General features: G+C 48.7%; 14 protein-coding genes, 4 long non-coding RNA genes, 9 other non-coding genes and 2 pseudogenes across 57 annotated transcripts; 11 read left to right on the forward strand and 18 right to left on the reverse strand.

Moving 5' to 3' along the window:
• Positions 1-4,332: 4,332 nt before the first annotated feature.
• LOC127039348 (zinc finger protein 883-like) lies at positions 4,333-27,356 on the reverse strand. The gene is made up of 6 exons (XM_050932900.1): positions 27,228-27,356; positions 22,294-22,376; positions 19,063-19,151; positions 18,263-18,389; positions 6,401-6,514; positions 4,333-6,039 (listed from the first exon to the last, which is right to left on the reverse strand). The coding sequence occupies exons 1-6, from the start codon at positions 27,353-27,355 to the stop codon at positions 4,427-4,429; spliced, it is 2,154 nt and encodes a 717-aa protein (XP_050788857.1). The 5' UTR covers position 27,356; the 3' UTR covers positions 4,333-4,426.
• Positions 27,357-37,589: 10,233 nt separating this feature from the next.
• On the forward strand, positions 37,590-683,196 carry LOC127039327 (zinc finger protein 420-like). 3 transcript variants are annotated; one of them, XM_050932726.1, is made up of 15 exons: positions 37,590-37,689; positions 48,953-49,062; positions 54,964-55,090; positions 61,208-61,321; positions 61,683-62,531; positions 69,629-69,717; positions 70,391-70,517; positions 238,570-238,683; positions 239,090-239,389; positions 239,474-239,641; positions 244,091-244,179; positions 378,194-378,320; positions 534,091-534,204; positions 534,565-536,524; positions 682,031-683,196. In XM_050932726.1, exons 1-14 carry the CDS (start codon positions 37,656-37,658, stop codon positions 536,139-536,141), a joined length of 3,939 nt encoding a protein of 1,312 aa, XP_050788683.1. In that variant the 5' UTR covers positions 37,590-37,655; the 3' UTR covers positions 536,142-536,524; positions 682,031-683,196. The 3 variants fall into 3 exon arrangements, with proteins under 3 accessions (XP_050788683.1, XP_050788684.1, XP_050788685.1); XM_050932728.1 differs by lacking the exons at positions 378,194-378,320; positions 534,091-534,204; positions 534,565-536,524; positions 682,031-683,196 and adding exons at positions 245,859-245,985; positions 262,163-262,276; positions 262,629-263,482; positions 265,653-265,804 and having other exon boundaries at positions 37,624-37,689; positions 239,045-239,389; XM_050932727.1 differs by lacking the exons at positions 238,570-238,683; positions 239,090-239,389; positions 239,474-239,641; ... (3 more) ...; positions 534,565-536,524; positions 682,031-683,196 and adding exons at positions 81,566-81,679; positions 82,041-83,998 and having other exon boundaries at positions 37,598-37,689.
• TRNAS-GCU (transfer RNA serine (anticodon GCU)) lies at positions 42,773-42,854 on the forward strand. Its single transcript has one exon. It is a non-coding gene; the product is annotated as a tRNA-Ser (tRNA).
• TRNAC-GCA (transfer RNA cysteine (anticodon GCA)) lies at positions 135,664-135,735 on the forward strand. Its single transcript has one exon. It is a non-coding gene; the product is annotated as a tRNA-Cys (tRNA).
• On the reverse strand, positions 150,440-520,930 carry LOC127039329 (zinc finger protein 665-like). Of its 3 annotated transcripts, none has more exons than XM_050932739.1 (16): positions 414,413-414,489; positions 412,768-412,854; positions 410,962-411,183; positions 410,325-410,347; positions 408,917-409,029; positions 408,584-408,616; positions 404,442-404,524; positions 306,567-306,674; positions 301,828-301,920; positions 301,008-301,134; positions 299,109-299,191; positions 296,715-296,841; positions 294,125-294,268; positions 159,899-160,189; positions 156,452-156,565; positions 150,440-156,093 (listed from the first exon to the last, which is right to left on the reverse strand). In XM_050932739.1, the coding sequence occupies exons 1-16, from the start codon at positions 414,473-414,475 to the stop codon at positions 154,967-154,969; spliced, it is 2,838 nt and encodes a 945-aa protein (XP_050788696.1). In that variant the 5' UTR covers positions 414,476-414,489; the 3' UTR covers positions 150,440-154,966. The 3 variants fall into 3 exon arrangements, with proteins under 3 accessions (XP_050788696.1, XP_050788695.1, XP_050788694.1); XM_050932738.1 differs by having other exon boundaries at positions 408,917-409,032; XM_050932737.1 differs by lacking the exons at positions 156,452-156,565; positions 159,899-160,189; positions 408,584-408,616; ... (3 more) ...; positions 412,768-412,854; positions 414,413-414,489 and adding exons at positions 292,519-293,791; positions 494,651-495,577; positions 495,926-496,042; ... (1 more) ...; positions 502,152-502,234; positions 520,837-520,930 and having other exon boundaries at positions 155,476-155,580.
• On the reverse strand, positions 166,416-167,278 carry LOC127039512 (uncharacterized). The gene is made up of 2 exons (XR_007771086.1): positions 167,181-167,278; positions 166,416-166,544 (listed from the first exon to the last, which is right to left on the reverse strand). It is a non-coding gene; the product is annotated as an uncharacterized LOC127039512 (long non-coding RNA).
• LOC127039503 (uncharacterized) lies at positions 191,162-196,226 on the forward strand. 2 transcript variants are annotated; one of them, XR_007771070.1, is made up of 3 exons: positions 191,162-191,334; positions 192,329-192,428; positions 195,699-196,226. It is a non-coding gene; the product is annotated as an uncharacterized LOC127039503 (long non-coding RNA). The 2 variants fall into 2 exon arrangements; XR_007771069.1 differs by having other exon boundaries at positions 192,329-192,401.
• LOC127039463 (zinc finger protein 558-like) lies at positions 213,714-234,190 on the forward strand. Its single transcript, XM_050933232.1, has 4 exons — positions 213,714-214,184; positions 226,375-226,484; positions 231,643-231,769; positions 234,086-234,190. The coding sequence occupies exons 1-4, from the start codon at positions 214,151-214,153 to the stop codon at positions 234,124-234,126; spliced, it is 312 nt and encodes a 103-aa protein (XP_050789189.1). The 5' UTR covers positions 213,714-214,150; the 3' UTR covers positions 234,127-234,190.
• Positions 285,752-285,823, reverse strand: TRNAG-UCC (transfer RNA glycine (anticodon UCC)). The gene has a single exon. It is a non-coding gene; the product is annotated as a tRNA-Gly (tRNA).
• On the reverse strand, positions 310,805-310,886 carry TRNAS-GCU (transfer RNA serine (anticodon GCU)). The gene has a single exon. It is a non-coding gene; the product is annotated as a tRNA-Ser (tRNA).
• On the reverse strand, positions 319,670-373,940 carry LOC127039491 (uncharacterized). 3 transcript variants are annotated; one of them, XR_007771053.1, is made up of 3 exons: positions 373,886-373,939; positions 373,254-373,370; positions 319,670-319,816 (listed from the first exon to the last, which is right to left on the reverse strand). It is a non-coding gene; the product is annotated as an uncharacterized LOC127039491 (long non-coding RNA). The 3 variants fall into 3 exon arrangements; XR_007771052.1 differs by lacking the exon at positions 319,670-319,816 and adding an exon at positions 319,900-319,947; XR_007771051.1 differs by lacking the exon at positions 319,670-319,816 and adding an exon at positions 322,717-323,065 and having other exon boundaries at positions 373,226-373,370; positions 373,886-373,940.
• On the forward strand, positions 326,235-587,414 carry LOC127039362 (gastrula zinc finger protein XlCGF57.1-like). 5 transcript variants are annotated; one of them, XM_050932934.1, is made up of 5 exons: positions 442,537-442,614; positions 457,832-457,958; positions 460,514-460,630; positions 460,997-461,335; positions 586,881-587,414. In XM_050932934.1, exons 1-5 carry the CDS (start codon positions 442,591-442,593, stop codon positions 587,411-587,413), a joined length of 1,140 nt encoding a protein of 379 aa, XP_050788891.1. In that variant the 5' UTR covers positions 442,537-442,590; the 3' UTR covers position 587,414. The 5 variants fall into 5 exon arrangements, with proteins under 5 accessions (XP_050788889.1, XP_050788890.1, XP_050788888.1 ...); XM_050932931.1 differs by lacking the exons at positions 442,537-442,614; positions 586,881-587,414 and adding an exon at positions 433,911-433,994 and having other exon boundaries at positions 460,997-463,127; XM_050932930.1 differs by lacking the exon at positions 586,881-587,414 and having other exon boundaries at positions 460,517-460,630; positions 460,997-463,127.
• Positions 327,083-332,104, forward strand: LOC127039395 (zinc finger protein 436-like; annotated as a pseudogene).
• TRNAS-GCU (transfer RNA serine (anticodon GCU)) lies at positions 336,219-336,300 on the reverse strand. Its single transcript has one exon. It is a non-coding gene; the product is annotated as a tRNA-Ser (tRNA).
• On the reverse strand, positions 350,819-350,890 carry TRNAK-CUU (transfer RNA lysine (anticodon CUU)). Its single transcript has one exon. It is a non-coding gene; the product is annotated as a tRNA-Lys (tRNA).
• TRNAF-GAA (transfer RNA phenylalanine (anticodon GAA)) lies at positions 351,923-351,995 on the reverse strand. The gene has a single exon. It is a non-coding gene; the product is annotated as a tRNA-Phe (tRNA).
• LOC127039371 (zinc finger protein 883-like) lies at positions 567,353-908,377 on the reverse strand. Of its 10 annotated transcripts, XM_050932960.1 has the most exons (7): positions 908,300-908,377; positions 848,699-848,921; positions 841,869-841,943; positions 716,352-716,372; positions 571,448-571,553; positions 570,285-570,398; positions 567,353-568,880 (listed from the first exon to the last, which is right to left on the reverse strand). In XM_050932960.1, the coding sequence occupies exons 3-7, from the start codon at positions 841,890-841,892 to the stop codon at positions 567,748-567,750; spliced, it is 1,398 nt and encodes a 465-aa protein (XP_050788917.1). In that variant the 5' UTR covers positions 841,893-841,943; positions 848,699-848,921; positions 908,300-908,377; the 3' UTR covers positions 567,353-567,747. The 10 variants fall into 10 exon arrangements, with proteins under 10 accessions (XP_050788917.1, XP_050788913.1, XP_050788916.1 ...); XM_050932956.1 differs by lacking the exons at positions 841,869-841,943; positions 848,699-848,921; positions 908,300-908,377 and adding exons at positions 784,273-784,365; positions 785,041-785,756; XM_050932959.1 differs by lacking the exons at positions 841,869-841,943; positions 848,699-848,921; positions 908,300-908,377 and adding exons at positions 717,038-717,126; positions 721,885-721,967 and having other exon boundaries at positions 567,353-568,877.
• On the reverse strand, positions 598,556-598,628 carry TRNAT-UGU (transfer RNA threonine (anticodon UGU)). Its single transcript has one exon. It is a non-coding gene; the product is annotated as a tRNA-Thr (tRNA).
• LOC127039355 (zinc finger protein 883-like) lies at positions 620,011-653,307 on the reverse strand (annotated as a pseudogene).
• Positions 663,544-861,184, forward strand: LOC127039349 (zinc finger protein 154-like). Of its 4 annotated transcripts, none has more exons than XM_050932903.1 (12): positions 663,544-663,626; positions 664,280-664,366; positions 666,271-666,492; positions 667,137-667,159; positions 668,226-668,341; positions 668,642-668,674; positions 669,516-669,620; positions 671,823-671,911; positions 672,629-672,755; positions 810,932-811,045; positions 812,256-815,027; positions 859,911-861,184. In XM_050932903.1, the coding sequence occupies exons 1-11, from the start codon at positions 663,576-663,578 to the stop codon at positions 813,377-813,379; spliced, it is 2,091 nt and encodes a 696-aa protein (XP_050788860.1). In that variant the 5' UTR covers positions 663,544-663,575; the 3' UTR covers positions 813,380-815,027; positions 859,911-861,184. The 4 variants fall into 4 exon arrangements, with proteins under 4 accessions (XP_050788860.1, XP_050788859.1, XP_050788861.1 ...); XM_050932902.1 differs by having other exon boundaries at positions 668,229-668,341; positions 810,929-811,045; XM_050932904.1 differs by lacking the exons at positions 810,932-811,045; positions 812,256-815,027; positions 859,911-861,184 and adding an exon at positions 680,741-683,196.
• On the reverse strand, positions 683,979-684,051 carry TRNAK-UUU (transfer RNA lysine (anticodon UUU)). The gene has a single exon. It is a non-coding gene; the product is annotated as a tRNA-Lys (tRNA).
• LOC127039346 (zinc finger protein 883-like) lies at positions 703,250-908,377 on the reverse strand. 4 transcript variants are annotated; one of them, XM_050932877.1, is made up of 7 exons: positions 908,300-908,377; positions 848,699-848,921; positions 841,869-841,943; positions 716,246-716,372; positions 711,490-711,690; positions 708,052-708,165; positions 703,250-707,691 (listed from the first exon to the last, which is right to left on the reverse strand). In XM_050932877.1, exons 5-7 carry the CDS (start codon positions 711,545-711,547, stop codon positions 705,890-705,892), a joined length of 1,974 nt encoding a protein of 657 aa, XP_050788834.1. In that variant the 5' UTR covers positions 711,548-711,690; positions 716,246-716,372; positions 841,869-841,943; positions 848,699-848,921; positions 908,300-908,377; the 3' UTR covers positions 703,250-705,889. The 4 variants fall into 4 exon arrangements, with proteins under 4 accessions (XP_050788834.1, XP_050788833.1, XP_050788835.1 ...); XM_050932876.1 differs by lacking the exons at positions 711,490-711,690; positions 716,246-716,372; positions 841,869-841,943; positions 848,699-848,921; positions 908,300-908,377 and adding exons at positions 839,221-839,347; positions 839,573-839,645; positions 883,285-883,359; positions 898,473-898,562; XM_050932878.1 differs by lacking the exons at positions 711,490-711,690; positions 716,246-716,372; positions 841,869-841,943; positions 848,699-848,921; positions 908,300-908,377 and adding an exon at positions 715,729-716,143.
• On the forward strand, positions 722,167-742,858 carry LOC127039387 (zinc finger protein 501-like). 3 transcript variants are annotated; one of them, XM_050933053.1, is made up of 5 exons: positions 722,167-722,245; positions 726,855-726,994; positions 732,744-732,868; positions 739,274-739,387; positions 740,738-742,858. In XM_050933053.1, the coding sequence occupies exons 3-5, from the start codon at positions 732,835-732,837 to the stop codon at positions 742,033-742,035; spliced, it is 1,446 nt and encodes a 481-aa protein (XP_050789010.1). In that variant the 5' UTR covers positions 722,167-722,245; positions 726,855-726,994; positions 732,744-732,834; the 3' UTR covers positions 742,036-742,858. The 3 variants fall into 3 exon arrangements, with proteins under 3 accessions (XP_050789010.1, XP_050789011.1, XP_050789009.1); XM_050933054.1 differs by lacking the exons at positions 722,167-722,245; positions 732,744-732,868 and having other exon boundaries at positions 726,879-726,994; XM_050933052.1 differs by lacking the exons at positions 722,167-722,245; positions 726,855-726,994; positions 732,744-732,868 and adding an exon at positions 734,608-734,722 and having other exon boundaries at positions 740,741-742,858.
• LOC127039505 (uncharacterized) lies at positions 787,448-795,126 on the forward strand. Its single transcript, XR_007771074.1, has 3 exons — positions 787,448-787,545; positions 790,627-790,766; positions 793,887-795,126. It is a non-coding gene; the product is annotated as an uncharacterized LOC127039505 (long non-coding RNA).
• LOC127039429 (zinc finger protein 34-like) lies at positions 874,271-883,359 on the reverse strand. Its single transcript, XM_050933183.1, has 5 exons — positions 883,285-883,359; positions 880,688-880,764; positions 880,338-880,464; positions 876,015-876,128; positions 874,271-875,346 (listed from the first exon to the last, which is right to left on the reverse strand). Exons 3-5 carry the CDS (start codon positions 880,369-880,371, stop codon positions 874,559-874,561), a joined length of 936 nt encoding a protein of 311 aa, XP_050789140.1. The 5' UTR covers positions 880,372-880,464; positions 880,688-880,764; positions 883,285-883,359; the 3' UTR covers positions 874,271-874,558.
• A 4,418-nt stretch (positions 908,378-912,795) lies between the features above and the next one.
• LOC127039402 (zinc finger protein 501-like) lies at positions 912,796-932,826 on the forward strand. 3 transcript variants are annotated; one of them, XM_050933120.1, is made up of 8 exons: positions 912,796-913,974; positions 914,217-914,357; positions 917,263-917,344; positions 925,250-925,362; positions 925,794-925,876; positions 928,529-928,655; positions 930,513-930,626; positions 930,984-932,826. In XM_050933120.1, the coding sequence occupies exons 4-8, from the start codon at positions 925,275-925,277 to the stop codon at positions 931,928-931,930; spliced, it is 1,359 nt and encodes a 452-aa protein (XP_050789077.1). In that variant the 5' UTR covers positions 912,796-913,974; positions 914,217-914,357; positions 917,263-917,344; positions 925,250-925,274; the 3' UTR covers positions 931,931-932,826. The 3 variants fall into 3 exon arrangements, with proteins under 3 accessions (XP_050789077.1, XP_050789078.1, XP_050789079.1); XM_050933121.1 differs by lacking the exons at positions 925,250-925,362; positions 925,794-925,876 and adding an exon at positions 916,076-916,286 and having other exon boundaries at positions 912,797-914,357; XM_050933122.1 differs by lacking the exons at positions 912,796-913,974; positions 914,217-914,357; positions 925,250-925,362; positions 925,794-925,876 and adding exons at positions 914,410-914,440; positions 916,100-916,286.
• Positions 932,827-960,034: 27,208 nt separating this feature from the next.
• On the reverse strand, positions 960,035-968,728 carry LOC127039415 (zinc finger protein 436-like). Its single transcript, XM_050933155.1, has 3 exons — positions 968,630-968,728; positions 963,564-963,677; positions 960,035-963,214 (listed from the first exon to the last, which is right to left on the reverse strand). Exons 1-3 carry the CDS (start codon positions 968,661-968,663, stop codon positions 962,202-962,204), a joined length of 1,161 nt encoding a protein of 386 aa, XP_050789112.1. The 5' UTR covers positions 968,664-968,728; the 3' UTR covers positions 960,035-962,201.
• Positions 968,729-1,039,387: 70,659 nt separating this feature from the next.
• LOC127039424 (zinc finger protein 419-like) lies at positions 1,039,388-1,053,338 on the reverse strand. The gene is made up of 4 exons (XM_050933169.1): positions 1,051,643-1,053,338; positions 1,050,807-1,050,933; positions 1,044,619-1,044,732; positions 1,039,388-1,043,010 (listed from the first exon to the last, which is right to left on the reverse strand). Exons 1-4 carry the CDS (start codon positions 1,051,664-1,051,666, stop codon positions 1,042,259-1,042,261), a joined length of 1,017 nt encoding a protein of 338 aa, XP_050789126.1. The 5' UTR covers positions 1,051,667-1,053,338; the 3' UTR covers positions 1,039,388-1,042,258.
• Positions 1,042,259-1,042,984, reverse strand: LOC127039740 (zinc finger protein 3-like). Its single transcript, XM_050933599.1, has 2 exons — positions 1,042,536-1,042,984; positions 1,042,259-1,042,451 (listed from the first exon to the last, which is right to left on the reverse strand). The coding sequence occupies exons 1-2, from the start codon at positions 1,042,982-1,042,984 to the stop codon at positions 1,042,259-1,042,261; spliced, it is 642 nt and encodes a 213-aa protein (XP_050789556.1).
• Positions 1,053,339-1,053,602: the final 264 nt, after the last annotated feature.

The following is a 1,053,602-nucleotide window of genomic DNA, read 5'->3' on the forward strand; positions in this document are numbered from 1 at the left end:
CAGCTTAATTATACTGATTCCAGGGTTTTTCACACCCTGAAAGACGTACTTCTTAGAGGGTTTATCCCATCACCCTTCCATTCCCTGGTCCTTCTCGCATAACCTGAGAGCAGCAATACCCGAAGTTCAAGAGGTGCAAACAATTCAATGTTTATTGGGGTAAACTTCCAGCAAGCAATGATTCTAATTTCCTTCCTCAGTATCCCCCTTCCCAGCTCTGACACCACAGAGGTGTGTCTGTGTCCCTGTTCCCATTCCCTCTTCCTACTCCCCCCCCTTAGCAAAACATAACTCCAATTCCCCTACCCCCATCCCCATTCCCCCCCTTACTTCCCGATTGACTGCAGACTATATAGTAAAACTGGAGTTCTGCTTAGCTATACCTTAACCAATCATTTAACTGAAATGTAACTAACCAATCCTAACATATTGTAACATGATCATCTAACCAGTTATACCCCACCACCTTAATTGCTTTACACTCAACAAATTAATTATACAGCAGACAGAAACAATCACAGAACCAGACAGAGATTATACAGACAAGCAATAGGAAAGTGGGGACTACAGTGACAGAACAACAAAGAAATGAGGATTTCAGACCCCAGCTATTGATAAGTGGCTTGTTGCCAGACAGGATGCTATCATGGTAGAGGTTGTGGATGCTGGTTGCTTAATTGTCTGGCCCCCAGGGCAGGATTTTGAGGGTCTCAGAAGGCCAGCACCCATCTTTTGTTCGCTTAAAACGTGAGCAGGAAGTTTCCAATACCGCAGAATTCATGGAACTCCAAGAAAGATGTAACTTTAGGTCCGGGTGAGTGTGCCTAAAAATCAGCTGTGCTGGAGAAGGTCTCTAGGAGTTGAAAGAGATGTGCCATCTTAGCCTCCCTAAAGAGTGTCATCAAATATTAATGAAAACTAGGGTTGATAAGTCACATTCTTTGTAGCGTTAGGATTGTGGACTGGTCCAAAGTGCCAGGTTTAAGACTCTTTTTTCCTTTCTCTTGGGTATTCTGGTTTCTGCATAGAGATGTGGTTTCAAATCCTACACCTGACATGACCATTTTCTTTTATCTGGAGAAAATGGCCTCACTTCAATCTCCTTTGCAACAATAGAACATCATTTGCTTAGCTTTTCTATTCCAGTAGTTGTGAGAGAAGTTTCAAACTATGGGGAAACAGGGCCTTTTCTCTCAACCGATCAATTTTTGTCTTCCTTCATTCCAAGCCATTTTCTCAGATACATCCGTATTTGCCCCACTTTTTTGTTCAGCGTTCTTTGCTTTTATGAAAATTTAGGGTCATCATTTAATTGCCACACAACTGTACTTATAAAGTGAAGTGAAACACAATATTTTTTGGATATTCTTGCAGAAGAGTTTTGCTTTCCGACCTGGAATTGAACAGGGGCTACCCAAGGGGGACAATGCTACTCCCTTTTCTTGCCTCATCTGAAAAAACATACATTCCTGATGCCCTTTGTTTCCTTGCCCTTTTTAGGGTAAATTTACACTTCTGAGAAGTAGAATCCTTTACAAAACCACTCAAAATCTCAGCAGTGTCGTAAGCAATGGCTTCCAGAAACGTGCCCAGCTTTTCTTTAATTTGGTGACACAGTTCCAGGCAAGGGACTGGATACAGGCCCGGATCAGAATCTTCGTTACCAGAGCTAGAATTTCTATTTAAAAAGAGCTATTTTTCTGCAGCTATTAGATTTCCAACATTGATTTCATTTTATACACATTTTGAGCATCTATTAAGGATAATTTGAACAAAAATACCACTTCTCTTTCCTCAACATCTGTGTCTATGACACGTAAGGTTTGAGTGACTATTTAAGGGGAGAGGAATAGCGGGACACAACAGAGTTGGTTTAAAGCCAAATGGCTGTATTTATTTTAACAACGGGAATAGAGTACACTTTGGCTAGGAAGAGCAACATGTTAACTCTTATCTACACTGCTTCACATAAAAGGAAGAAGCAAGGCCAAAAGATAAGCTATAAAAAAGAAAAAGGAAAGAAAAAAAACCAATTGCTTTTCTTATACACAGAATGAAGTAAACCAAAGAAACAGAAGAGGGGGTAGAGACGGGGGAAGAGTCAGGCGACAGCAGAAATATTTGCAGAAATTACAAAATACATACCACACTCCAGATACAGCCGACCAGCAGCATAAACACCAATTGCATAGCGAATTAGGGGAGGTGGTCTTGTTTAATACGACACGACATGAGCCGGCTAAATCTGGAGGAGATTCCCTGGCCGAAAGGGTGATCAGACCTTCCAGCTGACCCGCGGGAACTCCTCTCAATTCTGGCGTGAGACACAGTTTTGTCTGGGGGCTTTTACTCGTGTCAGTTTCAGATTGGTTCCCTTTTACATGTATTGATACCGGATTGGCCCCCTAGCTCCTTCGCCTTCCAGGTTCCGAGCAGGAGCCGCCTACGTAGCAGAAGCTGTACTTGGCAAGCACGCTACTTCTTTGTTTGAGACATGCTTACATGTCTGTATACGGCTCACAGGGTGCACCTGACACGCTAGGGTTATGCACACGACACCTTGGGGCTTTCCTGTCCTTTAAGGAACAAGAATCTGACCCAAAATGGAGACCACCTTGTCCTTTTACTAAAACAAAATGGCTATGGGCCGACAATTGGCCAAAAAGAGACCGTGTTTAAGCGTGCACTTTAGGGTTGCGACAATCTGCACCATGAAGGGGAGCACTCCGAATAGGAAAGATCTTCTGTGGGGCACGGGTTACAAAAATGCTTCGGAAACAAAATACATGGGCATTTTGCCAAGTTAAAAATCACTTAATGTGGAATTCTCTCCCCAAATCATCTGAGAAAATACTTACTTAAATAATTGAACTACACTGTGATTATATGCACTTCCTTCAGTTAGTTGGGGTTCTGGTGCTGTTCACCATTTCCGAATGGAGATTTTAAATCACTGCTGTTTCTTTGTTAGCATGTGCAGTACATTAGAGAGTTCTCCACTGTTGACAGAACTGCACTTGACCTTTCTCCGTGTCATCATGGAGGGGTGGGGAAAAAGCAAAGCTGAAGTGAGAAATGAGGACTTTAGGAAATGGTCATTTGTCTTAAATTCTCCAAAAAATCTGAGCTACGTCCTATCAAACTGAACTAATATCCAATTGGGTGAGCAAACAGCCTTCAGGAAAGAGAGATACCCACATCACAGAGAGACAGAATACATGACAATGAAAGCATCAAGAGAAATTCCAGAGCAGGTTACATCTGATTATTCAGAATCAGGACAAGAGATTCTCCCATCACATTCTCCTCTGATCCATTCAAAGCTGTTTCACTCAGCACTCTCTCAATAGTCAATTACATTATTTACAAAATTGAAAGTATCCTAGCATCCCCATAATGGGGGACAAAATAGCCCCCTTGCCAGAAGTGGCTTTACCAATAGATGAAACCTGGAATTTAAATGCCAAATTATCACACTATGTTTGGGATCCATTTAAATTCCCCTTCCATGTCTTTGACACTTTCATTTCCAGTCATAGCGACTCTGGTATAGGATTAAAAAAATCAAAGCATCATCTCCAAGCACAGACAGCTGAGAACTCTTCCTCACATGACACTTTGAGAAGTGGAGGGGTAGAATGTGATGAAAATAAACTCTGCACAGAGAAGCCAAAATGTAACAGTTCTGGAGTGATGGGGAAGGAGGGAATCTCTGAGTCACCCCATCTCCTTCCGGTGTCACAGAGGCTGAAATGACACTTTTCCCCCCTGCTCCTCTTTATTTAACTATAATATGAAAAATTCCCAATATAATTGCTCTTCAGCACAACCCTGAGCAACGTGAGAACAACTGGCAATGATACAATCTGTATCACTGGTGACTCTAACAATAACTTTGCAATAGGAGGAATGGTATAAATGTGATGCTCCCTGGTTCCTCATAGGAAGGGCACACTCCAACTACTCATGGGATAATTGAGTTGATAGAAAGGACAAATAGGCCCGCCTCAAAAGAAGGCAAACTAGAAAACGCATAAATGGGCCACTCATCTGGACAAGCTGAGGGATAACAGTACTGCAAACAGTTCAAACAGATTTAAAAAGTTATTATGTGGGAATTAGGAAAAGTATTAAAGAAAAAAAATTGATAGCCCTAGAGGTTTTTATGGTGTTCTCCGCCCTTGCAGATTCTCTGATGGCTAATATGGGCTGAGTGCCAAGAGAAGGTTTTCCCACATTCTCTGCTTTCATAGGGCCTGTCCCCTGTGTGGATTCTCTGATGTTTAGAAAGGGCTGAGCTCTGAGTGACCTTTTTCCCACAGTCATTGCATTCGTAGGGCCTGTCCCCTGTGTGGATTCTCTGATGAACAGAAAGGGCTTAACTTTCAATGAAGCTTTTCCCACACTCACTGCATTCATAGGGCCTTTACCCTGTGTGGATTCTCTGATGTTTAGAAAGGTATGATCTGTGAGTGAAGGTTTTCCCACACTCACGGCATTGATAGGGCCTTTCCCCCGTGTGGATTCTCTGATGTTTAGAAAGGGCTGATCTGTGAGTGAAGGTTTTCCCACACTCACGGCATTCATAGGGCCTTTCCCCCGTGTGGATTCTCTGATGTTGAGAAAGGTCTGAGCTGCTAGTGAAGGTTTTCCCACACTCACTGCATTTGTAGGGCCTCTCCCCTGTGTGGATTGTCTGATGTCTAGAAAGGCTTGATCTGTAAGTGAAAATTTTCCCACATTCACGGCATTCATAGGGCCTGTCCCCTGTGTGGATTCTCTGATGTTTAGAAAGGGCTGAGCTGCTAGTGAAGGTTTTCCCACACTCATGGCATTCATAGGGCCTGTCCCCTGTGTGGATTCTCTGATGTTGAGAAAGGGCTGATATTTGAGTGAAGCTTTTCCCACACTCACGGCATTCATAGGGTCTGTCCCCTGTGTGGATTCTCTGATGTTGAGAAAGGGCTGAGCTGTTAGTGAAGTTTTTCCCACACTCATTGCATTCATAAGGCCTTTCCCCCGTGTGGATCCTCTGATGTTTTGAAAGGTCTGAGCTGCTAGTGAAGTTTTTTGCACACTCACAGCATTCGTAGGGCCTGTCCCCTGTGTGGATTCTCTGATGAACAAAAAGGGCTGATCTGTGAGTAAAGGTTTTCCCACACTCATGGCATTCATAGGGCCTTTCCCCTGTGTGGATTCTCTGATGTTTAGAAAGGGCTGAGCTGCTATTGAAGGTTTTCCCACACTCACGGCATTCATAGGGCCTGTCCCCTGTGTGGATTCTCTGATGTTGAGAAAGGGCTGAGCTGTGAGTGAAGTTTTTCCCACACTCATTGCATTCGTAGGGCCTGTCCCCTGTGTGGATTCTCTGATGAACAGAAAAGGCTGATCTGTGAGTGAAGGTTTTCCCACACTCAAGGCATTCATAGGGCCTGTCCCCTGTGTGGATTCTCTGATGCTGAGAAAGGGCTGAACTTTCAATGAAGCTTTTCCCACACGCACTGCATTTGTAGGGTCTCTCTCCTGTGTGGATTCTCTGATGTCTAGAAAGGCCTGATCTGTAAGTGAAAATTTTCCCACACTCACGGCATTCATAGGGCCTGTCCCCTGTGTGGATTCTCCGATGAACAGAAAGGGATGATCTGTGAGTGAAGTTTTTCCCACACTCACAGCATTCATAGGGCCAGTCGCCTGTCTGGATTCTCTGATGATTAAGAAGGGCTGAGTAGTCACATATGTTTTTTCCACACTCTGTGCATGTATTTTTTCTCTTTCCAATGATGATTTCCTGCTTTGTTGTGGTTTCCTTGAGGTCCTTCTGAGTTCCCTGAGAGGAAATATGTTTACCCAATTTCTCCCCTGGTTGGTTTCCTTGCTCTCTTTCTGGTCTGTGCTGAATCTCACAGGATTTTTCCTCCTCATGACTCCTGGACACATTGCTTTTTGATCTTTGCAATAATGCTCTGTGTTTATCCAGTTGCTGAACATTTTTCTGCTGAGAATTCTGCTCCTCTTTCTCACATGCCATTACATCACCTGCTGTGAAAAAGACAGAAACCTCAAACAGGGATGAAAAGTGAAAAGCCAAAACAAACTAAGTGCTGGAGGGACGTCAAATAAAAATCACAAACTGAACTCCCCCATACTCTTCCCCAAAACAGGAGAGAGGAGGGGATCAATTTGGCTTTCAAATCCCATCCAAATTCTCAGGGGGAAGGGAGAAAGCTACTGCCTGGTGTCTGCTAGAATCTACGGGAAGCCATGAGCTATAGTTACCCTGAGCATACGACCCCTGCTGGCAACAATAATGAACTGAGAGACCTCTCAAGGGCTTTGTAGGGCAACCCAGATGTTTTCTTCAGGCACTTTCACACTCAGAGTTGGTTTAATGTTTCCTCACCTTTGCAGGGAGATCTCAGGGTCTGTTTTCCCTCTGAACCCTGCAGGTCTGAGACCCATGGCTCTTCTCCTTGTTCCAGCTGGGAGACCACATCAGGTTTGGAAACTGGAAACCCTGCTCAGATGAAAGAAGACAAAGGAGTTCCATTGATTTCATAAAACTTTGTCATAAAAAACATTCTATTAATTTAACTTTAATACTTAGTGAGACCTGGTGTGCCTGGGCTAGTCCTCACTGAAAATACCAAGACCAGGGCAGGCTGAAAAAGGGAGAGTAGAGGCTCCCCAAACTGGTGGTTAACACGGAAGCTAAACTCACCAGCCAGTCACCAACTGTGCTTCTGATCCCCCACACTGGTTATCGAGAAACCGAAAAAAGAAATCACACGGCCCCCTTTATTGCATTCCAGTTCTCTGACTCCCAATCAGCGCCTAGGTCCAGCACAGTGAGAGATTATTTAAAAACTCTGCTCACATAAACAAAGTGTTCTTCTGACCCCAGAGTCAGCCACATTACCGGGTCTTTATGGGTTTGGATCTTACCCAAAATACTACGATGCCAGCCAATCCTTAGCACCTAAACTAAAGGTTTATAAGCAAGAAAGCATCTAAACTAAAGGTTTATTATAGAAGAAAGAAAGAAAAAGGGAGTTGTTAAATGGGAAAGCAATCAGATATATCTATTTCTGAATGTATCTGGTTCTTAGCAGTATTGGTGAGTTTCTGGCTTGAAAGGCTCTCTGGTACACATCCACATTATTCAGTCCTTTGTTCAAGCCTTCAGTTTGTAGAGAAGTTGCTCCAGAGGTAGGAAGGGGGATTGAAGACAAAATGGAGATGATGCAGCTGCCATTTTTATTCCTTTTGCCAAGTGGCTTCTACTTCCTGTGTCCCAAACACAAGCTTCACAGCACATGGCATGGAAAAGCCTTGGAGTTCTCAGTACACAGTGTAATACAGCGTGGCCAGAGGGCAGCAGGACAGGGATAGAAGGGAGCCTTATTCCCTGTAGAGAGAAGAAAGTTTGCTATAGATTAACTAGAACACCTGAAGCCAATTGGAGCACCAGCAGTCAGCCACCTGATAAAGACCCCTGCTCCAATCAGACAGGGAAGGAGTTGGAGCAGAAAGGATTGGTACTGGAGCAGAGAACAGTTTGAAGGGAAGCAGAGGAAAGTTTGGAGAAGTGCTGCAGTGGGCTAAGAAGTCCAAGACCCTAGGTAAGGGGCACTTAGCTTGTACAGAGGGAGGGCAGGAAGCTTCACAAGCTGAAGGGTAGGAGCGGGAAGTAGCTCAGGGGAAGGAACCATCAGTTCAAGTGGTTTACCACTAATCTCAGGGCCCCTGGGCTGGGACCTGGAATAGAGGGTGGGCCCAGGTCCGTCGCTCTCCACTCCCCTCCTCTAGGACGCTAGTGGGGCAGTTAATATTCCAATTCAGGGGCAAGAAATGGTGCCCTGAAACTTCCCCCCCCCCAGAGCAGAGAGCACGAGACCCATCATAATAGTGCCAGCAGTTTGCCATAACAGGCATACCCCTGCATGTCTTGCTGACTCAATAGGTGTATCCCCTTAATCCTTTCAATGGGTTCATTGTATGGCTGATGACCCTGGATGGGCCATCGAACAGGCTGGGCAGTGCTGATGCCAATATGTCTGGGGGTGTCACTCAGAAACACTACACATGTCTGGAATACAGATATATCCTACATACCTGTAACTCACAATACAAAGATAGAAACAAGATTATCACACTTGGACACTCATAACATTTTCACTGACTCCTTACATGGCACATATAGCATGATTCATTGCAATTTCATCATATTGGTATTGTGATATAGCATGGCCAGAGGGAAGCAGGAGAGTGTTAGCAGGGAGCCTTATTCCCTGCAAGGGGAGGAAGGTTTGCTATAGATTTACTAAAGCACCTGAAGCCAATTAGAGCACCAGCAATCAGTCAGGTGATAAAAACCCCCTGCTTCAGCCAGATAGTGTGGGAGTTGGGGCAGGAAGGTTTGGTTGGAGCAGAGAACAGATTTGAAGAGAGACAAAAGGAAAGTTTGGAGCAGTGCTGTGGTGGGCTGAGAAATCCAAAAACCCTAGGTAAGGGGCACCTGGCTTGTGTAGAAGGAGGGCAAGAAGCCCCTCCACAAGCTGAAGGGCAGGAGCGGGAAGTAGCCCAGGGGAAGGAACCGCCAGTTCAAGTGGTTCACCACTAACCTCAGGGCCCTGGATTGGGACCTGGAGAAGAGGGTGGGCCCAGGTCCCTCCCTCTCCACTCCCCTCCTCAAGGACACTAGTGGGGTAATTAAAATACCGATTCAGAGGCAAGCAATGGCACTCTGAACCTTCCCCAAAGAAGAGAAAGCGTGAGACCCAGCATAACAGTACTGGCAATTTGCAACAGTATTTATAATAATAATAATATAAAGTGTCTCTCAATTCTATACAGTGTCACTTAATAAACCAGTGAATTCCCAGGACCGGTTCCCCGGGTGTTCGAAGATGCCGAACACCTTGCTTGTGAGGAACTATAATACCCACATATATGTTGGGAACACATAGACACACACTGTGCAAGTCTGTTCCCCTATGTTCACCCTTTTAGAAAATTATGTTCATAGTATGTTTCAGGGCTGAATCCCCACTCTGTCACTCCGAGTGCAGAAAGAGGGAGCCCGACAGGATTCTACAAATTAATTTGTGCCACTCTAGGCTTGTATTAAACCCCCAAAGTTACAGCTTTTCTCTGACCTTGGCTTGGTAAATGCTGCCACCACCAAAATGCAAAAAACCCCCAAACCCTTGGACCCAGGAAGGAGCACTTGAGAATTCTTCCCTCTGGGGCACCCTCAAGCCCTTTCATCTCCCCTCCGGGAAAGCACTGAGAAAGGAAATTAGCTGTGGCTAGCAGCTAATCAAACAATACACACAAACTTATTAGGACACCCAAAATCCAATCCTGTTCTTAAGAAGTAAATTTATTTATTAAAATTGAAAAGGAAAACAATACATCTGGAACTTAAGCTTTTTGCTCATAGCTTTCTTGGGGGTTCAGCTTAAAGCTTACCAGCAAACAAAAGCATCTGGGATAGCACAGAGGAGATCCGAAAGCCAAAATAAAAAATAAACCTGATTGTGTCTGTCCAAACATTCCCTAGCCAAATCATTTCTTCTAGGTATGAAAAATGAATTCTCATACCTACTGCAAGACCTTACACAGCATTGCTACTCCATGTCGCCTTCTCTGGAGAACAGACAAAGGGAAAGTTACTTTCCCATGTAACAAAGTTGTAGCCTTTCCATTGGCTCTTTTGGTCAGGTGCCCAATAAATTTAAAAAAAAAAAAAAAAAAAGTAAAAACCCTGTTGGCTTGTTAATCCTTTAGAGGTAAAGCAAGCAGAGAACTCACACCAACAGGGATTTTACAGCCAACTGGCTGGCTGGATGTTTATAAAAGGGAGATCCCTCCCCTCCCCTTCATTTATTACTGTATGGTTTGTGAGGTACCATCTGAAAAGACATAATCTACTGAATATTCTGTTAAAATGTGTAGCAACATTGTATGTAAAGTTATGAGATTTAACAGTATGATGTTACTGAAAAAGCTGAAAACCTAACCCTAAGTTCCTCAGAGACAGCAAGGCAAACAGCTGGTCAAATAGCCATTCTTCACCAGGGGGAAGGTGTGAAGAAGACATTTACGTTCCATCACAGGGACACTTGAAGCTCGTATCTATGACAGCCTGTCACCATGACTCAGCTGAGAACTGAAGTGGTTTCTAGTAGAAAGGACTGAATTATAAAAAGAGGTGAGGAAAATGCATGTCTCTCTCTCTCTCTCTCTCTCTCTCCCCTTTCCCTCTGCTCATGACAACTCCTGAAGAACTGAATGTGGGCGGCAGGGGCAGGTTAAGGGGAGTCCTGGCTGAAAGGAAAACCAGCCTGTCTCAGCAGATAGTGAGAGAAACATTTGTTTTAAATCCCTTTTAGTTTAAGTGAAACATTATTTTGTGTTTTATCTTGCATTTCTTTCATAAACAATTCTGACTTTTATGCCTCATTACTTGTAGTCACTTCAAATCTTTTTGTCAGTAGTTAATAATTTTATTTCCTTTTTTTAATCAAACCAGTGTGTTTGGATTAAAGTGTGTTGGAAACTCCATTTGGAATAACAAGGCTGGTGCATGTCACTTTCCACTGATGAAACAACAGATTTCATATGAGCTCCCATTGTTCAGGAGTGTGCTGGACAGTGCAAGATGCACATTTCTGGGTGCAGTCTAGGAGCAGAGAATTTTCTGGGGTTCTCCTGTGGGGTACTGTAATTTGAGAGTCACTGACTAGCAGCACTTAAAACTGTGTAGCTGGGAGTGAGTTACATGCTGGAGACTGCATGTGAACTGCCCAGGAGTGGCTGCTCTCACAGTAGAGCAGTGGAAAAGGCACCCCAGCTTGGGGAACTGAGGGGACAGAGCTGTTCAACAGTCCAGATTGCACTGTGCTTAATGTCACAGATACTCAATTTCAAAGAGTCTCCTAAAACACACAGAAAGTAAATCCACGTCCCAGAAATCAGTCTCCCTGGCACTGCTTCTTGCTGACAGAGAGATCCAGAGAAAAAGAGTGTCCTGGGGAAGCTGGAAACGTAAGCGTGGGGCTCAGTGGAGAAAAGGAACAGGAAGGTCAGGGATATTACTGAATGCAGGATCTCAGCAGCACTAGATGTCAGGATAACACATAGTGCAGCCCATTGGAAAACATAATCTGAACTATACATACAGAATGATGGGGTCTAAATTAGTTATTTCCATTGATTTATATAAGGGCAATAAGATACTCTCTGTATTACTGTCTATCCCTTTTTAAATAATTCCTAACATCCTGTTTGCTTTTTTGACTTCCGCTGCACACTGCTGAATGTCTTCAGAGAACTATCCACAATGACAAAAAGATCTTTTTCCTGATTAGCCTAATTTTGCCCCCATCATATTGTATGTATAGTTGGGGTTATTTTTTCCAATGTGCATTACTTTACATTTATACACATTTGCCATTTTGTTGCCCAGTCACTTAGTTTTGTGAGATCTTTTTGAAGTTCTTCACAGTTTGCTTTGGTCTTAACTATCTTGAGCAGTTTAGTATTGTGACGTTATTGATATAATCTGGGACCATATAGAACATGGTTGCAACCAAGGTCCTGTAGTGGCACCAAATCTTATGTAAAGGGGGTCATATAAGGTGTCCAAGACCAGGTTATGGGTTGCTGGTTATAATTATGGTGTCTATATGTATGTATCATTTTGTAGTTGAAGTTATGAGTATTGGCTCTATACTGTCTGTATTTCGAACTTCTGTGCTTCTGGGAGACATCCCAGACAAGTTGGTGTTTGCTCTGCCTAGCATGCTTGATGGCCCATTAAGGACCATCAGCTATTCAACTGACCCATTGAGAGAAGGCAGATATGCCTTGTAACTCAGCAAAGTATGCAGGGACTTGCCCATGTGTCATAAGCAGATAGCTAAGGGTTAATGTGTCTTTCACCTGAAAAAAGGTAACCTGAAGCACCTGACCAGAGGACCAATCAGGAAACCAGACTTCTTCAGGTCTGGGTGGAGGGAAGTTTGTGTCTGACTTCTTTGTCTTGAATCTGTCCCTCTCGGCTATGGGAAGGATTTTTCTATTTCCTGCTTTCTAATCTTCTGTTTCCAAGTTGTGAGTAGAAAGATAGGTTTGTTTTTTTGTAGTTGCTGGAGTGTTTTGAATTGTATTCTTTTTGAATAAGGCTGTTTATTCATATTCCTTTTAAGCAATTGACCCTGTATTTGTCACCTTAATACAGAGAGACCATTTTTATGTATTTTTTTCTTTTTACATAAAGCTTTCTTTTTAAGACCTGTTGGAGTTTTTCTTTAGTGGGGAACTCCAGGGAATTGAGTCTGTGCTCATCAGGGAATTGGTGGGAGGAAGAAGTCAGGGGGAAATCGGTGTGTGTTAGATTTACTAGCCTGACTTTGCATTCCCTCTGGGTGAAGGGGGAAGAGAGATTAGCTCTCGGTACTTTTGTTTTCCAAGGCTGGAAACAGGGAGGGTGGAATCCCTCTGTTTAGATTCACGGAGCTTGCTTCTGTGTCTCTCTCCAGGAACACCTGGAGGGGGGAAGGGAAAAGGTTTATTTCCCTTTGTTGTGAGACTTAAGGGATTTGGGTCTTGGGGTCCCCAGGGAAGGTTTTTGGGGGGGACCAGAGTGCCCCAAAACACTCTAATTTTTTGGGTGGTGGCAGCTTTACCAGATCCAAGCTGGTAACTAAGCTTGGAGGTTTTCATGCTAACCCCCATATTTTGGACGCTAAGGTCCAAATCTGGGACTAGGTTGTGACACCATGTGACTCCAGACTCCATTTTGCTGTAATTTTCCACAGTAAGAACAAAGAAGTGTTCTTACACCTGGAACAGCCTATAAAAGTCTGATGCCTCATCTCCATCTTGTTTTCAATCTGGCTTCTCACCTCTGGAGGAACTTTGCTACAAACTGAAGCTCTGAACAAAGGACTGACTGACCCATCCCAGAAGGGGATGTACTCCAGAGACTTGATTTGAACCTGCAGTTTACTCCATCACTGCTACAAGCCTGAACTAAGAACTTTGCCATTACTACTATAATTGATTCCATTTAACCAATTCTAGCTCTCAGCTCTATCTTTTTCCTTTTATGAATTCTAAAGGATTGGCAACAGCGTGATTTGTGGGTAAGATCTGATGTGTATATTGACCTAGGTCTGGGGCTTGATTCTTTGGGATCGACAGAACCTTTTTCTTTTATTGGGGTGTTGGTTTTCATAACCATTCATCCCCAGGACGAGTGCACTGGTGGTGATACTGGAAGACTGGAGTGTCTAAGGGAATTGCTTGTGTGACTTGTGGTTAACCAGTGGGGTGAAACCAATATCCTCTTTGTCTGGCTGGTTTGGTTTGCCTTAGAGGTGGAAAAATCCCAGCCTTGGGCTGTAACTGCCTTGTTTTAAGCGATTTGTCCTGAATTGGCACTCTTAGTTGGGTCCCACCAGAACTGCATCGTCACAAGTATCATCTGCAAACTTTGTCACCTCACCTCACTGTTTACTCCTTTCTCCAGATCATTTATGAATAAGTTGAATAGGATTGGTCCAAGGAGTGACCCTTCGGGAACACCACTAGTTACTCCTCTCCATTCTGAAAGTTCACCATTTATTCCTACCCTTTGTTCCCTGTCTTTTAACCAGTTCTCAATCCATGAAAAGATCTTCCCTCTTATCCCATGATAACATAATTTATGTAAGAGCCTTTGGTGAGGGACCTTGTCAACGGCTTTCTGGAAATCTAAGTACACTATGTCCACTGGATCCCCTTGTCCACATGTTTGTTGACACTTTCAAAGAACTCTAATAGATTAGTAAGACATGATTTCCCTTTGCAGAAACCATGTTGACTTTTGCTGAACAATTTTTGTTCTTCTATGTTCCTGACAATTTTATTCTTTACTATTGTTTTAACTAATTTACCTGGTACAGATATTAGACTTACTGGTCTGTAACTGCCAGGATCGCCTCTAAAGCCCTTTTTAAATATTGGCGTTACATTAGCAATCTTCCAGTCACTGGGTATAGAAGCCGGTTTAAAGGACAGGTTACAAACCATAACTAATAGTTCCCCAATTTCACATTTGAGTTCCTTCAGAACTCTTGGGTAAATACCATCTGGTTCTGGTGACTTGTTTCAGTTAAGTTTATCAATTAGTTCCAAAACCTCTTCTACTGACACTTCAGTCTGTGGCAATTCCTCAGATTTGTCACCCACAAAAGGTTTGGGAATCTCACCAACATCCTCAGCCATGAAGACTGAAGCAAAGAATGCATTTAGTTTCTCTGCAATGACTTTTTCGTCTTTAAGGGCTCCTTTTGTATTTCAATCGTCCAGCGGCCCCACTGGTTGGTTAGCAGGCTTCCTGCTTTTGATGTACTTAAAAACATTTTATTACCTTCTGAGATTTCGGCTAGCCCCTTCTTCAAACTCCTCTTTGGCTTTTCTTATTACATTTTTACACTTAATTTGGCAGTGCTTATGCTCTCTCCTATATACCTCACTAGGATTTGACTTCCACTTTTAAAGATGCCTTTTTATCTCTCACTGCTTCTTTTACATGGTTGTTAAGCCACAGTGACTCTTTTTTTTGGTTCTTTTGCTATGTTTCTTAATTTAGGGTATACATTTAAGTTAAGCCTCTAATATTGTGTCTTTGAAAAGTGTGCATGCAGCTTGCAGAGATTTCACTCTAGTCATTGTACCTTTTAATTTCTGTTTAACTAACCCCCTTGTTTTTGCATAGTTCCCCTTTCTGAAATTAAATGCCACAGTGTGAGCTGTTCTTCCCACCACAGGAATGTTTAAATGTTGTTTTATTATGGTCACTATTTCCAAGCGGTCATGTTACAGTTACCTCTTGGACTTGATCCTGCGCTCCACTCAGGACTAAATCAAGAGTTGTTTCTCCCCTTGCAGGTTCTTGTACCAGCTGCTCCATGAAGCAGTAATTTAAAGTATCCAGAAATTCTGTCTCTGCATTTTGTCCTGACGTTACATGTACGCAGTCAATATGGGGATAATTGAAATCCCACACTATTATGGAGTTCTCTATTTTGATAGCCTCTCTAATCTCCCTTCGCATTTCATCCTCACTATCACTGTCTTTGACAGGTGGTCGATAACAGATCTCTATTGTTATATTATAGCAGCATGGAATTACTATCCATAGAGATTTTATGGAACATGCGGTTTCATTTAAGATTTTTACTTCATTTGAGTTTACGTTTTCTTTAACATACAGTGCCACTCTCCTCCCCACCCCCCGAGGATGACCTGCTCTGTCCTTCCGATATATTTTGTACCCTGGAAAGATTGTGTCCCATTGACTGTCCTCAGTCCACCAGGTTTCTGTGATGCCTATTATGTCAATATCCTCCTTTAACACGAGGCACTCTAATTCACCCATCTTATTATTTAGATTTCTAGCATTTGTGTACAAGCACTTTAAAAACTTGCACTCTTTATTTGTCTGCCCTTTTCTGATGTGTCTGATTCTTGTGTGTGTGAATGCTTCTCGTCTGATCTGGCCCTGACTTTATCCTCTTCCAGCCTCTCTTCCTGACTAAAACTAGAAAAATCTCTATCACTAGATTGTTCTCTTAGACAAGTCTCTGTCCCATCCATGAACTCCTCTGCAGCCATTGGCTTTCGCCCATCTCTTGGTGTAAAAACTGCTCTGCAACCTTTTTAATGTTAAGTGCCAGCAGTCTGGTTCCACTTTGGTTTAGGTGGAGCCCATCCTTCCTGTACAGGCTCCCCCATCCCCAAAGTTTCCGCAGTTCCTAATAAATCTAAACTCCTCCTCTCTACACCATCATCTCATCCATGCATTGAGACTCTGAAGCTCTGCCTGCATACCTGGCCCTGTGTGTGGAACTGGAAGCATTTCTGAGAATGCCACCATAGAGGTCCTGGATTTCAGTCTCTTTCCTAGCAGACTAAATTTGGCCTCCAGGACATCTCACCTACTGTTCTTTATGTCATTGATATCTACAAGTACCATGACCACTGGCTCCTCCCCAGCACTACACATAAATCTATCTAGATGCCTTGAGAAATCTGCAGCCTTCGCACCAGGCAGGCAAGTCCCATACAGTTCTCCCGGTCATCACAAACCCAGCTATCCCTGTTTCTAATGATCAAATCTCCCATTACTAACAGCTGCCTTTTCTTAATGACTGGAGTTCCCTCCCTGGAGAAGTAACCTCAGTGCAAGAGGTGACCTCAACACCATCTGGAAGGAGGGTCCCAATTATGGGAAGATTTCCCTCTGCTCCCATTGACTGCTCTCCTTCCCTGGGCCTTTCATCCTCCTCAACAGCGCAGTGGCTGTCGGACCAGAGGTGGGAGAAATCTACAAGTGTTTCAGAAAGCCTCATCAACATACTTCTCTGCCTCCCTTAGCATCTCCAGTTCCACCACCCTGGCTTCCAAAGCTACCACGCCGTCTCTGAGGGCCAGGAGCTCCTTGCACCAAATGCACATGTAAGCCAGCCACCCACAGGGCAGGTAATCACACATGCTACATTGAGAGCAATAAACAGGATAGCCCCCACTCTGCTGCTGGGCTTCTGCCTGCATTCTCTCTTACAGCTACCTAGGTTAACAGGGTTTTTATTTCAATCAAGAAGTTTGTATTATAGCTTAAATGTTTTAGAGACTGGCAAGAGTACCTCACCCCCTTCCCACTCCCCTTCCAAACTCCCTCACAAAACTCTCTGTTAGCAGCCCTTTTTGAAAAGCTCCCTGGTCACTTGCTCACTGCTTTACAAACACTCCCCTATCACATACCTCCCTACCCCCAGCCCCTGCTTGAGCCACTCAGGGTAGGGGGCTGGGAGCACCCCTAGTACCCCAGCCCACCCTCCCAGCCCCCAGCCCTGACTCCTGCACCCCCTCCCACATACCGAGCCCTCACACCCCATGCTCTGACTCTTGCACCCCCTGTACCCCTCACACCAAATGGGAGCTGCCCCAGGTAAGCACTCCACACCTCAACCTCCTGCCCCAAACCTGAGCCCCCTCCTGCATCCTAAAATCTGGCCAGACCCTGCATCCCAATCTCCAGCCTGCTCCTGCACCCTAACTCCCTCCCAGACCCTGCACCCCCAGCCCTGACTCCTGCACCCTGAACACCCTGCCCTCCCTGACTCCTGCACCCCCCTCACACCCCAGCCCTTACTTCTTCACCCCTCACAAACACACCGCAGTTCCCTAACCTCTCTGATTCTTGCAGCCACCCATAACCGCTTCCCTCCCCCACCCCCATGCCCCTCTCAAACCCCCAGCCCTGACTCCTGCACCCCTCCTAGAAGCCTCCTGCCCACCCTGACTCCTGCCCCCCACATCCCCACTTGCTTTGCTCGCATGAAACAGGAGCTGCTCCAGGTAAGTGCTCCACACCCCAACCCCCTGCCCCAGCCCTGAGCCCCCTCCCACACCTTAACTCCTGGCCAGACCCTGCACTCCAATGTTTTTAATTTTTAATAAAGGGCTCTTATCCAAAGCGCTTTAAAAGAGTTAGCTAACGGTACAAACAATATATGGAAAGATCATTAAGTGGTGCACCAAGACTCTCAGCGATTTTCAAGGGGTCTGTGGAAAAATCGGTTAGACGACAAAAACAATCCATACACCTCACTTTATCTTCACTTACTTCCTATTGCTTATAGGAGGAGGAGGAAGGAAAAAAAGAATGAAAAATGGAGGTGGGAGGGAAATAAGAGAGAATTGTTTTTTTTCTTGCCTGTGTCCCAAGGAGGGACCCCTAAAATGGAGCTGAGCACAGGGCCCCACTAACGCTAAATCCACCACTGAGCTTCCTTCTCTGGATGCCCCCAGCCAGCATTCAAGGACGCACGGACTGTCTGTGTGATAAGTAACATGGACCAGCAGCTCTGACTCCAGCAGCCTGCTCGTTACACCCCAAGCACATTCAGGTCTGGGTGGAGAAGGCTCAGGGTTTGAGAGGTCAGGGGTAGGAAGCTTCTGCTGAGTATGCTGCACCTAACCCTGAGTTATACTTGAGCAAACAGGAGGTATTTGACGCTGTGCAATACGGCTCCTGTCCTCTGTTCCCAAAGTGTTCTGCAACAGGGGACGGTCTCTGACTGCGTGTATGTCACTGGCATATTGGCGTGATGCTGAAACAGGAAAGAGTAGAGGTGGCATTGGGGGCTGGCATGAACCATATCCCTTCTTTTCCCCTTCCAAGAATTGAGGGGACAGTAACCCTTACCCAGCGAGGTCACATTCTCATAGTTCTCCTGCATGACATCCCTGTAGAGGGCTCTCTGAGTGGGGTCCAGCAGAGCCCCCTCTTCCCTGGTGAAATACACAGCCACCTCCTCAAAGGTCACCGTCCCCTGAAAGAGCAAGAGTCCAACACTCAGTACCTGCTGACCCACTCACAGCCCCCCTATACATGCAGGACAGGAGCCAAACAGACACTCTGGGTGGATTGCAGTCAGAGTCCCACCCCCACCCTGCTCAGAGCATCCAGGAAACACCAGGGGGAGGGGACGAAGAGAGAGCCCCTCCTCTCTCCCAGCAGAGCCATCAAACACCTACTAGCCACAGACAGATTCAGGAGATGGAGCCTCTAGCAGGGTCCAGGGACAGCTCCCTGGTAGGAAGCCCAACACCCTCCCCATTCTGAAGAGCTGGATGTGAAGGGAGGGGAATCTCCCCTAAGCCTCACTGGTGGGTGCCCCCTTCATATCTCACAGCAGCTGCTGGTTACTCAGGTCGGGCTCCAGCACTGGGAGTCTGGTCAGTTTTCCCAGCTCCATGGAGCTGGGTTATTTTCTGCTCCACAAACTAGAGCATTTCCACCGCCGAACCTCATGGGTCTGTTCCAAGAATCTAGGCCACTTATTAAATAACTCCCAGCAGGTTTAGTACACCCCTGTTCTCTTCCCTTTCTCCACCCTGTGCATTTCCTGTAAACCAGACTGTGCAAATCTTCCCATCTCCGGTGTATTTGCTGTCCCGTTCCCTGCTGGAGGAACTCACCAGCAAGCCCCTGATAATACCTACCTGAACTGGCTCCTCTGCAGCCATTTCTCTCCCCTGTCCAACGAGAGGATGGGATGAAGTGGAGCGAAACATGGACATTATTCTGCAGCCTGGCAGGGTGAGAAGGGCAGTTGTGAAGGTTTCAGAATACACTAACTCATTTCACAGCATGATTCCCCCAGGCCCTTTCCCCGCAGACAGACACCCTAGAGTCTGCCATGCTGAGAAAGGCTTGATCTCTGTGTACAGTGTAGACCTGGCTCCTCCTGCCAGGCTAAGCCCACAGAGTCATGTTTAACCTCCCTTCTCCTTCCCCCTATTCCATAACAAAGTCTCTGAACACAAGGCTTAAAAAAAGCAGAACCAAAGGAGTCACTGTGGGGGATTCCCTCAGACACTGACCCCACGGCAGCAACACCCCAGCAGGGGGAATATGGAGTTAGGAACTGGATTTTCCTCTGTCTGATTCTCATCTTTTCTACAGGAAAGTGACTCTATCTAGGGTGCAGCAATACATCTTTCTGGGCAGATCAGGGACATGGAAATCTCGCTCCAAACTCTTCTCTCCCATTGAGTCTTTCGATCTCTCTTTCCCCTTTTCCCATCCCCTCTCCCTGCCCGTCTGGTAGGAAAGTCCAATTGCTGGGTAGTTTGCTCCCCCATGGCTGGATTTGCTCCTGAAATTGATAATGGGACGAGAAATGAGGGGGGGGGTCTGTTTGTGCAGAGTCATTTTAAGGCGAGACCCCAGCATTTTTCCTTCGTTCCTTTCAGTTATTTGGAATGTCTGGCTCAGAATTTAGTATTAACAAGGCCCAGGGCTGCCCTAGGGGGCTAGGACCAGTTGGAGAAAGTCATCCCCTGGGCCGAGCAGAGAAGCAGCTTTAATTAAGGTCACTTCCCAGCACAGAACCCCACTGGGGGAGCAGCAGCTGCCAAGCCTGGCCTCCTAGATCACAATGGAGGCTGCAGCATCTGACCCAGGAAGCTGAACCCCAATATCCTGAGCAGAGAGGGACAGAGCATTTGAGCAGCTTCCCTCCTTTAGCTCTCCGGGGAGAGCAGCTAATGAGAGCCCCTCCTCACAGGGAGAATTGCTGATCTTATTTGCCCCACTGTCCATCCAGAGTCACTCCTTGTCTTTCCACACAGTGACTCTGGATTAGCATTGGTCTCAATGAAACCAGATTTCACAAATGAGTCCAGAATGCTGTGGAAGAGACCATTATGTGGCAGTGCTGACCCCTTTCCCACCTCCCTCACCGCCCACATCGAGAACAAGGACTGGTGGCACAAATTTTCCAAATGGAACCAAAAGTTCCTGTAGTTTTCAAAAGAGGAGAAAAGCAAAATCTGTGATTTCACACTCACAGTGTTTGATAAGTGGACAGAAAGTTATCACAGTGACAGGGCATGTGACTGGGGAATGCCGGGCAGTGCTTGGAGCCAGGACTCTGGCACAAGTTGATCAGAGAGAAGGATCATGGTTAGTAGAAGTTCCCACAGCCAGGGGCCCACCAGATATTCCCTGGGACGCAGCTCCCAGAGTCCCTGGCCAGGGACCCCAGAGCCCCCTCAAAGCCCCACCAGCCAGGGAATCCCCACCAGACCATGACTGTCAGGTTGGGAATCCCAAAGGGTTCCCCCCACCAAAAGCCCCCAGCAGCCAGGGACCTCCCCAAGGGAACCTCCCACTGGGAACTCAGTCCCTCTCTGCCTGCCTAGGACTCCCCCTCAAGCAGGATCTGCCCTGCCATTTGTCTGGGACCCCCTTCTCCATCTATCAGGACCCCCCGATGCTTTTCAGTGGGACCGCTCACTCTGCTTCCCTGGCATCCCCTGACCTAGTGCCAGGGATCCTCTCCCCCAGCTCTGTGCACTGGGCATGGCAAGAAAACCAGAAGCCAGCCGGGGAAGCCCAGTCAGAGCCCCTGGCACAGCACCAGTCTCCCTCTAACCCCCTGTCCCGTCCCCCCAAGAGACGCCCACCCCTACTGTTCAGCAGCCACCAGGCCCCCAGCGATACCCACCTCCAGGACCCATAGCCTCAGGGACGGGCACATCACAACCACCCCCCCCCCTCAAAATCCCAAACCTCCACAACCCACCAACCTGACTAGGGTACCCCCTGTCCAGCCATCCAAACACCTCCCCCTACCACAACGCCCCTTCAGCTGCAATCTCCCCACACAGACACCTTCCCCGCCCCCACAACACTGTTACCTCACAGTGCCTGATAAGTGGATAGAAAGTTATCACCACCCCCTGCTGGCCAGTCACACAGGCAGAGGGAGCCCTGGGGGATGTCTCTTGAACAGGAGAATGGAAGGCCTGGAGGGTAAGAAGTGTCCATGCCCTGTCACTAGCAAATAATGGCCACCGTGGATCCACCCCAGAGGTGGCTGCATCTTAGCACTGTGGGAATCAACCCCTCACAGAGACCATTTGCCATGAGGTTTGGGATACTTCTGGACCTATGCTGCACTCAGAGCAACCTCCTTATCCCAGGCCAACTGAAGAAAAGGGTCCAGCCAACTCTCCCGTTACCAGGTGGGAACCACTGATCCCCAAACGGGGAGGCCTCTGGCTTTGATGGGTATTAAATATGTGGCTGGTCTCTTTCATCAGCAAACATTTTAACAGAGATAAGGGGGGGAAGAAATGATTTTCAAAGGAGAGGGGAAAGACCATCACTGGGAAATTTAACCTCCTGCAACCTCCAGGATGGAGACGGACTCAGGGCAACAGGCTCCCTCCAAAGAAGGAGAAGTTGCTGGGACTGAGAAACATGGGGAACAGCCTCAAACATGAAAGGATTTTTAATTGACATTTGACAATAACATAGAAATGAAAGAGAAAGGCTGGAAATCTGAGAGATTTTATATCAGTTGTTGATAGGAGGTAAAATCTGAGTGTTTCACATCAATATGCGATAAATGAATAAAGAGGAAATGGGCACCATTTGCAAACATTTTATATGCATGTTCAAGAATCGGAGAAAAGGTGTAAATCTGAGATTTTCTTTTTATGTTATAATTAGAGAGACGGGAAAATCTCAGGGCATATTCAATTAGAAATAGACAACTAGAGAGAAGTGGGGCAAACGTTTAGGTTATTTTATATGAATCTTTGAGATTTGCAAAGAAAACGTGTCACAAACTGATTATTGTACATTTACTATACTATACTATACATTTACTGCTCCTCTCCCTCCAAGCAGAACCCACCACCAAGTCCCTGAGAATCCCTTACCTGAGCCAGCTCCATTGCACCCATTGCCTTCCCCCTGGGAGGATGGGATGATCTGGAGCAAAACGTGGACGTTATTCTGTAGCCTGCCAGGGTGAGAAGGGCAATGTGAGAGAATTCAGACAGGGTTTCTCTCTTTTCCACATGTCGATTCCCTCCAGCATTGTTCCCTGGTCATGGACATTCTAGGTTCCGCCACACTGGGAAGCACAGAGTGACTTTATCCCAGTACAGGCCTATCCCCCTCCTACCAGGGTGTAACCTTCTGACACGTGGTCAAACCCTCCCAGGAGCAGAGTCTCTCTGTTACACTTATCAAGTTTGCGGGCGATACCAAGCTGGGAGGGGTTGCAAGGACTTTGGAGAATAGACCTGAAATTCAAAATCATCTGGACAAACTGGAGAAACGGTCTGAAGTAAATAGAATGAAATTCAATAAAGACAAATCCAAAGTACTCCCTTTAGGAAGGAACAATCAGTTGCACACATACAAGACAGGAAATGACTGCCCAGGAAGGAGCACTGCGGAGACGGATCTGGGAGTCACAGTGGATCACAAGCTAAATATGAGTCAACAATGTTACACTATTGCAAAAAAAGCAAGTATAATTCTGGGATGTATTAGCAGCAGTATTGTAAGCAAGACACAAGAAGTAATTCTTCCACTCTACTCCAGACTGGTTAGGCCTCAATTGGACTAGCGTGTCCAGTTCTGGGGGCTACATTTCAGGAAAGATGTGGAAAAATTGGAGAAAGTCCAGAGATGAGCAACAAAAATGATTAGAGGTCTAGAGAACACGGCCTACGAGGGAAGACTGAAAAAATTGCGTTTGTTTAGTCTGGAGAACAGAAGACTGAGAGGGGACATGATCAGTTTTCAAGTACATAAATGGTCATTTCAAGGAGGAGGGAGAAAAATTGATCTTAACCTCTGCAGACAGGACAAAAAGCAATGGGCTTAAATTGCAGCAAGGGAGGTTCAGGTTGGACATTAGGAAAAACTCCCTGTCAGGGTGGTTAAGCACTGGAATAAATTGCTTAGGGAGGTTGTGGAATCTCCAACATTGGGGATTCAGAAAGAAAAAGGTTGAGAACCCCTGGAGTAAGGGACCATCTGTCATGAAGGTGAGCTCACCTGCGTGGCGAGATATATGGGATCACCCAAGAGGACTGTCTGTGATTCCATGTTAATGCTGTTACAGAGCCTGAAGCGTTTATGCTGAATACTTGGTTGGTGAAATCTCCATACGGACCTCACACCCAATTTGGGGTTTGTGCTCTGCTTCTTATAAGTCTGCCTGAGGCTGGTGCTCATGCTCTCGAGTCACTGGAGACAGCGTTACAGAGAAAGGGGCTGTGACTTCCCCATGGTCACTAAACAGGACAGTGACAGAGCCAGGAATAGACCCTGTTAACTCCAGAGCCCTGTCACCTGCAGCTTGGAAAGGTCCCCAAAGCACACTGTATTAGGCTGCAGGAAGGTGTGCAGGTACTGCAGCTGAGCTGCCCTGCCAAGACAGCCTGTGCATCCATGGACAAACCACCTCGCTGGGGGGGGGGGGGTGTCCCCTGGGTCAGGAGAAGTCAGTGTCCAGCCCTGTGCGGCTGTGCTCCTGGCTTATACCTCCAGCACTCACTGCTGTCCCTCCCTTACCAGCTGCACTGGTCAGCCAGACCCCGGCCTCTGTGAGGTCACTCCCCCCTGCTCCCACCACCTCAAACCTTCAAACTGGGACATGGTGCACCAGTACCAATCACAGTGCACTAGTGTAAATTCTGTCTGTACTAAGGGTTTGCACAAGTGTCTAAAACATCAGTGTGGCAGAGACCTTCAGAAACAGCAGTACGGTGGCACTAGAACCTATTTCTAGCTCGATCACAGACAGCCTGGGTGACCTTGGACATGTCAATGTTTCTCCTCCCAACTTTAGTCTCTTTATCCAGTTGCCCACTCACTGGGGTCTCCTCTCTCTCCACAGCTGCTCACCACTAAAATCTGTGTGGGTGTCACCAGAGCTGAGATAGTTCAGCTCTGGAATAGTCTTACGAGGGGGGCTGTGGAGTCTCTTTCCCTGGAAGTTTTTAAGAACAAGGAGGACAAACCTCTGTCAGATATAATCTACATATACTTGGTTCTGCCTCAGCAGAGAGAGCTGGACTTGATGATATCTTGAGGTCCTGTCCAGCACTATATTTCTAGGATGCTATGCAATATATACATATAAAAACACAACATACAGAATAAAACCCACCACAACATAATGTCAGGCAATTCGGGGGGGGGGGGGGGGGGGAACAGCCTACACTCCACAGCATAAATAACAATACAAAGGAAAAGAAAGCAACACGATGCAAACGACGACATCCTAGGACAAAAGAACACAATGGAAAATAGCTCAAATCAAACCAACATAGCACAGGCACCAAACAAGCTGAGGCAAAACAATGCACCATAAAACTGCAACACAACATGGTGGGATCACAGTTCCAAATGGCACCATGCAAAACAGCTCAGCGTAGAACAGGACACAGAACAAAAGAGAATTATTTCAATGTAGACCTGGAAGGGATCTTGAGAGGGCGTCTACTCCAGCCTCCTGTGCTGAGGCAGAACCAAATATCCCTAGACATTCCCAGACTGGTGAATCTCTAACCTGGTCTTAAAAACCTCCAATGAAGGAAATTCCACAGCCTTCCTTGGAAGCCAACGCAAGGCAAACACAGACCAAAACAATGCTGTACACACCCATGCTGGACTTTTGGTTAAGGGGAGTGGTAAGAATTGAAACAATTTGGATTCAGTTCCCAGTTTTGCCCCAAATTCTCCATGCAAACTTGTTAGACACCGGCAGCTGGCCTGTGCCAGCTAACTTGGGCTCACATGGCTCAGGCTGTGGGGCTGTTTAATTGTGGTGTTGATGTTCCGGCTGGGGCTGAGCCCAAGGTCTGGCACCCTCCCACCTCGCAGGGTCCTACAGCCTGGCTCCAGCCCGAGCCCAGACATCTACACTGCAATTAAACAGCCCCTTTGCCTGAGCCATGTGGGCCTGAGTCACCTGGCATGGGCCAGCTGGGGGGTTTTAACAGCAGGGCAGAGATACCCTTGCTGTCTTTTCAGCACCAGTCACAATGGGAACCCTGATCTTGGTGTCTGTGTAGCAGCCCTGCACAACAGGGGGCCTGACCTCAGTCGGGGACTCTGCAACTCCCAGCATCACAGGATCCCTGATTTTGTTTAGGGTCCCTGCAGCATCTGGCAAAATGTGGAGGCAGGATCTGTCAGGGTCTGCGCAGTGCCCAGTACAATGGTGGGGCGTGATCTGGGTCAGGGTCAGTGCAGTGCCAGGCCCAACGGGGACACAGATCTCAGTCGAGGTCTCTGAAGTGCCCAGCACAATGGAGGCAGAAATCTGGGCCAGTTGTGCGCTGCTCAGCACAAGGGGGAGGGGGCAGTGATCTCCGTCCAGGTCTCAGTTTTACCTGGCACAATGGGGGGCCTGATGTCAGATGGGGTCTCTGCAGTGCCCAGCACAACAGAGGTGCAGATCTCACTTGGGGTCTCCACAGCACCTGTCACAAAAGTGGGGTCTGACCTCTGTTGGGGTCTCTGCAGCACCTGCCAGAACAGGGCCCAGATCTCACTTGGTGTCTCTGCAGCTCCAGAAACAAGGTCCCTGATTTTGTTTGCTGTCTCTGCAGCGCCTGGCACAATGGGAGCCTGATTTCACATGGTGTTGATGCAGGGCCTGGCACAACAGGGGCCCGGAGCTCAGTCAGTCACTGTAGCACCCAGCACAACAAGGTCCCCGTTCTCTGTAGGGCTCTGTGCAGTTCCTGGCACCACCAGGGCCCCAAACTTGGTCAGGGTTTGTGCAGGGCCCGGCCCCGGGGGACCTGATCTCAGGCCAGGGCTGAGCCACGCTCAGCACAATAAGAGCCCTGATCTCAGTCACACACCTGGAGAGAAAAGCGGGAAGATTTTCAAGAATTCAATATCAGTAATTCAGAACTGAGGAGAAAATGGGGCACAAACTAAATATTTGCCAATATAAGGGACAAGCACCAACATGTGGGGAGATTTTATGTCAGTATTCAACAGTTCAAGAGAAAAGAGGAGAAATTGGAGGGGTTTATACAGGGTTATTTAATCAACAGAATAGGATGGATTCTTCTTGTCAAACATTCACATGGCCAGCAGAGCCCTGGGTGGTGTGGCTTTCACAGGGGAAAGGAGCGGGGCTGGAGTCAGAAGGTCACTGGCAGTGGGGAGGGGCTGGCAATGGGGTCTGGGAATGTGACTAGCAAGTGATGGGGAGGGGAAAGTAGCTGGATTAGGAAACCTGGGGCTGGGCCGTCTCCATGGGGGACACTTGCTCCTCCCTCCCCTTCCTGGCCCTTCCCACGCCCTGTTGTCAGCAGAGAGGGGCCCTCCCAGCCCAGCCCAGAGGTGTCCCTGTCTCAGGGCCCCCCCAGCCTCTGCCCAGTTCAGAAATCACTCGGGGGAACCATTTCCCACCCGCACAAGGACAAATCCCTGCAGGTGAAAATGGGGGAAACACCCCAAACCTGAGATCTGAACTGGCCATTGGCGAAGGGCAGAGAAAATGGGGCACAATGGGGGGAGGGGAACAGGGAACTTCTCAGCGTTTGGGGGAGGGGGGGGTCACCCTGGGTGCTGCTCGTTGCTCTCTAGGGAGAAAGGGGGCAGGGCGGGAGAGGAGGGGGGTCCCCACGGGGGGGGGCAGCGGTAAATCCGAGGGGATCTCAGCCCCCCCCTTTCTCTCCCCGCTCCTCGGGGGTCACCTGCTCTCCGCCCCCCCGCCATGTCCGGGCTGCACAGACATTTCCCCCCGCCCCTTTCCCAGCCCCCAGCCCGGTCTCACCCCCCAGCCCCGCCCGGCCCCACGCAGGGACCCCAGTGGGACCCGGCCCGGTACCTGGAGGCTGCGGCTCCGCAGCGGGCCGGGCACGAAGGGGTTAACGGGTCCCCCCGGCACAGACCCGCCTGCTCCGCCCGGGCCCGCAGCGCCAGGGAGCAGCAGCGGGTGACGCGGCCTCTGCGCATGCGGGACCCCCCCTCCCGGCCGATCTGCGCATGCCCAGAGCCCCCACAGCACAAACCCTTCTCCGGCCCCGGGAGAGGCTCCAACGGTCCCGCGCGAGCCAGGCAGAGCCGCAGCGGCCCACGCGCGTTTGCAACTCGGCTTGTTCTATCCCACCCAACGTCACTTCCGCTCCAGGGAGAGTCAGGAACTACATCTCCCAGCCTGCCCCGGGGGCGCTTCCGCTCTTCCCATCCCAGAGAAGGGAGGTCCCCGGGGCCAGTCTGACCCTCCCCCCCACCGGTCATCCTTTCCCCTGGCCCCGCCCCCTCTCCCAGCCTTTCTGTCGTTACAGCGGCAGCGGGGCCATGGCCGGGGCCGGGGGCAGTGCGGGGCGGGCAGGGCCCGGGGGGGCAGGGACACGCGTGGGGCGGACACGCTCCTGCCGTGGGGGGTCAGGGCTGGGCGTTGGGGTGTGGGGGGGTGATTATTACGTGGGGGGGTCACAAGACCCCCCAGCTCTGCCGCTCCCCGGGAAAAGGCGGGGGGGCTCTGAGAGGCACCGGCTGGGAGAGGGGGCGGGGCCGGGGGAAAGGATGAGCGGTGGGGGGAGGGTCAGGCTGGCCCTGGGGACCTTCTTTACCCGCGCCGGAGAGAGCGGAAGCGGCCTTGGGGCAGCCTGGGAGATGTAGTTCCTGACTCTCCCGTGAGCGGAAATGACGTCGGAGGCGGAGCCGGGCTGCGAAGGAGCTGCAAGCGCGCGTTGGACGCTCCGGCTCTGCCTGGCTCGCGCGGGGCCGTTGGAGCCTCTCCCGGGGCCGGAGAAGGGTTTGTGCCGTGGGGGCTCTGGGCATGCGCAGATCGCGGCGGGAGAGCCCTTCAGTAACCCCCCCGGGCCCGGCCCGGGCCCTGCCCGCCCCGCTGCGGAGCTGCAGTTCCAGGTCCGAGAGGGAGCCCCGGGGGGGGCTGGGCCGGGCCGGGCCGGGCCGGGCCGGGCCGGGCGGGGCGGTGACTCTGCCCCAGTGTCTGGGGGGGTGGACCCGGCATCTGGCAGCGCCGGGATCTGCTCCCGGGGGGGGGCAGTGTCCGCGGGGGGCTCGGAGCTGCTGTCCCTGCTGGAGCCCAGCGCCCCCCGGGCCCGGCCAGGCTCTGCCCTGGGGCCCCGCGGGGGGAGGGGCCCGGCCCCACTGGGGTCCCTGCGTGGGGCCGGGCGGGGCTGGGGGGTGAGACCGGGCTGGGGGCTGGGAAAGGGGCGGGGGGAAATGTCTGTGCAGCCCGGACATGGCGGGGGGGGAGGAGAGCAGGTGACCCCCGAGGAGCGGGGAGAGAAAGGGGGGGCGCTGAGATCCCCTCGGATTTACCGCTGCCCCCCCCGTGGGGACCCCCCTCCTCTCCCGTCCTGCCCCCTTTCTCCCTAGAGAGCAACGAGCAGCACCCAGGGTGACCCCCCCTCCCCCAAACCCCTGAGAAGTTCCCTGTTCCCCTCCCCCCATTGTGCCCCATTTTCTCTGCCCTTCGCCAATGGCCAGTTCAGATCTCAGGTTTGGGGTGTTTCCCCCATTTTCACCTGCAGGGATTTGTCCTTGTGTGGGTGGGAAATGGTTCCCCCGAGTGATTTCTGGACTGGGCAGAGGCTGGGGGGGCCCTGAGACAGGGACACCTCTGGGCTGGGCTGGTGGGGCCCTGAGACAGGGACACCTCTGGGCTGGGCTGGGGGGCCCCTCTCTGCTGGCAACAGGGCGTGGGAAGGCCCAGGAAGGGGAGGGAGGAGCAAATGTCCCCCATGGAGACGGCCCAGCCCCAGGTTTCCTAGTCCAGCTACTCCTCCCTCCCCAGCACCTGCTGGTCACATTCCCAGACCCCATTGCCAGCCCCTCCCCACAGCCAGCGACCTTCTGACTCCAGCCCCGCTCCTTTCCCCTGTGAAAAGACATCACCCAGGGCTCTCTCCTGGCCCTGTGAGTGTGAGGCAAGAAGAATCCGTCCCATTCTGTTGTTGATTCAATATCCCTGTATAATCCCCTCCAGTTTCCCCTCTTTTCTCTTAAACTGTTGAATCGACACATAAAATCTCCCCACATGTTGATGCTTGTCCCTTATATTGGCAAATATTTAGTTTGTGCCCCATTTTCTCCTCAGTTCTGAAATACTGATATCAAATTCTCAAAAATCTTCCCACTTTTCTCTCCAGGTGTGTGACTGAGATCAGGGCTCTTATCGTACTGAGCGTGGCTCTGGTCTGACAGCTGCTGCAGCAACCCCAACTGAGATCTGGACTGTGCTTTGCCAGGCACTGAAGAGACCCCAGGTGAGATCAGACCCCACTGTTGTGCCAGGTAAAACTGAGACCTGCACTGAGATCACAGCCCCCCTTGTGCCAGACAGCGCACGACTGCGACCCAAACCACTGTCTTCATTGTTCTGGGCACTTCAGAGACCACCACTGAGATCTGTGTCACCATTGGGCCTGGCATTGCACTGACCCTAACGAAGATCACACCCCACCACTGTACTGTGCACTGCACAGACCCTGACAGAGATCCTGCCCCCACATTTTGCCAGTTGTTGCAGGGGCCCTAAACAAAATCAGGGATCCTGTAATGCTGGGAGCTGCAGAGTCCCCAACTGAGATCAGGCTTCCTGTTGTGCAGGGCTCTGCACAGACACTGACCAAGATCAGGGTCCCCATTGTGACAGGTGCAGAAAAGACACCAAGGGTATCTCTGCACTGCCATTAAAACCCCCAGCTGGCCCATGCCAGCTGACTCAGGCTCATGGCGCGCAGGCGAAGGGGCTGTTTAATTGCAGTGTAGATGTCTGGGCTCAGGCTGGAGCCAGGCTGTAGGACCCTGCGAGGTGGGAGGGTGCCAGACCTTGGGCTGCAGCCCCAGCTGGAACATGGACACCACAATTAAAGAGCCCTGCAGCCTGAGCCGTGTGAGCCCAAGTCAGCCGGCACGGGCCAGCCACCGGTGTCTGACTGCAGTGTCGACATGCCCACAGTGACAGAGAGACCTTGTCACAAAAGGGTCAAAGGCGAAATAGGCCAACGGTAGGAGGCGACTCTCCATTTTACAGATGGGGAAACTGAAGCTCAGAGAGCTGAAGTAATTTGCTCAAGTTTGCATGGAGAATTTAGGGCAAAACTGGGAATTGAACCCAGATTGTTTGAATTCTTGCCTCTTCCCTTATCCACAAGCCCAGCCTGTGTGTGTCCAGCGTTGTTTTGGTCTGTGTTTGCTTTGCGTTGGCTTCCAAGGGAGGCTGTGGAATTTCCTTCACTGAAATTTTTAAGACCAGATTAGAGAGACACCAGTCTGGGAATGTCTAGGGATACTTGGTTCTGCCTCAGCACAGGAGGCTGGAGTAGACGACCTCAAGATCCCTTCTAGGCCTACAATGAAATAATTCTCTTTTGTACTGTGCCCTTGTCATAAACAGATAGTTAAGGGTTAATAGAACAGAAGTACTTCGTTTCTCTTTTGCCTGCAAAGGATTAACAAGTTCAGGGAGCCTGGCTGTCATCTGACCAGAGGACCAATCAGGGGACAGGATACTTTAAAAACTTGAGGGAGGGAAGTTTTTGTGTGTGCTGTTAGTGTTTGGTTGTTGTTCTGTCTGGGTTCTGAGAGTGACCAGACGTGGAATCAGGCACTGGAATTCCTGGTTGGTGGCGGCGCTACAAGTTCTAAGCTGGTAATTGAGCTTAGAGGAATTCATGCTGGTACCCCATCTTTTGGATGCTAAGGTTCAGAGTGGGGGTTTAAGCCATGACAGCCCTGTTCTACGCTGAGCTGTTTTGCATGGTGCCTTTTGGAACTATGATGCACCATGTTGTGTTGCATAGTTTTATGTTGCACTGTTTTGCCTCAGCTTGTTTGGTGTCTGTGTTATGCTGGTTTGCGTTTAGCTATTTTGCATTGTGTACTTTTGTCCTAAGGTGTGTTAGTTTGCATTGTGTTGCTTTCTTCTCCTTAGTATTGTGTCATTTTATGCTGTGCAATGTAGTTTTTTGTTTCGTTGTTGTTGTTTTTTGAATGGCCTGACATCATGTTGTTGTGTGGTTTTTCTCTGTATGTTGTTTTATACGTATATATCGCATAGCATCCTTGAAATGTAGGGCTAGATAGGACCACAAGATGTCATCAAGTCCAGCTCTCTCTGCCAAGGCAGGACCAAGTATATGTTCATTATCTCTGACAGAGGTTTGTCCTACCTGTTCTTAAAAACTTCCAGGGAAAGAGACTCCACAGCCCCCCTTGTAAGACTATTCCAGAACTGAAGTACCTCAACTCTGGTGACATGCACACAGACTTTAGTGGTGAGCAGCTGTGGAGAGAGAGGAGACCCCAGTGAGTGGGCAGCTGGGTAAAGAAACTAAAGTTGGGAGGAGAAACATTAATGTGTGCAAGGTCTGTGACAGAGCTAGAAGTAGATCCCAGTTCTAGTGCCACCGTGCTGTTGTTTTGGGCACTGAAGTCTCTGCCACATTGGTGTTTTAGGCACTGGTGCAAACCCTTAGTACAGACAGAATTTACACTAGTGCACTCTGTCACTGGTGCACCAAGTTCCTGTTTGAAGGTTTGAAATGGTGGAGTGGGAGGGGCAGTGACCTCACTGAGGCCTGGGGCTGGCTGACCAGTGCAGCTGGTAAGGGAGGGGCAGCAGTGAGTGCTGGAGGTATGAGCCAGGAGCACAGCCCACAGGACTGGACACTGACTCATCCTGACCCATGACGCACACACCCAGCTGTGTGCAGGGACTGCACTGAGCTGCCCTGCCAAGACAGCCTGTGCATCCATGGACAAACCACCTCTTCCTGCAGCCTAATACAATGGGGTCTGGGGACTTTTCCAAGCTGCGGGTGATGTGGCTCTGGCGTTAACGAGATATGTTCCTAGCTATGTCCCTGACCTGCTTGGTGACCTTGGGGAAGTCACAGCCCCTCTCTGTTTTTCTCCTACCCATTGTCTACTTGGCTTGTGATCTCTTTGGGGCAAGGACTGTCCCTCTCTGTCTGTGCAGTGCTGATCTCAGTCAGGTTCTCTGCCATGTACTGCAGGATGGGGCCCTGATCTCCATCAGTGTCTATGCAACACAAAACACAGTTTATAGACTCAGAGACTTTAAGGGCAGAAGGTAGAGGTGTATTTCAGATGAGGTCTCATCAGTGCCTTGTATAACAGTACTAACTCTTTCATGTGTCTGCTGGAAATACCTCGCCTGATGCATTTTAGGACTGCATTAACCTATTTCACGGCTGCATCACATTAGCAGCTCATAATTATCCTTTGATCAACCAGTCTCCTCTGTCACTTCCAATTGACAAATCCCCAGCTTATTGCAAGATTATGCACTTGGGGACTAACAGCTAGAATTTGTGCACTATTCATTTTCATCCCATTTCTATTACTCCTGCTTTCAAGGACATGCAGATTTTCTTGTATGATTTTCCTATCCTCCTCCATATTGGCAATCCCTCCTGGCTTTCTGTCCCACACTCACTTCTTGTGCCAAGATCACTAATAAGTGTTGACTAAGATTGGTCCCAAAACTGATCTGAGGAACTCCACTAGTAACTCCCTCCAGCCTGACAACTCACCGTTCAATATGACCCCCTTGTAGACTCCTCTTTAACCAATTCGTTACTGACCTTTCGGTTCTCATATTAATCCCCATCTTCTCCAATTTAACGAATAGTTTCCCATGTGGAACTGTATCAAAAACCTTACTGACATCCGGATCAGGTTTCTCTGGCACAATCTACCTTTTGTAACACCATGTTTTATTTATTTATAGTGCTGAAGGCTGGGAGGAAGTGTTAGCAATAGGCTGAGAATGGGCATGTGGAGGTAGGGGAGGGGATGGCAGACAGTGGGGCGGTGGGGAGGGGATGCGGCATTGGAGGTGTATCTGAGAATGTGTTTTGTAGGAGTCCATGTCTCTGCTCCCTGTGGCCGTGGTGCATTCCGTACCAAAGCAGCATGTCAGCAGAGCAGACGCACACACCGTAGCTGTGCCTGGAACACGCAGCATTCACTGCCAGACGGGCTGGGCGATTTTTCAGGGACCCAGCTTGTTATGCCTGGCTGGGGTGGGTTCAGTTGGACGGGGGTCTGGGGCTCTGATAGTTTGCGATGTTCCTTTTTGCATAGTCAGTTCTTTCCATTTATTGTTTTACCCCCACCTATGCCTGATGCCGCTCTCTTCTTAACTTGCTTCAGTTATTTAACTTCCAATTTTTAAATGAGATCTAAGAATTGCAAAGCTGAATGAAAGATAAACAAACAGAAGCATTTGAATGTTGGTCCATAGCTGGTAGAACTGTATCTAGTGACGGTCGCTGTAATGACCAGGTTCCCTACAGCATTTTCTGGTGGGGCAGATAAAGCAATGTCAAAGAGTCAAATGCGCATTTTAGGGCGAAAGGCTCGTCAGGTGTAGGCTGTCTAAGGAACATGTCACCGGCCAGGGTTTGCAATCTCTCAGGAGAGGTGCACTGGATTGTATTTAGGAATCTCAAAATAAAAGATGAAGATGGCTGGTTCACAATATCCAATGAAATCTTGCAAACAGTTGTACAAATGGACTCTACCGCTGGTAAAACAACATGGTATTAATAGTGATTCAAAACTGACATTAAAATTAGGAGAGAAATTTGTGAGAAATGAGAAATGAACTGACACCTACTTACCATTTCTTAATGCCTAAAATTTTGACACTCCCTCACACCATCTTTTTTTAAAAGCGATGCGCAGCACACAGTCAAGTTAATGAATGAAAGCAACCCATTGTTGACTGCTTTGTGTTGCATAAGCTTTTGATTAAGCACTTAATTACAGCTGTACCACTTTAAGTGGAAATGCATCAACCCAGCTTAGCTCCAAGGTGTTAGATGGGAATGAAAAGTTTCTCAATTAAATACATGGCAGAATGGTTAATGAAGAAAATACACTGAAATGCCTCTACCCAGTCCTGTTGACTTCTTCTCCCAAACCCCCCATGAGTTCTGGCCTCTTGGTCAACTCAGCTCCCAGTCCCACATCAGCTGTTCCCTCTCCCAGCCTAACCCATTTCTACTGCAATTGTTCACCTCCTCATCCAGGCAGGGGGTTGGCGCTGCAGCCCCTAAGGTATCTGCGTTAATCACTGTCTGTCATACTCGGACTATTTAGATTTCAGGGAACGATTTCTCAGAATTACTGACTCTGGGAGGTGGGAGAGAGGAGAGGCTGAGAGGACGTTTGCTCTTTGGACCACGTATAACCCTGGTAGCCTCCATGTTACTTCATCCTCCACCCTCCCTCATGTGTCTCTGCTCCTGTCACTGTATCACCTGATCATAATGCCACTGGCTTCAGCAGAGCTCCCTGCCCACAGCCCCCAAGCTGTGCTAGAGTTGCCCTGACTTTCCAATCTGCAGATCGGTCCAGGTGTACCCAGCCCATGCACCCACCACATGCAAACTTTGTCACATCAAAGATCCCAGAATTGGGAAAGACCATCTGGGGCTGGCTGCAGTCTCTCTTTGCTCCTGTGAGGGGAATGGGGTGGTCCCTCATATAGGATCCAAACATACCCAGGGGCAGAAGGGAAATGTAGTTTCTTCCAGGGGTTTGAAATGTTTGGTTTAGAGTCCTGAGCTCTGTCTTCCTGTTTGTCTCCTTCTGCCACTTTCAGATCTCTTGGAGAGACAAGGTGGGTGAGGTAATTTTTTTAGAACCGATTAAAAATACCTGTTTGCTATCCTGGGATCAACATGGGTACAACAACTTTCCCCTTTGTACCCCCTCCCCATCTCACCTCCCCCTCACCTGAGACTGCCCCATGTGATAGGAAAATAAGGGTTCAGTCCTGTAACTGGATTGGGTCTTGCCAGCACTAACGGGAGTGAAAGCCTGTGTGCATTAATGACAGCAGCAGCTCTGGGACTCGACCCATAGGGAGAAGATATGGGAGTGAGCAGGTTATGTTTGTGCCAGATGTGAGTTACTCATGTGGGAATTCTGCACCGCTGCGTATGCACAGAATTCACGTCCAGCACAGTCTTTTTTTTTTTGGTGTGAAGATTCATTCTGCCTGAGAAGTGCTACAGTTCTGCCTTTCACCCACCAGAGGCCCCTGTGGCACCAGAACAGGCAGCAGCCAGCTGGGTTCATCTTGGTGGTAATTTGTTGCCCTAAGCTATACCCCAAATGGGAAGAGAGTTAGTGGATGCAACTTGGGAGAGGCCTGAGATACGGCTGCCTCCGGGGGTGGGGCAGGGTGGTCATTCTCTACTCGCAAGATGGTGTGGAAAGGGCACAGGAGGAGCAAGTATCCCCTATGGAGACTGCCCAGCCCCAGGTTATCCAGTCCCAGACACTTCTTCCACCACCATATCCCGAACCTCTTCACCCTTCCATCCATCAGTTGCCAGTCTTCCCTCGCTGCTAGCCCTTCCTGACTGGCAGAGACCCTCTAAGCCAGTAGTGTGTCAGGGCTCAACCTTCTGGCTGAGTCCTCCAGGCACTTTCTTCCGCTCTCGGGGTACCATGCCACAGGGGCCCCACAAATCTACATTGCTTAGGCTTTGGCTTCAGGCCCGGATGGTGGGGCTCAGGGCCCTGGACTTCAGCCCCATGCACTGGGACTTAAGCTTTCTTCCCTGGACCTCAATGAGTCTAATGCTGGCCTTGCTTGGCGCCCGCCCTGAAACCTGCTAGTGGCCCCCAGGGGGCCCAGGACCCCTAGTTGAGAACCACTGCCTTACCCTATGAATCACAGAAATGTTCAGGTTATTGCCAGTCAGAATGATAGAATATCAGGGTTGGAAGGAACCTCAGGAGGTGTCTAGTCCAACCCCCTGCTCAAAGCAGGACCAATCCTCAACTAAATCATCCCAGCCAGGCCTTTGTCGAGCCTGACCGTGTCCCAAAGGGCCAGTCACTTACTGAGGTCAATTGAATCTTAGATCTCACAACAAAGACAATACTTATAGCCAGTCCTGTAATAACCTGTATGAAGACTTATTTAAAAGGAAACGAGTTGTTTACGAAGTTAAAGCAGGTAATCCTATAGATGCGGACAAGTTACAGTCTTAAAATTGAAAAGGTAATCGAAGCTTCTATAATAAGCAAGCCCTATATCTTCCTTAGGACTAACCCAGGCTAATCAGCTGGGGATCTCTTTGACCCCCTCCCCCCCAATGTCCAAGCAGCATACAGATAATCAGTTCCTTCTGTATGGGGTTTTTCATCCCTTTCCTGCCATGTGCTCTGAGCTGCAAACTCAGCTAATGGGAAGTCAAGAGCACAACAACAGTCTTTTGTCATCTTTAACATCACATAATAGTCTATCTGGTGTTGATGGACCTTTCCTGCCAGGCAGGGTGTAATGCATTCGATTGCCAATCAGCACTTCACCTAGGTAAAGTCTCTCTCCTGCCTGGTGATTTACAGAGCCACAGAGGCTCACAATGCAACTCGTCAGATATTAACCCAGGCAGCAACTCACAAGCATTCAATAAAGTGTAAACATTCTTATAATCCTAATACCTGTTTTAACAATACTGACACAAGTGAGTCAGACTGATTCCAGCTATGCGTTTGTCCCTGTTTATTGAAGACATGGGGGCTTTTGCAAGAGCTAACACCTCATCTGCAAGTGTCACAGGCAGGATGGGCAGGGATGGTGTCTCTAGCCTCTGTTTTCCAGAAGCTGGGAATGGGTGACGGAGTGGATCATTTGATGGTTACATGTTCTGTTCATTCCCTCTGTTGGAGAAAAACGCAGTTCTCGCTTTTTCTTTGGGTGCAGCAAAATCAAATACTTTATTATTTCTCAAGCAATTGCAATAGAGGGAGGGAGTGTCCTAGGACACAGGGTTGCCCCAGTCCTGGACAGGTCTCTCAACAGGTAAATAATTAACAGCAAGCACTTCTACCTTTGTTACAGACAATAACAAGCAATAATACAAACAATAATGAGCAACAGCTGCATTTTGTTTATACATAGGCTATTCTGCTATCTTATTTTTCTCACTTTCTGAGCGTCAATCTGCGTATTTGATTATCAGTGCAAGGTTGTGATAACTTCTCACACAGTTCTTTCCTACTCGCCTCACACTATCCTCACTTCTACAAGTCTCACATCATTAGGGTTATAGCTGGCCTAACTCTTGCTAACAGACTGACATGCATGAAGATCCCCTACAAATCCTTGTCAATTCTTTCCCTTCTTCCACAGGGCTCTGCCCCTCCCTTCATAAGAACATAAAAATGGCCATACTGAGTCATACCAAAGGTCCATCCAACCCCACATCCTTTCTGCCAACAGTGGCCAATGCCAGGTGCCCCAGAGGGAGTGAACCTAACAGGTAATGATCAAGTGATCTCTCTCCTGCCCTCCATCTCCACCCTCTTGACAAACAGAAGCTAGGGATACCATTCCTTACCCATCCTGGCTAATAGCCATTCATGGACTTAACCTCCATTAATTTATCTTCAAAAGGAACAAGGAGTGTTTGTGATACCTTAGAGATTAACAAATTTATTTGAGCATAAGCTTTCATGGGCTAAAACCCACTTCACTGGATGCATACAGTGGAAAATAGAGTAGGAAGATATATATACACACAGAAAACATGAAAAAATGAGTGTTGCCATACACACTATAACGAGAGTGATCAGTTAAGGTGAGCTATTAGCAGGAGAAAAAAACGTTTTGTAGTGATAATCAGGATGGCCCGTTTCCAACAGTTGACAGGAAGGTGTGAGTAGCAGCAGGGGGACAAATAAACATGAAATAATAGTTTTATTTTGTGTTATGACCCGTCCACTCCTAGTCTTTATTCAAGCCTAATTGCAAACTGGACACCATGAAAATTAATTCCAATTCAGCAGTCTCTCATGGGAGCCTGTTTTTGAAGGTTTTTTGTTGTAGTAATGTGACTTTGAAGTCTGTAAATGAGTGACCAGGGAGATTGAAGTGTTCTCCAACTCATTTTTGAATGTTACAATTCTTGATGTCTCATTTGTGTCCATTTATTCTTCTACATAGAGACTGTCCAGTTTGGCCAATGTACATGGCAGAGGAGCATTGCTGGCACACGATGGCATGTATCACATTGGGAGATGTGCAGGTGAACAAACCTCTCATAGCATGGCTGATGTGATTAGGTCCTATGATGGTGTCCCTTGAATAGATATGTGGACAGTGTTGGCAATGGGCTTTGTTGCAAGGATAGGTTCCTGGCTTAGTGTTTTTGTTGTGTGGTTGCTGGTAAGTATTTGCTTCAAGTTGTGGGGCTGTCTGTAAGCAAGGACTGGCCTGTCTCCCAAGATCTGTGATAGTGAGAGATCGTCCTTCAGGATAGGTTGTAGATCCTTGATGATGCGCTGGAGAGGATTTAGTTGGGGGCTGAAAGTGATGGTTAGTGGCATTCTGTAACTTTCTTTGTTGGGCCTGTCCTGTAGTAGATGACTTCTGGGTACTCTTCTGTCTCTGTTAATCTGTTTCTTCACTTCAGCGGGTGGATATTGTTGATGTAAGAATGCTTGATAGAAATCCTGTAGGTGTTTCTCTCTGTCTGAGGGGTTGGAGCAAATGCTGTGTCTTAGAGCTTGGCTGTTGACAATGGATTGTGTGGTGTGGTCTGGGTGAAAACTGGAGGCATGTAGGTAAGTGTAGTGGTCAGTAGGTTTCCGGTATAGGATGGTGTTTATGTGACCATCACTTATTAACATTGTAGTTTCCACGTAGTAGATCTCTGGTGTGGACTGGTCCAGGCTGAGGTTGATGGTGGGATGGAAATTGTTGAAATCATAGTGCAATTCCTCAAGGGCTTCTTCTTCATGGGACCAGATGATGAAGATGTCATCAGTGTAGCGCAAGTTGAGTAGGGACGTTAGGGGACGAGAGCTGAGGAAGCGTTCTAAGTCAGACATAAAAATATTGGCATACTGTGAGGCAATGAGGGTACCCATAGCAGTGCCGCTGACTTGAAGGTATACATTGTCCCCAAATGTGAAATAGTTATGGGTGAGGACAGAGTCACAAAGTTCAGCCTCCAGGTATGCCATGACATTATCGGGGATACTGTTCCTTATGGCTTGTAGTCCATCTTTCTGTGGAAAGCTGGTGTGGAGGGCTTCTACCTCCATAGTGGCCAGGATGGTGTTTACTGCAGGATCACCAATGGATTGTAATTTCCTCAGAAAGTCAGTGGCATCTCAAAGATAGCTAGGAGTGCTGGTAGCATAGGGCCTTATTGCCAAGGGATGGAGAAACTCGGTCAGCAGCAGGGGGTGCAGAACACCACCCTAGCGTGGGGGTAACAGCGCCTCCGGGATCCTGACATTCCAGCACTTTACACACCTTCCAGGAGCCTCCCACCCCCCCGGGCTGTTGGGACTGCAACCCCAACCCTACTGACGAGAAACAGGCCTGGATGTGAGGAAGCTACTGGCTCAGGGTCACACCAAGTATCAGAAGTATGGATGGGACCCAGCAGTCCTTCTTTCCAGGCCCCTTCGCTAACCACTGCTGCAAACCCCCTCCCACAGCTGGCAATTACAAGCAGGCCCTCATGGCTGTTCCCCCTGCCTTTGAGAGGGAGTGTGGCAGTGGCATCACAAAGGCCTTTTGTAGGACCTCAGACTATTGGTCAGAGGTGGTGGGGAGGTGATGACCTCACAGAGAGATGCTGACATCAGCCAGGCAGGCCAGGGGTGAGGGACCAGAAAAACCTCAGAGACCACTGTGGCTTTGCTTCAGCAAATCTCCTTCTCCAAGTCTCTCTTTGAGGACTGAGAGAGTATTCGGGTTCACGGCCGTGAGCGCCAGGAGGAACCTCTTTCGAGTTTTCTCCTTCCCTTTTAGTGATTTTACTAGAAAACAGTCCTCCCTGTTTAGAAGGTAAGAGTCTCCTGGAGGTTTGAAACCTGTTCAATCTGATCCATCTGGTGACAGCTGAATTTTAGGCATGGAAAACACGAGCTTAAGGAGGCCGAATATTATTCCACACCTGGGATTTTATCCCTTAGAATCACTGGGGACATTAGGATTTGTCCTTTTTGTTTCACCTTTTCCTCCATCCATCCCTCCCTCCTTTCTCTTCGTCTCTTGCTTTTGTCCTTTCTCCTGTTGCTCTCCCAACACCAGGAGAGGGAGGGGGGTGTGTGTGTGTGTGTGTGTGTGTTGCAGGGGAGTGCTCTGCAGCTCCCACTGTGGGAGGTCCACCAAAAATGTGAGGCTGAACTACTGCTTGGGTAGTGATCCCCACCAGTGACCTGGACCATCCTTCGGGCTCCCTGGTGAGAACCCTCAGCCTCCCGTCCTCAGTCTCTACCCTGATTGGCTGAGCAGGGGGTTATTGACAGGGAGGAGACTCAGGTCCTTGTTCTCTTTATAAGTCAGAACAAGTTCTATGTTTGATGAATTTTGCTGCTTCTCTGCATTAGTTGTCTCTGAGCAGTTCATGATTCTCTCTAACATTGCAGTTCTCCTCAAATACTTGCTGAATAATTACTGACACTGTTGTTGATCTGGAGTTAATCTGAGAGCACTTTATTCAGGTCATTCAATGTCTGAAATTCAAGATCCGCTGGTTAGTTTGAAAATCAGGGCTCTTGGGTCCAATTCCCAACTCTGCCTCTGACTGACTATGTGACCTAAGACAAGTCTATTCTCCTTTCTCAGCCTTAGCTTCTCCCTCTTTCAAGTAGGGATAATAATGATCTGCTCCTACCTACCTCAACACACTCACTCTTCCCCAACACACACACTGTCTCTCCCCACACACAAACAGTCTCCACACTGCAGTTGAGAAGCAACTGGGAATCTAGTAGGATGCCCCTGGAACAATGGGATAGAGAAACCTGCATCGCTGAAAGTACAGCCATAAAGACAGCACACAGCAACCTTCCCTAGCAGGGGCCGGGGGGTGGGGGGTGAGAAGGAACATCATCTGAGCTCCCTGCATCCAAGTCACTTTCCTCAGCTGGGCTGCATAGCGGGAGGGCAGAGAGCAGCAGCTTCTGATGCTCCCCTCACCGCACAGCCCAGGTGGGGAAAGTGACCAGGACGCATGGAGCACATAGTGTTGCTCCCCGCTCCCCCTAGCCCTCTATGGCTCGATGGAGGAGCATTGGGGCAGGGGAGAGCAGTGAGCACTTTTGCACTGCCACACGGTGGCCTTTGACCCCCTGGAGCCCTGGGTGACTACCAGTGGGCCCCACCCCTAGTGCCGGCCAGGCTCCCTAGCACAAGCAGCAGAAAACACAGAGGGATGGGCCACCCACTGAGCAGTGGTAGCCTGGGCAGCTCGTAATGGAGGCTCGAGGGGCTCAGTTCCCCAAACTTGCGTTGCCAAGGAGACAGTGGGGCCCATGACTAGGGGCCCTGGCCAAATGTCCCCCTGGGAAAGTCTCCCCCACGGTGGCCCCAGGGCTGGAGGAGCTCCCACTCCTTGCTACAGCCCAGGGGCTGCAGCAGGGGCACAGAGCTTCTCTGGTCTCAGGGCTGCAGCGGGGCAGGGGTAAAGGAGTGATAAGGTGGGGCCAGTGGGGGAAGGGGTGGAATAGAGATGACAGTGGATGGGGCCCTGAGTGGAAGGTGTGGAAGGGGGCGGAGCCACAGACAGAAGTGGGGGCCATGGTTCTGGTGCTGGGGCCCCCACACTAGTTCTCCCTTTCCCTGGGCTTTGGCATCACTAGCCCCTGCTTAGCGAGTAGGGTTCATTGGTCCCCATAAGGTGGGGTGTGACTTCTAGGGGGACACAGAGGAAGATTCATGGGGGCACCTCAGGGCCTGAGCCAGCCCCCATGGAGGGCAGGGAGGAAGCACCACTCAGCCCCACTCTGTCCCAGCTCTTCCCCAACCCCACTCTCAACCTGAGACTCTGGCTCCCAGCCCAGCGTCGACCCCTTTACCCCTGTCCGAACCCCTCTCCCCAGCAAGCAACACCCCCACTCCTCCCAGACCTGGTTCTTGACCGTGGCTTCCGAGGGGCCACAGCCATGGCTAAGAGGGCACAATGTGCAATGTTTGGGGACCACTGTTTTAGGGTGACATCCTCAATCACTTTTCTGCAGTCCAATAAAAGCTATTCCTCACCCACCTACCCCTCCATCAGCACCGACTAGGTATGTTCTGCTGCCCTTCACTCATACAAGAAGGAGAATAACATTTCATTCCACTCAATCCTAAAGTGATTTGTAACCCACCACCATCCGAAACTCGTCATTTTGGGGAAGCGGACCCATCATGCTGCATAGCTAAGCAGAGTAGGTGTGTCTATGCAAACATGGTCTGTTCCTCAAGTTTTTCCCCCGGCTCCTGACTAGGTGTAAGAGGGGAGCTCATTCAGACCCTGCTTACGCTTAGTATTGGGAAACTCCTTAGTGTCCCTATCTCTGCCAGCCTTAGATTTCTCTTCCTGTCCTTTTCCTCACAGCTCAGATGAGGTGGCCGAGTGGTTAAGGTGATGGACTGCTAATCCATTGTGCTCTGTATGCATGGGTTCGAATCCCATCCTCATCAGAGGCATTTTGTCTTCACCATCTTTTATAGACAACCATCTCCCCCTTTGGTACAATAACAGCTCTGGCAATGTTGCTTCCTGCAAACAAAAACCTTCTGAGAAACTCAGACCCCCCCATTGCTTCAAATAAAATGTCTAAATCCCACATTTCTAACATTTTTTTTCTCTAGTTCTGTATTTCTTAACTATTCTCTCAAAAGGGAACATCCTTTTAATCTCCCCCAAACACCCTGGGATCTGCCCAAATAATTAAAATAACCCCATCCTGAGCAAGGCCACAACAGTGAACCAGAGTTAGTGTCTAGGCCAAACTGTTCTGAAGGAGGCAACTCAAACATTTTCTCCCTGCTTCCCTTTGCAAAGTTTGACTGGGAAAAGAAAATTCCCCAAACTGAAAATTTTCTGCTGAAAAACCGATACTAGTCTGTTTGGGGACTTTGGTTTGAATGTATTAGTATTCTTGTCTTCTGATTTCTGAATTATTTCAGTTCAGTGTTTATTCTCCAGATGTGTTTCCAGCTGTTGAGTTGTGGAGGAGAGAAGCCAAGTCATGATGTCTCTGCCCCTCTTTCATAGTTTCTTCCAACTTTCTGGAAAGCTCCTTTGCTAGGATGTGAGTCAAGCAGTGTCCATTGTTGCTGTGCTATCTCGGAGAAGTCTGCATTGTACATGATTCCTAGCATAGTCCTTGGGAGTGTGGATCCCTTTAATGGGCCAGCAGCGAGTCTGGCTCCTCCATTGTCACACCTGAAAGGCTGGTGGTGGGCATTTCCCAACCTCATAACATATCTCAGTAACACACACAGAGCAAACTTCATAACTTCCCAACCAATGCTACACACACAGTCCTACACAATATTAATGTTCAACAAATCAAGACTTTTGAAATGATACCTCACCAGGCAGACTTTGTACAAACCGTATCATCATTATATGAGAGTGGTGAATATGGGGCTTCCAGATGCTGCTTTGAGCACAATGTGGCACACCTGAACTGACATTGCAATGGAGACGTACCCGTAGAGTCCATCTCTCGTAGGATAAAGATGGCAGCATGGCCGTCCTGGATCATCTGACTTGGGCCCATGGAGCTAAAGCTGAGGGGCTAAAAACGGTGGTGCAGATATTTGTGTTCACACTGAAGCCTGGGTTCAGAAACCCTCACCCCTCCTGGGGTTTCAGAGGTTGGGCTCAAGCCCATCTGTCTGCACTGTAATGTTATAGTCTTGCAGCCCAAGCCCCATAACCCTGAGTCACCTGACCCGGGTTTTGACACAAGTGCCTTGGGTGTTTTAATCACAGTGTAGACATAACATTAGGATATTTCTCCAGTGCAGTGAAACACCACGGCTGGCCCTTGTTGGATTAATCCAGGATAGCGGCTTGGGCTGTAAAGTTGCATTGTACGTGTCTCGGCTCAGGCTCTGTACCCTGCTCTAGGAGCCCAGAAGGTTGGGAGGGAGTTTAGCGAGTGGAAATGGTAAAACTGCAGTGAAGTGTTACCCTGAACTCATGGTATTTCTCCATTGGTCTGTCTCCTTTGGGGAAGGGACAAAAACACGTCCTGCTGCATTCGTTATTTCTAAGGGGGGTTTAGGATTTTCATTCTCAAACACGGTGCACAAAGTAGGACTCAATCCTCAGTGTAAATAAACAAGCTACCAACAGATCAGGGATTCCAATAACAGGGGCAGGTTTTCTCTGGGCACTGAGATTTTCCAAGGAGTTGGTGGCTCCTTTCTTTCCTCACCCTGGAGTAAACTCAGCTTTTTATTCCATCCTTGATGATTCATGGAATAACAGCAGCAGCCTGAAGAAAGAGGAGAGCCAATATCTCACTGCCAGGGGTGAAGGTGGCCACGTCCCCTCTGTTTGACCATTGCCATTGCAGGAGAGAAGGTTTCAGTGGAATCGAATGCCCTGGCTCAGACAAGTGACATAGGAAGATTTTACTGTTCATGAATCCATGCAAAGGAAATTGTGTCTCTGTGTGAAAATGGGGAGGGAAATGAAACACCCACATGGTGGCATCTAAGCCAGAAGGGAACCTTATAAGATTAGAATAGGATAAATTCTCAAGCAGCATGTTTCTTACTTTGCCCATCTGTCAATTTTGATTATTATCAATGGAAATATTTTGCCATTGGGTTGTGTGTTTACACAGAAATTGACATTTGCCAACAAATATGTAATTCTTCCAAACCTGCCTAGTCTACCGGTGGGGAGTTCAGAAGGACAGAGTCACTCTTCCCCGTCCCCATGCCAGTCCTGGGCTCTCCATGCTGCCCACTTCCTACAATGCATGGATCCATCCCTGATCTCCCCTCAGACCTCTGCCCCCCACCCCCACTTCTGGGATCCCCCTCCCTACTCTGTCCAAATGCCCTGTTGCTAGGATCCCTCCCCCTTACCCTTCCGAGCAAAAGCTCTGCACTATTCCCACACTGGGAATTGAACCCCAGGCCACCTGGGTGAAAACCAGGAATCCAGATCGCTAGACCACATGGGCCTGGGATTGTGCTGTTGGTATACTAAGCCAGCCCCTCATGAGAGCAGCAGCACCACCCAGCAGGGATTGCACACAGGGCTTCATTAACCCTTCAGGTGCCGAGGTTTTCCTTCTGTCTTTTCCCAGCGCCTGTGATCAGGAAAGAGACATCAGGGCTCCCAGGTGCTGCACAGACCATGACTGAGATAGGGACCCCATATTGCGCTAGGTGCTGTACAATCCCTGGCCAACACTGGAACACCCAGGGGATTCCCCTCAATTTCCCTGAGCCTCTGCTACCCAACTTCTTCTGACTCCCTCTGGATCACCCCCCCCGCCCCGCAAAAAACCCACCTTTCCAAACAGTCCTTCTTTCCCTGCCCCCTAATTTTGCTTGCATACCCTGGGACCATCTCCTCTCTTCCTCCCGCCGCTCCCCTCGAGGTGAGCAGAGATGGAGGCAACTTCAGCCACTGTAGACCACCCCAGCGAGCACTGCAGCCCACCCCGAGGGGTGTGTGCAAACACAGGAAGGGACCAGCTGGGAGTAGGGGGTGCTGGAAAGAAGGAGGCAGGAGGGAGGAGAACAAAGCCTGGAGCCCGGGGGTGGGGCAGCTTCTGGGGGCGGGGCTCTGGCACAGCCCGGGAGCGAGGCAGCTCCTGGGGGCGGGGCTCTGGCTCAGCTCAGGGGCGGGGCAGCTCCTGGGGGTGGGGCTCTGACACATTGTGACGCGGAGCCCGGGCTGAGCAACTGCTCCCTGGTTCTCCACGTGCTGCCAGCAGCACTGGAGCCGCCCGAGCCAGAGCGGAGCCGCTGTTCTCAGCTGCAGCCAGGATCTGCCCCTGGCCCCGCTGGGATCCAGGTGGGGACAGAGACTGGGCCCCGGGGGTTCCCCTTGGTGTGGCTGGCGGGGCGAGAGGGGAGGGGAGAAGCCGGAGCTGCAGGCGGGGGGCCAGGCGGTGGGTTGGATCGTCTCTGTGCAGCCAGGAAAGTCCAGGGAGAGAGTGTGTGTGTGAGTGTCCCGGGCACAGGCGTGCGCATGGGATGAGCCCTGGCACCCCAATGCCCTGAGCTCCGGCTGGGGAGGCTGCTCCTCCCCCTCCCGTGGAAGCTCCGGGGGAAGGGGAGGAGGCTGTGGCGGCTGCAGGCGGGTGCTCAGCCCCCCCGGGAATGACCCGCTGTCGGCAACTTGTGGTGCCTCCTCCGCTGAGCTTTTCCCTGGGGACAGCCTGGGCGCAGCTGCGATCAGCTGTTTGCTGGGCAGGCTCCGCTCAGCTGCTCCCCCCTCCCTGCTCCTGCAGGGGCTGAGTGAGTCCCCCTCCCCAACAGCCTCAGGGGTCAGGGTGGGTGGGGCTGGGGGTCCAGCAGCAGCACAGCCCACGTCGCTTCCCTGGGGCTGCCCCGCACCTCTCGGGCTGATGGCTCTGCCATGGCATCCTCGTGAATCGCTGCTCCCCACCTGCCAGGCTTGGCCACAGCAGCATCGAGTGCCCCAGGGAGCCCAGCTAGGCTGGGGCTGGGGGCAGTGGTAGGTTGAGGGGAGGAAAAGCTCCAGATACCGGCGGGGAGGAGGGGAGAGGAGCCGAGCTGAAGTGAGGGAGGAGAAGCCCCGGACTGGGCTGGAGCCACGGAGGGGTGTGGGGGAGGAGAAGCCCCGGGCCCCTGCAGGAGCTGCAATGGGAGGGAGGGAGGGAGGGGGAAGAGCGCCAAGCTGGGGAAGGGGAGGAGAAGGAGGTCTGGCTTGGGAGGTGGGGGAAGAAGCCCAGACCCCAGCAGGAGCTGCAGTGGGGAGGGGGAGAAACCACGCAGGGTTAGGAGGTGGGGAGAGAAGCCCAGAAACCAGCAGGAGCTGCACTGGGGGGGATGGAGAGTGGGGGATGGAGAGGGAGAGGAGCCACCCTGGGCAGGGAGGAAAAGCCCTGGACCCTGGCAGAAGATGTGGGGCTGAAGTCCTTGGCTCTGGAGCCCCAGCCACCTTAGTGGCAAAAGTTGCAGGGCTGAAGCCCTGACCCCACTCTGTGTGCAGCTGCCCTGAGCCCCTCTCGCTCCCGACCCCCCTGTGGAGCTGGCTCTCACTCTCCGGCTGTGGAGAAATTCAGCCCGAATCTCCCCATGTTGGGATCTCCATTTCCACCCCATCACCCAGCCATGAATGGATTTAGTTCAGGAGGCAGGATTAGCATTGGTCCCATTTGGCACGTGGGCTCTAGGGCACAAAGAGGTGCAGTGACTTTCCCAAGGCTAAGCAGGGAGTCTGTGGCAGAGCAGAGACGCAAACCCAGAACACCTGAGCCTGAGTCCTGTGCCTTAACCACAAGGCAACCTTCCCACCGAAGGAGAGGGAACCTCCTCTGCCACTTTGAGTGTGTGGGTGGGAGCAACCACTGGACAGAGCTGCCAGGAGGTCGGGAGGGGGTTTGGATAGTTGGGGGGGGTGATTAGTGGGTTGGCGGTGTCTCTGGGGGGGGCGGTCATGGGACAAGGAGCAGGGGGGTTGGATGGGTTGAGGGTGCCTGTTCGGGGGTGGAGCGGGGTCGGGGCCGGCAGGGAGCAGAGGGAGTGGGATGGGTCGGGAGTCCTCGAGGTCCTGTCAGGGAGCGGTTGGATAGCGGTGCTCTGTCTGGGGGCGGGGGTGTGGATAAGGGTCAGGGGGACAGGTAGTGGGCAGGGTCCTAGGAAGCCAGTTACAGTGGGGGGGGGGCTCTCAGGAAGGGGAAGTCAGGGGACAAGAAGCTGGGAGGCTTAGATAGGGGGATGGGTCCTGGAGGGCAGTTAGGGGCAGGGTCCCAGGAGGGGGCAGTCATGGGACAAGGAGCAGGGGCAGTTCCAAGGGGGGCAGCCAGGCGGCAGGAAGTGGGAGGCAGTGGATGGGGTGGGGCTCCCTGGGTGCACACACTAATGAAATGTGCTGCGCATGCCTATAGTCATGGGGGTGAGCTACTTGCATCCTTTTCCTGTTTGTGGCATTTCTTTCCGTCTCAAAACCTGATAACAATTCTCTCTAGTTCTTCCCCTTCTCTCCCCTCCCCACATGTAGCTAGAAAATCCAAGGTGATTCCCTCATTTCCCCTACAATTATTGACTCTCTAGTCTCTTATTTTGCCCTATTTTCTCTGTAATTGTCCAATTGCCATTTCAGTTCTGCTCAGCTTTGGGATGTGAACCCAGCCCATTTTATCTGCAGCAATTTGTCCTTGGTTAGGTGGGAATTTGCTGTCCTGTGTCATACCCCCAATGTGTGTTAGTAGGTGCTGGTTGGGGGAGCCCGTAGACATGGCTGCCTCTGGGGGGGAAATGGGATGGCCGATCTCTGCCAGAAACAGGACATGGCCAAACAGGAGGGAAAGGGAGGAGCCAGTGTCCCTATGGAGCCTGCCCAGCCCCTTTGCTTCTGCTCCTTTCTAGCATTTTGTTCAGAGACTTTATTACTGGGGAGGCTGAAAAATCTCCCTGTGGGCTTAGCCTGGCAGGAGGGGCAGGTCTCCCCTGCAATAAAGAGATGGAACATGCTCCCAGCATGGCAGAATCTAGGCTGTGTCTGTGCAGGGAAAGATCCTGGGGGAATCGTGATGTGACATGAACTAAAGTCTGTTCTGAAACCTCCACAGTTGCCCTTCTGGCCCTGCCAGGCTGCAGGATGTCGTCCATGTTTCGCTCCAGCTCATCCCATCCTCTCATGGGACCGGGAAGGAAAATGTCTGCAGTGGAGCCAGTTCAGGTAGGGATTATCAGTGGAGGGGGCTGGTGGGTTCCTGCTGGAGGGGTGGGACAGCAAATACACAGGAGGTGGGAGGTTTGGGCAGTCTGGTTGAGAGGTTGGAATAAGCCAAAAAATTCCCAGAGTGGAGAATGGGGGGAGGCCAGGGTGTGGCAAACCTCTTGGGACTGGTTTAATGTGCGGCTTCCATTCTAGGAACAGACCCATGAGGTTAGAGGGTGGAAATGCTCTAATTTGTGGGACAGGAAACATCCCCCGTAGGTGGGGCTAGGAAAACGGACCAGACTCATAGTGCTGGAGCCTGACCTGATTAACCAGCGGCTGCTGTGAGATGTGAGGGGGCACCCACCAGTGTGGCTTGAGGGAGGGGGGTTCTTAACCTTTTTCTTTCTAAGGCCTCCAACGTGCTATAAAAACTCCACGGCCCTGCGTGTGCCTGGTTCTCTACATATAAAAGCTAGTGCCGGCGTTAGGGGTGGCAACCAGGGCAATTACTTGGGGCCCCATGTGACAGACCCCCCGCAAAGCTAATTGTTCAAGCTTTGGCTTCAACCCCTGGTGGCAGGGCTGATGGCCCGAGGCTTCGGCCCCAGGCTGTGAGGTTTGGGCTTTCTGCCCTGGGCCCAAGCGAGTCTAACACGGGCCTTGCTTGCATTACCCCCTGAAACCTCCTCGCAGCTCCACAGAGGTCCAGGGACCCCTAGTTGAGAACCACGGCCTTAGGGGATGTGCCCCTGCCCCATACCCAGCTCCAGGGCTGGCCTTAGAGAAAATGGCGCCCTGGGTGAACTTGTATTTTGGTTCCTCCCATCCCCGCTGGCCCTCACAGGCTCCCCACCATCACGTCCAGACCCCGATGCCTCGCTCTAGTGCTTAATCTGTCTTGAAAGAGGCTCCAGAGCTCAGCCCTGGCACAAATTCAGCCCTGGCAGGGCGGCCTCCCAATGGTGGCTGCTGGCCGAGCACCCAGCTTTGAAGGCAATGCCACCTCCAGCAGCAGCGCAGAAATGAGAGTGGCCTGGTGTGTGGTGTATTGTGCAGCCTTTTATTGTATGTAAAGTGCAGTTTGTAATGCGGCATTGCACCACCGCGGGGTCGGCTCTGGTGGCGACAGTGTCAAGCTTAACAGAGTGAAAGTCGCCTCTGCTACTTGTTTCAAATGTACAGTCTCTAGGAGCACACAAAGACCAAGGGTAGTGACCACACAGACATTCACAAGTACAAGGTCTGGTCGGTGTTACAAGTTTTATTAAAGTTACAGTTAAGGCTAGGAATACCCAAGCATATAGACCAGGGGTCGGCAACCTTTCAGAAGCAGTGTGCCGAGTCTTCATTTATTCACTCTCATTTAAGGTTTGGCGTGCCGGTCATACATTTTAATGTTTTTTAGAAGGTTTCTCTCTATAAGTCTATATATTATATAACTAAACTAGTGTTGTATTGTAAAATAAACAGGGTTTTCAAAATGTTTAAGAAGCTTCTTTTAAAATGAAATTAAAATGTTGATCTTTCGCTGCCGGCCCACTCAGCCCGCTGCTGGTCTGGGGTTCTGTTCACCTCGGCCGGCAGAGGGCTGAGCGGGGCCTGCGGCCGGGACCCCGGCTGGCAAGGGTCCGTCAGCCAGAACCCCAGACTGGCAGCGGGTTGTGCGGGGCTGGCGACGAGGACCCAGAGGGCTGGGGGCAGAGGGCTGGAGTCAGGGCTGGGGGTTGGGTATGTGAGGAGGTGTAGGTGTCAGGACAGAGGGGGCACTGGGTATGGGTGGGCGTGCCAGAGTCAGGGCTAGGGTTGCGGGTGGGGGGAGGGGGATAAGGAGTCAAAGAGAGGGCTAGGTATGTATGAGGAAGGTACAGGGCTCGGGGCAGGGGCCTGGGGAGGGTGCGGGGCTCAAGGCAGAGGGCGTGGTGTGTATGTGGGGGGTCAGGGCTCAGGGGAGAGTGGTGGGTGACTGCCCCCCTAACAGCTCTCAACCCCGCTGCTCCTTGTCCCCTGAGTATCCCCTCCTGGGACCCCACCCCTTATCTAAGCCTCCCTGTTCCTTGTCCCCAGACTGGACTCTACCTCCTACCTGTCCCCTGACTGCCCCAACTCTTATCCACAGCCCTGTCCCCAGCCAGACCCCCGGGACTCCTATGCCTATCCAACCACTCCCTCCCCCCTGACAGGACCCCCAGAACTCCCAATCCATCCAGCTCCCCCTACCCCCTGCCTCCGCAACCCCTTTCCACACCCCTGCCTCCTGACACGACCCCCAGAACTCCCAACTCATGCAACTGCCCCACTCCTTGTCCCCTGACCACCCTCTTCAGAGACCCCCCCACCCTAACTTCCCCCCCAGGATCCTCCTTGCTCCCAGTCCCCCGACCTCTATCCGCCCCCTGCCCCCTCACAAACCCTGGGACTCCCATGCCCCATCCAACCCCTCCCACCTCTAACCCCCCTCATCCAACCCACCCTGCCCCCTGTCCCCTAACTGCCCCCACCCCTTATCCAACCCCCCCAGGTCCGGGCCCCTTACCATGAGGCTCCACACAGAGCTAGATACGCTTCTCCGTGGAAGCACACAGCCCCGCCCCTCCGGTTGAGCGGGGAGCATGTCTGCCCCCCTGCGGAGCCAAACGCTGCCCTCGGGAGCGTGCAACCCCAACCCCCAGAGCGCTGCGCGTGGCGGCAGGGCTCCAGGGGAGGGGAGAAGGTGGGGGAGGGGCAGGCAGCTTGCTACGCTCGGCCCCGGAGCACGGACCCCGCGGCTTGCCATGCCGGGAGAGTGGAGCCATTTGCCCACCCCGTGCGCACGGCTATGCTTCTGCTCCCTGCCTCCACGGGGGAAGTGGAGGCAGAGGAGAGCGCGCCGGGCTGGGCAGGATTTTTAGAGGCATGCTGGAGTCCTGGCAGGCTCCAGCGTGCTATTAAAAATTGGCTCGGGTGCCGTCTTTGGCACGCATGCCATAGGTTGCCGACGCCTGATATAGACATTCTATAAAGACCTGTGCAAAAGTTACAACTCTACTTCTACTCACATCCTGAACAATAGTATTAGGGGCTGATGTGTCTCTCCTGGAATGATCATCAGTGGAGGGATGGTTCCGTAGGGAGCTCAATTTTCCTGCTCTGGGCACCCTTTTTTGTAATGTGATTCTGATTATACCTCATTAGCATTGACGCACCAGCTGTATCCTGTGGTTAAAGGCACCTCTGTTTCCAAATGAGCCTTACAGAATTTTTTTATTTAAAATTAATCTTCTGGCTAATTGTTCACCCTGTTACCACTTGGTACCTCTTCTCTCATCATCTTAGGGGCATCAGGTTATTCCTCTGCCATTTACTTCTGTCAGCGTTTCTTAGCTCCAAGGCCTAAAATAACGAAGCTAAAATCTTGCAGGTCTAAGCCTACAGGTCTTGTGTTTCAACCCTATTTACTTAGATACCAAATACATGATTATTCTCGCTACATACCGATCGATCAATTCCCTATTTAGCATACAGTGATTCTGTATGACATAACGTGTTAGTTATTTATAACACCACACAGTAAATGAACAGTAAACTAAAATCAGTGGCTGCCGTTCCCACCCTTACTCCTACACTGCTGCTGTGGCTTGTGGTGCCCGGCGCTGTGCCTGCAGCTCACGGCGGGCTTTGTGCTCTCACATGGGGGCTGCATCTTGCTAGAGCCCCAGATACCCTGCAGCTCTGTGGCTGCTCCTGGCTCACCAGGGGCCATTTCAGATTTTGGGGAGAGGGGCAACTTTAATTGTGATCTCAGGGGCTACTGAGGCACCTGAAAACTGTAGGGTTTTTTACAGAAAATAACTTAGAAATTCACTGATGAGCACTGTATCTCATTGTTATGTAAAGAAAGATAAATATATACTGACTCCAATTACAGCCACATATTAAATTTAAGAGTAAATTTAGAACAATCAGGAGATAATACAGCAAGATATTCCCATCCCAAGCCTTGAGGTATCAGTTCTGGAGCTTTAATGCAGGTATCAGAAACACATGTTTGATACTTTGCACCCTCTCTTTAGCAGAGATAAATAAATATAGAGAAAGGAAGCAGATTTTACTTAACAGACACGCTCTGTGTTACTGCTGCCATCTTCTCTATTTTAGTCAATTGTTTTTCACTCCACTGAAAACATTTTTACTTAATTTACATACGTGGTTAAGGTTTTTTCTCTTTTATTAAGAACGGAAATTTATTTTCTAGTTATTTGGACATTTATGTTTACTGATAACAATCGTGTACGTGGCTCACTAACATTTGACTTCATCTTTGCTGTTAGTATCATACTTGGAACTGCATTTATTTTCATAGGAATTTTAAGTTACTTTCTAGATATAACTGTACCATGAAGTTTGGGGGAGACAGTTCCCTGCATCTCCCCCACTTCCTGCCATTCACTCTGACTCTCAGCCAGCCAGTAAAACAGAAGGTTTATTAGATGACAGGAACACAGTCCAAACCAGAGCTTGTAGGTACAGACAACAGGACCCCTGGGTCAGGTCCATCCTGGGGCAGGGGGTAGGGAGCCAGACCCAGTTCCTCAGCCAGCTCTAAACTGAAAAACCCCCTCCAGCCGTCTCCTCCAGCCACACCCCCCGGCTCCTCCTCCAGCCTTTGTCCGGTTTCCAGGGCAGAAGGTGTCACCAGGCCTCATCCCCCCCTTGGGCTCAGGTTACATGCTCAGCTGTTGTCCCTCAAGTGAAGTCACACCCTGATATCCCATCACCAATGCAGACAGTCCCAGTAAAACTCCCCTGCAACATCCCCAGGTCAATCCTCCCCACTCCCTGCTTCATCACAGACTAAAAATACAATCTGAAGATAAGTGGTCTTCATCTGCACAGTTTTGAGTTTAGCTAATTTTTTTCAATCAAGCCCTGCTAAGGTAAGTACAAGCAAAATGTACAGTCTGTTGTTTGCTAGTAGCATTTTAAATAATGAATGACAAAGCACAATACGGTAATAACAGTAATAATGATAATTACGCCAGCCAGGAGAGGTGAGGCATTTTAGAACTCGTTACTCAAAGAACTGAATTTAAGCATAAGACAGAAATAAAATGATGAAATGCACAGACCAGTTAAAAAGCTAAACTAACAGCACTGTCATCCTGACCGAATGTGAAAGAATAAAATTACAGAGACTATACGTACTTTGCACATTTTGACAGGAAGTGAAAAGAAGTAATAACAGTAACTGAAGTGTCTGTTGTGGGGGTGTGTGTGTGTTGGGGGAGTGTGAGACACAGCCTGCTGTCATTTTCAGCACAGCAGAGACTGGCCACTCCTGACCCAGAGGCAGCAGCACAGAATCTTGTCCCTGCAGCTCAGCTCAGCAGAGACTGGGCACAGAGGTAGGAGGGTGGGGCCACCCCAACATCAGCAACCCCCTCATGCGCAGCACACAGGAGGCTCCTGGGAGCAGCTTGGCAGGGGCAGCTCCAAGTGTGGGAAGGGGGCAGGGCTGCAGGAACAGTTGTAGGGCAGACAGCTGAAGAGAAGTGGGGAGAGGAGAGACAGGACACCTCTGCTGGAGAAACCCCCTCATCAAGGCCCCCCTGGACCGTCATGTAGTCTGCCCCCCACTAAGTCTGGTCCTGTCCACCTCCTCACAATGAGAACAGCATTGGGCTCCCTGCCAGCGAGCTCTCCCTGTACCCTGCTAGGGCCTCCATCTCCTGTATCCATCTGTGGCTAGTGGGGTGATGGATCTGCTGGGAGAGACAAGGGGCTCTCGCTTTGTCCCCTCACCCTGGCATTTCTTTGCTGCTCTGAGCGGGGTGGGGTGGGACTCTGACTGTGAGCCACCCAGTGCTTCCATTTGATTGGCTCCTCTCCCCCATGAGTGTGGGGCAGCAGGTACTGAGTGTTGGACTCTTGCTCTTTCAGGGGCCGGTGACCTTCGAGGAGGTGGCTGTGTATTTCACCAGGGAAGAGGGGGCTCTGCTGAACCCGACTCAGAGAGCCCTCTACAGGGATGTCATGCAGGAGAAGTATGCGAATGTGACCTCGCTGGGTAAGGATTCCTGTCCCCTGGGTTATTAGAAGCTGTGGGGTCTCTGAAAAACCTGAGTAGTAATAACTTTATACCTTTACTCATCGTCCAAGTTTTGACAAGTTTCCTTGCCCGCCTTTTTTTGCCTTATCTCCCACCCACTAGAATAGTTTTTAGACATTTGTCATCAGTCATTTTGAAATTGCATGTCATGTATGCTTATTGGCTACATTAATAACTACGTTAATAACTGTTTTTTAAAATTAATTAATACAATTATAAATAAATTATAAATAAATAAAAATGTTTTAAAAATTATTAAAAATTAAATCTTTTAAAGAGGAAAATATGCTGCCTGTAGAATTCTGAACTGTGTAAATAGGTGTGTGACTGACGCATGGCTTGTGTGACAGTCAGATGAGCTCCTCTTTCGATAGAAGTGAGTATAATGTTGCAATTCAAGAGCCCAACGGTGAAAGGAGACCAGAGCCGTGTGAGAGGAGGAGAGGAAGGGGAGAGTAGCTAATTCTGGGGTGCCAGGACATGGGGAGAGTGTGTGCAGGGTTAGAGCTAAGAAGGAGGTAGTAAGAGATGAGGAGGGAACACAAGAAGCTCCCAAGGTGGTGGGAGGTGGTGCCGGCTGAGAGTAATGAGATGAAGAGTTGGGGAGTGTGGAGGAGGGGCACCCAGGAAATGGGCTGTGTGGGTCAGTGGGAGGGAGGAGAGGTTTGAGGATCTAGAGCTGTGGGGGATCCCAGACCTTTAACCCCGAATCCCTACTCAAACTTTGTTGCTTGAGAGCCTGCACTCCAGTTTTCTTTCTGTTCAGTTTCACTTCATTATACGTTTCCTCCCCTAAATACTATTTTAACTCTTCACCACCCTGTCCCACTCATTACCTCCCTCCCCATATAACCTCCCCATCTCTATGCACAGCCAGCCCGGCCACCGATCCTGAGTCCTTGCTGCATTCCTCCCTCCCATAGCACTGCCACTACCCAGGCGCAAATGTTGATGATATCCCAGGGTGGTAGTGTAGCCTGTACAATTTTTACACCTGTAAGATTACATGTTGGGGTACAACTTGCCCTTGTACATGGCTCCTCAAAGTTAACTAAGAAGATGGAATTTGGTGAAACGCACAGAAACTTGATTTCATACAGACAGTTATAATTGAAATCATAGGCAAGGATCAATACACGTAACAATTAGACTAAGATCAGTATAGTAAAGAGGGTCTTGCACTGTGCATACTTTCAAGTTATGGACGCCATTGGAAACAAAGATCGAGGGGCAAGGGAGGCCATCAGAAGGGAGGCCCTGCTTTAGTTTACACTGTCTCAGGGACCCGAGAAAATGAAAAAAATGGTCACTAGGAGAGGTAATTTATCCACTTCCTTATGGTAATAGGTTGGCTATATACCATATCTGCTCCTTTACTCTGATTACAGGAATGTCAATAGCTGGCCCAACCCATATGTGGCCTTTGGGAATTCCATCATTTAGCATCAAGCCTTAATACTCATGATTTACATCACTTAGTTATTAATAATTCCAATATATAAATGCATCCAACTGCTGAGATAGCTCATAGGAACCTAATTGCTAAAGCCTGTCCCAAACTTCCTTCTTTCAGAATCCTGTGGCGTATTGCACCTGTTTGTAATTACTTCTCAGTCTGTCAAAATGAAGGTGCAAAATATCTAACCTGGGATTCTCTCCTTAGGCCTGTTCAGGTAAATCCCAGACTTCAGCATAACTTCTCCCACAAAGCCTCCACCTAATATAAGGCCCTTCACTGTAGCAAGCTTAATAACTCATTTATCTATGTTCACCTCCTTGCCTCTCCACGCATGTTCCAAGCTAATAAGCAATACTCAGATAATGTTTACCTCTAGCGAGCATAAAATTACCCAGATGACATGAGAGTAGGTCATAGATGATAAAATCAGGTCAGGGTCTACGGGAGTGAGAGTTTGGAGAGAGTCCTGTGTCCTCTCCCCATCTGCAGCAGCCACAAACTGTCTTCCCTCCAGGCTCTTTGGATCTCTGAGCCTGTCCCTCTTGAGGTTACATGGCACAGTTCTTGTTTCTTACAGTCACCTTTTCCGGAAGAATTAGAGGCTGTTGCTCCTGAGTTTTAGTGTTTAATTCCCCAGCCTTCTCCACACACTGGGGGAGTTTAATTCTCCCTCCCATTACACCTGAGTCACTAGATTTCCTAATTCCCCAAACTGTGGTTTTTCAATATCACAATTCAGGAGTAGCTAAGCCTTTGACCTGCCTCCATGGTCTGCTCAAGGAATGGCCCCTCAGGTATCAGGCCTCTAGCCAGCCCCTCTCTATGGGCAGGGACCCACATGCCTCTACTTTTTGACCAGTGTGTGAGGATTGCAGCTTGTCGTACACTGTGTTTGCAGGACTAACTTCCAGTTCCTATGCTTTGCTTTCTCTCCAGGGGCTGTGAGCAGTATGTGTGAGGTAGAGGTGGGACTTTTGGTGATACTTGTGTGATGCCAATACACACCTCAGTTTCCTGCTGTGGTTGGTATTGCTTTGATTGTAAAGTGCAGGAGACGTGAGGTGTGTTGTCACATAGCTGTCATGGTGTAATATGACTGGGTCATTAAGGACAGTCTGGGACCAACTTACATCAGTGGAATACCCAACAGAGACAAGGAAATAATTGTCACCTGTCCATGGGAGGATCTCCACTTAGCTGAGTGAAGCATCCATGGACTTGTTATGTTCTTGGGAAGAGGAAGAACTGGGTTTGCAGATGCAGGGAGCTCTACCGGAGTGAAAGACAAATGGACAGGCAAAGTGAGAGGAAACAAAACAGTTTTCTACAGCAGCTTAGCTCAAGGGCATTGGTCAGTATGGACTATATTGTCTTCTTTGCTTCTCTGTGCTAATGAAAAGACTTTCCAGTGCTGTGTGTCGGTTGACTAATAAACCCTGCTATGTTTTAAAAGTCTGCCCAGTGTCACAGCAAGAACTTTCTGAGGTGCATTGAAGCATCACTGAGGAACTGTCTCTGAACAGGAGTGTAGTTCAGCTGGACCTGCTGGCAGAGCTCACAGGTTGAAATGGGAGTGTTGAAGCCAGAGGCTCAGTCTCAGGTGTTGAAGCTACATGGCCTGTCCTTGTGGAAGAGTGGAACCCCTTGGGAGTCTGGCGCACACAAGGGGCACCTCCCAAGGACTGTTAAAAGCCAGGGCATTGCAGAGATCCTATGGATCCATGACAGTGCCAGAGGTTAAGCCTTATGGGGATAAGATATAAAACAGGAAAAGGACCTAAATGTGTATTTACCATGGCCCCCTCATCAGTCCTCGTGGGAATCCCTGATCTGTTCCAAAGTGTATTAAAACCTTCCTCTAAGGCTTACCTCTTGGTTATCAGGTCATGTCAGTTTTGTTAGTGTTTTCCCTTCACCCTCCCGCTTCCCTGGTTCTTGTCACGCAGACAGCAAGCAGCAAATGACCAGAAGTCTGAAACACAGAGAATGCGATGTTTATTGGGGTTAGTTTCCAAGCAAGCATATTCCGAAGCCCTTCACACCAGTTAGGCTTATCTCTATTTGTCAATAGAGATGGTTCCATAGTGTTCCATTCCCTGCTGTGATGCCGCAGAGTGTTTACCCCGTGTCCCCTGTGACGTTGCGCTCCATATGATTTTATGAAAATATGCTAATAAGTGTGAATATAATATAACTGGAATGTGTATCATGCAAAAGGTCTCTTGTAAGGTATCATTACAAAGCTTATAATCTACTGAGTGTTTTCGTCCTAGCTGTATGAATGTATCATTCATATAGCTAAAAGTAGGACTATAAAATGTAACTCTGACCTCCTATTGTAGTTATGCAAAGTGTGGGCCATTAATGTAACTTCAGATTCTTGATGGCTTCCGTTAACTAGGACAATTGCTCCGTTTACTTGCAAGCCTTCCTGTGAGTCAGGCCGGGAAGAAGGGGCCTCACAGGACATGTGACCATGTCGCCTGGTACTGGAATCCATCTTAAACCTGGTGCTTTTCCATTTAGAAGGAGGCAGGGACCAAAGAGAAAAAAGATTCCCTCCTTGTGCCAATGGTGTATAAAGGGGTGGAAGAGAACAAAGGGGGCTGTAGTCATGAGAAATCCCCTAGGTACCAGCTGAGCTAGAACAAGGACTGTACCAGTGGAAAGGATTGGGCCCAGACTAGAAAGGAGTCTAGTCTGTGAAAGAAGCTTATTGGAACATCTCTGAGGGTGAGATTATCATCTGTATTCAGTTGCTACTGTATTAGGTTTAGATTTGCGTGTTTTTGTTTTATTTCCCTTGGTAATTTACTTTGTTCTGTCTGTTATTACTTGAACCCCTTGAATTCTACTTTTTATATTTAATAAAATGGCTTTTGCTTTTTAATTAACCCAGAGCAAGTAATTGGTAGCTGGGAGAGCAAACAGCTGTGCATATCTCTCTGTCAGTGTTATAGAAGGTGGATACTTTATGAATTTACCCTGTATAAGCTTTATAGAGAGTAAAAGGGATTTGTTTGGGGTTTGGATCCCATTGGGAACTGGGTACCTGCTGGAGAGAGGAGCACTTCTTAAACTGTTTTGAGTTAAGTCTGCAGCTTTTGGGGGACATGGTTCAGACCTGGGTCTGTGTTGCAGCAGGCTGGCGTGTCTGGCTCAACAAGACCGTACTGAAGTCCCAAGCTGGCAGGGAAAATGGGCTCAGAGGTAGTCTCAGCACATCAAGTGGCAGTCCCGAGGGGTTTCTGTGACCCAACCTGTCACATTCCCCTTCGCAGCTCTGATGCCACAGACCATTTACCCTGTGTCTTCCTGCCCATCTGTGACGCCAAAGAGCATTTACCCTGTGTGCCCCTTCCCAGCTCTGACACCGCAGAACCTTGCCTGTGTCCCTGTTCCCGTTCCCCTCACTTAACAAACGTGATTCCTATTTCCCTTCCCGCTCCTGTTTGACCCCAGTTTATATAGTAATATTCTCATCTACACCTAGCACAATTAATTGTACTGAAGAGAGAAACAATTAGAGAACCAGACACATAAACAACAGAAAAGTGGGGGCCATAAAGATAGAACAATACAGAAATGAAGGTTTCAGAGCCGGAGCCATTGATAAGTGATTTCTTGCCAGACTGGATGCTGTCAAACTAAGTTTCCTTTATCCATCTTAAGATCTCTTTCTTTATCTAATGGTGATGGGCACTATCTGGACAGGATCGTATTCCGAAGAGCCCAGTACCACCCTATTCCAATGTGACTGGTTTGGGATGTGAGGATGTGACCCTTCGCTTCCCATCTTGTGGCTGCCCCTGCTGCTTAACCAAAGGCCTTAGCCCAGGGGTCTCTAACGTGGTGTCTGTGGGTGCCATGGCGCCCGCCAGGGCATCTATGTGCATCCATGTAGTGGCCAGCGGACAAGCATCCGCCGAAATGCCACTGAGAAGCAGCGTCATCGAGAGGTGTCGCCGCCGAAATGAAGCCGAAAATCAGTAGCATTTCGGCGGCGATGCCTCTTGATGTTGCCGCTTCTCGGCGGCATTTCAGCGGATGCTTGTCCGCCGGCTACGATCCTTCGTGGTTTATCGTCTGGTGTCCGCCAGATGAAAAAGCTTGGGGTCCACTGCCGTAGCCTAAGATCAAATCCTCAGACTAATCTAGTGAGAGAAGGCCCACACACAGGCGGACTGAGATTTTGATTCTTTCTTTTCATACTCCTGTAACTAGCTAAGTGATAATAATACTTGTAAGTTCTTAAAGTCTAGGCTCTACAGGCAGGCCTGAATATCTCCATTCTAACAGTGGGTTCTAGCCCTTCCTCCATTCTGTGTTTGTCTTGTCTATTTAGATTGTAAATTCTTCAGGGCGTGGGCCATCTACTATTCTCTGTTTGTATTTTGCCTAGCACAGTGGGCACCCGCTGTTAGTTGGTCCCTAGGCACTAACATAATGAAGATGATTTTAGAATAATAATAACTCTCCTGGCACTTTGAGCCAAAGAAACTAGCCTTGGGATGTTACTGTTTACAAATGAGCTGGACTTAAAAGGATGGAATATTTTTTGTAACAAGTATCCCACCAATTCCACTGACCTCCCTTCTTTTCTTTGCCCTGAATAGAGTTTCCAGTTTCCAAACCTAATGTCATTTTGCAGCTGGAACGAGGGGAAGAGCCGTGGGTCCCAGATCTCCAAGTCTCTGAGAAAGAAGTGCTCCCGAGAGCTGCCTACACAGGTGAGGAAGTGGTTAAACCAACTCAAGAACTGTCTGTGAATACAGGAAATATTTGGGATGCCCTACAAAGACTTTATGAGCTTTCCCAAGTTCAGGTTTGTTCCCTGCAGATGTGGAATCATTAGGTAGATGTCACTCATGGCTTCCCACATATCCTGACTAACAACTGGCAGCAGGTCCCTCCCCAATCTCGCTTTCCCCTTAGAGTTCTGGTGAGATGCAGACCAAAACCGATCCCTTCCTCTCTCCTCTGAGGAGGGGCTTGGAGAAAATCAGCTACAGATAGGTTTGATCTCTCCCACACATTTTGGATTGTTCATCCCTTTTTCCATTCCTCTCTCTGAGATTTTCTTTCTCTCAGGTGCAGGGAGCGATCTGTGTCTGGATTCTCTCTGTCTCCCATCAGGTGATGGGATGGTGAGTGATAACAAGGAGGAGAAACCCCAGCAGGAAGATGCTGAGCAAGTAGAAGCACATGGGATGTTATCAGGAAGATCCAAAGGGAATGTTTCTGGGATTTGTGCACGCCCAGAAAAAGCAAAAGCCTGTGAGACTGAGCAGAGGCCAGAGGAAAACTTCAGTAGCTTCTCAGACCTTATTTCAAGTGATAGAATCAACTCGGAAGACACACGTTACACATGCCACGATTGCGGGAAACGCTTCAATTGGCGTTCATACCTTATCAGACATCAGAGAATCCACACTGGAGAGAAGCCCTACACGTGCTCTGAGTGCGGGAAACGCTTCAATCTGCGCTCAAACCTTATGAGACATCATAGAATCCACACTGGTGAGAGACCTTATGGATACTCTGAGTGTGGGAAATGCTTCACTAATAGTTCAACCCTCATTTCACATCAGCAAATCCACACAGGAGAAGCACCCTACACATGCTCAGAGTGCGGGAAAAGCTTCAATCAGAGCTCAACCCTTATCAAACATCGCAGAATCCACGCCAGGGAGAAGCCCTACACGTGCACTGAGTGTTGGAAAAGCTTCAAACAGCGCTCAGACCTTATCACACATCAGAGAATCCACACAAGAGAGACGCCCTACACGTGCTCTGAGTGCGGGAAAAGCTTCAAACAGAGCTCTACCCTTATCAAACATCGGAGAATCCACACAGGGGAGAAGCCCTATACATGCTCTGAGTGTGGGAAAAGCTTCAAGCAGAGCTCACACCTTATCAAACATAGGAAAATCCATATGGGTGAGAAACCTTTTGGATGCTCTGAGTGCGGGAAATATTTCTTTAATCGTTCAGGCCTCATCTTACATCAGCGAATCCACACAGGGGAGACACCGTACACCAGGCCTGCACAACTCATAAAGCGGCGAGGGCCACATTACTCCAAAGAAAACAGCTGAGGGCCGAAACCCCCCAGCCCTGTAGAAACACCCCGTCCCAGGGCTGCCCAGCCCTGCGGAAACAAACCCTCCTTCCCCAGCGCCGCCCCACCAAAACAGCTGTGGGCCAAAAAGGAAGGTTGGGGATGGGGAGGTGATACTTTATTTCAGGGGTCAGCAACCTGTGGCACACGAGCCAATTTTTAATGGCACGCGGCTGCCTGCTGGGACTCCGCATGCCATTAAAAATGCTGCTGACGTGGCAAGCTGCGGGGTCTGCAATCCCAGACCGGAGTGATGGCCCGAGCTCAGCAAGCCACTGCCACTTCCCCCGCCTTCCCCTAGATTGTTGTTGACCCACGCGCAGCGCTCTGGGGGCTGGGCTAGGTGCTCCCACGGGGCAGCGTTTGGCTCCATGGGGAGGAAAAGACGCTCCCAGCTCATCCGGAGCCCTGCTGCCACGCGTGCAGTGCTCTGAGGGGCAGGGCTGGGCTACATGCACAGGGGCAGCGGTGGCAGGGCTCCGGATGAGCGGGGAGCCTCATGTTAAGGGGGCCAGGTCCGGGGCCAGCGGGGGAGGGGGGTTGGGTAACTGGTGGGGGCAGTCAAGGGACAGGGAGAAGTGTGGGTCCTGGGGGAGCAGTTAGGGTGTGGGAGAGTCTCTGGAGGGGGTGGTCAGGAGATAAGGAGCTGTGGGGTGTTGGATGAGTCGGGAGTTCTGGGGGGTCCTGTCAGGAGGCAGGGGTATGGAAAGGGGTTGGGGCAGGCAGGGAGCAGGGGGGTGTTGTATGGGTCAAGAGTTTTGGGGGTCCTGTCAGGGGGCGGGGAGCAGTTAGATAGGCATGGGAGTCCAGGGCGTCTATCTGGGTGTGGATAAGGGTTGGGACAGTGAGGGGACAGGTAGGGGGTAGGGTCCTAGGGGGGCAGTCAGGGGATAAGGGGCAGGGGTCCCAGGACAGGGTAGTCAGGACAAGGAGTGGGGGAGTTGGGGATTCTGGGGGCAGTCACTCAGCCCTCTGCTCTGAGCCCTGACCCCCTCCCCACACACTCAGCCCTCTGCCCTGAGCCCTGCACCTCCACACACCCACAGGTGCTTGCCCTGAGCCCTGTACCACCCAGCCCTCTGACTCTTTCATCCCCCCATGACCCCAGCCCTGACTGGCACCCTCACACGTACCCAGCCCCCCTACCCTGACACCTGCACCCTCTCATGCCCCAAGCCCTCTACCCTGACTCTTGCACCCCCCACATCCCCAGCCCCCCCATCCCATTCACCCCACACCATCCTGAGCACCAAATGGGACCCCTGCACCACCACTCACATTCCCACCTGCACCCCTCACACCACATGGGAGCTGCCCAGGTGAGTGCCCCCACACCCAAACCTCCTGCCCCAACCCTGAGCCCCCCTCCCTCATTCTAGCTCCTGACCAGAGCCTTCACCCCCAGCCCTGTGCTCGGTCCACTCCCACCCTCAGCTCAGTGCAGAGAGAGGAAGAAAATGGGCCAGAACCAGGGAGAAGGTATGTCCCCACTGTATGTGGGCAGAGCTGGGACCCCAGACGGGCACCGGCAGCTGGGATCCCGGCTGGCAGGAGCCAGAGGATGGAACCCCTGAGCAGCTGTGGGCTGAGCCGCTCAGCCTGATGCCGGTCTGGGTTCCTGGCTGCTGGCCCCACACTGCCCGCTGCTGGTCTGAGGTCCCGGTTGCCGGCCCCGCACAGCCCGCTGCCGGTCTGGGGTTCTGGCTGCCGGCCCCGCACAGCCTGCTGCCGGTCTAGGGTTCTGGCTGCCAGACCCTTCCCAGCTGGGGTCCCAGCCGCAGGCCCCACACAGCCCACTGCCGGCCGAGGTGAACAGAACCCCAGACCAGCAGTGGACTGAGCGGGCCAGTGGCGTAAGATCATTTTAATTTAATTTGAAATGAAGCTTCTTAAACATTTTGAAAACCTTGTTTATTTTACGATACAACACTAGTTTAGTTATATAATATATAGACTTGTAGAGAGAGACCTTCTAAAACACATTACAAAGTATGACCAGCACGCGAACCCCTAAATGAGAGTGAATAAATGAAAACTCAGCACAGCACAGGTGCAGGTGGGAATGCGACTCCCATTTGGTGCTCATGGTGGGGATGGGGATGGTGTAGGGTGCATGGGATGTGGGGGTGGGGCTGGGAATGTGGGGGGTGCAAGAGTCAGGGCAGAGGGCTGGGGGCATGTGAGCGGGGTGCAGGTGTCAGAGTAGGGGGGCTGGGTATGTGTGGGGGTGCCAGTCAGGGCTGGGGTCATGGGGGGGTCAAGGAGTCAACAGAGGTCTGGGGGGTACAGGGCTCAGGGCAGAGGGCTGGGGGTGTTAGTGGGGGAGGGATCAGGGCTCAGGGTAGAGGGCTGAGTGACTGCCCCCCCAAAAATCCCAACCCCCCCACTCCTTGTCCCGACTACCCCCTCCTGGGACCCCACCCCCTATTTAAGCGTCCCTGCTCCATATCTCCTGACTGCCCCTCCGGGGCCCTACCTGTCCCCTAACTGCCCCTACCCTTATCCACACCTCCACACCCAGACAGATCCCCCTGGACTCCCACGCCTATCTAATTGCTCCCTGCCCCCTGATAGGACCTCGAGAACTCTAGACCCATACAACTCTCCCCCTGGTCCCTGCCTGCCCCAACCCCTCTCCACACCCCTGCCTCCTGACAGTCCCCCCAGAACTCCCGACTCATCCAACCCCCCCAGCTCCTTGTCCCCTGACCATCACCCCGGGAGACCCCCCCCAACTGCTCCCTCAGGACCCTCCTTGCTCCCTGTCCCCTGACCCCTATCCACCCCCCAAACAGACCCCAGGAGTCCCATACCCCATCCAACCCCCCTGCTCCCTGACTGCCCCCTCCAGAGACCCTCACCCCTAACCACCCCGTGGGATCCCACCCACCCTGCTCCCTGTGCCTTGACTGCCCCCACCCGTTAGCTAACCCCCCGCCCAGCCCCAGAGCCAGCCCCCTTACCATGAGGCTTCTCGCTCAGCCGGCGCCCTGCCGCCGCCGCCACCCCCCCCCGCACGCAGCCCTGCTCCGCCCTGCCCCTCAGAGCGCTGTGCGCGCGGCAGCAGGGCTCCGTGTGAGCGGGGAGCGTCTTTCCCTCTCCACAGAGCCAAACGCTGTCCTGCGGCAGCGCACAGCCCCTGCGGGCGGCGGCAGGGTTCTGGGGGAAGGTGGGAGAGGGGCCGGCGGCTTGCTGCGCTCGGCCAGTGCTCTGGCGTGAGACCGTGGATCCCGGGGCTTGCCGCATCAGCAGGATTTTTAATGACACACGGAGTCCCAGCAGGCAGCCGTGTGCCATCAAAAATTGGCTCGCGTGCCGTAGGTTGCCGACCCCTGTAATAAGCATTTCTTGCTCAATTTTATCCTACTTTTTCTACAGCAGGTTAGAGTGGATCAGTATATTTGATTTGGGAGAAATGAAGTAACAGCTGCCCAAACTGAGCTTGAGCGCTCCTGAATTTTGAGGTGTTCAAATCTGGAAGGCAGGTGCTGGGGGGGGGGGGAGGGGGCGCGGCTGTGTGCTCCGTGTGGGAGCATGGCAGCAATGTGTTTGGAGCTGCATGGAGCCAGACACGCTGGTCTGAGTGGCCCGGTAAGGGGGCTGGGGGTTGGAGAAGGGGTAGGGGGTTCTGGGGGGCAGTCAAGGGACAGGGAGAAGGGGGGGTTGGATGGGGTGGAGGTTCAGGAGGGCAGTCAGGAGACAGGCAGCAGTTGGATAGGCACAGAAGTCCCCGGGGTTTATCGGGACAGGTAGCGGTTGGGGTCCTGGGGGAAAGTTGGGGGGGTCTCAAGAGGAGGCAGTTGGGGACAAGGAGAAGGGAGGCTTAGCTAGGGGCTGGGAATCCAAGGGGCAGTTAGGGGCAGGGGTCCCGGGAGAGGGGTATTAGGGGACAAGGACCAGCGGTGTTAGGGGGTGCGGGTCCTGGGGGACAGTTGGGGCAGGGGTCCGGGTAGGGGGCAATCAGCGGCCATGGGCCGGGATTCAAAGGGCTTCGGGCTGCCCGCAGAGCGCCGTGTGCTGGGGAGAAGCCGGAGTTGCAGGGGGCGGAAGATCAGTGGGAAGAGGCGGGGGGTTGAACTGTCTCTGTGCAGCCAGGAAATTCCTGGGGGGGGGAAGTGGTGGATGGGAGAAGGGGGGGAGTTAATTGAATCCTGTCCCTGTTTGTACCACTTGCCTCTCACCCCCAATACAAATTCGTGTTTGGGGCTGTTTCCCATGTTCCTCAATCCCAGCAACTTCTCCTTTCTTGGAGGAAACCTGTTGCCCTGAATCATTCTCCTTCCTGGAGGCTGCAGGGGGTTAAATTTCCCAGTGTTGATCTTTCCCCTCTCCTTTGAGAACCATTTCTTGCCCCCTTTTTCTGTATTAAAATGTTTGCCGCTGAAAGAGACCAGCCACATCTTTAATACACATCAGAGCCAGAGGCTTCCCCCTGTTTGGGGATCAGTGGTTCCCAGCTGGTAACAGGAGAGTTGGCTGGACCCTTTTCTTTTCTCCAGCTGGCACGGGATGAGGTCATCACTCTGAGTGCAGCATGGGTCCAGAAGTATCCCCAACCCCATGACAAAAGGTCTGTGTGAGGGGTTGATTCCCCCAGTGCTAAGATGTAACCACTTCTGGGGTGGATCCATGGTGACCATTATTTGCTAGTGATAGGGCATGGACATTTCATACCTTTCTTGCCTTCCAGGCCTTCCATTGTCCTGTTAAAGAGGCATCCCCCAGGGCTCCCTCTGCCTGTGTGACTGGCCAGCAGGGGGTTGGGGTTAACTTTCTAGCCACTTATGACACTCTGTGAGGTAACACTGTTGCAGGGGCGGGGATGGTGTCTGTGTGGGGAGATTGCAGCTGAAGGGGCATTGTGGTAGGGGGAGGCCTCTGGGTGGCTGGGCAGGGGGTACCCTAGTCAGGTTGGTGGGTTGTGGAGTTTTGGGGTTTTGGGGGGTGGTGGTTGTGATGTGCCCTTCCCTGAAGCTATGGGTCCTGTAGGTGGGTATCGCTGGGGGCCTGGTGGCTGCAGAACAGTGGGGGTGGGTATCTCTTGGGGGGGGCGGGACAGGAGGTTAGAGGGAGCCTGGTGCTGTGCCAGGGGCTCCGTCTGAGCTTCCCTCGCTGGCTCCTGGGATCTTTGCAATGCCCAGTGCACAGAGCTCGGGGAAGGGATACCTGGCACTAGGTCAGGGAATGCCAGGGAAGCAGAGTGAGGGGTCCCACTGTAAAGCGTCAGGGGGTCCTGTTGGGTGGAGGAGCGGGTCCCAGACAAATGGCAGGGAAGATCCTGCTGGTGGTGGTGTGGGGAGGGGTCCTAGGCAGGCAGTGAGTAACCAAGTTCCCAGTATGTGGGTCCCTGGCTGCTGGGGGCTCTTGGAGGGGGGAACCCTTTGGGATTCCCAACTTGACAGTCATGGTCTGGTGGGGATTCCCTGGCTAGTGGGGCTTTGAGAGGTATCTGGGGTCCCTGGCTGGGGACTCTGGGGCTGCGTCCCAGGGAATATCTGGTGGGCCCCTGGCTGTGGGAACTTCTACTAACCATGATCCTTCTCTCTGATCAACTTGTGCCAGAGTCCTGGCTCCAAGCACTGCCCGGCATTCCCCAGTCACGTGCCCTGTCACTGTGATAACTTTCTATCCACTTATCAAACGCTGTCAGTGTGAAATCACAGATTTTGCTTTTCTTCTCTTTTGATAACTACAGGAGCTTTTGGTTCCGTTTAGAAAATTTGTGCCCTCAGTCCTTGTTCTTGATCTGAGGGATGAGGGAGGTGGGAATGAAGTCAGCACTGCCACACGATGGTCTTTTCCACAGCATTCTGGACTCATTCTTTCTGAAATCCAGTGTCATTGAGACCATTGTTAATCCAGAGTCACTGTATGGAAAGAAAAGGAATGACTCCAGATGGAGAGTGGGGCAAATAAGATCAGCAATTCTCTCTGTGAGGAGGGGCTCTCATTAGCTGCTCTCCCCAGAGAGCTAAAGGAGGGAAGCTGCTCAGATGCTCTGTCTTTCTCTGCTCAGGATATTGGGGTTCAGCTTTCTAGGTCAGACACTGCAGCCTCCATTGTGATCTGGGAGACCAGGCTTGGCCGCTGCTGCTGCCCCAGCGGGGCTCTGTACTGGGAAGTGACCTTAATTAAAGCTGCTTCTCTGCCCGGCCCAGGGGATGACTTTCTCCAGCTGGTCCTAGCCCCGTAGGGCAGCCCTGGGCCCTGTTAATACTAATTTCTGAGCCAGACAGTCCAAGTAACTGAAAGGAACAAAGGGAAAATGCTGAGGTCTGGCCTTAAAATGACTCCATACAAACAGACCCCCCTCATTTCTCGTCCTATTAGCAATTGCAGGATAAAATCCAGCCATGGGGAAGCAAACTACCCAGGAATCGGACTTTCCTATCAGACAGGCAGGGAGAGGGGACAGGGAAAAGGAGATAGAAGGAGAAAGAGACTGAAAGGGGCCATGGGAGAGAAGAGTTTGGAGAGAGATTTCCACATCTCTAATCTTCCCAGAAAGATGTATTGCTGCACCCTGGGTAGAGTCACTTTCCTGTAGAAAAGATGAGAATCAGATAGAGGAAAATCCAGTTCCTGACTCCATATTCCCCCTGCTGGGGTGTGGCTGCCATGGGGTCCATGTCTGAGGGGATCCCCCAGAGTGACTCCTTTGGTTCTGCTTTTTTCTAGGCTTGTGTTCAGAGACTTTGTTATGGGATGTGGGGAGGGAGAAGGGAGGTTAAAATGTCTCTGTGGGCTTAGCCTGGGAGGAGGGGCCAGGTCTACACTGTACAAATAGATCAAGCCTTTGTCAGCATGGCAGACTCTAGGGTGTCTGTCTGCGGGGAAAGGGCCTGGGGGAATCATGCTGTGAAATGAATTAAAGCCTATTCTGAAATCTTCACAACTGCCCTTCTCACCCTGCCAGGCTGCGGAATAATGTCCATGTTTTGCTCCAGTTCATCTCACCCTCTCGTTGGACAGGGGAGAGAAATGGCTGCAGAGGAGCCAGGCCAGGTAGGTATTATCAGGGGGTTGCTGGTGGGTTCCTCCAGGAGGGAGCGGGACAGCAGATACACCGGAGATGGGAAGGTTTGCACAGTCTGGTTTGCATGAAGTGCACAGGGTGGAGAATGGGAGGAGGACAGGGGTGTGCTAAACCTGCTGGGAGTTAATTAATAAGTGGCGTAGATTCTAGGAACAGACCCAGGAGGTTCGGCAGTGGAAATGCTCTAGTTTGTGGAGCAGAAAATAACCCAGCTCCGTGGAGCTGGGAAAACTGACCAGACTCCTAGTGCTGGAGCCCAACCTGACTAACCAGCGGTTGCTGTGAGATATGAAGGAGGCACCCACCAGTGAGTCTTAGGGGAGATTCCCCTCCCTTCACATCCAACTCTTCAGAATGGGGAGGGTGTTGGGCTTCCTACCAGGGAGCTGTCCCTGGACCCTGCTAGGAGCTCCATCTCCTGAATCAGTCAGTGGCTAGTAGGTGTGTGATGGCTCTGCTGGGAGAGAGGAGGGGCTCTCTCTTCGTCCCCTCCCCCTGGTGTTTCCTGGATGCTCTGAGCAGGGTGGGGGTGGGAGTCTGACTGCAATCCACCCAGAGTTTCTGTTTGGCTCCTGTCCCCCATGTATAGGGGGGCTGTGAGTGGGGCAGCAGGTCCTGAGTGTTGGACTCTTGCTCTTTCAGAGGCCGGTGACCTTCGAGGAGGTGGCTGTGTATTTCACCAGGGAAGAGGGGGCTCTGCTGGACCCCACTCAGAGAGCCCTCTACAGGGATGTCATGCAGGAGAACTATGAGAATGTGACCTCGCTGGGTAAGGGTTCCTGTCCCCTCTGTTCTTGGAAGGGGAAAAGAAGAGATATGGTTCATGCCAGCCCCCAATGCTACCTCTATTCTGTCCTGTTTCAGCATCACCCCAATATGCCAGTGACACACACGCTACCGGAGACCCTCCCCTGCTGCAGAACACTTTGGGAACAGAGCACAGGAGCCATATTGCACAGTGTCAAATATCTCCTGTTTGCTCAAGTAAAACTGAGGATTAGGTGCAGCATAATCAGCAGAAGCTTCCTACCCCTGACCTCTCAAACCCTGAGCCTTCTCCACCCAGACAACAATTATGCTTGAGGTGTAACGAGCAGGTTGCTGGAGTCTGAGCTGCTCATCGAGGTTACTTATCACACAGACAGTCCGTGTGTCCTTGAATGCTGGCTGGGGGTATCCAGAGAAGGAAGCTCAGTGGCAGATTTAGCGTTAGTGGGGCCCTGTGCTCAGCTCCATTTTAGGGATCCCTCCTTGGGACACAGGCAAGAAAAAGAACATTCTCTCATTTCCTTCCCACCCCCATTTTTCATTTTTTTTGTTCATCCTCCTCCTATAAGTAATAGGAAGTAAATCAGGATAAAGTGAGGTACCTTGATTGTTTTTGTAGTCTGAGTTTTCCACAGACCACTTGAAAATCACTTAGCATCTCATTGCACCACTTAATGATCTTTCCAAATATTGTTTGTACTGTTAGCTAACTATTGTAAAACGCTTTTGTCATGGTATAATCCCCCACTCTGAACCTCAGCGTCCAAAAGATGGGGTACCAGCATGAATTCCTCTAAGCTCAATTACCAGCTTAGTACTTGTAGCGCTGCCACCGACCAGGATTTCCAGTGCCTGGTACACTCTGGTTCCCCCAAAACCTTGCCCGGGGACCCCCAAGACCCAGTCCCTCTGGATCTTAACACAAGGAAAGTAAACCCTTTCCCTCACCGTTGCTTCTCCCAGACTTCCCCTCCCTGGGTTACCCTGGAAGACCACTGTGATTCAAACTCCTTGAATCTTAAAACAGAGAGGAAAATCCACCTTTCCCCCTCCCAGACTGTCGCTGAGAGAGAAAGTAATCCTAACACAGAAAGAAATTTACCTCTCTCTCCCCCTCCCCTCCTTTCTCCCCACCAATTCCCTGGTGGATCCAGACCCAGTCCCCTGGGGTCTCACCAGAATAAAAAAAAATCAGGTTCTTAAACAAGAAAAGCTTTTAATTAAAGAGAAAAAAAACAGTAAAAATTATCTTTGTAAATTTAAAATGAAATATGTTACAAGGTCTTTCAGCTATATACACTGGGAATACCCTCCCAGCCTAAGTATACAAGTACAAATTAAAATCCTTTCAGCAAAATACAAATTTGAACTCCTTCCAGCCAAATACACATTTGCAAATAAAGAAAACAAACATAAACCTAAATCGCCTTATCTACCTAGTACTTACTATTCTGAGCACATAAGAGCCTGTATCGGAGAGATTGGAGAGAAACTTGGTTGCACGTCTGGTCGCTCTCAGAAGCCAGAGAGAACAACCACCAAACACTAACAGCACACACACAAACTTCCCTCCCTCAAGATTTGAAAGTATCCTGTCCCCTGATTGGTCCTCTGGTCAGGTGACAGCCAGGCTCACTGATCTTGTTAACCCTTTACAGGCAAAAGAGAGATGAAGTACTTCTGTTCTATTAACCCCTACTATCTGTTTATGACAGCTTTGGATAAGAACCCTTTATAAAAAAAAAAAAATTAAAAAAGTTGGAGTGCAGGGTCTGGCCAGGAGTTAAGGTGTGGGAGGGGGCTCAGGGCTGGGGCAGGTGGTTGGGGTGTGGAGCACTTACCTGGGACAGCTCCTATTTCATGCAAGCAATGCAGGTGGGGATGTGGGGGGGCAGGAGTCAGGGTTAGCCAGAGGCTTCTGGGAGGGGTGGAGAAGTCAGGGTTCAGGGTGTGTGAGGGACATGGGGCTGGAGAGGGAAGGGGTTATGGGTGGTTTCAGGAATCAGGGAGGGCAGGGAACTGGAGTGTTTTTGAGAGGAGTGAAAGAGAGGGCTGGAAGTGTGAGGAGGTGCAGGAGTCAGGGCTGGGGGTGCAGGGTCTGGGAGGGAGTTAGGTTGCAGGAGCAGGCTGGAGATTGGGGTACAGGGACTGGCCAGGTTTTAGGATGCAGGAGGGAGCTCAGGGTTGGGGCAGGACATTTGAGTGTGGAGTGCTTACTTGGGGCAGCCCCCATTTGGTGCGAGGGGTGCAGATGGCAATGTGGGGGTGTGTGTGCAGGAGCTCCCATATTTGGTGCTTAGAGTGGGGGGTGAGGATGTGTAGGGGGGTGCAGGAGTCAGAGCATGGAGTGTAAGAGCTGGGTATGTGGGAGGGGGTGCAGGAGTCAGGGCTAGGGTCCTGGGGATGCTCCCAGCTCCTCCCATGGGTGGCTCACAGCAGGGGGTGGAGTGGTATGTGATAGGGGAGTGCTTTGTAAAGCAGTGAGCAACCAACCAGGAATCTTTTCAAACATGGCTGCTAACAGGGAATTTCGTGAGGGAGTTTGGAAGGGGAGTGGGAATGGGGCGAGGTACTCTTGCCAGTCTTTAAAACAGTTAAGCTATAATACAAACTTCTTGATTGAAACACAAACTCTGTTGTTAACCTAGGTAGCTGTAAGAGAGAATGCAGGCAGAAGCCCAGAAGCAGAGTAGGGGCCATCCTGTTTATTGCACTCAATGTAGCATGTATGATTACCTGCCCTGTGAGCAGGTGGCTTGTGTGCACATTCGGTGCAAGGAGCTCCTGGCCCTCAGAGACCGCGTGGAGGCTTTGGAGGCCAGAGTGCTGGAACTGGAGACGCTAAAGGAGGCAGGGAAGTATGTTGATAAGGCTTTCTGGGACACTTGTAGATTTCTCCCACCTCCGGTCAGACAACCACTGTGCTATTGAGGAGGATGACAGGCCCAGGGAAGGAGATCAGTCTGTGGGAGCAGAGGGAAACCTTTCCATAATTGGGACCCTCTGTCCAGATGGTGTTGGGGTCACCTCTTGCACTGAGGTTACCTTGTCAGGGGAGGGAACTGCAGTCATTAAGCAAAGGCAACTGTTAGTAATGGGAGATTTGATCATTAGAAACAAGGATAGCTGGATTTGTGATGACTGGGAGAACCGTATGGTGACCTGTCTGCCTGGTGCAAAGGTTGTTGATTTCTCGAGGATTCTCGATAGATTTATGTGTAGTGCTGGGGAGGACCTGGTGGTCATGGTACACGTAGGCACCAATTACGTAAGGAACGGTAGGTGAGACGTCCTGGAGGTCAAATTTAGTCTGCTAGGAAAGAGACTGAAATCCGGGACCTCTATGGTGGCATTCTCAGAAATGCTTCCAGTTCCACGCACAGGGCCAGGTACGCAGGCAGAGCTTCAGAGTCTCAATGCGTGGATGAGATGATGGTGTAGAGAGGAGGAGTTTAGATTTATTAGAAACTGCGGAAACTTTGGGGATGGAGGAGCCTATACAGGAAGGATGGGCTCCACCTAAACCAAAGTGGAACCACACTGCTGGCACTTAACATTAAAAAGATTGCAGAGCAGTTTTTAAACTAAGAGAAGGGGGAAAGCCAATGGCTGCAGAGGAGCTCGTGGATGGGACAGAGACTTGTCTTAGAGAAGAATCTAGTGGTAGAGATTTTTCTAGTTTAGTCAGGAAGAGAGGCTGGAAGAGGATAAAGTAGGGGCCAGATCAGACGAGAAGCATTCACGCACACAAGAATCTGACACATCAGAAAAGGGCAGACAAAAAAACAGTGACAAGTTTTTAAAGTGCTTGTACACATATGCTAGAAGTCTAAATAATAAGATGGCTGAATTTGAGTGCCTCATGTTAAAGGAGGATATTGACATAGTAGGCATCACAAAAACCTGGTGGAGCGAGGACAGTCAGTGGGACACAATCATTCCAGGGTACAAAAGATATCGGAAGGACAGAGCAGGTCCTACTTGGTGGGTAGGGAGGGGAGTGGCACTGTATGTTAAAGAAAATGTAAACTCAAATGAAGTAAAAACCTTAAATGAAACCACATGTTCCATAGAATCTCTATGGATAGTAATTCCATGCTCTAATAAGAATATAACAATAGGGATCTGTTATCAACCATCTGTCAAAGACTGTGATAATGAGGATGAAATGCGAAGGGAGATTAGAGAGGCTATCAAAATAACATAATCCGTAATAGTGGGAGATTTCAATTATCCCCATATTTACTGGGTACATGTCACCTCAGGACAAAATGCAGAGACAAAATGTCTGGATACTTTAAATGACTGCTTCTTGGAGCAGCTGGTACAAGAACCCGCAAGGGGAGACGCAACTCTCGATTTAGTCCTGAGTGGAGCGAAGGATCTAGTCCACGAGGTAACTGTAACAGGACCGCTTGGAAATAGTGATCATAATATAACAACATTTACCATTCCTGTGGTGAGAAGAACAGTTCAACACTGTGGCATTTAATTTCAGAAAGGAGAACTTTGAAAAAATGAGAGGGTTAATTAAACAGAAATTAAAAAGGTGCAATGACTAGAGTGAAATCCCTGCAAGCTGCATGGACACTTTTCAAAAACACAATATTATACGCCTAACTTAAATGTATACCCCAAATTAAAAAACACAGCAAAAGAACTAAAACAGAGCCACTGTGGCTTAACAAGCATGTAAAAGAAGCAGTGAGATAAGGCATCTTTTAAAAAGTGGAAGTCAAATCCTGGTGAGGTATATAGACGGGAGCATAAGCACTGCCAAATTAAGTGTAAAAATGTAATAAGAAAACCCAAAGACGAGTGTGAAGAAGGGCTAGCCAAAAACTCAGATGGTAATAACAAAATGTTTAAGTACATCAAAAGCAGGAAGCCTGCTAAACAACCAGTGGGGCCCCTGGGTGATTGAGATGCAAAAGGAGCCCTTAAACACAATAAAGTCATTGTGGAGAAACTAAATGCATTCTTTGCTTCAGTCTTCACAGCTGAGGATGTTGGCAAGATTCCGAAACCTTTTGTGTGTGACAAGTCTGAGGAATTGCCACAGATTGACGTGTCACTGGAAGAGGTTTTTGGAACTAATTAATAAACTTAATTGTAACAAGTCACTGGGACCAGATGGTATTTACCCAAGAGTTCTGAAGGATCTCAAATGTGAAATTGGGGAACTATTAGCTATGGTTTGTAACCTGTCCTTTAAACCGGCTTCTGTACCCAATGACTGGAAGTTTGCTAATGTAACACCAATATTTAAAAAGGGCTCTAGAGGCGATCCTGGCAATTACAGACCAGTAAGTCTAACGTCTGTACCAGGCAAATTAGTTGAAACTATAGTAAAGAATAAAATTGTAAGGCGCATAGAAGAATAAAAATTGTTGGGCAAAGAAAAGAAAATAAGAGATATACCAATCTCCTAGAACTGGAAAGGACCTTGAAAGGTCATTGAGTCCAGGCCACTGCCTTCACTAGCAGGACCAATTTTTGCCCCAGATCCCTAAGTGGGCCCCTCAAGGATTGAACTCACAACCCTGGATTTAGCAGGCCAATGCTCAAACCACAGAGCTGTCCCTCTCCTGAAAGTCAACATGGTTTCTGTAAAGGGAAATCATGTCTTACTAATCTATTAGAGTTCTTTGTAGAGATCAACAAACATGTGGACAAGGGGGATCCAGTGGACATTAGATTTCCGGAAAGCCTTTGACAAGATCCCTCACCAAAGGCTCTTACATAAATTAAGTTATCATGGGATAAGAGGGAAGATCTTTTCATGGATTGAGAACTGGTTAAAAGACAGGGAACAAAAGGTAGGAATAAATGGTAAACTTTCAGAATGGAGAGGAGTAACTAGTGGTGTTCCCCAAGCGTCAGCCCTTGGACCAGTCCTATTCAATGTATTCATAAATGATCTGGAGAATGGGGTAAATAGTGAGGTGGCAAAGTTTGCGAGTGATACTAAACTGCTCAAGATAGTTAAGACCAAAGCAGACTGTGATGAACTTCAAAAAGATCTCACAAAACTAAGTGAATGGGCAACAAAATGGCAAATGAAATTTCATGTATATAAATGTAAAGTAATGCACATTGGAAAAAATAACCCCAACTATGCATACAATGTGATGGGGGCAAAATTAGACTAATCAGGAAAAAGATCTTTTTGTCATTGTGGATAGTTTTCTGAAGACATCCAGCAGTGTGCAGCAGAAGTCAAAAAAGCAAACAGGATGTTAGGCATTATTTAAAATGGGATAGACAATAATACAGAGAATATCTTATTGCCCTTATATAAATCAATGGAAATAACTAATTTAGACCCCATCATTTTATATGTATACTTGGGATTATGTTTTCCAATGGGCTGCAATATGTGTTATCCTGACATCTAGCACTGCTGAGATCCTGCATTCAGTAATATACCTGCTCTTCCTGTTCCCTTTCTCCACTGAATCCCACCAGCCCTTGGTTACTGTTCCCAGCTTCCCCAGGACTCTCCTGTTGTCTCTGGACCCATTTGTCAGCAAGAAGCAGTGCCAGGGAGACTTGCCCTGTCGCTGGAGACTTCCATTTCTGGGACGTGGATTTACTTTCTGTGTGTTTTAGGAGACTCTTTGAAATTGAGTGTCTGTGACATTAAGCACAGTGCAATCTGGACTGTTGAACAGCTCTGTCCCCTCAGTTCCCCAAGCTGGGGTGACTTTTACACTGCTGTACTGTGAGAGCAGCCACTCCTGGGCAGTTCACACACAGTCTCCAGCATTAACTCGCTCCCAGCTACACAGTTTTGAGTGCTGCTAGTCAGCAACTCCCGAATTACGGTACCTCACAGGAGAACCTCAGAAAATTCTCTGCTCTCAGACTTCCCCCAGAAATGTGCACCTTATCCTGTCCAGCGCTCTCCTGAACAATGGGAGCTCATATGAAATCTGTTATTTCATCAGTGGAAAATGACATGCACCAGCCTCGTTATTCCAAATGGAGTTTCCAACACACTTTAATCCAAACACACTGGTTAGATAAAAAAGGGAAACAAAATTATTAGCTACTGAAAAAAAAGATTTTCAGTGACTACAAGTAATGAGGCATTAAAGTCAGAATTGTTTACAAAAGAAATGTAAGATAAAACACAAATTAATGTTTAACTTAACAAACTAAAAGGGATTTAAAACAAATGTTTCTCTTACCATCTACTGAGACAGGCTAGTTTTCCTTTCAGCCAGGACTCCCCCTAACCTGCCCCTGCCGCCCACATTCAGTTCTTCAGGAGTTGTCATGAGCAGAGGGAAAGGAGAGAGAGAGAGAGAGTGAGTCTCATGCATTTTTCTCACCTCTTTTTTGTAATTCAGTCTTTTGTACTAGAAACAACTTCAGTTCTCAGCTGAGTCATGGTGACAGGCTGTCACAGATACGAGCTTGAAGTGTCCCTGTGATGGAATGTAAATGTCATCTTCACACCTTCCCCTTGGTGGAGAATAACTGTTTGACCAGCTGTTTGCCTTGCTGTCTCTGAGGAACTTAGGGTTAGGGTTGCAACTTTTTCAGTAATTTCATACCGTAAAATCTCATAACTTTACATACAGTGTTGCTACACATTTTAACAGGAGGATATTCAGTAGATTATGTCTTTTCAAATGATACCTCACAAGCCATACAGTGATAAATGAAGGGGAGGGAAGAGATCTCCCTTTTATAAACACTCAGCCAGCCAGTTGGCTGTAAAATCCCTGTTGGTGTGAGTTCTCTGCTTGCTTTACCTCTAAAGGATTAACAAGCCAACAGGGTTTAAAAAAAAAAAAAGAAAAAAAAAAAGAAAAAAAGAAAGAAAAGTATTGGGCACCTGACCAAAAGAGCCAATGGAAAGGCTAGAACTTTGTTAAATGGGAAAGTAACTTTCCCTTTGTCTGTTGTTCTCCGGAGAAGGTGTCACAGAGTAGCAATGCTGTGTAAGGCTTGAAGCTGGTATGAAAATTCATTTTTCATACCTAGAAGAAATGATTTGGATAGGGAATGTTTAGACAGACACAATCAGGTTTATTTTTTATTTTGGCTTTCGGATCTCCTCTGTGCTGTCTCAGATGCTTTTGTTTGCTGGTAAGCTTTAAGCTGAACCCCCAAGAAAGCTATAAGCAAAAAGCCTAAGTTCCAGATGTACTGTTTTCCTTTTCAATTTTAATAAAATTTACCTCTTTTAAGAACAGGATTGGATTTTTGGTGTCCTAAGAAATTTGTGTGTGTTGTTTGATTAGCTGGTAGCCACAGCTAATTTCCTTTGCTTTCTTTCTCAGCTCTTTCCCGGAGGGGAGGTGAAAGGGCTTGAGGGTGCCCCAGAGGGAAGAATTCTCAAGTGCTCCTTCCTGGGTCCAAGGGTTTGGGGTTTTTTTGCATTTGGGTGGTGGCAGCATTTACCACGCCAAGGTCAGAGAAAAGCTGTAACTTTGGGGGTTTAATCAAGTCTAGAGTGGCACAAATTAATTTGTAGAATCCTGTTGGGCCCACACTTTCTGCACTCCGAGTGACAGAGTGGAGATTCAGCCCTGACACATACTATGAACAAAATTGATCATAATTTTCTAGAAGAGTGACATAGGGGAACATACTTGCACAGTGTGTGTCTGTGTGTTCCCAACATATATGTGGGTATTATAGTCCCTCACAAGCAAGGTGGTCGGCATCTTCAAACACCTGAGGAACCGGTCCTGAGAATTCACTGGTTTATTAAGTGACACTGTATGGAATTGAGAGACACTTTATATTATTATTATTATTATTTTATTATAAATACTGTGGCAAATTGCCAGTACTGTTATGCTGGGTCTCACGCTTTCTCTTCTTTGGGGAAGGTTCAGGGTGCGATTGCTTGCCTCTGAATCGGTATTTTAATTACCCCACTAGTGTCCTTGAGGAGAGGGAGGGACATCAGCCCACCCTCTTCTCCAGGTCCCAATCCAGGGCCCTGAGGTTAGTGGTGAACCACTTGAACTGGCGGTTCCTTCCCCTAGGCTACTTCCCGCTCCTGCCCTTCAGCTTGTGGAGGGGCTTCTTGCCCTCCTTCTACACAAGCCAGGTGCCCCTTACCTAGGGATTTTGGATTTCTCAGCCCACCGCAGCACTCCTCCAAACTTTCCTTTTGTCTCTCTTCAAAACTGTTCTCTGCCCCAACTCCCACACTGTCTTGCTGAAGCAGGGGTTTTTATCACCTGACTGATTGCTGGTGCTCTAATTGGCTTTAGGTGCTCTACTTAATCTACAGCAAACCTTCCTCCCCTTGCAGGGAATAAGGCTCCCTGCTAACACTCTCCTGCTGCCCTCTGGCCATGCTGTATCACAATACCAATATGATGAAATTGCAATGGATTGTGCTATATATGCCATGTAAGGAGTCAGTGAAAATGTTATGAGTGTCCAAGTATGATAATCTTGTTTCTATCTTTGTATTGTGAGTTACAGATATGTAGGGTATATCTGTATTCCAGACTTGTGTAGTGTTTCTGAGTGACCCCCTAGACATATTGGTGTCAGCACTGCCCAGCCTGTTCGATGGCTCATCCAGGGTCATCAGCCATACAATGAACCCATTGAAAGGATTAAGGGGATACACCTATTGAGTCAGCAAGACATGCAGGGGTATGCCTGTTGTGGCAAATTGCTGGCACTATTATGATGTGTCTCATGCTCACTGCTTGGGGGGGTGGGGTTCAGGGCACCATTTCTTGCCCCTGAATTGGAATATTAACTGCCCCACTAGTGTCCTAGAGGAGGGGAGTGGAGAGGGAGGGACCTGGGCCCGCCCTCTATTCCAGGTCCCAGCCCAGAGGCCTTGAGGATAGTGGTAAACCACTTGAACTGATGATTCCTTCCCCTGGGCTACTTTCCGCTCCTACCCTTCAGCTTGTGAGGCTTCCTGCCCTCCCTCTGTACAAGCCAAGTGCCCCTTACCTAGGGTCTTGGACTTCTTAGCCCACTGCAGCGCTTCTCCAAACTTTCCTCTGCTTCCCTTCAAACTGTTCTCTGCTCCAGTACCAATCCTTTCTGCTCCAACTCCTTCCCTGTCTGATTGGAGCAGGGGTCTTTATCAAGTGGCTCACTGCAGGTGCTCTAATTGGCTTCAGGTGCTCTAGTTAATCTATAGCAAACTTTCTTCCCTCTACAGGGAATAAGGCTCCCTTCTAACCCTCTCCTGCTGCCCTCTGGCCATGCTGTATCACACTGTGTACTGAGAACTCCAAGGCTTTTCCATGCCATGTGCTGTGAAGCTTGTGTTTGGGACACAGGAAGTAGAAGCCACTTGGCAAAAGGAATATAAAGGGCAGCTGCATCATCTCCATTTTGTCTTCAAGCCCTCTTCCTACCTCTGGAGCAACTTCTCTACAAACCGAAGGCTTGAACAAAGAACTGAATAATGTGGATGTGTACCAGAGAGCCTTTCAAGCCAGAAACTCACCAATACTGCAAGAACCAGATGTATAGATTTCTGAATGTGTCTGACTGCTTTCCCATTTAACAACTCCCTTTTTCTTTCTTTCTTTTATAATAAACCTTTAGTTTAGATGCTTTCTTGCTTATAAACCTTTAGTTTAGGTGCTAAGGATTGGCTGGCATCACAGTATTTTGGGTAAGATCCAAACCCATAATGACCCAGTAATGTGGCTGACTCTGGGGTCAGAAGAACACTTTGTTTATGTGAGCAGAGTTTTTAAATAATCTCTCACTGTGCTGGACCTAGGCGCTGATTGGGAGTCAGAGAACTGGAATGCAATAAAGGGGGCCGTGTGATTTCTTTTTTCGGTTTCTCGATAACCAGTGTGGGGGATCAGAAGCACAGTTGGTGACTGGCTGGTGAGTTTAACTTCCATGTTAACCACCAGTTTGGGGAGCCTCTGCTCTCCCTTTTTCAGCCTGCCCTGGTCTTGGTATTTTCAGTGAGGACTAGCCCAGGCACACCAGGTCTCACTAAGTATTAAAGTTAAATTAATAGAATGTTTTTTATGACAAAGTTTTATGAAATCAACGGAACTCCTTTTTTTTCTTTCATCTGAGCAGGGTTTCCAGTTTCCAGACCTGATGTGATCTCCCAGCTGGAACAAGGGGAAGAGCCATGGGTTTCAGACCTGCAGGGTTCAGAGGGAAAACAGACCGTGAGATCTCCCTGCAGAGGTGAGGAAACATTAAACCAACTCTGAGTGTGAAAGTGCCTGAAGAAAACATCTGGGATGCCCTACAAAGCCCTTGAGAGGTCTCTCAGTTCATTATTGTTGCCCGCAGGGGTCGTATCCTCAGGGTAACTAAAGCTCATGGCTTCCCGTAGATTCTAGCAGACACCAGGCAGTAGCTTCCTCCCTTCCCCCTGAGAATTTGGATGGGATTTGAAAGCCAAATTGATCTCCTCCTCTCTCCTGTTTTGGGGAAGAGTATGGTTGAGTTCAGTTTGTGATTTATATTTGACGTCCCTCCAGCACTTAGTTTGTTTTGGCTTTTCACTTTTCATCCCTGTTTGAGGTTTCTGTCTTTTTCACAGCAGGTGATGTAATGGCATGTGAGAAAGAGGAGCAGAATTCTCAGCAGAAAAATGTTCAGCAACTGGATAAACACAGAGCATTATTGCAAAGATCAAAAAGCAATGTGTCCAAGAGTCATGAGGAAGAAAAATCCTGTGAGATTCAGCACAGACCAGAAAGAGAGCAAGGAAACCAGCTGAGGGTGAAAATGGGTAAACGTATTTCCTCTCAGGGAACTCAGAAGGACCTCAAGGAAACTACAACAAGGCAGGAAATCATCACTGGAAAGAGAAAAAATACATGCACAGAGTGTGGAAAAAACGTATGTGATTACTCAGCCCTTCTTAATCATCAGAGAATCCACACAGGCAACTGGTCCTATGAATGCTGTGAGCGTGGGAAAAACTTCACTCACAGATCAACTCTTTCTGTTCATAAGAGAATCCACACAGGGGACAGGCCCTATAAATGCCGTGAGTGTGGGAAAAATTTCATTTACAGATCAGGCCTTTCTAGACATCAGAGAATCCATACAGGGGACAGGCCCTACGAATGCAATGAGTGTGGGAAAAAGTTCACTCACAGCTCATCCCTTTCTGAACATCAGAGGATCCACACAGGGGAAAGGCCCTTTGAATGCTGTGAGTGTGGGAAAACCTTCACTCAGAGATCAGGCCTTTCTAGACATCAGAGAATCCACACAGGGGAGAGGCCCTATGAATGCAGTGAGTGTGGGAAAACCTTCACTAGCGGCTCAGACCTTTCTAAACATCAGAGAATCCACACAGGGGACAGGCCCTATGAATGCCATGAGTGTGGGAAAACCTTCACTCACAGATCAGCCCTTTCTGTTCATCAGAGTATCCACACAGGGGACAGGCCCTACGAATGCAGTGAGTGTGGGAAAAAGTTCACTCACAGCTCAGCCCTTTCTAAACATCAGAGAATCCACACAAGGGAAAGGCCCTATGAATGCCGTGAGTGTGGGAAAAACTTCATGCACAGATCAGCCCTTTCTGTTCATCAGAGAATCCACACAGGGGACAGGCCCTACAAATGCAATGAGTGTGGGAAAAATTTCACTAGCAGCTCAGACCTTTCTAAACATCAGAGAATCCACACGGGGGAAAGGCCCTATGAATGCCGTGAGTGTGGGAAAAACTTCACTAGCAGCTCAGACCTTTCTAAACATCAGAGAATCCACACGGGGGAAAGGCCCTATGAATGCCGTGAGTGTGGGAAAAACTTCACTAGCAGCTCAGCCCTCTCTAAACATCAGAGAATCCACACAGGGGAAAGGCCCTATGAATGCCATGAGTGTGGGAAAACCTTCATTTACAGCTCAGCCCTTTCTGTTCATCAGAGAATCCACACAGGAGACAGGCCCTACGAATGCAATGAGTGTGGGAAAACCTTCACTAGCAGCTCAGACCTTTCTAAACATCAGAGAATCCACACGGGGGAAAGGCCCTATGAATGCCGTGAGTGTGGGAAAAACTTCACTAGCAGATCAGACCTTTCTAAACATCAGAGAATCCACACAGGGGAAAGGCCCTATGTATGCCATGAGTGTGGGAAAAACTTCACTAGCAGCTCAGACTTTTCTAAACATCAGAGAATCCACACAGGGGAAAGACCCTATGAATGCCATGAATGTGGGAAAACCTTCACTCACAGATCAACCCTTTCTGTTCATCAGAGAATCCACACAGGGGACAGGCCCTATGAATGCAATGAGTGTGGGAAAAAGTTCACTCACAGTTCAGCCCTTTCTAAACATCAGAGAATCCACACGGGGGAAAGGCCCTATGAATGCCGTGAGTGTGGGAAAAGCTTCACTCAAATATCAGCCCTTTCTCAACATCAGAGAATCCACACAGGGGAGAGGCCCTATGAATGCCGTGAGTGTGGGAAAACCTTCACTAGCAGCTCAGCCCTTTCTAAACATCAGAGAATGCACACAGGGGACAGGCCCTAGGAAAGCAGAGAATGTGGGAAAACCTTCTCTTGGCACTCAGCCCAGATTAGCCATCAGAGAATCTGCAAAGGCGATGAACGCCGTAGAAACCTCTATCAACTCAATTATCCCATGAGTAGTTTGAGTGTGCCCTTCCTATGAGGAACCAGGGAGCATCACATTTATACCATTCCTCCTATTGCAAAGTTATTGTTAGAGTCACCAGTGATACAGATTATATCACTGCCAGTTGTTTTCACATTGCTCTGGGTTGTGCTGAAGAGCATTTATATTGGGAATTTTTCATATTCAGCAGTTGCTCAGCAGTTTCTCTTTGAAGTCTGGTCCTAAAGTTTTTTTGCTGCAGGATGGCCACCTTAAGGTCTGCAATAGTGTGGCCAGGGAGGTTATTATAGTTAAATAAAGAGGAGCAGAGGGGGAAAGTGTCATTTCAGCCTCTGTGACACTGGAAGGAGATGGGGTGACTCAGAGATTCCCTCCTTCCCCATCACTCCAGAATTGTTACATTTTGGCTTCTCTGTGCAGAGTTTATTTTCATCACATTCTATCCCTCCTTCTCAAAGTGTCATATGAGGAAGAGTTCTCAGCTGTCTGTGCTTGGAGATGATACTTTGATTTCTTTAATCCTATATCAGAGTCGCTATGACTGGAGATGAAAGTGTCAAAGACCTGGGAGGGGAATTTAAATGGATCCCAAACATAGTGTAGTTATTTGGCATTTAAATTCCAGGTTTCATCTATTGGTAAAGCCACTTCTGGCAAGGGGACTATTTAGTCCCCCTTTATGGGCATGCTAGGATACTTACAATTTTGTAAATAACATAACTGACTATTGAGAGAGTGCTGAGTGAAGCTGCTTTGAATGGATCAAAGGAGAATGTGATGGGAGAATCTCTTATCCTAATTCTGAATAATCAGATGTAACCTGCTCTGGAATTTCTCTTGACACTTTCATTGTCATGTTGTCTGTCTCTCTGTGATCTGGGTTTCTATCTTTCCTGAAGGCTGTTTGCTCACCCAATTGGATATTAGTTCAGTTTGATAGGACATAGCTCAGATTGATTGGAGAATTTAAGAGAAATTAGGACTTTAGGAAATGGTCATTTGTCACTTCAGCTTTGCTTTTTCCCCACCCCTCCATGATGACACGGAGAAAGTTCAAGTGCAGTTCTGTCAATAGTGGAGAACTCTCCAATTCACTGCACATGCTAACAAAGAAACAGCAGTGATTGAAAATCTCCATTTGGAAATGGGGAACAACAGCAGAACCCCAACGAACTGAAGGAAGTGCATATGATCACACTGTAGTTCAATTCTTTAAGTCAGTATTTTCTCAGATGATTTGGGGAGAGAATTCCACATTAAGTGATTTCTAACTTGGCAAAATGCCCATGTATTTGGTTCCTGAAGCATTTTTGTAACCCATGCCCCACAGAAGATATTTCCTAGCTAATCGTATGGTATTCGGAATGCTCCCCTTCACGATGCAGATGTGGAGGAAAGAAAAGTGGTATTTTTGTTGAATTTATCCTTAATAGATGCTCAAAATGTGTATAAAATGAAATCAATGTTGGAAATCTAATAGCTGCAGAAAAATAGCTCTTGTAAAATAGAAATTCTAGTTCTGGTAACAAAGATTCTGATCCAGGCCTGTATCCAGTCCCTTCTGCAAGAATATCCAAAAAATATTGTTTCACTTCATAAATACAGTTGTGTGGCAGTAAATGATGATCTTAAAGTTTCATAAAAGCAAAGAATGCTGAACAAAAAAGTATGGGAAATATGGATGTATCTGAGCAAATGGAATGAAGGAAGACAAAAATTGATCGGTCAAGAGAAAAGGCACTGTTTCCCCCTGGTTTGGAGCTTCTCTCACAGCTACTGGAATAGAAAAGCTAAGCAAATGGTGTTCTATTGCTGCAAGGAGATTGAAGTGAGGCCGTTTTCTCCAGATAAAAGAAAATGGTCATGTCAGGAGTGGGATTTGAAACCACATCTCTATTCAGAGACCAGAACACCTAAGAGATAGGGAAAGAAAGTCTTAAAATTGGCACTTCAGACCAGTCCACAATCCTAATGCTACAAAGAATGTGACTTATCAACCCTAGTTTTCATTAATATTTGATGACACTCTTTAGGGAGGTCGAGATGGCACATCTCTTTCAACTCCTAGAGACCTTCTACAGCACAGCTGATTTTTAGACACACTCATCCGGACCTAAAGTTACACATTTCCTGGAGCTCCATGAGTTCTGCGGTGTTGGAATCTCCCTGCTCACGTTTTAAGTGAACAAAAGATGGTTGCTGGCATGCTGAGAAAGTAATGGTGACCCTCAAAATCCTGCCCTGGGGGCCAGACAGTTAAGCAACCAGCATCCCACAACCTCTACCATGATAGCATCCTGTCCGGTAGCAGTTCACTTATCAATAGCTGGGGTGTGAAATCCTCATTTCTTTGTTGTTCTATCCCTGTAGTCTGCACTTTCCTATTGCTTGTCTGTATAATCTCTGTCTGGTTCTGTGATTGTTTCTGTCTGCTATATAATTAATTTGTTGGATGTAAACTAATTAAGGTGGTGGGGTATAATTGGTTAGATAATCATGTTACAATATGTTAGGATTGGTTAGTTAAATGTCAGTTAAATGATTGGTTAAGGTATAATTAAGCAGAACTCATGTTTTACTATATATTCTGCAATCAGTCAGGAAGTAAGGTGGGGAACGGGAATAGGAGAGGGGAATTGCAATTATGTTTTGCTAAGGTGGGGAATAGGAACAGGGAATGGGAACAGGGACACAGGCAATATCCCCCTTCCCAGCTCTGTGGTGTCAGAGCTGGGAAGGGGGATACTGAGGAAGGAAATTGGAATCATTGCTTGCTGGAAGTTTACCCCAATAAAAATCAAATTGTTTGCACCTTTGAACTCCATGTATTGCTGCCCTCTGGTCACGCGAGAAGGACCAGGGAATGGGAGGGTGATGGGATAACCTTCTAACAAGTATGTCTTTCAGAGTGTGAAACCAGTACCAGTATCATTAATCTTATCTAAGCCATGGTTACATAGTGATAAATGAAAGGAAAGATTGTTCTGTCAAGGTAGCTATTACAGGGATGGAAAACCGCTCCACTCACTGTCTATTCCACAGTGCTGGAGCAGAGTGAGACTAGATCTGGCTGCAGATGTTCAGGCACCAAGACAACAGCAATGACCACACACTAATGCTACCATAGTTGGCAGGATTTGAACCTGCATGTAGAGATCCCAATGGATTTCTCGTCCATTGCCTTAACCACTCAGCCACAACTACTTGATGTACAGGGCTTCACTACACAATGATTCTTTTCTCACAGAATTGTCACTTCAAATTGCTCAGACCGGCTCCCCCAGCACACTCCTGGCTGTACATTAGTGAGAGACTATGTCTACATCTAAAGTTTTGCAGCGCTGGTTGTTACAGCTGTATTAGTACAGCTGTATAGGGCCAGCGCTGCAGAGTGGCCACACTTACAGCAACCAGCGCTGCAAGTGGTGTTAGATGTGGCCACACTGCAGCGCTGTTGGGCGGCTTCAAGGGGGGTTCCGGGAACGCGAGAGCAAACCGGGAAAGGAGACCCGCTTCGCCGCGGTTTGCTCTCGCGTTCCCGGAGCCACCCAGCAAACCGCAGGGAAGGAGACCTGCTTGCTCTGGGCTCTGGGAACGAGAGAGCAAACCGGGAAAGGAGACCCGCTTCGCCGCGGTTTGCTCTCGCGTTCCCGGAGCCACCCAGCAAACCGCAGGGAAGGAGACCTGCTTGCTCTGGGCTCTGGGAACGAGAGAGCAAACCGGGAAAGGAGACCCGCTTCGCCGCGGTTTGCTCTCTCGTTCCCGGAGCCACCCAGCAAACCGCAGGGAAGGAGACCTGCTTGCTCTGGGCTCCGGGAACGCGAGAGCAAACCGGGAAAGGAGACCCGCTTCGCCGCGGTTTGCTCTCGCGTTCCCGGAGCCACCCAGCAAACCGCAGGGAAGGAGACCTGCTTGCTCGGGGCTCCGGGAACGAGAGAGCAAACCGGGAAAGGAGACCCGCTTCGCCGCGGTTTGCTCTCGCGTTCCCGGAGCCACCCAGCAAACCGCAGGGAAGGAGACCTGCTTGCTCTGGGCTCCGGGAACGAGAGAGCAAACCGGGAAAGGAGACCCGCTTCGCCGCGGTTTGCTCTCTCGTTCCCGGAGCCACCCAGCAAACCGCAGGGAAGGAGACCTGCTTGCTCTGGGCTCCGGGAACGAGAGAGCAAACCGGGAAAGGAGACCAGCTTGATTACCAGAGGCTTCCTCCTTCCACGGAGGTCAAGAAAAGCGCTGGTAAGTGTCTACATTGGATTACCAGCGCTGGATCACCAGCGCTGGATCCTCTACACCCGAGACAAAACGGGAGTACGGCCAGCGCTGCAAACAGGGAGTTGCAGCGCTGGTGGTGCCCTGCAGATGTGTACACCTTCAAAGTTGCAGCGCTGTAACTCCCTCACCAGCGCTGCAACTTTCTGATGTAGACAAGCCCTAAGTGTGTCCGTGACTGAACAGCCAGAGTTCCTGCCCATTTCCCTTCCGGCTGGAGCATGATTAGAGTGTGTTTGTGGTTAACAGCATTGCTATTGATTGTTGTTCATTCCCCACACTGACAATTCAGACCGTCCCTTTCCTATTCGAATCTCCACCAGATCATGCCAATAGCCGGGGGCAGGATTTCTCTGGGGCACTGAAATGTTTCAGGGGGTTGGTGTGTGAGCTCAGCCTTGCATCCATCCCTGATGTTTCGTGGACTGACAACAGCAGCGTAAAGAAAGAGCTGAGCCAATATCTCACTGTCGGAGATGAAGGTGGTCACGTCCCCTCTGTCATCTCCAGGGGAATAAGGAAGCGCTTCAAAGGAAAAACGTTAGAAATGGTAGGGGAGAAATAGGAAAGGAAAAAGCCCCTTTTCTCAGGAGATACAAACTCAACTCCCTCCTGTCTCTATCACCAGTGGATTTTGCCTCCCTCCTTGTGAGGTGTAAATAAAATAAAGAGGAGACAAGGTGGTTTGGCACAAACAAAGTAAGTGTAGTCAGGGTAAAGGTACAGAAAACTGGAGGAACAGAGGAAAATGCAAACAATTAATACAATGAAACAGTGACTGGCTTTGGGAGCTTAACGCTCAGGACCATAAACCCTCCCTTGGAAACTGGAAAACACTAAATGATGCTCCAGCACAGAAACCTTTCCCCACTGTTCAGGTGCAGTGGATCCCACATGCTGGTGCGATGCCCAGGACCTTCCACTCTCCAGCTGATTTAGAGCCGTTGAGGAGGAGCACTGGGGAGTCCAGACGACGGTTGGGTTTTGTTGCTGGCAGGGAGGCCCTCTGGGATGCTGGACACCAGGAATCCAGGATGGCAGGAATAGTGGTGACAGGCCTCCTATTCCTCAGTCTCACGGCGGCACCGAGGGGGTTCGTCACTCTCCAGCTCAGGAGCACTGTGAAGATCCGACCGTGGACAGGTGACTCAGAGATTCCCTCCTTCCTCATCACTGCACAACTGTTATCTTTTGTCTGAGCCAGGCAGAGTTTATCTTCATCACATTCTATCCATCCACTTCTCAACGTGTCATGTGATGAAGCATTCTCCATTGTCTGTGCTTGGAGATGATGCTTTGACTTCTTTAATCCTATATCAGAGTCGCTATGACTGGAGCTGAGTGTCAAAGACCTGGGAGAGGAATTCAAATGGATCCCAAACACAGTGTGATCATTGGGAGTTTAAATCCCAGGTTCCATTTATTGGTAAAGCTACTTCTAACAAGGTAGCTGTTTTGTCCCCCATTATGGCACAAATTTGAAACATCGGCAGCATAGAGCCAATATTCATTACATCAACTACAAAAATGAAACATCTAGAAATGAGAGGGAAGGATAGCTCAGTGGTTTGAGCATTGGCCTGCTGAACTCAAAGTTGTGAGTTCAATGCTTGAGGGGGCCACTTAGGGAGCTGGGGCAAAAATTGGTCCTGCTAGTGAAGGCAGGGGGCTGGACTTGATGACCTTTCAAGGTCCCTTTCAGTTCTAGGATATTGGTATATCTCCAATTATTACCTTTAACATAATTATAATCAGCCAATCAGAACCTCTCCATAAACACCTTACACAACAACCTTTCTACAATATTGGCTACAAATTTAGAACAGTGGTCGCAACAGTGATCTATACAATTACAGATCATGTCAATAACATCACAGGAGGTGACACAGCATCATTGAGACTGATACTGGAATACTGCCTCCAGTTTTGGTGTCCTCATTTGAAAAAGATGTGAAATTGGAGCTGGGTCAGCAAAGAGCCACCAAATGTTCTGAGGGCTGGAGAAAAATGCCTTCTAGTGAGCTCTAATGGTCTCTTCTGGCCATAAAGTCGACTCATTTCTGAAAAGCTGAGTGTAGCATTGGGAGCAGCATCTGATGTTTTCCTGTCTAGCCAGCTTGCTGCCTAGAACGAATGCTCCTTGAGTGGGGTGATCCACAGGGAGTAGCTCAAACCACCAAAGTGCCTGGCCAGGGGCAGGACATTAGCACAGCCAGGGAGGGGTGTGGCAGTGACATCACAAAGGCCTTTTGCAGGACCTGAGACTATTGGTCAAAGGTAGTGGGAAGGTGGTGACCTCACAGAGAGATGCTGACATCAGTCAGGCAGGACAGGGGCAAGGGGCCAGGGAAACCTCAGAGACCCCTGTGTCTTTGCTTCAGCAAGTCTCCTTCTCCAGGTCTCTCTTTGAGGACTGAGAGAGTATTTGGGTTTACATACATGAGCGCCAGGAGGAACCTCTTCCAAGTTTTCTCCTTCCCTTTTAGTGATTTTACTAGAAAACAGCCACCCCTGTTTAGAAGGTAAGAGCCTCCTGGAGGTTTGAAACCTGTTCAGTCTGATCCATCTGGTGACAGTTGAATTCTAGGTGTGGAAAACACGAGCTTAAGGAGGCAGAATTTTATTGCACACCTGGGATTTCACCCCTTACAATCACTGGGGAAATTAGGGTTTGTCCTTTTTGTTTCACCTCTTCCTCCATCCCTCCCTTACTCCTTTCTCTTCTTCTCTTGCTTCCTTTGTCCTTTTACCTGTTCCTCTCTGAACACCAGGAGGGGGTGTGTGTGTATGTTACAGGGAAGTGCTCTGCAGCTCCCACTGTGGGAGGTCCACCCAAAAATGTGGGGCTGAAATAGTGCTCAGGCAGTGAGCCCCACCAGTGACCTGGGCCATCCTTTGGGCCCTCTGGTGAGAACCCTCAGCCTCCCGTCCTCAGTCTATACCCTGAGTGGCTGAGCAGGGGGTTATTAACAGGGAGGAGACTCAGGTCCTTGTTGTTCTCTTTTAAGACCAAGGAAATAAGTCAGAACCAGTTCTATGTTTGATGAGTTTTGCTGCTTCTCTGCATTAATGGTCTCTGAGCAGTTCATGATTCTCTCAAACATTGCAGTTCTCCTCAAATACTTGCTGAATAATTACTGTCAGTGTTAAGTATCAGAGGGGTAGCCGTGTTAGTCTGGATCTGTAAAAGCAACAAAGAATCCTGTGGCACCTTATAGACTAACAGACGTTTTGGAGCATGAGCTTTCGTGGGTGAATACCCACTTCTTCAGATGCATGTGGTGGAAATTTCCAGGGGCAGGTATATATATGCTAGCAAGCAAGCTAGAGATAACAAGGTCAGTTCAATCAGGGAGGATGAGGCCCTGTTCTAGCAGTTGAGGTGTGAAAACCAAGAGAGGAGAAACTGGTTCTGTAGTTGGCAAGCCATTCACAGTCTTTGTTCAATCCTGAGCTGATGGTGTCAAATTTGCAGTTGAACTGAAACTCAGCAGTTTCTCTTTGAAGTCTGGTCCTAAAGTTTTTTTGCTGCAGGATGGCAACCTTAAGGTCTGCAATAGTGTGGCCAGGGAGGTTGAAGTGCTCTCCTACAGGTTTTTGTATATTGCCATTCCTAATGTCTGATTTGTGTCCATTTATCCTTTTCCATAGAGACTGTCCAGTTTGGCTGATGTACATAGCAGAGGAGCATTGCTGGCATATATTACATTGGTGGATGTGCAGGTGAATGAACCGGTGATGGTGTGGCTGATCTGGTTAGGTCCTGTGATGGTGTCGCTGGTGTAGATATGTGGGCAGAGTTGGCATCGAGGTTTGTTGCATGGATTGGTTCCTGAGCTAGAGTTATTATGGTGCAGTGTGCAGTTACTGGTGAGAATATGTTTCAGGTTGGCAGGTTGTCTGTGGGCAAGGACTGGCCTGCCACCCAAGGCCTGTGAAAGTGTGGGATCATTGTCCAGGATGGGTTGTAGATCCTTGATGATGCGTTGGAGGGGTTTTAGCTGGAGGCTGTATGTGATGGCCAGTGGAGTCCTGTTGGTTTCTTTCTTGAGTTTGTCTTGCAGTAGGAGGCTTCTGGGTACACGTCTGGCTCTGTTGATCTGTTTCCTTATTTCCTCGTGTGGGTATTGTAATTTTGAGAATGCTTGGTGGAGATTTTGTAGGTGTTGGTCTCTGTCTGAGGGGTTAGAGCAGATGCGGTTGTACCTCAGTGCTTGGCTGTAGACAATGGACCGTGTGATGTGTCCGGGATGGAAGCTGAAGGCATGAAGGTAGGCATAGTGGTCGGTAGGTTTTCGATATAGGGTGGTGTTAATGTGACCATCACTTATTTGCACCGTGGTGTCAAGAAAGTGGACCTCCCATGTAGATTGGTCCAGGCTGAGGTTGATGGTGGGGTGGAAGCTGTTGAAATCGTGGTGGAATTTTTCCAGAGTCTCCTTCCCATGGGTCCAGATGATGAAGATGTCATCAATGTAGCGTAGGTAGAGAAGGGGCGTGAGTGGACGAGAGCTGAGGAAGCGTTGTTCCAGGACGGCCATAAAGATATTGGCATATTATGGGGCCATGTGGGTGCCCATAGCAGTGCCACTGATCTGGAGATATATATTGTCATCAAATTTGAAATAGTTGTGTGTAAGTATAAAGGCACAGAGCTCAGCAGCCAGTTGTGCTGTGGCATCGTCAGGGATAGTGTTCCTGACAGCTTGTATTCCATCTGTGTGTGGGATGTTTGTGTAGAGAGCCTCTACATCCATGGTGGCTAGGATGGTGTTTTCTGGGAGGTGACCAATGCATTGTAGTTTCCTCAGGAAATCAGTGGTGTCACGGAGATAGCTGGGAGTGCTGGTGGCATAGGGTCTGAGTAGAGAGTCCACATATCCAGACAGTCCTTCAGTGAGAGTGCCAATGCCTGAGATGATGGGGCGTCCAGGATTTCCAGGTTTGTGGATCTTGGGTAGTAGATAGAATAACCCTGGTCGTGGCTCTAGGGGTATGTTGATTTCTTCTGGTGTTAGTGTAGGGAGTGTCCTGAGTAGATGCTGTAGTTTCTTAGTGTATTCCTCAGTGGGATCTGAGGGAAGTGGCCTGTAGAATTTGGTATTGGAGAGTTGTCTGGCGGCCTCCTTTTGGTAGTCAGACCTGTTCATGATGACAACGGCACCTCCTTTATCAGCCTCTTTGATGATAATGTCAGGGTGGTTTCTGAGGCTGTGGATGGCATTGCGTTCTGCACGACTTAGGTTGTGAGGCAAGCGATGTTGTTGTTCCACGATTTCTGCCTATGCACGCCGGCGGAAGCATTCAATGTATAGGTCCAGACTGTCATTTCGACCCTCAGGAGGAGTCCATGTGGAGTTCTTCTTCTTGTGCTGTTGGTGGGAGGGCACCTGTGTATCAGTGCACTGTTCAGTGTTGTCCTGGAAGTATTCTTTGAGTCGGAGACGGCGAAAGTAGGCTTCCAGATCGCCACAGAACTGTATCATGTTGGTGGGGGTGGCAGGGTAGAAAGAGAGTCCCCGAGATAGGACAGACTTTTCTTCTGGGCTGAGTGTGTAGTTGTATATATTGACGATATTGCTGGGTGGGTTAGGGGTACCACGGTTGTGGCTCCATATGGCAGGTAGGAGTTTAGACAGTTTACAGTCCTTTTTCCTTTGTAGAGAGGTGAAGTGAGTAATGTAGATCTCCTGTCTTATTCTAGTGAAGTCCATTTGTATAGAAGTTTGGTTATTAATGAGAGTCTCCAGGTTGGAGAGCTCTTTTTTGATGTTTTCCTGTTTGCTATATAGGATGCTGAGCAGGTGGTTCCTCAGTTTTTTTGATAGAGTATGGCATAATCTCTCACTGTGGTCTGTGTAGTATGTAGATAGCAGTGGATTTTTTACCTTTAGTCCATTTGGTATGATGTCCATCCATTTGCATTTGGAAAGGAAGATGATAATCTGTCTGTATTTGTGCAAGTTTCTTCATGAGGTTGATGGATTTCCACTCCATACGGCTAAATGCAGTGCCTTGCATGGTGTCAAGTATCAGAGGGATAGCCGTGTTAGTCTGGATCTGTAAAAGCAGCAAGGAATCCTGTGGCACCTTATAGACTAACAGACGTTTTGGAGCATGAGCTTTCGTGGGTGAATACCCACTTCTTCAGATGCATGTGGTGGAAATTTCCAGGGGCAGGTATATATATGCTAGCAAGCAAGCTAGAGATAACGAGGTCAGTTCAATCAGGGAGGATGAGGCCCTGTTCTAGCAGTTGAGGTGTGAAAACCAAGAGAGGAGAAACTGGTTCTGTAGTTGGCAACCCATTCACAGTCTTTGTTCAATCCTGAGCTGATGGTGTCAAATTTGTGGATGAACTGAAGCTCAGCAGTTTCTCTTTGAAGTCTGGTCCTAAAGTTTTTTTGCTGCAGGATGGCCACCTTAAGGTCTGCAATAGTGTGGCCAGGGAGGTTGAAGTGCTCTCCTACAGGTTTTTGTATGTTGCCATTCCTAATGTCTGATTTGTGTCCATTTATCTTTTTCCGTAGAGACTGTCCAGTTTGGCCGATGTACATAGCAGAGGGGCGTTGCTGGCATATGATGGCATATATTACATTGGTGGATGTGCAGGTGAATGAACCAGTGATGGTGTGGCTGATCTGGTTAGGTCCTGTGATGGTGTCGCTGGTGTAGATATGTGGGCAGAGTTGGCATCGAGGTTTGTTGCATTGATTGGTTCCTGAGCTAGAGTTATTATTGTGCAGTGTGCAGTTACTGGTGAGAATATGTTTCAGGTTGGTTACTGTCACTGTTGTTGGCCTGGAGCTCATCTGAGAGCACTTTACTCAGGTCATTCAATGTATGAAATTCAAGATCCAATGGTTAGTTTGAAAATCAGGGCTTTTAGGTCCTATTCCCAAGCCTGCCACTGGCTGGGTGTGTGACCTAAGACAAGTCAATTCTCCTTCCTCAGCCTTAGCTTCTCCCTCTTTCAAGTAGAGATAATAATGATCCTCTCCTACCTACCTCACAGTGCGTGGAGGCAGGGCCAGCTCTAGGATTTTTGCCACCCCAAGCAAAACAAATTTTGGCTGCCCTCTCCCCAGCCCTGGGCTCCCCGCCATGTGCTCCTGCTGACCGAGCCCTGGGCTTCCCCCCACCGGCAGCCCCCTGCCACCCGAGCCCTGGGCTCTCCCCCTACACACCCCGTGCCAACAACATAGGTTTGTTCTCCCCAGTCCGCCCAGGCTGAGCTGCTCCCGTTTATACTCCGTCTCAAGTTGGAGCATGCCCAGAGAGGGTGAGGGGGTGTGGCCTCTTCAGCCCACAGGGTGCAGTTAACCCTAGCAGTGCCAGTGCAGGGTTGATACACCTCATCACAGACAGCATTTCCCAAATTTTGGGATTAGTTAGGAGATCTCTTCAGGAGTAACCTCCTGTAGGGACTGGGTCACAAATACCTTGGGAACCAAATACCTGGCCATTTTGCCTAGTTCCAAGTCACTTGCTGTTTAATTCTATCCCTGGATCATCTGAGACAATATTGACTTAAACAATTGAACTACCCTGTGACCATGTGCACTTATTTCCGTCAGTTGCACCATTTGGGGTCTGCTGCTGTTCACCTTTTCAGAGTGGAGATTTAAAAACAGACTGTTTCTCTGATATGTCCAGCAGCTTGGTGTATTCTCTCCTGTTGACTGAACTGCATTTGAATTTTCTCCATGTCATCATGCAGGGATAGGGGAAAAAACAAACCTAAAGTGAAAAAATGATGGTCATTTATCTGAAATTGCCCAATAAATCTGAGATACAATCTGTCAAACAACACTAACATGCAGGTATATGACCAAGGAGCCTTCATGAAAGATAGAAAACCCATATCACAGAGAGGTAGAAGACACTTTCCATTTTCATTTAAAGTGAAATTCCAGACTAGATTATATCTGATGTCTCAGAATCAGGATAAAAAATTCTCCCCTGATCCACTGAAACCTGGTTCACCCAGCGCTGTCTCATTAGTGTTATTTACAGAAGTTTTAGCACCTTCATAACAGGCGGAAAAAACAGCCGACCTTCCCAGAAGTGGCTTTGCCAATAGAGGGAAAAGGAGATTTGAACAGTGCTTGGGATCCATTTGAAATCCCCTTCCAAGTCTGTGACACTTTCAGCTCCTGCCAGAGTGACTCTGATTTAGGATCAAAGACGTCCAAGCACCATTCCCAAGCATGGACAGCCAAGAACATGACCTCACCGGACACGTTGGGAAGTGAAGGAATATGAAGGTGTCATAAAGAGTTAATAGAACAAAAGTGCTTCATATCTCTTTTGCCTGGAAAGGGTTAACAAGAACAGTGAGCCTGGCTGTCACCTGACCAGAGGACCAATCAGGGGACAGGATACTTTCAAATCTTGAGGGAGGGAAGTTTTTGTGTGTGCTGTTAGTGTTTGGTTGTTGTTCACTCTGGGGGCTCAGAGGGACCAGACGTGCAACCAGGTTTCTCTCCAATTTCTCCAATACAGGCTCTTATAAGTTCAGAATAGTGAGTACTAGGTAGATAAAGCGAGTTAGGCTTATGTTTGTTTTCTTTATTTGCAAATGTGTATTTGGTTGGAAGGAGGTCAAATTGGTATTTTGCTGAAAGGATTTTAATTTGTACTTGTATACTTAGGTTAGGAGGGTATTCCCAGTGTCTATAGCTGAAAGACCCTGTACCTATTCCATTTTTTTAAATTTACAAAGATAATTTTTACTGTTTTTTTCTTTCTTTAATTAAAAGCTTTTCTTGTTTAAGAACCTGATTTTTTTTTATTCTGGTGAGACCCCAGGGGACTGGGTCTGGATCCACCAGGGAATTGGTGGGGAGAAATGAGGGAAGGGGGAGAGAAAGGTTAATTTCCTCTCTGTGTTAGGATTGCTTTCTCTCTCAGGGAGAGTCTGGGAGGGAAAAAGAGAAGGAGGGGGGACGGTGGATTTTCCTCTCTGTTTTAAGATTCAAAAGCATTTGAATCACAGTGATCTTCCAGGGTAACCCAGGGAGCGGAAGCCTGGGAGAGGCAACGGTGAGGGAAAGAGTTTACTTTCCTTGTGTTAAGATCCAGAGGGACTGGGTCTTGGGGGTCCCCGGGCAAGGTTTTGGGGGAACCAGAGTGTACCAGGCACTGGAATTCCTGGTTGGTGGCAGCGCTACAAGTACTAAGCTGGTAATTGAGCTTAGAGGAATTCATGCTGGTACCCCATCTTTTGGACGCTAAAGTTCAGAGTGGGGAATTATACCATGACATGGTGTGCAGCGTGTGGGATAGATAGAAAAGATAGAATCCAAAAGCCAGTGAGGTTTTTATTTCTCTCCCTGCTAGCTATCTGCAGGCAGACTGAGGGCTTGTCTACATCAGAAAGTTGCAGCGCTGGTGAGGGAGTTACAGCGCTGCAACTTAGGAGGTGTACACATCTGCAGGGCACCACCAGCGCTGCAACTCCCTGTTTGCAGCGCTGGCCGTACTCCCGTTTTGTCTCGGGTGTAGAGGATCCAGCGCTGGTGATCCAGCGCTGGTAATCAAGTATAGACACTTACCAGCGCTTTTCTTGACCTCCGTGGAATAAGCAGGTATCCCAGCATACCTGAGGAAGCCTCTGGTAATCAAGCTGGTCTCCTTCCCCGGCTTGCTCTCGCGTTCCCCGAACCCCGAGCAAGCAGGTCTCCTTCCCTGCGGTTTGCAGGGTGGTTCGGGGAACGCGAGAGCAAACCGCGGCGAAGCTGGTCTCCTTTCCCGGTTTGCTCTCGCGTTCCCCGAACCCCCCTTGAAGCCGCCCAACAGCGCTGCAGTGTGGCCACATCTAACACCACTTGCAGCGCTGGTTGCTGTAAGTGTGGCCACTCTGCAGCGCTGGCCCTATACAGCTGTACTAATACAGCTGTAACAACCAGCGCTGCAAAATTTTAGATGTAGACATGGCCTGAGGTTTGGGTTTAGAGGCAAAAGCCAGTAGGAATTTTTCTTTCTCTTTCCCTGCTAGCTGTGTGTAAACCAGGCTAGAGGAGATTGTTTTAAAAGCAAAGGTCTGCAAGGTTTTTTTGGTCTCTCCCTTCTGAGTACTCTGAATGCAAAGGCATTATGGTTTAACAAGGATCTTTGTTAAACAAAGGGACTCCAGTTGTGAGTCACCATACACCAGCAAAACACATTTGCAAATGAATGGTTTTTTTCTTTCTAACCCTGTCGGGAATAGCTAGGTAGAATGAGTTAAAAAAGACTCTGTTGCTAAGCAACCCTAAGGAGGCAACAGAGAAGCAGCATTTCAGGCAGTAAACAGCAGAGGGTGCCCCAACACAAGAAAGCAGAAACCATGACTACCAAGGACACCCTGAAACAGGAACGGGCAAAACTGGTGGCAGAGGAACAAATCAAAGACGCAGACCACAAGCAAGACATGGAAAAGAAACTACAAGAACTAGAACTAAAACAAAAAGAGATGGAGCTGAGAGAAAGAGAAAGAGAGGCTGCCCACAGGAGAAAGCTGGAGATAAAGGAAAGAGAGAGGGAAGAGAGAGAAAGAGAAAGAGAGGCTGCCCACAGGAGAGAGCTGGAGATAAAAGAGAAAGAATTGGACCTCCAGAGGGAGGCCCACCGGCAGGCCCTGGAATTAGAACAGGCTAAGCCGAAGGACACAGCCAATCCTACCAACTCTTCGTCAGTTATCGTTCCACATCCCAATAAATTTCCCACCTACAAGGCAGGTGATAACACTGAGGCCTTCCTAGAAAATTTTGAAAGGACCTGCCATGGGTACAGCATCTCTGAAGACCAGTACATGATAGAGCTGAGGCCACTGCTCAGTGGACCCTTAGCAGAGGTGGCGGCTGAAATGCCTAAGGAGAACATGAACGATTATAAACTTTTTCAAACCAAGGCCAGAATCAGAATGGGGCTAACACCTGAGCATGCCCATCGGAGGTTCAGAGCCCTAAGGTGGAAACCGGATTTGTCATTCACCCGACACGCCTACCACATTGGAAAGAATTATAATGCCTGGATATCAGGAGCCAATGTTCAATCTCTGGACGACATGCACCTCCTAATACAATTGGAGCAGTTCTTAGAGGGTGTTCCGGAGGAAATAGAAAGGTACATCCTAGATGGGAAGCCCAAAACGGTAACTGAGGCAGGGGAGATTGGAGCCAGATGGGTGGAAGTGACAGAAAAGAAAAGAGCTACTATCAAGGGGAGCGAATATCACCGGGGTCACACCGACAATAAACCCTATACCCGAGGGCAACCCAAAACCCCACCTACAACCCAAGGAAAGCCGCTGACTCACTGTTCTCTCACCTCACCAATCTACAGTAACCCACCTCTGCCCAGTGACCAGTCAGCTGGAAGATGCTTCAAGTGTAATGAACTGGGACATATAAAGGCCAACTGCCCCAAGAACCCCAACCGAGTGCAGTTCATTATATCTCCATCACTCCAAAGATCCCCAGGCCCAGATGCCTCTCAAATACCCTCGGAGTGAAGGGAAATTTTGAGAGTGGGCGGAAAGAAGGTTATCGCGTGGAGAGACACGGGGGCACAAGTGTCAGCTATCCACCAATCCTTGGTGGACCTCAAATTCATCAACCTAAAGGCCCAAGTGACAATTTACCCCTTCATGTCACAAGCAGCAAACATGCCTACAGCTAAACTGCCTGTCCAGTACAAAGGCTGGTCAGGAATGTGGACTTTTGCAGTCTATAACAATTATCACATCCCCATGCTACTGGGGGAAGACTTGGCCAACCAGGTAAAGTGGGCCAAGAGGGTGGGAATGGTTACACACAGCCAAGCCAGGCAAGCTTCCAGACCCATTCCTGTTCCTGAGCCGTCCACAGGGGCCCCGTCTGTGTTAGCAGAGACCCAGGCAGAAGTAGTGGACCCGGATCCCCTGCCAACGACTGCTACAGCCACAGTACCTCCAATCCCAGACCCGGACCTGGAAACGCAACCAACACCAGAACCATTGCCAGCACTGATGCCAGCGCTTGCAAACGCATCCTCAACCCCAATGCCAGAGGGCACCAGCGAGCCTGAACTGGCAGAAGCAGCAGACAACCCTACCCAAGAGGCTCAGCCCGAGCCTGGAATACCACCTGGTGCACCAGCGGAGAGCGGTTCACCGGCCACGAAAACAACCTCATCACCTACATCACTTCCAGAGGGACCAAGCCCAAGTCCACAGTCTAAGGAAGAACTGGTGTCTCCAGCCTCCAGGAAACAGTTCCAGGCTGAGCAGGAAGCAGAAGACAGCCTTCAGAAAGCTTGGGCGGCGGCACGGAGCACCCCACCGCCTCTCAGCTCTTCTAACCAATCCCGGTTTGTTATAGAACAAGGGCTTTTATATAAGGAGACTCTTTCTGGTGGACACTGGGAAGACTGGCATCCACAAAAACAGTTGGTGGTTCCAACTAAGTACTGGGGAAGCTCTTCAGCTTGGCCCATGATCATCCCAGTGGCCATGCTGGGGTGAAAAGAACCAAAGACAGGTTAGGGAAGTCCTTCCACTGGGAGGGGATGGGCAAGGATGTTGCCAAGTATGTCCGGTCTTGTGAAGTGTGCCAAAAAGTGGGAAAGCCCCAAGACCAAGTCAAGGCCCCTCTCCAGCCACTCCCCATAATTGAGGTCCCATTTCAGTGAGTAGCTGTGAATATTCTGGGTCCTTTCCCAAAAAAGACCCCCAGAGGAAAGCAGTACATACTGACTTTCGAGGACTTTGCTACCCGATGGCTGGAAGCAGTATCTCTAGGCAACACCAGGGCTAAAACTGTGTGCCAAGCCCTAACAGACATTTTTGCCAGGGTAGGTTGGCCCTCCGATATCCTTACGGATTCAGGGACAAATTTCCTGGCAGGGACCATGAAAAAACTGTGGGAAACTCATGGGGTGAATCACCTGGTTGCCACCCCGTACCACCATCAAACCAATGGCCTGGTGGAGAGGTTTAATGGAACTTTGGGGGCCATAATACATAAATTTGTGAATGAACACTCCAATGACTGGGACCTAGTCTTGCAGCAGTTGCTCTTTGCCTACAGGGCTGCACCACATCCCAGTTTAGGGTTCTCACTGTGCTGAGGGTTGAGCTTGTGTATGGCCACGAGGTTAAAGGGCCATTACAGTTGGTGAAGCAGCAATGGGAGGAGTTTACACCCACTCCAGGAACTAACATTCTGGACTTTGTAAGCAACCTACAGGACACCCTCCAACACACTTTAGCCCTTGCTAAAGAAAACCTAAAGGATGCTCAAAAAGAGCAAAAGGCCTGGTATGATAGACATACCAGAGAGCGTTCCTTCAAGGTAGGAGAACAGGTTATGGTCTTGAAGGCGCAACAGGCCCATAAAATGGAAGCATCGTGGGAATGGCCATTCACAGTCCAAGAGCTGTTAACTACCTCATAGCATTTCCCAATTCCTCCCGAAAGCCCCGAGTGTACCACGTTAATTCTCTCAAGCCCTTTTATTCCAGAGACTTGCAGGTTTGTCAGTTTACAGCCCAGGGAGGAGATGATGCTGAGTGGCCTGACGGTGTCTACTACAAAGGAAAAAGTAACAGTGGCGTGAAAGAGGTGAACCTCTCCACAACCCAGGAACATCTGCAGCGGCAACAAATCAAGGAGTTGATGCACTCTCCCATGAAAATTTCCCAAAATCAACTGGTTAAAAATTGTCCTTACAATGTGAAGAATCTTGTAGTTGTACATAATTAGTAGCATATGTAAGGGTGCATGTGTTTATTTATCTGTTTATTCTAGAGTTCTAGAGAGAAATCACTGCCAGTGTGGGCAGCGATTTGGGGGGCGTGTCATAAACAGATAAGTAAGGGTTAATAGAACAGAAGTACTTCATGACACCTTTGCCTGTAAAGGGTTAACAAGTCCAGTGAGCCTGGCTGTCCCCTGACCAGAGGACCAATCAGGGACAGGATACTTTCAAATCTTGAGGGAGGGAAGTTTTTGTGTGTGCTGTTAGTTTTTGGTTGTTGTTCACTCTGGGGGCTCAGAGGAACCAGACGTGCAACCAGGTTTGCAACCAGGCTTCTCTCCAATGTCTCCGATACAGGCTCTTATAAGTACAGAATAGTGAGTACTAGGTAGATAAAGCGAGTTAAGCTTATGGTTGTTTTCTTTATTTGCAAATGTGTATTTGGCTGGGAGGAGTTCAAATGTGTATTTGGCTGGAAGGAGTTCAAATTTGTATTTTGCTGAAAGGATTTTAATTTGTACTTGTATACTTAGGCTGGGAGGGTATTCCCAGTGTCTATAGCTGAAAGACCCTGTACCTATTCCATTTTAAATTTACAAAGATAATTTTTACTGTTTTTTCTCTCTTTAATTAAAAGTTTCTTGTTTAAGAACCTGATTTTTTTTTATTCTGGTGTGAGACCCCAGGGGACTGGGTCTAGATTCACCAGGGAATTGGTGGGGAGAAAGGAGGGAAGGGGGAGAGAGAGGCTAATTTCTCTGTGTGTTAGGATTACTGTCTCTCTCAGGGAGAGTCTGGGAGGGAGAGAGAGAAGGAGCGGGAAGATGGATTTTCCTCTCTGTTTTAAGATTCAAGGAGTTTGAATCACATTGATCTTCCAGGGTAATCCAGGGAGGGGAAGCCTGGGAGAGGCAATGGTGAGGGAAAGGGTTTACTTTCTTTGTGTTAAGATCCAGAGGGACTGGGTCTTGGGGGTCGCTTGGCAAGGTTTTGGGGGGACCAGAGTGTACCAGGCACTGGAATTCCTGGTTGGTGGCAGCGCTACAAGTACTAAGCTGGTAATTGAGCTTAGAGGAATTCTTGCTGGTGCCCCAACTTTTGGACGCTAAGGTTCTGAGTGGGGAATTGTGCCATGACACACCTATTTACTCAATTTAGAATTCTACAGGTGGCATAGTTTCCTCTTAAAATGAGAAAACAGCATGAAAGCTGCAGTTATTAATGTAGCCAATAAGGATACAATAAATGCAATTTCAAAATGACTGATGACAAATGTCTAAAAATGATTCTACTGGGTGGGAGATAAGGCAAAAAAGTGGGGCAAGGAAACCTGGATGATGAATAAAGGTATAAAGTTATTACTGCTCAGGTTCTTCAGAGACCTCACAGCTTTTAATAACCGAGGGGACAGGACTCCTTACCCAGCGAGGTCACCGTCTCATAGTTCTCCTGCATGACATCCCTGTAGAGGGCTCTCTGAGTGGGGTCCAGCAGAGCCCCCTCTTCCCTGGTGAAATACACAGCCATATCCTCGTAGGTCACCAGCCCCTGAAAGAGCAAGAGTCCAACACTCACTACCTGCTTCCCCACACTCATGGGGGAGAGGAGCCAATCAAATGGAAGCTCTGGGTGGCTCACAGTCAGGAGTCCCACCCCCACCCTGCTCAGAGCAGCCAGGAAATGCCAGGGTGAGGGGACGAAGCGAGAGCCCCTTGTCTCTCCCAGCAGATCCATCACCTCCCTACTAGCCACAGACGGATACAGGAGATGGAGGCCCTAGCAGGGTGCAGGGTGAGCTCGCTGGCAGGGAGCCCAATGCTGTTCTCATTGTGAAGAGCTGGACAGGACCAGACTTAGTGGGGGGCAGACTACATGACAGTGCAGGGGGGCCTTGCTGAGGGGGTTTCTCCAGCTGGGGTGTCCTGTCTCTCCTCTCCCTACTTTTCTTCAGCTCTCTGCCCTACAACTGTTCCTGCAGCCTTGTCCCCTCCCGCCACTTAGAGCTGCCCCTGCCAAGCTGCTCCCAGGAGCCTCCTGTGTGCTGCGCAGGGGGGTTGCTGATGTCGGGGTGGCCCCACCCTCCTGCCTCTGTGCCCAGTCTCTGCTGAGCTGAGCTGGGGGGACAAGATTCTGTGCTGCTGCCTCTGGGTCAGGAGTGGGAGCTGCTGGCCCCTGCTGCTGTGTGAACGAGCCTTCGGACTAGTGAGTGCCGCTGTGCTGGAAATGACAGCGGGCTGTGTCTCACCCTCCCCCAACACACACATACACACCCCACAACAGACACTTCAATTACTGTTATTACTTCTTTTTACTTCCTGTCAAAATGTGCAAAGTACGTATAGTCTCTGCAATTTTATTCTTTCCCATTCGGTCAGGATGAAATTGCTGTTAGTTTAGCTTTTTAACTAGTCTGTGCATTTCAACATTTTATTTCTGTCTTATGCTTAAATTCAGTTCTTTGAGTAATGAGTTCTAAAATGCCTCACCTGCCCTGGCTGGAGTAATTATCATTATTACTGTTATTACCGTATTGTGCTTTTGTCATTCATTATTTCAAATGGTACTAGCAAATAATAGAATGTACATTTTGCTTGTACTTACCTTAGCAGGGCTTGTTTGAAAAAAATAGCTAAACTCAAAACTTCCGACACTGTGCAGATGAAGATCACTTATCTTCAGATTGTATTTTTAGTCTGTGATGAAGCAAGGAGTGGGGAGGATTGACCTGGGGATGTTGCAGGGGAGTTTTACTGGGACTGTCTGCACTGGTGATGGGATATCAGGGTGTGACTTCACTTGAGGGACAATAGCTGAGCATGTAACCTGAGCCCAGGAGGGTGATGGGGCCACGTGACACCTTCTGCCTGAGGAAACTGGACAAAGGCTGGAGGAGGAGCCAGGGGGAGTGGCTGGAGGAGACGGCTGGAGGGAGGGTTCAGTTTGGAGCTGGTTGGGGAACCGGGTCTGGCTCCCTACCCCCTCAAGATGGACCTGACCAAGGGATCCTGTTGTCTGTACCTACAAGCTCTGTTTGGGACTGCATTCCTGTCATCTAATAAACCTTCTGTTTTACTGGCTGGCTGAGAGTCATGGTGAATGGCAAGAAGTGGGGGAGGTGCAGGGCCCTGACTCCCCCAAACTTCATGGTACAGTTATATCTGGAAAGTAACTTAAAATTTCTATGAAAATAAATGCAGTTCCAAGTACGATAGCAATGATGGAGTCAAATGTTAGTGAGCCCCATACACGATTGTGATCAGTAAACGTAAATGCCAAAATAACTAGAAAATAAATTCCCGTTCTTAATAAAAGAGAAAAAACCTTAATCACGTATGTAAATTAAGTAAATACATTGTCAGTGAAGTGAAAAACAGTTGACTAAAATTGAGGAGATAATGGCACTAACACAGAGTGTGTCTGTTAAGTAAAATTTGCTTCCTTTCTCTATATTTATTTATCTCTGCTAAAGACAGGGTGCAAAGTATCAAACTTGCCTTTCTGATACTTGCATCAAAGCTCCAGAATTGATACCTCAAGGCTTGGGAAAGGGAATATCTTGCTGTATTATCTCCTGATTGTTCTAAATTTACTTTTAAATTTAATATGTGGCTGTAATTGGAGTCAGTATATATTTGTCTCTCTTTATATAACAATTAGATACACTGCTCGTCAGTGAATTTCTAAGTTATTTTCTGCAAAAAGCCCTACAGTTTTCAGGGGGTCAGTAGCCCCTAGAATCACAGTTAAAGTTGTCCCCCGCCCCAGAATCTGAAATAGCCCCTGGTGAGCCAGGAGCAGCCACAGGGCTGCAGGGTATCTGGGGCTTCAGCAAGATGCAGCCCCTGTGTGAGCGCGCAAAGCCCGTCTTGAGCTGCAGGCAGAGTGCCGGACACCACAAGCCACAGCAGCAGTGTAGGAGTAAGGGTGGGAACGGCAGACAGTGATTTTAGTTTACTGTTCATTTACTGTGTGGTGTTATAAATAACTAAGACGTTATGTCATTTAGAATCACTGTATGCTAAATAGGGAATAGATTTATCAGTATGTATGGAGAATAATCATGTATTAGGTATCTAAGTAAATAGGGTTGAAATGCAAGGCCTATATGCTGAGACCTGCACGATTTAAGCTTCGCTATTTTAGGCCTTGGAGCTGAGAAATGCTGACAGAAGCAAATGGCCAAGGAGTAACTCAGTGCCCTAAGATTATGGGAGAAGAGGTACCAAGTGGTAACAGGGTGAACAATCAGCAAGAAGATTAATTTAAATAAAAAATATTCTGGAAAGGCACCTCTGTTTCCAAATGTGCCTTAACCACAGGATACAGGTTGCGCGTCAATGCTAATGAGGTATAATCAGAATCACATTATAAAAAGGGGGTACCCAAAGCAGGAAAATTGAGCTCCCTGTGGGAAATTCCAGCAGGAACCATCCCTCTACTGATGATCAATCCACAAGAGACTCATCAGACCCTAATACTATTGTTCAGGATGTGAGTAGAACTAGAGTTGTAACTTTTGCACAGGTCTTTATAGAACGTCCATGTTGGGTCGTCATAACCTTAACTGCAGCAAAGAATCCTGTGGCACCTTATAGACTAACAGACGTTTTGGAGCATGAATTTACGTGGGTGAATATCCATTTCATCAGATGCATGTATTCACCCACGAAAGCTCATGCTCTAAAATGTCTGTTAGTCTATAAGGTGCCACAGGATTCTTTGCTGCTTTTACAGATCCAGACTAACACGGCTACCCCTCTGATACATAACCTTAACTGTAACTTTAATAAAACTTGTAAAACCAACCAGACCTTGTGCTTGTGAATGTCTGTGTGGTCACTACCCTTGGTCTGTGTGTGCTCCTAGAGACTGTACATTTGAAGCTAGTAGCAGAGGTGACTTTCACTCTGTTAAGCTTGACACTGTCACCACCAGAGCCGACCCCGCGGCGGTGCAATGCCGCATTACAAACTGCACTTTACATAAAATAAAAGGCTGCACAATACACCACACACCAGGCCACCCTCACTTCTGCGCTGCTGCTGGCAGTGGCATTACCTTCAGAGCTGGGCGCTTGGCCAGTAGCTGCCGCTGGGAGGCCGCCCTGCCAGTGCTGAATTTGTGCCAGGGCTGAGCTCTGGCGCCTCTTTCAATACAGATTAAGCACTAGAGGGAGGCATCGGGGTCTGCACGTGATGGTGGGGAGCCTGTGAGGGCCAGGGGGGATGGGAGCACCAAAATACAAGTTCACCCAGGGCGCCATTTTCTCTAAGGCCAGCCCTGGAGCTGGGTATGGGGCAGGAGCACATCCTCTAGGGCCGTGGTTCTCAACTAGGGGTCCCTGGACCACTGCAGGGCTGCGAGCAGGTTTCAGGGGGTCCTCCAAGCAGGGCCTGTGTTAGACTCGCTTGGGCCCAGGGCAGAAAGCCCAAACCTCACTGCCTGGGGCTGAAGCCTGGGGCCATCAGCCCTGCCACCAGAGCTGAAACCAAAGCTTGAACAATTAGCTTTGCGGGGGGCCTGTCACATGGGTCCCCAGGCAATTGCCCTGGTTGACACCCCTAACGCCAGCCCTGGCTTTTATATGCAGAGAACCAGGCACATGCAGGGCAGTGGAGTTTTTATAGCACGTTAGGGGCCTTAGAAAGAAAAAGCCTCACTGGTGGGTGCCCCCTCACAAATCACAGCAGTCGCTGGTTAATCAGGTCAGGCTCCAGCCCTGGGAGTCTGGTCTGTTTTCCTAGCCCCACCTAGCAGGGGGTGTTTCCTATCCCACAAATTAGAGCATTTCCACCCTCTAACCTCATGGGTCTGTTCCTAGAATGGAGGCGCATATTAAACCAGTCCCAAGAGGTTTGCCACACCCTGGCCTCCCCCCATTCTCCACCCTGGGAATTTTTTGACAAACTCCAACCTCCAAACCAGAGTGCCCAAACCTCCCACCTCCTGTGTATTTGCTGTCCCGCCCCTCCAGCAGGAACCCACCAGCCCCCTCCACCAATAATTCCTACCTGAACTGGCTCCTCCGCAGCCGTTTCCCTTCCCTGTCCCATGGGAGGATGGGATGAGCTGGAGCGAAACATGGACAACATCCTGCAGCCTGGCAGGGCAAGAAGGGCAACTGTGGAGGCTTCAGAACAGGCTTTAGTTCATGTCACATCACGATTCCCCCAGGATCTTTCCCTGCACAGACACAGCCTAGATTCTGCCATGCTGGGAACATGCTCCATCTCTTTATTGCAGGGGAGACCTGCCCCTCCTGCCAGGCTAAGCCCACAGGGAGATTTTTCAGCCTCCCCAGTAATAAAGTCTCTGAACAAAATGCTAGAAAGGAGCAGAACCAAAGGGGCTGGGCAGGCTCCATAGGGACACTGGCTCCTCCCTTCCTCTCCTGTTCGGCCATGTCCTGTTTTTGGCAGAGATTGGCCACCTCATCTCCCCCCCAGAGGCAGCCATGTCTGTGGGCTCCCCCAACCAGTACCTACTAACCACCACCCATATTGGGGGAATGACACAGGACAGCAAATTCCCACCTAACCAAGGACAAATTACTGCAGATAAAACGGGCTGGGTTCACATCCCAAAGCTGAGGAGAATTTAAGAATTATGGAGAAAATAGGGAAAATAAGAGACTAGAGTGTCAATAATTTTAGGGAAAACGAGGGAATCTCCTTGGATTTTCTAGCCACATGTGGGGAGGGGAGAGAAGGGGAAGAACTAGAGAGAATTGTTATCTGGTTTTGAGACGGAAAGAAATGGCACAAACAGGAAAAGGATGCAAGTAGCTCACCCCTGTGACCATAGGCGTGTGCAGCATATTTCATTAGGGTGTGCACCCAGGGAGCCCCACCTCATCCACTGCCTCCCACTTCCTGCCCCCCTCAGAACTGCCCCTGCTCCTTGTCCCATGACTGCCCCCTCCTGGGACTCTGCCCCTAACTGCCCTCCAGGACTCATCCCCCTATCTAAGCCTCCCTGCTCCTTGTCCCCTTACTTCCCCCTTCTAAGACCCCCCCACTGTAACTACCTCCCTAGGACCCTGCCCCTACCTGTCCCCCTGACCCTTATCCACACTCCTACCCCCAGACAGACCCCCCAGGACTCCCACTCCTATCCAACTGCTCCTCGCCCCCTGACAGGACCCCCAGGACTCCCGACCCATCCAACTCCCTCTGCTCCCTGCCTGCCTGACACCACTCCACCCCCACCCCCCGACAGGCACCCCCAGGACCCTCAACCTATCCAACCCCCCTGCTCCTTGTCCCATGACCGCCCCCTCCAGAGACCTCCCAACCCACTAATCTCTCCCCCAACAAGCCAACCCTCCCACCTCTTGGCAGCTCTGTCTAGTGGCTGCTCCCACCCACACACTCAAAGTGGCAAAGGAGGTTCCCTCTCCTTTGGTGGGAAGGTTGCCTAGTGGTTAAGACACAGGACTCAGGCTCAGGTGTTCTGGGTTTGAGTCTCTGCTCTGCCACAGACTCCCTGCTTAGCCTTGGGAAAGTCACTGCACCTCTTTGTGCCCTAGAGTTCACCTGCTAAATGGGGCCAATGCTGATCCTGCCTCCTGGGCTAAATCCATTCATGGCTGGGTGATGGGGTGGGGGACTGGAGATCCCAACATGGGGAGATTGGGGCTGAATTTCTCCACAGCTGGAGAGTGACAGCCAGCTCCACGGGGGGGATGAGAGCTAGAGGGACTCAGGGCAGCTGCACACAGAGTGGGGTCAGGGCTTCAGCCTTGCAACTTTTGCCACTAAGGTGGCTGGAGCACCTGAACTGGGGACTTCAGCCCCACATCGTCTGCCACGGTCCAGGGCTTCTCCTCCCTGCCCCAGGGTGGCTCCTTTCCCCCTTCACCCCCTCCCCCTCCAGTGCAGCTCCTGCTGGGGTCTGGGCTTCTCCTCCCACCTCCCAACCCAGCCTGGCTTCTCCTCCCCTTCCCCAGCTTGGTGCTTCTCCCCCTCCCTCCCTCCCTCCCACTGCAGCTCCTGCAGGGGCCGGGGCTTCTCCTCCTCCCCGCCCACCCCCAGTGTGGCTCCAGCCCAGTCTGGGACTTCTCCTCCCCCACTTCAGCTCGGCTCCTCTCCCCCCACCCCCTGCCGGTATCTGGAGCTTCTCCTCCCCCAAACCTCCCACTGCCCCCAGCCCCAGCCTAGCTGGGCTCCCCGGGGCACCCGATGCTGCTATGGCCGGAGCCGAGCCTGGCGGGCGGGGAGCAGCAATTCACGTGGAGGCCATGGCAGAGCCATCAGCCCGAGAGGTGCGGGGCAGGTATCTGTGCTCCCACAACCTCCCTAGGCCCCCCAGCCATCCCTCTAGCCCAGAAGTAGGTATCTGTGCCACCCACAAACCCTATAAGCCCCCCAGGGACCTCTCGAGCCTGGATGTAGGTATTTGGGCCACCCACAAACCATCTAAGACTCCCCAGCGACCCCTAAAGATGGGAGATAGTTATCTTTGCCCCCCCACGAACCTTTAAGGCCCACAGGGACCCCTACAGCCTGGAGATAGGTATTTGTGCACCCCAGAAACTCCCTAATCCTTCCCGGGACATCTCCAACCTGGACGTAGGTATCTGAGCTCCCCACGAACCCACTAATCCCCCCCAGGACCCCGACAGCCTGGATGTAGGGTTATGTGCAACCACAGCCCCTCTATGTGCCCCAGGAACATCTACAGCCAGGACGCTGGTATCTGTGCCCCTCATAAACCCCCTAATGCCACGGGAACCCTTACAGCCTGGACATAGGTATCTGTGCCCTCCACGAACCCGCAAAGCCCCCCAGGGACCTTCACAGCCAGGATGTTGGTATCTGTGCCCCCCATAAATCTCCTAAGACCTCTGGGACCCCTCCAGACTGCACGTAGGTATCTGTGACCCCCAGAAACCTCCAATCCCCTCGAGTCTTCTAGACCCTGGATGTAGGTATCCATGTCCACCCTGATCCCCTAGGTATTTTTGACTCCAACGAACCTCCTAAACCACCCAGGACTCCTCCAGCTAGGACGTAGGTATCTGTCCTCCCCTCAATCCCCAATCCCCTCGGGACCCCTAGACCCTGGACGTAGGCATCTGTGTCCTCCCCGATCCCCTAAGCACCCCCGTTACCCCTTTGGCCTGGACATAGGTATCTGAGCTCCCACAACCCCCCCAAACGCCCCAGCGACCCCTTCAGCCTGGATGTACCTATCTGTGACCCCCAAGAACCCCCTAAGCCCCCAGGGATCCCTACAGCCTGGACACAGGTGTCAGAGCACCCCATGAACCCCCTAAGCTCCTCGGGACACATCCACCCTGGATTTATCTGAGCCCCCAGTGAACTGACTAATCTCCCTGGGACACCGACAGCCTGGACCTAGGTATCTGTGCCCCCCACAACCCCCCTATACCCCCCAGGGCTCCTCCAGCCTAGATGTAAGTATCTGTACCCCACAGCCCCCCTGGGACTCCTACAGCCTGGAGGTTCGTATCTGTGCCCCTCACGAAACCCCAAACCCCCCCGGGACCCCTGCAACCTGGAAGTAGGTATCTGTGCACCCCACGAACCCATAAGCACCTATAGGGATGCCTACAGCATGGAAGTAGGTATCTAGGGCCCCCCAAAAACCCCCTAAGCCCACCAGGGACCCCTACAGCCCAGAGATAAGTATCTGTGCTCTCCCAAACCCCATAAGCCCCCCCTGGACCCCTCCAGCCTGGACTTAGGTATCTGTGCCCCCCACGAACCCACTAAGCCCCCCAGGGACCCTCCAGCCTGGACGGAGGTATCTGTGCCCCCCCCCCCAACCCCTAAGTGCCGAGGAAACCCTCCAGCCTGGAGGTAGGTATCTGTACCCACTAGAAATCCCCTAAGCCCCCCAGGAACCTGTCCAGCCTGGATGCAGGTATCTGTGCCCCTCACAAACTGCCTAAGTCCCCACCTGGGAACCCTCCAGCCTGGACCTAGGTATCTGTGCCCCCCCAACACACTAATTCCCCCTGGAAGCCTTATTGCCTGGACATAGGTATCTCTGCCCCCTACAACCCCCCTAAGCCTCCCAGGGACCCCTACAGCCTAGACGTATGTATCTGTGTCCCCCAGAAAACCCCTAATCCACCAGGGGACCCCTCCAGCATGGAGCTAGGTATCTGTGCCCCCCAGGAACCCCCTAGACGCGCCCAGAACCACTCCAACCTGGACATAGATATCTGTGCCTCCCAAAAAACTCTAAGCTCCCCAGGGACCCCTAGAGCCTGGAGATAGGTATATCTGCTGTCTGCATAACCCCCTAATCCTCCCCGGAACCTCTCCAGTCTGGACGTACATATCTGTGCCCCCCACAACCCCCCTAAGCCCCCCGGGACCCCTGCAGCCTGTATGTAGATATCTGTGCCCCCCGATGCCCTAAGCCCCCCAGAATCCCTATAGCCTGGACGTAGGTGTCTGTGTCCCCTACAATACCATTAAGCCCCCCCAGGGACCCCTCCAGGACATACAGAGGTATCTGTGCCCCTCACCAAGTCCCTAAACCCCCAGGGATCACTGTGCTCACCACAACCCCCTAAGCCGTCCAGGGACCCCTCCAGCCCGGACGTAGGTATTGGTGTCCTCCAAGAAGCCCCTAATCCCCACCAGTACCTCTACAGCCTGGACGCAAGTACCTATGCACCCCATAACCCCCCCTAACTCTCCCAGGGTCCCGACCATCCTGGACTTAGGTATCTGGGACCCTACGAACCCCCTTAAGCCCCCCGGAATACCTCCAGCCTGGACGTAGCTATCTGTACCTCCCATGACCCCTAAGCCCCCCAGGGATCTCTACAGCCTCTACGTAGGTGTGATGCTCTGTGCATTACCCTGAGTGGCCACACGGTGTCACTGTTGCTCCATGCGGGAAATGCTCTGGGCATTATTGTGATGGAGTAGGGACTGTCTGTGTGGGGGATGGGAAAGCAGGGGGTGAGTTTAGGTGAGGGACAGGACCTAAGCCTGTAACTCGAGCTAGGCAGGGGGGACGGGGTCAGCACCTTTGCCTGAGAAGTTGGACGAAGGAAGGGGCCAGCTGGAGGGAGTTAATTCAGTTTTGGTTTGGAGCTGGGTTGTTGGAATTCAGGGAATCCCAAACTGGGAGCTAAGCTTCCTGAACCCCCAGAAAGACTCGATTGAGGGGTCCTGATTGTGCCCAAAAGCTCTGCTGTATCCTTCATTCCTGTTGGCCAAAAAGAACCTTCTGTTTTACTGGCTGGCTGAGTCACTGTGTGTCCCAGGAAGAGGGGTGCAGGGCAGGATTCCATCACACTCTGTGACACCCCTAAGCCCCTCTGGGACCCCTTCAGCCTGGACGTAGGTATCTGTGCCCCTCACCAAACCCCTGAGCCCTCCACGGAACTCTACAGCCTGGACCTAGATATCTGTGCCCCCCACGAACCCCCTAAGGCCCCCAGGGACCCCTGAAGCCTGGACGTAGGTGGAACCCTTCTGCCAGGCTGAATTCATAGCAGCAAGGACTGGGTTCAATACATAGGGGTCCCTTCCCTACAACATAATGCAAACCAGCTGGAGCCCCCACCCAGTGACATGGAAAAATTTTACATACGCACCCCTAGGTGCCTCAAAGAGGCAATACTTCCCCTCTCGCAAACACAGAGTCTGGGTGTAGCAGGAAATGTTTAATAATATGAGATAAACAACATAGCATTAAATTGGGAAAACACCTCAACTAGGCCGTGTCCTTTTCCCTGGGCTCTTGAGTCCAGCAATCCCCAAATCACCCCAAGACTCCAAAGTCCGATACCTCAAATGTTTCAAGAGTCCAGCAACCCCAAAATCACCCACAGTCCTGCAGCCCCAGAGTTCAAGGGTCTATCTGCAGGGTTTTTCCCCTGCCAGCCTGGGTAGAAAGGGGCACCTTACATGGTCCACTGCTGACTACCCTGCCTCTCCGTGGGATTCTGCTTCCACCTTCCCCATGAACTGCTCACTCGGTCCACCAGCTGCTCTGCTTTGCCAACCGGCCTGTGATCTGCTCCAGCTGTCTCCTAAAACTACTTCACTCACCTCACTCCGTGGGCCACTCCAACCATCCCACAAACTGCTCTTCTCAGTCAGCTACTCTGTTCCACAATATAGCTTCAGACTAGTTAGCACAGCTCTTTAGAGACTTTAGCTTGAGAACCTAGAACTTCAGTTCTTAAGAGGTCAAAAATGAGCTCTTCTATTCAACTGTTAAAAGAGAAGAAAGTGCAATTGGTGTTTCTGGCTCACCCAAGGAGCCCACTCCCTTGTCTAGCGAGTGCCACTCAATTGATGGTGAAAATCCCTGTCTCAAAGCAGTTTCACAGTTCCTCATCCACACAATCAGGGTGAAAACACTCCACATTTCACACCCCAACAACAAATAAACTGGGGATCCCACAGCTGCCAAAGCAACCATCCCTGGCTGCCGTGACCATGTCAGGCAAGGTGGGTGTGCCTATGCAAACACGATCAGCCCCTGAAATTCTTTTCCACACTCGCCATAATTCACCACCAGATGTCAGAGTAGAGTTCATCCTGCTTCTGCTTACATAGGTATCTGTGACCCCCACAACCGCCTAATCCCACTGGGACCCATCTAGCCTGGATAAAGGTATCTGTGCTCCCCGCAAACCTCTAAGCCCCCCAGGGAACCCACAAGCCCAGATGTAGGCATCTGTACACCCCACAAACCCCCTAAGACCCACAGGACCCCTCCAGCCTGTAGGTAGGTATCTGTGACCCTCAGAACCCTACAAAGACCCTAGGGACCCCTACAATATGGATGTTTGTATCTGTGATCCCCACAAACCGCCTAAGCTACCCAGGGCCCCCTACAATCGGGACATAGGTGTCTGTTCCCCCCCCAACACACCTAATCCCCCAAGGGACCCCTCCAGCCTAGACGTAGGTATCTCTGGTCCCACGAATCCCCTAAGCCATGACGGGACCCCTCCAGCATGGACTTAGGTATCTGTGCCCCCACAACCCTCCTAAGACCCCCGAAACCCCTCCAGCCTAGACGCAGCTATCTGTGCCCCCCACAAACCCCCTAGGCCACGATGGGACCCCTCCAGCCTCGACATAGTTATCTGAGCTCCCCAGAACCTCCCTAAGGCCCCCGGAACCCCTCCAGCCTAGACTCAGGTATCTGTGCCCAACACGAACCCCCTAAGGCCCCCAGGACCCCTCTTGCCTGGATGAAGATATCTGTGTCCCCCACAAACCCCTAAGCTCCCCCAGGATCCCTATAACCTTGATGTAGGTATCTGTGCACCCTCACAAAACCGTTGATCATCCCAGCGACCCCTATGGCATGGATGTAGGTATCTGTGCCCCCCCCCACAACTCCCTAATACCCCCAGAACCCCTCCACCCTGGATGTAGATATTTGTGACCTCCAGGAACCCCCTAAGCCCTCCCCAGGACTTCTCCAGCCTGGACATAGGTATCTCTGCCCCCCACAAACCCCCTAAGACCCATAGGGCCCCCACCAGCCTGGTTGTAGCTATGTGTATGCCACACAAACCCCCTAAGCTCCCCAGGGCCCCCTCTAACCGGGAAGTAGGTATCTGCACAACCACAACCCCTTAAGTCCCCCAGGGACCCCTCCAGACCATACATAGGTTTCTGTGCCCCTCACCAACTCCCTAAACCCCCAGGGACCACTACAGCCTGGACGTATGTATCTGTGCTCACCACAACCCCCTAAGCCATCCAGGGACCTCTCCAGCCCAGACGTAGATATTTGTGTCCCCCATGAAGCCCCTAATCCCCACCGGAATGCCTCCAGCCTGGACGTATCTATCTGTGCCCCCCACGACCCGTAAGCCCCCCAGGGATAGCTACAGCCTCTACATAGGTGTGATGCTCTGTGCATTACCCTGCGTGGCCACACGGTGTCACTGTTGCTCCATGCGGGAAATGCTCTGGGCATTACTGTGATGGAGTAGGGACTGTCTGTGTGGGGGATGGGAGAGCAGGGGGTGACTTTAGGCCCGGACATGTGCTCAGCTTGTAACCTGAGCTAGGCAGGGGGGAGGGGGTCAGCACCTTTCCCCAGGAAGCTAGACACAGGAAGGGACCAGCTGGAGGGAGTTGGGTTTGTCCAGTTTCGGTTTTGGTCTGGGTGGTTGGAATTCAGGGAATCCCAAACTGGGAACTAAGTTTCCTGAAAGCCCAGAGGGTCTCGATTGAGGGGTCCTGCTTGTGCCTCCAAGCTCTGCTGTATCTTTCAGTCCTGTTGTCCAATAAACCTTCTGTTTTACTGGCTGACTGAGAGTCACTATGTGTCCCAGGAAGAGGGGTGCAGGGCCGGACTCCCCTACACTCCGTGACAGACCCTAAGCCCCTCTGGGACCCCTGAAGCCTAGACGTAGGTATCTGTGCCCCCCACCAAACACCTAAGCCCCCCAGGGTCCTCTACAGCCTGGACCTAGATATCTGTGCCCCGACAAACCCCCTAAGCCCCCCAGGGACCTATACAGCCAGGACATTGGTATCTGTGCCCCATAGAGACCCCCTGTGACACTCCAGTGTGCACGTAGGTATATGTGCCCCTCAGAAACCCCCTAACCCCTCAGGAACCCCTACAGCCTGGATGTAGGTATTTGTACTCCCACAACCCCGCTAACCACCCCCGGGACATCTACAATCTGGACTTAGATATCTGTGCCCCTCATGAAACCTCTAATCCCCCCTGGGACCGATACAGCCTGGGCATACATATCTGTGCCCACTCGAACCCCTAAGACCCCCTGGTACCCCTACAGCCTGAACATAGGTATCTTAGGCCCCCAAAAATCCCGTAAGACTCCCAGGATGCCTCCAGCCTGGACGTACGTATCTATGCCCCTCACTAACCTCCTAAGCCCCCCGGTACCACTACAGCCTGGATGTAGGAATATGTGCCCCCCATGAACACCCTAAGCCCCCCTGGGACCACTAGAGCCTGGAGATTGGTATCTGTGTCCCCCCCAAAACTCTCTAAGCCCCCCAGGGACTCCTACAGCCTGGAAGTAGGTATCTGTGCATCCCAAGGCTCCTAAGATCCCCCGGACCCCTACAGCCTGGATGTAGGTGTGACGGTGCTGCCTGTGGGAGCCAGCTGAGGTCACTCAATCAGGGTGAACTGCAAACAAAACAGGGCAGACAAATCCCAAACTCTGGTGGTTATTTCAATACTTAGATTTACCAAACCAGCACAAAACAGCTTCTGTAGTACCTCACTGGTTACTTAGAAGTTTAAACCACGCAGTTCCCTTGAAGTGCCCAGCCTCAGGCCTCCATCCAGACACACCTGTCAGATATGATGATGATTCCTGAAAATCTTACTTCATCATATAAAAGAAAAGATTCTTCCAATCCCAAAGGATCAGCCATATACCCAGGTTCAATTATAACTTAGATCTTACCTAAAATACATGCTATAGCCAATTGTTAACTAAGCTAAAATGTATTAGAAAAGAAAAGAGAGTGTTGGTTGAAAGACCAATATACATACAGACTTGAATTCTATTCTTGAGGTTCAGATACATAGTAGAGGTGAGCTTGTAGTAGCCAAAAGTCCTTTTAGAAATAGTTGATAGGTTATAGTCCAATTTCCATATTCAGGGTGGCTCCATTCAATGACTGGGGATCTCAATCCTTGTGGCTTAAGGTTTCCCCCTCTTGAAACCCAAAGCAGATCTGAGATGAAGAAGGATCGTGTCCCAGGCTTCTTATACATTTCCAGCAGCCTTTCGGCCTGAGAAAACAATAGGCTTAACTCTCCTTCCAAACATCCTGGCAATTAGCATAGAGTAAATTATCCATTAAACAGTTCAAGTACAGGTTACCACAACCTTCAAAGAGACATAGAGTCAATAATATTATTTCACTCAAGTATCATCTTAAATGTTAATATTCCTTTTTTGCTCTTTGAATTAAAACTATAGCAATAGACAAGACTTGTTTGCTGACATCACAAGACCTGAGCAAACATCTCCCCTTCTACCTCTAACACTGCAGACTTGCATTTCAAAGCTCTGTTCATTTACATATCTTCCCAACCAGTCCTTAAGGTTCACCCACGGGTCAGGTCAGTCGGTGAGGTGAGTTAATTAACTCTTTCTGGCCCTGTTACCTTTCAATGAGATATTATATTATACTCATAACGTCACACACCCCCTTACCAGCACACAGAGCCTGCAGGAAAGCTCCTCCTGCCAGATGTGTTGTGTTGTGCATAGCTGCCTTCCAAGCAGTTGATCTGGGTTTGATTCCCAGCCAATACAATAATTGCTTCTTGCTTCTGTTATTTCCTTGTCTAGAAGTGGTTTAATTTCACTCATATTACGTTACAATCACATTATCAATAGAATGAGACAATAAATGTGTCAAAATCCAGCAGGTCCTACAGGATGGAGGCATACAAGGGCTGGAATGTGTCATCTGAGAAAGACAGAACACTTGGAAACCTGCATCTCCCATCCCCTGGCCTTCCATGTTATGATTCCAGGTGCGTGAGCTGTTCGTATGATGTTTCTGCATGATGGGGAAATAAAGTTTTGAGTCAGTTTTTGCTCCTGCAGATTCCTTTGCTGTTACAAACAAAAGGGAGACAAAATAAACATAAACCTCAAATTGCAATACAGGTGGGGAAAGAGAAGATCATGGTTAAGCCAAACACATCAAAATAAAAATTAATACTAAAAAGGGAAGGGGGGAAGATATCAGGTATGCGGAGATCCCCTTGATATTTGAACTCAAATTGTTAGAATCAAAGTTCAGACTTGATACTGGAAAACCTGCAACTACCTGTGTCTCTGAACACCTGTGATCAGCAAGATCAAGTTGGGATACTTGTTCTGCTTCAATCATTTATTGTCTCTCTGTGTTCTCCATCTCTTCTCCCCCCAATTCCTCTTCTCTAATGTCTCGTGCTCCCTCTCCCGTCCTTGCCCAGGAACTCACACTCTACAGTATTTAGGAAAAGCCAGAGCTTTGATGTTCTGCATATGATCCTGTGTCAGAGGATGTGATATCCAGGTCAGAACCAGTCACCAGAACAATATGACCCTTTATGGGTGACTTCTCTGCCTACTCTGCAATTTACACACACACCCACTGCAGAGGGTGGGGTACAGTTCTGACTGAGAGGCCTCACAGCAGAAATTTCAGCCCAAAGACAAATTTGTGTGAAATGTTGAGAAGTGAAGAGCCCCCTTCACCTCCCACAAATCCCCAGAACTCTAGTGTCACCCCCTTGGCACCAGCAAGGGAACCCAATGAGATGGGGTTACAGAATACAAGGGGGGAGGCAGCAGGGACAGAGGTGACAGGGAGTCTCTCTTTTTCCTTCTCTCGTCACTTTCTGTTCTTCTCTTTCCTTCCAGGAACTGCAGTCACAGCAGGGAGGGCTTTGTCTCATTGTAAGGGATCCACGTCTGTCATGAAGGTGGTGGAAGTGACAGATTCTCTGACTTCCTGCAACCTCCATGACTTCTGCAGTTGTCACAGTGGTTGACTCCAGGGACACCCAATTAACTGGCTCCGGCGACTGCCCAAGCAGCAGCCAATGCGGCTGGCCTTGGGGACCGCTTGACCAGTGGTTCCAAGGGCAGCAGGAGCAGCCACAGCTTGATGGCCCCCAGCAGCACTCCTGGGGTGGCCGGAGCAGCAGCTGGTCCCCTGGGGATCCCCCCTGCCCCAGCAGCAGCTGGAGTGGCACCGACTCTCAGAGCTTCTCCCCTAGTAGCTGGTGCTCATTAGCCATCAAATAAATCAAAACACTTCCACCTGCAAGTGGATTTAGCCTGGGACCCTCAGAATCAGCAGCTGTTACACCCCCCACTGAGCTCTCTGGTCAGGTGTCCTAGCACTGGAAGCCTCCTGTTTAGATCCTGAAATAGCGTTTTTGCACCATGGGGCTGAAATTTTGGACTGGACATTGTAGCTCCACTGTTATTTTATTGAATTGCTTCAAAGCAGCAACTCAAGAAAGTCTCCTAAGTGCCAGGCTCTCTGCCATGGAAACAGCTGCCCCTGCTCTCCAGGAATCTGTGTGTTCCACACAGCAACATACAAACCTGCTCTGAACTGAAGCGGGGTCAGACAGTGACGGTAACACAAATCTTCAGACTATTAACCCAAGTCCCTTCCTTTCTTTAACCCAGGACGTGCCCGTCACCTGTTAGCCATGGCGTTATCTTCATCTTCAAATACCTCTCAGGACATTGAACAGAGGAAGTGAAACCCCCTCTCACAAATGGCTCCCTGTTGAGGCGTTGTACCGTACATGCCCCTGGACACTGTCTGGTTTTATATTCTTAGAGCTTTTTCTCTTCAAACCCCTTATTCCAATCTGTGGGCCACCATCGCATTTCAGAGTTTAGAATTTACTCTCATCACCCTCGTATGGAACTTTCCATGTGAATTGGGCAAAGCAAGTGGGGGAACCAACACGGCTAATGAAAACCAACACTCTGGATGAGGCTTGAACATGCATCCACAGCTGCATTTCCCCCTGCATGAGCCACTATATGTCCTTAAGAGAGAAACTTGGGCTGTAGATGGTTATGTGTGTCTGTGGTTCACCACTTTGGCTGCTATGTAAAACCCAGCAGAAGGTGGTTGGGGTTTTGTTTTGTTTTAAGCAATTAGAATCTAGTCCATTTTAACAGGCAGAAAATCTCCTCTATTCTGGTCTAGCCCCATTTGACTCTTTCTGCCCATTTTCTTCCTTCCCCCTCAGTGTCTTGTCTTTCCTTCCCCACTGGGGACATGCAGAGATGAACCCCAGTCAGTCTGTGTCACAGAGAGGCTGTATCTCCTAAGGAATGTGGATGAAGGATTCCAGCTGAATTAACTCCGCTCACCTAGGTTAGAAACATTTGCAGGTAGTGGGAAATGGGATGTTAATTCAGACCCAGGAGGCCAGGCAAAGGCTTCATGACCTTGATCTCCAGGAAGGAACAGAGCTTCCTTTAGAGTCGAGCTGGGGTCTCTTGAAAGTTGGAAAAGACCCTTGGTCATTGAGGTTCTCATGGGATCGTACTGCTCCAGAGTCCTGGATGCAGGGAGGATGTCAGTGCACAATCTGAAATGGAAGGGAGGATCCTGGAAGGAAAGGAGGAACAGAAAATGGAGAGGAATGAAACAGAGAGCAAACCCCTCTTCTCTCTCCCCTCCCTGACCCAGCAAGAAATGTTATCAATGGGGAAACTCCCCACCATGAATGGCAGAGAACACAGAGACATTTGCTGTACGCTGTGAAGTAGGGTGACCAGACATCAAGTGTGAAAAATCAGGAGCTTTTTATCAGATTCATTGCTGGTATAGCGGTGAGCATAGCTGCCTTCCAAACAGTTGACCTGGTTCTCTTCCCAGCCAATGCAGTGATGTGATGTCACCTCCCCTGGGAACTGGTTTTAGTTTCAGTCACTCAGTACCAGTTTATCAATGGAATGAGAGAATTAGTGTCCCAAATCCCACCAGGTCATTAAACACACAGGAGACAAAGAAAGGGGCAAGACTATAAAATGAGCAGTTGGAGTCATCCAGGTATTATGATGTTTGGTTTATATTAAAAAAAAAATCCTTTATGTCCCTCTCCCTTTTAGACTCAGAGCGTTTAAGGTCAGAAGGGACCAGCGTGATCATCTAGTCTGACCTGCTGCACCTTGCAGGCCAAAAGACCCCACCCACCCACTCCTGGAATAGACCCGGGAGGGGAGGCAGCTCTGTGCACTGCCCCTACCCCAGGCAGTGCATGGAGGCCCTCTGCTCCCCTCCCCCCATGGGTGTGCAGAGATGTGCCAGCAACACTAAGGTGGCTCCCTGCCCACTCTGCCTCTGTCCCTCCGTGCCACTCCCAGAAGTGGCTGGCGTGTCCCAGCATCCCCTGGGGTGGAGGGAGTGTCTCCATTCACTGCCCCTGCCCCAAGTACCAACTCTGCAGCTCCCATTCATCAGGAACTGCAGCCAATGGGAGCTCTGGCGGGAGCTCTGGCGGCAGCGGCTCACTGAGACCCCCTGGCACGGCTCACCTAGGAGCTGCTGCCACAGGGCTGGGTGTACCGGTCACTTTGGGAGCTGCATTGCCCGAGGTAAGAGCCACTCCTCCTGCAACCCAACACCATTCCCCAGCGCAGAGCCAGCACCCAAATTTCCTCCCAGAGCTTTGCTTGTCTTCCTTTCACCAAGAACCATCCTTCTCTCTTGGGCTGTAAGTAGCCATCCCTAGGAAGCCAAGAGGCAGGCACAGGATTCTGCCTCCCAGCAGCCAACCACACCTCCCCAGGCTTTACAGAATGAATGGTGGCGCTCTACTAACCCCACTTAGCCGCACTGAGGTGCTTAGCTTCTACCCTGCCTTCCTCAGCTCAACTTTCCTCTTTTGCCCCATTTCCTCCTCATTTCCTCCTTTGACAAGTCACACAGAGGAGGCCAGCAGGAAGATCTGGCCTCCGTATGCCAACCTCCAAGGGCAGAGGAGGCCAAGCCACAAAGATTCAAAAGATGAGTGGCCCAGATCCTCAAGCTTTCCCCTGCTGATGCCAAGGCTTTTTCTTAGCTCATTTCACCACTCTTAGCCAAGCAGGGGTTGGAGTTATTTCAGGTGTTACCCAAAATTGGTCCAGCTAGTAAGAGTAGGGAGGACTAATGACCCACCAGAGTTTGGCAGAAAGCAGCACGTTTATTATATTGATAGCTAAGCTCAAAAGAAGTGTGTGTGTGTGTGGGGGGTCACACTCACACTCGCATACTCATGCTCCCAGGACCAGCACGGCACTGGAGATGTCAGGATTCTGCAAGGTAAGTGTCCCACAGTGCAGTGATGGACGGTGCGATGAAGGTAAGTCTTCCTGAGGCACAATGAAATGCAGCGCAGAAAACCACTGGCCAGGCAGTCCGGGCAAAGGACATTCACTGGAGGTACAAGCTTGTGAATGACTCCTGAGCACAGGGCCCCTTCCCCCTTTTGAGGACCTGCACCTCCTGGCCTGCAACTAGAGATGAATTGGCTGCATCTGGTGGGTCACACTCCACCTTGGGCAGTGTCCATGCTCTAGGTGTGTGAGTGCTGCCTAATTAGAGTCCCAGACACCTTGTCTACCTGGGAGCTCTTCTGCTCTTCAACCAGCCCCTTCATCCCACAAGCATTCCTGGAGGGAGCTGGAGGGGGAAAGCCACTTCACAGGCATTCAGAGAGGAAGAGGAGACAAAAGCAGGAGTGGGGGAAGTATAACAGACCTTTTGAGCATAGAAATCACTGCTTCTCCTACAACAGCAGGGACAGGCCAGTAGGAGCTGGGAAAATTAAGCCATCATGTTTCTGCCTAGTTTCGAACCAGGGACCTTTTGCGGGTTAGGCAAATGTGATAACAACTACACTACAGAAACCCTGTCATAGGGCTTTGCTCCTCCCTTCATAAGAACATAAGAATGGCCATACTGAGTCAGCCCAAAAGTCCATCCATCCCAGTATCCTGTCTGCCAACAGTGACCAATGCCAGGTGCCCCAGAGAGAGTGAATCTAACAAGTAATGATCGAGTGATCTCTGTCCTGCCATCCATCTCCACCCTCTGAAAAACAGAGGCTAGGGATGCCTTTCCTTAAAATCCTAGCTAATAGCCTTTCATGGACTTAATCTCCAATAATTTATCTGCAAAAGGAACAGGAGTACTTGTGGAACCTTAGAGATCAACAAATTTATTTGAACGTAAGCTTTCCTGGGGTAAAACCCACTTCATCAGATGCATGCAGTGGAAAATACAGTAGGAATATATATATATATATATATATATATATATATAAATATATATATATATATATATATATATATATATATGTACACACACAGAGAGAACATGAAAAAATGGGTGTTGCCGTACACACTATAACAAGAGTGATCAGTTAAGGTGAGCTATTATCAGCAGGAGAAAAAAACCTTGTGTAGTGATAATCAGGATGGCCCATTTCCAACAGTTTTCAGGAAGGTGTGAGTAACAGTAGGGGGACAAATAAACATGGGGAAATAGTTTTACTTTGTGTAATGACCCATCAACTCCCAGTCTTTATTCAAGCCTAATTTCATGGTGTCCAGTTTGCAAATTAATTCCAATTCAGCAGTCTGTCATGGGAGCCTGTTTTTGAAGGTTTTTTGTTGTAATATTGTGACTTTTAGGTCTGTAAATGAGTGACCAGGGAAATTGAAGTGTTCTCCGACAGGTGTTTGAATGTTACAATTCTTCATGTCTGATTGTGTCCATTTATTCTTTTATGTAGAGATTGTCTGGTCTGGCCAATGTACATGGCAGAGGGGCATTGCTGGCACATGATGGCATATATCATATTGGGGGGCTGTCTGTAAGAAAGGACTGTCCTGTCTCCCAAGATCTGTGAGAGTGAGAGATCGTCCTTCAGGATTGGTTGCAGATCCTTGATGATGCGCTGGAGAGGTCTTAGTTGGGGGCTGAAGGTGATGGCTAGTGGAGTTATGTTCCTTTCTATGTTGGGCCTGTCCTGTAATAGGTGACTTCTGGGTACTCTTCTGGCTCTGTCAATCTATTTCTTCAATTCAGCAGGTGGATATTGTAGTTGTAAGAACGCTTGATAGAGATCTTGTAAGTGTTTGTCTCTGTCTGAGGGGTTGGAGCAAATGCTGTTGTATTTTAGAGCTTGGCTGTAGACAACGGATCCTGTGCTGTGGTCTGGGTTAAAGCTGGAGGCATGTAGGTAAGTATAGCAATCAGTAGATTTCCAATATAGGGTGGTGTTTATGTGACCATCGCTTACTAGCACTGTAGTGTCCAGGAAGTGGATCTGTTGTGTGGACTGGTCCAGGCTGAGGCTGATGGTGGGATGGAAATTGTTGAAATCAAGGTGGAATTCCTCAAGGGTTTTCTTTTCCATGGGACCAGATGATGAAGATGTCATAAGTTAGCACAAGTAGAGTAGGGGCATTAGGGGATGAGAGCTCAGGAAGCGTTGTTCTAAGTCAGCCATACAAATGTTGTCATCCTGTGGGGCCATGAGAGTACCCATAGCAGTGCCGCTGACTTGAAGGTTTACATTGTCCCCAAATGTGAAATAGTTGTGGGTGAGGACAAAGTCACAACGTTCAGCCACCCGGTTTGCTGTGACATTATCGGGGATTCTGTTCCTGATGGCTTGTAGTCCATCTTTGTGTGGAACGTTGGTGTAGACGGCTTCTACCTCCATAGTGGCCAGGATGGTGTTTTCTGCTGGGTCACCAATGGATTGTAGTCTCTTCAGGAAGTCACTGGCTTTCGAAGATAGCTGGGAGTGTTGGTAGCGTAGGGCCTGAGGAGGAAGTCTACATAGCCAGGCAATCCTGCTGTCAGGTTGCCATTGCCTGAGATGATGGGGCGTCCAGGATTTCCAGGTTTATGGATCTTGGGTGGTATATAGAATAACCCTGGCTGGGGTTCTAGACTATCTTATTGCCAAGGGACGGAGAAACTTGGCCAACAGCAGGGAGTGCAGAACACCTCCCTAGTGTGGGAGTGACAGCGCCTCCAGGATCCTGACATCCTAGCACTTTACACACCTTCCTGGAGCCTCCCAAAGCCCCGGACTGTGACCCCCACCGTACTGATGAGAAATAGGCCTGGAGAGGGGAAGCTACTGGCTCAGAGTCACACCAAGTGTCAGAAGTATGGATGGGACTCCATAGTCCTTCTTTCCAGGCCCCTTCGCTAACCACTGCTGCACACTCCCTCCCACAGCTGGCAATTACAAGCAGGCCCTCATGGCCACTCCCCCTGCCTCTGAGAGGGAGTGTGCTCCGCTGGAGTGACTGGACCAGGGGATTGGGAGTCAGGACTCCTGAGTTCCATTGCTGCGTTTCCTATTGGTTCCACTGCTGGTTCTTTTCCTTTTCCTGGGGGACTTTGGGCAAGTTGTTCTTCCCTCTAGGGCTCTATCCCCAGCAGTCAAATGGGGATTTCATACTTTCCCACTATTGGAAAGTGCTGGGAGAATCCCCCAGCAAAAGCTGCTCTGACAGTGCTAAGCAGCATCTCACCATTCAAGGTAGGAGCACACTGCCCAGGAGGAATGTTTGGCTCTGGGGTTCCACTTCAGCCCAATCTAGAGAGAGGGGCCCAGCTACGGAGTTTGGCTCAAGAAGACCAAGTCTCCAATTTGTTAAGGGCATTTTGAATTCCAATCCTGCGCTCCAAAGTGCTTGATGTCAGTCGTAAATTTTAGAAGCATGCTCTCCACTGCATTTTCCAAATCATTCATGAAAATATTGAATAGTACCGGACCCCGGACTGATCCCTGCCGGATCCACTAGGTACACCTTCTCCATTGGACAGCCAAACCTGGAGAAGGGCTCCTGGAGTCTGGGCTTTCAACCAGCTCTGCATCCACATTACGCTGATTGCAGCTGGACCACATTTCCCTCGTTTGCTTGTGAGAATGTCCTACAGGACTGTGTCAAAAGCCTTAGTAACACCAAGCTAGATCCCATCTACTGTTTACCCACCTCCACCAGGCCTGGAACCCTGCCAAAGAAGGAAAGAAGATTGGTTTGCAATGATTTGTTCTTGACAAATCCATGCTCACTAGTCCTAAGAACCAAATTATCCTGTAGGTGCTACTGACAAACGGATTGTTTAAGAATGTATTGCAGGATCTCTCCAGCTACGGAAGTGAGGTTAGCTAGTCTGTGAGTCCCAGAGGTCTCTTTGTTCCCCTTTTAGAGACAGGTCCTGTCTTGTTCATGGATGGGAAGATGTTCTTTTTCAGGGATCTCAGACGAGAACTGGGGCACAACACCTGGTTTGTTCAGGCCACAAAAACGGAGGCAGGAACCTCTTCTCTCCTGCTGGCAAAGAACACCGGGTACCTAAAAGACAGGGACTCACATCCTTGAGCGGGCTTCAAAAAAGGCAGTGGTTAAAAAGTTTGGCCCCGACCATTTCTTGTTTCCTCAGACTAGACATTTTAGCAAACTTTAGAATTACTTGGTGCTAAAACACTGTGAAACTCCCTTTTCTCCTTCACAGAGGGCTTTAACGCCCCTTATCTCACCGAGCCTCACGACCTCCCAGAGCTCGAGAACTGTCCCTGTTCCCTTTGGACAGATGGGGAGGAGCCTGAGGTACAGAGAAGGGAAGTCACCTGTCACCAGATAGATCAGACTGAATAGGTTTCAAACCTCCAGGAGCCTCTTACCTTCTAAACAGGGATGGCTGTTTTCTAGTAAAATCAATCCAAGGGAAGGAGAAAACTCGAAAGAGGTTCCTCCTGGCGCTCACGTCCGTGAACCTGAATACTCTCTCAGTCCTCAAAGAGAGACCTGGAGAAGGAGACTTGCTGAAGCAAAGCCACAGGGGTCTCTGAGGTTTTCCTGGCCCCTCGCCTCTCCCCCTGCCCGGCTGATGTCAGCATCTCTCTGTGAGGTCACCACCCCCCATCACCTTTGACCAACAGTCTGAGGTCCTGCAAAAGGCCTTTGTGATGTCACTGCCACACCCCTCCCTTGCTGTGCTAATGTCCTGCCCCTGGCCAGGCCCTTTGGAGGTTTGAGCTACTCCCTGTGGTCACCCCACTCAAGGAGTGTTCGTTCTAGGCAGCAAGCTGGCTAGACAGTAAAACTTGAGACGCTGCTCCCGATGCTACACTCAGTGTTTCAGAAATGAGTCGACTTTATGGCCAGAAGAGACCATTAGAGCATCTAATCTGACCCCCTTCAGTTCACACGCCTCCTGTATGACACAATAGCTACTTTGGGGGAAAGGCATCTAGTCTTCATTGAATGACATCAGGAGACGGAGAATCCACCACTTTCCTTGGTAGCTTGTTCCTGTGGTGAATCATCCTCGCTGTTGACCATTTGGGGCTTAGTTGTAACATGAATTTGTCTCTTTTCACCTTCCAGCCATTGGCTCTTGTTATGCCTTTCTCTGCTCGATTCAAGAGCCCTTTAATACCCAACCTTTTCTCTCTATTAAGGCACTTCAACACTTCAGTGAAGTCACCTTTCAATCTTCTTTTGAGAAGCTAAACAGGTTGAGCTCTTTCAGTAGCTCACTGGAAGGCATTTTTCTCCAGCCCTCAGAACATTTGGTGGCTTTTTGCTGCTCCAGCTCCAATTTCACAACATCTTTTTCAAATGAGACACCCCAAAACTGGAGGCTATTCCAATATCAGTCTCACTGATGCCATGTCAGCTCCTGTGATGTTATTGACATAATCTGCAACTGTATAGATCACTGTTGCGACCACTGTTCTATATTTGCAGCCAATATGATAGAAAGGTTGTCTTGTAAGGGGTCTATGGAGAGGTTCTGATTGGCTGATTATAATGATGCTATCTCTAGATGTGTATCATTTTTGTAGTTGATGTTATGAATATTGGCTCTATGCTGTCTGTATTCAAACTTGTGCTATGCTTCCGAGGAACACCTCAGCCAGACAAGTTGGCGTCAGTTCTGCCTAGCCTGCTTGATGGCCCATTAAGGACCATCAGCTATACAATCAACCCATTGAGAGAAGGCAGATATGCCTTGTGGCTCAGCAAGGTATGCAGGGACCTGCCTATGGACAGAACTCTAAGGTTTTTCTATGCCACGTGCTGGATAGAGTGTCCTTGGGACAAAGAAAGCAAAGACCACATGGCAAGAGACTATAAAAGGCTGATGCCCTGTCTCCATCTTGTCTTCAATCCTGCTTCGTACCTCTGGAGGGACTTTGCTACAAACTGAAGCTCTGTACAAAGGACTGAATGACCCATCCCAGCTGTGGATGGACTACAGAGACTTGATTTGAACCTGCAGTTTATTCCATCACTGCTACAAGCCTGAACCAAGAACTTTGCCATTACTGTATGTGAAGGGTTCAAATCCACATGCATTTTATATAACAACCTGGTCTATGGATTGTGCCAGCTCTTTTCCAGATCCAAAGTCCAGAGTATAATCAAGGGACCAGAAGCCTAGCAAATAATGATCAGTTAAGAGAAAGCAGGGTAAACAGAAAGCCTTGCTTGCTAAGATAGGCTTGGTCAGCAAATTGCCAGGTGTTGAATCTAAGAACTAAATTCTATCTTATTCAGAGTTGCAGATTGAACAAAGAATCCCTGTTCCTATTGTGTATGTCTCTTCTGTAGGGAGACGATCTTCCCAGAGATCCAACCTTGAGTTTATGAAGAGTTGGCACATGTCAGTATAAGATACGGCATCCTTCCACCTCCCTTCCCAGGGACCAATGCCTTGCCTTGAGACACACAGAAAACAATCTTTATTGCCATATACTTTCACTGTTTCTTTGCTTTAACCCCTAGGAATGTACCTGGTGGACAATCAAAGGAGTTGCTCCTTTCCTATGGACCTCAAATCAGAATTCAACATAGATATTTTATACTAATAACATTTTATCAAAGTATTCATGAAATGTTAACTTGCTAACTTGAGACTGGGGACTGTATGTGATGGCTAGTGGAGTCCTGCTGGTTTCTTTTTTGAGTTTGTCTTGCAGTAGGAGGCTTCTGGGTACACGTCTGGCTCTGTTGATCTGTTTCCTTATTTCCTCGTGCCGGTATTGTAGTTTTGAGAATGCTTGGTGGAGATTTTGTAGGTGTTGGTCTCTGTCTGAAGGGTTAGAGCAGATGGTGGTGCTCTACTATCCACATTAGCTGCACAGCTTCCTCCCTGCCTTCCTCAGCTTGACTTTCCTCTATTGCCCCATTCCTGTCTTACTTCCTCCTTTGACAAGTCACACAAAGGAGGCCAGCAGAAAATGATGGCCTCTATAGGCCAACCTCCAAGGGCAGAGGAGGCCAAGCCACAAGCCTAACTCCTCTAGGTTCTCCAGACTGATGCCAAGGTGCTTTCTCCACTGACATCAGCACCCTCTGTCATGCAGGGGTTGGAGTTATCCCAGGGATAGGCCAAGAGCAGAAGGAGGAGTGCCTTGCTGGACAGCAAAGGCAACCTGGGAAAGGGAAGCCACCATGTTTCTGCATGGCTTTGAACCAGGGACCTTTTGCATGTTAGACAAATGTGATAACCACTACACTACAGAAATTCCATCTGCTTGGCTGTTGCTCACTCTGACACACACTGATGGGCAAACCTAGAGAAAGTGGTGGCAGCCCTTCAGTGGGTCAGCTGACAGAGCAGAGGACTGGAGCCGGCACTCAGGAAGTGATCCTTACGTCGCCCTTGTGACTCCAGCCTGAGGGACAGCTGCTTTTTCTTCCCCTTGGTGACAAAGGGCAAGAGAAGAATGAAAGGTCAGACGGGCCAACTCGGTGCAGAAGCCCATGCTGTCTTTTCCTGCCGCATAGCCTGAAATGAGGGACTCGTGGCAATTAAAGGAACTGCTGCACTTTCAGAAAACATCCCACCCGTGCACAAAGGGGGATAGAAGAGCCTGTTAGTCTAGCACGCTCCCAACTGAACTATTTCAGCAGTTGCTAGGTTTCTTTTTGGCCTATTACTTTTCTGTGTGGGATGTTGTTGTCAGCTGTGGCACAGAAAAAGGACGTCATTGCGAGCAGCCCATGAAAACAAGATTCACTTTTGCCTTCCTTGTTCGGCTTTACTTGCTTCCTCACCCTATTCCTACCTTAGTTCCTGTGTTACCTGAAGGTGACAGGGAGCCAGCGGTACGAGGAGGAAGTTGGGCAGTTAGAACCTGATGGCAAAAGTCCTGCCACCACTTGCCATCCCACTCTCTTCTCCCAGCTTCACGTATTGGCCACCAGGGACTTGGTGCCCAGCAGTGCAACGGAAGGCAGTGAACAGACCCACCCTCACCTTGAAGCTGCAGCTCATTAAACCACATCTTCAATTGCTGATGGCCAATGAGAGACCAACATCGCTTGCTGTTTTAGCACTTGGAAATGCCATTGGCCAATCTTTGGATCTCTTTAATGCTGCGCTTCAGTTCATGGGGGAAAGGCAAGAGAAGCGACCTTCAAACTAAAAGCCTGGGTTTAACATCGTAACGCTGTCTCCTACTGTAACACTATTTAATATTGGCCCACCCTGTGCTGGTGACAGTTCCATTTCTAGGTGTTAGTATATTTCAGTTACTGTTAACATTAAAAAGTTTCTATATGCTCAAAGAAAATGCATTTGTTTTATCTGCTTATATATGGCATGAATAAATACAGGTTTGCAGATCCTAGTCTGTAAATTTATCATCTTGTATGACAGAGAAAATCATGCATCGAAATTGTGCATCGAAATCATGAACTGAGCTACAAATGCAATGAAAAATAAGATATTCAAAATTTTAATATATGTAGGGGGGCACCAAAGACACGTCTTGCTTGGGGTGCCACTTGGTCTAGGGGAGGCCCTGTCAGGGAGAACAGGAGTGTGTGTCACATGCCTATTTTCAGGCTGTAATCTGTGGGCACCCTGCTCTGCGGGAGGGATTGCGGTAGCCCAGACGCAGCGCTGGAACAGGCCCCTAATTGAGGGGGTGGCTGCATGGTTTACAGCGCTCTAATGTCTCAGACAATGTGTCTCTCCCAAAGCCTCAGATCTGCGTCCCCAGAAGGCTCCTGTGCTACCTCCGCTCCTTTCACATTCTACAGCAAGGAGCAGCAGCAAGGGTCAGGGATGAGCCATAGGGCACTAGGTGGGGGGCAGAGGCTTCAGGAGCCCAGAGTATTTGCCTGTCAGGGCATTTTGGCTGAGACCTCAGGGACACATTGTGAGGCAGAATCCCAGACATCTGTATGAAAGGAGCATAAGGACGTAAGAGCAGCCATACTGGGTCAGACTGGGTCCATCTTGCCCAGTGTCCTGTCTTCCCATAGCGGCCAAAGCCAGGTGCCCCAGAGGGAATGAACAGAACAGGTATTAATCATCAAGTGATCTATCCCCTGTCACCCGCTCCTAGCAAACAGAGACTAGGGACACCTTCCCTGCCCATCCTGGCTCAGAGCATGTCCTCCATGAATCGATTTAGCTCTTTTTTTGAACCCTGTTATAGTCCTGGCCTTCACAACATCCTCTGGCAAGGAGTTCCGCAGGTTGACTGTGCATTGTGTGAAAAAATACTTCCTTTTGTTTGTTTCAAACATGCTGCCTATTAATTTCATTTGGTGACCCCTAGTTCTTGTGTTATGAGAAGGAATAGGTAACACTTCCTTATTTATTTTCCCCACATCAGTCATGATTTTCTAGACCTCTATCATATTTCCCCTTAGTCATCTTTTCTCCAGGCCAAAAAGTCCCAGTCTTATTATTCTCTCCTCATATGGCAGACACTCCATACCCCTTTCTGAATTTTTTCCAATTCCAATACATCTTTTTTAAGATGGGGTGACCATATCTACATGCAGTATTCAAGATGTGGGTGTACCATGGATTTATACCGTGGCAATAAGATTTTCTCTCTTATTATCTATCCCTTTCCTAATGACTCCCAACATTCTGTTCGCTTTTTGCCGGCCGCTGCACACTGAGTGGATGTTTGCAGAGAACTATCCACAGTGACTTCAAGATCTCTCACCTGAGTTGCAACAGCTATTTTACATCCCATCGTTTTATATGTAGAGTAGGATTATGTTTGCCAATGTGCATCACTTTGCATTTATCAACATTGAATTTCATCTGCCATTTTATTGCCCCTTCACCTAGTTTTGTGAAATCTCTTTTTAGCTCGTCACAGTCTGCTTTAGACTTAACTATTCTCTGTAGTTTTGGATCATCTGCAAATTTTGTCACTTCGCTGTTTAGCAGATCATTTATCAATATGTTGACTAGTCCTGGTCCCACTACAGACACCACTAGTTACCTGTTTGCATCCTGAAAACTGACCATTTATTCCTACCCTTTGTTTCCTAGCTTTTAGCCAGTTATTGATCCACGTGAGGACCTTCCAGAGGTGAAAGTAAGCTGGTGTGTTCTGGTATGGGGTACCGGCAAGAGTGGGTACGCTGTGCCAGCCCGGCCCGGCTTCCCCAGGCTGGTGATTTAAGGGGCCCAGGGCTCCCTGCAGTGGCCGGAGGCCCTGGCCCTTTAAATCACCTCCCGAGCCCGCCTGCCGGAGCCCCAGGGAGCAAATCACTGCCATGGATGCTGCTTTCTCCTGCGCTACGAACACAGAGCAGGGGTGGCGGGAGCTTCCTTACAGTGAGGGGCACAGCTGAGTGAACTGTGGCACTCCCATGACACCCTCTCCCCAGGGACCCACACTCACACCACCCCTCCCCCAGAGGCCACACCCACAGAACGTCTCTTCCCCCCACCAAGACTCCACCCTTTCCCCCACTCCATCACTGGTCCTAACAGCTGGTAAAGAGTGGTGGGGCCACAGCCCTCTACACCCCTGTTCCAGCACCCCTGACACAGAGCTAAGCAGGCAGCAGTGTGTGTGTGTCACAGAGGCTGCTGTGCTGAGCTGAGCCAGTGAGGGAAGCAGGGGCTGATGTTGGGGCTGTCCCCCTCCCACTGCCTCAGGACTGGTTGCTTGCAGCAGCTGTCTGACCTTAGAGACAGTGTGCCCACACACTCACTCTTCCCCAGCACACACACGCTCTCTACCCCACCAGGCACATTGCAGTTGAAGGGCAGCTGGCAATCTAGTAGGATTCCCATGGAACAATGGGATAGAGAAACCTGCATCATGTGATGCTGTACCAGCCCAGGAGGCATTGCAAATCCTTCCCAAAGCACCTGCAGCCAGTTGCGCAGCTACCCACAATGCACTGCTCTCTGTGGCCATCCTGGATTCTAGCCTGGATGTGCTCTGGTGATACAAGGGGCATAGTGTGGACATGCAACAGCTGTTTAATTCAAACACTTTAAAGCCACATTACCCAATAGTGCAGACAGAGCTTGGGAGCAAGACAAGACCCAGCTCTGTTGAAACTGAAGGAACACAACTTCCTCCATAGTGGGCAGGATTTGAACCTGTGCAGGGAAACCCCAATGGATTGCTAGTCCATCATCTTAACCACTCAGCCACAACTACTTGTTTGAGATGTGCCTTTCACTACACTCCAGTTCTGTTCTCTCTGAATGATCAATTCCAGATGTTCCCTCAGACCAGCTTCCACAACACACACACTGCTGTGCCGTTGTGTAAGTCTGTCCCTGGCTGAAGTGCAAGAATTCCTGCTCATTTCCCTTCTGGCTGGAGCATGAGGAGAGTGTGTTTGTGGTCAATGACGTTCCTGTAGATTGTTGTCCATTTCCTGCCTTGATCATTCAGACAGTTCCTTTACCATCATATCCCCAGCACATCAGGGATTGCAATAGCAGGGGGCAGGTTTTCTCCGGGACACTGAGCTTTGCTAGGGGGTTGGTGGCTCCTTTCTTTCCTCACCCTGGAGTAAACTCAGCTTTTTATTCCATCCTTGATGTTTCAAGGAATAACAAGAGATGACTGAGGAAAGAGGTGGACAGGGCGGGTCTCAGGGGAGGGGCAGAGAGGTGCAAGTTGTGGGCTGGGCTGGTCTCATGAGCGGGGCAGAGAGGTGTGGGTGGTGGACAGGGCTGGTCAGGGGAGGGGGCAGAGAGGTGTGAGCGCTGGGCAGGGTGGGTCTCAGGGGAGAGGCAGAGAGGTGCAAGTGGTGGGCAGGGCTGGTCTCAGGGGAGAGGCAGAGAGGTGCAAGTGGTGGGCAGGGCTGGTCTTAGGGAAGGGGGCAGAGAGGTTTGGGCAGGGTGAGTCTCAGGAGAAGGGCAGAGAGATGGGGGCAGCAGGCAGACCTTGGGGTAGGGGGTGGAGAGGCACAAGGAGGCCTTCGGGCAGGAGAGGAGCGAGCAAAAGGTGGACCAGCAGGCCTCAGCCAAAGAGGAAGAGCAGGGGTGGGAAGTGGCCAAATGAGAGTGAGGGCAGAGCACAGGTGCGGCCTCAGAGGGAGGAGAATGAGTCAAGGGGGTGGAGTGGGCAGGGCTACCCATAGGATTCAGGGGGCCTGGGGCAAAACAATTTTGGGGGCCCTTTCCATAAAAAAAGTTGCAATACTATAGAATACTATATTCTCATGGGGGCCCTGCAGGGCCTGGGGTAAATTGCCCCACTTGCCCCCCCTCTGGGTGGCCCTGTCCTCAGCCTCTCCTCCTAAGTCCTCTGCCCCCTAATCATTTTTGTTGCCCTCCCCTAGACTCTCTCCAATTTGTTTCTGTAGTGAGAGGGCGAAAACTGGACGCAATGCTCCAGATGTGGCCTCACCAGTGCAGAATAGAGGGGAATAATCACTTCCCTCGATCTGCTGGCAATGCTTCTACTAATCCAGCCCAGTACGACCAGTTACCCATATTGAATGCAGACCCACCAATATTCGATCAATTGGTTACTGTCCATTCAGGAGGTTCTTTCCTACCTATTCATAAAGAATGAAGATGCTCTAAGCAGAGGGGACAGAGCTGTCCTGTCCGTGTAGTTAATCCATCTCCCCGAGAGGTGGTAGCTATGTCACTGGGGGAAGCTATGTGGGTGGGTGTGCAAGCTGTGGTGTCTACATGCATCTATAAGTTTAATCAAACCCTATTTTTAAAAGCACTGTGGTCTGGGAACAGAACAGGAGACCTCTGAGGCAGGGCCTGTCCTTCAAAATCTTTAAGACCACTGACTTACCTCCACTGCAGTCATGGGAGTATAGCTCAGTGGTAGAGTGTTTGACTGCAGATCAAAGGGTCCTTAGTTCAAATCCAAGTGCCCCCTTACAAATCCTTTCCTTCAACAAAAATAATGGCATTTCTTTTATGTTCAAGAGTTCCACTGAATAGGGATCCCTGAAATGAATGGAAACATTCAATATTTTCCTGTGCAAATGCATAAAAACCTAGCAAACATGTGCCTCCACTGAAATCAGTTCCAATCCTCTAAAGGATTAGAGAATCTTTATTGAGGTTGCAGCAAAAAAACATCCCGATGTGCAGAAAGAATAGTAAATATGGCAGGCGACCAGCTTGGCTTAACAGTGAAATCCTTGCCGATCTTAAACACAAAAAAGAAGCTTCCAAGAAGTGGAAGATTGGACAAATGACCAGGGAGGAGTATAAAAATATTGCTCAGGCATCCAGGAGTGAAATCAGGAAGGCCAAATCACACTTGGAGTTGCAGCTAGCAAGAGATGTTAAGAGTAACAAGAAGGGTTTCTTCAGGTATGTTAGTAACATGAAGAAAGTCAAGGAATGTGTGGGCCCCTTACTGAATGAGGGAGGTAACTTAGTGGACAGAGGATGTGGAAAAAGCTAATGGACTCAATGCTTTTTTTGCCCCTGTCTTCACAAACAAGATCAGCTCCCAGACTGCTGCACTGAGCAGCAAAGCATGGGCAGAAGGTGACCAGCCCTCTGTGGAGAAAGAAGTGGTTCGAGACTGTTTAGAAAAACTGGAGACGAGCACATGTCCATGGGGCCGGATGTGCTGCATCCGAGGGTGCTAAAGGAGTTGGCGGATGTGATTGCAGAGCCATTGGCCATTATCTTTGAAAACTCATGGCAATTGTGGGAGGTGCCGGATGACTGGAAAAAGGCTACTGTAGTGCCCATCTTTAAAAAAAGGAAGAAGGAGGATTTGGGGAACTACAGACCAGTCAGCCTCACCTCAGTCCCTGGAAAAATCATGGAGCAGGTCCTCAAGGAATCAATTCTGAAGCACTTAGAGGAGAGGAAAGTGATCAGGAACAGTCAGCATGGATTCACAAAGGACAAGTCATGCCTGACTAACTTAATTACCTTCTATGAGGAGATAACTGGCTCTGTGGATGAGGGGAAAGCAGTGGATGTGTTATTCCTTGACTTTAGCAAAGCTTTTGATACAGTCTCCCACAGTATTCTTCCCAGCAAGTTAAAGAAGTATGGGCTGGACGATTGGACTATAAGGTACATAGAAAGCTGGCTAGATCGTCGGGCTCAACGGGTAGTGATCGATGGATCCATGTCTCGTTGGCAGCCAGTTTCAAGCGGAGGTTCCCAAGGGTCGGTCCTGGGGCCGGTTTTGTTCAATATCTTCATTAATGATCTGGAGGATGGCATAGACTGCACCCTCAGCAAGTTTGCAGATGACACTAAACTGGGAGGAGTGGTAGATACGCTGGAGGGTAGGGATAGGATACAGAGGGACCTAGACAAATTAGAGGACTGGGCCAAAAGAAACCTGATGAGGTTCAACGAGGACAAGGGCGGAATCCTGCACTTAGGACTTAAGAATCTCATTCACTGTTACAGACTAGCGACCGAATGGTTAGGAAGCAGTTCTGCAGAAAAGGACCTAGGGATTACAGTAGACGAGAAGCTGGCTATGAGTCAACAGTGTGCCCTTGTTGCCAAGAAGGCTAACGGCATTTTGGGCTGTATAAGTAGGGGCATTGCCAGCAGATCGAGGGATGTGATCATTCCCCTCTATTCGACATTGGTGAGGCCTCATCTGGAGTACTGTGTCCAGTTTTGGGCTCCACACTAAATGAAGGATGTGGAAACATTGGAAAGAGTCCAGCAGAGGGAAACAAAAATGATTAGGGGTCTGGAGCACATGACTTATGAGGAAAGGCTGAGGGAACTGAGCTTGTTTAGTCTGCAGAAGAGAAGACTGAGGGGGGATTTGATAGCTGCTTTCAAGTACCTGACAGGAGGCTCCAAAGAGGATGAATCTAGACTCTTCTCTATGGTACCGGATGACAGAACAAGCAGTAATGGTCTCAAGTTGCAATGGGGGAGGTTTAGGTTGGATATTAGGAAAAATCTTTTTCACTAGGAGGGTGGTGAAGCACTGGAATGGGTTAGCTAGGGAGGTGGTGGAATCTCTTTCCTTAGAGGTTTTTAAGGTCAGGCTTGACAAAGCCCTGGCTGGAATGATTTAGTTGGGGATTGGTCCTGCTTTGAGCAGTGGATTGGGCTAGATGACCTCCTGAGGTTCCTTCCAACCCTGATATTCTATGATTATATGATTAGATGCTCTCATGGTCTCTTCTGGCCATAAAGTCGACCAATTTCTGAAAAAAACTGAGTGTAACATTGGGAGCAGCATCTGATGTTTTACTGTCTAGCCGGCTTGCTGCTTAGAACAAACGCTCCTTGAGTGGGGTGAACACAGGGAGTAGCTCAAACATCCAAAGTGCCTGGCCAGGGGCAGGACATTGGCACAGCAAGGGAGGGTTGTGGCAGCGACATTACAAGGGCCTTTTGCAGGACCTCAGACTATTGGTCAAAGGTGGTGGGGAGGTGGTGACCTCACAGAGAGATGCTGACATCAGCCGGATAGGACAGGGGTGAGGGGCCAGGGAAACCTCAGAGACCCCTGTGGCTTTGCTTCAGCAAGTCTCCTTCTCCAGGTCTCTTTGATGACTGAGAGAGTATTTGGGTTCATGGATGTGAGTGCCAGGAGGAACCTCTTTCGGGTTTTCTCCTTCTCTTGTAGTTATGGGTGATTTTACTAGAAAACAGCCATCCCTGTTTAGAAGGTAAGAGTCTCATGGAGGTTTGAAACCTGTTCAGTCTGATCCATCTGGTGAGAGTTGAATTCTAGGCACGGAAAACATGAGCTTAAGGAGGCAGAATTTTATTGCGCACCTGGGATTTTGTCCCTTAGAATCACTGGGGACATTGGGGTTTGTCCTTTTTGTTTCACCTTTTCCTCCATCCCTCCCTCCTTTCTCTTCTTCTCTTGCTTCTTCTGTGCTTTCTCCTGTTCCCCTCCCAACAACAGGAAGGGTGCGTGTGTGTGCGTGTGTGTGTGTGTTGCAGGGGAGTGCTCTGCAGCTCCCACTGTGGGAGGTCCACCCAAAAATGTAGGGCTGAAATAGTGCTTGGGCAATGATCCCTACCAGTGACCTGGGCCATCCTTTGGGCTCCCTGGTGAGAACCCTCAGCCTCCCATCCTCAGTCTCTACCCTGATTGGCTGAGGGGGTTATTAACAGGGAGGAGACGCAGGTCCTTGTTGTTCTCTTTCAAGACCAAGTAAATAAGTCAGAACCAGTTCTATGTTTGATGAATTTTGCTGGTTCTCTGTCTATGAGCAGTTCATGATTCTCTCTAACATTGCAGTTCTCTTCAAATACTTGCTGAATAATTACTGTCACTGTTGTTGGTCTGAAGCTCATCTGAGAGCACTTTATTCAGGTCATTCAATGTATGAAATTCAAGATCCGATGGTTAGTTTGAAAATCAGGGCTCTGTGGTCCTATTCCCAACTCTGCCACTGACTGGCTGTGTGACCTAAGACAAGTCAATTCTCCTTTATCAGCCTTCTCTTCTCCCTCTTTCAAGTAAGGATAAAAATGATCCGCTCCTACCTCCCTCACGGTGCGTGGAGGCAGGGCTGGCTCTAGTTTTTTGCTGCCCCAAGCAAAAAAAATTTTGGCTGCCTCCACTCCAGCCCTGGGCTCCCCCCGCAACTCCCTGCTGCCTAGGCTCTCACCCCCCAAACCCACACCACCTGCTGCCCCAGCTCTGCGCCTCCCCCCACCCACACCCCTCTGCCGATCCAGCCCTGGACTCTTCCCCCCTGACCTGCACCCCCCTGCCATCCCAGCCCTGGGCTGTCCCGCCACCCGCACCCCTGCTGACCCAGCCCTGGGCTCCCCCACCACCACCTGCACCCAGGCTTTAGCATGCTCTTTGGTCACTTTGTGTGCAGGAGTGGGCTGCTTTCTTGGGCTCCCCAGCAGAAAAAGACAGTGTAGGCTTGTGCAAGGAGTAGGCCCACCTGAGCTTGCTTTCTTCTCTTGCTCTTTCTCAGCAAGGGGAGGAAAAAGAAGCTCTCCCTCAAGCTGGAGTCCCAAGGGCAACACAAGGATGACTTCCTGAGTGCCAGCTCCAGTCCTCTGCTCTGCCAGCTGACCTATTGAAGGGCTGCCACCACTTTCTCCAGGTTAGCCCATCGGTGTGTTCAGAATGGAAAGGGGTAACTAGTGGTGTTCCCCAAGAGTCAGTCCTAGGACCAATCCTATTCAACTTATCCATAAATGATCTGGAGAAAGGGGTAAATAGTGAGGTGGCAAAGTTTGCATAAGATACTAAACAGCTCAAAAGCAGCAAAGAATCCTGTGGCACCTTACAGACTAACATGCATCTGACGAAGTGAGTATTGACCCATGAAAGCTCATGCTCCAAAACGTCTGTTAGTCTGTAAGGTGCCACAGGATTCTTTGCTGCTTTTACAGATCCAAACTAACATGGCTACCCTTCTGATACTAAACAGCTCAAGATAGTTAAGACCAAAGTGAACTGTGAAGAACTTCAAAGAGATCTCACAAGACTAAGTGATTGGACAACAAAATGTCAAGTGAAATTTAATGTGGATAAATGTCAAGTAATGCACATTGGAAAAAATAACCCCAACTATACATACAATATGATGGGGGCTAATTTAGCTACAACTAATCAGGAAAGAGATCTTGGAGTCATCATGGATAGTTCTCTGCAGACAACCACGCAGTTTGCAGCGGCAGTCAAAAAAGCAAACAGGATGTTAGAAATCATTTAAAATAGGATAGAGAATAAGATTGAGAATATTTTATTGCCCTTATATAAATCCATGGTACACCCACATCTTGAATACTGTGTACTGATGTGGTCTCTACGTCTCAAAAAAGATATACTGGCATTAGAAAAGGTTCAGAGAAGGGCAACTAAAATGATTAGGGTTTGGAATGAGTCCCATATGAGAAGAGATTAAAGAGACTGGGACTTTTCTGCTTGGAAAAGAGGAGATTAAGGGGGGATATGATAAAGGTATATAAAATCATGAGTGGTATGGAGAAAATGAATCAGGAAAAGTTGTTTACTTGTTCCCATAATATAAGAACTAGAGGCCACCAAATGAAAATTAATGGACAGGAGATTTAAAACAAATAAAAGGAAGTTCTTATTCACACAGCGCACAGTCAACATGTCAAACTCCTTGCCTGAGGATGCTGTGAAGGCCAGGACTATAACAGGGTTTAAAAGAGAACTAGATAAATTAATAGGTTTCAGAGTGGTAGCCGTGTTAGTCTGTATCAGCAAAAAGGAGGAGAACCTGTGACACCTTAGAGACTAACAAATTTATTTGAGAAACAACTCTGACATCATAATCCAAAAGGCTGTCAAAGGAGGTGCTGTCGTCATCATGAATAGGTTGGAATATGAATGAAAGGCTGCCAGGCAGCTCACTAACACCACATTCTACAAGCCATTGCCCTCTGATTACCAAAAGAAACGACACCCTGGCATTGGCACCCTGACAGCAGGATTGTCTGGCTATGTAGACGCCCTTCTCAGGCCCTATGCTACCAGCACTCCTAGCTATCTTCAAGAACCACTGACTTCCTGAGGAAACTATAATCCATTGGTGATCCTGCAGAAAACATCATCCTGGCCACTATGGAGGTAGAAGCCGTCTACACCAACATTCCACACAAAAATGGACTACAAGCATTCAGGAACAGTATCCCCGATAATGTCACGGCAAACCTGGTGGCTGAACTTTGTGACTTTGTCCTCACCCATAACTATTTCACATTTAGGGACAACGTGTACCTTCAAGTCAGCGGCACTGCTATGGGTACTCATATGGCCCCACAATATGCCAACATTTGTATGGCTGACCTAGAACAACGCTTCCTGAGCTCTCGTCCCTTAATGCCCCTTCTCTACTTGTGCTACACTGATGACATCTTCATTATCTGGTCCCATGGAAAAGAAAACCCTTGAAGAATTCCATCATGATTTCAACATTTTCCATCCCACCATCCAGCTCTGCCTGGACCAGTCCACACAACAGATCCACTTCCTGGACACTACAGTGCTAATAAGCGATGGTCACATAAACACCATCCTGTGCTGGAAACCTACTGACCACTATACTTACTTACATGCCTCCAGCTTTCACCCGGACCACACCACACGATCCACTATCTACAGCAAAGCTCTAAGATACAACTATATTTGCTCCAACCCCTCAGACAGAGACAAACACCTACAAGATCTCTATCAAGCGTTCTTACAACTACAGTACCCACCTGCTGAAGTGAAGAAAAAATAGATTGACAGAGCCAGAAGAGTACCCAGAAGTCACCTACTACAGGACAGGCCCAACAAAGAAAGTAAGAGAACGCAACTAGCCATTACCTTCAGCCCCCAACTAAAACCTCTCCAGCGCATCATCAAGGATCTACAACCTATCCTGAAGGACGATCTCTCACTCTCACAGATCTTGGGAGACAGGCCTGTCCTTGCTTACAGACAGCCCCCCAACCTGAAGCAAATACTTACCAGCAACCACACAACAAACACACTAACCCAGGAACCTATCATTGCAACAAAGCCCATTGCCAACTCTGTCCATATATCTATTCAGAGGACACCATCATAGAACCTAATCACAACAGCCACGCTATCAGAGGCTTCTTCACCTGCACATCTCCCAATGTGATATATGCTGTTATGTGCCAGTAATGCCCCTCTGCCATGTACATTGGCCAAACCAGACAGTCTATACATAAAATAATAAATAGACACAAATCAGACATCAAGAATTATAACATTCCAAAACCAGTCGGAGAACACTTCAATTTCCCTGGTCAGTCGATTACAGGCCTAAAAGTCACAATATTACAACAAAAAACCTTCAACAACAGACTCCCACAAGAGACTGCTGAATTGGAATTAATTTGCAAACTGGACAGCATGAAATTAGGCTTGAATAAGGACTGGGAGTGGATGGGTCATTTCACAAAGTAAAACTATTTCCCCATGTTTATTTGTCCCCCTACTGTTACTCATACCTTCTTGTCAACAGTTGGAAATGGACCATCCTGATTATCACTACAAAAGGTTTTTTTCTTCTGCTGATAATAGCTCACCTTAACTGATCGCTCTTGTTATAACGTGTATGGCAACACCCATTTTTTCATGTTCTCTGTGTGTATATATATCTTCCTACTGTATTTTCCACTGCATGTATCCGATGAAGTGGGTTTTAGCCCACGAAAGTTTATACTCAAATAAATGTGTTAGTCTCTAAGATGCCACAAGTGCTCCTTGTTCTTTTTGCAGATAAATTAATGGAGGTTAAGTTCATGAATGACTATTAGCTAGGATGGGTAAGGCATGGTATCCCTAGCCTCTGTTTGTCAGAGAGTGGAGATGGATGGCAGGAGAGAGATCACTTGATCATTGCCTGTTAGGTTCACTCCCTCTGGGGCACCTGGCATTGGCCACTGTTGGCAGTAGGATATGGGGTTGGATGGACCTTTGGTCTGACTCAGTATGGCCATTCTTTTGTTCTTATGAAGGGAGGGGCAGAGCCATGTGACAAATGGAGCTTCTGTAGTGTAGTGGTTATCACATTTGCCTAACATGTAGAAGGTCCCTGGTTTGAAACCAAGCAGAAACATGATGGCTTAATTTTCCAAGCTCCTAGTGTCCTGTCCCTGCTTTTGTAGGAGCAGTAGTGATTTCTGTGCTCAAAAGGTCTGTTATACTTCCTCTGCTCCCACTTTTGTCTCCTCTCTCTCTGAATGCCTGTGAAGTGGCTTTCCCCCTCCTCCTCTCCTGGAATGCTTGTGGGATGAAGGGGCTGAAGAGCAGAAGAGCTCCCAGGTAGACAAGATGTCTGGGACTCTAATCAGGCAGCACTCACACCCATGGGAGGCAAGTTTGTAGAAATTTTGGTGGTGCCCAGAACCCACCTCCCCAACTCCCCCCCCCCTCAAACTCTGCCTCCACCTGCCTAAGGCTCTGGGCGGGGTTTCATGGGGGAGGTCTGGGGTGTAGGTCCTGGGCTGGGGATTAGGGTGAAGAGAGGTGCAGGCTTTGGGAAGGAGTTTGGGTGCTGGGTGTAGGCTCCGGGCTGGGGCAGGGGGTGGGTGTGCAGGAGTGGATGAGGGCTGCAGGCTTTGGGATGGAGTTTGGGTGCAGGCTCTGGGCTGGTGGTGGAGGTGTAGGAAGGGGTGAGGGGTGCAGGCTCTGGGCTGGGGCAGGGGATGGGTGTGCAGGAGGGGATGAGGGGTGCAGGCTTTGGGATGGAGTTTGGGTGCAGGCTCTGGGCTGGTGGTGGGCGTGTAGGAAAGGGTAAGGGGTGCAGGCTCTGGTAGGGAGTTTGGGTGCTGGGTGCAGGCTTTGGGCTGGGGCAGGGGGTGGGTGTGCAGGAGGGGGTGAGAGGTGCAGGCTTTGGGACAGAGTTTGGGTGCAGGCTCGGCTGGGGGTGTAGGAAAGGGGAGGTGGTGCACACTGGGGCAGAGGATCAGGCTGCAGGGGAATGAGGGTTGGGGCTAAGGATGAAGGGTTCATGATGCGGGGGGGCTCAGAGCTGGGGCAGAGGCTCAAGGTGCAGAGGGATGAGGGCTCTGGCTGGGGATGAGGATTAGGGTGCGGGGGGATGAGGGCTCTGGCTGGGGATGAGGATTAGGGTGCAGGGGGATGAGGGCTCTGTCTGGGGATGAGGATTAGGGTGCCGGGGGATGAGGGCTCTGGCTGGGGATGAGGATTAGGGTGCCGGGGGATGAGGATGAGGGTTTGGGGCATTGGAGAGGCTCAGGGCTAGGGCAGAAGCACAGGGTAAGGGCAGCCTGCCTTGCCATTAGCGGATGGCAGGCGCTAGGACCCTAGGGCAGCAGACAGCATTTCTGCCAGGAGCTGCTCTACTCGGGCAGCAGGTGCAGGCAGGGATGCTGCTCGGGGGAGAGGGGACGCAGGGGGAGGGGTGGAAGGCGGAGGCGGGGACACGCTCCAGGCAGGGACGTGGCGGGGCGGGGCGGTGGGGGGTAGGGTGACCAGATCACCCAGGTCAAATATCAGGATGCAAGGGGGGGCGGGGGCAAGGGGAATAAAATGGCGGCAGAGCAAAAAAAAAAAAAATCACGCACCCCCAATTCCTCCTCCCTCCATAAGTGCTGGAGGGAGGCCCAGGAGACTCAAGGGAGCGCAGGGCCGGGGTGAGTGAGAGTCCAGCCTGGCTCCGAGCAGGCAGGACTCAGGTGCGGTACCGGGAGGGAGAGTAGGGGGCGGCCCACCCGCCAGGCCTGGCAGCGGCTGTTCTCCCCACCTGGGCAGTGGGACTCAGGAGCAGCACCCACAGCCGCGGGGGGACGAAGCGGCCGCTGACCAAGCTCGGCAGCTGTGACTCTGGCACCCACGGACCCCCCCCGAGCCCGGGCCTGCTGCAGGGACCCAGCGCACACGCTGTGCACACCCAGCCCCTGGCCAGTCGCATCTGGGCTGGCTGCCCAGCTGGTGCAATCCCGCCGGCGGCCCCGGAGTGGAGGCAGCAGGCCCGAGCCTCCTCATCCCACTCGGGTCCCGCAGGGGAACGAACGGGGCTGGGCTGTCGATGCCTCTGCCGTGGGATTGCACCAGCTGGGCAGCCAGTCCAGATGCAACTGGCCAGGGGCGGGGCGTGCGCAGTGTGTGCACTCTTGGGTCCCCGCAGCAGGCCCGGACTCGGGGGGTTCGGGCCAGGGCACCAAAGCCGCAGCTGCTGAGCGCCACGTGCTTGGCCACTTCCTCCCCCCGCGGCAGTGGGACTTGGCCCCATGGGTGGGCCGCCCCCTACTCTCCCTCCAGCTACCACTCCTGAGTCCTGCCTCCTCGGGGCCAGGCTGGACTCACACTCAGGCCGGCCCCACGCTCCCCTGAGTCTCCTGGGCCCAGCATGCTCGGCCACAGGTGGGGATTTGGGGAGGAAGCCAATGGGGCAGTGAGGGGGCGGGGATAGGGGTGGGGATTTGGGGAAGGATCCAAATGGGGGAAGGAGGGGGCGGAGTCGGGGTGGGGGAGGGCGCGAGCCTTTCCGGGCTCCGGACCCTTTGCTTGTTTGTCCAGTGTCCCGACTTAGCATTGTTCGGGAGGCGGGACAAACAAGCAAATATCAGGAGAGTCCCGATAAAATTGGGACATCTGGTCACCTTAGTGGGGGTAGACCCACAGGGGTTGGGGTCGAGGCCAATCCAGGCAGGGCCGGGGGAGAGACCCAGCTCCAAATATTGCTGGAGCAGGGCACCCAGCCCTGAATATTCCTGGAGCCGGGGCACCTCGAGCCCATATAACCGGCCACCTATGCTCACACCCCCAGAGCATGGACACTGCCCGAGGTGGAGTGTGACCCACCAGATGCAGCCAAGTCATCTCTAGTCACAGGCCATGAGGTGCAGGTCCTCAAAAGGGGAAGGGGCCCTGCGCTCAGGAGTCACTCACAAGCTTGTACTTCCAGTGAATGGCCTTCGCCTGGACCGCCTGGCCAGTGGTTCTCTGCGTTGTATTTCATTGTGCCTCAGGAAGACTTACCTTCATCCCACCATCCATCGCGGCGCAGAATCCTGCAGAATCCTGCAGAAACCTTGCAGAATCCTGACATCTCCAGGGCTGTGCTGGTCCAGGGAGTGTGAGTATGCGAGTGTGACACCCCCGCCTTCTTTTGAGCTTAGCTATCAATATAATAAACATGCTGATTTCTGCCAAACTCTGGTGGGTCATTAGTCCTCCCTATGCTTACTAGCTGGCCCAATTTCAGGTAACACCTGCGATAACCCCAACCCCTGCAGGACAGAAGGTGGTGAAATGAGCTGAGAAATATCCTTGGCATCAGCAGGGGAAAGGTAGAGGATCTGGGCCAGTCACATTTTGAAGCCTTGTGGCTTGGCCTCCTCTGCCCTGGGAGGTGGGCCTACGGAGGCCGGCTCTTCCTGCTGGCCTCCTCTATGTGACTTGCCAGAGGAGGAAATGAGGCTGGAATGGGGCAAAAGAGGAAAGTTGAGCTGAGGAAGGCAGGGCAGAAGCTAAGCCCCTCAGTGCGGCTAAGTGGGGTTAGTAGAGCACCACCAGTCGTTCTGCAAAGCCTGGGGAGGTGCGGTTGGCTGCTGGGAGGCAGAATCCTGTGCCTGCCTCTTGGCTTCCCAGGGGTGGCTACTTGCAGCCCAGGAGAAGAAGGATGGTTCTGGATGAAAGCAAGACAAGCAAAGCTCTGGGAGGAGATTTGGGTGCGGGTGCAGGCTCTGCACTGGGGGAGGGGGTTGGGGTGCAGGAGGGGTGGCGCTTACCCCAGGCACTGCAGCTCCCAAAATAACCGGTACACACAACCCTGTGACAGCAGCTCCCTAGATGAGCAGGGCCAGGGGGTCTCAGTGAGCCACTGCCTGCAGGCGCTGCCCCCAGAGCAGTTCCTGGCCAATGGGAGCTGTGGAGTTGGTACTCGGGGCAGAGGCAGCACATGGAGACACTTCCCCCTCCCGCCCCAGGGGATGCTGGGACATGCCAGCCACTTCTGGGAGCGGCACGGAGGGATGGAGGCAGAGTGGGCAGGGAGCAACCTTAGTGGCGCTGGCACATCTCTGCACACCCATCGGGGGAGGGGAGCAGAGGGCCTCCATGCACTACCTGGGGTAGGGCAGTGCACAGAGCTGCCTCCCCTCCTGGGTCTCTTACAGGAGTGGGTGGATGGGGCCTTTTGGCCTGCAAGGTGCAGCAGGTCGGACAAGATGATCACACTGCTCCCTTCTGACCTTAAATGTTCTGAGTCTAAAAGGGAGAGGGAAGTCAAGGAAAATTTTTTAAAAAATAAACCAAATATTGTAATACCAGGATGACTCCAACAGCTCATTGTATAGTCCCACCCCTTTCTTCCTCCCCTGGATGTTTAATGACCCGCTAAGATTTGGGACACTTATTCTCTCATTCCATCGCTAAATTGATACAGTGTGACTGAAATTAAACCAATTCCCAGTGGGGGAATCATCACATTGGCTGGGAATCAAACGCAGGTCAACTGCTTGGAAGGCAGCTATGCTCACCACTATAACCAATACATGTGATAAAAGAATCTCTCCTATGTGCCACATATGCTTGCCAAATGAAGCACCTCCCCCCCAGCTAAGAAGCTGGCTGGAGGCAGCCTGTCCCCTGTGAGGAGAGAGAGGTTCCCAGAGTGACTGACAGATGGGGACATGGGCTCCACATCCCAGTCCGAGGTAGTTCAAACCCCATTTCTGCCGTCAGAGAAGGGAAATGGAAATCAATGACCATAATGGCTAATTTTACCCAGAAGGAAGGAAACACTTCCTTTTAAAGCACATTTTGGGTTGGTTCCTGCTACGTACACATGGTTTTGTTGCTGATAATGACAATCCTTGGGCTCTGCCCAGATAAGGAACAATTCAGGTTGTCACTCAAGTGAAGAAGGGAGATTTTTTTTTTGACAGGGACGGCTGCCTCATCTTAAGGGTGTTTGTTGTCATCTTCTAATCTAGTGGGTGATACATGCAGGCAGTCCCTGCTTCTGGGTCTCTCCCGAGGAAATAAAGTTTCTACAAAAAATCCCAAAGCTTTTCACTGAAAGGAGGGAAAGGAAATGGCCACAAGATGGAGCGAGGACATAAGGAATGTAACACAACCCCATACTTAGGGGTAAGCCATTATTTTTTGTCAAGAGCCAAAATTATTGGTCAAGGTCTAGTCAAGGTCCAGACTCCAGCATAAATAATAAAAAATAACAATAATGATGATGATAATAATAAGTAAATAAAAAGATTTTGAGGTCCATTCAAAAGCAATGTGGCCACTGTCTGCCTATTGATTACCCCGCATTGACTCTGAGAGGTGCTTTATCTCCACTCTCTTGGATCTGAAGAGCTGGTTAGTTTTACCCTTGGTATCCCACCAGGCTAAACAAGCCATGTTATCGATGGTGACACTAGGATTGAAGGATTCTATCGTATTATAAAAATACTGTAAATAAAGACGTGGTCTGAAGGTGAGCATTCAGTAATGAGAGGCTATTCCCCCAGTTGAGTTCCGAATGCTTTGCTAGAAATGTCCCCTGGGACCCTGGCACTCCCCAGCAGGAGTGAAAGGAGAAACCCCCAGCTCTGCACGTAGCTCCAGGCTGATTCATCAGGGGTGGGGGAATTGAATTCTTTGCTGCTGAGCAGGGAGCCAGGGCAGTTCTCTGGGAAACAGTGTGCCCAGCCTGATCCAGCTGCTTCTTTGCCCCTGGGGCCCTGCAGGTTTAGACTGTCCCTGAGGCCAGGCAGCTGCTCAGGGAGCTTTCTTGGTGTCGCTGGCAGGGCAGGAATATCCCACTTTAAGGGCTTGAGTTCAGCCATCAGGAAAGGCAACAGCTTTGCTCCTTACTTCTAAACAGAGCTCCAAGACTGTGGTTCTCAGCCGAGTGTCTGGAGCTCTCTGCAGGGCAGCAAGCTGGTTTTTGGCGGGGAGGTTGCCAAAATAACACTCAAAGCAGGGCTGGCATTAGACTCACTGGGGTTCAGGGCAGAAATCTAAAATCTGAGCCCTTCCATCTAGGACTGAAGCTAGAGCAACTTAACTTCATGGGGGCCTCTCTGTTGTGGGGCCCTGCACAATTGTTCTGCTGGCTACCCCCTAACAACAGCCCTGACTTTTAATCTACTGGACGTGCAGAAGAACAGTTGTTGTGGCACAGGTGGGCTATGGAGGTTTTATATCATGTTGGGCAGGGGGCACAGAAAGAAGAAGGTTGGGAACCCCTGCTCCAGGGAATCCCGGAGAATAAAGACTCAATCCGACTCAGTGCTGCCAACTCTCATGATTTTGTTGCGACTTGTTCTGTCAACTGAGACCACTGAGAACAGCTGAGCCCCACCCTCTTTGGAACCCCCCTTCAGGTAGTTGAAAGCTGCTATCAAATCCCCCCTCCCTCTTCTCTTGTGCAGACTAAATAACCCCAGTTCCCTCAGCCTCACCTCCAAAGCCATGTGCCCCAGTCCCCTAATCATTTTCATTACCCTCCACTGGACTCTCTCTAATTTGTCCACATCCTTTCTGTATGGGAGGGCCCAAAACTCGATTCAGTACTCCAGATGTGACCTCACCAGTGCCGAACAGAGGGGAATAATCACTTCCCTCAATCTGCTGGCAATGCTTCTACTAGTGCCATTAGCCTTCTTGGCAACAAGCGCACACTGGCGACTCACATCCAGCTTCTCATCCACTGTAGTCCCCAGATCCTTTTATGAAGAACTATCGCTTAGCCAGTCAATCTGCAACCTGTAGCAGTGCACAGGATTCTTCCATCCTAACTGCAGGACTCTTTTTCATACGGGAGAGTTTTAGGGCTATTGTGATTCAGGGAGCCATACTATAGGATGCCTTCTCGGTGTGAATTTGACAAGTGGCTCAAATTAGATGCACATTGTGACCCTTCTCAGGGAGCTGAGGGCTGTGAGTTTCCTTGCTGTCACCTGCCACTAGGCACTCAAGCACCTGCCTCTGAGCTACAGCAGCCCTGCCAGTTGAAATTAGAGGCACCTGAATCCCTGGTTCCTTCAATGTGTCCCACTCTGGCGCCCAGCCCCTATCACCAGATACTCAGAGAAATTCCAGAGCCTCCCTTCCTGAAGCAATGATATTTCCCAGGTTACCAGTTTTACTGTAGACCACTGCTCCTGTATCACGCACAGCACTTCAGTACAGTTATCAAACAAATGGAAATTTATTTAACAAGAGATAGAGATTTAAACAGAAACAAACACCGACAGAATAAAATTGCAAAATGCAATCTACACTTTTTAATAGTTACCTCTCCCTATCGAAGTAGATTCTCACCTCACACTTCAGTCTAATGCAGTGATTGCCTTTGATGAAGCACCACTGGTTGTTAGGGATCTCCTTGGTGAATGGACCCAGAGTGTTTTTCTCCACCCTGTTATAGACTGAACCAGTCTTTTGTCTTTATTCATAGAAAAGAAGATCTCCTCGTTGTCATTGTCCTTTTCATTTCCACAGGGTTTTGAGGTTTATAGTTTGTCTTTGATAGTTTTCCATTGGCTTTTCTGGGTTGGTGCAAAGGTTGACAATGGAGCAACACATCACATAACTGGCTAGCAAGCGACGGGTGACAATTCCCTCCCACTGGAATGGGACGTCCCCACCAAGACCAATGATTTGGGTGACTCACTTCCATGAACATGCATCTGACGAAGTGGGTATTCACCCACGAAAGCTCATGTTCCAAAACGTCTGTTAGTTTATAAGGTGCCACAGGATTCTTTGCTGCTTTTACAGATCCAGACTAACACGGCTACTCCTCTGATACTTCACTTCCATGATAATACCATATGGGCATAATTTTCCATGTATTTACATTACTTCTTCAGTCTGACTCATACACACCTGTCACAGTGATTAGGAGTATCAATAATTTACAAGCTTTCAGTAGAGATCTCACTGCTATGCTTCCTGGATAAATATCATAAAATCAATGTATTAGGTGTGGCGAGTTTGTCAGGTGAGACAGGAGTCGCTTGTGAATAACAGTGACCCTTTTGCCAATTGGCACCAATCAGCGTTTGTCACACATGCACTGAGCTATACAGTCGCACCCTGATAGAACAAAAAGGTCAGCACATAAAAGAGAGAGAGGAACAATAAGATACTAAAATGACAATGGTTCGAACTCTCCATTTCTCTCAGTCTTTGGACTGATGGGCACTAAGAGCTTTTCCCTCAGTTGAACCAGGTGATCGGATACCTGGCTCGCCCTCCATACTAGCAGTTTTCTCACATACAGGGAGATGGGTCAAAATTGGAATTGATGTCATAACTCGATTCTCAAAGGGGATTGATCTAAGGCTCTGTCTACCCTTCAAACACTGGAAATATTCTTCTGACAACCTAACACTGTCTACACTGGGGCTTAGGTCACATTAACTACTTCTCTCAGGGGAGTGGATTTTTCACACCCCTGAGAGATGTGGCCATGTCAACATAGCTTTTCAGCACAGACCAGCCTTTAGATGGCTTTTTGATATGAAGGGCAATGGACTTCAGCCTTTTCCTTGGTACTGATGGTTAACAACTACAGCTTTCCTACCTGCTGGACACATCCTATGACAGATGTCAGGCCTTTCCTTTGCAAATCAGAGAAGTGGGGAAGTCAGTGATGCTTACAGTCTAAGTGGGAAAAAACGTATATAGTTTATCTTCTCAAGTAGCTCTTCTTTTAATAGAAATTGACTTTGAAACTAAGTAAAATAAGTTCTATTTGAAAACACAAAATATTAAAATATATACTGGGCCAATATTCTCTTATACACTATTTCTCACACACATTCTCTCACCCCAACCTTCAGAGGGAAGTTTCCTATCAGAACTCCTTATACTACAGGGAGTAAATTAAATCAAATTAACTTTTCAAGATTAGCCATCATTTCCTGTATGACTAACAAAACAAAAAACAAGACAACTTTCAGTTTTCCAAAATAATCACACAGATAGTCTGTTACTTTTTAACCTACACTTCACCTATAATTTCATTTCCATTAGTAACAACAACATATGCGAAGATCACAAATTCTGGCCACATATGTTAGTTTTCTTTTAGTCCCCATTGCCAACATCTGAACCTTGGCTGAAGCTGTGGTTTGTCCAACGTAGGTCCCAACCACTTCTGAGAGTTCATATATCCCTGGTTCTTCTGCCATGTGTGTTGGTGAAAGAAGTCTCCTATGTCAGAATGTGTGCATCACACATTTTAATCTTTCAAAGTAGGCAGAGGTAGAGGAGAAGTAATGAAAATGCATAAAACAGAAGAGAAAACTGTCTGGTCTACACTAAGTACAATTATATTTCTTGGGGGTGTGAAAAATCCACACTGCTGAGCTATGTAGTTAAACAGCCCTAACCCCCCATATAGACAGCACTACATCAGCAGGAGAGCAACGCAGCCATCCCCAGGTTGAGGGGGCTGGACTAATCAAGTCTGATGGGAGAAATCTCTCCCACTGGGTGACAGCATCTGTAATAGCAGTGCTACAGCAGCGCAGCTACATTGGTGCAACTGTGCCAACATCGGCTTAATTGTGTAGCCACAGCATCAGAGAAAAAAAACATGGAATCAGGACTCAACATGCGCATATCCGGAAGTCTGAAATTGGAGCTTGACACATTTGCTGCCTCATGAGTTACCATCATTTCTACAGCCTGAAAGGCCTTGTTATCCAATCAGGCTGCCAGTTTGGGATCCACAGGGAAGCAATGTCCTATGAAGCACTCCCTCTTTGCATCCAAACAGAGAAGGATGATTGTTCTCAATCTAACCCTGGCATACTTTGGAAGTGTAACCAGTGACACAGAGCTGGTAAGTGGAATGGTACAAACAATCTTCCTTGGGTCCTTAGCCACCAAGGCTTCCTTTCCTGGAGAGGAAGCCAAGAACTGAGTGTGGACTCTTTCAACCTCAGCTCTTTCCAAATCTTTGGTCTTGGTTAGGATAAATTTACACTTCTCTGAAGTAGAATCCTTTACAAAACCACTTAAAATCTCAGCAGTGTTAATGAGGAATGCCTTCCCAAAACATGCCCAGTTTCTCTTTAATTTGGTGGCACAGGTCCAGGCAAGAGACTGGATACAAGCCTGGATCAGAATCTCCATTAGTTACCAGAGCTGGAGTTTCTGTTCAAGAATAGCTATTTTTCTGAAGCTATTACATTTTCAACACTGGTTTCATTTTATACACATCTTTAGCACCTACAAAGATTAAATTCAACCAAAATCCCACTTCTATTTTCTCAATATCTGTGTCATGAAGGGCTGCATTTCCCATAGCATAAGATTAGGTAGGACAGACCTTCTGTAAGACTGGGTTACAAATGCTTTGGGAACCAAACACATGGGCAGTCTGCCTAGTTCAAAACCACTTACCATGGAATTCTCTTCCCAGATCATCGGAGACAATATTGCCTTGAACAACTGAAATACACTGTGATCATATGCACTTCCTTCAGTTGTGCTGTTGTTCACCATTTCTGAGTGGAGATTTTAAATCACTGCTGTGTCTTTGTTAGCCTGTCCAGTAAATTAGAGAGTTCTCTCCTGTTGATAGAACGGCACTTCAACTTCCTCCATGTCATCATGGAGGGATGGGGAAAAAGCAAAGCTGAAGTGAGAAATGACGACTTTAACAAATGCTCATTGGTCTTAAATTCTCCAATAAATCTGAGCTACATCCCATCAAACTGAACTAATATCTAATGAGGTGACCAAACAGCCTTCAGGAAAGATAGAAACCCACATCATAGAGAGACAGAATACATGATAATGAAAGTGTGAAGTGAAAATCCAGAGCAAGTTACATATGGGTTTGCAGAATCAGGACAAGAGATTCTCCAATCACATTCTCCTCTGATCCATTCAAACTTGCTTCACACAGCACTGTCCTATAGTCAGTTATGTTATTTACAAATTTTTTAGTATCCAAGCATCCCAGAATGAGGGGGAAACCATCCCCTTGCCAGAAGTGGCTTTACCAATAGATGGAACCTGGGATTTAAACTCCAAATGATCACACTCTGTTTGGGAGCCATTTGAATTCCCCTCCCAGGTCTTTGACACTTTCATCTCCAGTCATAACAACTCTAGTACAGCATTAAAGAAGTCAAAGCATCATCTCCAAGCACAGACAATGGAGAATGCTACATCAAATGACACTTTGAGAAGTGGATGGATAGAATGTGATGAATATAAACTCTACATGGCTCAGACAAAAGGTAACAGTTCTGCAATGATGAGGAAGGAGGGAATCTCTGCATCACCCTGTTTCCTTCCAGTGTCAGAGAGGTTGAAATGATACTTTTTTTCTGCCCCTTCTCCTCTTCATTTATATACAACTTGAAAAGTTCCCAATATAGCTGTTCTTTAGCAAATGTGAGAACAACTGGCAGTGATAAAATCTGTATCATTGGTGACCCTAACAACTTTGCAATAGGAGGAATGGTATAAATGTGATGCTGCCTGGTTCCTGATAGGAAGAGTACTTGTGGGACAATAGAAAGGACAAATGGGCCCACTTCAAGAGAGGGAGAATTGCAAAAGGCAAAAATGGGCCACTCATCTGGACAAGCTGAGGGTTAACACTACTGAAAACAGTTCAAACAGCTTTAAAAGTTACTATGTGGGAATCAGGAAAAGTATAAGAGAAAAGAAAGTATGCATAACCCTAGAGGTTTTTATGGTGTTGACCTCCCTTGCAGATTCTCTGATGCTTAGAATGGGCTGAGTGCCAAGAGAAGGTTTTCCCACACACACTGCATTCATAGGGCCTCTCCCCTGTGTGGATTCTCTGATGTTTAGAAAGGGCTGAGCTGTGAGTGAAGTTTTTCCCACACTCATTGCATTCATAGGGCTTCTCCCCTGTGTGGATTCTCTGATGAATAGAAAGAGCTGATCTGTGAATGAAGTTTTTCCCACACTCACTGCATTCATAGGGCCTCTCTCCTGTGTGGATTTTCTGATGAGTAATAAGGTGCGAGCGGCGATAGAAGGTTTTCCCACAGTCACTGCATTCATAGGGCCTCTCCCCTGTGTGAATTTTCTGATGGTGAGAAAGGCTTGATCTCCGAGTGAAGCTCTCCCCACACTCACAGCATTCATAGGACCTTGCCCCTGCGTGGATTTTCTGATGAACAGGAAGGGCTGATCTGTGACTGAAGTTTTTCCCACACTCGCTGTATCCATGGGGTCTCTCTCCTGTGTGGATTTTCTGATGATTAATAAGGTGCGAGCTTCGATTGAAGGTTTTCCCACACTCACGGCATTCATAGGGCCTCTCCCCTGTGTGGATTCGCTGATGTTGAAAAAGGGCTGAGCTGCGAGTGAATCTTTTTCCACACTCACTGCATTCATAGGGCCTCTCCCCTGTGTGAATTCTCTGATGACCAGAAAGGTCTGAGCTTCTAGTGAAGCATTTTCCGCACTCATGGCATTTGTAGGGCCTCTCCCCTGTGTGGATTCTCAGATGAACAGAAAGGCTTGATCTGCGAATGAAGCTTTTCCCACATTCAGTGCATGTATTTTTTCTCTTTCTCATGAGAATTTCCTGCTGTTCTGTGGTTTCCTTGAGGTCCTTCTGTGTTCCCCAATAGGAAATAAATTTACCTGCTTTCTCCCCTGGATGGTTTCCCTGCTCTCTTTCTGGTCTGTGCTGAATCTCACAGGAGTTTCCCTGCTCATGACTCCTGCACACACTCCTTTTCAATCTTTGTGATAATGCTCTGTGTTTATCCACTTGCTCAACATTTTCAGGCTGAGAATTCTGCTCTTTCTTACATGCCATTGCATCACCTGCTGCGATAGAGACAGAAACCTCAAACAGGGATGGAAAGGGGAAGGCCAAACCAATACAAGTGCCGAAGACAAGTCATATAAAAATCAGGCACTGAACTCCCCCAAACTCTTCCCCCAAATAGGAGAGAGGAGGGGGATGAATTCAGCCTTCACTTCCCCTCCAAATTCACATGGGAAAGGGAGGAAGTTACTGCCTGGTGTCTGCTAGCATCTACAGGAAGCCATGAACTATATTTACCAGGAGTTTATGACCCCTGGGACAATAATGAACTGAGAGACATCCCAAGAGCTTTGTTGGGCATATCAGATGTTTCCTTCAGGCACTTACAGATTCTGAGTTGCTTTAATGTTTCCTCACCTGTGCAGGAAACTTTTAGGATCTCTCTTTCCTCTGAACCCTGGAGGTCTGGGACCCATGGCTCTTCCCCCTGTTCCAGCTGGGACATCATATTAGGCTTGGAAACTAGAAACCCTGCTCAGATGAAAGAAAACAAAGAAGTTCAGTAGATTTCATAAGACTTGGTCATAAACAACATTCTATTAATTTAACTTCAGTGCTTAGTGTGACCTGGTGTGCCTGGGGCAGTCCTCACTGAAAAAGCCAAGGTCAGGGCAGGCTGAAAAAGGGAGAGCAGATGCTCCTAAAACTGGTGGTCAACACTGAAGTTAAACTCACTGACCAGTCACAAATTGTGTTTCTGATTCCCGACACGGGTTATCGAGAAGCTGAAAAAAGAAATCACACGGCCCCCATTATTGCATCCCAGTTCTCTGACTCCTAATCAGCACCTAGGTCCAAGTACAGTGAGAGGTTATTCAAAAACTCTGCATGCATAGACAAAGTGGTCTTCTGACCCAAAAGGGTCAGTCTCAGTACCAGGTCACTACCGGTTTGCATCTTACCCAAAATACCACACTGCCAGCCAATCCTTTAGCATCTAAACTAAAGGTTTAAATGAAAGAAAGAAAAAGAGAGAAAGAAGTTGAATGGGAGGCTTCAGTTTGCAAAGAAGTTGCTCCAGAGGTAGGAAGGGAGATTGAAGACAAAATGGAGATGATGCAGCTGCCCTTTACATTCCTTTTGCCACGTGGCTTGTACTTCCTGTGTCCCAAACACAAGCTTCACAGCACGTGGCATGGAAAAGCCTTGAAGTTCTCAGTACACAGGCAAACCCCAGCATGTCTTGCTGACTCAATAGGTGTATCCCCTTGGGCCTTTTCATGGGCTCATTGTACAGCTGATGACCCTGAATGGGACATCAAACAGGCTACTCAGTGCTGACACCAATATGTCTGGGGATGTCATCTAGAAATGCTGCACAAGTCTAGAAATACAGATATACTCTACAAATCTATAACTCACAATACAAAGGTGATACAAACATAGAAACAAGATTATCATACTTGGAAAATCATAATATTTTCACTGACACCTGGCATGGCATATCTAGCATGATTCACTGCAATCTTATCATATTGGTATTCATAATAAAATAATATTAAGTGTCTCACAATTCCACAAAGTGTCACACTTAGTAAACTAGTGAATTCCTAGGACCAAATTTACAGGACCTCGAAGATGCCAAACACTCTGCTTATGAGGGATTGAAATACCCACATATCTGCTAGGAACATGCAGACAGACAGACACTGCAAGTCCGTACCCCTATGTTCATTCTTCTAGAAAATTATGATCAATTATGTACACAGTATGGCTTGTGAGGTATCATTTGAAAACTCAATCTACTGAATATTATCCTCCCGTTAAAATGTTTAGCAACATTGTATGTAAAGTTATCAAATTTTACAGTATGATATTACTGAAGGTTACAATTCTGGGGAAAACCCACAGACCACCAGTTCCTCGGAGACATCAAGGCAAACAGCTGGTCAAATAGCCATTCTCTGGCAGGGGGAAGGTGTGAAGAAGACATTTACATTCCATCACAGGGACCACTTGAGGCTCATATCTACAACAGACAGACAGCCTGTCATCATGACATAGCTGAGAACTGAAGTTGTTTCTAGTACAAAGGACTGAATTATAAAGAGGTGAGGAAAATGCTTGAGACTCTCTCTCCTCTTTCCCTCTGCTCATGACACCTGAACTTGGGCGGCATGTGGGTTAGGGGAAATCCTGGCTGAAAGGAAAGCCAGCCTGTCTCAGCATATGGTGAGAGAAACATTTGCTTTGAATCCATTTTAGCTTGTTAAGTTAGACGTTACTCTGCGTTTTACCTTGCATTTCTTTTGTAAACAATTCTGACTTTTGTGCCTCATTACGTGTGGTCACGTCAAATCTTTATTTCCCCCAGCCCCGGTAGTTAACAATTTTGTTTCATTGTTTTATGTAACCAGTGTCTTTGGATTAAAGTCTGCTGGAAACTCTATTTAGTATAACAAGGGTGGTGCATGTCATTCTCCACTGATGAAACAACAGATTTCATATGAGCTTGCGATATTCAGGAGTGTGCTGGACAGTGCAAGATGCACATTTCTGGGGAAGCCTGGGACAGAGAATTTTCTGGAGTTCTCCTGTGTTGTACTGTCATTCGTGAGCCGCTGACTAGCAGCACTCAATACTGTGTAGCTGGGAGTGAGTTACACGCTGGACACTGTGTGTTAACTGCCCTGGAGTGGCTTTTCTCACAGTAGAGCAGTGTAAAAGTCATCCCATCTTGGGGAACTGAGGTGACACAGTTGTTGAACAATCCAGATTGCACTGTGGTTAATGTCACATTATGGGGGACAAAACAGCCACCTTCCCAGAACTGGCTTTAGCAATAGATGGAACCTGGGATTTAAACTCCAAATGATCACACTGCATTTGGGATCCATTTGAATTCTCCTTCCAGGTCTTTGACACTTACATCTCCATTCATAGCGACTCTGATACAGGATTAAAGAAGTCAAACCATCATCTCCGGGCACAGACAATGGAGAATGCTTCATCAAAGGACACTTTGAGAAGTGGATGGATAGAATGTGATGAAGATAAAAGGTATCAGTTCTGTAGTGAAGGGGAAGGAGGGAATCTCTGAGTCGCCCCATATCCTTCCGGTGTCACAGAGGCTGAAATGACACTTTTTTTCCTGCCCTTGCTCCTCTTCATTTACAGATAATTTGAAAAGTTCCCATGACAACTGCTCTTCAGCACAACCCAGAGCAACATGAGAACACCTGGCAATGATACAATCTGCATCATTGGTGACTCTAACAATAACTTTGCAATAGGAGGGATGGTATAAATGTGATGCTTCCTGGTTCCTGACTGGAAGGGCACACTTGAATTACTCATAAGACAATGGAACTGATAGAAAGGACAAATGGATCCACCTCAAAACAGAGCAAACTGCAAAAAGGCAAAAATGGGCCACTCATCTGGACAAAGAGGGATAACAGTACTGCAAACAGTTCAAACAGCTTCAAAAAGTTACTATGTGGGAATAAGGAAAAGTAAAGTATTGATAGCCCTAGAGGTTTTTATGGCGTTGATCTCCTTGGCAGATTCTCTGATGGCTAACATGAGTTGAGAGCCAAGAGGTTTTCCCACATGCACTGCATTCATAGAGCCTCTCCCCCCTGTGGATTTTGTGATGTTCAGAAAGGGCTGAGCTCTGAGTTAAGCTTTTCCCACAATCACTGCATTTATAGGGCCTTTCTCTTGTGTGGATTATCTGATGCCTAATAAGGTGCGAGCTGCAATTGAAACTTTTCCCACACTCTCGGCATTCAAAGGGCCTCTCTCCTATGTCGATTCTCTGATGTTTTATAAGGACTGAGTAGTCACATAAATTTTTCCCACCTTCAGTGCATGTATTTTTTCTCTTTCCCATGAGGATTTCCTGCTGTGTTGTGGTTTCGTTGAGGTCCGTCTGAGTTCCCCGATAGGAAATACATTTACCTATTCTCTCCCCTGGCTGGTTTCCCTGCTCTCTTTCTGGTCTGTGCTGAATCTCACAGGAGTTTCCCTGCTCATGACTCCTGCACACGTTCCTTTTCGATCTTTGTGATAATGCTCTGTGTTTATCCACTTGCTCAACATTTTCAGGCTGAGAATTCTGCTCCTCTTTCTCACATGTCATTGCATCACCTGCTGTGATAGAGACAGAAACCTCAAAACAGGGATGGAAAGGGGAAGAACAAACCAAAAAGAGTGCTGAAGACAGGTCAAATAAAAATCAGGAACTGAACTCCCCCAAACTCTTCCCCCAAATGTAGTGGTAGGATTTTATGTTGGTATTTTATATAATTTAGAATGAAGGATACAGAATAAGAATGTAGCATGTATTAAATGTATTGGTGTATGATCTGATCATATCCTGCCAGCCACCATTTTTGAATAACAGAAAGGAATGGCCTAATGGGCCAATGGGTAGAGATACATCAGCCAGAATCTGTGTCTGGACTGATTTCAAGGCAGTAACAGGCCTTTGAGGGTCACCAATTTGTTGTAGGTTTAGCATTGTAAAATAAGTAAAAGAAAGACATGATTGTTTTCTTTTCCATTGCAATTTGATGTTCTTGTTCAAAATGTTGTGTGTAAATTAATTCTGTTTTGTGTGTGAACAAGGAATGTGTGTGTTAAGAGATAAGTGTGAAGGCCATCGCTGAACCATATGTACGAGGGAGGAACCGGAAGCAGACGTAAGGGCGCCAGAAGGCTGCAACACGCCCCTATTGAAATGTCAGAGGAGGGCAGACTGATGACTCTAAAGATGAGACAGGCACCTATCAATAGGGACAAGATAGCTGGGATCTAAACCAGCCTGGGAGAACTCCCTGAGGCACTAGATGAAAGAACAAGATAAAGGATGAGAAGGACAATTTAAGAAAACAAGCACTCATCAAACAACAATTGATTACAGCATGACGGTGCAAAACTCATTGGTCCCAATGAAGGAAAATCAGTATATAGCCAGGGTCCCTTGCCATGAAACTTCAGGTTCATCCTGCCAAGACTTCCCCAGAGCATCGTGTCATGACCAATGGAACATGACTCCTCCTACCCATGATCAACCTAGCTGGCCACTAGATTAAACTGCACTCCGGACTGCTAAGCGTAACATCGACTGGCGGGACAGTGTATGTGTGTGTGATTGCATGCATACGCAAATTGTTGTATCTTCAGTAAATGTGGTGTATTGCCTTTTCCCCTGAAAAAGATCCCGTGTGCTTCTTATACGCATAACAGGGTAAAACCCACAAGGCAGCTAGCTAGCACATCTTGGAGGGACTGTTCAAATTAAGTGGTTCATCAAGACACACTTAGTTGACAATGGACCATGGGAGAAACCCATCTAGACTGAGTGGACTGTCATGTAAATGTGCTGTCTGGAATCTAGGTAATGGCTTCTTTCAATGACTGAGGGAAATTGGGCATAACATGTGACTTGCCCATGTAACTCCAAACTCCATCCGGTTACTGTAATTTTCCACAGTAAGAACCATGGGATGCCCTTCACACTGCAAAAGCTTTAAAAGGCCCTGGAAACAGCTCCACTTTGTCTTCAATCCTGCTTCTTACCTCTGGAGGAACTTTGCTACAAACTGAAGCTCTGAACAAAGGACTGACTGACCCATCCCAGAAGGGGATGTACTCCAGAGACTTGACTTAAGCCAACAGTTTATTCCATCACTGCTACAAGCCTGAACCAAGAACTTTCCCATTACTAGATGTAACTGATTCCCTCAGCCAATTTTAACTCTCCCCTTTCTTTCTTTTTATTAATAAACCTTTAGATTTTAGATACTGAAGGATTGGCACCAGCGTGATTTTTGGGTAAGATCTAAGTTGTATAGTGACCTGGGAGTGGCTGGCCCTTTGGGAGCAGAAGAAACTGTTATTTAATGACACTGGTTGTAAAGAACCACACATCTCTGAATCCAGCGTGTTTGGTGGTGTTATAAGAACCAGAATGCCTGAGAAAACTGCCTTTATCTTTTATTGTTAGCCAGTGTGGTGAAACAGGAGTTTATTTTCGTGGCTGGTTTGGTCTATCTTATAAAAGAACAGGAGTACTTGTGGCACCTTAGAGACTAACAAATTTATCTGAGCATAAGCTTTTGTGGGTTACAGCCTACTTTATTGGATGCAAGCTTATACTCAAATAAATTTGTTAGTCTCTTAGGTGCCACAAATTCTCCTGTTCTTTTTGCAGACTAACACGGCTGCTACTCTGAAACTTATAAAAGAATATTCACCAGTGTGGGGATGTGTTTGCCCTATTTCTCAGCAGTTCGTCCTGAATTTGGCATCCTCAGTTGTGACCCACTAAGGCACAGTGACAGGATGCCAAGGGACGAGGCTGGGTCATGGATTGACAGGGAGTTAGGTGACCCAACCTTCATACAGTCTCCCTTGGGACCATCCTCTTTAGGGCACGTCTAAGGTGCATCAGGGAGTCGGCCGCTTTCCAGGCTGGTCTCACACTGGTGCATTAAAAATGGCTGTGGAGACATTGTTCTGACGTTAGGGCTCTGCTTGGAGCTCAGACCATCTAGCCCATCCCCCCCCCCCCAACCCCTGGCTTTAGAACTCAAGATACAGCCCGACCGACAGCGCCTGCACCGTTATCTGTAGTGAGTCAGCATGGACTCTGCCTGGGAGGCAGCTTCCAGACGCAGTGCAGACATACCCTTAATGGGCGACACGCTCGCTTTAACTTTTTCCAAGGGCGAACCCCGGTTCCCCTTCGAACCACAGAGTTAAAAGGGACCACAAAGGTCATCTAGTCTAACCCCCTGCCAAGGTGCAGGATTTGCTGCGACTAAACCAGCCTCCTTTTGAAAACCTCCAGTGGATAGCCTTCCACCACCTCCCGAGGCATCTGTTCCATTCTCCTACTGTTCTTCCAGTTAGCAAGTTTTTTCCTGAGATTTAATCTAAATCTGCTGTGCTGTAGTTTGAACCCACTGCCTCTTGTCCTGCCCTCTGTGACAAGACAGAAGAACTGTTCTCCATCCTTTGTATGGCAGTCTGTAGCAGGGAAGACCAGCAGGGACCACAACTGGCCCCTTGGGCGATAGAGCCAGGAAAGCCACCTCCACCCCTCCGGAAGCTGAGGGACAGGACAGGAAGCAGAAGTACAAAAGGAGGGGGCCCTGCAGCTCAGTTGGGCTGGAGCTGCTGCGAGAGACAGACACATCACCCGCTCCTGGAGAGGGACACCAAGGACCTGCTGGGGCAGATGCCAAAGGACTGGCCAAAGCTCCCAGGGTCACCAGCCAGTCGAGGTACCAAAGAGCTGATGTGGCTGCCACAGACCACCGATCCTGGGAAATGGAGGCCAGAGGTACCAAACCGTGGGGATTGTAGGAAGTCGCTCAGGGAAATTAGACCATCATCTGGCTGAGTGTTGGCCTGACACTAAGTCAGTGTGTTGTGAGTGGATCCCCGCTGATCCAGTGGCAGATTACACTGCCACTGTTAGGGCCTGGGGCTGGGACCCGGTGGAGTCAGGTAGGCCAGGGTTCCCCTACCTCCTGCCACCCCACCTTCGGCCAGGAGGCCTGTGTTGATTGACCGGCCGCCAAGCTAGGACGCTAGACTGTTTGGTGCTTCCTTTGCCTGAGCCCTAGACTGTTTGGTGCTTGCCCTGGGCAAAGCCGCTCATTGGTTGCTGCCCCACCCTGCCTGAGGGCCTGGACTTGGAGACTTTGCAGCTCTGCCCTGATTGCAGGCCAAAGCGCTGACTGTCAGTGCCCAGTCATGCCTGAGGGTCAGGCGTCCTAGACTTGCTATTTCTCAGCCTCGATCAAGTGGCCTGAGCTTTGAAGATGGCTAACTCCCCCTTAACTGATAGCAGTGCTAGGAGCACGACAGCTAGGAGGCCTGGTCTCCCTCAGAGACAGATGAGGAGGGATGGCTACACACGCTCACACAGCCTTTCGAGTACTTGAAGATCGCTGTCATATCCCCCCCATTAACTCTTTTTTCCAAAGTGTAAACACCCAGTTCCATGAGCCTTTGCTCACTGGTTTGCATTCCACCCCTTTGATCATCTTTGTCACTTGCCTCTGGATTCATTCCAGTTTCTCTACATCCTGTCTAGTCACTGGTGACCCAAACTGGACGCAGGAGTCCCCCTGAGGCCTAACCAGCGCTGAGTAGAGCAGTACTATCACCACCTGTGATTTGCACGCTATGCTTCTCTTAATGTATTTGCTTCTTTTGGCAGCATCATCACACTGTTGACTTCATGTTGAGGTTGTGATCCACAACTCCCAGATCCTTCTCAGCGGTGCTGCTGCCATACCAGTTATCCTCCATTCCATATTTGTGCATTGGGCTTTTCTTCCCCAAGTGTAGCACCTTACACTTGTCTTTGTTCAGTTTCATTGTTGTCTATAGCCCAGTTCGTCAATTTATCACGATCCGTTTGAAGTTTTGCTCTATCCTTCGAGGTGTTGACAACCCCCCTCTCCCTCCCGCTTTGCGTCCTCTGCAAATTTGATCGGTATGCTCTCTATACCTACATCCAGGTTGTTGATGAAGAGGATAAATAACACCAGACCCAAAATAGATCCCTGTGAAACCCCATTTGATAAATCCCTCCAATCTGACATCATTCCAATAATAGTTATTCTTTGCTTGCAGTTGTGTAACCAATTATATCTCCACTTAATGGGAGTTCCTTTGAGCCCGCATTTCTCCAGCTTACTCATGGGACTGGGTCAAAAGTCTTTTTGAAGTCCAGGCCTATTTTAGCCACCAAACCAGTTACCCTATCAAAGGATATCAAGCTGGTTTGTCATGCTATGTTCTTAGTAAATCCATGCTGGCTGCTATCAATTACCCCTTCATCCTCTGGGTATTCGCAAACTGAATGTTTAATACATTGCTCTAGTAGCTTTCCTGGTATCGAGGTCAGGCTGACTAGTCTATAGTTCCCCAGCTCCTCCTTTTTCCCCTTTGTAAAGATGGGCACTACGTTAACCCTTCTCCAATCTTCTGGGACCTCTCCTGTCATCTGAGTTTGCAAATATTGCCAGAGGCTCTGAGATTCCATCAGCTTATTCTTGGCTGAACAGCAAGAAAGGAGGCGGGGGGCTGGTTTGGGGGATTAAGAGCTCTGTTATCAACATTTGAGCTGTTGAGCTTGAGTTGATGGCTAGCCATCCACAAGGAGGCATCAGAGGGAGATGGAGATTTCAGTTTGGACAGAAGGAGACAGGTCTGGAGTAGGGCGGTAGATCTGGGATTCATCAGCATATGGACAGTAGCTGAATTTGTGTCTGGGGGGGAGATTTCCCAGAGATAAAGTACAGAGGAAGTGACCAAGGACTGAGCCCTATAGAACCCGCACAGAAAACTGGAGTGGGGTTGAGGAGGATCTTTCTAAGGACACACTGAAGAAGTGGTTACAGAGGTAGAAGGAGAGCCAGAAAGAAGACAAGATGTCAAGACGATGACCATGGTCAGTGGTATTAAAGGCGGCTGACAGGTCAAGAAGAATAAGGGTGGAGCACTGGTTCTGAGCTTTGCTTAGGGAGAGGTCATTCGAGACTATGGCAAAAGCATTCTCAGTGGAGGGCCTCAAATAACTGCCTCCCTGAAACCTTCCCTTCCCACTGCCACCAGATCCTTCCTGCTCCTTGGAGCAAACACTCCCCATCCCCTTTCCACTATCCTTAGTCTTTTCCACTTCCAAGTATCCCAGATCTCCTACCCAATCCTCCCCCTCCAACAGCACCACTGCTGGCACCTCCACCCCTTTCTCCATTCCCAGGCTCCCACTCCCCCAACCCACCACACTACCTGTTCTCAGGAGATTCTGTCTCTGATTCTTCACCTCCTCTTCCTTCCATGGTACCCATCCCTCCCTGATTCCCTCTAGTCTAATCTTCCACATACCTATTCCTTTCCTCCCACTACACTCAGCGTGCCCTACCTTGTGGCAACCCACAAGCACTAACTTTCCCATCATTTTCTCTCACCCCACTCCTCCCTGCTCTCCTTCCCTCCTACCCCCCAAGAACTCCTGAATAGGAATCTCACACTGCTCTCACAGTCATTGGTTGGTTGGGTCAAGAGGACAAGCTGTGGCCACTGCCTCTGAGTCAGAGCCCTACCACTGCTAACTTTCAGGCTATGTGTATTGTGCATTTTGCTTGCATTCTGAAGGAGTTCCTCTTAGATGTTTCCCCCTGATTCCAAAATTTCAGGGCTGAGAGCAATGTTTTAAAGTGTTTTAAAATCCACTTGCAGAATCTGGCCTCTTCTGAGCTGCAAAGTTTTGTCAGCATAGCTCTGTTTGTTAGGGGTGCCAAAAAACACTCCTTAATTGACATAATTATGCTGGTAAAATCTCTCATGCAGACAGAGTACCGAAAAAGTCTATTAAAAATAAGGATATCAAATGTCCATAACCTACATAAATACAGAGTAGAGGTTGGCCAGTTCTACTTCATGCCTTTCCACTAGGTGGGTGGTGGCTACACTTAAACCTCTGAAAACCAGAAAAGGAAGAGTTAATATACACACCACCCCTAAAATGCAACCTTAACTCTGCCCCTGGCCCTGCAATTGGCTCTAGCTGCTGGGAATGGTTCAGTAAGGCTGGTGCAAAGGTTAAAGTAATAAAGGAAGTGGAGGTTTCTCCATTTCTTGAAGTCATCAAGTCAGAGTGGATGCCTTTCTGGGGGAGGACTGAGTCCAACACAAGACATTCAGCTCAGTACAGCAGTAACTGGATGAAATTCTATGACCTGAGTTATATAGGAAGTCAGACTAGATGACCTAATAGCCCTTTCTGGCCATAAAAATCTATGATTCTACAATAGCTATGAAGGACTAAGAACGTGCCACCATCTGTGTTGTGTTCAGAGATGGGAATCTCAGCATCTATCCGCACGCATCCAGCCGTGTGCGCTGGGTCAGCTGTAGCTGTAACTGGATGGTGGAGGGAGTAGTTGGAGCAGTTTGGCAGAGCTATGACTGTGATACGAAGGGAGGTGCATATGAACCCTGAGCTCTCAATGGGCTGTTGCTGAGACAGGGAAGAGTAGAGGTGGCATTGTGGTGGTGGCGTGAACCTTAACTTTTCATTTCCCCTTCTAAGAACAGAGGGGACAGGAATCCTTACCCAGCGAGGTCACATTCTCATAGTTCTCCTGCATGACGTCTCTGCAGAGGGCTCTTTGACGGTGGTCTAGCAGAGCCCACTCTTCCCTGGTGAAATACACAGCCACCTCCTCGAAGGTCACCGGCCCCTGAAAGAGGAAGTGTCCAACACTCGGTACCTGCTGCCCCAGTCACAGCCCCACCACTCATGGAGGGAGAGGAGCCAATCAAATGGAAGCTCTGGCAGGGTCAGTCAGCAGATTCCCACCCTCAGAGCAGCTAGGAGACAAAACAGGAGGGGAGATAGAGATCCCCTCATGCCCCCGCAGCAGACAGAGGGGGAAGGGTCTTCTCATTCGTCACACACCTACAAGCCAGAGGCTGTTGCGGGGGATGGGACCCCCAGCAGGCTCCAGGGTCAGCTCCCCAGTAGGAGTCCCAAGAGGCTTCCCATTGCTAGCAGCTGGAAGGAAGGGGAGGGGTTATCTACTCTAGGCCCCACTGGTGGGTAACCTCCCACCCCTCCTTCCAATCTTGTAGACCTACTGGCCAGAGGCTGCTATGTTCTTGCACTGGGAATCGGATACATTTCCCCAGCGCTGTCCAGGGTTCCCCCACCAGCCCCGTTCTACAAATAGGGTAATTTCCTCCCCCAAACCCCATGAGTCTGTTCCCGGAATCCAGGACTTGTGTTAAACAATTCCCAGCAAGTTTGCCACATGCCTTGTCCCCCTCCTTTCTCCAACCTGGGTATTTCCTGCCCCCCTCCCACCTCCAGACTGAGCTCCCCCAAAAATCCCAGGTCTTCAGTATTTCCTGCCTCTCTCCCCCAAGCAGGAACCCACTAGCAACCCCGCAATAATCCCTACCTGGACTGGCTCCACTACAGCCAGTTCCCTTCCCTGTCCCGTGGGAGGCTGGGACAATCTGGAGCCAAAGATGGGTGTTACTCTGTCTCCTGTCAGGGTGACCGGCAAGATTTCAGAAGTTAGTTCCTGTCACATCATGATCTTCTCCAGCCCTCTCCCTGCACAAAATGTGTCTGACTCGCATGCTGGGAAAATATTCCATCACTTTACCACAGCCCAGACCCAGCCCTTCCTGCCAGCACTAAACCCACTCTGCTAGTTTTAAAGCCCTGAGGGCAACTCCCCCAACGGTGGGGACCAGGCGGAGGTAGGGACAGGACAAAGACTGCCCAGTGCTGGTGCAGTAAATGAAATGAAGTTTGCTGGTGATATTAAGATGGAAGCCGTTGTCAATAGAGACAAATATAATAAAATAATAATTATAATAAATGAAGATATACCTATCTCCTAGAACTGGAAAAGACATTAAGTCCAGCCCCTGCCTTCACTAGCAGGACCAAGTACTGATTTTGCCCCAGGTTGCTAAGTGGCTCCTCAGTGATTGAACTTACAATCCTGGGTTTAGCAGGTCAGTGCTCAAACCACTGAGCTATCTCCCCTATAACACCTGCATTTTGAACTCTCTTCCTTACTTCACTGTAAAAATCAAACAAAAAGTTCATAAGATCTTACAATAACCTCTAGCAGCAAGTTGATGAAAAGTAGGTTAAATTTTTTTCAGCCATGAAGGCCATGCACAGGTGCGAGACAACCAACGACAGAAAGTTTAATTAGTCCAAACAAAGGGGGGCTAATGATGTCGTTCAGGGTCAGCACTAAGCTCTATGCTTGGTGAACAAGAAAACGTGGCAACGAAGTTACCTAGGCCAAATTTGGCCTTAGGGACATGGATTTAATTAGTAAACAAAGTAATAAAAAAATAAATTATGCCACCCACTTGTATTCCTTTTGGGACTTTTAAAAAGAGATGGGGGTAGGGGGAAAGAAAATCATCTCCCACCTCATGCTTGACATGGCAACATTGCTACATTTCCTTTCTGAGAGGCTTTGTTTTCATTATATTTTAACTTTTATTCCCTCCTCTTTCTCCTCATGATGCATGATCATTAATTTGCACTTAATGTTGACCATAGTTCTGTCCTGTTTCTCAGAAAGGCTCTAAGGGCTTGTCAGTTAACATATGTTCCAAAGAGACCCATTGCTCCCGTGATTAGTGACTTTCTTAAAGTCTCTCAGTGCTTGTAAGTTAAACTATTTTTCTAAAAAGACCCCTCTTTTTAAGAGCAGGATTAGAAATGAAACTTACCTTGTTTCCCACAAGCCACTGCCTCTGTGCCTTTACTCTCTGGTGCAACACCTTCAAATAATTCTGCTGAGGATGTTTCCCAGAAATTAAATATCATTGAGATGGCTAGGAATGTATTGGGGGGAAAGTTAAGATTCTATCTTAAATGAATAAAATCATTCTAAGAAATATAAATTAATTTAAGGCATAATGTAAGCATAAAAAAAAATTTACCTCAAAAAGTTAATTAAAAGAATCAAACAAACGTTGCATTCTTAAAGTAGTGCAGGTTATGCAAAAAAGAAATATTGAATTGCTGTTTTAACCAAATTAGATGCTAATAGCTGATTTCTTTAAAGTGTAAAAATCAGCTACAACCTGTGTCACAAGAGGTAAATAGTGCACTAAAATAATTATGTTAAAAATGTGAATACATTACCAATTTAAAGAGTCACAACAAAAAAGTCTGTATTTTTTTTAAAAAGTCAAAAAACTCTAACTGCACTAACAAACTTTCAAATAAATATGTTTAAAAAAAGCTCAGACTTTATATATTTTTTTTTAAATATCAAGCAGTCACTCAAATACAGGAAAAGTTATCAAAGACCTTAGTAGTCTTTTAAAAAAATGCTTTAAAATCAGACTACGCAAATTTAATTAAAAACACTATTAATATTACTGCAATTAAAACTGCAAAATAAAATTCTTAAAATTAACGTAGTCAGTAAAAAATGCAATAATCAAAGAAAGTAAAGGCAAAAAAATTAATGAATACTAAAAAACTGCAAAACACTTTAAATGCTTATGTGACATTGTTGAGCGAAAATATTTAAGAGACAAGTCAGTTGAAAAAATAGTGGTGCAAGAACAAAGTACCATCCCTTCACATTGTTACACAGCTTCCAGGTGCTGGAGGCTACAATCCCGTTGTTAACATGGTTATTGGACTGAAATCTTACCCTGGCCAGTCAGAGACAGACACATACCTGTGTCGCTCCCCAGCTCCCGTTGCAGCGTCTCTAGGGGAAGGAGAAGATGGCAGAGGTGAGAATTCAGGCCCTCGGCATTCATGGAGAAATCCCCATTGCTTATTAATGGAACTGCTGTTAACTACGAGATGGTGACAGATCAGAGGCCAATAACGCAGCCGCTGCAGACAGAGCCAGCCCCACAGGGCTGCTCCACGGGGAAGGGCGACTCGCTGAGCTGGGCTGTGAGATGGAGCCCAGGATCAGTGACATCACTAGAGTCCCTGACTCTTCCCCAAAGCCAGGGTCACTCTAACTAGAGGAGACGCCACCCCCTGACTCTAATCCACCTTTGAATCCCAGCAGCACCTCCTGCAACATGGCACTTTTCAGAGAGAAATCACCGAGTCTCTTCTCCAGCTCCGCAAACGACGGCTTTGGCTTCTGAAACGTCCCGTCCTCCCTGTTGGGGAAAGGAGGGGTGAGAAATAGGCCTGATCCCCAGACCCTGAGCCCAGCAACCTCCAAACTTCACAAAACCTGGATCTGAGTTTTGTAGCCTAAGACAATCAATGTCAGGGTGAGTCATCTCATCCCTGTGCTCCCCAGAGAGACGGGAAGTGGGGAGACACTAGAGCAAGGAACGGAGACATTGTTCAGGAGCTTTCTCAGGGACGCTCTGGTTCTGTGGGGGGCAAAGTCACCCCCCACGCTGGTTTACTGCAGTAACAAGGGGCACCAGCACAGGGATTACGTGGAAAGGGAGGAGAGACAGACCAAAGAGTGGGCAGGTCCGACATGCTGACAGTGGCCGCAGACAGAGCCCAGGGCTCCAGCAGGGAACGAACGTGGGCCCTTTAATGCCAAAACCCCCGAACTCTTCAGCTGAAGCAGTAACCTTGGGGCATCCAGCTCACTGGGCAGAGAGGGCCACACTGCCCTGTCCGTTACGGCCAGTGGCCAGGGCATCAGGTTAGGACTCTGTGCCCTGCTCCATTCACACCAGAACACCCACTGCTCTCCATGGGACACCCACGTACAAAGAACAAGGGGGGAATCTGCCCTTCAGATGGGAAATAAAATTTTAGTTCTTAATATTTTGCCAAGTCTTTGTCTGTCACACTCAGTGTCACTCAGGAGGAAAACAGCCTCCTCCTGAACACTCTGTAGGGCCCTGCTGGTTCTTCCCTGTGTTTCCCTTCCTTTCCCACCCTCCTTTCTCCATTTCTCTCTCGCTTCCTTGTCCTTGTGTCTCTCTCTGTTCTTCCCTCCCTACAGCAACCCCCTAGTCCCACCGCACAAAGGCTTCACTCCTGCCCTCTCCCCATTCCATCTGCTCGAGTGATCAGCCAGGAAACACTCCTGACATTTCAGTTGATGCCCCCATGACATTAACAGGGGTCAGGAGAGTTCACGCTCTCAGAGCTACGGCTTCAGGCTGCTGGCAGCCCCAGCAAGGCAACACTGTCTCCGTTTACACTGGGGAGGTGCTGAGGGCCAGCAACTCACTTTAACAAATGTGAAAGCTGAGATTCTTCACCCTCGGAATATGTGATGTGGCCACATCAGTCCAGGAGACAGGCCTGGTCTGTCCCATCGGCCCTGGCTCTAGCAGCCCTGCTGTGACCCTCATTAGCGATCGGACAGTAACCGGCTCTTCTCCTACCCGAGTCAGCCACTAGGGGAGACAGAATCACACGCTCCAGGGGCAGGGGGCAGCTTCCTATTCAGTGCAGTTATCAATCCTAACGGCCCATAAGAGGGAGCGAAATGGAGCCCAGAACTTACCTGCCCCCAGTGCTCCCAGCACCCTAAAGAGAGAGAGAAAGAGGAGGCCGTCAGGGGGAGTGTCCCTGGGTGGGGAGGCCTCCTGCTCTGCAGGGGTCACCATTGAAGCCTCGGGTAGTAGGGGAATTTCAGGTTTACATTCCCAGGGCAGCTGCCCCCAACTAGGGACTTTCCCCTAAGCAGCCCCAGAAATCCCTGCGGGCAGGTCACCACTGCGGAAATCTTCTCCCCGGGCACTTTATAGGCAGAAGATATTTCTCTGCATTGAGAATCAAATTCCCCCCAGCGCTAAGACCCAGAAGGCCCCTAGCCCCACTAAACCATTAACCTGCCGTGAGAGGGGCCTTAGGCGTGGCTCGGGACCTCAGCATGGTGCGGGAGGGGATTTCACCCTCCAAGTGCAAATGCAGACAGACATTTCCAGGAGAGAAGGTCTTGGGATTGCAGCATCCAGGACTCCCAGGACCCATCCCTGGCGCCGCTGCCAGACTCACTGCCCCTCCCTCTGCCTCACTTTCCCCATTTGTCCCAGAGAGATAATGCCCCTGACCCCACTCTGTAAAGTGCTTTGGAGTCTAGGGCTCAGAAGTGCCTACAGAAACACTGCGTACGATCACTGCAATGACAGTCTGACCTGCAGGGGTTGGCTCAGTGGCTGCTGCCCCTTCTCTCCTCCCCTTTTGCTGAGCAGGGAAATCTCCCAGGACAGGCTGCAGACCCCCTCATCCCTTCTCTGGACAATGGCTCTCTCTAGCTCCTCCAGCCGGGACAGCAGACGCTGCTCCTGCTCCTCCAGAAATCCTCGCAGCTCCTTCCACTCCCAGACAATCTTCTGCCTCTCGGCTTCCGTCTGTTTCTGGAACAGGGAGAGGGTGGCTCAGTAACAGGGGAACACAGAACACAAGAACAGCCAGACTGGGTCAGAACAAAGGCCCATCTAGCCCGGATCCTGTCTTCTGACAGTGGCCAATGCCAGATGCCCCAGAGGAAAGGAACAGAACAGGGAATCAACAAGTGATCCATCTCCTGTCGCCCATTCCCAGCTTCTGGCAAACAGAGGCTAGAGACACCATCCCTGCCCATCCTGGCTAATAGCCACTGATGGACCTGTCCTCCATGCACTTCTCTAGTTCTTTTTAGAACTCTGTTAATGTCTTGGCCTTCACAATATCCTCTGGCAAGGGGTTCCACAGGTTGACTGTGTGTTGTGTGAAGAAATACTTCCTTATGTTTGTTTTAAACCTGCTGCCTATTCATTTCACTGGATGACCCCCCGTTCTTGTATTATGAAGACGAAATAACACTTCCTTATTTACTTTCGCTACACAAGTCATGATTTTATAGACCTCCCTTAGTCGTCTCTTCTCCAAGCTGAACAATCTCAGGCTTTGTCTACACTGGCACTTCTCTCCTGCCAACAAACAGCAGCTACACTGCGCGCCTGTCAGCAGCACGGCTGTAGCGGCACAGTTGTGTCGCTAAAAGCTGCGGAGTGTAGCCAGAGTGTCAGTCTTATTAATCTCGCCTCAGACGGAAGCTGTTCCATATCCTTCATCATTTTTGCTGGCCTTCTCTGAACCTTTTCCAATTCCAATCTCTCTTTTTTGAGATGGGGCGACCAGATCTGCACGCAGTATTCAAGATGTGGACATACCATGGATTTATATAGAGGCAATAGGATATTTTCCGTTTTATTATCTCTCTCTTTCCTAATGATTCCCAATAGTCTGTTTGCTTTTTTGACTGTTGGTGCAGATTCAGTGGATGTTTCTAGAGAACTATCCACAGTGACTCCAAAATCTCTTTCTTGAGTGGTAACAGCTAATTTATACCCCATCATTTTATGTCTATTTGATATTATCTTTGCCAATGTGCATTACTTTGCATTTATCAACATTGAAATTCATCTGCTCGGTAACTGGGGAAAATCATAAATGCACCTCGGGGCGGGTGGCAGAGTTATTTACCAGAACATGAGATCTCTTGTGGTGAGTGATGGGAAGTTCATTGATCCCGGGAAGGGAGGAGGGATCAGGGCCAGGGTGAGCCGTACATCACCAACAGGAGGGACACTTCTTCCCAAAACCTCATCAACTTGCACTGGGCCAAATCCTCCATTTCTGCAGCCCACATTTCATCTCCTTCCCCTCCTCCATCCTCCCCAGGAGCTAGAAAGGATCCCTGGTCACTGTGACATCCAGACAGCCTGTGGGTAGGAACTCTGGGCTAACACAGACTGACCCTCTCCTGCCCAGCAGCCTCCTGCATCCTAAGGGCATCATGTTACCCCCGTTTCTCACCCTGCAGGCTCCCTGGGCTCCAGTGGGGATGGGTCCCTGGCTGAGACTGGCAGGGGAGGCCCTGCACTCACCAGGTCATTCTTATGCCAGGCAAACCTCAGTGTGTAGGGGGGAGGGAGGGCGCTCTGAGCACCTACCAGCAGCTCCTCGCTTTGCTGCTCCTCCTTGGCTTTGGCTGCTTCTCTCTCTTTTCCCAAGGGGGCCAGATGCTTTCGTGGCTCCTCCTGGAAGAAGAAGGGGAGGGAGGGTTAGAAACTGCTGCAAAGGACCTCCCAGCTGCCAGATTTCAGGGCCCGTCCTGCCCTGCGGACGCCTGTGCAGGGTCCCTGGGACTCAGACTGAGAGGAGATGGTGAAACAGGGAGCAGCTTTTCCAGAGGTAACGCAGGGCCTCAGGCTGCAGTGACAGGGGTGCAGCCCAACCCCCAGCTCCCCAGGGCCTCACCCACATCCCAAGCAGCCAACTTCAGACAGTCCCCCACTTTCCCCAGCGCCAGCTCCCAAAGCTCCCGCAGGGCCAGATCTGAACATGGAGCCCCCCATACATCCCCAACCCCCAGCCCTGACCCCCCAGCACACCCCAAACTCCCAGCTCCCCCCCAACACACCCCAAACTCCCAACTCCCCCCCAGCCCTGACCCTCCCCAGCGCACCCAAACTCCCAGCTCCCCCACAGGTCCCATACCCAGCCGCTCCCCCCTCCCGCCCGGCTCTGATACCCCAGATCCCCCCCCCGGCTCCCCCTCCCGGGCCCAGCCTGGGCTCCGAGCTCTGCAGCCGAGCCGCGCTCCGGCCCCTCCTGCAGCTCCCGGTCCCGCCCGCGACACTCGCCCCCCGTAGCTCCGCTCCGGCCGCGGGGAGCTCGTGGACCCTCCCCGGGCAGGGGGCGAACCAGGCAGCCGGGCCCGGCCCCTCCCGGCAGGAGCGTGTCCGCCCCACGCGTGTCCCCGCCCTCGGCCTCACCACGCTGCCCCGCGGGCTGCAGGACTGGAGCAGCCCCCGCGCTGCGCTCCCGGCCCCGGCCATGGCCCCGCTGCCGGTGCAAAGGGGCGGGGGTCGGGGGGGGCAGGAAGGGGCGGCTCCTCCCCGGGCCTGGCCCTGCCCCCGGACCCCACGCAGGGGGGATGGGACACGCGGGGACCCGCCTCAGCCCGGAGGGGGGGTGGAGGCTCCCCAGGGGAAAAGCAGGGGCAGGGGCTGGTGCTGCTGAACCATCAGACTCAGCAGCCCCCGGGGCAGCGTATTAACGCGCCCTCCCGCAGCAATGTGCTACTCTCGGGCACTGCGCATGCCCAGTAACAGCCGCTGAAGCCGCTGCCCTTCCCCCTGCCCGTACCTGCCGTGACGTTCCGCTCGCTGCTAGTTCCAGGGGCTGGGAAGGGCGATGGAGTAACGGGGGGCGGGGGGCTGGCCGGGGGCTGAGTACGGGGCGGGAATGGCCTGGTCGGGGTCAGGCAGCTGGAGGCGGGTTAGGAGAGGGGCTAAAGGACAAAAGCAGGGCTGGGGGGAGGAGCAGGAGCTAAGGTCTGGGGGAGGCTCGGGCAGAGGGTGACTAAGGGCAAAACCCAGCACAGGTGAGGCAGAGGGGCAACAGTTACCCCAGTGGCATTGAGATCAGTGTTTGCAAAAATGGTGGGGGGCAAAGCAGCTTTTTTTTTTTTTTTAAAGTTTCCCCTGTCACAGACAGCATCTCTCGGCATGGGCTTCCCAGGGCTGGGTTCTCAAAGGCACAGGCACCCCAATGACTAGTCAGTGCAGCTCCTCTGTGTCTGATCTGACCTACTGAGGCTATGGGCTGGTCTGCACTACGAGGGAAAATCGATCTTAGATACGCAACTTCAGCTACGTGAATAACGTAGCTGAAGTCGAAGTATCTAAGATCGAATTACTTACCGTCCTCACGGCGCGGGATCGATGTCCGCGGCTCCCCCTGTCGATTCCGCAACTCCATTCAGGTTGGAGGAGTTCCGGAATTGATATAAGCGTGTTTGGGGATCGATATATTGCGTCTAGATGAGATGCGATATATCGATCCCCAAGCAATCGATTGCTACCCTACGATACGGCAGGTAGTGAAGACGTAGCCTGAGTCTACATTACAAAGTTCAAAGCGCTGCGGGGGGTGTCAGTGCACCTGATAATCCACCTCCACAAGGGGATTAGCTCTGAACACTGGGAGTCGAGCCTGTCCACACTAGCGCTTTTGTGTGTGTGTGTGTGTGTGTGTGTGTGTGTGTGTGTGTGTGTGTGTGTGTGTGTGATTTTTCACACCCCTGAGCCAGCAAGTTAGAGTGCTTTAACTTGCCAGTACAGATAAGCCCTGAGACGTAATTCTGTGAAACATTTTACACAGATCCCCTCAGAAACAAAGAATCCCTTCTCACTGTATCTGAATACATGGAGTCTCCAATCAGTTTCCTAAGTTGTTTTATCTGCTGCCGGGATTCCCTGAATTCTCTGAATTTTTCAATTTAATTTTTTCTTCTCATTTTAGAGCTGACTGAATTTCTGGCCTAGTGTCAAAATTTTGTTTTGAGTCAATCCATCACTGGGGATTGCATTTTTGCAACTGTTATTTTGCCTCAGTCTAGCCCTTAGTGTTTTTCTGCATGCCATTGTGTACAGCTCAATTCTCAAATATTCAGTAAAGGCAGGACACTATCTCCTATAACGTCTTTCTCCCTGGAAAAAAATCTATTGTAATATTTGCAGAAAATTAGAACTGCCATCATGGGTCAGACCAATAGTCCACCTAATCTAGTATCCTGTCTTGTGGCAGTGGCCAATGCCAGGTGCTTCTAAGGGAATGATCAGACTGGGCAATGACTCAGTGAACCATCCCATTGTCCACTCCCAGCATCTGGCAATCAAAGGATGGTTTAGGGACATGCAGAGCATGGGCCTGCATCCCTGATTATCTTGGCTAATAGCCAATGTACTTATCCTGAGGGACTGATCTAATTCTTTGTTCAACCCATTCATAGTTTTGCCTTTTAAAATATAATGAACACGCATCTACAATCCCAAGATACCTTGACAAGCACAAGAATTCTAAAATCACAAGTTATACACCCTCACGTCAAGACATTGTAATAAATAAATGAGATCTTTTTTGTGCCTCTTTGTTCCTGAGCCTGTAGGGTGCAGTAAGGCCAGTTCCAAGCCCTTGAGCCGAAACACCTGAATGAATCATTGTCTACCCTCATTCTCCCAAAGATTTCATATACCTATGGCCATATCTACACTTTAAGTGTGGGTTAACTCAAGTTATGTCAGCACAGAGTCACTACGGTTACTATGCCAAGTATCAGGAGGTAGCCATGTTAGTCTTTATCCACAAAAACAACAAGGAGTCCGGTGGCACCTTATCTGTCAGTCTTTAAGGTGCCACCGAACTCTTTGTTGTTTTTACGGTTACTATGTCACTGGTGCGCATATCTCCTGGCCTACTTGCCTCAGCAGTCAGGGTACTCACCAGAAGCACTTGTATAGATTCAGAGCGAGGTGCACCATGAATAGATATCCCACTGTCCACCCACTCTATTTTGGGACACTTTGGTTTGGCAGTGCATGCCGGGTACCAAACAGGTAAGTCAGGGGTGGTTGCGGCCATAGGAGCCAACTTCTTGGAATGCACTGTTAACTATCCACTAATGTTATATGTGTCCCATACATAAACGTATACATAATGTTTACACCGTTTTTTTCTAAACCCACAAACCTGCCTGGCCCTCCTCACTGTCTGCCGTCTCACACAGAATCATGGAGCTCGCATGGCTCCGCACTATTGCCATGAGCGTTTGCACCCAAAGGTGCATGCTCCTTTACTATTTGCAGAGCAGCAAACATACATTATACTCTACAGTCTTTATGAAAACATGCTTATGATCTGGGTATGACATAGCTAATATGTACTTTATGCAAGATGGCTGATGTGAGGTATCATTGCAAAACTTAAGACCTATTGACTGTGTTTACCCAACCTGTATGCATGTAACATGTGTACCTGAGGTTGGAAATATTAACCATGTCTCTGTATTTCAAATGTGCTCTGTTGGATGAGGCCAGACAATGTTAGTGGCTTATTGAAGGAATGCACAAAGACACAAAGATTACCCCAGGAACGGTGTGCAATAGGCACCTCTGAATGATAGTGTTATACAATGGGGACTACTTGACCAGGATCAAATACCTGTACGCAGTGGGTGCTGTTTTGTTGTACAGACAAAACTACACAGGATCTTTTCCGGGGGCAAGACAAAGATGCCACATTTATTATGATAACAATTTGATTTATGACCAGTAACTAATATTTTAATCCTCATACACACACATTATACCTAATACCTATACATACACACATTCACACACACACACACACACATCCATCAGATGTTCTGCAGCTGCTGCATAGTTACAAGTCCTGAAGACAGCTTGAGTTCGTGGCTTGATTTTGCAGCTTGGGTTCGTAGCTTGTGGTGCCTAACTGGCCAGGACAGCCAGGCACAGGGATGATCTGGGTCTCTGTTGGGCCTGCGCCGATCTTCTCCCATGTTGGCAGCAGAATGTTACCCTTCAAAGTCTTCCATCTCACCCATCCTTTTTGTAGGCTTTAGTTTGAATCCAGAGTCTATAGGTCTTGCTGTGTCATGCTGTCTCTGAATTTGGTGATTGATCACCCGTCAATTTAACAAAGGCTCGGGCAGCTTTCCACCCAGCCCCCGGCCCCAGCTCACCTCCCCGTCTCCTCTGAACGCTCCACCCTCCTTCTCCTCCCCCTCCTATGTTTCCCGCGAATCAAACGTTCGCAGGAAGACTGAAACAAGCAGCAGGCAGGTAAGCCGGGCTGGGGGGGGGGGGATGGCGTACATGGCCCAGTCCGGCTCCACCTAAGTGGCTCCCCCTGGCCCTGTCCGAGCGCCCCAGCCAGGTCCCGGCCAAGCACCCCGGCTCGGGCTGGTCCCGGCCGAGCGGCTCCGACCTGGCCCAGCTCGGGCCCCGCAGCACCGATCCTGGCTGAGCGGCTCCAGCCCAGCTCGGGGGGTCGGATCCTGCAGCACCAGTCATGGTCCCAGCAGAGCGGACCCAGTCCTGGCCCCAGCCAGTATGGTAAGGGGGCAGGGAGCGGGGGGGGGTGTTTGATGGGTTGTGGGGGGTGGATAGGGGTCGGGGTGGTCAGAGAGCATGGAACAAGAGGATTGAATGGGAGCAAGGGTGCCAGGGGGGCAGTCAGGAAGGAGCAGGGGTTGGATGAGGTGGTGGGGGGCAGTCAGGGACAGAGAGAAGGGGTGGTTGGATGAGGCAGGGGTTCCAGGGGGGCATCAAGAATGAGAGGAGGGGTTTGATGGGGCAGCAGGGGGAAGTCAGGGAAGAGGGGGGATGGGTCAAGGGTCCCCGAGGGGGTGTCAAGGAGCATGGGGGGTTGGATGGAGGATGACCCCTGCAGGGGGCATGACCCCCTCGTGAGGTGAGGAGGAGGGAACCTGTTGTTAATATCTTGGCAGCTTTTCACTGGCTCCCACCCTCCTATACATTTACTGCTTCTCTTCCTCCAAGCAGAACCCACCACCAGCTCCTTGAGAATCCCTTACCTGGGGCAGCTCCATTGCAGCCATTGCCTTCCCCCTGGGAGGAGGGGATAATCTGGAGCAAAACGTGGACGTTATTCTGTAGCCTGCCAGGGTGAGAAGGGCAATGTGAGAGAATTCAGACAGGGTTTCTCTCCTTTCCACATGTTGATTCTCTCCAGGATTTTCCCTGCTAATGGACATTCTAGGTTCTGCCACACTGTGAAGCACAGAATGACCTTATTCCAGTACAGATCTAGCCCCTTCCTACCAGGGTGTAACCCTTTGAGACATGCTGAAACCCTCCCAGCAGCAGAGTCTCTCTGTTACACTTATCAAGTTTGCGGTTGATACCAAGCTGGAAGGGGTTGCACGTACTTTGGAAGATAGAACTGAAATTCAAAATCATCTGGACAAACTGGAGAAATGGTCTGAAGTAAACAGGATGAAATTCAATAAGGACAAATGCAAAGTACACCGCTTAGGAAGGAACAATCAGTTGCACACATACAAAATGGAAATAACTGCCTAGGAAGGAGTGCTGTGGAAAGGGATCTGGGGGTCAGAGTGGATCACAAGCTAAATAGGAGTCAAAAGTGTTGCAAAAAAAGCAAGTATCATTTGGGGATGGATTAGCAGGAGTATTGTAAGCAAGATATGAGAAGAAATTCTTCCGCTCTACTCCGCGCTGATTAGGTCTCAACTGGAGCAGTGTGTCCAGTTCTGGGGGCCACATTTCAAGAAAGATGTGGACAAATTAGAGAAAGTCCAGAGAAGAGGAACAAAAATGGTTAAAGATCTAGAAAACAAGACCTATGAGGGAAGATTGAAAAACACTGGGGAAGACTCAGAGGGGACATGATCACAATTTTTAAGTACATAAAAGGTTGTTACAAAGATGCTGGAGAAAAATTGTTCTTCTTAACCTCTGAGGATAGGACAAGAAGCAATGGATTTAAATTGCAGCAAGGGCGGTTTAGGATGGAGATTAGGAAAAAAAACTCCCTGTCAGAGTGATTAAGCACTGGAATACATTCCCTAGGGAGGTTGTGGAATCTCCGGAGGTTGTGGAATCTCCATCACTGGGGATATTTAAGAGCAGCTGGACAAACACCTGTCAGGGATTGTCTAGATAATACTGAGTCCTGCCTTGAGTGCAGGGGACTGGCCTATATGACCTCTCGAGGTCCCTTCCAGTTCTATAATTCTATGAATCAAAGGCCAGAGAAGAGCAGAATCAAAGGAGTCATTCTGGGGGATTCTCCCTGTCATTGTCCCCAAGGCAGCTGTCTCAGGTTTACAAAGCTGTTTGATGCTCCAGCCTTTATACATTCTCTCCTAGCAGTGCCCCTTTCATGGCCTGGGCCTAGTTTTAGCTTTTGGGAAGTGTGACCCCGGGGGCTCTGAGACTGGGCCTTCTTACCTCAGCACATCTTGTTTCTTTCTGTGGCTCCCTAGTGAATCCAAATGAGTAGATACTCCTGACAGAGACTGTGAATATAAGAACATCAGAGCTGCCCACTGCATCAGACCAATGGTCCATCTAGCTCAGTGGCCAATGCCAGGTGCTTCAGATGGAATGAACAGAACAAGTAATCATCAGATGATCCACCCCGTCACCCATTCCCAGCTTCTGGCAAACAGAGGCTAGAGACGCCATCCCTGCCCATCCTGCCTGTGACACTGACAGATGAGGTGTTGGCTCTTGCAAATGCCCCCATGTCTTCACTGAACAGGGACAAACACACAGTGGAATCAGTCTGACTCACCTGAGTTAGTATTAGGGATTAGGATTATAAGAATGCACTTAACACTTTATTGAATGTTTGAGAGTTGCTGCCTGGGTTAATACCTGATTAGTTGCATTGTGAGCCTCTGTGGCTCTGTAAATCACCAGACAGGAGAGAGACTTTACCTATATGAAGTGCTGACTGGCAACTGAATGATTACACCCTGCCTAGCAGGAAAGGTTCATCAACAGCAGAGAGACTATTATGGGATGTTAAAGACGACAAAAGACTGTTGTTGTGTTCTTGACTTCCCATTAACTGACTTTGCAGCTCACAGCACATAGCAGGAAGGGGATAAAAAAACCCATACAGAAGGAACTGATTATCTGTATGCTGCTTGGACTCGGGGGGAGGGGGGCAAAGTTTCTAGGCATAAGCAAGAGATCCCCAGCTGATTAGCCTGGGTTAGTCCTAGGGAAGATATAGGGCTTGCTTATTATAGAAGCTTCTATTATCTTTTGAAATTTAAGACTGTAACTTGTCTGCATCTATAGGACTACCAGCTTTAACTTTGTAAACAACTCTTGTTTCCTTTTCAATAAGTCTTCATACAGGTTATTACAGGACTGGCTACAAGTATTGTCTTTGTTGAGATCTAAGACCACTAAGCTTGGGATCTCTGTGGCATGGTACCCCAAGAGAGGAAGAAAGTGCTCGGAGGCTTCAGCCAGAGGGTTGAGCCCTGACACACTACTGGCTTAGAGGGTCTCTGTCAGTCAGGAAGGGCTAGCAGCGAGGGAAGACTGGCAACTGATGGATGGAGGGGTGAAGAGGTTTGGGGAAGAAGCATCTGGGACTGGATAACCTGGGGCTGGGCAGTCTCCATAGGGGACACTTGCTCCTCCTGTGCCCTTTCCACACCCCCTGGCGAGTAGAGAATGACCACCCTGTCCCCCCCACCCCCGCCAGAGGCAGACGTGTCTCAGGAGTCTCCCAAGTTGCATCCACTAACTCTCTTCCCATTTCGGGTAGAGCTCGGGGCAACAAATCACCACCAACATGATCACAGCTGAATGGTGCCTGTTCTGGTGCCACAGGGGCCTCTGGAGGGTGAAAGGCAGAACTGTAGCACTTCTCAGGCAGAATGTATCTTCTTCAAGCCAAAAAAAAAGAAATTCTGTGCTGGATGTGAATTCTGTGCATACGCAGCGGTGCAGAATTCCCACCAGTAACTCACACCTGGCAGAAACACAACCTGCTCACTCCCATCTCTTCTCCCTATGGGTCGAGTCCCAGAGCTGCTGCTGTCATTAATGCCCACAGGCTTTCACTCCCTTTAGTGCTGGCAAGACCCAATCCAGTCACAGGACTGAACCCTTATTTTCCTATCACATGGGGCAGTCTCAGCTGAGGGGGAGTTGAGATGGGAAGGGGGTACAAAGGGGAAAGTTGTTGTACCCATGTTGGTCCCAGGATAGCAAAGAGGTATTTTTAATTGGTTCTAAAAAAATTACCTCACCCACCTTGTCTCTCCAAGAGATCTGAAAGTGGCAGAAGGAGACAAACAGGAAGACAGAACTCAGGACTCTAAACCAAACATTTCAAACCCCTGGAAGCAACTACATTTCCCTTCTGCCCCTGGAAATGTTTGGATCCTATATGAGGGACCACCCCATTCCCCTCACAGCAGCAAAGGGAGACTGCAGCCAGCCCCAGATGGTCTTTCCCAATCCTGGGATGTTTGTTGTGACAAATGTGTGTGTGGTGGGTATATGGGCTGGGTACAGCCGGACCGATCTGCAGATTGAAAAGTCAGGGAAACTCTAGCACAGTTTGGGGGCTGTGGGCAGGGGGAGCAGTTCTGGAGCTGGACCTCTGTCCTCTCTAGCTCCCATGCCAGATGGCTCTGGCAGTATCAAGTGGGTCCATCACTGCAGGGGAAGGTTGGGGTAGTGTCTGAGATCAGGGTGAGAACTGGAGGGGGGTCCATGCTCAAGAATGGGGGATGGAATTCACCTCCCCACCCCTCTGCAGAGCTCAGCAACTAGGGATTTATCCAGTGAAGTGAATTTCACTCTGGGTGACTTTGAGTCAGCCACGGAAAGATCTTTGTGCCTTAGGTTCCACACTGGCCACAGGAGTTTACTAGTTCTCCCTCCCCAGACGGCCGGGGGCAGCCAGGGATAATTAGTGGGTTATGGGAATTAGAAGATGAAAATTCACTAAGAACAATGATATTTCTGTGTTTATTATTAAATCCACAGACACCCACCAATCCCCATCCTCCTTCCGATGAGCTATAAATATCTAAGGGACTCAGCTACTGATCCTGCAGTCAGTTCCTGCTCTTCCCCACTTTCTAAAGCAGCACTTTTAACACCAGGGCAGGGAAACATGTAAATACTTTGAAGCAAATTCCAGAAGCTGCTGAGCATGGAGAAGTTAAAATGAAACCAAGGTTCCGTCTCTCCAAGGACCTGGCCCCTAGTGCAAAGTAACAGACACTCTCCAGAAATCTGAAATGGCCACTTCATAACTGATAAAATGTAATTAATCTGTTCACTTCTGGGAATTACCAATACGAGAAACAACCCAGTGACGGTGACATCCTGAGGAAAAGATCTCATGTGTCTTTAGATCATACTCATTTGTAATCTGAAACTATATACACTAAAATGCCTAATTCATAGCCCTACAGTGATTGCCTGGTGTCACTACAGGGCAGAATTAAGGTTGGTGCCTTAGTTGTGAATTTCCATCCCCTAACATACTGCAATTGCTGTTATGTGGGTTTGTCAAAATTCATTTTGTCTATTTCTTTCTTTTAATTTCAATAGATAGTGATATTTATTTTTAAACTCTTTTTTCAATGTTTACAATTTCAATGTTCAGAGCTGTGGGAAGTTATGGGGGTTGTCAAACAATTATTTAAACAGTAACTGTTGAGATTCCAAAAGCCAAATCATATAACTGTTCAAAGAGAAATTGTCAATGTCACACCCAAAATATACAGTGTAAATATCCTTAAATCAAACTTCACTTCCTCCAGAAGCATTTCTGTCTATTACCTATATAAATATTTTTTCATCTGTGTCTGTGTACAGTGAAATCAACATTTACTGCAATTTATTCATAAAAATCCAATCCTTTCAAGCATAATTTTAAGTAATGAAGTACTTGAATTCTTTCACTTCCTAGACTGGAATGTTTCATTTCAGGATAATTACACCCTCCTTGTGATGTAGTTTACTCTCAGTACTGTAACCCCCTCTTGACGTAGCTCCTGTCTAGGAGCTCTGCTGAAGCCAGTGGCATTATGATCAGGTGATACAGTGATATGAGCAGAGACACATGGGGGAGGGTGGAGGACGAGTTAACATGGAGGCTACCAGAGTTGAACGTGGCCGTGAGAGCAAACGCCCTCTCAGCCTCTCCTCTCTCCCACCTCCCAGAGTCAGTAATTCTGAGGAACCGTTCCCTGAAATCTAAATAGCCCCAGTATGAGAGACAGTGATTAACACAGGTACCTTAGGGGCTGCAGTGCCAACCCCCTGCCTGGATGAGAAGGGTGATCAATTGCAGTAGAAATGGGTTAGGCTGGGAGAGGGCACAGCTATGTGGGACTGGGAGCTGAGTTGACCAAGAGGCCAGAACTCACGGGGGGGTTGGGAGAAGAAGTCAACAGGACTGAGTAGAGGCATTTCAGTGTATTTTCTTCATTATCCATTCTGCTATGTATTTAATTTAGAAACTTTTCATTCCCATCTAAACACCTTGGAGCTAAGCTGGGTTGATGCATTTCCACTTACAGTGGTACAGTTGTAATTAGGTGCTTAATCAGAAGCTTATGCAATACAAAGCAGTCAATAATGGGTTGCTTTCATTCATTAACTTGACTGTGCGCTGTGCATGGCTTTTAAAAAAAGATGGTGTGAGGGAGTGTCAAAATTTTAGGCATTAAGAAATGGTAAGTAGGTGTCAGTTCATTTCTCACGCGTTTCTCTCCTAATTTTAATGTCAGTTTTGAATCAGTATTAATACCATGTTGTTTTAACAGCAGTAGGGTCCACTTGTATAATTGTTTGCAAGATTTCATTGGATATTGTGAACCAGCCGTCTTCACCTTTTATTTTGAGATTCCTAAATACAATCCAGCGCACCCCTCCTGAAAGAAAGCAAGCCCTGGCTGGTGACATGTTCCTTAGAGAGCTAACACCTGACGAGCTCTTTTGCCCCTAAAACGCGCATTTGGCTCTTTGACATTGCTTTATCCACCCGACCAGAAAATGCTAGAGGTAACCAGGAAATTACACCCGACCTTCACTAGGTATAGTTCTACCAGCTATGGGCCAACATTCAAATGGTTCTGTTTGTTTATCTTTCATTCAGCTTTGCAATTCTTAGATCCCATTTAAAAACTGGAAGTGAAATAACCAAAGCAGGTTAAGAAGAGAGCGGCATCGGGCATAGGTGTGAGTAAAACAATAAATGGAAAGAACTGACTATGCAAAAAGGAATATCGCAAACTATCAGAGCCCCAGACCCCCGTCCAACTGAACCCACCCCAGCCAGGCATATCAAGCTGGGTCCTTGAAAACTCGCCCAGCCCGTCTGGCTGTGAACGCTGCACGTTCCAGGAAGAGCTACGGTGTGTGGAGATGATGGGGATTAATATGAGAACCGAAAGGTCAATAAAGAATTGGTTAAAGGTGAGTCTACAAGGGGGTCATATTGAACGGTGAGTTGTCAGGCTGGAGGGAGTTACTAGTGGAGTTCCTCAGATCAGCCTTGGGACCAATCTTACTCAACACTTTTATTAGTGATCTTGGCACAAGAAGTGGGAGTGGGACACAAAGCCGGGAGGGATTGCCAATATGGAGGAGGACAGGAAAATCATACAAGAAAATCTGCATGGCCTTGAAAGCTGGAGTAACAGAAATGGGATGAAAATGAACAGTGCACAAATTCTAGTTGTTAGTCCCCAAGTGTATAATTTTGCAATAAGCTGGGGATTTATCAATTGAAGTGACAGAGGAGGAGAAAGACCTGGGTGTATTGGTTGATCACAGGATCATTATGAGCTGCCAATGTGATGCAGCCGTGAAATAGGTTAACGCAGTCCTAGGATACATCAGGTGAGATATTTCCAGCAGACACATGAAAGGGTTAGTACTGTTATAAAAGGCACCGATGAGACCTCATCTGAAATACACCTCTACCTTCTGCCCTTAAAGTCTGTGAGTCTATAACCTGTGCTTTGTGTTGCACAGACACTGAAGGAGATCACGGTCGCACAGTGCAGCTCATGGCAGACACTCTGAGATTAGCCCCCCGATTGTGATGGACACTGCACAGACAGAGTGGGACCATCCTTGCCCCAAAGAGATCACAATTCTAAAGTACACAATCCGTAAGAGGAAAACAAAGAGGGGCTGTGCCTTCCCCAAGGCCACCAAGCAGGTCAGGGACAGATCAAGGAACAGACCCCAGTAATTCCAGTGCCCCATCTCCTGTAGCTTGGTAAGGTCCCCAAACCCCATTGTATTAGGAAAAAGTGGTTTGTCCATGGATGCACAGGCTGTCTTGGCAGGGCAGCTCAGCTGCAATCCCTGCACACAGCTGGGGTGTGTGGCATGGGTCAGGAGAAGTCAGTGTCTAGCCCTGTGAGGATGTGTTCCTGGCTCATACCTCCGGCACCCACTGCTGCCCCTCCCTTACAAGCTGTACTGGTCAGCCAGACCCAGTCCTCAGTAAGGTTACTGTCCCCCTCAACCTCAAAGCTTCAAACAGGGACATGGTGCACCAGTGCCAGAGTGCACTAGTGTAAATTCTGTCTGTACTAAGGGTTTGCACCAGTGCCTAAAACACCAGGGTGGCAGAGACCTTCAGTGCCCAAAACAGGAGTACAGTGGCACTAGAACTGGGATCTAGTTCTAGTTCTGTCACAGACCTTGCACACATCAATGTTTCTCCTCCCAACTTTAGTCTCTTTACCCAGCTGCCCACTCACTGGGGTCTCCTCTCTCTCCACAGCTGCTCACCAGTAAGATCTGTGTGGGTGTCACCAGAGCTAAGGTAGTTCAGCTCTGGAATAATCTTACAAGGGGAGCTGTGGAGTCTCTTTCCCTAGAAGTTTTTAAGAACAGGTAGGACAAACCTCTGTCAGAGATAATCTACATATACTTGGCTCTGCCTCGGCAGAGAGAGCTGGAGTTGATGACAGCTTGAGGTCTTGTCCAGCTCTACATTTCTAGGATGCCATGAAATATATACGTATAAAAACAAACCACACAGAAAAAAAAACAATACCACCACAACATAATGTCAGGCAATTCAGAAAAACAACAACAAAAAAATACACTCCACAGCATAAAATGACAATAAAAAGGTGAAGAAAGAAACACAATGAAAACTAACACAGCCTAGGGCAAAGTACACGATGGAAAAGAGCTCAACTCAAACCAACACAACACAGGCACTAAACAAGCTCAAGCAAAACAATGCACCATAAAACTATGCAACATAACATGGTGCAATCCCAGTTCCAAATGGCACCATGCAAAACAGCTCAGCGTAGAACAGGGCACAGCACAAAAAGACAATTATTTCAGTGCAGGCCTGGAAGGGATCTTGAGAGGGCGTCTACTCCAGCCTCCTGTACTGAGGCAGAACCAAGTATCTCTAGACATTCCCAGACTGGTGTATCTCTAACCTGGTCTTAAAAACCTCCAGTGAAGGAAATTTCACAGTCTCCCTTGGAAGCCAATGCAAGGCAAACACAGACCAAAACAACACTGCACACACACACGCTGGGCTTGGGGTTATGGGGAGAGGCGAGAATTTAAACAATCTGGATTCGGATCCCAGTTTTGCCCCAAAATCTCCACGAAAACTTGAGCAAATTACTTCAGCTCTCTGAGCTTCAGTTTCCCTATCTGTAAAATGGAGAGTCGCCTCCCACCATTGGCCTATTTAGCCTTTGAGATTTGTGTGGCAAGGCCTCTCTGTCCCTGTGGGCATGTCTACACTGCAGTCAGACACCGGCGGCTGGCCCGTGCCCTCTGATGTGGGCTCACATGGCTCAGGCTGGGGGGCTGTTTAATTGTGGTGTCCATGTTCCGGTTGGGGCTGCAGCCCAAGGTCTGGCACCCTCCCACCTTGCAAGGTCCTACAGCCTGGCTCCAGCCTGAGCCCAGACACCTGCACTGCAATTGAACAGCCTGACCTCAGTCAGGGATTCTGCAACTCCTGGCATTACAGGATCCTTGATTTTGTTTGGGGTCCCTGCAGCATCTGGAAAATGTGGGGGGAGGATCTCTGTCAGGGTCTGTGCTATGTCCAGTACAGTGGTGGAGTGTGATCTCAGTCGGGGTCCCCAACAGGGACACAGACCTCAGTCAAGGTCTCTTTGCCCAGCACAATGGACACATCAGTTTGGGTCACAGTCCTGCGCTGCCTGGCACAAGGGGGGCTGTGATCTCGGTCCAGGTCTCAGTTTTACCTGGCACAATGTGGGGTCTGATCAGGACCAGTGATAGGGGTTTGAGAGCCCTAGGCACACGGCAATTTCATTGGTCCCGCGGTTCCGGTGGAGCTGCCGCAGTCCTGCCTGCGGACGGTCGGCTGCTCCCGCGGCTTCGGTGGAGCTGCCGCAGTAGTGCCTGCGGGCGGTCCACTGGAGCTGTGCGAGCAGCTGACCATCCGCAGGCGAGACTGTAGCAGCTCCACCGGAGCCACGGACGAGTGGACCCTCCGCAGGCACCACTGCGGCAGGTCCACTGGAGCCGCCTGCCGCCCACCAATAATTCTGGCGCCCTAGGCGATTGCCTCGTCTGCCTAAATGCAAGAGCAGGCCCTGGGTCTGATCTCACCTCGGGTCTCTGCAGCACCTGGCAGAACAGGGCCACGCTCAGTACGATAAGAGCCTTGATCTCAGTCACACACCTGGAGAGAAAAGTGGGAGGATTTTTGAGAATTCAATATCAGTATTTCAGAACTGAGGAGAAAATGGGGCACAAACTAAATATTTGCCAATATAAGGGACAAGCATCATGTGGGGAGATTTTATGTCACCATTCAACCACTCAAGAGAAAAGAGGGGAAATTGGAGGGGATTATACAGGGATATTGAATCAACAACAGAATGGGATGGATTCTTCTTGCCTCACATTCACATGGACAGCAAGGAGCCCTGGGCGATGTGGCCTTCACAAGGGAGAGGAGTGGGGCTGGAGTGAGGTCACTGGCTATGGGGAGGGGCTGGCAGTGGGGGTCTGGGAATGTGACTAGTACAGGGGTCAGCAACCTTTCAGAAGTGCTGTGCCGAGTCTTCATTTAGGTCACTCTAATTTAAGGTTCTGCGTGCCAGTAATACACTTCAATGTTTTTAGACAGTCTCTTTCTATAAGTCTATAAAATAGAACTAAATTACTGTTGCATGTAAAGTAAATAAGGTTTTTAAAATGTTTAAGAAACTTCATTAAAAACTAAATTAAAATGCAGAGCCCCCCGGAAATGTGGCCATGGGGGACACTTTCTTTTCCCTCCCCTTCCTGGCCCTTCCCATGCCCTGTTGCCAGCAGAGAGGGCCCCCCCCAGCCCAGCCCAGAGGTGTCTCTGTCTCAGGGCCCCCCCAGCCTCTGCCCATTAACCCTCTGCCCAGTTCAGAAATCACTCGGGGGAACCATTTCCCACCCACACAAGGACAAATCCCTGCAGGTGAAAATGGGGGGAAACACCCCAAACCTGAGATCTGAACTGGCCATTGGCGAAGGGCAGAGAAAATGGGGCACAATGGAGGGAGGGGAACAGGGAACTTCTCAGGGGTTTGGAGGAGGGTGGGTCACCCTGGGTGCTGCTCGTTGCTCTCTAGGGAGAAAGGGGGCAGGACGGGAGAGGAGGGGGGTCCCCACGGGGGGGGGCAGCGGTAAATCCGAGGGGATCTCAGCCCCCCCTTTCTCTCCCCGCTCCTCGGGGGTCACTTGCTCTTCTCCCCCCCCCCCCCCGCCATGTCCGGGCTGCACAGACATTTCATCCCCGCCCCTTTCCCAGCCCCCCAGCCCGGTCTCAGCCCCCAGCCCCCGCCCGGCCCCACGCAGGGACTCCAGGGTCTGGGAATGTGACCAGCAGGTGATGGACTAGGACACCTGGGGCTGGGCCCGTTACACCGGCAGCGGGGCCATGGCCGGGGCCGGGGGCGCAGCGTGGGGGCTGCTCCAGCCCTGCAGCCCGCGGGGCGGCGCGGGACGGGCGGGCGGGGACACGCGTGGGGCGGACACGCTCCTGCGGGGGGGGGGGTCAGGGCTGGGGGTTGCGGTGTGGTGGGGTTGTTATTACGTGGAGGGTCTTAAGCCCCCCCTCCAGCTCTGTCGCTCCCCGGGAAAAGGCGGGGGGGGGGGTCTGAGAGACACCAGCTGGGAGAGGGGCCGGGGCCGGGTGAAATGATGAGTGTGGGGGGAGGGTCAGGATGGCCCCGGGGACCGCCCTTCCCCGGGCTGGAGAGAGCGGAAGCGGCCCTGGGGCATGCTGGGAGATGTAGTTCCTGACTCTCCCTGGACCGGAAGTGACGTTGGGCGGGAGAGAAAAAGACGAGTTGCAAACGCGCGCGAGCGGCTGCGGCTCTGCCTGTCTCGCGCGGGGCCGTTGGAGCCTCTCCCGGGGCCGGAGAAGGGTTTGTGCCGTGGGGGCTCTGGGCATGCGCAGATCGGGGAGGGGGGAGTCCCGCATTAACCCCCTGTGGGGCCGGGCGGGGGCTGGGAAAGGGGCGGGGGGGAAATGTCTGTGCAGCCCGGACATGGCCGGGGGGGGGGGGGGGGGAGCAGGTGACCCCTGAGGAGCGGGGAGAGAAAGGGGGGGGCTGAGATCCCCTCGGATTTACCGCTGCCCCCCCCGTGGGGACCCCCCTCCTCTCCCGTCCTGCCCCCTTTCTCCCTAGAGAGCAACGAGCAGCACCCAGGGTGACCCCCCCTCCCCCCAACCCTGAGAAGTTCCCTGTTCCCCTCCCCCCATTGTGCCCCATTTTCTCTGCCCTTCGCCAATGGCCAGTTCAGATCTCAGGTTTGGGGTGTTTCCCCCATTTTCACCTGCAGGGATTTGTCCTTGTGCGGGTGGGAAATGGTTCCCCCGAGTGATTTCTGAACTGGGCAGAGGCTGGGGGGGCCCTGAGACAGGGACACGGCTGGGCTGGGGGGGCCCCTCTCTGCTGGCAACAGGGCGTGGGAAGGGCCAGGAAGCGGAGGGAGGAGCAAGTGTCCCCCATGGGGACGGGCCCAGCACCAGGTTTCCCAGTCCAGCTATTCCCCCCTCCCATCACCTGCTAGTCACATTCCCAGACCCCACTGCCAGCCCCTCCCCACAGCCAGTGACCTTCTGCCTCCAGCCCCGCTCCTTTCCCCTGTGAAAAGACATCACCCAGGGCTCCCTCCTGGCCCTGTGAGTGTGAGGCAAGAAGAATCCATCCCATTCTGTTGTTAGTTCAATATCCCTGTATAATCCCCTCCAATTTCCCCTCCTTTCTCTTGAACTGTTGAATGGTGACATAAAATCTCCCCACATGTTGATGCTTGTCCCTTATATTGGCAAATATTTAGTTTGTGCCCCATTTTCTCTTCAGTTCTGAAATACTGATATCAAATTCTCGAAAATCTTCCCACTTTTCTCTCCAGGTGTGTGACTGAGATCAGGGCTCCTATCGTACTGAGCGTGGCCGTGTTCTGCCAGGCACTGAAGAGGCCCCAGGTGAGATCAGACCGCACTGTTATCCAGGTAAAACTGAGACCTGCACTGAGATCACGGTCCCCCTTGTGCCAGGCAGCGCACAACTGTGACCCAAACCGCTGCCTCCATTGTTCTGGGCACTTCAGAGACCTCAGCTGAGATCTGTGTCACCATTGGGCCTGGCATTGCACTGACCCTAATAAAGATCACACCCCACCACTGTACTGTGCACTGCACAGACCCTGACAGAGATCCTGCCCCCACATTTTGCCAGTTGCTGCAGGGGCCCTAAACAAAATCAAGGATCCTGTAATGCTGGGAGCTGCAGAGTCCTCAACTGAGATCAGGCTTCCTGTTGTGCAGGGCTCTGCACAGACACTGAGCAAGATCAGAGTCCCCATTGTGACAGGTGCGGAAAAGACACCAAGGGTATCTCTACCCTGCTGTTAAACCCCCCGCGCCGGCCCATACCAGCTGACTCAGGCTCACCAGGCTCAGGCGAAGGGGCTGTTAATTGCAGTGTCGATGTCCTGGCTCGGGCTAGAGCCAGGCTGTAGGACCCTGCGAGGTGGGAGGGTGCCAGACCTTGGGCTGCAGCCCTAGCCGGAACATGGACACCACAATTAAACAGCCCTGCAGCCTGAGCCATGTGAGCCCAAGTCAGCGGGCACGGGCCAGCCGCCCGTGTCTGACTGCACTGTAGACATGCCCACAGGGACAGGCCTTGCCCCAAAAAACTCAAAGGCTAAATAGGCCAATGGTGGGAGGCGACTTTCCATTTTACTGATGGGGAAACTGAAGCTCAGAGAGCTGAAGTAATTTGCTCAAATTTGCATGGAGAATTTGGGGCAAAACTGGGAACTGAACCCAGATTGTTTAAATTTTTGCCTCTCCCCTTATCCACAAGCCTAGCGTGTGTGTACACAGTGTTGGTTTGGCCTGTGTTTGCCTTGCATTGGCTTCCAAGGGAGACTGTGGAATTTCCTTCACTGGAGGTTTTTAAGACCAAGTTAGAGATACACCAGTCTGGGAATGTCTAGGGATACTTGGTTCTGCTTTAGCACAGGTGGCTGGAGTAGATGACCTCTCAAGATCCCTTCCAGGCCTGCATTGAAATAATTCTCTTTTGTGCTGTGTCCTGTTCTATGCTGAGCTGTTTTGCATGGTGCCTTTTGGAACTATGATGCACCATGTTGTGTTGCATAGTTTTATTATGCGTTGTTTTGCCTTAGCTTGTTTGGTGCCTGTGTTATGTTGGTTTGAGTTGAGCTATTTTGCATTGTGTATTTTTATCCTAAGATGTGTTAGTTTGCATTGTGTTACTTTCTTCTCCTTAGTATTGTGTCATTTTATGCTGTGCAATGTAGTTTTTTGTTTTGTTGTTTTTTGAATGGCCTGACATCATGTTGTTGTGGAGTTTTTCTCTGTATGTTGTTTTATATGTATATCGCATAGCATCCTTGAAATGTAGGGCTACATAGGCCCTCAAGATGTCATCAAGTCCAGCTCTCTCTGCCGAGGCAGGACCAAGTATATGTTGATTGTCTCTGACAGAGGTTTGTCCTACCTGTTCTTAAAAACTTCCAGGGAAAGAGACTCCACAGCCCCCCTTGTAAGACTATTCCAGAGCTGAACTAGCTCAGCTCTGGTGACACACACACAGATTTTAGTGGTGAGCAGCTGTGGAAAGAGCGGAGACCCCAGTGAGTGGGCAGCTGGGTAAAGAGACTAAAGTTGGGAGGAAAAACATTAGTGTGTGCAAGGTCTGTGACAGAACTAGAACTAGATCCCAGTTGTAGTGCCACCGTACTGCTGTTTTGGGCACTGAAGGTCTCTGCCACCCTGGTGTTTTAGGCACTGGTGCAGACCCTTAGTACAGACAGAATTTACACTAGTGCACTCTGTCACTGGTGCACCAAGTCCCTGTTTGAAGGTTTGAAGTGGTGGAGTGGGAGGGGCAGTGACCTCACAGAGACCTGGGGCTGGCTGACCAGTGCAGCTTGTAAGGGAGGGGCAGCAGTGAGTGCTGGAGGTATGAGCCAGGAGCACAGCCCACAGGACTGGACACTGACTTCTCCTGACCCATGACGCACACACCCAGCTCTGTGCAGGGACCGCAGCTGAGCTGCCCTGCCAAGACAGCCTGTGCATCCATGGACAAACCACCTCTTCCTGCAGCCTAATACAGTGGGATCTGTGGACCTTTCCAAGCTGCGGGTGATGTGGCTCTGGCGTTAACGGGGTGTGTTCCTGGCTCTGTCCCTGACCTGCTTGGTGACCTTGGGGATGTCACAGCCCCCCTCTGTTTTCCTCCTACCCGTCTACTTGGATTGTGATGTCTTTGGGGCAAGGACTGTCCCTCTCTGTCTGTGCAGTGCCCAGCAGAATGGGGGTGCTGATCTCAGTCAGGTTCTCTGCCATGTGCTGCAGGATGGGGCCCTAATCTCCATCGGTGTCTGTGCAACACAAAGCACAGTTTATAGACTCAGAGACTTTAAAGGCAGAAGGTAGAGGTGTATTTCAGATGAGGTCTCGTCGGTGCCTTTTATAACAGTACTAACCCTTTCATGTGTCTGCTGGAAATACCTCACCTGATGTATCCTAGGACTGCATTAACCTATTTCACGGCTGCCTTTTATTGGCAGCTCATAATTGTCCTGTGATCAACCAATACACCCAGCTCTTTCTCCTCCTCTGTCACTTCCAATTGATAAATCCCCAGCTTATTGCAAAATTATGCACTTGGAGACTAACAGCTAGAATTTGTGCACTGTTCATTTTCATCCCATTTCTATTACTCCAGCTTTCAAGGACATGCAGATTTTCTTGTATGATTTTCCTGTCCTCCTCCATATTGACAATCCCTCCCGGCTTTGTGTCCCACTCCCACTTCTTGTGCCAAGATCACTAATAAAAGTGTTGAGTAAGATTGGTCCCAAGACTGATCTGAGGAACTCCACTAGTAACTCCCTCCAGCCTGACAACTCACTGTTCAATATGATCCCCTTGTAGACTCCCCTTTAACCAATTCTTTATTGACCTTTCGGTTCTCATATTAATCCCCATCTTCTCCAATTTAACGAATAGTTTCCCATGTGGAACTGTATCAAAAACCTTACTGACATCCAGATGAGGTTTCTCTGGCACGATCTACCTTTCGTAACACCATGTTTTATTTATTTATAGTGCTGAAGACTGGGAGGAAGTGTTAGCAATTGGCTGAGAATGGCCATGTGGAGGTAGGGGAGGGGATGGCAGACAGTGGGAAGATGGGGGGGGATGCGGTATTGGAGGTGTATCTGGGAATGTGTGTTGTAGGAGTCCATGTCTCTGCTCCCTGTGGCTGTGGTGCCTTCCGTACCAAAGCAGCACGTCAGCAGAGCAGACGCACACCATAGCTGTGCCTGGAACACGCCGCATTCACTGCCAGACGGGCTGAGTGATTTTTAAGGGACTGATATGCCTGGCTGGGATGGATTCACTTGGATGACGGTCTGAGGCTCTCATAGTTTGAGATATTCCTTTGTGCATAGTCAGTTCTTTCCATTTATTGTTTTCCCCCTACCTATGCCCGATGCCACTCCCTTCTTTACTTGCTTTGGTTATTTCAGTTCCAGCTTTTAAATGGGATCTAAGATTTGCAAAGCTGAATGAAAGATAAAACAAACAGAACCATTTGAATGTTGGCCCATAGGTGGTAGAACTGTGCCTAGTGAAGGTCGGCTGTAATGACCGGGTTCCCTATAGCATTTTCTGGTGGGGCAGATAAAGCAACGTCAAAGAGTCAAATGTGCGTTTTAGGGCAAAAGGGCTAAATGCATGAGAAATGAACTGACACTTAATTTCAATTTCTTAATGCCTAAAATTTTGACACTCGTTCGCACCAATTTTTTTTTAAAGCTATGCACAGCACACAGTCAAGTTAATGAATGAAAGCACACCCATTATTGACTGCTTTGTGTTGCATGAGCATCTGATTAAGCATCTAATTAAAACTGTACCAATGTAAGTGAAAATGCATCAACCCAGCTTAGCTCCAGGGTGTTCAGATGTTTCTAAATTAAATACATGGCAGAATGGTTAATGGAGAAAATGCACTGAAATGCCTCTACCCAGTCCTGTTGACTTCTTCTCCCAATCCTCCTATGAGTTCTGGCCTCTTGGTCAACTGAGCTCCCAGTCCCACTTCAGCTGTGCCCTCTCCCAGCCTAACCCATTTCTACAGCAATTGTTAATCCCCCTCGTCAAGGCAGGGGTTTGGCGCTGCAACCCCTAAGGTACTTGTGTTAATCACTGTCTCTCATGCTAGGGCTATTTAGATTTCAGGGAATGATTTCTCAGAATTACTCACTCTGGGAGGTGGGAGAGAGGAGAGGCTCAGGGGGTTTGCTCTTAGGGCCACGTTCAACTCTGGTAGCCTCCATGTTACCTCATCCTCCACTCTCCCCCATGTGTCTCTGCTCGTGTCAGAGTGTCACCTTCTGATCATAATGCCACTCACCTTAGCAGAGCTCCCAGACAGGAGCTATATCAAGAGGGGCTTACTGTACTGAGAGTGAAATACATCACAGAGAGAGTGTAATTATCCTGAAATGAAACATTCCAGTCTAGGAAGTGAAAGAATTCAAGTACTTCATTACTTAAAATTATGCTTGAAAGGATTGGATTTTTATGAATAAATTGTAGTAAATGTTGATTTCACTGTACACAGACACAGATGAAAAAATATTTATATAGGTAATAGACAGAAATGCTTCTGGAGAAAGTCGAGTTTGATTTAAGGATATTTACACTATATATTTTGGGTGTGACATTGACAATTTCTCTTTGAACAGCTATATGATTTGGCTTTTGGAATCTCAGCAGTTACTGTAATTAAATTATTGTTGTCTGATGACCCACATAACTTCCCACAGCTCTGAACATTGAAATTGTAAACATTGAAAAAAGGGCTTAAAAATAAATATCGCTATCTATTGAAATTAAAAGAAAGAAATAGACAAAATGAATTTTGGCAAACCCACTTAACAGCAATTGCAATATGTTAGGGGATGGAAATTCACAACTAAGGCACCAACCTTAATTCTGCCCTGTAGTGACACCAGGCAATAGCCGTAGGGCTACGAATTAGGCATTTTAGTGTATATAGTTCCGGATTACACATCGGTATGATCTAAAGACACATGAGATCTTTTCCTCAGGATGTCACCGTCACTGGATTGTTTCTCTTATTGATAATTCCCAGAAGTGAAGAGATTATTAACATGTTATCAGTTATGAAGTGGCCATTTCAGATTTCTGGCGAGTGTCTGTTATTTTGCACTGGGGGCCAGGTCCTTGGCGAGACGGAACCTTGGTTTCATTTGAACTTCTCCATGCTTCTGGAATTTGGTTCAAAGTATTTACATGTTTCCCTGCCCTGTTGTTAAAAGTGCTGCTTTAGAAAGTGGGGAAGGGCAGGAACTGACTGCAGGATCAGTAGCTGAGTCCCTTTGATATTTATAGCTCATCGGAAGGAGGATGGGGATTTAATAATAAACACACAAATATCATTGTTCTTAGTGAATTTTCATCTTCTAATTCCCATAACCCACTAATTATCCCTGGTTGCCCCCGGGAGTCTGGGGAGGGAGAACTAGTAAACTCCTGTGGCCAGTGTGGAACCTAAGGCCCAAGGATCTTTCAGTGGCTGACTTAAATGGGACAAAATCGGAGGGCCCAGACAATATTCATCCGAGAATATTAAAGGCACTGGCGCATGAAATTGCAAGCCCGTTAGCGAGAATTTTTAATGAATCAGTAAACTCAGGGGTTGTACCGTACGACTGGAGAATTGCTAATGTAGTTCCTATCTTTAAGAAAGGGAGAAAGAGTGATCCGAGTAACTGTAGGTCTGTTAGTTTGACATCTGTAGTATGTAAGGTCTTGCAAAAAAATTTGAAGGAGAAAGTAGTTAAGGACATTGAGGCCAATGGTAATTGGGACAAAGTACAACATGGTTTTACTAAAGGAAGATCGTGCCAAACCAACCTGATCTCCTTCTTTGAGAAGATGACAGACTATTTAGACAAAGGAAATGCTGTAGACCTAATTTACCTAGATTTCAGTAAGGCATTTGACACGGTTCCACATGTGGAATTATTAGTCAAATTGGAAAAGATGGGGATCAATATGAGAATTGAAAGGTGGATAAGGAACTGGTTAAAGGGGAGACTACAACGGGTCGTACTGAAGGGTGAACTGTCAGGCTGAAAGGAGGTTACTAGTGGAGTTCCTCAAGGATCGGTTCTGGGGCCAATCTTATTTAACCTTTTTATTACCGACCTTGGCACAAAAAGTGGGAATGTGCTAATAAAGTTCACAGATGACACAAAGCTGGGAGGTATTGCTAACACGGAGAAGGACCGGGATATCATACCGGAAGATCTGGACGACCTTATAAACTGGAGTAATAACAATAGGATGAAATTTAATAGTGAAAAGTGCAAGGTCATGCACTTAGGGATTAGTAATAAGAACTTTAGATATAGAATCGGGACGCATCAGTTGGAAGCAACTGAGGAGGAGAAAGACCTTGGGGTATTGGTAGATCACAGGATGACTATGAGCTGTCAATGTGATATGGCTGTTAAAAAAGCTGATGCGGTTTTAGGATGCATCAGGCGAGGTATTTCCAGCAAAGATAAGGAGGTGTTAGTACCGTTATATAAGGCGCTGGTGAGACCCCACCTGGAATACTGTGTGCAGTTCTGGTCTCCCATGTTTAAGAAGGATAAATTCAAACTGGAACAGGTTCAGAGACGGGCTACTAGGATGATCTGAGGAATGGAAAACCTGTCATATGAAAGGAGACTCAAAGAGCTTGGCTTGTTTACTCTTGCCAAAAGAAGGCTGAGGGGGGATATGCTTGCTCTTTATAAATATATCAGAGGGATTAATATTAGGGAGGGAGAGGAATTATTTAAGCTTAGTACCAATGTAGACACAAGAACGAATGGGTATAAACTGGACACTAGAAAGTTTAGACTTGAAATTAGACGAAGGTTTCTAACCATTAGAGGAGTGAAGTTCTGGAACCGCCTTCCAAAGGGAGTAGTGGGGGAAAAGACATATCTGGCTTTAAGATTAAGCTTGATAAGTTTATGGAAGGGAGAGCCTAATTTTGGCAATTGATCTTTGATTATCGCCAGATAAGTATGCCCATTGGTCGGTGATGGGATGTTGGATGGGATGGGATCTGAGTTACTGCAGAGAATTCTTTCCTGAGTGCTGGCTGGTGAGTCTTGCCCACATGCTCAGGGTTTAGCTGATCGCCATATTTGGGGTCAGGAAGGAATTTTCCTCCAGGACTGATTGGCAGAGGCCCTGGAGGTTTTTCTCTTTCCCCTGCAGCGTGGGGCATGGGTCACTTGCTGGTGGATTCTCTGCAGCTTGAGGTCTTCAAACCACAATTTGAAGACTTCAATAACTCAGGCATAGGTTAGGGGTTTGTTATCGAAGTGGATGGGTAGGATTCTGTGGCCTGCTTTGTGCAGGGGGTCGGACTAGATGATCACATTGGTCCCTTCTGACCTTAGAATCTATGAATCAATGTCACCCAGAGTGAAATTCACTTCACTGGATAAGGCTCTAGTTGCTGAGCTCTGCAGAGGGGTGGGAAGGTGAATTCCATCCCCCATTCTTGATCATGGACCCCCCTCCAATTCTCACCCTGATCTCAGACACTACCCCAACCTTCCCCTGCAGTGATGGACCCACTAAAGGGAGTGAAAGCCTGTGTGCATTAATGACAGCAGCAGCTCTGGGACTCGACACATAGGGAGAAGAGACGGGAGTGAGCAGGTTATGTTTGTGTCAGGTGTGAGTTACTCATGTGGGAATTCTGCACCACTGCGTATGCACAGAATTCACGTCCAGCACAGAATTTCTTTTTTTGGCTTGAAGAAGATACATTCTGCCTGAGAAGTGCTACAGTTCTGCCTTGCACCCACCAGAGGACCCTGTGACACTAGAACAGGCAGCAGCCAGCTGGGTTCATCTTGGTGGTAATTTGTTTCCCCGAGCTCTACCCCGTATGGGAAGAGAGTTAGTGGGTGGAACTGGTGAGAGTCCTGAGACACGGCTGCCTCTGGGGGTGGGGACAGGATGGTCATTCTCTACTCACAAGAGGGTGTGGAAAGGGCACAGGAGGAGCAAATGTCCCTTATGGAGACTGCCGAGCCCCAGGTTATCCAGTCCCAGACGCTTCTTCCCCCACCATACCCCAAACTTCTTCACCCCTCCAACCATCAATTGCCAGTCTTCCCTCACTGCTAGCCCTTCCTGACTGGCAGAGACCCTCTAAGCCAGTAATGTGTCAGCAGAGGCGTAGCGAGCACCCTCCGACCGGAGGGGGCCCCGCAAGGAAGGGGGCCCCTAAAAGTGCCAAAAAAAAATGTAAGGTATAACTAGGTAAGTGACATTTCTTGACGCTATTGCACAATCCATGTCGGTTTTACTGACAAAACCGTGAAGTCATTATGATATATCATAATGCTATCGGCTACATCGGTTGTCTGTTGGTCAGTTTCGAATTTTAGTTGGATCCATTCAAAGAATGTGTATTTGCGTTCATAATGGCGGTCGGCGGAGAAATGTTATTAATTTAGTTGTTTAGTTTTTTATCGTTTCTGCATTGTAAGGGGCCCCGGACATATGCTTGGAGGGGGCCACGTTCTTTGTTGCTACAGCCCTGTGTGTCAGGGCTCAACCTTCTGCCTGAGTCCTCCGGGCACTTTCTTCCACTTAAGCTTTCTGCCCTGGACCTCAGTGAGTCGAATGCTGGCCTTGCTTGGCGCCCGCCCTGAAACCTGCTAGTGGCCCCCAGCCGGCCCAGGTCACTGGATCAGAACCACTGCCTTAGCCCACGAATCACAGCAATGTTCAGGTTACTGCCAGTCATAGAATCATAGAATATCAGGGTTGGAAGGAACCTCAAGAGGTATCTAGTCCAACTCCCTGCTCAAAGCAGGACCAATCCTGAACTAAAGCATCCCAGTCAGGGCTTTGTCAAGCCTGACCTTGTCCCAAAGGACTAGTCACTTACTGAGGTCAATTGAATCTTAGATCTCACAACAAAGGCAATACTTGTAGCCAGTCCTGTAATAACCTGTATTAAGACTTATTTAAAAGGAAAGGAGAGTTGTTTACGAAGTTAAAGCAGGTAATCCTATAGATGCAGACAAGTTACAGTCTTAACATTCAAAAAGTAATAGAAGCCTCTATAATAAGCAAGCCCTATATCTTCCTTAGGACTAGCCTAGAGTAATCAGCTGGGGGTCTCTTACCTATATCTAGAAACTTTGCCCCCCCCCCCCCCCAGAGTCCAAGCAGCATACAGATAATCAGTTCCTTCTGTATGGGGTTTTTCATCCCTTTCCTGCCATGTGCTCTGAGCTGCAAACTCAGCTAATGGGAAGTCAAGAGCACAACAGTCTTTTGTCATCTCTAACATCGCATAATAGTCTCTCTGGTGTTGATGGACCTTTCCTGCCAGGCAGGGTGTAATGCATTCGGTTGCCAATCAGCACTTCACCTAGGTAAAGTCTCTCTCCTGTCTGGTATTTTACAGAGGCTCATAATGCAACTAGTCAGATATTAACCCAGGCAGCAACTCACAAGCATTCAATAAAGTGTAAACACATTCTTATTGTCCTAATACCTGTTTTAACAATACTAACACAGGTGAGTCAGACTGATTCCACTGTGTGTTTGTCCCTGTTCAGTGTAGATATGGGGGCTTTTGCAAGAGCTAACACCTCATCTGCCAGTTTCACAGGCAGGATGGGCAGGAATGGTGTCTGTAGCCTCTGTTTGCCAGAAGCTGGGAATGGTTGACGGAGTGGATCATTTGATGGTTACCTGTTCTGTTCATTCCCTCTGTCGGAGAAAAACGCAGTTCTCGCTTTTTCTTTGGGTGCAGCAAAATCAAATACTTTATTATTTCTCAAGCAATTGCAATAGAGGGAGGGAGTGCCCTGGGACACAGGGTTGCCCCAGTCCTGCATAGGTCTCTCAACAGGTAAACAATTTCAGCAAGCACTTATACCTTTGTTACAGACAATAACAAACAAACAATAATACAGACAATAATGAGCAACAGCTGCATTTTGTTTTTACATAGGCTATCCTGCTATCTTATTTTTCTCACTTCTAGGCGCCAGTCTACGTATTTGATTATCAGTGCAAGGTCGTGATAACTTCTCACACAGTTCTTTCCTACTCGCCTCACACTATCCTTGCTTCTACAAGTCTCGCGTCATTAGGGTTATAGCTGGCCTAACTCTTGCTAACAGACTGACATGCATTAAGATCCACTACAAATCCTTGTCAATTCTTTCCCTTCTTCCACACTCCCCCCTTTTGTACTTCTAGTACAACAGATATTCTCAAATCTCTATTTGCATTAAGCCATGGATTTCTGATTCTGCATCAGATGTTTCAACCTCTAGGAGTTTTCATTGGATATAATGAGAATTCATGATTAGCATGGACATGAAAGGTATTACTGTTATTATGTCTTTTACAACAACAATAACATAATCCTAAACTAACTAATAGCAATGTAAGCAATAACGTTCCCATAGCAATACTTTGATGAGGTGGTTGTACAGTTTTGATTACAAAGCACAATGCATCATTCTTAGTACACAAAGTAGACACTCTATAAGCTGTATGAAAGGCATTCTTTTCAGCTTGATATATATTTTGAAGCATGTGAATTTGCCCTTATATATTCAGAGATTCTTTGAACCTCTGGTAACAATGAAAGCAAATTTTGAAATCGATCAGGTACTAAGCTTGTCCGATTAAAGGGTATCTGAAAACTAAGGGCTACTTGCAAAATTCTGTCTGCAGGCCAATAAACAATATGATTGCCTGCAGTGGTAATGAGATTAACATGTATATCTTGCAGTGTGGTGGTTTTAATATACACACAGCTATCATTAGCTTGAAAAAGTAGGTGTTCTGTCAGGATAGTTCTGTCTTCTACCCTCCCAGTAAACGTTATCATGAGCAGTGACAGCTTCCCCTGGCTTCAGTTTATGGATACACTGAAGCTGTAGGGGTTCTAACAGCCAAAATGTCCATTGACTCCCTATTCCTATCCAAAATATCAGGTGTTATTCTAGGGGCACTGACTATAAATCAGTAAGATATACCAGGTGGTCTAATTTCCCAGATGTCTCGGTGAATAATCCAGTCCCACATGCATCCTCCCCATGGAGCCATCAGGATTCGGTATGTAGGAGCCCACACCCCCCTAACCGGTCCAAATGCTTGGAAGGAGCACTGTGAATGTCCATGACCACAGATCAGATGGTACTTCTGATGTTTCTGTAAGGGCAGTGGGCCAAGTCTGGTGCTCAAGATCACTCCGAATGGTCATTAGCTGGTTATTCAGGAAATCCTGAATTTCTGAACATGTTAGATCCCACTGCAATGCCTTCCCAGCCTCATTGATATTCAGTACCATCTCTCTCAATAACTTCTGGGTCATAGAACTAAGGGTGGAAATGACATGTAACTCAGCAACTCCAGCCTGTACTTGGGTTAGCTGAGCCTCAGAGATAAGGCTAGTGGCCTTTTCTAGTTGATCCAATTTCTCATCATGTTCTTGGCTTTTAAGAATATTCCGAATGGCTGCTGCACTATTGGCCCCATCCCATAGGGATCTGGTCAAGTCCCTCTTTTTCCAGAGGAAATAACCCAGGTCCTCTGTTGCGCTAATCTAATGGCAGCCCCTTGTGAGCGATTTGGGTATGTAGAGGTGATCTGGAAAGTGGATAAGGGCAATTTAAATTTGACAGTCCCTAAGTGTTGTATTAATCACAGTCCATTGATATCCTAATACATCTCTCTTTGGTGTAGAGCTATACCACATCTGTTGGTTATATACCTTTATATATTTCTGGGAGGCATTAATGTTAATAGCATAAGAGGGTGTGTATTGCAATAAAGTACAGGTTACATTATCAGTCACTGGACTGATTTCAATACAGGTAAAATTTCCAGTGGCAGAACAAACTCTTTTGGTATTCGTTTGATTATTGACTAATTGGGTAACCAAATAACAATAAGGGCTTCTTTCATGTAACACAGTACAAATTCCAGGAATAGCCATCATATCTACTTCACTATGGAACCCATCAATTTCAATAACAGATTCTTGGGGTTCATTTGTAATGATATCCTAGATTTCTATTTCCACTGATCCATTTATTCTCCACTCAATTATTCACTTATATGGGATATCCTGAACTTGAAAAATATTTTTCTTTTTTTTCCAAACAATCTTCAAATAAATCACTAAAGTGTGAAGGCCTTGGCTATTGGTTTTATCAAATATATAGCATTGTCTGTATTTGGATGTTTTGCAGGGGTAATATTGTAATGGAGGAGATGGCAGAGGCAGTGGCAACAAAGTGCCTTTGGTACTTGTCATTTAAAATCCAATTAGAGAGAGCAATACATGCTGAAGTATTTCTCCAAAACACAGGACACAGCCTGTAGAATAAACCCCCAAATCCAATCAATACCACATTCCCAAGCAGGGTCCCCAAAATTTCTTCCTGCCAGTGTATAATTCTTTGTTTCTTCAGCAGGATCAGTTCTTAATGTCCTTTCTAGTCAGGAATTCCTGGACTTTGGCAATTTCAGTGGAGTGAATGTTCCTCCTTCTTTCCCGAACAGTCGTGGTTCAGCATCCTACAGGGGAGAGGTTACCAGCACATCAGCCTGTAATGGTTTTGATTCTTCCAGAAAAATCCAAAGGCACAGTAGGTCTGTCAGTGGACAAGGGAGAGGTTACTAGCACTTCACTTTGTCCTTTTCCCCTGCTGTTCAGAAGACACGGAAGGAGAAATAGGCTAATCATCAGTAGGAGAATTCTCCTGAGGTGGGAGGGGTCTTTTTGCAGTGAGTATCATAGGTCCAAGCAGTCAGTCTTTGGCACTTCACAGCGGTGTTGGTAGTCAGCAGGACTTAATAAGGGCCTTTCCAGCATGGAGCCGAAGCAGTCTTTCGTTGGTGGACCTTTCCATAGATCCAGTCTCCTGGTTCAAAGGAGTGGCAGGGCTGCCAGGGTCTTTGGGTAGCACTTCTTTACCTGTGAGAAAAGAAACCTAACACATTTCATTAGCGCCTGGCAGTGTTTTGCAGATCTCATAGCTGCTTGGGCACATTCAAGCCCCCCCTTTTCTTGGTTGTCAGCCAAGTCTTAACTGTGAGCAGTGTCCTTGAATGGGGCCAGTGTCTTATCTTTAGCCTGAGCTTGCTAGCTATTTTTCCCTGTTAATTCATTCTCTTCTTTTTCCTTCTCCCCTTCTTGTCTTTTTTTAACCTATAAAGGAAACTTCCACTCTTCACTCATACACCTTTTTCCCAACAATGAACACACAAACATTGCCATTATACAGTACATTAGTCTTTTTATTCAGTGTATGCCACATATACCCTTCCACTAAAATAACCTTATTACAGAGCTTTGGAGCAACAGGCCAGGACAAGCACACCCACTCTGAGGAGTTCACTCAATACAACCTCTAGTCCAATAGCTTCCCACCTTCCCCAACCCTCTGGCTAGAAATCTGAGGTAGCCAGCAGGATCCCATGTACAATATGGGGAGTGGGTTAACTTTTCATGTCCTTGCTTCCAAAGACTGTTGGTATGCAAATTTTAATAACAATTTTCAATTAAAAGATTTGGCCAATAAAGTTTCTTTTCTTACTTAAGGAAATGTATTAGACTTTAGTAGAGCACATTTTCCTGATTTATCCAAACACTTTGTGTTCCAAGTTGAATAAAACAAGTATCTGCATTCCAATCCAACCCCTCTGCCTGAGTCCAAACCAGACCATCCCATGAAAACACTATACACAACAATTCTGGCCACGATACAAACACCCCAAACAGAACATAGAACACAAAACATAATTCCTATTGTGCCAGTAAATGCATGATACATTGAATGCTGTTTAGCTGGTATCAGTTTTCTCTGATTATCTGAAAGACAAAAAAAAAGAGGTCTACCCTCCTGGGCAGTCAATCATCGCTGAAATATACAAATACCCTTGTTGACTTCAGGCAAAAAAGACGGTTACTCACCTTTGTAACTGTTTGTTCTTCGAGATGTGTTGCTCATATCCATTCCAGTTAGTTGGGTGTGCGCGCACCGCGTGCACGTTCGTCGGAAGATTTTTACCCTAGCAACACTCGGTGGGTCGGCTGGGCGCCCCCTGGAGTGGCGCCGCAATGGCGCCGGATATATACCCCTGCCGACCCAGCCACCCTTCAGTTCCTTCTTGCCGGCTACTCCGACAGAGGGGAAGGAGGGTGGGTTTGGAATGGATATGAACAACACATCTCGAAGAACAACAGTTACAAAAGTGAGTAACCGTCTTTTCTTCTTCAAGTGCTTGCTCATATCCATTCCAGTTAGGTGATTTCCAAGCCTTATGTAGGCGGTGGGGTCGGAGTGAAATGTGGCAGAATGTAAACTGCTGAGCCAGAGGCTGCAGCATCTCTTGACTGTTGAACCAGAGCATAATGCGAAGCAAGAGTATGGACCAAGGACCATGGAGCTGCGCGATAGATCTCGTGGGTAGGTACCCGAGCCAGCAAGGCGGCAGATGAAGCCTGAGCCCTGGTAGAATGCACAGTGATGTGGCTTGGGGAAATGTGAGCCAAATCATAAGTGCGGGTGCACGTCATCACCCAAGATGAGATCCTCTGAGAGGAAACAGGTAGGCCTTTCCTTCAGTCTACTGCTGCGACCGAGAGTTGGGGCGTTTTACGAAATGGTTTTGTCCGCTCAATATAAATGCGAGCGCTCTACAGACGTCCAGGGAGTGCAATTGTTGCCCCCATTGCGTTGAGTGTGGTTAACATGAAAGACCAAAACCACCTTAGGGAGGAAAGCCGGGTGTGGTCGTAATTGCACCTTGTCTTTGTGAACATAGTGTATGGCGGAACCATCGTAAGAGCCCTGAGCTCGGAGACTCGTCCGGCCAATGTAATGGCTATGAGGAAGCTGTCTTCCAAGACAGGTATAGCAGTGAGCAGGTCGCTAACGGCTCGAATGGGAGAGACATAAGTCTGGTTAAAACCAGGTTGAGGTCCCAGGTTGGGGCTGGGTGGCGTACTTGAGGGTGTAAGTGCTCCAAGCCCTTGAGGAACCTCGAAACCATAGAGTGTGAGAACACGGAACGACCACCTTAGCCTGGGTGGAAGGTAGAGATGGCTGCCAAGTGTACCCTCAGCAATGACATCGCTAGGCCCTGCTGTTGTAGGCCAGAGGGCAGCCCAAAATAGAGGGGATGGAGACCTCAGTAGAAGTAAGATCAAGCGTTTCGCACCTGTAGGAGAAATGCTACCACTAGGCCAGGTACGTGGACCAGGTGGAAGGCTTCCTGCTACCCCGGTTTAGTCACGCAGCAGCCACACCGTGAGGTGAAGAGACTGCAGGTCTGGGTGGCGAAGCCTGCCGTGGTCCTGAGTTATGAGGTCTGGGTGGAGTGGCAGGGTAATTGGGTTGGCTATTAACAGGTCAAGCAACGTGGTGTATCAGTGCTGCCTGGACCACGCTGGAGTGATCATGATGCGCGCCCTGCCCCTGCAAAGTTTGAGTAGGACCCAATGAGCCAGGGTGAACGGTGGGAAGGCATAAAGGAGTTGGCCCTTCCACGGCATGAGGAAAGCATCCGAGATCGATCCCGGGGAGAGACCTTGGAAGGAGCAGAACCTCGGACATTTCCTGTTCTCGCGGTAAGCGAACAGGTCTATGTGAGGAAAAATCCCCACTTCTGGCAACAGAATGCATCACATCGGGGCAGAGCGACCACTCGCGAGACAGGAAAGACCTGCTGAGTCGAAGCACCAAGGCGTTCCGAACGCCTGGGAGAAAGGACGCTACCAGATTTATCAAGTGGGCTATGCAAAAGTCCCAGAGATGGATGCCCTCCTGACAAAAGGAGGAGGACTATGTCCCTCCCTGGTTGTTTATGTAGCACATGGCCGTTGTGTTGGCTGTAAACACTGAGACACCACAGCCTCACAGCTGCTGCTGGAACCCCTGGCACGCCAGGCGGACTGCTCTCATTTTTGGACATTGATGTGGAACGCCAGCTCCTGAGAAGACCAAAGGCCTTAAGCTCGAAGGTGACCAAGGTGAGCACCGAGCCGAGAGATGATGCGTCTGTTGTCAGGGACAGTGAGGGCTGGGGCGGATGGAACGGCATCCCTGCCCACACCAGGGAGGGAGTTAGCCACCATTCTAGGGAGTCTAGGGTGCTCGAGGGAATGGTGACTATCGTGACCTTTGGGTCCCTGCCCGGGCGGTACGCCGATTTGAGCTAAACTTGGAGAGGACAGAGGCGGAGCTTGGAGTGTTTGGTTACAAACTTGCAGGCAGCCATGGGACCCAGGAGACCAAGATAAGTGCTAGCCGAGGTCGTTGGGAAAGTCTGCAGACCTCAGTTGATTGTTGCCATCGCCTGAAACCGTGGTTGTGGTAAGCAGGCTCCGGCTAGGTCGGAGTCCAGGATAGCTCCTAGGAAGTCTAACCTCTGCGTGGGAACCAGAGTGGATGTTTCTATAGTGATCATCAGGCCTAGACATGTGACTAGGTCCTTGACGATGCCCACATGCTGAGTGACTTGTGTCTCGGAGTCTCCTCGGATAAGCTAATCGTCCAGATATGGAAAACGCATATCCGACGTCGGCGGAGGTGGGTGGCGACTACAGCCATACACTTGATTAACACCCATGGGGCTGTAGAAAGGCCAAACAGCAGGACTGTAAACTGGAAGTACTGACGATTGGCTAGAAGCGGAGGTATCTCCTGTATGGAGGGAAGATGGTGATGTGAAAGTATGTGTCCTTCATATCGAGGGCAGCATACCAGTCTCCAGGATCCAAGGATGGGATAATGGTTCCCAGGGATATCATGCAGAACTTCGACCTTATCATAAACTGGTTGAGTCCTTGCAGGTCTAGGATAGGTCTGAGACCTCTATATGAGCTGGGGATTATGGAATAACAGGAGTAAAACCCCTTGCCCCTTTTGTCCATCGGCGTCTGCACCTCTTGTAAGAGGAATTGCTCTTGAGAGGGGTCCCTGAAGAGGGACAGGACTGGAACAAATTGAAGGTGGTACCCATACTCCACCATGTGTAGGAGCCAGCGATCTGAAGTTAACTGGGACCACGCCAAGAGGAAGTGGGAGTGGGATCCCGCCTGTAACTGGTACGCCGCTCTCGGGCTCCCCTTCGCAAGTTTGTCTTTGGTCCCGGTGGTGATTGCGAGGGACCTCGATCTTGGCCCTCTAGGGGTCCTGATGGTTGTCTGCGACCACCTCGGCCGCACCGTCTGCCAAAGTCCTGTCTGTGGCTAGGCACAGAGTACGGCGGCGTGGCTGGGGACGGAAAGGCCTGCATTAGGTCATCGGCATATGCACGCTGAGAGAGCGCATTAGGACCCTGTTGTCCTTCAGGCTTTGCAGCCTGGGGTTGTCTTCACCGCGAAGAGGCCTTTACCATCAAATGTTAAGTCGTGAATGGTATACTGCCACCCCGACCGGAGGTTTGAAACCTGAAGCCATGAGATGCTCCTCATGGTAACACCTGATGTCAGAGTCCTGGCTGCTGAGTCTGCTGCATCCAACGAGGCCTGGAGGGAAGCTCTGGCCACCTTTTTTCCTTCCTCCAAAAGGGCAATGAACCCTTGGCGGAAGACTTGAGGGAGAAGCTCCATAAACTTATCCACCCTCACCCAGGTGTTATAAGGATATGGGCTAAGCAAGGCTTGTTGATTTGCCATGCAGAGCTATAAAGCCCCTGCAGAGTACATCTTGCGGCTGAGTAGGGTCATTTGCCTAGCCTCCTTCGATTTCGTGGCTGGTGCCTGCTGGCCATGCCATTCCCTTTTCTTAACGGACTGAATGACTAGTGAACAAGGAGGAGGATGGACATACAAGTAGTCGTACCCCCCACAGAGTATCGGCATTCGCCTGGATGGTCCGAATAACCAGGTAGGGCCCCTCTAGTGGGGCAACCGCTGATAGAATTTCCACTACCAGGTCCCCTACCTCCAGGGCCTCCTCCACCTGGAGGTCCCTATATAGTGCTACCCTCCTTAGGATGTCCTGATGGGCTCTCAGGTTGTTGGTGGGCACATCAGAATCGCGGTCCTGAGCATAAGAGCTGTCCGCGTGGGATGACACTGATGCGGGTCCGGATGGCCACGGAGGTGCTGAAAATTCATGGCCAGAGTCTCTGACTCTACTGGACCTTGCCCAATTTGGCACTGGGGAGCGGTACCGGGAGGTGTACCGGTACCTGGAACAAGATCTGGACCAGCGACCAGAGCGGTGCCAGGAGGTCGACCAAGATCTCGAGGCTCGATGTCAGGAGCGGCTACAGGAGTCACGGTGCCTGTAGCGGTGCCGGGAGCTGGAACAGTGCCGAAAGTAGCGGGTTGGTGAACGAGACACCGACCGATGTGGCGAGTGCAGCCGGTACCGAGGAGGAGAACAGCACCGGTACTGCAAGTGGCGTCGGGAGCAGGAGTGCCGACGGGACCTGAAGCATCTGCGGGACCGTGATCATGAACGGTGCTGCTCTGCTGTGCCGACAGAGGATGGTCATATCAAGGGAGGCTTGCCAAGAGACTGTATTACCTGCACCTCCGGTTTCAGTGGCTTCTACCTGATCATTTAGATAATTTACATTAATACAGATGCTTTCTGGCTTGCTTTTGGATCCAAAGCTTTCCACAGCTTAAAGATTCTTATCTTAAAGGGACATAATTAACTTTACCAGAATTTATTTACAAACATTTTAAAGACACCAAGAACTTTCCTCTTTAGCATTCCTTTCTGAACACCGGGTAAAGACCATTTATTTAACATATAATTCAAAGGACTATCCTTAGAAGGTTTCTGCTGAGACCCACCCATCCCCTTTTCTGGCACTCAAACAGAGAATTAAACACAAAGAAGGAGGGAATAATGGTCTAATCCAAAAAAACCCAAGCCAGCAATCTCTGCTTACACTAACTGCTACAGGAGACGGAACAGAAGAATCTTAATACGACCTCAGGGCTTCTTCGCAGGCTATGGTTTCCACCCTGAGGAAATACGAACAAAAAGCTCAGTTCCGCTCACACACCTAACACCCAAAGGTATAAGACAGAAATACAGTAACCAGACTATAACCAGAACCCTATTATTTCCTTATCCTATTAGGGCTCGCCTTTAATCATACAGCTCTTAACATATAAGACCAACAGTACCAAGCAAAGCAAACATAAAATAACAAGGGTAAAACAAATAGATGGTGTAAATTCTGCAGGGCTCCCCTCTTCTCAGTTGCTCACCAAACTGTGACAAATTTCTGTTACCAATCTATCCCTCGTGTCAGGTGATCAGGCTAACACTGCAGGACGTTGGGGAAGATAAAGAAAACACACCATATGGCTGAATTTTAAAGCTTCATTAATAAAATAATAAAACAACAATGGAGAGTGTTGGGAACGCTCCCACATCATTCAGGAAAAACATTAATGCCCCGGGCCCTAGGCCATTTTCATACTCACATGTCCAGACTGGCCACGTCTGCGTATAACGTTCAGAGAAGGGGGAGAGATGGACGGGAGATTATCCTGTATACAGCTTGCCCAGAATTTCCAACATGCTTCCGCTCTTGGGAGGGCTGTTCTTTTCCACCCTGGAATCTCCTGCTGCGTCTCTTTCAGAGATTCCAGTCCAGGTCGGCTGCCTGTGGCTTCTTCGGTGTCACCAAGCCACAACGGCTCCGGGGTCACAAAGGCACACTGTTGGATCTCACTGGACAGTTAACCTTTGCAGATGTAATCTCAGTTCTGTAATTTGTATTGCCTTTGGTTTGCCTCTGTCTATATTTTTTTTTTTCACAGCCAGCTGGGCCGAAAGCAGTTTTTCTTTGTACTTAGCATAGTCTGCATTGATTCTTGACCTTGAGCGCAGAGGAACTTTCTCTTTATCTCTAGGCCAAGCTGAATGTCAAATTAACCTGTTCCTTTCCTCAACAGACAAATTTCTCACACAGTCAGAGGCTTTTTGGTTATTAAAAGCTCCTCTTAGATGTCTGATCTTATCTAGATTGAAGGTACCTTCTAGTGGGCATTGTTTAGATGGATTTTCACGCGTGTAAAGATTCCAATTCTCCAAATACCTGCAGGTTGTTGGACCATAATGTACGTACATGAAATAAGATTGGGTGCCCTTAGGGGGTGAGGTGGAATGTTTAGACCGTCCCCCACTCATTCTCCACACACACAGGGAGGATGCCCTGTCCGCGCTAGTGGCACATAAACTAAGGATCTCTCCCTATAGGGTACTCACACAGGAGAGGCTAACGAGGATGGCCACGACCCTCCTACACCTCCCTTCAGCAAAGAGCGTCGGCTAGTCTCTGGGAGACGGCGCTGCTTACTCTGATTGCATCCAGTGAGATGATGAGACTGTTAGTAGCCCACATGGAAAGGAAAGGGGGAGGGAAGATGGGTACCCACGCTCCTAGACCCAGATAACTTCCTCACTGGACGATGCCAGGCTGAGTCAGCCCACCATGGGTCGGATCTCCTAAAGATCCACTAGTTACCGGGCTTGCGTTAGAGTAGTCTTGGTCACGAGCTTGGCTTCACAGGATACTCTGGGCATCTTCTGGTAACAGTCACTCACAGTGGTGTATACACGCACACACCAAGGCCTTTATTCCAAATACCACGATGCATCTGTACCTTACGTCCAGACCCAATACCATGAGGCGGTATAACAACCCCTCTTGAGGTGGTAAAAACCCCTCAGCACTGGTGCATACCTAATGCATTTCCCTCTGCATTACCTTGTTGGCCAACCCAGCAGTTTCCCAGTACTGCTATTAACTAACCTTATTCGGACTTTCCCCCAAATACCATTCTGCATCTGATCTTGCTGCACAGTCAATAAGTTCAGATGACGTGAGCCCAACAGAGACAGACGTCCCCACAGACAGTCATCCTCCGACACCCCAATAGAGATTTCAAAAGGTCTCATACCTCTCTTGTGGCGCTATGGGGTTCAAAGGGGAACGATCCCTAGCAGCCATCTGTGGGTCCGTGGGCGTTGCCATCCCGGACGAGCCCCCAAATTGTCAGAGAAAAACTCAGTTCTCACTTTTTCTTAGGGTGCAGCAGATTCAGATACTTTATTATTTCTCAAGCAACTGCAATGGAGGGAGTGCCCTAGGACACAGGGTCACCCCAGTCCCGGACAGGTCTCTCAACAGGTAAACAATTACAGCAAGCATTTATACCTTTGTTACAGACAATAACAAGCAATAACACAGACAATAATGAGCAACAGCTGCATTTTGTTTATACATAGGCTATTCTGCTATCTTATTTTTCTCACTTTCTGGGCGTCAATGTGCGTATTTGATAATCAGTGCAAGGTCATGATAACTTCTCACACAGTTCTTTCCTCCTCGCCTCACACTGTCCTCGCTTTTACAAGTCTCACGTCATTAGGGTTACAGCTGGTCTAACTCTTGCTAACAGACTGACATGCATTAAGATCCCCTACAAATCCTTGTCAATTCTTCCCCTTCTTCCACAGGGCTCTGCCCCTCCCTTCATAAGAATATAAAAGTGGCCATACTGAGTCAGACCAAAGGTCCATCCAACCCCACATCCTATATGCCAACAGTGGCCAATGCCAGGTGCCCCAGAGGGAGTGAACCTAACAGGTAATGATCAAGTGATCTCTCTCCTGCCCTCCATCTCCACCCTCTTGACAATCAGAAGCTAGGGATACTGTTCGTTACCCATCCTGGCTAATAGCCATTCATGGACTTAACCTCCATTAATTTATCTTCAAAAGGAACGAGGAGTGGTTGTGGCACCTTAGAGATTAACAATTTTATTTGAGCATAAACTTTCGTGGGCTAAAACCCACTTTATTGGATGCATACAGTGGAAAATAGAGTAGGAAGATATATATACCCACAGAAAACATGAAAAAATGAGTGTTGCCATACACACTATAACGAGAGTGATCAGTTAAAGTGAGCTATTAGCAGGAGAAAAAAACCTTTTGTAGTGATAATCGGGATAGCCTGTTTCCAACAGTTGACAGGAAGGTGAGAGTAGCAGCAGGGGGACAAATAAACATGAAGAAATAGTTTTACTTTGTGTAATGACCCATCCACTCCTAGTCTTTATGCAAGCCTAATTTCATGGTGTCCAGTTTGCAAATTAATTCCAATTCAGCAGTCTCTCGTGGGAACCTGTTTTTGAAGGTTTTTTGTTGTAATAATGTGACTTTGAAGTCTGTAAATGAGTGACCAGGGAGATTGAAGTGTTCTCCAACTCATTTTTGAATATTACAATTCTTGATGTCTGATTTGTGTCCATTTATTCTTTTACATAGAGACTGTCCAGTTTGGCCAGTGTACATGGCAGAGGGGCATTGCTGGCACATGATGGCATATATCACATTGGTAGATGTGCAGGTGAACAAACCTCTGATAGCGTGGCTGATGTGATTAGGTCCTATAATGGTGTCCCTTGAATAGATATGTGGACAGAGTTGGCAATGGGCTTTGTTGCAAGGATAGGTTCCTGGCTTAGTGTTTTTGTTGTGTGGTTGCTGGTAAGTATCTGCTTCAGGTTGTGGGGCTGTCTGTAAGCAAGGACTGGCCTCTCTCCCAAGATCTGTGAGAGTGAGAGATCGTCCTTCAGGATAGGTTGTAGATCCTTGATGATGCGCTGGAGAGGATTTAGTTGGGGGCTGAAAGTAATGGTTAGTGGCATTCTGTAACTTTCTTTGTTCGGCCTGCCCTGTAGTAGGTGACTTGTGGGTACTCTTCTGGCTCTGTTAATCTGTTTCTTCACTTCAGCAGGTGGATATTATAGTTGTAAGAATGCTTGATAGAAATCTTGTAGGTGTTTGTCTCTGTCTGAGGGGTTGGAGCAAATGCTGTATCTTACAGCTTGGCTGTCGACAATGGATTGTGTGGTGTGGTCTGGGTGAAAACTGGAGGCATGTAGGTAAGTGTAATGGTCAGTAGATTTCCAGTATAGGATGGTGTTTATGTGACCATCACTTATTAGCAGTGTAGTGTCCAGGAAGTGGATCTCTTGTGTGGACTGGTCCAGGCTGAGGTTGATGGTGGGATGGAAATTGTTGAAATCATAGTGCAATTCCTCAGGGGCTTCTTTTCCATGGGACCAGATGATGAAGATGTCATCAGTGTAGCGCAAGTTGAGTAGGGACGTTAGAGGACAAGAGCTGAGGAAGCGTTATTCTAAGTCAGCCATAAAAATATTGGCATCCTGCGGGGCCATGCGAGTACCCATAGAAGTGCCGCTGACTTGAAGGTATACATTGTCCCCAAATGTGAAATAGTTGCGGGTGAGGACAGAGTCACAAAGTTCAGTCTCCAGATTTGCCATGACATTATCGGGGATACTGTTCCTTATGGCTTGTAGTCCATCTTTGTGTGGAATGTTGGTGTAGACGGCTTCTACCTCCATAGTGGCCAGGATGGTGTTTTCTGCGGGATCACCAATGGATTGTAGTTTCCTCAAAAAGTCAGTGGCATCTGAAAGATAGCTGGGAGTGCTGGTAGCATAGGGCCTTATTGCCAAGGGACGGAGTAACTCGGCCAGCAGCAGGGGTTGCAGAACACCACCCTAGTGTGGGGGTAACAGCGCCTCCGGGATCCTGACATCCCAGCACTTTACACATCTTCCTGGAGCCTCCCAACCCTCCGGGCTGTTGGGACTGCAACCCCAACCCTACTGATGAGAAACCGGCTTGGTGAGGGGAAGCTACTGGCTCAGGGTCACACCAAGTATCAGAAGTATGGATGGGACCTAGCAGTCCTTCTTTCCAGCCCCTTTGCTAACCACTACTGCACACCCCCTCCGACGCTGGCAATTACAAGCAGGCCCTCATGGCTGTTCCCCCTGCCTTTGAGAGGGAGTGTGGCAGTGGCATCACAAAGGCCTTTTGCAGGACCTCAGACTATTGGTCAGAGGTGTTGGGGAGGTGATGACCTCACAGAGAGATGCTGACATCAGCCAGGCAGGACAGGGGTGAGGGACCAGGGAAACCTCAGAGACCCCTGTGGCTTTGCTTCAGCAAATCTCCTTCTCCAAGTCTCTCTTTCGAGGACTGAGAGAGTATTTGAGTTCACGGCCGTGAGCGCCAGGAGGAACCTCTTTCAAGTTTTCTCCTTCCCTTTTAGTGATTTTCCTAGAAAAAAGTCGTCCCTGTTTAGAAGGTAAGAGCCTCCTGGAGGTTTGAAACCTGTTCAGTCTGATCCATCTGGTGAGAGTTGAATTCTTGGCATGGAAAACATGAGCTTAAGGAGGCAGAATATTATTCCACACCTGGGATTTTGTCCCTTAGAATCACTGGGAACATTAGGATTTGTCCTTTTTGTTTCACCTTTTCCTCCATCCACCCTCCCTCCTTTCTCTTTGTCTCTTGCTTTTGTCCTTTCTCCTGTTCCTCTCCCAACACCAGGGTGTATGTGTGTGTGTGTTGCGGGGGAGTGCTCTGCAGCTCCTACTCTGGGAGGTCCACTCAAAAATGTTGGGCTGAAATAGTGCTCGGGCAGTGATCCCCACCAGTGACCTGGGCCATCTTTCGGGCTCCCTGGTGAGAGCCCTCAGCCTCCCATCCTCAGTCTCTAACCTGATTGGCTGAGCAGGGGGTTATTGACAGGGAGGAGACTCAGGTCCTTGTTCTCTTTATAAGTCATAACCAGTTCTATGTTTGATGAATTTTGCTGCTTCTCTGCATTAGTTGTCTCTGAGCAGTTCATGATTCTCTCTAACATTGCAGTTCTCCTCAAATACTTGCTGAATAATTACTGTCACTGTTGTTGGTCTGGAGCTCATCTGAGAGCACTTTATTCAGGTCATTCAGTGTCTGAAATTCAAGATCCAATGGTTAGTTTGAAAATCAGGGCTCTTGCGTCCTATTCCCAACTCTGCCTCTGACTGGCTGTGTGACCTAAGACAAGTCAATTCTCCTTTCTCAGCCTTAGCTTCTCCCTCTTTCAAGTAGGGATAATAATGATCTGCTCCTACCTACCTCAACACACTCACTCTTCCCCAACACACACACTGTCTCTCCCCACACACAAACAGTCTCCACACTGCAGTTGAAAAGCAGCTGGCAATCTAGTAGGAGGCCCCTGGAACAATGGGATAGAGAAACCTGCATCACTGAAAGTACAGCCATAAAGATAGCACACAGCAGCCTTCCCTAGCAGAGGCGGGGGGGGGAAGAAGCGAGATCATCCGAGCTCCCTGCATCCAGGTCACCTTCCTCAGCCAGGCTGCAAAAGGGGATGGCAGAGAGCAGCAGCTTCTGATGCTCCCCTTACTGCACAGCCCAGGTGGGGAAAGTGACCAGGACACATGGAGCACATTGTGTTGCTCCTCGCTCCCCCCAACCCTCTGTAGGCCCATGGAGGAGCGCTGGGGCAGGGGAGAGCAGTGAGCACCTTTGCACTGCTACACAGTAGCCTTTGACCCCCCTGGAGCCCTGGGTGACTACCGGGGGGTCCCACCCCTTGTGCCAGCCAGGCTCCCCAGCACAAGCAGCAGAAAACACAGAGAGACGGGTCACCCACTGAGCAGTGGTATCCTGGGTGGCTCATAATGGAGGCTTGGGGGGCTCAGCCTCCCCAAACTTGCGTTGCCAAGGGGCAGTGGGGCCCATGACTAGGGGCCCTGGCCAAATTGGGTCCCCCTGGAAAAGTCTTCCCCATGGTGGCCCCAGGGCTGGAGGAGCTACCACTCCTTGCTACGGCCCAGGGGCTGCAGCAGGGGCACAGAGCTTCTCTGGTCTCAGGGCCGCAGTGGGGCAGGGGTAAAGGAGTGATAGGGTGGGGCCAGTGGGGGAAGGAGTGGAACAGAGGTGACAGTGGATGGGGGCCATGGGTGGAAGGTGTGGAAGGGGGCAGAGCCACAGACAGAACGGCTGGGGCCCCCGCACTTATTCTCCCTTTCCCTGGGCTTTGGCATCACTAGCCCCTGCTTAGCGAGTAGGGTTCATTGGTCCCCATAATGTGGGGTGTGACTCCTAGGGAGACACAGAGGAAGATTCATGGGGGCATCTCAGGGCCTGAGCCAGCCCCCATGGAGGGCAGGGAGGAAGCACCACTCAGCCCTACTCTGTCCCAGCTCTTCCCCAACCCCATTCTCAGCCTGAGACCCTGGCTCCCAGCCCAGTATCGACCCCTTTACCTCTGTCCGCACCCATCTCCCCAGCAAGCAACAGCCCCACTCCTCCCAGCCCCGGTTCTCGATCGTGGCTTCCGAGGGGCACAGCCATGGCTAAGAGGGCACAATGTGAAATGTTTGGGGACCACTGTTTTCGGGTGACCTCCTCAATCGCTTCTCTGCTGTCCAATAAAAGCTATTCCTCACCCACCTACCCCTCCATCAGGACGGACTAGGTATGTTCTGCTGCCCTTCACTCATACAGGAAGGAGAATAACATTTTATTCCACTCAATCCTAAAGTGATTTGTAACCCACCACCATCCCAAACTGGTCATTTTGAGGAAGCGGCCCCATCATGCTGCATAGCTAGGCAGAGTAGGTGTGTCTGTGCAAACACGGTCTGTTCCTGAAGTCTTTTCCCCCAGCTCCTCACTAAATGTGAGGGGGGAGCTCATTCAGACCCTGCTTCCGCTTAGTATTTAAAAACTCCTTAGTGTCCCTATCCCTGCTGGCCTTAGATTTCTCTTCCTGTCCCTTTCCTGACCGCTCCGATGAGGTGACCAAGTGGTTAAGGTGATGGATTGCTAATCCATTGTGCTCTGTATGCACGGGTTTGAATCCCATCCTCATCAGAGGCCTTTAGTCTTCGCCCTCTTTTATAGACAACCATCTCCCCTTTTGGTACAATAACAGCTCTAGAAATGTTGCTTCCTGCAAACAAAAACCTTCTGAGAAACTCAGATCCCCCCACCCATTGCTTTAAATAAAATGTCTAAATCCCACATTTCTAAAATGTTTTTCTCTAGTCCTGTATTTCTTAGCTTTAATCTCAAAAGGTAACATCCTCATAATCTCCGCCAAACACCCTGGGTCCTGCCCAAATAATTAAAATACCCCCATCCTGAGCAAGGCCACAACAGTGAACCAGAGCTAGTGTCTAGGCCAAGCTGTTCTGAAGGAGGCAACTCAAACATTTTCTCTCTGCTTCCCTTGGCAAAGTCTGACTGGGAAAAGAAAATCCCCAAACTGAAAATTTTCTGCTGAAAAACCGATACTAGTCTGTTTGGGGACTTTGATTTGAATGTATTAGTATTCTTCTCTTCTGATTTCTGAATTATTTCAGTTCAGTGTTTGTTCTCCAGATGTGTTTCCAGCTGTTGAGTTGTGAGGGAGAGAGGCCAAGTCATGATGTCTCTACCCTTCTTTCATAGTTTCTTCCAACTTTCTAGAAAGCTCCTTGTCGTGGTACAATTCCCCACTCTGAACCTTAGCGTCCAAAAGATGGGGTACCAGCATCAATTCCTCTAAGCTCAATACCAGTTTAGAACCTGTAGCTCTGCCACCAACCAGGAATTCTAGTGCCTGGTACACTCTGGTCTCCCCCAAAACCTGGCCCGGGGACCCCCAAGACCCAGACCCTCTGGATCTTAACACAAGGAAAGTAAACCTTTTCCCCCACCGTTGCCTCTCCCAGGCTTCCCCTCCCTGGGTTACCCTGGAAGATCACTGTGATTCAAACTCCTTGAATCACAAAACGGAGAGGACAATTCACCTTCCTCCCTCCTTTTCTTTCCCCCTCCCAGACTCTTCCTGAGAGAAAGTAATCCTGGCACAGAGAGAAATCAGCCTCTCTCTCCCCCTTCCCTCCTTTCTCCCCACCAATTCCCTGGTGAATCCAGACCCCGTCCCCTGGGGTCTCACCAGAATAAAAAAACAATCAGGTTCTTAAACAAGAAAAACTTTTAATTAAAGAAAGAAAAACAGTAAAAATTATCTTTGTAAATTTAAAATGGAATAGGTACAGGGTCTTTCAGCGATAGACACTGGGAATACTCTTCCAGCCTAAGTATACAAGTAGAAATTAAAATCTTTTCAGCAAAATACCAATTTGAACTCCTTTCAGTCAAATACACGTTTGAACTCCTTCCAGCCAAATACACATTTGCAAATAAAGAAAACAACCATAAGCCTAACTCGCTTTATCTACCTAGTACTCACTAGTCTGAACTTATAAGAGCCTGGATTGGAGAGATTGGAGAGAAACCTGGTTGCACATCTGCTCCCTCTGAGCCCCCAGAGGGAACAACACCAAAACTAACAGCACACACAAAAACTTCCCTCCCTCAAGATTTGAAAGTATCCTGTCCTCTGATTGGTCCTCTGGTCAGGTGACAGCCAGGGTCACTATTCTTGTTAACCCTTTATAGTCAAAGACATATAAAGTACTTCTGTGCTATTAACTTTTCTTATCTGTTTATGACTCTCCTTTGCTAGGATGTGAGTCAAACAGTGCCCAGTGTTGCTGTGTTATTTTGGAGAAGTCTGCATTGTACACGGTTCCTGGCATAGTCCTTGGGAGTGTGGATCCTTTTAATGGGCCAGCAGCGAGTCTGGCTCCTCCATTGTCGCACCTGAAAGGCTGGTGGTGGGCATTTCCCAACCTCATAACATATCTCAGTAACACACATAGAGCAAACTTCATAACTTCCCAACCAATGCTACACACACAGTCCTACACAATATTAATGTTCAACAGACTTTTGAAATGATACCTCACCAGGCAGACTTTGTACAAACCGTATCATCATTATACGAGAGTGGTGAATATGGGGCTTGCAGAGTGCTGCTTTGAGCACAATGTGGCACACCCGAGCTGACATTGCAATGGAGACGTACCCTTAGAGTCCATCTCTCGTGGGATAAAGATGGCAGCATGGCTGGCCTGGGTCATCTGACATGGAGCTAAAGCTGAGGGGCTAAAAACTGTAGTGCAGACATTTGTATTCACACTGAAGCCTGGGTTCAGAAACCCTCACCCCTCCTGGGGTTTCAGAGGTTGGGCTCAAGCCCATCTGTCTGCACTGTAATTTTATAGTCTTGCAGCTCAAGCCCCATGACCGTGTCACCTGACCCGGGCTTTGAGATAGGTGCCCTGTGTATTTTAATCACAATGTAGACATAATATTAGGATATATCTCCAGTGCAATGAAACACCATGACTGGCCCGTGTCGGATTAATCCAGGATAGCGGCTTGGGCTGTAAAGTTGCAGTGTCTGTGTCTCGGGTCAGGCTCAGTCCCCTGCTCTAGGAGCCCAGAAGGTTGGGAGGGAGTTTAGCGAGTGGAAATGGTAAAACCGCAGTGAAGTATTACCCTGAACTCATGGTATTTCTCCATCGGTCTGTCTGCTTTGGCACAGGGACAAAAACACGTCCTGCTGCATTCGTTATTTCAAAGGGTGGTTTAGGATTTTCATTCTCTAACACGGTGCACAAAGTAGGACTCAATCCCCAGTGTAAATAAACAAGCTACCACCACATCAGGGATTCCAATAACGGGCAGGTTTTCTCTGAGCACTGAGATTTTCCAAGGAGTTGGTGGCTCCTTTCTTTCCTCACCCTGGAGTAAACTCAGCTTTTTATTCCATCCTTGATGATTCATGGAATAGCAGCAGCATCCTGAAGAAAGAGGAGAGGGAATATCTCACTGCCAGGGGTGAAGGTGGCCACGTCCCCTCTGTTTGACCATTGCCATTGCAGGAGAGAAGGTTTCAATGGAATTGAATGCCCTGGCTCAGACAAGTGACACAGGAAGATTTTGCGGTTCATGGATCCGTGCAAAGGAAATTGTGTCTCTGTGCGAAAATGGAAAGGGAAATGAAACACCCACATGGTGGCACCTAAGGCAGAATGGAACCTTATAGGATTAGAATAGGATAAATTCTCAAGCAGCATGTTTCTTACTTTGCCCATCTGTCAATTTTGCTTATTATCAATGGAAATATTTTGCCATTGGGTTGTGCGTTTACACAGAAATTGACATTTGCCAACAAATACGTAATTCTTCCTAGTCTGCTGGTGGGGAGTTTAGAAGGACAGAGTCACTCTTCCCCATCCCCATACCAGGCCTGGGCTCTCCATGCTGCCCACTTCCCACAATGCTGGGACCCATCCCTGATCTCCCCTCAGAGCTCTGCCCCCCACCCCCACTTCTGGGATCCCCTCTCCATACTGTCCAAATGCCCTGCTTCTAGGATCCTTTCCCCTTGCCCTTCCTCCCTTCTGAGCAAAAGCTCTGCACTATTCCCACACTGGGAGTTGAACCCCAGGCCACCTGGGTGAAAACCAGGAATCCAGATCACTAGACCACACGGGACTGGGATTGTGCTGTTGGTCTACTAAGCCAGTCCCTCAGGAGAGCAGCAGCGCCACCCAGCAGGGACTGCACACAGGGCTGCATTAACCCTTCAGGTGCCGAGGTTTTCCCTCTGTCCATTCCCAGCACCTGTGATCAGGAAAGAGACATCAGGGCTCCCAGGTGCTGCACAGACCATGACTGAGGTAGGGACCCCATATTGCGCTAGGTGCTGTACAATCCCTGGCCAACACTGGGACACCCAGGGGGTTCCTCTTAATTTCCCTGAGCCTCTGCTGCCCAACTTCTTCTGACTGCCTCTGGATCACCCCCCCACAAATAACCTACCTTTCCAAATAGTCCTCCTTTCCCTGCCCCCTAATTTTGCTTGCACACCCTGGGACCATCTCCTCTCTTCCTCCCTCCCCTCCCCCCGAGGTGAGCAGAGATGGAGGCAACTTCAGCCACTGGAGACAACCCCAGCGAGCGTGGCAGCCCACCCCGGGGTGTGTGCAAACACAGGAAGGGACCAGCTGGGAGTAGGGGGTGCTGGGAAGAAGGAAGCAGGAGAACAAAGCCCACAGCCTGGGTGCGGGGCAGCTCCTGGGGGCGGGGCTCTGGCTCAGCTCAGGGGCAGGGCAGCTCCTGGGGGCGGGGCTCTGGCTCAGCTCAGAGGCGGAGCAGCTCCTGGGGGCGGGGCTCTGGCACATTGTGATGCGGAGCCCGGGCTCAGCAGCTGCTCCCTGGTTCTCCACGTGCTACCAGCAGCGCTGGGGCTGCCTGAGCCGGAGCGGAGCCGCTGTTCTCAGTGGCAGCCAGGATCTGCCCTCGGCCCCGCTGGGTTCCAGGTGGGGACAGAGACTGGGCCCCTGGGGTTCTCCTTGGTGTGGCTGGCAGGGACGAGAGGGGAGGGGAGAAGCTGGAGCTGCAGGCGGGGGAAGGGCGATGGGCCAAGCGGTGGGTTGGATGGTCTCTGTGCAGCCAGGAAAGTCCAGGGGGAGAGTGTGTGTGTGAGTGTCCCGGGCACAGGCGTGCACAAGGGATGAGCCCTGGCACCACAATGCCCTGAGCTCCGGCTGGGGAGGCTGCTCCTCCCCCTCCCGTGGAGGCTCCGGGGGAAGGGGAGGAGGCTGCGGTGGCTGCAGGTGGGTGCTCAGGCCCCCCCCCCGGGAATGACCCGCTGTCGGCAGCTTGTGGTGCTTCCTCCGCTGAGCTTTTCCCTGGGGGCAGCCTGCGTGCAGTTGCGATCAGCTGTTTGCTGGGCAGGCTCCGCTCAGCTGCTCCCCCCTCCCTGTTCCTGCGAGGACTGAGTGAGTCCCCCCCGTGAACAGCCTCAGGGGTCAGGGTGGGCTGGGGTGTGGGGCCAGCAGCAGCACAGCCCACCCCGCTTCCCTGGCTGCCCCGCACCTCTCGGGCTGATGGCTCTGCCACGGCCTCCGCGTGAATCGCTGCTCCCTGCCCACCAGGCTCGGTTCCGGCCACAGCAGCATCGAGTGCCCCAGGGAGCCCAGCTAGGCTGGGGCTGGGGGCAGTGGTAGGTTTGGGGGGAGGAGAAGCTCCAGATTCCAGTGGGGGGGGAGGGGAGAGGAGCCGAGCTGAAGTGGGGGAGGAGAAGCCCTGGACTGTGCTGGAGCCACGATGGGGGGCGGGGGAAGAGAAGCCCTGGGCCCCTGCAGGAGCTGCAATGGGAGTGAGGGAGGGGGAGAAGCGCCAAACTGGGGCAGGGGAGGAGAAGCCACGCAGGGTTGGGAGGTGGGGGGCAGAAGCCCAGACTCCAGCAGGAACTGCCCTGGGGGGGATGGAAGGGGAGAGGAGCCGCCCTGGGGCAGGGAGGAAAAGCCCTGGACCCTGGCAGAAGATATGGGGCTGAAGTCCCCGGCTCAGGAGCCCCAGCCACCTTATTGGCAGAAGTTGCAGGGCTGAATCCCTGACCCCACGCTGTGTGCAGCTGCCCTGAGCCCCTCTCGCTCCCATCCCCCCTGTGGAGCTGGCTCTAACTCTCCGGCTGTGGAGAAATTCAGCCCAAATCTCCCCATGTTGGGATCTCCATTTCCCCCACCGTCACCCCGCCATGAATGGATTTAGCCCAGGAGGCAGGATCAGCATTGGCCCCATTTGGCAGGTGGGCTCTAGGGCACAAAGAGGTGCAGTGACTTTCCCAAGGCTAAGCAGGGAGTCTGTGGCAGAGCAGAGACTCAAACCCAGAACACCTGAGCCTGAGTCCTGTGCCTTAACCACAAGGCAACCTTCCCACCGAAGGAGAGGGAACCTCCTCTGCCACTTTGAGTGGGTGGGTGGGAGCAGCCACTAGACAGAGCTGCCAGGAGGTGGGGAGGGGGGTTTGGATAGTTGGGGGGGGGGTGATTATTGAGTAGAGGGGGTCTCTGGAGGGGGTGGTCATGGGACAAGGAGCAGGGGGATTGGATGGGTTGAGGGCTCGGGGGGTGCCTGTCGGGGGGTGGAGCAGGGTCGGGGCAGGCAGGGACCAGAGGGAGTTGGATGGGTCTGGAGTTCTGGGGGTCCTGTCGGGTCAGGGAGCGGTTGGATACGAGTGGGAGTCCTGGTGCTCTGTCTGGGGGTGGGGGTGTGGATAAGGGTCAGGGGGACAAGTAGGGGGTAGGGTCCTAGGAAGGCAGTTATAGTGGGGGGCTTTCATGAAGGGGAAGTCAGGGGACAAGGAGCCGGGAGGCTTAGATAGGGGGATGGATCCTGGAGGGCAGTTAGGGGCAGGGTCCCAAGATGGGGCAGTCAGGGGACAAGGAGCAGGGGCAGTTCCGAGGGGGCAGCCAGGGGGCAGGAAGTGGGAGGCAGTGGATGGGGTGGGGCTCCCTGGGTGCACATGCTAATGAAATGTGCTGCGCACGCCTATGGTCACAGGGGTGAGCTACTTGCATCCTTTTCCTGTTTGTGCCATTTCTTTCCGTCTCAAAACCTGATAACAATTCTCTCTAGTTCTTCCCCTTCTCTCCCCTCCCCACATGTGGCTAGAAAATCCAAGGAGATTCCCTCGTTTTCCCTACAATTATTGACTCTCTAGTCTCTTATTTTGCCCTATTTTCTCTGTAATTGTCCAATTGCCATTTCAGTTATGCTCAGCTTTGGGATGTGAACCCAGCCTGTTTTTTCTGCAGCAAGTTGTCCTTGGTTAGGTGGGAATTTGCTGTCCTATGTCAGTCCCCCAATGTGGGTGGTGGTTAGTAGGTGCTGGTTGGGGGAGCCCACAGACATGGCTGCCTCTGGCGGGGAGATGGGGTGGCCGATCTCTGCCAGAAACCAGACATGGGTGAACAGAGAGAAAGGGAGGAGCCAGTGTCCCTATGGAGCCTGCCCAGCCCCTTTGCTTCTGCTCCTTTCTAGCATTTTGTTCAGAGACTTTATTACTGGGGAGGCTGAAAAATCTCCCTGTGGGCTTACCCTGGCAGGAGGGGCAGGTCTCCCCTGCAATAAAGAGATGGAGTATGTTCCCAGCATGGCAGAATCTAGGCTGTGTCTATGCAGGGAAAGATCCTGGGGGAATCGTGATGTGACACGAACTAAAGTCTGTTCTGAAACCTCCACAGTTGCCCTTCTGGCCCTGCCAGGCTGCAGGATGTCGTCCATGTTTCGCTCCAGCTCATCCCCTCCTCCCATGGGACAGGGAAGGGAAATGGTTTCCGAGGAGCCAGTTCAGGTAGGGATTATTGAGAGAAGTGGGAGGGTTCTGGTGGGTTCCTGCTGGAGGGAGTTGGAATCCAAATACACCAGAGGTGGGAGGTTTGGGCAGTCTGGATTGGTGGTTGGAATAAGCCAAAAAATTCCCAGGGTGGAGAATGGGAGGAGGCCAGGGTGTAGTAAACCCGTTGAGACTGGTTTAATATGCGGCCTCTATTCTAGGAACAGACCCATGAGGTTAGAGGGTGGAAATGCTCTAATTTGTGGGACAGGAAACAACCTCCCTAGGTGGGGCTAGGAAAATGGACCAGACTTCCAGGGCTGGAGCCCGACCTGATTAACCAGCGGCTGCTGTGAGATGTGAGGGGGCACCCACCAGTGAGGCTTGGGGGAGGGGTGTTCTTAACCTTTTTCTTTCTAAGGCCCCCAACGTGCTATAAAAACTCCACGGCCCTGCATGTGCTTGGTTCTCTGCATATAAAAGCCAGGGCTGGCTTTAGGGGGTGGCAACCAGGGCAATTGCCTGGGGCCCCATGTGGCAGGCCCCCCGCAAAGCTAATTGTTCAAGCTTTGGCTTCAGCCCTTGGTGGCAGGGCTGATCGCCCCAGGCTTCGGCCCCAGGCAGTGAGGTTTGGGCTTTCTGCCCTGGGCCCAAGCGAGTCTAACACAGGCCCTGCTTGGAGGACCCCTGAAACCTGCTCGCAGCCCTGCAGTGGTCCAGGGACCCCTAGTTGAGAACCACGGCCTTAGGGGATGTGCCCCTGCCCCATACCCAGCTCCAGGGCTGACCTTAGAAAAAATGGTGCCCTGGGTGAACTTGTATTTTGGTGCCCCCATCCCCCCTGGCCCTCACAGGCTCCCCACCATCATGTCCAGACCCCGATGCCTCCCTCTAGTGCTTAATCTGTATTGAAAGAGGCACCAGAGCTCAGCCCTGGCACAAATTCAGCACTGGCAGGGCCGCCTCCCAGCGGCGGCTGCTGGCCGAGCGCCCAGCTCTGAAGGCAATGCCACCGCCAGCAGCAGCGCAGAAGTGAGGGTGGCCTGGTGTGTGGTGTATTGTACAGCCTTTTATTGTATGTAAAGTGCAGTTTGTAATGCGGCATTGCACCGCCGCGGGGTCGGCTCTGGTGGCGACAGTGTCAAGCTTAACAGAGTGAAAGTCGCCTCTGCTACTTCCTTCAAATGTACAGTCTCTAGGAGCACACAAAGACCAAGGGTAATGACCACACAGACATTCACAAGCACAAGGTCTGGTCGGTGTTACAAGTTTTATTAAAGTTACAGTTAAGGCTAGGAATACCAAAGCATATAGACCAGGGGTCAGCAACCTTTCAGAAGCAGTGTGCCGAGTCTTCATTTATTCACTCTCATTTAAGGTTTCACGTGCCGGTAATACATTTTAATGTTTTTTAGAAGGTTTCTCTCTATAAGTCTATATATTATATAACTAAACTAGTGTTGTATTGTAAAATAAACAGGGTTTTCAAAATATTTAAGAAACTTCATTTAAAATGAAATTAAAATGTTGATCTTACGCTGCCGGCCCGCTCAGCCCGCTGCTGGTCTGAGGTTCTGTTCACCTCGGCCGGCAGAGGGCTGAGCGGGGCCTGCGGCCGGGACCCCGGCTGGCAAGGGTCCGTCAGCCAGAACCTCAGACCAGCAGCGGGCTGTACAGGGCTGGCGGCCAGGACCCAGAGGGTTGGGGGCAGAGGGCTGGAGTCAGGGCTGGGAGTTGGGTATGTGAGGGAGCATAGTTGTCAGGACAGAGGGGGCGCTGGGTATGGGTGAGGGTGCCAGAGTCAGGGCTAGGGTTGCGGGTTGAGGGGGTGAGGGGATGAAGGAGTCAAGCAGAGGGCTGGGTATGTATGAGGAAGGTTCAGGACTCAGGGCATGGGCCTGGGGGCGGTGCGCGGCTCAAGGCAGAGGGCATGGTGTTGGGGGGGGGGTCAGGGCTCAGGGGCGAGTGCTGGGTGACTGCCCCCCTAACAACTCTCAACCCCACTGCTCCTTGTCCCCTGAGTACCCCCTCCTGGGACCCCACCCCCTATCTAAGCCTCCCTGTTCCTTGTCCCCAGACTGGACTCTACCTCCTATCTGTCCCCGACTGCCCCAACTCTTATCCACAGCCCTGTCCCCAGCCAGACCCCCGGGACTCCCATGCCTATCCAACCACTCCCTGCCCCCTGACAGGACCCCCAGAACTCCCAATCCATCCGGCCCCCCCCGCTCCCTGCCTGCCCCAACCCCTTTCCACACCCCTGCCCCCTGACAGGACCCCCAGAACTCCCAATCCATCCAGCCTCCCCAACTCCCTGCCTGCCCCAACCCCTTTCCACACCCCTGCCCCCTGACAGGACCCCCAGAACTCCCAATCCATCCAGCCCCCCCAACTCCCTGCCTGCCCCAACCCCTTTCCACACCCCTGCCCCCTGACAGGACCCCCGAAACTCCCAATCCATCTAGCCCCCCCAACTCCCTGCCTGCCCCAACCTCTTTCCACACCCCTGCCTCCTGACAGGACCCCCAGAACTCCCAACTCATACAACTCCCCCACTCCTTGTCCCTTGACCACCCCCTTCAGAGACCCCCCCACCCCCAGGACCCTCCTTGTTTCCTGTCCCCTGTCTGCCCGGATCCCTATCCACCCCCTGCCCCCTCACAAACCCCGGGACTCCCATGCCCCATCCAACCCCCCCAACCTCTAACCCGCCCATACAACCCACCCTGCTCCCTGTCCCCTAACTGCCCCCACCCCTTATCCAACCCCCCCAGCTCCAGGCCCCTTACCATGAGGCTCCACACAGAGCTAGATATGCTGCTCCGCGGGAGCACACAGCCCCGCCCCTCCGGTTGAGTGGGGAGCATGTCTGCCCCCCTGCGGAGCCAAACGCTGCCCTCAGGAGCGCGCAGCCCCAACCCCCAGAGCGCTGTGTGCAGTGGCAGGGCTCCAGGGGAGGGGAGAAGGCAGGAGAGGGGCAGGCAACTTGCTGCGCTCGGTCCCGGAGCGCGGACCCCGCGGCTTGCCGTGCCGGGAGAGTGGGGCAATTGCCCACCCCGTGCGCACGGCTATGCTTCTGCTCCCTGCCTCTGCAGGGGAAGTGGAGGCAGAGGAGAGTGCGCCAGGCTGGGCAGGATTTTTAGTGGCATGCTGGAGTCCTGGCAGGCTCCAGCGTGCCATTAAAAATTGGCTCACGTGCCGTCGTTGGCACACGTGCCATAGGTTGCCGACCCCTGATATAGACATTCTATAAAGACCTGTGCAAAAGTTACAACTCTACTTCTACTCACATCCTGAACAATAGTATTAGGGGCTGATGTGTCTCTCCTGGAATGATCATCAGTGGAGGGATGGTTCCGTAGGGAGCTCAATTTTCCTGCTCTGGGCACCCCCTTTTTATAATGTGATTCTGATTATACCTCCTTAGCATTGATGCACCACCTGTATCCTGTGGTTAAAGGCACCTCTGTTTCCAAATGAGCCTTACAGAATTTTTTTATTTAAAATTAATCTTCTGGCTAATTGTTCACCCTGTTACCACTTGGTAGCTCTTCTCCCATCATCTTAGGGCATCAAGTTATTCCTTGGCCATTTACTTCTGTTAACGTTTCTTAGCTCCAAGGCCTAAAATAGCGAAGCTAAAATCTTGCAGGTCTCAGCCTACAGGCCTTGTGTTTCAACCCTATTTGCTTAGATACCGAGTACATGATTATTCATGCTACCTACCAATCGTTCGATTCCCTATTTAGCATACAGTGATTCAAGAGGAAGACCAAGGACAGGGTAGGCCCACTGCTTAGTGAGGAGGGGGAAACAGTAACGGGAGACTTGGAAATGGCAGAGATGCTTAATGACTTCTTTGTTTCAGTCTTCACTGAGAAGTCTGAAGGAATGTCTAATATAGTGAATGCCTACGGGAAGAGGGTAGGTTTAGAAGATAAAATAAAAAAAGAGCAAGTAAAAAATCACTTAGAAAAGTTAGATGCCTGCAAGTCACCAGGGCCTGATAAAATGCATTCTAGAATACTCAAGGAGTTAATAGAAGAGGTATCTGAGCCTCTAGCTATTATCTTTGGGAAATCATGGGAGACGGGGGATATTCCAGAAAACTGGCAGGGGGCAAATATAGTGCCCATCTATAAAAAGGGAAATAAAAACAACCCAGGAAACTACAGACCAGTCAGTTTAACTTCTGTGCCAGGGAAGATAATGGAGCAGGTAATTAAAGAAATCATCTGCAAACACTTGGAAGGTGGTAAGGTGATAGGGAATAGCCAGCATGGATTTGTAAAGAACAAATCGTGTCAAACTAATCTGATAGCGTTCTTTGATAGGATAACGAGCCTTGTGGATAAGGGAGAAGCAGTGGATGTGATATACCTAGACTTTAGTAAGGCATTTGATACGGTCTCGCATGATATTCTTATAGATAAACTAGGAAAGTACAATTTAGATGGGGCTACTGTAAGGTGGGTGCATAACTGGCTGGATAACCGTACTCAGAGAATCCTGTGGCACCTTACAGACTAACAGACGTTTTGGAGCATGAGCTTTCGTGGGTGAATACTCACTTCTTCAGATACATGTGGTGGAAATTTCCAGGGGCAGTATATATATGCTAGCAAGCAAGCTAGAGATAACGAGGTCAGTTCAATCAGGGAGGATGAGGCCCTGTTCTAGCAGTTGAGGTGTGAAAACCAAGAGAGGAGAAACTGGTTCTGTAGTTGGCAAGCCATTCACAGTCTTTGTTCAATCCTGAGCTGATGGTGTCAAAATTGAACAAAGGATTGAACAAAGACTGTGACACTCCTGCTGGAGGAACCCCCTCAGCAAGGCCCTCCTGGACCGTCATGTAGTCTGCCCTTCACTAAGTCTGGCCCTGTCCAGCTCTTCACAATGAGAACAGCATTGGGCTCCCTGCCAGCGAGCTCACCCTGCACCCTGCTAGGGCCTCCATCTCCTGTATCCGTCTGTGGCTAGTAGGGGGGTGATGGATCTGCTGGGAGAGACAAGGGGCTCTCGCTTCGTCCCCTCACCCTGGCATTTCCTGGCTGCTCTGAGCAGGGTGCAGGTGGGACTCCTGACTGTGAGCCACCCAGAGCTTCCATTTGATTGGATCCTCTCCCCCATGAGTGTGGGGCAGCAGGTACTGAGTGTTGGACTCTTGCTCTTTCAGGGTCCGGTGACCTTCGAGGAGGTGGCTGTGTATTCCCCCAGAGAAGAGGGGGCTCTGCTGGACCCCACTCAGAGAGCCCTCTACAGGGATGTCATGCAGGAGAAGTATGAGAATGTAACTTCGCTGGGTAAGGAGTCCTGTCCCCTGGGTTATAAGAAGCTGTGAGGTCTCTGAAGAACCTGAGTAGTAATAACTTTATACCTTTATTCATCATCCAAGTTTTGACAAGTTTCCTTGCCCCCCTTTTTTTGCCTTCTCTCCCACCCACTAGAATAATTTTTAGACATTTGTCATCAGTCATTTTGAAATTGCACTTAGTGTATCCTTATTGGCTACTTAAATAACTACATTAATAACTGTTTTTTAAATTAATTAATAAAATTATAAATAATTAAAAAAATAAATACAAATGTTTTAAAAATTATTAAAAATTAAATCTTTTTAAGAGGAAAATATGCTGCCTGTAGAATTCTGAACTGAGTAAATAGGTGTGTGACTGACACATGGCTTGTGTGACAGTCAGATGAGCTCCTCTTTCGATAGAAGTGAATATAGTGTTGCCATTCAAGAGCCCAACGGTGAAAGGAGACCAGAGCCATGTGAGAGGAGGGGAGGAAGGGGAGAGTAGCTAATTCTGGGGTGCCAGGACATGGGGAGGGTGTGTGCAGGGTTAGAGCTAAGAAGGAGGTAGAAAGAGACGAGGAGGGAACACAAGAAGCTCCCAAGGTGGCGGGAGGTGGTGCCGGCTGAGAGTAATGAGACGAAGAGGAGGGGAGTGTGGATGAGGGGCACCCAGGAAGTGGGCTGGGTGGGTCAGTGGGAGAGAGGAGAAGTTTGGGGATCTAGAGCTGTGGGGGATCCCAGACCTTTAACCCCGAATCTCTACTCAAACCTTGTTGCTTGAGAGCCTGCACTCCAGTTTTCTTTCTGTTCAGTTTCACTTCTTTATACGTTTCCTCCCCCAAATACTATTTTAACTCTTCACCACCCTGTCCCACTCATTACCTCCCTCCCCATATAACCTCCCCATCTCTATGCACAGCGACCCCGGCCACCGATCCTGAGTCCTTGCTGCATTCCTCCCTCCCATAGCACTGCCACTACCGAGGCACAAATGATGATATCACAGGGTGCTAGTGTAGCCTGTACAATTTTTACACCTATAAGATTACATGTTGGGGTACAACTTGCCCTTGTACATGGCTCCTCAAAGTTAACTGAGAAGATGGAATTTGGTGAAACAGACAGAAACTTGATTTCATACAGACAGTTATAATTGAAATCATAGGCAAGGATCAATACACGTAACAATTAGACTAAGATCAGTATAGTAAAGAGGGTCTTGCACTGTGCATACTTTCAAGGTATGGACACCATTGGAAACAAAGATCGAGGGGCAAGGGAGGCCATCAGAAGGGAGACCCTGCTTCAGTTTACACTGTCTCAGGGACCTGACAAAATGAAATAAATAGTCACTAGGAGAGGTAATTTATCCACTTCCTTATGGTAATAGGTTGGCTATATACCATATCTGCTCCTTTACTCTGATTACAGGAATGTCAATAGCTGCCCCAACCCATATGTGGCCCTTGGGAAGTCCATCATTTAGCATCAAGCCTTAATACTCATGATTTACATCACTTAGTTATTAATAATTCCAATATATAAATGCGTCCAACTGCTGAGATAGCGCATAGCAACCTAATTATAGACTCATAGACTCATAGGTCAGAAGGGACCAATCTGATCATCTAGTCTGACCTCCTGCACAAGGCAGGCCACAGAACCCCACCCATCCAATTTTATACCAACCCCTATCCCAGGACCGAGTTATTGAAATCCTCAAAAATGGTTTGAAGACCTCAAGCTGCAGAGACACCACCAGCAAGCGACTCGTGCCCCACGCTGCAGGGGAAGGCGAAAAACCTCCAGGGCACCTGCCAATCCGCCCTGGAGGAAAATTCCTTCCCGACCCCAAATATGGCGATCAGCTAAACCCTGAGCATGTGGGCAAGAGTCACCAGCTAGCACCCAAGAAGGAATTCTCCACAGCAACTCAGTACCCATCGCATGCAACATCTCCCCGCAGACCATTGAGCAGACCTGTCTGGTGGTAATTCAAGATCAATTGCCCAAATTAACGATCCTATCATAACATCCCCTCCATATACTTATCAAGCTTTGTCTTAAAGCCAGGAAAGTCTTTTGCCCCTACTACTTCCCTCGGAAGGCTATTCCAGAACTTCACTCCCCTAATTATCAGAAACCTTCGTCTAATTTCAAGTCTAAACTTCCTAATATCCAGTTTATACCCATTCGTCCTCGTGGCTACATTAGTACTAAACTTAAATAATTCCTCTCCCTCCCTAACGTTAACCCCCTTGATATATTTATATAGGGCGAGCTAAATTGCTAAAACCTGTCCCAAACTTCCTTCTTTCAGAATCCTGTGGCGTATTGCACCTGTTTGTAGTTACTCCTTAGTCTGTCAAAATGAAGGTGCAAAATATCTGATGGGGGATTCTCTCCTTAGGCCTGTTCAGTAAATCCCAGACTTCAGCATAACTTCTCCCACAAAGCCTCCACCTAATATAAGGCCCTTAACTGTAGCAAGCTTAATAACCCATTTATCCATGTTCACCTCCTTGCCTCTCCACACATGTTCCAAGCTAATAAGCAGTACTCAAATAATATTCACCTCTAATGAGCATAAAATTACCCAGATGACATGGAAGTAGGTCATAGATGATAAAATCAGCTCAGGGTCAACGGGAGTGAGAGTTTGGGAGAGTCTTGTGTCCTCCTCTCCCCATCTGCAGCAGCCACAAGCTGTCTTCCCTCCAGGCTCTTTGGATCTCTGAGCCTGTCCCTCCTGAGGTTGCGTGGCCCAGTTCTTGTTTCTTACAGTCACCTTTTCTGGAAGAATTAGAGGCTGTTGCTCCTGAGTTTTAGTATTTAATTCTCCAGCCTTCTCCACACACTGAGGGAGTTTAATTCTCCCTCCCATTACACCTGTGACTAGATTTCCTAATTCCCCAAAATGTGCTTTTGCAATGTCACAATTCAGGGGTAGCTAAGCCTTTGACCTGCCTCCATGGTCTGCTCAAGGAATGGCCCCTCAGGTATCAGGCCTCTAGCCTGCCCCTCTCTATGGGCAGGGACCCACATACCTCTCCTTTTTGACCAGTGTGTGAGGATTGCAGCTTGTCCTCCACTGTGTTTGCTGGACTAACGTCCAGTTCCTGTGCTTTGCTTTCTCTCCAGGGGCTGTGAGCAGTGTGTGTGTGACAGAGGTGGGACTTTTGGTGATACTTGTGTGATGCCAATACACACCTCAGTTTCCTGCTGTGGTTGGTATTGCTATGATTGTAAAGAGCAGGAGACGTGAGGTGTGTTGTCACATAACTGTCATGGGGTGATATGACTGGGTCATTAAGGACTGGCTGGGAGCAACCTACATCAGTGGAATACCCAACAGAGACAAGGAAATAATTGTCACCTGTCCATGGGAGGATCTCCACTTAGCTGAGTGAAGCATCCATGGACTTGTTATGTTCTTGGGAAGAGGAAGAACTGGGCTTGCAGATGCAGGGAGCTCTACCGGAGTGAAGACAAATGGACAGGCAAATTGAGAGGAAACAAAACAGTTTTCTATGGCAGCTTAGCTCAAGGGCTTTGGTCAGTATGGACTATATTGTCGTCTTTGCTTCGCTGTGCTAATGAAAAGACTTTCCAGTGCTGTGTGTCGGTTGACTAATAAACCCTGCTATGTTTTAAAAGTCTGCCCAGTGTCACAGCAAGAACTTTCTGAGGTGCATTGAAGCATGACAGAGGAACAGTCTCTGAACAGAAGTGTAGTTCAGCTGGACCTGCTGGCAGAGCTCGCAGGTTGAAATGGGAGTGTTGAAGCCAGAGGCTCAGTCTCAGGTGTTGAAGCTACATGGCCTGTCCTTGTGGAAGAGTGGAACCCCTTGGGAGTCTGGCACACACAAGGGGCACCTCCCAAGGACTGTTTAAAAGCCAGGGTATTGCAGAGATCCTATGGATCCATGACAGTGCCAGAGGGTAAGCCTTATGGGGATAAGATATAAAACAAGAAAAGGATCTAAATGTGTATTTACCATGGCCCCCTCATCAGTCCTCGTGGGAATCCCTGATCTGTTCCAAAGTGTATTAAAACCTTCCTCTAAGGCTTACCTCTTGGTTATCAGGTCATGTCAGTTTTGTTAGTGTTTTCCCTTCACCCTCCCGCTTCCCTGGTTCTTGTCACGCAGACAGCAAGCAGCAAATGACCAGAAGTCTGAAACGCAGAGAATGCGATGTTTATTGGGGTTAGTTTCCAAGCAAGCATATTCCAAAGCCCTTCACACCAGGTGGGCTTATCTCTATTTGTCAGTAGAGACAGTTCCATAATGTTCCATTCCCTGCTGTGACGCCGCAGAGTGTTTACCCCGTGTCCCCTGTGACGTTGCGCTCCATATGATTTTATGAAAATATGCTAATAAGTGTGAATATAATATAACTGGAATGTGTATCATGCAAAAGGTCTCTTGTAAGGTACCATTACAAAGCTTATAATCTACTGAGTGTGTTCATCCTAGCTGTATGAATGTATCATTCGTATAGCTGAAAGTAGGACTATAAAATGTAACTCTGACCTCCTATAGTAGTATGCAAAGTGTGGGCCACTAATGTAAGTTTAGAATCTTGATGGCTCCCATCAACTAGGACAATTGCTCTGTTTACTTGCAAGCCTGCCTGTGAGTCAGACCGGGAAGAAGGGGCCTCACAGGACATGTGACCATGTCGCCTGGTACTGGAATCCATCTTAAACCTGGTGCTTTTCCATTTAGAAGGAGGCAGGGACCAAAGAGAAAAAAGATTCCCTCCTTGTGCCAAAGGTGTATAAAGGGGTGGAAGAGAACAAAGGGGGCTGCAGTCATGAGAAATCCCCGAGCTACCAGCTGAGCTAGAACAAGGACTGTACCAGGGGAAAGGATTGGGCCCAGACTAGAAAGGAGTCTAGTCTGTGAAAGAAGCTTATTGGAACATCTCTGAGGGTGAGATTATCATCTGTATTCAGTTGCTACTATATTAGGTATAGATTTGCGTGTTTTTGTTTTATTTCCCTTGGTAATTTACTTTGTTCTGTCTGTTATTACTTGAACCACTTGAATTCTACTTTTTATATTTAATAAAATGGTTTTTGCTTATTAATTAACCCAGAGCAAGTAATTGGTAGCTGGGGGAGCAGACAGCTGTGCATATCTCTCTGTCAGTGTTATAGAAGGTGAATACTTTATGAATTTACCCTGTTTAAGCTTTATAGAGAGTAAAAGGGATTTGTTTGGGGTTTGGATCCCATTGGGAACTGGGTACCTGCTGGAGAGAGGAGCATTTCTTAAACTGTTTTCAGTTAAGTCTGCAGCTTTTGGGGGACATGGTTCAGACCTGGGTCTGTGTTGCAGCAGGCTGGCGTGTCTGGCTCAACAAGACCGTACTGAAGTCCCAAGCTGGCAGGGAAAATGGGCTCAGAGGTAGTCTCAGCACATCAAGTGGCAGTCCCGAGGGGTTTCAGTGACCCAGCCCGTCACATTCCCCTTCCCAGCTCTGATGCCACAGACCATTTACCCTGTGTCTCCCTGCCCATATGTGACGCCAAAGAGCATTTACCCCATGTGCCCCTTCCCAGCTCTGACCCCGCAGAACCTTGCCTGTGTCCCTGTTCCCATTCCCCCCACTTAACAAACAGGATTCCAATTTCCCTTCCCCCTCCTTTTTGACCCCAGTTTATATAGTAATATTCTCAGCTGCACTTAGCACAATTAATTGTACAGAAGAGAGAAACAATTAGAGAACCAGACACATAAACAACAGAAAAGTGGGGGCCATAAAGATAGAACAATACAGAAAGGAGGGTTTCACAGTCGGAGCCATTGATAAGTGATTTCTTGCCAGACCGGATGCTGTTAAACTAAGTTTCCTTTATCCATCTTAAGATCTGTTTCTTTATCTGCTGGTGATGGGCACTATCTGGACAGGATCGTATTCCTAAGAGCCCAATAGCACCTTATTCCAATGTGACTGGTTTGGGATGTGAGGATGTGACCCTTCGCTTCCCAGCTTATGGCTGCCCCTGCTGCTTAGCCAAAGGCCTTAGCCCAGGGGTCTCTAACGTGGTGTCTGTGGGTGTCATGGCACCCACCAGGGTGTCTATGTGCACCCACGTAGTGGCCGGCTGACAAGCTTCCGCCGAAATGCCACTGAGAAGCAGCTTCATCAAGAGGCGTCGCCGCCAAAATGAAGCCGAAAATCAGTCGCATTTCGGCGGCGATGCCTCTTGATGTTGCCGCTTCTCGGTGGCATTTCGGCGGATGCTTGTCCGCCGGCCATGATCCTTGATGGTACATCGTCCGGTGCCCACCAGATGAAAAAGCTTGGGGACCACTGTCTTAGCCTAAGTTCAAGTCCTCCGACTAGTCTAGTGAAAGACGGCCCACACGCAGGCAGACTGAGATTTTGATTCTTTCTTTTCATACTCCTGTAACTAGCTAAGTGATAAAAATACTTGTAAGTTCTTAAAGTCTAGGCTTTACAGGCAGGCCTGAATATCTCCATTCTAACAGTGGGTTCTACCCCTTCCTCCATTCTGTGTCTGTCTTGTCTATTTAGATTGTGGGCCATCTACTATTCTCTGTTTGTATTTTGCCTAGCACAGAGGGGACCCACTGTTAGTTTGTCCCTAGGCACTAAGATAATGAAGATGATTTTAGAATAATAACAACTCTCCTGGCACTTTGAGGCAAGGAAGCTGGCCTTGGGATGTTACTGCTTAAAAATGAGCTGGGCTTAAAAGGATGGAATATTTTTTTTAACAAGTATCCCACCAATTCCACTGACCTCCCTTCTTTTCTTTGCCCTGAATAGAGTTTCCAGTTTCCAAACCTAATGTCATTTTGCAGCTGGAACGAGGGGAAGAGTCGTGGGTCCCAGATCTCCAAGTCTCTGAGAAAGAAGTGCTTCCGAGAGCTGCCTACACAGGTGAGGAAGTGGTTAAACCAACTCAAGAACTGTCTGTGAATACAGGAAATATTTGGGATGTCCTACAAAGACTCTGTGAGCTTTCCCAAGTTCAGGATTGTTCCCTGCAGATGTGGAATCATTAGGTAGATGTCACTCATGGCTTTCCACATATCCTGACTAACAACTGGCAGCATGTCCCTCCCCAATCTTGCTTTCCCCTTAGAGTTCTGGTGAGATGCAGACCAAAACCGATCCCTTCCTCTCTCCTCTGGGGAGGGGCTTGGGGAAAATCAGCTCCTGATAGGTTTGATCTCTCCCACACATTTTGGATTGTTCATCCCTTTTTCCATTCCTCTCTCTGAGATTTTCTTTCTCTCAGGCGCAGGGAGTGATCTATGTCTGGATTCTCTCTGTCTCCCGTCAGGTGATGGGATGGTGAGTGATAACGAGGAGGAGAAACCCCAGCAGGAAGATGCTGAGCAAGTAGAAGCACATGGGACATTATCAGGAAGATCCAAAGGGAGTGTTTCTGGGATTTGTGCACGCCCAGGAAAAGCAAAAACCTGTGAGACTGAGCAGAGGCCAGAGAAAAACTTCAGTAGCTTCTCAGACCTTATTTCAAGTGAGAGAATCAATTTGGAAGACACACGTTACACATGCCATGAGTGCGGGAAACGCTTCAATTGGCGCTCACACCTTATCATACATCGTAGAATCCACACTGGTGAGAGACCTTATGGATGCTCTGAGTGTGGGAAATGCTTCGCTAACAGTTCAACCCTCATCTCACATCAGCGAATCCACACAGGAGAGAAGCCCTACACATGCTCAGAGTGCGGGAAAAGCTTCAGTCAGAGCTCTGCCCTTATCAAACATCGGAGAATCCACACCAGGGAGACGCCCTACATGTGCACTGAGTGTGGGAAAAGCTTCAGTCAGCGCTCACACCTTATCAAACATCAGAGAATCAACATAGGTGAGAAACCTTATGCCGGCCTGCACAACTCGTAAAGCGGCGAGGGCGACATTACTCCAAAGAAAACAGCTGAGGGCCGAAACCCCGCAGCCCTGTAGAAACATCCCGCCCCAGGGCCACCCAGCCCTGCGTAAACAAACCCTCCTTCCCCAGCGCCGCCCCACCAAAACAGCTGTGGGCCAAAAAGGAAGGTTGGGGGTGGGGAGGTGATACTTTATTTCAGGGGTCAGCAACCTATGGCACACGAGCCAATTTTTAATGGCACGTGGCTGCCTGCTGGGACTCCGCATGCCATTAAAAATCCTGCCGACGCGGCATGCTGCGGGGTCTGCAGTCCCAGGCTGGAGTGCTGACCCGAGCGCAGCAAGCCGCTGCCACCTCCCCTGCCTTCCCCTAGAGCCTTGTCGCTGCACACGCAGCACTCTGAGGGCTGGGACTAGGCGCTCCCGCGGGGCAGCGTTTGGCTCCGTGGGGAGGGAAAGACGCTCCCAGCTCATCCGGAGCCCTGCTGCCACGTGTGCAGCACTCTGAGGGGCAGGGCAGGGCTGGTCTACGCACACAGGGGTGGCGGTGGCAGGGCTTCGGATGAGCGGGGAGCCTCCTGGTAAGGGGGCTAGGTCCGGGGCCAGCGCGGGGGGTGTTGGGTAAGGGGTGGGGACAGTTAAGGGACAGGGAGAAGGTTGGGTGGGATCCCGCTGGGTGGTTAGGGGTGGGGGTCTCTAGAGGGGGCAGTCAGGGAGCAGGGGGGTTGGATGGGGCATGGGAAACCTAGGGTCTGTTTGGGGGGTGGATAGGGGTCAGGGTGCAAGGAGGGTCCTGGGGGAGCAGTTAAGGTGTGGGGGGGTTCTCTGGAGGGGGTGGTCAGGAGATAAGGAGCTGTGGGGTGTTGGATGAGTCGGGAGTTCTGGGGGGTTCTGTCAGGAGGCAGGGGTGTGGAGAGGGGTTGGGGCAGGCAGGGAGCGGGGTGGGGGTTGTATGGGTCCAGAGTTCTGGGGGTCCTGTCGGGGCGGGGAGCAGTTAGGTAGGCATGGGAATCCAGGGGGTCTGTCTTTGTGTGGGGGTGTGGATAAGGGTTGGGACAGTCAGGGGACAGGTAGATGGTAGGGTTCTAGGGGGGCAGTCAGGGGATAAGGGGCAGGGTCCCAGGACGGGGTAGTCAGGACAAGGAGTGTGGGAGTTGGGGAATCTGGGGGGGCCAGTCACTCAGCCCTCTGCCCTGAGCCCTGACCCCCTCCCCACACACTGAGCCCTCTGCCCTGAGCCCTGCACCTCCACACACCCACAGGTGCTTGCTCTGAGCCCTGTACCACCCAGCCCTCTGACTCTTTCATCCCCCCCATGACCCCAGCCCTGACTGGCACCCCCACACGTACCCAGCCCCCCTACCCTGACACCTGCACCCCCTCATGTCCCCAGCCCTCTACCGTGACTCTTGCACCCCCTACATCCCCAGCCCTCCCCCACATCCCATGCACCCCACGCCAACCCCATCCCCACCCTGAGCACCAAACGGGAGCCCCTGCACCACCACTCACATTCCCACCTGCACCCCTCACACCACATGGGAGCTGCCCAGGTGAGTGCCCCCACACCCAAATCTCCTGTCCCAACCCTGAGCCCCCCTCCTTCATTCTAGCTCCTGGCCAGACCCTTCACCCCCAGCCCTGTGCTTGGTCCACTCCCACTCTCAGCTCAGTGCAGAGAGAGGAAGAGAATGGGCCAGAACCAGGGAGAAGGTAGGTCCCCACTGTATGTGGGCAGAGCTGGGACCCCAGATGGGCACCAGGCTGAGCGGGTCCGGCAGCTGGGATCCCAGCTGGCAGGAGCCAGAGGGTGGAACCCCTGAGCATCTGTGGGCTGAGCCGCTCAGCCCGCTGCCGGTCTGGGGTCCCGGCTGCTGGCCCCGCACAGCCCGCTGCCGGTCTGGGGTCCCGGCTGCTGGCCCCGCACAGCCCGCTGCCGGTCTGGGGTCCCGGCTGCTGGCCCCGCACAGCCCGCTGCCGGTCTGGGGTCCCGGCTGATGGCCCCGCACAGCCCGCTGCCGGTCTGGGGTCCCGGCTGATGGCCCCGCACAGCCCGCTGCCGGTCTGGGGTCCCGGCTGATGGCCCCGCACAGCCCGCTGCCGGTCTGGGGTCCCGGCTGATGGCCCCGCACAGCCCGCTGCCGGTCTGGGGTCCCAGCCGCCGGACCCTTCCCAGCTGGGGTCCCGGCCACAGGCCCCACTCAGCCCACTGCCAGCCGAGGTGAACAGAACCCCAGACCAGCAGTGGGCTGAGCGGGCCGGTGGCATAAGATCAACATTTTAATTTAATTTTCAATGTTGCTTCTTAAACATTTTGAAAACCTTGTTTATTTTACAATACAACAGTAGTTCAGTTATATAATATATAGACTTGCAGAGAGAGACCTTCTAAAAAACATTAAAGTGTATGACCGGCACGCGAAATCTTAAATTAGAGTGAATAAATGAAGACTCGGCACAGCACTTCTGAAAGTTTGCCAGCCCCTGGCTTATTAGGACTGGAACTGCTGTTTTCAACAGCCATTGCCTTTTTGTTTGTTTAAAAGGAAGACAGTGATATTGCATTGGCAAATTCCCCATAGAAACAAAGAATAATAAAGGCACCTCAACTTTTCCTCATTTATGGCGGACAGTCTTACAATATGCATCCAGAGAGCCTCCAATCATACAAGCTGGAAATTGTTCCCCTTTACTGCAGCTCTGTAACCATATGGGAACCGATCCTGTCTGTGTTTTGTGCACATCCAAAATTCCTGCTGAATGACCCGCCCTGGGAGCGTTACCAGTGACCCAGGGCTGGAGCGGCAGGAGGTGGAGGGAGGGCACTGGTGGGGGGGAAGTCCAGGGCTGGGGCAGCAGCGGGGTGGGAGGAGGGCACTGGTGGGGAGAAAAGGGGGAAGGCCAGCGCTGGGGCGGCAGGGAGTGTGGGTTGGTGGGGGGAGAGCCCAGGATTGGGACGGGGGGCAGCCAAATATTTTTTTGTTTGGGACAGCAAAAAACCTAGAGCTGGCCCTGCTGGGTTCCCCCAACCACCGGCGGCCCGGGCCCTTTAATTTGACCCTTAGGGCTCCCAGCCACCTCTTCATCTGGGAGCCCCCGACTGATTTAAAATAAAGCAGGGGCCGGCAACCTTTCAGAAGTGCGGTGCCGAGTCTTCATTTATTCACTCTAATTTAAGGTTTCGTGTGCCGGTCATACACTTTAATGTTTTTTAGAAGGTCTCTCTCTACAAGTCTATATATTTTATAACTAAACTAGTGTTGTATTGTAAAATAAACAAGGGAAGGGGGTTAGCACTGCCACACGATGGTCTTTTCCACAGCATTCTGGACTCATTCTTTCTGAAATCTAGTGTCATTGAGACCATTGTTAATCCAGAGTCACTGTATGGAAAGACAGGGAGTGACTCCAGATGGACAGTGGGGCAAATGAGGTCAGCAACTCTCCCTGTGAGGAGGGGCTCTCATTAGCTGCTCTCCCCAGAGAGCTAAAGGAGGGAAACTGCTCAAACGCTCTGTCCTTCTCTACTCAGGATATTGGGGTTCAGCTTTTTGGGTCAGACACTGCAGCCTCCATTGTGATCTGGGAGGCCAGGCTTGGCAGCTGCTGCTCTCCCAGTGGGGCTCTGTGCTGGGAAGTGACCTTAATTAAAGCTTCTTCTCTGTCTGGCCCAGGGGTTGACTCTCTCCAGCTGGTCCTAGCCCCCTAGGGCAGCCCTGTACCTTATTAATACTAATTTCTGAGCCAGACATTCCAAGTGACTCAAAGGAATGAAGGGAAAATGCTGGGGTCTGGCCTTAAAATGACTCCACACAAACAGACCCCCCTCATTTCTCATCCCATTAGCAATTGCAGGATAAAATCCAGCCATAGGGGAGCAAACTACCCAAGAATGGGACTTTCCTACCAGACAGGCCGGGAGAGGGGACGGGGAAAAGGAGATAGAAGGAGAAAGAGACTGAAAGGAGCCATGGGAGAGAAGAGTTTGGAGAGAGATTTCCAGATCTCTAATCTGCCCAGAAAGATGTATTGCTGCACCCTGGATGGAGTCACTTTCCTGTGGAAAAGATGAGAATCAGACAGAGGAAAATCCAGTTCCTGATTCCCTATTCCCCCACTGGGGTGTGACTGCCATGGGGTCAATGTCTGAGGGAATCCCCCACAGTCAATCCTTTGGTTCTGCTTTTTTCTAGCCTTGTGTTCAGAGACTGTTATGGGATGTGAAGAGGGAGAAGCGAGGTTAAAAATGTCTCGGCTTAGCCTGGCACGAGAGGCCAGGTCTACGCTGTACATAGAGATCAAGCCTTTCTCAGCATGGCAGACTCTAGGATATCTGTCTGCGGGGAAAGGGCCTGGGGGAATCATGCTTTGAAAAGAATTAAAGCCTGTTCTGAAACCTTCAAAACTGCCCTTCTCACCCTGCCAGGCTGCGGAATAATGTCCATGTTTCGCTCCAGTTCATCTCGCCCTCTCGTTGGACAGGGTAGAGAGATGGCTGCAGAGGAGCCAGTTCAGGTAGGTATTATCAGGGGGTTGCTGGTGGGTTCTTCCAGAAGGGAGAGGGACAGCAAATACACCGGAGATGGGAAAGTTTGCACAGTCTGGTTTGCAGGAAATGCACAGGGTGGAGAAAGGGAGGAAGACGGGTGTGCTAAACCTGCTGGGAGTTATTTAATAAGTGGCCTAGATTCTAGGAACAGACCCAGGAGGTTCGGTGGTGGAAATGCTCTAGTTTGTGGAGCAGAAAATAACCCAGCTCCATGGAGCTGGGAAAATTGACCAGACTCGTAGTGCTGAAGCCCGACCTGCCTAACCAGCAGCTGCTGTGAGATATGAAGGGGACACCCACCAGTGAGGCTTAGGGGAGATTCCCCTCCCTTCACATCCAGCTCTTCAGAATGGGGAGGGTGTTGGGCTTCCTACAAGGGAGCTGTCCCTGGACCCTGCTAGGGGCTCCATCTCCTGAATCAGTCAGTGGCTAGTAGGTGTGTGATGGCTCTGCTGGGAGAGAGGAGGGGCTCTCTCTTTGTTCCCTCCTCCTGATGTTTCCTGGATGCTCTGAGCAGGGTGAGGGTGGGACTCTGACTGCAATCCACCCAGAGCTTCTGTTTGCCTCTGTCATGGTATAATTCCCCACTCTGAACCTTAGTGTCCAAAAGATGGAGTACCAGCGTGAATTCCTCTAAGCTCAATTACCAGCTTAGTACTTGTAGTGCTACCACCAAACAGGAATTCCAGGGCCTGGTACACTCTGGTCCCCACAAAACCTTGCCCAGGGACACCCAAGACCCAGACCCTCTGGATCTTAACACAAGGGAAGTAAACCCTTTCCCTCACCGTTGCCTCTCCCAGGCTTCCCCTCCCTGGGTTACCCTGGAAGATCACTGTGATTCAAACTCCTTGAATCTTAAAACAGAGAGGAAAATTCACCTTCCCCCTTCCTTCTCTCTCTCCCTCTCAGACTCTCCCTGAGAGAGAAAGTAATTCTAACACAGAGAGAAAATAACCTCTCTCTCCCCCTTCCCTCCTTTCTCCCCACCAATTCCCTGATGAATCCAGACCCCGTCCCCTGGGATCTCACACCAGAATAAAAAAAAACAATCAGGTTCTTCAACAAGAAAAGCTTTTAATTAAAGAAAGAAAAACAGTAAAAATTATCTTTGTAAATTTAAAATGGAATAGATACAGGGTCTTTCAGCTATAGACACTGGGAATACCCTCCCAGCCTAAGTATACAAGTACAAATTAAAATCTTTTCAGCAAAATACCAATTTGAACTCCTTCCAGCCAAATACACATTTGCAAATAAAGAAAACAAACATAAGCCTAACTCACCTTATCTACCTAGTACTTACTATTCTGGACATATAAGAGCCTGTATCGGAGAGATTGGAGAGAAACTTGGTTGCACGTCTGGTCACTCTCAGAACCCAGAGAGAACAACCACCAAACACAGCACACACACAAACTTCTCTCCCTCAAGCTTTGAAAGTATCCTGTCCCCTGATTGGTCCTCTGGTCAGGTGACAGCCCGGCTCACTGATCTTGTTAACCCTTTCCAGACAAAAGAGATGTGAAGGACTTCTGTTCTATTAACTCTTACTTATCTGTTTATGACAGCCTCCTGTCCCCCATGTATAGAGGGGCTATGAGTGGGACAGCAGTTACTGAGTTTTGGACTCTCGCTCTTTCAGGGGCCGGTGACCTTCGAGGAGGTGGCTGTGTATTTCACCAGGGAAGAGGGGGCTCTGCTGGACCCCACTCAGAGAGCCCTCTACAGGGATGTCATGCAGGAGAACTATGAGAATATGATCTTGATGGGTAAGGGTTCCTGTCCCCTCTGTTCTTGGAAGGGGAAAAGAAGAGATATGGTTCATGCCAGCCCCCAATGCCACCTCTACTCTGCCTTGTTTCAGCATCACCCCAATATGCCAGTGACACACACACACTACCAGAGACCCTCCCCTGCTGCAGAACACTTTGGGAACAGAGCACAGGAGTCGTATCGCACAGTGTCAAATATCTCCTGTTTGCTCAAGTAAAACTCAGGGTTAGGTGCAGCATAATCAGCAGAAGCTTCTTACCCCTGACCTCTCAAACCCCGAGACTTGTCCACCCAGACCACAATTATGCTTCGGGTGTAACGAGCAGGCTGCTGGAGTCAGAGCTGCTGGTCCAGGGTTACTTATCACACAGACACTCCGTGTGTCCTTGAATGCTGGCTGGGGGTATCCAGAGAAGGAAGCTCAGTGGCGGATTTAGCGTTAGTGGGGCCCTGTGCTCAGCTCCATTTTAGGGTTCCCTCCTTGGGACACAGGCAAGAAAAAGAACATTCTCTCATTTCCCTCTCACCCCCATTTTTCATTTTTTTTCTTCATCCTCCTCCTATAAGTAATAGGAAGTAAATGTGGGTAAAGTGAGGTACCTTGATTGTTTTTGTAGTCTGAATTTTCCACAGACCACTTGAAAATCGCTGAGCGTCTCATTGCACCACTTAATGATCTTTCCAAATATTGTTTGTACTGTTAGCTAACTATTGTGAAGCACTTTGGATAAGAGCCCTTTATTAAAAAAAAAAATTAATAACGTTGGAGTACAGGGTCTGGCCAGGAGTTAAGGTGTGGGAGGGGGCTCAGGGCTGGGGCAGGTGGTTGGGGTGTGGAGCGCTTACTTGGGATAGCTCCTGTTTCATGCAAGCAATGCAGGTGGGGATGTGGGGGGGGCAGGAGTCAGGGTTAGCTGGAGGCTTCTGGGAGGGGTGCAGGAGTCAGGGTTTGGGGGTGTGTGAGGGGCATGGGGCTGGAAAGGGAAAGGGTTATGAGGGGTTTCAGGAATCGAGGGCAGGGAACTGGAGTGTTTCTGAGAGGAGTGAAAGAGAACGGGCTGGAGTGTGAGAGGGGGTGCAGGAGTCAGGGCTGGAGGTGCAGGGTCTGGGAGGGAGTTAGGGTGCAGGAGTAGGCTGGAGATTGGAGTACAGGGTCTGGCCAGGTTTTAGAATGCAGGAGGGGGCTCAGGGTTGGGGCAGGACATTTGAGTGTGGAGTGCTTACTTGGGGCAGCTCCCATTTGGTGCAAGGGATGCAGATGGCAATGTGGGGGGTTGTGTACAGGAGCTCCCATATATGGTGCTCAGAGTAGGGGTGAGGATGTGGGGGGGGTGCAGGAGTCAGGGCTGGGGTTCTGGGGGCGCTCCCAGCCCCCTACCCTGGATGGCTCACAGCAGGGGGTGGGAGGTATGTGATAGTGGAGTGCTTTGTAAAGCAGTGAGCAAGCGACCAGGAAGGTTTGCAAACAGGGCTGCTAACAGGGAGTTTCGTGAGGGAGTTTGGAAGGGGAGTGGGAAGGGGGTGAGGTAATCTTGCCAGTCTTTAAAACGTTTAAGCTATAATACAAACTTGTTGATTGAAACAAAACCCCTGTTGTTAACCTAGGTAGCTATAAGAGAGACTGCAGGCAGAAGCCCAGCAGCAGAGTGGGGGCTATCCTGTTTATTGCTCTCAATGTAGCATGTATGATTACCTGCCCTGTGGGCGGGTGGCATATGTGTGCATTCGGTGCAAGGAGCTCCTGGCCCTCAGAGACCGCGTGGAGGCTTTGGAGGCCAGGGTGCTGGAACTGGATAAGCTAAGGGAGGCAGGGAGATATGTTGATGAGGCTTTCCGGGACACTTGTAGATTTCTCCCCCCTCCGGTCAGACAGCCACTGCGCTGCTGAGGAGGATGAAAGGCCCAGGGAAGGAGAGCAGTCAATGGGAGCAGAGGGAAATCTTCCCATAATTGGGACCCTCCCTCCAGATGGTGTTGGGGTAACCTCTTGCACTGAGGTTACCTTGTCAGGGGAGGGAACTGCAGGCATTAAGAAAAGGCAGCTGTTAGTAATGGGAGATTTGATCATTAGAAGCAAGGATAGCTGGGTTTGTGATGACTGGAAGAACCGTACGGTGACTTGTCTGCCTGGTGCAAAGGTTGTTGATTTCTCGAGGCATCTTGATAGTTTTATGTGTAGTACTGGGGAGGACCTGGTGGTCATGTTACATGTAGGCACCAATGACTTAAGGAACGATAGGTGAGACGTCCTGGAGGCCAAATTTAGTCTGCTAGGAAAGAGACTGAAATCCAGGACCTCTATGGTGGCATTCTCAGAAATGCTTCTAGTTCCATACACAGGGCCAGGTGTGCCGGCAGAGCTTCAGAGTCTCAATGCGTGGATGAGATGATGGTGTGGAGAGGAGGAGTTTAGATTTATTAGTAACTGGGGAAACTTTGGGGATGGGGGAGCCTATACAGGAAGGATGGGCTCCACCTAAACCAAAGTGGAACGAGACTGCTGGCACTTAACATTAAAAAGGTTGCAGAGCAATTTTTAAACTAAGAGGTGGGGGAAAGCCAATGGCTGCAGAGGAGCTCGCGGATCGGACAGAGACTTGTCTTAGAGAAGAATCTAGTAATAGAGATTTTTCTAGTTTTAGTCAGGAAGAGAGGCCGGAAGAGGATAAAGTAGGGGCCAGATCAGACGAGAAGCATTCACACACAAAAGAATCTGACACATCAGAAAAGGGCAGACAAATAAACAGTGACAAGTTTTTAAAGTGCTTGTACACAAATGCTAGAGGTCTAAATAATAAGATGGGTGAATTAGAGTGCCTTGTGTTAAAGGAGGATATTGACATAATAGACATCACAGAAACCTGATGGAGCGAGGACAGTCAATGGGACACAATCATTCTGGGGTACAAAATATATTGGAAGGACAGAACGGGTCGTACTCTGGGGGAGGGGAGGGGAGTGGCACTGTATGTTAAAGAAAATGTAAACTCAAATGAAGTAAAAATCTTAAATGAAACCGCATGTTCCATAGAATCTCTAGAGATAGTAATTTCATGCTCTAATAAGAATATAACAATAGGGATCTATTATCAACCACCTGTCAAAGACAGTGATAGTGAGGATGAAATGCGAAGGCAGATTAGAGAGGCTATCAAAATAAAGAACTCCATAATAGTATGGGATTTCAATTATCCCCAGATTGACTGAGTACATGTCACATCAGGACAAAATGCAGAGACAAAATTTCTAGATACTTTAAATGGCTGCTTCATGGAGCAGCTGGTAGAAGAACCCGCAAGGGGAGAAGCAGCTCTCGATTTAGTCCTGAGTGGAGCACAGGATCTAGTCCCAAGAGCTAACTATTACAGGACCGCTTGGAAATAGTGATCATAATATAACAATATATAATATTCCTGTGGTGAGAAGAACAGCTCAACACTGTGGCATTTAATTTCAGAAAGGGGAACTATGCAAAAACAAGGGAGTTAGTTAAACAGAAATTAAAAGGTACAATGAAATCCCTGCAAGCTGCGTGGACACTTTTCAAAGACACAATATTAGAGGCCCAACTTAAATGTATCCCCCAAATTAAAAAACACAGCAAAAGAACTAAAAAAGAGTCACTGTGGCTTAACGACCATGTAAAAGAAGCAGTGAGAGATAAGGCATCTTTTAAAAAGTGGAAGTCAAATCCTAGTGAGGTATATAGAAGGGAGCATAAAACACTGCCAAATTAAGTGTAAAAATGTAATAAGAAAAACCAAAGAGGAGTTTGAAGAAGGGACTAGCCAAAAACTCAAAAGGTAATAACAAAATGTTTTTTAAGTACCTCAAAAGCAAAAAGCCTGCTAACAATCAGTGGGGCCCCTGGATGATCGAGATGCAAAAGGAGCCTTAAAGACGATAAGTCATTACGGATAAACTAAATGCATTCTTTGCTTCAGTCTTCATGGCTGAAGATGTTTGCGAGAGTCTCAAACCTTTTGAGGGTGCCAAATCTGAGTAACTGCCACAGGTTGAAGTGTCAGTAGAGGAGGTTCTGGAACTAATTGATAAACTTAATTGTAACAAGTCACCGGAACCACATGATATTTGCCCAAGAGTTCTGAAGGAACTCAAATGTGAAATTGGGGAACTATTAGCTATGGTTTGTAACCTGTCCTTTAAATCGGCTTCTGTACCCAATGACTGGAAGATTGCTAATGTAACGCCAATATTTAAAAAGGGCTCTAGAGGTGATCCTGGCAGTTACAGACCAGTAAGTCTAACAGCCGTACCAAGCAAATTAGTTGAAACAATAGTAAAGAATAAAATTGTCAGGCATATGGAAGAACAAAAATTGTTGGGCAAAAGTCAACATGGTTTCTGTAAAGGGAAATCATGTCCTACTAATCTATTAGAGTTCTTTGAAGGGGTCAACAAATGTGTGGACGAGGAGATCGAGTGGACATAGTGTACTTAGATTTCCAGAAAGCCTTTGACACGGTCCCTCACCAAATGCTCTTACATAAATTATGTTATCATGGGATAAAAGGGAAGATATTTTCATGGATTGAGAACTGGAATAAATGGTAAATTTTCGGAATGGAGAGGAGGAACTAGTGGTGTTCCCCAAGGGTCAGTCCTAGGATCGATCCTATTCAACTTATTCATAAATGAGCTGGAGAAAGGAGTGAAAAGTGAGGTGGCAAAGTTTGCAGATGATACTTGTGATGATGCGGTTCTTGCGGGACCCAACTAAGAGTGCCAGTTCAGGACAAATCACTTAAAACTGGGCAGTTACAGCCGAAGGCTGGGGTTTTTCCACCTCTAAGGCAAACCAAACCAGCCAGACAAAGAGGACTTTGGTTTCACCCCACTGGTTAACCACAAGTCACACAAGCAATTCCCTTAGACACTCCAGTCTTCCAGTATCACCACCAGTGCCACTCGTCCTGGGGATGAATGGTAATGAAAACCAACACCCCAATAAAAGAAAAAGTTTCTCTCGATCCCAAGGAATCAAGCTCCAGACCCAGGTCAATATACACATCAGATCTTACCCACAAATCACGCTGTTGCCAATCCTTTAGCATCTAGAACCTAAAGGTTTATTCATAAAAGGAAAAAGATAGAGAGGAGAGCTAGAATTGGTTAAATGGAATCAATTACATGCAGTAATGGCAAAGTTCTTAGTTCAGGCTTGTAGCAGTGATGGAATAACCTGCAGGTTCAAATCAAGTCTCTGGAGTATATCCCCCTCTGGGATGGGTCAGTTAGTCCTTTGTTCAGAGCTTCAGTTTGTAGCAAAGGTCCTCCAGAGGTAAGAAGCAGGATTGAAGACAAGATGGAGGTGAGGCATCAGCCTTTTATAGGCTTTTCCAGGTGTAAGAACACTTTTGTTCTTACTGTGGAAAGTTACAGCAAAATAGAGTCTGGAGTCACATAGACAAGTCCCTGCATACTTTGCGCAGTTACAAGGCATATCTGCTTTCTCTCAATGGGCCATCAAGCATGCTAGGCAGAGCAAACACCAACTTGTCTGGGATGTCTCCCAGAAGCACAGAAGTTCGAAATACAGACAGTATAGAGCCAGTACTCATAACTTCAACTACAAAATGATACATACATATAGACACCATAATTATAACCAGCAACCCATAACCTGGTCTTGGACAGCTTATATGACCCCCTTTACATAAGATTTGATGCCACTACAGGACCTTGGTTGCAACCATGTTCTATATGGTCCCAGATTATATCAATAACGTCACAATATTAAACTGCTCAAGATAGTTAAGACCAAAGCAAACTGTGAAGAACTTCAAAAAGATCTCACAAAACTAAGTGACTGGGCAACAAAATGGCAAATGTGTGTAAATGTAAAGTAATGCACATTGGAAAAAATAACCCCAACTATACATACAATATGATGGGGGCAAAATTAGGCTAATCAGGAAAAAATCTTTTTGTCATTGTGGATAGTTGTCTGAAGGCATCCAGCAGTGTGCAGCGGAAGTCAAAAAAGCAAACAGGATGTTAGGAATTATTTAAAAAGAGATAGACAGTAATACAGAGAATATCTTATTGCCCTTATATAAATCAATGGAAATAACTAATTTAGACCCCATCATTTTATATGTACATTTGGGATTATGTTTTCCAATGGACTGCACTATGTGTTATCCTGTCATTTAGTACTGCTGAGATCCTGCATTCAGTAATATCCCTGCCCCTCCTGTTCCCTTTCTCCACTGAACCCCACGCTTACGTTTCTCCCTTCACCGAGACTCTCTCTTTGTCTCTGGACCCGTCTGTCAGCAAGAAGCAGTGGCAGGGAGACTTGCCCTCTCTCTAGAGACTTTGATTTCTGGGACGTGGATTTACTTTGTGTGTGTTTTAGGAGACTCTTTGAAATTGAGTGTCTGTGACATTAACCATAGTACAATCTGGACTGTTGAACAGCTCTGTCCTCTCAGTTCCCCAAGCTGAGGTGCCTTTTTCACTGCTCTACTGTGAGAGCAGCCACTCCTGGGCAGTTCACACACAGTCTCCAGCATGTAACTCACTCCCAGCTACACAGTTTTAAGTGCTGCTAGTCAGCAACTCGCGAATTACAGTACCTCACAGGAGAACCCACAGAAAATTCTCTGCTCCCAGACTTCCCCCAGAAATGTGCATCTTGCCCTGTCCAGCACACTCCTGAACAATGGGAGCTCATATGAAATCTGTTATTTCATCAGTGGAAAATGCCATGCACCAGCCTTTTTATTCCAAATGGAGTTTCCAACACACTTTAATCCAAACACACTGGTTAGATAAAAAAAGGAAACAAAATTATTGACTACTGGAAAAAAAAGATTTTCAGTGACTACAAGTAATGAGGCATAAAAGTCAGAATTGTTTACAAAAGAAATGCAAGATAAAACACAAACTAATGTTTCAGTTAACAAGCTAAAACGGGTTTAAATCAAATGTTTCTCTCACCATCTGCTGAGACAGGCTGGTTTTCCTTTCAGCCAGGACTCCCCCTAACCTGCCCCTGCCGCCCACATTCAGTTCTTCAGGAGTTGTCATGAGCAGAGGGAAAGGGGAGAGAGAGAGAGTCTCATGCATTTTCCTCACCTCTTTTTCTAATTCAGTCCTTTGTTCTAGAAATCACTTCAGTTCTCAGCTGAGTCATGGTGACAGGCTGTCATAGATACGAACTTCAAGTGATCCCTTTGATGAAATGTAAATGTCTTCTTCACACCGTCCCCCTGGTGGAGAATGGCTATTTGACCAGCTGTTTGCCTTGCTGTCTCTGAGGAACTTAGGGTTAGGGTTGTTGCCAGCACAGATAGTGCCCGAGGGCAAGCAACAGCGGTTTGTGGGCTGGAGTGCGTAGCGCCAATGAACACACCAGGGTGCAGAAGCAACCAAAGTTTATTTGAGATTTTAAAGTGGTGCTGGGAGACTTGGCACACCTCAGATCCAGCACACCTACACAAGCGGCTTTTCCCTTTTTATAAGTTTTTTTTCCTTCTTCCCCCTCCTTTCCCTGTAGCAGTTACATTACGCAATCTTGGCTGCAGAACCTCGTTAGTAATATTCCCTTCTGCAAGTTATCTTGTAGGCCGTATCACTACTGCTTTAGACTGGTTTGAGCTGCGCTGCAACTGATAACTTACTGTCACACATTTAATTGCACAGCTGCTAGCTTTCTAAATTAAGTAAAGTTCAACATGGAGGAGCTTTGGTTCACTGAGGCCTAGAATAGGGAGGCTTCATCGACACTCGTGGCCTTCCACCCACCCAAGTTACCTAGGGTTATGCCTAGTGACACCAACAGGGTTGCAACTTTTTCAGTAATTTCATACCGTAAAATCTCATAACTTTACATACAGTGTTGCTACACAGTTTAACAGGAGTCTATTCAGTAGATTATGTCTTTTCAAATGATACCTCACAGTGATAAATGAAGGGGAGGGGCGGGATCTCCCTTTTATAAACACCCAGCCTGCCAGTTGGCTGTAAAATCCCTGTTCGTGTCTGTTCTCTGCTTGCTTTACCTCTAAAGGGTTAACAAACCAACAGGGTTTAAAAAAAAAAAGTATTGGGCACCTGACCAAAAGAGCCATTGGAAAGGCTAGAACTTTGTTAAATGGGAAAGTAACTTTCCGTTTGTCTGTTGTTTTCCGGAGAAGATGACGCGGAGTAGCAATGCTGTGTAAGGCTTAAAGCAGGTATGAAAATTCATCTTCCATACCTAGAAGAAATGATTTGGCTGGGGAATGTTTAGACAAACACAATCAGGTTTATTTTTTATTTTGGCTTTTGAATCTCCTCTGTTCTATCCCAGATGCTTTTGTTTGCTTGTAAGCTTCAAGCTGAACCGCAAAGAAAGCTATTTTGGATGCTTACAAAAATTTTCTTTGAAGATCTAGCAAAAGCCTATGTTCCAGATGTATTGTTTTCCTTTTCAATTTTAATAAAATTTAACTCTTTTAAGAACAGGATTGGATTTTTGGTGTCCGAAGAGGTTTGTGCATGTTATTTGATTATCTGGTAGCCGCAGCTAATTTCCTTTGTTTTCTTTCTCAGCTCTTTCCCAGAGGGGAGGTGAAAGGGCTTGAGGGTGCCCTAGAGGGAAGAGTTCTCAAGTGCTCCTTCCTGGGTCTAAGGGTTTGGGAGTTTTTTGCATTTGGGTGGTGGCAGTATTTACCAAGCCAAGGTCAGAGAAAAGCTGTAACTTTGGGGTTTTAATACAAGCCTAGAGTGGGACAAATTAATTTGTAGAATCCTGGCAGGCCCCCCCTTTCTGCACTCAGAGTAACAGAGTGGAGATTCAGCCCTGACACATACTATGAACAAAATTGATCATAATTTTCTAGAAGAGTGAACATAGGGGAACAGACTTGCACAGTGTCTGTGTGTTCCCAACATATGTGTGGGTATTTCAGTCCCTCACAAGCAAAGTGTTCGGCATCTTCAAGCACCCGGGGAACCAGTCCTGGGAATTGACTGATTTATTAAGTAACACTATGAAATTGAGAGACACTTTATATTATTATTTTATTATAAATACCAATATGATGAAATTGCAATAAATCGTGCTAGATATGCCATGTAAGGTGTCAATGAAAATATTATGATTTTCCAAGTATAATGATGTTGTTTCTAGCTTTGTATTGTAAGTTACAGATCTGTAAGGTATATCTATATTCCAGACTTGTGTAGTGTTTCTGAGTGACACCCTCAGACATATTGGCATCAGCGCTGCCCAGCCTGTTCGATGGCCCATCCAGGGTCATCAGCCATAGAATAAACCCATTGAAAGGATTAAGGGGATACACCTATTGAGTCAGCAAGACATGCTGGGTTTTGCCTGTGTACTGAGACCTCCAAGGCTTTTCCATGCCATGTGCTGTGAAGCTTGTCTTTGGGACACAGGAAGTAGAAGCCACTTGGCAAAAGGAATGTAAAGGGCAGCTGCATCATCTCCATTTTGTCTTAAATATCTCTTCCTACCTCTGGAGCAACTTCTCTACAAACAGAAGGCTTGAACAAAGAACTGAATAATGTGGATATGTACCAGGAAGCCTTTCAAGCCAAAAACTCACCAATACTGCTAAGAACCAGATACATTCAGAAATAGATATATCTGATTGCTTTCCCATTTAACAACTCCCTTTTTCTTTCTTTCTTTTATAATAAACCTTTAGTTTAGATGCTTTCTTGCTTATAAACCTTTAGTTTAGGTGCTAAGGATTGGGTGGCATTGTAGTATTTTGGGTGAGATCCAAACCCATACTGACCTAGTAATGTGGCTGACTCTGGGGTCAGAAGAACACTGTTTATGTGAGCAGAGTTTTTAAATAACTTCTCACTGTCCTGGACCTACATGCTGATTGGGAGTCAGAGAACTAGAATGCAATAAAGGGGGCTGTGTGATTTCTTCTTTCAGTTTCTCAATAACCATCATGGGGGATCAGAAGCAAATTTGGTGACTGGTCAGTGAGTTTAACTTCCTTGTTAACTACCAGTTCTTCTTCGAGTGATTGCTCATATCCATTCCAGTTAGGTGTGTGCGCTGCGCGTGCACATTCGTCGGAAAACTTTTACCCTAGCAACTCAGTGGGCCGGCAGGTCGCCCCCTAGAGTGGCGCCATCATGGCACTTGATATATACCCCTGCCGGCCCACCCGCTCCTCAGTTCCTTCTTACCGCCCGTGTCGGTCGTTGGAACAGTGGAGCGCGGCTTAGCTGACCTCCACTTCCCTAGCTACTCGTAGTTCTCGTATATAGTTATGCAGTTATAATCCTTTTATATATATATTTGTATAGTTATACGTTTTTTCTTTGCTAACATAGTTAGTTTAGTAATTGTTAGCGGGGTTCAGGAAGTAGCCCCTTCCATGAACCCGGTGCCGGAGCCCATGCACGGCTCACCGGGTTTTAAAATGGGCTCGGCCTGCCAGAAGCCGATGCCGAAGGGAGATCCACATGACTCCTGTTTGAAGTGCCTCAGGGAATCACACTTGACAGCTAAGTGCCCCATTTGCAAGGCTTTAAGCCGAGAACAAAAAGGAGCGGGACTTTCACTTACCCCTCCACCTTTGGCGCCGAGCGATGATCAAGCGGCTGGCAGAAGCGCCTCCTCGGCACCGGACCCCGCCGGTACTGCCAAGGCCTTTCGGCACCGGCCGTTGCCGGCACCGAAGTCGACTCGGCACCGCTCCCTTCCTCCGAGGTCGAGAGAGCCTACGATTCCTGCTGGTGCTTGATGGCTCCCCGGCACGTGCCGTGGTTGAGCCCCCTGCTCCTGCTGCTTCCGTGCCACCTGCATCGCAGCCAGAGAGCTCGTCTAAGTCGGATTGCCGGGCACCGACACCTGCAGAGGCACCGATGACATCGGCACCGTCGATTCCAGTCCCCCAGGGCCATTGAATCCGGTACCTGACAGCTCCCCGGCACGCGCTGTGGTAGAGCTTACTGCTCCTGCTGCTTCCGTGCCAACTGCACCGCAGCCAGAGAGCTCATCTAAGTCGGATCGCCCGGCACCGACACCTGCTGAGGCACCGACGACGTCGGCACCGTCGATCCCGGTCCCACAAGGGCCGTAGAATCCGGTGCCTGACGGCTCCCCGGCACGCGCCGTGGTTGAGCTACTGCTCCTGCTGCTTCTGTGCCAACGGCACCGCAGCCAGAGAGCTCGTCTAAGTCGGATCGCCCGGCACTGACACCTGCTGTGGCACCGACGACGTCGGCACCGTCGATCCCGGTCCCACAAGGGCTGTAGAATCCGGTGCCTGACGGCTCCCCGGCACGCGCCGTGGTTGAGCTACTGCTCCTGCTGCTTCTGTGCCAACGGCACCGCAGCCAGAGAGCTCGTCTAAGTCGGATTGCCCGGCACCGACACCTCTGAGGCACCGACAACGTCGGCACCGTTGATTCCAGTCCCACAAGGGCGTAGAATCCTGTGCCTGACGGCTCCCCGGCGCGCGCCGTGGTTGGGCTTATTGCTCCTGCTGCTTCCGTGCCCACGGCACCGCAGCCAGACAGCTCATCTAACTCGGATCGCCCGGCACCGACGCCTACCGAAGCTCTGACGACCTCGGTACCGTCGATCCCGGTCCCACGAGGGCCGTCGAATCCGGTGCCTGACAGCTCCCCAGTATGCACTGTGGTTGAGCCTGCTGTTCCCTCCACGCCGGAGACATTACCAACGGCGAGGGATCCCATTGCCATGACAGAGTCAATGCTGCCTGACCCCGGCACCGCCGGTGCGGGTAATACAGTCTCTTCATGTGACCATCCTCTGTCAGCACAGCAGAGCGGCACCGTTCATGATCACGGTCCCGCAGACACTCCAGATCCTGTCGGCACACCCGACACCACTTGCAGTCCCGGTGCTGTTTTTCCTCATCGGTACTGGTCGCACTCGCTGCACCGGTCGGTATCCCGTTCGCCGACCCGCTATCGGCACCGTTCCGACCCCCGGCACCTCGACAGGTATTTTGACTCCTGTAGCCTCTCCCCGAGCCTCGAGATCTCGGTCGACCTCCCGGCACCGTTCTGGTTGCGGGTCTGGATCTCGTTCCAGGTACCGGTACGCCTCCCGGTGCCGGTTCCCGGGGCCGAGTTGGGCAAGGTCCGATAGAGTCAGAGACTCTGCCTGTGCCTTCTTTTAGTACCTCCATGGCCATTCGGACACGCATCCGTGTCATCCCACATGCGCAGATCTTATGCTCAGGACCACGATTCTGATACGATGGCCAGCGGGCGCCAGCCCCGAAACTGAAAGAGGCTTGGCGAATGAACCTGTTTGGCCGCCAGGCGTACTCTGCAGAGGCCCTGCAGCTCTGGGTATCAAAGCAACAAGCCTTGCTTAGCTGCGATAATTATAACACCTGGGTGAAGGTAGTTTAGTTTATGGAGTTTCTCCCTCAAAACTCCCGCCAAGAGTTCGCTGCCGTCTTGGAGGACGGGGGAAAAAAGGTACCCAGAGTGTCCCTCCAGGCCTCGTTGGACGCAGCAGACTCTGCAGCCAGGACTCTGGCCTTTGGTGTCGCCATGAGGTGCATCTCATGGCTTCAGGTTTCAAACCTCCGGCCGGAGCTGCAGTATGCCATTCAGGATTTACCCTTTGTTGGTAAAGGCCTTTCGCGGCAAAGACAGCCCCAGGCTGCCAAGCCTGATGGACAATAGGGTCCTAATGCGCTCTCTCAGCATGCATATGCCAGCGACCAAACGCAGGCCTTTCTGTCCCCAGCCGCCATACTCTGTGCCTAGCCAGAGACAGGACTTTGGCAAACGGCGAGGCCAAGGTGGTCGCAGACGAACGTCAGGACCCCTAAAGAGCCAAGGTCAAGGTCCCTCGCAATTACCACTGGGACCAAAGACAAACCTTCCAAGGTGCGCCTGAGGGCGGTGTACCAGTCACAGGCCGGGATCCCAATCCCGCTTTCTCCTGGCGTGGCCCCAGTTAATTTCAGATCGCTGGATCCTGCGCACGGTGGAGCATAGGTACCACCTCTAAATTGTTCCAGCCCTGTCCCCCTTCAGGGACCCCTCTCACGAGCAATTCCTCGTACAAGAGGTGCAGACGGCGATGGACAAAAGGGGCAAGGGGTTTTACTCCTGTTATGCCCTAGTCCCCCACTCGAACGCAGGTCTCAGACCTTCCTAGTCCTGCACGGACTCAACCGGTTTAGGATAAGGTTGAAGTTCCGCACGGTATCCCTGGGAACCATTATTCCATCCTTGCCTCCTGGGGGCTACTATGCCGCTCTGGACATGAAGGACGCGTACTTTCACAACGCCATCTTCCCTCTGCACAGGAGATACCTCCGCTTTCTAGCCAACTGTCAGTACTTCTGGTTTACGGCCATAGTCGCCGCCTACCTTCGCTGATGTCGGATATGCGTTTTTCCGTATCTGGACGATTCGCTTATCCGAGGAGACTCTGAGACACAAACCACTCAGCGCGTGGGCATCGTCACGGTCTTATTCACAGGTCAAGGCCTGATGATTACTATAGAGCAATCCACTCTGGTTCCCACGCAGAGGTTGGACTTCCTAAGGGCTATCCTGGTCTCCTACCTAGCCGGAGCCTGCTTATCACAACTGCGGTTTTAGGCGATGGCAACAATCATCTGAGGTCTGCAGGCTTTCCCAACGACCTCGGCTCATACTTGTCTCAGTCTTCCGGGTCCATGGTTGCCCGCAAGTTTGTAACCAAACATGCCAAGCTCCGCCTCCGTCCTCTCCAAGTCTGGCTCACCTCGGCGTACCACCCGGACAGGGAGCCGATGGTCATGGTAGTCACCGTTCCCTCGAGCACCTTAGGCTCCCTAGAGTGGTGGCTAACTCCCTCCCTGGTGTGGGCAGGGATGCGGTTTCATCCGCCCCAGCCCTCACTGCCCCTGACGACGGACGCGTCATCTCTCTGCTCAAGTGCTCATGGTCACCTCCGAGCTTAAGGCCTTTGGTCTTCTCGGGAGCTGGCATTCCACATCAATGCCCCAAAAATGAGAGTAGTCCGCCTGGCGTGCCAGGGGTTCCAGCGGCAGCTGCGAGGCCGTTGTATCTCGGTGTTTACAGCCAACACAGCGGCCATGTGCTTCATAAATATCCAAGGAGGGACATGGTCCTCCCCCCCTTTTTGTCAGGAGGCCATCCATTTCCGGGACTTTTGCATGGCCCACTCGATGGAGCTGGTGACGTCCTTTCTCCCAGGCGTTCGGAACGTCTTGGCGCTTTGACTCAGCAGGTCTTCCTGTCTTACGAGTGATCACTCTGCCCCATGTGAGGCGTTCTGCTTTCCAGAAGCGGAGATGTGTCCTCACATAGACCTGTTCGCTCACCGCGAGAGCAGAAAATGCCAGATGTTCTGCTCCTTCCAAGGTCTCTCCTCGGGATCGATCTTGGATGCATTCCTGATGCCGTGGAAAGGCCAACTCCATTATGCCTTCCCACTGTTCCCACTGGTTCATTAGGTCCTGCTCAAACTCCGCAGGGGCAGAGCGCGCATCATCATGATCACTCCAGAGTGGTCCAGGCAGCACTGATATACCACGTTGCTCGGCCTGTCAATAACAGACCCAATTACCCTGCCACCCCACCCAGACCTCATCACTCAGGGCAACGACAGGCTTCGTCACTCGGACCTGCAGCCTCTTCGCCTCACGGTGTGGCTGCTGCGTAACTGAGCCGGGATGACAGGAAGCCTTCCACCTGGTCAACGTACCGGGCCAGGTGGAAGCGTTTCTTCTACAGCTGCAATACGCTCGATCTTGCTCCTGCTGAGGTCTCGATCCCCTCTATTTGGCCTGCCTCTGGCCTTCAGCGGCAGGACCTGGCGGTATCATCGCTGAGGATACACTCAGCAGCCATCTCTACCTTCCAGCCAGGCTAAGGTGGACGTTCCGTGTTCTCACGCTCTATGGGTTCGAGATCCCTTAAGGGCTTGGAGAGCTTGCACCCTCGGTTGCGCCGCCCAGCCCCAACCTGGGACCTCAACCTAGTTTTAACCAGACTTATGTCTCCCCCAGTCGAGCCGTTCACGACTGGCCCTCTGCTATACCTGTCTTGGACGACAACTTTCCTCGTAGCTGTTACATCGGCCAGACGGGTCTCCGAGCTCAGAGCTCTTACGGTGGTTCCGCCGTACACTAGGTTTCACAAAGACAAGGTGCAGTTATGACCGCACCCGGCTTTCCTCCCTAAGGTGGTTTCGGCCTTTCATGTTACCCACAGCTCAACGCAATGGGCACAACCATTGCACTCCTTGGACATCTGTGGAGTGCTCGCATTTATATTGCACTGCCAGAACCATTTCGTAAGGTGCCCCAGCTCTGTCACGGTAGCGGGCCAAAGGGAGGGCTTGCTTGTTTTCCTCTCAGAGGATCTCATCTTGGGTGATGGCGGACTTCCGCACTTCTTATGATTTGGCTCATATTTCCCCAAGCCACATCATCGTACAGTCTACCAGGGCTCAGGCTTCATCTGCCGCCTTGCTGGCTCGTGTTCCTACCCACGAGATCTGTCGCGCAGCTCCATTGGTCCTCGGTCCATACCTTTGCTTCGCAGTATGCCCTGGTTCAACAGTCAAGAGATGCTGTAGCCTCTGGCTCAGCAGTTTTCATTCTGCCACATTTCACTCCGACCCCACCGCCTACGTAAGGCTTGGGATTCACCTAACTGGAATGGATATGAGCAATCACTCGAAGAAGAAAAGATGGTTACTCACCTTTGTAACTGTTGTTCTTCGAGATGTGTTGCTCATATCCATTCCACACCCGCCCTCCTTCCCCACTGTCGGAGTAGCCGGCAAGAAGGAACTGAGGAGCGGGTGGGCCGTCAGGGGTATATATCAAGCGCCATGATGGCGCCACTCTAGGGGGCGACCTGCCGGCCCACTGAGTTGCTAGGGTAAAAGTTTTCCGACGAATGTGCACGCGCGGCGCACACACCTAACTGGAATGGATATGAGCAACACATCTCGAAGAACAACAGTTACAAAGGTGAGTAACCATCTTTTTTGGGAGCATCTGCTCACCCTTTTTCAGCCTGCCCTGATTTTGGCCTTTTAAGTGAGGACTGCCCCAGGCACACTGGGTCACACTAAGCACTGAAGTTAAATTAATAGTGTTTTTATGACACAGTCATATGAAATCAACTGAACTCCTTTGTTTTCTTTCATCTGAGCAGGGTTTCCAGTTTCCAAACCTCATATAATCTCCCAGCTGGAACAAGGAGAAGAGCCATGGGTCCCAGACCTCCATGGTTCAGAGGAAAGACGGATCCTGAGAGCTCCCCGCACAGGTGAGGAAACAATAAACGAACTCAGAATCTGTAAGTGCCTGAAGGAAACATCTGGGATGCCCTGCAGAGCCCTTGGGAGGTCTCTCAGTTCATTATTGTCCCTAGGAGGGGTCGTATCCTTAGGGTAAACATAACTCATTGCTTCCTGTAGATCCTAGCAGACACCAGGCCATGGCTGCCTTCCTTCCCCCTGCAAATTTGGGTGGGATATGAAGGCCCAATTGATCCTCTCCTCTCTCCTATTTAGGGAAAGAGTGGAGGAGTTCAGTTCTTGTTTTTATTTGACCTCTCTCTTGTATTGGTTTGGCGTTCCCCTTTCTATCCCTGTTTGAGGTTTCTGTCTCTATCACAGCAGGTGATGCAATGGTAGGTGAGAAAGAGGAGCAGAATTTTCAGCAGGAAAATGTTGAGCAAGTGGATAAACACAGAGCATTTTCGCAAAGATCCAAAAGGAATGTGTCCAGGAGTCATGAGCAGGGAAACTCCTGGGAGAGTCAGCACAGACCAGAAAGAGAGCAGGGAAACCAGCCAGGAGAGAGAATGGGTAAATTTATTTTCTGTTGGGGAACTCAGAAGAGCCTCAAGGAAATCACAGCACAGCAGGAAATCCTCGTGGGAAAGAGGAAAAATACATGCTGTGAGTGTGGGAAAAGCTTCTCTAGCATCTCAGCCCTTTCTCAACATCAGAGAATCCACACAGGGGAGAGGCCCTATGAATGCCGTGAGTGTGGGAAAACCTTCACTCAGAGATCAGGCCTTTCTGAACATCAGAGAATCCACACAGGGGAGAGGCCCTATGAATGCCGTGAGTGTGGGAAAACCTTCACTCACAGATCAGGCCTTTCTCAACATCAGAGAATCCACACAGGGGAGAGGCCTTTTGAATGCAGTGAGTGTGGCAAAACCTTCAATCACAGCTCAGTCCTTTCTAAACATCAGAGAATCCACACAGGGGAGAGGCCCTATGAATGCCGTGAGTGTGGGAAACGCTTCACTGAAAGATCAACCCTTTCTAAACATCAGAGAATCCACACAGGCGAGAGGCCCTATGAATGCCGTGAGTGTGGGAAACGCTTCACTTGCAGCTCTGACCTTTCTAGACATCAGAGAATCCACCACACGGGAGAGGCCCTATGAATGCAGTGAGTGTGGGGAAAAACTTCATTCACCGCCCGCAGCTTGTTAGCCATCAGAGAATCCACACAGGTATGCGACCCAATGGAAGCAGTGAATGTGGGAAAACCTTGTTCTGCCACTGAGCCCATGTGAGCCATCAGAGAATCTGCGAACGCTATAAAAACCTCTAGGGCTATCAATACTTTAATACTTTTCCTGATTCCCACAGAGTAACTTTTAAAAGCTGTTCGAACTGCTTGGAGCACTGATATCCCTCAGTTTGTCCAGATGAGTGGCCCAGTTTTGCATTTTGCAGTTTGACTCTTTGAGGTGGACCCATTTGTCCTTTCTATCAACTCCATTCTCCCATGAGTAATTTGAGTGTGCCCTTCTCACAAGAAACAAGGGAGCATCACATTTATACCATTCCTCCTATTGCAGAGTTATTGTTAGAGTCACCAGTGATGCAGATTGTATCATTGCCAGTTATTCTCACGTTGCTTTGGGGTTGTGCTGAAGAGCAGTTATCATGGGATCTTTCCAAATTATATTTAAATGAAGAGGAGCAAGGGCAGGAAAAAAAGTGTCCTTTCAGCCTCTGTGATACTGGAAGGAAATGTAAAAAGCGGCAGAGTCCTGTGGCACCTTATAGACTAAAAAACGTTTTGGAGCATAAGCAATATACAAAAACCTGTAGGAGAACACTTCAGTCTCCCTGGACACACAATCACAGATTTAAAAATAGCCATCCTGCAACAAAAAAACTTCAGACCCACACTTCAAAGAGAAACGGCTGAGCTTCAGTTTATTTTCAAATTTGACACCATCAGCTCAGGATTAAACAAAGACTGTGAATGGCTTGCCAACTACAAAGGCAGTTTCACCTCCCTTGGTGTTCACACCTCCACTGCTGTAAGAGAGCCTCATCCTCCCTGATTGAACTAACTTTGTTATCTCTAGCCTGATTCGTGCTTGCATATTTATACCTGCCTCTGGAAATTTCCACTACATGCATCTGATGAAGTGGGGATTCACCCACAAAAGCTTATGCGCCAATATGTCTGTTAGTCTGCAAGGTGCCACAGGACTCTTTGTCACGTTGTACAGAGCTGGACTAAGACAGCTACCCCTCTGATACCTGGAAGGAGATGGGGTGACTCAGAGATTCCCTCCTTCCCTATCACGGCAGAACTGTTACCTTTTGTCTGAGCCAGGCAGAGTTTATCGTCATCACATTCTACCCCTCCAATTCTCAGAGTGTCATGTGATGAAGTGTTCTCAGTTGTCCGTGCTTGGAGATGATGCTTTGACTTATTTAATCCTATGCCAGAGTTGCTATGACTGGAGATGAAAGTATCAAAGGGCTGGAAGGGGAATTCAAATGGATCCTAAATACAATGTGATCATTTGGAGTTTAAATCCCAGGTTCCATCTATTGGTAAAGCCAATTCTGCAAGGTGGCTGCTTTTTCCCCCATTATGGGAATGCTAGGATACTAAACATGTTGTAAATAACATAACTGACTATTGAGACAGTGCTCATTGAAATATGTTTGAATGGATTAGAGGACAATGTGATGGGAGAATCTCTTGTCCTGATTCTAAATAATTAGATGTAGCCTCCTCTGGAATTTCAATTTACACTTCATTGTCATGTATTCTATCTCTCTGTGATCTGGGTTTCTATCTTTCTTGATGGCTCTGTGGTCACACAATTAGATATTAGTTCAGCTCAGATTTATTGGAGAATTGAAGACCAATGAGCATTTGCTAAAGTCATCATTTCTCACTTCAGCTTTGCTTTTCCCCATCCTTCCATGATGACATGGAGAAAGTTCAAGTGCAGTTCTGTCAACAGGAGAGAACTCTCCAGTTTACTGGCCATGCTAACAGAGACACAGCAGTGATTTAAAATCTCCACTTGGAAATGGGGAACAACAGCAGACCCCTCAGTAACTGAGGGAAGTGCATATGAGCACAGCATAGTTCAATTGTTTAAATCAATATTGTCTCAGATGGCTGTGTTGGCAGGAGAAGCTCTCCTGCTGACATAGCGCTATCTACACAGGGATTAGAGCTGTGTAACTACGTTGCTCAGCTGTCTCAATTTTTCACATCCCTGAGCAATAATTATACCAATAAATGTCTGTAGTGAAGACTAGAGAGTTTTCTCTTGTGTTTTATGCATTTACATCACTTCTCCCCTACCTCCTACTACTTCGAAAGATTTAAAGTGTGACAAGAGAGGTATTTTTCCTCAGGATGCAAACATTCCCACATAGGAGACGCCTTCCACCAACACGCATGGCAGAAGAACCAGAGATATATGAACTCTCAGAAGTGTTGGGACAAACCACAACTTGAGCCAAGGTTCAGGTGTTGGCAACGGGGATTAAAAGAAAACTAACATATATGACATGAATTTGTGATTTTTTAATATGTTAATGTTACCAGTGAAAATGAAATTATAGATGGTTATTGGTTCAAGAGTAAGAGACTAATTGTTTGATGATCTGAATTATTTTGGAAAACTGGAAGTTGTCTTGTTTTTTTCTTTTTTTAGTTGTACAGGAAATGATGGCTAATCTTCAAAAGTTACTTGGATTTAATTTACCCCCTGTAGTGCAGAGAGTTCTGGTAGAAAACCTCACTCCAAAGGTTGGGATGGGAGAATAGGTGTTAGAGTGTATGTCATGGTATAAATCCCCACTCTGAACCTTAGCGTTCAAAAGTTGGGGTACCAGCATGAATTCCTCTAAGCTTGATTACTAGCTTAGAACCTGTAGCACTGCCGCCAACCAGGAATTCCAGTGCCTGGTACACTCTGGTCCCCCCAAAACCTTGCCCAGGGACTCCCAAGACCCAGACCCTCTGGATCTTAACACAAGGAAAGTAAACTCTTTCCCCCTCCGTGGCCTCTCCCAGGCGTCCCCTCCCTGGGTTACCCTGGAAGATCACTGTGATTCAAACTCCTTGAATCTTAAACAGAGAGGAAAATGCACCTTCCCCCTTCCTTCTCTCTCCCCTTCCCAGACTCTTCCTGAGAGAGAGAGTAATCCTAACACAGAGAGAATATAGCCTCTCTCTCCCCCTTCCCTCCTTTCTCCCCACCAATTCCCTGGTGAATCCAGACCCCATCCCCTGGGGTCTCACACCAGAATAAAAAAAACCAATCAGGTTCTTAAACAAGAAACTTTTAATTAAAGAGCGAAAAAAAATTATCTTTGTAAATTTAAAATGGAATAGGTACAGGGTCTTTCAGCTATAGACACTGGGAATATCCTCCCAGCCTAAGTATTCAAGTACAAATTAAAATCCTTTCAGCAAAATACAAATTTGAACTCCTTCCAGCCAAATGCACATTTGCAAATAAAGAAAACAAACGTAAACCTAACTCGCCATCTACCTAGTACTTACTATTTGGAATCTATATGAACCTGTATCAGGGAGATTGGAGAGAAACCTGATTGCACATCTGGTCCCTCTGAGCCCCCAGAGTGAACAACAACCAAAAACTAACAGCACACACAAGATTTGAAAGTATCCTGTCCCCTGATTGGTCCTCTGGTCAGGTGACAGCCAGGCTCCCTGAACTTGTTAACCCTTTATAGCCAAAAGAGATATAAAGTACTTTTGTTCTATTAACTCCTACTCTCTGTTTATGACAGTGTATAAGAGAATATTGGGCCTGTATAGATTTTATTTTTTTGTATTTCAATTAGAACATATTTTGCTTAGCTTCGAAGTCAATTTCTATTAAAAGGAAAACTACTCGAGGAGACAAGTTGTCTTAAGTTTTTACCCACTTACACTGTAAGGGTCACTGGCTTCCCCACTTCTCTAATTTGCAAAGGAGAGGTCTGACATCTGTCATAGGATGTGTCCAGCAGGTAGGAAAGCTGCAGCTGTCAGCCATCAATACCAAGGAAAAGGCTGAAATCCATTGCCTTTCATATCAAAAAGCCATCCAAACGCTGGTCTACACTGACAAGCTATGTTGACATTGCCACATCTCTCTGGGGTGTGAAAAATCCACTCCCCTGAGAGAAGTAGTTAATGTGACCTAAGCCCCAGCGTAAACAGTGTTAGGTTGTCAGAAGAATATTTCCAGTGTTTGAAGGCTAGACAGAGCTTTAGACAGATTGATCCCCTTTGAGAATCAAGTCATGACATCAATTCCAATTTTGACCCATCTCCCTATATGTGAGAAAGCTGCTAGTATGGAGGGATGAGCCAGGTATCCGATCACCTGGTTCAACTGAGGGAAAAGCTCTTAGTACCCATCAGTCCAAAGACTGAGAGAAATGGAGAGTTCCAACCATTGTCATTTTAGTATCTTATTGTTCCTCTCTCTGTTTTTTGTGCTGGCCTGTTCGTTCTATCAGGGTGTGACTGTATAGCTCAGTGCATGTGTGATAAAAGCTCTTTGGTGGCAGTTGGCAAAGAGGTCAAATAATTCACAAGAAACTCCTGCCTCAGACCTGACAAACTCATCACACCTAATGCACTAATTTTTATGATATTTATCCAGGAAGCTTAGCAGTGGGATCTCTAGTGAAAGCTTGTAAATTATTGTTACTCCTGGTCACTGCAAGATGTGTATATGAGTTCTGTTGAAGGAGTTTTGTAAGTATATGGAAAATTAGGCCCATATGGTATTGTCATGAAAGTGAGTCACCCCAATCACAGGTCTTGTTGGGGACAGCCCATTCAAATGGGAGGGAATTGTCACCCGTCCCTTGCTAGCCAGCTATGTGATGTATTGCTGTATTGTCAACCTGTGCTCCAGCCCAGAAAAGCCAATGGAGAACTATCAATGACAAATTATAGATATGGAAACCCTGTGGAAGTGAAAAGGACAATATGACAATGAGGAAATGGTCCATTCTGTGAATATACGCAAAAGACTGATTCAGTTTATGACAGGGTGGAGAGAAACACTCTGGGTCCATTCACCAAGGAGATCACTAATGAGCAGTGGTGCTTCAAGAAAGGCAGGGGTGTGGCTCCTAGGGACTAGCAATCACTGCAATAGACTGTCACCTCACACTTCAGTCTACTTAGCTAGGGAAGGGAGCTATTAAAAAGTGTCGGTTGCATTTTGTGATTTTGTTTTGTTGGTAACGGTTGGTTTCTATCACTCACATTTGTTTCTGTTTAAATCTCTGTCCCTTGTTAAATAAATTTCCGTTTGGTCGATAACTGTGCTCAAGTGCTGTGTGTGATACCAGTAAAACTGGTAACCTGGGATGTACCATTGCTTTGGGCAGAGAGGAGCTGGGATTTTTCTGAGCCCTGGTCTACCCTGGGGGGGGGGGGGGGAAGGGGGAATCGATCTAAGTTACACAACTTCAGCTACATGAATTATGTAGCTGAAGTCAGTGTACTTAGATTGACTTACCGTGGTGTCTTTGTCGTGTTGAGTCGACTGCTGCAGCTCCCCGTAGACTCTGCCTGCGCCTCTCACCAAGCTGGAGTACAGCAGTCGGCAGGAGAGCACTCGATGTATTGCATCTACACTAGACGCGATATATCGACCCCCGCTGGATCGATCGCTGCCCACCGATTCGGCAGGTGGTATAGACATAACCCGAGTATCTGGTGATCGGAGCTGGACCCTGGAGGGGAACACATTGAAGGAACTCGGGGGTTAAGGTGCATCTATTGTCAAGCTGCTGTGGCTCAGAGGAGGGTGCTTGACTGCCGGACAGGCTGGTGAGCTTGGTCGCTAACATCCAGCTGCCAAAAGTCCTTCTTAGTAGTGGCAGGTGGCAACAAGAAGGAGACTCACAGCCCTTGGCACCCTTAGAATGGTCACAGTGTGCATCTATGTTGATCAACCTGTCAGATCCACACAGGGAAAGCTCCCTATAGCATAGCTCCCTGACTCAAAATAGCCCTAAAACTCTGCCCTATGAAATCAGGGAACATGTGCTCTTCGCTCTGTGAAAGCATGTAAAGAATCCAAGCACTGGAGAGTAGGGATTGGGTCCAGAGTGACCTAGTCAAATTGGAGGATTGGGCCAAAAGAAATCTGAGGAGGTTGAACAAGGAGAAGTGCAGAGTCCTGCACTTAGGAAGGAGGAATCCCCTGCACTGCTACAGCCTGGGGACAGACTGGCTAAGCGGCAGTTCTGCAGAAAAGGACCTGCAGTTGGACTAGATACCTCCTGAGGTTTCTTCCAACCCTAATCTATGATTCTGAGTAGCTGCAAGTGGCCCCCAAATGTTTCTTTGTGTTCACAACTGTAAAGACGCTGGGAATGGGCAACAGGATGGATCACCTCATGATTATGTGTTCTGTTGATTCTCTCTAAAGCATCTAGCATTGACCACTGTTGGAAGACAGGACACTGGGCTAGATGAACCATTGCTCTGACCCGGTACGGCTGTTCTTATGTTTTCTGTACAGGAATGAGGCTCTTACAAAGCAGAAATGGGAGGTGTGGCTCTAAATTGAATTCAGTTTTAGAGAGAAATGTGTTCAAACACAGTGAGACTTGATGTATGGAAGAAAAAGGAAGTGATCCCCAGCTCCTTCCCCAAAGCCTTAGGTGGGGATTAGCTGCCAACAGCTGTGGCTGCTGCTCTGAGGGGAGCAGTATAAGCTGTCTGCCTGGGGATGCAGCCCACCAGCTGGTTCTCCTGGGGCAGATGGTGAGTTGCTGGGCAGGGATGGTGCATCAGCTGGGGTCTGAACTATGAACAGGGATCTAAGGACCCTACACTGGTCTCCAGTGGGGGTTGAGGATGCTGAGGCAGTGGAAACTCAGCATCAGAGTCATCAAGATTCAAAGCTGCTTGGGGGTGGAGAGGAGGGGGATGACTGCTGGATTTTTAATGCATCCCCTTAACTACTCACCCATGACAACCTGGCTACCCCCAGCTTTGTCATTGCTCTGTGGTTCTCCTGTTGCCCATTCCCAACTTCTGGCAAACAATGGCTAGAGACACCATCCTGCCCATCCTGGCTAATCGCCATTGTTGACCCTGTCCTCCATGCACTTCTCTAGTTCTTTTTTAGCTCTGTTCTAGTCTTGGCCTTCACAACATCCTCTGGCAAAGAGTTCCCCAGGTTAACTGTGCGTTGTATGAAGAAATACTTCGTTTCAAACCTGCAGCCTATTCATTTCATTTGGTGACCCCTCCTAGTTCCTGTTTTATGAGGAGGAGGAAATAACACTCCCTTCCTTGGTCCTTTGAAAGATGATATGTGAACCCCCACCTCCCTGCCCCATATCTCACGTCCAGGGACCAACACGAATATAACAACACTGCAAACAACAAGGTTCAAAGTCAATGCATGTGGGAAAAGCATCGTGTGTTTCATTCCTTACATTCCTGTCCCATTGCATGGCCATTTCCTTTCTCTCCTTTCTGTTAAAAGCTTTTCTGTTTTGCACAGAAACATTATTTCCCCAAGAGAGACCCAGGAGTGAGGGCTGCATTCCTGTACCAAACAGTCACTAGAAGGGGGCAGAGAAAGGCCTTTAGGACGAGGCATCTATCACTGACAGAAAATCATCTCCCACCTGCAGGTCACTGGCAGCCTGAATTTCTTCCTTATCCTTCCGGAGTCTTGTCTGGAATCAGCACTATCCAGCCCTTCTGTATGTAGTGGGGAAAAATCACAAACCTTGTCTTTAAAACAAGCTGTTCCCTTCCTTCTCAGGGAAGATTTTTCTATGATTGAGGTTGAGTTTCACTTCCCCTCTCCTAGGGGCGGGTTGGGTGTGGGGCCAGCTCCCAATGAGATCTGTTTTCAGCTTTGCCCCCTAACTCTGCTCCCAGCTGTCTGGAGGCTTCCAGCCCATCCACCCTGCTCAATAGCTCCATGGTCATGTGTCACCCCCTTTACCAACACACGTAGCCTGCAGAAAAGCTACTCCTGCCAAATGTATTGGTGGTACAGTGGTGAGCATAGCTGCCTTCACAAGCAGTTGACCTGGCTTCAATTCCCAGCCAACGCAATAATGGCTTTTCTCTTTTGTTGGTTCCTTGTCTGGAAGTGGTTTAATTTCAGTCACATTGTGTTACAATCACATCATCAATAGACTCAGACAAAAAATGTGGCAAAGCCCAGCAGTTCACACAGGATGGAGGCACACAAGGGGCTGAGAAGACAAAGCACTTGGAAACCTGCATCTCCCATCCCCTGGCCTTCCATGTTGTGATCCCAGCTGTGTGCAGATATTTATCTGATGTTCCTGCATGATGGGGAAATAAAGTTTTGAGTCAGTTTTTGCTCCGACAGATTCCTTTGCTGTTACAATTATAATGATATGAACAAAGGGAACCAAAAAAAAAAAAAAAAGGCAAAACAAAATCCACCCAAATTGCAATACAGGTGGGGAAAGAGAAGATCACAGTTAAGCCAAATATGTCAAAATAAAAATTAATACTAAAACAGGAGCCGGGGGAGAGAGATCAGGTCTGTGGAGATCCCCTTGATATTTGAACTCACTTTGCTAGAATCAAAGTTCAGACTTGACACTGGAAAACCTACAACTACCCAGCTCTGTGAACACCAAGATGGAGCTGGGACACTTGTTCTGCTTCAATCATTTACTGTCTCTGTGTTCTCTGTCTCTTCTCCCCCATTACTCTTCTCCAATGTCTCTGCCTTTCTCCTCTTGTTCCCTCTCCTCTGCCCTTGCCCAGAACTCACACTCTACAGCAGTTAGGAAAAGCCAGAGTTTCCATGTTCCACACATGATCCTGTATCAGAGGATATGTGACCCCGGCCAAAATGAGTCACCAGAACAATATGACCCTTTATGGGAGACCTCTGCCTATTCCACAATTTACACCTCCCTCCCCCCCAAAGGAGGTGAAGTACAGCTCTGACTAAGAGGCCCCCATAGGAGATACTTCAGCCCAAAGACAAATTTGTGTGAAATGCTGAGAAGTGAAGAGCCCCCTTGGCTCCCCTAAATCCCCAGAACTCTAGTGTCACCCCCATGGCACCAGCACAGCGAACCCAGTGGAATGGGATTATAGACTACAAGGGGGAGGCAGCAGGGAGCGAGGTGACAGGGAGTCTCTATCTTTCCTTCTCTCTTCACTTTCTGTTCTTCTCTTTCCTTCCAGGAACTGCAGTCACAGCAGGGAGGGGTTTGTCTCTTTATTGGGGATCCGTGTCTGTCACGGAGGTTGCAAAAGTCATAGATTCTGTGACTTCTGCAGTGGCCAGTGTGGCTGACTCCGTGGCTGCCCAAGCAGCTGGCCTGGGGACAGCTTGAGCAGTGGTTCCAAGGATGGCAGGAGCAGCCACAGCTCGGTGGCTCCTGGCACCTGTCCTGAGGTGGCCAGAGCAGGGCTGGCCTCGGGGGCTCCCCTGGGGCTTCTCCCCCCCGTACATGGTGCCACGGGCCCCCTGGACTCCCTGCCCCCACAGCTGGTGCCACGGACCCCTCTGGGTTTCCCTCTCCAAGATTCAATGAGGGATATTTATGGTATAGGTCATGGATGGGTCATGGGCAGTGATTTTTTGTTTTTTGCCCGCGATCTGTCCATGACATTTACTAAAAAAAAACCTGTGATTAAATCTTATCCTTCCTCATTATCGAGCAAATAAATCAACACGCTTCCACCTGCAAGCGGATTTAGCCCAGGACCCTCAGAGTCAGCAGCTGTTATGCCCCCATTGAGCTCTCTGGTCAGGTGTCCTAGCGCTGGAAGCCTCCTGTTTAGATCCTAAAATAGCGTTTTTGCACCAAGGGGGGGCTAAAATTTTGGACCAGACATTGTAGCTCGACTGTTATTTTATTGAATTGCTTCAAAAGAGCAAGTGTAGAAAGCGTCCTAAGTGCCAGGCTCTCTGCCATGGAAACAGCTGCCCCTGCTCTGCAAGAGTCTGTGCGTTCCACACAGCAACGTACAAACCTGCTCCGAGCTGAAGGGGGGTCAGACAGTGACAGGGTTGGTAACAAATACTTCAGACTATTAACTCCAGGTCCCTTCCTTTCTTTAATGCAGGATGTGCCAGTCACCTGGTAACCATGGTGTTATCTTCACCTTAAAATACCTCTCAGTACATTTTCAGTGAGCCCTCCACCTCCTGCTCTTCCTGCAGCTAGCCCCGCATCTCATGCCCTGCCTGCAGCCAGCCCCTGCCTGCAGCCAGGGCTGCCTGCAGCCAGCCCTGCTCCCCCTGCCCTGCCTGCAGCCAGCCCCATACCCCCTGCCCTGCCTACAGCCAGCCCCGTACCCCCTGCCCTCCCTGCGGCCAGCCCCGTACCCCCTGCCCTCCCTGCGGCCAGCCCCGCACCCCCTGCCCTCCCTGCGGCCAGCCCCGCACCCCCTGCCCTGCCTGCGGCCAGCCCCGCACCCCCTGCCCTGCCTGCGGCCAGCCCCGCACCCCATGTCCTGCCTGCGGCCAGCCCGTCTGCAGCCAGCCCTGCTCCCCCTGCCCTGTCTGCAGCCAGCTCCACACACCATGCCCTGCCCACATCCAACCCCTGCCACACCCCCTGCCCTGTCTCCAGCCACACCCCCGTGGTCCTGCCCAAAGCCAGCCAGCCCCCACACACACCCCAACCCACACCAGCCCTGCACCCCCTGCCCTGTCTCCAGCCAACCCCTGATGCACCCCCCTGCCTGAAGCCAGCCAGTCCCACACTCTGTCTCCAGCCCTGCCAACCCCTGCTGCACCCCCCTGTGGCCTGCCCTGAAGCCAGCCAGCCTGCCCCAAACACTCCTCTCTCTAGCCAGCCCCGCACCCCTTACCCTGCCTGCAGCCAGACCCCACCTCCAGTCAGACCCTGCCCTGCCTCCAGCCAGCCCCATGTCCACTGGTGCCCTGAAGTTCCCAGGGCAGTAACCCTGCACATCTGCTTCAATGAGTGGGGCAGGGAGCAACTGGGACCCACACATGTGCACACCCTAGGGTGACTATACAGCAAGTGTGAAAAATCAGGACAGGGCATGGGGGGTAATAGGATCCTAGATAAGAAAAAGACCCCAAAATTGAGACTGTCCCTATAAAATCAGGACATCTGGTCACCCTACCACACCCCCAGGATTCCTGAGTTCCATTGCTGGGTTTCCTATTGGTTCCACTACTGGTTGTTTTCCTTTTTCTGTGGGACTTTGGGCAAGTTGCTCCTCACTCGAGGGCTCTGTCCCCAGCCTACAAATGGGGATTTCATACTTTCCCGCTATTGGAAAGTGCTGGGAGAATCCCGCAGCAAAAGCTGCTCTGACAGTGCTAAGCAGCATCTGACCATTCAAAGTCAGAGCGCACTGCCCAGGAGGAGTGTTTGGCTCTGGGGTTTCACTTCAGCCCAGTCTAGAGAGAGGGGCCCAACCATGGAGTTTGGCTCAAGAAGACCAAGTCTCCAATTTGTTAAGGGTGTTTTGAATTTCAGTCCTGTGCTCCAAAATGCTTGGCGTCAGTTGCAAATTTTAGAAGCATGCTCTCCACTCCGTTTTCCAAATCATTCATGAAAATATTGAATAGTACCGGACCCCGGACTGATCCCTGCCGGACTCACTAGGTACACACTCTCCGTTGGACAGCCAAACCTGGAGAAGGGCTCCTGGAGTCTGGGGTTTCAACCAGCTCTGCACCCACATTCAGGGGCCGGCTTTAGCAAGCGCGGGGCCCAATTCGAATAGTTTTGATGGGGCCCCGGCAGGGATGACTAAAAAAGACACCTTTCATTTCTTCCATGTATTATTTACTTTCCATGACTGTATACATAATAACAAAATTATATATTACATACATTACATCATATTGTATATGGCTCTTTTCTTACTCCCACTTGGGTGCTTTCTACCAATATCTCTTCATCTCTTGCCCATATTGATAGAAGTCACCACAGTCTAAAAGAATATTAATTATAGATTTTCACTTTCATATTAGGAAAATAATTTATGTTTCGATAGTTGTTCAACTGATTTTCTTCAATAATGTTTATTTTATGCCCCCTCTTTCCCCCCAGCACCACCCGTCTCGCAGAAACAAACCCTCCTTCCTCAGCGCCACCCTGTCGAAACAGCTGTGGGCCAAAGAGGAAGGTTTTGGGGGGAGAGAGAAATGGCACACATAGGCAAAAAGAAGTATTCCATTCTATTCATCCGAACAAGTGGGCTGTAGCCCATGAAAGCTTATGTTGAAATAAATTTGTTAGTCTCTAAGGTGCCACAATTACTCCTGTTCTTTTTGCAGATACAGACTAACACGGCTGCTATTCTGAAACCTGACACACATAGGGTGACCAGATCACAGCAGTAAAATAGGACCCACCCCCTCTCCGCTCGGCCGCACCATCACACCCTTCTTCACCCCCTAGTCCCCCGCTGACTTGCTGCTTCCCTCCTAGTCAGTCCCCCACCCACCACTTGTCTCCTTTCACTTTCTCCCTCCCCTGCCAGAAACTCTCATGCCTGCCCCTAGAACTCCTTCTGGCTCACTGCTCACCTCTTTGTCCACCTGCTGCTTGCCCACCCGCTTACCCCCAACTCGCTGCTGCACCGCCTCCCCCCCAGTATGTAGCCTCATTCAGAGACCCAGGGGTCATTATATTACTGCACACAGCAGTCAATGCAGTTGTAGATAAATCTCTGCATTATGCATTTTTGTATAACTTTTACATGACTTTGTATTGAACCTTGGCAATGTTATAGCGGGCCCCTAAGATAGTATATAAGGTAAAAGAAAAATGTCTTTTTGCTAGAAGTAGAATAAGAGCTTTCCTCCACTTTGTAATCAATTGCCCTATTGAATGAATGAGGGGTGAATGAGGAAGGTGTGGAAGGCAGGCACCTCCAGACAGCTGCAACCCTTGGAGAGGGGCTGGGAGCCAGACCAAGGAGCTTTGCCCAGGGTTGAGTGGGACGGAATTTAGGTGCTGGGTGCAGGCTGGGGCATGGGGTGGGGTGCAGGAAGGATGGAGGGGTGCAGGCTCTGGGAGGGAGTGCGGAGGGGTGGGTGCCGTGCAGGCTTTGGGACAGAGTTTGGGGGCTGGAGGAGGCTGCTGGGAGGAAGGGACTGCCATGTGGCTTCCTTCCTCCCCTGATGCCCCTCACCATAGCCTCAGTGGAGGATGGAGCTGCCCCTTCCCCAGTGTTTGCAGGAGCGGTGGCTGGGGCTAAACCCAGTCAAACTCTGGTTTTACTCTTTCACTGATGGGTCACTTAAACTCCTTACAAACTCCTTCCCGCCTCTCTCACTCTCCTTTTCTACTGGGCTTGTTCGATCTTTTTGGTGGAGCCAGATGAAAACCACAAACTCCAGTGAGAGCAACAGGCTGGAAGACTAGACTGAACCCACCACCCAGCCTAGTCCATCCCAGAGCCCAGGACTGAGGGCAATGTCCCCTCACCCCCAGGCCACCTGCTTCCACTCCTGGCCTCTCCCAGCGCTGCCAGTGATTCTGTGTGGCTGCATCGGGTGGGATTTCAAGTGGAGCCCTCAACCCCCAGCTAAATTCACCCCTGTTTTGCGACTCTGCACCAAGAGCACCTTTCTTCCCTGCCCTAGAGCTGCTGGATGGCTAGAAAGCTGAGCTGGGCATTTGATTAATCTAGAATATTATCATGCCCCTCCTCAAAAAAACCTTAATATCCACACAGCTTTGGGGGGGGCTATTCGCCCCCCCTCAAAAAGCCGGTCTATTTTATTGTTGCAGGGCAAATGAAGGAGCCATAGTTTAATGGAAATATTCAGCCCCTACAGCGGTCTTGCAGCAGGGAAAGCAGAGCTGATGGGAAGGGAACTGGTTTGGATAGGAGCCCCAGTCCCCTTCCTTTGCAAAATAATTTGGAGAGGGAATCAGATCATGCTGTGCCTCAGTTTCTCCTTCTGCAGAGAGATAAAAGTCTCAGCCTGCCGTGCCATGCTGCAGACCTTTCGCATTGTCCCCTCTTGATGTATTTGATTTCCTCCTCCAAACCTCCCTCTCTCTCTCACCTGGAGTTCACAGCACTAAGTACCGGCTGGGGGCTTTTCTCCTGGGTTCCATGACGTGATCTCGACTTTAGTTGTGAAACAGACACAGGCAGGCACAAACTCACCCTCAAACAGCAAGACCCCGAAAACCACAACACCAACCCAATCTTACAAACCTGTGGGGAATCACAGGGTCAGACACTCACCGCTGGGAGCCCCAGCAGCTGTTCAGGTAGGTGAGGTCCACTGCAGAGATTCCTGTCCCCCTCGGCGTCTCTTCCAGGTGAGTGCTGAGGGGAGGGGAGGGGAGGGGAAGGAAGGCTGTAAAGCACGTGTGCCTTCTCCCCCTTCCCCCTCCTGACCTGCAACACCCACGCGGCTGCCTCTGCTCAGCCCTGTGCCGGTCCGCGTCTCTCGTTGCCTAGCAGCAACAGCTGCAGCTTCCAGGAGACGCAGAACTTTGCTTCCAGGAGACAGCGAGCGCGGGGCCACTTCAGGTGCAGGGCCCGATTCGGGGGAATCGGGCAAATCGGGCTAAAGCCGGCCCTGCTCCCAACCCTGCATGGCTTCTCCTCCCCTGCCCCAGCTTGGCGCTTCTCCCCCCCACTGCAGCTCCTGCAGGGGCCCGGGGCTTCTCCTTGCCCCCTGGCCCCACCGTGGCTCCAGCCCAGTCCAGGGCTTCTCCTCCCCCACTCCAACTCGGCTTCTCTCCTCCCTCCCTCCTGCCAGTATCTGGAGCTTCCCCTCCCCCCAACCTACCACTGCCCCCAGCCCCAGCCTAGCCAGGCTCTCTGGGGCACCCGATGCTGCTGTGGCCGGAGCCCAGTCTGGCGGGCGGGGAGCAGTGATTCCCGCGGAGGCCGTGGCAGAGCCATCAACCTGAGAGGTGCGGGGCAGCCCCAGGGAGCAGGACGGGCTGTGCTGCTGCTGGCCCCGCACCCCTGCCCACCCCTGAGGCTGTTGGGGGTGGGGGGACTCACTCAGCCCCTGCAGGAGCAGGAAGGGGGGAGCAGTTGAGCAGAGCCTGCCCAGCAAACAGCTGATCGCAGCTGCGCACTGGCTGCCCCCAGGGAAAAGCTCAGCTGGACGTAGGTATCTGTGCCCCCATGAACTGCTAAGCCCTCCAGGGACCCCTCCAGCCTTGACATAGGTATCTGTGCCCCCCACAACCCCCTAAGCCCCCTAGGGACCTGTACAGCCTGGAAGTTTTCATCTGTGCACCCCATAAACTTCCTAATCCCCCCGGGACCTGTCTAGTCTGCATGGAGGTATCTGTGACCTCCAGAAACCCCCTAAGCCCCCCCAAAACCCCTACAGCCTGGACGTAGGTATCTCTGAGCCACACGAACCCCCTGAGGACTCCTTCAGCCAGGATGTAGGTATCTTTACCCCTACAACCCCCTAAGCCCCCCAAGGGACTCCTACTGGCTGGACATAGGTATCTGCACCACCCCACCTCCTAAGCACCCCTGGGACCCCTATAGGCTGCAATTAGGCTTCTGTGTCCCCCACGATCCCCTAAGGCCCCCCGGGACCCCTACAGCCTGGACGTAGGTATCTGTGACCCCCACCAATGCACTAAACCCCCAGGGAGCCCTCCAGTTTGGATGTAGGTATATCTGCCCCCCACAACCCCCAATCCCCTGGAGACCCCTACAGCCTGGATGTAAGTATCTGTGCCCGCCCCGACCCTTAAGCACCCCCGGGATCCCTATAGCCTGAAGTTAGGTATCTGTGCTCCCACAACCCTCTTAAGCCCCCCAGCCACCCCTCTAGCCTGGACATAGGTATCTGTGACCCCCATAAATGCACTAAACCCCCAGGGAGCCCTCCAATGTGGACGCAGGTATCTCTGCCCCCCACACCCCCCAATCCCCTCGGGACTCCTACAGCCTGGACGTAGGTATCTGTGCCTGCCCCGACCTCTAAGCACCCCCAGGACCCCTATAGCCTGAAGTTAGGTATCTGTGCTCCCACAACCCCCCTAAGCCCCCCAGCCACCCCTCTAGCCTGGACGTAGGTATCTGTGCCACTCACGAACCTTATAAGCCCCACAGGGACCTCTCGAGCCTGGACATAGGTATTTGGGCCACCCACAAACCATATAAGCCTCCCCAGAGACCCCTAAAGATGGGAGATAGTTATCTCTGCCCCCTACAAACCCGTAAGGCCCACAGGGACCCCTATAGCTTGGAGATAGGTATTTGTGCACCCCAGAAACTCCCTAATCCTTCCTGGGACATCTCCAATCTAGAGATAGATATCTGAGCTCCCCATGAACCCCCTAATCCCCCCCGGGACCCAGACAGCCTGGATGTCGGGTTATGTGCGACCACAGCCCCTCTATGCACCCCAGGAACATCTACAGCCAGGACGTTGGTATCTGTGCCCCCCATAAATCTCCTAAGCCCTCTGGGACCCCTCCAGTGTGAACACAGGTATCTGTGACCCCCCCAGAAACCCCCTAAAGCCCCAGGAACCCCTACAGCCTGGACGTAGGTATCTGTGACTCCAACGAACCTCCTAAACCACCCAGGACTCCTCCAGCTAGGATGTAGGTATCTGTTCCCCTCTCAACCCCCAATCCCCTCGGGACCCCTAGACCCTGGACGTAGGTATCTGTGTCCACCCCGATCCCCTAAGCACCTCCATTACCCCTTTAGCCTGGACGTAGGTATCTGTGCTCCCACAACCCCCCTAAATGCCCCAGCGACCCCTTTAGCCTGGATGTACCTACCTGTGACCCCCACGACCCCCCTAAGCCCCCAGGGATCCCTACAGCCTGGACACAGGTGTCTGAGCACCCCATGAACTCCCTAAGCTCCTCGGGACACATCCAGCCTGGATGTATCTCAGCCCCCAGTGAACCTCCTAATCTCCCTGGGACATCGACAGCCTGGACCTAGGTATCTGTGCCCCCCACAAACCCCCTATACCCCCAGGACTCTTCCAGCTTAGATGCAGGTATCTGTACCCTCACAGCCCCCCTGGGACTCCTACAGCCTGGAGGTTCGTATCTGTGCCCCCCACAAAACTCCAACCCCCCCCAGGACCACTCCAGCCTGGACATAAGTATCTGTGCACCCCACGAACCCATAAGCACCTGTAGGGATGCCTACAGCATGGACTTAGGTATCTGGGGCTCCCAAAAAACCCCTAAGCCCACCAGGGACCCCTACAGCCTAGAGATAAGTATCTGTGCCCCCCCGAAGCCCATAAGCCCCCCCTGCAACCCTCCAGCCTGGACTTAGGTATCTGTGCCCCCCACGAACCCGCTAAGCCCCCCAGGGACCCCTCCAGCCTGGATGCAGGTATATGTGACCCTCACAAACTGCCTAAGCCCACACCCCCTTCGGGAACCCTCCAGCCTGGACCTAGGTATCTGTGCCCCCCCCAACATACTAATTTCCCCTGGAAGCCCTATTGCCTGGACGTAGGTATCTCTGCCCCTCACAAACCCCCTAAGCCTCCCAGGGACTCCTACAGCCTAGATGTATGTATCTGTGCCCCACAGAAAACCCCTAATCCACCTGGAGACCCCTACAGCATGGACCTAGGTATCTTTGCCCCCCAGGAACTCCCTAAACCCCCCAGGAACCACTCCAACCTGGACATAGATATCTATGCCTCCCAAAAAAACCCTTAGCCCCCAAGGGACTCCTAGAGCCTTGAGATAGGTATCTCTGCCGTCCACAAAACCCCCTAATCCCCCCTGGAACCTATCCAGCCTGGACGTACATATCTGTGCCCCCACAACCCCCCTAAGCCCTCTGGGACCCCTCCACCTGGGTGTAGGTATCTGTGCCCCCCCAACGCCCTAAGCACTCCCAGAATCCCTATAGCCTGGACGTAGGTATCTGTGTCCCCTACAATACCAGTAAGCCCCCCCAGGGACCCCTCCAGGACATACATAGGTATCTGTGCCCCTCACCAAGTCCCTAAACACCCAGGGACCTCTGTGCTCACCATAACCCCCTAAGCCATCCAGGGACCTCTCCAACCCGGACGTAGGTATTGGTGTCCTCCACGAAGCCCCTAATCCCCACCAGGACCTCTACAGCCTGGACGCCAGTACCTATGCCCCCACAACCCCCCTAACTCCCCCAGAGTCCTGACCATCCTGGATGTAGGTATCTGTGACCCTACAAACCCCCTTAAGCCCCCCAGAATGCCTTCATCCTGGAAGTAGCTATCTGTACCTCCCATGACCCCTAAGCCCCCCAGGGATCTCTACAGCCTCTACGTAGGTGTGATGCTCTGTGCATTACCCTGCGTGGCCACACGGTGTCACTGTTGCTCCATGCGGGAAATGCTCTGGGCATTACTGTGATGGAGTAGGGACTGTCTGTGGGGGGGAGGGGTGTCATAACATTTTTTCCCAGATTTGGACCTTAGCTTCCGAAATATGGGTGTTAGTATGAAAACCTCCAAGCTTAGTTACCAGCTTGGACCTTGTAAAGCTGCCACCAGCCAGGAATTATACAATGCCTGGCTCACTGTGGTCTCCCCAAAACCTTCCCTGGGGGACCCCCAGACTCAGATTCCTTGAGTCTCACAACAAAGGGAAATAACCCCCTCTCCTTGTTTCCTTGTTACTTCCTCCCAGGCTTCCCTCTCTGGACGACCCTAGGAGATTCCCTGTTCCAGTCCTGGAAACACAAGTACCGAGAGAGCTAATCTGTCTCCCCCCCTCACCCAGAGGGTATGCAAAGTCAGACTTAGTAAATCTAACACAAAGAGATTTTCCCCTTGACTTCTTCCTTCCACCAATTCCCTGGTGAGCTGCACTCAATTCCCTGGAGTCCCCACTAAAGTAAAACTCCAACAGGTCTTAAAAAGAAAGCTCTATATAAAAATAAAGAAAAGGACATAAAAATGGTCTCTCTGTATTAAGGTTACAAATACAGGGTCAATTGCTTAAAAGAAAAATGAATAAACACCCTTATTCAAAAAGAATACAATTCAAAACACTCCAGCAACTACACATATGTAAATATATAAAAAAAACAATATAAACTTACTGTCTTATTATCTTTGTACTTACAACTTGGAAACAGAAGATTAGAAAGCCAGGAGACAGAAAGATCACTCTCAGAGCCGAGAGGATCAGACCCAAGACAAAGACAAAGAACTCACACCCAAAACTTCCCTCCACCCAGATCTGAAAAAGTCTTGTTTCCTGATTGGTCCTCTGGTCAGGTGTTTCAGGTTCCCTGTGTTAACCCTTTTACAGGTAAAAGAACATTAACCCTTAGCTATCTGTTTATGACAGGGGGATGGGAGAGCAGTGGGTGACTTTAGGTGAGGGACAGGACCTAAGCCTGTAACTCGAGCTAGGCAGGAGGGAGGGGTCAGCACCTTTGCCCGGAAAGCTGGACAAAGGAAGGGGCCGGCTGGAGGGAGTTAGTTCAGTTTTGGTTTGGAGCTGGGTTGTTGGAATTCAGGGAATCCCAAACTGAAAACTAAGTTTCCTGAACCCCCAGAAGGACTCGATTGAGGGGTCCTGGTTGTGCCCAAAAGCTCTGCTGTATCCTTCATTCCTGTTGGCCAAAAAAACCTTGTTTTACTGGCTGGCTGAGTCACTGTGTGTCCCAGGAAGAAGGGTGCAGGGCCGGATCTCACCATACTCTGTGACACTCCCTAAGCCCCTCCAGGACCCCTGCAGCCTGGACGTAGGTATCTGTGCCCCTCACCAAACCCCTAAGCCCCCCAGGGACCCCTACAGCCTGGACCTAAATATCTGTGCCCCCCATGAACCCCTTAAGCCCGCTAGGGACCTCTCCAGCCTGGACGTAGGTGGAACTCTTCTGCCAGGCTGAATTCATAGCAGCAAGGACTGGGTTCAATACATAGGGGTCCCTTCCCTACAACGTAATGCAAACCAGATAGAGACCCCACCCAGTGACATGGGAAAATTTTACATATGCATCCCTAGATGCCTCAAAGAGACAATACTTCCTCTCTCGCAAGCACAGAGTCTGGGTGTAGCAGAAAATGTTTAATAACGTGAGATAAACAACATAGCATTAAATTGGGAAAACACCTCAACTAGGCCATGTCCTTTCCCCATGGCTCTTGAGTCTAGCAACCCCCAAATCACCCCAAGACTCCAAAGTCCAATACCTCAAATATTTCAAGAGTCCAGCAACCCCAAAATCATCCACAGTCCCGCAGCCCCAGAGTTCAAGAGTCTATCTGCAGGGTTTTTCCCCCTGCCAGCCTGGGTAGAAAGGGGCACCTTACGTGGTCCACTGCTGACTGCTCTGCCTCTCCGTGGGATTCTGCTTCCGCCTTCCCCACGAACTGCTCAGCTCAGTCCACCAGCTGCTCTGCTCCACCAGCCGGCCTGTGATCTGCTCCAGCTGTCTCCAAAAACTGCTCAGCTCACCTCACTCCATGGGCCACTTCAACCATCCCACAAACTGCTCCTCTCCATCAGCTGCTCTGCTCCACAATATAGCTTCAGACTCCCCCACTAGCTAGCACAGCTTTTTAGTGATTTCAGCTCAAGAACCTGGAACTTCAATTCTCAAGAGAATCAAAAATCAGCTCTGCTATTCAACTATTAAAAGAGAAGAAGGTGCAATTGGTGTTTCTGGCTCACCCAAGGAGCCCACTCCCTTGTCTAGCGAGTGCCACTCAATTGATGGTGAGAATCCCTGTCTCAAAGCAGTTTCACAGTTCCTCATCCATACAATCAGGGTGAAAACACTCCACATCTCACACCCCAACAACAAATAAACTGGGGATAGCACAGCTACCAAAGCAACCATCCCAGGCTGCCATGGCAGTGTCAGGTGGGGTGGGTGTGCCTATGCAAACACAATCAGCCCCTGAAATTCTTTTCCACACTCGCCATAATTCACCACCAGATATCAGGGTAGAGTTCATCCTGCTTCTGCTTACATAGGTATCTGTGCCCCCCACAATCCCCTAATCCCACTGGGACCTATCTAGCCTGGATAAAGGTATCTGTGCTCCCCCACAAACCTCTAAGCCCTCCAGGGAACCCATATGTAGGCATCTGTATGCCCCACAAACCCTCTAAGACCCCCAGGACACCTCCAGCCTGTAGGTAGGTATCTGTGACCCCCAGAGCCCCACAAAGACCCTCGGGACCCCTACAGCATGGATGTTTGTATCTGTGACCCCCACAAACCGCCTAAGCTACCCAGGGCCCCCTACAATCGGGAGGTAGGTATTTGTTCCCCCCCAACACACCTAATCCCCCCCAGGACCCCTCCAGCCTAGATGTAGGTATCTCTGACCCCACAAATCCCCTAAGCCATGACAGGACCCCTCCAGCATGGACATAGGTATCTGTGCCCCCACAACCCTCTTAAGACCCCCGAAACCCGTCCAGCCTAGACGCAGGTATCTGTGCCCCCCACAAACCCCCTAGGCCATGATGGGACTCCTCCAGCCTCGACATAGTTATCTGAGCTCCCCACAATCCCCTTAAGGCCCCCGGAACCCATCCAGCCTAGACGCAGGTATCTCTAAGGTCCCCAGGACCCCTCTTGCCTGGATGAAGGTATCTGTGCCCCCCCAAAACCCCTAAGCCCCCAAGGATCCCTATAGCCTGGATGTAGGTATCTGTGCACCCTCACGAACACACTGATCCTCCCAGCGACCCCTACAGAATGGACGTAGGTATCTGTACCCCAAAATGCCCCAAAGCAACCCCGGGACCCCTGCAGCCTCGAAATAAGTATCTGTGCCCCCCCAACTCCCTAATACCCCCAGAACCCCTCCAGCCTGGATGTAGATATTTGTGACCTTCAGAAACCCCCTAAGCCCTCCCCAGGACTTCTCCAGCCTGGACATATGTATCTCTGCCCCCCACAAGCTCCCTAAGACCCATAGGGCCCCAACCAGCCTGGTTGTAGGTGTGTGTACGCCACACAAACCCCCTAAGCTCCCCAGGGCCCCCTCCAACTGGGACGTAGGTATCTGCACAACCACAACCCCTTAAATCCCCCAGGGACCCCTCCAGATCATACATAGGTTTCTGTGCCCCTCACAAACTCCCTAAATCCCCAGGGACCTCTCCAGCCGGGACATAGATATTTGTGTCCCCCATGAAGCCCCTAATTCCCACCAGAATGCCTCCAGGCTGGACGTAGCTATCTGTGCCCACCACGACCCCTAAGCCCCCCAGGGATCTCTATAGCCTCTACATAGGTGTGATGCTCTGTGCATTACCCTGCGTAGTCACATGGTGTCACTGTTACTCCATGGGGGAAATGCTCTGTGCAGGACTCCATGCGGGAAATGTGTACTCCATGCGGGAAATGCTCTGTGTTCTGTCTTTCTCCAATGACACATTTCAGCCCCTTGTATGCCTCCATCCTGTATGACTTGCTGGACTTTGACACATTTATTGTCTCATTCTATTGATAACGTGATTTTAATACAATGTGACTGAAACGAAACCACTTCCAGAAGAGGAAAAGCCATTATTGCATTGGCTTGGAATCAAACCCAGATCAACTGCTTGGAAGGCAGCTATGCTCACCACTATACCACCAATGCATCTGGCAGGAGTAGCTTTCCTGCAGGCTCTGTGTGCTGGAAAAGGGGGTGACACCTGACCACAGAGTTAGTGAGCAGGGTGGATGGGCTGGAAGCTGCCTGACAGCTGGGAGCAGAGTTAGGATCCCAGAGTGACTGAAAGGGGTAAAGGTGAAAACAGAGCTCATTGGGAGCTGGTGCCACCCCAGGAGACGGGAACTGAAGCTCAGCTTCACTCACAGAAAAATCTTCCCTAAGAAGGAAGGTGTCATGGTACAATTCCCCACTCTGAACCTTAGCATCCAAAAGATGGGGTACCAGCATGAATTCCTCTAAGCTCAATTACCAGCTTAGGACTTGTAGCGCTGCCACCAACCAGGAATTCCAGTGCCTGGTACACTCTGGTCCCCACAAAACCTTGCCCGGGGACCCCCAAGACCCAGACCCTCTGGATCTTAACACAAGGAAAGTAAACCCTTTCCCTCACCGTTGCCTCTCCCAGGCTTCCCCTCCCTGGGTTACCCTGGAAGATCACTGTGATTCAAACTCCTTGAATCCTGAAACAGAGAGGAAAATGCACCTTCCCCCCTCCTCTCTTCCCCTCCCAGAGAGAGACAGTAATCCTAACGCAGAGAGAGAATTTAGACTCTCTCTCCCCCTTCCCTCCTTTCTCCCCACCAATTCCCTGGTGAATCCAGACCCAGTCCCCTGGGCTCTCACCAGAATAAAAAACACAATTAGGTTCTTAAACAAGAAAAGCTTTTAATTAAAGAAAGAAAAAACAGTAAAAATTATCTTTGTAAATTTAAAATGGAACAGATACAGGGTCTTTCAGCTATAGACACTGGGAATACTCCCAGTCTAAGTATACAAGTACAAAGTAGAATCTTTTCACCAAAATACACATTTGAACTCCTCCCAGCCAAATACACATTTGCAAATAAAGAAAACAAACATAAGCCTAACTCGCTTTATCTATCTAGTACTCACCATTTGGAATCTATAAGAACCTGTATCAAGGAGATTGGAGAGAAACCTGGTTGCATGTCTGGTCCCTCTGAGCCCCCAGAGTGAACAACAACCAAAACTAACAGCATACACAAAAACTTCCCTCCCTCAAGATTTGAAAGTATCCTGTCCTCTGATTGGTTCTCTGGTTAGGTGACTGCCAGGCTTACTGAACTTGTTAACCCTTTACAGTCAAAGAGATATAAAGGACTTCTGTGCTATTAACTATTCTTATCTGCTTATGACAGAAGGGGACAACTTGTTTTAAAGACCAGGTTTGTGTTTGTTCCCTGCTACATACGGAGGGGCTGGGTAGTGCTGATTCCAGCCCCCAGACTCTGGGAGGATAAGGAACAAATTCAGGCTGCCAGTGACCTGCAGGAGGGAGATGATCTTTTGACAGTGACAGACGCCTCGTCCTAAAGGCCTTTGTCTGCCCCCTTCTCGTAACTGTTTGGTACAGGAATGCAGCCCTCACTCCTGGGTCTCTCCTGGGGAAATAATGTTTCTGTGCAAAACACCAAAGCTTTTAACAGAAAGGAAGAAAAGGAGATGGCAACTCGATGGGACTAGCACATAAGGAATGAAACAAAAGATGCTTCTCCCATGTGCATTGACTTAACCTTGGTTGCGGTGGTGTTGTATCTATGTTGGTCCCATGGGTCCTCTGGGGTGCCTGACATTGGTCATTTTCAGAAGACTGGACAGTGGGCTAGATGAACTGGTCTGACTCAGTATGGCTGTTCTTATGTTCTAACTGCTGTTTAGGAAAGACACGACCTTTCAGGCTACACAGAACTGAAGCAGGGTGCTGGGTTAGCTCCAAAGCTTGTCTCTTTCACCAACAGAGGTTGGTCCTCGACAAGCGCTTACCCTTAATCGCCTTGTCTCTCTTGGACTCTGAAAAGTGTTTTCTCTCCACTCCCTTTGGAGAGAAGTTAAGTTTCCCTTTGGGCAAGTATCAGGCTGAAGCAATTGTATTGACTGTGACACTAGAATTGAAGATTTAATATTATAAATAAAAGAGTCTAAACCTGAGGTTCTGGTTTTCACATTGGTTTTTCTAACTCAGTTCCCAATTCTCTTCTAGAAAGACCTCCGGGATGCCTGCCCAGCCCAGCAAAAGTGGCCAGGAGAAAGCCCACAATCCTGCTCTTTCAGGTAGTTGAAGGCTCCTATCAAATCCCCCCTCACTCAGTCAGTCCCCAGTCTGTGGCAGTGCATAGGATTCTTCCGTCCTAAGTGCAGGACTCTGCACTTCTCCTTGTTGAACCTCCTCAGATTTCTTTTGGCCCAATCCTCCAATTTGTCTAGGTCACTCTGGACCCAAACCCTGTCCTCCAGAGCGAACAGCATATGTTCCATGATTTCATAGGGCAGAGTTTTGTGCTGTCGGGAGCTTTCCCTGTGTGAATTTGACAGGTGAAACAACATACAGACACATTGTGACCTTTCTCAGGGTACTGAGGACTGAGTCTCCTTGTTGCCACTTGCCACAAGGGAGTTTTGCATTTGGCAGCTGGATGTTAGTGACCAAACTCACCAGCCTGCTGGAACTCAAGGACCCTCCTCTGAGCTACAGCAGCCACCCTAACCCCTGAGTTCCTTCAATGTGTCCCCCTCTGGGGTCCAGCCTAGATCACCAGATCCTTGGTGAAATCCCAGATCCTCTCTTTCCAAAGTATCCCAGGTCACTAATTTTACTGTGGACCATTGCTACGGTATCACACAGCACTTGAGTACAGTTATTGAACAAGCAAAAACAATTATTTCACAACGGATAGAGATTTAAACAAACAAATGTGAGCGACGGAAACCAACTGTTACTAATTAAACAAAGGCAGAAAATGATAGAAGAGAAAGGCCAGCACAAAAAACAGAGAGAGGAACAATAAGATACTAAAAGGACAATGGTTGGAACTCTCCATTTCTCTCAGTCTTTGGATTGATGGGTACTAGAGCTGTAGCAACAGTTGAGGAACCAGTGTAAATTAAATCAAATTAACTTTTCAAGATTAGCCATCGTTTCCTGTATGACTAACAAAACACAAAAACAAGACAACTTTCAGTTTTCCAAAATAATTCAGATTATCACAGTCTCTTACTCTTTAACCAATAACTTCACCTATAATTTCATTTTAATTGGTAACAAGAACATATTGTGGCAGAGCTCTGACCTTGCTCTCATGGGTCCTGCGCTTCTAGGCAGTTTATGCTAGCCTCAGTAGTTCAGTGACCCTCCAAGTAGCCCTTCTCTCTCTAGGGCCAGGGTTACAGTCTACCAAGCCCTTTTTATCATAGGCCTGCAAGGAGGTTGGTGAGAGAACTCCCAGTCTCTGTTCAGCCACCTGTCCTGACAGGGGCCTGACTTCCCCTCCCAGGAGATGTTCCTGTAATGGTGGGTTGGGGGGGAACCCGGGCCAGCCCTCTACTCCGGATTCTGGCCCAGGGACCCTAATGGTAGCAGTTGTTGGCAACCAACCTTTCACTGCCAGAGTTGCTACATTTCCCTGGGACACTTCCCCACAGCTCTCCTGCTTCTCCCTTCTTCACCCTTACCTTAGGACTTCTTCTTTTATGATGGCCTGAGGGTGTCTTCAGTAACCAGCCCTTCAGCTGCACTTCCTAACCTCTGTCTCCCTAGCTCTTCCCTATCTGATTGTAGTGAGCCCTTTTTATAGTATCAGCAGGGCCTTAATTAGAGTCAGGTGGTCACATTAACTGAATGGCCTCACTTGACTCTTTGCAGGTTAATTAGTCAGGTGTTCTCATTAGCCTGGAGCAGCCCCTTCTCTGCTCAGTCAGGGAACAGAAAACTGTTAATCCAGTGGCCAGTTTATCTGCCTTCTGCTACTCTGGTGTACCAGCTTGCCTGGGTCTATCACAATATTTAAAGATCACAAATTGTTGTATGTGTTAGTTTTCTTTTAATCCCCATTGCCAACAACTGAACCTTGGTTCTTATTGTGGTTTGTCCCAACGTAGGACCCAACCACTTCTGTGAGTTCATATATCTCAGGATCTTCTGCCATATGTGTTGGTAGAAGGGGTCTTCTATGTCAGAATGTTTGCATCATGGAGAAAAATACCTCTCTTTTCACACTTCTTAATCTTTCAAAGTAGGAGGAGGTAGAGAAGTAATGTAAATGCATAAAGCACAAGAGAAACCTCTCTGGTCTACACTAAAGACATTTATCAGGATAACTATATTGCTTAGGGGTGTGAAAAATCCACACAGCTGAGCAATGTAGTTACACAGCCCTAACCACCTGTGTAGATAGTGCTACATGAGCGGGAGAGCTTCTCCTGCCAACAAAGCCACCGCTGCTTGCGGGGGCTGCACTAATCAAGTCCGATGGAAGAAATCTCTCCCATTGGCTTAGAGCATCTGTAATAGCAGTGCTACAGCAGCGCAGCTACACTGGTGCAGCTGTGCCAACATCAGCTTCATTGTGTAGCCACAGCGTCAGACACAAAACCATAGTATCAGGACTCAACATGTGTGTATCCAGAAGTCTGAAATTGGAGGCTGACAAATTCATTGCCTCATTGGTTACCATCATTTCTACAGCCTGAAAGTCCTTGTTACCCAGCTAGGCAGCCAGTTTGGGATCCACAGGGAAGGAATGTCCTATGAAGCACTCCCCCTTTGCATCCAAACAGTGAAGGATGACTGTTCCCAATCTAACCCTGGCATACTTTGGAAGTGTAATCAGGGACACTGAACTAGGAAGTGGAGTTGTACAAACAATTTTCCTTGGGTCACTATAGCTTCCTTTACTGGGGTGGAAACCAAGAACTGGCTGTGGACTCTTTCAACCTCAGCTCTTTCCAAATCCTTGGTCTTGGATAGGGGAAATTTACACTTCTCTGAAGTAGAATACTTTACAAAACCACTTAAAATCTCAGCAGTGTTAATGGGGAATGGCTTCCCGAAACATGCTCAGCTTTTCTTTAACTCAGTGGCACAGGTCCAGGGAAGGGACTGGATACAGGCATGGATCAGATTCTTCGTTAGTTACCACAGCTGGAGATTCTATTAAAAAATGGCCATTTTTCTGAAGATATTACATTTTCAACACTGGTTTTATTTTATACACATCTTTAGAACCTACAAAAGGATAAATTTGACAAAAACTCCACTTCTATTTCCTCAACATCTGTGTCATGAAGGGCTGCATTTCCCATAGCATAGGATTAGCTTGGAGAGATCTTCTGTAGGGCCTGGGTTACAAATGCTTTGGGAACCAAACACATGAGCATTTTGCCTAGTTCAAAACCACTTACCATGGAATTCTCTTCCCAGATCTCGGAGACAATATTGCCTTAAACAACTGAAATACACTGTAATCATATGCACTTCCTTCAGTTAGTTGGGGTTCTGCTGCTGTTCACCATTTCCGAGGGGGGATTTTAAATCACTGCTATTTCTTTGTTAGCCTGTTCAATAAATTAGAGAGTTCTCGCCTGTTGATAGAACTGCACTTCAACTTTCTCCATATCATCATGGAGGGATGGGGAAAAAGCAAAGCTGAAATCATAAATGAGGACTTTAGCAAAGGGTCATTGCCTTAAATTCTTCAATAAATCGGAGCTACATCCTATCAAACTGAACTAATATCCAATTGGGTGACCAAACACAGCCTTCAGGAAAGATAGAAACCCACATCACAGAGAGAGAATACATTACAAAGAAAGTGTCAAGTGAAATTCCAGAGCAGGTTACCTCTGATTATTCAGAACCAGGACAAGAGAGTCTCCCACCACATTGTCCTCTGATCCATTCAAACCTGCTTCCCTCATCCCTCTCTCCATAGTCAGTTATGTCATCTACAATTATTTTAGTATCCTAGCATCCCCATAATAAGGGAAAAACACCCCTCTTGCGAGAAATGGCTCTACAATAGGTGGAACCTGGGATTTAAACTCTAACTGATCATATTTGGGATCCATTTGAATTCCCCTCCCAGGACTTTGACACTTTCATCTCCAGTCATAGCAACTCTGATATAGGATTAAAGTAGTCAAAACATCATCTGCAAGCACAGACAACAGAGAATGCTTCATCACATGATATTTTGAGAAGTGGATGGACAGAATGTGATGAATATAAACTCTGCATGGCTCAGGCAAAAGGGAACAGTTCTGCAGTTAAGGGGAAGGAGGGAATCTTTGAGTCACCCCATCTCCTTCCAGTGTCACGGAGGGTGAAATTATACTTTTTTCCTGCCCCTGCTCCTCTTCATTTACATCTAATTTGAAAATTTCCCAATGTAACTGCTTTTCAGCAAAACCCAGGGCAACTGGCAATGATACAATCTGTATCACTGGTGACTCTAACAATAACTTTGCAATAGGAGGAATGGTATAAATGTGATGGTCTCTGGTTTCTCATAGGAAGGGCACACTCAAATTACTTGTGGGACAATAGAAAGGACAAATAGGTCCATTTCAAAAGAGGGTGAACTGCAAAAGGCAAAAGTAGGCCACTCATCTGGACAAGCTGAGGGCTAATGGTGCTGCACGCAGTTCAAAGAGCTTTAAAAGTTACTATGTGAGAATCAGGAAAAGTATTAAAGAAAAGAAAGTCTTGATAGCCCTAGAGATTTTTACAATGTTGATCTCCTTTGCAGATTCTCTGATGGCTAACATGGGCTGAGCGCCAAGAGAAGGTTTTCCCACACACACAGCATTCATAGGACCTCTACTCTGTGTGGATTCTCTGATGTTTAGAAAGGTGTGAGCTGCTAGTGAAGCATTTCCCACACCCACGGCATTCATAGGGCCTCTCCCCTGTGTGGATTCTCCGATGAACAGAAAGGGATGATCTTTCAGTGAAGCTTTTCCCACACTCACTGCATGCATAGGGCCTCTCCCCTGTGTGGATTTTTTGATGCCTAATAAGGTGTGAACTGCGATTGAAGGTTTTCCCGCATTCACTGCATTCATAGGGCCTCTCATCTGTGTGGATTCTCTGATGTTTAGAAAAGTATGAGATGCTAATGAAGCTTTTCCCACACTCACGGCATTCATAGGGCCTGTCTCCTGTGTGGATTCTCTGATGAACAGAAAGGGCTGAGCTGTGAGTGAAGTTTTTCCCACACTCACTGCATTCATAGGGCCTCTCCTCCATGTGGATTCTTTGATGTTTAGAAAGGTTTGAGCTGGTAGTGAAGCATTTCCCACACTTACGGCATTCATAGGGCCTCTCCCCTGTGTGGATTCTCTGATGAACAGAAAGGGTTGCTCTTTCAGTGAAGCTTTTCCCACACTTACTGCATTCATAGGGCCTCTCTCCTCTGTGGATTTTTTGATGCCTAATAAGGTGCGAACTGCAATTGAAGGTTTTCCCGCACTCACTGCATTCATAGGGCCGCTCATCTGTGTGGATTCTCTGATGTTTAGAAAAGTGTGAGATGCTAATGAAGCTTTTCCCACATTCATGGCATTCATAGGGCCTCTCCCCTGTGTGGATTCTCCGATGTACAGAAAGGGCTGATCTGTGAGTGAAGCTTTTCCCACACTCACTGCATTCATAGGGCCTCTCTCCTGTGTGGATTGTTTGATGACTAATAAGGTGGGAGCTGCGATTGAAGGTTTTCCCACACTCACTGCATTTGTAGGGTCTCTCCCGTGTGTGGATTCTCTGATGTACAGAAAGGGCTGAGCTGCGAGAAAAGGTTTTTCCACACCCACTCCATGTATTTTCTCTCTTTTGGCTAAGGATATCCTGCTGGGTTGTGGTTTCCATGAGGACCTTCTGAGTTCCCCAAGAGGAAATAAATTTATCCACTTTCTCCCCTGGCTGGTTTCCTTGATCTGTTTCTGGTCTATGATGAATCTCCCAGGATTTTCCCTCCTCATGAGTCCTGGACACATTCCTTTTCGATCTTTGTGATAATGCTCTGTTTTTACCCGCTGGCTCAACATTTTCAGGCTGAGAATTCTGCTCCTCTTTCCCACATGCCATTGCATCGCCTGCTGTGACAGAGACAGAAACTTCAGACAGGGATGGAAAGGGGAAGACCAAACAGAAACAAGTGCTGAAGACAGGTCTAATAAAAATCAGGCACTGAACTCCCACAAACTCTTCCCCCAAATAGGAGAGAGGAGGGGGATGAATTTAGCCTTCACTTCCCCTCCAAATACCCAGGTGGAAGGGAGGAAGCTACTGCGTGGTGTCTGCTAGGATCTACACAAAGTCATGAACTATATTTACCCAGAGGATATGACCCCTGCTAGGGACAATAATGAACTGAGAGACCTCCCCAAGGGCTTTGTTGGGCACATCAGATGTTTCCTTCAGGCACTTACAGATTCTGAGCTGGTTTAATGTTTTCTCACCTGTGCAGGGAGATCTCAGGATCTCTCTTTCCTCTGAACTCTGGAGGTCTGGGACCCATGGCTCTTCCCCTTGTTCCAGCTGGGAGATCATATCATGTTGGAAAACTAGAAACCCTGCTCAGATGAAAGAAAACAAAAGGAGTTCAGTTGATTTCATAAGACTTGGTCATAAAAAAAATTCTATTAATTTAACTTCAGGGTTTAGTGTGACCTGGTGGGCCAGGGGCAGTTCTCACTGAAAATGCCAAAGTTAGGGCAGGCTGAAAAAGGGAGAGCAGATGCTCCCAAAATTGATGGTTAACACTGAAGTTAAATTCACCGACCACTCACAAACTGTGCTTCTGATCCCTCACATGGGCTATCGAGAAGCTGAAAAAAGAAATCACACAGCCCCCTTTATTGCATCCCAGATCTCTGGCTCCTAATCAGCAACTAGATCCAGTACAGTGAGAGGTCATTTAAAAACTCTGCTCGCACAAACAAAGTGTTCTTCTGACCCCAAAGGGTCAGCTACATCACCATGTCACTATAAGTTTGGATATTACCCCAAATTCCATCCTTCCAGACATTCCTTTAGCATCTAAACTAAAGGTTTAAACAAAAGATACAAAGAAGTTAAATGGGAAAGCAGTCAGATACATTCCAAAATGGATATATCAGGTTCTTAGCAGTATTGGTGAGTTGCTGGTTCGAAAGTCTGTCTGGAACACATCCACAGCTTGGATGGGTCATTCAGTCCTTTGTTCCAGGGTTCAGTTTGTAAAGAAGTTGCTCCAGAGGTAGGAAGGGGGATTGAAGGCAAAATGGAGATGATGCAGGTGCCCTTTACATTCCTTTTGCCATGTGGCTTGTACTTCCTGTGTCCCAAACACAAGCTTCACAGCACGTGGCATGGAAAAGCCTTCAAGTTCTCATTACACAGGCATACCCCGGCATATCTTGCTGACTCAACAGGTGTTTCCCATGGTCCTTTCCATGGGCTCATTGTACAGCTGATGACCCTGAATAGGCCATCAAACAGGCTAGGCAGTGTTGATGCCAATATGTCTGGGCGTGTCACCCAGAAACACTGCACAAGTCTGGAAATACAGATATACCTTACATATCTGTAGCTCACAATACAAAGGTGATACAAATATAGAAACAAAATTATCATACTTGGCAAATCATAACATTTTCACTGACACCTTACATGGCATATCTAGCACGATTCACTGCAATTTTATCAGATTTTATTATTTTATTATTAATACCAAAGTGTCTCAATTCCATACAGTGTCACACTTGGTAAACCAGTAAATTCCCAGGACCAGTTCCCCAGGTCCTTGAAGATGCCGAACATTGTGCTTATGAGGGATTGAAATACCCACATATCTGCTGGGAACATACACACAGACACTGTGTCAGTCTATACCCCTGTGTTCACTCTTCTAAAAAATTATGCTCAATTTTGTACGCAGTATAGCTTGTGAGGTATAATTTGAAAACGCATAATCTACTGAATATTATCCTCCTGTTAAAATGTGTAATAACACTGTATGTAAAGTTATGAGATTTTACAGTATGATATTACTGAAAAAGTTACAATTTTGGGGAACACCCACACACCAGTTCCTAAGAGACAGCAAGGCAAACAGCTGGTCAAACAGCCATTCTCCTGCAGGGGGAAGGTGTGAAGAAGACAGTTACATTCCATCACAGGGACCTCTTGAAGCTGTTGTGGAAAACAACCACATGACTGATTTTCAATCAGCTCAGCCTGAGGCTCTTTTCTTGGTTAAAAGTGTGCAGGGGGCAACAACTATTGGAATACTGTCCCACTGAGCTAAAAATCACACAAACTTTTTACAGCTTAAAACCACAAACAATGACACATAGGTTGCACATTAATTACCTTATTTGGAATATATTGCAAAATATGATGAAGGTCAAAAACAAGCTGAACAATCAGTTTTCCATATTCGGCCTTTCCTGTTATTGTTATTACACCTGGTGATATGGGAGCAAGACTCTCCATGTCTCAAGAAATGTCACTACCAACCTAGGCCATTTTCACATGCTGGGGTGCAATCCAGATCGGCGAGGAGTTGTGTCATCTGTAATCCTGGGTGAGATTCAGTGTTCTGCTGCTGAAGCTACCCTGTCTGGATACTCCCAGCCAGCGTTCACGGACGCACTGAGTGTCTGTATGATAAGTAACCCTGGACCGGCAGCTCTGACTCCAGCCGCCTGCTTGTTACACCCTAAGCACATTCTGGTTTGGGTAGAGAAGGCTCAGGGTTTGAGAGAAGGCCGGGGGTAGGAAGCTTCTGTTCGTTATGCTGGACCTAACCCCCAGTTTTACTTGAGTAAAGAGGAGATATTTGACATTGTGTGATACTGCTCCTGTGCTCTGTTCCCAAAGTGTTCTGCAGCAGAGGAAGGTCTCTGGTAGTATGTGTGTCACTGGCCTATTGGGGTGACGCTGAAACAGGACAGGGTACAGATGGCATTGTAGGGGTGGCATGAACCTTCACTCTTCATTTCCCCTTCCAAGAACAGAGGGGACAAGAATGCTTACCTAGCGAGGTCACATTCTCATAGTTCTGCTGCATGACATCCCTGTAGAGGGCTCTCTGAGTGGGGTCGAGCAGAGTTCCCTCTTCTCTGGTGAAGTACACAGCCACCTCCTCGAAGGTCACCGGCCCCTGAAAGAGCAAGAGTCCAACACTCAGTACCTGCTGTCCCACTCACAACCCCACTATTCACGGAACAGCAGCACCAGGGAAATGGAAGCTCCGGGAGGCACATGTTAACAGTCACACCCCACCTTGCTTAGAGCAGCCAGGAGGCATCAGAGGGTAGAAAGAGAGAACCTTTGTGTCTCCCAACTGAGAGACAGAGGCAGGGTCTTCACATTTATCACATAGCTACTAGCTAGAGCTTTATATAGGAGATGGGGCTGTCTCTGGATCCTGCTGGTGGCTCCCTGGTAGGAATCCCAGCACTCTCTAAAATAAAATATATGCAAGAAAGGGGAAGTCAATAGTAAAGAATAGAAGTTAGAAGGTCAGAATTGTAGTGCCCATTAACAAAGGTTTAGAGAAAATAGAGCCTATCAAACTAACGGGATATCCTTATTGGATGAGATCAAAAGTTTGGTTGCAACTAATAGTACTGATGTAATATACCTAAACTTCCGTAAGGGACATGACTTGATCAGCCCAATATTTTTACTAAAAAAACTAGAATGATACAAAATAAACACAGCATATATTAAATAGATTAAAAACTGTGATAGTAAAAGGGGAACCATGGTCGAGTGGATTTCTTTCTAGCAGGTTCCCGCAGGGATTGGTTCTTGGCCCTGTGCTATTTAAGATTCTTATCCATGACCTAGAAGAGAGTATAAAATCATCACTGATAAAGTTTGCCACAAAGATTGGGGTTGGTGGTAACTAATGAAGTGCCAGTAGATTCAGGCTCCATCACTGGGAGTCTGGGAAGTTGTCCCAGCTCTGGCTGGAGGGTTATTTCCTGTTCCACAAAGAGAGGAAGTTCCATTCCCAACTCCTGTGCCTTGAAATTAGGCCCTATCTGACACTACACCCCTATATTCATCATAGTGATATGGTTATAATATGATTAGGACATAATTATGATGCATTTTGTACAAGATGCATCATGTGTGGTGTCACTGGAAAAGTTCTGATTTGCTGAATATGATTATCCTATTTGTGTGCACGTATCATGTTCGTATCTGAAGTTATGGATATTGACTCTGTATCTGTATTTCAAATGTGCTTACTCTGGGTAACACCCACAATGAGCCTTTCAGGTACAACAATGAAGAACCAAGACAGTGCTGATGGCTCATCAACAAAGACAATGGACTGTGGAAGAGCTTAGCCTTCCTCTGAATGTTTCAGCCAGCCTATTAGTCATGGATACTATGATGCAGCAGGGCCTGTGACCAGACCACGTGACACTAAACTCCATTTTAGTACCTGCATTTTTCCACAAACTGGACTGGGATCTGAGTTTGGAACAAAAGGTTCCCGCCATATGGAAAAGCTACATAAGGTGGGGTGTGACATCATTTCTTGGCCTCATTCCCCACACAAGAGAACTCCTGGAAACAACTGAGAAACAAAAACTGAAGTGGGAGAAGTGCTGCTCCCAGGATCAAGGGATTTCTAGCTTGTGTATGGAAACTTAGGGGACTGCTTGTAGCATCAGTCAGAGTGAGAAATTGCTAATTCAAATTCTATCCATCCACTTATGTTAGGCTTAGTCTGAGTTTTGGTTATTTGCTAAATAATCTGCTTTGATCTGTTTGTTATCACTTATAATCACTTAATCTATCTTTCTGCAGTTAATAAACTTGTTTTATGCTTTATCTTAACCAGCGTATTTTGAGTGAAGTGTCTCGGGAAAATCTGAGCTTGTTGTGCACATCTGTCCCATATCGAGGGGAAGGGGAACTATATTAATGAGCTTACATTATAGAGATCCCTGTGCACTACAAGATGGTATAATTCTGGATTTATACTACAGCAAGTATGCAAGGTTGGGGAGTGGGAAATTGGCTCTTGTCTTCTCTCTCTCCTTGAGTGGCTTAGGTAACGCACTCAGGTGGCTTAGTTGGCTGCATGGCGCCACCTGCTGTCGTGTTGGGTGATAACAGGCCCTGGTGAAATCTCCAGCAAAGCAGTGTGAGAAGGGCCAGCCCAGCTTGAGGGTTAGAGGACACAGCAGTTCCCAGAAGCTCCACAAACTGCCCCCCGGGGGTGACAACCCATCAAGCCCTACATTACCCAAGTCTCAGCAGGTTTGTCACATCCTGTCCCCTCCATTTCTCCACCCGAGATATTTCATGTTTCCCACCACCTCTAGCAATTCCCACCCTCCTATGCATTTACTGCTCCTTGACCTCCAAGCAGAACCCACCACCACCTCCCTGATAATCTCTTACCTGAGCCAGCTCCATTGCAGCCATTTCCTTCCCCCTGGGAGGACGAGATGATCTGCAGTGAAACATGGACGTTATTCTGTAGCCTGCCGGGGTGAAAAGGGCAAGGTGTGAGAATTCAGACTAAGCTTTTGTCCATTACACAAGCCGATTTCCCCCCAGGTTTTCCCCTGCTAATGCAAATTCTAGGTTCTGGCACACTGTGAAGCACAGAGTGACCTTATTCCAGTACAGGCCTAGTCCCCTCCTACCAGTGTGTAACCCTCTGACACATGGTGAAACCCTCCCAGTAACAGTCTCTCTGTCACATGTATCAAGTTTGCGGACAATACCAAGCTGGGAGGGGTTGTAAGTGCTTTGGAGGATTGGATTAAAATTCAAAATCATCTGGACAAACTGGATAAATGACCTGAAGTTAATAGGATGAAATTCAGTAGGGACAAGTGCAAAGTACTCCACTTTGGAAGGAACAATCGGAGGCCAGAGAAGAGCAGAAACAAAGGAGTCACTTCGGGGGATTCCCCCTGTCATTGTCCCCAAGGCAGCTGTCTCAGGTTTACAAAGGTGTTTCATGTTCCAACCTTTATACAGTCTCTCCTGGGAGTGCCCCTTTCATGGGCTGGGCCTAGTTTTAGTTTTGGGTAGTTAACAATCTTGGTTTATTGTTCATCTAACCAGTGTGTTTGGTTTAAAGTGTGTTGGAAACTCCGTTTGGGATAACAAGCTGGTGCATGTCATTTTCCACTGATGAAATCAAAGATTTGATATGAGCTTGTGTTGTTCAGTAGCGTGCTGGACAGTGTAAGATGCACAGGTCTGGGGGAAAGCTGGGCACTTGAGAATTTGCTAGTTTTCTTCTGAGGTGTAATTCACGAGTGGCTGTCTAGCAGCACTCAACACTGTGTAGCTAGGAGTGAGTTACATGCTGGAGACTGTGTGTTAATTGGCCAAGAGGGGCTGTTCTCGCGGGAAAACAGTGGAAAAGGCACCCCAGGTTGGAGAACTGAGGGGATACAGCTATTTAACAGTCCAGATTATACTCTGGATAATGTCACAGATATTCATTATGACAGAGCCTCTTACAACACAGAGAAAGTAAATCCACGTCCCATAAATCGAAGACTCCAGACAGAGGGCAAGTGTCCCTGGCACTGCTTCTTGCTGACAAGAGAGGTTCAGAGACAGTGCGAGAATCCTGGGGAAGCTGGGAACAGGAAGCATGGGCTGGCGGGGTTTGGTGGAGAAAGGGAACAGGAAGGGCAGGGATATTACTGAATGCAGGATCTCAGCAGTGCTAGATGACAGGATAGCACATAGCGCAGCCCATTGGAAAACACAATCCCAACTATACATACAAAATGATGGGGTCTAAATTAGTTGCTTCCACTCAAGAGATGGATCTTGGAATCTCTGTGGATAGTTCTCTGAAAACATCCACTCAATGTGCAGCAGCAGTGAAAAAAAATGAACAATGTAGGAAATAATTAAGAAAGGGATAGCTATGACAGAATATATCACAGATCATATTTGTAAAAACAGCAAATAAATCCATGATACACCCACATCTTGAATACTGCATGCACATGTCACCCCATCTCAAAAATAGATATATTGGAATTGGAAAAGGTTCAGAAAAGGGCAACAAAAATGATTAGGGGTATGGGACAGTTATGCCAGACCTAACCCCCAGTTTCACTTGAGCAAACAGGAGATATTTGACACTGTGCGATATGGCTCCTGTGCTCTGTTCCAAAAGTGTTCTGAAGCAGGGGATGGTCTCTGGTAGTGTGTGTGTGTCACTGACATATTGGGGTGATGCTGAAACAGGACAGAGTAGAGGGCTGGTGTGAACCATATCTCTTCATTTCCCCTTCCAAGAACAGAGGGGACAGGAACCCTTACCCAGCGAGGTCACAGTCTCATAGTTCTCCTGCATGACATCCCTGTAGAGGGCTCTCTGAGCAGGGTCCAGCAGAGCCCACTCTTCCCTGGTGAAATACACAGCCACCTCCTCGAAGGTCACCGGCCCCTGAAATAGCAAGAGTCCAACACTAAGGACTTGCTGCCCCACTCACAACCCCACTATTTGTGGCAGAGAGGAGTGAATCAAATGGAAGCTCTGGGTGGATCGTAGTCAAGAGAGTCCCACCCCGACCTCGCTCAGGGTATCCTGCAAATATCAGGGTGAGGGGACGAAGAGAGAGCCCCTTGTCTCTCCCAGCAGATCCATCACATACCTACTAGCCACCAACTGATACAGGAGATGGAGCCCCTAGCAGGGTCCACGGAGAGCTCCCTGGTAGGACGCCCAACACCCTCCTCATTGCGAGGAACGGGATATGAAGGGAGAGGCAGCTCCAATAAGCCTGACTCATGGGTGCCCCCTTCATATCTCACAGCAGCCGCTGGTCAGTCAGGTCAGGCTCCAGCACTAGGAGTCTGGTCAGTTTGACTAGCTCCATGTAGGTGGGCTATTTTCTTTCTTCACAAATTAGGGCATTTCCACCTCCGAACCTCCTGGGTCTGTTCCTAGAAGCTAGGCCACTTATTAAACAACTCCCAGCAGGTTTGCCACACCCTGGCCTCCTCCTTTCCCCACACTGTGAATTTTCTCCCTTGCTCCAACCTCCAAACCAGACTGTGCAAATCTTCCCATCTCCGGTGTATTTGCTCTCCCTCTCCTCCAGCAGGAATCCACCAGCAACCCCCCGATAATCTCTACCTGGACTGACTCCACTGCAGCCATTTCTCTTCCCTGTCCCACGCCAGGCTGGGATGAGCTGGAGCAAAACATGGACGTCATTCTGCAGCCTGTCTGGGGGAGAAGGGCAGTTGTGGGCATTTCAGAACCAGTTTTAGTTCATTTCACATCAGAATTCCCCCAGGTCCTTTCCCTGCAGACAGACACCCTAGATTCTGCCATGCTGGGAAATGCTCAATCTGTTTATTACAATGTAGACCTGGCCCCTCCTGCCAGGCTAAGCCCACAGAGACATTTTAACCTCCCATCTCCCTCCCCTCACCCCTTCTCTGAACACAAGGCTAGAAAAGAGCAGAACCAAAGGAGTCACTGTGGGGGATTCCCTCGGACACTGACCCCACAGCAGCCACACCCCAGCTGGGGAATATGGAGTCAGGAACTGGCTTTTCCTCTGTCTGATTCTTGTTTTGTTCACTGGAAAGTGGTTCTGCCCAGGGATGCAGCAATACGTGTGCCTGGGTGGATTAGAGAGCTCGAAATCTCTCCCCCACATTCATTTCTCCCACTGCCCCTTTCAGTATCTCCTTCCCCTGTCCTCTCTCCCTGCCCCTCTGGCTGGGAATGTCCCATTCCTGGGGGTTTTGCTCTCCCATGGCTGGATTTTCTCCTGGCAATTGCTACTGGGAGGAGAAATGAGGTGGGGCTATTTGTGCAGTCACTTTCTCGACAGACCCTAGGACATTCCCTGAAGTCTTTCAGTTACCTGGAGTGTGTGGCTCAGAATTTAGTAGTAACAGGACGGACCCAGGGCTGCCCTAGGGGGCTAGGACCAGCTGCAGAAAGTCATCGCCTGGGCCGGGCAGAGAAGCAGCTTTAATTAAGGTCACTTCCCAGCACAGAGCCCCACTGGGGGAGCACCAGCCGCTAAGCCTGGTTTCCCAGATCACAATGGAGGCTGCAGTCTCCGACCCAGGAAGCTTAACCCCAATATCCTGAGCAGAGAGGGAGGGAGCATTTGAGCAGCTTCCCTCCTTTAGCTCTCTGGGGAGAGCAGCTAATGGGAGCCCCTCCTCACAGGGAGAATTGCTGATCTCATTTGCCTCACTGTCCATCTGAAGTCACTCCTTGTCTTTCCATACAGTGACTCTGGATTAACAATGGTCTCAATGAAACCAGAGTTCAGAAAGAATGAGTCCAAAACGCTGTGGAAGAGATCATCATGTGGCAGTGCTGACTCCCTTCCCACCTCCCTTACCCCCACAGATCTAGGACAAGGACTGGGGGCACAAATTTTTGAAACGGAACTGAAAGTTCCTGCAGTTTTCAAAAGAGGAGAAAAGCAAAATCTGTGATTTCACACTCACAGCGTTTGATAAGTGGACAGAAAGTTATCACAGTGACAGGGCACATGACTGGGGAATGTCGGGCAGTGCTTGGAGCCAGGACTCTGGCACAAATTGACCAGAGAGAAGGATCATGGTTAGCGGCAGCCCCCAGACAGCCCCCAGTACCCAGAGCCCAGACCCCCCAGCCAGGGGCCCCAGAAACCCCCCAGCCAGGATTCCACCAGATATTCCCTGGGATGCAGCCTCCAGAGTCCCTGGCCAGGGACCCCAGATACCCCTCAAAGCCCCACTGGCCAGAGAAACCCCACCAGACCATGATTGCCAGGTTGGGAATCCCAAAGGGTTCCCCCCACCAAAAGCCCCCAGCAGCCAGGGACCCCCACAAAGAACCCCTCCACTGGGAACTCAATCCCTCACTGCCTGCCTAGGAACCCCCCCAACTCTCCAGCAGGATCTCCCCTGACATTTGCCTGGAACACCATCCTCTGCCCAGTGGGACCCCCTGATGCTTTACAGTGGGACCCCTCACTCTGTTTCCCTGGCATCTCCTGACTTCTCAAGGGCTGACTTTAAAGAATTAAGGAAATTAGTTAGGGAAGTGGATTGGACTGAAGAACTTATGGATCTAAATGTAGAGGAGGCCTGGAATTACTTTAAGTCGCAGCTGCAGAAACCTGCATCCCAAGAAAGGGGAAAAAAACCATAGGCAGGAGTTGTAGACCAAGCTGGATGAGCAAGCATCTCAGAGGTGATTAAGAAAAAGCAAAAAGCCTACAAGGACTGGATGAAGGGTGAGATTAGGAAGGAAAGCTACCTTAGTGAGGTCAGAACATGTAGGGATAAGGTGAGAAAGGCTAAAAGCCATGTAGAATTGGACCTTGCAAAGGAAATTAAAACCAATAGTAAAAGGTTCTATAGCCATATAAATCAGAAAAAAACAAAGAAAGAAGAAGTGGGACCACTAAACACTGAGGATGGAGTGGAGGTTAAGGATAACCTAGGCATGGCACAATATCTAAATATGTATTTTGCCTCAGTCTTTAATAAGGCTAATGAGGAGCTTAGGGATAATGGAAGGATGACAAATGGGAATGAGGATATGGAGGTGGATATTACCACATCTGAGGTAGAAGCCAAACTTGAACAGCTTAATGGGACAAAATCAGAGGGCCTGGACAATCTTCATCCAAGAATATTAAAGGAACTGGCGCATTAAATTGCAAGCCCGTTAGCAAGAATATTTAATGAATCAGTAAACTCAGGGGTTGTACAGTACAACTGGAAAATTGTTAACTTAGTTCCTATCTTTAAGAAAGGGAAAAAAAGTGATCCGAGAAACTATAGGCCTGTTAGTTTGACATCTGTAGTACGTAAGGTCTTGGAAAAAATTTTGAAGGAGAAAGTAGTTAAGGACATTGAGGTCAATGGTAATTGGGACAAATTACAACATGGTTTTACTAAAGGTAGATCGTGCCAAACCAACCTGATCTCCTTCTTTGAGAACGTGACAGATTATTTAGACAAAGGAAATGCAGTAGATCTAATTCACTTCGATTTCAGTAAGGCATTTGACATGGTCCCACATGGGGAATTATTAGTTAAATTGGAAAGGATGGGGGTCAATATGAAAACTGAAAGGTGGATAAGGAACTGGTTAAAAGGGAGACTCCAACAGGTTGTACTGAAGGCTGAACTGTCAGGCTGGAAGGAGGTTACTAGTGGAGTTCCTCAGGGATCAGTTTTGGGACCAATCTTATTTAACCTTTTTATTACTGACCTTGGCACAAAGAGTAGGAATGTGCTAATAAAGTTTGCAGATGACACAAAGCTGGGGAGTATTGCTAACACAGAGAAGGACCGGGATATCTCACAGGAAGATCTGGATGACCTTGTAAACTGGAGTAATAGTAATAGGACGAAATTTAATAGCGAAAAGTGCAAGGTCATGCATTTAGGGATTAATAATAAGTAGCTTAGCTATAGGTTGGGAACACATCAGTTGGAAGCAACAGAGGAGGAGAAGGACCTTGGAGTATTGGTTGATCACAGGATGACTATGAGCCCCCAACGTGATATGGCTGTTAAAAAAGCTAATGCGGCTCTAGGATGCATCAAGCGAGGTATTTCCAGCAAAGATAAGGAGGTGTTAGTACCATTATATCAGGCACTGGTGAGACCTCACCTGGAATACTGTGTGCAGTTCTCGTCTCCCATGTTTAAGAAGGATGAATTCAAACTGGAACAGGTTCAGAGACGGGCTACTAGGATGATCCGAGGAATGGAAAACCTGCCTTATGAAAGGAGACTCAAAGAGCTTGGCTTGTTTAGCCTAGCCAAAAGAAGGCTGAGGGGAGATATGCTTGCTCTTTATAAATATATCAGAGGGATTAATATTAGGGAGGGAGATGAATTATTTAAGCTTAGTACCAATGTGGACACAAGAATAAATGGGTATAAACTGGACATTAGGAAGTTTAGACTTAAAATTAGATGAAGGTTTCTAACCATTAGAGGAGTGAAGTTCTGGAACAGCCTTCCAAGGGGAGTAGTGGGGGCAAAAGACATATCTGGCTTTAAGACTAAGCTTGATGAGTTTATGGAGGGGATGGTATGATGGGATAGCTTAATTTTGGCAACTGATCTTTGATTATCAGCAGGTAAGTATGCCCAGTGGTCTGTGATGGGATGGGATCTGAGTTACAGCAGAGAATTCCCTCCTGGTACTGGCTGGTGAGTCTTGCCCATTTGCTCAGGGTTTAGCTGATCGCCATATTTGGGGTCGGGAAGGAATTTTCCTCCAGGGCAGATTGGCTGAGGCCCTGGAGGTTTTTTGCCTTCCCCTGCAGCGTGGGGCATGGGTCATTTCCTGGTGGATTCTCTGCAGCTTGAGGTCTTCGAATCACAATTTGAAGACTTCAATAACTCAGATAGGTTAGGGGTTTGTTATAGAACTAGATGGGTAGGGTTCTGTGGCCTGCTTTGTGCAGGAGGTCAGACTAGATGATTATATTGGTCCCTTCTGACCTATGAGTCTAGTGTCAGGGATCCACTCCCCCAGCTCTGTGCACTGGGCATGGCAATGATCCCAGGAGTCTGCGGGGGAAGCCCAGAGCCCCTGGCACAGCACCAGGCTCCCTCTAACCTCCTGTCCCGCCTCCCCAAGAGACACTCACCCCTGCTGTTCTGCAGCCACCAGGCCCCCAGCGATACCCACCTCCAGGATCCATAGCCTCCAGGGATGGGAACATCAGAACCACCCCCCTAGACCCCCAAACCTCCACAACCCACCAACCTGACTAGGATACTCCCTGCTCAGCCACCCAGAGGCCTCCCCCTACCACAATGCCCCTTCAGCTGTTATCTTCCCACACAGCCCCACCCCGACCCCCACCCCGCACCCAGCAACACTGTTACCTCACAGTGCCTGATAAGTGGATAGAAAGTTATCACCGCCCCCTGCTGGCCAGTCACACAGGCAGAGGGAGCCCTGGGTGATGCCTCTTGAACAGGAGAATCGAAGGCCTGGAAGGCAAGAAAGGTAAGAAATGTCCACGCCCTGTCACCAGCAAATAATGGCCACCATGAATCCACCCCAGAGATGGCTACATCTTAGCACATTGGGAAACAACCCATCATATTCAATTAGAAATAAACAACTAGAGAGAAGTGGGGCAAATGTTTGGGGTATTTTATATCAATCTTTGAGATACGCAGAGAGAATGTGTCACAAACTACATTTGATAACATGAGAGAAAAACACCAAGATCGGAGAGGATTTGATGTTGCTATTAAATAACTAGTGGAAAAGGGGGACTGTTTGACTGGATTTTATATGATTGTCCAATACATAAACAGAATGTAATGGTCCCCCCGCTCCCCAAGCCACCATTCACATGAGCAGCTCAGAGCCCTTTGAGGAGCTGATTTAAGAGGGTGGGGGAGGGGGAGCTGGAAGGCTCCCCAGACAAAGGAAGGGGGCAGCAGGTGGCATTGGGAAATGGGGTCTGGGCAGTCCCCATGGGGGACACGTGCTGCTTCCTTCACCCCATGGCAGAGAATGGGCATCTCATCCCATCCCCCCTCCACGGGCACTCACGTTTTGGGGATGACCCAGGGCAACACCGCCCCCCCGCTGGGCCCCAGGCTCCACCCCCCCACACCCCTGGGCCCCGGGCTCCGCCCCAGGCTCTGCCCCTCCCCCCTGGGCTCCAGGCTCCCTCCCGCCCCCTGGCTCTGCCCCCCCTCGCCGGCCGGGCCCCAGCCGCTGCCCCCCTGCCGGGCCCCGGGCTCCGCCTCCCCATCCCAGCAGGCCGGGGCAGATCCTGCTGCAGCTCCACAGGGGCCGAGGTGGCTCCGAGGCTTCTTCCAGGTTCCTTGGGGCAGAGTCACTTTCCCGCCCTCCCCCCCCCCCGGCCTCTCACTCCCTGGGGCTCTGGGTCACAATGTCCCACCGCCCTTCCCCCGCCTGCAGCTCCAGCTTCTCCACTCCCATCCCGCCCCCGCCAGCCACACCAAGGGGAACGCCAGGGCCCCAGTCTCTGTCCCCACCTGGATCCCAGCGGGGCCGGGGGCAGATCCTGGCTGCAGCTGAGAGCAGCAGCTCCAGCGCTGCTGGCAGCACGTGGAGAATGAGGGGGCAGCTGATGAGCCCGGGCTCTGCGTCACAATGTGCCAGAGCCCCGCCCCCAGGAGCTGCCCTGCCTCCGGGCTGTGCCAGAGCCCCGCCCCCAGGAGCTGCCCCACCCCCAGGCTGTGCTAGGACTCCACCCCCAAGAGCTGCCCACACCTGGGCTGTACCAGAGCCCCGCCCCCTGGAATTGCCCCATGTTGGGTCTCTGGGCTTTGTTCTCCTGCCGCCTCCTTCCCCGCACCCCCCGGCTCCAAGCTGCTCCCTTCCTGTGTCTGCAAACACACACACCCCCATCCCTGGGCTGGCTGCAGCGCTCGCTGGGGCTGACTCCAGTGGCTGAAGTTGCCTCCATCTCTGCTTCACCTGGGGGGAGGGGGAGAGATGAAGAGAGGAGATGGTCCCAGGGTGTGAAAGCAGAATCGGGGGGCAAGGAAAGGAGGACTGTTTGGGAAGGTGGGTTTTTTGCAAGGGGGGGTTGATCCAGATGGAGTCAGAAGAAATTGGGCAGCAGAGTCTCAGGGAAATTGAGGGGAACCCCTTGGGTGTCCTAGTGTTGGCCAGGGTTTGTACAGCACCTTGCATAATATGAGGTCTGATTTCAGTCATGGGCTCTGCAGCACCTGGGAGCCCTGATGTCTGTTTCCTGATCACAGGCGCTGGGAATAGAGAGAGGGAAACCTCAGCACCTGAAGGTTAATGCAGCCCTGTGTGCAACCCCTGCTAGGGTGATCCAACAGCAAATGTGAAAAATTGGGACTGGGGGGCTAATAGGCACCTACACAAGACCCAAAAATCGGGACATCCAGTCACACTAGTCCCTGCTGCTCTCATAAGGGGTCGGCTTAGAGAAGGTTTGGCTACACTTGCAGCTGTACAGCGCTAGGAGTTAAAGCTGTCTTCTTACAGCTGTGTAGGGAAAGCGCTAGAGTGTGGACACACTGACAGCTACCAGCGCTGCAGTGTGGCCATATTTGCAGCATTTGCAGTGGTGTTGGGAGCAGTGCATTATGGGCAGCTATCCCAGCGTTCAAGTGGCTGCAACGTGCTTTTCAAAAGAGGAGGGTGGGGCAGAGTGTGACAGGGAGCGTGGGGGAGACAGAGCGAGTGGATTTTTGGAGCTGACACTGTCAGCTCCGTCCCTTGCAAGCTCCGACCCCCTCCTCCACCCGTCATTCACTAAATGCAAATAGCCTCTTTGTTTTTTTCCTCACAGACCAGATAAGCAGCTGCTCCAAAACAGATCCCCCTCCCCATGCCCACCGGGCTGCTTCTCTCCTCAAGCAAACACCAGCTGTGGGCGTTCCAAAGGGATCCCCCTGCCTCTGCTCATTCACTGCAAACAGTAACTGTGTTTGATTTATAGATAAGCAGCTCCGGGAGCCCCAAGCTCACAACAAAACAAACAGAGGCATCACACCAAAACAAAGAGTGTTATCTCAACTTAAAAGCATTATGGGAAGGTTCCGGAGGTCAGTTACAGCATAGTAAGGTTAATCACTGTTTACACTGGCACCCCAGCGCTGCAGCACCAGCTCTGTTCTCTTTATTCCTCTCGTCGAGGTGGAGTACATGCAGCGCTGTAGCCAGAGAGATACAGAGCTGTATGTGCCTTGCCACTGTGGACAGGGAGTAAGTTACAGCGCTGTAAAGCCACCACCAGCACCGTACCTCTCCAGTGTAGCCAAGGCATTGTAGTAATAATAGCAGCAAAGAGTCCTGTGGCACCTTATAGACTAACATACGTATTGGAGCATGAGCTGTCGTCGGTGAATACCCACTTCGTTAGATGCAACAATAGTCCCATATGGGCTAGTGGTCAGGATTCCTGGTTTTTCACTCAGGTGGCCTGGGTTCAACTTCTGGTATGGAAAGAGTGCAGAGCTTTTGCCCAGAGTGGAGGCAGGAAATGAAAGGAACGGGAAGGGATCCTGCCAGCAGTGGAATTAGACAGTGTGGGGAGGGGACCCCAGAAGTGGGGGTGGGGCAATGGTCTGGGGGGAGATGAGGGAAGGATCCCAGCAGTGTGGGAAGTTGACAGTCTGGAGAGCACAGGCCTGGCATGGGGACCTGGAAGAGTGAAGGTGTCCCTCTAAACCCATCAACTGCAGACTAGGCAGGCTTGGAAGAATTACATATTTGTTGGTAAATGTCAATTTCTGTGTAAACACACAACCCAATGGCAAAATATTTCCATCGATAATCATCAAAATTGACAGATGGGCAAAGTAAGAAACATGCTGTTTGAGAACTTACCCTGTTGTAGGAGCAGCAGTGATCTGTATGCTCTGTATAACCTGTATGCTCAAAAGGTCTGTCACACTCCTCCCCTCCTCTGCTTGTCTCCTCTCCCTCTCTGAATGCCTGTGAAGTGGCATTCCCTCTCCCCTCCCCCTCACTCTTGGAATGCTTGTGGGATGAAGGGGCTGGTTGAAGATCAGAAGAGCTCCTAGACAGACAAGGTCTCTGGGACTCTAATTAGGCAGCACTCACACACTCAGTGCATGGACACTGCCCAAGGTGGAGTGTGACCAGCCAGATGCAGCCGAGTCATCTCTAGTCACAGGCCATGAGGTGCAGGTCCTTAAAAGGGGAAGGGGCCCTGTGCTCAGGAGTCACTCACAAGCTTGTATCTCCAGTGAATGCCCTTCGCCCAATCCACCTGGCCAGTGGTTCGCTGCGTTGCATTTCATTGTGCCTCAGGAAGACCTACCTTCATCGCACCGTCCATCATTGTGCTGAAAGACACTTACCTGGCAGAATCCTGACATCTCCAGTGCTGTGCCAGTCCTGGGAGCGTGAGTATGGGAGTGTGTGTGAGACACCCTCCCCCCTCCCTTCTTTTGAGCTTAGCTATCAACATAATAAATGTGCTGCTTTCTGCCAAACTCTGGGGGTGTCATTAGTCCTCCCTAAGCTTACTAGTTGACCCAATTTTGGGTAACACAAGCAATATTGTTTGATCTGTTATGGTACCAAAGGGGGAGATGGTTGTTTATAAAGGAGGATGAAGACTAAATGCATCCAATAAGGATGGGATTTGAACCCATGCGTGCAGAGCACAATGGATTAGCAGTCCATCTCCTTAACCACTCGGTCACCTCATCTGAGCTGTCAAGAAATGGACAGAAGCAGAAATCTAAGGCTGGCAGAGACAGAGATTGTCATAAACAGATAGTAGGAGTTAATAGAACAGAAATACTTTATATCTCTTTTGACTGTAAAGGGTTAACAAGTTCAGTAAGCCTGGCTGTCACCTGACCAGAGGACCAATCAGGGGACAGGATACTTTCAAATCTTGAGGGAGGGAAGTTTTTGTGTGTGCTGTTAGTTTTTGGTTGTTGTTCACTCTGGGGGCTCAGAGGGACCAGACGTACAACCAGGTTTCTCTCCAGTCTCTCTGATACAGGCTCTTATAAGTTCGGAATAGTGAGTACTAGCTAGATAAAGCGAGTTAGGCTTAGTTTGTTTTCTTTATTTGCAAATGTGTATTTGGCTGGGAGGAGTTCAAATGTGTATTTGGCTGAAAGGAGTTCAAATTGCTATTTTGCTGAAAAGATTTTAATTTGTACTTGTATACTTAGGCTGGGAGGGTATTCCCAGTGTCTATAGCTGAAACACCCTGTATTTATTCCATTTTAAATTTACAAAGATAATTTTTACTGTTTTTCTCTCTTTAAAAGTTTTTCTTGTTTAAGAACCTGATTGTTTTTTTATTCTGGTGTGAGACCCCAGGGGGACGGGGTCTGAATCCACCAGGGAATTGGTGGGGAGAAAGGAAGGAAGGGGGAGAGAGAGGCTAATTTCTCTCTGTGTCAGGGTTACTTTCTCTCTCAGGGAGAGTCTGGGAGGGAGAGGGAGAAGGGGAGGGAAGGTGCATTTTCCTCTCTGTTTTGAGATTAAAGGAGTTTGAATCACAGTGATCTTCCAGGGTAACCCAGGGAGGGGAAGCCGGGGAGAGGCAATGGTGGGGAAAAGAGTTTTCTATCCTTGTGTTAAGATCCAGAGGGTCTGGGTCTTGGGGTTCCCCGGGCAAGATTTTGTGGGGACCAGAGCGTACCACGCACTGGAATTCCTGGTTGGTGGCAGAGCTACAGGTCCTAAGCCGGTAATCAAGCTTAGAGGAATTCATGCTGGTACCCCATCTTTTGCACGCTAAGGTTCAGACTGGGAATTTATACCATGACACCCCCCAAACAGCCACAGGGGTCAGGGTGGGCGGGGGTGTGGGGCCAGCAGCAGCACAGCCCACCCCGCTTCCCTGGGGCTGCCCCGCACCTCTCGGGCTGATGGCTCTGCCATGGCATCCGTGTGAATCGCTGCTCCCTGCCCACCAGGCTCGGCTCCGGCCACAGCAGCATCGGGTGCTCCAGGGAGCCCAGCTAGGCTGGGGCTGGGGGCAGTGGGAGGTTGGGGGGAGGAGAAGCTCAAGATACTGGCATGGGGGGGAGAGAGGAGCCGAGCTGGAGTGGGTGAGGAGAAGCCCCAGACTGGGCTGGAGCCATGCTGGTGCTAGGGGAGGGGGAGGAGAAGCCCCGGGTCCCTGCAGGAGCTGCACTGGGGGGGAGAAGCGCCAAGCTGGTGCAGGCAGGGAGAAGCCACAGTGGGTTGGGAGGCAGGGAGCGGAAGCCCAGACCCCAGCAGGAGCTGCACTGGGGGGGATGGAGGGGGAGAGAAGCCACCCTGGGGCATGGAGGAGAAGCCCTGGACCCTGGCAGAAGATGTGGGGCTGAAGTCCCTGGCTCGGGAGCCCCAGCTACCTTAGTGGCAAAAGTTGCAAGGCTGAAGCCCTGACCCCACTCTGTGTGCAGCTGCCCTGAGCCCCTCTTGCTCCCATCCTCCCTGTGGAGCTGGCTCTCACTCTCTGGCTGTGGAGAAATTCAGCCCAGATCTCCCCATATTGGGATCTCCATTTCCCCCACCGTCAACCAGCCATGAATGGATTTAGCCCAGGAGGCAGGATCAGCATTGGCCCCATTTGCCAGGTGGGCTCTAGGGCACAAAGAGGTGCAGTGACTTTCCCAAGGCTAAGCAGGGAGTCTGTGGCAGAGCAGAGACTCAAACCCAGAACACCTGAGCCTGAGTCTGTGCCTTAACCACAAGGCAACCTTCCCACCGAAGGAGAGGGAACCTCCTCTGCCACTTTGAGGGTGTGGGTGGGAGCAACCACTGGACAGTGCTGCTAGGAGGTGGGGAGGGGGTTTGGACATTTGGGGAGGTGATTAGGAGGTGGTGGGGTCTCTGGAGCGGCCATGGGACAAGGAGCAGGGGGGCTGGATGGGTTGAGGGTCTGGGGGGTGCCTGTCGGGGGGTGGGAGGTGGAGTGGTGTCGGGCAGGAAGGGAGCAGAGTTGGATGGGTTGGGAGTCCTGCAAATCCTGTCAGGGGCAAGGAGCAGTTGGATAGGAGTGGGAGTCCAGGGGGTCTGTCTGGGGTCGGGGGTGTGGATAAGGGTCAGGGGGACAGGTAGGGTAGAGTCCTAGGCAGGCGGTTACAGTGGGGGGGCTCTCAGGAGGGGGAAGTCAGGGGAAAAGGAGCAGGGAGGCTTAGACAGGGGGATGGGTCCTGGAGGGCAGTTAGAGGCAGGGTCCCAGGAGGGGGCAGTCAGGGGACAACGAGCAGGGGGGGTTTGGGGTTTTGAGAGGGGCAGGAAGTGGGAGGCACTGGATGGGGTGGGGCTCCCTGGGCGCACACCCTGATGAAATGTGCTGCACACACCTATGGTAACGGGGGTTAGCTACTTGCATCCTTTTCCTGTTTGTGCCTTTTCTTTCCGTCTCAAAACCTGATAACAATTCTCTCTAGTTCTTCCCCTTCTCTCTCCCCTCCCCACATGTGGCTAGAAAATCCAAGATTTCCTCGTTTTCCCTAAAATTATTGACTCTCTAGTCTCTTATTTTCTCCATAATTCTTAAATTCTCCTCAGCTTTGGGATGTGAACCCAGCCCGTTTTATCTGCAGCAATTTGTCCTTAGTTGGCGCAATGACACAGGACAGCAAATTCCACCTAACGTGGGTGGTGGTTAGTAGGTGCTGGTTGGGGGAACCGATGGACATGGCTGCCTCTGGGGGGGGAGTTGGGCTGGCCGTTCTCTGCCAGCAACAAGACATGGCCAAACAGGAGGGAGAGGGAGGAGCCAGTGTCCCTACCACCAGTGGTGAGCTCCAGCCGGATCGCACGAACCGGTTGTTAAATTTAGAAGACTTTTTAGAACCAGTTGTTCCAGGACAACCGGTTTTAAAAAAGCTTTTAAATTTAACAAAGGCTCGGGCAGCTGTCCACCTGGCCCCCGCCCCAGCTCACCTCCCCCTCTCCTCTGAACGCTCCGCCCTCCTTCTCCTCCCCTGCTTCCCGCAAATCAAATGTTCGTGGGAAGCCTGAAACAAGCAGCAGGCAGGTAAGCCAGGCTGGGCGGAGGGGACGGCACGGGCGGCCCAGTTCAGATCCACCTAAGCGGCTCACCCTGGCCCTGGCCAAGCGCCCCAGCCAGGTCCCGGCCAAGCACCCCTGGCTTGGGCTGGTCCCGGCTGAGCAGCTCCGACCTGGCCCAGCTCGGGCCCCCGCAGCACCGGTCCCGGTTAAGCAGCTCCAGCCCAGCTCGAGGAATCGGGTCCTGCAGCACCAGTCACGGTCCCAGCAGAGCGGACCCAGTCCTGGCCCCAGGCAGTGTGGTAAGGGGGCAGGGAGGGGGTGTTCGGTGGGTTGTGGGGGGCTGGATAAGGGGCGGGGCGGTCAGAGAGCAGGGAACAAGGGGATTGAATGGGGGCAAGGGTCCCGGGGGGCAGTCAGGAACGAGCAGGGGTTGGATGAGGTGGGGGGGGCAGTCAGGGACAGAGAGAAGGGGTGGTTGGACGGGGCAGGGTTTCCGGGGGGGCATCAAGAATGAGAGGAGGGGTTTGATGGGGCGGCAGGGGGCAGTCAGGGGACAGGGAAGGGGGGGAAATGGGTCAGGGGTCCCCGGGGAGGTGTCAAAGAGCATGGGGGGCTGGATGGGGCATGACCCCCTCATGAGGTGAGGAGGAGGGAACCTATTGTTAATATTTTGGCAGCTCATCACTGGCTCCAACCCTCCTACACATTTACTGCTTCTCTCCCTCCAAGCAGAACCCACCACCAGCTCCCTGAGAATCTCTTACCTGAGCCAGCTCCATTGCAGCCATTGCCTTCCCCCTGGGAGGATGGGATGATCTGGAGCAAAACGTGGATGTTATTCTGTAGCCTGCCAGGGCAAGAAGGGCAATGTGAGAGCATTCACACAGGGTTTCTCTCCTTTCCGCATGTTGATTCCCCCAGCATTCTTCCCTGGTTATGGACATTCTAGGTTCCGCCACACTGTGAAGCACAGAGTGACCTTATCCCAGTACAGGCCAAGCCCTCTCCTACCAGGGTGTAACCCTCTGACACATGGTGAAACCCTCCCATCAGCAGAATCTCTCTGTTACACCTATCAAGTTTGCAGGCGATACCTCCTGAGGTTCCGTCCAACCCTGATATTCTATGATTCTATGACTGGCAGTAACCTGAACATTGCTGTGATTCGTAGGCTAAGGCAGTGGTTATCAACCATTGGGCCTGCTAGGGGTCACTAGCAACTTTCAGGGCGGGTGCCAAGCAAGACCAGCATTAGACTCACTGAGGCCCAAGGCAGAAAGCTTAAGTCCCAGCGCATGAGGCTGAAGTATAGGGCCCTGAGCCCCACCACCCGGGGCTAAAGCCAAAGCCTAAGCAATGTAGATTTGTGGGGCCCCTGTGGCATGGCACACCAAGAGAGGAAGCAAGTGCCCTGAAGACTCAGTCAGAAGATTGAGCCCTGACATACTACTGGCTTAGAGGATCTCTGCCAGTCAGGAAGGGCTAGCAGCGAGGGAAGACTGGCAACTGATGGATGGAGGGGTGAAGGGGTTTGGGGTATGGTGAGGGAAAAAGCATCTGGGACTGGATAACCCGGGGCTGGGCAGTCTCCATAAGAGATACTTCCTCCTCCTGTGCCCTGTCGGAGAAAAACTTAGTTCTCGCTTTTTGTTTGGGTGCAGCAAAATCAAATACTTTATATTAACTCCAGCAATTGAAATAGAGGGAGGGAGTGCCCTAGGACACTGGGTCACCCCAGTCCCGGACAGGTCTCTCAACAGGTAAACAATTACAGCAAGCATTTATACCTTTGTTACAGACAATAACAAGCAATAATACAGACAATAATGAGCAACAGCTGCATTTTGTTTATACATAGGCTATTCTGCTATCTTATTTGCCCCATGTTGGGCGCCAGTCTACGTATTTAATTATCAGTGCAAGGTCATGATAACTTCTCACACAGTTCTTTCCTACTCGACTTACACAATCCTCGCTTCTACAAATCTCACGTCATTAGGGTTACAGTTAGCCTAACTCTTGCTAACAGACTGACATGCATTAAGATCCCCTACAAATCCTTGTCAATTCTTTCCCTTCTTCCACAGCCCTTTCCACACCTCTTGTGAGTAGAGAATGACCACCCTGTCCCCACCCCCAGAGGCAGCCGTGTCTCAGGACTCTCCCAAGTTGCACCCACTAACTCTCTTCCCATTTGGGGTGTAGCTTGGGGCAACAAATCACCACCAAGATGAACCCAGCTGGCTGCTGCCTGTTCTGGTGCAACAGGGGCCTCTGGTGGGTGCAAGGCAGAACTGTAGCACTTCTCAGGCAGAATGTATCTTCTTCAAGCCAAAAAATGAAATTCTGTGCTGAACGTGAATTCTGTGCATATGCAGCGGTGCAGAATTCCCACATGAGTAACTCACACCTGGCACAAACATAACCTGCTCACTCCCATCTCTTCTCCCTATGTGTTGAGTCCCAGAGCTGCTGCCGTCATTAATGCACACAGGCTTTCACTCCCGTTAGTGCTGGCAAGACCCAATCCAGTTACAGGACTGAACCCTTATTTTCCTATCACATGGGGCAGTCTCAGCTGAGGGGAAGGTGAGATGGGGAGGGGGTACAAAGGGGAAAGTTGTTGTACCCATATTGGTCCCAGGAGAGCAAAGAGGTATTTTTAATTGGTTCTAAAAAAATTACCTCACCCACCTTGTCTCTCCAAGAGATCTGAAAGTGGCAGAAGGAGACAAACAGGAAGACAGAACTCAGGACTCTAAACCAAACATTTCAAACCCCTGGAAGAAACTACTTTTCCCTTCTGCCCCGGGTATGTCTGTATCCTACATGAGGGACCACCCCATTCCCCTCACAGCAGCAAAGGGAGACTGCAGCCAGTCCCAGATGGTCTTTCCCAATCCTGGCATGTTTGTTGTGACAGTTTGTGTGTGGTGGGTGCACGGGCTGGGTACAGCTGGACCCATCTGCAGACTGGAAAGTCAGGGCGACTCTAGCACAGCTTGAGGGCTGTGGGCAGGAGGAGCAGTTCTGGAGCTGGGCCTCTGTCCTCTCTAGCTCCCATGGCACATGGCTCTGGCAGCGTCAAGTGGGTCCATCACTGCAGGGGAAGGTTGGGGTAGTATCTGAGATCAGGGTGAGAATTGGAGGGGGGTCCATGCTCAAGAATGGGGGATGGAATTCACCTCCCCACCCCTCTGCAGAGCTCAGCAACTAGGGATTTATCCAGTGAAGTGAATTTCACTTTGGGTGACTTTGAGTCAGCCACGGAAAGATGCTTGGGCCTTAGGTTCCACACTGGGCACAGGAGTTTACTAGTTCTCCCTCCCCAGACGGCCGGGGGCAGCCAGGGATAATTAGTGGGTAATGGGAATTAGAAGATGAAAATTCACTAAGAACAATGATATTTCTGTGTTTATTATTAAATCCCCAGACACCCACCAATCCCCGTCCTCCTTCCGATGAGCTATAAATACCTAAGGAACTCAGCTACTGATCCTGCAGTCAGTTCCTGCCCTTCCCCACTTTCTACAGCAGCACTTTTAACAACAGGGCAGGGAAACATGTAAATACTTTGAATGAAATTCCAGAAGCTGCTGAGCATGGAGAAGTTGAAATGAAACCAAGGTTCCGTCTCTCCAAGGACCTGGCCCCTAGTGCAAAACAACAGACACTCCCCAGAAATCTGAAATGGCCACTTCATAACTGATAAAATGTTATTAATCTGTTCGCTTTGGGAATTACCAATAAGAGAAACAACACAGTGGCAGTGATATCCTGAGGAAAAGATCTCATGGGTCTTTAGATCATACCCATTTGTAAACTAGAACTTTACACACTAAAATGCCTAATTCGTAGTCCTACAGTGATTGCCTGGTGTCACTACAGGGCAGAATTAAGGTTGGTGCCTTAGTTGTGAATTTCCATCCCCTAACATATTGCAATTGCTGTTAAGTGGGTTTGACAAAATTCATTTTGTCTATTTCTTTCTTTTAATTTCAATAGATAGCGATATTTATTTTTAAGTCCTTTTTTCAATGTTTACAATTTCAATATTCAGAGCTGTGGGAAGTTATGGGAGTCGTCAGATAACAATTGTTTAATAACAGTAACTGTTGAGATTCCAAAAGCCAAATCATATAACTGTTCAAAGAGAAATTGTCAATGTCACACCCAAAATATACAGTGTAAATATCCTTAAATCAAACTCGACTTTCTCCAGAAGCATTGCTGTATATTACCTATACAAATATTTTCTCATCTGTGTCTCTGTACAGTGAAATCAGCATTTGCTGCAATTTATTCATAAAAATCCAATCCTTTCAACCGTAATTTTAAGTAATGAAGTACTTGAAATCTTTCACTTCCTAGACTGGAATGTTTCATTTCAGGATAATTACACTCTCCCTGTGATGTATTTCACTCTCAGTACCGTAACCCCCTCGTGATATAGCTCCTGTCTGGGAGCTCTGCTGAGGCCAGTGGCATTATGATCAGAAGGTGACACACTGACACATGATCAGAGACACATGGGGGAGGGTGGAGGTTGAGGTAACATGGAGGCTACCAGAGTTGAACGCGGACCTAAGAGCAAACCCCCTCTGAGCCTCTCCTCTCTCCCACCTCCCAGAGTCAGTAATTCTGAGAAATCATTCCCTGAAATCTAAATAGCCCCAGTATGAGAGATAGTGATTAACGCAGCTACCTTAGGGGCTGCAGTGCCAAGCCCCTGCCTTGACGAGGGGGATGAAGAATTGCTGTAGAAATGGTTTAGGCTGGGAGACGGCACAGCTGACGTAGGACTGGGAGCCAAGTTGACCAAAAGGCCAGAACTCATAGGATGGTTGGGAGAAGAAGTCAACAGGACTGGGTAGAGGCACTTCAGTGTATTTTCTCCATTAACCATTCTGCCATGTATTTAATTTAGAAACATCTGAACACCCTGGAGCTAAGCTGGGTTGATGCATTTTCACTTACATTGGTACAGTTTTAATTAGGTGCTTAATCGGATGCTCATGCAACACAAAGCAGTCAATAATGGGTGTGCTTTCATTCATTAATTTGACTGTGTGCTGTGCATCGCTTTAAAAAAAATTGGTGTGAGGGAGTGTCAAAATTTTGGGCATTAAGAAATGGAAATTAAGTGTCAGTTCATTTCTCATCCATTTAGCCCTTTTGCCCTAAAACGTGCATTTGACTAATTGACATTGCCTTATCCGCCCCACCAGAAAATGCTATAGGGAACCCGGTCACTACAGCCGACCTTCACTAGGTACAGTTCTACCAGCTATGGGCCAACATTCAAATGGTTCTGTTTGTTTTATCTTTCATTCAGCTTTGCAAATCTAAGATCCCATTTAAAAGCTGGAACTGAAATAACCAAAGCAAGTAAAGAAGGGAGCGGCATCAGGCATAGGTAGAGGGAAAACAATAAATGGAAAGAACTGACTATGCACAAAGGAACATCGCAAACTATCAGAGCCTCAGATCCTCATCCAAGTGAATCCATCTCAGCCAGGCATATCAGCCCCTTAAAAATTATCCAGCCCATCTGGCAGTGAACGCTGCGTGTTCCAGGCACAGCTACAGTGTGCACGTCTGCTCTGCTGACGTGCTGCTTTGGTACGGAATGCACCACGGCCACAGGGAGCAGAGACATGGACTCCTACAAAACACATTCCCAGATACACCTCCAATGTCGCACTCCCCTCACCTTCTCACTGTCTGCCATCCCCTCCCCTACCTCCACATGGCCATTCTCAGCCAATTGCTAACACTTCCTCCCAGCCTTCAGCACTATAAATAAATAAAACATGGTGTTACAAAAAGTAGAGCGTGCCAGAGAAACCTGATCTGGATGTCAGTAAGGTTTTTGATACAGTTCCACATGGGAAACTATTCGTTAAATTGGAGAAGATGGGGATTAATATGAGAACTGAAAGGTCAATGAAGAATTGGTTAAAGGGGAGTCTACAAGGGGGTCATATTGAACGGTGAGTTGTCAGGCTGGAGGGAGTTCCTAGTGGAGTTCCTCAGATCAGTCTTGGGACCAATCTTATTCAACACTTTTATTAGTGATCTTGGCACAAGAAGTGGGACTGGGACACAAAGCCGGGAGGGATTGCCAATATGGAGGAGGACAGGAAAATCATACAAGAAAATCTGCATGTCCTTGAAAGCTGGAGTAATAGAAATGGGATGAAAATGAACAGTGCACAAATTCTAGTTGTTAGTCTCCAAGTGCATAATTTTGCAATAAGCTGGGGATTTATCAATTGAAGTGACAGAGGAGAAGAAAGACCTGGGTGTTTTGGTTGCTCACAGAATAATTATGAGCTGCCAACGTGATGCAGCCGTGAAATAGGTTAATGCAGTCCTAGGATACATCAGGTGAGGTATTTCCAGCAGACACATGAAAGGGTTAGTACTGTTATACAAGACACCGATGAGACCTCATCTGAAATACACCTCTACCTTCTGCCCTTAAAGTCTGTGAGTTTATAAACTGTGCCTTGCATTGCACAGACACTGATGGAGATCAGGGCCCCACCGTGCAGCACATGGCAGAGAACCTGACTGAGATCAACACCCCCATTCTGCTGGGCACTGCACAGACAGAAAGGGACAGTCCTTGCCCCAAAGACATCACAATCCAAGTAGACAATGGGTAGGAGGAAAACAGAGAGGGGCTGTGACTTCCCCAAGGTCACCAAGCAGGTCAGGGACAGAGCCAGGAACATACCCCATTAACGCCAGAGCCACATCACCTGCAGCTTGGAAAGGTCCCCCACCCCATTGCATTAGGCTGCAGGAAGAGGTGGTTTGTCCATGGATGCACAGGCTGTCTTGGCAGGACAGCTCAGCTGCAGCCCCTGCACACAGCTGGGTGTGTGTGTCACGGGTCAGGAGAAGTCAGTGTGCAGTCCTGTGGGGCTGTGCTCCTGGCTCATACCTCCAGCACTCACTGCTGCCCCTCCCTTACCAGCTGCACTGGTCAGCCAGCCCCAGGCCTCTGTGAGGTCACTGCCCCTCCCACTCCACCACTTCAAACCTTCAAACAGGGACATGGTGCACCAGTGACAGAGTGCACTAGTGTAAATTCTGTCTGTACTAAGGGTTTGCTTGCACCAGTGCCTAAAGCACCAGGGTGGCAGAGACCTTCAGTGCCCAAAACAGCAGTATGGTGGCACTAGAACTGGGATCTAGTTCTAGCTCTGTCACAGACCTTGCACACATCAATGTTTCTCCTCCCAACTTTAGTCTCTTTACCCAGCTGCCCACTCACCGCGGTCTCCTCTCTCTCCACAGCTGCTCACCACTAAAATCTGTGTGCGTGTCACCAGAGTTGACTTAGTTCAGCTCTGGAATAGTCTTACAAGGGGGGCTGTGGAGTCTCTTTTCCTAGAAGTTTTTAAGAACAGGTAGGACAAACGTCTGTCAGAGATAACCAACATATACTTGGTCCTGCCTCGGCAGAGAGAGCTGGACTTGATGACAGCTTGAGGTCCTATCTAGCCCTACATTTCAAGGATGCTATGCGATATATACGTATAAAACAACATACAGAGAAAAACCACAGAACAACTTGATGTCAGGCCATTCAAAAAACAACAACAACAAAACAAAAAACTACATTGCACAGCATAAAATGACAATACTAAGGAGAAGAAAGCAACACAGTGCAAACTAATACACTTTAAGACAAAAGTACAGAATGCAAAATAACAACTCAAACCAACATAACACAAGACACCAAACAACCTAAGGCAAAACAACGCATCATAAAACTATGCAACACAACATGGTGCATCATAGTTCCAAAAGGCACCATGCAAAACAGCTCAGCGTAGAACAGGGCACAGCACAAAAGAGAATTATTTCAATGTAGGCCTGGAAGGGATCTTGAGAGGGCGTCTACTCCAGCCTCCTGTGCTGAGGCAGAACCAAGTATCCCTAGACATTCCCAGACTGGTGTATCTCTAACCTGGTCTTAAAAACCTCCAGTGAAGGAAATTCCACAGTCTCCCTTAGAAACCAATGCAAGGCAAACACAAGCCAAACCAACACTGTACACACACACGCTGGGCTTGTGGATAAGGGGAAAGGCAAGAACTGAAACAATCTGGGTTCAGTTCCCAGTTTTGCCCCAGATTCTCCATGCAAACTTGAGCAAATTACTTCAGCTCTCTGAGCTTCAGTTTCCCCATCTGTAAAACTGAGAGTTGCCTTCCACAATTGGCCTATTTAGCCTTTGAGCTTTGTGTGGCAAGGCCTGTCCGTGTGGGCAGTCAGACACCGGCGGCTGGCCTGTGCCCGCTGACTTGGGCTCACACGGATCAGGTTGCAGGGCCGTTTGATGTTCTGGCTTGGGCTGCAGCCCACGGTCTGACACCCTCCCACCTCACAGGGTCCTACAGCCTGGCTCCAGCCTGAGCCCAGACATCTACACTGCAATTAAACAGCCCCTTCGCCTGAGCCTGGTGAGCCTGAGTCAGCTGGCACGGGCCAGCGGGGGGGGGGCGGGGGGGGAGTTTAACAGCAGGGTAGAGATACCCTTGGTGTCACAATGGGGATCCTGATCTTGGTCAGTGTCCGTGCAGAGCCCTGCACAACAGGAAGCCTGATCTCAGCTGGGGACTCTGCAATTCCCAGCATTACAGGAGCCCTGATTTTGTTTAGGACCCCTGCAGCAACTGGCAAAATGTGAGGGCAGGATCTCTGTCAGGGTCTGTGCAGTGTACAGTGGTGGGGTGTGATCTTTGTTAGGGTCACTGCAATGCCAGGCCCAACGGGGACACACATCTCAGTTGAGGTCTCTGAAGTGCCCAGAACAATGGAGGCAGTGGTTCGGGTCGCAGTCGTGCGCTGCCTGGCACAAGGGGGGCCGTGATCTCGGTGCAGGTCTCAGTTTTACCTGGCACAACAGTGGGGCCTGATCTTATCTTGGGTCTCTTCAACACCTGGCAGAACAGAGCCACACTCAGTACGGTAAGAGCCCTGATCTCAGTCACACACCTGGAGAGAAAGGTGGGAAGATTTTTGAGAATTTGATATCTGTATTTCAGAACTGAGGAGAAAATGGGGCACAAACTAAATATTTGCCAATATAAGGGACAAGCATCAACATGTGGGGAGATTTTATGTCACCATTCAACAGTTCAAGAGAAAAGAGGGGAAATTGGAGGGGATTATACAGGGATATTGAACTAACAACAGAATGGGACGGATTCTTCCTGATTAAACACTCAACAAGGCCAGGAGGGAGCCCTGGGTGATGTCTTTTCACAGGGGAAAGGAGCGGGGCTGGAGTCAGAAGGTTACTGGATGTGGGGAGGGGCTGGCAATGGGGTCTGGGAATGTGACCAGCAGGTGCTGGGGAGGGGGGAGTAGCTGGACTAGGAAACCTGGGGCTGGGCCATCTCCATGGGGGACACTTGCTCCTCCCTCCCCTTCCTGGCCCTTCCCAAGCCCTGTTGCCAGCAGAGAGGGGCCCCCCAGCCCAGCCCAGAGGTGTCCCTGTCTCAGGGCCCCCCCAGCCTCTGCCCAGTTCAGAAATCACTCGGGGGAACCATTTCCCACCCGCACAAGGACAAATCCCTGCGGGTGAAAATGGGGGGAACACCCCAAACCTGAGATCTGAACTGGCCATTGGCGAAGGGCAGAGAAAATGGGGCACAATGGGGGGAGGGGAACAGGGAACTTCTCAGGGTTTGGGGGAGGGGGGGTCACCCTGGGTGCTGCTCGTTGCTCTCTAGGGAGAAAGGGGGCAGGACGGGAGAGGAGGGGGGTCCCCACGGGGGGGGGCAGCGGTAAATCCGAGGGGATCTCAGCCCCCCCCTTTCTCTCCCCGCTCCTCGGGGGTCACCTGCTCCCCCCCCCCCCCGGCCATGTCCGGGCTGCACAGACATTTCCCCCCCGCCCCTTTCCCAGCCCCCAGCCCGGTCTCACCCCCCAGCCCCGCCCGGCCCCTCCCCCCGCGGGTCCCCAAGGCGGTTCCAGCGGGGCAGGGCCCGGGCCGGGCCCGGGGGGGTTACCGGGTCTCACCGGCACAAACTCTCCTGCTCCGCCCGGCCCCGGCCCCAGACACCAGCAGCGGGTGACGCGGCCTCTACGCATGCGGGACTCTCCTCCAGCCCGATCTGCGCATGCCCAGAACCCCAACGGCACAAACCCTTCTCCGGCCCCGGGAGAGGCTCCAACGGCCCCGCGCGAGACAGGCAGAGCCGGAGCGGCCCGCGCGCGTTTGCAATTCGGCTTTTTCTCTCCCGCCCAACGTCACTTCCGGTCCAGGGAGCGTCAGGAACTACATCTCCCAGCCTGCCCCGGGGCGCTTCCGCCCTCTCCAGTCCTGGGAAGGGAGGTCCCGGGGGCCAGCCTGACCCTTTCCCCACCGCTCATCCTTTCCTCTGGCCCCGCCCCCTCTCCCAGCCGGTGACTCTCAGACTCCCCCCGCCTGTTCCTGGGGGGGGCTTGTGACCCCCCCCCGTAATAACTGCATCCCCACACCCAACCCCCAGCCCTTGACCCCGCCCTGAAGGAGCCCCCACGCGTGTTCCCCCCGCCCCGGGCCCCACCGCGTGCAGGGCTGGAGCAGCTGAGAGCGGAGGGCGGGTGTTTGCAGGCCACAGGAAGGGGCTGGAGCAGCTGGGGGGAGGGGGTGTTTGCAGGGCACAGGAAGGGACTGGAGCAGCTGGGGGGAGGGGTGTTTGCAGGGCACAGGAAGGGACTGGAGCAGCTGGGGGGAGAGGGTGTTTGCAGGGCACAGGAAGGGGCTGGAGCAGCTGGGAGCGGGGGAGAGGGGGTGTTTGCAGGGCACAGGAAGGGGCTGGAGCAGCTGGGGGGGAGGGGGTGTTTGCAGGGCACAGGAAGGGGCTGGAGCAGCTGGGGGGAGGGGGTGTTTGCAGGGCACAGGAAGGGGCTGGAGCAGCTGGGGGGAGGGGGTGTTTGCAGGGCACAGGAAGGGACTGGAGCAGCTGGGGGGAGGGGGTGTTTGCAGGGCACAGGAAGGGGCTGGAGCAGCTGGGAGCGGGGGAGAGGGGGTGTTTGCAGGGCACAGGAAGGGGCTGGAGCAGCTGGGGGGGAGGGGGTGTTTGCAGGGCACAGGAAGGGGCTGGAGCAGCTGGGGGGAGGGGGTGTTTGCAGGGCACAGGAAGGGACTGGAGCAGCTGGGGGGAGGGGTGTTTGCAGGGCACAGGAAGGGACTGGAGCAGCTGGGGGGAGGGGTGTTTGCAGGGCACAGGAAGGGGCTGGAGCAGCTGGGAGCGGGGGAGGGGGTGTTTGCAGGGCACAGGAAGGGGCTGGAGCAGCTGGGGGGGAGGGGGTGTTTGCAGGGCACAGGAAGGGGCTGGAGCAGCTGGGGGGAGGGGGTGTTTGCAGGGCACAGGAAGGGACTGGAGCAGCTGGGGGGAGGGGTGTTTGCAGGGCACAGGAAGGGGCTGGAGCAGCTGGGAGCGGGGGAGGGGGTGTTTGCAGGGCACAGGAAGGGGCTGGAGCAGCTGGGAGCGGGGGAGAGGGGGTGTTTGCAGGGCACAGGAAGGGGCTGGAGCAGCTGGGGGGGGTTTCAGGCACAGGAAGGGTCTGGAGCTGCTGGGAGTGGGGGGGGTTGCAGGGCACGGGAAGAGGCTGGAGCAGTGGGGAGTGGGGGGGGTTGCAGGGCACGGGAAGGGGCTGGAGCAGCTGGGAGAGGGGGTGTTTGCAGGGCACAGGAAGGGGCTGGAGCAGCTGGGAGCGGGGGAGAGGGGGTGTTTGCAGGGCACAGGAAGGGGCTGGAGCAGCTGGGGGGGGTTGCAGGCACAGGAAGGGTCTGGAGCTGCTGGGAGTGGGGGGGTTGCAGGGCACGGGAAGAGGCTGGAGCAGTGGGGAGTGGGGGGGGTTGCAGGGCACAGGAAGGGGCTGGAGCAGCTGGGAGTGGGGGGGGTTGCAGGGCACGGGAAGAGGCTGGAGCAGTGGGGAGTGGGGGGGTTGCAGGGCACGGGAAGGGGCTGGAGCAGCTGGGAGCGGGGGAGGGGAGTTGCAGGGCACAGGAAGGGGCTGGAGCAGCTGGGAGGGGGGAGGTTGCGGGGCACAGGAACGGGCTGGAGCAGCTGGGAGCGGTAGGGGGTTGAAGGGCACAGGAAGCCATTAACCCCTCCGTGCCCAGCCGGGGGGGCTCTCTGACTGCAGTGGAGCCAGCTCAGGTCGGGGTTATTGAGGAGTTGCTGGTGGGTTCCTGCTGGAGGGAAAGGGGCAGGATATACTGAAGAGGTAGCAACTTCTGGGGAGGTAGGGCTGGAGGGGGCAGGGAATACCCTGGGTGAGAAAAGGGAGGGGGACAGAGTGTGGAAAACCTGCTGGGACTTGTTTAACGTGGGCCTAGATTCTAGGAACAAACACTTGGGTGTTGGGGGAGAAAATTCCCTAATTTCTGAAACAGGAAACAGACAAACCAACCCCCTGGGCAGGGCTGGGAAAACTGACCAGACTTCCAGTGCTGAACCCTCAGCCTGCTAGCCAGGGGCTGGTGTGACATGGAAAGAGGGCACCCACCAGGGAGGTGCAGGGAAGATGTCCCGGCCCCTCACATCCAGCTGCTGGCAGTGGGGAGAGTGTTGGGTTCCCTACCATGGGGTTGTATCAGCCTCTGGCTAGTAGTTGTGTGATGGATCTGCAGGCAGAGACAAGGGGTCTCTCTTTGTTCTCTCACCGTGGTGCCCCTGGATGCTCTCGGCAGTGTGAGGATAGGACTCTGCCGACTGTTTCTCTCTCAGCGCTTCCATTTGATTGGCTGCTTTCCCCCATGAATAGTGGGGCTGTGAGTGGGGCAGCAGGTACTGAGTGCAGGGCTCTCGCTCTTTCATGGGACAGTGACCTTTGAGGAGGTGACTGTGTACTTCACCAGGGAAGAGGGGGCTCTGCTGGACCTCACTCGGAGAGCCCTTTACAGAGACGTCATGCAGGAGAACTACGAGAATGTGACCTCGCTGGGTAAGGATTCCCGTCCCCTCGGTTCTTAGAAGGGGAAATGAAAAGTTAAGGTTTATGCCACTCCCACAATGCCAACTCTGCTCTGCCCGGTTTCAGCAGCACCCTGACATGCCAGTGACACACACACTAGCCCTCTGCCCTCCCCTGTTACAGAGCACTCTGGGAACAGAGCAGTCCAGCAGAAAGTCTCACCACTTCTCTTTGCTAAGATAATCGAGTTCATCTCCATCATAGCAAACAGAAGCTTCCTCCCCCGGCCTGCTCTCCAGTACTGAACCTCCTCCCCACAGACCATCTCAGACTTGCAAAGTGTTACCACCCCTTTGCCCTCAACCTGGGTTTTCCTTGTGAGTCACTGCCTTCACTTATCCCTCACTAAGCCCCACAGATCACTCGAACATACGCCACCAGGGTGCTGACAATCCCCATGGCAAGAACACACCCTTGGGCACCTTTGCTGACACAGCCTACAACACTCAGCACAGAAATGAGGCAGAATTGGCCCCCCAAGTTTCACATGCACCTCTCTGCGTAGCACAGGCACAGCTCTGCCCAGCTGCTCCAACCCATCCCTCCATCACCCAGTCACAGCTACAGCTGGCCCCGTGCACACAGCTGGAGGCATGTGGGTAGATGCTGGGATTCCCATCTGTGAACACAGCACAGACAATGGCACGTTCTCTTAATCTTTCCTCGGATCGATTATAGGTTCGCAGCTTTGAAGGCCAGATGCGACGATTAGGTCATCTACTCTGACGTCCTTTATACCACAGACCATAGAATTCATCCCGTTACTGCTGCATTGAGCTGAATACCTGAGTCCCTGTGGCAGTTTGTTAACCTTTGCACGGCCCACACAGAACCATCCTCAGTGGTTCTTGCCAGCTGCAGGGTTGAGGGTTGGGGGCAAAGTTAAGGTTGCATTGAAGGGCGGGGGTGTTTACATTAACCTCTCATTTCCTGGTTCACAGAGGTTTAAGTTCAGTCACCATCTATATCAGAGGTGGGTGAAGTACCCTCCTGCCTCCCTTGTTTTCTTTCCCTTGAGCAGGGTTTCCAGTTTCCAAACCCTCTGTGATCTCCCAGCTGGAAGGAGGAGAAGAGCCGTGGGTTCTGGATCTCCAGGGTTCAGAGGAAAACAAGATCCTGAGAAGTCCCTGGACTGGTGAGGAAACATTAAACCAACCCAGAAACTGTAAGTGCCTGAGAGAACCAGCTGGGATTCCCCACACAGACTCTGTGAGCTCAGGACAGTCCCCAGCAGATCTCACTCCTAGCATCCTACAGATGATGACTGACACCTTGGCTGGAGCTGCCTCCCTTCCTACTGAGTGTTTGGATGGAGTGTGGGCAGGACCGGCCTTGGGGAAATGGCACCTGGGGCAAACTTGCATTTTGGTGCCCCTGGCTCCCATGGGCAATGGCACCTCCCCATTCCCTCTGTCCCCCATGGGCTCCCCGGGCTCCCCAGGCTCCCTTCCCCCCAGCCCCTACACTGTGCCCCCTTCGCTCCAAATACCTGCTCCCCCTTCACTCCTAACTTCTGCCCCCTCCAGCCCTCCCAACACCTGCCCCCTCCTGTGCCCCTAAGCCCTGCATTGTGCCCTTTCAGTCCAACCCCTTCCCCTCCCTCATGTGCCCCTAATCCCAGGACTGTGCTCCCTTCACTCATGCCCCCTGCACCTTCCTCCTGCACACTGAACCCCTGCGTGGTGCATACCCCCTTCACCCCAAACCCTGCCCCCTGCACCTCAACACCTGCCCCTTCCTGAGCCCCCTACCCCTGCACTTAGCCCCCTTTGCCCCTAACCCTTGCATCCTCCTGCACTCAGGTGGGGAACCTGACCTAGATGCACAAAACAGCTGGCATTGTTGCTTGCTCCCCCACTGGACTGCTGCTTCCCCACCCCACGCAGCCCTGGGGGACTGGGAGAGGGGAGAAAGGAGCGACGTCAGGGCTTCCTGCACCCAGTCACTTTCCCTGCAGGCTGTGTAAGGGGAGGGCAGGAGAGCAGCTGCTCCTGATGTCTCTGCATAGCCCAGGTGGGGAAGTGACCTGCATGCAGGGAGCCCTGGTGTGTGTTTGTGTGTGTGTGTGGAGGAGAGGATATGAGGAGTGTGTGTATGTTGATGGGAGTGTGTGAAGGACTGTGTGTGTGGAGAGGCCCCTCTGCTCTGGAGCAGTCACCTGGCTCTGACGGCTGGTCGTCCAACTGTCCCCTGCAGCTCAGGTCTCTTCCACTCCCCCATGCAGCTGCTTATCTGCCTCCCTGTGCCGTTTTCAGCAGCCCAGCGAGCCTCTCGGCAGCAGGTCAGACGGGAATCCTGCGCCCGGCATCCCCTTGGGTTGGGCACCTGTACGGCCCACCCTAAAGGCTGGTCCTGGTTGTGGAGCAAAATTGATCCCCTCCACTTTCCCCTATGGGGAATTGAGTCCCTGATTTTTATTGTCTGTCTCTTCAGCACTTACTTGGGTTTGCTCTCTGTCTTTCCATCCCCAATTCTGAGATTTCTCCTCTCTTCTAGCAGGTGATGGGATGGTGAGGGAGAGCAAGGAGCAGAATCCTCACCAGGAAGATGCTGAGCTCGCCAAAGTGCATGGGGAATTACTGCGAAGATCCGAAGGGAGCGTGACCAGCCCCCGTGATCAGGGAAAAGCTGATGAAAGTTACCATAGACAAGAGAGAGAGCAGGGAAACCACTCAGAGGAGAGAGTGGATGAACCCATTAATTGTCAGGGAACTCACAGGGACCTCAAGGAAACTACGTCCCAGGAGAAAATCCTCACGGAGAAACGAGAGAATACGTGTAGTGAGTGTGGGAAAAACTTCAATTACCGTTCAGCCCTTATTTGACATGAGATAATCCACACAAAAGAGAGACCCTACGAATGCTGTGAGTGTGGGAAAAGCTTCAATCATACCTCTGCCCTTAGTAGGCATCAGCAAATACACAGAGGAGAGAGACCCTATGAATGCTGTGAGTGTGGGAAAAGTTTCACTCAGAGATATACCCTTATCTTTCATCAGATAATCCACACGGGAGAGCGACCCTACAAATGCTGCAAGTACGGGCTAAGCTTCACTCAGAGATCAGCCCTTATCTCTCATCAGACAATACACATGGGTGAGCGACCCTACGAATGCTGTGAGTGTGGGAAAAGCTTCTCTCGGAGCTCAAACCTTACCATGCATCAGCGGATCCACACAGGAGAGAGACCCTATGAATGCCATGAGTGTGGGAAACGTTTCACTCACTTCTCCTCCCTTACCTCTCATCAGACAACACAGGCAGGAGAGCGACCCTATGAATGTTGTGAGTGTGGGAAAAGCTTCTCTCGGAGCTCAAACCTTACTATGCATCAAAGGATCCACACAGGAGAGAGACCCTATGAATGCAGTGAGTGCGGGAAACGTTTCACTCACCTCTCCTCCCTTATCTCTCACCAGAGAGTCCACACGGGAGAGAGACCCTATGAATGCCATGAGTGCGGGAAACGTTTCACTCACTTCTCCTCCCTTACCTCTCATCAGACAACGCACGCAGGAGAGTGACCCTATGAATGTTGTGAGTGTTGGAAAAGCTTCTCTCGGAGCTCAAACCTTACTATGCATCAGAGGATCCACACAGGAGAGAGACGCTATGAATGCAGTGAGTGCGGGAAAAGCTTCTCTCGGAGCTTAACCCTTATTACACATTACAGAATCCACACCTGGCAGAGACCCGATGAATGCTGCGAGTGTGGGAAAAGCTTCAGTCATAGTTCAGGCCTTTCTAAACATCAGAGAATCCGTAAAGGAGATAAACTTCATAAAAACCTTCTCTAGAGCTGTCAGAAGATTTTTTTCTTTAATTCTTTTGACAGTTCCCAGGTAGTGAGTGTTAAGGCTGTTTGCATCTTTTGCACATTGAGGTCCCTCAGCTCCCACACGAGTTGCCCACTTTTGAAACTTGCCCGTCTTTGGGGTGGATCCTGTGGTCCTTCCTATCAACTCCATTGTCCTGCGAGTCAAGGGAGTGGGTGTCCTTTCTATCAGGAACGTCATCACCCCAGGTGGGGGAGATGGGGAGTGTCTTCAACCAGCTATGTTGAGATAAAATCTACCTGGGTCTCATCACTGTGGTTGCCATGGAGTTAGCTAGCTTGAGTTCACTTTCCTGATGTAAAAAGACAGCTATTCTCGCAGTAAAGACATGGGCCATGGATAGTGGGTGGGGTTATCTAGCACATTTCCTCCTGATCTGACCTAACCACCGTCACATTTCCTGGTCTAAACAAACCTGGAGATTCACATTTATATTCCTTCTCCCAGTGCAAAGTTATTGTTAGAGACACCAAGTTCCTCTCTGAGGACAGATCATCTCATTCCCAGTTGTTCTCACATTACCCTGGATTGTGCAGAAGAGCAGTTATTTTGTTGACTTTTTTTTTTTCATTTAAATATATTTAAATATGATGAAGAGCTGGAGCAGTGTCAGGGAAATAAGGGTCATTTCAGGCTCTGTGACACTGGAAGGAGGTGGGGCGACTCAGAGATTCCATCCTTCCCCATCACCCCAGAAGTGTTACCTTGTGCCTGAGCCATGCAGAGTTCACCCCTTCATATTCCTTCACTTCCCAACATGTCCGGTGAGGTCATGTTCTTGGCTGTCCATGCTTGGGAATGGTGCTTGGACGTCTTTGATCCTAAATCAGAGTCACTCTGGCAGGCAATGAAAGTGTCACAGACCTGGAAGGGGATTTCAAATGGATCCCAAGCACTGTTCAAATCTCCTTTTCCCTCTATTGGCAAAGCCACATCTGGGAAGGTCGGCTGTTTTTTCTGCCTGTTATGAAGGTGCTAAAGCTTCTGTAAATAACACTAATGAGACAGCGCTGGGTGAAGCAGGTTTCAGTGGATCAGGGGAGAATTTCTCTTCCTGATTCTGAGACATCAGATGTAACCTAGTCTGGAATTTCACTTTAAATTAAAATGAAAGTGTCTTCTAACTTTTGTGATATGGGTTTTCTATCTTTCATGAAGGCTCCTTGGTCATATACCTTCATGTTAGTGTTTGTTTGAGAGATTGTAGGTCAGATTTATTGGGAAATTTCAGGCAAATGACCATCATTTTTTACTTTAGGTTTGTTTTTTCCCCTATCCCTGCATGATGACATGGAGAACATTCCAATACAGTTCAGTCAACAGGAGAGAATACTCCAAGCTGCTGGACATATTATCAGAGAAACAGTCTGTTTTTAAATCTCCACTCTGAAAAGGTGAACAGTAGTAGACCCCAAATGGTGCAAGTGACGGAAATAAGTGCACATGTTCACAGGGTAGTTCGATTGTTTAAGTCAATATTGTCTCAGATGATCCAGGGATAGAATTCCACAGCAAGTGACTTGGAACTAGGCAAAATGCCCAGGTATTTGGTTCCCAAGGTATTTGTGACCCAGTCCCTACAGGAGGTTACTCCTGAAGAGATCTGCTAGCTAATCCCAAAATTTGGGAAATGCTGTCTGTGATGAGGTGTATCAACCCTATACTGGCACTGCTAGGGTTAACTGCATCCTGTGGGCTGAAGAGGACACACCCCCTCACCCTCTCTGGGCATGCTCCAACTGGAGATGGAGTATAAAAGGGAGCGGCTCAGCCTGGGCGGACTGGGGAGAACAAACCTATGTTGTTGGCATGGGGTGTGTGGAGGGAGAGCCCAGGGCTGGGGTGGCAGGGGGCTGGTGGGGGGAAGCCCAGGGCTCGGTCAGCAGGAGCGTGTGGTGGGGAGCCCAAGGCTGCGGTGGGAGCAGCCAAAATGTGTTTTGTTGGGGCGGCAAAAAACCTAGAGCCGACCCTGCCTCCACGCACTGTGAGGTAGATAGGAGTGGATCATTATTATCTCTACTTGAAAAAAGGAGAAGCTAAGGCTGAGAAAGGAGAATTGACTTGTCTTAGATCACACACCCAGCCAGTGGCACAGTTGGGAATAAGACCCAAGAGCCCTGATTTTCAAACTGACCATTGGAACTTTAATTTTATACATTGAATGACCTGAGTAACGTACTCTGATGAGCTTGAGACCAACAACAGTGCACAGTAATTATTCAGCAAGTATTTGAGGAGAACTGCAATGTTAGAGAGAATCATGAACTGCTCAGAGACAATTAATGCAGTGAAACAGCAAAATTCATCAAGCAGAGAACTGGTTCTTAATTATTTCCTTGGTCTTAAAAGAGAACAACAAAGACCTGAGTCTCTTCCCTGTCAATAACCCCCTGCTCAGCCAAGCAGGGTAGAGACTGAGGACGGGAGGCTAAAGGTTCGCACCAGAGAGCCCAAAGGATGGCCCAGGTCACCGGTGGGGATCACTGCCCGAGCTCTAGTTCAACCCCACATTTTTGGGTAGACCTCCCACAGTGGTAGCTGCAGAGCACTGCTCTGCAAAACAAAAAACAAAAAAAACCACACCCACACTCACTCTTTCTTTCCCTCCCTCCTGGTGTTGGGAGGGGACCAGGTAAAAGGACAAAGGAAGCAAGAGAAGGGAGGGAGGGAGGGATGGAAGAAGAGGTGAAACAAAAAGGACAAACCCTAATGTCCCCAGTGATTCTAAGGGACAAAATCCCATGTGCAGAATAAAATTCTGCCTCCTTAAGCTCGTGTTTTCCATGCCTAGAATTCAACTCTCACCAGATGGATCAGACTGAACAGGTTTCAAACCTCCAGGAGGCTCTTACCTTCTAAACAAGGAAGGCTGTTTTCTAGTAAAATCACTAAAAGGGAAGGAGAAAACTCGAAAGACGTTCCTCCTGGCACTCATGTCCGTGAACCTGAATACTCTCTCAGTCCTCCAAGAGAGACCTGAAGAAGGAGACTTGCTGAAGGAAAGCCACAGGGGTCTCTGAGGTTTCCCTGGCCCCTCGCCCCTCTCCTGCCTGGCTGATATCAGCATCTCTCTGTGAGGTCACCACTTCCCCATCACCTTGGACCAATAGTCGGAAGTCCTGAAAAAGGTCTTTGTGATGTCACTGCCACCCCCTCTCCCTTGCTGTGCCAATGTCCTGCCCCTGGCCAGGCACTTTGGAGGTTTGAGCTACTCCCTGTGGATCACCCCACTCAAGGAGCATTCGTTCTAGGCAGCAAGCCAGCTAGACAGGAAAACATCAGACGCTGCTCCTAATGCTACTCTCAGTTTTTCAGAAATTAGTCGACTTTATGGCCAGAAGAGAAGATTAGAGTCTCTAATCTGACCCCCTCCATATCACAGGCCTCCTGTATGACACAATAGCTACTTTTTGGGCAAACACATTCCAGAAAGGCATCTAGTCTTCATTAAATGACATCAGGAGATGGAGAATCCACCACTTTCTGTGGTAGCTTGTTCCTGTGGTGAATCATCCTCCCTGTTGACCATTTGTGCCTTAGTTGTAATATGAATTTGTCTCTTTTCTCCTTCCAGCCACTGGGTTTTGTTATTCCTTTCTCTGCTCGATTCAAGAGCCCATAAATACCCAATCTTTGCTCTCCATTAAGGCACTTCAACGAAGTCACCTTTCAATCCTCTTTTCATAAGCTAATCAGGTTGAGCTCTTTCAATAGCTCACTAGAAGGTATTTTTCTCCAGCCTTCAAAACATTTGGTGGCTCTTTGCTGCCCCAGCTCCAATTTCACAACATCTGTTTCAAATGAGGACACCAAAACTGGAGGCAGTATTCCAATATCAGTCTCACCGATGCTGTGTCACCTCCTGTGATGTTATTTACATAATCTGTAACTATAGATCACGGTTGCGACCACTGTTCTGTATTTGCAGCTAATACTGTAGAAAGGTTGTCGTGTAAGGGGTCTATGGAGAGGTTCTGATTGGCTGATTATAATTATTCTATCTCTAGATGTGTATAATTTTTGTAGTTGATGTTATGAATATTGGCTCTATGCTGCCTATATTTCAAACTTGTGCCATGATGGGGGACAAAACAGCTACCTTGTTAGAAGTGGCTTTGCCAATAGATGGAACCTGGGATTTAAACTCCCAATGATCACACCGTGTTTCGGATCCATTTGAATTCCCCTTCCAGGTCTTTGACACTTTCATCTCCACTCATAGTGACTCTGATATAGGATTAAAGAAGTCAAAGCATCAGCTGCAAGCACAGACAACAGAGAATGCTTCATCACATGACACTTTGAGAAGTGGATGGATAGAACGTGATGAAGATAAACTCTGCCTGGCTCAGACAAAAGGTAACAGTTCTGCAGTGATGAGGAAGGAGGGAATCTCTGAGTCACCCGTACACGGTCGAGTCTTCACTCTCCAGCTCGGGAGCACTGTGAAGAATCCTCTCTGTCCCACCATGAGACTGAGGAACAGGAGGCCTGTCACCCCCATTCCTGCCATCCTGCATTCCTGGTGTCAAACTCCCTGCCAGCGACGAAACCCAACCGTTGTCTGGAGTCCCCAGTGCTCCTCCTCAACGGCTCTAAATCAGCCGGAGAGTGGAAGGTCCTGGGCATCGCGCTGGTACGTGGGATCCACTGTACCTGAACAGTGGGAAAAGGTTTCTGTGCTGGGGCATCGTTTAGTGTTTTCCAGTTTCCAAGGGAAAGTTTATGGCCTGAGCGTTAAGCTCCCAAAATGAGTCACTGTTTCATTGTATTCATTGTTTGCATTTTCCCCTGTTCCCCCAGTTTTCTGTACCTTTACCCTGACTACACTTACTTGGTTTGTGCCAAACCACCTTGTCTCCTCTTTATTTTATTTACAGCACACAAGGAGGGAGGCTAAATCCACTGGTGATAGAGACAGGAGGGAGTCGAGTTTGTATCTCCTGAGAAAAGGGGCTTTTTCCTTTCCTATTTCTCCCCTACCATTTCTAACGTTTTCCTTTGAAGCGTTGCCTTATTCAGCTTGAGGTAACATTACCTTTTAAAATAAAAACTATGAAATACAGGACTAGAGACATTTTTCAGAAATCTGGGATTTAGACATTTTATTTAAAGCAAGGGGGGGTGTCGGAGTTTCTGAGAAAGTTTTTGTTTGCAAGAAGCAACATTGTTGGGTCTGTTATTGTACCAAGGGGGGACATGGTTGTCTATAAAAGAGGAGTCAAGACTAAATGCATCCAATGAGGATGGGATTTGAACCCACATGTGCAGAGCACAATGGATTAGCAGTCCATCACCTTAACCACTCGGCCACCTCATCTGAGCTGTAAAAAAATGGGACAGGAGGAGAAATCTAAGGCCGGCAGAGATAGGGACACTAAGGAGTTTCCCAATACTAAGTGTAAGCAGGGTCTGAATGAGCTCCCCCCTCACATCTAGTGAGGAGCTGGAGGAAAGACTTCAGGAACAGACCGTGTTTGCATAGACACACCTACTCTGCCTAGGTATGCAGCATGTTGGGGCCACTTTCCCAAAATGACCAGTTTGGATGGTGGTGGGTTACAAATCACTTTAGGATTGAGTGCAATGAAATGTTATTCTCCTTCCTGTATGAGTGAAGGGCAACAGAACATACCTAGTCCGTCCTGATGGAGGGGAAGGTGGGTGAGGAATAGCTTTTATTGGACTGCAGAGAAGTGATTGAGGATGTCACCCTAAAACAGTGGTCCCCAAACATTTCACATTGTGCCCTCTTAGCCATGGCTGTGGCCCCTCGGAAGCCGCGATCGAGAACCGGGGCTGGGAGGAGTGGGGCTCAGACAGGGGTAAGGGGTCGAAATGGGGCTCGGAGCCAGGGGCCCAGGCTGAGGGTTGGGGAAGAGTTTAGACAGAATGGGGCTGAGTGTTGCTCCCTCCCTGCCCTCCATAGGGGCTGGCTCAGGCCCTGAGGTGCCCCCATGAATATTCCTCTGTGTCCCCCTAGGAGTCACACCCCACATTATGGGGACCAATGAACCCTACTCGCTAAGCAGGGGCTAGTGATGCCAAAGCCCAGGGAAAGGGAGAACAAGTGCGGGGGTCCCAGCACCAAAACCATGCCCCCCCGTCTGTGGCTCTGCCCCCTTCCACCCATGGCCCCATCCACTGTCACCTCTGTTCCACCCCTTCCCCCACTGGCCCCACCCTATCACTCCTTTACCCCTGCCCCGCTGTGGCCCTGAGACCAGAGAAGCTCTGTGCCCCTGCTGCAGCCCCGGGGCCGTAGCAAGGAGTGGGAGCTCCTCCAGCCCTGGGGCCACCGTGGGCGAGACTTTTCCAGGGGGACCCAATTTGGCCAGGGCCCCTAGTCATGGGCCCCACTGTCCCCTTGACAACGCAAGTTTTGGGGAGGCGGAACCCCCCCGAGCCTTCATTTTGAGCCTCCCAGGCTATCTCTTCTCAGTGTGTGGCCAGTCTCCCTGTGTTCTCTGCTGCTTGTGCTGGGGCGCCTGACTGGCCTTAGGGGTGGGGGCCCCCCAGCAGCCACCCAGGGCTCCAGGGGTCAAAGGGCACCGTGTGGCTGTGCAAAGGTGCTCACTGCTCTCCCCTGCCCCAGTGCTCCTCCGTGGCCCCATATAGGGTTGGGAGGAGTGAGGAGCAACACTATGTGCTCCATGCGTCCTGGTCACTAGGGTGCAGGAGTCAGGGCTGGGGGTGCAGGGTCTGGGAGGGAGTTACGGTGCAGGAGCAGGCTGGAGATTGGGGTGCAAGGTCTGGCCAGGTTTTAGGATACCGGAGGGGGCTCAGGGTTGGGGTAGGAGGTTGGGGTGTGGAGTGCTTACCTGGGGCAGCTCCCATTTGGTGAGAGGGATGCAGACGGCAATGTGAGGGCGTGTGCAGGAGCTCCCATATTTGGTGCTCAGGGTGGGGGTGAGGATGTGGGGGGGGTGCAGGAGTCAGAGCATGGGGTGTGAGGGCTGGGTATGTGGGAGGGGGTTCAGGAGTCCGGGATGGGGGCTGGGAGGGTGGGCTGGGTCATGGGGGTGCTCCCAGCCCCCTACCCTGAGTGGCTCTCAGCAGGGGATGGGGGGTGGTATGTGATAGGGGAGTGCTTTGTAAAGCAGTGAGCAAGTGACCAGGGAGCTTTTCAAACTGGGCTGCTAACGGGGAGTTTCGTGAGGGAGTTTGGAAGGAGAATGGGAAGGGGGCAAGGTACTCTTGCCATTCTTAAAATATTTAAGCTATAATACAAACTTCTTGGTTGAAACAAAACCCCTGTTGTTAACCTAGGTAGCTGTAGGAGAGACTGCAGGCAGAAGTCCAGCAGCAGAGTGGGGGCTATCCTATTTATTGCACTCAATGTAGCATGTATGATTACCCACCCTGTGGGCGGGTGGCTTACGTGTGCATTCGGTGCAAGGAGCTCCTGGCCCTTAGAGACCACGTGGAGGCTTTGGAGGCCAGGGGTGGTAGAACTGGAGACGCTAAGGGAGGCAGGGAGGTATGTTGATGAGGCTTTCTGGGACACTGTAGATTTCTCCCACCTCCGGTCAGACAGCCACTGCGCTGTTGAGGAGGATGAAAGGCCCGGGCAGGAGAGCAGTCAATGGGAGCAGAGGGAAAGCTTCCCATAATTGGGACCCTCCTTCCAGATGGTGTTGGGGTCACCTCTTGCACTGAGGTTACCTCTCCGGGGAGGGAACTCCAGTCATTAAGAAAAGGCAGCTGTTAGTAATAGGAGATTTGATCATTAGAAACAAGGATAGTTGGGTTTGTGATGACCGGGAGAACCGTATGGTGACTTGTCTGCCTGGTGCAAAGGTTGCTGATTTCTCGAGACAGCTAGATAGATTTATGTGTAGTGCTGAGAGGAGCCAGTGGTCATGGTACATGTAGATATCAATGACATAAGGAACGGTAGGTGAGATGTCCTGGAGGTCAAATTTAGTCTGCTAGGAAAGAGACTGAAATCCAGGACCTCTATGGTGGCATTCTCAGAAATGCTTCCAGTTCCACGCACAGGGCCAGGTACACAGGCAGAGCTTCAGAGTCTCAATGCGTGGATGAGATGATGGTGTAGAGAGAAGGCGTTTAGATTTATTAGGAACTGGGGAAACTTTGGGGATGGGGGAGCCTATACAGGAAGGATGGGCTCCACCTAAACCAAAGTGGAACCAGACTGCTGGCACTTAACATTAAAAAGGTTGCAGAGCAGTTTTAAAACTAAGAGATGGGGGAAAGCCAATGGCTGCAGAGGAGCTTGTGGATGGGACAGAGACTTGTCTTAGAGAAGAATCTAATGATAGAGATTTTTCTAGTTTTAGTCAAGAAGAGAGCCTGCAAGAGGATAAAGTCGGGGACAGATCAGACGAGAAGCATTCACACACAAAAGAATCAGACACATCAGAAAAGGGCAGACAAATAAACAGTGACAAGTTTTTAAAGTGCTTGTACACAAATGCTAGAAGTCTAAATAATAAGATGGGTGAATTAGAGTGCCTCATGTTAAAGGAGGATATTGACATAATAGACATCACAGAAACCTGGTGGAGCGAGGACAGTCAATGGGACACAATCATTCCAGGGTACAAAATATATCAGAAGGACAGAGCAGGTCATACCTGGGGGGGTGTGGGGGTGGCACTGTATGTTAAAGAAAATGTAAACTCAAATGAAGTAAAAATCTTAAATGAAACCGCATGTTCCATAGAATCTCTATGAATAGTAACTCCATGCTCTAATAAGAATATAACAATAGGGATCTATTATCGACCACCTGTCAAAGACAGTGATAGTGAGGATGAAATGCGAAGGGAGATTAGAGAGGCTATCAAAATAAAGAACTCCATAATAGTGGGAGATTTCAATTATCCCCAGATTGACTGGGTACATGTCACCTCAGGACAAAATGCAGAGACAAAATTTCTGAATACTTTAAATGACTGTTTCTTGGAGCAGCTGGTACAAGAACCCACAAGGGGAGAAGCGACTCTCAATTTAGTCCTGAGTGGAGCGAAGGATCTAGTTCAAGAAGTAACTATTACAGGACCGCTTGGAAACAGTGATCATAATATAACAACATATAATATTCCTGTGGTGAGAAGTACAGCTCAACACTGTGGCATTTAATTTCAGAAAGGGGAACTATGCAAAAACGAGGGGGTTAGTTAAACAGAAATTAGAAGGTACAATGACTAGAGTGAAATCCCTGCAAGCTGCATGGACACTTTTCAAAGACACAATGTTAGAGGCTCAGCTTAAATGTATCCCCCAAATTAAAAAAAACAGCAAAAGAACCAAAAAAGAGCCACTGTGACTTAACAACCATGTAAAAGAAGCAGTGAGAGATAAGGCATCTTTTAAAAAGTGGACGTCAAATCCTAGTGAGGTATATAGAAGGGAGTATAAGCACTGCCAAATTAAGTGTAAAAATGTAATAAGAAAAGCCAAAGAGGAGTTTGAAGAACAGCTAGCCAAAAATTCAGACAGTAATAACAAAATGTTTAAGTACATCAAAAGCAGGAAGTCTGCTAAACAACCAGTGGGGCCCCTGGACGATTGAGATACAAAAGGAGCCCTTAAAGACGATAAAGTCATTGCAGAGATACTAAATGGATTCTTTGCTTCAGTCGTCACGGCTGAGGATGTTATGGACATTCCCAAACCTTTTGTGGGTGACAAATCTGAGGAATTGCCACAGATTGGAGTGTCAGTAGAGGAGGTTTTGGAACTAATTGATAAACTTAACTGTAACAAGTCACTGGGACCAGATGGTATTTACCCAAGAGTTCTGAAGGAACTCAAATGTGAAATTGGGGAACTATTAGCTATGGTTTGTAACCTGTCCTTTCAATCAGCTTCTGTACCCAATGACTGGAAGATTGCTAATGTAACACCAATATTTAAAAAGGGCTCTAGAGGCAATCCTGGCAATTACAAACCATTAAGTCTAATTAGTTGAAACAATTAGTACCAGGCAAATTAGTTGAAACAATAGCAAAGAATAAAACTGTCAGGCACATAGAAGAACAAAAAGTGTTGGGCAAAGAAAAGAAAAAGGAAAAAAAAAGGAGATATACCAATCTCCTAGAAATGGAAGGGACCTTGAAAGGTCATCGAGTCCAGCCCCCTGCCTTCACTAGCAGGACTAATTTTTGCCCCAGATCCCTAAGTAGTGCCCTTGAGGATTGAATTCACAACCCTAGGTTTAGCAGGCCAATGCTCAAACCACTGAGCTATCCCTCCTCCAAAAGTCAGTATGCTTTCTGTAAAGGGAAATCATGTCTTATTAATCTATTAGAGTTCTTTGAAGGGGTCAACAAACATGTGGACAAGAGGATCCAGTGGACATAGTGTACTTAGATTTCCTGAAAGCCTTTGACAAGGTCCCTCACCAAAGGCTCTTATATAAATTAAGTTATCATGGGATAAGAGGGAAGATCTTTTCATGGATTGAGAACTGGTTAAAAGATAGGGAACAAAGGGTAAGAATAAATGGGAAACTTTCAGAATGGAGAAGAGTAGCTAGTGGTGTTCCTCAAGGGTCAGTCCTTGGACCAATCCTATTCAACGTATTCATAAATGATCTGGAGAAAGGGGTAAACAGTGAGGTGGCAAAGTTTGCAGATGATACTAAACTGCTCAAGATAGTTAAGACCAAAGCAGACTGTGAAGAACTTCAAAAAGATCTCACAAAACTAAGTGAATGGGCAACAAATTGGCAAATAAAATGTAATGTGGATAAATGTAAAGTAATGCACATTGAAAAAAAAATAACCCCAACTATACATACAATGTGATGGGGGCAAATTTAGCTACAGCTAATCAGGAAAAAGATCTTTTTGTCATTGTAGATAGTTCTCTGAAGACATCCAGCAGTGTGCAGTGGAAGTCAAAAAAGCAAACAGGCTGTTAGGAATTATTTTAAAAGGAATAGACAGTAATACAGAGAATATCTTATTGCCCTTATATAAGTCAGTGGAAATAACTAATTTAGACCCCATCATTTTATATTTATACTTGGGATTGTTTTCCAATGGGCTGCAATATGCGCTATCCTGACATTTAGTGCTGCTGAGATCCTGCATTCAATAATATCCCAGCCCTTCCTGTTCCCTTTCTCCACTGAGCCCCACGCTTATGTTTCCAGCTTCCCCGGGACTCTCTTTTTCTCTGGACCTGTCTGTCAGCAAGAAGCAGTGCCAGGGAGAGACTTGCCCTCTCTCTGGAGTCTTCTATTTCTGAGACGTGGATTTACTTTCTCTGGGTTGTAGGAGACTTTTTGAAATTGAGTGTCTGTGACATTAAGCACAATACAGTCTGGACTGTTAAACAGCTCTGTCCCTTCAGTTCCCCAAGCTGGGATGACTTTTACACTGCTCTACTGTGAGAGCAGCCACTCCTGGGCAGTTAACTCGTAGTCTATAGCATGTAACTTGCTGCCAGCTACACAGTTTTAAGTGCTGCTAGTCAGGGACTCATGAATTACAGTACCCCACAGGGGAACCCCAGAAAATTCTCTGCTCCCAGACTTCCCCCAGAAATGTGCATCTTGCCCTGTCCAGCACACTACTGAACAACGCAAGCTCATATGAAATCTGTTATTTCATCAGTGGAAAATGACATGCACCAGCCTTTTTATTCCAAATGGAATTTCCAACACACTTTAATCCAAACACACGGGTTAGATAAAACAATAGACCAAGATTGTTAACTACTAAAAAAAAGAAAAGATTTTAAGTGGCTACAAGTAATGAGGCATAAAAATCAGAATTGTTTACAAAAGAAATGCAAGATAAAACACAAACTAATGTTTAACTTAACGAGCTAAAACGGGTTTAAAACAAATGTTTCTCTCACCATCTGCTGAGACAGGCTGGCTTTCCTTTCAGCCAGGACTCCCACTAACCTGCCCCTGCCGCCCACATTCAGTTCTTCAGGAGTTGTCATGAACAGAGGGAAAGGGGAGAGAGAGAGAGTCTCATGCATTTTCCTCACCTCTTTTTATAATTCAGTCCTTTGTACTAGAAACCACTTCAGTTCCCAGCTGAGTCATGGTGACAGGCTGTCTGTGTAGATATGAGCTTCAAGTGGTCCCTGTGGTGGAATGTAAATGTCTTCTTCACATCTTCCCCCTCCTGGAGAATGGCTATTTGACCAGCTGTTTGCCTTGCTGTCTCTGAGGAACTTAGGGTTAGAGTTGCAAGTTTTCAGTAACATCATACCGTAAAATCTCATAGCTTTACATACAATGTTGCTACACATTTTAACAGGAGGATATTCAGTAGATTATGTCTTTTCAAATGATACCTCAAAAACCATACAGTGATAAATGAAGGGGAGGGGAGGGATCTCTCTTTCATAAACACCCAGCCAGCCAGTTGGCTGTAAAATCCCTGTTGGACCAGTAGTGCTTCAAGAAAAGCAGGGGCATGGCTCCTAGGGACTAGCAATCACTGCAATAGACTGTTACCTCACACTTCAGTCTACTTAGCTAGGGAAGGGAGCTGTTAAAAAGTGTCGGTTGCATTTTGTGATTTTGTTTTGTTGGTAATGGTTGGTATCCATCACTCACATTTATTTCTCTTTAAATCTCTGTCCCTTGTTAAATAAATTTCCGTTTGTTCGATAACTGTGCTCAAGTGCTGTGTGTGATACCAGTAAAACTGGTAACCTGGACTGTACCACTGCTTTGGGCAGAGAGGAGCTGGGATATTTCTGAGCCCTGGTCTGCCCTAGGGGAGGGGATCAATCTAAGTTACGCAACTTCACCTACATGAATAACGTAGCTGAAGTTGATGTACTTAGGTCTACTTACTGTGGTGTCTTCGTCACGGTGAGTCGACTGCTGCAGCTCCCCGTAGACTCTGCCTGCGTCTCTCACCGAGCTGGAGTACAGCAGTCGACGGGAGAGCACTCGATGTATTGCATCTACACTAGATGCGATATATCGACCCCCGCTGGATCGATCGCTGCCCACCGATTTGGCAGGTGGTATAGACATACCCCGAGTATCTGGTGATTGGAGCTGGATCCCGGAGGGGGACACATTGAAGGAACTCAGGGGTTAAGGTGCCTCTATTGTCAACTGTCAGGGCTGCTGTAGCTCAGAGGAGGGTGTTTGACTGCCTGGCAGGTTTAGGTGCTGCAAGCCTGGGAGGTGGGAGAAATGAAGTGGCCTCGGGGTGCTCGTGCTCGGAGCAGGGGTGAACTGGGGCGAAGGGGGTGCCTCAGGGCAGAGGGGGGGAGCTGCAATGGACGGGGTGACTCAGGGCAGGGGCGCAGGGGGGGAGGGCACAAGATGGAAGTTTCGCCTAGGGCGTGAAACATCCTTGCACCGGCCCGCCCCATGCCCTGCCTGCAGCCAGCCCTGCACCCTCTGCCCTGCCCACAACAGCCGCGTCCTCCCTGCCCTGCCTGCAGCCAGCCCCACACCCGTTGCCCACCCCAGCCCCTGACACACTCCCTGCCCTGTCTCCAGCCAATTCCTGCTGCACCCCCCTATGGCCCTGCCCAAAGCCAGCCAGCCCCACCCCTCACAGCCTGCACCAGCCCTGCACCCCCAGCTCTGCCCAAAGCCAGCTCTGCACCCTCTGCCCTGCCTCCAGCCAACCCCTGCCGCACTCCCCTCCCTGAAGCCAGACAGTCCTGCACTCCTCTGTCTCCAGCCCTGCCAAGCCCTGCCGCACCCCCCTGCGTCCCTGCCTGAAGCCAGCTAGCCTACCCCAGACACCCCTGTCTTCAACCAGCCCTGCACCACTTGCCCTGCCTGCAGCCAGACCCTACTTCCAGCCAGCCCCATGTCCACTGGTGCCCTGCAGTTCCCAGGGCAGTAACCCTGCACATCTGCTTCAATGAGGGGGGCGGGGAGCAGCTGGGACCCACACATGTGCACACCCTAGGGTGAACAGACAGCAAGTGTGAAAAATCAGGACAGGAGGTGGGGGATAATTGGATCCTAGATAAGAAAAAGACCCCAAAATTGGGACTGTCCCTATAAAATCAGGACGTCTGGTCACCCTAACTCACTCCCAGGACTCCTGAGTTCCATTGCTGGGTTTCCTATTGGTTCCATTACTGATTGTTCTCCTTTTTCTGTGGGACTCTGGGCAAGTTGCTCCCCCATCTAGGGCTCTGTCCCCAGCAGTCAAATGGGGATTTCATACTTTCCCACTATTGGAAAGTGGTGGGAGAATCCCCCAGCAAAAGCTGCTCTGACAGTGCTAAGCAGCATCTGACCATTCAAGGTAGGAGCACACTGCCAGGCGGAGTGTTTGGCTCTGGGGTTTCACTTCAGCCCAGTTTACAGAGAGGGGCCCAGCCGTGGAGTTTGGCTCAAGAAGACCAAGTCTCCAATTTGTTAAGGGTGTTTTGAATTTCAATCCTGTGCTCCTAAGTGCTTGGTGTCAGTTGTAAATTTTAGAACCATACTCTCCACTCCATTTTCCGAATCATTCATGAAAATATTGAATAGTACCGGACCCCAGACTGGTCCCTGCCAGACCCACTAGGTACACCCTCTCCATTGGACAGCCAAACATGGAGAAGGGCTCCTGGAGTCTGGGCTTTCAACCAGCTCTGCACCCACATTACACTGATTGCAGTTGGACCGCATTTCCCTCATTTGCTTGTGAGAATGTCCTACGGAACTACGTCAAAAGCCTTAGTAACCCCAAGCTAGATCCCATCTACTGTTTACCCACCTCCACCAGGCCCGGAACCCTGCCAAAGAAGAAAAATGGATTGGTTTGGAATGATTTGTTCTTGACAAATCCATGCTCACTGGTCGTAAGAACCAAATTATCCTGTAGGTGCTGCTGACAAACTGATTGTTTAAGAATGTATTCCAGGAGCTCTCCAGCGATGGAAGTGAGGCTAGCTAGTCTGCAAGTCCCAGGGGTCTCTTTGTTCCCCTTTGAAAGATAGGTACCGTCTTGTTCATGGATGGGAAGATGTTCTTTTTCAGGGATCTCAGACGAGAACTGGGGCACATCGTCTGGTTTGTTAAGGCCACAAAAATGGAGGCAGGAACCTCTTCTCTCCTCCTGGCAAAGAACCCCAGGTACCTAAAAGACAGGACTCTCATCCCTGAATGGGCTTTAAAAAAGGCAGTGGTTAAAAAGTTTGGCCCCGACTATTTCTTGTTTCCACAGACTAGACATTTTAGCAAACTTTAGAATTCCTTGGTGCAAACACCGTGAAACTCCCCTTTCTCCTTCACAGAGGGCTTTAACGCCCCTTATCTCACTCAGGCTCACAACTGCCCAGAGCTTGAGAACTGTCCCTGTTCCCATTGGATAGATGGGGAGGAGCCTGAGGTCCAGAGAAGGGAAGTGACCTCCCCAAGGGCCTACACAGCAAGGTGATGGCAGAGTCAGAAAAAGAAGCCACCAGTTCCAACTCCTGTTCTAACAGACAAAAATACCCCAGAGGGGGGGATAGAGCCCAGGAATCGAAACAGTGGGGAAATTTCATTTAAACCATTTCTGTCAGAAAATCCCATTCAGACTAAACCAGTTTGTTTCTCGAAATCATAACAAGTGGGATGAAAGTTCTATGCAAAAAGATTTTGTTGCAAAACAAAAGCCTCTCCTGTTTGTCACAGTGTGTTAAATTGTCTCATCACACACAAAGAGGAGACACTTAGATCTCAAAAATTAGATAAGATGCTTCAATCTGAGCTAAGTCGATGCTGTTCTTAACAATTTCGAAATAAAAAAATACAAAAAAAAATAGACTGTTTCAACTATTCTACTTTGTCATAATCTGCTCTGAGTAAAAGTGATAGGACACCTCATACTATGCACTACTCCTAGGACACTCTCCAATGGATCCCCATCCTCCACCCATCATGAGGTATTAGGAGCGGATCATTATTATCCCTGCTTGAAAGAGGGAGAAGCTAAGGCTGAGAAAGGAGAATTGACTGGTCTTAGGTCACCTAGCCAGCCAGTGGCAGTGTTGGGAATAGGATCCAAGAGCTTTGATTTTCAAACTAACCAGCGGATCGTGAATTTCATACATTGAATGACCTGAATCAAGTGCTCTCAGATGAGCTCCAGACCAACAACTGTGCACAGTAATTATTCAGCAAGTATTTGAGGAGAACTGGAATGTTAGAGAGAATCATGAACTGCTCAGAGACAATTAATGCAGAGAAGCAGCAAAATTTGTCAAACATAGAACTGGTTCTGACTTATTTCCTTGGTCTTAAAAGAGAACAACAAGGACCTGAGTCTCCTCCCTGTCAATAACCCCCTGCTCAGCCAATCAGGGTAGAGACTGAGGATGGGAGGCTGAGGGTTCTCACCAGAGAGCCCAAAGGATGGTCCAGGTCACTGGTGAGGATGACTTCCCAAGCACTATTTCAGCCTCACATTTTTGCGTGGACCTCCCATAGTAGGAGCTGCAGAGCGCTCCCCTGCAACACACACACACACACACACACACACTCTGGTGTTGGGAGGGGAACAGGAAAAAGGAGAAAAGAAGCAAGAGAAGAAGAGAAGGGAGGGAGGGATGGATGGAGGAAAAGGTGAAACAAAAAGAACAAACCCTAATGTCCCCAGTGAGTCTAAGGTACAAAATTCCAGGTGTGCAATAAAATTCTGCCTCCTTAAGCTCGTGTTTTCCATGCCTAGAATTCACCTGTCACCAGATGGATCAGACTGAACAGGTTTCAAACCTCCAGGAGGCTCTTACCTTCTAAACAGGGATGGCTGTTTTCTAGTAAAATCACTACAAGGGAAGGAGAAAACTCGAAAGAGGTTCCTCCTGGCGCTCATGTCTGTGAACCCGAATACTCTCTCAGTCCTCAAAGAGAGACCTGGAGAAGGAGACTTGCTGAAGCAAAGTCACAGGGGTCTCTGAGGTTTCCCTGGCCCCTCGCCCCTGTCCTGCCTGGCTGATGTCAGCATCTCTCTGTGAGGTCACCACCTCCCCACCACCTTTGACCAATAGTCTGAGGTCCTGCAAAAGGCCTTTGTGATGTCACTGCCACACCCCTCCCTTGCTGTGCCAATGTCCTGCCCCTGGCCAGGCACTGTGGAGGTTTGAGCTACTCCCTGTGGATCACCCCACTCAAGGAGCGTTCGTTCTAGGAAGCAAGCTGGCTAGACGGGAAAACATCAGACGCTGCTCCCAATGCTACACTCAGTTTTTCAGAAATTAGTCGACTTTATGGCCAGAAGAGACCATTAGAGCATCTAATCTGACCCCCTGCATATCACAGGCCTCCTGTATGACACAAGAGCTACTTTTGGGGCAAACACATTCTAGAAAGGCGTCTAGTCTCCGTTAAATGACATCAGGAGATGGAGAATCCATCACTTTCGTTGGTAGCTTGTTCCTGTGGTGAATCATCCTCCCTGTTGACTATTTGGGCCCTAGTTGTAATATGAATTTGTCTCTTTTCACTTTCCAGCCATTGGTTCTTGTTATGCCTTTCTCTGCTCGATTAAAGAGCCCTTTAATACCCAATCTTTCCTCTCCATTAAGGCACTTCATCACTTTAGTGACGTCACCTTTCAATCTTCTTTTGATGAGCTAAACAGGTGGAGCTCTTTCAACAGCTCACTAGAAGGCATTTTTGTCCAGCCCTCAGAACATTTGGTGGCTCTTTGCTGCCCCAGCTCCAATTTCACAACATCTTTTTCAAATGAGGACGCCTAAACTGGAGGCAGTATTCCAATATCAGTCTCACTGATGCCGTGTCACCTCCTGTGACGTTATTGATATAATCTGTAATTGTATAGATCACCATTGTGACCGCTGTTCTATAGTTGCAGCCAATATTGTAGAAAGATTGTCATGTAAGGGGTCTGTGGAGAGGTTATGACTGGCTAATTATAACGATGCTATCTCTAGATGTGTATCATTTTTGTAGTTGACATTATGAATATTGGCTTTATGCTGCCCATATTTCAAACCTGTGCTCTGCTTCCGTGGAACACTCCAGCCAGACAAGTTGGTGTCAGTTCTGCCTAGTCTGCTTGATGTCCCATTAAGGACCATCAGCTATACATTCGACCCATTGAGAGAAGGCAGATATGCCTTGTAACTTAGCAAGGTATGCAGGGACGTGCCTATGGCAGAACTCAAAGGTTTTTCTATGCCACGTGCTGGATAGAGTGTCCTTGGGACAAAGAAAGCAAAGACCACATGGCAAGAGACTATAAAAGGCTGATGCCTCATCTCCATCTTGTCTTCAGTCCTGCTTCATACCTCTGGAGGGACTTTGCTACAAACTGAAGCTCTATACAAAGGACTGAATGACTCATCCCAGCTGTGGATGGACTCCAGAGACTTGATTTGAACCTGCAGTTTACTCCATCACTGCTACAAGCCTGAACCAAGAACTTTGCTATTACTGTATGTGAAGGGTTAAAATCCATGTACATTTTGTATAACAACCTGGTCTATGGATTGTGCCAGCTCTTTTCCAGACCCAAAGTCCAGAATATGGTCAAGGGACCAGAGGCCTAGGAAATAGTGATCAGCTAAGAGAAAGCTGGGTAAACAGAAAGCCTTGCTTGCTAAGATAGGCCTTGTCACCAAATTGCTAGGTGTTGAAGCTAAGAACTAAATAATTGTGTCTTATTCAGAGTTGCAGATTGAACAAAGAATCCCTGTTCCTATTGTGTTAATCTCTTCTTTAGGGAGACATTCTTCCCACAGATCCAACCTTGAGTTTATGAAGAGTTGGCACATGTCAGTATAAGATATGGCATCCTTCCACCTCCCTTCCAAGGGACCAATACTTGCCTTAAGACACACAGAAAACAATCTTTATTGCCATATACTTTCACTGTTTCTTTGCTTTAACCCCTAGGAATGTACCTGTTGGACAATCGAAGGAGCTGCTCCATTCCTATAGATCCCAAATCAGAATTTAACCTATGTATTTTATAACATTTTATCAAAGTATTAATGAAATGTTAACTTGCTAACTTGAGACCTTGGGCAGAGATATTATGTAATCTGTTAACCATTGGCTAATGTGCTTATCTTGTCTTGCTGCAAAACATAGCCTGGGGTATGGAACTGCCTATGCCGTCACTTTCCCCCACCCATGGACAATCTGTATATTCTATTGTAATCAATTAACTGACAGAGTCTCTGAGCCTAATACAGTAAGGTGACATTCCACCAGCACTGTGTGTCAAGCTCCTATGCTTGACCTCTACATGGTGTGGATGTATGTCCTTCACCATGCAGCCGAGATCAGCTCCAGAAGTCCTCGTCCACAGCTCATCCCTAGATGTCAAGGGAGAGCTCAATCAAATCTTGCTTACATATTTGATATAGGAGTTTCCAACTTACTTTAAAGACCACATGCTGACTCATACACCAAACCTTTGGAGAAAAACTTCCTGAGGGGGTCTGAAGCACCTGCTGCTGGAGGGAGGGAGGGAGCCCTGGGTTGGGATTGAGGGGCACTGGGAATAGGAGGGGGCTGTGGGTTGGGGCAGAGGAGAAGGGTGAAGAGCAGGCTCTGCTTGGGAGTGAGGAGCAGTCAGCATAGGAGGGACTGTGGGTTGGGACTGAGAATAGAGGGAACATGGGTTTGGGCTGAAGAGCGTCATCATTTGGGGATCCAGCAGGACAGGGGAAGAAAGCAGGTGATTCTAATTCCTTAAAGAAATTTTGTGTGTGTGGTTGTGCAGGGGAGGAACACGCTATATACCCAGAGGCCTTTATTTCCTCCAGCCTGCGAGCACAGAGGGGATGTCAGGAAGTTTCCCCTTCAATCTCACACACACAAAGGCCCTTCTGAGGATAGGGAAAATTCTGAAGAGAAAAAGTAACATCCAAGAGGATTCCAAAAGGACAGGTTTTTAGGATCCTGGTGAGTAGTTTATCACCTGACCAGGGACTTGAACGTTGGACCTCAGATTAAGAGTCTGATGCTCTACCAACTGAGCTAGCCAGGCTCAGAAAGGCAAAGAACAAGTTGATGCAAAGGAGAAACTAGTTAAGAAAAAGAGAGTGGGAAACTTTAGGGGAAACCTGCTGCTCTCTCTTTCTTCCCAGCTCTAGCCTGGCCTGGTATTAGTACCAGTTAACAAGAGTAAGAAGAGAGAAAGTATCTGTATCTACTAACCTTTTTATAGCAGCGGTTCTCACTGGAACAACTCCATCCACAGCTCGCAGGCTCCTCCCAAGCCTAAAACAGAAAATCATCTTGCCAGAAAGCAGCCCACTAGGGCTCACCCTTGCTGCTTCTCCTTCCACCCAGAACCCCACTTCTTCTCCTGAGCTGCAAGTAGCCACCCCTGGGATGCCAAGAGGCAGAGACAGGATTCTACCTCCCAGCAGCCAATGGCACCTCCTCAGGCTTCTACTAACCCCACTTAGCCACACGTAGGCCAACCTCCAAGGGCAGAGGAGGCCAAGCCACAAGCATTCAAAAGGTGACTGGCCTAATTACTCGAGCTTCCCCAGGCTGACGCCAAGGTACTTTGTTCACTGATGTCACCACCCTCTATCGTGCGGGGGTTAGGGTTATCCTAGGGACAGGCCAGTGGCAGAAGGAGGAGGCCTTGCTGGACAGCAAGGGGAGCTGGGAAAAGGAAGCCAGCATGTTTCTGCCCAGTTTTGGGCTGAGGCCCTTTTGCAGGTTAGGCAAACGTGAGAACCACCACACTACAGAAACTCCATCACAGTGCGCTGCCCTGTCCCGCCCTCAAATTCCCTGCACTTTGGTGGTGCTCAACCTGGCACACACCGAGGGGAGAACCTGGAGAAAATGGCAGCAGCTCTTTGATGGGTCAGCTGGCAGAGCAGAGGACTGGAGCCGGCACTCAGGAAGTTGTCCTTACATCACCCTTGTGAGTCCAGCTTGAGGGAGAGCCAATGCTGCCTTTTCCTACAGTGAAGCCCAAAATGACGGACTCACATGGGGTAAGGAACTGCTGTGTTGCCAGGAAAGAGGATACTACTGCAGGAAGATGGATGAAAGAGCCTGCTGAAACCAGGGATTGAACCAGAGACCTTTAGATTTTCAGTCTAACACTCTCCCAACTGAGCTACATCAGCACCTGTAGGGGCCCTTTTTGGGCTGCTGCTTCTCACCTTGAAGTTTATTCTCAATAAACCACCTCTCTAGTCAACTCCGGCCAATGCAAGAAGGACATCACTTGCTATTTTCGCACTTGGAAATGTCATCAACTAGTCTCTGGATCTCTCGAATGCTGCGCTTCACTTCATCGGGGAAAGGCGAGAGACGCGACCTTTGAACAAAAGGCCTGGGGTAACATCCTAATGTTGTCTTCTACTGTAACACTGTTTAACACCGGCCCACCCTGTGCTGGTGACAGTTCCATTTCTAGGTATTAGCACGTTTCAGTTACTGTTAAAATTAAAAGTTTCTATACGCTTAAAGGAAATGATTTTTTTTATTTGCTTGTATATGGCATCAATAAATACAGATTTACACATCCTAGCATGAACATGTACTGTCTTATATGGTAGAGAAAATCATGCTTCCAAATTGTGCATCGAAATCATGAAATAAGCTACAAATGCAATAAAAAATAAATATCAGAGGGGTAACCGTGTTAGTCTGGATCTGTAAAAGCAGCAAAGAATCCTGTGGCACCTTATAGACTAACAGATGTTTTGGAGCATGAGCTTTCGTGGGTGAATATTCACCCACGAAAGCTCATGCTCCAAAACGTCTGTTAGTCTATTAGGTGCCACAGGACTCTTTGCTGCTCATAAAAAAAAAATGGTATTTAATGGTTTAACATATGGAGTTGGGCTCGGGGGCACCGAGGGCACTTCCTGCCTGGTATGCCACTTGGTCTAGGGGAGGCCCTGTCAGGGAGAACAGGTAGACAGGAAAAGCCCCATGAACTTTTGAATTTCATTTCCTGTTTGGCCAGCATGGAGAGCTCATCATCACAGGTGACCAAGCAGAGCTCATCAGCACAGGTATCAATGCAGTCTCCTGAGAACTGAAAAAGAGCTCCAGCATGGACCGCACGAGAGGTACTGGATCTGATCGCTATATGGGGAGAGGATTCTGTGCTAACAGAACTCCGTTCCAAAAAACAAAATGAAAAAACATTTGAAAAAGTTTCCAAGGCTATGATGGAGAAAGGCCACACCAGGGACTCAGTGCAGTGCAGAGTGAAAGTTAAGGAGCTCAGACAAGCCTACCAGAAAACCAAAGCAGCAAATGGAAGGTCCAGGGCAGGGCCGAAAACATGCCACTTGTACGCTGAGCTACGTGCAATTCTAGAGGGGTCCACCACCACTACCCCACGCCTGTCTCATAGACTCATAGACTCTAGGACTGGAAGGGACCTTGAGAGGTCATCGAGTCCAGTCCCCTGCCCTCATGGCAGGAACAAATACTGTCTAGACCATCCCTAATAGACATTTATCTAACCTACTCTTAAATATCTCCAGAGATGGAGATTCCACAACTTCCCTAGGCAATCTATTCCAGTGTTTAACTACCCTGACAGTTAGGAACTTTTTCCTAATGTCCAACCTAAATCTCCCTTGCTGCAGTTTAAGCCCATTGCTTCTTGTTCTATCATTGGAAGCTAAGGTGAACAAGTTTTTTCCCTCCTCCTGATGACACCCTTTTAGATACCTGAAAACTGCTATCATGTCCCCTCTAAGTCTTTTCTTTTCCAAACTAAACAAACCGAATTCCTTCAGCCTTCCTTCATAGGTCATGTTCTCAAGACCTTTAATCATTCTTGTTGCTCTTCTCTGGACCCTCTCCAATTTCTCCACATCTTTCTTGAAATGCGGTGCCCAGAACTGGACACAATACTCCAGTTGAGGCCTAACTAGCGCAGAGTAAAGCGGAAGAATGACTTCTCGTGTCTGTGGATTCCGAGGTGAGGCTGGTAATCTCAGCCATGCCTGAGGAGTCTGCAGCCGGGGAAGATGAGGAGGAGGAAGAGGAGGACACAGCACTCCATTCTCCCCAACAGCCAGGAGCTTTTTCTCACTCAGACGGAATTATCCTCCCAGCCCTCCCAAGCCAGTAGCCCAGACAATGAAGCCATGGAAGCGACCTCTGGTGAGTGTACCTTTGTAAATATAAAACATGGTTTAAAAGCAAGTGTTTTTTAATGATTGATTTGCCCTGAGGACTTGGGATGCATTCGCGGCCAGTACAGTTACTGGAAAAGTCTGTTAACATGTCTGGAGATGGAGTGGAAATCCTCAAGGGACATCTCCATGAAGCTCTCCTGGAGGTACTCCAAAAGCCTTTGCAGAAGGTTTCTGGGCAAGGCAGCCTTATTCCATCCACCATGGTAGGACACTTGACCACGCCATGCATGTAGCAAGTAATCTGGTATCATTGCATGACAAAGCATAGCTGCGTATGGTCCCGGTGATTGCTGGCATTCAAGAAACATCCGTTCTTTATCTCGTTGTGTTATCCTCAGGAGAGTGATATCGTTCATGGTAACCTGGTTGAAATTCAGGAATTTAATTAAGGGGACAGAGATGGCCATTCCTACTGGACTGTTTGCCTGTTGCTTAAAAGAAATCCTTCCTTGCAGGTAGCCAAGCGGAAAGGGGGGGGGGGGTAATGGCGCTGAGCTTTTTCGCATTTGGCTGGCAGGGATCTTCCCTGCTACCAGCCATGCGGTGGGGGGCAAAGGGGGTGATTAGCGGTGATCTTCCATGATACCAGCCACGCGGTGAGGGGGAGGGGTAAAGCGATCATCCCAGAGAATTGGATGAGGGGGTGGTTTCTGATGCTGCATGTTAACAGGAAAGAAGCAGCACTGAAAGGGCTTTGCTTGGTATTTGGGAAAGGAGGGCACTGTGTACATGAAGGCTGCAGAAGCCAAAAGACAGTGGCTTACCATGGCTGCATGCAAGCTGAATTCTGATGCCTGAATCTGTGTCTGTGAGATCTCTAACACCAGAGCCACAGGCACTCAATATTAAGATGCAAAATGTGACTTTGTAGTGAAATCACATGTGCTATGTAAGGTGAATAGTGTTGTTCACTGTGAAAGAGTATAATCATTGTTCTGTAAAATGTATCTTTTTAAATGCTTCTCTCCCTTTTTTACCTCCCTCATGCAGCTGCAAATTTTTCAAGCCTTCCTACTCCATCCCAAAGGCTATCTCAGATAAGGCAGAGGAAAAAAAGGTGCAAGACGAAATGTTCTCAGAAATCATGGAAATGACCCGCAATGAAAGAGCTCATCTGAATGAGTGGAAGGACGTGGTATCAAATTACAGGAAAGATGCTAGTGAACGTGAGGACAGGAGGGACCAACGTGAGGATAGGAGGGACCAACGTGAGGAGAGGAGGGACGTTCGAGATGACAGGTGGCGCCAGGAAGATCAGAGGTGTAGGCAGGAAGATCAGCGGTGGCAGGATGCAACGCTGGGGCTGCTGCGTGATCAAACTGACATCCTCCGACATCGGGTGGAGCTTCAGGAACAGCAGCAGGGTCACAGAGTGCCGCTGCAGCCCCTGTGTAACCACCCTCACCACTCACCATGTTCCATATCTTCCTCACTCAAGAGGTGTAAGAACGCGTGGGGGAAGGCTTCGTGCACCCGCCCAGTCCACCCCCGTGGACAGCCCAACCAAAAGGCTGTCATTACTTTGAAATATTTTTAGTGGCCTTTTCCTTCCCTCCTATCCTCCTCCCAAACCACACCCGGGATACCTTGTCAGTTCTCTCCCTCTTTTTATAATGACTTTTTAATAAAGAATACATGATTTTTAAATGATAGTGACTTTATTTCCTTAAGCAAGCTGTAATCGAAGGGGGAGGGTGGGTTGCGTACAGGGAATGAGTCAATTAAGGGGGGGCGGGTTCATCAAGGGGAAAAAACACAAGTCACACCGTACCCTGGCCCGTGATGAAACTCGTTTTCAAAGCTTCTCTGGATGCGCACCACTTCGTGGTGTTCTCTTCTAATCGCCCTGGTGTCTGGCTGTGCATAATCAGCGGCCAGGTGATTTGCCTCAGCCTCCCACCCCGCCATAAAGGTCTCCCCCTTACTCTCACAGAGATTGTGGAGCACACAGCAAGCAGCAATAACAATGGGGACATTGGTTTGGCTGAGGTCTGAGCGAGTCAGTAATGTGCGCCAGCGCGCCTTTAAACAGCCAAATGCACATTCTACCAACATTCTGCACTTACTCAGCCTGTAGTTGAACAGCTCCTGACTACTGTCCAGGCTGCCTGTGTACGGCTTCATGAGCCATGGCATCAAGAGGTAGGCTGGGTCACCCAGGATAACTACAGGCATTTCAACATCCCCAACTGTTATTTTCTGGTCTGGGAAGTAATTCCCTTGCTGCAGCCGTTTAAACAGAGTAGTGTTCCTGAAGACGCAAGCGTCATGAACCCTTCCCGGCCATCCCACGTGGATATTGGTGAAACGTCCCTTGTGATCCACCAGTGCTTGCAGCACCATGGAAAAGTACCCCTTGCAGTTTGAGTACTGGGTGCCCTGGTGCCAAGATAGGGATACGGGTTCCATCTATCGCCCCCCCCACACAGTTAGGGAATCCCATTGCAGCAAAGCCATCCACTATGACCTACACGTTTCCCAGAGTCACAACCTTTCATAGCAGCAGCTTAGTGATTGCTTTGGCTACTTGCATCACAGCAGCCCCCACAGTAGATTTTCCCACTCCAAATTGATTCCTGACTGACCAGTAGCTGTCTGGCATTGCAAGCTTCCAGAGGGCTATTGCCATTCGCTTCTCAACTGTGAGGGCTGCTCTCATCTTGGTATTATGGCGTTTCAGGGCAGGAGAAAGCAAGTCACAAAGTTCCACGTAAGTCCCTTACGCATGCAAAAGTTTCGCAGCCACTGAATCGTCCCAAACCTGCAAAACTATGTGGTCCCACCAGTCTGTACTTGTTTCCCGGGCCCAAAATCGGCGTTCAATGGCTAGAACCTGCCCCATTACCAGCAGGATCTCCAAAGCGCAGGGGCCCGCGGTTTGAGATAATTCTGCGTCCATGTCCTCATCACTCTCGTCGCCGCTCTGCCGTAGCCACCTCCTCCTTGCCTGGCTTTGCAGGTTCTGGTTCAGCGTAGACTGCACGAGAATGCGCAAGGTGTTTACAACGTCCATGATTGCGGTCTTGATCTGAGCAGGGTCCATGCTTGCTGTGCTATGGCATTTGCACAGTTCAGCTAGGAAAAAAGGCACAAAACAGTTGTCTGCTGCTTTCACGGAGGGAGGGGTGAGGCTGTACCCAGAATCACCCGTGACAATGTTTTTTGCCCCATCAGGCACTGGGATCTCAACCCAGAATTCCAAGGGGCGGGGGAGACTGCAGGAACAGTTACGGAATAGCTACGGGATAGCTACGGGATAGCTACCCACAGTGCAACGCTCTGGAAATCGACACTAGCCTCGGTACATGGATGCACACCGCCGAATTAATGTGCTTAGTGTGGCTGCATGCACTCGACTTTATACAATGTGTTTTACAAAACCGGTTTATGTAAAATCAGAATAATCCCGTAGTGCAGACATATCCTTACTGGCCTGCAAGATGAGGGTCTTCTACTCTTACCTTTAACTTCATTGTTGTCATTCCTACTTATCCTATCTACCTCATCTCCCCCGAGGTCTCTGGGCAAATCAGGTGTGAACCACTCCTTTGATACAGACTGTCCCAATCCAGCTGAATTGAGGCAGACTTTGGGCCAATGTCAGTTTGGAAAAGGCCCACTTACCCTGGAGGTTTCTCAAAGTATCTGTTACTGTGAACCACGTGTAGTGTGGATGTGTGAACCCCAAAGATATCAAACATGAAAGAAACACAAGGCCAGTTCTGAGGAGGTTTCCAGACCTAGGCCTGAGGGTTAAACAGCTGTGCTCAAAAGGAAAAGGGGCCTCAGGCCCTATAAAAACAACTGGTTGCAAAAATAAAATAAAAATTAAATACATAATAAAAAAAATGTAAAAAAAACAACCTAGAAAAGCTCCCATCACACATCCATCACCATTTCGGATTTTGACATCTCCTGCCTGGTGTGACATCTTTGCTTTGCAAAGAGACCTGGAGAACTCTGTGTAACTGGGTAAAAGGTTACACATCTTCTCTCCAGTAATTTTCCTCCTAATAGAAGACTACCTTTAAAATGTATCAAAGTAAATTCTATTTGAACTAGAAATAACTACAGTCTATCCTGGGTCTCTAGTCTCATACATGCTATTTCTCTCACATATTCCCCCCACTCTAATTCCTTTGGAGTGAGGTTTCAATTTCAGGATTAGTCACCATTTCCTAGATAGTAGGAGGGGGCAAGGAGAGAACTAGAAGAAAACCTGAATTATATTGTAACACTGAAAGTTATCACAGAATCAGCCTCTTACGTTACACTAGTTAACTTCATGTTTAATTTCATTGTCGCTGGTAACAACTTATCAAAGATTTCAAAATATAAACCCATAGGGCAGTTCTCTCTTAATTCCCATTTCCACCCAGTCAGCTTTGTGTGAAGTCACATTCTACAATAACCAAGGAGCCTTCCATTTCTGTGAGTTCATTTCTCCCTGGGTCTTCTCCTGTAAGTGTGGGTGGAAGGGGTCTCACATGACGTGGGAAGGCTGCATCATGAGAAAAACCACCTGTGCTCTATTTTCACACTATCTGATCTTTCAGAGTAGCAGGAGGTGGAGAAGTGATACAAATGCATAAGACTTACTAGCAAAACTAAGAGACCAAACCACAGACTCTGGACTCAGCATTCACGTATCCTGCAGTCTGAACTTGAAATCTGATGCATTCCCCCACTGGCTGCCATCATTTGCCCAGCATGGAAGTGCTTCTTGTCCAGCAAGATTGGGACCCATAGGCATGGAATGGCTCTGAAGGAATCAGCCGTTTCTCTCTGTGCTTCATGAAACTTTGGATCCAAATGGTAACAGACAGTTGTGCCCAATTTAATCATGGCACCTTTTAGGAGTGTGACCAGTGCCACATAACTAGGGAGCAGGGTTCTAAAAATAGTTTACCAGGGCCACAGGTAACCATACCTTTCATCTCAGGGGTGAAAATCAACCACTAGTACCTGCAATTTCTACCTGAGTTCTTGTCAAATCTTTGACCTTCCCTGGAGTCATTTTACACTTCTCTAGTGTAGAATTCTTCACCAACCACACAACAGATCAGTAGCATAGTGAGGTACAACTCCCCCAAATATGCCCTTTTATTTTTTAATCTGGTGGCACAGATTTAATTTAGGGACTAAATTGAGGTGTGTCTTAGAATCCCTGTAAAACATCAAATATCATGTATCAGAGGGGTAGCAATGTTAGTCTGGATCTGCAAAAGCAGCAAAGAGTCCTGTGGCACCTTATAGACCAACAGACATACTGGAGCATGAGTTTTCGTGGGTGAATACCCACTTCATTGGATGACATGCATCTGACGAAGTGGGTATTCACCCACGAAAGCTCATGCTTCAATACGTCCGTTGGCCTACAAGGTGCCACAGGACTCTTTGCTGCTTTTACCAAATATCATGGATGTATTAAAAGTAGGTATCTTTCTGCAACTATCACATTCAACGCAGATTTCATTTTCTACACATTTGCAGCATCTCCCAGGGCTGAGCTGAATAGAAACGTCACTTCCATTTTTCCCATCCCTACCTCAATAGGGACTGCATTTCCCAAATAATAGACAACATGCACCTGATTAGGAAGGAGATATCTTCAGGAGTGACCTCTTGCAGAGCCTGGGCCAGAACTGCTTTGGGAGCCCAATGCATGGGTATTTTACTTGGTTCCAAGTCATTTACTAGGGAATCCTGTTCCCAGACCTTTAGAAAAAATACTGACCTAACCAATTGAACAACAGGGGGACTGGGATGGTGATGGGAAATAAAGGAATCCCTCTGACTTACCCTATCTCCTTCTGTTGTTACAGAGGGTGAAATGAAATTTTTCCCTACCCCTGCCCTGTTCCTGCTCTTTGTTATAGGTCAATATATTTTAAGTGAGGAAAATTGTAGTAAAAATATCTGCTCCCTAGCACAACCTGAAGCAACATCAGAGCAACTGGGAATGAAACAATTGGTTCCTAAAAAGGGGAACTTGATGACTAACAATTGGTTTGAAATGGGGGAACAGGATAACTATGATGCTCAGGGTTTGTTTAGACTAGGAGAAGTGATGGAGTTTAGGTCAGGTCAAGGGGAAGCTAATGCCAACCACTGCACCTGGGCTGCATTTGCACAACTTTTTACACCAAGATCACTAACTTGAGCAGCCAACGCCATGTACAGTCCTAGTGGATGGAAGGCACAGGTAGTTTTTGCTTCAGTGTAGCTTGTTGGGATCAAACCTCTCCCCCACCTGGAGCTGATGAACATTCCTCGCAGGAGGGACACACACTCCTATGACTCAAAAGGAAAGTTGATAGAAAAGATCACAGGATTGACCCCAAAGAAGGATGAGATCCAAAAGGGAGAAGCAGGCAACTGATCTGATGGAGCTGAGAGACCACGGTGAAGATAGTGATTTTTGCACCATGTGGAAATTAGCAAATGTGATTTTAAACAAAAAACAAAACAAAACCAACAACTTTGGCCAGCCCTAGGGCATGGATTTATAACAGTTCACTCTCATGTGGATTTTGTGATGTCTAATAAAGTTTGAGCTGTGATTGAAGCTTTCCCCACACTCAGGGCATGTGTAGGGCATCTCCCCTGTGTGGATTCTCCTGTGTGCGCTCAGGACAGAGCTCTGATTGAAGCTTTTCCCGCACTCAGAGCACGTATAGGGCGTCTCCCCAGTGTGGATTCTCTCATGTCTGATAAGGTGAGAGCTCCGATTGAAGCTTTTCCCACACTCACCGCATGCAAAGGGAAGCGCCCTTGTGTGGATTCTCTGATGTCTGATAAGGTCTGAGCGCTGAATGAAGCTTTTCCCACACGCAGTGCACGTGAAGGGCAGCTCCCCTGTGTGGATTCTCTGATGACTGATAAGATGTGAGCGCCGATTGAAGCTTTTCCCGCACTCATGGCACATGGAGCGTGTCTCTTCCAAGTTGATTCCGTTGCGTGGAATAAGGTCTGAGTGGCTACTGTAGTTTTCCTCTGCCCTCTGCTGAGTCTCACAGGCTTGTGTGTTTTCTGGGAGTGCACAACTCCTGGAAACATTCCCTTTGGATCTTCCTGATAACATCCAAGGTGGTTCTACTTGCACAGTGTCTTCCTGCTGGGGTTTCTCCTCCTCATTCTCACTCACCACCCCATCGCTGGATGGGAGACAGAGAGAATCCAGACAGAGGTCACTCCCTGTGCCTGAGAAAAAGGAAATGTCACAGAGAGGAATGGAAAAAGGGATGAACAAACCAAAACAGATGTGGGAGAGAACCAACCTATCAGGTGCTGATTTTCCCCAAACCCTTCCACAGAGAAGAGAGGAAGGGATCAGTTCTGGGTCCTCATTGCACCATAACTCTCAGGGGAAAGTGAGATTGGGGAGGTACCTGCTGCCAGTTGCCAGTCAGAATAGGAGGGAAGCCATAAGTGACATCTGCCATAATGATTCCACATCTGCAGGGAACAATCCTGAACTTGAAGAGCTCATGGGCTCTTTGTAGGGCATCCAAATATTTCCTGCATTCCTAAGCAGTTGTTGAATTGTTTAACCAATTCCTCACCTGCGAAGGCAGCTCTCGGGAGCACTTCTTTCTCAGAGCTCTGGAGGTCTCGGATCCATGGTTCTTCCCCTCGTTCCAGCTGCAAGATCACATCAGGTTTGGAAATAGGAAACCCTAATGCAGGCAAAGAAAACAAGGGAGGTCAGTGGAACTTGTGGGATACATGTCACAAAGAATATTCCATGGTTTAACCCCATCTCATTTTTAGGCAGTAACAAATGTATCCCTCAGGAATAATCTGCTTGCCTGCATAAATATATCTTTTCTTATTATATTGTGATAAGTTTATTAATTCATATTAAAAATAAGCTTGGCTGTAATGCAAGAAACCTACAGGCCACAAACCTGCATTTTAAGCTAAAGCAAAGTTCGCATAGCTCTAGCCTGTGCCCTTTTATCCTGAAAAGCAAATGTTTTTCCTATACCCAAATCAAGTGCCTATGCTTAGCTCTAAGACCCTTTACCTAGACCAACAGACAAAGAAGAATGGCAAAGAGGATTTTTCAGAGCTGTACTCACAGACTTAACAAGTATCCCACAAGTGCGCAGATACCTGCCATCCATACGCACATACATACTAGCCTATGGAGTAAGCGTACCATAACATTTCTATGGGGGAAGAGTGAAATTTGGGCATAAGAGGAAGGATTTCCGGCATTTATTTCTATAAAAAGAGGTAACCTACCTCAGTATGGTACCCCCACCCCCACCTCGACCTCCTCCTCCTTCACTACACTTCACCATCTTCAACTCCATATTTATGCTGTCCATCTATGACAGCTATTAGCCAGCAATAGGCCGCATTTATTTTCTTTTCAAACTTTTGGGTTCAAAAGGGACTCGGCTAAGCTTGGTCTCTCTAAACTTTATTTTAATTTGTGTATTAGATTATTTAGTTGAGCTAAAAAGTAAATTCCAAAGTAGCTTTGACAGCTCTTTGCATTAGTTTCCTCTGCAAGAGGTGTGAAACCGGAACCGCCAGAGGCGAGGCCAACGCCAGTTTATCAAAACAGGATGTGAATAGTAACCAAAGTTTGCAGCACATAATATTGTATTATCACATGTATCTCTTGACTAACAGTAATACAATTGTAACTCTGTAACTCTAACTGTTTTACAATTTACTTACTAATTCATTGATGATAATAAAAAGTCATTATGACTAGATCTGTCTCAGTGTGAGCTTCCTCTCATACCCCCAAAGGTCCCTTTATCAATTCTGTGGAACCTGATTTGAAACATGAACTTTTATCTTCTGATCAAACAAACTGGCGAGCTTAAACTCATATTAATTAATATAAATGATTAAGTAGTATTATTAATTAAAATTAATTACAAAACAAATTAAATTAAGTTGATAAATCAAATCAACGTTACTAACACATCCCAAATAAGGCTCCGCATCCCAAGGCCACCTTCCTTGGCTCAAAGTGGCAGGAGAGTTATTATTATAATAAATCATATTCATTACCTTAGTGCCTAAGAGCCAACTAACAGCGGGTCCCCGTTGTGTTAGGCAAAGTGCAAACAGAGAACAGTAGATGGCCCATGCCCTGAAGAATTTACAATCTAAACCAGGAGCAGGCAACCTGCCGCACGCGAGCTGATTTTCAGTGGCACTCACACTGCCCGGGTCCTGGCCGCTGGTCCGGGGGGGGGGGGCTCTGCATTTTAATTTAATTTTAAATTAAGCTTCTTGAACATTTTAAAAACCTTATTTACTTTACATACAACAATAGTTTAGTTCTATATTATAGACCTATAGAAAGAGACTAAAAACGTTAAATGTGTTACTGGCACGCGGAACCTTAAATTAGAGTGAATAAACGAAGACTCGGCACAGCACTTCTGAAAGGTTGCCGACCCCTGATCTAAATAGAGAAGACAATCAAAGAATGGGGGAAGGGGAAGAACTCATTGTTAGAATAGAGATATTCAGGTCTGCCTGTAAAGCCTATACTTTAAGAACTTAGGTGTATTTTTATCACTTTGTCTTTATACCCCTGTAACTAGCTAAGAATCAAAATCACAGTCTGCCTGTGTATGGGCCTTCTCTCACCAGGATAGGCTGAGGCCTTGTCCTTAGGCTAAGGCCTTTGACTAAGCAGCAGGGGCAGCCATAAGCTGGGATGCGAAGGGTCACATCCTCACATCCCAAACCAGTCACACTGAAATAAGGTGCTATTGGGCTGTTAGGAAGTCAGTCCTGTCCTGATAGTGCCCATCACCACCAGATGAAGAAACAGATCTTAAGATGGTTAAAGAAAACTTAGTTTGATAGCAGCCTATCTGGCAAGAAATCACTTATCAATGGTTGTGGCTGTGAAACCCTCACTTCTGTATTGTTTTATCTTTATGGCCACCACTTTTACTTTGTTAATCAGTCTGGTTCTCTAATTCTTTCTGTCTGCTGCATAATTAATTTTCCTAGGTGTAAGTTAATGAGGGTAGTGGAATATGCTTGCTTGGAAATAACCCCAATAAACATTGCATTATCTGTGCTTCAGACTTCTGGCCTTCTGCTGCTTGCTGTCTGCATGACAAAAACCAGAGAAGAGAGAGGTGAAGGGAAAACCCTCTAACAAATGGACATGACCTGATAACCAAGAGGTAAGCCTTTAAGGAAGGTTTTAATACACTTTGGAACGGATAAGAGATTCCCATGAGGACTGACAGGGAGCGATGGTAAACACACATTTAGATCCTTTTCTTATTTTATATATTTTCCCCATAAGGCTTAACCTCTGGCACACTGTCATGGATTCATAGGATCTCTGCAATACCCTAGCTTTTAAACAGTCCTTGGGAGATACCCCTTGAGTGCACTAGACCTCCAAGGGGTCCCACTCTTCCACAACGACAGGACACTTAGCTTCAACACCTGAGACTGAGCCACTTCCTCGGTGCCCTTCCTCCACACTCCTCTCCACTTCTTCCCATTACTCTCAGCCAGCACCACCTCCCAGCACCTTGAGAGATTCTTGTGTTCCCTCTTCACCTCTCACTACCTCGTTCTTCCCTGCTGCTTCTTAGCTCTGACCCTGCACACATCCTCCCCATGTCCTGGCACCCCAGAATTATCTACTCCCCCCCTTCTCCTCCCCTCCCACAGCTTTGTTCTCCCTTCACCGGTGCAGTCCTGAATGGAAACATTATACGCTCTCCTATCGAAAGAGGAGCTCATCTGACTGTCACACAAGCCATGCATGAGTCATACACCTATTTACTCAATTTAGAATTCTATACGTGGCATATTTTCCTCTTAAAATGAGGAAAAGGCATGACAGCTACAGTTATTAATGTAGTTATTAATGTATCCAATAAGGACACATTAAATGCAATTTTAAAATGACTGACGGCACCAAAAAGGCACATGTCCAAAAATGATACCAGTGGGTGTGAGATAAGGCAAAAAAGGGGGGACAAGGAAACTTGTCAAAACTTGTATGACAAATAAAAGTATCAAATTATTAATACTCAGGTTCTTTAGAGACCCCACAGCTTCTAATAACCCAGGGAACAGGACTCCTTACCCAGCGAGGTCACCGTCTCATAGTTCTCCTGCATGACATCCCTGTACAGGGCCCTCTGAGTGGGGTCCAGCAGAGCCCCCTCTTCCTTGGTGAAATACACAGCCACCTCCTCAAAGGTCATCAGCCCCTGAAAGAGCGAGAGTCCAACACTCAGTACCTGCTGCCCCACTCACAAACCCACTATTCATGTAACAGCAGCACCAGGGAAATGGATGCTCCGGGAGACACGTTAACAGAGTCACACCCCACCTTGCCTAGAGCAGCCAGGAGGCATCAGAGGGTGGAAAGAGAGAACCTTTGTGTCTCCCAGCTAACAGACGGAGGCAGAGTCATCACATTTATCACATAGCTACTAGACAGGCCTTGATATAGGAGATGGGGCTGTCTCTGGACCCTGCTGGTGGCTCCCTGGTAGGAATCCCAACACTCTCCAAATAAAATATATGGAAGAAAGGGGAAGTCAATAGTAAAGAATAGACATTAGAAAGTCAGAATTGTAGAAAATTGGCAAGGAAAGCTATCAGAAATCAATGATCAATTAATGAAAATAAGAAGGAAGTTTTAAAAAAGTATATTAAGTACAAAATAATCCCTAACAATGGTAATGGTAAATTACTAGATGGAAATGGCAGAATTATCAAAATAATACAGAAGAGGTAAAAAAGTGTTCAATAAATATTTCACTCCTGGATTTGGAGAAAAACAGATGATGTAAGTCATATAAGACGTTGACGACGACACTCTTTCCATCCCAACAATTACTCACGAGGATGCTGAACAGCAGCTATTACAGTTAGACATGTTTAAATAAGCAGGTCCAGATAACTTGTATCGAAGAGTTTTGAAAGACCTAGTGGAGGAGTGTGGAGGACTGTTAATGTTGATTTTAACTAGGACTTGGAACACTTGGGAAATTCCTGAAGACTGGAATAAAGCTAATGCTGTGCCAATATTTTAAAAGTGTAAAAGAGATGACCAAGCTAATTACAAGAGTGTTAGTCTGATACTGGGCAAGATAATGGAGCAGCGAATATGGATTTAATTAATAAAGAATTAAAGGAGGTTAATATAATTAGTACCTATTAACAAAGGTTCAGAGACAATAGATCCAATCAAAGTAACTGGATATCCTTATTGGATGAGATCAAAAGTTTGGTTGCAACTAATAGTATTGATGAAATATACCTAAACTTCTGTAAGGCATATGACTTGGTTCAGCACAACATTTTGACTAGAAAACTAGAAAGATACAAAATAAACACAGCATACATTCAATAGATTAAAAACTATGATTGTAAATGGAGAATCATGGTCAAGTAGATTCCTTTCTAGGGGGTTCCCACAAGGATTGGTTCTTAGCTCATCACTGATAAAGTTTGCAGTTGCCACAAAGATTGGAGGTGGTGGTAACTAATGAAGTGTCAATAGCTTCAGGTTTCAGCACTGGGAGTCTGGGAAGTTTTCCCAGCCCTGGCTAGAGGGTTATTTCCTGTTCCACGAAGAGGGGAAGTTCCACTCCCAACTCCTGTGCCTTGAAATTAGGCCCTGACACTACATCAGTATAGTGGTATGATTATAAAATGATTAGGACATAATTACGTGCAAGGACATTTTGTGCAAGATGCGTCATGTTCAGTGTCATTGGAAAAGTTATGATTTGCTGAATATGATTGTCCTATGTGTGTGCATGTATCATGTTCGTCCCTGAAGTTATGGATATTGACTATGTATCTGTATTTCAAATGTGCTTACTCTGGGTAACATCCACAAAAAGCCTTTCAGGTACAACAAAGAAGCCAGACAGTGATGATGGCTCATCAACAAAGACAATGGACCGTGGAAGAGCTTAGCCTTCCTGTGAACGTTTCAGCCAGCCTATGAGTCATGGCTACTATGACTCAGCAGGCCATGCTCGGGGCATGTGACCAGACCATATGACACTAAACTCCATTTTAGTACCTGTATTTTTCCATAAACTGGACTGGGAACTGAGTTTGGAACCAAGGGTTCCTGCCATATGGAAAAGGCACATAAGGTGGGGTGTGACATCAGCTCTTGGCCTCATTCCCCACACAAGAGAACTCCTGGAAACACCTGAGGAACAAAGACTGAACTGGGGGAAATGTTGGTCCCAGGTAAAGGGATTTCTAGCTTGTGTATGGAAACTTGGTGGACTGCATGTAGCATCAGTCAGGGTGAGAAATTGCTAATTCAAATTCTAGCCAGATAGTATGTTAGGCTTGGTTTGAGTTTTTGGTTACTTGTTAAGTAATCTGCTTTGATCTGTTTGCTAACACTTATCGCTGGAAAATTGGCTGTTGTCTTCTAGCTGTCCTTGAGTGGCTTACGTAAAGCACTCAGGAAGCTTAGTTGGCTGCATGGTGCCACTTGCTGTCGTGTTGGGTGATAAAAGGCCCTGGAGAGGCTGGCTGAATCTCCAGCAAAGCAGCGTGAGAAGGGCCAGCCCAGCTTGAGGGTTAGAGGGCACAGTAGTTTCCAGAAGCCCCCAAGACTGCACCCCGGGGTGACAACCCATCACACCCTAGAGTACACAAGCCTCAGCAGGTTTGTCACATCCTTTCCCCTCCCATTCCATACCCTAGATAGTTCCTGGCTCCCACCACCTCTAGCAGCTCCCACCCTCCTATACATTTACTGCTCCTCTCCCTCCAAGCAGAACTCACCACTAGCTCTCTGATAATCCCTTACCTGAGCCAGCTCCATTGCAGCCATTTCCTTCCCGCTAGGAGGAGGGGATGATTTGGGGCGAAACGTGGACATTATTCTGTAGCCTACCAGGGTGAGAAGGGCAATGTGAGAGAATTCACACAGGGTTTCTCTCCTTTCCACACGTCAGTTCCCCACAGGATTTTTCCCTGGTAATGGACATTCTAGGTTCTGCCACACTGGGAAGCACAGAGTGACCTTATTCCAGTACAGGCCTATCCCCCTCCCACCAGGGTGTAACCCCCTTAGACATAGTGAAACCCTCCCAGTAACAGAGTATCTGTGTTACACTTATCAAGTTTGCGAACGATACCAAGCTGGGAGGGGTTGCAAGTGCTTTGGAGGATAGAATTAAAATTCAAAACGATCTGGAAAAACTGGAGAAATGGTCTGAAGTAAATAGGATGAAATTCAATAAGGACAAATCCAAAGGACTCCACTTAGGAAGGAACAATCAGTTGCACACATACAAGACAGGAAATGACTGCCCAGGAAGGAGCACTGCGGAGACGGATCTGGGAGTCACAGTGGATCACAAGCTAAATATGAGTCAACAACGTTACACTGTTGCAAAAAAAGCAAGTATAATTCTGAGATGTATTAGCAGCAGTATTGTAAGCAAGACATGAGGAGAAATTCTTTCACTCTACTCTGCACCGATTAGGTCTCAATTGGAGTAGTGTGTCCAGTTCTGGGCCCCACATTTCAGGAAAGATGTGGAAAAATTGGAGAAAGGCAACAAAAATGATTGAAGTTCTAGAGAACATGACCTATGAGGGAAGACTGAAAAAATTGGGTTTAGTCTGGAGAAGATATGATCAACTTTCAAGTACATAAAAGTTCGTTTCAAGGAGGAAGGAGAAACATTGTTCTTCTTAACTTCTGAGGACAGGACAAGAAGCAATGGGCTTAAATTGCAGCAAGGAAGGTTTAGGTTGGACATTAGGAAAAACTCCCTGTCAGGGTGCTGAAGAACTGGAATAAATTGCCTAGCGAGGCTGTGGAATCTCCATCATTGGGGATTTTTAAGAGCAGGCTGGACAAACACCTCTCAGGGATGGTCTAGATCAGGGGTGGTCAACATGTGGCTCTTTAGAATTTAATATGCGGCTCCTTGTATAGGCACCAACTCCGGGGTTGGAGCTACAGGCACCAACTTTCCAGTGTGCTGGGTGTGCTCACTACTCAGCTACAGGCCCTGCCCCCAGTCCACCCCTTCCCTGAGCCTGCAGTGCCCTCGCTCCATTCCCCCCCTACCCCAAGTGTCTTGCATCGCATGAACGGCTGATCAGGAGGAGTGAGAAGGGGTGTTGATTAGTGAGGCTTCCCATGGGTGGGAGGTGCTGGGTGCAGGGGGTGGGAGCTGATGGGGGGCTGCTGACATATTACCGTATCTTTGACAATGAACATTGGTAAATTCTGGCTCCTTCTCAGGCTCAGGTTGGCCACTCTTGGTCTAGATAATACTTCGTCCTGCCTTAAGTGCATGGGGACTGGACTAACTACCTCTCGAAGTACCTTCCAGTTCTGTGATTCTAAGAACCAAAGGCCAGAGATGAGCAGAATCAAAGGAGTCACTCTGGGGATTCTCCCTGTCATTGTCCCCAAGGCAGCTCTCTCAGATTAACTAAGTTGTTTGATGCTCCAGCCTTTACACAGTCTTTCCTGGGAGTGCCCCATTCATGGGTTGGGCCTAGTTTTAGCTTTTGGGAAGCGTGACCCCGGGAGCTCCGAGACTGGGCCTTCTTGCTGCAGCACATCTTGTTTCTTTCCGTGGTTCCCCAGTGAGTCCAAATGAGTAGATGCTCCTCGTACAGACTGTGAACATAAGAATGTGTTCAGTGTTTACACTTTATTGAATGCTTGTGAGTTGCTGCCTAGGTTAATATCTGACTAGTTGCATTGTGAGCCTCTGTGGCTCTGTAAATCACCAGACAGGAGAGAGACTTTACCTAGGTGAAGTGCTGATTGGCAACCAAATGCATTACACCCTGCCTGGCAGGGAAGGTCCATCAACACCAGATAAACTATTATGGGATGTTAAAGAAGACACAAGACTGTTGTTGTGCTCTTGACTTCCCATTAGCTGAGTTTCCAGTTCAGAGCACACGGCAGGAAGGGGATGAAAAACCACATACAGAAGAAACTGATTACCTGTATGCAGCCTGGACTCTGGGGGGCAAAGCTCCTAGGCATAAGCAAGAGATCCCCAGCTGCTTAGCTGGGGTTAGTCCTAAAGAATATGTAGAGCTTGCTTATTATAGAAGCTTCTATTACCTTTGAAATTTAAGACTAACTCTTCTCCATCTGCTTTAACCTGCTTTAACTTTGTAAACAACTCATTTCCTTTTAAATAAATCTCAGCACAGGTTATTACAGGACTGGCTACAAGTGTTGTCTTTGTTGTGAGATCTAAGATTCAATTGACCTAAGGAAGTGACTGGCAGTAATCTGAACATTGCTGTGATTTGTGGTGTAAGGCAGTGGTTCTCAACCAGAGGTCTGGGGCCCCCTGGGAGGCCATGAGCAGCTTTCAGGGGGGCCGCTAAGCAAGGCCAGCATTAGATGCTCTGAGGCCCAGGGCAGAAAGCTGAAATCCCACTGCATGGGGCTGAAGCCCAGGGCCCTGAGCCCCACCACCAGGGCTGAAGCCAAAGCCTAAGCAATGTAGCTTTGTGGGGGCCCCTGTGGCATGGGCCGCAAGCAGTTGCCCTGCTTGCTGCCCCCTAATGCCAGCCCTGGCTTTTATATGCAGAAAACCAGTTACTGTGGCCCACGTGGGCAGTGGAGTTTTTATAGCATGTGGGGAGGAGGGCTCAGAAAGAAAAAGGTTGAGTACCCCTGGTGCAAGGGACCATCTGTCACAAAGGTGAGCTCACCTGCGTGGTGAGATATACGGGGTCACCCAAGGGGACTGTCTGTGATTCCATATTAATGCTGTTACAGAGCCTGAAGCATTTACACTGGATTCTTGGTTGGTGAAATCTCCATACAGACCTCACAACCAATTTGGGGTTTGTGCCCTGCTTCTTAACAGTGTGCCTGAGGCTGGTGCTCGTGCTCTCGAGTCACTGAAGACAGCGTTACAGAGAGAGGGGCTGTGATGTCCCCATGGTCACTAAACAGGTCCGTGACAGAGCCAGAAACAGACCCTGTTAACTCCAGAGCCCCGGCACTCGCAGCTTGGGAAGGTCCCCAGAGCACACTGTATTAGGCTGCAGGAAGAGCTGTGCAGGGACTGCAGCTGAGCTGCCCTGCCAAGACAGCCTGTGCATCCATGGACAAACCACCTTGCTGGGGGTGTGTCCCCTGGAGAAGTCAGGAGAAGTCAGTGTCTAGCCCTGTGGGGCTGTGCTCCTGGCTCATACCTCCAGCACTCACTCCTGCCCCTCCCTTACCAGCTGCACTGGTCAGCCAGCCCTAAGCCTCTGTGAGGTCACTTCCCCCCCCCATCACCCCCTCAAACCTTCAAACAGGGACATGGTGCACCAGTACCAATCAGAGTGCACTAGTGTGAATACTGTCTACACTAAGGGTTTGTACAAGTGCCTAAAACACCAGTGTGGCAGAGATCTTCAGTGCCCAAAACAGCAGTACAGTGACACTCGAACTGGGATCTATTTCTAGCTCCATCACAGATAGCCTGGGTGACCTTGAACACGTCAATATTTCTCCTCCCAAGTTTAGTCTCTTTACCCAGCTGCCCACTCACTGGGGTCTCCTCTCTCTCCAGAGCTGCTCACCACTAAAATCTGTGTGCGTGTCACCAGACCTAAGGTAGTTCAGCTCTGGAACAGTCTTAGAAGAGGGTCTGTGGAGTCTCTTTCCCTGGAAGTTTTTAAGAACAGGTAGGACAAAGCTCTGTCAGAGATAATCTACATATACTTGGTCCTGCCTCAGAAGAGAAAGCTGGACTTGATGACATCTTGAGGTCCTATCTAGCCCTACACTTCTAGGATGCTATGCAATATATACATATAAAAACACAACATACAGAATAAAACCCACCACAACATAATGTCAGGCAATTCAGGGGGGAAAAAACACAACCTACACTCCACAGCATAAAATGACAAAGGAAAAGAAAGCAACACAATGCAAACTAACACACCCTAGGACAAAAGTACACAATGGAAAATAGCTCAACTCAAACTAACACAGCTCAGGGACCAAACAAGCTGAGGCAAAACAATACACCATAAAACTTCAACACAACATGGTGCAATCACAGTTCCAAATGGCACCATGCAAAACAGTTCAGCGTAGAACAGGGCACAGCACAAAAGAGAATTATTTCAATGCAGGCCTGGAAGGGATCTTGAGAGGTCGTCTACTTCAGCCTCCTGTGCTAAGGTAGAACCAAGAATCCCTAGACATTCCCAGACTGGTGGATCTCTAACGTGGCCTTAAAAACTTTCAGTGAAGGAAATTCTACAGTCTCCCTTGCAAGCCAATGCAAGGCAAAGACAGACCAAAACAACGCTGTACACACACACGCGCTGGGCTTGGGGTTAAGGGGAGAGGCAAGAATTCAAATAATCTGGGTTCAGTTCCCAGTTTTGCCCCAAATTCTCCACGGAAACTTGAGCAAATTATTTTAGCTCTCTGAGCTTCAGTTTCCCCATCTGTAAAATGGAGAGTCGCCTCCCATCATTGGCCTATTTAGCCTTTGAGCCTTTTGTGGCAAGGCCTGTCCCTGTGGGCATGTCGACACTGCAGTCAGACACCGGCGGCTGGCCTGTGCCCGCCGACTTGGGCTCACACAGCTCAGGCTACAGGGCTGTTTAATTGTGGTGTCCATGTTCCACCTGGGGCTGCAGCCCAAGGTCTGGCACCGTCCCATCTTGCAGGGTCCTACAGTCTGGCTCCAGCCCGAGCCCAGACACCTGCACTGCAATTAAACAGCCCCTTCGCCTGAGCACCGTGAGCCTGAGTCAGCTGGCATGGGCCAGCTGGAGGGTTTTTAACAGCAGGGTAGAGATACCCTTGGTGTCTGTTCAGCATCTGTCACAATGGGGACCCTGATCTTGGTCAGTGTCGGTGCAGAGCCCTGCACAACAGGGGGCCGGACCTCAGTTGGGGACTCTGCAACTCCCAGCATTACAGGATCCCGGATTTTGTTTGGGGTCCCTGGAGCATCTGGGAAAATGTGGGGGCAGGATCTCTGTCAGGGTCTGTGCAGTGCCCAGTACAATGGTGAGGCATGATCTGGGTCTGGGTCAGTGCAATGCCAGACGCAACGGGGACACAGATTTCAGTCGAGGTCTCTGAAGTGCCCAGCAGAATGGATGCAGCAGTTTGGGTCGCAGTTGTGCGCTGCCTGGCACAAGAGGGGCCATGATCTCAGTCCAGGTTTCAATTTTACCTGGCACAACAGTGGGGTCTGATCTCACCTGGGGTCTCTTCAGTGCCTGGCAGAACAGGGCCCAGATCTCAGCTGGGGTCTCCGCAGCAGCTGTCAGAACAGAGCCACGCTCAGTATGATAGGAGCCCTGATCTCAGTCACACACCTGAAGAGAAAAGTGGGAAGATTTTTGAGAATTTGATATCAGTATTTCAGAACTGAGGAGAAAATGGGGCACAAACTGAATATTTGCCAATATAAGGGACAAGCATCAACATGTGGGGAGATTTTATGTCACCATTCAACAGTTCAAGAGAAAAGAGGGGAAATTGGAGGGGATTATACAGGGATATTGAACTAACAACAGGATGGGACGGATTCTTCTTGCCTCACACTCACAGGGCCAGGAGGGAGCCCTGGGTGATGTCTTTTCACAGGGGAAAGGAGCGGGGCTGGAGTCAGAAGGTCGCTGGCTGTGGGGAGGGGCTGGCTGTGGGGTCTGGGAATGTGACCAGCAGGTGATGGGGAGGGGGGAGTAGCTGGACTAGGAAACCTGGTGCTGGGCCCGTCCCCATGGGGGACACTTGCTCCTCCCTCCCCTTCCTAGGCCGGGCGCGGGGGGGTTACTGAAGGGCTCTCCCGCCGCGATCTGCGCATGCCCAGAGCCCCCACGGCACAAACCCTTCTCCGGCCCCGGGAGAGGCTCCAACGGCCCCTCCCGAGTCAGGCAGAGCAGCAGCCTCCAACGCTCCTTCGCAGCCCGGCTCCGCCTCCTCGCCGACGTCACTTCCGCTCCGGGGAGAGTCAGGAACTACATCTCCCAGCCTGCCCCGGGTGTACTTCCGCCCTCTCCAGCCCAGGGAAGGGAGGGGTCAGCAGCTGAAATCGCGCATGCTCCGTGCGAGCCCCCTTGGGGGCGGGAGAACAAAGTTGCTGTAGCTGCCCCCTCCGTTTGAGCCGGGACTGGGCTGAGCAGCTGCTGCTCCCAGGGGGGGGCCCTGTGGGAGGAGGGGGGTGTGGGGCAGGGAGGGGAGAAGCCAGAGTTGGGGGGGGAAGGTCAGTGGGACACGGGGGGGGGGTTGAACTGTCTCTGGGCAGCCAGGAAATTCCCGGGGGGGAAGTGGTGAATGAGGGGGGGGAGTTAATTGGACTCTGTCCCTGTTTGTGCCTCTCGCCCCGATACAAATTCTCTCTAGTTCTGCCCCTTTTCTCTCTCAGTGTCTCACATGGGCTATAAAATCCAGGGAGATTCCCCCCTTCCCCCCCCAATGATCAGCTCTCCCATGTCCCCCGATTCCCCCCCCTTTCCCCCCCCCAATGATCAGCTCTCCCATCTCCCCCGATCCCCCCCCCGTCTCCCCCTGATTCCAATTTTCCACCTTCAGTTGCAGTTTGTGACACGTTTCCTCTGCAAATCTCAAGGGTTGATATAAAATACCCTAAACATTTGCCCCACTTCTCTCTAGTTGTCTATTTCTAATTGAATAGGCCTGAGATTTTTCCCTATCTCTAATTATAAAATACCAAGAAAATCTCAGATTTACACCTTTTCTCAGATTCTTGAACATGAACCCTGGTCTCTCCATAATTCTCAAATATCCATTTAAAATCTCCAATGAAGGGCGTTTTCCCACCCATTTTATCTGCAGCTGAATCATTTTTCCCCTCTCCTTTGAGAATCATTTCTCCCCCCCCCATCTCTGTTAAAATTTTTGCCGAAGAAAGAGACCAGACACACGTTTAATACCCATCAAATCCAGAGGCCACCCCATATTTAGGGATCAGTGGTTCCCAGCTGGTAATGGGAGAGTTGGCTGTACCCTTTTCTTTTCTCCAGCTGGCACGGGATGAGGAGGTCACTCAGTGCAGTGTGGGTCCAGAAGTTTTCCAAACCCCATGACAAATGCTCTCCAGGAGGGGTTACTTCCCACAGTGCTAGGATGTAGCCACCTCTGTGGTGGAGCCATGGTGGCCATTATTTGCTAGTGACAGGCCATGGAAGTTTCTTACCTTTCTTGCCCTCCAGGCCTTCCATTCGCCTGTTAAAGAAGCAGCCCCCAGGGCTCCCTCTGCCTGTGTGACTGGCCAGCAGGGATGGTGATAATTTTCTATCCACTTATCACACACTGTGAGGTAACAGTGTTGCTGGATGGGGCTGTGTGGGGAGATAGCAGCTGAAGGGGGATTGTGGCAGGGGGAGCTATTTGGGTGGCTGGACAGGGGGTACCCTAGGTAAGTTGGTGGGTTCTGGAAGTTTGGGGTTTTGAGGGGTTGTTCTGATGTGCCCAGCCCTGAGCCTATGGGTCCTGAAGGTGGGTATTGCTGGGATCCTGTTGGCTGCAGAACAGCAGGGGTGGGTGTCTGCTGGGGAGGTGGGACAAGGGGTTAGAGGGAGCCTGATGCTGTGCCAGGGGCTCTATCTGGGCTTCCCCAGCTGGCTCCTGCAATCACTGTCATGCCCAATGAACAGAACTGGGGGTGGGGGTGTCCCTGGTGCTAGGTTAGGGGATGCCAGGCAAGCAGAGTGAGGGGTCCCACTGTAAAGCATCAGGGGGTCCCGCTAGGTGGAGGAGGGGGTCCCAGGCAAACGGCATGGCAGATCCTGCTGGTGGTGGGGGTCCTAGGCAGGCAGTGAGGGACTGAGTTCCCAGTGGGTGAGTCCCTGGCTACTGGGGGCTCTTGGTGAGGGGAACCCTTTGGGATTCCCAACCTGACAGTCACGGTCTGGCCGGCGGGGCTTTGAGGAGTATCTGGAGTCCCTGGCCAGGGACTCTGGGGGCTGCGTCCCAGGGAATATCTGATGGGCCTTTGGCTGTGGGCTCTGGGAACTTCTAACCACGATCCTTCTCTCTGATTAACTCATGCCAGAGTCCTGGCTCCAAGCACTGCCCGGCATTCCCCAGTCACATGCCCTGTCACTGTGATAACTTTCTATCCATTTATCAAACATTGTTCATGTGAAATCACAGATTTTGCTTTTCTCCTCTTTTGAAAACTGGGGGAACTTTTGGTTCTGTTTGGAAAATTTGTGCCCCCAGTCCTTGTTCTCTATCTGTGGGGGTGCAGGAGGTGGGAAGGGAGTCAGCACTGCCACACGATGGTCTCTTCCACAGCATTCTGGACTCATTCTTTCTGAACTCTGGTTTCATTGAGACCATTGTTAATCCAGAGTCACTGTATGGAAAGACAAGGAGTGACTCCAGATGGACAGTGGGGTGAATGAGATCAGCAATTCTCCCTGTGAGGAGGGGCTCTTATTAGCTACTCTCCCCAGAGAGCTAAAGGAGGAAAGATGCTCAGGCGCTCTGTCCCTCTGTGCTCAAGATGTTGGGGTTCAGCTTCCTGGGTCAGACACTGCAGCCTCCATTGTGATCTGGGAGACCAGGCTTGGCCGCTGCTGCTCCCCCAGTGGGGTTCTGTGCTGGGAAGTGACTTTAATTAAAGTTGCTTCTCTGCCAAGCTCAGGGGATACTTTCTCCAGTTGGTCTTAGCCCCCTAGGGCAGCCCTGGGCCCTGTTAATACTAAATTCTGAGCCAAGTAACTGAAAGAAACGAAAGGAAAATGCTGGGGTCTGGTCTTAAAATGACTCTTCACAAACAGACCCCCCCTCATTTCTCGTCCCATTAGCAATTGCAGGAGCAAATCCAGCCATGGAGGAACAAACTGTCCAGGAATGGTACTTTCCTACCAGATGGACAGGGAGAGGGGATGGAAAAAGGAAATAGGCAGAGAAAGAGAGACTGAAAGGGGCCGTTGAAGAGAAGAGTTTGGAGAGTGATTTCCAGATCTCTAATCTGCCCAGAAAGATGTATTGCTGCACCCTGGATAGAGTCACTTTCCTGTGGAAAAGATGAGAATAAGACAGAGGAAAATCCAGTTCCTGACTCCATATTCCCCCTGCTGAGGTGTGGCTGCCATGGGGTCAGTGTCTGAGGGAATCCCCCACAGTGACTCCTTTGGTTCTGCTTTTTCTAGCCTTCTGTTCAGAGACTTTGTTATGAAATGGGAGAAGGGAGACAGGAGGTTAAAATGTCTCTGTGGGCTTAGCCTGGCAGGAGGGGCCTGGTCTACACTGTATAAAGAGATCAAGGCTTTCTCAGCATGGCAGACTCTAGGGTGTCTGTCTGCAGGGAAAGGGCCTGGGGGAATCGTGCTGTGAAATGAATTAAAGCCTGTTGTGCAACCTTCATAACTGCCCTTCTCACCCTGCCAGGCTACGGAATAATGTCCATGTTTCGCTCCAGTTCATCGTGTCCTCTCGTTGGACAGGGTAGAGAAATGGCTGAAGAGGAGCCAGTTCAGGTGGGTATTATCAGGGGGTTGCTGGTGGGTTCCTGCAGGAGGAAGAGTGGCAGCAAATACATGGGAAATGGGAAAGTTTGCACAGTCTGGTTTGGAGGTTGGAGCAAGGCAGGAAATGCACAGGGTAGAGAAAGGGAGGAGGACTGGGGTGTGCTAAACCTGCTGAGAGTTATTTAATAAGAGGCCTAGATTTTAGGAACAGACCCATGAAGTTCGGAGGGGAAATGCTCTAGTTTGTAGAGCAGAAAATAACCCAGCTCCATGGAGCTGGGAAAACTGACCAGACTCCCAGTGCTGGAGCCCGACCTGCCTAACCAGCGGCTGCTGTGAGAGATGAAAAGGGCACTCACCAGTGAATCTTAGGGGAGATTCCCCTCCCTTCACATCCAGCTCTTCAGAATGGGGAGGGTGTTGGGCTTCCTACCAGGGAGCTGTCCCTGGACCCTGCTAGGGGCTCCATCTCCTGTATCAGTCAGTGGCTAGTAGGTGTGTGATGGCTCTGCTGGGAGAGACAAGGGGCTCTTTCTTCATCCCCTCACCCTGGTGTTTCCTGTAGCTCTGAGCAGGGTGGGGGTGGGACTCTGACTGCAATCCACCCAGAGTTTCTGTTTGGCTCCTGTCTCCCATGTATAGGGGGGCTGTGAGTGGAGCAGCAGATATTGAGTGTAGGACTCTCGCTCTTTCAGGGGCCAGTGACCTTCGAGGAGGTGGCTGTGTATTTCACCAGGGAAGAGTGGGCTCTGCTGGACCCTGCTCAGAGAGCTCTCTACGGAGATGTCATGCAGGAGAACTATGCGAATGTGACCTTGCTGGGTAAGGGTTATTGTCCCCTCTGTTCTTGGAAGGGGAAAAGAAGAGAGAAGGTTTATACCAGCCCCACAATGCCACCTCTACTCTGCCCTGTTTCAGCATCACCTCATTATGCCAGTAATGAACATGCTACCAGAGACCCTCTCCTGCTGCAGAACACTTTGGGAAAGAGCACAGGAGCCGTATCACACAGTGTCAAATATCTCCTGTTTGCTCAAGTAAAACTGAGGGTTAGGTGTGGCATAATCAGCAGAAGCTTCCTACCCCTGACCTCTCAAACCCTGAGCCTTCTCCACCCAGACCACAATTATGCTTGGGGTGTAACGAGCAGGCTGCTGGAGTCAGAGCTGCTGGTCCAGGGTTACTTATCACATAGACACTCTGTGCATCCTTGAATGCTGGCTGGGGGCATCCAGAGAAGGAAGCTCAGTGGCGGATTTAGCGTTAGTAGGGCCCTGTGCTCAGCTTCATTTTGGGGGTCCCTCCTTGGGACCTAGGCAAGAAAAAAAAATTCATCTCCCCCACCCCCATTTTTCATTCATTTTTTCCTTCATCGTCCCCTTATAAGTAATTGGAAGTAAATGAAAAAAAAGTGAGGTACCTTGATTGTTTTTGTAGTCTGAGTTTTCCACAGACCACTTGAAAATCGCTGAGGGTCTCGATGCACCACTTAATGATCTTTCCAAATATTAGTTGTACCATTAGCTAACTATTGTAAAGCATTTTGGATAAGAGCCCTTTATTTAAAAATGTAAAAAAAACTTGGGGTGCGGGGTCTGGCCACGATTTAGGTGTGGGAGGGGGATCGGTATTGGGGTGTGGAGCACTTACCTCGAGCAGCTCCCTTTTGATGTGAGACGTGCAGGTGGGGATGGAGGAGGGTGCAGGAACTCCTGTTTGGTGCTTGGGATGGGGGGTACAGGAGTCAGGGCATGGGGTATGGGAAGGCATGGGGTGTAGGAGGGCTGGGTATGTGGAGGGGTGCAGGAGTCAGGGAGGACAGGGCTGGGGGTATGTGTGGGGGGTGCAGAAGTCAGGCAGGGGGCTGGGAGTGTGGGCTGGGGTCATGGGGGTGTTCCCAGCCCCCTACCCTGAGTGGCTGACAGAAGGGGGTTGGGGTTGGGAGTATCTGATAAGGGAGTGCAGGAACTCTACCCTGATTCCACTCCCTTCCACAAGGCCCCACCCCTGCCTCTTCTTCACCTCCTCCCGTGAGCATGCTGCAGTCCTGCTCCTTCCCCTCCCTCTCAGAGTGACCTGAATGCCAGCAAACAGCTGTTTGGCGGAGGTGGAAGCTCTGGGAGGGAGGGGGACGGACAGGAATATGTCACACTCGAGGGAGGAGGCTGGGGGGAGCTTGGCTGCCAGTGGATGCAGAGCCCCAGGAGTAGGCAGGACCAAGCTTCTGACCCTGCAGCTGCCTGGCCCTGGGGCCTCCTGTCATTGGGGGGACCCCATGCCAGGGCACCCTGTGTTTTACTGTAAATCTGCCTCTGAGGGAGCGCCAGCAGCGGAACATTGAATCTCACCCAGGATTACACATGACACAACTCCTCACTGCTCTGAATTGCACCCCAGCATGTGAAAATGGCCTTGGCTGGTAGTGACACTTCTTGAGACATGGAGAGTCTTGCTCCCCCATCCCCACATAGCCACAATCTCTCTTTCTGCAGGCTTCTCGGATCTTGGAGTGCGTCTTCCTGATATCACATGACCTAATCCTTATTTTTCACATTCTGTTTTTCCAGACTAATTAGAGCCTGTTGCTCCTGAATTATAGCTTCTAATTGCCCAGTGTTCTCCACACCCAGGGATTTTCCTACTCCTATCCCTCACACTGAACTCATTAGGTTCCCTAGTACATAAGAACGGCCGCACTGGGTCAGACCAAAGGTCCATCTAGCCTAGTAGCCTATCTTCTGACAGTGGCCAATGCCAGGTGCCCCAGAGGGAATGAACAGACCAGGTGATCATCAAGTGATCCATCTCCTGTTGCCCATTCCACAGGTTGCCTGTGTGCTGTGTGAAGAAATACTTTTTTGTTTGTTTTAAACCTGCTGCCTGTTAATTTCATTGGGTGATTCCCAGTCCATGTGTTATGAGAAGGAGTAAATAACATTCCCTTATTTACTTTCTCCACACCAGTCATGATTTTATAGAGCTCTCTCATATCCCTCTTTGTTTCTTTTCCAAGTTGAAAAGTCCCCGTCTTTTTAATCTCTCCTTATAAAGAAACTGTTCCATACCCCTAATAATTTTTTTGTTCTTTTCTGAACCTTTTCCAATTCCAATATATCTTCTTTGAGATGGGGCGACCACATCTGCACGCAATATTCAAGATGTGGATATACCGTGGATTTATATAGAGGCAATATGATATTTTCTGTCTTATTATCTATCCCTTTCCTAATGATTCCTAACATTCTGTTTGCTTTTTGACTTCCGCTGCACGAGTGGATGTTCTCAGAGAACTATCCACAGCAACTCCAAAATCCGTCTCTTGAGTGGAAACAACTAATTTAGACCCCATCATTTTATATGTATACTTGGGATTATATTTTCCAAAGGGCTGCAATATGTGTTATCCTGACATTTAGTACTGCTGAGATCCTGCATCCTGCAGTATTATCCCTGCCCTTCCTTTCCTCCCACCCCCCAGCCCATGCTTATTGTTCCCAGCTTCTCCATGACAATCTCATTGTCTCTGGACCTCTTTGTGAGCGAGAAGCAGTGCCAGGGAGACTTGCCCTTGCAGACTTTAAGGTCAGAAGGGACCATTATGATCATCTACACCTCCTGCACAATGCAGGCCACAGAATCTCACCCACCCACTCCTGTAACAAACCTCTAACCTATGTCTGAGTTATTGAAGTCCTTGAACCGTGGTTTAAAGACCTCAAGGTGCAGAGAATCCTCCAGCAAGTGACCTGTGCCCCACGCTGCAGAGGAAGGCGAAAAACCTCCAGGACCTCTGCCAATCTGCCCTGGAGGAAAATTCCTTCCTGACCCCAAATACGATGATCAGCTAAACCCTGGGCATGTGGGCAAGACTCACCAACCAGCACCCAGGAAAGAATTCTCTGTAGTAACTCAGATCCCCACCCATCTAACATCACATCACAGAAGCCAGGACCCCAGTACTACCAGTACAGCTACAACCTGTGGGCGGGGGGGTCCTTCCTGCCTGGCCACCAGGATTGCTGGAGGAGGAGCTGCTGCTGCTGCTGGAGCTGAGTTTGTCCTGGGGAGGTGCTGGAGCCTGGAGGAGGAAGGGGCTTAAGGCCACCGGCTGCTGGGGGAGTGCACAGGACTCTGGATACCACTGTGGAGGGGGCCATCAAAGACTGTGTAACTCTTTAACTGTGCTCTAGATGTGTGGGTTTAGACTGTTTGTGGTGACACAGGGGGTGTGGTGTGGAGCCTGCCCCCTGATCCATCTGTATCCCCCCCAACCCCCACCACCACCAGTGCCCCCTCCACCACCCCCACAGGCCACTTATCATCTGCCTTGGCTCCTGCCTCTGGGACTCAGCTGCTCGCCTGGCCTGCCACACCCTATTGCCACCATTTGGGCCTCCAGCAGCAGCCACCAAACATTTGACTTTGCACAAGTGCCCGTGGGTGCACGCACCCCTGCCTCTCCCAGACTGACCCCTTCCTCTCTGCAACAGGCCCCCTAGCTTTGCCCCTTGTTGCCTGCCCCGTTTGCCCCTCATAGCCTTTTGCCCTCCCCCCAGCTTCATTTTGTTTGCCTGCCCCACCCGTCTCCCTTTGCAGCTTGGTTTGTCCTGTCCCAGCCCTGAAGGTAGCCCCTTGGTCCCTCTGCCCCGCTCCCAGCCTGGTTGCTCCTCTCCTCTGTGGCCCCCTCACCTTGATTAGCCCCACCTCTCACGCACCCATGCCGCTTTAATGCACTTGTGCTTCTCTCGTTTGAGTTTGCCTCTATTGCACTGCACACCCCATTGCTGTTGTTCCCCTCCCCTCCCCTAGTCCAGCTAGAGGAGCCGGATTTCAATCCCATGTCTGTGACAGACCCTCCCCACCCCAAGTTCGTGGTAGTCTCCTTATCTGCCCCCCATCCCGGCATCCTCCTCCCTGCCCACAGCCTAGCAGGGAGGAGTGGTTGACCTGCTTTCCCCCCTCCCTCCCTACTCACCATGGCGGGAGATGCAGCGGGTGGGATCCCTGAGGCAAACGCCGCCCCCCTGTTCCACCTGCTCCCCCAACAACCCTTCTAGTCTCCACCTGAACCGCCGCTGCCGGACCACATGCCACCGCTCCCGCGAAGGTGCCAGCAGCAGCGGGAGCCAGGGTGCCCTCTGCTGCTGCCACGTCCCTCGCCCCCTCCGATTCTGGGGGAGCCCCTCCAGCTGGCGGGAAGGGCCAGGGCAAGAAGAAGGGAAAGGGCCCCCATAGGAAAACTAAGCCCTCCATGGCGGATCCTGTCACCACTGCCACGGCCCCGTCACCAGCCGCGGTGCCTCTCCCCGCTGTTCCCTCCACCAGCTCTGCGGGTGCCCCTCCTCTGGCCCCCAGGGCATATGCCCAGGTGGCGGCGGCCCCCCTGCCCGCTGCTACGTCATCTCCCCCGACCGCCGCCTCCGCTGCCACCTACGGCGGCCGGGGCCCCTTCCCCATCTTGACCAGGAAGCACAGCCTCCGTTGCCTCCTGGTGCCCGCCTCGCCCCACGTGGAGACCTATGTGCGGGCATTGGCAAGGGTGGTGGGGCCCACAGCCATTGTGGCAGCCTCCAGGATGTATGGCAAGGTGGTCTTCTTCCTTGCCTCGGAGGCCGCTGCCCAGGAGGCGATGGAGAAGGTCGTGGCAGTGGGGGGTGTGTTTGTCCCCCTGGAGTCGCTGGAGGACCTGGGTGTCTGTGTTGTCTTGACTTCCGTCCCTCCCTTCCTTCCCAATGCCGCCCTGCTACCTGTCCTCTCGACTCTGGGGAAGCTCATCTCTGTTGTGAGCCCTCTCCCCTTGGGCTGCAAGGACCCCACCCTCCGTCACGTCTTCTCATTCCGCCGGCAGGTGCAGCTTCAACTGCCACCAGTGGCGCGTGACGGAGAGGCACTCGAGGGATCCTTCCTGGTCCCCTATCAGGGGGCCTTTTACCGGGTGCACTATTCTACGGGGGAGGCCCGGTGTTACCTTGGCCGGGCGACGGGGCACGTCTGGAGGGACTGCCCCTTGGCCCGGCTTGGAGAAGCGCCTGGGACTCCCAAGCCCTGACAGGGTGCCGGCCCCGTCATCGCCACCATCGCTGGCCGCCCGGTGCCCAGGGCCACCCCTCCTCCTCCTCAATCCATCACTGCTCCCACTCAGGCCACTGGCGGACCTCCTCCAGTGTGCCCGGCTGAGCGGGCGGGCCTCGCCTCCACTGCCTGCGATCTGGCGGGGCCTGTGGGGGACAGTGCGGCAGGAGTACCGCAGGGCGTGGGAGAGGGCCCTCCCCAGGGGGTATCTTCCCTTCCTCCGGTTGTCCCACCAGTGCTCCTCCAAGTCCACGAAACACTATCCCTGTCCTTCGACCCAACCCGTCAACCAGCCCGCAGGTGATGCCATGGAGGGCTGGACCCTAGTACAGGGTAGGCGGGGCAAGTGGAAGGCTCGGGCTCTGCTTGCGCCATCTGATGTGGAAGCCCCCCGCAAGACCAGGAAGGGGGCCGCAGACACCGAGCCTTCCCCCATGCCCATGGGATCGGTCCCTATGCCAGTTCCAGTTGGGGAAGACGTGGCACCACTGGAGAGTACCACCATCCCTCCTCCGCAGTCCCTCCCGGCGGAGGCCCCATATGAGGCCCCTCCTATCCCCGTGGCACCTGTGCCCCCTACAACACCCACGGTGAGCATCACCTCGGGTGCGAGTGGGGACGACCCTGGGGTGGTGGGAGGTGAGCTCCCCTCCATCTTTGAGGAGATTTAGGTCCTGGGTCTGATCCGTTACCCAGGGGGAGGAAAACCTCGTCAGCGGGCCTCGACCTAGCCGACCTCACCCCAGATTCCCACTCCCCGTGTTCCATTGCCCCGACTGCTGCGTCCACTCCCACCTCCTGGGGCCCGCTGGACTCTTCCACCTGCCCGGCCGCAGATGGCACCTCGCTGACAGCTGCCGAGCCTGTTGAGGCAACGGCTGGTGCCTCGCGGCCGGGAGACGAGCCACCAGGGGTGTCCCTCGGTGGCATGGGGCAACTGGTTTCCTTCCCGGGCAGGGGCCCCACTGAGGGTTCTGCGTCCCTCACCGCTGAGGTTGCCCTACCTGTGGTTGAGCCTAAGCCCAGTGTCACTGGGGACCCCCTCCCTCCCTACCCCTCAAACCCCTGCGGCTGGCCGCGAGGAGCCGCCTCCTGGTGGTTCAGCTCCTACGGCCCAGGGTCCCATCTCTGTCCCTCCTCCCAACCCTGCTCTTACTCCTGACCCCGTCCATGTCCCCTCTACCTCCCACGATGTTATTGCGCCGTTGGGGCTCTCTACTTCCCTTTCCTGGAGGGTGACCCTCAGGGAGCAGCCTTTACATTTCACAGTCCCGACTCCCTAGGGGCTGCACTCTTCCCTCCGCCGCCCCCCGTCGAGCTGGGGTCTGAGATGGACCATGTGGCGCTGGCCCATCGGGTACCACGTCGCTGGTCCGCTCCTTGCCTGCCCATCCCAGTGGGCCACGGGGCTGTGCCAGAGGCCCCACCGGTGGGTCACCAGGGGCCAGTGACCCCACCCCCCCATATGCTGCGAGAGGATCTGTGGGAGTTCCGGGAAGATGACAGGGGCTCCCACAACAAGGTAGTGCTTGTTCTCCAGCGATAGGGGGATTTCCACCAGATCCTCTGGGCAGCGAGGGCCCTCATGGGGCAGGGCAAGAGGACCAGGAAGCAGGGTGCTGTGGCTTACCACCGGGTCTGCAGCTTCCGTGACTCCTTGCTCACCTTCGGGGTGGGTCACGGTTTGCTGCGCAGCCCAACGGGGGCAGTGAGTGCCCCTGCTGGCAAGGATCCACCCCAGCCCTCCTCATGGCACTCGTCACCTTTGCCACATTGAACACCCAGAGCTGTAGGGTGGGTTTCTGCAGAAGCCAGGCGCTCTACTTCCTTCGGGAGGGGGGTATTCTGTGGTTTTCCTGCAGGAGACCCACACGGATCTGGCCGCCGAAGCCAGCTGGCGGGGTATACTTCAGCCATCTCACAACCCGTAGGGCTGGAGTGGCTACCCTGTTCTCCCCCGACCTACGGCTCGAGGTGCTGGGGGTCGCCGAGGCTGTGCCGGGCCGCCTGCTGCACCTCCAGGTCTGCATGGAGGGGCGCGTGGTCAACCTCGTGAACGTCTATGCCCCGACATCGGCCCCAGAGCGGCTGCCGTTCTATCAGCAGGCATCTGCCCTCCTCGGCTCCTTGGATCCTCATGAGTGCCTTGTCCTGGGCAGGGACTTCAACATCATCCTAGAGGAGCGGGACTGCTCGGGGACAGAGCAGAGCCCGGCCGCCGCGGACGTCTTCCGGGAGATCGTCAACCATCACTCCCTGGTGGACGTCTAGCGCAACCACCATCCGGACAATGTTTCCACGTTCACCTATGTTCCGGTGGGAGCTCGTCGGTCATGCCACTCCCAGTTGGACCGCATCTACATGTCACGCTTCCACCTTTCATGGGCCCAGTCCTCCAGCATCCGACCGGTCCCTTTTTCAGATCACCACCTCGTTACTGTGACGGCCTCTCTCAGTGCGGAGAGGCCGGGGCTGGCCTATTGGCACTTCAACAACAGCTTGCTGGAGGATGCGGGCTTCGTGGCATCCTTCCGGGAGTTCTGGCTGGCCTGGCAAGGGCAGCAGCGTGTCCTTCCCTAGGCGCGGCACTGGTGGGATGTGGGGAAGGTGCACGCCTGGCTCTTCTGCCGTGACTACACTCGGGGTGCCAGCCGACGGAGGGATGCGGTGATAGGGCAGTTGGAACGGGAAGTCTTAGAGCTGGAGAGGCATCTGGCTGCCAGCCCTGAGAATCCATCCCTTTGCAGAGTGTGCTGGGAGGAGCGGGAGGCGCTCCGGGTCCTTGAGGACCATCAGGCTCGGGGTGCCTTTGTTCGCTCCCGCATCCGCCTCCTTCGGGAGATAGATCACAGCTCCCGCTTCTTGTATGCCCTGGAGAAATGGAGGGGGGCCAAGACGCACATCACCTGCCTTCTGGCAGAGGACAGCACCCCCCTCACAGATCTGGCGGAGATGTGCAAGAGGGCCCGGATCTTCTACGCGCACCTTTTCTCCCCGGATCTGACCGATCCTGCCACTCGCAAAGTGCTCTGGAGCGGGCTCCCGACGCTCAGCGTGGGTGATCGGGACTGGCTAGAGCTGCCTCTCTCTCTGGCCGAGTTCTCGGAAGCCCTCCGTCGCATGCCCACCAACAAGTCTCCGGGCATGGACGGGCTGACCGTGGAGTTCTACCACGTGTTCTGGGACATCCTCGGCCTGGACCTGGTCACTGTCTGGGCTGAGTTTTTGCAGAGTGGGATCCTCCCTCTCTCGTGCAGGCGAGCCGTGCTCGCCTTATTGCCGAAGAAGGGGGACCTCCGCGATTTATGGAATTGGCGTCCCATCTCGCTCCTCAGCATGGACTACAAAATCGTAGCCAAGGCCATCTTGCTGTGGCTCGGGGCCGTCCTGGAGGACGTGATCCACCCAGACCAGACCTACACTGTCCCGGGCCATAGCATCTTTGTGGTCCGGGATCTCTTGGAGCTTAGGTGCAGGGATGGTCTGTCGTTCGCCCTCCTGTCCCTGGATCAGGAGAAAGCATTCGACAGGATGGACCACGGGTATCTCCTGGGCACTCTGGGAGGGTTAGGTTTCAGGACCCAGTTTGTGGGTTTTCTCCAGGTGCTGTACGCTTCTGCGGAGTGTCTGGTCAGGCTCAACTGGACCCTGACCGAGCCGGTCAGCTTTGGGCAGGGAATGTGGCAGGGATTCCCCCTCTCGGGCCAGCTGTACGCTCTGGCCATTGAGCCCTTCCTCTGTCTCCTCCGCAGGAGGTTGACGGGGTTGGTGCATCGGGAGCCAAAGCTGTGGCTGGTCCTGTTGGCGATGTGCTCCTTGTGGTCCAGGACCCAGGTGACCTGGAGCGGGAGGAGACTTGCCAGGTTGTGTACTCGGCGGCCTCCTCTGCCCAGGTCAACTGGGTCAAGAGCTCTGGCCTGCTGGTTGGTGACGGGTGGCAGGCAGGCTCCCTCCCATCCGCGCTTCATACCATCTGGTGGAGCGCGGGTCCGCTGCTCTATCTCGGCATTTACCTTTGCTCCACGCATCCGTCTCCGCCAGAGAACTGGCATGGTTTGCAGGGCAGGGTGGCAGAGCAGCTCCGGAAATGGACAGGACTCCTCCAGTGCCTTTCCCTTCGAGGGACGGCACTGGTGCTCAATCAACTAGTCCTGTCCATGCTCTGGTACCGGCTCAACACCCTGGTCCCGGCCCCGGGCTTCCTGGCCGACCTCTGGAGGGTGGTTCTGGAGTTCTTTTGGCCAGGACTGCACTGGGTCCCTGCAGGGGTACTCCACCTGCCCCTGGAGGAGGGAGGGCAGGGTCTGAAGTGCCTGCATGCTCAGATCCACGTCTTCCGCCTCCAGGCACTGCGGAGGCTTCTTTATGGTGCGGGTAGTCCAGCATGGAGAGTACTGGCACATGCCTTCCTGCGCTGCTTCCGAGGTCTCCGATACGACAGGCAGCTCCTTTATCTAGATCCAAGGGGTCTTCTGCGAGACCTCTCCGGGCTGCTGGCCTTCTACCGGACCTCCTCCGGACCTGGAAGCTGTTCTCCATGACCAGGTCTGTGGCGGCCACGGAGGGGGCAGATCTCCTCGCGGAGCCCCTGCTACACAATCCCCAGCTCCGTATGCAGGTGGCGGAGTCCCCCGCGGTGCGTCAGAGGTTGGTCCTGGCGGAAGCTACCAGGGTCAGAGACCTCCTGGACTACGATCGGGGAGACTAGCTGGATCCCCTGACGCTCATTCGGCATATGGGGCTCTCCAGACCTTGTACTCCCCGATGCGTACTACAGGAGGTAGAGGCCGCTTTGCTGCCCGCTGCTCGGGCCTACCTCGACTGGGTCCTGCGAGAGGGCACGCCTCACCCACCCACCACCCCGAGCCCTCCGGACCTTTTCATCGGGCCCCTGCCCCATGGACCCGAGCAGCCTCCCCGCCCCTTCTCTGCAAGTGGGCTGCACGATCTGCAGCCAATCCGCTTCCAAACCGCGTCAAGGAAGCATCTCTACATGCTCATGCTCCATACCCTTCACTGCCTTACCCTCGTGTCCCACCCCGACACCAAGTGGTGGGACCTCCTGCCACCTCTGGAGGGTGAGGAGCCCCAGTGGGCCAGCCTATACTCTACCCTAGCCCTGAGGCCCGCCGAGGATATCAGCTGGCAGCTCCTCCATGGGGCCATGAGCACGGGAGTGCACTTGGCACGGTTTACTGGTCCCAGACACCTGTCCCTTCTGTGGCATGGGGGAGACCCTGGCACACGTTCATTTAGAGAGCACCAGGTTGCAGCCCCTATAACAGCTTCTCACCAATAGCCTGTTCTATTTGTGGCTGCACTTTCCCCCTCACCTCCTTCTGTGTGCACTCCCTATCCATGGCCCCACAAAGTCCCGGGACCTCCTGGTCAACCTCCTCCTTGCCCTGGCTAAAATGGCCATCTACGCAACCAGGGAGAGGAGGTTGGCCGATGGAGACTCTGGTGACTGTGGGGCTTGTTTCCAGTCCTTAGTCCATTCACGTATCCGGGCGGAGTTCCTCTGGGCGGCATCCACTGGCTCCCTTGAAGCCTTCAAGGAGCAGTGGGCGCTGTCCGACGTTCTCTGCTTGGTGTCCCCATCAGGCTCCCTTCTTATGACACTTTGACCGCACTCCTCTCCCTGCTCTTTTATTAGTTGTTCCCTGGAATCAGTTGGGTTCTGAGGTCCTTTGGGTCCTCCCCTTAGGCTAGGGGGGGATCCTTTAGCAGTGGGCAAGCTTCTGCTCACCCAGTTCCCAGAAACCCAATAGGTACACCCAACAAATTGGGCTTATCTATGTGTCTAATAATTGGGCTCTGCAATTTCACCCAATTTGCCTGGTAGTGAAGTTAGCCTTAGTGGCACGTAATTGCCAGCTGCCTCTCTGGAGCCTTTTTTATACACTGCTCCAGCCAGGGACTAAAAGCAGCCCCAGACTTTCCCTCTCTCCCTTCAGAGAAATCAAGTTCAAGTTCTACAAGAAGCTAAAGAAGCCTCAACCCTGCATCTGAATTAATGTCACGTCTCACTACCTGACACAAACAAATGTCATTTCAATCCCACGTGAGTCCACTTCTGTAATTCCTCAGCCCTATTTCTTCACCCTCCTCCCTTAGCTTAGGGCATTGTGCCACTCTGTGGGCATTTCATGTCTCTCCTCAGTTTCACATACAGACACAATTTCCTTTGCTGTTCAACGAATAGCAAAAACCTTTCTGTGTCTCTAGTCTGAGCCAGGGCATTCAATTCCATTGAAACCTTCTCTCCTGCAATAGCAACGCTCAGACAGAGGGGACGTGGCCACCTTCAGCAGCCCTGAGAGTGAGATATTCACTCTCCTCTTTCTTCAAGCTGCTGTTAGTCCATAAAAGAAGGACCATGGAATAAAAAGCTGAGTTTACTCCAGGGTGAGGAAAGAAAGGAGCCACCAACTCCCCGAAAAATCTCTGTGCCCCAGAGAGAACCTGCCCCTGCTATTGGAATCACTGATCTGCTTCAGCTACAATGGGGAAAGTATCTGCTCTCATGGGAGTACAGCTCACTGATGGAGAGTTTGACTGCCGATCAAGTGGTCCTTGCTTCAAATCCAAGTGCCCTCTAATAAGCCTCTTATTTTTTTATTTTTAGTTTTCAAAAAAAGGGAAAATATTTTCATTTCCATTCTCCATTATGTTCAGGGGCTCCACTATACAAGGATGCTTGAAATGAATGTAAACACTCAACATTTCACTGTTCAAATGCATAAAAACCTCGCAAATCTGTCCATCAGCTGAAATCAGTTCCAATCCTCTGTCTAGTTTATGTTTTCATCAATTAAACAAAGGGATCATAGGAATGTACATTTGCAGATCCCTCCTGTCCAGGGCTGTGCTGTGCAGAAGAACAAGAGCCACGTCCAGTTGGAGTTCAGGAGTCTGACAAGCAAAGGCAAATTGGTGCAGACTAAAGTCACCAGCACTTTGGCTCCTTCCCATTCAACCAGCAGCTGGGCCTCCAGAACAAGGCATGAGAAGATGACAGTGGCTGTGAGCAGGAAAATAGCCCCCAAGAAGCTGGATAAAGCTGTCAAGATCCTCAGGAAGGTCACCATGCCCATGACTAGCATGTACTGACTGCAGCGGGGACCAAAAAGGCAGAGAAAATCCCTCAAAAGTTGTAAGCTGCCAAGCCCCAGAAGGTGATCAAAATCCTACCTAAAATCGAGACAGGATAAGGCTAATGTCATCTCCAAAGCCAGGGCTAAGAAGGTAACACTGAGAAAGAAGTGAAGAGATTTCCATTGGGATGACTCCTGCTCCCCTAATGGCTCTATTATGAATCACCATGGACCACCCAAAGAGATCAAAGTCCTGCAGGACAAACAGCCCCATGGACAGGATAATGAAGTGGTGGCAGTGGGGGGAAGTGTTTCTCTTCCAGAGGGGAAGTGCTGTGTTTTGTGTAACACCTGCCAGGTGAGTGACGCACTGACAGGGCAGCTGCCCATAGCTCCCACATGAGCGCATTCTCTTCGATCTGCTTCTGCTGTTATTTCAGAGCCAACACTAGTGGGAGTGTGTCCCTGTCACTTCACCAGCTGTAGAACAGGCTCTGTCTGCATCCCACTTTTTAATGTATTCCTGCTGTGCTACTTTCCCAGTTCTCTGCCTCATTCTAACATTCCGGTCAGAGACTGACTATGGAGAGGAATGGACTCATTTGTGTGACATTCCGTAAGTTGCCACAGCATGTGATTGAAACCTCTGCTGGAGGTGGGCAGGAGCCTGTTACCCACATAAAATAGCTAAGCTTTACCAAACTACCTGCTACATATTCAAACCTTCCTGTACACACACACACACACACACACACACACACACACACACACAATAGAAATCGGGGCTCTGAGAAATGACAACTTTCCTTTAACACAGATCATTGTTTTCTGTACTTCCAGAGGCATTGAAATAGAAGCATATTACCTTTAAACAGCTGCTATTTCATGATCAGCAGCAGAGCCTCTGTCAATTTACCACCCATAGAGCTGATTGTTTCGAACTGCAGGGTTAGCCAGACCATTCAGTAACATTATCGCTCTGTTTAAAAAGCCTTTGGTTAGTGACGAATCATGAGACTTATCCCTTCCTGCTGTAATTCCACTGACTCCAGTGTTCTCTTTCCGCAGTTCAGGTTCCAAGAAAAGAAACAAATTAAAACAACCTTCAGAACTAACATGCTGTGGGAAAGTGGAAATGTTGAGAGCTCAAATAATTCAGTTTATTCTGTTTCTTGTGTGTGTGACCAGTGGGGCTTTTTGTTTTCTCCCGGCAGGTTCAACCATGTCAGATTTGTCTGAGGGGAAGGGACAGAGAAAACAGACACCTTGGCCTTCCAGGTTGGGGTTAGGCAAAGGAATAACAATCCTGTCCCATAAAAAAAAAAATGTTACAGAAACAGTGGTAGGAACAGTGCTAGAGAAACTGGTAAATAATCACAATGCCCAGGCTTGAAGTAATCAGAAATAAAGGATACAAAAAGCAAAGCTCAGGGGATATTTGGGGTTTATTCTCTGAGCTTAGCCATGTGCTATAGCACAGGGAGCACTTTTGGAAGTCTCCCATCCCACAACTGGGGAAAGGAAAAGGATTCTTAGGTTCTAGCACAGATTGAAGGAGGAGAGTGATGGGGAATAAGGGACTCCCTCTGACTTACCCTAACTACGTCTGTTGTTACAATGGATGAAATGACATTTTTCCCTATCCCTATCCCTGCCCTGTTCCTGCTCTTTGTTATAGTTCAATATATTTTAAGTGCAGAAAATGATAATAAAAATATCTGCTCTCCAGCACAACCTGAAGCTACATCAGAGCAACTGGGATGGAAACAATTTGTTCCTCAAGGGAGAACTGGATGACTAACAATGGCTTTGAAATGGGGGAACAGTATAACCGTGATGCTCAGGGTTTGTTTAGACTAGGAAAAGTGATGGAGTTTAGGTCAGGTCAAGGGGAAAGCTAATGCCAACCACTGCACCTGCGCTGCATCTGCACTACAACTTTTTACATTAATATCACTAACTTGAGCAGACAATGACATATATAGTCCTAGCGGATGGAAGGCACAGGTAGTTTTTGCCTCAGTGTACCTTGCTGGGATCAAACCTCTCTCCCCCCACACCTGGAGGTGATGAACATTCCTGGCTGAAGGGACACACACTCCTATGACTCAAAAGGAAAGGAGTTGATAGAAAAGATCATAGGACTGACCCCAAAGAAGGATGAGCTGCAAAAGGCAGAAGCAGGCAACTTATCTGGTGGAGCTGAGACACCACGGTGAAGATGATGCAAAAATCACTATGTGATTTAAAAAAAAAAAATTTAAACCCTAGTCAAGGGTTTTATTATAATTCTCTCTCATGTGGATTTTCTGATGTCTAATGAGGCTTGAGTGCTGATTGAAGCTTTTCCCGAACTCAGAGCTTTTCCCACACTCTCTCCCATGTGGATTCTCCTATGTGAAACAACACTTGAGCTGTGCCTGAAGCTTTTCCCGCACTCAGAGCATGTGTAGGGCTTTTCCCCTGTGTGGATTCTCTGATGTAAGATGAGGTCTGAACGATTAAAGAAACATTTCCCACACTCCGAGCATCCATAAGGTTTCTCACCTATGTGGATTTTCCTATGTTTGATAAGGTGTGAGCTCTGATTGAAGCTTTTCCCACACTCAGAGCACATGTAGGGTCTTTCTCCTGTGTGGATTCTACGATGTGTGATAAGGGAAGAGCGGTGATTGAAGCTTTTCCCACACTCAGTGCACGTATAAGGTGTCTCTCCTGTGTGGATTCTCCTATGTATTATAAGGTTTGAGCTCCGATTGAAGCTTTTCCCACACTCCGAGCATGTGAAGGGCTTCTCTCCTGTGTGGATTCTACGATGTGTGTTCAGGGTAGAGCTGTGACTAAAGATTTTCCCGCACTCTGAGCATGTGTGGGGTGCTTCTCCTGTATGGATTCTCTGATGTGTGATAAGGTGTGAGCTCCAATTGAAGCTTTCCCCACACTCATGGCATGTGTAGCGTCTCTCTTCCAAGTTGATTCTGTAGCTTGTTACAAGGTCTGAGAGGCTACTAAAGTTTCCCTCTGGCCTCCCCTGAGTCTCACGGGCTTCTGTTTTTTCTGGGAGTGCACAACTCCCGGAAACATTCCCTTTGGATCTTCCTGATAAAGTTCCATGTGGTTCTCCTTGCTCAGCATCTTCCTGATGGGGTTTCTCCTCCTCATTCTGACTCATCATCCCATCACCTGATGGGAGACAGAGAGAATCCAGACACAGATCACTACCTGTACCGGAAAGAAAGAAAGGAATGGAAAAAGGGATGAACAATCCAAAATGTGTGTGGGAGAGATCAAACCTATCAGGAGCTGATTTTCCCCAAAACCTTCCCCAGAGAAGAGAGGAAGAGATCAGTTTTGGTCTGCATCTCACGAGAACACTCAGGAGAAAGTGAGATCGGGGAGCGACCTGCTGCCAGTTGTCAGTCAGAATGGAGGGAAGCCATGAGTGAAATCTGCCATAATGATTCCACATCTACAGAGAACAATCCTGAACTTGGAGAGCTCACAGGGTCTTTGTAGGGCATCCCAAATGTTTCCTGCATTCCCACACAGTTGTTGAGTTGGTTTAACCAAGTCCTCACCTGGGAAGGCAGCTCTTGGAAGCACTTCTTTCTCAGAGCCCTGGAGGTCTGGGACCCACGGCTCTTCCCCTTGTTCCAGCTGGGAGATCACATCAGGTTTGGAAACTGGAAACCCTCCTGCAGGCAAAGAAAACAAGGGAAGTCAGAGGAATTTGTGGGATACTTGTCACAAAGAATAATCCATGGTTTTAACCCACAGCTCATTTTTAAGCAGTAACATCCCAAGGCCAGTTTCCTTGGCTCAAAGTGGCAGGAGAGTTATTATGATTATAAATCATATTCATTACCTTAGTGCCTAAGGAGCAACTAACAGCGGGTCCCCACTGTGATAGGGCAAGTACAAACACAGAATAGTAGAGGGCCCATGCCCTGAAGAATTTACAATCTAAATGCACAAGACAGACACAGAATGGGGGAAGGGACAGAACCCACTGTTAGAACAGACATATTCAGGCCTGCCTGTAAAGCCTATAGTTTAAGAACTTAGGTGTGTTTTTATCACTTAGCTACTTACAGGAGTATGAAAACAAAGAATCAAAATCACTGTCTTTATTTGTAAGGGCCTTCTCTCACCGTGACAGTCTCAGGCCTTGTTCTTAGGCTAAGGTCTTTGGCTAAGCAGCAGGGGCAGCCATAAGCTGGGAAGCGAAGGGTCACATCCTCACATCCCAAACCAGTCACACTGAAATAAGGTGCTATTGGGCTGTTAGGAAGATGATCCTGTCCTGAGAGTGCCCATCACCACCAGATAAAGAAACAGATCTTAAGATGGTAAAAGAAAACTTAGTTTGATAGCAGCCTGTTTGGCAAGAAATCACTTCTCAATGCTTGTGATTGTGAAACCCTCATTTTTGTATTGTTTTATCTTTATGGCCACCACTTTTACAATGTTAATCAGTCTGGTTTTCTAATTGTTTTTGTCTGCTGTATAATTAATTTTGCTAGGTGTAAGTTAATTAGGGTAGTGGGATACAATTGGTTAGAGAATTATGTTTCAATGTGTTAGGATTGGTTAATTACATTTCAGTACAATGATTCGTTAAGCAAAGGTATAGCTGAGAATATTACTATATAAACTGAGTCAAACAGGAGGGGAAACAGGAACAGGGACGCAGGCAAGCCTCTGCGGCATCAGAGCTGGTAAGGGGGACACAGGGTAAATGCTCTGCAGTGTCACAGCGGGTAAGGGGGAAACGTCACCGAAGACCCCAGGCCCCCTGAATCCTCTGGGCAACCCTGGGTGACAGTCATTCCCTTGTTTCTGTCGGGTATTCCATTGATGTAGCTTACTCCCAGCCAGTCCTTAATGACCCATTCATATCACCCCATGACAGCTACGTGACAAAACACCTCATATCTCCTGCTCTTTATAATCATAGCAATACCAATCACAGCAGGAAACTGAGGTGTTTATTGTCATCATACAAGTATCACGAAAAGTCCCACCTCTGTCACACACACACTGCTCACAGCCCCTGGGGAGAAAGCAAAGCACAGGAACTGAACGTTGGTCCAGCAAACACAGTGGAGGACAAGCTGCAATCCTCACACACTGGTCAAAAATGAGAGGCATGTGGGTCTCTACCCATAGAGAGGGGCTAGCTAGAGGCCTGATACCTGAGGGGCCATTCCTTGAGCAGACCATGGAGGCAGGTCAAAGGCTTAGTTACTCCTGAACTGTGACATTGCAAAAGCACATTTTGGGGAATTAGGAAATCTAGTGACTCAGGTGTAATGGGAGGGAGAATTAAACTCCCCCAGTGGGAGGAGAAAGCTGGGGAGTTAAACACTAACATTCAGGAGCAACAGCCTCTAATTCTTCTGGAAAAGGAGAACAGAGGTGTAGCGAGCGCCCTCTGTACCCTCCGACCGGAGGGAGCCCCGCAAAGAAGGGGGCCCCTAAAAGTGGCAAAAAAATGTAAGGTATAACTAGGTAAGTGACATTTATTGACGCTATTGCACAATCCATGTCGGTTTTAGTGACAAAACCGTGAAGTCATTATGATACATCATAATGCTATTGGCTACATCAGTTGTCTGTCGGTCAGTTTCAAATTTTAGTTGGACCCATTCAAAGAATGTGTATTTGCGTTCATAATGGCAGTCGGTGGAGAAATGTTATTAATTTAGTTTAGTTTTTTATTGTTTCCAATGCAGAAGCATGCTTTGTGATGTCTAAGAGAATGTATAAGAGCAGAGCTAGTAAACGAAAGGCAGAAAAAGATGCCGAGAAGGAACTTGAGAAAATTCCAAAGTTGTCAACATATTTTGCGCTGCAATCCAACGTACAGGTACAGGCACATGAAACGGACAGCGCTAGCAGTGACGAATCGTATCCAGAAGTATCCAGAAGTGCTTCAAGTGAGGTCGAAGGTGAAGCCAGTTGTTCTACCAAACAAACTGTGACAGATATTCCAGGTGCTGCCGGCAAAGAAGTATCTGAATCTAAACCACTGACTGATGATCCAGGAGATTGGCCGTCTATACTATCGGACAGGCAAGTATGTGACATTGTTGCATGTGGCCCACCGCAGCAGAATGAAAGTTACGAATTTCCATTTAACGAGGAAAGACGCAGGTTCACAAGTACTCATTTCTATCGAACCATGGCAAAAGGCGAGAAAATAAGACGTTCATGGTTAATGTACTCAGTTCAGAAAGATGCCATTTTTTGTTTTTGTTGTAAATTATTTGGCACTGGCGACACACCGCTACATCGTGGAACATCTGCTTGGAAAGCACTGTCAAAAAGACTTCAGCAGCATGAAACAGGCAAAGGTAATCAAGACTGTACGGTGAAATGATTTGACCTTCGGTCAGGCATAGTAAATCGTACATCTATTGACCAACTCAAATTGCAGGCTTTTCTGAAAGAGAGAGATTTCTGGAGAAATGTTGTCAAACGCATGGTTGATGTCATTATTTTCTTGTCCGAAAGAAACTTGGCATTTCGAGGAAGTAATGAAAAGCTCGGTGATCCTTCGAATGGCAACTTTTTGGGACTGTTTGAATTGCTTGCAAAGTATGATATTGTCCTCAGCGAACTTTTACAGAGGATTAAGAAGGCAGAGACACATGTTCAGTACCTCAGTCCACAGATCCAAAACGAGCTGATTCAACTTGTTGCCAGTAACATTCAAGAGGCTAACATAGCGCAGCTTAAAAAAGCAAAATATTATTCAGTTATTTTGGACTGTACTCCCGACGTCTCACATGAAGAACAGATGTCTGTGGTGTTACGCTTTGTTGAATGCAACGGTGAAGATGGTGTCAATATTCGTGAAGTGTTTGTTGGTTTTCTTAATGTTCATGATACAACTGGCGAGGGCTTATTGGAAGCGTTTCTTCAAAAGGCAAACAACTTAGGAATAGACATTGCTGACATGAGAGGCCAAGCTTATGATAACGGCGCAAATATGAGAGGAAAGAATAAAGGAGTTCAAGCCCGCATGCTAGAAATAAATGACCATGCCTTGTATGTACCATGTGGAGCTCACACTTGGAATCTTGTGATCTCAGACGCGGCAAAGTCATTGAAATATGCCGTTGACTTTTTCGGTCTGATTAACAAAATATACGTTATCTTTTCTTCTTCACCTTCACGTTGGGATATACTTCAAGAACATATGCCAATAACTGTTAAATAGTCATCGGACACTCGTTGGGAGTCGAGAATTGATGCTGTGAAGCCATTGCGTTATCACCTTGAAGAATTGTGCAATGCTTTGTCATCTTTGCGAGAATATGCGCTCGAAAAGAAAGATGGCAATCCAGCAACAGAAGCCAGTGCGCTTTTAGACCATGTTACTACGTGGTCTTTTGTTCTGACTGTGTACATGTGGTACGATATACTATTTCACGTCAATAAAACCAGCAAATTAATTCAGTCACCAGATATGTCAGTTGACGTACTGCAGGCAGAAGTCGGTGCTACAATGAAGTTTTTGGAAGACTATCGAAATACAGGATATAACTCTGTGGTCACAAATGCACGTGAAATAGCAGAGCATATGGGTATTTAGCAGGTGTTTCCAGAAACCAGTGTACGATGTAAGAAGAGAATGTTTGATTACGAATGTTATGTGCTGATGATTCGAGTAGTCTTTCTGCCGAAGAAAAATTCAAATCGCAGTTCTTTCTTGTTCTCACTGATCAGGCCATATTTCCTGTTTCGTCGTGATTTGACCAACTCGTGGAGTGGTATAAGTTGTTTGGATTTCTGTACAACACTAACAGCCTGAAGCAGTGTCACAGAGAAAATGAACTGGAGAATCACAGCAAAAATTTTGAAAGAAAAATGGGAGACATTGATGCCAACGAACTCATAATGGAATTGAATCGTTCTATTTATGTCATCGAGAAAGAGAGAGGACTTGTCACGGCAAACAATTTTTTAACGTACATATACAAGAACAGCCTTCAGGAGATATATCCGAATCTTTGCATTTGCATCAGAATTCTTCTGACCACAGCAGTTACTGTAGCTGGTGCTGAAAGGAGCTTCAGCAGAATTAAACTGATCAAGAATATCCTATGCTCAACCATTACAGATGACAGGCTTTCTGAGCTTTCAATTATCTCAGTCGAAAACAAGATTGCCAGATCTCTGGACTATGACGCATTGATTAACCAATTTGCGGAGAACAAGGCTCGAAAGAAGCGCTTTGCGTAAATACATAATACATGTACACTGTAAGCCTATGTATACATAATATGAACCCTGTATATCGTATAAAATAAATACCGCCTTCCAGTTTCTGCATTGTAAGGGGCCTCGGACACATGTTTGGAGGGGGCCACGTTCTTTGTTGCTACAGCCCTGAAGGAGAATGTAAGAAACAAGAACTGGGCCACGCAACCTCAGGAGGGACAGGCTCAAAGATCCAAGGAGCCGGGAGGGAAGACAGCTTGTGGCTGCTGCAGATGGGGAGAAGGGGGACAAGACTTTCTCCAAACGCTCACTCTTCTTGACCCCAACCTGATTTTATGATCTATGAGCTAGTCTCACGTCTTGTGGGCAATTTTATACTCGCTAGAGGTAAGATGTCATGATCAGAGTATTGCTTATTAGCTTGGAACATGCGTGGAGGGGCAAGGAGGTGAACATAAAGAAATGGGTTATTAAGGGCAGGTCGACACTACAGCCGGGATTGATGCTCTGAGATCGATCTAGCCGTGGTCGATTTAGTGATACGATTTAGTAAACGTAGCCTAAGCTTGCTACAGTTCAGGGCCTTATATTAAGTTGAGACTTTGTGAGAGTGGTTATGCTGAAGTAAGGGATTTATCTGAGGTTTGGGTAGGGATTCAGGGTTAAAGGTCTGGTATCCCCCACAGCTCTAGATCCCCAAACCTCTCCTTTCTCCCACTGACCCACCTAACCCACTTCCTGGGTGCCCTTCCTCCACACTCCCCTCTCCTTCTTCTCATTACTTGCAGCTGGCACCACCTCCCGGCGCCTTGGGAGCTTCTTGTATTTTCTCCTCGTCTCTCATTACCTCCCTGCTGCCTGCTAGTCTATGGGAGATAAGGAAAAAAAAGGGGGGCATAGAAACTTGTCAAAACTTGGATGATGAATAAAGGTATAAAGTTATTACTGCTCAGGTTCTTTAGAGATCCCACAGCTTCTAATAACCTAGGGGACAGGACTCCTTACCCAGCGAGGTCACCGTCTCATAGTTCTCCTGCATGACATCCCTGTGGAGGGCTCTCTGAGTGGGGTCCAGCAGAGTCCATTCCTCCTTGGTGAAATACACAGCCACCTCCTCGAAGGTCATCAGCCCCTGAAAGAGAAAAACAGTCCAACACTCAGGACCTGTTGCCCCACTCACAACCCCACTATTCATGGAACAGCAGCACCATGTAAATGGAAGCTCCGGAGGCACATGTTAACAGAGTCCCACCTCACCTTGCCTATAGCAGCCAGGAGGCATCAGAGGGTAGAAAAAGAGAAACTTTGTGTCTCCCAGCTAACAGATGGAAGCAGGGTCATCACATTTATCACATACCTACTAGCCAGAGCTTAATATAGGAGATGGGGCTCTCTCTGGACCATGCTGGTGGCTCCCTGGTAGGAATCCCAACACTCTCCAAATAAAATATATGGAATAAAGGGGAAGTCAATAGTAAAGAATAGAAGTTCGAAGGTCAGAATTGTAGAAAGTTGGCAAGGGAAGCTATCAGAAACCAATGATCAACCAATGAAAATAAGAAGGAAGTTTTTAAAAGGACAAAATTAATCCTAACAATGGTAGTGGCAAATTACTAGATGGAAATGGCAGAATTGTCAACAATCATGCAGAAGAGGTAAAAGTGTTCAATAAATATTTCTCTCCTGGATTTGGAGAAAAACAGATGATGTAACTCATATCATAAGATGTTGACGCTGACAGTCTTTCCATTCCAAAAGTAACTCACGAGGATGTTAAAGAGCAGCTATTAAAGTTAGATATGTTTAAATCAGTGGGTCCAGATAACTAGAGTTCTGAAAGACCTGCTGGAGGAGTGTGGTGGACTGTTATTGTTGATTTTAATTAGGACTTGGAACACTTGGGAAATTCCAGAAGACTGGAATAAAGCTAATGCTGTGCCAATATTTAAAAAGTATAAAAGAGATGAAGGAGCTAATTACAAGTGTGTCAGTCTGAAATCAATACTGGGCAAGAGAATGGAGCAGCCAATACCGGATTTCATTAAACAAGAAAGGAGGGTAATGTAATTAGTACCCATTAAAAAGGTGTAGACACAATAAATCCCATCCAACTAAGTGGATATCCTTATTGGATGAGATCAAAAGTTTAGTTGCAGCTAATAGTACTGATGTAATATATGTAGGCATATGAGTTGCTTCAGCACAATATTTTGACTAGAAAGATACAAAATACACACTGCATATATTAAATAGATTAAAAACTTGGATTTTAAATAGGGAACCATGGTTGAGTGAATTTCTTTCTAGCGGGTTCCTGCAAGGATTGGATCTTGGTCCTGTGCTATTTAACATTCTTACCAATGACCTGGAAGAGAATATAAAATCATCACCGATAAAGTTTGCAGCTGCCACAAAAATTGGGGGTGAGGGTAACTAATGAAATGCCAGTAGATTCAGGCTCCAGCATTGGGAGTCTGGGAAGTTTTCCTAGCCTTGGCTAGAGAGTTATTTCCTGTTCCACAAAGACAGGAATTTCCATTCCCAACACCTGTGCCTTGAAATTAGGACCTATCTGACACTATAGCCCATATTCAGCATAGTGGCAGGATTATAATATGATTAGGACATGAGGCATTTTGTACAAAATGAGTCATGTGTGGTGTCACTGGAAAAGTTATGATTTGCTGAATATGATTATACTACCTGTGTGCATGGATCATGTTTGTATCTGAAGTTATGGATATTGACTCTGTATCTGTCTTTCAAATGTGCTTACTCTGGGTAACACCCACAACGAGCCTTTCAGGTACAACCATGAAGAAGCCAGACAGTGTTCATGTCTCATCAATAAAGACAACGGACTGTGGAAGAGCTTAGCCCTCCTATGAACGTTTCAGCCAACCTAGGAGTCATGGCTACTATGACTCAGCAGGGCACTCTAGGGCATGTGACCAGACCACATGACAATGAATTTCATTTTGGTACCTGTATTTTTCCACAAACTGGACTGGGAACTGAGTTTAGAACAAAGGGTTCCCGCTATATGGAAAAACTACATAAGGTGGGGTATGTCATCATCTCTTAGCCTCATTCCCCACACAAGAGAACTCCTGGAAACACCTGAGGAACAAAGACAGAACTGGAGGAAGTGTTGGTCCAGGGTAAAGGGATTTCTAGCTTATGTATGGAAACTTGGTGGAAGGCTTGTATCATCAGTCAGGGTAAGAAATTGCTAATTCAAATTCTATCCATCTAGTATGTTAGGCTTGGTTTGAGTTTTTGGTTATTTGCTAAGTAATCTGCTTTGATCTGTTTGCTAACACTTATCGCTGGGAAATTGGCTGTTGTCTTCTCTCTCTCCTTGAGTGGCTTAGGTAACGCACTCAGGTAGCTTAGTTGGATGCATGGTGTCACCTGCTGTCGTGTTGGGTGATAACAGGCCCTGGAGAGGCTGGCTGAATCTCCAGCAAAGCAGTGTGAGAAGGGCCAGCCCAGCTTGAGGGTTAGAGGGAACAGTGGTTCCCAGAAGCCCCCCAAACTGCACCCCGGGGTGACAACCCATCACAGCCTAGAGCACACAAGTCTCAGCAACTTTGTCACATCCTGTCCCCTCCCTTTCTCCACCCAAGTTATTTCCTGCCTCTCACCACCGGTAAGCTCCAGCCGGGTTGCATGAACCGGCTGTTAAATTTAGAAGCCTTTTTAGAACCGGTTGTTCCAGGACAACCAATTCTAAAAAAGCTTTTAAATTTAACAAAGGCTCGGGCAGCTGTCCACCCGGTCCCCGTCCCCAGCTCACCTCTCCCTCTCCTCTGAATCAAATGTTCGCGGGAAGCCTGAAACAAGCAGCAGGCAGGTAAGCTGGGATGGTGCGCACGGCCCAGTCCGGCTCCACCTGAGCGGCTCCCCCTGGCCCCGGCCGAGAGCCCCAGCCGGGTCCCGGCCAAGAACCCCTGGCTCAGGCTGGTCCCGGCCGAGTGGCTCCGACCCGGCCCAGCTCAGGCCCTGCAGCATCGGTCTTGGCCAAGCGGCTCCAGCCCAGCTCGGGGAGTCGGGTCCTTCGGCGCCCGTCACAGTCCCGGCAGAGCGGATCCGATCCTGGCCCCAGGCAGTGTGGTAAGGGGGTACGGAGCAGGGAGGGGGTGTTCAGTGGGTTGTGGGGGGGTGGATAGGGGTCAAGGTGGTCAGAGGGCTGGGAACAAGGGGATTGAATGGGGGCAAGGGTCCCAGGGGGGCAATCAGGAAGGAGCAGGGGTTGGGTGAGGTGGTGGGGGGCAGTCAGGGACAGAGAGACGAGGTGGTTGGATGGGGCAGGGGGTCCGGGAGGGCATCAAGAATGAGAGGAGGGGTTTGATGGGGCGGCAGGGGCAGTCAGGGGACAGGGAAGGGGGGGTGGGTCTGGGGGGGTGTCAACCAGGGCCGGCTTCCTGGGAATCGGGCCCCGCGCCTAAGAGGGCCCCACGCTTTAGGCGCCTTTTAAATTTTTGTACTTACCCTGGCTGCGGTCTGCTCCGGGGTCTTCCATGGCCCCACGGCCCCGGTTGGAGCTCCGGCCGGAGCGCGGCAAGCCCCGTGCCCCCGGCTGGAGCTCCAGGCCCTTTAAATATCCCCCAGAGCCCTGGGGTAGCAGAGGGCTCTGGGAGCTATTTAAAGGGCCAGGACTCCAGCTGCCTCTGCTGCACCCCCTGCCCTGCCCGCACCAGCCCTGTCCCCCGCTGCCTGCAGCCAGCTCTGCAACCCCTGCCCACAGCCAGCCCCTACCAAACCCCCTGCCCTGTCTCCAGCCAACCCCTGCCACACATCCCTGCCCACACCAGCCCTGCACTGCCCGCCCTGTCTCCAGCCAACCCCTGCTGAACCCCCCTGCCTGAAGCCAGCCAGTCCCATACTCCTGTCTCCAGCCCTGACAACCCCTGTTGCTCCCCCCTGTGGCCCTGCCTGAAGCCAGCCCGCCCCACACTCCCGTCTCCAGCCAGCCCCGCACCCCTTGCCCTGCCTGCAGCCAGACCCTACCTCCAGTCAGCCCCTGCCCTGCCTCGAACCAGCCCCATGTCCACTGCTGCCCTGCAGTTCCCAGGCCAGTAACCTGCACACCTGCTTCAATGACGGGGGCAGGAAGCAGCGGGGACCCACACATGTGCACACCCCCAGGGAGTGGCGGGGACCCACACATGTGAAACGGCAGTCTTTAATAACCAATCAACAGCATATATGATGCAATGTACATAATATATAATTGTATTATTTATATAGTTACAGAAAGTAAATAATACATGGAAGAAATGGAAGGCTTTTTTTTTTTTTTAAACACTTTTTTCTTTTTAAGTCATCCCTGCCAGGGCCCCACCGAAAGTGTTCGAATTGGGCCTCACACTTCCTAAAGCCGGCCCTGGTGTCAACGTGTATGGGGGGTCGGATGGGATGATGAGGAGGAAGGAACCTGTTAATATTTTGGCAGCTCATCACTGGCTCCCACCCTCCTACACATTTACTGCTTCTCTCTCTCCAAGCAGAACCCACCACCAGCTCCCTAAGAATCCCTTACCTGAGCCAGCTCCATTGCAGCCATTGCCTTCCCCCTGGGAGGATGGGATGATCTGGAGCAAAACGTGGACGTTAATCTGTAGCCTGCCAGGGTGAGAAGGGCAATGTGAGAGCATTCACACAGGGTTTCTGTCCTTTCCACATGTTGATTCCCCTCAGCATTGTTCCCTGGTCATGGACATTCCAGGTTCTGCCACACTGTGAAGCACAGAGTGACCTTATTCCAGTACAGATCTAGCCCCCTCCTACCAGGGTGTAACCCTCTGAGACATGGTGAAACCCTCCCAGCAGCAGAGTGTCTCTGTTACACTTATCAAGTTTGCGGGCGATACCAAGCTGGGAGGGGTTACAAAGACTTTGGAGGATAGAATTAAAATTCAAAATCATCTGGACAAACTGGAGAAATGGTCTGAAGTAAACAGGATGAAATTCAATAAGGACAAATGCAAAGCACACCGCTTAGGAAGGAACAATCAGTGGCACACATACAAAATGGGAAATGACTGCCTAGGAAGGAGCACTGTGGAAAGGGATCTGGGGGTCATAGAGGATCACAAGCTAAATAGGAGTTAACAGTGTTGCAAAAAAGCAAGTATCATTTGAGGATGTATTAGCAGGAGTATTGTAAGCAAGACACGAGAATTAATTCTTCCGCTCTACTCCGCGCTGATTAGGTCTCAACTGGAGCAGTGTGTCCAGCTCTGGGGGCCACATTTCAAGCAAGATGTGGACAAATTAGAGAAAGTCCAGAGAAGAGCAACAAAAATGATTAAAGATCTAGAAAACATGACCTATGAGGGAAGATTGAAAAAAACTGGGGAAGACTCAGAGAGGACACGATCACAGTTTTCAAGTACGTAAAAGGTTGTTACAAAGATGTCAGAGAAAAATTGTTGTTCTTAACCTCTGAGGAAAGGACAAGAAGCAATGGATTTAAATTGCAGCAAAGGCAGTTTAGGATGGAGATTAGGAAAAAAAACTCCCTGTCAGAGTGGTTAAGCACTGGAATAAATTGTCTAGGGAGGTTGTGGAATCTCCATCATTGGGGATTTTAAAGAGCAGGTTGGACAAACACCTGTCAGGGATTGTCTAGATAATACTGAGTCCTGCCTTGAGTGCAGGGGACTGGCCTAGATGACCTCTCGAGGTCCCTTCCAGTTCTAAGAACCAAAGGTCAGAGAAGAACAGAATCAAAGGAGTCACTCTGGGGGGGTTCTCCCTGTCTCTGTCCCCAAGGAAGTTCTCTCAGGTTTACAAAGCTGTTTGATGCTCCAGCCTTTATACAGTCTCTCCTGGCAGTGGCTCTTTCAGCTTTTGGGAAGCGTGACCCCAGGGGCCCTGAGACTGGGCCTTCTTGCCTCAGCACATCTTCTTTCTGTGGCTCTCCAGTGAGTCCAAATGAGTAGATACTCCTAACAGAGACTGTGAACATAAGAACGGCCCACTGTGTCAGAGCAATGGTCCATCTAGCTCAGTGGCCAATGCCAGGTGCATCAGAGGGAATGAACAGAACATGTAACCATTAAGTGATCCATCCCCTGTCACCCATTCTCAGCTTCTAGCAAACAGAGGCTAGAGACACCATCCCAGCCCATCCTGCCTGTGATGCTGGAAGATGAGGTGTTAGCTCTTATACAAGCTCCCATGTCTTAATTGAACAGGGACAAACGCATAGCTGGAATCAGTCTGACTCACTTGTGTTAGTATTGTTAAAACAGGTATTAGGATTATAAGAATGCATTTACACTTTATTGAATGCTTGTAAGTTGCTGCCTGGGTTAACATCTGATTAGTTGCATTGTGAGCCTCTGTGGCTCTGTAAATCACCAGACAGGAGAGAGACTTTACCTAGGTGACGTGCTGATTGGTAACTGAATGCATTACACCCTGCCTGGCAGGAAAGGTCCATCAACACCAGAGAGACTATTATGGGATGTTAAAGAAGACATAAGGCTGTTGTTGTGCTCTTGACTTCCCATTAGTTGAGTTTGCAGTTCAGAGCACATCGGAGGAAGGGGATGAAAAACCCCATACAGAAGGAACTGATTTTCTGTATGCTGCTTGGACTCTGGGGGGCAAAGTTTCTAGGCATAAGCACGAGATCCCCAGCTGATTAGCCGGGGTTAGTCCTAAAGAATATGCAGAGTTTGCTTATTATAGAAGCTTCTACTACTTTTTGAAATTTAAGACTGTAACTTGTTTGCATCTGAATGATTAGCTGCTGTGACAGGGCAAGGCCAGATGGCTATAGGAAAGTAGTGAGAAACAGGTATGTTAGCCCCAGGCTAAACAAATCCCTATTATCATGGTAAACAAATGACAGTTGCTCCAGGTTAATCAAGACACCAGGGGCCAATTAATATCCTTCCAGAAAGCCGTGGAGACAGCTAGGTTGATGGGGCACCTGAAGCCAATCAGGGGCTGGCTGAAACTAGTTAAAGAACTCCCAGTTAGGCAGGTGGGGGTGCATAACAGGAGCTGTGGGAGGGACTGAGCAGTACACACCAGATCAGGCACAAGGAAGGAAGCCCTGAGGTAAGGGTGAAGTGGAGCCTGAGGAAGTGGGGGCTGCTGTGGGGAAGCTGAACGGGGAATTGTATGTGTTCTGTTTCTAAAAGGTCAGATACCACAGCTGATGCTATTAGGGTCCCTGGGCTGGAGCCTAGAGTAGAGGGGGGTCCTGGGCTCCTCCCTTTGCTCCCCTGATTAATCATTGAGACTGGGAGACAACAGAAACTGTGCAAGGGAGGGGAGCTTTGCCTCTCCTCCCTCCCTGGCTTACGATGAAAATGGCTCAGCGGCCTGTGACACTTGTCCCTAGAGAGAAGGGCGATGTGGAGGGTCACAGCGAGCCTCTGAGGCTAGCGAAATCCACCAGGAAATGCAGGGCCCATGGAGACAAGGACAGAGCTTTGTCACGCTACTTTAACTTTGTAAACAACTCTCATTTCCTTTCAAATAAATCTTAATACAGGTTATGACAGGACTGGCTACAAGTGTTGTCTGTCTTGGGAGATCTAAGAGTCATTTGACCTAAGGAAGTGACTGGTCCTTAGGGAATGGCAGTAACCTGAACATTGCTGTGATTCGTGGGATAAGGCAGGGGTTCTCAACCATGAGTCTGGGGCCCCCGGGGGGGCCATTAGCAGCTTTCAGAGGGCTGCCAAGCAAGGCCAGCATTAGACTCGCTGAGGCCCAGGGCACAAAGCTGAAGTCCCAGAGCATGGGGCTGAAGGCTGGGCCCCTGAGCCCCACCACCCAGGTCTGAAGATCAAGCCTAAGCAATGGAGCTTTGTGGGGGTATGGGGCCCCAGGAAGTTGCCCTATTTGCTACCCCCTAACACCAGCCCTGGCTGTGATATTATTAATATAACCTGTGACTGTACAGTTCATTGGTGCAACCACTGTTCTATATTTGCAGCAAATATTGTACAAAGGTTGTCATGTAAGGGGTCTATGAAAAGGTTATAATTTGCTGCTGATGATGATTATACTACCTGTATGGGTGTATCATTTTTGCAGTCAAAGTTCTGAATATTGGTTACGTTCTTGTACATCAATGTGTTTTGATTCTGAAGTAGCCTTAGTAAAGCATTAGGTCAGCTTCTTAGAAAGGAATCTGCAAATCAAGTGCCCAATCAAGAAACAATTAAAGGACCTTGGGGAAACTTCAATCCACATACCCTGGTGGTCCGGGCCAGTTTCTTAACCTGCCACGTCCAGGGGTCGGCCAATTGCAGCTCCCACTAGCCACAGTCGGCCATCGCAGGCCAATAGGGGATGCAGGAAGCGGTGCAGGCTGAAGGATGTGCTGCCTGCCACTTCCCACTGCCTCCATTGGCCTGGAGTGACAAACTGTGGCTAGCGGGAGCCGCGAGAGGCCAAACCTGCCAACATCGCAGGTAAACAAACTGGCCTGGTCTGCCAGGGTGCTTACCCTGGTGAGCCGCGTGCCAAAGGTTGCCGATCCCTGAGCTAAAATATTTAAGAGACAAGTCAGTTGAAAATATAGTGGTGCAAGAACAAAGTAACATCGCTTCCCATTGTTACACAGCTTCCAGGTGCTGGAGGCTGCAATCCCCCGTAGTTAACATGGTTATTGGGCTGAAATCTCCCCTAGGCCAGTCAGAGACAGACACGTACCTGTGTCGCTCCCCAGCTCCCGTTGCAGTGTCTCTAGGGGAAGGAGAAGATGGGAGAGGTGAGAATTCAGGCCCTCGCATTCATGGAGAAATCCCCATTGCTTATTAATGGAATTGCTGTTAACTATGCGATGGTGACAGAGATCAGAGGCCGATAACACAGCCGCTGCAGACAGAGCCAGCCTCACAAGGCTGCTCCATGGGGAAGGGCGACTCGCTGAGCTGGGCTGTGAGATGGAGCCCAGGATCAGTGAGATCACTAGAGTCCCCGACTCCTTCTCAGGGTCAGGGTCGCTGTAACCGGAGGAGACGCCACCCCCAGACTCCAACTCACCTTTGAATCCCAGCAGCACCTCCTGCAGCATGGCACTTTTCAGGGAGAAATTGCTGAGTATCTTCTCAAGCTCCGCAAACGATGGCTCTGGCTTCCAAAACGTCCCATCCTTCCTGCTGGGGAAAGGAGGGGTGAGAAATAGGCCTGATCCCCAGACCCTGAGCCCAGCAACCCCCAAACTTCACCAAACCTGGATCTGAGCTTTGTAGCCTGAGATAGTCAATGTCAGGGTGAGTCACCTCAGCCCTGTGCTCCCCAGAGAGACGGGAAGTGGGGAGACACTAGACCAAGGAACGGAGACATTGTTCAGGAGCTCTCTCAGGGACGCTCTGGTTCGGGGGGGGGGGGCGGCAGAGTCACCCCCTATGCTGGTTTACTGCAGGAACAAGGGGCACCAGCACAGGGACTACGTGGAAAGGGAGGAGACACAGCCCAAAGCGTGGGCAGGTCCTACATGCTGACAGTGGCCACAGACAGAGCCCAGGGCTCCAGCAGGGAACGAACGTGGGCCCTTTAATGCCAAAACCCCCAAACCCTTCAGCTGAAGCAGTAACCCTGGGGTGTCCAGCTCATTTGGCAGAGAGGGCCACATTGCTCTGTCCGTTACGGCCAGTGGCCAGGGCATCAGGTTAGGACTCTGTGCCCTGCTCCATTCACACCAGAACATCCACTGCTCTCCATGGGACGCTCACGTACAAAGAACAAGGGGGGGGACTTTGCCCCATGGATGGGAAATAAAATTTTAGGTCTTAGTATTTTGCCAAGTCTTTGTCTGTCACACTCAGACATCCCCTCCTGGACACTCCTGTAGGGCCCTGCTGGTTCTTCCCTGTGTTTCCGTTCATTTCTCTCTCACTTCCTTGTCCTTTTGTCTCTCCTCTGTTCTTCCCTCCCTACAGCAACCCCTTATTCCCACCCCACAAAGGCTTCACTCCCGCCCTCTCCCCATTCCATCTGCTCCAGTGATCAGCCAGGAAACACTCCTGCCATTTCAGTTGATGCCCCCATGACATTAACAGGGGACAGGAGAGTTCATGCTCGCCGAGCTACGGCTTAAGCCTGCTGGCAGCCCCAGCAAGGCAACACTGTCTCCGTTTACACTGGGGAGGTGCTGAGGGCCAGCAACTCACTTTAACAAATGCAAAAGCTGAGATTCTGCACCCTCGGAATATGTGACGTGGCCACATCAGTCCAGGAGACAGGCCTGGTCTGTCCCATCGGCCCTGGCTCTGGCAGCCCTGCTGTGACCCTCATGAGCGATCAGACAGTAACCGGCTCTTCTCCTACCCGAGTCAGCACTAGGGGAGACAGAATCACACGCTCCAGGGGCAGGGGGCAGCTTACTATTCAGTGCAGATATCAAACCTAAAGGCCCATGAGGGGGAGCGAAATGGAGCCCAGAACTTACCTGCCCCCAGTGCTCCCAGCACCCTAAAGAGGGAGAGAAAGAGGAGGCCGTCAGAGGGAGTGTCCCTGGGTGGGGAGGCCTCCTGCTCTGCAGAGGTCACCATTGAAGCCTCGGGTAGTAGGGGAATTTCAGGATTACATTCCCAGAGCAGCTGCCCCCTACCAGAGACTTTCCCCTATGCAGCCCCAGAAATCCCTGTGGGCAGGTCACCACTGCGGAAATCTTCTTCCTGGGCACTTTATAGGCAGAAGATATTTCTCTGCATTGAGAATCAAACTCCCCCAAGTGCTGAGAGACCCAGAAAGCCCGTGGCCCCACTAAATTCATTGACCTGCCGTGAGAGGGGCCTTAAGCCTGGCTCGTGACCTCAGCTTGGTGGGGGAGGAGATTTCACCCTTCAAGTGCAAATGCAGACAGACATTTCCAGGAGAGAAGGTCTTGGGGCTGCAGCATCCAGGACTCCCAGGACCCATCCCTGGTGCCACTGCCAGACTCACTGCCCCTCCCTCTGCCTCACTTTCCCCATTTGTCCGAGAGGGATAATGCCCCTGACCCCACTCTGTAAAGTGCTTTGGGGTCTAGGGCTCAGAATCACCTATAGAAACACTGCGTAAGATCACTGCAATGACAGCCTGACCTGCAGGGGTTGGCTCAGCAGCTGTTGCCCCTTCTCTCCTCCCCTCTCCCTGAGCAGGGAAATCTCCCACGACAGGCTGCAGACGCCCTCATCCCTTCTCTGGACAATGGCTCTCTCTAGCTCCTCCAGCCGGGACAGCAGACACTGCTCCTGCTCCTCCAGAAATCCTCGCAGCTCCTGCCACTCCCAGACAATCTTCTGCCTCTCGGCTTCCGTCTGTTTCTGCAACAGGGAGAGGGCGGCTCAGTAACAGGGGAACATAGAACATAAAAACAGCCAGACTGGGTCAGACCAAAGGCCCATCTAGCCCAGTATCCTGTCTTCCGACAGTGGCTAATGCCAGGTGGCCCAGTGGGAATGAACAGAACAGGGAATCAAGTGATTCATCCCTGTTGCCCATTCCCAGCTTCTGGCAAACAGAGGCTAGAGACACCATCCCTGCCCATCCTGGCAAATAGCCACTGATGGACCTGTCCTCCATGCACTTCTCTAGTTCTTTTTTAAACCCTGTTAATGTCTTGGCCTTCACAACATCCTCTGGCAAGGGGTTCCACAGGTTGACTGTGTGTTTTGTGAAGAAATACTTCCTTTTGTTTGTTTTAAACCTGCTGCCTATTCATTTCACTGGGTGACCCCTAGTTCTTGTGTTATGAGAAGAAAATAACACTTCCTTATTTACTTTCGCCACACAACTCATGATTTTATAGACCTCTACCATATCCCCCCCTTAGTCGTCTCTTCTCCAAGCTGAACAGTCTCAGGCTTTGTCTACACTGGCACTTCTCTCCTGCCAACAAACAGCAGCTACACTGTGTGCCTCTCAGCAGCACGGCTGCAGTGGCACAATCGTGTCGCTAAGAGCTGCGGAGTGTAGCCAGAGCTTCAGTCTTATTAATCTCGCCTCAGACGGAAGCTGTTCCATATTCTTCATCATTTCTGCTGGCCTTCTCTGAACCTTTTCCAATTCCAATGTATCTTTTTTGAGATGGGGCGACCAGATCTGCACGCAGTATTCAAGATGTGGACATTCCATGGATTTATATAGAGGCAACAGGATATTTTCTCGTTTATTGTCTCTCTCTTTCCTAATGATTCCCAATACTCTGTTTGCTTTTTTGACTGCTGGTGCAGATTCAGTGGCTGTTTCCACAGAACTATCCACAGTGACTCCAAAATCTCTTTCTTGAGTGGGAACAGCTAATTTATACCCCATCATTTTATGTCTATTTGATATTATCTTTGCCAATGTGCATTACTTTGCATTTATCAACATTGAAATTCATCTGCTTGGTAACTGGGGAAAATCATAAATGCACCTCGGGTCGGGTGGCAGAGTTATTTACCAGAACATGAGATCTCTTGTGGGGAGTGACGGGAAGTTCATTGATCCCGGGAAGGGAGGAGGGATCAGGGCCAGGGTGAGCTGTACATCACCTACAGGAGGGACACTTCTTCCCAAAACCTCATCAGCTTGCACTGAGTCAAATCCTCCATCTCTGCAGCCCACATTTCATCTCCTTCCTCCCCAACCCCCCAGGAGCTAGAAAGGATGCCTGGTCACTGTGACATCCATACAATCTGTGGGTAGGAGCTCTGGGCTAACACAGACTGACCCTCTCCTGCCCAGCAGCCTCCTGCATCCTAAGGGCATCATGTTACCCCCGTGTCTCACCCTGCAGGCTCCCTGGGCTCCAGTGGGGATGGGTCCCTGGCTGAGGCTGGCAGGGGGGGGCCCTGCATTCACCAGGCCATTCTTATGCCAGGAAAACCTAAGTGTGTGTGTGAGGGGGCGCTCTGGGCACCTACCAGCAGCTCCTCGCTTTGCTGCTCCTCCTTGGCTTTGGCTGCTTCTCTCTCTTTTCCCAGAGGTGCCAGATGCTTTCGTGGCTCCTCCTGGAAGAAGAAGGGGAGGGAGGTTAGAAACTGCTGCAAACGGCCTCCCAGCTGCCAGATTTCAGGGCCCGTCCTGCCCTGCAGACGCCTGTGCAGGGTTCCTGGGACTCAGACTGAGAGGAGATGGTGAAACAGGGAGCAGCTTTTCCAGATGAAATGCAGGGCCTCAGGCTGCAGTGACAGGGGTGCAGCCCAACTCCCAGCTCCCTGGGGCCTCACCCACACCCCAAGCAGCCAACTTCAGACAGTCCCCCACTTTCCCCAGTGCCAGCCCCTGAAGCTCCCGCAGGGTCAGATCTGAACATGGAGCCCCCTAAACACCCCCAACCCCCAGCCCTGACCCCCCCAGGACACCCCAAACTCCCAGCTCCCCCCTAGCCCTGACCCCGCCACCGTACCTCATACTCCCAGCTCCCAGCAGCCCCACAGGCCCCATCCCCATCCCCTCCCCCCAGCCGACCCCCCCCAGCACACCCCAAACTCCCAGCAGCCCCACAGGCCCCATCCCCAGCCGCTCCCCTCAGCCAACCCCCCCGCACACCCCAAACTCCCAGCTCCCCCCAGCCGCTCCCCCCAGCGAACCCCAAACTCCCAGCAGCCCCACAGTCCCCATCCCCAGCCGCTCCCCCAGCACACCCCAAACTCCCAGTTCCCCCCCAGCCCCCAGCCACTCCCCCCCAGCCCTGACCCCCCCGCACACCCCAAACTCCCAGCTCCCCCCCAGCCACTCCCCCCAGCACACCCCAAACTCCCAGCTCCCCCCCAGCCGCTCCCCCCAGCGCACCCCAAACTCCCCATCCCCAGCCGCTCCCCCAGCACACCTCAAACTCCCAGTTCCCCCCCAGCCCCCAGCCACTCCCCCCAGCCCTGACCCTCCCGCACACCCCAAACTCCCAGCTCCCCCCCAGCCGCTCCCCCCCAGCACACCCCATACTCCCAGCTCCCCCCCAGCCGCTCCCCGCCCAGCCCTGACCCCTCCGCACACCCCAAACTCCCAGCTCCCCCCCAGCCGCCCCCCCAGCGCACCCCAAACTCCCAGCAGCCCCACAGTCCCCATCCCCAGCCACTCCCCCAGCACACCCCAAACTCCCAGTCCCCCCCCAGCCCCAGCCGCTCCCCCCAGCGCACCCCAAACTCCCAGTTCCCCCCCAGCCCCAGCCGCTCCCCCCAGCGCACCCCAAACTCCCAGCGCCCCCCCCCAGCGCACCCCCTACTCCCAGCTCCCCCCCAGCCGATCCCCCCCAGCACACCCCAAACTCCCAGCAGCCCCACAGGCCCCACCCCAGCCGCTCCTCCTCCCCTCGCTCCCGGGCCCAGCCTGGGCTCCGAGCTCCGCAGCCGAGCCGCGCTCCGGCCCCTCCTGCAGCTCCCGGCCCAGCCGCTCCCGGGCTCCGCCCCACCTGGGACACTCGCCTCCCGCAGCTCCGCTCCGGCCGCGGGGAGCTCGGGGATCCCCCCCCCCGGGCAGGGGGCGAACCAGGCAGCCGGGCCCGGCCCCTCCCGGCAGGAGCATGTCCGCCCCACGCGTGTCCCCGCCCCGCGCTGCCTCCGGCCTCACCGCTCTGCCCCGCGGGCTGCAGGGCTGGAGCAGCCCCCGCGCTGCGCTCCCGGCCCCGGCCATGGCCCAGCTGCCGGCACAAAGGGGCGGGGCTGGGGCGGGGAGGGGGGGGCAGGAAGGGGCGGCTCCTCCCCGGGCCTGGCCCTGCCCCTGCCCCCCGGGGCCCCACGCAGGGGGGTTGGACACGCGGGGACCCGCCTCAGCCCGGAGGGGGCAGGAGAGGGGCGGGGGCTCCCCAGGGGAAAAGCAGGGGCGGGGGCTGGTGCTGCTGAACTATCAGACTAAGGAGCCCCCGGCTGAGAGTGCAGCGAGCACGTGTCAGTTCAGCGCTGGAGATGGGACCCAGCACGTGTCAATCACCTGCCTCTAAAGCTTCTAAATCCCCTGGGCACCGCTCGCCAGGGCACAGCTTGGGAGCTGCCCTGGGAATAGATCCTGCAGGAAATCCCTCCCCCCCCCCCCGCATGCTTGTGTTTGTTACAGCCCTGGAAATAACCCCGCTGCCTGTGTGCCCCGCAGAGAACAGAGGAGCAAATTCTCTCCCTGTTCAGCCTTCCACAGCCATGAAAGGAAGGAATGAACCCCCAGCAGTGCCCTGCCCCACAGAGTACCCCCCTGTAAGGAGAGAGATGTGCAGTGGCTAGGGGTCCAGCTCAGCGTTACCAGGTTTATATAACTTTTGGTGATGCCCAGAACAGGTCCAAGTCCTGCCCTTCCTTCCTTGCCACCCCCCACCGCCCCAAAGCTCTGGGAGGGAGTTTGGGTACATGAGGTGCAGGCTCTGGGATGGGCAGGGGGGTGGTGGCATCCTGTGGGAGTGAGTTTGGGTGCAGGAGGGGGTGTGGGCTCTGGGAGGGAGTTTGGGTGTGGGCTGGGTGTGGGACATGCGCTGGGGCAGGGGGTTGGGGTGCAGGGGGCAGTGGCGGGCACTGGGAGGGAGTTTGGGTGTGGGCGGGGTGGGGGATCTGTGCTGGGGCAGGGGGTTGGGGTGTGGCATCTATCTTGGGCAGCTTCCAAAAGTGACCCACACTCCCACCTGGCAGCAACTCCTACATGGAGGAGGCCCGGGGGGGCGTGGGTCTCCTGGCACCACTGCAGCTCCCATTGCCGCAGTTCCAATGGCAGAGTTGGCACTTGGGATGGGGGCAGCATGCGAGAGACACACCCCACAGGGGCCGCAAGGATGTGCCAGATGCTTCTGGGAGTGGTGCGCCGTGCAGAGCGAGAGTGGGCAGGAATCCACTTAAATCCCGCAGTGCTGCTGGTAGTGGTGGCAGGAGCCCCCCGGGCCCTTTCAAATCGCCCAGGGCCAGCTGCTCAGGCTTTCTGACTTTCTGATGGGGAAGCAAAGGGAAGGCACATGTGCCCCCATGAGCAGTTCTGGGGAGACTTTTTGGGACTCCTGGAGTAGGCAGCAGAGAGGTGCAGCCTCACCACCGAGTCTGTTTCACTGGAGGAGAGAGGGGCTGCAGGGTGATCTCCCGCCTCTGTGCATCCAGCAGCCTGTGCTCCCCTCTGCCATGCCGGAGCCTCCACATTTATTTATTGACAAATAAAATTTGCAGAATATTAAAATATTGTGCACAGAATTTTTTTGGTGCAGAATCTCCTCAGGAGTGAGACTGACTCAGTGAACCTCCTTGGAATGTCACGGCCTGGTTAACCACTCAGCCACCACACCAATACAGAGAGTGCCAAGCCCCACTGCGGGTCTGGGGGCTGAGTTTGGGTCATACACATTCAGACTGTCCACTCCCCCGGCTACAAACTGCTGCTGATTTCCCATTTAGGACATTAGCCGTTACTGACAAGGTTTGTCTGTGTTCTTTTTTTTTATCTCATTGTTAGGTGTAAGAAGTATAAATTGTTTAATATGTTCAATTAGTTGGTTACTAAGATGTTTATGAAGTAAATCACTGGCTTTAAAATAAGATCCAATCCGAAGCATATGAACTATTGACCCCTGCACTCCATCTCTGAGAGGGGACGTGTTTACCATCAGGACACAGGCTCAGACCAGTCCAAAACGCTTTTTCCCACCAAAACCAGCCCTCAGCGTTCCATCTCCTCAGAACTTTTCCCGCCACAAAGGTGATATAAGGACGTGTTCAGCGCCTGTGCGGGGCTGTGCACCCCAGCGACGGCCCGTCCACGCTCGGGTCTTCACAGTGCTCCCGAGCTGGAGCGTGAAGACCCCCCTTGGTCCCGCCGTGAGACTGAGGAACAGGAGGCCTGTCACCCCCATTCCTGCCGTCCTGCATTCCTGGTGTCCAGCAGCCCAGAGGGCCTCCCTGCCAGCGACGAAACCCAACTGCCGTCTGGACTCCCCAGTGCTGCTCCTCAACAGCTCTAAATCAGCCGGAGAGTGGGAGGTCCTGGGCGTCGAGCCGGCACGTGGGATCCACTGCACCTGAACAGTGGGGAAAGGTGTTTCCCCCCATTTTCACCTGCAGTGATTTGTCCTTGTGTGGGTGGGAAATGGTTCCCCCGAGTGATTTCTGAACTGGGCAGAGGCTGGGGGGGCCCTGAGACAGGGACACCTCTGGGCTGGGCTGGGGGGGCCCCTCTCTGCTGGCAACAGGGCGTGGGAATGGCCAGGAAGGGGAGGGAGGAGCAAGTGTCCCCCATAGAGAGGGTCCAGCCCCAGGCTGCTACCAGCAGCACATTCCTACCACAGCCCGGGGGGGGGGGCTTTCTCCAGCTGGGACCGGCCCCCTGGGCAGCCCCGGGATCTGCCCGCACCAGCCCCCTGGGCCAGAGCCCCCCAGTGAGTGAGAGACCCTGGGGAGGGGCACTGGGGCTGGGCAGGAAAGTGACTCTGCCCCAGGGAACCTAGGAGAAGCCTCAGAGCTGCCTCAGCCCCAGTGGAGCTGCAGCAGGATCTGTCCCCGGCACCGCTGGGATTTGGGGGGCAGAGACTGGGGCCTGGTGGGGGGGATTCTCTGTGGTGTGGGGGGAGATGGGAGATGTCAGGTAGGGAGGGGAGAAGCTGGAGTTGTAGGGGGGGGAAGGTCAGTGGGATGCGGGGGGCAGTGTTGAACTGTCTCTGTGCAGCCAGGAAATTCCCGGGGTGGGAGGGAAGTGGCAGGCGGGCGAAGGGGGGAGTTGAATTAATTGGATCCTTCCCCTGTTTGTGCCATTTGCCTCTCACCCCCGATACAAATTCTCTCTATTTCTGCCCCTTTTCTCTCTCGGTATCTCACACGGGGCTATAAAATCTGGGGCCATTTCCCTCCTTTCCCCTCAAATCATCAGCTCTCTCATCTCCCCCGATTTCCCCCGTTCTCCCCATGAGTCTCAAACGTCAATTTAAAATCTTCTCTAGTGAGGGGCATTTTCCCACCCATTTTATCTGCAGCGATTTGTCCTTGTTTAGGTGGGAAATTGTTGCCCTCAGTCATTCCGCAAAATATGGCTGCTCCTGGAATGGGGATGGGATAGCTCTGTGGTTTGAGCACTGGCCTGCTAAACCCAGGGTTGGGAGCTGACTCCCTGAGGGAGCCATTTGGGGATTTAGTTGGGGATTGGTCCTGCTTTGAGCAGGGGGTTGGACTACATACCTCCTGAGGTCCCTTCCAAACCTGATATTCTATGAGATGCCTGTTCTCTGCCAGGGCAGGGAAGGGAGGAGCACGTGTCCCCCATGGGGACTGCCAAGACCCCCGTTTTTGCCCCCTAACTACCAACACTGTTGTCTGTAACCATCAGTTGCCAGTAACCTGTCCATCCCCCACAGCTGCCCCCTTCCTTTATGCAGGGACCTTTCAGCTCCCCCTCCCAGGCCCTTTTAATCAGCTCCTCAAAGGGCTCCCTGCTGCCCATGGGAATGGTGGGGGTGGGGGGAACCATTACTTTGTGTTTATGTATTGGACAGTCATATAAAATCCAGTCCAACAGTCCCCCTTTTCCACTAGTTCGGTAACAGCAATATAAAATCCCCTCCGCTCTTGGTGTTTTTCTCTCATGTTATCAAATATACAGTTTGTGACACATTTTCTTTGCAAATCTCCAAGATTCATATAAAATAACCTAAACATTTGCCCCACTTCTCTCTAGTTATCTATTTCTAATTGAATATGCCCTGAGATTTTCCACTGTCTCTCTAATTACAAAATACCAAGAAAATCTCAGATTTACACCTTTTCTCAGATTCTTGAACATGGATATAAAATGTTTGCAAATGGTGCCCATTTCCTCTTTATTCATTTATCAAATATTAATGTGAAACACTCAGATTTTACCCCCTATCAACAACTGATATAAAATCTCTCTGATTTTCCACTTTCCTCTCTATAATTTGCAAAATGGATCCAAAATCTCTCACATTTCCACCCTTTCTTTTTCATTTCTGAACGTTGCTCTCAAAGCTCAGGTTTTGCCTCTTTCTATGTCATTATCAAATGTCAATTAAAAACCCTCTCGGGTTTGGGGCTGTTCCCCGAACCTGTTGCCCTGAGTTCTTCTCCAACCTGGAGGTTGCAGGGAGTTAAATTGCCCAGAGATCATCTCTCCTGTCTCCTTTGCGAATCATTTGTTCCCTCCTTTATCTCTGTTAAAATGTTTGCCAAAGAAAGAGACCAGCCACATATTTAATACGCATCAAAGCCGGAGGCCTCCCCCGTTTGGTGATCAGTGATTCCCAGCTGGTAACGAGAGAGTTGGCTGGATCCTTTTCTTTTCTCCAGCAGGCACGGGATGAGGAGGTCACTCTGAGTGCAGTGTGAGTTGAGAAGTATCCCAAACCCCATGGCAAATGGCCTCTGTGAGGGGTTGCTTCCCATGATGCTAAGATGCAGCCACCTCTGGGGTGGATCCATGGTGACCATTATTTGCTAGTGACAGGCCATAGAAATTTCTTACCTATTTTGTCCCTCCAGGCCTTCCATTCTCCTGTTAAAGAGGCATCCCCCAGGGCTCCCTCTGCCTGTGTGACGGGCTAGCAGGGGGCGGTGATAACTTTCTATCCACTTATCAGGAACTGTGAGGTAACAGTGTTGCTGGGTGGAGCTGTGTGGGGAAATAGCAGCTGAAGGGGGATTGTGGTGGGGGAGGCCTCTGGGTGGCTAGGTAGGGGGTACCCTAGTTAAGTTGGTGGGTTCTGAAGATTTGGGGTTTCAGGGGGTGGTTCTGATGTGCCCATCCCTGAGGCTATGGGTCCTGGAGGTGGGTATCACTGGGGGCCTGTTGGCTGCAGAACAGCAGGGATGGGGGAGGCAGGACAGGGGGGTTAGAGGGAGCCTGGTGCTGTGCCAGGGGCTCTGTCTGGGCTTCCCCCGCAGACTGCTGGGATTGCTGCCATGCCCAGAGCAAAGTGTGTGTGGGGGAGAATCCCCGGTGCAAGGCCAGGGGGTGCCACTGTAAAGCACCAGGGGCTCCCGCAGGGGGGAGGAGGGGGTGCCAGGCAAAAGGGCAGGGCAGATCCTTCTGGAGGGCTGGGAGGGGGGTCCTAGGCAGGCAGTGAGGGACTGAGTTCCCAGTGGGCGTCCCTGTTGGAGGTTCTCTGGCTGTTGGGGTCTCTTGGTAGGGGAAACCCTTTGGGATTCCCAACCTGGCAATGAAGATCTGGTGGGGGATCTCTGGCCGGTGGGGGCTCTGAGGGGTATCTGAAGTCCCTGGCCAGGGACTCTGGGGACTGGGTCCCAGGGAATATCGGGCGGGGGGGCTGGCTAGGGCTCTGGGGGCTGCTCCTGACCTTGCTGCTTCTCCCTAATTAGCTTATGCCACAATCCTGGCTCCAAACACTGCCCGACATTCCCCAGCCAGGCCCAGTCATTGTGATAACTTTCTAGCCACTAATCAAACACCGTGAGGTGAAATCACAGATTTTTGCTTTTCTCCCCTCTTGAAGATTGCAGGAACTTCCAGTTCCCTTGGGAAAATGCCACCCCACCCCCCAAGTCCTTGTCCTAGATCTGGGGGGTTAAGGGAGGTGGGAGGCGGGGTCAGCACTGCCACATGATGGTCTCTTCCACAGCATTCTGGACTCATTCTTTCTGAAATCTGGTTTCATTGAGACCATTGTTAATCCAGAGTCACTGCATGGAAAGACAAGGAGTGACTCCAGATGAACAGTGGGGCAAATGAGATCAGCAATTCTCCCTGTGAGAAGGGGCTCTCATTAGCTGCTTTCCCCAAAGAGCTAAAGGAGGGAAGCTGCTCAAATGCTTTGTCTCTCTCTGCTCAGGATATTGTGATTCAGCTTCCTGGGTCAGACGCTGCAGCCTCCATTGTGATCTGGGAGACCAGGCTTAGCAGCTGCTGCTCCCCCAGTGGGATTCTGTGCTGGAAAGTGACCTTAATTGAAGCTGCTTCTCTGCCTGGCCCAGGGGGTGACTTTCTGCAGCTGATCCTACCCCCTAGGGCAGCCCTGGGCCCTGTTAAGACTAAATTCTGAGCCAGAGTCTCCAGGTAACTGAAAGACCTCAGGGAATGTCCTAGGGTCTGGCAAGAAAGTGACTCTTCACAAACAGCCCCTCCTCATTTCTCCTCCCCGTAGCAACTGCCAGGAGAAAATCCAGCCACAGGAGAGCAAAGCCCTCAGGAATGGGACTTTCCCAGCCAGAGGGGCAGGGAGAGAGGACAGGGGAAGGAGAGACTGAAAGGGGCAGTGGGAGAAATGAATGTGGGAAAGAGATTTCCAGCTCTTTAATCCACCCAGACACATGTATTGCTGCATCTCTGGACAGAACCACTTTTCCAGTGAACAAAACAAGGACCAGAGAGAGGAAAAGCCAGTTCCTGACTCCATATTCCCCCCGCTGGATTGTGGCTGCTGTGGGGTCAATCTCTGAGGGGATCCCCCACAGTGACTCCTTTGGTTCTGCTCTTTTCTAGCCTTGTGTTCAGAGACGGGGTGAGAGGAGGGAGAAAGGAGGTTAAAAATGTGTCTGGACTTAGCCTGGGAGGAGGGGCCAGGTCTACATTGTAATATACAGATTGAGCATTTCCCAGCATGACAGAATCTAGGATATCTGTGTGCAGGGAAAGGGCCTGGGGGAATTGTGATGTGAAATTAACTAAAATTATTTAAATTACTTAAAATTATTAAGTTACCCCAACACCATCTGGAAGGAGGGTCCCAATTATGGGAAGCTTTCCCTCTGCTCCCATTGACTGCTCTCCTTCCCTGGGCCTTTCCTCCTCCTCAACAGCGCAGTGGCTGTCTGACTGGAGGTGAGAGAAATCTACAAGTGTCCCAGAAAGCCTCATCAACATACTTTTCTGCCTCCCTTAGGCATCTCCAGTTCTACCACCCTGGCCTCCAAAACTTCCATGTGCTGTCTGGGGGCCAGGAGCTCCTTGCACCGAATGCACACATAAGCTACCCGCTCACAGGGCAGGTAATCATACATGCTACATTGAGAGCAATAAACAGGATAGCCCCCACTCTGCTGCTGGGCTTCTGCCTACAGTGTCTCTTACAGCTACCTAGGTTAACAACAGGGGTTTTGTTTCAATCAAGAAGTTTGTATTATAGCTTAAATGTTTTAAAGACTGGCAAGAGAACCTCGCCCCCTTCCCACTCCCCTTCCAAACTTCCTCACGAAACTCCCTGTTAGCAGCCTCGTTTGCAAAGCTCCCTGGTCGCTTGCTCACTGCTTTACAAAGCACTCCACTATCACATACCTCCCCACCCCCTGCTGTGAGCCACCCTGGGTAGGGGGCTGGGAGCACCCCCAGGACCCCAGCCCTGACTCCTGCACCCCCTCCCACATACCCAGCCCTCACACCGCATGCTTTGACTCCTGCACCTCCCCACACATCCTCACCCCCACCCTGAGCACCAAATATGGGAGCTCCTGCACACACGCCCCCACATTGCCATCTGCCATCCCTTGCACCAAATGGGAGCTGCCCCAGCTAAGCACGCCACACCCCAACCTCCTACCCCAACCTGCATCCTAAAACCTGGTCAGACTCTGCACCCCAATCTCCAGCCTGCTTCTGCACTCTAACTCCCTCCCAGACCCTGCACCCCCAGCCCTGACTCCTGCACCCTGAACACCTTGCCCTCCCTGACTCCTGCACCCCCTCTCACACCCCCAACCGTTACTCCTTCACCCCTCTCAAACACACCCCAGTTCCCTGCCTTCCCTGATTCCTGCAACCACCCATAACCCCTGCCCCCCACCCCCTCAAACACCCCCACCCCTGACTCCTGCACCCCTCCCACACAGCCTCCTGCCCACCCTGAATCCTGCCTCCCACATCCCCACCTGCATTGCTCACACGACACAGGGATATTATAGGGATTACCGAAACCTGGTGGAATAGTACTCATGACTGGAGCACGGGTATTGAAGGCTATGTGCTGTTCAGAAAAGACAGGAAGAAAGGCAAAGGTGGTGGAGTAGCCTTGTACATCAATGATGAAATTAGCTGTAGCGAAATAAGAAGCGATGGAATGGATAAGACAGAGTCTGTCTGGGCAAAAATCACACTGGGTAAAAAAGCAACTAGAGCTTCCCCTGAGATAGTGCTTGGGGTGTGCTACAGACCGCTGGGATCAGATTGGGATATGGATAGAGACCTCTTTAATGTCTTTAATGAAGTAAACACAAAGGGGAAATGTGTGATTATGGGGGACTTCAACTTCCCGGATATAGACTGGAGGATGAGTTCTTGCAAGAATAATAGGGGTCAGATTTTTCTGGATGTGATAGCGGATGGATTTCTTCATCAAGTAGTTGAAGCACCTACGAGAGGGGATGCCATTTTAGATTTGGTGTTGGTGAGCTGTGAGGACCTCGTAGAAGAAATGGTGGTAGGGGACAACCTTGGTTCGAGTGATCATGAGCTGATTCAGTTCAAACTAGATGGAAGGATAAACAAATGTAGATCTGGGATTACGGTTTTTGACTTCTCGAGGGCTAATTTTAAAGAGTTAAGGAAATTAGTTAGGGAAGTGGATTGGACAGAGGAATTAGTGGATTTAAATGCGGAGGAGGCCTGGAATTACTTTAAGTCACAGCTGCGGAGACTGTCGGAAGCCTGCATCCCGAGAAAGGGGAAAAAAACCATGGGCAGGAGTTGTAGGCCAAACTGGATGAGCAAGCAACTCAGAGACGGGATTAGACAAAAGCAGAAAGCTTACAGGGAGTGGAAGAAAGGCAGGATCAGTAAGGAAAGCTACCTTGGTGAGGTCAGAACATGTAGGGATAAAGTGAGGAAGGCTAAAAGCCGCATTGAACTGGAACTTGCAAAGGGAATCAAAACCAATAGTAAAAGGTTCTACAGCCACATAAATAAGAAGAAAACAAAGAAAGAAGAAGTGGGGCCGCTATACACTGAGGATGGAATGGAGGTTAAGGATAACCTAGGCATGGCCCAACATCTAAACAAGTACTTTGCCTCAGTTTTTAATAAGACTGGTGAGGAACCTTGCGATGATGGAGGGATGATAAACGGGAATGTGGATATGGAAGTGGATATTACCGCAACTGAGGTAGAGGCCGTACTTGAACAGCTCGATAGGACAAAGTCGGAGGGCCCGGACAATCGCCATCCGAGGATATTAAAGGAACTGGCACGTGAAATTGCGAGCCCGTTAGCGAGAATTTTTAAGCAATCGATGAACTCGGGGGTTGTGCCATATGACTGGAGGATTGCTAATGTAGTTCCTATTTTTAAGAAAGGGAATAAGAGTGATCCGGGTAATTATAGGCCTGTTAGCTTGACGTCTGTAGTATGTAAGGTCTTGGAAAAAATTTTAAGGGAGAAAGTAGTTAAGGACATAGAGGTCAATGGTAATTGGGACAAATTGCAACACAGATTTACTAAAGGTAGATCGTGTCAAACCAATCTGATCTCCTTCTTTGAGAAGGTGACGGATTACTTAGATAAAGGAAATGCGGTAGATATAATTTACCTAGATTTCAGTAAGGCGTTCGACACGGTTCCGCACGGGGAGCTGTTAGTTAAATTGGAAAAGATGGGAATGAATATGAATGTTGTAAGGTGGATAAGGAACTGGTTAAAGGGGAGACTCCAGAGAGTCGTATTGAAAGGTGAACTGTCAGGCTGGAAGGAGGTCACTAGTGGAGTCCCTCAAGGATCGGTTTTGGGACCGATCTTATTTAACCTTTTTATTACTGACCTTGGCACAAAGAGCGGGAATGTGCTAATAAAGTTTGCGGATGACACGAAGCTGGGGGGTATTGCTAACACGGAGAAGGACAGGGATATTATTCAGGAAGATCTGAACCACCTTGTAAACTGGAGTAATAGAAATAGGATGAAATACAATAGTGAAAAGTGCAAGGTCATGCATTTAGGAATTAATAATAAGAATTTTGGATATACGTTGGGGGAGCATCAGTTGGAAGCGACGGAGGAGGAGAAGGACCTTGGGGTACTGGTTGATAGCAGGATGACTATGAGTCGCCAATGTGATACAGCTGTTAAAAAAGCAAATGCGATTTTGGGATGCATCAGGCGGGGTATTTCCTGCAAGGATAAGGATGTGTTAGTACCATTATATAAGGCGTTGGTGAGACCCCATCTGGAATACTGTGTGCAGTTCTGGTGTCCCATGTTCAAGAAGGATGAATTCAAACTGGAACAGGTTCAGAGACGGGCTACAAGGATGATCCGAGGAATGGAAAAACTGCCTTATGAAAGGAGACTCAAAGAGCTTGGCTTGTTTAGCCTGGCCAAAAGAAGGCCGAGGGGGGATATGCTCGCTCTATATAAATATATCAAGGGGGTTAACGTTAGGGAGGGAGAGGAATTATTTAAGTTTAGTACTAATGTAGACACGAGGATGAATGGGTATAAACTGGATATTAGGAAGTTTAGACTTGAAATTAGACGAAGGTTTCTGACCATTAGGGGAGTGAAGTTCTGGAACAGCCTTCCGAGGGAAGTAGTGGGGGTAAAAGACTTTCCTGGCTTTAAGACAAAGCTTGATAAGTATATGGAGGGAATGTTATGATAGGATCGTTAATTTGGGCAATTGATCTTGAATTACCACCAGACAGGTTTGCTCAATGGTCTGCGGGGAGATGTTGGATGGGATGGGTACTGAGTTGCTGCAGAGAATTCCTTCTTGGGTGCTGGCTGGTGACTCTTGCCCACATGCTCAGGGTTTAGCTGATCGCCACATTTGGGGTCGGGAAGGAATTTTCCTCCAGGGCGGATTGGCAGGTGCCCTGGAGGTTTTTCACCTTCCCCTGCAGCGTGGGGCACGGGTTGCTTGCTGGTGGTTTCTCTGCAGCTTGAGGTCTTCAAACCATTTTTGAGGATTTCAATAACTCGGTCCTGGGATAGGGGTTGTATAAAATTGGATGGGTGGGGTTCTGTGGCCTGCCTTGTGCAGGAGGTCAGACTAGATGATTAGATTGGTCCCTTCTGACCTATGAGTCCATGAGCTGTCCCAGGTAAGTGCGCAACACCCCAACCACCTGCCCCAGCCCTGAGCCCCCTCCCATACCTTAACTCCTGGCCAGACCCTGCACTCCAACATTTTTAATATATATATATTTTTAATAAAGGGCTCTTACTCAAAGCGCTTCACAATAGTTAGCTAACAGTACAAACAATATTTGGAAAGATCATTAAGTGGTGCAACGAGATGCTCAGCGATTTTCAAATACTCTGTGGAAAACTCAGACTACAAAAATAATCAACATACCTCACTTTATTTTCATTTACTTCCTATTACTTATAGGAGGAGGAGGAAGGAAAAAAATGAAAAATGGGGGTGGGAGGGAAATAAGAGAGAATGTTTTTTTTCTTGCCTGGGTCCCAAGGAGGGACCCCTAAAATGAAGATGAGCACAGGGCCCCACTAATGCTAAATCCGCCAGTGAGCTTCCTTCTCTGGATACCCCCAGCCAGCATTCAAGGACACACGGACTGTCTGTGTGATAAGTAACTTGGACCAGCAGCTCTGACTCCAGCAGCCTGCTTGTTACACCCCAAGCATAATTGTGGTCTGGGTGGAGAAGGCTCAGGATTTGAGAGGTCAGGGGTAGGAAGCTTCTGCTGATTATGCCGCACCTAACCCTCAGTTTTACTTGAGCAAACAGGAGATATTTGACACTGTGCGATACGGCTCCTGTGCTCTGTTCCCAAAGTGTTCTGCAGCAGGGGAGGGTCTCTGGCAGCGTGTGTGTCACTGGCATATTGGGGTGATGCTGAAACAGGGCAGAGTAGAGGTGGCATTGTGTGGCTGACGTGAACCATCTCTCTTCTTTTCCCCTTCCAAGAACTGAAGGGACAGGAACCCTTACCCAGCGAGGTCACATTCTCATAGTTCTCCTGCATGACATCCCTGTAGAGGGCTCTCTGAGTGGGGTCCAGCAGAGCACACTCTTCCCATGTGAAATACACAGCCACCTCCCAGGGGGAGGGAACGAAGAGAGAGCCCCTCCTCTCTCCCCGCAGAGCCATCACACACCTACTAGCCACCAACTGATTCAGGAGATGGAGCCCCTAGCAGGGTCCAGGGACAGCTCCCTGGTAGGAAGCCCAACACCCTCCCCATTCTGAAGAGCTGGATGTGAAGGGAGGGGAATCTCCCTTAAGCCTCACTGGTGGGTGCCCCCTTCATATCTCACAGCAGCCGCTGGTTAGTCAGGTTGGGCTCCAGCACTAGGAGTCTGGTCAGTTTTCCCAGCCCCATGGAGCTGGGTTATTTTCTGCTCCACAAACTAGAGCATTTCCACCCCCGAACCTCATGGGTCTGTTCCTAGAATCTAGGCCACTTATTAACTAACTCCCAGCAGGTTTAGTACACCCCTGTTCTCTTCCCTTTCTCCATCCTGTGCATTTCCTGCAAACCGGACTCTGCAAACCTTCCCATCTCCGGTGTATTTGCTGTCCCTCTCCCTCCTGGAGGAATCCACCAGCAACCCCCTGATAATACCTACCAGAAATGGCTCCTCTGCAGCCATTTCTTTCCCCTGTCCAACGAGAGGACGGGATGAACTGGAGTAAAACATGGACATTATTCTGCAGGCTGGCAGTGTGAGAAGGGCAGCTGTGAAGGTTTCAGAACAGGATTTAGTTCATTTCACAGCATGATTCCCCCAGGCCCTTTCCCTGCAGACAGACACCCTAGAGTCTGCCATGCTGAGAAAGGCTTGATCTCTTTGTGCAGTGTAGACCTGGCCTCTCCTGCCAGGCTAAGCCCACAGATACATTTTAAGCCTCCCTTCTCCCTCCCCCCATCCTATAACAAAGTCTCTGAACACAAGGCTAGAAAAGAACAGAACCAAAGGAGTCACCGTGGGGGATCCCCTCAGACACGGACCCCATGGCAGCCACACCCCAGCAGGGGGAATATGGAGTCAGGAACTGGATTTTCCTCTGTCTGATTCTCATCTTTTCTACAGGAAAGTGACTCTATCCAGGATGCAGTAATACATCTTTCTGGGCAGATTAGAGATCTGGAAATCTTGCTCCAAACTCTTCTCTCTCATTGCCCCTTTCAATCTCTCTTTCTCCTTTTCCCATCCCCTCTCCCTGCCCGTCTGGTAGGAAAGTCCCATTCCTGGGTAGTTTGCTCCCCCATGGCTGGATTTTATCCTGCAATTGCTAATGGGACGAGAAATGGCTGGGGGGGGAGGGTCTGTTTGTGTGGCCAGACCCCAACATTTTCCCTTCGTTCCTTTCAGTTACTTGGAATGTCTGGCTCAGAATTTAATCTTAACAGGGCCCAGGGCTGCCCTAGGGGGCTAGGACCAGCTGGAGAAAGTCACCCCCTGGGCCGGGCAGAGAAGCGGCTTTAATTAAGGTCACTTCCGTGGGAGGCAAGTTTGTAGAAAATTTGGTGATGCCCAGAAACCGCCCCCCCAACTCCACCCCCTCAAACTCCGCCTCCACCTGCTTAAGGCTCTGGGCGGGATTTCAGGGGGGAGGTCCAGGGTGCAGGTCCTGGGCGGGGGATTAGTGTGCAGGAGGGGTGCAGGCCTTGGGAAGGAGTTTGGGTGCAGGCTCCGGGCTGGGGCAGCTGTGCAGGAGGGAGTGAGGGCTGCAGGCTTTGGGACGGAGTTTGGGTGCAGGCTCTGGGCTGGTGGTGGGGGTGTAGGAAGGGGTGAGGGGTGCAGGCTCTGGGCTGGTGGTGGGGGTGTAGGAAGGGGTGAGGGGTGCAGGCTCTGGGCTGGGGTAGGGGGTGGATGTGCAGAAGGGGGTGAGGGGTGCAGGCTTTCAGACGGAGATTGGGTGCAGGCTCGGCTGGGGGTGTAGGAAGGGGGAGGTGGTGCATGCTGGGGCAGAGGATCAGGCTGCAGGGGAATGAGGTTGGGGCTGAGGATGAGGGGTTCATGATGTGGGGGGGCTCAGGGCTGGGGTAGAGGATGAGGGTGCAGGGGGATGAGGGCTCTGGCTGGGCATGAGGGGTTCATGATGCAGAGGGATGAGGGCTCTGGCTGGGGATGAGGATCAGGGTGCAGAGGGATGAGGGCTCTGGCTGGGGATGAGGATTACGGTGCAGAGGGATGAGGGCTTTGGCTGAGGATGAGGATTAGGGTGCAGAGGGATGAGGGCTCTGGCTGGGGATGAGGATCAGGGTGCAGGGGGATGAGGGCTCTGGCTGGGGATGAGGATCAGGGTGCAGAGGGATGAAGGCTCTGGCTGGAGATGAGGATTAGGGTGCAGAGAGATGAGGGCTCTGGCTGGGGAGGAGGATTTGGGGGCAGAGAGATGAGGGCTCTGGCTGGGGAGGAGGATTTGGGTGCAGAGAGATGAGAGCTTTGGCTGGGGCTGAGGATTAGGGTGCGGGGGGATGAGGGCTCTGGCTGGTGATGAGGATCAGGGTGCAGAGGGACGAGGGCTCTGGCTGGGGATGAGGATTAGGGTGCAGAGGGATGAGGGCTCTGGCTGGGGATGAGGATTAGGGTGCAGAGGGATGAGGGGTTTGGGGCATAGGAGAGGCTCAGGACTAGGGCAGAAGAGCAGGGTAAGGGCAGCCTGCCTTGCCATTAGCGGCTGGCAGGCACTAGGACCCTGGGGCAGCAGGAGCCGTTCTCTGACAGCACAAGCAGGCAGGGACACGGCAGAGGGGGAACGCAGGGGGAGGGGTGGAAGGCAATGGCCGGGACCCGCTCCAGGCAGGAATGCGGCGGGGCGGTGGGGGGAAACCCACAGGGGCCGGGGCCGGGACCCGATCCAGGCAGGGCCAGGGGAGTGACCCAGCTCCAAATATTACTAGAGCAGGGCCCCCAGCCCTGAATATTCCTGGAGCCCGGGCACCTCGAGCCCATATAACCTGCCGCCTATAGTCACTTCCCAGCACAGAACCCCTCTGGGGGAGCAGCAGCTGCCAAGCCTGGTCTCCCAGATCACAATGGAGGTTGCAGTGTCTGACCCAGAAAGCTGAACCCCAATATCCTGAGCAGAGAGGGACAAAGCATTTGAGCAGCTTCCCTCCTTTAGCTCTCTGGGAAGAGCAGCTTATGAGAGCCCTTCCTCACAGGGAGAATTGCTGATCTCATTTGCCCCACTGTCCATCTGGAGTCACTCCTTGTCTTTCCATACAGTGACTCTGGATTAACAATGGTCTCAATGAAACCAGACTTCAGAAAGAATGAGTCCAGAATGCTGTGGAAGTGCTGACCCCCACCCCACCCCACCTCCCTCACCCCCTAGTTAGAGAATAAGGACTAGGGGCACAAATTTTCTAAACGGAACCAAAAGTTCCTGCAGCTGTCAAAAGGGGAGAAAAGCAAAATCTGTGATTTCATATTCAGTGTTTGATAAGTGGACAGAAAGTTATCACAGTGACAAGGCACGTGACTGGGGAATGCCGGGCAGTGCTTGGAGCCAGGGCTCTGGCACGAGTTGATCAGACAGAAGGATCATGGTTAGTAGAAGTTCCCACAGCCAGGGGCCCAACAGATATTCCCTGGGACGCAGCCCCCAGAGTCCTTGGCCAGGGACCCCAGATCCCCCTCAAAGCCCCACCAGCCAGGGAATCCCCACCAGACCATGACTGTCAGGTTGGGAATCCCAAAGGGTTCCCCCCACCAAAAGCCCCCAGCAGCCAGAGACCCACCTACTGGGAACTCAGTTCCTCACTGCCTGCCTAGGACTCCCCTGCCACCCACACCACCACCACCAGGATCTACCATGCCATTTGTCTGGGATCCCCTCCTCCACCCAGCAGGACCCCTTGATGCTTTACAGTGGGACCCCTCACTCTGCTTCCCCGGCATTCCCTGACCTAGTGCCAGAGATCCCCTCCCCCAGCTCTGCGCACTGGGCATTGGCTCCTGGGATTGTTGCAGCTGGGTAAGCCCATATGGAGCCCCTGGCACAGAACCAGGCTCCCTCTAACCCCCTGTCCTGCCCCACCAGGAGACACCCACCTCTACTGTTCTGTAGCCACCAGGCCCCCAGCAATACCCACCTCCAAGACCCATAGCCTCAGGGATAGGCACATCAGAACTACCCCCCCCCCAAACCCCAAACCTCCACAACCCACGGACCTGACTAGGGTACCCCCTGCCCAGCGACCCAAACACCTCCCCCTATCACAAGCCACCATTCAGCTGCCATCTCCCCACACAGACACCCTCTCCCCCACAACAGTGTTACCTCACAGAGTGTGATAAGTGGATAGAAAGTTATCACCGCCTCCTGCTGGCCAGTCACACAGGCAGAGGGAGCCCTGGGGGATGCCTCTTGAACAGGACAATGGAAGGCCTGGAGGGCAAGAAAGGTAAGAAATGTCCATGGCCTATCACTAGCAAATAATGGTCTCCATGGATCCACCCCAGAGGTGGCTACATCTTAGCACTGGGGGAATCAACCCCTCACACAGACCCTTTGTCATGGGGTTGGGGATACTTCTGGACCCCGCTGCACTCAGAGTGACCTCCTCATCCCATGCCAGCTGGAGAAAAGAAAAGAGTCCAGCCAACTCTCCCATTACCAGCTGGGAACCACTGATCCCCAAACAGGGGGAGGCCTCTGGCTCTGATGAGTATTAAAGATGTGGCTGGTCTCTTTCAGCGGCAAACATTTTAATACAGATCAAGGGGGAAAGAAATGGTTCTCAAAGGAGAGGGGAAAGATCAACACCGGGAAATTTAACCCACTGCAGCCTGCAGGATGAAGAATGATTCAGGGCAAGAAGTTTCCTCCAAGAAAGGAGAAGTTGCTGGGATTGAGGAACATGGGGAACAGCCCCAAACAAGAAAGGATTTTTAACTGACATTTGAAAATAACATAGAAATGAAAGAGAAAGGCTGGAAATCTGAGAGATTTTGGCTCTATTTTTGCAAATAATAGAGAGGAAAGTGGAAAATCAAAAGGATTTTATATCAGTTTATATCAGATACGCAGTAAAATATCAGTGCTTAAATATTTGTTAAATGAATAGAGAGGAAATGGGCACCATTTGCAAACATTTTATATCCATGTTGAAGAAGCTGAGAAAGGGTGTAAATGTGAGATTTTCTTGGTATTTTATAATTAGAAAGAGGGGAAAATCTCAGGCCTATTCAATTAGAAAGACAACTAGAGAGAAGTGGGGCAAATGTTCAGGGTATTTTATATCAACCCTTGAGATTTGCAGAGGAAACGTGTCACAAACTGCCACTGAAGGTGGAAAATCGGAATCAGGGGGAGACCGGGGGGAATCGAGGGAGATGGGAGAGCTGATCATTGGGAGGGGAAGGGGGGGAATCGGGGGAGACAGGAGAGCTGATCATTGGGGTGGAAGGGGGGAATCGGGGGAGATGGGAGAGCTGATCATTGGGAGGGGAAGGGGGGGAATTGGGGGAGACGGGAGAGCTGATCATTGGGGTGGAAGGGGGGAATCGGGGGAGATGGGAGAGCTGATCATCGGGGGGGGAAAGGGGGGAATCTCCCCAGATTTTATAGCCCGTGTGAGACAGTGACAGAGAAAAGGGGCAGAACTAGAGAGACTTTGTATCAGGGGCGAGAGGCAAGTGCCAAAAAAAGGGCAATTAACTCCCCCCCCATTCACCACTCCCCCCCCCCCCGGGAATTTCCTGGCTGCCCAGAGATAGTTCAAGCCCCCTGTGTCCCTCTGACCTTCCCCCCCAACTCCGGCTTCTCCCCTCCCTGCCCGACACCGACACCGCTCCCCCCCCCACAGTGCCCCCCCCGGCCGGGCCCGGGGTTCCCCCATCCCAGCGGGCCGGGCGGATCCTGCTGCGGCTCCACTGGGGCCGAGGCGGCTCCCAGGCTCCCCAGGGCAGAGCCACTTTCCCACGGTCGCCAGCGGGGCACGCACAGAGCATGCGCGATTTCAACAGCTGACCCCTCCCTTCCCTGGGCTGGAGAGGGCGGAAGCGCCCCCGGGGCAGGCTGGGAGATGTAGTTCCTGACTCTCCCTGGACCGGAAGTGACGTTGAGTGGGAGAGAAGCAGCCGAGTTGCAAACGCGCGAGGGCCGCTCCGGCTCTGCCTGTCTCGCGCGGGGCCGTTGGAGCCTCTCCCGGGGCCGGAGAAGGGTTTGTGCCGTGGGGGCTCTGGGCATGCGCAGATCGCGGCGGGAGAGCCCTTCAGTAACCCCCCCCGGGCCCGGCCAGGCTCTGCCCTGGTGTCCCTGCGTGGGGCCGGGCGGGGCTGGGGGGTGAGACCGGGCTGGGGGCTGGGAAAGGGGCGGGGGGGAAATGTCTGTGCAGCCCGGACATGGCCGGGGGGGGGGAGAGCAGGTGACCCCCGAGGAGCGGGGAGAGAAAGGGGGGGGCTGAGATCCCCTCGGATTTACCGCTGCCCCCCCCGTGGGGACCCCCCTCCTCTCCCGCCCTGCCCCCTTTCTCCCTAGAGAGCAACGAGCAGCACCCAGGGTGACCCCCCCCCCCCAAACCCCTGAGAAGTTCCCTGTTCCCCTCCCCCCATTGTGCCCCATTTTCTCTGCCCTTCGCCAACGGCCAGTTCAGATCTCAGGTTTGGGGTGTTTCCCCCATTTTCACCTGCAGGGATTTGTCCTTGTGCGGGTGGGAAATGGTTCCCCCGAGTGATTTCTGAACTGGGCAGAGGCTGGGGGGGCCCTGAGACAGGGACACGGCTGGGCTGGGGGGGCCACTCTGCTGGCAATAGGGCGTGGGAAGGGCCAGGAAGGGGAGGGAGGAACAAATGTCCCCCATGGGGATGGGCCCAGCCCCAGGTTTCCTAGTCCAGCTACTCCCCACTCCCCAGCACCTGCTGGTCACATTCCCAGACCCCATTGCCAGCCCCTCCCCACATCCAGGGACCTTCTGACTCCAGCCCCGCTCCTTTCCCCTGTGAAAAGACATCACCCAGGGCTCCCTCCTGGCCCTCTGAGTGTGAGGCAAGAAGAATCCGTCCCACACTGTTGTTAGTTCAATATCCCTGTATAATCCCCTCCAATTTCCCCTCTTTTCTCTTGAACTGTTGAATGGTGACATAAAATCTCCCCATATGTTGGTGCTTGTCCCTTATATTGGCAAATATTCAGTTTGTGCCCCATTTCCTCCTCAGTTCTGAAATACTGATATCAAATTCTCGAAAATCTTCCCACTTTTCTCTTCAGGCGTGTGACTGAGATCAGGGCTCTTATCTTACTGAGCGTGGCCCTGTTCTGCCAGGTGCTGAAGAGACTCCGAGATCTGGGCCTTGTTCTGCCAGGCGCTGAAGAGACCCGAGGTGAGATCAGACCCCATTGTTGTGCCACATAAAACTGAGACCTGCACCGAAATCACGGTCCCCCTTGTGCCAGGCAGCGCACGACTGTGACCCAAACTGCTGCCTCCATTGTTCTGAGCACTTCAGAGACCTCGACTGAGATCTATATCCCCGTTGGGCCTGGCATTACACTGACCCTAACAAAGATCACACCCCACCACTGTACTGTGCACTGCACAGACCCTGACAGAGATCCTGCCCCCACATTTTGCCAGTTGTTGCAGGGGCCCTAAACAAAATCAGGGATCTTGTAATGCTGGGAGTTGCAGAGTCCCCAACTGAGATCAGGCTTCCTGTTGTGCAGGGCTCTGCACAGACACTGACCAAGATCAGGGTCCCCATTGTGACAGGTGCAGAAAAGACACCAAGGGTATCTCTACACTGCCATTAAAACCCCCAGCTGGCCCATGCCAGCTGACTCAGCTCACGGTGCTCAGGCGAAGAGGCTGTTTAATTGCAGTATAGCTGTCCTGCCTCAGGCTAGAGCCAGGCTGTAGGATCCCGCAAGGTGGGAGGGTGCCAGACCTTGGGCTGCAGCCCAAGCCAGAACATCAACACCACAATTAAACAGCCCTGCAGCCTGAGCCATGTGAGCCCAAGTCAGTGGGCAGGGGCCAGCTGCCGGTGTCAGACTGCAGTGTAGACATGCGCACAGGGACAGGCCTTGCCACAAAAAGCTGAAAGGCTAAATAGGCCAATGGTGGGAGGCGACTCTCCATTTTACAGATGGGGAAACTGAAGCTCAGAGAGCTGAATTAATTTGCCCAAGTTTGCATGGAGAATTTGGGGCAAAACTGGGAAATGAACCCAGATTGTTTCACTTCTTGCCTCTCCCCTTAACCCCAAACCCAGCGTGTGTGTGTGCAGTGTTGTTTTGGCCTGTGTTTGCCTTGCATTGGCTTCCAAGGGAGACTGTGGAATTTTCTTCACTGGAGATTTTTAAGACCAGGTTAGAGATCCACCACTCTGGGAATGTCTAGGGATATTTGGTTCTGCCTCATCACAGGAGGCTGGAGTAGATGCCCTCTCGAGATCCCTTCCTGGTCTGCACTGAAATAATTCTCTCTTGTGCTGTCCTGTTCTATGCTGAAATATTCTGCATGGTGCCTTTTGGAACTATGATGCACCACGTTATGTTGCATAGTTTTATGATGCATTGTTTTGCCTTAGCTTGTTTGGTGTCTTGTGTTATGTTGGTTTGAGTTGTTATTTTGCATTCTGTACTTTTGTCCTAAGGTGTGTTAGTTTGCATTGTGTTGCTTTCTTCTCCTTAGTATTGTGTCATTTTATGCTATGCACTGTAGTTTTTTGTTTTGTTGTTGTTGTTTTTTTGAATGGCCTGACATCATATTGTTGTGCGGTTTTTCTCTGTATGTTTTATACGTATATATCGCATAGCATCCTTTAAATGTAGTGCTAGATAGGACCTCAAGGTGTCATCAAGTCCAGCTCTCTCTGCTGAGGCAGGACCAAGTATATGTTGATTATCTCTGGCAGAGGTTTGTCCTACCAGTTCTTAAAAACTTCCAGGGAAAGAGACTCCTCAGCCCCCCTTGTAAGACTATTCCAGAGCTGAACTACCTCAGCTCTGGTGACACCCATGCATATTTTAGTGGTGAGGAGCTCTGGAGAGAGGGGAGACCCTAGTGAGCGGGCAGCTGGGTAAAGAGACTAAAGTTGGGAGGAGAAACATTGATGTGTGCAAGGTCTGTGACAGAGCTAGAACTAGATCCCAGTTCTAGTGCCACCGTACTGCTGTTTTGGGCACTGAAGGTCTCTGCCACCCTGGTGTTTTAAGCACTGGTGCAGACCCTTAGTACAGACAGACTTTACACTAGTGCACTCTGACACTGGTGCACCATGTCCCTGTTCTGAAGGTTTGAAGTGGTGGGGTGGGAGGGGCAGTGACCTCACAGAGGTCTGGGGTTGGCTGACCAGTGCAGCTGGTAAGGGAGGGGCAGCAGTGAGTGCTGGAGGTATGAGCCAGGAGCACAGCCTACAGGGCTGGACACTGACTTCTCCTGACCCATGACACACACACCCAGCTGTGTGCAGGGACCGCAGCTGAGCGACCCTGCCAAGACAGCCTGTGCGTCCCTGGACAAACCACCTCTTCCTGCAGCCTAATACAATGGGGTGTGGGGACCTTTCCAAGCTGTGGGTGATGTGGCTGTGGCGTTAACGGGGTATGTTCCTGGCTCTGTCCCTGACCTGCTTGGTGATCTTGGGGAAGTCACAGCCCCTCTCTGTTTTCCTCCTACCCATTGTCTACTTGGCTTGTGATCTCTTTGGGGCAAGGACTGTCCCTCTCTGTCTGTGCAGTGCCCAGCAGAATGGGGGTGCTGATCTCAGTCAGGTTCTCTGCCATGTGCTGCACGATGGGGCCCTAATCTCAATCTGTGTCTATGCAACACAAAGCACAGGTTATAGACTCACAGACTTGAGGGCAGAAGGTAGAGGTGTATTTCAGATGAGGTCTCATCGGTGCCTTTTATAACAGTACTAACCCTCTCATGTGTCTGCTGGAAATACCTCACCTGATGTATCCTAGGACTGCGTTAACCTATTCCACAGCTGCATCACATTGGCAACTCATAATTATCCTGTAATCAACCAATACACCCACATCTTTCTCCTCCTCTGTCACTTCCAATTGATAAATCCCCAGCTTAAGACAAAATTATGCACTTGGGGACTAACAACTAGAATTTGTGCGCTGTTCATTTTCATCCCATTTCTATTACTCCAGCTTTCAAGGACATGCAGATTTTCTTGTATGATTTTCCTGTCCTCCTCCATATTGGCAATCCCTCCCAGCTTTGAGTCATCCTCCCACTTCTTGCGCCAAGATCACTAATAAAAATGTTGAGTAAGATTGGTCCCAAGACTGATCTGAGGAACTCCACTAGTAACTCCCTCCAGCCTGACAACTCACCGTTCAATATGACCCCCTTGTAGACTCCCCTTTAACCAATTCTTTATTGACCTTTCGGTTCTCATATTAATCCCCATCTTCTCCAATTTAACGAATAGTTTCCCATGTGGAACTGTATCAAAAACCTTACTGACATCCAGATCAGGTTTCTGTGGCACGATCTACTTTTTGTAACACCATGTTTTATTTATTTATAGTGCTGAAGGCTGGGAGGAAGTGTTAGCAATAGGCTGAGAATGGCCATGTGGAGGTAGGGGAGGGGACGGCAGACAGTGGGGAGGTGAGGGGGGTGCGACATTGGAGGTGTATCTGGGATTGTGTTATGTAGGAGTCCATGTCTCTACTCCCTGTGGCCGTGGTGCCTTCCTTACCAAAGCAGCATGTCAGCAGAGCAGATGCACACACCGTAGCTCTTCCTGGAACGTGCAGCGTTCACAGCCAGACGGGCTGGGCGATTTTTCAGGAACCCAGCTTGATATGCCTGGCTGGGGTGGGTTCTGTTGGACGGGGGTCTGGGGCTCTGATAGTTTGCGATGTTCCTTTTTGCATAGTCGGTTCTTTCCATTTATTTTTTCCCCCCACCTATGCCCAATGCCGCTCTCTTCTTATCTTGCTTCAGTTATTTCACTTCCAGTTTTTAAATGGGATCTATGAATTGCAAAGCTGAATGAAAGATAAAACAAACAGAACTATTTGAATGTTGGCCCATAGCTGGTAGAACTGTACCTAGCAAAGGTCGGCTGTAATGACCGGGTTCCCTCTAGCATTTTCTGGTGGGGCGGATAAAGCAATGTCAAAGAGCCAAATGCGCATTTTAGGGCGAAAGGGCTCGTCAGGTGTTTGCTCTCTAAGGAACATGTCACCGGTCAGGGCTTGCAGTCTTTCAGGAGAGGTGCGCTGGGTTGTATTTAGGAATCTCAGAATAAAAGGTGAAGACGACTGGTTTACAGTATCCAATGAAATCTTGCAAACAATTATACAAATGGACCCTACTGCTGTTAAAACAACATAGTATTAATACTGATTCAAAACTGACATTAAAATTAGGAAAGAAATGAACTGATAGCTACTTACTATTTCTTAAGGCCTAAAATTTTGACACTCCCTCACACCATCTTTTTTTAAAAGCGATGCACAGCACACAGTCAAGTTAATGAATGAAAGCACACCCATTATTGACTGCTTTGTGTTGTATGAGCATCTGATTAAACACTTAATTAAATGCATCAACCCAGCTTAGCTCCAAGGTGTTTAGATGGGAATGAAAAGGTTCTAAATTAAATACATGGCAGAATGCTTAATGGAGAAAATACACTGAAATGCCTCTACCCAATCCTGTTGACGTCTTCTCCCAAACCCTCCATGAGTTCTGGCCTCTTGGTCAACTTGGCTCCCAGTCCCACATCAGCTCTGCCCTCTCCCAACCTAACCCATTTCTACTGAAATCCTTCCTCCTCCTCATCCAGGCAGGGGGTTGGCGCTGCAGCCTCTAAGGTAACTGCGTTAATCACTGTCTCTTGTACTGGGGCTATTTAGATTTCAGGGAACAATTTATCAGAGTTACTGACTCTGGGAGGTGGGAGAGAGGAGAGGCTGAGAGGGTGTTTGCTCTTAGGGCCATGTTCAACCCTGGTAGGCTCCATGTTACCTCGTCCTCCACCCTCCCACATGTGTCTCTGCTCATGTGTCAGTGTGTCACCTTCTGATCATAATGCCACTGGCCTCAGCAGAGCTCCCAGACAGGAGCTACATCTCAAGAGGGTTACGGTACTGAGAGTAAAATACATCACAGGGAGGGAGTAATTATCCTGAAATGAAACATTCCAGTCTGGGAATATTTAAGCTTAGTACCAATGTGGACACACGAACAAATGGGCATAAACTGGACACTAGGAAGTTTAGACTTGAAATTAGATGAAGGTTTCTAACCATTAGAGGAGTGAAGTTCTGGAACAGCCTTCCAAGGGGAGTAGTGGAGGCAAAAGACATATCTGGCTTTAAGACTAAGCTTGATAAGTTTATGGAAGGGGTAGTATGATGGGATAGCATAATTTTGGCAATTAATTTTGGCAATTGATCTTTGATTATCAGCAGGTAAGTATGCCCAGTGGTCTGTGATGGGATGTTAGATGGGATGGGATCTGAGTTACTGCAGAGAATTCTTTCCTGAGTGCTGGCTGGTGAGTCTTGCCCACATGCTCAGGGTTTAGCTGATAGCCATATATGGGGTCGGGAAGGAATTTTCCTCCGGGGCAGATTGGCAGAGGCCCTGGAGGTTTTTCGCTTTCCTCTGCAACGTGGGGCATGGGTCACTTCCACTGCACTTCTCTGCAGCTTGAGGTCTTCAAACTACCATTTGAAGACTTCAGTAACTCAGACATAGGTTAGGGGTTTGTTATAGAAGTGGATGGGTAGGATTCTGTGGCCTGCTTTGTGCAGGAGGTCAGACTAGATGATCATAATGGTCCCTTCTGACCTTAAAGTCTATGAGGAAGTGAAAGAATTCAAGTATTTCATTACTTAAAATTATGCTTGAAATGATTAGATTTGTATGAATAAATTGCAGTAATGTTAGTTTTTACTGTACACATACACAAAAAAATATTTACATAGATAATGTACAGAAATGCTTCTGGAGAAAGTCGAGTTTGATTTAAGGATATTTACACTGTATATTTTGCATGTGACATTGACAATTTCTCTTTGAACAGTTATATGATTTGGCTTTTGGAATCTCAGCAGTTACTGTAATTAAATATTTGTTGTCTGATGACTCCCATAACTTCCCACAGCTCTGAACATTGAAATTGTAAACATTGAAAAAAGGGCTTAAAAATAATTATCGCTATCTATTGAAATTAAAAGAAAGAAATAGACAAAAATAAATGTTGTCAAACCCACTTAACAGTAATTGCAATGTGTTAGGGGATGAAAATTCACAACTAAGGCACCAACCTTAATTCTGTCCTGTAGTGACACCAGGCAATCACTGTAGGGCTATGAATTAGGCATTTTAGTGTATAAAGTTCCAGGTTACAAATGAGTATGATCTGAAGACACATGAGATCTTTTCCTCAGGATATAACTGCCACTGGGTTGTTTCTCTTATTGGTAATTCCCAAAGTGAACAGATTAATAACATTTTACCAGTTATGAAGTAGCCAGTTCAGATTTCTGGAGAGTGTCTGTTACTTTGCACTATGGGCCAGCTCCTTGGAGAGGTGGAACCTTGGTTTCATTTTAACTTCTCCATGCTCAGCAGCTTCTGGAATTTCATTCAAAGTATTTACATGTTTCCCTGCCCTGTTGTTAAAAGTGCTGCTTTAGAAAGTGGGGAAGGGCAGGAACTGACTGCAGGATCAATAGCTGAGTCCCTTAGATATTTATAGCTGATCGGAAGGAGGATGGGGATTGGTGGGTATCTGGGGATTTAATAATAAATACACAAATATCATTGTTTTTAGTGAATTTTCATCTTCTAATTCCCATAACCCACTAATTATCCCTGGCTGCCCCCGGCCGTCTGGGGAGGGAGAACTAGTAAAGTCCTGTGGCCAGTGTGGAACCTAAGGCACAGGGATCTTTCCGTGGCTGACTCAAAGTCACCCAGAGTGAAATTCACTTCACTGGATAAATCGCTAGTTGCTGAGCTCTGCAGAGGGGTGGGGAGGTGAATTCCATCCTCCATTCTTGAGCATGGACCCCCCTCCATTTCTCACCCTGATCTCAGACACTACCCCAATCTTCCCCTGCAGGGATGGACCCACTTGATACTGCCAGAGCCATGTGCCATGGGAGCTAAAGAGGAGAGGCCCAGCTCCAGAACTGCTCCCCCTGCCCACAGCCCCCAAGCTGTGCTAGAATTGCCCTGACTTTCCAATCTGCAGATGGGTCCAGCTGTACCCAGCCCGTGCACCCACCACACACAAACTGGCACAACCAACATCCCAGGATTGGGAAAGACCATCTGGGGCTGGCTGCAGTCTCCGTTTGCTCCTGTGAGGGGAATGGGGTGTCCGTCATATAGGATCCAAACATACCCAGGGGCAGAAGGGAAATGTTGTTTCTTCCAGGGGTTTGAAATGTTTGGCTTAGAGTCCTGAGCTCTGTCTTCCTGTTTGTCTCCTTCTGCCACTTTCAGATCTCTTGGAGAGACAAGGTGGGTGCGGTGATTTTTTTTAGAACCAATTAAAAATACCTTTTTGCTTTCCTGGGATCAACATGGGTACAACAACTTTCCCCTTTGTACCCCGTCCCCATCTCTCCTCCCCCTCAGCTGAGACTCTCCCATGTGATAGGAAAATAAGGGTTCAGTCCTGTCACTGGATTGGGTCTTGCCAGCACTAACGGGAGTGAAAGCCTCTGTGCATTAATGACAGCAGCAGCTCTGGGACTCGACACATAGGGAGAAGAGATGGGAGTGAGCAGGTTATGTTTGTGCCAGGTGTGCACAGGTTACTCATGTGGGAATTCTGCACCGCTGCGTATACACAGAATTCGCGTCCAGCGCAGAATTCCTTTTTTTTTGGCTTGAAGAAGATACATCCTTCCTGAGAAGTGCTGCAGTTCTGCCTTTCACCCACCAGAGGCCCCTGTGGCACCAGAACAACCAGCATTCAGCTGAGTTCATCTTGGTGGTAATTTATTGCCCCGAACTCTACCCCAAATGGGAAGAGAGTTAGTGGGTGCAACTTGGGAGAGTCCTGAGACACGGCTGCCTCTGGCGGGGGGGACAGGGTGGTCATTCTCTACTCGCAAGAGGGTGTGCAAAGGGCACAGGTGGAGCAAATGTCCTCTATGGAGACTGCCCAGCCCCAGGCTATCCTGTCCCAGATGCTTCTTCCCCCACCATACCCCAAACCTCTTCACCCCTCCAACCATCAGTTGCCAGTCTTCCCTCGCTGCTAGCCCTTCCTGACTGGCAGAGACCCTCTAAGCCAGTAGTGTGTCAGGGCTCAACCTTCTGGCTGAGTCCTCAGGGCACTTTCTTCTCTCGGGGTACCATGCCACAGGGGCCCTACAAATCTACATTACTTAGGCTTTGGCTTCAGGCCTAGGTAGGGACTCAAGGCCCTGGATTTCAGCCCCATGTGCTGGAAGTTAAGCTTTCTGCCTTGGACCTCAGTGAGTGTAGTGCTGGCCTTGCTTGGCCCCTTCCCTGAAACCTGCTAGTGGCCCCCACCAGGCCCAGGACCCCTAGTAGAGAACCACTGCCTTACCCTACAAATCACAGCAATGTTCAGGTTACTGCCAGTCATAGAATCATAGAATATCAGGGCTGGAAGGAACCTCAGGAGGTCATGTATCCCAACCCTCTGCTCAAAGCAGGACCAATCCTCAACTAAATCATCCCAGCCAGGGCTGTGTCAAGTCTGACCTTTTCCGAAAGGACCAGTCACTTACTGAGGTCAGTTGAATCTTAGATCTCACAACAAAGACAATACTTGTAGCCAGTTCTGTAATAACCTGTATTAAGACTTATTTAAATGAAATGAGAGTTGTTTTATGGAAAGGAGAGAAACCCTGTCTGAATTCTCTCACATTGCCCTTCTCCCCCTGGCAGGCTACAGATTAACGTCCACGTTTTGCTCCAGATCATCCCATACTCCCAAGAGGAAGGCAATGGCTACAATGGAGCTGGCTCAGGTAAGGGATTCTCAGGGAGCTGGTGGTGGGTTCTGCTTGGAGGGAGAGAAGCAGTAAATGTGTAGGAGGGTGGGAGCCAGTGATGAGCTGCCAAGATATTAACAACAGGTTCCTTCCTCCTCACCTCACGAGGGGATCGTGCCCCATCCAACCCCCCATGATCCTTGACACCCCCCCCGGGGACCCCTGACCCATTCCCCCCTTTCCTTATCCCCTGACTGCCCCCTGCTGCCCCATCAAACCCCTCCTCTCATTCTTGATGCCCCCCCTGGAACCCCTGCCCCATCCAACCACCCCTTCTCTCTGTCCCTAATTGCCCCCCACCACCTTATCCAACCCCTGCTCCTTCCTGACTGCCCCCCCCCGGGACCCTTGCCCCCATTCAATCCCCTTGTTCCCTGCCCTCTGACCGCCCCGACCCCTATCAATCCCCCCACAACCCACCGAACACCCCCTCCCTTCTCTCAGCCCCCTTACCACACTGCCTGGGGCCAGGACCGGGTCCACTCTGCTGGGACCGCGACTGGCACTGCAGGACCTGACTCTCCGAGCCGGGCTGGAGCCGCTCGACTGGAACTGGTGGTGCAGGGGCCAGAACTGGGCCAAGTCGGAGCCGCTCGGCCGGGACCAGCCCGAGCCAGGGATGCTTGGCTGGGACCTGGCTGTGGCGCTCGGCCAGGGCCAGGGGGAGCCGCTCAGGTGGAGCTGGACTGGGCCGCGCGCGCCCTCCCCTGCCCCTCCATCCCCGGTCCAGCTTACCTGCCTGCTTCTTATTTCAGGCTTCCTGTGAATATTAGATTCACGGGAAGCGGGGGTGGAGAAGGAGGGCGGAGTGTTCACATGAGAGAGGGAGGTGAGCTGGAGCCGGGGGCCGGGTGGACAGCTGCTCGAGCCTTTGTTAAATTTAAAAGCTTTTTTAGAACTGGTTGTTCTGGAACAACCGGTTCTAAGAAGGCTTCTAAATTTAAGAACCGGTTTATGCGAACCAGCTGGAGCTCACCACTGGTGGGAGCTGCTAGTGGTGGAGAAAGGGAGGGGACAGGATGTGACAAACCTACTGAGACTTGTGTACTCTAGGGTGTGATGGGTTCTTCTTCGAGTGATTGCTCATATCCATTCCAGTTAGGTGTGCGCGCCGGGCGTGCACGTTCGTCGGAAACTTTTTACCCTAGCAACTCCAGTGGGCCGGCAGGTTGCCCCCTAGAGTGGTGCCGCCATGGCGCTTGATATATACCCCTGCCGGCCCACCCGCTCCTCAGTTCCTTCTTACCGCCGTGTCGGTCGTTGGAACTGTGGAGCGCGGCATAGCTGTCCTCCACGTCCCTAGCTCTCCTTCGTTTTTCAGTTCATAGTTGTAGTTAGTAGTAAATAGTTGTTAAGTATAGTTAGTTAATTGGTGTGTTGTAAATAGTTGTAAATATTTGTTAGCTGGTTGGGGCCGTAGCCCTTCCTGGCACCCGGCACCGGGCCCATGCCTGCTTCGCCAGGCTTCAAACAATGCGCGGCCTGTAAGAAGCCGATGCCGACCAGCGATCCCCACGACGCGTGCCTAAAGTGCCTGGGGGAAGCGCACATCTCAGACAAGTGCCGCATTTGCAAGGCTTTTACGCCTAGGACAAAAAAGGAGAGGGACCAGAGATTGAGGACTCTCCTTATGGAAGCGGCACTCAACCCGGCAGCTTCGCAGACCGTCGCCTCTACACCGGCACCGGACCGCGCCGGCACCGGAAAGACCCCCTGGCACCGTCCTTCCCCGGCACCGGGACCCGAAGCAAGGCCCTCGAAGTCTGCGACTCCATCCAGGCAGACTCGAGTGGAGCGCCCGACACCTACTTCGGCTGCGGCACCACCAGTAGGGATCCCGTCGACTCCAGGCCCGGAGGGTCCGTCGAGTCCGGTCCGTCCTAGCTCCCCCGTAAGATCTGGGATTGAGCTATTGGTCCCATCGATGCCGGAGACTTTCGCTTCGGCACAAGACCTGATCGATCTCACAGAGCCAACTCAGCCTCCACCCCCGATACCCCTGGTGCGGGTGGTGTCCAGAGGCAAGCCGACGATGAGAGCGCCGTCTCGGGACTCATGTTCGCTGTCGAGGCCCTGTCATCGTGGACGCTCCCGATCCCGGTGCCACTCGCAGTCCCGGCACCGCTCTCCTTGGCGGTACCGGTCGCACTCGCGGCGCCGGTCATCCTCCAAACAGTCCCGGTCTGGTTCAAGTCACCAATACCGGCACTGGGACTCTAGGAGCCGTTCCCGCCAGCGATCAACTCCCCGGTCGACCTCCTGGCACCGAGCTGGTGGCAGGTCCCAGTCCCGGTCGACCTCTCAGCACCGAGTCGGCGGCAGGCACCGGTCCCGCTCCCGGCACCGAGTCCAAGGCAGACCCTGGTCCCAATCTCGGCACCGGTATGATTCCCGGTACGGGTCCCCGGCACCAAGAACATCTTTGGCGTCAGGACGAAGGGATCCCTACCAGCCGCGTTCGGCCCCTCCATGACCTTCCAGACAGCCGTCTGTGTCATCACAGGCAGACAGTGTTTATGCACTGGACACAGACAGGCACACGGCCCTTTTTCAAGACCCTCCTCCACAGGACTAGGGACCGCAGCAGTGGGGGTTCTGGACATCCTGGGCTTACCACCAAGACCAGGGCCCCCAGCAGCTTCCTCCTAGGCCTGCGACTGCTGAGCACACAGCGCCGGAGGCATCGCTGTCTCGCCCCTCTCCCTCTCCGGACGGCGAGGACAGGTCCAAACAGCAGGACATGGAGCTCCCTCCGGAGTCAGAGGCGCGGGCTCAGACAGACCCCCTATGGACACTCTCTTGCCAGGGGTCTCCTCATCGTCCTCTTCCCAATGAGGCAGTGGCAGGCACTTTTTCCAACAGCCCTCCCACACTCGACCTCAGGGCACACCAGGACCTCCTCAGGCGTGTAGCGCAGAACTTAAACCTGCAAGCTGAGGAGGTGTCCGAGATCGAAGATCCCGTGGTGAGCATCCTCTCCTCAGATGCTCCCACAAGGGTCGCCCTGCCCTTTATTCGGATCATCCAGGCCAACGCCAATACGATCTGACAATCGCCGGCCTCCGTCCCCCCTGCTGCGCGAGGCGTGGAGCGGAAGTACATGGCTCCCTACAGGGGCTATGAGTACCTCCATGTTCACCTGACACCGTGCTCCCTCGTAGTGCAGTCGGTGAACGAGAGGGAGCGTCATGGACAAGAGGCCCCAGCTCCCAAGTCCAAGCAGGCCAGGCGTATGGACCTCCTCGGCCGCAAGGTCTATTCGGCGGGGGCCCTTCAGCTCAGGGTTTCCAACCAGCAAGCCCTCCTTAGCCGCTACACCTTTAACTCTTGGGTGGCAGCGGATAAGTTTAAGGAGCTGTTGCCACAGAGGCACGTCAAGAATTTGCGGCAATTCTTGACGAGGGCAAGAAGGTCGCAAGAACCTCGTTGCAGGCCTCCTTGGACGCAGCAGACTCGGCCACTCGTACCCTCGCCTCAGGGGTTACAATGCGCCGCATCTCTTGGCTTCAGGTTTCTGGCCTTCCACCGGAACTCCAATATACTATCCAGGACCTCCCGTTCGAAGGCCAGGGCCTGTTCTCGGAGAAGACAGACCCCAGACTAAAGAGTCTGAAAGACAGTCGGTTCATCATGCGCTCCCTTGGGATGCACACACCTGGGACTCAACGCAGACCATTCCGGCGCAAAAACAACAGCAGCAGCGCCGGCCGTACCCCCAGTTCCGCCAGCGGTAGGACCTCAATAGGCGCCGTGGCAGAAATGGCAGGTGCAGACAGTCGGGGAACCAAGGGGGGGGCAGAACCAGAGCTCCTCCAAAGCCCCACCTGGACCCAAACCTTCGTTTTGCAGGTGCGCCCGAGGGCGCGGTACCAGTTTCCCCCAGGGATCCTTCCCCTCCCGTTTTCCAACCGCCTTTCGTTTTTCCTCCAGGTGTGGACCCAAATAACATTCAACCGTTGGGTCTTACGCACTGTGCAGACGGGATACCGTCTGCAGTTTACGTCTTTCCCTCTCTCCCGCCCCCCACCCTCGTCCCTCTTCAGGGTCCCCTCTCACAAGCAATTCCTCCGCCAGGAGGTGCAAACGCTCCTCGACAAAGGAGCCGTAGAGGCGGTTCCGGAGAACGAGAAGGGCAAGGGGTTTTTTCCCGCTACTTCCTCATCCCCAAGGCCAAGGGAGGCCTCAGACCTATCCTTGACCTGCGGAAACTCAAGAAACATCTGGTGAAGTTGAAGTTCCGCATGGTATCCCTGGGGACCATTATCCCACCGCTGGATCCTGGAGACTGGTACGCCGCCCTCGACATGCAGGAAGCTTACTTTCATATCACCATATTGCCACAACACAGATGTTTCCTTTGGTGCGTTGTTGACCACCATCATTACCAATTTGCGGTCCTCCCGTTTGGCCTCTCTATGGTCCCGAGGGTATTCACCACATGCATGGCTGTCGTTGTCACACATCTTCGGCGCAGTCGCATTCACGTGTTCCCTTACCTCGACGATTGGCTGATTCGGGGCACATCAGAGCTGCAGGTCTGCAGCCACGTCCGCAGGATCACCGGCCTCTTTACTACCTTGGGCCTCATTATCAACGTGGACAAGTCCATTCTGCTCCCCATGCAGAGGATAGAGTTCATCGGGGCCATTTTGGACTCCACCTTGGCCAGGGCCCTTCTGCCGTTGCCCAGGTTCCAGTCGCTGTCGGCCATCATTCAGCGCTTGCAGGCGGCCCCCCTGACCTCTACAAGGACATGCCTAACCCTCTTAGGCCACATGGTGGCCTGCACATTTGTGACAGGTTATGCGTGGCTCCGCATGAGGCCCCTCCAATCTTGGCTCATCGCGCAGTACCGGCCAACAGACATTTGCTGGACATGGTTGTCACCATCCCCCAGGGGGTATTGGATTCCCTCCTCTGGTGGCTAGACCAGTCCGTCGTGTGTGCAGGGCTCCCGTTTCATCCGCCCCAACCGTCGGTGTCCCTAACAACGGATGCCTCAGATCTCGGCTGGGGGGCCCAACTGGGAACCCTGAGGACACAGGGCCTGTGGTCCCCTCAGGAGGTGGATCTACTCATTAACATACGGGAGTTGAGAGCGGTCCATCTTTTTTGTCAAGCGTTCTCCCATCAGCTTCGAGGTCGTTGTGTCGCGGTGTTCACTGACAACACGACGACCATGTACTATATCAACAAGCAGGGCGGCACCAGATCCTCTCCCCTATGTCAGGAGGCGATGCGGCTCTGAGACTTCTGTATAGCCCACTCCATTCACCTCACGGCTTCCTTCCTCCCTGGAGTACGGAACACTCTGGCGGACCGCCTGAGCAGATCCTTCCTCTCGCACGAGTGGTCCCTTCGCCCGGACGTCGCCCTCTCACTCTTCCAGAGGTGGGGTTGTCCCCGCGTGGACCTCTTCGCGTCCAGGGGGAACAGGAAATGCCAGGCGTTCTGCTCCTTTCAGGGCCAGGAACCCGGGTCGGTAGCGGACGCCTTCCTTATCCCGTGGACGACCCACTTGTTGTACGCATTCCCTCCATTCCCACTGGTCCACAAGGTCCTTCTGAATGTGTGCAGGGACAGGGCCCGCGTGATTAAGATAGCTCCAGCGTGGCCCAGGCAACATTGGTACCCCATGTTGCTGGACCTGGCCATAACCAATCCTGTCCCCTTGCCCCTTCACCTGGACCTGATCACCCAGGACCACGGCAGACTCTGTCACCCGGACCTCCAGTCGCTGCACCTCACGGAGTGGCTCCTGCATGGCTGACCAGATCCGAATTACGCTGCTCTACCCCGGTACGTGAAGTACTCCTGGGCAGCAGGAAGCCTTCCACCAGAGCGACGTACTCGGCCAAGTGGAAGCGTTTCTCCTGTTGGTGTACAGAGAGGGGTTTCCTCCCTATGGAGGTTTCTGCTGCCAATATTTTGGACTACATTTGGTCCCTCAAGCAACTGGGCCTGGCGATATCATCCCTTTGGGTTCACCTGGCGGCTATCTCCACCTTTCATCCGGGTGGGGATGGTTGCTCGGTTTTCTCTCACCCGACGGTGACTAGATTCCTGAAGGGACTAGAACGTCTCTACTCCCAGGTCCGACCCCCTGCCCCTACCTGGTTCTGGCTCGGCTCATGGGGCCTCCCTTTGAGCCGTTAGCTACATGTTCCCTGCTCTATCTTTCCTGGAAGACTACCTTTCTAGTGGCCATCACCTCAGCTAGACGGGTGTCGGAACTCCGGGCCCTCTCGGTAGATCCCCCCGTATACGGTCTTCCATAAAGATAAGGTACAGATGAGACCGCATCCTGCCTTTCTCCCCAAGGTGGTCTCAGCCTTTGACATCAACCAGGAGATCTTCCTCCCCATCTTTTTCCCGAAGCCTCATTCGTCACGCAGGGAGTAACAACTCCACTCGCTTGATGTCCGTCGGGCTCTTGCGTTTTATGTGGACAGAACCAGACCGTTCCGCAAATCCCCCCAGCTTTTCGTGGCAGTAGCGGACCGCATTAAGGGGCTTCCCATTTCCTCGCAGAGGTTATCCTCGTGGGTAACGTCCTGTATCAGGACCTGCTGTGACTTGGCTCACATCCCTACGGGCCGTGTGACTGCGCACTCTACCAGGGCGCAGACGTCGTCGCTGGCTTTCCTCGCCCGCATGCCCATCCAAGAGATCTGTCGGGTGGTCATTGGTCCAGACTTTTGCTTCCCATTACGTCCTGGTCCAGCAGTCCAGAGATGACGCGGCCTTCGGCGCTGCAGTGCTCCATGCCGCGACTTCTCACTCCGACCCCACCGCCTAGGTAAGGCTTGGGATTCACCTAACTGGAATGGATATGAGCAATCACTCGAAGAAGTAAAGACGGTTACTCACCGTTGTAACTGTTGTTCTTCGAGATGTGTTGCTCATCTCCATTCCACACCCGCCCTCCTTCCCCACTGTCGGAGTAGCCGGCAAGAAGGAACTGAGGAGCGGGTGGGCCGGCAGGGGTATTTATCAAGCGCCATGGCTGCGCCACTCTAGGGACCGACCTGCCGGCCCACTGGAGTTGCTAGGGTCAAAAGTTTCCGATGAACGTGCACGCGCGGCGCGCACACCTAACTGGAATGGTCGTGAGCAACACATCTCGAAGAACAACAGTTACAAAGGTGAGTAACCGTCTTTTGTCACCCTGGGGTGCAGTCTGGGGGGCTTCTGGGAACCGCTGTTCCCTCTAACCCTGAAGCTGAGCTGGCCCTTCTCACGCTGCTTTGCTGGAGATTCAGCCAGCCTCTCCAGGGCCTGTTATCACCCAACAGGACAGCAGGTGGCGCCATGCATCCAACTAAACTACCTGAGTGCTTTTACCTCCAGCAGGTCTTTCAAAACTCTAGTTATCTGGACCCACTGATTTAAACACTTCTAACTTTAATAGCTGCTGTTTAACATCCTCGTGAGTTACTTTGGGAATGGAAAGACTGTCAGTGTCAACATCTTATGATATGAGTTACATCATCTGTTTGTCTCCAAATCCAGGAGAGAAATATTTATTGAACACTTTTACCTCTTCTGCATGATTATTGATAATTCTACCATTTCCATCTAGTAATTTACCACTACCATTGTTAGGATTAATTTTGTACTTTTAAAAACTTCCTTCTTATTTTCCTTGGCACCTCATAGACTAACACACGTTTTGGAGCATGAGCTTTCCTGGGTGAATACCCACTTCTTCAGATGCATGTGACGAAGTAGGTATTCACATGCATCTGATTAATTGGATATTCACCCACGAAAGCTCATGCTCCAAAATGTCTGTTAGTCTATAAGGTGCCACAGGACTCTTTGCTGCTTTTACAGATCCAGTTTAACACGGCTACCGCTCTGATACTATTTTCATTGGTTGATCATTGGTTTCTGATAGCTTCCCTTGCCAACTTTTTACAATTCTGACCTTCTGTCATAAACAGATAGCTAAGGGTTAATGTCTCTTTCACCTGAAGCACCTGACCAGAGGACCAATCAGGAAACTGGATTTTTTCAACTTTGGGTGGAGGGAATTTTGTGTCTGAGGTCTTTGTTGTCTGTCTTCCTGCTTTCTCTGAGCTTTGGAGAAGCAGTTTCTACTTTCTAGTCTTCTGTTTCTAAGTGTAAGGACAAAGAGATCAGATAGTAAGTTATATGGTTTCTTTTCTTTGGTATTTGCATGAATATAAGTGCTGGAGTGCTTTGATTTGTATTCTTTTTGAATAAGGCTGGTTATTCAATAATCTTTTAAGCAATCGACCCTGTATTGTATCATCTTAATACAGAGAGACAATTTGTATGTATTTTTCTTTCTTTTTATATAAAGCTTTCTTTTAAGACCTGTTGGAGTTTTTCTTTACTTCAGGGAAATTGAGTCTGTACTCACCAGGGAATTGGTGGGAGGAAGAAATCAGGGGAGATCTGTGTGTTGGATTTGCTAGCCTGATTTTGCATTCCCTCTGGGTGAAGAGGAAAGTACTTTTTGTTTCCAGGACTGGGAACAGAGAGGGGGGGTCACTCTGTGTAGTTTCACAGAGCTTGTGTCTGTGTATCTCTCCAGGAGCACCTGGAGGGGGGAAGGGAAAAAGGATTATTTCCCTTTGTTGTGAGATTCAAGGGATTTGGGTCTTGGGGTCCCCAGGGAAGGTTTTTCTGGGGGACCAGAGTGCCCCAAAACACTCTAATTTTTTGGGTGGTGGCAGCAAGTACCAGGTCCAAGCTGGTAACTAAGCTTGGAGGTTTTCATGCTAACCCCCATATTTTGGACGCTAAGGTCCAAATCTGGGACTAAGGTTATGATATGGTGTAGCAGCAGGTGGGATATAGACAGAATCCAGAAGCCAGTAGGAGTATTATATTTTTCTCTTCTCTGCTAAGGGCTTTTTAGCAGAGAGAAACAGTTGATTTTAAAAGGGAACCAGAGAGAATTTTATTTTCTGCTCTCTCTGGCAGTTTGTGGCTTGCATAATAAGCAAGAAGCCATTAAGAGACTGTTGAGGGTCTTTTGTCACACAATAGCACTCCCATTGAGAGTCATTACCAGCACTATATGAATGCAAATAAAGTGGTTTTTCAGGTTTACTTAACATTGAAAATTAGCTGAAGGCACTGTTGCTAGGCAGACTTCAGGAGGCAACAGAGAACCTGCAGTTCAGAAGATAAACACCGGAGGGCACCCCAACACAAGAAAACAGGAACCATGACTTCTAAGGCAAAAATTGATGCCGAAGAACAAATCAAAGAAGCTGAACACAGGCAACAGATGGAGATGAAAGAAAAGGAAGAAAGCATGAAACTGGCAGCCTTCCAAAGAGAACAGGCAGCCCAAGAGGCAGCACACAAAAGAAAACTAGAAGAAGAAGAGGTGGCCCACCGCCGAGAAATGGAAAAACAACAAAAAGAAATGGAAAAACAACAAAAAGAGAATGAAGAGAAGGAAAAACAGAGAAAACATGAACTGGAGTTGGCAAAAGCTGGGCTGCATGTGCCAGCCAACCCTACCAACCCGGCGCCCATTATTGCTCCACAGCACAGGAAATTTCCCACCTACAAGGCAGGTGATGACACTGAGGCCTTCTTGGAAAATTTTGAAAGAGCCTGTCTTGGGTACAGCATTCCCGAAGACCAGTACATGGTAGAATTGAGGTCACAGCTCAGTGGACCTTTAGCAGAGGTGGCAGCTGAAATGCCTAAGCAGCAAATGAATGACTATAAACTTTTTCAAACCAAGGCCAGATACAGGATGGGGATAACCCCAGATCATGCCCGTCGGCGCTTCAGAACCCAAAAGTGGAAACCAGAGGTGTCATTTCCCAAACACGCCTACTACATTGCAAAAAACTATGAGGCCTGGATAACAGGAAACAACATTCAAACCTTGGAAGAACTGCACCTCCTCATACAAATGGAGCAGTTCTTGGATGGTGTTCCTGAAGACATCACACGGTACATACAAGATGGAAATCCCAAAGATATCGCTGAGGCGGGGGAGATTGGAGCCAAATGGATGGAACTGGCAGAAAGCAAGAAAGCTACTGTCAAGGGGAACGATTACCCCAGGGGGCACACAGACCATAAACCCTACAACCGAGGACAGCCAAAGACCCCACATACCACCCAAGTAAAGCCACAGACACCCTACCCTTCCACCTCACCAGTCTCCAGTAACTCACCTCGGCCCAGTGACCCATCAGATGGAAGATGCTTTAAGTGTAATGAACTGGGACATATCAAGGCCAACTGTCCCAAGAACACTATGCGAGTGCAATTCATTACACCACCATCACACCAAAGATCCCCAGGCCCGGATGCCTCTCAAATACCCTTGGAGCGAAGGGAAAATTTGAGAGTGGGCGGAAAGAAGGTTACTGCGTGGAGAGACACGGGGGCACAAGTGTCAGCTATCCACCAATCCTTCGTTGACCCCAAATTCATCAACCCAAAGGCCAAAGTTACAATTTACCCCTTCATGTCACAAGCTGTAGACTTGCCTACAGCTCAACTGCCTGTCCAGTACAAAGGCTGGTCAGGAATGTGGACTTTTGCAGTCTATGACAATTATCCTATCCCCATGCTACTGGGGGAAGACTTGGCCAACGAGGTGAGGCGGGCCAAGAGAGTGGGAATGGTTACACGTAGCCAAACCAGGCAAGCTTCCAGACCCATTCCTGTTCCTGAGCCGTCCACAGAGGCCCCGTCTGGGTTACCAGAGACCCAGACAGAGGTAGTGGACCCGGATTCCATGCCTACCACTGAAACAGCCACAGCATCTCCAGTCCCAGGCCCGGAACTGGAACAGCAACCAGCACCAGCAAGTGCAACTACATCTTCAAACTCAACGCCAGAGGGCGCCAGCGAGCCAAAACTGGCAGAAGCGACAGACAGCCATACCCAAAAGGCTCAGCCAGAGCCTGAAATACCCTCAGGTGCACCAGCGGAGAGCGGTTCACCAGCAACGGAAACAACCCCATCACCTACATCGCTTCCAGAGGGACCAAGCCCAAGTCCACAGTCTGAGGAAGAACTGGTGACCCCAGCCTCAAGGGAACAGTTCCAGACTGAGCAGGAAGCAGATGACAGCCTTCAGAAAGCTTGGGCGGCGGCACGGAGCACCCCACCGCCTCTCAGCTCTTCTAATCGATCCCGGTTTGTTATAGACCAAGGACTTTTATACAAGGAAATTCTTTCTGGTGGACACCGGGAAGAATGGCAGCCGCAAAAACAGTTGGTGGTTCCAACTAAGTACCGGGGGAAGCTCTTAAGCTTAGCCCATGATCATCCCAGTGGCCATGCTGGGGTGAACAGAACCAAAGACCGGTTGGGGAAGTCCTTCCACTGGGAGGGGATGGGCAAGGGCGTTGCCAAGTATGTCCGGTCTTGTGAGGTATGCCAAAGAGTGGGAAAGCCTCAAGATCAGGTCAAGGCCCCTCTCCAGCCACTCCCCATAATTGAGGTCCCATTTCAGCGAGTAGCTGTGGATATTCTGGGCCCTTTCCCAAAAAAGACGCCCAGAGGAAAGCAGTACGTACTGACTTTAGTGGACTTTGCTACCCGATGGCCAGAAGCAGTCGCTCTAGGCAACACCAGGGCTAACACTGTGTGCCTGGCCCTAACAGACATCTTTGCCAGGGTAGGTTGGGCCTCTGACATCCTTACAGATTCAGGGTCTAATTTCCTGGCAGGGACCATGGAAAAACTGTGGGAAACTCATGGGGTGAATCACTTGTTTGCCACCCCGTACCACCATCAAACCAATGGCCTGGTGGAAAGGTTCAATGGAACTTTGGGGGCCATGATACGAAAATTCATCAACGAATTCTCCAATAATTGGGACCTAGTGTTGCAGCAGTTGCTGTTTGCCTACAGGGCTGTACCACATCCCAGTTTAGGGTTTTCACCATTTGAACTTGTGTATGGTCACGAGGTTAAGGGGCCATTACAGTTGGTGAAGCAGCGATGGGAGGGGTTTACGCCTTCTCCAGGAACTAACATTCTGGACTTTGTAGGCAACCTACAAAGCACCCTCCGACACTCTTTAGCCCTTGCTAAAGAGAACCTAAAGGATGCTCAAGAAGAGCAAAAGGCCTGGTATGACAGACATGCCAGAGATCGGTCCTTCAAGGTAGGAGACCAGGTTATGGTCTTGAAGGCGCAACAGGCCCATAAGATGGAAGCATCATGGGAAGGGCCATTCACGGTCCAAGAGCGCCTGGGAGCTGTAAACTACCTCATAGCATTTCCCAATTCCTCACTAAAACCTAAAGTGTACCATGTTAATTCTCTCAAGCCTTTCTATTCCAGAGACTTACAGGTTTGTCAGTTTACAGTCCAGGGAGAGGATGCTGAGTGGCCTGACGGTGTCTACTACGACGGGAAAAAAGATGGTGGCGTGGAAGAGGTGAACCTCTCAACCACCCTGGAACGTCTGCAGCGGCGACAAATCAAGGAGCTGTGCACTAGCTTCGCCCCATTGTTCTCAGCCACCCCAGGACGGACTGAACGGGCATACCACTCCATTGATACAGGTAATGCTCACCCAATCAGAACCCCACCCTACCGAGTGTCTCCTCATGCCCAAGCTGCTATAGAACGGGAGATCCAGAACATGCTACAGATGGGTATAATCCGCTCATCTACCAGTGCATGGGCATCTCCAGTGGTTCTGGTACCCAAACCAGATGGGGAAATACGCTTTTGCGTGGACTACCGTAAGCTAAATGCTGTAACTCGTCCGGACAACTATCCAATGCCACGTACCGATGAGCTATTGGAAAAGTTGGGACGTGCCCAGTTCATCTCTACAATAGACTTAACCAAGGGGTACTGGCAAGTACCGCTAGATGAACCTGCCAAGGAGAGGTCAGCATTCGTCACCCATGTGGGGGTGTATGAATTCAATGTCCTTCCTTTCGGCCTTCGAAATGCACCCGCCACCTTCCAGAGGCTGGTAGATGGTCTACTAGCTGGACTGGGAGAATTTGCAGTTGCCTACCTCGATGATGTGGCCATTTTTTCAGACTCCTGGCCCGAACACCTACTACACCTGGAAAAGGTCTTTGAGCGCATCAGGCAGCAGGACTAACTGTTAAGGCCAAAAAGTGTCAAATAGGCCAAAACAGAGTGACTTACCTGGGGCACCAGGTGGGTCGAGGAACCATAAACCCCCTACAGGCCAAGGTGGATGCTATCCAAAAGTGGCCTGTCCCAAAGTCAAAGAAGCAGGTCCAATCCTTCTTAGGCTTGGCCGGATACTACAGGCGATTTGTACCACACTACAGCCAAATCGCTGCCCCATTGACCGACCTGACCAAAAAGACCCAGCCAAATGCCGTTAAGTGGACTGATGAGTGTCAAAAGGCCTTTACCCAGCTTAAGGCGACGCTCGTGTCTGACCCTGTGCTCAGGGCCCCGGACTTTGACAAGCCATTCCTAGTAACCACAGATGCATCTGAGCGTGGTATAGGAGCAGTGCTCATGCAGGAAGCAACAGATCACAACTTCCATCCTGTCGTGTTTCTCAGCAAGAAACTGTCTGAGAGGGAAAGTCACTGGTCAGTCAGTGAAAAGGAATGCTATGCCATTGTGTACGCCCTGGAAAAGCTACGCCCATATGTTTGGGGACAGGCGGTTCCAACTACAAACTGACCATGCTGCACTAAAGTGGCTTCATACTGCCAAGGGGAACAACAAGAAACTTCTTCGTTGGAGTTTAGCTCTCCAAGATTTTGATTTTGAAATTCAACACATCACAGGAGCTTCTAACAAAGTAGCTGATGCACTCTCCCATGAGAGTTTCCCAGAATTCAGTAGTTAAAAAGTGTTCTTAAAATGTAGAAGTCTGTTAGTTATATACTTAGGAGTATATGTAAAGGTCTATGTGTTGTATTAATCTGTTTATTTTCAAGTTCTAGAAGGAAATCGCCGCCAGTGAGCTTCCCCACTGTCTGCAATTTGGGGGGCATGTCATAAACAGATAGCTAAGGGTTAATGTCTCTTTCACCTGAAGCACCTGACCAGAGGACCAATCAGGAAACTGGATTTTTTCAACTTTGGGTGGAGGGAATTTTGTGTCTGAGGTCTTTGTTGTCTGTCTTCCTGCTTTCTCTGAGCTTTGGAGAAGCAGTTTCTACTTTCTAGTCTTCTGTTTCTAAGTGTAAGGACAAAGAGATCAGATAGTAAGTTATATGGTTTCTTTTCTTTGGTATTTGCATGAATATAAGTGCTGGAGTGCTTTGATTTGTATTCTTTTTGAATAAGGCTGGTTATTCAATAATCTTTTAAGCAATCGACCCTGTATTGTATCGTCTTAATACAGAGAGACAATTTGTATGTATTTTTCTTTCTTTTTATATAAAGCTTTCTTTTAAGACCTGTTGGAGTTTTTCTTTACTTCAGGGAAATTGAGTCTGTACTCACCAGGGAATTGGTGGGAGGAAGAAATCAGGGGAGATCTGTGTGTTGGATTTGCTAGCCTGATTTTGCATTCCCTCTGGGTGAAGAGAAAAGTACTTTTTGTTTCCAGGACTGGGAACAGAGAGGGGGGGTCACTCTGTGTAGTTTCACAGAGCTTGTGTCTGTGTATCTCTCCAGGAGCACCTGGAGGGGGGAAGGGAAAAAGGATTATTTCCCTTTGTTGTGAGATTCAAGGGATTTGGGTCTTGGGGTCCCCAGGGAAGGTTTTTCTGGGGGACCAGAGTGCCCCAAAACACTCTAATTTTTTGGGTGGTGGCAGCAGGTACCAGGTCCAAGCTGGTAACTAAGCTTGGAGGTTTTCATGCTAACCCCCATATTTTGGACGCTAAGGTCCAAATCTGGGACTAAGGTTATGATACCTTCTAACTTAGATTCTTTACTATTGACTTCCACTTTCTTCCACATATTTTATTTGGAGAGTTTTGGGATTCCTACTAGGGAGCCACCAGCAGGATCCAGAGGCAGCCCCTTCTCCCATATTAAGCTCTGGCTATTAGCTATGTGATAAATGTGATAACCCTGCCTCCATCTGTCAGCTGGGAGACACAAAGGTTCTCTTTCCACCCTCTGATGCCTCCTGGCCGCTCTAAGCTAGGTGAGGTGGGACTCTGTTAACATGTGCCTCCCGGAGCTTCTATTTTCCTGGTGCTGCTGTTCTGTGAATAGTGGGGTTGTGACTAGGGAGCAGATCCTGAGTGTTGGACTCTTTCTCTTTCAGGGGCCGGTGAGTTTTGAGGAGGTGGCTGTGTATTTCACCAGGGAGGAATGGGCTCTGCTGGACCCTGTTCAGAGAGCCCTCTACTGGAATGTCATGCAGGAGAACTATGAGACGGTGACCTCGCTGGGTAAGGAGTCCTGTCCCCTGGGTTATTAGAAGCTGTGGGGTCTCTAGAGAACCTGAGCCGTAATAACTTTATACCTTTATTCATCATCCAAGTTTTGACAAGTTTCTTTGCCCCCCCTTTTTTTCTTATCTCCTATACACTAGCAGGCAGCAGGGAGGGAGGAGGTAATGAGAGACGAGGAGGAAACACAAGAAGCTCCCAAGGCACCGGGAGGTGGTGCCGGCTGCGAGTAATGGGAAGAAGGGGAGGGGAGTGTGGAGGAAGGGCACCCAGGAAGTGGGCTGAGTGGATCAGTGGGAGGGAGGAGAGGTTTGGGGATCTAGAGCTGTGGGGGATACCAGACCTTTAACCGTGAATCCTTACCGAAACCTCAGGTAAATCCCAGACTTCAGCATAACCGCTCTCGCAAAGCCTCAACTTAATATAAGGCCCTGAACTGTAGCAAGCTTAGGCTACGTTTACTAAATCGTATCACTAAATCGACCACGGCTAGATCAATTTCAGAGCGTCAATCCCGGCTATAGTGTCGACCTGCCCTTAATAACCCATTTCTTTATGTTCACCTCCTTGCCCCTCCACGCATGTTCCAAGCTAATAAGCAATACTCTGATCATGACATCTTACCTCTAGCGAGTATAAAATTGCCCACAAGACGTGAGACTAGCTCATAGATGGTAAAATCAGGTCGGGGTCAAGAAGAGTGAGAGTTTGGAGAGAGTCTTGTCCCCTCTCTCCCCATCTGCAAGCAGCCACAAGTTGTCTTCCCTCCAGGCTCCTTGGATCTTTGAGCCTGTCCCTCCTGAGGTTGCATGGCCCAGTTCTTGTTTCTTACATTCTCCTTTTCCGGAAGAATTAGAGGCTGTTGCTCCTGAATGTTAGCGTTCAATTCCTGAGCCTTCTCCTCACACTGGAGGAGTTTAATTCTCCCTCCCATTACAACTGAGTCACTAGATTTCCTAATGCCCCAAAATGTGCTTTTGCAATGTCACAGTTCAGGAGTAGCTAAGCCTTTGGCCTGTCTCCATGGTCTGCTCAAGGAATGGCCCCTCAGATATCAGGCCTCTAGCCAGCCCCTCTCTATGGGTAGGAACCCAGATGCCTCTCCTTTTTGAGCAGTGTGTGAGGATTGCAGCTTGTCCTCCACTGTGTTTGCTGGACTAACGTCCAGTTCCTGTGCTTTGCTTTCTTTCCAGGGGGTTTGAGCAGTGTGTGTGTGACAGAGGTGGGACTTTTGGTGATACTTGTATGATGACAATACACACCTGAGTTTCCTGCTGTGGTTGGTATTGCTATGATTAGAAGGAGCAGGAGACGTGAGGTGTTTTGTCACGTAGCTGTCCTGGGGTGATATGAATGGGTCATTAAGGACTGGCTGGGAGTAAGCTACATCAATGGAATACCCAACAGAAACAAGGGAATGACTGTCACCCAGGACTGCCCAGAGGATTCAGGGGGCCTTGGGTCTTCGGCGGCGTGTCGTCCTTATCCGCTCTTACACCGCAGAGCATTTTCCCCATGTCCCCCTTACCAGCTCTGATGCTGGAGAGCATTTACCCTGTGTCCTCGTTCCCTGTTCCTGTTCCCCCTCCTGTTTGACTCAGTTTATATAGTAATATTCTCAGCTGTACCTTTGCTTAACAAATCATTGTACTGAAATTTAATTAACCAATCCTAACACATTGAAACATAATTCTCTAACCCAATTGTATCCCACTACCCCAATTCACTTAGACCTAGCAAACTTAATTATATAGCAGACAAAAACAATTAGAAAACCAGACTGATTAACATTGTAAAGTGGTGGCCATAAAGATAAAATAATACAAAAATGTGGGTTTCAAAACCACAAGCATTGAGAAGTGATTTCTTGCCAGACTGGCTGCTATCAAACTAAGTTTTCTTTAATCATCTTAAGATCTGTTCCTTTATCTGGTGGTGGTGGGCTCTCTCAGGACAGGATCATCTTCCTAACAGCCCAATAGCACCTTATTTCAGTGTGACTGGTTTGGGATGTGAGGATGTGACCCTTTGCTTCACAGCTTATGGCTGCCCCTGCTGCATAGGCAAAGGCCTTAGCCTAAGGACAAGGCCTCAGTCTGTCACGGTAAGAGAAGGCCCTTACAAATACAGACAGTGATTTTGACTCTTTGTTTTCATACTCCTGTAAGTAGCTAAGTGATAAAAATACACCTAAGTTCTTAAACTATAGGCTTTACAGGTAGGCCTGAATATCTCTATTCTAACAGTGGGTTCTGTCCCTTCTCCCATTCTGTGTCTGTCTTGTGTATATAGATTGTAAATTCTTCAGGGCATGGGCCCTCTACTATTCTGTGTTTGTACTTGTCCTAGCACTATGGGGACCCACTGTTGTGCCATAGCACTAGGGTAATGAATATGATTTATAATCATCATAATTCTCCTGCCACTTTGAGCCAAGAAAGCTGGCCTTGGGATGTTACTGCTTAACAATGAACTGGGGGTTAAAACCATGGACTATTCTTTGTGACAAGTATCCCAGAAATTCCACTGACCTACCTGGTATTCTTTGGCTGCAGTAGGGTTTCCAGTTTCCAAGCCTGATGTGATCTCCCAGCTGGAACGAGGGGAAGAGCCGTGGGTCCCAGACCTCCAGGGCTCTGAGAAAGAAGTGCTTCCAAGAGTTGCCTTCCCAGGTGAGGACTTGGTTAACCAGCTCAAAAACTGTGTGGGAATGCAGGAAACATTTGGGATGCCCTACAAAGACCCTGTGAGCTCTCCAAGTTCAGGATTGTTCCCTGCAGATGTGGAAGCAATATGGCAGATGTGACTCATGGCTTCCCTCCTATTCTGATTAACAACTGGCAGCAGGTCGCTCTCCGATTTCACTTTCCCCTGAGTGTTCTTGTGAGATGCAGACCAAAACTGATCCCTTCCTCTCTCTTCTGGGGAAGGTTTTGGGGAAAAATCAGCTCCTGATTGTGTGGGAGAGATCAAACCTATTTTGGATTGTTCATCCTTTTTTCCATTCCTCTCTGAGATTTTCTTTCTTTCTGGTGCAGGTAGTGATCTGTGTCTGGATTCTCTCTGTTTCCCATCAAGTGATGGGATGGTGAGTGAGAATGAGGAAGAGAAACCCCATCAGGAAGATGCTGAGCAAGGAGAATCACATGGAACTTTATCAGGAAGATCCAAAGGGAATGTTTCTGGGATTTGTGCACTCCCAGAAAAAACGAAAGCCTGTGAGACTCAGGGGAGGCCAGAGGGAAACATTAGTAGCCACTCAGACCTTATAACAAGCGACAGAATCAACTTGGAAGAGAGACGCCACACATGCCATGAGTGTGGGAAAAGCTTCAAGCGACGCTCAAACCTTATCAGACATCAGAGAAGCCACACAGGTGAGAAACCTTACGAATGCTCTGAGTGTGGGAAATGCTTCATGGATAGTTCAGCCCTCATCTCACATCAGCTAATCCACACAGGAGAAGCGCCCTACACATGCTCAGAGTGCGGGAAAAGCTTTAGTTGGAGCTCACACCTTATCGCACATCGTAGAATCCACACAGGAGAGAAGCCCTACACATGCGCTGAGTGTGGGAAAAGCTTTAGTCAGAGCTCTACCCTTATCGCACATCGTAGAATCCACACAGGAGAGACGCCCTACACGTGCTCTGAGTGCGGGAAAAGCTTCAATCAGAGCACACTCCTTAAGAAACATCAGAGAATCCATACTGGTGAGAGACCTTATGAATGCTCTGAGTGTGGGAAATGGTTCACTGATAGTTCAACCCTCATTTCACATCAGCGAATCCACACAGGAGAAGCACCCTACACATGCTCAGAGTGCGGGAAAATCTTTCATTGGCGCTCACACCTTATCACACATCGTAGAATCCACACAGGAGAGAAGCCCTACACATGCGCTGAGTGTGGGAAAAGCTTTAGTCAGAGCTCTACCCTTTTCACACATCGTAGAATCCACACAGGAGAGATGCCCTACACGTGCTCTGAGTGTGGGAAAAGCTTCAATCGGAGCTCAAACCTTATGAAACATCATAGAATCCACACTGGTGACAGACCTTATGGTTACTCAGAGTGTGGGAAATGCTTCATGGATAGTTCAACCCTCATTTCACATCAGCAAATCCACACAGGAGAAGCACCCTACACATGCTCAGAGTGCGGGAAAATCTTTCGTTGGCGCTCACACCTTATCACACATCGTAGAATCCACACAGGAGAGAGGCCCTACACATGCTCTGAGTGTGGGAAAAGCTTTAGTCAGAGCTCTGCTCTTTTCTCACATCGTAGAATCCACACAGGAGAGAAGCCCTACACGTGCTCTGAGTGTGGGAAAAGCTTCAATCAGCGCTCTAGCCTTATCAACCATTGGAGAATCCACACAGGAGAAAGGCCCTACACGTGTTCTGAGTGCGGAAAAAGCTTCAATTGGAACTCAGACCTTACCAGACATAGGAAAATCCACATAGGTGAGAAACCTTATGGATGCTCTGAATGTGGAAGTTGTTTCTTTAATCGTTCAGGCCTCATTGTACATCAGAGAATCCACACAGGGAGCCCTACACATGCTCCGAGTGCAGGAAAAGCTTCAGTCAGCGCTCCGACCTCATTAGACATCAGAAAATCCACATGTCTTAAACGGATAGTTAAGAGTTAATGGAACAGAAGTACTGCCTATCTCTTGCCTGTAAAGGGTTAACAAGATCAGTGAGCCGGGCTGTCACCTGACCAGAGGACCAATCAGGGGATAGGATACTTTCAAATCTTGAAGGAGGGAAGTTTGTGTGTGTGCTGTTAGAATTTGGTTGTTCTCTCTGGGTTCTGAGAGTGACCAGACGTGCAACCAGGTTTCTCTCCAATCTCCCTGATACAGATTCTTATAGATTCAAAATAGTAAGTACTAGGTGGTAAGGCGAGTTAGGCTTATGTTTGTTTTCTTTATTTGCAAATGTGTATTTGGCTGGGAGGAGTTCAAATGGGTATTTGTCTGGAAGGAGTTCAAATTTGTATTTTGCTGAAAGGATTTTAATTTGTACTTGTATACTTAGGCTGGGAGAGTATTCCCAGTGTCTATAGCTGAAAGACCCTGTAACATATTCCATCTTAAATTTACAAAGATCATTTTTATTGTTTTTCCTTCTTTAATTAAAAACTTTTATTGTTTAAGAACCTGATTGTTTTTTTTATTCTGGTGAGACCCCAGGGGCCTGGGTCTGGATCCACCAGGGAATTGGTGGGGAGAAAGGAGGGAAGGGGGAGAGAGAGGTTAATTTTGTCTCTGTGTTAGGATTACTTTCTCTCTCAGGGAAAGTTTGGCAGGGGGAGAAGGAAGGAGGGGGGAGGGTGAATTTTCCTCTCTGTTTTAAGATTCAAGGAGTTTGAATCACAGTAATCTTCCAGGGTATCCCAGGGAGGGGATGGCTGGGAGAGGCAACGGTGAGGGAAAGGGTTTAGTTTCCTTGTGTTAAGATCCAGAGGGACTGGGTCTTGAGGGTCCTCGGGCAAGGTTTTGGGGGGGACCAGAGTGTACCAGGCACTGGAATTCCTGGTTGGTGGTAGCACTACAAGTCCGAAGCTGGTAATTGAACTTAGAGGAATTCATGCTGGTACCGCATCTTTTGGATGCTAAGGTTCAGAGTGGGGAATTATACCATGAGACCACATGAGAGAGAATTGTAATAGATCCCTTGACTAGGGTTGGCCAAAAAAATTTTAAAAAAAATCACATTTGCTAATTCCCACATAGTGATTTTTGCATCATCTTCACCGTGGTCTCAGCTCCACCAGATAAGTTGCCTGCTTCTGCCTTTTGCAGCTCATCCTTCTTTGGGGTCAGTCCTGTGATCTTTTCTATCAACTCCTTTCCTTTTGAGTCATAGGAGTGTGTGTCCCTTCAGCCAGGAATGTTTATCACCTCCAGGTGGGGGAGAGAGGTTTGATCCCAGTAAGGTACACTGAGGCAAAAACTACCTGTGCCTTCCATCCACTGGGACTGTACATGACGCTGGCTGCTCAAGTTAGTGATCTTAATGTAAAAAGTTGTAGTGCAGATGCAGCCCAGGTGCAGTGGTTGGCATTAGCTTTCCCCTCGTCCTGACCTAAACTCCATCACTTTCCTAGTCTAAACAAACCCTGAGCATCATGGTTATCCTGTTCCCTCATTTCAAAGCAATCGTTAGTCATCGAGTTCTCCCTTGGGGAACAAATTGTTTTATTCCCAGTTGCTCTGATGTTGCTTCAAGTTGTGCTGGGGAGCAGATATTTTGATCATCATTTTCCACACTTAAAATATATTGAACTATAACAAAAACCAGGAACAGGGCAGGGATAGGGAAGAATGCCATTTCACCGATTGTAACAACAGACGTAGTTAGGGTAAGTCAGAGGGATTTCTTTATTCCCCATCACCATCCCAATCCCCCTGTTTGTTCAGTTGGTTAGGTCAATCTTTTTTCTAAAGGTCTGGGAAGAAGATTCCCTAGCAAATGACTTGGAACTAAGTAAAATACTCATGCATTGGGCTCCCAAAGCAGTTCTGGCCCAGGCTCTGCAAGAGGTCGCTCCTGATGATATCTCCTTCCTAATCAGCTGCATGTTGTCTATTATTTGGGAAATGCAATCCCTAGCTAGGTAGAGATGTAAAAAATGGAAGTGACGTTTCCGTTCAGCTCATCTGGGAGATGCTGCAAATGTGTAGAAAATGGAATCTGTGTTGAATGTGATGTAGCTGCAGAAAGATACCTACTTTTAATAGAGACCTGACATTTGGTGTCTTACAGGGATTCTAAACCACACCTGAATTTAGTCCCTAGTTTAAATCTGTGCCACCAGATTAAAGAAATCAAAGGGCCTATTGGGGGGGGTTATACTTCAGTATCGCTACTGTTATGTTGTGTGGTTGGTGAAAAATTCTATGCCAGACACTTGGAGTAATTTTATACTTAAGGTCAAAGGTTTGATAAGGACTCAAATAGAAATTGCAGGTACTTAGTGGTTGATTTTCACCCCCGAGATGGAAGGTATGGTGACCTGTGGCCCAGGTAAACTATTTTTAGAACCCGTCTCCCTAGTTATGTGGCATTGGTCACACTCCTAAAGGCGCCATGATTAAATTGGACACAACTGTCTTTTACCATTTGGCTCCAAAATTTCATGAAGCACAGAGAGAAACAGCGGATTCCTTCAGAGCCATTCCATGCCTATGGGTCCCAATCTGGCTACCTTCTTGGACAAGAAGCACTTCCATGCTGGGCAAAGGATGGTAGCCAGTGGGGGCTGTTAGAAGAAGGAGCAGGCTAACCCAGAGGCGGATTTGAGTGGATGGGCTGCTTTATTGCAGTACTTGTTCCCCTGGACTCAGTTGTCCAGTAAGCACTGAACTCAGTCAGCACTCTCTCTTTTCAGGTTAGTATGTACACGCCTACATTCATTACAACACCCCAAAAACCCTTATTAAGGAATAGGAACACTCACTGTTAGTAAACTCACCTCTGACTATTGCTCACAGCATTACACATACTTTTACCTTGAAAGTACCTTTCATTGCGACAATTTGTTGCCATAAATCTTTCTCCTGAGCAGTTCCCAGGCGAGGGAGGGAAGGGGCTATGAACAGTTCTCAAGGGAGGCGGGAGAAGGAGCCCTAAGCCCAGGCTGGTTCATGTAGCTGGGGAAGGGAGGGAGGGGAAGAGAACATTCCTTTTACTTTCTTCTACGCAAAGGGCGTTTTTCTGCAGCCGCATCTTTTTGAGCAACAGAGAAGGGAAGAATCTGGCAACTTACATTTTAAACAAAGAAATACTTAGAAATTTACAACTTATATGTTAGAAACGAGAATATTGCCTACATGTTCCTTTGTCCTCTAATCCCATGTGAGCACATTAGCAGTTTATTGTTATACGTAACCCTAAAATATCCCAACAGGGGAATGTATCAGATTCCAAGTTCAGACTGCAGGATACGTGAATGCTGAGTCCAGAGTCTATGGTTTGGTCTCCTAGTTTTGCTAGTAAGTCTTATGCATTTGTATCACTTCTCCACCTCCTGCTACTCTGAAAGATTAGAAAGTGTGAAAATGGAGCACAGGTGGGTTTTTCTCATGACGCAGCCTTCCCACGTTGCGTGAGACCCCTTCCACCTACACTCATGGGAGAAGCCCCAGAGAGAAATGAACTCACAGAAGTGGAAAGCTCCTAGGTTATTGTAGAATGTGACTTCACACAAAGCTGACTGGGTGGAAATGGGAATTAAGAGAGAACTGCCCTATGGGTTTATATTTTGTAATCTTTGAATAAGTTGGTACCAGTGACAAATTAAACAGGAATTAATGTAACATAAGAGACTGATTCTGTGATAACTTTGAGTGTTACAATATAATTCAGGTTTTCTTCTAGATCTCTCCCTGCCCCCTCTTACTATCTAGGAAACGGTGGCTAATCCTGAAATTAAACCCTCACTTCAAAGGAATTAGAGTGGGGGAATAGGTGAGAGAAATAGCATGTATGAGAATAGAGACCCAGGATAGACTGTAATTATTTCTATTTCAAATGGAATTTATTTTGATCAATTTTCAAATAAATCTTCTGTTAAGAAGAAAATAACTCGAGAGAAGACATGTAACCTTTTACCCCATTAGAGGTTAACAGCCACAGAGGTCCCAGGTCTCTTGTTTGCAAAGCAAAGATGTCACATCAGGCAGCAGATGTCAAAATCTACAATGGTGATGAATGTGTGATGGGAGCTTTTCTGGGTTGTTTTTTTGGTTTGTTTTTTTTTTTAATTTAATTTTTGTTTTGTTTTTGCAAACAGTTATTCTTATAGGTGCTGAGGCCCCTTTTCCTTTTGAGCACAGCTGTTTAACCCTCAGGCCTGGGTCTAAGAACAGGAGCACTTGTGGCACCATAGAGACTAACAAATTTTTATTTGAGCAGAAGCTTTCGTGGGCTACAGCTCACTTCTTCAAATGCATAGAATGGAACATATAGTGAGGAGATATATGCGCAGAACATGAAAAGGTGGAAGTAACCATATCATCTCTAAGAGGCTAATTAATTAAGATGAGCTATAATCAGCAGGAGAAAAAACACTTCCGTAGTGATAATCAAGATGGGCCACTGCAGACAGTTGAGAAGAGGTGTGAGGATACTTAACATGGGGAAATAGATTCAATCTGTTTAATGACTCAGCCTTTCCCAGTCTCTGTTCAAACCTAAATTAATGGTATCTAGTTTGCATATTAATTCAAGTTCAGCAGTTTCTCATTGGAGTCTGGTTTTGAAGCTTTTCTGTAGCAAAATTGCAGTGCTTGCATCCCAATCCCCTGCACCCCAGACCTCCTCCCCCCACCCAAAATCCCTCCCAGAGCCTTAGGTGGGGGGATGGATTGAGGGGGGCAGGCTCTGGGCATTCTGGGCACCACCAAAAAATTCTACAAACCTGCCATCCCTGGTGTTCACTGCGCTCCTTGGTTCTATCCAGCTGCTCCCTCTCTAGAGACTTTTTTCTATCCCATCGCCCCTCTTCTCTTTGCTCTCTCCTTCCCTGCTCCTGTTTGTTTCTTATGGGACCTGGCCCCATAGTTCTATGCTGTGCAATGTCATGTTTAACTTTTCAAATCACCTGGGGCCTGGAGAATTTTTCCAGGTGGCTGTTCCCTATGTAGATTGCAGAGATCTCTGGTGTGTCCTCACGGGGAACCAGTTCACAAAAAAGAGGCAGGAGATGGTCCCAGTGCATCCCCCATCTGCTGTGCAGAGAGAAAATTGCCTCCAGGCCAAGGCCCAGCTGCAAACCCCAGGCTGAATTACAGGCTGTCTTGGAAGCCCACAGCACCATGCTATGTCCACAAATTCATACCCGAGCCACTGGTGAACTTCCATAGAATCTGAGTAAGACACATGAGGAAGGAAGCAAACAAGGTCAAAACCTGTGGTGCTTATGGCCCATCACATGCATTGGCCTCCCCTCAGCAGGGGACTTATAGGCCCTTCTGCCAGTTGATGTTGGCAGCAGTAAGGGCTGGGTTCAATGTCTAGGGGAGGAGAGCAGCAGAGACGCGGGAGGAGAGAGAATCCTGAGAGGAAGCAGCTGGAGGGAAGCAATGAGAGCAGAGTGCAAACCAACCAGCTGAGGGTCTCACAGGAGTCCTGAAATGACAGTAGCTGCAGGTCCCATGGTGTAATGGTTCAGCCCTCAGGACTCTGACTCCTGCCATCTGAGTTCAAATCCCAGTGGGACCTCTGGGTGCTGTGTTGGTTTGCTGTAAAGCCCTGGAGCTCAATGTGCTTGATTTCCTTGTTCCTAGGTGCACCGGTGTGAGTTTTTTCCTTCCTGCTGGGTGACAGATGCCCACTAGAGCTAGGGCTTGGGTCTGGCTGGTTCACCAGGCAGCTGCTATAGGCTGGGGCCCTAGAATTTAACAGTCTGGTGAGAGATTCCTGCGGGTTGACCTGATGGTTGTATTTCTTGCTGCTTCACCTGATGCCCACAATTTGGTCCTTGTATCTGCAGCTGCTATGTGCTTCCTCCTGCCCACGCGGCATTTAAGGGAAGTAGAACCAGGGCCAGGCTTAATAGTCAGGGAAAGGCAGGAGAGAGAGAGAGTCCCAGCAGTGTGGCTCCAGTGTGTCCTGGTGTTGGGAGGATGTAACGTTATTGATATAATCTGGGACCATATAGAACATAGTGGCACCAAATCTTGTGTAAAGGGGGTCATATCCAAGACTAGGTTATGGGTTGCTTGTTATAATTATGTTGTCTGTATGTATGTATCATTTTGTAGTTGAAGTTATCAGTATCGACTCTGTACTGTCTGTATTTTAAACTTATGCTATGCTTCTGGGAAGCTGGTGTTAGCTCTGCCTCGCCTGCCTGATGTCCATTAAGGACCATCAGCTACACAATTGACCCATGGAGAGAAGGCAGATATGCCTTGTAACTCAGCTAAGTATGCAAGGACTTACCCATGTGACTCCAAACTCCATTTTGCTCTAATTTTCCACAGTAAGGACAAAGAGGTTCTTACACCTGGAAAAGCCTATAAAAGGTTGATGCCTCATCTCCATCTTGTCTTCAATCCTGCTTCTTACCTCTGGAGGGACTTTGCTACAAACTAAAGCTCGGCACAAAGGACTGGGGATGTTCCAGAGATTTGATTTGAACCTGCAGTTTACTCCATCACTGCTACAAGCCTGAACTAAGAACTTCGCCATTACTGCATGTAGTTGATTCCATTTAACCAGTTCTAGCTCTCCTCTCTCTCTTTTTCCCTTTATGAATAAACCTTTAGATTTTAGATTCTAAAGGATTGGCAACAGCGTGCTTTGTGGATAACATCTGATTTGTATATTGACCTAGGTCTGGGGCTTGATTCTTTGGGATTGAGAGAACCGTTTTCTTTTATTGGGGTGTTGGTTTTCATAACCATTCATCCCCAGGATGAGTGGCACTGGTGGTGATACTGGGAGACTGGAGTGTCTAAGGAAATTGCTTGTGTGGGTACGTCTAGACTACCCGCCGTATCACTTTCTCGTGGGTAGCAATTGATTTCTCGGGGATCGATATATTGCATCTAGATGAGATGCGATATATTGATCCCCGAAATTGCTCCCGTTGACTCCGGAAGTCCACCACCGCGAACGGCAGTAGCGGAGTCGACAGAAGGAGCCACGGAAGCCGATCCTGCGCCGTGAGAACGAGAGGTAAATTGATCTAAGATACTTGGACTTCAGCTATGCTATTCACGTAGCTGAAGTTGCTTATCTTAGATCGATCCCCCCTCCTAGTGTAGACCAGCCCTGAGACTTGTGGTTAGCCAGTGTGGTAAAACCAAAGTCCTCTTTGACTGGCTGGTTTGGTTTGCCTTAGAGGTGGAAAAACCCCAGCCTGGGGCTGTAACTGCCCTGTTTAAGCAATAGGTCCTGAACTGGCACACTCAGTTGGGTCCCGCCAGAACCGCATCGTCACAGAGGGGAACAGGAGAAGACAAAAGAAGCAAGAGAAGAAGAGAAAGGAGAGGGAGTGGATGGAGGAAAAAGTGAAATGAATAGGACAAACCCTAATGTCCCCAGTGATTCTAAGGGATAAAATCCCAGGTGTGGAATAATATTCGGCCTCCTTAAGCTTGTGTTTTCCATGCCTAGAATTTAACTCTCACCAGATGGATCAGACTGAACAGGTTTCAAACCTCTAGGAAGCTCTTACCTTCTAAACAGGGATGGCTGTTTTCTAGTAAAATCACTAAAAGGGAAGGAGAAAACTCGAAAGAGGTTCCTCCTGGTGCTCACGTCCATGAACGTGAATACTCTCTGTCTTCAAAGAGAGACCTGGAGAAGGAGACTTGCTGAAGCAAAGTCACAGGGGTCTCTGAGGTTTCCCTGGCCCCTCGCCCCTGTCCTGCCTGGCTGATGTCATCATCTCTCTGTGAGGTCACCACCTCCCCACCCCCTTTGACTAATAGTCTGAGGTCCTGCAAAAGGCCTTTGTGATGTCAGTGCCACACCCCTCCCTTACTGTGCCAATGTCTTGCTGCTGGCCAGGCACTTTGGAGGTTTAAGCTACTCCCTGTGGATCACCCCAATCAAGAAGCATTCGTTCTAGGAAGTAAGCCGGTTAGACAGGAAAACATCAGACTCTGCTCCCAATGCTACACTCAGTTTTTCAGAAATTAGTCAACTTTATGGCCGGAAGAGACCATTAGAGCAGCTAATCTGATCCCCTGCATATCACAGGCCTCCTGTATGACACAATAGCTACTTTTGGGGAAAATACTTTCCAGAAAGGCATCTAGACTTCATTGAATGACATCAGGAGATGGAGAATCCACCACTTTCCTTGGTAGCTTGACCCATGGTGAATCATCCTCGCTGTTGAATATTTGTGCCTTAGTTGTAATATGAATTTGTCTCTTTTCACCTTCCAGCCACTGGCTCTTGTTATGCCTTTCTCTGCTCGATTAAAAAGCCCTTTAATACCCAATATTTTTTCTCCATTAAGGCACTTCAACACTTCAATGAAGTCACCTTTTAGTCTTCTTTTGATAAGCTAAACAGGTTGAGCTCTTTCAACAGCTCACTAGAAGGCATTTTTCTCCAGCTCTCAGAACATTTGGTGGCTCTTTGCTGCCCCAGCTCCAATTTCACAACATCTTTTTCAAATGAGGACACCAAAACTGGAGGCAGTTTTCCAATATCAGTCTCACTGATGGCGTGTCACCTCCTGTGATGTTACTGACATAATCTATAACTGTGTAGATCACTGTTGCATATTTCCAGCCAATATTGTAGAAAGGTGGTCATGTAAGGGGTCTATAGAGAGGTTCTGATTGGCTGATTATAATTATGCCATCTCTAGATGTCTGTCATTTTTTGTAGCTGACATTATGAATATTGGCTCTGTGCTGCCCGTATTTCAAACCTGTGCTCTGTTTCTGGGGAACACACCCAGACAAGTTGGTGTCAGTTCTGCCTAGCCTGCTTGATGGCCCATTAAGGACCATCAGCTAATCAATTGACCCATTGAGAGAAGGCAGATACGCCTTGTGACTCAGCAAAGTATGCAGGGACCTGCCTATGGCAGAACTCTAAGGTTTTTCTGTGCCACGTACTGAATAGAGTGTCCTTGGGACAAAGAAAGCAAAGACCATGTGACGGTGCTGCCCGTGGGAGCCAGCTGAGATCACTCAATCAGGGTGAACTGCAAACAAAACAGGGCAGACAAATCCCAAATGCTGGTGGTTATTCCAATACTTAGGTTTACCAAGCCAGCAGAAAACAGCTTCTGTCATACCTCACTGGTTACTTAGAAATTTAAACCACGCAGTTTCCTTAATGTACCCAGCCTCAAGCCTCCATCCAGACACTTGTTAGATATGATAATGATTCCTGAAAATCTTACTTCATCATCTAAAAGAAGAGGTTCTTCCAGTCCCAAAGGATCAGCCATATACCCAGGTCCAATTATAACTTAGATCTTACCCAAAATACATGCTATAGCCAATTCTTATTAACTAAGCTAAAATTTATTAGAAAAGAGAGAGTGTGTGTGTTGAAAGATCAATATACATACAGACTTGAATTCAATTCTTCAGGTTCAGATACATAGCGGACATGAGCTTGTAGTTGCCAAAAGTCCTTTTAGAAATATTCCATAGGTTATAGTCCAATTTCCATATTCAGGGTGGCTCCAGTCAATGACTGGGGATTTCAATCCTTGTGGCTTAAGGTTTCCCCCTCTTGAAACCCAAAGCAGATCTGAGATGAAGAAGGATCGTGTCCGAGGATTCTTATACATTTCCAGCAACATTTCAGACTGAGAAAACAATAGGCTTAACTCTCCTTCCAAACATCCTGGCAATTAGTACAGAGTAATTTATCCATCAAACAGTTGAAATACAGGTTACCACAACCTTCAAAGAGACACATAGACAATAATATTCACTCAAGTATCATCATAAATGTTAATATTCCTTTTTTGCTCTTTGAATTAAAACTATAGCAATAAACAAGACTTGTTTGCTTACATCACAAGACCTGAGCAAACACCTCCCCTTCTACCTCTAACAATGCAGACTTGCATTTCAAAGCTCTATTCATTTACATATCTTGCTAACTAGTTCTTAAGGTTCACCCATGGGTCAAGTCAGTTAATTAACTCTTTCTGGCCCTGTCACCTTTCAATGAGATATTATATTACACTCATAATGTCACAGATCACATGGCAAGAGACTATAAAAGGCTGATGCCTCATCTCCATCTTGTCTTCAGTCCTGCTTCATATCTCTGGAGGGACTTTGCTACAAACTGAAGCTCTATACAAGGGACTGAATGTGACCCATCCCAGCTGTGGACGGACTCCAGAGACTTGATTTGACCTGCAGTTTATTCCATCACAAGCCTGAACCAATAACTTTGCCATTACTGGATGTAATTGATTCATTTAACAATTTTAACTCTCATCTACATTTCTTTCTTTTTATGAATAAACTTTTTTATTGTAAATGCTAAAGGATTTGCAAGAGCGCGATTTGTGGGTAAGATCTGACTCATCCATTGACCTGGATCTGGGGCTTGGTCCTTTGAGAGAACCTGTTATAAACAGATAAGAAAAGTTAATAGCACAGAAGTACTTTATGTCTCTTTGACTGTAAAGGGTTAACAAGTTCAGTAAGCCTGGCTGTCACCTGACCAGAGGACCAATCAGAGGACAGGATACTTTCAAATCTTGAGGGAGGGAAGTTTTTGTGTGTGCTGTTAGCGTTTGGTGGTTGCTCACTCTGGGGGCTCAGTGGGACCAGATATGGAACCATATTTCTCTCCAATCTCTCCGATACAGGCTCTTATAAGTTCAGACTAGTGAGTACTAGGTAGATAAAACGAGTTAGGCTTATGGTTGTTTTCTTTATTTCCAAATTTGTATTTGGCTGGGAGGGAATTGATTCTATGATGTCCGATTAGCCAGTGGGGTAAAAGTGAAGTCCTCTCTACATGGTTGGTGTGATGTGCTTTAATAGTAAAGAACACTCAGCCTTGGGCTCTGACTGCCCTGCTCCAAGCAATTTGTCCTGAATTGATACTCTCAGCAGTGTCCTGTCAGAGGCCGCATTGTTACAGGGGTCATCTGGGATTACAACTGGGAACGCTCTGAAGCTCAGGATGTAGTTCCTCAGCTAGGAGAAGTATTTAACCCACACATCTCCAGGGTGTGGTGGTGTGTCCCAGCTAGTGGCACTAAGATCATTTAGAGGGAAAGATAAAATGAGTCTTCTCTACAGTCTTAGCTGGCAGCCAGGTGGCTTTTAGTTCATGCTGTAGAGGCCCACACACTAAGCTCATGAGTTCCCAGTTCGATCCCACCCACTGACAAGTCACCAACCTGGATCTGTCAGCGTAACTGAGACAGCTGCCACCCCAAGAAGGAGAAAGCTGCCTTGCCCGGCCGAGAAGAGGTGCCAAGCAGTGAGCTGATACCCTTCAGAGCTTCCTGTGATAAACTGAAAACTTTGGACAATAGCGGGGTGGAAGGAAGTGTTGCCCTCAGAGTGGCCTGGGTCAGAGCCCATAGGAGGCCCTGGGCTCCCCTGCCATCTGCTGCACCCTCCCGCCCTGAAGGACCAAAACCCTGACCACTAGGCAACATCCCCACAAGCAAAGGCCATCACTAGGCATCTGTCTTCAAAAGTTTGCAGAGGATGCGGGAGCAGAAAGGGGAGAGAGGATGAGGATGGCTCTTGGGAAGAGGGAGGGAGGGAGGGAGCTTTATGGGAATGTCTTGTTTACTTCCATCAACCCAATGATCAGATCATTGATGCCTAGAATCTTCCCTGATGTGTTGTAATTGATTGGATCTAGATTTTAAAATGGGTACCACGTTTGCAGATGGAGAAATGCCAGCGAGTTGAGTGGAAGGCCATTGCAAGCTCAGCTAATTATGCAATGTGGCTTATTCCCCATCTAACAAGCTCTTTAAAAAGACGGTTACTCACCTTTGTAACTGTAGTTCTTCGAGATGATGTGTTGCTCATATCCATTCCAGTTAGGTGTGCGCACGCCGCGTGCACGTTCGTCAGAAATTTTTACCCTAGCAGCACTCGGTGGGCCGGCCGCCCAATATATACCCCTGCCGGCCCATCCGCTTCTCAGTTCCTTCTTGCCGGCTACTCTGACAGTGGGGAAGGAGGGCGGGTGTGGAATAGATATGAGCAACACATCTCGAAGAACTACAGTTACAAAGGTGAGTAACCATCTTTTCTTTTTCGAGTAATTGCTCATATTAATTCCAGTTAGATGATTCCCAAGCCTTACCTAGGCGGTAGGGTCGGAGCGAGACGTTGCAGAATGTAAGACCGCTGTCCTGAAGGTGGCATTGTCTCTAGACTTTTGGACCAATGCATAGTGTGATGCAAAGGTGTGGACAGAAGTTCAGGTGGCCGCGTGGCAGATTTCCTGTATGGGAACATGGGCCAAGAACGCGGCTGATGAGGCTTGAGCCCGAGTAGAGTGGGTGGTAAGATGGCCAGTTGGAACATGAGCCAAGTCGTAGCATGCCCGAATACAAGATGTCACCCAAGTAGCAATCCGTTGGGAAGAGATTATCATGCCCTTCATACGTTCTGCCACCGCTACGAATAGCTGACGTGAACGTCGGAAGGGTTTGGTCCTCTCGATGTAAAAGGCGATAGCCCTGCAAACATCCAGAGTATGCAGCTGCTGTTCCCGTCATGATGAATACGGTTTTGGAAAAAAGACTGGCAGGAAGATGTCCTGATTGACATGAAAGGAGGAGACGACCTTAGGAAGGAACGCATGGTGTGGTCGCAGCTGTACCTTGTCCTTATGGAACACCGTATATGGAGTAGCCACATTCAAAGATCTAAGTTTCGAGACTCGTCTCGCCGAGGTGATAGCGATGAGGAAGGCTGTCTTCCAGGACAGGTACAGCAGCGAGCATGTTGCTAAAGGCTCAAAGGGGGGCCCCCCATGAGCCTGGCTAAGACGAGGTTCAGGTCCCAGGTAAGGGCTGGTTTTCTGACCTGGGGATAGAGTCGCTCCAAGCCCTTGAGGAATCTGGAAACTATAGGATGGGAAAAAATGGAACTGCCAGCCTCCCCAGGATGGAAGGTGGAAATAGCTGCAAGGTGCACTCTTAGCGACGAAATCGCTAGACCTTGGCTCTTTGAGAGACCATAAATAGTCCAAGATGGTGGGGGCCGATACAGTCTGCGGAGAAAGGTCCTGCTGAGCGCACCAGTGACAAGAGCTTCCATTTCGCAAAGTATGATGATCGCGTTGAGGGCTTTCTGCTTCCCAGCAGCACTTGCTGCACTGCGGCGGAATAACGCATCTCTGATTGGCTTAACCAGCCAGCAGTCATGCAGTCAGATGAAGGGACTGCAAGTCCGGGTGGTGTAGCCTGCTGAAGTCCTGCGTGATCAGGTCCGGGCAGAGTGGCAGGGGAATCGAGTCTGACAGAGACAGGTCAAGCAGCGTGGCGTACCAATGCTGCCTCTGCCAAGCCGGAGAGATCAGGATAAGGCAGGCTTTGTCCCTGTACATCTTGATCAGAACTCGGTGGACAAGAGGAAACGGTAGGAAGGCATAACAGAAGTGGCCTGTCCACAGAATGAGGAACGCTTCCGACAGTGAGCCCGGTGAGCGACCTTGCATGGAGCAGAACACCTGGCATTTCCTGTTGTCCCTGGAGGCAAAGAGGTCTATTTGGGGAAAGTCCCACCTCCGGAAAACTGAATGGAGAATGTCCAGACGGATGGACCACTCGTGCGCCAGGAAGGACCTGCTCAGGTGATCTGCGGGCGTGTTCTAGACTCCTGGGAGGAAGGAGGCTACTAGGTCTCTGGAGTGGGCTATGCAGAAGTCTCACAGTAGGATCGCTTCCTGACACAAGGGGGAGGACCGCGTCCCTCCCTGTTTGTTTATATAATACATGGCTGTTGTGTTGTCCGTGAAGACTGCAACATAACGGCCCTGTATATGGCACTGAAACACTTGGCACGCCAGTCGGACCGGTCTCAGCTTCCGGAAATTGATGTGTAGAGTCAACTCCCGGGACAGCCAAAGGCCTTGGGTGCACAGGTGCCCTAGGTGAGCACCCCAGCCCAGGGAGGACGCGTCCGTTGTTAGGGACATGGAGGGCTGGGGAGGATGGAACAGTCGTCCTGCACACACCCGGGAGGGTGTTCGCCACCAGTCGAGGGAGCCGAGAACTCTCGGCGGAATTCTCAGAATGATGTCTATGGCGTTTCTGCGCGGTTGATAGACGGAGGCGAGCCAGATTTGGAGAGGACGCATTCGCAGCCTGGCGTGCTTTGTAACGAATGTGCATGCAGCCATGTGACTGAGGAGACCAAGGCACGTGCGGGCAGAGGTTGTTGGAAAATGCTGAAGACCTTGGACAAGTGAGACTATGGCCTGAAACCGGTGGAGGGGTAAACTGGCTGTCGCAAGGTTGGAGTCCAGCATTGTCCCGATAAACTCTATCCTCTGTGTAGGCACCAGAGTGGACTGGTCTAAGTTGATGATCAGGCCTAGACGCAGAAAGAGGTCCTTGATAATGGCCACATGGCTGATGACTTGTGCCTCGGAGGCCCCTCAGATGAGCCAGTCGTCGAGGTAAGGGAAGACGTGTATCCGACGACGGCATAGGGAAGCAGCGACAACTGCCATACACTTCGTGAACACATGAGGGGCTGAGGAGAGGCTAAAGGGGAGAACAGTAAACTGGTAGTGTCAGTGGTTTACCACAAAGCACAGATACCTACTGTGAGGGGGATAAATTGCTATGTGGAAATACGCATCCTGCATGTCAAGAGCGGTGTACCAATCTCTGGGATCCAGGGAAGGAATAATGGTTCCCAGGGATACCATGCGGAACTTGAACTTTTTGATGAATTTGTTCAGTCCTCGCAGGTCTAGGATAGACCAAAGGCCCCCTTTCGCCTTGGGAACGAGGAAATATCGAGAATAAAACCCCTTGCCCCTTAATTTCTCTGGTACCTTCTCTATAGCTCCGATTGAGAGGAGCTTGTGGACCTCCTGGATGAGGAGTTGCTCGTGAGAGGGGTCCCTGAAAAGGGACGAGGAGGGGGAGTGGAAGGGAGGGGGTGAAACAAACTGAAGACGGTAACCAAGCTCCACCGTGCATAGGACCCAAAGATCTGACGTCAACTGGGACCACGCCGGAAGGAACGGGGAAAGGCGGTTGTAGAACTGAAAGGGATCAGAGGAGGCAATTGGTACACTGCTCTCGGGCGCACCCTCAAAAGTTTGGTTTGGGTCCCGGCATTGGTTTGGTGGGACCGGAATTATTGCCCCCTTGAGGTCCAGACTGACGTCTGCGATTAGTACGACCTCTTCGTCTGGCAAAGTCTTGCCGTGGCCGAGGTGGGGGGTAAGGGCGCTGCGATTGGGAACGGAAGGACCGTCTTTGAGTCTGAGGCATATGCACTCCCAATGAACGCATAATTACTCTGTTGTCCTTCAGACTCTGCAGTCTGGGGTCCGTCTTTTGTGAAAACAAGCCTTGACCATCAAATGGCAAGTCTTGTACTGTATATTGCAACTCAGGTGGCAGGCCGGACACTTGCAACCAGGATATACAGCGCATGGCTATGCCAGACACAACCGTTCTGGCAGCCGAATCGGCGGCATCTAATGAGGCTTGTAAGGAGGTCCTCGCGACCCTCTTCCTCTCCTCCAGGAGTGCTGCAAATTCCTGGCGGGAATCCTGCGGAACGAACTCAGCGAACTTCCTGACAGCCTCCCAGGTGTTGTAACTGTATCTGCTGAGGAGGGCTTGTTGGTTCGCTATGCGGAGTTGGAGACCTCCTGCAGAATAGATTTTTCGTCCCAACAAATCCATGCGCTGGGCTTCTCTAGATTTAGGCGCGGGTGCTTGTTGGCCGTGGCGCTCCCGTTCATTGACGGACAGTACCACCAAGGAACAGGGAGTGGGGTGCACATAGAGGTACTCATACCCCTTGGAAGGCACCATGTACTTCCGTTCAACCCCCTTGGATGTAGGTGGGATGGAAGCCGGGGATTGCCAGATGGTGTCAGCTCTGGCCTGGATCGAACGGATGAATGGGAGAGCCACTCTGGTGGGTGTCTCTGCAGATAAGATGCTAATCACCGGGTCCTCCACCTCTGGGACCTCCTCTACCGGCAGGTTGATATTCTGGGCGACATGCCGCAGAAGGTCTTGGTGTGACCGGAGGTGGCCCCGATGATGATGTCCCGGCTACTGCCTCATCCGGGGAAGAGGAGGATGACAGCTCCGGGACGAGTGGGTCCTGCACTGATGCCTGGTCCGGGGGGACCTCCCTTTCCAGAAGGTCATGTGGTTCCAGTGCATGTGCACTGTTTTCCTCTGTGTCAGCGGGGAGAGGTCGGCTGACAGTGGCATCTGGCACATGGTGCTCTGAGTGACCAGAGCATGATGGTCCAGTCAGTTCACCTTGGGCTTGATGATACGCCCAAGGTGTCCAAAAGGACCACCGGTGAGGTCCATGGTCCGGGCCGTGGGCATGCATGTCCGAGTCTCCGTAGGAGGCACTGTCTGCATGGGAGGAGACGGATAGATGATGCGAGGGCCATGGAGGAGCTGAAGTCACTTGGACCAGGTCTCTGCATCCATCGGACTCCTGTCTGTGTGGTACCGGTGAACGGTACCGAGAATTGTAGTGGTGCCGGGAGTGGGACCAGGACCTGCGACCAGCGCAGTGCCGGGAGGTCAACCGGTGCCTCGCATCGCCATGCCGAGATTGGCTGCGAGAGGTATGGCGGTGCTGGGATCTGGACTGGTGCCGAGAGTACTGTGATGGAGACCGGGATCTTGAGCGGTGCCGCGAGTACGACCAGTACGAGGATGGAGAGTGGTACCGGGACTGCGAGTGGCGCCGAGAGCGGGAGCGATGTCGGGATCGAGAGCGTCCACGAGACCTGGATCAGGACCGGAGGCGTTGCACGGTGTCCGGTGAAGATGGCCTCATCATGAGGGGCTTGCCCAGTGACTGAACAACCCACACCGGCAGTGTCGGGGGTTGGGGCAGCTGAAGCTCCGTCAGAGCAATTAGCTCCCGAGCCGTGGAAAAAGTCTACGGTGTCGAGGGCACGACAAGCTCAACCACAGCATGTGCTGGGGAGCTGGTAGGCACTGGACTCGACGGCTCCTGTGAGACTGGAATCGACGGTGCGGAGGCAAGCGGTGCCGCAGAAGTTGACGGTGCCGGGCGGTCCACCTTAGATGTACGCTCAGACTGCGGCATAGATACAGGTGCCGCAGGAGCCTTGTGCCTCTTGCTCCTCAGGGAGAGGGATCAGTGCCTGCCAGAGAGTTGAGCCGGCGAAGACTGGTGCCGAGGAGTCTTCACTGGAACCGTGCGTTCCGGTGCGGAGGAAGCACTCGTCCCTGGTGCCGGAGTCAGTGCCGAAGATGGAGGAGTCAGAGCTGCCTCCATCAAGAGTTGCTTGAGGCGAATGTCCCGCTCTTTCTTCGTCCGGGGCTTGAACGCCTTGCAGATTTGGCACTTGTCCGCAAGGTGGGATTCTCCCAGACACTTTAAAAAGGAGTTGTGTGGACCTCCTGTGGGCATCGGCTGATGACAGGCCGCACAAGGTTTGAAACCCGCTGAACCGGGCATGGGCCCCGGTACTGGGGGAGGAGAAGGGGCTAGCCCCCGACCCTCAGACTATGTACACAACTACTATACAACTACCAATAATGTAAGAGTTAACTAGAACTATAGAAACTAACTATGTACACAATAACTATATAAACGAGAAAAGAGCTAGGGAGGTGGGGATCAGCTAAGCCGCGCTCCACTGTTCCAATGACCAACATGGGCGATAAGAAGGAACTGAGGAGTGGATGGGCCGGCAGGGGCATATATTGGGTGCCATGGCAGTGCCACTCCAGGGGGTGCCCTGCCGGCCCACCAAGTGTTGCTAGGGTAAAAATCTCCGACGAATGTGCACGTGGCGCACGCACACCTAACTGGAATGGATATGAGAAAGCACTCGAAGAAGAACAATAGCTCCCAATTTTCATTTACATTGTTCTGTTTAGTGTTTTCTCCAAAACACTTTCAGAGATCATTTTGGTCAGCTTTGGAAAGTTAGCCCTTTCAGTGCACCAAATATAAATATTGCTGGTGGGGACTGCCCTCTATTGGTCATAAGAACAGCCATACTAGATCAGACCAATGGTCCAATCAGCCCAGAATCCTATCCTATCCTCCCACAGTGGCCAATGCCAGGTGCCAGCAAACAGAGACTAGGGAAACTTCAAGAGCATGGTTTTGTATCCCTGCCCATCCTGGCTAATAGCCAATGATGGACCTGTCCTCCATCAACTTATCTAGTTCTTTAGTGGACCCTGTTATAGTCTTGGCCCTCACAGCATCCTTTGGCAAAGTTTCCCCAGGTTGACTGTGTGTTGGGTGAAGAAATACTTCCTTTGGTTTGTTTTAAACCTGCTGTTTATTCATTTCATCAGGTGACTCCTAGTTCTTGTGTTATGAGGAGTAAATAGCACTTCCTTACAGATCCAGACTAACACGGCTACTTCCTGATACTTCCTTATTTACTTTCTCCAAACCCATCATCATTTTATAGACCTCTATCCTAGCCCCCCTTAGTCATCTCTTTTCCAAACTGAAAACTCCCCTCAGTCTTATTAATCTCACCTCACATGGAAGCTTTTCCAGACCCCTAATCATTTTGGTTGCCCTTTTCTGTACCTTTCCCAATTCCGATATATCTTTTTGAGATGGGGGACCAGCTACAGTATTCAAGATGTGGGCATACCATAGATTTATAGACAGGCAATATTATATTTCTGTCTTGCTAGCCATCCCTTTCCCAATGACTTCCCAACATTTTGTTAGCTTTTTTGACTGCCGATGCACATTGAATAGATGTTTTCAGAGACATATCCACAGTGACTCCAAGATCTGTTTCTTAAGTTGTAAGAGCTAATTTAGACTCTATTAGTTTAGATGTAGAGTTGGGATCATGTTTTCCCATGTGCATCACTTTGCATTTATCCACATTGAATTTCATCTGCCTTTTTGCTGCCCAGTCACTCAGTTTGGTGAGATCCCTTTGTCACACTTTGCACTCTCTTTTGGACGTAACTAACTTGAGTTTGTTTGTATCATCTGCAAATGTTGCCACCTCACTGTTTACCCCTTTTTCCAGATCACTTAGGAGTATGTTGAACAGTGCTGGTCCCAGTAGAGACCCCATGGGGACACCACTATTTACCTCTCTCCATTCTGAAAATCAGATCCTTTCTTCCTTGCTTTTGAACCAGTTACCTATCCCAGAGAGGACCTTCCATCTTATCCCATTTTGCTTCAGAGCCTTTGGGGAGAGACCTTGTCAAAGGTTTTCTGAAAATCTTTACTATACTATATCCATGGGATCACCTTTATCCACATGCTTGTTGACTCCCTCAAAGAATTATAGTAGATTTGTGAGACATGATTTTCATTTACAGAAACCATGTTCATTCTTCCCCAGTGTATGTGGGGGCAGACTCACCTGGTGGTGCCTTCTGCTGGTCATCTTGGGAATTAGCTCTCCATCTGTCAGGGTGCTCTCTGCAGGCCGGTGATCTGCCTTACCACAGCTAGCCCCTGTATCCCTCCCAGGACCCCGGTGCTTTTACCAGGTGCTGCCCCCAGCAGTACCCCCACAGTTCTGGGTCTCCCCCTCCCAGGGGAACCCCCACCCACTCTCCCCACTTCACCTCAGTCTTGGCTACTGCCCAGTCTCCATGTAGCCCCCATTCACTGGGGCAGACTGCAGTATGAGCCACTCATCACAGGCAAAGGCGTTTGGACCTGCCACCTCTGCTTTCCCATGGGCTCCCCATTGCAACCCTGCACCTATTCAGCCTATAATCAGGCCTGCAGCCTCGGACTTTCCTGGCCAGAGCTCCCAGCTCCTCTGGCCCTTCCCCAACTCTGCTCCCAAGCTAGAGGTCTTGCTTAGGTCCCTGCAGCCAGGTCCGTCTCTCACTACAAGCAGAGGGAGACTGACTGGGTTTCTGGCTCACAGCCTCTTATAGGGGCCAGCTGGGCCTGATTGGGGCATGGCCACAGCTGAGCCTACTTTCCCCAATCAGCCCAGGCTTCTTGCCCCAGCCACAGCCCTCTCCTGGGCTGTTTCAAGCCCTTCAGGGCAGAAGCGAGGGTCCACCCCACTACGGGGAGAGCTCTGTGTCCTCGGGCTGCCCTGTTGGCTAGAGCGCTTCCCCCTTCTCTGGCTGGAGCTCCTTCTCCCTCCCTTCCTGGGCTACTGCTGCTGGCTGGAGTGCTCCTTCCCTGGACCGCTACTGATGAGGGGTGGCGGAGCCTTGCTGGCCAGCCCCCACTCCCCCTCCTCTGGAGGGGGAAGCCAAGGCCCCACCACCACCACTACAGCTACCACCGCTGAGGGTCCTTCCTGCCTACCCACCAGGGTTGCTGGAGGAGGAGCTGCTGCTGAGTTCGTCCTGGGGAGCTGCTGGAGCCTGGAGGAGGAAGAGGACTGAGAAGACCACCGGCTGCTGGGGGAGCGCACAGGACTCTGGAGAGCACTGTGGAGGGGGCCATCAAAGACTAAGTAGCTCTTTAACTGTGCTCTAGTTGTGTGGGTTTAGACTGTGTTTGTGGGGGCAAAGGGGGTGTGGCGTGGAGCCTGCCCCCTGATCCATCTGTATCCCGCCCAATCCCCACCACCACCACCACAGCCCCCTCCACCACCCCCACAGGCCACTTACCATATGCCTTGGCTCCTGCCTCTGGCACTCAGCTGCTCGCCTGGCCTGCCACGCCCTATTGCCACCGTTTGGGCCTCCAGCAGCAGCCAGCCAAACATTTGAATTTGCACAAGTGCCCGTGGGTGCACGCACCCCCGCCTCTCCCAGACTCCTTCCCCTTTGCAACAGGCCCCCAGCTTTGTCCCTTACTGCCTGCCCCGTTTCCCCTTCATAGCCTTTTGCCCTTCCCTCCAAGCTTCAGTTTGTTTGCCCGCCCTGCCCGTTTCCCTTCGCAGATTGGTTTGTTCTGCCCCAGCCCTGAAGCTAGCCCCTTGGTCCCTCTCCCCCGCTTCCAGCCTGGTTTATCCTCTCCTCTGTGACCCGCCTCACCTTGATTTGCCCCTCCCCCCATGCGCCCATGCCCCTTTAGTGTACTTGTGCTTCTCCCGTTTGAGTTTGCCCCCATTGCACTGCACCCCCAATTGCCATTGTTCCCCTCCCCTCCCCTAGTGCAACTAGAGGAGCAGGATTTCAATCCCATGTCTGACTGACCCTCCCCCCGCAAGGTCTTGGTAGTCTCATCTGCCCCCCATTCCCCATCATGGCACCCTCCTCCCTGCCCACAGCCTAGCAGGGAGGAGTGGTTGACCTGCTTTCCCCCACCACCTTCCTTTCCTCTGGTGTTTCCCCTTCCTCCCTCCCTACTCACCATGGCGGGAGACACAGCAGGTGGGACCCCTGGGGCAAGTGCCATCCCCCCTGCCCCACCTGCTCCCCCAACAACCGCTCTAGTCTCCACCTCAACCACCACTGCCAGACCAGCTGCCACCGCTCCCGCTAAGGGGCCAGCAGCGGCAGGCGACGGGGTGCCCTCTGCTGCTGCCATGTCCCTCGCCGCCTCCGATTCTGGGGGAGCCCCCTCAGCCGGCAGAAAGGGCCAGGGCAAGAAGGGAAAGGGCCCCGCTAGGAAAACTAAGCCTTCCATGGCGGAGCCTGCCACCTCTGCTGCGGCCCCACCACCGACCCGTGGCACCCTTTCCCGCTGTTCCCTCCACCAGCTCTGCGGGTGGCCCTACTCTGGCCCCCAAGGCGTACACCCAGGTGGCAGCGGCGGCCTCCCCGCCTGCCACTACGTCATCTCTCCCGACTGCTGCCTCCCGCTACCATCTACAGAGGCCGGGGCCCCTTCCCCACCTTGACCAGGAAGCACGGCGTCCGTTGCCTCCTGGTGCCTGCCTCGCCCCATGTGGAGACCTACGTACGGGCGTTGGCAAGAGTGGTGGGGCCCACGGCCATTTTGGCGGCCTCCAAGATGTATGGCAAGGTGGTCTTCTTCCTTGCCTTGGAGCCCAACGCCCAGGAGGTGGTGAAGAAGGGCCTGGCGGTGGGGGGCATGTTCTTCCCCGTGGAGCCGCTGGAGGACCTGGGTGTCCGCATGGTCCTGACCTCTGTCCCTCCCTTCCTTCCCAAGCCGCCCTGTTACCCGTCCTCTCTACCCTAGGGAATCCCATTTCCGTTGTGAGTCCTCTCCCCTTAGGCTGCAAGGACCCCGCCCTCCGTCACGACCTCTCGTTCCGCCGGCAGGTGCAGCTTCAACTGCCGCTGGCGGCGCGTGGCGGACAGGTGCTCGAGGGGTCTTTCCAGGTCCCCAATTAGCGGGCCCATTACCGGGTGTACTACTCCACGGGGTAGGCCAGGTGTTACCTCTGCCAGGCAACGGGGCACTTGGCCTGGCATGGAGGAGCACCTGGGACCCCCGAGCCCCAGCAGGGTGCCGGCCCCGTCATCGCTGGCGCCCCTGGTTGCCCGGTGCCCAAGGCCGTCCCTCCTCCTTCCCAGCCCACCAATGCTCCCGCTCAGGCCTCAGGGGTACCGCCACCGGCGTGCCCAGATGAGTGGGAGAGCCCCGCCTCCGCTGCCTGCACTCTGGCGGGGCCTGTGGAGGAGGGTGCAGCAGGGGTACTGTTGAGCATGGGAGAGGGCTCTCCCCAGGGGGAATCTTCCCTTCCTCCAGCTGTTCCACTAGTACCTCTCCAAGTCCGCGAACCACCATCCCTGCCCTCCGACCCAACCCCTGTCGACCAGCCCGCGGGTGATGCCATAGAGGTCTGAACCCTAGCTCATGGTAAGCGGGGCAAGTGGAAGGCTTGAGCTCCGCTCGTCCACGTGATGCGGAAACCCCGTAAGACCAGAAAGGGGGCCGCAGACACCGAGCCTTCCACCTTGCCCACGGGGTTGGTCTGTCAGCCAGTGCAGGCTAGGGGAGACGTGGCAGCAACGGTGGGTACCACCATCCCTCCACCGCAATCCCTCCCTGCGGAGACCCCGAATGAGGCCCCTCCTACTCCCTTGCCACCTGCGCCCCCTGCAACACCGGAGGCGATCATCGCCTCGGGCGCTAGTGGGGAGGACCCCGGGACGGTGGGAGGCGAACTCCTCTCCATCTTTGAGGAGATTGAGGCCCTGGGTCTGACCCTGGTTACCCAGGGGGAGGATGACCCTCTGGCAGCGGGCCTCGACCTAGCCGACCTCACCCCAGCTCCCCCTTCCCCATATTCCACCGTCCTGACTGCTGCGTCTGCTCCCGCCTCTGAGGGTCCCCTGGACTCCCTGACCTGCACAGCCGTCGATGGCACCCCACTGATGGCCACCGAGCCTGTTGAGGCGACAGCCAGTGCCTCGTGGCTGGGAGACGAGCCACCAGGGGTATCCCTCAGTGGTGCAGGTCAACCGAGTTCCTTCGCGGGCGGGTGCCTCACTCAAGGTTCTGCATCTCTCACCAAGGCTGCCCTACCTGCAGTTGAGCCTGAGCCGGCATCACTGGGGACCCCCTCCCTACCCCTCAAACCCCTGCGCCTGGCCGCGAGGAGCCGCCTCCTGATGGTTCAGCTCTTGCGGCCCAGGGTCCGATCTCTGTCCCTCCCCCCAACCCTGCTCCTGACCCCAGCCCTGCCCTTACTCCTGACCCCGTCCCTGTCCCCTCCACCTCCCACAATGTTACTGCCGCCCCTGGAGTTGTCTCCTTCCCTTTCCCAGAGGGTGCCCCTAGGGAGCGGTCTTTATGTTTCACAGTCTCGATCACCTAGGAGCTGCGCTCTTCCCTCCGCCACTCCCCAATTGAGCCGGGATCTGAGGCGGACCATGTGGCGCCGGCCCATCGGGCACCACATCGTGGGTCCACCCCTTGCCTGCCCATCTCCGTAGGCCACAGGGCTGTGCCAGAGACCCCACCCCCCCATATGCTGCGAGAGGAGCTGTGGGAGTTTCTGGAAGACGTCAGAGGCTCCCGCAACAAGGTACAGCTTGCTCTCCAGCGACGGGGGGGGATTTCCACCAGATCCTCCGGGCCGCGAGGGCCCTCATGGGGGAGGGCAAAAGGACCGGGAAGCAGGGTGCCGTGGCTTACCACCTGGTCCGCAGCTTCCGTGACTCCCTGCTCACTTTCGGGGTGGGTCACGGTTTGCTGCGCAGCCCAAGGGGGTCCGTGGACGCCCCTCGTGGTGAGGATTCCCCCAGCCCTCCTTATGGCACAAGTCACCTTTGCCACATTGAACACCCGGGGCTGTAGGGTGGGTTTCCGCAGAAGCTAGGTGCTCTCCTTCCTTCGGGAGGGAGGGTACTCTGTGGTTTTCCTGCAGGATACTGACACGGATCCGGCTGTTGAAGCCAGCTGGTGGCTGGAATGGGGGGACAGGGTCTACTTCAGCCATCCCACAACCCATAGGGCTTTACTGCCTACCCCGTTCTCCTCCGACCTACAGCCCGAGGTGCTGGGGGTTGCCGAAGCTGTGCCGGGCCGCCTGCTGCACCTCTGGGTCTGCATGGAGGGGCTCGTGGTCAACCTCGTGAACATCTATACCCCGACAATCGGCCCCGGAGCGGCTGCCGTTCTAACAGCAGGTGTCCGCCTTCCTCGGCTCCTTGGACCCTCGTAAGTGCCTGGTCCTGGGCGGGGACTTTAACACCATCCTTGAGAAGCGGGACCGCTCGGGGACCGAGCAGAGCTCGGCCGCCGCGGACGTCCTCCGGGAGATCATCAACTGTCACTCCCTGGTGGATGTCTGGCGTGACCACCACACGGACGATGTTTCCACATTCACCTATGTCCGGCTGGAAGCTCATCGGTCGTACCACTCCTGGTTGGACCGCATCTATTTGTCATCTTTCACGGGCCTAGTCCTCCAGTATCCAGCCGGCCGCTTTTTTGGATCACCACCTCGTCACCATGATGGCCTCTCTCTGTGCGGAGAGGCCGGGGCCAGCCTATTGGCATTTCAACAACAGCTTGCTGGAGGATGCAGGCTTCGTGGCGTCCTTCCAGGAGTTCTGGCTGGCCTGGAGAGGGCAGCGCCATGCCTTTCCCTCGGCGCGGCGCTGGTGGGATGTGGGGAAGGTGCATGCCCAGCTCTTCTGCCGTGACTACATGCGGGGCGCCAGCTGACGGAGGGATGCGGCGATAGAGCAGCTGGAATGGGAGGTCTTAGAGCTGGAGAGGTGTCTGGCCGCCAGCCCCAAGGATCCATCCCTTTGCGGAGTGTGTAGGGAGAAGCAGGAGGAGCTCCTGGTCCTCGAAGACCATCGGGCCCAGGGCGCCTTTGTTCGATCCCGCATCTGCCTCCTTCGGGAGATGGATCGCGGCTCCCGCTTCTTCTGCGCCCTGGAGAAAAGGAGGCGGGCCAAGAAGCACGTCACCTGCCTTCTGGCAGAGGACGGCATCCCCCTCACGGATCCGGTGGAGATGTGCGAGAGGGCCCAGACCTTCTACGCGCACCTTTTCTCCCCGGATCCGACCAATCCTGCCACTTGCAGAGTGCTCTCGGATAGACTCCCGGCGGTCAGCACGGGCGACCGGGACCGGCTAGAGCTGCCTCTCTCTCTGGCCGAGTTCTCGGAAGCCCTCCGTCGCATGCCCACCCACAAGTCTCCGGGCATGGACCGTGGAGTTCTATTTCATGTTCTGGGACGTCCTTGGCCCGGACCTGGTCACCGTCTGGGCCGAGTCCTTACAGAGTGGGGTCCTCCCTCTCTCGTGCAGGCGAGCCGTGCTTGCCTTATTGCCGAAGAAGGGGGACCTCCACAATATATGGAATTGGTGTCCTGTCTCGCTCCTCAGCACGGACTACAAAATCGTAGCCAAGGCCATCTCGCTGCGGCTGGGGGCCGTGCTGGAGGAAGAGATCCACCCAGACCAGACCTACACCGTCCTGGGCCGTAGCATCTCTGATAACCTCTATCTGGTCCGGGATCTCCTGGAGCTTGGGTGCAGGAATGGTCTGTCGTTCGCCCTCCTGTCCCTGGATCAGGAGAAGGCATTCAACAGGGTGGACCACGGGTATCTCCTGGGCACTCTGCGAGCGTTAGGCTTCGGGTCCCAGTTTGTGGTTTTCTCCAGGTGCTGTACGCTTCCGCAGAGTGTCTGGTCAGGCTCAACTAGACCCTGACCGAGCCGGTCAGTTTCGGTTGGGGAGTGCGGCAGGGATGTCCCCTCTCGGGCCAGCTGTACGCTCTGGCCATCGAGCCCTTCCTCTGTCTCCTCCGCAGGAGGTGGACTGGGTTGCTGTTTCGGGAGCCGGAGCTGCAGCTAGTCCTGTTGGTGTACGCCGATAATGTGCTCCTCATGGTCCAGGACTCGGGCAACCTGGCGCGGGTGGAGGCTTGCCTTGCTGTGTACTTGGCGGCCTCCTCCGCCCAGGTCAACTGGGTCAAGAGCTCTGGCCTGGTGGTCGGGGACAGGTAGCAGGCGGGCTCCCTCCCACCTGCACTTCAGGACATCCTGTGGAGTGCGAGTCCGCTGCTCTATCTTGGCACTTACCTTTGCACCAGGCATCCGTCTCCGCCGGAGAACTGACAAGGTTTGCAGGGCAGGGTGGCGGAGCAGCTCCGGAAATGGACAGGACTCCTCCGGTGCCTTTCCCTTCGAGGGAGGGCACTGGTGCTCAATCAACTAGTCCTGTCCATGCTCTGGTACCAGCTCAACACCCTGGTCCCGGCCCTGGGTTTCCTGGCCGACCTCCGGAAGGTGGTTCTGGAGTTCTTTTGGCCAGGACTGCACTGGGTCCCTGCAGGGGTCCTCCACCTGCCCCTGGAGGAGGGAGGGCAGGGCCTGAAGTGCCTACGCACTTGGGTCCATGTCTTCCGCCTCCAGGCCCTGCAGAGGCTTCTTTACGCTGCAGGTAGTCCAGCATGGAGAGTACTGGAGCACGTCTTCCTGCACCGCTTCCGAGGGCTTCGATACGACCAGCAGCTCCTTTATCTCAATCCGAGGGGTCTTCCGCGAGATCTCTCCAGGCTGCCGGTCTTCTACCAGGACCTCCTCCGGACCTGGAAGCTGTTCGCTGCGACGGCCACCGAGGGGGCAGATCTCCTCGCGGAGCCCCTACTACACAATCCCCAGCTCTGTGTGCAGGTGGTGGAGTCCCCCGCGGTGTGCCAGAGGCTGGTCTTGGTGGAAGTCACCAGGGTCGGAGACCTCCTGGACTATGACTGGGGAGAATGGCTGGATCCCCTGACGCTCGCTCAATGCATGGGGCTCTGCAGATTTTGTACTCCTGGCAGGTACTACAGGAGGTGGAGGCTGCTTTGCTGCCCGCTACTCGGGCCTATCTCGACTGGGTCCTGCGAGAGGCCACGCCCTGCCCACCTACCACCCCGGGCCCTCCGGACCTTTTCATCAGGCCTCTGCCCTGTGGACTTGACCGGCCCCCTCACCTCTTCTCCGCAAGTCAGCTGCACGATCTGCAGCCAGTCCACTTCCAAATTGCCAAGGCAACATCTCTACACGCTTGTGCTCCACCCTCTTCACTTCCTCACCCTCGTGTCCCACCCTGACACAAAATGACGGGACGTCCTGCCACTTCTGGAGGGTGAGGAGCCCTGATGGGCCAGCCTCTACTCTACTCTGGTCCCAAGGCCCATCAGGGATATCAGTTGGCGGCTCCTTCACGGAGCCGTGAGCACGGGCATGTACTTGGTACGGTTTACCCATCCCAGACACTTGCCCCTTCTGCGGCGTGAGGGAGACTCTGGTGCACGTTTGTTTAGAGTGCGCCAGGTTGCAGCCCCTATACCGGCTCCTCACCAATATCCTGTTACGTTTCTGGCTGCACTTTTCCCCTCACCTCCTTCTTTATCCACTCCCTATCCGTGGACCCACAAAGTTGCGGGACCTCCTGGTCAACCTCCTCCTCACCCTGGCAAAAATGACAATCTACGCAACCAGGAAGAGGAGGTTGACCGATGGAGACTCCTGTGACTGTGGGGCTTGTTTCTGATCCTTAGTCCGTTCACGCATCTGGACGGAGTTCCTCTGGGCAGTGTCAACTGGCTCCCTTGACACCTTCGAGGAGCAGTGGGCGCTGTCCGAGGTTCTCTGCTCGGTGTCCCCGTCAGGCTCCCTTCTTATGACCCTTTGACCGCACTCCTGTCCCTGTTCTTTTATTAGTTGTCCCCCGGAATCAGTGGGTTTCTGAGGTCCTGTAGATCCTCCCCTTAGGCTGGGGTGGGATCCTTTGCATTGGGCGGGCTTCCGCCCGTCCAGTTCCCAGAAACCCAATAGGTACACCCAACAAATTGGGCTTATCTATGTGTCTAATAATTGGGCTCTACAATTTCACCCAATTTTCCTGGTATTGTAGTCCTAGTGGCCTGTAATTGCCAGGAGCGACTCTGGAGCCTTTTTTATACACTGCTACAGCCAGGGACTAAAGGCAGCCCCAGAATTTCCCTTTCTCCCTTCAGAGAAATCAAGTTCAAGTTCTACAAGGAGCTAAAGAAGCCTCAACTTTGCATCTGAATTAATGTCACATTTCTCACTACCCGACACAAACAAATGTCATTTCAATCCCAGCTGAGTCCACTTCAGTCATTCCTCAGCCCCATTCCTTCACCCTCCTGCCTTAGCTTAGGGCATTGCATCACCCTGTGGGCGTTTCATGTCCTTCCTCATTTTCACATACAGACATAATTTCTTTTGCCGTTCAATGAACAGCAAAACCTTTCTGTGTCTCTAGTCTGAGCCAGGGCATTCAGTTCCATTGAAACCTTCTCTCCTTCAATGGCAACGCTCAGACAGAGGGGACATGGCCACCTTCAGCCCTGAGAGTGAGATATTCACTCTCCTCTTTCTTCAAGCTGCTGTTGTTATTCCATAAAACATGGACCATGGAATAAAAAGCTGAGTTTACTCCAGGGTGAGGAAAGAAAGGAGCCACCAACTCCCTGAAACATCTCTGTGCCCCAAAGAGAACCTGCCCCTGCTATTGGAATCACTGATGTGCTTCAGCTACAATGGGGAAAGTATCTGCTCTCATGGGGGTACAGCTCAGTGGTAGAGTGTTTGAGTGCAGATCAAGTGGTCCTTGCTTCAAATCCAAATGCCCGCGAATAAGCCTCTTTTTTTTTTTTTTGAAAAAAGGGAAAACATTTTGATTTCCATTCTCCAATGTGTTCAGGAGCTCCACTATACGGGGATGCTTGAAATGAATGTAAACACTCAACATTTCACTGTCCAAATGCATAAAAACCTAGCAAACCTGACCATCAGCTGAAATCAGTTCCAATCTTCTGTCTACTTTATGTTTTCATCAATTAAACAAAGGGATCATAGGAATGTACATTTGCAGATCCCTCTTCTCCACAGCTGTGCAGAAGAACAAGAGCCACGTCCAGTTGGGGTTCAGGAGTCTGATGAGCAAAGGCAACTTGGTGCAGGATAAAGTCACCGGCACTTTGGCTCCTTCCCATTCAACCAGCAGCTGGGCCCCCAGAACAAGGCATGAAAAGATGACAGTGGTTGTGAGCAGGAAAATAGCCCCCAAGAAGCTGGCTAAAGCTGTCAAGATCCTCAGGAAAGTCACCATGCCCATGACTAGCATGTACTGACTGCAGCGGGGACCAAAAAGGCAGAGAAAAGCCCTCAAAAGTTCTAAGCTGCCAAGCCCCAGAAGGTGATTAAAATCCTACCTAAAATCGAGACGGGATAAGGCTAATGTCATCTCCAAAGCCAGGGCTAAGAAGGTAACACTGAGAAAGAAGTGAAGAGATTTCCATTGGGATGAGTCCTGCTCCCCTATTGGCTCTTTTATGAATCACCATGGACCACCCGAAGAGATCAAAATCCTGCAGGACAAACAGCCTCATGGACAATATAATGAAGTGGTGGCAGCGGGGAGACGTGTTTCTCTTCCAGAGGGGAAGTGCTGCGTTTTGTGTAACACCTGCCAGGTGAGTGGTGCACTGACAGGGCAGCTGCCCGTAGCTCCCATATGAGCGCATTCTCTTCGATCTGCTTCTGCCATTATTTCAGAGCCAGCACTAGTGGGAGTGTGTCCCTAGCACTTCACCAGCTGTAGAACAGGCTCTGTCTGCATCCCAGCTCTGATTAATCCCACTTTTTAATGTATTCCTACTGTGACACTTTCCCAGTTCTCTGCCTCATTCTAACATTCCGGTCAGAGACTGACTATGGGGAGGAATGGACTAATTTGTGTGACATTCGGTAAGTTGCCATAGTATGTGATTGAAACCTCTGCTGGAGGTGGGCAGGAGCCTGTTACACACACAAAATAGCTAAGCTTTACCAAGCTACCTGCTACACATTCAAACCTTCTTGTACACACACAACAGAAATCAGGGCTCTGAGAAATTGCAACTTTCCTTTAACACAGATCATTGTTTTCTGTACTTCCAGAGGCATTGAAATAGAAGCACATTACCTTTCAACAGCTGTTATTTCATGATCAGCAGCAGAGCTTCTGTCAATTTACCACTCATAGAGCTGATTGTTTCGAACTGCAGGGTTAGCCAGACCATTCAGTAACATTATCGCTCTGTTTACAAAGCCTTTGGTTAGTGACAAATCATGAGACTTATCCCTTCCTGCTGTAATTCCACTGACTCCAGTGTTCTCTTTCCCCAGTTCTGGTTCCAAGAAAATAAACAAATTAAAACAACCTTCAGAACTAACATGCTGTGGGAAACTGGAAATGTTGATAGCTCAAATAATTCAGTTTCTTCTGTGTCTTGTGTGTGTCTGTCTGCTTTGTGTGTGTGACTGGTGGGGCTTTTTGTTTGCTCCTGGCAGGTTCAACCCTGTCAGATTTGTCTGTGGGGAGGGGCCAGACTATAAAGACACCCTGGCCTTCCAGGTTCGGGTTAGGCAAAGGAATAACAACCCTGTCCCATAAAAAAAACAAAAAATGTTACAGAAAAAGTGGTAGGAACAGTGCTAGAGAAACTGGTAAATAATCACAATGCCCAGGCTTGAAGTAATCAGAAATACAGAATTGAAAAAGCAAAGCTCAGGGGATACTTGGGGTTTATTCTCCGAGCTTAGCCATGTGCTATAGCACAGGGAGCACTTTTGGAAGTCTCCCATCCCAGAACTGGGGAAAAGAAAAGGATTCTTAGATTCTAGCACGGATTGAAGGAGGAGAGTGATGAGGAATAAGGGATTCCCTCTTACTTACCCTAACTACGTCTGTTGTTACAATGGGTGAAAAGACTTTTTTCCCTATCTCTGCCCTGTTCCTGTTCTTTGTTATAGTTCAATATATTTTAAGGGTGGAAAATGATAATAAAAATATCTGCTCTCCAGCACAACCTGAAGCAACATCAGAGCAACTGGGAAGGAAACAATTTGTTCCCCAAGGGAGAACTCGATGACTAATAATGGCTTTGAAATGGGGGAACAGGATAACCGTGATGCTCAGGGTTTGTTTAGACTAGGAAAAGTGATGGAGTTTAGGTCAGATCAAGGGGAAAGCTAATGCCAACCACTGCACCTGGGCTGCATCTGCACTACAACTTTTTTACATTAAGATCACTAACTTGAGCAGCCAACGCCATGTACAGTCCTAGTGGATGGAAGGCACAGGTAGATTTTGCCTCAGTGTAGCTTGTTGGGATCAAACCTCTCTCCCCCACCTGGAGGTGATAAACATTCCTGGCTGGAGGGACGCACACTCCTATGACTCAAAAGGAAAAGAGTTCATAGAAAAGATCATAGGACTGACCCCAAAGAAGGATGAGCTGCAAAAGGCAGAAGCAGGCAGCTTATCTGGTGGAGCTGAGAGACCATGGTGAAGATGATGCAAAAATCACTATGTGGGAATTAGCAAATGAATTTTTTTTTAAAAAAAAAAATCACTTTGGCCAACCCAAGTCAAGGGATTTATTACAATTCTCTCATGTGGATTTTCTGATGTCTAATGAGGCTTGAGCGCTGATTGAAGCTTTTCCCACACTCCGAGCTTTTCCCACACTGTCTCCAATGTGGATACTCCTATGTCAGACAATGTTTGCGCTGTGCCTGAAGCTTTTCCCACACTCAGAGAACGTGTACGGTGTCTCTCCTGAGTGGATTCTCTGATGTAAGATGAGGCCTGAATGATTAAAGAAACATTTCCCACACTCAGAGCATCCACAAGGTTTCTCACCTATGTGGATTATCCGATGTCTGATAAGGTTTGAGCTCTGATTAAACATTTTCCCACACTCAGAGCATGTGTACGGCCTTTCTCCTGTGTGGATTCTTCGATGTGTGATAAGGGTGGAGCGGTGATTGAAGCTTTTCCCGCACTCAGTGCATGTGTAAGGCGTCTCTCCTGTGTGGATTCTACGATGTGAGATAAGGTGTGAGCGCTGATTGAAACTTTTCCCGCACTCAGAGCATGTGTAGGGCTTCTCACCCATGTGGATTTTTCTATGTCTGAAAAGGTTTGAGCTCTGACTAAAGCTTTTCCCACACTTGGCGCATGTGTAGGGCTTCTCTCCTGTGTGGATTCTACGATGTGTGTTCAAGGTAGAGCTCCAACCAAAGATTTTCCCACACGCTGAGCATGTGTGGGGCGCTTCTCCTGCGTGGATTCTAAGATGTGTGTTCAGGGTAGAGCTCCGACTAAAGATTTTCCCGCACTCTGAGCATGTGTAGGGTGCTTCTCCTGTGTGGATTCGCTGATGTGAGATGAGGGCTGAACTATCAATGAAGCATTTCCCACACTCAGAGCATAAATACGGTTTCTCACCTGTGTGGATTCTCTGATGTGTGATAAGGTGTGAGCTTCGCTTGAAGCTTTTTCCACACTCATGGCATGTGTAGCGTCTCTCTTGCAAGTTGATTCTATCGCTTGTTTTAAGGTCTGAGTGGCTACTAAAGTTTCCCTCTGGCCTCCCCTGAGTCTCACAGGCTTTCGTTTTTTCTGGGAGTGCACAAATCCCAGAAACATTCCCTTTGGATCTTCCTGATAAAGTTCCATGTGGTTCTCCTTGCTCAGCATCTTCCTGATGGGGATTCTCCTCCTCATTCTCATTCACTATCCCATCACCTGATGGGAGACAGAGAAAATCCAGGCATAGATCACTACCTGCACCGGAAAGAAAGAAAATCTCAGAGAGAGGAATGGAAAAAGGGATGAACAATCCAAAATAGGTTTGATCTCTCCCACACAATCAGGAGCTGATTTTCCCCAAAACCTTCCCCAGAGGAGAGAGGAAGGGATCAGTTTTGATCTGCATCTCATGAGAACACTCAGGGGAAAGTGAAATCGGGGAGCGACCTGCTGCCATTTGTCAATCAGAATAGGAGGGAAGCCATGAGTCACATCTGCAGGGAACAATCCTGAACTTGGAGAGCTCACAGGGCCTTTGTAGGTTATCCCAAATGTTTCCTGAATTCCCACACAGTTGTTGAGTTGGTTTAACCAAGTCCTCACCTGTGCAGGCAGCTCTTGGAAGCACTTCTTTCTCAGAACCCTGGAGGTCTGGGACCCACGGCTCTTCCCCTCGTTCCAGCTGTGAGATCACATCAGGTTTGGAAACTGGAGACCCTACTGCAGGCAAAGAAAACCAGGGAGGTCAGTGGAATTTGTGGGATACTTGTCACAAAGAACAGTCCATGGTTTTAACCCCCAGCTCATTTTTAAGCAGTAACATCCCAAAGCCAGCTTCCTTGGCTCAAAGTGGCAGGAGAGTTATTATGATTATAAATCATATTCATTACCTTAGTGCTAAGGAGCAACTAACAGTGGGTCCCCATTGTGCGAGGACAAGTACAAACACAGAATAGTAGAGGGCCCATGCCCTGAAGAATTTACAATCTAAATACACAAGACAGACACAGAATGGGGGAAGGGACAGAACCCACTGTTAGAATAGAGTTATTCAGGCCTGCCTGTAAAGCCTATAGTTTAAGAACTTAAGTGTATTTTTATCACTTAGCTACTTACAGGAGTATGAAAACAAAGAATCAAAATCACTGTCTGTATTTGTAAGGGCCTTCTCTTACTGTGACAGTCTCAGGCCATGTTCTTAGGCTAAGACCTTTGGCTAAGCAGCAGGGGCAACCATAAGCTGTGAAGCAAAGGGTCACATTCTCACATCCCAAACCAGTCACACTGAAATAAGGTGCTACTGGGCTGTTAGGAAGATGATCCTGTCCTGATAGTGCCCATCATCACCAGATAAAGAAACAGATCTTAAGATGGTTAAAGAAAACTTAGTTTAATAGCAGTCTGTCTGGCAAGAAATCACTTCTCAATGCTTGTGGTTGTGAAACCCTCATTTTTGTACTGTTTTATCTTTATGGCCACTTTTACAATGTTAATCAGTCTGGTTCTCTAATTGTTTTTGTCTGCTGTATAATTAATTTTGCTAGGTGTACGTTAATTAGGGTAGTGGGATACAATTGGTTAGAGAATTATGTTTCAATGAGTTAGGATTGGGTTAATAAATTTCAGTACAATGATCAGTTAAGCAAAGGTATAGCTGAGAATATTACTATATAAACTGAGTCAAACAGGAGGGGGAATAGGAACAGGGAACGGGGACACAGGGAAAATGCTCTGCGGTGTAAGAGCGGATAAGGACGACACGCCGCCGAAGACCCCAAGCCCCCTGAATCCTCTGGGCAGCCCTGGGTGACAGTCATTCTCTTGTCTCTGTCAGGTATTCCATTGATGTAGGTTACTCCCAGCCAGTCCTTAATGACCCATTCATATCACCCCATGACAGTTATGTGACAAAACATCTCACGTCTCCTGCTCTTATAATCATAGCAACACCAATCACAGCAGGAAATGAGGTGTGTATTGGCATCATACAAGTATCACCAAAAGTCCCAACTCTATCTCAGACACACTGCTCACAGCCCCTGGAGAGAAAGCAAAGCACAGGAACTGGACGTTAGTCCCGCAAACACAGTGGAGGACAAGCTGCAATTCTCACACAGTGGTCAAAAAGGAGAGGCATGTGGGTCCCTACCCATAGAGAGGGGCTGGCTAGAGGCCTGATACCTGAAGGGCCATTCCATGAGCAGACCATGGAGGCAGGTCAAAGTCTTATCTACCCCAGAACTGTGACATTGCAAAAGCACATTTTGGGGCATTAGGAAATCTAGTAACTCAGGTCCAATGGGAAGGAGAATTAAACTCCCACTGTGAGGAGAAGGCTGGGGAATTAAACGCTAACATTCAGGAGCAACAGCCTCTAATTTTTCCGGAAAAGGAGAATGTAAGAAACAAGAACTGGGCTACGCAACCTCAGGAGGGACAGGCTCAAAGATCCAAGGAGCCTGGAGGGAAGACAGTTTGTGGCTGCTGCAGATGGGGAGAGGGGGGACAAAACTCTCTCCAAACTCTCACTCTTCTTGACCCCGACCTGATTTTATGATCTATGACCTAGTCTCACGTCTTGTGGGCAATTTTATACTCGCTAGAGGTAAGACGTCATGATCAGAGTATTGCTTATTAGCTTGGAACATGTGTGGAGGGGCAAGGAGGTGAACATAAAGAAATGGGTTATTAAGGGCAGGTCGACACTACAGCCAGGATTGACGTTCAGAGATCGATCTAGCTGTGGTCGATTTAGTGATACGATTTAGTAAACGTAGCCTAAGCTTGCTACAGTTCAGGGCCTTATATTAAGTTGAGGCTTTGTGAGGGTGGTTATGCTGAAGTCAGGGATTTACCTGAGGTTTGGGTAGGGATTCAGGGTTAAAGGTCTGGGATCCCCCAACAGCTCTAGATCCCCAAAGCTCTCCTTCCTCCCACTGACCCACTCAGCTCACTTCCTGGGTGCTTCCTCCACACTCCCCTCCTCTTTTCCCATTACACGCAGCTGGCACCATCTCCTGGCATCTTGGGAGCTTCCTCTGTTCCCTCCTCATCTCTCATTACCTCCTCCCTCCCTGCTGCCTGCTAGTCTATGGGAGATAAGGAAAAAAAGAGGGACAAAGAAAATTGTCAAAACTTGGATGATGAATAAAGTTATTACTGCTCAGGTTCTTTAGAGACCCCACAGCTTCTAATAACCCAGGGGACAGGACTCCTTACCCAGCGAGGTCACCGTCTCATAGTTCTCCTGCATGACATCCCTGTACAGGGCTCTCTGAACAGGGTCCAGAAGAGCCCATTCCTCTCTAGTGAAATACACAGCCACCTCCTCGAAGGTCACCGGCCCCTAAAAGAGAAAGAGTCCAACACTCAGTACCTGCTGCCCCACTCACAACCCCACTATTCATGCCACAGCAGCGCCAGGTAAATGGAAGCTCCAGGAGGGACATGTTAACAGAGTCCGACCCCACCTTGCTCAGAGCAGCCAGGTGGCATCAGAGGGTGGAAAGAGAGAACCTTTGTGTCTCCCAGCTGACAAACGGAGGTAGGGTCTTCACATTTATCACATACCTACTAGCCAGAGCTTAATATAGGAGATGGGGCTGTCTCTGGACCCTGCTGATGGCTCCCTGGTAGGAATGCCAACACTCTCCAAATAAAATATATGGAATAAAGGGGAAGTCAAAAGTAAAGAATAGAAGTTCGAAGGTCAGAATTGTAGAAAGTTGACAAGGGAAGCTATCAGAAATCAGTGATCAACCAAGGAAAATAAGAAGGAAGTTGTTAAAAGCACAAAATTAATCCTAACAATGGCAGTGGTAAATTACTAGATGGAAAAGGCAGAATTATCAACTATCATGCAGAAGAGGTAAAAGTGTTCAATAAATATTTCTCTCCTGCATGTGGAGAAAAACAGATGATGTAACTCATATCATAAGATGTTGACGCTGACAGTCTTTCCATTCCAAAAGTAACTCACGAGGACGTTAAACAGCAGCTATTAAAGTTAGATATGTTTAAATCAGTGGGTCCAGATAACTAGAGTTTTGAAAGATCTGCTGGAGGAACGTGGTGGACTGTTAATGTTGATTTTAATTAGGACTTGGAACACTTGAGAAATTCCAGGAGAGTGGAATAAAGCTAATGCTGTGCCAATATTTAAAAAGTATAACAGAGATGAAGGAGCTAATTACAAGTGTGTCAGTCTGAAATCGATACTGGGCAAGAGAATGGAGCAGCCGATACTGGATTTCATTAATAAAGAAAGGAGGGTAATATAATTAGTACCTATTAAAAAGGTTTAGACACAATAGATCCTATCAAACTAACTGGATATCCTTATTGGATGAGATCAAAAGTTTGGTTGCAGCTAATAGTACTGATGTAATATCTGTAGGCATATGAGTTGGTTCAGCACAATATTTTGACTAGACAGATACAAAATACACATGGCATACTTTAAATGGATTAAAAACTGGGATTTTAAATAGGGAACCATGGTCGAGTGGATTTCTTTCTAGCGTGTTCCCGCAAGGATTGGATCTTGGCCCTGTGCTATTTAACATTCTTATCAATGACCTGGAAGAGAATATAAAATCATCACCGATAAAGTTTGCAGTTGCCACAAAGACTGGGGGTGGGGGTAACTAATGAAGTGTCAGTAGGTTCAGTTTTCAGCACTGGGAGTCTGGGAAGTTGTCCCAGCCCTGGCTGGAGGGTTATTTCCTGTTCCACAAAGAGGGGAAGTTTCATTCCCAACACCTGTGCCTTGAAATCAGGACCTATCTGACACTACAGCCTATATTCAACATAGTGGCAGGATTATAATATGATTAGGACATGAGGCATTTTGTACAAAATGAGTCACGTGCAGTGTCACTGGAAAAGTTTGATTTGCTGAATATGATTATCCTACCTGTGTGCACAGATCATGCTTGTATCTGAAGTTATGGATATTGACTCTGTATCTGTCTTTCAAATGCGCTTACTCTGGGTATCTGCCACAACGAGCCTTTCAGGTACAATGAAGAAGCCAGACAGTGCTGATGGCTCATCAGCAAAGAGAATGGACTGTGGAAGAGCTTTGCCCTCCTGTGAACGTTTCAGCCAGCCTATGAGTCATGGCTACAATGACTCAGCAGGGCACTCTAGGGCATGTGACCAGACCACATGACAATGAACTTCATTTTGGTACCTGTATTTTTACACAACCTGGACTGGGAACTTAGTTTCGAACAAAGGGTTCCTGCCATATGGAAAAGCTACATAAGATGGGGTGTGACATCATCTCTTGGCCTCATTCCCCGCACAAGAGAACTCCTGGAAACACCTGAGGAACAAAGACTGAACTGGGGGAAATGTTGGTCCCAGGGTAAAGGGATTTCTAGCTTGTGTATGGAAACTTGGTGGACTGCTTCTAGCATCAGTCAGGATGAGAAATTGCTAATTCAAATTCTATCCATCTAGTATGTTAGGCTTGGTTTGAGTTTTTGGTTATTTGATAAGTAATCTGCTTTGATCTGTTTGCTAACACTTATCGCTGGGAAATTGGCTGTTTGTCTTTTCTCTCTCCTTGTGTGGCTTAGGTAAAGCACTCAGGTAGCTTAGTTGGCTGCATGGCGGCACCTGCTGTCGTGTTGGGTGATAACAGGCCCTGGAGAGGCTGGCTGAATCTCCAGCAAAGCAGTGTGAGAAGGGCCAGCCCAGCTTGAGGGTTAGAGGGCACAGCGGTTCCCAGAAGCCCCCCAGACTGCACCCCGGGGTGACAACCCATCATACCCTAGAGCACACAAGTCTCAGCAGGTTTGTCACATCCTGTCCCCTCCCTTTCTCCACCCAAGATATTTCCTGCCTCCCACCACCTCTAGCAGCTCCCACCAGTGGTGAGCTCCAGCTGGTTCGCATGAACCGGCTGTTAAATTTAGAAGCCTTTTTAGAACCGGTTGTTCCAGGACAACCAGTTCTAAAAGAGCTTTTAAATTTAACAAAGGCTCGGGCAGCTGTCCACCCGGCCCCTGGCCCCAGCTCACCTCCTCCTCTCCTCTGAATGCTCTGCCCTCCTTCTCCTCCCCCTCCCCTGCTTCCCGTGAATCAGATGTTCGCGGGAAGCCTGAAACAAGCAGCAGGCAGGTAAGCCGGGTCGGGAGGGGGGAGAGCTGGCGCGCGCGGCTCAGTCCGGCTCCACCTGTGCGCCCCAGCCGGGTCCCGGCTAAGCATTCCTGGCTGAGACTGGTCCCGGCTGAGCGGCTCCGACCTGGCCCAGCTCGGGCCCCGCAGCACCAGTCCGGTCTGGGGAGTCAGATCTTGCGGCGCCAGTCGTGGTCCTGGCAGAGCGGACCCAGTCCTGGCCCCAGGTAGTGTGGTGAGGGGGCTGGGAGCAGGTGTTTGGTGGGTTGTAGGGGGATGGATAAGGGTCGGGGCGGTTAGAGGGCAGGGAACAAGGGAATTGAATGGGGGCAAGGGTCCCGGAGGGGGCAGTTAGGAAGGAGTAGGGGTTGGATGAGGTGGTGGGGGGCAGTCAGGGACAGAGAGAAGGGGTGGTTGGATGGGGCAGGGGTTCCGAGGGGGCATCAAGAATGAGAGGAGGGGTTTGATGGGGCAGCAGGGGGCAGTCAGGGGACAGGGAAGGGGGGGGATGGGTCAGGGGTCCCCGGGGGGGGTGTCAAGGATCATGGGGGGTTGGATGGGGCACGACCCCCTCGTGAGGTGAGGAGGAGGGAACCTGTTATTAATATTTTGGCAGCTCATCACTGGCTCCCACCCTCCTACACATTTACTGCTTCTCTCCCTCCAAGCAGAACCCACCACCAGCTCCCTGAGAATCCCTTACCTGAGCCAGCTCCATTGCAGCCGTTTCCTTCCCCCTGGGAGGATGGGATGATCTGGAGCAAAACGTGGACGTTATTCTGTAGCCTGCCAGGGTGAGAAGGGCAATGTGAGAGAATTCAGACAGGGTTTCTCTCCTTTCCACATGTTGATTCCCCTCAGCATTGTTCCCTGGTCATGGACATTCTAGGTTCTGCCACACTGGGAAGCACAGAGTGACCTTATCCCAGCACAGGCCTAGTCCCCTCCTACCAGGGTGTAACCCCCTGACACATGGTGAAACCCTCCCAGCAGCAGAATTTCTCTGTTACACTTATCAAGTTTGCGGGCGATACCAAGCTGGGAGGGGTTGCAAGTACTTTGGAGGATAGAACTGAAATTCAGAATCATCTGGACAAACTGGAGAAACGGTCTGAAGAAAATAGGATGAAATTCAATAAGGACAAATGCAAAGTACACTGCTTAGAAAGGAACAATCAGTTGCACTGTCATAAACAGATAGTTAAGGGTTAAAGTCTCTTTTACCTGTAAAGGATTAAGAAGCTCAGTAAACCTGGCTGACACCTGGCCAGAGGACCAATAGGGGGACAAGATACTTTCAAATCTCGGTGGAGGGAAGTCTTTGTTTGTGCTCTTTGTTGTTGTTGTTGTTCGCTCTTTGGACAAAGAGGGACCAGACGTCCATCCAGGCTCTCCAAATCTTTCTGAATCAGTCTTTCATGTTTCAAAATTGTCAGTATAGCCAGGCAAGGCGGATTAAGTCTTATGTTTGTTTTTTTCAACTTGTGAATGCTTCTTTTTTGCTGGAAGGATTTTTACCTCTGTCTGCTGTAACTCTGAATCTAAGGCTGGGGGGGGGGGGGAGAGGTCCCTCTAGTCTGTATGAATCTGAATCCCCTGTAAAGCATTTTCCATCCTGATTTTACAGAGATAATTTTTACCTTTTCTTTTTTTAATTAAAAGCTTTCTTTTTTAAGAACCTGATTGATCTTTTTCCTTGTTTTCAGATCCAAGGAGATTGGAATCTGAACTCACCAGGGATTGTTGGGGGGAAAGGAGGAGGGAAGGGTTAATTCCTCCTTGTTTTAAGATCCAAGGAGTTTGGATCTGTGTGAAGCCTCTCAAGGCTGCCCAGGGAGGGGAAGGTTTTGGGGGGACAGAAGGTGTGCCAGACACAGAACTTCTGGCTGGTGGCAGCGTACCAGATCTAAGCTAGAAATCAAGCTTAGAAGGATCCATGCAGGTCCCCACCATCTGTACCCTAAAGTTCAGAGTGGGGGAAAAACCTTGACTTGGTGGCAGAGGTGGGATTCTGTTGAAGAACCAAAAGCCAGTGAGTTTTTTTTCTCTCCTTTCTAGCTGCTCGGAAAGCAGTCTGAGGGGATTGTTTTTAAGAATCAAAAGTCGGTGAGTTTTTTTCTCTCTCCTTTCTAGCTGCTTGGAAAGCAGCCTGAGGGCAGAGGTGTTAAGTTTTTTTAACCAGGGTCTTTGTTAAGAGGAAGCTTCAAGCTGTGAGCAAACAGACAGCAAAAAGGAATTCACAAGCTGAAATGTTTTCTTTCTACCTACCTCTCGGGTATAGCTAGTTAGAAAATCTCTGTTAGCCAAGCAGCCTGAGTCAGTGAGCTGCAGGAGTTGTGGCCAGCACAAGAAAGCAGAAAAATGAGTACCAGTGGAGCAACTAACAAACTAGAAATGGCTAGGCTAGAAGCAACAGAGAAAGACAACGAACATAAGAGACAGATAGAACTAATTAATGCAGAAATAGCCAGGAAAGAAGCGGCCCACAAAAGAGCTATAGAGATAAAAAAAGAGAAAGAGAAAGAGAAGAAAAAGCCAAAGAGGCTGACCACCGGAGGGCGTTCGAGCTCCAGAGGGAGGCCCACCAGCAGGCCCTGGAATTAGCAAAGGCTAAGCAGGATGGAACAGCCAACCCTAACAACCCTTCTCCAGGTACCGGTCCCCATCCCAAGAAATTCCCCACCTACAAGGCAGGTGATGATACTGAGGCCTTCTTAGAAAATTTTGAAAGGACCTGCCACAGGTACAGCATCCCTATAGACCAGTACATGATAGAGCTGAGGCCACAGCTCAGTGGACCCTTAGCAGAGGTGGCGGTTGAAATGCCTAAGGAACACATGAATGATTGTAATCTTTTGCAAACCAAGGCCAAAATCAGAATGGGGCTAACACCTGAACGTGCCTGTCGGCGGTTCAGAGCCCTATGGTGAAAACCAGATCTGTCATTTACCCGACACGCCTACCACATTAAAAAAAATTGGAATGCCTGAATATCAGAAGCAAGTGTTAACTCTCTGAAAAAGCTGTCCCTCCTAATGCAAATGGAGCAGTTCTTAAAGGGTGTTCCTAAGAAAATAAAAAGGTACATCCTAGATGGGAAACCAAGGCGGAGAAAATTGAAGCCAAATAGGTGAAAGTGGCAAAAAAAAAAAAAAACCTACTAGCAAGGGGAGCGAATATCAGAGAGTGCAAACCAAAAATAAACCCTATCACTGGGGACAACCCAAGACCCCACCTCCAACCCAAGGAAAGCCCCAGACACCCTATTGTCCCACCTCACCAGTCTCCAGCAACCCACCTCAGCCCAGTGACCAGTCAGCTAGGAGATGTTTTAAATGTAATAAACTGGGACATATAAAGGCCCACTGCCCCAAAAACCCCAACCGAGTACAGTTCATTACACCACCATCACACCAAAGATCCCCAGGCCCAGATGCCTCTCAAATACCCTCGGAGCGAAGGGAAACCTTAAAAGTGGGCGGAAAAAAGGTTATCGCATGAAGAGACACCGGGGCACAAGTGTCAGCTATCCACCAATCCTTCGTGGACCCCAAATTCATCAACCCAGAGGCCCAAGTGACAATTCACCCATTCATGTCAAAATCGGTAAACTTGCCTACAGCTGAATTGCCTGTCCAGTACAAGGGCTGGTCAGGAATGTGGACTTTTGCAGTCTATGACAATTATCCCATCCCCATGCTACTGGGGAAAGACTTGGCCAACCAGGTGAAGCTGGCCAAGAGGGTGGGGATGGTCATACACAGCCAAGTCAGGCAAGCTTCCACACCCATCCCTGTTCCTGAGCTGTCCACAAGAGACCCAAACAGAGGTGGTGGAATCGGACCCCCTGCCAACGACTGCAACAACCTTAGTGCATCCAGTCCCAGAACCGGAACTGGAAAAGCAACCAGCACCAGAACCGTTGCCAGCACTGACGCCAGTGCTTGCAAACTCATCTACCACTCCAACGCCAGAGGGCACCAGCAGGCCTGAACGGGCAGAAGCAGCAGACAACCCTACCCAAGAAGCTCAGCCAGAGCCTGAAATACCACCTAGTGCACCAGCGGACAGCGGTTCACCATCAACAAAAAACAACCCCATCACCTACATCGCTTCCAGAGGGACCAAGCCCAAGTCCACAGTCTAAGGAGGAACTGGTGTCTCCAGCCTCAAGAGAACAGTACCAGGCTGAGCAGGAAGCAGATGACAGCCTTCAAAAAGCTTGAACGGCGGCACAAAGCACCTCACCGCCTCTCAGCTCTTCTAACTGATCCCGGTTTGTTGTAAAATAAGAACTTTTATACAAAAAAACTCTTTCTGGTGAACACCAAAAGAACTGGCATCCTCAAAAACAGTTGGTAGTTCCAACTAAGTACCGGGTAAAGCTTTTAAGCTTAGCCCATGATCATCCCAGTGGCCATTCTGGGGTGAACAAAACCAAGGACAGGTTGGGGAAATCCTTCCGCTGGGAGGGAATGGGCAAGGACGTTGCTAACTATGTCCAGTCTTGTAAGGTGTGCCAAAAAGTGGGAAAGCCTCAAGACCAGGTCAAAGTCCCTCTCCAGCCACTCCCCATAATTAAGGTCCCATTTCAGCAAGCAGCTGTGGATATTCTGGGTCCTTTCCCAAAAAAGACCCCCAGAGGAAAGCAGTACATACTGACTTTCATGGATTTTGCTAACCGATGGTCGGAAGCAGTAGCTCTAAGCAACACCAGGGCTAAAACTGTGTGCCAGGCCTTAGCAGACATTTTTGCCAGGGTAGGTTGGCCCTCCGACATCCTTACAGATTTGGGAACTAATTTCCTGGCAAAGACCAAAAAAAAATCTGTGGGAAGCTCATGGGGTAAATCACTTGGTTGCCACCCCTTACCACCATCAAACCAATGGCCTGGTGGAGAGGTTTAATGGAACTTTGGGGGCCATAATACGTGAATTCATAAATAAACACTCCAATGATTGGGATCTAGTGTTGCAGCAGTTGCTTTTTGCCTACAGGGCTGTACCACATCCCAGTTTTGGGTTTTCACCATTTGAGCTTGTGTATGGCCACAAGGTTAAGGAGCCATTACAGCTGGTGAAGCAGCAATGGGAGGGGTTTACGCCTTCTTCAGGAACTAACACTCTGGACTTTGTAAGCAGCCTACAAAACACTCTCTGACACTCTTTAGCCCTTGTTAAAGAAAATCTAAAAAATGCTCAGAAAAAGCAAAAGGCCTGGTATAATAAACATACCAAAGAGCGTTCCTTCAAAGTAGGGAACCAGGTTATGGTCTTAAAGGCACAACAGGCCCATAAAATGAAAGCGTCATGGGAAGGGCCATTCACGGTCCAAGAGCGCCTAGGAGCTGTTAACTATCTCACAGCATTTCCCACCTCAACCCAAAAGCCTAAAGTGTACCATGTTAATTCTCTCAAGCCCTTTTATTCCAAAGACTTAAAAGGTTTGTCTGTTTACAGTCCAGGAAGGAGATGACGCTGAGTGGCCTGAAGGTGTGTACTACGAAGGAAAAAGTGACGGTGGCGTGGAAGAAGTGAACCTCTCCACAGCCCTGGAACGTCTGCAGCGGCAACAGATCAAGGAGCTGTGCACTAGCTTCGCCCCAATGTTCTCAGCCACCCCAGGACGGACCGAACGGGCATACCACTCCATTGACACAGGTATTGTCCACCCAATTAGAATCCCACCCTACCGGGTGTCTCCTCATGCCCAAGCTGCTATAGAACGGGAGATCCAAAACATACTACAGATGGGTATAATCCACCCCTCTAACAGTGCATGGACATCTCCAGTGGTTCTAGTTCCCAAACCAGATGGGGAAATACGCTTTTGTGTGGACTACTGTAAACTAAATGTTGTAACTTGTCCCGACAACTATCCAATGCCAGGCACCGATGAGCTATTGGAGAAATTGGGACATGCCCAGTTCATCTCTACAATAGACTTAACCAAGGGGTACTGGCAAGTACCGCTAAATAAACCCGCCAAAGAAAGGTCAGCCTTCATCACCCATGCAGGGGTGTATGAATTTAATGTGCTTCCCTTCGGGCTGCGAAATGCACCCACCACCTTCCAAAGACTTGTAGATGGTCTCCTAGCAGGGTTGGTAGAATCTGCAGTTGCCTACCTCGATGATGTGGCCATTTTTTCTGATTCATGGGCAGAACACCTGGAACATTGGGAAAAGTGTTCGAGTGCATCAGGCAGGCAGGACTAACTGTTAAGGCTAAAAAGTGTCAAATAGGCCAAAACAGAGCGACTTACTTTGAACACCAAGTGGGTCAAGGAACAACTCCCCTACAGGCCAAGGTGGATGCTATCCAAAAGTGGCCTGTCCCAAAGTCAAAGAAATAGGTCCAATCCTTCTGAGGCTTGGCCGAATATTAGACGATTTGTACCACACTACAGCCAAATCACTTCCCCACTAACAGACCTCACCAAAAAGACCCAGCCAAATGCAGTTAAGTGGACTGATGAGTGTCAGAAGGCTTTTACTCGGCTTAAGACAACACTCATGTCTGACCCTGTGCTAAGGGCCCCAGACTTTGATAAACCATTCCTGGTAACCACAGATGCATCTGAGAGTGGTGTAGGAGCAGTTTTAATGCAGGAAGGACCAGATCAAAACTTCCATCCTGTCATGTTTCTCAGCAAGAAACAGTCTGAAAGGGAAAGCCACTGGTCAATCAGTAAAAAAGAATGCTATGCTATTGTGTATGCTCTGGAAAAGCTATGCCCATACGTTTGGGGACGGCGCTTCCAGCTACAAACCGACCCTGCTGCGTTATAAATGGCTTCATACTGACAAAGGAAACAACAAAAAACTGCTTCGATGGAGTTTAGCTCTCCAAGATTTTGATTTTGAAATTCAACACATTTCAGGAGCTTCAAACAAAGTAGCTGATGCACTCTCCCGTGAGTTTCCCAGAATCAACTGGTTAAAAATTGTCCTTGAAATGTAAAAAATCTTGTAGTTTTACATAATTAGTAGTATATGTAAAGGTGCATGTGTTTTATTAATCTGTTCATTCTAAAGTTCTAGGAAGAAATCACCACCAGTGTGGTTCCACGCTGAGATTTGGGGGGCATGTCATAAACAGATAGTTAAGGGTTAATGTCTCTTTTACTTGTAAAGGGTTAAGCTCAGTAAACCTGGCTGACACCTGGCCAGAGGACCAATAGGGGGACAAGATACTTTCAAATCTCGGTGGAGGGAAGTCTTTGTTTGTGCTCTTTGTTGTTGTTGTTGTTCGCTCTTTGGACAAAGAGGGACCAGACATCCATCCAGGCTCTCCAAATCTTTCTGAATCAGTCTTTCATGTTTCAAAATTGTCAGTATAGCCAGGCAAGGCGGATTAAGTCTTATGTTTGTTTTTTTCAACTTTTGAATGCTTCTTTTTATTGGAAGGATTTTTACCTCTGTCTGCTGTAACTTTGAATCTAAGGCTGGGGGGGAGGTCCCTCTAGTCTGTATGAATCTGAATCCCCTGTAAAGCATTTTCCATCCTGATTTTACAGAGATAATTTTTACCTTTTCTTTTTTTAATTAAAAGCTTTCTTTTTGAAGATCCTGATTGATTTTTTTCCCTTATTTTCAGATCCAAGGAGATTGGAATCCGAACTCACCAGGGACTGGTGGGGGGAAAGGAGGAGGGAGGGTTAATTCCTCCTTGTTTTAAGATCCAAGGAGTTTGGATCTGTGTGAAGCCTCTCAACGCTGCCCAGGAAGGGGAAGGTTTTGGGGGGACAGAAGGTGTGCCTGACACAGAACTTCTGGTTGGTGGCAGCATACCAGATCTAAGCAAGAAATTAAGCTTAGAAGGCTCCATGCAGGTCCCCACCATCTGTACCCTAAAGTTCAGAGTGGGGAAAAATCCTTGACTGCACACATACAAAATGGGAAATAACTGCCCAGGAAGGAGTGCTATGGAAAGGGAAATGGGGGTTATAGTGGATCACAAGCTGAATATGAGTCAACGGAGTTATGCTTTTTTTGCAACAGTAAGTATCATTCTGGGATGTATTAGCAGGAGTATTGTAAGCAAGACATGAGAAGTAATTCTTCTGCTCTACTCCGCACTGATTAGGTCTCAACTGGAGTACTGTGTCCAGTTCTGGGGGCAACATTTCAGGAAAGATGTGGACAAAATCAAGAAAGTCCAGAGAAGAGCAACAAAAATGATTAAAGATCTAGAAAACATGGCCTATGAGGGAAGATTGAAAAAACTGGGTTTGTTAGGTCTGGAGAAGACTCAGAGGGGACACGATCACAGTTTTCAAGTACATAAAAGGTTGTTACAAAGATGCCAGAAAAAAATTATTGTTCTTAACCTCTGATGATAGGACAAGAAGCAATGGACTTAAATTACAGCAAGGGCGGTTTAGGATGGAGATTAGGAAAAAAACTTCCTAACTGTCAGAGTGGTTAAGCACTGAAATAAATTGTCTAGGGAGCTTGTGGAATCTCCATCACTAGGAATATTTAAGAGCAGGCTGGAAAACACCTGTCAGGAATTGTCTAGGTAATACTGAGTCCTGCTTTGAGTGCATGGGACTGGCCTAGATGACCTCTCGAGGTCCCTTCCAGTTCTATAATTCTATGAACCAAATGCCAGAGAAGAGCAGAATCAAAAGAGTAACTCTGGGGGATTCTCCCTGTCACTGATCCCAAGGCAGCTCTCTCAGGTTTACAAAGCTGTTTGATGCTCCAGCCTTTATACAGTCTCTCCTAGGAGTGCTCGTTTCATGGGCTTGGCCTAGTTTTAGCCTTTCGGAAGTGTGACCCCGGGGGCTCTGAGACTGGGCCTTCTTGCCTCAGCACATCTCGTTTCTTTCTGTGGCTCCCTAGTGAGTCCAAATGAGTAGATACTCCTGACACAGACTGTGAACATAAGAGCTGCCCACTGCATCAGACCAATGGTCCATCTAGCTCAGTGGCCAATGCCAAGTGCTTCAGAGGGAATGAACAGAACAGGTAACCATCAAATGATCCACCCCGTCAACCATTCCCACCTTCTGGTAAACAGAGGCTAAAGACACCATCCCTGCCCATCCTGCCTGTGACACTGGCAGATGAGGTGTTAGCTCTTGCAAAAGCCCCATGTCTTCATTGAACAGGGACAAATGCATAGCTCGAATCAGTCTGACTCACCTGTGTTAGTATTAGGGACAAGGATCATAAGAATGTGTTTACACTTCATGGTATGCTTGTGAGTTGCTGCCTGGGTTAATATCAGACTAGTTGCATTGTGAGCCTCTGTGGCTCTGTAAATCACCAGACAGGAGAGAGACTTTACCTAGGTGAAGTGCTGACTGGCAACCGAATGCATTACACCCTGCCTGGCAGGAAAGGTTCATCAACACCAGAGAGATTATTATGTGATGTTAAATACGACAAAAGACTGTTGTTGTGCTCTTGACTTCCCATTAGCTGAGTTTGCAGCTCAGAGCAAATGGCAGGAAGGGGACAAAAAACCCCATACAGAACGAACTGATTTATCTCTATGCTGCTTGGACTCTGTGGGGGGCAAAGTTTCTAGGTATAAGTAAGAAATAGCCAGCTGATTAGCCTGGCTTAGTCCTAAGGAAGATATAGGGCTTGCTTATTATAGAAGCTTCTATTACCTTTTGAAATTTAAGACTGTAACTTGTCTGCATCTATAGGATTACCTGCTTTAAATTCGTAAACAACTTTCGTTTCCTTTAAATAAGTCTTAATACAGGTTATTACAGGACTGGCTACAAGTATTGTCTTTGTTGTGAGATCTAAGATTCAATTGACCTCAGTAAGTGACTGGTCCTTTGGGACAAGGTCAGGCTTGACAAAGTCCTGGCTGGGATAATTTAGTTGAGGATTGGTCCTGCTTTGAGCAGGAGGTTGGACTAGATGACCTTCTGAGGTTCCTTCCAGCCCTGATATTCTATGATTCTATGACTGGCAGTAACCTGAACATTGCTGTGATTCAAAGGGTAAGGCAGTGGTTCTCTACTAGGGGTCCTGGGCCCGGTGGGGGCCACTAGCAGGTTTCAGGGCAGGGGCCAAGCAAGGCCAGCATTACACTCATTGAGGCCCAGGGCAGAAAGCTTAAGTTCCAGCACATGGGGCTGAAGTCCAGGGCCCTGAGCCGCTACCTGGGCCTGAAGCCAAATCCTAAGCAATGTAGGGCCCCTGTGGCATGGTACCCCGAGAGAGGAAGAAAGTGTCCTGAGGACTCAGCCAGAAGGTTGAGCCCTGACACACTACGGCTTAGAGGGTCTCTGCCAGTCAGGAAGGGCTAGCAGCGAGGGAAGACTGGCAACTGATGGATGGAGGGGTGAAGAGGTTTGGGGTATGGTGGGGGAAGAAGCATCTGGGACAGGATAACCTGGGGTTGGGTAGTCTCCATAGGGGACACTTGCTCCTCCTGTGCCCTTTGCACACCCTCTTGCGAGTAGAGAATGACCACCCTGTCCCCACCCCCAGAGGCACCCGTGTCTCAGGACTCTCCCAAGTTCCACCCACTAACTCTCTTCCCATTTGGGGTAGAGCTCGGGGCAACAAATCACCATCAAGATGAACCCAGCTGAATGCTGGTTGTTCTGGTGCCACAGGGGCCTCTGGTGGGTGAAAGGCAGAACTGCAGCACTTCTCAGGCAGAATGTATCTTCTTCAAGCCAAAAAAAGGAATTCTGCGCTGGACGCGAATTCTGTGCATACGCAGCGGTGCAGAATTCCCACATGAGTAACTCACACCTGGCACAAACATAACCTGCTCACTCCCATCTCTTCTCCCTATGTGTCGAGTCCCAGAGCTGCTGCTGTCATTAATGCACACAGGCTTTCACTCCCGTTAGTGCTGGCAAGACCCAATCCAGTTACAGGACTGAACCCTTATTTGCCTATCACATGGGGCAGTCTCTGCTGAGGGGGAGGTGAGATGGGGAGGGGGTACAAAGGGGAAAGTTGTTGTACCCATGTTGGTCCCAGGAGAGCAAATAGGTATTTTTAATTGGTTCTAAAAAAATCACTGCACCCACCTTGTCTCTCCAAGAAATTTGAAAGTGGCGGAAGGAGACAAACAGGAAGACAGAACTCAGGACTCTAAATCAAACATTTCAAACCCCTGGAAGAAACTACATTTCCCTTCTGCCCCTGGGTATGTTTGGATCCTATATGAGGGACCACCCCATTCCCCTCATAGCAGCAACGGGAAACTGCAGCCAGCCCCAGATGGTCTTTCCCAATCCTGGGATGTTTGTTGTGACAAAGTTTGTGTGTGGTGGGTGCACGGGCTGGGTACAACTGGACCAATCTGCAGATTGGAAAGTCAGGGCGACTCTAGCACAGCTTGGGGGCTGTGGGCAGGGGGAGCAGTTCTGGAGCTGGGCCTCTGTCCTCTCTAGCTCCCATGGCACATGGCTCTGGCAGCATCAAGTGGGTCCATCACTGCAGGGGAAGATTGGGGCAGTGTCTGAGATCAGGGTGAGAATTGGAGGGGGGTCCATGCTCAAGAATGGGGGATGGAATTCACCTCCCCACCCCTCTGCAGAGCTCAGCAACTAGGGATTTATCCAGTGAAGTGAATTTCACTCTGGGTGACTTTGAGTCAGACACGGAAAGATCCTTGGGCCTCAGATTCCACACTGGCCACAGGAGTTTACTAGTTCTCCCTTCCCAGACGGCCGGGGGCAGCAAGGGATAATTAGTGGGTTATGGGAATTAGAAGATGAAAATTCACTAAGAACAATGACATTTGTGTGTTTATTATTAAATCCCCAGACACCCACCAATCCCCGTCCTCCTTCCGATGAGCTATAAATATCTAAGGGACTCAGCTATTGATCCTGCAGTCAGTTCCTGCCCTTCCTCACTTTCTATAGCAGCACTTTTAACACCAGGGCAGGGAAACATGTAAATACTTTGAACCAAATTCCAGAAGCTGCTGAGCATGGAGAAGTTCAAATGAAACCAAGGTTCCGTCTCTCCAAGGACCTGGCCCCTAGTGCAAAATAACAGACACTCCCCAGAAATCTGAAATGGCCACTTCATAACTGATAAAATGTTATTAATCTGTTCGCTTCTGGGAATTACCAATAAGAGAAACAACCCAGTGACAGTGATATCCTGAGGAAAAGATCTCATGTGTCTTCAGATCATACCCATTTGTAACCTGGAACTTTATACACTATAATGCCTAATTCGTAGCCCTATGGTGATTGCCTGGTGTCACTACAGGGCAGAATTAAGGTTGGTGCCTTAGTTGTCAATTTCCATCCCCTAACATATTGCAATTGCTGTTATGTGGGTTTGTCAAAATTCATTTTGTCTATTTCTTTCTTTTAATTTCAATAGATAGCGATATTTTTAAGCCCTTTTTTCAATGTTTACAATTTCAATGTTCAGAGCTGTGGGAAGTTATGGGGGTCGTCAGACAACAATTATTTAATTACAGTAACTGCCTAGATTTCAAAAGCCAAATCATATAACTGTTCAAAGAGAAATTGTCAATGTCACATGCACCGTATACAGTGTAAATATCCTTAAATCAAACTCGACTTTCTCCAGAAGCATTTCTGTATATTACCTATATAAATATTTTTTCATCTCTGTGTGTGTGTACAGTAAAATCAACATTTACTGCAATTTATTCATAAAAATCTAATCATTTCAAGCATAATTTTAAGTAATGAAGTACTTGAATTCTTTCACTTCCTAGACTGGAATGTTTCATTTCAGGATAATTACTCCCTCCCTGTGATGTATTTTACTTTCAGTACTGTAACCCTCTTGAGATATAGCTCCTGTCTGGGAGCTCTGCTGAGACCAGTGGCATTATGATCAGAAGGTGACACACTGACACATGAGCAGAGACACATGGGGGAAGGAAGAGGATGAGGTAACATGGAGCCTACCAGGGTTGAACATGGCCCTAAGAGCAAATGCCCTCTCAGCCTCTCCTCTCTCCCACCTCCCAGAAGCAGTAATTCTGAGAAATCATTCCCTGAAATCTAAATATCCCCAGTATGAGAGACATTAACGCAGGTACCTTAGTGGCTGCTGCGCCAACCCCCTGCCTTGACGAGGAGGATGAAGAATTTCTGTAGAAATGGGTTAGGCTAGGAGAGGGCAGAGCTGATGTGGGACTGGGAGCCAAGTTGACCAAGAGGCCAGAACTCATGGGGGGTTTAGGAGAAGCAGTCAACAGGACTGGGTAGAGGCACTTCAGTGTATTTTCCCCATTAACCATTCTGTCATGTATTTAATTTAGAAACTTTTCATTATATCTAAACACCTTGGAGCTAAGCTGGGTTGATGCTTTTCCACTTACAGTGGTACAGTTTTAATCCGATGTTTAATCAGATGCTTATGCAACACAAACCAGTCAATAATGGGTGTGCTTTCATTCATTAACTTGACTGTGTGGGCTTGGCTACACTTGAGAGTTACAGCGCTGGTGGTGGCTTTACAACACTGTAACTTACTCTCCATCCACACTGGCAAGGTACATACAGCTCTGTATCTCCCTGGCTACAGCGCTGGCTGTACCACCTCGGCCTGGGGAATAATGACTATAGCGCTGCTCTTGCAGTGCTGGGGTGCCAGTGTAAACAGTGATTAATCTTACTACGCTGTAACTGACCTCCAGAACCTTCCCATAATGCTTTTAAGTAGAGATAACACTCTTTGTTTTGTTGTGAACTCGGGGCTCCTGGAGCTGCTTATCTAAAAGCCAAACACAGCTCCTCTTTGCTCCAGCAGAGGTAGGGGGATCCCTCTGGAATGTTTGCTTGAGGAGAGAAGCAGCCCGGAGGCAGGGAGGGGGTCCCTTTTGGAGCAGCTGGTTATCTGGTCTGAAGGCTATCTGCATTTAATGAATGTGGGGTGGGGGAAGGGGTCGAAACTTTGAAAATGATTGAAGGTTGGTGCTGTGTATCTTCAAGTCCTTAGAACTTGCAAGGCAGGGAGCTGACACAGTGTCAGCTCCAAAAATCCACTCACTCTGTCTCCCCCACGCTCCCTGTCACACTCCATCCCACCCCCTTCTTTGGAAAAGCACGTCGCAGCCACTTGAATGCTGGGATAGCTGCCCATAATGCACCACTCCCAACACCACTGCAAATGTGGCCACACTGCAGCGCTTTCCCTACACAGCTGTACGAAGACAGCTTTAACTCCCAGCGCTGTACAGCTGCAAGTGGAGCCAAACCCTGTGCTGGGCATCACTTTTAAAAAAAGATGGTGTGAGGGAGTGTCAAAATTTTAGGTATTAAGAAATGGGAAGTAGGTGTCAGTTTCTTTCTCATGCATTTCTCTCATAATTTTAATGTCACTTTTGAATCAGTATTAATACCATGTTGTTTTAACAGCAGTAGGGTCCATTTGTATAATTGTTTGCAAGATTTCATTGGATATTGTGAACCAGCCATCTTCACCTTTTATTTTGAGATTCCTAAATACAACCCAGCGCACCTCTCCTGAAAGACTGCAAGAACTGGCCAGTGACATGTTCCTTAAGAGAGCAAACACATGACGAGCCCTTTTGCCCTAAAATGAGCATTTGGCTCTTTGACTTTGCTTTATCCACCCCACCAGAAAACGCTGTAGGGAACTCGGTCATTACAGCCGACCGTCAATAGGTACAAATCTACCAGCTATGGGCCAACATTCAAATGGTTCTGTTTGTTTATCTTGCATTCAGCTTTGCAATTCTTAGATCCCATTTAAAAACTGGAAGTGAAATAACCGAAGCAAGTTAAGAAGAGAGCGGCATCGGGCATAGGTAGGGGGTAAAACAATAAATGGAAAGAACTGACTATGCACAAAGGAACATCTCAAACTATCAGAGCCTCAGATTCTCGTCCAAGTGAATCCATCTCAGCCAGGCATATCAGCCCCTTAAAAATTACCCAGCTCGTCTGGCAGTGAACGCTGCGTGTTCCAGGCAGAGCTACAGTGTGTGCGTCTGCTCTGCTGACATGCTGCTTTGGTACGGAAGGCACCATAGCCACAGGGAGCAGAGACATGGACTCCTACATAACACAATCCCAGACACACCTCCAATGCTGCATCCCCTCCCCACCACCCCACTGTCTGCCATCCCCTCCCCTACCTTACATGGCCATTCTCAGCCTATTGCTAACACTTCCTCCCAGCCTTCAGCACTATAAATAAATAAAACATGGTGTTACAAAAGGTAGATTGTGCCACAGAAACCTGATCTGGATGTCAGTAAGGTTTTTGATACAGTTCCACATGGGAAACTATTCGTTAAATTGGAGAAGATGGGGATTAATATGAGAACCGAAAGGTCAATAAAGAATTAGTTAAAGGGGAGTCTACAAGGGGGTCATATTGAATGGTGAGTTGTCAGGCTGGAGGGAGTTACTAGTGGAGTTCCTCAGATCAGTCTTGGGACCAATCTTACTCAACACTTTTATTAGTGATCTTGGCACAAGAAGTGGGAGTGGGACACAAAGCCGGGAGGGATTGCCAATATGGAGGAGGACAGGAAAATCATACAAGAAAATCTGCATGGCCTTGAAAGCTGGAGTAATAGAAATGGGATGAAAATGAACAGTGCACAAATTCTAGTTGTTAGTCCCCAAGTGCATAATTTTGCAATAAGCTGGGGATTTATCAATTGGAAGTGACAGAGGAGGAGAAAGACCTGGGTGTATTGGTTGATCACAGGATAATTATGAGCTGCCAAAGTGATGCAGCCGTGAAATAGGTTAATAAAGTCCTAGGATACATCAGGTGAGGTATTTCCAGCAGACACATGAAAGGGTTAGTACTGTTATAAAAGGCACCGATGAGACCTCATCTGAAATATACCTCTACCTTCTGCCCTCAAGTCTGTGAGTCTATAACCTGTGCTTTGTGTTGCATAGACACAGATGGAGATTAGGGCCCCATCGTGCAGCACATGGCAGAGAACCTGACTGAGATCAGCACCCCCATTCTGCTGGGCACTGCACAGACAGAGAGGGACAGTCCTTGCCCCAAAGAGATCACAATCCAAGTAGACAATGGGTAGGAGGAAAACAGAGGGGGGCTGTGACTTCCCCAAGATCACCAAGCAGGTCAGGGACAGAGCCAGGAACATACCCCGTTAACGCCAGAGCCACATCACCCACAGCTTGGAAAAGTCCCCACACCCCATTGTATTAGGCTGCAGGAAGAGGTGGTTTATCCATGGATGCACAGGCTGTCTTGGCAGGGCAGCTCAGTTGCGATCCCTGCACACAGCTGGGTGTGTGTGTCATGGGTCAGGAGAAGTCAGTGTCTAGTCCTGTGGGTTGTGTTCCTGGCTCATACCTCCAGCACTCACTGCTGACCCTCCCTTACCAGCTGCACTGGTCAGCCAGTCCCAGGCCTCTGTTAAGTCACTGCCCCTCCCACCCCACCACCTCAAACCTTCAAACAGGGACGTGGTGCACCAGTGACAGAGTGCACTAGTGTAAAGTCTGTCTGTACTAAGGGTCTGCACCAGTGCTTAAAACACCAGGGTGGCAGAGACCTTCAGTGCCCAAAACAGCAGTACGGTGGCACTAGAACTGGAATCTATTTCTAGCTCTGTCACAGACCTTGCACACATCAATGTTTCTCCTCCCAACTTTAGTCTCTTTACCCAGCTGCCCGCTCACTAGGGTCTCCCCTCTCTCCAGAGCTCCTCACCACTAAAATATGCATGGGTGTCACCAGAGCTGAGGTAGTTCAGCTCTGGAATAGTCTTACAAGGGGGGCTGTGGAGTCTCTTTCCCTGGAAGTTTTTAAGAACTGGTAGGACAAACCTCTGCCAGAGATAATCAACATATACTTGGTCCTGCCTCAGCAGAGAGAGCTGGACTTGATGACACCTTGAGGTCCTATCTAGCACTACATTTAAAGGATGCTATGCGAAATATACATATAAAACATACAGAGAAAAACCACACAACAATATGATGTCAGGCCATTCAAAAAAACAACAACAACAAAACAAAAAACTACAGTGCATAGCATAAAATGACACAATACTAAGGAGAAGAAAGCAACACAATGCAAACTAACACACCTTAGGACAAAAGTACACAATGCAAAATAGCTCAGCTCAAACCAACATAACACAGACTCCAAACAAGCTGAGGCAAAACAACGCACCATAAAACTATGCAACACAACATGGTGCATCATAGTTCCAAATGGCACCATGCAAAACAGCTCAGCATAGAACAGGGCACAGCACAAAAGAGAATTATTTCAATGCAGGCCTGGAAGGGATCTTGAGAGGGCGTCTACTCCAGCCTCCTGTGCTGAGGTAGAACCAAGAATCCCTAGACATTCCCAGACTGGTGTATCTCTAACCTAGTCTTAAAAACCTCCAGTGAAGGAAATTCCACAGTCTCCCTTGGAAGCCAATTCAAGGCAAACACAGACCAAACCAACGCTGCACACACACACACGCTGGGCTTGGGGTTAAGGGGAGAGGCAAGAAGTGAAACAATCTGGGTTCATTTCCCAGTTTTGCCCCAAATTCTCCATGCAAACTTGGGCAAATTAATTCAGCTCTCTGAGCTTCAGTTTCCCCATCTGTAAAATGGAGAGTCGCCTCCCATCACTGGCCTATTTAGCCTTTGAGATTTTTGTGGCAAGACCTGTCCCTGTGGGCATGTTGACACTGCAGTCAGACACTGGCGGCTGGCCCGTGCCCGCTGACTTGGGCTCACATGGCTCAGGCTGCGGGGCTCTTTAATTGTGGTGTCCATGTTCCGGCTGGGGCTGCAGCCCAAGGTCTGGCACCCTCCCACCTCGCAGGGTCCTACTCTCTGGCTCCAGCCCAAGCCCAGACATCTACACTGCAATTAAACAGCCCCTGAGCCTGAGCCCTGTGAGCCTGAGTCAGCTGGCATGGGCCAGTGGGGGTGTTTTAACAGCAAGGTAGAGATACCCTTGGTGTCTTTTCCGCACCTGTCAGAATGGGGACCCTGATCTTGGTCAGTGTCTGTGCAGAGCCCTGCAGAACAGGAAGCCTGATCTCAGTTGAGGACTCTGCAGCTCCCAGCATTACAAAATCCCTGATTTTGTTAAGGGCCCCTGCAGCAACTGGCAAAATGTGGGGGCAGGATCTCTGTCAGGGTCTGTGCAGTGCACAGTACAGGGGTGGGGTGTGATCTTTGTTAAGGTCAGTGCAATGCCAGGCCCAACAGGGACGCAGATCTCAGTCGAGGTCTCCAAAGTGCCCAGAACAATGGAGGCAGTGGTTTGGGTCACAGTCGTGTCCTGCCTGGCACAAGGGGGGCTGTGATCTCGGTGCAGGTCTCAGTTTTACCTGGCACAACAGTGCAGTCGGATCTCACATCGGGGTCTCTTCAGCACCTGGCAGAACAGGGCCACGCTCAGTACGATAAGAGCCCTGATTCAGTCACACACCTGGAGAGAAAAATGGGAAGATTTTCGAGAATTTGATATCAGTATTTCAGAACTGAAGAGAAAAAGAGGGACAAACTAAATATTTGCCAATATAAGGGACAAGCATCAACATGTGGGGAGAGTTTATGTCACCATTCAACAGTTCAAGAGAAAAGAGGGGAAACTGGAGGGGATTATACAGGGATATTGAACTAACAACAGGATGGGACGGATTCTTCTTGCCTCACACTCACAGGGCCAGGAGGGAGCCCTGGGTGATGTCTTTTCACAGGGGAAAGGAGCGGGGCTGGAGTCAGAAGGTCGCTGGCTGTGGGGAGGGGCTGGCAATGGGGTCTGGGAATGTGACTAGCAGGTGCTAGGTGGGGGGGAGGAGTAGCTGGACTAGGAAACCTGGGGCTGGGCCCTCTGCATAGGGGACACTTGCTCCTCCCTCCCCTTCCTGGCCCTTCCCACGCCCTGTTGCCAGCAGAGAGTGGCCCCCCCCCAGCCCAGCCCAGAGGTGTCCCTGTCTCAGGGCCCCCCCAGCCTCTGCCCAGTTCAGAAATCACTCGGGGGAACCATTTCCCACCCGCACAAGGACAAATCCCTGCAGGTGAAAATGGGGGAAACACCCCAAACCTGAGATCTGAACTGGCCATTGGCGAAGGGCAGAGAAAATGGGGCACAATGGGGGGAGGGGAACAGGGAACTTCTCAGGGTTTGGGGGAGGGGGGGTCACCCTGGGTGCTGCTCGTTGCTCTCTAGGGAGAAAGGGGGCAGGACGGGAGAGGAGGGGGGTCCCCACGGGGGGGCAGCGGTAAATCCGAGGGGATCTCAGCCCCCCCCTTTCTCTCCCCGCTCCTCGGGGGTCACCTGCTCTCCCCCCCCCGGCCATGTCCGGGCTGCACAGACATTTCCCCCCCGCCCCTTTCCCAGCCCCCGCCCGGCCCCACGGGGGGGTTACTGAAGGGCTCTCCCGCCGCGATCTGCGCATGCCCAGAGCCCCCACGGCACAAACCCTTCTCCGGCCCCGGGAGAGGCTCCAACGGCCCCGCGCGAGCCAGGCAGAGCCGCAGCTACCAACCCTCCTCCGCAGCCCGGCACCGCCTCCTTCGCCGACGTCACTTCCGCTGCGGGGAGATGCAGGAACTACATCTCCCAGCCTGCCCCGGGGCCGCTCCCGCCTTCTCCAGCGCAGGGAAGGGAGGGGTCAGCAGCTGAAATCGCGCATGCTCCGTGCGAGCCCCGCTGCTGCCGCGTCCGTGTGAGCCGGGCCGGGGCTGAGCCGCTGCTGCTCCCCGGGGGGGGGGGCGGTCTGTGCGGGGGGGCCCGGCCGGGGGGGTTCTCCAGCTGGGCCCCGCCCCCTGGGCAGCCCCGGGCTCTGCCCGCCCCATCCCGGCCCGGAGCCCCCGGGGAGAGAGAGACCGGGGGGGGGGCGCTGGGGGGGCGGGAAAGTGGCTCCGCCCCGGGGAGCCTGGGAGCCGCCTCGGCCCCAGTGGAGCCGCAGCAGGATCCGCCCGGCTGGGATGGGGGGAGACCGGGGCCCGGCCAGGGGGGGGCCCTGTGGGGGGAGGGGGTGTCGGGCAGGGAGGGGAGAAGCCGGAGTTGGGGGGGGGAAGGTCAGTGGGACACGGGGGGGGGTTGAACTGTCCCTGGGCAGCCAGGAAATTCCCGGGGGGGGGGAGTGGTGGATGGGGGAACGGGGGCGGGGGAGTTAATTGGATCCTGTCTCTGTTTGTGCCACTTGCCTCTCACCCCCGATACAAATTCATGTTTGGGGCTGTTTCCCATGTTCCTCAATCCCAGCAACTTCTCCTTTCTTGGAGGAAACCTGTTGCCCTGAATCATTCTCCTTCCTGCAGGCTGCAGGGGGTTAAATTTCCCGGTGTTGATCTTTCCCCTTTCCTTTGAGAACCATTTCTTCCCACCTTTATCTGTATTAAAATGTTTGCCGCTGAAAGAGACCAGCCACATCTTTAATACACATCAAAGCCAGAGGCCTCCCCCTGTTTGGGGATCAGTGGTTCCCAGCTGGTAACAGGAGAGTTGGCTGGACCCTTTTCTTTTCTTCAGCTGGCACGGGATGAGGAGGTCACTCTGAGTGCAGCGGGGTCCAGAAGTATCCCCAACCCCATGACAAAGGGTCTGTGTGAGGGGTTGATTCCCCCTATGCTAAGATGTAGCCACCTCTGGGGTGGATCCATGGAGACCATTATTTGCTAGTGACAGGGCATGGACATTTCTTACCTTTCTTGCCTTCCAGGCCTTCCATTGTCCTGTTAAAGAGGCATCCTCCAGGGCTCCCTCTGCCTGTGTGACTGGCCAGCAGGGGGTTGGGGTTAACTTTCTAACCACTTATGACACTCTGTGAGGTAACACTGTTGCAGGGGCGGGGAAGGTGTTTGTGTGTGGAGATTGCAGCTGAAGGGGCATTGTGGTAGGGGGAGGCCTCTGGGTGGCTGGACAGGGGGTACCTTAGTCGATTGGTGGGTTATGGAGGTTTGGGATTTCAGGGAGTGGTTGTGATGTGCCCATCCTTGAGGCTATGGGTCCTGGAGGTGGGTATTGCTGGGGACCTGGTGCCTGCAGAACAGTGGCGGTGGGTGTCTCTTGGGGAGGCGGGACAGGTGGTTAGAAGGAGCCTTGTTCTGTGCCAGGGGCTCTGTCTGGGCTTCCCCGGCTGGCTCCTGGGATCGTTGCAATGCCCGGTGCACAGAGGTGGGGGAGAGGATCCTTGGCACTAGATCAGGGAATATCAGGGAAGCAGAGTGAGGGGTCCCACTGTAAAGCATCAAGGGGTCCTGCTGGGTGGAGGAGGGGGTCCCAGACAAACGGCATGGCAGATCCTGCTGGTGGTGGGGGTCCTAGGCAGGCAGTGAGGAACTGAGTTCCCAGTAGGTGGGTCTCTGGCTGCTGGGGGCTTTTGGTGGGGGGAACCCTTTGGGATTCCCAACCTGACAGTCATGGTCTGGTGGGGATTCCCTGGCTGGTGGGGCTTTGAGGGGGATCTGTGGTCCCTGGCCGGGGACTCTGGGAGCTGCGTGCCAGGGAATATCTGGTGGGCCTCTGGCTGTGGGAACTTCTACTAACCATGATCCTTCTCTCTGATCAACTCATGCCAGAGTCCTGGCTCCAAGCACTGCCCGGCATTCCCCAGTCACGTGCCCTGTTGCTGTGATAACTTTCTGTCCACTTATCAAACACTGAGAGTGTGAAATCGGATTTTGCTTTTCTCCTCTTTTGAAAACTGCAAGAACTTTTGGTTCCGTTTAGAAAATTTGTGCCCCCAGTCCTTGTTCTCGATATGGGGGGTGAGGGAGGTGGGAAGGGGGTCAGCACTGCCACACGATGGTCTTTTCCACAGCATTCTGAACTCATTCTTTCTGAAATCTGGTGTCATTGAGACCATTGTTAATCCAGAGTCACTGTATGGAAAGACAAGGAGTGACTCCAGATGGACAGTGTGGCAAATGAGATCAGCAATTCTCCCTGTGAGGAGGGGCTGTCATTAGCTGCTCTCCCCAGAGAGCTAAAGGAGGGAAGCTGCTCAAACGCTCTGTCCCTCTCTGCTCAGGATATTGGGGTTCAGCTTCCTGGGTCAGACGCTGCAGCCTCCATTGTGATCTGGGAGACCAGGCTTAGCAGCTGCTGCTCCCCCAGTGGGGCTCTGTGCTGGGAAATGACCTTAATTAAAGCTTCTCTGCCCAGCCAAGGGGATTATTTTCTCCAGCTGGTCCTAGCCCCCTAGGGCAGCCCTGGACCTTATTAATACTAATTTCTGATCCAGACATTCCAAGTAACTGAAAGGAACGAAGGGAAAATGCTGGGGTCTGGCCTTAAAATGACTCCACACAAACAGATCCCTCTTGTTTCTCGTCCCATTAGCAATTGCAGGATAAAATCCAGCCATGGGGGAGCAAACTACCCAGGAGTGGGACTTTCCTACCAGATGGGTAGGGAGAGGGGATGGGAAAAAAAAATAGAAGGAGAAAGAGAGCTTGAAAGGGGCAATGGGAGAGAGATTTCCAGGTCTCTAATCTGCCCAGAAAGATGTATTACTGCATCCTGGATAGAGTCACTTTCCTGTAGAAAAGATGAGAATCAGACAGAGGAAAAGCCAGTTCCTGACTCCATATTCCCCCTGCTGGGGTGTGGCTGCCATGGGGTCAGTGTCTGAGGGGATCCCCCACAGTGACTCCTTTGGTTCTGCTCTTTTCTAGCCTTGTGTTCAGAGACTTTGTTATGGGATGGGTGGAGGGAGAAGGGAGGTTAAAATGTGTCTGTGGGCTTAGCCTGGCAGGAGGGGTCAGGTCTACATTGTATAAAGAGATCAAGCCTTTCTCACCATGGCAGACTCTATGGTGTCTGTCTGCAGGGAAAGGGCCTGGGGGAATCATGCTGTGAAATAAATTAAAGCCTGTTCTGAAACCTTCACAGCTGCCCTTCTCACCCTGCCAGACTGCGGAATAATGTCCATGTTTCGCTTCAATTCATCTCGCCCTCTCATTGGACAGGGAAGAGAGATGGCTGCAGAAGAGCCAGTTCAGGTAGGTATTATCAAGGGGTTGCTAGTGGGTTCCTCCAGGAGGGAGAGGGACAGCAAATACACCGGAGATGGGAAGGTTTGCACAGTCTGGTTTGCAGGAAATGCACAGGGTGGAGAAAGGGAGGAGGACAGGGGTGTGCGAAACCTGCTGGGAGTTAGTTAATAAGTGGCCTAGATTCTAGGAACAGACCCATGAGGTTCGGCGGTGGAAATGCTCTAGTTTGTGGAGCAAAAAATAACCCAGCTACATAGGGCTGGGAAAACTCACCAGACTCTCAGTACTGGAGCCCAACCTGACTAACCAGCAGCTGCTGTGAGATATGAAGAGGGCATCCACCAGTGAGGCTTAGGGGAGATTCCCCTCTCTTCACATCCAGCTCTTCAGAATGTGGAGCGTGTTGGGCTTCCTACCAGGGAGCTGTCCCTGGACCCTGCTAGGGGCTCCATCTCCTGAATCAGTTGATGGCTAGTAGGTGTGTGATGGCTCTACTGGGAGAGCGGAGGGGCTTTCTCTTCGTCCCCTCCCCCTGGTGTTTCTGGATGCTCTGAGCAGGGTGGGGGTGGGACTCTGACTGCAATCCACCCAGAGTTTCTGTTTGGCTCCTGTCCCCCATGTATAGGGGGGCTGTGAGTGGGGCAGCAGGTACTGAGTGTTGGACTCTCGCTCTTTCAGGGGCCAGTGACCTTCGAGGAGGTGGCTGTGTATTTCACCAGGGAAGAGGGGGCTCTGCTGAACCCCACTCAGAGAGCCCTCTACAGGGATGTCATGCAGGAGAACTATGAGAGTGTGACCTTGCTGGGTAAGGGTTCCTGTCCCCCCGGTTCTTGGAAGGGGAAAAGAAGAGATATGGTTCACGCCAGCCACACAATACCACCTCTACTCTGCCCTGTTTCAGCATCACCCCAATATGCCAGTGACACACAAGCTACCAGAGACCCTCCCCTGCTGCAGAACACTTTGGGAACAGAGCACAGGAGCCGTATCGCACAGCGTCAAATATCTCCTGTTTGCTCAAGTAAAACTGAGGGTTAGGTGCGGTATAATCAGCAGAAGCTTCCTACCCCTGACCTCTCAAACCCTGAGCCTTCTCCGCCCAGACCACAATTATACTTGGGATGTAATGAGCAGGCTGCTGGAGTCAGAGCTGCTGGTCCAGGGTTACTTATCACACAGACACTCCGTGCATCCTTGAATGCTGGCTGGGGGTATCCAGAGAAGGAAGCTCAGTGGCGGATTTAGCGTTAGTGGGACCATGTGCTCAGCTTCATTTTAGGGGTCCCTCCTTGGGACCCAGGCAAGAAAACGAACATTCTCTCTTATTTCACCCTCCCATTTTTCATTTTTTTCTTCCTCCTCCTCCTATAAGTAATAGGAAGTAAATGAAGATAAAGTGAGGTACCGTGATTGTTTTTGTTGTTTGAGTTTTCCACAGACCACTTGAAAATCTCTGAGCGTCTCAGTGCACCACCTAATGACCTTTCCAAATATTGTTTGTACTGTTAACTAACTGTTGTAAATCGCTTTGGATAAGTGCCCTTTATGAAAAAAAAATATTAAAAATGTTAGAGTGCAGGGTCTGGCCAGGAGTTAAGGTGTGGGAGGGGGCTCAGGGCTGGGGCAGGGGGTTGGGGTGTGGAGCGCTTACCTGGAGCAACTCCTGTTTCATGCGAACAATGCACGTGGGGATGTGGGAGGGCAGAAGTCAGGGTGGGCATGAGGCTATGTGGAAGGGGTACAGGAGTCAGGGCTGGGGTTGTGTGGGGGGGCAGGGGTTATGGGTGGTTGCAGTAATCAGGGAAGGCAGGGAACTGGGATGTGTTTGTGAGGGGTGAAGGAGTAAGGGCTGGGAGTGTGAGGGGGTGCAGGAGTCAGTGAGGGCAGGGTGTTCAGGGTGCAGGAGCAGGCTGGAGATTGGGGTGCAGGGTCTGGCCAGGTTTTAGGGTGCAGGAGGGGACAGGGTTGGGGTAGGAGGTTGGGGTGTGGAGTGCTTACCTGGGGCAGCTCCCATTTGGTGCGAGGGATGCAGATGGCAATGTGGGGGCGTGTGTGCAGGAGCTCCCATATTGTGCTCAGGGTGGGGGTGAGGATGTGGGGGGGGTGCAGGAGTCAGAGCATGGGGTGTGAGGGCTGGGTATGTGGGAGGGGGTGCAGGAGTCAGGTCTGGGGGCTGGAGGTGTGGGCTGGGGTCCTGGGGGTGCTCCCAACCCCCTACCCTGGTTGTCTCACAGCAGGAGCTGGGGGTAGGGGGGGATGTGGTAGGGGAGTGCTTTGTAAAGCAGTGAGCAAGCGACCAGGGAGCTTTTCAAACAGGGCTGCTAACGGGGAGTTTCGTGAGGGAGTTTGGAAGGGGAGTGGGAAGGGGGCGAGGTACTCTTGCCATCCTTTAAAATATTTAAGCTATAATACAAACTTCTTGGTTGAAACAAAACCCCTGTTGTTAACCTAGGTAGCAGTAGGAGAGAATGCAGGCAGAAGTCTAGCAGCAGAGTGGGGGCTATCCTGTTTATTGCACTCAATGTAGCATGTATGATTACCTGCCCTGTGGGTGGGTGGCTTACATGTGCATTCGGTGCAAGGAGCTCCTGGCCCTCAGAGATCGCATGGAGGCTTTGGAGGCCAGGGTGGTAGAACTGGAGACACTAAGGGAGGCAGGGAGGTGTGTTGATGAGGCTTTCCGAGACACTGTAGATTTCTCCCACCTCCGGTCAGACAACCACTGTGCTGTTGAGGAGGATGAAATGCCCAGGGAAGGAGAGCAGTCAATGGGAGCAGAGGGAAACCTTCCCATAATTGAGACCCTCCTTCCAGATGGTGTTGGGGTAACCTCTTGCACTGAGGTTACCTCTCCGGGGAGGGAATTCCAGTCATTAAGAAAAGGCAGCTGTTAGTAATGGGAGATTTGATCATTAGAAACAAGGATAGTTGGGTTTGTGATGACCGGGAGAACCATATGGTGACTTGCCTGCCTGGTGCAAAGATTGTTGATTTCTCGAGACAGCTAGATAGATTTATGTGTAGTGCTGGGAGGAGCCAGTGGTCATGGTACATGTAGGCACCAATGACATAAGGAACAGTAGGTGAGACGTCCTGGAGGTCAAATTTAGTCTGCTAGGAGAGAGACTGAAATCCGAGACCTCTATGGTGGCATTCTCAGAAATGCTTCCAGTTCTACTCACGGGGCCAGGTATGGAGGCAGAGCTTCAGAGTCTCAATGCGTGGATGAGATAATGGTGTAGAGAGGAGGTGTTTAGATTTATTAGGAACTGGGGAAACTTTGGGGATGGGGGAGCCTATACAGGAAGGATGGGCTCCACCTAAACCAAAGTGGAACCAGACTGCTGGCACTTAACATTAAAAAGGTTGCAGAGTAGTTTTTAAACTAAGATATGGGAAAGCCAATGGGTGCAGAGGAGCTTGTGGATCGAACAGAGACTTGTCTTAGAGGAGAGTCTAGTGATAGAGATTTTCTAGTTTTAGTCAGGAAGAGAGGCTGGAAGAGGATAAAGTAGGGGCCAGATCAGACGAGAAGCATTTACACACAAAAGAATCAGACACATCAGAAAAGGGCAGACAAATAAACAGTGACAAGTTTTTAAAGTGCTTGTACACAAATGCTAGAAGTCTAAATAATAAGATGGGTGAATTAGAGTGCCTCATGTTAAAGAAGGATATTCACATAATAGGCATCACAGAAACCTGATGGACTGAGGACAATCAATGGGACACAATCGTTCCAGGGTACAAAATATATCTGAAGAACAGAGCAGGTCATACTCGGGGGGTGGGGAGGGGAGTGGCACTGTATGTTAAAGAAAATGTACTCAAATGAAGTAAAAATCTTAAATGAAACCGCATGTTCCATAGAATCTCTATGGATAGTAATTCCATGCTCTAATAAGAATATAACAATAGGGATCTGTTATCAAGCACCTACCAAAGACAGTGATAGTGAGGATGAAATGCGAAGGGAGCTTAGAGAGGCTATCAAAATAAAGAACTCCATAATAGTGGGAGATTTCAGTTATCCCCAGATTGACTAGGTACATGTCACCTCAGGACAAAATGCAGAGACAAAATTTCTGAATACTTTAAATGACTGTTTCTTGGAGCAGCTGGTACAAGAACCTGCAAGGGGAGAAGCAACTCTCAATTTAGTCCTAAGTGGAAGGAAGGATCTAGTCCAAGAGCTAACTATAACAGGACCGCTTGGAAATAGTGATCATAATATAATAACATTTAACATTCCTGTGGTGAGAAGAACAGCTCAACAGCTCAACACTGTGGCATTTAATTTCGGAAAGGGGAACTATGCAAAAACGAGGGGGTTAGTTAAACAGAAATTAAAAGGTACAATGACTAGAGTGAATTCCCTGTAAGCTGCATGGACACTTTTCAAAGACACAATATTAGAGGCCCAACTTAAATGTATACCGCAAATTAAAAAACACAGGTTAAGAAATAAAAAAGAGTCACTGTGGCTTGTCAACCATGTAAAAGAAGCAGTGAGAGATAAGGCATCTTTTAAAAAGTGGAAGTCAAATCATGGTGAGGTATATAGAAGGGAGCATAAGCACTGCCAAATTAAGTGTAAAAATGTAATAAGAAAAGCCAAAGAGGAGTGTGAAGAACAGCTAGCCAAAAACTCAGTTGGTAATAACAAAATGTTTAAGTACATCAAAAGCAGGAAGCCTGCTAAACAACCAGTGGGGCCCCTGGACGATTGAGATACAAAAGGAGCCGTTAAAGACAATAAAGTCATTGCAGAGAAACTAAATGCATTCTTTGCTTCAGTCTTCACGGCTGAGGATGTTATGGACATTCCCAAACCTTTTGTGGGTGACAAATTTGAGGAATTGCCACAGATTGAAGTGTCACTAGAGGAGGTTTTGGAACTAATTGATAAACTTAACTGAAACAAGTCACCGGAACAAGATGGTATTTACCCAAGAGTTCTGAAGGAACTCAAATGTGAAATTGGGGAACTATTAGCTATGGTTTGTAACCTGTCCTTTAAATTGGCTTCTGTACCCAATGACTGGAAGATTGCTAATGTAGCACCAATATTTAAAAAGGGCTCTAGAGGTGATCCTGGCAATTACGGACCATTAAGTCTAGTGTTTGTACCAGGCAAATTAGTTGAAACGATAGTAGAGAATAAAATTGTCAGGAACATAGAAGAACAAAAATTATTGGGCAAAGGAAAGAAAAAGAAAAAAGAAAAGAAAATAATAGGAGATATACCAATCTCCTTGAACTGGAAGGGACCTTGAAAAGTCATTGAGTCCAGCCCCCTGCCTTCACTAGCAGGACCAATTTTTGCCCAAGATCCCTAAGTGGCCCCCTCAAGGATTGAGCTCACAAGCCTGGGTTTAGCAGGCCAATGCTCAAACCACAGAGCTGTCCCTCCCCCGAAAGTCAACATGGTTTCTGTAAAGGGAAATAATGTCTTACTAATCTATTAGAGTTCTTTGAAGGGGTCAACAAACGTGGACAAGGGGGATCCAGTGGACATAGTGTACTTAAATTTCCAGAAAGCCTTTGACAAGGTCTCTCACCAAATGCTCTTACATAAATTAATTTATCATGGGATAAGATGGAAGATCTTTTCATGGATTGAGAACTGGTTAAAAGACAGGGAACAGAGGGTAGGAATAAATGGTAAACTTTCAGAATGGAGAGGAGTAACTAGTGGTGTCCCACAAGGGTCAGTCCTTGGACCAATCTTATTCAACGTATTCATAAATGATCTGGAGAAAGGGGTAAACAGTGAGGTGGCAAACTTTGCGGATGATTCTAAACTGCTCAAGATAGTTAAGACCAAAGCAGACTGTGAAGAACTTCAAAAAAATCTCGTAAAACTAAGTGAATGGGCAACAAAATGGCAAGTGAAATTGAATGTATATAAATGTCAAGTAATGAACATTGGAAAAAATAACCCCAACTACACATGCAATATGATGGGGGCAAAATTAGGCTAATCAGGAAAAAGATCTTTTTGTCATTGTGGATAGTTCTCTGAAGACATCCAGCAGTGTGCAGCGGAAGTGAAAAAAGCAAACAGGATGTTAGGAATTATTTAAAAAGGGATAGACAGTAATACAGAGAATATCTTATTGCCCTTATAGAAATCAATGGAAATAACTAATTTAGACCCCATCATTTTATATGTGTGCTTGGGATTATGTTTTCCAATGGGCTGCACTATGTGCTATCCTGACATCTAGCACTGCTGAGATCCTGCATTCAGTAATATCCCTGCCCTTCCTGTTCCCTTTCTCCACTGAGCCCCACCAGCCCATGATTACTGTTCCCAGCTTCCCCAGGACTCTCTCTTTGTCTCTGGACCTCTCTGTCAGCAAGAAGCAGAGCCAGGGAGACTTGCCTTCTGTCTGGAGACTTTGATTTCTGGGACATGGATTTACTTTCAGTGTATTTTAGGAGACTCTTTGAAATTGAGTGTCTGTGATATTAAGCACAGTACAACCTGGACTGTTGAAGAGCTCTGTCCCCTCCATTCCCAAGCTGGGGTGCCTTTTACACTGCTCTACTGTGAGAGCAGCCACTCCTGGGCAGTTCACACACAGTCTCCAGCATGTAACTCGCTCCCAGCTACACAGTATTGAGTGCTGCTAGTCAGTGACTCACAAATTACAGTACCTCACAGGGGAACCCCAGAAAATTCTCTGCTCCCAGACTTCCCCCAGAAATGTGCATCTTGCCCTGTCCAGCACACTACTGAACAATGGGAGCTCATATGAAATCTGTTGTTTCATCAGTGGAAAATGACATGCACCAGCCTTGTTATTCCAATTGGAGTTTCCAACACACTTCAAACCAAACACACTGGTTAGATAAAATAAGGAAACAAAATTATTAACTACTGAAAAAAAAGATTTTCAGTGACTACAAGTAATGAGGCATAAAAGTCAGAATTGTTTACAAAAGAAATGCAAGATAAAACACAAACTAATGTTTAACTTAACAAGCTAAAACGGGTTTAAAACAAATGTTTCTCTCACCATCTGCTGAGAGAGGCTGGTTTTCCTTTCAGCCAGGACTCCCCCTAACCTGCCCCTGCAGCCCACATTCAGTTCTTCAGGAGTTGTCATGAGCAGAGGGAAAGGGAAGAGAGAGAGTCTCATGCATTTTCCTTACCTCTTTTTATAATTCAGTCCTTTGTACTAGAAACCACTACAGTTCTCAGCTGAGTCATGGTGACAGGGTGTCATAGATACGAGTTCAAGTGATCCCTGTGATGGAATGTAAATGTCTTCTTCACACCTTCCCCCTCCTGGAGAATGGCTATTTGACCAGCTGTTTGCCTTGCTGTCTCTGAGGAACTTAGGGTTAGGGTTGCAACTTTTTCAGTAACATCATACCGTAAAATCTCATAACTTTACATACAATGTTGCTACACATTTTAACAGGAGGCTATTCAGTAGATTATGTCTTTTCAAATGGTACCTCACAAGCCATACAGTGATAAATGAAGGAGAGGGGAGGGATCTCCCTTTTATAAACACCCAGCCAGCCAGTTGGCTGTAAAATCCCTGTTGGTGCGAGTTCTCTGCTTGCTTTACCTCTAAAGGGTTAACAAACCCATAGGTAAAAGAAAAGTATTGGGCATCTGACCAAAAGAGCCAATGGAAAGGCTAGAACTTTCTTAAATGGGAAAGTAACTTTCCCTTTGTCTGTTGTTCTCTGGAGAAGACGGCACAGAGTAGCAATGCTGTGTAAGGCTTGAAGCAGGAATGAAAATTCATCTTTCATACTTAGAAGAAATAATTTGGCTAGGGAATGTTTAGACAGACACAATCAGGTTTAATTTTTATTTTGGCTTTTGGATCTCCTCTGTGCTATCCCAGATGCTTTTGTTTGCTTGTAAGCTTTAAGCTGAACCCTCCAAGAAAGGTATTTTGGGTGCTTTCAAAAATTTTCTTTTAAGATCTAGCAAAAGCCTACGTTCCAGATGTATTGTTTTCCTTTTCAATTTTAATAAAATTTACCTCTTTTAAGAACAGGATTGGATTTTTGGTGTCCTGAGAGGTTTGTGCATGTTGTTTGATTATCTAGTAGCCACAGCTAATTTCCTTTGTTTTCTTTCTCAGCTCTTTCCCAGAGGGGAGATGAAAGGGCTTGAGGGTGTCCCAGAGGGAAGAATTCTCAAGTGTTCCTTCCTGGGTCCAAGGGTTTGGGGTTTTTTTGCATTTGAGTGGTGGCAGCATTTACCAAGCCAAGGTCAGAGAAAAGCTGTAACTTTGGGGTTTTAATACAAGCCTAGAGTGGGACAAATTAATTTTTAGAATCCTGGCGGGCCCCCCCTTTCTGCACTCGGAGTGGCAGAGTGGGGATTCAGACCTGACACATACTATGAACAAAATTGATCATAATTTTCTAGAAGAGTGAACATAGGGGAACGGACTTGCACAGTGTCTGTGTGTTCCCAACATATATGTGGGTATTTCAGTCCCTCACAAGCAAGGTGTTCGGCATCTTCAAACACCTGGGGAACCAGTCCTGGGAATTGACTGGTTTATTAAGTGACACTGTATGGAATTGAGAGACACTTTATATTATTATTATTTTATTATAAATACCAATATGATGAAATTGCAATAAATCGTGCTAGATATGCCATGTCAATGAAAATGTTATGATTTTCCAAGTATGATGATCCTGTTTCTATCTTTGTATTGTGAGTTACAGATATGTAGGGTATATCTGTATTCCAGACTTGTTTAGTGTTTCTGAGTGACACCCCCAGACATATTGGCATCAGCACTGCCCAGCCTGTTCGATGGCCCATCCAGGGTCATCAGCCATGCAATAAACCCATTGAAAGGATTAAGGGGATACACCTATTGAGTCAGCAAGACATGCCGGGGTTTGCCTATGTACTGAGACCTCCAAGGCTTTTCCATGCCATGTGCTGTGAAGCTTGTGTTTGGGACACAGGAAGTGGAAGCCACTTGGCAAAAGGAATGTAAAGGGCAGCTGCATCATCTCCATTTTGTCTTCAATCCCTCTTCCTACCTCTGGAGCAACTTCTCTACAAACTGAAGGCTTGAACAAAGAACTGAATAATGTGGATGTGTACCAGAGAGCCTTTCAAGCCAGAAACTCACCAATACTGCTAAGAACCAGATACATTCAGAAATAGATATATCTGATTGCTTTCCCATTTAACAACTCCCTTTTTCTTTCTTTCTTTTATAATAAACCTTTAGTTTAGATGCTTTCTTGCTTATAAACCTTTAGTTTAGGTGCTAAGGATTGGCTGGCATCGTAGTATTTTGGGTGAGGGCCAAACCTATACTACTGACCTAGTAATGTGGCTGACTCTGGGGTCAGAAGAACACTGTTTATGTGAGCAGAGTTTTTAAATAACCTCTCACTGTCCTGGACCTACGTGCTGATTGGGAGTCAGAGAACTAGAATGCAATAAAGGAGGCTGTGTGATTTCTTTTTTCAGTTTCTCAATAACCAGCATGGGGGATCAAAAGCACATTTGGTGACTGGTCGGTGAGTTTAACTTCCATGTTATCCACCAGGTTTGGGAGCATCTGCTCTCCCTTTTTTAGTCTGCCTCGATTTTGGCCTTTTAAGTGAGGACTGCCCCAGGCACACTGGGTCACACTAAGCACTGAAGTTAAATTAATAGAGTGTTTTTATGACACAGTCATATGAAATCAACTGAACTCCTTTGTTTTCTTTCATCTGAGCAGGATTTCCAGTTTCCAAACCTCATATAATTTCCCAGCTGGAACAAGGAGAAGAGCCATGGGTCCCAGACCTCCAGGGTTCAGAGGAAAAACGGATCCCAAGAGCTCCCCGCACAGGTGAGGAAACATTAAACCAACTCAGAATCTGTAAGTGCCTGAAAGAAACATCTGGGATGCCCTACAGAGCCCTTGGGAGGTCTCTCAGTTCATTATTGTCCCTAGCAGGGGTCGTATCCTCAGGGTAAACATAGCTCATGGCTTCCTGTAGATGCTAGCAGACACCAGGCCGTGGCTTCCTTCCTTCCCCCTGCGAATTTGGATGGGATGTGAAGGCCCAATTGATCCCCTCCTCTCTCCTATTTAGAGGAAGAGTTTGGAGGAGTTCAGTTCTTGTTTTTATTTGACCTCTCTCCAGCACTTGTATTGGTTTGGCCTTCCCCTTTCCATCCCTGTCTGAAGTTTCTGTCTCTATCGCAGCAGGTGATGCAATGGTAGGTGAGAAAGAGGAGCAGAATTCTCAGCAGGAAAATATAGAGCAAGTGGATAAACACAGAGCATTATCGCAAAGATCGAAAAGGAGTGTGTCGAGGAGTCATGAGCAGGGAAACTCCTGGGAGATTCAGCACAGACCAGAAAGAGAGCAGGGAAACCAGCCAGGAGAGAGAGTAGGTAAATTTATTTTCTGTCGGGGAACTCAGAAGAGCCTCAAGGAAACCATGTCACAGCAGGAAATCCTCATGGGAAAGAGGAAAAATACATGCTGTGAGTGTGGGAAAAGCTTCTCTAGCAGCTCAGCCCTTTCTCAACATCAGAGAATCCACACAGGGGAGAGGCCCTATGAATGCCGTGAGTGTGGGAAAACCTTCACTCACAGATCAGCCCTTTCTAGACATCAGAGAATTCACACGAGGGACAGGCCTTATGAATGCCGTGAGTGTGGGAAAACCTTCTCTCGCAGTTCAGCCCTTTCTGTACATCAGAGAATCCACACGCGGGAGAGACCCTACAAATGCAGTGAGTGTGGGAAAAGCTTCATTAGCAGCTCACACTTTTCTAAACATCAGAGTATCCACACAGATGAGAGGCCCTATGAATGCAGTGTTTGTGGGAAAACCTTCAATCACAGTTCACAGCTTATTAGGCATCAAACAATCCACAGAGGAGAGAGGCCCTATGAATGCAGTGAGTGTGGGAAAAACTTCACTAGCAGCTCAAACCTTTCTCAACATCGGAGAATCCACATAGGGGAGAGGCCCTATGAATGCCGTGAGTGTGGAAAAACCTTCACTCACAGATCATACCTTTCTAAACATCAGAGAATCCATACAGGGGAGAGGCCCTATGAATGCCGTGAGTGTGGGAAAACCTTCACTCACAGATCATACCTTTCTAAACATCACAGAATCCACACAAGGCAGAGGCCCTATGAATGCCATGAGTGTGGGGAAACCTTCATTTACAGATCAGGCCTTTCTAGACATCAGAGAATCCACACAGGGAAGAGGCCCTACAAATGCCGTGAGTGCGGGAAAAGCTTTATTACCAGCTCGGCCCTTTCTCAACATCAGAGAATCCACACAGGGAAGAGATCCTATGAATGCCGTGAGTGTGGGAAAACCTTCCTTTACAGATCAGGCCTTTCTAAACATCAGAGAATCCACACAGGGAAGAGGCCCTATGAATGCCGTGAGTGTGGGAAAAGCTTCATTGAAAGATCAGCCCTTTCTCAACATCAGAGAATCCACGCAGGGGAGAGGCCCTTTGAATGCAGTGAGTGTGGGAAAAGCTTCACTCAAAGCTCTCACCTTACCGGGCATCAGAGAATCCACACAGGAGAGAGGCCCTATGTATGCTGTGAGTGTGGGAAAACCTTCAGTTGCAGCTCAAACCTTCTTGCCCATCTCAAAATCCACACAGGGGAAAGGCTCTATAAATGCAGTGATTGTGGGAAAACCTTCATTCACCGCCAGCAGCTTATTATCCATCAGAGAATCCACACAGGTATGAGACCCAATGGAAGCGGTGAGTGTGGGAAAACCTTGTTCTGCCACTGAGCCCATGTGAGCCATCAGAGAATCTGCAAGGGGGATCAACACCATAAAAACCTCTAGGGCTATCGATACTTTAATGCTTTTCCTGATTCCCACAGAGTAACTTTTAAAAACTGTTTGAACTGCTTGAAGCACCAATATCCCTCAGCTTGTCCAGAAGAGTGGCCCATTTTTGCAGTTTGACCTCTTTGAGGTGGACCCATTTGTCCTTTCTATCAACTCCATTCTCCCATGAGTAATTCGAGTGTGCCCTTCCCATAAGAAACAAGGGAGCATCACATTTATACCATTCCTCCTATTCCAAAGTTATTGTTAGAGTCCCCAGTGATGCAGATTGTATCATTGCCAGTTGTTCTCACGGTGCTGTGGGTTGTGCTGAAGAGCAGGTATCATGGGAACTTTTCAAATTATATTTAATGGAAGAGCAGCAAGGACAGGAAAAAGTGTCTTTTCAGCCTCTGTGATACTGGAAGGAGATGTAAAAAGCAGTAGAGTCCTGTGGCACCTTATAGACTAAAAGATGTTTTGGAGCATAAGCAATATACAAAAACCTGTAGGAGAACACTTCAATCTCCCTGGACACGCAATGACAGGTTTAAAAATAGCCATCCTGCAACAAAAAAACTTCAGACCCACACTTCAAAGAGAAACTGCTGAGCTTGCAAATTTGATACCATCAGCTGAGGATTAAACGAAGACTATGAGTGAATAGCCAACTACAAAGGCAGTTTCTCCTCCCTTGGTGTTCACACCTGCACTGCTATAAGAGAGCCTCATCCTCCCTGATTGAACTAACCTTGTTATCTCTAGCCTGATTCCTGCTTGCATATTTATTCTTTCCTCTGGAAATTTCCACTACATGCATCTGATGAAGTGGGGATTCACCCACAAAAGCTTATGCACCAATACGTCTGTTAGTCTACAAGGTGCCAGAGGACTCTTTGTCACGTTTTACAGATCCAGACTAACACGGTTACCCCTCTGATACCTGGAAGGAGATGGGGTGACTCAGAGATTCCCTCCTTCCCCATCACTGCAGAACTGTTACCTTTTGTCTGAGCCAGTCAAAGTTTATCGTCATCACATTCTACCCCTCCACTTCTCAAAGTGTCATGTGATGAAGTGTTCTCAGTTGTCCGTGCTTGGAGATGATGCTTTGACTTCTTTAACCCTATACCAGAGTCGCTATGACTGGAGATGAAAGTATCAAAGGGCTGGAAGGGGAATTCAAATGGATCCTAAATACAGTGTGATCATTTAGAGTTTAAATCCCAGGTTCCATCTATTGATAAAGCCAGTTCTGCAAGGTGGCTGTTTTTTCCCCCATTATGGGGATGCTAGGATACTAAACATGTTGTAAATAACATAACTGACTATTGAGACAGTGCTGAGTGAAGCAGGTTTAGATGGATCAGAGGAGAATGTGGTGGGGGAATCTCTTGTCCTGATTCTAAATAATTAGATGTAACCTGCTCTGGAATTTCAATTTACACTTCATTGTCATGTATTCTATCTCTCTCTGATCTGGGTTTCTATCTTTCTTGATGGCTCTGTGGTCACACAATTAGATATTAGTTCAGCTCAGATTTATTGGAGAATTGAAGACAAATGAGCATTTGCTAAAGTCGTCATTTCTCACTTCAGCTTTGTTTTTCCCCATCCTTCCATGATGACATGGAGAAAGTTCAAGTGCAGTTCTGTCAACAGGAGAGAACTCTCCAGTTTACTGGCCATGCTAACAGAGACACAGCAGTGATTTAAAATCTCCACTTGGAAATGGGGAACAACAGCAGACCCCCCAGTAACTGAGGGAAGTGCATATGAGCACAGTGTAGTTGTTTAAATCAATATTTTCTCAGATGACTATGTTGGCAGGAGAAGCTCTCCTGCTGATGTAGCGCTAGCTACACAGGGGATTAGAGCTGTGTAACTGCATTGCTCAGCTGTCTCGATTTTTCACATCCCTGAGCAATAATTATACCAATAAATGTCTGTAGTGTAGACCAGACAGTTTTCTCTTGTGTTTTATGCATTTACATCACGTCTCCCCTACCTCCTACTACTTTGAAAGATTTAAAGTGTGACGAGAGGTATTGTTCGTCATGATGCAAACATTCCCACATAGGAGACACCTTCCACCAACACGCATGGCAGAAGAACCAGAGATATATGAACTCTCAGAAGTGTTGGGACAAATCACAACTTGAGCCAAGGTTCAGTTGTTGTCCTATATGGTAGTTTTGTTTTAATTCCCATTGCCAAGAATTTGTGATTTTTGAATATGTTATTGTTACCAATGAAAATGAAATTATAGATGGTTATTGGTTAAAGAGTAAGAGACTAATTGTTTGATAATCTGAATTATTTTGGAAAACTGAAAGTTGTCTTGTTTTTTTCTTTTTTTAAGTTGTACAGGAAATAATGGCTAATCTTCAAAAGTTACTTTGATTTAATTTACCCCCTGTAGTGTAGGGAGTTCTGGTAGAAAACCTCACTCCAAAGGTTGAGGTGGGAGAATAGGTGTTAGAATGTATAAGAGAATATTGGGCCTGTATAGATTTTATTTTTTTTATTTCAAATAGAACATATTTTGCTTAGCTTCAAAGTCAATTTCTATTAAAAGGAAAACTACTCGAGGAGACAAGTTGTCTAAGTTTTTAGCCACTTACATTGTAAAGGTCACTGACTTCCCCACTTCTCTGATTTGCAAAGGAGAGGCCTGACATCTGTCATAGGACGTGTCCAGCAGGTAGGAAAGCTGCAGTTGTCGACCATCAATACTAAGGAAAAGGCTGAAGTCCATTGGCTTTCATATCAAAAAGCCATCCAAAGGCTGGTCTACACTGAAAAGCTATGTTGACATGGCCAAATCTCTCAGGGGTGTGAAAAATCCAGTCCTCTGAGAGAAGTAGTTAATGTGACCTAAGCCTCAGTGTAGACAGTGTTAGGTTGTCAGAAGAATATTTCCAGTGTTTGAAGGGTAGACACAGCTTTAGACAGATTGATCCCCTTTGAGAATCACGTCATGACATCAATTCCAATTTTGACCCATCTCCCTGTATGTGAGAAAGCTGCTAGTATGGAGGGCTGAGCCAAGTATTCGATCACCTGGTTCGACTGAGGGAAAAGCTCTTTGTACCCATCAGACCAAAGACTGAGAGAAATGGAGAGTTCCAACCATTGTCATTTTAGTATTTTATTGTTCCTCTTTCTATTTTTTGTGTTGGCCTTTCTGTTCTATCAGTGTGTGACTGTATAGCTCAGTGCATGTGTGATAAAAGCTCTTTGGTGGCAGTTGGCAAAGAGGTCAAATAATTCACAAGAAACTCCTGCCTCAGACCTGACAAACTCATCACACCTAATGCACTAATTTTTATGATATTTATCCAGGAAGCTTAGCAGTGAGATCTCTAGTGAAAGCTTGTAAATTATTGTTACTCCTGGTCACTGCAAGAGGTGTATATGAATTCTGTTGAAGGAGTTTTGTAAGTATATGGAAAATTAGGCCCATATAGTATTGTCATGAAAGTGAGTCACCCCAATCACAGGTCTTGTTGGGGACAGCCCATTCAAATGGGAGGGAATTGTCACCTGTCCCTTGCTAGCCAGTTATGCGCTGTATTGCTGCATTGTCAACCTTTGCACCAGCCCAGAAAAGCCAATGGAAAACTATCAAACACAAAATATAGACATTGAAACCCTGTGGAAGTGAAAAGGACAATATGACAATGAGGAAATGGTCCATTCTGTGAATATACACAAAAGACTGATTCAGTTTGTGACAGGGTGGAGAGAAACACTCTGGGTCCATTCACCAAGGAGATCACTAATGACCAGTGGTGCTTCAAGAAAGGCAGGGGCGTGGCTCCTAGGGACTAGCTATCAGTGCAATAGACTGTCACCTCACACTTCAGTCTACTTAGCTAGGGAAGGGAGCTATTAAAAAGTGTCGGTTGCATTTTGTGATTTTGTTTTGTTGGTAACAGTTGGTTTCCATCACTCACATTTGTTTCTGTTTAAATCTCTATCCCTTGTTAAATAAATTTCCGTTTGTTCGATAACTGTGCTCAAGTGCTGTGTGTGATACCAGTAAAACTGGTAACCTGGGATGTACCATTGCTTTGGACAGAGAGGAGCTGGGATTTTTCTGAGCCCTGGTCTACCCTAGGGGAGGGGATCAATCTAAGTTATGCAACTTCAGCTACATGAATAACGTAGCTGAAGTCGATGCACTTAGATCAACTTGTCGTGGTGAGTCGACTGCTGCAGCTCCCCATAGACTCTGCCTGTTCCTCTCACCGAGCTGGCGTACAGCATTCGACGGGAGAGCACTCGATGTGTTGCATCTACACTAGATGCGATATATCGACCCCCGCTGGATCAATTGCTGCCCACCGATTCGGCAGGTGGTATAGACATACCCCGAGTATCTGGTGATTGGAGCTGGACCCCAGAGGGGGACACATTGAAGGAACTCGGGTTAAGGTGCCTCTATTGTCAACTATCAGGGCTGCTGTGGCTCAGAGGAGAGTGCTTGAGTGCCTGACAGGCTGGTGAGCTTGGTCACTAACATCCTGCTGCCAAAAGTCCTTCTTAGTAGTGGCAGGTGGCAAGAAGGAGACTCACAGTGCTCAGCACCCTTAGAATGGTCACAATGTGCATCTATGTTGATCCACCTGTCAGATCCACACAGGGAAAGCTCCCTATAGCATAGCTCCCTGACTCAAAATAGCCCTAAAACTCTGCCCTATGAAATCATGGAACATGTGCTCTTTGCTCTGTGAAAGCATGTAAAGAATCCAAGCACTGGAGAGTAGGGATTGGGTCCACAGTAACCTAGTCAAATTGGAGGATTGGGCCAAAAGAAATCTGAGGAGGTTGAACAAGGACAAATGCAGAGTCCTGCACTTAGGAAGGAAGAATCCCATGCACTGCTACAGCCTGGGGACAGACTGGCTAAGCGGCAGTTCTGCAGAAAAGGACCTGCAGTTGAACTAGATACCTGCTGAGGTTTCTTCCAACCCTAATCTATGATTCTGAGTAGCTGCGAGTGGTCCCCAAATGTTTCTTTGTGTTCACAACTGTAAAGACGCTGGGAATGAGCGACAGGATGGATCACCTCATGATTATGTGTTCTGTTGATTCCCTCTAAAGCATCTAGCATTGACCACTATTGGAAGACAGGACACTGGGCTAGATGGACCATTGGTCTGACCCGGTACAGCTGCTATTATGTTTTATTAACAGGAATCAGGCTCTTACAAAGCAGAAATGGGGGGTGTGGTTCTAAATTGAATTCAGTTTTAGAGAGAAATGTATTCTAACACAGCCAGACTTGATGTATGGAAGAAAAAGGAAGTGATCCCCAGCTCCTTCCCCAAAGCCTTAGGTGGGGATTAGCTACCAACAGCTGTGGCTGCTGCTCTGAGGGGAGCAGTATAAGCTGTCTGACTGGGGATGCAGCCCACCAGCTGGTTCTCTTGGGGCAGATGGTGAGTTGCTGGGCAGGGATGGTGCATCAGCTGGGGTATGAAGTATGAACAGGGATCTAAGGACTCTACACTGGCCTCCAGTGGGGGTTGAGGATGCTGAGGCAGTGGAAACTCAGCATCAGAGTCATCAAGATTCAAAGCTGCTTGGGTGTGGAGAGGAGGGGGATGACTGCTGGATTTTTAATGCATCCCCTTAGCTACTCACCCACGACAAGTTGGCTACCCCCAGCTTTGTCATTGCTCTGTGGTTCTTCTGTTGCCCATTCCCAGCTTCTGGCAAACAATGGCTAGAGACACCATCCCTGCCCATCCTGGCTAATCGCCATTGATGAACCTGTCCTCCATGCACTTCTTTAGTTCTTTTTTGAGCTCTGTTCTAGTCTTGGGCTTTCACATCATCCTCTGGCAAAGAGTTCTCCAGGTTAACTGTGCGTTGTATGAAGAAATACTTCATTTCAAACCTGCAGCCTATTCATTTCATTTGGTGACCCCTCCTAGTTCCTGTGGAGGGAATGAGGAGGAGTAAATAACATTCCCTTCCTTGGTCCTTTGAAAGATGATATGTGAACCCCCACCTCCCTGCCCCATATCTCATGTCCAGGGACCAACACGAATATAACAACATCGCAAACAACAAGGTTCAAAGTCAATGCATGTGGGAAAAGCATCGTGTGTTTCATTCCTTACATTCCTGTCCCAATACATGACCATTTCCTTTCCTTTCTGTTAAAAGCTTTTCTGTTTTGCACAGAAACATTATTTCCCCAGGAGAGACCCAGGAGCGAGGGCTGCATTCCTGTACCAAACAGTCACTAGAAGGGGGCAGACAAAGGCCTTTAGGACGAGGCGTTCGTCACTGTCAAAAGATCATCTCCCTCCTGCAGGTCACTGGCAGCCTGAATTTGTTCCTTATCCTTCCGGAGTCTTGTCTGGAATCAGCACTATCCAGCCCCTCTGTATGTAATGGGGAAAAACCACAAACCTTGTCTTTAAAACAAGCTGTCCCCTTCCTTCTCAGGGAAGATTTTTCTATGAGTGAAGTTGAGCTTCACTTCCCCTCTCCTAGGGGCGGGTTGGGTGTGGGGCCAGCTCCCAATGAGATCTGTTTTCACCTTTGCCCCCTAACTCTGCTCCTAGCTGTCAGGAGGCTTCCATCCCATCCACCCTGCTCACTAGCTCCATGGTCATGTGTCACCCCGTTTGTCAGCACACACAGCCTGCAGGAAAGCTCCTCCTGCCAGATGTGTTGGTGGTATAGTGGTGAGCATAGCTGCCTTCCAAACTGTTGATCTGGGCTCAATTCCAAGTCAATACCATAATGGCTTTTCTCTTTTGTTGGTTCCTTGTCTGGAAGTGGTTTAATTTCAGTCACATTGTGTTACAATCACATCATCAATAGACTGACAATAAATGTGTCAAAGTCCAGCAGGTCATACAGGATGGAGGCATACAAGGGGTTGGAATGTGTCATCTGAGAAAGACAGAACACTTGGAAATCTGCATTTCCCATCCCCTGGCCTTCTGTGTTATGATTCCAGCTGTGTGAGCTGTTTGTATGATGTTCCTGCATGATGGGGAAATAAAGTTTTGAGTCAGTTTTTGCTCCTGCAGGTTCCTTTGCTGTTACAATTATAATGATATGAACAAAAGGGAGGCAAAATAAAAATAACCCCCAAATTGCAATACAAGTGGGGAAAGAGAAGATCACGGTTAAGCCAAACACGTCAAAATAAAAATTAATACTAAAAGGGGAGGGGGGAAGAGATCAGGTATGTGGAGATCCCCTTGATATTTGAACTCAGATTGTTACAATCAAAGTTCAGACTTGACACTGGAAAACCTGCAACTACCCAGCTCTCTGAACACCTGTGATGAGCAAGATCGAGTTGGGACACCAGTTCTGCTTCAATCATTTATTGTCTCTCTGTTCTCTGTCTCTTCTCCTCCCAATTCCTTGTCTCCAATGTTTCTGCATTTCTCCTCTTGCTTCCTCTCCCCTGCCCTTTCCCAGTGGCAGCGACTCGCAGGGCTTCTCCCCTGGTAGCTGGTGCTCATTATCAATCAAATAAATCAACACACTTCCACCTGCAAGTGGATTTAGCCCAGGACCCTCAGAGTCAGCAGCTGTTATACCCCCACTGAGCTCTCTGGTCAGGTGTCCTAGCGCTGGAAGCCTCCTGTTTAGATCCTAAAATAGCGTTTTTGCCCTCAGGGGGCTGCAATTTTGGACCTGACATTGTAGCTCCACTGTTATTTTATTGAATTGCTTCAAAACAGCAAGTGTAGAAAGTCACCTAAGTGCCAGGCTCTCTGCCATGGAAACAGCTGCCCCTGCTCTGCAGGAGTCTGTGTGTTCCACACAGCAACGTACAAACCTGCTCCGAACTGAACGGGGGTCAGACAGTGACGGTAACGCAAATCTTCAGACTATTAAACCAAGTCCCTTCCTTTCTTTAACACAGGACGTGCCAGTCACCTGTTAGCCATGGCGTTATCTTCATCTTCAAATACCTCTCAGGACATTTCACAGAGGGAGTGAAATGTCCCCCCCCCATGGCTCCCTGTTGATGCATTGTACCGTACCTGCCCCTGGAGACTGTCTGGTTTTATACTCTTAGAGCTTTTTCTCTTCAAACCCCTTATCCCAACCTCTGGGCCACCGCCACATTTCAGAGTTTAGAATTTACTCTCATCACCCTCGTATGGCACTTTCCATGTGAATTAGACAAAGCAAGTGGGGGAACCCACATGGCTAATGAAAACCGGTGCTTTGGGTGAGGCCTGAACTCGTAACCCCAGCAGTGTGCCTCCCTCACTAGCCAGTTGTACCCCTATAGGTGCTGCTCAGACAAGCTTGGGAGGTAGGCAGTTACCTGTGTCTGTGATTAACAATGTTGGTGGCTAATTAAAAGGCTGATGGTTCAAACCCAGGTGAAGATAGAGGTGGTGTTTTTTTTTTGGTGAAGAGAATCCAATACATTTTAACAGGCAGGAAAACGCCTCAATTCTGGTTTAGCCTCATTGGGCAAGCATAAGTCGTACTTTTTCCGGGGGTATAGTGGTGAGCATAGCTGCCTTCTAAGCAGTTGATTGGGGTTCAATTCCCAGCCAATGCAGGGAGGTGCTGTTTTCTCAGCTGGAAATTAGTTTAATTTCAGTCATGTATCAGTTTATCAATGGACTGAGAGAATCAATGTCCTGCAGATCATTAAACACCCAGGGGAGGAAGAAAGGGGCAGGACTATACTGTGAGCAGGTGGAGTCATCCTGTTATTACAATGTTTGGTTTGTTTTTTTTTCCTTTACTTCCCTCTCCCTTTTAGACTCAGAGCATTTAAGGTCAGAAGGGACCAGTGTGATCATCTAGTCTGACATGCTGCACCTTGCAGGACAAAAGACCCCACCCACCCACTCCTGTAATAGACCTGGGAGGGCACGCAGCTCTGTGCTCTGCCCCTACCCCAGGCAGCGCATGGAGGCCCTCTGCTCTCCTCCCCCCATGGGTGTGCAGAGATGTGCCAGCAGCACAGAGTTGGCTCCCTGCCTACTCTGCCTCTGTCCCTCTGTGCTGCTCCCAGAAGTGGCGGGCATGTCCCTGCATCCCCTGGGGTGGGGGGAGTGTCTCCATGTGCTGCCCCTGCTCCGAGTGCCAACGCCACAGCTCCCATTGGCCAGGAACTGCAGCCAATAGGAGCTCTGGGGGCAGCGCCTGTAGGCAGCAGTGCACAGAGACCCCCTGGCCCCACCAACCTAGGAGCTGCTGCCAGAGGGTTGTGTGTACCGGTCACTTTGGGAGATGCACTGCCCAGAGTAAGCACCACCCCTCCTTCACCTCAACCCCCTCCCCCAGCACAGAGCCCGCACCCCGCACCCAAATTTCCTCCCAGAGCTTTGCTTGTCTTCCTTTCACCCATAACCATCCTTCCTCTCCTGGGCTGCAAGTAGACATACCTGGGAAGCCAAGAGGCAGGCACAGGATTCTGCCTCCCAACAGGCAACCGCACCTTCCCCGGCTTTGCAGAACAAATGGTGGTGCTCTACTAACTCCACTTAGCCGCACTGAGGCACTTAGCTTCTGCCCTGCCTTCCTCAGCTCGACTTTCCTCTTTTGCCCCATTCCTGCCTCACTTCCTCCTTTGGCAAGTCACAAACAGGAGGCCAGCAGGAAGAGCTGGCCTCCACCGGCCAACCTCCCAGGGCAGAGGAGACCAAGCCACAAGGCTTCAAAAGGTGACTGGCCCAGATCCTCTAGCTTTCCCCTGCTGAGGCCAAGGCTTTTTCTCAGCTCATTTCACCACCCTCTGTCCTGCAGGGGTTGGGGTTACCACAGAACAGGCCAGTGGCAGCCGTAGGAGCAGGTTGCTGGATAGCCAGGGGAGTTGGGAAAATTAAGCTAGCGTGTTTCTGTCCAGTTTTGAACCAGGGTCCTTTTGCGTATTAGGCAAATATGATCATCACTACACTACAGAAACTCCCATCACAGTGCTCTGCCCTTCCCTTCATAAGAACGGCCACACTGGGTCAGCCCAAAGGTCCATCCAGCCCAGTATCCTGTCTGCCAACAGTTACCAATGCCAGCTGCCCCAGAGGGAGTGAACCTGCCAGGTAATGATCAAGTGATCTCTCTCCTGCCATCCAACTCCACTCTCTGACAAACAGAGGCTAGAGATACCATTCCTTACCCATCCTGGCTAATAGCCATTCATGGACTTAACCTCCATTAATTTATCTGCAAAAAGAACAAGGAGTACTTGTGGCACCTTAGACACTAACAAACTTATTTGACCATAAGATTTCATGAGCTAAAACCCACTTCATTGGATGCATGCAGTGGAAAATACACTAGGAATATATGTACAGTGATCAGTTAAGGTGAGCTATTAGCAGCAGGAGAAAAAACTTTCATAGTGACAATCAGGATGGCCCATTTCTAACAGTTGACAAGAAGGTGTGAGCAACAATGGGGGGGAAATAAACACGGGGAAATAGTTTTACTTTGTGTAATGATGCATCCACTCCCAGTCATCTTCAGAGAACTATCCACAATGAATCCAAGATCCTTTTCCTGATCAGTTGTAGCTAAATTTGCCCCTGTCTCATTGTATGTATAGTTGGGGTTATTTTTTCCAATGTGCATTACTTGACATTTATCCACATTAAGTTTCATTTGCCATTTTGTTGCCCAATCACTTAGTTTTCTGAGATCTCTTTGAAGTTCTTCACAGTCTGCTTTGGTCTTAACTATCTTGAGCAGTTTAGTATCGTCTGCAAACTTTGTCACGTCACTGTTTACCCCATTCTCCAGATCATTTATGAATATGTTGAATAGGATTGGTCCAAGGACTGACCCTTGGGGAACACCACTAGTTATTCCTCTCCATTCTGAACACACCGATGGGCGAACCTGGAGAAAGTGGTTGCAGCCCTACGATAGGTCAGCTGGCATAGCAGAGGACTGGAGCCGGCACTCAGGAAGTCATGCTTGCGTTGCCCTTGTGACTCCAGCTTGAAGGAGAGTTTCTTTTTCCTCCCCTTGCTGAGAAAGAGCGAGAGAAGAAAGCAAGCTCAGGTGGGCCTACTCCTTGCACAAGCCTACACTGTCTTTTTCAGCTGAGGAGCCCAAGAAAGCAGCCCACTCCTGCACACAAAGTGACCAAAGATCATGCTAAAGCCTGGGTGCAGGTATGGGGGGAGCCCAGGGCTGGGGCGGAAAGGGAAGCAGTGGGAGGGGGTAGGGGGGAGCCAAAAGCTGGGGCAGCACAGGGTGTGTGGGGGGGAGAGCCCGGGGCTGGGGTGGCAGGGGGTACGGGCGGGGGGGAGATTCCAAGGGCTGGGTCGGCAGAGGGTGCGGGGGATGGGGGCAGAGCTCAGGGCTCGGGCAGCAGGGGTGTGTGAGGGGGAGCCCAGGGCTGGGGTGGGGAAAGCCAAAATTTTTTTTGCTTGGGGCAGCAAAAAACCTAGAGCCGGTCCTGCCTCCATGCACCGTGAGGTAGGTAGAAGCAGATCATTATTATCTATACTTGAAAGAGGGAGAAGCTAAGGCTGAGAAAGGAGAATTGACTTGTCTTAGGTCACACAGCCAGCCAATGGCAGAGTTGGGAATAGGACCCAAGAGCCCTGATTTTCAAACTAACCACCGGATCTTGAATTTCATACATTGAATGACCTGAATAAAGTGCTCTCAGATGAGCTCCAGACCCAACAACAGTGACAGTAATTATTCAGCAAGTATTTGAGGAGAACGGCAATGTTAGAGAGAATCATGAACTGCTCAGAGACAACTAATGCAGAGAAGCAGCGAAATTCATCAAACATAGAACTGGTTATTGCTTATTTCCTTGGTCTTAAAAGAGAACAACAAGGACCTGAGTCTCCTCCCTGTCAATAACCCCATGCTCAGCCAATCAGGGTAGAGACTGAGGAGGGGAGGCTGAGGGTTCGCACCAGAGAGCCCAAAGGATGGCCCAGGTCACTGGTGGGGATCACTGCCCAAGCATTATTTCAGCCTCACATTTTTAGGTGGACCTCCACAGTGGGAGCTGCAGAGCACTCCCCCGCAACACACACACACACACACACACACACCTCCCTCCTTCCCTACCTCCTGGTGTTGGGAGGGGAACAGGAGAAAGGACAAAAGAAGCAAGAGACGAAGAGAAAGGCAGGAGGGAGGGAGGGATGGAGGAAAAGATGAAACAAAAAGGACAAACCCCAATGTCCCCAGTGATTCTAAGGAACAAAATCCCCAGTGTGGAATAAAATTCTGCCTCCTTAAGCTTGTGTTTTCCATGCCTAGAATTAAACTGTCACCAGATGGATCAGACTGAACAGGTTTCAAACCTCCAGGAGGCTCTTACCTTCTAAACAGGGACGGCTGTTTTCTAGTAAAATCACTACAAGGGAAGGAGAAAACTTGAAAGAGGTTCCTCCTGGTGCTCACGTCCGTGAACCCGAATACTCTCTCAGTCCTCAAAGAGAGACCTGGAGAAGGAGACTTGCTGAAGCAAAGCCACAGGGGTCTATGAGGTTCTTCTTCGAGTGTTTGCTCATATCCATTCCAGTTAGGTGTGTGCTTGCCGCGTGGACGTTCTTTGGAGATTTTTACCCTAGCAACACTCGGTGGGCTGGCAGGGTGCTCCCTGGAGTGGCGCCGCTATGGTGCCGGATATATACCCCTGCCGGCCCCTGCACTCCTCAGTTCCTTCTTACCGCCTAGTGTCGGTCGTTGGAACAGTGGAGTGCAGCTTAGCTGACCTCCACCTCCCTAGCGATTCGCTCATTTCTATTGTATTGTGTATATAGTTTGATTTCCTATGAGTATAATTAGTGTTTAGTTATTAGTTCTGTAGTAGTTATTGTATATAGTTAAGAGGGATCGGAGGTTAGCCCCTTCCCCTCACCCGGTACCAGGGCCCATGCCGGTTTACCAGGCTTCAAACCGTGCTCGGCCTGTCATAGGCCGATGCCCACAGGAGACCCTCACGACTCCTGTCTCAAGTGCTTGGGTGAATCCCATCTCACGGACAAGTGCCGCATCTGCAAGGCTTTCAAGCCCCGGACTAAAAAAGAGCGGGACATTCGCCTGAAGCAACTCTTGATGGAGGCAGCTCTGACCCCTCCATCTTCGGCACCACCTGCGGCACTGGGAACAAGGGCTTCTTCTGCACCGGAGCGTGCGCAGACAGTGAAGGCTCCTCGACATCAGCCATCACCGGCCCAAGCTCCTGCCCAGCACCGCTCTCTCTCACCAAGGAGCAAGAAGCACAAGCCTCCTGCGGCTACTGTATCTACGCTGCAGTCTGAGCTCTTAGCTAGGTCGGACCGCCCGGCACTGACAACTGCCACGGTACTGACGCCCTCTGCACCGTTGATTCCGGCCTCGCAAGAGCCATCGAGTCCGGTGCCTACCAGCTCCCCGGCATGCGCCGTGGTTGAGCTTATCGTGCCCTCCCTCCGGAGATGTTCTCCACAGCACAGGACTTGATTGCCTTGACGGAGCCTGAGCTGCCTCAACCCCCGGCACCGCCGCTGCGGGTTGTTCAGTCAATAGGCAAGCAGGCCCTCATGAGACGTCTTCGCCCGGCACCACTGAACATCGCCAGTCCTGATCCAGGTCCCGCAGACACTCTCAGTCCTGTCATCGATCCCGGTCCCAGCGCCACTCACAGTCCCGGTACCGCTCCCCATCGAGGTACCAGTCATACTCGCGGCACCGTTCGAGGTCCCGGTCGCCGACCAGATACTCTCGGCACCGCTCTAGGTCCCGACACCACTCGCGGCACTGTACCTCTCACAGCCAATCTTGGCACGGCGATTCAAGGCACCGGTCGACCTCCCGGCACCTTGCCGGTCACAGGTCCCAGTCTCATTCCCGGCACTGATATGACTCCCGGTACTGTTCTCCAGCACCGCATGGGGACAGATCAAGTGGACGCAGGGACCCACATCAAATGGTCTCCACCCCTCCATGGCCTTCTTGTCATCCGTCTACCTCCTCCCATGCAGACAGTGCATCCTATGGGGATTTGGATACTCACAACAGGTTCACCCAAGGAACCCTTGGCCCAGACCAGGGACCTCATCAGTGGTCCTTTTGGACACCTTGGGCTTATCACCAAGCCCAGGGTGAACCCCCTATACCATCGCACTCCAGCCCTTCCGAACACCAAGCGCCAGAGGCCACCGTTAGCAGACCCCCCCCAGCTGGTAAGGAGGAATCCAGACCCACAAGATCTACCGTCTCCGGACATTCCTCAGGATCAGGAGTCAGTCCAGGACCCACTTGTCCCCGGGGTTTCATCTTCCTCCTCCCCAGATGAAGCGGTGGCGGGGACGTCATCATCGGGACCACCCCGATGGTCACACCAGGACCTTCTGCGACGTGTCTCCCTTAATATCAGCTTACCCATAGAGGAAGTTCCTGAGGTGGAGGACTCAGTAATCAGTATACTGTCGGCGGAGGCGCCAACTAGGGTGGCCATCCCCTTCATTCATTCGATCCAGGCTAGAGCGGATACCATCTGGCAATCCCCGGCATCCATACCGCCCACAGCCAGAGGGGTCAGACGGAAATACATGGTGCCCTTCAAAGGGTATGAGTACCTTTATGTGCACCCCGCTCCCTGTTCATTGGTTGTACAGTCCGTCAATGAATGGGAGCACCATGGCCAGCAAGCCCCTGCACCTAAATCAAGGGAGGCCAGGCGAATGGATCTGTTAGGAAGGAAAATCTATTCTAGGGGAGGCCTCCAACTCAGGGTGGCGAACCAACAAGCCCTCCCGAGTAGGTACAGCTATAACACCTGGGAGGCGGTAGGGAAGTTTACAGAGCTAGTCCCGCAGGACTCCCACCAGGAATTCACAGCACTCCTGGAGGAAGGGAAGAAAGTTGCGCGGACCTCCCTCCATGCCTCACTGGATGCCACCAATTCGGCAGCTAGAACAGTCGCCTTTGGAATCGCCATGCGATGTATATCATGGCTGCAAGTGTCAGGCCTGCCACCTGAACTTCAGCAGACTATACAAGACTTACCTTTTGATGGCCAGGGCCTGTTCTCACAGAAGACAGACCCTAGGCTACAGAGTCTAAAAGACAATTGCATAATTATGCATTCACTGGGTATGCATACACCACAGACTCAAAGACGGTCTTTCTGGCCCCAACCTCAGCGCCCCTACCCCCCGCCTCGGCCAAGGCAAGACTTCACCAGAAGGCGAGGTCATATCAACCACAGATGTCAGTCTGGGCCTCAAGGGGTTAACAATTCCGGTCCCACCAAGCCACCAGTGGGACCCAAACCAAACTTTTGAGGGTGCGCCCGAGAGCAGTGTACCAATGGCCTCCCAGGATCCTTTTCAGTTCTACAACCGCCTTGCCCCCTTTCTCCCTGTGTGGTCCCAACTAACCTCGGACCGTTGGGTCCTACACACGGTGGAGTTTGGATACCATCTTCAGTTTATTTCAAACCCCCCCTCCCAACCCCGCTCCTCATCCCTCTTCAGGGATCCCTCTCACAAGCAACTCCTTTTGCAGGAGGTTTGGAGGCTCCTTGCAATGGGAGCTATAGAGGAGGTACCGGAGGAGTTAAGAGGCAAGGGGTTCTATTCCAGATATTTCCTAATCCCCAAGGCAAAAGGGGGCCTCTGGCCTATCCTGGACCTGCAAGGACTGAACAAATTCATGAAAAAGTTCAAGTTCCGCATGGTATCCCTGGGAACCATCATCCCTTCCCTGGATCCCGGAGATTGGTACGCCGCTCTCGACATGAAGGACGCATATTTCCACATCGCTGTTTACCCCCCGCACAGACGGTATCTACGCTTTGTGGTGAATCGTCAACATTACCAGTTTATGGTCCTTCCTTTTGGCCTCTCCTCGGCTCCTTGGGTATTCACAAAGTGTATGGCGGCAGTCGCCGCCTCCCTCCGCCATCGTTGAATACATGTCTTTCCATACCTTGATGACTGGCTTATTCGAGGGACCTCCGAGGCACAGGTCACCGCTCATGTGAGCGTCATCAAGGACTTATTCACCCGTCTAGGCCTGATAATCAATTTGGAAAAATCCACTTTGGTGCCTACGCAGAGAATAGAATTCATAGGGGCCACGCTGGACTCCAATCTTGCAACGGCCAGCTTGCCTCCACCTCGGTTTCAGGCTATAGTCTCCCTTGTACAAAGACTCCAAAGCTTCCCAACAACCTCTGCCCGCACTTGCCTTGGCCTCCTTGGTCACATGGCTGCGTGCACTTTCGTTACAAAGCATGCCAGACTGCACATGCGTCTTCTTCAAACTTGGCTTGCCTCGGTCTATCGTCCGCGCAGGAACGCCATAGACATGATACTCACAGTTCCATCGAGCATTCTGGGCTCCCTCGACTGGTGGCTGATGCCACCCTGGTGTGTACGGGTCGACTGTTCCATCCACCGCAGCCCTCCGCATCCCTAACAACGGACACCTCATCTCTCGGCTGGGATGCTCACCTAGGGCACCTTCGCTCTCAAGGCCTTTGGTCCTCTTGGGAATTGGCGCTTCACATCAATGTCCGCGAACTGAGAGCGGTCCGACTGGCCTGCCAAACCTTCTAGCGTCATCTACAGGGCCGTTGTGTTGCAGTGTTCACGGACAACACGATGGCCATGTATTACATAAACAAGCAGGGAGGGACACGATCCTCCCCCCTTTGTCAAGAGGCGATGCAACTGTGGGACTTCTGCATAGCCCACTCAATAGACCTGGTAGCCTCCTTTCTCCCAGGAGTCCGGAACTCTCTCACGGATCACCTGAGCAGGTCCTTCCTGTCTCACGAGTGGTCCATCCATCCAGACATTTTCCATTCTGTATTCCAGAAGTGGGGCTTTCCCCAGATAGACCTCTTTGTCTCTCGAGAGAACAGGAAATGCCAAGTGTTCTGCTCCCTGCAGGGTCACTCCCCAGGCTCCCTCTCGGACACGTTCCTAATTCCCGGGAAAGGTCACCTATGTTATGCCTTCCTACCTTTTCCTCTCGTCCACAGAGTTCTACTCAAACTCCACAAGGAAAGAGCCCAACTAATACTGATCGCTCCGGCATGGCCGAGACAGCACTGGTACGCCCTGCTGCTCGACCACTCTCTGGCAGCCCCAATCCCCCTGCCACTCTGCCTGGATCTCCTAATGCAGGACTTCGGCAGGCTTCACCACCCGGACCTGCAATCCCGTCATCTGACAGCATGGCGGCTGTCTGGTTGAACCAATATGAATTGCTTTGTTCCACCTCTGTGCAACAGGTGCTGCTGGAAAGCAGAAAGCCTTCCACGGGGGCAACATGTCTAGCCATGTGGAAGCGCTTCTCCCACTGGTGCGCCTAGCATGACTTTATTCCCGAAGCTGTATCGGTCCCCATTATCTTGGACTATTTATGGTCCCTCAAGGAGCAGGGCCTGGCGATCTCTTCTATAAGGGTGCACCTTGCAGCTATTTCCACCTTCCATCCTGGGGACACTGGCAGTTCGATCTTCTCTCACCCCATAGTTTCCAGATTCCTCAAGGGCTTGGAGCGGCTCTACCCTCAGGTCAAGCGCCCATCCCCTACCTGGGATCTCAACCTCGTATTAGCTAGGCTCATGGGCCCCCCCTTTGAGCCTTTAGCCACATGCTTGCTGCTGTACCTGTCCTGGAAGACAGCCTTCCTCGTCGCTATCACCTCGGCTAGACGAGTATCAGAACTTCGCGCTTTGATTGTGGATACTCCGTGTACAGTATTCCACAAGGACAAGGTACAGCTGCGACCGCACCCGGCATTCCTCCCTAAGGTGGTCTCTGCCTTCCACATTAATCAAGACATCTTTCTACCAGTCTTTTTCCCGAAGCCGCACTCATCGCACCGGGAACAACAGCTGCATACCCTGGATGTCTGCCAGGCTCTCGCCTTTTACATCCAGAGGACCAAACCTTTCAGACGTCCGCCTCAGCTATTTGTAGCGGTCACAGAGAGCATGAAGGGCATGCCAATCTCCTCCCAATGGATCTCATCTTGGGTGACATCCTGTATCCGGACATGCTACGACTTGGCCCACATTCCAACTGGCCATCTTACCGCCCACACAACTCGGGCTCAAGCCTCATCTGCCACTTTCCTGGCCCATGTTCCCATCCAGGAAATATGTCACGCAGCTACCTGGTCTTCCATCCACACCTTTGCATCACACTACGCATTATCCAGCAGTCCAGAGACGATGCCGCATTTGGCTCAGCGGTCTTACATTCCGCAACGTCTCGCTCCGACCCCACCGCCTAGGTAAGGCTTGGGAATCACCTAACTGGAATGGATATGAGCAAGCACTCGAAGAAGAAAAGACAGTTACTCACCTTTGTAACTGTTGTTCTTCGAGATGTGTTGCTCATATCCATTCCAAACCTGCCCTCCTTCCCCATTGTCGGAGTAGCCGGCAAGAAGAAACTGAGGAGTGGAGGGGCCGGCAGGGGTATATATCCGGCACCATAGCGGTGCCACTCCAGCAGGTGCCCTGCCGGCCCATCGAGTGTTGCTAGGGTAAAAATCTTCCGACGAAAATGCACGCGGCACGCGCACACCTAACTGGAATGGATATGAGCAACACATCTCGAAGAACAACAGTTACAAAGGTGAGTAACCATCTTTTATCGCCGGTGTTACCCGAAATTGGGCCAGTTAGTAAGCGTAGGGAGGACTAATGACCCACCAGAGTTTGGCAGAAAGCAACACGTTTATTATACTGATAGCTAAGATCAAAAGAAATGGGGGGGGGTGTCACACTCACACTCCCAGGATTGGCACGGCACTGGAGATGTCAGGATTCTGCAAGGTAAGTGTCCCACAGCCCAGCTGTGGATGGTGCGATGAGGGTAAGTCTTCCTGAGGTACAATGAAATACAACGCAGAGAACCACTGGCCAGGCGGTCCGGGCGAAGGGCATTCACTGGAGGTACAAGCTTGTGAGTGACTCCTGAGCACGCACAGGGCCCCTTCCCCTTTTAAGGACCTGCTCCTCATGGCCTGTGACTAGAGATGACTTGGCTGCATCTGGTGGATCACACTGCACCTTGGGCAGTGTCCATGCTCTGGGGGTGTGAGTGCTGCCTAATTAGAGTCCCAGACACCTTGTCTACCTGGGAGCTCTTCTGCTCTTCAACCAGCCCCTTCATCCCACAAGCATTCCAGGAGGGCGGGGGAGGGGGAAACCCATTTCACAGGCATTCAGAGAGGGACAGGAGACAAAAGTGGGAGGGAGGGGAAGTATAACAGACCTTTTGAGCATGGAAATCACTGCGGCTCCTACAATAGCAGGGACAGGCCTGTAGTAGCTGGGAAAATTAAGCCAGCATGTTTCTGGCTGGTTTTGAACCAGGGACCTCTTGTGGGATAGGCAAATGTGATAAGCACTACACTACAAAAACTCTGTCATAGGGCTCTGCCCCTCCCTTCCTAAGAACATAAGAACGGCCATACTGGGTCAGATCAAAGGTCTATCCAACCCCATATCCTACTGCCAACAGTGACGAATGCCAGGTGCCCCAGAGGGAGTGAACCTAACAGATAATGATCAAGTGATCTCTCTCCTACCATCCATCTCCACCCTCTGACAAACAGAGGCTAGGGACACCATTCCTTACCCATCCTGGCTAATAGCCATTCATGGACTTAACCTCCATTAATTTGTCTGCAAAAAGAACAAGGAGCACTTGTGGCATCTTAGAGACTAACACATTTATTTGAGTATAAGCTTTTGTGGGCTAAAACCCACTTCATCGGATGCATGCAGTGGAAAATACAGTAGGAAGATATATATACACACAGAGAACATGAAAAATGGGTGTTGCCATACATGCTATAACAAGAGTGAGCAGTTAAGGTGAGCTATTATCAGCAGAAGAAAAAAACCTTTTCTAGTTTTAATCAGGATGGCCCATTTCCAATAGTTGACAAGAAGGTGTGAGTAACAGTAGGGGGACAAATAAACGGGGAAAATAGTTTTACTTTGTGTAATGACCCATCCACTCCCAGTCTTTATTCAAGCCTAATTTCATGATGTCCAGTTTGCAAATTAATTCCAATTCAGCAGTCTCTCGTGGGAGTCTGTTGTTGAAGGTTTTATTGTAATATTGCGACTTTTAGGTCTGTAAATGAGTGACCAGGGAAACTGAAGTGTTCTCCAACTGGTTTTTGAATGTTATAATTCTTGATGTCTGATTTGCGTCTATTTATTCTTTTATGTAGAGATTGTCTGGTCTGGCCAATGTACATGGCAGAGGGGCATTGCTGGCACACAATGGCATATATCACATTGGTAGATGTGCAGGTGAAGGAGCCTCTGATAGTGTGGCTGATGTGATTAGGTCCTATGATGGTGACCCCTGAATAGATACATGGACAGAGTTGGCAACAGGCTTTGTTTCAAGGATAGGTTCCTGGGTTAGTGTTTTTGTTGTGTGGTTGCTGGTAAGTATTTGCTTCAACTTGCGAGGCTGTCTGTAAGCAAGGACTGGCCTGTCTCCCAAGATCTGTGAGAGTGAGAGATCGTCCTTCAGGATCGGTTGTAGATCCTTGATGATGTGCTGGAGAGGTTTTAGTTGAGGGATGTAGGTGATGGCTAGTGGGGTTCTGTTCCTTTCTTTGTTGGGCCTGTCCTGTAGTAGGTGACTTCTGGGTACTCTTCTGGCTGTGTCAATCTGTTTCTTCACTTCAGCAGGTGGGTATTGTAGTTGTAAGAACGCTTGATAGAGATCTTGTAGGTGTTTGTCTCTGTCTGAGGGATTGGAGCAAATGCAGTTGTATCTTAGAGTTTGGCTGTAGACAATGAATTGTGTGGTGTGGTCTGGGTGAAAGCTGGAGGCATGTAGGTAAGTATAGCTGTCAGCAGATTTCCAGTACAGGGTGGTGTTTATGTGACCATCGCTTAGTAGCACTGTAGTGTCCAGCAAGTGGATCTCTTGTGTGGACTGGTCCAGGCTGAGGTTGATGGTGGGATGGAAATTGTTGAAATCATGGTGGAATTCCTCAAGGGTTTTTTTTCCATGGGACCAGATGATGAAGATGTCATCAGTGTAGCGCAAGTAGACTAGGTGCATTAGGGGATGAGAGCTGAGGAAGCATTGTTCTAAGTCAGCCATAAAAATGTTGGCATATTGTGGGGCCATGCGAGTACCCATAGCAGTGCCGCTGACTTGAAGGTTTACATTGTCCCCAAATGTGAAATAGTTATGGGTGAGGACAAAGTCACAAAGTTCAGCCTCCAGGTTTGCTGTGACATTATTGGAGATAATGTTCCTGAAGGCTTGTAGTCCATCTTTGTGTGGAATGTTGGTGTAGAGGGCTTCTACCTCCATAGTGGCCAGTTTTCTGGTGTTTTCTGCAGGATCACCAATGGATTATAGTTTCCTCAGGAAGTCAATGGTTCTCGAAGATAGCTGGGAGTGCTGGTAGCATAGGGCCTGAGGAGGGAGTCTACATAGCCAGACAACCCTGCTGTCAGGGTGCCAATGCCTGACATGATGGAGCATCCAGAATTTTCAGATTTATGGATCTTGGTTAGCAGATAGAATAATCCAGGTTGGGGTTCTAGACTGTCTTATTGCCAAGGGATGGAGAAACTCGGCCAGCAGCAGGGGGTGCAGAACACCACCCTAGTGTGGGGGTGACAGCGCCTCCAGGATCCTGACATCCTAGCACTTTACACACCTTCCTGGAGCCTCCCAACACCCCTGGGCTGTCAGGACTGCGATCCCAACCCTACTGATGAGAAACAGGCCTGGGAAGGAGAAGCTACTGGCTCAGAGTCACACCAAGTGTCAGAAGTATGGATGGGACCCAGCAGTCCTTCTTTCCAGGCCCCTTCGCTAACCACTGCTGCACACTCCCTCCCACAGCTGGCAATTACAAGCAGGCCCTCATGGCCACTCCCCCTGCCTTTGAGAGGGAGTGTGCTCCGCTGGAGTGACTGGACCAGGGGATTGGGAGTCAGGACTCCTGAGTTCCATTGCTGGGCTTCCTACTGGTTCCACTCCTGGTTGTTTTCCTTTTCCTGGGGGACGTTGGGAAAGTTGCTCCCCTATCTAGGGCTCTGTCACCAGCAGTCAAATGGGGATTTCATACTTTCCCGCTATTGGAAAGTGCTGGGAGAATCCCCCAACAAACGCTGCTCTGACAGTGCTAAGCAGCATCTGACCATTCAAGGTCGGAGTGCACTGCCCAGGAGGAATGTTTGGCTCTGGGGTTTCACTTCAGCCCAGTTTATAGAAAGGGGCCCAGCTGTGGAGTTTGGCTCAAGAAGACCAAGTCTCCAATTTGTGAAGGGCCTTTTGGAATTCCAACCCTGTGCTCCAAAGTGCTTGGTGTCAGCTGCAAATTTTAGAAGCAGGCTCTCCACTCCATTTTCCAAATCATTCATGAAACTACTGAATAGTACCGGACCCCGGACTGATCCCTACCAGACCCACTAGGTACACCCTCTCCGTTGGGCAGCCAAACATGGAGAAGGGCTCTTGGAGTCTGGGCTTTCAACCAGCTCTGCACCCACATTACGCTGATTGCAGCTAGACTGCATTTCCCTCGTTTGTTTGTGAGAATGTCCTACGGGACTGTGTCAAAAGCCTTCGTAACACCAAGCTAGATCCCATCTACTGTTTACCCACCTCCACTAGGCCCGGAACCCTGCCAAAGAAGGAAAGAGGATCAGTTTGCAATGATTTATTCTTGACAAATCCATGCTCACTAGTCCTAAGAACCAAATTATCCTATAAGTGCTGCTGACAAACGGATTGTTTAAGAATGTATTCCAGTATCTCTCCAGCTATGGAAGTGAGGCTAGCTAGTCTGTAAGTCCCAGAGGTCTCTTTGTTCCCTTTTTAGAGATAGGTCCTGTCTTGTTCATGGATGGGAAAATGTTCTTATAAAGGGATCTCAGACGAGAACTGGGGCACAACATCTGGTTTGTCAAGACCACAAAAATGGAGGCAGGAACCTCTTCTCTCCTGCTGGCAAAGAACCCCAGGTACCTAAAAGACAGGGACTCACATCCCTGAATGGGCTTTAAAAATGGCAGTGGTTAAAGATTGGCCCCGACCATTTCTTGTTTCCGCACACTAGACATTTTAGCAAACTTTAGAATTCCTTGTTGCTAAACACCATGAAACTCCCCTTTCTCCTTCACAGAGGGCTTTATCGCCCCTTATCTCACTCAGGCTCACAACTGCCCAGAGTTCGAGAACTGTCCCTGTTCCCATTGGACAGATGGGGAGAGCCTGAGGTACAGAGAAGGGAAGTGTCCTGTCACCAGATGGATCAGACTGAACAGGTTTCAAACCTCCAGGAGGCTCTTACCTTCTAAACAGGGACGACTCTTTTCTAGTAAAATCACTAAAAGGGAAGGCGAAAACTCGAAAGAGGTTCCTCCTGGCGCTCACGTCCATGAACCCAAATACTCTCTCAGTCCTCAAAGAGAGACCTGGAGAAGGAGACTTGCTGAAGCAAAGCCACAGGGGTCTCTGAGGTTTCCCTGGCCCCTCGACCCTGTCCTGCCTGGCTGATGTCAGCATCTCTCTGTGAGGTCACCACCTCCCCACCACCTTGGACCAATAGTCTGAGGTCCTGCAAAAGCCTTTGTGATGTCACTGCCACACCCCTCCCTTGCTGTGCCAACGTCCTGCCCCTGGCCAGGCACTTCGGAGGTTTGAGCTACTCCCTGTGGATCACCCCACTCAAGGAGCGTTCGTTCTAGGCAGCAAGCCAGCTAGACAGGAAAACGTCAGACGCTGCTCCCAATGCTACACTCAGTTTTTCAGAAATTAGTCGACTTTATGGCCAGAAGAGACCATTAGAGCATCTAATCTGACCCCCTTCATATCAAGGCCTCCTGTATGACACAGTAGCTACTTATGGGGCAAACACATTCCAGAAAGGCATCTAGTCTTCATTGAATGACATCAGGAGATGGAGAATCCACCACTTTCCTTGGTAGCTTGTTCCTGTGGTGAATCATCCTCACTGTTGACTATTTGTGCCTTAGTTGTAATATGAATTTGTCTCTTTTCACCTTCCAGCCATTGGGTCTTCTTATGCTTTTCTCTGCTCGATTCAAGAGCCCTTTTAATACCCAATTTTTTCTCTCCATTAAGGCACTTCAACACTTCAATGAAGTCACCTTTTAATCTTCTTTTGATAAGCTAAAGAGGTTGCGCTCTTTCAATAGCTCCCTAGAAGGCATTTTTCTCCAGCCCTCAGAACATTTGGTGGCTTTTTGCTGCCCCAGTTCCAATTTCACAACATCTTTTTCAAATGAGGACACCAAAACTGGAGACAGTATTTCAGTATCAGTCTCACTGATGCCATGTCACCTCCTGTGACGTTATTGACATAATCCGTAACTGTATAGATCACTGTTGTGACCACTGTTCTATATTTGTAGCCAATATTGTAGAAAGGTTGTCACGCAAGGGGTCTATGGAGAGGTTCTGACTGGTTGATTATAATTATGCTATTTCTAGATGTGTATCATTTTTATAGTTGATGTTATGAATTCCTGCCCATTTTCCTTCTAACTAGAGCATGATTAGAGTGTGTCTGTTTCTAATGATGTTGCTGTAGATTGTTCGTTTCCTGCCTTGGCAATTCAGGTACCTGTGTACATGGAGCAGCTGGCATTGCTGCCTGCTCCTTCCTGGAACGCTGCTCCTCCGGGCACCTCTAGGGGCTGTGGGGGCGGGGGGGTGTGAGAATTGACATCATCTGAGCTCCCTGCATCCAGGTCACTTTCCTCAGTCGGGCTGCATAAGGGGAGGGCAGAGAGCAGCAGCTTCTGATGCTCCCCTCACAGCACAGCCCAGGTGGGGAAAGTGACCAGGACACATGGAGCACATAGTGTTGCTCCTCGCTCCCCCCAGCCCTCTATGGGGCCATGGAGGAGCATTGGGGCAGGGGAGAGCAGTGAGCACCTTTGCACTGCTACACGGTGCCCTTTGACCCCTGGAGCCCTGGGCGGCTGCTGGGGGGCCCCAGCCCTAAGGTTGGCAAGGCTCCCCAGCACGAACAGCAGAGAACACAGAGAGACTGGCTACCCACAAGCAGCGGTAGCCTGGATGGCTTGTAATCGAGGCTCGGGGGGGCTCAGCCCATGACTAGGGGAGCAGTAGGCCCATGACTAGGGGCCCTGACCAAATTAGGCCCCCCTGGAAAAGTCTCCCCCATGTTGGCCCCAGGGCTGGAGGAGCTCCCACTCCCTGCTACGGCCCGGGGGCTGCAGCAGGGGCACAGAGCTTCTCTGGTCTCAGGGTCACAGCGGGGCAGGGGTAAAGGAGTGATAGGGTGGGGTTGGTGGGGGAAGGGATGGAACAGAGGTGACAGTGGATGGGGCCATGGGTGAAAGGTGTGGAAGGGGGCAGAGCCACAGACAGAAGTGGGGGGGCCATGATTCCAGTGCTGGGGCCCCCGCACTTGTTCTCCCTTTCCCTGGGCTTTGGCATCACTAGCCCCTGCTTAGCGAGTAGTGTTCAGTGGTCCCCATAATGTGGGGTGTGACTTCTAGGGGGACACAGAGGAAGATTCATGGGAGCACCTCAGGGCCCGAGCCAGCCCCCATGGAGGGCAGGGAGGGAGCACTACTCAGCCCCACTCTGTCCCAGGCCTTCCCCAACCCTCAGCCTGAGACTCTGGCTCCCAGCCCAGCGTCAACCCCTTTACCTCTGTCCGCACCCCTCTCCCCAGCAAGCAACAGCCCCACTCCCAGCCCCAGTTCTCGACCATGGCTTCCGAAAGGCCACAGACATAGCTAAGAGGGCACAGTGTGAAATGTTTGGGGACCACTGGTTTAGAGACATGTTCTCAATCACTTCTCTGCAGTCCAATAAAAGCTATTCCTCATCTACCTACCCCACCATCAGGAGGGACTAGGCATGTTCTGCTGCCCTTCACTCATACAGGAAGGAGAATAACATTTCATTGCACTCAATGCTAAAGTGATTTGTCACCCACCACCAACCCAAACTGGTCATTTTGGGGAAGCAGCCCCATCATGCTGCATATCTAGGCAGAGTAGGTGTGTCTATGCAAACACGGTCTGTTTCTGAAGTCTTCCCCCAGCTCCTCACTAGATGTGAGGGGGGAGTTCATTCAGACCCTGCTTACGCTTAGTATTTAAAAACTCCTTAGCGTCCCTATCTCTGCCGGCCTTAGATTTTTCCTCCTGTCCATTTCCTAGCAGTTCAGATGAGGTGACCAAGTGGTTAAGGTGATGGACTGCTAATCCATTGTGCTCTGCATGTGTGGGTTTGAATCTCATCCTCAGCAGATGCATTTGGTCTTCACATCTTCTTTAATAGACAACCATCTCCCCGTTTGGTACAATGGGAGATCAAACAATATTTCTTCTTACAAACAAAAACCTTTTCAGAAACTCAGACCCCCCTCCCATTGCTTTAAATAAAATGTCTAAATCCCACATTTCTAAAAAAATTCTCTAGTCCTGTATTTCTTAGTTTTTATCTCAAAAGGTAACAGCCTCATAATCTCCCCCAAACACCCGGGACCTCCCTAGATTATTAAAATACCCCCATCCTGCGCAAGGCCACAACAGTGAACCAGAGCTAGTGTCTAGGCCAAGCTGTTCTGAAGGAGGCAACTCAAACATTTTCTCTCTGCTTCCCTTGGCAAAGTCTGACGGAGAAAACAAAATCCCCCAAACTGAAAATTTTCTGCTGAAAAGCCAGTACTAGTCTGTTTGGGGACTTTGGTTTGAATGCATTATTATTATTCTCTTCTGATTTATCTCAGTTCAGTGTTTCTCCTCCAGATGTGTTTCCAAGTGTTGAATTGTGGGGGAGAGTGTCCAATTCATAATGTCTCTACCCCCCTTTCATAGTTACTTCCAACTTGCTGGAAAGCTCCTTTGCTATGATGTGAGTCAAGCAGTGTCCATTGTCGCTGTGCTATCTCGGAGAAGTCTGCATTATACACAGTTCCTGGGATAGTCCTTGGGAGTGTGGATCTCTTTAATGGGCCAGTAGCGAGTCTGGCTCCTCCATTGTCACACCTGAAAGGCTGGTGGTGGGCATTTCCCAACCTCATAACATATCTCAGTAACACACACAGAGCAAACTTCATAACTTCCCAACCAATGCTACACACACAGTCCTACACAATATTAATGTTCAACAGACCAAGACTTTTGAAATGATACCTCACCAGGCAGACTTTGTACAAACCGTATCATCATTATATGAGAGTGGTGAATATGGGGCTTCCAGGTGCTGCTTTGAGCACAGCGTGCCGCACCTGGGCTTGCATTGCAGTGGAGACGTACCCTTAGAGTCCATCTCTCCTGTGATAAAGATGGCAGCGTGGCTGGCCTGGGTCATCTGACTTGGCCACATTGAGCTAAAGCTGAGGGGCTAAAAACTGTGGTGCAGATATTTGTGTTCACACTGAAGCCTGGGTTTGGAAACCCTCTCCCCTAATGGGGTCTCAGAGGTTGGGCTCAAGCCCATATAGCTCATCTGCCTTCTCTCAATGGGTCGTTTGTATAGCTGATGGTCCTTAATGGGCCATCAAGCAGGCTAAGCAGAACTGACACCAACAGTGGCCACAACGGTGTTCTATACAGTTACAGATTATGTCAATAACGTCACAGGTGGTGACACAGGATCAGTGAGACTGATATTGGAATACTGCCTCCAGTTTTGGTGTCCTCATTTGAAAAAGATGTGAAATTGGAGCTGGGGCAGCAAAGAGCCACCAAATATTCTGGGGGCTGGAGAAAAATGCCTTCTAGGGAGCTATTGAAAGAGCTCAACCTGCTTAGCTTATTAAAAGATTGAAATGTGACTTCACTGAAGTGTTGAAGTGCCTTAATGGACAGAAAAGATTGGGTATTTACGGGCTTTTGAATCGAGCAGAGAAAGGCATAAAAAGACCCAATGGCTGGAAGGGGAAAAGAGAAAAATTCATATTACAAATAAGGCACAAATAGTCAACAGAGAGAATGATTCACCACAGGAACAAGCTACCAAGGAAAGTGGTGGATTCTCCATCTCTTGATGTCATATAATGAAGACTAGATGCCTTTCTGGAATGTGTTTGCCCCATAAGTAGCTACTGTGTCATACAGGAGACCTGTGATATGCAGGGGATCAGAAGAGATGCTCTAATGGTCTCTTCTGGCCATAAAGTCAACTAATTTCTGAAAAACTGAGTGTAGCATTGGGAGCAGCGTCTGATGTTTTACTGTCTAGCCGGCTTGCTGCCTAGAACGAACGCTCCTTGAGTGAGGTGATGCAAAGGGAGTAGTTCAAACCTCCAAAGTGCCTGGCCAGGGACAGGACATAAGCACAACAAGGAAAGGGTGTGGCAGTGACATCACAAAGGCCTTTTGCAGGACCTCAGACTATTGGTCAAAGGTGGTGGGGAGGTGGTGACCTCACAGAGAGATGCTGACATCAGCAAGGCAGGACAGGGGCGAGGGGCCAGGGAAACCTCAGAGACCCCTGTGGCTTTGCTTCAGCAAGTCTCCTTCTCCAGGTATCTCTTTGAGGACTGAGAGAGTATTCGGGTTCACGGACGTGAGCGCCAGGAGGAACCTCTTTTGAGTTTTCTCCTTCCCCTGCAGTGATTTTACTAGAAAACAGACGTCCCTGTTTAGAAGGTAAGAGCCTCCTGGAGGTTTGAAGCCTGTTCAGTCTGATCCATCTGGTGAGAGCTGAATTCTAGGCATGGAAAACACGAGCTTAAGGAGGCAGAATTTTATTCTGCACCTGGGATTTTCTCCCTTAGAATCACTGGGGACATTAGCGTTTGTCCTTTTTGTTTCACCTCTTCCTCCATCCCTCCCTCCTCTTCTTCTCTTGCTTCCTTTGTCCTTTTACCTGTTCCGCTCCCAACAGCAGGAGGGTGTGTGTGTTGCGGGGGAGTGCTCTGCAGCTCCCACTGTGAGAGGTCCACCCAAAAATGTGGAGCTGAAATAGTGCTCGGGCTGTGATCCCCACCAGTGACCTGGGCCATCCTTTAGGCTCTCTGGTGAGAACCCTCAGCCTCCTGTCCTCAGTCTCTACCCTGATTGGCTGAGCAGGGGGTTATTGACAGGAAGGAGACTCAGGTCCTTGTTGTTCTCTTTTAAGACCAAGGAAATAAGCAATAACCAGTTCTATGTTTGATGAATTTTGCTGCTTCTCTGCATTGTCCCTGATTCTCTCTAACATTGCAGTTCTCCTCAAATACTTGCTGAATAATTACTGTGCACTGTTGGTGATCAGGAGCTTATCTGAGAGCACTTTACTCAGGTCATTCAATGGATGAAATTCAAGATCCGATGGTTACTTTGAAAATCAGGGCTCTTGGGTCCTATTCCCAACTCTGCCCATGACTGGCTGTGTGACCTAAGACAAGTCAGTTCTCCTTTCTCAGCCTTAGCTTCTCCCTCTTTCAAGTAGAGATAATAATGATCCACTCCTACCTACCTCACAGTGTGTGGAGGCAGGACCGGCTCTAAGTTTTTTGCCGCCCCAAGCAAAACAAATTTTGGCTGCCCCCACCTCAGCCCTGGGCTCCCCACCACAAGCTCCTGCTGACCGAGCCCTGGGCTCCCCACCACCGGCAGCCGCCTGCCACCCCAGCCCTGGGCTCTGCCCACACACCCCGTGCCAACAACATAGGTTTGTTCTCCCCAGTCTGAGCTGCTCCTGTTTATACTCCGGCTCCAGTTGGAGCACGCCCAGAGAGGGTGAGGGGGTGTGGCTTCTTCAGCCTACAGGGTGCAGTTAACCCTAGCAGTGCCAGTGCAGGGTTGATACACCTCATCACAGACAGCATTTCCCAAATTTTGGGATTAGCTAGGAGATCTCTTCAGGAGTAACCTCCTGTAGGGACTGAGTCACAAATGCTTTGGGAACCAAATACCTGGGTGTTTTCCTAGTTCCAAGTCACTTGCTGTGGAATTCTATCCCTGGAGCATCTGAGACAATATTGACTTAAACAATTGAACTTCCCTGTGACCACGTGCACTTACTTTGGTCAGTTGTACCATTTGGTGTCTGCTGCTGTTCACTTTTTCAGAGTGGAGATTTAAACACACAACTGTTTCTTTGATAATATGTCCAGTAGTTTGGAGTATTCTCTCCTATTGACTGAACTGTATTTGAATTTTCTCCATGTCATCATGCAGGGATAAGAGGGAAAAAAAAACCTGAAGTAAAAAAGTGGTCATTTGTCTGAAATTTACCAATAAATCTGAGCCACAATCTGTCAAACAACACTAACATGCAAGTATACTACCCTGGAGCCTTCATGAAAGACAGAAAACCCATATCACAGAGAGGTAGAAGACACTTTCATTTTAATTTAATTTAAAGTGAAATTCCAGACTAGGTTACATCTGATGTCTCAGAATCAGGAAGAGAAATTCTCCCCTGATCCACTGAAACCTGCTTCACCCAGTGTTATTTATTTACAGGAGTTTTAGCACCTTCATAACGGGCGGAAAAAACAGCCGACCTTCCCAGACATTCCCAAGCATGGACAGCCAAGAACATGACCTCACCGGACACTTTGGGAAGTGAAGGACTATGAAGGGGTGAACTCTGCATGGCTCAGGCACAAGGTAACAGCTCTGGGGTGATAGGGTGACTCAGAGATTCCATCCTTCCCCATCTCCTTCCAGCGTCACAGAGCCTAAAATGCAGGGGCGGCTCTAGGTACTTTGCCGCCCCAAGCAAGGCAGGCTGGCTGCCTTCGGCGGCTTGCCTGCAGGAGGTCCCTGGTCTCCCGGATTCAGCGTCATGCCTGCGAAAGGTCTGCCGAAGCTGCAGGACCAGCGGACCCTCCACTGGCATGCCGCCGAAGGCAGCCTGCCTGCTGCCCTCGAGGCGACCGGCAGAGCGCCCCCTGTGACTTGCCGCGCCAGGCACGTGCTTGGCGTGCTGGTGCCTGGAGCCGCCCCTGCTAAAATGACCCTTATTTCCCTGACACTGCTCCAGCTCTTCATCATATTTAAATATATTTTAAATGAGAAAAAAAAAGTCAACAAAATAACTGCTGTTCTGCACAATCCAGGGTAACGTGAGAACAACTGGGAATGAGACAATCTGTCCTCAAAGAGGAACTTGACGTCTCTAACAATAACTTTGCACTGGGAGGAGGAGTACAAATGTGAATCTCCAGGTTTGTTCAGACAAGGAAATGTGATGGTGGTTAGGTCAGATCAGGAGGAAATATGCAAGATGACCCCACTCACTATCCATAGCCCATGTCTTTACTGCAAGAATAGCTGTCTTTTTACATCAGGAAAGTGAACTCAGGATAGCTAACTCCATGGCAACCACAGTGATGAGACCAGGTAGATTTTATCTCAACGTAACTGGTTGAAGACACCTCCCATCTCCCCCACGTGGGGTGACGGACATTCCTGGTAGAAAGGACACCCACTCCCATGACTCGCAGGACAATGGAGTTGATAGAAAGGGCCACAGGATCCACCCCAAAGATAGGCGAGCTTCAAAAGTGGGCAACTCATGCGTGGGAGCTGAGGGACTACAGTGAGCAAAAGATGCAAACAGCCTTAACACTCACTACCTGGGAACTGTTAAAAAAATTAAAGAAAAAAAAAATCTTGACAGCTCTAGAGAAGATTTTTATGAAGTTTATCTCCTTTACGGATTCTCTGATGTTTAGAAAGGCCTGAACTGTGACTGAAGCTTTTCCCACACTCGCAGCATTCATAGGGTCTCTGCCCAGTGTGGATTCTGTAATGTGTAATAAGGGTTGAATTCTGAGAGAAGCTTTTCCCGCACTCACTGCATTTATAGGGTTTCTCTCCCGTGTGGACTCTCTCATGAGAGATAAGGGAGGAGAGGTGAGTGAAACGTTTCCCGCACTCACTGCATTCATAGGGTCTCTCTCCTGTGTGGATCCGCTGATGCATTGTAAGGTTTGAGCTCCGAGAGAAGCTTTTTCCACACTCGCAGCATTCGTAGGGTCGCTCTCCTGTGTGCGTTGTCTGATGAGAGATAAGGGAGGAGAAGTGAGTGAAACGTTTCCCGCACTCACGGCATTCATAGGGTCTCTCGCCTGTGTGGATCCGCTGATGTATAGTAAGGTTTGAGCTCCGAGAGAAGCTTTTTCCACACTCGCAGCATTCGTAGGGTCGCTCTCCCGTGTGCATTGTCTGATGAGAGATAAGGGCTGATCTCTGAGTGAAGCTTAGCCCACAGTTGCAGCATTTGAAGGGTCGCTCTCCTGTGTGGATTCTCTGATGAGAGTTAAGGGTATATCTCTGAGTGAAACTTTTCCCACACTCACAGCATTCATAGGGTCTCTCTCCTCTGTGTATGCGCTGATGCCTACTAAGGGCTGAGGGATGATTGAAGCTTTTCCCACACTCACAGCATTCGTAAGGTCTCTCTTTCGTGTGGATTATCTCATGTCGAATAAGGGCTGAGCGGTAATTGAAGTTTTTCCCACACTCACTACATGTATTCTCTCGCTTTTCCGTGAGGATTTTCTCCTGGGATGTAGTTTCCTTGAGGTCCCTGTGAGTTCCCTGACAATTAATGGGTTCATCCACTCTCTCCTCTGAGTGGTTTCCCTGCTCTCTCTCTGGTCTGTGGTAACTTTCACCAGCTTTTCCCTGCTCACAGGGGCTGGACACACTCCCTTTGGAGCTTCGCAGTAATTCCCCATGCGCTTCAGCAAGCTCAGCATCTTCCTGGTAAAGATTCTGCTCCTCGCTCTCCCTCACCACCCCATCACCTGCTAGAAGGGAGGAGAAATCTCAGAATTGGGGATGGAAAGGCAGAGAGCAAACCCAAGTAAATGCTGGAGAGACAGAAAATAAAAATTAGGAACTGAATTCCCCCAAGCTCATCCCCACAGGAGAGAGTGGAGGGGATCAATTCTGCTCCACACCCAGGACCGGCCTTTAGGGTGGGCCGTACGGGGGCCCCACTCAAGGGGATACTGGGCGCAGGGTTTGGATTCCCATCTGACCTGCTGCTGAGAGGCTCGCTGGGCTGATGAAAGCGGCACAGGGAGGCAGATAAGCAGCTGCATGGGGGAGTGGGAGAGACCTGAGCTGCAGGGGGCAGTTGGACGACCAGCCGTCAGAGCCAGGTGACTGCTCCAGAGCAGAGGGGCCCCTCCTCCGCCTTGCTCCACACACACAGTCCTTCACACACTCCCATCAACACACACACACTCCTTCATATCCTCCTCTCAACACACACACACACACACACACACACACACACACACACACACACACACACTCACAGTCCCCCTAACACACACACAAGGGCTCCCTGCATCCAGGTAACTTTCCCCACCTGGGCTATGCTGAGACATCAGGAGCAGCTGCTCTCCTGCCCTCCCCTTACACAGCCTGCAGGGAAAGTGACCTGGGTGCAGGCAGCCCTGACGTTGCTCCTTGCTCCCCTCTCCCAGCCCCCCAGGGCTGTGTGGGGCAGGGGAGCAGCAGTCCAGTGGGGAGCGAGCAGCAATGCCAGCTGCTTTGTGCATTTAGGTCAGGCTCCCCACTTGGGTGCAGGAGGATGCAAGGGTTAGGGGCCAAGGGGACAAAGTGCAGGGGTTGGGGGCTCAGGAAGGGGTAGGTGTTGATGTGCAGGGGGCAGGGTTTGGGGTGAAGGGGGTATGCACCACGCAGGGGTTCAGGGTGCAGGAAGGAGGTGCAGGGCATATGAGTGAAGGGGGCACAGTGCAGGGCTTAGGGGCACAGGAGGGGGCAGGTGTTGGGAGGGGCTGGAGGGGGCAGAAGTTAGGAGTGAAGGGGTGCAGGAGGGGGAGCAGGTATCTGGAGCGAAGGGGGCACAGTGCAGGGGCTGGGGGGAAGGGAGGGTGGGCAGCCCGGGGAGCCCATGGGGGACAGATGGAATGGGGGGGGTGCCATGCCCATGGGAGCCAGGGGCACCAAAATGCAAGTTTGCCCAGGGTGCCATTTCCCCAAGGCTGGCATGGCCCACATCCCATCCAAACAGTCAGTAGGAAGGGAGGCAGCTCCAGCAAAGCTGTCAATCACCATCTGTAGGAAGCCAGGAGTGAGATCTGCTGGGGACTGTCCTGAGCTCACAGAGTCTATGTGGGGAATCCCAGCTGGTTCTCTCAGGCACTTACAGTTTCTGGGTTGATGTGATGGTTCCTCACCTGTCCAGGGACTTCTCAGGATCTCGTTTTCCTCTGAACCCTGGAGATCCAGGACCCATGGCTCTTCCCCTCCTTCCAGCTGAGAGATCACAGAGGGTTTGGAAACTGGAAACCCTGCTCAAGGGAAAGAAAACAAGGGAGGCAGGAGGGTACTTTGCCCATCTCTGGTATAGGTGGTGACTAAACTTAAACCTCTGTGAACCAGGAAATGAGAGGTTAATATAAACACCCCCCCCCTCCAATGCAACCTTAACTTTGCCCCCAACCCTCAACCCTGCAGCTGGCAAGAACCACGGAGGATGGTTCTAGGTGGGCCATGCAAAGGTTAACAAACTGCCACAGGGACTCAGGTTTTCAGCTCAACGCAGCAGTAACGGGATGAATTCTATGGTCTGTGTTATAAAGGACATCAGAGTAGATGACCTAATAGTCACATCTGGCCTTCAAAGCTGCGAACCTATAATCGATCCGAGGAAAGATTAAGAGAACGTGCCATTGTCTGTGCTTTGTTCACAGATGGGAATCCCAGCATCTACCCACATGCCTCCAGCTGTGTGCACTGGGCCAGCTGTAGCTGTGACTGGGTGATGGAGGGATGGGTTGCAGCAGCTGGGCACAGCTGTGCCTGTGCTACGCAGAGAGGTGCATGTGAAACTTGGGGCCAATTCTGCCTCATTTCCATGCTGAGTGTTGTAGGCGGTGTCAGTAAAGGTGCCCAAGGGTGTGTTCTTGCCATGGGGATTGTCAGCACCCTGGTGGCGTATGTTCGAGTGATCTGTGGGGCTTAGTGAGGGGTAAGTGAAGGCAGTGACTCACAAGGAAAACCCAGGTGAGGGCAAAGGGGTGGTAACACTGTGCAAGTCTGAGATGGTCTGTGTGCAGGAGGTTCAGTACTGGAGAGCAGCCCAGGGGGAGGAAGCTTCTGTTTGCTATGATGGAGATGGACCCGATTATCTTAGCAAAGAGAAGTGGTGAGACTTTCTGCTGGACTGCTCTGTTCCCAGAGCGCTCTGTAACAGGGGAGGGGAGAGGGCTAGTGTGTGTGTCACTGGCATGTCAGGGTGCTGCTGAAACCGGGCAGAGCAGTGGTGGCATTGTGGGAGTGGCTTGAACTTTAACTTTTCATTTCCCCTTCTAAGAACCGAGGGGATGGGAATCCTTACCCGGCAAGGTCACATTCTCGTAGTTCTCCTGCATGACGTCTCTGTAAAGGGCTCTCTGAGTGGGGTCCAGCAGAGCCCCCTCTTCCGTGGTGAAATACACAGCCACCTCCTCGAAGGTTACATGCCCCTGAAAGAGCAAGAGTCCAACACTCAGTACCTGCTGCCTCACTCACAGCTCCACTATTCATGGGGGAAAGCAGCCAATAAAATGGAAGTGCTGAGAGAGAAACAGTCGGCAGAGTCCTATCCCCACACTGCTGAGATGAGCCGGGGGCACCACGGTGAGAGAACAAAGAGGGACCCCTTGTCTCTGCCTGCAGATCCATCACACGCCTACTAGCCAGGGGCTGATACAACCTCATGGTAGGGAACCCAACACCCTCCCCACTGCCAGCAGTTGGATGTGAGGGGCCGGGACATCTTCCCTACACCTCCCTGGTGGGTGCCCCCTTTCCATGTCACACCAGCCCCTCGCTAGCAGGTTGAGGGTTCAGCACTGGTCAGTTTTCCCAGCCCTGCCCAGGGGGTTGGTTTCTCTATTTCCTGTTTCACAAATTAGGGAATTTATTCCCTCAACACCCAAGTGTTTGTTCTGAGGATCGAGGCCCACTTTAAACAAGTCCCAGCAGGTTTATTACACTCTGTCCCCCTCCCTTTCCCCACCCAGGGTATTCCCTGCCCCCTCCAGCCCTACCTCCCCAGAAGTTGCCACCTCTTCAGTACATCCTGCCCCTTTCCCTCCAGCAGGAACCCACCACCAACCCCCCCCCCAATAACCCCTACCTGAGCTGGCTCCACTGCAGCAGGAGAAGCCCCCCCGGCCAGGCACGGAGGGGTTAATGCCTTCCTGTGCCCTGCACCCCCCCGCTCCCAGCTGCTCCAGCCCCTCCCTGTGCCCTGCTGCCCCCACGCCGGGCTGCAGCAGCGGCTGGGATCCAGCTGACACCCTCTGCTGAGCCGGGCACTGCACGGGCTGGGGGAAGCTGCTTCCCCGCGTGGGGCCCGGGGAGGAGCCGCCCCTTCCGGGGTCGGGAGCGCAGCGCGGGGGCGGCTCCAGCCCTGCAGCGCGGTGGGGCCTGGGGGGCGCGGACACGCGTGGGGCGGACACGCTCCTGCCGGGGGGGTCGGTCACAAGCGCCCCCAGCTCTGCCGCTCCCCGGGAACAGGCGGGGGGGGGGTCTGAGAGTCACCGGCTGGGAGAGGGGGCGGGGCCGGGGGAAAGGATGAGCGGTGCAGGGACGGTCAGGCTGGCCCCGGGGACCTCCCTTACCTGGGCTGGAGAGAGGGGAAGTGCCCCCGGGGCAGTCTGGGAAATGTAGTTCCTGACTCTCCCTGGACCGGAAGTGACGTTGGGCGGGAGAGAAGAAGCCGAGTTGCGAACTGGCGCGCGGCCGTTGGAGCCTCTCCCGGGGCCGGAGAAGGGTTTGTGCCGTTGGGCTCTGGGCATGCGCAGATCGGGGAGCAGGAGAGTCCCGCATTAACCCCCCGTGGGGCCGGGCGGGGGCTGGGAAAGGGGCGGGGGGGAAATGTCTGTGCAGCCCGGACATGGCGGGGGGGGGGAGCAGGTGACCCCCGAGGAGCGGGGAGAGAAAGGGGGGGGCTGAGATCCCCTCGGATTTACCGCTGCCCCCCCCGTGGGGACCCCCCTCCTCTCCCGCCCTGCCCCCTTTCTCCCTAGAGAGCAACGAGCAGCACCCAGGGTGACCCCCCCTCCCCCAAACCCTGAGAAGTTCCCTGTTCCCCTCCCCCCATTGTGCCCCATTTTCTCTGCCCTTCGCCAATGGCCAGTTCAGATCTCAGGTTTGGGGTGTTTCCCCCATTTTCACCTGCAGGGATTTCTGACTCCAGCCCCGCTCCTTTCCCTGTGAAAAGACATCACCCAGGGCTCCCTCCTGGCCCTGTGAGTGTGAGGCAAGAAGAATCCGTCCCATCCTGTTGTTGATTCAATATCCCTGTGTAATCCCCTCCAATTTCCCCTCTTTTCTCTTGAACTGTTGAATGGTGACATAAAATCTCCCCACATGTTGATGCTTGTCCCTTATATTGGCAAATATTTAGTTTGTGCCCCATTTTCTCTTCAGTTCTGAAATACTGATATCAAATTCTCAAAAATCTTCCCACTTTTCTCTTCAGGTGTGTGACTGAGATCAGGGCTCTTATCGTACTGAGCGTGGCCCTGTTCTGCCAGGCACTGGAGAGACCCCAGCTGAGATCTGGGCCTTGTTCTGCCAGGCACTGAAGAGACCCCAGGTGAGATCAGACCCCACTGTTGTGCCAGGTAAAATTGAGACCTGCACCAAGATCACGGCCCCCCTTGTGCCAGGCAGCGCACGAATGTGTCCCAAACTGCTGCGTCCATTGTGCTGGGCACTTCAGCGACCTCGACTGAGATCTGTGTCCCCGTTGGGTCTGGCATTGCCCTGATCCCAACCCAGATCACGCCTCACCACTGTACTGGGCACTGCACAGAACCTGGCAGAGATCCTGCCCCCACCTTTTGACAGATGCTGCAGGGGCCCTGAACAAAATCAGAAATCCTGTAATGCTGGGAGTTGCAGAGTCCCTGACTGTGGTCCGGCCCCCTGTTGTGCAGGGCTCTGCAGACACTGACCAAGATCAGGGTCCCCATTGTGACAGGTGCTGAACAGACACCAAGAGTATCTCTACACTGTCAGTAAAAAAAAAACCCAGCAGGCCCATGCCAGCTGACTCAGGCTCACAGGGCTCAGGCGAAGGGGCTGTTTAATCGCAATGTAGATGTCTGGGCTCGGGCTGGAGCCAGGCTGTAGGACCCTGCAAGGTGATAGGATGCCAGACCTTGGGCTGCAGCCCAAGCTGGAACATCTACACCATAGTTAAACAGCCCCACAGCCTGAGCCATGTGAGCCTAAGTCAGCGGGCACAGGCCAGCCGCCAGTGTCTGACTGCAGTGTAGACATGCCCCTTGTGACAGAGTCTCCTTGCCACAAAAGGCTCAAAGGCTAAATAGGCCAATGGTGGGAGGTGACTCCATTTTACAGATAGGGAAACTGAAGATCAGAGAGCTGAAGTAATTTGCTCAAGTTTGCATGGAGAATTTGGGGCAAAACTGGGAACTGAACCCAGATTGTTTGAATTGTTGCCTCTCCCCTTAACCACAAGCCCAGTGTGCGTGTACAATACTGTTTTAGTCTCTGTTTGCATTTCATTGGCTTCCAAGGGAGGTTGTGGAATTGCCTTCACTGGAGATCTTTAAGATCAGGTTAAAGATACACCAGTCTGGGAATGTCTAGGGATACTTGGTTCTGACTCATCACAGGAGCCTGAGTAGACGTTAATCACTGTTTCTCATACTGGGGCTATTTAGCTTTCAGGGAACGATTTATCAGAATGACTGACTCTGGGAGGTGGGAGAGAGGAGAGACTGAGAGGTCGTTTGCTCTTAGGGCCATGTTCAACTCTGGTAGCCTCTGTGTTACCTCATCCTCCACGTGTCTCTGCTTATGTGTCAGTGTGTCACCTTCTGATCATAATGGCACTGGCCTCAGCAGAGCTCCCAGACAGGAGCTACGTCACGAGAGAGTTACGGTACTGAGAGTGAAACACATCACAGGGAGGGTGTAATTATCCTGAAGTGAAACATTATAGTCTAGTATCAAAGGGTTAGCCGTGTTAGTCTGGATCTATAAAAGCAGCGAAGAGTCCTGTGGCACCTTATAGACTAACAGACATATTGGAGCATGAGCTTTCATGGGTGAATCCCCACTTTGTCAGATTCATGACAGTCTAGGAAGTGAAAGAATTCAAGTATTTCATTACTTAATTGTGCTTGAAAGGATTTTTATGAATAAATTGCAGTAAATGTTGATTTTACTGTACACACACACACGAAAAAATATTTGTATAAGTAATATACAGAAATGCTTCTGGAGAAAGTAGAGTTTGATTTAAGGATATTTACGCTATTTTGCGTGTGACATTGACAATTTCTCTTTGAACAGTTATATGATTTGGCTTTTGGAATCTCAGTAGTTACTGTTATTAAATAATTGTTGTCTGACGACCCCTATAACTTCCCACAGCTCTGAACATTGAAATTATAAACATTGAAAAAAAGGACTTAAAAATAAATATCGCTATCTATTGAAATTAAAAAAAAGAAATAGACAAAAATGAATTTTGTCAAACCCGCTTAACAGCAATTGCAATATGATAGGGGATGGAAATTCACCGCTAAGGCAACAACCTTAATTCTGCCCTGTAGTGACACCAGGCAATCAACGAAGGGCTACAAATTAGGCATTTTAGTGTATAAAGTTCCAGGTTACAAATCGGTATGATCTAAAGACACATGAGATCTTTTCCTCAGACTATCACCTTCACTGGGTTGTTTCTCTTATTGGTAATTCCCAGAAATGAACAGATTAACATTTTATCAGTTATCAAGTGGCCATTTCAGATTTCTGGGGAGTGTCTGTTATTTTGCACTGGGGGCCAGGTCCTTGGAGAGACGGAACCTTGGTTTCATTTGAACTTCTCCATGCTCAGCAGCTTCTGGAATTTGGTTCAAAGTATTTACATGTTTCCCTGACCTGTTCTTAAAAATGCTGCTTTAGAAAGTGGGGAAGGGCAGGAACTGACTGCAGGATCAATAGCTGAGCCCCTTAGATATTATAGCTCATTGGAAGGAGGACGGGGATTGGTGGGTGTCTGGGGATTTAATAATAAGCACATAAATATCTTTGTTCTTAGTGAATTTTCATCTTCTAATTCCCATAACCCACTAATTATCCCTGGCTACCCCCGGGAGTCTGGGGAGGGAGTACTAGTCAACTCTTGTGGCCAGTGTGGAACAGGGATCTTTTAGTGACTGGCTCAAAGTCATCCAGAGTGAAATTCACTTCACTGGATAAGGCCCTAGTTGCTGAGCTCTGCAGAGGAGTGGGGAGGTGAATTCCATCCCCCATTCTTCAGCATGGACCCCCCTCCAATTCTCACCTTGATTTCAGACACTACACCAACCTTCCCCTGCAGTGATGGACCCACTTGATGTTTCCAGAGCCATCTGCCATGGGACCTGGAGGGGACAGCTACCCATGCCCACAGCCCCCATGCTCTGCTGGAGTTGCCCTATATCTTCCTTACAACTAACCCAGGCTAAGCAGCTGGGGATCTCTTCCTTTTGCCTAGAAACTTTGCCCCCTAGAGTCCAAGCAGCATACAGGTAATCAGTTCCTTCTTCTACAAGGGTTCGCCAGGGCTTGACCCTCTCCAGGGCGGTGGGGAGCCACACCAGCTCACTACCCACAGTTGATCCCAGGGAATTAGTCCAGCCGTGAGGTCTCCTTTGGTAGCCTTTGCTGTAACCGGCAGAAACCTGGTCAACCGGGCCTGGCTCAGGGTGGGGCAACAAACACTTAGTCAGGGGCTCAGGCCCTCAGGCAGAGCTGAGCAATAACAATAGGTCCCAGCCTCCTCAGGTCAGGGAGAGGAGTCGTCTTCCACCCAAGAGTTCGGTGGCAGGGGGGACGCAAGCCCTCCCACTCCAATGCATCCCAGCCCGGGGCCCTAGCAGCAGCAGAAGGCCCGCTGCATAGTCAGTGGGGATCCTGGCCACAACACACCGACATAGGCTCTGGTAGTGCTGCAGCCAGACTGGGGTCGGCTGCCCTCGGGCCCTACCTGAGTCTTGGTGTTGGCCTCTGGGGGATCCAGGAGCCTGGGTTCTTCGGGGCAGGGGTTGATTGGCAGGCCAGGCAACTCCTCCGGATAACGTGCGCAGGGCCGGTCCGGCAACGCCTCCGGATAGCAGGCACAGGGCCGGTCTGGACAGCTGCCTTGGGCCATGGGGGTTTCCCAGTCACGGGCTCCACTAGGGACATCTGTTCTCTCCAGGGGCTGGGCTCCTACTGAGCTCTGAGGGCCAGCCTTTATAGTTCCAGGTTGTCGCCTGACCCTCTGAGGGGTGGGCTCAGCACTCCTTAGCTCCGGCCATTCCAGCCTCCAGACGGGCTCTTCCCCCTGTGGGGCGGCAGGGAACCACACTGCCTCACTACATTTCTGTGTGGTTTTTAATCTCCTTCCTGCCATGTGCTCTGAACTGCACACTCAGCTAATGGGAAGTCAAGAGCACAACAACAATCTTTTGTCTTCTTTAACATCTTGTAATAGTCCATCTAGTGTTGATGGACCTTTCCTGCCAGGCAGGATGTAATGGATTCTGTTGCCAATCAGCACTTCATATAGGTAAAGTCTCTCTCCTCTGGTGATTTACAGAGCCACAGAGGCTCACAATGCAACTAGTCAGATATTACCCCAGGCAGCAACTCACGAGCATTCAATGAGGTCTAAACATATTCTTATAATCGTAATACCTGTTTTAACAATACTAACACAGATGAGTCAGACTGATTCCAGCTATGTGTTTGTTCATATTCAATTAAGACATGGGGGCTTTTGCAAGAGCTAACACCTCATCTGCCAGTGTCACAGGCAGGATGGGCAGGGATGGTGTCTCTAGCCTCTGTTTTCCAGAAGCTGGGAATGGATGACAGGGGATGGATCACTTGATGATTACCTGTTCTGTTCTTTCCCTCTGAAACACCTGGCATTGGCCACTGAGCTGGATGGACCATTGGTCTCACGCAGTGGGCCCTTCTTATGTTCACAGTCTCTATGAGGCATATCTATTCATTTGGACTTGCTAGGGAGACACAGAGAGAAACAAGATGTGCTGACGCAAGAAGACCCAGTCTCAGAGCCCCCAGGGTAACACCTATCAAAAGCTAAAACTAGGCCCAGCCCTTGAAAGGGGCACTGCCAGGAGAGACTGTATAAAGGCTGGAGCATCAAACAACTTAGTTAACCTGAGAGAGCTGCCTTGGGGACAATGACAGGGAGAATCCCCCAAAGTGACTCCTTTGATTCTGCTCTTCTCTGGCCTTTGATTGATAGAGTCATAGAACTGGAAGGGACCTTGAGAGGTCATCTAGGCCAATCCCCTGCACTCAGGGGAGGACTAAGTATTATCATAGACAATCCCTGACAGGTGTTTGTCCAGCCTGCTCTTAAAAATCCCCAGTGATGGAGATTCCAGATCCTCCCTAACCAATTTATTCCAGTACTTAACCACTTTGACAGTAAGGAAGGTTTTTCTTCCTAATCTCTATCCTAAACCACCCTTGCTGCAATTTAAGTCCATTGCTTCTTATCCTATCCTCAGAGGTTAAGAAGAAAAATTTTTCTCCCACATCTTTGTAACAACCTTTTTGTACTTGAAAACTCTGATCATGTCCCCTGTCGGTCTTCTCTTCTCCAGTCTAAACAAACACAATGTTTTCAATCTTCCCTCATAGGTCATGTTTTCTAGATCTTTGATCTTTTTTTTTTTTCGCTCTTCTCTGTACTTTCTCCAATTTGTTCACATCTTTCCTGAAATGTGGCACCCAGAACTGGACACAGTACTCCAGTTCTGGCCTAATTAGTGCGAAGTAGAGCAGAAGAATTACTTCTCGTGTCTTGCTTACAGTACTCCTGCTAATATATCCCAGAATGTTTTCTTTTTTTGCAACAGGGTTACACTGTTAACTCATACTTAGCTTGTGATCCACTATGACCCCCAGATCCCTTTCCGCGGCACTCCTTCCTACACTGTAATTTCCCATTTTGTATGTGTGCAACCGATTGTTCCTTCCTAAGCGGTGTACTTTGCATTTGTCCTTATTGAATTTCATCTTATTTGCTTCAGACCATTTCTCCAGTTTGTCGAGATAATTTTGAATTTTAATCTTATCCTCCAAAGCACTTGCAACCCCTCCCAGCTTGGTATCATCCTCAAACTTTATAAGTGTAACAGAGAGACTCTGTTACTGGGAGGGTTTCACCACGTGTGAGAGGGTTACACCCTGGTGGAAGGGGGCTAGACCTGTACTGGAATAAGGTCACTCTGTGCTTCACAGTGTGCCAGAACCTAGAATGTCCATTAGCAGGGGAAAATCCTGGGTGGAATCGGCTTGTGGAATGGACGAAAACCCCATCTGAATTCTCTCACGTTGCCCTTCTCGCCCTGACAGGCTACAGAATAACGTCCACATTTGCTCCAGATCATCCCATCCTCTCAGGGGGAAAGAAATGGCTGCAATGGAGCTGGCTCAGGTAAGAGATTATCAGGGAGCTGGTGGTGGGATCTGCTTGGAGAGAGAGAAGCAGTAAAGGCATATGAAGGTGGTAGCTGCTACAGGTGATGGAAGGCAGGAAATAACAGGATGTGACAAACCTGCTGAGACTTGTGTAATCTAGGGTGCGATGGGTTGTCACCCCCACGGGGCAGTCTGGGGGGTTCTGGGAACCGCTGTGCCCTCTAACCCTCAAGCTAGGCTGGCCCTTCTCACACTGCTTTGCTGAAGATTGTCAGCCTCTTCAGGCCCTGTTATCACCCAACATGACAGCACGTGGCTCCATGCACCCAACTAAGCTACCTAAGTGCTTTACCTAAGCCACTCAAGGACAGATAGAAGACAAGAGCCAATTTCCCAGCTCCCCAACCTTGCACACTTGCTGTAGTATACATTCAGAATTGTATCATCTTATAATGCACAGGGATCTCTATAATGTAAGCTCATTAATATAATTTGCCTTCCCCTTGATATGGGAAAGATGTGCACAACAAGCTTGTGCACACCAAGCTCAGATTTTCCCCAGGCACTTCACTCAAAATACTTAACGCCGCATAAGATAAAGTGTAAAATGAGTTTAATAACTGCAGAAAGAGAGATTTTAAGTGATTATTGTTAGAAGAATAAAGGAGCAGGTTGACCCGGAAGCAGGTATGAGTACAGACTTCTTTATTGCAGTGCTTGTTCCCCTCGACCCAGTTGTCGAGTCAGCACTGGATTAGTTACATCACAATCCTTTTATCTGAGTTAGTATGTACACGCCTACATCCATTGCAACACCCCCCAAACCCTTATTAAGTAATAGAAACACCCATACTGTTAGCATACCCACCCCTATCTATTATTCACAGGATTACACGTTATACAGACATTTTTACCTTGAAAATACAGTTCTTTGTATTAATGTGTTGCTACAAATTTCCTTAATCAGCAGTTCTCAGGGGAGGGAGGAAGGGGCCATAAACCAGGGTTTGTTTATGTAGCTGGGAAAGGATGGGAGGGGGAGATAACATTTCTTTTACCTTCTTTGACACAAAGGACATTCATTCCGACAACTACATTTCTCATGCAGCTGCAATCTTATCAATTCTTACAAGCAACAGGGAAAGGAAAAATATGGCAACTTATTTATTAAGCAAAGAATTACTGCCTGCTTATGCCTTTGTTCCCTAATCCCATGTCTGCGCATGAGCAGTTCCCAGCTCTTTTACTGAACCCTATCGTGTCCCAACAATTCTAAGTGATAGCAAACAGATCAAAGCAGATTACTTAGCAAATAACCAAAATCTCAAACTAAGCCTAACATACTAGATGGATAGAATTAGAATTAGCAATTTCTCACCCTGACTGATGGTGCAAGCAGTCCACCAAGTTTCCATACACAAGCTAGAAATTCCTTTACCCTGGGACCAGCACTTCCCCCAGTTCAGTCTTTTGTTCCTCAGGTGTTTCCAGGAGTTCTCTTGTGTGGGGAATGAGGCCAAGAGATGATGTCACACCCCACCTTATGTAGCTTTTCCATATGGTGGGAACCATTTGCTCCAAACTCAGTTCCCAGTCCAATTTGTTGAAAAATAAAGGTAACAAAATGGAATTCAGTGTCATGTGATCTGGTCATATGCTCTAGCATGCCCTGCTGAGTCATATTAGCCATGACACATAGACTGGCTGAAACATTCACAGGAAGGCTAAGCTCTTCCACGGTCCATTGTCTTTGTTGATGAGCCATCAGCAGTGTCTGGCTTCTTTATTGTTGTACCTGAAAGGCTCGTTGTGGGTTTCACTCAGAGTAAGCACCTTTGAAATACAGATACATAGTCAGTATTCATAACTTTAGATATAAACATGCTCTGCGCACACAAATAGGATAATCCTGTTCAGCAAATCATAACTTTTCCAGTGACACTGCAGATGACATCTTGCACATAAAGAACAGGAGTACTTGTGGCACCTTAGAGACTAACAAATTTATTTGAGAATAAGCTTTCCTGGGCTACAGCCCACTTCCTCGGATGCATGGAACGGAACACATATTGAGGATATATATATATGCACATACAGAGAGCATGAAAAGGTGAGAGTTGTCTTACCAACTCTGAGAGACCAATCAAGTAAGAGGAAAAAAATTTTGAAGCGATAATCAAGATAGCCCAGTACAGACTCTGAAACCGGTCATCTTGCACATAATGCGTCATAATTATGACCTAATCCTATTATAATCATACCACTATGCTGAATAGTGTAGTCTCAGATAGGGCATAATTTCAAGGCACAGGAGTTGGGAATGAAACTTCCCCTCTTTGTGGAACAGGAAATAACCCTCCAACAAGGGCTGGGAAAACTTCCCAGACTTCCAGTGCTGGAGCCTGAATCTACTGACACTTCATTTGTTTCTACCACCCCCTATCTTTGTGGCAACTGCAAACTTTATCAGTGACGATTTTATATTCTCTTCTAGGTCATTGATAAGAATGTTAAATAACAAAGGGCCAAGATCCAATCCTTGATGGAACCTGTTAGAAATAAATCCACTCGACCATGGTTCCCCATTTACAATCCCAGTTTTTAATCTATTTAATGTATGCCGTGTTTTTTTTGTATCATTCTAGTTTTGTAGTCAAAATATTGTGCTGAAACAAGTCATATGCCTTACAGAAGTCTAGGTATATTACATCAATACTATTAGCTGCAACCAAACTTCTAAACTCATCCAATAAGGATATCCAGTTAGTTTGATAGGATCTATTTTCTCTAAACCTTTGTTCATGGGTACTAATTATATTACCCTCCTTTCATTCTTTATCAGTAAAATCCAGTATCGGCTGCCCCATTATCTTGTCCAATATTGATGTCAGACTGACACTCTTGTAATTAGCTGGGTCATCTCTTTTACACTTTTTAAATATTGGGACTGCATTAGCTTTATTCCTGTCTTCTGGAATTTCCCCAGTGTTCCAAGTTCTAATTAAAATCAACATTAACAGTCCACCACGCTCCTCTACCAGGCCTTTTAAAACTCTTGGATACAAGGTATCTGGACCTGCTGCTTTCAACATGTCTAACTTTTAATAGCTGCTGTTTAACGTCCTCATGAATTCGTGTTGGAATGGAAAGAGCGTCATCGTCAACATCTTATGATATGAGTACAACGTCTTTTTTTCTCAAATCCAGGAGATAAATGTTTATTGAACACTTTTACCTCTTCTGCATTATTTTTGATAATTCTGCCATTTCCGTCTAGTAATGTACCACTACCATTGTTAGGATTAATTTTGTACTTAATATACTTTTTAAAACTTCCTTCTTATTGTCATTGATTTCTGATAGCCAGTTTTCTACAATTCTGACCTTCTCACTTATATTCTTTACTATTGACTTCCCCTTTCTTCTATATATTTTATTTGGAGTTTGTTGGGATTCCTACCAGGGAGCCACCAGCAGGATCCAGAAACAGCCCCATCTCCTGTATTAAGCTCTGGCTAGTAGGTATGTGATAAATGTGAAGACCCTGCCTCTGTCTATCAGCTGAGAGACACAAAGGTTCTCTCTTTCTACTCTCTGATGGCTCCTGGCTGCTCTAGGCACGGTGAGGTGTGACTCTGTTAACATGTGCCTCACGGAGCTTCCATTTACCTGGCACTGCTGTTCCGTGAATAGTGGGGTTGTGAGTGGGGAAGCAGGTACTGAGTGTTGGACTTTTACTCTTTCAGGGGCCGGTGACCTTCGAGGAGGTGGCTGTGTATTTCACCAGGGAAGAGGGGGCTCTGCTGGACCCCACTCAGAGAGCCCTCTACAGGGATGTCATGCAGGAGAACTATGAGATGGTGGTCTTTCTGGGTAAAGAGTCCTGTCCGTCCAGTTATTAGAAGCTATGGGGTTTCTAAGGAACCTGAGTACTAATAACTTTATACCTTTATTTATCATACAAGTTTTGACAAGTTTCCTTGCCCCCATGTTTTTGCCTTATCTCCCACCCATTAGAATAATTTTAGAACATGTGCCTTTTTGGTGCCATCAGTTATTTTAAAATTGCATTTAATGTATCCTTATTGGAGACATTAATAACTACAGCTTTCATGCCTTTTCCTCATTTTAAGAGGAAAATATGCCACCCATAGAATTCTAAATTGAATAAATATACTTTTGCAATGCCACAGTTCTGGGGTAGCTAAACCTTTGACCTTCCTCTGTGGTCTGCTCAAGGAATGCCCTGTCAAGTATCAGGCCTCTAGCCAGCCCCTCTCTATGGATAGGGACCCACATGTCTCTCCTTTTTGACAAGGGTTTGAGGATTGCAGCTTGTCCTCCACTGTGTTTGCTGGACTAACATCCAGTTCCTGTGCTTTGCTTTCTCTCCAGGGGCTGTGAGCAATGTGTGTGTGATAGAGATTAGAATTTTGGTGATATTTCTATGATGCCAATACACACCTCAGGTTCCCTCTGTGATTAATATTGCTATGATTATAAAGAGGAGGAGACATGAGGTGTTTTGTCATGTAGCTGTCATGGGGTGATATGACTGGGTCATTAAGGACTGGCTGGGGCCAACCTGGATCAGTGGAATACCCGACAGAGACAAGGGAATAATTCTTACCTGTCCATGGGAGGATCTCTGCTTTTCTGAGTGAAGCATACATGGACTCGTCATGCTTTTGGGAGCAGGAAGAACTGGGTTTGCAGATGGAGGGAGCTCTACCAGAGCTAAGACAAACGGACAGGCAAAGTGAAAGGAAACAAAGCGGTTTTTAACAGCAGCCTGGCTCAAGGGCATTGCCCAGTATGGACTATACTGTCTTCTTTGCTTCTCTGTCCTAATCTAAAGCCTTTCTAATGCTATTTCAGTTGACTGATAAACCCTGCTATATTTTAACAGTCTGCCCAGTGTCACAACAAAAACTTTTTGAGGTGCATTTAAGCGTGAATGAGGAACAGTCTCTGAACAGGAGTGTAGTTCTGCTGGACCTGCTGGCAGAGCTCACAGAGTGAAAGGGGAGTGTTGAAGCCAGAGGCTCAGTCTCAGGTGCCGAAGCTACATGGCCTGTCCTTGTGGAAGAGTGGGAGCCCTTGGGGGTCTAGTGCACTCAAGGGGCACTTCCCAAGGACTGTTTAAAAGCCAGAGCATTGCACAGATCCTATGGATCCATGACAGTGTGCCAGAGGTTAAGCCTTATGGGAAAAAGATATAAAAGAAGAAAAGAATCTAAATGCATGTTTATCATCTCCCCCTCATCAGTCCTGTGGGAATCCCTGATCTGTTCCATAGTGTATTAAAGCCTTCCTCTAAGGATTACCTCTTGGTTATCAGGTCATGTCCATTTGTTAGAGGGCTTTCCCATCACCTTCCCACTTCCCTGGTTCTTGTCATGCAGACCGCAAGCAGCAGAAGACCAGAAGTGCAAAGTGTAGATAATGCAATGTTTATTGGGGTTAGTTTCCAAACAAGCATATTCTGAAGATCTTCACACCTGTAGAGTTTATCTCTGTATGCCGATAGTCTGTTCCACGGTGTTCCATTCCCAGCTCTGATGCTGCAGAGCATTTACGCCGTGTCACCCTTCCAAGCTCTGACACTGCAGAGCCTTGCCTGTGTCTCTCTTCCCCATTCCCGTTCCGCCCTTAACAAACATTCCAATTTCCATTCTCCCTCCTGTTTAACACCAGTTTACATAGTAATATTCTCAGCTATACCTTAACCAATCATAGTACTAACATTTAACTAACCAATCCTAACATATTGTAACGTAATTCTCTATCCAGTTATATCCCACTACCCTAATTAACTTGCATCTAGCAAAATTATTTATATAGCAGTCAGAAACAATGAGAGAACCAGACAGATTAACAATAGAAAAGTGGAGACCATAAAGATAAAGCAATACCGAAATGAGTTTCACAACCAGAACTGTTGATAAGTGATTTCTTGCCAGACAGGATGCTATCAAACTAAGTTTCCTTTAACCATCTTAAGATCTATTTCTTTATCTGGTGGTGATGGGCACTATCCACACATAATCGTATTCCTAACAGCCCAATACCACCTTGTTTTCTTTGCCTTTAGTAGGGTTTCCAGTTTCGAAACCTGATGTGATCTCGCAGCTAGAACGAGGGGAAGAGCCATGGGTCCCAGATCCCCAGGGCTCTGAGAAAGAAGTGCTCCTGAGAGCTGCCTGCACAGGTGAGGAATTGGTTAAACCAACTAAAAAATGTCTTTGAATAGAGGAAACAATTGGGATGCCCTACAAAAGACCTTGTGAGCTTTCCAAGTTCAGGATTGTTCCTTGCAGATATGGAATCTTCAGGCAGAGGTCACTCATGGCTTCCCACCTACACTGTCTGACAACTAGCAGCAGGTCTCTCACCAGCGTAGCTTCCTCCAGAGCGTTCTGGTGAGATGTGGACCAAAACTGATCCCTTCCTCTCTCCTCTGGGGAAAGGTTTGGGGAAAATCAGCTCCTAATAGGTTTAATCTCTCCCACACATATTTTGTTTTGTTCATCTCTTTCAATTCCTCTCTCTTGAAATTTCATTTCTTTCTGGCGCAGGGAGTGACCTATGTCTGGATTCTCTCTGTCTCCCATCAGGTGATGGGAAGGTGAGTGACAATGAGGAGAAACCCCAGCAGGAAGATGCTGAGCGAGTAGAACCAGATGGGACATTATCAGGAAGATCCAAAGGGAATGTTTTAGGGAGTTGTGCACTCCCAGAAAAAGCAAAAGCCTGCGAGACTCAGCAGAGGCCAGAGGAAGACTTCAGTAGCCACTCAGACCTTATTACACGCAAGAGAATCAACTTGGAAGAGACACGCTACACATGCCATAAGTGTGGGACAAGCTTCAATGGGAGCTCAGACATTCACAGGGGAGAGAAACCTTACAAGTGCTCTGAGTGCAGGAAACACTTCAATCGGCACTCTGCCCTTATCACACATAGGAGAATCCACACCGATGAGAAACCTTATGGATGTTCTGAGTGCGGGAAACACTTCAATCGAAGCTCTGCCCTTATCACACATAGGAGAATCCACACGGGTGAGAAACCTTACGTATGCTCTGAGTGTGGGAAATGCTTTATTGATAGTTCAACCCTCATCTCACATCGTCGAATCCACACAGGAGAGCAGCCCTACACATGCTCTGAGTGTGGGAAAAGCTTTTGTTGGCACTCACACCTTATCACACATCGTAGAATCCACACAGGAGAGACGCCCTACACATGCTCTGAATGTGGGAAAAGCTTTAATCAGCACACTCAGCTTATCACACATATTAGAATCCACACAGGAGAGACACCCTACACGTGCTCTGAGTGTGGGAAAAGCTTCAGTCGGAGCTCACACCTTATCACGCATCAGACAATCCACACGAATGAGAAACCTTATGGATGCTCTGAGTGCGGGAAACGCTTCAATCGGCGCTCACACCTTATCACGCATAGAAGAATCCACACTGGGGAGAAACCTTATGGATGCTCTGAGTGTGGAAAACACTTCACTGATAGTTCAGCCTTCATCTCACATCAGCGAATCCACACAGGAGAGAAGCCCTACACATGCTCTGAGTGTGGGAAAAGCTTCAATCAGCGCTCACACCTTACCACACATCAGACAATCCACACGGGTGAGAAACCTTATGGATGCTCTGAGTGTGGGAAACGCTTCAATCGGAGCTCACAGCTTATCACGCATCGAAGAATCCACACAGGAGAGAAACCCTACACGTGCTCGGAGTGTGCGAAACGCTTCAATCGGAGCTCAAACCTTATTAGACATCAGACAATCCACATGAGAGAGAATTGTAATAAATGTCTTGACTAGGTCTGGTCAAAAGATTTTTAAAAAAATATCACGTTTGCTAATTCCCACATAGTGATCTTTGCACCGTCTTCACTGTGGTCTCTCGGCTCCCCCAGATGAGTTTCCTGCTTCTGCCTTTTGCAGCTCACCCTTCTTTGGGGTCAGTCCTGTGATCTTTTCTATCAACTGCTTTCCTTTGGAGTCATAGGAGTGTGTGTCATAGAATCATAGAATATCAGGGTTGGAGGAGACCTCAGGAGGTCATCTAGTCCAATCCCCTGCTCAAAGCAGGACCAACACTAATTCAATCATCCCAGCCAAGGCTTTGCCAAGCTGTGCCTTGGAAACCTCTAAGTATGGAGATTCCGCCACCTCCCTAGAGAACCCATTCCAGTGCTTCACCACCCTCCTAGTGAAATAGTGTTTCCTAATATCCAACCTAGACCTCCCCCACTGCAACTTGAGGCCATTGCCTCTTGTTCTGTAGTCTGCGACCACTGAGAACAACCAAGCTCCATCCTCTTTGGAACCCCCCTTCAGGTAGTTGAAGGCTGCTATCAAATCCCCCCCATCACTGTTGTTTTCTGCAGACTAAATAACCCCAGTTCCCTCAGCCTCTCCTCAAAAGTCATGTGCCCCAGCCCCCTAATCATTGTCATTACCCTCCACTGGACTGTCCATTTTGTCCACATTCCTTCTGTAGTGGGAGGACCAAAACTGGATGCTGTACTCTAGGTGTGGCCTCACCAGCGTTGAATAGACAGGAATAATCACTTCCCTTGATCTGCTGGAAATGCTCCTACTAATACAGCCCGATATGCCATTGGCCTCCTTGGCAACGAGGGCACACTCCATTGGCCTCCTTGGCAACTTCTCATCCAATGTAATTCCCAGGTTCTTCTCTGCAGAACTGCCACTTAGCCAGTCGGTCCCCAGCCTTTAGCGGTGCATGGGATTCTTCCTTCCTAAGTGTAGAACTCTGCACTTGTCCTTGTTGAACCTCATTAGATTTCTTTTGACCCAATCCTCTAATTTGTCTAGGTCAGTGTGGACCCTATCCCTACCCTCCAGCATATCTACCTCTTCCCCTCTTCTTAGTGTCATCTGCAAACTTGCTGAGGGTGCAATTGATCCCATCATCCAGATCATTAATAAAGATGTTGAACATAACCGGCACCAGGACCGACCCCTGGGGCACTCCACTTAATACCTGCTGCCAACTAAACATCAAGCCATTGATCACTACCCATTGAGCCCAACAATGTAGCCAGCTTTCTATCCTTATAGTCCATTCATCCAATCTATACTTTTTTAACTTGCTGGTAAGAATACTGTGGGAGACCGTAGCAAAAGCTTTGCTAAAGTCAAGATATATCACCTCCACCACTTTCCACATATCCACAGAGCCAGTTTTCTCATCCTAGAAGGCCCTCCAGGCCAGAATGTTCATCAGGTCCAAGTGGGAGCAAGGTTTGATCCCAACAAACTACACTGAGGCAAAAACTACCTGTGCCTTCCATCCACTGGGACTGTACATGGCATTGGCAGCTCAAGTTAGTGATCATGGTGTAAAAAGACATTTATAGTTGTAGAGCAGATACAGCCCAGGTGCAGTGGCTGGCATGAGCTTTCTCCTTTTGACCTGACCCAAACTCCATCACTTTTCCTAGTCTAAACAAACCCTGAGCATTACGGTTATACTGTTCCCCCATTTCAAAGCCATTGTTAGTCATTGAGTTCTCCCTTTGAGAACAAATTGTTTCATTCCCAGTTTCTCTGATGTTCTTTCAGGTTGTGCTGCAGAGCAGATATTTTTACTACCATTTTCCTCACTTAAAATATATTAAACTATAACAAAGAGCAGGAACAAGGCAGGGATAGGGAAAAATGTCATTTCACCCTCTGTAACAACAGAAGAAGGTAGGGTAAGTCAGAGACATTCCCTTATTGTCCATCACCATTCCAATCCCCCTGTTGTTCAATTTGGGGTCAATATTTTCTCTAAAGGGCTGAGAAGAGGATTCCCTAGTAAGTGACTTGTAACTAAGCAAAATACCCATGCATTTGCCTCCCAAAGCAATTGTGGCCCAGGCCCTGCAGGAGGTCGCTCCTGAAGATATCTCCTTCCTAATCAGGTGCATGTTGTCTATTGTTTGGGAAATACAATCCCTATCTGGATAGAGATGGGAAAAATGGAAGTGACATTTCTGTTCACTTTGGGAGATGCTGCAAATGTATAGAAAATGAAATTTGTGTTGAATGTAATATAGCTGCAGAAAGATACCTGATTTTTGGTGTCTTACAGGGATTCTAAAATGCACCTGAATTTAATCCCTATTTTAAATCTTTGCCATGAGATTAAAGAACTAAAAGGGTATATTTGGGGGAATTATACCTCACTATCACTACTGATCTGTTGTGCGGTTGGTGAAGAATTCTATGCCAGAGAAGTGTGGAATTACTCCAAGTAAGGTCAAAGATCTGACAAGAACTCAGGTAGAAATTGCAGGTACTAGTGGTTGCTTTTCACCCCCAAGATGGAAGCTATGGTGAACTGTGACCCAACTAAACTATTTTTAGAACACTGCTTCCTAGTTAAGTGGCATTGATCACACTCCTAAAGGACGCCATGATTAAATTGAGAAAACTGACTTTTTTACCATTTGGATCCAAAGTTTCATGTAGCACAGAGAGAAACAACTCATTCCTTCAGAGCTATTCTATGCCTATGGGTCCCGATCTGGTTGCCTTGTTGGACAAGAAGCACTTCCATGCTGGGGAGATGATTGTACCTAATGAGGGAATGTATCAGATTCCAAGTTCAGACTGCAGGATATATGAATGCTGAGTCCAGAGTCTGTGGTTTGGTCTCTTAGGTTTGCTACTTAGTCTTATGCATTTTTATCTCCACCTCCTGCTACTCTGAAAGATTAGAAAGTGTAAAAATAGAGCACAGGTGATTTTTCTCATGATGCAGCCTTCCCACGTCATGTGAGACCCCTTCCACCCACACTTACGGGAGAAGACCCAGGGAGAAATGAACTCACAGAAATGGAAGGCTCCTTGGTTATTGTAGAATGTGACTTCACACAAAGCTGACTGGATGGAAATGGGAATTAAGAGAAAACTTCCCTATAGGTTTATATTTTGTAATCTTTGAATTAGTTGTTACCAGCAACAATGAAATTAAACATGAAGTTAATTAGTGTAACATAAGAGGCTGATTAAGTGATAACTTTCAGAGTTACAATATAATTCAGGTTTTCTTCTAGTTTTCTCCCTGCGTCCTCCTACTATATCAGAAATGGTGGCTAATCCTGAAATTAAAACCTCACTCCAAAGGAATTGGAGTGGGGGAATATGTGAGAGAAAAAGCCTGTATGAGAATAGAGACCCAGTATAGACTGTAATTATTTCTATTTAAAATGGAATTTTATTGTGACAAATTTTAAAATGAATCTTCTGTTAAGAGCAAAATTACTTGGGACAAAATGTGTAACCTTTTACCTAGTTAGAGAGTAACTGCCACAGAGTTCCCCAGGCTTCTTGTTTACAAAGCAAAGATGTCACATCAGGCAGGAGATGTCAAAATCTAAAATGGTGGTGGATGTGTGATAGTAGCTTTTCTGGGTGGATTTTTTTTTAGTTTGTTTTTTAAATTTAATTTTTGTTTTTGCAACCAGTTATTTGTGTAGGAGCTGAAGCCACTTTTCCTGTTGAGCACAACTATTTAACCCTCAGGCCTGGCTCTGGAAACCTCCTCAGCGCTGGCCTTGTATTTCTTTTATTTTTGATATCTTTGGAGTTCACACATCCACACTACGTGCGGTTCACAGCAGCAGATACTTTGAGAAACCTTCAGGGTTAAGCATCAAAGAATCCAGACTAACACGGCTACCCCTCTGATACATCAGGGTTAAGCAGGCCTTTTCCAAATTGACATTGGCCCAAAGTCTGCCTCAATCGAGCTGGATTGGGAGACATCTGTATCAAAGGAGTGGTTCACACCTGATTTGCCCAGAGACCTCGGGAGAGATGTGGTAAGATAGGATAAGTAGGAACTGACAACAGTGAAGATAAAGGTAAGGATGAAAGACCTTCACTTTTTAGGTTAACAAGCCTGTTATGTTCATTCGCTCTGAAGCATCTGGCACTGGTCACTCTCAGGACTAGATGGACTATTGGTCTGACCCAGCATGACCAGTCTTGCATTCTTATGTTACGTAAGCCATCTACGGGCCTTGTCTACACTGGCAAGTTTCTGCATAGGAAAGCAGCTTTCTGCAGTGTAACTTCTGAAGTGAACGCACTGCCAAGCCACTTCATGGGCCAAAACTGTGGAGATGCAGCACTATAAAAATACCACTCTGATGAGAGGCATACAGCTTTCTGCACTGGGCCTACAGTGCCATGGAGCCAGTGTAAACACCCTGGTCAATTACAGTGCTGCGATTGGCCTCCGGGAGGTGTCCCACAATCCCTGGTCTCAGCACATCTTTCCAGGTGGCCACGCCTGCTTCGTGCACCAGGTGATCCTCTGCTTGGAGGAATGCCAAGCTGCTGAACCTCATCAGCATTTGGGGAGAGGAGGCTACCCAGTCCCAGCTGTGCTCCAGTCATAGGAATTATAACAACAGATTTCATGATGCATGAGAGAAAGGGGCCACAACTGGGACACACTGCATTGCAGGGTCAAAGTGAAGGAGCTGTGGAATGCCTACCACAAAGCACAGGAGACAAACCACCGCTCCAGTACTGCGCCCATAAGCTCCTGGTTTTACAAAGAGCTGAACGTGATAGTGGTGACCCCTCCTCCACTGTGAAGGCCACTGTGGATACTTTGATGGCTCACATGCCAGGCAAGAGTGGACCGAGCTAGGAGGACGAAATGTTGGACAAGGATGTGGAGGCAGAAGGTGACCCAGAGGCAGAGGATGAGTTGGAGATAAGAGATGCATGCAGCTAGGAGTTCTTCTCTACCCTGGAGGAGGCTAGCCAGTCACAGCTTTTGGAACTTGGTGAAGTGCAAACAGAAGAGGAGGCTAAGTGGCTTTGATTTGGGGAATCACTGAAGCGAGTTGTTGGGGGCAGGAGGGTTGCAGAAAGCAGGCTTGTGTCTGTATGATGTGCATACCACCATATGCTTAGTCTGAGCAGCAGAACAAGGTGTTGATTGATTCCCTCCCTTCGCAGGAATCTGCCCCAGAGATCTTTATGAAACTCTCTTGCCCACACCACAGAGTGGGTGGAGGAGACCATTGCTCCATAGACGGGAGCGGCATAGAGGCCAGGGCAAACGCCGCAGTCTTGGAGAAGACCCTCCCTTGATTCCCTGCTCACCCTCAGCAGCGAGATATGTTCCATAATGAACACAGCCTGTGGAAAATGTGGACACACAAATGATTATAAGCCCCTTCCTCCCCCCGCTACATTGCTGTCTCTCCCCAAGAGCCATCTGCCCGGTGTACAGTACGGTCCTAGAACAGTGATTTCCCCTGCCCCTGCTGTTACCATTCTGGGGGTCTTGTGGCTCATGTGTGCTTGGCTGGGGACAGCCAGTTAGTGACAGGTATGTGCATAGTGGCTGTGTTTAAATCACTGCATCAGTGGTCTGTGTGCTGCAAACAACACTGCTTCTGTAACACGCTGCATTTTGGCTTCACGGATATGCCCTTGGGAGCCCAGCCTCCCTCTTTGTTAGCGGTGGCTGAACAGCTGCATAGAATTAGAAAGTGGCCATGAAGAACTAAAGAGAACTTTCTGCACGATGTCCTGATGCGCTCTGTGGCCACAACAAGAATTGAAGGGGCGGCCAGACAGGACGAAGAGGGACCAAAAGTGGAACTCGGCACGCTAGAATGAAGCCATGGAGCGCCTCTGAAATGTTAAGGAGCGCCAAGCGGACACGCTCCGTTTGCTGCTAGCACTGCAAACCAAGCAGCTGCTGTTGCAAAACTATATCCCACGCTCCATCCATAACACTTCCAACACACTCTTATCACCCTCCTGGTTGCAGTCTATACCCGCTGCATTCCACTCCTGCCTCATCAGAGCCCAGCCCTGCGGTCTCCCAGTACCCACTGCACTCAACACCCGTCCCTCTGCAGTTTATTCCTGCTGAAGTACAGTACCCACTGCACTGTACTCCTAAGGATAAAGTTGCATATGATACCTGGACATTGTGGCAAACCCAGGACAAATGGCTACAAAGGGAGGGGTAGTAATTAGTCCCAGGGGGTTAAAAGGCCTCTCCCAATCCACTTGAGGAGAGAGAACCAGGGGGAAATAGGGTTCAGCTGGAACAGGAGTTACCAGGGAACTAATTAGGTTCAGCTGGCTCCAACTGCTTGTGACCTTTTTAAACCCTCCTTGGCTTGGAAGCAGGGGGGAGAGTGAGAGAAGCAGGGAAGCTGCCAGCAAGTTAGGTGCAGCAAGGCTCTGAACCCTTCCAGCAAGGAAAGCTGCGCTCTGTCCCCAGAAGGGGCGAAAATCAGCACAAGGTACTGATTGAGGGAAGGATCAGCCAGACCCTGTGCTACCTAGAAGAGTTTGCTTTGCCCAAGCCTGTGTCTCCAAGGCCACCACCTTGCTAGACATGCATTTTAATCTCACCGCGGCCGCAGGAAATCACATTATTCATAGGCCAGCAGACAAAGCCCTACAATTAGACCTTAGGTATCAGATTTCTTTTAATTGGACCACTTTGATACCTGACCAATTTCAAAATTTACACTCACTCCTACTGGAGGTTTGGAAAATTTCTGACTTACAGAGTCAAATCCATGTGCTTCAGAATATCTATCAAATTGAAAAACATGCTTTTCATACAGCCTGTAGAGTGTCTACTCTGTGTACTAATTATGATGTAATGTGCTATGTGACTGAGGCAATGAAACAACCCCAGCATATTATTACAATGGGGACATTAATGCTTATATTGCTTTTGTTAGTCTAGGTATATGTTGTTGTTGTAAGGGATGTACTCACAAGAATGCCTTTCATGTTCACACTAATCATGCATTATCTTTATATCCAGTTAAGACGTATAGGGTTGATTCTGATCCTCCTGAGCTAGAAACAGAAATACAAGGCTTGATGCAGTTGGTGGTTTAAGAATGTTGGTTGTGCTAAAGGAAGCACAAAAAGGGGGTGTGTGGAAGCAAGGAAAGAAGAGAGGGTTTAAGTGCAGCCATTTAAGTGTCAGAGACAGAGCAACTGTTCTGTCAAGTCTTAGCCTAATATTGCGAGACCTGTAGAAGCAGAGCTCACGTCAGAAGCGAGTGAAAAACAGCAGAATAGTTAGTGTGACCTAGCCTTGAGATAATGATGTTTTTGAGAAGAGAAAGTGAGAAAATACTGGAGTAGATAGCAAATAGCCTAAATAAAATGCAGATGTTTTTAATTAATGCATGTCACAAAGAGGTATAAATGCTTGTGTGATTTTGCTTGTGCTTTGGAGAAACTCTGCCAGCTGTATTCTTCCCTTGTAATTCCTTGAATAAAGCTCTCTCTGATTTTGTTGCTTCCAACCTGAGAGTGGAGTTTGTTTCTTCCACACCAGTCATCTTGGACTTCCTGCCACTGGGGGCCCCAGACCTCCTGCTTATCATGATTGTGTGGTCGCTGCTGGTGCACAAGCTGCCCTATGTTCAAAGAAAACACGTGCAGGCTTCTACCATGCCCTGAAGGCATGTCTCAAGAAAACTGATGTGGACATCCCAAGTAGGGTGACCAATGTCCTGATTTTATAAGGACATTCCCAATATTAGGGGTTTTGTCTTTTATGGGTGCCTATTACCATCCATCCCCGTCCCAATTTTTCACACTTGCTAACTGATCACCTAATCACAAGTTGGGAGGAGCAAGCCACCAACTGACCTCAATGGTGCCACATCCTCCATCAGGCAGTGGCCTGCTTTGGGGGGAAACACCTTGCCCTCCAAGTCAAAAAGAGAGAGAAAAGGAAAAAAGAAAGAACTTTCTCCCAGCAGGCAACTGACCCACCAGGAAGTATCTGTACCTACTGCTGGTGGATCTGTGGTTCCAGGCTCGGACTCCTGTGTCATCAGAGGACTCATATGTAAATCCATGCTAGAGAGCATCCTCAAATTGAAGGATCACTGATGTGTAACGTGACTGTGAGACCTGGGTCAAACACATGTAAGCCGAGGTTCACAATGCAGTGGGGATGGTTAAACATGGGCTTGGAAACAACCAGTTCTCAAGCACAGGTCACACAGACCTTTCAGGGAGGTGTCACCCTTGAACCCTGCTGATTTTCCTCTTCTTGTTGGGTTTCTTAGAACCACTAAGAGCTGTAGGTTTGTCACAAGACAATCTGGTCTAGGGCTGCCTGGATGAGGAAAGAGAAGGGCAGAAAGATTATTATGGAAGAGAGGCTGAGTCAGAAGCTCATTGCACATCCAGCACTGACCGATAGCACTGCTGATCCTTGTGAGACAAAAGCTGCCTTCTCAGATGCAGCAAATTAAATCTAGAAAATGGGATGGACATTTTTGTATGGCATTTCCTCTAGTTTTTAAGAAAGCAAATTGAACAAATAGAAATTCCATTCTGATCAGCTGTATTCACCAGTGAGTGCGTGATCAGCAAAGTGAGGCCTTTAGATCCACCGCATAGATGTCTGCCATGTCAATTCATGGAGTAGCAGCAGTAGTAGGTTGTTATCATGTACGTAGACTGGCCATTGGTTTGGGGAGGGGGGAAACACACACACACACACACACACACACACACTTACTTTCACAGCTATTTGCTATCAGCTGAGGAATGTAGAAATGCACTATCCAACCCCTGCAGTATCCCTATGCATCTCCAATAATTCCCATCGTCCCACCCACACATGCTCCTAACTCCCTTCCACCCTCAGTGGCTCCTGACTGTCTCCTCCCTGCTCCTTAACCCTTTGCATTGGGAGCAGGCTGGTTACTCTGCCTTTTCCACCCTGCTTGGTGCCAGCATTGGGACCATAGAAAGCACTGGAGAGATGCACTCCCTGCTCTCCTTGCTGATGCTCTATAGCACAGCAAACCCGCCCGGTGTCATCTCCATGGCTGCTGTGTAGAGGGAGCCCAGTGACATGGGATGAGAGTTAAGGAGGCTGGTGGAAGGGAAACAGCTTGTGAGGGAAGAATTCTCTCTTTCCCCACTTTCTGTTCTTTCCTTTCCCTGCCAGGATGGCGGCTTGTATTTCAGACGAGACAATTACTGAGAATGCAGGAGGCAGAGCAGAAAAAGCCTGTGAGCTCAGGGGAACCAGCTCCCAGCCCCAATTCCATCCCAGCTGGGTTCTGCTAGATGGGAGGGACCCAGAGCTCTGCTTCCAGCTGGAGTTTGAGGAGCTACATTGCAATTAAATAGCCTGAACCCTGTGAGCCCGAGCCAGTGGGCTCAGGCCAGCCCTGGGGTTTCCAATTGCAGTGTAGACATGCCCCTGAGCCCCTGTCCAGGGCTGTACCTGCAGCTCCAGCCCTGAAGGGATGGCACCATCATGTGGCCGATTTATCCATTTCATGCTGGGGTGCTTTTACAGGGAAACGCATTTTCTCTGCAGGGAGCCACTAGCTGAAAAACCTGTTTCTGGCTGTCTGAGCTACAGCATTAGACCTCATGGACACTCTCTCTTGTGCATCTGCAGCCTCTTCCTGTCCCTTTCCCCCATCTGACCCTGGTACCTTGTCTTGCCTTGGTTCCTAGTTCTGTTCTATTGGCACAGATCCCCCAGCTCTGGCAGAGTTCTGGGGGAAAGGTGGTGGTGGTGGTTTTTTTTTTTTTAATTGGTTTGTTTGTTTGGTGGAGGATCACAGTGATAGTTGTTGAGTCACACCAGGATGTGTTTTGTGAATCTTCTTCCATGGAAGTGATGCACTGGAAGGGCCCCTGCTTGAAATTCAGCCATTGAGCAACTGCCCTTCGAGCTGGGGGTGGGCTGGTGTTATTTTATAACCAGCAACAGAGGACACGTGAGCCTGATACTTTCCCCAGAGCCTGCCTCTCAGCACTTTATTCACTGCAGGTTGGAATCTTAATCTAGCACCAGGTTGAGGATTTCCCTGGTTTGGTAGCACACTGCAATCCGATTAAACAGCGGGAAGGGAAAGCCTGGGCTTTAATATATTTCTGAAACACTGTATGGCCTTGGACACCTTTAAGTTCTCTGTGTGTCAGGGTAACACCCACTTCTGCATGTGGCTTGAATGAACAAACAATAAAGTAGCAGCAGAAGGCACTGACAGGAAAACTAGAGGGAGAGAACTTTTGTGCAATAGTTCGGCCTTTGTGCCAGGATAATATAGCAAATTCCAGAACTGTGCATGGGGTTAACAAACCTTTAGCCAAGCTCCTGGGCATCAAATCAGCTGTTCTTACTGGGGGTCGGAGTCAGCAATGATTTAATTAAAATATCTTGAGGGAAGTAGCTGCATGTGGTTCCCCAAAGGTTTCTTCATGTTCACGTCTGTACAGGAATGAGGCATAAAGCAGAAATGGGGGGAGGGCTCTGAATTTAAGTCAGTTTTAGAGAGAAATGTGTTCAAACACAATGAGACTCGCTGTATGGAAGAAATAACAAGTGATCCCCAGCTCCTTCCCCCAAGCCTCAGGTGGGGATTAGCTGCCAAGAGCTGCGGCTGCTGCTCTGAGGGGAGCGGTATAAGCTGTCTGCCTGGGGATGCAGCCCCCCAGCTGGTTCTCCTGGGGCAGAGGGGGAGCTGCTGGGCAGGGAGGCGGCACCAGGCTGGGATCTGAAATATGAACAGGGATCTAAGGACTCTACACTGGCCTCCAGTGGGGGTTGAGGATGCTGAGGCAGTGGAAACTCAGCATCAAAGTCATCAAGATTCAAAGCTGCTTGAGGGTGAGGATGGGGGGCAATGGTCTGAGTGGATTTTTTGTGCATCCCTTTAACTCTTGCCCACAACAACCTGGCAGCCTCTAGCTTTCTCTCTGCACTACAGTTGTGTGCTCTCTTGAAAGGGGCTTCTAGGAATCGGTATTTCCAGAGTCATAAAGGAGAAGGAAAAGTTAATGTCTTAGAAAAGTCTCTGTGTGTTGGATGGATGGGAGGGTGTCTAGAAACCACTCTGCTATAGTCTTTTTTCTCTGATTTTCTTTGGAAAATCTGAAGCAGGGAGCAAAAACAGTTGCCCTCTCTAAGGCTTGAGCTCAGGACCTTCAGATTACAAGACTGACATGCTGCCAACTGCACTAAGAAGGCTTGGAAAAGGTTTAGGCTGATTGCATATAGGACCCTCCTACTGCAGTGACTGGGGTAGGAAAGGAGCCAGGGGTCCCCCCCCTTATACATTCAAAACACTTTTTAATATATTTAACACCATTATAAATGCTGTATGCAAAGTGGAGTTTGGGGTGGAGGCTGACAGCTTGCAACCCCCCATGTAATAACCTTGAGACCCCCTGAGGGTTCCCGACCCCCCAGTTTGAGAACCTCTGCTGTACTACTTAGGGCTGTTAGTCCTGATGCTCTGAGCAGCATGGTAAGGGGACAGGGGTGGTTGGATAGGCATGGGAGTCCCAGGAGGCCTGTCAGGGGTCAGGGCTCTGGATAGGGATTGGGGCAGTCAGGGGACAGGGAGCAGGGGGGCTTGGATGAGAGGGTGGGGTCCCAGGGGGACAGATAGGGGTGAGGGGTCCTGGGGGGGCAGTCAGGAGACGAGCGGTGGAGGGGAGGTTGGATGGGTGGAGGGTTCTGAGTGGGGCAATTGGGGGGCAGGGGGTCCCAGGAGAGCATGGTCAGGGGACAAGGAGTACAGAGGGGTTGGATGGGTCAGGAGTTATGAGGGAGGTAGTTAGGGGGTGGGAAATGGGAGCCATGGATAGAGGGTGGGCTGTTTGGGGAGGCACAGCCTTCCTTACCCGGGTGTAGTGTGTTAAATTTCTCCCCATATGAATATGCTACTTATGGTGTACTACTCGTGGCTGCCAGTCCTGGTGCTCCACAAGTAGCACATTCCCACTGGGAGAAATTTAATACATGACACCTGCAGCCAGAACCCCAGACCAGCGGCAGCCAGAGCCACTCAGCCTGCCGCTGGTCTGGAGTTCTGTCCACTCACTCCGGCCAGCCGGGGTCCCAGCCACCGGACCCACTCAGCCTGCTGCCAGCCTGGGGTTCCTGCCAGCCGGGGTCCCAGCCACAGGCCCTGCTCAGCCCGCTGCTGGCCTGGGGTTCCATTCACCCAGGCTGGCAGCAGGCTGAGTGGGGGCAGCAGCTGGGACCCTGGCCAGCAAGCCAGCAAAAATCAGCTCATGAGCCGCAGGTTGCCGACTCCTGGATTAAACTCAGAGCCCTCCTGTTTCCAGAGCATCCAGTGGCCTAAAAGCAGCATGGGGGACATATGCCCTGCTCTGAGACCAAACCACCTGGTTCATAGAAGTCACTTTGCAGCAGGGCCAGATTCTATGTGTAGAGCAGAGTGAGTGCCTGCCCTGGACTCAGGGTGCAGAGATACATTCAGCCCTCTCCCCTGCATTGGGTGGGGTGCTGCAATCCCCTGATGGAAGGTAATGATGGTGGGGGGTGCTGTGAGCAGCTCAACACCGCACCCTGGTGGCAGAACTGGTATGAGGCGTTCAAGGTGTTTCAGGATCTGCTATTTCCACCTGCCTATGAAGTCCAGCTCTCCCCAGCACATTCACTGCAGTGCAATTGGGTCAGTGTTTCCATGGCTGAGCAGCAAAATATTGCTCCCAGTTTCCCTTCTATTGGCAGCAGGATTAGCCTGTGTCAGTGGTTTATGAGGTGGATCTAGTTGTAGTTTGTTATTCATTCCCCACCTTGACAATTCAGACAGTCCCTTTCCTCCTCAAATCCCCAGCACCTCAGTGATCCTGGTAGCAGGGGTTGGGTTTTCCCTGAGGCCCTGAGATTTTCAGGGTCCTTTTCTCCCCTCAACGTGGAGTGAACTCAGCTATTTCCCCATCTCAGAAATTCCATGAAATAACTGTAGTGGCATAAAGAAAGAGGCGAGGGAACATCTCACTGCCAGGACTGGATGTGCCCAGAGCCCCCTGCTTGTCCACTGTTTCTGTTGTAGAAGAGGAAGGTTGGCTGGGATGATTTAGTCTAGCTGGGATGATTTAGTTGGGAATTGGTCCTGCTTTGAGCAGGGTGTTGGACTATATGACCTCCTGAGGGCCCTTCCAACCCTGATATTCTATGATTCTAAGATTCCATGGAATTTGGCACCCTGCTTTGCACAAAGGACAGAGAAAGATCTTGCTGTTTCTGTGTCTGTGCAAAGAAAATTGTTCTTCTGTATGAAAGAGGGGCATGAAATAGCCCCATGGTGGGACAATATCCTCAGGAATAAGAGCAAAGGACTCAGGATGAGAACAGATTTAAGTCCAACAAAGAAGGCCTAGAGACCCAAGGCAAACCATGGTGCAACAGCAGCAGAAAAAAGCTTTGTTGATTGCTCTTGTCCCCTTCCCTCCCAAATGAAGAGGGTACATGCACATACCCTCAGTCCCATCGAAGTATGAAATTCGGGGAAAGGAATGAAAATCACTATGCTGCTTGGAACTTGGAGAGGGTGAGATTTCTAAACTTAAGCAAGGGGTCCTGTAGGGAGGTGACCTGGCTCCCTGCCGTGCCTGAGAAGGATGGGCTAGAACAGACGCCGGAGTGGGTGGAGCCACCGCCGCCTGTCCCCACCCTCCTGAAGTTCAGGGGCGGGACTGGAAGTATAAAGGCCCGGCCCCAGCGCTCAGTTAGCCACAGGCTGCCAGAGAGGACAGATGCTGGTGCTTGAGCTCCCGCTGGGCCCAGCCTGCCCTGTGCTCGCTACCCTGAGGAGCACTGGCCGAGCCTGCCCCGTGCCTGGTATCCAGAGGAGCGGCCTGAGCTTCCCCACGGCCGGTACCCAGGGGGGCGGCCTGAGCTTCCCCACGGCCGGTACCCAGGGGGGCGGCCCGAGCTTCCCCACGGCCGGTACCCAGAGGGGGCAGCCTGAGCTTCCCCATGGCCGGTACCCAGGGGAGCGGCCTGAGCTTCCCTACGGCCGGTACCCAGGGGGGTGGCCTGAGCTTCCCGACCCCCGGTACCCAGGGGAGGGGCCTGAGCTTCCCCACGGCCGGTACCCAGGGGGGCGGCCTGAGCTTCCCTACGCCCGGTACCCAGGGGGGAGGCCTGAGCTTTCCTACGCCCGGTACCCAGGGGAGGGGCCTGAGCTTCCCGACCCCTGATACCCAGGGGAGTGGCCTGAGCTTCCCGACCCCCGATACCCAGGGGAGTGGCCTGAGCTTCCTGACCCCCGATACCCAGGGGAGCGGCCTGAGCTTCCAGACCCCCGGTACCCAGGGGGGCGGCCTGAGCTTCCCTACGCCCGGTACCCAGAGGGGCCCATGGTCTGGGACCCACCAGATGACGCCGGCCAGAGACAGGTACCCAGAGAGGGGGAGGTCAGAAGTGGCCCGGGGGTAGCCGACCCTGGTTTGGCTCCCGAAGAGCCTGAACCCATGTCAGTGTGTTGCGGCCAGGATCCCCACTGACAGCAGCGTGCTTTTGCCACTGCTAGCACCCTGGGCTGGAACGCAGTGGAGTGGGAGGGCCTGCGTCCCCCCTGCCACCCTCCCAAGGGTGGCAGACTCCCCCTCTCCCTTGCCTGAGGAGGCCTTCTTTATAGACTTACTGTTTGAACTGCTGCTCAGCCCCTGCCTGAGGGTCTGTGCTCTGTGCCTGTTTATTGCCCCGCCCTGAACCAGGGTCTGGGGCTTTATTGACTTCCTCATGGAACGGCTGCTCAGCCCCCTTGCTGAAAGGCCTGAGCCTGAACTGCTTACTGCCCCGCCCTGCCCAAGGGCCTGGGCTTATAGACTCCACGTTTACCCAGCCCCTGCTGAAGGGCCGGGACTCTGCCTTGTTTAGAGACCATTTGTTTGCTCAGCTCCTGCTGAGGGGTCTAGGCCCTGGATGGACTGCTGCCTGTAGAGAGGCACCCTGGCTCCCCGCTGCGCCTGAGAAGGACGAGCCCCAGCACTGGACTCTTACAGGTCCCCAAACTGCTTAGCTTGGGTTAGTCCTAAATGACATACAGAACTTGGATACTTCAGCAGCTTCTATTACTTTTTGAAAACTAAGACTGTGTAACTCATTTGTGTGTGTTACATTTACCTGCATTAACCTTATAAACAACTTGCTTATTTCCACAGTTATTTATTAGCTAATGCATCTTCAGTTAGTTTAATATAGGATTGGTTACAGTCATTGTCACTGGTGAGAGGTCCAAGGTACAATTAACTTAGGGTAAGTGACTGGTCCTTTGGGACTGGGAGTAACCAGAATTGTAACCATGCCTCAGTGGGCCACAACTGAGAAGCCAAACTCAGGACAAACAGCTGAAAAATAGGGCAGATACATTCCAAGACTGGAGGCTAATTCCCCATTGGATATACCAAACCAGCAAAAAAAGTAAACACCAGCTAACAAGAAGTCATAGAAGCAGTTTCCTTAGGGATTCCAGTCCTTGTATTACCACCGAAAACACTAGACTTAAAGATCAGTGATTCTTTAAAACCAATCTCTTCAAATAAAAGGTTCTTCTGATTCCAAAGGACCAGCCACACACTCAGGTCAATATATAACTCAGATCTTACCCAAAAATCACACTGATGCCAATCCTTTAGTATCTAAAAGTTGATTCAAAGAAAAAAAGAAAGAGATGAGAGTTAAAATTGGTTAAAGAAATCAAATACATACAATAATTGCAAGGTTCTTGATTCAGGCTTGTTGCAGTGATGGAATAAACTGCTGGTTTGATAAGTCTTTGGTTACTTCCAAATCACTGGAAGGTCCTCAGTCCATGCATTTCACCTAGTCACAGCAGGAAATTCCATGAAGAGTAATAGGCATCTCCCATGGTTCATTGTCAGTTAAATGTTCTTTTGATTGGGCCACTCAATTTGAATAGTCCCTTCAAGATGTGCTGGCTAGCTGCCTTGTGGGTGTTACCCCAGAAGCAAACATTTGAAATCCAGGTATAGAGCCAATACTTATAACTTCAAATACAAAAATGATAGATGCATGCAGATAGCATAATCATAACCAGCGAATAATAACTTTTCCTTACACATCTTATATTCCACATTTTGTACAAGATTTGTTGCAAATATATAACAGTGGTTGCAACAACGGTCCACATAGTCATATTTTAATCAGATAACATCACAAGAATATTGTGATTTTTAGTGTAAAGGACCATCTATCACAGTGCTTGAGGAGTACATATTTGATGGTCAGTTGATGACATCTAATTACAGAACATAAGAAGATAAGAATGGCCATACTGGGTCAGACCAAAGATCCACCTAGCCCAGTGTCCTGTCTTCCAACAGTGGCCAATGCCAGGTGCTTAAGAGGGAATGAACAGAACAAGTAATCATCAAGTGACCCATTCCCTATTGCCCACTCTCAGTCTCTGGCAAACAGAGGCTAGAGACACCATCCCTGCCCAGCCTGGCTAATAGCCATTGATGGACTGATCCTCCATGAACTTATCTAGTTCTTTTTTGAACCCTGTTATAGTTTTGGTCTGCACAACATCCTCTGGCAAGGAGTTCCACAGGTTGACTGTGAGTTGTGTGAAGAAATACTTCTTTTTATTTGTTTTAAAGCTGCTGCCTCTATCACGTCCCTCCACAGACAATCTGTTTGGGGTTTGTGCACTGGTTTGTAATACCACATCTGTGAGCCACTCCAGACAGCTTGACAATAGCCTTTCCGATGCATCCACACAGCTAAAACTCTTCCCTGGGCTCTCATCCTCTCCTTTCTCAGTTACTGCAAAATCCTTTTCTCTGACCTTGACAAATGCAACCTTGCCCTGCTCATCTGCATTCAGAAGTAAAAAGCTACCTCCTTATCCTCAGTCCTGACCTTTGAAGAAAGGTTGAAGGAATTGGGCATGTTTAGTGTTGAGAAAAGACTGGCGGGATGGAGGGGTTGAGAGAGTCTTCAAACATGGAAAGGGCTGTTACAAAGAGGATGGAGATCAATTGTTTTCCATGTTCACTGATGGCTGGAGAAGAATTGATTGGCTTGATCTGCAGCAAGGAAGATTTAGGTTAGATATTAAGAAATACTTTCTAACTATCAGAATATGTAAGTACTGGAATAGGTTACCAAGAGAGGTTGTGGAATCCCCATCATTGTAGGTTTTTAACAACACATTAGATAAACACCTGTCACGAATGGTATACTTATGTTTGATCCTGTCTCAGGGCAGGGGGATAGACTTGATAACCTGTTGAGGTCCTTTCCAAACCTATATTTTATGATTTTACCATCCATTTGTGATGTTATTGACATGAACTGTGACTTTATAGATCATTGTTGCAACCAGGGTCCTATGGTTGCATCAGGTCTTGTACAGAGGAGATCAAGTGAAGTGTCTATGGAAAGGTTGTCGTTTGCTAGTTATGATTATACTGTCTGTAGGTGTGTATCATTTTTGTATCTGAAGTTATGAATATTGTCTCTGTACTTGTATCTCAATGTGTTTGATTCTAAGTAGCCTCAGTTAAGCATTTGGTTAGCTTCTTGAGAAAGGACTGTTCTCAGTAAGTGTCCAGTCAAGAAACACTTAACTGACAATGGACTTTGGGAGACTCCAATTCACATCTGAGCTTTCCTGGGAATGTTCAAACTAACATGTACACAATGGCGTTGGCCTGGAAAAAGCAGAATCATTCATGGACATGTGACTTGTCCAGGTGGCTACAAACTCCACCTTGCTGTTGTGATTTTGCACAAGAGAACAAAGGGATTTCTACCCATGAGAGAGAGAATATAAAAGGCCTTGGAAGCCTCTCCATTTTATCTTAAGCTGTCTCAAGAGATGGCCTCTCCACCCCAAAAAGATGCTTGAAAGAAACTGGAACAAAGGACCGTAACTATGGCGGTGTGAGTGATTCCTGGACCCTGACTAGAAAGGAGTTCAGTCTGTGAAAGAAGCTTATTGGAAAGCCTCTGGGGGTGAGATTTCATCTATAATCAGTTTCTTAGTGTGTTAGGCTTAGACTTGTGTGTTTTGTTCTATTTTGCTTGGTAACTTACTTTGTTCTGTATCAGAGGGGTAGCCGTGTTAGTCTGGATCTGTAAAAGCAGCAAAGAATCCTGTGGCACCTTATAGACTAACAGACGTTTTGGAGCATGAGCTTTCGTGGGTGAATACCCACTTCGTCAGATGCATGTAGTGGAAAATTCCAGGGGCAGGTATATATATGCAGGCAAGCTAGAGATAATGAGGCAGTTCAATCAGGGAGGATGAGGCCCTGTTCTAGCAGTTGAGGTGTGAAAACCAAGGGAGGAGAAACTGGTTTTGTAATTGGCAAGCCATTCACAGTCTTTGTTTAATCATGAGCTGATGGTGTCAAATTTGCAGATGAACTGAAGCTCAGCAGTTTCTCTTTGAAGTCTGGTCCTGAAGTTTTTTTTGCTTCAGGAAGGCCACCGTAAGGTCTGCTATAGTGTGGTCAGGGAGCTTGAAGTGTTCTCCTACAGGTTTTTGTATATTGCCATTCCTAATATCTGATTTGTGTCCGTTTATCCTTTTCCGTAGGGACTGTCCAGTTTGGCCGATGTACATAGCAGAGGGGCATTGCTGGCATATGATGGCGTATATTACATTGGTGGACGTGCAGGTGAATGAACCGGTGATGGTGTGGCTGATCTGGTTAGGTCCTGTGATGGTGTCGCTGGTGTAGATATGTGGGCAGAGTGGGCATCGAGGTTTGTTGCATGGATTGGTTCCTGAGCTGGAGTTACTCCGGTGCAGTGTGCGGTTACTGGTGAGAATATGTTTCAGGTTGTCAGATTGCCTGTGAGCGAGGACTGGCCTACCACCCAAGGCCTGTGAAAGTGTGGGATCATTGTCCAGGGTGGATTGTAGATCCCTGATGATGCGTTGGAGAGGTTTTAGCTGGGGACTGTATGTGATGGCCAGTGAAGTCCTGTTGGACTGTATGTGATGGCCAGTGGAGTCCTGTGGAGTCCAGGTCAGTGGCACAGCTATGGGCACCCGCAGGGCCCCACAATATGCCAATATTTTTATGGCCGACCTGGAACAACGCTTCCTCAGCTCTCGTCCACTCATGCCCCTTCTCCACCTACGCTACATTGATGACATCTTCATCATCTGGACCCATGGAAAGGAGTCTCTGGAAAAATTCCACCACGATTTCAACAGCTTCCACCCCACCATCAACCTCAGCCTGGACCAATCTACACGGGAGGTCCACTTCCTAGACACCACGGTGCAAATAAGTGATGGTCACATTACCACCACCCTATACTGAAAACCTACTGACCGCTATGCCTACCTTCATGCCTCCAGCTTCCCTCCCGGGCACATCACACGATCCATTGTCTACAGCCAAGCACCGAGGTACAACTGCATCTGCTCTAACCCCTCAGACAGAGACCAACACTTACAAAATCTCCACCAAGCATTCTCAAAACTACAATACCCACATGAGGAAATAGGGAAACAGATCAACAGAGCCAGACGTGTACCCAGAAGCCTCCTACTGCAAGACAAATCCAAGAAAGAAACCAACAGGACTCTACTGGCCATCACATACAGTCCCCAGCTAAAACTCCTCCAACACATCATCAGGGATCTACAACCTATCCTGGACAATGATCCCACACTTTCACAGGCCTTGAGTGGCAGGCCAGTCCTTGCCCACAGACAACCTGCCAACCTGAAACATATTCTCACCAGTAACTGCACACTGCACCAGAGTAACTCTAGCTCAGGAACCAATCCATGCAACAAACCTCGATGCCAACCCGGCCCACATATCTACACCAGCGACACCATCACAGGACCTAACCAGATCAGCCACACCATCACCGGTTCATTCACCTGCACGTCCACCAATGTAATATAGGCCATCATATGCCAGCAATGCCCCTCTGCTATGTACATCGGCCAAACTGGACAGTCCCTACGGAAAAGGATAAACGGACACAATTCAGATATTAGGAATGGCAATATACAAAAACCTGTAGGAGAACACTTCAAGCTCCCTGACCACACTATAGCAGACCTTACGGTGGCCATCCTGCAGCAAAAAAACTTCAGGACCAGACTTCAAAGAGAAACTGCTGAGCTTCAGTTCATCTGCAAATTTGACACCATCAGCTCAGGATTAAACAAAGACTATGAATGGCTTGCCAATTACAAAACCAGTTTCTCCTCCCTTGGTTTTCACACCTCAACTGCTAGAACAGGACCTCATCCTCCCTGATTGAACTGCCTCATTATCTCTAGCTTGCCTGCATATATATACCTGCCCCTGCAACTTTCCACTACATGCATCTGACGAAGTGGGTATTCACCCACGAAAGCTCATGCTCCAAAACGTCTGTTAGTCTATAAGGTGCCACAGGATTCTTTGCTGCTTTTATTTTGTTCTGTCTGTCATTACTTGGAACCACTTAAATCCTACTTGTAATACTTAATAAAATCATGTTTTTTATTAATTAACCCAGAGGACATGATTAATACCTGGGGGAGCAAACAGCTGTGCATATGTCTCTATCAGTGTTATAGAGGGTGGACAATTTATGAGTTTGTCCTGTGTAAGCTTTATACAGAGTTAAATGGATTTATTATGGGTTTGGATCCCATTGGGAACTGGGTCTTTGGGTGCTGGAGATGGGAGTACTTTCTAAGCTGTCTTCAGTTAAGTCTGCAACTTTGGGGGTGTGGGTCAGACCCTGAGTCTGTGTTGCAGCAGATTAGCATATGTGGCTCAACAAAGCAGGGTGCTGGAGTCCCAAGTTGGCAGGGAAAACGGGCTCAGAGGTTGTCTCAGCACATCAGGTGGCAGTCCCAAGGGGGTTTCTGTGACCCAACCCGTCACACCATTATCCTAGTCCTTTGCTTTGAATCTTTTTTTCCCCCTTTTCCCTTTTTCTTAAATATATATGACTCAGCTTCCCCTCACATTTTGCTTTGTTACCCACTGAGGGCTGGTCTCCACTGGGAGGGGGGGTAATCGATCTAAGATACGCAACTTCAACTATGTGAATAGCAAAGCTGAAGTCGAAGTATCTTAGATCGATTTACCTCGGGTCCTCACGGCGTGGGATCGACGTACGCGGCTCCCCCTGTCGACTCGGCTACCGCCGCTCGCTCTGGTGGAGTTCCGGAGTCAATGGGAGCGCGTTTGGGGATCGATATATCGTGTCTAGATGAGATGCGATATATCAATCCCCGAAAAATCAATCACTACCCACCAATACGGCGGGTAGTCTGGACATACAATGAGTGTGAAGGAGTTAATTCCTTCTGTGGGACAGGGGAAGTAATCGCTCTTGGAGAAAGGTAGGCCTCTCTATGTTGGCATGAATATTCCATCAGAAATTGTCCACACAGGAAAAGAGTGCCCTGGAGAAACAATGGAAGACAGACAGACTGGACACTAATGCCTGTGAGGAAGGGAAACACAACATAAGAACACAACAGGACTGCAACTTGGGACAGAGGGACTAGGCTATAAACAGGCTGTGCTTTAAGTTTGCTACTGCCCAGGGAGAAAGTAGCAGAGTTGAAATTGAGGAGTTTTTTGAAAAACTGGGCAGATGACTTTGCCAACATGAACTTTAAGTTAAATTTTGCTTTATCAGGCTAACCTGAGGATTTTTCCATCCTTTATTCTCATTGTCTAATAAATGCTGGCTTGTTTTGAAAAAAAACTGTCAGGTTTTGTTGCAAATGCCTGCTGGTTTCATCACCTTCTAAAGAGGTAAAGTCACTACCAGGAGTCTGAAATCATTTGGACTCACTGGAGAGCCACAATGAGAAAAACAGGTGCTGCCACCCAAAGGCCTGGAGCTGGTGGGCTTTCCCTGGGAGGACTATAAACCTACAGGAAAGGGGATAGTCCCAGAGACACTATGTTTTATTTCTCTTCAGCAGGGTTTCCAATTTCCAAACCTGACGTGATGTCCCAGCTGGAACGAGGAAAAGAGCCATGGGTCCCAGGTCTCCAGGGATCTGAAGAAAGAAAGATGATAAGTGCCTTCACAGGTGAGGAATTATTAAACTAATTCAAATATCGTCAGTGCCCAAAGCTGTGTTATCCTACAAAAACCTTGTGAGTTTGTTGAGTTCAAGATTGTCCCCAGCAGGTGCCAGAACGTCAGGGCAGATATCGCTCATGGCTTTTGTGACAAAGTTCCTCCTCTACCTTGATGGGTCCTGCGCTCATTGGCAGATTTGCTCACCTCAGTGATCTTCCCCACAGTCTGGGTCAACTCTTCCTGTGTCTGATCAGGAGTTGGGAGATTTGGGGGGAACCTGGGCCCGCCCTCTACTCCGGGTTCCAGCCCAGGGCCCTGTGGATCGCAGCTGTCTATAGTGCCTCCTGTAACAGCTGCATGACAGGTACACCTCCCTGGGCTACTCCCCCATGGCCTCCTTCAAACACCTTCTTTATCCTCACCACAGGACCTTCCTCCTGGTGTCTGATAATGCTTGTACTCCTTAGTCCTCCAGCAGCACACCCTCACACTCTCAGCTCCTTGCACCTCTTGCTCCCAGCTCCTCACACACACGAATCTCGCTGACTAACTGGGAGGCTTTTAACTAGTTCCAGCCAGCCCTTGATTGGCTTCAGATGGCCCAATCAATGTAGCTATCTCCACTCCCTTCTAGAAAGATCTTAACTGGCTCCAGGTGTCTTGATTAACCTGGAGCAACTGCCATTTGGTTGCCATGGTACTAGAGATTTGGTTAGGTTGGGGCTAACATACCTGTTCCTTATTATTTTAGAGTAGCCATCTGGCCTTGCCCCATCACACTTCCTACCCACTCTGACTGACACCAGAGAGCAGCTTCCCCCACATCCCACTGAGTGTTTGGATGGAATGTGGAGGCAGAACTGATCCCCCCTCTCTCCACTCTGGGAAAAGTGTTTGGAGAAATTCAGCTCCTGATTTTTATTGTCCATGTCTCCAACACTTACTTTGGTTTGCTGTTCCCTTCTCCATCCCTCTTTTTGAGGTTTCCCTCTTTATGCCAGCAGGTGATGGGATGATGGGTAAGAACACAGATCAGAATCCCCACCAGAGAGATGCTGAACAAGTGGAAGCATGTGGAACATCATCACAAAGATCCCAAGGGAATGTGTCCAGGAGTCATGAACAGGGTAAGCCTGTGACAGGCAGCACAGGCCAGAGAGGCAGCAGGGAAAGAAACTACAGGAGAAAGTTGATAAATTCATTAATTGTCAGGAAACTCAAAAGGACCTCAAGGAAACCACCACTCAGCAGAGAATCCTCAAGGAGAAGAGGAAAAATACATGCACTGAATGTAGGAAAAACTTCAATTGCCACTCAGGCCTTATTAGACATGAGATAATCCACACAAAAGAGAGACCTTATGAGTGCTGTGAGTGTGGGAAAAGCTTCAATCAGACCTCAGCCCTTATTAGACATCAGCGAATACACAGGAAAGAGACCATACGAATGCTGTGAGTGTGGGAAAAACTTCCCTGACAGCTCAACCCTTATTAAACATCAGAGAATCCACACACGGGAGAGACCCTATGAGAGCTGTGAGCGTGGGAAAAGCTTCACGCAGAGCTCAGCTCTTATTACACATAAGAGACTTCACACAGAAGAGAGACCCTATGTATGCTCTGAGTGTAGAAAAAACTTCACTCAGAGCTCCGCCCTTATCTATCATCAGAGAATCCTTGTCTAGGGATGTCAAAAGATTTGTAAAAGCAGCAAAGAGTCCTGTGGCACCTTATAGACTAACAGGCATATTGGAGCATGAGTTTTTGTGGGTGAATAACCACTTCATCGGATGCATGTCATTTTTGTATTAGTTAATATTTTTGCTAATTCCCACATAGTGACCTTTAAGGTTGTTTGCACAATTTGCTTCACCATCATCTCTCAACTCCCCCAGGTGAGGTGCTCACTTTTGCCTTTGATGAGGTGGATCCTGTGGTCCTTTCTATCGTCTCCATTGTCCTATGAGTCATGAAAGTGTGTGTCCTTTACCAGGAATGTCTATGAACCCGAGGTGGAGGAGATAGTTGTGAGCTTATGTAGCTACATTGAGATAGAATCGACTTGGGCCTCATCACTATGGAGTTAGTGAGAATTAGTGATCATGATGTAAATACACAACTATTCTTTCAGTAAACAAATAGCCCATGTATAGTGGCCAGCGATATCAAACATGTTTCCTCATGACCTGACTTAAACTATCAATTTTCTAATTTTCTAATCTGGAGCATCTCAATTATACTGTTCCTCCCACTGCAAAGTTACTCTTAGAGTCATCAAGTTCCCCTCTGGGGACAGATTGTTCTCATGTGATCTTGTGCTGTGCAAAACAGCAGTTATTCTTTGTACTGTTATCCTCACTTAAAATATATTTGAATATAACGAAGAGCAGGAACACGGGCACACAGGCACACACATACACACACAAGTGTCATTTCAACCTCTGCAACAGTGGAAGGATAAGGGGTGATTCAGAGGGAGTCCCTGCTTCCCCATCACCCCAGAACTGTTACCTTCAGTCTGAGCCATGCAAATTTTATCTTCTTTGTATTCTACCCCTCTACCTTCCCCAAAATCAGGTAATGCCGTATTTTCAGCTTTCTGTGCTTGGGAATGCTGCCTTGTTTTATTTGATTTAAATCAGACACGTGGGGGCAGGAGATGAAAGTGTCACAGATATGGAAGGGGAATTCAAATAGGTCCCAAACACAGTGTGATCATTCAGAGTTTTAATCCCAGTTTCCATCTATTGACAAAGCCACTTATGGAAAGGTTGGCTGTGGTTTCCCCTCCTCCCCCCCATTACGATGATGCTAAAACTTTTGTAAGTAACACAACTCAAGAATGAGACAGCACTGAGTGAAGCAGGTTTAAATGAACCAGGAGACAACGGGATGGGAGAATCTCTTGTCCCCTAATTCTCAGTCATCAGAAGTAACCTGCTTTGGAATTTCACTTCACCTGAAAATTAAAGTGTCATGTACGTCTCTCTGATCTGGGTTTTCTATCTTTTAAAGGCTGTTTGGTCATATAACTGGATATTAATTTTGTTTCAGAGAATGTATCTCAGATTTATTGGGGACTTTGAGACAAATGACCATTTGCTAATGTCATCATGTCTTAATTGCATTTTGCTTGCTCCTTGCCTTTCTTCTTGACTTGGAGAAAGTTCAAATGCAGTTCAGTCAACAGGAGATGACTTTCCAATCAACTGGACATGCTAACAAAGAAACAGTAGTGTTTTTAAATCTCCACTCAGAAATGGTGACCAACAGCATGCCCCAAACTGTCCTACTAACTGAAGTAACTGCCTGCAATCACCGTGTTGTTCAGTTGTTTACATCAATATTGCCTCAGATGATCCACAGTAAGTGACTTGTGATGAGGCAAAATGCCCACGTTTTTGTTTCCCGAAGAAACTGTGATCCTGGCCCTACAGGAAATTACTCCTGAAGATATCCCCTAGCTAATCCTATAATCTGTGAACTGCTACTCTTAATGATACAGATGTGGAGAAATAGATATGACTTTTTTGTAGGTGCATTAAATGTGTTTAAAATAAGTTAAGTATTGAATGTGAGATAGCTGCAGGAAATAATCATTTTCAGATAGAAACCCCATCTCCGGCAGCTTACAGAGAGTCTGACCCAGACCTGTATCTAGTTCCTAATTTAGACTAGCACCACCAAACTAAAGAAAAAAACTGGGCATGTTTGGGGAAGCCATTCCTCACTTACACCACTGACATTCTGCAAGGTTTGATAAGGGATTCTCCACTGGAGAAGTGTAAATTTACCATAAGCATTGCCAAGAATTTGGCAAGAAATTGAATAGAAATAATAGGCAAATAGTTGTTGGTTTTCACCCCTGAAAAGGAAGCTGTGGTGAACTATGGCCCAGGTAAAACTAGTTTTGGAACACCACTCCTTAGTTCAGTAGCACTGATTACAATCCCAAAGAATGCCACGGTTAGATTGGGAAGAATTGTCCTTTGCTATTTCAATCCAAAGTTTCCTGAGGCAAAAAGAGAGAGACCTTCTAGGACATTCCTTCCCCATGGATCCCAAACTGGCTGCCTGAGTGGGTAATAAGGACTTTCAGGCCACCAGTAAGGCAATGAATGTGTCAGTCTCCCATTTCAGACTTCTGGATAAATGCAGGTTGAGTCCTGATTCTATGGTTTTGTGTCTATGGCTACACAATAAAGCAGATGTTGGTGCTGCTATTACAGATGCTCTCAGCCAATGGGAGAGATTTCTCCCATTGGACTTTATTAGTCCAGCCCCTGCAAGCAGCAGTGGCTATGTTGGCAGGAGAAGCTCTCCTGCTGATGTGCTGCTATCTCTACAGGGGTTTAGGGCTGGTAACTGCGTTGCTCAGCGGTCTGGATTTTTCACACCCCTGAGCAATACAGTTATACCAATAAACATCAAGAAACACTCTGAAAAGACCCCTTTGGAACTCCTGGAGCATGGCTCGTTGCCTGACCAAGAACACAAACCCTAGACCCTCAGATTAAAGGTCTCAGGCTCAAACAACTGTGCTAGCCAGGCTCACAAACAAAAGCAGCAAGATGGTGCAGAAGAGAAAGTAGTCAAGAAAAAGAGAGTGGGAAACAATACACTGAACATGCTGCGCTCTCTCTTTGCAGCCCTAGCCCCAGCTTGCTTTCTGCTTTTTGTTTATTAAAATGTCAGATCCAGAAGAAAACACAATTAGAGAAAGCAAAATGAAATCACAGACAGTAATGACATTGAAACACCCACCAGGGATAGGTGGCAAGCAAGGGATCCAAAGATCCAACCATAACTTGAACTTAAATTGCAAGAGTCAAAGCCCTAAATGCTGGCCCTTACACCATGGAACCAGCAGGAAACCCCTTGAGCACTGCCCACTTCTGACAGGGAGGACATTGTAGGAATATTTATTTGTTTTGCATTTTTTGTTCAAAGGGGCCTCTATTTCCAGCCCTGCATTTGGTCAAGAAGTCAGCATGCAGCACTTTGCTCCAAGACCAGAGGCCTTTCTTCCTCCAGACTGCAAGGCCGGTGGACAGGAAGCAAAACTAAAGCCTGAAAATGAAACTCAAATGCTCCCAATTGCCACACAAAAACCCTTCACCACCATCAATCAGAGACTAGCAAAATGGAATCAAGGCCAATCGTGGTCCCAGAGCCCCACACAGCCATGCCCACCTCCACTCTGCTGGTGACTCATGGTGTTTTTGCACCACGGCCAGATATTTAGCAACCACAGAAACCCGGTTAGCCACTGCTGCAAGGAACTGCCTTCATCTCTGAAGATGCCCCTGACAGTGGCTGTGGCAATGGTGATACAATACTATGGCATTGATTAGGTGCGGTGTGTCCCATGACACTTGCCCGCTGTACTGCGGCCCCTACCAAGTGAACCCTTGCTGCAACTGCAGCTGGTGCCCTGTGACTTGCCCTCCTTTGTCCAGGAACAAGCCTAAGGCTAGCTGCAAATAATCCTGTCCAACCAAGTCTGGAACCGCCATCGTGGAGCCAGGATTCCCCACTCCTGCCAAGTAAGAAAACAAGCCACTAGAAAGTGATCCATAGTCTCAAGTGGTGTCAGATCCTAACACAGTGGCCCTGGGGAAAATTCAGAGAGGGAAGAACAAAGACAGAGCACAAAGAAAACCTTTCCCCCCCACCCCGATTTGAAAGTATCTTCTTTCCTCATTGGTCCTTCTGGTCAGGTGCCAACTAGGTTATTTGAACTACTTAACCCTACACGTAAGGCAATTTGGCACAGCTGCCAAGGATGGATTTTATGCTACCCTTCTCTCTATATTTATGACAAAGACCATCCAGACAGGGGAGGCAGTCAACATGAATGTACAACTGTATCAAGTGACAGCTGGCTGAGTTCCAGGAGATGAGGCTGCAGTGGGCCAATCTGAGTGGGACTACCAAGTGAAGGGACGTTTTTGTGGCCTGCAGAGAACAGAGACAAAGCAAGAGAATGCAGGGACTCAGGATGGGACCTGTGGATCTGGTAGTGCAGGACCATAGTAAAGGGTTATTAAGTGGATTATGGGAGAAATGGGTGGTAAATAGAATGTCCACGGAGAAGTTCACAGAGCAGCTGTGCACTGTCCCTCTCCAGCAGGCCCCTCACCTCAGCATCAGGGCTGTGTGGGATACAGTCTGCTCCCTCCCTTTTCCCCATCAAGGATCTCCATGATCCCAGTAATGGGGCTGGGGGGATTACAAGCTACTTTCTATCCCCCAGTGAGGATACCCCTGATCCCAGCTGGCAGAAGGTCGAGGGCACAGAGACATTTATCTGCTGGGGGTGAGGATTGGGGTTTGGATGTAGTTTCACCGGCTCAAACCATTCAAAAATCATAACTCGGTCCCCTCTTCCTCTGCCCTCAAATGAGATTTCAACCCTATGGAGTTTGGGTTCTGTTTGTTTCCTGCACAGCGACAGCAGCATCAGCTCACTGACCCTCTGCAGCGAGGTCATACTCAGCTTCCGCGTGAAATGTTCTGCTATGCTTTAGCTCAGGGGGTGACCCACTGCCTTCTGTCACTGACTTGGATTGGAGGATTTCTGACACCTTCAGGTACAGAGGGATACCTGAGGCATGAAACACCCAGAGACAATTATTGGCTCAGTAAGGGGGATGTAGGCCCCTTGTGAGAACTTCTACGGCCTCACTTCAGGCAAGAGAGCGCCAACAGTCTTTGTGGGGCTGTCATCCCAGACAGTCACCCCACGTGTAACTGTTAAACCCCAATGGATCAGCATCAGCACCTGAAGAGTGGGAGGAAGAATATTAGCTCTCAAAGCTTGATTGTTCTGCAGTGATCCTGCAGTGTGGGGTGGGGAGAGCAATATCTCCTCATTCCCTGTCTGATCCTAGGGGAGACCCCCTAATTTATGTCAGCAGCAGGACTGGATTAACCTTTTGTGGGCCCCGGTGCCCAGACCATGACTCCCTCCCCCTCTTAGGATGTCCAGGTGCCTAGTTTTCAATGAGAAAGTCCAGTCAAAAATGGGACCTGACAGAGTCCGGTCAGATCTACTAACCAAAAACCCAAAGTCCAGTTACTGTGAGTGGAAGAAGCAGGGAAGCGCTAGGTCATCAGCTGCACCAGCCTCTCCTCAGCCGGGGCTACCTTCTACCTGCTTCAGGTGGATACAGCTCCCAGCTCCAGTGCCACAAACAATACCCTCCTGACTCTTCGGGTTCATGGGTCATAAGAGCTAAAGTTACAGCTCAGGAACCAGAGGATTGAGTACGTCGCCCTGCATGCCACTCTAGCAGCTTTCTCACATATAGGGAGACAGGCCAAAGCTGGCATTGATGTCATGACTTCCTTCCCAGAGGGGATAAATCTCTCGATGGTTATGTCTACACTTTAAATATTGGGAGTATTCTTCCAACGACCTAGCACTGTCTACACTGGGGCTTAGATCAGTTTAACTACGTCTCTCAGGGAAATGGATTTTCACACCCCTGAGACATGGCTATTCCATTATAGCTTTTCAGCATAGACCCTGCCAACTGATGTGCCAAGACTACGTCTGCCCCTGCTTTCCCTCTGCCAGCCTGGGAATCCAGCACCCTGTCCTGCTGAACCAGACACACCCGTCTGCTTCAACACAGACCCAGGGTCTGAACCAAGTTCCCAAAAGCAGCAGACTTAACTGAAAACAGCTTACAGAACACTCTTTACAGAACTTTAATGCTCAGATGCCCAATTCCCAATGGGGTCTAAACACAAATAAATCCGTTTTACCCTGTATAAAGCTTATACAGGGTAAACTCATAAATTGTCCGCCTTCTATAACACTGATAGAGAGATATGCACAGCTGTTTGTCCCCCCAGGTATTAACGCATACTCTGAGTTAATTAATAAGCAAAAAGTGATTGTATTAAATACAGAAAGTAGGATTTAAGTGGTTCCAAGTAGTAACAGACGGAACAAAGTGAATTACCAAGTAAGAGAAAAGAAAACGCACAAATCTAAACCTAATACAACTGAATACAGGTAAAATCTCACCCTTAGAGATGTTTCTTTTCTCAGACTGGATGTCTTCCTTGCCTGGGCACAGTCCTTTCCCTGGTACAGCTCTTGTTCTAGCTCAGGTGGTAGCTAGGGGATTCCTCATGATGGAACAGAACAGAGGGGTAGCCACCTATTTATATATCTTTTGCATAAGGCGGGAATCCTTGGTCCCTCTGGGTTCCCACCCCCCCTTCTCAATGGAAAAGCACTAGGTTAAAGATGGATTCCAGTTTAGGTGACATGATCACATGTCACTGCAAGACCCCCAAGCCTTCATTCCTCCCAGCCTGACTCACAGGAAGGCCTGCCTGCAAACAGAGCCATCTACAGTCCATTGTCCTGGTTAATGGGAGTCATCAAGATTCCAAACCACCATTAATGGCCCACACTTTGCATAATTACAATAGGCCCTCAGAGTTATATTCAATATTTCTAGGTTCAGATACAAGAGTGGTACATTTACACAAATAGGATGATCACACTCAGTGGATTATAAACTTTGTAATTATACCTTACAAGAGACCTTTTGCATGAAGCCTATTCCAGTTACATTATATTCACTCATTAGCATGATTTTATTAAAATCATATAGACTGCAACGTCACAATGGCTATTCCATTATAGCTTTTCAGCATAAACCAGCCCTTAGATGGCTTGTTGACCTGAAAGGCAATGGGCTTCAGCCTTTTCCTTGACATTGATGGTTGACGATTGCAGCTTACCTACTTAATTGTGTCTTCCCTGAGTTCTGTGAGCAAATCAGCTGTAAAGTGTGCCTTGGATACAGACAATGTGGCCCAATCAAATTGGAATAAGGCAAACTTTGGCCTAAAGTCAGCTGTTTTACCCCAGAAGTTTTCTTAAAATATCTGGTATTTCAAACCACATTCAGTGTGGATGTGTGAACCCCCAAACTATCAAAATATCAAGAAAATATCCAAAATGAAAGAAAGAAACATGGCCAGTTTTGAGGAGGTTTCCATGGCCATTTAACCATCAGGACAGGCTGTGTTCTTAGAGCTGGCCTCCTCAAAAATGAGAAGGCATCTCTGCACCCGTAAAAATAACTGGCCACAAAAATTTGTAACAGAAAAACTGCATCATGCATCTATCACCATTCTTAAAAGTGGAGGCATCTTGTGACAGATGTCATGTCTTTTTTTATTTTTTTATTTCTTTCTTTTATTCTGCAAAGAAGAGAAATGGGGAACTGTGATGATGCTGCCTGTGGGAGCCAGTTGAGGTCACTCAATTAGGATGAACTGCAGACAAAACGGAGCAGACAAACCCAGAAGCTGGTGGTTATTCCAATGCTTAGATTTACCAAGCCAGCACAAAACAGCTTTTGTAGTACCTCACTGGTTACTGAGAAGTCCAAACAATGCAGTTCCCTTAAGGTACCCAGCCTCAGGCCTCCATCCAGACACACTTGTCAAACATATGATGATGATTACTTAAAATCTTATCTCATCATATAAAAGAAAAGCTTCTTCCAATCTCAAAGGATCAGCCACACGCCCAGGTTCAATTATAACTTGATCTTAACCAAAATACATGCTTTTAGCCAATTCTTGTTAACTAAACTAACATTTATTTAAAAAGGAGAGAGAGAGAGAGCGAGAGAGTTGGTTAAAAGATCAATATACATACAGACTTGAGTTCAATTCTTGAGGTTCAGATACATAGCGGAGATGAGCTTGTAGTTGCCAAAAGTCCTTTTAGAAATAGTCCATAGGTTAGAGTCCAATGTCCATATTCAGGGTAGCTCCAGTCAATGACTGGGGATCTCAATCCTTATGGTTTAAGGTTTCCCCCTCTTGAAACCCAAAGCAGATCTGAGATGAAGAAGGATTGTTTCCCAAGGTTCTTATACATTTCCAGCAGCCTTTTGGCCTGAGAGAACAATAGAGCTTAACTCTCCTTCTTCCAAACAGCCTTGCAATTAGCACAGGGTAATTTATCCATTAAACAGTTCAGCTACAGGTTACCACAACCTTCTAAGAGACATACAGACAATAATACTATTTTACTCAAGTGTCTTCCTAAATGTTAACATTCTTTTTTTTATCTTTGAAGACAAGACTTGTTTGCTTACGTCACAGAACCTGAGCAAGCACTTACCCTTCTACCTCTAACAATGCAGACTTGCATTTCAAAGCTCTATTCATTTACATATCTTCCTAACCAGTTTCTAAAGTCTGGCCATGGGTCAGGTCAGTCTGTGAGTTAATTAACTCTTTCTGGCCCTGTCACCTTTCAATGAGATATTATATTACCCTCATAATGTCATAGGAACTCAGTGACTTTATGGTCCAACTGGGTAAAAGATTATACGACTCATCTCCTCAGGTAGTTTTCCCCTTAATAGAAATTGACTTTTAAGCTAATCAAAATAAGTTCCATTTGAAATAAAAAAAAACTATATTGGGTCAATATTCTCTTATACACTATTTCTCACATACATTCCCCCGCCCCAACCTTTGGAGTGAGGTTTTACATCAGGACATTTTAGGCCAAAAATTACATCAAATTATCTTTTAAGGATTAGTCACCATTTCCTATATTACTAACTAAAAAAAAGTCCCAAAACTAAAAAACAATACGTTTTATTGTTCCAGTATAGTTCAGTTTATCACAATTAGTCTCTCACTATTTCATCCATAACTTCATATTTAATTTCATTTTCATTGATAAGAATAATATACCCAAAGATTAAAAAAATCTTCTCATATATTTTAGTTTTCTTTTAATCCCCCCTTTTCACCAGTGAACTCTTGAATATAGTTGTGTTTAGGGATTAGATACCATCCTAGATCTGAGTGTCTGTAAGATAACAGGGTGGACTAGATGACCTCCTGAGGTCCCTTCCAACCCTGATATTCTGTGATTCTATGAACTGAAGTATAGTGTGATCACATGTAGTTCCTTCTGTTAGTTGCACAGTTTGGGGTCTGCTGCTGTTCACCATTTCAGAGTGGGAATTTAGAAACAACTTTTTCTTTGATAATATGTCCAATAGCTTGGACTATTCTCTCCTGTTGATTGAACTGCACTTGAATGTTTTCCATGTCATCATGCAAGGAAAGGGGAAAAACAAAACTAAAGTAAGAAATGATGATTGTAGCAAATGGTCATTTGTCTTAATGCTTCTAATAAATCTGAGCTACATTCTGTCAAACAAAACTAATATCCAGTTATATGACCAAACAGCTGTCATGAAAGATAGAAAAGCCATATCACAGTGAGATAGAAGACACATTCATTTTCAAGTAAAGTGAAATTCCAGAGCTGGTTACATCTGATGACACAAAATCAGGATGAGAGAGTCCCTCATTACAGTCTCCTCTGATCCATTGAAACCTGCTTCACTCAGTGCCATCTTTAGTGTTATTTACAGAAGGCTTAACATCTTCATAAAGGGAGGGGGAAGGGGAGAACCCCTTTCATAGTAAGGTCACTCTGAAATGGTGAACAGCAGCATAAATGGCTTTGCCAATAGAGGGAAACTGGAATTTAAACTCTAAATCACACTGTGTTTGGGATCAATCTGAAATCCCCTTCCAGGTTTGTGACACTTCCATCTCCCACCCCAGTGAGTCTGATTTAGGATCAAAGACATCCAGTCACCATTCCCAAGAACAGAGAGCTAAGAACACTACCTCATCAGACACTTTGGGAACTGAAGGAAGGTAACAGTTATTGGGTGATGGGGGAGGAGTGAATCCCTCCAACACAACCCATCTCCATGCAGAACCACAGAAGTTGAAATGCCATTTATTTTCCTGTCGCTGCTCCTGATCTTTATATTTAAATGTATTTTAAATGGAAAAAAAAGTAAAAAAAACCCTCAAAGTCCTGCTGTTCAGCACAATCCAGGATAACACAAGAACTGGGAATGAGTCACTCTGTCCTCAGAGAGAAACTTGGTGACTAACAATAACTTTGCAGTGGGAGAAAGAGTATAAATGTGATGCTCCAAGTTTGTTTAGACTAGGAAATATGACAGAGTTGAGGTCAGATCAGGAGGAAATGTGCTAGATAAACCCAGCCACTATACGGGGCCCATGTCTTCATTGCAAGAATAGCTGTCTTTTTACTTCAGGAAAGTGAACTCAAGCTAGCTAACTCCATGGAAACCACAGTGATGAGGCCCAGGGAGATTTTACCTCAATGTAGATAGTTGGAGACATGCCTTATCTCCCCCACTTGGGGTGATGGACAGTCCTGGTAGAGAGGACACATACACCAATGACTCATAGGAAAATGGAGTTGATAGAAGGGACCATTGGAGTCACACCAAAGAAGGGCAAGTTTCAAAAGACAAAAGTGGACAACTCTTCTGTGGGAGCTGAGGGACTACAGTGTGCAAAAGATGCAAAGAGCGTTAAAGGCCACTTACCTGGGAATTGTCAAAAGAAAACTTTAAAGAAAAAATTGACAGCTCTAAACAAGGTTTTTATGGTGTTTAGCTCCCTTAAAAATTCTCTGATGATAGATAAGGCATGACCTTTGAGTGAAACTTTTCCCACTCACAGTATTCACAGGGCCTTTCTCCTGTGTGGATTCTCTGGTTTGCAGTAAGGTTTGATCGCTGAGTGAAGCTTTTCCCATGTTCACCATATCCATAGGGTCTCTCTCCTCTGTGTATTCTCCGATGTCTAGTAAGGGCTGAGGTATGACTGAAACTTTTCCCACACACACAGCATTCATAGGGTCTCTTTCCTGTGTGGATTCTCTGATGCGCAATAAGGACTGGGTACTGAGTGAACCTTTTCCCACAGTTGTTGCATTAAAGGGGCTCTTGCCTGTGTGGATTCTCTGATGTACAATAAGGTTTGAATTGTGAGTGAACCTTTTCCCACACTCACTGCATTCATAGGGCCTCTCTCCTGTGTGGATTCTTTGATGTGCAGTAAGGTTTGAGCTCTGAGTGAACCTTTTCCCACACTCACCGCATGCATAGTGTTTCTCACCTGTGTGGATTCTCTGATGCATAGTAAGGTCTGAGCGCTGAGTGAACCTTTTCCCACACTCACCACATTCATAGGGTCTCTCTCCTCTATGTATTTTCTGATGTGTAGTAAGGTGCGAATGCTGAGTGAACCTTTTCCCGCACTCAGAGCACGTGTAGGGCCTCTCTCCTGTGTGGATTCTCTGATGTGCAGTAAGGTTTGAGCTCTGTGTGAAGCTTTTCCCACACTCACTGCATGCATAGCGTTTCTCACCTGTGTGGATTCTCTGATGCATAGTAAGTTCGGAGCGCTGAGTGAACCTTTTCCCACACTCAGCACATTCATACGGTCTCTCTCCTCTGTGTATTTTCTGATGCTTAATAAGGACTGAGTGCTGAGTGAACCTTTTTCCACAGTCACTGCACCCATAGGGTCTCTCACCAGTGTGGAGTCTCTGATGTGCAATAAGTTTTGAGTTGTGAGTGAAGCTTTTCCCACACTCACTGCATTCATAGGGCCGCTCTCCTGTGTGGATCCTCTGATGTGTAGTAAGGTGTGATCGCTGAGTGAACCCTTTCCCACAGTCACGGCATTCATGGGGTCTCTCTTTCATATGGATTTTCTGATGTATAGCAAGGTGAGAGCTCCGAGTGAAGCTTTTCCCACATTCGCAGCACTGATAGGGTTTCTCACCTGTGTGTATTCTCTGATGAGTAATAAGCGTTGAGCTGTTAGTGAAGCTTTTCCCACACTTACAGCACTGATAGGGTTTTTCACCTGTGTGGATTCTCTGGTGAATAATAAGCACTGATCGCCGTGAGAACCTTTTCCCACAGTCACTGCACTGATGGGGTTTCTCACCTGTGTGGATTCTCTGATGGGTTATAAGCGCTGAGTTGTTTGTGAAGCTTTTCCCACACTCACAGCATTGATAGGGTTTCTCTCCCCCCTGTATTTTCTGATGTGTAATAAGGACTGTGCTCTGAGTGAAGCATTCATAGGGTCTGCCTTTTGTGTGCATGATCTTATGTTGAATGAGGGCTGAGCGGTATCTGAAGTTTTTCCCACACTCGTTACATGTATTCTCTCTTTCTACCCTGAGGATTTTTGCCTGGGATGTGGTTTCTTTGAGTTTCCTGTGAGTTCCTTGAAAATTAATGGGTTCATCCACTTTCTCCTGTGCCTGGTCTCCCCGATATCTCCCTGGTGTGTGGTGACTTTCACAGGCTCTCTCCCATTCGTTACTACTGGACACATTCCCTTTGGATCTTTGTGATAATGTCCCACATGCTTGCACTTGCTCAGCATCTTCCTGCTGAGGATTCTGCTTCTTTTTCTTGCCCACCATCCCATAACCTGCTGGAATAGAAAAGAAACCTCAGAATTAGAGATGGAAGGGCAGAGAGCAAACTAAAATAAGTATTGGAGAGACAGAATAAAAATAAAAAGCATAGGGGAGAGGGGAGGGGATCAATTTTGCCTCCACATCCCATCCAAACACTCAGTAGGAAAGAACTAATGCCAGATGTCATTCATGATCTGTAGGAAGACATGAATGATATCTGCTGAGGATTCACAGAACTCACAAAGCCTTTGCGGGTAATTCCAGCTGTTTCACTCGGACACTTACAGATTCTGGGTTGGTTTAATGTTTCCTCATCTGTGCAGGGATCTCTTAGGATCTCTCTTTCATCTGAACTCTGGAGATCCAGGACCCACAACTCTTCCCCTCCTTCCAGCTGGGAGACCACATCAGGTTTGGAAACAGGAAACCCTGTTCAGCGGGAAGAAAACAAGAGAGATCAGGGGAGTTAATGGGAAATTTGTAATAAAAAGCATTCTATTAGTTTAAGACCAGATCATTTTAAACAAGTAAAATTGCAAGGCTACCTCCTCTGATGCTCAAAGGTGAAGGACATAAGCTCTGCTTATGAAGCATATCCCAAAACTGCATATCCCAGAAATTGAACACTCCAGACAGAGGACAAGTCTCTCTGGAAGTGCACAACTGACAGAGGTTCAGGGACAATGAGAGAATCCTATGGAAGCTGATAACAGTAAGCATGGGCTGGTGGGGTTCAGTGAAAAAAGGAACGGGAGAGGCAAGGATGTCACAGAATTCTGAGCTCTGTGTAGTACAGCAGGGCAAGAGAGCAGCAGGAGAGTGGTCCTATTGGGTTGTGGGAAGTGGGTGGGTACAGGCATGGGCTAGAGGACACTCCCTCAGCCTTCAGGGAGGATCCACAAGGTCCATGAACTCAAATAATTATGGGGGACAATCAAAAATATAACAGGGGCAGCTGCGAAGGTCAAAGGGCCAAAACCAGGGAACTGCAAGGAGACACTGAGCAGAGAACGCTGGGCAGCACCCACTGTTCCTCAAAAGCATTGAAGGAACCAGAGGATGCTGCCCAGGGAAACTCTGCCCGAATGTGTGAATGGATAGAGGAATGAAAACAAGCCCCACAGTCGCAGTGCCCCCCGCCTCAGCCAACCTCCTTTCCCTGGTATTGTAAATGGCCACCTTGGCCATAGCTAGGAGAAGGTCGATTTTGTGGCGCCACAGATAGAGTGTGCATAAATAAAAGAGAGGCGGGGAAAAGTGCAGCCAGAATCTCAATATGAGGTCCTGGAGGAGCTGGAAGAGTGGCTGCAAGATGGCTGCAGATAAACACATGACAGCATCTCCCTCACGCTGCAAAAAAGGCAGGCATTGGAAATGGGATGAACCACGCCAGGTACACGCCCATGCTCATGGCTCCATGAAGGAGCCATCAGCTAATATCCCCAGCAGGTCGTGGAATCAAAATGGAGTAGAGGCTGGTACACCGGGGTCCATCACCCTTTACAGCTGGAAGAAGGTCCCACCACTTGGTGTCGAGGCAGGTCACGAGGGTGGTGAAGTGAAGAGTGTGGAGCATGAGTGTGTAAAGATGGTCCCGTGGCACGGTTCAGAAGCAAACCAGCTGCAAATCACACAGCCAGCTCGGGGTACAAAGGGGTAGGGGCTGAGAGGGCTCACAGAGGTAGGGGACCAATGCAGAGATCCAGAGGGCCTGGGGTAAGGGGAAGGCGGGGATACCCTCTTGCAGGACCTGCTTGAGGTAAGACCAAGAAGTGGGCATTAAGGCTGCCTCCACCTCACAAATTACATGCCAGGGACGTACCAAGGACGGAGAGCCCCGTGTGCTAGCCAAGTGCATAGGGATCCACCCAGTCCCCCCAGTCGTAGCCCAGGAGGTCTCTGATCCTGGTAACTTCCACTAGGACCAACCTCTGGCACACCAAGAGTGACTCCGCCACCTGCACATGAAGATGAGGATTGTGTAGCAGGGGCTCCGCAAGAAGATCTACCCTCTTGGTGGCCACTATGGACATGGTTGCCAAAACCAGCTTCCAGGTCTGGAGAAAGTCCTGGTAGAAGACTGGCAGCTCAGAGAGGTCTCTTAGAAGACCTCTCAGATGGAGATGAAAGAGCTGCCAGTCATATGGAAGCCTTGGGAGTCAGTGAAGGAAGGCATGTGCCAACGTACTCCATGCCAAGCTACCTGCACCATAAAGGGACTGAAACAGATTTTTTTATAAGGTCTAGAGCAGGGTCTTAATTGGCTCCAGGAGCTCCTATTTCTCTGTAGTAAGCTTTCCCTAGTCCACAGGGAATAAGGCCTATTGCTAGCTGTTAGCTGGAGTGGGGGGACAGGGGGTATCCTAGCTATCTCATAGTTAATACAGCTAGAGTGGCCACCCTGTTCTCCCCTGACCTACAGCCCAAGGTGCTGGGGGTTGCTGAATTATGCTGGGTCACCTGCTGCATCTCCAGGTCCGTATGGAGGGGCTAACACTGAACCTATTTAATGTCTATGCCCCAACATCGGGCCTGGAACAGGTACACTTTTTCCAGCAGGTGGTCACCTTCCTTGGCCCCTTGAATCCTCACAAGTGCCTGGTCCTGGGTGGGGATTTTAACTGCATCCTCGAGGAGTGGGGCTGCACGGGGACTGAGTCAAGCCCGGCTGCTGCAGATGCCTCATGGAGATTGTAGATCACCACTTTCTGGTAGACATCTGGCACAACCACCACCCAGATGATGATTCTACCTTCATCTATGTCCAGGTGGAGGAAAAATCGGTCACACCACTCCTGGTAGGACTGCATTTATTTATTTTTTGTCCTAATCTTTTGTGAACCCACTCCTCTGGTGTTTGGCCGGCCCCATTCTTGGGTCACCATCTGGTGGCTGTGACAGCCTCTCTTACCTCTGAGAGGCCGGGGCTGGCCTACCGTCACTTCAATAATAACCTGCTGGAGGATGTGGGCTTTATAATGTCCTTCCGGGACATCTGGCTGGCCTGGCAGGGGCAGAGGTGTACCTTTCCCTCAGCGCAATGGTGGTGAGATGTGTGGAAGATGCGCGCCCAACTCTTCTGCCATGACTACACCCAGGGTGCTAACCAGTGGAGGGATGCAGCAATAAAGCAGTTGGAGCAGGAGGTCTTGGAGCTGGAGAGGCATCTGGTCACCAGCCCCAGGGATCCATCCCTCTGTGGAGCATGCTGGGAGAAGGGGGAGGAGCTCCGAGCCCTCGAGGACCGGTGGCCCTGGATGCGTTTGTTCGATCCCGCATCCGTCTCCTCTGGGAGATGGATTGCGGCTCCCATTTCTTCTATCCCCTGGAGAAATGGAGGGGGGGCTAAGAAGCATGTCATCTGCCTTTTGGCAGAGGACGTCACCCCCATCATGGATCCAGAGGAGATGCACAGAAGGGCCGGGGCCTTCTACACCGACCTCTTCTCCCCAGTTCTGACCGACAGTGACACTTGTAGGGTGCTCTGGAATGAACTCTCGATGTTCAGCTCAGGTGACCAGGACTGTCTGAAGCTGCCTCTCATTCTGGCTGAGTTCTCAGAAGCCCTGCATCTCACGCCCACCAATATATGGAGTTCTTCTGCCTGTTCTGGGATGTTTTTGGCCTGGACCTTGCCATCATCTAGGCCGAGTCCTTGGAGTGGGGTCCTCCTTCTGTCATGTTGGTGAGCTGTGCTCACCTTGCTTCTGAAGAAGAGGGACCTCCGGAATTGGTGTCCCGTCTCACTCAGCATGGACTATAAAGTCAGGGCGAAGGCCATCTCACTACAACTGTGGTCCATGGTGGCGCACGTGGTCCATCCTGATCAGACCTGTGCCGTCTTGGGCCAGACCATCTTTGACAACTCTGGTCTGGGATCTCGAGCTTAGGTATAGGGATGGTCTGTCTTTCACCCTCCTGTCTCTGGATTAGGAGAAGGCGTTTGATCAGATGGCCCATGGGATCTCCTGGGCACAGTGTTGGCTTTTGGCTTCCGGCCCCAGTTCATGGGTTTTCTCCAGGTGCTGTATGCCTCCACTGAGTATTTAGTCAGTCTCAACTGGACCCTAACCGCACCTGTCAACTTTGGGCAAGGAATATGGTAGGGCTGTCTGCTGTCAAGCTAGCTGTATACTGTGGCCATTGAGCCTTTCCTTTGTCTCTTCCATTGGAGGTTAACAGAAATGGTGCTCCATGAGCCAGAGATGCGGCTGGTGCTGTCGGCATGTGCTGATGACGTGCTCCTTGTGGTCCAGGACCCAGTGGACCTGGTATGGGTGGAGGCCTGCCAGGAGATCTATTTGGCAGCCTCCTCTGCCCAGGTCAACTGGTCAAGAGCTCTGGCTTCGTGGTCAGGGACGGGTGGCAGGCAAGCTCTCTCCCATGCACCCTTCAGGCTGTTCGGTGGGGCATGGGTCCACTGCTCTATCTCGACATCTATCTTTCTGCCATGCATCCTTCTCTGCTGGAGAACTGGCATGATTTGGAGGGCAGGGTGGTTGTGTGGCAGATTTGTTACCAATCTGCCTGAGGCATCAGGTGATCAGGCTGAGGCTGCAGGATCGTTAGGAGAGGAGATGACGGAGCACACGTAGCTAAAGTCAAAGTATCTTAGTTCGACTTACCTGGCCATCCTCACGGTGGTGAATTGACTGCCAAGGCTCCCCCGTTGACTCTGTTTACTCCTCCTGCCAAGGTGGAGTATGGGCATTGATTAGTGATTCGATTTATCGCGTCCAGATGGGACGTGATAAATCGATCCCCGATACATCAAATACTATAGACGTACCCTAAGTTTTAAAGCTTTATTAATAAAATAATAAAATAACAGCGGAGAGCACTGGGGGTTCCCCACGTCACTCAGAGGAAGGAAGAAAGTGTTAGTGCCCCAAGCCCTAACCCACTTTCATTCTCACACTCGCGCTACTCAAGGCTGGCCAAGCCTGCGTGTAACATAAGAAGAAAAGGAGAGGGGTGGATGGGAGTTCTTGTCCTGTGCATGGGTCATCCAGGGTCCACTGTTGATCTCCAACTTACTCCAGCTCTCAGGAGGGATTTTAAGTCCCGGGTTCTTTAGGGGGCATTTTGTGCAGGGACCTCTGTTCCCCATATCGTTTGTACCAGTCCAAACTGGGTCTCTGTGGCCTCCTCAGCTTTCCCAAAACACATTGGTTTCAGGACATGAAACTCCTCCCCCCGCCCCCCACGAGTCTGCTCGCCTTCGCCATCTTTCTTGTTTTTGCAATCTCGGCAATCCTGTTCAGCTTAGTTCTCCTTTTCTCATGGCTGGCTGGGGTAGGGTAAGAGATGAGAACAGCTGCAGACTTATCATCAGGCATCATGACCTTGGACTGGGACCAGCGTCTTCTCTTCGGGCTGAGCTAGCTGAAGTGTTGAGTTAACCTGTTCTCTGCTTTGCTCCTCCCTCCCCTTTTGGCATCTCATAGCCTGCAAAGGAACCTTCCACTCCACACTCACACCTTTGACCCTCCCCAAAATGCTTTGCAATGCCTGCAACAGTGTTAGCAACATGTAGTGCTGATGTATCTCCCCTGGGAACCCCCTGAGGGAGGAGGCTATGGGGGTGTGACAGTTGAGCAGCTGTGGCAGTGGGCAGGACTCCTCTGGTGCCTTTCCCTTCAGAGGAGGGCACTGGTGCTCAATCAGCTATTCCTGTCCATGCTCTGGCACTGGCTCAACACCCTGTGCCCAGCCTGTGGTTCCTGGTCTGGCCCCAAAAGCTGTTTCTGGAGTTCTTTTGGCCAGGGCTGCACTGGGTCTCTGGGGGGCTGGTTTCTGCATCTTCCCCTGGAGGAGGAAGGACAGGGCCTGGTGTGCCTGCACGCTCAGGTCCATGTCTTCCGCCTCCAGGCCCTGCAGAGACAGGAGGAGGGAAGGACAGCTGATTAGAGTTTGGAGGAGTATTGCTGTTAACCAGAGGACCAGGGGAAGGGAAACCTTGCCCGAGCAGAGGGACTCCCCGGTACAGAGGACTAACTGGATTAAGTGAGCAGGACCAAGGCCTGGGAACCAAAAGAACAAAAGAAATGGAGCAGTTTATAAAGGGAAACCCTTTCAAGAGAAGGGTGGCAGTTTAGGTAATTGTTTGGGGGAAAGAGACACGGGGACCATGCTGGTGCATGTGAGAAAGTTACTTTTATTTTAAAACAGGGTGGATAAAAATAAATTATTTTTTTAATCAAATATCAGATTTTTTTATTTAAACTGGATTTTTTGATAAAATGCTTTTTGAGGAAAAAACTGTCTAAAGATAGTTTTAATTAAGATACATTATAGCTCAAAGATATATCATCATGCAATAGGGATTATAAATTCTAATTCTATAGTATGCAACAATATATTCATTTCAACATATTCATGTCTAGAAGATACCATCAGAGATGCTTAGTTCCGCAGTTCTCAAACTGTGGATTTGTGTCTCTAGAGATAACATGATTGTTAACAGCAAAAATGTTTTTAAATAAATAAATAATATATAGAAGTGAGAAATAACAGACCTCAACCCTATTGTCCCTTTGGAAATTTGTGCACACATAATCAATCCCTTACCTCTCTCTAAAAGGGCAAAGTTTCCAAAAGTTCAATGAATAGAAGATTGTCGGGGGAGGAATAGATCTGGACAAGGAGAAAAAGTCTGGAGATGAATGTGAGAAGGGAGGGATAGGTGGTAGAAACAAAAGTGAAACTGTTTAAGCAACATATTCCAGAAGTCTTGTATCTCTCACATATAGCCTTCATTGATTTGAGATATATTATACTATTCTCTCACTAGAAGGTGTGACAAAGTTCCTCCGCTACCTTGGTGGGTCCTACACTTATTGGCGGATTTGCTTGCCTCACAGATTCACCCTGTGAGTTGGGAAACAGCCCAGAGACCTTCCCCTCTGGTAGAAGCCACAGTCCAGATCAATTCCTCCTGCCTTTGATCAGGAGTTGGGAGGTTTGGGGGGAACCCAGGCCTGTCCTCTACTCCGGGTTCCAGCTCAGGACCCTGTGGACTGCAGCTGTCTAGGGTGCCTCCTGGTATAGCTGCATGACAGCTACACTTCCCTGGGCTACTTCCCCATGGCTTCCTCCCAACACTTTCTTTGTCCTCACCACCGGACCTTCCTCCTGATGTCTGATAATGCTTGTACTTCTCAGTCCTCCAGCAGTGTACCTACTCACTCTCAGCTTCTTGCATGCCTCTTGCTCCCAGTTCCTTGCACGCACTTCCTCTCCTCTGGCTCCCTGGCTCCTTTTGGCCAGACGTGAGAGAGCCCTTTTATAGCATCAGAGGGGCCTTAATTAGAGTCGTGTGCTTAACAGCCTCACTTGACTCTTAGCAGGTTAATTGGAGTCAGGTGTTCTCATAAGCCTGGAGCAGCCCCTGCTCTGGTCACTCAGGGAACAGAAAACTGCTTATCCAGTGGCCAGTATATCTGCCTTCTGCTACTCTGCTGTTCCCATCTGGCCTGGGTCATCACAGAGGGAAAACCTATAATGGAAGCAGACCGTAAAAGAGACCCAGTTTGGGAATATTTTAATGAAGTTCCTCTACCTGTGGGTAAGACAGGCATGTGTGCAAAATGCAAATAGTGCAATAAAGAAATGCAAGGCCTGGTTGCCTAAATGACAAATCATGAGAAGTGTTATTTCTCAGGGGGAAGCTGTATTGAAGATGATGAAAGGCACGTGTCTGAACATGCAGGATCTTCAGTTTGGTAAACTTCTTTATTTCATACTTCTTTCTTAAGGACTGCTTGTCTTCCTTTTGGACTATTCTTAAATTCTCATGTTTGAGCAAAAAATATAGTTGTTACTCTATGGTACTATCATTTTAGATGCAGTTGTGATAAAAAATAAACAGCTGAAATAGGCTGATCTTCCTTTTACAATTTCACCTTTAAAGCAGTACTGAGTGTCAGTGAATGCAGTTAGTAATGCTAAACGAGCAGTATGGTAATAATGATTAAATAACTGCATTGACTTATTTTGTTTAGGAGAATCCATGCTTAACATACAGGATTCTGAAGACAATCCACTGTGACAAAGCTCTGTTACGGCCTACTGAGCCATTTTCATCTTAAGCTAGCAAGGGGGGTGAGGACAAGCTACTCTTCCTTGCACAATCTCTGTTGTCGCCCAGTCTCAGTGATTAATTTGGGGGGAGACCGGGCCCACCCTTGACTCCAGGCTCCAGCCCAGGGACCCTAATAGTATCAGCTATAGTAGCTGACCTTCTGGAAACAGGACATGTACAATTCCCTGGGCCACTACTCCACAACAGCCCCAACTTCCTCAATACCTACCTCATCCTTACCTTTGGGCCTCCTTCTTTGTGCCTGATATGGTTTCTCCAACAGCGCAGCTTCCCCCTATAGCTCCTGACATGCACGCCCACCTGACTAACCGGGAGGCTTTTAACTAGCTTCATCCAGCCCGATTGGCTTCAGGTGTCCCAATCAACCTAGTTGTCTTCCCTGCCTTCTGGAAAGATCTTAATTGGCCCCAGGTGTCTTAATTGACCTGGAGCAGCTGCCATTTGCTTATCCACGTAACAAGGATTTGTTTAGCCTGTGGCTAATATATCTCTCTCCCACTACTTTACTGTAGCAATCTGGCCTTGCCCCATCACACTACCTTCAAGATCACTATCATTTTCTATATTTTCAGAGTTTTCTGCTAATGATAGTCTTTCAGTCACATCATGTATGTCACATAGCCACAGTATATCACCTGTAGCAAAAAGAAAAAAAAAATCTCCATCATCCAGAAACAACCATAGATAAGTTTGTGATAAGAACCAGCAGATTACAAAAAGAGGTAACTGATAAAAAAAAATGCCCGGTTTGTTTATGCAACAAACTTTCCTTTCCGTATGATTGAGAACCCACATTCATTAACATGGTTCAGTCATTACAGTCCACCCAACAGAGCAGATGTTGCAGTCAAATTGCTGGATAAAGTGTATGAAAGAGAAATTGAGCAGTGTGCAAAAGGTCTAGAGGGTGAAATTTTTAACCTGAGTTTTCATGGGTGGAGCAATGTCCACAATGATCCTGTTGTACATGCTTGTGTGACAACAGAAGAAGGGAATGTCTTCCTTATAGAAACAACTGATACATCAGGAAATGCGCACACAACAGAATACTGACAAGTAGCAGCAGTAAAAGCTATAACAAACTGGGGGAAAAAATTCAAATGTCTAGTACGCAGCTTGGTCACAGACAATGCTGCAAATGTATCCAAGATGAGAAGAAATTATTTAGAAGAGAGTCTTAAGCTAACAATATACGGCTGCAGTGCTCATTTAATACACCTCCTAGTCAAAGACTTCAGTGTTCCAGAAATCAAGGCTAATGTTGTTGAAATTGTAAAATACTTCCGTAACAACCACTTTGCTCTGAAAAAAGTGGGAGGAACCAAGCTAACTCTCCCAAAAGACGTGCGATGGAACTCAGTACTGGACTGTTTTGAGCACTATAGCAAGAACCGGCCTAATCTGATGACAGTTTGTGAACAAAATAATGAAAAAAGAGATGGCACTGTCACAACCAAAGTTCTCAACATTGGGCTTAAGAGAAATGTTGAACACATGCTGAGCTCCCTGAAGCCTATTTCTGTAGTCTTGAACAAAATGCAGGGAAATAGCTGTTTTATTACTAATGCTGTTGAAATTTGGAAGGCACTGAGAGAAATCTTAAAAAGAGAAATATGCAATGACAGTATTAAATTCCAAGCATTTAAAAAATGAATGGGACAAGCACTGTCTCCAGTTCTTTTTTTTCTTTTGCAAATATTTTCAATAATCAGTACCAGGATCAAACTTTAACTGCTGAAGAAAGGAGTTGGTTAGGACATGGACATCCAGCAATCATCCCTCCATGATGTCAACTATAATAAACTTCAGAGCTAATGGTGAACCGTTCAAGAAATATATGTTTGCTGATGATATTTTAAATAAAGTCACACCAGTGAACTGGGGGAAGTCACTTAAGCACTTGGATTCAGAGACTGCTGAAGTGATAATCTCACTTTTAACAGCAGTAGCTTCTTCTGCCAGTGTAGAAAGAATATTTTCTTCCTTTGAACTAATTCATTCCAAATTGAGAAATATCTGGGACTTGAAAAAGCAGGAAAGCTTGTTTTTCGTTTCCAGATTATGAACAAACAGAAAATAAAGGTGAAGACAGCTGAGTTAGCTGCAGAAGTCAATATTTTAAGTTTCTCATGTTGACCTGGCTGACATAGTCAATTTAATTTTTGATTCGGTTTTTTTTTAAATATTTCATTTTTTTAACTATCTTAGTTAAAAACAGTTTTACCAAAAACAAACCTGATTTTAAAAAAAAACTTGAATGTTTAACTACATTCAAAAATGTATATGCTTGTTTTGTTAAAATTTTATATATTTGCCGTGGAAGAAAAAAATCCAAAATACATAACATTGTTGTTTTAGTTAAATGAAATAATTTAAAATGTCTGTTTGGTGATGTTCTCCTCCTAATACAGCATGGCAAGAAAATCCTCCAAATATTAATGATTAACCTGTTGAACTGGAGATAGTTCACCTCCCAATGACTTCATAAATATCTGCTTCAATTACCTTGGTAAATGAAATAACCAAACAATCATTCATTTTCTGATATAGCTGTAAGACTAATCTGAAAAGTTTTAAAAAGAAATCACTTTAAAAATGTATAGTGTGTACCTTCTAAAAATGAAACCTACATCTATTTCTGAGTTGTGAAGAATATGCATTAAGTTATAAGAACCAACAAGAATGTACTTTTATGTAGAAATCCATGATTAAATTGAGTCTTCCTGACTAGTGATATAAATCATGATTCAAATCTATTTAAATCAAATCTGCCCTGTTTTAAAATCCTTTTTTTCTGTTATCCTTTTTCCTACCACAAAACAAACATTACTGTGCTTTAGAGCAGAGTTATCAAACTTGGGCCATGGCTTCTTCGGGGTAAGCCCCTGGCGGGCCGTGAGACGCTTTGTTTACCTGAGCGTCTGCAGGTACGGCCACTCACAACTCTGAAGAAGCCGCGGCCCAAGTTTGAGAATTCCTGGTCTAGAGGAGGCTGTTTTATCATTGTTCCCCACTGATCCCAGCCTGTTGAAAGGTGTCTGCACTCTCACCTGGCCTGATGGGTAAGCACAGTTGATACACAGGGCATCATAGCCCAGGACCTGGTCTAGGAGCAGGATAATTGCAGAATTCCACTCCAGGAAAGGAAAGACCTGTCACCTGAGGGACGCCCTGAGAGAGACCAGGAATCGAATAGGGTGTACCTGGCCCTGTCACTTACTATGACACCCACTCCCCTTCCTCCCGTGGCTTTCAGCCCTCCCTTACCTTCTGGGGCCCTGTGATGCTGATCCAGCAAGAATTAACTCCACCCTATGGACTGAGGAGGCCGTGCTCCCTTGGCCCTGCCACGCAGGCTCCAGCTGGAAATCAGATATAAAAGAAAGCAGCTCAGCTCAGTCAATGCTGACTGCTGAAGAGGGAGGATGCAGGCCAACAGCTCCAGCCTGGAAGCCACAGACTCCCCAGACTGCAGAAGTCAGCCACACTTAGATGCAAGAAGATGCCTACGACTGCTGGGAACCACTGAGAACTGACTGAACCAAGGAACCCTGAGACACCGGGGATGCCAGGACCACCACATGAGGAGACTGGGTAGGAAGTGGCCCTGGGGGTACGACCCATTAGGCTGGATGCTTGTCAGGGTGTTTTGGCTGGATCCCTGCTGACTCAATGGCAGAACCATCCACCACTGTCAGGGCCCTGGTGGAACCAGGTTGGGTGGAGTAGGTTGGGCCCGGTTCCCCCTACCCCCAGCTGCCACCCCCACTCCCACCCCTGGGGTGGGAACCTCCCCACCTTAGTCCTAGAGGCTTGTGTGTGTCTGCCATTCACCAGAGTTAGAACGCTGGATCAGTGGTTCTTCACCAGGGGTGGTGTACCTGTGAGGGTCTGCAGAGGTCTTCCAGGGGTACATCAACTCATCTAGATATTTGCCTAACTTTACAACACACTACATAAAAAGCATTAGCGAAGTCAGTACAAACTAACATTTCATACAGACACGGACTTGCTGGTACTGCTCTATAGATTATACACAACTATAAGTACAGTATTTATATTCCAATTGATTTATTTTATAATTCTATGATAAAAATGAGAGAGTCAGCAATTCAGTAACAGTATGCTGTAACACTTTTGTGGTTTTTTATGTCTGATTTTGTAAGCAAGTAGTTTTTTAAGTGAGGTGAAACTTGGGGTATGCAAGACAAATCAGACTCCTGAAAGGGGTACAGCAGTCTGGAAAGGTTGAGAGTCACTATGCTAGACTGTTTGGTGCTCTGGTCTGCCTGGGGGCATAAGTGTAGACTGTCTCATACTTTGCCCCTCCCTGAGGGAGAGGGCCACAATATAGATTCTGGTCAATAGGCCACACAGTTCTGAGGGAGAGGACAGCCACATTGACTTTGATCACTAGGCCACACCAACCCAAAACTAAGGGTGATCGGGCAGACTTAGGGTACATCCAGGCTACTCGCTCTATCGGCAGGTAGCGATTGGGTTATCAGGGATCGATATATTGTGTCTCATCTAGACGTGATATATTGATCCCCGAACGCGCTCCCCGTCGACTCCGGAACTCCACCGGAGCGAGCAGCGGTAGCGGAGTCAACGAGGGAGCCGTGGACATCGATCCCGCGCCGTGAGGACCCGAGGTAAATTGATCTAAGATACTTCGATTATTCACGTAGCTGAAGTTGTGTATCTTAGATTGACACCCCTCCTCCCCCAGTGTAGACCAGCCCTTACCTGTGGGACTTTAACAAACCTTACTCTACCCCAAAAGGGAACAGGGCACACTTGCTCCATGCAAAAACCCAGGAGCACCCACTCCTTGTGTTCTCTCCTCCTTTCCCATTGCCCACAGCCTTCCTCACTAGAGGTTCCCCTGAATTTCCCACTTCCTAACCATTTTCCATCTCACCTTCCCACTGTCCGAAGTTGTCTTTGCTTCTGACTCCCAGGAGTTGCTGCTTCCCTTTCTTCCATTGCTAACTCCTCCACTTCCTGAAGCAAATGCTACCCAGCCCCCATCTCCCCTTTACTCCCACCACCACCCCTCCCAGCTTCTTAACCCAACTCCCTCCTACTTCTTCTGGTCCTGCATTGCACCCCAACTCTGATCTATGGCATCCCCTCTTCCCATTGCCCCCAGAGCTCCCAGCTCCCAAACGTGCATCAGCCTACCACTGTGGAACTCAAGCAGAAAGTTGGGGTGGGGATGAGGTGGTTGATTCTAAGAACACACTAATGCCATGATTGGAGAGGGAGGAGGGTGTGACTCATGGACCTCTTGGTGCCACCTGGCAGAAGGCACAGGGGTATCTATTGTTTTACTGTGATTCCACAGACCAGAATCATACAGATTAGTTCACCTAAAGGTGGCACGTCAGGTCTCTGTCAAGACCAGTATCCCACTGGTTATCACAATCACTGAGAAATCTGTGCAAGGAGAACATATAAGAAGTTATGTATCTATACTGGAAATTATGTTCATAAAAACTGAAACAGATTCCTTTCAACTAGGAACTAACAGACCTTTTTCTCTCTGTCTGGCCATGTGTGTACTGGGCATCGTACGTCCCACAACAGGGGCCTGTTTGTACTCTCAGCCAAATGCTGATGAGAAGATGAAATCTTCAACAAAGGAAATTTACAGGGGAAAAAATAAAGAGCTGGATCCTGTTACAAATGAAGACAATGGCTTGTTGGGGGACATTTGGGGGTGCGGCAGCACACTCTGCATCTTCCACTGCAAAGGCAAGCTGACAGCATGACTTATAGACTCACAGACTTTAAGGTCAGAAGGGACCATTATGATCATCTAGTCTGTCCTCCTGCACAATGCAGGCCACAGAATCTCACCCACTCACTCCTGTAACAAACGCCTAACCTATATCTGAGTTATTGAAGTCCTCAAATTGTGGTTTGAAGACCTCAAGCTGCAGAGAATCCTCCCGCAAGTGACCCGTGCCCCATGCTGCATAGGAAAGCGAAAAACCTCCAGGGCCTCTGCCAATCTGCCCTGGAGGAAAAATCCTTCCCAGTCCCAAATATGGCGATCGGTTAAACCCTGAGAGTGTGGGCAAGATTCACCAGCCAACACCCAGGAAAGAATTCTCTGTAGTAACTCAGATCCCATCCCATCTAACATCCCATTACAGACCACTGGGCATACTTATCTGCAGATAATCAAATATCAATTGCCAAAATTAGGCTATCCCATTATATCATCCCCTCCATAAACTTATCAAGCTTAGTCTTAAAGCCAGATATGTTTTTGCCCCCACTAATCCCCTTGGAAGGCTGTTCCAGAACTTCACTCCTTAATGGTTAGAAACCTTTGTCTAATTTCAAGTCTAAACTTCCTAGTGTCCAGTTTATATCCATTTGTTCTTGTGTCCACATTGGTACTAAGCTTAAATAATTTGTTTCCCTCCCTAATATTTATCCCCTCTGATATATTTATAAAGAGCAATCATTTCCACCCCCCCCCCCAACCTTCTTTTGGTTTGGCTAAACAAGACAAGCTCTTTGAGTCTCCTTTCATAAGACAGGTTTTCCATTCCTCGGATCATCCTAGTAGCCCGTCTCTGAACCTGTTCCAGTTTGAATTCATCTTATCTCATGAAAGGAAGATCAAAGCCGAGCGTGGCTGTAAAATGCTGGAAGGACTTGCATGAGCTGTGCTCTAAAACATGAAAGGATCTAGTTATGTAAGTCTAGGTTCTAGAAAGCATGTTATGATTTTACTTGATGTGTAACCATTTGTTCCCAAGACTTCTACTTCCTATCACTTGAATCTCTATTTTCGGTTGAATAAACTTTTACTTGTTTTCACTAGAAACATATCTGAATGTTGTGTGTTAAGCAGAGCGGTTGGCATGTAAGGTCTATTGAGACCAGTAGCCCACTGGTTATCATAGTCATTGAGAAATGTATTGTGATGGACTCAGGCCAGAAGGATATAAGAGGGTAGTTCTTTTGAGCACCGGGACATGGGCGAGCGCTATCTCACCCACTGCTGAAAGCCCCTCCTCCAGCCTAGGGAGGGGCCACAAAACCCGGAACCCAAACTGAGTTCGAGGGATAACAAAGGCGACAACAGGAACAGGAGTGGGAGTCAAAGGGCCAAAACTAAGGAACTGGAAGGGGACACCAAGCAGAGAACCCCATACAGCGCCCATTGCTCCTCGAAGACATCGAGAGAGCCGGCGGACGCTGCCCAGAGGAACTTTGCTCGTATAAGAGGGTAGTCCTGTTGATATCCAGGAAGTGGGCCCGCCCACTGCTAAAGGACCTCCTCCCAGCCTAAGGGGAGGATCCACAGGTCTGTGATACCAGATAAGTACGGAGGACAACCAATGGAAAAAAAAACAGGATCGGGAGTGAGGTCATAGGGCTAAACGAAGGGAACCTGATGAGGACACCAAGCAGAGAACCCCGGATAACGCCCACTGCTCCTCAAAGGCGTCAAGGGAGCCAGCGCACGTTGCCTGGAGGAACTCTGCCTGAATACGTGAACGGATGAAAGAATGGAAAATGGCCCCACAGTCGCAGCCCCCCCCTCCCCCGCCAACCTCCCCTCCCTGGTGTTATGAATGGCCACTTTGGCCATAGCGAGGAGGAGGTTGACAAGGTGGTCCTGCGACTTTGTGGGGCCTCGGACTGGGAGTGTATAGAGAAATAAATGTGAGGAGAAGCCAGAATCTCAATAAGAGATTCTGGAGGAGCTGGAAAAGGGGCTGCAGCCTGGCGCCCTGAAGGTACGCGTGCGACAGGGTCTCCCTCATGCCACAGAAGGGACAGGCATTAGGGACAGTGGTAAACCACGCCAAGTACACGACCGTGCTCACAGCTCCATGCAGGAGCCGCCAGCTGATATCCCGGTGGGCCGGGGGACTAAGGTGGAATAGAAACTGACCCACCGGGGTTCCCCACCCGCTGCTGTTGGTAAAAGGTCCCACCACTTGGTGTCTGGCCAGGACAAGAGGGTGGGGTAGTGAAGCGTGTGCAGCACAAGCATGTACAGATGGTCCTGTGGTGCGGTTTGGAAATGAACCAGCTGCATGACATGCAGCCAGCTCAAGGTATGCGGGTGGAAAGGCTGGGAAGGCTCATGGGGCAGGGGGCCGATGGAAAGATCCGGAGGGCCTGGAGTGAGGGGCGGGCGTGGCTCATCCTCTTGCACAACCCGCTCGAGGAAGAACCGAGTCGTGAGAGGCAGAGCTGCCTCCACCTCCTGGAGTACGCGCCGGGGGGTCGTAAAGGTGGAGAGACCCATGCGCTGACCGAGCACCTAGGGATCCACCCAACTCCCCAGGTCGTAATCCAGAAGGTCTTCGATCTTGGCGACTCCCGCCAGGACCAACCTCCGGCACACCGAGGAGGACTCCGCCATCTGCACACGAAGATGGAAATTGTGTAACAGGGGCTCCACGAGGAGATCTACCCCCTCGATGGCCACAAAGGACCTGGCTGCTGAAACCAGCCTCCAGGTCCAGAAGAGGTCCTGGTAGACGACCAGCAGCTCGGAGAGGTCTTGTGGAAGACCTCTCGGATGGAGAAAAAAGAGCTGCTGGTCATATCGGAGCCCTCGCGGGCGGTGGAGGAAGGTGTGCACCAATGTGCTTTACGCCAAGCCACCTGCACTATAAAGGAGTCTCTGCAGAGCCTGGAGGCGGAAGACATGGACCTGCGTGTGCATGCACATCAGACCCTGTCTTCCCTCCTCCAAGGGGAGATGGAGGAGCCTGCAGAGACCCAGTGCAGTCCCAGCCAAAAAAACCCAGAACCAACCTCTGGAGATTGGTCAGGAACACTGGGGGTGGGCACAGGGTGTTGAGTCGGTGCCAGAGCATGGACAGGACCAGTTGGTTAAGCACCAACACTCTCCCCCGGAGGGAGAAGCACCGGAGCAGTCCCGTCCAGCTCCGCATCTGTCCAGTCATCCTGCTCTCTAAACTGTGCCAGTTCTCTGGCAGAGACGGATGCGTGGCCAAGAAATAAACGCAAGATGGGTCCACTGCTCTATGCTCCACCGAATGGTTTGAAGCGCCGGTGGGAGGGGGCTCGCCTGCCACCCGGCCCCAACCACCAGGCCAGAGCTCTTGACCCAGTTGACCCGGGCGGAGGAGGCCACCGAATAAACAGCTTGACAAGCCTCCACCCGCACCAGGTTGTCCGGGTCCTGGACCACAAGGAGCACGTCGTCGGTGTATGCTGCCAGAACCAGCCGCACCTCCGGCTCACAGAGCACCAACCCCATCAGCCTCGTGCAAAGGAGACAAAGGAAAGGCTCAATGGCCAGAGCGTACAGCTGACCCGACAGCGGGCAGCCTTGACACACCCCTCGCCTGAAGCTGACAGGTGCAGTCAGGATCCAGTTGAATTTGACCAAACACTCTGCGGAGGCATACAGCACCTGAAGAAACCCCACAAATCGGGGTCCGAAGCCAAAAGCCCACAGAGTGCCCAGGAGATACCCGTGGTCCATCCGGTCGAACGTCTTCTCCTGATCCAGGGACAGGAGGGCGAAAAACAGACCATCCCTACACCCAAGCTCCAAGAGATCCTGGACTAGATAAAGATTATCAAAGATGATACGGCCTGGACGGTGGAGGTCTGGTCTGGATGCACCACGTCTGCCAGCACAGACCACAGCCGCAGTGAGATGGCCTTCGCCACGATCTTATAGTCCGTGCTGAGGAGCGAGATGGGACGCCAATTCTGGAGATCGCGGAGGTCCCCCTTCTTTGGCAATAAGGCAAGCACCGCTCGCCTGCACGAAAGAGGGAGGACCCCGCTCTGCAAGGACTCGGCCTAGACGATGGCGAGGTCCGGGCCGAGGATGTCCCAGAACACCCGGTAGAGCTCCACAGTCTGCCCGTCCATGCCCGGAGATTTAATAGTGGGCATGAGACGGAGGGCTTCCGAGAATTCGGCCAGAGTGAGAGGCAGCTCCAGCAGGTCTCGGTCGCCCGTGCTGACCATTGGGAGTCTGTCCCAAAGCGCTCCACAGGCATCAGCGTTGGTTGGATCCGGGGAGAAAAGGCCAGCATAGAAGGCCCGGGCCCTCTCGCGCATCTCCACTGGATCCATGAAGGGGGCGCCATCCTCTGCTAAGAGGCAGAGGATGTGCTTTTTTGCCCCCCTCTTCTTCTCCAAGGCGTAGAAGTGGGAGCCGCAGTCCATCTCCAGCAGGAGATGGATACAGGATCGTACCAAAGCACCCTGGGCCCGAAGATTGTCAAGGGCCCAGAACTCCTCCCGCTTCTCCCAGTGTGCTCCACAGAGGAGTGGATCTCCGGGGCTGGTGGCCAGACGCCTCTCCAGCTCCAATACTTCCCGCTCCAACTGCTCTATCACCACATCCCTCCGCCGGCTGGTGCCCCAGGTGTGGCTGCGGCAGAAGAGCCCAATGAGCACCTTCCCCACATCCCACCACCGCCGTGCTGAGGGAAAGGCATGCCTCTGTTCCCGCCAGGGCAGCCAAAACTCCCGGAAGGATGCCACAAACCCCACATCCTCCAGCAGGCTGTTATTGAAATGCCAAGAGGCCGGCCCCGGCCTCTCCAAAGAAAGAGGCCATCACGGCCACCAAATGGTGGTCCGAGAACGGGGCCGGCCAAACACTGGAGGCGTGGGCCTGCGAGAGATGACATCAAGAAAAGTAAATGCGATCCAACCGGGAGTGGCTCCACTGGTGTTCCTCCACCCAGACCCAAGTGAACGTAGAGTCATCGTCCAGGTGGTGGTCGCGCCAGACATCCACCAGGGAGTGATGGACTACAATCTCCCTGAGGATGACTGCAGCGGCTGGGCTCGGCTCAATCCCCGTGCAGTCCCTCTCCTTGAGGATGCAGTTGAAGTCTCCACCCAGGACCAGGCACTCATGAGGATCCAAGGTACCGAGGAAGGCGGATGCCTGCCGAAAAAAGCACGCTCTCACTGGGCAGGATGCTGAGGCATAAACATTGACAAGATTCAACGTTAGCCCCTCCATCCGAACCCGGAGGTGCAGCAGGCAACCCGGCATGACCTCGGTAAACCCTAGCACCTTGGGCTGTAGGTGCGGGGAGAAAAGGATCGCCACTCCATCCTGATGGGCTGAAAGGTGGCTAAAATAGACCTTGTCCCCCCACTCCAGCTGCCAGCTTGCCTTGGCGGCTGGGTCCATGTGGGTCTCCTGCAGAAAAATAACCAAGTACCCCCCCTCCCGAAGGAAGGGGAGCACCTGGCACCTGCGGAGACCCGACCTACAGCCACGGGTGTTCAAAGTGGCAAAGATGGACGACGACGTAAAGAGGGCTGGGGATGATCCTCACAGTCTGGGGCACTAGCGGTGCCCATTGGACCCCGCAGCAAACCGTAACCAACCCCAAAAGTTAGCAGGGCGTCACGAAAGCAGCGGGTCCACTGGTAAGCTGCAGCATCCCACTTCCCGGTCCCTTTGTCCTCCTGCATAAAGGCCCTCACGGTCTGGAGAACAAGATGGAAATTGCCCCAGCGCTGAAGAGCAAGATGCACTCTGTTTGTGGAGCCAGGAGTGTCCTCCAAGAAAGAGCGCATCTTGCTCCTCTGTGCAATGGGGACCGGGGTCACGGACCCTGGGGCATCTCCCTATTGGACCTCCCTGCCAGCCTCGTGGTCTATAGAGATGGGCACGCAGGGATCAAAGCCCCGTCGAGGCACCCGTCTGTCCAGCACCGCACAACCTGACGCAACACTCGGCCCCAAGGACAATGGCAGAGGGAGAACTGCAGCCCCAGATGGGCTGAGAGAAGGAAAAACAAAAACCGCCTCCTGGGGGCCTGCATAAAAAGAAAATGAGGCAACCTTGGGGCGGCAACAACAGAAGGAGAGAGGGAAGAGAGGTCAAGGACAGGAACAAGGGCGGGAACAGGGGCAGGGACAGGACACAGATCTAGGATGGGAACAGGGTCGGGGCAGGGAACGGAGGCAACATCTAGGGCCTGGGCGGCAGAGCTACCGGAGCATGGTGCCTCTTGACCCGACACGGCAATTGAAGGGACAGCAAGGGAATGGGGTGCCTCCACAGCGCAAGCCTCAGGTGCCTCACTAAACGAGGCACCCTCAGTTACAGCGCTGAGGGGAGGCGAAAACTTCGGTCCCATCTCATGGGGCAGGGCACCCATGGGCTCAGAGCCCGGCCACTTAGCATCGGCGGCCACTACAATGGGCACGACAGCGTCAGCCAGATTAACAGTCGCGGCCAGGCAGGTGGTCAGGGCCGGGGGCATTGCAAAGGCCAAAACAGGGGCAACAACCTGAGACGGAGGGAAAGGGAGAAGCGGGGGCGCCAGATAACAATCGCTCGTACCGAGGCCCTCCAACAGGGGGGCCTCCACTCCCTCAGTGGTTGGGGTCAAGCCCAGGCCCTCGATCTCAGTGAAAATAGAGGCAAAGTCCCCTCCCGCTGCTACAGATTCCCCCTCGACAGCAGCCGGGGCAGTAGCCATTGCAGTGCCTACAGGGGGCACAGATGGCAATGGGGCAGTGGGGGCACTGTCCAGAACCCCCTCAGGGAAGGAGTCCATAGGGGAGATGGTACCACCAGCCTCTGCAGCGACCTCGGCCGACTCCAAACAACGAATGTCAGCAAGGGAGGCAACAGAACACACAGCACCAGAGACCCCCTTCATAGTTTTACAGGGGGTCCCTTCCCGCTCACCAATGGGGCGAGGGTGCTGGGACCGTGCCCCCGCTTGCGGCGTCTCCCCCGCACAAGCTCCCAGCTCCCCGAAGAGGGGGGCTGGCCAGCTGGGTCAAGGCCTGGGAGTGAGGGCAATGACGGGAGGGCAAGGGAAGACAAGGGCTGGACAACAGGGAAAGGAACGAACTCCCCCTGAGGCAAGCCCCGCTCGACTCCCGCTGCCGGCCCTGCCACCCTCTCCTCCGCGGGCCCCGGTCTACTACCCTCCTCAGCGGTGGGGCCCGCACGCTCATCTGGGCACGTCGGGGGTGCTTCCCCCAAAACCCGAGCAGAGTTGACGACGGTCACGAATGGAGGAAGGGTGACCCCAGGGACCGGGCGATCAGGGCCACCTGTGATGATAGAGCCGATGCCCTTCCAGGTATCGGGGGTCCCGGATGCCCCTCCAAGTCAGGCCATAGGGCAGTCCCTCCGGACGTGCCCCGCCACCCGGCAGAGAAAGCACTGGGCCACCCCCGACAAATAATAAACCCGGTACTGGGCCCCTCGATGGGGATCTAGAAAGGACCCCTCCAAAGCCTCCCCATCACGTGCTGCCAGCGGAATTTGAACCTGCACCTGCCGGCAGAATGACAAAACGTGGTGGAGTCCTTACAGCCCAATGAAAGGGGGCTGAGGACGGATGGGGCCTCCCCAGGGTGGAGAGGAACGGTAAAAAGGCAGCATTGGGGAGGAAGAGAGGAACAGAAGAGAAAATCACCCGTACGCCCAGGTCCTCCAAAGGCTCGAGGGGGACGGGAGCGCCCCCCACCACCAAGTCCCTCTCCAGTGGCCTCCGACGCCAGGAAGAACACCACCTTCCAAACATCTTAGAGGCCGCTACCAGGACCGTGGGCCCTGCCACCCACGCCAACGCCCGCACGTAGGCCCGTGCTCCCTGGTGAGAATGGGAAAGGGGCCCCGGCCGCCAGGAATGGTATTCCGGGAGGCGGCTGGAGCAGATGGTGAGGCGGCAAGTGGAGGGGTGGCAGCCACCTGGGCGTACGCACTGGGGGCCGAGGCAGCGGCACCCACAGTGCTGGTGGAAGGAACAACGAGCAAGGGAGAAGGGGGAGCTGCAGCCGGTGATGGAGCTGCAACGGGAGAAGAAACCACTGCCCCGGGGGGTGTCACCTTCCGGGCAGGGCCCTTGCCCTTCTTCGTCCCCCAGCCTTTCCCACCAGCCAAGGGAGCGGTCTCAGAAGTGGAGGCAGCCGAGGTGGCGGCAGCAACAGTGGAGTCTTGGGAGCCCCTATCCATGCCCACCAGTGCCTCAATGGTAGCAATGGCGGGCAGCCCGGCAGCAGCAGTCGAGGCGGCCATCGCAAGGGAGGGTACGGGGAAGGCAACTGAAAAGAAACTGCAGGGGCGCCCAGGGAAGTCCCACCCCCTGAATCACCCTGGCTGCACTAAGGGAAAGAAGGGAAAACTAAGATATCATGGAGGAGAGTGCATCAGTGAAGGAACCAATTAAAAAGAGGGAGGAGGGGGAATCTCAAACGTCAACAGTGGAACGTGGGCACACAGGCAGGGCCGGCTTTAGGCCGATTCAGCCGATTCCCTGGAATTGGGCCCCGCGCCTAAGAGGGCCCCACGCCTTAAGCACCTTTAAAATTTTTTTTACTTATCCCGGCTGCAGTCTGCTCCGGGGTCTTCCATGGCCCAGCTCCCCTGACCAAAGTGCTGGCGGGAGCGCGGCTGCCCCACAGCCAGCTCTCCCAGCTGGAACCCTGGCCGGAGAGCGGCAAGCCCCGCAGCCCTGCTCTCCCGGCTGGCGCCCCGGTCGAGCACGGCAAGCCGCCCCGCGGCCCCGATCTCCCAGCTGGAGCCCCGACTGGAGCGGGGCAAGCCGCCACGCAACCCCGCTCTCCCGGCCGGAGCCCTGGCCGGAGTGCAGCAAGCCGCTCTGCGGCCCCAACTGGAGCCCTGGCCGCAGTGTGACAAGAGGCCCTGCAGCCCCGCTCTCTTGGCTGGAGCCCCGGCCAGAGCGCAAGCCCTGCTCTCCCGGCTGGAGCTCTGGGACCTTTAAATAGCTCCCAAAGCCCTGGGAGCTATTTAAAGGGCCGGGACTCCAGCTGCCTCTGCCACCCCATCCTTTAAATAGCCATCGGAGCCCCCCCACCCCCATGTATTCTCCAGGGCTCCCATGGCTATTTAAAAGGTCTGGGGTGGGGGGGTAGAAGCAGGGGAGCCCCAGGCCTTTTAAATAACCCCCAGAGCCCTGGGATAGCAGGAGCCTTGAGGGCTATTTAAAGGGCAGGGGCTCCAGCTGCCTCTGCTGCACCCCCTGCCCTGCCCGCACCAGCCCTGCCCCCCCTGCCTGCAGACAGCTCTGCACCCCGTGCCCACAGCCAGCCCCTGCCAAACCCCCTGCCCTTTCTCCAGCCAACCCCTGCCACACACCTCTGTGGCCCTGCTCAAAGCCAGCCAGCCCCACACACAGCCCTGCCTGCACCAGCCCTGCACACCCTGCCCACACCCAGCCCCGCACCCGCTGCCCTGTCTCCAGCCAATCCCTGCTGCACCCCCCTGCCTGAAGCCAGCCAGTTCCGCACTCCTCTGTCTCCAGCCCTGCCAACCCCTGCTGCATCCCCCTGCGGCCCTGCCTGAAGCCAGCCCACCCTACACCCCCGTCTCCAGCCAGCCCTGCACCCCTTGCCCTGCCTGCAGCTAGACCCTACCTCCAGCCAGCCCCTGCCCTGCCTCCAGCCAGCCCCATGTCCACTGCTGCCCTGCAGTTCCCAGGCCAGTAACCCTGCACACCTGCTTCAATGAGGGGGGCAGGGAGCAGCTGGGACCCACACATGTGCACACCCGCAGGGAGTGGCAGGGACCCACACATGTGAAATGGCAGTCATTAATAAGCAATCAACAGCATATATGATGCAATGTACATAATATATAATTGTATTATTTATATAGTTATGGAAAGTAAATAATACATGGAAGAAATAAAAGGCTTTTTTTTTTTTTTTTTTTAGTCATCCCTGCCAGGGCCCTGCCGAAAATGTTCGAATTGGGCCCCACACTTCCTAAAGCCGGCCCTGCACACAGGCAAGAAGGGCTGACCCGGAGGGAGGGTGAGAAACGGGGGAGGAATTCAAGGGAGGGCTAAAGCAGATGTGCCTCAGGCACGGAGCAGAAAACAGGGTGGGGTCAAAAACAACCAAACCAAAAAAAAGAGAGGGGGGAAAAATGGGGCTGGCAACCAGGCCTGCACCACGGGACAAGGGCGGGGCAAACAAACCAATCAAGGACCAAAAAGCAAACCAGGGCAGACCAGAGCAAACAGGACGGCTGAAGGGGGATGGGCAGGGCAGGCAGCAAGGGGAGAGGGGGCGAGCAGCTGCAAAAACAGGGCAGTGGGCGAGGCAGAGGAAAAGGAGGCCCACCAGCCAAATGCAGCAGGGGAGGGAGGACAAGACCAAAGGAAGGGAAGGGAAATGAGCACCCACAGGCATCTGAAAAACAAATGCCTGTTTGCTGCCGCTATGTTCTCTGGATGGTTAGGGGGCAGAGCAAACTGCTAGGCTGCAGAGCAGAGAACAGAGCCAGAAGGCAGGTGGAAAGGTGGAGGGGACAGTGGTGGTGGCAGTAGAGGGGCGGGCGGACTAGGGAGAGAGCTCCAGGCCCCTTCCCCAGCTCCCCACAGCAAAGGTACCTACCACTACAGAGGCAAGGATATAACAAACCCCCCTCCACAAAACAAAGCCTCCTCTACTCCCTCCTCAGCTCCAGCAGCAGTAACTGCTCCCTGGCAGGAGCAATCCAGCCGGGGGGAGGCCTCAAAACGATGGAAAAAGTGGGGCCCTGAACTCCTCTCTGAGGGTCACACCAGCCGGGTCCTCCCCACAGCAGCAACGGGGCAACCAGCCAACAAACCGGCCTCAAGAGAGTGGAACGCAGGTAGATCAACCTCAGAAGGAGCAGGGCCGTTCCCTGGATAGCCAGACAAGGACTACTCCAGGCCAATCAAGACACCTGGTGCCAATTTAACCAGTGATGGTCGTTAGGCTAATGCCGGCACCTGACCTCAGTTAACTGACAAGTGGTCAGCTAAGGCTGTTGGGCTAATGGAGACAGCTGGGACCAACTGAGATCCCACTTATACTGCTTTAAAAGCTCTCCCTGCCAGTTCTCCTGAGAGGAGCCCAGGTGAAAGGAGCTGGAGGAGAGGAAGCATTACTGAGCCCTGAGGTAAGGGTGAAGCTTAGAAAAGGGGACCATGGGGAAGTTGCCCAGGGAATCAAAGCAGTGTCAGCAGAGGAGGGAAGCCGCTAACAACTGCTACCATTAGGGTCCCTGGGCTGGAACCTGGAGTAGAGGGCAGACCCGGGTTCCCCCCTCTTCCCTGCCTCATGATCTACAGAAATCCCTTGGAGAGGGGAAACAGACTTTGGTCCAGGCAGGAGACCAAATGGTGCTTACGGAGCTGTAAGGAGCAATAGAGACTGGATCTTCCACCTTCCCACCTCCCATACCAGCCTGTGATGAAAGTAGCTCAATAACCTGTAACCTTTGCCGCCATACTGGGAAAGGGAGGTCATATTAAGGGCCTTAGCGAGCTTCTGAGGCCACTATATCCGCCAGGAAGTGCGGGACCCACCAGTACAGGCGTGGAGCTTTGTCACAGTATGTAAAGAGGGCATTTAAGTAGTTATGTATCTATACTGGAAACTATGTTCCTAGGGCCTCATACAGATTCCTTTCAAGCAGGAGGAAACGGACATTTCTCTCTCTGTCTGGTCACATGCATACTGGGCACTGTACATCTCACAACGGGGGCCTGTTTTACACTGAGCCAAATGCTAATAAAGAGATTGTGAAATCTTCAAGAGAAGAAATATACAGGGGAAAAAACATCCCAGGAGGATCCTGTTACAAGTGAAGATAATGGTACTCTGGGGGACATTTGAGGGTGCAGAGGTACACCCTGTGTCTTCAACCATGGAAGTAAACCGACAGTGTGACTTGTCCCATGGATGCAAAATCACAGCCAACCCTCTAAAATGCTGGAAGGACTTCACGGGAGCATTGGTCTAGGACACCTGAAAGGATCTAGTTATGTAAGTCTAGGTTCTAGAATGACTGTCTTGATTTTACTTGCTATGTAACTATTCGTTTCCCATACCTCTGCTTGCAATTACTTGAATCCATACATTGTTAAATACTCTTTTTTACTTATGTTCCCTATAAACACATCTGAGTGGTGTGTGTTGGATGGAGCGGTGATCTAAGGTGGAACTGGTAAGCTGGGGTCAACTTCTTCTTTGAGGGCAGTGAATCTGTGAATACTATGAGCGTCCAGTGGAATGGGGGCTGGACACTCCAAGGAGACAGTGCGGGGGGGGACCCTCAGAGTTTGGAGTGTGTCTATCACTAACCTAATGAGAGAAAGCAGTGCCTGAGTAGGGTAAGGTGAGTGAGGGGGACTTGTGCTGCTTGTGGCTGGTGGAGTCAGGCAGCTGTCCCATATCAGGCACAGATAAGGTTCCCTCATGTTAAGGGCAGGTGGTAATGAGGTTCCTCATTGCTCTGGGTAGCCCAGCAGTGTCACAGAGGATAACCAGGAGAGGACAATATTTCAAGCAGAGGAGCATGGCCATAGGTATCAATGGGAGCTGACAGGTCAAGGAGGACAAAGATGGAAGTGTTGGGCTTTGGTTCAAGAGAGGTCACTAGAAACTTTGACTAAATCTGTCTCAGTGGAATGTCCCATATCTCTGCCTCCCTGAAACCTTCCCTTCCCACTCCCACAAGACCCTTTCTGCTCCCTAGAACAACCATTCTGCAACCTCATCCCTCCTCCTTCCCACTATCCCTAACGTTCCCCAGTCCCCAGTAATCCCAGATCTTCTACCTAATCCTCCCCCTCCTACAGAACCAATGCTGGGCCCACCACCCCTTTTCCTCATTCCCAGTTTCCCACAACCTCTGTCCACCTTAATACCTGTCACCAGGAGCTCCTGTCCCTGACTCCCTCCCTCCTCTTGCTGCCATTGTACCCAAGCCTGACTGATTCCCTGTTGTTGTCCTAATCCTCCACACACACCTCCCCAGGAGAACCATGTCAGGAACTGGGGCATGAACAGTGAGGTCCAGTGGCCAGACGTGTGTGGTCAAGAAAAAATCAAGTGGCAGGGTCCGGCTCAAAACACTAGGAACCATAGAGCAGAGTGACAAGGCAGAGACCGGGAACGAGGCGTGATCTCTCTCAGCAATAGGTCAGGGATCTGCCTTCCTGCACAGATGGCTTCCTGGTATTTCCCACTTTAACCAGAAAGTCTGGATCAGTCAGAGGTCATGGGAGGCGCAGCCAGTCATTTCTAGTGTGGTTGGCACTTGACTGGTCTCCCAGGATGTGTATCGCCATCAGCTCCACAAAGGCAGCTCTGTGATGGAACAGAACTGCCACCCACCTGGGACTTTACAGACACATATTCATACCTCAGTAATCTTCATGCACCAGCCCCGCATCACCTTCTCCCAAGGAAGGAACCTCCCACTGTCTCTTATCCGATGAGCCCCCCTGCCTATCACACCCTTCGTGCACTTGGGAAGCTATTACAGCAGAGCACCAGTTCTACCATTGGTAAAATTCAACATTCTGTTCTGTTTAAAGATCAGCTGTTCCAATGGCTCTAACAGTGCCCTGCTTATGAAGAGTCTCTTGAAATTTGTCATGGGGGTGGTGACAGGGCTAGTGGCCCAAATATGGGGTGATTTGATAGGTTCCTGAGCTACAGCCCCCCGCAGCAACTTTTCACATTATCAACTGGCTCTTATGGTATGTCCTGGGGCTGAAACTATACTTCCGATTATCCACCAGCTGACCTCAGTCCCTTGGCCTTTCTCTCTGCTGATACATGGCACCCAGTGCCTCAATGGGGAAGCAGAATCATCAAAGCAAATTAACTGTAAAGCTTGGATTTTGAAATTGGCAAAAGGAAAAGTGTCGAGTCAAAGAGACTGAAATGCTCATGAAGTGCAACAAGACTCTTGTTAACAGCCAGAGGGTTTCCAGCAATTTACTCTCTCAGGAATTGACTGACTCCAGCAGAAAATGTTGTGGTCATTGAACCTGAGTTCCACCCATGGCTTTGAGTTAGAGCTCTACCACTGATACCTTTCAGACAATGAGTTCTGTGGCACCTTATAGACTAACAAACATATTGGAGCATGAGCTTTTGTGGGTGAATACCAACTCTTTGCCGCTTTTACAGATCCAGACTAACAGGACTATCCCTCTGAGTTTTCAGAAAATGCGTGTTGTGCATTTTTCTTGCATTCTGCAGGAGTTCCTCTTGAAAGTTTTGCCCTCTGATACCAAACTTTCTGGTTAAGAGGAATATTTCCAAGTGCTCTAAAACCCACAGGCAGACTCTGACCTGGTTTACTCTTACAAGTTTTGCCAGTCCAGCTCTGTTGTTTAAGGCTGTGAAAAAGCACATCCCTCCCCTGACCCCCAACATAGGTCAAGTGTAGGAAAGTTATAGTAGCAAAAGCATCCATTTTTAAACAAGGAAACTAAATGCTCAAACTACATTAATGTACAGTTAAGCCTGCTCAGTGCCGTCTCCTGCCTTACACTGTATGGTTGGTGGCTAAGCTTAAACCTCTTCAAACCAGGAAACAAAGAGTTATTGTACATACCAACCCTGCAAGGCAACCTTAACTCTGCCTCCAAGACATAACCGTGCAGCTGGCAAGAGCAACTGGGAATGGATATGTATGGGTGGTGCAAAGGTTAACAATCTGCCACAGGAATTCAGCTCAGTGCAGTAGTAACGAGGTGAAATTCTGTGGTCTGTGTTATACAGGACATCAGAGTAGATGACCTAACAGTCACATCTGGTCTTAAAATCTATGAACCTATAATCAATACAAGGAAGGGCTAGGAGAATGTGCCAGTGTTTGTGTTGTGTTCAAAGATCGGAATATCAGGATTTATCTGCATGCCCTCCAGCTGTGTGCACTACCAGCTGTAGCTGTCATTGCATGATGGAGGGATTAGTTGGAGCAGCTGGGCAGAGCTGTGCCTGTGCTATGCAGAGAGGTGCATGTGAACCCTGAAGGACCAAATCTGACTCTTTTCTGGGCTGAGTATGGCAGGTTGTGTCAGTGAAGTTGCACAAGGGTGCATCGTTCCCGTGGAGATTGTCAGCAGTCCGGTGGCGTACATGCTAGTGGTCTGCAGGGCTTAATGAGGGGTAAGTGAAGGCAATGACTCGGAAGGAATCTTCAAAGTGAGGGCAAAGGGGTGGCAACGTTTTGCAAATTTCTGGTGGTTCAGGAGGCTTAATATTGGAATGAAGGCCAGGACAGGCAGCGTCTGTTTGCTATGATGGAAATAAACCCAAGTATTACCTTAGCAAAGAGAAGAGGTTAAACTTTGCGCAGTACTGCTCCTGTGCTCTGCTCCCAAAGTGTTCTGTAGCAGGGGAGGGTAGAGGACTAGCATGTGTGTCCCTGGCATCTTGAGGTGACGCTGAAACCGTGCAGAGTAGAGATGGCATTGTGCGGGTAACATGAACCTTAACTCTTCATTTCCCCTTCTAAGAATTAAGGGGACAGAAATCCTTACCCAGCGAGGTCACATTCTCATAGATCTCCTGCATGACATCCCTGTAGAGGGCTCTCTGAGTGGGGTCCAGCAGAGCCCACTCTTCCCTGGTGAAATACACAGCCACCTCCTCGAAGGTCACCGGCTCCTGAAAGAGGAAGTGTCCAATGCTCAGTACCTGCTGCCCCAGTCACAGCCCCACTATTCACGGCAAAAGGAGACAATCAAATAGAAGCTCTGAGAGAGACAGTCAGTCAGCAGAGTCCTATCCCCACACTGCTGAGAGCAGCCAGAAGGCATCAGGGTGAGGGAACAAAGAGAGACCCCTTGTCTCTCCCAGCAGATCCATCACACACCAACTAGCAGAGGCTGATACAGGAGATGGAGCCCCCAGTAGGATCCAGGAACAGCCCTATGGTAGGAACCCCAACACCCTCCCCACTGCCAGCAGCAGGATGTGAGGGGCCGGGACATCTTCCCTACACCTCCCTGCTGGGTGCCCCTTTCCATGTCACAACAGCCCCTGGCTAGCAGGATCAGGGTTCAGCACTGTGAGTCTGGTCTGTTTTCCCAGTCCTGCCCAGGGGGTTGCTGTGTCTGTTTCTTGTTTCACAAATTAGGGAATTTTCTCCCCCAACACCCAAGAATTTGTTCCAAAGATCTAGGCCCACGTTAAACAAGTCCCAGCAGGTTTGTCACACTCTGTCCCCGTCCCTTTCCTCACCCAGGGTATTCCCTGCCCCCTCCAGCCCTAACTCCCCAGAAGTTGACACCTCTTCAGTATTTCCTGCCCCTCTCCCTCCAGCAGGAACCCACCAGCCACCCCCCAATAATCCCTACCTGAGCTGGCACCACAGCAGCCATTTCTCTTCCCTGTCCCATGGGAGGATGGGATGAGCTGGAGCAAGACATGGCCATCATTCTGCAGCCTGGGAGGGCGAGAAGAGCAGTTGTGGAGGTTTCAGAACAGGCTTTAGTTCCTTTCACATCACGATTCCCTCAGGCTCTTTCCCTGCAGACAGAGATTGTAGATTCTGCCTCGCCGGGAACATGCTCAGTCCCCATAGTGCAGCAAAGACCTTGCCCCTGGCCCCTCATTTCCCCCCGTGCGCTCCCCCAAGCAGCAGTAACAAACCAAGATATTTTAAAGCCCTCCCAGCAACAGAGTGTGAATCAAACCCCAGAAAAGACCAAAACCAAAGGAGCCCCTTTGGGGGGATTCCCCCTGACACTGCCCCCAGGGCAGCGCACTCCTGCAGCAGGGGGACAGGGAGAGTCAGGGGCTGGTTTTTCCTCTCTCTGCTCCTCACCTTGGTCACAGGGAAGTGACCCTGTGCAGGGATGCTGCAGTGAGTGTGCCTGGGGGGGTCAGAGATCCAGAAATCTTCCCCCACTCTCTAATTTCTTCTCACACCCTCTTCCATCTCTTCCTCCCCTTACCTAGCACCTTGCCCCCCGGCTGGGAGCCGTGGTCACCCCCCCATTCTCGGGGGGGGTCTCTCTCTCGTGGCTGCCCCGCCCCGCCCGTGCAGGGAAGGGGGCACTAGGCAGGGAGACCCGCTTTACCCACCCATGGTCCTGGGCACAGCAGAGAGCCAGGGGGGCGGATCAGACTCGCTGCTGGAAGGATCCTTCTGGCCTTAGCGCTGCAGCAGCTCTGGGCCCTCGGACACCCGGGGGGGGGCAGAGATGGGGGGAGGCTGGGCAGAGCCAGGGACCTGCCCAGCCCCAAGGGCTCAGTCACCTGGAGTCTCAGCTCAGGAGTTGTCCTCAGCAGAGTCCGGGGCGGTTTCTAGCCGGAGAAGCCCCCCTACCCCCAGCCGGGCCCGGAGGGGTTAATGCCGGGCTCCTCCCAGCACAGACCCCGCTGGGGAAGTAGCAGCTGCTCAGCTCCCGATGGAGGCAGCAGCCTCTGGTCTCTCAGGAGCTGCCGGGGGCTGATGGTCCCGGTTCTTTGTTCTCCCGGCTCCTGCCTCCTTCCTCCCGCCCCCTCCCCAGTTGCTCCAGCCCCTTCCTGTGCCTGCAACCCCCCCTCCCCGCCCCCCAGCTCCCGGCTGCCCCAGCCCCTTCCTGTGCTTGCAACCCCCCCACTCCCGGCTGCTCCAGCCCCTTCCTGTGCCCTGCAACACCCCCCCCCCCGGGCTGCAGCGCTCACCGGGGCTGTTTGCAATGGCTGGGACTCGCCCCCTGGGACAGCCCCGGGCTCTGCTGAGCCGGGGCCCCCCTCCCGGAGATGGAAGAGAGCGGGGGGCCGGGCAGGGAAGTGAATCTGCACAAGCTGCCCCTCCTCAGCCCATCTCTGCCCCTCCTCATGTCTGTGGTTCCCAGCGCTGCTGGCCCCACTGCCACCCGCCCCCCGCTCTGGCTCCCCTCAGGAGGGGCCAATCCAGCTCCAGGAGAGCACGTGCCCCCACCCCCTGGGAACAGGACAGGGACCAATTGTCCCAGCCAGAGAGGGAAGGGGGCAGCCCAGGAGTTCTCAGGCTGGGGGTTACTGCCCCCAGTTATGTGGGGGTCACAACCCCACCCAGCTCTGCAGATGGCAGCAGCCCAGAAGTGAGGGTGGAAAAGTGATACTGACAAATGTCTTTGCGCTCCCCCTTCCCCTATGTTAAACAGTAACTATTAAAAAAAATTCTGCTCATAACAATAATTCAATTAAAGTGTGTTTTAGGCTTAATTTAAAAGTGGTGAGAAAAGGTAAATTCATTTTAAAGAATAGATTAAATAATATATTAAGCATTTAAAATCAGGTTGAATATAAAAAATGTGTTTTGAATTGATAAGGTCAAGTTACATTTTAAGTGCAATAAAAGGCACATAAAACATAACATGTGCATAATGATTATGAAGAATAATGCAAATAAGTCAAATCACGGAGAAAAGTGCAATGAAAAAACCCCACCAATACTATTTATTCAGAGGTTTGTGCTACTGTAGATGCAGACTTTGTATTTACTGCTGTGCAGAAGAGCTGGAAAAATAATCCAAAGAAGCAGAAAAAAAAAAGAAGATATTAAGGAGAAAAATTTAAGACGAAATAATTCAACTCCATTCCTAGAGTTTACAGCCAAGCTTATTGTGTGGTTTGGTTTCATGCCGTCATTTCTGCTGAAGAGTACAGCGTATTAAAAAAATGGCACAGTCCCCTAATCACTCAGAGCAGAGGCTTACTTTGTGCAAGGGGTCACTGTCACGGACTCACAGATCATGCCCACTCTTGGCCCCATGCGGGGAACCCCCTGGAGCGAGACAGCCCTTCTCAGGGGTCCACTCTCTCCCGGTGGTCAGGCCCCTCCACCTCCTGGAGCCGCACCTCTCTGAGCCTTAACATGCCTGTTTCTTGCCCTGGACCCCTTCAGGGAGTTCACTTGCTCTGGACTGCAGGACCTCCACTCCCAAAGGGAATAATGCAACCCTGCTCTCTAGACTAGAGTGACACTCAGGCAGCATAAAACAGAAAGGTTTATCGAGCATTTGAGCACAGCATAGGAAACTCTCCGGGGCCTCGGGCCTGGCCTCCCTCAACACAGCATATCCAAGTCTCCCCTGCATTAGGTGGGCTCTGCCTGCTCTCCCTCTCCAGCTCAGAGCCCCAGGCACACTCACGTGCTGGGCATCTGATATTACCAGCCCCAAGCCCTGCCTCTGTCCATTGTCTTCTCTCCGGGTAAACAGGGTCGCCTGGGCCTCCTCTCTTCTGTCCTCTGCCCCGAACCAGCTGGTTAGGTCACCAGGGTCCTCTCTTTGCAGCCCATTGTCCTCCCATTGGCTAGAACCGGCTGCAGCTCCTGAGCTGGGCCTCTGGGTCACCAGGTCGTCAGTTGCTGGGGTATCCATTCTCCAGGCCTTTGGCTGGGGTCCCAAGTTCCCTTGCTGGTCCTCTGTAACAACAAACTCCCTATCCGATCACCTCGTTAAACTAGTAGCACTCAGGGAAACTGAGTCCCAACCCCCTCCATGCAAACTATTGGAAAAAACAAGAAAATCCCCCACTTTGTCACATTCAGGAAATACCACGCTGGTCTTCCAGGAAAAAAGACCCTGTCGCAGAAGAAACCATGTGGCTAGAGTCATAGCTAAGACTACAATTTAATCATGGGTATTTTTAGTAAAAGTCATGGGCAGCTCATGGGCAAGAAACAAAAAACCATGGCCTCTTGACCTATACCATAAATACTCGTGATTGAATCTTGGGGAGTGGGAGGAGGTGGAATCCCAGGGGGCCCACAGCACCACCTGCTGGGTGAGGAGGGGGAAAGCCCCAAAGAGCCCACTGTGCCACTGAGGAGGGGGAAGCCCCAGGGGCCCCACTGCCACTCTGGCCACTGCTGGGGGGGGGAAACCCTCTGGGGCCTGTGGGGCAGGGCTCTGCTGGGGGTTTATTCTTTCCTTTAATCACTGTGGAAGTGTAAACAGCCAGAAAATTTGCTCCTCTTTTCTATGCGGAACAAATAAAGGCAGGCTGGATTATTTCCAGGGCTGTAAGTAATAAAACACAATGGAGCAGAGAATGGTTTTGATCTATCAACCTGCGGGTTATGGAGCCAGCACACTTCTGCTGGACCGTGTTATAGTTGGAGGATCTATTCATAGGGCAACAGAGTTCGACTGAGAAGGTTTTCTCTCCTGATGGGTTTCTGCACCAAAAAATAAAATACAATAAAATAAAATAAAAATTCTGTGCACAATATTTTAAAAATTCTGCAAATTTTATTTGTCAATAAATAGGCTCCAGCATGGCAGTGGGGAGCACAGGCTACTGGATGCATGGAGATCATAGAATCATAGAATATCAGGGCTGGAAGGGACCTCAGGAGGTCATCTAGTCCAACTCCCTGCTCAAAGCAGGACTAATTCTCAACTAAATCATCCCAGCCAGGGCTTTGTCAAGCCTGACCTTAAAAACCTCTAAGGAAGGAGATTCCACTACCTCCCTAGGGAATCCATTCCAGTGCTTCACCACCCTCCTAGTGAAAAAGTTTTTCCTAATATCCAGCCTAAACCTCCAGCACTGCAACTTGAGACCATTACTCCTTGTTTTCTCATCTGCTACCACTGAGAACAGTCTAGATCCATCCTCTCTGGAACCCCCCTTCAGGTAGTTGAAAGCAGCTATCAAATCCCTCCTCATTCTTCTCTACTGCAGACTAAACAATCCCAGTTCCCTCAGCTTCTGCTCATAACCCAGCCCCCTAATCATTTTTGTTGCCCTCCGCTGGACTTTTTCCAAGTTTTCCACATCCTTCTTGTAGTGTGGGGCCCAAAACTGGACACAGTACTCCAGATGAGGCCTCACCAATGTTGAATAGAGGGGAATGATCACATCCCTCGATCTGCTGGCAAGGTCCCTACAGCCCAAAATGCCATTAGCCTTCTTGGCAACAAGGGCACACTGTTGACTCATATCCAGCTTCTCGTCCACTGTAATCCCTACGTCCTTTTCTGCAGAACTTCTTCCTAGCCCTTCGGACCCTAGTCTGTAACAGTGAATGGGATTCTTCCATCCTAAGTGCAGGACTCTGCACTTGTCCCTGTTGAACCTCATCAGGTTTCTTTTGGCTCAGTCCTCTAATTTATCTAGGTCCCTCTGTATCCTATCCCTACCCTCCAGCGTATCTATCACTCCTCCCAGTTTAGTGTCATCTGCAAACTTGCTGAGAGTGCAGTCCACGCCATCTTCCAGATCATTAATGAAGATATTGAACAAAACCGGCCCCGGGACCGACCCTTGGGGCACTCCGCTTGAAACCGGCTGCCAACTAGACATGAAGCCATTGATCACTACCCGTTGAGCCCGACAATCTAGCCAGCTTTCTATCCACCTTATAGTCCAATCGTCCAGCCCATACTTCTTTAACTTGCTGGCAAGAATACTGCGGGATGGGAGATCACACTGCAGTCCCCTCCCCCAGAACATAAACTCAGTGACGAGGCTGCACCTTTCTGCTGCCTACTCCAAAGGTCCAAAATGACATGCCTACGCTGTTGGGGAGGGGTGCATGACCACCCTTGTGGCTTCCCCTTGCTTCCCCATAAGAAAGTCATTTTTTCTGCAGGAAAACAAATAACTCTCCGGGGGACATGAATTCTGTGCATGTGCAGTAGTGCAGAATTTCCAAAGGAGTAAGATTTGAATCTTTCAAGATGACTTGTTTTAGTTGCAGAATATTAATCAGGCTGCTTCTGCTCAGGAAGCATACTGCTCCTCCAGGACAAAAAAGACCCTGCTGCAGCAGAAACCATGTGATTGGAGTCATAGCACATCTCTCACCAGGCTCTGCTGGGGCTTTATTCCTTCCTTTAATCACTGTGGAAGGGTAAACAGTGAGATAATTTGTTCTTCTTTTCTATGTGGAACAAATGCCGGCAGGCTAAATTATTTCCAGGGTTGTAATAAAACATAAGCTAGGAAAGGATAGTTTTGATCCATTGACCTCTGGGTTGTGGGCCCAGCACATTTCCACTGTACCACTCTGCTGTGGGTGGAAGGGGTTTCCTGCAGGATGTATTCACAGTGCATCTCACAAGCTGTGCATGGAGAGTTGTGCCCATGGGATTTAGATGCTTTAGAGGAAGGTGGTTGTACGTGTTGTGTCACATCTCCAGTGCTGAACTGAAATGTAGTGGCTGCATTCTCAGCCGGGGTCTCCTTAGTCTAATGATTCAGCAAAACCAGACCCTTCCCCTTGCTTTTCTACTGGTAAGATCCAGCCACTGTCCTGCCCCCGCTCCAGGTGGAGGGGGGTTTCCCCGATTCCCTGAGTGTCACAAACACCCTGTGAGGGGCCCGGCGAGGCAGGGCCAGGCCCAGACCCGGGGTGGAGCCGCCCCTTCCTGCCCCCCACAGCCCAGCAGCCCACCCCTCTGTGCTGGCAGCAGGGCTATGGCCTGGGCCAGGAGCACAGAGTGGAGGCTGCTCCAGGGCAGCACGGTGGGGCTGGGGGCAGAGCGGGGCAGGCAGGGCCCGGGTGGGCAGCGGAGACATGCATGGGGCGGACACATTCCTGCCAGGAGGGGCCAGGCCTGGCTGCCTGTTTTGCCCCCTGCCCAGGTGGGTCCCCAATCACCAAACTCAGAAGCAGCATGACACAGCAAGACCTATAGACTCTGGATTCAAACTAAAGCCTACAAAAAGGATGGGTGAGATGGAAGACTTTGAAGGGTAACATTCTGCTGCCAACATGGAAGGGCATCGGTGCATACCCAACAGAGACCTAGCTAGTCCTTGTGCCCGGCTTTCCTGGCCAGTTAGCCGCCACAAGCTATGAGCCCAAGCTGCAAAATCAAGCCACAAACTCAAGCTATCTTCAGGACTTGTAACTATGCAGCAGCTGCAGAACATCTGATGGATGTGAGTGTGTGTGTGAATGTGTGTGTGTATAGGTATTAGGTATACTGTGTGTATATGAGGATTAAAATATTAGTTATTGGTCATAAATCAAATTGTTATCATAATAAATGTGGCATCTTTGTCTTGCCCCCTGAAAAGATCCTGTGTAGTTTTGTCTGTACAACAAAACAGCACCCACTGAGTACAGGTATTTGATCCTGGTCAAGTAGTCCCCATTGTATAACACTATCGTTCAGAGGTGCCTATTGCACACCGTTCCTGGGGTGATCTTTATGTCTTTGTGCATTTCTTCAATAAGCCACTAACATTGTCTGGCCTCATCCAACAGAGCACATTTGAAATACAGAGACGTGGTTAATATTTCTAGCCTCAGATACACACGTTACATGCATACAGGTTGGGTAAACACAGTCAATAGGTCTTAAGTTTTGCAGTGATACCTCACATCAGCCATCTTGCATAAAGTACATATTAGCTGTGTCATATCCAGATCATCAGCATGTTTTCATAAAGACTGTAGAGTATAATGTATGTTTGCTGATCTGCAAATAGCGAAGGAGCATGCATCTTTGGGTGCAAATGCTCATGGCAATAGTGCAGAGCCATGCAAGCTCCATGATTCTGTGTGAGATGGCAGATAGTGAGGAGGGCCAGGCAGGTTTGTGGGTTTAGAAAAAAACAGTGTAAACATTATGTATACGTTTACGTATGGGACACATATAACATTCATGGAAGGTTAACAATGCATTCTAAGAAGTTGGCTCCCATGGCCACAACCACCTCTGACTAACCTGTTTGATACCCAGCATACACTGCCAAACCAAAGTGTCCCAAAATACAGTGGGTGGACAGTGGGATATCTATTCATGGTGCCTCACTCCCATGGCCACACCTCACTCTGAATCTATACAAATGCTTTTGGTGAGTACCCTGACTGCTGAGGCAAGGAGGCCAGGAGGCATGCGCACCAGTGACATAGTAACTGTAAAAACAACAAGGAGTTCGGTAGCACCTTAAAGACTAACAGATAAGGTGCCACCGGACTCCTTGTTGTTTTTGTGGATAAAGACTAACATGGCTACCTCCTGATACTTGGCATAGTAACCGTAGTGACTCTGTGCTGACATAACTTGAGTTAACCCACACTTAAAGTGTAGATATGGCCTTAGGTATATGAAATGTTTGGGAGAATGAGGGTAGACAACGATTCATTCAGGTGTTTCAGCTCAAGGGATTGGAAGTGGCCTTACTGCACCCTGCAGGCTCAGGAACAAAGAGGCACAAAAAAGATCTCATTTATTTATTACAAAGTCTTGAGGATATATAACTTGTGATTTTAGAATTCTTGTGGTTGTCAAGGTATCTTGGGGTTTTAGATGTGTGTTCATTATATTTTTGAAAGGCAAAACTATGAATGGATTGAACAAAGAATTAGATCAGTCCCTCAGGATAAGTACATTGGCTATTAGCCAAGATAATCAGGGATGCAGGCCCATGCTCTGCATGTCCCTAAACTGTCCCTTGACTGCCAGATGCTGGGAGTGGACAATGGGATGGTTCACTGAGTCATTGCCTGGTCTGATCATTCCCTTAGAAGCACCTGGCATTGACCCTGTCACAAGACAGGATACTAGATTAGGCGGACTATTGGTCTGACCCATGATGGCGGTTCTAATTTTCTGCAAAAATTAAAACAGATTTTTTTTCCAAGGAGAAAGACGTTATAGGAGATAGTAACTGCCTTTATTGAATATTAGAGAATCAAGCTGTACACAATGGCACGCAGAAAAACACTAAGGGCTAGACTGAGGCAAAATAACAGTTGTAAAAATGCAACCCCCAGTGGTGGATTGACTCGAAACAAATTTTTGACACTAGGCCAGAAATTCTGTCAGCTCTAAAATGAGAAGAAAAAATTAAATTTAAAAATTCAGGGAATTCAGGGAATCCCAACAGCAGATAAGGCAACTTGGGAAACTGCCAGGAGACTCTACGCATTCAGATATAGTGAGAAGAGAGTCTTTGTTTCTGAGGGGATCTGTATAAAATGTTTCACTGAATTAAGTCTCAGGGATTATCTATATTGGCAAGTTAATGTGCTCTAACTCGCTGGCTCAGGGGTGTGAAAAATCACACACACACACACACGCGGCACAGAAAGTTTGAGCACTTTAAAGCGCTGGTGTGGACAGGCTCCACTCCCAGTGCTCAGAGCAAATTCCCTCCTGGAGGTGGATTACCAGGCACACTGGCACCCACCGCAGCGCTTTGAATTTTGTAGTGTAGACACAGCCTCAGTAGGTCAGATCAGACACAGAGGAGCTGCACTGACTAGGCATTGGGGTGCCTGTGCCTTTGAGAACCCAGCCCTGGGAAGCCCATGCCGATAGATGCTGTCTGTGACAGTGGAAATTTAAAAAAAAAAGCTGCTTTGCCCCCCACCATTTTTTCAAACACTGGTCTCAATGCCACTGGGGTAACTGCTGCCCCTCTGCCCCACCTGTGCAGGGTTTTGCCCTTAGTCACCCTCTGCCCGAGCCTCCCCCAGACCTTAGCTCCTGCTCCTCCCCCCAGCCCTGCTTTTGTCCTTTAGCCCCTCTCCTAACCCGCCTCCAGCTGCCTGACCCCCCCGACCAGGCCATTCCCGCCCCCTGCTCAGCCCCCAGCCACCCCCCGTTACTCCATCGCCCCTGGAACTAGCAGCGAGCAGAACGTCACGGCAGGTACGGGCAGGGGGAAGGGCAGCGGCTTCAGCGGCTGTTACTGGGCATGCGCAGTGCCCGGGGGTAGCACATTGCTGCGGGAGGGCGCGTTAATACGCTACCCCGGGGGCTGCTGAGTCTGATGGTTCAGCAGCACCAGCCCCTGCCCCTGCTTTTCCCCTGGGGAGCCTCCACCCCCCCCTCCGGGCTGAGGCGGGTCCCCGCGTGTCCCATCCCCCCTGCGTGGGGCCCGGGGGCAGGGCCGGACCCGGGGAGGAGCCGCCCCTTCCTGCCCCCCCCCGGCCCCCGCCCCTTTGCACCGGCAGCGGGGCCATGGCCGGGGCCGGGAGCGCAGCGCGGGGGCTGCTCCAGCCCTGCAGCGCGGTGGGGCCCGGGACACGCGTGGGGCGGACACGCTCCTGCCGGGAGGGGCCGGGCCCGTCTGCCTGGTTCGCCCTCTGCCCGGGGGGGTCCCTCGAGCTTCCCGCGGCCGGAGCGGGGCTGCCCGGGGCTGCGGGGGGCGAGTGTCCCGGGCGGGGCCGAGAGCTGCAGCAGGGGCCGGAGCGCGGCTCGGCTGCAGAGCTCGGAGCCCAGGCTGGGCCCGGGAGCGAGGGGGAGCCGGGGGGGGAACTGGGCAGGGGGGGGGAGTGGCTGGGGATGAGGGCTGTGGGGCTGCTGGGAGTTTGGGGTGCTATGGGGGGGTCAGGGCTGGGGAACGTTTGGGGGGGCTCCATGTTCAGATCTGGCCCTGCGGGAGCTTGAGGGGCTGGCGCTGGGGAAAGTGGGGGCTGTCTAAAGTTGGCTGCTTGGGATGTGGGTGAGGCCCCGGGGAGCTGGGGGTTGGGCTGCACCCCTGTCACTGCAGCCTGGGGCCCTGCGTTTCCTCTGGAAAAGCTGCTCCCTGTTTCACCATCTCCTCTCAGTCTGAGTCCCAGGGACCCTGCACAGGCGTCTGCAGGGCAGGACGGGCCCTGAAATCTGGCAGCTGGGAGGCCGTTTGCAGCAGTTTCTAATCCTCCCTCCCCTGCTTCTTCCAGGAGGAGCCACGAAAGCATCTGGCCCCTCTGGGAAAAGAGAGAGAAGCAGCCAAAGCCAAGGAGGAGCGGCAAAGTGAGGAGCTGCTGGTAGGTGCCCAGAGCGCCCCCCCCCCTTAGGTTTGCCTGGGATAAGAATGACCTGGTGAATGCAGGGCCCCCCCCTGCCAGCCTCAGCCAGGGACCCATCCCCACTGGAGCCCAGGGAGCCTGCAGGGTGAGACACGGGGGTATCATGATGCCCTTAGGGTGCAGGAGGCTGCTGGGCAGGAGAGGGTCAGTCTGTGTTAGCCCGAAGCCCCTACCTGCAGGCTGTCTGGATGTCACAGGGATCCCTTTCTAGCTCCTAGCGGGGATGAGAGGGGAAGGAGATGAAATGTGGGCTGCAGAGATGGAGGATTTGACTCAGTGCAAGTTGATGAGGTTTTGGGAAGAAGTGTCCCTCCTGTAGGTGATGTACAGCTCACCCTGGCCCTGATCCCTCCTCCCTTCCCGGGATCAATGAACTTCCCATCACTCACTGCAAGAGATCTTGTGTTCTGGTAAATAACTCTGCCACCCGCCCCGAGGTGCATTTATGATTTTCCCCAGTTACCGAGCAGATGAGTTTCAGTGTTGATAAATGCAAAAGAATACACATTGGAAAAGATAATATCAAATACCCATAAAATGATGGGGGCTAAATTAGCTGTTACCGCTCAAGAAAGAGATTTTGGAGTCACTGTGGATAGTTCTCTGGAAACATCCATTCAGTGTGCAGCAGCAGTCAAAAAAGCAAACAGAATGTGGGGAATCATTAGGAAAGGGATAGATAATAAGACAGAAAATATCATATTGCCTCTATATAAATCCACGGTACGTCCACATTTTGAATACTGTATGCAGATCTGGTCACCCCATCTCAAAAAAATAAAATAAAATAAAATTGGAATTGGAAAAGGTACAGAGAAGGTCAGCAGAAATGAAGAAGGATATGGAACAGCTTCCATGTAAGGTGAGATTAATAAGACTGAGGCTATGGCTACGCTCCACAGCTTTTAGCCACTACAGCCGTGCTGCTAACAGGCGCGCAGTGTACAGGGCCAGCTCAAGGCCCCAGCATGCCAAGCGTGTGCTTGGGGTGGCATGCCGCGGGGGGCGCTCTGCCGGTTGCTGGGAAGGTGGCAGGCAGCTCCGGTGGACCTCCCGCAGGCGTGCCTGCGGAGGATCCGCTGGTCCTGCGGCTCCGGTGGAGTATCCACGGGCACGCCTGCGGGAGGTCCACCAGAGCCGCGGGACCAGCGGACCCTCTGCAGCCACATCTGCAGGAGATCCACCGGAGCCACGGGACCAGTGAGCAGCAGAGCACCCCCCTGCGGTGTGCCGCCGTGCTTGGGGTGGCGAAATGGCTAGAGCCGGCCCTGACAGTGTAGCTGCTGTTTGTCGGCAGGAGAGAAGTGCCAGTGTAGACAAAGCCTGAGATTGTTCAGCTTGGAGAAGAGATGACTAAGGGTGCGATATGGTAGAGGTCTATAAAATTATGACTTGTGTGGTGAAAGTAAATAAGGAAGTGTTATTTCCTCATAACACAAGAACTGGGGGTCACCCAGTGAAATGAATAGGCAACAGGTTTAAAACAAACAAAAGGAAGTATTTCTTCACACAACGGACATTCAACCTGTGGAACCCCTTGCCAGAGGATGTTGTGAAGGCCAAGATGCTAACAGGGTTCAAAAAAGAACAAGAGTAGTGCATGGAGAACAGGTCAATCAGTGGCTATTAGCCAGGATGGGCAGGGGTGGTGTGCCTAGCCTCTGTTTACCAGAAGCTGGGAATGGGTGACAGGGGATGGATCACTTGATGATTCCCTGCCCTGTTCATTCCCTCTGGGGCACCTGGCATTGGCCACTGTCAGAAGACAGGAACCGGGCTAGATGGACCTTTGGTCTGACCCAGTCTGGCCGTTCTTATGTTCTATGTTCCCCTGTTACTGAGCCGCCCTCTCCGTGTTGCAGAAACAGACGGAAGCCGAGAGGCAGAAGATCGTCTGGGAGTGGCAGGAGCTGCGAGGGTTTCTGGAGGAGCAGGAGCAGCAGCTGCTGTCCCGGCTGGAGGAGCTAGAGAGAGCCATTGTCCAGAGAAGGGATGAGGGCATCTGCAGCCTGTCCTGGGAGATTTCCCTGCTCAGCGAGAGGGGAGGAGAGAAGGGGCAGCAGCCGCTGAGCCAATCCCTTCAGGTCAGGCTGTCATTGCAATGATCATATGCAGTGTTTCTATAGGAGCTTCTGAGCCCTAGACCCCAAAGCACTTTACAGAGTGGGGTCAGGGGCATTATCTCTCTGGGACAAATGGGGAAAGCGAGGCAGAGGGAGGGGCAGAGGCCTGCCCAAGGTCACACAATGAGTCTGGCAGCGGTGCCAGGGATGGACCCTGGGAGTCCTGGATGCTGCAGCCCCAAGACCTTCTCTCCTGGAAATGTCTGTCTGCATTTGCACTTGGAGAGTGAAATTCCCTCCCTCACCATGCTGAAGTCCCGAGCCAGGCCTAAGGCCCCTCTCACGGCAAGTTAATGGGTTTAGTGGGGTCAGGGGCCTTCTGGGTGTCTCAGCACTGGAGGGAATTTGATTCTCAATGCACAGAAATATCTTCTGCCTGTAAAGTATCCGGGCAGAAGATTTCCACAGTGGTGACCTGCCTGCAGGGATTGCTGAGGCTCTGTAGGGGAAAGTCCCTGGTGAGGGGGAGGTGGGGAGCTGCTCTGGGAATGTAAACCTGAAATTCCCCTACTACCCGAGGCTTCAATGGTGACCCCTGCAGAGCAGGAGGCCTCCCCACCCAGGGACACTCCCCCTGACGGCCTCCTCTTTCTCTCCCTCTTTAGGGTGCTGGGAGCACTGGGGGCAGGTAAGTCCTGGGCTCCATTTCGCTCCCCCTCATGGGCCTTTAGGTTTGATATCTGCACTGAATAGGAAGCTTGCTGGGGCTGTCAGCAGCCTGAAGCCTAGGTCTGAGTGTGTGAACTCTCCTGTCCTCTGTTAATTTCATCAGCATGTAACACTTTGATGTCAACATTAAACGTTTCCTGGCTGATCACTTGAGCAAGTGGAACAGGGAGAGGGCGGGAGTGAAACCTTTGTGGGGTAGAAATAGGGGATTGCTGTAGGGAGGGAAGAACAGAGGAGAGACACAATGACAAGGAAGCAAGAGAAAAATGGAGAAAGAAGGGTGGGAAAAGAAGGGAAACACAGGGAAAAACTAGAAGGGGCCCTACAGGGTGTCCGGGAAGGGGCTGTTTTCCTCCTGAGTGACACTGAGTGTGACAGACAAAGACTTAACAAAATAATAAGAACTAAAATTTTATTTCCTATACGAAGGGCTGATTCTCCCCTTGTTCTTTGTACGTGGGTGTCCCATGGAGAGCAGTGGGTGTTCTGCTATGAATGAAGCAGGACACAGATTCCTAAACTGATGCTCTGCCCTGTCTGTTACAGCCAGTGGCCCAATCTGGCCCTCTCTGCCAAATGAGCTGGACACCCCAGGGTTACTGCTTCAGCTGAAAGGTTCGGGGGCTTTGGCATTAAAGGGCCCACGTTTATTCTCTGCTGGAGCCCTGGGTTCTGTCTGTGGCCACTGTCAGCATGTAGGACATGCCCACTCTTTGGTTTGTGTTTCCTCCCTTTCCACATAATCCCAGTGCTGATGCCCCTTGTTACTGCAATAAACCAGCATGGGGGTGGCTCTGCCCCCACAGAACCAGAGCTTCCCTGAGAAAGCTCCTGAACAATGTCTCCGTTCCTTGCTCTAGTGTCTCCCCACTTCCTGTCTCTCTGGGGAGCACAGAGCTGAGGTGACTCACCCTGACATTGACTATCTCAGGCTACAAAGCTCAGATCCAGGTTTTGTGAAGTTTGGGGGTTGCTGGGCTCAGGGTCTGGGGATCAGGCCTATTTCTCACCCCTCCTTTCCCCAGCAGGGAGGATGGGACGTTTCAGAAGCCAGAACCATCATTTGCGGAGCTGGAGAAGAGACTCAGCGATTTCTCTCTGAAAAGTGCCATGCTGCAGGAGGTGCTGCTGGGATTCAAAGGTGAGTTGGAGTCTGGGGGTGGCGTATCCTCTGGTTAGAGCGACCCTGACCCTGGGAAGGAGTCGGGGACTCTAGTGATGTCACTGATCCTCGGCTCCATCTCACAGCCCAGCTCAGCGAGTTGCCCTTCCCCGTGGAGCAGCCCTGTGGGGCTGGCTCTGTCTGCAGTGGCTGCGTTATCGGCCTCTGATCTCTGTCACCATCTCGTCGTTAACAGCAGTTCCATTAATAAGAAATGGGGATTTCTCCATGAATGCGAGGGCCTGAATTCTCACCTCTCCCATCTTCTCCTTCCCCTAGAGATGCTGCGACGGGAGCTGGGGAACGACACAGGTACGTGTCTGTCTCTGACTGGCCCAGGGGGAGATTTCAGCCCAATAACCATGTTAACGACGGGATCGCAGCCTCCAGCACCTGGAAGCTGTGTAACAATGAGAAACAATGTTACTTTGTTCTTGCACCACTATATTTTCAACTGACTTGTCTCTTAAATATTTTCGCTCAACAATGTCACATAAGCATTTAAAGTGTTTTGCAGTTTTTTAGTATTCATTAATTTTTTTCCCTTTGCTTTCATTAATTATTGCACTTTACTGACTACATTAATTTTAAGAATTTTATTTTGCCATTTTAATTGCAGTAATATTAAGTGTTTTTAATTAAGTTTGCGTAGTCTGATTTTAAAGCTTTTTTTTTTTTTTTTTAAAGACCACTAAGGTCTTTGACAACTTTTCTTGTATTTGAGTGACTGCTTGATATTTAAAAAAACAAACAAACATATTTATTTGAAAGTTTGTTAGTACAGTTAGAGTTTTTTGGCTTTTTAAAAGAAATATAGACTTTTTTGTTATTCTTTAAATTGTACTGTATTCACATTTTTAACTTACAATTATTTTAGTGCACTATTTACCTCTTGTGACGTAGGTTGTAGCTGATTTTTACACTTTAAATAAATAAAACAGCTATTAGCATCTAATTTGGTTAAAATAGCAATTCAGTATTTTTTTTGCATAACCTGCGCTTCTTTAAGAATGTAACGTTTGTTTGGCACTTTCAATTAACTTTTTGCACTAAACTTTTTTTTTATGCTTGTATTAGGCCTTTAATTTATATTTCTTGGGATGATTTTATTCATTTAATAGACTCTTAATTTTTTTCCCCAATACATTCCTAGCCATCCCAATGATTTTTAATTTCTGGGAAACATCCTCAGCAGAATTATTTGAAGGTGTCACACCGGAGAGTAACGGCACAGAGGCAGTGGCTTGTGGGGAAGAGGGTAAGTTTCATTACTAATTCTGCTCTTAAAAAGAGGGGTCTCTTTAGAAAAAGAGTTTAACTTACAAGCACTGAGAGACTTTAAGAAAGTCACTAATCACGGGAGCAATGGGTCTCTTTGGAACGTATGTTAACTGACAAGCCCTTAGAGCCTTTCTGAGAAACAGGATAGAACTATGGCCAAAATGAAGTGCAAATTAATGATCATGCATCATGAGGAGAAAGAGGAGGGAATACAAGTTAAAATATAATGAAAACAAAGCCTCTCAGAAAGGAAATGTAGCAGTGTTGCCATGTCAGGCGTGAGGTGGGAGATGATTTCCCCCCCCCCCCCGCCCCATCTCTTTTTAAAAGTCCCAAAAGGAATACAAATGGGTGGCATAATTTATTTTTTACTACTTTGTTTACTAATTAAATCCATGTCCATAAGGCCAAATTTGGCCTAGGTAACTTTGTTCCCACGTTTTCTTGTTCACCGAGCTTAGAGCTTAGTCCTGGCCCTGAACGACATCATTAGCCCCCTTTTGTTTGGACTAATAGAATTTTCTGTAGTTGATCGTCTTGCACCTGTGCATGGCCTTCATGGCTGAAAAGAATTGAACCTACTTTTCATCAACTTGCTGCTAGAGGGTATTGTAAGATCTTAGGAGCTTTCATCGTCTTTTTACGGTGAAATGAGGCAGAGAGTTCAAAATGTGGGTGTTATTGGAATTAACAGTTCCCAGAGTTGGTCCATATATGCCATAGCACTGGGCTCATTCACGCTTTGTCCGGGTACAGTGTAGCACTCGCTTCCTGTGCGTAGTCGATGCTGATAAAAAAGAATGATCTAGGCTGGTGTTTCTCAGCTCGTGGTTTGCGACCCCCACCCCGGAGGCTCAGGAAAGGCAGTCAGGAGGCTGTGAGATGTTGAGCGTTTCATTATGATCTAAAGGAAAGAAAATCTCACTCCCTCACTCCTGCACTCCCCTGTTCATTGTGGTCAGTGTTCTCTGCCAGCCTCTTGAAATATACAAGTTATATATAGACTCAGCACAGATAAATGTTGTATTCTTACTTTTTTAGTAAATGTTCGGAGGTTGGAAAAAAATTGACTTCCAATAAGAGGTACTTGCTTACTTATCTCAGCTGTGAAATTAGGCAGGTTGCAGCTGTGCACAGTAACCCTTTCATTGCCTGTATCCCAGCCAGCGAGGTGGGAAGGTCACAAGCTCCAAAACCTGCCCACATCCAGTCATAAAGTCTAAGGCCAGAAGGCACCACTGGATCATCTGGTCTGACCTCCTGTCTAACACTGGCTGCCAACACCCCGCAGCACCCGCCCTCTAAACCCAACCACTGGAGTGAGACCAAAGTCTTGCAGCCCCCAGGAGACTAGACTCTTACATGCTCCAGGCATAGAATAGGAGGGACTGAGGTGCACCAGTGCTCCAGGCCCCTGCAGTGGCAGGGAAATGGTTAAGTGAGATATTTCTGGGTAATCCTAGTGAGTGCCTCACATCCCATGCTACAGAGGAAGATGAAACCCCCCTAGGTCACTGACAACCTGAGCCGGGGGGGAAATTCCTTCCCCATCCCACCTATAGTGTCAGTTAGACCCTGAGCATGGGAGCAAGAACCAGCCAGCCAAACCCTGAGATAGAGAGTGATAGATGTCACCTCACAGTCCTAGTCCACCTTGCCCAATATCCTGTCTTCTTCTCTGGCCATTCCTGAAGCTTCAGAGGAATGAGATTAAATAAACCCTCTCAAAGTACATTGTGGGGGGGGGGAAATCCCTTCCTGACCCCTACCAATGACGGCTGAAACCCTGAAGCATGAGGGTGAGGAACGTAATACATAAAATGGAAGTGAGCCTCACTTAATGTTCCACTATTTGTCTCTATTGACAATGGCTTCCATCTTAATATCATCAGCAAACTTCATTTTATTTACCATGCCAGCACTGGGCAGACTTTGTCCTGTCCCTGCCTCCGCCTGGTCCCCACCGTTGGGGGAGTTGCCCTCAGGGTTTTTAAACTAGCACAGTGGGTTTAGTGCTGGTGGGAAGGGTTGGGTCTGGGCTGTGATAAAGTGATGGAATATTTTCCCAGCATTCAAATCAGAAACATCTTATGCAGGGAAAGGGCCGGGGAAGATCATGATGTGACAGGAACTAAAGGTCCTTCTGAAATCTTCCCTGTCACCCTTCTCACCCTGACAGGAGGCAGAGTAACACCCACCTTTGGCTCCAGATTGTCCCAGCCTCCCAGGAGACAGGGAAGGGAACTGGCTGTAATGGAGCCAGTCCAGGTAGGGATTATTGCGGGGTTGCTAGTGGGTTCCTGCTGGAGGGAGAGGGGCAGGAAGTACTGAGGGCCTACCATCTTTAGGGGATGTTATCTGGAGGTGGGATGGGGGCAGGAAATACCTAGAGTGGAGAAAGGGATGGGAACAAGGCGTGTGACAAACTTGCTGGGAATGGTTTAACTTGAGTCCTGGATTCCAAGAACAGACCCATGGGGTTTGGGGGAGGAAATTACCCTATTTGTAGAATGGGGCTGGTGGGGGAACCCTGGGCAGCGCTGGGAAAATGTATCAGATTCCGAGTGCGAGAATATAAACCTACTCGCCAGAGGCTGCTACAAGATTCGAAAGAGGGTGGGAGGTTACCCACCAGTGGGGCCTCGAGTAGATAATCCCTCCCCTTCCTTCCAGCTACTGGCAATGGGAAATCTGTTGAGATTCCTACTGGGGAGCTGACCCTGGAGCCTGCTGAGGACTCCATCCCCCATATCAGCCTCTGGCTTGGTGTGTGATGAATAAGAAGAGCCTTCCCCCTCTGTCTGCTGGGGGGGGACGAGGAGATCTCTATCTCCCTTCCTGTTTTGCCTCCGGCTGCTCTAAGGGTGGGAATCTGCTGACTGTGACCCTGACAGAGCTTCCATTTGATTGGCTCCTCTCCCTCCATGAATCGTGGGGCTGTGACTAGGGCAGCAGGTACTGAGTGTTGGACTCTTGCTCTTTCAGGGGCCGATGACCTTCGAGGAGGTGGCTGTGTATTTCACCAGGGAAGAGTGGGCTCTGCTGGACCCCCGTCAAAGAGCCCTCTGCAGAGACGTCATGCAGGAGAACTATGAGACTGTGACCTCGCTGGGTAAGGATTCCTGTCCCCATGGTTCTTAGAAGGGGAAGTGAAGAGTTAAGGTTCACACCACTCCCACAATGCCACCTCTGCTCTGCCCTGTCTCAGCAACAGCCCATTGAGTGCATTGAAATGGGGCAAACTAGGTCCCTCAGGGTTCACATACACCTCCCTTCGTATCAGAGTCACTGGTCTGCCAAGCTGCTCCAACTCCTCCCTCCACCATCCAGTTACAGATACAGCTGACCCAGTGCACACGGCTGGAGGCATGCGGATAAATGCTGGGATTCTCACTTGTGAACACAACACAAACAATGGCACATTCTTAGTCCTTCATATCTATTGTAGAATCATAGATTTTATGGCCAGAAAGGGTTATTAGGTCATCTAGTCTGACTTCCTATATAACACAGGTCATAGAATTTCATCCAGTTACTGCTGTACTGAGCTGAATGTCTTGTGTTGGACTCAGTCCTCCCCGAGAAAGGCATCCACTCTGACTTCAAGAAATGGAGAAACCTCCACTTCCTTTGTTACTTTGTTAACCTTTGCACCAGCCTTACTGAGCCATTCCCAGTGGCAAGTGCCGGCGGCAGGGCCAGGGGCAGAGTTAAGGTTGCATTTTAGGGGTGGTGTGTATATTAACTCTTCCTTTTCTGGTTTTCAGAGGTTTAAGTTTAGCCACCACTCACATAGTGGAAAGGCATGCAGCAGAACTGGGCAACCTGTATTCAGTATTGATGTAGGTTATGGGCATTTGATTTCCTTATTTCTTTAATAGACTTTTTCGATACTCTGTCTGCATGAGAGATTTTGCCCGCCTAATTATGTCAATTAAGGATGTGGTTTTTCGCATCCCTAACAAACAGAGCTATGTTGACAAATCTTTGCAGCTCAGAAGAGGCCAGAGTCTGCAAGTGGATTTTAAAACACTTCAAAATATTGCTCTCAGCCCTGAAATTTTGGAATCGGGGGGAAAACTTGTAAGAGGAACTCGTTCAGAATGCAAGCAAAACGCACAATACACCTAGTCTGAAAGTTAATGGTGGTACGGCTCCTACTCAGGAGAATGGGGGTAGCTCAGAGGCAGAGGCCACAGCATATCCTCTTGACCCAACCAACCAATGACTGTGAGAGAAGTTTGAGGTTCCTATTCAGGAGTTCTTGGGGGGCGGGAGTGGGGGAGGAAGGAGAGCAGGGAGCAGTGGGAGTGGAGAAGATGATGGCGGAGCTAGTGCTTGTGGCGTGCCACAAGGTAGGGCAGACTCAGTGTAGTGGGAGGAAAGGGATAGGTATATGGAAGACTAGAGGGAATCAGGGAGGGATGGGTACCATGGAAGGAAGAGGAGGTGAAGAATCAGAGACAGAATCTCCTGAGAACAGGTAGTGTGGTGGGTTGGGGGAGTGGGAGCCTGGGAATGGAGAAGGGGGTGGAGGTCCCAGCAGTGGTGCTGTTGGAGGGGGAGGATTGGGTAGGAGATGTGGGATACTTGGAAGTGGAAAAGACTAAGGATAGTGGGAAGAGGATGGGGAGTGTTTGCTCCAAGGAGCAGGAAGGATCTGGTGGCAGTGGGAATGGAAGGTTTCAGGGAGGCAGATATTTGGGGCCCTCCACTGAGAATGCTTTTGCCATAGTCTCTAATGACCTCTCCCTAAGCAAAGCTCAGAAGCAGTGCTCCACCCTTATTCTTCTTGACCTGTCAGCCGCCTTTCATACCACTGACCATGGTCGTCGTCTTGACATCTTGTCTTCTTCCTGGCTCTCCTACCTCCGTAACCACTTCTTCAGTGTGTCCTTAGAAAGATCCTCCTCACCCCCACTCCACTCTTCTGTGGGGGTTCTACAGGACTCAGTCCTTGGTCACTTCCTCTGCACTTTATCTCTGGGAAATCTCACCCCCAAACGCAAATTCAGCTACTGTCTGTATGCTGATGAATCACAGATCTATCGCTCTACTCTAGACCTGTCTCCTTCTGTCCAAACTAAAATCCCAGCCCCTCTGATGACTCCTCGTGGATGGCTAGCCATCAACTCAAGCTCAGATGTTGAAAACAGAGCTCTTAATCCCCCAAACCAGCCCCCCACCTCCTTTCTTGCTGTTCACTCCAGAATTAGCTGATGGAATCTCAGAGCCTCTGGCAACATTTGCAAACTCAGATGACAGGAGAGGTCCCAGAAGATTGGAGAAGGGTTAACATAGTGCCCATCTTTACAAAGAGGGAAAAGGAGGAGCTGGGGAACTATAAACTAGTCAGCCTGGCCTCAATACCAGGGAAGCTACTGGAGCCATGTATAAAACATTCAGTTTGCAAATACCTGGAGGATGAAGGGGTAATCGGCAGCAGGCAGCATGGATTTACTAAGAACATAGCATGACAAACCAGCCTGATATCCTCCTTTGATAGGGTAACTGGTTTGGTGACTAAAATAGACCTGGACTTCTAAAAGTCTTTTGATACAGTCCCATGAGTAAGCTGGAGAAATGCAGGCTCAATAGAACTCCCATTAAGTGGATGTATAATTGGGTTACACGACCGCAAGCGAAGAGTAACTATTAAAGGAATGATGTCAGAGTGGAGGGATTTCTCAAATGGGGTTTCACAGGGATCTGTTTTGGGTCTGGTGTTATTTAACATCTTCATTAATGACGTGGTTGTAAGAATGGAGAGCATACTCATCAAATTCACAGATGACACAAAGCTGGGGGGGTGTCAACACTTTGGAGGCTAGAGCAAAACTTCAAAGAGATTGTGATAAATTGGCAAACTGGGCTATAGACAACAATGAAATTCAACAAAGACAAGTGTAAGGTGCTACACTTGGGAAGAAAAACCCAATGCACAAATACTGACTGGGGGATAAATGGTATGGGAGCAGCACCGCTGAGAAGGATCTGGGAGTTGTGGTGGATCACAACCTCACCATGAAGTCAACAGTGTGATGATAATGCCAAAAGAAGCAAATGCACTGAGAAGCATAACATGGAAATCACGGGTGGTGATAGTACTGCTCTACTCAGCACTGGTTAGGCCTCAGGGGGAGTCCTGGGTCCAGTTTTGGTCACAAGTGACTAGACAGGATGTAGAGAAACCGGAAAGAATCCGGAGGCAAGTGACAAAGATGATCAAAGGGGTGGAATGCAAACCAGTGAGCAAAGGCTGATGGAACTGGGTGTGTTTACTTTGGAAAAAAGAGTTAATGAGGGGGATATGACAGTGGTTTTCAAATATTCAAAAGGCTGTGTGAGCGTGTGTGGCTGTCCCTCCTGGTCTGTCTCAGGACAAAGATGCAAAGTCTCCAAGCCCAGGCCCTCAGACAGGGTGGGGGCAGCAAACAATTAGGGGCTTTGCACAGGACGAGCACCAAACAGTCTAGGGCTCAGGCAGGGGCAAGCACCAAACAGATCTAGTGTCCTAGATCGGCGGCCGGTCGACCAACACAGGCCTCCTGGCTGAAGGTGGGGTGGCAGGGGACTCTGGCCCTCCTGACTCCACTGGGTGCCAGCCCTGGACCCTAACAATGGCAGTGTAATCCACCACTGGATCAGTGGGGATCCACTCACAACACACTGACTTAGTGTCAGGCTAACACTCAGCCAGATGATGATCTAATTTCCCTGAGTGACTTCCTACAATCCCCAGGGTTTGGTACCTCTGGCCTCCAATTCCCCTGGGTCGGTGGTCTGTGGCAGCCGCATCAGCTCGTTGGCACCTCGACTGGCTGGTGACCCTGGGAGCTCTGGCCAGTCCTCTGGTAGCTGCCCCAGCAGGTCCTTGATGTCCCACTTCAGCAGCGGGTGATAAGTGTCTGTCTCCCTCGGCAGCTCCAGCCCAACTGAGCTGCAGGGCCCCCTCCTTTTGTACTTCTGCTTCCTGTCCTGTCCGTCAGCTTCCGGAGGGTGGAGGTGGCTTTCCTGGCTCGGTAGCCCAACGGGCGGGTTATGGTCCCTGCTTGTCTTCCCTGCTACAGGCTGCCATACAAAGGATGGAGAACAGTTGTTCTCTCTTGTCACAGAGGGCAGGACAAGAGGCAGTGGGTTCAAACTACAGCACAGCAGATTTAGATTAAATCTCAGGAAAAAACTTCCTAACTGGAAGAACCGTAGGACAATGGAAGACGCGCCTCGGGAAGTGGTGGAAGTTTATTCACTGGAAGTTTTCAAAGGAGGCTGGTTTAGTCGCAGCAAATCCTGCACCTTGGCAGGGGGTTAGACTAGATGACCTTTGTGGTCCCTTTTAACTCTGTGGTTCTAAGGGGAACCGGGGTTTGCCCTTGGAAAAAGCTAAAGCAAGCATGTCACCCATTAAGGGTATGTCTGCACTGTGTCTGGAAGCTGCCTCCCAGCCAGAATCCATGCTGACTCACTACAAATAACGGTGCAGGCGCTGTTGGTTGGGCTGTAGCTTGGGTCTAAAGCCAGGGGTTGAGGGGGGTGGGTGGGCTAGATGGTCTGAGCTCCAAGCAGAGCCCTAACGTCAGAACAATGTCTCCACAGCCATTTTTAATGCACCAGCGTGAGACCAGCCTGGAAGGTGGCTGACTGCCTGATGCACCTTAGACGTACCCTAAAGAGGGCGGTCCCAAAGGAGACTGTATTAAGGTTGGGTCACCTAACTCCCTGTAAATCCATGACCCAGCCCCTTCCCTTGGCACCCTGTCACTGTGCCTTAGTGGGTCACAACTGAGGATGCCAAATTCAAGATGAACTGCTGAGAAATAGGGCAAACACAACCCCAAACTGGTGGATGTTCTTTTATAAGTTTCAGAGTAGCAGCCGTGTTAGTCTGTTTCCGCAAAAAGAACAGGAGTACTTGTGGCACCTTAGAGACTAAAATTTATTTGAGTATAAGCATGCATCCAATAAAGTAGGCTGTAACCCACAAAAGCTTATGCTCAGATAAATTTGTTAGTCTCTAAGGTGCCACAAGTACTCCTGTTCTTTTATAAGATAGAGCAAAACAGCCACAAAAATAAACTCCTGTTTCACCACACTGGCTAACAAGAAAACTTAAAGGCAGTTTTCTCAGGCATTCCGGTTCTTATAACACCACCAAACACGCTGGATTCAGAGATGAGTGGTTCTTTACAACCAGCGTCATTAAATAAGTTTCTTCTGCTCCCAAAGGGCCAGCCACTCCCAGGTCACTATACAGCTTAAATCTTACCCAAAAAATCATGCTGATGCCAATCCTTTGGTATCTAAAATCTAAAGGTTTATTCATAAAAAGAAAGAAAAGTGAGAGTTAAAATTGGCTAAGGGAATCAATTACATCCAGTAATGGCTAAGTTCTTGGTTCAGGCTTGTAGCAGTGATGGAATAAACTGTTGGCTTAAGTCAAGTCTCTGGAGTACATCCCCTTCTGGGATGGGTCAGTCAGTCCTTTGTTCAGAGTTTCAATCTGTAGCAAAGTTCCTCCAGAGGTAAGAAGCAGGATTGAAGACAAAGTGGAGCTGTTTCCAGGGCCTTTTATAGCTTTTGCAGTGTGAAGGGCATCCCATGGTTCTTACTGTGGAAAATTACAGCAAAAAGATGGAGTTTGGAGTCACATGGGCAAGTCACATGTTCATGCCCAATTTCCCTCAGTCATTGCAGGAAGCCAATACCTGCTTTCCAGACAGCACGTTTACATGACAGTCCACTCAGTGTAGATGGGTTGGTCCCATGGTCCATTGTCAATCAAGTGTGTCTTGATGAACCACTTAATTTGAACAGTCTCTCCCAGATGTGCTAGCTAGCTGCCTTATGGGCATTACCCTGTCATGCTTATAAGAAGCACACAGGATCTTTTTCAGGGGAAAGGGCAATACACCATGTTTATTGAAATACAACAGTTAGCATATGCATTCAATCACACACACACACACACTGTCCCACCAGTCGATGCTATAGTTACCAGTCCAGAGTATGGACCAGCCTACTGGCCAGCTAGGTTGATCATGGGTAGGAGAAACCGTGTTCCGCTGGTCATGACACGATGCTCTGGGGAAGTCTTGGCAGGATGAACCCAAAGTTTCATGGCAAGGCACCCTGGTTTATATACTGATTTTCCTTCATTGGGACCAATGAGTTTTGCACCGTCATGCTGTAATCAATTGTTGTTTGATGAGTGCTTGTTTTCTTAAATTATCCTTCTCATCCTTTATCTTGTTCTTTCATCTAGTTCCTCAAGGAGTTCTCCCAGGTTGGTTTAGATCACAGCTGTCTTGTCCCCACTGATAGGTGCCTGTCTCATCTTTAGAGGCGTCTATCTGCCCTCCTCTGACATTTCAATAGGGGCGTGTTGCAGCCTCCTGGTGCCCTTGTGTCTGTCTCCGGTTCCTCCCTCGTATATCTGGTTCAGCGATGACCTTCACCCTTACCTCTTAACACTCACATTCCTCATTCACACACACATCAGAATTAATTTACACAGAACATTTTGAGCAGGAACATCAAATTGCAATGCAAAAGAAAACAATCATGGTGTCATGGTATAAATCCCCACTCTGAACCTTAGCGTCCAAAAGATGGGGTACCAGCGTGAATTCCTCTAAGCTCAATTACCAGCTTAGAACCTGTAGTGCTGCCACCAACCAGGAATTCCAGTGCCTGGTACACTCTGGTCCCCCCAAAACCTTGCCTGGGGACCCCCAAGTCCCAGTCCCTCTGGATCTTAACTCAAGGAAAGTAAACCCTTTCCCTCACCGTTGCCTCTCCCAGGCTTCCCCTCCCTGGGTTACCGTGGAAGATCACTGTGATTCAAACTCCTTGAATCTTAAAACAGAGAGGAAAATTCACCTTCCCCTCTCCTTCTCTCTCCCCCCTCAGACTCTCCCTGAGAGAGAAAGTAATCCTAACACAGAGAGAAATTAACCTTTCTCTCCCCCTTCCCTCCTTTCTCCCCACCAATTCCCTGGTGAATCCAGACCCTGTCCCCTGGGGTCTCACACCAGAATAAAAAAACAATCAGGTTCTTAAACAAAAAAAGCTTTTAATTAAAGGAAGAACAAAAGTAAAAATTATCTTTGTAAATTTAAGATGGAATATGTTACAGGGTTTTTTAGCTATAGACACTGGGAATACCCTCCCAGCCTAAGTATACAAGTACAAATTAAAATCTTTTCAGCAAAATACAAATTTGAACTCCTCCCAGCCAAATACGCATTTGCAAATAAAGAGAACAACCATAAGCCTAACTCACTTTATCTACCTAGTACTCACTATTCTGAACTTATAAGAGCCTGTATCGGAGAGACTGGAGAGAAACCTGGTTGCACGTCTGGTCCCTCTGAGCCCCCAGAGTGAACAACAACCAAAAACTAACAGCACACACACAAACTTCCCTCCCTCAAGATTTGAAAGTATCCTGTCCCCTGATTGGTCCTCTGGTCAGGTGACAGCCAGGCTCACTGAACTTGTTAACCCTTTACAGGGAAAAGAGACATGAAGTACTCCTGTTCTGTTAACCCTTAACTATCTGTTTATGACACATGGCATTCTTTTACTTATTTTAAAATGTTAAATCTACAACAAATTGGTGACCCTCAAAGGTCCGTTACTTCCTTGAAATCAGTCCAGACACAGATTTTGGCTGCTGTATCTCTACCGCAGGGGTCCCCAATGCGCCCGCATCATCGAGAGGCATCGCCGACGAAATGCTGCAGAAATTCGGCAGACACTCCACCACCACCACGGTCCTTTGTCAGGCACCCGCCAGGCGAAAAGGTTGGGGACCAATGCTCTACCCATTGGCCCATTAGGTCATTCCTTTCTGTTGTTCAGAAAGGGTGGCTGTCAGGATAGGATCAGATCATACAACAATACATTTAATACATGCTACATTATTATCCTTCATTCTAAATTATATAAAATAGAAACATAAAATCCTACTACTACATTTGGGGGAAGAGTTTTGGAAAGTTCAGTTCCTGATTTTTATTTCACCTCTCTCCAGCACTTGTTTTGGTTTCGCGTTCACCTTTCCATCCCTGTCTGAGGTTTCTGTCTCTATCACAGCAGGTGATGCAATGGTATATGAGAAAGAGGAGCAGAATTCGCAGCAGGAAAATGTTGAGCAAGTGGATAAACACAGAGAATTATTGCAAAGACTGAAAAGGAATGTGTCCAGGAGTCATGAGCAGGGAAACTCCTATGAGATTCAGCACAGACCAGAAAGAGAGCAGGGAAACCAGCCAGGGGAGAAAGTGAGTAAATTAATTTCCTGTTGGGGAACTCAGAAGCACATCAAGGAAAGCACAACCCAGCAGGAAATCCTCATGGGAAAGAGAAAAAATACATTCACTGTGTGTAGGAAAAACTTACATGACTACTCAGCCCTTATAAAGCATCAGAGAATCCACACAGGTGAGAAACCCTGTGAATACGGTGAGTATGGGAAAAACTTCACTCGCAGATCAGGCCTTTTTCTCCATCAGAGAATCCACACAGGGGTGAGTCGTTACGAATGCACTGAATGTGGAAAATGCTTCACTAAGAGATCAGCACTTTCTGAACATCAGAGAATCCATACAGGGGAGAGACCCTATGAATGCCGTGAGTGTGGGAAAAACTTCACTCACAGAACAGGCCTTTTTCTCCATCAGAGAATCCATACAGGGGAGAGGCCCTATGAATGCAGTGAGTGTGGGAAAACGTTTAATCGCAGTTCGCACCTTATTAGGCATCGGAGAATCCACACTGGGGAGACACCCTATGAATGCAGTGTGTGTGGAAAAAACTTCACTCGCAGATCAGGCCTTTCTGAACATCAGAGAATCCACACAGGGGAAAGGCCCTATGAATGCAGTGAGTGTGGCAAATGCTTCGCTAACAACTCTGCCCTTTCTAAACATCAGAGGATCCACACACGAGAGAGGCCCTATGAAAGAACTGAGTATGGGAATACCTTCTCTTGGCACTCAACCCATGTTAGCCATCAGAGAATCTGCAATAGCGATCAACACCATAAAAATCTCTTGGGCTAAAAAATGCTTTTTTAAAAATAATTTTCCTGATTCCTACATAACTTTTGAAGCTGCTTGAACTGTTTGCAGCACCGTTATCCCTCAGCTTGTCCAGATGAGTGGCCCATTTTTGCCTTTTGCAGTTTGTCCTGTTTTGAAGTGGACCTATTTATACTCTCTATTGTCCCATGGGTAATTCGAGTGTGCCCTTCCTATCAGGAACCAGGGAGCATCACATTTATACCATTCCTCCTCTTGCAAAGTTATTGTTAGAATCACCAATGATACAGATTGTATCATTGCCAGTTGTTCTCACATTGCTCTGGGTTGTGCTAAAGAGCAGTTATATTGGGAACTTTTCATTTTATATGTAAATAAAGAGAAGCGAGGACAGAAAATGTGTCATTTCAGCCTCTGTGACACTGGAAGGAGATGGAGTGACTCAGAGATTCCCTGCTTCCCCATCACTGCAGAACTGTTACTTTTTTTCTGAGCCATGCAGAGTTTATCTTCATCACATTCTACCCCTCCACTTCTCAAAGTGTCATGTGATGAAGCATTCTCCATTGTCTGTGCTTGGAGATGACGCTTTGACTTCTTTAATCCTATATCAGTCGGTATGACTGGAGATGAAAGTGTCAAAGACCTGGGAGGGGAATTCAAATGGATCCCAAACACAATGTGATCATTTGGAGTTTAAATCCCAGGTTCCATCTATTGGCAAAGCCACTTCTGGCAATGTGGCTGTTTTTTCCCCCTAGTTATGGAGATGCTAGGATACTGAACATGTTGTAAATAACATAACTGACTATTGAGATAGTGCTGAGTGATGCAGATTTGAATGGATCAGAGGATAATGTGATGGGAGAATCTCTTGTTCTGATTCTGAGTCATCAGATGTAACCTGCTCTGGAATTTCACTTGACACCTTCATTGTCATGTATTCTCTCTCTCTCTCTGTGATGTGGGTTTCTATCTTTCCTGAAGGCTGTTTGGTCACCCAATTGGATATTAGTTCAGTCTGATAGGATGTAGCTCAGATTTATTGGAGACTTTAAGATAAATGACCATTTGATAAGGTCCTCTTTTATCATTTCACCTTTGCTTTTTCCCCATCCCTCCATGATGACATGGAGAAAGCTGAAGTGCAGTTCTGTCAACAGGAGAGAACTCTCCAATTTACTGGCCATGCTAACAAAGACACAGCAGTGATTTAAAATCTCCACTCGGAAATGGTGAACAGCAGCAGAACCCCAAATAACTGAAGGAAGTGCATATGATCACAGGGTAGTTCAATTGTTGAAGTCAATATTGTCTCGGATGATCTGGGGAGAGAATTCCATGGTAAGTGGTTTTGAAGTAGGTAAAATGCCCATGTATTTGGTTCCCAAAGCATTTGTAACCCAGACCCTACAGAAGATCTCTCCTAGCTAATCCTATGGTATGGGAGATGCAGCCCTTCATGACACAGATGTTGAGGAAATAAAAGTGGGGTTTTTGTTGAATTTATCCTTTGTAGTTGCTGAAAATGAGTATAAAATGAAATCAGTTTTGAAAATCTAATAGCTTCAGAAAAATAGCTATTTTGAATAGAAACTCCAGCTCTGGTAACTAACAGAGATTCTGATCCAGCCCTCTGTTCAGTCCCTTGCCTGGAACTGTGCCAGCAAATTAAAGAAAAACTGGCCATGTTTTGGGAAGTCATTCCTCATTAACACTGCTGAGATTTTTAGTGGTTTTGTAAAGGATTCTACTTCTAAGAACTGTAAATTTACCCTAAGCAAGGCCAAAGATTTGGAAAGAACTGGAGTTGAAAGAGTCCACACCCAGTTCTTGGTTTCCACCCCAGTAAAGGAAGCTATGGTGACCAAAGACCCAAGGAAAATTGTTTGTACAACTCCACTTCCTAGTGAAGGGGAGTAGGCTTCTGTGCATAGGAGGGGCTGTGGATTGGATCTGAGGGGCACTGGGAATAGAGGGGACAGGAGTTTGGGCTGAAGAGCATCCTCATTTGGGTATCCAGCTGGACAGGGGAAGGCAGCAGGTGATTCTAATTCCTTAGGGATATTTTATATGTGTGTTTGTGTGTGCGCGCAGGGGAGGAGCAAACTATATGCCCACAGGCCTTTATTCCTCTAGCCTTTGAGGACAGAGGGAACGTCAGGAAGTTGCCCCTTCAGTCTCACACACAAAAAGGCCCTTCTTAAGAAAGACGCAATTCTGATGAGAAAAAGTTACACCAAAGAGGACTATGAAGAAATAGATTTTTAAGATCTTGCTGATCAGTTCATCACCTGATCAGGGACTTGAACCCTGGACCCTCAGATTAAAAATCTGATGTGCTACCAACTGAACTAGCCAGGCTCCCAAAACAAGAAAGTTGGTTGGTGCAGAGGAGAAACTGGTCAAGAAAAAGCAGCTATACAGTTGGTGCTTGAGTGCCTGACAGGCTGGTGAGTTTGGTCACTAACATCCAGCTGCCAAATTCAGAAGTCCCTATTCCTAGTGGCAGGTGGCAACAAGGAGACTCACAACTCTCAGCACCTTGAGAAGGGTCACAATGTGCATCTATGTTGATTCAGCTGTCAAATCCACACAGAGAAAGCTCCCTATAGCATAGTTCCCTGACTCAAAATAGCCCAAAACTCTGCCCTATGAAATCATGGAACCTGTGCTCTTCGCTCTGTGAAAGCATGTAAAGAATCCAAAAGCTGGAGGGGAGGGATTGGGTCCAGAGCGACCTAGACAAATTGGAGGATTGGGCCAAAAGAAATCTGAGGAGGTTCAACAAGGACAAGTTCAGAGTCCTGTACTTAGGACGGAAGAATCCTATGCACTGCTACAGGCTGAGGACTGACTGGCTAAGGGGCAGTTCTACAGAAAAGGATCTGGGCCTTACAGTGGATAAGAAGCTGGATATGAGTCAACAGTGTGCCCTTGTTACCAAGAAGGTTATTGGGCTGCATTAGGAGCGTTGCGAGCAGATTGAGGGAAGTGATTATTCCCCTCTATTTGGCACTGGTGAGGCCACATCTGGAGTATTGCGTTCAGTTTCGGGCCCCCCACTACAAAAAGGATGTGGACAAATTGGAGAGAGTTCAGCAGAGGGAAAAGAAAATGATTAGAGGGCTGGGGCACATAACTTATGAGGAGAGGCTGAGGGAACTGGGGTTATTTAGTCTTCAGAAGAGAAGAGGGAGGGAGGATTTGATAGCAGCATCCAACTATCTGAAAGGAGGGTTCCAAAGAGGATAAAGCTCGGCTGTTCTTGGTGTTGGCAGATGAAAGACCAAGACAATCTCAAGTTGCAGTGCAGGAGGTTAAGGTTGGATATTAGGAAAAAATATTTCCCTAAGAGGGTGGTGAAGCACTAGTATAGGTTCCCTTAGAGGTTTTTAAGGCCCAGCTGGGATGATTTAGTTGGTGTTGGTCCTGCTTTGAGCAGGGGGTTTGACGGGATACCTCCTGAGGTCCCTTCCAACCTTAATATTCTACGATACTAAGGTCCAGACTGGTAAACTTCCAGGCTGAACAAGCCATGTTATTGATGGTGACACTAGGATTGAAGGATTATATCCCATTATAAAAAATTGTAAATAAAAATGTAATCTGATCTTGAGTTTCATGTTGTCTTCTAGAAATGTCCCTGGGACCCTGGCACTCCCCAGCAGGAGTGAAAGGAGAAACCCCCAGCACTGCATGTAGCTCCAGGCTAATTCATCAGAGGTGGGGGGAATTGATTTCTTTGCTGCTGAGCAGGGAGCCAGGGCAGTTCTCTGGGAATCAGGGTGCCCAGGCTGATCCAGCTGCTTCATTGCCCCTGGGGCCCTTCAGGCTTAGACTGTTTCTGAGGCCAGGCAGCTGCTCAGGGAGCTTTCCTGGTGTCACGGGCAGGGCAGGAATGTCTAAGGGCCTGAGTTCAGCCATCAGGAAAGGCAGCAGCTTTGTTCCTTACTTCTAAACAGTGCTCCAAGGCTGTGCTTCTCAGCCAGGGGTCTGGAGCCCCTTGGTGGGCAGTGAGGAGGTTTTGTGGGGCGGGGGGGGGGTGGCCAAAATAAACCAGAAAGCAGGGCTGGTGTTAGGGGCAGAAAGCTGAGCCCTCCCCCCTGGGACAAGTATCTTAACTTCATGGAGGCCCCTCTGTTGTGGGGCCTGTGCAGTGGCTCTGCTGGCTGCCCCTTAATGACAGCCCTGGCTTTTCATGGAATCATAGATTATTAGGGTTGGAAGGGACCTCAGGAGATCATCTAGTCTAACCCCTTGCTCAAAGCAGGACCAATCTCCAAATGGTCCCCTCCAGGATTGAACTCACAAACCTGGGTTTAGCAGGCTAATGCCCAAACCACTGAGATATCCCTCCCCTTTTTAAGCTACTGGACATGCAGAAAAACAGTTGTGGCACAGGTGGGCTATGGAGTTTTTATACCATGTTGGGTGGGGGCCACAGAAAGGAAAAGGTTGGGAACCCCTGCTCCAGGGAATCCCAGAGAATAAAGACTCAATCTGACTCGGTGCCAACTCTCATGATTTTGTCACGAGTCTCATGAGAGCTATTGTTTTCCTTAATGTCCCAGCTCCTGGTGTCAAGTGGAGATGTGATGATTTGAGCCTTCGCTCTTAAAGAAACAGAACCTTTCTAGCCCTTGTGGCTGTGGAGAAAGCTTCAGAATGTCACCCCAGTGCACCCTAAAGGCTCATCAAGCAGAAAGCAAATAAAAAGATCCCCAAATCTATTAAGAGTACATAATCTCATGATTTTAAAGCCAATCTCATGATTTTTGGTGAGCCTGACTCAGGGTTTTTGAATGTTTGGGGCTGACCATTCTGCAGACAGAGCTTAGCACCCTCCTTCACATCCAACACACCCAGACTTCTCTAAAGCTTTAACTCTCTTCTCCTTCCAGCAGCTTTAATGCAGCTGGGAATCCCAATTTCTAGATGTGCTTTTCCACAGACACTGAATTCCCCACAGGGCTGAGGCCCCACCCAGCTGTTCTGGGGACAGGACGGATGGGGCAGTAACCTCACATCACCCCTTTGTGACTCCCAGGGAAGCCACAGGGACAGCAGCTCCATGCTGGGCTCTAGGGCCCCCCAAAGCACCTGAGGGGAGGGGGCAGTTCAACTCCCATGTCAGGGGCTCCTGCTACCTGAAGGTGACAATAATCTCACAGCCCCTCCTGTCACGGAGACGCTCCATAGCCCTCCCTCCTTTCACACTGACTCCCGCAGGGACCATCCCTGTTGCAGCCCCTCCCCTCACAGCCCTTCCCCTCACGCATAGAGGGATTTGTTTGCTGGAGCCTGACATTACAATCCCAGGCGGGAGATTTCTGAGGATTTAATCACTGAGCCCCCCTCCCCCTCAGTGCAGAGGGGCTGGGCTCAGGCAGCCAGTTTCATCCAGGTATTTCACCCCCCAGGCCCCCAGAGTCTCCTCTGACTGTATTTATCAGTGGCACTGTGCGTGAGCAATGGCTATAAGAGGCTCAGGGAGGCTGAGCCTCCCCAAACAGGGCAAGAAATGCTGGATGTGACGCACCTCCCTTTGGAGGGGTGCTGGGCCACCACCTTTGGAGTGCCACCGACAGGACCTCCTGAGGAGTGGGGGAGCCACCGGAGCTTGAACCATGGCCCTGCCTGCGCCCTGTCCCCATACCCTGTCCCTGCTCGGACTCGTCCCCTCTGTGGCAAGCAGATCTTCTGCCTGATCAGCCCTGAGCCAGGTCTCTGTGCTGCAAATTATTCCAGCATCTGGGAAGGAAAGCACAGCAGCCCATAGCTCCAGCTCTGGTGGCTCTTTGCTCTCTCTGGGATAGGAGGCAACAAGTCTATCACTGCTCACTGTGCAGTGAATATCTCTATGATCTCTGCCCTTCGTGGTGGGGAGTTTCCCCACTGATCACATTTCTTGCTGGGAAGGGGAGGGGAGAGCGAAGAAGGGTTTTCTCCCTGTTTCATTCCTTTCCATTTTCTGTTCCTCCCTTCCCTTCCAGGGTCCTCCTTTGCATTTCATATTGTACAGTGGCCCCCTCCCCAACCCAGGACTCTGGAGAATCTGGAACAGCAAGATCCCAGGGGATCCTCAGTGATCAAGGGACTTTTCCACCTTCCAGGAGACTCCAGCTTGGGACTGAAGGCAGCTCTGGCCTTTTTTTCCTCTCTCCCTTCCTGGGGATAAAGGTCATGAAGCCTCTGCCTTGCCTCCTGAGTCTGAATAATATCTCATTTCCCACTATCTACTGCAAAGAAACAGGTGATTCTAACCCACGTGAGTGGAGTTAATTCAGTTCTCGGCCAGAGTCCTTCACCCACAGTCCTTAGGGCAGTGGGTTTCACTTTTGTTCTGGAGACCCAGTTGAGGAAAATTGTTTATGCACATGACTCAATGGAGCTGGGGATGAGAAGTTTGGGGTGTGGAAGGGGCTCATAGCTGGAGCAGAGATTTGGGGTGTGGGGTTGAGGACTGTGGGGTGAGGCCCATAATGAGGGATTTAGGGGTGGGAGGGGGCTCTGGGGTGGGGCAGGAGGTTGGGGCACAGGAGGAGGTCAGGGCGCTGGGTGCAAGCTCTGGGATGGAGCCAAGGATGAGGGGTTTAGAGTACAGGAAGGAGCTCTGGATTTGAGGAGGGCTCAGGGCTGGGGAATGGGTTACCTTAGGCAGCTCACAACCAGTGGCACAGCAGGGGTGCTAAGGCAGGCTTCCTACCTGTCCTAGCACTGAAGACCGTGCTGTGCCCGGGAAGTGGCCAGAAGTAGGTCCAGCTCCTGGGTGGAGGTGCACAAGCATCTCTGTGAGGTTCCCAAGAGCAGCCCCCCGCCCCCCCAGCTTTCATTGGCCAGGGTGAGAGCAGCTCGCGGGAGCCCTGTGCCCTGCCCTGCCTAGGAGCCAGACCTGCTGCTGGCCACTTCTGCGGTCACCGTGGTGTCAGAATAGATAGGGACCAGCCTGCCTTAGCTGGGCAGCACCACCAACGGGACTTTTAATGGCCTGGTTGGTGGAGCTGACCAGAGCCACTGCGACCCCGTGCCTTACATTTTGAAAACCACTGCTCTATGGGATACAGACTCTCTGTGACACTGACTGGCCAGGGCTCATCTCTGCATGTACCCAATAGGGAAGGAAAGACACTGAGGCCAGAAGAAGATGGGCAGAAGGAGTCAAATGAGGCTAGACCAGAATAGAGAAGATTTTCTGCTTGTTAAAATGTACTGGATTCTCATCACTTAAAAAAAAACTTCATTTGGGTTTGAACGATCAGCCTTTCAGTTATAAGCCAAAGGCATTAACCACAGATTCAGGTAACTGCCTACTTCCCAAATGTGTCCAGAAGCATCTACAGTGGTGCAACTGGATAGTGCAGGGAGAAAATGCTCTTATGAGTGTGAGTTCAGGCCTCACCCAGAGCATTGGTTTTCATTAACCATGTGGGTTCCCACACTTACTTTGTCTCATTCACCTGGAAAGTGCCTTACGAGGATGATGAGAGTAAATTCTAAACTCTTGAAATGCAGCGGTTGGCCCAGAGATTGGGATAAGGGGTTTGAAGAGAAAAAGCTCTACGAGTATAAAACTAGACAGTGTCCAGGGGCAGGTACAGTACAGCACCTCAACAGGGAGCCATATGTGGGAGCAGGTTTTACTTCCTCTGTGAAATGTCCTGAGAGGTATTTTAAGATGAAGATAACACCATGGCTAACAATTGACTGGCACGGCCTGGGTTAAAAAAAGGAAGGGCCCTGGGTTAATAGTCTGAAGTATTTGTGTTACCAACCCTGTCACTGTCTGACCCCCCCCCCCACCTTCAGTTTGGAGCAGGTTTGTATGTTGCTGTGTGGAACGCACAGACTCCTGAAGAGCAGGGGCAGCTGTTTCCATGGCAGAGAGCCTGGCAGTTAGGAGACTTTCTACACTTGCTCTTTTGAAGCCGTTCAATAAAATAATGGTGGAGCTACAATGTCTGGTCCAAAATTTTAGCCCCCCCCAGTGCAAAAATGCTATTTTAGGATCTAAAAAGGAGGCTTCCAGCGCTAGGACATCTGACCAGAGAGCTTGGTAGGGGGAGTAACAGCTGTTGACTCTGAGGGTCCTGGGCTAAGTTCACTTGCAGGTGGAAGCGTTTCAATTGATTTGATCAATAATGAATAAGGCAATGATTTAATCACAGGGATTTTTAGTAAAAGTCATGGACAGGCCATGAGCAAGAAACAAAAAAAATCACTATCCGTGACTTTTACTAGAAGTATCCATGATTACATTGTCACCTTACTCATTGAATCTTGCGGGTTGGGGGAGACCAGGGGGTCTGCGGCACCAGCAGTGGGGGGAGGGAGTCCGGGGGGGCATGTGGCACCAGCTACTGGGGGAGAAGCCCCAGGGCCCCACCGCCGCTCCAGCTGCTGCCAGGGGGGAGCCCCAGGGGGCCAGTCACTGCTCCGGCCACCCTGGGAGTGCTGCTGGGAGCCACTGAGCTGTAGCCACTCCCGCCGCCCTTGGAACCATTGCTCAAATGGTCCCCAGAACCAGCCACATTATCTGCTGCTCGGGCAGTCCCTGGGGCCAGCTGTTTGGGTGGCCCTGGGGTCAGCCACAGTGGTTGCTTCAGAAGTCACAGAAGTTTCAGGAAGTCACAGAATCCTTCAGTTCCACCACCTCTGTGACAGACATGGATCCCTAATAATGAGACAAACCCCTCCCTGCTATGTCTGCAGTTCCTGGACGAGAAGAGCAGAATAAAAAGTGAAGAGAGAAGGAAAAAGAGAGACTCCTGTCACCTCTCTCCCCTGCTCCCTCTCCCCTTGTATTCTGTAACCCCATTTCACTGGGTTCCCTGTGCTGGTGCCATGGGGGTGACCCTAGAGTTCTGTGGCTTTTTTCGGGGGTGGAGGCTCTTCATTTCTCAACATTTCACGCAAATTTGACTTTGGGCTGAAATTTCTCCCTTGAGGCCTCTCAGTCAGAGCTGTACTCCCACCCCGTTTAGTGTGAGTGTGTGTGTGGGGGGATAATTGGGGAGTAGGCAGAGAAGTTTCCCATAAAGGATCATATTGTTCTGGTGACTGGTTCTGACCTGGGTCACATGTCCTCTGACACAGGATCACCTGCAGAACATGGGAGCTCTGGCTTTTCCTATAAGCTGTAGAGTGTGAGTTCCGGGGAAAGGGCAGAGGGGAGAGGGAGCAAGAGGAGAAAGGCAGAGACATTGGAGACGAGGAATTGGGGGGGAGGAAAAGGAGAGAACAGAGAGACAGCAAATGATTGAAGCAGAGCAGGTGTCCCAACTCAGTCCTGCTCATCACAGGTGTTCAGAGAGACAGGTAGTTGTAAGGTTTCCACAGCATCAAGTCTGAACGTTGATTCTAGCAATGTGAGTGTGACGTTGTGCCCCATAATGGGAATATGCTTATGAATGTATATATGAAATAACTGGAATATGTTTTATGCTACATATGCCATGTAGCATATCCCTGTAAAGGTTATGATCTACTGAATACATTTATCCTATTTGTATGCATGTATCGTTTTTGTATTCGAAGTTATGGATATTGGCTGTGTACTTATTTTAAGTAGCCTCAGTGAAGCAGTTGGTCAGCTTCCTGAGAAAAGACTATTCTCAGTCAGTGCCCAATCACGAAACATTTAAGCCAACAATGAACTCAAAGACGCCAATCTACATCTGAGCTTGGGGATTCAGTCATGCGTGGACATGTGACTTGCCCATGTGACTCCTGAACTCCATCTTGTAGCTGGGATTGTACACGGGGGAGAAGAAGGGATGTCCATCCACAAGAGGAAGTCTATTTAAGCCCCTGGAAACCCCTCCATTTTGTCTTCAGGTGGCTCAAGAAAGCCTCTCTATCCCCAAAGGATACCTGAAAGAAACTGGAACAAAGGACAGTAACCACGGGGATGTCAGTGATTGCTGGACTGTAGCCTGATTTAGGGTGTACTAATATTAATTTGGATAGTATGGGAGTTTAATTTATTAATTTAATTTTTATTCAGTTTTAATTTATTATTAATAATAATTATCATCAATATTAATTGGTATGGGTTTTTGGCTTGCCAATCTGTTTGATCAGAAGATAAAAGTTCTTGTCCTGAATCAGGCTTCACAGAATTTATAAAGGACCCTCGGTGGTATGACAAGAAGCTCACACTGAGACAGATACAGCCTTAAAGACTTTTTATTAAAATCAATAATAGTAAGTAAATGGTAAAATACCCAGAGTTACAAAGTTACAATTGCATTACTGCTATTCAGAAGAGACATATGATAATATAGTATGATATGCAACAAAGCTTTGGTTAATACATTCACACCCTTCCTTGATAACCTGGTGGTAAGAGACACAGGACCAGCCTTGCAGTTCAGGTTTCTCAATTCTTGAGTGAGGGATGCAGTGCTTAGAAGAAATCTAATGCTAAGAGCTATCAACGCTAAATTAGGGTTTAAACTTAAATCAAAACCTAATAAACAAACTAAGAATAAAACTTAGGGAAACTGAGCTTAGCCTAGTTCCTTTGAAACTTAAAGTTTCAGAAGAATGAGTACAGCCTACTAATAGTAGCAGTCATCGTAGATAGAATAGATGGAGACAGAGAATAAGTAAGAATAGAAATGATAGAGCGGAGTAAGTAAGAATGGAGTAAAGTGAGAACTGGAGATACTATATTGAGGTGGGTCACTTCTTTTATAGGGCAAATGCTGGAAATCCTTCCTCTTATGCCCAAATTTCATTCCTCACCCACAGAAATGTTAGGATCCACTTACCCCAAAGGCTAATATGTATGTGTGTATCAATGACAGGAATGTATGCACATCAGTCTCTTGTGGTGGACTTGTTAAGTCTGTGAGTACAACATTGAAAAAAACCCTATGCCATTCTCCATTGTCTATTGGTCTAAATAGAAGGTCATGGGGTAGGTACTTTATTTGGGTATAAGAAAAATAAGATAAAAGGTCAACTTTGTTTTTCTGGGTACAAAGGGCACAGGATATAGATATGCTAACTTTGCTTTAGCTTAACATACAGGATATGGACTGTAGGTCTCTTGCATTACAGCCAAACTTACTTTTAATATAAATTTATAAACCTATTACAATAAACCAAATACTTAACCTATAATAAAAGATATATATACAAGCAAGCAGGTTAGTTCTATAGGCTACAGGGTAGAAGGAGGCTAGTCTGTAAAAAAAGCTTACTGGACTATCTCTCAGGGTAAGGTTTTCATCTGTAATCATTTTCTTACTGTATTAGGCATAGACTTGCATATTTTATTTTATTCTGTTTGGTAAGTTACTTTGTTCTGTCTGTTACTACTTGGAACCACTTAAATCCTACTTTTTTGTATTTAATAAAATCACTTTTTACTTATTATTTAACCCAGAGTATGTATTAATACTGGGGAGAGGGGTAAAACAGATTTATTTGGGGTTTGGACCTCATGGGAGTTGGGTATCTGGGTGTTGGAGACAGGAACACTTCTTAAGCTGTTTTCAGTTGAGCCTGTAGTTTGGGAGGATGTTGTTCAGACCTGGGCCTGGGTTTTCAGTGGGCTAGTGTGTCTCACTCAAACCAGGCAGGGCACTGGAGTACCAAGCTGGCAAGAAAGCAGGGGCAGAAGTAGTCTCAACACATCAGTTAGCACTTCCCTAGGGCTTTTCTGTGAACCAAATCTCAGTGAGTTCAAATATCCAGGGGATCTCCACATACTTGATCTCGTCCCCTCCCTCCCTTTTTAGTATTAATTTTTATTTTGAAGTGTTTAGCTTAACCATGATCTTCTCTTTCCTCACCTGTATTGCAATTTTGGATTTATTTTTATTTTGCCTCCCTTTTGTTCATATCATTATAATTAGAACAGCAAAGGGATCTGCAGCAGCTAAAACTGACCCAAAACCTTCTTTCCTCATCATGCAGAAACATCATACATTCTGGGTCCTGTCCCAATGCCCGTGATGCATTGGTTTGTATCCCAGAAATCCCTGTGCTTCCATCCACATTTGGCGCCATCTTTCAATGTTTTTATACTGCACGCTCTATCTTCCCTTTTGGACTGTGGGAATGGAGCCCGAACTGCTGAGGAATATGCTGACAAGTCTTACCAGCATGTCACATTTGGCAGTCAAGTTATTCTTTAGGATCCAACGTGACAGTGAGGGCTCCGACAATATTGACTTGAGTAATGCATACAACATGAGTTTGCTTGTGGCATTCACAGACATGCTCACCACCATGGAAGGCCGCTTTTGGGCTTGGGAAACAAACACGGAGTGGTGGGATCACATCGTCATGCAAGTCTGGGATGACGAGCAGTGGCTGCAGAACTTTCGGATGAGAAAAGCCACTCTCATGGGAATGTGTGAGGAGCTTGCCCCCACCTGCAGCACAAGGACACGAGAATGAGACCTGCCTTGACGGTGGAGTAGCAGGTGGCAATTGCAATCTGGAAACTGGTAACTCCAGACAGCCACTAACCAGTTTGGAGTGGGAAAGTCAACTGTTGGAATTGCATTGATGCAAGTTTGCAGGGACATTAATCGCATCCTACTCAGAAGAACCGTGACTCTAGGTAACATGCATGACATCGTGGATGGCTTTGCACAAATGAGCTTCCCTAATGGTGGAGGGGCAGCCCTACTGGGTGAGACGAATGATCCATCTTGCCCAGTGCCCTGTCTTCCAACAGTGGTCAATGCCAGGTGCTTCAGTGGGAATAAGAAGAACAGGGCAATTATCAAGTGATCCATCCCTTGTCGCCCATTCCCAGCATCTGTACAGATGTGAACACGCAGACCCCTTGCAGCTACTTAGAATCATAGAAGATCAGGGTTAGAAGAGACATCAGGAGGTCATGTAGTCCAACCCCCTGCTCAAAGCAGGCCCAACCCCAACTAAATTATTCCAGCCAGGGCTCTGTGAAACCAGGCCTTCAAAAGCTCTAAGGATGAAGATTCCACCACCTCCCAAGGGAATCCATTTCAGTGCTTCACCACCCTCCTAGGGAAAGTTTTTCCTAATATCCAACCTAGACCTCCCCCACTGCAGTTTGAGACCATTGCTCCTTGGTCTGTCATCTGCCACCACTGAGAACAGCCGAGCTCCATCCTCTTTGGAACTCCCCTTCAGGTAGATGAAGGCTGCTACCAAATCCCAACTCAGTTTTCTCTTCTGCAGACTAAATAACTCCAGTTCCCTCATCCTCTCCTAATAAATCACATGCCCCAGCCACCTAATCATTTTTGTTGCCCTCCGCTGGACTCTCTCCAATTTGTCCACATGCTTTCTGTAGTGGGGCCCCCACTACTGGATGCAGTACTCTAGATGTGGCCTCATCAGTGCCAAATAGAGGGGAATAATCACTTCTCTCGATCTGCTGGCAATGTTCCTATGAATGCAGCCCAATATACCATTAGCCTTCTTGGCAACAGGGATACTCTGCTGACTCATATCCAGCTTCTCATCCACTGTAATCCCCAGGTCCTTTTCTTTAGAACTGCTGCTTAGCCAGTGGGTCTGCAGCCTTCCTGGGATGGGATTCTTCTGTCCTAAGTACATGACTCTGCATTTGTCTTTGTTGAACCTCCTCAGATTTCTTTTGGCCCAATCCTCCAATTTGTCTAGGTCGCTCTGGACCCAATCCCTCCCCTTCAGCTCTTGGATTCTTTACATGCTTTCACAGAGAGAAGAGCACATAGGGCAGCATTTTAGGGCTATTTTGATTCAGGGAGCTATGCTATAAGGTGCTTTCTCTGTGTGGATTTGACAGGTGGATCAACATAGATGCACACTGTGACCCTTCTCAGGGTGCTGAGGGCTGTGAGTCTCCTTCTTGCCACCTGCCACTAGTAAGAGGGATTTTTGCAATTGACAGCTGGATGTTAGCGGCCAAACTCACCCAGCCTGTTAGGCACTCAAGCACCCTCCTCTGAGCCACAGCAGTCCTAACAGTTGACAGTAGAGATATCCTAACCCCTGAGTTCCTTCAATATGTCGCACTCTGGGGTCCAGCCCTAATCACCACACTCAGAGAAATCCCAGATCCTCTCTTCCCAAAGCAGTGGTATATCTCAGGTTACCAGTTTTACTGTGGACCACTGCTACTGTATCACGCACAGCACTTGAGTACCGTTATTGAAAAAACAGAAATTTATTTAACCAGGGATAGAGATTTAACAGAAACAAATGTGAGTGATGGAAACCAACCGTTACTAACTAAACAAAATCACAAAATGTAACCTACACTTTTTAACAGCTCCCTTCCCTGTCTAGAGTAGATTCTCACCTCACATTTCAGTCCATTGCAGTGATTGCTAGTCCCTAGGAGCCAGGGCCCTGCCTTTCATGAAGCACCACTGGTCAGTAGGGATCTCCTTGGTGAATGCACCCAGAGTGTTTTTCTCCACCCTGTTATAAACTGTATCAGGCTTTTGTCTTTATTCACAGAAAGGACAATCTCCTCATTGTGATATTGTCCTTCTCACATCCACAGGGTTTCAATCTATAGTTTGTCTTTAATGGTTTTCCATTGGCTTTTCTGGGTTAATGCAACGGTTGACAATGGAGCAATACATTCCATAACTAGCTAGCAAGGGAAGGTGATAATTCCCTCCCACTGGAATGGGCCATCCCCACCAAGACCAGTGATTGGAGTGACTCAGTTTCATGACAATATCATATGCACATATTTTCCATGTTCTTACATTACTCCTTAAATATGACTCATACACACCTTTCTTGGTGATTAGGAGGATCAATAATTTACAAGCTTTCACTAGAGATCTCACTGCTATGCTTCCCGGATAAATATAATAAAATCAGTGTATTCAGAGTGGCAAGTTTGTCAGGTCTGAGGCAGAAGTTGCTTGTCACCCCTTTGCCAATTGGCACCAATGAGCTTTTGTCACACATGCATTGAACTATACTGTCACACCCCAATATAATAGAAAGGCCAGCACAAAAAACAGAGAAATGAACATTAAGATACTAAAATGACTAATGGTTGGAATTCAACATTTCTCTCAGTCTTTGGACTGATGGGCACTAAAACCTGTAACCAGTGTTGAGCTGCCAAAATCTTAACAACTGGTTCCCTATAAAAAGTTCTGATTTAAGGGATGTTCGTCCACAGTATGTATTTTTGTACCTTTCTCCATAAGAAATGGCAATGCATTGAATCATTGGAAGTCATACTTAGCAATAAAAAAAAACATTTTTACATGTTTATTACAATAGAAACAAAGTATTGCTTTATTACACTAATTTAAAATACATTTGAAAAGAAGAAAATATAAAGAGATGTGAGTAAGCAAACAATAATAAAGAATGAAATGCCTTTTCTTGTATTTTAAAATATTACATGTGAACTACTTAAGTTATTAAAAAAAGTAATATATTCATGTTGATGTATATAATGCAACAACAAACAACATTTTAAAGAATATTTAAGTACATTTATTACTAATTATGTAGTAATTTCCAAATGGCTTCTTGATCTTCTTCATAATCTTTGGTGTTGGATACATGAACTCTGGTATCTAATGCAGATCGATGATTTCTCATCCATGATTTAACATATGGTATTGGGTTCCAGGAATTTAGTGGTTTTCCCAACAAATTGATGGTCATAAAGCTTGAGATATGTTTAATTGTTAAATTCGCCCTTTTATCACTACAAATAATATTCATCAACCAAAAAGCTCTTTCTGCTTCTGCAGAACTAATTGCAGTTGTGTTCATAATTTGCTTTGCTTTCCTTATTGTTCCTGGATCAGGAAGATTTTTTGATTGAATGTTATTGTCTACATAGTCACGAAAATCATTTAGAACAACTACAAATTTTATGAATTTACTTAATTCATGCACTTTTTCTTCTCCTGATTTCCAAGGTAACCTGACTTCTTCAATATTCCATGAAGTGGGATCCATAACATTGAATAATTCAACTATTTTAGGTGTATTACAAGAATGACCTAAATTATCTTCTTTATATTTAATGTGCTTTTCGTTTAATAATCTTGCCTTCATTTTTTCAATAATGCACTCTATTACTTTGTCTCGTGGCAGTGATTTAAACCTTACATTATCTTCAAACTCTATGCATTTAAAAGCATCACTTTCTATCATTTCATTAATTTTATTTTCGTGTATACCAAAACTATCTCTTAATTGTATGAAAAAAAAATCGTTCGTTTGATTAGTTTATCTGCCTCTGTTAAACTCAATTGTCTCGCTTGTAGCGCATTTGATAATAATGCAAGTTCATCCAAAATGTTAATCATTACTGCCAAGTCTTTTAAAAATTATTTTTTTCAATCTTTTTGCCATGCCAGAAAATTTCTGATTTTTGGAAAAGTAAATATAAAAAGCTTGATACGCTCTCCAGACCGCTTTGACAGCTCTAAGGCTACAAGAAGCCCATCGTGGACCAAAAACACGGCCTATTTTGATGATTTCAATATACAGTTCTTCAGAAAATTGTTTAAGTTCAAACTGACTTTTATTTGACTGATGAAAAATTGTATAAATCTTGTCCAAAAAAATCTTGAAATGGCTGATTTCATTGATATTATTTATAGCATCATCTAAAGCCAGTTGTAGCCGATGATTCAAACAATGCCAAATTATAATGTTTGGAAAATCTTCAGTCAGTCTTGTAGCAACTCCAGATTTATGTCCAAGCATGGTGCTCGTGCCATCAGAACAAAATCCGATTAAATTTTTCTTTAAATATTCTGTGTCAAATCCTGTATCAGTTAATGTATGTCTCAAAGCATTATAAATATTTTCTGCTTTCGTTGATTCTAATTCCACTAGATCGAGAAAAATTGTTGGTGAAGCATCTTGTAGTTCACATTTTAGAAGAATTACAAGCACAGTTTTACTTGAAATTGTAGAAGCTTCATCAATAATAATACAAATCTTTGAATAGTTTTCAATGATTTTACTAAAAATTTGTTTTATTAATTCAGCAATATGTTCTACGATTCTGATGGCCGAAAATCGACAATTTAGGCAGTTCCCTAAATCACTTTCATTCTTAATTTGTAGCTCTACTTCATCTTCCATTTTTGACATTGGTCAGTTTCTTTTTACTAAGCTGTAAACGATGTTGAAAATTTTGCTGGTTATTGCAATATTTTGTTCAGTAAGTTTATCAATCACTGTAGTAAGAGGTTCTTTTTTAGATTCATTTAAAATATTTATAACTCTCAAATGAGAGCTTGATTCGAAATGTTCCTTCATTTTTTTTCTTAATGAAGCCTGCTGAACCTTTTTATCAGTTCCAGATGCTTTAATAGTACACTTTTGCCATTCCAAAGAAATGTGTAAAGATTATCCTCCAAGGACCCCCAAATGTGATGTCTTTGCACAGTGGGAACAGCCAACTTTTTTGCCTTCAATTATCAAGCCATTATATTTCTTTAAAAAATATTGTGCCTGCTCAGAAGTCCAATAATCAGGTACTACATTTTCACAATCATGTAAATCCTCTTCCATTGTGGACACATTTTCAGATGATTCAACTTTTAAGATATTTTCATCACCAAAATTATTTTCATCGGCGTTCTCAGTAATTAAATCATTATTTTCACTACTTGAACTACTGACTAATGATTTTGTCATTTTACTAGAAAACCAATCACTAATGCTTTTCTGGCATTTCATTATGAAGGGTAAATAATATTGAATAGAAAACTTTAATCTTCGAATTAGAGTCCAGTTAGTAGTACACACGCAATTTACTAGAAACAAACAGACCGACTATGACTGGTCGTGTAGAAAACAGTTGCACAAGTGCATGAACAAGGCAAGTGCGACTTCAATTAATTAATACAAGAAACAAGACATTGTCTCTCTCAACAAGACAAACTTAGGGAGCGATGACATTTGACTCACATGCATATATCGACTTAACAAACGAGGCAAGTGCAATCCTGTTAATAAAATAATAAACTAGACTCGGGTGAGCAAACATTGGCAGGGCCGGCTTTAGGCCGATTCCCCCGAATCGGGCCCTGTGCCCAGTGAGAACCCCTTCCCTGGCTAGAGGCACCTTTTTAATTTTTACTTACCCGGCAGCGCTCCGGGTCTTCGGCGGTTCTTTGGGGTCCGCTTGGGGCTCTGAGAACTGCAACAGGCAGCTTGTTTGCAGAAAGTGACCTAGACAGAATGTGTGTGTAGATATTTGGACGGCTGCAGCACCTGTCTGCAAACTCCACAGCTAGTTGCTGCCAGTCAGCCCCAGCCAGCCACCGGGCACGGCACTACCAAGTGCTACCCGGGCACAGGCTGCTCCATTTGGCTTACCTAGGATGACTAGATGGCAAATGTGAAAAATTGGGATGGGGGTGGGGGGTAATAGGCGCCTATATAAGAAAAAAAACCCCAAATCGGGACATCTGGTCACCCTAACTTGGGACCACAGACCTTGCCCCGCTAGCCACTGCTCCCCTTACCAAATGCTACTGCAGGAGAGATCTGAACCCACCCAGAGGCAGAATTGGGGGCTGACTCTCCCCTGGAGGATAAAAGGAGCCCCCCACGCACACACCCTGTCCTGGGTCCATCTTTCCCTCCTGCCCTCATCACACAGGCTCCTCCAGGAGCTGCATTTGGAGGTTTATAAATTACAGCTTAGCAAACAAGCTGCTGGCTGCCAGAAGCCCTAGGCAGCCAAACCAAGGCACGCCAGCTACGCAACCACTGCACAACAGCCCCCATCTACACCACACTCAACAATCCGTTGTGTTGAAAGAACCCTGTGCAGGCCCAGCAGAGCATACAGCACCTCACCCCCAGCAACACAACCACAAGACACTGTACACAGCCCTCCTCCTCCCATACACACCATAAGTGACCTGAACTGCACAACCCCAAATATTATACATCCCTCCTCAGTGCACATACCCCAGCCCTCACCCACTTCTGTGCAGACCCTCTCCCAGCTGCACAACTCCCCTGCTACACAGCTGCCCTGCAACACACAACTCTGTCCAGCGCACACACTATACGCACGTCCCCACTACAGCACTCCTCAAACTAAAAAATGCACAATGCTTTGAGCCGGGGGATGGGGGAAGGTGGAGTCGAGGCTGGCAGGGGACATCCTCGTGGGGTGGGGGGCCCCAGCAGGGCCAGGGAAAATTGCCCCACTTGCGCCCCAGGCGACCTTGGAGCTCGCAGCCCCCCCCCTTTGCCAGCCGCTCAAAGCAGCAGGACAAGCTAGAGCTCAGCTGAGCTTCCCAGCTGCCAGTGGCTGGTCACTGTGGGGGGAGGGGCCAGGGGGGCATCCTCATGGGGCAGGGGGCCCCTGCAGGGCCCGGGGCAAATTGCCCCACTTGCCCCCAGGCAGTCCTGAAGCTCCCAGCCCCCCCTTAACTTTTGGCAGCCGCTCAAAGCAGCAGGATGAAATTGGAGCTCAGCTGAGCTGGTGGGCTGAGCACGATGTGGCTCTGCAGGGGGGAGGAGGGAATCCTGGAAGCTCAGGTGGGGGACAGGGCAGTCCCGCGGGCCACAGCTGGCCGGCGGACCAGAGTTGTTCTCCTACCTGCTCGGCTCTTTAACATCCGTTTTTCTACCGGCATCTAATTTTAGCAACTGGTTCTAGCGAACCGGTGCGAACCGTCTGCAGCTCGCCACTGGCTGTAACTACTGCTGAGGAACTAGGCAATCAGACAGCTGGCTCAGCCATCTATACTAGGAGCTTTCTCACATACAGGGAGATGGGTCAAGCTTGGAATTGATGTCATGACTGGCTTCCCATAGGGGATCAATCTGTCTAAGGTTACGTGTGCAATTCAAACACTGGAAATATTCTTCTTACAACCTAACACTGTCTGCACTGGGGTTCGGGTCACATTAACTACTTCTCTCAGTGGATTTTTCACATGCCTGAGAGATGTGGCCATATCAACATAGCCTTTCAGTGTAGACCAGCCTTTAGATTTTTTTTTATATGAAAGGCAATGGACTTCAGCCTTTTCCTTTATATTGATGGTTGATGATTGCAGCCCCCCATCAGCTCCCCTAAGTTTCCTGTGCTGCATCTGCCCAGCAGGCTAGCAATCAGCAGTTCAGCTGTCCCTCTCCCCACTGCCAGGTGCTGCTCCTGTCCTCTGCCTTGGAGCTGCTCCAGAGACTCCTGCTTGCTGTGCTTGCTGCCCCCTGCTCCTGCACCCCACTTACCCCTTCTCCATTGTGGAAGGAGGGAAGGAATTGACAAGGATTTGTAGGGGATCTTAATGCATGTCAGTCTGTTAGCAAGAGTCAGGCTAGCAGTTAACAAGAGTTAGGCCAGCTGTAACCCTAATGACGCGAGACTTATAGAAGAGAGGATGGTGTGAGGCGAGTGGGAAAGAACTGTGTGAGAAGTTGTCATGACCTTGCACTGATAACCAAATATGTAGACTGGCGTCTTCCAGAAGTGAGAAAAATAAGATAGCAGGGTGGCCTATGTATAAAGAAAATGCAGCTGTTGCTTATTACTGTCTGTATTATTGCTTGTTATTGTCTGTAACAAAGGTATAAATGCCTGCTGTAACTGTTTACCTGTTGAGAGACCTGTCCGGGACTGGGGTGGCCCTGTGTCCTAGGACACTCCCTCCCTCTATTGCAATTGCTTGAGAAATAATAAAGTATCTGATTTTGCTGCACCCAAAGAAAAAGCGAGAACTGTGTTTTTCTCCGACACCATATAGAGCAGGGAGGGGACACAGCAGAGAGAGACATCAAGCTTGGGGCAGCAGCTGCTGTTTCAACTTCCTGATCCACTTAAAAAGACAGTGCACTTAAGAGTGGGTCAGCTTCCTTAAAGGGGCAGTGTGCTTCTCGCTCTCTCTCCCGCACACAAGGTGTGTGTCTGTCTCTATCTGCTATGCTGTCTCCCCTCCCTCGTGTTTGTGCTATCTTGTGTGAGAGGTTACAGTAACAACGTGTTAACCCTTGAGGGCTCAGCTGAGTGCTAGTTCATCATTTAGCAGCAAGGCATTTCCTGGGAAATATCCCTCCCTCTTCCCACTAACATCACCACCTCAACCAAGCTTCACAATCATCACAGCTGTGAACAGTATTAAGTTGTTTGTTTAAAATGTATACTATGTGTATATCTATATAATATATTATTTTTTTGTCTGGTGAAATTTTTTTCCCTGGAACCTAACCCCTCCTATTTACATTAATTCTTATGGGGAAAATGAATTCACTTATCATTGTTTCACTTAAAGTCCATTTTCCAGGAACGTAACTACAACGTTAAGCGAGGAGTTACTGTACACTCTTTCTCACACACATTCTCCCACCCTAACCTTTGGAGTGAGGTGTTCTACCAGAACACCTTACGCTACAGTGGGTAGATTAAATCAAATTAACTCTTCAAGATTAGCCATCATTTCCTGTATAACTAACAAAACAAAAAATAAAACAACTTTCAGTTTTCCAAAATAATTCAGATTATCACACAATTAGTCTCTTACTCTTTAACTAATAACTTCACCTAAAATTTCATTTCCACTGGTAACAGGAACATATACAAAGATCACAAATTCTTGTCATATATGTTAGTTTTCTTTTAATCCCCATTGCCAACAACTGAACCTTGGCTCAAATTGTGGTTTGTCCCAACATAGGCCCCAAACACTTCTGTAAGTTCATATATCTCAGGATCTTCTGCCACGTGTGTTGGTGGAAGGGGTCTCCTATGTGGGAATGTCTGCATCATGAGGAAAGATACTTTTTTCACACTTTTTAATCTTTCAAAGTAGAGGAGTAATGTAAGTGGATAAAACACAAGAGAAAACTAAGGTCTGGTCTACACTAAAGACATTTATTGGGATAACTACATTGCTCAGGGTTGTGAAAAATCCACACAGCTGAGCAACGCAGTTACGCAGCCCTAACCCCCTGTGTAGATAGTGCTGCATCAGGGAAGACCTTCTCCTGCCAACATAGCCACCGCCGCTTGTGGGGGCTGGACTAAAGTCCGACCAGAGAGATCTCTCCCATTGGCTTAGAGTGTACGTAATATTAGTGCTATAGCAGCGCAGCTACATTGGTGCAGCTGCAACAACAAAACCATAGAATCAGGGCTCAATATGCATGTATCCAGAAGTCTGAAATTGGAGGCTGACAAATTCATCGCCTCGTTGGTTACCATCATTTCTACAGCCTGAAAGTGCTTGTTACCTAATCAGGCAGCCAGTTTGGGATCCATGGGGAAGGAATGTCCTATGAAGCTCTCTCTCTTTGGAGCCAAACTGTGAAGGATGATTGTTCTCAGTCTACCCCTGACATCCTTTGGAAGTGTAATCAGTGACACTGAACTAGGAAGTGGAGTTCTACAAACAATGTTCCTTGGGTCATTGGTCACCAAAGCTTCCTTTACTGGGGTGAAAACCAAGAACTGAGTGTGGACTCTTTCCACCCCAGTTCTTTCCAAATCCTTGGCCTTAGTTAGGGTAAATTTACACTTCTCTGAAGAAGAATCCTTTACAAAACCACTCAAAATCTCAGCAGTGTTAGTGAGGAATGGCTTCACAAAACATGTCCAGCTTTTCTTTAATTCGGTGGCACAGGTCCAGGCCATGAACTGGATGCAGGCCTGGATCAGAATCTCCGTTAGTTACCAGAGCTGGAGTTTCTATTCAAAAATTGCTATTTTTCTGAAGCTATTACATTTTCAACACCAATTTCATTTTATACACATCTTTAGCACCTACAAAGAATAAATTCAACAAAAACTCCACTTCTATTTCTCAACATCTACATCACGAAGGGCTGCATTTCTCATACCATAGGATTAGCTAGGAGAGATCTTCTGGAGGGCCTGAGTTATAAATGCTTTGGGAACTAAACACATGGGCATTCTGCCCAGTTCAAAATAACTTATCATGGAATTCTCTCCCCAGATCATCTGAGACAATATTGACTTCAACAATTCAATTACATTCAGCTCATATGCACTTCCTTCAATTTGTTGGGGTTCTGCAGTTGTTCACCGTTTCTGAGTGGAGATTTTAAATCACTGCTGTGTCTTTGTTAGCATGTCCAGTAAATTGGAGAGTTCTCTCCTGTTGACAGAACTGCACTTCAACTTTCTCCATGTCAGCATGGAGGGATGGGGAAAAAGCAAAGGTGAAATGATAAAAGAGGACCTTATCAAATGGTCACTTATCTTAAAGTCTCCAATAAATCTGAGCTACATCCTATCAGACTGAACTAATATCCAATTGGGTGACGAAAAAGCCTCCAGGAAAGATAGAAACCCACATCACAGAGAGAGAGAGAGAGAGAGAGAATACATGACAACGAAAGTGTCAAGTGAAATTCCAGAGCAGGTTACATCTGATGACTCAGAATCAGGAGAAGAGATTCTCCCATCACAGTCTCTGATCCATTCAAAGATACTTCACTCAGCACTGTGTCAATAGCCAGATATGTTATTTACAAACTTTTTAGTATCCTAGCATCCCCATAATGAGGGGGAAACAGTCACCTTGCCAGAAGTAGCTTTACCAATAGATGGAACCTGGGATTTAAACTCCAAATGATCACACTGTGTTTGGGATCCATTTGAATTCTCCTACCAGGCCTTTGACACTTTCATCTCCAGTCATAGCGACTGATATAGGATTAAAGAAGTCAAAGTATCATCTCCAATCACAGACAATGGAGAATGCTTCATCACGTGACACCTTGAGAAGTGGATGGATAGAATGTGATGAACATAAACTCTGCACGGCTCAGGCAAAAGGTAACAGTTCTGCAGTGATGGGGAAGGAAGGAATCTCTGAGTCACCCCATCTCTTCCAGTGCCCCTGCTCCTCTTCATTTACATGTAATTTGAAAAGTTCCCAATATAACTGCTCTTCAGCACAACCAAGAGCAATGTGAGAACAACTGGAAATAATACAATCTGTATCATTGGAGACTCTAACAATAACTTTCCAATAGGAGGAATGGTATAAATGTGATGCTCCCTGGTTTCTGATAGGAAGGGCACACTCAAATTACTTGTGGGATCATAGAAAGGACAAATAGGTCCACCTCAAAAGAGGGCAAACTGCAAAAGGCAAAAATGGGCCACTCATCTGGACAAGCTGAGGGATAACGGTGCTGCAAACAGTTCAAACAGCTTCAAAAGTTAGTATTTGGCAATCAGGAAAGGTATCAAAGAAAAAAAAAAGTACGGATAGCCCTAGAGGTTTTTATGGTGTTGATCTCCCTTGCAGATTCTGTGATGGTTAACCTGGGCTGAGTTCCAAGAGAATGTATTCCCATACTCACTGCATTCATAGGGCCTGTTCCCTGTGTGGATTTTCTGATGAACAGAAAGGGTTGATCTGTGAGTGAAGTTTTTCCCACAGTCACTGCATTCATAGGGCCTCTCTCCTGTGTGGATTGTTTGATGACTAATAAGGTGCGAGCTGCAACTGAAGGTTTTCCCACACTCACTGCATTCATAGGGCCTCTCCCCTGTGTGGCTTCTCTGATGAAGAGAAAGGGCTGATCTGTGAGTGAAGTTTTTCCCACACTCACTGCATTCATAGGGCCACTCTCCTGTGTGGATGCTTTGATGACTAATAAGGTGAGAGCTGCAATTGAAAGTTTTCCCACACTCACTGCATTCGTAGGGCCTCTCCCCTGTGTGGATTCTCTGATGGTGAAAAAGGCGTGATCTGTGAGTGAAGCTTTTCCCACACTCACTGCATTCATAAGGCCTCTCCCCTGTGTGGATTCTCTGATGAACAGAAAGGGCTGAGCTTCTGGTGAAGCATTTTCCACACTCATAGCATTCATAGGGCCTCTCCCCTGTGTGGATTCTCTGATGGTGGAGAAGGCCTGATCTTTGAATGAAGCTTTCCCCACACTCACTGCATTCGTAGGGCCTCTCTCCTGTGTGGATCCTCTGATGAGTTATAAGGTGCGAGCTGCGATTGAAGGTTTCCCCACACTCACGGCATTCATAGGGCCTCTCCCCTGTTTGGATTCTCTGATGTTGAAAAAGGGCTGATCTTTGAGTGAAGCTTTTCCCACACTCATTGCATTCATAAGGCCTCTCATCTGTATGGATTCTCTGATGTTTAGAAAGATGTGAGCTGCTAGTGAAGCTTATCCCACACTCACTGCATTTGTAGGGCCTCTCCCCAGTGTGGATTCTCTCATGTACAGAAAGGGCTGATTTGTGAGTGAAGTTTTTCCCACACTCACTGCATTCGTAGGGCTTCTCTCCTGTGTGGATTCTGTGATGAGTAATAAGGTGCGAGCTGCGACTGAAGGTTTTCCCACACTCACTGCATTCATAGGGCTTCTCCTTTGTGTGTATTTTCTGATGCTGAAAAAGGCCTGATCTTTGAGTGAAGCTTTTCCCACACTCACTGCATTCATAGGGCCTTTCATCTGTGTGGATTCTCTGGTGTTTAGAAAGGTGTGAGCTGCTAGTGAAGCTTTTCCCACAAACACTGCATTTGTAGGGCCTCTCCCCTGTGTGGATTCGCAGATGAACAGAAAGGCTTGATCTGTGAGTGAAGTTTTTCCCACACTCACTGCATTCATAGGGTCTCTCTCCTGTGTGGATTCTCTGATGTTTAGAAAGGTCTGAGCTGCTAGTGAAGCCTTTTTTGCACTCACGGCATTCATAGGGCCTTTCCCCCGTGTGGATTCTCTGATGCTTTATAAGGGCTGAGTAGTCACTTAAATTTTTCCCACACTCAATGCATGTATTTTTTCTTTTTCCCATGAAGATTTCCTGCTGGGTTGTGGTTTCCCTGAGGGCCTTCTGAGTTCCCAGACAGGAAATAAATGTACCCACTTTCTCCCCTGGCTGGTTTCCTTGCTCTCTTTCTGGTCTGTGCCGAATCTCACCAGATGTTCCCTGCTCATGACTCCCGGACACATTCCTTTTCGATCTTTGCGATAATTCTCTGTGTTTATCCACTTGCTCAACATTTTCCGGCTGAGAATTCTGCTCCTCTTTCTCATGTACCATTACATCACCTGCTGTGATAGAGAGAGAAACCTCAAACAGGGATGGAAAGAGGAAGACCAAACCAAAACAAGTGCTGAAGACAGGTCAAATAAAAATCAGGAACTGTACTCCCTCAAACTCTTCCCCCAAATAGGAGAGAGGAGGGGATCAATTCAGCCTTCACATCCCATCCAAATTTGCAGGAGGAAGGGAGGAAGCTACTGCCTGGTGTCTGCTAGGATCTACAGGAAGCCATGAGCTATATTTACCCTGAGGATGCGACCCTTGCTAGGGACAATAATGAACTGAGAGACCTCCCAAGACTTTGTAGGGCATCCCAGATGTTTCCTTCAGGCACTTACACATTCTGAGTTGGTTTAACGTTTCCTCACCTGTGCAGGGAGCTCTCAGGATCTCTCTTTCCTCTGAACCCTGGAGGTCTGGGACCCATGGCTCTTCCTCTTGTTCCAGCTGGGAGATCACATCAGGTTGGGAAACTGGAAACCCTGCTCAAATGAAAGAAAACAGAGAAGTTCAATTGATTTCATAAGACTTTGTCATTAAAAATATTCTATTAATTTAACTTCAGTGCTTAGTGTGACATGGTGTGCCAGGGGCAGTCCTCACTGAAAATGCCAAGGTTAGGGCAAGCTGAAAATGGGAAAGCAGATGTTCCCAAAACTGCTGCTTAACACTGAAGTTAAACTCAATGACCAGTCACAAACTGTGCTTCTCATCAGCCACACTGGTGATCAAGAAGCTGAAAAAAGAAATCACACAGCCCCCTTCATTGCATTCCAGTTCTCTGATTCCCAATCAGCACCTAGGTCTGGTACAGTGAGAGATTATTTAAAAACTCTGCTCACATAATGTTCTTCTGACCCCAAAGGGTCAGCCATGTTACCAGGTCAGTATAGGTTTGGATCTTACCCAAAATACCATGTTGCCAGCCAATCCTTTAGCATCTAAACTAAAGGTTTATTATAAAAGAAAAGAAAGAAAGAAGGGAGTTGTTAAATGGGAAAGCAGTCAGATACATTCCGAAATCTGTATATTAGGTTCTTAGCAATATTGGTGAGTTGCTGGTTTGAACGTCTGTCTGGACCACATCCACAGTTTGTATGGGTCATTCAGTCCTTTGGTCAAGGCTTCAGTTTGTAGAGAAGTTGCTCCAGGGGAAGGAAGAGGGTCTGAAGACAAAATAGAGATGATGCAGCTGCCCTTTATATTCCTTTTGCCAAGTGGCTTCTACGTCCTGTGTCCCAAACACAAGCTTCACAGCACATGGCGTGGAAAAGCCTTGGAGTTCTCAATACAGAGGCATATCCCTGCATGTCTTGCTGTCTCAACAGCAGGGGTGGCTCTAGCTTTTTTGCCGCCCCAAGCACAGCAGTCAGGCAACCTTCGGTGGCTTGCCTGCGGGAGGTCCACCGGTCCCATGGCTTCGGCATACCCGCCGGCAAATTGCCGCCGAATCCATGGGACCGGCGAATCTCCCGCAGGTGTGCCGCCAAAGGCTGCCTGACTGCTGTTCTCGCAGGGACCAGCAGGGTGCCTCCTGCAGCATGCCGCCCCAGGCACGTGCTTGGAGCGCTGGTGCCTGGAGCTGCTGCTGCTCAACAGGTTCATCCCCTTAGTCCCTTCCACAGGTTCATTATTTAGCTGATGAACCTGGATGAGCATCAAACATGCTAGGCAGTGCTGATACCAATATGTCTGGGGGTGTCACCCAGAAACTCTGCACAAGTCTGGAAATACAGATATACCCTACATATCTATAACTCACAATACAAAGGTATTGTACATAGAAACAAAATTATCATACCTGGAAAATCATAACATTTTCACTGACACCTTACATGGCATATCTAGCATGATTCATTGCAATTTTTTCATATTGGTATTAATAATAAAATAATAATAATATAAAGTGTCTCACAATTCCATACAGTGTCACAGTAAACCAGTGAATTCCCAGGACCAGCTCCCCAGGTCCTTGAAGATGCCAAACACTCTCATTATGAGGGATTGAAATACTCACATATCTGCTGGGAACACACACAGACAGACACTGTGTCAGTCTGTACCCCTATGTTCACTCTTCTAGAAAATTATGACCAATTTTGTACATAATATGGCTTGTGAGGTATCATTTGAAAACATATAATCTACTGAATATTACCCTCCTGTTAAAATATGTAGCAACGCTGTATGTAAAGTTATGAGCTTTTACTGTATGATATTACTGAAAAACTTAAAAGTCTGGGGAACACCCACAGAAGAGTTCCTCAGAGACAGCTGGTCAAACAGCCATTCTCTGGCAGGGGGAAGGTGTGAAGAAGACATACACAGTCAATCACAGGGACCTCTTGAAGCTCGTATCTCCAACAGACAGCCTGTCACCATGACTCAGCTGAGAACTGAAGTTGTTTCTAGTACAAAGTACTGAATTATAAAAAGGGGTGAGGAAAATGCTTGACACTCTCTCTCTCTCACTCCCCTTTCCCTCTGCTCATGACATCTCCGGAAGAACAGAACTTGGAGTTGGGAGGAGGGATAGCTCAGTGGTTTGAGCACTGGCCTGCTAAACCTAGGGTTGTGAGCTCAATCCTTGAGGGGACCATTTAGGGGTCTGGGGATTGGTCCTGCTTTGAGAAGAGGGTTGGACTAGATGACCTCCTGAGGTCCCTTCCAACCCTGACATTCTACAAATCCTGGCTGAAAGGAAAGCCAAACTGTTTCAGCATATGGTGAGAGAAACATTTGCTTCTAATCCATTTTAGCTTAGTCACTTAAAATGTTTTTTTCAGTAGTTAATAATTTTGTTTCACTGCTTCATCTAACCAGTGTGTTTGGAAGAAAGTGTCTTGGAAACACCATTTGGGATAACAAGGCCAGCATGTCATTTTCCACTGATGAAATGACAGACTTCATATGAGCTTGCATTGTTCAGTAGCGTGCTGGACAGTGCAAGATTCACATTTCTTGGGGAAAGTCTGAGAGCAGAGAATTTTCTGGGGTTCTCCAGTGGTGTACTGTAATTTGTGAGTCACTGTCTAGCAGCACTTAATATTGTGTGGCTGGGAGCAAGTTACATGTTGGAGACTGTGTTAACTGCCCAGGAGTGGCTGTTCTCACAGTAAAACAGTGGAAAAGGCACCCCAGGTTGGAGAACTGAGGGGATGTCACAGAATCCCCAGGTAATGCTCTGGAACTGCTCCCCACAAAGCCAGTCAGGACTTTGGGGAGCCTCCTCTCCCTCAGAGCAGACCATCTTCAGGGCAAGAAGCTCACACAGCTTCACCTCCTGGGTCTCTCCTTGGACCATTCAGCATCCTCTGCCCCTCCGTGCTCTTCCCACAGCGAGCCCACCCCAGCGGGGTTCTGGGGAAGCCACAGGGTCCTGCACCCCCATTTTGCAGTGAGACGTGACTCTCAACCAGCCAGTAAAACAGAGGTTGATTAGATGACAGGAACACGGTCTAAAACAGAGCTTGTAGGTACAGCGAACCAGACCCCTCAGCCAGGTCCATTCTGGGGGGCAGTGAGCCAAACCCCCACATCTGCATTTCACTCCTCATCCCCAGCCAGCTCCAGATTGAAACCCCCTCCAGCCCCTCCTCCTCTATCCAGCTCCTTTCTCATGCCAGGAGGTCACCTGATCTTTGTCTCCAACACCTTTAGCATCCCCTTGCAGGGGGGGAAGGGCCTGGCCATTAGTTTCCAGGTGACAGAGGGTCGGCCAGGAACTTAGGCCCCCACACAGTATTCAGAGGAAACATTAAGAACAGCCCCACTTTGTCACATCTCTCCCCCCTTCGAGACTGAACTGAGCGAGGCCACTTTCGCCAGTGACCTGGGGAAGTTCGAACCCATCAACGTTCCCATGGATGCCCCAGCATCTCTCCCATTCCTTGGTGGGGGTTACACCAGGACATTCCTGTTTCAGGTCTTCCTGTGGGTCTGTTGTGCTTGATGGCGCTTGCAGGCTGCATGTGGGAAGGTTTATGCAGCCTGTGCCCTTTTGCCACCTGTCATAAACAGATAGTTAAGAGTTAATGTCTCTTTTACCTGTAAAGGGCTAAGAAGCTCAGTAAACCTGGCTGACACCTAACCAGAGGACCAATAAGGGGACAAGATACTTTCAAATCTTGGTGGGCAGAAGTCTTTTGTTTGTGCTCTCTGTTTTGGGGGTTGTTTGCTCTTGGGACTAAGGGGGACCAGACGTCAATCCAGGCTCTCCAAATTTTTCTGAATCAGTCTCTCATGTTTCAAACTTGTAAGTAACAGCCAGGCAAGGCGTGTTAGTCTTAATTTTGTTTTCTCAACTTGTAAATGTTCCTTTTTGCTGAGAGGATTTTACCTCTGTTTGGTGTAACTTTGAACCTAAGGCTAGAGGGGGTTCCCCTGGGCTATATGAATCTGATTACCCTGTAAAGTATTTTCCATCCTGATTTTACAGAGATGATTTTTACCTTTCTTTCTTTAACTAAAAGCTTTCCTTTTAAGAACCTGATTGATTTTTCCTTGTTTTAAGATCCAAGGGGATTGGATCTGGACTCACCGGGAATTGGTGGGGGAAAGGAGGGGGGATGGTTAAATTCTCCTTGTGTTAAGATCCAAGGAGTTGGATCGGTGTTCACCAGGAACTTGGTGAAAAAGCCTCTCAAGGCTGCCCAGGGAGGAGTTTTGGGGGGACAGGAAGTGTTCCAGACACTGAAATTTCTGGACAGTGGCAGTGTTACCAGATCTCAGCTAGTAATTAAGCTTAGAAGTGTCCATGCAGGTCCCCATATCTGTACCCTAAAGTTCAGAGTCGGGGAGAACCTTGCCACCACCCCAATACCCTGGGATTTTAACCTGGGATTGTGTCTTTTCCCAGCACTCCAGTTTGGAGGGCTGCAATTTGGGCTCTTTTGGTTAACAGCCTCCATCTTAGCCTTGGCCAGCTTTGGGCTTGGGCAGCCACTTATCCTGCAGAACCCCAATGACCAGCCAGCCTGTCCCCTCCTGGCTATGCACAGGGATCCTGGCCATAGGCAGGGAAAGGGGCTTCACCCCGGGGACTTTCACCCAGGTCCCACAGCCCCTCAGCATCTGTGGTTGCACCACCTGGGGCCTGACAACAGTTCTCTCTGTCCCAGGGTCTAGCCACCCCAGGCATGTCTCCTCACTGACCCCTGGGAAGCCCCCTATTCCTCTCCGCTCCACCATCGCCGGTCCATGCTGCTGATGCTTCTCCTGCAGCTTTTTCTCAGGCTCTTGCTCTCTCTCACGGTCCTCTCGTTCTCTCGGGCTCTGCTCCAATCCCATCCGTCTCCGATCCCCTGATGGGGAACCTGATCGTGAAGATCCTCGTCTGGTTGGGGACCAGACTCTCGGGGATGCCTGGCTGCTGCTCCAGCTCCTGCCAGACCCTCTTGTAGCCCCATTTGGGTCAGGAATCCACTCCTCAGAGAGGTCCTCCTCCTCCAACTGCACGATTAACTGTGCCTTAGTGAACTTCCCAATGTGTAACCCTCTCTTTGTGCACAGGATCACAATGTCCTTCTTAAGGAGATGGTGATAGGCCATCACTTCACCGTTCCCAAGTTGCTCTGGACTCACAGGCCTGTGTGCTCTTGGCTCCCCCATGGTTTCCAGGAAGAACTCCTGGTGTGCCAGCCCTTCTTGTGATCACCACCTCTTTGCCAGGGTCAAGCTGCAGACTCCTCCGCCCCTGGGACTGCTCCTGCAATCCCCAGGGGAACCCTGCTACTGCAAAAATCCTTCTCTCTCCCAGAGTCGAGCTCACTGCAGTCCTCAGGGGGACCCTGTTACTCCAACAGTCCTTCTCGCTGGTCACACACTCCCAGAGGTTAACTGCCCCCTGAAACCATCCCTCTCTGAGCCTTCAGCACACCTGGTCCTCATTATCCCCCCTTTGTTTTACTGTTCCCCAGTCACTTACTGCAAGCAGCGCCATTCACGGGGTGCAGTACATCCCACCACTGCCACCAGTTGTCACGGAGACCCCGGGCGATGATCTGGAACTGCTCCCCCCAAAGCCAGCCAGGACTTTGGGGAGCCTCCTCTCCCTTGGAGCAGACTGTCTTCAGGGAAAGAAGCTCATATGTCTTCACCTCCTGGGTCTCTCCTTGGAGCATTCAGCATCCTCTGACCCTCGTGCTCTTCCCACAGCGAGCCCGCCCCAGTGGGGTCCTGGGGAAACCACAGGGTCTTTCACTCCCACTTTGCAGTGAGACGTGACTCTCAACCAGCCAGTAAAACAGAGGTTGATTAGATGACAAGAACATGGTCTAAAACAGAGCTTGTAGGTACAGCGAACCGGACCCCTCGGCCGGGTCCTTTCTGGGGGGCAGTGAGCCAGACCCCCATGTCTGCACTTCACTCCTCGTCCCCAGCCAGCTCCAGACTGAAACCCCCTCCAGCCCCTCCTCCCCTGCTCAGTTCCTTTCCCGGGCCAGGAGGTCACCTGACCTTTGTCTCCAACACCTTTAGCATCCCCTTGCGGGGGTGGGGGGAGCTTGGACATTAGTTACCAGGCGACAGAGGGTCAGCCAGGAACTGAGGCCCCCACATAGTATTCAGAGGGAATGTTAAGAACAGCCCCACTTCGTCACAGGGGACACACCTGTTCAACAGTCCAGATTGTACTGTGGGTAATGTCACAGACACTCATTATGACAGAGCCTCTTACATGTCCCAGAAACTTAAAGACAGAGGGCAAGTGTCCCTGGCACTGCTTCTTGCTGACAGAGAGGTCCAGAGACAGTGAGAGAGTCCTGGGGAAGCTAGGAACAGTAACCATGGGCTGATGCGGTTCAGAGGAGAAAGGGAACAGGAAGGACAGGGATATTACTGAATGCAGGATCTCAGTAGGGCTAGATGTCAGGATAACACAAGTGCAGCCCATTGGAAAACATAATCACAACTATACATACAAAATGATGGCATCTAAATTAGCTGTTTCCACTCAAGAGACAGATCTTGGAGTCATTTTGGTTAGTTCTCTGAAAACATCCACTCAAGGTGCAGAGGCAGTCAAAAAGTGAACAAAATGTTGGGAATCATTAAGAAAGGAATAGATAATATAATATTGCCTCTATACAAATCCATAAAATATCATATTACCTCTATATAAATCCATGGTACGCCCACATCTCAAATACTGCATGCAGATGTGGTCACCCCATCTCAAAGAAGATATATTAGAATTGGAAAAAGTTCAGAAAAGGGAAAAAAAAAAGATTAGGGGTATGGAACAGCTTCTCTATGAGGAGAGATTAAAAAGACTGGGACTTTTCAGCTTGGAAAAGAGAGATGAAGGGGGGGATATGAGAGAGGTCTATACAATCATGACTTGTGTGGAGAAAGTGAATAAGGAAGTGTTATTTACTTCTTCTCATAACACAAGGACTAGGAATCACCAAATGAAATTAATAGGAAGCAGGTTTAAAACAAACAAAAGGAAGTATTTCTTCACACAATGCACAGTCAACCTGTGGAACTCTTTGCCAGAAGATGTTGTGAAGGCCAAGATTATAACAGGGTTCAAAAAAAGAACATGATAAATTCATGGAGGATAGGTCCATCAGTGGCCACTAGCCAGGATGAGCAGGGATGATGTCAGTAGCCTCTGCTTGCTAGAAGCTGGGAATGCACGATAGGGGATGGATCACTTGATGATTACCTGTTGTGTTCATTCCCTCTGGGGCACCTGGCATTGGCCACTGTCAGATGACAGCATACTGGGCTGGCTGGACCTTTGGTCTGACCCAGTATGGCTGTTTTTACGTACTAGGGAATCTAGTGAGTCCAGTGTAATGGAAGGGAGTTGGAAAATCCCTGCGTGTGGAGAACACTGGAACATTAGAAGCTATAATTCAGGAGCAACAGACTCTAATTAGTCTGGAAAAGCAGAAAGTGAGAAATAAGAATTGGGGTCATGTGACTCAGGAATGAAGGCCTCAAAAATCCAAGGAACTGCAGAGAAGAGAGATTGCGGCTATTACATATGGTGATGGAGGAGCAAGACTCTCTATGTATCAAGAAGTTTCACTACCAACCTAGGCCATTTTCACATGCTGGGGTGCAATCCAGAGCAGTGCTTGTATCATCTGTAATCCTGGGTGCGATTCAATGTTCTGCTGCTGGAGCTCCCCTGTCTGGATACTCACAGCCAGCATTCAACGACGCACCGAGTCTCTGTGTGATAAAAAACCCTGAACCTGCAGCTCTCACTCCTGCAGCCTGCTTGTTACACCCCAAGCACATTCTGGTTTGGTTAGAGAAGGCTCCGTGTTTGAGAGAAGGCCGGGGGTAGGAAGCTTCTATTCATTATGCTGGACCTAACCCCCAGTTTTACTTGAGTAAAGAGGAGATATTTGACACTGTGCAATACTGCTCCTGTGCTCTGTTCCCAAAGTGTTCTGAAGCAGGGGAGGGTCTTTGGTAGTGTGTGTGTGTCACTGGCATATCAGAGTGATGCTACAACAGGACAGAGTAGAAATGGCATTGTGGGGCTGGCGTGAACCTTCACTCTTCATTTCCCCTTCCAAGAATTGAGGGGACAGGAACCCTTACCCAGTGAGGTCACATTCTCATAGTTCTCCTGCATGACATTCCTGTGAAGGGCTCTCTGAGTGGGGTCCAGCAGAGCCCACTCTTCCCTGGTGAAATACACAGCCACCTCCTCGAAGGTCACCGGCCCCTGAAAGAGCAAGAGTCCAATACTCAGTACCTGCTGCCCCACTCACACTCTCAATGAAATGGAAGCTCTGGTGGATTGCAGTCAACAGAGTCCCACCCCCAGCCCATTCAGAGAATCCTGGAAACAGCAGGTTAAGGGGACGAAGAGAGAGCCCCTTGTCTCTCCCAGTTGATCCACCATATATCTACTAGCCACAGACTGATACAGGAGATGGAGCCCCTAGCAGGGTCCAGGGACAGTTGCCTGGTAGGAAGCCGAACACAGTCCTCATTCTGAGGAACTGGATATGAAGGGAGGGGCAGCTCCCCTAAACCTCACTGCCAGGTGCCCCTTTCATAACTCAGAGCAGATGCTGGTTAGCCAGATCAGGCTCCAGCACTGGAGTCTGGTTAGTTTTCCTAATCTCATATAGGTGGGTTATTTTCTCTTTCACAAATTAGGGCATTTCCACCTCCGAACCTCATGGGTCTGTTCCTAGAATCTAGGCCACTTATTAAACAACTCCCAGCAGGTTTACCACATCCTGGCCTCATCTTTTCCCCACGCTGTGAATTTCCTGCCCCAGTTCAGCCTCCAAACCTGTGCAAACCTTCCCATCTCCGGTGTATTTGCTGTCCCGGTCCTCCAGCAGGAACCCACCAACCACTCCCACCAATAATCCCTACCTGAGCTGGCTTCGCTGCAGCCATTTCTCTCCCCTGTGCCATGGGAGGATCTGATGAAACGGAATGAAACGTGGACGTCATTCTGCAGCCTGGGAGGGTGAGAAGGGTAATTGTGAGGGTTTCACAACAGGCTTTAGTTAATTTCACATCATAATTCCCCCAGGCCCATTCCCTGCAGACAGACATCCTACATTCTGCCATGCTGAGAAAATGCTTGATCTCTTTATTATAATGTAGACCTGGCCGCTCCTGCCAGGCTAAGCCCACAGAGAGATTGTTAACCTCCCTTCTCCCTCACCCCACCCCGTAACAAAGTCTCTGAACACAAGGCTAGAAAAGAGTAGAACCCAAGGAGCTACCGTGAGGGATTCCCTTGGACACTGACCCCACAGCAGCCACGCCCCAGCACGAGGAATATGTTGTCAGAAACTGGCTTTTCCTCTGGCTGCTCCTTTTCTTGTTCACTTGGGCCGGGCAAGGCAGAGAAGCAGCTTTAATTAAGGTCATTTCCCAGCACAAAACTCCCACTAGCGGAGCAGAAGCTGCCAAGCCTGGTCTCCCAGATCACAATGGAGGCTGCAGCATCTGACCCAGAAAGCTGAACCCCAATATCCTGAGCAGAGAGGGACAGAGTGTTTCAGTGGCCTTCCCTCCTTTAGCTCTCTGCGGAGAGCAGCTAATGAGAGCCTCTCCTCAAAGGAAGAACTGCTGATCTCATTTGCCCCACTGTCCAGCTAGTTACTCCTTTTTTTTTCCATACAGTGACTCTGGATTAACAATGGTCTCAATGAAACCAGATTCCAGAAAGAATGAGTCTAGAATGCTGTGGAAAAGATCATAGTGTAGCAGTGCTAACCCACTTCCCACCTCCCTTACTCCCCAGATCTAGGACAAGGACTCGAGGCACGAATTTACCCTATGGAATTGGACGTTCCTGTAGTTTTCAAGAGGGGAGAAAAGCAAAATCAGTGATTTCACCTCACAGTGTTTGGTAAGTGGATAGAAAGTTATCACAGTGACTGGGCCTGGCCGGGGAATGTCAGGCAGTGCTTGGAGCCAGGATTCTGCCATAAGCTAATCAGGGAGAAGGAGCGAGGTCAGAAGCAGCCCCCAGAGCCCCCAACCCCCCCAGCCAGGGTCTCACCAGATATTTCCTGGGACCCAGGCCCCAGAGTCCCTGGGACCCAGCCCCACTGGCCAGAGAACCCCCACCAGACCTTCACTGTCAGCCTGGGAAACCCAAAGGGTTCCCCCCACTAAGAGCCCCCAGCAGCCAGAGATCCCCTGAGTTGGCAGTTTTTCAAAGGGACACTATTAAGGGCCCAAAAACAAGCTATTCCGATGGTTAGGAAAGATAGAAAATGTGGCAAAAGACCACCTTGGCTTAACCATGAGATCTTGCGTGACCTACAAAATAAAAAGGCGTCATATAAAAAATGGAAACTAGGTCAGATTACAAAGGATGAATATAGGCAAATAACACAGGAATGCAGAGGCAAGATTAGAAAGGCAAAGGCACAAAATGAACTCAAACTAGCTATGGGAATAAAGGGAAACAAGAAGACTTTTTATCAATACATTAGAAGCAAGAGGAAGACCAAGGACAGGGTAGGCCCACTGCTCAATAAGGAGGGGGAAACAGTAACGGGAGACTTGGAAATGGCAGAGATGCTTAATGACTTCTTTGTTTCGGTCTTCACTGAGAAGTCTGAAGGAATGTCTAATATAGTGAATGCTTACGGGAAGAGGGTAGGTTTAGAAGATAAAATAAAAAAAGAGCAAGTAAAAAATCACTTCGAAAAGTTAGATGCCTGCAAGTCACCAGGGCCTGATGAAATGCATCCTAGAATACTCAAGGAGTTAATAGAAGAGGTATCTCAGCCTCTAGCTATTATCTTTGGGAAATCATGGGAGACGGGGGAGATTCCAGAAGACTGGAAGGGGGCAAATATAGTGCCCATCTATAAAAAGGGAAATAAAAACAACCCAGGAAAGTACAGACCAGTTAGTTTAACTTCTGTGCCAGGGAAGATAATGGAGCAGGTAATTAAAGAAATCATCTGCAAACACTTGGAAAGTGGTAAGGTGATAGGGAATAGCCAGCATGGATTTGTAAAGAACAAATCGTGTCAAACTAATCTGATAGCGTTCTTTGATAGGATAACAAGCCCTGTGGATAAGGGAGAAGCGGTGGATGTGATATACCTGTGATACTGTTGCAAAAAAAGCAAACATGATTCTGGGATGCATTAACAAGTGCGTTGTAAACAAGACACAAGAAGTCATTCTTCCGCTTTACTCTGCGCTGGTCAGGCCTCAGCTGGAGTATTGTGTCCAGTTCTGGGCACCGCATTTCAAGAAAGATGTGGAGAAATTGGAGAGGGTCCAGAGAAGAGCAACAAGAATTATTAAAGGTCTTGAGAACATGACCTATGAAGGAAGGCTGAAGGAATTGGGTTTGTTTAGTTTGGAAAAGAGAAGACTGAGAGGGGACATGATAGCAGTTTTCAGGTATCTAAAAGGGTGTCATCAGGAGGAGGGAGAAAACTTGTTCACCTTAGCCTCCAATGATAGAACAAGAAGCAATGGGCTTAAACTGCAGCAAGGGAGATTTAAGCTGGACATTAGGAAAAAGTTCCTAACTGTCAGGGTAGTTAAACACTGGAATAGATTGCCTAGGGAAGTTGTGGAATCTCCATCTCTGGAGATATTTACGAGTAGGTTAGATAAATGTCTATTCGGGATGGTATAGACAGTATTTGGTCCTGCCATGAGGGCAGGGGACTGGACTCGATGACCTCTCGAGGCCCCTTCCAGTCCTAGAGTCTATGAATCTATGAAAGGGACCCCTCACTGGGAACTCAGTCCCTCACTGCCTGCCTAGGACCCCCGGCTGCCCTCCAGCAGCATCTGCCCTGCCCTTTGCCTGGCACCCCCTCCTCCCCCCGGCGGGATCCCCTGATGCTTCACAGCAGGACCCCTCACATTGCTTGCTTGGCATCCCCTGGCCTAGCACCAGGGATTCTTCCCCACACACTGTGCATGACAGAGATGGCTAAATCTTGGCACTCTGGGAAGCAGTGGAGACCATTTGTCATGGGGTTTGGGATACTTCTCAACCCATGCTGCATTCAGGGTGACCTTCTCATCCCGTGCCAGCTGGAGAAAAGAAAAAGGTGCAGCCAACTCTCCCATGACCAGTTGGGAACCACTGATCCCCCACACAGGGGCAGGCCTCTGGCTTTGATGTGTATTAAAGATGTGGCTGGTCTCTTTCTTCAGCAAACATTTTAACAGAGATAAAAGAGGGAAACAAATGATTCTCAAAGAAGAGGGGAAAGATGATCACTGGGCAATTTAACCCCCTGCAACATCCAGGATGGAAAACGACTCAGTGCAACAGGTTCCCCCAAGAAAGGAGAAGTTGTTGGGATTTAGAAACATGGGGAACAGCCCAAAACTCAAGAGGATTTTTAACTAACATTTGATATTGACATAGAAAGAGGCAAAACTTGAGCTTTGAGATCAAAGTTCAGAAATGAAAGAGAAAGGATGGACGAAGTGGGTATTCACCCATGAAAGCTCATGCTCCAAAACTTCTGTTAGTTTATAAGGTGCCACAGGACTCTTTGCTGCTTTTAGAGAAAGGATGGAAATCTGAGAGATTTAAGATTCATTTTTGCAAATTATGGAGAGGAAAACGGAAAATCAAAGGGATTTTATATCAGTTGTTGATACGAGGTAAAATCTGAGTTTCACATGAATATCTGATAAATAAATAAAGAGGAAATGGGCAAGTTTGCAAACATTTTATATCCATGTTCAAGAATCTGAGAAAAGGTGTAAATCTGAGATTTTCATAATATTTTATAATTAGACAGCGGAAAATCTCAGGGCATATTCAATTAGAAATAGACAACTAGAGAGAAGTGGGGCAAATGTTTAGGTTATTTTATATGAATCTTTGAGATTTACAGAGAAAACGTGTCACAAACTATGTATTTGATAAGATGAGAGAAAACCACCAAGATCTGAGGGGAGTCACTTTCCTGCCCAGCCCTAGCACCCCGACTCCGGGTCTCTCACTCACTGGGGGGGCTCCAGCCCAGGGGCTGGTGAGGGCAGAGCCCCAGGGGCTGGTCCTAGCTGGAGAAAGCCCCCACCTGGTGTAGTGTATTAAAACTACTCCACCTAGGAATGTGCTGCTGGTAGCAGCCTGGGGCTGGGCAGTCTGCATGGGGGACACTTGCTCCTCCCTCCCCTTCCTGGCCCTTCCCACGCCCTGTTGCCAGCAGAGTGGCCCCCCCAGCCCAGCCCAGAGGTGTCCCTGTCTCAGGGCCCCCCCAGCCTCTGCCCAGTTCAGAAATCACTCGGGGGAACCATTTCCCACCCGCACAAGGACAAATCCCTGCAGGTGAAAATGGGGGAAACACCCCAAACCTGAGACCTGAACTGGCCATTGGCGAAGGGCAGAGAAAATGGGGCACAATGGGGGGAGGGGAACAGGGAACTTCTCAGGGGTTTGGGGGAGGGGGGGTCACCCTGGGTGCTGCTCGTTGCTCTCTAGGGAGAAAGGGGGCAGGACGGGAGAGGAGGGGGGTCCCCATGGGGGGGGGCAGCGGTAAATCCGAGGGGATCTCAGCCCCCCCCCTTTCCCCGCTCCTCGGGGGTCACCTGCTCTCCCCCCCCCCCCGCCATGTCCGGGCTGCACAGACATTTCCCCCCCGCCCCTTTCCCAGCCCCCAGCCCGGTCTCACCCCCCAGCCCCGCCCGGCCCCACGGGGGGGTTAATGCGGGACTCCCCCCCTCCCCGATCTGCGCATGCCCAGAGCCCCCACGGCACAAACCCTTCCCCGGCCCCGGGAGAGGCTCCAACGGCCCCGCGCGAGCCAGGCAGAACCAGAATCCCCAACGCTCCTTCGCAGCTCGGCTCCGCCTCCTCCGCCGACGTCACTTCCGCTCCGGGGAGAGTCAGGAACTACATCTCCCAGCCTGCCCCGGGAGTACTTCCGCCCTCTCCAGCCCAGGGCAGTGCGGGCCCCGGGGTCACCCTGATCCCCTTTCCCCTCCCCCAGCCTGCGCCTCTCACATCCCCGCCCGCCCCAGGAGCGGCGGCCCCGACTGGAGCTCCCGGAGCCTTCCGGCTTCTCGGGGCCGGGCCGCTGCGCTGCGGGGGGAGCCTGAGCTCCGCGCTCTCTGGCCCGGCTGGTGAGTGTCCCCGTCGCACCGGAGCCCGAGACCCTGAACCCCGGGGGGTGAGCGGCGCGCGCCCGGAGCCCCTAGTGCCGGTCCCGGCCCGCGCCCGGCCCAGAGCCCCCCCCGTGTCCCTCCCCGCGCCGACCCCTCCCACCCCGCGCCCCGGTCCCTGGCGCGCCGAGCCCCCCCGCCCCCCGCGCCCCGGTCCCTGGCGCGCCGAGCCCCCCCGCCCCCCACGGTGCCCCGGTCCCTGGCGCGCCCACCCCTCCCCCACCCCCGCGCCCCGGTCCCTGGCGCGCCGAGCCCCCCCGCCCCCCGCGCCCCGGTCCCTGGCGCGCCCACCCCTCCCCCACCCCCGCGCCCCGGTCCCTGGCGCGCCGAGCCCCCCCGCCCCCCACGGTGCCCCGATCCCTGGCGCGCCCACCCCCCCCCCCCCCTCCGTGCCCCGGTCCCTGGCGCGCCCACCCCCCCCGCGCCCCGGTCCCTGGCGCGCCGAGCCCCCCCGCCCCCTGCGCCCCGGTCCCTGGCGCGCCCACCCCTCCCCCACCCCCGCGCCCCGGTCCCTGGCGCGCCCACCCCCCCCGCCCCCCACGGTGCCCCGGTCCCTGGCGCGCCCACCCCCCCCCCGCCCCCCACGGTGCCCCGGTCCCTGGCGCGCCCACCCCCCCCGCCCCCCACGGTGCCCCGGTCCCTGGCGCGCCCACCCCCCCCGCCCCCCACGGTGCCCCGGTCCCTGGCGCGCCCACCCCCCCCGCCCCCCACGGTGCCCCGGTCCCTGGCGCGCCCACCCCCCCCGCCCCCCGCGCCCCGGTCCCTGGCGCGCCCACTCCTCCCCCACCCCCGTGCCCCGGTCCCTGGCGCGCCGAGCCCCCTCTCACCCCCCACGGTGCCCCGGTCCCTGCCCGCGCCCGGCTCGCCGAGCCCCCTCTCACCCCCCACGGTGCCCCGGTCCCTGCCCGCGCCCGGCTCGCCGAGCCCCCTCTCACCCCCCACGGTGCCCCGGTCCCTGCCCATGCCCGGCACGCCGAGCCCCCTCCCCCCACGGTGCCCCGGTCCCTGCCCGAGCCTCCTGTGTGCCAGTCACTAGCTGGGGGTTCGTTGTGTACTGACCTGGCTGGTGCTTTTTCTGTGGCCTGTGGTAAAACTAGGGCCACATCTGGAATAGTTGATGGACCCCCTGGCCCCCCCCAGGTGTACGTGTCCCCCCGATTGAGAACCACTGATGTGGGGAACCCAGGCCCACCTGCCCTCCCAGCCTCCAACCTTTCACCCCGGGTGGCTGCTTCGGCTTTGCTCCCCTCCATCAGCCTCCAGTCACTGGGTCTCCACTTCCTACCATGGTCCCATGAAGTCTCCTCTCAGGCTACGTCTACACTACAGCATAAAATCGAAATTACTAAAACCGGTTTTATAAAACCGATATTATAAAATCGATTTTATGCGTCCACACTAGGGCACATTAATTCGGTGGTGTGCGTCCATGGTCCTAGGCTACCATCGATTTCCGGAGCGGTGCACATTAAAGGTAGCTGGATAGCTACATTAAAGGACTGAGACCAATAACTTCGATTTCCGTCCACACTAACCCTAAATCGATATAGTAATATCGATTTTAGGGTTACTCCTCTCATTGGGGAGGAGTACAGAAATCGATTTTAAGAGCCCTTAAAATCTATTTAAAGTGCCTTGTAGTGTGGACGGGTACAGAGTTAAATCGATTTAACGCTGTTTAAATCTATTTAACTGTGTAGTGTGGACCAGGCCTCAGGTGTAAAAGCCGCATCGGCTCCATGAAAAGTCCTGTTGATGGAGCAGTGATTGACACTTTCTCCTTTTCAGATTTTGTCCCATTTTCTCTCTAATTCTCCAGTGTTCATTTAACAGTAGCAGGTTTGGGATATTTTCACACCTGTTTGACCTGCGGCAATTTTTTCTTCTTTCTTTGGGAAATTGTCCTGAATCTTTCCCCAAATGAGAAGGGGCTTAATGGATGTAGCTTGCAGAGCCCCGAGACAGAGCTGCCTCTGGGGTGGGATGCGGTGGCCATTCTCTGCCAGCAACAAGGCAAGGAAGGGGACAGGAGGAAAAAGTCTCCACTGAAGACTGTACAGCCAAAGGTTACACAATCCTGGCTACTGCTGCCCCCAACTGCCCAGTGCAGCTCCCCCCAGTTGCCAGTCACCCGTCCGCTCCTGCTGCTGCCTCCTTCCCATTGCCAGGGAGTTTTCCTGCTCCATACTCCCCTCACATACCCTCTTAAAACACCTCCTCAAAGGGCTCCCTGCTGCCTATGTGAAGCGGGGAGGGGGAATTATTACTGTCTGTTTATGGAACTTCCATATACAATCCCGTCAAACTGTCCAACTACTGGACAGATCTTCAGATCTGGGTGGTTTTCTCTCATTATCAAATGTTTCTTTTTAGACTTTCTTCCCCAATTCTGAAAGATAGATCTAAAATATCCTGTGTGCAGTGCTGTAGTAGCCATGGTGGTCCCAGGATATTAGAGGCTGTCCCCTCGATTTATATACAAACATTTGGTGTTATTCTCCATCCCATTCCTTATGAATCTGAACACGTTCTTTTTTGCTGGAAGCTGTGCACTGAGTGGAGCTTTCCATTGATCTATCTGCAGCAACATGCAAATCTCTCTTTTGTGTAGCCGATAATATGTTCTGCTGATGCCGCAGGTGTACTGCATGTTCAGTAGGGGTTTCTCCCCTCTTCCTTATTTGTATTTCCTCTCCCTATTAATGTTGGGGTGTCCTCCTATAAGTTAGTGTATTAATGATCTCATGATCTTGGGGTCAAATGTGTCAATTCGTTGCCATGGCACTCCTGTGGTCAGACATCTGCAGATGTTCTATCAAAATGCTGGTGTTAGCTCTTGTTCTTCTGGTTGTCTGGTGTCTTTATGGACAAAATTCCCCCTTAGACACTCTGTTTCCTGTTCTCCAAACCTTAGTTAGGGGTGACTGTTAGGTCATTTATCTGTGTCAGAGTTCATAGGCCTTAACTATTCAAGCCAATATCATGCAGGATACAGGCCTGTAGGTTCCTTCCATTACTACTGCATAAAATAAATGCTAAAGCTAGATCTATGGGCTATATTTGATAGTTAATTTACCTCTCAGTGTATAAGTAGCTGCAGTTTTTCTCTCCAAAGTGCATTGCTTTGCATTTATAAAGACGAGGTGAGTGAGGTAATAACTTTTATTCGACTCACTTCAGGTGATGAGAGAAACAAATCTCTGAGCTACACACAGATCTCTTCTTCAGGAGAATATCCTAAAATTTTACCCTCCTTTCTCTCTAGTTATCTATTTCTAATTTATTATTCCCTGAGATTTTTTCCATCTCTCACTAATAATAAAATATTAACATAACATATCCTCAGATTTTGACCTTTTCTCACTTTTTTGAATATATTTAGAAAAGTTTTGCAGATGTTTCCCATTTTCTCTCAATTTGTCAAATAACAATATGAAATTCACTCTCATTTTACCTCTTTACCTACTATTGACTATCGATATAAAATCCCTCACATTTTCCTACTTTCCTTTCTAGTTTGTGAAAATTGACGAAAAATTCCCCAGATTTCCCCCCTTTTCTCTTTAATGACTTAACATAGATTTCTGCTGTCAGATTTTGTCTTTTCCCATGTAATTATCAAATGTCTTAAAAAGCATCTTGTGTTTGAAGATGTTCCCATGTTTAGTAGCAGCAAGTTCTCCTTTTTTGGAGGGAATTTTTTGCCTTAGTCATTCTCCATCCTGGCAGTTGCAGGGAGTTAAATGGTCAACTTTCTCCTCTCATTTGAGACTCCTTTCTTTCCCCCTTTCATCTTCATTAAAATGTTTGCTGATGAAAGTGAATTGCCCCATATTTAATACACATCAAAGCCAGAGACCTCCCCCTGTTTGGGGGAAAGGTGTCTCCCAGCTGCTCACAGGACAGTTGCCTGGACCCTTTTCCTTTCCTCAGGGGGACAGGATGAGGGCTCAGTCTGTGCCTGGCTCCCTGCTGCCCAGGCTGTACCCAGAGTGGCTGAGAATTTCCCTGCTACTGTATTAGCCCCTCACTTGCCCCTCACAATGTTCACCAGCAGTATCCCAAACCCCCGTGACAAATGGTCTCCATGAGGGGTTGCTTCGTCTAGTGCTGAGATATAGTCGTGTCCGGAGTGGGTCCCTATTGGCCATTATCTGCCAGTCACCAGGCATGAAAATTTCTTAAAAAATTTGTCTCCTCCATGCCATCCATTCTCCTGTTAAAGAAGCATCATCCAGGGCTCCCCCAACCTGTGTGAATGGCTGGCAGGGGCTGCTGATAACTTTCTATCCATTTATCAGTTACTGATATGAAATCACAACAGGCTTTGCTTCGGTCCCCGTTTTCAAAACTGGAGGAACTTCAGGTTTTGGAGGGGAAACTGTTGCTGTGAATCCTTCTCCCCCTTCTTAATCAAGAGACACTTCAAGGAAGAACATGAAGTGACTCCAGATTAACATGGGGGCAAACAAAATCAGGATATGTCCCTCTGGGGAGAGAGTTTCAGTTGTTGCTAAATGGAGAGGAAACTCTCAGTCTCTGTCTGACTGTGTCTCTTTCTCTTCTCAAGATATTGGGGTTGAGCTTCCTGGGTCAGACGCTGCTGCCTGAATTGTGATCTGGGAGCCCAGACTGAGCAGCTGCTGCTCCCCCCGTGGGGTCTGGGCTTGGGAGTGACTTGGAGCGAAGCTTCCTCTGTGCCCAGGCAAGGTGAGGACTTTCTCCAGCTGTAATTAGTTCCATGGGCCAGCCCTAGGCTCTGCCCACACCAACATCTGAGTCAGATACTACATGTGATTGATAGAAACCTCAGGGAACTTGCTGGGGATGGGCATGAAAGTGACTGCACAAATAGCCCCTCATCACCCCATATCTCTCCTCCCCTTAGCAATTGCAGAAGCTGATCCAACCGTAGGAGAGTGAACACCCAGGAAGGCTGGCTGTCTGCCAGAGGGGGAGGTCTAGGAAATCAGAAACACAGGGAGAGAGAGATTGATGGGGCAGCTGGAGAAATAATTTGGGAGGAGAGATTCCCAGATCGCTAACCTGCCCCCACACTCTTACTGCAGCATCCCTGGGCAGATTCCCTTTCCAGTGAACAAGGTGAGGTGCAGGGAGAGGAAAAGCCAATTCCTGACTCTCCCTGTGCCCCCGGATGTGGGAGTGTGGTGCCCTGGGGACAATGTCAGGGGAAATCCCCCAAGTCACTCCTTTTGTTCTGCTCTTGTCTCATGTTTGGTTCCCAGACTTTGTTACTGGGAGAGTTTCAAAATGTCTTGGCTTAGTGCTAGTGAGGTGGGCCGGGTCAGAGGTGTAATAAAATGACCAAACATTTCCCAGAATACAATCAGAGAACTGTAGAGCTGGACTGAACCATGAGAGATCATCTAGTCCAGCCCCCCAACACTGAGGTGTTTGTCCAACCTGTCCTTAAAAACATCCAATGATGATGAATCCACAGCCTCCCTTGGTAACCTGTTCCAGTACTGAACTAGCCTTCGTCACAACCGAGTCACATGGCTGGCTCAGATTCAATTTGTGATCCACTGTAACCCCCAGATCCTTTTGAGTAGTACTGCCCCCACCTTTTCTCAGATTTTTGAACATGGATATAAAATGTTTGCAAATGTTGCCCATTTCCTCTCTATTCATTTATCAAATATTGATGTTAAAGACACACAGATTTTATCTCATATCAACAACTGATATAAAATCCCTGTGATTTTTCACTTTCCTCGCTATTATTTGCAAAAATGGATCCAAAATCCCGCCAATTTGCATCATTTCTCTTTCACTTCTGAACATTGATCTCGAAACTCAGGTTTTGCCTCTTTCTATGTCATTATAAAATGTCACTTTAAAAATTCTGTCGGGTTTTGGACTGTTCCCCATATTTCTAAATCCCAGCAACTTCTCCTTCCTTGGAGGGAACCTGTTGCCCTGAGTCGTTCTCCATCCTGAAGGTTGTCCAGTGATTATCTTTCCCCTCTCTTTTGAGAATCATTTGTTCCCTCCTTTAGCTCTGTTAAAAGGTTTGTTGATGAAAGAGACCAGCCCATATTTAATACACATCAAAGCCAGAGGCCTGCCCCTGTCCCGGGGATCAGTGGTTCCCAGCTGGTAAAAGAGTTGGCTGGAGCCTTTTCTTTTCTCCAGCTGGCACAGGATGAGGAGGTCACTCTGAGTGCAGCGTGGGTCCAGAAGTTTCCCAAACCTCATGACAAATGGTCTCTGTGAGGGGTTGCTTCCCGCAGTGCTAAGCTGTAGCCACCTCTGGAGTGGATCCATGGTGGCCATTATTTGCTAGTAACAGGGCATGGAAATTTCTTACCTATTTTGGACCTCCAGGCCTTCCATTCTCCTGTTCAAAAAGCATCCCCAAGGGCTTCCTCTGCCTGTGCAACTGGCCAGCAGGAGTGGTGATAACTGTATATTCATTTATCAGGCACTATGAGGTAACACTGTAGCTGGGGGACATGCATGTCTGTTTGGGGAGATTGCAGCTGGAGCTGAAGGGGCACTGTGGTAATAGGAGGTGTTTGGGTGGCTGGGCAGGGGGTACCCTAGTCAGGTTGGTGAGTTGTGGAGGTTTGAGGCTTCAAGGGTGGTTCTGATGTGCCCAGCACTAAGGCTATGGGTCCTGGAGGTGAGTATCCCTGGGGGCCTCTTGAATGCAGAACAGTGGGGGTGGGCATCTCTTGGGGGTGGGGTTAGAGGGTGCCGGGGGCTCTGTCTGGGCTTCCCTTGCTGGTTCCTGGGATTGTTGCCATCCCCAGTGCACAGAGTTGGGGGGGGGGGAGTGGAAATCCCTGGCACTAGGTCAAAGATGCCAAGCAGACAGGGTGAGGGGTCCCGCTGTAAAGCATTAGGGGGTCTCAGGCAAACAGCAGGGCAGATCCTGCTGAAAGGCAGGCAGCGAGGGACTGAGTTCCCAGTGGGGGGGTCCCTAGGGGGCTCTTGATGGAGGGAACCCTTTGGGATCTGGTGGGGGTTCCCTGGCTGGTGGGGCTCTGAGGACCATCTGGGGTCCCTGGCAGGGACTCTGGGGGCTTGGTCCCAGGGAATATCTAGTGGGACCCTGGCTGGGTGATACTGGGGGGTGTCTGAGGGATCCTGGGTGTGGGCTGTGAGAGCTGCTACTAATCACGCTCCTTTTTCCTGATCAGCTTGTGACAGAATCCTGACTCCAAGCACTACCCGACATTCCCCGGCCAGGCCCAGTCACCATGATAACTTTCTATTCTCTTACCAAACACAGATTTTGCTTTTCTCCTCTCTTGAAAACTGAAGGACCTTTTGGTTCCACTGAGAAAATTTGTGCCCCAAGTCCTTGTCCTAGATCTGGGGGCTGAGGGAGGTGGGACAGGGGTGTGACGATGGGCTTCTGGCAGGACCCAACTGAGAGTGCCAATTCAGGACAAATGGCTTAAAACGGGGCAGTCACAGCCCAAGGCTGAGGTTTTTCCACCTCTAAGGCAAACCAAACCAGACAGACAAAGAGGACTTCAGTCTCACCCAATTGGCTAACCACAAGTCACACAACCAATTCCCTTAGACACTCCAGTCTCCCAGTATCACCACCAGTGCCACTCGTCCTGGGGATGAATGGTTATGAAAACCAATACCCCAATAAAAGAAAACGGTTCTCTCGATCCCAAAGAATCAAGCACCAGACTCAGGTCAATATACACATTAGATCTTACCCACAAATCACACTGTTACCAATCCTTTAGAATCTAAAATCTAAAGGTTTATTCGTAGAAGGAAAAAGACATAGAGGAGAGCTAGAATTGGTTAAATGGAATCAATTACATGCAGTGATGGCAAAGTTCTTAGTTCAGGCTTGTAGCAGTGTTGGAATAAACTGCAGGTTCAAATCACATCTCTGGAGTATCATTCAGTCCTTTGTTCAGAGCTTCAGTTTGTAGCAAAGTCCCTCCAGAGGTAAGAAGCAGGACTGAAGACCAGATGGAGATGAGGCATCAGCCTTTTATTGTCTCTCTTCCAGATGTAAGAACCTCTTTGTCCTTACTGTGGAAAATTACAGCAGAATGGAATCTGGAGTCACATGGGCAAGTCCCTGCATACTTTGCTGAGTTACAAGGCGTATCTGCCTTCTCTCAATGGGTCAGTTGTATAGCTGATGGTCCTTAATGGGCCATCAAGCAGGCTAGGCAGAGCTAACACCAACTTGTCTGGGATGTCTCTCGAAGCATAGCGCAAGTTTGAAATACAGACAGGATAGAGCCAATATTCATAACTTCAACTAAAAAATGACACATGCATACAGACAGCATAATCATAACCAGCAACCCATAACCTGGTCTTAGACACCTTATATGACCCCTTTTAGATAAGATTTGGTGCCACTACAGGACCTTGGTTGCAACCATGTTCTATGTGGGCCCAGATTATATCAATAACGTCACAGGGTGTTAGCACTGCCATACAATGGTCTCTTCCACAGCATTCTGGGCTAATTCTTTCTGAAATCTGGTTTCATTGAGACCAGAATCACTGTATGGAAAGACAAGGAGTGACTCCAGATGAACAATGGTGCAAATGATATTAGCAATTCTCTCTGTGAGGAGGGGCTCTCATTAGCTGCTCTCCCCAGAGAGCTAAAGGAGGGAAGCTGCTCAAATGCTCTGTCCCTCTCTGCTCAGGATATTGGGGTTCAGCTTCCTGGGTCAGACACTGCAGCCTCCATTGTGATCTGGGAGACCAGGCTTAGCAGCTGCTGCTCCCCCAGTGGGGTTCTGTGCTGGGATGTGACCTTAATTAAAGCTGCTTCTCTGCCCAGCCCAGGGGATGACTTTCTCCAGCTAGTACTAGCCCCATAGGCCCTGTTAATACTAAATTCTGAGCCAGAGACTCCAGGTAACTAAAAGAAACCAAGGGAAAATGCTGGGGTCTGACATGACTCTACACAAACAGCCCCTCCCCCCCCCCCCATTTCTCCTCCCATTAGCAATTGCAGGAGCAAATCCAGCCATGGGGAGCAAACAACTCAGGAATGGGACTTTCCTACCAGGTGGGCAGGGAGAGGGGACCGGGAAAAGGAGAAAGAGAGACTTAAAGGAGCCGTGGGAGAGAAGAGTTTGGAGAGAGATTTCCAGATCTCTAATCTGCTCAGACAGATGTATTACTGCACCCTGTGTAGAATCACTTCCCTGTGGACAAGATGAGGATCAGAGGGAGGAAAACCCAGTTCCTGACTCCATATCCCTCGTGCTGGGGTGTGGCTGCCATGTGGGGTCAGTGTTGGAGGGAGTAGTCAAAAGTGACTCCTTTGGTTCTGCTTGTTTCCAGCCTTGTGTTCAGAGACTTAGTTACACAATGTGGGGAGGCAGAAGGGAAGTTAAAAACGTGTCTGTGGGCTTAGCCTGGCAGGAGGGGCCAGGTCTGCACTGTAATAAAGAGATTGAGCATTTTCTCAGCATGGCAGAATCTAGGATGTCTGTCTGCAGGGAAAGTAGGGTGACCAGATGTCCCAATTTTATAGGAACAGTCCTGATATTTGCAGTTTTTTCTTATATAGGCTCCTATTACCCCCCATTCTCTGTCCTGATTTTTCACACTTGCTGTCTGGTTACTCTAGGGCCTCGGGGAAGCATGATGTGAAATTAACTAAAGCCTGTTCTGAAACCTCCAGAACTCTTGTCCTCACCCAGACAGGCGGCAGAATGATGCCCACGTTTCACTCCAGCTCATCTCATCCTTCCATGGGACAGGGGAGAGAAATGGCTGCAGTGGAGCCAGTTCATGTAGGGATTATTGGAAGGTTGCTGGTGGGTTTCTGCAGTAGGGGAAGGACAGCAAATACACCGGAGATGAGAAGGTTTGCACAGTCTGGTTTGGAGGTTGGAGCGGGGCAGGAAATGCACAGGGTGGAGAAAGGGAGGAAGACAGGTTGTGGCAAACCTGCTGGGAATTGTTTAATAAGCAGCCTAGATTCTAGGACAAGACCCATGAGGTTCGGAGGTGGAAATGCTCTAAGTTGTTGAACAGAAAACAATCACCTACACGGAGCTAGAAAAACTGACCAGACTCCCACTGCTGGAGCCTGACCCAACTAACTAGCAGCTGGTGTGAGATATGAAAGAGGGCACCCATCAGTCAGGTTTAGGGGAGATTCCCCTCCCTTCATATCCCGCTCCTCACAATGAGGAGGGTATTGGGCTTCCTACCAGGCAGCTCTCCCTGGACCCTGCTAGGGGTTCCATCTCCTGTATCGGTCGGTGGCTAGTAGGTGTGTGATGGATCTGCTGGGAGAGACAATGGGCTCTCTCTTTGTCTTCTCATCCTGTTGTTTCCTGGATACTCTGGGGTGGGGATGGTGGGACTCTGTTGACTGTGAGCCACCTAGAGCTTTCATATGATTGGCTCCTCTCCCCTACAAATAATGGGGCTGTGAGTGGGGCATCAGGTACTGAGTGTTGGACTCTTGCTCTTTCAGGGGCCGGTGACCTTCGAGAAGGTGGTTGTGTATTTCACCAGGGAAAAGGGGGCTCTTCTGGACCCAACTCAGAGAGCTCTACAGAGACGTCATGCAGGAGAACTATGAGAATGTGACCTTGCTGGGTAAGGATCCCTGTCCCCTTGGTTCTTGGAAGGGGAAATGAAGAGATAAGGTTCATAGAATATCAGGGTTGAAAGGGACCTCAGCAGGTCATCTAGTCCAAACCCCTGCTCAAAGCAGACAGATTTTTGCCCCAGATCCCTAAATGGCCCCCTCAAGGATTGAGCTCACAACCCTGGCTTTAGCAGGTCTGTGCTCAAACCACTGAGCTATCCCTCCCCCCTTCACACCAGCTCCACAATGCTATCTCTGTTCTGTCCTGTTTCAGCATCACCCCAATATGCCAGTGACACACACACACTAACAGAGACCCTCTCCTGCTGCAGAACACTTTGGGAACAGAGCACAGGAGCAATATCACACAATGTCAAATATCTCCTGTTTGCTCAAGTAAAACTGGGGCTTACGTCCAGCATAATCAACAGAAGCTTCCCACCCCAGACCTTCTCTCAAACAGAGTCTACTCCACCCAGACTAGAATGTGCTTGGGGTGTAATAAGCAGGCTGCTGGAGTCAGAGTTGCCGTCCAGGGTTACTTATCACACAGAGACTCAGTGCGTCCTTGAATGCTTCCTGGGAGTATCCAGACAGGGGAGCTCCAGCAGCAAAACCTAGAATCTCACCCAGGATTACAGATGAGACAACTCCTCCCTGAGCTGGGTTGCAACCCAGCATGTGAAAATGGCCTAGGTTGGTAGTGACACTTCCTGACACATTGAGAGTCTTGCTCCCCTATCACCATGTGTAATAGCCACAATCTCTCTTCTCTGCAGGCTCCTTGGATTTTTGTGTCCCTCATTCCTGAAGTCACATGACCTGATTCTTATTTTCCACACTCTGCTTTTCCAGAATAATTAGAGTCTCTTGCTTCTGAATTATAGCTTCCAATTTCCCAATGTTCTCCGCACCCAGGGATTTCCATACCCCTAATGATTTTTTTTCCCTTTTCTGAATCTCTTCCAATTCCAATATACCTTTTATGACATGGGGTAAGCACATCTGCAGGCAGTATTCCAAGATGTGCTTGCACCACAGATTCATATAAAGGCAATATGATATTTTCTGTCTTATTATCTATCTCTTTCTTAATTATTCCCAGCGTTCTGGGGTTTTTTTTGACTGCCTCTGCACCTTGAGCGGATGTCTTCAGAGAACTATCCACAATGACTCGAAGATCCTGCTCCTGAATAGAAACAGATAATTTAGACCCCATCGTTTGATATGTATAGTTGGGATTAAGTTTTTCAAGGTACTGCAATATGTGCAATCCTGACATCTGGCACTGCGGAGATCCTGCATTCAGTGATATCCCTGCCCTTCCTGGTCCCTTTCTCCACTGAACCTCACCAACTTACGCTTACAGTGCCCAGCTTCCCCAGGTCTCTCTCATTGTCTCTGGACCTCTCTGTCAGCAAGAAGCAGTGCCAGGGAGACTTGCCTTCTGTCTGGAGTCTTTGATTTCTGAGACATGGATTTATCGTCTCTGTGTTTTAGGAGACTCATTGAAATTGAGTGTCTGTGACATTAACAGTCCAGATTGTACTGTGGTTAAACAGCTGTTTTCCCTCAGTTCCCCAAGCTTCTTCAGGGATTGTTGTGAGCATAGGGAAAGGGCAGAGAGTCTAAAGCATTTTCCTCACCTCTTTTTATAATTCAGTCCTTTGTACTAGAAACCTCTTCAGTTCTCAGTTGAGTCATAGTGACAGGCTGTCTGTTGAAGATATGAGCTTCAAGTAGTCCCTGTGATGGAATGTAGATGTCTTCTTCACACCCACCCCCTGCCGGAGAATGGCTGTTTGACCAGCTGTTTGCCTTGATGTCTCTGAGGACCTGGTCTGCGGGTGTTCCCCAGAATTGTAACTTTTTCAGTAATATCATACAGTAAAATTCCATAACTTTACATACAGTGTTGCTGCACATTTTAACAGGAGGGTAATATTCAGTAGATTGTGTTTTCAAATGATACCTCACAAGCTATACCATGTACAAAATTGGTCATAATTTTCTAGAAGAGTGAATACAGGGGTATAGACTGACACAGTGTCTGTCTGTGTGTTCCCAGCAGATGTGGGTATTTCAGTCCCTCATAATGAGAGTGTTTGGCATCTTCAGTGACCTGGGGAGCTGGCCCTGAGAATTCACTGGTTTACTAAGTGTGACACTGTATGGAATTGTGAGACACTTTATATTATTATTATTTTATTATTAATACCAATATGAAAAAATTGCAATGAATCATGCTAGATATGGCATGAAAGGTGTCAGTGAAAATGTTATAATTTTCTGGGTATGATAATTTTGTTTCTGTGTTTGTATCACCTTTGTATTGTGAGTTACAGATATGTAAGGTATATCTGTATTTCCAGACTTATACAGTGTTTCTGGGTGCCACCCCCAGACATATTGGCATCAGCACTGCCTAGCCTGTTTAATGGCCCATCCAGGTTCATCAGCTGTACAGTGAACCCATGGAAAGGACCAAGGGGATACACCTATTGAGTCAGCAAGACATGCAGGGATATGCCTGTGAAATGAGACCTCCAAGGCTTTTCCATGCTATGTGCTGTGGATCTTGTGTTTGGGACACAGGAAGTACAAGCTACATGGCAAAAGGAATATAAAGGGCACCTGCATCATCTCCATTTTGTCTTCAATCCCTCTTCCTACCCCCGGAGCAACTTCTCTACAAACTGAAGCCTTGACTAAAGGACTGAACGACCCATACAAACTGTGGATGTGGTCCAGATGGACTTCCAAGCCAACAACTCACCAATACTGCTAAGAACCTGATATATAGATTTCGGAATGTATCTGACTGCTTTCCCATTTAACAACTCCCTTCTCTCTTTTCTTTTATAATAAACCTTTAGTTTAGATGCTAATGGATTGGCTAGCAGCATGGCCAAACCTATACTGACCTGGTAATGTGGCTGACCCTTTGGGGTCAGAACACTGTTTATGTGAGCAGAATTTTTAAATAACCTCTCACTGTCCTGGACCTAGATGCTGACTGGGAGTCAGAGAACTGGAATGCAGTAAAGGGGGCATGTGATTTATTTTTTCAGCTTCTTGATCACCAGTGAGGGGGATCAAAAGCACAGTTTTAGGAGCATCTGTTCTCCCTTTTTCAGCCTGCCCTAACCTCATAGAGAAGCTGTTCCATACCCCTAATCTTTTTTTTTTTTTGCCCTTTTCTCAACTTTCACCAATTCCAATACATCTTTTTTGAGATGGGGCGACCACATCTGCATGCAGTATTTGAGATGTGGGCGTACCATGGATTTATATAGAGATAATATGATATTTTATGGATTTGTATAGAGGCAATATTATATTATCTATTCCTTTCTTAATGATTTTCAACATTGTGTTCCCTTTTTGCCTGCCGCTGCACCTTGAGTGGATGTTTTCTGAGAACTATCCAAAATGACTCCAAGATTGCCCTCTTCAGTGAAAACAGCTAATTTAGATGCCATCATTTTGTATGGATAGTTGTGATTATGTTTTCCAATGGGCTGCACTATGTGCTATCCTGACATCTAGTACTGCTGAGATCCTGCATTCAGTAATATCCCTGCCCTTCCTGTTCCCTTTCTCCCCTGAATCCCGCCAGCCCATGCTTCCTGTTCCCAGCTTCCCCAGGACTCTCGCACTGTCTCTGGACCTCTCTGTCAGCAAGAAGCAGAGCCAGGGACACTTCCTCTCTGTCTGGAGTCTTCAATGTCTGGGACATGTAAGAGGCTCTGTCATAATGAATGTCTGTGACATTACCCACAGTACAATCTGGACTGTTGAACAGCTGTGTCCCCTCAGTTCTCCAAGCTGGGGTGCCTTTTCCACTGTTTTACTGTGAGAACGGTCACTCCTGGGCAGTTAGCACACAGTCTCCAGCATGTAACTCGCTCCCAGCTATACAGTTTTGAGTGCTGCTAGTCAATGACTCACAAATTACAGTACACCACTGGAGAACCCCAGAAAATTCTCTGCTCCCAGACTTTCCCCCAGAAATGTGCATCTTTCCTTGTCCAGCACACTACTGAACAACGCAAGCTCATATGAAGTCTGTCATTTCATCAGTGGAGAATGACATATGCTGGCCTTGTTATCCCAAATGGTGTTTCCAAGACACTTTCTTCCAAACACACTGGTTAGATGAAGCAATAAAACAAAATTAACTACGGAAAAAAACATTTTAAGTGACTATGGGTAATGAGGCATAAAAGTCAGAATTCTTTACAAAAGAAGTGCAAGGTAAAACACAACTAGTGTCTAAATTAATAAGATAAAATGGATTAGAAGTAAATGTTTCTCTCATCATGTGCTGGGAGAGGCTGGCTTTCCTTTAGCCAGGATTCTCCTAACCCATCCCTGCTGCCCAAGTTCCATTCTTCAGGAGTTGTCATGAGCAGAGGGAAAGGGGAAAGAGACAGAGTCTCAAGCATTTTTGTCACCCCTTTTTATAATTCAGTCCTTTGTACTAGAAACAACTTCTGTTCTCAGCTGAGTCACGGTGACAGGCTGTCTGTTGGAGATACAAGCTTCAAGAGGTCCATGTGAATGACTGTAAATGTCTTCTTCACACCTTCCCCCTGCCAGTGAAAGGCCATTTGACCGGCTGTTTGCCTTGCTGCCTCTGAGGAACAATTCTGTGGGTGTTCCTGTAACTGTAACTTTCAGTAATATCATACAGTAAAATCTCATAAGTTTACATACAGTGTTGATACACATTTTAACAGAAGAATAATATTCAGTAGATTATGTAATTTCAAATAATACCTCACAAGCCAGACTAGGTACAACATTGATCATCATTTTCTACAAGAATGAACATATGGGAACAGACTGACACAGTGTCTTTCTGTGTATTTTCCCAGAAGATATGTGGGTATTTCAATCCCTCATAAGCACAGTGTTTGGCATCTTCAAGGACCCAGGGAACTGGTCCTGGGAATTCACTGGTTTACTAAGCATGACACTGTATGGAATTGAGAGAAACTTATTATTATTTTATTATTAATATCAATATGATAAAATTGCAATGAATCATGCTAGATATGCCATGCCACATGTCAGTGAAAATGTTATGATTTTCCAGGTATGATAATTTTGTTCCTATGTTTGTATCACCTTTGCATTGTGAGTTATAGATATGTAGGGTATATCTGTATTTCCAGACTTGTGCAGTGTTTCTGGGTGACACCCCCAGACATATTGGTATCAGCACTGCCTAGCATGTTCGATGTCCATCCAGGTTCATCAGCTATATAATGAACCCGTGGAAGGGACTAAGGGGATACATGTGTTGAGCAGCGGCGGCTCCAGGCACCAGCGCTCCAAGTGCATGCCTGGGGTGGCATGCCACAGGGGGCGCTCTGCTGGTTCCTGCGAGGGCGGCAGTCAGGCAGCCTTAAGCGGTGCGGCTGCAGGAGGTCCGCCGGTCCCACGGATTTGGTGGCAATTTGCCGGTGGGTACGCCAAAGCCGTGGGACCGGCGGACCTCCCACAGGCAAGCCACCGAAGGCTACCTGACTGCTGTGCTTGGGGCGACAAAAAAGCTAGAGCCGCCCTGCTGTTGAGACAGCAAGACATACAGGGGTATGCCTCTGTACTGAGAAATCCAAGGCTTTTCCATGCCCTGTGCTTCTGTTTGGGACACAGCAAGTATGAGCCACATGGCAAAAGGAATGTAAAGGGCAGCGGCATCATCTGCATTTTGCCTTCAATCCCTCTTCCTACCTCTGGAGCAACTTCTCTACAAACTGAAGCCTTAAACAAAGAACTGAATGACCCATACAAGCTGTGGATGTGTTCCAGACGGACGTTCAAGCCAGCAACTCACCAATACTGCTAAGAACCTGATATATAGATTTCTGAATGTATCTGACTGCTTTCCCATTTAACAACTCCCTTCTTTCTTTTCTCTTATAATAAACCTTTAGTTTAGATGCTAAAGGATTGGCTGGCAACTGGTATTTTTGGTAAGATCCAAACTTATACTGACCAGGTATCGTGGCTGACCCTTTGGGGTCAGAAGAACACTGTATATGTGAGCAGAGTTTTTAAATAACCTCTCTCTGTCCTGGACCTAAGTGCTTATTGGGAATCAGAGAACTGGAATGCAATGAAGGGGGCTGTGAGATTTCTTTTTTCAGCTTCTTGATCACCAGTGTGGGGGATCAGAAGCACAGTTTGTGACTGGTTGGTGAGTTTAACTTCAGTGTTAACCACCAGTTTTAGGAGCATCTGCTCTCCCTATTTCAGCCTGCCCTAACTTTGGCATTTTCAGTGAGAACTACCGCTGGCCCACCAGGTCACACTAAGCACTGAAGTTAAATTAATAGAATGTTTTTTTATGACAAAGTCTTATGAAATCAACTGAACTCCTTTGTTTTCTTTCATCTGAGCAGGGTTTCTAGTTTCCCAATCTGATGTGATCTTCCAGGTCGAACAAAGGGAAGAGCCATGGGTCCCAGACCTCCAGGGTTCAGAGGAAAGAGAGATCGTGAGAGCTCCTCGCACAGGTGAGGAAACATTAAATCAACTCAGAATCTGTAAGTGCCTGAAGGAAACATCTGGGATGCCCTACAAAGCCCTTGGGAAGTCTCTCAGTTCATTATTGTCCGTAGCAGGGGTCGCATCCTCAGGGTAAATATAGCTCATGGCTTCCTGTAGATCCTAGCAGATACCAGGCAGTAGCTTCCTCCCTTCCCCCTGCAAATTTGGATGGGATGTGAAGACCAAATTGATCCCCTCCTCTCTCCTACTTGTGTTATGTTTATAAGAAGCACAAGGGATCTTTTTCAGTGGAAAAGGCAATACACCGCATTTATTGAAGAAACAACAATTAGCATATGCAGTCAATCACACCACACCCATACACTGTCCTGCCAGTCGATGTTATTGTTACCAGTCCAGAGTATGGATCAATCTTGTGGCCAGCTAGGTTGATCACACATAGGAGGAGCCAGGTTCTGTCAGTCGCGATATGATGCTTTGGGGATGTCTTGGCAGGACAAACTCAAAGTTTCATGGCAAGGCACCCTGTTTATATAGTGATTTTCCTTCATTGGGACCAATGAGTTTTGCACCATCATGCTGTAATCAATTGTTGGTTGACGAGTGCTTGTTTTCTTAAATTGTCCTTCCTTCTCATCCTTTATCTCTTTCTTTCATCAAGTTCCTCAGGTAGTTACCCATGTTGGTTTTGATCAGAGCTGTCTAGTCCCCATTAATAGGTGCCTTTCTCATCTTTAGAGTCATCAATCTGCCCTCCTCTGACATTTCAATAGGGGCTTGTTGCAGTCTCCTGGTGCCCTTACGTCTGTCTCCAGTTCCTCCCTCGTACATCTGGTTCAGTGGTGACCTTCACACTTATCACTTAACACGTACATTCCTCACTCACACACAAAACAGAATTAATTTACGCACAATATTTTCAACAAGAATATCAAATTGCAATGCAAAAGAAAACAATCATGGCATTCTTTTACTTATTTTAAAATGCTAAACCTACAACAAGTTGGTGACCCTCAAAGGTCTGTTACTGCCTTGATATCAGTCCAGACACAGATTCTGGCTGATGTATCTCTACCCACTGGCCCATAAGGCCATTCCTTTCTGCCATTCAAAAAGGGTGACTTGGCAGGATATGATCAGATCATACACCAATACCTTTAATACATGCTACATTCTTATACTTTATCCTCCATTCTAAATTTATATAAAATACAAACATAAAATTCTACTGCTACATTTTGGGGAAGAGTTTGGGGGTGTTCAGTTCCTGATTTTTATTTGACCTCTCTCTAGAACTTGTATTGGTTTGGCCTTCCCCTTTCCATCCCTGTTTGAGGTTTCTGTCTCTGTCACAGCAGGTGATGCAATGATAGGTGATAAAGAGGAGCAGAATTCTCAGCTGGAAAATGTCGAGCAAGTGGATAAACACAGAGCATTATTGCAAAGATTGAAAAGGAATGTGTCCAGGAGTCATGAGCAGGAAAAATCCTGTGAGATTCGCCACAGACCAGAAAGAGAGCAGGGAAACCAGCCAGGGGAGAAAGTGGGTAAATTAATTTCATGTGAAGGAACTCAGAAAGACCTCAAGGAAACCACAAGACAGCAGGAAATCCTCAGGGGAAAGAGAAAAAATACATGCACTGAGAGTGGGAAAAACTTACGTCACTACTCAGCCCTTATAAAGCATCAGAGAATCCACACAGGTAAGAAACCTTGTGAATGCGGTGAGTGTGGGAAAACCTTCAGTCGCATCTCAAACCTTATTACTCATCAGAGAATCCACACAGGGGAGAGGCCATATAAATGCTATGAGTGTGGAAAAGCCTTCAATCACAGTTCTCACCTTATTACCCATCAGAGAATCCACACAGGGGAGCGGCCCTATGAATGCCGTGAGTGCGGGAAAACCTTCAATCACAGTTCACACCTTCTTAGGCATCAGAGAATCCACACAGGAGAGAGACCTTATGAATGCCGTGAGTGTGGGAAAAGCTTCACTTGCACTTCAGACCTTTTTCAGCATCAGAGAATCCACACCGGAGAGAGGCCCTATGAATGCAATGAGTGTGGGAAAAGCTTCACTACCAGCTCAGCCCTTTCTGAACATCAGAGAATCCACACAGGTGAGAGGCCCTATAAATGCTGTGAGTGTGGGGAAAGCTTCCCGAGGAGTTCAGCCCTTTCTGAGCATCAGAAAATCCACACCGGTGTGAGACCCTATGAATGCCGTGAGTGTGGGAAAACCTTCAATCGTATCTCCGTCTTTAGTAGGCATCAGAGAATCCACACAGGGGAGAGGCCTTATGAATGCAGTGAGTGTGGGAAAAACTTCACTCACAGATCAGCCCTTTCTGAACATCAGAACATCCACACCGGTGTGAGACCGTATGAATGCACTGAATGTCAGAAAACCTTCAATCGCAGCTCGAACCTTATTAGGCATCAGACAGTCCACACAGGAGAGAGGCCCTATAAATGCAGTGAGTGTGGGAAAAGTTTCACTTGCACTTCAGACCTTTTTCAACATCAGAGAATCCACACAGGGGAGAGGCCCTATGAATGCAGTGATTGTGGGAAAACCTTCTCTTGGCACTCAGCCCATGTTAGGCATCAGAGAATCTGCAAGGGAGATCAACGTTATAAAAACCTCTAGGGCTATCCGTACTTTTTTATGTTAATACTTTTCCTGATTCCCACATAGTAACTTTTAAAGCTGTTTTAACTGTTTGCAGCACCGTTATCCCTCAGCTTGTCTGGATGAATGGCCCATTTTTGCCATTCCCCCTGTTTTGAAGTTGACGCATTTGTCCTTTCTATCAACTCCACTGTCCCTTGTGTAATTCAAGTGTGCCCTTCCTATCCGGAACCAGGGAGCATCATATTACTTCTTTACATCTTCCTACTTCGAAAGATTAAAAAGTGTGAAAAGAGAAGTATCTTTCCTCATGATGCAGACATTCCCACATAGGAGACCCCTTCCACCAACACACATGGCAGAAGATCCTGAGATATATGAACTTACAGAAGTGTTTGGGACCTACGTTGGGACAAACCACAATTTGAACCAAGGTTCAGTTGTTGGCAATGGGCGTTAAAAGAAAACTAACAGATATGATAAGAATTTGTGATCTTTGAATATGCTCTTGTTACCAATGAAAATGAAGATATAGGTGAAGTTATTGGTTAAAGAGTAAGAGACTAATTGTGTGATAATTTGAATTATTTTGGAAAACTGAAAGTTGTCTTACAGCAAATGATGGCTAATCTTGAAAAGTTAATTTGATTTAATTTACCCCCTGTAATTTAAGGTGTTCTGGTAGAAAACCTCACTCTCATGGTTGGGGTGGAAGAATGTGTGTGAGAATGAGTGTATAAGAGAATATTGGCCCAGTATCGACTTTAATTTTTTGTATTTGAAATAAAATTTATTTTGCTTAGCTTTAAAATCAATTTCTATTAAAAAGGAAATTACTCAAGGAGTCTGGTTGTATCAGATTTTACCCACTTAGCCTGTAAAGGTCACTGACTTTCCCACTTCTCTAATTTGCAAAGGAAAGGCATGAGATCTGTCATAGGATGTGTCCAGCAGGTAGGAAAGTTGCAATCGTCAACCATCAATATCAAGGAAAAGGCTGATTACTCCATTTCCTTTCATGTCAAAAAGCCACCTGGAGGCTGGTCTACACTGAAAAGCTATGTTGACATGGCCACATGTCTCAGGGGTGTGAAAAATCCACTCCTCTGAGAGAAGTAGTTAATGTGACCTGAGCCCCAGTCTAGACAGTGTTAGGTTGTCAGAAGAATATTTCCAGTGTTTGAAGGCTAGACAGAGCTTTAGACAGATTGATCCCCTATGGGAATCAAGTCATGACATCAATTCCAATTTAGACCCATCTACCTGTATGTGAGAAAGCTGCTAGTATGGAGGGCTGAGCAGCTATCCTATTGCCTGGTTCCTCAACTGTAGCTACAGCTCTTAGTGCCCATCAATCCAAAGACAGGGAGAAATGGAGAGTTCCAACCATTGTCATTTTAGTGTAGTTGGAGAAAAACATAGTTCTCACTCTCTGGTTGGGTGCAGCAAAGTCAGATACTTTATTTCTCAAGAAATTGCATAGAGGGAGAGAGTGCACTAGGACACAGAGTTTCCCCCTCCTAGGCAGGTTTCTCTGCAGTTAATCAATTACAGCAGCATTTATACCTTTTGTTACATACAATAATAAGCAACAGCTGCATTTTGTTTATACATAGGTCATCTTGATATCTTATTTTTCTCACTTCTATTTAGACTACAGTCTACAATACCTCATTATCGACACAAGGTCGCAACAACTTCTTACACAGTTCTTTCCCATTTGGCTCACACAATCCTCACTTCTACAAATCTCGTGTCATTATGGTTACAGCTAGCCTGACTCTTGCTAACAGAGACTGTCATGCATTGAAATCCCCTTCAAATCCCTATCAGTTCTTGCTCTACTTCCACATCTCCCCCCTTTTGTACTTCTAGTACAACAAATATTCTCAAACCTCTATTTGCATTAAGCCATGGATTTCAGATTCTACATCAGATGTTTCAACCTTAGGGGTTTTAATTGGATGTAATGACAATGCATGATTAGCCCGGACATGAAAGGTATTACTATTATCGTGTCCTTTAACAACAACAACATAATCCTAAACTAAATAACAAAAATACAAGCAGTAACATTCTCACAGTAATATGATGGAGTTGTACAGTTTTAGTCATAAAGCACAATACATCATACTTAGTACATAAAGTAGACACTCTATAAGCTGTATGAAAGGCATTCTTTTCAACCTGATATATATTTTGAAGCATGTGAATTTGCCCTTGTACTTCAGAGATTCTTTGAACCTCTGGTAACAATGAAAGCAAATCTTGAAACCGATCAGGTACTAAACTAGTCCAATTAAAGGGTATCTGGAACCTAAGGGCTACTTGTAAAATGCTATCTGCAGGCCAGTAAATAATATAATTGCCTGCAGCAGTAGTGAGATTAAAATGTATATCTCGCAACATGGTGGTTTTAACATACACACTGCTATCATTAGCTTGAAAAAGTAGGTGTCATGTCAGGGTAGTTTCTTGTCCCCTACCCTCCCAGCAAACATTACCATGAACAGTGACAACTTCCCCTGGTTTCACTTTACGTATACACTGAAGCTGAGGGGGTTCTAACAGCCAAAATGTCCATGGATTCTCTAACCCCATTCAAATGTTGAGTGTTATTCCAGGAGCACTAACAGCAAATCGGCTAGGCATACCAGGTGGTCTATTCTCCCAGTAGCTATATCAAATCCCTGTGTAGCTAACAAGAATGAACACAAACACTCCCTTGTATCTGAAGAGATGTTTAATTTTACCCTTGGTAAACTACAAGACTAAAGGGAAAGATGGTGGTGCCAAATATAAAGAGTGAAACACAAAACACCTGGCAATATGCTGACCACGCCTATCTTAGCAAGCAAGGCTTTCTGTTTACCCCAGCTTTCTCTTAGCCGATCACTATTTGCTAGGCCTCTGATCCCTTGACCATATTCTGGACTTTAGGTCTGAAAAAGAGCTGGCACAATCCATAGACCAGGTTGTTATATAAAATGCACATGGATTTTAACCCTTCACATGCAGTAATGGCAAAGTTCTTGGTTCAGGCTTGTAGCAGTGATGGAATAAACTGCAGGTTCAAATCCAGTCTCTGGAGTCCATCCACAGCTGGGATGGGACATTCAGTCCTTTGTATAGAGCTTCAGTTTGTAGCAAAGTCCCTCCAGAGGTATGAAGCAGGATTGAAGACAAGATGGAGTCAAGGCATCAGCCTTTTATAGTCTCTTGCCATGTGGTCTTCGCTTTCTTTGTCCCAAAGACACTCTATCCAGCACGTGACGTAGAAAAACCTTAGAGTTCTGTCCATAGGCAGGTCCCTGCATACCTTGCTGAGTCACAAGGCATATCTGCCTTCGCTCAATGGATCGAGTGTATAGCTGATGGTCCTTAGTGGGACATCAAGCAGGCTAGGCAGAACTGACACCAACTTGTCTGGGGTGTTCCCCGGAAGCATAGCACAAGTTTGAAATAGGGACAGCACAGAGCCAATATTCATAACGTCAGCTACAAAAATGATACACATCTAGAGATAGCATAATTATAATCAGCCAATCAGAACCTCTCCATAGACCCCTTACACAACAACCTTTCTACAACATTAGCTGCAAATATAGAACAGTGGTCACAACAGTGATCTATACAGTTACAGATTATGTAAATAACATCACAGGAGGTGACACGGCATCAGTGAGAATGATATTGGAATACTGCCTCCAGTTTTGGTGTCATTTGGAAAAGATGTGAAATTGGAGCTGGGGCAGCAAAGAGCCACCAAATGTTCTGAGGACTGGAGAAAAATGCCTTCTAGTGAGCTATTGAAAGAGCTCAACCTGTTTAGCTTATCAAAAGAAGATTGAAAGGTGACTTCATTGAAGTGTTGAAATGCCTTAATGGAGAGAAAAGATTGGGTATTAAAGGGCTCTTTAATGAGCAGAGAAAGGCATAACAAGACCCAATGGCTGGAAGGTGAAAAGAGACAAATTCATATTACAAATAAGGCACAAATAGTCAACAGCGACGATGTTTCACCACAGGAACAAGCTACCAAGGAAAGGGGTGGATTCTCCATCTCCTGATGGCATTTAATGAAGACTAGATGCCTTTCTGGAATGTGTTTGCTCCAAAAGTAGCTATTGTGTCATACAGGAGGCCTGTGATATGCAGGGGGTCAGATTAGATGCTCTAATGATCTCTTCTGGCCATAAAGTCGACTAATTTCTGAAAAACTGCATGTAGCATTGGGAGCAGCGTCTGATGTTTTCCTGTCTAGCCGGCTTGCTTCCTAGAACGAACGCTCCTTGAGTGGGGTGATCCACAGGGAGTAGCTCAAACCTCCAAAGTGCCTGGCCAAGGGCAGGACATTGGCACAGCAAGGGAGGGCTGTGGCAGTGACATCACAAAGGCCTTTTGCAGGACCTTAGACTATTGGTCAAAAGTGGTGGGATGGTGGTGACCTCACAGAAAGATGCTAACATCAGCCAGGCAGGACAGGGGCGAGGGGCTAGGGAAACCTCAGAGACCCCTGTGACTTTGCTTCAGCAAGTCTCCTTTTCCAGATCTCTCTTTGAGGACTGAGAGAGTATTCGAGTTCACAGACGTGAGCGTGAGAAGGAACCTCTTGTGAGTTTTCTCCTTCCTTTTTAGTGATTTTACTAGAAAACAGCCATCCCTGTTTAGAAGGTAAGAGCCTCCTCGAGGGAAGGGGTGTCATGGGGGCATCACAGTTCGGACATGAGTGCCCCCCCAATGTAAGAAAGTTCCTGCCACCTGCTCTGTGTTCATAGTGTGGGAGAGAGCAGCATCCACGGCAGTGATTTGCTCCTGGCTGCCGGAGCAGAGCAATAGGCTCAGGTGTCAAAACTTCCAGAAGCTATGAAAGGGAAGGGGCCATGGCTCTGTAGCAGGAATGCAGGCATTGTGGGATACTGGTGGAGGCCAGTTATGGTGATATAATGAACAGCAGCATCTGCACTGACACTCTTGTCACTTTAAGTTTGCTGCAAAAAGCTCTAGGCCTCTCGTTGAGGTGGTTTTATTTTGTCACCGAAACAGGGCATTGTTGCCAGATGTGGCACTGCAGTGTGTACACCAGCCACAAGCTGCTGACTGAGAGGGCATAGTGTGTTTTTCACACATCTGAGCAATATAATTCTGCTGAAATAACTTTGTAATGCAGACCTGGCCCAAGATTTTCTCTCTCTCTCTCTCTCTCTCTCTCTCTCACACACACACACACACACACACACACACACACAGAGAGAGAGAGAGAGAGAGAGAGAGAGAGAGCTTGCAAGGAAAACGTCACCTGCTCCTCTGCTTTGCAGAATCCAAACACAAGCAACACTTGTCAGGCCCTGGTGGGGTTGGTGGGGAGTCAGCTATGGGCAGACATGATGCCCTAGTCCTAGGCAGGCAACCTGGCTTAGCTGGCTAAAGCACCTGTTTAGTAAACAGGAGATCCTGGGTTCAACTCCCAGTGATGCCTTGTTGAGTGGCTTTTGGGGCACCTGGTATTGGCTACTCTAAGAAAACAAGATAGAGAGCTAGATGGGCCTTTGGTCTACCCCAGTATGGCTGTTTTTATGTTTTAAATTACACTCACGGGCACTGATAATAGAGTTATTGAACGTTTGGGAGTTAAGAACTGATAGGTCACTGGTCCAGTCCCCTCGCAGATGATCCACTCCCTCTGGGACAGGGACAGAGGCAGGTCTGAGCTCTCACATCAATGGTTCATTGTGGCTTCCAGAATCTGTGGGCATCTCATTTAGTTTACACCAAGGGTTGAGTCCTGCTTTGTGCACTATGTCTGAGAATGAAAATCATAAATCAACCTTTGAAATAACAAATGCAGCAGGATGTGTTATTGTCCCTGCCGCAAAGCAGACCAACCAATGGAGAACTGCCATTGATTCGAGGGTAATACTCCACTGCCATTCTTCCTTTTTTGCTTGCTAAATTCCCTCCCAACCTTGTGGGATCCCAGAACCCGGTATTGAGCCTGAGCCGAGATATCTACACTGCAAACTTACCATCTCACAGTCCAAGCCCCAGGAGCCTGAGCTGGACCGGGACAGCCGTTGGTATTTCATTGCAGTGTGGACATAGCCTAACATTATGTCTACTCTGCCATTAACTCACCCAAGTCACTATCCTCACTCTGGGTCACCTGATTCAGGCTTTGGGGCTTGTGGTGCAGGGTTATAAAATTACAGTGTAGATGCTTGGGTTTGAGCCCAGCCTGAGAACCCATATCCCCCAATTCCCAGTGCCTCTTAGTCCCAACCCACAGCCCCTCCTATGCAGGTCATGGGATGGGATTTCCCTAACTGTGGTGGGGCGATAGATGGAATGCATATCCCTATCTTGGGACTGGAGCACCCTGGCAGCGAGTACATATACCGCAAGGGGTACTTTTCCATGGTGCTGCAAGCACTGCTGGATAACAAGGGACGTTTCACCATCATCAACGTGAGATGGCCAGGAAAGATGCATGACACTCGCATCTTCAGGAACTCTGGTCTGTTTGAACAGCTGCAGAAAGGGCCTTACTTCCCAGACCTGAAAAGAACAGTTGGGGATGTTGAAATGCCTACAGTTATCCTTGGGGACCCAGCCTATCCCTTAATGCCATGCCTCATGAAGCCATACATAGGCACCCTGGACAGTAGTAAAGAGCAGTTCAACTATAAGCTAAGCAAGTGCAGAATGGTGGTGGAATGTGCATTTGGACATTTAAAAGTGCGCTGGTGCAGTTTAGTGGCTCGGTTAGACCTCAGCAAAACCAATATTTTCATTGTTATTGCTGCTTGCTGTGTGCTCCACAATATCTGTGAGAGTAAGGGGGAGACGTTTATGGTGGGGTGGGAGGTTGAGGCAAATTGCCTGGTGGCCGATTACGTGCAGCCAGACACTAGGGTGATTAGTAGACCACAGCAGGGCATGCTGCACATCAGAGAAGTTTTGAAAACCAGTTTCATGACTCGCCAGGCTACAGTGTGACAGTTCTGTTTGTTTATCCTTGATGAAAACCTGTCCCCTTCGTTCACTCTATTTCCCTGTAAGCCAACAGCCCTCCCCCCTTCGATCACCACTTGCAGAGGCAATAACATCATTGTTGTTTCAAAATCATGCATTCTTTATTAATTCATCACACAAATAGGGGGATAACTGCCAAGGTAGCCCGGGAGGGATGAGGGAAGGACAAGGCCACACTGCACTTCAAAACCAGCCTTCTGTTGCTTGGGCAGTCCTCTGGGGTGGAGTAATTAGATGCCTGGAGGCCCCCCACCCTCCCAGGTTCTTGGATGTCTGGGTGAGGAGGCTATGGAACCTGGGGAGGAGAGCGGGCGGTTAAACAGGAACTGCAGCAGCAGTCTGTGTTCCTGCTGCCTTTCCTGCAGCTCCACCAGAGCATATCAGTTTGATCCCCCAGTAGCCTAAGCATTGCATCCTGCCTCTTCTGATTGCAGTGCCACCACCTCTCATCTCACTGGTCCCTCCTGTCCTCACATTCATTTTCTGTTTTCCTGGACTCTGACATTGTTTGCCTCCACACATTCTGCTGAGCTCTTTCAATGCGTGAGGACTGCATGAGCTCAGAGAACATTTCATCACGAGTGTGTTTTTTTCACCTTATCTGCGCTAGTCTCTGGGATGGAGATGATAGGGGAGGCATTGAAACATTTCCAGCTGCGGGAGGAAAAAAAGGGGGATAGACTTTTTAGAGAACAATAGGTAGACTCTTTCAAGGCAAACCAAACTGTTAACATTACCTAGTACATATGCTTTCGGTACAAGGTTGCATTTTGCTTCTTATATTGCCAGCAAACACCAGGACCATACGCTACCATGCTTTGTTATGCAATGATTCCAGACTACGTGCTACTGGCCTGGCATGGTAAAGTGTCTTACCATGGAGGATGGAATAAGGCTGCCATCCCCAGAAACCTTTTGCAAAGGCTTTGGGAGTACCTCCAGGAGAGCTTAATGGAGATGTCCCTGGAGGATTTCCACTCCATCCCCAGACACGTTAACAGACTTTTCCAGTAGCTGTACTGGCCACGAATGCATCCTAAGTCTTCAGGGCAAATTAATCATTAAACACACTAGCTTTTAAACCATGTATTATATTTACAAAGGTACACTCACCAGAGGTGCCTTGTCTGGCTTCATGGTCCAGGAGCCCACCTCGGGAGGGTTGGGAGGGTATTGGTTCAAGGGTGATAAACAGTTCCTGGCTGTCAGGGAGAACAGTTTCACTGCTTGCCTGCTGTGCACTATCCTCCTCCTCCCCAAAATCCTCATCCCTGTTCAATGAGGCTCCCCCCTTGCAGGTGTCCACAGACAGGGGTGGGCTAGTGGTACAAGCAGCTTATCATAGAAGTGGCATGTCTGGGAGTCTGACCCAGAACGGCAATTTGCCTCTTTGGTTTTTAGTAGGTTTGCCCAAGCGCCTTAATTTTCACATGACACTGCTGTGGGTCCCTGGAGTAGCCTCTGTCCATCATGCTCTTGGAGATTTTTTCAAATATTTTGGCATTTTGTCTTTTGGAACAGAGTTCTGACAGCACAGATTCATCTCCCTCTACAGTGATCAGATCCAGGACCTCCTGTTCGGTCCATGCTGGAGCTCTTTTGCGATTCTGAGACTGCATGGTCACCTGTGCTGATCAGCTCTCCATGTTGGCCAAACAGGAAATGAAATTCAAAAGTTCCCAGGGCTTTTCCTGTGTACCTGACTAGTGCATCTGAGTTGAAAGTGCAGTCCAGAGTGGTCACAATGCAGCTCCCAGAGGCCAACACCGTTGAATTGTGTCCACATTACCCCAAATTTGACCCAGTGATGTCAATTTCAGCACTAATCCCTTCGTCAGGGAAAAGTACAGTAATTGATTTTAAGAGCCCTGTAAATCAATAAAAATGGCTTCGTCATGTGGATGGGTGCAGGCTTACATCCATCTAACACTGCTAAATTCAACCTAAACTCATAGTGTAGACTAGGGCTTAGTTTCACATGCCTATTTTCAGGCTGTAACCTAGGGCACCCTGCTTTTGCGGGGGGGGGGGGGATCCCAGCAGTTTAGACTCAGGGCTGGAACAGTCCCTTGATTTAGGTGGTGGCCCCATGGTTTCCAACACTTGGATTCTTAAACAATCTGTCTCTCCCAAAGCCTCAGGCACCAGGGAAGGCTCCTTCACTGCCTCCACTCCTTTCACACTCTCCAGAGAGGAGCAGCAGCCAGGGTTTGGGTTAAGTTGTGGGGCACTAAGTGAGTGGTAGAGGCTTTGGGAGCTGAGAATTTGCCTGAGACCTCAGGGACACAGTGTGAGGTAAAAGCAGCAAAGAGTCCTGTGGCATCTTATAGACTAACAGACGTTTTGGAGCATGAGCTTTCATGGGTGAATACCCACTTCGTCGGATGCATGTAGTGGAAATTTCCAGGAGCAGGTATATATATGCAAGCAGGAAGCAGTCTAGAGATAACGAGGTTAGTTCAATCAGGGAGGACGAGGCCCTCTTCTAGCAGCTGAGGTGTGAAAACCAAGGGAGGAGAAACTGGTTTTGTAGTTGGCAAGCCATTCACAGTCTTTGTTTAATCCTGAGCTGATGGTGTCAAATTTGCAGATGAACTGAAGCTCAGCAGTTTCTCTTTGAAGTCTGGTCCTGAAGTTTTTTTGCTGCAGGATGACCACATTAAGATCTGCTATTGTGTGGCCAGGGAGGTTGAAGTGTTCTCCTACAGGTTTTTGTGCATTGCCATTCCTAATGTCTGATTTGTGTCCATTTATCCTTTTCCGTAGAGACTGTCCAGTTTGGCTGATGTACATACCAGAAGGGCATTGCTGGCATATGATGGCGTATATTACATTGGTGGATGTGCAGGTGAATGAACCGGTGATGGTGTGGCTGATCTGGTCAGGTCCTGTGATGGTGTCGCTGGTGTACATATATGGGCAGAGTTGGCATCGAGGTTTGTTGCATGGATTGGTTCCTGAGCTAGAGTTCCTATGGTGCGGTCTGCAGTTACTGGTGAGAATATGTTTCAGGTTGGCAGGTTGCCTGTGGGCGAGGACTGGCCTGCCATCCAAGGCCTGTGAAAGTATAGGATTATTGTCCAGGATGGGCTGTAGATCCCTGATGATGCGTTGGAGGGGTTTTAGCTGGGGGCTGTATGTGATGGCCAGTGGAGTCCTGTTGGTTTCTTTCTTGGGTTTGTCTTGCAGTAGGAGGCTTCTGGGTACACGTCTGGCTCTGTTGATCTGTTTCCTTATTTCCTCGTGCGGGTATTGTAGTTTTGAGAATGCTTGGTGGAGATTTTGTAGGTGTTGGTCTTTGTCTGAGGGGTTAGAGCAGATGCGATTGTACCTCAGTGCTTGGCTGTAGACAATGGATCGTGTGATGTGCCCGAGAGGGAAGCTGGAGGCATGAAGGTAGGCATAGCGGTCAGTAGGTTTTCGGTATACAGTGGTGTTAAATGTGACCATCACTTATTTGTACCATGGTGTCTAGGAAGTGGACCTCCCGTGTAGATTGGTCCAGGCTGAGGTTGATGGTGGGGTGGAAGCTGTTAAAATCATGGTAGAATTTTTCCAGAGTCTCCTTCCCATGGGTCCAGATGATGAAGATGTCATCAATGTAGCATAGGTAGAGAAGGGGCGTGAGTGGACGAGAGTCGAGGAAGCGTTGTTCCAGGTCGGCCATAAAAATATTGGCATATTGTGGGGCCATGCGGGTGCCCATAGCGGTGCCACTGATCTGGAGATATATGTTGTCATCAAATTTGAAATAGTTGTGTGTGAGGATAAAGGCACAGAGCTCAGCAACCAGTTGTGCTGTGGCATCATCAGGGATACTGTTCCTGACAGCTTGTATTCCATCTGTGTGTGGGATGTTTGTGTAAAGAGCCTCTACACCCATGGTGGCTAGGATGGTGTTTTCTGGAAGGTCACCAATGCATTATAGTTTCCTCAGGAAATCAGTGGTGTCACAGAGCTGGCTGGGAGTGCCGGTGGCACAGTGTCTGAGTAGAGAGTCCACACATCCAGACAGTCCTTCAGTGAGAGTGCCAATGCCTGAGATGATGGGGCGTCCAGGATTTTGGGGTTTGTGGATCTTGGGTAGTAGATAGAATAATCCAGGTCGGGGCTCTAAGGCTATGTTGATTTGTTCCGGTGATAGTGTAGGGAGTGTCCTGAATAGATGGTGCAGTTTCTTAGTGTATTCCTCAGTGGGATCTGAGGGAAGTGACCTGTAGAATTTGGTACTGGAGAGTTGTCTGACGGCCTCCTTTTTTCAGTCAGACCTGTTCATGATGACAACAGTACCTCCTTTATCAGCCTCTTTTATTATAATGTGAGGGCGGTTTCTGAGGCTGTGAATGGCATTGCGTTCTGCACGACTTAGGTTATGAGGCAAGTGATGTTGTTTTTCCACAATTTCTGCCTGTGCACGTTGGCGGAAGCATTCTATGTATAGGTCCAGACTGTCATTTAGATCCTCAGGAGGAGTCCATGTGGAGTTTTTCTTCTTGTGCTGTTGGTGGGAGGGTAACTGTTTATCAGTGGGCTGTTCAGTGTTATCCTGAAAGTATTCTTTGAGTCAGAGACCGCAAAAGTAGGCTTCCAGATCACTGCAGAACTGTATCATGTTAGTGGGGGTGGCAGGGCAGAAGGAGAGTCCCCGAGATAGGACAGACTTTTCTTCTGGGCTGAGTGTGTGGCTGGATAGATTGATGACATTGCTGGGTGGGTTAGGGGTACCACGGTTGTGGCCCCATGTGGCAGGTAGGAGTTTAAACAGCTTACAGTCCTTTTTCCTTTGTAGAGAGGTGAAGTGAGTAATGTAAATCTCCCGTCTTATTTTAGTGAAGTCCGTTTGTATGGAAGTTTGGTTATTTATGAGAGTCTCCAGGTTGGAGAGCTCTTTTTTGATGTTTTCCTGTTTGTTGTATAGGATGCTGATCAGGTGGTTCCTCAGTTTCTTGGATAGAGTACGGCATAATCTCTCACTGTGGCCTGTGCAGTATGTAGATAGCAGTGGATTTTTTACATTTAGTCCATTAGGTATGATGTCCATCCATTTGCATTTGGAAAGGAAGATGATATCTGTCTGTTTTTGTGCAAGTTTCTTCATGAGGTTGATGGATTTCCACTCCATATGGCTAAATGCAGTGCCTTGCATGGTGTCAAGTATCAGAGGGGTAGCCGTGTTAGTCTGGATCTGTAAAAGCAGCAAAGAGTCCTGTGGCACCTGTCCTGCGAGGTAGGATCCCAGCAGTCTGTATGAAAGTAGCAGACTAGGGTTTACTTGTGATGAGAAGTGAATTGAAAGTGCCTCGGGGGTGTGTATAGATGTATTGCTCTAGTTAGAAACTATGGGGCTAAAAGGCAGTTCACACAGGGAGTAGGATTCAAACCTGAGCAGGAGAACCCCATGGGATTTCTAGTCCAACAGCTTAACCACTCAGCCATCACCCCATTGAATCTGCAGTGTCAAAGAAACTGGTAAATAATCACAATGCCCAGGCTTGAAGGCATCTGAAATACAGAATTCAAAGAGCAAACCTGCCTCTCAAAGTACAGAGGGAATCTGAAGTGTGTTCTCTTTGCTTAGCCATGTGCAGTAGCACAGAGAGGGCTTTTAAAGGTCTCCCCTCCCACAACTGTGGAAAGGGAAAGAATTCTTAGGTTCTAGCTTGATTTGAAGGCAGATGTCTGGACCATACGGCCATGGACTGGGCTTTGCTAGAGAAACCAGTGACACATGGAACCGAGGTAAGAAAAATGTTTCCTGGAATCAATAGTTGATCCCCTGGAATATCAGCAGTATTGAGTACCTGGAAATGTCTCATAAGAGGAGCTGAGCATTGGTGGTTCAGTAGCAGAAGTCTTATATACAGCAGGGGAGGTCTAGGTCTGTTTTCTGACTGAAAAGGGCTTCATTTTATCACCTAAAACTTTCAGTAGATAAATTCAGCCCCAAACCGTGTAGGGGCTGATTGGCTGGGGTTACTTTGGCTTTGATTTGTTCTTCTCATTTTAAATGATCTTGATCATTTTGATGGGAAAAAAATGTTTGTATGAGGCCAAGGAAAAATTAAAAATCTGCCTGGCAGCCTCTGAGTGCCATGGCTAAGGCTAAGATTTAGTCATGAGTATTCATAGTAAAAGCCATAGACTGGTCACAGGCAATAACCAAAAATCCACAGCCTGGGAAATGTTAATGACTTTTACTATAAATCCCCATTACCTAAGCTCTGCTCCTGGGCCCCAGGGGGCTGCTCCTGCCATGGGGCTGACTCCTGTGACTTCTGCTCTGATGACCCGAGCACCACTCTCCCAACGGCCCCTGGGATCACTGATCCAACCACCACCTAGACTGCTGCTGCCCAAGAGGTCCTTGGGGCACCCCCAGGACTATTGTTTTGGGGCTCCCTGGGACTGCCCCCATGACTGTTGCTCAGGTGCTCCCTGCAGCCAGCTGCACTGGCTGCTACTCAGGTGCTTGGGCCACCCCTGGGGCCGCTACTCAGGGTCATCTGCACTGGCTCCTGCTGAGAACGTCCCTGCAAACCAAAAACAAACTCTCCTAGTCTGCCCCTTCTCCCAGCTGAATCCTCATCCCACAGAGTGCAGAACAACTCCCACGTAACTGGATCTTCCAGCAGCCACAGGTGGCTGAGGCTATGCATTTGTGCACACACACACGCGATTTAATAACTATTAGGTTGACATAATTCTGTAAACATTGCCTTAGTATGTTATTTTGTGCACTGATGTGAGCATTAAACATCCACCTACAAACAGAGTGATTTAATTCCCCAAATTCACTGTCTCCTCACTTGCCAGAAAGCTGCAAAATTGTTAGGTCTTGCTAGTAGAGGGAAAATTCAGGTGACATTAATGTTTATCATGGATTAAATATTTAGGGTTTAATTAATATATTCAAAAAAATAAAGTGATTGCTCTAAATAATAGAAAAAGGTGAAAAAAGAACTGAGACAAACCTTATCAGTAAAAAGCAACAAAGTCCTGTGGCACCTTATAGACTAACAGACATATTGGAGCATGAGCTTTCGTGGGTGAATACCCACTTCGTATTCACCCACAAAAGCTTATGCTCCAAAAACGTCTGTTAGTCTATAAGGTGCTGTAGGACTCTTTGTTGCTTTTTACTGATCCAGACTAACATGGCTACCCCTCTGATACTTATCAGTAACGTCACTTTTCTCAAAAGATCCTCAAAATATTAATTCCCACCCCACTTCCACAGGACTTCTGTGCACATTATGTGCCATTCATACATCTTCCTATCAGAAATGCTTTTTTGGACATTCCCAGATCTGGAAATCTGTGAAATACAGAATTTGAACATCAAACCTGGCTTCCTGCAACAAGAGACACTTCTGTGACCAGCTGTAATCATATTGGAGGCTAACTAACCCCAGCATCACAGCAAGGATCTTTTTAGCACCTGTAGAAAAAATATAAATGAGGGTCAATGTCACCAATACTTGGCGTCTCTCTTCTCCCATCTCAACATCTGGAAAATTGTCTGAAAGACAAAGACTTTGAACTGGGGAGATTGGTCCCAGGCTGAGAGGGAATTCAGCCTGTGTATTAAGAATTGTAACCTCCATGGAATGTCCAGTGGGGTGAGAAAGGCTGTTTGATCCAATTCTTGCTTATTGTGTCCAAGTTAGAATTTAGATTGAGATTCTATTTTTACTTGCTCTGTAGTGAACTCTGATTTCTGTGCCTAACACTTAAAATCACCTAAAATCTTTCTGCAGTTATTAAACTTATTTTAATTTTTTTCTACTTACTAGTGAGTTTGTCCAAAGTGCTTGGGAAAGCCTCTCACACTACAAAAGCTGGTGCATGTCCATTTTCTTTTGATGAAGTGGCAAACTAATTAATGAACTTGTACTGTTCAAGAGAAGGTCTTGTGCAGTGAAAGACAGTACATTTCTGAGGTGCAAGGCTAAGTTGCTGGTGACTCTCTCTGAAGAATTCATGAGTGGTTTATAGGGCATTCATGCAACTTAGCTGGGTGTGTCACTGCATGTTGTTGGCCGAGTGATCACAGCACCAGGAGGGCTTTTGCTGCTTGTCACTAACACAGCATTGTAAGAGAGAGCCCAGGCTAGAGAGTACAGGGGGCACAGTGGTCCCACCGTTCCAGGTTGTACCCCACTGTTCCTGTCACATAAAGATCCTATTGTGACCAGCCATGGTCATGCTGTATTTAGTACTCTGCCTTGAAGCTTCAACAGACACAGATGCAAGATGAGTTAGAGCAGACTTCACCTTGTCTCCACATTCAGGTGATTCTCACCTAAATGCTTGAGCAGCTCACAGTAATGTCCTGCGTGCCCCAAGTCCCACTGATAGGTAAGTTCTTCCTCCCCATTGAGCCCAGGAGAGAGAGTGAGTGGTGGATGAGTTTGTATCCCAAATAACTGATGGTAACAAGCAAGGAGCAAAGAAATGTTTGCTTCAGTCACTAGGTCTCAGTTTCTATTCCTCACTCTCTCGCTCCTCTTCCCTGATAATGAGCAAGGGTAAGAAAACAGGTTAAAACATGTGCCAGGTGTTAGCTACATTTGGATGACAAATTTAAGACTATCAGAATGCCCTTTAGTGGGATACTGACACTTTCATTGACACTTCATTAATAAATATTTCCCTGAAGTACATTGCTATGATTATTTCAATGGCTCCTACACTGATACCTGCTGGCCCTTCTGTCTCGTTCATTGCGTTATTTGGAATCTGTTCCTAAAATTACACCCTTCCTGGGAGCAAGATTCAAAACTTCCCAAGGAAACCCCATTGGGTTTCAAGTGCAGCACAAGTAGGGAGGCAAGGGGACAGCATAGGGGTCTTAGAGCTTCTTCTTTGTCACAGGAAGTGGGGTCTAGTGGGCTAGAGTAGTGGGGTCTGGGAACCAGGACTCCTGGGTTCTATTTCTGGCTGAGTGGGTTAGAGTAGGGGAGACTGGGGGTTAAAGAGAAAACACCTCCCTTTTCAGCACAATGCACTTTGAAGAAACACATGGCTTCTCATTCCTTAGGTTCTGGCACCATCGTGTGGTTATTTATTTCATTTCCCTTCTTATTTTTCAAAGTTTTGGGTACTTGGCACAGAAAAGTTATTTCCTGGCGAGAGTCTGAGGAGTGGAAGTTGCCGTGATTTAAATCTCAAAAAATAAATATACAAAAAGGATTAAAATACTCCACAGACCCCTCACTCCCAACTTTCCTCCCTCGCTGCTGCCAGTGAAACTCAGTTCTGTCCCACAGCCCCAAGAACTGGGGGCAAGCCCTGGGCCTGATGTGAAGTAAATGTAGGGATGACTCTGCCTGTCTAGACTTTTCAGTAGAAAAATTCAGACACAACACTGTGTCTGGTGAAGGAGGTACAGATGTGTGTGTTTGTTTTTCTCATTTTAAATGTACTTTTTCATTTCCATGGCAAAAATATTTGTATGAGACCATGAAAAAAGGAAGAAACTGTGAAAATACCCATGGGGGGGGCGTGTTCTGAGAGCCAGGGTAGAGATGGAAATTTTCATGAAACAGGGAGAGACCAAAGTAGGGTCTTTAGCTGGAGTAAAAGAGGTTTCTTGTGCATTTTCATTTTAACCAGTCTCACATTCTGTAGTCCCTACTACCCCACCCCCTGGGTGTCACCTAGCCACCTGTGACTCCTCAGACAGCCCCACTGGTCTGGCTCTCCTCCCCACTGCTAAAACTGCAGAGCCCCCAGCACTCCCTCTCCTAGCTGGATCCCCTGGCAGCCAGAGCTCTCCACAGAACTGCCATGGTTGCTCTTCTGGGTGACTGTTCAAGGATGGCTACTGGCTTCTCCTGAGAATGCAGCTGAGAAATGACTGCCCCTTCTCTAGAGTCTCTCCTGTGGAGCCTGTATGGTAAAGTCCATGCACCATTACCTTTCATCCCAGCCTTGGTATGTCGCCAGGAGCCTGCTGTCCCCTGGCAGCAGCAAAGGATGTTTCCTACCATCCAGGAGACCCGAGCCTGGGATTCAAGTCAGCTTCAGGCTTCTTCTCTCTGCTTGGAATCAAGTTCATGCTTTTACCAAGAGTTAAAGCAGCCTGAACCCCCAGGGTCTGGCTCAAGGTCACAAGTTCACAATGTTTTTAAATCCCAGATGAGTGGAGTTAAATCAGTTCTCAGGCGGAGTCCTTTGCTCTGAATCCTGAGGATATTGTCCCACCACAAGGCCATTTCCTACCTCTCTTTCATACAGAAGCACAATTTTCTTTGCACAGATGCATGAACAACAAGATCTTTCTCTGTCTCTTGTGCAAAGCAGGGTGTCAATTTCCACGGAAACTTTCTCTTCTGCAATGGAAACAAAGGGGCCTGAGAACATTGAGCCCTGCCGCTAAGATGTTCCCTCCTCTCTTTCTTTATGCTCCTATTGTTATTTCATGTCTGGGTTGGGGAAGAAGGCTGCAGGGGAGAGGTCTGATTGTATCTCTGCACCGAGTCCAGGGCACACACTCTCTCTTCCGCACACATAGAAGCTGGCCCTGCTGCAAAGTGACCCCTATGAACCAGCAACCTCCAGGAGAGCACAATTGGCCCCAAGAGAGGGGAATGGGCTTCCCATTAAGCTTATAGGCCACTGGATGCTCTGGGAACAAGAGGGCTCTGAGTGTAGCACCTAGGAAGTCTAACTTGGCTGCTGGTGTAGCTCAGTGGAAAACCACATGGTTTGAATGTATGAAGCTTATCAGGGAAAATCTACTGTCTGGGAAAGTTTTGGGGCTTTGATTAAGCTAGTAGGCCCAAAAGTATTAGCTGAGCTTGCTTCTTTGTATAAAAGGCATAGAAAGAAAGAGTGATATGGAAAAAAATCCCCAAATAAAGGAACAATGATTGTGTGTGCATCAGCAGGTGAAATGGAAAGTCCCGAGACATGGTGATTTGCAATAACTAAGCTTGTGAAACAAAACCACAGTGAAGGCATTAGAAAAATCAAACCACAAATGAGACTAGGAACAACAACAACAGGAAAGGACGAATATGGAAAACTGATTGTTCAGCTTGCTTTTGACCTGCATTATATTTTACAATATATTCCAAATAAGGTAATTAATGTACAATGTGTGTGTAATTGTCTGTGGTTTTAACCTTTATAAGCTGGCTAGAAATTTATGGAAGGCAGAGCAGTTTGCCACCTTCAATGGGGCCATGCTGACTCTCCTTGCATATATGCTCGCATAAAATAAAGAAGACTTAGGCTGTCTGATCTGAAACCAACCATGTGGTCAATTTTCCACAAGTTCTAGGTTCAGTCTCCAGGTTCTCCTGCTGCTTTCCTCATGCCCAGCTGGGATGTGGCCCAGTCGTCTCCCTGCACAAGTTTCAACCCTGCTCAGTGAGGGAGAAGTGCCAACCGCATGAAAGGTCTATGGGTGGATTTCTGCTCCTAAATCACCTGGGTACTTTTAAGATTCCCATTCACTGGGCTGCTTGATGATGAAGGGAGAATCCTCGAGGAGTGGAGGGAAGAGTTCAATCAGCACAGACTGAGAGCAAGGACATGGAGGGGCAGTCAGTGCCAAGAGAAGTAAGTGATTTACACAAGACAGGGGAGAGTCTCTCTTTAAGGGGACAGGAGGCAAGGGCAGCTAGTTTGAGATGATTCTGATGTTAAATAGAAAAAAACGCTAGTCAATGAAAGATGAGATCATAGAAGGAGAAGGGCAACTCCACAGGGGCCATGGGCGCTCACACAACACACAGTTAACCTGGGGAACTCTTTGCCAGAGGATGTTGTGAAGGCCAAGACTAGAACAAGGATCAAAAAAGAACTAGAGCAGTGCATGGAGGATAGGTCCATCCATGGCTATTTACCAGGATGGTGTCCCTAGCATATGTTTGCCAGAAGTTGGGAATGGGCAACAGGGGATGGATGATTACCTGTTCTCTTCATTCCCTCTGTGGTGCCTGGCATTGGCCACTGTTGGAAGACAAGACAGTGGGCTAGATGAACTGGTCTGACTCAGTATGGCCGTTCTTATGTTCTAACTGCTGTTTATTGAAGAGACGACCTGTCGGGCTACACAGAACTGAAGAAGTTCTTTGGGTTAGCTCCAAAACTCTTCTCTTTCACCAACAGTGGTTGGTCCACTACTTGCTCTTACCCTCACCCACCTTGTCTCTCAACTCCCTTTGGAGAGAAGTGAAGTTTTCCCTTTGGGAAGCTATGATGCTGAAGCAACTGTATTGATTCTGACACTAGAATTGAAGGATAAGACAGTTCGGTAACTGGTGTTCTGCGAGATGTGTTGCTCATGTTCATTCCACAATAGGTGTGTGTGTTCGCCACATGCACCGGTGCTGGAAATTTTTCCCTTAGCAGTACCGGTAGGGCAGCACCCCTAGTGCCCCTTGGAGTGGCGCCACCATGGCGCAGTAAAAGGGGAGCTCCGCGCTCCCCTCGACCCTCAGTTCCCTCTTGCCAGACAACTCCGACAGAGGGGAAGGAGGGAGCAATGTGGAATGGACATGAGCAACACATCGCGAAGAACACCAGTTACGGAAAAGGTAACTTTCTTTTATTCTTCGAGTGATTGCTCATGTGCCTTCCACAATAGGTGATGCTCTGTGGGAGGTGGGTAGGAGTTCATACTCAGGATGGTGCACTGCTCTGCTGAACCCAGTGTCCTCCCTAGTCTGGGAGATGCTTGCATAATGCGAGATGCATGTGTTGTCTGAAGACCATGTGGCAGCCCTACAAATGTCCTGAATAGGGATTTGAGCCAGAAAGGCAGCCAATGAGGCTGTGCCCTAGTCAAGTGTGCCCTCACAATTGGCAGTGGGGGAACTCCCGTCAGATGGTAACAAGTATGGATACAAGAAATGATCCAATTGGAGAGCCACTGAGTGGAGATCGGCCAACCTTTCATGCACGCGGCTGTAGCAATAAAGACTTCCTGAACTGCTTTGTATGTTCTAGGTAAAAAGCCAGAGCCTGTCTTACATCTAACATATGAAGGCAGCACTCCTCACTGGACACGTGGGGCTTGGGACAGAGCACCAGCCTGGATATTTTGCAATATGGTGGCTTTAACAAGTACACAGCTATCATTAGCTTGAAATAGTTGGTGTCCTGCCAGGTCTTGGCCCTGTCCCATACCTTCCCAACAGACACTATCTGTGACGAACTGGGAAAGTTCTTAATGTTTTCTCTGAATACTGTGTTGGTGCCTCAGTGTCCCCATGGCAGTTCTTAAGTATCTGGCAGAGCAAAGGGACAGTGCACCTAAATGGCTGACACTCTGTCTCCTAGCAACTGGTGGCCTGGGCCCCTCCTCTGCAAAGGTGCCAGCTGAAGCTGTTGGAGACAAAGGGATCAGGTGACCTCCTGGCCCGGGAAAGGGGCTGAGGAGAGAGGAGGGGCTGGGAGGGGTTGTTAGTCTGGAGCTGGCTGGGGTCAAGGGTGGAGGGCAGACCTGGGGGTCTGGCTCACTGCCCCCCAGAATGGACCCAGCCGAGGGGTCCAGTTCGCTGTATCTACAAGCTCTGTTTTAGACCCTGTTCCTGTCATCGAATAAACCTCTGTTTTACTGGCTGGCTGAGAGTCACGTCTGACTGCAAAGTGGGGATGCAGAACCCGGTGGCTTCCCCAGGACCCCGCTGGGGTGGACTCGCTGTGGGAAGCGCACGGAGGGGCAGAGGATGCTAAATGCTCCAAGGAGAGACCCAGGAGGTGAAGCTGTGTGAGCTTCTTGCCCTGAACAAGTCTGCTCCAAGGGAGAGGAGGCTCCCCAAAGTCCTGACTGGCTTGTTGGGGAGCAGTTCCAGAGCATCGCCCGGTGACTCCGTGACACTATCATAAACAGTAACGACTTCTCCTGGATTTAGTTTGCGTATACACTGGAGCTGTGGGGGTTCCAATGGCCAAAATGTCCAATGAGTTCCTATTCCTATCCAGATATCGGACATTATTTTAGGAGCACTGACTATAAATTGATTAGGGCTACTAAGTGGCTTGATTTCCCAAATATCTTGGTGAATTACCCAATCCCATATGCATCCTTCCCATGCACCAGGAAGGATTCAGTATGTGGGAGCCAACACCCCTCCAGTTAGTCCATAAGCTTGAAAGGAGCATTGAGATCATTTGCATTTCCATCCAGAAAACCTCCAGGCATGTCTCCATGGCCATAAGTTAGGTGGCACACCTGAATCTGCTGTCAGGGCAGTAGGCCAGGTCTGATGGTCGAGGTCACCTCGAATGTCCTTGAGTTGGTCATTGAAAGCATCCTGAACTTCTGATCAAGCCGAATCCACTGTGATGCCTCTCCAGCTTCAGCTATGCTGAGTATCATATTGGTTACAAGTTTCTGGGTCATTGCACTAAGGTCAGAGATAACATGTAATTTACCAATGCCAACCTGGACTTGGGTTAACTGTGCTCCAGTAATGAGGCCTGTGGCTTGTTCTAATTGGCCTAATTTTTCATGTTCTTGACTTTTGTGGATATTCCAAATTGCAGCTACACTATTTGCACCATCCCATAGGTGTCCGGTTAAATCCCTTTTCTTCCTGGGGGAGATCCAGGCCCTTTGTTGCGCCAACCTAATGGCAGCCCCTTTTGAGCAATTTGGATAGGTGGAAGTAATTTGACAACTAGATAAGGGCAATGAGAATTTAATGGTCCCTAATGTGGCATTAATTATAGTCCTCCAGTGTCCTAACATATCCCTTTTCTGTGAGGTATTATACCACATCTCTTGGTTAAACACCTTTATAAAGGGTAGAGAGTCATTTACATCAATGCCATAGATAGGAGTATATTGCAATATGGTGCAAGTTAGATTAACAGTTATTGGGGTGTTTTTAGTACAGGTGATTATCTCTGCAGCCGAGCACAGTCGTTGGGAATACGTCTGATCATTTATCAGTTGCGTGGCCAAATAACAATAACGACCCTGCTTGTTGGGTATACTACAGATTCCAGGGATGGCCAACATATCGGTTTCACTCTATGCCCCATTAAGTATAATTTTCCATTTGTTGGATTTGGCTACAGTAACATTGTATATTCTTATTTTTACTAATCCATTTGCCCCCCACTTAATCATTCTTGCATAGTGGTGCTGTTGGCGTTTAAAAAATAATTTTTTGGAACAAAACTTCTGAGGTTACTTAAATGTGAAGGCTTTGGCCATTGGGCTTCAGTAGAATACCCAGTTCCATTTGTGTCAGGGTAACTCGTAGAGCTGGCGGCAGTAACTGGTATGGGGGTGATCGTGATGGTGGGCCTAAGGGTGGAGGAAAGACGTTTTTGATATTCCTCATCTGATAGGCAATTGGGGACGGCAGTACATCTGGATGTCACCTGCCGTATTCACAAATGGCACCTCCTGGGAGGAACCCTCCAAACTATTGAACTCCGCATTCCCAATCACGATAGGCACAAGTTCCTCCCTGCCAATTTACAATATACCGCCTTTTCCACCAAGGCCAATTTTTAATGTCTTTTGTGGTCAGAAATTCCTGCATCTTTGCATTTTCTGCAGAACGAATATCCCTTCTGTCCTTTTGAAATGGCTGCAGCCTGGCTCCACGCACAAGAAGATCCAGGGGCTCAGTGGACCTGACATCAGACGAGGAAGAGGGTCTCACGGTAGGAGTATTAACAGTTCCGAGTATCCAGAAAAACATAAAGGCTATGGGGTCCAAAGGTGAACTGTAATATGCAATAGGTCATAGCGCATTTCCAGAAGTCTGAGTAAGGACCCCTAAAAGGCCACTCCCTCCTTTTCATGACAAAAAAGGGTAAAGGGCTTTTGTAGTCTGGAAGGCCCAAGGCTGGTGATCGGACGAGGGCCCATTTAATTTGGAGAAAGGCCCCAACAGCTTCTGGGGTCCATGAGAGGGGTTCTGGGATTTTATTAAGGGTCATTGTCAGCAGTGGTCGAACGATGGTAGCATACCCAAGGATCCGTTGCTGACAATTGCCAGCTATGCCCAAAAAGCCACGCATCTGTCTTTTCATGATTGGCTTGGGTACATGGAGAATGACTTGAACTAGTGAATTGGACAAGTATCTTTCTCCAGCTGAAATATCATGTCCCAAATAGTGGACTCTGGGCAGACAGAGCTGCAATTTAGATTTAGAGGTTTTATGACCCTTTTGGGCCAGGGCCTGCAATAAGACAAGGGAATCAATTTCTGATGCTTTCAAAGAGCTAGAAGCTAATAACAGATCATCGACACACTGGATCAGAGTGCAACCCATTGGGAATTTAACATCATCCAAATCCTTTTTAAGGATTTGGGAAAATAAGGTGGGGAATTCAGTATAACTTTAGGGAAATCTGGTCCAAATATATTGGAGTCCCTGATAGGTAAATGCAAACAGATACTGGCTATCCTTATGAACAGGGATAGAAAAGAATGACGAACAAAGATCAGTAACTGTAAAATATTCAGCAGAAGGGGGAATACAGGAAAGAATAGTTGTGGGGTTAGGGACAACAGGAAAAGTAAGGAGGACAGCCTCATTGACAGCACGAAGATCCTGGACAAAACGCCAAATCTGTTTGCCAGGCTTTTTTACTGGCAAAATAGGAGAGTTACATTCACTGACTGTTGGTACAATGACTCTCTGCTCTATTAGGGAAATAATCACAGGATGAATTCCCTCTTCAGCTTGTTTTGACAGGGGGTACTGTTGTATTCAGGGAAGGGGTTTTGCTGAGTTTAGACGGATCTTAACCGGTTGGGCAGATCCAATGCACCCACCCTGTTGCTGCTTGTTGGTGGCATTTCGCTGGATGCTCATCCACTGCCACGGTCCTCCATGACTCATCTGGAGCCTGCCAGACGAAAAAGGTTGGGGACCACTGACCTAAAGCAACATCAGAACAACTGGTAAGGATACAATCTGTATCATTGGTGACTCTAACAATAACTTTGCAATAGGAGGAATGGTATAAATGTGATGCTCCTTGGCTCCTGATAGGAAGGGTACACTTGAATTACTCGTGGGACAATGGAGTTGATAGAAAGGATAAATGGGTCCATTTCAAAACTGGATGAACTGCAAAAGGAAAAATGGGGCACTCACCTGGACAAGCTGAGGGATAACGGTGCTGCAAATAGTTCAAACAGCTTTCAAAGTTACTATGTGGGAATCAGGAAAGGTATCAAAGAGAAAAAAAAAAGTATTGATAGCCCTAGAGGTTTTTATGGTCTTGATCTCCCTTGCAGATTCTCTGATGGCTAACATGGGCTGAGTGCTAAGAGAAGGTATTCCAACACTCAGTGCATTCATAGGGCCTCTCCCCTGCATGGATTCTTTGATGGCGAAAAAGGCTTGATCTTTGAGTGAAGCTTTTCCCACATTCACTGCATTTGTAGGGCCTCTCACCTGTGTGGATTCTCTGATGATCAGAAAGGGCTGATCTGTGAGCAAAGTTTTTCCCACATTCACTGCATTCATAGGGCCTCTCTCCTGTGTGGATTCGCTGATGGTGAAAAAGGCCTGATCTTTGAGTGAAGGTTTTCCCACACTCACTGCATTTGTAGGGCCTCTCCCCTGTGTGGATTCTCTGATGCCTAATAAGGTGCGAGCTGCACTTGAAGGTTTTCTCGCACTCACGGCATTCATAAGGCCTCTCCCCTGTGTGGATTTTCTGATGGTTAAAAAGACCTGATCTGTACGTGAAGTTTTTCCCACACTCATGGCATTCATAGGGCTTCTCTCCTGTGTGGATTCTCCGATGTTCAGAAAGGGCTGAGCTGGTAGTGAAGCATTTTTCACACTCACGGCATTCATAGGGCCTCTCCCCCGTGTGGATTCTCTGATGATGAAAAAGGCCTGATATGTGAGTGAAGTTTTTCCCACACTCACGGCATCCATAGGGCCTCTCCCCTGTGTGGATTCTCTGATGGTGAAGAAGTACTGATCTGTAAGTGAAATTTTTCCCACACGCACTGCATTCATAAGGCCTCTCCCCTGTGTGGATTCTCTGATGTTTAGAAAGGTCTGAGCTGTTAGTAAAGCATTTTCCACATTCACGGCACTCATAGGGCCTCTCCCCTGTGTGGATTCTCTGATGTTGAGAAAGGGCTGATCTGTGAGTGAAGCTTTTCCCACACTCATGGCATTCATAGGGCCTCTCCCCTGTGTGGATTCGCTGATGTTCAGAAAGGGCTGAGCTGTTAGTGAAGCTTTTCCTACATTCACTGCATTCATAGGGCCTCTCCCCTGTGTGGATTCTCTGATGTTGAAAGAGGCTTGATCTGTTAGTGAAGCTTTTCCCGCACTCACTGCATTTGTAGGGCCTCTCCCCTGTGTGGATTCTCTGATGATCAGAAAGGTCTGATTTTCTAAAGAAGTTTTTCCCACACTCAGTGCATCTATTTTTTCTCTCTCCCCTGAGGATTGCCTGCTGTGCTGTGGTTTCCTTGAGGCCCTTCTGAGTTCCCCGACAGGAAATAAATTTACCCACTTTCTCCCCTGGCTGGTTTCCCTGCTCTTTTTCTGGTCTGTGCTGAATCTCACAGGATTTTCCCTCCTCATGACTGCTGGACACATTCCTTTTCGATGTTTGCAATAATGCTCTGTGTTTATCCACTTGCTCAACATTTTCCGGCTGACAATTCTGCTCCTCTTTCTCACATACCATTGCATCACCTGCTGTGATAGAGACAGAAATCTCAAACAGGGATAGAAAAGGGGAAGACCAAACTAAAATAAGTGCTGGAGAGAGGTCAAATAAAAACCAGGAACTGAACTCCCCAAACTCTTCCCCAAAAATAGGAGATAGGAGGGGATCAATTCAGCCTTCACATCACATCCAACTTCACAGGGTAAGGGAGGAAGCTACTGCCTCGTGTCTGCTCAGATCTTTTGGAAGCCATGAGATATGGTTATCTTGAGGATATGATCCCTGCTGGGGACAATAATGAACCAAGAGACCTCCCAAGGGCTTTGTACAGCATCCCAGATGTTTCCTTCAGGCACTTACAGATTCTGAGTTGGTCTAATGTTTCCTCACCTGTGCAGGGAGCTCTCAGGATCCATCTTTCCTCTGAACCCTGGAGGTCTGGGACCCATGGCTCTTCTCCTTGTTCCAGCTGGGAGATCACATCAAGTTGGGAAACTGAAAACCCTGCTCAGATGAAAGAAAACAAAGGAGTTCAGTTGATTTCATAAGACTTCGTCAAAAAAACCATTCTATTAATTTATCTTCAGTGCTTAGTGTGACCTAGTGTGCCTGGGGCAGTCCTCACTGAAAATACCAAGGTCAGGGCAGGCTGAAAAAGGGAGAGCAGATGCTCCCAAAACTGGTGGTTAACACTGAAGTTAACCTCACTGACCAGTCACAAACTGTGCTTCTGATCCCCCACACTGGTTATCAGGAAGCTGAAAAAAGAAATCACACAGCCCCCTTTATTGCATTCCAGTTCTCTGACTCCCAACCAGCACCTAGGTCCAGTACAGTGAGAGGGTATTTAAAAACTCTGCGCACAAACAAAATGTTGGAAGAAAGGAAGGAGAGAGAGAGAAGTCAGATACATTCCATAATCTATATATAATGTTGTTAGATGTACTGGTGAGTTGCTGGCATGAAAGTCCATCTGGAACACATCCACAGGTTGGATGGGTCATTCAGTCCTTTGTTCAAGGCTTCAGTTTGTAGAGAAGTTGCTCCGGAGATAGGAAGAGGGATTGAAGACAAAATGGAGATGATGCACCTGCACTTTACATTCCTTTTGCCATGTGGCTTGTACTTCCTGTGTCCCAAACACAAGATTCACAGGACATGGCATGGAAAAACCTTGGAGGTCTCAGTACACAGGCATATCCCTGCATGTCTTGCTGACTCAATTGGTGTATCCCCTTGGTCCTTTCCATGGGCTCATTGTACAGCTGATAACCCTGGATAGGCCATCAAATAAGCTAGGCAGTGCTAACGCCAATATGTCTGGGAGTGTCAGCCAGAAACACTGCACAAGTCTGGAAATACAGATATGTAGGGTATATCTGTAACTCACAATACAAAGGTTATACAAACAGAAACAAAATGATCATACTTGGAAAATCATAACATTTTCCCTGACACCTTACATGGCATATCTAGCATGATTCATTGCAATTTTATCATATTAGTATTAATAATAATATAAAATGCCTCGCAATTCCATACAGTGTCACACACAGTAAACCAGTGAATTCCCATGACCAGCTACCCAGGTCCTTGAAGATGCCAAAAACTCTTGTTATGAGGGATTGAAATACCCACATATATGTTGGAAACACACAGACAGACCCTGTGCAAGTCTGCACCCCTATGTTCACTCTTCTAGAAAATTAAGATCAATTTTGAACATAGTATGGTTTGTGAGGTATCACTTGAAATTGCAGCATCTATGGAATATTATCCTCCTGTTAAAATGTGTAGCAACACTGTATGTAAAGTTATGAGATTTTATTGTATGTTATTACTGAAAAAGTTACAAAAGGAACACCCACAGAATAGTTCCTCAAAGACAGCTGGTCAAATGGCTTTTACATTTCATCACAGGGATCACTTGAACTCGTATCTATGACAGCCTGTCACCATGACTCAGCTGAGAACTGTAGTGGTTTCTAGTACAAAGGACTGAATTATAAAAAGAGGTAAGGAAAATGCATGAGACTCTCTCTCTCTCCCCTTTCCCTCTGCTCATGACAACTCTTGAAGAACTGAATGTAGGTGGCAGGGGCAGGTTAGGGGGAGTCCTGGCTGAAAGGAAAACCAGCCTGTCTCAGCATATGGTGAGAGAAACACTGGCTTTGAATCCATTTTAGCTTGTTAACTTAGGGTACATCTATACGGCGGGTAGCATTTGATGCATCGGGGATTGATTTGTCGCATCTTGTCTGGACGCGATAAATAGATCTCCAAATTGACGCCCGTACTCCACTTCGGCAGGTCAAGTAAGCAGAGTCGACAGGGGAGCTGCAGCAATCGACTCGCCGCCGTGAGGATGGCCAGGTAAGTCGAACTTAGATACTTCAACTTCAGCTGCGCGAATAGCATAGCTGAAGTTGCGTATCTTAGTTTGAACCCCCCCTGCTAGTGTAGCCCAGGGCTAAGACGTTAGATTGTGTTTTACCTTGCATTTATTTTGTAAACAATTCTGACTTTAATGCCTCATTACCTGTAGTCACTGAAAATATTTTTTTTCAGTAGTTAAAAATCTTTTTTTACTGTTTTATCTAACCAGTGTGTTTGGATTAAAGTGTGTTAGAAACTCCATTTCGGATAACAAGGTTGGTGCATGTCATTTTCCACTGATGAAATGACAGACTTCCTATGAGCTTGCATTGTTCAGTAATGTGCTGGATGGGACAAGATGCATGTTTCTGGGGGAAAGTCTGGGAGCAGAGAATTTTCTGGGGTTCTCCAGTGGTGTACTGTAATTTGTGAGTCGCTGACTAGTAGCACTCAATACTGTGTAGCTGGGAGCGAGTTACATGCTGGAGACTGTGTGTTAACTTCCCAGGAGTGACTGTTCTCACAGTAAAACAGTGGAAAAGGCACCCCAGCTTGGGGAACTGAGGGGACACAGCTGTTCAACAGTCCAGATTGCACTGTGGTTAATGTCACAGACACTCAATTTGAAAGAGGCTCCTAAAACACAGAGAAAGTAAATCCATGTCCCAGAAATTGAAGTCTCCGGAGAGAGGGCAAGTCTCCCTGGCACTGCTTCTTGCCGACAGACAGGACAAGAGACAAAGAGAAAGTCCTGGGCAAGCTGGGAACAGGAAGCATGGGCTGGTCGAGTTCAGCGGAGAAAGGGAAAAGGAAGGGCAAGGATATTACTGAATACAGACAGCGAGTTATATGGGCCTGTGGTGCCCATGCTCCACCAATATTCATTAAGGTGGGCCCAGCTCCACCAATGTTTGGGCCCCAGACCCCGTGCTTTGGGGGGCCCCACACCATGGGTCGGCTTTGAGCAGGGGCTTGGACTGGATGACTTCCTGAGGTCCCTTCCAACCCTGATGTTCTATTTAAAAAAAAAATAAAAAGTGGGGCACTCTCACCTCGGAGGCAGCTGCCCCCATCCTCAGTGTCGCTGTGTGCTGCGGAGAGGCCCCAGCACTGATCTGACTCCCTGCCCATTGGCCAGGGGGTACCCGGCTAATGGGAGCTGCAGGGGGCGGTGCCAGAGCTGCCTGGCCACTTCTCCACAGCAGGGAGGGGGAAGGAGCCACAGGCAGAGAGAGCCCCAGAGTCTGTCCCTGTCAGAGACACAGCTGGGAGGTTCTGGGGACAGATAGATGGAGCCATGGGTGGGGCTGACATAAAATACACAGTACAGAGGGGACTTCCTGAGGGGGCTATAGCAACACCCTTCCCCTCCCGCCCCCCGCAGAGCAGACCCGGGCTACAATTGGCTCCATCCATCACTCCTCCCCACTCCACAGAGACCCACAAAACCCTCTGCCCCCCCGAGAGACCTCCAATATCCCCCTCTCCAGAGAGCCCCCACTTTGTGCCAGACAACTCCCCCCCTGCATTGCCTCTCCTGCTCCAGAGCTCCCTCCAATCTCCCCCTTTTTGTCCCCCCCCAGCCCATTGACTGGGTGGCTCCTGTCCAGCGAATGGGAGCTACACCTGAGGCAGGGCACCTGCTTGCAGATGCAGCCCTGTTTGGCTGTGCCGCCACAGCACGAGGAGGGGGAGCCACAGGTGAGCAAGCCCTGGCTGTCATCATCACAGGCCCAGCAATTCTCTGGGTATTTAATTTCACAGAGGCAAGTAATTCAATCTACTCTTCCTTTCCAGTTTGTAGCTTTTCCTGTAAGAAAACTTACAATTTCTTTGCCAAGAAGTCCATTTACAGTTTTTTTCACTTGAGAAGTATATTTTCTGGTTTTTCATAAGCTCATTTATTTTGTTAACTCAGTTTCATAGGCGATTATAAAGTCACTTGAATTCTACCTGTTTTTTTCCATTGGTCCAAAAACACATGGAAGATATGCAGATTTTTATTTCTGTGGGCCAAATCACTCTATGTAGAATTGTAAATGTTGGAGCTAGAAAAGTTCTGCAAGGGTTAGGGTCCCTTCAGGAAATTGTCCTCAAGTCATTCATTCTTCTGGGAATTCCATTCAATTGTTCTCTCCTATAGTGATAGTGATCAGGGTTTCCATCCACAGGGGTGAGGCAGAAGACTGGGTCAACTCTGCAGTGACTCTGCCTCTTCCCTTGTTCTCTGTCTGCTCCCTCTACCAGCCCCTTCGGTCCCCCTAGGATTGCCCCTACTATTACTCCTCTCCAGAGCGTCTCATGAAGTAAAGTTGTCATTACAGGTTCTTATCTCTGTAATGTAATGTATTTATTAAGTGTTAGTTAATGCACTACGGGAGTCCCCCTCAAGCCCTCTGTATAAATTGATCCTCTTCTTTCCATATGTTTTGCCCATAGGCTTTTCTGCAGGCCTAGGGCAGCCAGCAATAACCTGTGCCTTTGCAATGGGGTGAGGGAAGGGGACCAAGGGTTCCCTATTTACGTGATTTGCAAAAAGTGTTATTACTCAATGCCTTGTAAAATCCCAAAGCAAGCTCATTATCATTTCTCATATAATAATCTCATATACAGTATACACACATTTCTCATTAATTATATGAGTTGAAGTTATTATTATTATTATTAGCTAGGTTTCTGGGGGGTTTTCAGTGTGGCAAAATGTGTGCTATTTTATGGGCTGAATGACTGAATGACAAAATACCCTGCTCCCCACCCCCAATGTCCATTACTACATCCATTAATTTTGTCAAGTGTTCGTTGCACAACATGGTGGTGCCTACCCCTGCCTTGTGCTTCAAGGGGGTCACAGGGTCCAGGGTGGCCTGGGGAGTTAGCAGGGTGGGGGGCTGGCACTGGCAGCAGCAAGTGACCTGGCCCCAGTCCACTCCGCTCCACCTCCCCGGCTCCTGTCATTCCTCAGGGGCGGGGACTTCGGGGAAGAGGTGGAGTGGGGGCGGGGGGGAAAGAGGCGAGGCGGAGCAGGGCTGCTTGCTGCTGTCGGCGCCAGGCACTCCACTAACCCCCCAGGATCCTGCATCCCCCTGAAGTTCAGGGCCCCCCTCTGGATGGGATGGAGCCACTTGGGCACCACCAAAAATTATACAAACCCGCCACCCATGAATGCAGGATCTCAGCAGTACTAGATGTCAGGTTAGCACATATTGCAGCCCATTGGAAAACATAATCCCACCAAAAACATACAGTAACTCCTCACAAAGTCGTCCCAGTTAACGTTGTTCCATTGCTGATCAATTAAGGAACATGCTCATTTAAAGTTGTGTAATGCTCCCTTCCAACGTCATTTGGCAGCCACCTGCTTTGTCTACTGCTTGCAGGAAGAGCAGCCCATTGCAGCTAGCTGGTGGGGGCTTGGAACCAGGTTGAACTGGCAGCCCCCTATCAGCTCCCCAATCCCCCACGTTCCCTGTGCAACAGCTCCCTGCAGTTCAGCTGTGTCCCTCCCCCAACTGCCATGTGCTACTCCTGCCCTCCACCTTGGAGCTGCTCCCCAAGATTCCTGCTTGCTGTGCAGGGAGGGGAATGGGGGGCTAATGTCAGGGTGTCCCCTTCCCTCCTGCACCCCGCTTATCCCATCTTACATAGACCAGGGTGGACACACCAGGGCTCAAGAGGGAGGGAACTTGCAGCAGCTGCCTTCTCAGCAAGCTGATCTAATTAACGAGGCCGTGTACTTAAGGGAAATGCGCCTCTCTCTCCCCATTCCTGGTGCCTTGTGTAGAGACAGAGTTAACCCTTGAGGGCTCAGCCAATTGCTAGTTCATCATTTAGTAGCAGTGATTTCCCCACTCTCCCCCTCCGAATTTCCCCAACCCCCCAGCTTTGTGAACTAGGTACATGCCAATTTAGTGACTGTTTGGAAATTTGAATTGAAATTGAACCATTAATACACACTTTAAAAGCATATACAGTGTATGATAAAATGTGTATCTGAAAAAGTATAATAGATCTGAAAAGTATGAACATGGACGAGCTTCCTTATACAGCTATTTTTTTATGATAATGTCAGTGCATTCATTTCGGTGATGTTGGCAACCTAATAATTTCAAATGATGATTTATAAGCGAAGGCCGAATGAGCTGTCCCTGACAGCTAGTGATGAGCTGGGGCTGGGGGGAAAGGCTTCAGGACCAGATTGCATTTACATTCACACTCACACCTAATCTACATGGGTATCCAGCAAACAGAGCTGTGTTGCCCAAGTGATAGATTTTGCCTGGGGTTGGGTTACAAATCACTTGAATGCAGGGGGTGGGGGAATGAAATAATGTTTTTATTGTATGAGTAAAGGGCAGTAGAACTGTACTTAGCCGGTGGGGATTGAGGGCATCAAGAGAGAGGGTGAGGACCTGTCCCTCTCCACTGTTTAAAGACAGAGCTGATTAAGCTCCACAAATAGTCTTTTGTTCTGTTAAGTGAACACTGCAGCTGAAATCACTGATACTCAGGTCTAAGGGCTTAGTCCTGTTGTGGGGACAGTGTTTCCATGGAAGTGACGGCCCAGACTGCACTAGCAGCAAGGTTTCCCCACTGACAGCTCAGCTGAAATCACTGAGAGCTGCTGGAACCTCAAGAGACCAAACTCGCAGAGGTCACAGTGGCAGGTGGCAACAGAAGGTGACTGCGCAGAGCCCCTGGCAACAGTGTGGTGGAGTGAACAGTGGCAAAACAAACAGCAGTGGCCAGAGCGAACAGTGAGCAGCCGGAGGAATGAGCAAGGTGCCTTCTTGCCCCCCACGTGGGAGGTGTCTTGGTAGTCCATTGATCCGATGATGACAAATCTGAGCAAAATCATCTCTTGTTGGTCTCATGGTGTGCCCTCTGATCGCTATACAAGCCAATTCTAGAGGTGCACATTTGGCTGCAGATGGTGCATGGGAAGTTCGCAGTCAGTGGGTTGTGCGCTGCTGGTGCTCTGTGACGTCATTCGCGTGCCTCTTGTAGACGCCGGCAGCGGTCTTCCTCAAAGGCGATGCAGGTATTTCTGACTGTTGCATGCCACTGTGTTCTGTCGCTGGCGGTGTCCTCATGGTCCCTGGGTTTGATACTGCTATACTGCAGATTGGCTTAGATGGTGTCCTTGTAACGTTTTCGTGGATGACCTATATGCCGGATGCCCTGGGAGAGCTCACCATAGAGAAGCTGGCGGGGGATTCTGTTGGCATCCATGCGGCTGACATGACCGGTCCAACATAGCTGTGACTTCATGATCATCATTTCGATGCTTGTCATCTGGGCTCTCTCGAGGACCTCAAGATTGGGCACTTCGTCTTGACAGAGGATCTTCATGATGTTGTGGAGGCAATGCATGTGGAATGCTTCGAGCTGCTTGATGTGACGCCTATATAGTGTCCATGTTTCACACCCATACAAAAGAGATGAAAGAACAGCAGCTCTGTACACAAGCAGTTTTGTTGACATCCGGATGTTGTGGTGGTTTAAAACTTTGACACGCAGATAGCCAAGTGCCTGGCTTGCTTTGGATATTCGTGTGTTGATCTCATTATCCAGTGATCCATCACTGGATATGACACTACTCAGATATTTAAAGTTCTCCACTACTTTAAGCTGAGTGCCATCAATGGAGATACTTGGGACAGAAGCATTTGATCCAGGTACAAGTTGATGGAGAACTTCCGTCTTTCCGAGGCTGATAGTTAGTCTGAAGAGTTGTGAGGCCTCGGCAAACTTGTTGACAATGTGCTGAGGACCATTTTCAATGGGAGCCATGAAGGCACAGTCATTGGCAAATAGTGCCTCAAGAAGGAGTTTCTGCACTGTCTTAGTCTTTGCATTCAGGCGACCGAGGTCAAAAAGTGAACTATTGTGCCGGTATTTCAAATATATACCTCGATCCAGATCTTTCATTGCATGGTTCAGGACGCATGCAAAGAACAGGTTAAATAAGACAGAAGCGAGAACAAATCCTTATTTCACGCCGTTGGTGATATTGAAGGGGGCAGATGTGGCTCCATCAGACAATACTTCGCCTGTCAAGCTGTCATGAAAAAGGCATATAATCTGGACAAATTTTTTTGGGCAGCCAAGTCGTGTTAGAATAGTCCAAAGGGCTTCCCTGTTGACGGTATCAAACGCCTTTGTCAGATCTATGAAGACAGCATACAGGTGCATGTTCTGTTCAATGCACTTCTCTTGTATTTGTCTGACAGCAAAACACCATGTCGACTGCGCTCCGGCCAGGTTGAAAACCACATTGACTTTCAGGTAGATTTGTCTCGGAAATACTGGCTATTAGGCGATTCAAGATGATGCGGGCAATGATTTTCCCTCCAACGGAGAGGAGGGATATGCCTCTATAATTTCCACATTCTGCTTTGCTGCCTTTGTTCTTGAAAAGAGAGACAATAGTAGCGTCGCGGAGGTCCTGTGGTATGTTTTCATCCTCCCAGATGCTGATGATCACGCTGTGTAATGCTGCTAGTGCTGCTGGACCTGCTGTTTTGTATCTCTCTGCTGGTATCCCATCTTTTCCAGGAGCTTTTCCTGAACTCATCTGGCTAACAGCTTCTTAATCTCATCTATAGTGGGCAGACAGTTAAGATCTGTCAGAGCAGGTTGTTGTGGAATTTCATTGAGGACGTTATTATTCATGGTTGATGGTCTATTGAGAAGGTTGCTAAAGTGTTATCGCCATCTTCGTTGATGCCTTCTTTATCTTTAATCAGAGCTGAGTTGTCTGATGACAGCAGTGGGGTGGTCCTGAGTTTAGAAGGTCCATGGACAGTCTTAATAGCACTGAGGAACATCTTTGAGTTGTGGGTCTCAGCATAGTGCTCGATTTCTTTGGCTTTGCTCTCTCACCAGTTGTCTTGTATCTGACGGAGGTCTTTCTGTGTTTTGCTCTGAAGGTACTTGAAATGATCCCATTTGGAGACTGAGGAGGGATCATTCTGCCATTCGATAAAGGCTTTTCTCTTTACTTCCAGAGCGGAGCATATTTCTTCTTGGTTCTCATCAAACCAATCCTGATGTGTTCTTTTCTTTGGTCCAAGAGATGTTATTGCTGTGTCAATCACCATCTGTTTGAACTGGTACCACTTTTTGGTTGCAGTACTGATCAGTTGTCCATGGGATGTCAGTTTGTCATCAAGACTCTTCTGAAAGTTGTTGAAACATTGAGCATCCTTCAGTTTGGCTATGTTGAAAGCAGGTCGCACATGCTTAGGGTGTTTGTCCTGAGAGGGAGCGATGTAAAGTTGGAGAGACGTCCTGACTAATCTGTGGTCAGTCCAGCACTCTGCGCCTCACATTACTCTAGTGATCATTACGTCTCAGACATCTCACCTTCTGACAATGGCATAATCTATCAGATGCCACTGTTTGGAGCTAGGGTGCATCCACGTTGTTTTGTATTTATCCGCTTGTCTGAACAGAGTGTTGGTAATGGTCAGGTCATTTTCAGAACAAAGGCTCAAAAGGAGTAGTCCATTGCTGTTCATTTTGCCTACACCATGTGGCCCGGTTACTCCTTTCCAGTTCTCGTTGTCAGCCCCGACTTGGGCGTTGAAATCTCCAAGTAGGAGTAGCGTATCTGTTACAGGTGTGGCCTTGATCAATCTGTTGAGATCTTCATAGAATTGTTCCTTTGAGTTCTCAGAGCACGTTAGAGTGGGTGCATATGCACTAATGATTGCAGCATGATGTTTGGCATTTAGTAGGAAGCGTAGTTTCAGCAATCTTTCATTGATACCCACTGGAAGGTCTGGGAATTGATGCATCAATGAGGTTTTTATTGCCAGATCAACTCCATATATTCTGTCCTCTGTCTCAGTCTTACCCTTCCAGAAAAAGGTGTAACCACTTCCTAGTTTGCTCAAGAAACCTTCCCCAGGCAAACTTGTTTCGCTTAATGCCGCTATATCAATGTTGTAGCAGGCTAGTTCTCGAGCAACAAGAGCTGTCCTTCTCTCAGGTCTTGCAACAGCTTCTCGATCCATGAGGGTACGAACATTCCATACACCAATGGTAAGTTTTCTCAATTTTTTCTTTTGGTTTTGGACGCAGATTGGGTTAAACTGCCAGCCACGGCTTGCTGGCCAACTGTTGTAGGGCAGGCAATTTTTAGGCCACCTTTTCTAGGCCCCTCCCTTACTAGGGTGAGCAGTGCTGTCCTAAAGAGGGCTTCTCAGATGCCTGGGATGCTGCCGGGCAACTCTGCTGCCCCTCAAGTATAGAGCTGGATGACCACCTATCCACAGGCCGCCTGCGTGCAGGATTGGGACTATGACTCCCAGTGGTAACCTCCACCTGTCACTTTGCCCCTCCCCCATCGCCACAGGACTTGGGTGGTATGATGATGTTTGATGATTTGCACAGGACCTGTGCGTGAAAGCTTTTTAAGTGGTAGAGCAGTTGCACGGGAGCAATCCCTCTCTCTCGACTTTAGAAGCCAAACACCAAAGGTACGAAAATCACCATGACTGGTAACTTCTTTGGTTGCAGTGAATGGCCTTGATGTCTTCTGTGCCTCGTCAAGCCCTTCGCTTTCCACAAAGTGTTGCAGAACCACCTTCTTGGCCGTTGGATCATAGTGATCTCTTTCGCCCAGTCCGCGGGAGCTGACGTCACATGCGAGTAGGCATATCCCTAATTCACTGAGGGTTTGAGTCCCATCAGTTACACTCATTTGGTTTGGCCGGCCTGTTGAAGCCGTTGCCCAGGGTGTGGCCACTGCGCATGCTGCAGCTACTTGGAGCCACAGGTGAGAGCTGAGTGACAGGTGGGGACCAAAATGGACAGACTACCCCCAAAGGGGTACGACAAGTCCCCCCATCAGAGGTACTACCCCTCCCTGGGCACCCCATACACGTGGGAGGTTTACTCACGTGAAAACACCTCTGAACTCCGAGTGTCCATTGACCAAGGACAACACCAGTGAGTGGGATGCGGTGGAGGGAAAACTGAGGGGCACGTTAAATAAACATTTGTTTGTTGGACTATATTTTAGTGACTTTGCTCCAGAATGCTAGATTTGTGACTGGGAATGGAAACTTATATAAACATGTTTCCTAGTAGGCCAAGATTTTTAAAATGCATTTGCCAAGGTTGTTATCTCACATTGTTGCTATCTTGAGAGGTCATTATGGTGGTGAGTTTCTGTACTAAACATTTTTATGATAATAATTAATTTTTACATAAGAATGGTCATACTGGGTCAGACCAATGGTCCATATAGCCCAGTATTCTGTCTTCCGACAGCAGTCAAGGCCAGGTGCTTCAGAGAGAATGAACAGAACAGGGAATCATCAAGTGATCCATCCCCTGTTGCCCATTCCCAGCTTCTGGCACACAGGCTAGGGACACTCAGAGTATGGTGTTGCATCCCTCCCTGTCCTGGCTAATAGCCACTGATGCATCTATTCCCCAGAAAATTATCCAGTACTTTTTTAATCCTGTTATAGTTTTGGTCTTCACAGCATCCTCTGGCAAAGAGTTCCACAGGTTGACTGTATGTTGAGTGAAGAAGTACTTCCTTTTGTTTTTTTTAAAACCTGCTGCCTATTAATTTCATTGGGTGACTGCCAGTTCCTGTGTTATGTGAAGGATTAAATAACATTTCCTTATTCATTTTAGTTGCCCATCTCTGTACCTTTTCCAATATATCTTTTTTGGGATGGGGTGACCAGATCTCCTCCAAGTATTCAAGGTGTGCACATACCATGGATTTATATAGAGGCAATATATTTTCCGTCTTATTATCTATCCCTTTCTTAATGATTCCCAACATTCTGTTTGCTTTTTTGACTGCTGCTGCACATTGAGTGGATGTTTTCAGAGAACGATCCACAGTGACTCCAAAATTTCTTTCTTGAGTGTTAACAGCTAATTCAGACTCCATCATTTTGTACGTATAGTTGAGATTGTTTTCCAATGTGCATTACTTTGCATTTATCAACACTGAATTTCAGCTGCCATTTTGTTGCCCAGACACCCAGTTTTGTGAGATCCCTTTGTAACTCTTCGCAGTCTGCCTGGGACTTAACTATCTTGAATAGTTTTGTATCATCTGCAAATTTTGCCACCTCACTGTTTACTCATTTTTCCAGATCATTTATGAATATGTTGAACAGTAATGGTCACAGTACCAACCCCTCAGGGATACCACTATTTATCTCTCTCCATTCTGAAAACTGATAATTTATTCCTACCTTTTGTTTCCCATTTTTTAACCAGTTACTGATCCATGAGAGGACTCCCCTCTTATCCCATGATGGCTTACTTTTCAAAAGTCAATTTAAATTAAATACATTTTTTATTTTTATTTTTTTAGAAATCTAGGCCTGTTATGTGTTTTGGTGTAACTTGCATTATCCTTATGCTAAATTTGCATTATCCTAACGAAGCATTTACTTTATTCATCTCTTTTTTATATGTTGCAGGTCAAAGTGAAAATGAACAGACAAAAAACAATACAACAATTTTTCCACTCAAAGGCCTCAAAAACTACCCAAGGTGAAGGACACATCAAGAACCAAGAATATATCAACATGTCATCTGAAGGTTCAAGTGATATATCTACATCCAACCAGCCCAAAGCACAAATACAGCTACCTACTGAAGAAACAGTGTCTCCAAAACCTAAAGGCAGTTCCCAATGTTTGTTGGTCACAGTGTTCCCATTTACTGGGGTTACAAAAGATGGCTACTGGTGCACCGCTTGCAAAAAAGCTTATGAAGAAGGAAAGCTTCCCAATGCTATAATTGGTAAAAGTGGAGGAGCTTGGTTTGTCAAACCAACCAGCAAAGCCAGTGCTGCCAAACTACGTGAAAAGGCTGCAAAACACCAGGCCTCTGGAGTGCTTCAACAGGCAGAAAGCCTTACAGGCCCACTTTCAAAGCCAATTTTAGAAGTACTTAATGAGGCTGTTAAGAATGCTGGAGACACAACACAATTCATGCGAACAAACATGGCTGTGGCATCCTACTTTCTATTTAAGCAAGAGATACCACACACTACAAGCTGGGGGAGGTCAATATTAAGTGCATTGTCACTTGTTTATCCTGAAGCTGAACACTGGTTCCGAACAAGACCAGCAAATGCTCACTATCTTTCTGCAAGAAACTCAACTGACTGGCTAGAAGCATGCGGTGCAACAGTGAAAGACTCAACAGCTGAAAAACTGAAGAACTCTCTCACCACATTCAAAAAATTTGCATACACGGCTGATGAATGCACCGATGCAAATGGGCATCAAATCATTGTGTACGTTATTTTGATGTCAGGGGTAGGCCAGTAGATGCACTTCTAGATGTTCAAGTTATAGAAGACACATCGGCTGCATCTGTGACAACCCGCATCTTAGAAGAGTTAAATGCTTGTCAACTGGATCCCAAACAGATGGCTGCTTATGCATTTGATGGAGCTGCAAACTTCTCTGGAAGACATGGTGGAGTACAAGCTTTGCTCAGAGGAAAGTGTAACCCTAATCTCTCCTATACACACTGCAGAGGACATCTACTCCAACGAGCACTAGTGCAAGCTGCAGAATCTTCAAAAGACATTTAAAAAAAGCTATAAATTTAATGTCTTCATTATATTCTTTTTTCAGCAAGAGTCCAAAAAGACTGAATATCTTGGAAAATATAGAAGATAAACTGGGACTGAATTTCAAATTAGTCATTTGTCTAGTGAAAGAAATTTCCCTGGAACCTATGGGGAAATTGGATTTGCTTAACATCATTAAAGTCGCATTTTTCAGGAACATAACTACAACGTTAAGTGAGGACTTACTGTAAAATGATGGGGTCTAAATCAGCTGTTTCCACTGAAGAGAGGGATCTTGGATTCATTGTGGATAGTTCTCTGAAAACATCCACTCAATGCGCAGCAGCAGTCAAAAAGCGAACAGAATGTTGGGAATCATTAAGAAAAGGATAGATAAGACAGAAAATATATTGCCTCTATATAAATCTATGGTACACCCACATCTTGAATACTGTGAGCAGCCTGGTCGCACCATCTCCCAAAAGATGTATTGGAATTTGAAAAGCTTCAGAAAAGGGCAAAAAAATGATTAGGGGTATGGAACAACTTCTGTATGAGAAGAAATTAAAAAGATTGGGACTTTTCAGCTTGGAAAAGAGATGACTTAAGGGGTATATGGTAGAGGTCTATAAAATCATGAGTTGTGTGGAGAAAGTAAATAAGGAAGTGTTATTTACTCCTTCTCATAACACAAGGTCTAGGAATCACCAAATGAAATTAATAGGTAGCAGGTTTAAAACAAACAAAAGGAAGTATTTCTTCATACAACACAGTGACTCTGTGGAACTCTTTACCAACGGATGTTGTGAAGGTCAAGACTATAACAAAAAAAGAACATGATAAATTCATGCCCATTAATGGCTATTAGCCAGGATGGTGTCCTTAAAGTCTGTTTGCCATAAGCTGCGAATGGGCAACAGGAGATGACTCACTTGATGATTACCTGTTCTGTTCATTCCCCCTGGGACACCTGGCATCAGTCACTCTTGAAAAACAGGATACCAGTCTAAATGGACCTATGCTCTGACCCAGTGTGGCCGTTCTTATGTACTAGGGAACCAAGTGAGTCCAGTGTAAGGGATAGGAGTAGGAAAATCTCTGGCTGTAGAGAACACTGGGAAATTAGAAGCTATAATTCAGGAGTAACAGACTCTAATTAGTCTGAAAAAGCAGATTGTGAAAAATAAGAATCAGAGACATGTGAGTTTGGGAATGAGGTACTCAAAAATCCAAGGAGCTGCAGAGAAAAGAGATTGCAGCTATTACATATGGTGATGGGGGAGCAAGACTCTCCATGTCTCAAGAATTTTCCTTACCAACCTAAAACATTTTCACATGCTGGGGTGCAATCCAGATCCGTAAGGAGTTGTGTTATCTCTAGTGCTGTGTGAGATTCAGTGTTCTGCTGCTGGAGCTCCCTTGTCTGGATACACCAGCATTCAAGGACGCACGGAGTGTCTGTGTGATAAGTAACCCTGGACCAGCAGCTCTGACTCCAGCAGCCTGCTTGTTAGACCCCAAGCACATTCTAGTCTGGGTGGAGAAGGCTCAGGGTTTGAAGAGAAGGGCAGGGGTAGGAAGCTTCTGTTCGTTATACTGGACCTAACCCCCAGTTTTTTTGAGCAAACCAGATATATTTGACTCTGTGCGATACTGTTCCTGTGTTCTGTTCCAGAGACCTTCCCCTGCTGCAGAACACTTTGGGTAGTGTGTGTGTCACTGGCATATTGGGGTGAAGCTGAAACGGGACAGAGTAGAGCTGGCATTGTGAGGCTTGTGTGAACCTTATCCCTTCATTTCCCTTTCCAAGAACCGAGGGGACAGTAACCCTTACCCAGCGAGGTCACATTTTCATAGTTCTCCTGCATGACACCCCTGTAGAGGGCTCTCTGAGTGAGGTCCAGCAGAGCCCACTCTTCCCTGGTGAAATACACAGCCACCTCCTCGAAGGTCACCGGCCTCTGAAAGAGCAAGAGTCCAACACTCAGTACCTGATGCCTCATTCACAGCCCCCCATACGTGGGGACAGGAGACAAACAGAAGCGCTGGGTGGCTTGCAGTCAACAGAGTCCGACCCCCACACCCCTCAGACCATCCAGAAAACACCAGGGTGAGGGGACGAAGAGAGAGCCCCTTGTCTCTCCCAGCAGATCCATCACACACCTACTAGTCACCGACTGATACAGGAGATGGAGCCACTAGCAGAGTCCAGGAAGAGCTCCTTGATAGGAAGCCCAACACCCTTCTCATTGTGAGGAGCTGGATATGAAGGGAGGGGGAATCCCCCCTAAGCCTGACTAGTGGGTGCCCCCTTCATATCTCACAGCAGCAGCTGGTTAGTCGGGTCAGGCTCCAGCAATGAATCTGGTCAGTTTTCCTAGCTCCATGTAGCTGGGTTATTTTCTGTTCAACAAATTAGAGCATTTCTACCTACGAACCTCACAGATCTGTTCCTAGATTCTAGGCTGCTTATTAAACAACTTCCAGCAGGTTTGCCACAACCTGTCGTCCTCCCTTTCTCCGCCCTCTGCATTTCCTGCCCTGCTCCAACCTGCAAACCAGACTGTGCAAACCTTCCCATCTCCGCTGTATTTGCTGTCCCTCTCCCTCCTGCAGGAACCCACCAGTAACCCCCTCCACCAATAATCCCTACCTGAACTGGCTCCTCTGCAGCCATTTCTGTCCCCTGGCCCATGGGAGGATGGGATGAGCTGGAGCGAAACATGGATGTCATTCTGCAACCTGTCTGGGTGAGGAGGACAATAGTGGAGGTTTCAGAACAGGCTTTAGTTAATTTCACATCACGATTCCCCCAGGCTCTCTCCCTGCAGATATCCTACATTCTGCCATGCGGGAAAATGCTCAACCTCTTTTATTACAGTGCAGACCTGGCCCCTCCTGCCAGGCTAAGCCCACAGACACATTTTTAACATCCCTTCTGCCTCCCCACATCGTGTAACTAAGTCTCTGAACAAAAGGCTAGAAAAAATCAGAACCAAAGGAGTCACTTTCAACTATTCCCTCTGACTCTGACCCCATGGCAGCCACACCCCAGCAGGGGGAATATGGAGTCAGGAACTGGGTTTTCCTCTGTCTGATCCTCATCTTGTCCTCAGGGAAGTGATTCTACCCAGGGTGCTGTAATACATCTATCTGGGAAGATTAGAGATCTGGAAATCTCTCTCAAAACTCTTCTCTCCCACGGCCCCTTTCAGTCTCTCTTTCTCTTTCGATCTCCTTTTCCCTGTCCCTTCTCCCTGCCTACCTGATAGGAAAGTCCCACTTCTGGGTTGTTTGCTCCCCCATGGCTGGATTTGACCCTGAAATTGCTAGTGGGAGGAGAAATGAGGCGGGGGGGCTGTTTGTGTAGAGTCATTTTAATGCCAGACCCCAGCATTTTCCCTTGGTTTCATCCAGTTACCTGGAGTCTGCGGCTCCAAATTTAGTATTAACAGGGCTGCAGTTTTCAAGACGGCAGAAAAGCAAAATCTGTGATTTCACCTCACAGTGTTTGATAAGCGGATAGAAAGTTATCACAGTGACCGGTCTGGCCGGGGAATGCCGGGGAATTCCTGGCCGGGGAATGCCAGGTAGTGCTTGGAGCCAGGATTCTGGCACAAGCCGATCAGGGAGAAGGAGCATGGTTAGTAGCATCCCCCAGAGTCCTCAGCCAGGGTCCCCCAGAACCCAGACTGCCGAGCCAGGGTCCCCCCAGATATTCCCTGGGACCCAGTCCCCAGAGTCCCTGGCCAGGGACCCCAGATACCCCTCAGAGCCCCACCAGCCAGAGAACCCCCACCAGACCTTCACTGCTAGGTTGGGAATCCCAAAGGGTTCCCCCTCCACCAAGAGCCCCCAGGTGCCAGGGACCCCGCACTGGGAACTCAGCCCCTCACTGCCTGCCCAGGACCCCTGCTTGCCCTCCATCAGGATATGCCCTGTTTTCCTGGGACTCCCTCCTCCCCTTAGCAGGACCCCCTGATACTTTTCCATGGGACCCCTCACTCTGATTGCCCAGCATCCCCTGACCTCGTGTCGGGGATGCCCCCCCCACACACTTTGCACTGGGCATGGCAATGATCCCAGGAGTCTGCGGGGGAATCCCAGACAGAGTCCCTGGCACAGCACCAGGCTCCCTCTAACCCCCTGTCCTGCCTCCCCAAAAGATGCTCACCCCCGCTGTTCCCCAACCAACAGACCCTCAGCGATACCCACCTCCAGGACCCATAGCCTCAGGGCTGGGCACATCAGAACCACCCCCCCCAAACCTCCACAATCCACCAACCTGACCAGGGAGCCACCCCAGAGGAGGCTACATCTTAGCACTGTGGGAATCAACTCCTCAGGGAGACCATTTGTCATGGGGTCTGGGATACTTCTGTACCCATGCTTCACTCAGAGGCTAGGTCTACACTAGCGGGGGGAGTCGACCCAAGATACGCAACTTCAGCTACGCGAATAGTGACGTATCTTAGGTAGATTTACCTGGCCGTGAGGACGGTGGCAAGTCAACCGCTGTCACTCCCCCGTCGACTCCGCTTCCACCTCGGTGGAGTTCCAGAGTCGACAGCAGAGCGATCAGGGATCGGTTTTATTGTGTCTACACTAGACGCGATAAATGGATCCCAAATAGATTGATCACTACCCGCCGATCCAGCAGGTAGTGTAGACACACACAGAGAGAACATCCCGTGATAGCTGGAGAAAAGAAAAGGGTCCAGCCAACTCTCCTGTTACCAGCTGGGAACCACTGATCCCCAAACAGGGGGAAGCCTCTGGCTTTGATGTGTATTAAAGATGTGGCTGGTCTCTTTCAGCGGCAAACATTTTAATACAGAAAAAGGGGGCAAGAAATGGTTCTCAAAGGAGAGGGGAAAGATCAACACTGGGAAATTGAACCCCCGGCAACAACCAAGATGGAGAACGACTCAGGACAGCAAATAAAATGGGTGGAAAAATCCTCCAGGTTGGAGGAGATTTTAAACTGACATTTGAGAATTGTGGAGAGAACCGGGGGGAGGAAATCGAAGGAGGCCAGAGAGCTGATCATTGGAGGAGAAGTGGGGGGGAGGAATCTCCCCGGATTTTATAGCCCGTGTGAGACACTGAGAGAGAAAAGGGGCAGAACTAGAGAGAATTTGTATCGGGGGTGAGAGGCAAGTGGCACAAACAGGGACAGGATCCAATTAACTCCCCTCCCCCCTTCGCTCACCTGCCATTCCCCCCCCCCCGGGGAATTTCCTGGCTGCCCAGAGACAGTGCAACTCCCCCCCCCAACTCCAGCTTCTCCCCTCCCTGCCTGACACCCCTCCCCCCACAGGGCCCCCCCCGGCCCTGGCCCCCCCCAACTCCGGCTTCTCCCCTCCCCCCCACAGGGCCCCCCCCCGGCCCCGGGCTCCCCCCCCATCCCAGCGGGCCGGGCGGATCCTACTGCGGCTCCACTGGGGCCGAGGCGGCTCCCAGGCTCCCCGGGGCAGAGCCACTTTCCCGCCCCCCCAGCGCCCCCCCTCCCGCGGGGTCTCTCTCTCCCCGGGGGCTCCGGGCCGGGCTGGGGCGGGCAGAGCCCGGGGCTGCCCAGGGGGCGGGGCCCAGCTGGAGAACCCCCCCCCGGCCGGGCCCCCCCGCACAGACCCCCACCCCCCCGGGGAGCAACAGCGGCTCAGCCCGGGCCCGGCTCACACGGACGCGGCAGCAGCGGGGCTCCCACGGAGCATGCGCGATTTCACCTGCTGACCCCTCCCTTCCCTGGGCTGGAGAGGGCGGAAGCGACCCCGGGGCAGGCTGGGAGATGTAGTTCTTGACTCGCTCCCGGAGCGGAAGTGACGTCGGAGGAGGAGGCGGAGCCGGGCTGCGAAGGAGCGTTGGAGGCTGCGGCTCTGCCTGTCTCGCGCGGGGCCGTTGGAGCCTCTCCCGGGGCCGGAGAAGGGTCTGTGCCGTGGGGGGTTCTGGGCATGCGCAGATCGCGGTGGGAGAGCCCTTCATTAACCCCCCCGCGGGGGGTGGCGGGGGGAGGGGCCCGGCCCCACTGGGGTCCCTGCGTGGGGCCAGGCGGGGGCTGGGGGGTGAGACCGGGCGGGGGGGCTGGGAAAGGGCCGGGGGGGGTCTCTGGACACCGGCTGCTCCCCTGCGTCTGGCCAGTGCGCCCCCCCCCCACGTCCTGCCTCCCTACGGCCAGCTGGCAATGGGGGGGGGTCTCCTGCCCGAGGGGCGAGTCCGGGGGCTGGTGTCGGGCAGCGGGTCACGTGCGCCCCCGAGTGTCCGATCCACAGACGCCCGAGTGTCCGATCCACAGACGCCCGCGCGTCCTCGCACCCGGGGCCTGAGCCTGGCTGGTGAGTGTCCCCCTCGCACCAGAGCCCGAGACACTAAACCCCCCGGCGAGGTCAATGCTGCAGGCACCTGCCCGGTGTGCGGAGCCGAGTGTGCGAGTCGGCGTCCGTGGGGGAATTTAGTTTGTATGGGTGGACGTCGCTGGTGCTTTTTCTGTCGCCTGTTGTAAAACTAGGGAAACATGTAGATGGGTTGATTGACCCCTGTGTACCCCCAGGGTGTACGTGTACCCCTGGTTGGGAACCAGTGATATAGGGGAACCCTGGTTTGGCTTTGCCTGAAGTCAGCTACACTGGATCACCACCTCCTACCATGGCCCCATGGGCAGCAGTCAGACACAGGACGTCCCCTTTCGAGTGTAAAAGCAGCAACTGCTCCATAAAGGGTCGGTTCTGCGGGAGTAATTTTTGATACTTTCTTGCCTCCTTTTCAGATTTTGCCCCATTTTCTTTCTAATTCTCCAACTTTTTTTTCCCCACCCGTTTGAGGTGCAGCAAATTTTCTTTCTTGGGGAAATTGTCCTGAATCGTTCTCCAAATGAGAAGGGGCTTAATGGGTGCAGCTTGCAGAGCCCTCAGACACAGCTGCCTCTTGGGTGGGATGTGGTGGCCATTCTCTGCCAGCAATTAGGCAAGGAAAGGGACAGGAGGAAAAAGTTCCCACTGGAGACTGTCCAGCCCAAGGTTACACAATCCTGGCTACTGGTACCCCCAGCTGCCAGTCACCCACCCGCTCCTGCTGTTGCCTCCTCCCCACTGCTAGGGAGTTTTCCTGCTCCATACTCCCCTCACGTACCCTCTTAAAGCACCTCCCCAAAGGGCTCCCTGCTGCCCATGTGAATGGTGTGGGGGAGGAGGGAAATTATTATCTGTTTATTGAACTTCCATATACAATCCCATCAAACTGTCCAACAACTCTCTCTCACTTAATATAAAATCTCTTCAAATCCAGGTGCTTTTCTCTCGTGATCAAATATTTCTTTGTAGACCTATTTCTTCCCCAATTCTCAAAGACAGATTTAAAATATCCCATGTGCAGTGCTTTAGTAGCTGTGGTGGTCCCAGGATATTGGAGGCTGCCTCCTTGATTTATACACATACGTTCTGTGTTATTCTCCAGCCCATTCCTTATGAATCTGAACGTTTGCTTATTTGCTGACAGCTGTGCAGTGAGTGGAGCTTTTCATTGATCTGTCTACAGCAACGTGCAGATCCCTTTGAGTTGTGTAGCCGATAATATGTTCTGCTGACACTGCTAGGTGTAGTGCATGTTCATTAGGGGTTTCTCCTCTCTTCTTTATTTGTATTTCCTCTCCCTACTAATGTTGGGGTGTCCTTCTCTTATAGGTTAATGTATTAATGATCTCATCTTGGTGTCATAAGTGTCAATTCATTCCCATGTGGTCAGACATCTCAGGATGTTCTACCGAAAAGCCGGCGTTAGCTCATGTTCCTCTGGTTGGCTGGTTTCTTTACGAATAAAATTCCCCCTTAGACACTCTGTTTCCAGTTCTCCAGACCTTGGGGATGACTGTTAGGCCATTTATCTATGCCAGAGTTCATAGACCTCAAGCCTTATGGTAACTGCTCAAGCCAATATCATACAGGATACAGGCCTGTAGGTTCCTGGCATTACTGCTGCATAAAATAAATGCTAAAGCTGGATTTATGGGCTACATTTGATAGTTAATTTACCCTCCCAGTGTATAAGTAGCTGCAGTTTTTCTCTCAGGCTTTGCTTCTCTCCCCATTTTCAAAACTGGAGGATCTTCAGGTTTTGGAGGGAAAACTTTTGCTGTGAATCCTTCTCAGAAGAAGGCGGAGAGGGAGTGAGGGAGGAGGAAAGGACTCTGGCCTCCTCCCTCCTGAGCCATGTTTCTGGTCTCACTGAGACCAACATTACTCAAGAGACCAAGGTAGAATATGGAGTGACTCCAGATTAACATGGGGGCAAACAAAATCAGGATATCTCCCTGTGGAGAGAGGAAAAAACAATGGGCATCCGCTTTCCTGGGCTAAAACCCCCTTCATCAGATGCATGGAGTGGAAAATACAGTAGCAGATATATACACAGTACATGAAAAGATGGGAGTTATGGCCTTACAAAGTGGGGGTCAGTGCTAATGAGACAATTCAATTAAAGTGGAAGTGGGCTATTCTCACCAGTAGAATACCAAGGGAGGAAAAATCACTTTTGTAGTGTTAATGAGGGTCGCCCATTTCAAACAGTTGACAAGAAGATGTGAGTAACAGTAGGGGGAAATTATTAGGGGGAAATTAATTTTTTTAATGACCCATCCACTCCCAGTCTTTATTCAGGCCTAATTTGATGGTGTCCAGTTTGCAAATTAATTCCAGTTCTGCAGTTTCTCATTGGAGTCTGTTTTTGAGACTTGCCACTTTTAAGTCTGTTACTGAGTGAACAGGAAGATTGAAGTGTTTTCCTACTGGTTTTTGAATGTTATAATTCCTGATGTTAGATTTGTGTCCATTGATTCTTTTGTGTAGAGAGTGTCTGGTTTGGCCAATGTACATGGCAGAGGGGCACTGCTGGCACATGATGGCATGTATTACATTGGTAGATGTGCCATGTGAACGAGGGGAGGGGGTTTCAGTTGCTGCTAAAGCTGGGGGAAACTTTCAGTCTCTATCTGACTGTGTCTCTCTCTCTTCTCAAGATATTGGGGTTGAACTTCCTGGTTCAGACGCCGCTGCCTGCATTGTGATCTGGGAGACCAGACTGAGCAGCTGCTGCTCCCCCAGTGGGGTCTGGGCTTGGAAGTGACTTGGAGTGAAGCTTCCTCTGTGCCCAGGCAAGGTGAGGACTTTCTCCAGCTGCAATTTGCTCCTTGGGCCAGCCCTAAGCTCTGCCCACACCAACATCTGAACCAGATACTCCAGGTGATTGATAGAGACCTCAGGGAACGTGCTAGGCAGCGCTGGCTTTAGGCCGATTCAACTGATTCCCCTGAATCAGGCCCCGCGCTTAAGAGGGCCCCATGCCCAAGCCCCAGTACGGCTTACCGGCAAGAGCCCCAGGCCCTTTAAATTGCCACCAGAGCCCCACTGCTGGAGCCCTGGGGTAGGGCTGCAAGACTCAAGGGGCTATTTAAAAAGTCCAGGTCTCCCATTGCTTCTACTGCCCTGGCCCTTTAGATAGCCCCCGAGCTGCTGCTGCTACCCCGGTGGAGGGAGGAGGAGGGGGCACTTACCATACAGGGTGGGCTGTACCCCCTGCAGCCAGCCCTGCTGCACCCCCTGCCCTGCCTGCAGCCAGCCCGTCTCCAGCCAGCCCTGCACCCCCTGCCCGCAGCCAGCCCCTGCTCCACCCCCTGCCCTGCCTGCAGCCAGCCCATCTCCAGCCAGCCCTGCACCCCCTGCCTACACCAGCCCCGCACCCCCTGCCCTGCCTGCAGCCAGCCCATCTCCAGCCAGCCCTGCACCTCCTGCCCGCAGCCAGTCCCTGCTGCACCCCCTGCCCTGCCTGCAGCCAGCCCATCTCCAGCCAGCCCTGCACCCCCTGCCTACACCAGCCCCGCACCCCCTGCCCTGCTCGCAGCCAGCCCCTGCTGCACCCCCTGCCTACACCAGCCCCGCACCCCCTGCCCTGCTCGCAGCCAGCCCCTGCTGCACCCCCTGCCTACACCAGCCCCGCACCCCCTGCCCTGCCCGCAGCCAGCCCCTGCTGCACCCCTGCACACACCAGCCCCGCACCCCCTGCCCTGCCTGCAGCCAGCCCATCTCCAGCCAGCCCTGCACCCCCTGCCCGCAGCCAGCCCCTGCTGCACCCCCTGCCCTGCCTCCAGCCCTGCATCCCCTGCCCTGCCCAGCCCCTTCCTGCAACCAGCCCCACATCCCCTGCCCTGCCTGCAGCCACCCTTGTCTGCAACCAGCCCTGCACCTCCTGCCTGCAGCCAGCCTGTCTCCAGCCAGCCCCGCACCCCCTGCCCTGCCTGCACCAGCCCCGTACCGACTGCCCACAGCCAGCCTCTGCCGCACCCCCTACCCTGTCTCCAGCCAGCCCCTGCTGCACCCCTCTGTGGCCCTGCTCGAAGCCAGCCAGCCCCAAACAAACCCCTGCCTGCAGCCAGCCCCGCACCCCCTGCCCTGTCTCCAGCCAACCCCTGCTGCACCCCCGTGCCTAAAGCCAGCCAGTCCTGCACTCCTCTGTATCCAGCCCGGCCAATCCCTGCCCTGCCTGAAGCCAGCCAGCCTGCCCCACACATCCCTGTCTCCAGCCAGCCCTGTACCCCTTGCTCTGCCTGCAGCCAGCCCCTACCTCCAGCCAGCCCCTGCCCTGCCTCCAGCCAGCCCCATGTCCACTGGTGCCCTGCAGTTCCCAGGGCAGTAACCCTGCACACCTGCTTCAATGAAGGGGTGCAGGCAGCAGCTGGGACCCACACATGTACACACCCTAGGGTGACCAGACAGCAAGTGTGAAAAATCGGAATGGGGGTGGGAGGTAATAGGATCCTGTATAAGAAAAAGACCCAAAAATCGGGACATCTGATCACCCTAGCACACCCTCAGGGAGTGGCAGGGACCCACACATGTGAAACGGAGCTCCTTTCTAGTTCAGGCCCATCTTTTTAAAAAAGAACTTTAGGTAGGGTTAACATACATTTGTATTTTCCAGGACATGTCAGGCTTTTTGGGTCTTAAATCTCCGCCCAGGAAAATACGGATCTATGGTAATCCTGCTGGTAGAAAAAATACGTACTCTTGCACATCCCTTAAATCGGAACTTTTTATAGGGAACCGGTTGCTAAGATTTTAGCAGCTCATCACTGCCCTCAGCCCCAGCCCTTCCGGGGGCCAGAGCTGGTCACAGCGTACAGCCCGTGTTTGGGTCACACCCTGATGTCACAGCTGTGTGGAGTGCATTCGGAATGAGGCAACCCAGAGCTGCTGGGCAACCTGTCACATAGTTCCTCTTGCTGTATTGCAAGGATTATTTGCATTTTTACTGGTAAGTTGAACTTAACCATGGTTATAAATTGTCTCTATAATAATAATTATGTACCATGCGTTAGCTAGCCCCAGCTGATTCCGTGATGCAAAAACACTTATCACTTATAACAACACGTTGTTTTGGTATTTTATATACTTAAAATATCGCAAACGAACTATGCTATTCGCTTGCTGCTTTAAGACTTAAGTTCATTACTGTTGCAAATATATATTTTAAAACTGATTAGGCCTATTGTCTTAATTTCATTTAATATAAAAATAAGGACATTTTTTATAAATTTTAATAAAATAACCATTATTGAAGAAAATCAGTTGGGGGGAGGGATAGTTCAGTGGTTTGAGCATTGGCCTGCTAAACCCAGGGTTGTGAGTTCAGTTCTTGAGGGGGCCACTTAGGGATCTGGGGCAAAAATCAATACTTGGTCCTGCTAGTGAAGGCAGGGAGCTGGACTCAATGACCTTTCAAGGCCTCATAGAGTCATAGACTTTAAGGTCAGAAGGGACCATTATGATCATCTAGTCTGACCTCCTGCACAATGCAGGCCACAGAATCTCACCCACCCACTCCTGTAACAACCCCCTAACCTATGTCTGAGTTATTGAAGTCCTCAAATCGTGGTTTGAAGACCTCAAGCTGCAAAGAATCCTCCAGCAAGTGACCCGTGCCCCATGCTACAGAGGAAGGCAAAAAATCTCCAGGGCCTCTGCCAATCTGCCCTGGAGGAAAATTCCTTCCTGATCCCAAATACAGCAATCAGTTAAACCCTGAGCATGTGGGCAAGACTCACCAGCCAGCACCCAGGAAAGAATTCTCTGTAGTAATTCTGATCCCATCCCATCACAGGTCCCTTCCAGTTCTAGGAAATAGGTATATCTCCAATTATTTATTTTATTTATTTTACAACTATCAAAACATAAATTATTTTCCTAATATGAAAGTGAAAATCTATAATTAATATTCTTTTAGAATGTGGTGATATCTATCAGTATGGGTAAGAGATCAAGAGACATTTTTAGAAAGTACTCAAGTGGGAGTAAGAAAAGAGCCATATACAAGGCAAAAGCAGTTGAAAGACAGAAACAAAAGGGTGCTTTTAGCAAGTATTTTAGCAGACCTGATTCTACTGTTGAACTGGAAGAGCTCAGTGAATATGCAGATATGGTTGAAAATTATCCAGTAGAACATACAACACAGACAGAGAATGACAGCAATGATGAAGAATTTGAAAAGCCAGATCAGTCTGAAGAAGACACTCAAGACAGTCACGGTGAAGAGAAGACTACAAAAAGGGTTGTAACTGATGCTGAAGGTACTGAGGGTCAAGAATGCTTTTCTGATAATAAAGATGCAAGTGGTTTAGATCCAGAGCAGAAAGGCAACTTCAACTCTGCTGACCAAATAGAAATATCTGAAGATCTTGGCCAGAATACATTAGCCAGCGTATCGAGTATTTAGTAAAACAAGGGCCGCCTAAAATTATTGTAGAATATTTCCCTAAAAATAAGATTGGGAAACACTTTGCAAAGTTTCACTGCAAAAGGAAACTTTCAAATGGTGAAATTGTATCTCGTCCATGGGTGATATACTCAGTGTGAGCCGACAAGATCTTTTGTTATTACTGTATGATTTTTTTGCAATACTGTGACAAGTTCATTAGCATCTAATGGTTTTAATGACTGGTCTAATATTCATATGAGATTGGCTGAGCGTGAAAACTCAAAAGGACATTTACAAGCTGTGCTTAGTTGCTGCGACCTTCAGCAAAGGTTATCTGCTGAAAAAAACATTGACACAATACAACCAAAACTTATTGACCAAGAAGCAAAATGCTGGCATCAAGTTTTTGAGAGACTTGTCGCTGTCGTTCAGTTGCTAGCAGAACGAAACTTATCATTTCGTGCCAGCTGGGAACATCATACAATGGAAATTTTCTTGGAGTTATTGAATTACTGGGAAAGTTTGACCCAGTGATGCAGGAACATTTATGAAGAATCAAGAACAAAGAAATACGTGACCATTATTTAGGAAAAAACATTCTAAACGAACTTATTAATATTGTAGGGAATGCTGTTAAACATGAAATAATAGCTCGAATTAAGGCTGCTAAGTATTTTGCTATTATACCCTACTGCACTTCTGACATTAGTCACCAGGAACAAATGCCACTGATAATTAGGTATGTGGCTGATGGTGTATCACCAAATATTCCGGCAGGAGTATATGAACATTTCATTAAGTTCATAGTAGTAGAAAGCAGCACAGGTGAATATTTGTACAATATCCTTTTAAATGAACTCGAAGACCTGGGATTGGACGTTGCAAATATCCATCGGCAGGGCTATGACAACGGCACATACATGAAGGAAACATATCAGGTGTACAAGCACGACTTTTGAAAACAAACCCAAGAGCTTTTTTTACACCATGTGCATGTCACAATTATAATCTCATTTTGGGAGACATGGCCAAAACATGTCCTGATGTGATGAGTTTCTTTGGAGCCTTGCAGCATATTTGTCCTTTTTTCTGCATCTACTAAAAGATGGACTATTTTTAGAAAATGTGTTACTGGCCTTCCTGTAAAGCCTCTTTGCAAAACATGATGTGAATGCAAAATGTCAAAGCTCTGTGGTACCAAGCAGGGGAGTTTTTTGATGCACTGGTCGAGGTAGCAGAAACAATTGATGATGCTCAGGCAAAAAGTGAAGCTGAATCGCTGGCTGTTCAAATGAAGAATTATAAGTTTTTGATTTCGCTAGTTTTCTGGCATGATTTACTTTTCGAAGTGAATGTTGTGAGCAAAGAGCTACAGCGTGATACAATGGATATTTCTAAAGGTATTTCTTCATTCGAAAAGCTTTGTAACTGGTTAAAAATGTACAGAGAGAAGGGTTTTCAAGAAGTGTTAATTGGTGCCAATGAACTTGCCAAAGATCTAGATGTGACTCCAGTATTCCAGACTAAAAGCTTGCTCAAACGAAAAAAAACAATTTGAGTACGAGTCTGCAGACGAGCCTTTTTCTGATCCAAAAGAAGCTTACAGAATGCAATGCTTCAATCACGTCTTAGACAAAGCTTTACAGTCACATGAACCAAGGTTTGAACAGTTACAAAAGCATATGAGTTTATTTGGATTTTTATGCAAATTCAAAAATCTTCCCAAGGACACTATATGAAAATCTGCTGCAGATCTGGATCTTGCATTGACAGATGTGAAACTAGTGCAGGAAAATGAACAAGTTTCAACTGTAAAATCAGTTGACATAAATGGCTACAAGCTTTGTGAAGAACTAGAAGCATTAAAGCCAATTATTTTGTCTGATTGTAGAACCCCCCTAAAAATGCTTCAATATCTGGCATATAATAACCGATCAACATAGCAATTTGAATCTTCCTGACTATTCTGGTAACTGTAGCCTCAGGAGAGAGGAGCTTCTCCACATTAAATCTAATTAAAACATATCTGCGATCAACAATGCAGGAAGACCGATTTAAACAGTTTGGCAATCATGTCAACTGAATGCAGAGTAATGAAGAGCTTATAGTTAGGCAATATACTGAAAGATTTTGCTGAACAAAAAGCAAGGAAGATAAAGTTTTAAAAACATATAGGTGAAGTGTACAATAAAGTTTCTCTTAATAAACTTGATATTTATAATATAAAAGCAGCAGAGTCCTGCGGCACCTTATAGACTAACAGATGTATTGGAGCATGAGCTTTCGTGGGTGAATACCCACTTCGTCGGATGCATGCATCTATAATATATGACGTATTAGGGGCCTTATTCCTTCACCTTCTCGCTTCCCTGGTCCTTCTCGCATGAACAGAGAGCAACAATACCCAAAGTCCAAAGGTGCAAACAATTCGATGTTTCTTGGGGTGAACTTCCAGCAAGCAATGATTCCAGTTTCCTTCCTTAGTGTCCCCCTTCCCAGCTCTGACACCACAGAGCCTTGCCTGTGTCCCTGTTTCTGTTCCCATTTCCCCCTTTAGCAAAACATGATCCCAATACCCCCATCCCCAGTCCCTGTTCCCATCTCCCCCTTACTTCCTGACTGACTGCAGACTATATAGTAAAACTTGAGTTCTGCTTAGCTATACCTTAACCAAACATTTTACTGAAAAGTAACCAATCCTAACTTATTGTAACATGGTTATTTAACCAATTATATCCCACCATCTTAATTAGTTTACACCCAGCAAAATTAATTATACAGCAGACAGAAACAATTACAAAACCAGACAGAGACCATGCAAATAAACACACAAAATGATACAGAATTGAGGATTTCACAACTACAGCTATACAAACATAAGGGGTTTTCAGCTGTGTCTATTGATAAGTGAGTTCTTACCAGACAGAAAACTATTAAACTAAATTTCCTTTTACATGTTCTAGGCTCTCTGGAGGTGATGGATCAGATCACCTTCCAAACAGCCCCATTTTGCCTTATTTCAGTATGACTAAACAAGGCCTCAGACCTGGTCTACACTGGGGCGGCGGGGCGCGCGTGTCAATGTAAGATATGCAACTTCAGCTACGGTATCTTATTCTGACTTACCTCCCGTCCTCATGGCGTGGGATCGACGTCCGCGGCTCCCCCGTCGACTCCACTGCCGCCACTCGTTCCGGTGGAGTTCCGGAGTCGACGGGGAGCATGTTTGGGGATCGATCGCTACCTGCCAATACAGCGGGTAGTTCGGACGTACCCTCAGACTGTCACAGTGAGAGAAGGCCCTTACACAGATAGACAGTGATTTTTATTCTTTCTTTTATACCTCTATAACTAGCTAAGTGATAAGAATACACCTAAATTCTTAAAGTATAGGCCAGACAGGCTTGAATATCTATATCCTAACATGACGCAATGTACATAATATATAATTTTGGTCTTATTTATATAGTTATGGAAAGTAAATAATACAGGGAAGAAATGAAAGGCTTTTTTTTAATGTATGTTGTTTTTTTTTTAGTCATCTCTGCCGGGGCCCCGCCAAAAATGTTCGAATTGGGCCCTGCACTTCCTAAAGCCAGCCCTGGTGCTAGGGATGGGTATGGAAGTGACTTTGCACAAATAGCCTTTCGTCACCCCACATCTCTTCTCCCCTTAGCAATTGCAGGAGCCGATACAGCCATAAGGGGATTGAACGCCCAGGAATGGCTGTCTGTCCCATCTCCTGGACCTCCCCCTCTGGCAGAAACACAAAGAGAAAAGGGAGAGAGAGATTGATAGGGGCAGTGGGAGAAATAATTGGGGAGAGATTCCCAGTTCTCTAACCTACCCTCCCCACACACACACACTTACTGCAGCATCCCTGGGCAGATTCCCTTTCCAGTGAACAAGGTGAGGTGCAGGGAACAGAAAAGTCAATTCCTGACTCTCTTTCTGCCCCCGGCTGTGGTGTGCTACTCCGGGGACCATGTCAGGGGAAATCCCCCAAGTCACTCCTTTTGCTCTTCTCATATTTGGTTCCCAGACTTTGTTACTGGGACGGTTTCGAAAAGGTCTTGGCTTAGTGCTAGTGTGGTGGGCCGGGTCAGTGGTGTAATAAAATGACCAAACATTTCCTCAGAATAGAATCGTAGAACTGTAGGGCTGGAATGAACCATGAGAGGTCACCTAGTCCAGCCCCCCAACACTGAGGTATTTGTCCAACCTGTCCTTAAAACCTCCCTTGGTAACCTATTCCAGTACTGAACTAGCCTTCGTCACAACTGAGTCACATGGCTAGCTCAGATTCAATTTGTGACCCACTATAACCCCCAGATCCTTTTAAGTAGTACTACACCCTAGCCAGTTAGTCCCCAGTTTGTAGTTGTGCATTGGATTTTCCCCTCTCTAAAATGTAGTACTTTGCACTTGTCTTTATTGAATTTAATCTTGTTCATTCAGATCAATTCTCTAATTTATAAAGGTCATTTTGAATTCTAATCCTGTTTTCCAATGTGTTTGCAACTCTTCCCAGCTTGGTGTCATCCTCAAAGTTAATAAGCACACTCTCCATTCCACTATCCAAGCCATTAATAAAAATATTGAGTGGTACCAGAGTGAGGATTGGCTCCTGTGGGACTGCATTAGATACATCCTCCCATTTTGTCAGCGAGCCATTAATAATTACTCTTTGAGTACAGACTTTCAAGTACATGACATTTCTCTTGTTAGCTGATGAGAATGTCATGGGGTCTTCTGTCAAAAGTCTTACTAAAATTAAGATATGTCATGTCTACAGTGTCATAAGGTCAGTAACCCATTTAAAGCAGGAATTAGATTGGTTTGGCATTGTTTGTATTCGATAATCTATGCTGGCTATAACTTATCACTTTACTGTCCTCTAAGTGCTTATACATTGATTGTTTAATATATTTTTCTTTCTGGGTATCTAAACTAGACTTGACTGGCCTCTATTCCCCAGGTCTTCATTGTTCCCTTTTTTTGAAGACAAGTTTTATGTTTGCCCTTCTCCAGTTTTGTGGGACGTCACCATCCTCCCGGAGTAGTCAGAGATCACTGTTAACTGTTCCAAGATTGCTTCAGCTAATTCCTGGAGTAGCCCAGGATGAATTTCATTAGGCCCTGCTGACTTTAATAAAGGCATTAAAAACCTTCGTCTTGTTGATGTCATCTATTATTAGCTCTTCTTCTTCTCTGGTATGTAGATGACCTACACTTTCCTTCCCATCTCTTGCACCTAATATATTTATAGAACACTTATCTTATTGCCTTTTTTGTGTCACTTCCAAGGGTGTAACTCATTCTGTGAGTTAATCTTTCTGATTTTGTCCCCGCATGCTTGTGCAATTCTTTTGTACTCATCCATAGAAATTTGTCCATGATGCCACTTTTTATAGGATTCCTTTTTATTTTCTGGTCATGAAAGAGCTTATGGTGGAGCCATATTGGTTACCACTCAACAAAGAAATCTTTGTGCCATTGTCGATAGTTCTCTGAAAACATCCACTCAGTATGCAGTGACCTTCAAAAAAAGCTAACCAAATGTTAGGAACCGTTCAGGAAGTGGTAGGTAATAAGAGGGGAGGAATAGCTCAGGCCTGGTCTACACTATGCTTTTATACTGAATTTAGCAGCGTTAAACCGATTTAACCCTGCACCCGTCCACACAGCGAAGCCCTTTATATCAATATAAAGGGCTCTTGAAACCGATTTATGTACTCCTCCCCAACGAGGGGAGTAGCACTGAAATTGGCATTGCCATGTTGGATTAGGGTTAGTGTGGCCGCAATTTGACGGTATTGGCCTCCGGGCGGTATCCCACAGTGCACCATTGTGACCGCTCTGGAAAGCCATCTGAACTTGGATGCACTGGCCAGGTAGACAGGAAAAGCCCCGCGAACTTTTGCATTTCATTTCCTGTTTGGCCAGTGTGGAGAGCTCACCAGCACAGGTGACCATGCAGAGCTTATCAGCACAGGTAACAATGCAATCTCCTGAGAATCGAAAAAGAGCTCCAGCATGGACCGCACGAGAGGTACTGGATCTGATCGCTATATGGGGAGAGGATTCTGTGCTAACAGAACTCCGTTCCAAAAGACAAAATGAAAAAATTTCCAAGGCTATGATGGAGAAAGGCCACACCAGGGACTCAGTGCAGTGCCGTGTGAAAGTTAAGGAGCTCAGATAAGCCTACCAGAAAACTAAAGAAGCAAACAGAAGGTCCGGGGCAGGGCCGAAAACATGCCGCTTCTACACTGAGCTGCATGCAGTTCTCGGGGGGTCCACCACCACTACCTCACGCCTGTCTGTGGATTCCGAGGTGGGGTTGGTAATCTCAGCCATGCCTGAGGATTCTGCGGATGGGGAAGATGAGGAGGAGGACGAGCTTGCAGAGAGCACACACCACTCCGTTCTCCCCAACAACCAGGAGCTTTTTCTCACTCTGATGGAATTACCCTCCCAGCCCTCCCAAGCCACTATCCCAGACAATGAAGCCATGGAAGGGAGCTCTGATGAGTGTACCTTTGTAAATATAAAACATGGTTTAAAAGCAAGCGTTTTTTAATGATTAATTTGCCCTGAGGGCTTGGATGAATTCGCGGCCAGTAAAGTTACTGGAAAAGTCTGTTAACATGTCTGGGGATGGAGTGGAAATCCTCCAGGGACATCTCCATGAAGCTCTCCTGGAGGTACTCCAAAAGCCTTTGCAGAAGGTTTCTGGGCCTGATGGGGCTGGAGGTGCAGGAGATGGCGGAGCAGGAGGGGACACCCTTTCAATGTCCTCTTGACCTTTATGCCCACCCTGGTCGCCCTGCCTGTGCATGAAGGGTTTCTCAAGATAGCCAAGACCCTTTGGCAAACCCCCTCCTCCACTCCTCCCACCTCGAAATGGGCCGAGAAGAAGAATTTTGTTCTGGCTAAAGGTTTCAAATACCTTTATACCCACCCACTCCTGGGTTTGCTAGTTGTGTCTGCGGCCAACAACAAGGACAAACAAGGTCACCCCTCCTCAGTTCCCAAGACCAAAGAGGCCAAAAGGCTCAGCCTATTTGGGAGAAAAGTTTATTCTACCACCAGCTTACAATTTTGGGTAGCAAACCATCAGGCCCTGTTGGGCAGATATAACTTTAACCTCTGGGACGGTCTCAAAAAGTTCCCACAAGGTCTAGCCCAAGAGTTCGGCACCCTAGTGGAGGAGGCTACCGTGGCAGCCAGATGGTCCCTGTAGATGGCATGGCATGTGGTGCACTTGGTAGCTTGGGTGGTCACACTGGCGTTTGTTTTGTGGCGCAGCTCCTGGCTCCAAACGGCAGGCTTCTCCCAGGAGATGCAGACTTCAATTCAAGACCTCCCTTTCGACGGGATTGATCTTTTCTTCGAGCAGATGGACACCAGGCTGCACAGGTTGAAGGACACTAGAGCTACCCTTCGCTTGTTGGACATGCACACATCACAGTCTGCCCCAGCTGACAAGACTGGCAACCCCATCATGGCTCTGCATTAAGAAGAGATGCAAGTTTTAGTCATCAATGCCCTTCTTCCTTCCACTCACCTGTGCAATCTGAACCCGCCAAACATCTAGTGAGCCAAAAATGCTCATTTTGAGGATGCACCCAAGAGCGAAGCCCCAGACAGCCACCTGGATCCTTTCCATGTTTTCCTCAGCCGTCTCTCTCCCTACCATTCGGCCTGGTAGCAGGTTACATTGGACTGCTGGGTCCTGGACATAATAGTTCGGGGCTATAACCTGCAATTTTTCACCATTCCTCCCACCCACCCTCTCACTTCCCCATCCCTTTTCAGGGACCCTTCTCATGAGCAACTCCTCATTCAGGAGGTCGAAAAGCTTGTGGACTTGGGGGCTGTGCACAAAGTTCCTTGGGACGTGTAAGGAAGAGGATTCTACTCCTGCTACTTCCTAATCCTGAAGGCCAAAGGGGGCCTAAGACCCATCCTGGACCTGCATCACCTCAACGCATCTCTCAAGGAGTTGAAGTTTTGCTTGGTCTCTCTAGCCTCCATCATCCCTTCGCTGGATCTGGGACACTGGTATGCCACTCTCAACTTCAAGGATGCTTACTTTCATGTCTATATATTCCTGGGACACAGGCGTCCTGCATTTCATGGTGGCTGGGCACCACTTCCAGTTCATAGCGCTTCCCTTTGGCCTGTCTTCAGCTCCCAGAGTGTTCACAAAATGCATGATGCCGGTGGCAGCTTATCTGACACATCGAGGGATCCAGATCTTCCCATATCTCAATGACTGGCTCATCAAGGGCAGGTCTCCGGGGCAGGTGCAAAGGAGCCTCGATCTGGTGCCCTCCACCTGCAGTGATCTGGGCCTGTGAATAAACACATATAAGTTCACATTGACACCAGTCCAGCGCATAGAATTTATTAAAGTATTTCTCGACGACACGTGGGCCAGGGCCTGCTTTCCGGAGGTGCATTTTTAGGCCATATTGGACCTGATTTCCCACGTAAAGAGCCACCTGCTCACCATGGCCCAGACGTGCCTGCGACTGATGGGACACATGGCCGCATGCACGTACATGGTCAGCCATGCTAGACTTCATCTGCTGCCTCTGCAAGCATGTTTGGCCTCGGTCTATATTCCCAGCAGGCACGCCCTGGACTGAGTCGTCTCAGTGCCCAGCCACATCTTTTCATCCCCGGACTGGTGGCTGGATCCCAAGTCGGTGCTGCAAGGAGTTCCCTTAATGACCCTATCCCCATCACTCACCCTCCTCTTGGACATTCAGGTCCTGACAGATAATAGTGCCGCAATGTATTACATTAACGGACAGGATGGTGCCAGATCGTCAGCCCTTTGCTGGGAGGTGCTCAGCCTCTGGGACTTTTGTGTGCAGCTTGCCAGTGATCTAGTCGCCGCCCACCTGCCAGGAACCAAGAACGTCCTGGCAGATCACCTCAGCAGGACCTTGTAGTCTCGCCATGAATGGCCACTCCATCAGGAGGTGGACAACGTAATCCTGCACAGGTGGGGGATGCTGCAGGTGGACCTGTTTGCATCCAGGCAGAACAGAAAGTGCCACGTGTTCGGTTCTCTGCAGGGAAGGGACAAAAGTTCCCTGTCAGATGCCTTCTTGATTCAGTGGTCGCGAGTGCTGATGTCTGCCTTCGTGCCGGTGCCTTTAATCCACAAGATCCTGCTAAAGATGGTGCAAAACAAAGCAAATGTCATCCTCATAGCCCCCGCATGGCCTCACCAACACTGGTTTGGCATGCTATTGAGTCTTTCGGCGGCCACCTCACTTCAACTGCCTCTTTGGCTGGATCTGCTGTCCCAGAACTACAGCAATCTGCTGCATCTGTATCTGGCTGCACCTGACAGCTTGGCTTCTGCGTAGATAAGCATGGATGAATGGCAGTGCTCTGATGGTGTCCAGCAGGTCCTGCTGGGCAGCAGGAAACCCTCCACCATGGCTACCTACGTGGAAACGTGGAAGCGGTTCACGTGTTGGGCCTCTGACACATTTGCGCTGAAGAGGCCCCACTGCAGCACATCCTGGACCTTTGCTGCACCTTAAGCTCCTGGGCCTGTTGCTGTCTTTCTTCAGGGTACACCTGGCAGCCATTTTGTCGTTCCACTCTCTGTTTCAAGGCAGGACCTGGGGAGTATAGTGGATGAGAAGCTGGATATGAAAGTCAGCAGTGTGCCCTTGTTGTCAAGAAGGCTAACGGCATATTGGGCTGCATTAGTAGGAGTATTGCCAGAAGATCGAGGGAACTAATTATTCCCCTCTATTCAGCACTGATGAGGCCACATCTGGAGTATTGCGTCCAGTTTTGGGCACCCCACTACAGAAAGGATGTGGACAAATTGGAGGGAGTCCAGCAAACGGCAGTGAAAATGATTAGGGGGCTGGGGCACGTGACTTACGAGGAGAAGCGGAGGGAATTGGGATCGTTTAGTCTGCAGAAGAGAAGAGTGAGGGGTAATTTGATAGCAGCCTTTAACTACCTAAAGGGGGTTCCAAAGAGGATGGAGCCCGGCTGTTCTCAGTGGTGTCAGATGACAGAACAAGGAGCAATGGTCTCTAGTTGCAGTGAGGGAGGTCTATGCTGAACTACAAGGGTGGGGAAGCACTGGACTGGGTTCCGTAGGGAGGTGGTGGAATGTCCATCCTTAGAGGTTTTTAAGGCCCAGCTTGACAAAGCTCTGGCTGGGATGATTTAGTTGATGTTGGACTAGATGACCTCCTGAAGTCTCTTCCATCCCTTTAAAAAAAAAATACTGTCTTCGCCCATTCCATGATGGCGCACAGTTCTTGAAAGGTCTGGAGTACCTCTACCCTCATGTCTGGGACCTGGTCTCTCCTTGGGACCTGTCAAGGCTCATGGGTCCTATCATGAGCGTGAATGGCCCTTCCCATGATGCTTCCATCTTATGGGCCTGTTGTGCCTTCAAGACCATAACCTGGTCTCCTACCTTGAAGGACCGATCTCTGGCATGTCTGTCATACCAGGCCTTTTGCTCTTCTTGAGCATCCTTTAGGTTCTCTTTAGCAAGGGCTAAAGAGTGTCGGAGGGTGCTTTGTAGGTTGCTTACAAAGTCCAGAATGTTAGTTCCTGGAGAAGGCGTAAACCCCTCCCATTGCTGCTTCACCAACTGTAATGGCCCCTTAACTTCGTGACCATACACAAGTTCAAATGGTGAAAACCCTAAACTGGGATGTGGTACAGCCCTGTAGGCAAACAGCAACTGCTGCAACACTAGGTCCCAATTATTGGAGAATTCGTTGATGAATTTTCGTATCATGGCCCCCAAAGTTCCATTGAACCTTTCCACCAGGCCATTGGTTTGATGGTGGTATGGGGTGGCAACCAAGTGATTCACCCCATGAGTTTCCCACAGTTTTTCCATGGTCCCTGCCAGGAAATTAGACCCTGAATCTGTAAGGATGTCAGAGGGCCAACCTACCCTGGCAAAGATGTCTGTTAGGGCCAGGCACACAGTGTTAGCCCTGGTGTTGCCTAGAGCGACTGCTTCTGGCCATCGGGTAGCAAAGTCCACTAAAGTCAGTACGTACTGCTTTCCTCTGGGCGTCTTTTTTGGGAAAGGGCCCAGAATATCCACAGCTACTCGCTGAAATGGGACCTCAATTATGGGGAGTGGCTGGAGAGGGGCCTTGACCTGGTCTTGAGGCTTTCCCACTCTTTGGCATACCTCACAAGACCGGACATACTTGGCAACGTCCTTGCCCATCCCCTCCCAGTGGAAGGACTTCCCCAACCGGTCCTTGGTTCTGTTCACCCCAGCATGGCCACTGGGATGATCATGGGCTAAGCTTAAGAGCTTCCCCCGGTACTTAGTTGGAACCACCAACTGTTTTTGCGGCTGCCATTCTTCCCGGTGTCCACCAGAAAGAATTTCCTTGTATAAAAGTCCTTGGTCTATAACAAACCGGGATCGATTAGAAGAGCTGAGAGGCGGTGGGGTGCTCCGTGCCGCCGCCCAAGCTTTCTGAAGGCTGTCATCCGCTTCCTGCTCAGCCTGGAACTGTTCCCTTGAGGCTGGGGTCACCAGTTCTTCCTCAGACTGTGGACTTGGGCTTGGTCCCTCTGGAAGCGATGTAGGTGATGGGGTTGTTTTCGTTGCTGGTGAACCGCTCTCCGCTGGTGCACCTGAGGGTATTTCAGGCTCTGGCTGAGCCTTTTGGGTATGGCTGTCTGTTGCTTCTGCCAGTTTTGGCTCGCTGGCGCCCTCTGGCGTTGAGTTTGAAGATGGGGTTGCAATGGCTGGTGCTGGTTGCTGTTCCAGATCCGGGCCTGGGACTGGAGGTGCTGTGGCTGTTTCAGTGGTTGGCATGGAATCCGGGTCCACTACCTCTGTCTGGGTCTCTGGTAACCCAGACGGGGCCTCTGTGGACGGCTCAGGAACAGGAATGGGTCTGGAAGCTTGCCTGGTTTGGCTACGTGTAACCATTCCCACTCTCTTGGCCCGCCTCACCTGGTTGGCCAAGTCTTCCCCCAGTAGCATGGGGATAGGATAATTGTCATAGACTGCAAAAGTCCACATTCCTGACCAGCCTTTGTACTGGACAGGCAGTTGAGCTGTAGGCAAGTCTACAGCTTGTGACATGAAGGGGTAAATTGTAACTTTGGCCTTTGGGTTGATGAATTTGGGGTCAACGAAGGATTGGTGGATAGCTGACACTTGTGCCCCCGTGTCTCTCCACGCAGTAACCTTCTTTCCGCCCACTCTCAAATTTTCCCTTCGCTCCAAGGGTATTTGAGAGGCATCCGGGCCTGGGGATCTTTGGTGTGATGGTGGTGTAATGAATTGCACTCGCATGGTGTTCTTGGGACAGTTGGCCTTGATATGTCCCAGTTCATTACACTTAAAGCATCTTCCATCTGATGGGTCACTGGGCCGAAGTGAGTTACTGGAGACTGGTGAGGTGGAAGAGTAGGGCGTCTGTGGCTTGACTTGGGTTGTATGTGGGGTCTTTGGCTGTCCTCGGTTGTAGGGTTTATGGTCTGTGTGCCCCCTGGGGTAATCGTTCCCCTTGACAGTAGCTTTCTTGCTTTCTGCCAGTTCCATCCATTTGGCTCCAATCTCCCCCGCCTCAGCGATATCTTTGGGATTTCCATCTTGTATGTACCGTGTGATGTCTTCAGGAACACCATCCAAGAACTGCTCCATTTGTATGAGGAGGTTCAGTTCTTCCAAGGTTTGAATGTTGTTTCCTGTTATCCAGGCCTCATAGTTTTTTGCAATGTAGTAGGCGTGTTTGGGAAATGACACCTCGGGTTTCCACTTTTGGGTTCTGAAGCGCCGACGGGCATGATCTGGGGTTATCCCCATTCGGTATCTGGCCTTGGTTTGAAAAAGTTTATAGTCATTCATTTGCAGCTTAGGCATTTCAGCTGCCACCTCTGCTAAAGGTCCACTGAGCTGTGACCTCAATTCTACCATGTACTGGTCTTCGGGGATGTTGTACCCAAGACAGGCTCTTTCAAAATTTTCCAAGAAGGCCTCGGTGTCATCACCTGCCTTGTAGGTGGGAAATTTCCTGTGCTGTGGAGCAATATTTGGCGCCGGGTTGTTAGGGTTGGCTGGCACAGGCAGCCCAGCTTTTGCCAAGTCCAGTTCATGTTTTCTCTGTTTTTCCTTCTCTTCATTCTCTTTTTGTTGTTTTTCCATTTCTTTTTGGTGTTTTTCCATTTCTTTTTGGTGTTTTTCCATGTCTCGGCGGTGGGCCGCCTCTTCTTCTTCTTGCTTCCTTCTGTGGGCCAACTCTTCTTCTGCTTGTTTCCTTCGGTAGGCCACCTCTTCTTCTTCTAGTTTTCTTTTGTGTGCTGCCTCTTGGGCTGCTTGTTCTCTTTGGTAGGCTGCCTGTTCTCTTTGGTAGGCTGCCTCTTTGATCTGTTCTTCTCTTTCTTTCATCTCCATCTCTTTTTGTTTTATTTCCAGTTGTCGCCTGTGTTCAGCTTCTTTGATTTGTTCTTCGGCCTCAATTTTTGCCTTAGAAGTCATGATTCCTGTTTTCTTGTGTTGGGGTGCCCTCCGGTGTTTATCTTCTGAACTGCAGGTTCTCTGTTGCCTCCTGAAGTCTGCCTAGCAACAGTGCCTTTAGCTAATTTTCCTTTTCTCTCTCTAGCTAATGTTCAATGAAGGGAAACCAGAAAAACCACTTTATTTGCATGCATATAAGTGCTGGTACTTGCCTCCTAATGGGAGGGCTATTGCATGACAAAAGACCCTCAACAGTCTCTTAATGGCTTCTTGCTTAACATGCAAGCCACAAACTGCCAGAGAGAGCAGAAAAAAAAATTCTCTCTGGTTCCCTTTTAAAACCAACTGTTTCTCTCTGCTAAAAAGCCCTTAGCAGAGAAGAGAAAAATATAATATTCCTACTGGCTTCTGGATTCTGTCTATATCCCACCAGCTGCACACCATATCATAACCTTAGTCCCAGATTTGGACCTTAGCGTCCAAAATATGGGGGTTAGCATGAAAACCTCCAAGCTTAGTTACCAGCTTGGACCTGGTACTTGCTGCCACCACCCAAAAAATTAGAGTGTTTTGGGGCACTCTGGTCCCCCTGAAAAACCTTCCCTGGGGACCCCAAGACCCAAATCCCTTGAGTCTCACAACAAAGGGAAATAATCCTTTTTCCCTTCCCCCCTCCAGGTGCTCCTGGAGAGATACACAGACACAAGCTCTGTGAATCCAAACAGAGTGAATCTCCCTCTCTGTTCCCAATCCTGGAAACAAAAAGTACTTTCCTATTCCCCCAGAGGGAATGCAAAATCAGGCTAGCAATCCAACACACAGATCTCCCCGATTTCTTCCTCCCACCAATTCCCTGGTGAGTACAGACTCAATTTCCCTGAAGTAAAGAAAAACTTCAACAGGTCTTAAAAGAAAGCTTTATATAAAAAGAAAGAAAAATACAAATGGTCTCTCTGTATTAAGATGATACAATACAGGGTCGATTGCTTAAAAGAATATTGAATAAACAGCCTTATTCAAAAAGAATACAAATCAAAGCACTCCAGCACTTATATTCATGCAAATACCAAAGAAAAGAAACCATAGAACTTACTATCGGATCTCTTTGTCCTTACACTTAGAAACAGAAAATTAGAAAGTAGAACTACTTCTCCAAAGCTCAGAGAAAGCAGGCAGGCAGACAAAAGACAAAAGACTCAGACACTCAATTCCCTCCACCCAAAGTTGAAAAAATCCAGTTTCCTGATTGGTCCTCTGGTCAGGTGCTTCAGGTGAAAGAGACATTAACCCTTAGCTATCTGTTTATGACAGGTCCCCGCTTTGAACCCTTTGCTTCCTGCTCCCTCCCGCTTCTCTCCTGGAAGGTCTCCTTTTTGGTCACTATATCTTTGGCCCATAGAGTGTCTGACATCAGGACACTCACATGGGAGCCGCCTTGTATAGTCTTCTATAAGGACAAGATCCAGCTGCGTCTACACCCGGCTTTTTTTCCCAAACTCGTCTCCCAGTTTCATACTGGTCAAGACATATACTTACTGGTTTTTTGTCCAAAGCCTCATGCAATGGATGAGGAACACAGGCTGCATACCCTGGACATCAGATGGGCGCTGGACTTCTACATAGATAGAATGAAGCTGTTCTGAAAGTCAACGCAGTTGTTGGTTACTGTCGCAGGCAGGATGAAGGGTTGCCCAGTGTCCGCCCAGAGAATCTCTTCTTGGATCATGGCCTGCGTCCATTACTCTTATGAACTGGCAAAGGTGCCCCTGTTGACTAAAATGATGGCTCACTCCACTAGGGTGCAGGCATCAGCAGCCTTCCTGGCACAGGTGCCAATCCAAGAAATCTGTCTGGCTGCAACCTGGTGAGATAATGTGATGTTGATGAGAGTTAGTTTCCAAGCAAGCATATTCCGAAGCTCTTCACACAAGTCGGGCTTATCTCGATACGCCAATAGAGTCTGTTCCCCAATGTTCCATTCCCAGCTCTGATGCTGCAGAGCATTTACCCCGTAACCCTCTTCCCAGCTCTGTTGCTGCAGAGTCTTACCTGTGTCCCAGTTCTCCGTTCCCCCCTTAACAAACATGATTCCAATTTCCTTTCCCCCTCCTGTTTGACCCCAATTTATATAGTAATATTCTCAGCTATACCTTAACCAATCATTTTACTGAAATTTAACTAACCAATCCTAACATGTTGTAACACAATTCCCTAACCAATTATATCCCACTACCCTAATTAACTTATACCTAGCAAAATTAATTATACATCACACAGAAACAATTAGAGAATGAGACAGGTTAACAGTAAAAAAGTGGAGGACATAAAGATAAAACAATACAGAAATGAGGGTTTCACAACCACAAGCATTGAGAAGTGATTGCTTGCCAGACAGGCTGCTGTCAAACTAAGTTTTCTTTAACCGTCTTAAGATTTGTTTCTTTATCTGGTGGTGATGAGCACTATTAGGACAGGATCGTCTTCCTAACAGCCCAATAGCACCTTATTTCAGTGTGACTGGTTTGGGATGTGAGGATGTGAACCTTCACTCCCCAGCTTATGGCTTCTCCTGCTGCTTAGCCAAACTCCTTAGCCTAAGAACAAGGCCTCAGCCTATCCTAGTGAGAGAAGGCCCATACACAGGCTGTGATTTAGATTCTTTGTTTTTATAGCCCTGTAACTAGCTAAGTGATAAAAATACACCTAAGTTCTTAAAGTATAGGCTTTACAGGCAGGCCTGAATATCTCTCTTCTAACAGTGGGGTCTACCCCTTCCCACATTTTGTGTCTGTCTTGTCTATTTAGATCGTAAATTCTTCAGGGATGGGCCATCTACTATTCTGTGTTTGTACTGTGCCTAGCACAATGGGGACCCACTGTTAGTTGCTCCTAGGCACTAAGGTAATGAATATGATTTATAATAATAATAACTCTCCTGCCACTTTGAGCCAAGGAAGCTGGCCTTGGGATGTTACTGCTTAAAAATGAGCTGGGGTTAAAACCATGGACTATTCTTTTTGACAAGTATCCCAGAAATTCCACTGATCTCCCTTGTTTTCTTTCCCTGGAGTAGGGTTTCCAGTTTCCAAACCTGATGTGATGTCACAGCTGGAACAAGGGGAAGAGCCGTGGGTCCCAGACCTCCAGGGCTCTGAGAAAGAAGTGCTTCCAAGAGCTGCCTGCACAGGTAAGAAATTGGATAAACCAACTCAAAAACTGTCTGTGAATACAGGAAACATTTGGGATGCCTTTCAAAGACCTTGTGAACTCTTCAAGTTCAGGATTATTCCCTGCAGATGTGGAATCATTATGGCAGATGTCACTCATGGCTTCCCACCTATCCTGACTGACAACTGGCAGCACATCCCTCCCTGATCTCGCTTTCCCCTGAGTGTCCTGGTGAAATGCAGACCAAAACTGATCCCTTCCTCTGTCCTCTGGGGAAGGGTTTATGGAAATGTCATAAACAGACGGTTAAAGGTTAATGTCTCTTTACCTGTAAAGGGTTAAGAAGCTCAGTGAACCTGGTTGACACCTGACCAGAGGACCAAAAGGGGGACAAGATACTTTCAAATCTTGGTGGAGGGAAGTCTTTGTTTGTGCTTTTTGTTTTGTTCATTGTTCGCTCTTGGGGCTATCCCAATCTTTCTGAATCAGTCTTTCATGTTTCAAAATTGTAAGTACTAGACAGGCAAGGCGGATTAGTCTTATGTTTGTTTTCTCAACTGGTAAATGTGTCTTTTTGCTGGAAGGATTTTTACCTCTGTTTGCTGTAACTTTGAATCTAAGGCTGGGGGAGAGGTCCCTCTAGTCTATATGAATCTGAGTACCCTGTAAAGCATTTTCCATCCTGATTTTACAGAGATAATTTTTACCTTTTCTTTCTTTAATTAAAAGCTTTCTTTTTAAGAACCTGATTGAATTTTCCTTGTTTTAAAATCCAAGGGATTGAGTCTGAACTCACCAGGGATTGGTGGGGGGAAAAGGAGGGGGATGGTTAATTCCTCTTTGTTTTAAGATCCAAGGAGTTTGGATCTGTGTAAGCCTCTCAAGGCAACCCAGGGAGGGGAAAGTCTGAGGGGAAAGGGAGGGGGATGGTTAATTTCTCCTTGTTTTAAGACCCAAGGGGTTTGGGTCTTGGGTTCCCCAGGGAAGGTTTTGGGGAACAGAAAGTGTGCCAGACACTACTTTTGGCCGGTGGCAGCGTACCAGATTTAAGCTAGTAAATAAAAGTGTTCATGCAGGTCCCCACTTTTTGGACGCTAAAGTTCAAAGTGGGGAAAAAACCTTCACAGGAAAATCTGCTCCTGATAGGTTTGATCTCTCCCACACATATTTTGGATTGTTCATCCCTTTTACCATTCCTCTCTCTGAGATTTCCTTTCTCTCCGGCACAGGGAGTGACCTACGTCTGGATTCTCTCCGTCACCCATCAGGTGATGGGATGGTGAGTGAGAATGAGGAGGAGAAACCCCGGCAGAAGGATGTTGAGCAAGTAGAACCACCTGGGACATTATCAGGAAGATCCAAAGGGAATGTTTCTGGGAGTTGTGCACTCCCAGAAAAAGAGAGAGCCTGTGAGACTGAGCAGAGGCCAGAGGAAAACTTGAGTAGCCACTCAGACCTTACTACTCGTGAGAGCATCAACGTGGAAGAGACACACTACACATGCCATGAGTGTGAGAAAAGCTTCAATGGGAGCTCAGACCTTTTCACACATCAGAGAATCCACAGAAGAGAGAAACCCTACATGTGCTCTGAGTGTGGGAAAAGCTTCAGTCGGAGCTCAGCCCTTATCACACACTGTAGAATCCACACAGGAGAGAAACCTTACACGTGCACGGAGTGCGGGAAGTGCTTCAGTTGGAGCTCAAACCTTTTCAAACATCAGAGAATCCACACGGGTGAGAAACCTTATGGATGCTCTGAGTGCGGGAAACACTTCACTGATAGTTCAACCCTCATCTCACATCAACGAATCCACATAGGAGAGACGCCTCACACATGCGCTGAGTGCGGGAAAAGCTTCAATCAGCGCTCAAACCTTAATAGACATCAGAAAATCCACACAGGAGAGACGCCCTACACATGCTCTGAGTGCGGGAAAAGCTTCAAGTATAGCTCAAACCTTATGACACATTGTAGAATCCACACAGGGGAGATGCCCTACACATGCTCTGAGTGTGGGAAAAGCTTCAGTCAGAGCTCACACCTTATCAGACATTGTGGAATCCACACAGGAGAGACGCCCTACACATGCTCTGAGTGTGGGAAAAGCTTCAGTCAGAGCTCACACCTTATCACTCATCGGAGAATCCACACAAGAGAGACACCCTACACTTGCTCTGAGTGCGGGAAAAGCTTCAATCAGAACTCAGACCTTATCCGACATCGGAGAATCCATACAGGAGAGACGCCCTACACATGCTCTGCATGTGGGAAAAGCTTCAATCACAGCTCAAACCTTATTAGACATCAGAGAATCCATTTGAGGGAGAACTGTAATAAATGCCTTGACTAGGTTTGGCCAAATTTTTTTTTTTTAAATTCCATTTGCTGATTCGCACATAGTGATCTTTGCACCATCTTCACGGTAGTCTCTCAGCTCCCCCAGATAAGTTGCCTGCTTCTACCTTTTGCAGCTCACCCTTTTTTGAGGTCAGTCCTGTGATCTTTTCTATCGACTCCTTTCCTTTTGAGTCGTAGGAGTGTGTGTCCCTCCAGCCAGGAACGTTCATCAGCCGCAGGTGGGAGCGAGATCCCAACAAGCTACACTGAGGCAAGAACTACCTGTGCCTTCCATCCACTAGGGCTGTACATGGCTTTGGCTGCTCAAGTTAGTCATCTTGGTGTAAAAAGAGAATTACAGTTGTAGAGCAGATGCAGCCCAGTTGCAGTGGTTGGCATTAGCTTTCCCCTTGACCTGACTTAAACACTTGTCAGAAAAAACTACCAGTTTCTTTTGCAAGCATTTGCATTGCAAGGCAGAGGCAGAAGCAGTCTTCTCTGTTTCCTCAAAAGATTGACCAAAAGGTGGAAAGAGCGGACACGTTTGGCAAGGCACCACTGGATGCTGCATCCCTAACCTCCACTTTACCTGGCAGGTGGCTTGGCCAGCTTAGGCACGGTGCCGCTCTCTGGGACTTTTCTCCCAACTGCTCCATTTTTCATTAATGAGAATCAAAAGGAAGGTGACAGAAGAGTATTGCCTATAAGGATCTCTGTGCGTAGACATCCCCAGCGAATCCCAAGGACGTGTGGCACAGGCTCTTCCGTTGCAGCAATTGCAGTCGAAGCAACCACCATGCCAATGCCAGTCACAGCAGCCTTTTCATCAACTCCAGGCTTGTGATTTGATTCTTTTCAATGCTTCTCTCTAAAGAAGCCTTTTCCTTAGCAAGCAATTACTGGGATTGCCAAGGGAGGTCTCTTCTCTTTCCTAGAAAGGCATAGGAAAATGTGAGCGGAGGAGACCGAAAGCCATAAAGAGACCAAGGCACCACTGGGAGTTGAACCCAGGATCTCCTGTTTACTAGAGAGGTGCTTTATCCAGCTTAGCAATGGTGCCTGCCTCAAGAAACTGCTTTCAACTGTTCCACTTGATGGTCCAGGACAATGCCTGCAAATTCCAAAGTACCGACATTCCCCATTTCCCTCAAGACTTACAGACCTTGAGGTGTCTGCCTCTCTGTGCACAGAAAGCCACAGCTGAGCTGACAGAGGGATTCTAACATGTGCTTCTCCCGCCAGTCACTGTGATCCTTTAGTGGTTAGTGCTCTGCATTTCAGTTGCAGTAACCTCAGCTCAATTCTGAGTCATGATAACCTTTCCATCAGCTCCAGACTTCTCATTTGCTACTTTCCAAGTGTGGTGGGGCAGATGCCCCACACAGGCAGGAGAAAAGATAAGGCAGCCTTGGAGAGGCTGTGCAGAACCCAACCAATCAGGAAAGGACCTATTGGGAGAGCCACTCAAGAGATGGCTTGTTGGAGGAGCCCATATAATTCCCAGGATGGCCAGCAGGAGACACTGCAGTGGTGAGGCATGCTCCATTACATCAAGACTTAGCTGCAAGGAAGGCTCTCTCTGTCTTGAACAAGCACTTAGAAGGATTGTGCTGACAGATCTTTCCTTTTTATGAAAAAAGATACAAAAAAGGAGACATTAGGTTAAGTAAGAAAGAACTGGGAGGCCAAGCCAGGATCTCCTGGTTAGTAGGAAGGCTCTTCAGCCAGCTGTTTCCAAAGATCACTATCTAGACGCCTATTAACAGCCACTGCAGATGTTCACCACAAAACAGACAAAGAGATGCCGAAATAGAGTTCTCCACTGCCTGCAGACATCAAGCTACCAGGAGTTCTGTGCAGAGAGGCCTCTGCTGGTGGAAAGACACTTTGGTAGAGACTCTTCTGACACCAGCCATGGTCATATAGTGGTTAGCACTCTGTGCTGTGGCATCAACATCCACAGATGAAAGTTCAGTTATGGGGACATTTTTCTTGTCTCCACATTTGTCTAGTGGCTCTTTTCAACACTTGTCACCAAAAAGGCCTGTTTCTTTTGCAAGCAATGTACAGCTAAGCAAAGGCAGTCTTCTCCATTTCCTTGAAAAGATCAACCAAGCCATGGGGAGAGGAGACACATTCAGCCAGGGACCACTGGGTACTTGATCCTGAATCACCTCTTTACTCAGCAGATGTCTGTTTGGGAGCTTTCCCTTCACTCCCTCCCCTGGTTCTTGTCACTCAGGCAGAAATCAAGAGACCAGAAATCCAAAGTGCAGGCAATGTGATGTTTATTGGGGTTTGTCATAACTATAAAGGGAAAGGTAACAGCCCTCCTGTGTACAATACTATAAAATCCCTCCTGGCCAGAGACTGGCCAGACACACCAAAATCCTTTTACCTGTAAAGGGTTGAGAAGCTCAGGTAACCTGGCTGACACCTGATCCAAAGGACCAATAAGGGGACAAGATACTTTCAAATCCTGGTGGGGGGAAGGCTTTGTTTGTGTGCTCTTTGTTTTGGGGGTTGTTCGCTCTTGGGACTAAGAGGGACCAGACATCAATCCATGCTCTCCAAATCTCTCTGAACCAGTTTCTCATATTTCAAACTTGTAAGTAACAACCAGGCAAGGCGTGTTAGTTTTATCTTTGTTTTCTCAACTTGTAAATGTTCCTTTTGGTAAAGAGTTTATCTCTGTTTGCTGTAACTTTGAACCTAAGGCTAGAGGGGGTTCCTCTGGGCTCTATGAATCTGATTACCTTGTAAAGTTATTTTCCATCCTGATTTTACAGGGATGATTTTTACCTTTCTTTCTTTAATTAAAAGCCTTCATTTTAAGAACCTGATTGATTTTTCCTTGTTTTAAGTTTCAAGGGGGTTTGAGCTGGACCCACCAGGAACGGGTTGGGGGAAAGGAGGGAGAACGGTTAATTTCTCTTTGTTTTAAGATCCAAGGGTTTGGATCGGTGTTCACCAGGGAAGTGGTGGAGGAGTCTCTCAAGGCTACCCAGAGAACGGTTGGGAGGGAGATATTCTGTGGGGGGAGGTAGACAGAGTTTCCCAAATGATTCATTAACAATTTGGGTGGTGGCAGCAACCAGCTCTAAGCTGGTAATTAAGCTTAGGGGTTCTCATGCAGGGCCCCACATCTGTACCGGGGAAGGAACCTTGACAGGGTTAGTTTCAAGCAAGAATATCCATAGCTCCACATGCCAGCAGAGTCTGTTTCCCAGTGTTCTGTTCACAGCCCTGACACCGCAGAGCCTTTATCCATGCCCCCTTTACCCCTCCTCTTTCTTAGCAGGCCCAAATATACCTGCAGTTCATGCCCCTGGTCATGAGTCTGGGGGCTCGGTGCCACCTCTTTTAGATCCCATGGGAGGGGTAAGAAGTGAGATTGTGTAATGGTCAAGGCCAGGCTTTTCTTTGGCTTTTAGTGTCTTATTCCCCCGCCCCCAGCCCCGTCCTTGCCCCTCCCAACTGGTTGCTTTACCTTGGTTTGAGAGAGGAGCCAGGCAGCCTTCTGGTGTATGCTCATATATTACACTCCACCCACACCTAGTAACACTTTAGCTCTATCCCTTCACTTTTCCATTATACTAACAAGCCCATCTGGCTTTGTTCTTTGTTCACACATATTAGTAAGGATATAAGAGTATCAAAAATCAAACGCAAAATTATATCTCAGGCTAACAAATAGGCCTATATACTAACAGGGCCTTGGCCAGATTAGCCACATTGCCGCTCTCTGGGACTTTTCTTCTAACTGTTTCATTTTTGATCTATGACAATTAAAGGAAGGTGAAAGGAGGGTAACTCCATTTCCTGCAAGACCTGCAGAGATTACACTCTCAGGGTCTCTGTGCGCAGACATCCCCAGCAAATCACAAGGACGTGCAGCACAGGCTTTTTGTGTTACAGAAATTTTAGTCCAAGCAACCGCCTTGCCAATGCCACTCACAGCAGCCTTTTCATCAACTCCAGGCTTGTGGTTTGATTTTTTTCCAGTGCTGCTCTGCAAAGAAGCCTTTCCGTTAACAATGTATTAATTGGATTACCAATGGAGGTCTTGTGTGTTTTCTAGAGAGATATAGGAAAACATGAGCAGAGGTGGTCATAGAATCATAGGGTTAGAAGGGACCACAAAAGTCATTTAGTCTAACCTCCTCGGCCTGATGTTGTTGAACATTTTCATTAATTACCTAGATGTAGGAATAGAGAGCATATTGATCAAATATGCAGATAACTTTGCCTACTATTTCTCTGAGTTGGTTGAAATCCGCCTCTCTGAAGTCCAGTGATCTTGTTTTGCTGTTCTCATATCCTCCTTTCCACAGGATCTTTAATTCTATCAGATCATGATCACTTCTCTCCCAAGTTCCCCACCACCCTCACATTCCCAACTAATTTACCCCTGTTAATCAAAACCAGATCCAAAATGGATAACCCCCTGGTTGTTTCCTCAACTTTATGAATTAGAAAGTTGTCCTCTATGCATGCTAAGAATTTCAGGCCATATTACATTTTGTTGTAATAATCTTCCAACAGATATGTATCCCAGTATATTCCAATATTCTTGTCCCACATACTCATAAAAACTTCGCAGTATTTCCACACAAACAGTGAATATATGAAAATATCCAAAAATGTTAATTAGAATGCTCTCAACATCTACCAGGATAGTATCCCCTGTAATTCAATATACTTGTGCACGATGTGAGCAGGACATCCGAGGACTATCACTTCCCTTTTTAAGCTCATCTTCACTTTGGTGTGCAAATGTTCTCTTCCATGTCCGTATTGACCACCAAAGTTTGTCTTTGTATTATCTGCTTCCATACTTATTCAGAACAGTTGTTATCTCAGCTGCAATAGGTTCTGATGTTTCTTCTTTAAATTTGACAAAATCCACAGGTTTAGTTTGCAGACACAAACTGCCTTCATAAGCCTTGAAATTTTGGTTCAAGAGAGGAAGCAATTTCACATATCTGTAATTCAATGCACCAACAGTGATATACATTCAACATTTTTCAAGTTGTCAATTAGTTCATCATTGCCCATAAAGCAAAAGCATTTGCAACTATTCCTTCACACTTTGTCTGTGCACATCAGCATGAGCATTAAAGGCACTTGCTATTCATTTCTACTTCGTAGTCCCTCTGTCTATATCTTGGAACCAAAAGCTTGATCTGAAGTCTTGCTATGAGCGTTGTTCTCATTCTATCAAGCAGAGCAGTGAGATCCAGCAAGCACTTTTGACCTCTTGCAAGGATTTTCTTTAAAAGCATTTCTTTGTGTGCATGTGTGTGAGAGAGAGGATGTTCGTGAGTAGCATGTTTGGCAACTAATATTACAGCACTAAAAACAAAAGAGACATGAAGTTTCATAGTCAGCAGCATTTCCACCAGTGTGGGGACACCCCAATGTATTTCGGATCCATCGCATTAAGCACTCAGCCAAAATTACCTAACATCCAGCTTCTTCATCACCCTTCAGTTGAGTCCCCATAGGAGGGAGCTTCTAGGGATTGGTATTCTTGGCTACAGGTTGGGTCTGGCTTCCTCCAGCCTTTGGATCCACGTAATACATGATCCCAAGGGGAACCATCTCCTAGAGCTTCTCCATATACCCGTGGAACTCAGGACAGTGAGAAACATGTAAGTCATCTGTAAGGTGAAAATTTATGTAAAACACGACAACATTTCTCCTTTATTTGCAATAGAGGGAAGCCTCATTCCTATAAGGCCAAATACTGATATTTCTATGGATGTCTGCTTATACAGGGAAATTGACAGTTGATATTGAGATCAATTTCTGGGTATCATTTATATAAAGATGTGCTCTTCAATAGTCTATCAAATTTATCATATTCAAGAACATAGTATTTGCTCACTTCTATCAATATGTATGCAGAGTGGGTATCAGCTACTCTCTGAATTCATGCATGAGCATGGCCCTCCCCTCCTCTTGCCCTGCCCTCGGTTGCTCTGTGGCATTTAAGCCTTCCCTTAGAGCTGTCAGCAACAGATGCCCCTGCTCTAGGGCCCAGAAGAGGAAAGGTGTGCTGGGCTTCAGCCTGGGACTGTCTCTCCCTCCTGCCTTTCCCTGACTATTAAGACTGGCCCTGCTACTGCCCCCCTTAAGTGCCATGTGGGCAAGAGGAAGGGTGTGGCAGCTGCAGATACAAGGACCAAACTTGGCATCAGGTGAAGCAGCAAGAAAAACAACCATCAGATGAACCTGCAGGAATCTCTCACCAGACTGTTAAGTTCTAGGGCCCCAACCTATAGGAGCCAGCCAGACCAAAGCCCCAGCTCTATTGGGCATCAGTGACCCAGCAGGAAGGAAAAAACACCCTGATGCACCTAGGAAATCAAGCACATTGAGCTGTAAGGCTTTACAGCAAACCAACACAGCACCAGGAGGTCCCACTGGGATTTGAACTCAGATGGCAGGAGTCAGAGTCCAGGGGGCTGAACCATTACACCATGGGACCTACAGCTACTGTCATTTCAGGACTCCTGTGAGACCCTCAGCTAGTTGGTTTGCACTCTGCACTCATTAGAATATCAAGGTTGGAAGGGACCTCAGGAGGTCATCTAATCCAACCCCCTGCTCAAAGCAGGACCAATCCCCAGACAGATTTTTGCCCCAGATCCCTAAATGGCACTCTCAAGGCTTGAACTCACAACCCTGGGTTTAGCAGGCCAATGCACAAACCACTGAGCTATCCCTCCCCCTATTGTTTCCCACCAGCTGCTTCCTCTCTCGGGACTCTCTCTCCTCCTGTGTCTCTGCTGCTCTCCTCCCTTAGACATTGAACCCAGCCCTTGCTGCTGCTGACACCAACTGGCAGAGGGGCCTATAAATCCCCTTCCTGTGGAGAGACCAATGCATGTGGTGGCCCATAAGCATCACAGATTTTAACTGTGTGCTTCCTTCCCCATGTCTTTTACTCAGATTATATGGAAGTACACCTGTGGCTGGGGATATGACTTTGTGGGCACAGCATGGTGCAGTGGGTTTCCACGACAGCCTGTAATTCAGCAAGGGGTTTGCAGCTGGGCCTTGGGCTGGAGGCTGTTTTCTCTCCACACAGCAGATGGGGGATGCACTGGGACCAGCCTCCGGTTCTTTTTTTGAACTGGTTTCCCGTGAGGACACACCAGAGATCACTGCAATCTACATCGGGAACAACCACCTGGAAATATTGTCCAGACCCCAGCTGATTTGGAAAGTTAAACATGATATTGGACAACACAGAACCATGGGGACAGGTCCCATAGAAAACAAACGGGAGCAGGGAAAGAGAGCACAGAAGAGAAGAGGAGAGATGTGGTAGAAAAAAGTCTCTAGAGAGGAAGCAGCTGGAGAGAACCAAGGAGTGCCGTGGACAACAGAGGCAGCAGGTTTGTAAAAATTTCAGTGGTGCCCAGAATGCCCAGAGCCCATGCCCCCACACATTCCACTCCATACCTGCCTACGGCTTTGGGAGGGACTTTGGGTGGGGGAAGGAGGTCTGGGGTGCAGACCCTGGGCTGGGGCAAGGGATTGGGGTGCAGGAGGGGTGCAGGCACTGGGAGGGAGTTTGGATAGGGGAGGGGGTCTGAGGTGCAGGCTCTGCAATGAAGTTTCGGTGCGGGGTGCAGGCTCTGGGCTGGGACAGGGAATGGGGTGCAGGAGGGGTGAGGGGTATAGGTCTTGGGATGGAGTTTGGGTGTAGGCTCTGGGCTGGGGCAAGTGGTGAGGGTGTAGGGTGCAAGCTCGGGGAGGGAGTTTGGGTGCTGGGTGCAGGCTCTGGGCTGGGACAGCGGCTGGAGGTGCAGGAGGGGTGAGGAGCATGCATTCAGTCATTTTATAGGGCAGAATTTTAAGGCTATTAAGATTTGGGGAACTATTCTAGCATCTTCCTTGTGTAGATTTCAGAGGTCTTCTCATATTCACACCCACTGAGTCACTCTGTTATACCCCAATCGAATAGAAAGGTCAGGAGGTCTCCAAGTTCATAAAAAGAAACTAACAGAAAATAGAAAAAGGAACAAAACGTTTCTAAGATTGTAAGGGGTTGGGTCTCTGCACCTCTCGGTCTTTGGTTTCACGTGGATTAGGAACTGTAGCTGCAGTTTAGGAACCAGGTAATGGCATAGATGGTCCAGCACGTTGGGCTAGCAGGCTTTTCAGCTACAAGGAGACTAGTGCAGGCTGCATAGTCTGTCACTGTAGTGCTTCATTCCCCAGAGGGAATCAGTCCTGGGATCCTGGCAGTCAGTCTCTCTGAGGCTATGTCTACACGGGCAGAGTTACAGCGCCGGCAATTACAGTGCCACTCAGAGAGCACTGAAGGGAAACCGCTATTGTACGTACACACTGTCAGCTGCGTGTTCACACTTGCAGCGATATTCCGAGCGGTGCACTCAGTATCCCACTAAGCATTTTTTCCTCTGCTGCCGCTAAGAGTTGTGGGAAGGCAGGTCCCAATGCCCCATGATGCATTGCTTTGCAGCCCAGCAATCTGTGCAGGAATGGATCCCGCACTTTTGACCAATATGCTGCTCATTCTTATTAACAGATCACAAGTGGCGGTGGAGTTATTCCTTAAACTACAAAGGCAAGGGGAGTTCGACATTGATCTCGCCAGGTGTAGTAGCTTTCACACGAGATTGCTTGTATCATTCATGGAGGTGCTGACCACAGCGGAGTGCCACTTTTGGGCTCAGGAAACAAGCACTGAGTGGTGGGACCACATCGTCATGCACATCTTGGATGACAAGCAGTGGCTGCAGACCTTTCGGGTGAGGAAAGTCACATTCATGGGACCCTGTGATGAGCTTGCCACAACCCTGCTGAGCAAGGACACGAAAATGAGAGCTGCCCTGTTATTGGAGAAGTGGGTGGCAATTGCATGGTGGAAGCTGGCTACTCCACACTGCTACCAAATCAGTCACTAACCAGTTTGAGGTTGGAAAGTCGACCGTTGGAGATGTGTTGACAAAAGTGTGCAGGACTATTAATTGCATCCTACTCCAAAAGACTGTGCCTCTGGGCAACGTGTGTGACATTGTGGATGGCTTTGCACAAATGGACTTCCCTAATTGCAGAGGTGTGGTAGATGGCACACATATTCCAATTCTGACACCATGCCACCTAGTCACGGCGTACATTAATCAGAAAGGGTACTTCTCTATGGTTCTCCAGGCACTTGTGGATCACCGTGGGCATTTCACGGACATTAATGCAGGCTGGCCCAGTAAGGTGCATGACACACACATCTTTCTGAACGTTGGCCTGTTCAGGAACTTGGAAGCAGAGACTTTCTTCTTGGAGCAGAAGATCACTGTAGAGAAAGTCAAAATGCCCATTGTGATCCTGAGAGACCCTGCCTACCCCTTAATGCCATGGCTTATGAAGCCATACATGGGGGACCTTGACAGGAGCAAGGAGCAGTTCAAGCAGAGGCTGAGCCAGTGCAGAATGACTGTTGAGTGTGCTTTTGGCCATTTATTTGTGAAGGGAACATGTACAACATGGTTTTACAAAAGGCAGATCGTACCAAACCAACCTGATCTCCTTTGAGAAGGTAAGAGATTTTTTTTAGACAAAGGAGATGCAGTGGATCTAATTTACCTCGATTTCAGTAAGACATTTGATATGGTTCCACATGGGGAATTAGCTAAATTGGAAAAGATGGGGATCAATATGAAAATTGAAAGGTGGATAAGGAACTGGTATAAGGGTAAACTACAACGGGTGGTACTGAAAGGTGAACTGTCAGGCTGGAGGGAGGTTACTAGTCGAGTTCCTCAGGGATCGGTTTTGGGACCAATCTTTTATTACTGACCTTGGCACAAAAAGTGGGAGTGTGCTAATAAAGTTTGCGGATGACACAAAGCTGGGAGATATTGCCAATACAGAGAAGAACTGGGATATCATACAGGAAGATCTGGATGACCTTGTAAACTGGAGTAATAGTAATAGGATGACATTTAATAGCAAAAAGTGCAGGGTCATGCACTTAGGGATTAATAACAAGAATTATTGTTATAAGTTGGGGATGCATCAGTTGGAAGTAACAGAGGAGGAGAAGGACCTCAGAGTATTGGTTGATAACAGGAAGACTATGAGCCGCCAATGTGATATGGCCGTGAAAAAAAGCTAATGTGGTCTTGGGATGCATTAGACGAGGTATTTCCAGTAGAGATAAGGTGTTAGTACCATTCTACAAGGTACTGGTGAGACCTCATCTGGAATAGTGTGTGCAGTTCTGGTGTCCCACGTTTAAGAATGAATTCAAACTGTAACATACAGAGAAGGGCTACTAGGATGATCCAAGGAATGGAAAACCTGTCTTATGAAAGGGGACTCAAAGAGCTTGGCTTGTTTAGCCGAACCAAGAGAAGTCTGAGGGGAGATACGATTGCTCTCTCTAAATATATCAGAGGAATAAATACCAGGGAGAGAGAGAAATTTTTTAAGCTCAGTACTAATGTGGATGCAAGAACAAATGGATATAAACTGGCCATCAGGAAGCTTAGACTTAAAATTAGACAAAGGTTTCTAACCATCAGAGGAGTGAAGTTCTGGAACAGCCTTCCAAGGGGACTAGTGGGGGCAAGAGACATATCTGGCTTCAAGACTAAGCTTGATAAATTTATGGAGGGGAATGGTATAATAGGATAGCCTAATTTTTAGCAATTAATTGGTCTTTGACTATTAGCGGTAAATATGCCCAATGGCCTGTGATGGGATGTTAAATGGGGTGGGATGGGAGTTACTACAGAGAATTCTTTCCTGGGAGTCTGGCTGGTGAGTCTTGCCCACATGCTCAGGGTTTAGCTGATTCTCTGCATCTTGAAGTCTTTAAACCATGATTTGAGGACTTCAAATGGCTCAGACAAAGGTCTGATACATGAGTGGGTGGGTGAGATTCTGTGGCCTGCATTGTGCAGGAGGTCAGACTAGATGATCATAATGGTCCCTTTCAACCTTAAAGTCTATGATTCTATTTTAAGCACCATGAGGAAGGGTGAAAGCTTCACTCAGGGCTGGACCACTGAGGCTTAGCACCTGGAGGATCAGGGATACCTTGAGTCAGAAATTTGAAGCTGAAAGCTACTAATATTTGTTGCTACATACAGCAGTGCAGTACTTGTAATGCTAGGAGGGGATTGATACAGACAATGCACTATGAAGTTATAAGAAAATTGCCTGTTGCTTCGTAGGGATCTGTTTGCTTTCAACTAATGGAATAAAGATTGCTTTCAAACCAAAACTATTCTTTTATTAAAAAACAACCACCGGAGGAAAGATAAAACAAACAAACACACCAGCACTGTGGGGAATGGGTAAAAGGTTACACATCTTGTCTCAAGTAATTTTCCTCTTAACAGAAGATTTATTTTAAAATTTATCAAAATAAATTCCATTTTAAATAGAAATAATTACAGTCCATACTGGATCTCTCTTCTCATACAGGCTATTTCTCTCACATATTCCCCCACTCTAATTCCTTTGGAGTGAGGTTTTAATTTCAGGATTAACCACCCTTTCTGATATAGTAGGAGGGGGCAGGGAGAGAATTAGAAGAAAACTCGAATCATATTGTAACACTGAAAGTTATCACAGAATCAGCCTCTTACACTAATTAAACTTCATATTTAAATTTCATTGTCACTGGAAACAACGTATTCAAAGATTACAAAATATAAACCGATAGGCAGTTTTCTCTTAATTCCCATTTCCACCCAGTCAGCTGTGTGTGAAGTCCAATCTACAATAACCTAGGAGCCTTCCATTTCTGTCAGTTCATTTCTCTCTGGGTCTTCTCCCAGAAGTGTGGGTGGAAGGGGTCTCACACTATGTGGGAAGGTTGTATCATGAGAAAAAAACACCTGTGCTCCATTTTCACACTTTCTAATCTTTCAGAGTAGCAGGAGGTGGAGAAGTGATACAAATGCATTAGATTCAAGAGTAAACTAAGAGACCAAACCACAGACGTTGGACTCAGCATTCATATATTCTGCACTATGACCTTGGGATCGGATACATTCCCTCACTGGCTACAAACCATTTGCCCAGGATGCAAGTGCTTCTTGTCCAATAAGGCAGCCAGACTGGGACCCATGGGCATGGAATGGCTCTGAAGGAATCAGTTGAAAAAGACAGTTGTGCCCAATTTAATCATGGTGTCCTTTAGGAGCATGATCAATGCCACTTAACTAATAAGCAGTGTTCTAAAAATAGTTTACCTGGGAAACGGGTCACCATAGCTTCCATTTCCGGGGTGAAAAATCAACCACTCGTACCAGCAATTTCTACCTGAGTTCTTGTCAAATCTTTGATCTTCCTTGGAGTAATTTTACACTTCTCTGGCGTAGAATTCTTCACCAACTGCACAACAGATCAGTAACGATAGTGAGGTATAACTCCCCCAAAATGTCCTTTTATTTCTTTAATCTGGTGGCACAGATTAAATTAGGGACTAAATTCAGGTGCAGCTTAGAATCCCTATAAGACACCAGATGTCAGGTATCTATTAAAACTAGGTTTCTTTCTGCAGCTATATCACATTCAACATGGATTTCATTTTCTACACATTTGCAGCATCTCCCAGGGGTGAGCTGAACAGAAATGTCACTTCCATTTTTCCCATCTCTACCTAGGTAGGAATTGCATTTCCCAACTAATAGACAACACGCACCTGATTAGGATGGAGATATCTTCAGGAACGACCTCCTGCAGGGCCTGGACCACAACTGCGTTGGGAGCCAAATGCATGGGTATTTTCCTTAGTTACAAGTCATTTAGTAGGGAATACTCTTCTCAGCCCTTTAGAAAAAATATTGACCTAACCAACTGAACAACAGGGGAACTGGGATGGTGATGAGGAATACGGGAATCCTTCTGCTTTACCCTATCTTCTTCTGTTCCAGAAGGTTAAATGACATTTTTCCCTATCCCTGCCCTGTTCCTGCTCTTTGTTATAGTTCAATATATTTTAAGTGAGGAAAATGGAGGGACAAATATCTGCTCTGCAGCACAACCTGAAGCAACATCAGAGCAAACAGGAATGAAACAATTTATTCCCGAAGGGGGAACTTGATGACTAACAATTGCTGTGAAATGGGGGAACAGTATAACCGTAATGCTCAGGGTTTGTTTAGACTAGGAACAGTGATGGAGTTTAGGTCAGGTCAAGGGGAAAGCTAATGCCAACCACTGCACCTGGGCTGCATCTGCACTACAACTTTTTACACCAAGATCACTAACTTGAGCAGCCAACGCCATATACAGTCCTAGTGGATGGAAGGCACAGGTAGTTTTTGCCTCAGTGTAGCTTGTTGATAAAACCTCTCTCCCACCAGGAGCTGATGAACATTCCTGGCTGGAGGGACACACACTCCTATGACTCAAAGGAAAGGAGTCAATATAAAAGATCACAGGACTGACCCCAAAGAAGGGTGAGCTGCAGAAGGCAGAAGCAGGCAACTTATCTAGGGGACCTGAGAGACCATAGTGAACATGGTACAAAGATCATATGTGGGAATTAGCAAATATGATTTTTTTTTTAAAGAAACATCTTTGGCCAGCCCTAGTCAAGGCATTTGTTCCAGTTCTCTCTCATGTGGATTTTCTGATGTCTAACAAGGATTGAGCTCTGATTGAAGCTTTTCCCGCACTCAGAACACATGTAGGGTCTCTCTCCTGTGTGGATTCTACGATGTTTGATGAGGTCAGAGCTATTATTGAAACTTTTCCTACACTCAGAGCATGTATAGGGCATCTCTCCTGTGTGGATTTTCTGATGTGAGATGAGGGCTAAACTATCAATGAAGCGTTTCCCACACTCAGAGCATCCGTAAGGTTTCTCACTCGTGTGGATTTTCCTATGTCTGATAAGGGTTGAGCTCTGATTGAAGCTTTTCCCACAGTCAGAGCACGTATAGGGCTTCTCTCCGGTGTGGGTTCTCCAATGTCTGATAAGGGTATAGCTCTGATTGAAGCTTTTCCCACACTCAGAGCACATGTAGGGTCTCTCTCCCCTGTGGAGTCTCTGATGTGTGAAGAGGTCTGAGCTCCCACTGAAGCTTTTCCCACACTCATGGCATATGTAGTGTGTCTCTTCCACATTGATTCTCTCACGAGTAATAAGGTCTGAGTGGCTACTCAAGTTTTCCTCTGGAATCTGCGGAGTCTCACAGGCTTTTGCTTTTTCTGGGAGTGCACAAATCCCAGAAACATTCCCTTTGGATCTTCCTGATAACATCCCATGTGGTTCTACTTGCTCAGCATCTTCCTGCTGGGGTTTCTCCTCCTCATTCTCACGCACCATCCCGTCACCTGATGGGAGACAGAGAGAATCCAGACATAGGTCACTCCCTGTGCCAGAGAGAAAGGAAATCTGAGAGACAGGAATTGAAAAAAAGAGATGAACAAACCAAAATATGTGTGGGAGAGATCAAACCTATCAGGAGCTGATTTTCCCCAAACCCTTCCCCAGAGGAGAAAGGGATCAGTTTTGGTCCACATCTCCCCAGAACACTCAGAGGAAAGCGAGATTGGGGAGGGATCTGCTGCCAGCTGTCAGTCAGGACAGGTGGGAAGCCATGAATGACATCTGCCTAATGATTCCACATCTGCAGGGAACAATCTTGAACTTGGAGAGCTCACAAGGTCTTTGTAGAGCATCCCAAGTGTTTCTTGTATTCACAGACAGTTTTTGAGTTGGTTTAACCCAGGAGTACGCAACCTATGGCACGCGTGAGAACTGATTTTAGTGGCACTCACACTGCCTGGGTCCTGGCCACTGGTACAGGAGGCTCTGCATTTTACTTTAATTTTAAATGAAGCTTCTTAAACATTTTAAAAACCTTACTTACTTTACATACAACATAGTTTAGTTATATATTATAGACATAGAAAGAGACCTTCTAAAAATGTTAAAATATATTATTGCCACGCAAAACCTTAAATTAGAGTGAATAAATGAAGACTCGGCACACCACTTCTGAAAGGTTGCTGGCCCCTGCTTTAACCAATTGCTCACCTGTGCAGGCTCTCTCAAAGCCCTGGAGGTCTGGGACCCATGGCTCTTCCCCTCGTTCCAGCTTTGAGATCACATCAGGTTTGGAAACTGGAAACCCTGCTCAAAGCAAAGAAAACAAGGGAGGTCAGTGGAATTTGTGGGATACTTGTCACAAAGAATATTCCATGGCTTTACCCCCAGCTCATTTTTAGTCAGTAACATCCAAAGACCAGCTTCCTTGGCTGTAAAGCCTATACTTTAAGAACTTGGGTGTATTTTTATCACTTAGCTAGTTACCGGGCTATAAAAACAAAGAATCAAAATCACAGTCTGCCTGTGTATGGGCCTTCTCTCACTAGGATAGTCCGAGAGCTTGATCTTAGGCTAAGGCCTTTGGCTAAGCAGCAGGGGCAGCCATAAGCTGGGTAGCGAAGGGTCATACCGTCCTATCCCAAACCAGTCACACTGAAATATGGTGGTATTGGGTTGGTAGGAAGATGATCCTGTCCTGATAGTGCCCATCACCACCAGATAAAGAAACACACCTGAAGATGGTTAAAGAAAACTTAGTTTGATAACATCCTGTCTGGCAAGAAATTAGTTCTCAATGTTGTGGTTGTGAAAACCTCATTTCTGTATTGTTTTATTTTTATGTCCCCCACTTTTCTATTGTTAACCTGTCTAGTTCTCTAACTGTTTCTGTCTGATGTATAATTAATTTTGCTAGGTATAAGTTAATTAGGGTAGTGGGATATAATTGGTTAGGGAATTGTGTTACAACATGTCAGGATTGGTTAGTTAAATTTCAGTAAAATGATTGGTTAAGATATAGCTGAGAATATTACTATACAAACTGGGGTCAAGGAGGGGGGAAGGGAACTTGGAATCATGTTTGTTAAGGGGGGAACGGAGAACTGGGACACAGGTAAGGCTCTGCAGCATCAGAGCTGGGAAGAGGGTTACGGGGTAAACGCTCTGCAGCGTCAGAGCTGGGAATGGAACACTGAAGAACAGACTATATTGGCGTATTGAGATAAGCCCGACTTGTGTGAAGAGCTCTGGAATATGCTTGCTTGGAAACTAACCCTCATCAACATCGCATTATCTCACCAGGTTGCAGCCAGACAGATTTCTTGGATCAGCACCTGCGCCAGGAAGGCTGCTGATGCCTGCACCCTAATGGAGTGAGCCATCATTGTAGTCGACAGGGTCACCGTCACCAGTTCATAAGAGTAATGGATGCAGGCCATGATCCAAGACGAGATTCCCTGGGCAGACACTGGGCAACCCTTCATCCTGTCTGCGACAGTAACCAACAACTGCGTTGACTTTCAGAACAGCTTCATTCTATCTATGTAGAAGTCCAGCGCCCATCTGACGTCCAGGGTATGCAGCCTGTGTTCCTCATCCATCGCATGAGGCTTTGGACAAAAAACCAGTAAGTATATGTCTTGACCAGTATGAAACTGGGAGACGAGCTTGGGCAAAAAGCCGAGTGCAGACGCAGCTGGACCTTGTCCTTATAGAAGACCGTACAAGGCAGCTCTGATGTGAGTGCCCTGATGTCAGACACCCTATGGGCCAAAGATATAGTGACCAAAAAGGAGACCTTGCAGGAGAGAAGCAGGAGGGAGCAGGAAGCAAAGAGTTCAAAGCAGGGACCCATGAGCCTTGTCAGCACAAGATTCAGGTCCCAAGGGGAGACCATGTCCCACACATGAGGGTAGAGGTACTCCAGACCTTTCAAGAACCATGCGCCATCATGGAATGGGCGAAGACTGTCTTTTTTTAAGGGTTAGAAGAGACTTCAGGAGGTCATCTAGTCCAACATCAACTAAATCATCCCAGCCAGGGCTTTGTCAAGCTGGGCCGTAAAAACCTCTAAGGATGGACATTCCACCACCTCCTTGCAGAATCCATTCCAGTGCTTCACCACTCTTGTATCAGAGGAGTAGCCGTGTTAGTCTGGATTTGTAAAAGCAGCAAAGAGACCGGTGGCACCTTATAGACTAACAGATGTATTGGAGCATGAGCTTTCGTGGGTGAATATCCACTTCGTCGGATGCATGTAATGGAAATTTCCAGGGGCAGGTATATATATGCAAGCAAGAAGCAGGCTAGAGATAACAAGGTTAGTTCAATCAGGGAGGATGAGGCCCTCTTCTAGCAGCTGAGGTGTGAAAACTAAGGGAGGAGAAACTGGTTTTGTAGTTGGCAAGGCATTCACAGTCTTTGTTTAATCCTGAGCTGATGGTGTCAAATTTGCAGAAGACCTGAAGCTCAGCAGTTTCTCTTTGAAGTCTGGTCCTGAAGTTTTTTTTGCTGCCATCCTTTTCTGAACCACCCTTGTAGTTCAACAAAGACCTTCCTCACTACAATTAGAGACCATTGCTCCTCGTTCTGTCATCTGACACCACTGAGAACAGCCGAGCTCCATCCTTTTTGGAACCTCCCCTCAGGTAGTTGAAGGCTGCTATCAAATCCCCCCTCACTCTTCTCTTCTGCAGACTAAACAATCCCAATTCCCTCAACCTCTCCTCGTAAGTCATGTGCCTCAGCCCCCTAATCATTTTCATTACCCTCTTGTGGACTCTCTCCAATTTGTCCACATCCTTTCTGTAGTGGGGTGCCCAAAACTGGGCGCAATATCCAGATGTGGCCTCACCAGTGCCGAATACAGGGGAATAATAAGTTCCCTCGATCTGCTGGCAATGCTCCTACTAATAGACTCATAGACTCCAGGACTGGAAGGGACCTCGAGAGGTCATCGAGTCCAGTCACCTGCCCTCATGGCAGGACCAAATATTGTCTAGACCATCCCTAATAGACATTTATCTAACCTACTCTTAAATATCTCCAGAGATGGAGATTCCACAACTTCCCTAGGCAATCTATTCCAGTGTTTAACTACCCTGACAGTTAGGAACTTTTTCCTAATGTCCAATCTAAATCTCCCTTGCTGCAGTTTAAGCCCATTGCTTCTTGTTCTATCATTGGAGGCTAAGGTGAACAAGTTTTCTCCCTCCTCCTGATGACACCCTTTTAGATACCTGAAATCTGCTATCATGTCCCCTCTTAGTCTTCTCTTTTCCAAACTAAACCAACCCAATTGTTTCAGCCTTCCTTCATAGGTCATGTTCTCAAGACCTTTAATCATTCTTGTTGCTCTTCTCTGGACCCTCTCCAATTTCTCCACATCTTTCTTGAAATGCGGTGCCCAGAACTGGACACAATACTCCAGCTGAGGCCTGACCAGCGCAGAGTAAAGCGGAAGAATGACTTCTCGTGTCTTGTTTACAACACACCTGTTAATGCATCCCAGAATCACGTTTGCTTTTTTTGCAACAGTATCACACTGTTGACTCATATTAAGCTTGTGGTCCACTATGACCCCTAGATCTCTTTCTGCCATATTCCTTCCTAGACAGTCTCTTCCCATTCTGTATGTGTGAAACTGATTGTTCCTTCCTAAGTGGAGCACTTTGCATTTATCTTTATTGAACTTCATCCTGTTTACCTCAGACCATTTCTCCAATTTGTCCAGATCATTTTGAATTTTGACCCTGTCCTCCAAAGCAGTTGCAATCCCTCCCAGTTTGGTATCGTCCGCAAACTTAATAAGCGTACTTTCTATGCCAACATCTAAATCGTTGATGAAGATATTGAACAGAACCGGTCCCAAAACAGACCCCTGTGGAACCCCACTTGTTATACCTTTCCAGCAGGATTGGGAGCCATTAACAACTACTCTCTGAGTACGGTTATCCAGCCAGTTATGCACCCACCTTATAGTAGCCCCATCTAAATTGTACTTTCCTAGTTTATCTATAAGAATATCATGCGAGACCCTATCAAATGCCTTACTAAAGTCTAGGTATATCACATCCACCGCTTCTCCCTTATCCACAAGGCTCGTTATCCTATCAAAGAACGCTATCAGATTAGTTTGACACGATTTGTTCTTTACAAATCCATGCTGGCTATTCCCTATCACCTTACCACCTTCCAAGTGTTTGCAGATGATTTCTTTAATTACCTGCTCCATTATCTTCCCTGGCACAGAAGTTAAACTAACTGGTCTGTAGTTTCCTGGATTGCTTTTATTTCCCTTTTTATAGATGGGCACTATATTTGCACCCTTCCAGTCTTCTGGAATATCCCCCGTCTCCCATGATTTCCCAAAGATAATAGCTAGAGGCTCAGATACCTCTTCTATTAACTCCTTGAGTATTCTAGGATGCATTTCATCAGGCCCTGGTGACTTGCAGGCATCTAACTTTTCTAAGTGATTTTTTACTTGCTCTTTTTTTATTTTATCTTCTAAACCTACCCTCTTCCCGTAAGCATTCACTATATTAGACATTCCTTCAGACTTCTCAGTGAAGACCGAAACAAAGAAGTCATTAAGCATCTCTGCCATTTCCAAGTCTCCCGTTACTGTTTCCCCCTCCTTACTGAGCAGTGGACCTACCCTGTCCTTGGTCTTCCTCTTGCTTCTAATGTATTGATAAAAAGTCTTCTTGTTTCCCTTTATTCCCATAGCTAGTTTGAGTTCATTTTGTACCTTTGCCTTTCTAATCTTGCCTCTGTATTCCTGTGTTATTTGCCTATATTCATCCTTTGTAATCTGACCTAGTTTCCATTTTTTATATGACGCCTTTTTATTTTGTAGGTCACGTAAGATCTCATGGTTAAGCCAAGGTGGTCTTTTGCCACATTTTCTATCTTTCCTAACCATCGGAATAGCTTGCTTTTGGGCCCTTAATAGCATCCCTTTGAAAAACTGCCAACTCTCCTCAGTTGTTTTTCCCCCTCAGTCTTGATTCCCATGGGACTTTACCTATCAGCTCTCTGAGCTTACCAAAATCTGCCTTCCTGAAATCCATTGTCTCTATTCTGCTGTATTCCCTTCTACCCTTCCTTAGAATTGCAAACTCTATGATTTCATGACCACTTTCACCCAAGCTTCCTCCTACTTCCAAATTCTGAACAAGTTCCTCCCTATTTGTTAAAATCAAGTCTAGAACAGCTTCCCCCCAGTAGCTTTTTCAACTTTCTGAAATAAAAAGTTGTCTGCAATGCAGTCCAGGAACTTATTGGATAGTCTGTGCCTCGCGGTGTTATTTTCCCAACATATATCTGGATAGTTGAAGTCCCCCATCACCACCAAATCTTGGGCTTTGGATGATTTTGTTAGTTGTTTGAAAAAAGCCTCATCCACCTCTTCCACCTGATTAGGTGGCCTGTAGTAGACTCCCAGCACGACATCACCCATGTTTTTTACCCCTTTTAGCCTAACCCAGAGACTCTCAACACTTCCGTCTCCTATGTCCATCTCCATCTCAGTCCAAGTGTGTACATTTTTAATATATAAGGCAACACCTCCTCCCTTTTTCCCCTGTCTATCCTTCCTGAGCAAACTATAGCCATCCACACCAACATTCCAGTCGTGTGTATTATCCCACCAAGCAGCCCAATATGCCGTTAGCCTTCTTGGCAACAAGGGCACACTGCTGACTCATATCCAGCTTCTCATCCACTGTAATCCCCAGGTCCTGCCTTGAAACAGAGTGTGGAACGACAAAATGGCTGCCAGGTGTACCCTGAAGAAAGACAGCAACAGGCCCAGGAGCTTAAGGTGCAGCAAAGGTCCAGGATGTGCTGCAGTGGGGCCTCTTCAGCGCAAATGTGTCAGAGGCCCAACACGTGAACTGCTTCCATTTTGCCATGTAGGTAGCCATGGTGGAGGGTTTTCTGCTGCCCAGCAGGACCTGCTGGATACCATCAGAGCACTGCCATTCGTCCATGCTTATCTACGCAGAAGCCAAGCTGTCAGGTGCAGCATCGCCAGGAACAGATACAGCAGACTGCTGTGTTTCTGGGACAGCAGATCCAGCCGAAGAGGCAGTTGCAGTGGGGTGCCTGCTGAAAGACCCAACAGCATGCCAAACCAGTGTTGCTGAGGCCATGCGGGGGCTATGAGGATGACATTTGCTTTGTTTTGCATCATCATTAGCAGGATCTTGTGGATTAAAGACGCCGGCACGAAGGCAGACATCAGCACTCGCGACCACTGAATCAAGAAGGCATCTGACAGGGAACTTTTGTCCCTTCCCTGCAGAGAACCGAACACGTGGCACTTTCTGTTCTGCCTGGATGCAAACAGGTCCACCTGCAGCGTCCCCCACCTGTGCAGGATTACGTTGTCCACCTCCTGATGGAGTGGCCATTCATGGCAAGACTACAAGGTCCTGCTGAGGTGATCTGCCAGTACGTTCTTGGTTCCTGGCAGGTGGGCGGCGACTAGATCACTGGCATGCTGCACACAAAGTATCAGAGGCTGAGCGCCTCCCAACAAAGGGCTGAAGATCTGACACCGCCCTGTCTGTTGATGTGGTGGTATTGTCTGTCAGGACCTGCATGTCCAAGAGGAGGGCGTGCGACAGGGCTATAGGGTCATTAAGGGAACTCCTTGCAGCACCGACTTGGGATCCAGCCACCAGTCCAGGGATGAGAGGATGTGGCTGGGCACCATGACAACACGGTCCAGAGCGTGCCTGCTGGGGATATAGACCGAGGCCAAACATGCTTGCAGAGGCCACAGATGAAGTCAAGCATGGCTGACCATGTACGTGCATGCGGCCATGTGTCCCATCACTCGCAGGCACGTGTGGGCCATGGTGAGCAGGTTGCTCTTTACGTGGGAAATCAGGTCCAATATGGACCAAAAATGCACCTCTGGAAAGCAGGCCCTGGCCCGCGAGAAATTCTCTAATAAATTCTATGCGCTGGACTGGTGTCAACGTGGACTTATATGTTTTTATTAGCAGGCCCAAGTCACTACAGGTGAAGCGCACCAAATCGAGGCTCCTTGGCACCTGCCCCAGAGAACTGCCCTTGATGAGCCAGTCATTGAGATATGGGAAGATCTGGAAACCTCGATGCGTCAGATAAGCTGCCACTGGCATCATGCATTTTGTGAACACTCTGGGAGCCGAGGACAGGCCAAAGGAAAGCGCTATGAACTGGAAGTGGTGCCCAGCCACCATGAAATGCAGGAAACGTCTGTGTCCCAGGAATATGTAGACATGAAAGTAAGCATCCTTTTTAGTCAGTAACATCCAAAGACCAGCTCCTTGGCTGTAAAGCCTACACTTTAAGAACTTAGGTGTATTTTTATCACTTAGCTAGTTACCAGGGTATAAAAACAAAGAATCAAAATCACAGTCTGCCTGTGTGTGGGCCTTCTCTCAGTAGGATAGTCTGAGGCCTTGTTCTTAGGCTAAGGCCTTTGGATAAACAGCAGAAGAAGCCATAAGCTGGGAAGCATCCATTCACATCCTCACATCCCAAACCAGTCACACTGAAATAAGGTGCTATTGGGCTGTTAGGAAGATGATCCTATCCTGATAGTGCCCATCACCACCAGATAAAGAAACACACCTGAAGATGGTTAAGAAAACTTAGTTTGACAGCAGCCTGTCTGGCAAGAAATCACTTCTCAATGATTGTGGTTTTGAAACCCTCATTTCTGTATTGTTTTATCTTTATGGCCACCACTTTTCTATTGTTAATCTGTCTGGTTCTCTAATTGTTTCTGTCTGATGTATACTTAATTTTCCTAGGTATAAGTTAATTAGGGTAGTGGGATATAATTGGTTAGAGAATTGTTACAATATGTTAGGATTGGTTAGTTAAATTTCAGTAAAATGATTGGTTAAGGTATAGCTGAGAATATGACTATAGAAAATAGAGAGGGAAGGGAAATTGGAATCATGTTTGTTAAGGAGAGGGAACAGAAACACAGGCAAGGCTCTGGAGCATCAGAGCTGGGAATGGAACACAGGGGAACAGACTCTATTGGCATATCGAGATAAGCCCGACTGGTGTGAAAAGCTTAGGAATAAGCTTGCTTGGAAACTAACCGTAATAAACATGGCATTATGGCATTATATTCTTTTGCTGTCTGCGTGACAAGAACCATGGAAGTGGGAGGCCCTCTAACAAAACTGACATGACCTGATAACTAAGAAGTAAGCCTTTAAGGAAGGTTTTAATACACTTTAGAGCTGATCAGGGATTCCCACGAGGACTGATGAGGGGGTCATGGTAAATACGCATTGAGATCCTTTCCCTGTTTTATATCCTTTCCCCGTTAGGCATGCTGTCATGGATCCATAGGATCTGTGCAATGCCTGGGCTTTTAAACAGTGCTTGTGAAGCCTCTGGCTTCAACACTCCTACTTCAACCTGTCAACTCTGCCAGCAGGTCCAGTTGAACTACACTCCTCTTCAGAGACTGTTCCTCATTCAATGCGCACAGCAATATTTTGCTGTGACACTGGGTAGACTTTTAAAACTTAGCAGGGTTTATTAGAGAACTGAAACACAGCATTGGAAAGTCCTTAGATTAGGACAGAGAAGCAAAGAAGACAGTATAGTCCATACTGGCCAATGCCCTTGAGCCATGATGCTGTAGAAAACAGTTTAGTTTCCTTTCACTGTGCCTGTCCATTTGTCTTCACTCCAGTAGAGCTCCCTGCGCCTGTGAGCCCAGTTCTTCCTGCTCCCAAAAACATAATGAGTCCATGTATGCTTCACTCAGCCAAGTTGAGATCCTCCCATGGACATTCCTTGAACAGACCATGTAGGCAGGTCAAAGGCTTAGCTACCCCAGAACTGTGACACTGCAAAAGCACATTTTGGGGTATTAGGAAATCTAGTGACTCAGGTGCAATGGGAGGGAGAATTAAACTCCCCCAGTGTGTGGAGAAGGCTGGGGAATTAAACACTAAAATTCAGGAGCAACAGCCTCTAATTCTTCCAGAAAAAGAGAAGGTAAGAAACAAGAACTGGGCCATGCAACCTCAGGAGGGACAGGCTCAAAAGATCCAAGGAGCCTGGAGGGAAGGCAGCTTGTGGCTGCTGCAGATGGGGAGAGGGGAGATAAGACTCTCTCCAAACTCTCACTCATTTTGACCCTGACCTGATTTTATGACCTAGTCTCATGTCTTGGGGGCAATTTTATATTCACTAGAGGTAAAATGTCATTATCAGAGTATTGCTTATTAGTTTGGAACATGCATGCAGGGGCAAGGAGGTGAACATAAATAAAGGGGTTATTAAGCTTGCTACAGTTAAGGGCCTTATGTTAGGTGGAGGCTTTGTGGGAGTAGTTATGCTGAAGTCGGGATTTATCGGAATAGGTCTAAGGAGAGGATCCTAGGTCAGATATTTTGCACCTTGATTTTGAGAGACTAACGAGGAACCACAAACAGATGCAATACGCCACAGGATTCTGAAAGAAGGAAGTTTGAGGCGGGCTTTAGCAATTAGGTTGCTATGCAGTATCTCAGCAGTTGGATGCATTCGTGTATTGGAATTATTAATAAATAAGTGATGTAAATCATGAGTATTAATGCTTGATGCTTAATTATGGACTACCCAAGGCCACATATGGGTTGGGGCAGCTATTGACATTCTTGTAATCAAAGTAAAGGAGCAGATATGGCATATAGCCATCCTCTTACCATAAGAAAGTGGATAAAATACCTCTCCTAGTTACCATTTTTTCATTTTGTCAGGTCCCCAAGAAAAGTGAAGCAAGGCCTCCATTCTGATGGTCTCCTTTGCCCCTCAATCTTTCCAACGGTGTCTCTCTTTACTATACTTACCTTAGTCTAATTGTTATGTGTATTGATCCTTGCCTGTGATTTCAATTATAACTGTCTGTATTAAATAAAATTTGTGTGTTTCACCAAATTTCATCTTCTCAATTAACTTTCAGTAGCCATGTACAAGGGAAAGTTGTACCCCAGTACGTAATCTTATAGGTGTAAAAATTGTACAGGCTACACTACCACCCTGTGATATCATCAACAAGGTGCCCATGTGTGTCTGGGTAGTGGCCCTGCTATGGGAGGGAGGAATGCAGCAAGGATTCAGGATCGGTGGCCGGCGTCGCTGTGCAGCGAGATGGAGAGGTTATATAGGGAGGGGGTTAATGAGAGGGGGAGGGAGGTCAAGAGTTAAAACAACATTTGAGGAAAATATGTATAATGAAGTGAAACTGAACAGAAATAAAACTGGAGTGCAGACTCTAAAGCAACAAGGCTTAGGTAGGGATTCGGGGTTAAAGGTCTAGGATCCCCCAGAGCTCTAGATCCCCAAACCTCTTCTCCCTCCCACTGACCCACCCAGCCCACTTCCTGGGTGCCTTTCCTCCAGATTCCCTTCCCCTTCTTCCCATTACTCTCAGCCAGCACCACCTCCCGGCACCTTGGTAGCTTCTTGTGTTCCCTTCTCATCTCTCACTACTTCCTCCCTCCCTTCTTAATAGCTAAGAAGCATATTAGCCTGCACACATCTTCCCCATATCTGGGCATCCCAGAATTATCTACTCCACCCCTGCTCCTCTCCCCCACGGCTCTGTTCTCCCTTCACCCGTGGGGTCCTGAATGGCAACATTATACGCTCTCCTATCAGAAGAGGAGCTCATCTGACTGTCACACAAGCCATGCATGAGTCATACATCTATTTACTTAATTTATAATTCTACAGGTGGCATATTTTCCTCTTAAAATGAGGAAAAGGCATGAAAGCTACAGTTATTAATGTATCCAATAAGGATACATTAAATGCAATTTTAAAATGACTGATAGCACCAAAAAGGCACATGTCCAAATATTATTCTAATGGCTGGGAGATAAACTAAAGAAAGGGGGACAAGGAAACTTGTCAAAACTTGTATGATGAATAAAGATATAAAGTTATTACTACTCCGGTGCTTTAGAAACCCCACAGCTTCTAATAACCAAGGTGACAGCACTCCTTACCCAGCAAGACCACCGACTCATAGTTCTCCTGCATGACATCCCTGTAGAGGGCTCTCTGAGCGAGGTCCAGCAGAGCTCCCTCTTCCCTGGTGAAATACAGAGCCACTTCCTCGAAAGTCACCAGCCCCTGAAAGAGGAAGAGTCCAACATTCAGTATCTGATGCCCCACTCACAACCCCATTATTCATGGAACAGTAGCACCAGGTAAATGGGAGCTATGGGAGGCACATGTTAACAAAGTCCCACCTCACCTTGCTTTGAGCAGCCAGCCGGCATCAGAGGGTAGCAAGAGAGAAACTTGTGTCTCCCAGCTGACAGGGGGACAGGGTCTTCACATTTATCAGATACCTACTAGCCAGAGCTTGATATAGGAGATGGAGCTGTCTCTGGATCCTGCTGGTGGCTCCCTGGTAGGAATCCCAATACTCTCCAAATAAAATATATGGAAGAAAGGGGAAGTCAATAGTAAAGAATATAAGTTAGAAGGTCAGAACTGTAGAAAACTGGTAAGGGAAGCTATCAGAAATCAATGACCAATCAATGAAAATAAGAAGGAAGTTTTGAAAAGTATATGAATCCTAACAACGGCAGTGGTCCATTACTAGATGGAAATGGCAGAATTATCAAAAATAATGCAGAAGAAGAGGTAAAAGTCTTCAATAAATATTTCTCTCCTGGATTTGGAGAAAAACAGATGATGTAACACATATCATCAGATGTTGACAACGACACTCTTTCCATTCCAACAGGACTTCACGGTGACTTTAAACAGTAGCTATTAAAGTTAGACATGTTTAAATAAGCAGGTCCAGATAACTTGTATCCAAGAGTTTTGAAAGACCTGCTGGAGGAGTGTGGTGGACTGTTAATGGTGATTTTAATTAGGACTTGGAACACTGGGGAAATTCCAGAAGACTGGAATAAAGCTAATGCTGTGCCAGTATTAAGAAGTGTAAAAGAGATGCCCCAGCTAATTACAAGAGTATCGGTCTGACATCAATACTGGGCAAGATAATGGAGCAGTCGATACTGGATTTCATTAATAAAGAATTAAAAGAGTAATATAATTAGTACCCATTAAAGGTTTAGAGAAAATAGATTCCTATCAAACTAACTGGACATCCTTATTGGAGGAGATGAAAAGTTTGGTTGCCACTAAAGATATTGATGTAATATACCTAAACTTCTGTAAGGCATACAACTTGGTCGAGCACAACATTTTGACTAAAGAACTAGAATGATACAAAATAAACACGGCATACATGAAATAGATTAAAAACTGGGATTGTAAATGGGGAACCATGGTCGAGTGGATTTATTTCTAGCGGCTTCCTCCAAGAACTGGTTCTTGGCCCTGTGCTATTTAACATTCTTATCAATGACCTAGATGAGAATATAAAATCATCACTGATAAAATCTGCAGTTCCCACAAAGATTGGCGGTGGGTGTAACTAATGAAATGCCAGTAGATTCAGGCTCTAGCACTGGGAGTCTTGGAAGTTGTCCCAGTCCTGATTGGAGGGTTATTTCCTGTTCCACAAAGAGGGGAAGTTCCATTCTCAACTCCTGTGCCTTGAAATTAGGCCCTATCTGACACGACACCCCATATTCATCATAGTGGTATGGTTATAATATTATTAGGACATAATTATGATGCATTTTGTGCAAGATGCATCATGTGTGGTGTCATTGGAAAAGTTATGATTTGCTGAATATGATTATCCCATTTGTGTGTGTGCATCATATTTGTATCTGAAGTTATGGATATTGACTATTTATCTGTATTTCAAATGTGCTTACTCTGGGTAACACCTACAACTAGTCTTTCAGGTACAACAATGAAGACGCCAGATAGTGTTGATGGCTCATCAAAGACAATGGACCATGTAAGAGCTTAGCACTCAGCAGGGCATGCTAGGGCATGTGACCAGATCACATGACACTGAACTCCATTTTAGTACCTGTATTTTTCCCACAAACTGGACTGGGAACTCAGTTTCAAACAAAGGTGTCCCAACATATGGAAAAGCTACATAAGGTGGGGTGTGACGGCATTTCTTGGCCTCATTCCCCACACAAGAGAATTCCTGGAAACACCTGAGGAACAAAGACTGAAGTGGGAGAAGTGCTGGTCTGAGGCTAAAGGGATTTCTAGCTTGTGTATGAAAACTTGGTGGACTGCTTGTACCATCAGTCAGGGTGAGAAATTGCTAATTCAAATTCTATCCAGATAGTATGTTAGGCTTAGTTTGAGATTTTGATTATTTGCTAAGTAATCTGCTTTGAGCTGTTTGTTATCACTTATAATCACTTAATCTATCTTTCTGTACTTAATAAACTTGTTTTATGCTTTATTTTAACCAGTGTATTTTGAGTGAAGTGTCTGGGGAAAAAACTCAGCTTGGTTAGCCCAAGCTTGTTGTGCCTATCTTTCCCATATCGAGGGGAAAGGGAACTATATTAATGGGCTTACATAATACAGATCTCTGTGCACTATAAGATGGTATAATTCTGGATTATACTACAGCAGGTGTGCAAGATTCGGGAGCTGGGAAATTGGCTGTTGTCTTCTATCTGTCCTTGAGTGGCTTAGGTAAAGCACTCTTCTTCCAAGCAGAGCCCATCACCAGCTCCTGATAATCCCTTACCTGAGCCAGCTCCATTGCAGCCATTTCCTTCCCCCTGGGTGGATCTGGAGTGAAACCTGGACATTATTCTGTAGCCTACCAGGGTGAGAAGGGCAACATGAGAGAATTCAGATGGGGCTTTTGTCCATTCCACAAGCCGACTCCACCCAGGATTTCTCCTTGCTAATGAACATTCTAGGTTCTGACACACTGTGAAGCACAGAGTGACTTTATTGCAGTGCAGGCGTAGCCCCCTCCCACCAAGGTGTAAACCTCTGAGACACGGTGAAAACCTCCCAGTAACAGAGTCTCTCTGTTACACTTATCAAGTTTGCGGACGATACCAAGCTGGAGGGTTACAAGTGCTTTGGAAAATAAACTGGAGAAATGGTCTGAAGTAGATAGGATGAAATTCAATAAGGGCAAATGCAAAGTACAGCGCTTAGGAAGGAACCATCAGTTGCACACATGCAAGACAGGAAATGACTGCCTAGGAAGGAGCACTGCGGAGACGGATCTGGGAGTCACAGTGGATCACAAGCTAAATATGAGTCAACAATGTTACACTATTGCAAAAAAAGCAAGTATAATTCTGGAATGTATTAGCAGGAGTACTGTAAGCAAGACACAAGAAGAAATTCTTCCGCTCTACTCCATGCTGATTAGGCCTCAACTGGAGTAATGTGTCCAGTTCTGGGTGCCACATTTCAGGAAAGACAAATTGGTGAAAGTCCAAAGAAGAGCAACAAAAATGACTGAAGGTCTAGGAAACATGAGTTATGAGGCAAGATTGAAAAAACTAGGTTTGTTTAGTCTGGAGAAGAGAAGACTGAAAGGGGACAAGATAACAGTTTTCAAGTACATAAAAGGTTGTTACAAGGAGGAAGGAGAAAAATAGTTCTTTTTAACCTCTGAGGATAGGACAAGAAGTAATGGGCTTAAATTGCAGCAAGAACGGTTTAGGTTGGACATTAGGAAAAACTCCCTAAGTGTCAGAGTGGTTAAGCACTGGAATAAATTGCCTAGGGAGGTTGTGGAATCTCCATCATTGGGGATATTTAAGAGCAAGATGGACAAACACCTGTCAGGGATGGTCTAGATTACACTTAGTCCTGCCTCGAGTGCAGAGGACTAGACTAGATGACCTCTCGAGGTCCCTTCCAGTTCTATGATTCTATGAACCAAAGGAGAGAAGAGCAGAATCAAAGGCGTCACTTTGGGGGATTCTCCCTGTCACTGTCCCCAAGGCAGCTCTCTCAGGTTTACAAAGTTGTTTTATGCTCCAGCCTTTATATAGTCTCTCCTGGGAGTGCCCCCTTTCATGGGCTGGGCTTAGGTTTAGCTTTAGACAAGCGTGACCTCACTTGCTCCGAGACTGGGCCTTCTTGCCTCAGCACACCGTGTTTCTTTCTGTGGCTCCCCAGTGAGTCCAAATGAGTAGATACTCCTGATAGAGACTGAACATAAGAACAGCTCACTGCAGCAGATCAAAGGTCCATCTAGATCAGTGGCCAATGCCAGGTCCTTCAGAGGGAATGAACAGAACATGTAATCATCAAGCGATCTTTTAGAGGGTATTTACCTATAGGGGAGATCATTTGAGGCTGTGACAAAGTGGGGGTTTATTCATTTTGTTATGTTGCATGTGAGTCTTACTGTCCTATACTAATAAATGTGTGTACCTCAGTTTCCCAGTGTGCTGCACCAATACTTTGGTGGAGGGAATTGGCTGTGTGATTTTTGCTGAGGCCCTCGGGGCAGGTGAAGCTTCCTAGCTGCCTGCACTTATGTAACCGGAGACCCAGGAGAGGGGTGCAACCAGATGACACCTTTTACCTGGGAAGTGAGACCAGGAGATGGAGGAAGAGCAACAGGGGGGTGTTGGAGGTCAGTTCACTGGAAGCGGGAAGTCTGCATGGGGGGGACTGGAAGAGGAGGAGTCCAGGGCATCTGGCCCAGGACTACCAAGATGGACTTTGCTGAAAGTCACTGATTTCTGTAATAGCAAGCTCTGTTCTACGCTGTGTTCCTGTCGTCTAATAAACCTTCTGTTTTACTGGCTGACAGAGTCACGTCTGACTGTGGAGTTGGGGTACAGGGCTTTCTGGCATCCTCAGGAGCCCCATGCGGGGGAACTCACTGCAGGAAGCACACAGTGTGGCTGGGGATGCTGAATGCTCTGAGGTCAGACCCGGGAAGGTCGACCTTGTGTAAGCTTCTGCCCTCGAGACTGTACGCTCAGAGAGAGGAGGCTCCCCCAGGAGTCCTGACTGGCTTTATACAGAGTAGTTCCAGAGCACTGACACAATGACTCTGTGACAGAGGCATCTACAAAAAGCTCATAATTGGTTGAGACTTATCATGACTGAGAGATCAACGTACGGGGTGTATGTAAGGAACAAAGGATTTACATTGAAAATCTACTTTATGGTCTTGGAATGGAAAATCAATCACTGAGAGGTAATGGGCCCCAGGATTGGCCCATCCACCCAAGAAAGAGTCGTCACCAACGTTCCCTCTAATTTTTTCCATCCATGTGAGGAATGAATGTTATGTGCTCCACCAATATTGAGGTACTGTGTGGATGTGCGCCACCAGTACAAACAAAAACCCTAGATATAATGCATATTTTTAAACAATTCATAGGAATGGAAGAAGAAAGAATATTAAAACAAGGGATAATTAATAAGGTGCACTGTTTAAAATGTGTATTTAACATGAAATCAAATAAAAAGAAAATTAACACTGCGCTTGGAGTACATGTATCCTTTCTAACAACTCAAGCTAGTAAACACACCAAAATGTGGCATACTGAAAACAGCTATAGAAATAAAACACAGTCAGGGGCATTAAGTAAAAGCATTAAAAACATGCACCAGAGGCCCAATTTAATAACCTACTCCTACCAAGAACACTAAATCTTCAGGGAAAGCTACTCTCAAAAAAATGAAACATCTGCCAAAACACTAGCCTGCACGGGACTTTTGCATTTCACAAAACTATCCCTCTTGAATGCATAGTAATGTGCACGCAGCTCAGCTTTAAGATGCTAAACAAATCTATGAGTCAACTAGAAATAGTCATGCTCTCATGGCAAATATTAATACCATATTTTCTGATACTGGAGAGGAGAGTAAAAGGTATTCACTCAGGCTCATACCATTTCTACGAGACGTCAATTCTTAATTTGATGAATACTTCACACAAACAGAACGGTAAAAATAAGTAATAAAGCAACACAGCAAACAAAACCACAAACAAAAAAGTGACAACACTGAAAATACGAAGGAAAGTAAAATATCAACTGGTTGTTATGGGTATTTTAAATGAGTGATTAGGACTCACGCTGTGCAATTGCAACACAGCCCTGTAGAAACAGGTGAAGGATGTGTGTGTCCACTCAAAACGTACAAGCCCTGGAGCACTATGACACATGGCTTTGAAGTTTGCAGACAGATCCCTGCTTCAAAGAGTTTGCAAATAAGGTCTTCATCCCACATAACACTTACCACACCTAGTGCTTGCTACTTCTGAGTCAATGGGAATACTCTGAATAGCTGAAACTATACCAGACAGCAAAGATCTGGCCTTAATGGTTTCCAATACCTCTCCCCAAACAAATTCTAAAACTTTATGGAAATCACTTGTCTGGAATCCAACTTGTCTGGAATCTTTAAATTAGTTTCACCAGGGGAAGGAGACCAAATCCCTGAGGTAAGTGGGGAAATGGGATACCGGGAGGAAGCAGGAGAAGGAGAGTGCAAGAGGGGAGGACTCCTGTCTCAGACTGAGAAAGCAGGACAATCAGCGAGTTATCTTAAGTGCCTAGACACAAATGCAAGAAGCCTGGGAAACAAGCAGGGAGAACTGGAAGTCCTGGCACAGTCAAGGAACTATGATGTGATTGGAATAACAGAGAATTGGTGGGATAACTCGCATGACTGGAGTACGGTCATGGATGGATATAAACTGTTCAGGAAGGACAGGCAGGGCAGAAAAGGTGGGGGAGTTGCATTGTATGTAAGAGAGCAGTATGACTGCTCACAGCTCCAGTATGAAACTGCAGAAAAACCTGAGAGTCTCTGGATTAAGTTTAGAAGTGTGAGCAACAAGGGTGATGTCGTGGTGGGAGCCTGCTATAGACCACCAGAACAGAGGGATGAAGTGGATGAGGCTTTCTTCCGGCAACTAGCAGAAGTTACTAGATCACAGACCCTGGTTCTCATGGGAGACTTTAATCACCCCAATATCTGCTGGGAGAGCAATACAGCAGTGCACAGACAATCCAGGAAGTTTTTGGAAAATGTAGGGGACAATTTCCTGGACCAAGTGCTGGAAGAACCAACTAGGGGCAGAGCTCTTCTTGACATGCTGCTCACAAACAGAGAAGAGTTAGTAGGGGAAGCAAAAGTGGATGGGAACCTGGGAGGCAGTGACCATGAGATAGTCGAGTTCAGGATCCTGACACAAGGAAGAAAGGAGAGCAGCAGAATATGGACCCTAGACTTCAGAAAAGCAGACTTTGACTCCCTCAGGGAACTGATGGGCAGGATCTCCTAGGAGAATAACATAAGGGGGAAAGGAGTCCAGGAGAGCTGGCTGTATTTTAAAGAATCCTTATTGAGGGGGCAGGAACAAACCATCCCAATGTGTAGAAAAAACAGTAAATATGGCATGCGACTAGCTTGGCTTAACGGTGAAATCCTTGCTGATCTTAAACATAAAAAAGAAGCTTACAAGAAGTGAAAGACTGCACAAATGACCAGAGAGGAGTATAAAAATATTGCTCAGGCATGCAGGAGTGAAATCAGGAAGGCCAAATCACACTTGGAGTTGCAGCTAGCAAGAGATGTTAAGAGGAACAAGAAGGGTTTCTTCAGGTACGTTAGCAACAAGAAGAAAGTCAAGGAAAGTGTGGGCCCCTTACTGAATGAGGGAGGCAACCTAGTGACAGAGGATGTGGAAAAAGCTAAAGTATTCAATGCTTTTTTTGCCTCTGTCTTCACGAACAAGGTCAGCTCCCAGACTGCTGCACTGGGCAGCACAGCATGGGGAGGAGGTGACCAGCCCCCTGTGGAGAAAAAAGTGGTTCAGGACTATTCAGAAAAACTGGACGAGCACAAGTTCATGGGGCTGGATGCGCTGCATCTGAGGGTGCTAAAGGAGTTGGGAGATGTGATTGCAGAGCCATTGGCCATTATCTTTGAAACCTCATGGCGAACGAGGGAGGTCCCGGATGACTGGAAAAAGGCTAATGTAGTGCCCATCTTTAAAAAAGGGAAGGAGGAGGATCCGGGGAACTACAGGTCAGTCAGCCTCACCTCAGTCCCTGGAAAAATCATGGAGCAGGTCCTCAAGGAATCCATTCTGAAGCACTTAGAGGAGAGGAAAGTGATCAGGAACAGTCAGCATGGATTCATCAAGGGCAAGTCATACCTGACTAACTTAATTGTCTTCTATGAGGAGATAACTGGGTATGTGGATGAAGGGAAAGCAGTGGATGTGTTATTCCTTGACTTTAGCAAAGCTTTTGAAATGGTCTCCCATAGTATTCTTGCCAGCAAGTTAAAGAAGTATGGGCTGGATGAATGGATTATAAGGTGGACAGAAAGCTGGTTAGATCATCGGACTCAACGGGTAGCGATCAATGTCTCCACGTCTAGTTAGCAGCTGGTTTCAAGTGGAGTGCCCCAAGAGTCAGTCCTGGGGCCGATTTTATTCAATATCGGCATTAATGATCTGGAGGATGGCGTGGACTGCACTCTCAGCAAGTTTGCAGATGACACTAAACTGGGAGGAGTGGTAGATACACTGGAGGGTAAGGATAGGATACAGAGGAACCCAGAAAAATTAGAGGATTGGGCCAAAAGAAACCTGATGAGGTTCAACAAGGACAAATGCAGAGTCCTGCACTTAGGTCAGAAGAATCCCATTCACCATTACAGACTAGGGACCGAATGGTTAGGAAGCAGTTCTGCAGAAAAGGACATAGGGATTAGAGTGAACGAGAAGCTGGATATGAGTCAACAGTGTGCCCTTGTTGCCAAGAAGGCTAACGGCATTTTGGGCTGTATACGTACAGGCATTGCCAGCAGATCGAGGGATGTGATCATTCCCCTCTATTCGACATTGGTGAGGCCTCATCTGGAGTCCTGTGTCCAGTTTTGGGCCCCACACTACAAGAAGGATGTGGAAAAATTGGAAAGAGTGCAGCGAAGGGCAACAAAAATGATTAGGGGACTGGAGTACATGACTTATGAGGAGAGTGGCGAAGCACTGGAATGGTTCCCTAGGGAGGTGGTAGAATCTCCTTCCTTAAGAGTTTTTAAGGTCAGGCTTGATAAAGCCCTGGCTGGGATGATTTAGTTGGGAATTGGTCCTGCTTTGAGCAGGGGGTTGGACTAGATGACCTCTTGAGATCCCTTCAAACCCTGATATTCTATGGTAGAGATACCCTTGGTGTCTGTTCAGCACCTGTCACAATGGGGACCCTGATCTTGGTCAATGTCTGTGGAAAGCCCTGCACAACAAGGTGCCTGGTCTCAATCGAGGGCTCTGCAACTCCAGGCATTACAGGATCCCTGATTTTGTTTGGAGTCCTTGCAGCATCTGGCAAAATGTGGGGGCAGGATCTCTGTTAGGCTCTGTGCAGTGCCCAGTACAGTGGTGGGGCATGATCATGGTCAAGGTAACTGAAATGCCAGGCCCAAGAGGGACACAGATCTCAGTCGAGGTTTCTCAAGTACCCCGAACAATGGAGGCAGCTATCAGGGCTGCAGTCCTGTGCTGCCTGGCATAAAGGGGGTGGGGGGGGAGAAAGGGGCTGATCTCGATTCAGGTCTCAGCTTTACCTGGCACAATGGGGGGCCTGATGTCAGTTGCGGTCTCCACAGCACCTGTCACAACAGTGGGATCCGACCTCTGTTGGAGTCTCTGCAGCACCTGGCAGAACAGGGCCCAGATCTCAATTGGGGTCTCCGCAGCGCCTGGCAGAACAGGGCCCAGATCTCAATTGGGGTCTCCGCAGCGCCTGGCAGAACAGGGCCCAGATCTCACCTGGGGTCTCTGCAGCTCCTGGAACAAGAAGATCCCTGATTTTGTTTGCTGTCTCTGCAGCGCCTGGCACAATGGGAGCCTGATTTCACATGGTGTTGATGCAGGGCCTGGCACAACAGGGGCCAGGAGCTCAGTCAGGGTCACTGTAGCACCCAGCACAACAAGGTCCCTGCTCTCTGTAGGGGTCTGTACAGTTCCTGGCACCACCAGGGCCCTAAACTTGGTCAGGGTTTGTGCAGTGCCTACAAACGGCGGGACCTAATCTCAGGCAAGGCAAGGACACCTGGAGAAAAAAAGCAGGAAGATTTTTAAGAATTTGGTATCAATATTTCAGAACTGAGGAGAAACTAAATATTTGCCAATATAAGAGAGAAGGACCAACATATGGGGAGTTTTTGTTACCATTCAACAGTTCAAGAGAAAAGATTAGAAATTGGAGGGGATTATACAGGGATATTCAATCAACAACAGAAATGGACGGATTCTTCTTGCCTCTCACATTCACACGGGCAGCAGGGAGCCCTGGGAAAGGAGTGGGGCTGGAGTCTGAAGGTCACTTTCCATGCCAAAAGTGACCCCCCCCCAGAGATCTCTTTCCACGCCCTGTTGCCAAAAGAAAGTGACCCCTCCCCAGATGTCTCTGTGTCTCAGGGCCCCCCCAGCCCAGCGGTGTCCCTGTCTCAGGGCCCCCCCAGCCCAGCCCAGAGGTGTCCCTGTCTCAGGGCCCCCCCAGCCTCTGCCCAGTTCAGAAATCACTCGGGGGAACCATTTCCCACCCACACAAGGACAAATCCCTGCAGGTGAAAATGGGGGAAACACCCCAAACCTGAGATCTGAACTGGCCATTGGCGAAGGGCAGAGAAAATGGGGCACAATGGGGGGAGGGGAACAGGGAACTTCTCAGGGGTTTGGGGGAGGGGGGGTCACCCTGGGTGCTGCTCGTTGCTCTCTAGGGAGAAAGGGGGCAGGACGGGAGAGGAGGGGGGTCCCCACGGGGGGGGGCAGCGGTAAATCCGAGGGGATCTCAGCCCCCCCCTTTCTCTCCCCGCTCCTCGGGGGTCACCTGCTCCCCCCCCCCCCCGGCCATGTCCGGGCTGCACAGACATTTCCCCCCCGCCCCTTTCCCAGCCCCCAGCCCGGTCTCACCCCCCAGCCCCGCCCGGCCCCACGGGGGGGTTAATGCGGGACTCTCCCCCTCCCCGATCTGCGCATGCCCAGAGCCCCCACGGCACAAACCCTTCTCCGGCCCCGCGCGAGCCAGGCAGAGCCGGAGCGGCCCCGGCCCACGCGCGTTCACAGCCAGGCTCGCCCGCCTCCCTGCAACGTCACTTCCGGGCCAGGGGGGAGCCAGGAACTACATCTCCCAGCCTGCCCCGGGGGCTGCTTCCGCCCTCTCCAGCTCAGGCAAGGGAGGGGGGGGGTCAGCCGCTGTTACTGCGCATGCTCAGTGCGAGCCCCAGCGGGATTTGCAGCCCGGGCTGGATCAGCTGTGAGCGGCTGCTGCTCCCGGGGTCTGTGCGGAGGGGCCCGGCCGGGGGGGCTTTCTCCAGCTGGGCCCCGCCCCCTGGGCAGGTGATTAACAAGGGGCTGGGGGAGGCGCCTCTGCACAAGGGGGCACAGATCCCCCCCCGCCCTTGGGGCAGCTCCGAGCTGCGTTCACAGCAGTGACCCCTCTGCCCCCAGCTCCAGCCAGGGGCTGCCCCAGGGCCGGGGGGGTAGGAAGGGAGGGTTGAAAAATGAGATGGAGGGAGGGGTCGGACCGTGTGACCTGTGGGGAGATGGCCCTGCTCTGAGCAGGCAGGAGATCGCAGCATGGGAGGGGGGGGGTTAATGACATTCTCTGTGATTGTCACTTCAGTCTTAATTTGTCCTGAATTCCCCTTTTTCTCTAATGATCAAATACTGGGATAAAATCCAAGCAGATCCCTCCCCCCCCGCCCCCCGCCCTGCCCTTTTCTCTCCATGTCTTCATTCTCCTCCTTGGATTTTGCCCCATTTTCTCATTCTCAAAGGTGCGTTTAAAATCCCCTCAGCTCTGGGAAGTTTTCCCACCCGTTTGATCTGCAGCCAATGGTCCTTGTTTAGGTGGGAAATTGCTGCCCTGAGCCCTGCCCCACACTGGAAGGGGATTAGTGGGTGCAGTTTACGGGGAGCCTGGAAACACGGCTGGCTCTGGGGTGGGACAGGGCGGCCAGTCTCTGCCAGGAACAGGACACAGGACGGAAGGGAGAAGTGAGTGTTCTCAGTGGAGTAACCAGTCCCAGTTGCTACCCCCACCCCCAGCTTTCCCGTGCAGCTCCCCACAGCCACCAGTTGCCTGTCCCCTGCCCATCCCACGCTGCCGCCCCTCCCCACTCTCCGGGAGCATTCCTGCTCCAGACCCTCTCCCTGGCCTTCTTAAAACACCTTCACAAAGGGCTTCCTGGGAATGGTGCTGGTGGAGGGGGAACCATTACTGTCTGTGTGTGTGTATTGAACTTCTATAGACAGTCCTATCAAACTGTCCCAATTTTCTCGCGTATTACGTATCAATATAAAATCCCTTCAGATCTTGGTTGTTTTCTGTTATATTATCAAATATTTCTTTTTTGACCTATTTCCTCATCAATTCTCAAAGATAGATATAAAATATCCTGTGTGCAGTGCTGTAGTAGTCATGGTGGTCCTGGGATATTAGAGGCTGCCCCCTTGATGTATATACAAACATTTGATGTTATTCTCCATCCCATTCCTTATGACGCTTACCATGTTGTTAGCTTTTTCGGTGGCAGCTGTGAGAGTGGACTCTTTCCCTGAGCTGTCTACAGCAACATGCAGGTCCTTTTCTTAAGTTGTGTAGCCTGATCTTTGGCTTATGTATTAATTATATTGATTACTAAGAATTCCCAGTTATCACTTTGAGAGTTGACAGGTTCTTGTCTCAAGATCAGGCCTAGTATTATTAAATACAGTACACAGTTGCAACACTCATTATAGGAATGCTTTTATATTTACAGTAGTTTAATAATACATTTAGCAAAGTCACAAACGCTGTAACTCAGTAAGATAGAGATAATATAGAATGTAAATCTGAACATCCATATCCTCCCATCATCCCTTGCCGAACAACCTGAAATGTTCACCATTATCTTCCTCATCCCAATGACCTTCCTCATCATCACCAGTAGCCATCATCTTGGTACCTTCCTAAATCTCTCTCTTCTCCTGCATACAGGTTGGGATACAACTCTTATAATATGCTCTGTTGCGCTACTCAGTCTAATACATATTCAGTAGGGGTTTCTCCTCTGTTTCTTATTTGTATTTCCTCACCCTGCCGATGTTGGGGCATCCTTCTCTTGGGTTAGTGAGACCATTCATACAACTTATCATATTTGTCGCCATGGTACTCTTGCGGTGAGGTATCTGCGGACATTTTTATCCAAAAGCCAGCGTTAGCTCGTGTTCCTGTGGTTGGCAAGTGTCATCATGGGCCAAGTTCCCCCTCAGACACTCTATTTCCAGTTCCCCAAAACTTAGGGATGACCCGTAGGTGAGGTATCTGTGCCAGAGTTCATAGACCTCAAACCTTATGCTAACTGCTGAAGCCAATATCTTACCGGATACAAGCCTGTAGATTCCTTGCATTACTGCTGCATTAAATAAATGTTAAAGTTGGATCTATGGACTACAGTTGATAGTTAATTTTCCCCCAATGTATAAGTAGCTGCAGTTTTTCTCTCCAATGTGCATTGCTTTGCAATTAGAAAGACAAGGTGGGTGAGGTAATACTTTTCATTGGAGCCACTTCAGTTGGTCAGAGAGACAAATCTCTGAGCTACACAGAGCTCTTCTTCAGGAGAATATTCTAAAATATCGCAAACTTTTCCCTGGCTTTCTGTCTAGTTATGTGTTACTAATTTAATAGTCTCTAAGATTTTTTTTGCTGTCTTTCTAATTATAAAACATTAACATAAAATATCCTCTGATTTTAACCTTTGCTCAAATTCTTGAATATTGAAAGAAATTTTTTGCAGGTTTTCAATTTTCTTTTGATTTGTCAATAACATGAAATTCACTCAGATTCTACCTCTTTACCTACTATTGACTATCAGGGTAAAATCCCTCACTCTTATCCACTTTCCTTTCTATTTTCTTAAAATTCATCAAAAATTCCCCGGATTTCCACCCTTGTCGTTTTAAGGACTGAACATTGATGTCAAGCTGTCAAATTTTCCCTTTTTCCATGTAATTATTAAATGTCTATTAAAAAGCATCTCAGGTTTGGAGATGTTACCATGCTTAGTTGCAGCAACTTCTCCTGTTTTGGAGGGAATTTGTTGTCTTGAATCAGTCGCCATCCTGGCAGTTACAGGGTTTGAAATGATCAACTTCCCCCTCTCATTTGAGACTCATTTCTCTCCTCTTTTACCTCCATTAAAATGTTTGCTGATGAAAGTAATTTGCCCCATATTTAATACACATCAAAGCCAGAGGTCTCCCTCTGTTTGGGGGAAGGGTGTCTCCATGTGCGGCTGGTGATCCGGTCATTGGGGGAGGTCCCCCTTCTTCAGCCTCTCCCAGGAGCCCAGAGCACCCCCGCCGGGGGCCCCGGTGTGCCAGGCAACTGTGCTCCCGGCCCCAGTATGCAGAGCTCCTTGTGTGAGGGGGGGCTCTGGGTGGCCAAGTGGGGTGGCTACCCTGCAGGAGGCAGGCCAGCCAGCCAAGGCAGAGCGCTCTGGGAAGGGAACCCAGAGGGGGCCTGGCCTGGGGGTGGAGTGTGGGTGGGGCCATGCTAGGCTGTTTGGGAAGGCACAGCCTACCCTTGCCTAGGATTCCTGCTACCCATGGGTGTCTCTAATCTGCTCACAGGGCAGTTGGCTGGACCCTTTTCGTCGGGGAGCACAGGACGGGGGCTCAGTCTGTGCCTGGCTCCTTGCTGCCCAGGCTGGATCCAGAGTGGCTGAGAATCTCCCTGCTACTGTATTAGCCCCTCACTTCCCCCTCACCACGTTCACCAGCAGTATCCCAAACCCCCATGACGAATGGTCTCCATGAGGGGTTGCTTCGCCCAGTGCTGAGATGTTGTCTCTGGGGTGGGTCCCTATTGGCCATTATCTGCCAGTCACCAGGCATGAAAATTTCTTAAATTTGTCTCCTCCATGCCATCCATTCTCCTGTTAAAGAAGCATCGGCCAGGGCTCCCCCCACCTGTGTGAATGGCTGGCAGGGGCTGCTGATAACTTTCTATCCATTTATCAATTACTGATGCGAAATCACGACAGGCTTTGCTTCTCTCCTCGTTTTCAGAACTGCTGAAACTTCAGGTTTTGGAGGGACAACTGTTGCTGTGAATCCTTCTTGGAAGAAAGGGGAGAGGGAGTGAGGGAGGAGGAAAGGACTCTGGCCTCCTCCCTCCTGACCCATGTTTCTGGTCTCACTGAGACCAGCGTTACTCAAGAGACACTTCAAGGAAGATTATGGAGTGACTCCAGATTAACATGGGTTCAAATAAAATCAGGATATCTCCCTGTGGGGAGGGGGTTTCAGTTGCTGCTAAAGGGGGGAGGGGAAAGCCCTCAGTCTCTGTCTGACTCTCGCTTTCCTCAGGATATTGGGGTTGAGCTTCCTGGTTCAGACACTGCTGCCTGAATTGTGATCTGGGAGCCCAGACTGAGCAGCTGCTGCTCCTCCAGTGGGGTCTGGGCTTGGGAGTGACTTAGAGCAAAGCTTCCTCTGTGCCCAAGCAAGATGAGGACTTTCCCCAGCTGTAATTAGCTCCATGGGCCAGCCCTTGGCTCTGCCCACATCAACATCTGAGCCAGATACTCCAGGGAACTTGCTGGGGATGGGCATGAAAGTGACTCTGCACAAATAGCCCCTCGTCACCTCACATCTCTCCTCCCCTTAGCAATTGCAAGAGCTGATCCAGCCATAGGAGAGCGGACACCCAGGAATAGCTGTCTGTCTACCAGAGGGGGAGGGACAGGAGATGGGGAAACACAAGGAGAAAAGGGAGAGAGAGATTGATAGGGGCAGTGGGAGAAATAATTGAGGAGAGAGATTCCTAGATCTCTAACCTGCCCCCCCCCCCCACCACTTACTGCAACAAGGTGAGGTGCAGGGAGAGGAAAAGCCGATTCCTGACACTTTCTGTGGCCCAGCTGTGGGAGTGTGCTGCCCTGGGGATAATGTTAGGGGAAATTCCCCAAGTCATTACTGTTGTTCTGCTCTTGTCTTGTATTTGGTTCCCAGACTTTATTAGTGGGAGGGTTTCAAAATGTCTCCGTTGTTTAGTGCTAGTGGGGTGGCCAGGTCAGAGGTGTAATAAAATGACCAAACATTTCCCCAGAATAGAATCGTAGAACGGTTGGGCTGGAATGAACAATGAAGGGTCATCTAGTCCAGCCCCCAACACTGAGATGTTTGTCCAACCTGTCCTTAAAAACCTCCAATGATGATTCCACAGCCTCCCTTGGTAACCTATTCCAGTACTGAACTAGCCTTCATTACAATTGAGTCGCATGGCTGGCTCAGATTCAATCTCTGATCCATTGTAACTCCCAGATCCTTTTGAATAGTACTGCCCCCAGCCAGTTAGTCCCCAGTTTCTAGTTGTGCATTGGATTGTTCTTCCCTGAAATGTAGTACTTTGCACTTGTCTTTACTGAATTTAATCTTGTTCATTCAGATCAATTCTCTAATTTATAAAGTCATTTTGAATTCTAATCCTGTTCTCCAACGTGTTTGCAACTCTTCTCAGCTTGGTGTCATCCTCAAATTTAATAAGCACACTCTCCATTCCATGATCCAAGTCTTTAATAAAAATATTGAATGGTACCAGAGTGAGGATTGGCTCCTGTGGGACTGCATTAGATACATCCTCCCATTTTGTCAGCGAGCCATTAATAATTACTCTTTGAGTACAGACTTTCAAGTACACAACATTTCCCTTGTTAGCTGATGAGAATGTCATGGGGTCTGCTGTCAAAAGTCTTACTAAAATTAAGATATGTCATGTCTATGGTGTCATAGGGCCAGTACCCCTGTTAAAGCAGGAATTAGATTGGTTTGGCATTGTTTGTGTTCGATAATCTACGCTGGCTATATCTTATCACTTTACTATCCTCTAAGTGCTTATACATTGATTGTTTAATACATTTTTCTTTCTGGGTATCTAAACTAGGCTTGACTGGCCTCTATTCCCCAGGTCTTCGTTGTTCCCTTTTTGGAAGACAGGTTTTATGTTTGCCCTTCTCCAGTCTTGTGGGACCTCACCATCCTCCTGGAGTTGTCAGAGATCATTGTTAACTGTTCCAAGATTGCTTCAGCTAATTCCTGGAGTAGTGTAGAACTGATAAATGAAATTGTTTTTAATTTATTAATGTAACTTCTGTTCACCATCCACACTACACTTGCCTACACTGTAACTTCTGTTCCATATTGTAATTCAAACCCCATTTTAAAACACTCACTCCATTTTGTAAAAGCTTCCTCCAACCTTCATTTTTGCAAACCCTGCTGTAATCTTATTAGTTTAGTTTAAACGTGTGAATGAGGTATGTATGGATGACAGAATCAACCTCCAGCCCCAGCCTGTCCTGATGAGATAAAGTTCAAATACCAACGGCTGAAGACCTAGACAACAGCCCTAAACAAAGTAAGAAGCATCCACCTTAAAAAGAAAAGGACAACAGAACAACAGAAGGAAGATCAAAGCCAGCTTCAAGGCTGAAAGTCACGCCTGCAATTGATGGGTGATCAATCCAAACCCAGAGGCAGCGTGACACAGCAAGACCTATAGACTTTGAATCCAAACTAAAAGCCTATAAAAAAGAAGGGTGAGATGAAAGACTCTGGGTAACATTCTGCTGCCAACATGGAAGGACATCGATTCCTGCCCAACAGAGATCCAGCTTGTCCTTGTGCCCGGCTTTCCTGGTCAGTTTGCCGCCACAAGCTACGAACCCAAGCTACAAAATCAAGCTATGAACTTAAGCTATCTTCAGGACTGGTAACTATGCAGCAGCTGCAGAACATCTGATGGATGTGTGTGTGTATAGGTATTAGGTATAATGTGTGTGTATAAGAATTAAGACATTAGTTATTAGTCATAAATCAAATTATCATAATAAATGTGATATCTTTGTCTTGCCCCCTGAAAAGATCCTGTGTAGTTTTGTCTGTACAACAGTAGCCCAGGATGAATTTAATTAGGCCCTGCTGACTTTGAAAAAATATTTACAGAAATTAAATTTATTAGCCTCTTATTTCCCCATTGTGGTTTCTGTTCCTTCCCCCTCTTGGTTAAGAATAATTAAGTATCTGATCATAATTACATTTTTTTAGTGAATGCAAAAAGGTATTAAAAACCTCCATCTTGTTGATGTCATCTATTATTAGCTCCTTTTCTTCTCTGGTAAGTAATACTTTCCTTCCCCTGTCTCTTGCTCCTAATATATTTATAGAACCCTTATCTTATTGCCTTTTTTGTGTCACTTCCAAGGTGTAACTCAGTTTGTGACTTAATCTTTCTGATTTTGTCCCCACATGCTTGTGCAGGTCTTTTGTACTCATCCATAGCAATTTGTCCATGATGCCACTTTTTATAGGATTCCTTTTTATTTTCTGGTCATGAAAGAGCTTATGGTAGAGCCATATTGGTTGCCACTCAACAAAGAAATCTTTGTGTCATTGTTGATAGTTCTCTGAAAACATCCACTCATTATGCAGTGACCTTCAAAAAAACCTAACCAAATGTTAGGAACCGTTCAGGAAGTGGTAGTGGTAAGGGGTGAGGGATAGCTCAGTTGTTTGAGCATTGGCCTGCTAAACCCAGGGTTGTGAGTTCAATTTTTGAGAGGGCCATTTAGGGATCTAGGGCAAAAATGTGTCTGGGGAGTGGTCCTGCTTTGAGCAGGGGGTTGGACTAGATGATCTCCTGAGGTCTCTTCCCACCTTCATATTCTAAAGCAGAAAATATCATAATGCCACTACATAAATCCATGGTGTGCCACCTTAAATACTGTGTGGAGTTCTGGTCACCCCATCAAAAAAAAGGATGAATTGGAAAAGGTGAAGAGAAGGACAACAAAAATGATGAGGGTTATAAAACAGCTTCCCTATGAGGAGAGAGGAAAATGACTGGGAAAGTCCAGCTTGGAAAAGAGATGACTAAGGGGGGATATGATAGAGGTCTATAAAATTATGACTGGTGTGGAAAAAGTGGATAAGGAAGTGTTATTTACCCCCTTCACATAACACAAGAACCAGGGGTCATGTGATGAAATTAATTAGCAGCTGGTTTCAAGCGGAGTGCCCCAAGAGTCAGTTCTGGGGCCGATTTTATTAAATATCTTCATTAATGATCTGGAGGATGGCATGGACTGCACTCACAGCACGTTTGCAGATGACACTAAACTGGGAGGAGTGGTAGATATGCTGGAGAGTAGGGATAGAATACAGAGGGACCTAGACAAATTAGAGGATTGCGCCAAAAGAAACCTGATGAGATTCAACAAGGACAAGTGCAGAGTCTTGCACTTAGGACAGAAGAATCCCATTCACTGTTACAGACTAGGGACCGAATGGCTAGGAAGCAGTTCTGCAGAAAAGGACCTAGGGGTTACAGTGGATGAGAAGCTGGATATGAGTCAACAGTGTGCCCTTGTTGCCAAGAAGGCTAATGGCCTTTTGGGCTGTATACGTATGGGCATTGTCAGCAGATCCTACCCCTTCTCCATCCCCCAGCCCCATTACCATGCCACTCAGACCAGTGTGTCTGGCTCCGTGCAGCTCCAGACACGTTGCTGCCATGCTCCCCCATGGAGCCCCCAGCACTCCCCGCCCAGCACCTGCCTTCCAGATTTGAATACCTCAAAATTCAGGAGCGCTCAAGCTGAGTTTGGGCAGCTGTTACTTCATTTCTCCCAAATCAAATCTACTGATCCTCTGTAACTTGCTGTAGAAGAAGTAGGATAAAATTGAGCAAGAAATGCTTATTAGGACTGGAATTGCTATTTTCAACAGCCATTGCCTTTTTGTTTGTTTAAAAGGAAGAGTGATATTGCATTGGCAAATTCCCCATAGAAACAAGGAGTGGAACAAAAGAATAATAAAGGCACCTCAACTTTTCCTCATTTATGGAGGACAGTCTTATAATACGCATCCAGATATCCTCCAATCACACAAGCTGAAAATTGTTCCACTTTACTGCAGCTCTGTAACCATATGGGAACCAATCTTGTCTGTGTTTTGTGCACATCCAAAATTCCTCCTGAATGACCCGCCCTGGGAAAGAGTTACCAGTGACCCAGGGCTGGGGCAGCAGGAGGTGTGGGTGGGGGTACTCGTTGGGGGGAGCCCAGGGCTGGGGCAGCAGCGGGGTAGGGGGAGGGCACTGGTGGGGAGGAAAGGGAGAAGCCCAGCACTGGGGCAGCAGGTGGGTGGGGGGACAGCCCAGGACTGGAGCAGCAGGGTGGTACACGGGCGAGCCCAGGGCTGGGACGGGGGGCAGCCAAATTTTTTTTTGTTTGGAGCAGCAAAAAACCTAAAGCGGGCCCTGCCAGGTTCCCCCAGCTGCCGGAGCCCCGGGCCCTTTAATTTGACCCTGAGGGTTCCCAGCCACCTCTTCAGCTGGGAGCCCCGAGTTGATTTAAAATAAAGTATCATCTCCCCGCCCCCAACCTTCCTTTTTGGCCCACAGCTGTTTTGGTGGGGCGGCACTGGGGACGGAGGGTTTATTTCCGCAAGGCTGAGTGGCCCTGGGGCAGGTGTTTCTGCAGGGCCGGGAGGTTTCAGCCTTCAGCTGTTTTCTTTGGAGTAATGTGGCCCTAACCACTTTATGAGTTGTGCAGGGCTGGAGTAGCCCATATAATTCCCAGGACGGCCATCAGTGGTGACGCATGCTCCATTACACCAAGACTTAGCTGCAAGGAAGGCTCTCTCTGTCTTGAATAGCACTTAGAAGGATTGTGCTGACAGATCTTTTATTTTTATGAAAAGAGATGCAAAAAAAGGAGCCAATAGAGACATTAGGTTCAGCAAGGAACAACTGAGAGGCCAAGCCAAGATCTCCTGGTTAGTAGGAAGGCTCTTCAGCCAGCTGTTTCCAAAGATCACTATCTAGATGCCTATTAACAGCCATTGCAGATGTTCACCACAAAACAGACAAAGAGATGCCGAAATAGAGTTCTCCACTGCCTGCAGACATCAAGCTACCAGGAGTTCTGTGCACAGAGAGGCCTCTGCTGGTGGAAAGATGCTTTGGTAGAGACTCTTCTGACACCAGCCGTGGTCATATAGTGTTTAGCACTCTTTGCTGTGGCATCAACATCCACGGATGAAAGTTCAGTTATGGGGACATTTTTCTTGTCTCCACATTTGTCTAGTGGCTCCTTTCAACACTTGTCACCAAAAAGGCCTGTTTCTTTTGCAAGCAATGTACAGCTAGGCAAAAGCAGTCTTCTCCATTTCCTGAAAAGATCAACCAAGCCATGGAGAGAGGAGACATTCAGCCAGGGTTTGTCATAACTATAAAAGGAAAGATAACAGCCCTCCTGTGTACTATACTATAAAATCCCTCCTGGCCAGAGACTGGCCAGACACACCAAAATCCCTTTACCTGTAAAGAGTTAAGAAGCTCGGGTAACCTGGCTGACACCTGACCCAAAGGACCAATAAGAGGACAGGATACTTTCAAATCTTGGTGCGGGGGAGGCTTTGTTTGTGTGCTCTTTGTTTTGGGGGCTGCTCGCTCTTGGGACTAAGAGGGACCAGACATGAATCCATGCTCTCCAAATCTTTCTGAACCAGACGCTCATATTTCAAACTTGTAAGTAACAGCCAGGAAAGGTGTGTTAGTTTTATCTTTGTTTTCTCAACTTGTAAATGTTCCTTTTGCTAAAGAGTTTCTCTCTGTTTGCTATCAAGGATCAGAGGGGCAGCCGTGTAAGCCTGGATCTGTAAAAGCAGCAAAGAATCCTGTGGCACCTTATAGACTAACAGACGTTTTGGAGCATGAGCTTACGTGGGTGAATACCCACTTCGTCAGATGCATGTGGTGGAAATTTCCAGGGGCAGGTATATACATGCAGGCAAGCTAGAGATAATGAGGTAGTTCAATCAGGGAGGATGAGGCCCTGTTCTAGCAGTTGAGGTGTGAAAACCAAGGGAGGAGAAATTGGTTCTGTAATTGGCAAGCCATTCACAGTCTTTGTTTAATCCTGAGCTGATGGTGTCAAATTTGCAGATGAACTGAAGCTCAGCAGTTTCTCTTTGAAGTCTGGTCCTGAAGTTTTTTTGCTGCAAGATGGCCACCTTAACGTCTGCTATAGTGTGGCCAGGGAAGTTGAAGTGTTCTCCTACAGGTTTTTGTATATTGCCATTCCTAATATCTGATTTGTGTCCATTTATCCTTTTCCGTACATACTGTCCAGTTTGGCTGATGTACATAGCAGAGGGGCATTGCTGGCATATGATGGCGTATATTACATTGGTGGATGTGCAGGTGAATGAACCGGTGATGGTGTGGCTGATCTGGTTAGGTCCTGTGATGGTGTCGCTGGTGTAGATATGTGGGCAGAGCTGGCATCGAGGTTTGTGGCATGGATTTGTTCCTGAGCTAGAGTTACTATGGTGCAGTGTGCAGTTACTGGTGAGAATATATTTCAGGTTGGCAGGTTGCCTGTGGGCAAGGACTGGCCTGCCACCCAAGGCCTGTGAAAGTGTGGGATCATTGTCGAGGATGGGCTGTAGATCCCTGATGATGCGTTGGAAAGGTTTTAGCTGGGGACTGTATGTGATGGCCAGTAGAGTCCTGTTGGTTTCTTTCTTGGGCTTGTCTTGCAGTAGGAGGCTTCTGGGTACACGTCTGGCTCTGTTGATCTGTTTCCTTATTTCCTCCTGCGGGTATTGTAGTTTGGAGAATGCTTGGTGGAGATTTTGTAGGTGTTGGTCTCTGTCTGAGCGGTTAGAGCAGATGCGGTTGTACCTCAGTGCTTGGCTGTAGACAATGGATCGTGTGATGTGCCCGGGATGGAAGCTGGAGGAATGAAGGTAGGCATAGCGGTCAGTAGGTTTTCGGTATAGGGTGGTGGTAATGTGACCATCACTTATTTGTACCGTGGTGTCTAGGAAGTGGACCTCCCGTGTAGATTGGTCCAGGCTGAGGTTGATGGTGGGGTGGAAGCTGTTGAAATCGTGGTGGAATTTTTCCAGAGACTCCTTCCCAGGGGTCCAGATGATGAAGATGTCATCAGTGTAGCGTAGGTAGAGAAGGGGCGTGGGTGGACGAGAGCTGAGGAAGTGTTGTTCCAGGTCGGCCATAAAAATATTGGCATATTGTGGGGCCATGCATGTTCCCATAGCGGTGCCACTGATCTGGAGATATATATTGTCATCAAATTTGAAATAATTGTGTGTGAGGATAAAGGCACAGAGCTCAGCAGCCAGTTGTGCTGTGGCATCATCAGGGATACTGTTCCTGACAGCTTGTATTCCATCTGTGTGTGGGATGTTTGTGTAGAGAGCCTCTACATCCATGGTGGCTAGGATGGTGTTTTCTGGAAGGTCACCAATGCATTGTAGTTTCCTCAGGAAATCAGTGGTGTCACGGAGATACCTGGGAGTGCTGGTGGCATAGGGTCTGAGTAGAGAGTCCACATATCCAGACAGTCCTTCAGTGAGAGTGCCAATGCCCGAGATGATGGGGCATCCAGGATTTCCGGGTATGTGGATCTTGGGTAGTAGATAGAATAACCCTGGTCGGGGCTCTAAGGGTATGTTGATTTGTTCCGGTGATAGTGTAGGGAGTGTCCTGAGTAGATGGTTCAGTTTCTTAGTGTATTCCTCAGTGGGATCCGAGGAGAGTGGCCTGTAGAATTTGGTATTGGAGAGTTGTCTGGCGGCCTCCTTTTGGTAGTCAGACATGTTCATGATGACAACAGCACCTCCTTTATCAGCCTCTTTGATGATAATGTCTGGGTGGTTTCTGAGGCTGTGTATGGCACTGCGTTCTCCACGATTTAGGTTATGAGGCAAGCGATGTTGTTTTTCCACAATTTCTGCCTGTGCACATCGGCGGAAGCATTCAATGTAGAGGTCCAGACTGTCATTTCGACCCTCAGGAGGAGTCCATGTGCAGTTGTTCTTCTTGTGCTGTTGGTGGGAGGGTACCTGTGTATCAGTGGGCTATTCAGTGTTGTCCTGAAAGTATTCTTTGAGTCGGAGACGGTGAAAGTAGTCTTCCAGATCGCCGCAGAACTGTATCATGTTGGTGGGGGTGGCAGGGCAGAAAGAGAGTCTCCGAGATAGGACAAACTTTTCTTCTGGGCTGAGTGTGTAGTTGGATATATTGACGATATTGCTGGGTGGGTTAGGGGTACCACGGTTGTGGCCCCATGAGGCAGGTAGGAGTTTAGACAGCTTACAGTCCTTTTTCCTTTGTAGAGAGGTGAAGTGAGTAATGTAGATCTCCTGTCTTATTTTAGTGAAGTCTGTTTGTATGGAAATTTGGTTATTTATGAGAGTCTGCAGGTTGGAGAGCTCTTTTTTGATGTTTTCCTGTTTGCTGTATAGGATGCTGATCAGGTGGTTCCTCAGTTTCTTTGATAGAGTATGGCATAATCTCTCACTGTGGTCTGTGTAGTATGTAGATAGCAGTGGATTTTTTACCTTTAGTCCATTGGGTATGATGTCCATCTGTTTGCATTTGGAAAGGAAGATGATATCTGTCTGTATTTGTGCAAGTTTCTTCATGAGGTTGATGGATTTCCACTCCATATGGCTAAATGCAGTGCCTTGGATGGTGTCAAGTATCAGAGGGGTAGCCATGTTAGTCTGGATCTGCAAAAGCAGCAAAGAATCCTGTGGCACCTTATAGATTAACAGACATTTTGGAGCATGAGCTTTCGTGGGTGAATACCCACTTCCTCAGATGCATGTAGTGGAAATGTCCAGGGGCAGGTATATATATGCAGGCAAGCTAGAGATAATGAGGTTAGTTCAATCAGGGAGGATGAGGCCCTGTTCTAGCAGTTGAGGTGTGAAAACCAAGGGAGGAGAAACTGGTTCTGTAGTTGGCAAGCCATTCACAGTCTTCATCATCTTCATCATCTGGACCCACGGGAAGGAGACTCTGGAAAAATTCCACCATGATTTCAACAACTTCCACCCCACCATCAACCTCAGCCTGGACCAATCTACACAGGAGGTCCACTTCCTAGACACCACGGTGCAAATAAGTGATGGTCACATTACCACCACCCTATACCGAAAACCTACTGACCGCTATGCCTAACTTCATGCCTCCAGCTTCCATCCTGAGCACATCACACGATCCATTGTCTACAGCCAAGCACTGAGGTACAACCGCATCTGCTCTAACCCCTCAGACAGAGACCAGCACTTACAAAATCTCCACCAAGCATTCTCAAAACTACAGTATCCGCACGAGGAAATAAGGAAACAGATCAACAGAGCCAGACGTGTACCCAGAAGCCTCCTACTGCAAGACAAACCCAAGAAAGAAACCAACAGGACTCTACTGGCCATCACATACAGTCCCCAGCTAAAACCTCTCCAACGCATCATCAGGGATCTACAACCCATCCTGGACAATGATCCCACACTTTCACAGGCCTTGGGTGGCAGGCCAGTCCTCGCTCACAGGCAACCTGCCAACCTGAAACATATTCTCACCATAGGAACTCTAGCTCAGGAACAAATCCATGCAACAAACCTCGATGCCAACTCTGCCCACATACCTACACCAGTGACACCATCACAGGACCTAACCAGATCAACCACATCATCACCGGTTCATTCACCTGCACGTCCACCAATGTAATATACGCCATCATATGCCAGCAATGCCCCTCTGCTATGTACATCGGCCAAACTGGACAGTCGCTACGGAAAAGGATAAACGGACACAAATCAGATATTAGGAATGGCAATATACAAAAATCTGTAGAACACTGCACCCTCCCTGGCCACACTATAGCAGACCTTAAGGTGGCCATCCTGCAGCAAAAAAACTTCAGGACCAGACTTCAAAGAGAAACTGCTGAGCTTCAGTTCATCTGCAAATTTGACACCATCAGCTCAGGATTAAACAAAGACTGTGAACGGCTTGCCAGCTACAAAACCAGTTTTTCCTCCCTTGGTTTTCACACCTCAACTGCTAGAACAGGGCCTCATCCTCCCTGATGGAACTAACCTCATTATCTCTAGCTTGCTTGCATATATATACCTGCCCCTGGAAATTTCCACTACATGCATCTGAGGAAGTGGGTATTCACCCACGAAAGCTCATGCTCCAAAATGTCTGTTAGTCTATAAGGTGCCACAGGATTCTTTGCTGCTTTTACAGATCCAGACTAACATGGCTACCCCTCTGATACTTGACCCTTGGGAGGTTATTCCAATGGTTAGTTACTCTCATGGTTAAAAATATACCTTATCTCCAGTCTGAACTGGTCTAGCTTCAATTTCCAGCTATTGGATCATGTTAAACCTTTCTCTGCTACATTGAGGAGTCCAGTACTGAACAGTTCCCCACTTTGATATTTATAGACTGGGATCTAGTCACCCCTTAACCTTCTCTGTCTTAAGCTAAGTAGATTGAGCTCCTTTACTCTATTTCTACAAGTTGTGTTTTCTAATCCTTCTGTCATTCAGCTAAATCATATCACTGCAACTGCCCCTGCTCTAGGTGGGCAACTATTCTCCACACTTCTAGTGAGGTCCCTTCTGACAAGAGAGGGGGCATGTGTGTTAGGACCATCAAGCATTACTGCTGGGTGCACAGGGAGAGGAGACCCCTGAATGAAGAAATCAAACTCTCCAGGCTATAGAATCTACGATTTGACTGGTCTGTGACTGGGAGTGTACAAATGCGTCTGGTTGCTCTGCCAAGGTTTTGGACAGAAGCCAGAGCAGGATGATAGGCAAATAGCCTGGAGGCCCCACAGTGCATCCTTTAGTATACTAGTTTAGCATTCCATTAATCAGCCACAATACCTCCTTTAAATGAACTCCTGATAGAGCATTAAAACATCTGATGCTGAAGGCACCTGTGTAGTAAGAGGAGGCCCTAAGATGTAAACCTTGGTATCAGAGGCCTGGTATGAGGCCTAAGGCCTGAACTAAAGTAATGGTCAAGACTCTGCTAACATAAAGCAAAGTGAAGCTGTGAGCCAGAGGCAGGCCCTGCTCACAGAAGCTGGCAAGGAAAGGGCTGATGCTGCAAGAAGATACGTACCTAAAAGGTACTGAACACTAGAGATCAGAACATTCACATACTTGCACATTCCACACAGATAACAAGGAACAGGCCGACCCATCCCAATGACCGGCAAAAGGGTAATAGGATGGATAGAGTTGTTTTGATCGAACCAACATGTACAAGGTGAGAGGTGGCACCTTACGACATAGAGGGGTTGTACCTTACTACGTTGAAGGGTTGCACCTCAATATGTCAGGAGTGATGTGTAACTTGTTTGCACCTGTGTATAAGAATGTATCCCTGGGGCAGTGTCTTTGTCCATCCGAGGGGGCAGTGGAAAGTCCCGCCACTGACTGAGCCAGGTCCATTGCCAAGAGGCAGTTTCTCGTAGTATGCCCTGAGTTAGGCTAAGAAACCTACAGGGAACTGCCATTGTGTCCGAGATCACAATAAACCTAGCAGACGTGACTTTGCATCTTACTAGAGTCTGTGGTCATTGGGGGTTCTCGTCGGGTCTGCTGCATCAGCTATCTGCAGAGCTGGGGCAGCACACGGGGTGAGCACATGCACGCAGCCGAGTGATACCAACAAGGAGAGAGCAGAGCAGAGCACCATACCGGTAGCGCTTCTAACAACACCTCTGACAACACTGGTGACCCCGACTGCTGATCTGGTGAGTAAGCGAACCTGCCGTGGCAAGAATCGCAATCTAACATGGCAGCAAACCTCAAGCTAGGGAACCCTCTGATCCCCTCCCTTTTGATCCCCATGGAGTCTTATAACTCATGGACCCGCTGGATTGCCAGTAAGGGGGGTCCAATATGAATTGAAGAATGGGGAAACATGGACTGGCATATATAGAACGATGGTAGAATCCGAGGCTCTAAAAAATAGTAGTAAAAGTAAAGAAGCAGAAATTTTGCAACTACTGTCTATGGCAGTAAGATGGCTAAACAGCATGCTGGCATGCTGGGCAAACAAGTAATGGAAAAAGCAGGGCAAGTAATAGTAACAAAGAAAGAGTTAAAAGAATCAAAATTAGCTACACAGCCCTGGAATGCTCCCACCGCCCTTGCAGGGTGGCAAGCAGCCCAGAGACAATCAGTACAGGAACCGAGTGAAACACTGGAAACAGCTGTAAGGAACCTAGAAAAAATACATGTGCCGTCCCCTGTTATAAATATTGGTGGTAAACAGCAGGCTTCAGGTAGCTACCCTGTGCCTGAAGAATGGAGACAGAAGTGGAAAAAGGTGGCCCTAGGAAAAGTAAAAAAATGAAACTGGGTCCACTGCATTGCAACCAATCACCTTATGATAAAAGCCGGGTTCCAGTTAAACTTAAACTGGAACCTAGACTGGTGCCTGTCAGAACGGGACAAGTAAGTGCACAGAAGGAAAGAGTAGCAAGCTCTGTAGCCAGTGCCTATCTAGTACAGAGGAACATCGTTACCTTCAACTCAGTGGCATTTCTCTGTCGGTGGTCAGGGCAGTCGTGCTGATGCATTTTTTCTTGAATATGGTAGTTCACCAACACAGTGCGCAAAACAGAGTTCAAACCTCACGGACCATAAATGAAGGTACCTCTCACGTTCGGCAGAATGTGCCATATCAGAGATGAGATTTGCACCTCTCATAGACAGACAATGGCAGCTGGGAGGGGAGTGTAACATTGACCCACACATTCTGCAATGTTGTCACTAGTGCCTGTCTGTGTAATTGAAACCATCCCACACCCTGCCAGCCCCCACCTATGCCTGACAAGTTCAGCTTGTGTTCAGATTCTATCAAGCAGAGCAGTGAGATCCAGCAAGCACTTTTGACTTCTTGCAAGGATTTTTTCTTGAAAAGCGTGTGTTTGTGTGTGTGTAAGAAAGAGAGAGGATGTTTGTGAGTAGCATGTTTGGCCATTAATATTACAGCACTAAAAACAAGAGAGACCTGGGCCTTGGGCTGGAGGCAATATTCTCTCCGCCCAGCAGACGGGGGATGTACTGGGACTAGCTCCTGGCTCTTTTTTTGAACTGGTTCCCGTGGGGACACACCAGAGATCACTGCAATCTACATAGGGAACAACCACCTGGAAATATTCTCCAGGCCCCAGCTGATTTGGAAAGTTAAACATGATATTGGACAACACAGAACCATGGGGCCAGGTCCCATAGAAAACAAAGGGGAGTGGGGAAAAAAGAGAGCACAGAAGAGGAGAGGAGAGATGGGGTAGAAAAAAATCTCTAGAGAGGGAGCAGCTGGAGAGAACGAAGGAGTACCATGAACAACAGAGGCAAGCAGGTTTGTAAAAATTTCAGTGGTGCCCAGAATGCCCAAAGCCTATGCCCCCCCAAATTCCACTCCATACCTGCCTACGGCTCTGGGAGGGTGGGGGAAGGAGGTCTGGGGTGCAGACCCTGGGCTGGGACAGGGAATGGGGGTGCAGGAGGGGGTGAGAGGTATAGGCTTTGGGATGGATTTTGGGTGCAGGCTCTGGGCTGGGGCAAGTGATGGGGGTGTAGGAGGGGGTGAGAGGTGTAGGCTCTGAGAGAGAGTTTGGGTGCTGGGTGCAGGCTCTGGGCTGGGACAGGAGCTGGGGGTGCAGGAGGGGTGAGGAGCATGCATTCAGTCATTTCATAGGGCAGAGTTTTAAGGCTATTAAGATTTGGGGAACTATTCTTCCTAGCACCCTTCCTGTGTAAATTTCAGAGGACTTCTCATATTCACACCCATTGAGCCAAAATGTTATACCCCAATCTAATAGACAGGCCAGGAGGTCTCCAAGTTCATAAAAAGAAACTAACAAAAAATAGAAAAAGGAACAAAACGTTTCTAAGATTATAAGGGGTTGGGTCTCTGCACCTCTCGGTCTTTGGTTTCACATGGATTAGGAACTGTAGCTGCAGTTTAGGAACCAGGTAATGGCATAGATGGTCCAGCATGTTGGGCTAGCAGTTTAGGAACCAGGTAATGGCATAGATGGTCCAGCATGTTGGGCTTTACAGGTACAGGGAGACTAGTGCAGGCTGCATAGTCTGTCACCGTTGTGCTTCATTCCCCAGAGGGGATCAGTCCTGGGATCCTGGCAGTCAGTCTCTCTGAGGCTATGTCTACACAGGGAGAGTTACTGCAGTAGGAGTTACAGTGCCGCTCACAGAGCGCTGAAGGGAAACCGCTATTGTATGTTCACACTGTCAGCTGCGTGTTCGCACTTGCAGCGATATTCCGAGTGGTGCACTCAGTATCCCACTGAGCATCTCTTCCTCTTCTGCCACTAAGAGTTGTGGGAAGGCAGAGGGGGTCACGGGGCATCCCGGGTCCTGTCCCAATGCCCCATGATGCATTGATTTGCATCCCGACAATCCCTGTGCTTCCATTCACATTTGGCACCATCTTTCAGTGCTTGGTGTACTGTGCATTCTGCCTCTTCAGGCAGCAGGAATGGATCCTGCACTTTTGACCAATATGCTGCTTGCTCTTATTAACACATCACAAGTGACAGTGGGGTTATTCCTTAAACTACAAAGGCAAGGGGAGTTTGACATTGATCTCGCCATGTGTAGCAGCTTTCACACGAAATTGCTTGTGTCATTCATGGAGATGCTGACCACAGCGGAATGCCACTTTTGGGCTCAGGAAACAAGCACTGAGTGGTGGGACCACATCGTCATGCACATCTTGGATGACAAGCAGTGGCTGCAGACCTTTCGGGTGAGGAAAGTCACATTCATGGGACTCTGGGATGAGCTTGCCACAACCCTGCTGCGCAAGGACACGAAAATGAGAGCTGCCCTGTTATTGGAGAAGTGGGTGGCAATTGCATGGTGGAAGCTGGCTACTCCAGACTGCTACCAAATTGGTCACTAATCTGTTTGAGGTGGGAGAGTTGACCGTTGGACATGTGTTGACAAAAGTGTGCAGGGGCATTAATTGCATCCTGCTCTGAAAGACTGTGCCTCTGGGCAACATGTGTTGACATTGTGGATGGCTTTGCACAAATGGACTTCCCTAATTGCAGAGGTGTGGTAGATGGCACACATATTCCAGTTCTGGCACCATGCCACCTAGTCACGGCATACATTAATCAGAAGGGGTACTTCTCTAAGGTTCTCCAGGCAGTTGTGGATCACAGTGGGCATTTCACGGACATTAATGCAGGCTGGCCCGGTAAGGTGCATGACACATACATCTTTCTGAACGTTGGCCTGTTCAGGAACCTGGAAGCAGAGACTTTCTTCCTGGAGCAGAAGATCACCATAGGGAAAGTCAAAATGCCCATTGTGATCCTGAGAGACCCTGCCTACCCCTTAATGCCATGGCTTATGAAGACATACATGGGGGACATTGACAGCAGCAAGCAGTTCAAGCAGAGGCTGAGCCAGTGCAGAATGACTGTTGAGTGTGCTTTTGGCCATTTATTTGTGAAGGGAACATGTACAACATGGTTTTACAAAAGGCAGATCGTACCAAACCAACCTTATCTCCTTCTTTGAGAAGGTAACAGATTTTTTAGACAAATAGATGCAGTGGATCTAATATACCTCTATTTCTGTAAGGCATTTGATACGGTTCCACATGGGGAATTAGCTAAATTGGAAAAGATGGGGATCAATATGAAAATTGAAAGGTGGATCAGGAACTGGTTAAAGGGGAAACTACAACAGGTCGTACTGAAAGGTGAAATGTCAGGCTGGAGGGAGGTTACTAGTCGAGTTCCTCAGGGATTGGTTTTGGGACCAATCTTATTTAATCTTTTATTACTGACCTTGGCACAAAAAGTGGGAGTGTGCTAATAAAGTTTGCAGATGACACAAAGCTCGGAGGTATTGCTAACACAGAGAAGGACCGGGATATTGTACAGGAAGATCTGGATGACCTTGTAAACTGGAGTAATATTAATAGGATGAAATTTAATAGCGAAAAGTGCAGGGTCATGCACTTAGGGATTAATAACAAGAATTATTATTACAAGTTGGGGATGGATCAGTTGGAAGTAACAGAGGAAGTGAAGGACCTCGGAGTATTGGTTGATAACAGGATGACTATGAGCTGCCAATGTGATATGGCCATGAAAAAAAGCTAATGTGGTCTTGGGATGCATTAGGCGAGGTATTTCCAGTAGAGATAAGGTGTTAGTACCGTTCTACAAGGCACTGGTGAGACCTCATCTGAAATACTGTGTGCAGTTCTGGTGTCCCACGTTTAAGAAGAATGAATTCAGACTGGAAGAGATACAGAGAAGGGCTACTAGGATGATCCGGGGAATGGAAAACCTGTCTTATGAAAGGAGACTCAAAGAGCTTGGTTTGCTTAGCCTAACCAAAAGAAGGCTATGGAGAGATACGATTGCTCTCTCTAAATATATCGGAGGAATAAATACCAGGGAGGGAGAGGAATTATTTAAGCTCAGTACCAATGTGGACACAAGAACAAATGGATATAAACTGGCCATCAGGAAGTTTAGACTTGAAATTAGATGAAGGTTTCTAACTATCAGAGGAGTGAAGTTCTGGAACAGCCTTCCAAGGGGATTAGTGGGGGCAAAAGACATATCTGGCTTCAAGGCTAATCTTGATAAATTTATGGAGGGGATGGTATAATGGGATAGCCTAATATTTGGCAATTAATTGGTCTTTGACTATTAGCGGTAAATATGCCCAATGGCCTGTGATGGGATGTTAGATGGGGATGGGATCTGAGTTACTACAGAGAATCCTTTCCTGGGAGTCTGGCTGGTGAGTCTTGCCCACATGCTCAGGGTTTAGCTGATCACCATATTTGGGATCAGGAAGGAATTTTCCTCCAGGGCAGATTGGCAGGGTACCTGGGGGTTTTTCACCTTCCTCTGCAGCATAGGTCACTTACTGGAAGATTCTCTGTATTTTGAAGTCTTTAAACCATGATTTGAGGACTTCAATGGCTCAGACAAATGTCTGATACAAGAGTGGGTGGGTGAGATTCTGTGGCCTGCCTTGTGCAGGAGGTCAGACTAGATGATCATAATGGTCCCTTCTGACCTTAAAGTCTGAGTCTATTTTAAGAACCATGAGGAAGGGTGAAAGCTTCACTCAGGGCTGGACCACTGAGGCTTAGCACCTGGAGGCTGAATTTAAACAGCCAGAGACCAGGGCTATTAGAGGGGCAGAGCACATAAGGATCAGGGATACCTTGAGGCAGCCCTTTGAAGCTGAAAGCCACTAATATTTCTTGCCATGTACAGAAGTGCAGCGTTTGTAGTGCTAGGAGGGGATTGTGATTGGTGCAGACAATGCACTATGAAGGTTTAAGAAAATTGCCTGTTGCTTCGTAGGGATCTGTTTGCTTTCAACTAATGGAATAAAGATTGCTTTCAAACCAAAACTATTCTTTTATTAAAAAACAACAACCGGAGGAGAAACAAACAAAGAAACAAAAACACATCAGCACTGTGGGGAATGGGTAAAAGGTTACACATCTTGTCTCAAGTAATCTTCCTCTTAACAGAAATAATTACAGTCCATACTGGGCCTCTCTTCTCATACAGGCTATTTCTCTCACATATTCCCCCACTCTAACTCCTTTGGAGTGAGGTTTTAATTTCAGGATTAGCCACCGTTTCCTAGATAGTAGGAGGGGGCAGGGAGAGAACTAGAAGAAAACCCGAATCATATTGTAACACTGAAAGTTATCACAGAATCAGCCTCTTACACTAATTAACTTCATGTTTGATTTCATTATCGCTGGTAACAACTTATTCAAAAGATTACAAAATATAAACCGATAGGGCAGTTTTCTCTTAATTCCCATTTCCACCCAGTCAGCATTGTGTGAAGTCACATTCTACAATATCCTAGGAGCCTTCCACTTTTGTGAGTTCATTTCTACCTGGGGTTTCTCCCAGAAGTGTTGGTGGAAAGGGTCTCACACTACGTAGGAAGGCTGCGTCATGAGAAAACCCACCTGTGCTCTATTTTCACACTTTCTGATCTTTCAGAGTAGCAGGAGGTGGAGAAGTGATACAAATGCATTAGATTCAAGAGTAAACTAAGAGACCAAACCACAGACGTTGGACTCAGCATTCATATATCCTGCACTATGAACTTGGGATCGGATACATTCCCTCATGGGCTACAAATCATTTGCCCAGCATGGAAGTGCTTCTTGTCCAACAAGGCAGCCAGAATGGAACCCATAGGCATGGAATGGCTCTGAAGGAATCAGTTGAAAAAGACAGTTGTTCCCAATTTAATCATGGCATCCTTTAGAGGCGTGATCAATGCCACTTAACTAGGAAGCAGCGTTCTAAAAAGAGTTTACCTGGGCCACGGGTCACCATAGCTTCCATCTCCAGGGTGAAAATCAACCACTCGTACCTGCAATTTCTACCTGAGTTCTTGTCAAATCTTTCACCTTCCTTGGAGTAATTTTACACTTCTCTGGCATAGAATTCTTCACCAACCGCACAACAGATCAGTAATGATAGTGAGGTTCAACTCCCCCAAATATGCCCTTTTATTTCTTTAATCTGGTGGAATAGGTTCCATTTTTCCCATCTCTACCTAGCTAGGGATTGCATTTCCCAATTAATAGGCAACATGCTCCTGATTAGGAAGGAGATATCTTCAGGAGCGACCTCCTGCAGGGCCTGGGCCAGAACTGCTTTGGGAGCCAAATAACTTGGAACTAAGGAAAATACCCAGGTATTTACCAGGAAATCCTCTTCCCAGCCCTTTGAAAAAAATATTGACCCAACCAACCAAACAGAGGGATTGGGATGGTGATGGGGAATAAGGGAATCCCTCTGACTTACCCTATCTCCTTCTGTTGTTACAGAGGGGAAATGACATTTTCCCCTATCCCTGCCATTTGTTATAGTTCAATATACTTTAAGTGAGGAAAATGGAAGTAAAAATATCTGTTCTGCAGCACAACCTGAAGCAACATCAGTGCAACTGGGAAGGAAACAATTGGTTCCCGAAGGGGGATCTTGATGACTAACAATGGCTTTGAAATGGGGGAACAGGATAACCGTGATGCTCAGGGTTTGTTTAGACTAGGAAAAGTGATGGAGTTTAGGTTAGGTCAAGGGGAAAGCTAATGCCAACCACTGCACCTGGGCTGCATCTGCACTACAACTTTTTACATCAAGATCACTAACTTGAGCAGGCAACGCCAGGTACAGTCCTAGTGGATGGAAGACACAGATAGTTTTTGCCTCTGTGTAGCTTGTTGGGATCAACCCTCTCGCTCCCACCTGGAGCTGATGAACAGTCCTGGCAGGAGGGACACACACTCCTTCGACTCAAAAGGAAAGGAGTTGATATAAAAGATCACAGGACTGACCCCAAAGAAGGGTGAGCTGCAAAAGACAGAAGCAGGCAACTTATCTGGGGGAGCTGAGACACCACAGTGAAAATGGTACAAAAATCACTACGTGGGAATTAGCAAATATGATTTTTTTTAAAGAAATCTTTGGCCAGCCCTAGTCAAGGCATTTGTTCCAGTTTTCTCTCATGTGGATTTTCTTATGTCTAATAAGGATTGAGCTCTGATTAAAGCTTTTCCTACACTCAGAACACATGTAGGGTTTCTCTCCTGTGTGGATTCTACGATGTTTGATGAGGTCAGAGCTATTATTGAAACTTTTCCCACACTCAGAGCATGTGTAGGGTGTCTCTCCTGTGTGGATTTTCTTATGTGAGAAGAGGGCTGAATTATCAATGAAGCGTTTCCCACACTCAGAACATCCGTAAGGTTTCTCACCTGTGTGGATTTTCCTATGTCTGATAAGGTTTGAGCTCTGATTGAAGCTTTTCCCACACTCGGAGCACGTATAAGGTTTCTCTCCAGTGTGAGTTCTCCAATGTCTGATAAGGGTATAGCTCTGATTGAAGCTTTTCCCACACTCAGAACACATGTAGGGTCTCTCTCCTCTGTGGAGTCTCTGATGCGTGAAAAGGTCTGAACTCCCATTGAAGCTTTTCCCACACTCATGGCATATGTAGTGTGTCTCTTCCAAGTTGATTCTCTCGTGTGTAATAAGGTCTGAGCGGCTCCTCAAGTTTTCCTCTGACATCAGCTGAGTCTCACAGGCTTTTGCTTTTTCTGGGAGTGCACAAATCCCGGAAACATTCCCTTTGGATCTTCCTGATAACATCCCATGTGGCTCTCCTTGCTCAGCGTCTTCCTGCTGGGGTTTCTCCTCCTCATTCTCACTCACCATCCCATCACCTGATGGGAGACAGAGACAATCCAGACATAGGTCACTCTCTGTGCCGGAGAGAAAGAAAATCTCAGAGAGAGGAATGGTAAAAGGGATGAACAAACCAAAATGTGTGTGGGAGAGATCAAACCTATCAGGAGCAGATTTTCCCCAAACCCTTCCCCAGAGGAGAAAGGGATCAGTTTTGGTCCGCATCTCACAAGAACACCCAGGGGAAAGCGAGATTGGGGAGGGACCTGCTGCCAGTTGTCAGTCAGGATAGGTGGGAAGCCATGAGTGATATCTGCCTAATGATTCCACATCTGCAGGGAACAATCCTGAACTTGGAGAGCTCACAAGGTCTTTGTAGGGCATCCCAAATGTTTCCTGTATTCACAGACAGTTTTTGAGTTGGTTTAACCCAGGGATACGCAACCTATGGCACGTGTGAGAACTGATTTTAGTGGCACTCACACTGCCTGGGTCCTGGCCACCGGTACGGCAGGCTCTGCATTTTAATTTAAATTTTAAATGAAACTTCTTAAACATTTTAAAAACCTTACTTACTTTACATACAACACAGTTTAGCTATATATTATAGACTTATAGAAAGAGACCTTCTAAAAACGTTAAAATGTATTACTGGCACGCAAAACCTTAAATTAAAGTGAATAAATGAAGATTCGGCACACCACTTCCGAAAGGTTGCCGACCTCTGGTTTAACCAATTCCTCACCTGTGCAGGCAGCTCTCAGGGGCACTTCGTTCTCAGAGCCCAGGAGGTCTGGGATCCATGGCTCTTCCCCTTGTTCCAGCTGGGAGATCACATCAGGTTCGGAAACTGGAAACCCTACTCCAGGCAAAGAAAACAAGAGAGGTCAGTGGAATTTCTGGGATACTTGTCATAAAGAATATTCCATCGTTTTAACCCCAGCTCATTTTTAAGCTGTAACATCCCTTCCTTGGCTCTAAGTGGCAGGAGAGTTATTATAAATCATATTCATTACCTTAGTGCCTAAGGGCTAAGTAACAGAGGGTCCCCATTGTGCTAGGCAAAGTACAAACACAGAATAGTAGATGGCCCATGCCCTGAAGAATTTACGAACTATATAGACAAGACAGACACAGAATGGGGGAATAGGTAGAATCCACTGTTAGAAAATATTCAGTCCTGCTTGTAAAGCCTATACTTTAAGAACTTAGGTGTATTTTTATCACTTAGCTAGTTACCGGGGTATAAAAACAAAGAATCAAAATCACAGTCTGCCTGTGTATGGGCCTTCTCTCATTAGGATAGTCTGAGGCCTTGTTCTTAGGCTAAGGCCTTTGGCTAAACAGCAGAAGCCATAAGCTGGGAAGCATATGGTCACAGCCTCACCCCACACCAGTCACACTGAAATGAGGTGGTATTGGGTTGTTAGGAAGATGATCCTGTCCTGATAGCGCTCATCACCACCAAATAAAGAAACAGATCTTAAGATGGTTAAGAAAACTTAGTTTGACAGCAGCCTGTCTGGCAAGAAATCACTTCTCAATGGTTGTGGTTTTGAAACCTTCATTTCTGTATTGTTTTATCTTTATGCCCACCACTTTTAAATTGTTAATCTGTCTGGTTCTCTATTTTTTTCTGTCTGCTGTATAGTTACATTTCCTAGGTGTAAGTTAATTAGGGTAGTGGGATATATTGGTTAGAGAATTATGTTACAAGATGTTCGGATTGGTTAGTTAAATTTCATTAAAATGATTGGTTAAGGTATAGCTGAGAATATTACCACATAAAATAGAGGGGGAAGGGAAATCGGAATCATGTTTGTTAAGGGGGGCGGGGAACAGGAACACAGGCAAAGCTCTGGAGCATCAGAGCTGGGAACAGAACACTGGGGAACAGATTCTATCGGAGTATCGAGATAAGCCTGAATGGTGTGAAGGGCTTAGGGATATGCTTGCTTGGAAACTAACCCCAATAAACATGGCATTATCTGCACTTCAGACTTCTGGTCTTTTGCTGTCTGCGTGATAAGAACCAGGGAAGAGAAGGCCTTCTAACAAAACTGACATGACCTGATAAATAAGAGGTAAGCCTTTAAGGAAGGTTTTAATACACTTTAGAGCTGATCAGGGATTCCCACGAGGACTGATGAGGGGGTCATGGTAAATACGCATTGAGATCCTTTTCTTGTTTTATATCCTTTCCCCATTAGGCACACTGTCATGGATCCATAGGATCTATGTAATGCCTGGGCTTTTAAACAGTCCTTGCAAAGTCTCTGGCTTCAACACTCCTACTTCAACCTGTCAACTCTGCCAGCAGGTCCAGTTGAACTACACTCCTCTTCAGAGACTGTTCCTCATTCAATGCACACAGCATTTTTTTGCTGTGACACTGGGCAGACTTTTAAAACATAGCAGGGATTATTTGTGAACTGAAATGCAGCATTGGAAAGTCCTTAGATTAGGACAGAGAAGCAAAGAAGACAATATAATCCATACTGGCCAATGCCCTCGAGCCATGATGCTGTAGAAAACAGTTTAGTTTCCTTTCACAGTGCCTGTCCATTTGTCTTTGCTCCAGTAGAGCTCCCTGCGCCTGTGAGCCCAGTTCTTCCTGCTTCCAAAAACATAACGAGTCCATGTATGCTTCACTCAGCCAAATTGAGATCCTCCCATGGACAGGTGACAATTATTCTCTTGTCTCTGTGGGGTATTCCACTGATGTAGGTTGGTCCCAGTCAGTTCTTAATGACCCATTCATATCACCTCATGACAGCTCCATGACAAAACACCTCATGTCTCCTCCTCTTTATAATCATACAATACCAATCACACAGGGAAACTGAGATGTGTGTTGGCATCTTAGAAGTATCACCAAAATTCCCACCTCTATCACACACACACTGCTCACAGCCCCTGGAGAGAAAGCAAAGCACAGCAACTGGACGTTAGTCCAGTGAACACAGTGGAGGACAAGCTGCAATCCTCAAACCTTGGTCAAAAAGGAGAGGCAGGTGGCTCCCTACCCATAGAGAGGGGCTGGCTAGAGGCCTGATACCTGAGGAGCCATTCTTTGAGCAGACCATGGAGGCAGGTCAAAGGCTTAACTACCCCAGAACTGTGACATTGCAAAAGGACATTCTGGGGAATTAGGAAATCTAGTGACTCAGGTGTAATGGGAGGGAGAATTAAACTCCCCCAGTGTGTGGAGAAGGCTGGGGAATTAAACACTAAAATTCAGGAGCAACAGCCTCTAATTCTTCCAGAAAAGGAGAAGGTAAGAAACAAGAACTGGGCCACGCAACCTCAGGAGGGACAGGTTCAAAAGATCCAAGGAGCCTGGAGGGAAGACAGCTTGTGGCTGCTGCAGATGGGGAGAGGGGAGATAAGACTCTCTCCAAACTCTCATTCCTGTTGACGCTGACTTGATTTTATGACCTAGTCTCATTTACTGGAATAGGTCTAAGGAGAGAATCCCAGATCAGATATTTTGCACCCTCATTTTGAGAGACTAACGAGGAACCACAAACAGGGGCAATACGCCACAAGATTCTGAAAGAAGGAAGTTTGAGGCGGGCTTTAGCAATTAGGTTGCTATGCAGTATCTCAGCAGTTGGATGCATTCATATATTGGAATTATTAATAAATAAGTGATGTAAATCATTAGTATTAATGCTTAATTATGGACTTCCCAAAGGCCACATATGGGTTGGGGCCGGTATTGACATTCTTGTAATCAGAGTAAAGGAGCAGATATGGTATATAGCCAAACTAGTACCATAAGGAAGTGGATAAGATACCTCTCCTAGTTACCATTTTTTCATTTTGTCAGGTCCCCAAGTAAAGTGAAGCAAGGCCTCCATTCTGATGGTCTCTCTTACTCCTCGATCTTTGTTTCCAATGGTGTCCCTCTTTACTATGCTTACCTTAGTCTAATCATTATGTGTATTGATCCTTACCTGTGATTTCAATTATAACTGTCTGTATTAAATCAAGTTTCTGTGTGTTTCACCAAATTTCATCTTCTCAATTAACTTTCAGTAGCTATGTACAAGGGAAAGTTGTGCCCCAATACGTAATCTTATAGGTGTAAAAATTGTGCAGGCTGCACTACCACCCTGTGATATCATCAACAAGGTGCCCATTTGTGCCTGGGTAGCAGCCCTGCTATGGGAGGGAGGAATGAAAGGACTCAGGATTGGAGGCCGGGGTCGCTGTGCATAGAGATGGGGAGGGGGGTAATGAGTGGGAGAGGGAGGGCAAGCGTTAAAATAACATTTGAGGAAAATATGTATAATGAAGTGGAACTGAACAGAAATAAAACTGGAGTGTAGGCTCTAAAGCAACGAGGCTTGGGTAGGAATTTGGGGTTAAAGGTCTGGGATCCTCCAGGGCTCTAGATCCCCAAACCTCTTCTCCCTCCCACTGACCCACCCAGCCCACTTTCTGGGTGCCTTTCCTCCAGACTCCCTTCCCTTTCTTCCCATTACTCTCAGTCATCGCCACCTCCCGGCACCTTGGTAGCTTCTTGTGTTCCCTCCTCATCTCTCACTACCTCCTTCCTCCCTGCTGCTTCTTAGCTCTTAGCCTGCACACACCCTCCCCATATCTGGGCACCCTAGAATCATCTACTCCACCCCTTCTCCTCCCCTCCCACGGCTCTGTTCTCCCTTCACCCGTGGGGTCCTGAATGGCAACATTATACGCTCTCCTATCAGAAGAGGAGCTCATCTGACTGTCACACAAGTCATGCATGAGTCACACACCTATTTACTCAATTTAGAATTCTACAGGTGGCAAATTTTCCTCTTAAAATGAGGAAAAGGCATGAAAGCTACAGTTATTAATGTATCCAATAAAGATACATTAAATGCAATTTTAAAATGACTGACGGCACCAAAAAAGCACATGTCCAAAAATGATACTAGTGGGTGGGAGATAAGGCAAAAAAGGGGGGACAAGGAAACTTGTCAAAACTTGTATGATGAATAAAGGTATAAAGTTATTACTACTCAGGTTCTTTAGAGACCCAACAGCTTCTAATAACCCAGGGGAGAGGATTCTTTACCCAGCAAGACCACCGACTCATAGTTCTCCTGCATGACATCCCTGTAGAGGTCTCTCTGACTGAGGTCCAGCAGAGCCCGCTCTTCCCTAGTGAAATACACAGCCACCTCCTCGAACGTCACCGGCCCCTGAAAGAGCAAGAGTCCAACACTCAATACCTGGTGCCCCACTCACAACCCCACTATTCATGGAACAGCAACACCAGGGAAATGGAAGCCATGGGAGGCACATGTTAACAGAGTCCCACCCCACCTTGCTTCGAGTAGCCAGGAGGCATCAGAGGGTAGCAAGAGAGAAAATTGTGTCTCCCAGCTGACAGACGGAGGCAGGGTCTTCACATTTATCACATACCTACTAGCCAGAGCTTGATATAGGAGATGAGGCTGTCTCTGGACCCTGCTGGTGGCTCCCTGGTAGGAATCCCAACACTCTCCAAATAAAATATATGGAAGAAAGGGGAAGTCAATAGTAAAGAATATAAGTTAGAAGGTTAGAACTATAGAAAATTGGTAAGGGAAGCTATTAGAAAACAATGACCAATCAATGAAAATAAGAAGGAAGTTTTAAAAAGTATATGAATCCTAACAATGGTAGTGATAAATTACTATACAGAAATGGCAGAATTATCAAAAATAATGCGGAAAAGGTAAAAGTCTTTAATAAATATTTCTTTTCTGGATTTGGAGAAAAACAGATGATGCAACTCATATCATCAGATGTTGACGACGACACTCCATTCCAACAGGACTTCACGAGGACATTAAACAGCAGCTATTAAAGTTAGGCATGTTTAAATCAGTAGGTCCAGATAACTTGTATCCAAGACTTTTAAAATGCCCGGTGGAGGAGCACGGTGGACTATTAATAATGATTTTAATTAGGACTTGGAACACTGGGGAAATTCCAGAAGACTGGAATAAAGCTAATGGTGTGCCAGTATTAAAAAGTGTAAAAGAGATGCCCCAGCTAATTACAAGAGTATCAGTCTGACATCGATACTGGGCAAGATAATGGAGTAGTCGATACTGGATTTCATTAATAAAGAATTAAAGGAGGGTAATATAATTAGCACCCATTAAAGATTTAGAGAAAATAGATCCTATCAAACTAACTGGACATCCTTACTGGAGGAGATGAAAAGTTTGGTTGCAGCTAACAGTACTGACGTAATATACCTAGACTTCTGTAAGGCATACAACTTGGTCAAGCACAACGTTTTGACTAAAAAACTAGAATGATACAAAATAAACACGGCATACATGAAATAGATTAGAAACTGGGATTGTAAATGGGGAACCATGGTCGAGTGGATTTATTTCTAGCGGCTTCCTCCAAGAACTGGTTCTTGGCCCTGTGCTATTAACATTCTTATCAATGACCTAGAAAAGAATACAAAATCATCACTGATAAAATTTGTAGTTCCCACAAAGATTGGGAGTGGAGGTAGCTAATGAAGTGTCAGTAGATTCAGGCTCCAGCACTGGGAGTCTGTGAAGTTTTCCCAGTCCTTGTTGGAGGGTTATTTCCTGTTCCACAAAGAGGGGAAGTTCCATTCCCAACTCCTGTGCCTTGAAATTAGGCCCTATCTGACACTACACCCCATATTCAGCATAGTGGTATGGTTATAATATAATTAGGACGTAATTATGATGCATTTTGTACAAGATGCATCATGTGTGGTGTCACTGGAAAAGTTATGATTGGTGAATATGATTATCCTATTTGTGTGCGTGGATCATGTTTGTATCTGAAAGTTATGGATATTCACTGTGTATCTGTATTTCAAATGTGCTTACTCTGGGTAACACCCACAACTAGTCTTTCAGGTACAACAATGAAGAAGTCAGACAGTGCTGATGGCTCATCAACAAAGACAATGGACCATGCAAGAGCTTAGCACTCAGCAGGGCATGCTAGGGCATATGATCAGACCACATGACACTGAACTCCATTTTGGTACCTGTATTTTTCCACAAACTGGACTGGGAACTCAGTTTCAAACAAAGGGGTCCCGCCATAGGGAAAAGCTACATAAGGTGGGGTGTGACGGCATCTCTTGGCCTCATTCCCCACAGAAGAGAACTCCTGGAAACACCTGAGGAACAAAGACTGAACTGGGGGAAGTGCTGGTTCCAGGGTAAAGGGATTTCTAGCTTGTGTATGGAAACTTGGGGGACTGCTTGTATCATCAGTCAGGGTGAGAAATTGCTAATTCAGATTCTATCCATCTAGTATGCTAGGCTTAGCAAATAACCAAAAACTCAAACTAAGTAATCTGTTTTGATCTGTTTGTTATCACTTATAATCACTTAAAATCTATCTTTCTGTAGGTAATAAACTTGTTTTATGCTTTATCTTAACCAGTGTATTTTGAGTGAAGTGTCTGGGGAAAAATCTCAGCTTGGTTAGCCCAAGCTTGTTGTGCCTATCTTTCCCATATCGAGGGGAAAGCAAACTATATTAATGATCTTACATTATACAAATCCCTGTGCACTATAAAATGGTATAATTCTGGATTATACTACAGCAGGCGTGCAAGGATCGGGAGCTGGGAAATTGGCTGTTGTCTTCTCTCTGTCCTACAGTGGCTTAGGTAAAGCATTCAGGTAGCTTAGCTGGGTGCATGGTACCACCTGCTCTCGAGTTGGGTGATAACAGGACCTGGAGAGGCTGGCTGAATCTCCAGCAAAGCAGTGTGAGAAAGGCCAGCCCAATTTGAGGATTAGAGGACCAGGAGTTCCCAGAAACCCCCCAGACTGCACCCCAGGGGTGATAACCCATCACACCCTAGATTACACAAGTCTCAGCAGGTTTGTCACATCCTGTCCCCTCCCCTTCTCTACCCTAGATATTTCCTGCCTCCCAGCACCTCCAGCTGCTCCACCTCTCCTTTACTCCTCCTCTTCCTCCGAGCAGAGTCCATCACCAGCTCCCTGATAATCCCTTACCTGAGCCAGCTCCATTGCAGCCATTTCCTTCCCCCTGGGTGGATCTGGAGTGAAACCTGGACGTTATTCTGTAGCCTGCCAGGGCGAAAAGGGGAACATGAGAGAATTCAGATGGGGCTTTTGTCCATTCCACAAACCCATTCTGCCCAGGATTTTTCCCTGCTAATGAACATTCTAGGTTCTGACACACTGTGAAGCACAGAGTGACCTTATTGCAGTGCAAGCCTAGCCCCAGCCCACTAGGGTGTAACCCTCTGAGACATGGTGAAAAATCTCCCAGTAACAGAGTCTCTCTGTTACACTTATCAAGTTTGTGGACGATACCAACTTGGGGGGGTTGCAAGTGCTTTGGAAAATAATCTGGACAAACTGGAGAAATGGTCTGAAGGAGATAGGATGAAATTCAATAAGGACAATTGCAAAGTACTCCACTTTTAGGACGGAACAATCAGTTGCACATATACAGATGGGAAATGACTGCCTAGGAAGGAGTGCTGCGGAAAGGGATCTGGGGATCAGAGTGGATCACAAGATAAATATGAGAAAACAGTGTAAAACCATTGCAAAAAAAGCAAACATCATTCTGGGATGTATTAGCAGGAGTATTGTAAGCAAGATACGAGAAGAAATTCTTCCGCTCTACTCCGTGCTGATTAGGCCTCAACTGGAGTATTGTGTCCAGTTCTGGGTGCCATGTTTCAGGAAAGACAAATTGGTGAAAGTCCAAAGAAGAGCAACAAAAATGACTGAAGGTCTAGGAAACATGAGCTATGAGGCAAGATTGTAAAAACTAGGTTTGTTTAGTCTGGAGAAGGGAAGATTGAAAGGGGACAAGATAACAGTTTTCAAGTACATAAAAGGTTGTTACAAGGAGGAGGGAGAAAAATAGTTCTTCTTAGCCTCTGAGGATAGGACAAGAAGTAATGGGCTTAAATTGCAGCAAGGGAGGTTTAGGTTGGACATAAGGAAAAACTTCCTAACTGTCAGAGTGGTTAAGCACTGGAATAAATTGCCTAGGGACGTTGTGGAATCTCCATCATTGGGGATATTTAAGAGCAAGATGGACAAACACCTGTCAGGGATGGTCTAGATTACACTTAGTCCTCCCTTGAGTGCAGGGGACTAGACTAGACGACCTCTCGAGGTCCCTTCCAGTTCTATGAACCAAAGGAGAGCGAATCAAAGGAGTTACTTTGGGGGATTCTCCCTGTCATTGTTCCCAAGGCAGCTCTCTCAGGTTTACGAACTTGTTTGATGCTCCAGCCTTTAGACAGTCTCTCCTGGGAGTGCCCCCTTTCATGGGCTGGGTCTACTTTTAGCTTTTGGCAAGTGTGACCCTAGGGGCTCTGAGACTGGGCCTCCTTGTCTCAGCACATCTTGTTTCTTTCTGTGGCTCCCCAATCAGTCCAAATGAGTAGATATGTCTCATAGAGACTGTGAACATAAGAACAGCCCACTGCGTCAGATCAATGGTCCATCTAGATCAGTGGACAACACCAGGTGCTTCAGAGGGAATGAGCAGAACACGTAATCATCAAGTGATCCATCCCTGTCACCCATTCCCAGCTTCTGGCAAACAGAGGCTAGAGACACCATCCCTGCCCATCCTGCCTGTGACACTGGCAGATGAGGTGTTAGCTCTTACACAAGCCCCCATGTCTTAATTGAACATGGACAAAAGCACAGCTAGAATCAGTCTGGCTCACCTGTGTTAGTATTGTTAAAACAGGTGTAAGAATTACAAGAATGTGTTTAGTGTCTAGACTTTATTGAATGCTTGTAAGTTGCTGCCTGGGTTAATATCTGACTAGCTGCATTGTGAGCCTCTGTGGCTCTGCAAATCACCAGACAGGAGAGAGATTTTACCTAGGTGAAGTGCTGATTGGCAACAGAATCCATTACATCCTGCCTGGCAGGAAAGGTCCATCAACACCAGATAGACTATTATGGGTGTAGTAAGATGAGGCCCTGAGACAAACCCTTGGTATCAGAGGCCTGGTATGAGGCCAGAGGCCTGAACTGAAGTACTGGTTAAGACATTGCTAACAGAAAGCTAAGGCAGGCTCTGCTCACAGAAGTTGACAAGAGCATATACACATGTAAGTACTAATAAAATGAACTAAGAACAATATGACAGATATACAATATGAAAGAACCATGCAATGGATAGACAATATGATGGATAAACAATATGAACGGACAATATGATGGATAGACTTATTTTTTCGAATCAATCTGCACCATGAATCATAGAATATCAGGGTTAGAAGGGACCTCAGGAGGTCATCTAGTTGAACTCCCTGCTCAAAGCAGGACCAATCCCCAGAAAAGATTTTTACCCCAGTTCTCTAAATGGCCCCCTCAAGGACTGAACTCACAACCCTGGGTTTAGCAGACCAATGCTCAAACCACTGAGCGATCCCTCCCCTGCCCTTCCCTCAGCCTCTCCTCACGTGTTCCAGCCCCCTAATCATTTTTGTTGCTCTCCACTAGACTCTTTCCAATTTTTCCACATCCTTCTTGTAGTGTGGGGCCAAAAACTGGACACAATACTCCAGATGAGGCCTCACCAATGAAAGGCAACACCATAATGCATAGAGGGGCTGTACCTCAATGCATTCAATGATATGAAACCTGTTTGTACCTGTGTATAAGAATGCATCCCTGAGTGGACGTCTTTGTCTGGCCTAGGGGACAGTGGAGAGTCCGGCCACTGACTGTGCCAGTCCATTGTCAGGGGGCACATATTCGTAGCATGTCTCATAGACTCTAGGACTGAAAGGAACCTCGAGAGGTCATCGAGTCCAGTCCCCTGCCCTCATGGCAGGACCAAATACTGTCCAGACCATCCCTAATAGACATTTATCTAACCTACTCTTAAATATCTCCAGAGATGGAGATTCCACAACTTCCCTAGGCAATCTATTCCAGTGTTTAACTACCCTGACAGTTAGGAACTTTTTCCTAATGTCCAACCTAAATCTCCCTTGCTGCAGTTTAAGCCCATTGCTTCTTGTTCTATCATTGGAGGCTAAGGTGAACAAGTTTTCTCCCTCCTCCTGATGACACCCTTTTAGATACCTGAAAACTGCTATCATGTCCCCTCTCAGTCTTCTCTTTTCCAAACTAAACAAACCCAATTGTTTCAGCCTTCCTTCATAGGTCATGTTCTCAAGACCTATAATCATTCTCGTTGCTCTTCTCTGGACCCTCTCCAATTTCTCCACATCTTTCTTGAAATGCGGTGTCCAGAACTGGACACAATACTCCAGCTGAGGCCTAACCAGGGCAGAGTAAAGCGGAAGAATGACTTCTCGTGTCTTGTTTATAACACATGTCCTGTAGAGTCTGTGGGGAACCATTACTGTGCTTCGTTTGACAATAAACCTGGCCGGGTGCCTTCGTACCTTATCAGAGTCTGTGGTCACTGGGGGCTCTCTCGGGGTCTGCTGTGTCAGCATCTGCAGAGCCGGGGCAGCACACAGAGGGAACACACGCATGCAGCCGACTGATATCAACATTGATATCAACCACACTGGTACCATCTGACGACACTGGTGACCCCGACCGCTGATCTGGTGAATAAGTGAGCTGTCTGCTGTGGGAATCGTGATCTAACATGACAGAAAACCATAAGCTAGGGAACCCCCTTAACCCCTCCCTTCAGATCCCCACAGAGTTTAAAAAGTGTAATGGGGAAGAAACATGCAATGTAATTTGTAAAGCTAGGACAGGGACTGTAGCCTTAAAATGTAAAATATTGCAAACTATAGCCACGGCTGTTAAATGGTTAAAACAGCATGCCACAAAATCAGTGGGGCAAGTATCAGTATGCTGGAATGCTCCCAACTTCCATTGCAAGCAACCCAGAGACAACCAGCACAGAAACAGACAAAAACATTGGAAACAGCAGCAGGGAACCTACAAAAAATACATGTGCCATCCTCTGTTATAAATATTTGTGGTCAACATCAGGCTTCGGATAGCTCCCCTGTGCCTGAAGAAGGAGGGACAGAAATGGAAAAAGGTGGCCCTGGGAAAATTAAAAGATTAAACTGGGTCCACTGCAGTGCAGCCACCACCTTATGAAAAAAGCCAGGTTCTGGTAAAAGCTAAACCAGGACCTAGACTGGTGCCTGTAGGGAGAAGTAAGTGCACAGATGGAAAAAGCAGCACACAATACTTTCACTGACTTGGTAAATCAAACGAAGGAAAAAATGGGAACAGTTCACAGAGCACATTAGGAGACAGGATCTGCCACTCGATCGCAGGGGAGTGAATAAAAAAGAATCTCAAAGTAAAAAACCAAAATTAAGCGGGTTAACACCTACAATTGATGCATTAACACATGGAGTTGCCCAAAAACAGTTAACTGCAGCAAAAAAGGGCACTCCCGCCACCCACTTGGCATGCACACAAAAGCAACAGACATTGAGGGAACCAATTCAGGTTTTACAAGAGCAAGTAACTACCCCACTCTCCTCTCAGAGCCAGGATAAAAACCAGGGGCACAGTTCCCAACTGTGCAGGTTCCCAACTGCTTTGACCCACGACCCACACTCCGCGCTCATATCTAAAAATATAACCACCTTTCTCAAACATTTTTACATACCGGTTAAGTTTTTTCCATTATATACTTTCTCAGTTTGCTAAACTGGCTGCTGCTGCCTGTACTTTCAAATACCTTGATACAGTTAATCCTTCTTGGCTCAGATCTCGCTACCATCCTAGGTTGCTCTTCACCCCCAGCTCCCCTTTCCCCTGCCTCTCCTCACTTCAGCTGTCTCTCTGTTTAAAAGGTTAAAAGTTATCGTTTTTACAGAAACCTCCAAAAGATAAAGCAATTGAAAACAGAACAAAACAAGAAACAAAAAGAAAACAAGGTAAAAACTTTACTTTAAATACATCCAGTAAATGAGTTATTTTAACCCTTCAGGAATGCAACAGCTGGAATTATTCCTAACTTTCTTGAAGACAGGGTTGCCAAGCAACCGAAATGCACACTCTGCTTCTAACCTAACCACTCACTAATATTTGAAACATGGGCTTTTCTTATTTCCATCTAGCAGAGTTTTAAAACAATGTTAAATATAAAGTACTGCAAAATTCCTTGTTACCAAATACATAAAAAAAATAATATTTGCCAAATTTATTGTATCAATTTTTCTTAAAAGTTTTAAATGAGGTAATAACTTGTTTATTCAAATGTTTAACCCTTTTAATTTTTTGTTTGCCTTATTTTGTATAGTTATGAATAGAATTCTGTGCTATTTGTTTCTAATGGTAAGTTTGTCCTGTATGTCATGTGCATTGTCCAATGTTGTATGTTGCGTGTATCATGTGACTATTTTTTATTATTTTTATTTGGTTGCAACAAAAGTCAATTTTATACTCTTTTAAAAATATATGTATATGTGATACCACACTATTTTAATTTTATGGTTGAGGTATAACCTCATAATATTATTAATACCATTTTTTTCAAAGTTCAACAAGATCTCAGTTATAAATATATGTACATATATTGCTGCCTCAAAAAATAATGAAATTGCAAATAAAAATAATTCTCTTTCATTAACCACACTTTCATTTTGTTTTTGAAGTTTTTAAAAAATATTTTATTCAAAGAAAAAGGGAAAACCTCAACATTAAGGTAAAGATAATATTAACAAAATGTCAATTTCTGGCTTGGGTTTTTATAAACTTGTTTGGGTTTTTTTAAAAAACTTGTTTGCACTTTTAAATATAGTTATAAGAATGTGAGAGCAAAATGTTTTAAAATAACAATTTATGCATCGAGTTAGCCAAACAATTTCAACAGGTTTCCACCTTTGGCTCCCAAACATAACAAAACATCATGAAAGTTTAATACCCTCAAAGTATTTGCATGGACCTGTATTTAAAATTTATTTTGGTTTAATTTTATACACTTTTCTTTTATGTTATATCAGTGGTCCCCACTCCGGGGCTGCAGGTGCTGGTGTTCTCGGTCCCCAGCAGGTGCGGGGCCGCGGCTTAAGCCAGAGAGAAACTGAGGCCCTGCGCCTGCCGGGGACAGAGAACGCCGGGGATGCAGGCTTCTTTCTATGTGGTAGTAAGAATAATAGATACATTTGGATCAGCAGTTCAACAATGTTTTACTTTTTTAAAATAAATAAGATGAAAACTGTTTATGATATTCATTTTGTAAAAACTCCTTCATTTTTTTTACAGGTAGATAAAAAAGAGCAAATTCACATGGTAAGGTGAAAGAGTAATTGCCAAATAATTTAATTAATACCTTTAACATGTAAAATTACCCTTTGTATCTTATGGATTCATATATTATATAGTATTAAATATGATTTTTTTTTGTATTATTTAAGGTACAAATACAAAATAAGCCTTGAAAAATTGTTGGCGCCCGCCATACTCTTCTGAAAACATGAATGTGCTACTCACCACAAAAAAGTTGGGGACCACTGTGGGCTGGTCTACACTACGGGAGGAAATCGATCTTAGATACGCAACTTCAGAAGTCGAATATCTAAGATCGGATTACTCACCCATCCTCACTGCGTGGGATCGATGTCTGCGGCTCCCCCTGTCGATTCCACAACTCCGTTGGGGTTGGTGGAGTTCCGGAATCGATATAAGCGCGCTCGGGGATCGATATATCGCGTCTAGATGAGACGCGATATATCGATCCCCGAGCAATCGATTTTAACCCGCCGATACGGCGGGTAGTCTAGACGTAGCCTTTGTTACATATGTTATATGTTATGTTAATGGGAAGCAGTGGTTGTTAAAGTTTGTTCTTCTAAAAACAGTTACAAAGAGTGAAGTTGGTATCACAGGCAAAGTAACTCTAAAAAGCTTGTTAAAATTATGTTACTAACTCTTTTGCTGAAACAGTGTTCAGCAAGGGAAAGCAATACACCTTCTCATGAAAGATTGTGAGCATCTATTTCAGCCGTGAAGCATTACATTTAGTATAAAATATTAGTAACGCACCTCAAGTGAAAATGAATATCTATACAACAATTGCAAAAGTATCGCTTGTGTATAAAAAGACTTGGACCCTATTATACTGTAAACACTAAATTAATCTGTGTATTAAATTTTGGGTTACTAAAAACAAGAAATGTAAAAACAAAACAAAAACAAACTTTATTATATTAACTAACTTAAGAACAAAGACACCAGAGATATCTGTACATAGTGAAGAAATCCCCAAGCATCAAGAAAAGAAAAATGAAGTGCTTTATAGATAAGAGACTGGTCAAATACACCTCTACCTATCATATATGGACAATTACTTTAACAATCAGCTAAAAACCACTAGCTGGACCAATTAAACTGTCATTTAATTTCAACTTGGTTACTGGGTAAAAATAACGGTATTATTGCTGTACCACTGCATTATCGTTGTACTATTGCTATACTATGCACATTTTAAATGTTGTACAGCAATAATATAACCTGGCTAAACTGTTTAACCAACACACAGGTAAAAATCAACTAATGAATGGCAGAAGACAACAGGAAGGCAAGGAAAAAAACAAATTGGTAAAGAAATTAAGTTACACACTAACTACAATTGGGTAAACAAGTTCCGTGTTAGTACCAGTCGTAATTTGGGTTAATGACACTGCATCCAAAATAAGACACGTTAATTCAAAACAATCTTGCTCAGTGTCTGGATACCAATACTACAGCCTGACACAGCAATATTTGATAAATTGGCAACTGTCCATTCAGTAAGTTATCCGGAAAACAACATCCATAAAAACAGCTAGATCTACATCAACTACGGGTGTACCATGTGGCAATGGAACAGAGAAACAAGCCATTCCTGTTTCCTGCCCAGCAAAGCTTACCAGAGGGTGACAACCAGCAGTAAGGGTGGCCCATAACATGAATGCACAGTACTGGGTAGTAACTAATTACAAGACATTTATATATAAAGGCCTCATTCGTAGTGTCATTACTGCAAATTTCTGTTTTACTTCTCATATACATAACACTGTGGAACAAAACTATAACAATGCATATCCCAGTATTTCAAAACACTCAGCCTATTACTGATGATACAGGTGATAACTACAATTGCCCTAATAGGAGTGTGTTTCTATCTGTGTCACCAAAGTAAAAGGGTCAGAGTACAACACCAGACTGGAAAAACATGGCTATGCTTGGACATAGGGTGATGTCATACGTACACATACATACCACACATATATACCCAAATACGCTACAAATATATATGCCGTATCCATATTATTCATATATATTATTTGGGAGTGCCTCTAAGGCTCAACCATAATACTACATTCCTCAGTCATGGTCCCGGGCCTAACATTCCCTGGCCCCCATAAAGGACTAAAAAATAATTGGATACTAAAATGTCTACCACTCGTACGAGGGAATGTGCAGACTAAGGATAGATGGGGCATGAGTGTATGGAGGCTAAAATGTGGTGACCACATAACAGTGTTTAGCCCACTGGGTTATCTTCAGTTCATGCATTATGCTTTTCCGAGATGACGAGTAAACATCCTCCCCACAAAAAGACAAAAAGTAGGGGAATGTAGTAAGACGAGGCCCTGAGACACAAACCTTTGGTATTAGAGGCCCAGTATGAGGCCAGAGGCCTGAACTGAAATAATGGTCAAGACACAGCTAACGTAAAGCAAAGTTAGGCTGTGAGCCAGAGGCAGGCCCTGCTCACCTGTTTGTACCTGTGTATAAGAATGCATCCCTAAGTGGACGTCTTTGTCTGGCCTAGAGGGCAGTGGAGAGTCCCGCCACCGATTGAGTTGGTCCATTGTCAGGGGGCACATATTTGTAGTATGTCCTGTACAGACTGCAGGGAACTATTACTGTGCTTCGTTTGACAATAAACCTGGCCGGGTGCCTTCGTATCTTATCGGAGTCTGTGGTCACTGGGAGTTCTCTCAGGGTCTGCTGTGTCAGCGATCTGCAGCACACAGAGGGAACACACGAACGTAGCCAACTGGTATCAACATCGAACAAAGCAGAGCACCACACCGGTGGCGTCTGATGACAATGGGATGTTAAAGAAGACATAAGGCTGTTGTTGTGCTCGACTTCCCATTAGCAGAGTTTGTAGTTCAGAGCACATGGCAGGAAGGGGATGAAAAACCCCATACAGAAGGAACTGATTACCTGTATGCTGCCTGGACTTTGGGGGGCAGTTTCTAGGCATTAGCAAGAGATCCCCAGCTGCTTAGCCTGTGTTAGTCCTAAAGAATATGTAGAGCTTGCTTATTATAGAAGTTTCTATTACCTTTGAAATTTAAGACTGTAACTCGTCTGCAACTATATGATTACCTGCTTTAACTTCGTAAACAACTCTCATTTCCTTTTAAATAAAACATAACACAGGTTATTACAGGACTGGCTACAAGTATTGTCTTTGTTGTGAGATTCAGTTGACCTAAGGAAGTGACTGGTCCTTTGGGACTGGCAGTAACCTGAACATTGCTGTGATTCGAGGTGTAAGGCAGTGGTTTCTCAACCAGGGGACTGGGACCCCTGGGTGGCCACGAGCAGGTTTCAGTGGGGCTGCCAAGCAAGGCCAGCATTAGACTCGCCGAGGCCCAGGGCAGAAAGCTGAAGTCCCAGTGCATGGGGCTGAAGTCTGGGGCACTGAGCCCCACCACCCGGGACTGAAGCCAAAGCCTAAGCAACGTATGGGGCATGGGGCCCCAGGCAGTCGCCCTGCTTGCTACCCCCTAACGCCAGCCCTGGCTTTTATATGCAGAAAACCAGTTATTGTGGCCCACATGGGCCGTCGAGTTTTTATAGCATGTTGGGGAAACCTCAGAAAGAAAAAGGTTGAGAACCCCTGGAGTAAGGGACCATCTGTCACAAAGGTCTGAGCTCACCTGCGTGGTGAGATACATGGCATGACCCAAGGGAACTGTCTGTGATTCCATGTTAATGCTGTCACTGTGCCGGAAGTGTTTACACTTCATATTTGCTTGGTGAAATCTCCATACAGACCTCACAACCAATTTGGGGTTTGTTCCCTGCTTCTTACCAGTCTGCCTGAGGCTGGTGCTCCTGTTCTCGAGTCACTGAAGACAGCGTTACAGAGACTTATGGCCATAACGCCACCAGCAGCAATTTGTAGGAATCAAAGCAGGCTTTACAGTGACACAGTGTGGGCCAAATGGTCTATGGACTCCACCAAGCCCCAGTTCTCCTCCAGGGCACATCAGCATCCTGACAACCTTCTAGGAGGGTCAAGGCTGCAACTCGTTCAGTGATGATGGATCTCCAGCAAAGCATCACCCGCACCCCATAACCTGCCTTATCTCCTGAGACACAGGTAAGACATAGAGGTACACAACGGATCCAGGGGGAGAGGCAGGGAAAGGGATAACAAAACACACCTTCTGGGGGTCACCCCTCAGGAAGTGAAGGTGACAGGCATTGTGGTGGCAGTATAGGGCAAGAGGAGGGAGTGGGAGCAGGAGGGAGCAGCACCCTCAAAGGCAATGCTGCCAGTGGGTTACCCCAGCACATCAGGCATGGGGCTGATAGGGGGCCATTCCCTGGGTCTGGGAGCCTGTGAAGGGCTATATAAACCCCACGCTGGCATAGAAGGGGTTAAACTGCTGCTTTAGTCCGGACTGGCCCAGCCCCTGCACACCTGCAAACCATGCCAGGACTGGAGCAGGAGTTAACAGGAGAGACCCACAGGGGGGAAACACCGGGAAGGGAACAGTCTGTGGAGCATCTCCATCCCCCAAGAGAGGGCTGGCAGCATTTGGGGCTCTGGCCTTCATCGAGGGAGGGTGGGGATCCTTAGAGGTCAAAGGGAGAGTGGGCTGAAACTTGCACTGGAGACCCAGTAAACTCTGAAGGCAACTGAGGGCCCCCAGAAGTAAGAGAGGCCCATATCCTGATGGGAGCTGTCCACAGTTTCTCCCCCACACTCTCTATTCCTTTATTTACCCTTGTCTGCCAACAGTCGGCTCTTGTGCTGTTTCACCTGGTGCCCCAAGGCCTCAGCCAGAGGGTTGAGCCCTGATACACTAGAAGGACGTGCCCCTGTAGCACCCCAGGGTCAGGGGGCAATTGGCCTCTCAGAGGTGCACCCCAGAAGGCCTGAGGCCCAGCAGTTGGGCACCAGTTTGATGGGCTGGATGGACTCTCACTGGGGGCTGCCAGAAGCCTGGAACATGGAGTAGATCCAGGTTGGCCTGGGCAACAGGAAGCGGGGCAGCATCCCAGACAGCACACCAAGAAGGGAAATGAAGAGGGGGAACGAGGGACACTGCAGTGAACTCAGCACCCGTCCTGAAGGCCATTGGCAGAAAGTTGTCCTCTCTCTGGCCTATGGGAGTCAGACAGTGACACAGAGATCCCATGGCAAAGGGTCACTTGGTCTTTGCCAGCTGTTCTCACCTGAGACCTGACAAACCCATCACACCAAACATCTTTTAGAGGATATTTACCTACAGGAGAGATCATGTGAGGCTGTGACAAAGTTGGGTTTCTTCATCTTGTTATGTTGCATGCGAGTCTTACTGTCCTATACGAATACTGTGTGTACCTCAGTTTCCCAGTGTGCTGCACCAATACTTTGGCGGTGGGAACTGGGTGCGTGATTTTTGCTGAGGCCTTTGGGGCAAATGAAGCTTCCCAGCTGCCTGCACTTATGTAACCTGAGACCCAGGAGAGGGGTGCGACCAGGTGACACCTTTAGCTTGGGAAGTCAGACAAGGAGACAGAGAAGGAGCAACGGGGGGTGTCGGAGGTCAGGTCGCTGGAAGTGGAAAGTCTGCGTGGGGGAGACTGGAAGAGGAGGAGTCCAGGGCATCTGGCTCAGGACTCCCAAGATGGACTTGGCTGAAAGTCACTGAATTCTGTGATAGCAAACTCTGTTCTACGCTGTGTTCCTGTCGCCTAATAAACCTTCTGTTTTACCGTCTGGCTGACTGCAGAGTTGGGGTGCAGGGCTCTCTGGCTTCCTCAGGAGCCCCATCCGGGGGAACTCACTGCAGGAAGCACATAGGTGGATGGGGTGTACAACTGATAAATGAAATTGTTTTTAATTGTTCACTTTATTAATGTAACTTCTGTTCACCATTCACTACACTTGCCTACACTGTAACTTCTGTTCCATATTGTCATTCAAACCCCATTTTAAAACACTCACTCCATTTTGTAAAAGCGTCCTCCAGCCTTCATTTTTGCAAACCCTGCTGTAATCTTATTAGTTTAGTTTAGATGTGTGAATGAGGTATGTATGAATGACGGAATCAACCTCCAGCCCCAGCCTGTCCTGATGAGATAAAGTTCAAATACCAAGGGCTGAAGACCTAGACAACAGCCCTAAACAAAGTAAGAAGCATCCACCCTAAAAAGAAAAGGACAACAGAAGGAAGATCAAAGTCAGGTTCAAGGCTGAAAGTCAAGCCTGCAATTGATGGGTGATCAATCTAAACCCAGAGGCAGCGTGACACAGCAAGAACTATAGACTTTGAATCCAAACTAAAAGCCTATAAAAAAAGAAGGGTGAGATGAGAGACTCTGGGTAACATTCTGCTGCCAACATGGAAGAACATCGGTGCCTGCCCAACAGAGATCCAGCTCGGCCTTGTGCCTGGCTTTCCCGGCCAGTTAGCTGCCACAAGCTATGAACTCAAGCTGCAAAATGAAGCCACGAACTTAAGCTATCTTCGGGACTGGTAACTATGCAGCAGCTGCAGAACACTTGATGAATATGTGTGTGTGTGTGTGTGTGTGTGTGTGTGTGTGTAAGAATTAAGATATTAGTTATTAGTCATAAATCAAATTGTTATCATAATAAATGTGGCATCTTTGTCTTGTCCCCTTTAATAAGATCCTGCTGGTTTTTACTGGTTTAATATAATTGGTATAACAGGGGAAGCGGAATGCTCCGAGGTCAGACCCAGGAAGGTCGAACCTGTGTAAGCTTCTGCCCTGGAGACAGTACGCTCAGAGACAGGCAGCTCCCCCAGAGTCCTGACTGGCTTCATACAGAGTAGTTCCAGAGCACTGACTCAATGACTCTGTGACAGAGGCATCTACAAAAAGCTCATAACTGGTCAAGACTCATAATGACTAAGAGATCAACGTATGGGGTATATGTAAGGAACAAAGGATTTATATTGAAAATCTATTTTATGGTCTTGGAATGGAAATCAATCACTGAGAGGTAATGGGCCCCAGGATTGGCCCATCCACCCAAAAGGGAGTCATCACCAATGTTCCCTCTAATTTTTTCCATCCATATGCAGAATGAATGTTATATGCTCCACCAATATTGAGGTCCTGTGTGGATGTGCGCCACCAGTACAAACAAAACCCTAGATATAATACACATTTTTAAACAGTTCATAGGAATGGAAGAAGAAGAAAGAATATTAAAACAAGGGATAATTAATAAGGTGCACTGCTTAAGATGTGTATTTAACATGAAATCAAATAAAAAAGAAAATTAACACTGCGCTTGGCGTACATGTATCCTTTCTAACAACTCAAGCTAGTAAACACACCAAAATGTGGCATACTGAAAACAGCTATAGAAATAAAACACAGTCATGGGCATTAAGTGAAAGCATTAAAAATATGCACCAGAGACCCAATTTAATAACCTACTCCTACCATAGAACACTAAATCTTCAGGGAAAGCTGCTCTCGAAAAAACAAAGCATCTGCCAAAACACTAGCATGCAGTAAACTTCTGCAGTTCACAAAACTATCCCCCTTGCACGCATATTATCTGCACACACTGCTCAGCTTTAAGATGCTAAACAAATCTATGAGTCAACTAGAAATAGTCATGCTCTCATTGCAAATATTAATACAATATTTTCTGATACTGGAAAGGAGAGGTAAAAGTATTCACTCAGGCTCATACCATTTCTATGGGATGTCAATGCTTAATTTGATGAATACTTCACACAAATGGAACAGTAAAAATAAGTAATAAAGCAACACAGCAAACAAAACCACAAATAAACAAGTGACAACACTGAAAATAGGAAGGGAAGTAAAACATCAACTGGTTGTTACGGGTATTTTAAATGAGTGATTAAGACTCAGGCTGTGCGAGTGCAACAGAGCCCTGTAGAAACAGACGAAGGTCTCCTGTTTTGTGTGTGTGCGCGCATGCGCGTGTCCACTCGAAAAGTACAAGCCCTGGAGCACATTGACACATGGCTTTGGAGTTGGCAGACAGATCCCTGCTTCAAAGAGCTTGCAAATAAGGTCTTCATCCCACAAAACACTTAACACCACACCTAGTGCTTGCTACTTCTGAGTCAATGGGAGTACTCTGAAGGGTCGGAACTATACCATGAGCTCACAGCCCCGTCGCCCAGAGCATTGCATGGGCTGCGTGGCACGCTGACGCTGCAGGAACGGAGGGAGAAACAACAGGGGAGGGGCCGTAGTTTGCCCACCTCTGCATTAGGGTCTATTTGTATAACTGTTTGCAAGATTTCATTGGCTATTGTGAACCTGCAGCCTTCTATTTTGAAATTACTAAATACAATCCAGCGCACTACTCCTGAAAGACTGCAAGTCCTAGCTGGTGACATGCACCCTAGAGAGCAAACAGCTGATGAGACCTTTCACCCTAAAAATTACTTTTGGCTCTTTGACATTGCTTTGTCCACCCCACCAGAAAATGCTATAGGTAACCAGATACTTACAGCAAACCTTCACTAGATACAGTTCTACCAGCTCTGTGCCAACATTCAAATGGTTCTGTTTGTTTATCTTTCATTCAGCTTTGCAATTCTTAGATCCCATTTAAAAACTGGAACTGAAATAACCAAAGCAAGTTAAGAAGGGAGCGGCATCGGGCACAGGTGGGGATAAAACAATAAAGGGAAAGAACTGACTATGCAAAAAGGAAAATCTTAAACTATCAGAGCCCCAGACCCCCACTCTACTGAACCCACCCCAGCCAGGCATATCAGGCTGGGCCCTGAAAAATCATCCAGCCCGTCTGGCAGTGAATGCTGCGTGTTCCAGGCAGAGCTACGGTATGTGCGTCTGCTCTGCGGACATGCTGCTTTGGTACGGAAGGCACCACGGTCACACGGAGCAGAGACATGGACTCGTACATAACACAATCCCAGATACACCTCCAATGCCGCATCCCCCCTCACCTCCACACTGTCTGCCATCCCCTCCCCTACCTCCACATGGCCATTCTCAGCCTACTGCTAACAGTTCCTTCCAGCCTTCAGCACTATAAATAAATAAAACATGGTGTTACAAAAGGTAGATCGTGCCAAGGAAACCTGCTCCCCTTCCATGAGAAGGTGACTAATTTTTTGGACAAAGGAAATGCCGTAGCTCTCATCTATCTGGATGTCAGTAAGGCATTTGATACAGTTCCACGTGGGAAACTATTTGTTACAGTGGAGAAGATGGGCATTAAAATGAGAACAGAAAGATCCAGAGCTTTGAAGCTGTGCTCCGGCTCCACTCCAGCTACAGGAAAAAACTTTACCACCACCCTATACCGAAAACCTACCGACCGCTATGCCTACCTTCATGCCTCCAGCTTCCATCCCGGGTACATCACACGATCCATTGTCTATAGCCAAGCACTGAGGTACAACCGCATCTGCTCTAACCCCTCAGACAGAGACCAACACCTACAAAATCTCCACCAAGCATTCTCAAAACTACAATACCCGCAGGAGGAAATAAGGAAACAGATCAGCAGAGCCAGACGTGTACCCAGAAACCTCCTACTGCAAGACAAACCCAAGAAAGAAACCAACAGGACTCCACTGGCCATCACATACAGTCCCCAGCTAAAACCTCTCCAACGCATCATCAGGGACCTACAACCCATCCTGGACAATGATCCCACACTTTCACAGGCCTTGGGTAGCAGGCCAGTCCTTGCCCACAGACAACCTGCCAACCTGAAACATATTCTCACCAGTAACTGCACACCGCACCATAGGAACTCTAGCTCAGGAACCAATCCATGCAACAAACCTCGATGCCAACTCTGCCCACATATCTACACCAGCGACACCATCACAGGACCTAACCAGATCAGCCACACCATCACCGGGTCATTCACCTGCACATCCACCAATGTAATATATACCATCATATGCCAGCAATGCCCCTCTGCTATGTACATCGGCCAAACTGGACAGTCGCTACGGAAAAGGATAAATGGACACAAATCAGATATTAGGAATGGCAATATACAAAAACCTGTAGGAGAACACTTCAACCTCCCTGGCCACACTATAGCAGACCTTAAGGTGGCCATCCTGCAGCAAAAAAACTTCAGGACCAGACTTCAAAGAGAAACTGCTGAGCTTCAGTTCATCTGCAAATTTGACACCATCAGCTCAGGATTAAACAAAGACTGTGAATGGCTCGCCAGTTACAGAACCAGTTTTTCCTCCCTTGGTTTTCACACCTCAACTGCTAGAACAGGGCCTCATCCTCCCTGATTGAACTACCTCATTATCTCTAGCTTGCCTGCATATATATACCTGCACCTGGAAATTTCCACTACATGCATCTGACGAAGTGGGTATTCACCCACGAAAGCTCATGCTCCAAAATGTCTGTTAGTCTATAAGGTGCCACAGGATTCTTTGCTGCTTTTACAGATCCAGACTAACACGGCTGCCCCTCTGATAGAGGAAACAACTTGCAGCTCCACTGCACTTATCATTTGGAAGTGACAGAGGAGGAGACAGACCTGGGTGTATTGGTTGATCACAGGATAATTACGAGCTGCTGATGTGATGTGGCCATGAAATACTGTAGCTTAATGCAGTCCTAGGATGCATCAGGGGAGGTACACCTCTACCTCGATAGAACGCTGTCCTCAGGAGCTAAAAAATCTTACTGCATTATAGGTGAAACCACATTATATCAAACTTACTTTGATCCACCGGAGTGCGCAGCCCCGCTCCCCCGGAGCCCCGCTTTACTGTGTTATATCTGAATTCACGTTATATCAGGTTGCGTTATATTGGGTTAGAGGTGTACTTCCAGTAGACAGAATAAATTGCCTAGGGAGGTTGTGGAATCTCCATCTCTGGAGATATTTAAGAGTAGGTTAGATAAATGTCTATCAGGGATGGTCTAGACAGTATTTGGTCCTACCATGAGGGCAGGGGACTGGACTTGATGACATCTGGAGGTCCCTTCCAGTCCTAGAGTCTATGAGAGGGAAGAGTTACTACTGTTATACAAGGCACTGATGAGACCTCATCTGAAATATAGTGGGCTATTCTGGTCTCTCATGTTTACGAAGGATGATTTCAAAGTGGAACAGCTGCAGAGAAGGGCTACTAGGATGATCTGAGGAATGGAAAGATCTGCTTTATGAGAGGAGACTTAAAGAGCTTGGCTTGTTTAGCCTAACCAAAAGAAGGCTAAGGGGAGATAGGATTGCTCTCTATCCGTACATCAGAAGGATAAATACCAGGAAAAGAGAGAAGCTATTTAAGTTAAGCACCAATTTTGGCGCTAGAACAAATGAATATTGGCCATCGATAAGTTTTGGCTTGACATTAGGCGAAGGTTTCTAACCATCAGAGTGAAGTTTTGGAACAGCCTCCCAAGGGAAGCAGTGGGGGCAAAAAACTGAACTGGCTTCAAGACTGAACTTGATACCTTTACGGAGGGGATGGCATGATGGGGCTACCTACAGTGGCATGCAGTTGCTCTGCAACTGCTAGCAACAAAGATCTCCAAACGCCGGTGATGGGACACTACATGGGGAGGGCTCTGAATTACTACAGAAAATTATTTCCCAGGTGTCTGGCTGCTGGGTCTTGCTCACATGCTCAGGGTCTAACTGATTGCCATATTTGGGGATGGGAAGGGATTTTGCCCAGACTCAAATTGGCAGAGATCCTGGGGTATTGGGGTTTTTGCCTTCCTCTGCAGCATGGGGCATGGCCTGGGTCACTTGCAGGTTTAAACTAGTGGAAATGGTGGATTTTTTTGTTATTTGAAGTCTTTAAAAAAGTTATTGGAGGACTTCATTAACTCAGCCAGTGATCGGGGTCTATTACAGGAGCGGGTGAGTGAGGTTCTGTGGCCTGTGATGTGTGGGAGGTCAGACTAGATGATCATGATGGGCCCTTCTGGCCTTGAAGTCTGAGTCTATACACTGTGCTCTGCGTTGAACAGACACTGATAGAGATCAGGGCCCCATCATGCTGTGTATGGCAGAGAACTGACTGAGATCAGCACCCCCACTGTGCTGGGCACTGCACACACAGAGATGGACAGTCAATCCCCCAAAGAGATCACAAGCCAAGTAGACAATAGGCAGGAGGAAAACAGAGAGGGGCTGTGACTTCCCCAAGGTCACCAAGCAGGTCAGTGACAGAGCCAAGAACATACCCCATTAACGCCAGAGCCACATCACCCACAGCTTGGAAAGGTCATCAGACTCCATTGTATTAGGCTGCAGGAAGAGGTGGTTTGTCCATGGATGCACAGACTGTCTTGGCAGGGCAGCTCAGCTGCAGTCCCTGCACACAGCTGGGTGTGTGTGTCATGGGTCAGGAGAAGTCAGTGTCCAATCTTGTGAGATTGTGCTCCTGGCTCATACCTCCAGCACTCTCTGCTGCCCCTCCCTTACCAGCTGCACTATTCAGCCAGCCCCAGGTCTCTGTGAAGTCACTGTCTTCCCACACCCCAAACTGGGACATGGGGCACCAGTACCAGAGTGCGCTAGTGTAAATTCTGTCTATACGAAGGGTTTGCACCAGTGCCTAAAACACCAGTGTGGCAGAGACCTTCAGTGCCCAAAACAGCAGTATGGAGGCACTAGAACTGGGATCTAGTTCTAGCTCTATCATGGACAGCCTGGGTGACCTTGGACACATCAGTGTTTCTCCTCACAACTTTAGTCTCTTTACCCAGCTGCGCACTCACTGGGGTCTCCTCTCTCTCCAGAGCTGCTCACCACTAAAATCTGGGTGGATGTCACCAGAGCTGAGCTAGTAAGACTATTCCAGAGCTGAACAAGGGGGGAGTCTCTTTCCCTGGAAGTTTTTAAGAACTGGTAGGACAAACCTCTGTCAGAGATAATCAACATATACTTGGTCCTGCCTCAACAGAGAGAGCTGGACTTGATGACATCTTGAGGTCCTGTCCAGCTCTACATTTCTATGATGCTATGAAATATATACGTATAAAACGCAACATATAGAGTAAAACCCACCACAACATAATGTCAGGAAACTCAGGGAAAAAAAACGAAACAACAAAAACCACAGCATAAAGTGACAATACAAAGGAAAAGAAAACAACACAATGCAAACTAACACACCCTACGACAAAATTACACAATGAAAAAGAGCTCAACTCAAACCAACACAACACAAACACCAAACATGCTGAGGCAAAACAATGCACCATAAAACTTCAACACAACATAGTGCAATCCCAGTTCCAAATGGCACCATGCAAAACAGCTCAGTGTAGAACAGGGCACAGCACAAAAGAGAATTATTTCAGTGTAGGCCTGGAAGGGATCTTGAGAGGTCGTCTACTCCAGCCCTCTGTGATGAGTCAGGACCAAGTATCCCTAGACATTCCCAGACTGGTGTCTCTCTAACCTGGTCTTAAAAACCTCCAGTGAAGGAAATTCCACAGCCTCCCTTGGAAGCCAATGCAAGGCAAACACAGAGGAAAACAACGCTGCACACACACACGCTGGGCTTGGGGTTAAGGGGAGACACAAGAATTCAAACAATCTGGGTTCAGTTCCCAGTTTTGCCCCAGATTCTCCATGCAAACTTGAGCAAATCACTTCAGCTCTCTGAGCTTCAGTTTCCCCATCTGTAAAATGGAGAGTCGCCTCCCACCATTGGCTTATTTAGCCTTTGAGCTTTTGGGGGCAAGGCCTGTCCCTGTGGGCATGTCTACAGTGCAGTCAGACACGGGTGGCTGGCCCGTGCCCGCTGACTTGGGCTCACACAGCTCAGGCTGTGGGGCTGTTGAATTGTGGTGTCGACATTCTGGCTTGGGCTGCAAGGATTCTTTGCTGCTTTTGCAGATCCAGACTAACACGGCTACCCCTCTGATACTTGACACCATGCAAGGCACTGCATTTAGCCGTATGGAGTGGAAATCCATCAACTTCATGAAGAAACTTGCACAAATACAGACAGATATCATCTTCCTTTCCAAATGCAAATGGAGGGACGTCATACCAAATGGACTAAAGGTAAAAAATCCACTGCTATCTACATACTACACAGACCAGAGTGAGAGATTATGCCATACTCTATCCAAGAAACTGAGGGACCACCTGATCAGCATCCTATAAAGCAAACAGGAAAACATCAAAAAAGAGCTCTCCAACCTGGAGACTCTCATAAATAACCAAACTTCCATACAAATGGACTTCACTAAAATAAGACAGGAGATATACATTACTCACTTCACCTCTCTACAAAGGAAAAAGGACTGTAAGCTGTCTAAACTCCTACCTGCCACATGGGGCCACAACCGTGGTACCCCCAACCCACCCAGCAATATTGTCAATCTATCCAACTACACACTCAGCCCAGAAGAAAAGTCTGTCCTATCTCAGGGACTCTCCTTCTGCCCTGCCACCCCCACTAACATGATACAGTTCTGCGGCAATCTGGAAGCCTACTTTTGCCATCTCCGACTCAAAGAATACTTTCAGGACAACACTGAACAGCGCACTAATACACAGGTGCCCTCCCACCTACAGCACAAGAAGAAGAACTCCACACGGACTCCTCCTGAGGGTCGAAATGACAGCCTGGACCTCTACATTGAATGCTTCCGCCGACGTGCACAGGCAGAAATTGTTGAAAAACAACATTGCTTGCCTCATAACCTAAGTCGTGCAGAACGCAATGCCGTCCACAGCCTCAGAAACCACCCAGACATTATCATCAAAGAGGCTGACAAGGAGGTGCTGTTGTCATCATGAACAGGTCTGACTACCAAAAGGAGGCCACCAGACAACTCTCCAACACCAAATTCTACAGGCCACTTCCCTCAGATCCCACTGAGGAATACATTAAGAAACTGCAACATCTACTCAGGACACTCCCTACACTAACACTGGAACAAATCAACATACCCTTAGAGCCCCGACCAGGGTTATTCTATCTACTACCCAAGATCCACATACCCGGAAATCCTGGACGCCCCATCATCTCAGGCATTGGCACTCTCACTGAAGGACTGTCTGGATATGTGGACTCTCTACTCAGACCCTATGCCACCGGCACTCCCAGCTATCTCTGTGACACCACTGATTTCCTGAGGAAACTACAATGCATTGGTGACCTTCCAGAAAATACCATCCTAGCCACCATGGATGTAGAGGCTCTCTACACGAACATCCCACACACAGATGGAATACAAGCAGTCAGGAACAGTATTCCTGATGATGCCACAGCACAACTGGTTGCTGAGCTCTGTGCCTTTATCCTCACACACAACTATTTTAAATTTGATGACAACATATATCTCCAGATCAGTGGCACCGCTATGGGCACCCGCATGGCCCCACAATATGCCAATATTTTTATGGCCGATCTTGGAACAACGCTTCCTCGACTCTCGTCCACTCACGCCCCTTCTCTACCTACGCTACATTGATGACATCTTCATCATCTGGACCCATGGGAAGGAGACTCTGGAAAAATTCCACCACGATTTTAACAGCTTCCACCCCACTATCAACCTCAGCCTAAACCAATCTACATGGGAGGTCCACTTCCTAGACACCACGGTGCAAATAAGTGATGGTCACATTACAACCACTCTATACCGAAAACCTACCAACCGCTATGCCTACCTTCATGCCTCCAGCTTCCATCCCAAGCACATCACATGATCCATTGTCTACAGCCAAGCACTGAGGTACAACCGCATCTGCTCTAACCCCTCAGACAGAGACCAACACCTACAAAATCTCCACCAAGCATTCTCAAAACTACAATACCCGCACAAGGAAATAAGGAAACTGATCAACAGAGCCAGATGTGTACCCAGAAACCTCCTACTGCAAGACAAACCCAAGAAAGAAACCAACAGGACTCCACTGGCCATCACATACAGTCCCCAGCTAAAACCTCTCCAACGCATCATCAGGGATCTACAACCCATCCTGGACAATGATCCCACACTTTCACAGGCCTTGGGTGGCAGGCCAGTCCTTGCCCACAGACAACCTGCCAACCTGAAACATATTCTCACTAGAAACTGCACACCGCACCATAGGAACACTAGCTCAGGAACCAATCCATGCAACAAACCTCGATGCCAACTCTGCCCACATATCTACACCAGCGACACCATCACAGGGCCTAACCAGATCAGCCACACCATCACCGGGTCATTCACCTGCACGTCCACCAATGTAATATACGCCATCATATGCCAGCAATGCCCCTCTGCTTTGTACATCGGCCAAACTGGACAGTCGCTACGGAAAAGGATAAACAGACACAAATCAGATATTAGGAATGGCAATATAGAACAACCTGTAGGAGAACACTTCAACCTCCCTGGCCACACTATAGCAGACCTTAAGATGGCCATCCTGCAGCAAAAAAAACTTCAGGACCAAACTTCAAAGAGAAACTGCTGAGCTTCAGTTCATCTGCAAATTTGACACCATCAGCTCAGGATTAAACAAAGACTGTGAATGGCTTGCCAACTACAAAACCAGTTTCTCCTCCCTTGGTTTTCACACCTCAACTGCTAGAACAGGGCCTCATCCTCCCTGATTGAACTACCTCATTACCTCTAGCTTGCCTGCATATATATACCTGCCCCTGGAAATTTCCACTACATGCATCTGACGAAGTGGGTATTCACCCACAAAAGCTCATGCTCCAAAACGTCTGTTAGTCTATAAGGTGCCACACAATTCTTTGCTGCTTTTACAGATCCAGACTAACACGGCTACCCTCTGATACTTGAGCCCAAGGTCTGGCACCCTCCCATCTCACACGGTCCTACAGCCTGGCTCTAGCCTGAGCCCAGATATCTACACTGCAATTAAACAGCCCCTTTGCCTGAGCGCCGTGAGCCTGAGTCAGCTGGCATGGGCCAGTGGGGGGTTTTTAATGGCAGGGTAGAGATGCCCTTGGGGTCTGTTCAGCACCTGTCACAATGGGGACCCTGATCTTGGTCAGTGTCTGTGCAGGAGCCCTGCACAACAGGGGGCCTGATCTCAGTTGAGGGCTCTGCAACTCCCAGCATTACAGGATCCCTGATTTTGTTTGGGGTCCCTGCAGCATCTGGCAAAATGTGGGGGCAGGATCTCTGTCAGGGTTTGTGCAGTGCCCAGTACCGTGGTGGGGCATGATCTTGGTAGGGGTCATTGAAATGCCAGGCCCAACAGGGACACAGATCTTAGTCAAGGTTTCTCAAGTACCCCGAACAACGGAGGCAGCAATTTGGGCCACAGTCCTGCGCTGCCCGGCACAAGAGGGGCCGTGATCTCGATTCAGGTCTCAGTTTTACCTGACACAATGCGGGGCCAGATGTCAGTTGCGGTCTCCTCAGGACCTGTCACAACAGTGGGGTCTGACCTCTGTTGAGGTCTCTGCAGCGCCTGGCAGAACAGGGCCCAGATCTCAATTAGGGTCTCCGCAGTGCCTGGCAGAATAGGGTCCAGATCTCACCTGGGGTCTCTGCAGCTCCAAGAAAAAGAAGGTCCCTGATTTTGTTTGCTGTCTCTGCAGCACCTGGCACAATGGGAGCCTGAGTTCACTTGGTCTTTATGCAGGGCCTGGCACAACAGGGGTCCGGAGCTCAGTCAGGGTCACTGTAGCACCCGGCACAACAAGGTCCCTGCTCTCTGTAGGGGTCTGTGAAGTTCCCGGCACCACCAGGGCCCCAAGCTTGGTCAGGGTTTGTGCAGTGCCCACGAACTGCGGGACCTAATCTCAGGCAAGGCCACGCTCAGTACGATAAGAGCCCTGTTCTCAGTCAGACACCTGGAGAGAAAAGCAGGAAGATTTTCAAGAATTTGGTATCAATATTCCAGAACTGAGGAGAAATTAAATATTTGCCAATATAAGAGAGAAGGACCAACATATGGGGAGTTTTTGTGTTACTATTCAACAGTTCAAGAGCAAAGAGGGGAAATTGGAGGGGATTATACAGGGATATTGAATCAACAACAGAATGGGACGGATTCTTCTTGCCTCACATTCACGTGGCCATCAGGGAGCCCTGGGAAAAGAGTGGGGCTGGAGTCTGAAGGTCACTTTTCATGCCAAAAGTGACCCCCCCAAGAGATCTCTGTGTCTCAGGGCCCCCCCAGCCCAGCCCAGAGGTGTCCCTGTCTCAGGGCCCCCCCAGCCTCTGCCCAGTTCAGAAATCACTCGGGGGAACCATTTCCCACCCGCACAAGGACAAATCCCTGCAGGTGAAAATGGGGGAAACACCCCAAACCTGAGATCTGAACTGGCCATTGGCGAAGGGCAGAGAAAATGGGGCACAATGGGGGGAGGGGAACAGGGAACTTCTCAGGGGTTTGGGGGAGGGGGGGGTCACCCTGGGTGCTGCTCGTTGCTCTCTAGGGAGAAAGGGGGCAGGACGGGAGAGGAGGGGGGTCCCCACGGGGGGGGCAGCGGTAAATCCGAGGGAATCTCAGCCCCCCCCTTTCTCTCCCCGCTCCTCGGGGGTCACCTGCTCTCCCCCCCCCCGGCCATGTCCGGGCTGCACAGACATTTCCCACCCGCCCCTTTCCCAGCCCCCAGCCCGGTCTCACCCCCCCCCGCCCGGCCCCACGCAGGGAGCCCAGTGGGGCCCGGCCCGGTACCTGGAGGCTGCGGCTCCGCAGCGGGCCGGGCACGAAGGGGTTAACAGGTCCCCCCGGCACAGACCCGCCTGCTCCGGCCGGGCCCGCAGCGCCAGGGAGCAGCAGCAGGTGACGCGGCCTCTGCGCATGCGGGACCCCCCCCCCCCTCCCGGCCGATCTGCGCATGCCCAGAGCCCCCACGGCACAAACCCTTCTCCGGCCCCGGGAGAGGCTCCAACGGCCCCGCGCGAGCCAGGCAGAGCCGCAGCGGCCCGCGCGCGTTCGCAGCGCGGCTCGTTCTCTCCCCCAGCGCTCAACGTCACTTCTGCTCCGGGGAGAGCCGGGAACTACATCTCCCAGCCTGCCCCGCGGGCGCTTCCGCCCTCTCCAGCCCAGGTAAGGGAGGGGTTCAGCAGCTGTTACTGCGCATGCTCAGGGCGAGCCCCAGCGGCGTTTGCGGCCGGGGCTGGAGCAGCTGCGGGGGCGGGGCGGGGAGAACAAAGCCCAGAGCTCCTGGGGGCGGGGCAGCTCCTAGGGGCGGGGCTCTGGCATAGCCTGGGGGCGGGGCAGCTGCTGGGGGCGGGGCTCTGGCACAGGCTGGGGGCGGGACAGCTCCTGGGGGCGGGGCTCTGGCACAGGCCGGGGGCGGGACAGCTCCTAGGGGCGGGGCTCGGGCACAGGCCGGGGGCGGGGCAGCTGCTGGGGGCGGGGCTCTGGCACAGACCGGGGGCGGGGCAGCTCCTGGGGGCGGGGCTGTGGCACAGGCTGGGGGGAGGGGCAGCTCCTGGGGGCGGGGCTCTGGCACTGCCTGGGGGAGGGGCAGCTCCTGGGGGCGGGGCTCTGGCACAGCCCGAGGGTGGGGCAGCTCCTGGGGGCGGGGCTCTGGCACAGGCTGGGGGCAGGGTTCTGGCACAGCCTGGGGGCGGGGCAGCTGCTGGGGGCGGGGCTCTGGCACAGCCTGGGGGCGGGGCAGCTGCTGGGGGCGGGGCTCTGGCACAGCCCGGGGGTGGGGCAGCTGCTGGGGGCGGGGCTGTGGCACAGCCCAAGGATGGGGCAGCTCCTGGGGGTGGGGCTGTGGCACAGGGTGGGAGTGGGGCTCTGGCACACGCTGGGGGCGGGGCAGCTGCTGGGGGCGGGGCTGTGGCACAGGACGGGGGCGGGGCAGCTGCTGGGGGCGGGGCTGTGGCACAGCCCAAGAGCGGGGCAGCTCCTGGGGGTGGGGCTGTGGCACAGGCTGGGGGCAGGGTTCTGGCACAGCCCCGGGGGCGGGGCAGCTCCTGGGGGTGGGGTTCTGGCACTGCCCAGGGGCAGGGCAGCTGCTGGGGGCGGGGCTCTGGCACAGGCTGGGGGCGGGGCAGCTCCTGGGGGCGGGGCTGTGGCACAGGCTGGGGGCAGGGTTCTGGCACAGCCCGGGGGCGGGGCAGCTCCTGGGGATGGGGCTCTGGCACTGCCCGGGGGCGGGGCAGCTCCTGGGGGTGGGGCTCTGGCACAGCCTAGACGCTGCTGCTGCCTCCATGGGAGCTGGGCCCGGGCTGAGCCGCTGTTGCTCCCGGGGGGGTGGCAGCTTTCTCCAGCTGGGCCCCACCCCCTGGGCAGCCCCGGGCCGGAGCCCACAGGTGATTAACAAGGGGCTGGGGGAGGCGCCTCTGCACAAGGGGCCACAGATCCCCCCACTCCGCCCTTGGGGCAGCTCTGAGCTGCGTTCACAGCAGTGACCCCTCTGCCCCCAGCTCCAGCCAGGGGCTGCCCCAGGGCCGGGGGGGTAGGAAGGGAGGGTTGAAAAATGAGATGGAGGGAGGGGTCGGACCGTGTGACCTGTGGGGAGATGGCCCTGCTCTGGGCAGGCAGGAGATCGCAGCAGGGGGAGAAGTGCGGGGGGGTAATGACGTTCTCTGTGATTTTGTCACTTCAGTCTCAAATTAATTTGTCCTGAATTCTTCCCCTTTTTCTCTAATGATCAAATACTGGGATAAAATCCAAGCAGATCCTCCCCCCCACCCCGCCCTGCCCTTTTCTCTCCATGTCTTCATTCTCCTCCTTGGATTTTGGCCCATTTTCTCATTCTCAAAGGTGAGTTTAAAATCCTCTCAGCTCTGGGAAGTTTTCACACCTGTTTTATCAGCAGCAAATGGTCCTTGTTTAGGTGGGAAATTGCTGCCCTGAGCCCTTCCCCACACTGGAAGGGGATTAGTGGGTGCAGTTTACGGGGAGCCTGGGAACACGGCTGGCTCTGGGGTGAGACAGGGCGGCCAGTCTCTGCCAGGAACAGGACACAGGAGGGGAAGGGAGAAGTGAGTGTTCTCAGTGGAGTAACCAGTCCCAGTTGCTGCCCCTCACTCCCACCCAGTGCCAGGTTTACAATGGCGCCAGTGGCTTGGACCCTAGTGCACCTCTGGCTCCAGGCCTGTGGGGCCCTGCCTGTCTCCCTGGAGCTGAGCTGCCTAGGACTGGTGCAGAAGCCTGGCCAGTCTCAGCCTGGGGGGGCAATGTGGGGGGCTTGGCTGGGCCCCTCCAGGCTCTTGAAGGAGTCTGGCCGGGGCAGGCCTTGGCCTGGCTGATCACACCATTCCTGAAGGGACAGAGCAATTCCTGGCCCCGGGACCAACCCTGGCTGTACCGCCAACTCAGCCCAGAAGACATGGTCACCTCCCAGCAAGGCTGGTGAATGCGGCCGGAAGGCAGGGTGTGGGGGAGTGGGTCTCTGGGGAGTCTGTGGGCTGGGCTGTGAGGGGGTGGGGAAGATGTGTGTGTTGGGGCAATAGGGATTTGGGGTGCTGGGCAGTTGTGGGACTATGGGCAGGGGTGGTGTTGTGCAGGGCACTGAGCATTTCTGGTGGAGGTCTGGGGGGGCACTGGTCAGAGGGAGTTGGGGGTGTTGGGTGAGTGTCTGTGGTGTGGCATGGGCCAGCCCCCCGAGGGGAAGGGACATGCTGGCATCACAGGGCCACTGTGCATCTGGCAACTGGCAGTTTGTAAATAGTGCCCTTGCACTGGGCTGGGTGGAGCGGGGCTGCTCCTGTCATGCCAGACCCCTGGCTGGCCCCTTGGTCTGGGGACTGACCTCCTCACGTCATGCTCCATTGCCGCAGTTGGGGTCCACAGATATGTTTGGTGCCAGGCCCACAAAAGTTTCATCTGACCTTGCCCTCCCCCCCGCCCCCGGCTTTCCAGTGCAGCTCCCTACAGCCACCAGTTGCCTGTCCCCTGCCCATCCCATACTGCTGCCCCTCCCCGCTGTCAGGAAGTGTTCCTGCTTTAGACCCCGTCCCTGGCCTTCTTAAAACACCTTCACAAACGGCTTCCTGAGACTGGTGGTGGAGGAGGAGGAACCATTACTGTATGTGTATTCTATAGCCAGTCCCATCAAACCGTCCCAATTTTCTCGCGTATTAGTATCAATATAAAATCCCTTCAGATCTTGATTGTTTTCTGTCATATTATCAAATATTTCTTTTTTGACCTATTTCCTCATCAGTTCTCCAAGATAGATATAAAATATCCTGTGTGCAGTGCTATAGTAGCCGTGGTGGTCCCCAGATATTAGAGGCTGCCCCCTTGATGTTATTCTCCATCCCATTCCTTATGAATCCTACCATGTTGTTAGCTTTTTTGGTGGCAGCTGTGAGAGTGGACTTTTTCACTGAGCTGTCTACAGCAGAGGTCGGCAACCTTTCGGAAGTGCCGTGCCGAGTCTTCACTTATTCACTTTAACTTAAGGTTTCGTGTGCTGGTAATACATTTTAACGTTTTTTAGAAGGTCTCTCTCTACTAGTCTATATTATATAGCTAAACTAGTGTTGTATGTAAAGTAAACAAGGTTTTCAAAATATTTAAGAAGCTTAATTTAAAATGAAATTAAAATGCTGATCTTACGCTGCCGGCCCACTCAGCCTGCTGCCGGCCTGGGGTTCCGTTCACCTAGTTTGACAGCAGGCTGAGTGGGGCCGGTGAGACCCCGGCTGGCAAGGGGCTGGCAGCCGGGACCCCAGACCGGGAGTGCAGATGGGAATGTGTGTAGCGGGGTGCAGGAGCTCCTGTTTGGTGCTCAGGGTGGGGATGGGGATGTGGGGGTGTGTGTGCAAGAGTCAGGTCATGGGGTGTGGGGGGGTGGGTATGTGGGGGGTGCAGGGGTCAGGACAGAAGGCTGGGTGTGTGTGAAGGGGTGCAGGGGTCAGGGCAGAGGGCTTGGTGTGTGGAGGGGGTTCAGGGCAGGGGGCTGGAGGCGATATGCAGTGAGCACACTGCGGCTCCACTCCCCCTCCCCCTTGCAAGGGTGATCAGCTGATTGGTGGCAGGGAGAGGGAGTGGGAGAGGAAGAGGCAGGAAAGCACCACGCTGGGGGAAGAAGCAGGGGAGGGGGGAGCTTGGCTGCCAGCAAGCCCGTGCAGGAGAGAGCGTGGGCGGGGGGTCTGAATGGGGCTGGGACCCTGGCAGGCAGCAGCGTGCCATTAAAAATCAGCTCACATGCTGTCTTTGGCACGCGTGCTGCAGGTTGCCGACACCTGGTCTACAGCAAAATACAGGTCCTTTTCTTGAGTTGTGTAGCCTATAATCTTTGGCTTATGTATTAATTATATTGATTACTAAAAATTCCCAGTTATCACTTTGAGGGTTGACAGGTTCTTGTCCCAAGATCAGGCCCAGTATTATTAAAATTACTCTATAGTTGGGAACCACGACGTGCACAGTTGCAACACTCACTATAGGAACCTTTTTATATTTACACTAGTTTAATAATACATTTAGCAAAGTCACCGTAACTCAGTAAGATAGACAGAGATAATATAGAATGTAAATCTGAACATCCATATACTCCCATCATCCCTTGCAGTACAACCTGAAATGTTCACCATTATCTTCCTTATCCCAATCACCTTCCTTATCATCACCAGTAGCCATCATCTTGGCACCTTCCAAGGGCTAAATCTCTCTCTTCTCCTGCATACAGGTTGGGATACAACTTTTATAATATGTTACGTTGCGCCACTCAGTCTAATGCGTATTCAGTAGGTGTTTCTCCTCTGTTTCTTATTTGTATTTCCTCCCCCTGCCGATGTTGGGGTGTCCTTCTCTTGGGTTAGTGAGACCATTCATACAACTTATCGTATTTGTCGCCATGGTACTCCTGCGATGAGGCATCTGTGGACATTTTTATCCAAAAGCCAGCGTTAGCTCGTGTTCCTGTGGTTGGCAAGTGTCATCATGGACCAAATTCCCCCTCAGACACTCTATTTCCAGTTCCCCAAAACTTAGGGATGACCCTTAGGCCAGTTATCTGTGCCAGAGTTCATAGACCTCAAGCCTTATGCTAACTGCCGAAGCCAATAACTTAACAGATACAAGCCTGTAGATTCCTTGCGTTACTGCTGCGTAAAATAAAAGTTAAAGTTGGATCTCTGGGCTACAGCTGATAGTTAATTTACCCCTAATGTATAAGTAGCTGCAGTTTTTCTCTCCATTGTGCATTACTTTGCAATTAGAAAGACAAGGTGGGTGAGGTAATACCTTTCCTTGGAGCCACTTCAGTTGGTCAGAGAGACAAATCTCTGAGCTACACAGAGCTCTCCAGGAGAATATTCTAAAATATCACATACTTTTGCCTGGCTTTCTCTCTAGTTATGTGTTGCTAATTTAATATTCTCTAAGATTTTTTTTTGCTGCCTTTCTAATTATAAAACATTAACATAAAATATCCTCTGATTTTAACCTTTGCTCAAATTCTTGAATATTGAATGGCTGGCAGGGGCTGCTGACAACTTTCTATCCATTTATCAATTACTGATATAAATCACGACAGGCTTTGCTTCTCTCCTCGTTTTCAGAACTGCTGAAACTTCAGGTTTTGGAGGGGAAACTATTGCTGTGAATCCTTCTCAGAAGAAGGGGTGAGGGAGGAGGAAAAAACTCTGGCCTCGTCCCTCCTGAGCCATGTTTCTGGTCTCACTGAGACCAGCGTTACTCAAGAGACACTTCAAGGAAGAACATGGAATGACTCCAGATTAAGATGGGGGCAAATAAAATCAGGATATGTCCCTGTGAGGAGGGGGTTTCAGTTGTTGCTAAAGGGGGGAGGAGAAAGCCCTCAGTCTCTGTCTGACTCTCTCTCTTTCTCTCTTTCTCCCCTCAGGATATTGGGATTGAGCTTCCTGGGTGAGACACTGCTGCCTGAATTGTGATCTGGGAGCCCAGACTGAGCAGCTGCTGCTCCCCCAGTGGGGTCTGGGCTTGGGAGTGACTTGGAGTGAAGCTTCCTCTGTGCCCAGGCAAGGTGAGGACTTTCTCCAGCTGCAGTTAGCTTCATGGGCCAGCCCTAGGCTCTGCCCATGACAGCATCTGAGCCAGATACTCCAGGTGATTGATGGAGACCTCAGGGAACGTGCTGGGGATGGGCATGAAAGTGACTCTGCACAAATAGCCCCTCGTCACCCCACATCTCTGCTCCCCTTAGCAATTGCAGGAGCTGATCCAGCCATAGGAGAGCGGACACCCAGGAATGGCTGGCTGGCTGGCTGCCAGAGGGGGAGGGACAGGAGATGAGGAAACACAAAGAGAAAAGGGAGAAAGAGATTGATAGGGGCAGTGGGAGAAATAATTGGGGAGAGAGATTCCCTGATCTCTAACCTGCCCCCATACACTTACTGCAAGGTGAGGTACAGGGAGAGGAAAAGCCGATTCCTGACTCTCTCTGTGCCCCTGGATGTGGGAGTGTGCTGCCCTGGGGACAATGTCAGGGGAAATCCCCCAAGTCACTCCTGTTGTTCTGCTCTTATCTTGTATTTGGTTCCCAGACTTTGTTACTGGGAGGGTTTCGAAAAGGTCTCGGCTTAGTGCTTGTGCGGTGGGTCGGGTCAGTGGTGTAATAAAATGACCAAACATTTCCTCAGAATGGAATCGTAGAACTGTCGGGTTGGAATGAACCATTAGAGATCATCTAGTCCAGCCCCCAACACTAAGGTGTTTGTCCAACCTGTCCTTAAAACCTCCTTTGGGAACCTATTCCAGTACTGAACTAGCCTTCATCACAACTGAGTCACATGGCTGGCTCAGATTTAATTTGTGACCCACTATAACCCCCAGATCCCTTTGAGTAGTACTGCGCCCTAGCCAGTTAGTCCCCAGTTTGTAGTTGTGCATTGGATTTTCCTTCCCTAAAATGTAGTACTTTGCACATCATAGAATCTCAGGGTTGGGAGGGACCTCAGGAGGTCATCTAGTCCAACCCTCTGCCCAAAGCAGGACCAATCCCCAGATTAATGTATAATAATAATAAATGGAGATATAGCTATCTCATAGAGCTGGAAAGGACCCTGAAGAGTCATTTAGTCCAGCCTCTGCCTTCAGTAGCAGGGCCAAGTACTGATTTTGCCCCAGATCCGTAAGTGGTCTCCTCAAGGATTGAACTCACAACCTGGGTTTAGCAGGCCAATGCTCAAACCACTGAGCTATTCCTCCCTCACTTGTCTTTAATGAATTTCATCTTGTTCATTCAGATCAATTCTCTAATTTATAAAGGTCATTTTAAATTCTAATCCTGTTCTCCAATGTGTTTGCAACTCTTCCCAGCTTGGTGTCATCCTCAAATTTAATAAGCACGCTCTCCACTCCATTGTCCAAGTCATTCATGCAAATATTGAGTGGTACCAGAGCGAGGATTGGCTCCTGTGGGACTGCATTAGATACATCCTCCCATTTCGTCAGTGAGCCATTAATAATTACTCTTTGAGTACAGACTTTCAAGTACACAACATTTCCCTTGTTAGGTGATGAGAATGTCATGGGATCTTCTGTCAAAAGTCTTACTAAAATTAAGATTTGTCACATCTACAGTGTCATAGGGCCAGTACCCTAGTTAAAGCAGGAATTAGATTGGTTTGGCATTGTTTGTATTCGATAATCTATGCTGGCTATAACTTATCACTTTACTATCCTTTAGGTGCTCATACATTGATTGTTTAATACATTTTTCTTTCTGGGTATCTAAACTAGGCTTGACTGGCCTCTGTTCCCCAGGTCTTCGTTGTTCCCTTTTTGGAAGACAGGTTTTATGTTTGCCCTTCTCCAGTCTTGTGGGACCTCACCATCCTCCCGGAGTTGTCGGAGATCATTGTTAACTGTTCCAAGATTGCTTCAGCTAATTCCTTAAGTAGCCCAGGATGAATTTCGTTAGACCCTGCTGACTTTAATTAATGTAACTTAGGTAAATATTTTTTCAACCTGTTATTTTCCGATTGTGGTTTCTGTTCCTTCCCCCTCTTGGTTAAGAATAATTCAGTATCTAATCACAATTACATATTTTCAGTGAATGTAAAAAGGCATTAAACACCTTTGTCTTGTTGATGTCGTCTATTATTAGCTCTTCTTCTCTGGTAAGTAGAGGACCTACACTTTCCTTCCCCTGTCTCTTGCTCCTAATATATTTTTAGAACCCTTATCTTATTGCCTTTTTTGTGTCACTTCCAAGGTTTAACTTATTTTGTGAGTTAACCTTTCTGATTTTGTCCCCACATGCCTGTGCAGTTCTTTTGTACTCATCCATAGACATTTGTCCATAATTCTATTTTTTATAGGATTCCTTTTTATTTTCTGGTCATGAACGAGCTTATGGTAGAGCCATATTGGCCACTTACTTTGTCTGTCTTTCCTTCATATTGTGATCCTTTGCTGCTGCTCTAATATTGTCTCTGAGGAACCACCAGCCAGCTCTCCTGAAGTCTTTTCTCCCTCTGAGGTTTTATTCCTGTGGGATCTCACCTACCAGTTCTCCGCATTGGTTGAAATCTGCCTTTTGGACATCCCTTGTAGTCATTCTGCTGCTCTCATGCCTTCCTTCTCATAGAACTGTGACATCAGTCATTTTCTCATATTGCTGTCTGCCTTCAGTTCCCTAACTCATTCCTTCCTCTTCCAATTACTGCTTCCATCGTCTGAGAGAAAACAGGTGTCCCCTGTACATTCCAAGAACTTATTGGACACTGTTTTTGGTTGAATTCCTTTTCTAGCAGATGTCTGGGCAGATAACACTCCCCTACCCCCCTCCAAATTTTTGTTTTGAATTTTTCTATTTGCATGACACTCTAGACCATCCATGTGCAGGGAAAGGGTCTGAGGGGAGTTGTGCTGTAAAATTATTTCCCGTTCTGACATGTCCCCAATTGCCCTTTTTGCCCTAACAGGCTGCAGCGCAACATCCACATTTTCCGCCAGATCTTTTCATCCTTCCAGAGAAGCGAAATGGCTGCAGTGGAGCCATTTGAGGTAGGGATTATCAGGGACTTGCTGGTGGGTTCTCTTTGGAGGGAGAGGGGCAGTAAATACAGTGGAGGTGAGCACTTCTGAGGGAGCTAGTCTGGAGGTGGGAGAGGGTGGGAAAGCTACAGAGTGGAGAACGGGAGGGGGACAGGGTGTGATAAACCTGTTGAGATTTGTTTACTGGGATGCCTAGATCCCAGCAACGGACTCCTGTGGTTTGTGGGTGGGAATTCCCTAATTAGACAAGCAGGAAACACCCCCCATGGACTGGGCTAGGAAAACTTACCAGACTTCAATACTGGAACCTGAACCTACTGGCCAGGGGCTGCTGTGAGATATAAAGGGGCACCCACTAGCGAAGCTCAGGGAAGACACCCCATCCCCTCCTATCCGGCTGCTGGCAGTGAGAAGGGTGTTGCAATTCACACCAGGGAGTTGTCCCTGAACCCTGCTGGGGGCTCCATCTCCTGTATCAGCCTCTGGCTAGTAGGTGAGTGATGAACGTGAAGACTCCTGCTGCCTTACTCTGCTGGGAGTAGAGGTGCTTTTGTCCTTGCCTCACTCTGATGCTTCCTGGCTGCTCTCATGTGATGGGGTGCGGGTGGAACTATGCTGCCTGCCTGCCTCCCAGAGCTTCCAAGCGATTGGCCCTCCTCCCCTGTGAACAGTGGGTTTGTCAGTAGGCAGCAGGTATTGAGTGATGGACTCCTGCTCTTTCAGGGACCAATGGCCTTTGTCAAGGCTGATTCCCCACTCTGGCACTTTGAGTGCAGAAGATGGAGGCCTGCAAGGATTCTAAAAATTCATACTGGCCACTCCAGGCTTGTGTTAAACTCCAAAGATTATACTTTTTCTCTGACCGTGGATGGGTAGATGCTGCCACCATCCAAATGCAAAACCCCTTTGAAAACCCAGGAAGGTGCACTTGGGAATTCCTTCTTCCTGTGTGGTACCTTCAAGCCCTTTCACCCCACACCTCTCCGGGGAAGAGCTGAGAAGGAAAACAGCTGTTGCCGCCAGCTAATTAAACAACCTGTGCACCTCTTAGGACACAAAAATTCGATCCTGTTCTTAAAAAGGTAAAATTTATTAAAAACAAAAAGAAAGAAAATACAGCTGGAAACTCAGGCTAGATTTAAAACAAACAAACCATTTACAAGGATTAAGCATCAAGAGTAACTTTCTTGAGGTCCAGCTTGAAGGTCACACGCAAAACAAAAGCATTCGGGGTTAGTACAGAGGAGTCCACAAGCCATAAAGAAATAAGTGATAAACCTAATTGCGTCTTTCCAGACATTTCCTGATCTACTTATATATCTGGGGTTTCCAATGAGTAGTTTCTAGGTATGATCTGATGATTTTTCATACCTGGCCCAAGCTCTTACAGCATGGCTGCTCTGTCCCTTCTCTCCAAGAGAACAACACAGACAGACAAAAGGGGAGAGTCTTGTTTTAATTTAAAAAAGTTCTAGCCTTCCCATTGGCTCTTTTGGCTAGGTGCCCACTCACTTCCTTTTACTTATGCCTGCAGTGAGACTTTTTAACCCTTTACAGGCAAAACAAGTAGAGAACAGCTACTAAGAGGGATTTTATAGCTAGCTGGCTGGCTGGGTCCATAAAAGGAAGCTCCTCTCCCCCCCTCTTCTTTTATCACACGCCCCCCAAATCACAGACAGTACTGGCCAGCCTGCTTCAGGTCGGGTTTACACTGGCTGAGATTTTTTTCCTGGAGGTTTAGGAAAGAGAGTTAATAAGATACATGCACCTTTCATTTTCCTAATAATTACGTGAAGAACTAAACAGTATTTTTACATGTTAAGGACTACAGTGACTTAGAATACAGGAACAGTGAAGGGTCCAGTGGCATCTTAAAGACTAACCGGACTCCTTGTTGTTTTTGTGGATACAGACTAACACGGCTACCCCTCTGATACTTAGAATACAGGGTTATTTTTACCCAGCTGATTTTGGGAAACCTTTCTGGGAGAGTGCATCAGACACTTTGGTAGAGACGTCTGAAATGTGTTGTATCTCAAAATTAAAGTTTTGAGGAGCTAAACTTCGCCAAAGATGTTTTTTGGTTTTGTTTTTGACTGTGTGAAGCCACTTCAGTGCAGCATGGTTAGTTTTCAGGTGGGAACGCCGTTCCCAAATGTATGGGCATAGCTCCTCCAGAGCATACACAATGGTGTAACTTTCTTTTTTTGAGATTGACCAACGGCTTTTCCTTTCAGATATTTTTTTTTTGCTGAGGAACGCAACAGGATGGAATTGTTGATTTGATTCTTCCTGCATTAAAACCGCTCCTATACCACACTCTGACACATCTGTGGTTACAATGAAAGGTTAAGTCCAAAACAGACTGTGAAGAGTTCATAGAATTGTAGAATATCAGGGTTAGAAGGGACCTCAGGAGGTCATCTAGTCCAACTCCCTGCTCAAAGCAGGACCGGTACCCAGACAGAATTTTGCCCCAAATCCCTAAATGGCCCCCTCAGGAATTGAACTCACAACCCTGGCTTTAGCAGGCTAGTAACACACTGAGCTATCTCTCCTCCCTTTTGAGTTACAAAGGGATCTCAAAAAATTGGGTGATTGAATTTCATCTACCATTTTGTTGCGCAGTTTTGATAAGTGCAAAGTAATGCATATTAGAAAACAATCCCAAATGTAGATACAAAATGATGGTGTCTAAATTAGTGTTACCACTCAACAAAGGAATCTTGGTATCATTGTTGATCTCTGAAAACATCCACTCAATATGCTGTGACAGTCAAAAAAAGCTAACCAAATGTTAGGAACCCTTTGGGAAGTGGTAGATAATAAGGCAGAAAATATCATCATAATGTCACTATACAAATCCATGGCATGCCCCACCTTAAATACTGTGTGCAGTTCTGGTCACTCCATCTCAAAAAAGGATATATTATAATTGGAAAAGGTGAAGAGAAGGACAACAAAAATGATGAGGGTTATGAAACAGCTTCCCTGTGAGGAGAGATGAAAAAGACTGGGAAGGTTCAGCTTGGAAAAGAGATGATTAAGGGGGGATATGATAGAGGTCTATAAAGTCATGACTGGTGTGGAGAAAGTGGATAAGAAAGTGTACTTTACCCCTTCGCATAACACAAGAACCAGGGGTCATGTGATGAAATTAATAAGCAGCAGATCTGTAACAAAGAAGAGGAAGTATTTCTTCACACAATGCATAGTCATCCTGTGGAACTCATTGCCAGGGGATGTACAGGTGAACGCTGTAATTATAACTGGGTTAAAAAGAGAGTTCTATAAATTCACGGAGGATGGGTCCATCAACAGTTACTAGGCAGGATGGTCAGAGATGAAACCCCATGCTCTGGGTGTCCCTAAGCCTCTAACTGCTATGTGCTGTGAGTGGACGACAGGAAGTGGATCACTCGAATAGCTCCTACGGTTCCTTCCCTCTGAAGCATCTGGCATTGGCTACTACCAGAAGACAGGATACTGCACTAGATGGACCATTGTTCTGACCCAGTGTGGCCATTCTTACGTTCTTATCAGTTTGGCTTTTGTTGCTCTGACCTTCCAAGCACTGTAGTTATTAACTTGTTTGGTGCTGCTTCCCCAAACAGCAGTGTGCACCGTACACCAGCTGAGATAGATGCCAAGTGACTAGCAGTCAGGGGATAATCAGAACCACAGTCTGAGCTGCAGTTGTGTGCAAGAGAATGTTATCAGAGCAAGGTGATTTTGGTCAAAAGCTTGTTTTTGGAGGGCTGTATCTCAGGAACCTCTGGAGCAATTAACCCCATCTTTGGACCACTAACCCTGTTCTGCACCCATATGATGAGCAGTGTATTTCCAGACAATGTGAGTAGGCATGTACATTTTAGAGAAATTAGAATAGTTGGCCTTTAAAGAGAAAGTAATGCTGAACCTTAAATCTAGTGCAATAGTGGTCTGCGATGATAACTTTCTAAATGCATGGAGAATGTGGCAATCAGGTGCACCCATCTGTGGACAGGAGAGAGTGTGAGGGTCTCATTCAGGAGTCCTTGAGACAAGGGAGAGAATGAGGAGGGGAGAAAGATGATGGGGGGCTGGTGTTCGTGGGGTGACACATAGGCAGGAGGGCTGAGGGAGGAGTGGGGTGTAGAGGACTAACATTAGAGAGCATCAGGACTGTTTGGGTACAATGAAAGGAGGAGGATGGAGGGCGTCAGGCAGAGGCGCTCCCGTGAGCTGGTAATGGTGTGAGCTGGGTGAGTCTGGGACTGGGAATGGGGAAAAGGGGTGGAGGTCCCAGCAGTGGCTCTGTTGTTGAGGGAGGGTGTTGGGTAGGTGATGTGGGTTAGCTGGGAGTGGGGAACACCGAGGTTAGAGGGACAGTTGGAGTGACAGGGTTGGAGAGTGGTTGGTCTAGGAAGTAGGAGGGTCTGGTGGGGGTAGGAAGGGAAGGTTTCAGGGAGTCAGAGATGGTAACACTTCACTGAGGCTGCTTTTGCCAAAGTCTCTAATGACCTCTCCCTAGGCAAAGCTCAGAGCCAGTACTGCATCCTCCTCCTCCTCCTCCTTGACCTGTCAGCTGTCTTTGACACCGCTGACCGTGGTTGTCATCTTGAAATCTGATCTTCCCTTATCCTCTCCTGCTTCTCCTCCTACTTCTCTGATTGCTCCTTCAGTGTGTCCTTGGACAGTCCTCATCCCCACTCCAGTTTTCTACAAGCCTTACACAAGCTCTGTCCTTGGTCCGCTTCTCTTCTTCCTCTGTACCTTATCTCTGGTAATCTTGTCCACAAACACAAATTTGGCTACCATCTCCATGCTGGCAACTCACAGATCTAACTCTCTGCTCCAGACCTGTCTTTCTCCCCAAACTGAAATCTCAGCCTGTCTCTCTAACACTTCCTCATAGATGTCTGGCCATCAGCTCAAGTTCAAAAGCTAAAATAGCCAGAACACAGCTCTTAATATCCCCCCAAGCCACCCCCCACCTCCTTCCTGTATCACTGCAGACACCACCACTATCCCTTCTGCCACTCACATCTGTGCCCTGCACATATGCTGCAACACAGGCCTCTTTCTAGGTCCTCCCATGCAGCCTATTTCTACATCTTGCATTTTCTTTCTGCAATCACATCCCTAAGATACAGGCTTTCCTATCCATCCACACAGCTAAAATTCTTATCCAGGCTCTCTTCGTCTCCTGTCTCCATTATTGCACCATTCGTTTCTCTCTCTTGACCAATGCAATCATGCCCTGCTCATATCCATTGAGAATTCAACGTCCACAAAGCTAGCTCACTATTCTAAAATGGGACCTGTTGAAAGAATTGGTCATGTTTAGTCTTGAGAAAAGATGACTGGGGTGTCGGGGGGGAGGACCTGATAACAATCTTCAGCTATGTTAAGGGCTGTTATACAGAAGATGATCAGTTTTTCTCCATGTGCACTGGGGTAGGAGAAGTAATTCCCTTGCTGTAGATCAAGCCATGCTTAGGTTGGATATTAGGAAAACTTTCCAACCTTGAGGATTGATAAGTCCTGGAATAGGTCACCAGGAGAGGTGGTGGAATCTCAGTTACTGGAGGTTTTTAAAAACTGGTTAGACAAATATCTGTCAGCTATAAGTTTGCTGTCATCGAGGGCAAAAAGACTTAAACAAGGAGACAGAGAGAGAAGTAGATGAAATGGAGGAAACTTTGGAAAAGCTGGGCAGATGACTTCCAAAATGAATTCAGCGTTCAGTTTTGCTTTACCAAACTAACCAAGGGATCTGTGAATCCTATGTTGTTCGAGTGTGTGCTCATGTCGATTCCTTTCTGTGTGTGCGCACCCACGTGAGTGGTCGTCAGAGATTTTTGCCTTAGCAGTACCTGTAGGGCAGTGGTTCTCAAACTATTGTACTAGTGACCCCTTTCACTTATTTATAATGGTTATTAAATATATAAACGCTGGCGGCCAAGCAGGGTTTGGGGTGGAGGCTGAAAGCTTGTGACCCCCCCACATAAAACCTCATGCCCCCCTGAGGGGTCCCGACCCCCACTTTGAGAACCCCTGCTGTAGGGTCTGTAGTGTCCTCTGGAATGCCGTGTTCATGCAGCAATATATCAGGCGCCGCCGGCCCTATGCCCCCTCAGTTCCTTTTTACTGCCCGTAAGAAGGGCTAGCTAGCTTTTTAAGGAACTTTGTGCCTTAAGGCCTTTATACATAGTTTGTATACAATAGTGATTAAGTTAGTTAGTCATTAGGGTCCCAACAGGGACTTCGCCCCAGACTGGGCGTGCCCTGGTCTCCTGGGTTTAAGCCCTGCTCAGACTGCAACAGGCCTATGCCTGTGAGAGACCCCCATAGCAGCTACCTTAAGTGCTTGGAGAAGTCACACGTCAAGGATCGATGCCGGTTCTGTAAGCACTTTTGGCCCCGTACTCAAAAGGAGCTGGATATCCGCCTCAGGGCTCTCCTGATGGAATCTGCCCTCCGCTTGGCCTCTGAGCCATCCAGCCAGGTTGCACCGAGCACCTTGCCACCCAGCTCCTCCCAAGGCCGAAGAATAAAGCTAAGCAGTGCAAACATACCCTAACAGGAGCGAAGCCAGACAAGCCTCTCTTCCCCGATCTCCGTCATATCAGCACTTCACATAGGTAAAGTCTCTCTCCTGTCTGGTGATTCACGTAGCCACAGAGGCTTCACAATGCAACTAGTCAGATATTAATCCAGGCAACAATTCACAAGCATTCCATGAAGTCGAAACACTAAACACATTCTTAGAATTCTAATACCTGTGTGATAAATGAAGGGGCGGGGGGAGCTTCCTTTTACGGACACCCAGCCAGCCTATAAAGTGTCTCTTGGTAGCTGTTCTCTACTTGCTTTACCTGTAAAGTGTTAAAAAGTCCCCCAGGTAAAGGGGGAAAAAAGTGGGCACCTGACCAAAAGAACCAATGGGAAGGCTAGCTAGAACTTTCTTAAATGGAGAGAGAAACTTTCCCTTTGTCTGTTGCTCTCTGGGAAAGAGGGGAACAGAGAAGGCAGTAAGAATGCTGTGTAAAGCTTAAGCCAGGTATGATCATAAATCATCAGATCATGCCTAGAACTACTTACCTGAACTTCAAATTTGTAAGTAGATCAGAATATTTAGCTAGACGTGATCAGATTTATTTCTTATTTTGGCTTGTGGATCTCCTCTGTGCTAACCCCAGATGCCTCTGTTGCTTGTAACCTTTCAGCTGAATCCCCAAGAAAGCTATTTTGGGTGCTTAATTTTTGTAATTCTTTTAAGATCTAGCAAAATGCCTGAGTTCCAGATGTATTTTTTTCCCTTTTTGTTTTTTTAATAAAATTTACCTCTTAAGAACAGGATTGGATTTTGATGCCCTAAGAGGGTTGTGCATGTTGTTTAATTAGCTGAAAGGAAATTGGGTGTGGCTATGTTTTCTTTCTCAGCTCTTCTCCGGAGGTGGGGGTGTGAGAAAGGGCTTGAAGGTACCCCACAGGGAGGAATTCCCAAGTGCTCCTTCTTGGGTTCAAAGTGGGGTTTTTTGCATTTGGGTGGTGGCAGCATTGACCAAGCCATGTTCAGACAGGAGCTGTAACCTTGGGAGTTTAATACAAGCTTGGAGTGGCCAGTATTATTTTTTAAAATCTTTGCGGACCCCCACCTTCTGCACTCGAAGTGACAGAGTGGGGATTCAGCCTTCACAATCTGTTTTAACAATACTAACACAGGTGAGTCAGACTGATTCCAGCTATGCGTTTGTCCCTGTTCAATTAAGACATGGGGGCTTGTGTAAGAGCTAACACCTCATCTGCCAGTGTCACAGGCAGGATGGGTAGGGACGGTGTCTCTAGCCTCTGTTTGCCAGAAGCTGGGAATGGGTTACAGGGGATGGATCACTTGATGATTACCTGTTCTGTTCATTCCCTCTGAAGCACCTGGTATTGGCCATTGGGCTAGATGGACCATTGGTCTGACACAGTGGGCTGTACTGTATCAGGAGTATCTACTCATTTGGACTCACTGGGGAGCCACAGAAAGAAACCAGGTATGCTGAGGCAAGAAGGCCGCGTCTCAGAGCCCCCGGGGTCAAGCTTTCCAAAAGCTAAAACTAGGTCCAGCTGATAAAAGGGGGCACTCCCAGAAGAGACTGTCTAAAGGCTGGAGCATCAAACAACTTTGTAAACCTGAGAGAGCTGCCTTGGGGACAATGACAGGGAGAATCCCCCAAAGTGACTCCTTTGATTCTGCTCTTCTCTAGCCTTTGGTTCAGAGAGTCTGTTATTGGGAGGGTTTCACCATGTCTCAGAGGGTTACACCCTGGTGGGAGGGGGCTAGGCCTGTACTGGAATAAGGTCACTCTGTGCTTCCCAGTGTGGCAGAACCTGGAATGTCCATTTAGCAGGGGGGGAAATCGGCTTGTGGAATGGAGAAAAGCCCTGTCTGAATTCTCTCAAATTGCCCTTCTCGCCCTGGCAGGCTACAGAATAACGTCCACGTTTCACTCCAGATCATCCGATCCTCCCAGGGGGAAGGAAATAGCTGCAATGGAGTTGGCTCAGGTAAGGGATTATCAGGGAGCTGGTGATGGATTCTGCTTGGAGGGAGAGAAGCAGTAAAGGCATAGAATGGAGGGAAGCTGCTAGAGGTGGTGGGAGGCAGGAAATATCTCGGGTGGAGAAAGGGAGGGAACAGGATGGGACAAACCTGCTGAGACTTGTGTACTTTAGGGTGTGATGGGTTGTCACCCCTGGGATGCAGTCTGGGGAGCTTCTGGGAACCGCTGTGCCCTCTAACCCTCAAGCCGGGCTGGCCCTTCTCACATTGCTTTGCTGGAGATTCAGCCAGCCTCTCCAGGGCCTGTTATCACCCAACACGACAGCAGGTGGCGCCATGCAGCCAACTAAGCTACCTGAGTGTGTTACCTAAGCCACTCAAGGAGAGAGAGAGGACAACAGCCAATTTCCCAGCAATAAGTGTTAGCAAACAGATCAAAGCAGATTACTTAGCAAATAAACAAAAATGCAAACTAAGTCTAAAATGCTAGATAGATAGGATTTGAATTAGCAATTTCTCACCCTGAATGATGGTACAAGCAGTCCACCAAGTTTCCATACACAAGCTAGAAATCCCTTTACCCTGGGACCAACACTTCCCCCAGTTCAGTCTTTGTTCCTCAGGTGTTTCCAGGAGTTCTCTTGTGTGGAGAGTGAGACCAAGAGATGATGACACACCCCACCTTCTATAGCTTTTCCATATGGTGGGAACCCTTTCTTCCAAAGTCAGTTTCCTGTGCAATTTGTGGAAAAATACAGGTACCCAAAATGGCGTCCAGTGTCATGTGGTCTGGTCACATGCCCTGTCATGCCGCGCTGAGTTATAGTAGCTATGACTCTTAGGTTGGCTGAAACATTCATGAGAAGGCCAAGCTATTCTATAGTCCATTGTCTTTGTTGATGAGCCATCAGCACTTGTCTAGCATCTTCACTGTTGTACCTGAAAGGCTCGTTGTGTGTTACGCAGAGTAAGCACATTTGAAATATAGATACATAGTCAATATCCATAACAACAGATACAAACATGATACATGTACACAAATAGGATAATCATATAAAGCAAATCATAACTTTTCCAGTGACACCACACATGACCCATCTTGTACAAAATGCATCATAATTATATCCTAATCATATTTTAATCATACCACTATGATGAATATGGGGTGTAGTGTCAGATAGGACCTAGTTTCGAGGCACAGGAATTGGGAATGGAACTTTCCCTTTTTGTGGAACAGGAAATAACACTCCAGCCAGGGCTGGGAAAACTTCCCAGACTCCCAGTGCTGGAGCCTGAATCTACTGACACTTCATTAGTTACCACCAACCCCAATCTTTGTGGGAACTGCAGACTTTATCAGTGATGATCTTATATTCTCTTCTAGGTCATTGATAAGAATATAAATGGGGAACCATGGTCGAATGGATTTATTTCTAATGGGTTCCCGCAGGGATTGGTTCTTGGCCCTGTGCTATTTAACAATCACAGTTTCTAATCTATTTCATGTATGCCGTGTTTATTTTGTATCATTCTAGTTTTTTAGTCAAAATATTGTGCTGAACCAAGCCATGTGCCTTACAGAAGTCTAGGTATATCACATCAATACTATTAGCTGCAACCAAACTTTTGATCTCATCCAATAAGGTTATCCTGTTAGTTTGATAGGATCTATTTTCTCTAAACCTTTGTTCATGGGTAATTATATTACCCTCCTTTAATTCTTTATTAATGAAATCCAGTATCTGCTGCTCCATTCTCTTGCCCAGTATCGATGTCAGACTGATACTCTTGTAATTAGCTGGGTCATCTCTTTTATACTTTTTAAATATTGGCACAGCTTTGACTTTTTTCCAGTCTTCTGGAACTTCCCCAGTGTTCCAAGTCCTAATTAAAATCAACATTAACAATCCACCACACTCCTCCCACCAGGCCTTTTAAAAGTCTTGGATACAAGTTATCTGGACCTGCTGATATAAACATGTCTACCTTTAATAGCTGCTGCTTAACGTCCTCATGAGTTCTTGTTGGAATGGAAAGACTGTCATCGTCAATATCTTGTGATATGAGTACAACATCTGCTTTTCCCCAAACTCAGGAGAGAAATATTTATTGAACACTTTTACCTCTTCTGAATTATTTTTGATAATTCTGCCATTTCCATCTAGTAATGGACCACTACCATCATTAGGATTCATTTTATACTTAATCTACTTTTAAAAAACTTCCTTATTATTTTCCTTGATTGGTTGTTGATTTCTGATAGCTTCCCTTACCAATTTTCTACAGTTCTGACCTTCTAACTTATATTTTTTTTACTGTTGACTTCTCCTTTTTTCCATATATTTTATTTGGAGAGTGTTGGGATTCCTACCAGGGAGCCACCAGCAGGGTCCAGAGACAGGCCCATCTCCTATATCAAGCTCTGGTTAGTAGTTATGTGAGAAATGTGACGACCCTGCCTCCATCTGTCAGCTGAGAGACACAGAGTTTCTCTCTTTCTACCCTCTGATCCCTCCAAGGTGTTCTAAGCAAGGTGGGGTGTGACTCTGTTAACGTGTGCCTCGCGGAGCTTCCATTTCCCTGGTGCTGCTGTTTCGTGAATAGTGGGGTTGTGAGTGGGGCAGCAGGTACTGAGTGTTGGACTCTTGCTCTTTCAGCGGCTGGTGACTTTCGAGGAGGTGGCTGTGTATTTCACCAAGGGGGAATGGGCTCTGCTGGACCCCTCTCAGAGAGCCCTCTACAGAGACGTAATGCAGGAGAACTATGAGACGGTGACCTCGCTGGGTAAGGAGTCCTGTCCCTTCAGTTATTAGAAGCTGTGGGGTTTCTAAAGAACCAGAGTAGTAATAACTTTATGCCTTTATTCGTCACACAAGTTTTGACAAGCTTCCTTGCCCCCCTTTTTTTTACCTTATCTCCCACACACTAGAATAATTTTTGAACATGTGCCTTTTTGGTGCTGTCAGTCATTTTAAAATCGCATTTAATGTATCCTTATTGGAGACATTAATAACTGTAGCTTTCATGCCTTGTCCTCATTTTAAGAGGAAAATATGTTGTCTGTAGAATTCTAAATTGAGTAAATAGGTGTATGACTCATGCATGACTTGTGTGACAGTCAGATGAGCTGCTCTTTCGATAGGAGAGTGTATAAAGTTGCCATTCAGGACCCCACGGGTGAAGGGAGAACAGAGCCGTGGGAGGGGAGGAGCAGGGGGGGAGTAGATAATTCTGGGGTGCCCAGATATGGGGAGGATGTGTGCAGGATTAGAGCTAAGAAGCAGCAGGGAGGGATGAAGTAGTGAGTGATGAGGAGGGAACACAAGATGCTACCAAGGTGCCGGGAGGTGGCGATGACTGAGAGTAGTGAGAAGAAAGGGAAGGGAGTCTGGAGGAAAGGCACCCAGAAAGTGGGCTGGCTGGGTCAGTGGGAGAGAGGAGAGGTTTGAGGATCTAGAGCTGTGGGGGATCCCAGACCTTTAACCCTGAATCCCTGCCCAAGCCTTGTTGCTTTAGAGCCTACACTTCAGTTTTATTTCTGTTCAGTTTCACTTCACTATATTCCACCCCTCAAATATTATTAATTTAACTCTTGACCTCCCTCTTCCACTCATTACCTCCCGCCCCATATAACCTCCCCATCTCTATGCACAGCGACCCTGGCCAGTGAGGGGGTGGAGTTGGGGCAGGGACTTTGGGGAACGGGTTGGAATGGGGGTGGGCAAGAGTGGAGTCAGGGTGGGGCCAGGGGCAGAGGTGTCGAGCACCGACCGGCCAGGAGAAGATGGCGCCTATAGACAGGAGCCAGCTCTGTGGGGGGAGGTGGGGCCCACACACCGGGCATTGAGAGCCTAGAGCCAGCTGTGTGCTAGGGAGACAGGGGATGAACCAGCTGTGTGCAGGAGGGAGGTGCTGTGGACCCAGCCGAGAGCAGATGCGAGCACTGTCCACTCTGCAGCATGATGAGGGAGCCTGGCATCCCACTCCCAAGTGCCCGCCCTGCCCGGGGAAGCTGTACAGTGGTCTTGCTGAGCCCAAACTTATATGAGGAGGGAAGAAATTGGCAGCAAGTCTCAACGGCAGCCAGCCTCTGCCCTGCACCCTGAGGTGTCGTCTCTGGGCAGAAATCGGGGGGGTTGTGATCCTGCATGCCCCACCCACCCTCTATTCAGCAATTCTGGATATGAAGGGTGATTCCAGAAATTAAGAGTAATTTTGGGAAAAAATGCAGTAATATTGGCAATTTCCAGAAAACACTGGCCCTAGTCATAACATTAAATACAATAGTCTCAAGATGTATGCCTGTGTTCATCAGATTTGTCTCTCTGCCTTCAGGTAGTTCACTCTGCTGGTGGGTTGTACCCCTTCCCCCATTCTGTGTCTGTCTTGTCTATTTAGACTGTAAATTCTTCAAGGCATGGGACATCTAATATTGTATGTTTGTAAGGTGCCTTTCACAACAGGGACTAGGCACTAAGGGAATGAATATGACTTAATAATAATAATAATAATAATAAATCTCCTGCCACTTTGAGCCACTGACAAGGTCCTTGGAATGTTACAACTTAAAAATGATCTGGGTTAAAATCTTTGTGAGAAGTATCCCACAAATTCCACTGACCTCCCTGGTTTTCTTTGTAGGGTTTCCAGTTTCCAAACCTGATGTGATCTCACAGCTGGAACGAGGGGAAGAGCCGTGGGTCCCAGACTTCCAGGGCTCTGAGAAAAAAGTGCTCCCAAGAGCTGCCTGCACAGGTGAGGAATTGGTTAAACCAACTCAAAAACTGTCTGTGAATACAGGAAACATTTGGGATGCCCTACAAAGACCTTGTGAGCTCTCAGAGTTTAGGATTGTTCCCAGTAGGTGTGGAATCATTATGACAGATGTCATTCATGGCTTCCCTCCTATTCTGACTGACAACTGGCAGCAGGTCCCTCCCAGATCTCACGTTCCCCTGAGTGTCCTGGTGAGATGTGAACCAAAACTGATCCCTTCCTCTCTCCTCTGGGGAAGGGTTTGGGGAAGATCAGCTCCTGATAGGCTTGATTTCTCCTACACGTATTTTGGTTTGTTAATTCCTCTCTCTGAGATTTCTTTTCTCTCCGGTGCAGGAAGTGACCTCTGTCTGGATCCTCTCTCTCTCCCATCGGGTGATGGGAGGGTGAGTGAGAACGAGGAGAAACCCCATCAGGAAGATGCTGAGCAAACAGAAGCACGTGGAATGTTACCAGGAAGATCAAAAGGGAATGATTCCGGGAGTTGTGCACTTCCAGAAAAAGTCTCTGAGAGTCAGCACAGGCCAGTGGAAAACTTCAGTAGCCACTCAGACCTTATTAAATGTGAGAGAATTATCTTGGAAGAGACACGCTACACATGCCATGAGTGTGGGAAAGGCTTCAATGTGAGCGCTGACCTTCTCACACATCAGCGAATCCACAGAGGAGAGAGACTGTACAGGTGCGCTGAGTGTGGGAAAAGCTTCAGTTATAGCTCACATCTTATTATACATCACAGAATCCACACCGGAGAGACGCCCTACACGTGCTCTGAGTGCGGGAAAAGCTTCACTCAGAGTTCAAACCTTATCACACATTACAGAATCCACACGGGCATGTCACCCTACAGATGTCCTGAGTGTGGGAAAAGCTTCAGTCACAGATCAGCCCTTATTAGACACCAGGGAATCCACACTGGAGAGACACCCTACACGTGCTCTGAGTGCGGGAAAACCTTCAGGCTTAGCTCAGCCCTTACCATACACTGGAAAATCCACAGTGGAGAGACACCCTACACGTGCAGTAACTGCGGGAAAAGCTTCAGCCATAGCTCAGCCCTTATTAGACACCGGAGAATCCACACGGGTGAAATGCCCTACATGTGCTCTGAGTGTCGGAAACCCTTCAGGCATAGCTCAGCCCTTACCATACATTGGAGGATCCACAGTGGAGAGAGACCCTACACATGCAATAACTGTGGGAAAAGTTTCAGGCATCGCTCAGCCCTTATTAGGCATCAGAAAATCCACATGGGCGAGAACTGTAACAAACGCCTTGACTAGGGCTGGCCAAAGTTTTGTTTTGTTTTTTTTTTAAATCACAGAGGATAGGGACACCATTCCTTACCCATCCTGGCTAATAGTCATTAATGGACTTAACCTCCATGAATTTATCCAGTTCTCTTTTAAACGCTGTTATAGTCCTAGCCTTCACAACCTCCTCAGGCAAGGAGTTCCACAAGTTGACTGTGCACTGTGTGAAGAACAACTTCCTTTTATTTGTTTTAAACCTGCTGCCCATTAATTTCATTTGGTGACCCCCTAGTTCTTGTATTAGTTCTTGGTAGTGTGGACATAGCCTAAGTTTTGCTCTTCAATCTAATGCATTTATATCACTTCTCCTCTTCCTGCTACTTTGAAAGATTAGAAAGTGTGAAAATAGAGCACAGGTGGTTTTTCTCATGATGCAGCCTTCCCACGTCGCGTGAGACCCCTTCCACCCACACTTCTCGGAGAAGACCCAGGGAGAAATGAACTCACAGAAATGGAAGGCTCCTTGGTTATTGTAGAATGTGACTTCACACAAAGCTGACTGGGTGAAAATGGGAATTAAGAAAAAACTGCCGTATAGGTTTATATTTTGTAATCTTTGAATAAATTATCAGCCACAATGAAATTAAACATGAAGTTAATTCGTGTAACATAAGAGGCTGATTCCATGATAACTTTCAGTGTTACAATATAATTCAGGTTTTCTTCTAGGTCTCTCCCTGCCCCCTCCTACTATATCGGAAATGGTGGCTAATCCTGAAAAGTAAAATCTCACTCCAAAGGAATTAGAGTGGGGGAACACGTAAGAGAAATAGCATGTACCAGAATAGAGACCCAATATAGAGTGCTATTATTTCTATTTCAAATGGAATTTATTTTGATAAACTTTAAAATAAATTTTCTGTTAAGAGGATAATTGCTTGAGATAAGATGTGAAAACTTTTAATCAGTTAGCGGGTAAGCGCCACAGAGTTACCCAGTTTGCTTTTTTGCCAAGCAAAGACACATCAGGCAGGAGATGTCAAAATTTAAAATGGTGATGGATGCATGATGATTTATTTTTGCAACCAGTTATTTTTATGGGTGCTGAGGCCCCTTTTCCATTGGAGGAGGCCAGCTGTTAGAGCCCAGTTGTTTAACCCTCAAGCCTGGCCATGAAAACCTCCCCACAACTGACCCTATGTTTCTTTCATGTTTGATACCTTTGGGGTACACACCTCCACACTACATGTGTTTTATGACAGCAGATATTTTGAGAAAACTGCTGGATTAAGCGGAGCTATTCCAAACTGACATTGGCCCAAACTCTGCGTCACTTCAACGGCGGTGGGACACATCTGTATCGAAGGATTAGTTCACACCTGATTTGCCCAGATACCTCGGGGGAGGTAGGGTAAGGTGGGGGTAAGCTGGAATCTACAACAATAAAGTTACAGGTAAGGGTGGAAGTCTTTCAGTTTTCCGATCAACAAGCCCGTTGTGTTAATTCCTTCAGCACATCTGGCACTGGTCACTCTCAGGCAGCATACTGGGCCCAATGGACTATTAGTCTGACCGAGTATGACCAGTCTTGCATTCTTACATCATGTAAGTCATCTAAGAGAGACTGACTGCCTGGATCCCAGGACTGATCCCCTCTGGGGAATGAAGCACAAAGGCGACAGGCTATGCAGCCTTCACTAGTCTCCCTGTACCTGAAAAGCCTGCTAGTCCAACGTGCTGGACCATCTATGCCAGTACCTGGTTCCTTAACTGCAGCTACAGTTCCTACTCCATGCGACTCCAAAGACAAAGAGCTGCGGCGATCCATCCCCTTGTAATCTTTGAAATGTATTTTTCTTTTTCTATATTTATCTGTTTTTTTATGAATGTGGAGCCTTCCCAACCTTTCGATTAGATTGGGGTGTAACAGTGCAGCTCAGTTGGTGTGAGGGTGTGAACACCCCTGAAGCCTACACAGGTAAGATGCTAAGAAGAATAGTTCCCAAAATCTTAAGAGCCTTAAAACTTTTCCCTATAAAATGACTGCATGCATGCTCCTTTACCTATGGAAGCATTCCAAGGAATTGAGCTGTCTGATATACATTGTTCAGCGAGAGCTATTTCAACTTTTTACTAATGTCTCAATAAGGTCTGTATCTGTGTTTTGGGGTGAGAGGGTGATGAGAAGTATTAGCTACACAATAGTGAAATCTAAGGAGAAAACTAATTAGCTTTTAGGTTGTAGGCCAAACGTAAGCAATAATTTGGATTCGGTATTGAAATATTCAGCTGGCTAAATCTGGGTTGCACTGCCTGGGTGAAAAACTCTGATTAGGGTTTCAGCATCACTAAATACACACCTGCCTCCATGGGTTGCTGTTTTAGGCTTTATAAGGGTTGATTTTCTGCTGTATTAATCTGATGGTTTGACAATATTGCATTGGAATCAAGTCATCAATTTACTTGTCAACTGATTGATTTACGTTTTGACCTGAACTTCATCCCGTGTTGTTTAACCTTTAGTTAGCTGAGTAATATTTATAGTCATTTAGCCTTACTGATGTGTGTTCTTAGTTTTATTTGTACGTGTTAATAAAATATGTCTGACACTCTGTACCTCGGGGAAACACCCAGCATGTTATAGTAATTGTTACAGTTTAGGTTATAATTTCATGTATATAGTTATGATGCCGAAAATGTATCCTCATTGCATAAAGCGAGCCCAGGCAAAAACTCTCCAAGAACAGAGAGGCAGTTCACACCTCCTCAGGGCATGGATGGGACGAACCCAGCCAAGCCTCACAGGAACAATGGACACTGCTTTAGGGAGCAACAAAAGAATCTGTTAGACCCTAGAGGGAGTCACCCCCTTTGTTTGGGACTGCAATGAGGTAATGCTCACCTGACTCTCAAAGGTGGAGGGCAAAGCCAGGGGGAAAGAAAGGACATGATAAAAGGGAGAGACATTCGCCATGCTCGCTCTCTTCCACCTACATCTACAGACACCACCACCACCACCACAGGACTGAAACGCTGATCAAAGGGGAGAGCCTGACTGAAAAGTAACCAGCCAGCCTGTGGTGAGAAGCATCTAAGTTTTTAAGGACACTGAAAGCATTAAGATCAGCTTAGAATGTGTTTTGCTTTTATTTCATTTGACCAAATCTGACTTCTTGTGCTTTGACTTATAATCACTTAAAGTCTATCATTATAGTTAATATTTTATTTTTATTCTACCTGAAGCAGTGTATTTGGTTTGAAGCGTGTCAGAGACTCCCCTTGGGATAACAAGCCTGGTACATATCTTTCTTTATTAAATTGACAAAGTCATATAAGTTTGCAGCATCCAGCAGGCATAACTGGATGCTGCAAGACAGAGGTTCCCAGGGTTGTGTCTGTGACTGGAGATATTGGCTAGTGTCAGTCGGTTACACAATCCAAGGAGCAGTTTACATACCAGAGGCTGTGCGTGAACAGCCCAGGAGTGTGGGTTCTCACAGCAGAGCAGGGTGAGGCTGGCTCCAAGAGTCAAGCCTTGAAGAGGCCTAGCAGATCAGATAACACCAGAGGGGAACGTCACAACATGTAACTGGGATACTGAGTCATTTCTTTCAATAAGCAACGGGCCGGAACTGTGGAGAATCTGAGCGGAGATCAGCCACTTCACATTTGAGCCTTATCAGATTGCTCTACATTAATGCTTTGTTTGCCAAAGTGGAGCAATGGAGGGGGGGCATCTGTCTTAGCTCCAGCTGTGGCCAGGTGGGGAGGGAGAGCTCAGACCATCGCAAGGGAAAATAAGCTCCTTTACCCAGGCTTTCAGCTATTTGGGGAGGGGGTGCAGTGGCTCTGAGTGAGGAGAGATCAGTGAGGTGGGGCTGATCTGAGAAGTCACTGTCATGGCCATTCCCAATCCTTACCCTAGTCTGGTTTGCTCAGGGGTTGGGCCTCGTCAGGCCAAGACAGGGTTGCAGATCTGGTTGGAAGGAGTGTAAAAGGTAGTGGACAGCTTGTAGATGTCAGCCAGCAGGGTGTGTCAATGGGACATTGCTGAAAGAGGACAGGATGAAGGTGATGCGGGCAACTGTAACTGCATTTCCTGCTTTTCAGAGTTTGAGTTCTGCAGATATAGAGGTTCTGCATGGGGCTGATATTGCACCAGCCAACCTTAACTCTGCATAAGGAAGTGTTTTGCCCTTTAATTAATACTGCCCCCTCAGTATTAACTTGGCTGTGAGGCTGATTCCAGAGCTAAATGCTTAGAAAGAAAACAATGAAAGTATCCACTGTTTGTGACTCATTTAAAACAAATCATGTCCCTCCTGTCTGCACAGGCAATGGTGAGAGGAAACAAAGGCAAGTCACCCAGGGCCATTCCTTCAGGGGAGAAATTTAATCACTTCCATTCGCTGTATCTGTACTATAAAGGAAAGCAACAAGAAAAGCAAACCGTTCACAGAGAGAAAGGACCAGATTTCTTCTCTTTCCAACAGTGGTGTAGCCAGGTTCTAACATCGGGGGGAGCGAACACAAAAAAAGGTGCCACCCAACATATCAAATTACACCTCTACCTCGATATAACGCAACCCGAAATAACACAAATTCAGATATAATGGGACAAAGCAGTGCTCTGGGAGGCTGCGCACGCACCCAGTGGGACAGCCCCTCTCATCTCTCCTGTGGGGGCCTGTCATAAACAGATAGCTAAGGGTTAATGTCTCTTTCACCTGTAAAGGGTTAACAAACAGTGACCTGCAAACACCTGACCAGAGAACCAATCAGGAGACAAGATACTTTCAAACCTGGGTGGAGGGAAGTTTGGGTGTGGGTCCTTTGTTCTTGGGCTGTTCTCTCTCTGGGCTTGGAGAGGGACCACAAGAATCTCCAGGCTCTCTAATCTTCTGTTTCCAATTGTAAATACAGTGGTAGAAAGACAATATAGGCTTTTACATTGTTTTTCTGTATTTGCAAATGTGTAGTCTGCTGGAAATAGTTTAAATTGTATTTTTTCTGGATAAGGCTGTTTATCTATTTTCTATAAGCTAAAAGACCCTGTAACTGTTTACCATCTAAATTGCAGAGATAAACCTTTTACCTTTTTTCTTTCTTTTTTTTATTAAAAGTTTTGCTTTTTAAGACCTGTTTGATTTTTTTTTCCCAGTTGAGGCTCTAGGGAATTGAGTCTGTGTACACCAGGGAATTGGTGGGGAGAAGGGAAAGAGAGCGGGGAGGGAAGGATAAGTTTCCTCTTTGTGTCACATTCAAGGAGCTTGAATCTGTATTGCCCTGAGGGAGGGAAAGGAAAATTTCCTCTTTGTGTTAGATTCAGGGAGTTGAATCACGTAATCTCCTAGTGTACCCAGGGCGGGAAAGATCTGGGAGGAGGTAAGGAGAGGGGAAGGGAAATGGCTTATTCCCCTTTGTTGTGAGACTCAAGAAATCTGGGTCTTGGGGTCCCCAGGGAAGGTTTTGGGGGGACCAGAGGGTATCATGCTCTAGGAATTCCTGATTGGTGGCAGCGCTACAGAATGTAAGCTGGTAATTAAGCTTAGGGGAATTCATGCTAGTACCCATATTTTGGACGCTAAGGTCCAGATTTGGGAATTATACTATGACAGGGCAGCTCTGCAATCTGTGGCCCCTGGAAGCAGGCAGCACACAGGAGTGGGAGAGAGGGGCACAGTCCCTTGCATAAGAGAAACAATCGGACAGAGGTGGGCAGGGTCTGTTGAGGGTTCGCATGGGGGAGAGGGGGTGGGGGGCTGCACTGGGAAACTATCCAATGCAACACCTAGCCACGCTGGCTCTGTGCATCGTGAGGCACTCAGGAAAAGGAGGCAGCAAGAGACAGAGGTGGAGGATGAGTGCCCTTCCCCTCCCAGCTGGGTCTGTGAGTCCCTGATCTCACAGAGTCTCAGCGCTGCAGGCACCAGGGCCGTAGCAACAAAGAACATGGCCCCTTCCTAACATATGTCCGGGGCCCCTTACAATGCATAAACAATAAAAAACTAAACAACTAAATTAATAACATTTATCCTCCGACCGCCATTATGAACGCAAATACACATTCTTTGAATGGGTCCAACTAAAATTCGAAACTGACAGACAGACAACTGATGTAGCCAATAGCATTATGATGTATCATAATGACTTCATGGTTTTGTCAGTAAAACCGACATGGATTGTGCAATAGCTTCAATAAATGTCACTTACCTAGTTATACTTTACATTTTTTTTGCCACTTTTAGGGGCCCCCTTCCTTGCGGGGCCCCCTCCGGTCGGAGGGCGCTCGCTACGCCTCTGGCAGGCACCTAGCCCCCAAGTACTGGGCTGCAGTGCAAGCTAGACGGGCTGATACAGAGAAGTCAGGACCAGTCAGAGCACTTCCCATATCAGCATGAAAACTGCCTTCTGGAAAGCTGGGTGAGGTAATGTGGGGTGGGTGGAATATATATATATATAGGTGGGTGGGTAAAATATTTTATTGGACCAGCTTCTGTGGTAAGAGAGACAAGCCTTTGAGCTTTCACAGAACTCTTCTTCAGGAAGAAGAAAGAACCCCATCTCTCTCTCACCAACAAAAGTTGCTCCAATAAAAGATATTACCTCTCCCACCTTGTGGCTCGAATTTCCTGGGAACAACAGGGCTACACCAACCCAGCATACAAAAATGCAAGATTCACATGAACAGCACAGGGTGACCACCATCACACTATTTTCATGATTCATCTTAGCATAATGTCATCATCACACCAAGGAAGCAGCACTATCAGCACAATGAGATAAATATAGCCACACGTGCATGCCAAAAATTCACAGTACAAGCGCACTGGGATCCGCACTGCAGGATCGTAGTGTCAGTTTAGCTCTCAGTCTCCGAGTCCATCCCCACTAAACTAAGTCCAAAGTTTCAGCTAAACACAAGGGCACCTGCAAATAGCTGTACTAACAGCAGGATCTACACTGGCCCAATAGGAGAAGTTGCATATCAGGGCACTAATTCCCAAGCCCAGGGATATGGGATCCAGGCACCAGCTCCTTAGAACCAGAATTTGTACTCACAGGAGAGTGGGATAAAATTAGAGAAGTTACAGAAGGCAACTCCCAAGAAACAAGGCATTGACCAAATGGCTGGGTGGATGTTAGACAACCATCACCAGCCATTGTGTGCAGCAAGTGAATGGCAATTAGTAAAATTTAATGACCAGCAATCACCAGAGAATTATTCAACCCTGGGATTCAGCAATGCCTCCCCCTCCTCCCAACATGATCACAAGTCCTTCCCTTAGGAGACAATTCAGGTTTCTCCTGATAGGAGGGGGAAAAATCAGGCTACCTCTCTCTCCCCCGCAACATGGTGCCTGGACTTGTGTTTGCCAGAGCACATGGACTAAACTAAACACATACTACAACAGCAGACAGTTCGTTCCAGCCTTCCCTTGAGAGACAACTCCATCCACACCCCCTAGGCAGAGATCGTACTGCTATTTCCCCTGATCGTCTCAGTTTTCCTCTCCTACCCCCCCTGCAACCCCTATCCCTTCCCCACTGCCTCTTCTCTTCCACCCCTCACCCCCTAAGAGGCAGTCACCCAGATGCCAGGGAGGGGGAACCAAGCATACTACATGGCCACTGTCTCTGAGAGGCAGGCATCACTGCCTGGCAGGGAGGGCAAGCAGGGACACCACATACTCCAGGAGATGCACCCCCCAATGCCTGTCCTGGTCCAGCTGCACGGGTGCAGGGGATGTTTTTGGAGATGCCTCTGGCTGAGTCCCCTGTCCCCCACCATGCAGATGGCCATCCCACCAGCAGCCAAGTGCTGGCTCTCACAGACACCTGGAGGGTTTCCATTTCCCTCCCCCCCAGCCACCCTCACCACAAGAAAGACCCCCTTTGAAATACACTTACCAGCTGCTGCTACTGGCTGCCTTTAGTTGGGTGAGAGGTTAGGAGCTGCTGTTACAGAGCCAGAGAAAGCACACCTGCCACAGTGCCACAAGAAGCAGGTAGGAGAAGGAGGTGGGGTCTCTCAGCTGCTCAGCCCCTTGCTCTAGGAGCAGTTCCCCTCACTGATTGGCTGGTAGCCTGTAGGGATATTAAAGAAGGTACTAACAGTGATTCCCCCAAGTGACAGTGACCCCGCAGGTTCACCAAGTACAAAAATCCCTCCAGGTTCACCAAATACAAAACTCTTCTACGTTCTTATGTTAAAACTTGTAAGCTCCTGTCTGCAGAAAACACTGTATCTGTCCTGTGAAAGATACTCTATTACTGTGTAAAACTTACAAACAAGTTAATTGACTTTGTTCTTGAAGTAAACATTATGCTAGCCTTAAGCTGTATTTGATACAATGTAAACAAACAGACTCCCACCCTCTGTGATTACAGGGCCGGGAATCTCATAGGAATTAACACACACCCCAAAAGTGGTGGAGACAGTAAATTAAAATATGGTTAACATATGAAAAGTATGATGATAAATATTTGATGTATGTGAATGGTTAGGGAGATGCTAGCCTAGAAAGGATCCATCGGCCAAAGAATTTGTCAAGTGGACCACCAGACAACCCCCGGAGGGTAAACTGGGATCCACCCCAAACACCTGGAAGGAATGTGCCACTTTAGACAGTGTGGAGCCACCATGAATGTGCCATCTGCTGATTGAGCCCCAGCAACAGCAGGATGAAATGGTTCCCATAGATTAACATAGGAATTAATTCCTATAAACATGGTCTCTAAAGATTGAGGACTTGGAGTCTATGGTTCTGCTGCCAGCCTCCAGGAGCATCTGACACAGACTCGGCTCCATCCTCATGACCAAGATACCTGGCCAGTAACTTGGCATGAGCAACTTCTAGGCTGGTAACTATAACACTTATACAGAACCTGAATGAATGATTGTGTGAATGAATATGTGTGTGTGTGTGTGTGTGTGTGTGTGTGTGTGTGTGTGTGTGTGTGTGTGTGTGTGTGTGTGTGTGTGTGTGTGTGTGTGTGTGTGTGTGTGTGTGTGTGTGTGTAAGTAGTAATAGAAATAGGTAACAATGTTGTTTGCTTTTATCTTTTGCTTTATTATGTTTGCAATAAATGTAGCATCTTTGCCTTATCCCTCTTAATAAGATCCTCCTGGTTTTTATTATATTGGTATAACAAGCCAAAAACCAGCTAAACAATGAGCACTCACACTCCCTTAGCTAGCTACCCTACTGCCCCCACCCTGGCCGAACAGCTGATGGCTCGTGGACCTCCATAAGCCCCATAAACAGTTGACTGGTGGGTGGGTGCCCCTGCCCCCTATAGAGACATACCCAGACCAACCCCTTCTTCCCCAAGGCTGGAGCTCAGTTCTTCCCCTTCTGTCCCTGCCGTGCAATCAGCGGTCTCCCTCCTGCTGGGAGACACAGCTGATCGGCGAGGGCGGGGTATGCAGCACGCTGGGGGAAGCTGGGCAGGCCAAGCTTCAGAGCGGAGCGTGGGCCCCACCCCTGGTGCCATGGTAACCCCGCCTAAGGCATGGCTTTTTTGAAAATGTGCTGAGGGGAAGCAGTTGCTTCCCCTGCACCCCATCCCACTATGCTACTGCTCTTCAAGGTCCTTAGACCAAACCCTGTTCTCCACATGACCCTTACTGCTAGTAACACAAACCCTAGCTCTACTCCCTTCAGCATCTCAAGTGGTTAAGATTAGATGAGCAATGTCTGTCCTTTCCCCTTCAACCTGCCTCAGCTAGAGATAGAGAACATGCCCTAGCCATGCGTCTGTGTGTCCACACACCATCTGTCCATCCACCGGCAATCTTCTCAGATCACTGCACAGGGAAAAGAGCTTAGCGCCTGTAACCATGCCTCAGTGGGCCACAGACGAGAAGCCAAATTCAGGACAAACTGCTGAGAAATAGGGCAGATACACCCCAAGACTGGTGCCTAATCCCTCATAGGATATACCAACCCAGCAACAAAAGGAAACTTCTGCTTCACCATACCAGCTAACAATAAGTCACACAATTAGGCATTCCAGTCCTTGTATTACCACTGAAAACACTAGACTAGAAATGAGTGGCTCTTTCAAACCAATCTCTTCAAATAAGAGGTTCTTTTGATCCCAAAGGACCAGCCACACACCCAGGGCAATATACAACTTAGATATTTCCCAAAAATCACGCTGATGCAAATCCTTTAGTAGCTAAATTCTAAAGATTTATTTGTAGAAAGAAAGAAAGAAAGAAAGAAAGAAAGAAAGAAAGAAAGAAAGAAAGAAAGAAAGAAAGAAAGAAAGAAAGAAAGAAAGAAAAGCATTAAAATTGGTTAAAGGAATCAAATACAGTAATTGCAAAGTTCTTGGTTCAGGCTTATAGCAGTGATGGAATAAACTGCTGGTTTGATAAGTCTCTGGTTGTTGCCAAATCACTGGAAGGTCCTCAGTCCCTTGGTTAGAATGCTTCCATTTGTATAAGTCCATAGTCCAGTGGTTTGAACAGTAAAAAGGCTAGAGCAGGATAGAGACACAGTGGAGATGTTTCCAGGCCTCTTACAGCATCTGCCATTTGGAGGGAAACCCAGTGTTTCAAAGTCCTCAGCATAGCTAGTGGAAAATCACAGGTGAAAGATGGGATCTTGGAGTCACATCGACAAGTTCCCTGTCCATGCCTGATTTTGTTCAGTCATTGCAAGAAGCCATTACCTGTACTTCAGAAGGAATGTTCACATAAAAGTCTGTTCAGTTTAGCTGAGGTCTCCCATGGTCCATTGTGAGTTGTGTCCCTTTGATGGGCCACTCAATTTGAATAGTCCCTCCAAGATGTGCTGGATAACTACCTTGTGGGTGTTACCCCAGAAGCAAACATTTGAAATCCAAGTATAGAGCCAATACTTATAACAAATGACACATGCATGCAGATAGCATAATCAATCATAACCTTTTCATAGATACCTTACATGCCACGTTTTGTACAAGATTTGTTGGAAATATATAACAGTGATTGCAACAATGGTCTATATGGTCATATTTTAATCAGATAACATCACAAGAATATTGTGATTTTTAGTGTAAAGGACCAGCTATCACAGTGCTTGAGGAGTACATGTCGCTTGGTGACATCTAATTATAGAACATAAAAAGATAATAATGGCAATAATTGGTCAGACCAAAGATCCATCTAGCCCATTATCCTGTTTTCTGACAGTGTCAATGTCAGGTGCTTAAGAGGGAATGAACAGAACAAATTCAAGTGATCCATTCTCTGTCACACACTCTCAGCCTCTCGCAAACAAAAGCTAGGGACACCATCCCTGCCCATCCTGGCTAATAGCCATTGATGGACCGATTCTCCATGAACTTACTGAGTTCTTTTTGAACCCTGTTCTAGTTTTCGCCTTCTCAACATCCTCCGGCAAAGAGTTGACTGTGCATTGTGTGAAGAAATACTTCCTTTTATTTGTTTTAAACCAGCTGCCTCTATCATGTCCCCCCACAGACAACCTGTTTGGGGTTGGTGCACTGGTTTGTAACACCACATCTGTGAGCCACTCCAGCCAGCTTGACAACAGCCTTTCCTATGCATCCACACAGCTAAAACTCTTCCCTGGGCTCTCATCCTCTCCTTTCTCAGTTACTGCAAAAGCCTTTTTTCTGACCTTGACAAATGCAACCTTGCCCTGCTCATCTGCGTTCAGAAGTAAAAAGCTACCTCCTTATTCTCTGTCATGCATAGGTGCTGACTCCATGGGTGCTCCAGCCTCGGAGCACCCACGGGGAAAAATTGGTGGGTGCTCTGCACCCACCAGCAGCCAAGCTCCCCGCTCTGCCCCTGCTCAACCCACCTCACCTCATTTCCGCCTCCTCCCCTGAGTGCGCCACATCCCTGCTTCTCCTTGCATGCAGCACTTGCTGACTCAAAACAGCTGTTTTGTGGTGTAACAAGCTGTGGGAGGGAGGGGTAGGAGCGGGAACGTGGTGCAGTCAGCGGAGGAGGCGGGGCTGGGTTGGGGATTTGGGGAGGTAGTCCAATAGGAGCTGGGAAGGGGCAGAGTTGGGGTGGGGACTTTCGGGAAGGGATTGGAATGGAGGTGGGGCAGGGGTGGAGTCAGGGCAGGGCAGGGGTGGAGTCAGGACGGGGCTGTGGTGGGGTGGGTCGAGCACCCACCGGCGCCAGGAGAAGTTGGCACCTATGCTGTCATGACCTTTGAGGAAAGGTTGAAGAAATTGGGTATGTTTAGGGATGAGAAAAGACTGAGTGGGGGACCTAACAGTCTTCAAACATGGAAAGGGCTGTTACAAAGAGGATGAAGATCAATTGTTTTCCATGTTCACTGATGGTCGGAGAAGTGATTGGCTTGATCTGCAGCAAGGGAAATTTAGTTTGGATATTAGGAAACAGTTGCTAACTATCAGAATAGGTAAGTGCTAGAATAGGTTACCAAGAGAGGTTGTGGAATCCCCATCATTGGAGGTTTTTAACAACACGTTAGATAAATGCCTGTCATGAATGGTATACTTACGTTTGATCCTGTCTTAGGGCAGGGGAGTGGACTTGATAACCTCTTGAGGTCCTTTCCAGTCCTATATTTTATGATTTTTATGATCCATTATCTTAGCCCTTTGCTTTGATCATATCTCCCGTCTTTCTTGCTTTCTTTCTTACATATTTTTTTATGAAAGAAAGAAAAAGAATGAATGATTCAGCTTCCTGTCACATTTTGCTTTGTTACCCACTGAGTGTGAAGGAGTTAATTCCGTCTGTGGGACAGGGGAAGGAATGGCTGTTGGAGAAAGGTAGGTCTCTCCAGGTTGGCATGGATACACTATAAAGAACTGTCCATATATGAATGGAGCATCCTGCAGAGACAATGGAATACCTAACTACAGGGCATTGATTTGTAATGACTTGATGAGGCAAAATGCCCATGTTTTTGTTTCCCAAAGAATCTGTGATCCTGGCCCTGCAAGAAATTACTCCTGAAGATATCCCCTAGCTAATCCTATGATCTGTGAAATACTACTCTTAATGATACAGATGTGGAGAAAATAGACATGACCGTTTTTGTAGGTGCATCAAATGTGTTTAATGTAAGTTCAGTACTGAATGTGAGATAGCTGCAGAAATAAACTATTTTCAAATAGAAACCCCATCTCCGGTAGCTTACAGAGAGTCTGACCCAGACTTGTATCTACTTCCAGGGCCGGTGCTACCATTAAGGCAAACTAGGCGGTTGCCTAGGGCGCCAAGATTTGGGGGCACCAAAAAGCAGTGCCCCCAATTTTTTTTTAATAGCATTCCTGGGCTGGGCTGCTGGCGGCGCGCTGACACGTGCAACTCAGACTCTCTCTCCCAGCACAGCGGCCGCTCCGTGCAATTATTGTCATTGCCAGTGGGGGTGCCGGTGGCTGGGCAGAGCTCTACAGCTCTGCTTAGCGCTCACGTGCCACAAGCCTGGCGATGGACACGACAGCAGGGCTTTGTGAGGAAACGGGTGGCTACCTCCTGGCTCAACCTCCACGGTCAGCCCCAGCGGGGGGCATGGAGAACAGAAGAGCCTCGGGTGGCGGTCCGGTGGAGGAAGAAAGAGAGCCCCGATGCCCATGCTTTGGGCAAGGTAAGCACTTACCCACAGCTCGGCCTTGGGTGCCTGTGCTCCTGCTCCCCTTGGTCCATGGCTGGTCCATGGTCCTGCACCCCTTGTGCGTGGGCGGCTGGAGAGGATGGCAGCCTGCAGAGCTGAGCTGCCTCAATGCCCCCCTCTCCCTGCCCCAGCCTCTGTCATACCCGGTATCTGGCTTTTAAGCCCTGCTGCTGTGTTATGCCTGCAACAGGCAGGCCTAAGCCTGTGAATGACCACCATAGCAGAAGTGCTTGGGGGAATCACGCAGAAGGAGCGTGATATTTGTTTGAGTTCTCTCCTCATGGAGGCTGTGCTCCACTTGGCACAGGACTGCAGTCTCAGCAGGACTCTAGGCCCAGCACCTCGCCTCAGTTGGTAGACTTGTAGTGCACCCCTGTCACTGGGCTCAGTCTGGCACCGCTCACCAGTGCCCAAGAAGCAGTCAAAAAAGTTGGATGACCTGGTTAGGATAGGTTTGGTTAGTTGTCATGCTGTTGCTTGGCCAGTGTAGAGACCACTGAATGCATAATATTCCTCTATGGTGTTCTGTCCTGAGCAAAATTGGCATGTTATGAGATACTGCCTGTAAGGAACAGATGTCTGTTTATGTCATTCAGTCATCATGTCTTAGGTCTTCTGGTGGGGGATGGGGGGTGGTTTTTCCATCCTGCTTTCATTGGATCAAAGTCAAAGATTATTCTCACAGGGAAGTTAGTAGGCATTTAGAGCAGATGAGCATACCACCACAGAGAGCACTTGGCAACCATTTAAGAGTGTGTGACCTATTTAGCTAGAAAATGGAACTTTTCATTCAAATTGAGTTTGTATCATTTGATGTTTTTAATCATTTGGAGGTGCATGGCTGGTTGGACAGAATGGGTTCTGCAGCACTCCCAGTCAGATTTTGATATGAAGGAAGGAAGTATACATGACTAAAAACAGTGTATTTCTGATTATAATCAACATTGCTTAATTTTAAGGGAAAGTCATCTTGATCTCTTAATCATTATTTATGTCAAACAGTTGATGAAATTCAAATAGTGACTTATAGTAAGTGACACGTATTCTCTATCCTTTACTTTTAATAGTGAACAAGAAAAAGAACTGAGAAGAATAAAATTTCATATTTTTTTTTGTTTTCAGTTGATGAAGCCTCATGGCAGATAAAAAAATTGTCTGGGGCACAATTTTGAAAGCGGAAGGCTGATAAGCAAAAAGAAGCAAGCAAGCAAGAAGGTTCATTTCTGAAATATCTCCATCCGCTGGCCAGAGATGAAGGTAGTTCAATGCCAAAGGATCAAGCAGAGATGGAGGTGGGGATGAGAGTTTCACAAGTTGAAGAAGAGTTTGAAGAACACAATCGGAATATTGAAGATATTCCAAACACTTGGAAGGTGGTAAGGTGATAGGGAATAGCCAGCATGGATTTGTAAAGAACAAATCGTGTCAAACTAATCTGATAGCATTCTTTGATAGGATAACGAGCCTTGTGGATAAGGGAGAAGAGGTGGATGTGATATACCTAGACTTTAGTAAGGCATTTGATACGGTCTCGCATGATATTCTTATAGATAAACTAGGAAAGTACAATTTAGATGGGGCTACTATAAGGTGGGTGCATAACTGGCTGGATAACCGTACTCAGAGAGTAGTTGTTAATGGCTCCCAATCCTGCTGGAAAGGTATAACAAGTGGGGTTCCGCAGGGGTCTGTTTTGGGACCGGTTCTGTTCAATATCTTCATCAACGATTTAGATGTTGGCATAGAAAGTACGCTTATTAAGTTTGCGGATGATACCAAACTGGGAGGGATTGCAACTGCTTTGGAGGACAGGGTCAAAATTCAAAATGATCTGGACAAGTTGGAGAGATGGTCTGAGGTAAACAGGATGAAGTTCAATAAAGATAAATGCAAAGTGCTCCACTTAGGAAGGAACAATCAGTTTCACACATATAGAATGGGAAGAGACTGTCTAGGAAGGAGTATGGCAGAAAGAGATCTAGGGGTCATAGTGGACCACAAGCTTAATATGAGTCAACAGTGTGATACTGTTGCAAAAAAAGCAAACATGATTCTGGGATGCATTAACAGGTGTGTTGTAAACAAGACACGAGAAGTCATTCTTCCGCTTTACTCTGCGCTGGTTAGGCCTCAACTGGAGTATTGTGTCCAGTTCTGGGCACCGCATTTCAAGAAAGATGTGGAGAAATTGGAGAGGGTCCAGAGAAGAGCAACAAGAATGATTAAAGGTCTTGAGAACATGACCTATGAAGGAAGGCTGAAGGAATTGGGTTTGTTTAGTTTGGAAAAGAGAAGACTGAGAGGGGACATGATAGCCGTTTTCAGATATCTAAAAGGGTGTCATCAGGAGGAGGGAGAAAACTTGTTCACCTTAGCCTCCAATGATAGAACAAGAAGCAATGGGCTTAAACTGCAGCAAGGGAGATTTAGGTTGGACATTAGGAAAAAGTTCCTAACTGTCAGGGTAGTTAAACACTGGAATAGATTGCCTAGGGAAGTTGTGGAATCTCCATCTCTGGAGATATTTAAGAGTAGGTTAGATAAATGTCTATCAGGGATGGTCTAGACGGTATTTGGTCCTGCCATGAGGGCAGGGGACTGGACTCGATGACCTCTCGAGGTCCCTTCCAGTCCTAGAGTCTAGGAGTCTAAGATGAATCAAATGAGACATGAGAGGATCAAAACTTGGAAGACCATAAAAGCGAAAATGTCACTTGTTTGAATTTGAGCTTTAGTGATCTTGCTACTTGGGCCAAATGCAATGATCAAGTCCAACAAATCCTGGTGGAACATGGTCCAGAACAAGTTTAGCAGTTTGATCTTCCCAGAGATAATAAGCAAAGAAAATTCTCGACAATTCATTACAAACGTAGACTTGTTAATGGAGAAGAAATGCACCGTCAGTGGCTGCAGTATTCCACATCAAGTGATTCTGTCTTTTGCTTCTGTTGCAAGTTGTTTGGCAGTAGTACTATTGACACATCATCTCTTTCTGAAAAAGGTTCAAGATATTGGAAAAACATGTCTGCAATTCTTTCAAGGCACGAGAAAAGCAGTGAACATTTGACGACTGTTCAAACATGGAAGGAACTTGAACTGCGATTGAAATACAAGAGAACAATTGGTGAAGAACATTTGGGCTTGATTAAGCAAGAAGAAAAGTATTGGCAGCAAATACTAAAACGTCCGATTGCTTTGGTCAGAGTTCTTGGTATGCAAAACCTGTTCTTTCAGGGAACACATGAAAAACTGCACACTTCTGGTAATGGGAACTTCCTCAAATTTGTTGAATATCTAGCTTTGTTTGACCCGCTTATGGATGAGCATCTTTGCAGAATTAAGGACCAGGAGACGCATGTACATTACCTGGGGAAAGACATACAGAATGAGGTTATTCAGCTTCTATCCAATGCCATCAAACAAAAAATCCTAGCATCTGCATGTGCTGCAAAATACTTTTTGATCATTCTAGATTGTGCACCAGATGCAGGCCACGTTGAACAAATGACCATGATCATTCGGTTTGTGGTTAGGCCGACTTCAGAGACTGAGAATGAGACTGAATCAGTATGCATAAAGGAACACTTCTTGGGATTTGTGTCGCCTATGGAGACAACTGGAGTTGGTATGACAGAAACTATTCTTCACCAGTTAGAAGAAATGTTACTGCCTATAGAAAACTTGCTTGGTCAAGGCTACGACAATGGGAGCAATATGAAAGGGAAAGAAAATGGTGTCCAGCAAAGAATTTTGGATATTAATCCATGAGCCTTTTTCATTCCTTGCAGTGCACATTCGTTGAATTTGGTTATTAATGATGCTGCAAAGTGTTGCTTGGAGGCAACAGTCTTCTTTGATTTAGTTCAACGTGTGTATGTGTATTTCTCAGCTTCTACACATCGCTAGGAAGTTCTAACACGCCACATCTAATCTCACAGTTAAACCATTGAGTGAAACAAGATGGGAAAGTCAAATCGATGCCTTGAAACCTCTTCACTATCAGCTTGGTGACATCTATGATGCTCTGATAGACATTTATGAAGACACTATTCTAACAGGATCATCTGGCAATACGTCACGAGTTGATGCAAAGACTCTTACAAAAGCCATTTCTAGTTTCAAGTTTCTTGTTTCTCTTGTTTTGTGGTAGGACATTGTTTGAGATCAACATGACTAGCAAACAACTTCAGGCAAAAGAATTCAACATATGTGATGCCATTAATCAACTTGGAGAAACCAAGAAGTTTCTTGTGGGCCGCAGAAGTGACGCAGTCTTTGAGAAAACATTGGTAGATGCAGGTGAACTTGTGGAGGAGTTGGATGTACCGGCACTTTTTGAACCAGATCCAATCCATATTAGAAAGAAGAGGAAGCAGTTCACATATGAAGCAGATGACGAACATATTTATAATCCGAAAGAAAAATTCAAAGTGAATTTTTACTTTGCAGTCATTGACACAGCAATACATTCAGTTGAAGAAAGATTCACATTCATGCAGCAAATTAGTTCACTATTTGGCTTCATATATGATGTTTACAGTTTGCAAAATAAAACACCAAAGCAAATTATGGAATATTGCTTGAATCTGGAGCAAGCTTTGCAACATGGTGAATCCAAAGATATTGATGCCTTTGACTTGTGCAGTGAATTGCAAGCTATTGCAAGACAAGTCCAAAGGAGTTCATCACCACAAGATGTATTGAACTTCATATGGGAAAATAAGCTGACAGATAGTGTCCCTAATACAGTTATTGCTCTTCGCATCCTCTTGACTCTCCCAGTTTCTGTGGCCAGTGGCGAGCAAAGCTTCTTGAAGCTCAAGTTGATAAAAACATACATGTGAACATCAATGTTGCAACAAAGTCTTGTTGGGCTATCTACCTTGTCACTAGAACATGACATTGCTCACAGCATTGACCTGGCGGAACTTGCTGCTAAATTTGCTAAACTTAAAGCACGGAAACATAAATTCTAAATGATAACACATTACTCTGTGACAGTGTACTGAGCATAATGTATGTGATTTATTTTAGGGGGAGGGCACAAGGTGGAAGCTTCACCTAGGGAGCAAAATATCCTTGCACCGGCCCTGTCTACTTGCTAACTTACACTTGTGTCACCAAATTAAAGAAGTAAACTGGCATGTTTGGGGAACCCGTTCCTCGCTTACGCTGCTAACATTCTCCAAGGTTTGGTAAAGGATTCTCCACTGGAGAAGCGCAAATTTACCCTAACCAAGGCCAAGGATTTGGCAAGAATTTGAGTAGAAATAGTAGGCATATAGTTGTTGGTTTTCACCCCTGAAAAGGAAGCTGTGGTGATCTATGGCCCAGGTAAAACTGGTTTTGGAACACAGCTCCCAAGTTCAGTAGCACTGATTACAATCCCAAAGGATGTCACAATTAGATTGGGAAGAATTGTCCTTTGCTATTTCAATCCAAAGTTTCATGAGGCAAAGAGAGAGAGAGTCCTTCATAGGACATTCCTTCCCCATTGAGCACAAACTGGCTGTCTGATTGGGTAAGGAGGACTTTCAGGCTGTAGAAATGATGGTGACCAGCCAGGCAATTAATGTGTTGGGCTCCATTTCAGACCACAGGATACACACATATTGACTCCTGATTCTACGGTTTTGTGTCTGACACTGTGGCTACACAATTAAGCGGATGTTGGCACAGCTGCACCAATGTAGCTGCACTGCTGTAGCACTCATAGACCAGAAGGGACCAATCTGATCATCTAGTCTGACCTCCTGCACAAGGCAGGCCACAGAACCCCACCCATCCAATTTTATAACAACCCCTATCCCAGGACTGAGTTATTGAAATCCTCAAAAATGGTTTGAAGACCTCAAGCTGCAGAGAAACCACCAGCAAGCGACCCGTGCCCCACGCTGCAGGGGAAGGCGAAAAACCTCCAGGGCACCTGCCAATCCGCCCTGGAGGAAAATTCCTTCCCGACCCCAAATATGGCGATCTGCTAAACCCTGAGCATGTGGGCAAGAGTCACCAGCTAGCACTGCTCTTACAGACGCTCTAAGCCAACGGGAGAGATCTGCAAGTGGTGGTAGCTGTGTTGGCAGGAGAAGCCATCCTGCTGAGGTAGTGCTATCTGCACAGCGGGGTAGGGTGGTGTACCTATGTTGCTCAGCGGTGTGGATTTTTCACACCCCTGAGTATTGTAGTTAAGCCAATAAATGTCTTAAGTGTAGACCAGACATTAGTTTTCTCTAGTGTTTTTGGCGTTAATATCATTTCTCCTACCTCCTCCTACTTTGAAAGATTAAAAAGTGTGAAAAGTAGAGAGAGGTGTTTTTCCTCATGATGCAAACATTCCGACATAGGGGACCCCTTCCACCAACACACATGGCAGAAGATCCAGAGATACATGAACTCATAGATGTGAGAGGCACCGACACTGGGACAAACCACAACCTGAGCTAAGGTTCAGTTGTCGGCAATGGGGATTAAAAGAAAACTAACAGATCTGACAAGATTTTGTGATCTTTGAATATGTTCTTGTTACCAATGAAAATAAAATGATAGATAAAGTTTTTTGGTTAAAGAGTAAGAGACTAATTATGTGATCATCGGAATGAGAAGCAGATAGCCACTATACCTCCACTGATTATTTCACTAATTCTTGTAACACAAATAAAAAATATAGTAAATGAGATGTGTCCCTGCAATACCAATGCAAACTGCTTACTTACCAAAGTGTAGCGGGGTGACCACCTGCTCCAGCCCGGAAAGGGTTGGAAAAGCCCTGCAAAGGGCTGTGGCTGGGGCAAGAAGCCTGGGCTGATTGAGGGAAAGCAGGCTCAGCTGTGGCCAGGTCCCAGTCAGGCCCAGCGGGCCCCTATAAGAAGCAGTGAGCCAGGAGTCCAGACAGTCTCCCTCTGCCTGGAGAGGAAGAATGGCCTGGCTGCAAGGAGCTAGACACAGGGTACCTGAGTGGAGCAGAGCTGGGGAAAGGCAGAAGAGATGGGGATCTCCTGCCTGGAAAGCCCCAGGCTGCGGCCTAGCATAAGGCCAACAGGTACTGGGGGTTGCAGGGGGCAGCCCAGGGGTAGGCAAAGGCAGCAAATCCAAACCCCTTTGCCTATGATGAGTGGCTGATACTGCAGTCTGCCCCAGTGAATGGGAACTAGATGGAGACTGGGCAGAAGCCAAAACTGAGGGAAAGTGGGGATGGTGGGTTGGGGGTTCCCAGGGAGGGGAGACCCAGATAGGTGGGGTACTACCAGGGGGCAGCACCCCAGGTGAAAGGGGCACCGGGTCCAGGGAGGGACATGGGGGCCAGAGGACAGGTGGACGACCAGCCTGCAGAGGGTGCTCTGGAGCTGGAATGAGCTAATTCCCAGAACAGACCAGCAGGAGGCACTGCAGGGGTGAGTCCTCTCCTCTACACAGAGGTTCCTTGCTCCGGACCATGCTCGCTGTGCTGGAGTGTTGCAACCCGACGGACTGCTCCGGGGTTACAAACAGCTCCTGGCTTGCCACGACAATGGATTCCCCCACTCGCCTGTCCCCCATTCTCATCCTCCTCTTCCTTGTCCAAAACTTCCTCCTCAGGGTTGCCTGCAGTGGCCTGTGATTCCAACTCCTCCAATACATCTCAGGGGGAAGGGGAAGTGACACACTGCAGAGGATAGCATGCAGCTCCTTGTAAAAGCAGCATGTATGCAGTGACTGCTTGCCTTCTGGTATGCCTGCCGCAACCCCTTGATGGTCACTCAGCACTGCTGCGGGTCCCTCTTGTAGCCCTTCTCCCCCATGCCCCAAGCAATCTGCTTGTAGATGTCCACAGTTCTATGGCTTGATCAGAGCTATGCCCGCACAGCCTCTTCTCCCACAGAGCCAGGAGATCCACCACCTTCTCTGTACTACAGGTTGGACATGTTTGGAGCAAGTAGCTGGCATGCTCAGCTGGGTAGTTGCCAGGTGAGCGCTCCATCTGAGCAAACAGGAAATGGAAATTCAAAAGAATTGCAATCCTTCAACAGGGGAGGGGCTTATTCCTGTGTACCTGGCCACTGGGCAGCGGAGGTCAAAATGGTGACCAGAGCAGTCACCGTGGGACATTGCGGGACATCTCCTGGAGGCCACTTCAGTTGACATAAGCAACGCAGTGTCTGCAGTGGTGCCGCGTTGACCCAACTACATCGACTTAAGCACTACGCCTCTCATGGAGGTGGCGTTTTAAGTCAACGCAGCCGGCAAGTGACATCAGTGGGAAAGACATTACTAGATTAACATAAGCTGCCTTATGTCAACTTCACTCTGTAGACTGAGCCTGAGTGTCCCAGTTCTTTTGTTTGCAAAGCAAAGGTGTCACATCGGTCAGGAGATGTCTCAATTTAAGATAGTGATAGATGAATAATGGTAGCTTTTCTGAGAATTTGTTTCAAATAACTATTTGTATGGATGCTGAGGAGGCCTGTTAGAGCACAACTGTTTAACCCTAAAGCCTAGTTATGGAAACTTCCTCAAAACTGGCTTTGTTTTTCTTTCATTTTTGAGATCTTTGAGGTTCACACATACACAGTGTGAGTGGTTTGCAACAACAGATATTTTAAGAAAGCTGCTGGGTTAAGCAGTACTTTTCCAAGCAGATATTGGGCAAAAGGTGGCCACACGTCAACTGGATCAGGATGTGTTGTCTGTATCCAAGGTGTACTTCATACTTGATTTACCAAGAGACCTTCCAGAAGGCACGGTAAGGCGGAACTTACAACCATAAAGATCATGGTAAAAGTGGACGTCCTTTGCCTTTCAGGGCATCAAGCCTTCCAAGAGAGACTGATCCCCTTGGTGAAGGAACTCATGACATCTACATCAGCCTTGACTAGTTTCTGTGCACCTGATAAAACACACTATCCTGATGCACCAGGCCAGCTACACAATCACCTGTTTCCTTCGGTGCAGCTACAGCTCCTATTCCACTTGAATCCAAAAAGTGAGAGAGCTGCAGAATTCTAATCCCTTGTCAATTTAGTAAATTATGGTTCCTTTTTCTATTTTTTGTCTTCATTAATATCCCAGACTTTCGTGTGTGTGTGTGTGTACATTCCTCAACTGGTAGAACTCAAAGAAACTAGGCTGTCAAACAAATTCTTCATTAAGACCTTTAAACCTTCTACTTATAACAGGCTCAATAAGGTCTATCTTGGTGTTGCAGTGAGGAAGATGCTTTAACTGGCCCTGAGGTTGTGGCTTAAAAGTAAGCAATAATTTGGTTCAGTAATATGCAGTAATATTCAGACATATTCAATATGCAGACATATTTAATTAGCTCAAGCTGGATTGCACTGGTTGGTTTCAATTCTCCGTTTTAGAATTTAGAAGGGTGGATTTTCTGCTGTATTAATCTGATGATTTGACTAAACTGCTGACCTGGTTCCAATGCAATATCATTGTTAACCCATTGATTTGACCCAAACTTGGAAACGTTGTTTAACCCTTAGTTAGCTGATCTAAGGGCCAGCTGAATCCTGTAGCACTCAAGGCAGTACAAGGGAAAAGAAACTCCCTCATGCAGGCTTTTGGGGGTCGTGCGTGAAGGCCGTGTGGCTGCGGGAGGAATCACTGAACTGGGGGGTGTTTATGAGTGGGTGGAGCTTGCAAAGGCATTTACTGTCCTTTCCAGGCATAGCCAGGGCCCCCATCTGGCTTGTCCTGGTGAGGGCCAGCTGAGGTTGTGGATCTGATTTGAAAGGATCTACAGGGACGGGAAAAACTTCTCCTCTTGGTGGCCTGAGGGTGCAATACTAAGCTTCACCCTAGCTTCTGGGAAAGGCATGGAGTACCCCCAGGCACTGCAGAAACATGCTCTTTCAACTCCACCGCAGTTGGACCCCATTTATGCTCCTCCAGCTCCAGGAACTCATCCCAAGAGCTGCAGCAGTAACCAGATGGGGCGGGGAGGGGCAGTCTGAGCCCAAGCCTAAAAGCTACTCCTCCCAAGAAAAGTCAGGCGCTGAGTGAGCAGCAAACACCGAAGGTGGATTTCTTTCAGGCCCTGGGTAGAGCGTGCCTTAAACTGCTGCAGGAGAGAGCACTTGGTAAGGAGCAAAAGCTCCAAACGTTCCCCAAATCCTGCATCCAAGTCAGCAAATTCACTCAAAAAGGCAAAAGCAGAGGCAGTGAGAGACAGCTCCCACTTCCGTGAACAGCTATCAAGGAGAAATAGCAACTCCCGAAGATTTAGGGCCAGAGCGCTTTGCATAAGGACATTAGGCCTTTCTTCCTCCAGACTGCGAGGCTAGAAGGCAGGTCAAGAAGTTGCCTTTTCAGTCCCACGCACTTAAATGGCCCTTCCTAGGAAAGGCCAATGCCTGAAGAAAATAAGTAATGTCAAGAAGAGTTCTAAAGAGAGAACTTTGGAAGTTTGTGGGGCATGCAACAAGGGGAAAGGGTCCCTACTTGAGCAGAGACTTGTGCCCTAGGCCCTCAGATTAAAAGTCTGGAGCTCTACCAACTGAGCCAGGTTCACAGGGAAAAGCAACAAGTTGGTGCAGAAGAGAAACTAGTTAAGAAAAGGAGAGCTGGAAACAAGATGGGGAAACCTGCTGCTCCGTCTATCTTCGCAGCCCGGCCTGCTCCTCCTTCCAGCCCTCTGAGGCATTTTGCTTTTTGTTTTCTGTTTATTAAAATATCGGATCCATGAGAAAATATGGTTATACAAAGCAAAATGAAATCACAGACAGAACTGCTGTTGGAAATACAGAAAAAAAAGAAGGAAAATGTCATCTCTAGCAGTGCATGGTATCCAGGCCAACCCGCTAAAGTTTCTGGTATGCACACAGGGACCTTAAGGAACCGATACCAATGCCTGAATTATTCATACTTATCCCTCAGAAGCTCAACTGTCCTCTGAAATTCACCCATCTAAACCCCAGATTTGTCCGGGGCCTGGAGCACCTGAGCATAATGCTCCAGCCAGGTGCAAACATCCTCCTCCCGTACCACAGCTGTGTGGAAAAATATGGTCACTGTCTTCACCGCAGGCTTGAAAAAGGGGATGGCAACTAATCCCGCCCACCTCTGCTCCATGGGGGCTTTCTCCCCAAACTTCTCCCAGAACCACTCGGACTCCTTGACTGAATGGAAACGAACATCAAATTCCCTACTGTCTGGCAGGTGAATCACTGACCCCAGCTGCTGAGGGATAAAGCCTAAGGAGCGGTGCAGCAACATGCCCACTACAAAATCCCACATGAGGTCTGACATCTACTGCTCAAGAGGATCACCCTGCTCGGTCACCTGCAAGTGGCCCCAGTCTCATTTCAGGTCCAAGGACACTGCAGGGCTGCCAACAGACACGGGGCTCACCACTAGGTCAGTGCTCCCCCCCGTAAGAGGAGCTGGGTGAATGAGCCCATACTGTTGCTCCCCATCTTCTGGGGTCTCACCACTACCTGTACCCAAAAAGAGCTCAGTCCTCAGGAGTGCCCCTAAGGCGAGGTAAACGGCTCCTGGCGCTCCACTCCCCAGTTTCACCAATTCCACTCTCTCCTCCCCCAGGTCTCTAGTGCTGGGCGGGACCCAAGCCTCCCAGGAACTGGCAAAGCACAAATACCTTCTGCCTGGGAGAGGCACATGCCTCCCCCAGGCACTGCAGCCACGTACTCCTCCTCCAATTCCACTCCTCTCACAGACCTGTCACACTCCTCCAGATCCCGGCCAGCAGCCCCAACACCTGCACCTGATTTAGTTGGGGATTGGTCCTGCTTTGAGCAAGGGGTTGCACTAGATACCTCCTGAGATCCCTTCCAACCCTGATATTCACCCCTCTCCAAGGGGGGGCCCTGAGCCCTGCCCTCCTCACAGCTCTCTCAAAGGAAAGTCAAGCACTGGGTGAGCACCAAACACTGATGATGAAATAATTTCAGGTCCGGAGATCTTTCTTCCTTCAGCCCTGCAGAGCCAGTAGGCAGGTCAGGAAGTTGCCTCTTCAGTCCCATGCACTACAGGGCGCTTCTTAACAAAGGCCATGTACTGAAGAGGAAAAAAGGGATATCAAGGCGCACTCTGAAAAGACTCCTTTTGAAATTACTGGAGCATAGCTTGCTGTCTGACCAGGAACTCGAACCCTAGACCCTCAGATGAAAGGTCTTAGGCTCAATGAGCTAGCCAGGCTCATAAGCAAGAGCAGCAAGATGGTGCAGAAGAGAAAGTCGTCAAGAAAAAGAGAGTGGAAAACAATACACTGAACATGCTGCTTTCTCTCTCTTCACAGTCCTAGCCCTAGCTTGCTTACTGCTTTTTGCTTATTAAAATATCAGATCTAGTAGAAAACACAAGTATACAAAGCAAAATGAAATCACAGGCAGTAATGAGATTGAAACACACACCAAGGATAGGTGGCAAGCAGGGGATACCAAGGTCCCACCGAGACTTGAATTTGAATTGCAAGATTCAAAGCGCTAAATGCTGGCCCTTACACCATGGAACCAACAGGAAACCCCTCAAACTGCTGCATTGGGGAGGACGTTCTCAGGACAATTGTTTGCATCCCTCTTTCAAGGGTTCTCTGGCCAGTCCTGCATTTGGTCAACAAGTCAGCACATAGTGCTTTGCTCCAGGCCCAGAGGCCTTTCTTCCTCCAGACAGCAAGGCCAGTGGACATGTGAGGAGGATGCCCCTTCAGTCCCAGGCAGTAAAGGGCCCTTCTTAGGAAAGGCCAAGTCCTGAAAAGAAGAGTAACATGAAGTAGGACATGCCTTCTGAAGATCTTGGAGAAGCTCTCTCTGACTGACTAGGGACTTGAACCCTGGACCTTCAGATTAAAAGTCTGATTCTCTAAACACTGAGCTAGTCAGACTTAGGAGCCAACTGGCCAAGCTGGTGTAGTCAGGAAAAAAGAGAGGGGGAAAGACTATGAAAAAACTGCTACTCTGACTCAACAGACCAGCCCCAGCCTACTCCTCCATTCAGTGCCCTCTGGCCTTCTTTGGTTAGGAAAACATCGGATCTGGTAGAAAACACTGTTATACAAAGCAAAACAAAACAAAATCACACACGGAGATGCCAATGGAAATATAAAAAACACCAAAAAACAAAAGGAAGATGAAATCTCTATCAACGTACGGTATCTGGGACAATCCTGCATAGACAGCATACACTCAGCTCCCTGCGCGCATACCAAAAACCTGCAGAAAGCAATACCAGAGTCTGAAAATGAAACTCAACTGCTCCCAATTGCCCCCCACACAAGTCAAGTCCACCCATCCCCAAACTCTAGAAGGCCCAGCTCATCAATCTGTGAAACTTTCGCAGCTCTGTTCTTCATCCCTGACCAAATGGGATGAGTATTAAACCTCCCTCCCTGAGAACCCACCCCTTCATCATTCCTGAGGAAAGACCAACAACACCAATGGCAGCACTGCCAAAGTGACTTTGGCCCAGTACGTCAAACAATAGGGTTGCTTGCAAGGCCAGTCTTCCAGCTGAGGTGCAGGGCTCAGCGGAAATCCAGCTCGTACCCCTTCCCACAGGAATCTACTCATGGCCAGCCTTTGGGAGCTATTGTTCCCTCTCATGCTTAAGTCTCAGTAGCTGACAGGCAAAACCCAGGCTTGTCCATCATTTGGGAGAGCATGATATAACCCCCTGAGCTCTCATTATTTCAAGGCAGACAGATACAACATTCAGCTGAGAGTTACACTCTGATCATGTTTCCAAGCCCTGAGCACTGACCCTTATACTATGAGACCAGCATCTGCTATGCTTTACTGTGGAAACTTCGGATGGGGCCACTTTCTAGGGACAAGTTAATTCCTTACTTTCTCAATGCCTCCATCTCCTATCTCCCTGCCTCGCTCTTTCCTGAAGGGCTCAGCCCACACCGCTTTGTAACACTCACAGAGGTATTTTTTCCTCCAGATTCCTAGAGTTATGGGAAAATAAGGAAGTTGTCCCTTGAGTCCTGTGGACCAAAGGTCCCATCCTAGGATTCTAGATGGCTTTAGGAGAAACTTAAACTCAAGAAGGATTCTCCAGGGATGCCTTTAGCTCCCTGTGCACGAAGCACATTGAAAAAAATCCCAGAGTTTGAATCCCAGACCTTCAGATTAAATGTTTTGGGTTCAACCGATTGAACTGCCCAGATTTATGAAGAAGTGAAACAAATTGGTGTGGAATAGAAGCCAGGCATGCAAAAGTGCAAGAAAATCCGTAGGACGCATGGATCTTTCTTGACACAGCCCTAGCCCACAAGTTGTCCCTTTTCCCTCCAGCACTCTGAGGCCTTTTTGCAGCCGTACACACAAGTGAAGTCTTCCCCCTCTAGCAGCCCCAAGTCATCCATATGGGCAGTCTTGCAGTCCTGCTCTTTACCCCTGCCAAATTGGTCTGTGCAGTAAGTCCTCCTCTCTTATGCTTAAAGCATAAAACTGCAGGTGGGAACACATAGTTGGACCTGGAGATCAACCAATAGGGCTGCATACACTGCAGGCAGCCAGTCCAGCTGCAGGACCTCAACTAAAATGCAGTTATCACACTTTCCCGTAGCTCTCCCATTGTGATTCTGGTATCAAGCAGCTTATGAACAATGTATGCATCATAGAGGAGTAGGGGGGAAGAGGAATTGTGAATGATGAAGGAATGGGTCTTGAATGTAGGGTTTCAGAAGTGTTTAATGGAAAACTAGGATTATGCAGAGGAAATAGGATAAGTTGAATTCAAAGGTGACTGGATGAATTTGCCAGCTTACTTGGTAGGGTCCAAAGAACTGCCAATCCAACTGATGAGTTGGCCTGCTCCTGTGTAGGCTTTTCATGGGGAGCCGTTCCTTCTGGCCTAGCACAATGGCAGGACCCTCTTCTCTTTAATAGGTTGCATATTGTTTGTAGGTCTTCTTCGTGTCCTCCAGGTGAACTTTTATACCATCTCAGGTTTGATGTTTGTGTTGAATGCAGTCCAAGGCTGCTGCATTTTGGGAAGTTGCCGGTAATTCCAGGTAGAACCAAAGGTGGAACTCACTGTTTGAAATAAAAGGGCTTTGCCATGTAGAACTGTGTTCTACATTACTGTACACAAGCTCTCCCTGAGGTTACAGACTAGTTGCGTTGGTGGAAGTTTATGTAGCATTGAACATACGGTTCCAGGATCTTGTGGGTTCTTTCTACTTAACTATTCATCTAAGCATGGTAGGCCGAGGAGGGAGTATGGTAAACCAGTGCAGGGGATGAACTATCCAATCTTTATGCAGTGGTTCACTACTATCATGAACCCATTGGACTTGGATACTTAAACTACAAAATCTAAGGTGATGGCTGTCCAGGGACCTGGTGGAGTCTTAAGTGGTTGCAGGAGTCCAAAGGATTTATTGGTCTGTGCCTTGCAGCAAACACGTACACGGCAAGAGACCACATAGGCATGTGAGGCTACCAGAGGACACGGAGACAAAGGTGCGGAGTTGAAATTTTGGAAATAAAAAGAGGTCATCAGGTCCTTGGGTGTTAAATTTAAACCCCCCTGGGAGATCTCAGCAATGAGCAGTGTTTGTAAATGAAAGGGTGCATGGCTAATTGTTAATGAATTCCAAAGTAAAACCTAGAGCTCTGTTCTTCAGACACAGAAAAAATTCGTATGCATTTTTCAGTGTCCCTTTCCAAGCTTTGATTGGAGCTTGATTGGTTTAAAGGAGTGGTGGCCCACAGAGACAATCATTATTTTATTTCTAAGCATTTAGTCCTGGTGTTGACTTTGCACACTCATTAATATCTAGTGGGCAGCCAGGGCCTTTGCCCCGGTATTAAAGGGCAAAAACCTTCATCAACACAATTATGGTTGTCTGGGAGGATGTCAACCCCCTGCATACCTCAACTTCAGCAAAACTCAAACATGTGAAAACAAGGAAAGACACAATGAAGGTTGCACGTACACATTAACTCTGCCCTCTTTCAGCAATGCCTTAACATGGCCCATTAACTCACAGAATCATAGAACATTAGGATTCGAAGAGACCTCAGGAGGTCATCTAGTCCAATCCTCTGCTCAAAGCAGGACCAATACCAACTAAATCATCCCAGCCAAGGTTTTGTCAAGCCGGGCCGTAAAAATCTCTGAGGATGGAGATTCCACCACCTCCCGAGCCCGAGAGAATATATGACAAAATTGCTAAATAGCTATCCTCTTTTTTTGGCACTTCTCTTGCTTATGTAGTTGACATAAAAGTTTTCCACTACAAGAACAATCTATATTTTTATATACCCAGTGCCACAGGAGAAAGCGAGTCACATTTTTCCAAGAATATTCAATACAGTGTCTAAGTTCTAGCAATAAAGATGGATTCATCTGGCATTCATCTGGCAGATCCTTTACTGCAGAACTAAGTGAGCAGGTGAGGGTATTTCTAGGAAGCCAGCATTTTGGATTATGAGGAATCGTTTTAATAATTTCCCAAGCCATCTTGTGCTTGGACATAACTTCCACACAAAGTCATGGATTTGTAGGAAAGGAAGGGACCTGGAGAGGCAAAAAGAGATTGGAGAGACCATGGTAAGGTAAATGATTCAAAGAGCCTGAAAGGCCACTATGTGGGAACAAGCAAAAGTATTAAAGAATTTTTTTTGGTCAGCTCTAGATAAGGTTTTTATTGTGTTTATCTCCCATGTGGATTCTCTGATGATAAGACTGAGCTCTGATGGACGCTTTTCCCACAAGGAGCATCTCTAGGGGATCTCTCCTGTGTGGATTCTCTGATGTGCAGTAAGGGCTGAGCTCTGAGAGAAGTTTTTCCCACACTCACAGCATCCGTAGGGTCTCTCTCCTGTGTGAATTCTTTGATGTCTGATCAGGGCCGAGATCTGAGAGAAATGTTTCCCACACTCACAGCACTCATAGGGGCGCTCCCCTGTGTGAATTCTCTGATGTGTAATAAGGTGTGAGCGCCGAGTGAAAGTTTTCCCACACTCATGGCATTCATAAGGTCTCTCCCCTCTGTGGATTCTCTTATGGTCAAAAAGCCCTGAGCGACTACTGAAGTTTTTCCTGCACTCATGGCATTCATAGGGTCTCTCTCCTGTGTGGATCCTCTGATGTGCAATAAGGGATGAACTCTGACTGAAGCTTTTCCCACACTCACAGCATTCATAGGGTCTCTCTCCTGTGTGGGTGCTCTGATGCATAACAAGGGTTGAGATCCGAGCAAAGCTTTTCCTGCACTCATGGCACTGGTAGGGTCTCTCCCCTGTATGGGTCCTCTGATGTGTAATAAGGGATGAACTCTGACTGAAGGTTTTCCCACAGTCACAACATTCGTAGGGTCTCTCTCCTGTGTGGACCCTCTCATGTCTCACAAGGGTTGAGCTCCGAGTGAAGCTTTTCCCGCACTCACAGCACTCGTAGGGTCTCTCCCCTGTGTGAATTCTTTGATGTTCTAGAAGGTGTGAGCGGCTACTGAAATTTTTCCCACATTCAGTGCACGTGTTGCTTCGCTCTCCTGTGAAGATTCTCTTCTGGGCTGTGGTTTCCTTCTGAGTTTTCTGATAATTAATGGATTTACTCATATTCTCCCCTGTCTTCTTTCCCTGCTCTCTATCTGGCCGGTGCTCACTCTCACAGGCTCTTCCCTGCACATTCCCTTTGGATCTTTGTGATAATCCCACAACATGTGCTTCCACATGCTCAGCATCTTGCTGCTGAGGATTCTGCTCCTCATTCTCATTCAACATCCCATCACCTGCTGGGATAGAGGGAGAAACCTCAGAAACAGGGCTGGTAAAGGGGAGAGCAAACCTAAATAAATGCTATAGCGTCAGAAAAAAATCAGGATCAGAATCCCACCAAATTCTTCCCCACAAAGGAGAGAAGAGGGCATCAAAATCTGTTTCTACAACCCATCAGGGGTGGGAGGTCAAGTTGGGAAGTACGACCAGGGGTCTGTCATTATGGGATGGAAGCCATGAGTGATATCGGCTATGACCATATGACTCCTGCTGGGAACAATCCTGAACTCAGAGAGCTAACAAGGGTCTCTGTAGGGAATCCCAGCTGTTTCCTTCATCTTTTGAGCTGATTTAATGATTCCTCACCTGGGTAGGCATCCCTCCAGATCTCTCTTTCATCTGAGCCCTGGACATCTGGCACCCCTGGCTTTTCTCCTTGTTCTAGCTGGGAGATCACATCAAATTTGGAAACTGGAAACTCTGCTCAGAGGAAAGAAAACAAGTGAGATCAGGTGAGTTCATAGGACATTTGTCACAATAAAATGTTCTATTATTTTAACTCCAGACTATTTTAAAGCAGTAATAGCCTGGGGCCACCTATTTCGGTTCTCAAATGTGTAGGATACTCTGCTTAATGAGGGATTTATCTATCCCCATGTCTGCTGGGAACATGCACAGCCAGATACTGGCCATTATTTTTAGTAAAAGCCACAGACAGGTCACAGTTCCCATGACTTTCACTAAAAATAATCAGGACCAAATCTTAACCTTAATCACACATCTAAGGATTCTATCAAGTTCTGCCAAAAATGTAGGCACTCATTGAGGAGTGAGTTTGCTTTACTGAAGTTGAAGCGATGTTGGAACGGAACAATGACGGGAAAGATGCCATCGATCACCTCAATTCAAATAGATTGGTGTTGTGATCTTAGAACTGAGTCTAACACCAATTTGGTACATATATCAACTCATGTAGCACTAGGATCAGGGTTATTATACGCACGCTTCGACCGGCCACTATTAAAAGGAGTAAGTACCTTTGGGTCACGAATTAGGTTCAGCTAATGAACAAGTGCCCATGTCTCAACCAAGATTCCATCAGCAGCATTCTCTGTACAGTCCCACTGAATGCTATGGCAGTTGAAATCACCAGTTACGACGTATGGCAAAATTCATCATTGTACACGTGTGTGACAGGGTAGAGTAAGTCCAGAGGCCCCTGCTGGAAGCCTTGTAGCCCTGCCTCATCCCACCCCAGAAAAGAGAAGAGGAGAAGTCCTCCAGGCAGCCTAGAGTGGCTGTAGGAGAAGTAGCCTATCACAGGGGCTGCAAGAGCAGCCAACCAGGGGCCAGGAGGGCCATATAAAAAGCAAGCAGCAGACACAGAGCAGTCAGCTGTTGCCTGGAGCTGGAAGAGGGAGGGCTTTTGATACAGTCTCCCACAGTATTCTTGCCAGCAAGTTAAAAAAGTATGGATTGGGTAAATGGACTATAAAGATGGATAGAAAGCTGGCTAGATCGTCAGGCCAAACAGGTAGAGATCAACGGCTCAATGTCCAGTTGGCAGCCAGTATCAAGCGGAGTGCCCCAGAGGTCAGTCCTGGGGCTTGTTTTGTTCAACATCTTCATTAATGATCTGGATGATGGGATGGATTGCACCCTCAGCAAGTTTGCAGATGACACTAAGATGTGGGGAGAGGTAGATACTTTGTCCTAGACAAATTGGAGGATTGGGCCAAAAGAAATCTGATGAGGTTCAACAAGGACAAGTGCAGAGTCCTGCACTTAGGATGGAATAATCTAATTTACTGCTATAGGCTGGGGACTGAGTGGCTAAGCGGCAGTTCTGCTGAAAAGGACCAAGGGATTACAGTGGACGAGAAGCTGGATATGAGTCAACAGTGTGCCCTTGTTGCCAAGAAGGTGAACAGCATATTGGGCTGCATTAGGAGGAGCACTGCCAGCAGATTGAGGGATTATTCCCCTCTATTCGGCACTGGTGAGGCCTCATCTGGAGTCCTGTGTCCAGTTTTGGGCCCTCCACTACAGAAGGAATGTGGACAAATTGAAGAGAGTCCAGCGGAGCGCAACGAAAATTATTAGGGGGCTGGGGCATATGACTTACGAGGAGAGGCTGAGGGAACTGGGATTGTTTAGTCTGCAGAAGAGAAGAATGAGGGGGGATTTGATAGCTGCTTTCAACTACCTGAAGGGGGGTTCCAAAAAAGATGGATCTAGACTGTTCTCGGTGGTGGCAGATGACAGAACAAGGAGCAATGGTCTCAAGTTGCAGTTGGGGAGGTCTAGGTTGGATATTAGGAAACACTATTTCATTAGGGGAGGGTGGTGAAGCACTGGAATGGGTTCCCTAGGGAGGTGGTGGAATCTCCTTCCTTAGAGGTTTTTAAGGTCCAGCTTGACAAAGCCCTGGCTGGGATGATTTAGTTGGGAACTGGTCCTGTTTTGAGCAGAGGGTTGGACTAGATACTTCCTGAGGTCTCTTCCAACCCTGATATTCTACGATTCTATGACTGAGTTTCTGGCTGGCTGGAAGAGCAGCAGGATGACGGACAGCTCAATGTGCGCTGGACCAAGCCTAGAGAGGGCTGCCGAAGTCCGGGGGAGCTAAGAAATTGCTCCTGGCTGGCTGAGGAGAGTCCAGAACCTAGCCAGACCAAGCAAGAGTACTGTGATGGGCCCTGTTGGACTGGTTAGAGACTGAGACCAAGGAATGCTTCCGAAAAGGACACACCAGCCGAGGGTACCGTGATAGTCCGACAGGAGTCCGTCATAGAAGGCAGTGTGTCTGGGAAGGAAACCTTAGTGGTACGGCCTCATACCGGGGCCTTGAGAAAGAAGGTAGAGACTCTATTCCCTGGAAGGGGTTGGTTTGTTTGCTCCACTTACAGATAGTGTGGCTGACTGAAGACCCACCATCAGTCGGGGGGGGGAGGGGCACTTGCGAGAAGTAGGTGCCACCCGTATTCCAAACAAAAACAGCAGGCTCACACCCAACCAGAATGGGGGCTCTCGCAAGAGGTCGGTGCCGAACCCATTATAGGGCTAGGCTGGCAGTGTGGTATTTTGGTAAGAACCAAACTAGTATTGATCTGTGCAGATTTCAGAGTAGCAGCCGTATTAGTCTGTATCTTCAAAAAGAACAGGAGTACTTGTGGCACCTTAGAGACTAACAAATTTGTTAGTCTCTAAGGTGTCACAAATACTCCTGTTCTTTGATCTGTGTAGAGAGGCAGAGTGGCCTCCCTCTGGACTGGTGAGCGAAGGATCACTATGCTCCCCCTGGTAGGTGGAGCCAAACCCACCCCTACCCCCACCCCTGGAAGTACCAGGGCTGGACAGGATGTATAAAGGGAGGGCTTTGCAGCTCAGCTGAGTGGGAGCAGGGAAGGAGATGGATGCCTCCACACTGCTGCAGGACCCGGGAGCCGAATGTGTGCTCTGCAGCACCTTGCCCCTGGAGGAGACCGACCCAGAAGGGGAGTTGTCGGGACTACCATCTACTGCGTACCCAGAGGACCTGTGGATCTCAGAGGTACCAAACCACAGGGGGGCAGCCAATGACTGACCGGCTATGAGACTGACTGCTTCTAGGTCAGCGTGTTGTGGCTGGATCCCCACCGACTCAGTGGCAGACCACTCCACCACTGTTAGGACGTGGTAAAGTCAGGCAGGCCCATGTCTCCCTACCCCTGCCACCCCACCATAGGCCAGAAGGCCTGTGTGAATCTACCGTCCACCAAGCTAGGACACTCTCACGCCTTCCAAATCCCCAAGATTGTGTGGATGCTCATCCCTACCGGAACTCAGAAGTGAGGGTTTGCTGGATGTCTTAGCCAGAAAGCTTAGGCTATACCCTGCTCCCTGCTCCACCCCACCCAAAGCTCCAGACTGTTAAACTGAAGGGCTGCGAGCTAAGGACTACCCAATGCTCTGCCACATCCGAGGGTGGGGACAAGAGCACTAGACTATTGTTGCTTGTTTGCTTCTGTCAGATGGGGCCCAGAATTATAGATTACTTATGGCTTGGGCCCACTGGTATGACCCAAGCCCGAGGGTTACCACCCAATATGATGAGGCAGAGTGGCCTCCCTCCCCGCTGGACAGCAAGGGGTCACAGCCATCTGGTAACGTGGCTGGTGCTTTGAGGATCAGAAGAACACTTTGTATAGTGAGTCGAGTTTTAAGTAACTTCTCACTTTACCGGATCTATTTGCTGACTGGGAGCCAGAGCCTGGAATGCAATAAGGGGGCCGTGTCATTTCTTTTTTTCAGCTTCTTGACAGGAGCACAGTTTGTGGCTGGTTGGTGACTCTAACTACAATGTTAACCACCCGTTCTAGGAGAATCTGCTCTTCTTTTCGCAGCTTTTACTCACCTTGGCATTTGCAGTGTGGGCTACCCTGGACGCCTTGGGTCACAACTTTCTAGAGCAGGGTTTCTCAAACTGGAGTCCGCGGACTAGTACTGCTGGAGGTCTGCAAGTCATATCTGGGGCTGCCAGTCCCACTGATCAGGTCCTCCCTCTCCCTCCCTCCCAGGGCCTCTTGCAAGCTGCGAGAACAGCTGTTCAATGGCGTGCAGGAGGTGTTGGGAGGGAGGGGGAGGAAAGAAGTGAGCAAGAGCATGGGGCAAGAGTGGAGTGCAGATGGCAAGAGGTGGGGCAGGGGTGGAGTGGGGGCAGGGCCTGGGGCTGAGCGGGTGGCTTGGGGGGCCGTGAAAAATTTTAAATCAAAATGGGGGTCCTTGGGTTACTAAAGTTTGAGAACTGCTGTTCTAGAAGATGATTTCGTCGTACACAAGCTATTCAGCTCAATACAGCAGTCAGACAAAGTGGTGCAATACTCCCTTCTGGCCATAAAATTGATGAATTTATAAAATCGATACGAGGAAGAACGAAGGGAAGACGCTATTGTTTTGTGCTGTTTTCCACAGACGGAAATCCCAGCATTTATCGGCATGCCCTCCAGCTGTGTGCCCTGTGCCAGCGGTTGCTGTAATTGGACAGGAAAGGGATTAGATGGAATAGCACGGCAGAGCCGTGAGGTGCATGTGGACCATGTATGCCTCCTTTCAGGGCACAGTGTTGTAGGCTGTGTTAGTAAAGGTGCATAGAGTGCGTTCTTGCTATGGGTCTGTCAGCAATTTGGTGGCATACACGCTAGTGGTCTGCAGGGCCTAGTGAGGTTAAAGGGCTGGTCACATTTTGCAATTCTGCGATATTAGACTTTGTGCTATACTGCTCCTGTGCTCCGTTCCCAAGGTGTTCTGTAGCAGGGGAGGGCTAATCTGTGTGTCGTTGGCATGTTGGGGTGTTGCTGAAACAGGGCAGAGATCAGGTTGCATTGTGGGTGTGGCGTGAACCTTTGCTTTTCATTCCCACTTTTAATCACCAAGGGGATGGGAATCCTTACCCAGCGAGGTCACATTCTCACAGTTCTCCTGCATGACGTCTCTGTAGAGGGCTCTCTGAGTGGGGTCCAGCAGAGCCCACTCTTCTTCGGTGAAATACACAGCCACCTCCTCGAAGGTCACCGGCCCCTGAAAAAGCAAGAGTCCTACACTCAGTACCTGCTCACTCACAACCACACCATTCATGACACAGCAGGAAGCCCAAGGAGGCACCCTGCTCAGAGCATCCAGGAGGCATCAGGGCGAGGGGAGAAAGAGAGTCCCACTTCCCTCCTAGCAGACAGAGGCTGGCAGGGTCTTCACACTCATCACACACCTAGCCAGAGGCTGATGCAGGAGATGGGTCCCTAGAAGGCTCCAGGCCCTCTGGAAAGAACCCCAACCTCCTCCCCATTGCCAGCAGCAAGATGGGAGGGGATGTGGCACCTCCCCTAAGCCTCTCTGGTCAGTAACTTCTTTGTATCTCAGAGCAGCCTCCACTTAGTAGGTTTAAGCTCCAGCATTGGCAGTTTGGTAAGCTAACCCAGCCAAGTCCGGGGCATCGGTTTCCTGTTCCACAGAGAAGGAATTTCCACCATAACCCCCAGGGGTCTGTTCCTATAATCTAGTCTCCAAGTAAAAACAACTTCCAGCAGGTTTGTCACTCACTGTTCCTCTCCCTTTCTCCACCCTGTGCACAGGTGCTGACATTTCCTTTTCCTCTTCCCGCCCACTCGCCGCTCTCCGCCCTCCCCCAAGCCCTTCCCAGCTGTTTGGCCATCAGCGCCTATGACCCTATTTCCTGCCCGCTCCCGCCTCCAGATTGAACTTCTCAGAAGTTCCCACCTCCTATGTATTTTCTGCAGCCCCTCTCTCCAGCAGGAACCCACCAGCAACTTCCTTGGGATCCCTACCTGAGTCTGCTCTTCTGCAGTCATTTCCCTTCCCCGTCTCCTTGGAGGATGGGGCAATCTGGAGTTAAATGGGGGTGTTATTTTGCAGTCTGTCAGGGTGAGAGAGAGAAGTGGTGAGAGTCCAGAAGGGACTTAAGTTCATTCCACATCTTGATTCTCCCTAGCGCTTTCCCTGCAGACAGACGTTCCAGACACTCATGCTGGGAATATCATCCGTCATTCTTTGACTTTATTACAGCACATACACAAACCCGTCCCCATCAGGACTGAACCCACTGAGATATTTTCCTGACATGGTCCCTGCGGGCAGCACGTTTCCCCTGCAGCATAGGAACTAGGCAGAGGCAGGTACTGGACAAAGCCTGTTCAGCGTGGGTGCAGTACATGAAATGAAATTTGCCGGAGATGCAAAGGATCAGAACATTGTACAGCTGTGAATGGCCTCCAAGGCTGGAGTGACAGAAACTACTGAAATTCAATAGTACGAAGTGAAAGGTCTCACACACGTCTAATAATAAGAATTTCCACTACAAGCCGTGGCTGAAAGAGACAGAGGAAGAAGAGTGTGTGGGTGTTGGTGGATCACAGGGTGACTTCTGCAGATGCCCGTGTGGCTGGCCTGGGAGCCGCCTCAGCAGCTGCCCCTGGGCTAGTCGCACCAGCGACTGCTGAGGCAGTCTTGGTCTCCCCTCCCCCTCGCACCTCCCAGCAGCAGGGGTTGGTGATTGGGGTGCATGGCAGTGGTTACCTGCAGGAGGGGCTCCCCGGAAGGGTGACAGGAACTCCTCTCCCACAGCTCCTAGCTCTACGTGCTGCCTCCGCCTGCAGGCATCGGTCCCGCAGCTCCCATTAGACGTGGTTCCCAGCCAACTGGAGCTGCAGAACCGGGGTTGGGGGCAGAGCAGAGGCAGCAGACCTGGAGGTCACCGCTTCCCTAGAGCCAGATGGGGAATCTGCCCCAGCCCTGCCAACCCTCACCCCTCAAGCACCTGTGTTGCCCCCTGAGCTGCAACCCCCCCACCAAGCACTGGCAGTGCCCCCTGGACCATGCCACCCGAGCACCCGTGGTACCCACACAGGCTGTCCTCCCCTGAGTACCTGTGGCGGCCCCATCTCACCCCTTCCCAGCACTTGTAGTGCCCCCAGGCCCTCCCTCCCCAAGTTTTAGTCAGGGATATATAGTAAAAGTCATGGGCAGGTTACAGGCCATGAATTTGTGTTTCCTGCCCATGACCTGTCCATGACTTTTACTAACAATACCCGTGACTAAAACGTAGCCTTAACTATGAGCCACCAATGTCATGTGGCTGTGAAAACGGCAAATGCAACTCAGGCGAGGAGTTTTGAGTAGAGATAGAGAAGCATTGATGTGTTTACACAAGGCAGTGGTCTGACCTCATTTGAACTAGACAAGGCAGGTCACCCATGTTCAAGAAAGATGAATTTAAACGGGAACATGTGCAGAGAAGAGTTGCTAGGATGAGCAAGGGAATGGGGGGGCCTGTCTGATGAGAGGTGACTGGAAGATCTTGGTTTACTTACTCTGGCAAAGAGAAGCCTGAGGAGGCAGAAAAGGACCTAGAGGTTACAGTGGACGAGAAGCTGGATATAAGTCAGCAGTGTGCCCTTGTTGCCAAGAAGGCTAATGGTATTTTGGGCTGTATAAGTAGGGACACTGCCAGCAGATCGAGGGACGTGATCATTCCCCTCTATTCAACATTGGTGAGGCCTCATCTGGAGTCCTGTGTCCAGTTTTAGGCCCCACACTACAAGAAGGATGTGGAAAAATTGGAAAGAGTCCAGCGGAGGGCAACAAAAATGATTAGGGGGCTGGAGCACATGACTTATGAGGAGAGGCTGTGGGAACTGGGATTGTTTAGTCTGCAGAAGAGAAGAATGAGGGGGGATTTGATAGCTGCTTTCAACTACCTGAAAGGGGGTTCCAAAAAGGATGGCGCTTGGCTGTTCTTGGTACCTGATGACAGAACAAGAAGTAATGGTCTCACATTGCAGTGGGGCAGGTCTAGGTTGGATATTAGGAAACACTATTTCACTAGGAGGGTGGTGAAGCAGTGGAATGGGTTCCCTAGGGAGGTGGTGGAATCTCCATCCTTAGAGGTTTTTAAGGCCCAGCTTGACAAAGCCCTGGCAGGGATGATTTAGTTGGGGTTGGTCATGTTTTGAGCAGGAGGTTGGACTAGATACCTCCTGAGGTCCCTTCCAACCCTGATCTTCTATGATTCTATGATTGAGCTCTGTCAATATATTAGGGGGTAAATATTACGGAGGGTGTAGAACTATTTAAGCAAAGGACAAGCCTGGCACAAAACCCAGTGGATCTCAACCTGTCCGGAAATTAGATGAAGTTTTCTCACCATAAGAGGGGTAAGAGGCTGGTACAGCCTCCCAACAGCAGCTGTGGGGCAAACAACTTCCGTAGCAGCTTTAAGAAAGTGCTGGGCAAATGTACGAATGTGTATGATGGGGTGGCTGCCCCTCACTGGCAGGTAAGAGGTTACAGCCACCTTGAGGAGGCTACGCAGGAGGCATCCAATGAGGAAAACGCTTATAGTGCCAGCAATCTGGGCCATATAAGAAGGGGCTGCTGAGCAAAGGAGGGGCAGTCACACGCTGAAGGGTGAGGGAGGAGGGCTGGCTGCTTAGAAGGCTGGAGCACCATGGACAGAGCAGTGCTGGGCAGGGTCAGGGGAACATGAGTGAGCTCCCCGCTGACCGCTGCCAGATGGAGCCCTGATACAAGGCGGTGGAGGTGCTAGGGCTGCGGGCGAGTGGCCCAGGGAAGGAGACACCAGAATTGGAGGAGAGGCAGTATGTGTCTGCCGGCTAGAGTGTGTGTCCCCCGCCAGACACCTTGCCCCACTTGCCACTGAGGGGAGTGGCCAGTCAATAGATTGAGTTTGCCACTGAGACAAGCGGCTAGAATTGGGATTGCAGTTTGCCACTGAGGCAAGTGGTCGGACAAAGGACTGTCAGTTCCCTGGAAGAGGGGAAGGGACAGACTGGGACACCACCAGAGGGCTATGTCCAGAAGAGGACGACCCGATCCAGGGAGCGACGTGGGTCATGGAGATAGACAAGACGATGGGTGAGACATGGGCGTACTGGCAAACCCCAAGCTAATTCCCAGGACAGCCAGGAGGAGGCGCTGCGGTGGTGAGTCGCCCCCCAGTGGCAGGGCTCAGCAGCCCTGGGGCTCACTTCCGGTTTAGATCTTATGTTCCTAAACCTCATGCTTCAGGGGTTCAGCTGGCCACTGGAAGAGGTCAGGAAGGGACATTTTTCCTCAAGGAGCTGACTGAGAAGATATCTGAACCATTAATGATTATCTTGAAGAACTCATGGAAGACGGGAGAGAGTCCAGAGAACTGGAAGAGGGCAGATATAGTGCCCATCTGTAAAAGGGGGAAAAAGGACAACCCAGGTAATTACAGACTAGTCCTCTTAGATTCAGTATCCGGAAAAATAATAGTGCAAATTGATTGCTTAATGATTTGCTAACACCTAGAAGATAATAATGTGATAAGAAACACTCAGCATGGATTTGTCAAGAATAAATCATGTCAGATCAACACAGCTTTCTTTGACAGGGTAACAAGCCTTGCGGATAAGGGGGAGCAGTAGATGTGGTATATCTTGATTTTAGAAAGACTTTCGATACTGTCTCACATCACCTTCTCATAAACAAATACAGCCTTGATAGTCAGGCTTGACAAAGCCCTGGCTGGGATGATTTAGTTGGGGTGGGTCCTGCTTTGAGCAGGGGGTTGGACTAGATCCCTCCTGAGGTCCCTTCCAACCCTGATATTCTATGATTCTATGAGCTACTATAAAGCAGGTGAAAAACTGTTTGGAAAACCATTCCCAGACAGTAGTTATCACAGTCAAGCTGGAAGGGCGTTTCAACTGGGGTCCCATAGAACTATGCAGTTTTTCCCATACACCATTTCCTTCCTCCCCCTCTTTGCCTAACCCTCTCCCTGTTCCACCTCTTTCCCTCCTCTCCCTTGACAACTCTACTCTCCCAACTGACCTTTGTCCTTCCACCATTTCTCCCCCCTTCTTTCTTCTAGCCTATTTAAAGACAGGTCTGTGCAAACTAACAACAATATATATAACCTGCCATCTGTGTGTTCTTTAACCAAAAACAATTCAAAACTCTTTTTACTAATCAAAAAGACCAGCATCTTCATGCATGTCTCCCCTTCTTTTTAAAAAGTCTTTGAAAAGTTAATTATACACATAAACAGCTACACAGAAGCAACCCAATATGCCATCCATTTAGAAAAAGAATTTTCTTCCACAAACCTATTTGGCAAGACTCAAAATGTGTAGGTTTTGAGAGGGATTTGCTTCCCCGTTCAAGTAGGGAAAATGAAATTCATCCCTTGCCTAAGTGTAGTCCAAGACCTACCACACCCAGTGTGCCTAGAAACAGCTGCACTGGGACGAAAGGGAACAGTTTTAGATTTTGAACACAATCCAGTTTTTACTTATCTAAAAGAATAACTGTCTCTCTAAAAGTCAAAGTCCCTGTTAAAATCGGATCCAGTTCCAAAAGGAGCAATGTAATTAGTGAATTTTCTGTGGAAATTCCAAACTTTGCAGAGAATTTCCCTGTAAAACGTAGTAATTCAGAAAGGACAAATAACCTTAGGGGTTATTTTCAGAACACTCAGCTTTTCCAGGAAATTAGCCTCATATCAGCTAAAAAAATGTTCATCTCTTAAATTCTAAGGAGGGCAATGCTTTTTTTTAGGGCATAATCCATTGTAAACTTCCTGCAAAATTTAATTTGGATACTGTGTTTTCTTCCACATGGAAAGGACAAAACTTTGTCCCAACAGTCACCACGACAGGTAAAACTGCAAAACTAAACCCTGAAAATTTTATCAGAGAAGGTATGTGTTGTCTTGTACCTTATTTTCAGTTTAAGATCTATTCAAAAAATTAAAAAATTCTCCCTGCCCCTTGGTAATTAAAGGGCAAAACTTTGTGTTAAACAATAAATAAAATAAATAAGACAACACCAAAGCCTGATTAAATCCTTCTTTAATTCTAGTACAATATCTGTGCAACAATCTAAAACAGTGGGTAAAGTTAAAAAAAAATCCCTCCCCCAAAAGCTACACATAATTTCCTACATGTGAAAATAATTAACAAAACTTGCTAATAGCTTAACTTAAAAAAAAGAATTAAAAGATATTAAAAAATAGTTGTTTTCTAAAACCAGCCTGAATATTTTGTGTGTGTGTGTGTGTGTGTGTGTGTGTGTGTGTGTGTGTGTGTGTGTGTGTGTGTGTGTGTGTGTGTGTGTGAGAGAGAGAGAGAGAGAGAGAGAAAGGCATAACTGTTTGTTAACAGAGAGAGAGAGAGAGAAAGGCGTAACCGTTTGTTAACATTGTTTTAATTTTTAGAGTAGCTTTACAAGATCATGTGAAAGCCAACAATTATGTGCTAAAACTCTTTAAAATGTTGGGGCAAAAATTGTCTTTATTGAAAAAGTCAATGAGCCAAAAAGGGGCAAACTATTTAGGCTTTAAAATTTGCTAAGGGTCTAAGACTCCAAGTACATAATTTAAAGCCCCTCGCCATCATCTCAGAAGTATGCAGTTTTCTGTACATTTGCAGTTACTGCAGGCAATTCATCCCAGTATATGCCAAATTACTAGATCCTCAGTAAATAACTACAAGTACATAAGGATTGGGACTGGGGACCTGAAAATAATCAGGCCATACAAAAATTAAAAACAAAATCGACTTAAGCCCCTTGCTTAATTTACCTTGAACAAGGCAAAAAAGTTATGCTATGTTCCAAACATGCAGTTGCTAAGTAAAAGTACTGTGTTGTATCAAAAAATAAACTTGAAATCTCAAGCTATTGCTTATCATAGAATCATAGATTATTAGGGTTGAAAGGGACCTCAAGAGATCATCTAGTCCAACCCTCTGCTCAAAGCAGGACCCATCCCCAAATGGCCCCCTCAAGGATTGAACTCACAACCCTGGATTTAGCAGGCCAATGCTCAAACCACTGAGCGATCCCTGCCCCGCCCCCAACAAACAGTTAAGTAGTACAAGAAAGAAAGAAAAGGCTTGCAAGGCTTCACTACTGCGCTACAGCAGCACCGCTGCGATCGAGGCATTGATTTAGCAGGTCTAGTGAAGACTCACAGACGTTAGGGTCAGAAGGGACCAATATGATCATCTAGTCTGACCTCCCGCACAAAGCAGGGCACAGAACCCTACCCATCCACTTCTATAACAAATCCCCAACCTATGTCAGAGTTACTGAAGTCCTCAAACTGTGGTTTGAAGACCTCAAGCTGCAGAGAATCCACCAGCAACTGACCCATGCCCCACGCTGCAGGGGAAGGCGAAAAACCTCCAGGGCCTCTGCCAATCTGCCCCGGAGGAAAATTCCTTCCCGACCCCAAATATGGCGATCAGCTAAACCCTGAGCATGTGGGTAAGACTCACCAGCCAGCACTCAGGAAAGAATTCTCTGCAGTAACTCAGATCCCATCCTATCCAACATCCCATCACAGATCACTGGGCATACTTATCTGCTGATAATCAAAGATCAATTGCCAAAATTAAGCTATCCCATCATACCATCCCTTCCATAAACTTATCAAGCTTAGTCTTAAAGCCAGATATGGCTTTTGCCCCCACTACTGCCCTTGGAAGGCTGTTCCAGAACTTCACTCCTCTAATGGTTAGAAACCTTCGTCTAATTTCAAGTCTAAACTTCCTAGTGTCCCGTTTATACCCAAGACATGATAAATTGATGGGAGAGCGCTCTCCCACTGACGTAATTAATCCATCTCAACAAGTGGCGGAAACTATGTAGACACTGCGGTAAGTCGATGTCGCTCAGGAGGGTGGTCTTTTTACACCCTTGAGCGATGTAGCTTATGGCAATTTAAGCGGAAGTACAGACAAGGCCAAAGAAAGAAAGGTCCTCACACTATAAAAAAACAATTTAAGATCCACAACATTTTTTATTAACGTCATTAAAAGTCATTATTAAAGTTAACCGCCATTCTTTCAAATACCTACAATCTAAACAAATAAAGAAAAGTTAAGTGTCAAGTGCCAGCTAACCTCCTAAATTCTAGCAATAAAATAAAATAAAAAAGTAAAATGAGTATGTTAAAAATAAACCGTTCTTAAAAGCAAAAATATTAACCCAACTACATCAATGTACCTTGCTGAGGTCAGAACATGTAGGGATAAAGTGAGGAAGGCTAAAAGCCACATTGAACTGGAACTTGCAAAGGGAATCAAAACCAATAGTAAAAGGTTCTACAGCCACATAAATAAGAAGAAAACAAAGAAAGAAGAAGTGGGGCCGCTATACACTGAGGATGGAATGGAGGTTAAGGATAACCTAGGCATGGCCCAACATCTAAACAAGTACTTTGCCTCGGTTTTTAATAAGACTAGTGAGGAACCTTGCGATGATGGAGGGATGATAAACGGGAATGTGGATATGGAAGTGGATATTACTGCAACTGAGGTAGAGGCCGTACTTGAACAGCTCAATGGGACGAAGTCGGAGAGCCCGGACAATCTCCACCCGAGGATATTAAAGGAACTGGCGCGTGAAATTGCGAGCCCGTTAGCGAGAATTTTTAAGCAATCAATAAACTCGGGGGTTGTGCCGTATGACTGGAGGATTGCTAATGTAGTTCCTATTTTTAAGAAAGGGAATAAGAGTGATCCGGGTAATTATAGGCCTGTTAGCTTGACGTCTGTAGTATGTAAGGTCTTGGAAAAAATTTTAAGGGAGAAAGTAGTTAAGGACATAGAGGTCAATGGTAATTGTGACGAATTGCAACACGGATTTACTAAAGGTAGATCGTGCCAAACCAATCTGATCTCCTTCTTTGAGAAGGTGACGGATTACTTAGATAAAGGAAATGCGGTAGATATAATTTACCTAGATTTCAGTAAGGCGTTCGACACGGTTCCGCACACAGAGCTGTTAGTTAAATTGGAAAAGCTGGGAGTGAATATGAAAGTTGTAAGGTGGATAAGGAACTGGCTAAAGGGGAGACTCCAGAGGGTCGTATTGAAAGGTGAACTGTCGGACTGGAAGGAGGTCACCAGTGGAGTCCCTCAAGGATCGGTTTTGGGACCGATCTTATTTAACCTTTTTATTACTGACTTTGGCACAAAGAGCGGGAATGTGCTAATAAAGTTCGCGGATGACACGAAGCTGGGGGGTATTGCTAACACGGAGAAGGACAGGGATACTATTCAGGAAGATCTGAACCACCTTGTAAACTGGAGTAATAGAAATAGGATGAAATACAATAGTGAAAAGTGCAAGGTCATGCATTTAGGAATTAATAATAAGAATTTTGGATATACGTTGGGGGCGCATCAGTTGGAAGCGACGGAGGAAGAGAAGGACCTTGGGGTACTGGTTGATAGCAGGATGACTATGAGTCGCCAATGTGATACGGCTGTTAAAAAAGCAAATGCGATTTTGGGATGCATCAGGCGGGGTATTTCCTGCAAGGATAAGGAGGTGTTAGTACCGTTGTATACGGCGTTGGTGAGACCCCATCTGGAATACTGTGTGCAGTTCTGGTGTCCCATGTTCAAGAAGGATGAATACAAACTGGAACAGGTTCAGAGACGGGCTACGAGGATGATCCGAGGAATGGAAAAACTGCCTTATGAAAGGAGACTCAAAGAGCTTGGCTTGTTTAGCCTGGCCAAAAGAAGGCTGAGGGGGGATATGCTCGCCCTATATAAATATATCAAGGGGGTTAACGTTAGGGAGGGAGAGGAATTATTTAAGTTTAGTACTAATGTAGCCACGAGGACGAATGGGTATAAACTGGATATTAGGAAGTTTAGACTTGAAATTAGACGAAGGTTTTTGACCATTAGGGGAGTGAAGTTATGGAATAGCCTTCCGAGGGAAGTAGTAGGGGCAAAAGACTTTCCTGGCTTTAAGACAAAGCTTGATAAGTATATGGAGGGGATGTTATGATAGGATCGTTAATTTGGGCAATTGATCTTGAATTACCACCAGACAGGTCTGCTCAATGGTCTGCGGGGAGATGTTGCATGCGATGGGTACTGAGTTGCTGCGGAGAATTCCTTCTTGGGTGCTGGCTGGTGACTCTTGCCCACATGCTCAGGGTTTAGCTGATCGCCATATTTGGGGTCAGGAAGGAATTTTCCTCCAGGGCGGATTGGCAGGTGCCCTGGAGGTTTTTCGCCTTCCCCTGCAGCGTGGGGCACGGGTCGCTTGCTGGTGGTGTCTCTGCAGCTTGAGGTCTTCAAACCATTTTTGAGGATTTCAATAACTCGGTCCTGGGATAGGAGTTGTTATAAAATTGGATGGGTGGGGTTCTGTGGCCTGCCTTGTGCAGGAAGTCAGACTAGATGATCAGATTGGTCCCTTCTGACCTATGAGTCTATGAGTCTATAATGTCAGGACACTAATCTTAAGACACTAAGTAAAGAAAGAGGTACCATTATTTGTCCACAAAATTTGCAATATCAGTCTTATAAAAGAAATGTTAGTGCCGATTTACACATTGCATACCTAAATAGCTATTCATTCCATCAAAATAGGGCCAATATGCAGGTGTGAATTTTTTTTTTAAACCTCAAACATTTAAACTAATTTTTGTCACCGGTCAGTATCCTGACATTGCTGCTGTATTGTTTGCCTTAAAATCAGCTGTAAAACACTAATTGCGTCAACTTTCGTATTATGCACAAATTCAAACTATGGGACAAGTAGCTTCCTGATTTATCTTCATACCCGGCATAACAATAAATTCTAAAGTGCTAAAAGAAAACAAACACTTTAAACTAATTAAAATAATAAATTAATTAGTTTAAAAATAAGATGAACCATTTATTTTAAAGACAGGAAAAACATCACCCATATGAAAATAAGCAAACTCGTCTAAACAATAAGGAAGCTAACACACTTGCCAAAAAATGTGCATAAACAGTATGGAAGGTGAAAATATTAACTCACGCTCGATCAAACTTTCAACTACAATAAATGTTTGAGTGTTTGCCAAAATAAAAGTAAAACCAAAGCCTCTGAGAAAGAAAGAAAGATAGGTCACTCTTTTAATATTAAAAAGTTAAAAAAAAAAGGTTGGTAAACACATTTAACCTTTAAAAATCATACAACAGCTCACCAATGGGAAAAGTGTGAGAAACACGGATATACCCTACAGCAGGTTCCAGCCTCATTCAAGATCAGACCATATTGAACCCAGGGATCTCTTCTCATTCATAGCCAGTCGGTATCCACTGTCTCATCTCTCATTCAAGGTCAGTTCAGGTGGAGCCCAGCTGTATCTTTTATAAACTTTCTGCCCCCCAACCACTGTGGCCATTTTCAGTCACCCCCGCCTGACTGCTCAGCCTATGGATGTTTCATCTTTGTCTCATCCTGTTTCACATCTTTCAGGTGCTTGTTCCTTGTCCCAAATGGAAACACACCAGTGAGATCAGGATTCACTCTGAATCCACATCAGACGTCACAGCAGGAGTGAATTGGGCAGTCATGGGGCTCACCTAGCTTCACATTGTTCCACAGCATGTAGGTGCACATTGGGGCTGGAGGCCATGAAACCCTGTCACTAACATGGTTATTGGTCTGAAATCTCCCCATGACCCATCAGAGACAGACACGTACCTGTGTCGCTCCCCAGCCCCCGTCGCAGCGTCTCTAGGGGAAGGAGAAGATGGGAGAGGTGAGAATTCAGGCCCTCGCATTCATGGAGAAATCCCCATTGCTTATTAACGGAACTGCTGTTAACTACGAGATGGTGATAGAGATTAGAGGCCGATAACTCAGCCACTGCAGACAGAGGCAGCCCCACAGGGCTGCTCCACGGGGAAGGGCGACTCGCTGAGCTGGGCTGTGAGATGGAGCCCAGGATCAGTAACATCACTAGAGTCCCCGACTCCTCCCCAGGGCCAGAGTCGCTCTAACCAGAGGAGACGCCATCCCCAGACTCCAACTCACCTTTGAATCCCAGCAGCACCTCCTGCAGCATGGCGCTTTTCAGAGAGAAATGGCTGAGTTTCTTCTCCAGCTCCACAAACCTCAGCTCCGGCTTCCGAAACGTCCCATCCTCCCTGCTGGGGAAAGGAGGAGGGGTAAGAAATGAGCCCGATCCCCATGCCAACAATTAGTTACCATTCTCTATTAAGTCCTTTATTGTCACGATCAGTAACATACAATGGTACAACATCCCCCCTCTCCCTCCCCACACACACACCTACGCACAATTAGAGTCCCTGCTATTTCTACCTTTTGTTCCCTTCCTTTCCCCACCCTCTTTTCTCCATTTCTCTCTCTCCTCACTGTCTGTGTCTCTCTCCTCTCCTCCCTACAGCAGCTTCCTAGTCCCACCCCTCAAAGGGTTTCACTCCCGCCCGATCCCCGTTCCACCAGTGACCGGCCATGGAATATTGAATGTTGACATTAAAGTGATCTCATGTCAATTGACCCTCCAATGAGATTAACGGGGGATGGAGGAGTTCACACCTCCCTGAGCCACATCGTCAGTAGACCCTGAAAGGCAACCGTGTCTCCATTCGCAGTTAGGAGGGTTTCTTTGTCACCAGGAGGGCTTGACGCTTACTTAAAAAAACCCTGAAAGCTGAGATTCTGCACACGGTGAACATGTGATGTGTCCACATAAACCTGTCAGACAGGCCAGGTCTGGCCCATATGTCTGACAGCCCTGGTGGGACCTCATTAGCTGTCAGATAACAGGCTTTTTCCCCTCACTGAGGCAGCCACTGGGCGGGTGGAGAGGGAGGAGACAGAATCACAGGCATCAAACTGGTGTGTCACACTGCAGGGGGGTGGGGGGGAGCTCCATATTTAGTGCAGATTCCAAATGTAAGTGAACATGAAGGACAGTGAAATGGAACCAGGGACTTACCTGCCCTCAGTGCTCCCAGCACCCTGGAGAAGGGGAGAAAGAAGAGGCAAGTCAGGGGGGTTGTCCCAACCCGGGGAGCTCTCCTGCTCTGCAGGGGAATCACCATTGGGTATTTGGGGAATTTCAGACACTCGGGTTCATGTTCCCAGACCAGCTGCCACCCCCCAGGCACGGACTTCTGCTCTCAGTGGCCCCAGCAATCCCTGCTGGGGGGTTGCCATTACAGAAGGAGTCTCCCCAGGCACTTCACAGGAAGAAAATGTTTCTCTGCCTCTAGAATCAAATTCCCTCCAGTGCCGAAAGACCCACAAACTCCCTGACCCCAGTAACCCATTAACCTGGTGTGAGTAGGGCCTTAGGCCTGACTCAGGACCTCTGCATGGGGGAGGGGATTTCACCCTCCAGGTGCAAAGGCCAACAGACTTTTCCAGGGCAGGAAAGAAGGTCTTGGGGTTGTAGCATCCAGGACTTATCCCTGGCACCGCTGCCACAGCCTCATGATGTGACCTTGGGCAGGGCTCTGGCCCTCCCTCTGTCTCACTTTCCCCCTTTGTATCATAAGGATAAGCCCTCTGGCCCCCCTTTGTAAAGTGCTTTGGGATCTAGGGCTCAGAAGCGCCTATAGAAACGCTACGTATGATCATTGCAATGACAGCCTGACCTGCAGGGGTTGGCTCAGCGGCTGCTGCCCCTTCTCTCCTCCCCTCTCCCTGAGCAGGGAAATCTCCCAGGACAGGCTGCAGACGCCCTCATCCCTTCTCTGGACAATGGCTCTCTCTAGCTCCTCCAGCCGGGACAGCAGCCGCTGCTCCTGCTCCTCCAGAAACCCTCGCAGCTCCTGCCACTCCCAGACGATCTTCTGCCTCTCGGCTTCCGTCTGTTTCTGCAACAGAGAGAGGGCGGCTCGGTAACAGCGGAGAACCATAAATGCACCTCCCAACGGGTGGAAGAGTTATTTACCAGAGCACAGGATCTCTTGCGGTGACTCATGGGAAGCACATTTGGGACAGGAAGGGTGGACGGATCATGACAGGGGTGAGCTGTACACCGCTAACAGGAGGGCCTAGTCCCCCTAAAACCTCATCAATTTCCAATGAGCCAAACTCTCCATCTCTCCAGCCCACATTTCATCTCCTTCCTCCCCATCCTCCCCAGGAGCAAAAACGGATCCCCGGTCCCTGTAACATGCAGACAGACTGTAGGAGGGTCTCTAGGCTAACACACAGACTGACCCTCTCCTGCCCAGCAGCCTCCTGCACCCTAAGGGCATCATGTCACCCACGTGTCAGACCCTGCCCTCTCCCTGGGCTCCAGTGGGGATGGGTCCCTGGCTGAGGCTGGCAGGCTGGGCCCTGCATTCACCGTCACTCAGGGCACTGTGATCCCAGGCAAACCTGAGGGGCAGGGGGCTCTGGGCACCTACCAGCAGCTCCTGGCTTTGTTGCTGCTTCTCAGCTTTGGCTGCTTCTCTCTCTTTTCTCAGTGGGGCCAGACGCTCTCGTGAAGGCTCCTGGAAGAAGCAGGGGAGGGGGTTAGAAACTGCTGCAAATGACCTCACAACTGCCAGCTTTCGAGGCCCGTCCTGCCCTGCAGATGCCCAAGCAGAGTCCCTGGCACTCAGACTTTTAGCCAAGGTCGTCTTCAACCTCAGCCAGGAAGATCTGAGAGAGGCTGGTGAAAGGGGCATCAGGTTTCCCAGGGAAAACGCAGGACCCCTGGCTGAAGCGACAGGGGTGCGGCCCAATCCCCCAGCTGCAAACATCCCCAGGCCCTGCTCACAGCCAAGTAACCAACTTCAGACGTTCCACCAATTTCCCAGGCTCCACATCCCGCTCCCCCCACCCGCCCCAGTCCCCAAGTGCAGTATCTGAACACGGACTCACCTCCCCCAACCCCAGCTCTGTCCCCCACCCTGACACCCCTCAAAACTCCCAGCTCCAACAGTCCTTCCTCAGCCAGGCTCGGACCCCCAATACCCCCCCAGCTCCACCCCCACCCTCCCCACACTCCCCAAGTGCAGTATCTGAACACGGACTCACCCCCACAACCCCAATTCTGCCCCCCACCCTGACACCCCCCAAAACTCCCAGCTCCAAACAGTCCCCATCCCAGCCAGGCTCTGACCCCCAATACCCCACCCACTCCACCTCCAGCCCCCAACACACTCCCCAAGTGCTGTATCTGAACATGGACTCACCCCCCCAATCCCAGTTCTGCCCCCCACCCTGACACCCCCCAAAACTCCCAGCTCCAAACAGTCCCCATCCCAGCCAGGCTCCGACCCCCAATCCCCCCCCAGTTCAAGCCCCACCCCCCACCCACTTTCCAAGTGCAGCATCTGAACACGGACCCACCCACTCCCCAGCTCTGCCCCCACCCTGAAACCCCCCAAAACTGCCAGCTCCAAACAGTCCCCCCTCTAGGTTACGACCCCCAGTGCCCCCCCCTCGCTCCCGGGCCCAGCCTGGGCTCAGAGCTCTGCAGCTGAGCCGCGCTCCGGCCCCTCCTGCAGCTCCCGGCCCCACCCGGGACACTCGCCCCCCGCAGCCCCGGGCAGCCCCGCTCCGGCCGGGGGGAACCCCCCGGGCAGGGGGCGAGCCGGGCCCGGCCCCTCCCGGCAGGAGCGTGTCCGCCCCACGCGTGTCCCGGGCCCCACCGGGCTGCAGAGCTGGAGCAGCCCCCGCGCTGCGCTCCCGGCCCCGGCCATGGCCCGTGTGCAAACCCCAAGGGCTCCTGCCCTGGCTGCTGCACACGGACGGGGCGTCTCCTCCCCAGGCCCGGTTCCGTGTGCAGCGGCCCGGTTGGTGCGGGCCCCGCGCAGGGTGTTTGTGACACGCGGGGAACCCCGCGCTGGCCGGGAAAAGCCGCCTCCGGCTGGGGGAACCCCCGAGCCCCGCGGCCAGCTGGTGCTGAACGGGCCCCGCCAGGGGAGGATGCTCAGTAGCCGGCTGCAGCCCTCGCTCTTCCTCCGGGAGGGAGGGGAAATCTGCTCCCTGCTGCTCGTGCGGGGGGGCTTAAAGGGGGCAGATCACAGGAGAGGGGGGCACAGGAGAGTCAAACAGAAAGGAGAGGAGACAAGGGGCAGGGAGCATCAGAGCCAGCCAGTGGCAGAGTGGGCCAAAGTCACCCCCAAGGGGGTGAGCCCATCTGCATTGTTTGCAAAAGTTCAGGCTGGGGTGGGGGGAGAGGCGTTTGGGGTCCCCCTCCCTCTCTGCAGGGCAGCTGCTTCCTGGAGCTCTTTGCTTAAAGGCACTTTGCATCCCATCTGCTAGACAAAAGCCGCTGCTTCCCTGTGGGAAATGCGGGATTCAGCTGCTGAAGGAGACGGGGGACACACCCCTCCGAGCATTATCATTGTCATACCCGGTTAGTGTTTCAAGGGATCCCTTCTCAGTGTCTATGTCTGCACAGAGCCTCATGTCTGCACAGAGCTGTACTGGCCTAGCAGCTGGTCTTGGTTGCAATCGGCCAGAAATGTGGTTAAACTCTTTACTTTTCAAAATGGTATTTTTTGTTCCTTTTAGCGCTTCATCGGTTATCTTCATAATCATGGTGCAAACGGACGTCATTCTGTGCCTATCTTTAACCGCCAATAAGCATTGAGAAGACCATGTTGCTGGGAATTTCAGCCGTCGCATCTCACAGTATTTCTGGGAGAGCACTTCCTGTTTGTATTGTAGTTTTAATGTTTAAAAATCATTTTTAATAACAAGTTTATTCTTTGGGAATCTGCAGGGTTAAGGCCGACCGATTTCCTGGGTCGGTGTCAAAACATCTTGTCTTTCCTTTAATCCACCAATGGGGACTGCCTTTTATCCACTGTTGTTTTTCCTCTCAATTCAGCACTTTTTCCCGTCACCATTTGTGCATAGAACTTGGTTCCCAAATACTACAGATCAGATTTTTAAAGGCTGGAAGCACCTAGATGCTTTTGAAAATCCCACTAATTCCCTAAAAACCTTTAAAAATCTAGTCCCACAGGCATGATAATATCCTGTATGAAATCCTTCTGTAATTTTTACTAAATATAGGCATATAAGCCCAAGGTGAATTGAGTATTCAAGAATCATGAATTATGCACCCAAAAGACATGAAATTAAAATAAATAAATACATATTGGATTCTTTTTCATTTGCCTTTAGGAAGCACTAGCTTCATACTTTTACTCTTTTCGCTCCCAAAGAATCCCTATACCTAAAACAGTTATGGTTTCCTATAACATTCAGTACCATTTTGGACTTTCGGTAACATGTGACCCCTCACCCCAATTCTTTTGTAATTGAGAACTTATTTTTGATATTTATTTTTGTAAATAATTCCCTAACCTGCACACACCAAATGGCACACGTTCCTCTTCCGTTCCTGCATTTGTTAAGAACATATGAACGGCCAGACAGGGTCAGACCAAAGGTCTGCCTAGCCCAGTGTCCTGTCGTCTGACGGTGGCCAATGCCAGGTGCTTCAGAGCGAATGAACAGAACAGGTAATCAGGTGACCCATCCCCTGTCCCCCATTCATATACAATATGAGCTGTGATGGCTTGACTACAAAAGGGGGTGAAATTGTACTATAGGGTTTTAATTAGAATTAAAAAAGACTAGAAATCATTGCTCAGTGAAAATATATGGGTTGGTATTGCTGGTTGTGGATGTGATGTGGGCAGATCAGGTGACAGCTCATGCCAAAGCCCCAGGCCTCACCAGAAACTTACAGATTCATAGCTGGAAACCATGTCAATCCACTTGCGTATTAGTAGAGATCAAAGTGAGTGTTAAATGTATACAAGTGTATTTGGTGAAAACGTAGGGGATGCTGCGTGCATTGAACGTTCACGTGTCTCTATTCTGTTACAACGTAATAGCAAAGATTTACGTCGTATATACCCCTGTAACTAACTAATCCATCAGACTAGAAAGAAAACTTGTGTAATGCAAAGGAAGAACTTTAACAGGCAAGTGCTAATTTCAAAGCCAGTAGTCGCTGTTTGTGATGATCAGAGATCAAAGACACTAAATGCGTTCCTCGTTCTCCCTCATCGAAGAAACACCCGGCGTGGCTGGTGACTCTGTCAGCTTGTTTTCTGTGAGAAGAAGCTATAAGATTGGATGCAAGGAAAAATTCTTCATCTCTGGATTGTTTGGACTCTTACAGGACAGAGTAACCAAATGAGAAGACAGAGATCCTCATTGTTCGTCTGGGTAGACCTAAAAGACTTTCGGGAAACTGGCAGATGACTACATCTCTTCTACCGTTTGGGATTATAGACTGTGACTCACCTGTACAAACAGGTGCTGACTTTCCAATATGCCGGGGGGGGGGGGTGCTTGGCCCCCACACTCTGCCCCAGGCCCCACCCTCACCCATCTCTTCCCACTCCTGCCCCACCCCCTCCCCTGAGCATGCTGCATCCTAGCTCCTCCCCCGAGTCTCCCATGCCCCACAAAGCAGTTGATTGCAGTGGGTGGGAGGCATGATCAGCAGGGCCCACGGGCAGGCAGATGGAGCTGGGGGGAGGGAGAGGTTCTGATAGGAGGGCTACCAGTGGGTGCTTAGCACCCAACATTTTTTTCCCATGGGTGCTCCAGCCCCAGAGCACCCACAGAGTTGGCACCTATGCAGCTGTACATATATTTCACCAGGGTTAACTGCTCAGTAACTCTCGTATCTTTTCCCAAGCTAATAAACCTTTAGTTAGTTTACTATAGAATTGTCTACCAGTGTTGTCTTTGGTGTGAGATCTAGGATGCAAATCAACCTGGGGGACTGACAGTATCTTGGTACTAGGTATCAGAGGAGCCATGTTAGTCTGTACCCACAAAAACAACAAGGAGGCACCTTAAAGACTAACAGATGTATTAGGGCATAAGCTTTCGTAGGTTAAAAAACCCACTTCTTCAGATGCAAGGAGTGAAAATTACAGATACAGGCATAAATATACAGTACTGACAATGCTAATTCAGTCAGGGAGGATATAGTCCATTCCCCATAATTGATGAGGAGGTGTCAATACCAAGAGAGGGAACATTGGTTTTGTAAAAATTGCTCACTACAATTTTTGGGTGTCGGCTTCATGTCTGACAGTCTGCCCTGAGGTAGGCACTCCTGGCCGTCAGCATGACTGTGGATACCCAGGATAACATAACTGAGAAATATAGTTAAATTATAGCATAGGGGTGGTAATATTTTAAATTTATACTTATTTTTCATGTAACTGCTCTCTCATCGGCATAACATGCTCTGCAGTGAGGGTTAAGTCAGTACAAATTTTCCACGGCCCTGAGTGACGTCATTATACTGACGTAACTGTGTAGTGTAGACCACAGCTTGGGCTCCTGTTTTGGTGTCTCTGGGCCTACTTCACCCTAAAGAACAAAAAGACAGATAAAGACAACCCAAAATTCTTAGGTTTTTTTTTAAGAGAGTCATGCCTTGGTGTATAACTCAAGATCTTTGAATTTGTGTGGTTGTCAATCTATTTTGGAGTTGGAGATGTATGTTCAGCAAGAATTACAGTAGACGTTTGCTTTTGAGAAGGATTTCATAGGCGATAGTATACTGCCTTTAGTGAATATTTATGAGCCAAGTCCTACGCACAAGCAGCGACGTGAAAAAGCACTGAGGGCTGGACTGAGAGGCAAAGGAACCGTTGAGACAGGAAATCCTCTTGGCGGATCAAATGAAAATGAAGAAAAACTTTGAGACCAGTCAAGGAAAGCCATCAGCCTGGAAGTCACATGATGCAAATTTGTGGTGTAGAAACAAGAACAAAAATTAAAAACCATGGTAAAAACGTAGGCCTGGCTTGATGTAACTAACTTGTCTCACGTCTTAGTGGGAATAACTAGCCGGGTGAATGGAAGGTTAAGTTGTAAACAGAGGCTTGACAAACAGTATGTCTGTGCTAGCTAAGATAAGCAGCAACACCCTGATGGTTGGGGCTATGGACAAGATAAACCTGGAAAGTAAAGATCTGATTTCACACGAACAGCACATGCTGCACAGGGATTGGTTCCTGCAAAGTAACTAAGCCAATCCAACAATGTGTGATTTAACCATATAGCAAATGCAATGTAACGTGTAAACATACATAGGGGAAGAGGTCATCCATGCAACTTTGGATGTTTGGTACACCCTATCCCTACCCGCTAGGCTTGCATCTGATCAACTCAGCAGTGTGCAAACCACAGGAACCTGAATGACATAATCCAGAGCCATACTGAGTGTTTGGGAAGCAGGTGCTGAGATACACCAGCCTGTGGGAGGTGAAATAAAAAAGCCCCTCTGCCCACTCACCAGAGTTTTGCAAACACGGCAGGTGTCTCGTCCCACCTAGGGTAACTTTTATCCCTTCCGCCTCTCCTTGGGCCAGGGTTTTCCCCTCTGCTACTATCCGGTGGTGCCTCGATCCTGTTCTTGATCCCAGCTCCTGAGCATTCTCAGTTCCAGTGATGCAGGGGTGCTGGAACAATTTGTATAGCCTATCCCTCTCCTTAAATGTGTATCTATGGCCGTTCACATACAAATACATATTCCCAAAGCCACCATATAAGAGGGAGATACTTGAATCATAATGCCCTTAGTTTATTGACCACTGGGGCAGACTGCAAGACTCTTTTTCCTTACCTAGAAGTTGTTTTAGGACTGTTTTCAGAGCTCCAACCTTCTTAACATTTGTTTTTGCCACTGCTTAGCAAAGGAGCACCTGGAAGCAGGAAGGAAATTGATCTTAGTTCACTGAGCTCCTCCTAGCTGCAGTCTGGGGCACAACACCAACATTTGTCTGACAAAGCCGGTGTTAAATGCCAGGATCTTCTGCAGAAGTAGCGCCATGGCATCTCGCCTTGCCAGTTCACACCCTAACAGGAAGTGAGGGTAGGGGAAGCACTGCAGCTGTAGTCAACACCATAGCACTGATCTCAGCTCTGAGCAGTGGGGATCTCCTTTCTCTGACACCAATCTCCCGGGGAGTCTGGCTAAGTAGAATTGAGTCAACTTCTAACACACGTTACAAAAATCCCTCCACAGTGGTAAAGATACTTATCTGCAAGAGCAAAGGAGAGAACTTCTCTCTGTTCTGTAAGCAGCTAGCGATTAGATGAGAGCACAGGGCTAGGTCTCAACATCACTTTTAAATAGTTAATGAGACCGTTTCTGTTGACAGGTATGGAAAAAATATCAGGATGCTAGAGTCTTTAGTCAGTATCCCTTTTATTTAAGAAAAAGGCCTATTCCAAATAAATAACAGGCATCTTCAATTATAGTTTCAGACAGCTGCAGTGGCACAGGAGCCAGCCAACAGAGCTGTAAACAGGGGAGTTTGCAAGGGGAGTTTTGGGGGGAAGACTAAAAGAGGCAGGTAGAGGAACAGACACGCTAGTGAAGGGAGCGTGTGGCATTCTGGCAGTGTTTTGATGCTCGTTGAGGGTTTGTTTTGCTGTGGGTGGTGGCGTTTTGGTTTGTTTTAGACTAACAGGATGTAGGTGGGAAGGCTATGACAGATACAGAGGCAGTAGTGGTAGTGACCCAGCAGTGGAAGACACAATGAAGATGACTGGATGTGGAAGCTGCGGCATGATCCTGGAGGGGGTACCTGAAAAATGTTTCATCTGCATGAAGTACCGCCCGACAGAGTTGATGGACGAAAAGATCCGAGGACTGGAGATGCAGGTGGAAACTCTGGTTGAGTTTAGAAGGGAATTCGAGCAGATGATGGAGCAAAGACACGAAGAGGCTGAAGGGAAAAACGCAGACTTGCAGATGGAGACAGGACCAAAGAACTCTGAGGGGAGACTGCTGGGTGAGGAAAGTGGACGGTGGAAGCATGTGACTAAGAGAACCAGGCAGAGGAAAAGACAGGCCAATGAAGGAGAAATAAAGCTCAGGGGTTGGAAAATGAAGACAGGGCACAGCAGGTGGTCGCTGAAGGTGAGAGGACCAGGAAGAAGAGAAGAACAGCTAGTGCTATAGGAAGAGGGGAAGAGTCAATGGAGAGAACTGACAACGGGACTCGGAGCAGTGCTGATCATCCAGTTGTTTCCTTTCTTTTAGAATAGTTACTTGGTTTAAAAAAAAAATTCCCCTCAAGTTTGTCTCCCATGAGACACTCTCCCCTGGCATTACTAGTGCAATAATGCCAGGGGCTTCAGGATTCAAGGAATGTGCTTCCTGTCAGGACTTTATGACAATGTCCGATGGACACTCACACTGTGTGAAGTTCCTTGGAGAGAACACATGTCCCTGCCAAGTGTGTCCACTGCACGAGCCTCAAAACCAGGGCTCATCCTGACAGGGACCTGCGGCTGAAACTGCTTCTCATGCAGAAATCCCTGCAGTCGCCTCTGGAGATGGGCAATGGCAAACCCTCTCCCTCACACTCCCCTGCCAAGGCAGAACAGACCGGGAGCCCAGCTTCACCTTCTCACATGAAGAGGCAGGAAGCCCTAATGTCTCCTCTCAGAGACACTTAAGAGGGTAAAGGATCTCCTGCAGGGTCTTTACTCCTCATGCTGTCAACGCGGACAGCAGGCAACTCTGACCGCCCCTGCACTTTACAAGCAACTCTCACAGGGCTTTAAAGCAAGGACCCGACTTCCCGCAGTGGGAAGCTCTCCTCGGCACTGGTTCCCCCGGCACCAACAATGGACCCGGTGCCGACAACACATTCCTCCCCTGGCACCGAGCCTCCCTGCTACCCTCTCCCCCCAGCAGATTCAGACCCCCTGTGGGGCTCTCACAAACGGCTCTCGGCTCCTGCAAAAGTGAAACAAAAATCACTCCGGGCTGCCGCTCAGACTCCCAGGGCCGGTGCTTCCATTTAGGCGACCGCAGGGCACCAGAATTTTGGGGGGGCAGCATTTTGCTGCCCTGAGCGGCAATTCGGCGATGGGGGGTCCTTCTGCACTCCGGGTGTTCGGTGGCAATTCTGTGGTGGGTCTTTCACTCGGTCCAGGACCCGCCGCCGAAGTGCCCCGAAGATCGGGAGCGTGGAAGGACCCCCCCTGCTGCAGAATTGCCACCAACGACCGAGAGCACGGAAGGACCCCCTTGTAGGACGCCAAAAACCTGGTGCCGCTCCTGCAGACTTCACATTCTGCAGCACACCAGCCTAGGAAGCAGCAATAATTCCTGCATCTACAAGATATCTCTGTGGCCCCTAAGCTGACTCTCCGCTCCTGGACAGGGAGCACTCACTGTTTGAGCAGCAGCTCTCCCTACGTGACCTGGATATTTTCACTGATAGTGAGAACGGCACACACCAGCAGGCAAAGTTCTTCCTGCCTGAGTCTTCCCCTCCACCGGGGCCATACATGCCCCAAGACATGGGGCATCATAAAAATCAGCCTCAGTTTCCCTACTTTGTCCCCCAGTGGCCAGGACCCATCTTTTTCCTACCTGGTGCCCTGGCCTCAGTGGTACCCGTGGTCAGCTCCTGCCACCACTCCTCCTTGCGCCCCTTCTACCGAACCGCAAGCTCATCCTATGCCTATATCCCCAGCTCTATCAACTTCTAGAGCTCCTGAACCCCCTCCTGAAGATGTGGGCTATGACCCCTTCCCTGTTTTACTGGCTCCTGCCTCGCCATCAGCTGCAGAAGTCGCCCTTACACCTCCACCTCCACAAAACATGGATGACTTTATGCAATTTCAGGAAATTTTTGAGAGAATGGCATTTAGCCAGGACATCCCTTCGTAGGAAGTCCAGGAGACACAACGTAGGCTTCTCAAAATCCTCCAACCCTCTGCACTTTCAAAGATGGCACTACCCATAGAGAAAGCTCTCCTAGAACCAGCTGGTACTCTCTCGCAGACCCCTGCCGCCATTCCACCAACATGCAAGAAAGCTCAACATAAATACTACGTGCCCGTGAGGAACATCAATTTCTTATTTTCCCACCCACAACCCAATTCTACTGTGGTAGATGCAGCGATGCACAGAATAAAGCAGCCACACTACGGGCCCACTCTGCAGGACAAGGACCTCAAACGTCTTGACCTCCTGGACCACAAGGTTTATACTCTTCTACTTTGCAATTTAGAATTGCAAATTTATTCCATCCTCCTTGCAAGCTATGACCATGACAACTACAACAAGCTCTTTGATTTGCCTCCCATATACCGAAGAACAGGAGAGCGGACATCCAGTTAGTCCTCGTCGAAGGTCAATTGGTGTCTAGGATGGCACTACAAGCAGCCATGGACATGACTGATCCAGCAGCCCGCACCACTGCAGTGGTGATGCGCTGGTCTTCTTGGCTTTCGGCATCTGGTATCCCCAAAGATTTGCAGTCCGAAGTGGAGAGTCTCCCCTTTGACAAAGATAACATCTTTTCCACACAAAAAAAAAAACCAACAAAAAACAACAAATAAATCTTTCACACTATGAAAGACTTTAGAGCCACTTTGCGCACATTGGGCACATACCTGTCCCTCCCCAGGAGACAATGGTATCAACCTTACCAAAGGCCCAGCACACAACAATATCACTGACCCAAGTCCAGACCGTATGACGCTGGGAAAAACCACAACAGACCTCCTAGACGCAGGTAAAACCAGGCGCAACCAACTACTTCCCACCGTTGGGTAACAAACAATTTGAAGTTCTGGTTGGGGGTCCATACAACCACCCCTTGACTCCGCCACCTATTTGCCCATTTGATTACCGCCTCCAGACTTTCCACCATGTCTGGCAACAGATCACACAGGACCGCTGGGTCCTGGCAATAGCTCAGTCAGGTTACTCCATCCCTTTCTATATTCCTCGCCCACCCTTTCTCCTTCCCTGTCCCTCTTAGGGACCCCTCTCATGAGCACCTTCTCTGCGTGGAGGTGGCTCATTTTCTCCACCTAGATGCAGTCGAACATGTGCTGATGCAACATTGGGGAAAAGGATTCTACTCCCAAAAGAAAGGCGGGAGGTGGAGACCCATATTGGACCTATGCCAACTAAACAAGTTTGTACATGTACAAAAATTCAAGATGGTCACGTTGGGCACAATACCCGCACTGCACAAGGGGACTGGTTCACAGCCCTCACTCTACAAGATGCCTATTTCCATATATACATTCATTCAACCCAGCAGACATAGTTTCTGCATAACACTGACTCCGCCACTGAACGTATTGACCTCCCTACATTGGTAGACAAAACCAGAGAACCTATGCACGAACATTCCCTTCCATCCACTCTCCCCAATACTCATGCTGACCACGGTCACTTCCCAGATAGATCGCAGAGCGCACTTAGGTGACCACAAGGCATGGGCACGATTGTCTGCATATCAATCTCCTAGAAGTCCGAGCTGTCAGGCAGGGAGGAGCACAATCTCACTGCGTATGCAGAACAGCCATTAAACTATGGAATTGGTGCATACATCATCACATAAAAGTCACCACTTCCTATCTGCCCACATGTCACAACACTACCGCCGACACACTCAGCAGACACTTTTCTGAGAAACACGAATGGGAATTACATTCTTTGATACCCCAACAGCTATCCTCCCACTGGGGCACTCCGTCAATAGACCTGTTTGCCACTTCTCAAAACTGCAAATGCCATCTATTTTGCTCCAGAGCGGGACTTGGAAACACACCTCATTCCCTGGAACAACTCCCTCATGTATGCTTTTCCACTGATTCCACTCACACACAGGGTTCTACGCAACATCACAGAGGACAAGGCCCGGGTCATATTTATTGCCCCAGCTTGGCCCAAGCAGACATGGTATCCTTATTTGCTACACATGTCCATCATCCTCCCTGTACTCTCCCTGACAGATCACGTCTCCTCTCCCAGAACTGTGGTTGGCTTCTTCATCCACAGGTCTGGAAACTCCATCTCATGGTGTTGTTCTTTCATGGTTTCAATCCCACGAATTAGCCTGCTCAGAACAGGTATGACATGTAGAAGGTCCCTGCACAGTAGAAGGGACTCCACTCCTAAGACTTACCTGCAAAAGGGGAAATGCATCTCCATCTGGTGCTTCCACCGATGCATAATACCCCAGACTGCAATCCTCCTTGATATCTTAGATTATCTTTTTGAACTAAAACAGTATGGGTTTTCACTTAGTTTTATCAGTGTATGCCTTGTGGCCCTTACCACCTTCCATGACACTCTGGATGGCTATTCACTTTCGCACACCCCACTATGAAAGGCTTCCTCACAAGCCTGCAAAATCTCTACCCTGAGATTCATTCACCGGTAGCCTCCTGGAGTCTCAACCTAGTTCTCTGAGCTCTTATGAAACTCCTTTTCGAGCCCCTGGCCACTTCATCCCTGCTCCACATGTCCATGAAAGAGTCTTTCTTGGTTGCTGTAACGTCAACAAGAAGAGTTGGTCAAATAAACATCCTGATGGCCTACTCTCCCTACACCATTTTCTCTAAACACAGGCTTACCGTACAAACTTGCCCCAAATTCCTCCCCAAGGTGGTGTCTACCTTCCACCTTAACGAGTGAATACACTTACCTGTATTCCATCCCAACCCTCACATGACTCCACAGGAAGCTGCATCACATACCTCGACGTCTGACGGGCTCATGCATTCTATCTTGACAGAAGAAACCATTTCGTGAATCCCCTAAGCTTTTGTTTCTACTACCAAGAGATCAAAGGGTGACGCTATCTCTAAGCAAAGACTCTCCAAGTGCATCTCCACTTGCATCAGATCCTGCTATCAGACCGAGACTGTTCAACCATCAGATGGTGTTAGGACTCATTTTATTAGAGCCATCTCAACATCCATTGCCTTCCTCCACAACATACCTGTTACAGACCTATGCAAGGCGGCCATGTAGACATTTGACCACACATTTGCCAAACATTATGCTATCACATGGGATACCACAGCAGGCACCATAGTCAACCATATGGAAACATCTACCTTTGTTCCTCACACAACTCCAAAATCCCACCAACCCACAGGGACAGCACTCGAAGAAGAGAAAGTTACTCACTTTGCAGTAATTGAAGTTCTTCGAGATGTGGGTGCTCGACTCCCCGCTCTCCTCCCTTCTACTTTGGAGTATTAGTATGATTTCTCCACAGTAGAGAAGGAACTGAGGAGTGTGCAGGATGCACGTGCTCAGGAAGATTCCAATGAGACGAGAGATACCAACTGAGTGCGTGCATCCCAACCAGGCACTGCTACCCCCACAAGCTGCAGGCTTAACTGAAAACAGCTTAAGAAGTGTTCCTGTCTCCCACACTCAGATACCCAACTCCCAATGGGGTCCAAACCCCAAATAATCTGTTTTACCCTATATAAAGCTTATAGAGGATAAACTCATGAATTGTTCGCCCTCTATAACACTGATAGAGAGAGATGCACAGCTGCTCCTCCCCTCAGGTATTAGTACATACTCTGGGTTAATTGATAAGTGAAAAGTGATTTTATTAAATACAAAAAGTAGGATTTAAGTGGTTCCAAGTAATAACAGCTAGAACAAGGTGAATTACCAAGCAAAATAAAATGAAACACGCAAGTCCAAGCCTAATACAGTAGAAACTAAATGCAGTAAATCTCACCCTCAGAGATGTTTCAATAAGCTTCTTTGATAGACTAGCCGACATCTAGTCTGGTTTCAGCAATCACTGACAGCCCTGTAGTTACAGAATTGATTCCTTGAGGACCTGCTCCATGATTTTTCCAGGGACTGAGGTGAGGCTGACTGACCTGTAGTTCCCGGGATCCTCCTCCTTCCCTTTTTTAAAGATGGGCACTACAGTAGCCTTTTTCCAGTCATCCAGGACCTCCCTCAATCGCCATGAGTTTTCAAAGATGATGGCCAGTGGCTCTGCAATCACATCCACCAACTCCTTTAGCACCCTTGGATGCAGCACATCCGGCCCCATGGACTTGTGCTCGTCCAGCTTTTCTAAATAGTCCTGAACCACTTTTCTCCACAGAGAGCTGGTCACCTCCTCCCCATACTGTGCTGCCCAGAGCAGCAGTCTGGGAACTGACCTTGTCTGTGAAGACAGAGGCAAAGAAAAGCATTGAGTACATTAGCTTTTTCCACATCCTGTCACTAGGTTGACTCCCTTGTTCAGTAAGGGGCACACACTTTCCTGGACCACCTTCTTGTTGCTAACATACCTGAAGAAACCCTTCTTGTCACTCTTAACATCCCTTGGTAGCTGCAACTCCAAGTGTGATTTGGCCTTCCTGATTTCACTCCTGGATGCCTGAGCAATATTTTTATACTCCTCCTTGGTCATTTGTCCAATCTTCCACTTCCTGTAAGCTTCTTTTTTGTGTTTAAGATCAGCAAGGATTTCACTGTTAAGCCAAGCTGGTCACCTGCCATATTTACTGTTCTTTCTACACATTGGGATGATTTGTTCCTGCAACCTCAGTAAGGCTTCTTTAAAATACAGTCAGCTCTCCTGGACTCCTTCCCCCCATGTTATTCTCCCAGGGGATCCTGCCCATCAGTTCCCTGAGGGAGTCAAAGTCTGCTTTTCTGAAGTCTAAGGTCCATATTCTGCTGCTCTCCTTTCTTCCTTGTGTCAGGATCCTGAACTTGACCATCTCATGGTCACTGCCTCCCAGGTTCCCATCCACTTTTGCTTCCCCTACTAATTCTTCCCTCTTTGTGAGCAGCAGGTCAAGAAGAGCTCTGCCCCTAGTTGGTTCCTCCAGCACTTGCACTAGGAAATTGTCCCCTACACTTTCCAAAAGCTTCCTGGATTGTGTGTGCACCGCTGTATTGCTCTCCCAGCAGATATTGAGGTGATTGAATTCCCCCATGAGAACCAGGGCGTGTGATCTAGTAACTTCGGTTAGTTGCCTGAAGAAAGCCTTGTCCACCTCATCCCCCTGGTCTGGGGGACAAATGAAATGCATACACTCAGCAATGTCATCGGGGAGAGTTTAGGGATATAAAAATCTGGGCAACTATTCTATCTGATGCCTTCCTTTGTGGATTTTATGGGTGATCAAGACCAGGGCATGCACTGAGACACAATGTCACAGTCTAATGTTATAGAAAGATCAGGACATCTCCCACTTAATGCAAAGGAAAGATTAAAAACAGAAAAAGGAAAAATAAGATACTAAAATGAGAAGGGGTTGGAACTCTCCAGCTCCTTCAGTCTTTGGACTTGTGTGGTAGGAGCTGTAGCTGTCGTCAAGGAACCAAGAGATGGGGTAGCTGGCCCAGCACTCCCCATAGTAGGTTTTATTAGGTAGAGAATACAGGTATACCCTGTCATTGATGTTGTGAGCACCTTCCCAGTGGGGACCAGTCTCTCCTAGACACCCTGGTGACCTGAAAGGAGGAGTCTCAGCCTTTCCCTTGGTGTTTGTGGATGACGATTCCAGCTTACCCCAATTTATGGTGACTCCTCTGAGATCTTCCAGATAAATCTGATATGAACTATGCCTTGGATACAGCAACAAGTGGGCATGCTGTCATGTCTGAGCTAACGACTCGAGATTGTCAAAATAACAGGCTCAATTGAAATGATTTAATCTAAGATTATTAATCAGAGGTTAGTACAGCACTATACAGAATACAGAAATAAATAGCTCCATTACTACCCTTTGTTGTCAGATTAAGAGCTGGATCTGTGTCTCTCCTGCATCTGCGCAGATTTCATTCCCCCAGCTGAGTTCCCACATCGGTATCATGGTATAGGGTTTCAGACAAAGGAACCTAGCTGCCAAGAATATTCTCCCAGAAACATATGTTCAGGTGTCATTTCTGTCCATTCTCAAGTTTACCTGACTCATGGGAGAAGGCATGATTATTTACAGCTGAGAGGACTAACAATTCTTCAAGTTAATATCTTTCAGTGGGTCTTTCTTACTCCACAATCAATCTTCCATGTTGATTTCCCCACCATAAAACATCTGCTATAACAATAATCTCTTATTAGTGTCCCTAATCTATATCTGCCTATGTTAGCATTTCAGATATATGTTAAGGAGATGGGTTCCAAGAATATCAAGAGTTTTACAGACATGAAGCCACCCTAGATTTATTAAATACAGCATAATGAATAAATTCTTGAATAGGGTTACACATTGGTCAAGACCTCTGTTCTGGGCCTTCGAATTCAGACATACTCTTTGTTGAGGAAGATAAAGATTCTAAAGAATAGTTAATATATATATGAATCAAATATACTGAACTAATGGTATAACTATTGACTAACAAGTACTAACACCAGTCCTGTAGGAATGAGGCAGACGTTGGGCTGTCAATTTGGGAAAGTCTCCTTTAACTCAGCAGTTTTCCTAAAATAGCAGTTGTTGGAAAAACATCAATTGTGGATGTGCGAACTCCAAAGATATATTAACAAAAAAGAAAGGGAAAAAAAGGGAAAAGAAAAACAATGTGTGTTTTGAGCTGATTCCATAGCCTGGCCTGAGGGTTAAATACCCTTCTTCTAAGAGCTATCATCCTCAAAAGGAAAAGGAATCTCAGCACACACACAAAAAAAGGGTTGCAGGAATTTTTAAAAGATAAAATACTCACTGGATCGTGCATCCATCACAATCCTTAGTAATAAGTGTGTGTATCTCATGACACATTTCACGTCTTACCTTTACAGATAAGAGAAGGTGGGAACTCCATGATCCTTAAAATCTAACTAGGGAAAAGGTCACACAAATTGTGTCTTTCAATTGTTTTCCTCTCTACAGACATTTACTTTAGCACTTATCCATATGAATTCCATTTGAGATACAAATAATTAAATTCTCTATGGAGTTTGTATTCTCAGTTCCATTACTTCATTAACATATTTCCCCACCTCAAGCTTTGGAATAAGGTTTGATGTCAGAACTCCTCTGTCCAAGGGGGATAAATTATCCCAAATAAACTTTTCAGCATTAACCACCATTGCCTGTATTAGTAATAAAAAACATATACTTCAGTTTACCAATAAAATTCAGTCTAGCTCATCATTAGCATCTTACTCTTTAACCAATAAATTCATGTTTAATTTCTTTTTCATTGGTATCTATGACACAACTAAAGATTGCAAAAATCTTATAACTGGCTCTGTGGACATGAGGAAAGTGGTGGATGTGATATACGGTCTCCCACAGTATTCTTGCCAGTAAGTTTAAAAAGTATGGATTGGATGAATGGACTATAAGGTGGGTAGAAAGCTTGCTAGATTGTCGGGCTCAACGGGTAGTGATCAATGGCTCCATGTCTAGTTGGCAGCTAGTATCAAGCAAAGTGCCCCAGAGGTCAGTCCTGGGGCTGGTTTTGTTCAACATCTTCATTAAGGATCTGGATGATGGGATGGCACCAGTAGCAAGTTCGCGGATGACACTAAGCTGGGAGGAGAGGTAGATATGCTGGAGGGTAGGGATAGGGTCCAGAGCAACCTAGACAAATTGGAGGATTGGACCAAAAGAAATCTGAAGTAGTTCAGCATGGACAAGTGCAGAGTCCTGCACTTAGGACGGAAGACTCTTATGCATTGCTACAGGCTGGGGACCGACTCTTGGGTGTCACAGAATTTGTTATCATTAAATATATTTTAAGTAAGAAAACAGTACAAAAAATAACCGATGTTCAGCACAATCCATGGCAGTGTGAGAAAAATGGGAATGAGGGAATCTGTGCCCAAAGGGGAACTTGGTGACTCTAACTATCACTTTACAGTGAGAGGAAGAGTAGCAATGAGATGCTCCGGGGTTGTTTAGACAAGAAAACTGATGGAGCACTGGTGAAGTTCTGAGTAAACCTGCTAGACACCCCCAACTACCATACACAGGCTATGTCTTTACTGTAGGAAGAAGTTGTGGTTTTACATTAAGCTAGCTAAGGCCATGGAAAATCCGAGTGGAGATGAGGGCCAGGTAATTTTATCTTGATGGAGCTAGTTTAGGTCACCCCTGTCCCCCAGAGGTAATAGGGAGACATGTTCCCATGACTCATAGAATAAAGGAGTTGACAGAAAGGAACAGAGGATTAATCCCAAAGAATGGTGAGCTGCAAAAGAGAAAAATGGGAAACCCACCTAGTTCAAAGAGCTTTTAAGAGGGAATTAGCAAAAACTAGTGAAGAAAAAACAAACAAACCCTGTGGTCAGCCCTTGATGAAGTTCTTGTGATGTTTATTTCCCTTGCAAATTCTCTGATGAGAAGGAAGGGCTGGGTTCTGAGATAAGCTTTCCCACACTCAGAGCATCTACAGTGTCTCTAGGCTGCGTGGACCCTCTGATGTCTAATCAGGTCTGAGCTCCGAGCAAAGTTTTTCCCGCACTCACAGCACTCAGAGGGTCTCTCTCCTGTGAGGATCCTCTGATGTGCAATGAGATCTGAGCTCTGAGTGAAGTTTTTCCTGCCCTCGCAGCATTCAAAGGGGCTCTCTTCCATGTGGCTTCGCTGACGTTTCCTAAGCTTTGAGCTCTCAATGAATTTTTTCCCACACTCATAGCTCCCATAAGGTCTCTCCCCTGTGTGGATTCTCTGATGTTTAATAAGGTCAGAGCGTCTACTGAAGTTTTTCCCACACTCACTGCTTGGGTTATTTCTCTCTGCTGTGTGGATTTTGTGCTGGGCTATGGTTTCCTCAAGGTACTCGTGAGGTCCCCAATAATTAATGGAGCTATTTGTTTTCTCCATTGGCTTGTTTTCCTGCTTCCTCTCTGGCCTGTGCTGACTCTCACAACCTTCTCTCTGCTCATGACTCCTGGACACGTCCTCCTGAGATATTTGCGGCAATGCCCTGTGTGGTTCCACTTGCTCAGCATCTTCCTGTGGAGGTTTCTTCTCCTCATTCTCACTCACCATCCCACCACCTGCTGGGATAGAGAGAGATGACTCAGAAACAGGGGACAGCAAACCAAAAGACATGCTGGAGAGATGGGAATTAATCAGGAACTGAATTTCCCCAAAGTCTTTCCCACAGGGGTGAGGGAGATCAAGTCTTCCTGTAAATCCCATCCAAACACTCCGGGGGAAAGGATGTCAAGGAGGGAGCTACTGCCAGATGTCACTCAGGATGGGTAGGAAGCCATGAGCGACATCTGCCCTGAGAATACAAACCTGCTGGGGACAATCCTGAACTCGGAGAACTCACAAGGTCTCTGGTCGGGAATCTAAGCATTGTCCTTCAGACACGGACAGGTTTTGAATTAGTTCAGTGATTTCTCACCTATGCAGGCACCTTTCGCAATCTGTCTTTCCTCTGAATCATGGCGATCTGGGACCCCTGGCTCATCCTCTTGTTTCAGATGGGAGATCGCATCAGGTTTGAAAAGTGAAAACTCTGCAGAGGGAAAGAAAATCCGGTGGGTTCGTAGGAGATTTGTCATACATCAAAATTCTATTATTTTTACCCCAGCCCATTCGGAAGTTGCAATATGCTGGGGCGAGCTCCCTAGATCAGGGTGACCAAACTGAGTCTGAAAAGGAACCAGAATTTACCAAAGAGTCACCGTAATACATCAGCAGCCCCCATAAGCTCCCCCCACCTCCACTCCCAGCATCTCCCGCCCATTGGCAGCCTTGCCTGTGATGGGATGGATCACAGAAAGCCCCTTGGGGCTGCCAACTGATGTGCCAAAACTACGTCTGCCCCTGCTTTCCCGAGATTCCAGCACCCTGTATAGTTGAGCCAGACACGCCAGTTTGCTCCAGCACAGACCCAGGGTCTGAATCATGTTCCCCAAAGCTGCAGACTTAACTGAAAGCAACTTAAGAAGTGTTCCTGTCTTTAACACTCAGATGCCGAACTCCCAATGGGGTCCAAACCCCAAATAAATCCGTAAGCTCATAAATTGTTTGCCCTCTACAACCCTGCTAGAGAGATATGCACAGCTGTTTGCCCTCCCAAGTACTGGGTTAATTAATAAGTAACAAGTGATTTTATTAAATACAGAAAGTAGGATTTAAGTGGTTTCAAGTAATAACAGACAGAACGAAGTGAATTACTAAGTAAAATAAAATTAAACATGCAAGTCTGAGTCTAAGACAGTAAGAATCATAGACGATTAGGGTTGGAAGGGACCTCAGGAGATCATCTAGTTCAACCCCCTGCTGAAAGCAGGACCAACCCCAACTAAATCATTCCAGCCAGGGCTTTGTCAAGCCTGATCTTAAAAACTTCTCAGGAAGGAGATTCCACCACCTCCCTAGGAGAGAGCCCAGTTGCCTGCCACCTTTCCCCTTCTTTCTCCAGCTTAGCCCATTGCTCTGCTTCCCCGCGGAGAGGAGAGGGCGGGGGATTCTCTTTCCTTGCACTTGTTTGTTGCCATGTGGAAATGTCCTGACCAGGGGAGTGACTTTGTCTCTTTGGATTCTGCATTGATCTGGGTCGGCTTCAGTGTGTCCTTTAATGACCCATTCGGTGCACTCAGCCGGTTACCTGACATAAACAACTCAAATCTCTGGTCCTGCCCCAAGAGCAGATCAATCCTTTTTTCACCCCAGGTAGCAATGCAAAGGATACAGGGAAACTGAGGCAGGCATCAGCATCATAAAACTATTACCACAATTCCCCCTGGGTCACACCTGCCTAGCTGACCATTGAGATAAGACAAGCAGGCGTGAAGATTGTTATTTTAAAATCCTTTTTTCTTTTACCCTTGATTCCTACTGCAAAATAGACATGACTTTGGCGTGAAGAAAGCTGTTTTGTGACCGTACACAAATGATCGCAGACTGATGAAGGTGTCTGCACTCAGCCTGGCCTGCTGGGTAAGCATGGTGCATCTCTGGGGTATTGGAGCCCAGGGCTTGGTCTAGGAGCAAGAGAATTGCAGAATTTCGCTCCAGGAGAGAGAAAGGGACAAGGCCTGATTGGGGTGGGGGACTCAACGAGCTGAGGAAGGGGATGGAGATTCAGCTAGCCCTGTCACTCACTAATACACCCACGCCCCTTCCTCCCAGCCCTCTCCACCTCCTGGGACCCCAGACGCACTCACTCCTTATATTGGCTCCTCCTTTCCCATATCTTGCAGCCCTGCTCACTACTAGTCATCTCAAATTTCCTGCTCCCCAACCACAGACTTCTATTTTTCCCGGTGGGTGCTCCACCCCAAGCCCTCCCCCACCCACTTCTCCTGAGGCCTGGTTCTCATCCTGCCTCTTCCTACCTTGCTCCCCTCCCTCCCCTAGTCCCTCCACACCCACCCTTCTCTTGGTCCTCTCAGCCCCCTCCCCCAGGGTCCCCCTGCCCACCACTGGCTCCTCTCCACCTGCTGCTGAGCGCCTCCCACCAGCTGCCAAAAAGCTGATCAGCACTTAGCCCTAGGGCCGCCCAACAGCTGTGGCTGGCATGTGCAGAGCACCCCCTATTTTTTTTCCATGGGTGCTTGAGCTCCAGAGCACCTATGCAGTCGGCACCTATGTCCCCAACCATTTTGCATTCCTCTCCCCCAAGCAGTCCTTGGTCCCACCTCCCAGAAGCTCCTGCCAAAAAGTGTCCCTTCCCTCCTGCACTGCTAGCACCCCCATTTCCTGGAGCACCCACCCTGCCTATACTTCCATCACCACCAGCACACCTTGGCCTCCCCCCGTGCCCTGCACCACCACGTGCAATTCAAACTGGAGACGGGGAAGCACAAACGCTGAAACAAGCATTAAAAATAAAACGTTACTAGAAACTCATATTCTTGCTAAGGTCTTAGCAATAAAAACCTGATCTTGCCTTCGCTGTCAGTATGCTGCTCTGTCCCAACCCCGCTGTGTCAACTTTTCCCGTATCAGATACTCAAGATAGAGTGTCACATTTCCAGGAAGGGTTATTTTCCAGGGTGTCCTCAGTAGCAGAACAACCCACTTCCCTTACAGATGTGATGTTGAGTCAGCATAAATTAGCATACTTTGATGGCATACATGGTCGGCTTGCCACCAAACACATGGAATAAAATCTCTCTTCACCATTCAGGAACCACAAGAACTGTTGCATCCTCCCAAACGTGGAATGCTTGAAAAGACAGAGAAGGCCTATGGAGTAGGTCCTGACCATGTCGCTTCCCCCAGAGCCCAAAATGTTCTGTAATTTTTAAGTTACCATTTTCTGTATGGATTTTTCACTGTGATTAACGCAGTAGTGGCACCTATGGAGCTTCTGGGATCTGCAGCATTCCTCTCACAATATATTGAAGGTCAGTTCAGAAAATATCCAATTTTTCTTTCAGATTCCACCAGTATTTTTTTTCTGAGCTTTTTCATTGAGCCCTGTTATAGTCTTGGCCTTCACAACATCCTCAGGCAAGGAGTTCCACAGGTTGACTGGGCGTTGTGTAAAGAAATACTTCCTTTTGTTTGTTTTGAACCTGCTGCCTATTCATTTCATTTGGTGACCCCCAGTTCTCGTGTTATGAGAGGAGTAAACACTTCCTTATTTACTTCCTCCAAACCCAGTTCTCGCGTTATGAGAGGAGTAAACACTTCCTTATTTACTTCCTACAAACCCATCATGATTTTATAGACTTCTATCATATCCCCCATTAGTCACCTCTTTTCCCAGCTGAAAATTCCTGGTCTTTTTAATCTCTCCTCATACAGAAGCTGTTTCATGTCCCTTATCATTTTGTTGCCCTTTTCTGTATCTTTTTCATTTCCAATATCTCTTTTTTGAGATGGGGCGACCACATCTGCACACAGTATTCAAGACATGGGCACACCCTGGCTTTATACAGAGGCAATATGATATTTTATGTCTTATTATCTATCCCTTTCCTAATGATTCCCAACAATTGTATCACCGTTCCTGGAACAGGAACATTGGTTGAGGAAGCAAGTCAGAGTGCAGCAAAAAGACCTGTCTGAGTGGCTGCTTTCTTTAATTGCCACAAAGGGGCAGGTTCCTGCTGCACCCCCCACTATGGCCCAAGTCCCCTCCATGGTACCAAGCAATGCATCCCAGAAAGACTTTGGCCAACATCATCGCTGGGTGGCCCATGTAACCAGGGCTTAAAAGTAGCTGGACAGGACAAATCTGCCTCTTGCATACATTCCATGGCAACCCCTTGCCTCCTTCTGGACTGGTAAGGTTGCTGTCATATGCGCCATGATCCTGGAGGGTCAAGCCAAAGCTGCTCAGAAAGCTTCAGAAATGTAACTTTCTTCACGCAAAAGTTCTGCACCCATTGCTGTTCACCCCAAGCCTGCATGACGATGTGATCCCACCAACGTGCTCCAGGAGTGCCGGAGGGAGAGGACATCAGCAGCTACACCGAGAGCCATGGGGAGCAGCAGCCAATTTGAGCATCTCATGTCCGTATCATCCTCCTCCTCCTTCACCATCATTAGCTCTATCAGGTGTGGTCAGTGGGTCAGAAAATTCTGCCAGAATGTCCACCAGCATTTCCCAGAAGCTCTGCCCATTTTGTGAGACAGAAGCATTTCTCTTGCATTCTTCAGGAGTTCCTCTTGGAGCTTTGCCTAGGTGTGAAGAATCACAGCAAAAAAATTTTAAAAGCAAAATCTCGAGCATAGGCACAGTTCATTAACTTCTGTAATACAGAGTTAAGGTTGCCAAGTGCTGCTGTGCCAGAAAGTGGACGGTCACTAAACTTACAGCTCTGAAAACCAGAGAATGAAGCATGAAAGTTCATACCACACCTGCAACAAAACCTTAACTCTACCCCACCCCCTAGCCCCGGAGCTGGCATTAGCCACTGACTATGGTGCAGTAAGGGTGGTGCAAAGGTGAATGAACTACCAAGCAAATGGGGAATTCTCCTTCTCCTGGAGTCTTCAAGTCAAGACTGGATGCCCTTCTGGAAGAGGATTTCGTCAAACACAAGGTATTCAGCGCAATACAGCAGTAACTGGATGAAATTCAACGGTCTGTGTGATACAGGAGATCAGACTAGATGACCTAATAATCCCTTCTGGCCTTAAAATCTATGAATCTACAATAGATAGGAGGAAGAGCTAAGAAAATGCCATTGTTTGTGTTGGGTTCACAGATGGGAACACCAGCATTTATCTGCATGCCCTCCAGCTGTAGCTGTGATTCGAGGATGGAGTGATTAGTTGGAGCAGTTTGGTAGAGCTGTCACTGTGATATAAAAGGAGGTGCACGTGAACCTTGAAGGAGCAAGCATGCCTCATTTCAGTGCTGAGTGTTGAAGGTAGCAACAATAAATTTGCATGGAGTGGGTACTTTCCATAAGCATGGTCAGCACTATAGTAGCATACGAACTTACTGGTCTCCAGGGCTTAGAGAGGGGTAAGTGAAGGTAATAACTCGGAGGGAATCCTCAGGAGGCGGGCAATTCCATGTTCATAGTCTAAAAGTTTGTGATGGTTAATGTGGTGTAGGCTCAATCTCTGAGTGCAGGCCAGGGATTGGAAGATTTGCTACGCCAGACCTAAATCAAAGTTTTCCCTTAGCAAAGAGAAGTTGTTAGACTTTGTGCTGTACTGCTCCTGTTCCCAGAGTGTTCTGTAGCAGGAGAGGGCAGAGGGCTAGTGTGCTTGTCACTGGCATGTTGGGGTGATGCTGAAACAGGGCAGAGCAGAGCAGAAGTTGCATTGTGGGCGTGACATGAATCTTAACCTTGCAATTTCCCCTTCTAAAAACTGAGGGGACATTCTCATAGTTCTCCTGCATGATGTCTCTGCAGAGGGCTCTCTGAGTAAGGTCCAGCAGAGCAGAAAACATTAAGAATATTCCCATTTTGTCACAGGTGACATGAACCTTAACTGCATTTCTGCTTCTGAGAACCGAGGGGATGGGAATCCTTACCCAGCGAGGTCACAGTCTGATGATTCTCCTGCATGACGTCTCTGGAGAGGGCTCTCTGAGCAGGGTCCAGCAGAGCCCACTCTTCCTTGGTGAAATACACAGCCACCTCCTCGAAGGTCACCGGCCCCTGAAAGAACAAGGATCCCCCACACACAATCCCACTCTCTATTCATGGAGTAGCAAATGGGTATACAGTCAGCAGAGCCCCACCCACAACCTACTCAGAGCACCCAGGAAGTATTAGCATGTGGGGAAATAGAGAGAGCCCCTCGTCCTTCCCAGCAGATAGAGGGAGCAAGGTCTTAACTTTCATCAGACACGGACTTAACAGAGGCTGATACAAGAGACGGAGCCCCCAGCAGGGTCCAGGCAGGTTCTCTGATAGGAAGCCCAAAACCCAGCAGCTGGATGTCAGGGGATGGGGCATCTTCTCTAAGCCCCTCTGCTGGGTGTCCCCTTCATATGTCATAACTACCTCTGGTTAATGGGTTCGCCCTCCAGCACTGAGAGCCTAGGAAGTTTTCCCAGCCCAGGCTGGTTTGTTCTCTCTTCCACAAATAGGGGAATTTTCACACCCAACCCCCATGGCTCTATTCCTAGAATCTAGACCCCAGATCTACCAAGTCCCAGCATGTCTACCAAGTCCCAGGAGATCTACCAAGTCCCATCACACTTTGTCCCCCTCCCTTTCTCCACCCCGTGCACTGTCTGCACCCTCCCACCCTTAGATCAAACTCCCCCTTCCTGTGTATTCACTGTCCCTCTGGCTCCTGCAGAAACCCCCCCAGCAATTTCCCCAGCATCCCTACCTGAACTAGCTCTGCTGCACCCATTTCCCTTCCCCGGGCAGGCTGAGAGAATCTGGAATGACCAGGGGATGTTATTCTGCAGCCTGTCAGGGGGAGAAGGGTTATTGGGGGGAGGGATTTCAGAATAGACTTTAGGTCATTTCACATCACGAGTCTCATTGGTGCTCTCTCTGCAGAGACGTTTTCCACTCTTATGGTAGGAAAGTGCTCTGTCATTGTGCAGTGCAGAACAATCCCCTCCCACCAGGACCTAACCCACTGAGACCCTTTAAACCTGACATTCCCCAGGACGGCACATTCCCCCAGCAGAGGAGGAACTACGCAGAGCTAGGAACCAGGCAAAATCTGAGCAGTGCTGAGAAGGGAACTGGATCTGAGTAGGTTTCAGAGCCCGTGGCCTCTCTCCTCACTTATTTCTCCTCCGTTTCTCTCTCCCCTTCTGGCTCAAAGACTTGGTTATTGTCTGTTCCTGGTGGCCTTTCCTATCCTGCAAGAGCTAATGCCATTTCAGCTCGACACTCTGCCTCGTCGCCATTTCTCCTAAACACGGGTGGCATGTCAGTATCTCTGCTTGTGATACAGACACAACAGTGAAAGCCCCTTCATTTTCCATTTAAATGGATTTTTCTTGAAAAATAAAGCATTATTCAGTTTTTTTCTGATCTTCAGCCTACTTTTTATCATTCAAATATACAAAAAATGACTTGTTTTGTTAGGACAATACAATCCATTACGTGAGATTGATGCATTACGAGAATACATTAACCTGTGTGTATATGCAACCCTGCCTGTTGAAGAAAGGCTCTGTATTACTCTAGAAGATACACACCGCAAAGAAACAGGCACGCATGCAAGCACTGAAGTGCATGCACGTCTGAACATACCGATGAATCTATGTGCCCATCACGTGCACATTTCAAGCTGTTAGCAGATAATGGTTCAACAATCTGAATAGGTTTCCAAACACAAGGAAGTATTTGAAAGTTTTAAAAAACGAAAACCAGGAGAAAAGGATGAACTTGAGTGTATGCTCTGCAAATGGAGCAGTTCGGTCATTAAATGTAAATATTTATAGGCTAACAGTTGAAAGTTTTATTTGGGGATTAGGCCTTGTGTTTTGAGTTCTGTTTTAGTTCTGCGGCAAAACACACTGATGAACAAAATTCAAAAGATCAATCTACTGAATGCTTCCCCCCCCGAACCCTTTTCTTTCCATCCACCAAAATAAACCCCAATATTTACCCAGAAAAATGAATAGTTTTTTTGCATTCATTTTCACCTGTTTTAGTCGTTGGGGTAATAAACACTGATCAATTCCTCAGAATATTTAAATCAAGTACAAACTGAAAACGAAGGGCCCTACGACTATCACAGCTGGGATTCTGAATGATTATGAATGTGGCTTGCACTGAAATCAATATTTCCCAGAGTTGGGCCATATCTGCTCTAGCCACTAGCTGCTCAATTCAGACTTTTATACACAATGTAACACTCTCTTCCCATTCATAAGCAATAGGGATACAAAATCATGAAGGATTTAGTGCAGCGTTTCTCAGCTGGTGGGCTGCAACACTCAGGGGTTCATGACAGGCAGCCAGATGGGCCGTGAGATACTGACAGATTTACTATGACCTTAAGCAAAGAAAATCTCACTCCCCCACTTTCTGTACTTTTAGCCCTCACACATGGAAGTTATATAGGATCGGGCTTGATACGTGTTTTATTCTCATGTCATAGTAAATATCAGGGGATCCCAAAGGGGGAGGGGGAGGATTTCAAATAAGGGGTCACCAATGTGAAAAGGGTGCGAGACACCAACATGTGCTACAGCAGTGCCATCTTTGCTCCAAATGAGCATTCAAAGCCAGTCTGTATGCAGCAAACCAGCCTGTGATAGGGCCTTCAGTGGCCGGGCGGCCTGGTGGCTAGATCACTGGTCAGAGGGGGTGCAGAGGGACCTGGGCCCTCTCCGTCCTCCAGGTCCCAGCCCAGGGTCCTGTGAAGTTTAACCCCTAAACAGGGGAGACAGGTGTCCCTCCCAGCAGAGGGGGTCAAGGTCTGTTTTCCTGGGCTACTTCCTACTATAGTCTCCACTGGCTGGCACGTCACTGATCCGTCCCTTCAGGCAGGCAAACAGAGCTCCTGCCTCCTCCACTGAGCCAAGCTCCCTTCTTTTCTCCCCCTCCAGGCCTGGCATTGATGGCTGGGATAGCAGGGCCGGGCTAGCTGAACCCACAGGTTTTCTTTAACCCCTGCTGTGCTAGGGGGCAGTTTCTCTGCTCCGTCACACAGCCCCATTGCTCAGCCAGAGTCAGTCCATACAAGGTACATCTGGACTCCACCCCTCCTCGCTCCTGAGACTCTGCTGCCCACATCTGACCATTTTCAGTCACTCATGGAAGCTTTCAGACTCCTCAGAGTCTGGATATTTTGTCCTTGTTTCATCCTATTTCAACCATTCGGGTTGTTATTCCTTTCCCCAAAGGAAAACACACCCGAGATCTGGATTTGCTCTGAATCCCCATCAGACGTTACAGCAGGAGCGAATCAGTCTTGGGGCTCACCCTGCTTTGCACCGTGCAGCTGGAAGCTGTAGAACATCGGGACTGGAGGCCATGATGCCATGTGGCTAACCTGTTTATTGGTCTGAAATGTCCCCATGGCCTGTCAGAGACAGAGACGTACCTGTGTCGCTCCCCAGCTCCAGTCGCAGCATCTCTGGGGGAAGGAGAGGATGGGAGAGGTGAGAATTCAGGTCCTCGCATTCATGAGGAGCTTCCTCTTGGTTATTAATGTATCCACTGTTAACTATGAGATAGTGACGCAGGCTGAGGCCGATGATGCAGCCGCTGCAGACAGAGGCAGCCCCACAGAGCTACTCCCATGGGGAAGGGTGACTCATGGAGCTGGGGCTGAGAGACGGTGCGTGGGGTCAGTGACATCACTAGAGTTCCCGACTCCACCCCAGGGTGGGGGGGGTCTCTCTAATCAGAGGAGACGCCACCCCCGGACTCCCATTCTCCTTTGAATCCCAGCAGCACCTCCTGCAGGTGGGAACTTTTCAGAGAGAAATCTCTGAGTCTCTCCTCCAGCTACACATACCCCGGTTCCGGCTTCCGAAATCTCCCGTCCTCCTTGCTAGGGAAAGAAGGAAGGGTGAGAAATGGGCCCAGTCCCCAATCCCTGAGCCCAGCAACCCTTAAATTCCAGCAAACCTGGTTCTGAGCTTTGTAGCCTGACACAGTCACTCTCATGGTGAGTCGCCTGCCCTCAGCCCTGTACTCACCATGGGCCCAGAGAGATGGGACCCTGGGAAACGTTGGGGCAAGGAACAGAGACAGGTTCAGGAACTTTCTCTGGGACGCTCTGGTTCTGTGGAGAGCAGAGCCACCACCCACACTGGGATAGTCCACCAACAAGAGGCACCAGCACTGGGATTACGTGGAAAGGGAGGAGACACAGACCAAAGAGTGGGCGTGTCCCACATGCTCAATGTGGACACAGACAGAGCCCAGATCTTTCCCTTCCTTTCCCACCCTCCTTTCTCTATTTAACTCTTGCTTCCTTATTCTTCGGTCTCTCCTCTGTTTTTATTTCCCTACAGCAACCTCCTATACCCACCCTTCAAAGGCTTCACTCCTGCCCCCTCCCCTTCCACATACTCAAGTGATCAGCCAGGGAATATTGAATGTTGATATTAAAGTGTCGTCATTTCAGACGACACTCCAAAGAGACGGACAGAGGACAAGGGCATTCACACCTCCCGGAGCCGCTGTTTCAGGTTGTGTGCACAATCCAAAAGGCAACACTGTCTCTGTGTCCATTTGGGAGGGTTTCTTCGTAACCAGGAGAGCTAGAGAAGTGCTTTTAAAACAATGCAAACTGAGATTCTGCCCACTCTGGATACGTGATGCAGCCACGTAAAAACGCCAGACAGGCTGGGTCTGGCCCAGGGACCATAGGGCTGATAGCCCTGGTGTGACCTTACCCCCAGTGCTCCCAGCACCCTAGAGTGGGAGAGAAAGAGGCAGCAGTCAGAGGACATGTCCCAGGCTGGTGAAGCCTCCTGCTCTGCAGGGGAATCACCACTGGAGTCTCTGGTATTTAGGGAATTTCAGACACTCATGTGCCATCTCCCCCTCCCTACCAGCAGTTGCTCTCAGCAGCCCCAGCAATCCCTGGGAGCTGGCCACAGGGGAAGTTTCTCCCCAGGCACTTTACAGGAAGAAAATATTTATCTGTCTTGCGAGTCAAATTCCCCCAGCGCTGAGAGCCCCACAAGCCCCCTGATGTGAGTAGGGCCTTAGGCTGGCTCGAGATTTCTGCATGGGGGAGGGGATTTCACCCTCCAAGTGCAAATGCAGGCAGACATTTACAGGAGAGGAGAGAAAATCCTGGAGTTGCAGTCCCATCCCTGGTGCTGCCACAGATTTACTATGTGATTTGGACAGGACTCTGCCCCTCCTTCTGCCTCACTTTCCCCATTTATTCCATAGGGATAACGCCCCTGACCCTGCTTTGTACACTGCTTTGAGGTCTAGAGCGGAGAAGTGGGTCTACACTTATTACACAATGTGTTGCCTGGGCCACAGGGACGGGGTGGCAGGGCAGCAGCAGCCTGGACCCCTATGCTGGACCTCTACTGCCGTCCAGCTGCCCTGCCCAGACTCCTGCCACGTGGCTGCCCCGGGGGACCAGCCGGCTGCCGCAGCCACAGACCCTCACCATGGGTGGTGGGCCAGCTGCCTGCCCTAGAACCCTGTTGCGGGGCTGCCCTGTGGCCATCCGGCACCTCCAGACCCTGCCACGCACGGTGGGCCGGCTGCCCCAGACCTGGAGCTTGTGGGACAGGCTGATTGCCCTGTAGCTAGCGGGGCTAGCCAGCTTTCGCAGACCTCTGGCCCCGTGGGGCCGGCAGGCAGCCCCGACCCCAGATTCCTGCCATGTGCTGGAGCACCCACAGGGAAAAATTGGCCCCCATGCCCTAGCTCACCTCCACTCCGCCTCCTCCCCTGACCGGGCCACCACACCCTGCTTCTCCCCACTTCCTCCCAGTTTCGTGCGGCAAGTCTGGGAGGGAGTGAGGGAGGAGGAGGAATGTGGCGGTGCTTGGGGAAGAGGTGGGGCCAGGGCGGAGATTTGGGGAAGGATCCAGTATGGGCAGAGAGGGGTAGAGTCAGGGCAGGGGGAGTAAACACTCACTGGCACCAACAAAGGTTGGCGCCTGTGGCAGGGCAGCTCAGACTCCTCAGCACCAGGCAGACGGGAGCCTGGCAGGAGCCGGCCCACGGGCTGTCCTTTAGCACACAGCTGTGCTGGGCTCCAGCTGTGCTAATTGGGCTGCATGCAGCCCACAGGTTGAGAACCCCTGGCCCATAGGAAGGGTACATATGATCATTGCAATAACAGTCTGACCTGCAGGGGTTGGCTCAGCGGCTGCTGCCCCTTCTCTCCTCCCCTCTCCCTGAGCAGGGAAATGTCCCAGGACAGGCTGCAGACGCCCTCATCCCTTCTCTGGACAATGGCTCTCTCTAGCTCCTCCAGCCGGGACAGCAGCCGCTGCTCCTGCTCCTCCAGAAACCCTCGCAGCTCCTGCCACTCCCCGATGATCTTCTGCCTCTCGGCTTCTGTCTGTTTCTGCAATCACAGCGACAGGGCGGCTCGGTAACAGCGGAGAACCATAAATGCACCTCCCAGCGGGTGGGGGAGTTATTTACCAGAGCACAGGATCTCTTGCACTGAGGGATGGGAAGGTTATTTACCCCAGGAAGGGAGGAGGATCAGGGTAAGGGTGAGCTGTACATCACAAACAGGAGGACCTGTTTCCCCCAAAACCTCATCAACTTGCAATGACCCAAACTCTCCAACTCTGCAGCCCACATTTCATCTCCTTCTTCCCCATCGCCCCCCCCCTCTGGGTGCTTAAAGGATCCCCAGTCACTGTAACACGCAGAAGCCCGTGGGCAGGCAGACTGATTAACACACAGACTGACCCTCTCCTGCCCAGCAGCCTCCTGCACCCTGAAGGCATCATGTCACCCACGTGTCAGACCCTGCCCTCTCCCTGGCCTCCAGTGGGGATGGTTCCCTGGCTGAGGCTGGCAGGCCAGGCCCTGTATTCACCATCACTCAGGGCACTGTGATCCCAGGCAAACCTGAGGGGCAGGGGGCTCTGGGCACCTACCAGCAGCTCCTGGCTTTGCTGCTGCTCCTCGGCTTTGGCTGCTTCTCTCTCTTTTCTCAGAGGGGTCAGATGCTTTTGTGGGGGCTCCTGGAAGAAGAGGGGGAGGGGGTTAGAAACTGCTGCAAACGACCTCACAACTGCTAGATTTCAAGGCCCGTCCTGCCCTGCAGATGCCCAAGCAGAGTCCCTGGGATGCCCTTAGACTGCCCCCACCCCGGCCTCGTTCACCCTCAGCCAGGATGCTCTGAGGGGCTGGTGAAGCAGGGACCAGCTTTCCCAGGGAAAACACAGGACCCCTTGGAGAAGTGACAAGGGTGCAGCCCAACCCCCCAGCTCCCAATGTCCCCACCACCTCCCAAGCAACCAACTTTCGGCATTGCCCCCAACTTCCGCCCTCCAACCATCCCCCAGCCCCGCCCACACTCCAGTGCTGGATCTGAACACAGACCCATCCCAAACAAATAGCCCCTACTCCCAGATCTGCCCCCCTACAATGACACCCCCCAAAGTCCCAGCTCCAAACCACCCCAGTCCCCAGCAGCTCCTCGTGACACCCCCCAAAGTGTCATGAGGAGCTGCTGGGGAATGGGGTTGTTTGGAGCCGGGACAAAGTTGGAGCTCGTGACACAATGACACCCCCCAAAGTCCCAGCTCCAAACCACCCCAGTCCCCAGCACCAGCCATCCCCGTCCGGCTCTGACCCCGAATACACCCCACTCAGCTGCCCCCATCCCCTCGCTCCCAGGCCCAGTCTGGGCTCTGAGCCTCTCCTGCAGCTCCCGGGCTCTGTCGCATCGGCCCCCACAGCCGCGGGGAGCTCGGGGACCCCCACCCCCAGGCAGGGGGGCGAACCAGGCAGTCGGGCCCGGCCCCTCCCGGCAGGAGCATGTTCGCCCCACACGTGTCCCCAGGTGGGGCCGGGAAGCAGGAGCCAGGAGAACAAAGCCCAGAGGCCGGGGGGTGGGGGGCAGATCCTGGAGGCGGGGCCTTCACAGGGACCAGGTGCTGCTGCTCCCCGGGGGAGTGGGGGGGGCCCGGCCGGGGGGGGCTTTCTCCAGCTGGGCCCCGCTCCCTGGGCAGCCCCGGGCTCTGCCCCCCCCAGTCCCGGCCCGGAGTCCCCGGTGAGTGAGAGACCTCGGGGGGGTACTGAGGGGGCGAGAAAGTGACTCTGTCCCGGGGATCCTGGGAGAAGCTGCGGAGCCGCCTCGTCCCCAGTGGAGCTGCAGCAGGATCCGCCCGGCCCGGCTGGGACGGGGGGGGGGGCTTCCCCTTTCATGTCGGGGGAGGTGTCGGGAAGGGGAGGGGGAAGTTCAGTGGGATGGGGACAGTTGCACTGTCAGGAAATTCCCGGGGAGGGGGAGGTGAGTTAATTGGATCTTTCGCTCTTCCTCCCACATACGGATCCAAATTCTCAAGTTTTTCCCCTTTTCTCTCTCAGTACCCCACGTGGCAATAAAATCCAGGGCAATCCCCCTGCCCCATGATCCACTGTCTAGTCTCCCCCGATTTTGCCCTGTTCTCTCCATGCTTCTCAAATGTCAATTTAAAAATCTCCTCCGATGTGGGGGGGCTTCCCCACCCATTTTATCTGCAGCGATTTGTCCTTGTGTAGGTGGGAAATCATTCCCCCAAACATGGCTGCCCCTGGAGTGGGGATGGGGTGAGAGAGAGGGAAGGGAGGAGCACGTGTCCCCCATGGAGACTGCCCAGGCCTCGGTTTCCCAATCCCCGTTGCTGCCCCCAAACTGCCAACACAGTTGCCCACAGCCATCAGTTGCCAGTCACCCGCCATTCCCCACTGCTGGCCCCTTCCTTCATCCAGGGACCTTCCAGCTCCCCCACCCTCTCCCTTGCCCTCTTAAAGCAGCTCCTCAAAGGGCTCCCTGCTGCCCATGTGAATGGTGGTGGAGGGGGAAACCATCACTTTCTGTTTATTGGACAGTCCTATAAAATCCAGTCACGCAATCCCCTCAGATATCAGAATAATAACAGCAATATAAAATCCCCTCCGATCCTGGTGCTTTTCTCTCGTGTTATCAGTTGCATAGTTTGTGACACATTTTCTCTGCAAATCTCAAAGATTGATATAAAATACCCTAAACCAGGGGTCGGCAACCTTTGAGAAGTGATGTGCCGAGTCTTCATTTATTTACTCTAATTTAAGGTTTCATGTGCCGGTCATACATTTGACATTTATAGGGCCCGGCGGATGGAACCGCAGACCGGCAATGGGGGCGGCAGATGGAACCCCAGACCGGTGGGAGTCCTTGAGTTCCATCCACCGGCCCCTGCCAGGCGAGGTCCCGGCTGCCGGCCCACTTAGCCCGCTGCTAGTCTGGGGTTTCTCCATCCTCAAGGTTACAGGGGGTTAATTTGCCCGGTGATCATCTTGCCCCTCTCCTTTGAGAATCATTTGTGTCCTCCTTTATCTCTGTTAAAATGTTTGCCGATGAAAGAGACCAGCCACATCTTTAATACACATCAAAGCCAGGGACTTCCCTCTGTCTGTGGGATAAGTGGTCCCAACTGGTAACAGGAGAATTGGCTGGACCCTCTTCTTTTCTCCAGCTGGCACAGGATGAGGAGGTCACTCTGAGTGCAGCGTGGGTCCAGAAGTATCCCAAACTCCATGACAAATGGTCTCCAGGAGGAGTTGCTTCCCGCAGTGCTCAGATGTAGCCACCTCTGGGGTGGACCCATGGTGGCCATTATTTGCTAGTGACAGGGCATGGACATTTCTTACCTGTTTTGGCCCTCCAGGTCTTCCATTCTCCTGTTAAAGAAGCATCCCCCAGGGCTCCCTTTGCCTGTGTGACTGGCCAGCAGGGGGCGGTGATAACTTTCTATCCACTTATCGGACACTGTGAGGTAACACTGTTGTGTGTGGAGGTGTTTGTGTGGGAAGATTGGAGCTGAAGGGGCATTGTGGTAGGGGGAGGCCTCTGTGTGGCTTGACATGGGGTACCCTAGTTAGGTTGGTGGATTCTGGAGGTTTGGGATTTCGGGGGTGGTTCTGATATACTAGCCCCCAGGGCAGCTCTGGGCCCTGTTAATACTAAATTCTGAGCCACAAACTCCAGGTAACCAAAAGAGACCTCAGGGAAAGTGCTGGGGTCTGGCATTGTAGTGACTCTGCACAAACAGCCCCCACTCATTTCTCCTCCCGTTAGCAATTGCCAAATCCAGCCATGGGAGAGCAAAGAACCCAGGAATGGGACTTTCCCAGCCAGATGTTAATCTTAAATAAGATCCTGCTGGTTTTCGTTTTCTAAGGGATAAGACAATACACTATCTTTATTGTGAATACAGAAAGAATTAAAGTAAGCAATCAGTTATAGCTATAACGTTTCATTCTCTCACACATTCATTCACTCATATACACCGAGTTCTGCAAGGTTATTATAGTTACCATCTTGGAGGTTGCTCGTGCCAAGTCACTGGCCAAGTGGCCAGGACACGAGGAGGGAGCAGGGCCTTGTCAGATGTGCATCTGATGTTCCTGGAGGTTGGTTGGTTGGTTGCAGAATCAGACCCAAAGTTCTCAATCTTCAGGGCCTGTTTTTATAAGGATTTGTCCTCGTTCAGGTCTATAGGGTTTGCTTCATCACGCTGTTCTCACGTTTGAAGTGATGGTCGATCACACAGATGGCACGGCAATGACGGCTTCTTGTTATCTTATTCTTTGGTTCTTCGCCCCCCCCCCCCGTCATTGGGGCAGTTGTGGGTGTGCCCTCGGGGTTATCACTGGGCTATCTCACCCAATGCACTCTTCAGCCTGTCGGTTCTTCCTCTCAATATGGGGTCATTTATTAGTCTGGAGCTTCAACCTGTTTGTTACTCGTCCAAACACAGAATTGCAGTTACGCTCTATTTTACTTAACCTACTTCCTGTCACATTTACATTTTATTACCTATATATTCTTTAACATAACCATTCTCGAATCACTGGGGCATGACAGACTCCAGTGAATCTATCCATGCCATTTGTTATACGTGAAAAGAAAACAAGCGAGAGGAATGAAAAAGTGGAGGATTAACAAATCTTGTTCCTGACCTCAGGGAAACTGCTGTTCTCTTATCACTTTTAGAACAAACCTTTTGTCTCTGGATGTTTTTCTACAATTAGCACAGACCTCGCAAACTAACAGGCCGGCTTCACTTAGCACAAACAGCAGGCTGAGAAAACAGGTTGAGAGCAGGGTCGGCTCCAGGCACCAGCGCAGAAAGCTGGTTAATTTGGCTGCGGGTCCCTCAGTCCCTCTCGGAGGGAAGGACCGGCCACCGAATTGCCACTGAAGAATGAAGCGGCTTGGCAGATGTGCCACTGAAGTACTGCCGATCGCGGCTTTTATCTTTTTTTTTCTCTCTGCTGCTTAGGGTGACAAAAAAGCTGGAGCCAGCCCTGGCTGAGAGACATATTTCTTTCTAATAATACAAGCAAAATCCGGGGTCTGCACTGGACCATATTTTCCTGAAAATAATTAATGTATTAATTATTACTTTTAATCCAACACAGAGGGGAGAGAGAGAGGACAGGGGAAGGAGAGACTGAAAGGGGCAGTGGGAGAAATGAATGTGGGGGGAGAGATTTCCAGCTCTCTAATTCACCCAGACACATGTATTGCAGCCTCCCTGGGCAGAATCACTTTCCAGTGAACGAGAAAAGGATCAGACACAGGAAAAGCCAGTTCCTGACTCCATATTCCCCCTGCTGGGGTGTGGCTGCCATGGGATCAGTGTCCAAGGGAATCCCCCACAGTGAATCCTTTGGTTCTGCTCTTTTCTAGCCTTGTGTTCAGAGACTTTGTTACGGGATGAGGGGAGGGAGAAGGGAGGTTAACAATCTCTCTGTGGGCTTAGCCTGCCAGGAGGGGCCAGGTCTACACTGTGATAAAGAGATCAAGCATGTTCGCAGCATGGCAGACTCTAGAATGTCTGTCTGCAGGGAAAGAGCCTGGGGGACTTCTGATATGAAATTAACTAAATCCTGCTCTGAAACCCCTACAATAACCCTTCTCACCCTCCCAGGCTGCAGAATGACGTCCATGTTTCGCTCCAGCTCATGCCATCCTCCCATGGGACAGGGGAGAGAAATGACTGCAGAGGAGCCTGTTCAGGTAGGGATTACTGGTGGGGTTGCTGGTGGGTTCCTGCAGGAGGGAGAGGGACAGCAAATACACCCGGTGATGGGAAGGTTTGCACAGTCTGGTTTGCAGGAAATGCACAAAATGGAGAAAGGGAGGAGGACAGGGGTGTGGCAAACCTGCTGGGAGTTGTTTAATGAGTGGCCTAGATTCTAGGAACAGGCCCAATGAGGTTCGGAGGTGGAAATGCCCTAATTTGTGAAACAAAATAACAGAAAATAACCCACCTACATGGGACTGGGAAAACGGACCAGACTCCCACTGCTGGAGCCTGACCTGACTAACCAGCCGCTGCTCTGAGATATGAAGAGGGCATCCACCTGTGAGGTGTAGAGGAGCTGCCCCTCCCTTCATATCCAGCTCCTCACAATGAGGGGAGGGTGTTGGGCTTCCTACCAGGGAGCTCTCCCTGCATCCTGCTAGGGGCTCCATCTCCTGTGTCAGTCTGTGGCTAGTAGGTGTGTGATGGATCTGCTGGGAGACACAAGGGGCTCTCTCTTCATCCCTTCACACTGGTGTTTCCTGGATGCTCTGAGTGGGGTGGGGTGTTGGAGTCTGACTGAGAGCCACCCAGAGCTCCCATTTGGCCCCTCTCCGCCACCAATACTGAGGCTGTGAATGGGGCAGCAGGTACTGAGTGTTGGACTCTTGCACTTTCAGGGGCCGGTGACCTTCGAGGAGGTGGCTGTGTATTTCACCAGAGAAAAGGGGGTTCTGCTGGACACGACTCAGAGAGCCCTCTACAGAGACGTCATACAGGAGAACTATGAGAATGTGACCTCGCTGGGTAAGGATTCCTGTCCCCTCAATTCTTAGAAGGGTACCTGACAACAGAACAAGGAGTAATGGTCTCAAGTTGCAGTGGGGGAGGTCTAGGTTGGATATTAGGAAAAGCTTTTTCACTAGGAGGGTGGTGAAGCACTGGAATGGTTCCCTAGGGAGGTGGTGAAATCTCCTTCCTTAGAGGTTTTTAAGGTCAGGCTTGAGGAAGCCCTGGCTGGGATGATTTAGTTGGAAATTGGTCCTGCTTTGAGCAGGAGTTGGACTAGATACCTCCTGAGGTCCCTTCCAACCCTGATATTCTATGTCAGCCCCACAATGCCACCTCTACTCTGTCCTCTTTCAGCATCACCCCAACATGCCAGTGACACACACAGTACCAGAGACCGTCCCCTGTTGCAGAACACTTTGGGAACAGAGCACAGGAGCAGTATCACACAGTGTCAAGATCTCCTGGTTGCTCAAGTAAAACTGGGGCTTAGGTCCAGCCTAATGAACAGAAGGTTCCTACCCCTGACCTTATCTTCAAACACTGAGCCAGCTGCACCCAGACCAGAATGTGCTTGGTCTGCTCGAGCAGACTGGTCCAGGGTTACTTATCACACAGACGCTCCGTGCACCCTTGAATGCTGGCTGGGGGTATCCAGACAAGGGAGCTCCAGAAGTATTGAATCTCACACAGCATTACAGATGACACAACTCCTCACTGATCTGGATTGCACCCCAGCACATGAAAATAGCGTAGGTTGGTAGTGAAACTTCCTGAGATATGGTGAGTCTTGCTCCCCCATCACCAGGTGGAATAGCCTGCAGGCTCCTTGGATCTTGGAGTTTATCATTCCTGAAGTCACATGACCTGATTCTTCTTTTTCACGTTCTGCTTTTCCAGACTAATTAGTCTGTTGCTCCTGAATTATTACTTCTAATTTCCCAGTGTTCTCCACAGTCAGGGATTTTCCTACTCCCTTTCATTACACTGGACTCACTAGATTCCCTAGTACATAAAACTGGCCATACTGGGTCGGTCCAAAGGTCTTCTGACAGTGGCCAATGCCAGGTGTCCCAGAGGGAATGAACAGAACAGGCAATCAACAAGTGATCCATCACCTGTCGTCTATTCTCAGGTTTTGGCAGTCAGTGGCTAGGGACACCATCCCTGCCCATCCTGGCTAATGGGCATTCATGGACCTATTCTCCATGAATTTATCTTGTTCTTTTTCTGAACCCTGTTCGCGTCTTGGCCTTCATAACATCCTCTGGCAAAGAGTTGGCAACAAGTTGACTGTGCATTGTGGGAAGAAATACTTCCTTTGATTTTGTTTTAAACCTGCTGCCTATTACTTTCATTGGGTAGCTCCTAGTTCTTGTGTTATCAGGAGAAGTAAATAACACTTCCTTGTTTACTTTCTCCACAGCAGTCTTGATTTTATAGACCTCTATCATATCTCTGCTTCGTCATCTCTTTTCCAAGCTGAAAAGTCCCTGTCTTTTTAATCTCTCCACATATGGAAGCTGTTCCATACTCCTAATCATTTTTGTTGCCCTTTTTTGAATCTTTTCCAATTCCAATATACCTTTGTTTGAGATGGGGTGATGACATCTGCATGCAGTATTCAGGATATGGGTGTATCATGGATTTCTATAAAGGCAATATGATATTTTCTGTCTTATCTATTCATTTATTAATGATCTCAACGTTCTGTTCTCTTTTGGACTGCAGTTGCACCTTGAGTGGATGTTTTTAGAGAATTATCCACAGTGACTCCAAGATCTTGAGTGGAAACAGTGATAGCTCAGTGATGTGTGCATTGGCCTGCTAAACCGAGGGTTGTGAGTTCAATCCTTGAGGAGCTCACTTGGGGATCTGGGGCAAAATCAGTAGTTGGTCCTGCTAGAGAAGGTGGGGGCTGCACTTGATGACCTTTTAGGGTCCCTCCCAGCTCTATGAGATAGCTATATCTCCCTATGTTAGGGAGAGAGGAATAGCTCAGTGGTTTGAGCATTAGCCTGCTAAACCCAGGGTTATGAGCTCAATCCTTGGGATCAACGGCTCCATGTCTAGTTGGCAGCCTGTTTCAAGTGGAGTGCCCCAAGTGTCAGTCCTGGGGCTAGTTTTGTTCAATATCTTCATAAATGATCTGGAGGATCAGCAAGTTTGCAGATGACACTATAAACTTGGAGGAGAGGTAGATACATTGGAGGGTAGGGATAGGTTACAGAGGGACCTAGATAAATTAGAGGACTGGGCCAAAAGAAATCTGACGTTCGACAAGGACAAATGCAGAGTCCTGCACTTAGGATGGAAGAATCCCATTCACTGCTACAGGCTGGGGACTGAATGGCTAGGAAGCAGTTCTGCAGAAAAAGACCTAGGGGTTATAGTGAATGAGAAGCTGGATATGAGTCAACAGTGTGCCTTTGTTGCCAAGAAGGCTTATGGCATTTTGGGCTGTATACGTACGGGCATTGCCAGCAGATCAAGGGATGTGATCATTCCCTTCTATTCGACATTGGTGAGGCCTCATCTGGAGTATTGTGTCCAGTTTTGGGCCCCACACTACAAGAAGGATGTGGAAAACTTGGAAAGAGTTCAGCAGACGGCAACAAAAATGATTGGGGGCTGGAGCACATGACTTATGAGGAGAGGCTGAGGGAGCTGGGATTGTTTAGTCTGCAGAAGAGAAGAATGAAGGGGGGATTTGATAGCTGCTTTCAACTACCTGAAAGGGGGTTCCAAAGAGGATGGATCTAGACTGTTCTCAGTGGTGGCAGATGACAGAACAAGGAGTAATGGTCTCAAGTTGCAGTGGAGGAGGTCTAGGTTGGATATTAGGAAAAACTTTTTCACTAGGAGGGTGGTGAAGCACTGGAATGGGTTCCCTACGGAGGTGGTGGAATCTCCTTCCTTAGAGGTTTTTAAGGTCAGGCTTGACAAAGCCCTGGTTGGGATGATTTAGTTGGGAATTGGTCCTGCTTTGAGCAGGGGGTTGCCTAGATGACCTCCTGAGGTCCCTTCCAACCCTGATATTCTGTGATTTTGTATGTATAGTTGGGATTATTTTTTCCAATGGGCTGCACTATGTGCTATCCTGTCATCTAGCACTGCTGAGATCCTGCATTCTGTGATATCCCTGCCCTTCCTGTTCCCTTTTTCCACTGAACCCCACCAGCCTGTGGTTACTGTTCCCAGCTTCCCCAGGTCTCTCTCATTGTCTCTGGACCTGTCTGTCAGCAAGAAGCAGAGCCAGGGAGACTTTCCCTCTCTCTGGAGTCTTCCATTTCTGGGACATGGATTTACCTTCTCTGTGTTGTAAGAGGCTCTGTCATAATGAGTGTCTGTGACATTAACCACAGTACAATCTGGACTGTTGAACATCTCTGTCCCCTCAGTTCTCTAACCTGGGGTGCCTCTTCCACTGTTTTACCGTGAGAACAGCCACTCCTGGGCAGTTAACACACAGTCTCCAGCATGTAACTCTCTCCCAGCTACACAGTATTGAGTGCTGGTAGACAGCCACTCATGAATTACACCTCAGGAAAACATCAGCAAATTCTCAAGTGCCCAACTTTCCCCCAGAAATGTATGTCTAGCTCAGTAGCGTGCCGGACAGTGCAACACAAGATCATATTAAATCTGTCATTTCATCAGTGGAAAATGACATGCAGCAGCCTTGTTATCCCAAGTGGAATTTCCCACACACTTTAATCCAAAAACAATAAAACAAGATTAACTACCAAAAAAAAAAAAAAAGATTTTAAGTGGCTATGGGTAATGAGACATAAAAGTCAGAATGAGTTACAAAAGAAATGCAAGATAAAACACAAACTAACATCTAACTTAACAAGCAAAAACAGATTCAAAGCAAATGTTTCTCTCACTATATGCTGAGACAGGCTGGTTTTCCTTTCAACCAGGACTCCCCCTAACCCGCCCCTGCTGCCCAAGTTCAGTTCTTCAGGAATTGTTGTCATGAGGAGAGGGAAGGAGGGCGGGACGGGGGAGGAAAGTCTCAAGCGTTTTCCCCACCTCTTTTTATAAATGAGTCATAGAATATAGAATCAAACCAGAGATATGTGAACTCACAGAAGTGGTTGGGACCTATGTTGGGACAAACCACAATTTGAGCCAAGGTTCAGTTGTTGGCAATGGGGATTAAAAGAAAACTAACAGATATGACAAGAATTTGTGATCTTTGAATATGTTGTTGTTGCCAATGAAAATGAAATTATAGGTGAAGTTATTGGTTAAAGAGTAAGAGACTAATTGTGTGATAATCTGAATTATTTTGGAAAACTGAAAGTTGTCTTGGTTTTTATTTTGTTGGTTGTACAGGAAATGATGGCTAATCTTGAGAAGTTACTTTGATTTAATTTACCCCCTGTTGTGTAAGGAGTTCTGGTAGAAAACCTCACTCCAAGAATGTGTGGAAGAATGTGTGTGAGAAAGAGTGTATAAGACAATATTGAACAGGGATCTAAGGACTCTACACCGGCCTCCAGTGGGAGTTGAGGATGCTGAGGCAGTCATCAAGATTCAAAGCTGTTCGGGGGTGGAGAGGAGGGGGATGACTTTGTCAGTGCACTGCGGTTGTGTTCTCTGTGGAAAGGGTCTCCAGAAACTGGTATTGCCGGTTGCATTAAAGAGTCATCAAAGAGAAGGAAGATTAACGTCTTAGAAAAGTCTCTGTGTGTGTATTAGATGTGTGGGAGGGTGTCCAGAAATCAGTTTGCTCCAGTCTCTTTTCTCTGCGATTTCCTTTAGAAAAAGCTGAAGCAGGGAGCAAACTGTCTGCCCTCTCTGAGGTTCAAACTCAGGACCGTCAGACTGAGACTGACACCTGCACTAAGAAGGCTGTGAAAGGCTTTGGCTAAGTGCATGTAGGACCCTCCTACAGCAGTGACTGGGGCAGGGAAGGAGCCAGGGGTATGCTGGAAGAAGCAGGGAGCTCTGGTGCCCAGACACCTGTCCTGGCAGCTTTCTCAGCAACAAACAAACCCAGCTCCCCCTGCCACTAAACACATCCACCTGGAACTAAGAGCAGCACTGAGGGGCTTTCTCCTTGCCACTTCTGCTGGCATAGGCAGGCATCCTGGAGTCCTTTCTAGAAGAGAATTGAGAATTGAATTGGGAAAAGTGGTTTGAAAATGGGAAACTCAGGTTTACACTCATTTATTTATAATATTAAATAATCCTTTGAGTCTGGTGTCACAATCAGGCTTTAGCCTGATAATTTCCCAAAGGGAAAACTTCACTTCTCTCCAAAGGGAGTTGAGGGAAAGCACTTTTCAGAGTCCAAGAGAGACAAGGCAGGCAAGGGTAAGAGCTTGTAGTGGAGCTTTTGTTGGTGAAAGAGAAAAGATTTGGAGCTAAGCCAGAACACTTCTTCAGTTCTGTGTAGCCCGACAGGTTGTTTCTTCCATAAATAGCAGTTAGAACATAAGAACAGCCACACTGGGTCAGGCCAGTTCATCCTGTAGCTTCATCAAAAAAGAAGCTGCAAGAAGTAGAAGATAGCTGCTTTCAATTACCTGAAAGGGGGTTCCAAAGAGGATGGATCTAGACTGTTCTCAGAACAGGGAGTAATGGTCTCAAGTTGCAGAGAGGGAGGTTTAGGTTGGATATTAGGAAAATCTTTTTCACTAGGAGGGTGGTGAAGCACTGGAATGGGTTCCCTAGGGAGGTGGTGGTATCTCCTTCCTTAGAGGATTTTAAGGTCAGGCTTGACAAAGCCCTGACTGGGATGATTTAGTTGGGAATTGGTCCTGCTTTGAGTAGGGGGTTGGACTAGATGACCTCCTGAGGTCCCTTCCAGCCCTGATATTCTATGATTCTAGCCCACTATCCTGTCTTCCAATGGTGGCCAATGCCAGGCTCCCCAGAGGGAATGAACAGAGCAGGTAATCATCAAGTGACCCATCCCCTATCATCCGTTACCAGCTTCTGGCAAACCGAGGCTGGGGACACCATCCCTGCCCATCCTGGCTAATAGCCACTGATGGACCTGTCCTCCATGCACTTCTGTAGTTCTTTTTTGGAACCCCGTTCTAGTCTTGGCCTTCACAACATCCTCTGGCAGAGAGTTCCCCGGGTTAACTGCATTGTGTAGGCACCCATGACCCTCTATGGGGCTGCCCTTCTCCTTCCCCTTCTATGATCTCATCTTTCATTGACTCCAGTGTTTTTTCTATTCTTCATCAGCATCATCCCAAACAATCAGCCCTCGCCTCCTGTCCCTGCAAAGAGACAATGTCCTCTGTCTTGTGTAAATCACTGACCTTTCTCCTCTCTTGGCACTGACTGCCCCTTCATTTCCTTGCCCCTCAGTCTGTGCAGTTGGGACCCTTGATTCTCCCTTCTCTTTCTTCATCAAGCAGCCCCGTGAATGGGAATCTTAAAAGCATGCAGGTGATTTAGGAGCAGAGACACCCTCCCACATACAGACCTTCCATATGATTGGCACTTGACCCTCACTGCTCAGGATTGAAACTTGCGCTGGGAGAATGCTCAGCCACATCCCCACTGGCTATGAGCAAAGCAGCAGGGCAAAAGGAGAATCTGGAGATTGAATCCAGAGCCTTATACATGAAAAACATGTGCTCTACCACAGAGCTATAACTCCAGACAGGCCATACTTATTAGGTGTTGCATTCAGAGCCCTCCTGTTTCCAGAGCATCCAGTGGCCTATAATCATAGAATATCAAGGTTGGAAGAGACCTCGGGAGGTATCTAGTCCAAGCCCCTACTCAAAGCAGGACCAACATCAACCAAATCATCCCAGCCAGGGCTTTGTCAAGCAGGGCCACAAAAACTTCTAAGGAAGGAGATTCCACACCTCCCTAGGGAACCCATCCCAGTGCTTCACCACCCTCCTAGTGAAATACTGTTTCCTAATATCCAACCTAGACTTGCCCCACTGCAACGTGAGACCATTGCTCCTTGTTCTGTCATCTGCCACCACTGAGAACAGTCGAGCTCCATCCCCTTCAGATAGTTGAAAGCTGCTATCAAATCCTCCCTCACTCTTCTCTTCTGCAAACTAAACAGGATCAGTTCTCTCAGCCTCTCCTTGTAAGTTATGTGCCCCAGCTCCCTGATCATTTTCATTACTAATACAGCCCAATATGCCTTTCACCTTCTGGGCAACAAGGGCACACTGCTGACTCATATCCAACATCTCATCCACTGTAATCCCAATGTCCTTTTCTTCAGAATTTAGCCAGTTGGTCCCCAGCCTGTAGCAGTTCATGGGATTCTTCCATCCTAAGTGCAGGACTCTGCACTTATCCTTGTTGAACCTCATAAGATTTCTTCAAGATTCATGAGAAGCCTATTTCCCTCTCTGAGGGCCAATCATGCTCTCCTGGATTAAAATGTTTTAAGGGCTGGATGTGGCCCCCGGGGCAGCCCTGAAATAACCCAATGGTGGGACAACATCCTCAGGATTAAGAGCAAAGGACTCAGGATGAGAACTGATTTATCTCCACTCATCTGGGATTTAACAAATTGTCTTCCATGGAGACGCTGGGAACTTGTGACATTGATCCAGACTCTGGGGGTTCAGGCTGCTTTAATCTTGGTAAAAATGTGATTTTGATTCCAAGAAGGGAGAGAGGAGAAGCCTGAAGCTGACTTTAGTCCCAGGCTGGGGTCTCCTGGATGGTGGGAAACATCCTTGGCTGCTGCCAGGGACAGCAGCTATTGGCGACATCCCAGGGCTGGGATGAAAAGGGAACGTTGCATGGACTTTATCATACAGGCTCCATCCTGCCTCTCAGAGCCTACAGGAGACAGTCTAGGGAAGGGAGAGTCATTTCTCAGCTGCATTCTCAGGAGAAGCCAGTAGCCGTCCTTGACCAGACACCCAGGAGAGCAACCAAGCCAGTTCTGCAGAGAGCTCTGGTTCCCAGGAGATCCAGCTAGGAGAGGGAGTGCTGATGGCTCTGCAGTTTTGCAGTGGGGAGGAGAGCCAGACCAGTGGGGCTGTCACAGGTGGCTTTGCCAGGGGGTAGGCTCTAGGTCACATGTTGGGGGGGGCAGTAGGGACTACAGGATGAGGGGAGAAGGTTAAAATGAAACTGTACAGAAAACCTTCCCCTTTGCTCCAGCTAAAGGCCCTACTTTGTCCTCTCCCCCTTTCATGAAAAATCTCCATCTCTACCCCGGCTCTCAGAAACCCCCTCTCTCCCATGGGTATTTTCACAGTTTCTTCCTTTTTTCATAGTCTCATACAAATATTTTTGCCATTGAAATGATCAAGTACATTTAAAATGAGGAAAACAATCAAATAGCACGTCTGTACTTCCTTCACCAGACATGGCGTGTGTCTGAATTTTTCTAGTGAAAAGTCTAGGCAGGCAGAATCACCCCTACATTTACTGCAAATCAGCCCCAGGACTTGCACCCAGCAGTTCTTGGGGGTGTGGGATAGAACTGAGCTTTACTGGAAGCAGTGAAGGAAGACGGGTGGGAGAGATAAGAAGTGAAAAGAAATTGGCCACATGATGGAGCCAGAACCTAAGACATGAGAAGCCATGTGCATCATCAATGTGCATTGATGCTGAAAAGGGAAGTGTTTTCTCTTTAACTCCCAGCTCCCCCAATGAAACTAGACCCCACTTTTCTCCCACCGCCAGGAATAAAACCCAGAGGTCCTGAATCCCAGCTCCCCTGCTCTAGGCCACTAGACCCCACTCCCTGCGACAAAGAAGTGAGCAATAGAAACAGAGACCTGGTGACTGAAGCAAACATTTCTTTGCCCCTGGCTTGGCTCTGTCAGTTATTTGGATACAAACTCACACAACACCCATTGTCTCTCCTGGCTTCAATGGGCAGGAAGAACTCAGCTGTCAGTGGGACTTGGGGAGCTCATGACATTACTGTGAACTGGGACCCCAGACTCACTCCCCATCCAGCTGCATCCTGTCCTGTGCACCCCTGTGCGTCCCCTGTGTGATTCCTACTGCAGCTCAAACATCCCAAGACCTCCATCCAGTTCAGCTGAAGATGAGCCATCGGAGGGGAAGGACATCTCCCATCTGTGGGTGGAGCTGGACCCGACAGCGCCCGAGACCAGGAGGGACTGCCAGAACTGCCAGTCACACCAGGGCCGGCTCCAGGCACCAGAGAAGGAAGCAGATGCCTGGGACGGCCAATAGAAAGGGGTATCCCTCCATCCGCTGTTGGGATGGCACGTCCGGGACTGCAGCGGCAATTCGGCGGCGGGTCCATCAGTCCTTTGCTTCCTCTTCGGTGGCACTTCGGCAGCCGCTTAATCGGGTTTTTCTTTTCTTTTCTTTGCCACCACTTGGGGTGGCAAAAAAGCTGGAGCCGGCCCTGGGTCACACCAAGGAGTTGCTGGGGCCGCCCTTAACTGTTTACACCGGCAAGACAAACAACGACTCTGGGACCTAGGTAACCCACTCCCCTCAAACGGGAGAGTAGGAAGTAGCCCAGGGGAGCTAAATAAAGCTCAGCTGAGTTGGTGACCGATGGGTGGCCGGCATGTTGCAGCCGGATTTCCTCACTACTGTTAAGGCCCTGGGCTGGGATGTGGTGCAGTTGGGTGGCCCTGCATCCCCTGCCATCCCACCCCTGGGGTGACAAACTCCCCAGCCTAGGCCAAGAGAGCTGTGTTTGTCGGCAATTTGCCAGAGCCAGGTCCCCCATCTGTTTGCTGCTCTGCCCTGTTGGAGTGTCTGGGCATATAGACTCATTACTCACTGTCCTGAATGCAGACCAGAACCTCCTAACTGCTTGCTGCCCTGCCCCGCCTGAGGGCCGGGGCTTCTGGACACTGCTGCTCTACCCTGATTGTAGGCCAAAGCCCTTTAAGTGTTTGGTGCCCCACCCTGTCAGAGAGCCGGGGCCCCTTACCCTCAGTACTGTGCTACCCCACAGAGTGGCAGAGACCCCAGCTGTGATGGGTTAGATCACAGAAACTCCCTTGGGAACTGCCACCTGATGTGCTTTGACTACCTCTGAGCCTGTCTTCCCTGCCAGCTTGGGACTTCAGTGCCCTGCCTGGTTTGAGCCAGACACGCCAGCCTGTTGCAAACCCAGACCCAGGTCTGAACCACATCCCCTAAAGGCTGCAGGCTTAACTGAAAACAGCGTAAGAAGTGTTCCTGTCTCTAACACACCAATGCCCAGCTCCCAATGGGGTCCAAACCCCAAATAAATCCGCTTTACACTGTTCTCCCTGCCCCAGGTATTAATACATATTCTGGGTTAATTAATAAGTAAAAAGTGATTTTATTAACTACAAAAAGTAGGATTTAAGTGGTTCCAAGTAATAACAGACAGAACAAAGTGAATTACCAAGTAAAATAAAACAAAACACGCAAGTCTAAACCTAATACAGTAAGAAAACTGAATACAAATAAAATCTCGCCCCCCGAGATGTTTCAACAAGCTTCTATCACAGACTGGACGCCTTCCTAGTCTGGGCACAATCCTTTCCCCTGCTCCAGTCTTTGTTCCAGCTCGGGTGGTAGCTAGGGGATTTCTCATTACTCCAGTCCCCTTTGTTCTGTTCTACTCCCTTATATATCTTTTGCATAAGGTAGGAATCCTTTGTCCTTCTCTGGGTTCTCACTCCTCCTTCTAAATAGAAAATCACCAGGTTAAAGATGGATTCCAGTTCAGGTGACATAATCACATGTCATTGTAAGACGCCAAGCCTTCATTCCTCCTACCCTGACTCTCGGGAAGGCCTGCAAGCAAACAGAGCCAGCCACTTTAATTGTCCCCGTTGATGGGAGCCATCAAGATTCCAGCAAAGAATCCTGTGGCACCTTATAGACTAACATGACGTGCATCTGACGAAGTGGGTATTCACCCACGAAAGCTCATGCTCCAAAACGTCTGTTAGTCTATAAGGTGCCACAGGATTCTTTCCTGCTTTTACAGATCCAGACTAACATGGCTACCCCTCTAATACTTCACCCAAGATTCCAAACCACCATTAATAGTCCACACTTTGCATAACTACAGAGTTATATTTCATAGTTCAGTTTCAGATACAAGAGTGGTACATTTATATAAATAGGGTGACCACACTCAGTAGATTATAAGCTTTGTAATGATACCTTACAAGAGACCTTTTGCATGAAGCATGTTCCAGTTACATTATATTCACATTTATTAGCATATTTTCATAAAATCACAGAGGGCAACGTAACACCAGTGCTAATTCCCCCCTGAACTGTGCCCTTCCAGGGGACTTGTAGCAAGGGGGCATGGCCTACTTCCCAGACAGATGGAGGGACAGCTGCAAACACCTTCCAGCCTACCATGGATTGATATAGAGGCAATCAGATAGTTTCTGTCTTCTTAGCTATCCCTTTCCTGAGAGGGTCAGCATCCTGTTATCTTCCTAGCAACCTGACCTGTCTCCCCAGGTCCATTTCCCCAGGCTCCTGGAATCATCAGAATCTCTGCTGCATCTTTGTAAAAAAGACATTCTTTCTGTTACAAGAAACTCCCCTGAGCTGCTGGGGTGGGGGGTGCCAGTTTACACTCTTGACCTAATTTAGTAGTGAAGTCAAGCCCTCACAGGGAGAGGAGCAGGCAGCTGTTTCATTTCCAAGCTGGTAGTGTGGCTGAGTGGTCTAAGGCAGTGGATTAAGGCTCCAGTCTCTTTGGAGGCATGGGTTTGAATCCCCCCACTGTTATCTCTTTAGCCACTCTGAACTTCCTATGGATACAGAATGGAGCTTCAGTCCCTATTTCCAGGGCTTCTTAACCCCAGACCCTCCTCATCAGTTACTTCTTCTTGCTCTCTCCTCCACCCCCGGCCCCCCATCTAGGCATCCCTCTATTTTAAAACTGACAGCCAGCACCCTAGTGCTGGAGCGCCTTTCACATCACTAGCAAAGTCCAGCCCTGGAGTTCATGGAGACTGTCTGTCCCCTCTCCCTTACTGAGATATAGATAGATGGGCTGGAAGGGGAGTTAGATTTTTTTGGGGGGAAGGGGGAAACAGGAAGGAAATAGACAGTGACGGATGGGGAGAAAAGGTCATTTCAGTTATCGACACTACAGTCATTCACCCTCACTGACAGTCTGTGCTTCTTGCTCTGTGAGATTTATTATGCAAAATTGACCAGTAAGTGCCTACTTGGGTTTAAGTGAGTTCAGCCCATTTCTGCTCCAGCACTGACCTCAGCTCATCCATTTCAGGCACCCATATGGCTCCATTTCTCTGTCCATTGGGCATTTATTTGCACTGAAAAGGCCCTGCTTGCTGCTGCCATGGGGCATTTAGGCCTGGGTGTGTCCTGTTCCTCCCCCCACTCCCTCCTCAGCTCCCTTTAAAAACTTTGGTGCCTTTTAGATTTTTAGTAAACACAGACATGAGCTGCTGTCAAGATTTTGCACTAGCACAAATCTGCTTTTCAGTGCATGAAACTGACTTTGGAGACATACCCCTCCCCATGTCCCACCCCCCCACATTACTGAGCATTTTCAATATTACTTGACTGAAGACTTTATAGGACTCTTTAGGGGATAAATCATTGGAAAAGAAAATTAATAGAATTCCCTTCCCAAAACAGTCATGAGGAGATTAATATCCTGGGTGTCTGAAAACAGATGTCCCAGTAGCCGATAGTGGTACGGGCACCTTAGACTTCACTGTCTAGATAAGATCTCAGCTTCATAACATCATAGAATCATAGAACAGGAAGGGATATCAAGAGATCATCTAGTCCAATCCCCTGGAATCATGGCAGGACTAAGGACTATCCCTGACAGGTGTTTGCCAACCTGTTAAAAATCTCTTAAATGTTTGGCCAACCTATTAAAAATCCCCAATGATGGAGAGTCCAGAACATCGCTAGGCAATTTATTCTAGGGCTTAGCCACCCTGACAGTTAGGGAGTTTTCCCTAATGTCCAACCTAAACCACCTTTGCTGGAATTTAAACCCATTGTCAACGCCAGCAAGCCCTGATCCGCCCCCCAAGATATTTACAATATGAGAATATTTCTACATCTCTGCAATGGCCCATTGGAAATGAATTAACAGGCAGGGCGCAACAGTCCTTTGCTAGCATTACAGACACACTGTAACTGCTTTCCACTCACTGAAGCCATCTTTGGCAATGACATGCACACGTTAAGAGTCACCCCCGGGGCCACTGGTTGTGGGAGAAAGGCTATGTTGAAAGTTTGCTTTTTACAGCATCAGGGGAGCCAGGGCTGCCAAGGAGACAAGAGAATCCTGCATACTCTGTGTGTAATGAAAGGGCTGCAAGTTTAAATGCAGTGGCCGGAAATTTCCAGTTGGTGGAATCATTAATGTAGAGAGTGGTCACAACATAATTAATACCCAGTCAGATTGCTATTGAATCTCTGTGGTTAGATAAATTGTGTAGGGGGGGTTAATCATGCCAAAGTTGGGGGTTTAAGGCCCCCATCAGACTCCCCCTAATGGGACATACATTGCTAAAATTGTAGCTTTTCCTTGGTTTTATCTTCAGACAGCTACTCAACTCAAGGCCACTACGGTCTCTCATGGAAACAGAGAGTATAACAAAGCAACTGGTGTCGGTAACCCAAATACTGAATATACCTGCCCCTGGAAATTTCCACTACATGCATCTGATGAAGTGGGTATTCACCCATGAAAGCTCATGCTCCAAAACATCTGTTAGTCTATAAGGTGCCACAGGATTCTTTGCAACTTTTACAGATCCAGACTAACACGGCTACCCCTCTGATACCAAATACTGAAGTGTATAGCTCTAGCTCATTTGATTTTCTTTAATCATAATGTGCTAGCTGTTAACCACGACTTTCCCTTCATTTAAAAAATCTCTCTGAATACATTTGCTAGAGAAAGCTGCAGACTGGTGAAGGGAGGGGCACTTTTTAGTCATTGCTGTGGCCAAAACGTATTTTGACAAAACATCTTTTTAGTTCATTTCATGAGCAGAAGAAAACCTGCTCGCTCAGAGGTACAGACCTTCAGATTACAAGTCTGATACATTTTTCCCCTTATACGTGGTTCTGTGGGGTAATGGGCAGCACTTTGGACTTTGAATCCTGTGATCTAGGTTCAAATCTCAGTAACACTGTATCTTGAGTTGCTTTCTTTCTACATCCCATTGTGACGAAAAACTCCTAAGAGTCGATGAGCCAGTTTTCCTTCCCTTCCCTTTTCCAAAGTCACTGTTCCAAAGCACAGCAGGGACACCACCAGCCTTAAGGGCTGGTCTACACTAGGGGGGGAAACGGATCTAAGTTACGCAACTTCAGCTACGTGACTAGCGTAGCTGAAGTCGAAGTATCTTAGAACGAGTTACCTACCGTCCTCACGGCGCGGGATCGACGTCCGCGGCTCCCCCTGTCGACTCCGCTACCGCCGTTCGCATTGGTGGAGTTCCGGAGTCAACAGGAGCTCGTTCGGGGATTGATATATCGCATCTAGATGAGACGCGATATATCGATCCCCGAGAAATCGATTGCTACCCGCCGATACGGCTGGTAGTGAAGACGTACCCTTAGACTGGGCAGAGATTCCTAATTAACATCCACATTTCCAAACTGCAGCTAAAATCCACACGCACAGTCAGCTTGGCCTGAGAATGGCTCTGTCAGTTTGGCAACAAGCACAGGGTTAATGGGGAAATCATTTGTTTAGGGACAATAAAACAATGCTACTAAGTGACCTGTGTTCAAAAACATACCTGGGCTGAGAGACGTGCAGCATCCCTTGGATAGCTCAGCTGTCCCCACTACCACACACGTCTTCGTCCCTCCCCCAGGGCCCTCCACCCACCTGCCCGCCAGCCACTCCCCATTCCCACGCGCCTCTTTCGCCCCCTCCTCATGGCCCCACTGCGCCCGCCTACCAGCCAGCCACTCACCACTCCCATGTGCCCTTTGCCCCCTCCCAAAGATCCTCCCACCTGCCAATCAGCCCCTCACCACACCCACATACCTCTTTGCCTCCTCCCCCAGACCCCGGCGCCCACCTGCCCACTGCTCACCACTCCCGGGCTAATCCTGGCTAATACACATGCATGGACCTATCCTCCGCGTATTTGTCTAATTCTTTTTTGAACCCTGTAGCATCGTAGCTATGAAAACTGCAACAGTGCTGCATTCTCTATGTGTAACCCTTCTGCCAGGTGCAATATTTAGGGGTTCTGTATTGCAATGCAACACAGAACCAGTTTGAACCCCACTCAGTAATCTGGTAAAATTATACACCACCCCTGGGCATATCCAAGAAGCAATATTTTCCCTTCATACGACCATGAAATTGCCCAGGGAGGTTGTGGAATCTCTATCACTTGAGAGCAGGTTAGACCAACACCTGTCAGGGATGGTCTAGTGAATACTCAATCCTGCCATGAATGCAGAGGACTGGACTAGATGCCTTCTCGAGGTCCCCTCCAGTCCAACAATTGTATGATTTTAACAGGCTGCAAGACTGTGTGAGTTTCCCACCTCTGCTCCCAGATAAATGTTGCAGCCCCTGCCTCCTACAGTAGAGAAACTAATGACAGACGGGTCCTTCTGAAAGCAGCAGGGGAGAGGAATACCAATGACTGATAGGTCCATCAATTGCTATTAGCCAGGATGGGCAGGGATGGTGTCCCTAGCCTTTGTTTGCCAGCAGCTGGGAATGAGAGACAAGGGATGAATCACTTGATGATAACCTGTCTGTTCATTCCCTCTGGGGCACCTGCCATTGTCCACTGTCGGAAGACAGGATAGAATCATAGAATATCAGGGTTGGAAGGGACCTCAGGAGGTATCTAGTCCAACCCCCTGCTCAAAGCAAGACCAATCCCCAACTAAATCATCCCAGCCAGGGCTTTGTCAAGCCGGGCCTTAAAAACCTCTAAGGACGAAGATTCCACCACCTCCCTAGGGAACCCATCCAGTGCTTCACCACCCTCCTAGTGAAAAAGTTTTTCCTAATTTCCAACCTAAACCTCCCCCACTGCAACTTGAGACCATTACTCCTTGTTCTGTCATCAGGTACCCTTCTAAGAGCCGAGGGGACAGGAATCCTTACCCAGTGAGGTCACATGCTCATAGTTCTCCTGCATGATGTCTCTGTAGAGGGCTGGAAGAGCACCGACGCTGCTGCCTCCGTTGTGAGCTGGGAGCTGAGCAGCTGCTGCTGCTTCCCCAGTGGGGTTTGTGCTGTGGGGAGCCCTTCCTTAAAGCCCCTTGCCCCGTGCAAAGGGGACTGGGGGATTCAGGTGGGGAAAGAGATCAGGCCCCAGTGTGTGTGTGTGGGGGGGTGTTTCCCCTTTGTGTGTCTGATGGTGGAGGTGTCAGGGAGGGAAGAGAGGAAAAAATAAGATATGGGTACTATAATCCGTCGATTTCTCCCCTTTGTGCTCAAGCCATCCACCTTTTCTCTGTTCTCCTTTTCAGATTGTGCTCCATTTCCTCGCCAGGTCGCAAATGTCAATTTCAGGGCTCCGCAGATTTGGGGCGGGGGGTTCCCCCCACCATTTGATGTGCAGTGCTTTGTCCTTGTTTAAGTGGGAAATTGTTGCCCCGAGTCATTCCTTAACTGGGATCGGGAGTTAGCAGGGGCTGTTTGGGGGAGCCCTGAGACATGGCTGCCTCTGGGGTGGGGATGGGTTGGCTGTTCTCTGCCAGCTACAGGGCATGGCAGGGGTGCAGGAGGAGCCAGTGACCCCTACGGAGACTGCCCTGCCCCAGGTTAGCCAATTTAGACTGCTACCCAATGCAGCTCCCAGCAGTTGCCAGTCACCTCCCCAACCTTGCTGCTACTGCCACCCTGCTGCAAAGTAAACTTGGGGCTTCCTCACTCCTCCTTTCCTTCCCCATTCTCACAGACTGATGTAAAATACCCTAAAAATTCACCCCATTGTTCTCTGTCATTATCTATTACTGATTTAATATCTCCTGCAATTTCTCTGACTATCCGGCATCAACAAAATCGCCTTAGATTTCAATCTTTCGGCAAATTCCAATAATGATAGAAAATTCTGGCCAATTTTATCCCTCTCTAATGCTTGAATACTGCTATGAACGCCATTCCAAGTTGATCACTTTACCTATTAACTATTGACATAAATTCCTTCCGATATTTCCACTTTCCTCTCTTTCAAACTGCAGGAAGATCAGGTTTTGGGGTGCAGAACAGTTCTGTATTGGTGGGAGGTGGTTTCATTAGCTGCCATCACTAGAGGGCTTTGATTATTTTTAAGGGAATGGAGACTTCTCAATCTCTCTGCCTCTGTATATATGTTTAGGATATCTGGATAGAGCTTCCCATGTCATGTTGATAAATTGCATAGCTGCTGCTTGACCATCCTTTGGTTCGTCATGAAATATACGCAAGAGACCAAATAGCCAACGTCAGTCATTTGGATTATTCACCCACGAAAGCTCATGCTCCAATACGTCTGTTAGTCTATAAGGTGCCACGGGACTCTTTGCAGCAATATTCAGATTAGCCCTGATCCTAAAGGACCAGTCTCTTATCTCAGGTCAATTACACTTTAGGTCTTATACCAAAGTCAACTCTTGTAGCCAGTCCTATAGTAAACTATATGAAGATTTATTAACTAGGAAAAAGAAGTCAGAGAGTTACTTACAAGGTTAAAGCAAGCAAACACAGATGCACGAATGAGTTACACAGTCTTCCGTTTCTGCCATATTTCTCCTTTAGGACTAACCCAGACTAAACAACTGGGGATCTCTTACTTATGTCTAGAAACACCTTACCCCCCCACAGGGGGGCTGGGGAAGGGGGAACAATTTCTGTAGAACAGCAGCCCTTCACACTAATTAATATCCCTCTCCTGTATGGTGATTTGTGCAGCCACAGAGGATCACACGACACACACTCAACATATTACAACATGGAACACAGATAGAACTAAGATTAATGCATGGCATTCAACAGAGTCTAAACATTACATACTTTCTAAGCATTCTAATACCTATTTTATCAAAAGTATCTCACAAGACAGATTCCAGTATCTCTTAGTGTCCAGTTCAGACATGGGGGACTTGCCATAAGCTGGCCCCTGGCCTGTCATGATCATAGCCCTATGCAAATTCAAAGGAGGGAATTGATGACTATTAACCAAAGCCGACACTCAAGGAGGAATATATAGGGCAGATGAACAACACATAAAACCGAGAACACTTGGCACTAATGCTATTATATATTACTATAAAAATACTAAACTGTATTAAACAATATAATTAAGATCGAATCACAAAAATTAAAGAGCTAATGCTACGGCATTGGACTCAAGTCATCAATTGAGCCAAATCATCAGATTAATACAGCAGATAATCAACTCTTATAAATGCTAAAATTCGAATCCAAGGAGCTGGCTGAAAATCAGGGGTGAAATATGCCTTGGCTACAGACAACATGGCCTGACCCAGTTGGCATGAGACAGACTTTGGGCTAACGTCAACGAGGAAAAGTCTCCCTTAAACAAGCAGTTTTCTCGTAATATCTATTGTTACAAACCAAATTTTGTGGGAATGTGTGAACCCCAAAGGTATCAAATGTGAAAGAAAAACAAGGTTTGAGGATGTTTCCATAGTCTGGTCTCAGGATTAATATTCAAAGAGCTGGCCTCAGAAGGAAAAGGGGGCTCATCACCCATTAAAATAACTAGTTGCAAAGGTTTTAGCAGAAAAACTACCCACTGCATCACTACTCTTACAAATAAATGTGGACATCTCATGACAGATGTCACATCCTTTGCAAATAAGAGAAGGGGGTACTCGGTGACTCTTACAGTCTAACTGGGTAAAAGGTTACATAAGAGAAAAAACTACTTAAAGACAAGTTAAGAGAAATTCGCTTTGATGTGTATCAAAATAAATTCCATTCAAAATAGGAATAATTGACATCCATACTGGGGGTACGTCTTCACTACCAGCCGTATCGGCAGGTTAAAATCGATTGCTCAGGGATCGATATATCGCTTCTCATCTAGACGCAATATATTGATCCCCGAACGCACTTATATCAATTCCGTAACTCCACCAACCCGAACAGAGTTGCGGAATCAACAGGAGGAGCCGCGGACATTGATCCCGCACCGTGAGGACGGTGAGTAATTCGATCTTAGATACTTCGACTTCAGCTATGTTATTCACGTAGCTGAAGTTGCGTATCTAAGATCGATTTTCCCCTGTAGTGTAGACCAGCCCTGGGTCTGTATTCTCATATACGGTATTTTTCTTACATATTCCACCACCCCAATACTTGGAGTGAGTTTTTACTTCAGAACTCTGTAGCCTGAAGGGGGTAAATTACATCACAATAAATTTTTCACAATTATCCATCATTTCCTTTATTACTAACAAAACAAAATATACATATACACAACTCTCAGGTTTTCCAGTGATCACATAATTAGTCTCTTACTCTTTAACCACCATCTTTGTGTTTAATTTCATTTTCGCTGCTTACAAATCTTATACATCAGTTTTCTTTTAATTCCCACTTCCACCAAGTGAACTTTTGTGTCACGTTGTTGTTTACTCCAACATAGGTTCTTCCACATCTACAAGTTCATTTAACTTTGAGTCTTCTGTCATAAGTTTTGGAGAAAAGAGCCTCGCACTATGTAGCAAGATTTGCATCACGAACAAACAACCCCTGTATGCTATTTCCACACTTTCTAATCTTTCAAAGTAGCAGAAAGTGGAAGAGAAGTGATACCAATGCTTGAGACACAAGAACAAAATTATAAGACATTTTGTGTATCCTGAAGTCAACTCGGAATCGGACACATTCATTCCCTCGCTGTAGCCATCACTTGCACAAAAGGAAAGAATCCTTTGGCTCCTGGGGGAAAGAATGTCCTCTGAAGACATCAGCTGTTTCTCTTGTTACCTCATGAAATGTTGGATCCAAATGGAAAAGGACAATTGTTGACGATCTAACCCCAGCATCCTTTGGGACTAATCAGTGACACTGAACTAGGAAATGGTGTTCCAAAACAATTTCGCTTGTGCACTGTTCCCCATAGCTTGCTTACTTTGTGGTGCAAGCCAACAACTGGCTGCCTGCTATTTCTACCTGAGCTCTTGCCAAATCCTTGGTCTCGGTCAAGATGAATTTACATCCCAAATCTCAAGAGTGTTAGTGAGGAATGACTTCTCCCCAGCATGCTCAATTTCTTTCTTTAATCTGGTGGCACAGGTCTAAATTAGGGACTGGATACAAACCTGGATCTGAATTTCTGTAAGATAGTAGAGGTGGGGTTTCTTTTTGAAAACAGTCGCTTTTCCTGCAGCTACATCACATTCGACACTTAATTCATTTTATACACATTTACAGCACATACAAGGGGCGAGTTGAACAAAAACACCACGTCTATTTCTCCACATCTGCATAGTTAGGGACAGTACTTCCCAAAACACAGAAGATATCTTCAGGAGTAACCTCCTGTCAGGCCTGGGTCAAATATGCTTTGGGGGGAAAAAAATGGGCATTTTTGCCCAGTTGAAAGTCACATACTATGAAATTGTCTCCCTGGATCATCCGAGATAATATTGACCTAAAGAACTGAATGGCACGGTGATCGCAGACTGTCACTTCAGTCAGCTGCACGGTTTGGGGTCTGCTGTTGCTCACCATTTCAGACTGGAGACTTAAAAACACTCCTATTGCTTTGTTAGCATGCCAAATAGCTCGGAGTATTCTCTCCTGTTGATTGAACGGCACTTGAATTTCCTCTGTGTCATAATGGAGAGGTGGGAGGAAAGCAAAAATATACTAAGAAATGGCTATTTTAGCAAATTGTCATTTCTTTCAAAGTCCCCAATAAATCTGAGCTATGTCCTGTCAAACTAAACTAATATCCAGTTGTGTGACCAAAAGGACCCCAGGCATGAGAGAAAAAACCCACCTCACAGAGAGGTCATGAGACACATTCAGGGTCATGTAACGTGAAATTCCACAGCAGGTTACATCTGATAACTCAGAGGCAATACCAGTGATTCTCCCATCATATTCACAGAGTCATTCAAACCTCCTTCATTCACCACTGTCTCATTAATGAGTTGTGTTATTTACAAAAGCTTTAGCATCATCAGAAAGAGGGGGGTAGGAGTGCAAAACCAGCCAACTTTCCCATCTGTGAACAATCCCAACTCAGTAGGAAAATGACCAAAAGTGCCTTTGCCAATAGACTAAAACGGGGACTGAAACTCAGTATGATCACAGTGTTTGGGATCCATCGAATTCCCCTTCCAGTCCTATGAGACTCATCTCCAGCCCTAATGAGTCTGATTTAGGATCAAAGAAATCAAAGCACCATTCTGAAGCACAGAAAACTGAGGCCGCCGCATCACATGACTCTCTGGGATGTGGAGGGGTAGAATGTGAAGACGAGACCTTCTGTCTTAGCCCTGTGGAGAGTAATGCTGCTGGGCTGATGGGGAAGGAGGGGATCCCTCTAACTCTCCCCATCTTCTTCGGGTGTCACAGTGGCAGAAAAGACACTTTTTTCCCCCACCTATGCTCCTGCTTTTTATTATATTGAAATACATGAGAAAAATGGTAAAAGAAAATATATATAAACTGGTCTTAAGCACATCCTAGGGCAATGTGAGAACAAAAGGGAATGAGGCAATTTATCCTCAAAGCGGAACTTGATGACTCTCACAACTGCTTTGTGATGGGAGGAACAATGTAAATGCGATGTTCTGGGCTTTTTTAGACTATGAAAAGCCACAAAAGATGAGGTCAGCTCACGAGGAAATAGGCTTGCTAACCACACCAACTCCTGCAAGAGTAGCTGTCTTTTTCCATTGGGATAGCTAAGAGGAGCTAGCTAACTGCATGGGAAAAACCTAGTGGCGATAAGGCCCACATAGATTGTGCTTCAGTGTAGCTAATCAAGGTCATCCTTATCTCCCTCACCTTGGCTGATGGACATTTTTGGCAGGAGAGATACGCTCTCCCATGACTCATAGGAGCTGATAAGAGAGGACCACAGTGTTCACCCAAAGGAAGGGCGAGCAGCAAAACACAAAAGTGGACAACTCACCTGGGGAGGTGAGAGACCACAGTAAAGATAATTCTGCCAAAATCCTTAAAGATCATTAGGTGGGAATTAACAAAAGCATTAATGCAAAAACCAACCAAAAAAACCCAACAACTTTTATCAGGCTTTGAAAAGGTTTTTAAGGGTTTCTCTCATGTGTAATAAGGTGTGAGTTCAGTGTGGAGGTTTTCCCATATAAAACATTCATAGGGTCTTGCATCTTTGTGGATTCTCTGATGTGCATTGAGGTTTGATCTCCGCGTGAAGGTCTTCCTGCACTCACAGCACTCATAGGGTCTCTCTCCGGTGTGGATCCTCTGGTGTTTAATAAGGTTCGAGCTCTGACTGAAATTTTTCCCACACTCACAGCACTCATAGGGCCTCTCCCCCGTGTGGATTCTCTGATGCGTGATAAGGTCTGAGCGGTACCGGAAGGTTTTCCCGCATTCACAGCATTCATAGGGTCTTTCTCCAGTGTGCATTCTCTGATGTCTAGTTAGGTGTGAGCTGTGAGTGAAGGTTTTCCCGCACTCGCCGCATTCATAGGGGCGCTCTCCTGTATGGATCCTCTGATGTTTAATAAGGTTTGAACTCAAACTGAAGGTCTTCCCGCACTCAGCGCATTTATAGGGTCTCTCTCCCGTTGGGATTCTCTGCTGGGCTGTGGTTTCCTTGAAGTTGTTCTGAGTTTCCTGACAATTAGGGGATTTACCCACTTCCTCCCCTGGTTGGCTTTCCTGCTGTCTCTCTGGCCTATGCCGACTCTCACAGGCTTTTCCCTGCACATGATGCCTGGATACATTCCCTTGGGATCCTTGCAGTAACCCCCCATGTGATTCCACTTGCTGAGCATCTTCCTGCTGAGAATTCTGCTCCATATTCTCACTTAGCATCCCATCACCTGCTGGGATAGAGAAAGAAACCTCAAGACAAATCTACGCTACAAAATTAAGTTAACCTAAGTTCTGTTGACGTACACCCACCGCAGCAATTAAATTTCTTTTGCATGTCCACACAACGCTCCTTGCGTCGGCAGTGCACGTCCTCACCAGGAGCGCGTGCACCGACTTAACAGCCAGCGTGGGGCATTGTGGAACTGCTTCTGATAGGCAGCAACGGTTGATGTAAGCAGTGCAGTCTCTACACTGGCACTGCATCGACATAATTACATAGACTTAAGCACCACGCCTCTCGTGAAAGGGGAATTATTATTAGAACTTAAGAACGGCCACACTGGGTCAGACCAAAGGTCCATCTAGCCCAGTGTCCTGTCTTATGACAGTGGCCAATGCCAGGTGCCCCAGAATGAATGAACTGAACAGGTGATCATCAAATGACCCATCCCTTGTTGCCTGTTCCCAGCTTTTGGCAAATAGAGGTTAGAGACACCTTCCCTGCCCACCTTGACTAATAGCCATTGATGGACCTATCCTCCATAAGTTTATCTAGTTCTTTTTTGAGCCCTGTAATAGTCTTGGCCTCCCCAACATGCTCTGGCAAAGGGTTCTCCAGGTTGACTGTGCGTTGTGTGAAGAAATACTTTCTTTAATTTGTTTTATACCTGCTGCCCATTAATTTCATTTGGTGACCCCCTAGTTCTTGTGTTATGAGAAGGAGTAAACAACATTTCTTATCTACTTTCTCCACACCAGTCATGATTTTATAGGCTTCTCTCATATCCTCCCTTAGTTGTCTCTTTTCCAAGCTGAAAAGTTCCAGTCTTTTCAATCTCTGCTCACATTGAAGCCGTTCCATACCCCTTATCATTTTTGTTGCCCTTTTCTGTACCTTTTTCCAATTCCAACAGATCTTTTTTGAGATGGAGTGACTACCATCTGCATACAATATTCAAAATGTGGTCATACCATGGATTTATATAGAGGCAATAGGATATTTTCTGGCTTATTATCTATCCCTTTCTTAATGATGCCGAACATTCTGTTCACTTTTTTGATGCCGCTGCACATTGGCTGGATGTTTTCAGAGAACTATCCAGTGACTCCAAGATCTCTCTTGAGTGGTAACAGTTAATCATTTTATATGTATAGTTGGGATTATTTAAGTCATTTAAGTCGGCGCAGTGGGGTGAGAGATGCATTTTAGCGTAGACACATTCAGAGTTAGGTTGACATGAGGCAACCTAACTCTGTTGTGTAGACCAGCGCACAGAAAAAGTAATGGAAAAGGGGAGAGCTAAGCAAAGTAAGATGGAGAGACAGAAAAAAAATAAATCAGGAACTGAATTTCCCCAAACTCTTCCCCCTAGGAGAAAGAGAAGGGGCTGAAGTCTGCCTCCATCCCATCCAAACATTCAGGGGAGGGGAGACAAGGGAGGGAGCTATTGCCAGGTGAGAGTCAGGATGGGTAGGAAGCCATGAGCAATAGCTGCCCTGAGGATCTGACATCTGCTGGGGATAATCCTGAACTCGAGCACTCACAAGGCCTCTGTAGGGAACCCCAGCTCTTTCCTACAGGCGCTGACAGCTTTTGAGTGGATTTAATTATTCCTCACCTGAACAGGTGGCCATCAGAATCTCTCTTTCCTCTAAGCCCTGGAGAACTGGGGCCCCCGGCTCTTCCGTTTGTTTCACCTGGGAGATCACATCGGATCTGAACACAGGAAACCCTGCTCAGGGGAAGGAAAAGAAGCGAGATCAGGAGATTTCATTCATTCAGAAAAAAAATGTTTTATTTTAGCAGCCCAGTGTAATGCAGCTCCTCAAAAGCTCAAAGATGTGGGACACTGTGCTTAGGAGGGGTTTAACTATCCCCATCTCTGCTGGGAACACACAGCCAGCCACACACCATGAAAGGATCCCCAAAACACAGAGAAGGTAACTCCATGTCCCGGAAAGGGGAGACTCAGAGGGGTGCTCACTGACAGAGATCCAGAGAGAGTCATAGGGAAGATGGGCTGGGCGAGCAAGCTGTGACACGGAGGCCCAGTTGGTCTGACAAACCTACTCTGGATTAATTAAATGTATTCAAAAAGTTTCTTGTAAGACATCAAATGAATGCGGGCAAAGAGCAACAAAAACGATGAAAGGTCTAGAAAACATGACTGATGAGGGAAGATTGAAAATATTAGGTTTGTTTAGTCTGGAAAAGAGAAGATCAAGAGGGGACATGATAACAGTTTTCAAGTATATAAAAAGTTGTTACAAGGAGGAGGAAGAAAATTTGTTCTTAACCATTGAGGATAGGACAAGAAGCAATGGGCAGGAGGCTGGTCTAGATGACCTCTCGAGGTCCCTTCCAGTCCTATGATTCAGATAATCGTAAAATGTGTGCACTGATGCTATATGAGGAATAATGTAAACCTGGTGATATTATGCTTCAATGCAGCCATCCCCCCGCTTTCCCGTCTGCCCCCACACCCCGGGCTGGGAGTGGGTGGGTGGAGATGTGGACGGGGGACCAAGGCTGGGGATGTGTCTGGGGCCAAGCACAGCCATGGTGGGGGCTGGCAGCCAGGTTCATGGCTGGGTGTGACTCTGCTCCTCCCCTACTCCCAGCCCTGGCTCCAGGCCAGGAATGGAGCCATGGACAGCTGCCCAGGTGCAGGGCCAGGGGTGGGGCCGGATGGCACTCACTCCCTGCCCCCCATGGGGCTGGCCTGGGCCACCACCTCCCACCCCCAAATGTTCCTCTGAGCCCCACAATTTGGGGACCTCTGCTTTAACGTCTAACCAAACAAAGGGAGAGACAGGTTTCTTCCAGACAGGAGGGAAGGTCTCTCTGTCCAACATAAGGCCATGTCTATTCTAGCACTTATGTCGCAAAACTTTGGTCGCTCAGGACTGTGAAAAAAAACCACACATTCTGAGCAAGATAAGCTTTGCTGGCAAGAGACATTCTCCTGCCGACAGCCACTGCCACTTGTTGAACTGGTTTTATTAAATTGATGGGAAAGCTCTCTCCCGTTGGCATAATGCAGCTACACATGCATTCTCGCGGCAGTACAGCTAGGGTGACCAGACAGAAAATGTGAAAAATCGGGACGGAGGTGGGGGGTAATAGAAGTCTATATAAGAAAAAGACACAAAAATTGGGACTGTCCCTAAAAAAATTGGGACATCTGGTCACTCTAAGTACAGCTGTGCCCCAGGAAGCTTGTATGTGTAGACGTGGCTTAAATTCAGCATTGCAAGCTAAATACAACGGGACCTACATGTGCAAGTTAAGTAAAGAGGAGAAACAAGTTAACATGGGGACGCGAAGGCAGCATGGCACCAGCACACCGGAGAAGAAGGGACGTGGGATAGTCCTCTTCAAAAGTATACATTTCGGAGGTCTACTGGACTATAAAAGGCAGGAATAAGAAAGCCCTTTGTTATCCATTTCACCGAAGAACACCCTTAGCGGAAGTGAATGTTCTGGATCCTGGTTTGACCGGAAACCAGCAAGCTCTGCAGAAAGGCTTTGAGGCCAAGATAAAGCAGTGGACAAGGCCTGTATCTTGATAAGTTTGAGTCTTGGTCTCTAGAAAACACAATACAGGAGAACCTCCAAACTTCAAACCCCTCAGGAATGGAGTTTGTTCGTAACTAACTCTGACAAAACATTCTGGTTGTCCTTTCAAAAGTTTACAACTGAACACTGACTGAATACAGCTTTGAGACTTTACTGTGCAGAAGAAAATGCTGCTTTTAACCATCTTAATTGAAATGAAACAAGCACAGAAACAGTTTCCTTACCTTATCAGATCTTTTTTTAAAACTTCCTTTTATTTTTTCAGTAAGTTTACGTTTAACACAGCACAGTAGCGTATTTGCGTTTCGTTTTGTTTTTTGTCTCTGCTGCTGCTTGATTGCGTACATCCAGTTCCAAACGAGGTGTGTGCTTGACCGGTCAGTTCGTAATTCTAGTGTTCATAACTCTGAGGTTTTACTGCATACTTTTATTTGATTTGTAACTAATTCAGTTCTTATTACCCTTGCTCACTGCACATTTGAACCTGCCCATTTGAATCTTCGAGTCTGTTTTTTGTCAATAAACTTATATCTGTTTTCCCCATGAAGAGATTACACTGCTGCGTTGTTAGAAAGGACCCGCTCCAGAGTTGTAACCTTCCAAGCTGCAGGTACGCTGCCCCTTTGGGGGCACCAGACCTGGTAATTTCTGTGAGTGTCCAGTGACGGGGCTGGACACTACAGGGGGTGCTTCAGGGGAGTTGGAGGAAAGGTGTATGCCAAGGGTCAACCTGCAAGGCAAAGTGAGAGGTGGCAGACTCCTGAGAAGTTTCTTTGTGAGGGCTGAAGACTGGGAGTGGATACACAGATTAACTCCAGCACATCTCTCTCACCGTGGCAGGAGGAGAAGACAATGACACCTGAGAAGGTGTCACACATGGGCTGGTGGGGTTTAGAATAGGAGGGAGCAGGGATGTCACTGAATGCAGGATATCAGGGTTATCAGATGTCAGGAAAGCGCACAAAAACATAGGACTGGAAGGGCCCTCGAGAGCATCTAGTCCAGTCCCCTGCACTCATGGCAGAACTAAGTATTATCTAGACCAGAGGTTCTCAAACTGAGGGTTGGCACCCCTCAGGGGTTTGCAAAGTTATTACATGGAGGGTCATGAGCTGGCAGCCTCTGCCCCAAACCCCTCTTTGCCTCCAGCATGTATAATGGTGTTAAATATATAAAACAGTGTTTTTAATTTATAAGCCGGAGGAAGAGGGTTGCACTCAGAGGCTTGCTTTGCGAAAGGGATCACTCGTACAAAAGTTTGAGAACCTCTGATCTAGACCATCCCTGACAGGTGTGTGTCTAACCTGCTCTGAAAAATCTCCAGTGATGGAGATTCCACAACCTCTTATTCCAGTGCTTAACCACCCTGACAGTTAGAAAGTGGTGAATTAATTAATAAATTTGCACTGCTCGTCTTAAGCAGTACAGGACGGTATATTCCTGAGGTACAGTGCTGGGAGGATTTGGCTCTGGTGCCTTTCTCTGTGTGATTCATGAGTGGCTCTGGGAGCATTCATGCAATCTAGCTGGGTTTAGGGCTCCACATGCTGTCGTGCTGAGTGATAACAGGGCCTGGAGGGGTTTGCTGCTTGTCACTAGCAAAGCATTGCGAGAGACAGCCCAGGTTGGAGAGTTAAGGGGGCACAGCTGTCCCACACTGCACCCCGGGGATCCCGTCACAGGTGGGATAGCCAGTTCAGATAACTGTTTGTGGGAAAGAGAGAAAAAAATTACACTGATGGGATGTCTGAAGAAGTTAGACCTGCCTAGATGTCCATCAGGGATGGTCAGCCAGGCAGGCATGAAGACCATTTTCAAATCTTTTTTTCCCTCACTGCAGAAGAAACACTCCTTTGGTTTGAAGGAGACTTTTTTGTCACTAATCTCAGACTCCTGAAGGGAAGTATTAAAGGTGTCCGCACTCAGCCTGACCTGCTGGGTAACCACAGAGGGTATTGCAGCCCAGGGCCTCGTTTAGGAGAAGAATAATTCCACTCCAGGAGACAGAAAGGAGCAAGACCTGACCTCAGAGGACAGGAATTCAAATAGATGAGGAAGGGGACAGAAATGCTAGCCCATCACTCACCGTGACACTGTGACAACCCCAGGGGGAAAACAGGGGGGTCTGAACCCCAAAGCAAGGGTAGCATCTTTTTGTATGCAATATTACTGTACTATAAAAGTGTTCAATCGAGCAAGGTCTTATCTGAAAGCCTGCAATATGCTGGTCATTATGATCATTGTGAAATGTCCGTCTGAACACCACATGAGGAATTACGGATACTCACCTCTGTGATGCTTTCGAGTTTGTGACCAGACAAATGGAGAAACAAGTTGTCTCTTGGACAGGAGCGGAGGCAGCTGGCTACCCGTCTGCAACAGCATTCCCAGCACACTCCCCGCCATCACCTGGCCTGAGCCAGGGAAGCTAATGACCCAACCAGCAGAACAAATTCAGTGATGATCGTTAGGTGTGTCAGTGATGATAATGTAATATTCAGACCTATATATTTGCTTGAGATAGAAGTTTGGGTCTTGTCTGGCTCATCTGACTTTTTGATATTCTTGTATTCTTACTGATGTGTGAACAAAGACCAAAGACACCAGGTGTTACCTCTGCCCACAAGCAGATGGGGTGAAAAGAGATAGAATTAAAAGAGTGTTGCTGGGCCGAGTGGGAGTGTAATATACAAGCGTACACTCCAAGGACAGTCCTGCCTCAACTCCTCTCCCAAGATAAGGGCAAGCAACCAGTCGTGAGGAGCGAGGGGAGATTCAGGGTGGAAGGTATAAAAAACACTGAAAGCCAAAGAAATGTCTGTCTCTGACCAAAGCACAACCTCACTCCTTACCTTTCCCATGGAATACAGAAGAGGTGATACCAAAGCCCTCAGACTCATGACCCTCCAAAACAGAACATGACCATAAATTGTAAGCAGTGGGACCACCGAGGGCGTGCACTGCAGGTATAATTATGCCTTCTAAGGAAGAGGAAACTGGGACACTGGGAAAAAGGCAGTGCCGGCATGTAGGGCTATGGATAGGCTTGATTAATGACCATAAACATCGCATTGCCTGCATTTCGGACTGCTGATCTTCTGCTTTCTGTCTGCGTGCCAAGAAGCAGGGGAGGGCGAAGGAAAAGCCTGCCCCAACAATGACGTAAATTAACCAGGGTGGAATCAAAACAATGGAAAAGCCATGTACATGCAAACGACTAGGGAGATGGGAAGCGCACAGAAAGGGAAGAACAGGAGGAAGCAATACTGGCTGTTGAAACAGAGACATTTCGGGGGGAGTTAACATGGGTAAAAAGACAATTGAGCAGGAGACACAGGAACCAAGTGCTCCGCGCTAAGCACTGGCTGTCCACGCTGTAACGACTTTGAACAAAAAAACCTAGTTAGTTAATAATCATGGTCTACAAACACTGCATGTTTCATAGAATATCAGGGTTGGAAGGGACCTCAGGAGGTCACCTAGTCCAACCCCCTGCTCAAAGCAGGACCAATCTCCAGACAGATTTTTGCCCCACAGATCCCTAAATGGCCCCCCTCAAGGACTGAACTCACAACCTGGGTTTAGCAGGCCAGTGCTATCCTTCCCCCCAAGCCTAGCTAGTTAAGTTAGGTTTTAGTCTCAGAAGCGCATTTCAACTTGGATTTGTTAGTAACTATTTCTATCCCAATTCCCTCTCTTTGGTGTTACCTAAATAACTGTTCTTTAACAGATTTAGTTTTGTTTTATTGCACAAGCATCCCGGTGCAGAGCTGCACCCTGAGGACTGAAATCAGCCAAACTAAGGCCACATCTACAGGCAGCTGCGCCCCTGTAAGATCTCTCGTGTATAATTAAACCACCCTCAACGAGTGGCAGTAGCTATATGGGCAGGAGAAGCCCTCCCACTTTCACAGCACATTGGTGCTAATGCTGGTAAAGGGGTGATCTCGCTTGGCTAGTCTGAGCTGGTGTGCGTGAAGTAGGCTCATTGTTTGAGTGTCAGCCAGGGGTTGGAGCTTCTGTTTGTTATGCTGGACCTAACCTCAAGTTTTGCCTTAGCAAAGAGAAGGGGTTAGCATTCTGTAGCAGGGGAGGGTCTCTGGTAGCATGTGTGTCACTGGCACGTTGGGGTGATGCTGAAAAAGAGAGGAGGGTGCTTTGCGGGGGTGGCGTGAACCTTAACTCCGCATTTCCCCTTCCAAGAACCGAGGGGACGGGAACCCTTACCCAGTGAGGTCACATTCTCATAATTCTCCTGCATGACATCCCTGTAGAGGGCTCTCTGGGTCGGGTCCAGCAGAGCCCACTCTTCCCTGGTGAAATACACAGCCACCTCCTCGAAGGGCACCAGCCCCTGAAAGAGTGAGAGTCCCACACTCAGTACCTGCTGCCCCACTCACAACCCCACTATTCACGGGGGGGGGGACCTAGCAGATCGAAGCTCTGGGGGGCTCACAATCAGCAGGTCCCTCCTCCACCCTGCTCAGAGCAGCCAGCAAGCCTCAGAGTGAGGTGAGAAAGAGAGAACTTCCCAGTAGACAGCAAGGGCTGGGTCTTCACATTCATCACACACCTACTAGCCAGAGCCTGATACAGGAGATGGGGCCCCTAGCAGGCTCCAGACCTCTTGGTAGGAATCCCAACCCCCTCCCCATTCCCAACGGCTGGATGTCAGGGGCTGGAGCATCTCCCCTAAACCTCTCTGGTGGGTGTCCCCTTCATGTCGCTCAGAAGCCTTTGGTTAGTAGGTTGAGGCTCAGCACTAGTAATCTGGTTAATCTGGTAAATTTTCCCAGCTCAGGCCAAGGGGTTTGTTTCCTGTTCCAGTAATATGGAGATCTGAACCCCAACCTCCCATAGGTCTGTTCCTAGAATCCAGGCTCCCAGGTTGAACGAGTCCCAGCAGGTTCACCACATCCTGTTCTCATCCCTTTCTCCACCCTGTGGATTTCCTGCCCCCTCCCACCTCTTGACCAAACTCCTAAGCAATCCCCACCTCCTCTGTATTTTCTGCCTGCCTCTCTGCAGCACGAACCCACCAGCAACTCCCTCAGGAAACTTACCTGGACTGACTCCACTGAAGCCATTATCCTTCCTCGTCCCCGGGGAGGATGGGAGCATCGGGAGCCTAAGGCAGGTGTTACTCTGCAGCCTGTCAGGGTGAGAAGGGGGACTGGGGAGATTTCAGAAGGGGCTTTAATGCATTTCACATCACAGTTGCCCCTGGCTCTTTCCCTACCGACAGATTTTTCTTAAGAACAGGTTAGACAAACACCTGTCAGGGATGGTCTAGATAACACTTAATCCTGCCATGAGTGCAGGGACCTGGACTAGATGACCTCTTGAGGTCCCCTCCAGTTCTATGATTCTACGAAATTGCATCAGCCCCCTTGGTTGACCTGCTGCCCAGAATTCTTTTGGGCTGCATTCCTCTCTCCAGTTTTATTCTGGTCTGCAGTGATTCTGGTCTGCATCTCATGGTCCTAAAACTCAGGCTTCCAGCTGGCCAATGGCAGGGGTCAGGAAGGGATGTCATCCCCATCCCTGTCCCCTCCACCTCCCCAATGTATTCTGGGAGGTTTTTTGTTTTTATCTCCTTCCTCTGAAGCATCAGGGACAGCCACGGCTGGAGATGGGACAGTGGGTGGGGATAATCATTTCCCTGTCAGGGGCTTCAAGCATCTCACTCCCCACCCCCCATTCTCGGCCTCTGGCGCACAAGCAGTCTAGTCTGCTGTGGGCTGTGATACTTTGAGCTCATTCTGGCTGTTGGGTTTAGTGGGCGGGTAGTGGGTGGGGTTGATGCCCTGTGACACAGGAAGTCAGCCCAGATGATCCAGTGGACTCATCTGGCCTGAAACTCTATGAGTCCATAACTGGACCAGTTTGGGACCTTGTCACCACTCTCCCCACTTACTTCTCCTTCAGTTTCTCTATCTCCTTCTCCCTCTCCTCTCCCTCCAGCTGAGAGACTTGGCCCACACCTACGTCTGTGTTCCCTCCCACTCTTGCAATTGCTAACCGCAGCAAATGCCATTTGGAATCCCCAGCTCTGCTAATCACCAAAGGGGGTTCCTGCTATACAAACACAGCAGTGAAAAGGTTACTATGCACAGCTCCAAGGTCCCTATTTCCACAGCTGGGACTGTGAAGGAAGGGAAAAGATTTCAAAATGTGGGTTTTATCAGAATCAATAGTTCACAGGGTCGGTCCATATATACCATAGCCGCTCATTCATACTTATACCATGTTCTCTTCCCATTCATAAATTAATGGTTACACAAAATAATGATCTACTCTGGTGTTTCTACCGCCTGTAGGCTCAGGAAAGGCAATGGGGGCATTGGCGGGGGGTGCTGTAATATCTTGGAAGTTTTATTACACTCTAAAGCAAAGAAAATCTCATTCCCCACTTCCGGTACCTCCTTATCTGTTATGGTCAAGTATTCTCCAACAACTGCTTGAAAAACACATATACAATTTATATACAGGCTCGGCACTGATACATGTTTTATTCTTACTTTTGCAGTTAGTGTAAGAGGAGGTGTCAGAAAAAACTGACTTCAAATAAGCATTCTGTTGCAATAATTGGGCCTAAAATTTGTAATCTTCACTGTAAGAAGTATATGAAAGTTCTTAAGAGGTTACAATAACCTAGAACAAAAGTGGGTCACGTTCTTTTCAAGAATGAATGCTGTGCATGGGTGCAAGAAGACCAGATGGAGACAATTAAATTAGTCCAGACAAAAGGGGGCTACTGATATACTATGGGTATGTGATGTAAACAAGAAAACGTGGGAACAAGGCTGCCTATGCCAAATCTGTCATGGAAATAGATTTAGTTAGGAAACAAAATAAATTATGTCTCTCCTTTTCAATACTTTTGGAGGTTCTTAAAAAGAGACTTGGGGGGACAAGTCATCTCGCAGTGCACCCCAACCTGCCATCATTGCGTCATCTCACTTTCTCAACCCCAAGTCAGAAGAAACAAAGCAAACTGAAAGACTGTCTTCCTGAGAGGCC

This window comes from Gopherus flavomarginatus, chromosome 23, assembly GCF_025201925.1.
Source record: "Gopherus flavomarginatus isolate rGopFla2 chromosome 23, rGopFla2.mat.asm, whole genome shotgun sequence".
In the NCBI taxonomy this organism is placed as follows: domain Eukaryota; kingdom Metazoa; phylum Chordata; order Testudines; family Testudinidae; genus Gopherus; species Gopherus flavomarginatus.

Excerpts from the sequence above, each read along its gene's own strand:
- LOC127039348 (XM_050932900.1), bottom strand. The coding sequence starts at position 27,355 with ATGCGCAGAGGCCGCGTCACCCGCTGCTGCTCCCTGGCGCTGCGGGCC. Across the intron at positions 19,152-22,293 it reads GTGCAATGGAGCTGGCTCAG|GCTGCAGAATAATGTCCATG; the intron begins GTAAGGGATTCT and ends TCACCCTGCCAG. Across the intron at positions 6,040-6,400 it reads CCTGAGATCTCCCTGCAAAG|CAGGTGATGTAATGGCATGT; the intron begins GTGAGGAAACAT and ends TCTTTTTCACAG.
- LOC127039327 (XM_050932726.1), top strand. The coding sequence starts at position 37,656 with ATGCCAGGTGCCCCAGAGGGAGTGAACCTAACAG. Across the intron at positions 55,091-61,207 it reads TGCGAATGTGACCTCGCTGG|AGTTTCCAGTTTCCAAACCT; the intron begins GTAAGGATTCCT and ends TGCCCTGAATAG. Across the intron at positions 244,180-378,193 it reads CTGCAGAGGAGCCAGTTCAG|GGGCCAGTGACCTTCGAGGA; the intron begins GTAGGTATTATC and ends TCGCTCTTTCAG.
- LOC127039463 (XM_050933232.1), top strand. The coding sequence starts at position 214,151 with ATGCCAGGTGCCCCAGAGGGAGTGAACCTAACAG. Across the intron at positions 214,185-226,374 it reads AGAGGGAGTGAACCTAACAG|TTGCCCTTCTGGCCCTGCCA; the intron begins GTAATGATCAAG and ends AAACCTCCACAG. Across the intron at positions 231,770-234,085 it reads TGAGAATGTAACTTCGCTGG|AATCCTGTGGCGTATTGCAC; the intron begins GTAAGGAGTCCT and ends TCCTTCTTTCAG.
- LOC127039362 (XM_050932930.1), top strand. The coding sequence starts at position 442,591 with ATGGCTACAATGGAGCTGGCTCAG. Across the intron at positions 442,615-457,831 it reads CTACAATGGAGCTGGCTCAG|GGGCCGGTGAGTTTTGAGGA; the intron begins GTAAGGGATTCT and ends TTTCTCTTTCAG. Across the intron at positions 457,959-460,516 it reads TGAGACGGTGACCTCGCTGG|GGTTTCCAGTTTCCAAGCCT; the intron begins GTAAGGAGTCCT and ends TGGCTGCAGTAG.
- LOC127039329 (XM_050932737.1), bottom strand. Across the intron at positions 495,578-495,925 it reads TCCAAGAGCTGCCTGCACAG|GTAGTGATCTATGCCTGGAT; the intron begins GTGAGGACTTGG and ends TTTCCGGTGCAG. Across the intron at positions 404,525-494,650 it reads ACATCGGATAATCCACATAG|GCTACAGATTAACGTCCACG; the intron begins GTGAGAAACCTT and ends TCACCCTGGCAG.
- LOC127039349 (XM_050932903.1), top strand. The coding sequence starts at position 663,576 with ATGGCCGGGGCCGGGAGCGCAGCGCGGGGGCTGCTCCAGCCCTGCAGC. Across the intron at positions 667,160-668,225 it reads GCTGGGAGCACTGGGGGCAG|CAGGGAGGATGGGACGTTTC; the intron begins GTAAGTCCTGGG and ends TCCTTTCCCCAG. Across the intron at positions 668,675-669,515 it reads GGAGCTGGGGAACGACACAG|CCATCCCAATGATTTTTAAT; the intron begins GTACGTGTCTGT and ends ATACATTCCTAG.
- LOC127039387 (XM_050933052.1), top strand. The coding sequence starts at position 734,623 with ATGTCTTCTTCACACCCACCCCCTGCCGGAGAATGGCTGTTTGACCAG. Across the intron at positions 734,723-739,273 it reads TGCGGGTGTTCCCCAGAATT|GGTTTCTAGTTTCCCAATCT; the intron begins GTAACTTTTTCA and ends TCATCTGAGCAG. Across the intron at positions 739,388-740,740 it reads CGTGAGAGCTCCTCGCACAG|GTGATGCAATGATAGGTGAT; the intron begins GTGAGGAAACAT and ends CTGTCACAGCAG.
- LOC127039371 (XM_050932954.1), bottom strand. The coding sequence starts at position 784,353 with ATGACATCCATGTTTCGCTCCAGCTCATCCCATCCTCCCATGGGCCAG. Across the intron at positions 783,581-784,272 it reads CTGCAGAGGAGCCAGTTCAG|AGGCCGGTGACCTTCGAGGA; the intron begins GTAGGGATTATT and ends TTGCTCTTTCAG. Across the intron at positions 767,707-768,067 it reads CCTGAGAGCTCCCTGCACAG|CAGGTGATGCAATGGTATGT; the intron begins GTGAGGAAACAT and ends TCTCTATCACAG.
- LOC127039429 (XM_050933183.1), bottom strand. The coding sequence starts at position 880,371 with ATGCAGGAGAACTATGAGTCGGTGGTCTTGCTGG. Across the intron at positions 876,129-880,337 it reads TGAGTCGGTGGTCTTGCTGG|GGTTTCCAGTTTCCGAACCT; the intron begins GTAAAGAATCCT and ends TGCCTGGAGTAG. Across the intron at positions 875,347-876,014 it reads CCTGAGAGCTGCCTGCACAG|AGAGTGACCTATGTCTGGAT; the intron begins GTGAGGAATTGG and ends TCTCCGGCACAG.
- LOC127039346 (XM_050932876.1), bottom strand. Across the intron at positions 839,646-883,284 it reads CTGCAATGGAGCTGGCTCAG|TATTGGGATTCCTACCAGGG; the intron begins GTAAGGGATTAT and ends TTATTTGGAGAG. Across the intron at positions 708,166-839,220 it reads TGAGTCGGTGGTCTTGCTGG|GGTTTCCAGTTTCCCAACCT; the intron begins GTAAGGAGTGCT and ends TCATTTGAGCAG.
- LOC127039402 (XM_050933120.1), top strand. The coding sequence starts at position 925,275 with ATGGACCATTGGTCTGACACAGTGGGCTGTACTGTATCAGGAGTATCT. Across the intron at positions 925,363-925,793 it reads GAGCCACAGAAAGAAACCAG|GCTACAGAATAACGTCCACG; the intron begins GTATGCTGAGGC and ends TCGCCCTGGCAG. Across the intron at positions 925,877-928,528 it reads CTGCAATGGAGTTGGCTCAG|CGGCTGGTGACTTTCGAGGA; the intron begins GTAAGGGATTAT and ends TTGCTCTTTCAG.
- LOC127039415 (XM_050933155.1), bottom strand. The coding sequence starts at position 968,663 with ATGCAGGAGAACTGTGAGAATGTGACCTCGCTGG. Across the intron at positions 963,678-968,629 it reads TGAGAATGTGACCTCGCTGG|AGTTTCCAGTTTCCAAATTT; the intron begins GTAAGGATTCCC and ends TCCTCTGAGCAG. Across the intron at positions 963,215-963,563 it reads CTGGAGGGATGCCTACCCAG|CAGGTGATGGGATGTTGAAT; the intron begins GTGAGGAATCAT and ends CCTCTATCCCAG.
- LOC127039740 (XM_050933599.1), bottom strand. The coding sequence starts at position 1,042,984 with ATGGAGCAGAATTCTCAGCAGGAAGATGCTCAGCAAGTGGAATCACAT. Across the intron at positions 1,042,452-1,042,535 it reads GAATGCGGGAAAACCTTCCG|TCAGAGCTCGAACCTTATTA; the intron begins GTACCGCTCAGA and ends GAAAAATTTCAG.
- LOC127039424 (XM_050933169.1), bottom strand. The coding sequence starts at position 1,051,666 with ATGGCTTCAGTGGAGTCAGTCCAG. Across the intron at positions 1,044,733-1,050,806 it reads TGAGAATGTGACCTCACTGG|GGTTTCCTGTGTTCAGATCC; the intron begins GTAAGGGTTCCC and ends TCCCCTGAGCAG. Across the intron at positions 1,043,011-1,044,618 it reads TCTGATGGCCACCTGTTCAG|CAGGTGATGGGATGCTAAGT; the intron begins GTGAGGAATAAT and ends TCTCTATCCCAG.